Source organism: Strix uralensis, chromosome 3 (assembly GCF_047716275.1).
Source record: "Strix uralensis isolate ZFMK-TIS-50842 chromosome 3, bStrUra1, whole genome shotgun sequence".
Classification (NCBI taxonomy): domain Eukaryota; kingdom Metazoa; phylum Chordata; class Aves; order Strigiformes; family Strigidae; genus Strix; species Strix uralensis.
The window spans coordinates 73,545,256-74,698,688 of record NC_133974.1 but is presented as its reverse complement, the minus strand read 5'-3'; the positions used below and the strand labels follow the sequence as shown (position 1 = coordinate 74,698,688).

The 1,153,433-nt window shown below is 39.6% G+C and overlaps 4 protein-coding genes and 2 long non-coding RNA genes across 23 annotated transcripts; 4 read left to right on the top strand and 2 right to left on the bottom strand.

Moving 5' to 3' along the window:
- Positions 1-17,108: 17,108 nt before the first annotated feature.
- On the bottom strand, positions 17,109-48,967 carry LOC141940977 (uncharacterized). Its single transcript, XR_012628173.1, has 3 exons — positions 48,217-48,967; positions 17,335-17,366; positions 17,109-17,244 (listed from the first exon to the last, which is right to left on the bottom strand). It is a non-coding gene; the product is annotated as an uncharacterized LOC141940977 (long non-coding RNA).
- Positions 48,968-52,634: 3,667 nt separating this feature from the next.
- On the top strand, positions 52,635-167,069 carry STXBP5 (syntaxin binding protein 5). Of its 10 annotated transcripts, XM_074862902.1 has the most exons (29): positions 52,635-53,134; positions 54,972-55,069; positions 83,650-83,731; positions 84,572-84,672; positions 96,202-96,336; positions 97,480-97,543; positions 101,051-101,134; positions 112,602-112,725; positions 114,175-114,253; positions 120,100-120,254; positions 121,311-121,383; positions 123,592-123,739; positions 124,154-124,221; positions 125,296-125,336; positions 127,401-127,621; positions 129,205-129,383; positions 130,501-130,626; positions 131,113-131,264; positions 132,786-132,869; positions 139,259-139,324; positions 142,268-142,327; positions 142,421-142,468; positions 148,207-148,257; positions 152,445-152,684; positions 154,135-154,504; positions 157,059-157,224; positions 158,151-158,262; positions 160,486-160,706; positions 161,406-167,069. In XM_074862902.1, the coding sequence occupies exons 1-29, from the start codon at positions 52,982-52,984 to the stop codon at positions 161,445-161,447; spliced, it is 3,543 nt and encodes a 1,180-aa protein (XP_074719003.1). In that variant the 5' UTR covers positions 52,635-52,981; the 3' UTR covers positions 161,448-167,069. The 10 variants fall into 10 exon arrangements, with proteins under 10 accessions (XP_074719003.1, XP_074719002.1, XP_074719001.1 ...); XM_074862903.1 differs by lacking the exon at positions 132,786-132,869 and having other exon boundaries at positions 52,636-53,134; XM_074862901.1 differs by lacking the exon at positions 132,786-132,869 and having other exon boundaries at positions 139,262-139,324; positions 142,268-142,468.
- Positions 167,070-198,856: 31,787 nt separating this feature from the next.
- On the bottom strand, positions 198,857-202,996 carry LOC141940979 (uncharacterized). Its single transcript, XR_012628175.1, has 3 exons — positions 202,724-202,996; positions 200,335-200,458; positions 198,857-199,042 (listed from the first exon to the last, which is right to left on the bottom strand). It is a non-coding gene; the product is annotated as an uncharacterized LOC141940979 (long non-coding RNA).
- Positions 202,148-778,735, top strand: LOC141940978 (SAM and SH3 domain-containing protein 1-like). Of its 7 annotated transcripts, none has more exons than XM_074862911.1 (21): positions 202,148-202,325; positions 203,025-203,511; positions 677,405-677,533; positions 714,141-714,191; positions 714,311-714,360; positions 725,768-725,808; positions 727,350-727,427; positions 728,735-728,847; positions 730,464-730,565; positions 745,012-745,144; positions 749,184-749,530; positions 753,978-754,049; positions 756,473-756,616; positions 758,791-758,926; positions 759,923-760,092; positions 761,206-761,415; positions 762,116-762,266; positions 765,778-765,891; positions 772,264-773,402; positions 773,974-774,105; positions 774,924-778,735. In XM_074862911.1, the coding sequence occupies exons 1-21, from the start codon at positions 202,294-202,296 to the stop codon at positions 775,182-775,184; spliced, it is 4,092 nt and encodes a 1,363-aa protein (XP_074719012.1). In that variant the 5' UTR covers positions 202,148-202,293; the 3' UTR covers positions 775,185-778,735. The 7 variants fall into 7 exon arrangements, with proteins under 7 accessions (XP_074719012.1, XP_074719011.1, XP_074719015.1 ...); XM_074862910.1 differs by having other exon boundaries at positions 727,341-727,427; XM_074862914.1 differs by lacking the exons at positions 202,148-202,325; positions 203,025-203,511 and adding an exon at positions 465,237-465,281 and having other exon boundaries at positions 727,341-727,427.
- A 44,309-nt stretch (positions 778,736-823,044) lies between these two features.
- On the top strand, positions 823,045-1,001,084 carry UST (uronyl 2-sulfotransferase). The gene is made up of 8 exons (XM_074862898.1): positions 823,045-823,729; positions 891,489-891,532; positions 907,915-908,070; positions 917,083-917,162; positions 932,582-932,735; positions 963,281-963,378; positions 965,628-965,785; positions 996,927-1,001,084. The coding sequence occupies exons 1-8, from the start codon at positions 823,465-823,467 to the stop codon at positions 997,205-997,207; spliced, it is 1,236 nt and encodes a 411-aa protein (XP_074718999.1). The 5' UTR covers positions 823,045-823,464; the 3' UTR covers positions 997,208-1,001,084.
- Positions 1,001,085-1,072,991: 71,907 nt separating this feature from the next.
- On the top strand, positions 1,072,992-1,141,872 carry TAB2 (TGF-beta activated kinase 1 (MAP3K7) binding protein 2). 3 transcript variants are annotated; one of them, XM_074862896.1, is made up of 8 exons: positions 1,072,993-1,073,373; positions 1,118,522-1,118,597; positions 1,121,123-1,121,312; positions 1,126,667-1,128,179; positions 1,135,291-1,135,451; positions 1,136,109-1,136,202; positions 1,137,517-1,137,597; positions 1,139,823-1,141,872. In XM_074862896.1, exons 3-8 carry the CDS (start codon positions 1,121,211-1,121,213, stop codon positions 1,139,966-1,139,968), a joined length of 2,097 nt encoding a protein of 698 aa, XP_074718997.1. In that variant the 5' UTR covers positions 1,072,993-1,073,373; positions 1,118,522-1,118,597; positions 1,121,123-1,121,210; the 3' UTR covers positions 1,139,969-1,141,872. The 3 variants fall into 3 exon arrangements, with proteins under 3 accessions (XP_074718998.1, XP_074718997.1, XP_074718996.1); XM_074862895.1 differs by lacking the exon at positions 1,118,522-1,118,597; XM_074862897.1 differs by lacking the exons at positions 1,118,522-1,118,597; positions 1,136,109-1,136,202 and having other exon boundaries at positions 1,072,992-1,073,373.
- The last annotated feature ends 11,561 nt before the right edge of the window (positions 1,141,873-1,153,433 follow it).

Here is a 1,153,433-nt window from a genome sequence, read left to right as displayed (position 1 = left end):
TAGCATCTCCTATCAAAGCTGGGTATCTGTTCAAGGGTGTTGAGAACAGTAAATCCCACCAAGTCTGGCTTCTCTCTTGGGATATAGACTCAGAATGTCAGAGGCTGTAAGGTACCTCTGGGGATCATCTAGTCCTGCCACTACAGCTCTGTAGTGGGGTCAGTGTCTAGCTATCAAAACTCCTGTCCATGCAGATAAGGGGCTCCTGCCATAACAGTGGTGCCGCTTGGACCAAAAAGCTTGGGGACAGGGCTTACTGACCATCACTGCACAGCTCTTGAAGACTTGTTGCTATGTCTGAAACTGTGCAGCAGGCTGCGCCTCTCTTGTTTGTCTAATTTCAGGCCAGAGCATCTATTTTACACTCAGGAATATGATGTGATATCAACTGGAAATATAAGGAAGGAGAAGGAGTGTAGTGACTCTAGCTTTGAACAGAGGAAACCAATTACAGTCAACAGACAGGAAAACATCTCTGTCCATCTCTTGCTTTTTCTCTGAAACAGCTCAGGACGACGCTGATGTCCCCCTCCCCTATCACTGCCCTGAAAACAAATCTAACAGCTGACAGGCAAGTAGGTGACCAAAGTGATCAAACACTTCCCAACATGTGACAAACAGTAGGCACATCTGTATGTTTGTCATTAGACTGCTTCCTCTACGGAGAAAATCAAGCAACATTTGTTCAGTTCTGACTGGGCTGATATTTTACATTTAGCTTTTTGACTCTTTTTGATCTTCAATCTGTTGGCTACATTTGCCTCCAAAATAACGAGGAACACTGCTGAGGAGTCACAAAACACGGGAGGGCTGAGGGAGAGGACAGAACAACCCAAGTTACATTGTAATGGCAATTTAATGGTGTCTCCAGGGACCTGTACTTTAAGTGATTGGGGGATCTTTTACAGTGTAAGTTCTTATTTGCCTTGGAGAAACTGCACTATATAACATTAAGAGTGTTACGGGAACTTACTGCTATGCCTGCTCAGTCATTACTTCACAGATGTTCACGCACCAAGCATCAAATCATGGTGCAAATCATGGGCTTTGTGACCAAGAAGCAGAATTTGGCACAGTTTGTCATTTGAAAAACCCTTTTCTGAAAGGCAAAAAGCAAATCTTTGCCACTGCTTTATAAGAGGGGTTGGTTTTTTTTCAGCTGGCCCAGGTCTTTTTTTAAAATCCTGCTTCTATTAAATCATCCCCATTCAAACACCTTCTCTCCATTCTTAGAAGTTAAGCTACATACAGTCTATAACACATTACAGTTTGTCTCAGAAAAGTTAAACTCAGTGTTTCAGTTCTCAAGATGAGGTGGCACAAGGCCAGTGTAAATTCTTTCCTGCAGTGGATCCCTCTTTGACTTAAAAAGTAGCAAATCCTACTAAAAAAAACATCATAAGGAGAGATGCAACACTTGGAAACAGGAGAACCTGTGAAGAGGCAGCACTGCCCTCTGTGTGACATTCATATGCCACAGTGCAAATGTGTCGTATTCTGAAAGTAATTTTCTGTTAGGGATTAGAGAGAGAAAGGAAGGGGTAGAGAAGTTGGAAGGGATCATATTATATTTCTGTGATGAGAAGGGAATCCTGGAAATAAGAATTCTTTCAGTGTTTGAAAGGAAGAACCTGTAGGGGCAAAGGTGGGGAGAAAGCTCTTGCAAGGAACACATTTCAGAAATCACTGGGTGCATTTTGCCGACTGCAAAGGGCGAGAAGTTTTCTTAACTTGAAGTAAAATACATAGCCCAGAAAAGAAAACAGTTGTTCCTGATGTACCCCCATCCTGCTCATCATTGCCACTGGTATCCTGCAAGCTGTCTTGTCCTGCCCTTTTCATTAGATTTATGTAAATCCTGGGTCCAAGCAGAATTTGGCTCTTACTTTTCCACTACAAGAACTTGACAGATATTTCGTTCTTTTCTTTCCAACCACTTTCTAGATCTAGATTTAATTTCAGAGCTATTCATCCATTCAGGCTTAGCTCCCTGTCTTCTGTCTATAAATCAACACTGATCTCCATTTTCTTATTCTTTTAATTAATGCTTATTCACTGAGAAGTGCATTGAGAGAAGTTTTACAAAAGACTGCTGCATGGCAAATGAAGCTGGGGGGCAGTGGTAGGAATGGTTGGAAGCAAACAGGAGGATACTGCCTTCTTCTTCCTTTGTTACATTTCATATATCTCATGTTTGCTATAAAAGGCAGTGTTGAATTGAAGCCAATCTTAGGGAAAAGGAAAGAAAGAGTCAGAAGGAAAAATACCATCCCTAAGTAGCTGTATGGCCACAGCATACATAGAAAATACACTTATTTGTCCAGGATAGCTTAGCTACAGGCTGTTTCCAGCAGTCCTTTTCCTTCTGGATGCACAGCTTTGATGCTGTCTGAAGGAGCGCCTGGAGAAAAAGTTGCTTATGTCAGGTTAGAAGAGAAGGGAAATAAGAGAAGAGGAGGAGGGGAGAGCTCATCTCCACTCTGTGGCTGACTCAGTCTCTGCTCTCAGCTCACAGTCACTGGTTACTGATTTGCTGCCCCTTAAAACATTTTTGTTCACAATGGTTGTCACCCACTCCCTAGCTGCCATTCACAGTCTCAGTAGCAGTATCCCACGTGACATTTTTGCCTGCAGAGCTTGCAAACCAGCAAATACCTCCAGGGTGGCTTCTGCCTTCCTGCCTTCACCCTAAATCCCAAACACTGTCAATGCACCCTAGCCCCCACCCCAGAGACTACTGACAGCCACAGCCAATGCCCTTTCCTCGACCTGGCAATGCTGAGTGCTGAACATGGATGAGAAATCCAACTTGTGTTATGTGTTCCAACACGGGGTGTTGAAATAGCTGAGAAAGACTAAGTCTCAGCTTAATAAATTCCATTATAAGAAGACCCATGCATGTGAAACATGAACTCTGAATGGGTCTAACCAGCAGTGAAATATCTTTTACAGGACCATGTCTCAGAAAGCCTGGTGGGCCAGTTGCAAAAGCTCACTTTGAGATAAAAAAAAGATTCCCTGCTGAGCATCAGTAATAAATGCTGATCTATGATGTGAATTTGCCTCAGGCTGAGATGTGGAGAAGTAATGCATTGGGCAATGGGTTTTTCCTTCTGGCAAAGGAGGAGAACAGCTCTGAGGACAGAAAGGGGGCTCTATGCTGAGTCCCAGGAGCTCTGGGTTTCCCACCAGACTTTGGGGAGGTTATTGGCAGTTTCTGCACATCAAGAGGGAAGACAATGTACAGAAACTGTGAGTTCATGCCAAAATCTGAGGTGTAAATAAAGTACAAAGGGCATAGGTCAGCAGAACACAACTCTCCTGGGTATGGACAGCAGCCTGCATTTTAGTACTCTCACACACAAAGTTATTCAACCAGAAATTAAAAATGAAAACCATGATTACAGGAAGGAGGTCCCAGGATGCAGTGACTCTGAAGAGGACTCAGGGCACCGATGAACAGGAATTGAGGGCTCAGCATACCTATATGGCCACTATAGGGGATAATAAAAGGGGAATATTGAGTAGCACTACCGACATCATGTTTCCACCGTATACGTCATTTGCACAACCACTGCTAGATTATTTATTCCAAATTTGATGTTACAGAGCAAAAACTACACAGATAAATTAGAGAGAGATCAGAGCAATGAGGATCATGCAGAAACAACTCCAGGAGAGGAGTGAGGGAACTCAATATGTTTAGCTTACAGAGATAAATAGTGACTTGGTCGCAGTCTGTAAGTACAAGAGTAAAGAACAGAAATGTGGTAATAAGGTCTCTGAAGTCTAGCAGACAAATGAATAACAAAATCCTGAGGAGGTGATGAATTCAGATAAGTTCCTGAACCTTCAAGAACAAAGTTTAAATTTTAGTAGAAAAGATAATCAACCGTTAAAACAAAATTTTATATTTTGTAATGGATCCTCTATCACTGGAAAATTTTTAGTCGTTGTCAGACACTGTTCTAATAATGGCTTCAGTGCAAGCAGGAATTAATTCAGCCCCTAGCTTCTGTTACAGCAGAGGTCATGAAGGGACATTGATCAATTTTAACACCAGGATTAATGAACATGTATTCATCCCATAGTCCCAGAACTATGCTTTTAACATCTGGACTTAAAAGACCAAGATCCCCACCCATCCTACCCTAAAACTCTCCAACAGCTGAGGGAGATGTCCTCTAGAGGAGTGTGAGCCCTATTATCACGTGATTTTAGGAAGGATAAAACATTACTCAGAAAACGAAATTTTCCTCAAAACCTCCAGAGGAGAAAAGACGGTGAGAGCTATTTAAGGCTGTTCTACTGCCACATGTCACACGTTGTGACGCACTCTGTCAGCGTGGTTACACAACACTGCCACCTCCTCAGACACAGCCGCCTTTCTGTGCAGGGCCTGCGCCTCCCCTGCCCTCCCAGCCTCCCCATGCCAAATGCAAAGTAATAAAACTCTGCTGATGTTTATCAAACCCATCAATTCTGAAGCAAGGATGCATTCTGCTCTTTCTGGAGACTTCTTGCCTCTCCTTGGCACACAAAAGCCTTGCCATGATCAAAATACAATTGTTATTTTATTTTTATTAATTATTTACTGACATTTAATTTTGTGTTCTATAGAAGTAGTAAAGGATGCTGGCATTGCATATGAGAGAATCAATCCAGCAGTCTTTCTAGCTTCTGGCACCAGAGTATGAAGCTATACAGTAAAGGCAGATAAACTGCACAGTGAGTTTTGCGTATAGCCTTTCTGTAGCCTCACAGCTGGGAGTGAGCAGCCTGGGTGAATCACTGGGTCTCTTCATGCAATAGGGACACTGGAAGGCCCTGAAAGACTATTTTGCAATAGTGTTTTAATCAATATGAAAAATCATTAAAACTTAAATTACAACTATGATAACTAGCAGAAACTAGATTAAAACATGTAAGTAATTTAACAGGAGTGGTTTGCCTGTTTTCTGACTGAATTAAGAGCACTAAGCTTAAAATATGTACTGTTGGGGTTATGATTTCTTTTAAAAAATGTTTCCAGTCTTTAGAGATAAGCATGTGTTTACATAATAAACTACTGACATATATATAACAAATAAGGCTACCGGTAATCTCAAAGTGAAGGTTGCCCAATACTTTCCAGAACAGGGCTGTGCCTTGAAGTATTTATGGACGTGCCAAATTTTTTCCTTTAAACTATATTATAATGTGGCTGTCTGCTTTTGAATGAATATTTAGTGGGAGGAAAAAAAGATCAGCTATTTCTGACCTTAATACTAAAGGAAAACATCATGCTTTACTATTTTCAAAGTACACTTTCAACAATTCAGTTAAGCAACTTGGACACTGCTGTGTTTCTTTGACAAGGGAGCCAACTCAGGACCTGTCCCTTGAGAAAACTCTGCTCAAATAGAAATTAAAAGCCTTTCAAAATGTGCATGTTCAGTGCACAATGAGGATTCCAGCTAAACACCCCCACCATTCTGTCATGCTGAGAATAATCCAGTTGGGGACTCTTGGGCAAAGGGAAATGCCTGCACTTGCTCTTTGTCATTGGTGGCTCTGGCCTGAGCCATGGGAATACAGGAGCCATGGGAATACAGGGGACTGAAAGCAGCTGTCTCTGCTTTCATGTCCAGGCAGTATGGAGAAAAACAATGTGACCTGAAAAAATGTATAGGAAGGGAAAGTAAGTGCAGGATAAACGTAAGTTTATAGGTGACCGGATCAAAGACATCTTGTTTCACAAGTGACATTAGTGATAATGCCAAGTTTAAAAATTTACCATTCTCTGGAGGAAGAGAAAACACTGAATTTGAAAAGTTTATTCATAACAAAAGAGTTGAGCATTCTAGAAAATATCTCTTTTTTTTTAATTTTATTTTTAATTTTTTGCCTGTACAAACCAAAGGGAGAGGCAAACTCCACTATTATTTTGATATTCCCAACCCATGATTGTCTTCCAAGGCAAGCCATGTTTTCTTTTTAAAACAGCTTCACGTAAAAATATCTCTTCATTCTTCTTTACAAATACAAATACAGCAAGCTTTTCCAGAATCGAAGATCAGATGTGGTACTCAGATCTGTGCGTTCTGGGATTAGTTGTGTTTTCAGAAGCTGCTAAGAGCTGGCAGGAGCCCAAAGCACACAGGAACCTGCAGGAAATTCCCAGTTTAAAACTGCCCAGTGCTGCTTCTGTTAGGCTGTCTGAGTGCTTTGCTTCAAATATAATTTGTTACTCTCTTAACTTCACAGAATCACAGAATGGTTGAGGATGGAAGGAACCTCTGGAGGTCACCTGGTCCAACCCTCAAGCTGGTCAAGCAGGGTTCACCTAGAGCCACTTGCCCAAGACCCTGTTCAGATGGCTTTTGAATATCTCCAAGGAGGGAGACTTCACAACCTCACTGGGCAACCTGTGCTAGTGCTCAGCCACCCTCACAGTGAAAAAGTGTTTCCTGATGTTCAGAAGAAACCTCCTGTATTTCAGTTTGTGCCCATTGCTCCTTGTCCTGCCACTGCTGAAAAGCACCTGCCTTCTCTTTGCACTGTCCCTTCAGGTATTTATATATATTAATAAGATCCTTCTGAGCCTTCTCTTCTTTAGGCTAAACAGTCCCAGCTCTCTCAGCCTTTCCTTATATGTGAGATGCTCCAGTCTCTTCATCATCTTTGTAGCCCTTCATTGGACTCTCTCCAGTATGTCCATGTCTCTTTTGTACCAAGGAGCCCAGAACTGGACACAGTGCTCCAGTTGTGGCCTCACCAGTGCTGAGTGGATGGGAAGGATCACTCCCCTCAACCTTCTGGTAATACTTTGTCTAATGGAGGGTACCATTAGACTTCTTTGCTGCAAGGGCCCATGTTCATGATGGCTCATGTTCAACCTGGTGTCCACCTGAACCCCCATGTCATTTTCTGCCAAGCTGCTTTCCAGCTGGTCGGCCTCCAGCATATATTGGTGCATGGGGTTGTTCCTCCATAGGTGCAGGACTTTTCACTTCTTGTTAAACTTTGTGAGGTTCCTGTTGGCCCATTTCTTCAGCCTGTCAAGGTCCCTTTGGATGGCAAGATGACTCTCTGTCATATCAGCCACTCCGCCCAGTTTTGTGTCATCAACAAACTTGATGAGGGTACACTCTGTCTTGTCATCCAGATCATTGATGAAGATGTGAAACATGATTGGACCTGATATTCACCCCTGGGGCACACCATTAGTTACTGGCCTACAATTAGAATTTGCACGGCTGATCACCACCCTCTGGGCCTGGTCATTCAACCAGTTTTTAACTCACTTCACTGTTGCTCATCCAGCCCACACATCAACAGCTTGTCTATGAAGATCTTATGGGAGGCAGTGTCAAAGGTCTTACCAAAGTCTAGGTAAACAATATCCACTGCTCTCCCCTCATCTACCAGGCCAGCCACTTCATCATAGAAGTTCATCAGGTTAGTCAAGCATGATTTCCACTTGGTGAAGCCATGCTGACTACTGATGGTTTTCTTGTCCCTAATGTGCCTGGAAATGGTTTCCAGGATTAACTGCTATCTCATCTTCCAAGGTATTGAGGTGAGGCTGACTGACCTGTACTTCCCTGGGTCCTCCTTCTCTTCTTTCTTGAAGATGGGGGTGACATTTGCTCTCCTCCAGTCTTCAGGAACATCTGCCAGTTGCCATGATTGATTATAAATTATCAAGCTGCCTTGAAATGATATCTGTCAGCTTCCTCAGCATTCCTGGGTGCATCCCACCAGTGCCAATGGATTTATGTGTATCCAGTTTGCTTAAGTATTCCCTGACCTGATCCTTTTCCACCAAGGGTACATCTTCCTTGTACCAGCCTTTCCTCCTGGTTTCTGGGACTTTAGATTCCTGAAGACCTGTCTGGCTAGTAAAGACTGAGACAAAGAAGGCATTCAGTACTCCAGCATTTTCCATGTCCTGCATAACCGGGTCCCCTATCTCATTCAGTAATGGGCCCACATTTCCTCTAGTCTTTCTTTTGTCACTTATGTGCTTATAGAAGCCTTTCTTGGTGCCTGTGACATCCCTGGCCAGATTCAATTCCATCTGGGCTTTAGCTTACCTAACTTCATCACAAGTAACCTTAGAGAATGGCAGAAACACGGACTTTCTGGCATTCTGCTATGATTCTCAGTAGCACCGTGGTCTGGCAACAGACTTTGTGAAAACAGTTCCAAATTATGGATGTCCTGTTCTCATGCAAGAAATGTGAGCTTTTAATAGAAAAGGTCATATTTCACTGCACTATTTGAAAACTGTCTACGGTAATGGGTTTTGTAGCATTTCAAAGAAGTTCAGACCATGGGAATCTCACTTTTTCAGCAATACATCATATTTCATTTTAGAAAAAATGGTCTCTCCAATAATCTTTGCACACTGAAGAGGAGGTAATCACAAGCAGCCATACAAACCAACTCAGCAAGGGGGTTTTTTGGCCTTTTTTTCTTTCAAGAGAAAGCAAAATCATGTTACAAGGAAACCTCATAGCGTTCTGTAAGCCATTGTGTCATTCGCATAATTTTGAATATAGTTAGCATACAGTTAGTAAGTAAATTTGGTTGAAAGATATTCACTGACTCATGGATGAAATATGTTTTATGAATTATGATGAATTGTGAATTATGGCTTTGTTTTGGCATTAATGATATTTGCAAACCAGTCCAATAATTTCATATTTATTGGTGGCTAAAAACATGCTTTACATATTACCAGCAGATAAATGGCAAACTGGGTTAATAGTTAAACACTTAGTGTTTGCATTCAGTAGGTAAGCTTGGGTTTGGAGGGCCAAGCCATTTGCTACTTAAAAATTCTATGTCTCGGTCTACTGGAGGCTCTACATCAATCTGCAGACTAAAGTATTTGGAGGTACATGTGCTTGACATAGAAGATATATTCCAACACACTTTGAAAATTATTCAGTTCAGTAACTAGTTCAGGTTCAGCTCAGCTGAGTTGAATCAAGCAAGATTTCAAAAATATTTCCTGTGTGTTTCTGATCTGCTCTAATATTGCTTGCTTTCCCAGAACAATTTATTCTTTGTTTTTCTCTAAAATAGTGATTTTATTGATTTAGGGATTTGTTCAGCTAGCCCTGTAAATGTTATTAGAGTAAGGAAGCAGGCTGGGATATCTGGGACCCTTGAACCAATTAAAAGAAAGGTCTAGTTGATAAAGGGAAAGAAATGAAGAGTGAGCCTGTGGGAGAGCATGTATCAGTGACATACCCCCACTAACATTTAGCTTTTCTCAGTCCATTTTCTTAAGATTTAAGTCTTGAAGTCACCTGAAGAAATTAGAGTAAGAAGGGAAAGAGGTGGGCTGTGTCTATTTGTGAGTAATTATATTAACGTAAAAGTATACACCTCCCTGGTCTGGTCCTCTGCTCAAGATTTTTACTTGATGGAGGACCATGGAAATGCACTTCTGCTACAAAGCCAGCTGTACTCAGGACAGAAAAACTACTGACTGGGTAAGCTAGAGCCCAAGGAGAAAATACGGTGTCACCGGCCTTAAGAATATAGCAACTGGGAGCGTTGGGGTCCTGATGGCAGTACAAGGGTGTAAACTAAAATGAATGAAACATCCAGCCAGTTGATGATTAAGAACCAATTTTTAAATTGCCTGTGGGAGCAGCACAGACCAGCAAGGGGATACTCTTCTATGTTTAAATAGTTGCTAAATCTCTGAGGCGGTCCCTTCTGTTAACTGAGGTAACAAGAGCCGAAAAAGCATGCATTTCTACCCATCTGGATTAGCATCATAGGGGCCTAGGGACATCATGGTCACCCTTCCTTTCATGGCCAGAAATGAAGGGAAAGGTCTCATAACTGTGTTTGTCATGGAGGGTTAAGGAAGACTGGGATCTTGCACTGTATCTTCATAGCGGTGAAATAAAAGAAGGGAGAAAGTAAAAGCTGGTGTCAGTGTGAGGGCAAGCAGAAAGGTGGAGAGGACTGCTAAAAGCACCAACACATGCTAACTGAACTTCTCAGCAGGGGAAAAGGCAGCCTTCAAACCTTCCCTTATCATCACAAAGGCAGAAAATTACTGCAAATAGCCAAAGTGTAACTTATCCAGGAAACACATTCTGTCCCCTTTTGGGAATATGACGTATCTTCAGTGTCAGGCACTGTGAACTACAAAAACACAATGTGGATCTCTGCAGATATTTCAAAAATGTACAAAAATCCATATTATTCAACCTAGCAGTATAGGCACACACATATAAATTAAAAAATACATTTAAAAAGCAAACTTAATCTGGAAAAACTCACCAGATTTTAAAATAAAAGCTATGTAGCTACACAAGCTCACTGAATGGAAAGGTCTTGTTAAGTTCACATGAGGTTTGCACTACAGAAAACTCCATAAAATTCTGTAACTCAAGAAAGAGGTAAGAGTTAAATTCTCTAATTGCTGAGTGCTGCCCTTTCTTTTTAATAGTTTACAATTTTCATTGAGGTTTCAAGCTGTGTTGAGAGCATCCTTAAGCTACTCAAGTGTAGTCATCTTTGTTAGCTGATAATATTCTAAATCTGTGTAAGCAAGAGGGCAGAAAGCCCTGTTCCAGAAGGCAACCTACCCGGACACAACTCCTGCTGCAAATTACCCCGTGGAGAAGCTTTTCTCTCCATTAACTATATGGGAAGCTGAGAAAGACAGGGTGGCCTTTCAGGTAAATGGTTTCTAACACTGCAGGTATGGAGAAGAATGCAAATTACAAGAAAAGATGGGAGAAGAATAGAGTTTTCTTCTGAAGGAAGAAAACTTGCTAATTAGTAAATCAGAGAGGGTTTTTTTTTTTTTCTCCAACTGTTCCACCAGCTTACAAGCTACACAAGGACTTACTAACAACAGTGATCCAACAAAATATTTAAGTATGTTCTTGACTTTAACTATAGGACCATCTACTTTAAAAGGACTGCTTGCATACTTAAGACTGTACTTCAGAGTTTGCTGGATCAAGACCTGTGTTAATCATGAACTATGAAACCACCAGAGTGGTTTATCTGAAGGCTAGGTCTTGACAGAGTTTATCTCTTTCTGACCTTATTTTTTCTACAGCATTGCTTGCTGTACCTGTTTAATACTGTGATGTGTATTAAATCTGCATATTTATCTATAGTGGAATTTGTTTATCAAGCTCTCCAGATTCGGCGATTTTCCCACTCAGTAGGCAAGTCTCTTCTGCCTTTTGATCAAACATATCTAAAGTTATAATGAGTTCTAAGATTTCACTCTGAAGTAATAGGGACAGGGGCTTTATCAGAGTGCTCAGAAATAGTATTTGTCCTATGGTGTTAATTCTCCAACTTTGTTTGGAAGCTGTTTGTTTTCTACCCCTGGAAAAATTTTACTTACTTAAAATCTGCAGCACAGCTGGGTAGGGCTCTTCCTTCAAATTAAAATTATTTGCCTTCAGAGAATTTATGTAAATCTTTGGAAATTAATTTCAAAAGTCCTACTCTGGAGAATCCATGCTGTTCTTGTAGAACACACAATTATATTAAACCCCACACACACACTTCTAAAACAGCATACAACAATGTACATTAAGTGAAACAGGTTTATTCCTTTCTATAGGACAAATCCTTGGCTTGCGCAAATTGGTACAACTTCCAGGTCTTCAGAATGTACCAGTTTATCCTAGCCAGCCAACTGTTTTCAGAATCTGAATGTCCTGAGCCATACATTTAATTTTATTATATATTGAATAAGTAGTTGATTAGCATTTTCCAAGCCCCAGACTAGAGGATTGCTGGAAAACCTGCAGAAAGGAGTTGCCAACTGCTGGGTTAGGCTAGTCAACATTAAATTAATGTGATGTTTCATAGCACATTGAGTAGAGCATCCATAAAACCAATGGAGTAGGTCTTTTGTTTTATACAGGAGCAAGGGAAATCTGTGATGGAAATAATGCCATTCAGGAAATACAAATATCTGCACCATTCTTCTGCTGCCAGCGCACCATTTTCAAAGGTCATAAGCCTTATATATAGTATGAATGTTCTCCTCAGCCTCATGATTTTTTTTTTTCTATTTACTATCTCCAGCTCTTCTTTTTCTAAATGGACCTCCCTGGGGTTCCTTTCACCCTCCATTGATCTGTATCTATATATATATATCTTCCTAGAGATCTGTACTTCTTTCCTCATTTCCTTGGTGTTAGTATGTACAAATTAATCTTTTGGTGTTAGTACATCTCATACGTACAAATGGAGGTGATATTTTTATTCTGCCAAACAATAATTACCATTCCTAGACACACCTAGTAAATCTATCCATTATTATTATTGTATTTATGCAAATATAAGCTCATTCTTGCAAGTCCCGATTTTATTCCTTTCATTTTTAGCTTGGCGGTCTAACCTAAGATTTTATGGGAAAAGTAATTTATTTCTAATTAGCCAAATTTCTGTTGTGACCACCTGGAACATGTGAACAGAACAAATATGCTCTTAGCAGAAATGAACCTTGTGAAGTTCTCTGTAGTCTGCTTCAAGAGATCAGATCTTTATTCAATCAGCACCTTTTTCACTCTTCTCAGAGGAAAATTATCCAAACTGCTTTCCAAGAAGCCTTTTTCCACAGATCATATGTTATCTCTTCTAAAGTTATAACTTCAGGTGGGGGTTGTAAGATTGTAAAATTGTTAGGGACCCTTCCTTGATTTAATGCTCCTTGTATGTTTTATGGTTTCAGAGTTCATTAAGCAGTTCATCAATGAAAAGATGTTATGGTTGATGAGATGTCTTCATTAAAATTTCTGTCATTAAGTCCTTATAATTTTAGGGGGGAAGAATATTATTTTTCTCTGACTTTTCTCTGCTCAAAAGTGAATGCTTTGTAAAATTTGGTAAAATTCCACTTGGCCTTTCCTGAGTGAGCTCAGAGTATGAAAAATTATTTTCATTCATGAAATTCTTGGTATGCTTCTTTTGCAGTCAACAAACTCCAAAATGGTCTTTCCTAATAAAGAAAAAAATTGAAACCAAGCCAGTACTCACAGATAACTGATTTAACTTGTTTAAAAAATGTTAAACTGTAAACAGGAGTATTTCTTCTATTCCCAAAAAAGAGTTGGCAGACAGTAAACACGTGAGTAATATGGTAATGAAAACAATGCATGCCAACAATGAGAATCCATGACAACAGATCTATCATTCTACTCAATGAAATCCTTGGCATATTTGACTGGAAAGCACAATCAATTAACAGTAATTTGTAAACTCATTGCAAAGCCTCTGTTCAGCAATGTCAGATCTGTCTTATAAGTGGTGGCTCAAGGCAGCCATAAGAAGATAGTAAGAGAAATAAATGGGGTTTAGGTGTCACCTCATCAGAAATCAGAAAGGCTTTTATACAAAGCTGCTGATGCCTTGGAAAAATCTTTGAAGAATATAAGTAGTGTTACACTACACATAACTTCTAAATCAAGTTCCAGACCTTATGGTTAGACATCACCAGATCGCACAAGGAGTAACCATGTCACCAGTTAACTAATGCAGATTAGCTCATCCCAAATTTTGATGGGACTAGCAGGTTACGTTAAACCCTGTTTTAATTGTGGTTTCAATCAACTGTGTGTGGAGTTGGATGAATGAGAAGGATGGAAAAATGGCTGGTTCAGCATGCCTGCTCTTGACTCTAGAGTCTGTATATTTACAAGAGGGAATTCCACTTGTGCCAGCTGTTATATGAATTCAGAATAACAATGAATTTGGAAACTTTTGTAATTTCCTCTTATTCTCTGTGACTGCCTCTTGAATTTCTTACAAATTTACCTCCTTATTTACTGTTCACATCTTTATTTTATACACAGAGTGTCTAATATATTGGCCCAGAAGCTAATGCAGTTATTATTATCCAGGACATGTAAGTAAACTCATGACTGTAAATTGGCTCCTGCTCTGTATTTAAATAGGGAAAAAATATGGGAATAGTTTTCTCATCAACAATGTAATAACATACATCCCTTCCAATCAGAGCAAAATTCATCTAAGATCAAAGACTTTTATATGCCTTTTCAAGGGAAAGATCAATTTCTATGGTTTGTCCTTAAAAACTGACAAACTTAGTAAAGTCTAGCAAGTGTTGTGGGACTTGCTGCCAGAGCAATTCTCTGGTCTCTGGTGGCTTTGGGGCACTGCATTTGCAGGGAATGAGGTAACTGATAAACTCCTCACTCCTGGTCTTGCACAGTAACTTGCAGATCACCATGGCATACAGGTCCCTAGGTTACCTTCACACTTGTAGCTACCCAGCAATAACACACCTAACCTTTATTCACAGTGAGAATCCCACAGAGATGCAGGCATAAAGGGTAAATGTTCCCATGAAAATCAGTGGCATACTGCACAGCCAGGAGGGCATATTTTAACTGAAAGATTGAGACCTAGAAGTTTATCAATACCTATAAGGGTTTGGGTGTTGCTTTTTTTTATGGTTTGGGGAAGTATGTAGTTTTCTTCCCTTTACATCAGTGCAGTAAACATAAACTTCATTATGTTTGTAATGATGCAGGTTTATTTGGAGAATCTGCCATGTCCAGAATGCACAAATTAAAGATAAACTGAATATACTGCGGTAATCTGTTCCTGTTTGTATAGTATTTTGGCTAATGTCAGAACAGTAACGAAACCTGAAATAAAAAGGAGCATATTAAAAATTCATAAAGCAGCTGTACATTTCCAAAGTAGATGAGGGGAATTTTGGAATTCCAATGCATGCTCACATCCAGGTGTGATCTGGGACCTGATTTCATTTCATACCTGTAAATCCAATGGTGTTAGTGATCCTCCAGCCATAGTTCTTTAACTGATGGGCGTGTTTCATACGTGATTGGGAAGTGTCATGGTTTAACCCCACTGGCAACTAAGCACCATGCAGCTGCTTGCTCACTCCCCTCACCCAGTGGGATGGGGGAAAGAATCAGAAAAAAAAAGTAGAACTTGTGGGTTGAGATAAAGACATTTTATTAGGACAGAAAAGGAAGAAAATAATGATGATAATAATAATAATAATAAAAATAAGAATATACAAAACAAGTGATGCACAATGCAATTGCTCACCACTCACCAACCGATGCCTAGTCAATTCCAGATCAGCAATTCGCCCCTCCTGGCCAGCTCCCCCCAGTTTATATACTGGGCATGATGTCATATGGTATGGACTATTTCTTCATCTGGTTTGGGTCAGTTGCCCTGGCTGTGTCTCCTCCCAACTTCTTGTGCCCCTCCAGCCTTTCTGCTGGCAGGGCATGAGAAGCTGAAAAATCCTTGACTTAGTATAAACACTACGTAGTAACATCTAAAAGCATCAGTGTGTTATCGACATTATTCTCATACTAAATCCAAAACACACTATACCAGCTACTAGGAAGAAAATTAACTCTATCCCAGCTGAAATCAGGATAGTATCCACCCCTTATTCTATACCATTTACATCATGCCCAGGTCCTACAATTTCCAGTACATTCCAGTTAATCACCATCATCTTTCCTGTCTTTTGAGATAGATAGACAGAGAGAGGGAGAGGGAGAGAGAGAGAGATACACAGAGATACACATCATTCCCTTAGTCTGCGGGCCATCCCTATAAAATGTCTGCTGAGTTCATTTAGTCCATGAGTTTGGGCTTCATCTATTATAGCAGTCTTTCTGGGCAGGAGGGATGGTGTGAAGTCTGCTCAGTCAGCAGGACAGGATCGGGCTTCGGTGCGGTGCAGTGAGCAGGTGACATGGGGCACAGCAGGAAGATGTGTGTAGTGTTGGATTGCTGCGTGCTAGGCCAGTTCTGGTTCCATCACTACTGCATTTTTTTCAGTTTTATCAAAATTCATTCTTCGTTAATCTAAGTGATTCTTACTGTAATACCATTGATATAGTATATAACAATTATACTAGTGATGACATACAGTGACAGGGTTATATAGCAGTTAACATTATACAATTTAATTCACTGGCTATTCTCACCTAAAATCAAATACACTTGAGGCACACATCAGACTTTCCCATCCTTCTGCATCATCCACCAAATGCGCCCAGGTTCTTGGGCAAAAACAATCCCATGAATGGGTTTGCCTTTACCTGAGGCAGGAATAACCCAAACTGGTTTCCCTCGCATATTTTTTATGTGCACTATAGGAACTTTATCCCCTTCTACAGTACATAGAAGTTTTGATTGGGCAGGGCCAGCCCTATTGGCAGATCCCCTATTGTTGACTAACCAGGTGGCTTTTGCTAAATGCGTATCCCAATGTTTGAAGGGCCAAAACCAGGACAGGAAGATTAATCTTCTAGGATTTTATATATAGTACATGGGGTAACTAAAAGACTTTTCATGGTCATACAGTACTGCCAGCTGAAATGTGAAGCCTGAAAAATCATAGCCATTTATTGTATCTGCATGCTGTGAACTGGTTAATCTACAGCCTTTTGATGTTCTTAAGGATGTATGGTGAGTAACAGTATGTACATCTTAAGACTAAGTTGATTAATAGACATAAAACAGTCATTTTCAAAGATGGCCATATAAAGTTGATGCTTTCATTGGGTGTAATTACGCACATTAAGAAATTTAAATAAGCAGCCTAAGATACTGAAATAAGAATGCAATACTTTACAGATTGTCCTGAGATGACCTAATATGTAAGTGAAACCATTATGCTTTATCCTCACATGGAATATTTAGTTCATGAAAACATCTATAAATAAACAATTTATGACCTTGATTTTCTTTTCTTTTGTGGTTATTTTTGGCCAGCCCTAACTTTTTCTACCAAAGTGCTCTGGTATAATTTTGAAAGTTTCTGACCCCCTTCCCAGTTATTCTTCTACTTCCGGAAGTGTTGTGTTTTAAATAAAGGAATAAAACCTTCATGCACTGAGCAGCTAAGCAATTAAAGGCCCTGTGGATAGAAGCCAATAGCTTAGTTTTCTTCCTGCAGTTGTAGATGAGAGTTGGAAGGTGTTCTTGTGTGAGAGCTACAGTGCTGAACATTAAGTAGCTGTATCTAAAAATACAGGTGGAAGAAGCAAAGGTCTTTCAGACAAATTTGATTTAAATGAAGGAAGTAATCCCACCATCTGTCACACAAAAATTCCTTTACTGAAGTAAGAGATATCATGACTCAGAGGCAAAATAACTCCATTATTATTAGACAGTCATTTATATTTAAAAGTAAATAGAAATAAGTAGCAGTGACACCATATAACATGCTTGGGTCTGCAAAGAAGAGAAATAATTATGTTGCAAGAAGTGAATACATTATTATTGAAAGAACTGTTATGAGAGTAGGTAAAGAGTAAAACTTACCTGGTCTTTTTTATCACAGTAAATGGTTACAACTGTAAAAAACAGAAACTTATCAAAGTTCCATCATAAGACTCCTTTTGCTTCAGTATATTTTCAGCCATACATTATTAATCAATGAAAATCTTCATGCATTTAAAATGAAACAAATGTTAAAATGTATTCAAAATGGAATGGAAAACTATATAGAAGATATACTAACATCATCTTATAATCAGGCCCATCCCAGCTGTAGAATTTTTTTTGCACAAAATGAAGCAAAAGGAGTTACTCTTCATAGTTTTACAGAGGCCAGAAGCTAAGTAAAAAAAAAAAAAAATAAATAAAACAAAATTTTAAAGATTTTCAAGGTCAGGCTCGACAGGTCGCTGAGCAACCTGATGTAGTTGAAGATATCCCTGCTCATTGCAGGAGGGATTGGACTAGATGACCTTTAAAGGTCCCTTCCAACCCAAAGTATTCTATGATTCTATGACTGAGCACCATGTTAGACTGAAATTGATGCGAGTCAGTATTTTTTATTTTCTGTTAATTAGTCTGCATATTTTTCAAATAATTACAAGTTCTCGGGTTTACTTCAGAGAGCTATTGGTAACTTTAATGTTCTTTTATTGTGAATATCAACAGTTATTTCCCATCAAACCCTCCATAGCAAACTGTCGGCATTTTGTTATATCCTTCCACATGCAAAACCTTGTTCATTAATTTTATTTAAGACCGCAGCCTAACATCAATAGACATCATGCTACAGAAAGTTAACTCCTCCAACAATGACTATTTCTCCTAAATATGCTTTTACGATGTTCTTCTATCCACTTCTCATATTTATGTCCTATATACATCTTAAACCATTTTGCATACTGCTAGCAATGCCTAAACCTTCCTAGCTATACAAATTAGTGACTTCAAGTTACAGAAACTGAAGTTAGCACTGACCGCAACATTATGTTTTCATATTATTAGCACAACTTGCAGATGACTCATTGAAATTCCAGGTATCAAAATAATTCCATTATTCAGCTCATATATCCTGATCAAAAATTTCCTCTCTTTTGCTCTGTTCTGCTAATCAACTCTACTTTTGAATAAAATTATTTTACTTATGCCAAGCTACATGTTATACCGAAATTTTCCCTGTGTGCTCTGTTGCAAGGCAAACACCTCAATAAATTCAGTAGAAGTAAGTGTGATAGAATCTACATCTAATTTTAAAAGCATGCCCTTGGGCATAACCTGTAGTTACCTGAGTCTGGAATACTTCTACTGTGATGCTTCATAATTGCCTACTCTGGTGGGCTTTGTACCTTGGCTGACAGACGAAGTTTGTGTGCAATACACCTCAGATCTGCTCCAGTATCACTAACCTCATGTTCCTAAATAGTAGCCAGCATTACTGGAAGATCTAGCTGTGTACGCCTTTGGTAAACAGAAAGACTTGATTGCAGGTAACAGTACTACCTGGAATATTACAAGTAGCACAGAAGTTCCATTTCATTTTGAGGTTGATTTTTTTTTTTCTCTTAATAGTAATTTATAAGTTTGCCAGAAAAAAAAAAAAAAAAAAAAAAAAAAAACCAAACAAACAACAAACCAACACAAACAAAACCAACAACTAAAAAACACCCTTTTTTTCAAGATTCAAACTGATTGCACTTGGATTTATTTCAATGAACATTTTCAGTGAAGGGCAAATCATTTTTGTTGAAAGCCATTTTCAATTTTGCAGAGGTTTTTTTGTCAGCTCCAGCTGAAAATGCACAGAAATGCTCCCTCAGCCCCTGGCTCTTTAGCGTATTAGCCATAAAAGCATCACAGCATGCTATGTTAGTGAAAAAAAAATTGCTTTGACCAAGTGCAGAGTCCTGTTTTCAAAAGCCTATAACTCAAGCAAATCAAAACAATTTTTCAGTCAATTTCAGCTTTTAACATCTCTCCATTACAGTTGTACAGATGTTCAAAATAACACCAGTGCCTTTTTTATAATGAGAAATGTCTGTCTATTTTCCCACGCTCACACTGTGAAATGAATTTCTGATCAAACATTTTAAAAATTCTTTTTGGGTAGAAACCAAGCAAGGAATACTCCAGCCAAAAGTTGATATTTTCAACTTTTTTAAAAAATGGAAATCATTATGCTGCCTCAATCAAAGGTTTAGTTGGCAATATAATCAAATAACGGACTGGTATAATGAAGTGAGATTACCTGAGGTATGTGCTCACTGGAAAAAGAGGTAGTATTAAATGTAAGGCTTTATCGAAGTATAATTATAACCCAGTGTTAAAAGTTACTAAATTCCTTGTCAGGGAGTGTTACCCATGCTGCAGACATCTGCACAAAATGTTCCCAAAGTTGCAGTACCCACCTGTTCAACACTTATCTGCAGACACTGAACTAAAATGCACAAAGCACAAAAGTTCTCCTTTAGTTCTCATGAAAAGTTTAACAAGGGAAAATTAGTTTCATATGTACCCAGTAGTATTTTATTTTCAAACACATATTTGGTTATTATATTTTTTATTTTTATATATATAAATTAGATATAAATATAATTTTATATATATTTTTTGAGGTTAAAGAGAAGGTGAAAGTTGAAAGATGACAGCTGAAGAATGTACAGACTATAGTGGTGCTAATTAGGAACTTTTGTGCTGGTCTTTTTTTCCTGTCGAATTCATAAATCACCTGAAATATAGTCTGCATCAAAGTCCAGCAATTTTAAAAAGAAGTCAAATTAAAAAATTCTACATGAACTTCCATCCAGAAAGCATGACTATACCTCTAAGCAGACCTACACAGTCACATTGCTGACATATACACATACCCTTAGTGGACCCACACTTATTCTGAAGTGTTATGATCTTCATGCCAAAGAAAGGTTGGTGCATGAGATTGTAAGAAAACAGACCCCAAAGTTTAAAAAGAGACAAACAAAACACACACACAAAAAAAACCAACCAGAAAACCCCACATTAGTAGATAAGGTGTGCATAATTTCAGATGATGATAAAGGATTTTAAACATTTCTTGTCCCATCATACTACACTGCCAGGTAGCAGGGACTATATCATGTCCAAATGGTGACTGATAGAATATCTCTGCTCCAAATTCAGAGTAGGTTAAGGTTATTACATTGTGAGCTTGCTTACACCAGTGCTGAATTTAGCTTCTTGTGGCGTCAGAACCTGTGACTGGTTTCACCAGCCTTACCTCACCAGTACTTCCCTACTCATTGCCCATATTCCCGTACAGAAGAACTTCATTTGAATCAGTTAAAGCTGAGTATGACATCCATGCAGAGAAAACTCTTGAAAGCAAGAAAATGTCAGATTACGGAACTCCTCTTAAAGGCACCTCAGTGCCCACACAACACGTTTCCACTGGCATGAGTAGACTTCACACCTCCCCACAGAACTTCCTTCTGCCTCCCAAATATAAGGGATCCCATCCAGCTCATTAATTTCACACTATAGAACCCCCACACTATAAGCCTAGCTCAACACTGATTATTTCATAAAGTTAGTAAGGTCAAGATGATGTGTATGTGTGAGATTTTGAAATAAAGAAGAGATGGGGGTGTTTGAATTTTATTTATGCTTCAGATTTGTAGTTCAGAGCTGTCCAACTGACATCAATTTTGTGTGTGTGTGTGTGTTTATTTTAAACAGAATAACATGCAGGATCTATTTCTAATTCTATATTTCAGACTACCAGCTTGGAGAAAATGTTCTGAATTCATATAACAGGTGAGGTAGCAAAGCAGTTAGTCCAAAGATTAAATGAGGATACTAGTAACTGAGAAAAGTTATTAGGTTAAGAATATGAATTGAAACATGCTGGATAAACACATGGGCAATTTTTAAATGGAATAAAGCTACTACTTGATTTCTGTTGACTTCCTTTTGAAAATATCTGCTGCCTAATGAGAAAAAAAAAATAGCATCATTTGCTAAGACAGTCAATTCCTGTGTCTTTCACACACTACCCTGTAGTACTACTACCTCATCTTACTGCTGTCACCTGATGTCTATATATGAAGCAATCCAGAATACATGTTTTATAACAGCACTTACTCACATATATTCTGCCTAGAGTAGGTAGCTCACATTAATGTTGAATGAAAATGTAAACTTAATGAGAAATAAAGTAAGCAGTAATGAAATTTTAATCACATAGTCACCTGAATATTGCTATTGCTTAATAGGCAAACTGGTTCCTTAGGCTCAGATTAGCAAAGCTATTTAGGATCTTCTGGAAACAGAGAGGCACCAGGGAAATCTGCAAGCTTACATAATCGCACACTTTTGTAAACTCCCCTCATCTGTATGCCAAAATAGCTTTGAAATTCTGATTTCATCCTTTTCCTGGATTGGAACAGCATCTTTGGTTGATAAAGGCTGAAGGGGCAAAGAAGTCGTCCTAGTTAGGACTCCCTTTTAAAGGAATTCTTTTGCTTGCTCGCTCTACCACTAACAGTGTGGAGAGTAGTTTCTGCATTACTCTGAAGTGTGCCTAATTTCATCATCAGCTGCCATTTGTTAGAGTGCAGGTATTCTGGTCCGATCCCACCCTACCGAATTAAATGTGTTTGAAAAGATGGGAGAGTTGTGAAAGCGTGATCCAAAAGGCATCTATAGCAGCTCCACACCACTTGAGTAATCCTTAGTAGGAAACGTTTGAACTCCTGATAAAATGAGAGTTTTCATTTTTCCTTTTGTGATTGGAGCTATGCAAATGGACTCAAATGGAGTTGAACGTGAATTCACAACAGTCTTTAAATCCTATTGATTGATTCAAAGAACATTTGACTGTAGGTGAATGAGAGAGCATGGTAGCAGAAATATAGGGGGGATGGCAAAATAAGCATTAGATTTAAGGAAAAGGAATAGAAATTAAGATAGCGTAATAAGGAGACAATAAAAAGCAGAAACATACTTTTCCCATTACTGGAAACAGTCAAAATATTTTTTGACTTTGGGAGAAGATGGGGAAAAAGGTCTTTTCATCATTCATTTTTCCTTCCAGTGAAATACATTCCTGTGATCCTCTTGAATACCCTTGATCACAAGGTAACAGTATTTAATTGTCAGAAAACAATCATATTTCAGAGAATGCTAGAACTAGATTGGGAAAACAAATGTCTAACCCTGTAACTGAATATTTTAACGCTAATACCACATTTGAATCACTCTTTTTAAAAAATGGTACCTGAGCTTGGAGCATATCCGGTAGGCAAAGTAGAGCTGAAACAGTGTCTCAAAGAGAAATTACATACAGAAGTAGTTAAGCAGAAAAAATAAGTCATCTGCAAATGGATTTTCAGATTTTTTTTTGTTTTTGAAAACAGGGAATATGCTCTTCTCATAAAAGCATAAGTAACTAGGCAGGAGAAATTAATCTTTAAAGGAGAGTTTTGGTAGTTCTGGGGCTTGGTTAGCTCTAAACGAATATGGCTTACAGAATGAGAGAGATATTTGCCACCAGAAACCTCTCTAAAATGCTAGACAACTGAAATGTTATGCAAAGGTATCAAGTTCTGCCATCTCCCAGACCTTTAAAACATTCCTGAAACTATTTAAATGCTTTTTGTATTTTGTTTGAATGTATCTCTAGACATATACTATGACCATACTGTCAGCAATTCTTCAATTCTTTCCTTTCAAAAGGTTATCGTTCTTTTTTTTCCTTTAATTGATTCAGATTTTCCTTTGTTCCCACTTGGATCCGTTGCTTCTTCTCCTTCCACGGTGTACCTCCAAGAAGAGTCAACTTCTGGTTTTGGACAGCAGAAATGTCTCCCCTAAGCCTTCTTTTCATAAGGCTGAACAAGTGCAGTTTTCTCATTCTCTCCTTTGTACACCATGTGCTCCAGTCCCCTTATCATCCTGGCAGGCCTCCGTGGGATTGCTCCAGTATGTTGATGTACTCCTTAGCTTGGGCATGGAACCGCATGGATAAACCAGTCGGAGACTGGTACATCCTAATAACTGGGTGTTACTAGAGAACTGTTCTTCTTTGGGACTTGCTCAGGCATCTCTCCACTGAAGGTTACTTCTCCTACAGTCCCATCCAGAGTAGAATCCACATCCTCGGTGGTGATGAACTAACCTTCTTTCTTCTACTCAGACTGTTTAAATTTCTGGTTTTGTTACAAGAAATCAAATTCTAATCAGTTCCTTAGACGGAACTGCATACAATCCAATTAGATTTAGGCCTCACAAGAGAAAATGTGCAGTCTGACACTAAATTAGGACCAAGCTCTGTCTCAGAAACTGAAGAGGAAAATAACACATCACTGCTATCCTAGTCAGTGCCACAGCAACGTACTCTGAGGCAATGCTCCCAGACATTAGGAAGAAAAAAACATGTTAGGGACAGCCTCCGGCATGGTTTATGAAACTCTGAGGTAATTATGAATGAGAATAATTAAGGCAGAGCTTCTATTTAAAAATTAACAACATTTTTGTTTCAAAAACTTTCACACCTTAATAACAGCAAACCTCTCCAGATTTTACTTTAAAAAGATTAATCAACATAGCAAACTAAATATTGCTTGCAGAGCCCTGGAATAAATATTCTTTAAGGAAGACCTGAGTGAAAGACGAAATGAGATCTGTTTAGCATTTATCATTTCACTTGGCAATTTTTCCACATCAATCTCTGCATAAGAAATGTAATCATAAGATTTAGCCCTTTGCCAACCCAAAACAGGTTCCTCCTCAGTTTACTTCCGTTAGCCCCAGACTAAGAATACATAAGCTTGATATCTGTAAGAAAAAAGAAGCAAAAGCAGTTTGGGGTTTTTTTCCCTTCCCCATAAAGCACCTGTAGTAGTTCATAAAACAATGACCTTGTCCCACTTCTGCATCCACAGGTATCTAGGTGAAACAGTCACAACAGGGTAAATACACAGTTTGGCCTTCTAATTGGATTTTATATAGTGTCAGAGGAGCTCTCTTTTTTTTAAATATCAAATGTTAAAAAAATGCATGTTAAAAATTAGCAAACCTCTAAAAGTATCAGAATATTTCCATTATTTTCATCATTAAAAAATATCTGTTGTGATACATGGGATATGTGATACATGGCTGATTTTCCATTGTTTCCAAATTTTCCTTGAATTTCAACTGCCTAGTCTCACTTCTGTATTTAAAGGGGCTCTTGCCTTTTGGATGTCTTGGTCTGAAAATTGTGCATCTTGGTACTTTTGTGACCTAAGACCCCAAATAATCAGTTCAGTCCTTAGTGCACATCTCATTGCACGCTAGCCACTGACGTTCTTGTGGCAAGTATATGGCTGTGCTGTAGATAGGGGCAGCATTGGCAGATCTTAGTTTCACACCTCACTCTGCTCCAAATGTTCTAGGCACATCACTACAACTAATCTGCACATTCCTTCCTTTGGGGATAGCAGCATGTCCCCCTTAAGCAGGAGATGCTGTAAGACATTCCCTGTTGTTTGCAGTATGTTCAGACAATACAGCACTGTAAACAATTGCTTTCACTGCAAATCAAGTATTTATTTGCTTTTCACCTCCTGAAATCTTCACACATGCTTTCAGTCTGAAATCTTAAAACATATTACTATTTGAAGATATCCAACCTTAAAATAAGATGTCATAAGTAGCTATAACTTAGAAAGAAAATTATTCTTCTAGATAAATCATGCTGAGTATACTGCTTCCTTTCTCCAGACTGGCCATGCAATTAGCCACTGAAAGTGGTTTGTATACAGTGAGGTTTTCTATTCTGAAAATGCAAGTCTGTTTAGGCATCTGTACAGAGTCTATAGAGGGTCCTTCGCTCACAATTGCCACTCAGCAGCATCTGGAGTACAAACCAATCTTCTACACTGGCAGCACTGTACATGGTGTCAACAGTAGTAAGCAGTAACATTTTTATGAGCAGAACTGAAAACAACCTCTGCAACTGAAACTGTGGAGGAAGGTAGACAATGAGCTTGGAAACGGGATGAAATAAAGTTACTCAGGAGCAAAGCAGTGAAGTGATGTGTGCTTGGGCTATTCTTGGCAGCTTCCAGAAGTGCCTAATCACAATTTTTGCTAAATATGCAAGGGCAGAGTTGAAGTTACTTTTGTACTTCCAGTGGAGTCACCTCTGCTATGGGGAAGTTAATTATTCTTGAACATGCTCTTGAAATTTAGGTATTTATTGTTCATACTAATAAACAAAAAGAATATGTCTTTATTTTATTGTCTGCTATTATATCTCCCCTTCCCCCTCCAGATGGCATTAAAATGCATTTTTTAAAGAGTCCTGTGGATTTCTGCATAGAGTGACACATCCAGCAAGGTTTGACTCTTAATCATAGCTCTCAGAAGTTATATTCTGATCACTGTACAGCTTCACTAGTTCTCTTTCTATAGTTTTCTGTGCATTAACATAAATTTCTTGACTAGCAGGTACATACTACACTATTTATAATAATAGCTTTTAAATACTATATTAACAGATTTTACTGGTTTTTCTTATTTGTAGTGTTACTGATGTTATGAATAACATGAATAACTAATACATTTATGTCTATATGATTTTATTTGTGTATATTTATTATTGTTCAGTTCATTTATTTAACAGACATATATTAGGGTCCAAACCAGAGGCCAAGTAAAGGAGGTCACAGTACTCTAGGGCCTTTTCAAACATATGTAACAGCACATCCCTTCCTCAGAAAGGAAAAGAGCTCTAAACCAAAGGCATTAAAACCTGAAATATACATTGCCAGATAAAGAACTGGAAACAACAATAGTGAAAAAGGACAGAGAACACGTTGTGTGTATTTTAGTCTGAGATCTGCTTTCTTGTAGAGGCAGACTCCTTCTGTGTGTAGCTCCAACACGGAGGAAGAACAATAATGGCCCATCCCAGCAATATCGATGGAGCACAATGGAGCAAATTGCTTTTCCAGGCTAGAAACCAGAGGCCCTTCCTGAACCACACCCAGTGCCTACACAGCCACCACAGGCATTCAGTTGGTAGGCTTTTTCACATCTGTTTTAAGCTTGTAGCAGGAAAACATAAACAGGCTGGATTGAATTCATCCATTGGTCACTACCTGGATCATCCTCTAACAATAACTTTTTCAAAATCCAGGTACTTTGATTATGTACTTTTCTTACCAGACTTGACGTGATCTTTTTAAGTCTATGGAAACAATCACTAAGGGAATAAACATTGATGTCTGGTATTAATTATTCTCCTGAGAAAGTCATGTGCAACATCCATGCTACTATTGACATACTTTTTTAAGGTTTGACAAATATGGTGAGTCAAGCCTGTTTGTTCAATACAAGTACAGCTGGGACTGTTTTTAAGGAGTGCCTGTTGAAATATGTATACCACACCCTCCATATCAAGGGGAAGGCCCTGCTCAACTGCGTTGGTTAATCCTCCTAATGTTTTAATGATAATCCTACTTGTTCCAAAGTACTTAAGGTTTTCTAGTTTGCTAAGAACAATATATAGGTGTCATAGTACCTACAATATACACTGGACTATTCCATCACCACATATGCACCCATTAACATCAATTCAATCATCTCTTTGTGGGATGTTTCATTTTCAGTGGTCTCAGCTCTGAAATTCCCACCTTGATAAAATCTATTACTGTAGCTGCTGAGATTCTGCTAAAATAAGTGTACCAAAAATGGACATGCAATCATTCTTACCACAGAATTAGTCTGGAGAATGCCAAGGTTGATTTTTGAGATTAATAATACAGTATTAGAGTGCTTAAATCTTAATATTCTGGTGGCGTTTGCTGATGGTTCTTGCATACTGTCTATGATCTTTATAGCCTCAAATGCTAGACGAGGTAATAGCAGTTACTGGCTTAGAGTGTTGCCAGAGAGGTACAAAGATATCAGGGAAGTTGTGCCTTTTAGCTTTTGTGCATCTGGTGTGTTGTGCTTACCCTGGTTGCACACACAGGTATGAGTATCCACACAACTGCTCTGTCCCCTTATCTGCAATGTAGCTGTGACTTCATACCCCCCTTCTGGAAATTCATTGTTTTATCATGAATCTCATAGTGTCTAGTGTTTCTTTTAAATTCATTCACCTGGTATTACCAAATAAAATGTGAACTTCTTTTTATTTTAACAAATTAAAATATGCCAAGCCCTTGCATTTGAAAAAAACCCCTCACTTCTCAAAGAATTACAAAAGTATACCTCAAGGTTCAAAACATAGACCGTGACTACAAAGAATCAAATTTATCCTCATCCATTCATGAGGCGGTAGGGAAAGCTGATGTGTTAGAACTCTATTTATCAGAATATTAAAACACATGCTTAGCATTAAGCACATGAGTGTCACATGCCCTTGAGTGCTTAAATTTAGGCCCATGATTTTATGTTTTGCTCAATCAACATTAGTATAGTCATTTTATGAATGGACACTTACTTTCAAATAAAAAATATTTCAGCGAAGAAAATAATTACTACAGCATTCCACTTCGCTATTCACTTGAAGGAGAACAACTTCAGGGGGCTTAGTATTTGTTTTTGAAAAAAGATGAGGTAACTACCACACTGAACAGCTGTTTCTGACAACAGGGAAGCCACTTAGGCAATTTATATTTGCAGTGTTGTTTACATATGGGAATAATACTCCAGAGCACAGTATGTGAGCTAAGGAAAGTAAACATACACCCAATTTGTAAACTTTTAATATGCTTGTTTTACCATAAAAATAGGCTTGTAATTAGTTCCCAGGAGTTTTGGTACAATAAGATGAAGTCCAATTTCATACAAGATGAACAGAAGATTGTTGTTTTAGCTGAGACTCAGACAAGCATGCCAAGACCAATAAAACGAATGGGAATCTTCCTACATGTTTAAATGCCTTTACATCAGAATAAATAGCATGAAATTGAGAGTGCTGACTGACAACCCTGAATCAGATATAGTGCTATATCTCTAGACCAGAGGATTTTCTTTTCCTGTCTTCAGTCTCTGAGGTTGCCGTGTAAACATAAACAGACAGTTTTGAGCAATTAAACAAGATAGGATGATTAACTGTTCTGAAAGGGAGAAAGACAGAAAGAAATCCTAAAAAGTAACAAAGCTCTAGATCCACAAAAGCATTATGATATAAAATTTGATTTCAGTTTTACTGGATCTAGACTAAAGATCCAATTCTGTAAAGATGTATTCATGGGAGTAATGAATTACAGTCATCCCCACATGACTACTAATATAAATAAAATACAAAAAAAACAGGCTTGCAAAATTAGGTCCAAATCATAACACAATATGGTGAGGCTCTGCACACATAATGTAGCACACATAAAATAAATTTAAATTTTTAAAGCAATTTTAACAACTCAAAAAATGAGGGAAAACCAGACACTGCAGCCTCCATGAGCATATTTGGTATAAGAAAATCATATGTCTATGTGCAAAAGCTTGAATGTTTTTCCGCCATAGACATTAACGACAGTTATATTTTGGGTTTTTTTCTTGCAAGTTTAATGTAGGTGATCAGCACAGATGTTTCAGAGATAAATTCTCTTTTTTGGCAGTATAGGCATGGACTCTCATTACATCCTTTTCCCTCTGATCAACAACTTTGGAGACTCGGATGGAGTTTTGAGAAACTTGAAGAAAAGATTAAAGACTTTTTTTATTTTGTGGTATTTTTAATGAGCTCCTAGAAGATGCTGTATGCCTAAGGCCACTTCAGTAAACTCCCTTGGGAAAATATCCCAACGTGCCCTTTGTATGAATGGATATAGTCAAAAAAGTAATAGCACATTCCTATTTCAAAAGATATCTGATTCCTGTTCCTGCAATGTCTGATACAAAACCTTTGAAGACCCTTTCTATTCCCACAAAATATCCTGCAAACTTGCTCTATAAATGAGTTGCTTTCAGTTTCTCTGTGTAAAGTAATGAAATTATTATCAGTGCTGTAATATGTCCCTCTCTTTCTATTGCTTTCCTTTTAAAGAATTATTTTGGTGTATATTGCTATTCCCTAATCTGGCCTTCAAATTAATAACATGGATATAAATTCTAGAACTAATAAATTCTGTTTGTTACTTTACCTCAGCTGATAATGGACTCCTCCCATGTCACAGAGGGACAAGGGTTTCCCAGACATGACCACAACGTTCTTTATAAGAAGGTCTCTAGCTCTATTATGTCTATCTAGCTGGTGGTGTTGTATTTCAGAATGTATGGGGGTTTTTTGCTTGTTATTTGGTTGGTGAGAAGAGAATGTCTTGTACTAGTTTAATCAAGGAAGATTATTATATAACATCTGTCAGATTGACTCGTACCATATGGGCCCTGGGCCATCTTCTGTAAGAGAACTTACAGAGACATCTCAAAATGTCTGTGAAAATAGAACATATTTTTAGAATTGTAGAATATCCTCCTACACTGCCAAATGAACCTGTCAAAAGCGCATCTTGATTTGTTCAGCTCCTACAATTCATGCTTGTTTGCAGTAACGATATTTATTGACCAAAGGTGGGTGGTAGAGATTTTTGGTATCTGCTTTTGCAGATGTGAAATTAACAGTATGGAAGGATTTTTAGGGTGGGGTTTTTTGCAAAGTTCTCCAAAAGTTCTGAAGCAATCTCTTTTTCAATTTTATATGAGAGGAGGAAAGATAAGAGAGACCAAATAGTAACAGAAGAGGAAAATAAAAAGTAACAAAATAAATGACAAGCGTTTGCACGGTCCAGTATTGTGGTTATGATTCAAATACAAAGATTACATCTACCTGACCCTATTCATGATCCAAAACTCTAGATCTTCAGTAGCAGTAAAGAATAAAATTTTGAAATAGTAATGTTCAGTCTGAGGGTGGTGAAATGGCATCTTGGCATGGAGCTAAAGGAGCTGGTTTGGGGAGAATGGGGAAAATAGGCAGTAGGAGTGCAATTTATCTGGCTTGGGTAGAAGGGCTTCAAGAGTGCAGAGGGGAACTGGAAGGACAGCATTTGGGAAATGTGGGAAAGCATCTAGTTGCTCAGTACATGGCTGTTTGACTCTACGTTTGGTTAGTGGTCTTTGAATCATAGTGCACTCCTAGACTATTTAGTATGCTAGAAAGAGAATCTGCTATTGCTAAACAGGCAGGTATTCTAGCTAGTTCCAAAGAGGAAAGTCATCAAGCAGTTGGTTGCTAAAGTCATAGCTGCTAGGATAGGGATTTCTAAATGGTGTTGTCTAACAAATGAAGAAGCCTGACCATAATTAAGACTGGACACAAACAAGATTAAAAATAAACATACAGGAAAGGAAAAGAAAGGTCCAGAAATTGTTCTAAAAAGTCCATTGTCCTGAGACTAACAGTAATATGAGTCTTCCATTAAGAGAGGTGTTGAAGGAAGATCCCATTGTCTAGATGTATGCACTCACACCTTTCTATTGAGAGCATCAGTGTGAGCTGGGAAAGAATGATTCACATCTTGTAAAGGAAGCTATGCCAGTGGCCCACAAAAATTGTCTTGTACTGAAGAAAGTGACTATTCCTGCAGTCATCAGGCTATTACCAGCTATCAACTCTGGAAACCTGCATACATCTAGGACTAGATTTTTAAAGACAGTAAGGGCAGGATCATAGATGCTTATCAGCATCATGCAAGTACTAGTGTCAAAAGCCACAGATCAATCACTACTTACCCTCCCAGGTACCTAGAGTAGAACTACAGTGCACAAGGAGAGAAGTACGTAGCTGTCTGAACTTCTGTCAAATGAGCTGATATGACAATATGGTGCAGCACATGTGCCAGCATGCTAGTTTAGCCTCAGGAAGCAGTCTGGCTGTGAAATGAAGCCAATGTGCATGAACTAATAAGCTTTACATCTCAGCAAGCCTAATGGGCTTGGGATGACACTGTGATGATATGACTATAGTGTGGACCATGCTCCTTTTTGTGCTACAGACATACTCTTTTTCTCCATCTGCTGGCATCTGCTAGCAGCCGAAATGCTGTTTCCACCTCCCAGTTTGCAAGCTGCTCAGAGACTTAGCTCAAGTCACAGCCCTGAAGATGCTAAAGGAGTTTAAGTTAGTAGAGAGAGTGGGTCGGAGCATTTTTCAGGGCATGCCTGATACCTGAGGCATGTCTCATACCCTCGTACTTTGGCACAAAGCCTCATTCTGAGGCCTGACACTTGGTACAAACATGACAGCTCTCCACTGCCATGTAGCTCTGAGTAGGAATATGGGAAAATGCCATTAATAAACAGATTTACAAACACTTGGCCCAATAATGCATATCTTGACATGTGGATGCTGAAAGGGAAGAATAAGACTGTAATCTTGGGAAGTGCAACCAGGAGGTATTTAAGATTATGATGTTCACTGCTTCTTTGCTTACTGTTCCTCTCCACGTAGCTGCCCAAGTAATCCAGTCTGTTCAAGGCAAAATCAGCTTCAGGGATTAGAAATACTTGCATTGCCTTTTATCAGTTCTCAGCCAGGAACTGGTAACTAACAGTTGAGCAACTTCTTGAATTGCCTCCTAATGCAACAGGCCATGTTTTCTGAGGGCTGTGCCTTAAATCACTTAAATCACTGGCACTTTGCACTGAAATGCAGTAAAGGAGAAACAGTCACAATTCAGGCAGCAGCCTCACCTGGGGGGCCACAATAAAAAGCTGAGGGGTGGTCCCTGCACCATCCAGGAGAAGGTCTTTCCCTGCCTGTGGGAGTGCTTGCTGCCTTCCATTCTAGGGCAAACATGAAGAAGCAACATGATTAAGTGCTTGCAGTAAGGAAGCAATTTCAGCTAAGAGTTTATGGAGTTAAGGCTACCATTGGCTTGAGAATACACTGGGCAGAAGCAGCAGTGAAAGACCATTGACACAGTCAAGAACAGCTGAGGGTTACTTTAGGATGCCACTGCATCAAAGCTGTTATTGCCTGAATGCACAGGTTAGCTTAGCATATGCTAAATACATATTTAGCAGTAAATAACACTGGCATGACCTCTATATTACTGGGTAAGCTGATAATATTTTAAGATGCTTTTGGAAGAGGTCTGGATGCAGCTGCCAGAGGGTGGAAGGGCAGTATGGCTCTCATCAAAACACAGCTGAGAGGCACAGTTAGCACAGTGCACCTGTGTGAGATATCACATGTAAGGTAAGAGGAATTCAACTGCCGGTCACAGGTTACTAAGGGCTCAGAGATACCATCTAAATTTACCACAGCATAATGAATTACTCTGCTACAGCTGTTCCTGCAGTTGCTCCTTGCACACGTTACCTTTTGGTTAAAATTCACTTCAACTTTATTCTTTGAGGCTTAGGCTGAGGGACTTCACCTCTGTTTGTCACTGCTCTGACTTTGATGTATAACCCATCCCCCCTGAGTCACTGAGATTTATGAGGTCTACATCTGCCCTAGCTTTCATGAGATTTACATAATGCAGATTTTTAGATTTGAGATCAGTAGGGAAGTACAGATCAGTTACTACGTAATGCATGTAATGCAACCACGGCTTCTGACTTGGCAAATTAGGCAAGGAACCCATCCTGTACCCTGCATGGGAACCTAACCAGCATGGTACTTGCTAAAATTCATAAGGAATCAGGCACCTTAGCAGAGAGGTGTTGCCCCACTCAAACAAGAAGTCTTTTAAAAAATCTCCTAAAAATCTGACCCCATGTTTCCGGCTTCCTAAAGAACATGCAGGGTTGCAGGCAGCCATTTCTAAGACTTGCATTTTAAAGGCACTTAAGGTATAAAGAACTGGCATAACTGGTTGACAAAATGCAAGAGCATAACATGCATGAGCTTCCACTGTATTTAGTCTTGGGCATTACCCAGTGCAACAGTAGCTAACTGATACTGCTGACATGAAATGTACTGTCAATATGCAGCAGTTATGAGGACCTGATGCCATTATTGCATCTTATTTACCTTCAGAGAAGGAAAAGAGATCAGTAGGAGGTCTACACTGCTCCCAGAAGGCTGAATGTGGATCAGATGCTGATCAGAAGCAGTATCACAATGTTAACCTGCAACATGTGCTCAGGATAACATACGCTTCTTTTTAGCAGAGATTTGCAGCTTGGGTACAATGTCACGCTAACATGGCTATGTGATTTCCAGAGAACTTAGAATACAAGCAAAACTCGTTTGAGTACATCTATACCTGCTACATAGCCACACAGACAAGAATGCATCTAAATTTACTTTTTAAATTGTTGTAGTTATATAAAATATGGTGCATCTTTGTTTCATTAAAGGCAAAGTTAGCATCTGCTTTTAACAGAGCAGGAAGAAAACGGTGCTGGTTAGACCAATTCTGAAAACCTGAAAGTGGCTTTTGAAGCCTGTTCTTGCCTTTGAGGTAGCCATATGCATTTCAAAATGCAGGTTATTGTCTGATAGGCAATTACAAGGTTTGATTTATTCATTTTCCCACGGGAGAAGATTTGAATACAAATATAAATATTGCCAAAGCAGATTGCATAAATGGCAGACTTCTTATGTAACTCTGGATATGTGTCATAGGCAAGCATTTATAGAAATTCAGCAAGTTTCCTTCATTAAGTACAGATTAATTCTAGTTGATCTCTAGCTTCAGCTGCTTCAGGTCCAACTGAAAATGAGTCTGCAAAAATGTGTATTTTCTCATGTCAGTTTGAAAGCTTCTGAACCATTGATCAAACAAATTTGGAAGATTCTTGAAACATGCAGCAAACGGAAAACAATCACATGTATTTCTTGAGCATAAATTGGCAAGAGGGAAAGGTCATTCTATTGACAGGCTGCAAACAAAGGGCACTTTTTTCTGACTGCTGCAAACAAAAGTCACCATTCCCTCAGAAGTGTAATATTTGAGAGCTTGAAATGTATTTTCACAGCAGGCAAAAGTCAAGAAGTGGCTCAGCCTGTCCAGTACACATAAGATGTCCTCCTGTGCCTATGTCCCCACTTTCCCTGCCTTGACATCTCCCACAAGAACAGTGCAGTACCTGCTAAGTATAAGTAGGAAAGGGAAAACACCAAATTGGGAAGCTGATACCATTAATCTGTTGGCTTCCGCTGTCTAACTAACCAACCACATAAGGTAAGAATTGAAGGCTACTAACAAAATTGTCAGTGTTAGTATTCTGAAATAATGGTATTTACAAATAAGACATAGTTTGGAGAAATGGAGCTAATAACACATCTTACAGCTCTTATTCTAGGCTAAAGCACTGATGAATGCAACACTATATCCATTGACATTTAGGCTATTTTCCCTACAGACACATGCATGAAAAAAATTATGACATCTGCTTAAGACAAACAACTTACTAGTTTTGTAGTAAGAATGGTTTTGGTGCCTATAATTTGTGTATCATATGCATATAATGCTGGATGATCTCTTTAGGGTTCTTATTAGGCTTGGCAATGGCCTGTGGTCATTTACTGAGATCACCTTGGCTTCTACATTGCATAAGTTAAAAACAAACTTAATATTTTCTGTGCAGTAGCATTAAAACTAATTATTGGGAAGGACTGGCTTTTGCTATTTTAGAGGTAAATTTAAGCATTCTTCCCTGTAACTGGAACAGACACTCAAGTTTTCAGTTCTTGCAACAGCCTAATACTAGCACTTATTAGCTAGGTTCAAGCTTTGGTTTTGCATTTAATGTGTAGTTCTTCTCTATTCTGCTACATAACATGGGGGCATACCTTCAGCTGTGTTCTCTGCTTTTAGTCAGCTACATCACACCAATTTTCGTACTATATACTTTATTTCATAGTTTTGTCACAGATCCAACAAGACAATGGAAAAGTGAACCAGATTCTGTATTGCCAATAATCAAAACACTTATTCCATCTTCCTTACATACTGTGTGATTACAACAGTGTAATTAGAGGTAAAACTGGTTTTAATATGCTTAGGGTACCAAAGGGGTGATCCATTCTCATGATATATGACTCAGTAAAATGCCAATCTTGGTTTTCACATCTCAGAAGTAGTATGCTTTGCTGCCAATTAGAAAAAACCCTTTTTTATCTTTAATTTGTCAAATTTTAGCAAAAAAACAGAGACAGTTAATAAACATGGAATTCTAATTTTCAGAACAGCATCAACAAACTTGAACACAAGCCTAGCAAATGCAATATTTAAAAAATGTCATTTATCACATGAATATCAAGAGGAACTAGTTTTGTAAAGCTCATGTTGTCTGTTTTAAGTGCATCCTCCTAATATTTTGGGTAAGGAAAGGAAGTTTCCTTATGCAAACAAGTTTCTTTTTGATATTATTCACAACCACGCATACTGTGAAGCACAATTTACTGTGCAAAGACTGCAACAACTACTACTTCAGTCTCTTGGTATATTTAGGAAAGTAAAACATATACACACAAATTTGGGAGGCTGTTCACCCCTCAGAATTAACTAATTTCCTTACCAGAGGCAAGACCAAACTGAGGAAGCTCTAAAGACTAAGTCAGCTTTTCATATTATGAGAAAGTTGGCTGTAAAATTGATCCTACCCATAAGACTCCTGGGATTCTTTCACTGGGCAGGATATTAAAGATCTAGTCCAACTTAAAGTTAATACATCATTTGTCACACAGAGAATTTCTATTAAAAATTTCAGACCTACATCATTATGCACCATCTCAGCATCATTAAGTATGTTCTTCATGGCTGACTAAAGTTAGCAGAGACACACTAATAATCAGAGGGATATTACTGCTGAGAATTGTTAATGCCTCCTTTCATAAGGACAAGCTGCTGACCATGCTCAAGCATGCAATGGTTGTATCTTCTTTCCAGCTATCTTCGGATACCAACAGATTTGCAAATTATTGTCCTCCCTGGCACCTATTCCTTTTAGGGAGCTATCTCAAATGGTGTTAGGTGGCTAAGTATAGACACGTATAGAGACTTAATTTTATTTTATCTTAATCAGACTGTTCAGACCAACAGAATATTAAGCTTGATGGAAGGTCTCCTCACAGCAAGAATCAGAAGTAATTGTCCTGATTTTTCAGGTCTTCTCACCATTGACCATAATGTATTTCTGGCCTATACAAATGTATTTAATGGATTTCACTTTGATAGGGGATTCCAGACTGCTAGAGAATTGATTTGTTCCTTGAACCCTTTCCAGAAGAACTGACTGTACTCTCTTTTGACCCTTCTCTTGTTTGGTGAGTTATACAAAAAACTCAAGGGGATTCCTACTTTCATAGTGAATTTAACATCTCCAATGCTTTTTCATTAAGCACAAATTCTGAATTTCTTATTCCCTTGCCAGATCTGACAGCAAGGGACATCTCAGTCCAGGACTGAACTTTGCTGGTAGAAAGGCATTTGGGGGAGCAGCTAGAAGTTTTTTTCTGCCCCATTCTTTGACAGTGTATTAGCTTTTACCTCTGCACTGAGTTTTACTTGAAGGGTGAGAGAGTTAAGATGTTGATGTTGAGTATGACTGAAGCCCTGGGCAGCCAGAGGGCTCCCCAGCACAACTCCCAGTGAATTGTTCAGAGCCAGCTGCAGACTTAAGTCAACACATGTATCAAACACCAAGCTTTCTATCTCTCTAATTAGAGATTTTATAGAGCTCCTGCCACTCTAGTATCTGAGCAATTATGGAGTTACTCCTGCTTCATATCAATATCAATTCAGTCATATCCGGTGGCAGGAATTTCTCACTTGAGTGATCCTACCATTGGTATGTGCTGCCCTTGAAGGCCTGAATCTCATACCCTCCAGGGCATGATGCCCTGATTTCTCAGATTAGCATTTGATTAATTCTTTCCGTCTTGTTTTGATTTTAATCTCCACAATGAAAACATTCACCAAACCCAATGCTCATAAATTACATTTTAAAACCAAATATTTATAAAAAATATATATATAATGATAGTATTTTCATACTTTGAAATGAATAATTCAAGGGTGAATTCCATTGCAATGATTTGGGGTAAAAAAGCATTGTGATAATATGAAAATTTATAAGTGAAATAAGCAGTCCAGTGTTCACTCTCAAAGCTCAACACAGCTAAAAAACAGATGCACAGTATTAAAATTATGAAGTCTATAATACAGTGAAGAATCTTTAAAGAACTATATGTACACGCAGTGTTATTTTAAAAGGCTCTTTAAGTTAGAAGTGCACATCCTCTGTAACTCCCTTCAATGCCGAAACACTGCAAAAGTTTCACAGAAGAAACAGTTTCTTTGTATGCAGTGAAAATTTCCTACAGATACCCAGGTATACATACTGCTTGAATTTCAAGTGTCTTCCAGGATTCTTGTCCAAATATTAATAAGTTTTTAAATGTCAGATACTGTGTTTGCCAAATATATATAAAGTTTAACATGGTTTCTCAAACACATACAAACAATACAGGGAATTTTTCTTATTTATATTGCTTAAGAAGTAATGAATCTTCCCATTAACAGTGTTTAGAGGGTAGGAAATGCTTGTTCCAAGATATCAAGGGAAATTTCAGAATTCTGAGAATAGTTTCAGGAACAGAAAGGCTTCTGCTCAGAGGTTTACTCTCTGCTAACAATAAAGAAAGTGAGATACTTATAAATATTGTAAGCAGAAAGAAACTCAGTCACAAGTAAAAAGCTATCACAAAAGAAATAAATGCTGCCTTAGTTGGGAGGAGAACACCAGTTTACCAACGGAATTAAATCAGTGATCCATATAATCCTGTTTCTGACAGCGGACAATACTTGATAGTTGCAGGAAGTTAGAAAAAACTCCAAAATTAAGAAATACAACTGACCTCTCTGTAGAGGAAATTCCTTCCTTACTCCAGCTAAATTCTGATTAATTCAGTCATGAATGTCTATATGCAATATTTTTCAAAATTGTCAGCTAATTATCAGTGGATGTTCTTATTAATCATCCAAATATCTTCTTCTAAAATCTTTCAAAGCTCTTGGATGACTAATTTTTTATATTAAATTTCAACACGTCATTTTGTGTAGTTATAAGAGATATTGCCTGTTGTGAATTTTTAATTTGTTAACTCTTAGTTAAATATTTGTTATTTTTTTCTTGGATGACTAAGTGTAAAGTACACTCATTCCCCTTCTCCTAACAGCCTCATAACCTTCCCCTTTTCACTATTATTTGTATATAACTGATGCCTCTTTATTTCATCTCTTTCCTGAATAACATAGACCTACTCTCCAATATCTTCCTACAGTTTTCCTCAACAGGTCAGACTCTCCTTGCCTATTTTCATTTTACAATAAAGTTTATAATGACAAAATTCAGTCTCAATTCTGTATGGCATTAGTATCTTTTCAGAAATATATTCCATTGATTGTACACAGTAACTATTTATTTGCTATTATGAAGCACAGGTTCTCCCCGAGCTTTCTACAGGCATGATGCTGGTACTTTAAAATGTGAAAATAAATATTCATATTTATATTTGAAATTTTCCCACTCTATATATTAATTTACCAGCATTTTAATTTGCTGTTCATATGGCTCTTCTTAGCTTTGTGAAGGCTTCTGACTAGTTCTCTCACCTAGATGTCATTAACTGACTTTTCCAGATCATTAATAAATATATAATATATTAATACAGACATGAAGCATATCTTGGAATAATCTATTAGTATTATTATTGTTTTTAATTTACTACTTACTTCTGCTTTTTTTTTTTTACTTTTGCTTTTTGTCTTTTACACAGGTCTAGTCAATCACTTTTGGTTTTTTTATATAATAGCTGTTCAGATGGATATCATTAAAGACTAAATAAGACAAACTAAGTCTTCCTTTGTCTATAGTTCCTTTGACAATCTACATTTCACTAAAATATTCAAAATAGCAAAGCTGATTTTTTGTTGTGCTTTTATTGGCTTTATTTGGATTTTTTTCTCTATTAAAGGTAAATGCATCTCCACCTTGAAGCTGTTCTCAGCATCCCTGATAATGTCAAGAAAGCAAATAGTCTTAGAGCAACCTCAGACACTTAAAATAATTCTTATGTGTACAAAGATACTTCAGAAAAGAAATAGTACTCTTCTTTCAGAACAGTCTCCTGTGATGTTTAAGACTTCTGTGTATAAGGTATACCAATCAATTTTTTTTTTTCATTTCTTTTTTCATTTTCATTTCTTTTTTTTTTTTTTTTTTTTGCTACGTTGTTTATTATGTGGTGGGAAGGAAAAGAAGTTCATACTCCATGAGAAAAGTGGTAAATTATATATGATAAGAGACATGAAAAACATTTGTTCCCCTTTTTTTAAGCCTAACTTAGGTTGCATGAAAGGAATAGGACTTTCTGAGAGGCTTACTCAGCCTTGTAAATTGATTTCAGAAACTTTATGTATATGCATGTAGGGCAGCATGGGAGAAAAGTGGAGACTCTCCCAAGCAAATAGGAAAAGTTAGGAATATGAGTATCAGAAATTAATTTAGGTGTGTAAGGAGGAACAGGGTCTTAGAGAACTTGAAAAAGCTGACAAACTGCTGGAAGTTGAGATAATATCAGATGATGAGTAAGTAGGGGTAAAAAGAAAGAATGATATGGTAAATGATGAGCAAGGATGATAACTTCTGTTGCTGTGTTTCATGGAAAAAAATGTGTTAAAAGGTGTTTTTAAAGAAGCCAGAGAGATGTTGCATTCATTGTTGTGGGACGAGGACCCAAGAAACGAACAAACCCTCAAGGAGAGAAATCTTTGTGACACTGAGAAAGAAGATGAAGTAAAATTGGATCTTGTATTGCTGTGAAGAGGGAGTAGGGGAAGAATTCAAATACATTACTTTTAGTACTGGTAGTGTGAGCTCACACTGTGAGCTGTGTCTGATACATGAATAACATAATATTCTGGAAGGAAGACCAAGAGGTCTTGATTCTCTGTGTCTTAACTGAAGGCAAACAAGGAGATACCCAAGACATAGTTAAGAGATGGTCCATGTCTTTGGTGAAAGGTGACCGGCTTAGAGATCAGCATCAAGAGGCAGTAGCTATAACTGTGATGAGATAGCTCACAGGAAACATTAAGTTAAAAGTTCCTTCAGGGTGCACCAGAACAAAGTATGAAGGAACCACATGGGGAGGATGGAGAAAAGCCAAGAATAGGTAACATCTGATATGCTCCTGGTGATTATCTGACATCTGGTAGTATAGCAAGCAAATATTTTTGTATCTTTTATTACCCTGTTACTGGAAAGTTCTCAAATTTTATGCAAACCTACACAAAAAAATTATCTCAGTAAATATTTTCTGGTTCAAACATTTTCATAAAACTGAAAGTAATTTTAAAATACTTTTCCCTTGGATTTCCAAGTATCATATATACCTTTACATTAGAGCAATAGAAGGAACAGTTGAGGGGCATGAGGTTTGAGTAAAACAAGTCTAAAAGAAAAATGCATAAAAATATGGGGGCAGGGTGGGTTACACTGTCCTTTGCATAGTTCTCACTGATGTAATACTGTGGCAGTCGAGGTTGACTGAAGCACTCACAACTCCACATTCAACCGGGCAGGAGCTGAAGGAAGAGACCTCCCCCAAAAGATCTTCAGTCTTGGGATGTGTTTCTCTGTTAATCCACCGGAGCTCGAAGATGCTGACCTCCAGGTCACACTATTTTTTACCCACTTGCATACTTTCTATTATACAAAAGAAATGCCCAGCTTGTTCTGTCTTGGTAGGGTCTCATATCTTAACACTGTTTCAAGTTTTATGTTTATTTAATGAATGCTACACAATGCACATAATTACTTCAGAAAATAAATATTAGGCAGTGGTATATTACTATCTTTTCAAAATGTTTGAAAAGCAAAGCCGAATCTTGCTTTTCTCTATTTATGCTCTTTCTTTAATTTTGGTATTTTCCATCATGAAAATGCACGACCATATTTTGTTCCTATTAAATTTTAGAATGTTTTACTTCTAATGGGCATGCGTTTCACTGGTTGAACTATCCTGTGGTTTTGGGGTATGCTCTGTGGGTAAAATTTTTTTAAAAAACATTCCCATTTTTTAAGTATTTATTTATTCTATTTACGTTCTTAGAAGAAATATTTTTCCCTGCTTTCACCTTTATGAAAGCTTTTTCTTTATTGTTTAAACAAAGTTCTATTTTTTTCACTAAATTAAATTGACAGTTTTGATGAAATATGGATTGTCACAAACAGCATTTTCTGCTTGAAGAGTAAGGCACATTTCTTTGATCATACTTTTGCATAAAAATACAGCAGCACGTATGTGCAACCAACTCTTCACCTCAAAGAAAACTACCAAAGGGAAACATTATACTGCTCACATAATTCTCCTTAGAGAGTGAGAGAAAACAAGCTGCGTATGACAGATGAGATTTATAATGCTGAATGCAGAACTGGTATTCACTCTCAGATACAGTGGTGGTAGAATGGTAATAAGAACCTATACAGAACAGAATAGGGAGACAAGATGAACTTCTTAGTTCACTTAATCATTTACTTAGCTCAAAGATGCCATGCTTTCAAAAGATGTGAGGAAGAAAGAATTATTCTTCAGCATTATGTGAACAGTTTAATGTACAGGGTTTTTGGGGGGCAATGTTTGTTAATGCTTATACGTTACATTTTGGAAGAGTTGAAGTTTTATCATAGTATAACTCTAATGTGCTTTTTTTTTCTGGAAAGACACCTTTTCAATACATCCGTCCAAACCTGAAAGTTTCAAAGTCACGGGCATTTTGAATCCAGCTGTTAGAGATATACTTTACCAAATTTATGCTTAAATGAGAATAATTTCTTAAAAATACTTTCCAATGGCCTAAATTCTTGGAGCTAAAAAATGGTGTTTAGAGCAGGATCAGTGAGATAGACAAAGGTATGTCAAAGCACCTAACAAAAGATAGGGCAGCCTCACAACCCTTCTAAGTATGTGGTAGCTTCTGGTATGTGTTGGCTGTAGGGGATTCCTGAAAGACAGTGTGTCTGTGAGTGCCTCCAAACCTGAATGGAGTAGCCAGGAGGAAGTCTGTAGACATGGATATAGCATCTAATATATGGAGAATTCCTAAATATCTGCTTAGGAATTGAGGAACATGTAAGTGGTGGAAATGTAAGTGACCCGATGTCTAGCCTGTCCTAGCCATCGGTAATCCATGATGGATTTGCTCAACTTCAAGGGAAGAAAGTACACTAAAAGCTAGTGCTAGGGACCACACACTATTTCTGTTAAGACTGGGGACAACGGAACAGGAACAGCAAAAAGGATTTTGGAAGTCTTTCATAATCACTGCCTAAAATGCAGCACTTCTTTAATTTTAAGATATACAGTTCTCCAAATCCATGTTAGGCTTACAGTGCATAATAAATAGCAAATAAAAAACTGCTTGTTTGCACTTATTTGTGATGACTCATTACAAGTCCTGTTTCTTTTCATTGCCACTTGTGAAGTCACTATGTAGTGTTGGAAATAAATAGGAGAACTCTATTTTAGTGGCAAAAACTATGCAGTCAAATGAAAATATGCAACAAGTGAGACGGACAGTGTGAGTGACACAGATCAGTGAAGCCCAGGTTTTATTTATTCTTAGATCAGCTCTCACAAAAATGATGGACTCTCTTGCTTGAGAGTTAGAAGACTGAGAGTGAGATCTTTCCATTTACTTCTGTAATAGGTAGTAAGTGACATTATATGATATAAATCTTAAACTCATTTTCACATTAAGTGAAACAAAATAAACAGTTGTAATAATAACACTCATATTATATAACTATTACCAGACGTTCCGATTTTAAATTTGGGAATAGAGCAACTTTGTACAATTTTTCCAAAAAAAATGTTCTAGGAATATGAAAGCATGTCCACACTAAATATACAGCAATGGCATAACTCACATTTGATATAAGGAATATTTCTGAGATAGATGCATTTTTCTCTTTAAAAAATTTTGCTTTGGCCGAACCTCTAATCAAAAATAGTTATGACATAGAAAAAAATTTTCATGGGACATACATTAAGACTGCCCTTCAGATATGAACTGCTACTTTAGATACTGGCATGAAAATGTCAGGGTCCTGATGGCACCACCAGCCCTGACTGTCCCTGCCCCAGCAGCACCGCAGCAGGGCTGGTCTCCAGCTCTCCACAGCCCTGCCTGGCCACAGGCCCATGTTGCAGCACAGCCTCAGCCCAGGAGGTTCCTGGTGCCCAAACTGGGGCTGCCCTGGGGTCCCCCTGCTCCCAGGCCGTGCCCCGATGGACCCCCATGGGCAGCCCCCAGAGACCCAGGGAGCCACCAGCCCTCACAGCACTCTGACAGAATACATATCCAACCATCTTTACAATGAAACGTTTATGGCCCAGAGTTGGTGCAGTTTAGTTTTTATTAGGCTGGAGTGTTTTTCAAAAGCTTAGCTGCCATTTTTGCCTTAAAAACTTCACAATGTAACTAAGGGCCACTCATATCCCACAAATGCTGTGCGTGGAGCGAAAGGGGAGAGGGAGTGGGGCTGGCCAGGGAAAGGGAAGAGGAAAACAAATCTCCTCAACCTGGCAGGGAGGCAGAGCCGTAGGTACCCTCAAGCTGTGCCTGCAGCCTCCGCAATACCTCTGGACACGCCTCAACATTGTTACAGGAAAGCTATTTGCTTTACGGGCAAGGGGAAAAATGCAAATCTAATGCAAATTAAACAGCTTCCACTGCAGATTGTAATTTAAGTGTAGCTGTATGAAGCAGTACAAATCGTACCAGATACTTGCACAGCTAAACCAGCACGGCTTTATTGGTGTGTGTGTCTCAATTTCCAGTTGCCAAAATGAAGATAATCTCTTTTTTCCTATTAACCTCTCTGTCTTGCCTAAAGAGGTGGGCCTCTGCACCAATAGTCTATCTCCCCCTGTTTCTCAGAAACTGTCTTTTTGGCCTGAGCATCTACATGGTAATGCACTATAAAATATAGGTATAATTATCAAATGTTGGCCAGTCCTAATTGGTGCTTTAACTAGCCCTAACTGGGGTGCTACAGCAGAAGGGATGGTGACTCACAGGGAGATTTGAGGGAGCAGATATTAATGTCTCCTTACACACCTTGCCTGAAATAAAGCTCAAAACCATGATAATACATCAAGTTTCTGAAGCTAATTCCAGCAACAGGTCTAAATTCTGGTCAGGACAATGCCATGCAATATAGCGCTTGCTCAGCTGATCTAATTAAAGCTTACGATTTCCTCTACGCTTTAATTCAACCAGTTACTACATGCCAAAGTTCAATTGCCTCAGTCAGGGTTTCAAAAAATCTTAGATTAAGTCACCAAGTGGACCTAAAGCTACTCAAGAAGCTCACTCACTAGTATCTTGGGACAGAACCTAAAACCATGTAAAGAACAGGAGAAATGAGAATTATCAGGCTTATTGTCTTTAATAAATTGGAATCTGTCCTACATACTCTATGCTTTTCCTACCCATTTGCCTTGTTAACGATTTACTTTTTCTGAAAACATTTATTTGCCTTGTTAATTTAAAATTATTATGCTCTTCTTAAATTGGAGGGCACCAGCATTTTGTTTGGAAAGTCTCAGTTGCCCTTGCATTTCACCTCCTGTTTCACCTGTTGGGAGGGAGGAAGAAGATGCGGAAAGAGGTACTGTTTGCTATGCTTGGAATGAAGTTAAAAACATATAGAATACTCTTTATGGGAAATCTTTTGATTGTCTTGAAATCTGAAATTTTCTCGCACAACTGAACTAATCAGAAAATTTAAACATGTATCTGGTATTATTATTTCTGAACTGGTGTTCCAAGAAGGGTTTACAGACACAGAAAAATGGTAACATGAATGAACATAAATGTACTAAAAAAAAGCCTAAAATTAAATGAAACAGGGTTGCATTTTGGATCTTCTAGCTTCAACACCATTAAAGGGATTGTCCACTTGCTTGCTTGTGTGCTTAGCCTTGCAGTTTATGTAGTTCACTGCTTTTAATTTAAAGTAAGAAGAAAAAATACCAGTGAAATAGTAGCCACTTTTAACAAAGGCCTAATGTTTCTGTAGTCTAAATGAGTGCTTGTCTAGATTGTTAAACTGCTGTACAAAAAGAATCCCCTTCCAACTAATGCATTGTAATTACAATGACAGTAATAAAATATGTGAGCTTTTTTTTTCTTGTAGTGGGCAGTCACTTAAAATGACTCACTGACGAAAGATGCTGTCTGAAAGGCTACCCTTTGTACAAAATACTGTGTATAAACAGATCACTATATTTGAAAGACACTTTTAAAATTGCAGTGCTAGAAATCTGCTTTAAGAAAGGATAAATTAGTTTTGTCCATCATATTTTAGCTTTAACTCATTTAGTCCAAGAAAATTCTTCTTCACTTGGCAGATACTCATACTTCATCTTAATTTGGCTATTTTATAAACCTTGTGTGATTTCACTTGTAATATTTTGCTGCCTTTTAATGGAGACAGATTGTATTTCCTATTTACTTCACTCCGTTACGCAGGTCTCAAAGTGGCATTGTAATAAGAAGCACTGGTATTATACTTGACCGAATACCATAAAATGTGTATGATAAATACATATGAAGCAATATTCATTATTCAGTAAAGTATCAGCCCATATTTTTCTAGATGGATAAAAGGCTTACCTTGTTTAAAACCTGTTCTGACTGTACTAGCATTTATGTCTGAGGTCCTGGCTTAGGCCCACTATTAACGTAAAACTGAGAAAACAGAAATGCAGCACATGGGATGTGAAATTGTAATTTTATTTGGTAATAATGCAGAAAGCAGGAGTTACAGAATCTCCTTATTTGGAGAAATGCAAAAGTTAGACATGATCCCAAGCAACATGATCTGACTTTGAAGTTGGATCCAAATTATGACTGGGCAGACCATTGGACCAGATGACCACCAGAGATCCCATCGCACCTCAAGTATTCTGTGCTTATATGATTCTGCATTAGTGTTTCAAGTATCCATCAGAATAGATCAAATTGCAGAAGCAATATGATATAAGGCAAATAATGATATCTCAAATATCATTATCTTCATCAGAAGACATGAATTACTCAACTGATAGTATGACATCATTTGTACTGATGACAAGTATGTCATACTATCAGTTGAGTAATTCATGTCTTCTGTTGTAGCTTAAGCTTATACATACTGTTAAGAAGGTGCATGGATTGCACTGAAGGAAACATAAGGTTAATTACATGTTGAAGTGATGGCATAGATCGGGTTAACATTAGAAACTCCTTAGTATAATTATTTGTAATTTTGCTTTGGCATCTAAAGAACAGTTACAACATATAAAGCAAACTGAAATGTTGCATGTACATTTTACTTGCTCCTCCTGTAAATCATTACAATCCACTAGCAGTATCTGAGTAATGAATTTCTTCTAAATATGCGGAGACCTGAAAACCCTAACACTTCAGTTCATGTGAGAGATAAACCTCATGAGATGAATTCATACACAAGAAAGTATCCATAAAAATAGAATTAGTTAGGAATGGAAGAAATTGACAAAGGATCAGATCCAGAGCATAACAGAGCTGGATTTTAGGAGCTTAAGCACCACACTGCACTTCAGAATTTCTCATTCTGTGGCTGCCTAGCCCTGGTGGTGCTTATTTGTGACGAGAAAATGAGAATTTTAATTCAGACACCCCACTTTCCACCTAATGAATAGTCACAATCCAGAGGAAAATGTCATGGAAAGAGAATCTATCCTCTACTTCACTTGCTGTTCTTTTTCCAAAAAGGAAGTAGGTGACAGAAGGAGATGATCTCTGTAGTTTACAGAGTATCTGCTTGGAAGGGATGCATCCTGAATTGTGAACCCTGCTCCTAGAACTGTTTGTGCACTGTACTCTAGAAAATCACGAACAAAAAAGAAGAAATACTCTGCCACCAAAACTGCCTGTTTTGATTGCACAAGAGATTAATTAAAAGGGTACAGGGCAAATGAGGAAGCTGTTGTAACTAAAAGCATGAAGCAGCAGAGTAGAGTAGATGCTAGGGTTGAAATACCTCTATTCTTAACACAGAACTGGCCCGGGCTCAAGTAAAATGCAATACAGAAAGGAGAAAAACTCAACAGACTGCGTGAACAAAAGAGAACTGTGCATTTTTAGTACAACATAAGAATGAAATTAATTAAATGCCTGCACTGGCCAAAGAAGATTGGGATAAGCAGAAAAATCAATTACTCCTTTAGACAGTGATAAAAGAAGAGGACTAGCTGAAGCCAAGTAAGACCATGCTGCTAGGATGACCTAACCTTAGGTACTAAAGACATGGCTGAAAATAATGAAAGTAAATTTGAAAACAAAAAATGTGGTGTTAACATACTTCTTAAATATTTCTTTGGTGTTATTTATTTTCTATTTAAAGAGCCTCTATCTCATGAAAAAAGGACAGATGGATGCTTAAGTGCAACATTTTTTGAAGGGACTGTGTATCGTCAGTGAAGATGAGAATAATACGTAAATAGGTCAATAGATAATAAGCAATAAACATATTTTCATTAGATACAGTAGATTTTTGTGTATAGTTTAATAGTTGACACTGCCTTTGTCTGGTCCAAGATGACAGTGGTGGGACAAAGGTGCAAAAAGGCATGAATTACTAAGGAGGACAGTGCACAATCTCTTTCACAAGTCTCATGTTTCCACCGCATAGCGCTGCTGTCATTCGTTCCTTCTGCCTTATGTACTCTCCCTTGCTATCACATTGTAGCTATTCACTGCATCACATACCACTGGTAGTGGTCAGCAGTCGGAGATCCCTGGTGGTAACAATTCCTTAAATTCCTCGTAAGACAGCCATGCTCTAGCTCAACACACAACAGCTACATGGGTACTTGTGTATGTACTGATTGGGTAGATTGATGTTGCAGAGCCCTTTCAATTCATACTTCAACAATCAACGTATGCACTTGTCATTATGCTTGCTGACCTCAGCTGAATGTGCAGGATCTTGGTGCAGCCTCTGCAGCAGCAGGATGTGCCCTCTCTCTGCCACACAGGTCAAAAGTTCACATGTAGTTGGAAGTCCTCCTTAGGATTTGTCACCAGTGCAGATTACTGGGAAAAAAGAAAATCACAGATGTTTGTTTGGCAACAGCTCTGAGTCTAGAAAGCTTGAGCAGTTTCCCAGCAGCCAGGAAAGATTCCAAAACTCACTCGGAGCTGTGGTTACACTGCTCTGGCCAACACATTTGAGTAGAACAACTTGAATAGGATTAGTTCAGAAATGTTTTCCAGCTTCTTTCTATTTATGGCAAGGAGATGTTTGGCTAGGGCTCAGTTGATCCTGACTCTGCAGTGTGAGTGACTAAGCACCATTAAGACGTTCTCAGGAAAGCTAAGCATCTTAGTTAGTCTTCAAAGCCTCGACTGACTGTAAAAAGCTTTAGTGCAGTTAGAGGCCAAGCAGAGATCTTGAGGTCACTTCTGATGGTCCTTTTCTCATCCATGCTGAGCAGTGCAATAATTATTACGGTGTGCAAATCACCTGGAGCACACTGCCTTCTCTGGATACGACCGGTAACACTTTTGGGGCTTATGTACAAACTAATGGCAAGCACCACGAGTAGACCTGTCACTTCACTACCTACCCACTGCTCTGGGAGTATTTGACCAAATCTCAGCATACATTATAACTGGGTGAATTTTTACTCATTCTGATTCGTGTGGGACTACCATCATCCTCTGTCTTTTTCATGCTAACCCTGGCAGTGTACTACCCCACAAAAAAAGAAGTCAAAAAGGAAAAGCCTCTAAGCACACTGATGGCTGTACTCTACAGTTATCTGTAAAGTTATTGTGATTATCTTGAGGCAAAAGACCCAGCAAGTTTGACCTGCACCAACTAATGGTCTGTGGAATCACACCGCTATGTAGGCCAACACTAAATGCCCCATTGCCTCAAATAGCTATTAGGAATAGTGGTTGCTTATGTGGGATCTGTAGAATACTGATCAAGAAATGAGCAGGTGATCCTCTCTTTCCTTCCCTAGGAGCAGTAAATAACAGGGTCAGTAAGAAAAGGTGGGCAAAGAAGACCAATGCCAAGTGGATTCATTTGGTGGCAGGGATTTGTGTGGCTAATGAAGATGCACTGCTGGGGGCTAAGTGACTCGTGAGCATTTAACAGTGGCTCTGTCACAGCTGGACTCTGTCATAGTTGAGTACAAAGATGTTGCAAACTAGTTGGGTCTGACTGCTTCTTCCCCAGCTGTGCAAGGCACTTGGGCTTTGGACCGGGGTATAAAACACTGGCAAGAGATTTCAGACATCAGAGGCCGGAAGGTCTGAGTGGGCAATATGAAGCAAGGCAGTTAAGCAGAATTGGTCTAATTTGTAAACAGGATGTGGTTATTGTGTAAGAGCTGGAGGCCCTGAAGAAGCTCTGAAATACAGCAGCTAAATCCTGAAAAATAATGGGGATGTTCGCTGAACTATAAAATTAAAAGGTCTACTACTGTTCCCACTGATGTCCCACGGAGAGGGAAGTTTGCCACTGATTTTTTACAGGAAGAGTTTAAGTCCCAAGAAAGGATTGATTTGTTGAATGGCATCAACTAGAAAGTGTAAGGGAAGAGAACTGTTGTCTCAACCTTGTGTGTATTATATCATTTGCTTAAATGTTTGCAAGTATAGGTATAATCTTGAAATAATTGAGGTTCTCCTTGTGTTAGGTGCTACTGTAAACAGAAAGTGAAATTCAATCTCTCCTCTAAAAATGTATAGTCTAATTAAAGAATGGATTCAAGGGCCAAGCACATAAAAGGTAAGAAAGTGAAAGTGACTGTAGTACGCAAAAAGAGTGCTTTTAAAGTCCTTTACTTCTTCATCCAGTTTTGAGGGTTTTTTTTTCTCTGATTAATATTACAATAAATAATGAGGCTAGTTGTGCTATGAAAGTTATAGCCAGAAGTGTTTGCAGGGCCCAGCCTAACATAAACTGACGACAGAACTCAAATGGACTATAACTTGCATTCTTAAAGTTATACCTGCACATATGTCTTTACCTGTAGCAGTCTGTGCTTACCATTTTGTCACCCATGGCCAAGTTCTAGAAGTTTTCTTAGCAGTTTACTGCGTTACAGTAAGCATGTGTGAATAGATGGAAAGATTAGACATTATTTCTGTAACTTATAAACTGTCAGCTAAAATATGTAATGGATAATTAAAGACATACTGAAAATGCACACATTTCTAAGTTAATTTTTCTATCAAATATTTTCTGATTCTCATTTAAGTCTACTTCTTCCATTTCTAGGATTTTTGCCATCTTTGAAAGCATTCTTTCACATTTTACCAAGATGATTTGGGGAAGTGTCCAACAGTCCTGGTAACACAGGGGAACAGCTATGTAAATTCATGACTTTATAAGGATATGTAAACTGTCTTGGTTTCTTTCAAATGTTTATATAACATATACCTGCTGGCAATATGGCTGTAAACTGACAAGGGGTTACAGGTCTAAGAAGAGTTTGTGGAATTTTTTCTTTTGAGGTTATGATGAGGAAAATTTTGCACCGTCAGAACAATCAGCCACTGGAATAATCTCCCCAGGGAAGTGGTGGATTCCCCAACATTGGACACTTTTAAGATTCAGATGGACAGGGTGCTGACCATCTTGTCTAGACCACGCTTTTGCCAAAGAAGGTTGGACCAGATGATCCTTGAGGTCCCTTCCACCCTGGAATTCTAGGATTCTATGATGGCTGCATCATAACTATTTTGCTGCATTCTGATTACGCTTATCCCTCTGTGCACTATTACATTTACTGCACTAATAAAGCATGCCTGGCTATCAGGCTGAAAATACCACTTAAAAACACCATTTTACTGTGTGTGGAGCCTTTTACTGCCAAGGCATTCACCCTGTAGCTAGGAGATGAGAGCCAGTGTCTTGAATCACATCTCTGCAAGTTTTCCCTCCAAAAGTGATGATTGATCTTCCAGTTCATTTTAGTTGAAAGTTCAGCAAAGAGCCACAAATAATAATTACCTTCAGCAATATAATGACTGAGACAAGAGTAGTATCTACTACCAGACCACTGACTAGATAATCCAAAAATGCAATCTTGTTTGTACTAAAAGAAAAATAAAACCAAAATACACAATACTATCCAACAGCGGTTAGCAGAAAGAAACGTTTATCTCTGTGCCACTCGTTTAAATTAGTTTTGCTGCCGTAAGCACGAATGGAAGCGCCGTCGGGACCCCAGCGGCTCGCCCTGCAACGCCCAGGCAGGCGGTCACTGCTTCGGCCGGGGCTGGCTACCTCCGCGGTACGAACGCTGCCAGGCCGGGGCCGCCCCGCCGGCACGGCAGTTCGGGCGGGGGGGGCGGGGGGATCACACCCCTCCTCCGGTAACCGCTACTGCCGCGGGAAACGCTCCTCCCGCCCCGCCGCCCCTCCCCGCTCCCCCGGCCCGGCGGTCGCCGCCAGCCCCGCCGCCACACCGTGAGGCAGCCCGGCCCCCTGGGGAACCGCCGGCGCTGCCTCGGCCCTGCCTGACACCGGGCACAACGTCCGGGTCGCCACCGCCGCGGGATGAGGCGCAGCTCCGCCCCCCCCCGCAGCCGCCGGGGGATTTTCCGCGTGTAAGTGCCAGCGGCAGGGACAGTGCTGCCCACGGCGGCCCCCGGCCGCCGCCACCTGTTTGTTACCTGCTCCCGCCTCCCCCTGGCCGGAGCCCAGCACCCAGCTCACGCCCGGCCCTCGCCGCCGCGCCGCGCCCGACCCGCACCGCACCCCTCACACCACCCCGGCCCCGGCCTCCGCGCAGCGCGGCGCGGCCGGGGGGAGCAGGCACCGCCACATCCGGGTGCCGCCGCCCTTAGCGCGCATGCGCGGCCGCCCCGGCCCTGCCAGGCCGGGCGCCGCGGTAGTGGCCGCTGCCGCTGCTCCTCCCCGGGGCGCTGCGCTTCCGCGTTGTCAGGCAAGGGGGAGCGACCGTGAGGCGGGGGAGGCGCCCTCCGCCGCGGCAGGAGGAGGAGGATGGTTGTGGGGGCGGGCGGCGGCAGCAGCAGCCGGGAGAAGCCCCGCTGGTGACTGGCTGGCGGCACACGCAGCTCTAAGGAGGCGGAGGGCGCCTGAGCCGAGCCGCGGGGCGGGCGCCTGCGACGGGGGGGAGAGACTGCGGCGGCGGGAGGGGACCGGCACACGCACGCTCGCACACACACACACACACACACACGCAGAGACGGGTGACAGCGGCGGCCGCGGCTGCCACGATGTGAGGCGGGCTGCGCGGGGAGACGCGGAGGCTCCGCGGCGAGGACAGGCGAGGCGAGGCGGCCCGCACGCCCCCGGTGGCGGGGGGGGGGGCGGCCGGGGCGGGGCCGGCCGGGCCCGGGGCGAGCCGTGCGTCCCGGCGGGCAGGGCGCGGAGCGGCGGCGGGCGGCGAGTCTGGGACCGGCGGCGGTGGGCTGACCGGCTCCTGTTTGCTTGGCTCCAGTCCCCGTCCCCGAGCCCGCGGTCCCCGATGAGGAGCGCCCCTGCGCTGCCGGACTGACGCCCCGGCGCCCTCCCCGCCGACGAGGAGGAACGCTGCCCCGCGGCGGAGAGCGCGGCGCCCCTGGTCGCGGGCCGCCCCTGCACCGCCCTCCCCGGCGGGGGCTCGTCTGCCGTCGGCGGGGCGGGCTGCGGTGGCAGCGCGGCGGCGGCGAGGCCGGGGGAGCGGGGAGCGCCGCCGCCGAAGACCATGAGGAAATTTAACATCAGGAAGGTGCTGGACGGCCTGACGGCGGTCTCCGCCGCCGCCTCGGCGTCGTCCGCCGCGCAGCAGCAGCAGGCGGGGAACCGGGAGACCGAAATCCAGGAGACGCTCCAGTCCGAGCACTTCCAGCTCTGCAAGGTGAATGAACGCTGCAGCCCCCAGCCGGCTGGCGGCCGGGGAGGGGGGCGCGCCGCCGCCGTGCGCTCTGCGGGCTTTGCTCCCCGGTACCGACCTCGCCGAGCCCGCCCGCCGCTCCTGTTTACTTGTTTGGATTTATTGTTGGGGGGGGGAGAAAGGAAGGAAGTGGCGGGTGCAGCTGTACGGGTCTTGTTGGGTTTCCGTAGTCCTCTTTCCTGGAGAGTTTCAGGGTTTGTCGTCTTCTAGGCTCTGTCATGCGTGTAATATTGTCCGTGGTCACGAAGGCTTCGCAGGGAGAGTGGGATGGCCGGGGGAAGGAGGGATACCTAGCTGTAGTGCAGAGCTGATTATCGCGGCATTTGAGTAGAAGCCTCTGCTAATGGGCCCGAAGGACAGGGGATCTGTCGCTCTGCATTATTTGGAAATGCATTTATCCTGCTCCTGCGCGCCTGAAAAAGGCTGTAGACGTTTGTGGCGGTTGCGCTGCAGTGTGTTGCCAAGTTGCCGATGCTGCTATTGCACATCTCCTCCGGAGACAGGGGAAAAGTTCCTGGGTTTTTTTTATTTGCTTGTGCGTGATACAATAACTGCAGTTCGTGTCTGCACACTTCAGAAAATGATGCAGCGAATTAATCCACCAGCTGTACCAAGAGGAATAAAACTGATTTGAATATCAATACCCGTTTTTATCTTTACAATGTACCCATGGCCTAGCTTGATATGGATGAGCTTGTTTGTGGATTCTCCTTGTTTTATCCAGTCTTGCAGGTGTTTCTGCCACTTTTGCAAGTTGTTCACAAAGGACATGGAAAAGAGCAGAGCTGTTACCCGTTAGATTTTATTCACTGTGAAATACTGAGAGTTGCGGGGTATGCCTGCAACTTCAGTGAAGCAAACGGAGTATATCAGAAGTTTGCTATGCATTTATGAGGTCCTAAAATAACTCCGCTTTAAACTAAAGGTTTTGAAATGGAAAAGCTAGCAGTTGTGTGGCTTTTATGTTGTGTACGTTTATAAGGGAAGTAAGAGTAGGTGACACTTAAGTTATGTTCTCTATTCTGATTAATTGCAACCTGGGAAGTGTAATGGAGTTATTGCTTCGTCAATTACCAAATCAGTCTTGGCTAACCAAAAAGCTAAATGTGCCAATAGCTTTGTATTAAGAAAGAATCCCACCGTTGAGGGGGTTTTGCCTTGTTTGGTGGGGTGTGTTTTGGTTTTGTCTATTTTGGGGGCTGTTTTTTCTCTTTGGGGGAAGCAGAGGGTGAGAGATTGGTTCTGTGGAGCTTGAGCCGTTTTTTTTCTTAACGTACTGAGAGAGGTTGCACTGTCATGTGAGGCCTGTTGGATTCAAATTGAAGTGATTCTCAGAAAAGCAGGTGTAGTAATCTGCAATAGTTGTAATGACAAGTCTGGCTTTGTTGCCAAACTTCCTAGGAACATCTCATATTTTAATAGTTTAGTGCCTTTGTTAGAGCTGAAAGTAAGATTACTCAGAGAATGAGGTAGATGAAAAAATAAAATGCTGAGTTTGATATAGTCTTTGTACAGAAGAAATGTAAGATTCAAATTAAGTTTCAGTAAGTATGACTGTTACTTGATGATCAAGGATGGATGAATAATTATGACTAAAAAAAATCATTTATAGTTGGTTCATGCAAGACAGCTGATTTTCTCAGTCTGTTGTTAAAATGCTTTGTAGTTCCTTTCTTAATTGTGATTAACACTGAATCCTGTTCCCTAACATACATGATTCCATTTATGATTCCTAACATGATTCCATTTATTTTTGGTTTGCTGCTTGACCCATCATTAATGCGATGATCTGACTTGTTAGACTGTACGCCATGGTTTCCCCTATCAACCTTCAGCCTTGGCATTTGATCCTGTTCAGAAAATACTGGCCATTGGGACTCAGACTGGAGCACTAAGGCTGTATCCTTTTACATTCTGAAACGGATTTGGTGCACCTCATGCATGTGATGTTTTGATTCAGCTGCTGGAACCATTCAGAAGTCTGGTGGGAACCAGGTATGCAAGAGAGGAGAAAAGCAAAGCTCTGTTTTCTGCTGGTGGGTGGCCTGGCTGTTTTGGTTGTTCTTTGTGTCAGTTCAAGTTGTGTTAATAATGTGAGGTATGGCTGCTCAGTCCCTGTTACCTCAAGTTAACATATACATTTTGTAGAGGGTTACTAGTGTGCTGACAGTTTAGAGCAGCTGACTGCAAATCTAGAGACCTGGGCTGAGCTCTGTTTCATTGTTCTGCTGTATCCTCTGGGATTGAAGAATTCTGTGCTGCTCAGTGGGGTTTTTTTGCATGCTTTGTTTTTTGGCCTTGTTCTTGAGATAACTACAGTATTACAAAGCTTACCTGCTACTGCTTCTGTGTTGCCTGAAGATGGTTTCAAGTGATGACACTAAAGGGTACAGGAGTTGTATCTCACTAATAGTTTCCAAGTGACTGAGATGAGCAGAATGAATTTGTGAAATAAAGCACCGGTAACCTTGCTTCTTTTTGTTCACTAAAAATTGAACTACCCATATGTTCACAGCCATATGGTACCATAGCCATATGCTACTATCCAAGCCATGTAACAACATGTGTTTAAACTTTTGTTTTTAAAAGAAGATGCCCTGTAGATTCTTTAATCAACACTGCCATTGCCCAAACCTTAGTTTTCAGCACAAAAGAATGAATTCTTTGTTGTCCTGAAATTGACTGAACTCTGGCCTTTTTGGGGAAGACTTATGCCATCTTACTGGAAAAATTGACTTAATCCTCTTTAAACTGTAGGTAAATCACATTTTTTCATTTTCCTTTGCTGCTTATGTTAGTCTGCAAGTAGACCTTTTTTTGTTGCCCTCTGTAACATCACTACTCTGTCTGTAAGGTTAATTGCCTTAAGAGGGTTGTCTTTTACAAGTTGAAAAATCAGAACTTTGGTATCAAATCCAAGGCTTTAAGAAGAGGCTGAAGTGAAGTAGCTTGTATGGTATCTATAATTATATCTATTGTGAACCCCCAAGATCTCTTAATTCAAAGTAATCAACAGTAGAGACCATGCAGTGCTCCTAATGCCATATTTGAAATTACCCTTAACTCCATAAATTTTGGTTTTAAAAAGGTGGTAAAGTTGATTTAGAATGAAGTGTGGGTGGTTGGTGCTGTTAATTACTCTCATATTGGTAGAATAGATGAGAAATCAAAGAGACCTAAAAGTAAGGATTTGGATTGAAGGAAAAGGAGAGATCAAAATACACCTCTTCAGAGCTTATTCACCCGTAATTTTGGGCAATATGATGTTGCACTTTGGGTAATGATGACTTGGTAAAACCTGTTTACTGGCACTCATCCATGACTACAGCTGTGAATTCTTGGAGTGTGAATTCCTTTCTAAATAATCAAGAGAAGTATTTCAAGATCATGAGGGAAGAAACAGTCACTGTGCAAGGAACAGTAACATTGTCAGAAAATGTATTTCCTAAGGGAATGGAAGAAATTTCATGCAGAGGCTGAAAAGTTGATGCTCACCTGACTTGAAGATTAATATGCTTCTTAGTACCTTGATACAGATCTTGATTCTTGGAAGAACTAGTTAAATGTCCTCAGCTGATAGGTTAGCCTTGCAACCCAACAACACTGCAGTTGTATCTCCTGTGATTACTTTGCTCTTTGGGATGGAGGAGTGCAGGCAGAAGGGGTACACTCAGACACATTCCCAATTTAAAACCAGCCTCTTGCTGTCTGCCTGGTGAAACTGGTTTGAAAAGTACCCTTTGGAAAGGAGTGAAACTTGCAAGAAGTGCTTATTTTATTCTATTGCTCAAAGATAAAAACATAACCAAAAAGTGCTTGTTGACCTACAGGATGCTTTACCTGCTAACGTTTCTACAAACAATGAATTATGTGCAAGGATTCATTAAAGTGGGAGCCACTTACTCTAGAGCTGCAGAAGTATTCTTAATTGAAATGGGGCATGGAGTAGAAAGACTGAGAGTCAGTTCATTGAGAAGTAAATCCTGAAAGTCAGTCCTCATTTTCTTCTGCGTTCATGTTGTGAGAGTATAAAAGTAAAGGAATAATAATGTTTCTTTCATTGCTTACCAGCAGATGGGAGCTGCGTATTAGTGTTTTCCTTGCATCGTCAAGTATAGGTGCATCTTGTTAAGCTTTCACTTCATTCCTATTGCAAGTAAGTGATCTGAGGAATTGTGAAGAAAGTTTCTGGTTGGGTGTTTTTTTTTTTAGAAAGGATATTAAAAATAAAATATTCTTAAATCAAGGAATGAGCTAACCTGTTCTAGATTTCATTAATATGTGAAGAAATTAATATTACAGTCCTGATTGACTTTGGGTCATTTATCAGCTAACCCCTTTACAGAACATGTTTTCTGTATTTGAGCAGTCAGCAGTTCAGGTACTTTAACTTCAGAACCAGTATTGATGAGAACAGATTGATGAGAGCAGGAATTTTCTGAACCACACTCCCATCCCATTCTTCTTTACGAGGACTCTAATCACTAGTGGAGGAACAGAGAGAATTTTAATATATAAATACTAAATATTGTTTCTTGTATTGATACAGTGACATGTAAAGATAGAATTAAAGCTTTTTCTGAAAAAACAGAATCTGTGGATACAGATATACTGGGAGTTCACTGACTTAATGTATTTATTAATTAGAGATAAAGACAAAATGACATCACAGCTGTATTGAATTCTCTGAATCCACACAGTAATTGTGAAAATGGAAATAACAAAACTGTATGTGGCATGTTTTGCTCTTTGGATTGGAAGTAGAATTACTACTCTGTTAATATTCTTTGTCCCTGATAGGTTGAAATAAGAGGAGAACACTGTGGAGGTGGTGACTTAATTTGCCAGAGGCTGGACTTTGCCATTCTGTGTCCATAAGCAGCAGTTGGTCCTAGATCTTGCAGTTTTAAGAGGGAGAGAAGTCCATAAAAATGTTAGGAGAAGACTGCTTTTAGTGTAAAACTTAAACCTTATGAATCACCAAAGTTAGTTTGGGATTATTCACTAGCTTAATTTGAGCAGTGTATCCCTTGTATTTCTTTAAAAAAAAAAAAAATTTGATTCTACTTCCAGAGTTACTTAGAAATATTTTTAACTCTGATTTAGCTAGGAAACTTAAAAGCAAGTGTTGCTGAGGCAGGCTGATACTGCTCAGGTATTATCCTTAATTAGAGAACATTTTGAGCAATTAATAGCAAAGGGTCTGTTCTGTTTTCAGCTATGGACAACTTGGTTCATTTACAGTGTATGAGGAAAAGTGACAAAGTGTATAGCTTCATAGAATGCAAACCTTGAAGAGAGGTCAGATGCTGAACTCACTATTCTTGACTACAGAACAACCAGTTGATGTGACCTTCTCCCTGACATTGGGATCTGTTGAAAACAGTTAAGCCATTTGATTCTGTTCTCTGTATTGCAGGGGAAGTTGAGTGATGAGGTAGGCATAAGAGCAGAAGTTCAGCCCTGAGTGACATGAACTCTTAAATTTATGTCACATACACCCACACTCATCTGCTCATGCTGATCCAGCTGTTCCTCTGAGTTGGTGGTGCTGATCAGAGGACACTTGTTCCAGCTGCTTGAGGTATTTGAGCCTTAGCTGGTGGCCTGGCTCTTACGTGTGGCAGTTCTGCCTCAGGCTTGCACTTCTGCACAGTGCTGGAAGCTTGTGGATGTTTTCCCCACAAGGAGCAGTTGTGTTCGATACTGATTTCAAACTGCAATGGTTAGTGTAAGCTGCTGGTGGCCTCCTTTGTCACTGCAAAGATATCTTTGACTTTCCCCATCCTTAAAGGGATTTAGCTGTTGTTACCAGGGTGGCTTTCACCTTTTGATCTCCTGTCCCAAATGTGCTAGATATCAAGTAGTTAAAAGTTCGACTATACTTTGCTTCTTTCCTGTGCATACCGGAACCATTACAGCAGGACACACAGTCCATAGCCTTTAGGAAGTTTTGTGCATAATTGTCTGTGCTTTGTTTTCCCAGCAGGTATCAAAACCTTCTAATGAGTTAGAGCTGAGTGTGCTTACTTGAGGTTTAACTTACCTGAATGGTGTAATTGGGTAGACTTCACCCTGTGACATCCTGACAGTGTTCAGTGTCATTGGTAATAGCCCTGCTTCTGTGCTGTCCATTGTTTTCACTCTTCTGCTTAAAAGTCCTTCTAGAAAAGTCAAATGTGATCTGAACAGGGTAACATTTAAACTGTAAAGAGGTTTGAGAAAGGTGAAAGGGACTTTTTCAGGATTTCTCTGTCTTTAGGATGTTGTTTTCTCAGAACTTTAAATTACTAATTGTACAGGGCTCTGGGCTCAATAGTTGGCTGAACTTTTCTGTTTGCTTTTATGAGTGGTAGAATAACCTTTGAAGCTAAAGCAGAAGAGTTGAAGGAATTCTCCAGCGCCCTACTGTTTAACTGCACCATCTTAAACAAGTTTCTTCAGTTTTCAGTGCTTTAATTTCCCAATAACAAAGCTAGGACAGTATATCAAATGAGATGTAGTTTGATTATCAGCTAACATGAATGCAATATCTTCATTGGTACTTCATGCCTTAAAAATACTCATTTGCAGCTTGAAGCTCAGTCTCTCTCTTGATAGAGGGAATTCTAAAAAGGAAGACCATTTCCACTAGAAGTTCTTGAGAATAAAGGGGATACCAATAGAATAAGCCTTCTGCCTTCCACAAATTGTGCCTAGGACTCTCTATTTCCTAGCAGAATGGGTTCTTTAATTAAAGTTTGGGGTGTTTTTTCTGTTGCAAACCCAGTTTACAGGAAGGAGAAAAATTAGATTGTTTGTCATTCTGTCATTAAATATCTGAAGATCGCAATTGTTCCGAATGTCAGCATCTGTTTATTTCCCTCCATTCTTTTCAGCAGTAAAAGCTGACTTGTATATAAGCAAATGGCTGAAGTTTTCACATATCTGAGGTGTATAAAACTTGCTTTCCGTGACTTCCATTCTTTGTGACCTCTGAGAAGAACTCACAGCTGTTACTCTTCGATCAAAATAGCTCAAAGCCTGGATGTGTGGTTCCATGCAGTAAGTTTCTGATGAAATGTTTATGTTGCAGCATCTGGATAGTTTTGCTGTAGATATACACCAAAAAATTCAAGCAATTTTTTGTTAGAGCTTCAGAGAATTCGCTATTCCGTTTCAAACTTGTCATGTGACTATATCCATTAAAAATACTTTTCCTTTGGATCATTCAGACTGTGTAAGGCAGTCTGGCAGTCTGTTTTGTACGTTTTTGTTTTTTTCCCTTTCACAGAAACATCAGCTTGATGTTGTGTGGTGGTTTTGTTTTGGTTTGGTTTTTTTTGAAGCAGCTCTACATCTGCTCTTTCTCCCTTCCAGGGAAAGGGCAGTAGGGCAATGGCTGGAGTTGTGTTTACAGTATGCAGAGCAAAGATTTCAAACTGAGCATCTAACTGTGAAGTTGGTACAGCTTCAAGTGGGAGACTGAGCCAGATGAACTTGGGAGGGCCTTTCCAGCCTAAATTATCTGTGATTCTGTCTGTTCTGTGAATATACCAAAGTCGAACTAAACTACTGTTTTGTAGATTGTCAGGGTTTTTTGGCATTTGTACACTGAAGAGAATAGTCTCAACCTTTGCCAACATTCTTCTGGACTTCAAACAAATCTTCCTGTTTTGGGAAGAGTACATCAGTGAAGCTACTAAAAATACTGCAATAGTGTCATGCCAGAGAGACTCTGTGATTATCTGTTAATAAGAAGGTGTTTGCTTTCTTATTAGGTGGCTTGGTTGCCACCCAATTCACATAGAGTAGTTTAAACAAGAAAACTACTTTGCTTAAAACATACATGAATCTTATCACATTTCTAGTTCTTTTAACACTACCACGTTTCTTGTCATATCTTCCAGCATTTAGTTCATGTGGGTATCATTAGCTCTCTTACATCTTTTTTTCAATGAAAAATCCCCATCCCCTAAATGAAAAAATCAGCTACCTTTAGATATTCTAAAATGAAATAAGGCCAAAATGCTGCAATGAGACATGTAACTCTTAAAAATGTATGGTATTATAGCAAGTTAGTCCTACACAGAGAAAGCTATGATGGAATTCTTAATAGATAGGATGATGTAGTTTCTAGATCTGTGGTTACACTTGTTGGGAGACTTGGTGTGCTAGTTTTGGCTGGGATGGAGTTAGTTCTTCATAGTAGCTAGTATGGGTCTGTGTTTTGGATTTGTATTGAAAACAATGTTGATAACACAGGGATGCTTTTGTTACTGCTGAGCAGCGCTCACACAGAGTCAAGGCCTTTTCTGCTTCTCACCCCACCCTACCAGCAAGTAAGCTGGGGGTGCACAAGAAGTTGGGAGGGGACACAGCTGGGACAGCTGACCCCAACTGAACAAAGGGATATTCCATAACATCTGATGTCATGCTTGGCAATTAAAAACTGGGGGAAGAAGCGGGGTGGGGGGGGCGGTGGGGGGCACACCACATTTGGAGTGATGGTGTTTGTCTTCCCAAGTAACCATTATGCATGGTGTCCTCCTTTCTGGGGATGGCTGAACACCTGCCTGCCAACAGGAATTGGTGAATGAATTCCTTGTTTAACTTTGCGTGTGCATGCAACTTTGCTCTACCTATTAAACTGTCTTTATTGCAACCCTTCTGATTCTCTCCCCCATCACTCCAGGAGGGAGTGAGCAAGCAACTGTGTGGTGCTTAGTTGTTGGCTGCGGTTAAACCATGACAACCCTTTTTGGTGCCCAGTGTGGTGCTTCAAGGGTTCAAGATAATGACAGATTTGATTGGAATGTGCTAGATTGAATTTATAGCTGTTACAGCTGTTTAGCTATTAATCGGCAGGCCCCTGTGCTTGCCATGGGGCTTGCTTGCCTTACTGTATATTAGAGTCTAGTGCTTGTTAGTGGCTGCTTTTTGCTTTCGCTGCTTGCTGTACTGCTTATCATCTTACTCTGCTGTGCCTGGGAACATTTTGATAACAGCAGTGGCGATGCGCCTGGGCTGGCAGGTGGCCAGGGCATCGCTGCTGTTTTTGTGCTACTGCACTGGACAGGCTGTAACTCCAGTGTGAACTTGAGTTGAAGGGACTGTAATCTGTGGATGAGTCCACACATGCTTCAGGGTGTCCTGCTCCTCTGTGGCCATGGATAAGCCCATGCCAGAGCAGGTACATCTCGAAACATTTGTGGCTGTGGTTATGTCTGTGCCACAGCAGATATACTGATGAAGGGATTGTGGCCCAGGGGTAAGTCCGTGCTGGAGAAAGTGCACCTTGAAGCATCAGTGGCTGTGCATGAGGGTCATCTGGAGCACCTCAAAAGTGTGTGGCCGTGGATAAGCCCACGATAGAGCAGTTACGCCCCTGGAGGGACTGCAGCCATGGGTAAGGCCATGTTGGAGCAGGTTTACTTCAAAAGGGACTATGGATGTGGGTAAGGCCACGCTGCAGCAGGTGTATCTCTGAAGGCATTGTGACCCATGGATAAGGCCACACTGGAACAGGTGCACCTCAAAGCAACTGTGGCTGTGGATAAGTCTATGCTGCAGCAGGTATCTGATTTGAAGTATTATCACATATACTATAATTCTACAAACAGCTTTTAGTGGTAGTTGCTTTTGTTCAAAAATACCTGAAGTATAACTGTATTAAATGTCATACTATAATTTGCAAAGATGAACTTTAGAATGAAAACTTTCCTTCCCTGTAAGTATTCTACTGACACAGTAGAAGCCTTCAAACTTGCTGGGTCATAGCGAGTTTGGGGAAGGAAGCTTCTTCAGAAAGCATGCAAAGATTGCAAGGCTGCACGTGTTACTGTAGCATTAGCATAGCCTGTTGCCTTGTACCTCCTAGCTATTTGTGAAACACTGGTGGTATGGATTGTGTGATCTGATGATGTTAGGGTAAAATGTAACGGGGAATTGGACAGCTGGGACTCAGTTTAGACTTACACACTTCTGGTACAGTGCTTAATTCACAAGGCTCTTAATTTTACATTTTACTGGATTTGTTATTTCTCAGCACTGTGGAAGGGCTTTTAGAACTGAAGTAGCATTATTGCTGCAGGAGAAGACATGAAGACAAGTCATGTCTGGAAAAGTAGAAGCAGCTCACAACTTGAGATGTGTTAAAGCAAGCTTGAAAGCACAAACAAGGATTGCAAACCTTCCTAACAAAACTTCCTGTTTGGCAGAAGTTTTGTAACTGCATGAGACCTTGTCAGTGTCCAGGTGTCTATTTTTACAAAGGTTTCACAAAGCAAACTTAAGTGTTCTATCACATTATCTGTAAGGTGACTAGAAGTGCCCTCAGTTATTATTTTTGTTTCCTACTTCTATTCTAGAACTGGCTTTTGTTTGTTTAATGGAACAGTAAAACCCTCGCATTATTTATCAGTGTTCCCATAGCATGTCTGTTTTTGTAAGGTTATCTGTGTGGAAGCTCAGTGAAAAACAGAATAAAACTTGTAAATTATTACATTTTATATGAAGTTAAACAAAACTGGAAGACATGGATTTTGGGAACAGCACTTTGTCCTTGATCTTAGCTAACTGGTAATGGTTTCAGATTTTGAAAAAGAGTCCTTAGCAGTTTTGAGGGAATTAATACTGCAGTAGGTCTTTATCTTTTATCTATTGGGTCTTCTCTTTTCTTCTTGCTACTCTTGATGTGGCCCATCCTGGAGTGTACCATCAAACTGATCGTTTATGAGGTTTTTTTTAAAAATGCAGATTCTTAATGCTGCAAAGTACATCTGGTTAATTAGACAAGATTACTTTTCCAGAGATCTAATTCTTTGACATTAAGTGCAGTTATTTGTTTGCTGGCCTGAGGAAGAAGTCTGTGATGCTTGTGAACCAAAACAACATATGAGAGCACATTGCTTACCCACTTCAGTATGCTGTCTTTCAGCAGCTTTTGAAACTTCCTTATTTTGCTGAACCGTAAGTTTAAATTGTGGTGTCATAATTGGTACTAGAATGCTAATCAAGCATAGCCTCTTAGTATTCAGCTGGCAGTAACTTGGGTAACCTTTTTCATGTCAACGCTTCTATCGTAGGCACTTGATAATAACACAGCTTACATGTTTATCAAAGGGAGCACTAAGTTACTACTTCTGTTGACTTCCAGTACAAATACAGGTGAAGGTCTAATGACATAATTTAAATCTCTGACAATGATATTTGTATCACTGAATTCAGGCAAGGTTTAAAATTATGAAGGTCTTGCAGATACCTAAAACCAAAACACTTCAGTAGTGAGGACTGCGGCAGAGTAGTATAGTTACTTATGTAGTAGATTTCTAAAATATGTAGCAGTTCTGTCAGCCTCCAGAGACTCATACTGAATCTTGATTCATCTTGATTTTTACAATGCTTTCATGAAATTACTTTTTCTGTGGCTATCATTTAGCCTGATCTGACAAGCTGCTGTTCAGTTTAAGACTCTCTGCCACAAATGAGAGCTATTTTGTCTTATCATTAAAATCTATCCTTAGTAAGAGATTCCAAAACTGCTTTTATGTCTGAGATCTGTACAACTTGATGACAGCCTTGGTCTGCGTACTAGCTATTCTAACTTAATCACTTCCTGCAAAGACTTAGTCTATTTCGAATCCCTGAGCTTCTCTTAAAAAAAAAAAAAAAAAAAAAAAAAAAAAAACCAACCACAAACCCCAAAAAACCCCAAACTTCTTATTGATAATGCTTGTATTGAGGCAGCTATATCAATTGCTGAATTAAGATTGATTTTAATATTGTATAGTAAAACTTCTTCAATGAAGTTCAAGAATAGAACTTCCCCTAGTCATTTGTCCACAGTTCTACTCTGCATCAGTCGTTCTCATGGATTGTTTGTTTGCTTTGAATTTTATCTTAAGTGTCAAGAATAGTGAAAGTAGGTGAAACTTGAAATGTCTGTTAGTACAGAAAACAAAGTGCAAGATTAAATGCTTTGAGGCATGCCAGGTTATGCTGATTGAGCTAATTAAAATGTGAAACTGAAATTTTTCATAATAACAATCATGCTGATCTTGTTATACTTGAAAAAGTGCAGTCTGAAGTGTTGCGGTTTGCAATATCAACTACTTGATCACTGTTCTACAGAGAAGTTTATAGCTTGATAGAAATAACTAAAGGCTACTTCATTTATTCATTTTACTGCATGTCATGGGATTTTGCTTCATAAGTGCCTTTAAAAAGGTAGTAACAAAACCTGGCTTCTGTTTGGGCAACTTGAAGCTTAATTTCCTTCTAAAATTGAGATAATATAATTGCAGTGACCACAGCTTCTGTGTCCAGAATAAGTCTTAGCCTGTCCCATGCAAACCAGACAGTGCTCATAGAAGGAATACTGCTAGAGAGGGGAGATTAGGTTCTCCACCAAGAAGGCTGTAGACCAAACTCACCCTTTTGAGATATCTCCCGTGGATTCTCCAAGAACTAGTTGTTTCCTCCTGCTCCTATATTCTTGTGAAAAGTCTTCACAGGAGCTGTTTTAACTTTGGAAACCTGGGAACTAAAGAAAAGCTGCAGATCCAAAGGAAGCAAGGCCTTTGTACTTCTGCTTAGTGAGCTACTACTTTATTTTGTGTGATTCGTGCCATTTCAAACAGGGTATTGCATTGCATAGCCTCTTGAAGCTGCTGCCAGGCTTGTACTCTGTGTTATTAGATTTTTGGTTCATGTTAAGATATTTAACTCTTCAAGAGTAGGCAACTAAAGAGGTAATCCAGCTGGTATCCAGTGTTTTTGATAACCTTTTCTACTAACGGCTTGCCTCTTTGCCACCCTAGTAACACCAACTTGTAGTCAGCAGCAACAGATGGACAAAAGCAATTTGCATTACTTGCTCATTAGGGAAAAAGAATAGAATGCTAATTTTTTGTGATCACTTAATGTTAAATTGATAGGATTAGCATGCCTGAATTTTTTTAGCATATGCTCTATCCAGTTTTACTACCTTGTTAAACAGAGCAGATGTTCAACTTCACAGTTGAAAAACATTCTTGACTGAACTTTATAGTGTTGATATTAGAAGTACAGTTACTAAGCTTTAGTGATGCATATTAATATGCAGAATGGGCTTCAGAGCAATAGCTTGCCAGGCATTCCCTTTTACACATGTTCCAAACTGGTGCAGTGAGATTAGCTTCACAGCTGCCCTTAAATGTCAGATAAAAAGGAAAGCCACCAAAAAAAGCCCCCAATAAACTTCCATTTAAGTGACTAAATATAATGAGATTTCTTGCTGACATGGTGAATATCCCCTCATTCTTTAAAATAATTAGGTGGGAAACATAACACTTTGGAAAGAAATCCTGCTAAGTTATTAATCTGGAAAAAGAGATCCGGTAGCCTACCTCTTTAAAGTACACAGTCTTATTAGTAATGTCACCATGTTTTCATAAGGGATGCTGGCCAAAGTAAATAGTATTAAAGTAGCAGCCACTGATAAAGAATAATACCATTTTCTTAAACTTATTTTGTACTTACTTCTCTATTGTCCAGTTAAAAAAAAAAACAAACATAAACAAAAACATATGTCCAAAAACTTTTTTTCAATTACTCACAGTATATGTGGCTGCCTAGGACTGTGTTACTTCTGTTCTTTCAGACATTGCCCATGGAAGTACTGTGAATGTAGTCCCAAATATGTTAATAGTCAAAGGAATAGTAAAAAAAAAAGTAAACTAGAACGAGATTTATATGTGCTGTAGAGGATGTTGTAAGGAAGAGGTAACAGGAGTTAACTTCTATAATATTTTTTTTTTTCTTACTTGAGTAGCAAAGGACAAAAGCTACTTAACTTTTGAACTATGGCAGTTGAAAAGAACTATGGGTTTGTTGGGTTTTGTTTTGTTTTTTCCATATGAACACTGCTAATAATTTCCAGATCAAATAAATGTTGTTCTGGGTAAAAAGAAAAAAAAAATAATGCAGGGAGGAGGTGGCATTTCCTGAGCAAACTTCACTGATTTTCGATGATCTGATCTTTCTGCTGGCAATTCCCAGTGGGAGAAGCAGCACATCAGAAGGTGAGAACAGTGAAGTTTGGTTACAAAATATTTAGGAACTGCAATTTTGCATTTTAGCATACCATAACCAGAAGCAGTTCCAGTATTTGGTGATAGTCTTGCTGTGCATAATTAACAGTGCATTCTGTCATTTCCAGACCAGGTTTTTTTAATGACATTTGTGCAGTCTCTTTTACCTCCTGTAGTTTTGTATAGATAACCTGACTGAAACTTGTAAACATACCTCTCAATGCAGGGAAGTTACCTATTAGTATTAGTGCTAACAGCTGTACAGGCCTCTGTTACAGCAGTTTGCAAATGCAGCTCTGCAGAAATAAAAACTTAACTTCTACAGACCTGCAAGTACATAGACATCACAGCTGGTGCATAGCCATAATTGGAGAGCTAAGGGATCAATATTTGAATGCATCAGTATCTGTTTGATCCCCTACTTTGCAGCAGAACTGACTTGTATTTGCAGCAGACTTTAAATAAAGATAGCTCTATTTTAGTACCAGAAATTACAATTCCAGAGGGGCCAGAAATGTGATGGTGTGTGGTTTAAATGTGAGTATGTGATAGTCACTAAAAAAATTGTCTTGATGGGTTTTCTCCATTATTAAATAGCTAAAAATGAGGCTGTTATTACTCTTGCACCTGAGGGTAAGGTCATCTGCCTTGGCATAATAAGCATTAGATGTGATCGCTGTCACCGGTTCCTCTGGCAAATAGGAGCTGCCTGCATTTCATTTCAGTAGACAGAAGTTATAGAGATCCTTGCTGGTTTGCTAAGATTATGGACAGGCTCTTCTCCCTTAAGCGCTCAAAAACTTATCTGTGTGTAGTTGGGCGTAATACTTAAACTTGAGCTGCTACCTTATTGAAACCCTTTTAAAGAAGGATAGTTTCTAAAACCAGGAGAAGTATTTGGTTATTGCCTGTCTGTAGGCTTTTATAACTCAGAGTTGGGCTGTCCTTTACAAATGTAGTCTTCCTCTATTTTCAAGATTGAGCTGGGGGAAAAAAAATCAATTCCTAGTCAGGCTGCAGAAACTTGGGAGATACCACTTCAATTCCAAGAACACTACTTAAATGTTTAGTGCGTAAGTTTTGTGTATAATTTCATAGTAATTCACCTGTCAATTCCAGCTGATATTTACTTTATATATGTAATACTTAGTGTGTTATATATTTAGAAACATTCAATGTACTATATTATATGCAATATATACAATATATTAAAGAAATATAGGATTGGCTTAAACTAGGTCTTTGGGCAAAGATCACAGCAGTCGAAGTACAAAGCTTCAAATCATTGCATCAGTGGATATGTATTTTCTCCGAACCAACTACTGAAACTTGGCTTTTTTGATTTGTTGTTACCAAATCCACTCAGCAAACTTGAAAGAGCGTAGTGAACAAAACATCATTTTGCTGTCATACATGGAGTCCTATGATTTCCTGTTTTCTACATTTTAAGTGGCATGGATTTAGAAGTGGGAAACTAGAATTACTGGAAATAGAGTGGCTGCCTTACAAGAGGATTAACAATGCTTGGTCTCCTCAGTTTAGAGCAGAGGAGAAGGGGTAAATATGATCAAAGATTGTAAAATCAAGAGGACACTGGTTAAAATGCATGCTGAGCTGTCATTTAGCAAACTTGCAGTGCAAAAACTAGGGGGCATTCACTAAAGTACTATTAGGCTGATTTAAGAGGTAAAAAACAATTTCTATTTTGAATATAATGTGTAGTGAAATTCTAGAATTTGTGGGTGTGGGAGATGGTGTCAGCAGGCCATACCAGTGCATTCAGGAGGGGAATGGACAGATTTGCAGATGATGGCTCAATAAGCAAATGCTAAAGCGACTAGATGGGAATTTGTCCTCTGAGGTACCTAATCCATTATGAGGGTTTTGTTTGGGAATGGAATGGGAATAGGCTGCAAAAAGTGGCCAGGCTTGTGTGCTTTTCTTCAATAACATCGATTGCTGTTGTAGGAGACAGTGCTGGGCTGCACAGACCTCTGGCTTGAGTCACTGTGGTGGTTCCTGTGCTCTTAGTCTGGCTGACTCCTGTCAGAGGAGAGAATTCCTTAACTATTAAGTTGTTCAACGCTATGGTTGCACAAACTTCGTTTCAACTCAGTGCTTCACGCTTTAATCACTTTTATAAACACAACTTAAAAATGTTCTCAACTTCTACAGTTTGTGTCCTGGTTTGTTAGCAAGGAAATAATCTTTGCTGCTTAAGCAGAATTTATCAGATGCCTGAATGGTTGATTAAACAGTCTCTGCGGTACGGTAAAACATGAAGCACCAGTGTTGGTGTGGTGTAGTGGTGACTTTTAACGTCAAGGAAATTGGCATGAAAACTCGTGTGGTAATCACACTGTGATCTGATAATGTTCTCTGCCTTCATGTTTCTGTCAGCAGTGGAGGTTATTGTTGCAATTAGAACAGAGTGCTGGGCAACTTCAGAAAACAATGGTCTTGAGTAAGTTTTAAAGGAGAAAAAGTGCTATTATTCAAATGTCATAGTGTGCTATTACAGTAGCTGTATCCCGTTTGACAAAGAAGATGCTACTGAAACTTGCTATTCAAATCCACACAGTAATGGTTTGTCACTTTTAGGAATATAATCTCATCTGCTGTAGGAAAGCTCATTCTTGCAAAATGTTCCTGAAGTTATATTTAGTGTCAAACTTAATTTGTAGGTTTCAGTTACAAAACAGGTAAAATACTTAAGAGCACAATTTAAAAACTTTGTCCACATAGTTCTACAAAAAAACCCCCCAAAAGTAGGGAGTCATCTGTACTGTGAACCTTCTCATTGTCTGCTATAGTACATTAAAAGCATATAATTGTAAATGACTCAAATGTGCTTAACTTGGGGGAAGTTCATTTCTGATGAAATGAAACTCAGTTGGGGACACTTGTTAGTGTTGTCTTAGTGTATTAATGGAAAATCTTTAAAGGTGATCAGTGTAAGTGCATTCTGTATGAATCATAATATAAATATACTCTTTTCAGCTTCTAATAAGAACTTTTAAAAATGTTTAGTAGTCTATCTTAGTAGCTCAGTGCTGGTCACAGCTGTTACTTGGTATGTTACTTCTCTGGTCGTATTTTTTATTTAAAGGACTACTAATAAATGCCATTCAGCATCTATTTTTGTTGATGTTTGACTGGAATGCATGTATCAGTCTAGCGTGCTATTTTTTAGTAAACCAGACTTCATCCTGGGTTTGTACAACAGGCCACTAGTTAATGTTCATTTTTCTCTTGTATTTGAGGAGATTATATGAAGAGATTGTACCCTTAAGAGTTGCTATTTTGAATTATTGGAAATTATTGGTTAATAGAAATAATCTGTCTTTTGAAACCTAGTTAGTCTGTCTTAACATATGCAATTTTCAGTGTCTGTACGTGACTGATTTGGTTTTCTCACTAAATGGTTCTTCAAAAACACTATTTTAAAGTTTTCAGGTGTGCTTTAGTACAGTGCTGCTTCTGGTAGAGTTAATTGTAGCTCTTGTCCATGAATAGCTTCCAAGAAAGTAAGCCATCCTGGAAGAGGCCATCTGGGGTGGTCTGGTGCAAATGAGTTAACTTTTTCCTCTTTCTTCTCTGCTTACAAGAGGATCGAGTTTGTGTATGTATGCGGCTTGAAATGTTTCTTTGTCCAGGCTGTTCAGCCTTGTTACCACACAGTGAATTTGAAGGCTACCTGTTCTCTGCAGACTTGCCAAGTTAGAGAGCTGAGCAGACTCAGAATGTGTGTGGGGATTTGTAGGTGATTCTTGATTAAGAGCCTTTTCTGGAGGCCAGAGTTGGGAACCTGGGCATTTATGGGGAAAAATGAGAGGTAATCAGACTTAAGGTTGCATTGCTAGCATATCAGTTGGAGTTTTTTATAGTACTTTGTTGCAAAAGTTGAGATAATTTGCAAGCAAAACGCTTCCAAACTTGTAATGCTTCAAAGAATTAAAATGATTCTGCATGCCGTTGGCCAGTAAAGATTCTCTTCTTTTAATGGAAAATACACTTAGCTTTTTCTCTTAATACATATGTGACTTCAATTTAGTTCTGGTGGAATTCTTTACCATCAGGAAGTTTAATGCTTTTCTTGAAATGTTTTGGTTTTTTTTTTCAGTCCAGACAGAGCTACTGACCATTGTAAATGTACAATGGGATTATTTGTTCCAGTTTGATTGCTGTTCTGCTATGCTAACATTTGAAAAAAGAAATAAACTTTGAATTGTCCCTTGTAAAGATGGTATTTATTCTCTTCAAACTTTTCTAGCCAAATCTTGGAAACAATAGTTTTCCCCCATGTTTTTTGTGTTGGGTTTTTTTTTTAGTAAATGTTTGAGAAACATCACAGGTGATTTAGTCTGACAGATATAAACTGGAGTAGTAAGCATTTAAATTTATATCTGTCTCTCCTGGTTTTTTTTTACTCCTCACCATGCGGAGCATATGTAAAGCTTCCACATGTTGCAACTTCTCTTGAGTTGCAGTAGCTGGCTGAGAGTTATATCACTTGTTTCCTCTTGTGTTTTTTGATGGAAGATGTTACAGAAATGAACTTTCAAACGAATAATTTCATTTTGTCTATTGCCCAGTAGAAAAAGCTGTCTGATACATTTGTTTTAATGTTTGGAGTTTTAATCAAAACATTTTAAGCAGTAAGTTACACTGTATCGATGCAGTCTCCTGACTCAAAGCAGGTCTAAACTGACTAGGCTGGAATGCCATGTTAATTTTCACAGTCTGGATTTGCTGCTTAGAAATCATCTTGAGGTTGGATGAAGAGTCCTGTTCCACACAATACTTTTCTTTGGTCTGAGCCCCTGGATATTTTCATGTTACAGCATTTTAAAGTGCTGTTTTCCACAGCTGGAAATTACCCTAGAGAAAGTGGGAGACCCTGTTTGGTATCTGTAACTTCAGCCTCTGACATTAGTAAAGCTCTGGAGTGTGGTAATAGTCTACCTTAAACAGTGAGTGTTTGATTATTTTTTTTAATGTCTTTTTAAAATTTTATTTGCGGGGGTAGTACTGTGACTCGTGGTGATGATAGAGGTTACTTTTTTTGGAAGATGTATGATTGCTAGGTTTTTAAATACTTTTATCTTTTAACTAAGCAGCAGCCATTTCACTCTCTTGGAGTGGTTCTCATGCATAAGTTGCTGAGGATTCTAGTGGGAACCAAATTGCTTAAAAAAAGGCTGAACTTCCTTAGTTTTCTACACCTGTCATTTTGAAGGTAATAATTTTCTGAGGAATCTGGCTGTTCAAGCATATCTTTGTGCAGACTTGCTCTTTACCATGCCTTCTTTTTACCATTTAAGAAAAGCAGGGAGGAACAGTGGAAGTGTGAATGTTTTCTCTTGGCATTTGCGGAGGAGGGTGGTAGTGAAGGAGACAGCAGCACGGTGTGGAAAGTAAAACCTCTACTCTGTTTCTACAGCCTTTCGTTGACTAGGTAGCAAGTGTAGACAAATGTTCACAAATTTCTTTACCCCCCTGACCCTTTCCTCACTCCTAATAAATCAGAGGTCAAACTATTAAATTTGTGTGTATATTTTCTAAGATAGTCTCATTCTTGCAAAATTATTGCTAGATATTTCAGTTAAGCTACACGATTGTGGAGGAACCTTGGAAGTGCTGAGCATCGTAAACAGGTATAGCTCTGCATCTTGGAAGGGCTCGAAACTGCAATTTGTTATATATAACAGTTCCTTCAAGCCATCATATGAAAAGAATGGGGTTTCCCTTTCCCTTGGAACTGGCACAGTTTCGGTTATAGGAATTGTAATATATGGATATTCATTATTTTGGATACTTTTATCTAGAGGAAAGAAACAGACTTTTGATCTCCAAAACCAGCTATCATATGGCTCTATCTTGTTGTATAATACCTGTGTGTTGTAACTTTTGAAATGTTTACTGTGATTGCAGCATTTTGTAGGGATCCTCTATTTTAGGATGTTGAGGTAATGCTGCCACCTTTCTCCTTTTGATGGGCCTAATCTTGGTTTCTCCTGTCTTCTCAGCTTCCTATTTCCATAAAAATTACAACAAGGTATTATCTGCCAGACTACTTCCCTTCTGCCAAAGTTGATCAAAATAGCTCTTCAGCCTCAGAAATTACTAGCAGATGACAAACAAGTGAAACAAAACAAGTAAAACAAAGATGCTGGTAATAGCAGGGCAGACGAGCACTGCCTGAAGTATTGGACATTGCTTGGAATCTGACAAACTGAAGTACACAAGGCTAGAAGATGAGCAGATTCTCTATATAAAAAAAGAAATCTCACTGAACCTAGATTTGCAAGGTAATATCTTCCCTCCATCTAGTAGTGCCTACTAGAAAAACTGTGGAAAAGATGCATGGGAGAGCTACCTTGGACTGTGCTTTTCTCTTGATGATCTGGTTTCCATCCTTTTGCAGTCTTGAACTGGGCTGTGGGTGCTTGGAATCTCATGACACTGTCTCTTTCAACTATCTCTCTCAACTGTCTCTTTCCAAGTGTTAATATAAGCTATTTGTTTCTGACATCCACTATCTGTACAAAACAGTAGCTCTGTATTTATACTCTCATGGGAAATCTTTAGCACTGTTAAGTAGTGCATTTCTTGGGGCTAAAGAAAAGACTCATCTGAAGTCCTCAAGTACACTGAGAAAGAGTAAACTGATCTAAGGTGGTATCTGCAACAACTTTAGAAAGAAGAGTTAAGATGGAATGGATAGTGTTATTTTCTAATGCTGTGCTTCACATTTTAATAATATTGAAGAACTGCATGTTTTAATGCCAGGGTTTATTTATCGGGCAACTTAATTTAGTATTTCTAATGACTGTTTGTCTCTTTGACACTATTTTAAAATAAAATTAAGCTAAATGATGTAAAATGTTTACTAGTGGTATTGAGATAGTGCATAAACTTTTTAAAATAAATGACCATAGTACATTTGAGGAGCTATGAAATAAGGTTGCATAAGCAACTTCTACAGACAATGTCAATCTTTTAATAGCCCTCTCAAGTTGGATTTCTGGTAATCACAAGCCACAAAAGTACCACTTCATGTAACACTGACATACAGGTATTTTTGTGGTGTGTAATGGAGCTATGTGTAATAGCACAAATGTCTGGACAAAAAAGCTAAGTAAAATTACAGGTATTTCAACAAAACATAGTAATCCCTCTTAATATTTTGGCATGCAGTAAACTATTTTTCAAAGTTCTTTGAAAAGCACAAAAACTTTAAGAAACACTCTAATGAGTAGGAACTGGTTTTGCATATTAAAAATAAGAATTCCAGCTCCGAAGTACCCCTTGTTTATGTGAGGACATAGTTTCCTCGTTTGATTTTGGTGAAAGAGTGCCATCTACTGATGCTTGTACCTTAGTTTTTCACTTGTAATTTTGGGCAAACATTTTATAAAGTTGTTGCTACTACTTTGATAGTATGAAATAGCAAGTTTCTCAGTTCCTTTGGTGATTTGCAAAACTAAATATTAGGCTTAAAATAAAATTGAAAATGCTGCTCTGAGAGACTATGTTGCAAAATACTTAAGAGTAACAATGAGAGGTTGGTTGTTGGTGGTTCATATATATGTTTGAGGCTAATTTTTAGAAACTGCTATTTTGAATGTAGAAGGTTTAAGAAGTCTCTCTACTTCTGCCATTGAGCAGTCTTCAGGGAAACTTCCTACTGAGACCCATTTGTTGCATTATGTTTGAATTAGCTAGCATTGTCTAAATCCTGAAATATTTAAAAAACGATAGCAGCAGTACTGCTTGTGAACATCAGTCTGGGTATTTGGAAGATCTTCCAGCTTGTGACCACTACCCCTGTCTATATCAACTTGACATGACAATCTGTTCCCAGACCCATAGTGGTAAACTTGTGTCTACCACCTTGATTTGGGGGCACAGTTTCTACTTTTTGACTATATAATAGAAGTGTTTGTACTTCTAATCCATGACACTGTTAGCACTTCAGCAAGTGACTTTGCTGCTAAATACTTCAAAAGGCTGCATAAGCAAAAAACATGCCATACCTGCTTTACTGTATTGATAAAACTCCTGGTGATAAACTAAACTTTCTCCAAAAGGATGTTTGGAAGAGGGAGTTATTTCTGTCATTGGTACAAAGGAAAGTGGTGTGGGAAGTAGAAGGGTGGATTTAAGCCTCATCTACAAGTTAAGTGTTGAAGGATTGTATTCATAGGGAGGAGCTAATATTAGTACTGAGAGATAGACCACAACAAAATCTGGGGGAGAAATTCATACATGTGACCACCCTAAATTTTAAGTTAAGGTGGCCTTTAAGACCTTTTCCTCATCCAGATCTACCAGCACTCTGTTGATAATGTTTTAGGTTCTGTCTGCTTTAGCCACTTTCTTTTTATGCCTTCTTTCTCAAAGCAAGTGAATAAAGGTGGATATATGAAGAGTGATAAATTGAATAGCAAAGGTGAAGGATGGGACAAAACCTGGTTTGGGATAAGAGAAGAGTTAAAAAGGATTAACAGTTACTTTGAAAAATAAGGCATTGATGCCAAAAGGAGAACAATTTCTGTGGAAAGAGAGAAACATTAACTGAGTGATAGCAGAGGATTGGCAGGGAAAAAACAGTGTAGCTAATGTAAGTTGTAATGGTACCTGTAGTCTTATTCTATATAACCCCAAAATTATATAAAGGGTTAATGAGATACAAGTGAAATTGGGACTCAGCAGACTAGACTAGCTACCACTCAGTTTGTAGAGAGAAGATTGAAGAATGGGCTTGTTTCTGAACAAAGTTGGGATAGAATGATTAGTGATTACAGTCAGTGTTTTTGTCATGAATATCCAGTAGTCAGTGACTCAAAACTAAATGAGGAGGATTTGTTTGGCAGGCAAGAGTTAAGGGATGTATGTTAGATTATGCTGTGTGAATGAAGAGAGACTTCTGGACCTAGCAAAGAATTGCTTTGCAGTCAGAAATCAGTGTTGACGGACAATAGTTGATTGGGCGAGGATTGGTTGTGTGTTTTGAAAATGTGAAATGGTCCTTCTTATTATATATCATCTATGGTTCTTTATGCTTTCATAAGTTAAACTAAATAGGTACGTAAATTCACTTAACATCTAGTTCAGGACATTACATTTGTTAATGCTGCTGTTGACAATGTCTGTACAAAATACTTGGACACTGGGAGGAGACATCATTCTTACTCAAAGAATTCCTCAGTTCTAGGAGCATACAATGGCCCTGCCTTTAGTCTCAGCCAAGAAGCTATGGACGTAAGAGGAAAGCCTGGTTAATAATTAATATTGTGATATAGTATGTGCTACCAAAAGGATGGATGAGGTAATATATCTGTAATAACCTGTTAAAATTTGACATTAAAATTAAGCTGGTCTAAAAGGATGACAGATGAGCAAGACTTGGAAGAATGCAACAGAATACAAAAATTTTTTGCCTCTGAATTTTGATTGAAATCTTTCAAAATACATAATTATTTCCTGAGTTTACTCTTCTGTGTATAGTTTTGGGAAAAACTTCAGTGAGTTAGCAGTTACCACCCATTTTACCGCATCTTCTGTAGTCAGAGGAACCATTATGTAGATGTATTAGTAGCAATTTCCTACTCTTTCCTCTTGTGGTCTACCATTCTCCTTCCCTTTCATCTCACCCAAGAAAGTACCAGATTAGTCACCTTTTTTTCATTGTTAGTGCTGAAATACAGCTTTTAGACTAAAGTAGTAGAATCTAGATCAGAAAACAAAGTGACTAAAATCAAGGAAAACCTGTAGCCTTGTTAGTTTTTGAAAAAAATGTTGTTTAAATTGATGTTTTTACCTCTTCATTTAACAGTGTGCTTTGCTGTCTGTGAATTGTACATATAGGAACTTATCATTAAAAGCAATTTTGTTTCTTGTTTGATTTTTAAATCGCAAATTTTTAATCCTGTTTGCATTTGTACTACTTAATTACATCTTGTTCTAATGAATGATTGCCTATCACCGGCAGCTATGAGAAAATTCTACCAAATACAGCCTTTACAGAAGATTTGCTGGCATTTTTCATAGCTGTTTGGGAGATACTGTATTTGTGCATCTTTATGTAAGCGACTTTGAAGTTTAAGATGTACTTTGACTCCTAGCTATTGTCGATGTTAGAAAATAGATCAGATATAAATAACTGCTCACTATGCATTCCCTATACGTTTCCATGCAAGCTAGTTCAATAATTGTTTAACTTTAAAATATAACATACTAATTTAAACAAAGTGGTTTTGTGCTTTAAAATTGCTGCAACTTCCTGTATACACAAACTAGTTTAATGAACTTTAAAGGAGATCTGTGTGCTTTGGTATTTTTTCAAAACAGAGCTCCTTTTTCACTGTATCAGTCCAAGATTTAAGTTAACATTGAATCAGTTGGCTTCTGATGTTTAAAGGAGCTGAGCATTGTTTTATAAACAAAGTGAATACTAATGTTGTTGGTAGCTGGCTTGGAAGTTGAGAAATTCAGCTTCCAGGCAGTTGTCACCACTTCGCTGGAATTTCTAAAGCTGCAGTAGCAAAACCAGTAGTAGTTTGCTGTAATCTGTTAAGCTGATATGATATTTGTAATAAGATCTAACATCAACTCCTTAAATACCATACCCGTTGTTACCCACTTCCCCACAACAGAAGGACAAATGATATGCTCCCACCTCCCTAGGAAAGTATGAACTCTTATGAGTGTCAGGAGATGTAAAAACTGCTGAACTCAAAAGGTATTAAATAATTTCGTGATAACATGTCTCAAATACTATTCTGGACAAGCATAAACTATCTGAATTCTCAGCCTTCGTAGTTATTTAAAAAAAAACAAAACACTGAACAGTCAATACTGTTGCATGCTCAAAAATATTTCGGAACCTTGTATAATGTTAAGATTCCTAGAAAATGACAAAAATAATGCATTTTCCAGTATTTTGGCATGTACATAATCTCTTCCAGTTTATCTTCCTGTCTTCCCCACGCCCCCCCCGCCCCTTCCTTCTCCAAGAGAAGGGAAGACCTTTAGAAGAAACCTTTGGTAACCTTCCAAGACTGAGATCCTAGCCTTTTCATCTCTGAGGTACTTTGCATTATTTTCATCCTTATGACTAGCACAGTGAAGTTGAATGTAGATTTATTTTTCTTTTATTGCCTGGATGTTACAGTTCTTTACTTTCTAGGGACACTTGTTTTGATTTCCACGTATAATATGTAATGTTGATTTTTTTTTTTATGTCCAAGTAGCGAGGTCAAACCGTATCTAGATACAGGCTAATTCTCAAGTGTTTTATTTGCATGGAAGTTGCAGCCAGTGTCTTCTGACTACCTGTATCTGATGTTTTCCTTTCTTTATCCTGTTTCCCTACTGTCAGTTCTCTTGCTTTCTCACTCTCCTTAGCTGGCAGGAGGAGAATGCATCACAATGGTCTGGCTGGAATTCCCATAGTAAACTGTTACCAGAAATTTAATAGTATTTCCACCTGATGAACTTGAATCTCCGTTTTAAAGCCCTAGTTTGTTTTTGCTTGGTGGTGTTACATATAGAAAAGTGGATCTGAAATATTAACAAATACTATTGTATACTTCTGTGGACATAAATACTGAGACTTGGGGAGGAATACAGATGTACTTAGCTGAGTGATGTAAACACAGCAAGATGCTCTGCAGCTGTAAAGCTTTAGAAGGAAACTATAATCCTAAAGTTGTTGAAAAATATTGATGTGATATACCATATCAGGATTGGTGTGAAGTCTAAAACTCTCCCCAAAATGTTTTGTGGATTTTTGTTTTATCTTGTTTGGTAATATATGGATGTGAAAGGTCAAAGTTAGTTTTGCAGACAGTGTTGACTTGTAGTACTTTCTGACTTTTTGAATAACCCTCTTTCTAAATAGCTGTGTGTCTTCATAGATTGTTCTCTATGAGATTGTTTCTGTGAGAGATCACACTTTGTATGTGCAAGTAATAGTACTGATTAGGTCTGGGCACAGATAAGATTGACAAACAGGAAAGTTGCGGGAAGCTGCTTTTGTACTGCTTTAGTCCTGTTTAGATATATCACTAGGACTTTATGGTACTGTAACTTGATGTAAATGAAGTCTTTGGTATTTATCTGTTGTTGGATTGTATCCAGACTTGCCAGTGGTGAGTAATACCAGGCAGACTTTTAATCTTTATATACTTAAAAAACTATTTGGAAATCTCACCATCATTGTGTGTTTTTTCTATGTTATGATAATTCTTGGGGACCACAAAGCACGTATAAAAGTGTGCAAAATAACTGGTGGCTTTGCCTATGAAAATAATTCAGTGTCTGAATAAGTGTAAAATTGCTATATAGCAATGATTATAGTAAAATGTGCAGGTATAATATGCAGTCCTGGAGTGCTATGTGCTACAGACTGGTAAACATAAGAATACTGGGCAGTAGATTACTCAGTGATTTGTACATAATTCAGAACCTCTAGTTGAAGATCTATTTGTTGCATCAAAATTGTCAAATGTTTAAGTATTGTGAGGTGTTACAGCTACAGTTTTGAGAGGTATCTAGGAATGATTTTTAAAAGCTGCTACAGTTTCAGATTTTAGTCTGAAACTATTGTTAACAGTGGTAAATCTAATATAGGAACATGGTCTGTATCTTGTACTGTACTATCAAAACTTTTTATAGCAGTGTAATGACATGAAGATGCAAATATCTGTGTGGTGATAGTTTGGAAGGTAATTTATATTATAAATGTGTCTTTGTATACATAATAAACCTATGCTAGGGATTGAATTGATAGCTACAGTTTTTACAACTGTCTCCTATGTCAGATGGGTCAACCACAGGTGAAGAACCCCCCAATATTCCCTAGATCTACTTAAAGTAACTTCAATTAAAGATTTCTTTTTTTTTTTAAAAAAAAAAAGGACTGCTTTTCTGAGGCTTTCATAAATATTCTGGAACTAGTTTTCTCTTTCAAAACGTGACTTCTAAGGGCACTGAATTGATCCTGTGCAGATAAGCGATAAATAATAGTAATAATTTTTAAAATAATATTTTTCAGAGAGAACTCACATATCATAATTGAAGTGCTTTAATTTTGTCTGCAGAAAAGTGTAAACTTAGGTCTGAAGCTTGTTTGGGAAAAAAAGCAGTTTGGAACTGTTGTCTTTTCTCACAAATCAAAGTAAAATCAGTGTCATTGTGCGATGTTAAATTAGTGTGATACTGTGCTTTTCTTATGTATGACCTGCACTTCTAGCAGTTATGAAAGTGAACACTGACGTTAGGACATGAGTACGTTATCTCTTCCTTCTCTCAGCCTTGGCTTTTGTCTCTCGCTTTTTCAAAAAAACACACAGTGAAGACAATGAAATACTAGTGTTTTCCAGGGTTAATTTCCTAATGGCAGTGGGAAACACAGAAGCAATATTCAAAGGTACATCTGAGAAGCTGTTGATTTATCCAATTTGTTAATATTTGGAATAGAGGATGAAGCAGGAATAGTAGCAAGAAATGCTTGGAAGTGAAGAAAGAAGGATGGGTCTTTGATTAGAAAACTGCCTCTGTAGCTGCCCTAGGTCTTTGGCAGAGAGTTTTTCCTGTCCACAAAATTAAAGTGCTTTGCCTGTCTTGTCATTATTCATTATAATTTTTGTTTGTTTTGGGGACTACTGTGTGGTAGATGATCACTGTTTAGTACAGTGAGCTCTTTTGCCTTAAGGACACATAGGCAAGTGTAGAGAATTTGGACAAACTACATTCCCTAGGATACTGCCTGTTTTGTGTGGTTGAGAAATGCTTAACGTGTACTGAAACGAGCATGTATTATTATTCTTCTACAGTCAGTATTTAAGTGACATGGTTTTTCAACTCAGCATACCCTGCAAAACTGGGAGGCTTTGCATTACTTTAGGAAAGAAGATTAATGCTGGTTAAGAGGATGATATTAATTTGAGATGAGAAGAATAATTTTAGCTACTAGGTAAAAAAGTGAAGATGACATAATCCTTGGGTAAAGGAACTAAATGGGACTATCTGCAAGGGCTATTTTTATTTTTTTGATAACTGTAAGCACTGTAAAAGAGACCAAACTCTATTTTCAGATTTGCATGTGAGGCTTCCACTAATTTGTCAAAAAAGAAACTTGCTCTGTATATTTAAAGCTTGTGTAAACTTAGTGCTGCATATTTAATGATTTCTGGAGAGAAAACTGGTTTAGGTGTCCTGGAAAATGCAAAAGGATATTTTGTTTAAAGAAATACTGAAGTATTCTTAATATGGAAAATTAGACTGGCTAGTTATGACAGTGCTTCCAGAAATCTTTGCATCAGAAGTGCTTAAAGAAAACACTTGAGGGATAGAATTTGAAGGTTGGAGTAACTTGAGGAATCCATGGGCTTCTCTCTTTTTCTGGGTGCATACTTCTCTTGTTTTGAGGCAAGGTAGCTGTAAAGTTTCAATTCCAAATAAGCTCTGGGTGGGTGAATGAAATGATTACATTTAATTATGTTGGAAGATGATGTTCAGGGAAGAAATCTTTTGTTAGAAAACTACCAGTGTCAGTGTAGATAACTAACAAGTTTTAAAATTCAGTTCCTGTTAACATCTGAATTTCATTTTTAGAAATTGTTTTTTGTCTATTTCTGCAAATACTAATTCAAGTGAATGCAGAAGCATGAGCAAGTCTGAAGCAAATCTGCTCTGAAGCTTCTATTCCTTGTGGGGATATTTTTTCCAGTTTGGCAATTTGTGTAGTCAATCCATAGTTAATGCAAAAGCAATTATTTTACATTGAAAGTATTCTGAGTTTGTGTAGGAAGGTATCATTTATGGGGACAACACCCCGCCCCCACCCCCCCCCACCCCCAAGTTATAAGCTCTTTTTTTTTAAGAGCTATAAACTGTCAGTGGAATACAGATGTCATCTTTGTACAGGAAACATTGATAAGAATTTAAAATGCAAGGGAAAAAACAGGTGAGGCAAGCTGGCTCTTTAAGCCCTTCCATGCCAGAACAAAATTAAATTACTAATTCCCTTCAGGAAGAAAGCTGGTATTAAGTTTGCTGGATTATTCAACATCTGTTTAGTATATCTCTTATCACTTAGCTGGATGTTATGGAAATTCATTGGTCTAGGAGAAGAATGTGATTGAAGTTTAAAAGTTAAAATACTGTGGTATGTTAAAGTGGACTTGTTCCCATTGTAGTTTTACTTACATTTTATCTTGCCAGTTTAGAGGCTGAGCAGATATGTTTGAGTTTCGATTTGCATGCAACCTAATAGTCTCTTCAGCCTTTCAACTGTCTCTAGTGTCAATATATATATTTTTTAAGAGTCTTTGAGTTTGATCAACAATTTCTCAGTAAATGGAAAACTTGAAGAATGGATAAGAATTGTACTGTTTTATTTCTAGTGTATGCTGAGGGAACAAATTCCCTGTTTTGCATACATCTTTGGAATGATTTCCTTTCTTCCAAATACTAGGGTACCTGTTTAAAACAAGAAGTGTTCAGCTCTTCGATAAATTATACTCCAGAAACCATGGGCATACTATAATGATGAAATACTTAACTGCTTTGCATGATTCATCTGGACTTGTGTTATTCCTGCTGCCTCCTAGAGGTTGGAGAATTTCCTTAATTTCTTATCAGAAGGAAGGGGATAACCACATTTGAAATACAGAATCTTTGCAACTGATAAATGAATCAAGTATGGAGAATTGAAAGAATCTGTGTTGCTGCTGCTTCTGTTTGATATTCATTATGGAAGTATAGGACTGATTTATGCATGAGAGGGAAAATGAATAAGATTTGTTACCTTATAGTTGGTGTGAATCCAGGAGGTCTTGATACAGAGATCCTGGAAATCTACATTGTACATAATTTCCCATTGACTCCTCCGTATTTTGGCTACTTAGCTTTTTATCTCTGTCACAGCAGATTTTTTTTTTTCAACATGCCTTGCATTATTCCACTCTTCTTTCATCTGTAAGTAATGTTTAAAAAGGAGAGAAAGCTTCTTTAACACTTGAAAAATGTGATCACTTGATTATGATGCTTATTTAGATTAACTTCCTTTTATACTAGTCCTGACATTTAACACCACTAAAATAACTGCTTCATCATTCTGTTATGCTCTCATTGATGAAGAATCCCTTAAATAACTAAGTATTTATACATAATTTTCATATTCTGTGCGGATAAAGGAGGTGAGCCTTTTAACTTCTTTGTGTTACTTTGTGTTGTTTAAGAATTCTTTTTTCTGTGATCAGTCAGCTCTGTGTGGTTAAATGTTGCGTGCACTAGCTAGAAGCAGGATGTTAACCTGTTTGAATGTGGCACTAGTGATAGTGACAACGTTATGGTGTTTAGTTTTTTCTTCCTATGTTACATAGAACAATTATTCCTTAATGGTACCAATTCCAGCTTTGGTCGGCCAGGAGTTGAATGCTACTGCCAACATGACAGTGGAGCTGCAGTAATCCAGCTTCAGTTCCTGATTAATGAGGTTAGTAAAATGATGTACACGTTCCATAATTCAGAGAAGATACAGAGTGTGTTTTCTTCAATTTCTCATTAACCAAGCATCAAAATCAGCTAACACAAGTGACTCTTAGCATGAATGGCAAATGGTAATAACAATTATAAATAAATTAACTTTTTTAATTTAAGAAAATGCTTGACTAACTGCTGAAAATATCTTTGTCTCTAGAGTACTCTTGCTATAAGCAAAAACTTTTTTGCTAGAAATATTTATTCATGTCAGTGAACATTGCAAGTTATCTCTTGAAGTAGTAAAGTGTGTTTTTTCAATAGTACTAACAGTTTCAGTAGTTTATTTTGATGGAGTTACTGTTTTAAACATGAGCTGAGCAATGATCCCTCAGTAATTTCAAGTGTGTTTTTTCTAGGGGTGCAGCAGCTGAGAACTGACAGCAGTGCTGTTCTAGAGCTAGCTGGGATCAGACTTGTAGAGGGACTTCTAGTTCAGAGGAATGGTGAAGTCAAACCTCACTGACTTTGTCAGCACATAGATATGAGCAGTTGTGTTTTGCTTAATTCCTCTACAGAGGTGGACATGAGGGAACTGATGTGCACATGCTGGAAAAAGCTTCTTCCCCATTGCACCTCAGTATAGCACTGAACTAAATGTGAGTGAGCTGCATGACATGTGATCACATCAGTTATCTCATTTCTACTACTTAAAACTTATCTGTGCTATGGTGTTGATATGCATGCTTATAAATACTTTTTCATTCTGGTAGAAATATGTAATATTTCTACTATGATGATATACTGTTACTAGGGTTATGAAAATAAGTTGACTAAAATTTTTTCTTTCTCATAGGGAGCTCTTGTGAGTGCCTTGGCTGATGATACCTTACACCTGTGGAACTTACGTCAGAAGAGACCTGCTATACTTCATTCACTCAAATTTAACCGAGAACGGTAGGGATTGGTTTATTATTGCTTTGCACCTTACCATCACACCATGCACTATTGTAAGATGAGATTTATTAATGCAGTCCAATTCATAACTTGTTAAATAATTGAAAATGGATTTACATTGAGTTTGAGTTGCAGGCAGTTAGGGCCCAAAGGACTTGAGTAGATACACTAGTGACCTAAACTGAGATGACTTTTCTATCACTTTGCATATTGCATTGCTGAACATCAATTTTCTTATCTTTAAAATGTGGAGGGATAGAAGACTTTCAGCGTATGTCTCCAAAGGAATTTTGGAACAGGAGAAAGTGTGTGTGTATGTGTGTGCACCAACAAGACAACATCAAAACTAATTCAATGTTTTAATTGGAAGTTTTTCTCCTCTTGATGACAAATTGAAATTCTGCAGTGTTAGAGCTCCTCTAAAATTTCTAAAAATGAGTTGATTAAATTTCTGAAAAAAAAAGTGTGTCTTTTAATAACAAGTAGTCCTTGCCTTTTGCAAAGTAGCCCTCCTTTCCAGTATGGGTAAAGTCTCAGCTGGAAGGCTATGTCTACTTTTGAGCAGTGTGCTTCAGAGATGAACTGCTTGGGGGCCTCAAAGGATACTACTAGCAAGAACACAGAATAATCTGTGACTTGAACCTCTGAATACGGCAGGAAGTAATAAGCTTTAAGCAATGGGTAGCAATAGTAAGATGTAAGTTAAATATTTATGTAAAACCTTCTAATGTAATGTCATACAAAGTGCTAAACAGACTGTTGGGTGGGTTATGGAGTAACCTTGTTTTAAAGAGCAGGTTATAAAAAAAATTGCCAGGAATAACATAAATGCAGATTACTGGGTTGTTTTGAGATAGAGGACTAAGTGATTCCAAGTCCCTTTTGAGGTTATTTCTGTGATCACTATGCATAAACTTTATACTAGGGCCTGTAGGGATAGGGCGAGGGGTAATGGTTTTAAACTGAACGAGGGTAGATTTAGGCTAGATATAAGGAAGAAATTCTTTACTGTGAGGGTGGTAAAACACTGGAACAGGTTGTTCAGAGAGGCTGTGGGTGCCCCCTCCCTGGAAGTGTTCAAGACCAGGTTGGATGGAGCTTTGAGCAACCTGGTCTAGTGGAAGGTGTCCCATAGCAGGTGTGTTGGACTAGATGATCTTTAAAGGCCCCTTCAGACCCATGCCATTCTGTGATTCGAAACTGTTATGCACGAAACAGCTCTGTTGAGAGAGAAAAATTCTTTGCTCCAGAGGAGTGGCAGTGTTCCTTTATGCAGCATAAAAGTCAAATGGAGAGAAATGCAATTCACAACTTCTAGTTTAATGAGGATTGTCCAACTATAGGAGATGCGGTGGTGTATCCAAACCAAAGTTTCTCCCTCTCCCTTCCCCCTTCTTTCTTAAATGGCTTTTCTCTTACCTGTAGCACTTACGTACGTATCAGTACAAAATTTGGATTTGCAGCCTGAAAGCCCACTTGGACATTGGCTTCTAACTAATGCTTTAAAATAGATACCTGAGAAGGTGATTCTGATTGTGTGCAAATTTGCTGGAAGCTGGTTTAGAGTTTTAGATGTATGGATACCTTTGGTTAAACGGAGTGAAAGTTTTAAACCATCCTTTTCCTGTAAATGTGGCATTGTCACTAGCAAAGCTTGTCGTAGAGTTGAACTGTGAACTCTTACGTGGAAAGGAGTCTAGATCACTCATGTCACTTTAGTGGTTTTATTTATTATTAATTTTGGACAGAGTACTGATTTTTCGAGGAAAACCTGTGCCTTGCTAAAATAAGAGCACCATAGTTACTAAGAGCTGCGAAGGATACTTTGAGACAAGGGCTTATTCTTCTGGTAGTACTTTTAATCTCAAAGTATCTCTTATAATAGCATATAGAAATAGCCAGAACACTTAAGATCCCAGAACCATATGCTGTCATAGCCACTTATTAAGTCATCTTGGATGACTGGTAACTGTTTTCAAATACTCTGTTTTCTTTGGACGAGTTTGTAAAATAAAGCTTTATAAAATACAGTGTAATCTCATTACTAGGGAATGATTTTGATTTTGAACTTTAAAGAATTGCATAAATTCACTGCTGTATAATTCTAAATAGCTGCCTTTATAACACTGAGAGTTCTCAGTAATTAATTATACCCAATAGGTTTGATATGTGAATTTGAAGTAAATGGGCTTTGCTTAGGTCAGCTTTATGATATGTGTTAACTGCTAAGCTTATTGAGAAGAGTGTTCACGAATAAAACTGGATCTTCTCAATTCACAAGTACCCAGTTGTTAGATACCTAATTAATAAAACCTGAAATAATTTATGTTGTGGGATTAAGATTTGCTTGTAAGGATAACTAACATCTCAAACAGGAATTATTTAAAATATTAAATACTACAACAGAGCCTTGTAGCTATATCTTCTCTAATGATACTTTAATTTACCAGCTTGTGTAGGGAATTTCAGTATCTTGGAAATTAATTTGGGTAAAAGAATAAATAAGTTAACAAACTGGAAAAAATGTCCTTGGAGGGGAATTGAAGTCAAATCTTACTTTATGACTGAAGCAGCTATTCCAGTTACATCAGTATTTGCTCTAGGACTCTGTAGATGCTAAGGTTTAAAATTATATACCTGATTGTCAACACACTTCCAGATACTCCCATTGCAGAAAAGCAATATTTGTTTCCTGTTTAAGCTCAACATGTCACAGGCCAATTATTATTCAGGTTTTGTTTCCAAGCCAGAGTTTAATGTGTAAGGATTTGTGTGAAGTGGAAGGTTGTTTGTAGGAGTTGGCTGCCCAGATTGAAGGATATTCTAGTCTTGAAAACTATTCTTGAACTATGTTTAAAAAAAGATAATAAAAAAAATAAGGCTATGACTTGTTAACGAGTTCTGTATTCTACTGGCATATTGTTAACGAGTTCTGTATTCTACTGGCATAGCCTTTTACCAGCTCTGGCTAATTCCCTGGTTTTAACCATATGGAAGGATTACTGCCCAATGTTTAACAATGCAATTTCTAGATTTCATATTTGTTTCTCCTGTTGGTAATCTGTTTCGGCTAGCTTCCTTTCAGGCCTGTTTTGAACATCTTTCAAATAAGGAATAAAAACCAGACATAGCTTGTTTATAAATGCATATATCATGTGTTAAGTATTTTGTATACTTACCTGAACATTGAATTAGAGTATTAAATTGTAAGTGTAAACTAATTCAGAATGCAGTCTCTAGTATATGACTGGAAAGTATTGTGAATTCTTGCTTTTTTACTCATGAATTTTAGGAACAGGGAGAGATGAGAAAGAGTTGCTTTTTCTTTTAAAAATAATTCTATGCCTATTACAGACTGTTCTAAGCTGTGGAAAATGTCTTCATTGGGTAACTCAGAGCTTTTTAGATTTGAGCAAAACATTTCTTCAAAAGCAGTGGCCAAGAGTCTTTTAAAGATGCTGCTTTCTGTTGAATCTTTAAATGAGAAACTGGACATTTAATAAATTAATTGCTCTTGACTGCCTTTTATACCAGTGATGGTTAGTAATTTGAGGCAAGTCTTCTGAACTGGTGACTGATGAAGTTTTTGATGTATAACAAATCTGCTAGTTGAAATTACTGGCAGATGTCAGAAGCACAGTGCAAAACAGGCTAGTTTTGCAAGTTTTCTAGCCTTTTGTTCCTGTTGTATTTGTGTGGGTTTTGCAGCTGCTTCATGTTCTAGTTACTAAACAAAAGTTAGAAGATATTAAACCAATGTCATACTAAGCTTGGCCACTGTTCCTTGACTGGAAAGCAGTGTGTAGGGGCCAGGAGAAAAAGGCATAATGATGCTTACATGAGGGGTGTTGCTTATGTGACTTGCCATGCAAGTTAAAAGTGTATAAGTAGTACCTCTTTGCAGAATTCACACAATTCAGTGTGTGAACTTCTTTAGAATCCTAGGGTTTGTACTTCTTTTAAGATTTCTTCAGTGAATTACAATGTAGTTTCTTTGTCATCTACATACCTGTATAAATATCCTACACAGAATAAATTTGTGTGTTCACAGGTAATGCAAGCTTCATGTCAAATTTGTTTTGACTTAGTAACAAATGTTAATGTTAGGCTAGATTAACTCAGAAATAAGCATAGTTAGCACTTCTTATTAGAGTAAATATTGAAAGCGTGTTGTGAGAGAGATGCCCAGCTGGCATTAGTTTTCTTGCCATGCAGGTACTATTAAACTTTGTGCTGATCTAAGGTGTGAAAGGTCAAACACACATCACTAATAAGCCAGGAACTTTCACAGAACGCATTTAAGAGAGGGTGAAGTGACAGACTAACTAGGTTAAAAAAGAAAAAGCAAAAAACTAATGGTGTGATGACAAATTTGAGTCTCATTTGCCACAAACCAAACTACAGATCAATCAGCTTTACGTACAAGTATGAAAAATTTGTTCAGACATCCAAGATCTGCATTCTTCCTGAGCTGAGATTACCTGTTCTAATGCCAGAAGAAATAGTAAATAGATTACTTGCTTTGTGACTTGGCATAGAGACAAGAACCAGAATCATAGCATAAAAATAGAACTGTTTATTGTGTGAGTGCTTTGCATATGGATCACTGCGTGCCTTGATAGCAGTTAAATTTTTAATATGTCAACTTTTGTGCTGTGGGATTTAAATAGTTTTCCTCAGCATGAAACTGCACAATTTAGAGTTATAAAATTATGCTTTTAAGTATAGCTGGTTGTGTATCCTGCTGTAAACGGCAATTTTAGCATTGTGTTTAAAACACAAACTGTCTACAGTGAGTGAAAAATCCCACTTGTATTTACTAGTTATTAATAAACAAAACTTACAATAAATTACACGCACCTTATCTTGTTAGATACTGTAACTTTGTACCTAGACCATGTTTTAGCAGACAGTAGTTGAGAGAATTTTTTTCCTTCTACCTCACTGAATTTATGAACTGACCAATTCTGCCACTTTGTGGATAGCAGAAGGACATACAGGTTTTCTTGCCTGTGAGAGCAGGTGTTGATAGACATTGTTTGTGGGTTTTTGGTAGTGTTTTTTTTCTTACCCTTTCTGTTTATCAATATCACTGTTTCACTTCCAGCCTTTGAGGGCTGGCTTTTTTCCTTTTGCCATATGTGTTTTGGAGTAGGATTATAGCATAACTAACAGAAGGATTATAGATACGTGTCCAAACAGTACTTGAGAAGTTAAATATTTGAAGTCTTGCAAAGTCAATGATATATACCAAGTAGAAGTCTAATGTGCAACAAAACTAAGTTCATGCATAATTAAGTTGTTTACATTTTTTAAACTGGCTTTCTTCTTGAGAGTGAAAGGAAATGATCACTGAGTCTGCTTGCCATGATGGTGTCATATAAAGCCTTCTTTTACCTGGTGGGCTTAATGTTACTCAGTGGTGATCCACTAGATAATATAATTAGGAGTTTTATCTTGTTTCAAGAAGTTAGCAGGAGAAAATTAACTTTTTGACCGTTTGGATTTGCTGCAGATGTGAGTGTCTCTTTCATTCAAGATCAAATTCCTTTGAAAAACATTTTCTTGAGGCTGTGCATGCATGTAGAGTCCCATGTGTCAGTGCGGTTAATGGAACTGCACTTGCATCAGTTGCCTTCTACTGCCTTTAGCACTGAGGCAGAACCGAAGTGCTGCGTCCTATTACACTGACATTTCAGGTTGCTACGAAAAAGTTTTAAAAAAACTGTCTCTATTGTCCTGTTAGCTGTGTTCCTTGCAGACTGACTTTCACAGTGGTATGAGGCACATAATGGCCATCTGCCATGTTCCTGGTCTGAATTCGACCTCTAGTCTTTAAATCCTGCCTGTCTGACAGACTTTTCTCTGTCAGTCGTGGGCATAATTCTTCTGTCTCCCATGGGAAAGCTGCATCTCTGACATGGCCATTTTTTTAAGTTGTAGTGTGACTTCCCAGATGAAATGTTTAGCCTGAACTGCAAGTGACCCAAGTGTCTTCTGATGCCAGAGGTCTGGTTACTTTTTGAGTCATGTCAGATACACCAACAGTGCAGTGGTGGTGTGAATTCCTTCAGTATTGAAAAATTATCTTAAGTTTTCAAATCAGTTGCCTCAAGGCATGTGTGCATTGGTCTTTTGTCAGCGTTACAAGCAGTGAAACATCCCTTTTCTGTTAATGTTTAAATAAAAACGCAGAGACCCCTTCTGAGTGAAGTACAACTGAAACTTGAAAAGCCATCTTAAAACAGGGAGGTGAAATGTGACTCCATAAAGGAAGGAACATGTAAGCTGTGAAATATATTGGGAACACTGTATCTTAAAATGCAAATACTTGCAGCAACCTAAAAAACCCTCTGAAGTTGAGTCTTTTTCTGGAGAAGGATCTAAATGTCCCTAGTGTTGATCACATCAGTGGTGACAATTTTATTTCTGTTCTTGGCTCTTGCCTTCCCCATTACTCCATCTTGACACCACTAGTGTACACCACAACTTGGATACTGAACATAGGTACTTCTCAGCTGCCTTTAGAGGCAGCCCTTCAAGTGAACACATTTGGAGTGCCGTTATGGGATATAAATGGAATTGAAGTAACTGGTCCAGTTTCTATGATATACTGCATTTATCCACATGGTCTTTTGTGGGGGACAATTTTGGGATGTTGAAGAGGAATTCTTCCTCTGCAGGTGCCTTCTGCCCCCTCAGGCCTTTTTCATACAGGGTAGGTATTTTAAGCTTATTGCAGTTACCAGATCTGGAAGTAGATCCCTTACAGCAGTCTGGCAAAATCATAGCCACTGCTTGTTTCCATCAGTATGTCATTCTGACATTGGTTCTTGATGTTTTATGCCCATTGAAGACTTGACAAGAGACCATGGACATGGAGTCTAGGCTAACATAAGAATTAAACTTTTCAGCTTCTGAATTTTACATGGTGGCTATCTCATGCATGAAAGGTTGAAGATAGAGGTATGCAGAATACAACTGTGGTAGCTTAACACTTTTTAGGAATTTTTTATTCTGTGAATACAGTACTGGTCTGAGCAGCTAGTGTAATTACAGTAACTGCAGACCTATGATGATAGGCTGAGGTTCTAGAAACAGGTTTACTGACTTAAAAATAAAACCTGTTATCAGTGTTTGTCATTCATCAAAGTATTTGTCACTATGCTTTGTTGAAGCAGTGGAAAATTCTGAAGAATGTATAATACTTCATAATGCAGTAGACTAAGGAAAGGTAAAGATTAATTTAGGATTTCTGTTCTCATAATAATACACTCAAGATAACAGCCTGTCATTTTTACTTAATATCTCCCTTAAAAGCTTAATTCTTTGACTTACATATTTAATAAATTATATTCTTTGATATTTCTGTAATTAAATTCCTCTAGGGAGTACTATCACTTGCTGTAATAACTACTTTGATATACATTGTGAAACAACCACAATTAAGTTTTTTTTCTTAATCAACTTTGACAGATTATCAGAAAAGACACATGGTCTGCAGTTGAAGGAAGCTGTTTGTAAACCTGCTGAAAGGATTCTTAAAGACTCTCCTGTCACTGTTAATACTTTCGTATAAGCAACAGCACAAATTATGTTTTAAGTACAATAAGAACAAGAAATAATTTGTGAGGGTTCTTCTTTTATCAGTGTTTTTCACTGCTAGTGTACTGCTGGGTTTTCTGTATATAGTTTTGTTTTCATGAACTATTGGTTCAACTCTTAACAAATTCGTTTGACAGGAAAGAAGTTTCTTGTGGGGTGGGTTTTTTTTTTTTGGAAGGGGGTGACAGGATAAGGAGTGGCTTTGCAAATATGTATACAGTGAGGAGGAAGATTTTGTGCTTAGGGAAAAGTACAGCTACAGTAGAGTTTAGAACTACCCTGACTGTTTTGGGGTTGCATAACAGTACCTCATTTTAGCAGTGATGTTAGCATATATTAAAATCATACTGTAGATTTCAGATTAAAAAGAAAAAGCATTGCTTTTTTCTATAAAGGAATTTTTTTCTTTGCACAGGTATTGGGAAGTAAAATATTTGGAATGAAGTGCTGTGCACAATACTTGCATTATGTTAAAGGTTCAATCTGCTTCACAAAATGTACTATACTTACTGAGGTAGCTGAAATTTCCTTGGAGATAACGTGAGGAATCTGTTATGCCATGAAAGAGCTGCCTGCAAAAGCCTGCTTTCTGTGATGCCTGGCTCAGACAGTCGCTAGGCTGTCTCTTTAGATGCAAAAAAACTGGTCTATTTTTTACAGATGCTTCTGTTCTAGTATTTTGGGCAGAATGGCTTGATACAGAAGAAGAAGAGTATGGTACTCTGCTTTTGACTGATACATTGTTTTCAGGCAGTTGGGGTTTGTGTGCAAGAAAGACTGGCAAAAAACTGTTGAGTTGAATCTGTAGTCTTTTCGATCTGTTCCCAACATTTGATTGTATCTTCCACATTTATGTACATATCCATTTGTGGGTAGGGACAGAGGGAGAAGAATGCTTGAGTTGTAGAAATGACCACTTCTGTAGGTCTTAAAATATATTATGGATGGAGTATATTATTCTAATCTTGTGGTGGCATAAAGATAGGTTTCTGAAAGAAAAATCTGCATTTTTCAGAAAAAAAATATATGCTGTCCTTGGCCAAGTGTTAAATAAGGAAGTATTGCTTCACCACCAAGAAGACTGGCCTTTTGTTTCCATCCTCCAAAACAAATTTGAATCCCTTTAATCCTCAGTCCAATTTTCAACAGAGCAAGTGAGGCCACCAAATGTAGCCTGTATGTTGACATGCTAGTATGTCATCGCTGGTCCTTCAGATGGTCAGAGCATCACTGAATTTTAGTTTTTAAGAAGGCTGTAACATTTCCAATGTTGTTTAAATCTACATAGTTGAAGTGAATCCTTCATCAGTGAAGAGAGAGAAGCTCAGTACATGAGAAGCTCAGTACATGTTGGAAACGTTATTCTGTAAGTTGCTAAAATAAATGCAGTTATCTGAAATTAATCACTTTAGACAAATATAACTGAATTTCTGAAAGTTGGAAGACATACTTTTTCTATTAAGAAAATAAAGAAATAGCCAATAATTATATTTGCAAATAGAGTAATATATACCACATTCAAGGTGAAATGGCAATTCTTTCATTATAGGAGGATCAGCATGACAAATTCCTTTTGGATTTAACTTGTCATCAGTTGTTCTGTGAAACATAAAAGCTCTATGAATATTTTTAGGTTATATAGAAATCATACAAGGGTTTTTTTTTCTGATTGTAGAAGACTGGTGAAAGCACACTTTGAAGGATAAGGTTAAGAACCCTATTTTATATGTGCCTCTATTTAACAATTTTTGAAGTCTCTTCAACCTCCTGCCTTACAGTTTGTAAACATTTTGTGAAGTTCAATTCTAATTTACTCCTGGTGTGGAACCATTTCATTGCTTGCTAACTCATGACAAAATCTCACTTGCACAGAGGAGACAGTAAATGGAATATGGCTGCATATTCAATAAGAGTATCAAGAGTATTGAGGAGTTGGACACTTCTTTAAGTGTTGCTATAGCAATCAAAGTTGTAGCCTCAACTTAATATTTTTGCTCACCTTTAAATGATAGAAAATACATTGGTTTTTAGAATGAAAGTATTGGACAACTGTAATTGACAATATTAACTCACAGATCAAGACAGATAGGCCCATGACTCTGCTCCTGAAATATTATTTCTGGCTGCTAGGCCACATTTTTAGATACAACTGATCGAGCTGCCAGCTACTTCTGGCATGTGGAGTCCTGGCACAAAAAGAAGCTGTAGTGTTGCAGAGTGCTGAGGGTTTTATGTTTTCATGCTGCATCTCTTTCCCCTTCCCCATGGCCTGCTTGTAGTGGGAGAGCTGTATTACTGGGCAGTAAGGTTTTGGGGCGTGCCAAGGAAGTGCATGTACAGATGTATGTGATTTAGCTTCCAATAAAATATTTGTTTCAAGGACACTGGGGAAACGTAAGTCTTTAACCTGTGGTGTTTGCAGATTACTGTGCTTTTTAAAACATTTAAAAATGTTACAACCTCTAAGTTCAATGAGTTGGAAGAGCATTTTAAATCTCGTATATAGTCCTTTTTCTGTGAAGCATCAATGAAAAAAGTTAGTGTAGCCTTTTGGTTTAAATGTTCAAGCACAAGAAATCAAGTAAGTTAGAAAATGAAAGATTTGTTTGAGCAAACTACATTTCCTAACTGGAAGGAAATTAGTGGTATAAAAAGTGGTACACTTTTGATCGAGGTGGTATTACTACAGAAGACTTTCTTTTTGAAACCTGTAATACAAATTAACATCTTTTCAGCCGTTACCATTTTTTTCATTGCTGCTGTTAGCATTTGCTGAAGTGTGTGTATACAGCATCTAAAGCAAAGGATCGAAAGCTGTTCTTTGCATAAATAATTATTAATGGACTTGTGAAGTGATGCATGGATTTGGCAAGAAGGGAGTGCACTGGGAGGAAACAAGAACAAAGCAATCTGTAAAGCTAAGGATTAGAGCTGACAGAACAAATTTCCATTGAATAATTATTATACCTTATCACTCAAACATTTCTGAAACCCCAAGTTTGATAGTCCAAGTAGTTTGGCAATTTCTTTCAGTCGTGGACCATGTCAGGTTAAAATGGTTTAGAGTTTACAGTTTCCAGACAGTTTCTAGACTCTAATTTCAAGTTAGTATTTCTGTTGTATAGAAGAATCAGGTACTTTAGAAGCTTTAGTTCCTACAGACATTATTTCATTACCAGTCTTGAAGAAAAACGGGCAGGAACCAAGAGGGCAGAAATAACCATGTTTTCAAATAATATTTGTGCTGGAGCTATGGTCAAAGAAGAGTTCTCTGCTGGTACAAACAGTCATTAGCATTTGGGTTCTGTTCAGGTACTTCCTTCTAGCAGAAGAGAAGAGTGTAAGACAAAATTAAAACGCAGTTTAAGGAAAATAATAGCCCCAAATTTAAACTACTTTTAAAATTACTTTTATAATTGTTTAGGATTGGTTTTAGGTTGTTCTTTAGAGGATACTTTGAGTTACATGTAAACTTACATTTCTTAGGCTTTATTTTCTGCTTTTGTTTCCTCACTTGAAGCCTGCTTAATCTGCATAAACTAACTTCTAAAAATCCTTTGTTCTTGTAATTAGATATATTTCAAAGGGAGATTTATAGATTATAACATAGGAGAATTGTATTTTAAGTTTAAAATGACAGCAATCTTAAGCATATACATTCAGTATGATAATTTTCAAAGGTGGCTGTGTGATTTTTATCTGAATGACTAATAGTTTTAGAATACCTTAGTTTCTATTATTTGTTTAAGTTTTTACATTGTTTTCTTTCTTTTGCCATGCACTGGCTTTGCTACTTTTCTCTACCTGTAACTTGTCTTATTTTTTCCTGTTTGCCTGTTTCCTTCTACCTTTTGACAATGTAGACCTCGAAGTGTAGGATATCTAAAAGACTTTAATTCCTTTTTTGGTCACTTTCTCTTTCAGGATAACATTTTGTCATCTGCCTTTCCAAAGTAAATGGCTATATGTGGGCACCGAAAGAGGAAACATTCACATTGTCAATGTGGAATCATTTACACTCTCAGGCTATGTCATCATGTGGAATAAAGCCATTGAACTGTGAGTTTAATCAAGTATTGTCTTTGGAGGGGAGGGAACAGAAGTGTCCTAGATGTTATTCACATCAGTTGCAGAAATGTCATTGTTACCTAGAGTGGCCTCCATATTAGTTCCACTACACCAAATACACGATCAAAGTACATAAATAATCACGTAAACAGTCCTAGTACATAAATAGTCACTTTTTATTCTCATAAATGTGAAGTGTTAATGTTAATATATATGTTCCTGCCTGTAACACTATTTTATCATAGTGCCAGGAATAGACATAAAAATAAGCAAAATAGACAATATAAAAATAGACATAAAAATCATTATCTGTGATGACAAAGAACTAGAAAAATATGTTAAAACATGATGTGGCTGGTACTTGGGCAGGCATGTTACTTCTACAGTTCCAGGGTTAAAGCCCAAAGTATAAAAAGATGCATTGTAAGAGGGCTGATGCATGCTAAGTATAAAATTAGTGGCTGAAAATGTAAATTTAAATAAGCCTGTTCTGAGAGCAAAGTATATTTTACAGCTATTGTCATTGTTCCTCCTTCTTTAATAATAAATTTGTGTATGCAAGTAGTGTTTTGTGGGTGAAAACATACTTGTGTGCTGCTATTCCAGTGCTGTTATTTTGTTCTGGAATGTTATGTCTATCTTCAAAACATACATGAAGTCCAGCACTTGCCAAAGGCTGTTAAAGCAAACACAGGTCTTCATTAGTCCATCTTCTTCAACAGCAAGAAGTCAGCATAAAGTCTTAACTCTGTGTTGTTTTAACAACATGTAGTTTGGGCAGTTTGTGAATAATGGAAAGACCTGTCTTGCAACGTAAAAATAAACATTTTATCCAACTGTGTCAGTTCTGTAACAACAAACATTAAGATAGATATTATGAAGCTAATGGCATTTTTTTTCTGTGTTGCGAATAAGCAGTAAATAAGTCTTTCCTTCTTACAAAAACACAGAAACCAAGTGCCTAAAAATAGACGGAAAATGTTTATGGGCTTGAAGATAAAAGTGACTCCATGCTGAAATGTCAATAGGTTGCTCACATGGAGTCTATATCTGTAGAATCTGTATTGCAATAATTTTGAGATGCAGTTTTGAACAGGGAAATTTTTTAATTAAATGGAAATATTTCTTGTTTAGGTCGTCCAAATCTCACCCAGGACCAATTGTCCACATTAGTGACAATCCAATGGATGAAGGAAAGGTAGGATATGTTTAAAGACTATTCAATATGTTCATTTTCAAGCAAAACTTTTTTTTAAAGTATAGATACCACTGCTTTTTAAGGAAGGATTAAGTAGATGAGGACAATGTTGAAAGCATAAACAAATGCTAAATCAAGGTTTTAGGCTCTGAAATAACATGAAGCAAGTTACAGACATGACTTTAGGATGCATTACTGGAACAACTGCATACATCTTGTAGTCCGAAACATTTGAAAACACAGCTGAAAGTGCTTAATTGCAAAAATTTTTGAAAACAAAAAGGGAACAACTTTACTTATGGTGGTAAAAACTAAGGTATTACCAGAAAAGCAGAATCATAACCTGCATGCAGAGATAGTGGGATGGAAATTAAATAACTTCATAATGCTCTTTGGTGTTGCTATTTCACAGCTTCAAAATGTTTATTTATGTAGCATATTTATATAGAATACTGTGTACTTTGTCTTTAGTTTAGCTAATCCAAGGCAGCAGTTCTTATGGGATTTGAGGTCTGACATATTCTCATTTTGCTAACTGCATCTAGTGATTATAATAAATTGCTTAAAACCTAACTGGCCTGTAGTACAACTAGATACTTCAGAAAAGTCAACTCAACTAAAGCTTGTAAATAAGAGCTATGTATTAGACTTGTCTTTTTCTTCTTTTGAGATAGTATTAACATAATAATCTTTTTATTTTGACGAAGTTTTACAGTACCCGTTCTTGAAGCCCTTGCAAGACAGTAATTTTTGTCCTGTGACATAGTAGCCACAAAGAACTTGATCTGTGAACTCAACGGTCATTAGTTCCTTCTGTATTACTAAAGTAAATCTACAGGTTTACTCTTTGCTTTGTCGCATCTTTGTCGCATCTGTCCCATCTGGCTCATGCCAGAACAATGTAGAACACATAACTTTAGTTCACAGTGAAGGGTCCATGAATTAAAAGAGAAAGCAAGAAGTTAAAATGTTAGTATGCCTTCTCTAGGTCACAGCACTTATTGTAGTACCAAATCATATTATATTTCTCACTTAAGTCATGGTTGCAAGACTAAGTCTGTGCTTCAGGTAACAGACCTCTTCTACAAGTCTTGGGATGGGATCACATGGCTCGCTCACTCTATGAAGGATCTTCAGCCTCTGTAGCTTGTGTGTCCCATATAATTATTTAGTAAATCATAGTGGTTTACTGCAACTTTTCTTCAGATGCCTTGGTCTCTGATGGATAGTAAGCAGGAGGGGATTTCCTTAGTTTTGACAATAGGAATAAAGCAAAATATGAAAGAAGGATTTGAAAACAGCAGTCTTAAATGTATCTTTTCCAAAAGTGTGTAGACCCCTGACAAAGGTGTGGTTATAACAGCCAGAGAGACCTTGATGCCACTTTAAACAGATTTTCATCAATGACTTCGCTGTAGAATAATCAGGTATAGTGATTGAGTAGATCAATGAATTAAATTCTGAATTATTATTTTTGTCAGTGTAATGTCTCAGAAATATCCTACAGTTTTGAGCTCCCATTTTTGAAGAATCTTCAGAGAGAAAATTTTGCTTACTACTATTCCACGTATGCAGGAGAAATACTATTTTTTTGGTTTACTTGCTTTAAATTGACAACTTGGTGGATAAAACTGAAGAGAGGGAATGATACTGTTGTCTCAGCAGTGGTTTGAGCATTTTAATAACATGCTAGTTTTAAGCTTGTATCCTAGACATCTGAGGTTTCAGTATAGGTGGTTTTCATTGGGCTGAAGCTTACTGCCGTAAGTGCATAACTGATGGATTTCTCTGTAGAGTTAGGTTTGAATCGCATTCCAGAATCGTGAACCCTAGAATATGAATGCTATGAAGCTGTGGTAACTTCAGAAAAGACAAATTACTTTCTAGTTATACTTCTAGTGTATTCAACCCCACACTTAATTATTGTTAATTAAAGTTTAAGAATTACTGTCTTTTACAATCAGGCTATCAATCAGTGGTTTAGAATCTGACCTTATGCTCCTATTCTTTTTCATAAGAAAAATATTGCAGAAAAAAAACTGTGGAGTTGCAAGAACCTCCTGTGTACTCACTTTAAAAAATTATGTTGTTAACCTTCTAATCACTATGTTTTTTCTAATGTTTAAAGTTAAAACAGAAAAATTATAAAATATGGCTTATGATAAGCAAGGTGATTTAAAATAATAGTATACATGACACTGCATTGAGGAAAAAACCTTAATATTCACTTTTACTAGATCAGATGTATCTAATATTAGGGTATTTTAGTGCTGTATAGCACTGATATGGATCACATATTTGCTCTGTAAGCGGGTTGGAGATCCTCTGTTATTTTTCATACTGGAAATACACCTTGATAATCTTAATGTACTGAAAAGGCTGTCTAGGCAAAAACCTCTAGGTACGGCCATAGACCATACTGGTTTAGATCTCTATCCTTGACTACAATGACATGTGTGTGAAGGCAGTGTTTTCTAACTTGTAATACGAAGGACACTCCTCAAGGCTTTTCAGTTTGCTCACAGGAAGTAGGCCGTTTCAACAGTGAGTAAATCCTGGCAGACAACTGCTACTTTTTTGTATGTCTGTTGTGGGGGGGAAAAAGAAGTGGGAGTGAAGGTGTGTCGTTTAACGCTAAGAGCTGATTCTCTGTAACAACATTGCTCAAAGGAAAGATCTCACAGTAGATCCAGCAACTATGAAAGATGAAGCTGCATTGCCGCCTTCTATAGAACAAGTGCCAAGACTGCTACTAATGTTTTGTATTGGCCTTTTTTTTTTTCTTCATTAAGAGGACTGTCACTTAAGATAGGAGAGCAAAAAACTTAAGTACTCAACAGTGTGTTAGACTGATTTTTATGAGCAATTTGAATCTTTGCTCTCTGCAGAAATGGTTTAGTACTGCTTCTAGCAAAAAAGATTATTGGGAAAATTATCTTCTTTAATTTCTCTCTAGCTTTCCTCTTCTTAACAACTAATGTTCTTGGTGTTCCTTTAGCCAGTTATCTCAATTGTGATGGATATCTGGAGAAAGCTTATATTACATAGTTTCTTTATAGACAATGAACCGTTAACTAGAACTTCAGGAAGAATAGTGTGTTCTTACAGCTAATCTAAGCAGAACAAATTCTGGTGAGGAAAATGCACAACAAAAAGTTCTCTTTTCCAACCCCCCCATTTTCGCTCAGGAAGGAGTACACTTAAAATTTAATGATGGCCTTTCTGGAACTCAAAGAGATTTCCAAGGACTCTTTTGAAGAGTGCATTATTTTTTTCTAATTTTACACGAATGCCAGTTGTATTTGCTGAAAGTTTAGGAGAATGACAACAAGTACAAAGTAAACCTCCTCAACATTGAGGTCTTTGCTGTTTCTCACTAATTTTTGTCTTCATAACTACTTGTAGTTACTACATGCAGCATCTATTTGGGGCAGGAACTTACAGGCATTGCAAATGGTATTTTTTTTTATCCTTATAAAGACTTAATATATCTGCTTATTATTGCAGCTCCTGATTGGCTTTGAGTCTGGAACAGTGGTATTATGGGATCTGAAGTCAAAGAAGGCAGATTACAGATACACACATGATGAGGTAATGCAGATGAAAAATGTTACTATGAGGATGTCATTCACTATTCTAATACTGGTTATTTTTTCATTTTTTTCCCTGCTGCTTTCACCAGTGGATCAGTAAATAGGTCTCTTTGAAATTGCAAGTACTTGAAGTTTTCTCTAAAATAGCTGTAGAGTCTGACTAATAGAAACTTCAGATTGAATAAGTTTTCACTGAGTTGAGGTTCATGAAGCAATGACTGGTGGCATGGATGGATTTCTTCACTGATTTCAGGGGCTGGAGGGGAAAACTTTCAGATCTTTTTCTCTGTTATTGAGTAGTGTGATTTTTCACCTGTGTTAAGAGTTTGAGTCTTAAGTTGAAAAAAGATGGTTTAGCAATTTCTGTAATTTGGAATGTCACATATTCTGAGAAGTGGGAGCAGGGAGGGAGGGAAGAAACCAGGAAATAATCTCACTAGGACATTTCTATAAACACCTTTTGTAGGATAAAATCAAGGTTTGAAATAAAACTAGAGAAGGTTTAAAAATGGTGTTGAATGGCATTTCTTTCTTTAAAATTTGCTTCTTGAGAGAATGTAGGCTTTTTGAAAGACTGAGATCAAGAAAAATCATTCAACACAATATGCAAGTTGATGTATTTTATTTAACATAAAGTTAGTCTTGATTACATTTCATTGATTCTAAAATGTCTGTGTCATTGCTCAGTACCAGCTAGGCCTGTTTCTTGTATCACAGTGGGTGTTTTCCTTAGCTCTGCTCTGAACTTAAGGCAGGATTTGGGGGGGGGGGGGGCGGTTTGTGGTGCTTCTGGCTCAGCACTCATGCTTGTGTGTGTTAGTTCTACCAATGAAGAGTTTCTTTGAAGGGGGAGTCTCTGAAGTAGTCTAAGCCTTAGATCATCAGAGCTGTATTAGAACATCAGAGCTGAATGAGGTTTCTTTGTTCAGAAATGTCTGTATAAGCCTCAAAGCATGTTATGTGAAGAGCAATTTTCTACCTTCCAGTTTCATTGCATGCACCTAATTAATTCCCTCTGATGGTTTGTTTCATAAACTCACTTGTATCTCTGTCATCTTTTTCTAGTCTTACTCAAGTTTTTCCTATACCTCTTATTCTTCTTGCTCTAACTTTTTTTTAACCATTCTATTTTGTCTTTGTTTTATAAAAGAGAAACACAACAATATAGTGTATTCAAGATGTGGGCATGCTGGATTTATGATGTGGAATAATTATGTTTGGTTTTGTTTTCTATCTCTCTTGATCTTGATACTGGATTAGCCTTCTGTGCTGCAAGCATTAAGCAGATACTTCCTTGGAACAACGTACTATAAAGCTAGTCTCATTCTTCAGTGTTAATTGTCAGCTCAAAGTCCATTGTGTTTTTGCATTGCTTCACATTTACATAATTGGACAGTTAAAAATTTTAAGTCTTTCTGCAGTTCTTCATTGAAATCCTCATTTCTACCTTGAATATGCTTTGGTGTTGTCAGCAGATTTATCACCTTAATATGCTTTGTTCTAATTTTCTGAGCTATTTACGAATAAACTGGGAGCACAGATCCCTGAGGGTCTCTGCCAATTACCTTCATCCATGAACTAATCAATTACTGTCAGCCTGTCTTTATTCTAGCTTGCTTTACTTCCTGATACCTTAACTGATTATTCATCTATTCAAGGATTTCTGTAAGGAAACTAACCTTTGAGAGATGTTCTTGAAAGATTCTGAAAATTGTGTAGACAGCTTAATTGGTGTTTCCATTAGCCACATGTTTGTTACCATTTTTGGAGGTTTGTTGGATATGATTTTCTTAAAAGTATGTTGATTTCCTGGTGTATATTATACTCATTCATATGTCAATTAACTCTGTTCTTTAATAAAGTTTTGTTGCAGTTTCTAGAAACTTACCCACTATGCTGCTTATTCTGTTATTCTTTGGATTTTGTGGTCAATTTGTTTAAAAACTGACTCCATACTTGTCATCTTCCTGATTTGAGGTTGCAAACAGCAGTGAGTAAGCAGTTCAGCAGTTTCATCTTTGATTTCCTTTAGGATTTATAAGTGAATACATCTAGTTGTTCAGTTTTTTTTTTTTTATTGCAGAAGGGGTAACGAAATACCTCAGGACAGATCGTTTTGTAAAGAAATGTGCATTATCATATGCTGGGAATGGATAGGAATGTGAGAGTAAAAATTGAAGATCTATAGAGTGAACCTGATAAGTTTCACTGTTCTCATTAGTGAGAATCAACATAAGTAAAGTTGCTTAAAAAAATATTGGCCATTCAAGTCTTAAAAGTTGAAGTATACTTTTTCTGTGAGTTCAAATTGCCCTTTAAGAAAAACATCTTTTTAGAAAAAGAATTACTGTGTGCAGTAATAATTTGTTGGTTCTCATCCATTTAACACTGTACGACAAGGAATTTCTTCTTCAATGGGCAAGTTATTTAGATCTAATCTTCTAAGGCAGAAAGCAGAATAGAGTAATGTTCCTTCTTGAATCTGGATTTGATACAGTTAGGCAGTCTCAAGTCCTTCTGGATTCTGGCCTGAATGACATAGAAACAAAATGATTGATTTTGTCTAACAGAATTGAAAAATGTGTTCCTTGAAAGGTGCCATTGCTGAGAGTGCTGTAATTGTTTCTGGACCAATGGCCTTGAGAGAAGATCCTATCAGATACAGAAAAGATAATGAATAGAAAGCTGCAGAAAGTGGATGAGTATATGTATGCTACCTACATCTGTCCTTCTTGTTTAGTGTGAGTCAGATGAGGTGGGGCTTCTGTATCTTTCTTTCATTTTATTCTTCAGTGCCTGTCTTGTATTTAGCTGCAAAAATAGAGAATCTCCTTCAGTTTGTCAGTGAAAGGAATATTCAACTCCATAATGTTATCTTTCTAATCATGTTATCAGTGCTGACTAACTAGTGGCCTATATAAATATACTGTTCTTGCTGTTTCTCAGCTAGCACAGTTTCATGTAAGTGAATGTAAGTGTTAAAAAATGCAGAAGAAACGGGGGGGGGGGGGGTGTTTGGTGGTATTTTGGAAGAATAAAATGATATTGCCAAATAATAAGAACTTTGCTAGTTTAAACGAGCAGCTTTCTTAACAGAAAAGGGAAAAGCCTTCTCACTTGCTTAATGCTGAAAGAGGTTGCTGTGGAGATGTGGGTAACTTTGAGTCTTAGGCAAGTAACACCATAACTGATACTGTGAAAAATGCTGTCTGGCATTGTTGGAATTCTGATAATAAGGGAACCTGTTTATTCTAGTTGAATAACTTAGCAATTCAAATACTTAGCCAAAAAAGAAATGTCTATATATGTATAGTAAGCAAACAATTTCGGTGGCAGTCTAGTACAGTTGTTTAGATTTTAAAGTAGAATAGAAAATCAGAAACCAGGGAAATTGACTGAATTGAGCAGAACACAGGGAGAGTACAGATAACCAAGGTTTTGGGTAAGAGAAGAGTAACAAGTAGACAGTTCTAGGCAAAACTAATTTAATGTGTGTCCATTCTAAATTTGACTGCACCTTGATTTTTTTTTTTCTTTCTCCACATTTGAGACTGATATTAGTTTTGTTCTCTTAACATGTAATACTGACTTCAGAATTGAAAAACTTTGGTCAAGAAGATGCAACACAGTCTAATTTTTAAGATATGTAATAGAAGTAACCAAAGTATTTTTACAAGGACGTTGTAGCCAGGATGTAAGGCAATTCATAACTTTTAGAGGTACGTTTGCTCCTGAGTGGTTTTCTGGAATATCTTTTCTCATTGACTGGATCACTAAGACATCTGCTGCCTTTATAATGAAGGAGACTAAAAAATTGGCCATATTCATTCCTTATTTTGCTCCTTCTCCCGTATACCCCAATAACAAATAATTAGGGCGACATATAATTATTAAAGTATTGTAATGTCTTGCCCAGATGTTTATTGATAGCTTAGTCTAATCTGAGATTGTTGCCTCCCAAAATGGCAGTCTTACTCTGCCTCAGCAACATCTTTTCATAATTAGTGTTGGCTGCATGACAATACAGTAAGTCACAGTATAATTAACTCTTTTTCCCCTCTTCCTGTACACCCAAGAAAAGTATCAGTTGGAAAGACCTGTTGCACATGAAAACTTAAGGTTTGAGGAAAATCTTTAGATTTCCTGACAGTGTAGTGGTTTCCTTGCTCAAGAAAGTGCACACACAGAGTCTAGCAGTGGTGGAATAATGTCTTAACTCATGAGATCTCCTCTGTTTCTCGTAAGTGTGATGCAGAGCAGAGAAAACTCTCTGCCATTGAGTTTCCTGCTAGGAAACTTTGTAAACTTGGGTATTTCCGTGCCCAGAATCTTTCTAGCTCTTGTTTCTTGTTGATTTCCTGGTTCAGTGGCTTTGCCAGAGGCTTCTTTCATACAATGACTGTAAGGGCTGTATTCCATCCATGAACGTGTTTCACCTCTCCTCTCACAGGGGGTAATGCACGTGACATTCTGCCCTGTAGAAGCAGCAGGATTTTAAACCTCAGCATTTATGTCCTTAGTTCTCTGCTTGTTCTTGATGAGAGCTCTTCTGAGTGTGGAGTTTACAACCAATAAGAAGAGAGCAACTTAGTCCAATCTTGTCATGCTTTAGATCTGGTACAGAGCTGTTCATCAGACACAGGAAATGCTGTCTGGTCTCCCTTCTTTCTCCCTGACTGTACCATCTCAGACTGCTGAATCGTAGCAGGGGGAGTTGCAGAGGCATCTTGTTTGGTGAATCAGGCCTGCTAGTTAGCACTGGGGAAACTTTCTCTGTCTCTAACCCTGCTGAAAGCAAATAATTCTTTTGGTAGTGGTTAACTGTGTAGTCCCATTGGTTTCATAAAATCCCATCACCAGTCATTGCAAAGGCGATGACTGATTCTGTCCTATTAGAAATTGCAGTGCTCTACCTGGAGTGTGAGCGTTTCTGCTGAGGGTTGCAGAACGGACATCAGCAGAGCTTGGTGCTATAGCACGGTTGCAGTTCTGCATGACATTGAGGCACAAGATGTAGCTATCAGGACCCTGGAGCTGGATCCTCTCCATCAGTTTTTCCTGTAACAGTGCTGTGAAACACACTTCTCTGCTTTGTTTGAGTAATGGTGGCTGTTAATGGGTGACTAGGTTTCACGATCAGGCATCATGAACAGGATGGCCCAGGCACATTGATACCATGAAGACTGTTTGCTAGAAAGTTTGCTATTGGATTAGGCACCTCCTCTCTCATCACTTTGCAGTTGATGTTGGTCTTAAAACGTGTAACTTGAGGGGCTGTATAGTCTGCTGCCATCATTTGATGCAACTATTTTTGACTCAAAACTTCAGATGTGTGAAGGGATCTAAATGTCATCCTTTATGATCTTCCTCTGCTAAGGAACAATGAGGGTCAAACTTCCTGCATGATCCGAGGTTTTTGGAAAGATATCTGTGCAATTTCCTCAGGGAAGAAGCTGAATCATGTTATACTTTTTTGTAGCTTCCTTCTTGGTTTCATTCCAGTTTACCTGACCTTTGGGAGACTTTCCTGAAGCAAATTCCCATGTTGTGGTGGGGCAGTCTCAATTTGTTGCCTGAAAGCTGGATCAGTGGAACCCTATCCATGCTTCCTTCCTGTCTGAATATGTGTGCCTGCCCAGAACCCTGCTCTGGTAGTTGCAGCACAGGAACACTAGGACCACTCATCCCAAGGGCAGGAATGCTTATGGAGTGGGCAACACCATCACCTAAAACCTTTGTAATCATATTTCTGTCTAACCATGGCTGGGGGAGGCAGCTCTCAGTCATGATTAGTATTAGTGCTGGTTGCTGGTTCTTCCCTCCACAACATTCTAGTTTGTAACAGGGAATTTAGAATTTGTTCTTCATTTTTCTATATTACAAATGAGATACTGAACTTTCAGTACTGTATGCTTTTTATTATAACAGTAATATGTTGCATGTTTAGAATTAATTAGAAGAATGCATAAATGTAACATTCTAACATTCTTTTTCAGAGAATTTGGAGTAAATTATCTGTGACATAAAGGGACTGCAGTTGTGCATGAACTTTTCTTTGAATGTTTCTTTGAAACACCTTTCCTCAAAACATCCTTTTTGTCTTGGGCAGGCTCAGTGGAAAAATAAGACTGTAAATTTTTTGCATCATTCTTAAGCCTTTTATGTTCAAACATTGGGGATTTAAAAAAAAGAAAGTTATGTGTTTCGTACATGGAATACAGTTTATACTGCAAATGTTTCCCATACTATATTTTTCGCCATGAAGGAAATAAAACAAATTTCTCAACTATTAGTTCTGTTTCTAGATTATTAAAATGCAACTTCTGAAAACTAAAACTAGTTTTTTAAAGTCCATTCAAGTAGTATTTTGTTCTGATTTCAAGTAAGCTTTGATAGCATTAACTCAGAAAATGTATTACAGATTACTATTTTTAGGCTTAATGTTCTGGTACATGGCTGAGGGTAAGAGATTATTTGACAGCATTAAAAACATGTCAAAGTAGCCTGTGGAGTTAAGAGGAAGGAGGGGAAAAAAAAGGCAACCCTGATATGTGACTTGCCAGAAACCAAAGCATATCAATACAGTCATTAGGCACTTGCACATTTCATTGCATCAAAACAATCTTCATGATATATTGCCACTTAAGTCCCAGTAGCTACACTTTTTTCTTCCTTTTGCAGCATTTTTTCCACTTTCTTAGTCTGTTGACAAGAGAGTTAGAATAGATACTCCCAAGTTACTGTGCTTGCTTTGAATATTTTGGTAAACCTGTAGAAAAGGAGTCAGTGTTGCCATCTGTTCAGGTTTACCAGGAAATACTGTCCATGTCCGTGGAAATGGAGGATTATCATAAAACAGTGAAATCTGAATAGGCTATGGTAAACATTCTAGTTTGCAGAATAACTAATCTCATATCATGGACCTTACCAGTCATGCACAGTATATTTCAAGCTCAACTAGCACCAGGAAAGAGTAAGCATTGTGGTCCAACCCAAAGCATGATTAAAGGAATTCTCCATGATTCTGGTGCGTTCCAGTGGGAAAGTACGCAGAAACGTTTTGTCAGATATTCTGTTAAGCAAGCAAGTAGGTGCATGTTTGTGGTTTTTTTAAAAGCCAGTTTACTGAGATTTTTTGTTTTCTGAGTTGTAGCAACTGTATTTGCAGTAGTCTAAACTTGGTATTAGAAAAATGGGTTAAAGTCTCTTTCAAAGAGGGGAAACAGCTTAAATTAATAGTTCTTGTGTTCGTGTCAAAGTATCAATACATTTCTCCATGTATCTTGTCTTGCAGGAAGATAGGATATGAAGAGTGGTCTCAAACAGTTCTGAAATCATATGCATATAATCAGCTATAGGGTTAAAATAAGTCTATAGGAACAAGTCTATAGGAATGGAAAAGGGATTTTTTGTATATGTATTTTATAAATTGAAACAGTTAAATCTCCTTGGTGGAAAAATACAATCAAAACTTCAGTCTTAAATTGTAATGTTGTAGTGAGAATTATTAATTTTTGTACCTCTTTAAAGAACCTAGACGTAATAGCAATTTCTAGGGATAGTGCCAAGCTATTGCATCAGTAAAAATGAAATTCATAAAATGTTTTTAAACATGCATTAATCTCTTTTTAAAAGCTAGTGATCTACTTAATGGATTTCTGTTGGACATTTGCATGTAAATGCTTTTAATTTTATTCCTCGGACTTTTTCAGTTTCTTGTTTGTGATTGCACTTCACAGTCCTACAGTCTCCCTCAGGTAACTGTTGCAGTCATTGCAAGAATGTTTCCTTCTGAAAATCAGATATGTTCACAGTCTTTGAAGGCAGTATAGCAGTCATTTTTCCACCCAGGATAATCCTTCTGTAACAGCTGGTGAAAGTGAGGCTTCCTTTGTGCTCATCCTGTCTCCACATAATACTCTCGGATGGTTAGTTTTTACATTTCTGGTTAAGCTTTGGCATACATAGGACAGCGCAGTCAATCATACTGGGTTTGTTATTCAAAAAAGTAAGATTTTATTCCCCCCCCCCCCCCCTTGAAAATACATAAATGTCTTGGAAGTTTTGAAACAAACTTCCATAAAGTCCAGAACAGCTACCTTAACTTTGAATCAAAGTGAAGGGCGTGGTAGGAATACTTTTAATAAGAAGCCATTAGTTTTAAACATGGAATTTTAAAGATTTATTTAAAGTTGGTTATTTTTATAGAGCATTCTCAGTGTAAGTTCCTGTAAAGATTCCCTGTATTCAGTACATGTTTGTAAATGGAAAAATTCAGAATGTTAGTGAGGTCAGGACTTGTTACCTGTGCAGACAACTCCTCTTAAGGATATAAACACCTTGTGCCTTAAATATAGCAACAGTCCTCTGTGGTACTAGGACATGATCTTGTCATAAGGGATTACTGTCTGTTTGAGATCCCTATGACCAGTGATATATTCCACAAAAATGTTTGAGATGCAGTTGAATCAGCACCAGCTGATTAAGCATACTGCTGCATTATGGTACTAAAAGGGTACTAGATAAAGTTTTAAATAAAGATAAGAATTATGATTAAAACATAGAGGGTTTTAATCTGGATCAGTAAGTTTTGTTTAAAATATTTGAAAAAATTTATTACCCCTAAGGGCTTTTTAGTGTCTAAGAAGCTATGTATAGATTTACAGCTTCAGTGGATTCTGTCTGATTTCTTTCTATCTTGGATGTTATGCTTTCCTTCAAATTCTAGCTCTAATATTAACCATGGAAAAAATGTCAAAACTTTTGCTCTTGAGTATTGGGAGTATTGAGTTTTGTTTTGGTGATAGAAGCTATTGATAGCAACCAACCAGTGCCACCTAAAGTTATTGTACTTTTTTCATTGTAACTGCCTTGCCACTGTAGATACATTAGCCTGTTGTATACCTAGAGGTTATGCTACAGCTAGTCTACAGGTCTGGTTTTATTTTTCAGGCTTACAAAAAGTTGCAGATTTTGTAATACCAGAGGATAGTGCTCTGTACCAAAGTTTATCATACTCAGCCCACAGAATTGTTAGATGGATTAATTTAAAAATACCTAAAACTTGTATTTTTGTTATGCTTTAAATAATATTTAGCTGCATTGCTAAATGTAACCACATGCTTTATAAAACTGGACAATAAATAGCCATAAAGCCAGAGGCCTCGTTATTCCGTTTCAGCTTTCTTTCCATCCCATCAGGTTCCTTGCAGAAATTAAGTGATAGCAGTCATCCTTCTCCTTTGTTCTCAGTTTATCAGATCTTTTTATGTTCTTAAGCATTAATGCTGTTTCAACAGTAATGGATTGTTGCATTTCCTTCCTCTTGACCTTCTTTTTTTAAGAAAAGGAAAACGTGTTAATTTCTCAGAGTTATCCTTCCTTCTATAAAGCTTGCTTTCTTACTGGTTCTTAAGACCTATTTCTACATAAATGTATATCAAAAGCTGTTCTGTTTACACTCTGGGCTGCCTACCGTTGTAGGTTGTTGTTGGTTAGACTCCACATCGGAAAGTACCTAAAACATACTTATTACATTGTATTGCTAGTCATAGTGTGTAGATAATTTGTTGGTGAAAAGAGCCTTTTGAAATGTAACCTTTGCTTTACAGAGTGTGCACTTTCAAACTTGCTGATCACTGACTTTGGTACTACATGAGTATATGAAAACAAATTTTCAATATTTGTGTAAAATTTGTTTTATAATACCTGCTTTTATTTGCTAAATAAAAATTTATCTTAGAATGAGCAAGACTATTTCACTTTGACTCTAGGAGGCTTCATGTGAGATGTCTAGGTTTCTGAGCTACCTATGTGTAGATGTGATATTGGTACACTGAATCTGTCTTCTAACAAAATCTGTAGTGATTCCACACTATATAGGGAACAAGATTAAATTTCACTAACAAATACTAAATTTAGTTAATCTGTAATTTACAGATATCCAGATCTTCTTCTACTTTAGGTTGGAAAAGCTATTACTGGAAACATTCACGTAATGTAGTGATTTTCCTCTGTTTAATGACTGGATTCTCCCAATCATATTGCTGGAAACTGTCTTGTTTTTCTGTATAATTTCATGAAATGTGAAGATCTGATCTGTGTGTAATCAGTTTAGGCAAAGCTAGCTTAGATCTGTCTTGTGTGATATGCTCTTCACATAATAATTTACTGCCTAAGCTTTCATTGCTAGTTAGGATTCTCTACTAATCACACACCTGGGTTTCCTCAGAGGGAATCCCTAGGTACCTGAAGAGATGGAGTGAGTCTAAGCCCTGCTAACAGAATGTCTGCTGAGGGTATCCACTTAGAAGATGGTATTGTACATAAAACCCATCAGCTTTCACATATTCAGGTCCTGCTTTTAGCTTTACCTAGAGTAATGTCTTTACTATATGAACTAAACAAATCTACATTCTTAGTAATATCAAAGTTCCATACTTCTAGCAAGTAATATTTTCTTCTGCACCTTTTGGGGAGTAGAGAAACACTTTGGGTTTTCATTGTTGACATTTTCATGCTATATCAATATATACATTTCTATATAAAATTTCCTCAAACATCACCTAATGGTTTCATAATGTCTCCACGTATTAGTAGAGATGCTGGAAACAGAAATGGCACCAATGTCTTCTTGATAGTTAATCTCTTTGCCTTATTTGTACTCTCTGCTTGATTGTTTACTTTTTTCTGGCCTGAAGGCAGCAACTAAATTTCATTTAGCGTCTTTCTGCAGTAAGATTTCATGTGGCATGGTTTAATCATTCCATTCCTAGTTTGATGACTATAAAGATGCTTCTGTATTTCTTGGAAATACTTACTAGTAGATACCTGCACAGATTTATTAGTAGATTCCTACACTTTCCTGTACCTTAAAACTGTCATTGTAACATTAGAATGCTTATTCATAATGTTTTCATCTTCATTCATAATTTCCAAAAAAATCTTATCATTACTTCAATTCTCATTTTTACTTATGTTCTCAGCCCATGTTTGCTTCTTGTGCATAACCAGAGACATTTCAAAAGGCCATTTAAAATTTTGACTTAATAATCCCATCAAGTAGATGGGATTTCTCTCATTTCTTGTACGGATAATGCATTTTTCACAAGAATAAAAAATTTTGGTTAGCAAAACTCAAATAAGTACTTGTGGTTATTCTCTGCATGCTATCCATTGTTGAAAAAAAAACCTGTAATACTACACTGAGGAGGATTTTTTTTTTTCCCCTCCTTAAAACATGTCACTACAATGAAGACTATTTCTGATGGATAATGTCTGAAAGAAGTAATTACAAATGGAAAACTTACCATGGGTAAATTAGGGCATACTAAGAGCAGTATGATTTAATTAGTACTTTCTCTAATTTTCTGTTGCTGTCTAATGTCATGGAGGAAGGAGTAAAGATAAAATGATACTTAGATACTCATCTTACATTTTTCTGCATTTTCTTTTTTCTTGCATAGGCTATCCACTCTGTGGCTTGGCATCATGAAGGAAAACAATTTATTTGTAGTCACTCAGATGGTACCTTGACCATTTGGAATGTAAAATCTCCTACCAAACCATTCCAGACAATCACTCCACATGGTAAGATGAAAATGGATACACACTGTGTTTGATAGTGCTTAAAGCACAGAGAACTTAATTTTAATAGAAGTGTGTTTTGCAAAATCAAAATGCACTTGCAGTGCAAGTAAAAAACTTTCTCTGTCATATCAAATTCTGATAGATTTCATTAAAAATAAAGTCTTTATGAAATGAGTCCAAATCAGTGTGGTTTTGTCTAAATCTCTGAACTTTAAGCTTGCCTTTCATACAGTGGCATTGATCTCAAAATTAACTAATGCATATTTTGCAGGTCTTGCTTTTGCTTGACATTACAATCCCATATGTTGTTTAAAATACATACAAGAAAGCATCTGTTTCATGTATAAATGTGTAGATTACCATATAAATTCTTGGAAAGGCTTGTAACAGAGTAAGGCTAGCATCTGGTAAGATGTTCCCACTTCTGAGAAGTCTTGCATTAATGTTAATCTAGGAAATTAACATTACATGATGTTCTGTGAAATATGCTGCTGTTCTTCAAAAAAACTTCTATACAAATGCCAGGTTTATATGGTGTGTATGTGTCTAAGTTGTGTCTTAGCAACTTACTTCAGATTCCTGTCAATGTAACAGTGAGGGTAATCTATGAGGTTACAGCTGTAGTACAAGATGCTATACTTAAGCATTCTCTCGTTTAACTATCTGAGCCTTTACTGTGCTGGCTGTGGACTGGAATGGGAAAAGGAAGCTGTGGACTTCTGTATGATCCTGTAGCAGTCAAAAATTAAAACCTGACTGCTACTGTAGTAGTAGAACTAGTTAGACAAGACTAACTTTATTTTGTTTTGGCCTCTTTCAATACACATTTTTATTTTGATCTTGGGCTGAAAATTAAATTTTCTGCAGAACTTTATAGTTGCATCAGACCTTATCGATGTTCAGATAGAAAAGATGCATATTTACACCATACTCTTAATTTCTACTGATTTCATGGGAAATTCTATCTGTAGAAGCTTTATTTGCTGATAATGCACAGCAGAGAAAGAGCGGGCCTTCATGTTGAAGTTCAAGTATTAATCCTTAAGGATAACACACAGAATAAACCTCACTTTACTTGTAAGCTGACCAATTTTAATTGTGAAATGGTAGACACAAGATAAATTTTAAATATCCCAGTGTTAGTTAAAACAACTTTTTTGTGGGAAGATTATATTTTTGAAAACAAATATTCTACAACAGTTAAAAAAAAAAAAACAAAACAAAGAAAATGCTGGGGAAAAAACAAAAAACTAAACCTAAATATTCTAGGTTGGTGTACTGGGAGTTTTAATAAATCTTTAATATTATTCCAAGGCATACTGTATAATTGTCAGAGGTGTTGAATATGTTTGTATGAATGTTCTACTTTGAAAGCTGTATAGTGAATTTCATAATTTGTCATCATGTTGTGAAAGTGTAAGATTAATATAAGAAAATAATTAACTTTAGGAAAGCAGCTGAAGGATGGAAAGAAGCCAGAACCCTGCAAACCTATCCTTAAGGTGGAATATAAAACAACTAGAGCTGGGTAAGACTTGTTTTGTATGCAAAATTAACATATGTAAAATAAATGCAGCTGTCTGGGAATGTACGTTGTTGAGATACCATAGTTCAGTGCCATCAGGATAAGTAAAACAGCTGAAATAGTTTCAGTAAACCAGATATTGTTGAATAAACTACAAACATATGTGAACAAATTACTATATACCAACCTTAACTTAGGTGAATAGTGCTAATGCATTATCTACATGCTTCTTCCATGCTACTAAACTCATGTATTTTTGCTCAATCTTTTGAGAATATTAAAGAAAAAAAAGGCTGATAAACTACAGAAGACACTAAAGCACAGACCTGAAAAAAACTGAACTCTGACAAATGCAGATACTCTAAATTCTGAATATGTGTTCCTCCCCCAAAAATGTTACTGACAGAAGCTGTTCTGGTAGAGTGCAGTAATTTATGCTGTGAATTGTGTCTAATTATGCACATTGAGAATGTAACAAAGCCATAATTGCAACAAGAGACTCAGTATCTTGAAGAGCATGTTTTGTTACCAAGACTGCAATTAGGATTGAAGGATTTCATGAACTGTGCTGAATTTCTTTTATTTATGGTTCTAAAGTGCTTTAAAGTGTTTGAGTAAAAAGTACAATATAAATACAAAATATTCATGGAAACCTGTTCAGCTATTTGCAAACGTTGATTTTTTTTTTCTTTAAATTTTCTTTTACTTTTGGGATGTTTATGTATTGTCTTCATTTGCTTTCCAGCCATTCAAATCTATAGAAGATTGTTACTTAATTGATGTAATATAGTTTTCTACTATATATTGGTACACCCATACGTATAATATCAACGGTTCTGTGTATTTTTATTGTTTGCTAAAAGTGATGTACATAGAAATTTAAGACTGGCTAATTCCCAGATGTATGCACATCTGTGATCAGTTGGAAAGCCATATTTTATTTGCAGCAGTCTACATCTGTCTGCATATTCCTTTCTCAACAGAAATGTCTAAAGCTGATCTGAAGAAAGATAACCAAAAGTAGTCTCAGCTTCAGCAAGTTACAATTTCTGCAATCAAAAACCTTCTGTTATGAATAGTCATTCTGAAGGAAAAGATTAGTTTGAAGCTTGTTCTATGCAATTACAATATTACAATGTGAAGGCTAGTTGACTTTTCACGATTTAAAGAGAAGTTTATTCTAGTATAATTTCTAAGAATACATAGCTCTGTGGAGAGACTACTTTTTCCTAGTGTGTGTTTTTTTTCTTACACCTCTCACTTCCCACTGTTTATCCAAACTGAATGTTTTGATGCATTTCAATTTAGTATTTTCTCTAATGTTTTCTCCATCTTCAGTGTACTTCTAAATCTATAACTGCTGTGATACTCTTCTAGAACTTTAATAAAAAAACCTCAAAAACAACACCACAAAGAACCTGATTGGCACTGTGGTTGTGCAGCACTGCACTGAAAATCTGCATTCATTTACTGTTACATGTACTTCAGTTCACACTTTAATTTTTAGTTTCAACTGTATTATTACAAGAATTTTAAGGCAAGGCAGAACTACCTCTCAGTGCTTAAAATTTTGATAGTTTCTCTTTACCAATTGAAATTGAGTAGGTATGAACATGATACAATTTTGACTTTTTGCTAAAGCACTGTCATTGAATGTTCGTGGCTTAATTTCTATAGCACAGAGGAGAATCATTCCTGGAGCAGACCAATTTTTTTCTAGCTACTGAAATAATACAAGAAACAAATCAGACTTGCTTCTATAGCAGTCTACTCTAACTGTTCTTAAAAAACAAACAAAAAAACCCACAAAACAAAGCAAAACCAAAAAGCTTACAACATATTTTAAGAGGTACTGTTTAATGTATATTTAAGTTTTCACCTCTTTATTGTGAAAAAGTGAGTAACTATTCCCTATTCACTTTTCCATGCTCTATATGGAACTCTAACATCTTTGTCAACCCTTTCTTGCTCCTGCCTTATTCAGAGTGATCTAGAATCTAGGTTTGTTTCATTATCTCCTTGTGTGGAAAACACTCCATTGATGTGATGTCACTTGCTTTCTTTACTGCTTCTAATTCTAATAAACTTTTTTGAGAAAAGATGTCTAGAACCACACAGAAGGAACATAACTGATAGCAACCTGTAGTAGGAGCTACAGATACTATTCCTTCTACTGTTGCAGCTCTTATTATCTTCTCACTTTTTTTTCCTCCATTATGTTCTCCATTTTGTGAAACTGAAGTCAGGGAGACAGGAGGACATGAGGCTTTCTGTGGTTCTTACAGACTACCTATTTATCTTTTCATTTTGTGGCTTTTCTGTTGTTGGGGTTTTTGCTTGTGGGTTTTTTTTTTAAGGTCTGCTGCAGATATAGTGCCTCTGAAGTCTCCAAAGCCAGAATTGTTTGTCTTACAATAGCATGTCTGTAGCTTTGTCTGGGAGAATGTATGTAGAAAGGTTACTATTGACAGTAGTCCTGTACCTGGGCTAGGGGATTGAAAAAGCAAGGCCTTGGTATATTCCTTGAGCAAACTGGTATAATGTTATTGTTCTCCTGTCACCTAAGTTCATCTAAAATACTCCATCTCTTTGTGAAGTGATGAGTTCCAAAGGTAGATTACCTTTTGAGCTTGCTGAAATGATTTCCCTGTTGCCTTTTATGCATACTTTTCTGTCTAAAGTGAATCTACAGAAGCTCTTGAGCTTCCTAATGCCATTTCCCACCCCTCCAGATTCAGCCCCTTACAGTATTTACTCTGGTTGGTATTAGCATTTATGGTAAAATTGCCCAAGCTTATTCTTTGCTATTAGACCCCTGTGTAGTGGAAATTACAGCTCAAAAGTCTCCCTGTAAAACATAATCAAAAAGGGTATTGTCTTGGTACTTAATGCAGCTTTCATTGACTAGCTGTAGAGCAGTACCTCTTAGCAAGATGCATGTATATAACTGGGACCCAGAGGTTACAATAATAATGATGTATGTGTTAATTTAGTTTGAATAGTACTATTTTGTTGTATGAGCTTGTCAGTTCAATAATCACGCTTCCCAACTTATCTTCACTACTACTTCAAGATTTCTAGTCTTAAACTAAATTAACTCTTAGTCTTTTCTACCTTTATTACTTGGGATTAACTTCTTGACAAATTCACCCATGGTTTGAAAAGTAAGCATGCTGGTACCAATGGCCTGACTTCTGTATATACTTTTCTCACACATCCAGATTGCCAGAAACTGGCTGACGTTTGATAGTTTACTTCTAAAATTGAACAGAAACATCCTCCAGGGTTGTGAGCCACTCAGCTCTCAGTTGTATTATGTTTTGGTACACTGCAAGACCTAATCCTGTGTTTTCTGGGATTCTTTTCAATGAAATGTTGTCCCCCATTGTAGTAAATTTTGTATAGTGTTCCCCGAGTGATCTTACAGATTTAACTGATGAGGCAATTAATGTAAAGGGATTGCTTCCAAATCTGTTGAAGCAGAAGTGTTTCAAAGAAGAATCTCTGTATTAGCAGCTGCTAAAAATGCTATGTAGCAATTCCCTAAGAGCTGAGCACTGCTTTTTGTTAAATGCTTTCCTTTGTTTCAGGTAGATAAAATGTAACTATCACAGTAGGATCAATCTCATCTATTATGTGAAGTTCAATATTTTTTTAATTTTTCTTTTAAATTACATATTTCTATTTAACATTCATGTGCACTAACCTTCTAATAATATGTATCACAACTGAAGGATAACACTTTAAGTATTTAGAAAATGCACAGATTGCATTCATGGTAAATCCATGGTTTCATGAAAATATGAAAGTTCGTACACAAACCTGTGTTAATCTTTCTGGCAGACTAAAGTCAACTTTAATCTTTGATTCATCTGTAACAAGCGCATGTGACAGTTCTGTGTAATCTATTTTTAGCTCTTCCATTCTTTGCTTCATAAGAATACAGACTCTGGCAAGCCTGCCCAAAGCAATCTGATTACCTTGAAAAAAACAGAAGAAAGCAGCATGTAGTTTTCACTGTGGTGTATGAAACTAAGAAACTGAAATTTATCTCTTTGTTATTGTCAGTTGATCTTGGTGAACCCACAAGTCTAATTACTGCAAATTGTCCTGGAAGCATTATTATTTTAAAAAAATAATGATTTTGTGTAAACAAAAAATACTGCAATAAATCATTCCAGCACAATGAGATACTGCAAGTACATAACTCTAGTATTTTTCTCTTCATCAACATCCTGAAAAATATCAGGTTAAATTAAATTTAGTCCTTTTCCTGAAATCACTTCATGGACCTGACCATGGAAGATTGTGTGAAGTTCCAATATGAAGAATTGAAATTAAATTAAAACTTGGAGAAAACTTACCCCTTTTCTAGAAATACACTTTCAGCTACTGTTGGAGGCAGGATATTGAACTCAGTGGACTCATGGTCTAATTTATGGCCATTCCTTTGAGGTTACTTCTTCAGGCAACAGAACTCTTTGATCCTATCAACTCTTCAGTCATAGAGCTTTCTGAAGGATCAGGCAGATTGTGAAATAATTGTAGAAACTGAAAGCTTATCTCAGTCTGCTTTGCCTTCAATCCTACAAACGCAGAGCACATTTCAGCCAAGCCTTAAATTTATGAAGGGCAGTGTGTGCATAAACTAAATTCTTCATACACAGTTTTCAAGATGTAAGATGTACCTAATCTGTCACATTTGTGTTTCAAATGCTAACTAGTGAAAGCCATTTAGACAGTACGGGAAAGATACCCACATCTCTTCAGCCTCTTTTTCAAATGTCAGGATGGTGTGTTTTTCCCTACAAATTTTCTCCAGATACTGACATACTGCCATACTGGCTGCTTCCAAGGTAGACACAAACAAAGAATAGGTTTCCTACCTAAAGTGAGTATAGAAGTAGATCAGAGGAATTTCACACTCTGCCTATTTTTCCTCCAAAAACATAACCTGGAATTTGAGGTAATAGTCAATAAAGGGTGAAATTATAAACAGTCAGGCTAATCTTTAAAAGGTATTATGACCTATTTTAAATCTTAATAGTATTAAAATGAGTGATGACTCTTGATAATCGGGAAAGAAGACAATACCTAGTAAAAATAATATATTTACTTAATCTAATCTTGTTTTTCAATAAATGTATGAAATGTGGATGTATTTAAAAGCATGCTTCTGTAAAGACTTAAAAAATTTTTGAAGGGAAGCCTTTGATCTCTTAAGACTAGAAGAAATATTTTTGCTTTGCTATACTCAGCCATTTAGAACTATGGGCATTTATTTATGTCCTTGCTTCTTAAAAGATGTTAGGTCTTTGAAGCTTATCAAGCAGCTGGTTGCTTCTTAAAGACAGTCATACTATTGTGACTGCAAAATCACTTTACACTGTTTGCAAAATTGTTCATCCTTCAAAATTTAGGGTAATTCTGTATGGGGAATAAATGGGACTATTTCTTCCTGGTCCTCCTGGAATATTTTATATTCTGCATAAATGGGGCTGTTGGCAAATCTGAATCTGCAGTTCAGTTGAAAAGAAACAATTCTAAAATTTAACAAAACAAAAAAAATAATCTTGTCAAACAGTTGCACAGATTGGTTAAATAAGCATTATAGAACAAAAGGTTTGGAAGAGATGTCTGACTTCAGTTACAGTCTTCTAACTCTTGGGTTTTAAGTTTTGAAACACGTATCCAAGCTACACATTGCATGGAGAGCTGGTTTGCTTTATTCCTAATGTATCTCTGCTCAATGACATCTCATTGAACTTTATTATAAGGTTACAAAAACTGTCCAGTCTCTTTTAATAGATTATATTGGTTTGATCCTAAATTCCTCTGCTTTATTCCAGGGAGCCTTTCATCATTCTCTCAGGAGGTTTGTCATATGACACTGTAGGAAGAAGACCCTGTTTAACAGTTATGCATGGGAAAAGTACTGCTGTGCTAGAAATGGATTATTCTATTGTTGATTTTCTAACCCTCTGTGAAACACCATATCCTAATGGTAGGCTTTGTAAAGATTATTTTTCTCAGTACTTCGACCTCTTCTCTCTGGAGGTTTATCCCATCAGAATATGATTTTCTGTTTTATCTCTGGGGATCAGACTGCAGCAGCAACATCTGTTACCCCTATTGTCTGAAGTATGTTTTACTGCCTGAAGTATTGTAATAGAATAGTTTATTATAAAACCTATTTTGCTTCTGAAAGAATGCAGACTACTGGTTGCATGTTTTTTTCCTTTTTTTAATCTCAAAAGCATGTGCAGACCAGTAGAATTACCATTTTAAGCTGTAGTTACTGCAGCAGATGTGTTCATCAATATTTATTTGAGCACATAAGACCTTTCCAGTCAATGCTAAATCTTGAGTAATATTGTGTGGTGCTCTTAACTTTTTGTGACTTCATTCCAAGACTCACATGAAGTTCATCACTAACCTGTAATTCCTCTTCTGCAGAAGGGGATCTTTAATCGTAGTTTAGGTAGTTGTCCCAGATTAATAGTATTGTATTGCCAGTGACTCCAATGTTTTTAGCTGTCAACTTTCATCAGAGTATGTAAAACTGCTTAGCTCAGAATTTGATGTCTGCCTGAAAGAGGGCAAGAAACTTTGGAAACTTTCAGTTTTCTTATTTTAGTGTCAAGTTGGCTGTCTGTCTTTCAATTCATTTTGTAATCAATTAGAAGTTAAACCCCACTGAATATGAGGAAAAACAGGTTGGGGGTGGGAGGGTGTTATTGTTCAGCAATTGGCTCTTTCTCAAAAATACTGCTTATACAAGTTCCTCTGCATCTTCCTTTTCCTGTTATTTGAGCTGTTTAAATGGTTCTGGTAAATTCAGATAGACTTGAGAATATTGGATTAGAGGGAAAGCCTGGCTTTTCCAAACTTGGAGTATTCAGGGGGCTGAGTGTATAACATATCTTCAGAAACTGTAGTCATTTAAGTGGCTTTTCTACTCTCAACTGATAGAGTGCAAGGACTGATCACATTCTTGAGGCTATGCATGCAAGAACTACATTTACTAGTAAGTAACTTTTTTTTTCTTTTTTGTTTTCAGACTTTCAGGAACCATATGCTGTAGTTGTTCTCCTAGAAAAGGACTTAGTACTGATTGACCTTGCACAAAATGGGTAAGAATCTTGTGTAGTCCTTTTAATGTTGGCTGCAGTGATCAGCCTGTTGTTCTGCTCTATAGCTTTTTAATGTACCATAATACCTCCCTGTCAAGAACATAAAATTTTGAATATTAAATACAAGGTTTCTTCAGCAGAGCTGAGAATCTTTATAGATCAACATTTCTCAAGTTAATATGTAGTAGATGAGTAGAATATTATGTGACTTTTTCCAGGCTTGGTTGACTGACAGAAATTACTCATAGATCACTGCTGCTTTTTAATTATCACAGTTTATTTTGAAGTTGATTCCTTAGTGCTATGAGGGGAGCTTGTAATTTTGGGGAAGAGAGCAAGGGGAACAACTGTTCAGATAAGCCAGGTAGTTTTGGCTGACACTGAGTGTTGTCATCACATAAATATTTGCTGATTTTATTGCCAAAGGAATTGCTACCTGTGTTGCTTAAATCAACTCAATACTGATGCAATAGATATCATATACATAAAGTTAGAATGGTAACATCTACTCCCTGGTTTACTACTGCGGTAAGAGGTTGCTTAGAAGTAGTATCCTATTACAGTTTTCACAAGTAATACTTGGCTAACACATTTTGAGTCTCTTGTTACTTTGTCCATAGAACAGTCCATATACTCTATTAGGTGGTGATAAAAAATTCTGCATCCTACAAATTTTTATCAAGGGTTTTGAAAATAGTGTCGGCAGTAACAACTAACTATGAAGGGATTAGTAGCAGAGAACCAGATGGGTAAAGGTCTTTGTAGTGTTCCTGATTAAAAGTTACCAGTGGTCAATGAAGAAAAAAATCCTATGAATAACATCCTTCTAGGGCACAACAAAAACCTGTAAATATGTATCCTCAAAGTCAATGGTGATACCTGAGATAATGAAGACTAGTGAATTTGGAGGAAGGTCAAGTCTAGTCCTAGTATCTCGGCAGCTGCTGAGCAATTTCATTTAGATTTTCCCAATGTTACATGGCCATATGCTGTATCCAAAACTTGTTTCTGATATACCAATGACAATAAGCTTCCAACATTCATATGTTGAAAGATTAATAAAACAAGTTTTAATGAGCTTAAAATAAAAAGGTTTGTACAAGGCTTTTTTTCTTAAGTGAAATAGTTTGCAGTGTCTGAAATTTGAAGTTATATTAAGGATTGTTCCATTCAATGTTAAAAAAATCTACAGCAGTTATGTTTTTAGAAGACCTACAACGGTCTTTGTTATGATTGACTTGCAAAGTATTGTTTCACACCTGAAAAAGCAACAAAATAGATTTTTTGCTATGGGAGGCTTCCTTTTGCCCTGTGTTGTCATATAGATTAATCATATTTTGTTAAAACGAAGCCTCCTCTTTATTCAGTTTTTTAGAAGATTGTTTTAGCTTTCCAGGCAGCTCTGTGTAAAGCTATTGGTATATAGAACGTTTTAATATGTTGTTGCTAATTTTTCCCTTAGATGTTCGAGAAGCTGTGTCCCTTTTTGCCTCTCAAGGAAGAAAAAAAAAAAAAGGAAAAGGGGAAAAAAAAACCCATATGCATAGTATGCACTTCTCTGGAGATAAATGTTCTTTGAACACATATATTTACCTCTATTGGCCTTTTTCCTCATTAAGGCTCTGCCACTTCTCTGATGGAGGTGGTGGTGGGGAGTATATGTGTGTGTTTGCTTCTATTTGGTAACTGAGTGTTGCTGTCTAACTTTCCTGAAAGTAGTGATCTTGAAGTGGCAAGTAGGTTATGAAAAGTGCTGGACAGTTTTCTAAGAACAATATAATAATACAGAGTGAAAAGTGGAGTCTTCTGTCTTTCTCCCTGGAAGAATAGAGTGGAGAGTTAGAAATAAATTCCTATCTCCACATTACTGCAATTAGGACTTGGTGAATTCAGTTTTTCCACAGGCCATTAAAATAGTAATCTTTTAAAAATGTAAGACTATAGGGAGTAGCAGTGTTCTAGAAATATTCCAGAAATAGTACAAACCTCAGGTTCCATTTAGAGTACTACAGTATCTTGATAGCATACTGCATGAGCAGTAAAGTTGCATGGTATATTTTTTCATAGTCTAATTTGATATGCATTTATTTTTCTCTGTAGGAAAAGAATGCAAAATTAGTCTTTAGTGTTTTACTTGCGGTCTGCATTTAAAAAAAAAAAACAAAAACGTTTCCTAGATTAACAGTCTTCCCCTTTCATCCATTCAAGGTACCCTATATTTGAGAATCCCTATCCTTTGACTATACATGAATCTCCAGTTACCTGTTGTGAATATTTTGCTGATTGTCCTGTGGACCTCATACCGGCACTCTATTCAGTTGGCGCTCGACAGAAACGTCAAGGTTACAGTAAGAAGGTACAACATCCAGTACATACATATGTATTTGAAAATACTGAAAATCAATAGCTCTAAGCAAAATGAGTAGCCATACTAAGACCAAAGCTCCATCTGACTCGTTATCCTGTCTTTGACACTAACAGCAGGTGTCTAGGGAGGATATAGCATATGTCAAGCCTGTAGTCATGCTTTCCTGATGTGCTCCCATCGATTGCTGTCCCTGGAAGCTAAGGGACTTTCTGAAGCAGGGGAGGTGTTTATAGCTCTTGATTTTTCTTTTTTTTGAATATCTTTCCCTCTGCAGTGGATATGTCTTAATTACTTTGTGAAGTCATGTGAAATACTGGAATCTGTACTACCTGCAGTAATTTCAATGGCTTAACATTGCACTGTATGATATTTTCTTCCTCAGTGTATTTGTTAATCTTCCAGGAATGGCCTATCAGTGGAGGCAACTGGGGTTTGATCACTCAGAGCTATCCAGAGATAATTATTACAGGGTAAGTGACACCACAGTGTAGTATAGCTTTCTTAGCTGATTAAGCAGAAGTGAGAATATTTTGTTCCTCTTATAGAAAACAGTGTTCTAAGTGGTTTGAATGATTTAAAAGATTATGTTCACCAGACAAGTCATTTGCGTGATCTTCTTGATGCATTAACAAGGAAATAAAGCGAAGTGTGCAAGAGAAGGTAGGAACAAAATAATAGCAGGTGTTTTTTACAGGGATTATTATTATTATGTGGTATTGTGATTGTCTGCTTCCTGTCAGTATATCCTGCATGAAACTTTTATTCTTGAACTTTGAGAAAATAGGTGAGTACTGTTATAAAGCATAGGAAATCCATTAAATAGTTATTGAGTTCAGTTCTGAAAGGGAAGTCAAGTTTTTTTTTTCAAAAAGCACAAACAAATCCTTTGGTCTGTTCATTTTGATGCCGTTGGAGACTGATCTTTCTAATACTATTCTGAGAGGCATAAACAAAATTTAATTTATAACCGTGCAGTGTATCACTGAAAGTGAGAGCACTACTGAATTTTTTTTTTTAGAACAGCCCATTAGCCCTAATGAGGATTACTGTCACTTTATACTACACATTGCAGAGACTTTGAGAGACAGTCCTGAAAAAATCTAGTCATCTGATTTTCAATTTCAGGGATAAATGAGCAAGTTAGGTGACTCATTTACACTGAAATACAGTATATTTAGGCATCTCCTTTACAAGTGTCATTCCAAATAAAGGGCATCTTTTAAGAAACAACACATGGTAAGGTATACCAAACTGTTTATGGGAAATGCAGGTAACTGAAATCAGTATTTTAAATGGTAAATTCATAATAGTGTAATGGAATTTCAGAGAGTTAACCTTCAAATGTTTTTTTAATCCCTTTTGTCCAAAGTAATTGGGGCATATGTTCGTAAAATATTGACTTCCAATAAATTGTGAAAATAAAGTGTCACTAAGAATTCTAATAAAAATCGAATGTTAGCCATATATTTTCTAACCAGTAGCATAGAGGTCTAACACTCCAACTAACCATTTTACCATCTTATTAATTTTTTAATATTTCATAGGCATGCTGATGGGTCAATCAAGTTTTGGGATGCCTCAGCAAGTAAGTGTTTTCAGTAGAGATTTTTTCCTGTGCAGTAGTATTTTTCTAAACTTACTGATTTCTCTAATTGAATATAATCGCAGACTACTCATTCTCATTATTTCCTGCCTTGTGTAGAGTCAGTAACTCCATAGGAAACTTTGATTTAAAATTAAATAAAATTAACATTATTTCTTAGTTAATTGTTTCACTGTTTTTACCACTTCAGTGAAAATGCACTAGTAGTCTAAAGATCAGCAGAATGGAAGAGTTCTAAAATTTTTTACAAGTACCTTCAGAAGCACGTTATTGAGCACAGAGATGCATGACAGGCAAATGCATTCCTTTTTGGTACAATTGAATTTCAGTAAGTTATTTCTGTCTTTTTAGACAGGAGAGAGGCATGTGTTTATAAGACATCAGCTCCCCATAAATTACAGTATCTAAAAATGAGAATTGGAACCAGTAGTAGTTTGTGCTAATAAAATGATCTAGGCATTTGTGAAGAAAGGCAGGAGAACAGTAAAATGAAGACACTTTTCTTTGGTGGAACACTGAACAAGCCTCAAGAGTCTGATACCGTTTTACATTTCAGTTAAAGGGTCAATTGCATTTGATGGTCTACACAGCTAACAGTGAAAAATGCAGTAAGAATTCAAATTAGAGTGGACTACAGAGTTAGATGTTTAAATAATCTAGTTCTGACTAACCTTACTCTTGGTACTTAAAAGCTGCCTGAAGCAATCTTTGAATCATTATCAGTTGTCTTTGAAAACTTGTGGAAGACTGGTAAGATTCCAAAATGCTAAGGCGTGTGTGGGTGTGGGAGGGAACAGATGCAATGTATATGTTTAAAAACTGGGAGGAGGAGTATTTGGAGTGTTATAAATCTTTAATTTCAGTTTGGGGTGGGGGTGGAACCAGGAGGGGGGGAGCCAACCACACTCGATTTGAATCTGTGTGCTTAAAAATTCTATTCAGCATAGATCTGTCAAAAGGAGATCCTGTTAAAGACACTTAGTTTCTTTCTAAAACAGATAAATAAACCTGTTAAGGGAGAAACAGCAAGTATCCTGTATCTTGATTTTAAAACTCTTAAATCTCTCTTATAGCACAGTATTACAGATGAGCTAGGGAAGTGTGATTCAGATAAAACCACTGAAATATGGAAGAGGAGAAAGGATGCTATAATAAGTTTTCCTAATGATATGATTAATGTTCATAGCAGTGATTTGGGCCATTGACTAGAGAATATGCTTGTGAAGTTTCAAAGCAACACCAAGACAGTTGAAAAAAATGTAAGAAAGAATTAGAATTACAGTTGAGAATGATATTGCTAATTCTTGAATAGCATCCTAGACAATTTGTTTGAATATAGTATCAATGGTTTACACTCAGAACTTACATTCTGGAAGAAAAAACTAGAGTTAATGGATTGCAGTGTCAAGTGTTGCACAAAAAAAAAAATCATTGGGATAAATAGGTGTGAATATCTATAAAACCAACATGCAGTAATTCTTTCACAATTTTAAACTGTGGCAGGGCCTCACTAGAACAATTCTAGGAAACATGCTATCAAGAAAAATGTGGACTGCTCAGAGGGCAGCGCTTTTGAATGATCAGACAGGACAAAATAAAAATTGGAAAAACCGGGTTTGTTAAGTCTGAGAACACAGGTGAGAGGCCATGGATTTGAAATACTCTAAGCAAAAAGGAACGGATTTTCACTTTCTCTGCCATAGATAGGCTTAAGTTGTGGGTATGGATATGTAACTAGATACTTTTGTTATAAAGAGATCCTTAAGTATAGTTAAGTCTTGAGAAGCTGCGAGGACTTAGTTTATAACTGAAGTGCTTAGTATGTATCTTTCAGAAGTGTTGTGGGGTTTTTTTGATACTAACTGATCCTGCTTTGGGCAAGTGGTGCACTGCACAGGCAGAGTCAACACAGTTGCTCAGTACTTCTACTCTGCACTCTTTTGTGGAATATAGAGGCTTTGTCTATGAAGAGAAGTTTCTAAAATAAAAGAAAAAAATACCTGTTTAGATCAAAACTAATTTGTATCTCTTCTGGTTTGTTCCTAGTAACGCTGCAAGTACTCTATAAGCTAAAAACAGCCAAAGTGTTTGAAAAATCACGGAATAAAGATGACAGGCCAAACACAGATATAGTAGATGAAGATCCCTATGCTATTCAGATCATCTCATGGTGTCCAGAAAGTAGAATGCTGTGCATAGCTGGAGTGTCTGCACATGTCATTATTTACAGGTTCAGCAAGCAGGAAGTGACAACAGAAGTCATTCCGGTAATTAGTATAACCATTTTTTAACTTCGTAGGATTTTGTTATAAGACTGTTGTAGCAATTTACTACTTCTTGTAGCGATTTACTTACTTGTCTTTCATTTTTTTAGTGAAATGGACAAAAACAGTTGCCTCAAAATGAGATGTATTTTTGTGGAGGAAAAAAAATAAATTATGAAATCCAGCAAAAGTAAAAATTGCCCACCAAGATTTGCATTTTCGTTGGCTTTTTCCGGTTTTGCAGCCAATAATAGTTCATTGTTGTATCAATCAAAGGAAATAGTGGATCTAAACTTGGCTGTATCAGAGATAAAATGAACACAGAAGTGAATGAGATGTTGAGTTGAAGAATTTTCAAAGCTTTCAAGGGAGTTGATTCCTCTCTTTTCCTTGATTCCTAATAATTACCATCTGTCTTGGCAAGACTTCTCCAGTATGCAGAGCTAGAAGAGTAGAAATGTGCCAGACATGCCCTGAGGTCTGTTAAGGACTTTGCTGTGTCACTGTTTTATTCTGTGTAAGATACAATGGCAAGTTCTATTACAATAGTTTGAGAAGTCCTTTATTAACTCAGACACACACATGCAACTTTACTTATCTGAATGTATGAGCTGAAATCTAACTTGAAGCCCTTTATAAAATGTTGTTTATTCTAAGTAAAGCATTAATCATAATGTAGTTGGTTTTTTTTATTTTCTTTTTCTGCCTCTTACTCTACTCCTTCAGATATGCCTCATCTCCTTAAACTTATTTTTACTTATTTACTTATTTTACTTATTTTACACTTATTTAGACTTATTTTTTCCTTCTGGTGTTTACTTATGTACAAGTGCATTCCCTTCTGAGGGTATACCTAAATGATTCTTACAAATCAACCCCTAGCAAGCTACTCTTCAGTACTAGAAATAAAAAAATACTGTAGAGTTCTTAATTTCAGTCCGTGAGTTAAGTTCTACTTTGCAGATGATGAGAATCTTCTTCTGTAATTTCCATTTTCTGTAAAGAAAGTAGAAAACTTTCTTTACACTGCACTGCAGTTAATACTAATAGTTAGAGATCCAGCAGCAGAAAATATGAAATCATGATGAACTTACGGTTCTTTAAAATGTATGTTCTTATTCAGTGCAACATTGAACTAAGTCCCATGTGTACAATGTTATGACAGTATAAAGCATAGCTGTGTGCTTTCATTTCTTAGTTCTAGCATTCCTGAACTATGTAAAACAAGTTATCTTCATAACTAAGAGTTTATTATGTGCACAGATAACTAATGATAATTAAATGGGTCTTGTATCCATTATATTTCTTTCCAATGTTAAGCAGCAAACTTTTAAATATTGGGAAATAGGTTAGATTTTCAAGTTTCGCAGTCTTCAGATATTCAGTCTGTAGTTAGTATGACTCTGTTTCTGAAGGCTACATGTGCCTGTTTAGGTTGTGCTGCATATTAAACTACTTTTATCTTTTAAAAGATGAAAGTTCTGGATGTCACTTATCAGTAGTATCTTCAACTGCACTTCATTTATTTCATATCTAGTTTTTTGAAAGGCAGAGTTTACTGATAATTTTTTTACTTTAATTTATAGATGCTGGAAGTACGTCTGTTATATGAAATAAATGATGTTGAATCTCCAGATGGTGAGCAAGTGCCACCTTTACCAACTCCAGGCACAGGTTCTAATCCTCAATCCATTGTTCCCCAGTCTCATCCATCTACTAGTAGCAGTTCATCTGATGGACTTCGTGATAATGTCCCATGTTTAAAGTAAGTATATTCTGTTTACTTATTCTTATTTATTTATCTTACTTATTCTTTTACTCCTTTGAGAAGTGAAAGTTAAAAGATGACAATCTTTTTTATTCTTCTACAAGAGTGCATTATGCGGCTTCTGGACCATCACCTTTTCCTTACAAAATATACATTGAATTTCATTTTCAGATGTAAAATTAAGATATGTATGTACTTTTTGTTTTCTCAAGTTCTAAGGTCCCAACTTGGATTTTAATTCTTTGAGTGCATTCATCCAGAAAATAACTAATTTCTGATGGGGTTATTTCTCTGGGTGGGAGTTCTTATATCTTATCGGTTATACTGAGTTGCAGAAGTATCAAAATCCATTTAAAGAAAAATGGATGAAGTAGAAAAATTGAGAAATTCTGAATTATTGTAAAATACTGGTAATCCAAAATATGCATTAATGAGAATGAATGGGTGGTAAAATAAGAGGAATTCAGGAACCAGAGGAGCTTATGTTCTATGTAACTTTTTTCACCTTAAAAGATGAAAGACCTGCAGGACATCAGCATGCAAATAAAATCTGTCAAGGAACTTCAATTCTCCCACTCCCAGGTTCATTCCATACAGCTGATCTATCATTAAAATTATTTACCTTGCTTTCATTTTGTTTATACAATATCATTAGCTTTTTGTTTGCTCACTACATTGTGCTTCTGTTTCCCTCTTCAGTACGCTTCTTCCATATTCCCCCTCACCCCCTTCCATTCTCTAAATCAGAGTTCTTCTGGGAACTCTGAAAAGCATGGGTAATAGCTTCCTGTTAGACACTGAACGACTTTATTCACGTCAGTACAGCATGCTAATACAGTTATGCCTTGCTCTGAAGAGGGGAGAAATGAAATATTTGTGATCGTTGCTCAATGAATTTTCAGTTAGTTAATGAATCAAAAGGGCCTTTAAAGAAGTGAATGATTACTTCCAGTGTGGCTTTTTCTGGTTGCTTTTATGTGTTTGTGTTGATTTTTTTTTTTCCAATTACCTGAAGTCCAGTGTGCTGTAGAATTTACTGAACTCTGGGCCCATAAGGAAAAAATGGAGACTGTGGAGAGTCGTAAAAAGATACTATGTTTTGTTTACTTTGTAGAGTTAAAAATTCTCCTCTCAAGCAGTCTCCAGGCTACCAAATTGAGCTGGTTATCCAGCTAGTATGGGTGAGTGGAGAACCTCCTCAACAGATAACCAGCTTAGCAGTCAACTCAGCATATGGCCTGTAAGTATACTCTACACAGGTTTTTCATTATTCTGTTAAATTGGTTTAAAATCATCTATTAAAAATCACGTCTTCATGTGTGTTCACATGAGCCGCACAGCAATACAAGAGAGGCAATCAGTCTTCTGTGCTTAAAAGATAATTCTTTTTGGGTCGTGGCAGATCCTGATGATGCTAACATCAGACACAAATTGGCATCATTCTTCCTCACCTGGTACTGTACAGCCAAGAGTAAGTGTCATTTAAGGCTCTGTCAGATAGGTTGGCAAGTACAATGACGGTGATCTGTTCTACTCAGTGTCACATGTTTTTACAAGAGAACAATTAAACAATACGGCATTCTAAAACAGTTATTTATAAATGTGTAGCTTATGACTTACCCTAAAAATTAGGAAGTCTTATAATACTGAACAGCAACAAATGCCAATATAAAACTTTACCAACTTTTGATTAGCACTGTCTTTCCTTCCACTTCTCTCTTTCCAGAGTAGTTTTTGGAAACTGTAATGGTATTGCTATGGTTGATTACCTCCAGAAGACAGTGCTTTTGAATCTAGGCACTATTGAACTGTATGGCTCCAATGATCCTTATCGCAGGGAGCCACGATCTCCCCGAAAAACTCGGCAACCGTCTGGAGGTGAGTAACCCAAAACTTGTTTTAGCCAACTGTGCCTTTCTTCTGAGCTTGTCTGGGTTATTAGTGTGTATTCTTTGAATACAAGCATACTCTTCTCCATTGTTGTTTCATCCTTTCTTCTTGATCTGTCTCTAATGTCATTACTGCAAGTTTGTTACTTCATGTTTTCCTCAAAACTGTTGCTTAGTGGAATCTACTGGTGCTTGATACCATTACTTACTCTTCAGTTTCATGTAAGTTTTAAGAAAAAGCAGATGGAAAAACATTATCTCTGTGAATAGATATAAGTATAAATGTACAAAGGATTTATGCGGTTTCAAGATTTTAACTTAATAACACAGCATGAAGTAGAAATATCCTGGTATTTCTGATAAACCTAGTACCCATATCACATGCTTGTATAAACCCATTAATGTTTGCAGATAGCCAGTGTATCTGCTGGAATCTTTTGGCTTCCTATTTTAACCTTTGGCTAGAAACGTCCCTGACAGGCTAAAGCATGTTATGTTGTGTATCCTGTTACGTTATGCTTGAGAGGAAGCCTTTGATTTGAATGAACCAAGCAAGCTTCCAAATACAAACTGCTAAAATAAATATCTTTTGAAAAATGGACTTTGATTTAAAAATATTCTGAGGAAGGTTGTTCCTTTGCAGCTGAGGAGGAAAGTGACTTTCCAGACAAAATGCCAAGCTTTTTACTGCCAAAAGAAGAGTTTAGAGGATTTAGATTATTTTCTCCTCCTCATTAGGTAGTGGATACTTTTAAGTTAATTTGGAAAATGGCTAAAGACAGAATGATAAACAATGTCACTGCTGCCCCAAATGATTATTTTTCGAGAGGAAATAAACTGTTCAAAAAAGTTCTTCTTGCTCTAGTGTTGATTGCGTTATTTTAAGAGATCCAGAATAAAGTCCAGGTAAGTTCTTTAGGTAATATTTTATTGAAATTGAAGTGAATGCTCTAAGATGTATTTTAATAAATCATTGGTTTGAGGAAGATCCAGGTGGCACCATTCAGCTTATTTCACTGAGGAAACTGGTCTGAAAATCATTAATGTAGAGCAGAACATGCACAGTTTGTATCCGGTCAGATAAAATATTTTCCTCTAATAAAAACAAACTTTATTAAGATTACTTTTTAAGAGAGAAAGATACAACTTTACTGGTTGACTATGTTAATACCCCTTGGGAGTGAAGGGCTTAAAGTCTGCTTCATGCATTTAGATTATAAACTGCCCTTTGGAGTGTTAAACATTAGTTGCTTTGTTTTCTTGGCTTTTGGTGTTTTAATGTGTTGTATCTGCATAACTCTGTCTGAGATGTTCATGAATGAAGTCCTTTTTGCTTGTGAATATAACAGTTACATGAAATCATATATTTCTTCATCTTGCATTTTAATACTAACAATCTGCATGGCAAGAGCATTTTATAAATCTGGTTATACAAGTTATTCTGCTGGCTTTTCTGTCTCAAATGTACTGTTAGTGTCTTCGTCTTTCCTTTTTTCATTGCTTCATAAAGGTATGCTGACTGTGGCTTCTTGCATGTGCGGCCTTTCTAACTTATATTCAGAGTCTGTGAAAAAGCTTCGCACCTCTTATATAAGTAAGTCATCTCATGGCAATAAAATATTTTTGAACATTTGAATTTGATTTTTTTAACTTGTTCACTCACCATAAATATTTTTGTTAGTCCATTTTAAGTAATTGTTTTACTTCTAGATGCTATTTTTAATCCATGACCTACCTATTGTATTTCTTGCTCATGGCATCTTTAAAAGAAACTTGAAGGGAAAGAACCAACCATCATAGTCTCTGTATTTTGTGTGTTTTAAATAAATATCAAAATCAAAAGGAGATCCTGTCTCAGAAGTTACTGATGTCTACAGTCCCAGGATATCTTACTCACCAAACTTAGTGTTCTTTGAGATCTGAGGTTAGAAGCTTCCCTTGCTTTGTCCCCTTTCTGGCACAAAAAGCTTCCATAATTCTAGTGTTAATTGATTATTATTTTTTATTTATTATTAATGAGAAAAATAATATTTAACATTGTAGAAGACAGTGATTTATGTATTACAAATGAAACCTTACTTCTCAGAGATGTTGTTCATAGGGATTAAGAGTGGAGGCGTTTGTGTATTGCTGTGGGGTTTTCAAGCATTTTTGAAGCTTGGGTGCCTATGAGAGGGAGGTAGCCCATGAGAACCGTGGTTTAACTCAAGGGCTTCTCTGACTTACTCCATCATTCACAGCATCCAAGAACTTGAAGAACATAAAGCTGACTTTTAGAAGTGTAACATTGTTTCTTTCCCTAGGATGCTAGTTTTTTCTAGCCTTTGGGCAGAGGTAGGTAATCTCACCCCATTTTTTACTGAAGGAGAGTAGAACAGAATGATCTGGAGTTTAAAAAAAAAAAAAAGAAAGAATTGAGATTGTAGTCCAATTCTGCTAGTTCTGCTTTCTTTTTCCACCGAACAAGAAAAAAGTAGTACATGTCGTAGAGGGCAGGCTCAATAGCCAAATACTGCTTTCTGTATAGTCTTCCATCCTGTGCTGCTAAGGGGGTGTCATGGTTTAAACCTGGCTGGTAGCCAAACACTGCACAGCTGCTTGCTCAACCTCCCCTACCCCCAGGGATTGGGGGAGAGAGTCGGAAGGGTAAGAGTAAGGAGACTTGTAGGTTGAGATAAAAACAATTTGAAATTAAAAAAATATAATAGTAATAATAGTAAATACAAACAAGTAATGCATAATGTGATGGCTCACCACCTGCTGACCAATGCCCAGCCTGTTTCCCTTTCCCCCGATCCCAGAGAAGAGAGAATCCTGACACCACAATGCTGGAAGTGAGCGAGCTTTTCCCAGTCAACCCTCTTCTATATACTGAGCATGGTGTTATATGATATGGAATATTCCATTGGCCAGTTTGGGTCTGTTGCGTTTGCTGTGCTCTCTCCCAGCTTCTTGTGTACCTGCACCTGGGTAGGGTGTGAGAAGTTGAAAAGTCCTTGATTTCTTAGCCACAACTAAAAACATCAGTACACTATCAACATTCCTCTCATACCAAATCCCATGCTGAATCCAAAACACAGCACTGTTCTAGCTACTAAGAAGGAAAAAGAAGGAAAAAAAAAAAAAAATATTAGCTCTGTCCCAGGCAAAACCAAGATAGGGAGAAAGGGAGCTAGGCATAAAAGAAATGCCTCCACCTTAATATGATACCTTAATAGAACTGAAAATAAGGGTCTGCGACTGATTTGTTACTGTGAAGGGAAACAAAAGATGGGCAGAAGTCCCAAAACTGGTTTCTGAAGCCAACGATTGTAAAGCTGAACTTACCTGGACTATTTAATTTAGGAATAGGTAAATACAGGTTTTGTACAGAAGAGTTAATTTCTTAACCATGTAGTTATTCTCTTTCCTTCCACCATCCTGACAATACTCTGGTTAGCTGGAACTAGTCTTCTTAAAAACTGAAAGTAATTTCTTGAGTTATCATTTAATAATACTAATTTTTTGTAGTTCTTTCATTGTATGTGTTGCCCAGACTTCCATAGCTTAAATAATAAAGCATTATTGCTGTGTAATTTTCCACAATGTCTGTTACGTTAAAGAATTATCCTTTGCTATATTTATTGGAACTGTAAGAGTTAGTCAGAACACATCTGAATTAATTTTTCTACAAATAAGACATTTTCAACTACTGCACAGCTCTATCTTCAGGGAGTATTAGTACTTAATTTCTAAATATTCCTAGAAAAAGTGCTATGTATTCAATGTGGTTTTAGAGAAAACATTTTTTAAAAAAAAAGACTAACCTGTGCCTACATTTAGACATGTTCTTTATTAATTACATTGTGGTTCAGACAGTGTGCAACACAGCAGCATATTGGTGTTGTACATGGTATCCCAAGATTGGCAAAGTAAAAAAAAAAAAAAAAAATTCAGTATAGAGGTGTGTAAGAAAACATCATTCTCTGTTACTTAACCACTTAGGCAGATTTTGCCCCCAAAAAAGGCAGTAAGAATTGTTCCTTTCTCATTAATAACCCTGCTATTCTGTATGTTCCAGCATAAAATGTATATTTAATACATCATCAGTATCTGCTTACATATTTATAATTTAGTAAATGGCATGTCCTGATTCAACCAACTGAAAATTTAAAAAGACCTTTTTACAAAAAGTTCACAGAGTAAGGGTTGCATTACCTTCTGAAATATGAATGGAAATGTGAGATTTTTCCCTTCACTTGTGTTGCAAGAATATGATGTATGTTTCTGTCATCTTATTTTTTTTCTACTCAGAAAAGAAATTCAGATTCCCGACTTAAAGCAGCATCTATTTAGAGACAAGGCTCTCTACACTAGCTAGACTGTAAACTGTCATTTCAGGCTAGCTCAACAGATACAAGCTCCCAGTTGGGATCGTGTTTTGGAATTTATCAGTGATTCATACCAGGTATATTACTCACATGTTTTGGGTGGTAATTTATAGTTTGTGAAGCATGCAGTATATGTGTTTTGTGAAGGCCTGCTAGACAGTGTCATCAGGTGCTTCTCAAGGATTAAAACAAAGTCAACCTTTATCTTCAGATCATAACAAGGGGGGGGTGGGGGGGGCGAAAACCCAACTTTGGCCATGTGCTGAAAGATGTAAAATGTATAAGTAAAAGCTTTGTAGTGTGATGAAAACTCTATACACAGTGGAGGCTTACACTGTTTAGAGACTTTTGCTTGATGTACTGTTTGCTAAATATGACAGAAGCCATTAAGAAGGTCAATATTGGTACCAACTTAATCAAACAATTTGTAATTTTATGACTGAACATCAAAACTTATGGACAGCTGTTAATTATGTAACTAAGCAAGGAAAAATAAGTTCACACAGGACACCAATCTTAACTCTTGCAACTCACTGTTGGTGAGAGTTACAAGATCTTATGTGACTTCTCAACTAGTACAATGTAATACAACTTCTTGTAAATTAGTATTTCTTAGTTCTACCAGAGGCAGTTTAGGATTCTGACAAAACAGAAGCAGTTCTTGCATGCATGTGACTTTTTTTGGTGTATAATAAAAAGGCCTTTTTTGAATGTAATCTACAAGGGATTCAGAACAGGGATTGAGTCAAACCTGCAGAAAATACATGCCTAGAACTCTTCTGGGGTTGCTTGTTCTAGTTGTTTTCCCTATCCCCTTTCTGTCTGAACTGGCTTTGGACATGAACTATTTGAACTTTTAACTTGAATGTCAACTAAACAAGACCAACATCAGCTGTGTCTAAGCCAAGTCCAGAACTGAATCAGAAGGTTTGATTGTTCAGTTTGGGAATTTTTTGACTCATTTTTTCAGGTTAATTGTTTCTAATTCTACCTTTTACATCTTCATAGCAAGCTAGTTCTAGTTCTGATTTTTAATTGGGCTGGTTTCCAGGCAAGTTGTAGTTTATTCAGAGATTTTCTGCCTAATGCTTATGTGAAAAACTGACAAATATCTCATGAAACTTCCTTTATACATCAGTTAATTTCAGATGTAATTCTAGAGAGTTTTTAAAGCAGCATGGTAATTTTCATGTCTTTAATGGCATTATGTAATTTGATTCATTTTTGGGCTTTTCAAATTTCTTGCTACTAGAGTTCAGATACATAGGCTAAAAGCTTATTTGAAGGTCACTTTTCCGTATATTTGTGTTCTAGCAGGTTGTAGTCTTTGCAGTTCTGAAACGGAAACTCTTGGATCAATTTGCTTTTGTAATCCATAGCAATTAGCACATATGCTGTAATCCTGAAACCAGAGAACTTTTCCGGGAGAGCTGTCTTGCTGCCAGTGTGCACACTGCTTTCATCAGGGTACCTGGGGTACTAAGATGAACAGCAATAACAATTGTTACACCAGATTCTTCTTCTCATTGGTCATGGACAGATCCTCATAGTTCACAGACTTAACTCAGAACATTCTTCTTATCTATTTAGTTTAATGTAGTCATAGGTAAAGTTACTTTTTATCTATTCCTGTCCCTTCTTTTTTCTCTTAAATTAGAGCAGTGATGGCTATGCTTAGATTTCCAAGGTTTATGTGCTATAATGATTGTCATAATGCACACGTAATGTTCCATGGGATAGATTTTATCTAATGTATAAAATTAGTGCATAGGTCTATGATGAGAGAGTGTTTTGGGGGTTTTCTGTTGGATCGATTGATCTGAGTTATTTCTTAAGATGTATATTAATCAAATTGTAGCCTCAAGACTTCTTAACAAAGAAATCAAGTGTGCAGGTGTGTGACTTCATTCTTGGCTAAAGACTATTCCTGTGAATGCAGGAATCTTCGTAGGAAAACTAGTGTGAGAAGTTAAACGCTTCCTATGAAGATAAAGAAGTAAAATATTTGCAGGAAAGAGGAAATTAAGTTCCTGAACAGCATGTTTGGATTTATTCCGTTTGGCTCCTGAAGGACCATGATCTAGAAACAGAACTATTTCTAAAAGCACAGTCCTCCAAGTACTGCTACAATCTAAAACTTGTATTGCTTGTAGGGAGAGCAGCACCTGGATTTTTGAAAAATCTTTTTACATAACCCTGTCTAGTACAAAACATTTACTCTCATGCATATTTAAAACTCTGGTGCTTCCAGATGTCAAATCATACCTTGTTAGAGAATATGTACCACTATTATCAATCCTAGTAATTGAGTTTTGAGGTTCAAGATGTACATGCTTTTAGCAATCTTAAAAAAGACTATTTTGCATAAATGAAATTGTGTGAATGCGACACTTCTAATGTGTTCCACATTGATACAATATTTCAGGATAACCTTTTTTCCTTTAAATGATTAACTCCTGGTTTAGTATTTGGAAACTTTAAAGCTTTGATAGAAGAGTAGTGCTGTTCTGTACTTTCTTGTCATCTGTTAACAGATATGTACAGATGTACTAGTGAGTGTGTAGTATACAGCTGTATAGACAGGCTTTGCATGTGCAAGCCCTTGTTCCCTTAGCCATACCATTACATCTCTCAAGCTTTTTGACTAGTTGAAATATTTGTGTGCATGCAAAAACCTTTCATTTTAACAAACATTTCTTAACTGTTAACTGTTAAGTTTGCATTAGTATCACATCATGAAATTTCTGAAGGAAAACTCTATTATCTAAAACTAAAGATGGCCTTAAAATGTCAATAGAATTCACTTAATCATGGGCACTCTTGACATCAATTTCTTGTCAAAAAGGAAAATAAGAAAATTCCTTGTATGCTTCCAGTTAGTGCTGTGGAATAATATTTAGGATGCTTATGAGGCAACTTCCATTTTCAGCATTTGATTGTGGATTCCTATGCTTTACTTCCTTCACTGGAATGGAAGGAGTGAGCTTTTAGATAGTAACATACTGCAGTTATTCAAATGATCAGATTTGACGATGTAAGAATTTAGTGAAATACCTCCACGCAAGGAAGAACACTTTCATAAGCACCCTAGAATTCTGTAAGTGACATCAATAAGGAGTTTTGCTGAAAAACAAACTTAGCAATGCAACAGCAAATACAAAGCATGTCACTGTAATAGTGGGAAAATAATTTGAAAAAAGCCCCTGTCATACTGCACACATGGTTGTAATCTTCAAGATCCTATTTCATCTGACTTTCTCTTACAATTACACTTTTAATATAACTAGGATTTTTTCAAAACAGAAATTATATTTGTACTTACTATATTATCTATGGCGTGTAAATAATTAACTGTTCTGATAAGTCTGTCTTGCTGAAAATCTAGTGGTTTTCACTGAAATCTATTGAGGAAGTGTATTTTGTAAGGAAAACGTTTAGTAAGAAGAAGTGACTCTACAGTCACTGTGGGTAATGTCCAAACTAAAATTTCTGTTACTTTCTTTTTTAGCACAACTGGCTAGTTTGTAGCTAATAAGAAATTAAGTTCCTAACAGCAGTGGAAGAAAGGATAAAATAGCAGCCGTATTTATTATACACTGTTTTTGTGTTTCAGCAGGTCTTTGTGATATTAATGAAGGTACAATGGTGCCAGAAGACCGCTGCAAATCACCCACTTCAGGTAATCTTCACTTTCTCTGATCTTCAGCTTTTTATTCGCCCAGAAGATGGCATGCTTTAAGTCAGCACTTACTGGTTCAGTAATTGTATAAAACCTGTTGTCTTCTCAGAAACTGTTTGAGCTGTCACAAATTTTGCCGTGTTGCACAACTGCATTTTTAAAACAAGGCTGATTTAAGAGATACAATAGGAATATGTCATAAAGATGAGTGAAGAGAGATATAATCTGAAATATTTATGCTTCAGGGAATGTACTGCACGATGGAGCTTTGAAACATTGATAAGAGATACACAAATTCCTGTAATGGTTCATGTGATTGTGTTTCAGAGTCCTCAGAAGTGATAAAGATTATTTCTGTAAAAAGAACTAGTTTTTCTGCTTCCTCATAAGTGGTAAATTACTATTTATTTTTTTTTTAGAATCAGAAACCGACACCCTTACAAAGTAGGAGTTCCCGACTTAACACTATCCCCTCCTGTTTTTTTTAGTTGCCACTACCGTATGTGAAAGTTTTAAATAAAAGCTTCAGCAATATGTAATACTACTTAGCATTTTGTTTAATATTGGCTGGTTGAGGCTATAGCCGTGTAAATACTTAATGGTATATGTCAATATGTAGTATTCGAGATGAACGTTTCACGTAGTAGCTAAAAATTTGTCACTTATATTCACTATTACTTTGAGAACTTTTAAAGTAATATGTCACTTTATCGGTTTCATTCAAAGCTGTACTCAAAGTTAGAGCAAAGGACAAAACTGCAGGTTTACTCAAGTATCTAAAGTAGTATGTGCACCCTTTTCAATGTAGTGCAAAATGGTAAAGAAGGATTCCTTTTCTATTGTAGCTTGTACCTTTCAAAGCCAAGTTGAAGGCATAACAAAACAAAATATCCTGTTTGTAGCTCTAGTAGAAATTTTAACATAAATTTTTATTTCTGATTTGACAACTGCTGTCTTTTGATGTTAACTTTAAATTGTGCAAAACTCATCTAGGTAAGTCGGTGTAATTTTCTTTTTGACTTAACTGTTTCTTAGAGTAAATTAGGTTTATCTATAATTAAAGCAAAATTTGGCTGAAAATTTTAATTTAAAAGATGTGATTTCATAACAAACCTATGTAATGCTAAGCGTTGGCATGCTGAAGTTGTCAACTTCAGTACCATTTTTAATGCAAGTATTTTTTGCAGTGTTTAGAATAAAGTACATCTTTCCTATTTAATTTTTAAATATCAAGACCGATATCTGTAAACAACTTGGCTGTGCAGTGCTGCAGTTGGAGTAAATAATTTTGTCTGTCAAGATAGAGGAGAATTATCATTCCTACTAAGGTATTTGAATTTGACCCACTTAAAGTCCAGGCTAAGTGCTTTCTGATAGACTTCTATAAAATGTGTACAATGAACAGCTAATGAGTTGTAACCCTTAATCTACATCTTTTTTTTCTCCTTGCTCCAGCATCACTCAAATGTCAGCCCAAACCACTTCCAACTGGTACCACTAAAACTTGAAACACTAATTTGGATTACGGGATTTCTTTCATAATTTGGAGTTGAAGTAGAGTAAAACTCATCATTTTCACTAACAGTGCAGTGCAATGAAAGCAAGCCCAAAGATGCAAATCAAAATTTAGATGGAAAAATCCTAAATTTAACAATTTGCCTTTCCTCCCTCTCTGTTTAGCTCCTTCCCTCCCTCCTGTCTGCGTTGTGTTAACTGAAGTAGGTTAAAAATGTATGCAATTATGATATTTCTTTAAGATCAATAAAGGAGGCAACTTTAGTATAGATGAACTCAAATGTCCTGAAATGAAACAGAGTTAAGGGGGAAAATCCTTATCCTGCAGAGGTAGAAATCAATCCTCAATTTATGAGTTGACTATCTGAGACTATTTTGAAGTTAGTTCATATTTGAATAAAGGCTGAAGTCTGCACTTGCACAAGCAATCGAAATCTTCCACCTCTTCAACCTTTCCATGCCCGGGTGAAGAGAAGTGGAAGCTAACTTCCATTAGACTTCCTCCAGTGGGTGGTTATACACTTGAGAGGACTGTGAAAGGGACTACCTACCTATGCAAGTTAGAAGAGTATCCTACAGTTTTCATAACATAGAACTATGTAAATATTGTGAAAATGCAAGTGAAATAATTTTATCTCCTGCTTTTTCTACAGTACTTATTAAGCAGTAATAAGCTTAGGCTCCCGGGGCATTTATCTGACCCATAAAACATGGTATAGCATTGTAAACTGTCAAGTTCTTGTGTTCATGAGTGCCAAAATGTTTACATTCTATTCTTATTTTACACTTCCACAATATAAAATCCAATTAAATTTGGCATTTTTTTAGTTCAACTGTGTTTTGATTTCATGATGGTGGTAAGCCTCAAGTTGTGGTGTATAGCCCCCACTGGCTTTTCACTGTTAAGGATTCAGAAAAATCCCAGGTGTCCACACTGGCTCTGAGTTGTCTGCAGGACAGTTGAACTGTGGCTCAACAGTGAGTTACTGTGTTGGGAAAAAAAAAAAAAAAAAAAAAAAAAACCCAACAATTTCCAAAACTTAAGTTTATTCATACAGCAGTGTTCTGTGAGTCCTAATTTAGGTTAATCTTTGTGTCTGGAACCATGATTAGGAGAGCAATCTAGTTATTCAATGTAAACATTTTATTCAATGAGGGAAATATTTCTAGCAGTAAACTTGCTGCACTGTGCAGCATTGTACCTTGCATTATAATTTCTGTGGTTTGATCTTACTGTGGCAGAATTCCTGTTGTACCAAAATAATTGGGACTTCATAGTATCTAGTACAGCTACAGAGAATGCCAGTATCACTATTTGATATTTTAATACATCTTTGTATCTTCCTTGAACTGAAAGCTTGTATTAATACATTGGTTTTGTCAAAGGTATATGTTTGTATATCTATTCCATTCTGTCTTCACTCATAGGTTCTGGTACACCAAACAATTCTGATGATGATCAAAAAATGAATAATTTTATAGAAAAGGGTACAGTATTTTTCTCTTCTATAGTTTTATTTTTCTTCAGTTTATATTTTGATACACTTAGATTGATCTTTTTTATTAAAATATTATTTACAGTGAAGACCAAAAGCAGAAAGTTTTCCAAGATGGTAGCCAATGACATAGGTAGGAACTAGAAAAATTCTGCTCTGTTCCTAATCCAGTGCCTTACTCTATGCAACACTAACCCAGCAGCAAAAAACAAAATAAAATTCAAATTTCAATGCATCAAGTTATTAATTTTTCATTCTTTATGCTAATTGGTAATTCTGTGGGCTGCTTCTGTACTAAATATGCTGGGTACAATTTTTAAGAAAATCAAGGATACTGGTGGTTCAAATTCTCTGATTTTACAATTGCACTTCTCTATTTTCTGGATGGGTGAAATTCTAATCCGTACTAAGAGTTCAGTCTATGCAAGTCACAACATTATTCCACTACTTTTGCAAAGGTACACTCTCTTTGAGGACATGTGGCTGATTTAATTTCTTTTTATGTGTTGCATTCATAGCCATATGGTCAGATTTCCATGTTACTATGGTCAAGATAGAGGTAGTATCATGTTTCTATTTAATCATCTGGAAGAGGACTTGCTCATATAAGTACACCACATTACTGTTACAGAACTGCATTTACTTGCCTGCATCCAGCAGTGATGCAATGCCCTGCCAACTCCAGACTTGTCTTAACAATTTGGTGACAAAATTTCCTTGGAATATGTTGTATACAGGTAGATTGAACCCTTTTATGATTGGAATGGAAATTAACTCTGCTTCTGATAACAGTATCATTAAATAAATGAAGGCAAGAGGCTGTATGGTTTAATTTTGGGAAAGGGACTCTTCTTCCTTAACTGGGATATGGTTATTTTCATTTCAGAATTGCTGTGTTGATGGTTCATTTTGTTTTCATTTAGTACATTAGTATGTCATTGTAGCAGGATTTCATTTTATCTCTTTAGTCAGATCAAAGGTCGAAACTACTTCATCTAGTAAAACTGTTTGCTATACTACTATTTCATAGGTTGTTTGGAACCATTGGTTAAGATTAGGGAGGAGGAGATTTCTTTTCCTGTAGTGTCCCTTTGATTTGCTATTTGGGAATTTAACTTTTCTCCTAAACCATTAATCCCTTTCATCGCAATTCAGTGATTGAGAAGAATCGAAATTTGGCGAGATAAATACGAGTATAATGAAGTCATCTTTGGAATCTGAGGTACAGAATGAGGAAGAGCAAGAATATGCCCTTTTCTCAGTACTGTGTTGAGCCCTCCTTTCAGTGATAACAGAAATGTTAGGGAAGATGAGTTCTGAGACAGCGGAAGCCTGAATATAATTCAAGAAAGCAAATGGCTGTCAATAATATAGTATATCAATTCATCTGTAATTAAAAAAAAAAGTATCATTTGCATGAGTATTGATTAATATGTTCTCTTAAAGGAAATTCAGACTAACTAGAAACTATGTTCAGTTCTAATGAGATGAACAACACTTAATCTTGTGCATTATATCAGTGCCTGTTGATGAGGTAATGTTTCCCTTTTGTCCCAAAGCAGTCTCTTCTGAACTTAAGACAGCCTGTCTTGTGCAAAAAAAAGTATGCTTGAATGCGACTTCATTATTTTTTCACTTTTTTCAGAGTAATGTTACAGTATTAATAAAATATGCTAATGACAATTCTATAGAATTGGACATCTGTTTCAGCTTGAAGCCTTTCAACTGAAAGTATTGTAACTGTTTTTCACAGTTAAAGCAAAACATTTATTTACAAGTAATGTGTTCTTTAGGGTGTAAATTGAACGCAGAGTTAATTGAGACAATAATGCATTTGACGTGTAATTCATAAGTGTCTCCCAGTCAGCCCATACTGTGATTTGTGTAACTTGCACAGTTTATTGGAAGTTTAAAGAAACTTAATTATTTCATCTGCATTCTGTTAGAGTTTTGAGTGGTTCCATGCTGTGCACTGAATGGATTTTTCACTCCATGTTTTCTACACCTTCTCTGGCATGTTTACTCTGCATGGCTCTTCTGAACTTACATTCTAAGCTCTTCCACAAAAGTAAAACACCTCTTATTCAGTGTTAGTAGTTGCATGGGTTTGCATTTCATTGTTTTAAACTGAATTTCTAACTAAATGTGAATGGAAAATGAGATTTGTAAAATGTGTGTGTCACTGTCATTAACTTCACCATGTTGTATGAAACAAATTGTTTAACTGTATTCACATGGATAAATTTGATGTATGTAGCATGGTTGTAGCTCTTTGCACTGGCATTTAGTGCAGCTGGTTCAAGTTTTTTTTCCATTCTTTGTCAATGTGTGAAATATAACCTGCCCAATGGATTGCAAAACAGAACAAGAATTATTTACACTGATAATTTCCGTTGCTGTTAATATCACTCTTGTGTTTTTTGTCACGTGGGAACAGTGAGTAAGGGAATACTGCTTGCAAAGTGCGAAGTAATATCGTTTCAGTGACAGGGCTGTAAGGTGGTAACATAATACACATACATTGAGAAATATGAAGCTGTTGACAATTTAATTATTTCATTGAAACTTATGTAGAGACATCTTAATTTCTACAGATTTCTATCATTAGTGACAATATCAGACAAGGATTCTTGCTTCATTAAAGGATCAAAACCCATCTAAGACTGCAACAATAGCATAACACTTCAGCTTTGCCATGTATATCTATTAAGATATTCAAACTGATGTGCCGTACATTGTAGAGTATCAGCTCAGGATAACCCCCTGCAAATAAAATGTATCTATTACTTTTAAGCCACAGCTTTCTACTGATAGCTTAGTCATGTCTCAGCCTTCAGGTTTTCTTCATTGAATTGGTTGAGCCTGCTATGCTGAAATATAACATGCTATTCATGGTAACCTTTCATATTTTAACACCTGCACCCTCAAGCTTGACCTGTGAGAAATCTCCAAGAATCCTGAATGTTGGTTTTGGGCAGTTCTCTAATATCGTACTTTTATATGCTACTTATTTAATTGTATATATTATCAACAGAGAGAATGTTTGTGTGCCTGTGTATGACTCTAGGTTTTCTGATTTAGAGGAGTATTAAATGTAGGTGTAAGCACAGGCAAAATAGTCATTGTTGCTTTGAGCAGCAGTCTACTAGGAGGAGTCAAACGGCTTCCCAGTCTCTGCCTCCTTGTCTCACACCAGGTATAGACGGGTAGTCTTGGCTGTAAATGCTGCAGCAACCACCACCACACCAAAAGAGGTTTTAAACTCTGGTATGACAGCTACTACTTGAGATCAGCCACACCTAGCAGGAGCAGTCACCATCACCTTTGCCCTGTTGTACAACTGGAGTAAAAAGCCTGACATTGAGCACTCTGTAGATCTCTATCCTATCTTTTCCATTTCTCTGATTTACATCTTTTGTGACGTAGTTGTCTAGCATGTTGCTGTTTTTTGTCTGAGGCGTAGCAAAACTGAATTTTCCAAAACTATTGTAAACTGTAAGCCAGATACAAATACAAGCAGGGTATTTTTATACTAAGTAATGTTAGTTAAAAACAACTTAGCTGGCAAAATACTCCTATTTTCTTATTGCATCTTTAGGTACTTCTTTCTTTAAACACAAGATGGCACTACTGCTACTTAAATAGGTTCTTGTTTCCTATTTACATTTGAATTATTGAGGGGTTTGGCACAATGTACGTTTTGAAATGTATTTTTTTTTGCATAACACATTAATTCACGATTTCTAGCAGTGACATCCTTTTTAACAATCCATGTATCCTCTTGTCCTATTAATGAGGCATAGTTCAGCATTTATAGAAAATGATGTCTGACAAATTTCTTTTACCTTATCAACCTAGTTCACACCGCTGGCCTTTCACTAAGAACCAAAAAGCTAAAACTGTGAATTGACTCTTAGAATCCAATGCATTTGCCTGTACTTGTTATTACCTGCTATATTATCTGTTACCTACTATCTTTGGTGGGGAGCAGTTTTCTCCAAAATGTTAAAATTGTGTTAAACATTTGTATTAGAAAAGCCAAAAGTGACCACTCAGGTCTTCAAAGTGGCTAGGTTAATTAATCATTGCAGGTATTCACACATGGTAAAAGCTGTGAAAAGCCAAAAATAAATTATTTTCTGTGTGCATACTTGAGCTTTTGTTCAGTATCTCGGCTTTTATGATTTATGTGTCTAATACAGAAAACAAGTCTTATGATGAGGAGTGCCTGTCTTGTAACTGACAATTCCAGATGAGGTTTCATGATCTCTTTCAAGCTGATGTAAACTCAACCTGAGAGCAAAAAAGATGGGTTCCTGGTCACTAGTGCTGTTTTGTACCATGGTTTTCTGTTTGTATAGCTGAGCTCTGTTCTGAAACAGGAGTTGATCTTATTGAGAACAACCCTTGGCAGAAACTTCATTTAGATGAGTTTTGGCCTTGCCATTAAGCTAGACAGATGCCAGCGTGAATGCAAGTATAAGGGTAGAAAACACGTAGTCAGTCTGCCTTTTTCAGTTTCAGCCTGCACTAAGTTAAAGTGACTAGCATTTTAGTCTGAGAGTAAGTAATGTCAATTTAATTTGAATAAGACATACTTTGTAACATTGACACATGAAGGAAATTAGAAGATTATTTCTGGAGTCTTATTCTCAAATTTTTATAATGTGTGACAGGAATAAAACTGTTCAACTATTCAGATAACTAGCATTTGCAATATTGATGAGCATAATTGATGATACAATGAAGTATTTCACTTTTTGAAGGAATAGAAGTAACTTTAAATCACATGCTGTTCTTCAAGATATGTAGAAAACAGAATGATTTCTGTTAAAATGATAATTAGAATAAGTTAGCTCCATTTTTAGTGGAAAGAAGCAGCAAGATTCGGGCTGCTTTATGGCTGGTATCCATTACAAGGTACTCCAGAATTAGGCTGTTCTCAACATCTACTTTAGGTAGAGAAGTATTACCATTACAAGATAGTGAAGAATTAAATGGTATATCAAAAATCAAGAATTTGTCTGGGAAATAAATTCAGAGTCTAGCCCTGGTCTAGTAATTAAGCTACATCAAAATTATTCCTTCCTCAGTAATTCATGAAAGAAAGATGGAAGAGGGATGTATGGCTACTAGTTTCCTAGTGACTTTTCTAGCAGCATTTGTTAGTATTGTACTGCATTTTAAATGGACCAGAAGATTTCCATTACTATAAAGAGAATTTTCCAAGTCAGGGATGAGCTCAAGTGGTATTTTTTACTTCAGCAGTATTATCAAAATTATACTATCTTTTGTTTGATAGTGTTGCAAGTGTTTGTATGCTGTTGATTTTATAATTATTCTGTGTAATGTCATTCTTCTAAGGTTGCGGATTGTGTCTCAGATTACTAGCTTTTTACACATGTGCATTAAAGTTTTAGTGTGATTAAAAGATCATCTCTTTTCTATTTTAAATATCTCGGGTTTGATCAGAAAATAGGGCAGAAGAGGGGATGGGATGTTAACTTTATGTAAACTTCAGTGCACATTCTTGCAATAGCCAACAGTCTGTTTTCTGTCCTCTCACCTGAGGAGATAAAACTTGAGATTGAGCCAAAGCAAAATTCATCCAATCAAGTTCTGCCTGAATCTTGAAGAGAAATGAAGCTTGGCAAAAGTAATAAAACGATATATTTGGGGATTTTGGTATCTTCCATGTTTTACTTTGCACCACTCCCTCGTGGAAGTGAGGCTCTGCTTTAGTAGAAATCCTGTTAAGTACTGCAATTAATGTAATAAACAATGATATATTAAATATTGGGAAAGAAGCAAATAAAGGCCAGCAGAATCATGTTTATTCTTTTTAAAAAAAAGATATACTTCACTTTTCAGCAAAGATGTCCAGGAAGCTAAGTTTGCCAACTGAGTTAAAGCCTGATTTAGGTAAGTTTACATAGTTGATTTTATTTTTACTAAAACTGTTTTATACAATGCGAGTACATTAGAGTCCTAAATTATGTAAACTATGATGACTTTATGTTGCATTTATCTGAAGTGTAGAACTAAAATATTAATTCCACTCTTTTGGGGGGCTCTCAGGCACAAAATGACATTGCTGTCATCATAAGGTAAGCCTGCAAATCTTGTACATGGCTTATCGCACTTTCATCATAATTTTTAGGCCTCTGTCATTCACTTTATCAGTAGTGCTGTGATAGCAAAAGCATGAATAAACAGGTAATGTAAGGAAAATTGCTGCCTGTTTAGAACCATCTGATACATTTTAAATTGAAAAATAAAGTATCTTAAGAATAACAGTATATGTTGAGGTCCACTCAACAAATAGTTGGACATAGTTTTACAAATGTTAATTGTCTTGTGACCACTCTCTCTAAATGAAAGTAATATCCAGCTGTTTGGATGGATGATCAGTCTGAGAATTTCATTTTGCTTGAAAAAGCACAGTAACTTTTTATATAAGAAGCGGTTCAGTTGTGAGGTCTGTAGTATCATTATATTGCAAAACTAAAACAGCATACAAATGAGTAGATTTATTATTTATTTTAGTACTTTCACTGCCAGCTTGTAGATCAGATCCAGCTCCCCTGTCTTGTTCTCTAAAGATGATGGGGGACAGCTGTGGACCTACAGCAGTAGATGCAGCCTGAATGTGAAAGCTGCCTCCTGTCTGCCGCAGTTTGCTCCACCACCTCCAGCAGAATTGCTACCACAACCCCAGCAGAAGAGAGACCGGGATCAGACTGGCAGCTGCAGAGCTGTGTATTTGATAACTGCTGTCAGCAAGGAAAGAGCCTATGGCACCCTGGGATATCCTGAAACCGAGCTAGACCACCCTGACTTAAAATTTATAATTGCGAAATGCTCCACTCGGAGAAACGTGAAGTTGGAAGGAACCTTCAGAGATCCTTTAATCCATTGCTATGGCAAAGATTCAGATGCTGACAATTTAACCTCTGATCTATGCATGAGCCTCCAATAAATAAGTTTTTAGAAAAAATCCCAGACAGAAAGTTCCAATGTTTTATGGTCAGATAAATTTCCTGTTACTTAATCTTCCTTGCTTCCATTTTTACTTTTTCTTGTCCTTTCCACAATGAACAGGCATTAACAAGTGCTCCCTATCTTTTTGTGATCATCTTTTATGCTGTTAAAAGCGGTTATCATATCTCTAATCTTTATTTTTTCAGATTATTTTACAAAATTCAGTTCCTTCTCCTTTTTTAGGTTATGTTGTCTAAATCTAGGAGGGCTTCTGTTAATCTTCTCTGGACTTGGAAGTTTTCCTCATCTTTCTAAAACTCTTGTGCTGAGAACTAGAGGGATTTAACTGTAGCCTTGTTTGCATGAGAGAGCAGAAAAAATTGATTTTTTTCAATCTGTTTCTGTTCATCCTTACTATGTTTACTAATGGCTTAGGGATAATTTCAGTTTAGGGTGAATTTTATCATACTTTGCAAACTGGAACACATTTGTACTTAAATATTATCCAATTCATTCTAATTCTACTGTTTTACTCCCAGTTCTTTGATAACAATAAGTACTTAGAAGTGTTCTTTTCTTTTAATGAAGACCGGAGAAAAGAGAATGCTGAAATTCAGCATTTTCTGATCCTGAACGAGTTTCAGCATTTTCTGCATTTAATATTTACTATTCTTTCTACAGAAATAATGGCATTTTTTTGTCATCTCACTTCTTGTATACTCATAAAATAGTTTATACATTCTGCATTCTAATAGCCTTTGACTGGTTTTGCTTGACTTCGCATGTGTGTGGGTACCTGCACTCAGATGCCTCATTTTGTTCTGTGTAAAATTCTTCTAGGTTTTCAGGTCTGTAAATAACTTAGGCAATCAATTTTTTTTTTTTTTTTTTTTTTACTTCTGTCTTTTCTCCTAGAGGGATAGCATTCACGTAGCTATGTTCAAACATTGCCTGTATTTTTTTTGTCACTTATGTGCCCGTATCTACTGGCTCTAGGAGATCGCTGGAATGTCTTTCTCCCAAGGTCATTATCCTTATCATTTTTTCTCCTTTCTTTCCATGGCTTCTTGAAACCTACTCTTCCATGATCTCATTCTTTCAAATTACTTTTCTGTCTTTAGATCTTTAACCTACCCCTTTTCCTCCCTAAATAGCCAAACCAAAATCCAAAGTATGTGCTTCTGTATTTATCCTCCACTTTCTAAAACAGAAGTTATCCTGGACGTACTCTGGTCTGCATTATACCATTGCTTTTCAATGTTGTAATCCAGATGATTGATACCATTGCCACTAGGTCCAGTCTTTTGGTTTAGTTGCTCAAAAGAGCCTCATCTTTCCATCCTTCTGATGAAGTGGTGTGTAGTGGGTCATCACACTTGTTCCTTCCTCTTCATCTGAAACTAATTCATTAACAAACCATAGATTCTTCTTTGACTTCAGGATAAATAATATGCACTAAAGCAGTTAAACTCTTTACCTTCAGTTCTCTCTTCTGAATGAGTTGTTCACTCTCCACAATGCCCATATTGTCTGGCAACTTAATTTTTATGGTGTTTTTCCAGTCCATTCCAATGTTTCTGGAATTTGTACACATGCTTTTCAAGTATTCAACCAGATGTAACTCAACAAATGCACATTTAATTTTATGCCTATTGCCGTTAACATATATTTAGACTGATTAATCCATGTTAGAGTTGGAAAAACATTAAGTTAGTAAATATTCAAGCCTGAAGAACCAAGCATCTTAAGAGTTTGTGGTCATTAGAAGAATTATAAAAACAAGTAATTGTTTTCATTGTTTTACTCTGGATTTGATTTTTTTTAAATGTGAAAACTTACGATGTCAACATCTGAGTGGTTGACCTAGTTTCTTTCTGTAACCCATGTTTTACATTTGACTTAGCAGGACAATAAATATTGACTTAGCAGGACAACAAAAAAATTCAGCAGGGCAATAATTTTTGTAACCTTCTTGGAATGAGACAGGTATCCTGAGAAGATTCACTGTGTGCTGAGTAGATGTCTGTACTTAGTCCGTTGAAATCTAGTTTGTATGTTTTTTCAAACGCATGTTAGATGTTCTTTGTAGAACATTTTGCAATAATTTAATGAAATTAGCATAGTGATACTTCCAGAAAGTATGTGGTTAGATGTTATCTTTAGATCTTAATCCTAGTTTAAAGATGACAATTGCATCTATACCCTACCCAAAGATCCAAAACCATAACTTAATTTTTTTAAAGTCATGATATAAATTTCATCAAGCTTTTACTAGTAAGGGTTGTCTTGTGCTAAATTTTGGAATGATGAGTTAAGGAAGTAAAACATTAATTCATGAATGCACAGTTAAATTCAGACATGCTGATGTTTTAAGTATCGCCACATATGCAGACAGCATGCAGCTAGAACGGAGCAGCATGTTTACTGGTTTGTGTTTTGTTACTATTAGAATTCACTCTTTTTTAAGAGAACCTTATTTGCTAAGCAGTGAGCAAGACTTCCTGAAAAGTTTTAGTGTCGTTTCTGGCACTACACTACAGTATTCAAAATCGAAGTCTTCAGCTTTGCATACCAGTGCCATGTGGCATTTGGTAGCATTTGATGTTTCTCTTACTAAAAGTTTGGGTGTGTGTAAATAGCCTGTTAGCTCCTCCATACAGTTTCCTAAAGTGGGACAATATTACTATGAGTCATTACAGGTTACATGTGCTGTCTGGATGTCACTGCAGTTCTTAAAGTAAAATAGTTGCATCTTCATAAGATTATTAAACTATGTTCCATGGAAGCCAGTATTTATTAATCTGGTCAATGAACCAATTGGCAGAGAGGTTTGTAATTCAGTTTTTTAAAGGAGGAGTCCTGTTTGATGACGACTGTTATTCTCTGTCCCAAGAAGACAGAAATACGTTCGTGACAATTACCTAATGGCAAAAAGAGTGGGCACTTTGTTCAGGATACAGTGTTGAAAACTGGGCCAAAGGAAATATGACTAAGGAAGAATACAGGACCAATAATCAATAGAATGGTAGTTAGTATATACTTCATGCTAAAGAACAAAAAAGAAAATCTGTATTCTGTTAATCCCTGCATTTTGCCATTCTTTTTAATTAATACTGATTTATTTTCAGATGTCAAAGACAACTCTTTCAGCCGATCCCGGAGTTCTAGTGTTACTAGCATTGATAAAGAGACACGCGAGGCAATTTCAGCTCTTCATTTTTGTGAGACTTTCACAAGAAAGTCTGATACATCACCTTCCCCATGCCTGTGGGTTGGGACCACGCTGGGTACAGTGCTTGTCATTGTACTGAACTTACCCCCAGGAGGAGAACAAAGACTTCTTCAGCCAGTAATTGTTTCTCCTAGTGGTATGTATAAAGCAGATGGGCTAAAGTATACTTTGATTAAAGTATTGTTGTTCTTTATAGGTATTTTTTAAAGAAACTGTTTTTCTGAAGTATGGATTAATTAAAAATTAATACATACTCCATTGATCTAGCTACTAAGATTAACAATCTAGATTGGTTACTTCATTACTAGTTTTGAAGTTGCAAGGTTGAAAATGTGATCTCATATAATATAAAAATACCACTTAAATGTATTCTTGCTGAGAAAAGCATGTTTGCTTTCCTTAATGTAGTACCTGGCAATTGTCAAACAGAGATAGCAGAAGACAAGAGTATTTCAAATGCTCAATTTTTCTTTTGGTCATGAAGTAGAAAACTTTTGCTTTTCCTGCATCATGAAAAGGGAATACAAATTGAGCATTGTATATTGAACAATTAGCTTTAAATATTAGTGATAAAATATTCCTTTGTATTGCTGTGAGACATCTTGTATCTTCTTTTTCTGATACACAGCAACTGATTTTGTTGTAGTCACATATTAATGGTTTGATGAATATGCTGTTAGTCATAGATTCAGTTTTCCTGCTACCGCTGTCTCATGCAGAACATGCTGTTCTGCTCCACTTTGCTCACACAGTTGTTGGTATCAGGACATGCAAATTGCAATGCTATTTGATTGAAATAGTGATTAGGAATAGTGTGACCTCTAGGCCATATATGTGAATTGTGCTTATCAAGTCTGGTATTGGCAGCAGTATTCAGCTTTGATTGTAAAGGCAAGGCTGGAGACTAGACAGTATGTTTAATCACTGCATCTGTAGCATAAGCCTTAAAAGATACTGCCATGTGTATGATTTTTTTGTGTACTTAACAAATGTTCATGTTTTTACTTATGTGTGAATAAATGTAAGTAAAATAAGAAATGTAAGAAAATAAGAAACAGAGACAATGATTTAAACAGAGGGGAGGGAAAACTTGTTCCTCTTCCATTTTGTGCTAGAGAGATAGATTCAAGCGTGAACTGCAGGGAGGCAAAAAAACCCACATTTGTATTAAAGAAAAAGGAGGTGCTCACCTTTGACTAATAACACTTATTGTTGATTTAAGCACACTGTGTACTCCTCAGAAGAGAATGAAATGAGTTGCATTTGTGACACTGAACTTTTTGAACAAATGTGCGTTCCAGCTTGGCTCACTTAAATGTATACATTTCTGTTGAAGTTAAAGGAAGAGTATGCATACACTTAACTCTTGAAAACTGGTTTAACGTTTTCTTGAATATGTGCTCTTGCACCTGCTTCATTGGTTTTTAGATAAACCTCCAAAGGTTTTGGTATGTCTGTTTTACTACAGAGGCAAGCCTAAGTTCTTGTTTTCTTTTTTTGTGCTAGCTTCTTAAAGCAATATGTTGTGGCTTGAAAGACAATTTAGGAGAACTGGTTTAGATATGTGCTCTACTTGTTTTTCCTAGGAACCATCCTGAGGCTAAAAGGGGCAATTCTGAGAATGGCTTTTCTGGATACCACAGGATCTTTGGTCCCACCAGCACATGAACCCTGGAGAGAACACAATGTTGCTGAAGATAAAGATGAAAAAGATAAATCAAAAAAGCGACGACCTGTCTCAGTGTCCCCTTCTTCCTCTCAGGAAATCAGTGAAAACCAATATGCAGTGATATGTTCAGAAAAGCAAGCAAAAGTTATCTCACTGCCATCCCAGAACTGTATTTATAAGCAAAACATAACAGAGACTTCTTTTGTTCTTCGTGGAGACATGGTGTCATTGAGTAACAGTATCTGCCTTGCATGTTTCTGTGCCAATGGACATATTATGACTTTTAGGTAAGACCTGTTTGATAGTAACGTAAATATAAAAAGAAAAAATAATCTTCTGCTAGATAAAAAGTTTCCTTTTCCATTAGAATATAAATAAAATAAAAAATCTACACTCACTCAGTGTTGATGAACCTCTAACAGTTGGGCCTGGATAATTTTGATTATGCATTCCTCTTAGTTATGCCTTTAACACATGAAAAAGTTCACCACTTAGCTCAAGCTACCATGATTCAACAGATAGTTCCAAACATGTGATATAGGTCTGTGAGTTGATGAAGTTTGTCTCAGAGGTGAATTTACTCCCTGATGGAGAAAACTGCCTTGAGTCAGACGTTCAGCTGGTACCTGACCACGACTCTGAATATTTTTGTGCAGCTGTTTGCATCACATTCATGCCTCAAGCTTACCATTTTGTTGTGTAGCTTGCTCATGTCTTAAAGGCCTTAAACTCAGGCTATAAAGTCAAGATTAGTTGCTAGCAGTTGTAGTATATGTCATATAAAGTAAGGGGTTTAAGTTATGAGTTTAAATGTGTAAAAGTAATGTTTGAATATACTTACATGTCACCTATGTAATTTTAACATGTCCCTTTTCTTTAATATTTCCAAATGCTGTTTTATTCTGAACAGCAGTGTGTATATACCTGTACCCTTGCACCTACATTTTAGTCATGGCTAATGCTGAGATGAATGTGGAACACGGCATTATAAAACTGTGCCGGTAAAATTCCTAAAAGGTTATTTTTAAGGTTGCAAAAACAAGCTCTCAGCTTGGGAAATTCTCTAAAAATATACTTCTTCAGGAAGTTGTTAGGAACAAAACTAAAGCTGATGCCTACAACAATTAAAAAATAAGTTTTGATTGTTGTCTGTTAACCCCATTGATGTATATCCCAGCATATATTCTAAACATCTCTACGAAATGCTGCTCACTTTGCAGGGCAAGCACTGTTTTTTCCCTAATTAAAACTGAACTTAGTAATGTTCAGGTACCATATATTGAAACAAATCCTGTTTTCATCAGTATTCATTCTGTTTTCTAATTAGCTTTGCATAGAAGTAGGTGCTAAATTATAAACATTGAATTGTTACATTGTGTAGGAAAGTTGAACTCCCAAGTCACTTCATAAGCATGATCTGCTGCTGGGAAGCGGACTTAATGTGCTGTTTGTGTAAAGTTTTCAGAGCATTGTGTCATACCCAAGATGCCCAATACTACCTACTGATATAAATTTAGATAGGACTTAACAATTCTGTTACAGATTTGTTTGATATTGTGAAAATGCTATCGTGGATGTCACGCTTGTCCTATCCGATCTAATGTTTTTGTGTTTTGTCTTGAAGCTGTAAGGATGTTTTGTGCTTCCATTGGTCTGAAGCAAAGCACTTCCCTGTTACTAACTCACTCTTAGGAATTTTCGTATTTTAGAGACGTGCACGGCAGAAATGTCATTTCTGGGTGATCTGCTTACAAGAGAATATTGCTTTTTGTTTCTTACCTGTAGAACTTGCCTCCAAAGTCATGTTACCAGTTCTTCTTCCTTTTGTTTGTCATAGATGAAGTATCTTGCTAAGATACAATCCACAATCTGTAAAATGTAAGCTTAACATTTAGAAATCTCAGTATCATACAAAAAAAACAACCTCAACACTTGCTGTTGCAGTAACTACATCTTTCTTTTTCATTGCTTTTGGCTTCACTTTGCCCCTTTAGTGCTTTTTTTAGTTTCTAGAAATAGTAATCTTATGCAGATGGTATCTGCATCAGAAGCTGCTTAATGTATTGTTGGTACATTTGCAGCTAACATCTTGTGTAAATTTTGTTTTTACAAAAATTTCACAGTGGACGTTTTTGAGACAACGGTTTATTTTCGGTTCTATTTATCAAGACATCAGATGTTCAGTCTCTTCTTGTATTATTACTTTGAGGGAGAGGGATGTTTGGTAGTAAGAGCATTGTTATAGATTGAGTGCACTGCATCTGTTTAGTAGTTTGATGCAGTAAGTACTGCAGTTACACGTGCAGAAAATACAAGGTAAGCAAACTTTGCTCTAAGAGGACACCCTCTTAAATACGCAAACAAAAAAGGTGGATGTAATTCATAAGATTGAAGCTACTGAATTCTGTTTTCTTTTGAAAGCACACCCCTGTGTATTTCTAAGTGTCCTTTTACACTTGTATTTTTAGTCAAGGAAGAATTCTTCACCTGAGAGAAGAGGCAGGGTGTCTAATTGTAAACTTTTGACAGATACTTACCAAAATACTTCGTAATTACTGAATAATGTTTTAAGTTAACCTGATTTACTTCTCAGAGTATCATTTAAATGATGCTTTTGAACGCCTCTGGGATGCAGATGTTTAACTTTTGAGGTGCTACGTTGAAAAATCTCATATTTATGCTTTGAGATTTTGTAATTGCATTAAATGATACCCTGTTTATGTGGTACTTAACGCATATGGTGAAGAGAAAAATAATGTATGGCTAGTTAAAAATTAGCCACTTGATCAATAATAGACAATCCTGCTATATTTAACGGTTTTTTTGATTCTTTTTCTTAAGTTTGCCAAGTTTAAGGCCATTGTTGGATGTATATTACCTGCCACTCACCAATATGCGGATAGCCAGAACGTTCTGCTTCACCAATAACGGACAAGCACTCTATCTTGTCTCACCAACTGAAATACAGAGGCTCACCTACAGTCAAGAAACATGTGAAAATCTTCAGGTAATGAATTAAAAAAATCATTACTGTTTTGTTAGAGATGCTCTGAGGTTCTTGGTTCTAGATTCACGATGCTTACAGTAATTAAGTTTGTCATAAAGTCAATCACTTTGGCTTTCATGGTTTGATTTTTTTTTTACTGTAGAGTCTGATTTGAGATGAATCACTTCTCCTAAATTTTACTGTTTCATCCATCCTTAAATTTTACTGTTTCATCCATCCTTAAATTTTACTGTTTCATCCATCCTTAAATTTTACTGTTTCATCCATCCTTAAATTTTACTGTTTCATCCATCCTCAAATTTTACTGTTTCATCCATCCTCTTGTATTTGAAACAGTTTCTTAATTAATTTATTTTTTTGATCGATAGGCAATTTCCTTGTTTAACATGTGCAGTTAACAAAACTCCCTTGTTCAATTAATGCTGGTGGAGGTGAAGGCTGACATAAGTGGGGAGTGCTAACTTGGGATACTTGAAGGAAGCTATTATGTTTCAGGGGTTGAGAAGATTCTTAGTCATGCTTCAGCTTGGAAGTTATATAGAATACTGAAATAGCAGAGATGCAGGCTGGAAGCTCTGCTTTGGTACCATATGTAGATATGAGTATTTGTAGATACAGTTTCAAAAGAACAAAATCAGGAGTGTTGCCTAAGTTGAGAAGCAAATACAGCTTGACTTGAACCCATTTCTATGTTACTGAATTTCTTGAGTTATAAGCTTGCAACTATCAGAACAGATGGTTTGGACAGATTTCTTAATATGTTTTTATTTTTTATTTTTATTTCCTAAGTCACTTTGCAAAGGCAGATGCCTATTAAAGCATGTTCCTTTTGAAATTCAGATCCACAAAATAAATACTCTGAAAGAGTATTCCATTAATTTGTCTGTGAAATAATGTATGCCTTCTGTCTCTTCTTCACTGTAAAGGAAATGTTGGGTGAGCTCTTCACTCCTGTAGAAACACCAGAAGCACCGAACAGGGGGTTCTTTAAAGGTCTGTTTGGAGGTGGGGCACAATCACTTGACAGAGAAGAACTATGTAAGTTTTTAGTATTAGTTATTTTTCTGGTATTTCTGCCCGAGGAAGCCAGTGATCCTTGAGAAATGTATTACCTGTGTTAATAGAACATTACATTTGCAGAAAGAAAAGTGAAAAAGGGAATGACAAATACTTTCATAGCTTTTATGTGTTGTTCACCTTGCCAAGAAGATCAGAAAAGCTTGGTACTGTTTTCTCACAAACACCTTTACCTCATTTATTCAGGAGTAGCTTATAAAACAAATGAGAAAGCTGATCTTATTTTCATTCATCTTTATGAAGTGTATAGTACTGTCCATGAATTTCTTAATGCTGTTAAACTGAAAGGGGCTGGTTCTGGAGAAGACTATTCTGGACAGTGAGAAAATTAAAACTGCATTCTACTTCAGTTCATTTGATAGATTCTTTTTCCTCACTTGACTTGTGCAGAGATGCCTTAGTAATGAGAGCAAGGACAGAACTGTATGATAGTTCAATTCAGTTCTCTGTTCATAGGACAGTAAAATTCAGATTTGGTGAAGCTTTTATTGCTTTATCATTTTCTCATTGTTTTTTGATTACAGTTTATTTTACTGTGATGGCATGCATAATTTTAATATATTAAAGAAAACTAATTTTGACTTATTCAGATATTTTCTAGAGGAAGCATCATATTATGCAAGTTTATTTGTAAGAACTGTTGCCTTTTTAACATGAAACATAGCTGTTAAAACAGACAAGGCTTCTTGGCAATCCTTTCTTTTTTTATTGGTTCCTCTAATAAATCCAATAAAAATTAGTCTTTACTACTTGTGCCTGTACATTTTGAACAAATATCAAATATTTAGAGGTCACTTCCTGCATTAAAAATACCATTTGTATTTATATATGTGTAATACTTCAAAAGGTTGATCAAGTATTCTGTTAGAGAAATCTGTGTGCACAAATTACAATTAGAGTGACTGGGGCAAGGAAAAACTGCCTTTTCATGGCAACAGAAAAGCACTCTTGTAACTTTAGAAGCTATTTCTTTACGTTATTTCAAGTTTTCATGTTTTGGCTCAGATTTTCAGAAGGAAAACAGTATCGAATGGGAGAAAACAGCCTGATGAATTGTAGCCTGAAAGTGATTTCAATAATTCAGAAGACATCTGAAAATGTCTTTTAAATAGTCATATTTACTATGAGGGTCACATCAGAATCTGTAATAAGTGAAATTATTTCTCTTTTTTATTCTTGGGAATTCACAGAAAGGTGTTCATAGTGTTAGTTAAAATCTAAGTTGTTCCTCCTAGAAGCATAAAATCAAATCAGAAAATCTTGAAATATTGCAGCAAACCTTGTTAATTTTTTCCTAGAGGTGAAAAAAAGAAAATATTTAAACCATAATTTCATTGTTTAAAAAAAGAGTTGAAGAATATTTCATTTGACTTCAACATCCAAAAATGTTTTGGCCTTCACTCAAGCTTTTGTAGAGTATACAATTCAAGCATGAGCTTGACATGTCCATTAAGTGTCTAGACTGAAGTAGGTGCCTGAGGTCCCTTTATGAGCAAAGGAGATGTAGTCAGTGCAGTCACTGGAGTTAGGAGCTGTTCAGCTGAAAATTCATGGGTGTTTACTTTAGGATGAGCTGATTTGTTCTTACTGCTGTACTGCCTTTTCATGATTTACATTACATTATTTTTTTTACAAGATCTTTACAATAATGAGAGCATAGACACATAATCTTCAGGTGTCTGCACCTAAAATTGAACTTTCATCAAAGGAAACTTTAGCTGGTGGAGTTGTACTGGCTGGCTACACCAGCAGAGCACTTCCAGAACTGACCGCAGCTTCTATTTTCAAAATTCTCCTGCTTTGTCTGCTGAACTCCCAGCACCTTCCATGTGAAATAAGCTATATTGTTAAAAACCACTTCACCAGCACAATTCTTTTGATGACTGTGATGCCAGCACTGTTGAGAGAGTTTTAATTTCACACTTGAGCTGTGAAAAGGTTATCATTTTACAGCCTGCCTGGAAACTTGGAAATATTTTTGAAAATCTCTATTTTACTAAATAGTAGCATGTAGTAACATTGAGTAGTGACTGTTGTTTGTAGTTATGCCTATTATTAGGTGCTTGGTGTCCATGCAAAGAAATGGTGCCTCTTTATAAACTAGTTACATTGGTATTTGGTATTTGTGTAATAATGATAGAAAACCTTACTGTTCTGTTTTTGCTGCTTTGCAAATGCCTCCAGTTGGAGAATCGGCATCTGGGAAAGCATCACGGAGTCTTGCCCAGCATATTCCAGGGCCTGGGGGTATTGAAGGTGTCAAAGGAGCAGCATCTGGTGTAGTTGGTGAACTAGCACGAGCCCGGTTGGCACTAGATGAAAGAGGACAGAAACTAGGAGAACTAGAAGAAAAAACTGCAGCCATGCTTTACAGTGCTGATTCTTTCTCTAAACACGCTCATGAGGTGAGTCTGTTACATGTTAAACAACATTAAACTGATTCTCTGTGGAATAAATGCAAGTTTTGCAAGTAACTGACTTCTGCAAAGGTATGTTGGAGGTATCTAAAGGGAATGCAATATCATTGATAAAGGACACTTCCCTTTTATCTATCAGTGATTACTCCTAATGATTAAGTGTTAATGTAAACAGTTTTGTCGTGTGGCACATTGGCCTAGAGCATACCCTCTGCATGAGTGGTATGTAGACTTCCAAAAGTGCAGCTCAGTTCCCATTACTTAAAGAATTTGTCACTGAATTAGATAAGAAGAGCAATGCTCTGTGAGATTTCTGTGTTTCTTAAGATCCAGTTGTTGCATGCAAACCCCACGAGTCCAAGGTAATTTTTTTCCTCAGTAACTACATGGGATGGCTGTCCTCTTCTGTGTTCATGCGGATTTCTTTCCATCCCCTAAACTCTTGTGCAACCTTTCCATTCCCCCCAAAAATGTCTCTTTCTGAGTCCAGATCAGCAGCAGTGATGCTACCATTAGAAAATTCATCATGCTAAACCCTCAGTGTTCAACAACATTGTTGTTGCAGTTTTGAGAAACCTTAAAGTCCCTCTTTCTCATGTTGCTTTGTAAGCATATAATTTGTTTGTCTTGTTGTACTTTTTGCTACGCTATAGTAACAGTAATTGGAAATTGTTTTTTGTTTTTTAGATGATGTTGAAGTACAAAGACAAGAAGTGGTACCAATTCTGATGATGCTCATCAACTACATCTGTTTAATTTTGTCCTGATGAAAAAAAATCTTGTTTTTTCATTAATTTTGGCAGGACCATTGAAATTTAAAGGAGTATTCACCATTGGATACTGTTGTTTCCTAGCACAAATCACACACTGTTTTACCTCAGTCATGGCTTTAACTGAGGAGCTTTATATTTAAAAGAAACACACACAAAAAACCAAACTTGAGTGTTTCTTAGCTGTTGGTTAGCTGATAGCTGGAACAGAGAAGGTAACTAGAACATGTGGAAAAGAGGGTAAAGGGAAAACGTAGTGTGAGGTGGGCAGGGGCAATGCAGGGTCAATCCTGTGTTAATATTTCATATGCCAAAAGTTTTTGTGCTACTGTAATTGCTGCCAGTGTTATACCCTCCTGTGAGGAGAGGCAATAAATCAGGGGTCCAAGAGCTGGAATAAAGTTGTTTGTCTTGCTGGACAGTAGCTAACTTACGCTTACCCTCTCTAGGACTCACTATATTTACCATTATCGTTGAAGAAGAGTTGAAGTTTGCTGTCACTTCTTTCATCAGAAAAGCTGGAAGCTTGGAAGATTTCTTGTTGAAAATTGTATACATAGTTGACCTGTGCATAGTCTTTTCTTGGACCCCTGCTCTAGTATTCTTGTATTCACATCATATTCTGTGAAGTGCAAAACAAGAGAATGCACAATTTTTGCATTAAAAAAGTTAAGTGAATAATATGACTGGAATGTGTCATACTGGGAGTTTTCATTTGTGTTATGGCCGTACAGTGTGAAATGTGGTAACATCTTCATTGTGGTAAGAATACTTAAACTTCAGTTAAATATTATTTTTTGCCAAAAATAGTTACTGGTTCAGTTTTTATAACATTTAGAATTGGCTGTGGGTTCTATTCATGCTGTAAATTTTCATAAATGTTTAACAGAATGTATCTTTACAGCCATTAATTAAAATAGCTGAGATAGTTTTACTTAAGTTCTAGTTGCCCCTTTAGTCCTTTACTATGAAATTGGATAATCTTGGACTCAGGTTTTCAAACAGTTTCACACTCCATGGAGGTGCTGATGCATGAATAATGGCAAGCATCTAATAGTTAATAATTGTCAGTATACTGTTTAGCAAACTTCTAATCCTGCTAGTAGAACTATTTTACAAGTATGTATCTCAGCCCCACCCAGCACCTAAGGCAGTTGGCCTAAAGTTTGGGTTTAGTCTCTAAAGCAGTATTTTCAATGTGGGCAGTGGTAAGTGTCCACTAAAAACCTTCAGGAATGGGTGAAATAATGTTCAGTTTGGGTGAGGTAAATAATATAGTTGAGCTAACTTGTTAACAGCTGCTGCACTAAAGTTGTAACAGTGGGAATGACCAGAGCTCTTTATAAAAGAGAGGATTCCTTAAAATAGATGTTGGCATTTCAAAAATTCATTCAGACTTTTTTCCTCAACATAGTTACTGACAGGTTTTGTTTTACAAAGGGGAGTACTTAGAAGCTAATAGGTCTACGTTGTCTGAAATTAATCATTTGGGTTTGCTTCTCCAAGCATCACATTCTGTGTGGTTTTTTTCACACACTTTCTGAATGTTCCCAAAGCAAAACCTTGGTTATATTTGTATTTTAAAGTGATGTTGCAGGTACATAGATAAGGCAACCTTACAAAGCACTTAAAGAGTGCAAAATATTGAAGTTACTGATGGTTCTTAATCAATTTTTCAAATGACAGGCAAATATGTTTGGGCTTGGTAGCACAAATTGATAAATTTTCTGATTTTATGTATAGTGACGTTTAATTTAAAAAGCCAAGGAAATTCTGTTGCCAGTACGAGGGCATGCCATACCATGTCCACTGTTCAAAGAACTTAACAGATGAGAATGTGACAATTTGAACAGGCAGCATTATGATTTCTTGATGGCCCTGTCCCTTACCTACTGAGGCTGTGTCAACACCAGTTACTTAACTCAGCTTGTCACACAGTTTTTGCCTCTGCATGTAAATTTCTTTTTTAGTGTCTAATTAATGCATATTTAAATTAACACCATTTTGTTAAAAATCCGGGTTAGAAGAAAACTAGATAAACTCCTATTCATTTTTTTTCCAAAATAAAATACCCTAGCTGACAGTTGTCCCCTTCCTTATCTCATGTTTATGAATTCAGATGACTGATTATTATTTGACCTGGTGAAGATGAACTGTATTTCAGGGCAACAAAATCCTGGAAAATTAGTCTGGTCAGGCTCTGGGCGAGAGGATGGCAAAAGTACTTTTCAGCAGATCGTGGTATCAGTGCACTGGAAGATGCCCTTGGCATGAAAGGAAAGCATACTTAACTTTCTCATCAAGAAACATTTGACAACCACCAGCAAGCAAAAAAAAATAAGAGGCAATGAGAGACCATCTGCCAGTACAAGAAGAGTAGTGGCTCATTGGGTATTATAGAATTTCACAGTTGAATCCTTTTTCTGTTGCATATGTTCAGAGCATGCTTCTAGATTGGATAACTAATGAAAGGATTGCTCATGAGATCAATACACAAATGGTTCTTGGTCAATAAAAGGGGCTATGTATAATTTTAGTCTAAAACGTTCTTTTCCTTCTCTGTGGAAGGAAGTTGATCGTACACACATCATTGCATCTTATTCTGCTATTGGTGGTGCACCTTTTGTACAGCAAAGTATATTGCAATTCTTGGGGGGGAAGCACCCCTGTTTTTTTCGCTAGCATTTTAGTTGTGTGAAACTTTTTTAGAGTGTCTGGAAAACTATAAAATACAATTGAGCTATTACTTTTTTATTTTTTTTGATGGAAGTGTAAGAAACTGCTGCTACCTATTTGTTTATATGTAGTGTGTCTCATTAGAAACTGTAAACTGAAGAAGCTTTTCTTCACCTTAGTCCTGCCAGACTAACTTTTGAATGTTGATATGTGTAAATATGCGTGCATTCCAAATAATTCTGAAAGTGTTACACCACAGGCATCTCCAGTGATTTGCTCTTCAGCAAACAGTCAGCTATAAAATACAGTAATATATAGCTGTGTTCCTTGTCTGTCTTTATGCAAAGATTTTTGCCTGAGGTGATACTTGCATGGTAGGTGATGCTGGAAAGCTACATCCAAAGGAGGATTTTTGGAAGCAAGTTCATTTCCTTTTTTTTTCCTTTTTGTTTTCTTTTTCTCTTTTTTTCTTGTTTTGGGTTTGGGGTTGGGTTTCTTTTTTTGCTTAATTAATGGCACTGATCCTACCTGAACTTTTAAACTTGAATTTTTCCTGCACTTTAATTCAATCATAGTATTTTATTCCTTTTTTTTTCTGCATTTGTGCAATTCAGGTTCATTATTTGTATATAAACACACACGTTCAATAAAGACTTCAGAACAGATTACTTTCAGGCACATTTGCTAATTATGTGACTATTATTTAGAATGTGTGTTTTCTTAGCAAAATATGTATATACAAGTATATACAATATAGAATCTAATGGAGGGCACGTATCCTGTGTCAGCATTCAGTTTATAAATTTCTGCAACACTTTCAGATTTGTTACTAGATAATACAATAAAATCTGTTATATTTATACATACTGCTTAAGAATATACTTTTAGTTTTAAATAATTTTTATATGTACACTTCTACCTTTAATTTTAAAAAGACTTACGTTCAATTTTTAAGTCAAAGTACTTAAAGTATGTATATTATCCATAGAAGAAGTTGTTTTAAGCTTATGAATACATTCATATCTCATATCGAGATGATACAGTTACTAAGCAATGAAAACAAATAGCCCATTTTGCTTTGCGGAAAATAATCATACTTATTTTTACCTCCCATTTTGAACATTCTTAAACAATTCCCTAAGTATGGAGAGGGGAGATAATGCATTCAGAAAATTAACCTAATGTAAAAGTTTTCTCAACAGCTGCAGTCTGTGGCTGACTAGTTTTCTATGACTTTATTTCTTTAGGTATACACATGAAAGATTTTTTTTCAGCTCTCTTGGACTTTTAAAATTCCCCAAAACTGAAGTGAGGTTTGTCCAATAAATATTTTCTTTGAGTAATGTATGAATCTTGATTACACATCAGCTCTTTACATGTAAATCAGGGGTTTATTTTGTATACTGAACATGTGTTGGAAAACTTACAGCCTGTGGCTGAAGTGCCCTCTTCTTTCTCATCATGGTTTAACATACCTGGGCAGGCAGTGATAGCAGCTGAAGTCCAGTGCGGGGGGGAAGGAGTGCAGTGCCTTGCCTCCCTCTGAGTTGCAGGGTAATTTGTTGGTTGAACCTTTTCTCACTCTAGCCAATATCCTGTATAATTTATGTGATTCTTTTTGGGTGGATGTTGATAGCTTTGCTACTACCACAAAATTTTCAGATACTTTGTAGACAGAAATTAATGATATTTAGGGGGAGGAAGTAAGTAAAATGGAAAAAAAGATGTGTAGTGTAGGCAAATCAGCTAACCCAATTTTATTTCAGTTCTCATTGAAAGGCTAAGTTAAGCTGGGCCAATTTCTTCTTATGCATGTTATAAAGATGTGCTGTATGTCATCTACTTTATTACTGTTTCAAGTCAGATGAGTGTACTGTGTTTCTGAGTTCTTTTAGATTTTATAAAGTTTAGGCTTAAAGATACGGGCGTTCATTTTTAAAAACAAGAAGAGGAAGGAAAAACAAGACAGAAACATAGAACAATCAAATGAAAGGTGTCAATCAGTATTCCCTTTAGTTTTCCATGTAAAGCGCCTAGTTTAAGTCCTACAGCTGTAGGTTACTTTGACACTTGTGGGTTTTTTTGTTAGTACCTAAGTTACATATTACCAGGCAAATAATAACTAGAAGTTAAACTGTTTCAGTTGAAAACATGTAAGGAGTTGTATGTGGATTACCACCACCATTCAGGAATAGGTGATGCAAAAGGAGAGGGGTGGGAACATGTTTTAAATATTCCCTTTTAAAACAGAATTGTAAATAAGCAGTACTGTGTTATTTTAGACCTGAGCTCTGCTATCTGTAGTGGTTAGAACTAGGAAAACATGCTGCTTTCTAGTTATGCTACTGTTTCATTGTACCAGCACCATGGGGGAAGAATAAAAAAACATCAGTAAATTTTTCTAACATTGCCCACTTGTGGGTAAGCATGCTTGATGTGTAGCAGTTCTCGTTTATGTATATCTTAGTGTGTACATGTGTGTTTTCTTTTTTCTTTTTGTTCATTGCAACTTACTCTTCAGTTAAGTCTTGCTGAGCCCCACTAGCTCTTCTGAGGGTGATTACTGGAATATGCATTTAGGTAGGGTTGCAAATCCATCTGTCTACAAATATAGTTTCATATGAACTGCAAACTGTACTGTTACAAACACAACTATGTTAGATTGCATAGAGTTATTTTACTTACATGTACTTGAACTGAACTATGTCATCATAACAAAGTTAAAAAATTAAGTATGGAATATTTTTGTAAATAAAAATACCTGTGCAGCTGGTATTTTAAATTTAAAATGTATTATACATTAATGTTTCAGAAAAAATGTTCATATATGTGTATATGAATGTGTCATTATGCTGAAGGGCTCTTGATTGGGCAAAATAAATAAAAATTCAGATCTCTCCTGAAATGAGTGGAGCTTACTCCTTCCTAACCAGTTCTTTTCCTGCTGGCTGGAGCATGCAGTGACTCCTTGCCAAAAGAGAGGCTGTTTCATTTTGCTTAAGTTTTCATGAGATGTGCTTTGTAATGAGCAGAGTGGTGTGTGCTTGAAGTGCTAGCAGCCGGGCTGGCAGTGGGTAGCGCCTAAGGAGCACAGAAGGCGAAATGGTTTGTCTGTGGTGATGTTTCCAAGCAAGTCTAAAAGCATTCTGAAATGCACATCTTGATGGTGACGATGTGAAGTCCTCTTACCCTTTTAAGCGATCAGAAAAGTTCAGGTTTTCATTTTACAGATTCAGTAAAGCAAAGTACTTTCTGTAGCTGCATTTTGATGGTGTTCATTACTTAAAAAATTCAATTTCATTAAATCTGGGGTGCATGGGGAGAAGCAGCTGGTGTTTTTTTTTTTCTTTGCCATATTTACAGCACAGCAGATGTATTACTTTCTTTGGTTGAGGCTCAGCTTTGCCACAGTCCAATTCCTAGTTTGCAGTCTATTAAATTTTCTGTCTTCTGCTGTTGTGGGGGAAAAAAAAACAAACCCACCTTCGTAAACATGCTCTACATGATGCAGAAATACTGAATCTGAAGAGAGGCTGGGGCAATAATTCTAAGTTGCTGCACTTCAGTGAAATTTTTGGAATCTCATGATGTCAAATAGTAAAATATTTCAGAGCTGGTTGGTTTAATATGCGATTGTTGTAGCTAGGATGCAATATCATCTGTGTGCAAAGTCTGCTGGTTCCAGAATTCTCCTGCCTTCCTAGGTTGTTTTTTTCTCTTAATACCTGATAGTTACAAATTCTGAACTTAAAGCTCTGCAGCACATGGAGCTATAAATAGAATGATGCAAGCTATAAATAGTATGATGCACTGGAATAAAAATTTGGTTTAACTTCAGTTAAATTGAAGGTTTTTGGAACTATCACACTGCTTCTAGCTGCTTCCTAGCTCTGGTATCTCTGCCATCAGCAGTAACATGACAAGAATAGCTCCCTCCCTGTGGGGACTGAGGGGCTGCATGTAGCATCAGTGGACTGGCAGGAGGAGGGGATTGTCAGACTGCAGTTGCAAAGTGAAGCACTTGATTTAGTGAAAGCCAGGATTTGATGAGACCTACGTAAAACTTGGTCCCTTTGCACATCATGTTCTATGACAGTTCCAGTGCCAGCATACTGTAAATTAAATGCATCTAAGACCTACAGACACATGATAGTATGCCCACTAGTGTTAAACTATGCCACACTCCAAGAGTTTTCTTTATCCAAATTCTTTATTGGGGATGCCAGGCCAGCTCTGCCTGGGTGTGGGGGCTGGGAAGCCCCATTAAGGACATGGTAGTAGTTAACTTTATAGTCCAGAGGGACTATAAATTGGGCAGCGCTCAGGATTGAGTACAGATGCAGGGGCCAGGCTTGTATCCCAGCTCTTGGAGGCAATCTTTTCATCCAGGCTGGGTCACGGAACCAGCTCCTCCTTGTTGTCCACTGGCCTGCAGGTGCTCAGTGTCACCTTAGCCCTGATCTCGCCTGCTCTCTCTTCCTGCCCTGGTGCAGGGCTGCTCCCTTGGCTGTGGGTTGGCCCAGCAAGAGGCACTGGCTGTTTCCTCTCCCTTAGGAGAGAAGGTAGCAGCCTTGCTAGAGGCATCCCAGTCTGGCCTAAGGAAATAGGATGTTTTCCCTCACAGTCTTGCACTGAGATAAACCCATGAGAGCAGAATGTCAGCAAACATGTTTCCCACCTTCTAGTTCGCTGGCTGATTTTCCAAAATGTGTAATTAATGCTCCCTTAGTGTAAGGGCTTGGGGGCTTGCATATGTAATTCATTATAGTAGCAGAGTTCTGCTCAGTTGCTGTAGCAAACAGTTTTCTGTATTTTTTAGCCACAGGAGTCAGTCTGGGCTGAGGCTTGTGCACAGGCTGCTCGGAAGGGAGGGAGCTGTATGCCCTGGCAGGCTGAGACCTGTGGAGCACTTCTTTAGCCTCAAACACTCATTTAGAGCTGTTTGACTCCAAAACTACTCAGAAGGGGTGATGGAGGTCTGTAGCAAAGCCACAGTCAAGAGAAAAACAGGAAGATTGGTGTGTTTTGGAGCAGGTAACTGTTTTTGCATCTTGCTGCAGTCACAGTGTGAGCAGAGCTTCAGAGAGAGTTGATCGTTTGAGGGGGTTTGCAATCAAAATGTCAGACTATGCATATGTTTTGATAAGTTTACCAACTCCTCTGCCTAATTAACCAGGCATAATGAGAAATTTTATGTAACTGTGACTTCTGTGGTGCAAGAGACTCCTGGGAAGAATAATGTGGAATGCAGTCTCTTGTGTGGGAGTGAACAGAAAACAATTTCAGGCTGATACCTCCTAATTCTCTTGGGCACCCACAAGTCTCTTAGCACCACCTCCATAAGTACCTTTCATCTGAATGTCAGAGTGTCACCTACCGACTATGATGCTTTTTCTTCCGGGATCTCGAAGCACATAGCGCAGTGGGCCAGGCCCTCATGAGGCTTCTCTTCATTACAGTTACTGTCTTTAGACTGAGTATGCACATGCCTGTCATTCAAGATGTATATCACAGTACTAATTCATATAAGGAAGGACTGGGGTTTTTTAAATCCATCTGCTATGAAAGGGTTAGACAAAATTCAGTAAAAAAAGGACTAATCAAGGTCATTGTAACAGATTTTCACTTTAATATGCTCAAACTCAGTTCTAGCTGTGAACTTAGGAGGCCCCTACTGCCCATTTTGTCTTTAAGCACAGCAGTTTCTGACTGGGTTTTAGTTTCCAGCATCTCTTCAAAGAAATCTGTGAAACACCTGGGAAGATAGAAATAAATTCTTTTATTCTGTTTCAGTTAAACTCTACAAAACTTGGGTTTTGCACATTTTTAAATGTAATTTGTTGCTGGAGCAGGATCTGTGGAAGCTGCATTGACCTCTAGAACTTTCCGTTGGTTGTAAAAGGCCAGTAGTTGGTTTGGTTCTAAATGTCTAACACACAACTGCTTGTTCTTGTTAGGATACTTCTGGAAGCAGCTGCTTGCTCTCCAATAGTCCAGTCATGCTGCATGCAATTTTGGCAAGCAGCTTGGGGGCTGCAGTCACCAGTGCAAACTTTCTCTTCCTGTAGGCAAAGGAGAACTGAAAAATACCTAAACATTGCTGCCTAGGAGGCTCTGATGCCAGTATCACAACTACTTGAATTTAGCAGATTACACCCTAAGAGACAACCAAAAATCTTTCCTTGTGCACTCTGCAGGGTAGAGTGCAACGCCTCGGGCCTCGTACCTTGTCAGAACTGGGAGCATTGCATCCGAGGCCTTTCGCTATCTCATTGTATTTCAATACTGGGAATGTGAACAGCTGTCAGTCTGAAGTGGAGATATAGTTTACTGAGGGTTTTAATACAGAGTTTCAAGCAAAGAATAGATGCGGTCTTCCAAAACATAAACAATGACAGGGATTGGCCATGTACCACATCCTGGAGTGCTAAGTTCAAACCTGAAAACTCTGCTCCTTGTGATTTAACCTGGAGAAAAGGCAAGGCTGATGTGGATAATGGCTGTTTGCCATAGTTCTCCATCAGAGATGGCAAGCAATAACCTGAAATTTCTCCTGTAGTTGTTGAAAGGAATTTCTTTACATTTACATTATAAACTGTAAGTCTGTGATTTGCTCTGGGTCAGAGTGTGAGCTGCTGGTATTGCTCTATCATTGAGAGGCGTACTTGTGGTATACTACCTTATTATTACAGGTGTTGTAAAAACATTGAAAACAATGTTGATCTGAGCCTGGTAAAAGACTGACTGATATCGATCAAAGAGGCAAGGGGGCAGAAACAAGCAGACAAGGTTTGGCTGAGCTAGTTGGCACACCACAGGTTCTCCTCTTGCCCCATTTTTGCAGCTATCTAGACAAGGAAAAGCCTTTAAGAATGCATTTAAAATGAGAAAAAGTGGCTGTTTGGACATTTACGGGGAGCTGCTCCCTGACATAAACAACAGCATGGAAAAAGTGAAGCAGGACTGAAAAATCTAACCAGGATTGATGGTGTTTGGCATAGTTCACCAATCATGAGAGATCTGGCATCCCACTAAAGCAGCATTGATAACTATGAAGGGGACAGGGTGCTGAGAAGGCAATAAACATGGAGACAAACTGCTTGCATTTGCTGCTGTCAAGAATGAGGAAGCGAAGGGAAGGCAGCACAGGGGGAGGCAACAAGCATGATGCAGCAGGCTTCAAAATGGTCTTTGCGTCTGTGTTGTACAGGATGGCATTTGTCAGAACCAGAGGAAAGGATCTAAACAAGAGCTGATGTGAAGCTTTGTCATGTGGACATGTATGACAGGCTTTGTTTTAGAAGTGATGCAGAAAAAAGGGCCTTGTGAGGCAGCAGGCAGCCCTATTGTCAGCACCTGGGGAGCATCGTGGGAAATGATGCCTGAGGAGACACCTGCTTGACCAGAGGACTCACATTATCCCAGACATTGCTTTGAATACAGACAACACCAGATTTGGGCCACATGTTTCCAAATACAGTCACACCTGGAGCAACACTGCAGCTTGAGTGACAGGCTTCAACTTTGTCTGGCAGCCAAGGCGAGGAGAGCACTGACCCCCGGGCTCTTCTGCCAGCAGCGAGGAAACTGAGAGCAAAAGTCTGACATTGCTGCCTCCTCCCCAGCATCCGGACCAGGACCTCTGTCCTCCTCAAAGTGATACAAGGGGGCTTCTTGCCCTTCACAGTTGGTAGGAGCTGACTCAGGGACCCGTTGTTTGGTCCTGCTGGCTGCTCTAGTGCTGACACCAGGGATTTCACCCTCAGGGTTTTCTGAGGTGGCTCTGAACCGGATATAAAGAGACAGGTTTTCTTTTAGAGTTTCTTTAGCAGTCAATGGGAAAATTAATCAGCTTTTGATTTTATAGATTATTTTATTTAAGAGAAAAAAAAAAACGAAAAAATCCTACTGCTCTGGGCCAAATTAACTGGCAATGTTGCTTAATGTAACTAAGGCACAATGCATGCAGCTTCCTTCAGTGCACTGACATGTGCCCACATCTGTCCATAGGGCATTGAAGAAGCAAGCACCCTCTCGTGTGAAGAAATTATTAGTTGCAGAGTGCCCTTCAAGTACCTTGTGGCTTCACAGTTGCTGTTCTGCAGGTCTGCCTTACCTTGGGACTGTTGTTCCCTGAAGGCAATGCATGTGATACGGGAGCAGATTTTTTCATTTATTCCCAGAGCTTACAGTGAAGTGTCACGTTTTGGCTGAAGATTCATGAGACAGGACTTCATGGGCATGCCAAATTCCTGAGCTTCACTGCCAGGTTCCTGTGGGCGGGATCTGCAGCAAACTCACAGGCTCAGCAGCAAACATGCCCTATAAGTAATAAGCCCCATGGCGCTTGCACACCAGATGGATGTTCATGGGAGGCGTACTAGTAATATTGCAAATGAATAAGTAAAGAGCCATCCCCTTCTCACCGTTACCACCCGTTTTGCTCTGGAGTGAAATAAAAAACCCTTCTGCTCTGTAGTTTTAATTAAAAGCTGTGCTGGTACATCCTCAGGCATTACGGGTGACTGAAATTGCAGACTCCTCTTCCCCTCCACTGGAAGATTTACTGGGTAGGCAATTGGGAGTTGTATGTCTTCCCAATAGTGTTATCCTTCAGTCCTTTGCGCACCTGAGTAATACAGTAACTAGTATATGCTATAGTAAAACTTCCCATAAAAAGTTCCCATATAGCTAAAATATGGGTCTCTAGAAACTTTTGCTTTGATAGGGTCACTTAAAAGATTCACACACTCAGCTTTTTTTTTTTTTTTCCAACTCTTCCTACCTGTGTGTGAGCTACAGGAAAAGATTTCCCATAACATGTCCTTCAGTTTTTTGTGGATCAGCACGGTAGCTGCTTGTGGAGGGTTTTCCTTGCTTGCTGTGCCAGGCAAATAAACATCGCTGGGCCATGGGAGCAGTGGCACAGCAGACGTACCTTGCAGAAGGAAAGCTCCTCCAAGACTTTGTGTCTTCACGAACAGCAGCCCTTTTCCCATCAGGTGGGTAAAGAGCGTGGTGTTTGTACTGGGAGGAGGAGAGGCTGCAGGGTGGGATGGGTATGGTTTTTGCACGGCTGGTATGGGCCAGCCCCCGCTCTGTGCCCTTCTCCCAGGCGCGAGAGGGGGCACCTCAGGTGGGGCAGGACACAGACATGGCCGTGGGGTGCTGGGGTGCACTGGAAGGGAATAGCTGGAGGGACGTGGGCTCAGTAGTGGGAGGGGGATAGGCAGGGCCCCAGCTGGCTCTGCTGGAGCCCGGGCGGGGTACAGCTGTGTTTTGAACAGGTGAGGGACAAAGAGAAGAAAAGAAGCCTGTGGTTTGCCAACACAGTAGCAGGCAGCTGGCAAGTTTGGAGATGGAGGAGGTGGGCTAAGGACGGTGGGAAAAGAAAGGTCTGTGTGGGGAGAGTTGCTGCTCCCCCTGCACAGCAGCACCAGGCTGTGCTTGCTGGAACCTGGCATCCCATTTTGCAAATGTTAAGCATCACTGGGTACCTGTAAGAAGCAGTTTGGCTTCTCTGACTCTTCCAACTTATGCTGTTAGTTTTCAATTGAAACTCATTCTCTAACCAGTAGAGTATAATAGAGGGACCAGCTATGCACACAGCCTTTTGTCTCTCTTAAGCTTTGAGAAAATCCCCCAAGGACAGGAACAGCAGCACCAGTGTGGGGGTCAACCAAAACCTGACTGAATTAAACACTTAGGGATGTTGCACCCTCTGTAATCCTACTCACCTCTAACTTGTGTTTTCTAGGAAATTCTTGTTTCTCAGAGAATGCTTTATATAGGCAAGTGATTACTGCCCGTCTGGGGGGCTGAGAGTCAGAGCAAGGGGGAAAATTTGCCTCAAAATACATAATGAGGGCAACAGTGTGAATTTTTACCTAGGTCTGAAGTGAGCTTTCGGTCATTTAGCAATTATTATGGTTGATCAATAATAAGCACTTCACGAATTAATGTACCCGGCTCCTGTACAAGATTAAGGTTTTACAGATAGTGACCTTTGCCATATTGCGAGAACTCTGATACAACCATCCCAGTCTTTTCTAGCGCTGAACAAAACAGCTTTTGTCAAAAGCACAATGAGACATTAGGCTCCTGGTCTGGGTTCAGATACGTCAACCCTGTGGTTTCTCAGGAGTTTTTAAAAATAAAAACAAAATGCCTTTACTTAGTATAGGCTGCTATTATAAAATGTCATTGTGCGTAGATTACAGATTTTGCTAGAGTTTAACAGTCAATCTTTTCCATATGAGCGCATGCTTTTGGCTGGGAAAACTATTATCTGAATATAATGGCTTTCTTTTCAAGCCAAAAACTAAGTATGGAAGGCACATCCAACTGAAATGAGAAATGCTGCGTTATTTCAGTTTTTGTAAAAATGCTCTTATTTCTGACAGTGGTTTTGCTGAAGACAGTGGTTTTGCAGAAGAGATGCAATCTTTCTTAAATAGACTATAAATAATAGCTAAAAACTGAATTGGAAGCAGAATAAATAGAGACAATTAATTCAACTGAAAAAGGCTAATTTTCATTCTGATTACCCATGCTAGCACACAATCATCACTTAATGCCATTACGAGACTGTAGGATGAGGAACAAATCATAGAATTCAATTGATAAAATAAATGGTACAATACGCGTGCTGTTCGTTTCAATCTGTCAGTAATTATTCTCCACTATGTTACACAAAAATATTCCTTTCCAGTTTGAACACAGTTTCAAAACTCTCATTAGAAATTTCAAGACATATATGTAGATAATGTGGGTGATGCTCAGTCCTCAGTTCTTCAATGTTGTGTGTGTCTTTCTGCCTTCACTTTCCAAATACATACTTCGAAACCCTTCTTGGCTGGCCAGTATGCTCATGCCCCCCCCTCTATATTCTGAAATATTTCACTGAGGTTATTCCTCGAACTTCAGACAAATCTTGCTGCTTCTCCTCAGCAGCTAATTTCTCAAGCTAGCCCACAGTTAATTAATTTTTTGTTGTCCTACTGTGCTGGACACGTTTCACTCCTACCACCAGATGCCAACCGAAGTTCCCTGTAAGTGGCAGCTGTCATCCAAAATTGGATCTGGAGGAAAGTCTGTGCTGCTCTCTGCTGGGAGCACCCAGAGGTACGTGCAGCGTTTGATGCCTGTGTTGGTTTCGCACTGCAATGCTGATTTCCCCTGGAAACCTATTGCAAGAATGCCTTTTGGACAAAATTTCTCAATTTTATTGGTCCAGTCTTCATTTTCTGTTTAAAAGCATCACTCTCTAAAAGCTGTATTTCACTGTTATACTGACCTTTCCCACCCTCACTTATTTCTGCCCAGACTGGACCAAAAACTATCCACACCTCTGCATTTCTGCCATGGGTTGGGTGGTGTGATAATACAAATGTGTCTGCTTTTCTCATTCGAACTGTTGATGACCAGAGAATGATTCCGAATTTGGAGGGGATCATGTTTAGTGTGATGTGAAATTTAAGTGAAATTCTAAATTGAAGATTAAGTTCAAAACAATTTGCTTGGCATAAGCAGCTAGACTATATGAGCACATAAAACTTGTTTTCCTGAGAAACTGAGCTAAAGATGCATTTTGAAACCCTCAGTACATTTGAATCAAACAGTATCAAGAAATCAATTCAAGAAATCGCATAAACAACGGTACCTTAAAAAATATCATTTTAAACATTAATTTCTAACTGGTGCAGCAATGTACTCCTAAAAAATATTCTGTTAGCTGGCTGAAAACTTTTCACAGCCTGTCTTTCAGTTTATCTCTCATCTTTATAGACACTGGGAATGCATGTTAGTCTCTAGGCGATGAATATGATTTGTTTACTCAAAGAGCTTCCTGAAATCACAAGGCAGCACTACTACTATATGTTATTAAAAGATAAAAAATGTATTACTGTCAGGTGAAGGGTCAATGTCAAATCCTTCTTATATCTGGCAAATTCAGATTTAAAGCTGAAGCAGTCTTGAAGATGCTCAATTGAAAGCATCATATTCAGCAAAAATATCTCATGATGCCACATTGTTTTCTATGCCTAGGTCCATCTAGTGTTGTCAGGAGAGAAATATCACCCTAACATCCAGCTGCCTGTCAATTTACCTCACTGGATACTTGCAATAAATTACAAGTTGTACAACAAAAGAAGAAATTTAGAGAAAGACCATCTTTACAGTGTATGTGCCTGGGCGGGGGGGAAGAGCTGTGCTGGTCTGAAAGGGCTGCTAGAGTCTTTGTGTCTTTCTGGCTGCAAGATGTGGTTCTGCACTGAAAGGAGACTTTTAAAATGGCATTGGTATATACTGTATCTCAAGGGGAAGAGGCAATAAAAGTAATTTCTGTCAAACAACTAAGCAGATGTGACTGGATATTGTAAGAAGCTATTCAGTCGGAAATCAGAAGTCATTTTTACATAACTGCATTCCAGAAGAAACATTCTTTAAGTTTTTACTGCAGGACTAAATCAAGTTCTGTGTACTTGTCTTTTCATTTGGTTTTACGTGCATACCCTCTTCATAAGGGTTACTATAAAGTGTTTTGTAGAAACTATGATTATAACCTGCATAATTACTCTTGCTCTGGGAAATTATTAAAAAATTGAGAAAGTCTGCTTGAAGTACTAATAGTCACAGCTCTGTGATGAAGGTGAAGTAGCACAATTGTAACATTTTATTCAGAAACTAAAACAAGATGTCTATTGAATTGGGGTGGGGAAGCAGAGCAGTGTGTTAGGACCATAAGGCAATCTGTTCTTCCAGCTAAACTGTAGGAATCCATCACGTTGCAATGAGGTTCGTAGAGGCAACTTAGGTAACTTTGTTTGATATACATCTCAAAACAGTAATGGTAACAATAAACCACAGAGAAAACAATTTACCCTGTTTCTGACAATTATTCTTTCAATATTGCAGTGACCCCATTAACCAGCCATGCGCATTAGAAAAATCCAGCATTTCAGCTAAGAATAAGGGGAAGAATAACAGCGCTTAAATGGGTTCATTCTAAATCTAATAGCCAGTTGAAAAACCTATAAAGTTTTTATCAAGCATACAGATTCACCTAAAGAGACAATGTTCTTACTTATTTTTCCACTACAGAAAAAGATGGGATCCTTAAATCTAAGGCCTTTTCCACAAAGGGCTTGAATTTCTATTACAAATCTTAGCTACTGGAAAATCCTTTTGTATTGACAATTTTCTGACAGCAGAGGATCAAATATTTAAAATGCCTAATTTATTATTGCTCACATGCAAACAATTTCTCTCTTCCAGAATGAACAAGTGCAAATAATTACTTATGCATTCCTGACAAAAGAGGCACATGAATTTTTCCCACCACGTAGCGAGGCTGTCAACCCATCAGGTATGTCTGCTGCAGTTGTTCTAAAGAAAAAAAATTAATGTCTTTCAATGCCTTGATATGATAGTATGTAACATCAGTGGCTTATGATAAACCCTATTCTCAAATGATTTTGCTGAGACAGGAGTTCTGCTGACTTCCCATACGAGCAATACTCATTGACATATTTCTGCCACAAGCAGCTGCTGCGGGAGTTAACAACTAACGTTTTGTCCCCTGGGACAGTCAGAGCCCGGTGGAGTTTCTATCATGTCTCATCCTTGCTTCAGTCTACTCAGGCATTTTACTTGGGTTGCAGCTCCCATTTGCTAACACAGTATCCCTAGAACAGACCATGTTCTCGCAGACCTGCTTATGTTTTTATTTCAGAGTGTCCCTATGCAACCCCAACCTCATTTCCATAGTTTTGTGCATTATGACAGAGCTTCTTGGCTGGTAGAAGATATACAGGGTGTAAATTCATTAATGCCAGCCACAAAGTAGCAACTTGTTAGTTTCAATTCTTTTAGGACATAAAAACAAACAAAGTTTTAGAAGTTTTTCCTCAAGTACAGATATGATAGAGAGTGAATATTTCAAATTCTTCAGATTTTACAACAAAAAGTTGTGAATACAATGAGAATGGTGTGCCAGTCAATCCAAGTGTGATCTCTGTAACATCTGACCATACATAAATCATTCTGGAGTTTGCCTGTTAGCACCCCTATGTACACTAGTAAAAGCAACTAGTCACTGCTAAAGAAAACACAAAGCAGCACAAGCTGAGCATCTGGCTCCATCTTATGCTGTGGCCCCATGTCATAAAGCAGTTAGGACCAGCTCCTCAAAGATATTTGGCTGCTTGATGCTCTTTGAAATCAGTGGAAATCAGGTCATGCTTACTTGTAAAACTTTGCTTCTTGGGGAATTTTCAGAAGCACTTAAGCACCAAATTTTCGCAGCTTTCTCTGGGAGCTGTGAACCTAGGGATTTGAGCATTGCTTTTGGGTGCCTATCCACTTGCTTGGGTATCTACATATCACTAAGACTCCTGCCTGTGGAACTATGATCTCATTAAATCACAATGGGCAAGTAGTACCACAGCTGATAAGTACTTGAACAATTTTTCTGACACACCAACAAGCAGCTCTCATGCTAGAGATGTCCTGTTTTGATTGCTTGTGATCATTCATAATCCCATGGCATTTTTCATAAAAGACCTCAACCCGCAATTTAATTGCAAGCTTAAACTGCAGCACCAACACAGCTGCTATTTGAAATGGTAGATGCGGTCTCACTGGGAGCCAGGCAGTGATGAAGCCAGCTTCATGGATTAATACGGGATGGTGTGGTCAGGCTGAGGTGCTGCATTTCCCTCTCCACAGGAGAAAGGCAGGCAGGGAGGAGGGGAGTGGAGCAGGAGGGCTGGACCCCACACAGGTGAGAACAGCAGGGCCACCACCAGTGGGGCTCTGCTCCTCCTCCACCAGCCAAGGACAATACAACCCATGCCACACATGGCTGGTTTTCCTCCCTGTTGTGTTATAATTACTGCTATTACAAGTTGAGAAAAAAATAATTTTAAAAACTTCAACAAAGGCCATTACTGAAAAGCAAAAACAGAATCGGGAATTTTTTTCAGAGACAGATTCCAGAAATACTGCTGTGTAGCTTCCATTGCTTTTCTTTCTCTGGATTTGAGGTACTACATTAAGTCTTCATGTCACCCAAAGCAATTGTTTGTGATCCCAGGAAAATAACTGTACAGACTTTTTATGTATTCATTTGCGCTTCCGCTGCATTTCAGAGCTGGACCTCTTGTGGCATGGTGGCATAAATGCTGTAGTCTGTGCTGGAGCATACACCCTTGGTAGGACCAACTCTGAAAAATACAGTTTTTCACAGGGTAAGTAAAGTTCCTCAACCTGTGGTGGTGTGTGTGCTCTCATACAGCTGCTTTGCACTTAGTATTTATAAACAACAACGCAAGAATTGAACGTGTTGGTTCTATGAGGAGAGGTTTTCTCAGAGTTGTCTTCAAAGTAGTGTTATGATCATACTGTCTCTTAATGATTTCCATCTGACAAGCTACTTCAGATTTCTGCAAAACAGAGACTGACAGGCTGGATCCAATTCACTTCACTCACAACCCTTCTTGTCACACTCATCAGTGAAGTCTCTTTTGTGTCAGGCTGAAGGGTTTGCAGTTCTTACCAATTTGTGTTACCATGACCTGGTTGCCATGCCAGAGCTTGTGTACTATTTATTTTATTTATAATTACTCATTCAGCTATTAGGAGTGTACACTTGTAGTTTAGACCTTCACAAATAGAACTAATGGTAACTAACGCTTAAGAAAGTTTGTACCAAATTAAAAGTCAAGGAAGGAAAAACCCATGCTGATAGAGAAGCTGTGCCTGCTGTCCATTTTGTCCATTTTCCATCAAACTCCCCCCAGAATCTCTTAAACCAGGGTAAGAGCTTGGAGGTTTCCTGGTTGCCGTTTCCTTTTTCTCTGCTCTTAAAAATTTCTAGGAAAGTTAGTCAATGCTGGCATAATGGCAGGTGTAAAGTTAATCCATTTCAGGCCACAGAGATCTGTGGCCAGATGGGTCAGCATGGCTTATTCTGAAGGGAAAACAAACTGGCTTAAAACAAAGAGTGATTTTTTTTTTCCCTTTCCTTTCAAGTCTAGAACAGAAATACAGACAGCTATGATGGAAAGTTGAACTTTAGATGTTAAATTATGCTAATCCTTTATGTTTTATGCATATAAGATTTATACATTTTTATGCTAACTTGAAACATAGCAAACAGGTCAGAACAAATTGTGTTCCTATTTTGGACAGTGAAAATTTAAGCCACTTAAGACAAAATAGCTTTGCCTTGTATGTGTGTTGTAGTAGCAACTCTGATTACAAGGCAGACCTCTTCTCCTTGCCCCTGTTCCCACATGCCAGGTTTTCTGTCAGTGCCATCCCCACCACTGCTGCCCCAGCCTGCCCCAGTGCCCTGGGTTGGCTGTCTGGGTACTGCTGAGGACCACAGGCCCCCACCAGAGCAGCGGTTTATCCCCACCATACCCATCCTGCTGCTCCTTCTGTCCTGCAGCTCATCTCACCAGCTACCTCTGCAGGACATCACACCTTTCAGCTATGCCCTCATCTCTCCTGCCTTCATGCCAGGGTGACCCTAGAAAGTCCAGGTAGGATCCTATTAACCCTGCTTTGCTGATTATCTCCAAATCTCCAGCATCTGTACCCTTGCTAGACTCTGCCCTTTCCTCGAGGGCAGTCTGCTCCCTCTCTAGTCTCCTACACTGTCACTCTTTTATAGTTTCTGCCAACCTGACTTTCTTCAAATCCTGCCATATTCAGGTTTTGTCTCCAGTTCCATAGTCTAATGTTGGCTTCCCAGCCCCAGTTAACCCTCCTTCAACCCCAGAAGGGTTGAACCAATAATTTTCTGCCTCAAAATAATCAAACCTTGATAAGCATTTAATGAATTGAATAGACAAGGTTTAGCAAATTATTTTATTTTGACGGATACACTCAGTGTTCCCCACATTTGAACACCCAGAAGAGTGATTAAGGCTCCCTCTGAAGACCAGAAGCCCTTCTTTCACCAGAGAGCCTGCCGCCAGCTCTAAAGTGCTGTGTCCCCTTCTTCAGCCCACAGCTTTGCACAGCTCTAGTGATAGGTCTAAAATGGCCCTGTGGGAAAATCTGCTTTTTGTCCACTTTAATAATTGATCCATACAGCCGTGTCCTTTCGGTCACCAAGCTGTAAAATTGCTTTTGTTATTTATGTTATGGAAGCACCTTGAGTGCAGCCTCAGCAGTACTTTCTGTGCTAGGTGGTTGGGTTTTTTTCCTTTTTGCCTTTGTCTCACAACTTATTGATTGAGGTCCTTATACAGATGATTAACATCCCAGCACCTCGCAGAACTATGGATAGTGGAAAAGTCGCATTTACTTCTTTCTCTAGACAGGAGGTCAAAGAAATGGCTTGTGTATTTGGCCCTGAATATGGCAAATGTTTTGGTCATCAGTACCATTTTGTAGTGAGCTACAAACCTCAGACTCCTGAACCAACTGGCAAGGAGCAAAACGAAACACAGGTGCTGCCCAGTGCCACTGCCGCAGAGGTGAGCACTTGTTGTTCTGATCCAATTACAAATCCCAATTCCATAATCTGTTGGACTAACAAATACAAATTACAATTTGTGCATGAAACAAGATGAATCAAGCCTTTCCTTTGATTTTTTGTTAGATATAGAATTGCTAAAGACAGCAGGGCTGGGGTGATATCATTTTGATAATCTGTGCTGCTTAGCACATGTCCTTTGGTGAGCAATGCTGTTCTTGATGCAAACAATTTACATTCATATTTCAAGCTTTCAGTTTAAAACAGTGTTTATCATACAGCAGTCTGAATTCAATAAGAAAACTGCTGCTGCCTTTCCAGCTGTCAGTCAGATCAGAAGAGCATCTCTCTCCTTTCTACCAAACTCTCCCATGAGACTCTTTCAAAACCTGAAGGGTATCTTAAGAATTTTGCTGCACAAGTAACAGTAATGCCATTTCTTTCCATATCACATATTTACCAAATATCATAGAGTCATATCTTAAGTAGGATTAAGCATTTTAGAGTTTCTATCACAAATGTTGAGGCTTTTCAGAAAGAAAAAAAAAACCCCAAACCCAAAACATTTCTTTTCTGCTATTGAATTTCACCCTCCCGAGAGCAGGATATCCACACAAATGATTTTTTTGCATTTGTCACTTAAGAGCCTTTTGACAGTTCAAGCACCTCCAGTGTCTTCCACCAAGGAGAAAACATGCCTGGAGGCCAGGCTTGGAGGTTAGGATTTTTAAAAACCCCAGTGAGTTTTGCAATGTGAATTGAAAGCCCAATTTTTTATATGTTTAGAACACCAAAATGTGTGACTGCAAGTGTACTTCTTAGTATGTACTGCATGGTTAGCATCCATTACTGTCTTCTAGATTTGTTTTCATATGACACACAGAACTTCTCAGCTACCTTTAAGCCTATGTACTTAACCTTCTCTGAAAGTTTCAGACTTTTCCTTGGTCTAGGTCATGAATAAAATGATCTCCTGAAGGGAAAATGGGCTTTGACCATCCTGTGAGTATCATCTTTTCCTCTGGACAGTGGGGTTGGGGTCAGTAAACCACCTGAACATTACCTGCTCTTTCAAAAGATTAACAAAGCTTAGTGCAGGGAATTTTAGAGTCCTTGGATCACAGGAAAGACCTGAGCTAAAAGAAAGTCAGTGTTGGGCTGTTAGAGTAAATAGGAGAACTGGTGGTGGTGACAAAGGCACAAAGTCAGGCCCTACCTGCCTTTAAGGTAGATGATTTCATGTGTAAAGTCTTCAAGGAACCACTGGGCTGAAAAAGGGGGGGGGGGGGGGGGGGCAAAAAAAAGGCACTGGAAACTGTAGTCCATGTTGGGTATAATGATTATTTGTTTTGATATTTTGCCTCCTTTTTTGTCTAATCACTAAACTGGCTTTCAATTTTTTAGGATTAGAAGGTGGTGTGTTCTTATGAATGCCCTTCTTGGTGCAAAAGTTTCTCTCCTAAACCTCAGTGCTTTCTCTCTCATAAGCATTTAAAGGGCTTTTTGTATGCTTTTTGCAGTTTGGTGACCTTGTGCCATTCCCAGTCTTCAAAGCAATATGAATTGACAGATAATGAAAAGGCCATACTTTGGGGCTGTGATTTAATTTCAGAGATCTGGTATTACTACAACAAGTTAAGCACAGACAGCAACACTGAAGTCTCCCTCCCCTTGCCTCCCTCCTCATAAAGCAACAGCTGTGACTTCGGAAACAACACCCAGCACCAGATATTAATTCAAGTTTGAGGCTTTTCGTTTCAACTGATTACATGAGCAGTGTTTCAGGGTACTGTCTACATTTCTGAGCTTCAGCCATTTAATTTCTTCATTCTCAGCACTAATCCATGTGAATAGCAGATGACATGCAGACCTAGCAGTAGTCTTGTGCTCCAGTTGTTTCTATTTAATCATGAAAACCAGCCTTGGAGTAAAGTTTTCCACATTTCTCATCTTCTCAGCTTGAACTAGCTCTTTGTCATTTCCCCTCTAGCATCAACAAAGATTCTACAAAAACAGAAAAACAAAGGACTGCATTAACCTATCTCAAAAAACAAAGAATAGTTGATGGAGAAGGGCATGCCACCAGTGGCATGACTTTCCTCTGCTCCAAGAGAAATGTATTGTTGGTCTCCAGAGACTTTATTGGCACTGGCACTCAAGGAAAAGAAAAACCTCTAAGTTCTGTGAAAATACACCTGGAAATTCAGTAATTATGTCTTCCTCTATTATTTCTGTGCAAATAACTATGTTTGCCAGCGTGCATATCAATAAAAATGATCTGACAGGTTGCAGGTGATGGGGTGGAAGTTCACAAGTGTCAATGACTTTGTTCAGTTACGAAAGTCACTTTTCCATGGCTTTGGACACTCTGGCCCTTCTTCCTCTTGCTGCCTTTCAAAATATGGACTTGCATTTAAATCTGTGTTGGGGTTTTTTTCTTTGTTTGTTTGTTTGTTTTTAATCAACTTCACAGATTGAAGAGGATGTCACTGCTGATGATATTCTAATTCTCTGGACTGGGATCTTTGAAAGAGCTTGGGCACCCAACCTCTTAAGGCTGAACCTTGGCCTTACAGTGTTTCCATCCACTGCTAGGACTCACCTAAACAGAGCCCCTAGCTGCAACTTCCACTATTCTGTTGGCAGTAAAGTTCTGTCATCAAGTGACACTACTTAAAAGACTTTTAAGAAATCAGTAGATTTTGCTTGTATATATAACAAATGGCCCCTAAAAAAATAGAAGATACAGCTCTGCTTTGTCACTATCCACAGAATATAAAAGTTCTTAAGCCTGAAAACAAATCCTTCTTCCTTGTGACCATGTAAGCTTCCCAGCTACTAAGAATAAATGACTTATAAAGACTGTAGTAAATTCAACTTAAAATTTAGTGTACTTATGACTACTGATGGATTCCCCAAAATAATTAAAATTACATTAATTTGTACTTTTGAAGGAATTACTGTTTGTTATTGTGTTACTTATGTATCAGTAGCACCAAGGTGCTCTGTGACATTCACAAAACTTGAAGGAAGATATCTTTCTTGTAGCTCAATGTTTAATTCTTTTTAGCCACTCACACAAGAGCCTTCACCGATTTGCTGTTCTTCACTGTACTCAATATGAGCTTCTAAGCCTGTTTTCTAAACCTCCTGTGATTTAGCTCTGACCAAGCTAGCTCTGGCTTAGCATGTTGGGGGGAGGGGCAGGTGGGGGTGGCTGACTGCTATCACAGCTTTTTTAATGCAAATATGCAAATGACCTTCAGTTTGTCCTCCTTCTAGTGCCTCTAAGCAGAGTATGAATTTCCCCCCATATTTACACTGCTAATACCACTCCTTTCTCCAAATGTCTAATTAGTATTTGCTTCTATGTTGGTGCCTGCTGGAATTAATTGATATTTGTTAGATGCTGAAGGGCAGGAACATATGGTGCCACCTTGTGTGCTGTGCTGATCTGTATAAAACCCTGCTGCTGTAACTGCTGAGTCAGTTCTTTTCTTTCCTCCACGATGGCAGTATCTCCAAGAGTGCAAGTAGCGAAGGTGAAAACATTTAACCTGGTGTCAGAGCACAGTGGCTACAGCTGCATTAGAGAATAGTATTGCTCAATAGAAAAGCGTTTGTAGAGAGAAAGAGCGTTAAGGACCTGACTTTCAGACTATACCCAAATCAGGAGGGTTGCTTTGGACTAGGTCGATTCTGGTTCACTGAGCTGAACCCCAATAGGCAGGTGAAGTGCACTGCATATGCTGCTGGAGCACATATTTTTGTTTAGTTTCAAGCAGAAGGAAACCAGCTCCTGTGCTCCAAGGCCGCTCTGTGATGCCCACCAAGCATTTGCTAATCTGTACCAAGTTTATCAAAGCGGTAGGCAGGAAATATTGGGAGATAAAAATGTAAGCACACCCTATACACTCCAGATTTCTCATCTGTAACAGCAGTGCCCCCTGTGTGATCTAATATCCAGTTCATTTTTCTATAGATGTCCAAACTGTGAATTGTTAATTCATGCCCTGGCTTTGAAATGAGTTTGAACTAATAATTTCCTTTGGCAAGAAAACATGGGTGTGATGAGAGGGCTGCTAATGCCAAGCTCCGTGACTGTAGATGCAGTGCAGATGTAAACAAAACCGTTTGCTTTCTAAGACTGATGTAATCTTCCAAAAATATCCCAGCAACCTTTGTGGCCTCTTTCACTCATAAGCCACATACAAGTCTCCATATGACACACATAGACATCATGCTGTAAAAAGTTGCCTGTAGCAGGCTGTGAAGCAGACAGTCATTTCTGTACCAATGGCCAAAGGACACAGGGGTTCGGTGACTTCAGCACTCCAGTTTGCAGTTGTTGTGACTTGGACTTTGCTTCAAGCAGCAATATAAAAAGGCAGCTCAGCAACTGTTTGATGCTGGCTTTCACTCTAATGGTGCAGGATGACAATCCAAACGACAAAAAGGCAGCCTACCTGAAGCCTATGAAGAAAACCAGAGCCATAGCTCAGCAGAACATACTGCCCTTGTTTTGGCATGAAGACCTTTGGTATGGAGCCCGTGTCAGAGGGTCTGGTCATACATGACTCGCTGGGGTTGGGGCCTGGACTCCATGTAAGCTTATGTGAGGCTGCGATTCAAAACTCCCCTGTGAGTTTCTCAGTGACTGGAGCAGCTCCTGGGGACCATGAGCAAGCCCTGCCCAGCAACTTCGGCCATAAGTTACTAGGGCCTCTCCCAAAGAGTGTGACTCCCTGCTGCATGAGAGTCCAGCCCTGGGGAATATTTTGTCCTGGTTTCTGTGTTTTGAAGAGAAAGAAGAAGGGTACAGTGGCTGTGTGTAGAAGGCAAACATTATCTACACTGTATGTGGGCAGTGAGGTGTGAGGAGACAGGCCACAGGGCTCGGAGGCAGGGAGAGGCTTCCAGAACCACTGGACCATTTTTATTCCTGCCCCATGACAGCTACACATAAGGTCTGAGCTGCTCAAGCTACTGGTCCCCATGTCTGACAGGGGCCAGGTACCACTTCTGCATTTGCACCGACCCATACCACAGGTGCGCTCCCCAGCAGCCTGCTGCAGAGCACAGGGCACACGTCCCTTCTGGGGAAGCTTTGCCCTTGTACATCCTCGTCCTACTACACACCACCAGCTAGGGATGCTGCACACCATCACATAAATGTTACTTCTTAGAAAGGGAGGGTTGGATTCGACGTTCACTGACATGTTGCTGCTGCAGGATTAAGGCATCTGTGTTTGTACTGCAATTACTACGGGTATTTTTTTAAAAAATCACCTTTATTCAGGGACTCATGGTGGTAGTGTAAACATAAAATTTATTGCCAGCCTCCTGACTTCATTGTTCACCTTCTTTCCTTCAGAATAAATAAATTGAAAATACACTGAAAAGCCCTAGCAGAAAAGAGAAAAAACCCAAGAGCCCCACCAAACCAAAACCTAAAACTAAAACTTCCCATTGCAAAAGAAAGGTGGTGGCTAGGAAACAGAGGTGCTGAAAAAGTAAACGGGCCATGGCTTTTAGTGCTGATTTGGTACACCTTGCTCCCAGGTCTTCAGCAGATGATAGTACCAAGGCATTAGTGCAGAGCTGGGGATTCAATCTAGGCTTTGTTATTCCTAAACCATTCATCTTAATCCCTTCTTAGAGAGGACACATGCATTGTTTTAAAGCTATGCTGTAGACCCATCTACTGGTGTTTTTATTTTGTTTTTTAAGTTTATGAACTTAACTACAGACTGGTAGCAAGTTGCATACACATTTTGCTCAGCCAAGGAAAACCATAAATTGGCTACATTTACTGACAGAAGAAGGTGCTGCTAAGGCAAACATTCTATTTCCTGCTGAGAGGCTGTGAATCACAGCGCACAAAGCAATATGTACAGTTTTTATTCTATTATAAAAATACTGGGGTGAATTTGTTGCCTGGAAGAAATGAAATGCAGTGAGATAGTTGAAATACCTTAGTCTGTTGCTTGCTAACATAATGTGGTTTGGATAGCTTTCCTTTATATTCCCTAAACAGCTGGACATTTGAGTTGATGAGATTTTATCAATTTTTTGTAATTAATATAGGTTTTTCTGAGGGAATGGTATTTCTAGCACAGCAGAGGGTTATTTTATTTTCCTTATTTTACTCTCATTTATCTTCACATCTCTCTCACTGACTTTTTATTTCAGCACCTTTTGCTTTTCATGGGTCTTTAGTTCCATTAAACATCCAGCGCTAATTAGACTCTGTTGTCTAAATTGTACCAAACACTTCACTCAAAATCAAAGAGCATTTAATTAGTTAGTCTACAGGTTACACCCTATCTTGCAACATTAACGCAAATGAACAGTTGAAATGCTTGTTACAGCCTAGCAAAAATGTAAAAAAAGCTTCTTTAATGGCAATCAAGATTTCCATTTCACTATTGATGAAGGAAGGCATGACAAGTGCTTGCTGCTCAGATGACTGCTGGGCTGTTTGTGGTGGAGGGAAGACAGGGGAGGAATAATGCTTATTTCTATCCTTTCCCAGGAACAGGTATGCAGGCAAAGCCCCGTGCCTGTGCTGAGCGCCTGTGGGGTCAAAGCCAAAAGAGGGGTGAAGCCACAGGGTAACCTTGGCTTAGTGCAGCCTGGCACTGCCATGGACAGGATCAAATTTCCAGAGTTTCATTCCTGCAGCTTTTTTGGATCTCTGGATGTTTATTCTGGCATTCAAATGGGAAGCAAGGAAGTCTGAAAACAATTGCTGATCTAGTAAGATCTTACTGTTTCTAATGAACATGGCAATAGAATGCTAAAGTTCAGTTTATCTGTGTTTATTAAGTGTCTTGGTATCTCTGGATGTGCTACCACCATGCTACCAAGCTCTTCTGATTACATGATATTTCTCAGGCTTGAGGTGGGAGGGGGTGCGTACCAGGTTTGGGGTACATTGACTACAATGGCAGCTCACTGTTATTGTACCTGTCCATATCTTCTAACCATTCACAGGCAGAAGAGGAGATATTAAGCCCAAACAGACACATCAGAACAAACTAAATTAATGAAATGTCTTGAGTCTTGTCCCTCTTTTCCAACTTGAACAGGGCGATAATGGCTTTGATACAATTGGTCACATGCAGGTGAGGTAAGAGGAATTCAGCTACCATGTGCTATCCAACAGATAATATTTCTTTTAATTTCTTTCAAGATCACAGTAGACATAATGGTGAACTGGATACCTGCTGGATGCTAGATAAAGAACCCAGTGCAAAGCTTACTAAAACTCAAAATCCCCAAAGCAAGTAATTATGTGAAAGTTTTACCTTTCTTTCTAAAAGAAAAAAGGATAAAAATAAAGAAAAGTAACTCCCCCTCACTCTGAGCTGCCCCCCCAACAGCTGTCATAAAAATGAACTTAATGTTATCAAACATCAGACCTGGTTCATGATTTCTGAATATTCTGAATTGAAAACACATTGGTTACTACAGAAGCAAAGAATATTAGGCAGTTCACTTAAGAAGGAGTTAGATCTCTTAAGTAATTACTCTTCCACTTGTCAAAACCATGAATAATGGTTTGAGTGTTAATGAATAATATTTGTGGTCTCTAGTAAAGCTGTATGTAGCAGTGTGAATGTCATGTTGAAAAAATGGAAATGGCTAAACAGAGCCAAAAACTTGATCTGAAGGTGCTTTAAATCTGTATGATCACTGGAATACTTGGAGAAAAAAAGCTGCTTGAGTGAGTGAACAAATTCTTTTCAAAGTAGTTCAGACCAGTGACCAGCAGTAATGTTTTCCAGGCATGCTTTACTCCTCCTTCCTTCTCTCCTCAGTAAAAATCCTCTAGCAACATTTTAAAAGAAAATTCTTTCAGGTTCAGTCTGCTTCTATTTTGCAAGACATTTAAGTGTCTGTTAAAGTAAAACTCCCCAAAGGAGCCTCTTCTTGCAGATGGATCTACGTAAGTCGTCTTGTCAAAGAAAACTTGTGCTGAAATATGCAGAATTGCTCAATATGTGCTTGAGATAATTTGTTGATGACATTGGGTTAGGCAGCTCAGTCTGCAAGAGCAAGTTCTGCAACTGAACAAGGAAAAAAAAATAACTAAACTGTTAGATTCCCCCCTTAAAAACTGGAAAACTATTTTTGATAGAAAAGAGAAAATTATTTGAAGCAAAACAGAATCCAATTTATAATGCTTAACAACTCATTTCAGTGATCTTCAGAATGCTACACTTTTCAGTCACTTGCTTTGTTTCACTAGCATAGTTGCCTATTAATAGAGGCAGATATATTTGTGGTGTTCCCATTGTAAAGTATAAAAACTGTACTGCCATTACCAGTTTCTAAGTATTATTATAATTTTTACAGTGCACTGCTGTCAAGAATGATTGCTGCAAGTCCTCTCTCTTCTGTGTTCATTCTAGGAGTAGAAATCTGAGGAAATAAGGAAGCTTTTCCATCCTCCCTCATGAAATGAAAATCTCAAAAATTAAGTTGAATTGTACGCTGCCAAAATTATAGTAAATATTCCTGTTCAGTGAGTTGCTTTTTTTTTTTTGTAGTCAGACCTTGCTACAGCCATCTTTTAATACAATTACACTGATTGCAAGTAGACAGCTACCACATACACTACTGCCATCTCTGTGGAAAGATTTCCAATAGATGTGGTGCAATTCCATGAATTTGAGGTGTCTGCCACTCCTTGCAGGGAAGGTAAGTAAATAAAGCAATATGTCCTTCTTTATAAACAAACAAACAAACAAAGCCATGTCTGCCAAGCAGTTGTGATATTTTAATGGAAAAATCTGTCTTTAAACAACAGTCAGAATTAGCACTTTAGAAACCACGTATTTGAGTGATAACTGCCACAATGTTTTAGGGGTGTTACACCTCAGTGGAACTGCTGAGAATGTTGGAGTATAGGTCAGATCAGCCAATATTAAAAGAGCAGCATTAAATATCTTTGGTTTGCAGTAGAAAAAGACACAGTTTTCTATTTGTACTTCAGGCAGAGGCAAAATGGAGGTAATATGGCATTGCATCATTACTCTTCAGAGCTCTGAAACCCCTAACATCCTTGGTCTGGCATCTATAAATACTTTCAATTGATATATACCACAATTAGGAGTCAGCTAGTGTTCGAATTTAGTTTATTCTAGAAGTTCAATGAAGTCTTCTAGAATGGCAAAGATTTATGTACATGCTTTGTACAAAGAGCCTCCAAAATGTCATTAAAAATTATTCATCACATTAATTATTCATTAAAAATTACATGCATGTGTGTTAAGGTTGAATTACTAAGCACACCACAGAGACATATATTTTTCACTTCTACAGTTTTCTTTCATCTCTTTGATAGGATCTTCCATTTTGTATTCCTTACCTATTTCACAAAAATCTTTAGGATCTCTCTCGCTCTTGCTTAACTTCAACAACATGCCGCTTCCAATCATCCCTCCTACAATTACAGTAGACTTGCAGTATGTAGCTCAGCATAGCAGTGGGTAAGGGAGAAAACATCTATGAAATAGAGACTTTAGGAGTTTAAGAGCTCTGATTGAAAGCATCCATAGAGGATTATCTTTTTCTGAAAGTAGAAGAGCTCATTTGGGTGAGATGGAATTTTGTTAAAAGCTTGTAACACAAAACTCATGAGTGCTGCACTGGAGTTAGAGTATTTTGCACACACTGGAGCTGATGAAGATTTGTTTGGTTTGATTTTTGCTGCCATAAGAAAGGTGAGATTTTACTATAAAAAGACAGGGGATGTCTGCGACAGTAGCTTATATGCCTGCTAATGGAAAGGTAAACTACAGATTGCCTCATAAATTTACTGGCTGGCATCACTAGAAAGAGTTGGCTTTTTATATTATCTGGAGAGAGGAAAATTCATTACAGCATATCTCTGCAGAATAATTCTGACACTTCAGCTGACCAGTCTGAACCAATGCTGATTTTATGAGGTTAAGACTGGTCAGAGATAAAGACGCATTAATCTTCTACCTGGGTCTCTAGTTGGGCTTGAATGAAATAGGAATTGCCCTAATATTTGACTAATTCAAATCAAGCTAATTCATCATTATTTTATTAATGTTAGATTTAGATCAAACCTTGGATCTTAATTCCAAATCAGAGTCTTGAACCTGATGACATGATTTAACCTGTCTCAAATCATTAGCAAGACAGAAACCCAGAGGCTGCAGTTAAATGGAAAGGTGGGTGTGCTTCATGGCACGCTTCTGAGTCCTGGTCTCTCAACCATCTTAATCAAGGTTTTGGTTGACGTGAGAAATAGCTGTCTTCCAGGCTGTGTAACTGCTGTTCTTACTATATGAGTTAATGCAAAGATAACTACCTGGACCCCCAAGTTCTGCTCTGATAAGAAGTTGTGATACAGCTGAAAAATTCACCTGGAAGCTCAGAAATGTCCTTGGTCCACCAAGCTGAGATACAGCCTTTCTCTGATGCTCAAAAGGCAGAGCTCTAGACTTACAACTGCATCTTCTGAATTTGGCAACCTGAAATGGCGACAAGAATCAAGATGTTGACAAATTCCAAGGTGTTGTCAGTGAGGCTGTTTCTGGACTAGGTTTCGCCCATGCCTATATCAGAGTTGGTGTCACAGCTTGGACCATCTCACATATGCAGCCCCTTTTCACTTACAAAACAGTCCACTCCTACATTGCATACTCAGCTGAAATGGGTGAGACATGAAAGCCTACAGAAGCCTGGAAGGGAAGAAAACCTTTCTTCCTCCCCCTACCAACACTTCCAGGGTTAACAAGCATCAGCAATCTGCACATATGGTATTTTTGAAATTTAAGAGTTAACTTGCTTTATAACTCATCTTTCTCCTGTCTTCTCCCCCCAGAGGTGCAGAGGTTAACCCACAGATCTATCTTTCTGCAGCCAAAGTCTGTACCCCTCAGCAGTCTTCCCAGATTCACTTCAAATAAAAGTTGATAATTCAAGATGGATGAGGGTTCACTCGAATGAAAGTGTTTGCAAATGAATGGAAACTGCATGCATGCTATAGAGAAATGAAGACTCAATAATACAAAGATTAAAAAACTTCTGTTGAGCTACTGGTTGTTGAAAAAGGAATTAAAATATAATACATCAAAAACATAAAATTGGATGTGTCCTCTGGAGATAAAACCCATCATCCTGATTTTGTATCTACGGAAAAATTCCGGGTTCTTTTAGCTGGCATGACTCATTATAACAAGGAAAAATTGTCTCAGAAGGACAGAAAACACATGTTACTTCTTCTTTTTTTTCCTTGCATTTCTAATTATACTGTTATAGCTACTTTAGCAGAAATATATGTGGTGTAATTCACATTGTGAGAACATTTGTTTGTTAATTCCCTGATCTTATCATATTCTGCTAGTCTTGTATTTATCCATCTAAATAGCTAAAACCCCACAGATGCACCAGCCGTGACTGCCTGTGTCAGGAAGATACAGGGTATCAGCTGCAGGAAGACTGGAATCAACACTGACTTAATGAAGAGTCCGTGCCACGCCGCGGTGGAGCAGTCAGTGGAGGCAAGTCAAGCGTGATGGGTCGGGCTCTTGTGACACGTGATTGACTCCTGGCATGCCAAGGAATGGTGGGTGGGATGAGTCCCAGCTGGAAAAAAAGACCACACAAAAGGCATGAGCTGGGATGCAGCACTGTCTTTTGGGACACCTAGTTGAATGACTGACAAAAATCTATTATGGAGAAAGGGACGAGCATGACTAAAAGGTCTCACAGCATTTATTCTGACAGGATGATTAATTTCTCATTACTCATCCAGAATGGGGCTGTCTGGGGGGAATTCAGGGAAATATTTGATTCTTTCAAACATTGATTATTTGGAGAAAAGCTTTTGCATAAATCCAAACACTTCATCCTGTCTTTGTTTTGAAATGGCACAGTGCAAGCTTTCTAATTTCTTGGTGGAGGTTCTTCAGAGTCTCAGCACTATCAGGACTCTTTATTTCAAAGCCAGGAGCCAAATCCTTAGCTGCTTCTGAGGGTCTAACTTGGGCCATGCTGTACTTTTTCATATCAGCTAGTTCCTTGTCCTCCTCCTTGGACTATTGGTCCTGCTGATGTGGTGGGCTCAGGTCCATAAGAGGAAAAATCATGACTGCTAACCTGCAGTGCTGCATGGCTCCAGGAGTTTTCACCTGATAGCCACCTGGATAATAATCCTGACTTCTTCTTAGAAGGAAACACTTTATGTTTGATAACCCTCAAGAAATAGAGTAAGTATTCGCTGCTTTACTCTTGTTCATTTCTACCTTACATGGGTCCTGTTTTTATACCTTGTGTCTCAAGTGCCATCCACAGCAGCTGACCTCAAGAAAGAAAGGAAAAGCTAGGATAGTGCTTTCACCCTTCACAAAAACCATATGTAGCAAATGGCCATGCTGAAGTCCCCCTAGTTCAATATCCTGTCTAGGTAGCAGGTGCCTAAGCAAATAAATATATGAACTGGGCAAACATTACAAGGAAATTTTCTAACTTAACTATTTTTGTTGGAGGTGCAGAGAGGGAAAGAATCAGATCTGGACGTAGCAAGAGAAGGAGAAAATAACTGAAAGTGGAAAAGTGTTAACAAAAAGCCATTCAGCAGAGAAGTCATGAAGGAAAAGGGGAGGAATTGTGGAAATAGGAGATGATGAAAAATACAGCCCATGAGGCAGACAGAGCTGCAAAAATTGGTTGGGATAATAGACGTGGAGGAAGGATGGATGAATGGAGCAGTTAGAGAAAAAGCCCATGGAATAAGGGAACCAAGCATATGCCAGCGGGTAATAAGAACAGCCAGTCTCTACTATTAGCTATGTACGTAATAGAAAGGAGTTTAAGAACACAGTTTTAATGCTTATGTACTTAAGAGAGTCTGGGTTTTGAGTAAGTTTGAAAATTTCATTACTTTCTATCTATGTTACCCTAAATAACATAAATCTGGCCCCTTGCCTATACACCACTGAAGAGTGACAGTATAAAAACAAACATTGGAGAAACTAGAACATGCTTGTCATATGGCAGCTTTTTGGATAGCTCTGTAAAATGAATAGGTGCCACTGCTCCAGGAGTGCACAGAAGCCTCAGCTGTTCTGAACTGAATGGCAGGGCTTTTTCCCTAATTTCCTCTGGGGTCAGCATACTACCTTGCAGTCCTAGGACACTGGAGGACCCTTTTGGAATTGAGAGGATAATTGCTAAAGGGTTGAAGGGTTCTCTCCTTCCCTGACATATACTTTCTGTCCCACAGTAACTACAGCTGGTAATTACAGCTAGTGCCACAATTTTAGGACAAGCTGCACAGGCTAGTTAGAAATGACGGATCCATCTTTGCCCATTTTATTAAATCCTTTTTTTTTTTTTCTCCACAAAATGCTTTGTGTCCTGGAAACCTGGTGCCTGATGTCTGCGGATTTTCACGACGTATTTGTTTAAGACATATGACTATGCTGACTGCTAAGTGAGTTCAATTTTATTAGGCAGTCCTGTATGTTTTAAACTCAATTTCTCAATGGAAAAAAATAAACAACTTGAAAGCTGCATAAAGATTGTTGCTTCATCGTTTGTGCATGTGTCTGATGAAGAGCCTCTTCTTGATGAAGAGGAGTATGTGGAAGTTCGTAGAAAAAAGGAAACAAAGCTTACAGTAAATGTCCAAGTGAGAAAAGCTTTTGGCTTTTTGTTCATTATGATTCTAACACTGTACCATATGGAAGTGCTAGATTGTAAATTGTGAGGACGTAAATACTCACTAGTTTTCTACCCACTGTGCTGATATTCAGCTGGTATTTCTAGGGACTTCTACAACTGAAGTAGCAGCAAGAACACCACTGTTAGTAATAATTTAGGATTTCTTCTTATATTTACCTGCAATAAACAGTTCATTTAAACAGCATTCAGTCTGAAGCAAAATGTTTTAAATACAGGTAAAATTCAACCATGTGCGGACCTTGTCAGCACTATCTCCTGGCTCAAAGCCAATAGTAATGAGAGTTGGTCAGTGTTTTAAGTTTGTGAAGACAAAACTGTCTTGAATTATTGCAGTGAACAGTTTCTTTATGAAAACAGGTGTCTGTCAGCAGCTGGTAAAATAGCAGTCACAATATATTTCTAGGGATAAAGTATATTTTGGGGTTTTTTTAGGATAATTTTGTTTTCTTTCTTGCCATGAAAGGCAAAGATGGTAGTACTTGTGCAAGCCTGTTTTACCTTCTCATTGACAGCAACATATAAAAAAAAAAAAAAAAAGTGACAGATTGACTTGGTTAATAGAGAACTGGCTAGTCTGTGGAAGAAGTTTAGCTCTTATACTTTCTCCTGTTACTGAGGAAAAAGAGGCTAAAATTTTAGACTGACTTCTTGTTACAGAATTTGGTCTGAGGAAAACAGCAGCCTTGATTTGGATATTTATTCCCATTTCTATTCAATTTCCTTTTCTATTGCATTCAGAAAGTGATCTTCTAGTTATCACATACTTGATCTTAAATTAATGCCTGTAAATTTTTATGGGAAAGGAGCATCACAGTAAATAAAGTCGCTGCTCTGTTTCAAATGCACTCTCAAATCCAAAACAATTTTATCTTCATGACAGAGAAAAATGGATGCTTCATCAGCTAGATCCTTTTACATTCCCAGTTAGATATCTCAGTGAGCGTTAAATTACTACAAACATAGGGAGTAAATTTAGAGCAGGGGGTCATGTTTTTGTATATTTTAAAGTTTCCTTTAAAATTTAAACATTACTTTGTTTATGTAAAGTACTAAGTGATACATGTGGTTTTGTAAACAATTTTGTTTTTACACTTAAATTACATATCGATTCCTTATCGTAATGTTCTCATTAGTCTCCTTTTTTCTTTTTTCCTTTCTGTGATAGATCTTTTGCTTAAATAACCCTTCATACCTCACAAACAGCATCCTTTCAAATTTTTGTCTGCTGACAAAATATGAGGAGAAGCTAGGAGAACTTGGTTTGTTTAGCCTATAGATGAGAAGGCAAAGGGAACCAAACTGCAGCCTTTCACTATGGGGAAAGCTAAAGAGAAGACAGAGCCAAACCCTTCTTAGAACTGCTCAGCAAAGGGACATGAGACAAAGGTCACGATTGCTTTGACTAGACAAGAGGAAGAAATTCTTCATGGTGAGAGTGGGTCAGTGCTGGATGATACCACCCAGAGAGGCCAGGGAACCTCCATCCCTGCAGATTTTCAGAAGCCAACGGGGCAACCCCATCTGCAGCCTGATCAGAGTTTGCAATTAGCCCTGTTCTGAGTGGAGTATAGGACTGGGTGACCCCCAGAGGTCCTTTCCAATCTAAATTTTCCTAATCTTCTACAAAAGAGTACTTAAAATAATGGTCACCTGATTTTTTAATGAGGAAAAGTCAAGTCTCCACAATATTTAACAGCCAGTACTATTCATAAGAGTTAGTACAGCTCATGGGAGTTGACACGATATGTACCAATTTTTGAAGTTCTTAGCTTTATAGGTAAGTTTATTTCTCTGCAGAGTTTACATGAGCAAATTGTCCTTTACATGATGCGTTCTGTTGCTATATATTCTTTAAGATTAACACTTTAGATAAAATATGGGATATTTTCAAACCTTCTCTGACCATCATCATTATTTTCCTCTGGATTCTTTGCCAATGTACTCCAGGTACAGTCATATAATTGCCACATTTTACACAGAAGTATAAATAGCTCTATTCACCTGAACTAATAGCCTGGTTCTGCAAATATTTTCCATTGTGTATGACCAGTTCCATTCATTCTAGTGAATTATTCACCTTGTGCCCTAGTGGAAACCCTAGAAAAGTATTTGAGAATCTGTTTCTGTTGTTTTGGAAAAGTATGGAAGTATTAGCTTGCACTCATTCATTGCACATTATTCATTGCAACATAATCATGTGGTATTCCCTCACTATGTGTGTGAACCTGAGTTTCCTTTTCTAGCTGAACAACTTCACAAATACCTTAACGGAATTGTATTCATTTCAGAGTCTTCCTCACATTCATCCGCTGTGTGATTACTCTTCTATGTATTTGTGTTCTTGTCTAACTTTGTTTCAACCATCAAATACATCAGTGTATGATTCAAAACATTAAAAAGTGTTTAGGTATCCAGAGCAAAGGCCCAAACTGCTTCCTTAATGTCTCAAAAATTGAGTAAGTCTTGATAAAGGTAGGAAAAAAACCCCAGCCCTAAGGATTCCTGAATACATTTTGTATCTAGGTGTAAGTTAGTGTTCAGCTACATTTTTATCTCATCCCAAGCAAAATGACTATATACAACATCTCATGGTATAGAAAATGCATGACCATAGCTTTGCAAAATCTATCCTATATTATTGCCAGATAATGTAATCCAATAGATAATCATATATTTTAATAGAATACCCTTCAGAACAGAAGTTCAAGGATGAAACTTTTGCATTCATTGGTACACTGCAGAAATGTAGAGTGTCCTCCGTTTAAAGGATACCTAAATAAATGATTTGGTTAAAACATCCTTTACATTTGCTAAGCAAACCTGTCATTGCTATGCTGTAACCTTTTTGGCAATATCGATCACATCTATACTGTATTACATGAACAATATAGTCTGACATGGTGAAACCTGCCAGAAATCTCAGTTTTTCCCCACAGTGGGTCTGCAAAGCTTACAGAGTAGAAAAAAATCCTCAGAGAAAATAGTATCTTTTCTGTCACGTCAACTCATCTGGACTTGGTTCTTCTGAATACAAGCTAGAAAAAACTTTTATCCATTTTGCTGGAAGCTACCCTTAAATGCAGAAATCTGGCCCTTACCCTCCCCCACCAAACTGCTTACATGTAAAAACTCTAGCAGCAACTTCATAGCAAACATTTCTGTACTCGCTCTCCATATGTGTCTATGTATATTGTGGCTGCAACATAGCAATCCTGTTTCATTGGTGTGACTTCTAATACATCTTCCCACCTTTGTTATCTGCTGCATTTGAAAAAGAAAGTCAAGGCTGAGTTTGGAAATGTTGGAGACAATCCAGTCATATGGAGCACTTCAGAAATTAAGCCCATTGTGTCAAATATTCAACAGCCCACACAATTCAAATAAATTCCAGTCAAACTGTGGATTGATTAACTTAAGCTCTAATAAGCTTAGAAAGAAGTGATCTTTATTTGAATGACAATGTATGGAAAGCAGGAAGAAGTGTCCTTTTCTCACCTGTTTATAACAGGTAAGAAAATATTATTTATTGCATGCTATGTGTCTCTCCCAGAACAATGCTGTTCAGTTTCCTCTGGAAGGCTCATCCTTTCTTACGTATTCCATTGGCAAGGTCAGAGACAACAGACCATTCCATAGCCTGTGCACAGGCTTAGGAAATCCTAGAAAAGAGGATGATTATTTGCATGATGAGAGTAGCGTATGATACTAAATGAAGGAAGCCATGATGTGTGGCGCTAATATATTTACTTTTTAACTCATCATAGTTCGTTCTTTTTATCCTGGAACTTGAAGGCAGACTTACCTGTAGGTGCTTTATCTCACCCATATTAGTTGTCTGCTTGTGCTCCTTTCATTTATAAATTGCTCATGCTCCAGCTCTTTGTTTAGGCACAACCTATTTCCAGCACGTCAGGAAACCCTATGCATTCAGGGAAAGCTTCTCCCATCTTGTAACATACAAATACCTTAATTAGTATGTGTATATAACACAAGTATAAAGAGTGTACTGCAGAGGTAAACTAAATTTAAGGTGAAATAGGGTGTCTGGATTCCACCACTGAAATTAATCTGCAAATTCAGCAAGAAATACTGTTTAGAGTGATACTAGCCTATTGATTTAATAGTTCTATAGATGCAATACGCATGATAGGTGGGGACTTACAATCAGCAAGCACACTCTTAGGTTTCAGCTGTATTGAAACCACAGTTCAATGTATGATAAATTGACATTTTTTTGCATTTAATCATTTTTAATAATAACTTTGCACCTAATAGAAAGCACATAAAGGAGGTTTTCAGAGTTTGTTGTTATTACTCGAAACATGCCTCCATTTCCAGCTCCGCCACTCCATGACCTTCCTCCTTTCTCACTCTCACATTAGCTTCCCAACATATTGACTATCGCTCCCCATTTGGTGTCGTGTGGGAACTTGCTGAGGATGCACTCCACCTTGTCACTGAGAGTATCAGTGAAGATGTTGTACCATGCTTGCCCCAGTATCAACCCCTGAGGAACGCCCCTTCTAACCACCCACCAAAACTTCATGTAAGTCTTCACAAAGACTTTTCCCAGGGACTGAGGAGAGGTGGACTGGTCTTTTGTTCCCTGAACTTCTGATCATTGTCTTTTTTAAAGGTGGACGTAATGTTTTCTTTTGAATTGTTTATTTTTGTATTTCAAAGTCACGTAAAACTTTGCTGTATTTGCTACCAGGTTAACTCACTTTGTGAAACTAAAATCAATGCCAAGCACAACCAGAGAGAGTTTCACAATGTTGTAAGCTGCTGCCAAGCTCCACACTCCCATAAGGGTGCAGCACTTTTGTCCCTTTTACAGGTGGGAGACCTGCAGTTTACCAAGCACATCTGAATAGTGTATTTGCAATACCTTAAAAGCCTTCCAAGACCCTTCCAAAAAGCACACATCAAAATGATATAATTCTGTACGCACTGTCAATAAGCTGCAATATGGGCTGTACCAGTCAGTTTTTCCTCTCTCTCACACCATCAATTCCAGCTCCAGTTCACAGGATGTCCTTGCTAATTTCTCCGGCACTGTCAGTCTTTCACCAGGTCTGTGAAGAGAAGATAATTGCTGCTTCAATCTCTGTCTCTGGCCTGAGAATAGGATTTGAAATATTATGTGGCTGGGAAGGAAAATAAGATACAGAAAAAGAAGAGGGATGGAAGGAGATTTTAAAGGAAATAAAATGCTGGTCCTCCCTTTCTCCCCTTTTAGCACATGAATCTGTGTTCTCCAGGCTGTATACCCAGAGGCTGCATTTTAACCACTTGTAAATATCTAACCTTTCCAAAACACCTTGCAATGTAACGCTTTTTGTGAGAATGCTGCTGGGCTACATAATCCTGCGGTGAACTACCGTGACGTCCCGAGGACAAGTGTGGGCCTATCTGCTAAAAAAAGTCCTTCAGGAAACCTGTTACAGACAAACCCTCACGAAATTACCAAAGGGGGTGTGTCCCTCCTCCGGCACCCCACTGCTGCGGGGAGGCAGGGTCGGTCCCCGGGTGCCCCCAGCTCAAGTAGCGCTGCCCCTGCCCCTGCCCCTGCCCCTTCTGGCGGGACCCGGCAGACAGGGCCAGCCCGACAGGCTTCGTCTCCCTCAGCGCCCCACGCGTCGGGGCTGACGGGTCCGCTGAGGGAGAGGGATTTTCGTGAGAAAACAAGTTTCAACCCGTTTAAAATTGAAACTGGCCGCGGGGTCCACGCCTCACCCCCCGGGGTCGACAAGGGGAGCGGGCGGCGCTTTCCGCGGGGGCCTGGCGGGGGCGCTGCGAGCCCGGCCGTGCGGGCAGCGCGCGGCGGGCAGCGCGCGGCGCCTCCGCCGGCCACGGGCAGCGCGCGGCGGCGGCGGGTGGGAGAGCGGGGCCGGCCCCTCCCGCCTTCCCTCACCGGCTTCCCGGAGACGCGGGGGGACGCTCGCCCCTGCCGACAGCCGCGCTCTCCGCGCCCCCACCCCCCCCCCCCCCCCCCCCCCGCCCCCGGCGAAGGGGCTCGGTGCCCCCGCGGAGAAGCCGCTGCAGCCGCCGTCGGTCCGGCTGTCCCAAGGGCGCCGAGGGCAGCTCTCCGGGCCGTGCCCCCTCGGCGCGGTGCCTCGGCCTTGCCGGGGCCGAACGGGGCCGGTCAAGCCCGCCGGGTAGCCTGAGGAGCGGAGGCAGTGTGTCTCCCCCAGCCCCGCCGCTGCCCGCTGCCCGGCGGGGCTGCCTTGCCCCCGGCCGGCACACGCCGCCGGCCCGTGCCCCCGGCGGGTCGGGCAGGGGGCGGCCGGCGGCAGAGACGGCGGAGGAAGTTGCAAAGGCCTCGGGGAGAGCCGGGGCAGGGGGCTGGCAGCGGGGTGACGGGCGCGGAGGAGAAGCGGGAGAAGCCGCACCGGAGCACCGGGAGGAGCCGGAGGAGATCTGCTGGCGGCGCGTCAGGCGCCTCAGGGGTAGGGGAGGACGGAGGAGCCGGGAGGGGGGCAGCGCTCCCTCCGGGGTGCCGCTGGCAGGGAGGGGACAGCGCCGCCAGCAGCCGAGGGACGGGGCGGGGGAGCGCCAGGGACCTGTCGCAGAGCAGCCCGGCGGCCGCCGCCGCCGGCGGAGGATGCCCGGAGCGCCGGCTGCCCGCACGGCCCCGCCGCCGTCGCCACCGCCACCGCCTCCTCCTCCTCCTCCTCCTCCTCCTCCTCCTCCTCCTCCTCCTCCTCCTCCCCTGGGCGGCCGCGGGCAGCGGCGGGAGGGCCGGCGGCGGCAGCGGGGAGCGAGGGAGCGAGCGGGGAAAGTTGTGCGCGGCGGGCGCAGGGCTGCGTGCCCCGGGGGGCGGGGGGGCAGCGCCGGCGCGGAGAAAGTGGGGTTGGAAAGCAGTTGCTGGGCTCGCTGCTGCCGAAGCGCATTAACCATCATCCCAGGGATGAAGGGGACCTGGGAAAGTAACTCGGAAAAGTGAGTGGGATTCTTATTTTTTTTTTTCCTTCCTTCTTTTTTCCTCCTAATCCGAAAGGAGCCGTTTCAAAGGAAAGCAAAAGCCGCCGTGGTGCACCCGCTGCCGGGAGAGATACGGGAGGGGAGGGCCCTGCACACCGGCAGCCCTGCCCGTGCTGGGCGAGGGTGCGGGACCTGGCGCTCGGGTCTCCCCCAGCACGATCGTGTACCCAAGCAGCTACACATAGTAAACAGATTCATCATGCGACAGAGCTCAGGAAGGTGAGACAGAAGCAGAAACAGAAACTAACACTGAAAGGAAGAGGGGAAAAAAAAGACAGCGGCTGCGAATTACTTCCAGAGAAAGTGGGTGGATGTTGTGCAGCAGCGACTTGGGATTTTAGGGGATGCACCCTTACATTTTGCTTCTCTCTAGTCCGAGCCTCCCTTCTCCGGTGGCAGAAAGCGGCTGTACTTGGTGGTAGGAAAACAGGAGGAGGAATAAATAGGAGGGGTTCGTTCAGCAGGGCTTGCGATGCCCTCCTGATCTGCTTTAAGGATTATTTTTTTTTCCTGGTGGATGTGGATTTCTTGACGTTGATTTTGAGACCTTTTAGTTGCCTCGCAGTTTTGGGGATTTTATTTCCTTTGGCGAGGAGTGGACAAGGGGGAGGCTGGCTTCGGTGCTGAAAGTTGCAATCTCTGTTATTTCGGAGCCAGCATGTGCACCAACATAGTCTACGAGTGGCTGAGGACCCTGCAGCTTCCCCAGTACGCGGAGTCCTTCGTCGACAATGGCTACGACGACCTGGAGGTCTGCAAGCAGATCGGGGACCCGGACCTGGATGCCATCGGCGTTGCCGTGCCCCACCACCGGCGCCGGATCCACGAGGCCGTGCGGCGGCTGAAGGAGGCGGACGAGAGGGCGGCGGGGCTGTACTTCACCCTGGAGCCGCCGCCGCCGCCGCCTCTCCCCCCGCGGCCGGCGCCCCCCGCCGCCGGGCGCTGCCCCCGGCGGGCGGCGGGGCAGGAGGAGGCGCGGCGGGGGGCGGCCCCCCGGCACCGGCCCGGCGGCGGCGGCGGGCGGCGGGGGGCGGCGGGCGGCGGGGGGCTGGCCGCCTACCCCAGGCTGAAGCTCAAGATCATGATCCGGGACAAGCTCATCCGCGACGGCATCAACCTGAGCAAGCCCCCCTACTCCAACAAGGTAAGAGGGTGCCCGCCGGGCGCTGCGCCCCGGCTGCGGCGGGGCGGTGGCGGCACCTGGGCAGGCCCCTCAGAGGCAGCGGTTGGGTGGCGTCCGGTTGGAGGGGAGGGGGCCCGGCAGGGCCTGGTCCCACCTCTGCGGGTGCCGAGTGGCTCCGGCTGTGCCAGGCGCCTCTTCGGAGGGACGCGGGGTCGGGACTTGGCACCTGCCAGGTATGAGGGGGAGCGGGGCCAACACGGTCACGTCCACCAGCGCTTGTTGGCTGACGCAGACTTACAGGGTGGTGCCTCTACTTCGTTTGGTTTTGCCTCTATTTTCCTTTTTTTTTCATTAACGGGTTTAACTTTTAGTCCAGTCTAGTTTGGGGCGTGAAGGCGAAATTGACAGGACTGTCTTGATTGTTTGGTTTGTTTGGTTTTCTTTTCTGTGAAACTTTTCCATTGTGTTGGAGAGTGATGGCTTCTCTCATCTTTTGTTAAAGGTCATATTTTAGTGTCAGTTTCTGTTGAGAAATGGCTCGTGAAGCAAGTGGTGATATGGCTGGAGGAACAACTCCTTCTGTTGCCTGGATTTATTTACTGGAGGATGGTAGTGACTGGTGAATGTCAAAACTATTCATCAGCCACTCCAGCACAGGTTGGTCTTATCTCCAGGAGATACGGTCTGCTGAATGGCCAGAAAAGTGCCGGTCTCGGAAGAGTGTATTCCAGTTTGATGAAACCCCAATATTTACCTAATTCTTACATTTTGAAAAGGTTAAAATGTAAGGTTAATGCGGTTTGGAAGATAGAAATTGTTTTATCTAAAGTTTTCTGTAGGTTTCCTGCTGAAAATATCATATGCAGAACAAATAAAACAGTAGAATTAAATGGATAATACCATGGAGGAGAAAATGATTTGTGAAAGAAAATAATGTATTATAATGCCTGGTTGCTTCAGAGTTCAGAATTAAGTGCTTCAAAGTTGTTTGATGACCAAAGTAATTTGTATTTTCTTTAATGATTTGAAGTCTGATTTTTCAGAAAGACTGAGTAGTTGCAGTTGACCTTCAACTTGTGGGTACTTTTTACCTCTGAAAAGCTTATGAAGGTATGGAAGCAGGATAATGGGGAAATTTGCAGGTCTGGGTTTACAGAAGTGTGAGGAATCAAAACCAAGAAGGAGTTATCGTGCTGTAGGGGTCCTGGGTGAGAGGATAATGAGTAAAATTCAACTTGGATAACAATGTGGAGGTGCATGTAAGAAGACTGATAGGACCATAAATTTCAGGACTCCAGTTTTCTAATGGCTTGGTGATAGACGGCCACTAGTCACGTCTCAAGTACAGCACAGTTGAGTGGTTTGAGGTATTTATTTGTTCCCTTTTCCTGAAACATCTGGCTGATGACATTGTCAGAGACAGTGTATCAAAGCTGATAGGACAGTAGCCAAATCTAACAAAACATCTATGAACATCTAGTCTGAGTACACCCTCTTCCAAAAGTTAGTGTATCATTTCAGAGAGATTTTTTTTTTTTTTCCCTGCCTTTGAAGTGATACATCATTGGACTGACACCCTTCTGAAATTACCATTGCATGTCTTATATAAAAGAACTTCTAGGGAAGTTCTTGCTTATCAGTGTAGCTGCAGCACATCACCCACCTCCATAGCTACATTTCACTTCTTCCTTTTGACTCTGTGTATGTTCATAGTCACCGGTTGCATCTTACCGAGTGGATCCTCTGCCTTCTCTCTCCCATACCTCCTCCATCGGGATTGTAAAATTTCTAAGATACCAGCATATGACATCAAGGAAATTCAAATCTTTGGCATTGATTTCTTCTTTAACTCACCTTATTTTAATTTGATGGGTCTGATAATAGCATGGATTAACTGTCAGGGCAAGATCATTTTACACAGAAAGTGTAACTCAGCTTTAATCGGCTTAAAACTAAATGCAGTATTTTAAGGTAGAAAGAGGAGCCGTGCTTACTTTCCTAGTTTTATTTCAGCCTGTGGTGTCAATGTATTTATTTTGGATGATAAATGCATATAACATCATATTTTTACGGTAATAGAAAAACTTTCTCCATCTCCTCAGTGTGAATCACTTCACATCGTAGCATGTTGTAAGAAACCATAAAGCTGGCAAGATTCGAGTGTGTGTTGCTCAACATGTGTTATTCTGAATGCCACCCACTGTAGCAATCCATCTCCAAAACGGCTTAAAGGGAATAACAAAAAATCACGTCACTGTACATTATACTTTGGATGTTGTTTAGAGCAAGAAAAATTAAATACTCTATTCTTTCATTTGAGAAAGAGCCATATTATAACAATGTCTCTTATTTTAAAAAAAAAACAACCAAACAAAAACTTTTAGAAAATTGTGGATATAATTTAAGCAACCTGTATTATACTTTTTATGTAGAATATGCAGTGTACAGACTCCTGCATGTCAAAAGAAACTGGACGTATTCTCTGCTGTGCACAGGATTAAAGAATCATCTTGAGGTTTGTGTCAAGATTTTTGTACATGTTTATCACACGTCCAGCTACAGATGGTCATGTGGATATTTGGGAGCAGGGCACCAGACACTGACCTATTTGACATCTATTTGCATTTCTGGTGCTGCTGAGCTGCTAACTCGTTTTCTACTTCCCTCCAAGGCTTACATGGAGAATGCCATCGTCTTTTCCTATTAATACCTATGAATGGAAAGTAGTATCTATGAATGGAGGAGCATGCTTGTGTGTTTATGTATATATACATACATGTATATGCATTTTACTTGTTTCCTGAGAAGTACTTCATGTGTTCAGTTATGTAGTTCTCAGACAATTTTGGAGTTTTATTTGAAAACATCCGTGAGAACTGGAAGTGCTGCTCCTCTGTCTGGTTTATAGCCTTTTGCTAGCTTGCCTGAGCTGTAGATGTGTCAAAAGATCAAAAAATAGTATTGGATGTGGCTGTGGAGATGTTAAAAGCATCCTTTTGCTGTCCTTCCAGTGTTGTTACTCTATTTTCAGATGAAGGGTGAAACAACAGAGTGGAAAGGATAGAAATGTTTTGGCATGGTAAATTTTAGTTTAACTCAGTTTGATTACAGTCAGCAGAAATGACTAACAACTACTTAGCAGAGCTTAATATAAATCTCTTAAAGACGTGCAAACTTTGAATTGAAGCCATGTGTATGGGTGACTTCAGACATGGAGAATTATCACAAGGCATCTTGATTATTTCCATGTAGAATTAGAACAAGGCCTCTTCCTCAAATCGCATCTGATATATTTTTCAGGTATAAACCAAGGAATATAACTGTAACTGAGGAGGACTCTACAGAAGTCAGATTTTGTTCCATGTTGGTAATGCTCCTTAATACTCAAAGCCTTCTGTTTTAATTCCATGCCTGCTGTTGCTGGCTGATAGCCTTAGAAGTCTCATATAGCTAAGAAACTTCTTGTGGAGGTGATGGGCTTTAATGCCCTTCAAACAAAGGACCCGTGGTACCTCTCTGAGTCAAGTGAAACATCTGTGTCATCTCAAAACATCCAGCTGCTTAAAAAAATTATCCTTGATGGTTGTAATTCTGTCCTTAATTAGGAACTTAATTAGGCCCCATGTAGTAATAGTATTAATATTCTTTTGCCATGTAGAACTTTTGGGGGATGAACTGATGGCAGAAGGAAACCAAAATGAGCAGCCCCCCTGGCTTCTAGTGAAGATGAATGAAGGAAAACGCAGCACTGACCTGAACCAGCCGGATCAGAGGAAGTAGAGCCTTTACCTCCATACGGAGACACTTCTTGCCTTGGTGGGCTCATTGTAAAACGGATTATGTCCATGCTGAGTTTGAGCAGGAGTAATGTCACTAAATGTCACTGTGATAGGGAAAGCAGAGGAACACCCGTTTTTGTCAATATAAAGACAAATAGGGTACCTCGTCATGGAACATGCCAAAAGAAATTAAGTATTCTATTTATCTCAAATATATATTAAGGCACATTTAATAGTTTACTGGAATTTCATTACTATTTCTAATTGAAATAAATGGCCTGACCTGTTTCTTGATGAACTTTATTCAATTTTTCATCTGCAGAGAATTGCAAATACATTAAAAATCAGTAAAAACATACATGCATTAAAAGCTCCCACACCAATTAAGGTGATTTTCTTAGCCTCAGTAAAGTTATGTAGATTTCAATATTTATGAGAGAGAATAAAACTGTAGTGTGACATATGTATGTGTACGTGACCTCATTGTCACTCACTGTGCTGTTCATGATCATCAGCACGCTTGGAAAACAAACACTAAAAATTCAGCTGCATTTGAGGTTATAATCTCAAGAGTTCAAGCAGATGTAGAAAAGTAGGAAGTCAGATCCAAGTGAGTGTCTGCGTAAACACCCAAACACATTTTTTTAAGTTCTGTGCTGGTGATATAGCACAGATTTGTGGTTCTGATTAAATCTTTGTTTAGGCCTTGACACTACAAAATTAGGAATATTTCACATAAGCTAAATGTTAAGAGGTAAAGATGCCGGCAATGCTGCTTTGAAATACACTGGTTGAAGCTGAGTCTGGGGCTGGATAATGTAGTCAGTGCTTTAGATATCTACAGAATTGAATTCAGTGAATTAAAAATACGGTGCTTTGAAGAAATGACAACACGCACCCATACTAGAATTAAACATGAACCTTTTTCTAAAGACCTGACTGCTTTGGAATAACTGCATCAACTCTGATTAGCAGAGCATTCTCAAATATGCCTTGGGGAAAGCTGCCTATTGACAAAAGTACTAGTGCATTAAGTAGTAACAATATTTTCATGGCAATAAATTAGCAAAGCTACAGGCAATGTTCATGAAGTGAAAAGGTATTTTATATAAGAAACCATTGAATTTGGCTTTGACTTCATAACTCTGTTTTCTTTTAAAGAAAATACAGTACCTCATACATTGGGCAGTTGTTTCAAAGTCCCAGTTTATTAAACTCACAGAAAACAAACTGGAAAAGATCTTCTTCCAATCAGACCATTAAGGCAAAATGTTGCAGAATATGAATAATACAGTAATGTGCCATATTAGCATTTGAATTGTTCCTGAATATTTTAAAGTGTATTCAGTCTCCTCTGGAAATGCTTAATGTAAATCTTCCCGGGTTTCATTATCTCTCAGTTTTGAGGGGAGGAAGATCCCATTAGGGTATATTAAAGGTGGAGCCCTGAGAGAGATAGTATCTACTCCACAGGCTTCTTGCCCCCTTTCTACGATCACGTTCAGTGTATTTTCTCAGCCCTGGTCACAGGGTGAGGTGGGGGCAGGCTGGCAGAGGTGAAGGGGAGCATGTGGCTCCCAGCTCCAAGGAACTGTGTGTGTCTGAGCCGCCTGCCACTGCCAGCAGCAGCAGCTGCCCTTTAAGGGGGATCCTTCCCTCATCCTCCACACAGCTCCAGATTTGAAGGAAAAGCTAAACTAACAGGTCCCTGGCAAAAGAGAAATGGCCTCTTGTAGTTCCCTGAAGGCTTCTTCTTTCCCCAAAGGACATGATTCAGTCAGACCTCTGGGGTGCAAAGCTGAACTGAATTTTCTGACATAATGTGGGGTTTTGTTTGCGTACTGCACCTCAACAGGGATGCCACCTGTGGTATGGCAAACGTCTAACTACCAGTTTCACTCCCGCACACCGATAAACCTGTCTTGTTTCAAATAAGTTTGGCAATCATAAGTCCTTCTGAGGAGAAGACACATTTTAAGGAAAATATTTCTGTTGATACCCCCACGCCCAGAGCTTCTGTCTCCACCATATGTAGGATGGTGAAGCCCATACACACAACCATGTGCAAGGAATACCAAAGAAACCAAGATAATTTCTTACCAACAAAGTAATCTTGTGAACCATGTTTCTAGTTTTGTTTATGATGAATATCACTATCACACATGTACCATAATATATATAGGACAGCTGTGTCCCTGATTTCAGATGTGAAATAGAAGAGTTTGCCTAAAATCATGAAAAATTTTAGACAGATGAAGCATTTGGACCCACTACTGCAGTGTCTTTGTCCATTGCCTTACAATTAAAAGTAAACTTCCTTACATGTAAGTAACAGAAAAGCAATCAAGGCATAATCAGTAACTTGGCTATATGACAATTAGTTATGCCTGTTAATTTTGCCTGTTAGTTATACCCCTTGTGCATATGTCATTATGAAAAATCCCTATCCACTAAGGTATATAGATCTGTGTGTATAATCTGAAACATACTAACAACTATTACAGAATTTTTGAAAAGTGCAGCAGAGGGCTTTGAAATGACAGGAATATTGTTATTGCAGATTAGGAACGAATTTATTGTATCACTTACGGGAGCTCACTTACTGGTTTGAGACTCTTCCAAAGCAGGAGAGGACGGAATGCGTTAAGACTAGATTGGTAGGTTCAACTTCTAAATTTCTTGCTTTGTCAGTTTGAATGAGCCCCTTTGCTTGGTGTTTGACAATGCTATCTAGTTCAATCTCTTTGTCTAGGCTAATATGACATCTCACATTGATGTGCTTATCTTGACAAATGTGGTGGCTTGTACACACTGCAGGAATTGTCGTTTATTAAAAGAGTGCGGTGGCACTATGTTTAGCGCTGCCACGTTATTTTGGGACTGGCTGTGCAGCAGGAAGGGGAGAATCGGGTGAACCTTCCCTGACACTGGCAGTCTGCGAGCCGAGCTGGCCCAAAACTGTCTCCAGTGACTCATCCAGCCTCTTTGGTTTGTTACTTGCAGATAGTAAAAAACTTCTCTTACGATTTTGCAAAACAAAAGAGAACTGGTGTGTCACATGAAACACAAGTAGAAGGGCCTTCAAATAGTATCTCGTCCTGGTTCTCACAAACTCAGCGGGATGTGAATGACAGTGATGCATGCCTCTCACGGGAGCCTTGCTCCTCCAGTTGGTTTCATTCCCAGTGAAGTCAGTGGGGGTTTTGCCAGAGATTTCATTTGATGCTGGGTTTGGCATGAAGTGTTCGAATTTAAATCAACTAACAAGCACACCCTTACCGACTGTAATTGTTGTGGGGGGTGAGAACAAGATGACATGAGAACAATAAATACAGCAGTAGCATGCAAAAAAAGAAATCAGAACTTTTCAGAGCTTTAAATACCACCATTAGCAGCTTGAACAGCAGCAAGGCAGACTTCTGAACATGATCTTACAGGTTTGTGCTAGAATAAATGTTTGGTAAATATTCTCTGAAATCTCCACTGATGTATATTGGCTGGAAGCAAGTACATATAGTTGTTTACAGCTGTCCTGTCAGTAACTTAAAATCAGGGAGAAACGGCAATAATATATAGCAAATAAAACTTACAGCCAGGTACAAGTGTATGTCTTCCATAAGTTCTTTTTTTCCTAAGAACAACTGCATTGGTTTTGAGGAGTCACATCCTGAAGCAGGGATGTGGTGTTATCACTGCATATGATGTCAGTCAGAACTTTATGGGAAAATTAAGTCCGATTCTGATGTCTGCCTCAGAAACCACACAGTAAATATGGTGTGGTTAAGAAAAGAGTTAAAAAGCTGGGAAAAAGCTTGCCTTTCAGTCAGGGACTAAGAAAAGCTTGTAGTGTTTTTTTCCCAGAATTAGTTAAGTGGCCACTTGGCCATGCTCTCACATACATGAAAGGAAATACTTTTATTAGCAGAAAAAGGCATTGAGAACTGCAGTGGCTGAGAGCTGGAGCTAGGCTATTCATGCTGTGGAGAAGGCTAAAAGCCAGAATAAACCAAAAATTTAATAAGTTTTATTTAATTCCATAGAGAAAAAAAACACCTCAAGACTGGAATTGGGTGCCAGTTCTGCATCAGTGTCCTTGGTTTGTGGATGGAGATGTCTTCTGGGAGTGACTCTTCTGCACTAGCAAGCTCCTGTCCCTTGGGCTCTACATCTCCCAGCCCTGCTGGCCCAGAGCCTCTGTGTACCCAGAGCTACCCATCGCCTGACTTCTCCCCTAAGTCTGCCTCAAAGCACACTATCTTCTTCCCTAAAAGCAGTCTTTTTCCTGCCCAAGAATGTACTTCTTTTGCTTCAGGTCTTCCTAACCTTTTTCTCCCCAACCTACATTCACTCAACAAAGCTGAGGAATGTTAACCATGATCTATTTAGGTGAAAAGACAGAATTGATGCAGCAATACCTTTTTGTATAGCTTTGAGACAATGCTGTGTCTTTCTCACTTGATCCCATCCCATCCCAAGTCCTGTATGAGCTTCATTTCATCCCTCTGACCTGCTGCCCCAGAGTCTCAGGCTGTAATTTGGATCCTTCCCTCTTCTCCCCCATGCTCTGATGAGAAGAGAAGCTTTCTCTCCCACTCAGGAGAGCGGGGCTGTCACTCCTCTGCTTTGCACTCAGTGCCCCCAGCTGCCTTCCCATTGCCCAACACAGGTGATTGAGCCCAAGTTGTTCTCATAAAACTAAAGCTCTAGACTTCCTTCTTAAAAATTTCTGTCTTAAAACTGCCGCAAACTGCAGTTATCCAATGTTCCTCCAGCCCCACTTCTGTGGCAGAAAGAAGGGATCGATCTAGGAAGAGGAGTATGTATTACAGCTTTTGGACATATGTATGGGACTGACTTGATCTTTTTGAAGCAAGACTGAACGTGTCGTTAAAAAATAAGCTGTAACCTCAGCAAAAGTTATGAGTTCAATGCAAAAATTGTGAAAGATATTTTGGGCATAATTTTTTAGTGTTAATCATGTGATCGTGATAATTGCTTCTAGTTGCAGCATCTCTGAATTCTTGCCTGATTGTTTAGTGGTTGACAAAATGTTTTTCTTCAAATTTTGTTTAAACCTGTTTTACTAATAACTGCTTGTGTTGTACTGCATTGAGCATTTTTGTACAAATGCACCTCTGATCTTTTGTATACCTTGTAGTTAAGCTTTCTCCCTAAATATCCAGCTATTAGTTTAGCAGAGGTTTTTCCATATCCTCAGAATGAGAAGTACCAGAATAAAGAATCATCAAGAATCAAATTTTCCCTTGAGAAGGTCTGCCACGGATCTTCATGTGCTAGTTCCTAGGCTAAAAATGTCAACCTAAAGGTAAGAATGAGTGACTGTTTCAGCCTCTGAGTCTATATTCTCTCTCATATCAGACCAAACATCACAAGGAAATATCATTTTAAAACACTAACCTGAAGAAACTCAAAGGTTAATAAAGCAAACTGTAGAAATTACTAACCAAGAAGGTTTGTTCATTTTAGGTGTTTACATTCAAAACAGAAGAAAAAGATAAAATAAGGAAATGTGACTGAAACTACCAAGAGATCTGGAAAAAGAATAATTTTGATTTCACCTGCTTTGTTATTTTCATGTGAAGAAAATTTTTTGGACTTTCCTATGATAACTTCTAAATTAGATTTTGCCAAGAGAGTATTTCAGAGAGAGGATTTTCACATACACTTGGTATTTACATAGTGGTAAAAATAATGCTCTGTAGCTTCTGGAGTAGGATGGAGCAAGAGGAAGTTGGACAAGAATACCACTAGCTGGTTTCTGTCCAGCACTAAAAATTACATAGAGTAAGGACATACTTCATGCAGCCAGTGACTAGAAGTAATGAAATGTGTGTGTGTCATTGCCAATAATGTCGAAACCAAACAAAAAGAACCAGTCACTCATTTTGTATCTCTTAAGAACCTAGTAAAGGTTATGGCAAAATTCTCCTAAGAAGTTGACTTTATTTCCCAGATTTGTGGTCTAAAAACTTCAGTGTTTGAAGCAACATTGAAAAAATCTCCTTTGAGTAGTACTTTGGACTCTGATGCAATAATTCCCCAGGAAATTTTTTTTTTTTTTTTTTATAGAAAGGCATGCATGTGCTGCAAAGTGAAGGGAAAGGAACTAACTTAATTGCTATCAACGCAAATCAGCTGAGCCAGGCTTGCTCCTGGGTACTCCCAGGCTGCAGTGCTCATTTACTTCTATAAATATGAGTAGCACTGCATTGGATTGAACTAGTTTGGGGTGTTTTTCTGAAGGAGTTTAGATAATCAGCTATGCTGCTTGTCATAGGTAAGTTTTATGCATGTCAGTAAAAGCAGATTATTATAATTAGAGGTAGTTTGAATCTTTTGTTGAAGTTGGCTTGTACTGATACTGTAGTAAGTAAGTGATAGTGTGAGTGCTGTGCATTTTATAAAATATGACATCACCTAGGCAGTTTTTTCTACTTTTTTCCTACTAAGGAGTTATTTCATCTTAGAGCTGGAAACGTACTTAAAAGAGAATTTATATTCTAAACTTATATATATTAACAAGGAACTCCTTATGCAACCACTGGATTCATTAAATCAATTCCTATGGTGTCTTAACAGGAACTAAGCCACTGCAGTATATCTTTCCTGTGTGCATGTGTGATGGTTTTGGAAGGAGCACAGATTTGTCCAGGAGAGCTAATTGTTTTCATAGAACTTGTTTTATAGATCTTTCAGTGGCTGACATTGATGTAATAGTTAATAGTATTGATCTAGATTTGGAAAATAAGGTAGAAATTCCTTTGTGCTGAGCACACTTCTTCCTGCAGGGATAAGGAAATGAGCACCATCTTCTTAATAAGAAATAGCTTCATACTTACAATGAATATGAATTAAATTCAAGGTGAATATGGTGAAGGAATTTCAAGAGCTTAGTTTCCTTTTCTTGTCCTTGCCTCCCTTGTCGTACTTACTTACCATGGAAAAATGTCTTTCTCTAATTTGAATTTGCTATAAACTAGAGAAAAACAATTTCATCATTTTACTTAGCACATTCTAACTTCATAATCTTCCTTTTTTTGTTGCTTTCCCTGGTAGTCTGTGCAGTATGAATATACACTTCATGTACGTGATATTTTTCAGTTTGTGTCTAATTTTAAATTTTCAAGGTATTTTTAACTGAAGTGGTAGCATTGTTTTTCCTTCAAATTAAACATAGTATTTCAAATCATTTAAGAACTTTTAGAGGTGGTTAATCTGCTCGAGGGTAGGGAGGCTCTGCAGAGAGATCTGGACAGGCTGGAGCGATGGGCTAAGGCCAACTGTAGGAGTTTCAATAAGGCCAAATGCCGGGTGCTGCACTTGGGCCACAACAACCCCCAGCAGCGCTACAGGCTTGGGGAGGAGTGGCTGGAGAGCTGCCAGTCAGAGAGGGACCTGGGGGTGTTGATTGACAGCCGGCTGAACATGAGCCAGCAGTGTGCCCAGGTGGCCAAGAAGGCCAATGGCATCCTGGTTTGTATCATCAGTAGTGTGGCCAGCAGGGACAGGGAAGGGATCTTACCCCTGTACTCGGCACTGGTGAGGCTACACCTCGATTACTGTGTTCAGTTTTGGGCCCCTCACTACAAAAAGGACATTGAATTACTCGAGCGTGTCCAGAGAAGGGCAATGAAGCTGGTGAAGGGTCTGGAGCACATGTCGTATGAGGAGCGGCTGTGGGAACTGGGGTTGTTTAGTCTGGAGAAGAGGAGGCTGAGGGGAGACCTCATCGCCCTCTACAGCTACCTGACAGGAGGTTGCAGAGAGCTGGGGATGAGTCTCTTTAACCGAGTAACAAGCGATAGGACAAGAGGTAATGGCCTCAAGTTGCACCAGGGAAGGTTTAGACTGGATATTAAGAAGCATTTCTTCACGGCATGGGTTGTTAGGCGTTGGAATGGGCTGCCCAGGGGGGTGGTGGAGTCCCCATCCCTGGAGGTGTTTAAGAGTCGGGTTGATATAGTGCTGAGGGATATGGTGTAGATGGGAATGGTCAATGTTAGGTTAATGGTTGGACTAGATGATGTGCAAGGTCTTTTCCAACCTTGATGATTCTGTGATTCTGTATTAAGAATGACTTTCAGAGCAATTCAGGTGTTTTCACTAACAACTTGCTGCTTTAGACAGTCCCTGGCAGAACTTACCTTGTCTCTTAGTAGTATAAGCTTCCTTTTTGATTTTCTGCTGCCTTTTTTGTTTTCTTCTTCTCTCCTTACTATTTGCTGATATGTTGTTCCATGTCTGTGACTCCTGCTGAAAAAAAAAGAAAAATTCCATTCTGAATGGCATTGCTTTTGACCAGTAGGTTTGCCTTGCAAAGTGCATTTACAAAAACAAAGAAAACCCAAAAAAACCCACCAAACTTTTCTGTAGTAACTTTTCTGAATAGTAATTATCTGTTAGTGATTATGTATATCACACAGACAGGGAATAATATGCTAACAGAGCAATATTTACAGCTTTTATATTGCATGGTTTTTGGGGCACTCATGAGTATTTAGGTTTTAGTTTTAAGGATTTTGTAATGCTTTCTAAACAGACTGCAGCACTGAATTTTTGTGTTTATGTACTTTTGTGCAGTCTGTTTGCTAGCTGCTTGGAAGTGAGAGGTGCAGAATATGTAACTGAAACATCTACGTTGGTAGATAAATAGGTCTTTCATACAAGAGGAAATTTCTGCAGTTTAAGCAGCAAGTGTTATCAGTTGCTTTTTCCATAGTAGGATTTTCTAAAGTAAAAGCATGTTTACCATAGATTCTGTGAGGTATATGTAGGCTCTGACCCTCTTACCCCTATCATAAAAGTTGGTGGGAACTTTGCTATTAATTTTGTTGGGAACAGACTGAGGTTTTTGCTGAGGACCTACAATTCCGCTTTCAAAGTACTAGATCAAAAAATGTAACCATTATGGTTTCTGGTTGAAACCCTGCCTTGATCTAAATGGCTTTTTAAACATATTTTTATTAGCTGCTGTTTTCATGAACTGTAGAAGTCCTTTCTCTTTGGAATCAGTTGCTGAGACTGTGGGTGCCCCCTCCCCCCCAAGTTAAGGTTGCCATCCAAATAACACTAAATTGATTTGTACCTCTTTTCTCTTTTAGTTTCTTTTAGTTTTTTCTTTCTTGCTTTCCTTTCATTCCCCCCCCCCCCCCCCCCCCCCCCCTTTCTTTTTCCAGTTTGGAGACTTGTGAAGTAAGTCAAACTTACTGTCAAATAGCGTGGTGAAATTCTGGATGTTTTTCCATTTTTTTGGCCAGAAGTAAGGGAGTAGAAAATGTAATCAGTAAGAATAAGATGCTTTTTGGTACTTGAAAAATATTTAGAATGCAAGAAATGGAAAAAAGTTGATAATTGTGCTGTAATTATTTACTGATGCTGTATAGCTCTTTCAAAAGGATTTTTAGCCTATTTAAGAAGAGTAATCCTATATGTTAAATACTGGTGCCGTACTGGTTTTAACCGCTTGGGAGGAGCTAAACTTGGAAAGGAGGTAGGAGCTGTGGTATAGAAATCTCAACAGCAGCCAGCTTGAGAGAAAAGTTTTTTAGACTGTGAGTTTATATCATGTTGTTCTGGAACTATATGCCCCAAGGAGGAGATCACTTTGGTGAAATAGGGGGATTTGTTTGGAGATGGACAGATTGGTTTACTTACATGTTCGGTCAATCCTGAAGGTGGAAATTTGGCAGGCATTGTAACTAATTTCCTGTTCTTTTTTTAATTTAAAGTGATGTGTTTGGAGGAGTGCTGGCTGTCTGCCTGTATGCTCCCTCACTTTTTCTTCAGAATCTCTGGTGTCTGCTCCCTTTCCTGATAAACGCACATGTTTTTAGACATGTTAGCCCATTGTTTGTGCCCATGCAGACCATTTTGTTAGCCTGGGGAAAAAAACAAAGGCCTAAAAGGGTGTGTGAGTAACACTCTAAAGGTGTTTTCTTTCTATATTCCTGAAATGGTGTATAAAGAATACTTAAATCTTGCATTTCCAAATCCTGTCAGTGTCTTTTAAATACAAGAAAAAGTTGGAAGAGAAAAGAAATTTTTTTTTGTTGTTCATAGGTTCATGTTTAAATCATAGCTCTGGATGTTGTTTAGACAGCTTGCAGCTGAAGAATATGTTTAGAAAGACTCCTGCAGTTTTATGCAAGCTGCTTTTCCACTGTACGAATAAGTGGTAGTGCTGCATGGAACTGAAGCAACCACATATCTCTAAAGAGCAGAAAAAGCAGTGAAATTGGTGCAGCAGTTTTCCATGTGTTCCCTTTCAATATATCTAAGGTTTGATTAAATAGATATGGCCAAAGTTGTAAAAATAATTCTGTTTACATGACATCAGATCCACACTGGAAGTTAAATGTCCTCCTGCTGTTTGGCTAATTGGTAGTACCAACCCTTAGTAATTTTTGTGATTGGAATACTTGGCTAATACCTCTGAATAGAGGTGACACAGTGGCAAGGGTTCTCCTCAAGTGTGAGCTAGATTTTGAAAATACTGATTGACAAGCAGTTGTCTAACTTTTATAAAGGTTGCATTACTGGTCATCTTAATCTTTGCTATTAATCTTTTTACAGTGTTAATCTGTCTTTGCCATTAGAGTTTTTTTCCTAGTATCGTACCTAAATCTTCCATGCAACAATTTTAGCTTGTTACTTCTTGCTGTGTCTGTCAGGGGCATGGATAATAGGGTTTTTTCTTTCTCTCTGGTGGAAAGCTTTAGCTACCTGAGGGTACTATGAAGTCCTACCTAAATGTCTCTGCTAAAATAAAGATGGTTTGTTAATCCTTCTTTTAGGTTACACTTTCTAGACCAATTATCATTCTTTGAAGTTGGTCCCTTCTGTATTCTCTCCCTCGCTGGTCTGAAGGGTTCTGGGCATGGTATCCCAGCAGGAGCCTTGCTGGTGTTGGGCAGAACGTAAGTTACTCTTTCTTTACAGTGGTTAATTTGGTTTGCTTACCCCCCTATGGCTGTTACCCTTTTTGTAACGTTATGATACTGCCAACTCATGCCTTGTCTTGGGGCCTCCTGTGAATCCCTTTAGGTAGCAGAGCGAGCCATTTGTTTCCCATTATCGGTGTATATAATGACTCATAGTCAGGTGTGCTTTTTTGCCCTTGTCCCTGATGAACAGCATCCCCGTATTTATCAGGCTTTCCCTCCGCTTTAAGGCCATTTTGAAGTCTAAGCGTGGCCTCCTGTGCAGTAATGCTCCAACCAGTTGAATCTGACCTGCTGATATAAAAAAATATTCTCTGTGCAAAGCAGTACTAAAAATAATGATTATTGCTGTACTGAGGACAGCCCCTTGCAAAACTTCTCTTGACACCTCTTCAAATTTTGGCACAGAGTTTGTAAATATGGTTTTCCTCATATTTTGTACTCATTTGTTATTTTCATTTAGGCTGTGCTTCCCTAGTTTGTTAATACAAATGTCTTGTGAAACAGTATCAAAAGAGGTAATAATGTCAAGATTTTCGGCATTTACTTATTTCCTTTTTTTGCTGAAGGTTTGTTGTCTGGTATACAAAGAGATGAGGCTGATTTGACATAATAGTTCTTGATAGGTCTATGTTGACTGTTAAACATCTTGTCACTTTTTAATTCACGGAACAAAAGCATTTTTATGTGGGAGGATCAGTAAAGTTTTCCCTATACAGCATAATAATCTTGTTCCAGCAAATACAGGTTTGTTTCATCCTTCTGTTACCTTCTCTTACTCAAAAAGTAACTGCTCTTCGTCGCTTAGACCACCAGTTTTGGGGGAGGGTAGCATGCTTTCTTGGTACACAGCAGGACCATCTCCTTGCACACTGTCCAGTTTTCCCCCCTCATGCTACCAGTCTAGTTGTGATCTCCTTTGTAGAGCTGTTTGCCTGTACATATACAAAGCCTGCTGGGCACAGACACCTATGTGTCCTGTGCATTTCAGCTCCTGCTGGTTTTCTAGTGGGTAGAGGGAACTGAGGATAACACTGTGCTGCACTTTAGCACTCTGTGCCCAAGGAGAGTTGGTCCACAGGCATTACAGGAATGTGCACATGCAAAAGTGAGGTCTGTAAAGAAGGCCTTGAGACCCATGTAAATCATCTCCTGGGGAGTGCTGCGTGCTTTTTGGCCACTGCTAAGGATCTGACCTGATGTGTGTTGAATGCTGTGGCATCCATTCTGTCATTCAGGATGCAGCCAAAGGAAAAAAAATAACATGCCTGGCTCTCACATGAATCATGATTAAATTTTTCAACCCTCAGACATATCTTTACTCTGTTAGTCTGACTCAAAAGTGTAAACTGTAGGAAACACTTTTCCTGCTGGGCATGTCATGTAAAAATAAATGTGTCTGTTCTGCGTCTGCCTGCAGACATACTGACCCGAATCAGGGTTACTAGGGGTAGGACTAATGTGGTTTTTGATCGCAGGCCTTTGGGATTTTACTATATACTTGCAAGGATATCACCCTCCCTCCCTCCCTTTCTCTGCATAACCTGATGGATTGGTTCTGCCCAAGGAGTCTCTGCTATTCTACATTTTTCCTCTTGCATCAAGACCTCAAAATGTTTCAGACTTTTTGTAGGTCTGGCAATGGTCAGAAAAGTATCCTGCAGTTTGTTTGTGGTTTTTGGTGTTTTGTTTTGGGTTTTTTGTTAGAGAGGGTAGACTAATCACCTGGTTTCTGTTTTTGTCTGTTTGGTTTTTAGTTTGCTCTAGACTACACAACATGCTAGGGACAAAGGCCTGTGAGAAGCCTGCTGTACAAGTATGAGCAACTGAATGACTGACACAGGAACAGACTTACAGGACATACCACACTTTCCTTCACTCCATGCAGAGAAAAAGTGTCTTCTTTCTCTCCCCATTGTGCATCTTCCTGTTGTTTTACCAGGAATTCATCGTTTATGCTTCTAATCCCTAGGATCTTCTTCCCTTTTTAAACCCACCTAACCTGTCCCTTACATGGGAGGGTCCCAGCAGGATCATTGTAAATCTCTTCTCCTGTCAACAGTGGTCCAGTAACGAAATATCCGATACCATTAGCTCTGAAGAAGGGCTCTTCCTCTATTATTTGCACTGAATGATGGCCATACGTTGTGAGGCTCTACCTGCTGTGGTGTTGCAAAAGGCAGAAGCAAGAGCTGTTGACAATCATACCTTAAGCATTTGGCCTAACAAGAAGAAATCCTTTCCTGACTCTAAAACAAGTGCTCTGTCAAATGCACAGCATCCTGAAACATAGCACAGTAATGTAACCATGGGGAGGGATGTGCTGCTGAAAGGAATCAAGTTCATGGAAAAGCCCTGGAGAGTTTAAATGCACAGGCAACAAAAAACCAGAGCCAAGTGACTCTCGTGTTTCCTCAAGCCTTAGCAATGGAAGGGGTAAAAGAGGAAAAGCAGCATTTGCATCCCCATGTCTGCTTCTCTCTAGTGCTGTATATCTTACTCCTTGTATAATCAGCAGATCTTCCAGTTAATGCAGTGGGAACCCATTTAGTGTCTTTAAGTGTTGTCGGCATTATCATTCTAATGGACTGAATATGTTTTGATTCGCAAATGCTGATATTAATGTGAAGGGGACAAGCTGCAGCATACTGGAGATCATACTTAATTACTGAAACACACATTCACCTACACACACTTGTACGAAGTTTGGCATTTTCAACAGTTTATTTTTAAATAGCTGAAAACATTCTTAAGTAATGCTGATGTTACCCACTTTCAACACACTGTTCCTGAAAACAAACAGTTCAATATATTGCTTTTAGGGGAAATATTTTGCATGGTTGCCTCTAGCCTGGAGCTTTGGGAAAACTAGGAAATAATTTAGGGGAAGTTATAAATCAGTGAAAATGGACTTTTAGATTAAAGAGTGCTTCTTCAACCATGACTGTGGCTCCTAATAAGATGTTATAATCTGGTCATGTAGAAATTTCCATGTTAAAGTTGGAGGGGGTGGGGAGAAGGACAAAGTGTACTTTTTACCTTGTTCTGGTCGAATTCTGTCCTTGGAGGTTCTACAGGATGGATCTGCAAATTGTCTCTTACTGATTTTTTTTTTTTCAGTGTCTTTAATTTAGGAAAACCCTACCAGAATGAAAAACAGTTGTTACCTACACTAAAACCTTGACCAGTGGAAGCAATGACATCAGTATGTAGGTGTGGAAGAATCTTTTTGATTTAGGAAACTGGTTTATTCCTATCATTCATCCTAATAGAAGCACTTCAGGATACTCAAAACTGTGGTTTTGGTTTTTCACTTTCTTTTTAAATAGGAGCTGTCTTCTAGTTTCCAACCCACATTTATTAGTGATTTGTTATTGCTTTTTTTTTAAAAAAAAATTGACTTTCAGTTTAAGTAGGTTATTGTGTAAAAAGAACACCACTACCACAGTGCCCATCCACCTGTGCATAGTCTCTAGTATGGGTGTATCTCCTTGCATGTAGAGATGAATTGCAACAGTAGTTCCCATTTGAGGAATCCCCCAGATTCACCAGCATGATGAGAGCAGTCATATCTCTTCAATATCTTTGTTCTGATAGCTGAAACTAGGAAAGCTCTTCCAGTCTCTCCATGTAAATTGGGCCGTCCCAATTCATGAACATCCTGATATCCCTCTTCTGCACCCATCTAAGTTTTTATTCCTTTTTTTGAATGTGGATTTATTCCAGATGAATTTCCATTCTAGTATTCTATGGGATGTCTAGCTACCACACACTTTCATGTATGTAGACCCATTAAAGCCATTTTCTGTTATGAGGTATTTAATTTTTCTGATTTCCTTTCCACTCCTCCTAGAAAACATGTATTTCTAGAAGCGAATTTTCGTTTCATTACCAAAGAAATGCTGTAGATGGCCCAAGTAGTGTGTGGGTGCTGTCTTTTTTTTCTTAAATTAATTCATATACAGTGTTTTACTACTCTGGAATGTTGTTGGTCAGTGCTGTAGGTGGTAAGTGATCCGAGGTGTTACAAGCTGTGTCTTGAGGTTTTTAATGACAGGTCCAAATTTCATGTATACCACTGCTGGCCTTTTCAGCTTTTACTTGTAGCATGTAGAGCAGATTTTTTTTTTTCAATTGGTGATATTGATAGTCACATGTATTACATAAACAGGAGTGCCAAATCTGATCCTCAACTTTTTAATTTTTTTTTTTAAATACCCCAAAGCAACTACTACTGTCCTTGACATTACCACTCCCTTAGATAAAGTAAATGTTTTTAAAGTCAGTTCTGCAGGGCTGTAATTCTTGGCAACAAAATAACTTTGAACACTAGTAAGGAAATTTATGGATTTCAATTATAGCTTGTAGTGTATCATAATTCTAGTTTTATACCCTGTGCAGTTCAGTGTTTTGGATTTTTTAATGGGTATAGAGCAGTAATCATAAAAGTGATTCAAAATGCACCCGGTAATTACAGAGATTTGCTGTTGCTTTTGCATTAAAAATGATGATGATTTACAATCAACAAAATTGCAGTCTGTGGTTTTACTTCAGATACTCATGCTATTACACTGCTTATTAGTTATGGTCAGTGATTTAGAGCTTAAGAGCTATGTGTTAGAAAGCTGTAAAATTAGTTATTCTTTAATAGATGATAACAGTAAATTTAAACCAGACATTATTAATTATAATCTTGTACATTAAAGAATACATATGTAGCCCTTTGTATCTTCTTTTATTGATGGAAATTAATTACAACTAAAATGAAGTAGTTGGACTGCAACAGCCAGAGTCACACACACACATATATATATATATTTAGTTTCTATTACAGTCCAAGAATTTTAAGGTTAGCTGCCAGACTCATTTCTGTCTAGCAAGTAATGTAAGTCCTTTTCTTCACCCCTCCCCATACCATATGGGGATGCATATCTAGATATATATGAGTTATTGAAAGGGTAGCTAATATACTGAAAGTGTGAGCATTTAAAATCATATAGAAAGAAGGAAGACATATTTTACCTGCAAATTATTTTTAAATACTTTTGAAATAAGGCAATTATATGGAGGGGTTTTGCTCACATTTCACCTTTTAGTCTATTTTCTTCCGTTCCTGAATATTTCCTCTTTTTTCGGATACCTTCATGCATCAAAACACAAGAAGAACAGATTACTTACTACTTGTAAGAAGTATTATTTCTGAATTGGGCTTTGAAGTTGGGAACTATAAGAGTTAAAGCTGTTTTAACAGTAACGTGTTTCTTTAGAACATTCTCAAGCACTAACATAAACAGCACTTTCTGCTTCTTATTAAACCTGGATCTTAACGAAGATAAGATAGTGATCAGGTACATTAGCAGTCAAGTCACGATGTAAAACACAGTGGCATAGTTACTGATTATATAGGTGTTTGTTAAAAATACTGACTGCAAAATGTAAAACTAGGGAAGTTTCTGAACTCTTGGATGACAGCAGTATGTTTTCTACACTCTCTCATGGAAAGAGTGCCCCTATTATTTTTGACCATTTTAGCTTGTGTTTTATGTGGAATCTATAGTCGACAAAGGTTTCAGTCACTGCCTTGCATTAACAATTGTATTCATCTTACTGTCTGCAAAATATCCTAAAGTGCTGGCCTTTAGAAATTCTCCTTGTCAGAATTCTTCATCTGAAAAAGGGTTTTGAAATGCAGCAGAGACCACATCAGCACTAGTTGCTTTAGGGTCTGTACACTCTGGCAGATTCTTTCCAGCTTAATACCTTGTTTAGGTGGTTATGATAGTGTGAGAAGGGGTGCATCGGAAAATTGAATAACAAGATTATTTTATTTTATCATGGTTAAGGACTTAAGCATTTGTAAATACAGGCAGGAGAGATGAAACCCACACCCTCACCTGAAAAGTGTTGGAGTTTTTTTTTCACCATGGCGTATTCAGGTCTACAGATTGTTGGATATTTTTTGATTGAAATTAAGCATCTGAAATGCTTCATTTGGGTTCTTCCAGGTTGAGTGAACTCTTGGTTTCTGATGAAACTTGGCCTAGGCTTCCAGCAGAATCTCTCTGGTCTGTAAAGCCTCATGTGTTCACTTCTCATCCTCTTCCTCACTGGAGGACCTGAGGATTCCTAGCTGGTACCGGCCTCAGTTTCTGCAGCCAATCTCTGATATAACTGTGAAGCCCAGGTAGGCTACTGTGTAGCCAACACTCCAGAGTTTGAAGTCCAGGAATTGATTGTCAGGGTGAGGAAGGGTTTGCCTAGGAGCCATGTATCCTGCAAGCCCTTACAGCTGCTCAGTCAGATTGCATTCTTGCATGACTAAAGATACCTTTTGCCAAATTACATTTTAACTACTGTACTTTCACTGCGTTAGCTGAAATAGTCTGTATCAGAATTAGGCCCTCATTTTATGAGCAGTTTAAACTGGTTGTGTTTTTTTAAAAAACAAACGAACAAACTTTTTTTAGGCAGTTAATTTTAAGTCTGTGCTACCTTCCTCTTGTATGAGCACATACACACAATGACCATCCTTTTTGTATGAGAAGGATTAGTTTTCAATTGGATTAGTCTAGTGATATAGGCAAATCCACGGTCATGAAAAGACAGGTGGCATAAGGAGCATTAGGAGACAGAGTAAAGGCAGAGATGAGGACATGAGGGATGGGGGAAATTATTGAATGCTTCTTCAGAGTCAGGATTTGCCTCTGCCTCCTTAAAATATGTGACATTCCATCCTGTGCACTGTAGATTGATGTTTTGTGAGCAGGATTATTTCAGCCAAGTATTAAGTGGTAGGGGTAGTGAGTGATGGATGAGTAGCAAACAGCCCTGACAAAGTCCTTTGCTCCGACTAGCTTTTCTTCTATTTGTCAAGAGAGTTCAAACCTGACTGTTTCAAAATCACTCTGGATTTGCAGAAACAAAACTGTTGGGCAGAATTTATTTTTTGTCCATTTGTGTAGTGGCTTGTGCTGGATGGGTTAATACTTGCTGCTAATAATTCAGTGTTTTTTCTGTTTAGACTCTGTTTTCCATGTAATACAGGAAGGACAGAAAAAATAAGACCTTAAGTTCCCAGTAAGTCTGTAAAGTGTGAACATCTGCTGGAGTCATGAACTGTGTATTGACTGTGTTTGGTAACAGGGCAAAGGCAGCTGATCATGATCGTCCTCTTAATTACTTTGTCAAATGTCACTAAAGTCCCATATAGGGAAAAGAGGTATTTCCTTAATGACAAGGAAATAAGATAAACAGCAAGCAAAAATGAGATAGACTGCCAGTATGCTGCTGCTCTTAATTTTATTTAATCATAACTGTCATTTGTCGTGTTGAATTCTTTCTTGCTACAAAAAGTTGTATGGTCTCAAGTTCTAGCTTTAAAGGCTGTTGATCCTTCTAGTAACGACCCAAAGTAAATATAGGTCAGAATTTCAGTTTGGATGTTCTTTCTGCCACTTTCATTTTCTCCAGCCTTATGCTCATCCACCATGATACATATTTTTTTTTTTAATGTCATCTTAATGAGTGCTTTTATGCAGCAAGATGAGGAAGAGGTATACTTGGCAAATGTGAATGGCTTACCAAAATGTAAAATGGACAGACTTCAAATTAATCTATTACTTGAAGCTTAGTCTAGCAATAGAAGTTACATTTAAGGCCTTTGGACCTTCAAGGGACAGTAGTAATCCATAGGTAATCTTTATGTTAGCAAAATCAAATACATTTTTAATACTGAAGTACTTAATATTCTACTCTGAAAGGGATTGAATATATAAGCCAGAAGTGTATTATGTCTTGCTAATTCTGTATTGATCATTTTGCTTGTGAAGCTTGAATAAGGTATTTGTGGTCTGTAAGGCAATATAGACCCATGACTCTGTTACAGTCACAGTCTCTGCCTGTACAAAATCAGACTTTTTTGGGTTAAAGGTAGCTAGATGATAGCAGTAATATCATAGTTTAGACTTCAGTGTTGACTCTGAAATTCTGCTGGGAATTTTCTGGACAGTAAGGCACATACGGTAGGTAACTGTGCAAGTTACACTTTTGCTGTCCTGGAGTTGAGCTTAGTCTTTCCAATTTAAGTACTGTTGAGTCTCCTGAGCATTTCTCTCTGTGGGAGTGTAAGACAGCAACAGTTTCCTGAGCAAAAGAACCTGCTACAGCTGTTTGTTAACACTTACTATAAAAGTGACTGTTTGCCTTCAGTCATACTGAATTATGTTGGCCTTTTAAGATGAAATATTCTGAAACCATCTGCATTTAAATGCATTAGCTGAAGCTGCCTAATTTGTTTAATTAATTAGCATAATTAGCTAAAGCTTCATTGTTCTTCAGAGTGAGACTTCTGGGTAAGCCTTTGGGCTCAAAAAGGGTATTTGAAGTATCTGGTCTAAACTAGTGTAGACAGGGATGAACTATTTATTTATTAATCTCGGAAGTAAGAAAAGATTATATTGAATTTAGTGATGGGGTTAGTCTTCATTTATAAAGGAGATCTTTAAGTCTGCTAGGATGTACAGTCTTTTTGTATGAAGACTTACATGAACTTTATTTGAATGTTTTTTTCTTGTGGAAAATATAAATATAAATTTGAACTATGTTACAGTGACTGCATATGAGATTAGTGTAACTTGTTGGGATGGTTTAATATAATTTATCAACAAAAGGTCCAGTCACTGTTTCAACTTTTTACATTATAAATTCCGCATAGATTCCTTCTGAGCTTTGTTAGGTGCCTGCGAACAGCAGTCAAGGCACTGAGGAGCACCAGCAATGGAAGCTGCACGTTCAACACCGTTTCAGATGTCTGGGCAGACTGTTTGCTGATGGTAGAGCAGCATCTTCTCTCTGATGTCTGAGCACAGCACACCTGAGGCAGAGTGCTTTGGTACCCTGCTCTCCACACCCACAGCCTGAGACTGTGCCGGGCTGCGTGCCCTTTCACTGCCAGTACATGTGCGAAATGCATAGGCACTGGGCTGCCATGACCATGTGCGAGTGCATGCTAACCTCCTCAGACTGCCCAAGGGATTGGTGCTTTTTTCTAGGTCGGGTTGCTTCTGGAGAGGTGTAGGTGTATTCTCTTTGTGTGCCAGTATGGCTGACAATACATAGGGTTGGGGTTTTTTGCTTGACTGCTCACAAAACTTGAGGGCAGGATTTGTCCTCAATGTACAAAACTTTTGTGGAGTCAGTGCAGAGTTGAATCTGGTAGGTTTTGTCTTGTGTGTCTTTTCAAACTAAAACAGTAGTAGCAGGATGAACAATATTGAGTAAAACAAATGTAGATTTATATATTAGATACTGTAAATTTGAAGGCATGATGTGTGGTAAATTGTCACAAGATAGATTTGCAGGGACTTTAGGAAAACTGAAGCACTGCATTACTTGCTTTGGAGTAAATAATTATTCTGGATAGAACTGTATCACAGCCATCCCTTCTGTTTCTTACTGAATTGGATTTTTCATTTCTTTGTCCTAGAATGACTTCTGTAAAAAGTATTAGTCATTTTATATTAGTTTATGTAATAATCTGCAGAAGTGTGAGAGGATGGCTCACACCACTCTTTCCGTCTTAACACATTGCAAGTGATCTGTCTGCATTGTACAAGCTTCTATTGTATGTTTCTCAGTAAGCATGCGGTACCAAAGCATCCAACGCACTACACCAGCAACCAAAATATTGAGGCTTGTATGGCAAAGGTGTGAAAGGGAGATAAGGCATTGTGTTATACAAGTTATAAAAAATTATTAAAATAAGGAAATTGAGCAATAAAGAGTACATGTGTGCAATGGCAGCAGCTGGCATGGATTTACATAATTTCAAGTGTGAAATTGAAATTGTCTTGTGATCACAGTAAGTGTCAGCATTATTAATGCTAGGTGTATTGGTTCCTACAGCAATAGTGCTGTCACTTGTCTGTGTAGTAGACATTTTATTTCAGTGATCGCCCTAAAAATAATTTTAAAAGGAGCAGTTTTAGAAGCTGGATTGGAACCAGACACTTGTAACTGATCAGTCCTAGGGCACATTCAGTATTGAAGCTTATTCATTCAAAATCTTGCCTCTTGTAAATAAATGGAAATGTTATTCTACTGTGTGAGCGCTTCCTTCACCAGCACTGCTTGTTTCAGAAAACCTTGTAGATAAATGATGAGTGTGTACTAGGGGCCATATGGATGGAGAAGTATTGTTGAAAACCAGAGTAATTTATTACAATCAGCTTGTTCCTGGAACAGGTGAGGTAAATCATTAGTTGCCAAGGTCATCTCATCAGTGCAGAGAGGTGATACATTAACTGAGGAAAAAGCAGACCACAACTTCAATAATCTTTTCTCCCAAATATAAATGACGAAGAGGAGAGTGGTACAAACAGGATACTTGGCCTCACAAGGACTAGGGAAGACAGTGTGTTGGGTTTTTTGTTGTGACAAATGTATATTGGTGTGAGCAGCTAAGTTTTATTTGTCCTGCTAGTTGCCACTGAGCTCTTCAGAGGTTGCATCCCATTTGTTCAGAGTTTTCTGCACCTGATTATAATCCTAAAACTTCAGAAGCCTGTGGCTTCCCTTGTTCAGATTCTAAAACAAGCTGTTATTACACTTAATTAGACATTAGAGCTGGTTGAATTTTTTCCTGACATTATTTTAGTGAAGCAGTATTTTTTATTAAGAATGTGAGACTTGATAGTACAGCATTTTTTAATGTTTCAGTTTTTCACAAGAAACAGCAACATTCACTTTAGGTTTTTAAAAAAGTTTAAAATTGTCAATTTAGAATAGAATATTTAATTTTATTTAAATAAAATTATTTACATCAAAGTCTGTACATCAAATGAATGTGTTGTGGGGTTTGTTTTGTCTTGTTTTTACACCCTATGGAAATGATGAGATTTTCTTTCAGAAAATGGAAGCAATAGAGTTTTCATTTGAAATAAAACAGATCAGTTGGTGCTGATGCAGGACTTGCAAGCTAAAGAATGTGGGAGACAGAAGTAAGGGATATGATGGCATGGAGGGCGCCCAAGAGAGTCATTACAAGCTTATTCTTTCTCTTTTGGAAACTGAGAAGGAAATGTTGCAGAGTAAAGGGAATACAAAGAAGGCTGAGATGGAAGTATAGGTTAGTATAGCCGTCCTATGCCAAAGTACCAAACCTAGTGTGTGCCTGATTATGGTTGCTTTTTGTGAGAGTTTGTTTCATATTATGGGAATTAAATAAAGCTGTGGCCTACCATATAAACTGATACACTTATTCTTGCTGCATGTTTGAACAGTGATAGCTAAATGCTGTCAGATAAGAAACCGACTACTTGAGTTGCTTTAGATAATGAAATCTTCTGAAGCACATCTACATGCTCTGTGTGTTTGTTTCTACCCTTAAAGTTTGCATATCAATATTTCAAAATAAACTTGAGTTTTGGCATTGCATGACTGGTTGTTTCTCTCTGCTGACAACCTAAACCCCTTTTGATCACAATTTGTTGCAATTGATTACTTCCAGATCCTTCTCCCATTTGTGATGAATGATAGCAACCTTTTTTCCCATTGTCTTTCTTCCTTCATACACCCTAAACTAGGTCTCTGCTGCGGCTAGCGCATACAGTCCATCAGACAAAGTTTGCACAGAACTGTTCTTGTCATGTTTGTACAACTCTGCAATTAAATCAGACCTTGACTGCTGTATGAGATCTCAAATGATGAGATTTCCATCCTAATCAAATTACTCCAGTTATAGCAACATTTCAAGTTATACTCCTACCTTTGGTTTGCTTTATTCCATCAATCTGACTTCTGTAGGTGATGTGCAGAGAATCTCTACATGTTGCTCCTTATCTCGATTGTTTCAGGAATGAGTTTCTCCCATTTTACGTATGCCAACTTTGATAATTTGTTGGAGATGTTTATTATTGTTGACATGCTATTGAGGGAGTGCAGCCCAGCCTAAGAATGGTGCCCCTCTCAGGATTTCCATTTGTCCAGACAAGATGACCACAGTTTCCTATGCAGGAGGCTATTTGGCTGAGGGTCTCAGGCCCTTGTCTTTCCAACCTTTGACCTTTCTATGTAGGGTAGCATACTTGAGAAGGGAGCCGACTGCTGGATCCTCCAGGCCTTCTAAGAAATTTGTGTGGAGATAAGGCAGCAGAGGAGTTGTACTGTTAGTCTAAGAGCACTGATATTTGAACAGATGTGCCAATTAATTTAGTCTTTGTCATAAGAGGGGGATTTTTTTCTTTTTAACGTTATTTTTATTATGTTCTGTCTCTTTTGCCTCCTCTCCAGTTGTTTAATAAGGCACCCAGATGACTGACTTAATAAATAAATTGCATCTTCCTCCTGCTCTGCATACTAATCCAGTTCTTTGCGACTGCTGTGTCCGGTAGGCAGTTGTGATTGGCTCCAGGTTTTTTCTAAGCTACTTGGATCTCCTCTGAACTGCTCAGCTGGTGCTTCCCTGCTGCAGTGGAAGGGAAGAAATGCAATCTCTGATTGGTGTTGAGGAGATGCAGTGTCCTGCTGAGGGCTCTGTCATTAGTCTCCCTCTGTGTCTCGAAATCAGAAGATTCTTTTCCTAGTGGTAAAATATCAGTGATTGGAATGCATGTGCAGCGGCATAAAGAGGTAACATGTGAAACAAGTAATTTCCTGATGATGAAATCAAGAAATATGATATGTCACAGATAGCAGAAGGGCTGTAGCAGAGATAAATGGATACAGTTAAATTCTATACTAAAAAACCAAAATCTTCTTAGTAGCAGACTTGGTTGAACTCCTCATTGCCATCTATGTGAAAAAGCAAGGCCTTTGGGAATGAAAATTGTTTCTTGAGTCTTAAAAACCAGCACTAGAAATGTTTACTGAAGTGGACATTGCTTTATTATTATTATTATTTTTCTTTATTTTTAAGTGTTCCAGGCTTTATTAGAGAATTAAAAGGCACTGCGGTGTTCCATCTTTAAACAACTGAAGGACAGTGCTTGAAGTCCTGGAGCTGGAGTCAGGAAAATAGATACATAATTGCAATTGAATGGGATGTTTGATATGTATTTGTTGGTGTAATATGGGGTTATATGCATTTTTAAAATTTCTTTTGCACTAGTTCAGTCCCAGGACTTCAGAGTTAATCAGTGCACATAATTTATGTTATCATCTGCACAAGATTGTTCTGCACATCATGTGTTGTTTTTCCAACTGGAGGCGGCAACTCTCAGAAGATAAGAAATTTTTGAGGATGGTGGAAGGAGGAATTGGGGGTTAAAGTGTGGACTAGCGTTCACGGGAAACTTCCTGGGAAGAAATGTGTTATGTTCTGATCTTGAACTAAGTGATCAATGTGAGAGGGAGTCAAGTTCCACTTAAAAAAACAACAGCACACACACACCCCCCAGAACCCCAGTATTCGTCAAGGTAGCATTATTTCAGGCAAGTATTTTACTGCAGTGAATCTTAGATAGTTCTCATGTCCTTTATAGTTTAAATGTGCCAAGTTCAATCAACAGTGAGTGGCTTGGGAGACTACTGGTAGAACTGACCTGCAAGATAATGGAGATTTGTTGAATTTATTGTTCAATACCTGTGTATCACTCAAGTGCCAGTTTCACGTACAAGATCTATGACCTGAGGTGGCAGGCTGAAAAACCTCTGGTTTCGTACTGGGTGTTGTGATATTTGTTAATGAGAATTATCTTTGTACCACGTTAACACTTGCTGCCATGCTGCTTTACAAACATGTTGAGGAGACTGTTGCTTGGACTTGCTATCTGAATAGGCGATGTGAACTATGAAACAGAAAAAAGGTGAAGGGTAGAGCTGATGATTACAAGAGCTGGGACTAGATTTTCCAAGTATGGTGACTATTGATAAAGGGAAATAGGGACCTTTCTCCTAGTTACTCCCGTCCTTGGTTCAGCAGCACTGAAATCTTCTGTAAATTTTGATTTGGTGGATTCTTATTGTATGAAGCCTGGTGGTTTATCATGGGATATAGTCTGCATTTGGTGATCTGGTGCTGCCATTGTGCCAAGTGGTGTAATTTTCTATCTTGTTGAGAGTATACAAAAGCAATATGAGAATTTTCCTGTTTCCCCCTTCAGGCAGGTAATAATGGCTGGATGAGCTGGCTGGCAGCCTCCCAGTTGGTATCTGCTTCTATTTTCCACCCTGCAAACACTGTCAGTTTGCTTCATGTTTCCTACCCTCTCAATGACAAAGCTATTTTTCTCACTTAGCAAATGTAAAGTTTTGGAGTGTTATAAACAGTATTTTCAGTGATAGAGTAACCTGAGCATAAATATACTAGTGTAATTGAAAAAAAAGTCTGTTATGTTTATGTTTTCAAGTAAGCAAAGACTTAGTATTATTTCCCCGGAGATAAGAAGACAGTAGTTTTTTAAAAACATAATTACAAACTGCTTTGTTGGCTTTTGTTTCTGATAGTGTTGTTTGTTTTAAACATTACTGTTGCTCAGTATCAATGGTTTCAAGTTAGTGTTTAATGTTCCAGTTTGAGTTCCATGGGAGTTGAGAAAGGGCCAGTTCATAGTTAATAAATTTCTTGGTTTTCCAGCCAGTGCAGTCATATTTCTGAAGTAGGAAAATATATACGAATCTAAATTAATATTTAGTTCAGCTGAATTAAGAGAGATTTACTTTCTTTTTCAAGAAAACTATAGGTGATTTTTGAAATAATCACCTTCCAACAAAATGCTTTTCTTACAAAGTGTGAGCAATTATTTTTTGTAGGGGTTTGCATTTTTTAATCTGTATTATCTCAGCAGTGATATGCTCAGAACTGTGGGAATACTTTTTAATATGGCATGTGATCATTTTTTTTTGTTGTTCCTTTAATCTGTAGATTCTGTATCTCTTGACGTAGATGCCTACTTAGTGAACTGAAAAATAAAAGTACTTGATTATGTAGAGGTCTTCATCAGTGTATCTCAAGTGTCTTACAGTGGAAATAAGTACCATTTGACAGGTGATAAGATTTATGAATAGCAGCAAAATAAATCACCTGAATGTGCTCATTAGATCAGTTGAAGATCTGGGAATAAAACACACTTTTCCTTTGCCACTCTCTTTTTTTCTTTCCGATAAAAGCTTCCTTGTGCAGCCAGTGTTTTCCTGAATTTTTTTTTTTTCTGAAAAGAATAGCTGGCAGTTACTGAAAATAGCAACAGGTAGCATATGTGTGTGCATATAGTGCTATATACTATATAGTGCTTACCAGCTCATGGCTCTTTGAAAACACTAATTATAATGTATAATAAAATATAACCTGGAAAATAATTAGAATAAGTATAATGAATATTCCTAATTAACTACAATGTTAATATAATTTAAAAATTCAACCAGACAAAGCTGTCTTTTCTCCAATGACAGCATCAATCTTTATGGTTTAAAAGAATGGAAAAAAAAAAGGAAAAGACATTTGGTTTATTGTGTAAAGTGAGATTTATCTCTTTATAAAGTTTTGGGATTTGAGGTTTTTGTTTTGTTTGGGTGGGTTTTTGTTGTTTAAGAATGAGTAGAGATCTCAGCATTGCTTTTTTGAAAAAGCTGTAAGACTGGTTATTCTTGGCTTCCAGCACAAATCAAAGGAAGTCATTGTGAAGTGGGATTAAACTTTTTCTGTCCTTAACAGAAATGTCCCATATGCATAAATTGGATTTATTTCAGCTGAAATGGAATATTTCCATTGTATATACCTCACTGATCCATCACTGGATTATATTTGGATTTCCTGTGGGTGGTGTTGTCCTGCTGACACTCACAGTTAATTAGTTTGATGTATATACTCAGGTGTTTCCTCCTCTAATGTTTTGATATAAACTGACCTTGCACTCTGAAATGTTATAACTGTCTCTTTTCCATACATTAATCCTTGAGATCATGGAGTTCTGTGTGAGACTGACCCTCCTGTGTGTTGCTGAACCTCTCCTACTTTGTGACATTCACAAATTCTACTTGCTCTGGTTTTCATGTCAGGTGAATACTAAATAAGATCAGTCTTGGGAGCGATCATTGAACACCAGCAACAGCCCTGTTTACATTGCAAAGTTCCTTTTTCATTATAACCTAGCTACATCTCTGACTGCTTTCAAATTCATGTACTAATCACCCTGCTGTCCCTGTAGGAAACTAGATGAATTTGATGTAAATATGGAGAAAATGTAAGGCTGAACAGATGAGGTGTTAGCAGTTCACCAGGACCAGATGCCATTTACCAAAGGGTACTGAAGGGACTCGACTGTGACATGCAAAATAGCTGACCTGCTGGCCAAGTTGAGTAACATCTCATTTCGGATGGCCACTGTACAGATTGCCAGTATGGCTCCCATCTACAGAAGGGCTTAAGCGGCCACCCTGGAAACTAGAGACCAGTAAGTCTGACTTATATCCATAATACAGTGGTAGAGCCTGTGATAAAGGATATGATCAATGAGAAGATGGCTAAATTCTTTGGGGGAGTGTAAGCATGGCTTCAGTAAAGGGAAATCCAGTGAGGATTTTGAAAGTATACATGGTGAGTGAAGGAGGGGAGGGGATGCCATGGGCATAAATTTACTGGATTTTCAGAAAGACTCTGTGGTTCCCTACCAAACACTGTTAAAGAAGCCAAACTGCTGTGGAATTGTAAGAAAAGGTGTTTTCAAGGGAAAGGAAGGAAAGAGTTGGGGGCTAATAGTAATTTTTCAGATTGGCGAAGAGTTAGCACAGGGATTTGATCAGGTTTTGATCAGTATCATCTTCAGTGATGTGGAGAAGAGCTGAAACAGTAAAATCCTTAATGTTATGGATGATGTTGAGCTGCTTTTTTTTTTTCTTCCCTTGAGTGGTCAAATGCTGTGGTGATGTTGGGGAACTGCATGAAGAGCTTCACAAAAGCGAGTGGGCAGAAAAGCAGGAGATAACTTTAGTGTAGAAAAACATGCAGGTAGTGCATTGAGGGGAAGAATAATCCAAACCAGGCCTACGTGTTTCTGAACTTGGAAATGCTGGTTACAACTCAGGAGCATCACAACATGACAGAATGGATTTGCTGTTCACCGAATCTTATGACATGAAAATACATGGACTCAAAACTTGTAGGATATGGCTGTAAAATGGATAAAGAAAGCGTTCCTGACACAGCGAGTAGGGAACTTCTAAAACTGCCTGTCCTCACAACAGGGAGGGAGTTGAACTGCAGAAAGTGGCTGTTCCCATGCCTGCTCCTTCAGTACCCCTTTCCCATTGCTGCTGCTGGGGACATAATATGGGGCTAAATGGACCAGTGGTCTCAGCTTGTTCTGCAACAAGTGATCTGTTTGATTTGTGCAAAAATGTTCCCACTGACCTAATGGCTTTTGTTCATGCTCACAATTATGGAATGCAGATAATCTAATTCTCTGAATTCAAGCATAAACCTCTGCCTTAATTAGTCTAAGATCTCAGTCCTCTTTTGTTCATGTCTCCTGCCCTCATGTTCTGTATCCTCTGCTATTGAAAACTGAGCCAAAGTAGTTTTTAGTCCATATCTTAAATTTAAACACCTTCCTCTCAAAACCGGTTTTTAGTGACTGATGAAAATTATCCACTTTCTGTGTCTTCCAGCAGCCGTTAAGCCTTGCTGTTATTAGTTCCGTTTTTCATTAATTTCTATGTGGTAGATTCAGTTACTGAGATAACTGTGTATTTGTGGCTTCAATACAACACCGTTCTTCACTCATAGCTTCAGGTTGGTGTTTAAGATGAATTTGATACAGCAAAATTTTGGTGATATTCTGTGTGAATGTTTGACATGATGCATGCTGTGAGCAGCCCAGCAGTAGGAGTGTGTTTATTATGAGAAGCTAAGCATAAGTGTAAGCCTTTGCAGGATCATATTTCTGGGTTCCTCTTCATCAGTTACTTAAATGCTTAAAATAGGCTATGACTTGTTCTTTTGACTTCAAAGGTACTTACCTTGTGTATATTTATGTGGGACTTATCTAAAATTGTAACAGAATAGGGTTGGACAAAAGTTCCAAGGAACTGGAGGGCCTTTCAAAGGGTTATCTTCAGGAGCAAATATCAGAGCTTTATTTTTTTTATTTCACTTACGTATTTTTAAAAAATTAAATACAACTATGGATGCTATAGACATCTGCTATAATTTCTTGAAAGGTTTTACATGTCATCATTTGACTTTTGTCTCCCACTATCAACTTGACATAAGATAAAACATTCTTTTTTGAAAAAAAACTTTTTGTGTGTGGTCTGAAGTTTATTCTTTGTCTAAGAATTTCAATAGTAAAGGATGGATAGTGGGTTTTTTTTGGCATGGAACACCACAATGCCATTTTAGTATTGTAATAAAACATTGATTTGTTTTTTTCCTTTGTATTTCTTATTTTCCTTAGTTCAGTATTTTAAGATATAATTTTATTTTAAAAATAGCATAAGCAGTAGTCTGAAAAGATGCATGAGTGAAACTCTGTGTAATCCATCCAGCATTTTGTGGTTGCACTACATAATTTGGTAGGATACCAAATGGATTAATAACAGCATCATAGTTAACATAATGGCACCAGCAGGCAATTATTTGAAGTGTGACTTTTTTAATCCCTAAAAATTGTTGGTTGGTTTAATGCAACCTACAATAATAGTATAATGAAAAAAAATGATAAAAATATGCTTTTAATGTATCTGAATATGCTTTTTTGTAGTCTATAGACAAAGCTTATGTTCTTGATGGAGAGGAAAATTTTAAAAGTCTAAAAATACTTCAGAATATGTTGGATTGCTTTTAACAGTAAAATAAGGGGAAGGTGTTTCCTGGGTTTTAGGACAGTAACAGAGCACAAGATCATCTGAACATCTTCATATCACCAACCAAGGAGTCTGTCCCAATTTCACCTGTGTCCCTGCACTCTTGGAAATAGCTCATGCTGTCTTCTCTGGAATAGTGGGTGGAGGCACAGACTTATGTGTCATTTAAACTATTCATAAGTCTCTTAGTAAGATTTTTATTGGTGCTTGTGAGGTGGTGTGATCTCCTGCAGCGAGGTGAGTGTAACCCTTCAGTTAAAGCTCGCAGGGAGTTCCGGTGGTCCTCTCCCCAGCACCTTCCCCTCCCGCTCCTGGCCCTAACTCTCCACTCGCATCTCCCCCAGAAGAGTTGGGTGAGACATGCCATGATGTGTATTTCTGAAGGGCTGACTTTCAGCCTTGACAGATGGGTGGTAAATCGTAAATTCTGCTCGCGTTCAGTTTTGCAGGGGCCGTTGTTCCAATGAAGGCAGTTAAAACTGTCAACACCTAACAGTGCTTGAAGATAATGAATGTAATATAAACCTGAGAAGCCTATGAACAGTGCTGGCTTCCCACATAGCAGATGAAATCCACTGGGTCTCTGTATTTCAAGAAAGCCTCTTAATCCTATTCAGGCATTCATAATAATACAGTGCTTATGTAAAAAATTCTGCTTGTTCAAAGAAGCATGTTAACAAAAAGAAGTTAAAGGTATTTAAGCATCCTATGTTTAATGCGTTCCAAAACCACTCCAGGATGTTGACAGCTGGTTATTAATTACAGTGCCATGGTTAAATATGCCATGATAATGCAGCACATAATTTTATGTAACTTATACACATTTTCCAGCACATGCTCAGTGTTCCCTTGGTGGATTTCAGTAATAAAATATGGTATGGTGGATTTTTGTGTTCTTCACTAGCTTAGCTGCTTTTAGTTGAGGGCAATGTAGAAGCAAATTTCATTATCAGTTAGTAATGTTTGTGATACTTGTTTGTTTTTCTAGAAGAAAAGTATTTGTATTTAAGTCACTTCTCCTTTTTTGGGAGGGAGGAAAGTAGAAGGAATGAGCTCTTGGTAAGGCTCTTTCAGAAGGACTAAAAGCAGGAAACCTAACGATGGAAGAGGCCTGGCTTTCAAAATCCTTTGAAATTAAATAGAACACAAAGTATTGTAGCATAAAGTAATCCCCAAGGAAAGTAATTAAATGGAAAAATGATCATGAAATGTGTGAAGTAATTGCTGAGAATCATGCATACAGAAATAATTTGTTTTCTGTCAGCGTGTGGCTTTAACTAGAATAGAGTATTGTTTGAAGACACTTACAGCTGCCACTAGCCATGGAGTATTCTCGGTGATTTCCCTTTTATTTGACTATTGCAATTTAAGTGGCTTGAGCTTTTTAATTACATGACCCTATATGATAGGAGGGATTTAGAGTGATAACGTATGACTTACTGCAGAAATCACATGGATGCTCTATTATTACAAACACTGGTCCACACATGCACATGATATTTACAGAACTATATGATAGTTTCTGCCAAGAATCAATTTTACTGTAATAAATGACTTGTCTGTGTTATCCTTAAACATCTTCCTCTTTGTCAGAGGTGTGCATTTTGTTGTCCATCCTCAAGCACTAGAGTACTTAGTATATTACTAGTTAAAACAGTACAGCCAAGTTTGATAATGGGATGCAAACTGAAGTGCATCAGTAGCACGTGTGAGCCCACTTGCTGAGCTTGCGATGCTCTTGGTAAGTCATGTTGTTGTGGGAACATGTGAAAAACAACAAATGAAGCTGGGAAGAATTTAAATTTCAGCTTTCTGACATAGCAAGAGTGTCCAAATTAAATGTACATGGGGGAAAAGAACTCTGCTTCCCTCTCCTCAGATTATTCTGAGGGCAGAAAAGGCAACAGTTACTGTGCCCTGAAAAGTTAGACACCATACAACAACCTTACTGATATTTTCTCAGTTTCTTTGTGGAAGCTCATCACTGTTACTTCTATTTTTCTCTGTAATACTATTTCTACAGAAAGAAAATACACTGCTTCTAGTACAAACTACAAGAATTTAATTGAAAATAAACAAGTGACAACTTTGTATGATGCTGTACAGTAGAGCTCTGGCTTAATTTATAATTAATATTAAAGTATATGCTTAGAGTTGGAGATGCCTGTGTTAAACGGTACCAAGAAATGCTGCAGAACCTCCGTGTAAAACTCTGTGAAATCCTGAGTACATTTCAGCTATTACTTGCATATAAAATGGATTTTTTACAGTTTATATTTACTCCTTTGTCATGTAGAAAGAACAGTTGGTTAGGAGGAGGGATGAGTTGGCTTTTGGAAATTTGTAAGTGATTTATGGTGAAATACCCCACTGTGGGAATGAATATAGCTAGTGAAGGATAAAGTTGCTGTGCACTAATAAAACCGATACACTGAGAAATTAACTGCCTTTGTAGGATAATGGTCTATAAACACCAATGACGTTAGCTTAGTTTTATACAAGTGAGCTGTTCCACTTGAAGAAAAAGTACTTCTCACTCATGTCTCAAGTTAAGGAAGCATTCAAATGTTTGAAGTGTTAATCCCATAGAGGTTGTTTTCTGGAAGGGGAGTTAGTATAAAACTGTGACTACTACATTTTTGCATATCCCATAGGAAAGGCAATGCTTTTCTGTAGAGAAAGAAAACTTTGACCAAGCATTTGGGGGTTGGTTTTGGTGGGTGATGGGTTGTCAGTGGTTTTGGGTTGGTTTGGGGTTTTTTTGATCTTTGTGTGGTTTTATACTCTTCTTGTGAGCATCTCTTGGTTGAATGTGTTGCACATGCTTTACTGACATTTCTTTTTCTCTCAAGCCTCACGCGTCTTCCCTTCTGTGGAATGTGATACCGAACTGAACAATATTAGTTAATCTCAAATTTTTTTTTTCTGCTTTGGGCTTGGGCCAATAGCTGTATGCCATAGTCAGTGATCAGCTCAACTATGGAATAGAGTGTATTTTACATGAGTATTTGATAATGTGTATATTTAATTTTAACTCCTGTTTCTGCTGTTCTTAAGATGAAACACTGCAGGGCTGCAGTGGATAGTTTACATACATATGCACTATGGAGTCAAGGTGGCAGTAATTTTTCCCACTGGAAAGGGCTATTGAGAGGCATACAAAGAAACAAGTCAACCAGTTGAAGAAAAAAAGGCAAATTGGGCTTTTCAGCTAGTTTCTCAAGTAATGTCCCTTGAATTTCTCAGGAGAGTAAATATCAAAACGCAAATTAGGTAAAGCGAATAAAAAGATTATTTTTGTAACTTACAGCTTTGGGAGGACTTCAAAATTTTGTAAATATTAGTATTAACTTCAGATCAGAAATAAATGGGTTAAACTCTGCATTTAGATCTGGCTTCTGCTTTCCAGCTAGTTCTGCCAAAAAGTCATTCCACTGGAACATTAGGAAGGAAATAAACTTTTAAACATAATTTAAGACCGGAAAAATCTTTTATGGTGTATTTTGTATTATGACTTTTATAAAAATTACAATATTTATTATTTCAAAAATGAAACAGTCTTTGAAATATGCATAGGATAAAAGTACATTCCTGGGACCAAATGGCAGGCATGTTGCTGTTTTCTGTATTTGTTTTAATGGTTCCAAGTGTTTAACAATTTTAGCAACTAGTTCATATACTAATGGCTTAATTCAGTAAAATCCTCTAAGAATACGGAAATCTGCCCAGTCCCTGAAAAATCATTTTGGGCCTTGTTCAACGATGCAAGTGCTTACATTAGAATGTGTGAGGTCTTCAGTTTTATTTACATATTGTCCTAAAAGTATTTCCATATTGGGTTTCCTTTTTTATTTTTTTTGAGGGACCTGCAACTCTGAAGGAGTTTTTTTTTTTTCAGACAGCATAAATTTTCTTTTTTTTTTCCTTTCTGGTTTTTTTTTTTTTACTTAAAGCTATTGTTGCAGTAGAACTATACTTGATGCCATTATTTTAATTGAGTAACACCTTATTTCCAAATTCCAGGTATAAGCTGCTACTCATAAAAATAAGGATCTCGAAACTTGGTCCTTCTAGAGAAACAAAGACAAGTAATAAGCACAATTTTTTAATATCATTTGAGTAACTGTTTAGACTTATTGTGACTTGCAGAATTCCATAGGTTATTGTTTTTATTCTTGCAAGATCAACAAATTAGTCCAATGGTGGCAGCAATTCTCCTTTGCTGTTCCTTGGGAAGAACCTGCATGCTTTGGGAAGCTCTCAGACTTTCTGTATATTCAATGAACAAGGAGATAAATGTATATAGAAATTTGGTTTCCAAATTTTGGACAATGAGCACATATTCTGAAAGAAATCTTCAGTGATTATTATTGCTGCTTTCTCTTGAATATTGACTGGATTGCCATTGAAAGCTTGTGACTAAATGTGAACAAGGGAGACGTAGGCTGGTGGCAATGGTCTGCAGCTATGTGGCAGCTTCAGCCAATAGTGATGTGGGAGGCCTTGCGTTTATTAACAAACATATAATGTGTCAAATGTCAACATTTTAAATGTTAATTTTAACTAGACAAGGTGATTCACAGGTATATAGATGATTGAGGTCTGTCATCCTAGATTCCAATATAGATGATTGAGAAGTGCATTGGGAAAGTAAAGTAAAAAAAAAAAAAAATCAAAGAATCTGTTGTTTAAACTAGCTGATCACATGTGCAGGGAGGGGATCATCTGGGATATAGGAAGAGGGTAACACCACAGTTCTGAGTCTTATAACTGAAACAATCTTCTAAGACTTCTGCTGAGCCTATCATAAATTATTTTGTTAACTGAAGGTAAACCAATATGTTTTCAACCAAAATGGTGATTTTCAAAACTTGAGCAATAGCTGCAGTCATTCTCATAATAACACTGAAATGTTATAGATATCCTTAATTCTTATAATTAGGAGAAGGAGAAATTAAGACAAAATGCCTTAGTTTGTGAGCACCTCCCTTAATAGTGGTTTTGTCATTTTTTTTTTTATTTAACATGTTGCAGTCTTACCTACTTTGGCATGCCCCTATATAGTTACAATTTTGTTTCAAAAGCCACTGTGAGATGATACATTACCAGGCTTTCATTTCCATAGCTCCATACTACATTTTAGCAAGCCATATGCATCTGTGGATCCTTCTCTCCTAGTCTGGTGCCAGAAGCCTCACTAGCTTGAAAACTAGAAAATACCAAAATCTAAACCGCCAAAAATACCAAAATTTAAAAAGTAAATCTTTTGAATAATCTGAAGAGTCTGTGCCCTTGGAAAAATGCCAGGCAAATGTGTTCTGTCAGCCTTCTGAAGGGAAGGGGTAGGGATTGAGGGGAGAAGAGCTTAGAGAGTTGCATCTAAAAGCCCCAGAAATTAGAAGCATGGAAGGCAATAAGGAAGATAACAAAACCCAAAGTATTCTCCATAGGGAGTGTGTTAAATAAGGGGAGAAAATAGCTATGCAGTTAATAAATTTGAACATGTGTTGAAGTTATGAATTTATTTTGCTATCTTGTCAAATTACTGTTAATTGGACTAGAAAATTAATCTAGAAATAAATTCAGTCTCATTCAAATATTTGTTTCATATGCCACCTCCTTTCCCATCCCCTTCCAGTGTACAAAACAGATGAGAGGAGAAACAAGTTGAAGCATTCCATGACAAATTGTAAAGTGTGTGTTACTGAGATGAGAATTTAATCAAAAAGATCTGAAACTTAGCACAGAGGGTTTTGCATGAGTTTAACTTGTTCATGTTCCTGAAATGCATGCATTAGGATGTGATTGATTTTTAAGTGATAGACTTTGAGTTTGCATCTTTACACCCTTCTGCTCCCATCCTGAAAAGCCTTCCACTAGATTGGATGCTCTTATTTTAAATAAAGTAGATTAATCTTGCTTGTTCCATATTAGCCATACTAAGTACATACTTTACTAGCTAGATGAAATTGAAGTTTTCAATTAAATTTATAAATTTAGTTTCTAAAATAAATGATTTCTATAAACACTTCTAACTTCTAATTACTTGGTCATATTAGTTGATCAGAATTTGACTGTTTTATGAATTGTAAGCATAAAATAGAAACAACTTTTAAAATGTTTAGGTCCCTGTGGAAGTAACAGTTATTATTGATAGAGATTTACAAATCATGTTACTTGATAGATTATTTTTGTCTGAAATATACCAAAAAAATTTTTGCAAAATGCGCTGGTCTACGTAATCTTATGTCGGTGAGATAACTTAAGGTCTGGCCTCATACAAGGCAAAAAACAAAGTACTCATGCTACTATATGTCTAATATGTTTTCTACTTGCTGTAAGAAGGTTAATTATAAAGGAGAGACCTTGAACAAATTGTAAATGTGATTATCAATCATTTTTCAAGTTGCCTAGGGGGCAATGTGCATTTTGTAATTAAGGGTGTGCATTTAACCAGCACAAACATGGAAAAAAAAAAAGTATCAATGTCTTAATACCCTGTTTGCGAAGTTGTGTTCATTTATTTTCTGAACTGGAATACGTTTATGAAGTTACTGTATCAAAATCAAATATCAAAAAATCATTGCTTACATTATTTTCAGTGGTTTTAATTAAAAAAAGCCCACCTTCCAAGGTAATGGAAACATTTTATTTTTACAAGGAAGTTTTAGTGTAATGCTGTCTATAAATATTAAGTAAAATATGATAGTCATTAAAGAACAGTTTCAGGTGTTGTTCAGGAACTGGATCTTGGCTTTCTTGAGAAGAAAAAGTTACCTTTGTTCAGATGTTAGATACTAAAGGAAAAGTTTAAATATTGTATGATGACTGTTCTTGAAAGCCTTCCCCTCCCCCCCTCAATCCTTGCATCTCTCTACCCAGGTTTTGAATGAAATAAAATGGTATTTGTATGTCTTGCTTTGCTATGGTCTGTTTTTGATTAACCCAGGACAGATTATCCTGGTTTGAGATTAATTTAACCACAGGGGCAGATAGACTTGCTGGACAGTAAGCAGGGTGGGCTCTACCACCCTGGGCTGCCGCTAGGGACTGCTCTGCATGGGTGTCACAGGTGCCTCTTGGCTTTTCTGTTTACACCTTCCCCTGTTGTGTAATCTCTTACATCAAGTAGCTTGATCTGGATTTTTTTTTCCTGTGTTATTCATGTCAAAAACTCGGTAACCTACAAATGTAGAAAAAATAAAAAAACCTGCATGACTATGAAATTGAAACTTGAGTTTGGCCAAAAAAAAAGAAAGGGGGGGGGGGGAAGTAAGTACGAAAAAGTAAGTAAAAACTAAGTATTCTATGGGGTTTTACCCTCCTGAAGATCTTTGTCCTCTCTCTTAAAAAGGAAACTTTTTGTGTTGGAGGTTCAGCCATCCTAGCATACTAGCATCCAGCTCTTCCAAACCAATTGTGTAGCACAATTGGTATAATTAGATCTTTTCTCAGGCTCTGGTGTATGTTAGGAACAGTTAAATTGGATTATCTTGTGTTACTGTAGATCATCCCTGTGTCTCACTGTTCAAATTATGTGGCATGGATACTGTACTCTTTCCTCTTCCATCACTTTACCTTGCCCTTTTAGTTCCTCTATTTATTATTATATTGTTAATTTGTATCTTTTCCCTCAGTTCATTCAGAAGTCGCTTCTGTAATTGCTGTCTCTGAAGATTTTATTCTGGCTCATAAATTCTAATACCAAGTTGTGTCTGCTTCAATGGATATAACATACAACCATTTTGCTCAATGTTTCCACTGAACTATAATATTGCAAATATATTCAAAAACACTCTAGTGTGTGTCTCTAACACTGTATTTCCCCAAATAAACTCATCAGACTTCTTTGTTTTCTGCTAGTTTAAAAATAAGAGCGAATTTAATAGAAAAATAGAAACAAAATTGTGTGGTTGAATTTAAATCCATTCCAAAAAGCAGGATGCAGTTGAACATGACAACTGCAGTTGCCTACGATGTCATTCTGAATGATATTAAAAGCAGTGGCTGAATATTCTCTACCTAAACTGATAAAAATAAGAAAAAGTATTTTCTACTTCAATCCTACCCTTGTGTGCACAGACAAAATATGCCAAGTGAAGAAAATCTCGTTGAACAATGACTTGGACTCTTTGCAAACCTTGTATTTTATTGTTTTTTGAAATGTACACTTCCTTAAAAATCGAGGCAACAACTTTGATAAAAAGGGCCTTTTCATATAATGAAAAAGAATGCAAATGGAATGTCATGTCATGCTGCAGCACAAAATTAATATAATGTGCATAGATGTATATTGAAATAGCATCTTTAAAACAGAAATTTCAAATGTTCTTGTGCTCTGTGCAAATAGCCCAGAACAGCAGACCCATGAGATCTGTACAGCAATATTAAGTAAATTATTGCAAAAATCAAATGCATCAAACTAATAGATCTATTAGATGGTATTTCAAGAGATAATCTTTGCATTTGACAGCCCTTTAGTATGTAAAGCATTCTGAAATACAGCTATTTATATACCAGTCTATGTGGTCTCTTACTTCTCACAGTATTTCAAAATGCTGTTCTTCCAGTCTACAACTTGTCAAAATGTATTAGTTGGCATTTGCCTTTGTTAAAGACTTCAGAATCTTGCTGAATTAGTTTAAGGATTTCTTGATGATACCTATTAGGGAAGTTTGCAGTATAATTAGTATTTTATTTCATGTTGTATTATGATGCTTTACACATTGTGTTGCATAATAGTTAAATCTGAATTTTTCTTTAAGGAGAAAAAAAAGTTTGTTTCCGTGAAGTTAAAGAATGTTAATTTAGAATATAGAAAGCTATGTTAACTGATTTAATATGGTAATCCCATGATTGGCCTGGGATCAACAGTTGCTTGGGAATAAAGCCAGCTACTTAACACCTGCATCTGTTTAATAAGGGTGGATACATTAGAAATGAGGTACAGATCATCAGGTTTTGCTCTTCAAAATTTTTCTAACAGAACTTGAAAAATAACAAAATTACTTTTCTCTTTCCTCTCATTGTTGAAAATCAATATGCTCTATAGTAGGAAATACTGTTTTAGAAGAGAGAGCTAGCACTTGCAAATGAGTTTCATTGGGAATTTGTGTTAAAAAATGTATGTGTCTACACTTATGAGGATGCAAAGGTGTGTAGTTATAGGCTTATGGCTAATTTCCTTATGCTGACTGTAACTTGCTCTTCCTGAAGCTGTTTCAAAATGTTGTGTTTTCAAAATAAGGAGGAGGAGTATAACATTGGCTAAGTTTTAAAACAGAAGCACTTTTGGCTGTTTTAAAAGGGCTGAGATTTCCCAGCAGACCATGTTTCTTGCTTTTCTTGTTATTTAAATTTCCTGTATAGCACAATGCTGATCAGTGTGGAGGAGTCCACCTTGTGCCCCTTGCATTGAACCATATGTTCCTCAAAACAGGGTTAGGGGAGGGTGAAGCGTTTGAAATGCTGACTAGTGAAGTAACATGAACTAAATGAGGTGGTGCAAAGGAATAGACTTTCTGGATCTGTGTGGACCCACATGCAAGCAGCATCAGGCTATGTCTTGTGCTGTAAGCCATGCTCTGGGAAGCCTGGCATGTGGTCTGTACCAGAGTTGTTCTGCTCAGTGCCCAGAAATCCTCAGCCTGTTCTGACTACAACTGCTCAGGTAGCTGGAGTATTTTTGGAGCATGTACCCTGATGTGATGTTCCCAAAACAGGTGGTGTTAAAGTGATGCGAGTGGAGCACACAGTTTTCAATGGATTGCTCTTACTTTGAGTACCTGAAAAGCTCCCTGAAACCTATGTGGTCCAGGTCAAACCTGGTTGATTGGCAGGTCTAGAAAAGCAGGAGTGCAATTTGGAGAACAGAATAAAACCATCTTTAGCTGCAGGATGCATTGTTTTCTGAAGATCTGCTTTGCTAAACTTCACTTGAACAATCTTCTCTTAAGAGTAGTTTTTAATATTTCTGTCCTTAAAACATTTGTTTTATTGAGAAGCTGTTCCTTCATCTAACCTTCTTATGCCAGATTACACTGTTCCTGTTTTCCCTTTACGTGCACAGGGATTGGCAACCTGTTTTCCCTTTATGTGAAGCAAGGGATTGTCAACAAGAAAATAAAGTTTTTTAACCTCTAGGTCACAAGTTCAACTTTGTGTCAGTATTTGTAGATAGGGTCACATTTGAGAAACTGTATGACATGGATGTGGGATATCAATGACATTTTTCATAGCCTTCATCCATACAGTAAAAAAATCTAATATAATTTCTCTTCAGCCTTGGCATGATCCTTCTGCACTAGGATGGACTGAGTTTAAAAACATGCATAATTTGTCTACATTCTCTCTTTTCCCTGGATAAATAGACTGGTTTTAAAACTGCAAATCCCACATCTTTTCTAAGTACTAAATTCATTATTAGAGAAGATTTTTATAAGAACAAACCCTTTACTTAGTTGTGAAATTTGCTTATGACATATTAAAATACATCAGTAGATATGATTTCCCATCAGTGCATTACTTCTAAAACTTCACAAACAGGAATCACCTCTGAAATGATTTATAAGTGTGTAATAAACATACTGATTGGTTTGATTTTATTTCTAGGGATGAAGCAGAGCACAGAAAGCTACAGGTCTTTTCTAAAAAATCCTTGAGTTCTTGTCCTTGTGTGTGCTAAAGGAGTAAGGACAAATGAGGGAAGAATGTTGGGTTATGATGAAAGAAGTAGTGTTCAGTTACTCTTGATTATGTTTAGTTTGGCAGCGTTGCAAATGTAGACTCAAGATGAGATATACTTTTTTCCACTTTCTGTTGCGTAGTGTATATGTATGTGTTTTCTTTGGAACTGATAGAGAAAAGTAAATGTCATAGGATACACTGGACATACTGGTGTTTAAGTGCACCCTCCTTTCCCTGTAAAACATGTTACCGTGTTACTCGAAATGAGAACAGAAGTTGTACAAATGCTGTGTGCTTTTGTTATGTTTTAAGTGTAAAAAATGTAAATTTCTTTTGTGGGTTGTTTTTTGAGTGCTTCTTTAATGGATATTTTAGAGAATATAAAAAATGAAGCAGATATTTTGGCAAATATCACAGGGCCTCTGGAGGGAATGGCTGTTTCATGCACCAGCAGGATTAGGAAACTACTGGTGGGAGGAGTGGGATCTAGAGTTGTGTAGCCCAAGGTCCAGTGATCTAGAACTCAAAGGCTTTGAGATTGCAGCAATTAAGAGGGGAAGGTTCTACTTTTATTCTTGTGTCAGGGCACAAATTCAGAAACCTTCAACACAAATAGTATTTCTCCTCCTCTGGCAACTATGAAACTGTCTGCAAGGATTGCAGTGACCCTCTGCAAGCTCTTGTGCAAAGTGCTCCGTCTCCAAGAGGAGTGTCAGAAGCAGAGGAAAAACCTTACTCCGGCCACTGCAGAGATGTGCTCCATGGAGGGGCTGCCAGAAGGAAATCCGGCACACCTATCTGGAAATATGTTTTCTGGGCTGGAGAAAACTGCTGAAGTGAAGGGAGGATGGAGAATAGAAATTAAAAGCAACTTTACAAAAAGATAGAATGGGATACGGACTTTAGACTCTTGCTGCACAGTAAAGTTGCAGCTTTTAGTCAGCTCTAAATTGAGACTAATTTCACAGCAAGGAAGAATTGCAGTGTTCTCCTCATCCAGTTTAGCAGTGCCTTGTGCAGGAAAGAGCTTTCCTGTCACCCCCTCCTGCATTTTTTTTTTCCATGACCCTGTCCTGGGTCAGCATGGTTATTTGTAGGGTGTTCATGCCATGAATGAGAGATGCTCCATTCTGTAGATACAGTTTTGTGGAAAAATGTCATCTTGTTAATGAATACAAACATATATTAAGAAGAAGGAAGACCCTGTTTCATTTGGGAATAAAAGCTTTTGTCAGTGGGGCTTTGTAGTTTCCAAACATCTTCTGTCTGAATGACACAAAGGTACAGGGAAGATTAAGTGATAGGTCTTAGGAGTCAAGAAAATCTTTCGAAATGCAAAACAAGCCTTTGTCTCTTTAATTACCCAGAGTGGGCTGTTGAAAGGAGTGGGATGATGGAGAGGGCAAAGGTAAGGAAAGCAGCTCATGATTTCTCATAGAGCTGAACTTGCCCAAATCTGCAGAGGCAGGAAATGTAGTTTTCCAGTTCATTAAAGGCAGCAAGCTGTCAGTCAGTTGCTTATGAGCTCAGTTGAGGGTGGGCACATGCCTTGGTTGTTTACACAGAAATTCTATGACCACTGTATGAATGCTTTTGCAGCCACAGTTGGCAGCACTTTTCACAGTGGCACATTGCTTGATTTCAGACATGCTTCCTGGTTTGGACCTACTTTCTCATGTTATCACAAATCAGCTCAGAGATACAGAGCACCCTAGATTTAAGTATTTCAGAACTAAGATTTATATGCTGTATTTTACCTGGGATTAACTGTATATATCTGTTCATTTTAATCTGTGAGTTACTGCTCTAAGAATAAATTATTGCAGTAATTTATAGAATGGGAATCTGTAGTACAGAAATAGAACAATTTCTCTGTAAATCCATCCTTTTCCTTGCCTGCGTGCTGCAATATGAAGAACAGCCATCATCCTACTTCAGGGGGGAAAAGGATTGCCAGTGCCGGAGGAAGAGAGAGATTAAAATTTTAAGAGGATTTAAGAATTCCTGTCAAAATAGTTTTTCCGTCGTGCTTTTCCAAAGCGTGAGAAGCACAAAATGAAGGGGAGAATCAAAAACCAGAACTAAATGGAGCAAAACGAAACCTGGAAAGATGAAGCTGTAAGAATGTATGAGTTGTTTTGTTGGGTTGGGGTGTGTTGTCTGGGGGTTGTTTGCATGTGTGGTTTGAGGAGTATCTTTTGACTCTGGGCAGTACAGAGCTGCATGAACAACACTGAAAGTATGAGTGTAGAAAACACTAAAGAGCTCTAATGAGAGGAGTGGAGCAGAACCTGGGACCATCCTGGGCTACCATTCCCAGAACAGTGTGATGTCCTACAGAGAGATGACATCAAATGGAAAACACTGATTTGCTGAGAGGGAGAAAAATACCCTAAGGTAGCAACACTCACCAATCCCCTATGATACAGCATATTATCATGGCTTAAGTGTGGCAGTATTTGGAGTAATATAATATTTTGGTGCAAGTATTATGAAACATTTCTATGTATTATCTGCTACCCGAATGGAAAGAAAATGTTCTACCAAATTCTTAGCTGTGAAAATGTAAATGGCTGAAATTATACTTAAAAAGATGTCTTCCATTCATTTTCATTATATCATTTAGTAGCTCCCCCAAAAAAGAGAATAGTTTTGCTGATTCAAGGGCCTTTGAAATGTTTGTTGCTATTTTCCCATGTACTGTAAATCTCATTATTTGTACTTCAGCAGAAAGCTGATTTGCAGATGTAGAGACTGAAATTTATGGCAAGAAGTAGAGGACTCCAGTGGGTTTAATACTGTCCACAGATGAATTGAAATAAATCCAGAGCAACTGTTTTTAAGTGTAATAGTTGCTTCAGAACTTTCTTTATTGCAATACCTTTTCTCCCCAGTGTAGTTTTTTCCTTTATTACTACTTATTTATCAAGAATCATGTAACTTGAGACTGTTAAAACGGGAATAAAGAATTAAATGTTGGATATTTGTGACCCTCGTTTGAACATCTGCTTTATTCCTAAAAGCCAAGCTGTTGTGGTGACAGGTTTTTTGGTAGTGTGTTTTTTTTTTTGTTTGGTTTGCTGTTTTTCAAGAAATACACAATGAAAATATGCAAAGACAGTCTCTTCCATGGTGGAGATTAATCTAGAAGGAATTGTATCTATGCTACACTGATGTACACTTTCTTGATTTGATTGATATAGTCCAGTATAAGATACTCTGTAATACAGTATACTGCAAAGCCATGAAAAATGCTGCTCTGTTTCACAAAAGTGCCAATGCAGGCTGCCCCCCCACCTTGAAAATGAGAAATGCAAGCGTTAAAGAACCATAAGTGTTACTTTTTATGATAGTTTTTAATATTTTCATGCATTTGTGATATGAAGGTGGAGTAGGCAGTGAAAGCATGGTTATACTTGGTGTGCACATTAAATGAACTCTATGCACTGTGGAGATGTAGATGTTTTTGTTTATGGTGCAGTTTTATTTTCCATTGACATATCTTGACAAAGTCCCATGGAAAGACATGGAACTTTTGAGATAAGAATCCATTGCACAGGAGTGACAGTCTTTCTAAAGCTTTATTTGTCAAAAACCATGAGGTGTTAGTTAAATGCCTGGGATACAGTACATATAAAGAAGTGAAAATATGGAAGGGTGTATTACTTTTTAGCAGGGCCAGGTTTGTTGCCCAGAACACGGAGAATTCATGCCATGAGGAGGATGATGTGAATGGGGGAGAATGGATACTATTCTTATGACTTACTGATGGTGTTTCAGTTCCATTCTCCATGGTCTCTTTGGGAACCAGGGACTGTGTAATGTCAATGATTATGATTATGCTCCTTTAAAAAAAAAAAGGAAAGTATCACATATGTAGGTATGTGTAATAGATCTGCATCTAAATGGTTGTGAACAATAATATTGCTAAATCATCACATGCTCATGCTAGAAAAATATCACTTGTGTTCTTGGGAATAGGAGTTCTGGTCAAGCAGTGGGCATAATTGAATCCAGTTCTGGGCAGTGAACGGTATTTGCTGCAGAGGCCTGCTTAGACATCTGCACAAAAAACCTGACTTAGTTCATCACCCTCATTCTTATCTACAAGGGACATAGTGGATTCTGCAGTAAATATATCTTGTGCTGGATGGAGTGAGGAGCTGTCATGTTTTTCCATCTGCACAAGGGACACATACTGGAGACTCTGATGCCATGTTCACCTTGGTGGGTGGTACATGTTCTCTTGATGGTGACTCTTGATTACTTCAACTCCTTTCTGACTGGGTTTAGGGGACTTCCATCCACAGATCTTACTGAGAGTGCAGCAGCCCTTTATTTTCTCTTCCAGGCCACCACAGCTGTATTACCACTCAAAAAAAGAAATAAGGAAAATGACTGAAAATCATGAGATCAAGTCAGGTTCTTTCAGTTCTCCTGAAATTAATTTTTGTCTGGTTTTGTGCTTTTAAGCTTTTCACCCAGCTACAAAGAACACGTTATTCAAGAGTGGATGCTCATTGGATTGTCACTTAACCATATGCCTCAGGGAAAAAGAAAAAGGTGCTGATAGGATTTCTGACAGTGTTGTGGAAGTTGGCAGCATGCTCATATCCTCTCTGAGTTCTTGACAAAGAAGGCAGGCTGACTTGGACACATATATTTTAACACTCTAAACTATTTGACATGAATATTAAAAACAAAAAACCAAGAAAAAACCCCAACTTCCTATTTTTTCCACTACTAGTATCTAAACAAAGAAGTGAGAATCACATTTAAATATAGTGGTGACACAAGACCTTTGTTATGGTCACACACAGGTATAAAAACACATTGTCCCAGATTTCCTTCTTCCCATACAGTAGAACTCCAATCCTCAGTTATGTGTTTCCAAATTGTTTGGTCTTTTAAAATTTTTTTGTGACTATTGTTTTCCCCCATATAAACTTCCTTTTCTTTGTTGTATGTTCTATCATCATAAAAATTAGCATCTTTTAAAATAAATACATGTTTGTTGGATTGGGGAATTGGATTTTATGGCACTTTGCTATTCTTAATACAGCATAATAAATAATGCAAGCAACTTAAGGAGAGAGTGTTTTATTAATAATTAGTTCAGCTACAAGAGGTATTCCCGTAACTTCAATTGTAGTAGTAAGCAATATTTTCTATAGATGTTGAAAAAAAAAAAAAAGGCATTACAGAAAGCATTTGCAATAGTAGCAAGGACATTTAGCTTTACCTTAGTCTACTGGTTGACAGATCTCCTGTCATCTGCTGATGCTGACCACTTACTGAAAGCTGAATGTAGTTATGCTTCAACATAGCTAGAAGTTCAAGTTTTCTCTCGTTACTTCAGTTGAAAGGGAAGAAAAAGTCTCTCAGTTGACTTGATCTGTACCACCCTGGTTTGTTTATATATGTTTTAAAAAGGCCAAAAGTAGAAGGAAAAAGGGAAAGGTAAAGAACCATAGAGGTGCTACTTAAGTCACCAGTAGTGCTCCTGTGCTGTTTGGTACAATACGTTCTCCTTTAAATTACTTTTCTGTAGGCTCTTCTATGCTGAGAAAATAAACTACTTTTAGCTGATGTTTGCAAATTAATTGTATGATTTGGTAACTGTTATGTTAGGCGTTTTTTTGAGTGTCAGGTGAACAGAATCATTGATGGTATGATACTTTCTTAAATGGGCATCAGGAGGAAAGGGTGTCAAATGCAGAGGAAAAAGTAATACAAGAAGTCACAATATGAGTTATGGATAAAGGTTATTTTTAAAAATGCAATATTGATGATTTATTTTTAACCAGATGATCCCACTTGGTCCATCTTTCTCCAGACACTTCAGTTATTAATGTAATGCAAACAATAAGTCATTCAATTTCTCTTAGTTCTCTTTACACTTGTCAGAAACATTTCTGTACAGACTGTTTTGGCAGCAGCAGTGATGAAATACATTTATTGACTGCAGCCACAGCAATCTAAATAGATATCTGTCTTTCTCTAACACCAAGTAATAGGACTTTGTGGGTTTTATCTCCGAAGTAAATCTACTTGGAGAACTTTTCCTACCCTAGGTTTTAATGTTTGGTTTTGTCTAAAGGGTTTTAGTTAACTTTTAGAATACTTACAGAAGGCAGGAAAGTGATTTCCCGTAACACGATGTTCCTTTGAACATATTTAGCTATATTTTGAACTTGCTTCTTAAGTCATGTACAGAATTTTGTTCTTTTTCTGTCAGTAAAAATAATCGTTTACTGTTTTCTGTAAATCTGGTATAAAAGAAGCCTGGAATAATGTTTTTTTTTTTCCTTTATTCCAGTGCACGACCCATCTTATTTTCTTTGATTCATTTTTCTTCTTTTCAGGATATCCAGAGGACTTCTTCAAGTAGTTCCAATTGTTTTGAAAACTGTGCAATAAAATTAAGTTGCTAAATCAAGCAGACAATATCTTTAGTGGGGAAGTTCTTGATATTGTGGTCTCTATTCTGCTACCTCTATTTCTATTTTGTATGAAACAGTAACTGGATAAAACAAATAATTCTGTTAGGACAAGGTATTGGTTGATAGAACAGTGGATGGATGCCTTTGTCACAGACTGTGGAGTTATTTACTTCTTTTTTTCCTCCTTCCCGCTTCCTTTGTAACCCTAAGAAATGGTGTCATTGTGCAGACAAGTATTGCAGAGTTCAACAGGGGACAGAAAGTGCTCTAACATGGTCTGGCCTATAATTTTGTTACAGAATCACAGAATCATTAAGGTTGGAAAAGACCTTGCAGATCATCTAGTCCAACCATTAACGTAACACTGATCATTCTCAACTACACCATATCCCTAAGCGCTATGTCGACCCGACTCTTAAACACCTCCAGGGATGGGGACTCCACCACCTCCCTGGGCAGCCCATTCCAACCCCTAACAACCCATTCTGTAAAGAAATGCTTCTTAATATCCAGTCTAAACCTTCCCTGGTGCAACTTGAGGCCATTCCCTCTTGTCCTATCGCTTGTTACTTGGTTAAAGAGACTCATCCCCATCTCTCTGCAACCTCCTTTCAGGTAGTTGTAGAGGGCGATGAGATCTCCCCTCAGCCTCCTCTCCTCTAAACACCCCCAGGTCCCTCTCTGACTGGCAGCTCTCCAGCCACTCCTCCCCAAGCCTGTAGCGCTGCTGGGGGTTGTTGTGGCTGAAGTGCAGAACCCAGCATTTGGGCTTACTGAAGCTCATACAGTTGGCCTTAGCCCATCACTCCAGCCTGTCCAGATCTCTTTGCAGAGCCTCCCTACCCTCGAGCAGATCAACACTCCCACCCAGTTTGGTGTTGTCTGCAAACTTACTGAGGGTGCACTCAATTCCCCCCGTCTAGATCATCAATAAAGATGTTAAGCAGGAGTGGCCCCAAAACTGAGCCCTGGGGGACACCACTCGTGACCGGCCGTCAACCGGATTTAACTCCATTCACCACATTATTAGCATATGCTTTTGGAAGGTGAGAGACAAATTGTGGAGAGTGCAGATTTAGCACCAAGTTCTTCATCACTAGTTAAGGGTCTTCAGTTACCTTTTTAACAGACCCAGGCTGGGAAGAAACAAGATGGCCCATATAATTACATATGAGTGGTGGGGAATGGTATAGTTTCTGTATGTGAGATCTCAGATGTCACAGGTCATCTACTGCCCATTATACTCTAATCTTGCAACTATAACTGTATATTGACCATTTTTTCTGCCAAAACCACACTTTCTTACCAAACCTCTCTATTATTACTACACTATTTGTTTTCAAGTTGTACAAAAACTGAAACACTTCTGTACTAGGTTTGTGTGGCAAAATTTTGGTGGTGGGGGTGGAGATTATATGGGTGGCTTCTGTGAGAAGCTGCTAGAAGCTTCCCCCATGCCCAACAGAGCCAATGCCAGCTGGCTCCAAGACAGACCCACTGCTGGCCAAGGCATCAATAATGGTGGTAGCACCTCTGTGATTAGAGGTGCTCCAGGGGCCAGAGCAGATTCACTTGCAGCCTGTGGAGGACCCCATGCCAGAGTGGGTGGATGTGCCCAGAGAAGGCTGTGATCCCAAGGGAAGTCCATGCTGGAGCAGGCTCCTGGCAGGATCTGTGGACCTGTGGAGAGAGAGGAGGTCATGCTGGAGCAGGTTTGCTGTCAGGATTTTATCACCAATGTACCTATAGAAGACTTTCTGTTGCCCTTAACATCCCTGGCCACATTTAATTCTGTCGGAGCTTTGGCCTTCTTAACCTGATCCCTGTCTGCTCAGACAGTTTCTCTGCATTTCTCCCAGGCTACCTGTCCTTGCTTCCACCTTCTGTAGGCTTCCTTTTTGTGTTTGAGTTTGTTCAGGAGCTCCTGTTCATCTATGCAGGCCTCCTGGTGGTGTTACCTGATTTTCTCTTTGTTGGGATGCATTGCTCCTGAGCTTGGAGGAGATGAGCCTTGAATATTAACGAGCTTTCTTGGGCCACTCTTCCATCCAGGTCTTTATCCCATGCTACTCTGCCAAGCAGATCCCTGAGGGGGCCAAAGTCTGCTCTCCTGAAGTTCAGGGTAGTGAGCTGCTTGTGTGCTCTTCTTGCTGCCCCATTTCATGATCGCTGCAGCCAAGTCTCCCCTTGAGCTTCACACTCCCCACCAGCCCCCCCTCGTTGGTGAGAACAAGGTCCAGCATAGCACCTCTCCTCGTTGGCTCTTCTGTCACTTGGAGAAGGAAGTTATCATCAGCGTATTTCAGGAACCTCCTGGATTGCTTATGCCCTGCTGTGTTGTTCCTCCAACAGATATTGGGATGATTGACGTCCCCTATGAGGACCAGGGCCTGTGAATGTGGTGTTTTTAAGATTTGGTTTTATTTCTCATTATCCTACTCTGACTTGATTGGTAATAAATTAAGCTGATTTCCCCAAGTTGAGTCTGTGAGTGAATTTTCCCTGTCCTTATCTCAACACATGAGCCTTTTGTTCTATTTTCTCTCCCCTGTCCAGCTGAGGAGGGGAGTGATAGAGCAGTTTTAGTGGACACCTGGAGTCCAGCCAGGATCGAGATGGTACAACTTCCTTCTACTCCATCCTTACCCAAGCAGTCTCAGAAGGCTTCTTTAAGCACCCTTCCCACCCTTTACTCAGTTCTCACTCTGCAGATTAAGTTCTTGGTGAGATCTAATGTGTTTTGGAACCCCTGGGCTTATGGTACACACAAGTGTGCAGCTACTTGGTAGGACTGAAGTTAATGGCAAGTATCAGCTGAATTTACTTGTTCAATATTCTGTTAAGAAACTTCTGATTTTATCACACAACTGCAGAATTTTTACGTATTTGTGAGAAGGAATTTTGGTTTTGATAGTAATATCCAAATATTACATTGCAGGTAAAATAAACACCCTGAAGAAAACTAACAATGACAAGTATCCCATATATTTAAGTGATAGTTTCACTTGAGTTATAAATTAGATTTCTTTCCTGTTTTCATGTAATCTATTACAATAATGTTTTGCACATTTATGAGGAGATTTCTTTGACTTCCTGGGCCAGAGGGAGTTGGGCTAAAAGGGATGCAGTAGGATTTTAAAAAAATCCTTAGTATCTCTTCCCCATTGAGATTCTGCCAGGCACCTCTGAATTTTTCTTTAAGTAGCTTTTAGAATTTGGAGTGGTTTCTTTCATCTCAGGCTTTGCCAATACACCTAGTTTTCAAAAAAATAAACGGCATGCAAAGACTTAATAAGCTAAAGAATTCAAGAATGTAGGAAGAGAATATTATGGTTGCAGAAACAAGCACTTGAAACTGAGAAAATATCAAGTTATTGCTACCTGTGCAATTTTAACTTCTTTACCCTTTCTCCTTTCCTTCCATGTGTATGCTATTTCATAGATACCTTTCTTCCAGCTGGTCATAAACTTTTTTCATCACATGTGATGTGTGATGTGCAAAATGTAACTTTTCCCTCACTATATCCCTAGTACATTTTTGTATGCTAATTAAACTACATTTAATGCAAAATTATTCATTTCTCTGTGGGCTTTTAAGGTGAATGTCATTGAACCATCTTTGTGCTTCACAGAGTTCATTAATTTATTTTCATGATATCCCTTGATGTCTCCACTACAGGTTTGGACAACTTAGACACAAAGGAGGAAGACCAGTATCAGAACTTCTAGCATATTTAACATCGTATAGACATACTGTCAGATTCAACTATCATGACAGGAACATTCTGCAATGAGGTCTTTAGCTCATTGATAGACAACACTCTAATCTGGCTGTCACACATTGTAGATGATTATGGTTCATATGAAATGCCTTGTACAATTACAATATTTCTTTTGTAGAAAGGGATATGCCCATCTTGGTGACACAAGACAAATAAGTTTTTCACAAACACTGCATCCCTGTCATGATTTTGCATAGGCTTCTCTTTGCTGTTGTGTATTGATTGTATACCTTGATGATTTTAAATTAAGTAATATTCATAGTCTGCCTCATGTTTTATGTATCTCCTCACAGGCTTAGTGTTTATAATTGTTTTTCTCAGATTCCCACATTGGTGCTGTACTTCAAAGTCAAGAAATAGGCAAATAATTTTTAATAGCATTTGTCTCCAGTGGTATATATGCTAGAGACCAGAAATATCACCACTTTTAGAGTTGCTCTGGATGTTCCCACAGCACATACAGTCTTGTAAGTCAGTCAATAGTTAGCTAACATGTTCTGGAAACATGAAGTTAATCACGCAGATGGGCGTTTAGGAAGTCAGCATTTTCTCAACTCTATGGGTGGATGATGATTTTCTTTAGGACTCATTAGTAGGGTTATTAATCCAAACAATTAAATTCTCTTTTAACACTACAGCTGTCTAATTAATGAATCTATTAATTAATCAGTAGGTTCTCCAGATGTCTACTGAGATACTGTCCCTTGAGCGGCAATATTAGTTCAATTTTTGTAAACCAAGAACTAGAATCTTTCATTTGTTTGGTTGTGTATTAAACAGGAGCTGGATTTATTAAAGTACAAGAGTTGTATCTTTTCCTCTTTTCCTCTGAGTAAAAATCTATTTTTAATGATCATTGGTTATTTTTTCCATTCAGCCACCTGACATAGTTGTGAATAGCTAATGTGTGATTAAAATCTAAGGGGTTGTTATTCAAATGCCTCCTTTCCAGTGACCCAGAAAAAGCCCTTGCAAGAATGAATGTTACCGTATAAACATGCAAATAACTTAATTGCTTTCAATTTCAAAAACTTACTTACCTTGTGCCAGTAAGTCATGATCTTACCCCAGTACTGCTGCTGAACTCTTGCATTTACTGGGATGTGTTTGGTATTTTCCTTACTATTGAATGGGAATGTGCTTGCTTGAGACAAAGATCACTATTTAGTTCAAAACTTTTGGGTAATAAGCCATTACTAAGAATCTGATGAACCTGCCTGCTGCCCTCCCACGTGCTCATCTCTTCCCCGTTTCAAATTATACGTGTGCAAGGACAGGGAAAGTTATTAACCTACTTCCACCTAGAGATTTAAGTGTTTTTCCTTCTTGGTCTTTGGTACACAGAGACCAACCTGTGTGAAAGCAGCATGTGCTGTATCATTCCCAAAGGTGTGTTCTTATCTGCAGCATGCTGCCACACAGTACGGCTTGAAAATGGGCTGTCGTCTGGGTCAAGTCTTACAAAGTCATCCTGTCTAGTTTAATTTGGCTGATACTGTTTATTCCACAGGAATGGAAAGTGCTTTGACCACACACTATGCATATTTTTACGTGCACAGGTCTGACAAAAAAATGTTTCTTTGCATACTGAAATATGTAGGATATGCTGTGCATGTTTGTGCTGGTCTGCTTGGTTTGTAATTTTTTCCAAAAGTGGGGGTTCCGAAATTAAATATTAAATCTTCGTATTTAGCTTCTTTTGTTTCACAACTAAAACAGTTCTCAGTTTATTCAGTAATGAAATCTTAGTCATCTAAAAGTAATGAAACCAGTGATCATGTTTCCATCTCTATTCTGTAGAAGCCAAGGTATAAATTACCTCGTCAGTTCTAATTATTGTACAACAGGCTAGAATGTAACTGCTAAGCTGCAATGGCTGCGTTTTTGCTAAGCACATTGTCTCCCTCAGAGATAAGGACCTATTTTATTTCTCCTCTTAGTCCTTCCTCTTAAAATTCCTTCCCTCTTGATTTATCAGGTACAAAAGAAGGTAAGGAGGAGGAATTTAATTCAAGAAAATTATATTCATTTTAATTAAAATCCTAGAATGCAATCCACAGCTCTTATATTCCTGTGTTGGTCTGCATGAGACTCCAAGACTTGCCAGCCCACATCTGCCAACGTTGCTGTATTACCGGAACATATGCAAAGTTGGCTGCTTTTCCAGTGCCATGCGTCCACGCTGAGAAAGGTGCTATACTGGGAAAGAACAGTGTCAGAGGAGCCGAGGGCATATGTTCTCAATTGGAGTTTGTCAGTAGTGATGTTTTGCTGGAGGCTTGTGTTGTTTGGGAAGGTAGTTTTACTGAGGTGACAGGCTGGGTTTTGCCAGCTGGCATCAAATTTATGCAAACTATTGGCAACAAGAAACAACTACTTTGAATAAAACTTTGTAGGGGTTCAGATCTGAGTGAAACTGGCTTTACTCAGGAAACATCTTGTTCAGGTTCCTTCAGCTTCTGTCCATCCAATTTAGTGTTAACACGGATATTTTAGAGAGCTTTGAGATTACATTGGCTCAGTTTCCAGCTGAGTTCTGGGAACTGAACACTGAGCAGGGGTATAATTCTGTTTCTAGCTATAGCCTGAACTAGAGATAACTGTTAAGTGTTTATTGTCTGGACTATGTTGTGCAGAAACCTACAGTTGTACTATATCAATAGCTGTCTGCGTGTGGCTAAGCAAGCAAAGAGGACTAACTGGAAAATAGAAAGAATGCTGAACAACCAAGGAAATAAATCCTGAATCTATTAAAGGAAGAAAATAGAAAACCTAGCTCTATAAAACTCTTCTGAATTAGAAAGAACCTTAGTCTGCTTCAAGGGCAAAAGCTTTATTTAGCTCATCTTTAAAAATTTCCAGTATTTCTGTTCCTCTAAATTCTTTTGCTGGGGTTTAAAAGACAAATCTAACCTATCATCAATTGAAAACCTTTCAGTGGCAGCTGAACAGGTATTATTTTGTTAGGGTTTTTTTCTTATAGAAGCATATTATATAAATTATACCTATAACTGCAAAAACCATTCCTTGATTATTATTTTAAATAAGTGTTTAAAAAACCCAAACAAGCCACCCCTCTCCTTAAAAAACCTCCCAACAACAAAACCTTAACTATGTAAGCATTTCATAGAAAAGAGTAGCCATTCCTGAAACAAATGATAGTGTTGTAGGAGAGCTTTGTATAGTTGCATCTTAAAATATTTTCTCTGACTAAAGAATCTCTGGAATCTGGCTAATCAGAAACTGGAAAACAGTTTCTGTCTCTCACATTTACCCATTCTCCCCCTTGCTCTCCTCTCTCCTCTGCTCTCCTCTCCCCCCTGCACCCCCAGCTAGTTTTAGAATTTTGCAGTCACTTGCTATTGTATTAGTCCTCGTATATTCTGTGGATTTAAGGCAACAGTGCTAAGAATTTTTGAGTAGTAAAGTGAAATGAGCAAAACTCACTGTTTGCATGCTTTTGTCTTGACTTTCCACTGTGTCGTAGAAGTTTTCACTTTGTGGTTCACTAGTTATTGGTGGTTGGGGAAGTATATGACAAGTATTTGATCCTTAGAGAGCTAGCTAATAGTATGGTTTTAACTGCCCTCCTCATTTTCAATTTTAAAATTGCATTAAAAGGAAGACAAAACCACATTGCCAATATTGCTTTTTTATGCAAGCAGTTATATAGTCATTCAAAAGATATATGACTTGTGAATGGAAAAGGAAAGTTGTCTATGCCTATGAAAGGAAGGATATATGTTTAATAAATATAAGGCTATGTTAAGGCATAGTCTGCAGTATAAAAGCACTTGAGAAGTTCTGCTATCCAACCTCAGTCTCAATGTTTTCATGGATTCAAATTCAGGCGTAACCAGTGAGGTCCAAAACCTGAGTCTGGAAGTTTTCAGAAGCAGAATTGAGATGTGCCTAAATTGTGCTCACCTACAAGACAGTTTGAAGCATGTTACTGTATTTTGTGCCTTTGAAATTGTTTTCTGGCAGTGAAATCTAAAGGTCAGTTTTTTAGTCTTGATTCTATTAATGTCTTGATTTTCCCTTTTTGTGTCCTAACCAAAATTGTATTTATCATATTTATTTCAACCGTTTTAGCCTATTTACAAAAAAAAGCACCACATAGCTAATACTGCTGTATTATTCTGCATCTTACACTTGTGCTAATGAAGACTACTTTAATAAGACAGAACCTTTTCTCCATCTTTTTTATATCTGTTCTCTATTATAGATTTCCATGCTGAGTGATGAAGAAATATGGTTTTACGATCTCCACAACTTAATGAGAAACTTCCTTCTAGGATGGACTAAGTTAGGTCATTTGTTGCAATGAGCTCCACTTCCAGCTAGGGTTGAGAACTCACTGAAGAACATAAGTTAAAAGTTTACCTCAAAGGTGAGATTATTTCAAGAAATAGTAGTCTTTACCTCCCTGCCAAACTGTTCTATGTGCTTGAGTTTCTCGCTACCCTGCTCTGTTTCATTCCTTTGACACTAGCTATTTGTAGTGTTTAGAGACACATTTACTTCGTCAGGATGGTCTAGAGTACAGTAGATTCTTGCTACATGAATAATAAGATCATTTTGAAAGCTGAGAGACAGTGACATGCCAGCCAATTTTCCAAGCAGCTGTAAATAAATTTCAAAGTAGATTTCACAAAAATGGATTTGTACCTTTGGTCCCATTTCTTCAAGAAGTAGGACAGCATGAAGGCTACACTATGTTTGGCAAAGACAAGTATTTCAAGGCAATTTAGTTGAAACCTTCTGTTTTTTGATGTATACGGTAAGGTTCCTTGAAATATGAATAGCTTTTTGTTCTTCCCACCTACCTAAATGCAGCTCCTGGAATGTCGTAAGTTTTGAATGAAAGCAGAAGGGCCCCTTAGCCTCTGTTTAGGCAGACTTTCTCAGTATACAGTGCATGATACTTCAGCACTTTAAATAAACATGCTGTGTCAGGCATACTTGATCAAAGGTAGCCTTCCACTTCTGATTAGGGCAGGTGTGCTTAGAGCCTGCTTTTTCAGAAGTGCTGAGCATTTACAAAACTCTGAGTCACTTGGATTTTCAAAGACTCAGCATCTTTGGAAGTCACACCACTAGCAATGACCAGATTGGGGTATCCATTTAGGTGATCTCATTATAAGTCCAGTTAAATTATAGATGTTAGTATACTTGCAGATGCAGGTAATCATGTGAATGCTTACCTCCATTGAAATCAATAAATGTTAAATTACTCGGTGCTTTTGAAAATCCAGTTAGGCACTGAGGCAGCTGAATAACTTTAGAAATCTGATGTGTGGGAACATTATTTTATATATATGGCATCCACTATGCTAGGAGACCGTGCAAGAAAGCTGAGCTTTTTAGAAGGAGTAAAAGGAATTAATTGCCCCATCAATGGGGCATTCAGTGGCTAACTGTCGTAAGCTGCTTTAAAGCCCCAGATTGCTGCCTCTGCTTCCAGAGGTTTATGGCCCATATGTGGGAAGGGAACAACTTGGCATACAGCAACACTGGAGCCCAGCAGAATGTTTATAATATTCAACACTCTGTTGCCCTTGGCAGAGAATTCTAAATATTGACCTACAGCCATACTTTCTGACCACTCTTAGCCAAATTCTCTTCTTGGATATGTTCATTCAATGCCATTAAATTCATTTCATCATTTTCAGTATCAACATATTTCACTGGATTTTCTTTTTCTCCTCATCTTTGCGAAATAAAAGAGAGTAATATTTCTGTTTGGAAAAGCTTGTGTGTGAAAAGGGGTTATAATCTCTCATGGAGGGAAGGGGGAGTTATGGATGATAATCAGAAAGCCAGAGTGGTAGAATTCCAGTTATAGTGTTAGTGAGGAGAAGAGTTTACTCCTCTGACAGATGTTCAAAATCTTATTTCAAAGGCATGCCTAGAAGCCTTCAGTGAATATGAATGTATTAACAATGTTACTCTTTTTAATATTTCAAAAAATAAAATACGTTAAAGCTACTACTTGGCTATCAGCTCCCCTGTGAACTTTTCCAAATGCCAGCCACAGGTAATAGAAAGATTATTTCATCAGATATTATCAGAAAAGTCAAATTATGTTTTGGCTGCACTTTACTGAAACAAGGGGCATATAGAAAAGGATTGAAAAGTATTTGAAATTTCCTTCAGTTGTGTGTTTGTCTTGCTCTACCTTGATTAGTCTAGACAGCTTTTTGAAAATATGTTTTTAAGATCTTAAAATGTTAAGAGACTTTTATAATGAAAACTTTACAATGTGGTCAGTTAATCCATTTAGAAAAACAGTAAAAAGCATGTCTTCATGAAATGCATTTACTTGGTTAAACTTTTGAATACGTAAACTGCTGAAATTAAGGATTAAGTAACAATTTTGTATGGTCTGAGTATATTTATGGTCTCATCTTGTGATAACAGCAGTAACCAAGCTATAAATTTTTACCTAAAGAGCATCTGATGAAATGCAGCTAAATTAGCGTTTGTTCCTGCAATGCTATTCATATTTCTTGGGGCAGGGGGGAAGTGAGGAGGGGTAGCTTTGGGGGCTTTATGGATGGTGCTTTTTTGATGGGGTGGGACATGTTTTTATTGGGACAAATCTTGAGGATGGATGTTTAGCAGAGTTTTCAGCCTTCACGTTTTTTATTTTCCTTTCTGAAGATAAGAGTTTGAGTCAAAAAATACTGTATGTGCTTAGTGATGATAACATTTAATAGTGCTGCAAACTGACCCCTGTGAATGGATCATTCTGCATGACTCCTCCATGTTGCATGACCTTATAATTTAGCGTGTAATAATCCTCAGTAAATCCCTGTATTTTTTTTTTTCTGCAGTATGGCATGTATTTAGAGGCATGGTAATTTGTCATTTGTATACATGCGTGTTTTAAATTTTCCATTATAGCTGAATTATTATTTTTATTATTTTTTCAAAGTGTCAGACAAAATGGTTGCACAGTTTTCCAGAAATGACATGAGGACAAAATATGTCTTACATTTAAAATAATTCCAGCAGCTTTTACTATTATTAGTTTTATCTACTGACATCCATAATTGGGAGCACAGCCTTGAAATTTATGAGCAGGTGGCCTTTTTGTCAGGGGTATGTCTTTCATTATTAATTTGCCAAATTACAAACTTTCAAAGTCTGCTTGCATGGGCTGAATAGAGACAAAAGGGAGGTATTGAAAAAGGCTAATCTTGTCTGTAGTTAATGGCAGAAAAGTTCTTCCAGGGCTGATTCAAAGGATCAAAGTTAGGTTCCTGCTGAGTTGCTCTCTTCTTTCATTACTTCTGGAGGAAGTCAAGGGAGACAAAACTCAGTTGACTGAAGTTAGCCCTGGTGAACACTCCTTTTAAGGTTTCCTGAGTTCTCTGAAGTTGCGTGTGAGCATTTTGCTGCGTCTTTTAGTTCTGCTAGTGCTGACCCAGTTGTATTAGGTTTGCACGGCAAGGTTTGTTGTAGCGGGGGGGCTACAGGGGTAGCTTCTATGACAAGCTGCTAGGAGCTTCCTCTATGTCTGGCAGAGCCAAAGCTAGCCAGCTCCAAGATGGACCCATTGTTGGCCAAGGCCAAGCCCATGAGCAATGGCGGTAGTGCCTCTGTGATAATATTTAAGAGGGGGGAGGAGGAACTGCAGCTGGAGAGAGGAGTGAGAACATGGGAGAGCAACAGATCAGCTGACACCAAGGTCAGTGAAGAAGGAGGGTCAGGAGGTGCTCCAGGTGCTTCCCCTGTGGCCCATGGTGCAGACCATGGTGAGGCAGACTGTGACCCTGCAGCCCATGGAGGTCTGTGATGTAGCAAATACACCTGCAGCCTGTTGAGGACCCCACACCATAGCAGGTGGATGCATCTAGAGGAGGCTGTGACCCTGTGGGAAGCCTATGCTGGGGCAGGCTCCCGGCAGGACCTGTGGACCTGTGGAGAGTTGAGCCCACGCTGGAGCAGGTTTTCTGGCAGGGCTTGTGACCCTGTGGGGGACCCATGCTGGAGCAGTCTGTTCCTAAAGGACTGCACCCCGTGGGATGGACCCACGCTAGAGCAGTTTGAAGAAGAGTAGCCTGTGGGAAGAACCCGTGCTAGAGAAGTTCATAGAGGATGTCTCCCATGGGAGGGATCCCATGCCAGAGCAGGGGAAGAGTGTGAGGAGTCCTCCTCCTGGGGAGGAAGGAGCAGCAGAGACAATGTGTGATGAACTGACCTCAACGCCCATTCCCCATCCCTCTGCGCTGCTGGTAGGGAGGAGATAGAGAAAATCAGGAGTGAAGTTAAGCCTGGGAAGAAGGTAGGGGGGAGGAGGTTTTAAGATTTGGTTTTATTTCTCATTATCCTACTCTGATTCGGTTGGTAATAAATTAAACTAATTTCCCCAAGTCAAGTCGGTTTTGCTCATAATGGTAATTGTTGAATGATTTCTCCCTATCCCTATCTTGACCCAGGAGCCTTTTGTTATATTTTCTCTCCCCTGTCCAACTGAGGAGTGATAGAGCAGCTTTGGTGGGCACCTGGCGTTGAGCCAGGGTTAACCCACCACACCAGTCTGTGCATATATCAACCCCCTTCAGATACTTAACGTGCTTTAGCCTGGAGCTATATCATTAAAGTTGGATTTACAGCAATTGCTGCTCTTGGCTGAAAAACTAGCACTGAAACTGAAATCATAGCCCCTATCTTGCTGTGCTCTTGGTGAACCCTGTGCTGGCCCTGAGGCAGCACTGTGGAAGAAGCTGTCAGACAGGAGTGTGCAAAGCAAAAGGGAAGGAGCAGAGCTGGAGCATTTCAGTGGCAGTGGAACAACAACAGTGGGAGGGAAAAGAAACAGTAATCCTGATGGTGGTTCATATCTTTTTGTGAAACAGGGGAAGACAGGGATTGGAGGAAAAACAAAACAAAACCTCAGCAAACCTTAAAAAAATAACTACAAAACTAATCAAAAAACTCTTGGTGATTCAACATGTCACTAAACCCCTTGCTTTTATATGTTTTCTTTTATATTTTTCCTATATTGTTGCCCACTGCTCTTTAATTTCAGATTTCTGGAATAAACCTATTTATACTCAAACGTATGAGAGAATGATGCTTTTATGTGTTGAATGTGCTTTGACATAATTTGTCTAGAACTTGACAGGGATGTCATCCTTGATGATTAAAAAGGCATTAATGAGATGGGTACTTGTCAAGACTGGATTATGTCCATCTCCATGTTAGTTAAATGGCAATGGGATGACTACTGGAAACAAATGTGAAGCATACATTTTTTGCAATGAATTATTGATTGTTCTTGAAGGAGGTAATAAGAAATTAGAATGACTGGACAACAAAATATAAACATTCGGTGATAGTTTCATCAGGCATATTATGACATAGTCAGAGTAAGATAAAAAGCTGCACACGATATGAAGTCATTTCTCATTAAAGAAGAGACAGGACAGTTTAGACAGGAAAAAAATGAATGCGTAGGGTTTTCTTTTTTGACTAAGCCATAATGCACTATGGTTTATGCAATATGCAAATAGATAGATTTCTTCAACATGTACATGGGAATTCTTAATTACCGTTAGATAAACTGATAATAATTCAGCTAGATACTAAGCATATGGTTGACATTACATCTATAACAATTCTCAGAGCTTAAAAATTTAAGTATACACTAATGCTGATTTAATTTCTTAGCTATTTAGTTATCTATTTTTTATTTGACAAACTGAAATAGGTGGTGTCTTTGGGAACTAGACCAAAATCTGATCTGTAAAGACTTTACAAAATGCTTTACAGACGCTGCTTTGCTGTGAAAGTCTCTTCACAGATTTTTATCTTGTAATGTCAAAACAATTAATGGGAAAATAAGCATTTCAGGATGCTTTATCTTACTTGTCTTCAGTTTGTTAACGAGCTCATCTCTCTGTATCTGGAAGTTTTTAATATGTATGAGTGAGGAAAGACATACTGCAGTGCTACTGCTGCTTTGTGGGACAGAACTGTTTCAAGAAAATTGTAACCGTGAATGAATTTTCTTCATAGCTCCACATCTAATCTCAAAAGTATGCGATGTGAAATACAGTAAACATTTCCTGCTCGCCATAAATTTGTGTGTCTTCTAGCAAGTGATAAGAAAAACAATGTATTGGGGTTTGGAATTAGCAGAATTTTGCCTGATCATGTGGAGATATTTTTAGGGTATATTGGTCTCTAGAATTGGAGAAAAAAAAAAAAATCAAAATTTTTTTGCTATTCATCTTGTCATGTAATTGAAGAAAAATGCAGGAAAATAGTTTTAATTACTTTTAATTCCACAATACAAATTTTACTATTTCTCTTGTGTATATCAAATAGACAGTCTTTATCCACTTTCTTGTTCATTACTGGACCAGTGTACTTTCCTATTTGAAACCTCATAAATAATGGTAGCTTTAATTCTGAGACACGATGAATGAGTGCATCTGGGCTTTTAACTCTTGATATGAGAATTTTAAAAAGCCTTTATTTTCACATCTTATTTTCAGACATTATTTTAGTAAGCGACAGCAAAGCAGTAGTTAGGAAGGTCCAGCACTGACATTAATATGTCCGATCTTGTGGAAAACCAAATGGTCCTCCGTTCTGAGTTAGCAACATACTTTTGTCGGCACTTTGGTTTTGGGTTGCAGCACAGGGATTACAGGATTACACTGTTCACCAGGTTAGTAAACTATCCGTGCCTGGCTGCAAGGCAAGTATGTAGCAAGGCATACCTAAATTTTAGCTCTTCTTTTTAACCTTTTTGTTAATGGCAATAACTGGGAAAACCGCTTGCCGTCTCCTCAGTTCTTTCTAGCTGTAGGTGTTTTTTCATGATGGCAGGTAATTTCTCTTATAAATATCTAAGCATATATATCTTGTAACACATTTATGGATGTAAGCATGCCAAAATACCCTAATTAGTTTACTAGGAAGTGTGATCATCATGTGTACAAACTATCAAGCACATGATCACTTGTTGTGACTTTAACTTCCCTCATTTGGCAATAACACGAGATAATCTGCCTCCTCTTAAACACTGCGAAAGGAACTAAGTTAGTTTCCTGCACCCTGTCCAAAGAGCAACACTGGCAGAGGGATCTGTTTTGCTTCTCCCACGCTACGATTAGACCAGGAAGGATTTCCAAGCAAAATCAGCCATCACATTGAAGGGGAAAGGGGTGGGTGCGTGTGTGTATGTGTGGTGGAGGGGTGAGTAAAGACCATTTCACCAAGAGAAGAGTTTGGTCTGCTGTTTTTTTCAACTAAATCAGCACTCAAGCTAACAGGAAGCAACTTAAAAACCTGCTCAAGCTATAAAGTAACTGTTGGCAGAACAGCAAAGCACAGACGTTTTCCTGGCTGGTTGGGTTGTGTCAGAATGTGAACAACTACGTTTTAGATATTATGTGTAGAGTAAAACCCATTCAGGTTTGCAATGCACATTAGCTTTTTCATTGTAAATGTGACTTCCAGTGTTGCACTTTTTTTCCAACTGTTTCTGTTAATATAAGGTTTCTGCATTTAGAGAGAGGAAATACCCCCTTTTTCAGTTTTACAATGCTTGGGTGTTCTACCTTTATGTGAAGTGGGTTTAAAATAATGAGAGTATTTTGGGATTAAAATTCTCCTCTTACTGAAATCTGTAGGAAAAACTCATGAACTTGACTGGGAAGAGTATCAGGCTAATAATGGGCAGGAAAAAATGAACCATGCTCTGACACCAAGCTGGTTCTACTTGTGCCCAAGCCCACGGCGTTTTCCCACGTGACGACTGCTGGGAGGTATGTGTCAGCCCCATGCTGGAAGCCCTGGGCTGACTGGAACTGCTCCAAATAGACCTAAGTATCACCAGATACAGAGGAATCTGTTGTGTGTTCCCATCCTTCCTGACTCTAAGAAGCAAGTCATAGGCAGGTGTAGGCAGGCATAAAAAGTCTGATCTTTAGGTTAGGTTGCGATGACAGTTTTACCAGGTCTACTACAAAAATACAATTTGAGAGAATCATATGTCATAGCCAAACCTGTTACACCTTGGTGTGATTTAGTCCTTGCTGAGAATTTAGCCAATGTAGCAAGTTGTAAGGCTTTATGTCAGCATTCTGCAGCTGAATCAACACAAAACATTAGACTCACAAGAACTGTTCTTAAGTCCAAGCATACAGTGAAAATTAAGTTTCCTATAGAAACTCTCTAATAACTGTGATGATTCTAGTATTATAAGTTTTTAGATCCTATTTATCTGAATATTATGGGCATATAAGTAACTATTGAGTGGAGAGAGCTGTGAGAGAAAATAGGTTCTTTCCCCATCTAGTAGGTTTAAAAGAAAAATGACACTAAATTAGAGGTTTTTGTTATAATTTATCAATGGTATTTTTATGTTTCCATAACATCTTAAATTTGAAAATATCAGTGCCTCAGGGAACTAACTCGTTTTTCTGTAGGTGCTAAAATTTCCATAAATATGTGGTGTGAAATCTGATAGATTTGTTTTTACTGAATGGAGATGTAACTGAGGCCATATTAACTTGTTATAATATCTCTGCTAAATTGAGTTCTGCATGTTTTCTCACTGTTAAGTTTCACTATGCACTGTACGTGTTGCAAATATGTAACTCTGCAATTGACTGGGAATTGTTGTGAATTGGTTGTTATGGTCTCTCTTGCGTAAGTAATACATCTTTAGAAAACAGAATTAGGTCATTGGCACACACATTTAACAGTGATTTGACTCAAACAGAAGAACTGGAATTGTTTCTTTGCCCCCTGAGGAAAAGAGCAGTGCTCTGTGTACTGAAGTCCTTCTGACTTTTCATCTTAGGCTACATGTTAGGATTACTGTTCTTTCTTTGGAGGACAATTAGACCATTTTGGTCAGTGTTTCACTTGTTATTCTGGTATGTGAAGCACCAACAAGCTATGGCTGTACACTAAATTAGTAATACAAGAGATAAGAAGTTCAGAAGTTCAGACTGCCATTTGTTACTATTGAACTACTACTTCTTCTAGTACATCTAATTACATAACATCTAAAGGTTAACTAAACATCCAAAACTGATAAGCAGTTTTAATAGTTTGTACGAGAACTGACAGAAGTCTTACATTTTAAAATTATATCAGTGGCATGAAATTAGTTAAGAAAATCAGATGCGTTGCTGATGCAGGACGTGGGCTGGCTGGAGTGGCACTTGTCCACGTGAGTTTCTCCGTGAATGCTTGAGTTGCTCAGTCTGTGCATGTGGTTGTGCCTCCGCTCTGCAGGGAGCACTGTATCAGCACAGCTGTAGAAAGCCACCTGCGCAGATCTCGATGTCCTTCCTCCTCCCCACCCCCTGCTCTGGCTTGGGTGTGAAATGGCTGTACAGAATATTGCATTTAAATCTCCTTTTGTCTACATGAGATCCTGTTAAGGCTGGTTCTTACTCAGGAACAGTTTTACACCGCTTCCACATTTTAAAGAAGACTTCACATAGGCTCAGGGTACATCCTCTGCCAGTGGGATGTGCCTCACTAGGGAGCTGGAAATACCCCATCCATGAGCCACAATGCCAACATGAGCAGACAAACTTTGCCAGATGTGTACTGGTTTTCTGCACGGTCAGTTTGTTATTTCAGTCCCTAAATCTTGGTGTGGGAATTTTGTAGCCATGACAATTTTGCGAGAGCCATGGCTATGGAAAGGTTAGGACCAGTTATTCTGCACAGCTCCACAGTGTGAAAGAAGGTACAGGAGGATTTGTTTTGAAGTGTTAAAATCTCTTCATAGTTATGCTGGTCAAAACAGAATAGCTTCATTAAATCCAGTGCATATATTCTGGACTTGCATTCAGCAAATACAGTAGAATTGTCACTTAACTGCTTGAATATTTTGTTCCATGCTTAATACAATGGCTGTGACAGAGGGAAAATTTCTTTGTATTAAAAAAAGCCACCCTGGACTGTGGTAGTAGGTTGCATAAGAATCTCAGAACACTTTAAAAATAAATAAATGAAGTAATGCTATATGTAGCAACCGTCATGTGGTTTAATCATAGCTTAATACAACCAAGTTCAGCCTGAGTCCAAGAGATAGTTATCCTATTAAAATCCAGTGTGATTACAGAGCTGTTTTCAGGAAAGAGAGGAAAAAGGGCTTGTCAGCTTTTGGCAGTGCTGAGGTGTTGGACTTTGATCAGAAACTTTGATTCCTGTGGCTTCTATTACACAGGAAAGGAACTAGGCTTGGCACATCTTCTAACAGGTTGTGAAAGATCTGTTGCTCATGCCCATTGGAAGAACTTTCTTGACTATCAGACATCTTGGTTTCATTAAATAGTTTTAGAGAAGTCATGAATTAGAACTTGAGCATTCACAAAAATGGTTTTAATAATGAGCTTCCAGGCACCATATTTACGAAGCATGGGAGAATAGCACTTTCCTACCTGACAGATATCTGGGAGAGTTTATTGAACGTTATGAGATGCTGTATTTAACTGGAGATTAAAACATGGTAAGGGAATGGAAGGTGAAAAGTCATTTGTAGATACTGGTATGTAAACTAGAAACTACTGTATATTATTTATTTTAATAAGCATATTAAGCAATACAAATAGTTGAGATTTTATATTTTTTTCTTAGGTTTTGTTTTAAATTTTCTATTTACAGTTTGTGTGATTTCATTCCCCTCTTTAACGTCAATGTAGTGCTGTAAGTGGTCAGGTTTTTCTGTGTTTACCCCTCAAAACCACTGGAGGACTTGAAATATGAACACGTGCAATCCCAAACAGTGTCAGTAAAGAGTGAAAAGATTCTGACTGGATCCACCTTACTTCTGTTTCTTTAACAAAGCTGAACACTGCAAGCATTACACAGAACTCCACAGATGAGGAATGGACCTATATGGAAATTCAGGTGCCCATTTTGGAAAGTTTCTAGGCAGGCACAGATTTTCTAGAAGTGGGCAAGCGTTGCTGCTTCCCCAGTACTGCCCCAGCTTCCCCCATTTTGCCCATGTGAGATGGGAAAGGCTGTGTCGGATTTCCACTTACTGACCAGGCAGCCCACTTCCATGTCTGCAGATACAGCTGGCCACCTACAGCAATTTTCAGAGCTGTGGAGCTCCTGCTGGCTGATCTCAGTTATATCCCAGTTCTCAGCCACTTGAGGCCTCAATACTTCTGAAAATGCAGCTCTAGCTCCCCTTCCAAATGTTTCTCATTATAGCAGAGTGTGAATTTAAAGTGTAATGGCTCATCAGCTCCACATCCAGACCCTAGCAGTAGGGATGCCTACGCATGGAGTTAATCAGAAACACTTTTGTATACAGATAGCCAAGCTGGTTCATCCAAGGTGATGGAGACTGGGAAACACAAATTTCATGCTTGTAACCTTAAGCTTTAGTTTGTCTTTTTCTTTAAATGTAGCTATTGTATACTGGTTGATGAACAGTGTGGACTGAGCACATGTCTGCAAGTATTTCCCACAGACCTGAGATGCCCTAAGGTTATCCCAGCCGCATGTGAAAAAGTATGGGGAAACAGGGACTGCAAGGGGAGCATTGGAGGACTGTCGGTGTTATTTTATTTGTATTCTTTCTACAAAATGGGAAAATGCTACCTCAGTTTAAACTAGATCCTGGGCTCTAAGCTACACTGCCATATGTGCTAGCTAGTCAGGATTCAAGATAGCCAGACTCAAGTTAACCTTCTGTTTCTGTGGAGGTGAGGAGGTTTCAGCCAAGATTCAGTAAAAACATTAAACCATTGATAATACAAAAAGGACAGGGCTTATTTTATTTTTCATTAACTTTCTGGACTGAAATTGTATGTTCTTGTATCTGTAGTTGGAGATAATACACAAACAAATTGCAGTATTTAAAAGAAGCTTGGGGTAATTGTAAGTTTCCATACAGAATAATAGTGAAAAAAAAAAAAACCTCAGGACCTGACAGGAATCAGTTTTTCTGTTTTTCTTCTCACCATTCCAAGGCAGAATTCGTCAGTTCAGCTCTGGGGTTGATTTTCACTTTGGATGACACAGCTCTTGTTTTAACTGAATAGCTAAAGCTGTCATGAAGTTGTAATAGCTATTTAAGCCGAAGATGTTATATACAATTTTTTTAAATGTTCCCTGGTTCAGGGGGAAAGAAAAAAAAAAAAAAGGAGAGTAAATTATAAACATAAGGGGTTTTTTTTTCCCAAAATATATCCTTTCTATGTTCTGTATACCATAATTTCATGTTTAAAGTTTTAACCAAAATCCAGCATACTTAATAAAATACAGCATGCAGATCAGTGGTTTTCAGTTTTCTGCTGTTTGTGAATCCAGTTGCAGCATCACAGCCTTTTTTCCAGTTGCTTCTTTGATCTTTGAACCCTGATTTATTTGAGAATCACTGAGTTTGCAGAACCATGGCTATGGGAAACCTCAGTAATGAGGAATGAGCCCTTTGTTTGCGGGAATACCGGTTCCCAGTGCTGCCTTGGCTGGTGTCCTGGCTGTGACAGTGCATTTGACGGCATCAGATAACTGAAGTTGTAAAAATGGCACAGTAGGCATATAATTTCTTCTTCACAACTGTTTTCACCCTGATTACAGATATTTAAAGACAGGTTTAAAACCATAAAACATGAGACTTTAACAGCCTTTCAAAATGTTGTGTTGGTTTCACAAAATCTGAGTATCCTTGACAGCTGTGCAAGTTATGTATGGCTGTCAAAACTTTAGATATATCCTTGCTCTTATTTTGATTTTTTTCCCTGTAAAATAATGATGATAACTTTTATATTTCTGAATTTCTCTGCCTTCAGTTTCATTGCATGACCCTTGTTCTTGTATTGTGAGCCAGGGGACTCCGATTCCAACTTACCTGTGCAATTGCTATTTTACTTTTATATCCTAGGTGTTCTTACTCTTCTTTTGCTTGAACAAAGCAAAAAGACTTAAAATTACATTCTCTTCAGTTTCATGCTACCAAGTTTTCCCACTTCCCTAAATTAGAATGGTACAGGTCAGGTTGGTGGATGGACCATGACAGATCATTGCACATTTCCCTGTGTGTATGGCCTCTCCCTTTTCCCCTTCACATTACACCCAGCTGCATACGCCTCTTATTTGCCTCTGCATTGTCCCCACTAGTTCCGTGATGTCCCCTCTATTTTAAAATATCTCAAACATTTGGCCTTCTCTGGGTAAGAGGTGGAGCAGCTGGGTGGATGAACATGTGCTCTGGCTGTATGAGTAATGGAGGTGGCTGCGAACTGCTGGGCCAGTCAGCTTCTGTCTCTTGCCTGTCAAGCACTTGTTGCAATTTACTTTTTCATGGTGTATTTGTTTTCATAGCACAGATGTGATATAGAGGTGATAAATTTAAAGTGCTCTCCAGGGAGCCTGGACTGCATAACTAAGTATATTGGTATATTGCTGATACATTTACTGTTTGAATATGCAGCCTCAGTTTAGTAGGGAGCTGTTGGAGGAAAAATAGATAATAATGAAAATGAGTGTCACAAAGTAAATTGCTTCTGGAAAAATGTCTGAGAGCTGTTGGTGAAGGGCTACAGGATAGGAACAGGTGGCAATGTGTTGGAGAGCTGATGGAAGAGGCTCACTTAAGAGAGAGTATGACTTTTTTGCGTGAGGGAAGGCAGAGAAGCTCGGATGCAGGCTGGACTTGTCTGAGGCCTTGCTTAGATTACCTGCAGACAACAGTCAGTCTTTCTGTTATCAACGGTTTCTCATAGAAATGCCCTTTTTTTCTAGAGGCAATGTGAATGCTACTTGTGTTTTAAGATGTCTTTGCACATCTTTGGTTGCTTGTCAGAGACAGCTGGAGGCCCAGCCCGACAGACCCAGCCGTGCCAGGGCCTGTCGGATGCGCACAGCAGGCAGTCCAGGGAGTGGTGGGGACTGTGACGTGGGGGGCTTGACGGGCTTTGCTGTAGGGCCTGAAAGGGCCGCAGGTCTCCAGGTCTCACTAGATCATTCCTCCAAGCAAAACTGAACTTTTCTTCTCTGGAAGTGAGGGTCAGTGCTGGAGGGGCAGAGTGAGATGACGGAGCTGGCGCAGGCAGGCTGCCTGGGAGGGCAGGGCTGGCTCTTTCTCCCTCAGGCAGGAGTCACTGCCATGCCTTGCACCCTTCCTCAGCATCACTGTCAGCCATCTGGCTCCTCAGAAATCTGGCATGGGAAAGCAGGTAGCATGGGCAGGACTGTTTTCCTGCCCCCAGCAATCTGCTGCTGTAGGCAATTGTCTACTTCAGCTGCTCCCATTAGAGGATCCTGTGCTGAGAAGTCTCAACAGAGGCAGCCTCGCACTGTGGCAGCAGGTGAGTTCTGCCAGATGCCAACATACTGGAAAACTGGATTTGAGGAGGAATCAAATTTTAGTCTATCTTGATTCAAGGTGTTAGTACAGGTTCTTTTATATATGTGAAATAGTATTTAAGCCAAAAGGAAAAGCTGCACAGAAAGATCCTGGGACTTTCAGTTCACAGACCAAAGCAGACCAAAGGACTGTATCCCTTAGAAGAAGATGCAAGGGTATTTTATGTAATACTTTCTACCCTGTGTTGGGATAGATGTCATTTCCTGAAGGTGTTATTTTGTGTGCTGTTCTGGTTGTGGCATTTCTTTAGCAAGTAGAAGAAAACCAAAAGAGATACTTTCTGAGATTGCTAGTAATGAGGGTCTTTAACATTGGTCTGTTGAAGGGATGTGAAATTATTTTGCAGGGTATTTATAAATCCTTTCTGTTCAGTTGGTTTGTGCCTTGTCCCATAATTTTGATGAGCTGTGTTATACTCCATCTACACTTGCGATGGACCCCAGAAATCACTGGGCTGAATTTTCTTGCAGGGTTTCAATGTATGTCTCAGTAAGTGTTCTTTATAGTAAAGACTGTGATAAAAGATCTGCTCTGATAGAATATACATGGTTTTTCAAATGTTTTGCTCAGATTAATTTTTTATTCCCAGCGAGTCCAATAGCAACTTATAACTGGAGGTTTTTCATTAAGTTGTTGGAAATAACTGTACTGCAGCAAATGATAAATATGCTGTATTATTCTGAAAATTCTGCACTGTAAAGCGTGAACATAATTTTCTTATAAGATACTCTTCATGCTGTGCACAAATCTCGTATTATGTGTCTTGTGTTGTGGTTGTCCTTATTTTCATTTAAATTTATTGCAGTGCTTTGTCTGAAGGAAATATTTTGATTGGTTAGTAAACATGCCACAGGGGGTAGTTAATTTACATGAACTGGCAATTCTGTTGAAATTGCTGTTCAGCAGTTTAAACTACCTATTTCATCCTTGCTGTAGTTAAACAAGGGGAAAGATCTTCCCAAAACATGGCCTAGGAGGGACTGAAGTGCACTACTAGTAGCTTGAGACAACTAAATTTCTCAACTACTCTAATTAGCTCTAAAAGATGCCTACAAAGTAGCAACTTCATTGACAAAATGAAGCAAATGAAAGCAAATATCAGCGATCTGTCAAGTATGAACAATGCTGTTTTCTCCAGAACATGAAGTTTCTTAAAAAGTTGTTTGCTCTTGTTCTGGTTGTAATAAATCTGTTAAGTATTTAATAACTAAGACATTATGAATTCTGTAAAATCACCTAATACCTTTAGACATCACCTGAGGATTGTTAAGGAAGGTTTAAGCTGTGAACAGCCTCTCAGTTCTGCTACAGGACTTTTGAAAGTTGTGCAGTCCTGGGCCTCCTCCATTTCCCAGTCATTCACCACTGTGTCAGGCTGCAAGCAAAGGCATTTGTGTTTGGAAACCACTGAAGCATACATAATGCTGAACACTTTAAATATGTAAAAGGTTCTGCTCCGAGACATGATGTGACAGAAGACATCCTTAGTTATTCTTGGACATTGCAGAGCATCTTGCACTCTGTACATACTTGCGAAGTGTTCACTCACAAACTGCTTTCTGCTGTCTCGCTCCTTCTGTTTCCATTTTCATGCATTTCAGTGAAGTACTGAGACCCAAGTCCCAGTGGGCCCCAAACTAGATAGAAAAAGAAATTTAGAAGCCTTAACATGTTCTCAAGATAAGTCTAACCACACACATGTCTCAAGTCAGTTAGTGCTCAGATTTTCATTATTAAAATTTTCTGAGAGCTGGAAGCTCTGTTTCTGCCTAGGCATTAAAGTGTCTGCCTTATCCACATAATTATTCCTGTCATTTTGGTACACTGAAAAATCCAAATGGGACTGCAAAAGAGGGAAGAAAACCCACCCCAACATGTGAGGGAGAGGCAGCCTTCCCATGTCTTTTTAGAGAGCTCAGCAAGGATGTGAGAGATTGAAGAACATTTCTCTTTCCAGACTCAGGAAAGTGTCTTGCCTTGCAGATGACACTCATCTGGGCTGAGGGGCCATCCTCACTCGAAACTGTTTTTTGTACACAAAGAGATGTGAGACTTAGCTAAAAACAGTAAACAAGAGTTTAGATTTTTAATGGTTATGCATCTAACTCTTGGACTACATTCAAAGCTGTTTAAATGGGCACCTTGCTGCTTGTGCTACAGGAGGAGTTGGGTTGAAGATGCACCATTAGGCTCCCCACTAGCATTTATGGTTCTTGTTGGCTAACTTCGGCATCTCCATAGCCAGGTTACTGGTTTCTGAGGGTGCCCTGTGAGGCATCTCCTCTCCCAGTGAATGCAGAGTGCTGTGCACAGATACTCAGCTCAGGACTGTAAGGACAGTCAGTGCCTGCAAATTTGGCAATGAAATCTAGACAGCAGGTAGCTCAGACATGCAGGGCCTGTGTCTCTGCCCAGAGAAAGCATTTATCAAGTTGTATGCTCTGTCAAGAGAAAATAACGTGTAAAATTCCTTCATAAGTCAGGATTTGCAGCCTCCCTAAACACTTCAACTTCATGATTAGCCCAGGCCATTTCCCCATCTGAAAACTGTGAAAAGTTTGTACCAAGACAAAGGAGGCAGCATGTGCTAAGCATGTCCATGTATAACATGGTGGTTGAAGTGCCAAAGATTTTACTTTTTCCAGATAGTCTTCTCTAAAACAGAGCAACACTCTTAAATCCTGTACATCTGAAGAATTAACAGTAAATCTTGAGACCAGCTGTAACACATCTGAAGATTAATTGTGGTGACCCAGGGACAGAATAATTCATTCAATGCTGAACCACAGATCTACAGCATCCCTTTCTGTTGTATTTCATGATGCCTGTGGATAGTTTAGTGTGTGATTGCCTCACTACCCAGAGTATACAACAGAAACTCATTAGCTTTTCACTCATTTTTCAAATACATTTTGCACCAATAAAAGCAATGAATTAAAAAATCAAAGCATAAGATACTGTAATATTGCTTTTCATAGCTACATGCAGGCACTTTCTGTTTCTTCTTTTATTCCTTACTTAAGTTCTTCTGATTCAGTGACAATTCATTTATGAAAATATAGCTTATAAAATGTACCTCATAGTTCATTCCAATTTCTAAAATGGTTGAGTTTGGAATGCTGTCTCTTTGCTGCAGTTCTGTAATAGAAATATTTGATGTCATGTACACGAAGGCCAGGCTAAGTAGCAAGCTACACTAGAATTTTCCTGGCATCAGCCTTAATAGGAAGTGGTCAGGAATTTCCTGCTTTGAAATGTTTTTGATGAAGTTTTGAAATTATTGTCACATTCTAATTTAACGCTATTTAAATTAAATAGTTCTGCTTTACTCTTTGTTTATTTTGAAAGCTGTAATAATTTAAAACAAAAAAATTGCAGCCATCAAAATAAAACATTTCAATTGATTTAGGATTACATTTGACTTGAGGCCATGTTTGGATTTTTGACGTTTTATTCATAGTTAGAAAAAAAAAATTGCAATTTTGTGTGACAGCAAAACCGCTTCCATCTTGGTCTTGCATTCATATTGTGTTAAGCTAGCTTTTCATGTTGAAAATTATGAATGGAGGAAAAAAATATGGTCAGGCTATATTTCTTAGACACAAGAAGAAATCATTATGAATGACGTGAAAAAACTGCTAACCTTCAACTGACAAAGTCAATGTCATAAATATATGAATATGTTGGTATATGCTCTAGCCTTAAAATATTTTGAAAGCAACAGCCACTGCTCCACTTGAGCATTTTCTTATAGTTTAAATATCTCCCTGTTTTTCCTTTGATCCTTTTGTGTCTCCTCGCTCATGCAGATGGGTTTGGTATGTGTAACATTATAGCTATTCTCGCTGCCCTGAAGTGTGGAAAACCTCAATAGCTGATGAATATACAGCATAACAACAATTATGATGATAATAAAGACTAATTTATTGTTCTGTCCAAAGCCTAATCTGGTGCAGTTGTAAATGTCAGATCACTATGAGGTGGTGGTGCTTTCCATATTACCAAGTTAGGAGCAAACTGAGGGTTGGCAAAAATGGCAGGAACATTTTAGCTCCTAAATTATTGTCAACATTTTTGAAATACCTGCTGCTATTTGACCTTTCACTGTTGGGGTGATTTCTGTGAAATTATGTTGGTACTGAAGTGGAGAAGAGGAACAACTGTCTATCCCAGAAACTATACTGTTGTTTTGAAATTTTGCATGGATTCTGGATGTGTGTATGATTTTATTGGAGAGTTAGTATGAGCGAGTGGTAGAAAGCCCATCAACCACCTCCTTTTTAGCTGTATGCTAATATATTTTGAGGCATCTATTTTGGGGAACAGCCCATCCCAACAAATAACTTATTTCTGGGCAGTTAAACTTGAGTTACAGAAGCACAAACAATTTTTTTCTGTGTTTGTGTGTGGAGGGATTCAAAGCCCAGGCTGGAAGCGGGCAACAGCAAACCTTGTTAAGAATTGCAACTAGGTAAAAGTGTGATGGAGTTATCACAGAGAACTAATGCCACTGATTATATTACAGGCAGAAAACTAGTTATAGGCCACAGCTGGGGGTGGGGATGGAGGAGAAAGGAAGCATGCCAAGACTGGGAGAAAGAAATTGCTTTTTGTTGAGCAAGTTTAAGATGTTGAAGGCAGCCTCCCAGGTCATTGGTGCATGGGTTATTTGCCCACCTGAGAAGCAGAAATACACCTGCTGGGGAAATATGCATGATGGAAACACTGATCTTGTGTTTGTGGAAGAACAGTACCTTGTTGTTAACTGTAGTAATTTTAAACAGCTCAGAAATAGTAGCTATTTAAAAAGCAAAGATACTTCAAGGTGATTTAGAATCAGAGTAATGTAGGTTGGAAGGGACCTCTGGAGACCTAAGTCCAGCCCTTCACTCCAAGCAGGACCAACTACAGCAGGTTGCCTAGGGCCTCATCCAACCCAGTTCTGAGTATCTCCAAAGATGAGCATTCAACAACTTGACTGGGCCTCTGTTCCAGTGCTCGACTGCTTCATTATGAAAACTGATTTTGTAATACCTCACTGGAATTTCCTGTATTACAGCCCATGTCAGTGTCACTCATCCTGTTCCTGTGCACTTCTGAGAAAAGTGTCCATCCCGTGTCCCCCCCCCCCATTTAGCTAGCTTATGTTGCCGTGTTATCATATCCATGCTGACTGTAATGGAAAGAAAGAACAAGCAGCCTTGTTTCCAAGAGTAGCAGCACATTCTGACTTGCACAGTTTTGAAGGGACCCAGAATGAGATATTGAGAATACAAACCCGACATCTGAAGTGCAGCATTTTGCTTACTTGTAATATTAAAATATCAGTAGCAACAGAGCAATAATTTTTATCTGATTTTTTCCTGACTTAAAAAATGCATATCTTAATGATATTTCAAATATAACCCACATCTAGATAGACTTTAAATGTTATTACTGACAAGACTCTAGGGTACACCTTTCCTCCTTTTTACGATTTCTAGTCTAACTCTGTGTTGATACTAGTTAATTAGATTTAATAATGACATGTCTTCAGACAACTTTGTCTTCACATGCTCCTTGATACATATCGTAGCAGAAGGAAGCACCCTCTCTTGATCATCCTCTTAGGCAGTCCTTTGCCTGCCCCACTTTGCTGCTGAGCAGCTGCTGTGATTTGTAGGATGGTTTCTGTGCCAGTCACATAAAGCGTGGGGTGGCAAGTTCATGATTAGTGAAGAATATGTACAGCTGATCACAGTAAAAATTGATTATGCTAAATGTGATAAAATACAGTGCAACACTGCTTGGTATCAGTGTAGTACTTTGATGAGCCAAGGACATGTTTTTCATGTATATAATTCTGCTTTATTTTGTTGCCTAGGATGAGTTTCAAGTCACCTAAATCTAGCTGTCTGGACAGGCACCAGTCTTGAGCATCTCCACACTGTGATTTTTTTTCCTGCCTACCTCCAAAGATCCTCTCTACCCTTTCCTGTGATAAGAGTATGTGCTTGGATTCTCTCTTTCTTTCTTTTTTTTTTTTTTTTTAAAATTGGCCAAAATAGATAGATAAATCCTGCCCCTAAGCAGTATCTGTCCCTAGTGTGATTCTAAACTTCATTTTCATAATAGCATAGTTGTTTTCATACCTTGTACTTCTTGTTTGTGGATTTCAAAATGCAGTGGAGACCAGTAGCAATACACCAGTTTCTGGGTGGCAAACTGAAGCATCATGAGCTGAGAGTGGAAGCAGATAACAAGAAAGCCATAATTAGAATCTGTAATTTCAAATTCCCAATGTACTGCCCTAACCTCTAGGATCAACTGTAATGTGAGTCCTTTAAGGTTTAGGTTTTGGGGATTTTTTTCAGAAATGCTGGAGCTTGGATTTACGTTATTATGTGATAACTTCCATTTCCTTTTAAAATTTTAATTAAACCCCCAGCTTGAAGATATGAGTCAAAACTCTAAATGTGTAAAAACAATAAAGGGCTTTGCATACAGTCTCTAAAGGAAAGCCTTTTTTTAAAACATAATCTCCAGAGCTTTGAAAGAGGGCCTTAGTCATGGTTCTTCCCTCCCCAAATGCCTAAGATTTCACTTTTTTTAACCTAACTTTTACTGTCTCTTCTTATGTGTATGCATTTAGCCAGCAATGTATGGTTGTTTATGCAGTGATGATGGTAAATAGTGATAAATATATTGCAGAGTAGCAGGTCTTTGCACAGAGAGCTGTGGTAGTAGTCTAATCTGTCTAGTGCAAAGATGATTAAGTATTGAAAATCTGTGTGGTCTTGGAGGGGAAGGAAACAGTAGACTGTTATAAGTAGCTATATTTTAAGCAGACCACCTCCTTGCTTTTGGGGGGGGCAGGGAGGATAAAAATGCAATAATTTGATCCATCACCAAATGCCAAGCAAGTCTGGAAGGGCTCCTTTTCAAAATCTGTTACATTTTTCTCAATTTGAAAACCAAATAAGAGAATTCTGTTGGAATTCTTTATTGGATTTTGTTGGTTTTGCATGTTTTTTGCATAACAGTGCCACTCATACAATGGTGGGAGTCTCTCCTGGCAATTTACAGTCAAGCTCTGCATCTGTTGGTGTGGAGTAATTAACAGTATGCTGCTTACCCCTGAACTGAAGTCAATGAGTCCTTTTGTGTTTTTAGAGCTAATTGCAGTAAGTCTACGTAGCAGGATATTATACTGTAGGAAATACTTCTTAAACACTGTGGTTTGCTCCAGTATGAAAGAATGTAGCAGTAAGGCTGATTAGAATGAGTTATGTGGGTCAAAATTATTTCTCTGGATGATTGTCTTAGACTAAATGTGACATAATTTGGCTAGTTTTCAGTCACCTGCAAGTAGGTAGATGCTGGCTTTATGCCTAATATACTACATGGTAATGTTCTGTATAGTGTTAAATAATGCTAATTTTCTAAACTTAGCAAATGTAAGTACAATAAATATGAAAAATGCATCATTCTGATAGTGTAGAATGGTGTTAAAAGGATATAGAAGGGAGTTCAGAGAGGTAAATGTTCACTCTGTGTGTGGTGTTCTGGGAAAAAAATCTACTGAGGAATACATAACTACTTCAGTGTGTATGTGTGGGATGATATGTGCTCTTGTTATCACCTCAGCATATGTATATGCTTCATTTCAGTAAAGTGAACTTACTGCTTATAATGCAGCAAAAATCACCATTAAGCGATATTTAAGAGAGTATTTTAATTAAATTTAAGCCTCTAAACAAGGAATTTAATTAATAGGTTGTGTTCCTTAATGGCCTCTAAATAAAAGGGAACTTGTTTTGTTTTCTGCTAAAGAACAAATGGTTTCGTATGTAATAAGCTGCTTCAGGACTTTTCCTTTCTAAACCTTTAAGAGCTGATTTGGTCTCTACAGTAGAAAATTCAATTGCAACTCCCACTTGTGTTGCTCTGTTGCCAACATACCTAGGGAATGATTAAGATGGTACTGCATGTTACTGAACAAGTTGGAGAAAACATAATGTATTTTTAGTACAACTCACTATTTTGCATGTGCATGTACGCAAATGTTATATGGGTAAAAAGTAAACACCAAGGTTTCTAGCTGAAGCTGTTTGTAAGCATTGATTAGCTACGCTTTTTTCCTAAATATATGGCTATATCATCATGTGTATTTGGAGTCATTTTAGATACTGTTACTTATTTTCCTTCAGTAAATACTGGCTGGCTGCCTTCATTTCTCTATGTCTGTGCCTGTGATAAGTTTCTGGACAAATAGTGCTATACTTTGGAATCACGCAGTTGTAGCTCAAACATTGTTTTAGCAGAGACTCAAAAGGAGTATGTTTACTATCATTTTAACTAAGCTGTGGCCTTTTTTTAATGGCATTTTAGTGTACTTTGCCACATTACATTTATGAAATCAATTTAAACCCCAGTTTTTTCTACTTTATTTTTTATTTGGTTGTCCCTGAAAAATATCTGGAACCGTAACTATTCCTGTTTATTCCTCGCTTTTGTATTTATTTCTTCTGTTTCTTCTATTTCCCTTCCTCAAGGTGTGCTTGCTCTTTTTTATGTACGATCTTTAGATTCGATCCTTTGCTTGAAGTCCAATCACTAAATTTGATGGTATCATAGTAAGCAAAGTGATGGACTACAGCCCTTGTTATACACTCAGTACATGGCTCAGATTTTTTTTTTTTGAGACAGTACAAACAATCCTCAGAAATGGAGAATGGCTGCAAGGGGAAGAGATAGAGATGTCCTTTAACAGCTGACTGTCACTTGAGTTGCTGGTAGGAAAACACGGATAGAAACTGGACCTACAACAGAAAGCAACCCTCAACCTAAGGAACTGGATAATATAGCACATACTTTTGAGATGCATTTGTGCTGTGGTCCCCTCAATGCAATGCATCAGAGGAGAACAGAGGGAACATGCATTGCAACAATACAGGCTCGGTACACTTTATTCTCTTCTGGAGCACAAGGAGGAGAGAAAATCAAACGGAGTCAGTCTCCCTCTTAGACTGTTTCTGAGGCTGCACAACTGTGTCCTATTTGCTTGTGACCTGCCTTGACTGCAGATTTAGAAAAAATACCATTTTAGGCACTTAACAGAGACCAGAGCGGTTTTATTTGCAGAACTCTCCTGCACAAGGCTGTATTTCAGTCCTAAGTAGTAAAACTTGTGTGATTAAAAACATGTGACATACTGCTAATTGCAACAACACCCAGCTCCTAGCATTTGTAGTGCTTGTCCAGAGGAAATCTGAAAGCACTTCAGTAAGGTTACTGCCAATACCTTCATTTTGAAGATTGGGAAATTGAGGCACAAAGTGACAAAGTGGTATGTCTAGGTCAGTGAGGCATTGGCAGGTCTTAGTCCCCCAAGTGCCAGCCCAGCCCACAGTGCAACAGGCCATTAACTTCTGTTTGGCTCATCTGTTGTCAGTGAAAGTGTGATTGATGCAAGTACTTTTCGGATACCTAAGAGCACTGTGTGAATGGTCATTTTGTTCCTATTCTGTTGTGAAAGATTTTTTTCTTTAATGCTGTTAAATATACATCCATGTTCTGGAATCAGTCATTGTCTTGTGCTTTTAGTCTTTTATTTTCATATTGTACCTGATCCATCTCTGTTTCCTTATCTGTTGGTTTAATTTGAAATTTTTTTTACAATTTGACAAATGTTGATGGATTTCTATAATAGTCTTTATATTTATACATTCTTAGTCTAAAATCAGTTTACAACAATAAGGATATAAAAACTTAATTTTAAAAGGTGGAGTAGAAGTTTCTAGATATTGTTTGATTTTTAAGCCATGGATAGCAGTGGCAAGCACAGTTGCAGCTCAGACAAGAGAGGTGTTTGCCGTGTGACACTGCTCAGGGAGGGCAACGCAGGGATGCAATATTACACCCACACAGCCCCTGTGAACACACATTAAATAATGGCAGCACTTGAACAAGGTTTTCAGAGATACTTCAAATAAGCATTTAGATTTATGTGGGTTTGAAGGCAGCTGACATGCAATTGTTCTGAAACTGAATTGAGGTGGTGGGTATGATATACTTGGGGATGGAGTTTATTTCAGTATGGTGTAAAAGGGAACATGTGAGCAGTGGAGGGGGGACTGGAAAACCATGTATTCTTCACTGAGGTAGAAGAACCCAACAACTAAACTACTCTTGTTGCTGCTCATAACAGGAATGCACTTCAAAAATCTTTAATTCCAAAATAAGTAAAAATACTGTCATCTTTCATTATTTGTCCATCAGCATAACTTTTGATCCAGGCCTACATACCTCTCATCTTTTTGCAACAGTGTTTGTACTCTCTCTGTCCACACTTTTTCATGAGCTATGGAGAATCATTGACTTTAGTGGCAGTGTGCATTTTACCAGTGAGACACTGTGGAAAATTAAATCGAAGAGGCATTATGTAGGCTTTTGGTATGTGGTTCATCTTTGCAATGAAGATCGAATAGGTGGTAAATTTCAGTTTCAAAATAATTTTACAGTTGAGATACTGAAGTGGGGAGAAAAAAGCGTCTGTATAATCCTTATATTGGTGATAGAGGATTTTTATGCTTGGGCATTTTTTTTTTGTGGTGGTTTGGTTTTGGTTTTTTGGTTGGTTGGTTTTGTTTTGGTTTTTTTTAATATGCAATTTTACATAAATACTCTCAGAAATCATGGGAACAAGTCAAGCATAAGAAATTTTGTCCCAAAGGATGATCTTCCTAAGAAAATGTATGCAAATGCCTGGCATAGGGACTTATGATAAAAATGACTTTTCAGTCATAGCTATGACATTGTCCCACCGATCCTAAAGTGTGTACTGGATGTAGCAAACAAGATTGGATTTTGTTGGGTTGTGGCAATACATTGCTGCTGTTACTGCTAATCCTTCAGGCGGGTTGTTAGAGCAGTTATTCTGTTGTTCTCCTGCACCATTAATTTAGCTCTAAGTATAAGGCATGCCTCCTGCTTACCTGCAAATTCCTAATTAGAATGGATGCAGCATATTGTGCTTTTAACAGAAAAGTTATCTTCATATTGTTAAGTAATTGGCAAACCTTTACATGCTAGGATTGGCTTCAGCATTGCTAAAAATTAAATTGATACTACGCCAAATTCATTCATGCCGTAACATCATTGACTTCAGTGGCATTACACCAGATCTGAGTTTAGTCTATTGTGCTTCTGTTGCTTGGTTTTTCCAGGCACAGATACAGGAAGGAACAGGGTGGATATAGAATAGTTGATATCTTCTTTGCCTTTCCCATGATTCATTTTCCTTGTAAATTAGTTTCATTGAAGGAAATGATAGAACTTAGCAGATCTTTGGCACAGTTCTTCATACTAACAAAATACATTATGGAAAAAAAAAAAAATCGTTGTCCGTTATAGTTTGACAGCATTGTGTTCACTAACCATGTCTGACATCTGAAAACATAATAGGGCCACTCCATTTGAAGCAAGGAAGGAACAAAAAACCCATTTCAAATAGGATGGCAGTGACCAAATAACTACACAGTAAGGGGTTTTGTTTGCGTTCCTTTAGATGTTTTGTAACATTGTGGTAATCTTTACAAAGTCTAACCAAACCAAAGAGTTCACTCAATGGTTTTGTTTGGAGTATTGTCAGCTAAAGTAGGATGCAACGTAGAAAAATAGGCAACTTCAGTCTATGCAGCAAATTTGATCTAACCTGATGATTGTTACCATCATGTCTCATGGAAAGAAATTTAAGAAGAGGGAAAGCAGCTTAGTCCTGGATTCTACCCTGTGGGCAAAGAGTAAAGTGTGAATTGTGAATCTGAAAATGACATTTTGGGGAATATATCTTTATATTTTACTTATTTATTTTCCATTCATCATTCTTCAACAGCTCTTGGAGCTGGCAGAAAAAAGGAGGACAGACTTAGTGTTCATTCTGTCTCTTCTTTAGGCACTCATCCTCTTTGGCTCTGTAAAATGAAGCTTGCTTGTCTTACCTCATTTCAGGTTGCTGCATAGTATGTCCGGTTCCTGGCCCATTGCATTGACTGTGCTGCTCTTTGAGTCTGTGCACTTTCTTTTCTACTACATTTACACTTTGCTTGTTATTTGTGATCTGTTCCCTTTTGGCAGCAGTCTGCTCTTGCACTGGATGGGTCTAACATGAAACTGCTCTTGGGGACATCATCTTCTCCCTTGCATCAGTCTATGACCTATGTCTCCATTGCCCTCTAAAGAGATTCTCAAATGAGCTACCACTGCAGTTTCTCGCATGCAGCTTCCCATACTTGGCTGGAGCTCATCCTGAAGATCTGCAGAACTACTTCATTGCTCTCCTTCACATCCCTCCTTTAAACTGTCCTTAATCATGAGGCCTATGGAAAACAGACTTTGTAGGTGGCTGTTGGGTTGACCCATACTGCTCCCACTTTTTGTTTTATTGGACTTCCATCTCTCCAAATCCATCTCCCCTCCTTCCCTATGGATAATACTTTAATAAAAGGAAGGACTATCCTTTTGTTCTTAATTTTGTTTTCTAAACTAGTGAGATCTTGATCCATGGCTAAGGCAGAAAGTCAGTCATCTTTCTCATATTTGTTAGCATGTTGCATTGAGGAAGGACACAATGAAAGGATAAGGAGAATAACACTCAGAAGAAGTGCTAAATTGGAAAAGTAGCTGAGGTATCAGGACCAGTCCTTTTAGAACCAATGCCACATGGCACTGTTCCTTGCAATAGGATTTATTTCAGGACTGGTTTTCTTAACTGTTCTTTCAATTTCAGTGTCAGCACCCTGACTATCTCCAGTGCTTGTGAGAGAAAATTCTTTTGTGGTTTAGAGTTGGCATGCCAATCTTAAAATTAAAACAGACTGGTAGTTAAGCAGCTCTTGAAAGCAGCACTGCTTTGAAGTGAAATTCTGGTTGTCTTGCAACCTTGTTCATTTAAGATCCATGAACAGGTTTGTGTGCAGGAGAGACCAGCCATGATACATATTAGTACAGATAAGCATTAGTAGTTTGGGGTGGGAGAGGTGTGGGGGAAGAGCAGCAGTGGGAGAAATTTCAATTATAGATTCAATTTATGCCCACTGCCCAACTTCACTGATCCAGTTGACAGGAAACTGGTGGAACGTCCTTTAAAACTGTATTTTGGGGATGGGGCACCCCATGTGCTTCTGAGGTTGCACAAAGTCCTTCACTAAAGCTCTTCGCTATACCTTCTCCACTGGTCCCTCAATAAGAAATCCACATTCTTGCTGATAGCTGCTGTTATTTCTTGTGAGATTTATAGGTTTTGTTTATTATTTTCCTTTTTCCCTAGTGTTGTTGATACATGAGTATACATCATTACAGTGATAGGCTCTTCCTTTATAGAGTGTCAATATCCACTCTGTTCAGAACTAACATTACAATCATATATTAATTTTTAGGTGTGGTATTTAAGCGTGTTGCTCTTTAATTCCACTGGCAAATTTCACAACCCAGCGAAGCAGCACAAGTGTCTAGGAACTATTTTAACTATTCCAGCAAATACCATAACCCAAATCCTGATCTGTTTTATACCAGTGTAAGACAGAAGTTAAGAATTTGCTTGTCTAGCATGGATTTACACTGATGTTGTAGATGCCTTTTATTCTTTGGATTTTGCAAATTTATGCTGCTATTAAATTAAGCACACTAATAAAATAGAGCACTAAGCAGAAATAAAATCTCAGTATTATTTTTTACATTCTTTTCTAATAAGGGAAAATAATAGTGATGGGCCTGTTTTATGAAAAAAAGAAGTCGCATGAAAACAATTCATGCATTTTCTTATTTTATTAATCAAAATGTCTTTTTGTAAAGCTTCATTGTGCTGACAGTGCTTTAAAAGGGAGGGGAAAAGCCCTAACAAAATACAGAACTCATCCTCTAGCCTATTTGTTATTTACTGCCTGTGAAAATCAAAGATTAGAATATTGTTTTGTGATGGAGATAGAACTTAATGGTACATATGACACTGTGGTTTACAGAAGCTTAATTGCCAGAGGGATGATCTGTTGCTCTTTTGAGTCGAGCAACAGGGCATTTGTTTAGTAGCAGGAGAGAATCCAGTGTAGCATCAGCTCTGCCTTCCCCAACAGGTGGGCAGCTGAGAGGGCTACTGAGTTTGCTCTTGGACTGTGACAGGTGAAAAATGCTGTTTAATGAGTTTTCTTCCCAGTCAATTAGCAGGCGAAGGGAGCTTTCCCATCTGTGCCTGACACAACCAGGGTTTGCCGGTTGCCACATTTCCTTTGTGAGAGTGATGGGCAATTCATAGAATGGGGTAATCACAATGACTTTGCTGGCTGCAGTCAGTTCGCTAACTGCTCTGATCTGTTTAATCTCAGGGGTTTTTTATTAAATACTTCCCACTAGTGAAAAAGGGCAATGTGGAAGAAGGGTTCTGTCTAGGACGGTGCAGTGCTCTGTGGGCTATGGATATCTTGCAGTAAAACAAAGAGGAAAAACAGCCAGCAACTCCCAGGCTGTACTTAACATTCTCATCTATACATGTAATGTATCAGTAAGAGATGTAGGTTTGTTTAGATTGCTTACTAACTGCAGGAGCTACTGGTAAACGTTGCCTTATTTTTGACTACTACTAGCTTTCTTGAAGAATTATGTTATACCCACATCAGTAAAATATACATAAATCCTTCTGAAGTCTTTATTAATCTTTTCCCCCCATTTTCTTTTCAGGATACCCTAGTAAAGAAAATTTCAGTCTGACACCAGAAAGCACAAAAAACCTCAGTAGATTACCATTCCCATGAACGTAATATGCCTTCCTCTCTGAAATTCTTTTCTTAATTTAAACAGAATTTTCTAATTGCGTGTTTTATTCATTCCTAGACTCTATTAATCTGACTAATGCACAGACTTTACATTTCTTCAAACATCAGTTCTGCTGAAGTAATGGAAATTACAGCACATTAACCTATCACATCATATTGCTGGTACATTATATTTACTTGCAGTGATACACAGAATTTTCACAGAAGAAAGGCCAAGATCGGTAGCTATGCTTTCTGTACAGCAAATCAAAATCTCTTTTCAGGTTTTTCTGGAAAGTAAGGTTCTTAGAAGTATATGGCATTTCACTAAGAATCTGTATACTGGGTGGCATTCAATTGCCTGGTAACAGTATTATTCCTGTTACCTACACTCTTAGCATTTATTTTTCACTTTCCAAAAACTATTTTTGTCTTAAAATCTACTTGAGAAATTTTATTTCATATGTTCTATTGTGGGTTTATAAACTAGCATAAATACAGTTTTGAGTAGAGGGAGTTGCTTTGGTTTTTCTTTTTCTTTTATTTTAAATCTTCAATTCCGTGAAATATAGCTGCCTTGGGGATTCCTTTGAAAAACCTGATAATGAATCTAAGATGTGAGTGACTGGTGTGTGATTGTGTTGATGTTTTCCCTTCTCTTGAGCCCAGTTTGAAATTCAGCTTTGCACAGCAGGGATTGTCCTCAGCCACATATGACTATTTTGAGCACTCTGTGCTTGAGTAGCTGTGCAGATTTTGGGCAACTGGCAGCAGTTTGTCGTGGCTGCCTTTAGGCTAGGAAACCTTGGGGATTTTAATCCCTGTCCCTCTCTGTCAATCAAGTCTGTTTCACTTTTTAATGTAGTAATATATATTTTCAAACAAAAGGCGTTCATTCTACAGTAGGTGCAAAAATACCAAAAGGCAAAATTCATAATGTAGGAGGTTTACCTATTTTCTCCTGGCTGTGTCACGTAAAATTATTTGCTCTGTGATATAATTGTTCATATTTAAATCATCAAGCTCACTAGCCTATTTTCTCATTGTTTTATTTTGATTGAGTACTTTGATGCTGTGAATCCTGGCTGCATTTAATTCATTATAATCATGTGAAACTAAACCCTGAATGGCTTCCAAATGAATATTATTTAATTTTCTTTGGCATTCGCACAAGCAGCTTCTTTGCCAGCTGAGTAGTAAGTATAGACATGTTTTTCACTTCTATGTGACATGGTCAGATTTTAGAGCTGTTCTCTTTTGCATTTCCAAAGTTCTGAATACTATTATTATTTTTCCTTCCTTTTAGTCTCAAAATTTGAAAAGTAAAGAATAAGTGGTGTTAACAGTTTTTTCAGTGCTGTACAAGATGGAAAGGGAGTTTCCACACTTAATAGCCAGGTACTGTGCAAAGATGAACAGACGTACTGAATGTCCAGGAAGAATAATTCGATGTTTTTGTGACACATTTTAAAATACTACTATATAACATGGAAAAAAGAAAAATACATTTGTATGGCTTTATGTGTATAGCCATGGTATGCAACATTGCAAAACCTCACGTTGTAATGTTGACAGGATTTCCAACACTCCAAGTGAGTAAGTTTTGATTTTAGGCTTCTTTGTCCCACATTCCTTCTTGGGCAAGTCAGTGAATGTGGTTCACGGTCTCTATAGGTAACTCATACTAAAATCTTGGAATTTTAATTTCAACAAGTTAGTCATAGAAAACAAGTTAGAAACAAATTGTACACAAATATAAGGGGAATCAGTGTGACTTTCAAAGCCTGTTTTGATTGTTGAAATCATACAATTCTTTTTGTCTGAAGGGAGCAGACAGCCAAAAAGTCAAAGGTTGCTCACAGTGAGCTGATGGAGCTGCACTGCTAACTGTGGCGTGCTAGAAACAAACCAACAAAACCCATCCTCTGATGGCTTCTCCCAGTGGAAATAGGCATGGAGTCTAAGCTGGGGGGCTTTGCAGCATTTTTTTTGCAAAGAAAGGGCAATGTAGTTCCTGTTCTGTGGCACCGCCATCGTTTTCACAATCCATGAAGCTCACATACTTGGACTTTGGCCCCATTTTTTTTTTCCACCTTTTGAGGATTGTTACCCTATTGCAGAAAGATGATTTGGATTTTGTTTTGGTTTGTTGTTTGTTTGGGTTTTTTTTTTAAATGAAATGCAGCATTGCCAACTGAGGGATTTCCCTCCCCTGCAGCAGATTATATGATGAGCAACAGCTCTCATTATATGACGATAGGGCTAATGCCAGGTTGACTTCCTGTTGAATCTGAGAATGTGTAAGTCTTATTTCTTGTTTTTACCATTTCCCTTATTTCTAATTTCATAATGGACTTCACAAATGGGACAAAATCTGAAGGCTGATCAGAATGTAGAGGTCATGCTTTAATGATGCTTAACATGGGTCCTCTGGTCACTATAGTGTATGTGCTCCTATGAGAGAATGTCTTCCCTTCTACTCACTTACTTTGGTTTTCTAGTAGGGTTTGATTATATAAGAACCGCAGGCTGTGCTGCATGTATTTGAGTGGTATGAACATCAGCCCAAAACAGGAATCAAATGGGAATCCAAGAACCAAAATTAAGTGGCAGTCAGTCACAATAGATGAGCAGAAAAAAAGGAAATGGAGGGAAGGCTTAAATCTCATGAGATGGAGACAACTCTTGCATCCCATTTCAATATGACAGCAAGGAGGTGTGTTAAACACAACATACTGTGTTTACCCTTCCTGTGTTCTGCAAGTCTGACCAGACATTTGATTTTTAGAACCCTTGGCGGAGGGACTTGTTTAAATGTGTCTACATTTACTGTAGTCACAATTTTTTTTTTTTTTGAAGCCTTTTTTCCCTTGTAATTTCCATGCTGTTATTACTCTGTTACCTACTCAGTCACCTAAACACTGTGCATTCTGCAAAACTTTGACCCAGTATTCATCAGGCTGTCAGACTCCCATGGTACAATTACAGAATGCATGAGGGAGGTTTAAAAAAATTATTTGGTCCCCTAGTTTTTAACAGTTTTACATATGATTAACTACTAACTGTCTCAAAAAGCTGCTGTAAGCACCATCTTTATATTCCACCAGAGATGTGCTCTCAGGAGAACAATAAGACATTTATGGTATTTGGGTGGGAGGGAGATTAGAAAGTGTAAAACAATTTCTTACTCATAAACTCCCAGTAAATTATCTTTTCATTTTGTAATAAAACACTTAGTTTCAATAAAGATATACATCAGGGGATTGCCAGAAAACGACGCTATATTTCTAGTCCTTACTGAAGGACAGCAGTGAAATAATCAGATGTTTTTGGAAATTTTCTCACAAATCCTTGGATCTTATTTGTGGGAATTCTAGTACTAAGCCCTTTCATTTAGATTCCCCTCTCATCATCTCACTTTCATTAATTCAGAACCTCAAGTTACTGAGTTCCAAAGTCTGATTTTGTTTTCATTTAAATTGCAGAACATTTACACAATGGTGATATGTTATACTCAGATGGCAGTGCCAATTTTCTCCTGAAAACAGAAGACATACAGCCCAAGACCCAAAACTTCCTCTGCCATAAAAGAATAGATGGTCCCGTAGAAAGACAGGGTCTCACTCAGCCCTGGCCACCTGCTTCCTTTACACTCTTGTGTTGTCTTACATGGAAGATACAGTCACAGCCTGTGACTGTGTCACCTTTTGTAACATTCTAGGTGATGGCCCTCCTCCATAGCCTACCTGGTCTTTGTCATGCTTTTCTAAAGAGCTCCCTAGTCTCGATTCATTTTATGTGTGGAAAAGTGATGAAAGAGTGATGGATGCTATGGAAGTATTAAAGAACTCTTTCTATTGCTGAAATTTCACCTTTCATATGTGAAACTACATGGAGATGAGATGATTTGGGCACAGGGATGTTAGGACAACTCACAAGCTTCTCCTGCGATTCAAATGATGGGGTTTTTTCTGGTTCTCTTTCTGGAGTAGAGCAGCTCACTTTGAGCTGGATCATCAGGCTGCGGCATCACATTCGCTAAGAGCTTTCCTTGTGGGTTTGAAATTCTTTGGGCTTAATCCTTGGAATGGAGGTAGAATTACCTTTACAAATGAGTCTGAAGATCATGTCCTAGGGTGCGGAGGTGATTCTAATTAAATCCTCATCTATGTACCATGCTTATATTATGGATCTTAGTCTTTTGCTCTGACCTTTGGAAAACCAGCCTGCAACACATTTGATTTCAATTGGTTAGCTATCTTCAATATCTATAAAGCATGCTTTTGCTATAGCTCCATATAGTAGGATAATGTCTAATAGATAAACTGAGGTACAGGTGATATTCTCAGTGAATAATGAGCCTCCTTCATGCATTATGATACTTATTTGTTTGTTCTATTTTTAAAAATAAAGAATTTACTGATACCTCTGTTTTATTTTTAAAATTATACACAGTCCATAGAATATAGAAAAAATATAATTCTAATTCTGCACTAAAGCAGAGCGTTACTAAGTTTAGTTTTCTAGCTGTCTAGACTTTGGCTTCAGACTTTTTCTTTCTCTTTGATTCATTCACATTCCTGGTGTTTTCACTTAACATCCAGGATTTAACAGCCTAAACTAATGGACCTGTGTGTGTCTCTTCTGACAGCTCACATCAGTACCCAGTCAGCTGAGTTCTGAGCAGCTGGGGATTCCTTCACCAGTGACTCTGCCCAGCATTTTTTGAAGGATGTGCGGTACCTGGCTGATCTGTGGATATCTTTTTAAATTGGGAACATTTTAGATGCACAGAATAGATTTGACAAAATAAAAACTTTTCTAAGGGAAGTCCAACCAATTTTTTCTCTCGGGTTTATGAGTTTTAAAGTGTATGGCCAGACTTCAAATAGCTGATCAGCTTGCTTGATAGGAAGAACTTGCATAAAATTACAGTCATGTTTCTACACTTGCTTCTTTCGATGCAATAAAAAATGAGACGCAATATGTAGATGGCATGCTCAAAGCAATAGCTTGAAGAAATGGTCACAACTGAGCACTGTTGCGTTTACCAGCCTTAGAAGGATACTAATAATACAATAATCAAATGTGAGATACTGAGGGCTTGCATGAGCATTGTAGCCATGTGGATGGATACAAAACAGCCCTAGCTTCCTTCCTTCTCCCAACAACCCTGACAGCTCATTCTGCCTCCCTTTACTTGCACTAATGCCTCAGTTTGTAAGTCACAGAATGAAAAAAAAACAAAACCCAAACCAAGCAAAAAAAACCTCCAAACCCACAAATGCTACATTCAAGTAGAAAGAACTAGAAACTATTTTGCTATATTATCTTTCCATGCTTACATGAAAAGTAATTCTCTGTGGAATTATGTAATTCTTTATTTTTAAATAAAGGATCGTACCAATTATGAGGTCTTCTATTGAGTTGTTTTCTTCATTTGTAATACAATACATATTTATAGACTAGTAATACATATTTATGGATTGCTTCCAAGACAGCAAGTATTCCACAGTTTGTATAGAAAATGGTTCACAGGGCTCTACTATGTAATTTTCAGAGCTCACAGGAAAATAGCAGTATCTGTAACCTTCTTTTGAAGAGATACAGTCTTAGCAGATTTCATTGTTAAATTAGAAAAAATCTAGAGCATTCCTTTATAGCTACTAAGGCTTTGCTTTTGAAATATAGCAGAATTCAATTGCCCCAAAAGAGTTTTTTCTTTTTTTGTTTCCCCTGCCTCCACAAAGCACAAGGAATGGAGGAGTGAAGTGATGTAGGTAATCAGTAGCCTTCCCACTCACAACATGTAGTACAATCTGTTGTGTTTTGGAGGAAGCCTGTGGACCAAACAGAAACATTGCTCTGGCTATTTTGGGGTATGAAGCTGTCCTCTGGTAGCCGGGGGAGGGAGCTGATGTGAGTTACAGAGCATCCTCTAAGCAGTTTAATACATCTAGGAGACAGAACTGTGACTTCTGCTGCTTTATTCTTCTGGACTGAGTCTACTCAACTGTACTTAATTCACCCAGCACATGATACAGCTTTTGATTTTTGTTGTCCCAATTAAACAGAACTAAGCTTGTGAATCAGAACCAATCAGTTTTGATGCCTGTCTTTGTGGCTGCTTTCCTAAGATTAGAATATTTTAGAAAGAGTCAGACAAAAAATGACTGGAGAACAAAATATGCAAGTCCCTAGGAAGTTGTTAGAATGAGGAGTTGTGCCTGCTTATTAAAAGCAGATAGCAATGGGAAGGAGTAATTTCCTAGACTTAAAATGTTCTGCCTTCATAACATAATGTTACTGACCACTGTAACTTTTGTGTTTCCATTCCACAAAGAAAAAAATGGGATTGTCCAATTCCTCAGTTGATTCATGCTTGTAGCATGATCATCTCTGCCTCAGGGCTCAGTTCAGCAGCCAACAGCATGTCTCACACGTACATAGCAGATAAAGATTTGGATTACTGTGGGTCTTAGTTGTTCAGAATACATATCTTCTGTCAAATGAATCTAAGCTGACGTCGCACTTAAAAACCAGCTTTTCCTTGTGCAGGATGAGGAATATATTGCATACGTAACTTGAGGGAACTGGGCACTTCTGTTTGTGCTGAAGCTCACACTGAGTGAATGGAGAAAGTGAGAAAGATGAAAGCCTCTTTCTTCACCTCTGCTCATCTCTAAATTATGAGTCTTGTAATGTCCCAGCTTCATGTTGGGACAAGTCTAGACCACACAGTAATTCCTCCTACTCCTGTTGCTGTGTGTTTTTTCATCTTTTTCCTGCACCCACACATGCTCAGGTCAGGTGCCCTGCATTTCAGACACAATCTTTGTGGCTACTAAGCTCCAGCGCTGATGGGAATCTTCAGCAACCTTGTTACTGCAGCACCAAAGGAATCAGCCAACAAAACAAATTTTGTTACGTACATGGAGTTTTTTATATTCTGAAACCTTGTATATCTGCTACATCTTGAAAATTTTACCTTTAAGTTCTATTTTTGTAATTTTTCTATATTCTTTTTATTACTACTTTAATGATAAGTGCTTATATTAGTTTTGTGGAGGCTTTGCTACACTACTGCATAAATGTTGGAAGTGCAAAGAGAAATGCTTCAAAAGAGATCTGAAATTTACAGGTGCTGAGCACCCTTTTGGTAAAGTATTTTCTGTTCAGCTTTATCAGGGTCCAAACTACTGGGTTTGCAAGGTCTTCCAGCTTTGAATGTTCTTAGCAGTATTAGAGTTAAGATTTTAGAAGCTGCTGGTATCTTTCAGTAAAAGTCATATGTGGAGATCGCTTTACTTTGCTAGTTTGGGAGGATAAGTGAAGATACCATTGCAGTTTTGCCTTTGCACTGCACAGTCCTTGTCTAGAAGTGACCAAGGACATTCATGTGGAGGGGAAGAAGAAAGGAGCTTTCCAATGGAAATCCCAGAGAACTACAGTCACTGTACTTTGTTCAGAGGACATAAGCAGCGATAATATTTCTTCTCAAAATTTACAGCTTGCCTTACGTTGCTGATGATTGTAGACAAAAGTAAGAAACCACACAACAAACTAAAGCTATGTAATTTAATATCCTTGACTGCAGCAGTACCTATTTGATAGATCTGAAAAAAGAATTTCCTGTCTCAGGGCTTGGCACGCAGTCTAGGAGTGTAATGCCTGATATTAAAACCGTGGATACTAAACTGCATAAAGTAAACTAAGCTATGATTCTCAGCAGTGTTTCAGGTATCAGCATCCAGACAGGCAGAGAGCTGAGAGCTATCCTGAAGTGAACATGTATACCTGCCAGTCAGCAAGGGAATTCATAGCAAGGCTGAGGCATTAAAAAGAAATATAGGTGGCAGATACTTTTGTTTCCTATCACTTTCAGGAGAAAAAATACTGTTAATGTTTCAAATGGATCTGTACACAAGCTTGGTAGGTGTTTAGGTTCTCTTATTTCTTACAGGCTGCAGTAAGGGATTTCTGCTCTTTGTCTCTTCCTTCCACTTTCTTAACTGAATCTGTTGCACGTAGCAGGAATTAAGAGTTTTATAGTACTAGAAAATGTACGGTGAGTTTGTGCCAGTGCACTCCAGGTAACCAGATGAATCAATCATCTGCTGAGAATGATACTCTGGTTGCCACTGTGTTTTCTTAAGGCTTTGTGACCCTGTCATAGTAGCAGTGCTACATGGAACTCATTTCTGTTTTAAACAATTCACCTTAGTGTTGATAATTCAGAAAGGTTAGTTAGTTTTAATGGCTGTAATATTATATGCTTTCTCACCCTCCTTCCCTGCCCCCAAATTTACATTCACTAACGTTATGCATATTTTTGATTAGTGTGTTCTGTTTATGTTTTTGGGTGGGGATTCTGTGACCTAATCATCTGTGATGTACACATGCACATGTGAATTCAGCTACCTTTGCAGTTCATAGAAGTGGCACTTGGAGAAAATGATTCACACGTTCGTCCTCTGACAGATGTCTAGAGCTGGTCAGGTGAATCACAGCCCAGAAATGCTCTTCTCTCATGGTGAGTCTAGGCAACTCGCCAAGATGTGGATGTCTGCGTTGCAGAAGTCTGAAGCTGTGTCCTTAAAATAAAATGTCATTGCTTTCATTTCCTGAACAATGCAAGCTATGGCATTCTAACACTATTAGGCTGTTTAGATAATTGTGCAAAAAGTCTACTTTCAGAGTCTGAACTTTAAGAAAATAATTTAAAATTATAGTTAAATAAGTGAAGTAGATGAGAAAGCGCATTTATTTAAAATGATGGTTAAGTATTATTGGTATTTCCTTTAATTTTTTTGATTTTTGTGAGAAAAGTAGGACTTGTACCTTATATATAATATGGAAAATAATTTTTGCATATTATAGGGAATATATTGCAGGCACATAGAAACTTTTGTTCAGTGACTTTAAAGGCAGATGCTCCCTCTAGTGCCCAGCGCTGTTTTTTTGTAATGGCAATAGCTTTGTTGGGCTTTCTGCCATGTTTTACTATCCGGTTGCTTGGGTCCCTCAGGTATCAATCTTAACATAGGTAATATGAAATAGAGATAAAACCTTTAGTATTGCATGCCTCCTGCATCTTTCCCCTTGTGTGTAGCAGAGGGAGTCAGACAATGCATTAGGATAAAACATACAGGAAAGTTAATCTAAATACAGTATTTTAATTAATGTAAAGTTTTTTATAGTCTATCAGGTCAGGAAACAGTTCCTTCAAATTAAATGTCATCTGGGAAGACCGTGGTACTTGTGAGTATTTCTGAACCTAAGGGGAGGGTTCATTGTGTACATGGAACATGAGGGACTCAAAAAGTACCAGGACACTAATCTCAAATTCAGGTCATCATTCCCTTTTTGATATTATTTTTAGCTGATGTTTTCAATATGGCTGTTGAAGGTAGCACACTGAAGTAACATGACATGTTCTAAACCAGCATGTAAGATCACTGTGTAGAAAGAAGAAGTGCTTGAACTACTTAGCCATATATGCTGTTTAGTAAGGGGTTGTAAGCTGTGAGCATCTATGCTAGATCTGGGAGGAGGAGAGGGAAGAATGAAGTTTATTTGTGTGCCATGTGAGGTTCCCGAGGATGTGTATCCTCCTTGCTTGTTAGGTTGTGGCTGCATTCATCCCAGCACATAGTTCTTTCTGAAGGCAGCCTTTCACTGGTGTGTGCGTTCTAAAGTTTTTAAATGTTAGTTTTAAAAATACGCATTCTACAGTTTTGTGTGTACCTGTAAATCATGCTTAAAAAGAAATTGTTAGAAATAGTATGCATAGGGAAAAAATACGTATGAATCAATGTATATTCCTAGCAACGTTCCACAATAAATTGTAAAATCCAAGGTTATGAATAGTACTGCAGTAATGCATTGCCTACACCATTATCAACCACTGGTAGATGTAGCAGCAGAGGGTTTTAAGGGGATTTGAGGACAGAGAATAGGTAGGGGTTTCTGAAGAAATTTCTCCTAAGTATGACGGTGAGTGAATATTCTTGTGTTTTTTTATTTATCCTGACTAAAAGCTGTCTGAAATGGTGAGCTTTTAGTTTGAGGGGGTTTCTGTTATTTCCGTAGGTAGTCTGTGTGTCTGTTCTCCCTCCTTTTTCTTCTCCCCACAAGAAAAATAAATGGGAAATCTATTGTAAAGGCTCTGTGGAAATCAGCATTCAAACCCAAGAAAAATTAATACAAGTAAAATGCATGTTCTGCTTAGCTGCGCTGGGAATATTGGTAATATTTTTCATTCTGTAGCTTTTATACAGCTGAATGGAAGGGTAATACAGTGCAATTTGAAATAGAGGCCAGCAGCAGCCTCCCTTCTTTCCTGGATCCTTGAATCTTCCTCTTTCCCAGGGGGAGTGAGTGAGGAAGTGTCCACGTGTTTTAGCGGTCTTTCTTACCAACATGTACCAATACGCAGTGTAAGAAAAAGTAACTGAAAGTAATTAACTATGCTTGATTACATTTTGAAAAGTCTGAAATTAGAGCTGAGTTAAAAAAAAAATAAATTAAAAAAATCCAGTAACTTGTTACAATTATAACTGATTGTCTATTAAAAGTTACTTTCTCAGCATTGCCATTGGCAAAGCCATTTGCCTGCTGTAAAGATTCCTTTTCTCCTTGTGGTGGCATTTTATCAGCATTAGTGGGTATGACAGTAAACAGCAAAATCATGTCATTTAAGAGCTAGACTCCACTACAGATAACCCTTCCATGAAAAGGATGCTTCTTAGATTACCTCACTTAAATTCTGACAAGATATGTTTACATTCTATTTGATGTCTCCATATGCCTTTAACCACTTGGAAATTTAAATGCTGTGCACTCACTCTTTTGTTTCCAGCTGTGCATTGTAGATTTTGTGCAGTAAAATGTTCCACTTATCTGCCTCAAAATTACTAGCTAGGCTAAACCCTTAGCCAACTGAGTCTACATTTGATTGTGTTTTTTTGGGTGGTCAGTGACCTTCTTAAGAAGGGTACTTCTTTCCTAGCAGGGGAATTTGGCCTCTAACTTTTTATTGTGTGCTACATGATTACCTTTGCTGACGTTCTCTCAAGAGAAATGCTTTTTCTTGGCAATTGCAGTCTAATGTCAGTAGAGACAAATATGGATCAACAGAGTCATATTCAGGAATTTTAAAGATCAGGTAACATGTTAACATCCTGAAATACAGTATGGAAACGATCATTCATGAGGATGCCATTTGCATGCAAATATCGCATTTCTTTTCTTTGAGGAAATGGGAAGGAATTTATCCATCATGAGCATTTGCATTCCTTCTTCAAATAAAGGGTTTTTTCTTCAAGCTGCATTGAGTCAGCAGGATGTGGCCCATTCCTACAGTTCCCTCCTTGCTGCTGCTTCCCTCTAAGACTATAGCAATTAGCTGATAACCTGTTGGAATAGTAAATTATTACTCCCTCTCGTGCTGGCTCTACTTAAGGAGGAAAAAAAGAAGGATAAGATTTTGGATATGAAATGCTGAATTATGTCCTTTTTTACCTGGTGATCAGCCCTTGTGTATTCAAACTGAAGATATGGGTGCTATTTCAGAAATGTTTAATGAAGTAGACTTTTTGTTGTAATCCATCTTATAACATTGTCATATAACCATTGCTGTTGCAGAACCATGATGCGCAGACTTGTGATATTAGACCTGTTTCTGCCCTACTGCATGTGGTTAGCTTTGGGCTCCTTAGTTAAAACTGTGATGTTCATTTAGAAATTACTAAGAACAGAAGTGCACAGCATGATGCTGCACTGATGCAGTTATTATTATAATTTCTGTCTAAACATCAACTGGTATGGGATTCAAACTTTAACAAGATTTTTAGATTTGTAGTTTTGGTTTTATTAGTAAAGGGTAAAGTCTGCCCTGCAACTCTGAAAAAATGCATTGACTTTCGATTTTTATACTATGTAGTAGTTTATCAGGTAAGGATGGGAGAATTTAATGTAGCTGAATATATATTTTAAAAATGACTGTTTCAGTAATTATTTTATTTTTATTTTATTCAGAATTATTTTATTTTTGCTTCCTCAGTCCTGGGAACATCTGAGCAGTGGGGCACTGACCTTACCTGTAATTCTGTCATGAATTCAAGTCCCATCATAGCTATTCTGAGATATATCCCTGCTGAAGTTCAACTAAGACCTCAGCCATTTATATGTAATGTAGTGATTTTTTTAATGTAGTTTTGTTCATAAAAGGTGACTGCTGGCTTTCTTTGAATTGTAGAATTCTTAGTTTTCTGCCAGTCTTGTTCTGAGTTAAAGTCTTTCCCTGAATATGTTTGTACATTGTGTGAAAGCTAATATTTCTATGATGCAACATGAGGGCAGAACGTAGCTTGATTTTGTTTCATTCTAATATTGACCTATTTGACACAGTTTGCCTTTTTATAGATATAAATGCATAGCTTGTGTCTTACATCTTTGTATTTCATCTGGATTTTTTCAGGGTAGACCTAGTGGAAAATGCTGTCTTTGACAAAAGAGCTGTAAGATGCTAAAGTTACTGGCCTGTGTCAGACCTATATTTTCTGCAAAATGAGGCAGCCATAATAATGAAACAAACCCCCATCAAATCTTTAGCATTACCCTACGTTCCTAACTTAAAACTATAAAATAAAGCCGTTGCTGTTTCTCTTAGATTGCTTTCGTAACAGTTTATCATATCAATAATCTCATTTATACCATTCATCTGACATGTGCTACCAGGGGTTTTCTTTTAAGTATAAATCAAGCTTTTGGAAATATTCCAGAGTATATCACAGTGTGATATATGTCACTGTATAATCATGTTGGTCAGTTTTACCTCAGTATAACTCTGGCAAACTGGAAGTATGAGCCACTGTGTTCATGTATTTCCAGTAGCTATTTTTCCTTTTCACACTTTTGTGATAGTTGACCTGCTTATCTTGTATTCTTTTCTCTGATTTGTATGCTCTTTCTCATTTTCCATGTGAGTGTTACAGTGCTGTATGTGTTTCCTGACAGCCAATTAATTGGCTAGCTCTTCACACAGCCAAGAATAGAGGTAGCAGTTCTACATGAACCCCTCATGTCCATTGATGTGTACAGCAGACAGCCTAAGAATGGGGACACATTTCCCTGGTCTTGTGGCTGCATGCTGTTCACATCAATTTCCCATTAAAAGGTAATTTAAAGGTATAGCCCCAGGCAGACTCAGGAGAGAGTTATAAAAAGAGTTTAATTAACAGTTCAGAGTAATATAATCTAAGGTTGAATAGTCTGTAACCAGCTCATTTTTTTGTTCACGTTTGTCATTTCCTTTACTTGCAGATTAGAAGAGATTTCCTTGTTTGGTAAAGAATGCAGTGAAATAAGTCTTCGAAGAAGCTTTGTTGTATGTGTCTTGGAGCTAGATCACTGCATTATCATGAGCTTTAAACCTGCCACTGCTTATCTCTCCTCTGCATTAGCTCACCTCTTCTGGTCAACATGTTTTAAGGGAAGAGATTCAAGTCACCTCACAGTTGGACCTTCCATGCTTTTTGAAAGCTTTACTGCCATTCAAAAATGTGTTTAGCCCCACTTGTTCCAAAATGCTCTAAAGAAATAGCTATTTTCATGTGGAAAAAATGGTAGAAAATGGCATTAGAAGAAATATAAGAGGCTTTGTATTCAAAAGCAAGTACTGTTGTCTCTCTTTCCTCCTCTTGTTGGTTGTATGTCTGGTAAAACTTTTTGTTTCCCTCTTTTTTTTTTTACACACACCCCCCCCCCCCCCCCCCCCATCCCCCTCGTGTTTTTGTGTTGTGCAGGCTTCTGCACACATCCAGCCAGGCTGAATATAGCAGGATGTGTTACTTTCATGACTCCTAACAGCCTTCAAATCAGAGTGATTTTCTGTCACACTGGCCTGACCTTTTCCTGGAAAAATTTATTACCTAAAAGAAGGAGAAAAAGACATGTAAGGGTATCTGCAGTACACTCTTCCTTGAGGGCTAAAGATATACAGTACTTGTTGTCATTTAACCGTCCACCCACCTAATTCATTCTAAAATGCCAGCTACAAGTGCAACAATTTGTGGACATGACATATCTTGCATGCTTGGTACATTAGGACTACAAGCCTGACAGTTTTATTCTCCTGCAAAAATCTGTCTTGCTTTCTTAGATATGCCTCCTTTTCTCTTCCAGTGGAGAGTATGTAGATTTCTTGAAAAACTTCTGGTTTTTACATAGATCACCTCTGAGGAATAGAGTGAAAGCAGTGACTGAACTCTTGTTTTGCCCTGTGGCCTAGTATGTTAAATCATTCCACGATTAATACGGCTACACTGGGACATATTTTGCACAAGTTAAATAAGCCTGACTTGTCAAGTATTGAGTTTGTCTTGATTGCAGGGAAAATGAGATGAGCCATAGTTTGATCTTTATTCTTTTGTATGCCAAGTTTTTAAGTACATTATGACAGTTTAGAAAAAAAAATGAAGCAAAATAGGAATCTTTTCATATGATTGACAGAAAGACCCCTTAAGAAGTGCTTGAAGTGACTACCCCAGTGAAAACTGTTGTGGAGCTAAATCAGCTTTTGCAGTATCTAATTAAGACTGCCACAACATCCAGATAGTTTGTTAATTACTGTTCTGCTTCTCCCTCCAGTTGCTGTGTCAGGTAGACACAAAAGTTAACGTGCACCTCCATAGTATACATCAAATCTGTTTATTTTCATCATGTTCTCACAATGGAAAGCTATAGAGGTGATCAAAATAAATTTTAACTATAGCCGTTCTGAAGGCTTAGTAAGCTTATGAGGCAAATGTTAATTTACACATGTCTATTTCAAACATATGGTGGGTTTATAATTATAACTGTGGAATGCTTGGGGCGGGGGTTCTGTCTTGTAGAGCTGAGAATAAAAGCAACATTTTTCAAGCAAGCCTGAAAATCTCCCATGGTGCTGACAACAGGGATTTTCCACAGTGAGCATAACCCAAGCAGGCTTGATGTTCAGTGCCAGGAAACTCTGACTTCAGGGGTCTCTAGCATTCATGAGTTGCAGGGAGTGGGTGAAGGAAATGAAAAGTAATTTAAAAATAGAGCTGTGTTTCTCAGCTGTAGTGTAGACATGCTGTCTCATGAAAATAATCAGTTACTCTTCCCCCCTCTTTTCTTCTGTCCCCCCCTCCCACCCTGCCAGTTGCAATGCCAGGCTCCTGATCTGTATCTGTCTTATACAACAGACCCTCTATATCCAAAGGCATAATGTTTCCATACAGAGATGAGAGCACTACAGTGAAAATGGACTTTACTGTCCTATATGCATTCACAGCACTTCCTTGCAGGATTGAGCACTGCTGCGGAACAGGGCTAGCTAGTACTTGACTTGTACCACTGCTGAAGGACACCAGAGGTGACGTGAGCAGGAACAGGCACGTCAATAGCTGCATTTTATTCTTGGCTTTCTCTTTGCTCACAGGTAGTTGCTGACCTATACAAACAGCATATATGCTACTCACTAAGCTAGTTTGCTTAGTATATAGGCAGCCATCTGGAACCAAAGTTCTGCTTATCTGCAGTAACCATCTACTCTGAGAGGAATGAGAAGACAGTCCAAGTGTCTCCTGTGATGTAGGCTTGAGGACTTGATAGCCCAGATAAAGATGAAAAAGAAGAGATGGGAAGCTTCTCACTGGATTGCATAGTAGAAATCATGTCTACCTGTAACTCGCATAGGCCTGAAACTACCAATTTCCAAGAATGACAGTAAGATACATCTGTGTCAAACTGTCACTCCATCTTGTATTATAATCTCTATCTTGTATTACAGCAAGAACACATCCAGCCTTGCTCAAGACATTGTGCTGCAGACAGTTTACCTACTGAGCAGGGCATCTGAAGCTTTTCCCTGCAAGCCGTCACAAGGTGTTCCTGGACATCAATTTGGCTTGTCTCTCAAAGGTTGGCCCAGCTAACAGGGACAGTGAATTTTCTGTGGAAGCATCAATGGATAACTAACAACATCTGACACTTCTCAGCCTTTCTACGTGGCAAAGAGAGACAGGTTTTTTGATCATCCCTGTGCAAAGATGTCTGGAGAACAAGAAAACAAGAGACACTGTGCCTGCCCCAGAACACTGAAGATTTTCAGACTCAGGAAACAGTGAGATTAGACAAGAGTAAGCAAGTCCAGTACCTTTATTATTATAGTTTGAATTAGAATTTCCAAACTCTATTTAGAGTACAGTGGCTGTGATTAAATAATTCCCCTCTTTAGCCAGAATTGGTAAAACTAGGCAAAGAGGAGCCTGCAGTCAGGGTAAGGACTGAGGAAGAGTCAGTTCAAAGTGGCACCGAAATATTCAGAGGTGTATGTTGGACCTGGAGAGAGTTGGATCTATTAAGAGATAGTGGGTCTGCAGATGCTTTAACTGTTCAACAGTGGACTGAGCCAAACTGTTGCATTGAACATCTTTTGATGGACATTCTTAACTGCCACAAATGCAATCAGGAGAAATTCAGCACATTGCAGTTTTTAAATCTATTTGCAGTGCTCTTTCATTTCACCAGCTGTTCTGTCCTTACTTCGTAGTAGCTTCCGAAGTTTTAATTATTCTTGCCCATAGTTAAAATTATGCTTGTGTGGGTAAATGCAAGTATGTTGTATCTAATGTCAGAGATAATTGCTGGCTGCCTCAAGAGACTTGATAGATTCATTACCTCTACATATGGTCGAAAGAAAACTGTCAGATTTTATTTAAGCTTTGAAGAGCCTTTAAAAAGGGCTAGAAATTGTCACAGAAAGAGCATCAGTTTGCTAAATAAGGTCCCACACATTGCTATATTAGTGCAGTATATTTAAGTTGATACATCTTTCCTACTTGTCTTGCAAAAAATAGTCTAGAAACAAAAAAATAAAGGATTTATGGCTTTCTTTCTGGTGCCCATAGATCTTCCAAAATGAAAGCACTTCATGTTGGGCTCTGTCATTTTGAATGTCTGTACGAGGTCTGTCATATACTGAAATACTGAGGTATTTTCCAAGTAAAATCTGTGATGCATCTGATGCTGTCCCTTACTAAGAATATGGACAGTTCAGCAAACAGTACAAGCAACACATTCACTTTGACGTTTTATCTGTTTTATTGTATTTTTCTAGTGTGATTGCACTTAATGGCCTCATTGAGTCTGAAGTTGTATGAATGCAGATGAGACAAGTTCTTGTCTCGGAAAAGTAACTGAAGTTCTTGTAAGCACTTGACGGGAATTTAAGTTGATCTCACTGCTAGCTGCATAGTCTCACTCTCCTCCTTTCTTTGCTGCATGGTCTCATCCCACTTGTACCAGTTCTGGTATACATCAAACCCGTATTTCACCACACCAAGCCAGTAAGACACTGGTCCAAGTAGCCAGTAGCTGGTTTGTTTAGCCTGCCATACAGCCTCAGCCTGGAGGTGCAGTTACATGTTACAGCTGAGGTCATGGAGAGGTGTAGAGTGGAGTCCTCCCTTGCTCCTCCTGTCTGCTGCTAACCACATGGTTCTACCCATCTCCTTTGCCACAGCTTTGGCTCTTATTACTTAATATTATTCTTCTTAATGAAAATAATTAAATTGAACTTTTCATTTAATTCATTTCACTTGCTAATTCAGCAGAAAGTTTTTCAGTTCCTTTCCTCAGGTTTCTTTTCTGATGAATGACTCTTAACTGGTGCAAAATTGGACAAGCATTTGATGTGGTGCAAAGGAGGATGAGGAACAGATGGGATCAAGGGGGGAAATGGCAGAAGAGTTGGCAACACTGGGAGCTCCTTTTTCAGTAGCAGCATGCTTCAGATCAGCTCAGGTCATAATGTGTCACTTCTCTCCGGTACTGTAACTGGAGGAGCAGGTAAAGCCAAGGCCAGGAAACAGAGGTGCAGAGAAGCCAGTAGCAGCAGAGAGCTGGAAATTAGCTCAGGAACCCTGCACCCACCAGACTATGCTGTCATCACACTTTTTTATGAGCTTTGTGAACTTGTGGCAGGGTTTTGAAAATTACAGCTGCTGTAGAAAAAATGCAATAGATTTTATTGGATGTTTTCCCATTTGAATCCCTCTGACTTCCCTGAAATATTTACATGAACATAACAGATACCAGTAAGACTTTTTTTTTTTTTTTTTTATGCACTAGAAACATTACAGGCAAATTTCAGTGTGTGAATGAAATATTTAAGTAATAAGAGGAGTATGTAGTGGTAAGAACAACAGGTACTTTCACTGACAGTGGAAACATGAAGGCTGTGGAGCAGTGTGGTGGCCTAAGGAGGTTTTCGAGTGGCACTTGCTCAAATTCTCAAAAGCTTGAATCCTCCTTTTGTGCTGAGCTGTCATGGGTGTTTAAATCTGTCATGAGCAAGCAGGGAATTGATCAAAATATAGCATGCATTTGATGTAATGGCAGCTACAGAAAAAGAGATTAAAACTGTTACAGATGTTGACATATTGCAGTTAGCTCAAGTGGAAATCTAGCTTGTCTTAACACACGAAGCTGGAATACGTGTAAAGAGGAAAGCTCTTCAGAGCAGATATGGGATCTTTCAGCTAGTTAGCCAGCTTGCTTTCATCTCAAATTCAGAATGACATACCTTTGGACAGAAGAGTTGGATGATGAAGCACAATTGTCTTTCATTTTTTCAGCATTTAACGTTAAGGAATCTGGTTATCCACTAAAAGCCAATTTGTTAAAAAGTTGTTGTGCCTAATAACTGTAGCAAACTGTTGGGAAACTCTGGAAATCAAAATTGGTGGAAAAATCAACAAGGAGATTCACAGCTTTTCCAGATTTGAAGTCTTTCCTTCCAATCAGCCAAGCACCACAGAAATGTACTACTACCATATATGGATTACTTAGATATCAATTTTATATTAAAGTAGATGAGAAAGCACATAAAATAGCTATATTGCTATGCAGAATAATCTTATAAAGCAATGAAAGCAGGTGTAAAATTTTCTTCCATGTTTGACACACCTGAGAAAGAGGGCTACTTTGCAGAGTGGCATGTAGGAAGGCAATTAGTTCATGGTGTGATGTAATGTGCATAAAGAGTCATAAAACCCCTCTGTAGGGTTTTATTTAGAAGTAAAAGAGTATTTGTTTGCTGTTGTGTAAGCCTCCTTTGAGGAGAATTTATATTGGTTCTTTTGTCCTCTATTTTGTCAGTGAAAAAATTTCTGTGCATTCTGCACATTTCTGTTTCTCTATGCTGCAGTTTTCTCTGTTACTCTGGGGAAGAGAGTTTTTGAGGCCAATAATTCAGAAATTTTGCTAATGTCATCCAGAAAGTGAAATTTATCTCACTATTGTCTGAGCTGTAGGAATTAGCTTGCAAGGTTAACAGTGAAATGAAAGATGAGGTTTAGTGCGATCTTTGTTGTTTGTGATTTATTTGTGGTAATAGCCTGTGTCATACAACTAATCACTTTACAAGTGTTCAAGGGGGACGTTCTTTGCCCTAGGGAACTTGCAGCATAAGGAAAACCGGTCAAGGGAACGGCGGGGATAGTGACAGGCAATTTAAAGCTTTGAAGGTGATGACAAGAAGCTTAAATTTGATGTGATAGAAGTGGAAGGCTTCAAAGAGGGAGTGACTTGATCAAATCGACGGGTGAGGAAGATGGCTGTTGCAGCTGTGTTTTGCATGAAATGAAGGGAGTCTTCTGGCAAGTCAAGGAACAGGGTTTACCAGTGCTCAAGGTGGGATATAATGAGGGTCTGAGTAAGATACTTGTTTATAGGAAACACAAGCAGGATCTTGGAGATGTTGAATGAAGTAGCAGTAGAAATGAAGTGTGACTCAGCAGCATGGTCGAGAAAAGAGCAAAGTGAAAATTAACTCTGAGATTAAGTACGAGTGATGGTGAAATCATTTGAGTTGTCATCTTTCATGAAGTGGAAAAGCAGAAACAAAATGTTTGTAAGGAATGATGTGGATACTGTTGTTGCAGAGTTATATAATATCAATGTACTTCATTACTGGACACTGAAAAAAAAATTGGAGTCTTTCACTTCAGTTTTCCAGGCTATAGGACAGAGACATGAGGCAAATCTTCCACTGTGTGGAAGTCATCAGCAGTGCACAGCAGAATTGTGTACACTGTGGAAAACACAGGAGGAGTTTAGAGAGAGAAATTTCAATTCACCATGAACAGGGTTAAAAACTTCTCAGAGCAAAGCCACATGAATTTTGCTGATGGGAAAAAGTTCATATCAAGTCTCAGAAGTCAGTGAGATACGGAGGAGCTGTTTTCAAGTGAAACCTAGGCTCTCTGGCTGAAGAAAGGGCTATAGAAAACTCAGAGTCAAGCAAGACCATTTTGGTACCTCATGTCAAGATCTAAAGTATTTCAGCTGTCTTCCATGTGTAGCCAGAAGCACCCTTGTCTGAGGAGCAAACGCCTAAACAAATACAAAGAGCTGGCAGAAACCACAGCAGTTTAGTAACTTTAAGTTATTTCTTCTTGTTGCTTGTAGTTGATTTTTTAGGGGATTTTCTTGTTTGGGTGTGGGGAATCCAGGCTTAAGGAGATTTTTTTGGAAGCATCCTAAGAGACTATCTGGACAACCAGGTGATCAGGCCCAGTCAGCATGGGTTTATGAAAGGGAGGTCCTGCTTGACAAACCTGATCTCCTCCTACGACAGGGTGACCTGCTTATTGCATGAGGGAAAGGCTGTGGATGTTGTCTACCTTGACTTCAGTAAGGCCTTTGACACCGTTTCCCACAGCATTCTCCTGGCAAAACTGACTGCTCGTGGCTTGGATGGGCACACGCTTTGCTGGGTAAAAAACTGGCTGGATGGCCGGGCCCAAAGAGTTGTGGTGAATGGAGTTAAATCCAGTTGGCGGCCGGTCACGAGTGGTGTCCCCCAGGGCTCGGTTTTGGGGCCACTCCTGTTTAACATCTTTATTGATGATCTAGACGAGGGTCTCGAGTGCACCCTCAGTAAGTTTGCAGATGACACCAAGTTGGGTGGGAGTGTTGATCTGCTCGAGGGTAGGGAGGCTCTGCAGAGAGATCTGGACAGGCTGGAGCGATGGGCTAAGGCCAACTGTAGGAGTTTCAATAAGGCCAAATGCCAGGTGCTGCACTTGGGCCACAACAACCCCCAGCAGCGCTACAGGCTTGGGGAGGAGTGGCTGGAGAACTGCCAGTCAGAGAGGGACCTGGGGGTGTTGATTGACAGCCGGCTGAACACGAGCCAGCAGTGTGCCCAGGTGGCCAAGAAGGCCAATGGTATCCTGGCCTGTATCAGAAATAGCGTGGCCAGCAGGGACAGGGAAGTGATCTTACCCCTGTACTGGGCACTGGTGAGGCCGCACCTCGATTACTGTGTTCAGTTTTGGGCCCCTCACTACAAAAAGGACATTGAATTACTCGAGCATGTCCAGAGAAGGGCAATGAAGCTGGTGAAGGGTCTGGAGCACATGTCGTATGAGGAGCAGCTGTGGGAACTGGGATTGTTTAGTCTGGAGAAGAGGAGGCTGAGGGGAGACCTCATCGCCCTCTACAGCTGTCTGACAGGAGGTTGCAGAGAGCTGGGGATGAGCCTCTTTAATCAAGTAATAAGCGATAGGACAAGAGGGAATGGCCTCAAGTTGCACCAGGGAAGGTTTAGACTGGATATTGGGAAGTATTTCTTTACAGCACGGGTTGTTAGGTGTTGGAATGGTCTGCCCAGGGAGGTGGTGGAGTCCCCATCCCTGGAGGTGTTTAAGAGTGGGGTTGACATAGCACTGAGGGATATGGTGTAGTTGGGAACTGTCAGTGTTAGGTTAACGGTTGGACTAGATGATCTTCAAGGTCCTTTCCAACCTTAATGATTCTGTGATACTGGGATTCAAAACCACAACTCTCTCTTATCATGAGAGTTTTCTAACCAAATTACTTCAGAAAGGTTGTCTTTGGGTGGACATTTAATTACAAGGCAGTACCTGTGGAGAAGATGCCCATTTCATCAGTCTGCATCTCACCTCTTAGCTTCCCTGAAGTTTGAGGGACTATTTCTTCTTGGCTGATGTCAGAGGAATATTTGGAAATTATGAAGTGTTTGTTTTCTTTAGATTTCTCCATATACTTTTTTCCTGCTTGCTTAACTTACAGGATATGAACTCTGTGACAAAGGTTATTCTTTGCAGGTTATAATTGTGCATGTTATTTAAAGAAAAAGTAAGAAAGAAAAAAAAAATCCTACAAAAATCAAATTACCAGTCAGATATCACTTAAAGATACTCTAAAGTTGTTGCCAACATAAGAATATATGGAAAGCCAGGCACAGATGATTTTACCCAGTCTCACTGCATAACAAAAAATTATGATCTGCCAGCCTGTCTTTTTTGTGATTCTTTTCTTAGTCTTGAGCTTTATGAAACACATTTATTTTAATTTTATTTTATATTACCATCTGAATAACATGGTGGCTGAATGCCAGACTAGAGTGAAATATGTCTCCTCTACTATGGGCTTTCACACAGGCTTTTAATTCCCCCTGTTATTGCAGAGTATCTCTTGTCTGAGCATAGTGAAATGTGCTGCAATTCTCTCTGGCTGCCTTGGGTGTTTATGGATTGCTGCTTTAAGAAGTAGAGAAGTTCACATTACTTCAAAAACATAAGCCTTAAGGTAGGGTAATGGAAGAGGCAAGATAGCCCCTTTGCTACTGTAATGGCACAAGCAGCATTACATTTCACATTGCACTTGCTGTGACCAGAAAGTGCTAGTTTTTTACAGGAATTAGTGGCCAGTGGGACAAGACTAACAGAAAACTTCCTTTAAGACAGAGTATCTGATGCATAAAGGCAGAGGGAGGAAAGAGAGATAACATATCATCATTGTTGTGATGGAAATCACAGGCTTCCTGGGAGTCATTGGCAGTTACTGCAAATAAAATTAGTGGGCAGGAGCTGTATTGACTTATGACCAGTCTGAACATGAACATGTTCAGTTGCATTTTTATTTTGATAAGGTTGCAGAGACTTTGCCAGCATCCATCAGCTATGTTTTAAGGGCAAATGGAGCTTAAAGCATTTACACAGATACACTGTGTGTGTTCATTGCAAGAACAATACTGTTTTTCAGGTGCTTCCTTGTGATGGTGATTTCTTTACTTTTAAGCTTGCAGAGTTTCTAAGTATTATTAACTCGCTTGTTATTTTTTTTTAACCTCTCCATGTAGCTACCTGATTACATAATCCAGCTTTCAGTTTACAAAGTCATGTTACTCAGTGACAATGTCTTTGTGGGGTTTATACTCTCTTTCCATGGAAGTATCTTGGAGAGGACAACATGGGAAGGGAAAACTCACAAGGCTCTATGTTCAGAATAAAATAAGTATCTATCTGTCATACTAAGTCAGATTCTGTATACGTATGTATTACTTGCATTTTTCTACAAAGTAAATGTAATATGCAGGGCTTTTAACCTTGGAAAAGAAAACGTTTAAAATGCAGACAGACTGAAACAGTGATACGTAATGTAAGGGTTCTTCTACAATAGCAAAGATTGGATGTTATTATGATTCAAGAGAAAAACTCGGTATTTTAACTTCTCTGTCGGCAAGAGTTACTGCTGTTAAATGTATGGGTGACCAGCTGCAGATGTTCACCATATATGAGTAAGACAATCTTTTTTTTTAATCTATCTCTTTCAGTGGCTATACACATATATACATAAATATGTGTCACTGGATTATAAGATGGCTAAATGCTGCATGTATAGGAATTGTAAAAAAAAACCCAAACCACAAAGGATAGAAAACAGGAGGTCATATATTAAAAAGGAATGTGGAAAAACAGACAGCCAAATTAAAGGCTGTGGAAAACAGACAGCCAAATTGTACAATGAGAAGTTATTCCATACAAGAAGGTCTGTGCATCATTAGGGAAGGACTTGCATATTCTCCATATTAAATTCTAAAATCTCCGATTATTTGTATATTTTGGTAAACACTTAACAGTTCCTCCTCTGTGTCCAAACTAGTATTATTTGGATGGGCTTAAGAGGTTGTAATAAAAAGAGACCTTGAAAGAGAAAGGAATATTACTTGTGATTATTCTGTTCCATCTTTTTGTGTAGTAATAGTTCACAAATCTACAAAAAGAGGAATAGCAGATGCATGACCTGGAAAAAAGTACACTTGCATGTAATAAACTGCACTATAGTAGTTATTGGTAACTTTTTAAGGCCATTGCTTTTAAAGTTTTAGCAAAAATAGTATGTATAAAGACAGACATTCAAGCAAAATTATGTACCATATTTTCTCTGACATATATGCTTTTTTCAAATTGTTTCTGTGTTCTTGGAAGAGGAATTTAGCCGTACGTTTTGAGGAACTACTGTTTAGAAGGTTCTGACCCAAATTCCCTAAGATACATGACCACGTGCTACACTCCCAAGTATTAGAACTGACTTTGGAGTATTGAGAGTATTGAGAATGGTAGCAAAAGATTAGCCATTTGTGGGCTTCAGAGGTGAAAAGAAAACCGGTTAGATTTTTTTTTAAATTCCATTTCATGCTTTCATTTCACATCAGATGAATGTTAACAAAATCTTTGTTAGTTAAAAAAAGAAAACCCCAAATTCTTTATTCGGAGGCACAAAGAAGAGGCATATGGATATGTTGGTAAAGCATATGGAGACCCTTATGTAAAGACAAAACAAAAGCAAAATAAAGTTACTGGCCGGACCCCCGAGGTGCAGCACATAAGAGCGTTTGGTGGAATGTTGCCAATTCTCTTTACTTCTGAAGAACAAAAGTTCCTTTATATCCTAAACAAGTAAAAATAACACAGACAGTATACATCTGGGAGCAGCAGAGAGTTGCACACTACTGGAATCCCCATTCTTATACTGATTATTTCCACTCAGTGCTCAGAAAGTAGTGACCTTAAAAAGTTCACGGCAATTACTGTATTACACTAGTTGGTTTATTCCACATGAGCACAATGCACTTTTTTCTCAGGTTGTGTATCCACAGTATACAAAGATTGCTACTGTAGGAACCTTCTTTCTGTTAACAAAGATCTTTACCCTGAAATTATGTTTTCCCACTGCAGTAACTTCACTACACCTTCAAATAAAACTTCACTGGCTGAGCTCAGAAACACAGTTTAATGCACTTACTGTTTCTCTAGATTTTATGCAATTTTTTAATAATTTTTATGTCTTTAGTAAAGGTTTTTGCATCCTGTTTTCATTTATGTCAGCCATTTAGACACACCAGCTGTGCAAAGGTAAACATGTACTTTAAAATACTAAAACATTTATCTTTTGCTGAACATAGTATTTATTAATAGCTTGCTCTGAACATATTTGAATCAACCCCTGGGATCTGCTGTAACTGACACACACTGTCATTACTAAATTAAACATGCCAAGAACTGTTATCGCATCTCCATACACTCATAATACATTTTCACACTTTTTCATGTCCTCCAAAGCAGAGGCAGCATGGCTCTAGGCAGACTGCCGATTAGGAACAGTCTCTAGTGTATACTAACCCCTGAACCATGGCAGGAAACTGTTAGGGAGCACACTGGTCATCACAGCCCAAAAGCACATTCTAGTGATTTAATAGTAGAGACAACTAAGGTTTGGTAGCCAAGAACATTTCTTGGCACAGGAAAATTTACTACTGTGGATGTAACAAGGAGTACTTTTAATAAGTCTTCTTCTAAGCTACTGCTGTCTCTCTATTCTGAGTTATTTTTAGAGAATAGTGCTTGGAAAAAGAGACCTCACTGAGTGATACCCCTTTTCAGAGTACACACACAGACTAGAACTCATGTATCACTGTGTACATTGATTTTTTTTTTTTTTTTTTTAAAGTTATCCTCTTTGGAGATTTTGAGTTGTAAGAACTTTCCAACATTGCTATCTAGTAGGTGGCTAATGAATTGTGTTGAATTTTTTTAAAGGACTCAGAGTTGAGTACTCAGCATCAACCAATAGAGATGCCTTGACAACTTCAGGTTCTTTTGACAGTAATGGTCTCCATTTTTGTTCTGTCATTTTGTGATGTCCTTAAAATTGTTAACTAAGAACACTGTAACAATTACTGTTGCAAATTAATAAAGTTTCTTTCTTGCAAAAGAGCAGAAGCTACACCCCAGCTCCCAATGTATAACTGAAGTTCTGAAATGTGAAGAATGTATTTGGAAAAGTTGCCATATTCTTCTCATATATTATGTCCTAAAGTGTATCTTTAAATTACAGACCACAATGATGTAGGAGCATGCATGGACATGAGGGGAGAGAGAGGGTATTACACCCTCAAGAGGAACTGCATATCAGAAGCATCATCACTCAGAACTAAGACACATAGTGTCTGCATCAGCGCTGTAATAAGACCTCCACAGCACCATGTCTACATCAGCTGCAAACTGTTTTAAATGCACAGCTTCATCTCCATCTCAGTCCTGCCTAACCTAGTACATGTGAGACATGCTCCTGTGTCCAGCTTCTCCCAAGCTAGGATGATATCCTGCAGGTTTGAAGGATGGCACTGGCCTTCCTTTCAGTTTGTGACCTCACATACCAGAGAGACGTCATACATCTGCCTCTTGGAGACTGCTGCACTGTACTGCAGCTGTGTGTGCTTCCTAGTGTAGCCCTATGCTGAAGAAAATCCTGCTAGAAGGCTTCTTGCCTTCTCACCCCACATTTGGAGAGGATTGGCATACTCTATCTCCTCTTATGTGACCAGAAGTATTCACTGTGCACACCTCCATCGTGTGGGCTCTTGTAAGAAGAGAAATTTGGTGTCTTCCTGTAATGCGTCTCAAGTTTCTGTAGTGTCTCTATTTTGGTTTTGGAGAAGATCTATAAATTATGTTGTTAAACATAGTTCATTAGGAAGGCAGTTTACCATGGATAAGTGTGTTCAGCTGTTAGTGTGAAACAAATAGACAAGTGATGCTTGGCCCCAACCTGTGACTGAAAAGCAATGGGGCAACGCATGCTACATGTCACAATTTGTTTTGCCATTCGTTGGATGTAATTCCTCTGATATGGAGAATTCATCTTCTACCCCCACCTCTCCTATTTTAAATGGCAGTAGAATTTCAATTGAGAACAGCTTCCCAGATGACCTTAGCATTCCTTAAATGCTAAAGACATTTCTGCTGTTTGCTGTAAATGGGGTGGAAAAAAAATCTTAAAAAGCCAAGCAAGCTATGCCTTGTTTATGTCAGTCATCTTAGCAATTTGCTGTGATTAGATTCAAAATTCATAAATGATCTTTAATTTTATTGCCTATTGGTTGCACCAAACAGGGTTGCATTTTTTGCCTCTGTAAATATTCTTAAATGTCAGACTGATAGAAACAAATGAAGAATATCTTTGCTCAGAAGGATGTACTAAAAAACTTTGAAAAGACATGTTGAGAACAATGGCATAGTCTGGAGAGTGAAATTCTACGGTAGATAGAGCAATGTCGTCTTTTTCTTCCACACCTCCTGATTCAATCATGTTGATAAGGGTCTGTGTTATGATCCTGCATTGGGAGATTAAAATATTTTGGGGAGCTTATGCAGAGTGTCCCTGCAAGGAACAGACCATCTTCTCAGACGTGTCTGTGCCATCTCGTAGAGCAGGGTTTGAGATGGAGTCACAATGAGCAAGAGAAGATCAGGAAAACTGGTAGGTCTGCTCCTACACAAATTTAGCAGCCATTCTACAGAGTCTGGATGTGGGAGAGACCAAGGGACTGGTGCTCTGCAGTACAGTTAAGGAAGGAAAATAAATTTCATCCTAGATTTATTACTATCAACTATTTCTGCTAGTAAATGGTTTTGTCCTGTGGCAGTTTAAATATGCCACATTATTAAAAGGCACATAAGAGAAGAACAGAAAAGCTGGAAATTACAAGACTGTCTATGCGTGAAGGCAATTTTCCAGAAGACTTACATTGCTAATACATTCAAATCTTTCTAATATGATGCTGCATTTGTCTTTTTTTTTTTTTTTTAACTTCTGCCAATTCAAATTATTATGATACTGTGATGAAGAAAGACTGTTTCAGTGCCTGATGTTATCCCAAACAGTGGGTAGCAGCAATGTTTTCCCTACAGGTATATAAATAATTTCTTTTAAGGCTTTGACCCTCAGGTAGGTTTCAGCATAGGTTTAGTGAACAAAACCTTCCTATTTCTGTAGTACAGAATGGCTACATCAATTTGAAGGTACATACTGGCACAGAATAGAGCTCATTCTATTGAATGCTCAGATCGTAGCTCTGTCTGAGTCCTAACTCCAACCCGTTGAGCTCTGTGTTTTGAACCTTTCCTCATGGTCCCTTAATACAAGTAGTTTGCATTGTTATTGCTTGTTTGGGCTCAGTGGCATGTGATGGTGGTGAAGGCTCTTCACCTGCTAGTCCTCCATGGTGGTAGGTACTTTTGTGATTTGGAGGTACTAGGCCCCCAAACTATTGCTGGTTCCTCGAAGACAGTGTTAAAGATTCTTTATTGTGCTTGCTATGGAAGATTAATTTTACTATTTAGACAACAGATGATGGATTCCACGTATGGTGAGGCATTTTCTGACAGTTTGGTAGGTCAGTCAGAATTTATCACTTGTACATATACAGTTTATTAGAATATTTGGTCCTACAAACACTCCTCAGTCTACTTCCCAGTCTCCTGAGTGTGACCTACAGGTGTTAGTTGGGTGGATTTATGTAGGGAGGCCTGATATTGAAATAAAACATAACAGCAAATTAAAGGAAGAGAAATTGGAAGTCAGCAAAAGGTAGCCATTTCTGTTGTTGAAGTACAAGATCAGCTGGAATAGCTGACCTCTCGCACTGAGTAGCACCACGGTCTGCCAGCATCGCATGTTCTACAGAAGGATTTTGAAAGGCTCAAACTAATTCTGTACACAAGCAGGGTATTCACTATCAGTTTTACTGAAGTAACACATCTTGGTTACAATTTTTTTGTGCTCTTTCACTAACCTCTGTTAGGGTGTTTTGTAATTTTTAGTATTGACAGCAATAATAATTATAGCTAACTTAAGGTATGAACACAACATAGTGCTACAGGTGTACTGAGATAATAGGAAAATACTATTTTAGATATTTTTAAATTTAATCATACCTGCTTTTTTTTCTTCCTTCTTCAAATCAATAAAGTGATAATTTCCATTGCTGAATTGCTTTTGTTGTATTAAATAATTTTAAAGTATACTTTAAGAATAACTTTCAGATCTTGAAATTTTCATTGGTAATTTGAAAGGTGGTAATAGTAATGGAAGGACATAATACGCTTGTCTTCAAAATCAAAAGCTCAGTTTTAATCAGAATTAAAATAAAACTTCCTGAAAGGGAGTTGTGATACATCTTCATTGGTGTACATGTGGAGAGCCTGCTGATATCAGTGGTTCGTGGACTGCAAATGGTCCCACCAGTTCTGGTAACTTGAGGTTTTCATCTCCCAGAGCGGTATCTTTAATTTCTATTATTGGGGGTGTAAGTGTGTGCAGAGATATGAGGGACTAAATATTCAGTGAGAAATTTCCTCCTTCTGTCAAGGAAATTTATCTTTTTATCACCAAGTGATTTCTGAATTTCTCATTCTGTTAATCAAGATAGTACATTATTTTTGCCTTTCAGAAAGACTCAGACATGTATACCCTAAAAGTGTTGCTTTTCAGAATGGAAGTTGCATTTAGCACCTCTGGTTTCCTACATAGCACATTAGGAAGAGATTTGTATGTGTTTAGCAAAATGCACAATGTCGTTCAAGACAATTAATCCCAGACTATCAAAATTATTTTTGGCAGCCAGAATTGCAGATGATTTAATGTTCAGAAGTACCAAAATGCCAAGAGGGAAAGTAGATGTTTAAAAAAAAAAAAAAGTTAAAAAAAAAAAAAAGTAAATCTTAAGCATGAGAGTCATTTTGTAGAGCCAAGACAAACTAGAACTTAGTCACATTAAATGTCCTTAAGAAGCTGAAAATGAGTTCTCTGCCTTACTTCAACCTTTCCATGGATGCTGTCCAGGTATTATGAAGCATATCCTTATGACTGAAAAGTTGTCACATCCTCCAGCCATGTAGTGCTCCCATTTACAAAACTTCAGCAACATGAAGTTTCACTAACTTTAACAAATTGGAGGGAGCTCGGGAGGAAGATGAGTAATAAAATTAATTAAGATATTTATAGCTCCTTCTTACTGCTAACATAGTCATGTGTGCATTTTATGCCTCGGACATTGCAGCTTCAGGAGGGGGTGTTTACTTGAGGAATGTATGATAAACCACATATTTGTAAATCTTTATAAGTATTAGTTTTTGCAAAAAAAAAATTATAGTGCATCATTTAAAATGAAAGCAATTCACTTTACGTAGAAAAATGTCGTTATCAAAGAGATGAGAATTATACTTGGTTGTTAGTTTGATGTAGATTTTTAAAGAAATTATAATAATCTAAACCATATGGAAATTTATAACCTTCTGCTATAAAACAGCTGCACTTTTCATAACCAGTAAAAATTATGCATATTTTTTATTTGTCAGATTAACTGCTGGGTTTTGTTTTTGTCAGTGCTGCTGTTACAAGATAAGACACAACTATTAAATTCATCTTTTTAGAGTTTACTCTGTTATTGCTACTGTTACTATTCTTTTCTTTTCTTCTCCTTTTCCACTCCCTTATCTCAGTGTAATCATTCCTACCCCATCTCCAAATATCTTTTTTGAAACAGGCTTAAGTCTGTTGTCGAAATTGGTGTAAGTACACCATTAAGATGATAGAGTGATGCTCCTGGGCCTTTGCAGTGGAGCACTTATGAAAGAGTAAATGTTTGATATTGAAGAGTGTTTTAATTCCTATTTTTTTAATATTTCTCTGAATCCTTACCTTTCAGTGCTTATGCCCTGTTTACCCATTTTTTATGTCTTCTGCATTACTAACTCTGAAAAAAGAGTGAGATTGTTTATCTGATTGCTTTTTGTCCTGTAAGCAATGGTGTTTCCCGAATCACTATCATGATTCAGGATAGGACACTGATTTCAGAGTCTTTCATATAGATCTTTCAAGGATCCAAAGTCTGTCGTTTAGTTATACTCAGAGCTGAGTGAAAGGTGTCTCACTAGGCTACACTGACTCCCCATAACCTCAGCCTCCCAGGTCCTCTAGCTAGACAAATGTGCTGAACTTCTGCACAGGGTATTGACTCTAGATCTTTTTCAGGAGTTTCTGTGTTACATTATTGTATGAAAAGCAAGCAGCTGATTCTGTGTAATATACCTCATTCCTACTTCGCAAAGGAGAGGTGAGAGTTCTCTATTTTCTTCCCTTCTCTCTCCACAGCTGCTCCCCTTCTCCTCTATTTCAGACTGTGAAGATATATCTTCTCGAATGCTGTTACTAGAATACTTGACCAGAGGTTTCAGGTTGCTTCCATTTGTCTCTATTGATGTAGATGAAATTAATTTTGAATGATAAGTTATTTCAATTGCACAGCCTCTTCTGCCTGCTTGTCTTTAGAAAGAATCATTAACTGTCTTAGCTATACATAGTGTAATTATTGTTTTCTATAAGCTTATTATTCATTGGCTTAAAATAGAAAACCCATTACGAAGGGAAGAAGAAATCTCAGTATGTCTACTGTTAATCTCGATATTTTTTCCCATCTGGTTTCCTAATAATGATAGGTTGTGAAAAAAGGATGTTTATATTAACAGCTGTAATGAACTGCATGATCACATGAAGAATTGGTAGGGGCCTGCAGGGGATAATTCATGAAGGAGGAAGTGAGATGCAGAACATAAGTGCCGAACACTGTGTGTAATTAGAAAATCTGCAGCACATTCTTACGAACTGTGACCACTCATCTGCACGGCATATTTGTCCTTAAAGGCCTGATCCTGCGAGATATTGACCGTGAATGCTTGCAGGGTAGTGGAAACAGAGGGCATGTGTCACCTTGCACGAACATATGCTCAGAGGGGTAATATCAGTTACCTCCCGCCATGCGAGTGCCAGTTTTGATCCATCACAATGCAGTTTCTCAGATGTGTCCTGGGTCAGATCTCTGTGCTCAGCCAGTATTGTTCACCTAGAGATTGAGTGTCCTATATCACTTCTGTACCCCTTCCTGTACCTGGGAGCCTCTTTGAGCCAGGACAGCTCAGTTACTGAGGTGATAGCCCTTGGGATTTTGTGTGTGGATGGTTCTCTGTGTGTGAATGGTGATGGGGTTTTTACTTTTTAAAAAGAAGAAAACTGGTCAGAGGAAGAAAATACAAAGCGTAATTCTCCTTCTGGAGGAACTGCAGGCTGATGGACTGTTTCATTCAACTCCGTTAAAAGTGCTCAAAATGTACTTACACCACCTCATTGATTATCACAACGAAAAATACACAGGAGGAATTTTGCTGGGGGCAGAGACAGCACCAGAATATCTGGCAATTATATTACCATTTAAAAAAATTATCTTAACCTATGCTTTTAATCAGCATCTTTAGCAAAGTTGTTTGTTGAGGGGGTGGGTGGGTGTGTTTGTGTCTGTCTCTTCCTTCCCCTTCACTTTCCACATTGTAATGGAAATGCAGGGTGCCTGTGTACAATCTTTCACCTCTGACAGCATGTACTGTGTACTGCACACAGCTGTCATGGTAATGACAAGTCTGGTGCACCAGGATAATTGGGTACTTGAAGAAGATTCATAAGGCAATATGCTGCACAATACTGTGTTGTGGCCTGGGGCAAGGGGAAAAAGAGAGGGTACCAGGCAGAGTAGGGAGTCTATTTGTGAGAAATGATAATCTAGTAATGTGATTTTGTTTGCCTACGAAGTGGTTTCCCTCATGCCTGCCCGCCCCACAGAATTATGTTAAGGGTTTCAAAGTTGGTTTGTACTAGGTAGGAAATTGGGTTCTGTTTTATAAGTAATGCAATTGAAATATCCCAGCAGAGAGAAGGAGGTGAGTGTCATCACCAGTGCTGTGGCTCTCTGTGAGAAGTAGTTTGGTGTCAAACCACACTATAATCCTGCCATCTGACAGCTCATTATTAAGAAACAACAAGAACTGACTTTATTACTGTAGACTATAGTTGGCTTATCTGCAAATTAGCATCTTTTGTTCCCTTGTGACAGATTCTGTCTGCTTTTCTGGCATCTGTCATGAGGTGTTAAAGGGGAGCATATTTTTAGAGTTTAATGTGATGACAATTAACCTCTGATCTCTTTTTCTGATACATATCCTTTTTCATTATTGTTGAAGTTATTTGTCTTGGAATGAAGATGAAATGCTTGGAGACCATGTATTTATGTGCACTGATACTGATAGTCTGCGTAATGCACTATTAAATGTTTAACAGATTATTCATTAAAATTTTTATGATGGCTTCTTTCCAGCAAAAAGAGAGGAAGTGTTGGTCACTATTGAAAGCATGAATTTAGGATTCAAACCTTCCATCTGAATATCTGATTTGTTTCTACATCCTTGAACAAGTCATTTAATCTCTTGGTATGATGCTACCTCACCAGTATGTTGAGAAACCTAATTAATTACTGTTTATATAGCACTTGGGTACCAGTGAATAACTTGTGGCAGAAATATGAAGTACTATTAATAATAATAGGTTGGAAAAATTAAAAACTGATAATATTGTTTTGCCTGGAGAGTTTTTTGTGGCATCATACAAACAGAATTTTCATCCGAAAAGTAAGTCTTTAAAAAAATTAGATCTATAATGCAATTTATGCTGCAGATAATATAGATAATGATACCAGCATAACACAATACCAGCACTTGTAAACAAAAGCTGAGTTGCAGTTATGTAGAGGAAGGTCATGTGCCTGAAAAGCTCTTCCAACATCACCAATTTTGACTTTTACAGAAAATGAAACATGTATCAAGCCTTCCTTATCTTATTAAGAATAATGAGGTTGACACAGGCCACAGAGGAGTGCTGGAAGAAGCACTCCTAACTGCCTAAATGGTGAATTAGGCTGAGCTTCCTTTTCATACATCTTTACAAAGAACTTTTTACAAAGAACATTTATTGTTTTGCGCATCTCACCCTTTGGGAGCCCAAGTCTTTGGATACCCTTCAAGAAAATTAATTTGCTGAATTTTTCATTTTGCAGTACCATATTCAAAAAGTAATCTAGAAGCCAGCATGCTGTCTTCATATAGTCTCTGTTTCTGGCAAACTGAGACTATGTATTTTGAGCGTGTTTGGTCTTCATCTGAACAGATGCTTCACTTCATTTCCCCCTCATTCCTCTCATCAGAAAAGGAGCTGATCTTTTTCGCTGTGTCCCTATCCAAAGATACCTTTGTACTTTAACCATCCAAGGAGGACTCTCTTAGGACAGCCCAGTTCCCATTGGCTTTAAGTGAAACTTCCAGGCATGATCCTTCAAGGTGCAGAGTGCTGCCACCTCACAGTGTCTGGAGGGGGAGATAATGGCTCTTCATGCCCTTGAAAGGTTCGTGCTGCCTTGCAGTGTATTATTATTCCAATAATTGTATTAGAAATGGATAAGTTAAAAGGCGGCATACAGGTGGAAGTCATTAACTATTTAGCTGCTGAGTTGCTGTGTTGGTTTGCATTTTGATTACTTCTGATTTTCATTTTTAAGTATCAAAGTGGATAACCTTGTACTAGTCCACACTTTATTGGCCTAACTCGCACTGTATGCAGCTCCCTCAGATAACTCATAATGCCTATGCAAACCCTAAATACATAGGACCTTTGATCAACGGTGAACTCTCTTGACCAAATTTTCCTGAGAATGGAATGTATTTTGTTTTCATTCCTCTGAGAGCTGCAGACCTAAATTATCTCTTTGGATGTTATTTTCAGTGCAGTGATGAAGCACAAAGGATTATTTTTTTGTGATAATACCTCTGAAAGCTGTAATTCCCAGTCTTTATTTTTATTAGCACCAAGATGATACAGGCTATATTGTGTGGTAGTATGCCTCTGTCTTCTGACTTTTAAAGGCACATAATGCAGGAAAATTTCACTGCCCAACTGATAGTTCCATCTGGATAACTGGGAAGCTCTGAGGCTCTTTTGTTGTTGTTGGTTGGTTGGTTTGTTTAATTCAGTGTTCTTTAAATACAGCAAGACTCAACCTTAGGTTCACTTAGAAACAAATTATTTAGTTTTTCAGTGGGCAGATGAGTGCTAACACAAATTAAGTATACTGTAAAGAACTTTATTCTTGTTGTGTTACAGATGAAAGAAAATGTCAAGTAAGGAATTAAATTTGTAGGAAATCAGGCACAACTCCATTACACTACGTTGTATGCTGTGAACTAAGGAGTAAGCATCATGATTTGTTCTCTGAGGGCTCGTAAAGTTTTTTGTTCTTACCCCACTGGCTTTAGTTCACTTTAAAGGATCTTCCACAGAATTGTATCCATGCAACCGGAAGTTCATTTTACTCTATTTTTGTGCAAAATGATAACCTGAGACCTTAATTCATTTTGTGAATATGCTGCAGGTTGGTGATGACAGCAGGCAGATAACCAAAGCCACTTACAAAAACAAAGACAGTGGCCTGGAATTCTAGCTGCTCAGAAATGCTTGGCTGCAGCTCATGTTTCTGATGAAAGTCTGTGCTGATGTGAGCCTAGCACAGTCTTTTTTTGTCTGTTCTGGGTATAAATTGACTACAATACTTTGTAAAACAAAGCCCTGACCGTATTGTCTTATTTCCTTTAACATCTTTGTTATATTGGGTGATAGAGAAGTAAACGTTAGATATGCCAGGTGGGACGATCTGCCTACAATCTGTCCCTATTGACCTGCCAAAAAGGCAGGTTGTTGCATCTGAGGTTTTGACTCGGGTTATTTAGAATAATAAGACAGAGTCTTGTGAAGCTGTTGGGGTGTGAGTGCGTATACTTGAAAGGGTGGAGACCTGCAGTAGGTGGGGGAACTCTTTACATTTCAAATCTCATTTACAGGAAACATACATGTTCCCCAAATGAATTTAAACATCTGTCTCTTTGGTTTGAAGAATTGGGATTTTTTCATCCTCACCTATTTGTACCAGGTTAATAAGCCTTTTGAACCTCAGGAAAAGCATATTCCAGTTCAATGATACCCAAGGAATTAGATTTTCTTTGCTTTCCATAATTCTTGCTAATTATAAATGTGCATGTGAAGAACTAAAATGTAGAACAGAGACTAATATTTACAAATACTTTCATTTATCGAGGTCATTGCTCAAAAAAAATGTCTATATGATCTGCTATTCACCTAGGTTTAGTTCTTATATGAGATTTTTGAGACCCATTAAGCATATCAGCTAATAATTTTAAGGAAGTCCACATTCCTTATTACTAAATGAAAAAATGTTAACTTTTAACCCTAAGTAGAGTATAACAACCACAGTAAAAATGCTTACACAACACAACCAATAAAACACAAAATACTGTTCAGTAACAGCCTGATGTTCAACATATGAATTATAGACTTTATACACATACCAAATTATCTAGAAATAATAATCTGTAATTAATGGTTTCATTTTAATATCAACTAAAGAGAATCATGAATGGTTGAAATGAGAGAACCTATTTTTATAAGCAAGTATATCTTTTAAGTGCTAATTAATTCATTACTTGTTCATCTTTCACCATTCATATCTTTTTTCTTTCTTTTCCTTTGAAGATCATTGTTGCAGCACCTTTTTGCTTGATGCCTTGAGCTTATATGCAAAACTATCAGATATTCAGATTGGTCTGCATTTTAAAAGTTATAAATGTCATTTTATTTGGAGGAAGCTCTTCAGTCTTTCCTTGGTTTTGTTTTACTTATGTATAAAAAAATCATGACAATCCTAGTTTCCCCATGCCACAGAAAAGCAGGTAACAAAGGAATTAAGGCCTTAAGGATGGCCAGGAATTACCCTTAAACTGCAAACACAGGTCTTCAGCATTAAAGGTCAAGAAAAATCTCTGAGGAAGTCTGTTTCCATTTTTTGCAGAGCCTGTAGGATCCCTAGTAGGAACTTCTTTTGTAGTGACTTTAGGCCCCTTCTCGCCTTTTGCAGTCTGTTACCCATGGTATACTGTTAACAACATCAGTAGGTAGGAGCTTCACAAAGCTTTTCCTGCTGCAGCTACTGTAGGCAAGGTATAAGCTGCCTGAGGGGCTCTTTGGCATAATCAACTTGGATGTCCATGGAAATTGGATGGTATATTTATTACGGTAACTGTTCCTTGGCTACTTCAGTTCCTGTCCTAGACATGCTTATGATTCACAAGGAATGTTAATAATACAAAGTAATGATAAAAGGTGCCTGAGGAAGAGCACCTTTTATCATTTTGTCACTCTTAGCCTACTCACACAGGTTTAGTTGATCCTGGTCGCTTGCTTTCTCTTGAGTTATTTTGTTGAGACCATTGGGATCAGTATCCAGAAAGTAACAGAACTGTAACTGAGGTATGAAAGTAATGTAATCATCAGTGAACATATGATGCTGTGATTCAGTCTTTTGTATCTGAGTGCTTTTTAGCATATACAGGAACAGGGCAGGAAAAGGTAGGCAAGCAGCTGTCCTGAAGCGTTAGTTTAAATTTTGATTAGATTTTTGATGTGTGGTATGCTCTGGAAGAATAGAGTTACTCCTCAGGGAAACTAGCACATTCTTTTACATAGGTTGAGGCCTAATGTGACCAGATTGACAATACTGAACAGACTATTTAAAAGTGAGACACAACAAAGCACAATGTTGTTTAAAAACAGTATTATTGGAAATAATGATGGTAAATATGATTTGCTGGTGGCAAATTGAAGTCACTGATTAAATTGCATCTTTGGCTAATAAATTCACTGGGGGAACAGTGCACAGCAAGTGCCAACATAGCACAGCCCTAAGGCGTAAATAAAAGTTATCTAATTGATGGCAAAGATAAATCAGAATAGAAACAAGTGGCTCATTAATGTGCTTACTCAGAATTCATTACAACTGGTGGAAAAAGCTCCTCCTCTCTACATGCTTCACTGCACATGGCAAGGCTGGTGTCTGTCACTTTTAGCCACCTGAATTTGTTACCTTGAAGTTTCTCATGCATGTGGTTTCTTTTGAAGGGGATACAACAGGTATCTGTGAGATACTACATCATGTTCAATTAACAGTTGAGCTGTCTTTAATTGCTTTCACAATTTTAATCTGTTGCTCCAGAAGCCCTGAATATTTTACCAGGAGGTGTCTTTACTTTAGTCAGTGGAGTGAGTCAGGGTCCCAAGCAGATTTCAAACCTACTTCTCTCAATATAGTGAATGAATTCCTGAACCAGCTCCAGTGGGGAGCTACAGTTTTTCCAGTGCAACTGCCTGTACAGAGGGAAGGGAATGCACTCTTCAAAGATGCTTTCCCTGGAGTGGACATCAGATCAAAGTCAAGTTTCAGTATGATGACTGAGCAGCCGTTAAATGTCACTCAAAAGACGTGGTATGGAAATTATCCTTTCTTTGTAAAATACTTTGTAGTATCCTGTAATTGCTGCTTTGGACTATATGATCATGTGGTTAGCAAATGAAGGCTTCAAAACATCCATTTATTGCATAAAAATGTGAGTGATTCTGTAGCCTTTGAGATTTATCTCTAGGAGGAGTCAGTGGGAATTTGGATATCATAGTTCTTCAGACTTAGTTCTTTGGTTGTGTACTAATACATCTTTTAGATCAGAATCAACTCTAGCACAAAACAGGTAAGCATCACTGCATGTACTATGCTGTCTCATCTGCTGCTATTTATGGTTGTGTTCTGATCTCAGCATCACTGAGTAAGGCTCTTGGGTGACTCTGCTGCATTTAAGGAATTTATTATTCTTCTACACATAGCTGAACAGAACTTGTCCTGCTACTGCAAGCTGACAATTAGTAAGGATCTAGTCATTTCACAGAGGTTATATGGTGCACCTTCTTTGAGATGGGAATTTTGTGGTTGATATTCACGGTGTTTCTGCAGCCGTAAAGCTTAAACATAAATATGCATGTTCAAATCACAGCATAAGACTTAAGCTTCAGTAGAAATCCCAGAAGCGTTTTCAGTTGTGTAGCTAAAGGCAACCACATGTCCCACATAAGAGATAGTGTAAAAGAATATTAAAGTGTTACAAGTGCAAGTAACTGTTGCATTTGAAAAAAAAGAGCAACATGCAGTTCAAACGTCAGAGTGATAAACCCTGAAAGACTTTATGTCCTTCTATGCCAGCACTAACAGTCTGGTTTTTCATTGTTCTTTGAAAGCTCAGAGCTGCAATTTAATGGGAAAACCAAGTCATCTCCTTTGAGGAAGAAGGGGTAATAGCTCAACTTTTCCTATCTCAGTAAGTTATGAAAAGAGGCAAAAATTGCCCTTCTTGAAATGATTGTGTAGTTCTACAGAGACAGAATGAGCAATCATGATAACCTTATTGACTTATTTTGCCTGTCTTGATGTGTGGACACATCATTCAAATGAATGCTGGTCAGCAGTGCACAAACCTTTGAAGCATATTGCTGATTTTTTTTTTAATCATGAAGTGCAACTTCAGGTATTGATGAATTTGTAAAGAGAAGCAGGGTGAGTATCAGGAAAAATGATTATAGTGAATGGAAGACTGGAGTGGCAGGAAACTGACTCTGTTAAAAAAAAAAAAAAAAAACACATTATAATGGTTTATATAAGTAATAAGTGGGACCACCTACGTTTTCATCTCCAGGTGAAAAATTTTCTCTGCTGTTGCAGCATATTTTTCTCTAACCTAGCTCTTAGTTATGTGTATCTACAGATTGTGGCCAACAATATTCAATTTTGAGTGCAAGAAACTAAAATTATATTGAAACAGCTAAAATGGGTTTGTCCTGTTTGAGGTTCCAGCAGCCTTTGCTAGAGTCATTACTCAACACCTCTGAAAAGAGTTCCTTTTGCAGGGATGCCTGATTGAAGGTGCTCGATTCTGAGGTAAAAATGGGCATGTTTTTTAAGCACACAGCCATTCTTTCAGAGTCTAATGCTATATATACACCACATGTATGTATGTGCTGAAAGCGATCTATAACTGGATATGGAACGCTTTTTCTCCTGGTGGGTCCTGTAGTGCTCATACTCAGTGGCAGAATAGCACAGTGGGTCCATGGCAGCCTCTGACTGTGGTATAAAAGAAGGAAGCTCTGGAGGTAGACTGAGTAAGAAGTAACTATCATTTGCTCTTTAGTCTAGAGGCTGAAGAAAAAGAGGTGATGGAGTGGCAGGGCCTTTGTGGAGGGCTACAGAGCCAGCTCCCACTTTGGAAATGAGTTTCTTGCCCAAAGCCAGCTGCTGCTGCTGCTCTTATGCATGGGGAGGAGCAGATTTCCCCTGTAATGAGTGTAGCTGTCTCTTTAGCACTAAAATGCATTACTTATTATAAATGGCAGTGATGGAAAACCTCCTGAGATTATTGTCATGGCTATGTACTATCATATGCCTTGACATCCCTATTCAAGGGATTAGAGGTACAAAGAGAATGCTCAATGAGCTGATTAAATCAAATAAACAGATTTTTAATTCTCATTAAAAAACATTAAATAGCTACTGTTTTTAGCAACAGAGGGGAAAAAAAAGCCTAATAAATATCTGCTGCTGTAATTCAGAAAATTTAAGGCAGTATTTATATTAGAAATATTGGGCAAATGTAAATGTATCTTGCTGAATGTTGCAAACCTTTTGCATTATAAACAGCAGAAATGACAAGGTACATTTTGTATTAATCAGTCAAAATGCAGAAAGTAAAATCTAAAACCTCATAGAACAGCAGAGGATATTCCTCAGGGGCTATTTCTGTGGAATTGCCTGACTTTTGCCACTGCACAATCCAGATACCCAGCTATTGATTTAAGTCTAATTATATGCTTTTTAGTAATGGTTTACATGTGTATTAGAACAGGTTTCAGGAATGGAGTAAGGAGGTTAAGAAACAGAGGTAAAATGCAGGGACAGTCAGCAATTGAGGAAGATAAAGTCAGAAATATCTAAATTGTTGTGAAACAATTTTTTGCTTACGTGATTCTAGAATCACAATCAGAAAGCCATTTTATTGCAGGCATAAACACGTTTTGTTTAGTATTTTTGCTATTGTAAGTGAATATTTATTTTGCTCAGTATTTGTAGCCCTGTAAAAGCAGAATTAATACATTCATTTAGTTTGCTTGTAAAATTGTAGAATGTCCTGAAGAAGGGCAACTGGTTTTCAGACTGGAACAGACAGAGAGACAGAAGGGAGGAAACAGAAAAAAAAAGAACCGGGAAGAATTAGATGAATAACATCTTGTCTTGTCCGTCTGGTTCCTTCTTTCCTTCATCCGTCTTCTTTTCATTCTCTTCTTGGCCATCTGCTTTAGTAGCAGCTCCCACAGGTGCTGGGAAGATGAGCACATACAGCGAATGGTTTCCATTTACCCAAACTGGGGGTTGTTCTCTCATTATAAAAATGCCAACCACTTTTGACCACCTTCTGAACCAAAATACTTCATTAAAAGTTCCATGGGAATTTAGCAAAAGAAAGTCTCCCAGTTCAAGCATAAGATAGGCACCTGGTGGTCGGGGACTTTTCTATAGTCCTGGCAGCTGTGGATTTAAAGTCACTGCATTTGAAAAGGTCTTTATTAAATGAGAATAACAAAACAAAGGGGGGAAAAAAAAAAAAAAGTGAAACAAAGCTCTTTCAAGGTTCTGGTATATTACTGTGAGGTTTCTTTAGATTGAATAATACGCGTAGTGCTGAACATAACTAACTGTACCTTGCAATTCTCTGTTTTGAGATTACTAAATTAGTGGTGAGAATATTGAGGACCCAAGTGAATAATAGTTATTCCTTGAGGGCCCGTTCTAGCAAAACATTTAAGCACACACAATACTAAATAAGTGAAAAGAAAAAGAAAGAAGTAGTCAAATAAATAAAAGTTGACGCACCTGGTATATATGTACATCAAGAATGAAGACACACTGGATGCTTCACAGAACCCTTAGCTTGCTGATTTGCACACATTTAGTCGGAACAGTTAGAAATTTATTTGGATAATACTTGAAAATCAATATTTGAAAGTAAGCTTTGACAAGAAGGGTAAGTAGAGAACTGCAAAAAGTAGATAATATATAGTTTCCTATAGTGTCATTACTATAATAATAAAAAGAACATTTTTCTGACTTTGATCAGATTCCTAATGATTTTCCTTAGTGAGTTAATCCTGTTTCTTTATTTTCTCCTTATTCAGAGCATGATTCATCACAAAAAATAGTTGTAAAAACCGTTGTCTTCAGAAGTAGGAAAAGATCGTATTTTCAGGAGGACTTGTTATCAAAGTTAGTCATTTTGAGAAGGTCCTAAGATGCCTGTCTGTAGCAGGGACCACCCAAAGACCTTGACAGTTCTGGTCATGACTGATTTTGGAAAAATACAGTTTGAAAGTGGAAGCTAAATTGCATACCTTACACGAGAATTTATTCAGTAAGATGACTATTTTAAGCATTTCCCACCCAGTACTATGAAGTGTGTCAATATCTTTGCATGCACACAGCTTCCTTATCTTTTCCAAGCTTCCGCAGAACAGCAGCTGAACAGTTGTTTTATTTATTAAACTCTTCGGGTTGTATGGACATCTGACCTTGTTCCTAGATAATTTGATTGTACTTTTTTCCCCAAGTAATTATCCCCACTGGACTTAGACAGTCCCGAAATATTAGGAAATGAGTAATGAATGATACCATGGACTTTAAGGGATAAATGAGTCATGCAGATTCCATTTACAACTTGGGTGATATCCTTATCAAATTCTTCTTTTCTGAATCATCTGGTTAACTAATTGTGTTTATTATTCCCTATGGAAGAACACTACAAGGTATTGCTCAGAAAACCCAGTGTGGACAGAGGTGATATATGTAGACTCTTAAATAAATATTAACAGAACATTTTTTCTACCTTAATGTTTGTAAAATATCTGTTGTTTTTTTCCCCTTGTCAGTTTCACTCTAATTCTCCAGTCTTTTTGGGGGAAAAAAAAAAAAAAAGAGAGAGAAAGGATAAATGATGTCTAAATTACTGCATGGAATTAAGACGTTAACTCCAAAATAGGTATATTTTTCTGACTTTCCCTTTCCCATTGCCTCCTAAATGATTAACTTCTGTTTATTTCTAATTAGAAAAGCCACATCAGACTAAGCCACAAAGCATGTCAAAGAGTATGCAAATAATGCAGAGTACTTGAAAACCTAGGGCACTTTGCCTTTAAATGCCCTGCGTGGTTTATTAAACTATAATTGCACTCTCTGAAATGTCGTATTGCAATTATATCCTGGGTTATTAATTAAAAGAGAAGAAACTATAAAAGGTAAAAGATAATTTTGCCTGTGAAAAGCTTTATTGAGATTTTAGAGAAGGGCATTCAGGCAAAAAGTCATTTGTGAGAAAAGCTCCCACTGAAAGAAAATGAGATGTTTTGATCACCTTCTGGGGAAGTGAACCTGCATCCATTCTCAGCAGGTTGGGAACTGTAGCTAAAATACAGTGAACCACAGAGGAAGAACTGTAGGTGATAATGACCAGATACTTATGCAAGTGCATTAACACCAAGGTATGTAAGGAAGCTCTCATTTTCTCTAGTCATATCTTTGGGCAAAAAACCCATTTGTTTTTTAAAAATATGTTTACTTGTTGGAGTTACCATAATATGGAAGCTGTTAATATTCATTAAAAATAGGTGCAGATAATGAAACTTCTGAGAGTATCACCAGCATTACCACTACCTCTAGTAGAAGTGGAGGTTATGTGCAAATCTTCACTATTTAGGAAACGGCACTTCAAAAGAATGTTTTTATGCACCTGATAGGGATTTACTTTCCATTTTCTATAGAATAATATAGCTTTTTTTTTTTTAAATGGAATTTAGTTTTATGATATATGGAGCAGACCTAAAATGACTGCCTGCTAAAGTAGGAAAGAAATCTATAAACCACAACTCACTCTTGTATGACTTCTCTTTGGGAGTTTGTTTATGACCGAATCCATCCTGAAAATGAGGGATTTCTGTGTGGCCAGAGCTTTCTGGTATAAAAGGATCAGTTTCCTGAGTCCTTTTGTGTGAGAATGCATTTATATTTCTCAGAAATCATTGTGCTATTGGACTGTATTGCTGAGATGGAGCATGCTGAAGCATTTGTTAGTTCTTTTCTATTAATGCATGTTCCTTCAGTGCAAACTGCATGCTCACACATTATTGCTTTGCATCTGATGTCAGAAAATAAATCTGGCAAGGTGCAGTGTGTGTTTCTGTCTACATGGATATCATCAGACCATAAATAGACTATGTTTTACCTCTGTCTATATAAACGTGGGAATATCTTTTTCTTCTTCAAAAGAATCCTACAGTTAGCTGTCTTTGGGAAAGAGTGAGGAACATCCATCAGATTACTTGGTAGGTTTGTCTCCAAAAATAGTTTTTCTATGCTTCTGCATACTAGCAGTAGGTCAGGATGTGTGCAGTGCTTCTGAAAAGATGATACCACAGTAGCTGGTTTTTCCTCTAAGCATTGTTTTGTCAGTGCAAGTCATAAGGTTGCTAATGCTGGAAGAGTGTTCAGGTTGCATGTTTTCAGCATATGGCTTTCATTTAATTCCAGAGAGACAGAGGAAGCTGGGTCAAGAGGTACTGGCAAAAGAGAAACCAAGAACAACTTCTAAAAGTCAGCTTTTGTGTTAGTCTTGCAGGTGTAAGTAATTCTTATGGTCAAAGGGGCTGCTGGAATGAATGGAATAGTGTACAAATAATAAATAAACTGCCCCTTAGACTGCACAGAAAGACAGCTTTTTATGATAAAAAGGCTCTAGCTCCTATCTTTTTCTTTCAGCTGTTGAGAGGAGAATAAGCTCAGGGGGTTGGTTATTTTGTGGAATACTAATCAGAATATGCTTTTTGTTATACTGTGTCTTTTAATTGAGAGAACAAGAGGCAAAGAAAATACAATATTCTTAGAGGGATTTTTATACATCTCAATGAATGAAGAAAAAGCAAATCCTCTCTGTTAGGAAAAAAAAACCAAAAAAAACCCCCAAAAAACCCCAACCAACCAAAGGTCCCCCACATAACTAGAGACACAAAACTCTTAAATTCACCTTTGTATAGTCCCCTTTGGAATGTGTCTGGCACAAATGCGTTTAGGATACTAAGAAAGTTTCACTGAATTTGGTGTCCCAGTTTGAGAGTTGCTGGAGGAGGGGAGCACTTCTTGGAGACATGCCATTGTTGAACCCATTTCTCTCATAGGAAAAATGGATCAGATACAATTTTTTTTTTCACAAAGCAAATAACTGAAAAAAATAACCTGTCTGAACTGACAGAAAGTGGAGTACACCCTGGAATCACACATCTTTGTAGCCAGTGATTTTTGTCAAGCTCACAGATGTAAATACTAAAACATCTATATCAGTATATGGCCTTATCGGCTCTCTTTCTCTGATAGAGGCTGTATTTCACCTTCCGTTTCTTCAATTACTTATATTAGAGATATATCAAATTTAAGAGCTCTTGGAAGTAGCTGGAGAGAATAGATGGAAAGTTTGTTCCAAAGTAGAATGTTTTTTTTTTAAAAAAGCTGTAATCATCTAATTGTTCAAAACCTAATTGATGAGAAGAAAATATTATGCCTTTCAGCAACAGGCTATAAAGAATTGATACCATTTACTTTTAAGGGAGCAAAAATTTTAATCAAATCAAGAATTCTTAAACCTAAATACTTTCTTGCTAGTAGATATTACAACTGTTTCATTAAAGCACACTTAAAATAATGTCAATATAAATGTAAAATTAAAATCAAGTTCAATTTTGTTATTATTTTAACCATACAGTTTGAACTCATTAGCAGCTCATCAGTAGGGTCAGCATTGGAAAAGCTCAAAATGTTTCATCTGTTAATTGCTGTGAACCTACATTACTGTTATTGTGAAGTTCTGAACCAAAGCATATGTTTAAATAACTATTTAATTGAAGAGTATTAAGACAGCACTGAAGAGACTCTGCCATGAAGGTGTAATAAAAGTGAAGTCGTAGTACTATAAAAGACTCATTTTGGCACTTTTACACTACTTTTAAATTCTTACAAAACTTTAGAAATAAGTTTTTCAACTCTGTAAATAAAGGAGTAATGAAGAATTGGGTATTCTACACTGTAAGGCTGCACTGAGCTTAAGAACAAGGAGCTGTGGACTGTCTGTGTGAGCACAGGAATTACTGCATCTGAATTTCCAGAGCTTAATGTGCTTAGTTCTGGAGAACAGCATAGTTTATACCCCACATTTCTGAGGAAGTTTGCAAATAAGATTGTCAGTTTGGAATTAATAATTTTGAAGGAATCTACAGTGACAGGAATAATATTGAAGCATAGCAAATTATTTTTAGAGAGGAATAACAAAAACTGTTTACAGAACTGGGGAAGATGAGACTTAGATGTGAAATATTAGAAAGCGGAAGAGCTGGCTAACGGGACATGACAGTGGATTGTATTGAAAAAGAAAATATTGGCTTGAGGGGGAAAAAGCAGTGGAATTTCCCAAAGATTAAGAAGTTAATGGAGTTAGTCCTATTTTCATTAATAAAGTTGTAGCAAGTTGTAGTGCTTTGCTGTCGCAGTTGGCACAAATTTAGGAGGGACTGTCAACAGAGGAAAATGGTTGAGATAATGGGATGGGAAGAACCAGATGAACTTGAAGATTATAGCAACAGAAATGTGATGAAATTCAGTTTTAGAAAATGCAGGATCATTCCTGTAGATTGTATGAAGACTGTAAATAAAATGGAGAATAGGTTACGAGATTGGGCAGATTGTGCTGATTAAGTTTTAGCATGGTCCCGAATTTTTAGCATGCTGCCTGAAGTGGTCTTAGGCCATGCCCACTAGCCGTCTTCAAGACAAGGGTCAAGCATGGCTCAGGGAATAGCATGCTCCAAACACCTTTCCTGAGAGCCCGTTTGGACAAGACGATACCAGCATTGGCATCATCTAATACAGGCTTTGCACTTTCAAACGTTCCCATGTGCTTTAATACGGCACCCTTGTGCTGCACTCTGTACATAACCTCAATTTTGTGGCATAACAATACTACAGTGGTGGGCTACAACATGGAGTTCTCGTTATTTCAAGTACTTTGAACTGAAACCCCCCCCCACCACCACAACAACAACAACAACAACAATAATAATAATAATAGTAACAATGATAGTCATTCTCATCATCATCGTCATCATCATGTCCTTGGGCCAAAAAGGTACAAGATACGCCCAGTCTTAGACTCTAATGCTGTGCAGAATGCACGTGGCTTTAGGGATAAAGAAGTCCAGGGATTTGTTTTCTTTAGCCTTACAGGCTACCAGTTTCTGCACTGAGGTGCCCCCTTCAATCACAAATCAACAAGTATGAAAAAAAGACCTGCTAGGACCCCATGTACCAGAGGTACTTGCATAGTGAGTCCATAAATCAGGCTGTGGTATTGGCCAGTGGGAAACAGTGCGTTTTGGTAGAGATAGGAGAGCGTTCATGACATTGTACAGGACAGTGGAGAGACTCACCTGACAGTTTTGTTTAGCCATGTTCAGGGAAAATGAATTTGAACTGGGACACTTGGAGCTAAGGTAATTAAGGGAATGGAAAGCTTGCCGTGTGGAGGGGACAAAAAGAGCTTGATTTGTTAAATGTAGTACAATTAAAGGTGCATGATTACTTCTTCAGGGGCAGGCATGAGAGACGGAAGTGAAATAACTGTTTCAGCTAAAGTGCTGTAGTAGCACAAGAGAAAAATGAATGTATCTGTCCCTGACTATATTCGGCTTGGGAGATTTCTCACCATGAGACAGGTAGGATTCTGGAGCAATTTGCCAAGAGCAGCAGAGGGAGCAAAAATGGTTAGTTTTACAGTGGATCAGTGGCGACTTGTGAAAGGGCTGGTGATCAGTTCAGAAGTTTAAAAGATGGAATTACTTGCACTCCCTGGGCTGTCCCTTCGAGGTTTATCTTCTTATTTTTTGTCTAGCAGAACGAGCAAAACTATTTAGCCGTTCAAAGGAAAATAAGCTTGAACATCAAACACATTCAGGACAATACTGACAGTAGTCTTTAGTTTTCTCAGGTTAAGCTGTATTGGGAAGAAGCTGCAAACACTCAGTGATCCTCTAGTGCTAAAGAATAGAAACTGTGTACATCAGGTTGAACAAATTATGTGAAAACAATGCGAAGAACCTTTTTTATGTTTTACTTATTAATTATATCTTTTGTGATTTAAAAATCACTTTGTGTCACTCAAACTTGCCTTCTATAAAATGCTAGTGTTTTCCCGCTTTTATTGCCAACCTTTTTTCAAAGATGAAATGTAGTTTTGAAATAAATCTAGGCTTATTTGTTTTCATACCATGGGAAACCAGTAATATCCCCAAGGACTCATGTTTCTTACATTTTAACTTGGATATAGTGTGAGCTTATATTCCTAAAGAACAATACAAATTCTTTGTGTTCACAGTGAAATTAATTGCATAAATCCTCTATGCTCTTAATTACAGCTACAAAATGGTAATGCTTTCATAGGCTGTATGAGATCTATGGTATAAATTGGCTGTAACTTTCAGTTTATTTTTTGTAAAAGTTGATTAATATTTTACGTATTTGTAATTAGAATGTTCTATTAAGAGACCCTATTTGATACATAAGAATATTTAATGCTTTAATTTCCCCCTCCCCTTTTTATTTAATCTTACAGTAGTTCTGGAGATTGTGATTTCTGAAGTTCATCCAGGTATAAAAAGAATAATATTAGCTTAACCAAAGTTTACCAAATAAAAGTATTTTCCAACTTTTAGTAGCGAGATAATACTCAACACCTCAGTTAATCTGGCAGTCTTATTTTGGGTGTTGCTACCTTTTGCAGCTTTTGGAGATATTATTTGGGGAACCGGAGAGTTTAGGAACACTTGTAACCAGTTATGGTTTTCTTTTCCTGTACAGTCATCTGATAATAACAGCAAATTGTACAGGGAGAAGGTCAATAATGGAGTAAAAATGTATTGTTCCTCAGGGGGAAAAAAAAAAGTTGCTATTATTTTAAAACAATTTTGTTATTTTAGTGAGAGAGACTTAAGAGTTTTCAGGGAAGCTCCTGCGGTCTGGGGCTATACATCCAATGTTACCAGTGGTGGAAAAGCTGTTTCACTGGGACCGTACCTGGACTGTTATTTGTAGGATGTGCTGCTATAATCTCAGTTGTTCATGACAGCCTAGTCTTGTTGAAATTTCTGTTTGTGCTATATTAAAAATACCCATTTCAAGCAGTATTACTGGGGGGGAAGCCTAATTTAAATATATCATGCAATTATCTTTATACATTGGCATTCTCAAACATTATGTATGTCTAATAACTTTTCCTCTGAATAAAGAGACCAAATATATGCAAATGTATGAGGAGGCATCTATTGTTCAGCTGCTTTTGTGCCTGAGGGCGCTTTATGAAGTGTCGGTGATTACAGGTGCTTTTGTTTCGAACAGCATTTCCCCTAAAATAGCAACAATCACAAGTAAGAGGAAAACAAAGCCTTGCCAATATCAGCAGCATAAATGAACTCAAGGGTGCTCAAGGGCCCTTCTAGCAAAGATAGCCAGTAGGGAGATGGTTTCCTCTTGGCATATTAAATGTGTTTTATTGGGGTTTTTTTGTAAGAGAGGAGAATTATGCCTCTCAGAAACCCAGTGGGAGTGACACTGCAGTGTAGCGGGGCTAACTTTTATGCCTCCACTTGAAGCACCTTGTTAGAGTAGTGAGAAATTCAGGGAATGGGAACTTCTAACCATTGCTTGCGTACAGTCCCCACTGTGCAAAGAAGCTGGAGAAAAGCTAATATATACTGCAAAGAATTGTAAATAAACTAAAAGGCTACCTTAGGAAAAATAGTATAGTACTGTTACAAACACAGGGGTTTAGATGTTCTCCAACTCTCCCAGCTCGCTAAGGACTCTCTGGGTGAGGCTGGTTGTTGGAAGGCATTTTGTTCTGAATGATGCCTTGAGTTAACTGTTGCCACATCAGCCGCTGCAGCTCTGCACGGGAGCCCTCTTGCCCTGCCTCCTGCTTTTGACTACTGTACTTTGGTATTGGGTACTGTGAGAGAATTTGATTACCCAACTAACCATAGTTGCAGGTATGGAAGGATGAATTAAAAAAAACCTCCTTAAAGAAAGGTGAACGTTCACATAAAATTAAGATGTTAATACTGAGACCATGGTAAATATATTATTAACACATGTATTAGAATTTGAGATGGCAAAATACAGGAAAATCAAGCTCATATCTTCTTGTTCTTAACTCATTTGAAATATTTTTCTCTCTGCTACATCTTGTTACACTTTGTTTGGACACTTGCATTACATCACAGCTGGCATCCAGTCTTAATACAGACTCTCCTAGGCCTTTTGTGCTGAGTAGAACCCTGATTTGAAGACGCAGGTTTTGTTATGTGCCCAAACCCGCTTAGGGTGCTGAGGATGCTGTCACATCGTCTCCCCTCCACGGCTTCTCTGCAGAAGAGAGAGAGAGTCATTCAGAATGCCTTACCAATATCCCCGAAGGACTACTGAATGCAATGTCTAGCTTCTAGAAAAGCAAACCTGGATGTGCTAGCAGGTTGTAATCTCACATCCAGGCAAGGAGAAGAATGTGCAACTAGGTCTCAACGTTTTAGCAATGCCTTGCAGCAGCGTTAGCCCATTCAAGGTAAACCCTTCCATCTGTTTCACAGGCAGTAGTAGCTCATAGGTCAGGTGGTTCATGCTCTGAGCGCTACATTTTCTGTACAAATGTAGATGGATAATGATTCTTTATGCAAGCATGAATTTAAATGAGAAAAATGCATCTGACTCCTTACTAGCTCTTGAATGAAACTAGACTTAATGATAGCCATTCTGAAGAAAGAGTGTGTTTAGAAGAAATATTTTGAAATAACGGTTTTTTCTATTAGCTGTATTTTGTTGGAGCAGCGGTATTTTGTTGAACACTGCTGCCAGTGTAAAATAGGAAAATAGGAATTAAATGAATATGTTCCTCTTGACATGAAAAAATATGTTATAGGCTTACTTAAAACAATCTTGAGTAGATTTTTACATTTTTTATTTTTAATTAAGATTTACCAACCTTGGTAAGAAAAAGGGTTGATGTGAAAGTACAGCTAAAAATTATTAATAGATTTCACAGATGGAAATGGTGCAGACTTGCACACTGGAAGATGGATGACTATATAATGCAAAATCTCAATAGCAGAGAGCAAAAGAAGTAGATGTGCCCAGCAACATTTCAGTGTGCCAGGCTACTGTGAACTAAAATGTATGATAGCTCCAAAATCAATAAGAAAATCCATTTTGGGGAAATAAAAGATGAAAAAAATGTGGAAAATATGTTGGTTCCCCAATAGACTCTTTAAAAAGCCATTTTCAATTTCTGGTGATGCATCAAAAGAGTGATAACATCATTTTCTATAGTGGTGCTCTTTTAAGGCAGAGCACGTGAAGAGTTTCTATGATGAAATAGATGAAACATCGGGTGCAATTAACTTGCATCTAACTCCTTAATTTTGCATAGCAGTAAAGCCATTAGCAAATCTGATCTTTCCTTTATGATAGTGTATCAGGTCTTTCGTCTTATATCAGTGTCTGTATGGAGACCAATTAATTTCAGACTTTTTTACTGAGGTTCTTAGTGAACCCAGTTTTATTATAATGCGTATGACTTGCCAGAGAAAAATAACATCACGTGGTTTTCAGTAACAGATAACTCAATAGACTATAGTAAGTAATCCAGGTCCCAGTTGTCAAAGGCTGATTTAAAAAAAGAAAGTCTGCTATGTGGATGCAGTTTCCATTCAACAGTGTAAAAGGCAGTGAGCTGAAGAGTAGACATGTATAAGGTATGTGCAATACATGAAATGAATTATTTTGGAGAAATGTGTATTTTGCCAATATCCAAGTAGCTATCAGGTGTTTTAATTGTTTTCAGCTTTCTAGAAAGTCTTTTGGCATACTGTTTCATTAAATGTAAGTTTTACAAAAGTACTACAAGGAATTTTATACTGTATACCATTTTAAAATAGAACAAGAAAAATCCTATACAGCAATTACTAAAAAAGACAAATAGTTCTAATGAAATTCCTTGTATGAGCTTTGGGCAAATACAGTTTTTAAGAAGGCTTTTCAGTATTAGGTTAGTGAAAGAGCTATGGAGCACACACAGCCTATTTGCTTTGTAATTGAAATTTCCTGGGCATCTGAGCAGTCATATGACCCTAAAGAAGAGAATTAGTGATTGCAATCATATCTAGCTAATCAAGCCTTCTGCAGTGAGCCATACTTGAAAATTCTCCATGTACACAGGATGTTTCAATCGATTTCTGAATTTTTCTCACACATTTTCACAACAGTCCAATGCTGCATATTTGCTCATATTCCCTAATCTCATTGAACAGAGCATGGAAGATGGATAGTTGGTAGGGGAGGAGAATAATGCCAGAGACTTTCATAAGAAGTTCAGCTGCTGTGGCTGCTTTATAAGAATTCCTGTTCTGTTTGTTGTTCTGATGTGAGAATTGAGAAAGCTCTGAGGTGCAAAACCAACATTGCTTTTGAGTGAGGAACAAGGCCCGATCCCCTAGAGAATTTCACAGGCTCTGTTTTTTTCTCAATTGATTTTTCATTTAATAAAAATCATGACAATGTGCCAGATGCCCCCAAATAATAATCTCATAAATAAAAATGTTCATTTTTATAGGCAGCATTCTTTATGAGACTTCTTTCTGAGATATCTTAGCTCCAGCCTACAAAATCACAGTTTCTTCTATACCTACACTGTCACTTGTGTTCACATAGCAAATGAGTATTTTCTGCAGGTTCTGCCATAAAGAAGTGGTCTTATAAAATTATTTCAGACAAGGGAAAAATCCAACCAAACAAAAAAACTAATCCTGAATTATTCAGACTATGACAGAGGTCTTTCTCCTGATTGGTTCCAAGTGGTAATTTAATGAGGTACTTTCTGTACATGTTTAATGTATGCCAGCTCTCTTTCCCATTTAAATTGTCTCACTGGAGGAAGTGGGATTTTGTCTGTCTTTGGCTGAGCTACAGCTAAAGACAGCAGCACAGGGCAAGACTGTTTTTTCTGTGGTAAAACACTGGCTTCGAGGCAAATTTTCTACATTTAGTTCTATAAATTAACAGGGAATTGAGCTTGGGGTTTGAAATCTTGAATTCCTGCATCCTAACAGCAATACTCTTTATTGATTCTCACTGTCCAGCTTTGTACAGAGATGGTGGGAAGCGTAATGTCAGATTAGATGATCATAATGTCCTTTCTGTCTTTAAAAATCTATAGTTAAAGCACTTCAACCTCTCTTCCCCAGTCTTTCCATTTTTAAATTGAAATAATTCTTGCACACATAGGTCATGGGATATGCTAGGATTATTTCATGTTTATGAGTGCAATGAAAATAGGAAGGCATATATTTTTTAATAGAAATTACTCAAGTATTGTTAGATACTTTCTTTAAACATTTACCAAAGTATCATCTGGCTGTCAGAGTTAATCTAATATGATTAACAATTATATTGTGATATGCAATGCAGACATTTCAATACACATTCGCAAGGGATTGCTTCTGATTAATTTGTATGGTAATCCATAGTCATTTATTCTACTTTGCGCCTGTTTGTATGGGGTGGTTATGGTCTATGTTAAGGTGTTTGTGAGCTGGATAGGCAGCTGGATTCATGCTCATTAAGCCTCAAAGCCTCTCACTTTCTCCCCTGCTAGCAGTGTTCAACGTGCTGTGGTTTTGTGATTTGGAAGTACAGCACTGAGGGAACTGAGCTGAAACCACCAGTCTAATTTCACTTTGGTCTTTTTTCACTTGACTGATCAGAATGATTTTCAGTCACTCCAGTCAGGGCTGGAATCCCAGAGGTGAAAAGTCAGCGAGTAATCTATTTAGCCACCAGGTTCTCCAGGTGGAGCTTAGCAAACTATAACAATTACTGTATTCTCTTCTCTCTTATCATAGCATGGCCATTGCTAATGTTGTGTCAGAGCTTCCATTTTAAACCATGCTTTGCAGGAGGTGTAGAATTTGATGTAAAAATTCCCTACGTGATGAATCTGGACACTAAAGGTCACAATGCAAGAGCCATTTTTGGCACCAATTTAAAGATGAGCTTCAGTGATTTTTAATGAAAAATTGACTTTTTCATGCAGAATACTATCCCCCAAAATCCATGCACAGAAGAAGCGTTCTGTGAGGGAAAAGGGGGTATTTGGTGGGATATGTGTCACCATTTCTCCCCAGCTGCTGCATGAATTGCAGAGGGCCCCTCACTTCCGAATTGTAAGAAATGTGGAATGACAAAGGTATACCTATGGAATGACCAGTTAGTTAAACATGGTAAAATACATTTATTTATTTATTTGACCAGCAACACCTCAGTTTGTTACACCTAAAGTACTGTTTAACCATAAAAATTGCTTTTCATGCTTTATGGTTTGATTAAGATGTTTCACTTCTTTCACGTTAGAGAATAGAGATCTGAGAAGTCACTTGTATAAACAGGCAGTTTCAGTTATCAGGTTTCCTGTGCTTCAACATCTGGGAAGTAAATATCACAGTATTGTTTGGTTTAGTACAAAATGCTGGAATCAGGATGAGTTTTTTTTAAATAAATGCATTTCTTGAATCCCTGTTGTAGAAAAAACTCAATTTTTTAAAAAAAAATTAATATCCATCCCTTTTTTGGCAAATCACATGTGTGTATGTATATATGACATATATTTTCTCACATGTGAAATTTTAACTTAGCAAGAAACATAAAATGGTGAAAGATGGGAGATAAAGTAATTGTTATTATTTTAAAAGCAACTGTTTTACAACCAACCTTATGGTTTGTGAGGCCTTACTGTTAAGGACTACAGACACTTGAAACTGAGGGAACTCATGATGAGTTAAAAACACTCAAAGGAGATATTTCTGAACAGTATTTCATTTACTGTAATTTGTCCTGTTTGGACTTGGGTTTTGGTCTCATATCCTTATATTCCTTTCACTCCCAAGAAGAAAACATTTGAAAATTAACGGCCTTTCTGTTCCCAGGCAGGGAACAGGATTATACTTTACTCGTTACTGTAGTTAACCATGCAGATACCTTCCCAGACATTATTCTTCCAGTTTATCTCAAGTGCTGCCATTTCTCAGGATTTGATGACTTCATGGAATCACATTAAAGCTTTTGGTAGATGCACAATTTATACTTTGAAAATTCAGCCTCCAAAAAAATAACTGGGGGAAAAAAAATGAGAAAAAACCCCTTCTGTTTTGTGTTACTGACTTTTCATAGCTGCTGTGCAACCCTTATAATTTTATCCTAAATTTCCAGTAAATGATGTGACATTTAGCAGTATCGCCAGGTCTTATTTCTTTTAAATCCTTTGTACTTGGATCTACATTTGTACATGGGAACAAGATGGTATGCATAAATTTTATGCACTCGGGATATCCCAAGTGTTTTTTCTTTGGGAACTGAAAAATTATCAAATAGGAGGAAATATTTTGAATGCATCTTGCAGTGTACAGAACACAATAGGAAAGCTGACAAAGCATTCCTGAATTGAAGATCCTTTGTTTATTACAAATCTTTAACAGTCTCTTGGCTGTTAGAAGTGAGATGGATTCAATTATTTTAAAAGTGACAAACTCTAATCAATATTCAATTATTGGTGTGTTAATTAGTAGATGATACCTTGTCTCTATTATTAGCACAGGCAATTTGCTGCTGAAATTTCCTGTTTTGACTGCTCAGTCTCCAGCTAAGAGTCAGTATCATTGCAGAAGCACAAGCAGTGTAACGGTTGCCATCTCACAGCTTTAGGTTAGCATTTGGCCAGTCGACATTTCCAAGAAACGTGAAATTTCAGTGAAGAAATATTTCTGTGGGATCATGTTGCATAAAACACTTTAAAGAGCTTTTATTCATTAATTAAAAAAATGCAAAACTGCAAGAGATGTTACATCTGCCTCTGCTTGTTTGTAAAGGGCAACTGCATTGCTTTGGAGTCAGCTGCAAAACATTCCTTGACTTCAGTGCAAGCTCACTTGGATTATTAGCGTGCATTGCAGTTGGGATGGTCTTTCTATGAATCTAAATTCATGTCTGGACTCCACTTTCAAACTATTAAGCATTATACGTACACTCACTCGCATGTACTGAAGGCGCGTTTCAACTTAGGGATCAGAGTGGAGAAAAAGGAAGAGCTGGAATTATTTCTCAGTCCTAAAAGCCTAGAAATGTTTATCCTATCAAATGACTGAATTGTTGCTTACAAAAGTAGTTTTTTAAAATGCCACTAAGTTTAGGTCACTGTTGATCATTTGTCTGCTTCATTTACTTAGGGCAATAGAACATTAAAATGCAAAATGAAATGGTCTGAGTCAAGGTTTATTAGTAGAGAGACAAAGTTGAATGCAAGCTCCTTTTAATCTCAGCGGTGCCAGTAAGTATTGGAGCACTGCAGCAAAATGTTTTTGGTGAATCTACCAGTTCCTAGAGAAGTTGGGCTCCTAAAGAATTAAAAGTAGTAGTGTCTACTTTCCAAATGTATTAGGGGTACATTGCTTTTGATTTTAGTGGGCAGCTAGACAGTTCTAGATGATCGGTGGTACTCTTGGAGTATTAATTGTGATATGTAAGAAAAACGGTGTACAATGCTAGTATTTAGCATCATGCGAATCATGACCATTTCATTTGAAACAACCATCAATTCTGCAAAAAATGTTTGAGTACCATCACTTTCCAACCACAGTATAACACTGGCAGCTTTTCTCTACAATGGTTCCATCTGCCTTTATGTAATTTTTTTTCCCTGGGACTTTCCTGCTGGGCTACTAAATGCACATTGCACTACAGCTTTGTATTTTTTGAAGTAGTAAGTATGAATTAGAACACATGCAGTTCAGCCTTACTAATTTTTCCTTGTTTTATGATACTGCTTTTCTCCCTTTGTGTACAAGGGGGAGAAAATGAATGTTGCATGTTGAAAGGGACTATGTGGAGATGAATGAGAATGGGTGCTTTTGCTCATCAGAAACTGCTGATGTGTAACCCACTCTAGCTTCAGCATTTTTTCCATATATAGCCTTTTGCTTGACCACTCTGTCTTACCACCTCTGTGCAGAACTGAAGTCCTCAGTATTCTTCTTACCTCCCTATGCCTTTCTCGGTGTGATTTAGCTGGGCAACACTTAATTAAACTCCATTTCCTCTCTTTATGCTTCAGGTATTGTTATGCAGCTCCCTTCAAGAGGTAATTTGTAGGCTCTTTATCAAACCTGTGAATTTAATATCAAAGCCATGCTATTGTGCTGTCACTGTAATAAGATGTATTGACATTTCTTATGAACAGAATTTTCTCTTCATAAGCATGTTGTTCCACTGCTAAATATTGTGGTCTTTCAAAATAGAGAAAACCACACAGCATCTATGTTATTTAGTCATATTATTCTATTACCCTTCATATCCTTCGTAGTTAGATATTGCCATCTGAAAACCAGAACCATAGTACTTGACTGCAACAGGAAAACCATCCTGTGTTTTATCTAACACTGTTACTTGCAGCACTCAACTAATATTTCTGATATGAGCCATGAGAGGAATGGCAGCAGCGCCCTTTCAAACTGTTGGAAATACAGGTAGTCTGTGCTGTGGTTCCAGAGCAGCACTGGTTGCATAATTCTAGAACTGGGTAAAACCGCAGATTTTTTTTTCCTGTGGAAATTGTGTATGACTTGTTAAAAAGTTGGAGGGTTTTTTGGGAGAGTGAGTTATGAATAAAAAACCCATAATTATTGTATAGAAAGTAGATGCTTTCTTCGATACAATGGAAAATTATTCGGTGATTTTTTTCTATATAGTTTCACAATAATATGTAGTATGCTTACAATGCTTGTTCTTTCCTTAACTATTGTGTATAGCTCTGCTGTTCATGTAATTTGCTTTCCTTTTGGTAATTCTTTCCCCTGCATTCTGGAGGTCTGCTGAGATTGCATATCAAAAATATCCAAAATGCAAATACTGAAAAATGAGCATAGAAGGAAGTATGGAAAAGACCAGTAGCAAACAAAATTACCAAGGCTAACTCCTGCTCCTTTTTTTTTAGTTTTTATTTACTTTGAATTTCAGGAAAGTTGTAGGATGGGAAAAGGAGCATCTTGTAGACATTATACAGTCAGCAATTAATTAAGTTGTTTTAAATTTAAAGGTCAGAATAATGCTAATATCTATGACAGCATTGTGGCTATAATACTTTGAATGAAAAATTATTCAGTCCAAATTTTTTATAGCTTTTTGTTTTAAACTTGTAGATTTTGTTCCACTTTTATGATTTTTATTATTCCTTTTTTTTTGAGAAAGTATGAATTAATTATTTTCTTAGCATTACGAACCAATGACTGATGTTTGTGGTCCTCTATATGGGCAACCCAATTCTTGTATTGTTTCTTCTTTGAATTAACGTCTACACAGATGCTATATTTGGTTCACGTGTGACTCATGTACATGAGACTAGATTTATTTTGAGTACTACTGTAAATATTGTGGCCGTGGATGCTACTGTTGTTGAAAATTCCTGGCATAAGATTACCCTTGCTTATCTAAAAACTTGCTTTCTGTTGACAAAGTACTTCCTCGGAGCAAATGCAGTTATGTGCTGGCTGCAGAACTGTTGATAAGACAGTCCTAGCTAGGCATTTTGACAGAGGGTACGGATCCTCGAAAAAATTGTCCATCCTCATCTGCACTATCCTGTAATCTCATCCTGCTACCTCAGTGCCTGTAGGTGCTGATATAATCACATAGTCAAATCCAGAGGACTTTCTCATCAGCAGTCCTCAGTTCCTTTCCCTCTTCCCTTCTTGGTGGTGCTTACCCTCAGCCTTCTTAGGCTGTGAAAAGGAAAGTACGCCGGTCATTGTGGAAGTTAACATCCAACATGAGAAGACAAATCTAAATTCAGAGATTTTGGTCTTTGTTGCTGGAGATTGTGGAATTGCTGCACACCCCACAGAACACGTGTAGCGTATCTTCAACCTCTTATCAGCATTGTCCAATTCAGTCTCGTGGTCAGAGAAGTTGAGGACATATTTCAACCTCCCCCAGGTCAGCTGTCCCAACACTAGTTAATGGAAAAAGGATCAAAATGGTCACCAGCTTTATCTATGTTGGTTGCACTCTTCTCAGATCAGTAGAAAATGACAGTGAAATCTGTCTTCTCACTTTCAAAGAAAGTTCATCTTTCAGTTGTGAGGAAAAATACAAATCTGATTTTCACTTCACTAGAAGTACAATGATACTCTACTTTTTGCATTTCTCTGAGTCTTGGATTCTTTACAGTCACCATATTCAACACCTTGAGCCGTTGGAGTAGCACAACCTGAGTTGGATTCTGGAGTTTCACTGTCATGAACAACATGTCAAATGCTGAGGTCATACTGAGATGTTCTTCAGTACTGGCTGTGATCTAGGGTTTCATCTGTGTTGGGCTGAGTACACACAGAAGAAGGAAGTGTAGGATTTTCAAATGGGACTTTTGCTGCCAGTTACTTAAGCAACAAAAGAGGAGCTGGAGATACTTGATCAGCTCAGGAGAGGAAGTTATTCAAGGACAGCGTAATTGAAAGTGGTCCTGCAGGGGAGACTACGAAATTTTAAGATTGTAAAATGCTCCCTTGAATTAACTCTGTTAAATCAGTCTCAGTATATAGTAACCAGAGGCATTGAGCTGAGAAAACAAATCAATTATGAGACTACCGTAGTGTTTGAGGTGAAGTATACATTCAGGAGAGAGAAGAACTTCAAAGAGAATTAGTCACCACCTTTCAGTTGTGTTAATTTGCTTAGTTGACTTGTAACTGTGTTTCTTCCTCAAATGTCTGTCTGTTCTCACATGAATGTTCACATAGACTGTGAGAGTACATCACAGTGATGAAATGGTTGTTGACCACAACAAAAGACCAACAAGTCAAGCTTAGTATGAGACCAAATGCTGGGCGCATACTCTGTCTCTTCTATGACAGAGCTTATTTATGTGAACAGTTGCATTCTCATTTTGTGATCAGATTTTATTTCTCCTATTCTTTGAGCTTCTATAAATTTGGTCTTTGAAAGGAAAAAAAGTTACTTTACATTTATCTGTACACCTAGCTTCTCCCTACTGGCTGCCCTTTTCAAGAGGCTATTTTAGCCATAGTGGCAGATCTCTAGTCCCCTGGCTTTTAGGCCTGCCTGCCATGTTCTTCAGCATGCAAAAACTCTTGTGGCTTCATCAGCTCTGGAGACAGCTGAACAATTAAGCTATTGCTGCTAGAGGCTCCAAACCAACTGCTTCTGAGAAGCCAGGAAAATCTTCAAGGTTGCTATTGTCAAGGCCTGTTGTTCTTGTTCCTAGGTTCATTATTCCAAGACTGTAAGCATGAATGTTGTCTTTGTCTCAAAGGATTATGGCGCCTCTTGCGTTTTCTCCTCTGCAGCATTGCAGACACAGACACCTGTGATTTCCACAGGTTTCGTGTCAGTACCAGTCATCTCTTGTCAGGCCACATAGCTCAGCTCTGAACATGTCATCACTGAAGCTGCTCAGGATGTTGGACAAACATAAGAGTTCAGTCTTGAAATATGCACTACTAAACTTCATGAAAGATATGATATTCAGGTAGTTGCCAGCTCCAACTCCACTTAAACCAGCATGAGGTAAAATCGGCACTCTGCAGATCCAGGCCCTCAATGGATGATTTTGTCTCTGTTTCATCTATCTTTCTGAAAAGGAGCCAGGGTGCTCTCTCCAGTCACTTCTCCATCACAGATCTCACAGACAGAGGCAATATATTGAGCCATTTTCAGAAGATGAAAAAGGGAACGTTTTCCTTACAGCAACAGATAATCTATTCTCAGTGTCCTGTGTTCTTCAGGAGCCCTATAGGCCTTGGATGTCCTAAGTCTCCCTGGATCGTGGATTTTTTTCAAAGAAAGTTCTTTTAAATGATCCTATTGTTCCAAGGTCTCTCTTAGAGGAATTGGAGTACATGGTTGCCTTTCATACCTCTATTTTTTCAGTGTCAGTCACTAGAAGGCAAGCAGTACTTCAGGAGACCTCTTTTAATAATGGTGCCTCTCCACATTTATGAGGCATTCCTCATCAGATGCTTTCCACACTGCTAAGATACAGTTTAAGAACTTATCAAAGATAAATTGCAAAGATAAGTAATCATGTATAATTTGGGAGATGTATCACAACTTTTTTAACAACATTCACTCAACAGCATTAGAAAAACGCATGCATTGACACATTAAGGAATGACCCCTACTGTAGAGACACATGAAGGGTGTTATGGTTCAGCTGACCCTGTGGCAAGTGGCTACTAAAGGAACAGTCTGTTTGCTCTCCTACCCCAACATCATGTTCACACTTCTCTACTTTGCATTGGATCAAGGGATTTTATCACTAAAAGGTGAGTTGATATATCTTGTTGATCCATCGGAAAACTCTATTTTTAGCAGAGTTAGTTTTCCACAGGATGAGCCAACTGAACTAACTCACTGTGTAGTTGCATAATTCACCAAATCTGACACAAGGCAGAAAGACAAGAATCCTTGACACAAGAATGCAGAGAAAACTCATTGTTTTGGCTGTAAAATCTATTCAGAGGTGAATATCCAAAAGTGAGGTAGCCAGTGCTCAAGGTCTGAGACTTTAAATCTGACTTTCTCCTCAGGGCCCTTTAAAAAAGTTGAATTTGTAAAATAAATGTTGTTAATATTGTATGCAAATAATGTAACACATACATTTAAAAAACCCACCTATCTATTAAGTTGACTATGCAACACTTTGTATGTATGGATGTTATTGATGGCACTCACCAGGATGCACCTCTTTTCTTATTGTCTTGGATACCCATCTCTTTTTTTTGCATGCTTGCTTTCTCTTAGTCATGCACACACAGACTGTATCACAGATCAGCTCCATTTTGAACCAGAATCTTAAAACTTTTTTTTTTTACATGTCAATTAATATTTACCTGAACTAAGTTATGAAAGGAAATAATCCTGATACTTTTCTGATGCAACTGTGTATTATATAGTCTCTTATGGTGGTGCTAGTTACTCAAAAATGAGAATATAACTTCATTACAAGGAAGGACTCATTACATTTTCAGGCTTCACTCTAGAAGCTGAAGGCATATCTTTGAATGTGCTGTACCTGTTTTATGATCTTCTGAATCAAATGGTAAGTTGCTGAAAATGAAATGAACTAAAGCAATTTGCCAATCTAGCCAACAAGAAATGAAATTGTCAGATGACCCAACCTATAAATATTCCTATGCTTGTCCTTTGAATAAAACAAACCAAACCAAAACCCAGATTTCCTTCTGCTTGGCTTGTCATGTGTTTTAAGGCTACAGTGCCTTGTAGCCATGTACTGTGTTATAGCATTTGAAAGGATTTTCTTTACATGTACTTAAAAGATTTAGCAGCAGAAACATATACTCTTCCTCAATTATATATAAGAAGGGAGATGAGATGAAAGATGGGTATTTGCCATAGATAAGTATGCATTTCTAGAAGCATTGGAAATAATTCATGATCTGAAAAGCCTGTAAAAAACCCAAATTTATCTTTCACATTAATGTTTTCCCTTTGTATGGTAGAAACTGAAATATGGAAACTATTAAATGACAGTTTAAAGCTCCTTACAGTAAGCATAGCAAATTCTAACTCTCTGCCAGACCACAAGGTGAACTCTGGGAATGTTGTGTTTTCTGAGCTGATCTCAAGGAACTTTGCTCATGCTCTGAATTGGGAGTGAGAATTGTGTGGGCAGCAGTGTCTTACTCAAATAATTCTGAAAATATCTTCATTGTGTTTCTAGGAAATTGTTTTCGTCAGCCACATGAGAAAAGCAGTTAAAATATAGCAGGACAGTGCCCTCAGAAGTTGTCCTTTTCCACATTATGTCAGTGATGGCAGTGCAGTAAAAGCAGTAACAAAAGCAAAAGCTCTCTTTCTTCCTCTAGTTTGGAAATCTGACAAGGACAGGGTGTGCTCTTGCCCGTAAGTGTCATGTCATGTCATGTTCCACAACTGGAAGAAGATACCCTCATATTTAAATAAATTCTTTCTCTCTGTTCACTAGAGGGTGTCCCCTTTTTGTTTTTCTGTATCCCAGAATACTTTCTCTGTGGCTCACTCAGTAATGCCTGCTGAGTAATATGCATGCTACTTTATTTTCTCCCTGTTGTGTCCTGCTGAATTGTCTGTTGCTTTAATTATCTGTGCCCCCATGGGATATCACAGAATGTGCTGCAGCATAGCATGGTGAGAGAATGGCTCATTCAGCCTCCCTCCTTGTCTTGACTCTGCTAGGAGAGCTGTATATATCCTGAGGGATTCCTGTGGTGCCCTTATTCTTTGGTGATGTAGCCACCATGTGAGTCATATAAGGAACAGAGTTAAATTCTAGCACATGGTAAGGGCAGGTATAAGTACAAGCAAAAAATGTAGGGATTATTTTCAAGTTTGCTAGACATGTTTGGTTTAGATTTGGGAGAACCAAAAAGTAGGAAAAATACATGATAATGTTGAAATGAATGTGGGATCATATTTTCAGAGTGTTAGGAAGAAATAGTAATGGAAGAAAGGAAGGATGCTGGATAAGAGAAAAGGGATGTTCAGAAAAGACACAGCGAAATTGAAGTAGCTTTAGTGATAGGCACAGCAATTGCAACATAGGGAAATAATGGTAGTTGGGGGCAATAAAGGATTGCATAACAAAGGAAAATAAGAAAAGAAAATAATATAGTTAGAAGGGAGAAAGATTTCTAATAAGATAGACATGAAAAAGAGAAAAAAATGGAATGTGCAGGAAATTAAACATAATTTTTCTTCCACATTTTATGAACAGCTCAACTATAATGGTTCTTAAGAAAAAAGATTGTGGCAAGTTGAATTGGAATGCATGGATACACATAAAGACAGTAAGAGCAGTGGCAGTATTTGTAGATGTGGAGCAGATGTTCTACATTGTCCAGTTTTAATTTCTATTCTAAAAAAATTCTTTTACCTGCCTGGTGATCAAGTTTCTCCATGATAAAGTTGCATTTAAGGTCAAACCAAATGTGGAATCGGTGTGGTCGTCTTATCCAAAGATTCATTGTGAACACGTTGGTAGAAGATCCCCTCAGAGCTTGTACTCTTGACCAGAAGAAGTCGAGGCAGAGAAAGGACATAACATGCAAGAGGAAGAGGATAATAGCAGATGCAATATGTCACTGTGTGCATGCACTACATGTCATGCTGTAATGTCCTTTTCAGGAGGAAGCGAATGAGGGTGTGTTGTTTACTCCATTCTTGGTGCTTTCCACGTGGCCGTAGATTGGATTGTGTCAGCCGCCAAGTGTCTAGTTGTACTGAGAACTTATCTTTTGGCTGGGCTTTTAATTAAACCAACGATATTAATTAAGATCTATACATCATAAATACATAAAGTGTTAGGGTTTTAAGATCAAATTACTCGTTATGAAATGTTCCCAATGACTATTAAAACAAGGCACAGCAAGGCATTAAAACCACATTTTACTGCCATGTCGAAGGTCAGTGCACTGTTGTAGCCTAACACAGCATTTTCTTTTGCTGTTCTGATAGCTGCCATCAGACATACAAATCAAATATTGTAAAAACTCATCTTGCTATACCAGGTTTAGGCAGACTCAGCTGTGTTATCAGCTTCAAGATTGCCCTGTGCTTTATGTAGGTAGCCATTGCATGGATGGTAAACAGAAAGCTTACTGCTTTAATAGCTGAGTGCTCAGACATGGGAAGCTTCATGTCTTCTGTTTTTTCTAGATTTTGAAGGAAATTCATTGTCAGAAGTAGGCAAAAGGTCAGGCTTTTTTTTCACAGCACAAAATACTTACAGACAAGTTACTTTATTAATTAATAAATTAAGCCTAGTGTGGCAAAACATCCCATTCATGCTGCTGCCAGATATTGCTACTAAAAAGAGATTGAAAACTGTTATCCTGTGATGTACTTTAGATCTCAATACTTAAAGAGAACATGTATAAATTTAATTCAAGAACATTTTAAATTCTAGTGAAGTTAATGGCAAAACTCCCTTCAAATCCTCATAGTTTTCAGTCATATTTCTCAGATCTACCTTCTGTAGTTTTGCTTATGTGTTTTTAAATTATTTTCAATGCATGCAGTACCATTGTAAGTATAAAATGTACAAATGTTTCATGTATCTCTTCTTTAAATGTCAAATCCGTTTCCAGTTATTCACAGTGACTCTTCACTCTATTCTCTTGGCCACTTGTCAGCATGAGGAAAACCTGTGGCAATTATTTCCTGCAGAGATCTTCCTCAGGCCGTAGGACTCTGAGACTGTGGTTCTTCTCTATTCAATTCTCACTTAAAACCAGAAGGCTTAGGGTTTAACTGTGAAGTAGTACTTTTCTGGACTGTTCTTCTATTTGTACACTAAAAGATACAATCTTTAAAGTAATGTAGATTAGATTTAAATTTAGATTGTTATAGGTGAAAATTATAGGATACTTGAGTATCTTTGTTAGGCTTTCCTAGAAAGTGAAAGATTCTGAATTTGCTAATTTCTAGTGATTTTATGAAATTTCATATTTTGATAGTATTGCCTTCCATTTGATATTTTGTATAGCTGCTTCATTCCTCAGCTGTAGGTACCTATCAGGCCTGACGTTTCATTCCAGTTAAGTCCTTGGATTTGGAATACTTACATATCTTCCATTGTATTTTCAGTAGTGGATTGAGCAAGAAAAGAGGGTGTTGAGATTAAGTCCGTTTTCAAACAAATTCTTACAAGCAAAAGTAAAATGCAGCATACCTTAGCATATATTTACATATTTTAAAGATTGATCTGTCAGAAGGTTTTCACTAATTTGGTTTGTTTGTATGATATGACATACTCACAGTTTTGTCCACTGTCAACCCAAATGTTTTGCTTGAGAGAAATTGGTAAAAGATGTCTATTACCAGTGTAAGTAGCCTTGCTACTCCCCTAAAATTACTACTTAGCCTATGGTTTTGGGGTTTTTTCCCCTCTGTTTTTTGGGTTTTTTTTCTAATTTTTACTTCTGAGACATATTGATATGAAACACCATCTGTGTCTTTTTCAAGGCTTAGCACACTTCTTTTGTTAAACCTTCAGGTACAGGCAGGAAGTGTTAGTTCATTTATGACTTTGCAACTGTTTAATATATCTGGTCGTTCAGAATCTGCTTCTAATACAGCTATTCCATGAAACGTTACTTGAATGATAAAAGCAATAATTACAGTACTTAAAAATGACAGTCTGTGCATTTTTAGTGAAAACATGCAAAATTATGGTTCAGAGTTGATTATTTTATAATAGCCTCTAATTACATTATTGTTTTCAAAAACAGGGCAGTGTTTATACTTGCAGCAATTTGAAAACTAACATTTTCCCTACATAATAGCCTTGTTGGAGTAAGACAAAATTGACCCCAGCAAAGCGTCTAGCCTGGGGTAACACCAGCATAGTGCCTTTGAGTAAGAGTGGAGAGGAAGGAGGGTGTGTTCTGTTGCAGACTGAGGCATGTCAAGGTTTGTTTGGAATTCAGAGCTCTCCTTTCAGTGATACTCAGCGTGAACTTAAGGTAGGAGCACATTCATCCCGGTCAATTTGAGAATTACTGTAATTTTCTTTTACTGTGCTGCTCCATGCCTGCTAAATTGCTTTACAGTACAAAAATAATGTAACACAATGCCTTTGTCACTTCCAGGAAGACTTTCAGTCCCTTAAAGATGTGACTGACTGGTAGTGAACAAATCCCACGATATTGCTAAAAGGACAGAATGCTGAAAAGTAGTAACTTGTCTCTCCTCACAGCATCAGCTGAATTCTCTTTCGTCTGGTTAAATTTGACTAACACAATAATGCTATTAAGAGCGTGTCTGAGAAACACATTTGGAGGATAATATTCTTGTATACTGGCCTACAGACCAAAAGTCCTCTTCCTTTTGCAACCCCTTCTCTGTTGTCTCTTCAAGGACTGTTAAAATTCAGCTGCATATTCCACACACAAGGTCTCTGCTGTCCCGTGTATTGTCCAAGAGGAGCTGTTTGGCAGGAACTTTTTAGCAGGATTTTTGATAAACCATAAAATCCTATACACACAAAAAATGGCAGGTATTAGCATGAGTAGAAGTGATAGAAGGTTTCTTGGATAGAAAGACTAGAGAGTTTTTAATCACCAGTATAATATAGGTGTCCAGGTATGGTATGATGAAGTGACTGGGGGGGGAAGGGGGCAAAACATCAGCCCATCTGAAGTGCATGTATACCAATGCACGCAGCATGGGTAACAAACAGGAGGAGCTTGAAGCCATGGTGAAACAGGAAAATTTTGATGTCGTGGCTATCACAGAAACATGGTGGGATGTTTCCCATGACTGGAGTGCACCAATTGATGGCTACAAGCTCTTTAGGAGGGACAGACAAGCAAGGAGAGGTGGTGGGGTGGTGCTGTATGTTAGGGACTGTTATGATTGCTTTGAGTACAAGTGTAGTGAAGACAGGGTGGAGTGTCTTTGTGTTAGAATCGGGGGAAGGCCAACAGGGCAGATGTTGTAGTAGGAGTCTACTATAGGCCGTCCACCCAGGACAGAGAGGTGGATGAAATACTCTATAGACACTTAGGAGAAATCTCATGATCGCTTGCCCTTGTTCTTGTGGGAGACTCAACTTCCCAGACATCTGCTGGAAATACAACACAGCAGAGCGGGACCAGTCTCGGAGATTCCTGGAGTGTGTGGGAGACAACTTCTTGACGCAGCTGGTGAGTGAACCAACCAGAGAAGGTGCTCTGCTGGATCTCCTCTTGTGAACAGAGAAGGACTGGTGGATGATGTGGCGGTCGGAGGACGACTAGCGCACAGCGATCATGAAATAATAGAGTTCTCTATTCTTAGGGAGGCCAGGAGAGGGGTCAGCAGAACTGACATCCTGGACTTCCAAAGGGCTGACTTTGTCTTGTTTAGGCACCTTCTTGAAAGGATGCCTTGGGAGATGATCCTGAAGGGTATAGGGGTCCAGGAAGGCTGGGCACTCTTTAAGAAGGAAGTGTTAATGGCTCAGGGGCAGGCAGTCCCCAGGTGCTGTAAGAAGCCAGCGACAGAGAAGACCACCCTGGCTAAACAGAGAGCTTTGGCTGGAACTCAGGGAGAAAAGGAAAGTTTACAGCCTTTGGAAGAAGGGGCTTGCCATTCACAATGATTACAAAGAGGCTGTGAGGCTATGCAGGGTGGAAATCAGGCGGTCTAAAGCCCAGCTGGAACTTACCCTGGCTTCAGCAATCAAGGACAACAAGAAATGTTTCTATAAGTATGTCAGTAGCAAAAGAAAGACCAAGGAGAGCCTCCATCCCCTGCTAGATGCAGGAGGAAACATGGTAACAAGTGATGAGGAGAAGGCTAAGGTGCTTAATGCCTTCTTTGTCTCAGTCTTTAATAACAAGACTAGTTGTACTGAGGGAATCCAGCCTCCTCAGCCAGAGGACAGAGACTGGGAGAATGACCCCCCTGCAATCCAGGAGGAGACAGTCAGTGACTACTGCATCACATAGACACAGACAAGTCTATGGGACCGGATGGGATACACCCGAGGGTGCTGTAGGAGCTGGCTGGGGTGCTCGCCAAGCCGCTTTCCATCATTTATCAGCAGTCCTGGCTGACCGGGGAGGTCCCGACAGATTGGAAACTGGCCAATGTGATGCTCATCTATAAGAAGGGTCGGAAGGATGATCCAGGAAATTACAGGCCTGTCAGCTTGACTTCGGTGCCCGGGAAGCTGATGGAGCAGCTCATCCTGAGTAACATCACACAACACATGCGGGACACCCAGATGATCAGGCCCAATCAGCATGGGTTTATGAATGACAGGTCCTGCTTGACAAACCTGATCTCCTTCTACGACAGGGTGACCTGCTTATTGCATGAGGGAAAGGCTGTGGATGTTGTCTACCTTGACTTCAGTAAGGCCTTTGACACCGTTTCCAACAGCATTCTCCTGGCAAAACTGGCTGCTCGAGGTTTGGATGGGCACACGCTTTGCTGGGTAAAAAACTGGCTGGATGGCCGGGCCCAAAGAGTTGTGGTGAACGGAGTTAAATCCAGTTGGCGGCCGGTCATGAGTGGTGTCCCCCAGGGCTCGGTTTTGGGGCCACTCCTGTTTAACATCTTTATTGATGATCTAGACGAGGGTATCGAGTGCACCCTCAGTAAGTTTGCAGGTGACACCAAGTTGGGTGGGAGTGTTGATCTGCTTGAAGGTAGGGAGGCTCTGCAGAGAGATCTGGACAGGCTGGAGCGATGGGCTAAGGCCAACTGTAGGAGTTTCAATAAGGCCAAATGCCGGGTGCTGCACTTGGGCCACAACAACCCCCAGCAGCGCTACAGGCTTGGGGAGGAGTGGCTGGAGAGCTGTCAGTCAGAGAGGGACCTGGGGGTGTTGATTGACAGCCGGCTGAACACGAGCCAGCAGTGTGCCCAGGTGGCCAAGAAGGCCAATGGTATCCTGGCCTGTATCAGAAATAGCGTGGCCAGCAGGGACAGGGAAGTGATCTTACCCCTGTACTGGGCACTGGTGAGGCCGCACCTCGATTACTGTGTTCAGTTTTGGGCCCCTCACTACAAAAAGGACATTGAATTACTCGAGCGTGTCCAGAGAAGGGCAACGAAGCTGGTGAAGGGTCTGGAGCACATGTCATACGAGGAGCGGCTGTGGGAACTGGGGTTGTTTAGTCTGGAGAAGAGGAGGCTGAGGGGAGACCTCATCGCCCTCTACAGCTGTCTGACAGGAGGTTGCAGAGAGCTGGGAATGAGCCTCTTTAACCAAGTAACAAGCGATAGGACAAGAGGTAATGGCCTCAAGTTGCACCAGGGAAGGTTTAGACTGGATATTAGGAAGTATTTCTTTACAGCACGGGTTGTTAGGTGTTGGAATGGTCTGCCCAGGGAGGTGGTGGAGTCCCCATCCCTGGAGGTGTTCAAGAGGCGGGTTGATATAGCACTGAGGGATATGGTGTAGTTGGGAACTGTCAGTGTTAGGTTAACGGTTGGACTAGATGATCTTCAAGGTCTTTTCCAACCTAGATGGTTCTGTGAGATTCTGTGACTGTGTCAGTGTCTTTGTATCTTCTATAGCTCCTGTTGTTTCTGTGCAACTATAAAGGATAGCTGCTATATAACCAAAGATAGTGCAGTACGAATAAAGAACGACCCTGCCTTTACTCTGTATAGACACAATACTTGTGATTATCTGTGTTACTGAAGTATTGTTTTCTTTGAATCCCAGTAAAACACACAAGGAACAGCTGTTGAGTATCTGAAGAACTTTTCTTTACTCCCCTCTGTGGTCTGGTGAAATGCCCAAAGAGACGCTGTTGTGAGCAGAGAATATTTGACAAAATATTTCAGAAGAGTGGGCTTCTGTTCAATGTATCTTTCTCTCAGGCTTATGTTTGCTATGGGAAGTTATCTTGTCCTCTATGAACCCAAAGATTTGTACTATAATTTTTGATAAGGCGCAATAAAATTGAATATGAACCTATGGATACTAATATTGGATGAAATATCAGCATATTTTGACTGCTGCTAAATAATTTCTGGAGGATTTTGTGGTTTACAGATGAATTAAATGGTGGAACTAAACTGTTAGCATCTCTCATAAGAAATCTGATTACCAATCTGTACTATGACTGGGGTTCATCACGACCTGGAAAAACTTCACATAGCTTCTTCAAAAATGGTTGGGCCTACCTACAGAAATCATAGGAACAAATTCTTTTCTAAGCATTGAGAGGTGTTTTTAAGCATGTATAATATATGGTGCTACACAAGAAAACTTTATCTTCTAGTGTGGGCCTCAGCTTTAAGAAAGGATCCTATGGAAGCAAGGATAAATTTTTTACCAGCTTGCTTTAAGAATAGAGAGTTAGTTTACCATTTATTTTTGTAATCGCATCCAAATTTGTCTGTGTTTGATTATAGTTTTACCTAAGGAAGAACCATAGGTTGAGAAATTCTTAGATATTAGGAAAGTTCTGTTATGTTACCTGTCCTTCTGTCTGCCACTGCACCATTGTTCTCCACTGGCAATTTTTCCAGTGGTTTGTCTAATTTACTTTTGAAAACCCAAACAAATTGTGCTTTTGCTGTTTCCTACAGGGAGATGATATTCAGTGAGTCTCAACAACTATATATATAATTTGTTGCAATTATTTATGATGTAATCAGAACTTTATCATCCAGATAAAATTCCAGCAGAAAAAATATTTTTATTTATATTTGTTCAAAGAACTTTTGGCATTGTGGTGATGTGTTCTTTTTCATAGTATAAATTATATACCTCAGTGCGCAGCAGCTGCCTATACTGTCGTGTTCTACAGGAGACTTCCGAGGAGACAGATTTATATAATGAAGTCATAATTTACAGTCCTTAATATGAAGATGTTTTATCAATTACCTAAGCAAAAATACCCTGCAGAATTTATATCTTTTAGTTATTAAAAAATGGTGACTATCTTAAATTAGTTATTGGAAATAAAGAATTTGGCAACGGAAATTAATCACTGTCACATCCTTGTGCATGTGTTGAGGATGCAAGGCTGTGTAGAACATTTGTTTGGAAAAGGAAAAAATATTATTATTATACCCTTAATAGAAACAGACAATCAAACAAATCTTAATTTGAAAAGGTTTTTGCAGTCATAAATCATAATGGCACTGTGCTGTAATGGAGGAAAAACATCTTCATAACTGTATGACCTTGGTGCAGAGGGCCACATTCTGGGAGGAATATGCTCTCATCAGACATTTTTATTTTTCCATTTCAAAGACAGATGACATTTTTTCCAAAATACAGAGTTAAAGCCATGCATTGTAGCTCCTGGTAAAATCCTGTTGTATTTATCCTTACTTTTTGTGGCTATTAAATATGTATTTCACCAATGTGTTAAGATTATGTCTCTCTCTGTTAATAGATACCTTATGGTCATTTGCAATGTCACTGAAGCCAGCACAAATTAAAGGTCAATATATGTTTAACATAGATACAAAGAGCAATGTGCTGGTAACTCTTTGATTGTTAGGGTCATGAGTACTTGGGCTGAGCAAAATGAAGTAAAAGGAAAAAAAAAAACTCCAAGAAGAAAAATGTAAAATATAGAACTTAGGCTGTACAAGCATCAGTTCGGGATGTAATGCAGCTTAGCTGCCATTTAGGCAATCTGCCCATACCATTGAGAGAGGATTTATTTTTACATATGTATGTATATTAAAGATAGTAATCACATTTTCATTCCCACTGAGGGGAGAAGATAGTAGAGTATTGAGCAAATTAAAGGCTGAAATGATGAAGATGTTTATCTTCAGCCTAAGAAGAGATTAGTATGAATTTAAACTAGTGAAGAACTGGATAGCAAATTAAGATAGATGAATTGTAGTTATTTGCATAGTTTACTGTATTCTTTATTTACAAAATCTACTGTCATCTCACCTATTAACATCAGTGGGAGGTAACTAGCATAGTTAAAAAAGATGAGGGAGATGTTTTGTGAATTAATATAGTTGAGATAATGTATAAGTGATATAAATTGTATAATTGAGGTAACTGCCATTGGCTTACAAGGCCTCACTCATCTCCCTGAGATGCACTGAGAACGGAGTTCCAATGCCCGTATAGTGTACATATGTTTAGAGGAGACTAAAGGGTGTAAAGGGCGTATGGTGTAAAGACAAGAGAGAGTAAAGTTAAAGTGATGTGGACTGTCCAATTGAACCTCTATCTGCTGAGCCCAGCTCTGATACCTGAACCACATCTAGAGTCATTCAACAGCCTGAGCTGGTTGTATTTTGAGATACTGTGGTGAAGGGCGGGGAGGTGGGGGAGAGAATCATCTATATTTTTTGAAAAGGAAATTAAAATAGAATGATAGAATCATAGAATGTTTTGGGTTGGAAGGGACCTTGAAGATCATCTAGTCCCAACCCCCTTGCCATAGGCAGGGACACCTTCCACTAGATCAGGTTGCTCAAAGCCCTGTCCAGCCTGGCCTTGAACACTTCTGGGGGTGGGGAGCATCCACCACTTCTCTGGGTAACCTGTTCCAGTGTCTCACCACCCTCATCATAAAAAATTTCTTATATCTAGTCTTAATCTACCCTCTTTCAGTTTAAAGCTATTACCCCTCATCCTGTTGCAGCAGGCCCTATTAAAATGTATCACTACTGAAGCAATGAAGGGCATAGCAAAAGGTAAGTGATATTGTTCCGTGTAAATGTTTGTTGTCTGTCAGTGTGTGAACTTGTATTGTGTCTGGCTTAGATCATTACTGTGCATGTGTACTGAGCCTGTTTCTTCATGTAATGGGATGCACTTCCTGCAGGTTTTCTGAAATAAGGATTTTTTGAGTAACATTTTTGAGTAATTTCTGAGTGTGACAGGTTTTCTGCTGTAAAATGAACAGGCCCCATAATAAACAGCTCAGCAGTATCACCTAATTTTTTTCAGGTCACCTTTAAAGACAGACAGGGTGTTCCTACTGTGCTACATGCCCCCAACAAACTGCTTCCTTAGCAGGAGCTCTCTTGTTTTATTGATAGCACAACTAACTACAGATAAATCCTCTGATTTGGTAAGTCCCTCATTACCTCCCTGATACAAGGCATCTCCTACTGTGTTTCCTAACTATCAGATGATCAAAAAACTGAACTGGGAAAACAACAGTAACCATGAATCTTCCTTTCAGAATCCAGTTTTTGAAATAAAAATCTTATAATAAATGAGTAGATGAATGAAATATATCTCATTAATATACATTATAGCAGTAAGAGAGAGCAGATTTTGCACTAATTAAGGAAATAGAGTAAGTTGGAGAGAGTTCAGCTTTGCTCTTTTACTAACGAACTGTATGGTGTGGACAGTTAGTCATCTAAATTACAGAGTGGTATGTGATTCAGAAAACACCTACAACTGTAGATCCACAGAACAGAAGAATAATGATTGTGTTTGAGGTAGTGCAATATCCATCTTATCTGTACACAGCATCATGCTGTGATCCTGGAGTATTTTTCTATTTGCTCTCACTGACAAATGCTCACACAAGATTTCATCAGATTCTCTGAAAGGAGAATCTGGAAAAGTTACCGACTTGATTGTATATATCAGCTATATGTCAAAGTTTCACAACTTTGCTTTAGTGAATCTGTTTTGGGTTGTAGTTCAGTCACATACTTTCTCATGAAATCTCACTGTCTAAAGCATACTGAATGTGTCTGGTATTCCACACGCATCTTGTGTGGCCCTGTCAGAGGGATTTTAAGACTGCGGTCATAAATGAATGGCTTCCCACATTGCACCTTCAGGAACTGTTTAGCTGTACTGCAGTATTTACTCAGTAGGGGTAGGAACTAGCAGAAATACCTTAAAGACATTAAGGGGGCTTTGACCCAGTCTTGGTAAGAGTCATGTTATGTATTAAAAAGGTTGGTTAATTGTCTGGAGTTGCTGCTTTATTATAAGAAAACCAGGTAGTGGTTTGGGCTGTGGATTTCTATAATACAGGTCTTGTGTTCTCCATAGGTTTTGTATGGAACTGTTAGCTAATAAAAGTGGCACTTGCTAGAACACAAGTGTTGCTTTTTCTAGTATTACTTCTGGAAGAATCTCAAACAATTTGAATATGTTTGCAGAAGTCCAGAGGATCATTCAGTCACTGAATATATTGACTCCACAAGCCAGTCCAGCAAAACCAAAAAGAAACCTCTGTTTCTCATCAGTGTGACCACAAGAGATGCATTTTGTCTGATACTCCTGTGATCTGGAGATCACAGAAAAAGACAACGCTCATGGGAAAAGACTGGGAAAGTTTTTCAAAGCTCAAAAAACTTTCAGTTTGACTGTGATTTGGATTTTGGATAAAGAGGCAGTAGAAAGACAGCATAGTTTCTGTTGTCAAGACTGGTTATGCTGCTCATCTGATTTCATGTTATTTCTGGATGTTATGTATTATGAAGATCTAAAGAGCAATGGGTTGTACTTCTTATATACATATATAGATATCTAAACACCCCATTTTTCTTCAGGAACCCATACCTGCATTTTGTGTCTGGCTTATGGCAACGTGAATGAATTTATTTAAAGAAATAAGGTAATATTCCCTGATTGAGGCTATAATTAAGAGTACCAAGATTCTGTTTCAGAATCAGACATGTGCCCAAATCTTGAAATGCTGAACAAAAACTCAGGAGTCAGTGTAATTGCTTTTAGTGTGTTTTCTATGCACTGAGAATAAAGATGGAGAAATATGAGAAAGGAAGGGGTAGAAAAGTAAGTAACGTAAACCAAGAGACTACTGAAAGTTGTTAAAATGCAGTAACAGTGTAATGAGCACTTATGCAGTATCCCCTGGGTAGTGCATTACTGGACTTAGGGCAAGGACAAGAGAACTTGGTGTAGATTTTTCTACAGTTGGAGAAAATCCTTTCTTGTTTTTTATTAATGAGGTGCTCTGGTGAAGCGGGGGGGTTGGAACTGTCACTTTGGTTACTTTATGATTGTAAAGGGCTCAACATAAAAGGGTTGCAAAATGCTAGGTTTTTCAATGTCTCACTTCAGAAATGATCTTAAGAGGGCAATCTCTTTTGAAAATAGAGGACCACACTGTCATCAGTTGAACACTGTCATTGTAATCATATTAACTTTTCCCTAAAAACAGTAACATTGATGGTTTAGGATCCAAAACCATAAAGTATCAAAATAAAAATTAATTTCGTGCTCTCAGAAAACTTCTAAGAAACTTTACAACTGTGTGGTATTCAAAACTGAAAGTGTCCTGTGCCCCTAAGGAAGAGGGCAGAGAAGGCAGTTTTCATTATGCACTGATCTAAAAGCCTTTTCCCCAAATTCCACAAGTTTATTTTATGATGAAACAAGTTTATTATGTTTTGATTATAGATAAGAAGCATATGGATAGCATATGATAGCTAGGACCTACATCTAGACTATTTTCTGCTAAGCAGAAAAGTGTCAAATGTATATCCAGTTCAGTGAGTGTCTGAGATTATTGTGTCCTGGAGTTCAACACATACTGCAAACAGACGACATCCAATGAAGACATCCACATTCTCTCTTCCCTGAACACATACATTCCTAATTTTCAAGAGTTTTGGCTCTGACTATAAAGATGTCTTTGATTCACAGTAATACACAAATGTTAGAGAAGAAATGTATAGGCTGCCTGAAAGTGACTTGTCATTTTACAAATACAACAGAGATTGTTAATTGTTTGCACAAGATGTTCTTTACAATAATAATTTCTGAACCACGTAATGATATTTTACATTTTGTGTAATGGCTTGGATATTATATCATGCTCCAATGCATTTCAACTTATTACCAAGTCATTACAACAAGAGTAAAGTTTTCATAATTTATAAAAGTGATTATGCTGTGTAGTGTAGGAAGTGACCAAATAAATAATTTAAAATGGCGTTTTTTCCTCGGGTCCCCTGCCAGTAGCACATTTCTCCACTCCGACTGTTAGAAAACTGTGTCTTGAGCTACTGTTCAGACAATACAGAACATGGTTACAAGCACCTTCATTTCCATCAGTCTGAATGTGATATGTACTTAATTCAATCATTGTATACTAGCTTTGTATAATAGTAGTTCTGTACTGATAACTTCTGATGTAAAGAATGGAGGGGTTTTTTTTGCTTTTCAGATGATTTCACTCCATCACTTTTTTTTACAGTTATGTATGTTGTACAGATTGTCACAGCTTTAGTTCTGCAACCCATATCTCCTTAGGGCTTTTGCCTCAGGGCAAACCATAACTGTCAAGTTTCCTTGTTTAAATTAGCTTGTTTAGAGTGTGTAGCAGGAAGAGACTGAGTAATGAAATCCATGCCCTGACTGTACTAAAAAAAACCTTTTTACTCATTGGAAGATCTGAAACTGTATTAATTTTGGGCTAGTTGTAGAAAGGTCTGAAGTACCAATTCTAGACTCGTGAGCTATCTTACTTGCAAACTAGACCAAGAAATGCCTCACAGAGCAGTCTGGCTTCTGGAGGAGCAAATTAGAGGTACAAATTTTAAGCTTGTATTTAATTCTCAGCTTTTTACAATTAAAGTCTTCAGTGTCTTAAGTCACATGGCAATCAGCTGCAAAAGCTTAAGAACAACCTAGCAGTTGCCTGCTCCTGCTGGACAGCTGCGTCAGCAGGCCATGTCAGAGTTCTTCAACCAGTGCAAAGTGGTTTTATTTTATACTGTCATGGAAATGTGGCTTGAGCTAAACTGTTGCATTTCACACCTGAAGAATGCAGGTCAATGAAGTAACCTCCAGCACCAAGGCAGTTACACATTGCTGAGAAACAGCAGCATCTTCAATTACTATGGGTGCTTGCTAGGCAAAATATACATCTGATTCTTAAAATCTATATTGTTTAATGAAGACAAGGACTCATGACAGCCTTTGCCTGAGACACAGTACATAGTTTAATAATTGGATATTTGAGTGTGAGCTTGATTTTTCATTTCCTTTTTTTAAAGAAAGGTTAGTTTTTGAAGTTACATTGTCTTTGTCTTTGCTCATGCTATTAGATCAGTGTATATGCATACATTCAGAAATCTAGCTGCTCTAGAATGAGGCTTGTAAGCACTCTGACAAGTGTTTCCCTTGACAGCTGATGAGTAGTGTTTCATACATGTGCTGGTTTTGCTGGGATAGAGTTAATTTTCTTCATAGTAGCTAGTATGGGGCTACATTTTGGTTTTGTGCTGAAAACAGTGTTGATAATTCAGGGATGTTTTCGTTATTGCTGAGCAGCGCTCACTCAGAGTCAAGGCCTTTTCTGCTTCTCACAGTGCCCCAACCACTGAGTAGGCTGGGGGTGCACAAGGAGTTGGGAGGGGATGCAGCTGGGACAGCTGACCCCAACCGATCAGAGGGATATTCTGTACTATATGACATCATGCGCAGCTGGGGAAGCTGGGGAAGAAGAAGGAAGGGGGGTGGCATTCGGAGTTACAGCATTTTGTCTTCCCAAGTGCCTGTTATGCGTGGTGGAGCTCTGCTTTTCTGGAGATGGCTGAACACCTGCCTGCTGATGGGAAGTGATAAATGAATTCCATGTTTTGCTTTGCTTGTACCACAGCTTTACTTTATCTGTCTTCATCTCAACCCACAAATCTTCTCACTTTTACTTTTCCGATTCTCTTCCCCATCCTTCCAGGAGGGAGTAAGCAAGGAAGTGGTTGTGTGGTGCTTAGTTGCCAGCCGGGGTTAAACCACAACAATAAGCAAGAGTGAAATGATGTGTTGATTATAAGGGTTTATTTAGAAGTGTAATTGAAGATGAAGAAAGTAAAGAAGAAATTGGGAGGACTTTTAAAATGGAAACCCAATCTTGAGAGCTCCTTCTGACCACACCGATATACTGAGTTACTGGCTTCTGTCATAAGATTGATACAGGGTTCTTCACTGTTATTGGTTCTTCTAGAGAGTATCTTAAAATTTTCTATTAAAAAAGCATAGCAAAACCGAAGAAGATAGTGTATGCCACCTATCTGCAATAAACCATCCACAATCATGTGTTTGATTAGAGAGATGTATCAAGAAAAGGTGAGGAAGAAAACACAATGCTTTCATTTAAAAGCATTCTTGGGTCAAGAAAACAACATTCTGAACAAAAACCTTTGGTTATATGTAAAAGTAATAATCTGTTGTAATCAGAATGTGTCAGGTTGGTAAACTGCCACTTTATTTTAATGGCTTAGCTCTGCATTGCAGCCTTCCCTTTGCAGTGTCATCTTCACTATCTGTTGGGGTGGGTTACAGCAACAATTTTGTCACAGATGCTTGACAGCTAGTGCAGTGACAGGCTCCAAGTTGTCACTGTGCAGTAAAAGGCCTTTGACTTAGAGACATTTCCCCATTACAATGATAGTTTCTCATTTATTAATAAAACTTTACAGAAAATAAAGGGGAATATGTTTGTGTGGGAGTTTGAGGGAAGGGAATATGGAGAAGGCAAAGTCCTGAAATTCTCCAGTGAAAAGTAATCATAGTTAGCCGGATCATCGTAGTCAGGCTTAGCTGCATAGCCCAATGAAACTCGTTAGCAAAGGATTGGTACCATGTAAGGAGCCTACCCTTTTCATGGCTCTTTGTCAGTCTGATAACTCTCCAATATATTTTGTTCAGACAGAGGTGTTATAAAGTTAAGAAACTTGACTGCTGAGACTCAATTCTTGGCCTTCTTGCCATGTTTCTCTGGGAGGTTTACTGACTCTGCAGAGAAGCAGACTATGTAGGGGCAGTGTCTATGGGCAAGGACCCATTCCTTGGCCCTAAACTCAAGTGGCACAACAGAGTTTACACCCATATAGCTAACTTTTTTCTTCCAAAAAATATCCTGACTTCATCTTCACAGCCTTTTCAGAACAGTCCCTGGGCTCTACTACAACTGGGCTGTTACCCAGTCACACCAGTGCTATCTGGTGTGAGCCAAAAGCACAGATGAGATGTTAATTACAACTTTGACAATAAGTGATCATAGAGCAGTGCTTGGAGCCTATTCGTAGCCCTATTATCCATACATATTGGGGAAATGTATCTAAATATTTGAAGTGACAAAGTAGGGGATACTCTAGCTGGACTTAAAGATGACTGATGCCTCTTGTTTCTGGGGATGCCAGAAATGATAGTGCATTTGAAAATGTGGGAAAATGTAGGCCCTCTCCGGAAAGAAATGGGAGACTTGGTTACCCAGAAGGCTGATGTACTCAACAACTTCACCACAGCCACACTGTGCTCCAGTCACACTGCCCAAAATGCAGAAGGCAAAGGTGGGGACTGGGAGAATGAAGAACCGCCCACTGTAGGAGAGGATCAGGTTTGAGACCATCTAAGGACCCTGAAGGCACACAAGTCCATGGGACCTGGTGACATGCATCCACGGGTCCTGAGGGAGCTGGCGGATGAAGTGGTTAAGCCACCGTCCATCATATTTGAGAAGTCGTGGCAGTCTGGTGAAGTTCCCACTGACTAGAAAAGGGGAAACATAACCGCCAATTTTAAAAAGGGAAAAAAGAAAGCCCTGGGGAACTACAGGCCGGTCAGTCTCCCCTCTGTGCCTGTCGAGATCATGGAGTGGATCCTCCTGGAAACTGTGATAGGGCACATGGAAAATAAGGAGGTGACTGGCGACAGCCAACATGGCTTCACTAAGTGAAAATCATGCCTGACAAATTTGATGGCCTTCTGCAACAGAGTTACAGTGTTGGCGGATAAGGGAAGAGCAACCGATGTCATCTACCTGGACTTACGCAAAGCATTTGATACTGTCCTGCATGACATCCTTGTCTCTGAATTGGAGAGACATGGCTTTGATGGATAAACCACTCGGTGGATAAGGAATTGGCTGGATGAAGTCACTCGGAAGAGTTGCGGTCAACGGCTCAACGTCCAAGTGGAGAGCAGTGACGAGTGCCGTTCCTCAGGGGTCGGTGTTGGGGTCGGTGCTGTTTAACATCTTTGTCGGTGACATGGACAGTGGGAGTGAGTGCACCCTCAGCAAGTTTGCCAATGACACCAAGCTGTGTGGTGCAGTTGACACGCTGGAGGGAAGGGATGCCTTCCAGAGGGATCTTGACAGGCTTGAGAGGTGGGCCTGTGCAAACCTCATGAAGTTCAGGAAGGCCAACTGCAAGGTCCTGCACATGGGTCAGGGCAATCCCAAGCACAAATACAGGCTGGGTGATGAGTGGATTGAGAGCAGCCCTTGGAGAAGGACTTGTGGGTATTAGTGGATGGAAAACTGACTATGAGCCAGCAATGTGTGTTTGCAGCCCAGGAAGCCAACTGTATCCTGGGCTGCATCAAGAGAATTGTGGCCCGCAGGTTGAGGGAGGTGATTCTCCCCCTCTACACTGCTCTCCTGAGACCTCACCTGCAGTACTGTGTCCAGTGTAAGAAGACCCGCAGTGTAAGAAACCTTCTCAAGTGGGTCCAGATGAGGGCCACAAAAATGATCAGGGGGCTGGAGAACCTTCCTTATGAGGACAGGCTGAGAGAGTTGGGGTTGTTCAGCCTGGAGAAGAGAAGTCTCCGGGGAGACCTTATAGTGACCTTCCAGTATTTAAAGGGGGCTACAGGAAAGATGGGGAGGCACTCTTGACCAGGGAGTGTAGGGAAAGAATGAGGGGTAATGGTTTTAAACTGAAAGAGGGTAGATTTAGATTAGATATAAGGAAGAAATTCTTTACTGTGAGGGTGGTGAGACACTGGAACAGGTTGCCCAGAGAAGTGGTGGCTGCCCCCTCCCTGGAAGTGTTCAAGGCCAGGTTAGACGGGGCTTTGAGCAACCTGATCTAGTGGGAAGGTGTCCCTGCCCATGGCAGGGGGGTTGGAACTAGATGATCTCGGAGGTCCCTTTCAACCCAAACCATTCTCTGATTCTATGATTGAGAGCTCTAGGACCACAGGACATCATTAGTCAATAGACAGACTCAGTGGGCTTTAGATCATGTGGGAGGCAACATGTCTTAGAGGCACATCCATCCAAGAGAGTACTGGCTAGGTCATTTCCATGTTTTTAAAATAGCTTAAAAGCCTATGTGAGTACACAAGCTGAGAAGAGAGTCTTGAAGAAGATAAAGGAGGTATACTGCAGGTGCCACAGTGTTACTTCTTAGTCATGTTCACATAATGAAAGGAGCAGTTTTACTGTTGCTTATGTAATGCTCTAAAATGCTCTAAAATTGCGTTGACTGATGTTTTTTTCACTGAGTCTAATCTTTAATTGCAAATGACTGTGATGTAAAATATACTAAACCTACAAGGTCATATAATTGCTGTAAGGATATGTTTGAAAGTTTTCAAAGGATTTGAAGTTGATATACAAAATTCACTCTTTGAGTAGTCTTTAAGATGTAAAATGTAAGAAATATACATGTATGTCTGCATATAGGGTACCTTTGAGTTTCTAATGAGTGCTTGATTGTGGGGATTCTAATCTGATAGCAATTTTCATCTTCACTTCCTTATTTCTGTCATGGAATACTCTATCATAAAAAATAGACTGTGTTCTTTTCAAGTATATTCTCAGTAACTGTAGGGAAATGTATTTCATGATTTTACAATAGGGCTTCAGACTTCACAAAGAACTGTATTGGGTTTTATGCATCCTTTCAGCATCTAAGTAACTTTATTCAGTAGCAATCACCAGTAAAAGGCATAGCACTCTCTTGAGATGTGAAGACATTGATTGTAAATCATAGTTTTGTAGTGGTTCACTACAGGAACTAGGAATATCAAACTATATGTATTATTTTTATTTAAGTGCCTGGAAATATCCAGCATCTTTCAAGTAAATCACAAATAACCTGATGGAGCAGCAATAACTTTTGTTTAGGTGACTGATTCAAGACTTGATCTAGTTAAAATCTTCCTTCCCCTTCAAAATCTGTAGGTGATTGCCCAAGCTCCAAGGCTGACTCAGGGGTTGGAGGGTAGAAACACTAAGCAGAGAGCGCAGAGAAAAGAGGAACTGCCCTTTTCAGGATCGGCATGGATGTAGATCAGTTTAAGAAATGGCTGAGACCACAAGTGACATAGACCAGGACACTGGTTGCAAGCATGAGCTGTCCTGGTCAGCTGCCTGCTCATCCTTACTCTGGTTTTGCTCCTTGATTCCTGGACTGAGTAGGGATTTTATGCAAACCAGCCAGCAGATATGCTCACTTCAATTAATGCTCTTTCTCCAGTTTTTCTAGTCTCTCAAGTTGGATCATAATTACTGTTATGTCTTCTTTTTTTTTTTTTTTTCCCAAGACTTTTAGTACCTTTGCAAAAGTTATATGCTGGCTCAAGGGGAGGGGAAACAGGAATGCAGATGTGTGGGGAGGGCAGGAGCGCTCTTCTGAGTGGCAGAGCAGATTTAACCTGGCATAGGTCATGCAGCTACACTGAGTGCCTGTCTCCCCTTCCTCTTGTCTGAGTTGAGGACAAAGCTTGATTGAGGTATGGGCTAAGAGTAGAGCAAGGTTAGTGTCTCTGCAACTTATATGACTTACAATCAGTATAGAGCAAACCACCTTATTCTGCAGCCTGGATTCCAGTGTTCGGGCAATGCCTCAATATTAATGTGAAAGCAATACATTTTTGGTCCGTATCTACAAAGTTACCAGTCTTCTTTTGATTTGGCTGTTAGCAGATTTGGCCTTCAACCCTTCTATGCTTCAGATCTTGGACTCTGGAACACGTATTCATTTTTATCTCACACTTCACAGGAGTAAATAAATAAGAAATATGTTTAAAACTATGAAAATTCAAATAAGGAAGTGTGAAAATGGCCCCATTATTGTTTTTCAGAAAGTGTAAGAGATGGTGGTTGAATGGGGGATGTGGAAGATAACAGGCACTGAGAAAATGACAAAAAGGTAGAATATATAGAAATCAGGACCATTCTTGGAAATTTGGGAGGCTCTGCCTGTAGGAGACTGTAACCTTCTGGGTTTATGTATGTTAATACTTCACAGAATCTATCAATAATGATGACTTCTAAGATTCAAGAGATAATAGCAAACCTGAAGCTAGATCCTAGCTTGGTCCTTCCATGAATACACCAAAGCCTTTGCTCTGATAGATGCAGGCCAGCTGACTGAATTTAACAAAGCATATATTCCCCCCTGATGCTTAAAACTGCAGTTTCTGTTGGCAGAACATTAGAAATTGTAATTGAGGCTGAATGTGCCAAATTTCAGACCCTAAAGCCTTCAGAAAGACCCAGCACATCGGGAAAGTCTTTCAGATGCTTTAGGAAAGGGTTGCAACAAACAAAACTGTAGCTCTTCTCAAAAACAGTTGTGCTAAAAAGCAGAAGGTGATTATTCCAGAACTTCTTATGGCAGTAAAATTTCTATGAATTACCTCAAAGAGGTACTTCTGTCATGTGGAAAGGTTAATACCTCACTGTAGTCTCTCTTTATCTCATTGGTCATTAATTTTCAGGATGTTCTCAGTGCATCCATTAATGACTCTTCAGATAATAAATAAATAATATAAACCAAGTAAGCCTTAAACTTAATATATAACAAACATTAAAAATTGTAGTTGTGCACAATAAATAGACTCAATAGTATTAGACAGCATCTAGTAACTCTCTCTTCTTGATTGATTTGCTCTGATTTCTCAGACACGGTTGCCAAGAAATACATACATTTCTGGATAACTTTCTCCTGTACTAATGTTGGCACTTAGCCTGCTGAATCACTTCTGCCATTGAAGTCATAGACATTTTTTAAGTGAATATCACCAATTTTTAATGGGACTAGGTTTTGTATGTGTCCTGCAGATAAAAGTCCTTCAAGAATCAGAATTAGATAAACATTTTAATGAAGATCTTCTGTTGGACATTGAATAGTCATGCTGGCATTTTCTTACTGGGATACTTAAGTAGTGTATCTAACTCCATGTTTACACATTATAAATAAACACTTAAGTTGATTGCCCAAGGTTCCAAACTGTAGAAATTTAACTACATTTTTGTAAATAAGGCTGCTTCCATTTTTATACAACTTGGCCATCCAAATTTGAAAGCACTGGTCAAACTTTTACATCATGCCAACAGTGTTCTGGTGCTTCTTATGAAAAAATGCAAACAAAAAAATTTGGTTTTAATGCTTTTGGGTTTTTTTCTCAGTAAGAATGTCTCTTGCGCTCTCTATGGGTACATCAATGCAGATAATAAAGAGGACCAGGACATGATCTCGACTGAGGGCTCCCACACTGCTCCTAGGAACAGCCTCAGGTGTTGTTTTGGCCTTTCCAGTTAGCTCTGCCCCAGATGCAGCTGCGGTGGAGGGTCCTGAGCAATGTGAACATGAATAGTTCCTGGCCATCCTGTGTTCAGCAGGTGTATTCAGGGGGTTGGTGACTGCTTTTTGCAGCTCCAGAGGCTTGGGAAGAAGCAGCCAAACTAGTGCAGGAGAGTCTTTCCCTTCTCGCTGTCATGTCTTCCCACTGGAAGTTTATGCCTGTCAGTTATAATCTGTGGTTAATACCCAATGAACAGCTGTTTCTAAACTTTTGATGGAACTGCTGTCTATGGAGGTGGAAATCTCTGCCTAGGAGAAGGGGAAGGGAAACAGCAATTACAATTTTTGCAGTTTGTATTTACTGCTGGCCTTTTTTGCTGGTTGTAACTGTTAAATAGTTGGTTCTCTGAGTTTTGAACTTACACTTGAAAGGCTTGATCTTTGCAAGGTTCAGGGAGGCTCGGAAGGGACCCCAGAGGACTGGTTGCCAGCGCTTTTGAGCTGAGCTCCAAGCTGTTTCTTTTGTTCTGCTTGGAGCCAAGCATTGATTCTTATGAGTTGTGATGTTGGTTAGACACACTCATTTTTTTTCAGTGATTTCAGATTTCAACATAGTTTAGGGGATTTTCTCCTTTATTATCTTCTCTAGAAGGATTAGGTATGTTAAAAACATCAATGGACAAGTTATTCCAATCTGAATGTGCAGAGGGATGGAGGACTGTGACCCTTCCTCCCCTCCCCTGCAACCCTCCATATTTGACTGTTTCAAGAGAGATCTGCCCTGGGTTTTGTTTTGCATCTAGTTTTAGCAGCTACTCTGCTGTGACATTGGTCTGTCATCATTTTGAAGGAGTATTTCATATTTCATTTGGCAGTTTTGTTTTTATATAACCATATAGGACACAAATTGCAGCATTTGCAAGTGAGAAGTGTACACAGATTTTCCTTTATTTTGAAGTTCTGTTTCAGATACAGCATGATTGTAGGCAATGGGAACAAGGTAGCCTGTGAAAATATACATTATGTTCATACTTGTTAGGTATATGACTGCATTCTTCTCTTTTCATAATACACAGAAATGTGTTTATGCTTAGACTTGCAGTTTGGAGCAAAGACTACCATAATAGGAATGATATGTTGAGATTTAACTGCTCTGTGGATTGTAGTACAATAAAGCAGTAATCTGTCTCCCCTGTGATGGTTCTAATTTTTTATTCAGCTGTGGCATTCCGTACCATGCTGTTTATCTTGTACTTTCATTCACTCATGGATCTGATAGTTGCGAAATTGGCAGATGGTTCATCATGCTTTGCTAGGAGTGGTTGTATCAATCCCAGTGATTAAAAGGCTTGCTGATTTGCTTACCCAAAAGGATTAATGGCAGGCAGTGAGGGCTTTGTTTGAAAAATCCATGCCCCATAATTCAACAAGGGGACAAAAAAAGTAGACTGAAAGTAATCCAGTATTAGAGCTGCTCTATGGAGAAGCTTTTTGAAAAACTTACTGACTCAGCAACTGGACATTTCCTGATGAGATTTGAACTATCAAGGAAAATGCAGCCTCACACTGTTTTCTCAGTCATTTGATGAGAATGAAGTTCAAGTTTTTAAGCAGGTCAGCAGCAGAACTGAATGACATGTAAAACTTCGGAAAGCTGTCCTGCATATTTTGCTTCTGTGTAAAATCAGAAATGCAAAGTACAGAAGTATGACCTTGACCCATTCTCTCTTATCTTTGTAATTTAAGCATTCATAAATTGTTGTTTTTTCATTGGTATAGTCAAATGCTCAGGCAGACAAGACTATGAGCACTTTAACCTGCTGCTTAGGCTTCTGTAAGTTATTGTGATGGTTTCCTAGGAAATTGTAGTTGCAAATTGCAAACTATAGTTTACTGTAATAGTAGGCTATTAAATTCAAAGTTAAATGTCAGGTAGACAACACATAGCCTAGTGAAGAGCAAACTCCCCTGGGCATTCAGGATGCTGGTCACTGTTACCATTTTTAAGGTGTATGCAGTGACCCTTGAATGGGAATGGAGCTACTGTATCAGCCTTTCTCACACTCATTCTCGCTTCAGCCCTTTGCCTCTTCCATTCTTGGTTTCCCAGCTCTGAGAGGAGGCAGCTCCCTCTCAGTCCTGCCTCTTGTCTGATGAGCAGTGCACTCCTGAGCGGTGGGGTTCAAATACTCTGAGGCTGGGAATGCTTGGGTCCTGCCTCTGTCAGCAAGTATGCTGACTACTGAGTGCCCCCACAGAGGCAGGCATGGCTTTGTTTGCCCAGTGTGAGCTTCCCATTTCAGTCAGTGCAGGCTGCCTTAGTCATTTGTGAATGATTTGTTCTAAACGCATCTACTGACTTTATTTGGGGGGGGGGAGTTTAGGTGGAAGTAGTGATTTCTGAATATTGCTTAATAATCGTTTGCCCCGACTGTTCTGTGGAAACTTACCAAGACTACTATGTTCAGCAAAAATAAGAGACATGGCTGTGGAAAGCAGATGTGTTCTAACAAGTTTAGTCTTTATAGTGGATAGATAGCCATATATGGGCAGTCAAAACTAATATACTGGTGCTTTTAAATAAGATAGAGGTGGTAAACCAGCTGGAACCACTCTTGTTCTTCAAGAAATTGGCTAAGAGAATCTGCACATGCTCCGAGAAAAAGTACAAGGTGAGAAAGACTGTGAGCCTTCCTCCAAAAGACCCCTGAAGACGACCACCAGGAGGCAATGCGCAGGTGCAAAGATAACATAAACTGCTGACACCAGCCTTTCGAACTAACCCAGCCTTACTTATGCATATGTATATTTGTATTATGTAATCCAATTAATATGTATAGCCACACTCTATAAGTTTTTGGTAAAACGTGCTGTTGGTGTGCAAGCTTTGTGGAGAAATCCCCTTGCACCCCGGCACTGGAGTAAACATACCTGCTTTATAACTCTGTCCGAGTTGTAGAGTCTGTTTCCACGAATCAGTAGGCACACCAGAGCTTAGATGACAGATAGAAACCTCTCCACAGACTACGGTCCTTCTCCATATGCAAAGGTATCTATTTTGTGGCTAGAAAATTGAAATGGAGGTCTTTCTTGACTGTGCATTTCTGAAAATGAAGAACGGGCATAAGAATAAACAGTCCAAGCCTGCCTATTTTGGGACCCGAATGGACTGTAGGCAATTGGTGTATGCTGTCACACAGTCACAGTGCTGCTACCATTCCTTCTTTATGTCACCTGATTCTGCATATTGGTATCCTTCTTAAAAATAAATGGCATCCCTTGTATTTTTTGTTGCTTTAGTACATTATCCTGATTTTGGCACTTCGTGCAAGCTTCAGGTATTATTAAATATACTGAACCAGCTCCACTTGCTTTTTGCTTCCAGCCCTTCCTTGTGATACCTTTGCATTTTTAATCTTGTCTATGGAGTCAGAAACCAGCCTGGTCAACATGGTGGTTGTTGCTGGGAAAGTGAGAAGCACCTTGTAAAGTACTAATTCTAAGTCTCCTCAAAATGTCCCTCTGAGATTTCTGTCCTGTAGTCTGATCAAGAGTTGGTCTTTTATCTCAGCCAATCCTCTCAGAACTGCAAACAACTTTTCAGCTTTAGATCAGCCACAAACCCTTCTCAAGGTTTAAATTATCTTCTGTCCTCAAGCTTAAAACATACATGTTTTCAAACTAATGTGTCAGCCTCACATGAGGTATGCCTTTGCAGCTATATGCGATGCTTTTGCACAGTTAGCTCCCTCTGCACAACTGCCAACCAAAACACACCCAGAACACAGGAATCTGCTGCTATGAGATTATTCTCTGCATGTTTTTCTTTTCACCAGCACCCATTCCTTAAAATACAGAATGTGGTTTAGATCTCTTGCAGTTGTCTTCCATATATCCGGATGTTTCCATCTTTCCTGCTCAGATTATTTCCTGTAATTTCATTTTCTTCCTACTGCTCGATGCTGTTCAGAAATTGCTTTGGACCACAGTGCTTGAGAGACAGACCCTTATTTAGGGGAGTGCATTTTCAGTCACCTCTGCTTAATAAAGAATGTGCTTCTTTAGAAGATCTTCCTGGTCTTCCAAAGAATGAGCAGAATTATGTAAAGCTCCAGTTCTTCTATTACATAATATCTGCGATGATATCAGCCAGGTTACTCATCTGGGGTGTAGTCTACAGAATCTGAGACCCAGCTGGAAAACCCGTCTTATAGAACAAAGATAAAATTCTCAAATGTGCCCAAAGAACCTAAGATCCTACTTTAAAAAGAAAAAAAAATACTTAGGATTCTAAATTGCATTGAAAGTACTCCTCATTCTTTTGCATTCTTTGCTCTGCTAGCTAGACTTAAATCCAGGGATTTTAAATACGCATATTTCCCATATTGTCTCAGTATACTCTGGAGACGCTCTATGTAAGCTGTTTTTAATTAGATTTGTGTTAAAGAGAGACTGCCTTTATCCTAGTTGAGCAACTAGACATATGTTGAATACTTTTAATGACAATCTCTTGCTGCTCTAATTGTATGTGTGATTATTTCTTATCTTTTTCCCAGTTATAAAAAGACATCCAAAATTATCTCCAAGCAATAGAAGCACAACACTGATATGATTCTGATCTCACAGGTAGTAGGTGGGAATAAATTACTGGCCCCAGAAACACCCAAAGATTGAATGAATTTAAGGTGCCCATTTATGTAAAACTTATGATAGCTTCACCAATCAAAGAATTTTCCTCTCCTCCATATGTTGGCAGGGCACTTTTTAGTAGACATTTGCTTTAGACAAAATTTTTCCAGAGCTTTTGTTTTGACTACAAAGGATTAACATAATGAGGAAAAAAAGTGCTGCACATGACTAGTTTTTGTTGCCATGAGGAAGAGTGAACAGTTAAAGACATGTAAGGGCAGCAAATTCTTTTCTGTTCATATTCTCAATGTATGGAAAAGGTTCTCAAGCAATCCAATTTTAGCTTCAACTCCACAAGTACCTAATATATTCCAGCATTTTGTTAACCTTCTACATAAGTTATTTGTCCAGCCCAAACAGGTTATATCACTATTTTCCTGTGTCCAGGAATAGTGGATTAGGCTGAGCACATGTGAACTTCTGTGTATCTGTGATTAAGCACATGTGCATATCCCAGTGCTATAGAGTGATTTTGGGGAAAAGAATCAAAGTATGTTAAACTGTATTGTGGAAAAGACTTGTAGTATTTCTGTACAGATTTGTCACGTGCAGTCTGATCATTTTATAAATACAGTATTTGCTGCAATGAACAGAAATGCAGTATAAATGTGCTTTTGCATCATAGGTAGTACATTTGCTATCTAAAGCCACGGTTGCCACATCCTCTGTGACCAGCCCTGTCAGTGCTTTTCTCCTGACAAAGTCCCATACAAAGATGTATATCACACTAAAAAAAAATACTATGTCTTTCCAGTGGGGAAATTCCTACAGTTCCGTTGTACCTAGGGTTAAAGAACAGTTAATTTTGTAACTTTGGAGTTGAATAGATTTTTGTCCAGTCTATTGATACTTTTTTTCATAGTTAAAAATGTATCATCGCATTTAGACTGTGGAGTCCACTGCTTCCTGTTTGAAAACTGGACATAAAATTGGTTAGGACAAAAGTAAGCTCATTCTACTTTCCAAATCCTCATGTGAACATAGGATACTAGTGCTAATAGCATAATTTTCAAGCTTTTTTTTAAAGTAAAAATGTTTTTCTTTTCCTTTCTGAATTGATTGCTAGGTGCTCACCTAATGAAGACCTGTAGAATCTACAGATTTAACACTAATGGGGCATGCCCCTGATTTTAATCACAGTTTGTAGTCTTTAACCATGGGAAAAATATCCCTTTCAAGAGTCTCATCTTCCTAGTAACTCTTAGAATTACTTTGCTTTAAGACTGTGTGTAGTCTGTAACTATCAGATCCTGTTCCTTGAACCATAGAGTGATACCTTATTTCATCGTGCTACTTCTATTGTATAAGCTATAAAAGATTCAACACTTTACTCTTCTGTGCTGAATAAATATTCTCCCTATTATAAAAATGAATATGTTCCCTGGAGTGTAAATAGCGTACTCCTGGGACAGAGTGACTGGCACAGGTGATCAAGTTAGATGACAGAAAAAATGGAACTATTGTCTTGTGGGGATCTTGAGAGAAGAAGCAGTTAAAAGGCTGGATTTTACCCACACTGTTTTCTCCAGAATTAAAATTAAGATTTTTTTAATCTTCTCCATAGAGTACTGATCCTCCACAGTGTAAGCCTTATTGAAATTAAACCTTATTCAAAATCAGATTGCAGGTAAAGAAGAAAGTAGCAACCATTATGGAGTAAATTCAGAGAGCGCAATTATAAGGATGAATTAAAACATTGTGGTTTCATTCAACAATAACCTAAAGCCTTCTGAATAGACTTTTATATCTTTAAGATATTTCAAGTAAAGCAATGAAGAATGTGTGTGTGCACATATGCATATGTATGTGAAGCTGACAATTTTATATTTGTTTATGCATAAATCTGAGAATTCAAAACTCAATATAAATAATAATATTTATATCCTGTCTTTTTCACCATTTCAGTGTAAGTACTGTTCAGTGCAAGTTTAATTTACCTGATAAGAAGGAACCTGTAAGCTAAAGTGAAATTACCTTTGCCCAGTATAAATTTTTTGTTTTTCAAAAAGTAAACAAACACATGAACATTGAAAACATATCCTAAAAAATAATAGGAATTGAATAGTTAGAAGTACCAGAAGGAAAAAAAATATCCTAGGTATCACTCAGAGATTTCAAAGAAGAAAAGATCATAGTGAGGAATGTAAAGAGTCAAAAGAACAGTTCACAGTCCAAAGATTAAAAACAGATGGGGGCTAGGAAAAGAAAAAATCATATAAGGAAATGAATTCGGGGAAAAAAAACATCCTGGCTTTTTTAACTGTATGTCTACTTATTCTATTTCCTGACTGTAATTAAGTGCCGGATATGTTTTTATTTGTTGTGTTTTTACATTTAATTTGCTTACGTAAAGAATGAATAGGTCTTGCCACCTACTTTGTTTGGGAGTCATTTGAACATATGGTTCAGAACAGGTCAGCATACCCTAGCACACAGATATGTTTTTCCATTTGCACAATATCACTTTCCCAGATGAAAGATTGGCTGCATCTTGCTGGGTTGCTAGTGTTTTTGCCAATACCGGCTTTGGACCATGATCCATCTGGTATCTCTTTTTGGATCTGTGTAATGTAATGATGGAAGAGAGAGAGGAATTGTTTCTTAGCATTGACCTAATTCACTCTGCTTGTTTAATGACATGATAGCTTAATGTTATGTCCATAATGAAGCTCGTCTGTGATGACTTCACTTGGGATGGAACCAGCCTTAGGCTACAAAAGAAGGCCAGCCAGATAATTTTTTTTTTTTTTCAAATACCTTCAAAAATCTTGTGAGCTATCTTCAGCACCCTCCTCCAGTGATTTACTTTCTACCTAACCTCTTTTCCATGCCTGACTATAGAACATTAAAAAAACACCCAAATCCACAAAAAAGCCCAGAGTTAATTCTTCAAATTGGATATTCAGAAGCTGGGAATCTGCACTAAATTTGGAAACATCTTGACTGTACTTCAAGAGACTGTTTTTCAATAACTGATGAAAACAAAAAGCTAGAATACCCTACCACTTACCAGTGAGAGATCAGAGATGTAGTTTTTTGAGAGATCTTCCAAGTAGGGACTGAAGGTTAGTATAAGAAAACAAAAAATAAGAAGAATCCCTTCCCCGCCCCCCCCCCCCCCCCAAATGAGAGTCTGATTACAGATTTGATTAACTCTGCTTTGGAAAAATCTAGCTGTAAATTTTTGCCACTCTATGGAATGGTAGATTTGTATGAAACAAGAGATTTGTACTGTAGATGAAGACCAGAGAACTGGTGCAGCATAGGAATGACAGGTGCATCACCTTCAGCTGAAGACAGTATGAATATTTGTGGTTTATGCCATGTTCATCAAAAGGGTGTATTTTTGTCCTGTTTTTACAATTTATTCTCTCTCTCCCTTGCAGGTATAGGTATACCATTTGCAATAATAAAGAAGCCAAAAATAGATGTGTGTTTTTTGGTCCTTGTTTTTGACTGTTTGTTGTGTGACATTTGCAAACTCAGCAAGTCATATATTTTCCAAAGAATAGTTCTGTACCTTATTTAAATAATTTTTAAGAGCAGTGATGTATTTAGTCTGATTTGGAGTGTCTGATTTTCAGTCATGAGATGAAAGGTGAATTTATTTTTTTCTGTAAAAAACTACCATATGATAGATAAATTTCAATCAAACAAACAAACCAATTAAATTTGCTGGCACAGGTGGCAACTGGTTTCTGCCAAACATCCACAGAGAAAGTGACTTATGTCATCACAACATGATACAGAATAGGCTGCCCTGAGTGATTCCTTTGTGAAGGAGATAGGTGAACATCTTTGTAATACTGTTGAAGAAGAGCTTACATTGCCTCACCTGAATTGGTGGCTGTCATAAGGTTTTCTAAAAAGTACTACATAAATCTTACTTTTTGATTATTTCTGAGATTGAATTCAGATGAGCTGAAGGCTTTATTGCATTGTAGCACAAGAACCAATGGACATGAATAAGAATTAAAGAGATGCAAGAAGGTAGCCCTAATAAAAAAGTGCAACACTTGGATGCCACAGTTAGATGGAGTCCTGAATTGGCATTGATGGGTTTCTCAATCTTGTCAGTAATGGTGGTCTCCCACAGTGCCAGCAAACTGTGAGCAATTTTCTGCAGTCACTGCTGTGACCAGACTGTATTAAGATGAAATGTTGTCATGAGACAAATATACAAAAGCTTGTACTAGCTTCTGTCTTATGGAAGGTAGAACACCATCTTGTTCACCGTCCTGTGTTCAGCTCTGGGGCCCCCAACATAAGAAGGACATGGACCTGCTCGAGCTGGTCCAGAGGAGGGAGGGCCATGAAGATGATCAGGGGGATGGAGAACCTTTCTTATGAGGACAGACTGAGAGAGTTGGGGTTGTTCAGCCTGGAGAAGAGAAGGCTCCGGGGAGACCTTATAGTGGCTTTGCCCCCTAAAAGGGGCCTACAGGAAAGCTGGGGAGGGATTCTTTGTCAGGGAGCATAGCGATAGGACAAGGGGTAACAGCTTTAAACTGAAAGAGGGTAGATTTAGATAAAATATAAAGAAGAAATTCTTTACCATGAGGGTGGTGAGGCACTGGAACAGGTTACCCAGAGAAGTGGTGGCTGCCCCCACCCCCAGAAGTGTTCAAGGCCAGGTTGGACGGGGATTTGAGCAACCTGATCTAGTGGAAGGTGTCCCTGCCCATGGCAGGGGGGTTGGAACTAGGTGATCTTCAAGGTCCCTTCCAACCCAAACCATTCTGTGATTCTATGAAAATGTGTTGGTGTTTCAGTCATGTACCATTTATTGTGTCTTTACTAGAGACAGCTTTTGTAACTGGAATAAAATGAAATTGTGTATGTACAGACTATTTTCAATATATGAAATATAATTTGGTCATTTATGTGGATATATTATCTACACTAGTATTTTCCTCATTTATTGCATAGTAGAAGAAATGTTCCTTGCATGAAGAATAACGTAACCTAGTATGAACATTTGTAGATAACATTGCATTATAGCTAATGCATGTTTTCTGTACACAATTTAAATTTCTATTTTTAGAAGTAACCCAGGGTAGCTGTGGTTGAACAGAATACAATAGAGTATTTCTGTTGGAAGGGACCTACAACAGTCATCTAGTCCAACTACCTGACCACTTCAATTGCTGGTGAGACAGAACAGAATAGTTTTATGGGTTTATTAAGGAGCAGTGACATAGATGACAGGGATGTATCTACATCAGAGATAATCAGCTCTGTTAAACCCATTGCAGTCTTTCGTTTGAGGCCTTTAGGATGACAAAACTTCACAACTAAACAGCTCTCTAATGGAAATTTAGCTATTTTCAATTATAATTAAATATGAACCTAATTACGCCAATGCCTCGAAACAACTGGAAGCCATCATATCCAATTAAATTTAAGGAGGAATTCTTGGGAAGAATGCTGTTTAACATTTGTGTTCTTGTGGTTACCTTTGCCAGTAGTGAGAGAGACATACTAGCAGGTACTGCATACAAATCAGTTTCTGGGCATAATCAGTAAATCAGAAAATTTCTGTCTTTGGATGACTGAGAGGGATAGTAGTTTCAATTTTGAGTGCATAAAGTACATAAGCAGTCATGTGCAGTTGAAAGAAAGTAGAGCAACAGCTGTAAATCCTTTAGACACATCATTAGCTGAAAATGACTTGTTTTCTTCTTAAAAGGTGTTTATTCATCATTGTTGTGTAACTAACAGCAGCCTATAATTCATCACATAAACCACTCTGGTACCTGAGGATTGGAAGGTGGTAAAAGTGACACCAGTTTTTAAAAAGGCTTTCTGGGAAGTCAGGGTTAATATATACCTGTAATCTATACAGGTGTCAGTCTGTAACAGACAAATATAATTTTCAGGGAAATGAACAAAAACTGTGGTAAAAATAGAATTAATGGACACATGGATAAATATGATGAACACTCATGGTGGCTTTTTAAACAGAGTGCTGGAATTCTTCAAAGTTGTCAGCAAGTACATGGATAAAGGAGATTGTCACAATTTCCAGGTGGTCTTCAACAAGACTTCTTTCCCAAAAGTTTTAAAGAAATTAAGTGACTAAAGGGTTGCTGCCTATACAGCACGGACAGGTAGTGAATCAAAAGACAGAACCCAAGGAATAGAAATAACTAGAATTAATATAGATGTTACCAAATCTCTTGATGATATTAAAATTAACTCAGCATAGTAAAGACAAGGTTTATCAGTAACAAATGACAAGATAAACTTACAAGAATCAGTGACTAAGTAGTGAAATGGCAGATGAAATGCAATGTAAACAGATACAAAGTGATGCATGTAGAAAAAATACTGAACTTCACAGAGAAAATGAAGGCATTGAGCTCACCATTAATACTCAGCAGAACCAAGAGTGGCCTGTACAGGCTGATCACATCTTCCTCTATAATTAAGAGTAAGCTGAGCTGAACTGAAGCTGGCAGAAGGCGGGTTTGGAAGAGTGAAAGGAGGCGGTTTTTCACCAGTCATGAAGCTCCTTGACACAACAAAACTTTGCTCTGGCCCAAAGTTTTCTGTGTTAAAACCAAAGAGCTAAAACGTCCCTAAAATTATTTTAAGGATTGTTCTCTCTCTGATAGTACCAAAATATGGTTTATATTGATACTAGCAGATGATAACGAATAATACCCTTCTTTAGCTGGCAGACAGAGCTGCTGAACTGTGCTGCTGCCAGTACCTTTTACAAGCAGCCATATAGTAATACTGGCAAATCTGTGATGCATTGCTTCACTGGTACTGTTTTCAGTCTTGTGAAGATACAAAGGACAAACCCACAGGTACTGTGGTACCAGTCTCCTGGTACATAAGGACTCAACACAAATGTACTGTGCTGTCCTGGGTGAGAAAAAAACCTAAAACACTGAGGTTGAAGCACTCATAGATGATGGGGACAACTGAAGAAACAGGATGCTTTTGAAGTGGTGAAAGAGAGAAATTGCATTTTTGAACTCCTGGACCCAAAAGCTGAAACAGGATAAAGTGAAATGGAGGAGTTCAAAATATGAGAAATACACCAGCAAAGGTGATTGAGGTTGATGGATACCTGTGAGTAAAGTGCAATAATAGCTCACTGCTAGAGAATCCCAGAAGCTGCCTGACTTACCAGGAGTAACACTATCTGTTTCTGATTCATAGGCTCAAGTGAGACTTGAATAACTTTTCAAACTTCTGTCAAAATGAGTACTTCCAAACATATTTTAGGTGTATTTGATTAAGTAAATTGAAAAAAATTTCTTCCAAAATGTTTGTGAGTTTTTTTCTTTCTGATCACGACAAGATGTGACAGCTTTACAAGTGTACACCCAGAAGAGGGAAAAAACATAGTGCCTTTTCTTCCTTTTTACTTTGTCAAGTCATTTCCTGTTAATTCAATGGAAATAAGTAACTCATCTTTTCATATCAGTATCATAGCGCATGTCTACTCTCTGGCAGGGCTTAAAATAATAATACATGCTTGTTGTGTAACGTTGCTTATCATCATCTTCTAAGATTGTTTTGAGCCCTTCAGTAATTCAAGTTGCAGCTTAGACAGGCAGTAAATATATACTCCAATAATCAATTTGAGATGAGTATTTGGAGAGACACATACATACTTAAGTGCTGTTAATATATCTTTAGCCTGCAGGTGTACAACATATGAAAAAAATAGAATATAGCAGGTGGGAATACCAAAGACCTCTGGAAGTTGGTGAAACTCATGGCTGTTTATCCTGACAAAACATGTAGTTTCAACTACTGTTAAATATGATTTCTTTATATGTGGCCTTGATTCATTATTTGCTTATTTAAGATGTTTAGATTGGTTAATGCTGATTCTGCCATTTGTCATGGATGCAGGTAGTCTTTGTATCTGTGGTTGCCAACACTCATTTACTTCTCTCCACTTATTGCATCTTCGGTTTAGCTTCTGATCTTTCTTGAGGCCCACTCAAATTCTTCATCTGTATCTTGTGTACCTTGGGCATCTCTCTTGAGTAGATAGCCTTTAGAAATGGGAAATCCCATCTGATACTAATTCCTTGAATTTTCTTCCTTAAACTACCGGTATTTTCCATACCATCTTTCTATCAATGGCCCTTTCTCTTTATTAACCCTCTAACTCTGAAGCTCCTTTTTTTAAAAAACCAAACTTCTACCAAGCATCTGTTTCATTCCTCCTCAAGCTAAGATTCTATTTTACTATTGCCTGAAGCTTTCTGATGTTTTCCCTCCAAATCATCCTTCACACCATCCCTAGACACTTTCCACTTCAAAACATCCCTCCCCATCTGCCTTCTAAGAGGTGTACCCTTTCTTTATCCTCTCCTTGCTCCTACATCTTTCTTCTTCCCGCATCTCCTGGCTACTCAATATATATACCCCTTCTTTTGCCTCTCATATGTATATTGTTGTATTTTAACTGCTCAAGATCTCTTCTGTTGTAAAAATTACCTGCTTGCCTTGCTTCCATGATTGCATCTGTAACCCTCTGCCTTATCTCACCAGGTTTTCTTCTTTTCTAACCCTTGTATTCATCTCCACAGTTGAGGCTGCACTTAGATTTTCTCCTCCTTTAAGAGAGCCTCTAACTGTCTGTTAAGAATCCCTCTGCTAGCACTTTTCTACATCTCACTTTCTTTCTGCTTCCCCTCTCAGTCACTCTGAATGTAAGTTATGGAAAATGATGTTTTTCACAGCAGTGCTATGAAAGTGAGACCAATATTTTGTCATTCTCCTTTCTGGCTTACATATTCTGTATTGCTGGAATAAAAGGACAATCCTGATCTCTCTAGAAAATGTAGGTGCCTGTTTAGGGCCTTGCTATGAGTAGAACTGCACTTCTTCAAAAGTCAGGGCTGTGTGTGCTGCAGTAAGTACCCAGCCACAGGATCAGCTCGCGGCCCAGAGAGTTAATTTTGACCATTTCTTACTGTGAGATGAGTTCTTCAGATGTTGGTTAACCTCATTTATAACTTGGAGCAAAATAATCTTTGTAAGCATTAATAAACAAAGACTTTACAACAAAAAATTGTCACAGAAATGTTCTGATATTGCTTCCAAATAGAATGCTGAATCTGTAGGACATGTAGACATAAAAATGATCAGCCAAGAGATTAAACTTCTCTGCCAGATGCCCAAAAGATATTAGGTGCCTAACATAAAATATCAGCTGCCAAACCCCTTAAAATCCTCTTCTTGAGTAGTATGAGCTCTGAGCTGGGAGGAAAGGTTATTGCATACAGGAGTCTGAGATGAATGTGTATTCCACTGGTTTCTTTCAATTCCTCCAACTTTCACCAAGCTTTCTGTGTGCAACAGGAGAAACAGATTAAAGTGGAAGACAAACTTTAAAATGGATGCTACCTCAGAATTTAATTCAGTTTATTAACAGTCACAGTCCATTCCCCACAAATCCATCTGCATTTACTTTTTTAATAAAAATGCAGTTTTGTAACTTTTAATAAGACTGCAAACAAGAGAAGCCTGATTCACAGCCTGTTTACCTAATTGATTTCAAATACTTGCATCCTTTTTTCTGAAAATATATCTAAATGGCTAATCAGAAAGGTTTATTTCTTCCAGTGATAATGGTTCTGACTGAAAACAACTCTTCTAATGGGTAAATCTTTATAAGGCTTTAAACTTCTGTGGCATTATTAGCACTTACTTACAGAGGGACAAATATACAGCAGAAAATATTGCTATCACAGTACTAATCTAGTAAGTGTCTTATATATTACATTGTCTGTATATGATTTAGGATTAGGTGTGTATTTGTTCAGTTTCTAAGGGGGAATTTCCTTGGCTTTTATGGTCATAATAGCTTGCACAATCTGCAGTCACGTGGGAGATGTTGGTGACGTGACTTGTCATGTACATGATGGTGCTCGGAGGTTACTGTTAATATTTCCAGGGAATCTGTAAGGCAAATGCTGAATGTCTAACATTAATTGTGTAAATACATAAACATACTGAAATCTTAGCATGTTTTCAGATTTCTTAAGTTTTCTGAGTATTATGAGGTTTATATAAAATGTGGTAATAGTGATTGTAAAATATCTCCAGTCATCTCCATGAAGCTTTAGGAGGTTATTAGAAGAAGAAAAGCTTCTATAGGTATGTTGGTGATAAAAGGAGGACTAGGAAAAATGTGGGCCCTCTCCGGAAGGAAATGGGAAACCTGGTAACCCAGGATTTGGAGAAGGCTGAGGTACTCAACAACTTTTTTGCCTCAGTCTTCCCTGGCAAGTGCTCCAGCCACACTGCCTAAGATGCAGAAGGCAAAGGTGGGGACTGGGAGAATGAAGAACCGCCCACTGTAGGAGAAGATCAGGTTTGAGACCATCTAAGGACCCTGAAGGCACACAAGTCCATGGGACCTGGTGACATGCATCCGCGGGTCCTGAGGGAGCTGGCGGATGAAGTGGTTAAGCCACCGTCCATCATATTTGAGAAGTCATGGCAGTCTGGTGAAGTTCCCACTGACTAGAAAAGGGGAAACATAACCGCCAATTTTAAAAAGGGAAAAAAGAAAGCCCTGGGGAACTACAGGCCGGTCAGTCTCCCCTCTGTGCCTGTCGAGATCATGGAGTGGATCCTCCTGGAAACTGTGATAGGGCACATGGAAAATAAGGAGGTGACTGGCGACAGCCAACATGGCTTCACTAAGTGAAAATCATGCCTGACAAATTTGATGGCCTTCTGCAACAGAGTTACAGTGTTGGCGGATAAGGGAAGAGCAACCGATGTCATCTACCTGGACTTACGCAAAGCATTTGATACTGTCCTGCATGACATCCTTGTCTCTGAATTGGAGAGACATGGCTTTGATGGATAAACCACTCGGTGGATAAGGAATTGGCTGGATGAAGTCACTCGGAAGAGTTGCGGTCAACGGCTCAACGTCCAAGTGGAGAGCAGTGACGAGTGCCGTTCCTCAGGGGTCGGTGTTGGGGTCGGTGCTGTTTAACATCTTTGTCGGTGACATGGACAGTGGGAGTGAGTGCACCCTCAGCAAGTTTGCCAATGACACCAAGCTGTGTGGTGCAGTTGACACGCTGGAGGGAAGGGATGCCTTCCAGAGGGATCTTGACAGGCTTGAGAGGTGGGCCTGTGCAAACCTCATGAAGTTCAGGAAGGCCAACTGCAAGGTCCTGCACATGGGTCAGGGCAATCCCAAGCACAAATACAGGCTGGGTGATGAGTGGATTGAGAGCAGCCCTTGGAGAAGGACTTGTGGGTATTAGTGGATGGAAAACTGACTATGAGCCAGCAATGTGTGTTTGCAGCCCAGGAAGCCAACTGTATCCTGGGCTGCATCAAGAGAATTGTGGCCCGCAGGTTGAGGGAGGTGATTCTCCCCCCCTACACTGCTCTCCTGAGACCTTACCTGCTGTACTGTGTCCAGTGTAAGAAGACCCGCAGTGTAAGAAACCTTCTCAAGTGGGTCCAGATGAGGGCCACAAAAATGATCAGGGGGCTGGAGAACCTTCCTTATGAGGACAGGCTGAGAGAGTTGGGGTTGTTCAGCCTGGAGAAGAGAAGTCTCCGGGGAGACCTTATAGTGACCTTCCAGTACTTAAAGGGGCTACAGGAAAGCTGTAGAAGGACTTTTTACAAGGGCATGTAGTGATGGGATGAGGGAGTAACAGTTTTAAACTGAGACGGTGGATTTAGATTAGGTATAATAAATTTTCTGTGAGGGTGGTGAGACACTGGAACAGGTTGCCCAGAGAAGTGGTGGCTGCCCCCTCCCTGGAAGTGTTCAAGGCCAGGTTAGACGGGGCTTTGAGCAACCTGATCTAGTGGAAGGTGTCCCTGCCCATGGCAGGGGGGCTGGGACTAGGTTATCTTTAAATCCCAAACCATTCTATGATTCTCTGGTTCCAAAAAAGAAGCTGATTTAGTAATCCTTATCCCTAGTCCATGTTACTTATTCATCCACTTACATTACTCAAATGATGAAAAAATCTTTCATCATTTTCATGTCATGAATACATATTTTGGTTTTTGCAAATACAATTAACTGAATACTTGAGTCTCATTGGTATGTTATGAAACTTTATCATTTCCATCTATAATTGAAGTTTTTACTATTGCTAAGTCTTGTCTTGTTGCTACATTTTAAAGCCTTTTTCATAATATCTGTATAGCTGCCATCTGTGATTTGATTCTGGTTGATCTTAGATCTCATCCCCATGTTTCTAATAAAATCCATCCCACTGCTAATGATAGCTAAATAATTTCTCACTTATGTTATCATTCTCCAAACCAAAATTTCTGATGCAGTTTTGGCATTAGCTACAGCCCTTGGGGAGGCGGGGGTAGAAAAGAGAAATATCAACAAGTTAAATCCTATGATTCGCTCCAGTTTCCTGTATAGTTTTGCTTGAATAAAGATAATCTTTGCTTATTTTTACATTTACCAAAACAGTGACATATTTAATATTTTGTTGTTGGCATAGAATTTTCTCAAATATTAAATGAGCTCCTAGAAATCATGAGAGAAGCGGCTTCAATAAATAATCCCGAAGTTAAGGATTTTTTTAAAATATCAAAAATAGATTTAAAATTAAATTTAGTAAAGCAGTCGTATTTATCGGTTTAGCCAAAGAAATCACTCATTGCTTCTGCAGTTAGTTAAGGTCTGATGTAGAAATTGCATGTATCTTTTGAAAAAAGCTTTTATTACCTTAAACTTCAGTGTAGTTAAATTGCTTCCACATGCAAATCCTTTTTTAAATATGCCTGTATCATTAGGCATCACATCTTGAATCAAAAATCATGTTGCTTTTTACTCCCTCTGGAAGTCAGGTGTTGATATTTCCTGAGAAGCCCTGTGCTCTGTAGTTACTGTGCTCGGACAAGTCTGAAGACATATTACTGTGGAGCCTGCGGCTTTTTGAACATAAATGGAACACCCCTCTAGCCTGCTGTGACGAATTTCCTGCACAGTCATGTCCTTGAATCATAAGCAATCAGTGAAGCGTGGTTGCAGGAGACAATTCGGGGAAAAAAACCTGGGGAATAACTACCTTTTAGAGGGACAAATGTAAGCAATAAAACTATACCTCTGATCCCGCAGTCAGCTCCAGGTTAATTTTTGAAATTACATATTGAACCTGCCACAGGATCTTGGTCTTGAAAAGGCACAGGTCGGTAGTAATGATTTTAATCTTAAACGATACAAGAATTGTCCTACTAAATTAGAGATTCTTCCATTCTTTAATATACATTGAATAAAAACCTACCTTCGGTTATTTTAAAAGGTGGTGAATGACTTCAAAGAGAGCTGTTTGTTTGTTATTCGTGCCAAAAAGCCAAACCTCTTACATACCTAAGTATAGATTTAGGAGTCTGTCTTTAGGCACTCCTGCAAAGAAAATTCTGATTGCTCTTCAGGGCAAAAAGCTCTATTCCCTCCTCTGTCTTGGATAAATGGAACTAACAAAAACTAATAAAACAGATCAGGAAAGTAGAGTTAGTATCTAGTATGGGTACGATAGTTCGATTGCATACATTTTTGTTAAGCTTCACTAAATTAACTTTTTTTATGAATACAAGAGCTGATTGGGTATTTTCTTGGTTTTATTTTCTTAAAATTCCAGCAAACTCTAAGCAAGAGTTTAATCCTGGCACCCATTCCCAACAAATTTCCATTTTGATATGGATTCTTTATGGACTTCCATTAGGAAAAGAAGGATTGAAACTTAGGGGTTTTTAAATTGAAAATAACTGGTAAGAAAAAAGAATCTCAAAAAGACTCAATAGAAAACAAAATTTTAACTATTGAAGTACAAGACTACCACATTTTTTTTTTAGAACAGTTTATGTGGGATAGAAGATTGTTGTGGAAACTAACTTTAAAAGTGCAATCTAACCTGGCATGCTGATACAATCTTTCTATAACCCAAGTAGAAGTCTCTCAAATGCTCCTTTATTTTTATGTGTTCCTCCAAAAAATATTTGTGCAATGGACCATAAAAATCTTAAGTGACATTGTAGTTTGTTAGTGTCCTAAATATTATTAATTATTAAAGCAGCTATGCTGTTTTCTTTAAAGTAGTTATCCATATGAATAATTGATAACATAATTGCTTGTGCTTATTCCTATTACCTAAGGGCTTGTCTATTTGCTGTTTTAACATAGCTATCTGGAAGGAGGCTACTGATAATATGTAAAATGTTTTTTAGTGCTTATTCAAGAGGATAAAAGGGTATTATACTGATTTTTGGTGAAGAATTGCTATATATTTAGACAAAATCTGTGCTATATTAGTGTCTCGTGGAGGAAATATCACTGTGATTTACCTTGGGATGTTATAATATACAATAGGCAGTCAGTATATTTTTGCGATCCTCTCAGTTTCTTTCAGCCAAGCAGCTGCCGAACTCTATCCCTCATGCAGTAGCTTTGTTTAACAGCACTTGTAGTCTCCTAGCACTCTTGTTTCCCACATCTCAGATCAGACGGTGGCATGCAAAGCCGCTTAAAACCAGCAGAATGGCTGTCAAGGGATGAGTGTCAAACTGGTAACGCTATGGGGAGGGGAGGAAGGACAAAGAGGACCATGGACTGATCTCATGATCATGTGTGACACATAGCAGCCATGCTTCGGTCCTTGGGTCTTTCAGACTTGGCAGATTTTTGCCTAACACTGTGAGAAAATTATAAATGCTGAATAGGATTTGTGTGGGTGTTGTGTAAAATATTCGTTGGTTCTGCAGGAGGATTGGCTATTGAGCACCCGGGCAGTGAGCTGCACCCTGCTTGCTGGGCCTCCAATCCATATTGCAAGGTGGACTTTCTGTTAGGCCAATCCTACTATTGCATTAGGCACCTGCAGGAGGTGAGATGTGGTTTCTTCACCTGCTGCTGTAAACAGAAAGAAGAGCAGCCTCTCCAGTTACATTCAGCTCTGCTAAGAGTCAGAGGCATAGAAAACATGATAAATGGTTCATGTTTCATTCTTTTGCTTACAGGGTCTTCGAACAGGGAGAGTGTGGTATGTAAAGGGAAGGAACTCTGTCCTGTCGTAAAAATTTAAGAATATGTTGAAGAAAGACATAATCTTTGTGGAAAGAGAGTGATTTAATTGTGATGCTTCAGTGGGGGAGTAGTACCAACAGCTTGAGAGCTTTTTCAGCTTCTGTTGCACAAAATGGATATAATATTATAGACTCTAATTCTGTGATTAGTTTCATACTACATTTTTGTAAAGAGCTAAAGACTATGAGCTCTGGAGAAATTCTAGGTGGTTATTGCTTTTTAAAGCACTAGAGAACCAATTGCAAAAATTTTGTAAATGTAGAGGCTTGCCTATTTTTACATGTGAAGAAAAAGCAGCTACCACTTCTTCTCAGTTAGTGCCACTGTAAGAATTGACAAGTTCGCTCCCGAGACTTTGCTTTAAGCAATTGTCATGCCGCATACATAACAATGTGTGTGTTGGCTGCCTCCCGACACTACTACGTGAAAGCAAAACAAGTACACCTTCACTCTTTGCCGTAGCAGTGGAAAATAAACATCTGGCTATCTGTCTCTTCAGAAAATTTAAAATGCAACTTCTCAGAGAGTGTCTACATACCAGAGCATTACTTTGTGAGAGAAATAATGCTTTATCGAAGAAAGAAAGCCCCCAAAACTTTAAAATCACAGTGTACAGCATTAACATCTGGTTTGAAGTGTGTTAAGAGCCAACAACTCAATGTCAATTTGGTCTGACTTTACGGTATTACTTGCTTGATTATGGCTCTCACTGGGGGAGCTGAGCATTTCGATATCATCCAAAGCCCCTGAGAACAATTCAAACCAGCTGGTATTCTCTATATTACATAATTACGAAGCACACGATGCCGTTTGGCATACTGAAGAGGCACTGGGGGCCCACTTCTCAAAATATTTACAGCCTTTTATTCTTCTCTAAACAATCATTTGCATAGTAAAAGTAATATACAGCACACCAACATGTGGGTTTACTTTATTTTCACTTTCTCAAACTTACCTGGAAGTGGCTGTGTTTAGCAGTGAGTAGGCAGAAGGGAGATGGAACCAGCAGGGATAAAGGCTGTAATGTTTCTAGGAAAAGCTTTATGTTGACTTGTTCAGTGAAAGATGAGGAATCTTTCAAAGAAAACCTGAAAGATGTACAAAAGTTATTTTGCCTGTGTGAAAGCACAGCATGAAACGTCTCCCCTGGAAGTGGAGAAGCTAGAAACCAGGAGAAGTTGCAAGTGAGCAAGCTGGTCATGACAGGGTTGTTCATGTATAAATGAGATGCAGTAGCTGCATCTTGGTGAGAGGTGTGTGCGTGTATGTGTGTGTCTTTGGTTTAAGTAATGTATTTTGATCATGAAATCAGCTTCTTTCTAAGGCAAAGTAGCTAAAACTATTTATCTAAAGTTAACAGAAGGCCATGGAAGTTATCAATAGTTGAGATGCCAGAAAAAAAGAGGGAAAAAAGGAAAAATATTTTGGAGTTTCTATCATTATGTATTAGTCTGAGAGATTTAAAGTTACAAAGGGATAGGTGAATGTTTAATGGAAACTGTTTCTTTTCTCCCTACCATACCAATAAAATATATATGCAGATAATTCTTGAACTACAAATCTCTATGTGATATTAGCACCCACAACTTACCATCATGCCATGTATGGGAAGCATTGCACAATGTAGCTAAAATCCTTCAAAGCCCCAAATTCTTCTCAAGTTTTCTCTTATTAAAATCTTGTTTGTCAAAAGGAATCACATACAGCAATGTTAAACGATAGATTAATGAATTTTTAAAGGCTTTCATGCTGTGTAGTACAGGTTTTCTCTCTGTTTTGTTTTGGTTTTAACAAAGAGATCATTTAAAGTACTTAATTATGTTGTGTGTAGGGCTAAACCCCAAATCCTTTGGGTTTTTTTATCCACAAAGCTTCAAATCTGATTTGAACCAAACTTTTACAGCTTATAAAATTGTTTTGGGGAGGAAAAAATTATTAGCTTAAAGTGAGCATAGGCAAATTATTAGATACACTATAGGGAGTCTGGTATTTACATATTGTCCAGGATCTGAATGGTTGGTGTGAACAGATATGATTAGTTGTAAATCTCAGCACCCCTGTGGGGGGTGCTATCATTCAATTTCCACACAGCAAGGGTTAGTGAAACTAATTTTTGGTGCCTGTTTGTTTCCCTCTTTCAAGATGTTTTAATGCATTGCATGATTTGGACTGTAAGTGAAGGTATTGTAAGTGCAGAATCAAAATGAGAAATTTAATGGCAGTCTGAGTTATAAGTGGTTTGCTGAGCACAGTGACACAGTATGACAGGTGCCACTGTGTAGTTAAACCTGCAGACTAGAGACCTCACTGAATTCTGAACTATTTTTTGCTGTCTGGTCCACTGCAAAATTTGGGTTTCACAGCTGACTTCTTAAACCTGTCCAAGAGATAGGGTAAAGAAAGGATGCTCCTGTCACACAGAACAAGGAGACAAACACCTTCAACATACAATGTCATGTTAGATAATCAGATATAAGCAGACCACTGGATATTCCATTGCACTATTTCTTAATTTAGCATACCACCAGAGTACCTGTCACAGGAGATGCTAGAAAAAGTTACCTTAAGCCCGCTGGACAGCTGGAGATGAATTTGTCTATTGCCTTAGTTTCTCCAAGAAAATACCTGACTGCATTTTAATGTAGTCATACTCTTTCTGTAAGAGTTGCATGAATGCTCAAATCGGAAACCATTACCACTGATTGTTGCTTTATAATTCGTCTCATTCTCTGGTTCTTATTCTTTACGATTCTGCTAGTTTGGCCTTGCAAGCTTTCCAGAGCAGAGACAACATCATGAAGGAAAATGGTGTGAATTGAAGGAAAAAAGAGATTCATTTATGACACAAGTGATCAATGAGGCAACAAAGGAAAACACTCTGTTGGACCACGTACTTACAAACAAGGAAGAACTGGTTGGGAATTTGAAGGCCAGGGGTAATCTTGGCTGCAGTGATCACAAAATGGAGAAGTTCAGGATCCTCCAGGGAGGTAAAAGGCAAAAAGCAGGATCACAACACCGGGCTTCAGGAGAACAGGCTTTCACCTGTTGATCGACCTGCTTGGAAGGATCCCATGGGATATGGCCCTGAAGAGAAGAGGGGTCCAGGAGAGCTGGCTGATTTTCAAGTCTTCCAAGCTCCATAACGGTCCAGCCTGATGTGCAGGAGATCAGGCAATGTTAGCAGGAGGCCTGCTGACTAAGGAAGTCCTGACAGAACCCTGACAGAACTCAAACATAAAAAAGGTGGCAGACAAGAGGTGGAAGCAGGGGTAGGTGACTCAGGACACCTGAGTCACCTAAAGGCTTAGCTCTTGGGTCTCACAGACTTAAGAATTTCTTTTCAGAAGTGGATCTGTGTATCCTGGAACCTGTTATCTTAATAACAACTACAAAGCATAGAAGGAAATCCAGATTAGTTTTGTTTTGTTATTGTGTCTTTTCTGTATGTCATTTTTAGGCTTTTCTGAATGTTCTGCTCCCCTAAGGATAACACAGATTTAGCCACCCACTCAACTGAAGTGCAAGCTTTTATCAGGCATCCAGTCTTCTAAGCAAAATACATTTTTGTTAGGTTCTGACATCTTTTAGGACCCTTCTTACTTCTCTTGTTACTTAATATAGTGGCAAAACCTAGTTCTGTCTTGTATGACTGTAGATGCTATGGGTTTTAGATGAAACAGGAAAGGAGACTACAATGCAGAGCAGAAATACTCCTGCACTTTTGATAATTTGTTCAGAAATAGCAGAAACCTTCTGCACAGTAGCTCGCTGAACTCCCAGTGATACCATTCCCCCTTCTAATCCAAACAAATTGTGTTCCCAGTCTACAATATATACCTGAGAAGTGCCCCAGAAAGGTGGACAATTATGACCATCTGCTCTCGCTACGGAAAGACAACAGTCAAGATAATGAAAGATCTGGTGAAGTTTATTTTCTTTCAATACCACCTGTCTTAACACTATGCTAACTTTTTGAAAAGCCATGCACTGGAGGATCCTATTAGCATGTATATTTTTTAACATAAAAATGCCCTTCATGTTTGTATTTTGAGGTTGAATTTGAAAGTTTGCAGAGACAGATGCTTGGAGATTTCAGCTACATACTCCTTTCCATATATTCTCTGCTCATTCTGTCTGTGAAATCAAAGGATAAGAAGGAGGGACAACAGTCATTGACATAATCAAATCTGGTAAAACAGATGATGGATTTAATGGAATTCCTCTGGAGCCTCAAAGTAAAATCCATAAATCAGCAAAAGTTTACCTACGTGTATTTCAGATTTGTTGCCATAGCACATGACCTATTATGGAAACTTGAACCAGTGTAAGAACACTTCACAATAAAAGTCTAATTTCTACTAAAAAGATAGATCCCCTGAAGAAGGCCACACACAGATCTCTAACCAGGCAGTGGGTCCTTCCACACTGTGGCTGGAAGGTTGTTGTGGATTGAAGACCCACATTCCTGGATGGACTCTGGTCTGCACACCAGAGATACAGGCTTTGCCTTTCACCCTGACACTTCAAACACCCATGCATGTGGATGAAAAGAGGATGCTTGATAAGAGTCAATGTTAAAACAGCTTTTTTTGTTCCCTTGCTTGTAGGTTTTGCTCAACAGTTAATGCAGCTTTCAAATAGACAGACTTTCTCTTTGTCACATCTCCAAAATAGTATTCCTTTGCATTCTGACATCTTTTAGCACCTCTCTTACCTCTCCAGATACTTCAATATAGCGGTGACAGGTGGTTCCATCCTGTGTGATTATGTTGTTGTTTATGGAAACTGGAAAAAGCAGTTGCAGCTGGAAGCCTGTCTGCCTCTATATAGATAGACCTTACTATTAGTTACTTGAGGCAGATGGAAAATTCCATTAATTACATATGAGTATTTTTCTCTCCACAAACCTAAGATATTTTATAGTCTATTCTGTGTTCTAATCTGCTTCTGAAACAGAAACCTTAATGAAAAGTAGCCGTAATCCTCTTTAATGATACAGAGTGGATTGTGAATTGCATGTAGAACAGACCAACATACCTCTCCAAACCTATGTAAAATAGTGTCAATGTTCTTTGCTAATTTTAAATCAATTTTTTAGCTAGCAGATTCAATAGTCTGTGTGGTGCTACTACACAATTTAATGATTTTTAATGATTGCATTCAATACTATATTAATAAAGTTCAACAAAAAGAACAGTGTTGTGGAAAAGAAATAATATCCCTTATGACAGCTCAAATAAGGAAGTAACCATTATTCTACTGAATATGTGTCGTATCCTGTTATGATTAACTTTAATTTATGTTGAAAAGACTTTTCACTTGCTACAAGAGAATAGGCTTTTCACACATGGTTCAATTTCTTTTACTGGCTTTAATAATTACATTTATCTGATACTAATTTTTCTCCTTTGCAAAAACATGCATAGTAATTTTTATGTGTATGTATATTAATTTGAATTGCCTAATTTCTTAACTCTGTAAAGCTGCACTTTAAAAGTCTGTACATCTTGCAACAGGAAATGAACTTCTGTTGTGCACAACTAGCGTCGAGCTATTCAAGGTGGATACTGCAGTTTGTGTTCTGAATAGTATTTGTGCAACTTTTTAAACATTGATCTGTATGACGTTGTTATAAATCATAATCAAACCCTTTTTTGCTGAAAGGTTCTAGGAAACATCACTTTAAAATGTGCCTTAAACCATTCAGTTGAAAGTGATACCTTTTTAAAATGCATGACAGCTAGCATTTTGCTACTTGAAAAAAAAAGAAAAAAACCTAAAGCTTAATGAAGCAAATGCATCAATTAGGTAATTAGCTTAAAAAGCAAAAGGGAATTTCATGTCACTTTTACTTACTAAACCTTAGGATGTCTTACTAATTTACACATCAGATTTTTCTCATAAAGAGGTCAATAGATTGTGTGCTTGTAACTTCATTTATGTAGATGGTAAAAACAGCAGACATAGAAAAGGAAATTTTGAAACTTGAAGAATGGTGCTTACTATAGAAGAGCAGTTTGCTTTAAAATAGACCTCAGTGATAGGTCTCAGCATATGAAATTAAAATGTTGATTAATAAAATCATGCTTTGATTTCTTTATTTCAGTCGCGAGAAGAACTTAAACAAGACTAGTGCACAGAGAGAATACTATGTCGTGAATGCTATGTTGCAGAACCGGTAATTATTCTTACAGCAGAACATTTTAGTTTCCCTCTGTTAGAAGTTGATTACCTCTGTTAGGGAGGCAGTTCCCAGCCTTTCTTCTCTGCCTCTACTTTATGGGATTCAAACATGATTTCTCTGTTATGACCTATCTTTGCTTACTTGAACAGCTATGGGTCCTCACCATTGTAGTACAAATGCAGGATGAGGCAGGTGAAAAGGAAGGATTCTTGCAACTGTGTCCTGATTTGTAAGATGATGTGATTTCCTTTATAACAGCCAATAATCCATATCCATTTCTAAAAAGCACCTAATACCTCGCCCCTCCTGTGAATTATATCTGCTGTTTTTTTGATGGGTGAGGGTTGTTCTTTAATATACACATAACATTTTCCAGCCACAGTGTTCTAAAAAACTTGTGCAAGACTACATTGGAAATGAAACAGAGAACTTTTCTCGGTTTTATTGTTTTCATAGTACTAATATGTAACTGATGAAGGCCCAAAGAAAGGGGCATCAGCATAATAGTTTTTAAAACAATGGAATTACTGAGAGATGTCGCATACCTTCATAAACTGTTCTTGCAGGCTTTTGGTATAATCCTTAATCACTGAGTATCCTTACATCTATAGTTCCCTTGCATGAGGATTTTATAATCCAGTATCGTATCAGTGCTGATACATTTCTTGATGCTTTCATTAGAAGCTTCTTTCAGATCACACTTTGATCATTTCTAGACTTCTGCTATTGCTTTCTCATATTGATTAATATCCAAGGAAAATAGCTAATGAAAAAGATTCTGCCTAGTTAAAACCCTGACCCTGAATTCTGACATCTGGTCTTTGCATGCAACATCTGCTCTTGGAGACTGATTGATAACTGACTTTTCTTTGAAGCTCTAAGTTCTACCTGTTTTTCTAAGAAAGGGATTTTCAGAGGCTTGCCTAATTCTTCAAGGTTCTATGAAAATCCCAGATTATTTCTTGATTTATTTGGCTACTGACTGCACAGCTCTTTTTCCATTATACTATTAGCCTCTATCTTCAAATAAATTAAATTGTGTTTAACTGGATTTTATGGGTATCTTTGTAGAGGTACTTGTAAGGGCTTTTAAAACTCTTCTGTAAAGCTTAACTCTAATGCAAAATTGTAAATTCCTCAGACTGACCCAAAAAACTGAGTCATACTTACAGAGGAAAAGCTTACCATCAGGTTGTTCTGTAAGTCAGCTTTCTGCAAGGAAGCTGCCAACCTGGCTGTGTTTGGGATGGGTCTATGGCTGCTGTATGCCACCTGAGGGCTTCTGTGCTTCAGCAGAGGAGCGATAGAAATGCAAGAATTTACTTGCTGTGTCAAATTTCTATGTGAACTCCTGTAAACTAGTTGCAACCAAAACACATTTTTTGACAACAAATCCTTACAAAATAGACCAACATGCTTCAAAAGACAGTTTGTACTTCTGTATATCATGAGGCAGGGTGCTTGAATCAAGGTCACTCAGATGTGATCAATCTATTTCAGTTCTCCATTTTACCTTTGCTTTCTCCTCTTTTCCCTCCTTCATCTTCTACTTCATGGTTCAACTACAGTGCGGAAATCTCTAGCATGGTCTGTGAGCCTGCATGGCTGCCATTTGGCATCCCTTCTGCTTAGGGACCATCTCGTCTCTACACCTGTTTTTACTGACATTACCTGTACTGCCAGTCTGCATAGGCCAACAGGGGCAAAAATAACTGGAATATGCTTGAAGAGGTTCAATTAAGCATGCGTTCGTTCTTTCTTTCTTTCTTTCTTTCTTTCTTTCTTTCTTTCTTTTCTTTCTTTCTTTCTTTCTTTCTTTCTTTCTTTCTTTCTTTCTTTCTTTCTTTCTTTCTTTCTTTCTTTCTTTCTTTCTTTCTTTCTTTCTTTCTTTCTTTCTTTCTTTCTTTCTTTCTTTCTTCCCTCCTTTCTTTCTTCCCTTCTTTCTTTCCTCCTTCCTTCCTTCCTTCCTTCCTTCCTTCCTTCCTTCCTTCCTTCCTTCCTTCCTTCCTTCCTTCCTTCCTTCCTTCCTTCCTTCCTTCCTTCCTTCCTTCCTTCCTTCCTTCCTTCCTTCCTTCCTTCCTTCCTTCCTTTCTTCCTTCCTTCCTTCCTTCCTTTCTTTCTTTCTTTCTTTCTTTCTTTCTTTCTTTCTTTCTTTCTTTCTTTCTTTCTTTCTTTCTTTCTTTCTTTCTTTCTTTCTTTCTTTCTTTCTTTCTTTCTTTCTTTCTTTCTTTCTTTCTTTCTTCTTCTTTCTTTCTTTCTTTCTTTCTTTCTTTCTTTCTTTCTTTCTTTCTTTCTTTCTTTCTTTCTTTCTTTCTTTCTTTCTTTCTTTCTTTCTTTCTTTCTTTCTTTCTTTCTTTCTTTCTTTCTTTCTTTCTTTCTTTCTTTCTTTCTTTCTTTCTTTCTTTCTTTCTTTCTTTCTTTCTTTCTTTCTTTCTTTCTTCTTTCTTTCTTTCTTTCTTTCTTTCTTTCTTTCTTTCTTTCTTTCTTTCTTTCTTTCTTTCTTTCTTTCTTTCTTCCTCCTTCTGTCTGTCTGTCTTTCCCGTTTCTCTTTATTTGTGCCAGATTGGCTTAGCCTGCAATCTTACTAAGCCTAGCAATGCCTTTTATCTAAGCAACGTTGCTGAGTGTGTCTAATTTCTCGCCCCATTGGCCTGCCAGCTCCAGTGGACTGGCTAAATGGTTGTGAACCTGTCAGTACTAAAGGACAAGAGGGCAATATTTTGTTGCACAGCTATAAAACCACTTCAGCAAAGCTGTAGGAATTGCAAAACGTTATTGTACTAGGATGTATAATATCATCTGAATCTTTCATAACATTGATAATAAAAAGTAAGAATCATGATACTGCAAAATATGTGATGCTATGAAACCATTTAGGTTACATTTTAAGAGTCTGGGGGGGTCTCTCTCTTTCTTCACTAACACTGTCTTCCAGACAGTCTTGGTTTTATTGTGGACATAAGGACATTTGTCTGGGAGATTTTGCCTTATTTATCAGCTTTTTTTCCACAGCTTGTGAGGACTCTCTCTCCCCCTCATCAGTGCCTCCCCCAGCTTCCTTCCAGGTCCCTCCAGCAGCCCCTGACCCCATACATGGCATTTTTCTAGTAGAAGTCCCTTCTGTTGGTGTGCACAAGCTGTGCTTGCAGTACTGTCCCCATGATTGGCATAACAAAATGTAGTGGCTTAGTGAAGGGCCAGACCGTGTGTGGGACTACAGAATGAGACACAGGTCTGGTGCCACCAATACCACAGTAACATTGATATGTAATACCTTTGATAATATTAACAGGTTTTGGTTTATTGCTGTTCCAGGAAGAGGCTCCAAGCAATCGAGTTCATTCCTGACCCTTTGTCTATTACATGTATGCTCCTTATCTACCCAGGATCATGGGTTATCTTGAAAGTGGAAGTATTTCAGGGGAAAAGGATATTAGAGGAGTTCATCAAGTGAGCAATATTATTTAATATTCTCCTTAATGACCTTGACTCACAAATTAAATTTGCTGATAAAGCAGGGATGGGAGTCAATCTCAATGTATAGAAGGAGATGAATAGCAAGTAGGGTGAACTAGGTAATATCAAGAGCTGAAATGAATAAAAATAGATGGATTTTAATAGTAGAAAAGACAAAGCCGGGCATCAGAAGCAAGTAATAATTTCTGCTATATTCTGAGCTCTCATCAGTTAGAATAAAAAAGACTTAAGGCCATTAGGCAGTCATAGGATGTTTATGAAATACTGATGAGATTTGGCTGTGCAAAACACAAAATAGCAAGAGGCAAATGATAAGGTATTTCTAGCCCTTGTACTGAGTAGTATCAGCTATTTAAAATGTTGAGGGGTTCCTTCTGAAATGCCATGGACATGTCTGTCTTCAAGAAGGATGAAAATGATATTGAAATTACTGCAAATAAGGACTCCTAGGATTGCAGGTTACCAAGGAAAGGACATGTTTGGTAAAGAGCAAATAGATGTCAGCCAGTTGTATGTAGCTATTGCCTAGAAAATTTCTGTAAGTACTGAGACAACCACTGCACTAGCTTTGCAGTGGGAATAGGAAATCTAACCAGATTTAAGATGACACTTGATAAAGTTATAAACAGGATTATGTGACACAACTGTTTGTCTGATACAGCAGGGGACAAGATTTGGTGGCCTGTGATTGCTTCAAGTACACGTTTTCCCTCTGAAGAGAGCTCTTAAGTTTTCAAGCATTGAAAATAAAATTTAATAATCCACATCAGAGAGATTCAGTCTCACAACTATTTAACCTCCACAAAAGAGGCAGTGAAGGATAGAGCTGTGAATCGCTTTTGCCAGAAATATTTACCTTTTTTTTCCACAAGAGGTTCTGGAGGGTTGTTTCTTTGTAACAGAAGGAGAGTTTTGCACAGTATTGATTCTTCCCAGCTGACTGGAAGAACCTTTTCTTCACAGAATCTGTGCATTCCTGGTTTGGAAATAAAAATATTTATGTCCTGGAGTTTCATCATTTTTCATCATCCTCAAAGGAAGCTTGCCCTTCTGTGTGACTTTCTCCTGAAAGGAAGCTTGCCTTTTTTGTATTAGTTTCTCCGAGTCACCAGTCCTTCTTAAACTTTGCCACAGTGTAGACTGATTCCAGGCAATGCCTTTTTGTCCTCTTTGTTGTGGGTTTTTTTTTTCTGTCTGCAACATGTGTCTGGATTGTGAAAGGAAATGCATAAGCAACTCGTTGATAATTATAACAACTGTGTGTAGTAACAGAATCTTTCAGCTGAAGATTCTTTTCAGCTTTTTCATCATTTTTCCAGAAGGGTTCCTTTATTCTCAGCCCAGGTTTGGCTATTCTAAAAAAATAATCCTAGTTTTAGTTCAGATACCAAACAAAAAATTCCCATTGCTTTTTTCCCAAGAATTTCTAAGTATTTGATCTCAAGGAACTCCAATTACTTTGACACTGACCAGATATAATGTTGGTTACTTTCCAAGTTCTCATTAAAGATCATTTCAAAGACCTCAGAAAACAGGCATCTAATTATTACAAGTGCCTACATTTGAACAAAAAAGGTCAGTGGTTTTACCCGATCCTATAGGATTCATGAGAATGAGAATAAGAATCCCTAGACAGTTCACAGAAAGGTAATAGTTCTGTCACTGTCAGAGTTTTAACAGATACCAATTCAGCATCCACAAGCAGTCTTCTCTCAGACTCCTAGACGTTCATATCTTAGGCTTCAGGACAAGAAACTGAGGGATTTACCTTCCAGACAATAAGCATCATTGTATTTCTCACTCAACCTTAGAAGATATACACAGTTTTTGACTTGGGCATTCATTAAAGAACTTGACTTTTATTGTGCTCCAGAAAGAACAAAATTTCAAAATTCAGCTGAGGAATACATTAGTGTTCCTGTACTGTTAATTATACCCATATCATAGTTTTCTGAATGTTTGGGTTTCAGTGGAAGAAGCATTCTTTAATTTTCCTTCCAGTTCTGGAACTTTTTCCTAGCATGTTCTAATTTCCTGAATTCTTAAACTAAGTCTGCAAGAATAAATATAGAGAATTCCAGCAGGAAAATATTGTACTTGATCATTTCACTCTCATTATTCCCTGAACCCTTGATAATTTTACAGATGGGAGACTTTTTTTTTAAAAAAAATTTCTATTCAAACATTTTCTATTAGCAGTTATAGTGGGCTCATAGAGTTAGTATGTATTGACAGCTTATGTATCTGGAATGCTTATGTGCACATTTTTCCTTTGCATACTGTGTTTCTCAGGCCAAAAGCAGGATTTTCTATCCTATAAAAAGTTTAGTTGGAATTAGAAAAGATCTACTCGTCTGTTCTGTGATTTTCACAGCTGAACTAGTTGACTGCAACTTTGGTTGACACAACCAAATTAATGAAACAGTTATCACTGAAGAGAAAAATTAAGGCTAGTAGGTACTACTAACCACTATCCACTATTTTCAATCTCTCTATATAAAACATTTCTGAGTGCATGTAATGCTTCATAAAAGGTTACCCTTGCTCATTTAAAGAACAGGGGTGCTTCTTGGGCAAAGAGCAGTGTTTCAATTTTATCAATTTGCTGCTTGGCTTTCATATTTTCAGTGCATATCTGCAATTGGCACTTTTAAAAGGGAAGAGAAGAAGAAAAATACAAGTTGTTCAATAAATGGCATTATTATATCCTCACAATCCCTGTCTTCCTGCCTCTGCATCCCCAGACTTCTCCACCAGTTCCTCCTCTCCTCCAGCATTCACTATCTTCCCAGCTGGGCAGGAGTCATCTGCTACTGGGAATGGCTTTGAGTTCTGGACGTACTGGTTGCCTATCTGATTTCTGCTGCTTAAAATGGGCAAAATGTTCTTCCTACCTCTACTTTCATAAAAAAAGGAGACATTTATATGAGTCTTCCTCCTCTACCCAGGTGATATATAAGAACTTCACTCCCTTTTAAAGCATGGTTAAAACATAAAAATGTAGAATACTAAAACATTCAATCATATTTAAAGAGGTTCAAAACAGAGGAAATAAAAAACGCAAACTGGGGATCACATAAGGCTCTAACAAAAGAAAAAAATCCATCCTTTTCCTTCATTTCTATTTTTTACTCCAAGATGTAAGGTTTGACCCACTCTAAGGGATTATGGAGCACTATATACACATCAGGGAAGGAAATAGCCTTCCTTGTTCAGCATGCTTTTTAACAAGAGACTATCTAGAAAAAAAATGTTAAACAGTTATTAAAAATGCTCCAGATGTATAGCTAACTTGGGGAAAAAGAATCAAAGAGAATGAAATGAGTCCCATGGGAAGACCTGTTTAGCAGAACATGAGGCATAGATCATTGGCTTCCTAGATTGCATGGGAAAAAGGTTGATAATTCTGGTTGACCTGAATGTGAGATCTACAGCATAAAACTATAAGATGTGAAAGACTGCAGAAGGAATCTTGGGGGAAGTGGTTGTAGGGAAAAAGAGAATGATGGCAGGATGGCCAGAGAGATTGTTGTCAAAAATATCTTCTGTTTTCTCGGTAGAAGGCAGAAGGATTTACGTCATTTAAAAATACAAGTACTATCTGGCAGTCTGCTTTTAATAAATGTTTGCTGTTTGTTAGGCTTTCCACAGGGCTGCTCTAGATTAGCTGATTGGAAAGTTGCTGAAGTATGAGAAATGTGTATCCCTCCTTCAGCATAGTCTTACTCTTCACCTTTGTCAACAAGTGTCTTCTCCAGATGAGATCCTGCAAGTGGTGGTGGTTGAATGCATGTCAGGAAAAGAAAGTAATTTCTCATATTAGGAAGTAGAAAATCTGATGATCAAAAACAACTCTTGACATTTTTTATACTGTAGTTCTTTTTGTATTAAGCGTGTCTGGGGAACTTTGAGACCCTCTTCTAACTTTAAAAAACATAAAGTCCAAATAGGTGTTACTCAGAGTGTTTCAGATTATTCACTGCCATTTGAATCAATACTACTTTTGTCCTTTGTTTTTCCATTGCTTTATTATGCCACTCACACACAGTCTTTAACTCAAAATACTGTCTGCAGCTATTCCACCTTCAGGTAGGTGCCTTGAATGACTATCAGCTATGATTACCAGTTTCAGTGGGGAAAATATTGGGTGGCTTTTTTTTCTTTTTCTTCTTTTTCCTGCATGCTGCTCCAAAAGACACTGACATGGTACTTCAGCCTCTGGACACAACAGTTGCCATGGGAATCTGAATGTTTACCCCCAGGTCCTTTGCAAAAGTACACCTTCCTTATGGCAAAGGTGTTTCTATGGTAACATTTTACTGGAGGCCATAGAACTTATACGGGATGTGCCATAAGGCTTCTTTTGCACATTATCTGTCTTAAATATGTCAATATAGGTTTAGCTATATTAAGGCAGGTAATAGCAAGAAGAAATGTTTCCCTTGGTGACTAGACTCTCTAGGAGTTACTGAACACAATTCATCAGAATTTTACTTTATTCCAGATTTTTATTCTGTGCTCTTTCATTGTTTCTGATGGGGTGCCCTAATTTCAGTGGTAGTCATTCTCTGAACAATATTGTCTGATTGTATTCTCTTCAAAGAAAATATTATATCAGTATCACTTCTGGTCCTTCTTTAATAAACCCAGTTGGACTTTTGATTTACAAAAAGATGTTATTGGTGTTTTTCAGCTTCCTAAGATGTCTTTTTGGTGTTTGTAGGGAAGTCGCTATCTGTAGCAAATGTACTGGACTGAGGGGTTAAGTATGGGTTTTTATTGTTTCTTTTGTTTCACTATAGATCATTGTCACCTCTGATAATGGTTTTCACCTTAAAAAATGAGATGACACTTCCCAAATTAAAATGGGCCATGTTTTCTCACTGAGAGTCATCCATTGATGTCGGCTTCCATTTACAGCAGAGCCTGAGCAGGCAGCAGTGTTCTTGCCTTGTAATAAATAATTTTGGGTTATCATTATTGTTTTATTACTGTGCTATCAGCCTTTATATTTATTCCTATCCATCAGCAAAGGGACTCTTATTGCTGCCAGGTATGTTGGCCCATTTTGTTTCCCTGCCTGCTTCAAAATGCTGGTCCTGGCTTTGCATCAGCCATTGCTTTGCTATCACTATTGGGAAAAGCTACACTATGGGTTATTATAAATGTTGATCATTCTCCGCTGGCAAGGGTACAAAAGGCAGCTTCAGCCAACACCATGCTACTTTTAACAGGAGTCTTAATCAGATCATCTTCCTTGGCCAGGGAAAGGTGTAGAAGAGAAAATGAGCTAAAAGAATTAGGATAAATAAAGGCATTTTGTGAATGTATTTGTGATAAATTAGCTCAGACTGCAAATAGAGATTGATTTGTTTGGGTGAAATGAATTGGTTCTTGGGAACGTAAGGATCAGGCTTTTCAAGTTTAAGGTGAGTGAAGCTATATTTGAACCAATGTTAGCTTTTCTTCTGGCATTAACCCTAAACTGAAAATAGAGTCTGAAGTTAACACTGTGGAAGCTTCTTTTATATACAGTCTTCTTGGGTAAGGAGCAGCTGTTCTCACACAGAAGTTGCATAAAATGCAAATACTGAAAGTGAGAAACAAACTGAGTCACACCCTGTAGAATTAATGCTGTTTTCCACCTTACACATACTGCCACCACAGAGGAGGGTGCCAGCATCCCTGTGCTCACTTGCCGAGAAGGCTGCCGAGTCTTATTCATTACTGGTGCACTTAGATTCACATCCACTTGAGATGTGTCCCATCAGGATGCTCAAACTAAATACTCTGAGCTGTTTGCCAGCGTATGATTGATGCTAATTTTTATCTTTGCCATGTAAAAGAACAGAGAGGGGAGAGGAAATTATTTCCGTCCAGCCTGCTGGCATTTGGATTATTTCATTAGAGATAGCATTACTTTATTCTGCTTTATAGCATAGGTGCCATGCAATTAAAAGCTTTTCATGTGAAAAATTCATGCACACATGACTTTATCTGGCATTAAGTCTTTTACTGGGAAAAATAAGCAATTCAATAAAATATGGAAGCCATATTTTCAGAAGGGTCACAGTAAGGCATCTGAAATTATTCAAGTACTTTTTAACAAGCATTCATTGCCATGCATAAGTTAGGTGACTGCACACAATCATTTGATCCTTATGTGTACCATTTGGTGCTCAGTTTCAGACTGATTCAAAATTTGAAATTGTTGGATTGTTTAGAAATGTGTTTTGCCAAAACTTTAAGCAAGCCAAATATTTATAGATGCTGTTTGCTGAGGATTCTTCCTAGGGACAAATGTTCTGGACCCCAAGAGTTAAAGTATTAAGCCAGTTTACCTGAAAGGGGGTGAGAAATACTCTGTGATGTGATGCTACCTGTTCCCCCTCCTGCATTTCTTTGATTAATTTCCATCCATGTATCTTTACGTCTCTGAAATAAATAATTTTTGTGTTCAAAATAATCAGTTTAACCCTTTTGTAATTGAATTTGCCCAGCCAAATGAAGTCAGTTAATTCTAGTGTCTTGGCCAAATCAAATTAATTAATGCTGGCCTCCACTCCTTCCTCAGGTCTTCTCTGCTGTTACACACAGCTGCACCCTGGATAAGTAGCAGGCCTTCAGGCCACCATTTATTTCTCTTTACTTAATCCTGCTGCCCCCTTTTCTCAGCAGTTCAGAAACTATTTGATACTGCATTTCCATCCCCAGGAAGAAGGATGAGGTACAAAGGTTAGTATAAACCTTGTTCTCATCTTGTAGGCTGTGAGAATATAGCTGCTTCCTCACTTCTTCCTTCTTCTCTAACTTCTGTCTCTAGCAGCATCTGTATTGCTCTTTTTTTGTACCTCGATTCTCTCTTCCCACCCATGCTTGTTGCTCTTGGAGTGCAGCCCACTGATGGAAGACAGAGATCTTGTGAAAGGATAGCAAGGCATTTTCGTTTTTTCATGACTTGAAGGAAAAAGAAGTCTTGATGTTTTGTTTTGTGATTTTTTCCATGGTGTTAGAAGACAATGATAAAGTTAAATAAGGGGTGTGGTATGAAATCTGCAATTTGGCATGCAGGGAATTCTCCCTTGAGATTTCACAGCTCCACCTGTGTCCTAGGAGCTGAGCAGTTTTACAGAAATGGGGGGGAGAGAGGGCCTGGTGATGAGCCATATTCCTTTTCTTTTTTCTTTAGTCAATAGCAGGTTTTCTTTATCCCTTGAAGTACCAGAAGAAAGCTGTCATTTTTGTTCTGTCATAGGTGGGGAACTGGCACAGGGAGGCAATCCTGTACCCAAGGAAAAGGGAGAATGTAGAGAGGGTGCCATAAGTGCTCTGGGCTACAGCCTGTACCATGGGATCCTGACCCTTCCTGCAGGATTTCATTTGGAGTAACGGTCTAGTTTAAGGCAGAAAAGGAGTTTCCTGTGTTTCCTCACTGTCTCCTCTAACCTCCTTGAAAATTTTTGTAACATTTCAGTTTAATCCTTGCAGAATTTTGGTGAGAAAGTTCAAACAATATCACCCTGGATATCACTGAGAGACAGGGTAATCCAAGTGATATTCCAATAATGAACCTTCTCTTGTGGCATCAGTATTTGCTCCATAATTAAAGTAGAAGTTTCCATTCTGAATCCTTCAGTGAAATCTCTCTAAGAATTTCCATCAGCTACAAAATGGGTTAGATTTCCTACAGGACTGAGAATTTCTCTCTTCCTTCCTTCCTCCCCCAAAAAGGACAGGAATTAGATAATGTTTGCCTGAAAATGATATTCCTTAAGAAGAAGAGGATGTATATTCATTTGTATTTAAACAAGAAAGAATAAAATAAAAATTGGGATTTCAATAGGCTGATGTGGGAGAATGAGGATTTTTCTTGTTAAATGCTTAAGTATTTAGTTTTTATAGTGGTAATTTATGAAAATGTGTTGTAATGAAGATTTGTAATGCAGTAATTGATAAGAGTTAGTGATGTAATTTGATGGTAGATTTTTCCATCGATGCACTTGTATTGTGACCATCCTTTCTTTTGTTTCTAGTTCTCATTTCTATGAAATAAGAGAGTGATGACACATACATTGTTTATGTGTGTTCAACAATTAATTGCTAGTTGGGATTAATATGGATATACTCAATGTACCTAGTGGCTTAGAAAAACTAATCATAAACCTTTCAATATTTTCATGGTAGCATTCCTTTGACAAGTTAGGTAGAAAATGGTCCCTAAACCTGCTGTTCATGCAATTACCTTGAAAGTGCTCTAGATGGAGTGGGAATTAAATCCAGGACTCCTACTTCCTAGGTAAATTCTCTAGCCACTAGGCTCAGATGTGATACCACCTTTCTCCTTCCAAGTCCTTAAACCAGGTAATTAAGCACAGATGAAAGTTTGGAGCTTTTTGCATTTCTTGCAGTGATGTTATCTGGGGCAGGACTTGGCTGGGGCGGTGTCTGTCTCACCCCACCTAGCCAGCAATTTCAGCGTCATTCATAATAAGATATATAGGGTTCAGTAATACAGCACTCGATTACAGTTTGGATATCCTGTGTAGCTATGTTAAATGAAACTCAAGCAGTAGATTGTGTGAAATCAGTTATGACTGACAGAAGATTTTGAAAGAATTGTTGTGACTGTTTTTCACTCTCTTAACTACCAGCCAAGGTAGGAAACATAATTTTTGTTCTATAGGAGCAAAATAATTTAAAAGCATATGAATGAACAGAATTTATTATTCTTAATTGTACCAGATTCTTCTATAATGAATTTTGGCAGGAGGATCTAATTAAAGTAAATAGCAGTAAATGGTGACAGTAATACATGGAAGCATGTCAAATAAACAGGTATCTTGAGACACTTTACTGAATGTTTTTCATAGTTTGTTAAGATGTATTGTGCAGTGCTGTATTTTGCATGTTGTGCAGTAATTTGTTATTTTAAGAGATTTTTCTTCTTTTTTGGTGGTGGTTAACTGTTTTTGGGGGTACAGTCATATTAAGACTAAACCAAAGCTTTACTTGTCATGCACTTGTCTTCCAAGTACAACAGCAATATGGCCTGCCCTGCTATTGAAGTGTAGCTGTCATTTTCTTTCAGAAAATGTAGATTCTGGGTTCTAATGCTTAGTACCACAATACTGATCTCTTTAAGTAAAGACATAGGGGGTGGGTTTGCTGTAATCTACTAAGAGAGAAGTGATTCTTTTAGAATTGCAGTGCTTGGAAGTGTTCTCTTGGTTTTCTAAGTTTGTCATGAGCAGAGACTGAATATATTAATAAGGAATCATATTACCAAACTTAAATCTTCAGACTGCAATTCAGTGTCTTCAGTCTTTATGTGTTTGGGTCACTCCAGAATAGCATGTCTGGAGGCAGAAGGTGTCATGTGAAAAACAACTTTATTTCAAAGGAGAGCTGAAAACTTCAGACTGGTTCTTACAGGAGGAGCAGTCACATCATGAAGTGCTCCAGTTCAATTTATCCGTTATTAAAGGTTAGTGGGCACAGAGGTGCAACTACCATGTTATCCAGATATTTTAATTCAAGGAATTCCAGTAATGTAAAAAAAACCCCAAACTCTATCTTGTCTTTTACAAGTTAATTGTAACAAAATTCAGTCATCATTTCCTTCTGTGATTTTGGCTTTCAGTTATATAATACTGTGTTGTAAAAAAAAAAAAGAAAAAGGTGATTAAGATGGGAAAGGACTGTTGGGTTTTCTTTGAGCACATTGGATAGGAGGCAACATCAAGTAGCAGGGATTCAGGCATTTATTTATTTTTTCAGCACTATTAACTTTGATTTTGCATAAATTCCATGTGCCTCAGGGGCCTGCTAGCTTGGACAGAGGTTAGCCAGTAACTGCTAACCTTGTCTGCCTTAGTATTGATTCTGTCTTTCAGGCACAGTTAAAAAGACAACTTTCTAAATAAAAATTGTGTCACAGTCCATTGCAAAGTGCTTACCAAAGCAAGAGTAAAAAATATCTAAAATGCACCCTTCTGTTCCCTCCTTAAACAGTGGGATTAATTTTAAATAATTGCAGATGCTTTAAATGTGCCCTGTGATTGCTATCGTAATTGGTTATAGTGTTCTTTGATAAGCAGTAGAACTCTTTAGATGTTTTTTCATATTTATTGGTTAAATACTGAATTTTAAATCATTAAGGAAAGACAGGAGAGAGGGATGATGGATCTCCTCAGATCTTTGAGCTGATCACCCTTCCTTGGGTTTCCCAGCCTTCTGGAGAGGATGCTGGAGAAGGTTTTGCTTTCCCAAGAGCCACTGAGCTTCCACTGTTGTCACTCACAGCAGAGTAGAGCAGGTCAGCGAGCAGGAGCCTTCAGCTGTGGTGGCCAGGGAGACCTGGGGACAGCTGGAAGCTGATGGACACTGGGAAGCCCAGTCCCTGAGATGATGAAAAGGAGAGGGGCTTCCCCATGCCCTCTGATACTATGGCAAGGAGTTTAAACCTAGACACCGAGAGTCTCTGAGTAGAAGGCAAGGCAATAGTTTGTCTTCAAGTCCTTTTGTTTACTTTTTTGTCACTCAGCAGTTCTGAATTTCTTTAGCTGCAATTATTTTTTTCTAGTAATTCTTCTGGTTTAAAAAAAAAAAAAAAAAAAAAGCCTTAGGGGCTGCAAATCTCCAATTAAAGACTATTTGGTGTCTTTAAGGATGCTTGAAAGAAAGAGGGAAGCAGTTGTATCCCAGGGCTCCAGCTGACTTGAAATTATGTCAGGCTTTTCTTCAGCCATTCTCTGGTTTGCACCATTAACCTGAAATTCAAACCATCCTGACAGAGAGAGTAGGGGGAGTCAGGCAGAGAGACGGTAGTGATCTATTTTGTCTCTTACCCAGCCACTTTAGAGTTGCTGTCTAAATTACACATGCTGTATGTAGTACATTGTGTCACTTTATCCCATCTACTGTTAGGAATCCCAAATGAAAATATCCTTCCTATGATCTCCTTTCCTTAATGTCATCATATTTTCATTTTTGTATCTTCTTTATAACACCTTAAATACTCTAGTCAGTCTACGGGCTGCTTTTATACCTTTCCAAATAATTTTAATAGAGATTGTTTTGCTGAAAGAGTTGGGTGTATTTGTTTACATTTAAATAATAAAAGTTTTATCCCAGTCTCCAGGTGTTTATTGGTGATACTGTAAAATCATAGCACCCTTAAACCAATGTATCAAGATAGAACTTGGCCAGCTGTAGCCATTTGTTCCTGTGGCATTCTCCAAAAGTCACAATGTGGTGAAAGAAATCCTGTGGCTCAGTGTCTACCAGCACGTAACCACCAGCCTGCCTGCTTTACATTTACATGGATGAGTGGTCTACTGTGAGAAGTCCTCCTCTTTAACCATTATTGGATAGAGTAGCGTGAGGAAAGAGGTTATCATCTGATAGAGTCCCAAGATCTTTGAAAGTGACCTTTGCCTTACAAACAAACTAGTTCCAGCACTTAAATATTCTAAATGTTCACATATTTTCTGTAATAGCAAATGGTAAAGTTAGAGTGGTTTTATAAGTTGCTTCATAGTAATTTAATCTCACATCACAGTTTCGGCTGTGTGTTTTTCTCAGCTGTGTAGTAAGAGCAATGTGTACAGAGGGTCTTGGGCAACAATGTTAGGGGACAAATGGGATGGAGAAAGCTCAGGGGAATTGGTACATCACCCTTCTACACGAAAATGACATTGCAGCAGTAGTGATATTGTTCCTACTGAAAGCTATTCTAAATAAATTAAATATTCCACTAGAGAAAACAGAAAGCAAATTTGTTTTGACTTCACAACATACCAATAAATATTGTATTTTCAGTGCTGTGGAAGGAAACCTTTGCTATAGCCAAAGGAACAACACATTCCTATTGTAAGAAATAGCCTTAAAAAGCAAAATGAACCATGCAATACTTTTCTTTTTCTTTAAACAAACAAAATGTCTTTAATGAGGAAATGGAGAAAAAAAGTCATTATTTTTACTCGACAACTAATCATTATGCCCTTGCCTTGGTAAACATATTTCTCTCAGTTTAGCTGCATTACATAATAAAATATTCTGGTTTCAGCAAGTGTGTGTTCTGCTGAGTGTTATGAAATTTAATAGAGAAGTAATGTCTTATTGATGCTTAGTTTTTGTGACCTTTTCCATCTTGTATTAGTGACATATTGGTCCTCTGTCTCCAGTACTATGGGATTCTAATGGATAGTATAGAATGGGTCAGATAATGAAAGTCCCTGGTACATTAACTTTCAATTTCATGAATGTCTGAATACTGCCTGGAAGATGAATAACAGGCATTTCCTTCCTTTTGCATTTTAACATTTATGACCTGGTTACGATCTTTTTTTGACTGTGTTACCTCACAACAGGTCCTCTATTATCATATTAAACTGTAAACTTCTGCTTTTGTCAAAGATCAAATACTGTCATTTGCAGAGGGAGACAGATAATGCCCAAATTCTGCTAAATGAGATAGTCTAATGCCCATTTTTTATTAGCAAATGCAAATTTTTCCCCCAAAGTTATATTCCTTGTTTAATAAGGTCTCACTCAGCTGGTTTAGGAAAGCAGTTAGACTTTGTTAATGGTTGATCTGTGACTGAAAAAAATGATAACTACTGTTACAAGCAGTATTTGAGCCTTGTAAGGTTGTAACAGTAGGCATGATATATGGAAGACAGCCAAGGATGGGAATTAACCAGTAGCTATAGGACATATGTAAGTGTACATAGGATACAATATTACATATCTAATATACATATTATTTTGTATATACAATATAATGGGAAGCTGGAAGTAGTTAGGTTTGATATTGCCAGTGTTAAAAGAAAGAACTGTTAGTGATGTGACTGAGGATACAGAAAGGTGAGAGCTCAATCAGACTTCTACTTCTTCGTAATATATTAATATAGCAGTTAGACTTTTTGCAAAGTACATAAGAACTGACCTGAAGATTTCTGGGCAGGACTTTTAGACGATGTTTCAGATGTTTTTACCTTGCAGATCAGAACAGCCTCTTCCGCTGATTTCAAGAAGCCTGTGCAATGCCAAATTGCATAGAAATGGGTATTAGAAGATTTCTGAGAACACAGGTGTAATAATAATGCCTAATATTAAATAACATCAGTGCAGCATCTTCAGAATCTGTCTGTTGAAAACACTGTGAAATATTTTCAGGAGAGGAGAACAGGATAAAGCCCACATTCTGTAGAAGAGTTCAGCTGCATTTACTCTTCTTCCATTCAGCAGCATTCAGAAACTGTAAGCAAAGTTATTAGTGTCAGTACTTGTTTCATCGATTGAGATTGATGGATATAGATGAATAGGGTGGTTAACAAGATGGGAATATAGCCATTGCACTATGTCTAAATAGGAATTGCACTAGATTTCCTCCTTAAAGTGAGGTCTGTGGTTTCTGTTCCAGATTTTAAACTGATCTGAGGTTGGGACTGGTGGGAAAAGGATGTTTCTCCCATGTCAGGAAGGAAGAAAATCCACAAACATCTTAGATTTAAGTGAGATTTTCTAGAGGGAGGTATGAACATGATGCTGAAAGTAGGGTAGGTTACATCAGGATGTTTTATTGTTTTGTGGCTGCAACAGCTGAGTCAGTTCCAATGCATCCTGGAGACAAATTATACGTCAACGATTTTTCAATTCCCAGCATCAACTTTATTTATGATCCCAAAAGAAGAATTCAAAACATTCTGGAGCTGATCGAGTCTGCTGTTTAGGACGCCGTTCTTTCTCTGAAACCATTTTATGTTGGAGTATTTAAGAAGTAAGCAGCATGTGACACAGTGTGAATTCAGCAGAGGTTCTGTGGAACCACTCATAACACTCCTGCAGTGTAGTCACTTTGTGACTAACAGTTTGATAGACACTTACTTTACATCCAAAATTGTAAAAAAAGAACAAGTAATAGCTTTTTTTGAAACAGCCCATGTTGATATTTTTGCTTTCTCCAAAGGTGTAATTTAGAGGCCAACTGTAATTTAGTAATGGAGTATGAATGCCAAACACATATTTTATTAGAAAAGGAAAAAGAAAGTTTTCTTGGGCAGGCTTTATACAGGAAGACCAACATTTAACTGCAGAGTAAGAATTGCAAGTAACTTCTGTGTTGTACCTTTTGATTTCAAAAGTTTGAAAGGTGCCTTTTCAAAATAAGTATTTTGGGGGGAGGGATTCCTCAGCATGGGTCATGCTCGCTGTCATTCACAATTCCATCTGTTGCAAGAGCAAGGACTTTGTGAACAGCTGCTGATTATCCAGATGTTTCCTCTTTTACGGAGGTTCTATCACGAAGTAAAACATGAGCATATATGCATATGGGGCATCTTTTACCTGGATTTAGAGGATTGCTTCATCTTTGGTAAAAAATGTAGTTGCAGAGACTGTGCCTGAAGCCTTGTTTAGCATTTGAGAGATACTACCTGACAGACCATAAAAACCTGTTCCTGTACTTGGCATGTGTAAAAATAGGCTGCCTCGTACAATAGGCTGTTATGAATAGCCAGCTAACTTCTTTTCAATTCTAGTCTGGTTCCAGCATCAAATGGGAAAGCTGGTGTTTGGAGGGTTGGTGCATGTACAAGTATACAAAATCATTCATGTCTCAACTTGTCCCCCTTACATCCAGGTCTTTGGAAGATCACAGCTGGGGTTGTGGGGTTGCTGCCATCCCTTTCTGGACAGACCTCGGATTGTCACTGTAGTTGATAACATTGCCAAATCAGGTGTAATGGTATTTGGCCAGAGGTAAATGTACAAAGTACAGATGTCATCTACTTCCCTAGTTAAAAAGGACAGCCTACTATATTCAGTGTGAAGTAGAGCAATACTGTGATACAAGGGAGAGACAGCGAGTCAGGCTGCCATCTAGAATGAACTTGATTTACTTGCATTTTTAAATGAACTGGATTATATCAATCAGTTTTGGTCTACTGTTAAAATTTCATTTATTTTAATGCACAGACAAAAAGGTATTGAAAGTCATCATTTCAAAGTGCAGACATAAAACATTATACGGCATGTTTTTGCTAGATTTAAGAATGAATCAATAGAATCAAAAAGAGATAATCTGCAGTTTAATTTCACTTTTAAAGCATGTACAGTACAGCCAAAGAAGGTGTACACTTTGTAACAGAGATGATCACACAGTTCTTTAAAATGAATGAAATGAATCTTGTAAAATTAATTTAATATGCAATGTGACAATATATTTTTAACTGAGGCATGTGACTGTAGGCATTACATGGCACTTTCATGATTCAGATTCAGACAAATCTTACAGGTCCCATTTTCAGAAGAAACGCTCTTGTCTGCCCGGTCATTGCATGGATTAATTGGGAAATTTAATTTGTGTTATGCTACACACAGATCTGAGTGACTTTTAAGATGACTGGGATTGCATTACTCTCCATCGTCTTACAAGGGCAGTGATCATCACAACTTGCTTACAATGATGAAGAGAGTGACTTCTCTCTTTGTGGGGTAAACAGTATTTAACAGCCTTGTGAAAATCAGAGAGGAAGCACAAGTGGGTATTCCTGGACAAGCACATTTACACACATCCTAAGTATAAGAGCTCTGTGCTTGAGGAAGGGGGAGTTTGTAAATAACTTACTGTAAATAAACACGTTGTACTAAGAAAATGCCCCAGCTCAGGGCTGCCATCAGGGTCTCTTTATGTGAGAAGTGGCTCTGGAAGTCCCCTGGGTCTGGTCCTACTAAGCAAAGCATCTACAATACTAAAATTTCAGTTATCAGCAGTTTGATTCGCTATTAGACCTAATCAAGAGTATGTCCTCTTGAGGTGGTCCTGCTTCAGCCTTGCTAGGAAACACTGCTCTGAAAAGGTATTGTTGGCTGTCCTGCAGAAAAGTGTGTGCCTGACCTAGGGCAGAGACTGGAACCGTGGCAGTGCAAATACAGGTGGTGTTTCTTAGAAAAGCTTTAAGAAATTCTCTTAAGATAGGAGGATTCTCATTAGAAAAAGAGGATTGGTGGTGCTTGCAGACCAAAATGTAGCTACATATTTTCAGGGTGAAAATCCAAGAGACCAGTGTGCTTGGGGAAAGCAAGCTCAGGGGATGTGCTTTAACAGGGAAAAACTGATTTCAGTTTCCAGTGATTACAGATACAGCTTGGTGGATTATCGGTAATAAGTTAATCGAGTTCCATTTGAAAACTAATTAGAATAGTTGCCTCCCTTGCTTCTACAGACTAGTAATTTCCTTTTAATTCCCAGACTAAATTTATTTGTAGTTAGCTTATACTCAGTTTTTCTTTTGTCAACATGACCAGTTTGTTTTGATGTCTTTTGCTCTTTCCTAGTGTCTGTGTGCTCAAGTGTCTCTCTGGTTCCTTATATTATTTATATGTCCAGTCTACATTCTACCTTCCTCATCTGGCAGAATTTTCCTTGACATAAAGATATGTGCACATACCCTAATTCACAAAAAAACCCAAACAACCCACATTATAATTAATTACTGTGCTCTTATCCCTTACAATTAAATCCTCCTCTTTCTCATTTAACCCCATTTAAAATTTCTGAAATTTTACCACCCAGTGTGAGGAACTTGGGCTAAAAACCTCTCCTCTCATGAAGCAATATAAAATGCTGATCTTTCAACATATTCCTCCTGCCCGATTCAATCAAAGAAGAACACATTAAAGGTGGAGATGACATTTAATTTCCATTCACCAGAACTGGGAAAAGTGCAACCAGGAAACCCTATGACAGTTATCATATTTCTCTCATTTTGTTGGAAAGTTCCCTTTAACCCATATTAACATCTTACACTAATTGAGAAGGAGGTAATAAATTACTTCATGGATCATTCAAAATCTGACGATGCAGTGACATACAAAGGTTTTCTCTGAAGAGTCATTAACTGATTATTTAATCTTTGCCAGAGCCTGAAATTCCATATTTCTAGGGTTTTTTGGAAGACTTAAGTGAAAGATGTGATGGTCATATCCTAGAGATATGGTGCTAGAAAATTAACAGTGAATGCATAATCAATATTTCCAGCATCTATTGATTTATGTCAGTAATTACTCGTGAACCCATAATGCTGACTGTTGTCAAAATAGCCTGCTTTTTATGGTGTAAAATACTAGTTGTGCCAAGGGATTTCTTATTTATCTCAATAAATTAAGTATAATAGTGATAACTGTAAGCAAGTGTTTATATTATATGGCACCTTTGACCCTGGCCAGAGAGTAATTCATTCAGAAGGTTTCCAGTCATGAGTTAGTAAAGAAAATAGTTATTCCAGTCAGAGCAGACAGCAAAACCCTTGGGTTGAGTCAGCATGGGCAATGCTGATGTAGAATATAGCTGAAATATAACAAGTCAGCTTTCCTGAAAACTCACACAGATTCTGTTCTGGTTTGACACTTGTATTTGATTTTTTAAAAAAAACCTAAGAAGTAACAGTCTAAGTTTTATTGGTGGGAAACTCTCATTACACAATAAATTACAGCTTATAGAGGTTGAAATACAGCACTGAATTTCTCTAGGTTAGTAGTTCATAACTGATTCTGAAAAAAAGGTTTGCAAATTTACCCGTTAACTGCAACTCTGTCCCTGATGATTTGTATCGAGCACTTCTAAAAACAGGAGCTTTCACTTGCCAACTACATAATACTTTTTCAAGGTGTAAGGTGTTCCCAATTTCATCAAAATTCACAGGGAGCTGCAGAGGACTGGAGTCATGGATTTTCAGTAGCTTATATGCTCAGCTCCTTTCAAAAACAAACCCACAAAAACTGTGGCTGTATATCCTGGTGCTTGAGGAGCAATACTGAGGAACAGTAGTTGGTACAATCACAGTTCAGTCCATCTCAGAATATTTACAGAGAGGCCTCAGCTTTATACCTGACTTGGTTGTAATGATGTTAATTATCACAGCAGTAATTCATGTCTTGAACCACTTGACTATTAGAGTGATCACCTGTTGCCTAAGTTGTTCTTGTTTTGTCTGTGATAAACACCCTTCTTTCATGGCTCCTTATTTTTGTGTTAAAATCACCAAGATTTAAAAGGAAGAGAAACCATAAAACCTCTTTTTTTTCTTTTAAATTAAAAGAACACTAAGAACACGGGTTCTGATTAATTTTGACATGATAGCAAAGGCCATATGTTAGTGCTATCAGTACTGCATTACACTAGAGCTTAAAATGCTTAATGGAAGTTGTTAAACTTTATTTTTCTACCATTATTTAATATTGGCAAAAGATTTTTGCTGATCCATACTGCTTTAAGATTAATTGTTCAAATTAGCAGTGTAGCTTGCACAGTTGAAACTAAGCGTAAGTGCATGAAAGGTCTTTTACCACAAAAGTCACCAAAGATATCCTCTGGATGAAAAATGCTTGTCCTTTATGTGTTTCCCCCATTTTTCTGAGTGAACAAATGCTAAAAAAAGTTTGGGTGTCTATTATCTATGTTTAATATTCCATTATATCTTAATGGTCATCATATAACTTGTTTAAGTAACAATAATACTGTGACACTCACTAAATAAATTAAAAGTTCAAGTGTAAAGCTGTGGTGAATTGGAACAGTAGAAGGCTTGCAGACATTCCTCTGGTTTATATTACATCGCTTTAATAATTTCATTTAAGAATAAAACATCTGAAATGAGAACCTAAAACACCTAAAATGAAACTGTAGATAAATTATGAGTAGTCTACATTACTGGAAATCAAAAGAAATAGTACAGAGATTAAAAATTCTCATAATGAGTAGGACAATTGAAGACAAAATCTAAGAGCACATTTGAAAAAATGAAAGAGATGGCTAAAAAGTGCTGAATGTTTTACAGGCATGTTGGATACTCTAAGAGAAATTATAGTCTTTTTTGTAAATCTATTGCCTATGAACATCTGAAGTTTTTTAGTAAATAGTTTTACAAATTAAATGGCAATAGTATATGTTGTATAGAACAACAGGATTAACAAACTTTGGAACCTGTAATGAGATCATGAAGAAGAGAAAATTTGGGAATGGAGGAGCAACAAAACAAATCTCTGCCGTTCCCATGTGAAATCCTAAACCTGCCACCTTGACTTGATTGCAGGAGAAAGCAGTCCTCCTTTGTGGTGCCAAGGTTTAGGTGCCAAAGTGAGCCTCAGCGTGTCGGTTGCTTGGGCAACCTCCAGAGGTGAGGGGTGCAGAAATCAGTCCTCTGCTCTGGAGCTACCCTATTTGTTCCCTACAGAACATAACTGAAGCCATCCTCTGCTGACACCCACCTGCCATGCTGATCTTAAGGGAGAGTTAACTAAAAATTAAGCTTAGTAGAACAGCAATTTATAGGCTATTGGAAACCACAGTGAAGGATTCACCTGTCATGTAAATACATCAGGAACACTACAGAATAACAGCTGCTGGCAGCAGGGCTACACAGCTCTTGGTTTTGCTGGTTTTATGCTTAAGTAAATAATACTTAAACTGTAAGAAGTTTATAAAGAGAGCATTAATAAAAATTCTTATGATTACCTAATCTGGAATAGATGTATCAGGAGTTAAATTGTCCTACACAAGTTATCATTGTAATTAATTTTATCTATAATTCTTATGAAGTTAAGATACAATTCTTCTTGGTGGTTTTGAACACATAATTTTGGATTCTGACATGAGAAAAGAAAATCACGAGAAATACTTTTCCTTTAAGTCTCTTAGATTCTGATTTGTAATTCAAGAATATATTTACCTTACTCATCTCTATGATACGTTAGAACCTTGGATTGTGGTTGATGTTTATTTGCAATAGTATGATCAGAAATTAGAATGTCCTAGAAAAATTATACAAGTACCTGACAAGAACAAGTGGATAAAAGAAGCAAGGTGTATTCAGAGGATAATCGTTCAATAAAATTAATTGAACTAGGCAGAAGAGCTCTGGGTAACTCCTCCTTTTCCAAAACTGTTCAATTATCCTAACAAAACTTCTGTGGCTGGAATGTCAATCAGTCAGTCCCATGAGGCTTGCCTGATTGCAAGTGAAAGGATTTGTTTTCCCCCTTTGCTACAAAATTAGCATAGGTGCAGGGTAGAAAGTACTTACCTATAACATGACCCCTAGCACCAGAGAAGAGTAACGCAAAATAATATTTGGGAGGAGTCTTGAGTTTGTGGGAGGACAAGACAAAAAACCAGAGGATCTTCAACTCACTGCAGCACAACACTACATACCCACTTGGAGGAGTAGGGGCACAGTATCTTGAAGCTGGAGAGGCACAGCAACGCTGGGTAGTTCCCTTCTTCACCCAACTCCAGTCACCTCTCTGGAGACCATGGGACCCTACAGCCTATATCAGGATATGGTGGGTCTGCTCAAGCAGCTTCTGTATTTCATCTTGAGCAGCTTCACTTCTTTCCCACACATAACAATTGGTAGCGGAGTATCATCTCTGACCCACTCAGCATTTCAACAGGTGCATAATTCACAGGTGAGGTCTCCGGTGGATTTAACAGGAGGTTTTGCGATTTTCTTATCCTGGAGCACATAGATGCTCAGCTTTGCTTCACAACTTTTCAGATTTCCTCTATCCAAATCAAGTAAAGAATGAGACATTGCTTCCTAATTTTGAGTTCACTAGGTTTGTGGTAAAAAAAACCCAAACAAACAAATAAAGAAAGCAAGAAACCCCCCCTGCAAAAACTATGGTCTGTGAAGAACAAATTTGGATGTTTCCTTGAGAATGAGGAAATACGAAGCAGTATCCTTTGATAGGTCACATCTACTGAAGTTAACAAGAGGAAATGCATATGCTGTAGTGAGCTTCATTCAGCATTTCATATGTGATCTGTGCAGTCAAGGACTCAATTTAAAATCTTCATGTTAATTTACATTATTAATACTTTAAAAAATTGACTAGAAAAAAAAAAAAAAAGTGCTGATTAGGGGGGAAAAACCACACAAAAAACCCAAAGCACCTCTAATAGCTCCAGAAAGGTTCAAGCTATAAAAAAAAGCCTCTTTCTACAGTGCTTCAGTTTGTGACAGACACGGCTTTTTACAACCTTTTCCTCACTGTTGGAAGCATTTCTGTGAAGGCTGCAGCTAGACAAGTATTGCTGCCACATCTGTGATCAGCAGATTCTACTGCCACGGCTATGATGTAAGGCTGTTCTTCAAAGAGCAAAGCATCTTTTTTCATAAAGAGCTTAATACCTTGAGCTCTCAGCATGACACATGAAGTCTCAGTTGCCTATGGAAAGACTGAGATGGCAATTCTCAAGAAGAGTTTGAATTAGCATCTGGTCCAGAAAAAGAAGCAAGCAAGAAATTTAATGCTCACCTGTCTGCCTTTACACCAAGGTTTCCATTCAGGCTGGAGATGAGTGGTTGCTAGGGATATGTTTATATTTTGAAGGGATATGGTGTCCTTTACAGGGAGATTTTTCCCTGTCTGGTGACCATTTAATATATCTCTGTGTTTCTAAAGACCATGGGCTACACAACACTAATGTTTTTCTTGATCTTGAGGAAAAGCCCCAGTGACAGCTGTTCCTTTTTATTTTCTTCTGTTTTAATTCCCAGAAGTTAGCACCTAGTTGCATTAGCAACTACTTTGAAGTGTGTCTTCCAAAGTAACTAATTTCTGAGTGTTGAATATATCTGACATATATATACACCTTCAAGGTTTTACACCTTTGTTTTATCACCTCGGGTACAGCAAGTCTAGAGGCAATCTCTTTAGTAAGTATAAAAGTTTTAAGTACATGTGAAATCTGCTGGGTTAAGAGAACCAAAACCAGAAAATACAAAATAAGATTTTTTTGACAACCCAGATGGGGCTATGGAAGGATTAAATCTTGTAGGGAAGGAAAGTAGATATTAAGACAAAGTGCTAATAGCTATAATCGTGAAGAGTGTAGAGTGAAATACATAGCTAGCTGAAGAGCTCATAAAAATAAGCTGCTGTTACGAAGACTGAAGGACAGGCCAAATCTTACCTTTGCCAGTGCAGTAAAGATGTCTAGCTGTGGCCTTGTACTCCATCAAAGAAGTCCTGGCAAAGAGTGCAATGCAGCAGGCACATACTGTTTTTCTGAACTGAAACCGCAAAGCTGTAACTAGCATTGCTGTTGACTTTATCGAAGGTGTTAGCTAACTTGACAGTTTGACCTTTCTCTTCTTATGACAAACACTTGGGAATATGCACTAGAAGTTAGCTTGACTTGACTTTTTGTGCTTTATTTGGTGCTATTGCTTCTGCCTTTTGGCTTTTGTGGGGGAAATTGCCCTTTTCTTGCATTCTCAGCTCTAGCTGTAAAGCAGACTGCAACAAACAAACTACTGCCCTGAAAACCTAATACATAAGATCTGCTTGCCAGCAGTTTGCTGGCTGCTATAAGCACAAAATTGATGTCTTAGGGTATGATCAAGTTTTTACCTTAGCTTTATAAATATTCATTATCTTACATTTTCACTAATTGCTCTAGAGCAAGAGAAAATGTTAATTTTTAATCAATAATACAGCATCCTTAAGAACATTTACAAATTAGGAGTTCATTTAAATCCCAGCATAAGTTGTTAATGTTGGTTGTTACATGCTAATTAGTTTGGATTTTTTTAATCAGGAATAGCACTGGAAATTCAAGCTATGGAACTGGCACTGAGCAGAAATTTTCTGAGCGGAGGTCAAGTAAGAGCTCCCATATAGAAGAAGCAGGATGTAGTTACTTGCTGTTTGAATTTCCTTTATGAAATCAGTTGATAAGGAAATTAACTCCTTTTCCTAATATAGATTAACCAACTGTACGTGTCATGCTCAGGAATTTCTTCTGATTAGTGATTTCACCATTTTAAGGCACCATGATTATAAATTGATGGGTTTTTTGAAGGTTAAGTATTTTAAAGCACACAGATTTATTCATGCAGACTATCAATTACTTTGATATCCTATGAATTAGCATTAAAGTTAAGGGCCTTTGAACTGAAAGGATTTCGTTAATTGCAGGCAAAAGATATGGAGTCCATAATTCCTTTGGTTGTAACTGTCATGAATCTTGAAATGTGGCAGGAAGAGTCATTAGCAGAGTGCCATTCACATTGGCTCATCAGAAAGGGAGTTTGATGTGATTGCCTCAAGCAGAGTACAGAAGGTCAGCACGGGCCAATACCCTCAGCTAACAGAAATGTAGAAAGTTCACAGAGCTGCGTGACAGCTAGCTCCAGTAATCCTGACTCCTCTGTCTAGCTGAGTTGTTTCTCTGGGAGAAACCTATTGTCAACTGCTCAAGGCTTTTGCCATTTAAATTCTTAAAGGGATTTTATTTTTTATTAGGTGACATTTCTATAATATTCTACATGACTTAACATTATTTTTAGGGGTGGTAGTAGTAAGGTTCAATTAGAGATTAAGGATCAAGATGATGACCTGCTCCCTATTTCTACGTGTTTCACTTCCAATTTTTCTCTGTGTTTAATGTTCTCCTCCTATAGCTCTTGTGTAATTTCACATACTGTTAAATACAAAAAGAAAATCTTGAATCTTTGCAGACTGAAAAGATATGTGACAGGTCAGGAAGGGACATTTCTCCATTTAGCAGAGTTTGGGCACAAAAAAGATGAATGTGAGAGAGAGAGACCACCAATCACCAATTCTCACCAATTCACACGAATTCTCAGTTCTTTTGTGCTTCAGCTTATTCTACTGGTGCAGGACCAGGAGAAGAGGCACACTTGAAGGACTGGAGGCATTTACCCTTCCCTGCTGCACCACTAACATGAATGGGCACAATTCTGAGAGCAAACGAGGAGGTGCAGGCTGGCAGGTCACCAGAGGCAATGAAACATGCGAGGTGTCCAAAAGGTTTTTGTCTGATATAAGAGACTTAAAATTATTGTAGTAGGAAAGATAATATTTCTCTAAACTTCTGCTATTCATCTTATCCAGCATCAAAAATATGACATCTTGAGCTGTTTCAGCTCCTTCACAAGATTTCAGTTACAAAAGTTTAATTCTTAACCAGTTCTGTAGTGGAGAACGAATACTTTACTTTTAATATGGCTGTTGAAATGATATATTTGAATTCATGACTCCAGGCTGACTCTCAGAAGTCATTACAAGGGGTATCTGCATCAGTCTTCCCTGCTTCTTAATCCTTCTACCATGGTCTCATGTTAATGTTAAAGTGAATATTCCCCAAAGTGAGTTGTTTAGACATCAAATTGACCCAAGTGGCCTGGCTTTCCAGCTGATACAGATTGTGCATGACTTCATGCCTACAGAGGAGTAAAGGGAGGAGATTAATTTTTCTGAACCTCAGTTATTTCTGTTGCTTCTGCAGAACAGAAACAGTTTCTTCACATGACAGTTACTGGTCTCAGCCTCTACAAGAAGGTTATTTGAGACTGGGATTGACTGAAGGGACCACTTGATTCATAAAGCTTTCAAATTACTAAATTGATAGATCTGGAAGGACAGGAGAAAGGATGAGAAGGGCCCGGATCTGACTGATTAGTATGAAAAATTGGTCTCATGTAAAGATTACAGTGCAGAACAAGGTTCATTTTTTTTGCTTGGGGAGGGAGAGGCTTTCTGTGGTGGTTTTTACTGTAGTCGTTACTTACCTTTTATACAACTGCCTTTTAGGAAGTGTGTGAGATGCCCTCGGTTCTGGTTCCATGAAAGTTCACGCTTAGCCTCTGGGGCTGTGAAAAGGTTCATCTGATAGTTAAAATAAAAGGTAGGTCACTTACTGCTAGTCATATTTTAAATCTGATGATACTTTTTGGGGAACTAGTTTCCATGCCATTACAAGCAAAGACACTTTTTCCCATTTTAATTGGTATTTCAGGTTTTAGCTATATTTTCTCTCATAGTCAAGTCTTGAGCTTTTATGTTTCCTGTCACAGTGACAAAGTGTTAATGATTTCGTTCGAGTCAGTCAAATTAAAATCTCACACCATCTATGTTGTTTATCTGTCTTGTCCTACTATCTTTCAATAATACCTTTGTTCTGTAATGGTCAATGACTCTTAAACCTTGACCAAAGTTTAAGTCCAAATGGTTATTTGAGGGGTTTCTTTATTATTTAATTAAGTAATTATTTAATTACCTAATTATATTAGGTCTATGCCTCATCACAGTATCTGCTTTACTTCAGTCAGACTGGTAAGTTTTGGTGACGTGTATACTATCAGATTCAAGCCTGCCATGCAAGTTCCAGCTCTACTAGTCACCTCTGAGTCAACAGCAGTCAGAAATGTTAGAACCTGGAAAAATCATGAAGTCACAAATATTTGTATTTAAAGTAACAGCTTCCCAGATCTTCCTTGTACCTCCTGTTTTATTCTCCCCTGGCACGTGAGCTACATTATTTTGACTCAGCTATAAGTACATGCAGTTTTCCTGGCAGTAAACACTATGGTTGAAAAAAGTGGTAATCGGTGGCACTACTGCCAAACAATGGAGCTCCATTATTTGTCAGTTTTCTGCACCCAGAGTCAAACACATGCAGTATCTGGAAATACTGCTATGCTGTATGAGTTACTTACCACTTATGAGATGCTTTTTGTGGCAAAATACAGTCCTTCTAAAAAAACATTTAGATTTTGTAACTGGTGATGGTGACCTGGCCAGTGGTGATACAGCTTTTTATATGACCTGAATGCAGTCCAGTAGGGAAGATGCAATAGTGCCATTTTGTGGGACCCAGAGATGACAGTGTCATCATGAGGGAAGAAAGCAGAGCGAATGACGAGTTGGAGGGTTTATATATAACTGTGTCTGTGTGTGCATATATATGTGTAAAGAGTAGACAAATCTGATAAGACCAATGAGTGGTTTAATTTGTTCTGATATTCTAGTTATCCCAGAAATCCATTGAGCAACCTTTTTTCAGATGTAGATTAAATTTACACATAAATCCAAAACAAATTGCATATGCATTTATTCCATACAAGGGAAAAAAATGCATAAATAAGCTTAGAATCAGCTTAGAATTTTTTTCATGTTCAGTTTATTACACATGCCCTGTGATAGTTATTTCATTTTAAATGGTTTGGGTTTCGAGTCATAGATTTTTGAGCATATATCTCTTAAAAGAGATTATCAATTCTGCTGCATTTCAAAATAAAGTGGGATATAAATAAAGCAAAGTAAAAATGTTTCAGTTACAAAATTTAAATGTACTCCATGTTGTAGTTCACAAATCTCAGATAATTTTAAACACCATGCCTTTATTTTCCAGGTATTTTCTTCACTTTTACATATTTAAAAATTTAATAAATAAGTAGACTATAAACTATAAGTGTAATTATATACAGTGCATTTAATAAAAATGTAATAAAATATTGCATACACTATAAATATATTTTCACTTACTGTAAGCTGATTCAGAAAGCTGCAAGTCAAATTCAAATAAAATTGCCGATATTCAGACCAGCTCACCTACTAATATGAGGCCTGCTTTGATCCAGACCTGTATAATTTGGTCTAAAATGGGGTTAGGAGGAAACAGCTTTGGTGTTAGTGTAAGTTTATATGAAAACACATCCAACTGAGGTGATGCTGTAGATGGAAGTATTTCAATACAGCAGCTATAACTGGGTAACTAAGTAATGTTTGCTTGTTTTCATTTTGGTTTTGTTTTTGTTTTTTTTTAATTTAGCCTTTGAAGGACAAAAATCAGTCAGGATTTTCTTTAAAATACATGTTGCAAAGCAAAAAAGAGAGAGAGAGACACACACAGACATGCAGAGAAACAGAGACACTAAATATACTGGGACATTAAACATTTTTCTAGCACAAACTCTTAATCAAGGTAATATATTGACCTGTCCTAGGGTGGCCCTCCACCTTTGCCTCCTGTTTCTTTTAAGTACCTGCATTAGGACTTAGAGAACTTCATAGGATTCCTGGGAAGAGCTTTATTGGTGAAGAAAGAAATTAGCATGGAACTCAAAATGGTTAGAAATGTCACTACCTGACATTAATTTTAAAGCAAAGATCCCAGTAATGTTGATTTTTTTTTTTCAGATGTTTCAACATTTTCAAAGCCACAAAATGATCTCTCTCAGGCTATCAAAGGCTGCTTTAAGATTATGTGAGCTCTTTGTAAGAAGAGTCCTTGAGGATTCTCTGCCATTTTTGATCCAAATGTGTAGCTTTCACACTGATTGAATTGAAATTTTCATTACAAGAAATCTCCTTGTAGCATCTTTCTCTTTTATACCTCTGGGTAAAGCTGGGCTCCCCAGATATCAATTAAATCGGCATTGACCTTGCAACTCCCAGCAGAAAACACAAGAGTTCATCTTGTCACTTTTTTACCCTGCTGTTTTCAAGAAGTTGTTGTGCCCTCCAGAATTGTAGGAGCAAACCTTCAAAGATATATCCAAAGCACACCATGTAACTATTTCAAATGCAATCTCTATATTAGAGGTAGCCAATTACACAACTCAACCTGGTCCTTCTGGAAATAGCTAAAATAATACAGAAGTCCATCAGAATTAATTCTTCAGTCTTCATTTGCACCATTTGCTAACCTCAAGTCTCCCTGAATTTCTGTCTAGGAAGGTGCTATGCCATGTGCCAAGCTAACTTGGTAGTGGGGATTACTGGGACAGGGCAGAAGCAGTTTAAGTAGAGCAGGGTATAGCGTAAGTAGGTTTTAACTGCCAGTTGAGGAAGCAGGTGTAAGCAGGTGTGTGTTTTGTTACCGGGCTCAGCCAAACTGAACAGCACACAGGTCAGCCACTGGGTCTTGTAACAATCAGTTGGTATAGAGAACAAGCTGTATGGGAGATACATAAAGACTGGGACCCTGAGAAAAGTGAGCCCTGCAAAACTGATTTTTTTTTTCCTTCAACTCTGCAGAAGAGCCTGTGTGCATACATAGCTTATACAAAACACAGTGAAGCTGATGCTTCCTGAATTCTAAAGATGGAGGGATATTTTTATAGAAGCACAGACATTCCTAAATAGGGAATGGATAATACAGTTGTAATTGATTTGAAGGCACTATATTTTCCATGTTATTCTCTACATTTTATTGAGCACTATCTCAAAAGAGAAATTGCAGCATATTTTGCATTGTGATTATTCTGACTTTTAAAAATAGAATTCTCCAGTAGTTTTAAGAGCCTGTAATATTTTTCCATATGTCTAGAGTATGGTTGAGGTGTTTTCATTTTCTTCTCTTCCATTTTTCATACAGGAATTTTGAAAATGCTTTATGATGTATTGGAAGTTATGCCATGCTCTGTTCCAAGAGCACAACAAACCAAACCCTAAAGACTGTTCTGTTATATTTGCTAACTGTGGTGGTTTGACCTTGGCTAAATGCCAGGTACCCACCAACTCACTCTATCACTTCTCCCCCCCCCCTTTTTTTATTTTTCTCAACAGGGCAAAAAGGGGGAAAGAAGATAAGATAGGAAAAAAACCAACCCTTGTGGGTAAGACAAAGGCAGGTTTAATGTAAGCAAAGCAAAAGCAAAGCAAGGTCCGTGCGCGGAAGCAAAAAGAAAACAGATTTATTCTCTACTTCCCATTAACAGGCGATGTCGGGCCTTCTCAGGAAGCAGGGCTCTGATACGCGTGGTGGTTGCCTCGGAGGACCAAGGGTGACACCCCCCCCCTCCCCTCCTATTTTTTCCCAGCTTTATACTCAAAAAGACGTCATATGGTATGGAATATCCCTTTGGTCAGTTTGGGTCAGCTGTCCTGGTTGTGTCCCCTCCCAAGATCTTGCCCACCCCGTCCCACTGAGGGGGGGAAATGTCAGAAAGAGCCTTGGTGCTGTGTAAGCACTACTCAGGAGTAGCCACAACACCAGTGTGCTATCGACACCCTGCCAGCTCCCAACATAAAACACAGCACCATGAGGGCTGCTATAGGGGAAAACCAATTCCAGCTCAGCCAGACCCAGTACAGCTAATATTTATGCATTTTAAGTATTGCCTGATTTTCAGAGGCATCTGTTCTGTTACCTGAAGAGCTTTTTCCTCCTAAGCAGCAATTTTGTAAGGTTAGGTAATTCAGAGGCTTGTTAAACCCTTGGTCAGGGGGACTGTTTGTCTGTTTTAAATTTCACCGTTTTGGATTTTTTCTCTACTTTTGGATTTGGATGAGTATTAATATCATCTTTGTTATGAATTTGGGGAATTTGCTAGCCTTCCCTGCTATGGGTTTTTTCAGCAAAACTACAGACATCAACTCCAAACTCATTTGTCCCTTTCTATTTACAAATCAAGCAAGATGTTCTGACTGGCTATTTTTCACCTTTCTTGCAGGTATTTGGTGTATATAAGAGTGCAGGGTTTTTTTGCTCAGCATTGTCTGTCATAATTATGTGCATTATAGTAGAGTTTGCAGGATCAAAGACAGAGACCTAATAAATTCTCTTCTCTATGTAGTCTTAGCACTTACTTGTCTCCAGTCAGGCTGGAATATGTATGTTGATTGTAATTTCTTGTGCAGATGCTAAAGGGAGACAAGAAGAGTTGACATTTGTTTTTCATTTTACTAAAAATTTTGAAAGAGAACTGTGGTCTGGCAAAAGCAGAACAAAAAGAAAACAGAAATAAGGTGTAATTGGGCTTAGAGTCTGAAAATCTGGGACTCAGAAGTTGTCCAGTCATAGCCTGATCTGCTGTGTGTAACAAATAGGTCATGTATTCAGGGGAAGAAATATAAAAGTGGCAGGCATTTTTGTCAGTTTGGATCAGTTTGTTCAGGTGTCGTTAGCTGGTACAAAAAGACGTAGGATACCGGATAGATATAACAAAGTATAAAGCAAATATTGTCTCACTAGCACACAGAAGATAGGTAGGATTTAATGAGCTATTAGGCTAAGCATTGGTCTGTAAGCATTAGCATTAGCTATTAGAGTAAGCACGCGGCACCTCCGGCCAGCATGAGCCCAGCGGGGAAGGGTCAGCCTCTGCAGCCTCCGGCACTGGCTCCGCAGCTCTGCTGAGCTGCCGTCTGCCACCAGCTCTGTCATCACTGCTGTCACTGGCAGTTCAGACCCGTGACCTGATGATTCCCAACTCACTTGACCAGCATCCGTGGCTTTTCCCTTTAGGATTTTATACCCTTCCATGTCGGTGTGCCTTTCCCTTTTTAAAGTTGGCTTACTTTGCCTTCTTGAATCCTTGAGCTACTAACAAGGCCCATCTCAACAACTGTACCCCATTTGTAATTTTTCTTTTCTCATCTTTCTCCTCTTTCACACAGCTCTGTCTCCCAACTCCGTGATTTTCTTAGAAACTGGAGGTACAGTTAGACCATTGGTCTGGATCAAAGCTGGGCCTCCAGTCTTGGAAGCACAGATGGCTAGGGTCCTAGGAGATGGAGAGGGAGCTTATAAACTCACTACCTTTTTTTTTTTTTTTTAATGTTAATATTTAGCTTTATCAATTTCTGGCAACAATTCTGAACATTTTGTTTGTGGAAGCATAGCATTGCATTCTGCTTTTCTCCTTCCATCAATATAGGCAGTTGTTTTATATTGACCCAATATTTCATCTTTCTGCATTGACCTATATTTCTATATTGACCTATTTCATCTTTCACTACCTTTTTGAACCACTGACATTGTTTTCTTTACACAACCACTTTCAGGTGCATAGCATATTCTGTATGTTTGTAATACAAATTCTATAACCAAGAAATGTATGTGTTGCATGCATTACAGAGGAAAATAAGGCATATTTCCATGAGGACATCTGTGCTTTCACTTCACAGCATAGCTATGTTATCTTGCTGTATTCATAGAAGCAGTCCTTATAAACTATATTTATGTAAATGCTGAAAAAAACGGATTAGTGAATTATTTTTTCCAGTATAGAACTTCATTTGGTCCAAATTCCTTTCTTGAATGCAGACTGAAAATCTGTTTTTTGAGTATCAAGGAATATCTATTTCAATGGATTTTGTATACTTATGCAAATTACTACTCGAGTCATATAAATTTAGTTTGAGGTCATTATATGGATAATTTGTTACTTAGTAAAGTAGTGTGTCAGGTTATGAGACATTAATCCTCCAATAGGTCTTTAATTAGGAGAGATGAACTAAATAATTCATAGCAAGACTTGGCCTGAAAACATTTATACTACTCGATTATACCATTTTACATGCAATGACAAATTGTTTTGGTGTAGTCTGGAAATAGCAGGACTTAATTAATTACTTCCAAGGTTTTAGACATCTGTGATAGGTTCTTTAAATGCATGAGATTGGAAATTCATACAAAGGCTAAAAATAGAGTTCAAGTCCTTGGGGTTAAAGAGCTGAGATGAAAAGAGAACATTCTGCTTGCAGAAAAGAGCAGGAAGCAGCTGGAAGAGGAGAGGAATGGCAGCTAACTAGCATGTCCAATTCCCCAAATATTATTTTTGCAAAACTGAGATGGAAATCATTAAATGCTGAAAATGGCACGGTTTTAAATTTGAATAAAAGGTATGTGCTAATTACTTGAGCGCCTTTTACTTGTCTGGCCAATTAGACGGAAGAGGTGGCTGAGAAGGGAGCCCTGAATAGTTTAAAGAGCCTACAAACAAATGAAAAAAAGGTGAGATGTTCTTCTATTCTGAAATCACCTTGCAGATTAAATCAGCTAAATGAGAATAATATACTAGACTGGAAGGAGAGATTCTTTTTTCAAAAAAAATGAGAAATAAGCTGAATTTTGTAGTAACCCAAGGTTTAGTATGTGTCATTAAAAGGTATCTTCAGATGATGAAGCAGTAAATCACACTGCTGTTGAACTTCCAGCTAGTGGGAAGAGCAAATAGCTAAGGATTATAGTCATATGATCATATAAATCTGAGGGAAAAAGTCATTTTGATAAGAATATTTACCAGTTTATTAATTTTTACAAATTAGGTATCTCCTTGAACACTTGAATTGGGAACTCTAAAAGATTGAAATTTATAACCCCAAGTCTGGAATTAATCCATGAAAATGGTCCTTTTGACTATGGACAAATACCTGATTTTTTCTACTACACAGTCACGTTGCTCACCTTTACATGTAGCCTTGCAGTTGGAGCACTCATCCAGTGCTCTGAAGTTCTGGCTTCAGTTTCCTCTATGGCCTGAGAAGACTCAAATGCACATTGTTACCTCACAAGAGGACATCTGGGTTCGGTAAAAGGAGCTGCACCATTGTGCTGAATGCAGCTGTGGGAGACCAGAAAATGAGCAATCAAAAGGGACAGTGATGGAAAAGACAAGTCATTTGCAGACTACGTGATGGGAAACAGCAGTTTGAACACCATACAGACGGAAAAGGGTGTTTTATCTATAACTGCTTTCTGTCTCTTTGCTATAAATAACTAATATATACCTACCGGCAGACCTTGAGGTTATGCCTGTTTAATTTATTGGTATGGATATGGTTTGTGGGGACAGCAGGAAGTTTGTGAAATGGATCCAGGCCACTCTCTTCCACTTAAACTGCATGTTAGGTGCCTCAGCGCTTGTGCTCTTTTAGACCTTTGTCACTTGAGTTTCAGGTTATCTGTCTGTTTGTGAAAGTACTGAATTGAAAACCTCCTCTGACCAAAGCACTGGTATTAGGAGCGGTGGCACTGAGGACAGCAACAGGTATGAAAGCAACATGAGGTGACTGAATGGAAATAAGAAGGGAAATAGTAGTAGTTGCTACTGCTAGAGCGCACATACCTAGCCTCATTCATAATAGATTTCACTACTAATCCTTTCTGATGATCCTAGGAAGTCTCAGAATATTTGCCACCTTTGGGATGATTCTAGACATCTAGAAAATTTCAAACAGGTCCATATTTAATGAAGAAAGAGTCTGAGGTCCACCTCAGAAGCAAAAAATCCCTATGTATTATAAAGAGGTACTGAAAATAGAGATGCAAAAGGTAGAAGAAAAGGGATGTGTAGGGTCTCAGCAAAACAATGTAGTTATATAAAGAACGGTAAATCGCTGAAGAGTAGACTTGCTGATTGTTTTTGTCCAATGCAGATATGTGGTTAGGCTGAGGCTGAATTTTATGGCTTACATGTGAGTAAAGAAAGGGCATTTCACAGCTTCAAAGCAATTGCTTTATTTCATAACCATCTAAAATCAGATGAAATTTTCTTGTTCCATTTTTCAGGGAGAAACACATTTTTACAGAACCCACTTTTTTAGCAAGTCAGGGCACTTAGCAGGAGCTGCAGCAAACTCTTTCAATTCATTTATCAAAGCATTTTCAGCACCCATTATAAAACAACAATAGAAGTTAACAAAAGGAAGTTAATCTGTATTCTATAAATAAAAAGCTAGAGAACATCAAAGCTAGTTGCAAAATCTTGTGTTTCTTTTAAGTTACATTCAATTTCCCCTCTGCATCCACATGATGAAAGTTTATTTAAGAAGCCCAGATAAAATATTCAACATTGTAGAAAAAATAAAACAGCCTACATAAAGAGAAGTAAGAAGAGTGGAGCTGAGATAGAAAGATGTCAGAAAACAGCTTAACTGTTGGTAGCTGTCATATGCTGCCAAGGCAAAGCCCTGCAGACGGGCTTAAGTTGGCTGCTGCCCTACTCAGTGCAAGAGGTCAGTGCCCTGAGCAGCTCCAGCAGCAGTGCTGGAAGGAATCACAGGAGCACAGCCTCTCCCTCCAGCATCCGCAGCCCTAGTGCCTGCCTGAAGCTGAGCTGGGGTTTTGAATTAGCTGATGCTGCCAGCGTGGTTCTTCCTAGTCCACCTGAACAAAACATGAGCTGTCGGCCTTGCAGAGGCTGCTCTGCTTTCTGTGTGAAGCTTTGTGACCCTGCTGCAGTCCACTCTGCTGTTCTGAGTTTGCTCTGAAGGAACTGATTGATAGAAGTGATGGTTGCTTCTGTGCCTCTGGGAGTAGGAGCAGCACCAGCAGCTGTGGCGTTAAAGCATGCATGCTGAAACAGTACTGAAATAGTCTCTGCCTAACATCTTAAAATCAAAATAAGCAAGAAAAAACATGGTAAAGTGAGTCTCTCGGGACAAATTGACAGGTCAGTGGAGGAGTTGAATATGGAGTCTAGCAGAAAGGCATCTTCTGCCGAGATGACCCATTACATGTGAAGGATGCAGGGCAGAGGCAGCAGTGCCAGTAGAAGTCAGCATGGTCTACGTCATCAGAGCCTGGCTGCTGAGAGCCAATATCAGGCAGTGACAGACGCAGTCCAAGTTTCCTTCCCTGCAATAGTCCATAAAACCTGGGATAGGTGTCCTTCCAGGGCTAGATTGCCTCTGTCATTTTCCAAAGAGCTTTTCATTATAAAGCTCATTGTGTGTTGATCTAGTGTTAATGCATCTAAGTTTGCTGCATAGAATTTTTGGGGGCAGAACAGGTGGTTTGTTTGCCTGGTTGGACAAGCTACCAAGACAACTGATGGTAAAATCCTGCGCTAATGCCACTCTAAGAGATTAATCTCTGCTTATATCATAGGTGAATTCAGCCTGTGGAGTTGTTTGAAAGTAAGTTATGCTGACTTGTCTGATTTATGGTTTTTCAGAGCAATTCTTACAACTGGATAAAATAGATACCATTCAGTTATTTTACTCTGTGTTTGGAAAAAAACCCACATGACCCAAACCAAAACCACAATAGCCATATTCAAAACATTAGTCTCTGTTTTCATATATCTTAGTCGTTCTCACCAAGAATGTTACTAAAATGAAGAATACTGACCATTTCTCAAGCTACTTAAATAATATTTTGCATTTCTCTTACTTTTCAAATCATAACTCAGATGCATATAACCATCCTAATTGTATACTGCAGTTGTGAGATGGATCTTAAAACCAGATACTGTATAACTCAAGCAGGGCTTGCATATTTGACTGTTAGCAAAAACAGCTGTTAAATGCTGGGAGTTGCAAGAAATGTAAAATCTGTCAATGAGAGGGAGAAAAAAAGAGAGAGAGGCCGTGACATGCAGGAGCCATCACGCTGTGCTGAAGTGCGCATGCTGTGCCACCTTTCAGGTGTGGCATTTCAGGTATGGGGGGGCTGTTTGTGCAGTTTATGTCTTTGTTGCTGCTTGGTAATGGTAAAATGTTTCTTTCCCATGGCAAGGTGGATGAAATGCACGACTTTTTTCCTGAAGAGCTGATCCCCTGGGAGCCTGAGAGCTGCTCCTGCCTGGCTGGATGAGGGCTCTGGTCACACCTGAACTGGCCATATTTCTGGCCGCACCTTCTCTGCAATGAAGAGGCAGCACAGAAAGGCTCTGTGAATGCCCCTGCACCTCAGCTTTCTCTCAGCTGCCCCGTGGCCGGGGACACGTTCAAGCAGAGGCACATGCCCTTCTCCTGCTACGTGTTGCCCATCTCTGGCATCCTCAGGAACAGCTAGTGCTGTAGCCCACCTCTGCCTCCAGGGCCCACATGTGGAGGAGAGGGGCTGGACCAAAGCTCCTGTACTTTTGAGGTGCAAAGAGGCCGCAGCTGTGCCCTTGGGAGAGCTGGTTAAGTAGAAAGGACTGAAAATGTGCTTTTGGGCTGAGTGGGTGGCAGTTATGGTAACAGGCCTGGCCTGCAGCTGGGAGAAGGGTGGCCTGGCCTGGCCTGGGGTGGGCATGCAGCCCTGCCTCGGGTGGTCAGCGGGACCTTGATGGCCAGGCAGGCCGTGCTTCCCACGATGACAAGGAAGGGTGGCCCCAAAAAGTTGAGGGGGGCACAGGACACATGCCCTGGGCAGGCCGTGCTCCTCTCATGGCACGACCATCATGAAGGGTGTTGACCTCACCTACATCTTTTGCTCCTGCCTTGTGGCTTGCTTAGTTTTTAGGAAGCCACTGCAAATATATGGCTCAAAGTTTGTTACTGTATAGATGTGTACACACACCTCCTGGGCATAGGGATTTGTTGAATCTTGTTTCTGAAAACTGGGTGGGGAGGGAAGGTGCAGGAGGGAGGGCAGGCAGCAGGGCAGGCAGCCAGCTCACCTCCCTGGGAACACAGCAGCCACCCTGCCCGCATCGCTGTCCCTCCCTGGCATCCACGGCTGCAGGGATGTCCCTGTGATGCTTTTGAGGCCTGTGTGTTGGGAAATACAAAAGTCAAGTGAACATACTGTGTTCAGAGATACACGTATATTTATCTTTTAAAAGGAGCTGTGTCTTCCATGAAAAACTCTTCCATATCAATGAATCAGAAAAGGCTGGAAAACAATTTGCAAATAGACAGCTATTATCTGAACTGTGACGTTTTCACTTCATCCTGGTTGTAGTGTGGAGAGCAGTTTGAAAGGTTGTCTCTTATACTTCCTTGCTATAACACTGCATTAACTTCTGGATAGAAATAAATCAAGTGCTAATGCTGCTTTTGTGGAAATATCCATGATTACTGGTAGTTAAGGAAATAATTCACTCTGTTCCAGAAACTCTTGACTATGCCTTCATTTACTTCTGGTTGTTGAAGACAAGAGATACTGTGTAAAATACCCGCATAATAAAGTAATCTGGAAAACTAATAGTCATATTCAGAAGACACATTTAGCATACTCTATGTTCTCATCATTAGGTAGCATATTGTAGGTCCTTGGCTCTGGGTATGTGCTGAATTTGCTCACCAGTATTCAGTGTTTCAAAAGCTTCATTAGAGTGAAAAACAGCTAATTTTTAAACTGCCTTCTGGTGCACTTGCAGAAATGTTTCAAAAGTGAAATAAAGCTTTTGAAGCCTGCCAGTACTGAGCCCCTCAAGGTGATGTTTCTTGATGTCTCCTGCTAGACTTCTGCACAGCCAGATCATCTGGTGGATTAAACTTGGTCTGTAATTAGGCACAGTTACATGCCTGGTCTCTGCTATGTGATGGCACGGTCATCCAGTAGCGGCTTTAACCTTTACGAAGCTTCCTGAACTTTGTTTAAAAAATTCAGGTGTAAAACCCAAACAACTAATGCCCTCTACCCCCTTTATCCAAGTGCCAGTATCTTAGACCACATTCTATGTACTGAGAGTTCTTCAGTGCCTTTCAGTGTGCTCAAACTGCATCTCTCTTGAGATGGTGTCATCCATACAGACCTTCATGAGAACTCCCAGGAGAAGGAGTAAGGAGTATTGGGAAAATGTACAGTAAAGTCTTAATAGGAAGTCTCTGCAATCCATGTTCTCTGCCCACCAGGAAAGCCATTTACCTCCCCTTTATTTGATATGACCTTACTCCAAATATTCTGACACTATAATTCTTCAGCCACTAATGTGTCTCTCCACAGTTTTTGTTTATAACTTTGCATGGGGGTCTTTTCTCCTTCTTTGGCCTCTGTCATTAAATACACTGGGAGGTCCTGGCGGCGGAAGCTCTGTCAAAATATTAGTTGGAAATGAGGGGAGAGGGAGATGAAGTTTACTTCAGTTTACAGAGCAACCTCCTTTGGCTGGCTTGTAAAACTTTTATTCAAAATGCAATTAAAAAAATTACTTTGAAATGTTTATGAACAAGAATACATGAAATATTCGGCAGTCTCTGAAATACATTCTGTAACTCTCTTCAGGCCTGTGTTGTTTGGGCTTTCTCTGTATAAGTGGCATGTGCCTGGGCCTAGTTTTGGTGCAGAAAGCTCTCCCTGTCCCTTGGTAAAAGCATAACTGTGAAATGTAAATTGAATTCATCTCATGATAACATTGAGTGAAATTGCTAATTTTGTAACTCCTAATACTTCTTTAATAGTATATTCTATTGTAATATTCAATATCAATCCATCTAAAATAACTTGTTATCATTTAGGCTACAAGACTATGTATGTAGATCTTTGTTATACTGATGTATTTATTTTTATGCTTCTATGATATTAATTCAGTGGTATTGGAGACATATCAGATGTTTGTGTGGTCAGAGCCAAAAGGCAGAGGTCCAATAATGGCCTGGGATCCCTCACACATGAGTAGGGCACAGACTTACACAGAAGTCTCAAAGAGAAACAGCCACAAAATCTGTGTGGGAGAAAGGAGCATGAGCAAGGAGTTGGGTTTGCAAAAGAAAGTCTTTAGCAGGTGAGTTGAAAAACTGGCTGTGGTGTCTGCTGGAACCAGCTGTCAAAACCTAAAGTATATGCTGGATTTGGTGTGGTAGCTTTTCTCTTTTAATGGTTCTTTTTATGTATTGCAGACTTTTCTGGGTGAATGTGAATAACTATTATATACTATACTGTGCTATTTTAAATATTGGTAAAAGGTGATAAATTTGTGGGAAGGGGAAGAGAACTGGTGAGATGCATTACATAATATATCACTTTCAGGTTTTGCAGATAGCAAATGCACATAAAATGAAAATGTTTCCTTAGGTTTCACTACTTGTCAGTCAGGGGTCTGCCATATCCTCCATAACAGGAGGCAGAAAAAACCATGCTGGATTGTTCCCTTGAATATAACTTATGAAAAATCTTTTAAACAGAAACCTCCATTCCACAAATGATCCTTTTCTTACTACATTTTGATAGTAAAAGCAAAGCATGTTCGCAAGTTGATTAGATAACTCTCATTCTCAAAATGCTGTTTTCAATCAAAAATGACTTTTCCTTACATTTATTGGGAAGCTAGCTTTACAACACATTAAACTGAAGCCTTTGTGCTGGCACTGAAAAGCTTGCTGTTCCACAAAGATGATCTTCAGTCTGTTTGCTCTCTACAACCCTTATTACAGACAGCTGGCTGCTTGGTAAGATTTTTGGGGAGGCGGGGTCTCTCATATTTTGACTCAGTCTTCCTGGTCTTTCAGTCTCTGCTGCATGTTATTGTCAGCTTTACAAAGCCTTCATTGCTTAAATTCTGGACATAAACAAGGCTTGATAAGAGTTTTTTTAGGTATAAGATTGTCACCTGAAGATTACGCAGAAGGCTTATTACATGGGGTACTGTATCAGTATTATCTTTAGATGTTGAATAAAGTGATTTTGTTTGAATTAAGTTGTTTTAGAGAACATAAACTTGCTGTTTTCAAGTTTGATTCTTATCTCCATTCTAGTTCTATTACTAGTTGTTGTTTTCTAGCAATGGCATTTTTATATTAAATAAACTTCTGGCTCCTTTCTGAGCCTTTCTCATCCTGCTAAACAACATGGGGAGTACAAAGCAAGCTCCCACTATGTTGGCATTTGAAAGAGGGAGAAAGAAATTATAGGAGTTAGGTGCTATTTGAGAAATGCTTTCACCTACTGTCTTTTATGTTTCTTTTTTTCTGCTCAGTGATATGTTTTTCAGAGCAGAATTTTTATGCTTGTCCAACATTGCTTTTCCATGTTTTTTTGTTAATGATCATGGTAAGGAGTTACTATCTTAGAATATTGGCTTTTGCTACAAACCATTTAATATTTCATATTTTCCTGCAGCATTTGAAAGTACTTAAGCATCTGTTTTTTTCTGTAGATCAGTTTCTACTTTTTGTATGAAAGTGGAAATAATACTCTTGGTGAAGATTTTAGCTTTGTTTTTTTCAATAATCAGTCATTGCTAGACTCCTTTCCAGACATACCCAAGTATTTTATATGTCACAACCATGGTATGTGAATTATGTTCCTCTACCTGTTGCTAAGCAAAGTGTTCACAATATTTTATCCATGTACTCTTCTGTATCGTGTAACTTACAGTAATGCTAAACAGGACAGAGCTGCCTCATTGTTTTACACTGAAGGTAGGGTATATCTTACTTAACTTAAAACGTTCCCAACATAGGCATCCACATGTGAACCAGTGGTGTAGACCCCCTGCTTTGTAGTCAGTGAAGAGAAAAAGGCCTTTCTAGGATGTGGTCAAGATCATCCTAAGGTTAGTGCCAAAAATACAACAGAAGTGTCTGTTTCTCCCCACTGGCAATAAAAGTCATCTAGAAGTTGTCATCTTCTAGACATGTAAAGTTAAGTGACATTTCTATTAACCATTCCCTGAACTGTGGAAAGTACACAGAGTTTGAGAGAATTGCTTACTGGGGGTCGGTAATGCCTCCATGTATTCAAGTTAGTTGCTGTGTAGTTTTTTAAGTTCTTTTAGAAAAAAAAAAATTGTGGGTTTTGGGAAAACAAGGATTTGCTTTTAGATAGGTGATAATTTTTAAATAGTAGCAGTGCCTTATGGCTTAATACCTAGGGAAGTCAGAAATACAAGAGGGAGAGATGGATTTGTGGGCAGAGGGCAGGTGAAGATAGCCATAGGTGCACAGTAAAAGCAATATATCAAGCAGTTTTACTGCACAAAAAATGCAATTTATTCTGTAGGTAGTTACCACATAACATTTTTTGCTGTGATTCATCATAAGCTGTGCCTCTATTGTGCCACTGCGGGGGACACAAAGTAGACAGTGACTTGTGTTCTGTTCCTGTGCAGAAGACTGACAGAGGCTTGTAATTTTCCACACTGCTTCTCATGAGGCTTTGTGGAGGATCTTACTGGCGTCACACTTCACCTAAGATTTTGTGGAATACTTCTGTCAGCAGTTTTAAAGAATTACAATAGATTTGGAGAAAGCTTGTCTTTTATGCCCTAATTGCTTGGTGACCTGACAGAAGAATGCAACCTTTCTGCTATTGTCAATGGTATACAAGCTTCTTGGAATTATAAAAGACAAGTTTCTGTGTTTGCTTAAAGTGACAAAGTATCAAATGAAAGAAACTTTTTTTTTTTTTTAAAAAAAGACTGATTAAATTTGTGTGCAGATAAAAATCTCTTAGAAGACAAATTCTTAATAATGAAAGAACTCTGATGTGAATGTACTGGACAAACAAGCATAATACCTCCACAGGTAAATGTTTTAAATCATTCAAGGGGTAAATGGAGCACAATCTATGAACTGTATAATTTTCTACCATATAAAGTTATCAATACATATATAATATGAAAGTAGACTGGAATTCAGACTGTACTTCTCAATGTTTTTAACATAAGGAAATGTTTTGAATGCAGTATAATTAGCCACAGTATCCTAAAATTAAAAGAGAATTTTTTGTCTGACTGATGTGTTTTGTGATGGTTTTGTTATGGCTTTTTTACAGGAAAATTTACCAGATTAACTCTTCTGTAAAACATTAAATTAAGCTGATGTTATCATTACAGATAGTACTGTCCAAAGACTTAATTTAGGAAAGTTTTGACAGAGACATGACAGAAGTTCAAAGCATTTCTTTACTTCAAGTATGTTTTACTTCCAAAAACAGTTAATGTTGTGCAAGCTCTGTAGTAAAAACAATGGCACTTTTTAGTTATGCCTTCAAAAAAAAAAAAAAAAAAAAAAAGCAAAGAAAAGTTTTCAGCAAAATAATTCCAGTGTACAGAAGGGAGCTATTAACGTTTGTATGCAGTGTTGTGTTACAAACTACATGAGAGCTACCAGGACCAGTACTTATTAGTGGTGTTTGTAACCTACTAGGGCATCATTTGAGGATTCTAGGGTAGCTCTCAACTTGAACATTACAACATGGGTATAGAAGTTATATATAGTGTTAGTGACTTGTGTGAAGGAAGAGCAGTCTGCTAGTAGTGTTATTCAACTCCAAGGAAACAAATAGAAGACTCAGAATATAGTTGTTTTCCTCCTTCCAATGCAGACCAAAGGAGAATAAAAGTTGAAAAATACTTTAGTTTGCTCCTAACTCATTCAGCTATGTGATTCTCTGAATGGGTGTGATAATCTGGTTATTTAGGTGAATTTCTGACTTTATGCAGAAAAATGACGCAGAAAATGGAAACTCCACGCTAAATAGAGGCTTTTCTTTTACCCACAGATTGGAACAAGTAGAAATTAAAAGCAAGCCTGGAATTTAGTGACCCACTGATAAGATGCCTCACAAGGGTGGGAGAAAAATTCATTGGGTTCAGGAAATAAGATGCAAGGGTGCCGCTACCAGACAACGAAGGATCAATTTTCAAACTGTGTGAACTTCATCAGAAGTTTCTCACAGACTTATAACTATATTTTTTATATATATAAAAATACATATATAGTATATATATTGTGGTGTATATTTTACACATAACATTTTTTTAAAGCGCATTCATTTTCAGATGGCATATGAATCTGCAAACCTTCTTTTGATCTCTAAGTAGTTCTCTAAGTAGTTCTGTTACATTCCTGGCTCCTTTAAGGTTTATGAGGAGAAGTTGTAATCTCCACAGTTGCATTCTGTGGGCATTACAAGCCACGTGAGGAAGCATATCCTTCTTACACAGTTGTTGCAGCAGAAGTATTAAAGTCATAGTTAAATACTTCCAGTATCTCTAGTGTGCAAACGCTTTTTAAAACTCAGTTCTGATCTACTGACACTATTTTTTTAATTTATACATTTTATGATTATGTAAGTGCATCTCCAGAGAAGGGCATTAAAATGAACAATTATTTGGTCTTTTCACTAGCTTTTTGGATAGACTTCTTTTTTCTCGGTTGTCTTCATAATATAATTTCCCTTAAGTAATTATATAACTGAGCAGACTAACCTTCATTTAGTCTCTGCTGATCTTTCTCAAGCTAGTCATAGATGGATAGTGAAATTTCTGTCTGACAGCAGAAGTCTCAGATGAAGTCCTAACAAAGGATTCTAAAATCTCCACTAAAACCTGGGTCTTATTTCTTAGTAGTGAAGGTAAGCGAACTGCTAGTGAGAAAATAGATTTTAAAAAGTGGAAATCATGACACTTCCACACTTCCCCTCACCTCTCTAAATTAGCACTTTTTAGACTGTAGAGGTAGAAATAAAGTTGAAGGCTACAGGATTCAAAGTGGGGGTTTTTATTTGCTGGTTTGTTTCCAGTTTGGTTTGTAGCTAATACTGAAATAATGCATCCATAGTTAAAAAGATGCCAGATGAGATATGAGAGTTACAGAATTCAGTTAAAAAATTACAGAGGGAATTTTGTTATAACTTCAGGTATACAATTGCAACTAGCATAAATTTAAAAAGTGTCTTCTAGTTAAGAGTTCCTACAATATTTCTTTCTTCTATTGGTATCTTTATGATTCTTTGTGGCAAAAGTTTGAATATTGCATATCGGCACCTAACATCAACAAAACATATTGTTTATTTAAATTGCACTTGTCCTTTCTTTAATAATGGTTTCCATTTGTACTGTTGGTTAGAGACACTTGCTTCTTTCTTGTCAAAAGGAAAGGAGAGCACTGTGTGAATTCACATAAGGTCCATATGAAGAAGTCTAAAATTTTTGGTGAATCTGAGGTCATTATTGCACTGTTTGGGGTTTTTTGTTTTGTTTTAAGGTGTGTGTGTGTGTGTATATATATTTACTCTGGGGTGAGTTTTTTTGCCAAAAGACATGATGAAAAGTCAGATCTTTTCTGTGCTTAAAATGAGTGTTGCAGATTTTAAAACACAGTAGTAACTGTCTCTAGTATCACATATAAAACCAAGATCTCCCCCTGGGAATGTAATGGATACATTTTAGACCCACAGCTTTAGAAAGACATAATTCCTTCCTACCTTTGCAGTTGCAAGTGACCAGGATTGCTGCCTGTTCTCCCCATGGCTCCATGGTGCCCACAGTCCTCACATTCAGCAGTTAGTGGGAGACATAAATTATCTCTCATGACAATGGTATTGCTAATTAGCACACTGCAATCTATGGTGTGCAATAATGTTTCTGCTTTCTGTAGGACAGTTTTGAGAGGGTTCAAGGGGGACTTAGGTGCCCTCATCATTCCAATGCTTCTTGGTCAGTTTGGTTTTACTTTTGAAGCCAGGCGTGTTCATGTGGAGCTTATACCCGTGGTGAAAGCTACAATATCAGGTAGTGCTGGCAGTCCCCAAACCCTGTTCCACAGCAGTTCCTCCCTTCAGCTGCTGTCCCCCCAGGACCTGTAGGCAACTTGGTTTTCCTGCTCAGCTCCAGCCCATGTTGGGAAGAGGAGTACAACTAGCTGGGAGAAAAATTCCTGACTAGGCCTTTTCCATGTATTGCTAGATCAGGGAGCACATGTGGATAGTATTGCTTTACTTGGTAGAGGGACAAAGGATATAAAAGCTGAGTTTCATGAAGCCACAGCATTAGGTTGTGAGATTGGTATCAGCCTGCTGGGGTTTTTTTGTTGTGTCTGGTTTTTTTTTTTTCTCTTTAATGATGTGGTTTACCAGTTGTACATTACTAGCAGGAACTTGGCAGTGATACCACTTACCATTGAGTTCTGTGAACCTTTACCTGTTAATTATGTATTTAAAAAAAAAAAAACCTAGACCAAAACCATTTCGCTTTTCCCCCTCTATACTTCTGTATCTAACTTTCACTTAATTTAGAAGGGAGGTTTAACAGACAAGGGTCACTTGCTTATAATGTATGTAGTCCATTAAATAATAATTTACATGACCCAGCAGGCTGGGAGGGGTATTTTTGTTTTTATTCATATGCATTTCTAATTCTTAGAAACCACGCTTCAGCTATCAAATCTGCTATAGCTTTTCTAAGGTGGTAAGTGGAAAGGAGATGCTCTGCAATTAAAGAACGTACACATGGAGCCAGTTGTTGAAAATTGGTAAGATACTTTTTCTCACTTCACACACATCACCTGAGATGTCTTATCCTTCCAGAGTTCTCTCTTTGAGCTTTTTCTCTGATGTGCAGGCATGAGGCCCTGGTAAAGGTGTGATGATTGCGCTTTGCTTTCTGTTGTATTCAGTAGAACTTTTCAAGGAAATAGAACCAAATCCCTGCGAGTTTTCAGGGAGATATCATTTTGATGTTGAAGTGTAGAAATCTTCTCTGACCTAAATTTTCAGAAGTGACTAATGCTTTGGGGAATTGCATTTTCTAATGCTTGAACTGAGGTTATGTAAGGAGACCTTTTATGGAGAATGAGTGCTAACAGTTGGGGAATTGACAAATCTTAAGTGATCTAAACTGATTATCTGAATATTCATGCCTTTAAAATGTATGGAATACAGTTCCTTCTCTCTAATTGTATAGCATAAATATAGTTTTTTCAGTATTGCAAAATCTTCTCAATTATTAACTGGTGCACAAAGAGGTGTTAACATGAATCAAAGCAGGATTTTTTTTCTTCTGTTCTGATTGAATTTAAATCAACTTTACTTGATTGAAATTTACATCCCGAAGGATTGTGTATTTTAAGGGACATCATTTGATACTTAGCATTTCCATGTCCCTTCTTAAAAACTAGCTTAAGCAATTAGGACGAGGTTTCTGAATGCGTGGGGTGCTAAAGATGTAGTGAACACAGGATTTTGGAGTTACATGCATCTGAATGTTATTGATTTGTGGGGTAGCTCCTGAAACTCAATGTGGAGGGAAGAATCTACATAAAGATGCAGCTACTTAACAGTTTGACTGTGCTGTGACCTTAGGCACTCTGGAAGTGAAGGGAACTTGCAGCTTTTAAGCCATTTCTGTAACAGAAAAATTTTCTCATACACTGAAAATTGATTTGCATGTTTCTGTAAGATTTAATGTCAGATGATGGCAGAGAAGAAAATCTGATAAAAAGAGAGGTACAAATACCCTATGAACTGAATTCTCCCTGCTAGGGAAAAGAGAAGGGATGCCACAGTAGACTGTAGTATTGCAAATTTAGTTTAGTTGAAGCTTTTAAATCTGAAAGGTGAGTTCAGAATTCAGCTGCAAAGTAGGTAGCCACAAAAACAGCTGTCAAGATTTACCCCATAAGGTAATTTCTTGCTGTTGAATGCTGCATTCAGTTCAATAGCCGGATATATCCTCACTGCACGGTGTTCTCTCATCAATTTTTTTCTAAGTACGTTTGTGTGAAGAGCTCAAGAAGAATTTTCCTCCTCTTGAATTCTGCTCCTTCCCTGTGCAGAATTCCACAGCAATGCTTTTGAAAACAAGATTCCTCTCTTAAACATTCTTGGGGAGGGGGGGAAAGGAAGTTATTGTTATTAATTTATTCAACACATCAGCCTCACTGAACTCATAGGATTTAGTAGTCTTCTGCATTAGTAGTTCACTTTTATGGCCACTGAAGTAATTTACTGTTCCTTAAGATGGCATGAGAAAGTTTCTTGTTACTCTTGTGGATACTTTTGAGTAGCCAGGCAGCTAATTTGGGTGATTAAAGCTAGCAACATTGGTGTAAGTTGTATATGCTCTTTTAGTTCTTCCATGCTATTGAGTGAAAACAGCTCTTCATACTTTGTAAGCCTCTCTTTTGGCTGCTGAGTACTAAGGAAGAATTATAAGCAAGTTTGAACTGCAAAAGACATAGAGGGGAAACTAGCGCATCTACTAGTAGGAGATTCTAATGGCCTGACTGAATCTTTGCTCAGGGCTATCAGGGGATGCATCCTACAGGATTTAATTCAGTTCACTGTGTTCAGAGAAATTGTACACAGATGCTAGTGGAAATGTTCTGAAGTAATATTCATTAAGTAACCTTCAATAGTAAAATACTGGTAATTTGTTGCAAGTATTATAGTAAAGCACCTATAAAAGCCCCAGTTAAAAACACCTTTTCAGTTAAATTCTTGTTTTGAAGTGATGTTGAAATGTTCATAAATTCCGTGAAACCCCTTTATGTCCATAGAACCAACAGAAAAGAATAAAATGTGAGGGAAGCTAGACAGTTATATCAAAAATCCATTTGTGGAGGAAAATACCCAGATACTTCTAGGCTGATAATAAAATTCTTCTTTCCTTGCACCATGCAATTGTTTAGATCTTTGGCTTATGACTTATATGTAAAGCGTTAGTACGATTACATTATTCCTAATTAGTAAAACAGCATCGGATGTTTTTCAGTATGTGAGATAATGAGTAAAGATTGACTAAATTTTCAACAATGAAATGTTACACCATCCAATGGATTTATTGTAGAATAACTAATACTTTGCACACACTTAATTTGAAAATATTTGAGAGTCCTTTCTTTCATGCATTTCCTTCCTCATTCATTCATTCATTCATTCATGCCTGTGTTTTATATAGCTGTGTTGCAGACTGTGCCTGTGTGCAGCTATGGATAGTTTTAAATTTCCTTTTGAAAACTGTATGGTTAATACTTGAGTTTGTAGTTTCCTCCTGTATGATGTGAGCCATGGGAAGGACAGTCTAAGGTGCAGCAGCTTTCTTTATAATATCACAGCCACTGATCCTGTGAAGGGGCTGTGTCATGCTGCACTGTGTATGTGTATTATTTCTCAAAGAGAATCACCATTCAGAATAATGAATCATAATTAGCAGAAAAGTAGGAACAAGGTCAAAATACTGATTTTTTTCATTCATATCAATCCCACCTATTTATGGTGCAGTCAGAAAAAAAGTCATTTTTTAGAATGTGTGCTTTTGTAGTTTTGGATCCAGCAGCAAAAGACATTAAAATGCAATTGTCAAAGCTGAATTTATGCAGGTTTTTCTCACCTGAAAAAAAAGTCCCCATGTAAGCACTCAAGTTAGCCAGTATTTCTTTTGTCATCCCTTAGGAATTCTAACTAGGATGTATTAATTCTATTCAGAGCTGTAGGTTGTGGGGTCTTTTTTATTTTCTTATAAGTGTATTCCCATCAGTGCTGGTGACATATATCAGCACCACAGAGTGAAATAACAGAAATAAAAATAGAATTTGAGGCCAGCACATGTTTGCTAAAGCACTGAAAGAGATGTCCTTAGCAATAAACAAGAAAATAAGAGGGTAGACCATGGCAGGATTTTGTGCATGTCCTCCAAACATGCACTGATGCTATAAAGCTGTACAAATGGAAATAATAAATGGAATGATTTTACCCCTAGGCTTGACTCCAATAACTGATAAAAAGTAAGAGGAGAGAAAAATCTGATGATCTGTGTTCTGGGGACTGAGGAACTGGCAAAAAGGTTATGACTGGTTTGACCCTGGGTACATTAGGAAATCAAGCTGAATGCAAGACCATTACAACACGATACTGAATGCTGATTATCCTTGTAGATAAGAACCAACCAGTTGAAGGCATGTTTGAAAGTAAGAATTAGATGCTTTGTACTTAATAGGTCAAAGCACTCTGAAAATGTTAAATCAACTTAGTGCTAGTTTAGTTGCTGTGCTTCTACTTCAAGGACATAAGGTTTGAAAAATGTAAATAAACCAACAAAATTCTTTCTATTATTGAAAAGTTAATGAAAATGGATCTTAATCTTTGCTCCTTCCCTCTTTACATTTTTTTTTTTTTTTGCAAACAAAGAGAAATCACTCCTGATATAAGAGAATTATTCCTGACCTTAAAACCAATGTTTTAGGCATCATTTACATGCTTTACACCAGATGTTGTAACTACAAGTTTTGATAACTTGGAAGCATAGGTTTTTGAATACAAATATATGACTGTGCTGGCTACTAAAGCTCAGGCAGGAGTACTGCTGAGACACATCACAAACTATTGAATCAGACCAGAGAACACAGTTAATTGCTCCTTAAGTAACTGAAAATCATATAAGGAAAGGGAAATATTGTTGAAAGGCCTGAACTTAACAGGCATGCTAGAAATTGCATACAAACAACATTTTCTACAAATGATAGGAAAGTTAACCTCTATAATTTTTTAACCTAGTCAAGTTCTGTAAAATACCCTTTAGAAGTGACATTGTTTCGGAAAGGAAGGGGAAAAATGTAAATAGGAAAATGCAAAAAAAAAATCCTCAAAGAAGTCTTTGAGTAACATATACTTGGGGATAGCATTTCAATGCCAGTGAACCCAAACAATTTCAGCTCAAAATTAGAGCTTGTGGAAGAGGTCTAATTACAGTGGACCTAAAGAGTGCATTTCAGTGTACATGAATGCCACATTACAGGTTTGGCAATGAGATTTTTCATAAGAAAGACTGATCTTTAAAGCTGGTAGAGTGACAAGTGGCTCCCTATTTTTCCCTCTCCTTCACAGTATCTCTTTCAGCTAGGTTATTTTAATGATGATTTTTTTACTTTGTTTTCCCCTCATGGAAGATCTGACATGAGATTTCTGAAATACATCCCAATTCTGTTTCCATTATATCAAAGTGAAACAATATAACAATATTTTTGTGTATTTTATATATATTGTGAATATATATATCATGAAATATTTAACAAATAAGTAGCAAATTAAGAAGAGTTCATACAGCTTCCTTTCTCTGAAGGAATACAAAGAGCCAAAGACTTGACTCTACTTAGATCAAATCAAGCTATCAGAAAACTGGGTAAGTCTGGAGGAAGTAATGTATTCATCACCTTTGCATATTTTCTGTCCTTGTATATTCATTTGACTAAGTTACCAGAAAGCTTAGGAACCACTGAAGACAAGATTTTAGACAGGAAAATGTGGAAATCACTGTAGGAATAACTAAATATGAGTGCTCTTGACTGGAGAACAGACGTGAACTGGAATGCCACTGACTGAAGTGCTTGCAACCTCCTTAGAAATTACTTCAGTGATTTTTTTCATTACTATTGAAGAATAATTGTTCATTACTGCTGCCCTCTGTCCCAAAGTGCTGCATCATTCTAGAGTGCTCTGCTGAAGGGATACTTCCCCAGCATCCTAAATGTTTTTTAATGAGCAGATATGTAACACATGCTATTATTTTTTCCTGATAATTCCTTGCACATTAATGTTTCTGAGGTGGTTTCTAGAAGATTATTAAAATAAATTGTTCAAAAGAAACAAATCTAAGCCACCAGGGCAAGACAGACTAACAAATTTAGATGAAGAACATGAAGCCAGCTTTACAGTTGCTTTATTTTGCCTTAGCAGCCAATATGCCCTTGACTAGATAGGGTCTAACCATCTAGTACAAATTCTTATACTTGCTGCTCCAGTGGGTTGAAGATGCTGGCTTCTACTATATGAGTCAGCAGTGTTTATCAATTTTAATATCGTGCCTCAGGAATATTGCCACTTACACTTTAATAAGACTTGGCTTGTCAATTCAAATCTTGGTTTTTTCCAATTTTAAACTCTCATAATGTTATAATTTATAGGGCTCCATGATAATTCATAAAACTATGCCTGTTGGTTCTTAGATAAACAGTTTAGGAAGATGTGGCTTTTTGTTCTTGCAATGAGCTGTTTTATTTGGCAGGTTTTATTTACTGTATTTAAAGGTGTAAAATTGAAAAAAATCTAAATGCAAATTCAGAAGTTCTTATTTGTATCACAATGGGCGTCTCAGTTGGAAAATGCTCCTGTAGACTCGATTCTGTAAAGATTTAATTCTTGTTGCAGATATGCCCTAGAAAATTCTTTGTATAATCATGTTTTAAAATCACACCTTTTCTAAGCCTACTCATGTGGGAAATAATCATGTTCTGATATAAACTGATACCTTAACTCATTGTGTCAGCACCTCCTAATACCCATCAGAAGAGCTCTGTTTCCCACTATGTGCACAGCCTCAGTATCATGACTCCTTGATACAGCCTTTGGTGTAGAATTTTGCAGGCAATGCACCATGAGAATTTGGGGGATTTGCAGTTCTGTTCTCAGCTTTGCATGGCCTTTAGCAACTTACTTGCCTCCTCTTTGCTTTGAAGTTCATTGAGTGGAGACAATAAACCTTCTTCCTGCCCACCCCACTCTATGTAGATGCCTTAAATTAGCAAGTGACTGGCCTGTTAGAAGCCTGAACTGAGTTCTTGAGCTGAACCTTGATTATTGGAGTGGTGGGGGTATGGTTTTTTGTTGTTGTTCTCTTACCTAGTGTTTTATCAACCCTGGTTTTTTTTGTTTCCCTGTTTTCTTGTCTGTAGCCCTTGCTATCTCTACGTCTGCAAGTTACTCAACACACTTTTTTCTAATCCCTTCTGTGACCAAGGTACTTGTATCATTTCCAAAGTGATACTCCAGGTGCATAGATGATAACTGGTGGGTTAAAATCCTTATCAGCTATGAAAGAATAATTTGGGGAGGAGGTTTACTGTGAAGTATTAACCAGCAAAGGTCGGCTCAAAACATCTGCTTTTAGAAAATATTATTTCCAAAACATGTTGCTACTGTACTGACTGATAGAGAATACATACACTTCAATTGTTGGATATTACTGTCTGCATACGTAGGTTGACAGAATGTGGGAAAACAGCAGAAGCTCCAAGGATTTAATTTATAGTATATGCTACAGTTGTAAAATGTATTCTTGTTTTATGTGTTTAGTTTTCTCTAAACTGAAGTTTATGGAGAAAAAAATATAATGAATCCCTATATATCGCTTTCCTTTATTCCAAATTTATGGCTTTAACAATCTTCAGTGAGAAGCTGTTTATCTCAACTCTGTGCATTTTCACAGACAGGACTCATGTGGCTTCATTTATTTAATCTAGAATGCTTTTGAAAGAAACACCAATTGCAGTTGTGAATATTCAGAAACATAGTGTGATTCGCTATAAAAGCAGGAAATTTTCTTTACTGTATGGTCTCTTGATCTTTCAATATTTTTACTCTTCCATGAATAAAGTAAACACATAGGTATAAAAAAAAAGCCAAAGTGAGAAAATGAAGTGACTTTTTGTGCTTTTGTATGTGTGTGTGAATATATGCATGCACACGCTAATTTATTAAATACCAGGCATCAATATATATATAATGCTCTTACATTTACAGAGGATAACTTCAGTGGAGGTTCCTGACAATAAAACCTTAGTTGTGCAAGTTTTCTTCTGCAGACTTCTGTCATTTGCCATTCCTCAAGCTGCATTTTGGGTTCAACTAACAGTGTTTGGAGCATATTAAGTACTGCACAGAAGTTAGACAAAAGAAGGGAGCTGCAATACCTCTAAGGGTATCTGTAATTCATAATTTCTTATAGGTGCTTTCCAGTTACACGCAGATTTACTGTTCTGACAGTATTGCTGAGGCAATTAATGACCTGGTCCATAATTTTAAGTTGAGCAGGTGACAGAGGTGACAGGCTGTGGGAAAAGGAAATTTGTGATAGCTTCTTAGAGGTGGGTTTAGGGTCTTTTGTTTGTTTGTTTGTTTTTCCACAATGCTCAGCAACTTGATGATCTTAAGTTTTCTTGGTTCAGTCAGCTCTTCTTCCTTTTCATGATCTTCATTCCAGTCCCATTGAAAGAAACTGTTTAAGTGACCTTTGTGATATTTACAGTGAAGATCAATATTGCCCTCCTCAGATACACATTAAGCATTGGTTCTATAAATTGGTCTGTTCCCTCTGGGCAGAACTGTTACATCTGAGCCCACGCAGAGCTGAACAGGCATTAATAGAGCACTGTATGGTCATTGCTGTCATGGCTATCTACTGTTTCACAGATAACATCACAGTCTGATGTGGTGTGTAAATAGCTCCCTGGACTGAAAACAATATTCTACTGATCCAGCCTTCCAGCTCTTTCCTGATCCTAACTACTGTGCCATGTTGTTTTGCTCCTAGAGGTTGAACTTTAGTTATATAACTGCTTATATTCTTAAATTTTCTGTCCTCATTTCTGTGCAAGGAACACTTACTATATGCAAGGAGCACTTGCATTCCTTCCTTCCTAAAGTTCCTCCCTTCAAACCCAACATATCCTGGAAATATATATTTCTGAGAGATTCAGACTTCTTCTTATCTACCTCCTTGTCTGTTTGTGCAGCCAGCAGCTCAGCCCCATGCAGCCACTCAGTCACTACCCCCAGCCGCAGTGGGATGGGGGAGACAGTCAGGAAAAAACTCATGGGTTGAGATAAAGACACTTTAATAGGTAAAGCAAAGCTGTGTGCACACACAAAGCAAAACAAGGAATTCATTCACCAATTCCCGTTGGCAGGTGGGTGTTCAGCCATCCCCAGGAAAGCAGGGCTCCATCAAGCATAATGGTTACTTGGGAAGACAAGTGCCATAACTCTGAAATCCCGCCCCCCCTTCCTCTTCCTTCCCCCAGCTTTTGTTGCTGAACACAACGCCACATGGTGTGGAATATCCCTTTGCTCAGCTGGGGTCAGCTGTCCCAACTCTGTCCCCTCCCAACTTCTTGTGCATCCCCAGCCTACTCACTGAGGGGGGAGAGTGAGAAATGACTCTGTGTAAGCCCTGCTCAGCACTAGCTAAAACATCTCTCTGTTATCAACACTGTTCTTGTCACAGATTCAAAACATAGCACCATACAAGCTATTACGAAGAAAGTTAACTCTAGCCCAGAGAAAAGCAGTGCAGATAGTTGAATAAACTCTATGATCTATATCACAAGAACAGTAAGGGGATGTGTCCTTTAAGAGCAATGGATAAAATTGCTTAGGATGGCCAGAATTTGAAGTAGTTCCTGGTAGAGTGGTCCAGAGGAACTGCAACAGCAGAAAGCATGTCTCTGAGCTCCACTGCCAAGCAAACATCTCCTGCCTTGGCTCTTGGCTAGATTATGGCTGTTAGGTCACTTCTAGCTCCCTTGTACAGACCAAACACCTCGGCTATGTGTTTGTCTGTCCTGATCTAGTGAGTCTTTAGGAGACTCTGTCTTAAGTGTGAAGGCCTTGACCTATGGTAATGTTTTACCACATAGTAAACCCAGTGTTTTGTGATACTACTTGTCCACTGTTTTCCCTTGTGATTTACCCATAGAGATTCACATGGCCCATTTTAATGGTCTAAGTATGTCTAAGTGGCTCCCAACCTCCCCTTCATGCCTGACTGTGCATCTATCACAATGAGGCCTAAATGAACTGTGACTGTCAGTAGCAACATGGAATTTTTTAGTAGCAGTGTATAGTCCAGCTGATCGCTAATCAAACCCACAGCCTGTTCTACTCCTGTAGATAAGTGCAGAACGGCAGCAGTTAGCTGTAGCTATGAATTTTGATCAGAGTAAATACTGAGGGCTCATTTGTTATTGAGGTAAGTGAAAGTATGGCAACAGGCGATGATGGAGGAAAGCAGGGCTGTGTGCTGCTAAGGAATGAGACAGTCAAATAATGTTTCACTTCAGAAATTTTCAGACATGAAATATATCTATGAGGGTGTACAAGGCTGCTATATAGCAAGTGTCTGGCATTATCTGGTAGCACTTGGAATGTGTTGGTACTAGGTAACTGAATGTCTGTGCCTACACTATTCAAATAAATCTTTTAGGCAATGCCTCTCATAAAATTTAGAGGAAATTTCGGTGAAAGACATAGGGCTTGTACAAATTCTGATGTTCTATCTAGCACATTGGCAAGGTCTATCAAAAGCAAGTGATCTCTCCACCTTCTATCATGTTTATTTTATTAGTTTGCTCACCTGCTTATGGTAAAGATATGCTAAAAGAAGGCACAGGGACACAGGTGAGACTGCATTTGAAACACAAGTGACAGTCAAGATCTGGATTACATTGCTAACTGGCAAGTTCCTAAATATTGCAGAAAAAAATATTCTGTAACTTCTAGGACCTTCATTTTTTCATCTTCAAGCAGCTCTCAGTTTTACAGCAAAGGACGTCTTGTGATACTTAAGGAATATTAAGATAATTGGAAAAGATACTCTTTTGTTGACTATTTGCACAGTACAGTATTTCTAAGGCCCCAGTCAGCTAATACTTTACTACATTTTAACAAAAAGTTGGTCCCTGCCTCTAAAGCTTTACAAAGTCTGTTAAAAGAATACAGTGGCATTGCAAAGTCAGGGCTCAGAAATTGAAGTGCAGCTGCCAATGCTGCCCATGCAGCTTACATCCAACTCCTTGGTCTGTAAGAATTATGGCATGCCATTCCCTACTTTCCCTACTCCCCAAAAGCCACTGCCTCATCTAGTACTTAAGATCTTGATGAGTGCTATATGGAGAACTAATGCCATTAACTGTAGATCATCTGCCTTGTTTGTGCTCCTATTTAGAAGTTTGTTTGACATCCCATATGCACAATTTTAATGCCTCCAATTGCACAACTACCTTGGGTATGATGTATACATAGATCCTCTTAGAAGTGTTCAAAGATAAGTTCATCAGAGTTTTTACACTACTCAGATTCTGCCATGATTGAACAGCACGTAACTAACCATGTACAATTTAACAATTCTGCCAGCATTTTGTTGGAGTGCCAGAAATACAACTCAGGCTAACACAAAATAGACTGACTGTCCAATGAGCAGGTGCTGCATGGAATAAAAGTTTTGGCACCAACATTGCACAACAAACACTTTTACCATTATGAAATATATTTATGTATCAAGTTTTATCTGCTTGGTATTTATTTTTGGTTTTATATTTGTATGTATTAATAGGCCATTTAGGTGCCAAGAGACCAGATGCAGAGTTTACAAAGTTATGTTCGGTAACTTACTGAAGGCCTGTCAGTGAAAAGGAGATTTATATTTTAAAGAAGGTACACACAGATCCAAAAGATTTCTCAAAGATAGGCAATGTTTGGCAGAGATTTTAAGATTAGCACTGATACGGTGTTTCTGTAGCATGGTTTTATGAATCAGGCATTAAGTGCTTTAGGTAGTGACCAACTTTATATTGAAAGGGGTTCACCAACACTGAAGTTAATTTTGTTCACACTGTCACTGAGTGGAGTACTGAGCAAAGCAGAAAAATTAGATATTTGATTTTATTGGAAGTAAATGTTTTCATATTTGTATGGAGGAATTGCAAAAATATGCATAAACCTATTTTATAAAATGGCTTACTATTTTATTAAAATAATACAGATACACACACCCCAACTTTACAAAATATTTTATAAAATAATAAGCAACAGGTGTTATTCTGGGAAACATATTCTCATGTTTTATACAGTATTGTTCTGGATGTAGTTCATTCTCAATCACTGGGCCTCTGACAGTATTTTCAGTACCACAGTAGATAATAGCTCTCAAAATATGATGAAATTGTATTTTATGCAGCATTTCTTTTCAGATTTTATTTTCTGGATTTTGGTTCGTTTGGTTTTTTTGAGAACACAGTGCCCTTGCCAGTGAGATGGTATAGACGAAAACAACACTATTTTAAATCTCTCTAACTTAACAAGGCATCAGAGGCTGAGCTGACATTATCTCCAGTGGCTGATTACATTTCCTGCTGGTGGATTACTGTCAGGAGTGAGGGAAGAAGCTCTTGGTGGGATAGATAGAATCTGCCAATCAGTTCTGCTGTAATTAATGTAGAATTTACAGCAGAAAATCCAGACTGTCAGTGATGTGTTCAGTAACTCGTGCCAAAGCCCCTTTATCAATAATGCTTATCTTTGGAAGGGGCATAGTTAATTTCTTCAGTAGTCTGTAAATTATTACAGAACTTATGAATCTACTATAAAATCAATACAACTAATTGTAAATTAATAGATTTCTAAGTGTGAAGGAGCATGTAATAATGTAGATGAGTCCTTGAATGAGCATGCCAGCTCTGGTGTCGAGGTGGGAGCTTCCCACTGTTTTATGTGACATCTTCAAGTGTAAACACATTTCTTTTCCTTTCCCCAACTGATTTAGCCTGCTACCATAGCACGTAACGTTTCCATTAGCCTCCTACCGTTAAATCGTGGAGTAACTATAATCACAAAAACATCTGCAATGCAAGCAAACTAATAGAGCAGCAACTGTGGTCATAGCTTATCTCCATCTTACAGGCATTTTTTGTGAGTTCACCACAGTTGGTGCAGAAACAAATCCCTTTAAACTGAATCTAATGAAGGCGAATAAAAATGGATGGTTACAATACAGACTAAGGGTTTATAGATATTCTTGAGTACGCTTGCTAGAAAGAAAAACATTGTTTCTGTTGTTTTCCTTATGTGCATTACTTAGCAGCAAGGCAGCGTTCTTTGCGTTGATGCCTAGACTTCTCAGGATTGAAGTGGCAGAAAAGGAATAACCTGACTTCAGGATACTTCAGATTTTATTTAAAGTAAAATACATGTAGATGCTGACAGGTTTAGCTGTGTTACAGGCAGTAGAAGAGAAACAATTTTAGGGCAAGAAAAACTTTCCTGTTTATTGCTTGCACTGTTTTGGTTCTGGAGTAAAACAAACTGCATTTGCATATGTGCAATAGCCATAACTTTTTGTGATTCAGCATTCTTTTTAACTAGAATTTAATAGAAGATAGCTTTCATTGCATAGCATACTAAGCTTTTGTTTTTCTAAAATCCCAGTTTGGTGAAGCATGTAGATTTGAAGCTGAAGTGACTCTGAAGCTAGGTTAACTTTTACACACAAGTTTTTCTGATCTGGGATTTCAAGGTGTCCTTATCTTCCTCTGAGACTGAAGTCTGGAAACTTGGCAGAAAGCCATTTATGCCAAAGTCTTATCTTGCAGCACAGCTCGTCTCTTCTGGATACAGTTATACCTGTTAGTATTAATTGAATTTGATGGTAGCACTTCCAGTACCTAGGTGCCACGGTTTTGGTTCCTGGGGTTTTTTTTAAATAATAGAATCATGAATAGGGTGATGATATAAGGTCTCATAAAGAGTAGTCTATATGTTAAATATATGCAGTAATAGGACATTTTATGTAGGAGTAATATACACTGTGTCATTGGAGGGAAGATAGTGTCTTAAGCTTCATAATGAACTATTAGAACTAAAATGTGTAGAAAGTAGATGCTTTTGCTTTTTTGCTTTTTAAATTTTTTTTATTTTAATTAAAAGTGAAATATGAGATTTTTCTAACAGCATGTTAGGTGACCTAACAGCAGGGTGACATGGAGGGGGAAAGCACAGCTCATGGTGTGGCACTGCCCAGGAGGAGCAGCAGCAGCAGAATTGTGAGATCATTCCTAATTATATCAGATGCCACTCAATCATTCTGACAGCCACCCAAGTTAAACATTTTGGTATCTCTTTTCAGGATTGCTGCTTACAGTTTAGCGACTCTTAATGCTTACATACGTGTGTTAAAAGTCAACTGTTGTTCTGTGTTTCTAACTATCCTGTAGCATTAAGGTAGTGGTAGAAATAAGAGGTACCTTAGAAACAGTAACTGACCTGTGCTCAACATCCCCGGTCCTGGTTTGTCAAGTGTATCGTGAATATGAATTTTCTTGTCCAAATATGAGCATTTGTTTAGGGCCCATTTTGAGTCCTTCCCTGCAGAGTGTCTGTTTGGGTGAAAGGACACAGAAAAGCAATGTCTTAACTATGGGTAATATGCAAACATTAAGTGAAAGGCTGAAGGGAAATGTATTTCTCAAACGGTCTTCATTTAGTTAGAGATGATATGAGTTTTAGAAAAAAATGAGATCTAACAAAGAGCTTTACATAGATTGACAGAGGGTTTTTTTGGTGTCATGTCATCCCCATCATATTGTATCCCCCCTGCCCCTTACCATCCGTCCCTCTTTCATTGCCGTAAAAGAGGGGGGTAACAAGTGAAATCTGCTGAATGCTGGGTATGAGTACAAAACATCTACGGTGTGCCAGCATTGATCTGTCCTCTCATGTCCAGCCAGGAGGTCCTGGTGGAGGAGCAATCCACTATGGAGCTGCTGAGCAAGTACCCCTGTCTGCCAGGGGTCTGGCGAGGGAAAGCTCAGTCCCTCTGGACCAGGAGTGGCACATCATCAATTTTTCTCTGCAGAAATGCATGATGAGAGGGGTTCTGCAACTATGCTGCATGACACAGCCTTGTGCTAACTAGACGGCATCTCTATCTTCAAAATAATAGGAACATTCTTGCTGTGTTAAAAAAACAAAAAAAAGGTTGCACTTTAAATATATGTTGGAAGTGCACAACTGCATACAAACTATTTAAAATCCTCTGAGAATTAGAGGTTTATTATATAGTCAACTATCCTTTGTTTCTCCTTACAGGCTTTCAAAGTTCCTTACTTAAATGCACCACATCATGTTTTAAATGATTCAGACGATCGCTAGGATGGTAAATTTAGAAAAGGAGCAGTGAAGTTCAAAGGTGGTATCAACTGTAAATGAGGGGCTTTGTTCTTTTCCTTTTTCTCTCCCCCTAACCACTCTTTAAGTGTCCTTATGCATTAAGCATTTCACGTGGTTGAACAGTGGTGTGTTCTTATTCTCAAGCTATCCCTTCTTTGATAATACATGTTATTAATTAGAAAGGTTTTGAAAGTCTGTATACACATTTACAGTGGAGACAATATGTTCTATGTTTTAAAATCTCATGTTTCAGTAACTTTCAGACACTACCTCGTTTCAGATTTCACTGAATTCGTATTTATTATCGCAATTTTTGCTTACAAAGCTAATGAATTATGGAGGACTTCTGATCTAACACCACTCCATTTATGAAGAACTATTTTATGCATACTGGATTAAATCCTATGCCAAATGTACAGTTGTTGGTTTTATAATAATGTATGAATTTAGTTTTCACTTGCTCTCGAGTAAGGCCACTTGAAATCAATCAATCTATTCAGAAGGGGTGGAGCTGCCTCAGGTGTGCCTTGACTGAGTGACCCTTTGGCTGTTGCTCCAGGGAGAAGGATTAATGCCAACGAAGCCCCAGGAGGGAGTGGGCAAGTGAGCTGGGGGGGCTGGCCCCCTGGTCAGGGAATTGCCCAGAGCAGCCATTCTGTCCACCCCTGCTGGATGGGATTTGTCTCCCCACCTCAATTCTCCCTGTCACCCTAAATTATATATCTTTTTCCCAGTATTCTGAATTTCTGCACCATTTTGGATAAGAGGTATATTGATGATGATGTGTATTGATTAAATGCATGTGCTGGTTGTAGTACACATGCAGGCTACTGTAGTTTCTTATCCCTTGCAAAACAGCTCTTACTTTTTTTTTTGTGGGAGGAGGGGGAAGAAGGGAGAGGCAAAACTGAATGAAGTAGAACTTCTTACCCTTCCTTAGATGTCAGATCTGTAACACAGATTTACTGATATATTGTTTTCATCTTTTTTTTATTTTAGGTAAGTGGAAGTTTTCTCTTCGTGACTTGGGGACATGTTTAGTTGCTGTGGTAAGTGTTCTCCATCACATGAATATAGGGCTCAGCTTTGTGTAAATTAACATCATAAGTTGGCTTCACAAGTGGCAGTGGATGGTTTCTAGAAGGCTACATATATATATACATGCACACACTGTTTCTCTTACACAAGTTGTTGATATTTTTGAATAAGGAAGATGATCTGTCCTTGCAGATCTGCTCAGTTGTACAGCTTGCAGGTATCTTCACTCATTTTTATTCGTGTAACTGTGGTTTAGCATTAGTTATGTCGTTAGTCTTACGATACAGAAGCTTGTTAGCTGAATTGGTTTACCTGTGTTTCCGTTCTGGCTACTTGTTCTCCAAAGTTACTTGTTCTCCAAATTTCATGTGTTCTGTTATAGTAATAAATGCAGCAGCACAGTTCTGACTGTTAGTGGCTCAGACTTGGAGAAGTGTGGTCAGTAGTTTGAGAGAGGTGATTCTCCCCCTCTACTGTGCTCTTGTGGGACCCCACCTGCTGTACTGTGTTCAGCTCTGGGTCCCCTAACATAAGAAGGACATGGACTTGCTCGAGTGCATCCAGAGGAGGCCGCAAAGATCATCGGGGGGCTGGAGCATCTCCCTTATGAGGACAGGCTGAGAGAGTTGGGGTTGTTCAGCCTGGACAAGAGAAGGCTCGGGGACACCTTATAGTGGCCTTCCAGTACTTAAAGGGGGCCTACAGGAAAGATGAGGAGGGACTCTTCTTTATCAGGGAGTGTAGTGATAGGACAAGGCATAATGGTTTTAAACTGAAAGAGGGCAGATTTACATTAGATATAAGGAAGAAATTCTTTACTGTGAGGGTGGTGAGACACTGGAACAGGTTGCCCAGAGAAGCTGTGGCTGCCCCCTCCCTGGAAGTGTTCAAGGCCAGGCTGGACGGGGCTTTGAGCAACCTGGTCTAGTGGAAGGTGTCCCTGCCCATGGCAGGGGGGTTGGAACTAGATGATCTCTGAGGTCCCTTCCAACCCAAACTTTTCTATGTTTATTGCTGTATGCATTTTTTAAATTGCAAATTATTTTCTAAATTGCATGTGTGTATGAAAGGGAAAAAAAAGCCAACAACAAACTATTGAACATATAGCCATGAGTTTTTTTCAGAGTAAAAATGAATTCTTGAATATTCTTTTGTGCACTAGGTGTTCCTGATATGCCATAACTGGATGAAAGGGAAGGACAGCCTATGTTTTAGGAACTTGTTTTTTAGATGGTAGGGGGAGAATTTCTATTTGAGGCATGAAAATTCCACAGGTTTCTTTGCCTAAACTGGTGTATGATGAATGAGTCGGTCAACTGCAGGAGAGAGAAACCTCCTTTTGTGTTTCTGGCATTGTCCTGAGAATGGCAATCCATGTGTAATCTTCCTGTTGAAAGAACTGTGATCTCAGATTCTAGCATCATCTATTCAGTTGTGGCTTTGAAATGAAGTTTTATGACCCTGCCTGATTTTTGGTTTCTTTTGGAGGTGTTTGTGGGTTTTGTGACCATAAATCTTTATCCTATGTGGTTTTTGTTTATATATTGGATTAAAGAATGTATTACTTACGGCAGTAGTATTTTAAGCATATCCAGCATGCTTAGTCTTTGCTAACAGCATTATTTATATTGATGGTATTTCTGTGTGCAGGTAAAGAGGGTTATGCTAGTCTAGAATAGCTCTTCACTTCATTAAAATGGCTTTTTTTCAGTAATTTTTCTGAAGGCATATGTAGTTTGTACACTGTAACAGAAAAGTACAGTTTACCTTTTTAACCAAATGAAGTTGATTTATATTTATTGTGATTATCTTCTATTGCTTTATTGAAAAGATAACAACAGTGATACTTATTTTAATTTTTAAATAATAGGTTATTAAATGTGAATGTGATGGATATATAATATGTCCTGCTTCAGAATGATCATATGAAGGCTTGGCACAGTCCATCTACACTGGTGTGGCTATTTTCTGCAAAAAAAGGTCATTGTATAATTAGGCCTGTACTTGTAAAATTTGGGTTTTACTCAAGGCATTTGTGAATTAGCTGGAGGATACACAGTTGTAGGAGGGTTTTTTTTGGCTTTAGTTTTTTTGATCGTCTAAGGGAAACATTTACGCAATACTATACTTAGATCAAAATTGGATATATATAGGTTTTTTTAAGGCTATAGATTATTGCAAATGCAGAGATAATACTGGGGTGAAGGAGAAGCTAGTACGACAGACAATCAGAGCACATGTGTGTGATTATGTACATATATAAATATATGAACTTTTTATTTAAAGATGTTGTCCAGTGATTCAAAAGTCTTCCAGTGCTTAAAGTAACTTTAAAAACAAAACAAAACAACCCAAAAAAACCCAAACCAAACCAAAAAAAAAAAAAAAAAACCCAAAAAAAACCAACCAAACCTTTAATAACATATAAGTCTTATGTAGGTTGTATTCAAATTATTTTTTTAATAGGATTCAGTGACCTCATAAAGAATGTTTACTTTTTGTTTCAAAATTTTAAAATTTTCAATGAGAAAGTACTTATTTGCTTCAAATGTCCTTTTCCCTCACCTACTTTTTTCACTGAAAGCTTGCTAAAAGATTTTAATTTTTTTTGAGGTCTTACCAAAAAAAAGAGATTAAATTTGTTGTCCAAAGAGATGGGTAGAAATATTCAAAATAACTAAAAAAATAATCCAATCACCCCTTAACAACACAAATAATATTTTATTGCCTGATGATGTAGAGTTGAAAACTGGCAACTCTAAGAAGTAGAAAATCTCCAAATGGAAGAACATTTCATGCCAAAGTTGAATAAAGAAACTCATAGAAATTGTCATCCCTGTTGCTTTAGTTGAGCATTGGCTCTGTGGTTAAAAAGACCAGAAACTATCATGCCAGCGATACCCATCACAATGCAGGAAGGAGTCTGGGGGTTGTGTGTGACATTATATACAAACTATCTGCTGATGAGTTGCCAGTGGTCTATGCATGAAGAAAACTGTGTGCTTGAGAACACAGTTATATCAGTGTCAAGCCTGGTTACATATTATTTTTCAACTTTTAAATTTTATCTCTTTGGATAGAAACACTTAAAAATGAATTCCTGCAGACAAATAATTTTTTTCTTGAAGACAGCAGATTTTACTTTAGATACTACATCAAGGTTCATGCCCCATGCTGTTTCCAACCCTGTTATAGTTTTCTGTTAAAGAAACAGGACTAAAAAGATCAGAAAACAGAAAAATGAGAAGGTGAAGAAAGTCAGGTTTTGTCCTTATGTAGGCTTTTTCATACTTGTGTTTTGAACCCTTTTAAGAATGACAGAGGAACGCAAATCCAGATGTTGTTTGAAGAGCTGCCGCAAAGGAGGTTGGTCAGAGCAAATCACACCAGCATCAGGGCAAACCTGTGCTGTGGCTTTTCATGACCATATACAGTCCAACAGCATGACAGCTGCACCCCTTTCAAGTGTTAGTAGTATACTGATATGCCTGTCTCCCCTTTTGCATTTGATTTGAGGGTGCTGGTTCTTGACACCTGAAGTTGTTCATTGTAAAAGCAGCAGTTTACAATTTGTCATAGTTTTTTTTTTTTTAATACCGCTTACCTCCAGTGATCCTAATCTGTACTCAACATCATTGTACAGGAAGCGTTTGTTTTTTAGTGGTGAAGGATAATCACAGTTTTCGTAGTACTTCAGCTATCTTCAAAATGTTAAGAACTGAATTTGGGATCAATGCAGATATTAAAAGTTTTCCAATTCATTTTGCAGCTCAGGATGCTTTCAAATTTCTGTAGCGTAACCTTAATAAAACAAAATAGTATTGTAGAAACTGGGAAGAGTAAGTCTTGAATCCTTTATACACAACAAACATTTTAATTAGCCTGGCTTTGCAGGTTTTCTTGGTCACTATTATTTTAGGTTGTAAATGTTTCCAGTGTCACTTTTCCATATTCAATCACTTGTTACATTCTTACTGATCAAGCTTAGTTTTATTTTCAGAAATCAAATAATGTCTTTTTAAAACCTTTAGCTTACAGCTTCTATTACCGTGTTGCTTGTTCTCTTGCATTAGTAGCTAAGTCAAAGGCTACAGTAAAGACATCAAAACACCAAATAAAACAACTGCGCCTTTTGCTGCTGCCCAAAGGAGACACTATCCAAAATTTGTAAATGCTAAAAATCTTATGTTTCAAACCAGTTATTTAAACAGTTGAAGTAATAAATGTTGGATTTGGTATTCATAACAATTACTGTAGACCTGTGAAGTTTGCTATGTATGTACGGGAGGGGAAAGCATTTCCACACAGCTCAGCAGGTTATTTCAGCTGAACATGATTTTGAGGCATACCTGGAGTGCATGTATTCCTAGGTAGATGAAGGCTATCATAAAGTTTCTCTGTCTGGCTAATGGAATAACTTTCCTTTCAGAAAGAATCCTGGGGTGGGGAGTGTTTGGGGTTTTTTGTGGTGATGTATTGTTTTGTTAATTTTTTTTTTCACTTGCTACATTTCTCAAATTATTTTTTAAAAACATTTTTGCTAGACTGTTTGTATATTTAGTAACAAAATTGATTTTTTTAAATATTTGATTCCAGAAAGTGCTTTTTTAAGCGTTTATCTTAAAGGGTAGATCACTGCATTTCAAGTTGTTTCATGATCAAGAATGAAATAAGTAAGATCTCAGTCTTCTGACAGTACAAGGTGCAAAAAAACCCAACAACCCACCGTATCTTGTCTTTGGAACAAATGTGAAATTTGCAATGACAGATTGGTTCTAATAAATTTACTTCCACTACATTAAGCTGTTAAGTAACATCTAACTTTGCTTTTCATGATTATACTATCGAGTTTTTTCTAAGCAGCCTCGTTAAGGTTATCTGTCAAAGAAACTTCAGCCTCCACTGCGAAAGACCCAGTGTCTTTCATTGAACTAAACCACTAAAATAATAATCTGAAGTTTTGAAACTGTGTATGTGTGAACATATGTATGCATGTATGTGTAAACATGTACATAACAAAGCAGGTTTAGAATACCAATCTAGCTAGATTATACTTCACAATTTGTTGTTTTGATGATCAGAACTACATTACTTTTCTGAGATTGTACACAGACATTTTTGTATTGCATTGTGATCTCTTGTAGTCCATGACCTCACCTTTACCTTACCATGGTTTTGGTGGAATTAGTTTGAATCGCATTTCATAAAGCAAAAAACGCATTAATCGCATTAATTGAGAAGTCCAGTCCAGAGGGATTGTGGTCAGAAGCTTATCGTTATACTTTTTAGTCTATTAAATTTAATTTGAAAGGATTAATAACAAGCTTGTAGCTGCAGCTTTTTTTTTTTTTTCCCTTTGGTTTCTTAATTTTAAAAGTGAGGGCTGAATTTGTATGGAAATAATCAGTATAGTCCCCAAAGACACACATGATCCTCCATAGCAGGATTTGTTTCTTTATGCTAGAGTGAGTAGAACCACTATGGGCAGCAATAATAGTGAGCTTCTGTGCAATACGGTTTCAGATTACTTGTTTTACTTGGCTTGCTTAATGTCCCTTGTAGAAACCCAGTCTGCAGTAAGTTAGAGGTGATGCATTGTCTTGTTAAATTGGAACTTCTCAGATTTGACTGAGATCCTGTTGAGAATACTTAGGTCAATGTTTATCTTCCCTTATTTATGCCAGTCAAAGCAGGACACTGAAACTAAACATCTGCTAGTTTACCTGTTAATGGGGCAGTTGGCTAGCCTTAAACATTTTATGAAGTCTTAAACATCTTGATATTTTTGTGATTTTGCTATCAACTAGAGAGGACAAACTGAAAGTCAAATTATCTGGTGTTGTGTATCAAAATCAGATGCCAAAAAAGAATCATACTGTTGTTTATGGAGCAGAATACCTCCAGAGTATTTAATTGCCGTGAACATGCAAAAATTATCAATATCGTGGATTTCCACATAAATATTGATCTATGCATTTTACTACCATGAAATTTTTTTTGAAACTAAGTGGAATTTATGAACTGCCACTGAAAACCATGGGGGTCTCTTTGAAAATTATTTATAAAATATTTAAGTGAAACATTTGTTATTTTGTGATTACTATTTGAATAAGTGCTTTCCTAATTATATGAAATACTGTTTTCTTCAGGGTTTGCCTGACAGAAAACAGTAAAATGCTATTTTATAGCTTGTTAGTAATGGCTTCTTTTCCTTTTATTTTTTTTATATTTTGCCAGCTGTGAGGATTTCTCTCTCATTCTTCTATATTCAGAAGATAATTTTTCCTTTATGGAAAAGAGATAGAAAGAGAAACTTGTAAATACCTGTAACACCACCAGAATGGAGTGACAGCAGAGGTGTTGTCAGCAAATTGTTTTGATGTTTATTTACAAATGTAATTAAGAACTGAAAAGATAATCTTAAAATAAAATCATGGGAGAGTCTTATGCATGGTAAAATCTGCTCTTTCATTACTGCACACTTTCAGTGCTCATTTACATTGTTATTTCCCGAAGTCCCTGCAACTGTTAAATTATGCAAATCAAGTTACCATAATATTCAGTGCCAAAATGTTTTATTTAATAGCAGTCATTAATTTATTTCTATAATCAAATCCACTAGGAAATCATTCTAAATGTATCATTTTGTTTTAAATAGGTCCCAGATCAGCAGAACGAAAACCTGTTGGGTCTTACATTCATGGGTTTTTTTCAACACATACATGACAATTCAGCAGTGATGCCCCCCTCTTTCCCTCCCGTTTACCCCATAATTTTGCATAATGGGAGAATCAAACAATATACTTAAATGTGACATAACCAGGTATTTTATAATGCAGTGAATAACTACTATTGTTAATGTTTCTGCTCAAAGAGGAGTGTTGTAAGAAAGAGAAGCAGACCTGAGAGAACTAGGGTAGCACCTCTGAGAGATGGTGAAGGCAATGCTAATGAGATTATAAAAGAAAAAGAGGATAAATTCTTGCATAGCTCCAGGTCTCTGATTCACGTGATCTTTAGAATAGAATACAAGGACATCCTGAATGCTGCAGTGAGATAAGTTCAAGCAGTTTCTGGATCTCCCCAGGAAAGTGACTTTTTTTTTTTCTAAGTCTTAGCAAATGGGGGACAGGGGGATTTCCTGTTGATTCATCCGCCTGCCATGTGTATTTCAAATGTGCTGTTTAGAGGAGGGAAATCTTGAGGCACATGATTTGGTTTACTGTGAGCACAAGGGGCATGATTATGGAGTTAGAGCTGCCCTAGGCTTTGGGAGGGCTAAATGTAATTTAAAGGTTCTGTGATCTAAAGTATTACTCGAGTAATATACACTGAATTTCTTTTTGTCAGAGGAAGATACTGCATTTGAAATCCTGAACTTTAGGTATAAAATATAAAGTTTTATATGCACGTATTTATAAGCAAAACCTGGGTACAGGGTAGATTTTCATTCCACTAAACTCTAAACCTTCGCACCCCCTGCCCCCATCCCAATACTCTTGTGCAGCTGTGGCAGGAAATTAATTCCAGTGCAGGACTGGAGATTGCAATCATCTCTCCTGTATCTGACACATTTTTACCTTGTTCCATTGCAGGGAAGTTCTGGCAACTTGTTTGAAAATGTGAGTGAAATATCTTTGCAGGGACAAGTAAGGTTAACTCTGCACCATTTAAAAGCCACAGGGAGCAGAATATCCTGTTGTCTTTGAGAATGTGCAAATGAGATTCTTGTCTAATTGAAAAATAGGACATTTCTGGGTTAATTGCTGGAGATGACCAATTATCCAAACACCTCCAATAAAAGAAACACCACTACCCCTCTGCTATCTTTCTTCAAAGAAATTATTATCATCTGTAATCCATAGCGTGCTCACCAGAAGACTACATGCTTCTTATTACATGATTCTTATTATCCAGCTTTGTGAATAACTGGTAAGATTGTCACCCAGCTGCCTTATTTGCCTTTTGAAATTAGATGGAGCAACAGTTCTGATGACAGTGCATTGGCTCAAACCTGTCAGTGTCCGTCTTAGTGACAAGTTACAGGTCCTTAAGCACATGAAGTGATACGAAAAAATAGGTAGGTGGGCATCACCTCATATTTTCCTATCTTCCCTCTATGTGATTTAATCCAGCCCTAACCAGGCTAATTCCTTTCACATCCATTCTTCCTTCTCAGCTTCACTTCTAGAAGTGTTGCTGTAGGAAGCAGAAGAATTAAAGGAGTGGAGAACCTGACTGTTGTTCATATGGGGTGAAGGGCAAAACAATGCTGTCCTGGTCTTATCATGCTTCCTCTCGCCCCTCCCCAGCCCCTCTCCTGCGTTTATAGGTTTCTTTATGTACTTATTTAACACATGTTTTTCATGCAACCCCAACATAAAATAAATAACATGATGGGGTGTATGTGTCTTTTGGCCTAGTTAATGGTACTTACCTCAGGTCACTTTGACTCTTCATATGTAAAATATCAGGACTTAAATGACATTAGAAGAATAAGTAGGTCTGTTGGAGAATTCTGCTTATTTCTTTGATTTGAAAACTAGGAAGTTCTTAATACTGAATAAACAGTTTCATGCTCAGGACAGGTTTTTTTAATAATTATTTTCTGAATCAGTAACAAATTCAAAACAAGAATGGCACATAGAAAAAAGATATTAATACTAGACAAAATAATGTAAACTGCCTTTGATTAATCTCCCATATATTGATGTTACATTGTGACAGAATTAAATATTCCATTTATTTTTAACTAAAATAAAACAATAAACAAAAGCAGCAAGCAAAATTGGTGGCTGTCTTTTCTTTTTCCCTTCCTCTTGACTTTGTTCTTGGCAGATTCCCCATCTGTGATTATATATTCCTGCATTCCCAAGATACAAAGCTCTCTGCTGAATCTCAATGACAAGGAAAAGTCTCAGCAGGTTTATTGTTTAGCGATCTGACCTTTCCTCTGTCAACTTGTTTACTTACAAACAGTTCTGCATCTTTGATTCAACCTACAGTTTACTGAAAGCAAGAAACAAAACTGCTGAGTCTGCCTCTCTACTTCTATGGTCTGTAATTTCTGTTGTGGAATAATAGTTTGGAAGATTAAAGGGAGTAATTTTTTTTCTTTTTTTCAGAGCTCAGCATCTCAAACTTGGAATTTTGTAGGCACTGTATGCTTTCTTGAAATGCTGTTTGCCTCACTGCAGTGTCAGATATTAGTTGGATCAAATGGAGGCAACCAGCTGCTAACACTTTAACTCCTGTCGCTTTTACATAGAGATAAAATGAAGCAGGTAAAATGCCAGTTCATCAGTCCTAGGCTTTTTCCAGTTTCCTGTTGATTTTTTTGAAGGTGATCTAGAGATACAAACTCACTTGTGTGAGAGCAGCCACTTGTGAGGGAAGTGGGGTTGTGGGCTTGAGAAATGAGGGAAGCCTATGTCAAACCTCTTGGCGACTCACCTGTCAGCCTGAGCCTTACTTTCAGGAATAAGAGTTTCCATCTAGGTTGCCCTTCCCCCTCACCATGTTTTTATCTGTCCCCAGTGACTAGACTCATCTTAGCTAAACTGGATCTACCTAATCTACTTACCTCTAGCACTTCATGTGAGCATACATGATTTTTTCTGTCGGTTTTGCTGGTCATGGAAAATGTGTAGGTATTGGGGTTTTTTTTTTAATCATAACAACATGGTAGAGACTGAATTGGCACATACAAGTGGTTTTTTTAGATCTAACCAGACTTCCATAGCTGGAGACTGTCCAAAGCTCAGAAAGTGCATCTCCTTTTATTAGGATATTTATTCTTGTCACTGCATGCCCTGTAAAACAACCTTGACTTTTCTGCCCCTCCTTCTCCTTTCAGGATTTGGTTGTACTGATGAGTATTTTTTTTAAGGTAATAGGACATTGACTTAAAGGGTGTTTAGACAGAGAAATGTTTGTATAAACTAACTACCACTTTAGTCATCTTTCATAGCTGTCCCTAGGCTTCTCTTCCCCCAGATTTCCATCTAGAAGAGCCTGTCTCTCCTCATGGCTTGGGAGGATGCTTGGGGACCTTCGCATTGCTTGGCAAGTGCTGGACTCTCTGGGGGTGCCCAGAGTGGCAAGGTGGGCTTTTCTGCCAGCACTCAGTGAAGACAGCTGGTAGTGAGGATTTTTTTTGGGAGTTCAGAAATTACTTCCCTGCTCATTTGCTGCACCTGTTACCAATTAGCATTATCTACAGATAATGTATTATTTACTCATTAAAGCCCATATTCTTGAAGTTATTTATGTGGCTGACTTCTGTGGATTTCAGTATGGAAAACTTGAATAAATTTTGTGGAAGATATAAGTGACTTCTCAAACTTCACAAACATCTACAACCATTTTGTGCTCAGCTTCATTTCCTTGATAGCCATCTGCTATGCTGCTGCACACTCGTACATGTAGAAAACGGATAAGGAAGCTTAAAATGTATTTTTCAGATTGGTTGCTTGTAAGTTATTTCCATCAAGAAGATGGTGGGTAAGAGATTTCTTTTTTTTCCTAAGCATGTGGTGTGAAGCACCTGAAGGTGTGCAAATTAAAATTAATACTTTTTTTATTGGCAACTTTTACTGGTTTGTATCCTGCTTTATTGATTTTGATCATCAGAGATGTTTGTGTATCTACTTCTCCTGAGTTTATTTTTACCAAGATATGATTAATTTGTGTGGAAGAAGTAGTAAATTATTTGAATGTCCCTGCTTATCTGCAAAGATTGTTGTTCAAAGTGTACAAAGGATCAGTGTCAGAGATGTTTAGTACCTTTTAATGACACCAGCTTCAAGTGCCAACTTTGAAGCCATTAGTCCCTGTCTTTGGAGATATCCACGTGAAATTTCAAAGTGGTTCAGTCAACAAATTTATAAGATTTTTTTTTTTTTAAGAGTACGATGAAATCTTGTGTAACTTGACAAGACAATCAATGTGAAAAGAATGTTGACTAAAAAGGACTAAGATATCTAACTAACCTTATTCTGAGTGAGTTAGTAATAATGCTGGTACAGCCTATACTCACTTTCAGGCAGAAATTTCATCTGTTAGTATCTGTTTCCCTTGGTCATATGACTTAGAATAAATCTTCTTGAAACTATGCTGCCTCTTCTGATTTCAGTGAAGTAAAGATTCGGTCCTAAAAAAGGTTCTTGTGAATGCATTTGCTGGATGAGGCTGAAGCCTGACTATTGAACTAGTTCTTGCCTGCCACAGGACTGTACTCAAAAAGAGATGGGAAAACTTGTATATTTGTAGGATACAAATGTACAAGGTTGTCTGCTCTTTTTGCTGACAAATTAAATTTGTTTGTTTTCAAGTGTTAATTATTAATAAGTAATAGATCTGTATTTCTAATGGAGTGTAACTATGTACAAGTGAAGTGATTTCAGATTAGATGTCTTTGACAGTCAGTGAGCAATGCATTCTTAAAATAATCTGAAGACCATAAAGAATATGTTGTATAAGTAAAATGTATGTCCTCTCTAATTATATAGAGAATTTGATTTGAGAAGGGATCAAAGTCCTAATTCTAGCCTTAGCAGCCTGCATAAGATTTCTGACCATGGAAGATAGCAGAGCCCTTTCCACACTGAATATGAATAAATGAATGATACTGGTAAACAGTAATACAATAAACAGAAGAGGCTAGAAAGCATGTAATGCTAATGCTTTGAATATTACTTCCTTTTGCTTCCTAGGAGTTCTAGAAACTGCTCAGAAGGTTTATAAACTTTACTCCTGAGGGAAATGCTCTGACGAACAGAAATGCAACAACAGCTAGAATGAATATGTATCTGTTTACATTTTGAGTTGTGTAGGAGTTATGTAAAACCTGTGTATCCTCTCAGCCTGTCTGCTACCTAGCTAGTCAATGAAGAAGATGCCTGTTTGCTGAGATTCTTCCTATTCTGTGTTTTAAGTATCATAAAACCCTCAAACTCGTTACTCTTTTTCTAGTAAACATTTTTCAAAAGACAGCCAAACATAGAAACAGCACAGCATTTTGACAAGAAGGTAATTTCTTTCCTGAATCAAAGATGTAGGCCTCTAGTCAGCTACATCATTGCTGCTAATAGACACCATCAGAAAAATGATAACAAAACTCATCTCCATTAAATTTATTTGCTCAGCAGACGCGTATCACTGAGAATGAAGTTGTATGCATACTTCACTCAGAAATCTAGCAAAATTGTCTTTGGTATGCTTTAGTCTTGCAGTCTATCACTTTATCACAGTCCAACTGAAGTGATAGCTGACTTAATCTTCTCTGTCAGACATTTATTTATATTTCTCACCAGGAAATGCATTGTATGTTTACAAAGCCACTGGAGAGAGTTGCAAAAAAAAAAAAAAAAAAAAAAGTTTAGAAAAAGATTCATCAATCATTGATACGGATAACATTTTGTTTAAGTGTGATGAATGTGTATTTGTATAAGAAATGGGACATGCTGATGCTATTGCACATGCATTTTTGCAATTACTGTTGTGCTTTCTTCTAAGAAGCAAGTCTGTTGCAGATAACTATCTTATTTTTGCCAAAGTGTGCTTTATAATGCCATGGGTACTTGATGCTCTAGTAATCCCCAAGACAATCAGAGAATCTGTTACACCATGAAGAATTGTCTCTGGAAACAGCAATAGATCCTAAAAACCCCACAGATGATTTCTTAGGTTGGGTGAGTGACCAAGGTAGCAGGATCCCAATTTCCACATGATTTGCCATATTGGTGTGCTGTCAGCACTTAATGTTGGACTCTGTATGTTCATGAACTGGAATGCCTTTGGCATTACTTTGCCTTCTATATGGCCATGGTGGTAGTTCCACTATTAAATGTCTGCTAATATATATGCCTCATGGAGACCTTTATTTAACTGTGCAACATAAGCTTTCCCATCAGCTATTCATCATCCTCTCTAAAGGAACATAGTGGGTCACATAGCATCAGGCCAGGTTCTCACAACCTGCTCCCTTTAGGGTAAGGAAAGTTAAGAGGAGTAGCGCTTGAAACAATAAAATTTGTGATGCCAAACAGAAATGAAGTGGAAATACCAGGTTGTTTTCCACTTTAAAGTCTGGTTGAAGTTTGTTTTATTAGATATCTCTCAATTATCTTGCTCAAAAGGGGGGGGGGGGGGGGAAATAGAGAAGTAAGGAAGTTATTCTCGGATTTTAATTTTGTTTTGTAATATCTTGGGCTGGGCTCTTAAAACGTGATAATTTCTTGTGTATTTACTTATAAAAGCATGACTGATATGTTAAATTAAGCTTAATGTATTACTTTGCTTGTTAAAAACAACAATGCACTGAACGTCTCTAAAGTGCAAGCTTCTATTTTTGAACCCCTCTGATTAACCTACTTGCCTTCATATTTAGAATAATCCCATCATGTAATTTTAAATAAAGTGAAGCTGTAAGGAATGATGTAAGAGTCTATAACAGAATAATCTGTTTTGGAGCTAATATGTCAAATTGTGACACGATATGGAAATACAGAAAATTGTCATATATGTGTAAAAATAATTTGTTTGAAAGCATCAACATGTTTTCAGTGCTCTCAGATATATTATTTGATCATGGTAAAAGAAAGGAATATTTGTGGAAGATCAGACAAGATCATGTACAGGGTAGATTTTACAGTTCTCGTAAAGTCTAAGCCTTTTCTTCTAAATTGATCTGACACCTGTAGCTTCATCTGTGGGGGTTGATGATTTTCAGTATAACAATTTTGTTGTGTACACTTCACTGAATGTTATATACAGTCAGTTATTATCATTTCTTCAATAGGGAATCCATTGTCTGTGATATCAGAACAGAATACTTTAAAGGATGGTCAAATATATACTTTTAAAAACATACATTGAAAATCTGTTAGTAATAATTGATTATCAAATACATTAGAACTTGATCTTAAGGGTTATTTCATGTTTTACTTCAATACCATTTGGAATATTGAATTTGAACAATATTACAGTCAATCCCACCTGTGGCCAGATAACTGTCTAGTCTACATACAGCAGATCAATGGTATGGTACTTCTTGCACACACTCAAGAAGAATTTCTGTAATTAATGTATGTACATTCTTTCTAGCTTAACACGTACCAGGTGAAATTTAACAAAAAAAACCCCAAAAAGACCAAAACCCCCTGTGGTTTGTGTCAGTTGCTGTATATGCCAAGTAGAATAGAAATTCCCTCACTTAACTGTTAGTGAATAACATGATGATCTTTCAGCATTCCAGTATGTCTTCTCCTGGGGGAAAAAAAATAAATGTTTGAGTTAAAAACAAGTAAGAGTAAAGTCAGGGATGTATTTTTGTTCCAGTTGGCATTTTAAGTAGCAGATTCCTGATATGTGGCATTCAGTTCAAGTAAGGGGAGATTCCTTTTGGAAAGGCAGAGGAAATACTCCCCCACATACTGCAAAAGCACCAGCAAAGCTGCCCTTTAGTGACCCTGCCACTTGTCCTGGCCTTTGCACGTGGCTCCCTCAAAGCATGGGCGTCATGACAGACCCTCAGCTCCTCCAGTTCCCTGGTCTGTCTTAAACGCTGCAAACGCTTGCACACCTATCCAAATCCAGAGAGGAGCCTTGTGCCAAGTACTCAATGTGAATGTAGCGTGTGACTTCTTCAGTTCATGCTGCCCAGCCTTCCTCTGAACTGCTGCTCTTGCAGCTGGAAGATAGGGGTGTAGAGTTTGCTGCTACCTGCTCGTTTGTTTCTTCTCTGCTGTGTTCTTCAGCTATCAGTGTAGCCTATTGTTAAAATGAGTTGCCTGTTCAGCCACATCACCACCATGTGTGTTTATACTCTTCTGTTTGAACTCTGTCTTCTTCCAATTTCACTCCAATTCATATTGTTATCATTACATGTGGCAACCTGTTTCCTTATCCCATGGGAATAAAATGGCAGAAAGCAACTCTGCCTTTTTTCAAATGGCTTGCAACTGACCCAAGTGCAAGACTAAAACTTCTAGCAAGGTGAACGCTCAACATCTGCATTTCAAACCATTTTTACTTTCTTTCTGTTTTGCATTGCACAGGCCTGCTCCTCTGAAACTACTGTTATCCTGTGTTTCAAATACCTGATCAGATCCACCCAGAATCATGGCTGGCTTCAATACAGATGCAGTCTGTGTACTTTATGGAGAGCAGGAACCACAGATGGCTCTACCAAAGTTTTTTTTAAATTATGGGAGAGGCCAACAAAGGGCTGGGGAAGAGTGTGGGAGAGCTGCATTCATAAGCCTGAGGAAGTAACAGTCTAGCACCTGTTCTATCATAATTATGTTTTCTTAAATTGCATGCTACAGGGAACTTGATTCCTTGCTGCATGTCCTGTATCAGTTTGGGCCACTGCACATAGCTGATATTTTTCTTTTTAAACTTGTGTGGCATGTCTTAAACTGTATATAAAACATGATATGGAGATTCTATCAATGGCATTTCTAAACATAGGATTTCTGGTTTTCTTTCCCTACTTTGATGTCAGGGTTTTGACAACTGCCCTTTACTTGTGTGCCTACCTGCTGGAGGTGGGGGCCCAGCCGTGTTCTGTCTTCAAAGCTATATTATTTTTCCTTTAACATTTTTTTTCTTTAACCCTCAAAGGATTTTGTGTTTTCATGCTGGTTTTCTTTTTTTCTGTTTTTGAACTAATAGAAATGAGCCCACCCAGGTTCAGTACTTAGGTGTTATACTTTGTTTCTGTAGTTTTTCCAGCTTTCCTGTTGTTCACAAGGTTTGTGTAGACACGCTACACTTTATAGACATTATGCTCTAGTCTGGCATTACATTGTATAATCATTTGTAATCAAAATTGCTTCAGATGATTTAGCAAGCAACATTGAATACAACTGCTAAGTATAGGAAGTGTGGAAGTAGAGCCTGATTTAGAGCCTGCTCTTAAGTCTTAAAGCATAAAACTAATGGTGCTAAGATGGTAGTATGGAGACAGCTATATGTTATCTGAGGCTGGCATGATAGAAGCCTAAATTATATTGCCACTGTACTGTAGCCTTCACATGTCACGAATACTGTCATGCATAAGCAGAGCACAGAGAGAAATAAAATCAGCTCTGTCTGTCAAAAGTGAATTCACAGATGTATCCAAAGTGATGGGCAGCATATTTGTACAGTTCTGTTCCTGATGGCTTCCTTGTTCTGAAACAGTGCAGTTCTGCTAAGGATTGAGTCAGGGGACTTAGATTTTATTATATTTAATTCTACTTTTTTCCATAGCAACAAAATACATTTATTAGATAAGTATTTAAAAGCATAATAAAATGCTGTGAATAATATGCTGTTCACAGGATGCACGTGTAATTTACTTCCTCCTGTGTATGATCTTGAAAAAGATTGTTAAAATTTTAATGGAAATATATTTTTGAACCTCAGTCTGAAGGACCTGTGTACAGATATTAGGATATAAAGAGAAAAGTCCTGACTCCAGTTTAAAAAAATACTTTTTAAGATATAAGCAAGTTACTTGTTTATTATAAATCTTAGTGTTACTATACGTTAAAAAAATAAATTAGGATATCATATTTGGACATGCCTAAGAAATGGTAGGACATTGATGGTGTAAAAGAACAGCATTAAAGCCATGTTTTCATAAATATCCTTGGGGAATACTGTTTGAGATGGCTTATTCTAGCAGATAGTTAATTTCTGAAGTGTTTGGGAAAAGTGACTGGAAATACTGGTGAGAACAAGAAAAAGGAAAGGAGCCTTCACCTTGAGGGAGTAAAGATGAATTGGAGCTCTGAAGCTAAGAAATCCCTACTCCTGGCTTCTACTTGTATAGCATAGGTATTTTGGTTTCTCGGTCTACTATCCAAAAAAAAAAAAAAAAAAAAGCCTTGTTCATAGCTTCCAACTCAACTCATAAGAGCATGTTCTACATATTGCCAGAGTGTCTGAATGGATTAACAGACAAATAAGCAACTGGGGTAAGTGGGGAGGTGACGTACTTAGGAGAGATGGGCTTGTTGGCTTTTACTTGCAAAGGCTAAGATGGGGGGGAAAGTGTTTCCCCGGAAGAGAGAAATAATTCCTGTTGAAGATATCAAGGAAAAGAAAGCTACTGGGGATAAGTATGATTGTGTTTCATGGTGCGGAATGATGCAGAGAAGTATTCTTGCAGTCTGTGGTTGAAGAGGTTAGATATGATTTTTTTACTTCTGCAGGTGACTATAAGCCTTACTCGTAGCTTTCTCTAACACCATCTCTGTATTTAATTTACAAAATTAGAAATTTAGCACTGACTTCAGTAGTTCTAGCTAGCATTGATTTGCAACAATTTCAGACAAATACAGCTTATGTAGGTTTCTAACACAGGCTAACGTGTTGTTCTATTGATGTGTTAATTGAGCTCTTAATTAGGTGGTGGTAGACTATGGCAATATGTGTGATGTGGCAGCATCCCCAAAGTGTTCCTGGAAAGTTATGTGTTTAGAAAAAAGAGTGGAGGGTATTGCAGGTGGGATGTTCATTTCCACTGAAGTGGTAATAATGCAGTTTTTAAAATCAAACAGATTTTGTTTTACCCTGAAAAGATATGGCTTCAGATTCATTCTTTTACTGTGCTTAACATTTTGATTTAGTAATCTAATTCTGAAATGTTTTCTCTTAATATATTTTTTGTTTATATTTATTGATTGGCCATTTCATTCCCTTGCAGTAAATGTGTTTGCAATTTAATGGATTTTAATTTAATTTTTTAAAAATCTTTAGAAACTGGAGGTTAGAACTGCTTCATATAGAAATGTCCAGGTACCAAGTTCAGCACCCTCCTGGTGAAGAGCACAGAAGACAGAAGTCTTCCCCAGGAGCATTTCATTTGCCTATGGAAGACAGTGTCTTTTCAATTGAAGGAAAGTTATTATTATTGAAAAATCAAAAAGCATTCAGCCTTTTGGTGATAAATTGTCTCGTTGCAGTCGGACAACGGTAATTCCAAAGACAAAGGCATTGATAAAATATTTATATGGAAAGGTGTTGCAGGCAAAGGGATTGTGAGGTTCTAATTGTGAGGTTGCCAAGACAAATTATGGTTTAACTTGAGTGATCTGAAGGTGAAGAATAAGTGTCTTACAGAATACATGAGTGAGTTAAGCCAGAGTCAGAAGCCACTGATGCTGTTGTTTCACTTATGGTGGCAAACACAGAAGTTGCAGTGTCAAGAGTTTTTACAACTGAGTGATGTAACCTGTGCCTGGGCAATTGTACAGTGGTTACTGGTGAATAAAGTTAGAGAGGGTGAGGTGGTAACAGAGAATTATGTTTTAATATACTCTGATCGTTACCCTGGTCCTTAACTACACTCTTTCCAATGTTATTTCTGTCTGCACAGTGTAATGGTGTGAGTACTGATATGGGAAGACGTAGCTGCTGTCTGAAGCTATTTACAGACACTGCAGTCTCAGTACCTGCTCTGTACACTTCTACAACTGATACATCCTAACACATCGTACAAATGTTTGCTGTCCCAGGAGAAGGGGAAAAAAAAAAAAAGCTATTGCAAATAAGATAATACTGTCTGTATAGTATTTTTGATTTTGTAATTACTTGCTAATGCTGTGAGCTATAATTATTTAACTCACCCCCTGTTTACAATTTGACAACACTGCTCTATAAGCCTGGAGTTATAACAGTGGATAATTTCAGGCTTCAAAGCTCTCAGCATAGATGTGTCCAGAAGTCCATTCTGCACTCTGAACTCTTTGTGGTTTTCAATTACTACACACAAAGGTCATGATTCCCAGCCTTATTTTTCTGCTCTCCACTAGTTTTTCCAACCACTGATTTATTATAGTAGAGAGTAAGATAAGAGCCAGTAAGTTAAAGTGTGTATGTTTTGAGGGGGGATGGGATGGAAGGAAAGGCTACAAATCCTTTTAGTAAAACAGAATGCTCTCTTGGTGGCTGCTTTGCTGTGGTTTATTAGTTCACCTGCCTTCAAATGAGTCCTGCAGGTGCTTTGACAAATGGATTGAGAGATTGCCTAGTAAGTTCCTCTGCTTCTTGTAAGTATTTCTGTGTCCTATGTAGATGATTTGTAACTTCCTATGCCAAGATGTCTTTGTAAATCACACTAGAGATCCCTATGACTTCCAAAGCCACAGTGTGGCTAAATGTGTATTGAGGAAAGAGATGTCTTTTTCCCTCTCTAGTTCTTCCTGCTCATGGCAGTATGTGCTGCTTGCATGTGACGTTATAAGACCAGTTGTCTCTTATGTCAAGTACCAGGGTCCCAATTTGAATCTCCTCCTCCTAAGTCTCATTTCTGTTGTGGCTTCTGCCTGCACTACTTTTGTTCCTCAAGTGATACTTCAGACTCTTGAGTTTGGCTCATCCCAACACTACCTCTGCCTTGAAAGAGAAGTTTAGACTTCCATATGGACTTGAATTATTCACAACTCCTGCTGACATGGTAATGTGTTTGATCTCTCCCAATATTTAGAGGAAAGATGAAAGTTGTGGGTGTTTCTGATGCATGAAGAAAGTGGGGAGATTGCATTTAAAAAAAACCAAACAATGAACAATTACACATGTAATAAGCAATTTCATTTCACCCTGAAGATACTTTAAAAGCATTTAGTTGATCTTGTATGCAGCTTTGAGATAAGTGTGTGTGGCATTTGTACAGGGGGAAGAAGCAGGGAACATAACATAAAGTTAAATGTCATTTCCAAGGCTCAATCTCAGGAGCTGGAAATTCCTCAGTCCCCCATTTCAATCCCCTCCCTGTTTATAAAGAGTTTTTTAGTTTTCTGCAAGATCCTGCAGGTTCAGCTCCTGGGGAGCACCCACAGGTGAAGGACATCTTGGTGGTACATAAGCTAAAATGACTTATTAATATTTTTTTCATACTTCCAGAGCATGGTTTAAGTCAAATGTAAAATACTTGGCTCCATCCTGGGATAACTGGGTAGAATTTAATTTGCTGTTATCTAATAACACCTGACTGTTTCTTCTTTGTGGGAACAACTTGTTAGGCACCTGATGGGTCACATTTGTTTAGGATGAGGAAAAACTATTTTATAGAACAGGTGTTTGGTTTTAATCAATTCTGGAAATGTTTCTTTCTCTGTGTAAAATATTCCTGTGCATATATACTTGTATGTATATATTAAGACTGGGAGTAGTACTGCCATAACTCACTATGTGAACTTCTTTGTAGATATTCTTATCTTATAATTTCTTCTGAAGTGTTTACTGTTAAAGCCGGTCTCAACATTTTAAAATTGACCTATTAAATTTTATCCAAAATGAATAGCATTTGAACATCAAAGATACTGACTTTTTTCCTAGCAGAAAAAGTTTGAGAAAGCAGGATTTTCAAGTTTTAAACATCTCTTGAAAATTCTTTTTGTACTTTGTTTTTTTGATTTCATGTAACACGTTCTGTGGTCTTTTATAGCAATGTTTGACTCTGAAGTCAAATTGGAGAGAGATTATTTCTGAGAGAAAGAGCACAAAGTTCACTAAAATCTTGTTCTGTAATTGAGCAGGTTTTGGTGTCCTTTTTCTTATTCACACAAATGGTGGGGTGACAGGCGGAGGGGATTTCTGTTTCTTCTTCCTTCCTACAGGGTCAGCCTGTACTCTGGCTGGTCTTTTGTAATTCCTGTTTCAATTTTGGATCTGTATCTTCTTATCATCTATTAATTTCAGAAAAAATAGGGCAGTTGAGCAATTTTTTACCTACAGTTACTCTTCCCTGTCGGTACAGGAGAATAATTTTTGATCCCACTTGGAAAGTATAGGTGTGTCTTAATCAGCTGTATTGTCCTCTGTGTCCTCCAGCTACGGAAAAAGAGTTTCCTGGTAGGTCTGACGTTTCCCCTGTTTGTTTTGTACCTTAAGTCTTAGGCTGTGGCTAAAATGTGCCTGTGTGCTAAGGTGCCTTGTTTTCAAAAATGTTGGTGTCGCCTCTTAAAATTCCTAATAGAGAGAAATTAAGAAAGATTGGTAAATTTTTAGAAACACTGTTTTACCTGCTGGGAAAGTTACAGTGCTTCAGATGATGTAAATAATAAATGCAATCTCAGGCAACCTACAGGTTAACAATGACCTTTGATTGACCATGGAATCACATAAAGTCTTAATAACTGACTCCATACAGAGATAACTTGTAGCCCACTGTAGTTAGTAACTGAAGGCATTATAGTCTGATGGATATTTGGAGACTTGTGTAAAATGATGTGGCTCTTTCAGGCTAAACTTGGGTTGACAGAAACCTATATCTCTATAGATTCTTTTATGGGCAAAGGCAAAACTCAGCCAGGGTCATGTAAATTGGCTTCATGTTAAGATCATAAATAAGGTCATACTTCATTCCTTGACCAAACCAAATATTTCATTAAATTTGTTTTGTTTTATTTTGTTTCAAACCAGGAATACAAGAGGAGAACTGATAGAGGCAAGAGTTCCAGAAAAAATATTTCAAAAAATAGATATAGGTATCTGACTTGATCAGCATCCATTAATGAAAGACAGAAGGACCTTTCAGATTGGCATTTCAAATTATTGACCAGATTTTGTATTTAATTTGCTGAGTGTTGGGAAAATCTCTAATATATTTTAATTTTAAAGGGAAATTTAAAATGTCACTGCAGGCCCGATATAGAGCTAGCACTAATAAAAGACCTCTACTTCTTTCTTCATACACATATGCATACATACTTCTAGTGTTCTTTCTTTTTTCTCTTATGCAGTGTTTGCTAAGGAATGAACTAAGTTCTGTTTTCTTATCCCACACAGTGGTATACCTGAGCTTAGGGGGCTTCCTTAGATTACTCTTTTTTTTTTTTCTTTCTTCTCTCTTCTGTTGTGTGATCTGCACTAATAAGATGGTCCTTCTTTGTACAAGAGAAGAAAAAATGTTCGCTATTCCAATTTATCAATGTTTTCATTTCTGAAAAAGGAGGGTGATAGAATTTAACAATATGAGTACTGTCTTTTTCTGAAGCATTTGTTAAGGAAATAAAGATAAGAAAAATATCAAGTTATAATTCTGAAAAGGCATATGGTGGAGCACTGCTTACCTTTCTTCATCGTCCTTCTTCAGTACTCTAACAGTGAAAATCTGAAAACTCAAAACCAGTTATCTCACTAGGTAAATCAGCATATCATTTTATGGAGAAATTTCTAGATACTTTGAACAAGCTAAGCTTCTGTTACAAATACTAACTAAAAATATTTCCCATTAAAAGAAATAGTTTTCCAGTGTGCACTTTATATCCATTCTACTTTTCATTTTGTTCTATAAGATACATATCTTTTTGTCATTTAACTCTTTGCTATAGGCACTGTCTCTTTCTGTGCAGAAGAGAAAATGTTTTCTGTTAAATCATTCACGTTACAGAAGGTATTTAGGAATAACAGAATAAAATGCTTTTGAGTTTGTTTGGGTTCTTTTTAAATGATCAAACAAACCAAACCAACTCGTGTTGACATTTGTCTTAACAAATCTGTACACATTAAGTTTAGTAACTTCAAATTATATTTAACTAGTAAGTTAAATTTTCACTTCCACTCTTCATTTTCTGTGTCTAGTGTTGTACCATGTGGGTATTTAAATGAGTCAGGCAGATTTATAGTAAGGTGGAAATTGATAAGGTGGTGAAATTGGTTTTGAGATGGTTTAGTACCAGATCAAAAACATCTCAACCATGTAAATGGTGAACAATCTATTCCAGTTTCAATTTGTTTAAAAGCTCTGAAAGAATAGCTTTTTCTAAAGAAGATTCAGATTATATTGGATGCTTTCTGCTTGCTTACACTATTTGGTATTCAGGCAAACTTTATGCTGGAATGGTGCCTCTGTCTTGCTACAGCATAAACACCTGCGTGCACTCTGGTTAGATGCAAGGATGCACAAACATATCTTCAGGCTTGATCCATTGTGAACTGGTACTGTATAGTGTGGCATGAATGAGTGTTGCATCATGGTATGAGTAGCCCATGTAACTGAATTCCAACTCTGCAAACTTTTGTTGGAACCCCTAATATAAAACAGATCAAAGCCACCTTGGTCAGTAGAAGTAAAAATAGCAGTATAGATGTCAGCACCACAATATGAGCTGCCTGTTGAAAAGAACTGAAAGCTGTGTTTGTACTGAACATTTTCTGGATTCTGCCTCAACCTTTACAAATAGATCACAGCTGGAGTACTTGCAGAACTTCACATCATTGGGGCACACTCAACACTGGCTTTTAGTATAGATCCATTTTTCCTTTTGCTCTCTTAAAAGGAATTGGAGTACAGGTCAAAAAGAGCATCTGACTGAAAATACCCAAGTCAAGATAGCAGGACAATTAAAACAGGAAGAAAAGGGGGAGGATAATAGCAGGACTTAAGCAATCATCAAAGCATGGTAACCTCTGTAGCTGAGCCTGACCTCTTTGCCTTTCAACTCCCCATGTCGTGCTTATATTTTGGGAACATATTAACTGAAAAAAGAAGAAAAATCAGACACTAATCTAAGAATACTAAAATAGCTCAGTAAAGTGGGGTACTGGTATTGAGATCTGAATGCTATTTAAACATTGTTTTAAAATGCTAATTTTCCATTTTTAATCTCTTTTTTTCCTAACTGAGCACAGATATACCCGTGAAAAATGACACTCAGCATGCGGTGATTTGAAAATCGCTGTCTGCCCCTTGATGTCTTCATCTGACAACATCTATATGTTGCCAGGTTGCCATGACAACTAAGTACAGTTGTAATTGCAACCCTGGAAAGGTAATTCTTTCACTCAAAATGTGGCATACATTTAGCCTGTCTGAAGTTTCAACAAACCATCTTTTAATGACAGGTATTTTGAAAGGCCTGAATGAGGTAGTTTCTTTGCTGTCCAATTTTTTTTATTATCTCATGTAGCTTAACTAGATAGATACGTTGGCTTTTATTCAGTGGAGTCTGTATTTTTTAACCTTTTTATGCTTTATTTAAGTTTCAAATATATGGTATCAGCTGTGAATCTGAAATTAACATATGAAAGCAAAATACCACATGAAGTGTTTGTTCACTTGTCTTGGCAGTTCTGAAAGCAGATCTTGATACATTTCTCATACTCACCACCCATTGGGTTAAATCAAATTAGTTTTGTTGTATGGGTGACTGTATTTTCTTAAAGTAAAAGAAAAAAATAAACAAAACACAAACAAAAAACACCAAAAAAGCACACCCCTCAAAACCAAAAAATAACTGCAAGTGTTTCTACTCAGCAGGCCACATTGGCTTTATAGTACCACAAAGGCAATCTTAAGAATCAGCAAAACTGCAGTAATTCTAAGAAATTTTCACCTGATTTGTATGCCTGGGGGTGGGGTGGAAGAATGGGGGATTATGTGTGCGTAGCTGAGCCTTATTATTCATCTACAGTCTTGGATACTGAGAGCTGGCAACATGTAGCTCCATTTTACCCTGTTGACAGCCTGACCTGTCTTCTCCATCTGTGATGATGTAGAGTCTCGCGCCATCCATTTCCATTACACAGGGAAAGTAATATGGTGGTCAGCTACACCACTTTGTAGTAGTGGAAAAAAGCCACCTTCCTTGGATGTTTTGGTTGTCATTTAGGGCTAGAATATTGGGGTTTATACACTCTGAGGGGTATAAACTAGCTCTGGAAATCAAGAGTGAATGTAGTCCTAAGCTTTCGATGTTAATTTCTTCAGACTGCAGTACTGCTGCATGAGGACATGGTAGGAGCATTTCTGTAGGCTGCTGAGTTCTTGCTCACTAAATGATAGTGCTGTCACTTGGGATTTCTGGGATAAATCAGACAACTTTTGTCTTCAGATCTGTTAGAGCTTCAGTGACAGCTGAGCATAAATAGTGTGGGTTTAACTTCATATGGGATAAATGCCTGCATTTAGCTGGTTATTTGTCTCAGCAATCCACAACACTAAAATCACCCTCCATAAGACACACACAGAGATGTCTGATTATTTTTTTTTTTTCTTCCCTGAAAAACAAGAGCAGGGTGCGGCTTTGAATGTGTTTTGAAAATCAGGTTGATTTTGCTACAACAGCTTTGACTTTTCAGTGTAAACTTCAACTGTCAGTTGAAAAAAATACTTTAAATGGATCGAGGCCATTCACACTCCAGATGTATTTTATTTTTACAATAGAAGGTCTTCTTGCAAGTCTAGACATCTGTGATCATTTCAGAAGGACAGGTCCTCTAAAGCAGTTATGGCATTATGCCATCTGCTTTTCTTTTTTTTATCAGTTCCTTTGTACTTGAAATTATTCAAAACATTTTTCTTTGTCTTTTTTCATTGTCTCCTAATGAACCAGAGGACAAAACTGTGGTATCAGTCTGCAAAACAGAACTTGTATATTTTGAAACAAGTCACAGATGCGTCCCCAGAGATGTCATAAAGCTCATTATGACCAAAGTACTGAGGTAGGCTTTCAATATTCTAACACACAATGCAGTGGTATAAACTGCAGAGAAATCATGATTGTTTAATTTGAAATAATCCTTTTATCTCTGAGGCCTGTGCTTTGCATAGATGTGCTGTATCATTTGAGCATTTTGTGTGACCTGATAAATAGTGTTCTAATTGTTTTTGCAGATCACTAGTTTAAAAAGCCAGGCACACCTCCTACACAGGGTAGAAAACAGCCATTCTGTGATTAAAAGGCACGGAGCGGCAAGCACATAACCATACCAACTGGTAAGGCAAGTGGAGTAGGAAAGGGACCGCAGCAATGCTCACTATCTCTCTGTGTATCTTACTCTGAATATTGATAGAGATCTTCTAGTGCCTCTGGATAAACACACTGCTAACATAATCCAGCTCAGAATTTGCTGCTTAGTATATATGAAATATATGAAGTGCTTTATTTCAAAAGTTTGGGTTTTTTTTCTTTTCTCCAGTATAAATGTAGATAATAAACCCTCATTTACTTCTTTCTGTAAATTTTAAATATTCACTTTAGCACACAGGAAAATCAACTTGGGCCTTACATCCTGGTTTTTGGTTTATGGTGTATTTATTACTTTTCCTTTTTTTGAAAGCATTGAGATCTAAAAGCTGGCCCAGTATTCTTGCAGGAAAATGGGTTGTATGTGTTTTGAAAGCTAGTTACGACCGTGACTTTCAGTTCTTATTCTGGTTGCTGCTGTTTCCTAGCAGAGGAACTATGTTGTGTCGTCAAAGTTTAGGAGTCATCACTATCCTGTAGCAACTCTGCCCTGTTGAGATTTACCTACCAGAATGTTGTGCTCTGAATCTTCTCTTGGCACATGAAGTCATGAAGTTGCAGGAGTCTTTTTTTTTTCTTTTTTTTTTGTTTTGTTTTGTTTGAGTAGAAGTTTTTGCCTTCCCTTCCTGAGAACTGTCCTTTCAAGCTCTCCTGGAAATCACTTACGTGCTCTACTACTCTGCTCCCTAAATGCTCCATATGTTCAATTTATATTTTCAGGGGTGCATGGTAGGCTATAACATAGAGATTTGATCATGTTGCATAGGATTGGAATGTAACATTTTCTTAACTTGCACAAGAAATGCAAAAATATAGGAATCCCTTTAGTTTCTTTTCTCGGTTGCCTCAAGGTCCTTCAGAACCCTTCTCCTTCTGTTTTAAACCCACTTGCTTTCACCCTTTGTCTGACTGTACTTAGACAGAACTCCACCTGATAAGAAAGCAGGCTTTTCATTTTCTGTATTGTGCCAATGCTCTTTAGGGATTCAGTTCCTTTCCTGTACACCAGTGACTTTTTCATTGACCACTTCAGCACCTCTTTGCACAGAACCTTTGACAAACTGGTTGCCCAGCTAGGCAGCTTGCTTAGCCTGCCCACTCTTAGGCTGGGGCAGCAATGTTAGAGTTAACCACTTCACCTGATCCTGCTTCCCACAGAGGCATGTTACAGTCCCCTTTCCCACAGAGACACACTCCTCCTTAAAGCAATTACATGTCAACATTATAATGGTGCCAAGAATTCATAAATTATATATAGACTGCCTGTATCATCATATTTCTCCTTTGTCAAGGAAACCTCGTTAGGATAGAGGTGAGCTAGTCCCCTGGGTGCCTTTCTGATGTTCTGGCATCTCAGTCACAACACACCTGTTTATAATCCTTATTAATTGAGATTTCCAGCATTCACTATGTGTATGGCTGGCCCCCTATCATGAAATTGTTTCAGGTCAGTTTTCATCTCCCTGTGTAAATCTCTTTTCTTGTTTCATGTGGGAAAGCTGTATAGAAAGAAGCATTCATAGCTCCCACTTCTCCTTAAGTTCATTCATCCGTGAAATCTGTTTTTCACACATGAATATTAAAGAAAAGGATTTACATGAGGTAGATGTGAATTAACCTGTAATGCTTTTGCAAACCTCTACATCTGTGTGATCATTGAGACAAATGAGTAATTGTGATAAGTCTGTAGGAAAGAGAAGCCACTTATGTGCAGTTTTGCCATTGCTGTAGAGCCTTCTTGGAGAAGTTTGGAGTCCAGAGCATGTTTGTCTGCTCGTCAGGTGGAACTTGTAGTTAAAAGAGAGTAAAGATTACATCTTTTCTGTTGCCCATTCAGTGTATATGAATAAGTTAGTTGTTTCTCACATAGAAATGTGATATAGAGATACTGTCTTGCATACTCTGTAACAGTTCTAATCTTGAACATGCCTACTGTGATTAATAGAGTCCTCACAGCCTTTGGTTATAAATGTGGAAACATGGGGTAATCTGTAAAAATCAAACTTTAAAAATGTACAATCCGTGCTTATAAGAACCCATTTTGTCAATGAAAAACTATTTGAAGGGAAAACAGTATTTAAATCAGAGGGTCAAACAATATTTTCTTGAAATCGTAATTCAGTAAAGAAATTGATGCTTATTAGTGTTTAAATCTCTCATCTTGTCAGCTCTATGTGTGGTGCTTTCTTTGAAGTTAAATGTTTTTGACACAGCCTTCCTAATGCAAAATTTGTTTTCCTTAGTTCTTTGATGTTGTCATTAAAGGGAAAGACATTTAAAAAAAAAAAGCTTCTCTTTAGCAGTAGTAGTAGTAAAGGAGGGGAATTGATTTGATGTGTTAAATTCTCTGGGGCTTTGCATATAAAGCATCAACAACTCTGACCTATCTTTATCAAGCATAGAGGAAAAATATTTTTTTTTTTTTTTGTATTATAGTAGCACCTAGAGGCTCCTTTCAAAATAGGCTTTATCATATGTGACATTATACATGTTAATGAGCATCTGTCTTCCAAAAATTCACAAATAGGCCAGGCAAAGACTATAAGTAAAACCAGTGTTGTGGTAAGCTGAAAGGAGGTACCCAAGGTCATTCATAGATCTGATGCAGAGCTGGGAAAAAATACAAGATTACAGAGGGTAGGACCCAGCATGGCACCCTCATCTCCACCAGTGTGCTAGTGCCAGCACAGCAACATCTGGGCAGTTTCGGGGTACCAGATCTCATAAACTCTGCTGGACTCCTTAGATCAAACTCTGCCCTGTCTGGATAGCTTTGTGGAAATGAATGGGGCAACGGCAGCAGCAGCTTGAGGTGAGCTGAAGGAGGAGAAAATGGCGACAGTAAAGGCTTCCTACAAGAGCATTGATACTATACTAAATCATACTACTTCTACACGACATAATCTTGATGCAGTGTAGTATAACAACAAGGAGCTTGCTTTAAACGCATGATAATAGTGTGTTGTAATCTGCCGTTCATCTTGCACCTGGCAGATGCATAAGCCAAAATATTCCAGGTGTAAGTGAAACAGAAATAATAAAATATGCACTATGAAATAATAATGTGAGGATATGTTTGGGGAATGTATGTGTGCGTGCAGACATATAAGTCATAAATCAAGATTATATAATATCATACACAAAAGCAATGTTCAAGTAGGCTTATTAAGGTCATAAAATTTAGCTTTCGGGAGCTAGGAGATGTTGTGAAGGTTTTCTTCATGGTCTCTATTTAATCTTCTTGTGCATATACATTGTAATTATATTGCATACACTATGTTTTTTCACCTCCAAATTCTTCATTCAGGAAGGATTTTTACTTTTTTCTTCTCCTCTTCTGTTCGTTCTTTGGGTACAGTCCCTATACCTGCTTTACTGCACACTGTTCAAATAGAACAACTTAAATCCTTGAGAGTTTTCTAAAGTGTTTTATCATTACACGTCCAAACGTTTAAATGTTAATAGACCTATCAACAATACGATTGTGAAACGGTATTGGTATTATTATCCTCACTTAAAGATTAGCTTTTCCAGAGTTTTATCACAGAAAGCATCAAAACTGCTGGTTTATGGGTAGTAGGATATCTAGAACTGAGGCAAATAGATTACAGTCAAAAATAGCAATTAAATTTATTTACCTGGTCCAAGATGTCTGGGATCATGCTTCTCACGGTACTGTTTGGTTCAAAATATAGCTCCTGTTTGGATCCACAGCTAAGAAGTTTGGATCTACATCACTCCTACGAACAAGAACCAGACTCTTCAGCTGAGAACCTAGACAATGTGAAACACATTTAACCATTTGTGAAAGTTAAGGTTCTGATTTGTCCAGTATTCTGACTTCTCACACAGTGAATATGTAAATGCAAAATTAAATTCACCATGGCAACATCCTTTTTTCCTCTCCTTCTCTCTGCAGTATCTATCCAGCTTTCAGTGGGGTGAGGGGGACCCCAAGCCTGAAACAAACGACACAAGAATTTTGTGGGTGTTAGTAATCTTTATGCATCCCCAAGGGGAGGTACATGATATCCAACCCCATTTCATATACAGAGTGAAGAAAAACAGTATCTGGTCAATTTTAAAGATGCATATTGCAGTTAGCAGCCAATGTGGCACACATTGTTTATCTGTGTTATGTCATTATCAGGAGCGGAAACTGTAGGAGTACCCACAAATGACAACTGAGTTAACAAAACATCCAGTAGATGTTATTTTTCTTCGGGTCAAAGGAAAGATACTGAAGGATTGGTGGGCGTGGGTCTTGGTTTGGGGTTGGGGTTTGTTTGGTTTGGGTTTTTTTGTGGTGTTTTGGTTTGTGTTTTTCTTCTTGAAGCATAGTACAGAAGGCAGTTGCTCAGTCTCACAACCAGAGGTCTTTTTGTGACTACCCTGTATCCTAATTCAGTTTGTCCATATGATCATATTGTCTTCCATTTTAAGAAGAAATCAAATTTTCATAGTGCATAATGAAAGTTTTAAAGCTTTTTCTCTGAAACTGAATATAATAAAAACACTTAAAAAAAGTTATGTAAACTCTGGGTGTATCTTTTTTTTAAATATCATAATTTTTTTCCAAGTCACCCTGATGACACTTGAGTAGGTACAAGAAATTGTAAACTGGGGTAAACTAAACCTGATTACCAGATCTGAAAAATAGAAATCAACACTAAAATAGATTCTTATTCTTTATGCGTAGGACAGAATTAGTTAGAATGTGTGATACATCTGAAGACTACTTCAAATGCTGTGTCAATATTAAAGGATGTATCATTTCCAGTGTTTTTAAATAATCAATTGCATGAAACTTTGAATTCCTAGATGAATTGATTTATTCTGTCTATATTATTAATGATGAATTGTAGTTGCAGTGTTTGTTTATATTAATGATGCATCTTCAGTCAATAAACAGCTTCCAGCAAATATTTGAAAAGGGCAATTAAGTCTGTTGGTATTTTCCATGGATTAATTTGTATTGTCTGACATCTGATTTTCTGCTCAGAAATTTCCTATCTAAAAAGCGATTTTTATAGTGTGAACTTTGTGTGGAATATCTTTTATTAAGAAACGTGATAATTATTGGTTTCCTTATGATATTAAATATTTTTGTTTATCATCACTATTATTTGTTAACTTGATAATTTGGAAATCTTCAGTCCTCAGTCACATTCAAAGGCAGCCCTAGATGCAGTACGATATAGCTGGAGAGCAACGAGTATAGAGAAACCATCTCACAGAGCTGTCTGAAAATCAATGATATTCATTAAAAATAAATTCTAATAGATATATACTGCTACTCACAGATATTTTCTCTCCTTGGATTAGGTTATGTTCCATTTGGGTGTTTTTTCCTTCTTCACTGTGTGCTGTAAAAATGTTAAAGTGTTCAGGCTATTTTAATAATCTTTTTAAATACTCCTAATACTGTTGGTTAGCTGATCTGCAGTGGAGTGTTATTAGTCAAATGAGCCATTTCCCATGTTCTAGCAGTAAGTGTGATATTTAGATATAAATTGCACTTTTCATTTTGTTTAGGTGTTACACTGTTATTTCAGTATAGGAGTAGCCTGGAAAGTCTGTAAGTCTCACTTCCATAGGAAGAAATGATTTTTCTCAACTCCAGGGCACACCTCTCCTAGCAGTGTGCTTTTGGTGGGGTGCGCTCTTATGTTGTTGGCTGGTTTTTCCTCTCATGTCATGTATTTGTGTCTTTCAGTCTGTGACTTCCACTTAGGTCAAGGGCAAGCTTTGACAAGGCTGTGACTTTCTGTAACTGGAGCTAAAGGCTGTCTGTTCAGGCCTAAAGGAACTCATTTTATTGTTAATATGGTATGTCAAAACATTTGTACAGTCAGTGTTCACAGATTCTTGGATATAGTACCTGCTTTTAGAGTTTCGCCAAAGTAAGCATAGATGATCACTGGTTGTAATTGCAATTACAACCAGCCTGGCTGCCTATGGAGCCGTATGAACACCCACTGTCTGCAGGAAATACACAGTTGTTGAGCTCTTGCTCTGCCCAATTTGAAAAGGTCATTTTGTCAGACTCAACGCATCACTGTTAGTGTGACTGTTTAGAATCCAAGGAAATTTCCTCTTGTCATAGGGTAATATGTAAAGTAGAAAATGTTAGTAATGTCAACCTTAAAATAAAAGGTTTTCCGTGGTGGGTTTTTGTGTTGTGGGTTGTTTATTTTTCCTATTGTGTAGCAAAAGTCATGGCCCTTAAAGGTCAGACACTCCTTGGTAACATTTTGATAAGCAAACCTTTTGGTTACTGCAAGATCAGTTTATTTCAGTAGCACCAAAAATATGGCTAACTATCCATCTCAGACCTTTCCCTGCATCTGTCATATTGCCAGCAAGTGCTCCCCATTTCTGAATTAGTGAGAAAATGATGGATCTGCCAGAGCAGTTTAAAGATTTAGGAAGTATAGCAAGGCAGGAGAGATGTTCTAACAGTGCTGGGGCTGCAGCAGAGAAATGCTTGTTCTCGGATTTATCTTTTGCAATGTATAGTTATGCCTGAAGGTCTCTGTGTATTGGCTTGCTTTACCTAACATCTATATGTAAATTTATTTTGTGTCCCTAGATAATTCCATAGTATTTAATTTGCCTACAAGCATAAAAACTTTAGGAACATGTTAGTTTTCTCTTAGATAATGTTGGAAACATGGGTTCAGGGCTTTTAATCTCTGATTAATTAGGAATGTAAGAAATTTTTTGTAGGAATGCCATGTGAATTTAGTTAATTGCATGTGGAGGATAAATCTGTATTCTGAACACAACTCTCAAAGGCCCTAAGTTCAAAGGTACCCATGCTGTGCCTGGATAATTCAGACCAGTATCCTGTGGGAATATGCGTATTGCCTTTTAAGCTAAAATCTCATGTACACCTGAAGCTAATACTAAGAGTGGCTGTGCAGGTAAGAAATATTTGTATTGCTTTTGTATTACATCAGTATGCTTTGTCTTGAAGAAATGAAATAGCTATAATTTTTCTATTCATGACCAAAACTAGTAAATTCAATGACTTTTTTAAACAGTTCATTGTGGATTTAGATGCCATAAAAAAATTTTAGAAGGCTCTTTTCTCATGTTCTCCATATAATTCTAGTACAGACATTGTGACCTCTGGTTCACCTCTTCATTGAAAATGAGGCTAACAAAATATATCTAGATATATAGATAGATAGATCTAGATATTGCAAATATATATTATTACATATTCAGTACATTTAAATGTAGAGGTAATTTTTAAAAATACTACGAATATGACTGTATCTGTAGAAATAATATTATGCCTCCATATTTCTGAACTTTAGCTTACTGGGGAGATGTTTTGCATTCTGAAATTTAGAACACTTGCTCATATCATTGAATACTTTTTGCTACTGAATTATATGAAGGAAAAAATAAAATTTAAATGCATCTGGAGCAAGTATACAGAATTAAGAAATAATGACAAGATAATGCTGTAATGCTTTATCATTTTGTAGGTTGCTGACAATTTAAATCATCAGTTTGAACCACTCCAGCCAAAGATAGGAAAGAATTTTATACCTGTCAAGCTATTCAGTAATGAACTGAAGGACTGGCCAACTCAATTCAGTCCCCAACATTTCACTGGTAGCCTTAATAAATTAAATCTTGAATTACATTTTTAACAGCTGGAGAGGTACTTTTCTGAATTGGAATATAGTACCTTTGCTGTACTGTGGTTCATACTGACCTTGTCTCCTCTGGACAGAATGGTAAGATGTGGAGTCATGGAAGGCTGGTTGTGGGCTTCTAGGCAACTGATACTGTATAGAGATATTAGTTTCAGTAAAAAACTTTTTTTTCCTTTGAAAATGGTCATTTTGTCTTTCTCCCACTTTATGGTCAATGCTGATTACATTTGTAGTTAGTAAACCTGTTACTTAGCAAATCAGAAATTAGTTCAATTGCTTTTCAACTTGAAAACTGAATAAACTCATGAAAATGTTGTATCTGAGTATTCAGTTGGTAGAAAGAGGACTCGATGCAGGGTTTAAATTTCAGAATTTCTGAAACTTTATTAAAAAGTAGGTGTTTATTTTCTTCTGGGGATGGGTTTTTAATGGTTTTGGGTCTTTTCAGCCAGTTTTTATGGCAACTATTTGGAGTTCAATCTGCCAGATAAACAAGCAGAAGAGTTTAAAGGAAACTTGCTTTTTGGCATCTTAGGAGACTTCAAAACAATTTCCCTCTTTAACCCTCTCAGACTAAAGGAGCTGAAAATATGCAGGGAATGGATGTCCTGGAACCGCAGAGAAGGAGAAAAGCTGCAACTCTTTCTTTTGTCAAGGAAACACTTCTCTGTGGGCTGGAGGGAAATAAGCTCAAGTGGAAAGAGTACACTTGTCAAGAGACAAGCACATGCAGGCTTCTGCAGTTTTCTTCTTTATGTCCACTGATATAAGGCTTTGATTTGGAAGGGTGCATCTGAAGGTGCCTTTACCTATTGCAAATCAGAAGAAGGAGCAGCACAGATTTATATTCTTTGGGTAGATTGAATGAGGGAGATCCAAAGGCCCTTAAGCTTCAGTTAAAATTCCTGGAAGACAGAATAGAGTCTGGATTTCATGTCTCTGAAAGCAGTTAGGGTAGCTTGTGAATAATTTTGCATCAAATGATTTTTGAGAAAGCACAGTCTTCAGGCTGAAAGACTTTAAATCTTGATTAGATTCAGGCCTCGTGGGTTGGACTTAAATTTATGTATTCAGTGCTAGAAATTAAAAGAAATTGCTGTCTCTTGAAAATGAAAGTCAGCATTTGTTGAAGAATCCCTTTAATTACATTTCTAGTCTACATTTTAAAAAAATTTATCATTCAGCATAATCTTCACTGTTGTCTCCAAAGTAAAACTTAGTTTAGTTAATTGGCTGCTGAAAGTCTGCAGGCTTCTTGCGTAGTTGCAGCATGACTCTTTCAGTGATAAGGTGGGGAGCAGGGTGTATCGTCTATGCAGAGCTATCAGGAAATGCATATTGCTGCTGACAAGAGATGCTGCACTTTCTATTATAATAGTTGTTTTCCTTCTGTCTGTATTCCAGACAAGCACTGAATATTTGTATGTGTTTTCACGCACAGCTCTGTCAGCACATTTTGTCACTATGCATGCCTCTCTTATTTCTTTGCAATAGCTGCTAAACATCAAGCAGCACAATGAGTTTTGTGCAGTGAAGGTTAGATGACAGTGATTTGTCTGAAGCCACCAAATCAGTTTTCAGATTTGGCCAGAAATTGATTTTTAAACTAGTTCATGGTGATAGACTGGCAGAATAAGTTGTACGGAAGAGTCATAGGTGATATTAAAGCAATAACTTGGTAATACTGTTCTTGTTAGTGGACTGCATATCAAGTTGCAATAGAAACTATGATTAAAAATTGCTTAAGAAATCTTTTGTTAAACAGAATTAAAAGGCTGAGAAGTTCTGACCAAATTTAGTTGCATGATTTTAAATACTTTAGAATAACTTCACAATAACTTATTTAAGAAAAGATAGGTCCTTTGTGAAAAATGTTATTAGTGGAGTCCTTGAAGCAAGTGCTGGAAAATGGCTTTTCCATTACTTCGGAGGCAGTATTAAAGTACCATGAAATTCAGAGCGTCTGGTTTTATCACAGACATTTTTACACCAGTATTTAAGCATTTCCCTCATAGACCTTATATCTAACAGCCAACATTTTAAGAGAACTGATATACCTGGAGATGGATCACCAAGCTATCATTAAACAGCAAGTTATAAATCCATCAGATTTTCTACATGTTGTAGATACTCTGATATCGTTAACTGATACTACAATCATATTTGGGTTTAATTAAAACTCTAATGTATATAGAACTTGCTTTTGTAAAAGGAAGTTGTAAATTTAGCTGACCTGAAGTCAGCTCTTGGATAATAAACAATAATATAATATTTATAAATAATATTTATTAATTTTTGCAGTTAGGTGTGCCTTTACAAGTTCAATGAAAATATTAGTTTGTCTCTTTATAAATTAATAAACTTCCAGAGATCATTCCAATTATTGTACTTGGTCACGACAGGAAATTTTCTTTCCTGTTGCAGTGTCACCTGCAGTCTATAGAGGAAAAGATTTGCATTTTATTCCTCCCTGGAGACAGGTTATAAGAAAGAATTAGTAGGTAAGATGGAGCAAGTCTGAAATAAAGCACTTGTGCTGACTGTCCACCCTACCATCAGTCTCCCCTTGCCAGCAAATTCATTGAAGCAATATTTTTTCAGACCTGCAGATTATTTAAGGTAGCTGTGGCTGATGACTCCAAGAACATAGCTGCTAACACCTGGATTATAAATAGGAGTAACTGCAGAGGAAGAGCAGATACATATCTGTCTCCAAGCCAAAACATTTTACTGAAGGGGCACTTCCAGAAAAAAACAGACTAGGACAAGGGGAACAGTTTCAAAGAAATATGCTTAAATGGTACTGTACCAGGGCAGGGCAAGAGGGGTTGCAAAATAAGAGCAAGCACTTTGCTTTGTATCCAGAGCTATGGCTTACAGGGATCCAGAATGAGGGAGGAGCTGGGCAGCTCAATAGGTTAGAAGGGCATTGTCACACATCTTGCAATGGCAATTTTTCTCTCTTAAATAAGGATAAAGGAACATGATATTACAAGCCTCTTCCTTTTGTGAGATATTTGAGTGCCTGCCTAGTACATGAGGCAGGTGTATTGTTCTTCTCTTCAATTACTGGTCAGAGGACTGCTCTTTGAATATTACTGGTCAGTGTTAACCTTATGGAAAAATATAGTATATCATAACCATAGTGTTTTGTTTTCTCTCCCTGTGATAAAGGACAAGGCACAGCGAAGGCTGGTCAGTGCTTTGTTGGTAAATCTGTCAGGAGCTTGAGACAATTCATAGGACTGGTTGGTGAAGGCAAAGGGGGATAAGCAATTGTGTTAAGAGACTATTACATAAAGTTTATTCTTTTGGAAAAGTTGTAAATCTGAGGTTTGATCATGGAAAATTTTGACATTCTATTTCACCTTTCATAAGTTTCTTTCAGAAGGGGCAACTTGTGATGTCCAAACCAAATTTGACTTTATGTAATTGTCCTCTGACTATGTTGCAATTCTTGTAAAACAGTGTAATCACATTCTCTCCCAAAATATGGTCTGGTGTTATTGCATTTTATAAAATCATTGTTCCTTCTTCCCTAAAGCACGTGTATTGAAGGGGAAATAGGCAAATTGTTTCTGACAGAATAATTTTAGGCAAACTAGCAAGGAAATAAGGTTGTGTAATGCTTTCCATTATTAAAGCCTACTTGCTGTAGCTTATAGTTTTACCAAACTTAAATTTCTGGTTTGGAGTTTTCTATGCTTGATCTCTGTCTTAGGACATTTTTTTCACCACATTAAAAATGAAACTTGAGACTGCAGGTATAAACTCTTTGCACTGAACGAGGTTTACAAGTGTTACATACACCTGTAAAACTAGATCATTACAAATAAATTTGGTTTGAATTGGTGACCCTACTGTTAAAGTTTTGTGAACTCTTGCACACTTTTAACAAGGTGAAGCATTTCAATAAAATTAATGTGGCAGTCTTGTATTTGGGCAATGTAAGAAGTAACTAAGAAGTCACAAGTTACCAAATATTAAACCATGTATAATGTTCTTTCCAGAAATTTGAAGTTAGTTCTTACTATGATGAAGTCATAAGCTTGAAAAGAATTAATCTGTTCAGTCACCAGCAAGCTAGGGGAACCACCCAGATGAAGAGCAATGGCCTCTATTTCATGACATTCTTTCATTTGATCACATAATTGTAGTTTGAAGATAAAGTTATCTAGATTTAATAATAAATTTTCATTTGCTGTGAGATCATATGAAATGTCACTTGGAAATATACTTCCAGTTGACCAAAATAGTTTTTCATCCATCAAAGGCTAACAGGCAGTAACCCAAAACTACTGACTGATCAATGACAGTACACTGACTATAGGAAGGAGGATCTATTGAGGACATCACAGGTCATTGATAGCCCTGCTTATGCTGTAGTAGTAGCAGTAACTTCTTGGGAAAAATGCCACATGTTTACAAAACATGTTGATTACACGAAAGTGGAAGAGACAATAAGAAATGGAATACAAATATTAATATAGACAGACAATAACGACTTTAAATTTGTTATACAGCATAGGTAAAAAAAATAAAAAATAAAACCAGATGTAGTTTTCGCTTAAAAAGAAGTCTTGTCGTGGTGGGGATATCTCTTTTTGTAGTAAGTATATAGTTTAGCACTATTAGACACTGGTGCAACAGTGTCAAAGCTGGACAGTTTGGTATTAGAAAGATGTGCACTGAAAGAGGAAATCACGAGTTGAACCTACAATAGTAAATCATTGGTTACAGATTGATCTCTGGCTTGAAGAATAAAGAAGTCCAGAGTGCTTCAAGTCCACATCATTCACATTAATAACCTCTAAACTGACTTGATGTTCCCACCATGTACATATTGATCTTCCCTGGTCTACATGGGGCACCCCTGTCACTCCCAGACATACTTACATGAGCATTGGCTGTGGGACAGAAGGCAAGAAGTTCAGTTTGCAACTTTAGAGAGCAAGCTAAGTCACAGCCCGCCTGAGTGGTGGTTTATGGCATAATGTCAAGGACATGACAGGCAGCAGTAGTCAACTTTGCCAACAGGAGAGCTGGTCCTGACAGAAGGTGACATTAAGTGGTGCTGCCTGGTTCGTACTGCCCCTTGGAAGGAGAAGCTGGAGCAAGTCCCCACAAACTCACCTCAGTTGTGTCTGAGTGAACATTTTCTCTTTCTTCAAAGACAGACACACAGGTAGTCAGTGGGACAAGACCCATGGTCAAACTAGAAATTTGTGTTATTTGGTGCATACATGTATCCTCACAATTGTTTGTGTTGGCTGGAATGACTTTATTTAAGTCTGATTGTTCTCTGTAAGGATATATAAATAATGGCCTACAAAAAAAAAGATTAATAAATATGCTAAATTAAGATAGAAAATAATGATAGCTTGTGCTGGACTAGTTCCAAAAAACTTATAGCCTGTTGGGTCATTGGTCTTTTTTTTCTTTTCTTTTCTTTTACATATCTGATGTCTCCCACACCACTGAGACTAATAGTGTGTGCTGTATGCCTTTAAAAAGCCAAGAGTGACTGCATTGGTAAAAAAATTCTGTCACTCTGATTATTATTGTTCTTCCCAAGCTAATGCAGTTGATGACTGTTAACCTGAGAATTATTAGGTATGGAGTCAATGATGTGTGCCATCTGTAACAATGAAATTGTAACTTTAAATGGCAGAAAGTATTAATGTCTAACACTGGGTATTAATAAAAAGGTTTGCATTAGAAGAACTATAATTGACAGAATCAAGGTACTAATGAGATTTCACATCTAGTTCTATTAATTTCAAACATCTAGGGTTTGGTTTAGAATCTAACATAGAGATCTAAATCTAGATAGATATTCCCAAGGGGGAGTATCAGAGCATGTTGTCAAATTTTAGCAAAGTAAAACTTATGAATGCTTTTACAAAACCAAGAAAACTTTTTTGGGTTGGTTTTTGGGTTTTGGTTTTGGTTTTTCTTTTTTTCATTTTTGTTAACCACTGTATTTCCCATTTTTATTTTAAGAGCAGAGATGTTGCTGAAATTAGAAGCTATTATGGGATAAACAATAAACTCTTTGGATTTTCTATGGGTTTAAGATTGAATAAGGGTAGATGAAATGGTTGTTAAGAAATTTAGCCAAAATTGCTACTGGAGAAATATTTCAAGTATATGAATATACCTGACAATTTCATTTGCTTTTTTTAATATGAATGGGTACTTACAAAACTAAAATACAAAATATACTGTTCATTAAAGTCTAGCATGTTGGTAATGGAAAATAATCCACAATTTTATGACAATATATACGATGTTATTTCTGTATATTGAGGCAGATTTTCCAAGGTGAGAGCTACTATTATGCAGCATTTTCTGTGATGTTTTCCTTTAAGATGCTATTTGGTCTACATGCAGTTCCCAGTGAGTCCCTTGCTGCCATGTGAAAAATATATTATAAATGTTGCCTGTGAATATGTTCACGTCAGTCACTTTGTATGAAAACAGAAATTCCATCTGAGCAATGACCTGCAGAGAAGAGGGCAAAAGAATGAGCAGTAGCATCTATGCCAATAGTTTGTCTTCTATCTTGAAGAGAATGACTTTCTAAGATTAATTCATTTTAAGCAAGAGGAATCACCTTGTTTTACGACCAAGTAGTAATCCCAAGGTCTGTACATTAAGTTTTGTAATTATGAAAGGAGGATTCTGACGTCATATAAAAAACCATGACCTGTTAGAACAATCCAATGCACAAAGTCTATTTGCAAAGATTGTGTTATAAATCATGATTCATTGTGTGATTGTGATCAGCATGTAGTAGAAAAAATTCATCTTTTTCAGTGGCGTATTCTTTTTATGGCCTCCTTCTTATACAGTTAAATTGCTTTACTGCTTTGTTCTTTATCTGAGTTTAAATAGTTTTTACATCTTTGCTTGCATATTTTCACAGTATCTATTTTACAGCACTGAAACCTTTACAAGGAAAATGAAAGCTTTTTTCTTTCTTTTGTTCTTTATAGAATCCTACATTTGCATTCATGCATTAATGTTTCAAATGCAAGACTAGGCATGTAATAGTGAAGTATCACCTTGCTCATTTTTGACCCAGATTGTGGCTGATGCCTACTGCCAGAGGAAGAATCTTATAAAGCATCCCAGAGTCTTCTGCACCACTGGCCTGAGTTATAGGTTATATCCCAGTGGGGAGCAAACCAGTGCTGCTAAGCATGGATGAGAAAAGAGATCGATGGCTGTTGTGGTTTAACCACAGACAGCAGCTAAGCACCACACAGCCGCTCGCTTCCTCCTCCCCCATCCCAGTGGGATGGGGAGAAGGATTGAAAAAAAATAAAACTCACGTGTTGAGATAAGAACGATTTAATAACTAAAATAGAATAAAACCTAATAATAATAATTACATATAATAATAATAATGAAAAGGAATATAACAGAGAAATAAAACCCAAGAAAAGACAAGTGATGCACAGTGGAATTGCTCACCACCCACGGACCAATGCATGAGCAGCGACCTGCCCCTCCTAGCCAACTCCCCCAGTTTATATACTGAGCATGACATTCTGTGGTATGGAATACCCCTTTGGCTAGTTCAGGTCAGCTGTCCTGGCCATGCTCCCTCCCAGCTTCTTGTGCACCTGCTCACTGGCAGAGCATGGGAAACAGAAAAATCCTTAATTTTCGATAAGCGCAACGTAGCAATGACTAAAATATCAGCGTGTTATCAACATCATTCTCACACTGAATCCAAAACACACCACCTTACCAGCTACTGGGAAGAAAATTAGCCCTATCCCAGCTGAAACCAGGACAGTACCCTTCCTCACTGCTCCTTTTCTGCTAGTCAGTAGGCCTGAGCTAATGCAGAGGTGGGAATGATCTGGACCACCATAAAGCTGTCACTAATTATGTTCCTTGCCTTTGAGTTACTGCCTGATACAACTGCAACTACATGTTTCTCCCTTGGGTTTTGTATCAAAGGTAGAATTTGGTCCTTTATAAGCAAAAGATATAGGTGTTTGCAGTCTTTGTGAAAAGTTCACTTTCACTGACTCTCAAATAATTTAAAAGTACAGTTCTGGTCTAAAATGTGATGACATTACAGATTTGTAACTTTCCTTTACATGACGTGAGCTCAATTTACACTCCCAAGTTTTTTCATTCTTCTGTGCTTGAAGTACTTGAAAATATTTTTCTCTGCCAGCAAGTGCAGATAGCTTACAGACCCTCTGTATTTAAATACCCCATGTATTTAAGAGGGTTGCCAGTTACCAAACTTCAACAGTGTAAGGAACAACAGATGGAGAGCATAATAACTTTACTATCTCAGTGGAAAGCCAAAAACCATCAAACTGTCTGACACATGGGCCCAAGAGCACATAGAATGATACTTTTTTTTTTTTTCTGGAGAAATTGGTATCTAAGATCTCATTTGATCCACAAAATGTGAAAGGTATGGTTGGATGTATACAGTTTTTAGCATAAAAATGCATTTGCGGTAGCTTTCTTATTTATATTCAGATGATCACTCAAGGATCTATAACCATAATAATTTAAAAATAAGTCGTTATAATACTTCACTCTAAGAATCTCTGATATGGAGTCCTATATTATTGAACTGAGTAAGACTGTTACAAATCTTTCACTTGTTTTGTGTGCAGAATCTTGAACTCTTCTACTGCAGGCTGTCAAACCAGATGTCATTTCTTCTACGTACTATGATTAACAACGTGCAAACCTTTGAAATTTTGAGCTAAGCTTTCCTAAACATATCAGTGGATGATTTTTCTTTCTTTTTATTCCAATGACATGACCCTTGAATCAAATCAGGCAAGGCTTGCCTTAGAATTAGTCTCTGTTGCTTTGAGAGCAAGCCAACAAGGGATGTGTAAATTATGCAGAGAGCAAATCCCAACTGTGTGCCGTTTACTTGCACAACAAGCTCAACTTTAATTAAGCCAGGGCCCAAGATCCTTTGCCAAGTTGCTTTCAATACTGATTTTGCAGTTCATAGAGCAACATCCTCACCTATATGAAAGCGTTTTGAACTCTTCAAAAACCTGCCTATGGTAGAATGTACGTGATAAGGGGCCCTCATAAGTCAGTGGCTGACAGAAACGCTCTACAATAAATATAATCATTTTAGCCAGTTGCAGACTTGAATTTAAAAATGCAGATTTTTAGACTTCTTCAGTGCAACAGGCATAATGATTTACATGACATACCACTGTAGCATTGGTATTAAATATATGAGATTATCGCCTGCTAACATCAAACTGAAAGAATTAGAAAGAGGTGACCTAAAGGGCACACCCAGGATTTGGAAGTGAGACAAGTTCTCATAACTCAAGAACACTGAACCTCCCATGTGAACTGTGAAGGTATTTTCCAGTGAGTGGAATCCATTCTGGGGATGCTTGTTACTGTGTGAATTCTTTCCTCCATGAGGAAATAAAATATTAATCCATTTTGCTTATATTCTACAGAGCTATATATTTCAGTTCTATTAAAGCTGTCAGATAGCAACTGTGACTGTTTCGCTTCAGAGGGAATGTGGTTCCCATAATTTATATTCTAGTGTGTTAAACATTATTTCTAAAAATTATAGGGTTTGATTTTCAATAATAAAAGTCAGTGTTGCACCTAACAATAAAGTCAATCTAAAATCTCATTTTAACAAACAAGAGATTGAAAAAAATTGATAACCTTAGAAAAATCAGTGATAATTAGTTGCGTAGCGTTAAACTTGTTGTGTGCTCTTACTGGTTTGGACTTAATCTGAAGTATTGAAAGAGACCAATATCACCAGATTAAAATAAATTACCAAGAAAATCAGAGGCAGGACTTTTAAAGAGGAAATACAAATAAAGATTGGAAGGATTTTCTGATTTTTTTTTTTTTTTTGTCATGCTTTTTAAAAGCACTGTGCTAGCTCTGATAAAGGACTTAGTGCCTTAAAGCATGTGCAGAAGCAAAACTTAGAATAAAGAAGGTTGTACAAAAACTTAGTTACTTGGGGAGTGGGGTAGGGGGAATGCATTTTGGTTTGTGGGTTTTTTGGTGTTTTGGGGGTGTGTTATGTTTTTTGAAAATTAGACACCTCTATAAAGTGCAAGAACTCTTTCTGACAGTCTCTTATGAGCTCCAACAGGTTCTCTTTGCTTACTCAGTTCACTTCTAGTTTCTGTTAGACCTCTGATGAGGATGGAAATTTGGACTTTAAGATTAAAGTGAAATTTTGGCTGTTGATAGTCTATGTCAAACATGCTAGTGTATGTCAAATACAGTGAAATATGCGTCTCTCATTGGATTTCAGATCCTTTTATTTGTTAGCAATTTCAAAAATAGTTTAAGCTCCATTATGCCTCAGACCTTTAGAATGAAGCTGTCTGGGACTTGATAGTGAAGGTTAACATTGCAAATTGCTGTGAGTTTTGGTCATTTAGCTTAAAGCCATTATCAGGTACTACTATTTCTAGTGCACTGATCATACAGATATCATGCATGCTGTGATATATTTTTAAGTGAGATTTCCCTTTAGTGCAATCTCTGGAAATATAAGTAATAATTTAATAGTAAAACATAACCTCTGTGTGTAAATATTAATGCCTGTTTCTGATGATATTGTCAACGTTATCTTATGTACCAGCATTGTTTCTTCTCTGAGATTTTTAATTCCCGTAAGACACTCTGTTGGTATTTTAAAAACTATGTATAGTACTGAACAGTAATAAATATTCTACCAGTTTCTTTTAATTTTCAACCTGTGGTCATGCAGTAATTCAGAAGATGTTAGTTCCCCACTAGGTACCCTCAGTTTTACTGACCTTTTCTCTATGTAGTTTTTTTTCCTTCATAAGTTTGCTATTGGTAATCATGTAAATGTTAGGCCTGGAAATATTGTAAAGATATTTCATTGTCAAATATACAGACACAGTCTCTACAGAGACTTCATGCATTTTTGTTTTTTTTTTTCTGAAGGGTTACACACATCACCATATCTTTTCCCAATTCTAGATTTTCCAGGCTTTTCAGTAGCATTGTTATATCTTTGTTTCCAGTCATTTTCTGATTCTGTCATGAAATCTTCTGTAGTCTCATCATTGTGTCTTACTCATTAGCTTAAGATGAGTCCAAAAAAATTGTCACATTTGCCTTTTTCAGCCTAGCATAACTCTTGCTCCCCCCCACCAAATTTCATGGAGTATTCTTCAATTTACTCACTATAACTTATGGTCCAACTCATCTTGACTTAGTGCATAGCTCTCAGTCCTGTGATATTTTAGAAAATTACTGAGTTCATTCTTTCTGAGCCCAGTTGCTCATTTCTGGATCTTGGAGCTTTGCACAAGTATTTTTTTCAGTGGAGTCTACAGATGAGTCTTTACTCTTTTCAACTTCTGAGCACTCTGGTTTTCTTGATGTTACTGTTTCACTCCCAACAGTCCTCCTATTTGGTCTTTTTGGGGGGAGCATCTTATCTTCTTCTGATATCCCTTCTTTCTGAGGTACTCAGTCCTTGTAAGGTAGTGTTTAAGTAAGGACTTCTAGTAGTTTATAGAAGTTTTGAAAGAGGTCAAACCTACTATCTAGAGACATGACACATGTTGGAGAGCCTACAGCTGCCTTACTGTCGATAATGGATAATTCCCATAGCCTTGTACGTCCAGATCACCAGAAGGGCAAGCTAGTTAAAAGGAACAGACAAAAGTATAGGTTAAGAGTAGTAAATATAAATAAAACAAATATGCATTATGGAAAATGTACCAAGCTTTTAAAAAGAAGCTCTCTAGCATGTGTCAAAGAAGACTCCCCAGCATTGCTAGCACTTAAAACCATCCCTTGCAGTTCTTTAAAACACCAAAGCGCATGTTCAGTGGTATGTAGTCTACAATAACATCAGCCCCACAAAAGAATAAAATTTAGGCAGGGAATGTATGTAATATTAACCTAGCAGTTTGTCGTGGTTTAACCCCATCTGGCAGCTAAGCACCACCCAGCCACTTGCTCGTTTCCCCCCAGTGAGATGGGAGAGACAATCAGAAGGGTAAAAGTGAGAAAACTTGTGGGTTGAGATAAAGATAACTTAATAGGTAAAGCAAAAGCTGTGCATGCAAGCAAAGCAAAAGAAGGAATTCATTCACCACTTCCCATCAGCAGGGAGGTGTTCAGCCATCCCCAGGAAAGCAGGGCTCCATCAGGCATGACGGTTACTTGGGAAGACAAATGCTATAACTCTGAACATCCCCCCACTTCTTTCTCCTTCCCCCAGCTTTTATGGCTGAACACAAGGTCACATGGTGTGGAATATCCCTTTGGTCAGCTGGGGTCAGCTGTCCCAGCTGTGTCCTCTTCCAATTTCTTGTGCACCCTCAGCCTGCTCACTGGTGGGGTGGGGTGAGAAGCAGAAAAGGATTTGACTTTGTGTAAGCACTGCTCAGCAGTAACTAAAACATCTCTGTATTATCAACACTGCTTCCAGCACAAATCCAGAACATATCCCATACCAGCTACTATGAAGAAAATAAACTCTATCCCAGGCAAAAGAGCACACTGTTACTTAAGATTTCTACAGGGAAATTCACTAGTTACAGAGAGCAAACAGCTCTGCTCTTCAGGGCTCTGCTTCTAGACATTGAATTTCGAAGTGCACCTACGGAGGTGTTTGCTGAGCAGAAGTCAGCCGTGGCCTTGTTAATCACACTCCACTTCAAAGATGAAACAAGAATAATACTGAAAAGCTCAAAAAAAACCAGAGGATGATTAAAATGGTTAGGGGGCTGACGAGTATAATATAGAAAGAGAGGCTGAGAGAGGTGGGTTTTACAGCCTGATGAAGAGAAAGATAATCAGGGATATAACTGCAATTTTCAGTTAACATGTAGGGGAGGAGTTTTTAGAGAAACTGGATTCCTCTTGAAAGGTGCACAGAGAAAGGACAAGTGTCAGCAGACTTGATTGGACATATGGGGGGAAAAAATCTCTTCCCCATGAGGGTTCAGCAGAAGCCCAGAGAGGTTTTCATCTCTCCACCCGTGAAAACTTTGAAAACTTGGCTGGACAAGGTCCTTTGCAACTTGATCTAGCTTTGAAATTGCATCTAAACTTGAAAGTCATCCCTGCTGTGGACAGACAGTTGCACCAGGTCACCTTCAGAAGTTGCTCCCAGCCTAAATTATTTGGTGATTTTATGATTCAGTATTAAATCTTCTACATGGTATTTGATTTGAAATCACGTGGTTAAAAGTTCAATATTAATATGGTATATACAGAATAGGTTTAAAATTGCTAACCAGTGTGTGTAAACAGAGGATAATTCCCAAGGGAGTGTTTTCTAGTTGCATCTTGTAGGAATTTATTCTTGTTTCATTGTTAATTAATATTTTTACCTTTCACTCCACTTTATCCCCCAAAACAGAAAATACTCAATGACTGGTAAGGCAAAACAGAAAAGCTTTTTCTTAGTTTATTTGTTTTTTTAGTAAACAAATGCATACAAATTGAAACAAACTGTCAAAAAAATGTTACCAAGAGGAAAACTGGCCATGGGTCTTTGAAAGAAATAAATGGCAATTCCCATAGTGTGAAGTAAAACTCACACCTTGTTTCTCATTAAGTACTTTGTAAAAACTGAGAATACAACATAGAGAATAGGAATGAAAAGATGTACAAACTCTTCTCCGTTTATTTGAATTGCTGAAAGAGAACTCAAGTTTAAAGTAGACTTACTTGTCTTCTGCACTTCAGCCACAACAACCCCCAGCAGCGCTACAGGCTTGGGGAGGAGTGGCTGGAGAGCTGCCAGTCAGAGAGGGACCTGGGGGTGTTGATTGACAGCCGGCTGAACATGAGCCAGCAGAGTGCCCAGGTGGCCAAGAAGGCCAATGGTATCCTGGCTTGTATCAGAAATAGCGTGGCCAGCAGGGACAGGGAAGTGATCTTACCCCTGTACTGGGCACTGGTGAGGCCGCACCTCGATTACTGTGTTCAGTTTTGGGCCCCTCACTACAAAAAGGACATTGAATTACTCGAGCATGTCCAGAGAAGGGCAACGAAGCTGGTGAAGGGTCTGGAGCACGTGTCGTATGAGGAGCGGCTGAGGGAACTGGGGTTGTTTAGTCTGGAGAAGAGGAGGCTAAGGGGAGACCTCATCGCCCTCTACGACTACCTGACAGGAGGTTGCAGAGAGCTGGGGATGAGTCTCTTTAACCAAGTAATAAGCGATAGGACAATAGGTGATGGCCTCAAGTTGTGCCAGGGAAGGTATAGACTGGATATTAGGAAGCATTTCTTTACAGAACGGGTTGTTAGGCTGCCCAGGGCAGTGGTGGAGTCCCCATCCCTGGAGGTGTTTAAGAGTTGGGTTAACATAGCACTTATGGATATGGTGTAGTTGGGAACTGTCAATGTCAGGTTAATGGTTGGACTAGATGATCTTCAAGGTCTTTTCCAACCTAGATGATTCTGTGATTCTGTCTTTCAGAAATTATTATTCTTTCAGTAAACTTTTTTTAGGCTTATTTTGTTGTTCTTATCACTGTTTAAATTTTCCATGAGGTGTTGGCTTATTCTTGCATCCAGAGTTGTAACCTGTCTCTCTTCCCACCTCCCATGTCCCTCCTGAGCCCTGGACTAGGGAAGGCTGGGACTGGAAGTGAGCTTTGGGGCTGGATCCTGTTCCTGTCCTACTGTAGATGAGAATAAATGGGTTGGTCTCATGGCAATGTATTCACGGCCTCTAATTCAATGCTGTTAGTTGTAATTTACTTTGTTGTTATGTGCAATAACTATATTGCCCTTAAATAAGGGAAGCTATGTTTAGAGAAGTTGTTTTAATCTGGTTTTAATTTCATTATCAAACAAACCACTAGGAATAGTGGGCTTATCTTGAAAGAAAAAAAAGAAAAGGAAAAAGTCCTGGATCATTTGTGAGCAAAGGGAGGGAACAGCAGAGATCAAGGAAAGAGTGCAACTGAAGCTGATCTTTAAGGTCCCTTCCAACCCAAACCAGTCTGTGATTCTGTGAAGCAGGCCTGTCTCCAGTATTTTGCTTAGACAGAAGAGGAGGGAGGGAGTCTTCCAACTCCTGACTGCATCCTCTTTTTCACTGCACCTCCTAAATATTTTTTGGTTTAAAATTCAACCAGTAAGATTCTCATTTTATGCTATCAAACATTTATTTGAAAATAGAATCAAGGTGTAAATTCTAATACTTTTTTTTCATTTAACTCATTATAAAAAAGTAAAAGAGAGGGGAGAACACCCTACCGATTGTAATGACTGGCAGAAAGGTCCTTAACATTTTTAAATAAGCATTTTTATACTTTGCCATTGCAATATATAAAAGGAGAGTGAATTGATTCAGGACAGTTTGTTGAAGTGCAAGTCCTCAGATATGCCAGGATAAGCATGGGACAGACAAAATGCTGGCATAGTTCTTGGTCGCTTTGCTGAGCTTGTATGAGAGGGAACAGATGGAGAGTTATCCAATACTCAGGTAATGTTAGCCATTACTTGCCTCACAGTCATATGTGGAATGGATTTGAATATGCCCTGAAGAGACTATCAGATATCTTTAGTACATTGGATTAAACCCAACTTAGGTCTTACAGGTATTACCAGCAAAAGAAGGGGAAGGAGGAGGGAGGGAAACAAAACCACCAAAAAACCCCAAACAAACCAAAAAAACCCACACCCCCAACTTCTTAAGATTCTGCTTATATTGACAAAAGAAACCTCCAGGAAACTGAGTTTCGCCCAAGAAAGTATGCCAAATTTGTGCTATAGGAAAAAAAAATAATATGAAGTGGCATTATGTAGCGGGAATTTGTATTTGTTTTGTATTTATTTGGTTTCATTTTTCATTCATGCATCACCCCTAACCTTTAGGGTAAAAGGTATTTCACATTAGCATAAATATTAAGCAGATGCCATTTCTGCTACATAAAGAACTTTCAGCTAATCATTTTTCCATGCATTTAAATAGGAATATTAGAATGAGGGTAATTACTTCAGTTTTCCATGAGTGATCCATCAAGACACTGACTTTTGCTGTATATTGTTGCACAGATTAGTAAGCGTAGAATTAAATTAGAAACCAGTGTTGGAATATTTGAAGTGTGTTGACAAGTTTGATATTTTTTAGTTCTTAACAAAGTTAGGATTTTATTTTTAAAATGCATTCTCTTCTTATGTGAACAGGTTATTTTTTCAGGAAAAAGTACATCAGATTAGATGATAAGGGAAAATTTTAGTTTTAAGATATGACCAGTTATATGAAGGAATAACCTAGCAGGAGTGAAATAGAGTGTGTGAACAAATAAGTTAGAGAAGTTACTTTAAAATTAAATATTCAAAAATATTATTTTATTTCATGTCAGAGAGATCACTGTTGGCATTGGGAAGGACAGTACAGCATTGTTAAAGCCAATGTAATTGTAACAAACAAGTATGACTTCAACAAAAGTATCTCTGTGAGTTTGATTTGGCTGTTATTAAATAAAAAGAGCTTTTATTTGTTCTTCCAGTTTTTGGCCATTGCACCCAGATAAATTTTATTTTCCAAGTCTTTACAAGAATATTCCCCACTCAAAACATCATGCTGAAAAATGTGTGTTTTTATATACCAGGAAGGCTAAGCAGCTGTCTCAAAAAATGTCTCACTAAGCTAGGCTTGTAAGGAACTGCCAAGAATTATGCACCATCATGTACTATCTGACTTGCTTAAGTGCAAGTATGTACCATTCATCCCCTATCCAGGTACAGAAGCAATGCTTTTTTTGAGTCCTCCTCAGCTTGACTGTATGCTTAAAAGCTAATCATCAGCTAAGCAAGCGATGGGACTTGGAAATAAATTTGCTTTTGTGTAAAACAGATTGCATTACCAGAATGGAATATCAGAGGAACTGCTTATTGCATGATCACAGATCTGATATTAACAGGATGCTTTGTCAGTGGTTGGAAAAATCCTAAGCAGGCACTGACTTCTCTTGCCAATATCAAGATTTATTGGCATGAGAGATATTGACTTCAGCAAATCCATGACATTATTATATCTCAAAGATTAATAAATCTTGTTACCAGCCAAAACCGTAAGTCAATATAATTATGCTTGATGATGCATGTTTTCCCTAAAGATCTCAGCTTCATATTATACTTCCAAGAAATATCAAAATATCGAGAAAAAACAATGAAGGGACAAGTCAGTATAAATAGCCACATTCACATTATCATTTTTCTCATAGTCTCTGAGCCTTCATGAAAGGCACTTCCCGGTTTCTGTCCTATTTCAGGTATTTTTTGAAATGGGTTGTTTTCTCTTGAAAAGTTGGACTTCTCTTCAGCAATAAGATTTAATTTTTATTATTGAAAAATAACCACATGGCACATATATGTGTTCACAGAAACTTCTGAATTCACAGGTAGTCTTGTTTCCAAATTTTATTGTAAAATATGTAGGCCTAATGGCTGCATAGGATTGTGGTTTGTTGAGGAGACCATGTTTTATAACGCCCAAAGGAAAACAGTGCTTCAGTATGCGATTTAGATAAAAAATCAAAAACATACTCCTTAATAACCTGATTTGTTTTGAGCCCATTTATTGTTTTGTGGCAAAAGTAATTTTTATTTTAAAAAGACCCGCTGCAATTGATTATATCTAGGGTTTCTTTCTGTCGGGCTTTTGTCTTGGATTGTGTTCTTCAAAGCAGAAGGAAGATGAAGGAGGCCCAGGAAGGCTGTTCGGCTGTCCCTCTGCCTGTGGTGGGAGGAAGCCACCCTCACCATCCCTCCTGAGGACAATATGGGACCCAGCTAAGATCTGGCACACGGGTGGTCCCTGTGAGGGGGTGGGGCGGACAGCAGAACTGCTCAAGATTCACAATTTCTGCAGTGAATAGTTCAATGTAGATACAGTATCACTTCAGGACTGTGTTTGTGGTTGTACTGTAATTTCTGGTTCTCTGTGAAGTATACAGTATGTAACTAAAGGTGCAGAAGCAGGGAACAGTCATGAAAATCCCTTTGCAGTGGATTAGTTTTGACTTCTTTCTGGATTTATAACTGATTTTACAAATCTCAAGAAGCTTCTGTCTGAAAATATATAAACGCTTTTTTTCATTTCCCAAATTATTGCATGATTTCAGATAGTTCTTTTAAATGATCCTCTTGATGAGCTCTTTCTTTTTCTCTCTCGACCATTTGCCTGTTGACACTATCAGCATTACTAGCTTTTCTTTCCGATTTACAAAGTAAGCAGCAATCATTTTATTGTGGAAGTTTTGGTTTAATCTGTTGACTTGGAAAAATATATACCATCAAATGTATAATTTCTGGAGAAAAATAGGAAGGTTCACAAAATTTAGCCATACATTAAATTACATATTTATATTTTTTTGAAGACGATATAAAAAAGGAAATTTTGTGAAGACCTACAGTCCACAGCAGTGGAGGTAATAGCTCTGCACAGGAGTTGAATTCAATTTTGTGATAAAACAGTTACTGAAAATGTGTTTTAACAAAATGGAGATACTGATGGAGTTGAGGAAGAAGATAAGTTTTAAGTTTGTCCTTTCTTCTCAACTGCTTTAATTTTAAATTTCCCACTAATTTGAGGTGAGAGGGCTTTAATAAAATATCAGAAGGTCACCTTCTTTTTCCTGAGAAGTCTAATCCATTTATCAAAGGACGAGAACCGCATTAAGAATGGGTGCTTTGTCACATCTGATATAGTTGGGGTTGCAAAACGGTTTCTGTATAATGTGAGGGGATGTAAACTATTAATGGCTCCATAAAATCAGGCAGCAAAATCCCTTCCTGTAATCTTCCTTTTGAGCCCACAAGCTAGTTGGAAGATTGCTTTACTTCAGAGCAAATAAGAATCGTCGAGCACTTCTCAAAAGCACAGATTAGATCAGGGAGATTTATCATGTTACAGGATCATATCAGTAGGTATTTTAATTTTTTTTCTCACACTTGATGTGGTTTATATGTGATTCAGAAGTTGAGATAGTTGGTCTTTCATGATTTGAAGCAATTTATAGAGATTAGGGTTGCAGCATAAAAGAATAACTAGAAGCTAAAAGTAAAAAAAGCTGCATACAAATGCTTATAGAACTACAACAGGTTTTTAAACCCTGTCTGTCCTGTGCTACTCAGGAGGCTTCAAGGCGGCACCCCTCCTAGAACTGAGGTCTTCTGCTAACAGAGACAGTACTAGCACTGCAGGAAAAAAACAGTTGCCACTTCATCTGTAGACTCAAACAGCATGATTTTATGTGAATTAGTATATGTTCTCCAAACCAAATTTTGTTGCCTATACCCTTTTTAAAGCATTCCAAATATTGTACTTCATATTTTGAGGACAGTTTCACACATGTAGTTTCCCCCTTAATGTGGTATATTCCTCACAGCGCAGAGCATAGCACAGATGATTGTATCAAAAAGAAGTGGTAGCAGAACCTATAGTAAATGAGTGTAAAGTCTAATTTGATTACTTTCTGGTTTGATAATCTTCCTGCTGTTCCCTTCTGACTTGATGCACACTCATCTTTTCTTAGCAGGTGATGCTCTATGGCCTCTACAGTTCTGTGGTAGAGATCACATCTACAAGTCTGCACACTAATTTGGGGGGGAATTTGTGGCAGTGAACACACAGTTAGATTAACTGTTGTCTTCTCAGAAGGTCCTGGGAGTGCAAAGGAATGTGAAACTCTGTAGGAGGAGAGAGGGAAGCGACATCTGTGGGAAAGGCGTTGAGGAGAGCTGCACCAGAAAAAGGGAGAAAGCACTATAATAAATACAGATACAGTCAAAAAGTTACTCCTTTTTTTTTGTGAAGGTAGTGGGGATTAAAAAAACCCAAAACCATACAGTGAGAGGTCTCCATGAAAATTAAAGACAAATGTTTATCCATCTGGTGTGTGATAATAGGGAATTGTTTTCTCTGAGACTGCTTCAGCTTCTCTGCACTGCTCTGGAGTCTGTGTGTACCTCTGATGTAACCAAGGTGGAACTGTGACTTGCTGATGTACACCTGACACGTAAGAATTTCAGCCTTTTACAAAGCAAGTAGGTCAACCCTCAGTCCTAGTACAACTTCAATGTAGTCTCTAAACTGCTGAAACCTGTAGCTAGGCTGCATGTCCACAAGGAAATATATTTTTTTTGTATTTCTAGTAGTTGTTTATAGCAAACTCCACCAAGACTTTTTAATTTTCCATTTTGAGTTGGTTATAATAAAGATAGTATGGGATGGCTGAGACACTTTATTACATTACCTTAATTTTACTGACATATATTGCCTTTTCCAAGGTGAAACACAAGATTACTCAGTAGGTTATGCAAAGGCAAAAGCAAATATGGCACCTGCCGTTCTTTAAAGGCTTTAGAGTAGCACAGCTGGATCCACTTTACACTGCAAATATCAAACCACATGCTATGAATTTCCTGATGAATTAGTGACTTGTCATCTTGCTTATGCTGTATGGATAGACCTGAAATACAAAATTCTGTACAATTTCCCTAATCTACTGATAATTTTGTTTATGAGCAATATCAGATAATGGTATGTTGTACTGTGTGTGTAACTGAGCTATAAACCTTTGCTGTCTGCTGTGGTAGGGGTTCAATTTGTAGTCTTTGATCCAAGCCATTGCTCATTCTTTTTATATTCTTCCCTCTTGGTTGGCTGAGTCCCAACACAGTTTGTTCTTTAAGCAAGCACTGGGAGCAATAACCATTAACCTTTTTAAAGTGGCTTTTTAGCATGTCATGAGTTTAGATGTCTTGCTTCTTTTCACCATTAACCTTTCTGATGGGACGGTGGCTGTGTTTTGCTTACTTCAGCATGTCACGCACATTTTCACCCCTTGCTCATTTGCAGGCGCTGTATTTCATTACAAGAAGGATGGGACAATGTGGTGGGGAAAGGACAAAGGCAGTGCATGCCATACCTTTTCCCTAGGCACATGAGCAGCTAGCATGACCCTAGTTAAGAAAAATAGCCCATTAAAGAAGTATACTTGTTAAAGTGCAGAAGCAGTTCTTCTAACACTATCACTGGCACTTGCTACAAGGCCTTAATTGTCAACCATGATAAGGCATTGCAACCAAAGCCCTCAAAACAAAAGCTGTTCATCTAAGGCCAACATCAGTGAAAGGTTCAGTTATTCTTGCTTTACTGAGCATGAAATGGAATTGAAAGGCAATATTAAATGGGTTATTAAACTTAAGGCATGGTGTCTTGTGATCTTCTCTTGCAATTGCCCTTACCACATGCATATATAATGTGTGGAATATTCTCTATAGGGCTAGCCATTTGTATGGCCTTTAAGTTTTAAGAAATGTTACTATTGCAATTATTCATTTGTCATTTTATGATAAACTAAAAATATGGTTCCTCTGGAAACAAAATGTCTGTTTTCTGGTCATTTTCAAATTCTCTATACACAGACAGGTATCTACCACAAAGAATATGGTTAGGAAGCGGAAAGAACATACTTACTTCTAGCACAATTTCCTTCCCTCTCAGAAATTCTTAGAAAGAAAGATGTACTTTTGTTTCTCTTCAACATAAACACTAGTCTCTCAAGTTTTTGGTTATTTTACATAACATTATGACTTACCTCATGTCCCACTGAAATGATTCTAGGACAATTGGCGTATGTTTCCTGAATACAAACCAGGCATTTAAAAATGAATGCCGTAATCGAGTAGCATTTTGATCAGAACCTTTCCTCAGGTGAGCACTGAAGTTGTTTCCATGGACTTTAGCTGGCCTGAGGGCAGGCCCAAGGGAATTGCATGAAAGCACGTTTCTAGTGCTGGATTCAGTGTTTGTTCAGCTTGCCTAGAAACCAAAAGGGGCTGGAACATTAAACAAAAAGAATTGATCTAAAGGGTATTTGCCAATTAAACCCAACAGCTAATAAAGGTGCCTGGTAACATAGCATTTCCACTGTTTGCTCAAAAACTACAACCAAACTGGACTAGGGAGCTCCCTTGTAACTCTTCGTCATTTGCCTGGCAATAAAAGTATTTTCTAGATAATAACTATCTCCGTAACTAATTGAAAGACTTATCCAGACTGGTTAATTATCGTCAGCCAGGACCATTCAGTATCATTTCAGCAGCATGAAGTAGAAGTTGGCGGAACTGACACTGTGCCTAACTGGCAATTAAGCAGAAGTTAGAGCGTTGGTTAATTTTGTTAACCTAAGCTTAGCTGATATCCAGTTTGTGTTTAACCATATACCTGAGAGATTTTGCTAAAGAATTGCAAAATTTAGAAGGGGGGGGATTATTCCTTGTGAAATGGAAGACATATTAGAAGATAGTTCCTCAAAGATATTGCTAGAAATGTAATCACTTTCCACTAGGATTTGTCTGTCTTATTTTGACAGTTTGTATTGGAAATAGCTACTTGATTTAGGAGTGGCTGAGAATCGTGGTATAAATGGGTAATCTATATTAGAATTTCTAGTGCCTATAGCTGCAAGGTATGAATCTATTTCTAAAACAGTAGTAAAGAAATTCACCTTTTTCTCTAATGAGTCTGAAAATATTTTTAATTATTATCTCTTTAATAATTCACCTAACTCTGGAAGATCTGTCAAACAGAAAAAAAAAAAAAAAAAGTGGTGATACATTCAAAACACTCACAAATAACCTTAGAGCAAGAAAAAAAATGAATGGAATTAAAGATGCCACTGGGGATGATTTTGGTTTAATCTAATGAGTTGGTTTGGTTTATGTCTGCTGACAGACAGGTCAACTGCCACAGATTCATTTTAACACTTTATAAAATCGTCCAAATTGCTAGAAGCACGAAGAACATTTAAAGGCAATTTTCACCTGAAAATAGATTTCTGTATCAGAAGAAAAGTAAGGCTAAAATTAAATGCTTCGGCAGATCTGGTTTGAGTTGCTTGGACTAATAGGAATGCTGTAGTGTTACTGTGAAGATGCTCTGAAATTAGGGTTCCATCTTATTCAGAACTAAAACTATTTAGTTTCAGATATTCAGGGTCCTACCAAATTTTGGTGTGTTTTATGCCTGGGATTTTGGCTTATCATGGTCTTTCCCAAGAACTATAGAATATGACTTCTGATTGTGGGGCCACCTCAGTCTGTATCTAAATCCTGGATGCACGATTCATAAATCACTTTTGAGTCATAGTATTTTATGGCTATACATGGGAAAAACAAGGATTTTTGCCAATGATTTTGTGTATTTTATTCTTTTCACTTACAATAATGAAATTCCAAGTTGTATTTTTTTCATGCCAGGCATTTCCTCCCCCTGCCATTAAATCTTCCGTTGTTCTTCGGCACAACCCCTGAAGTCCAGGAAAATGTACAGAAGTGCTTTTTATTTCAAACACTAACACTACTGATCCTATTTTCTGTGTTAAGGAAATGAGTTAAATCCATCCTTCCTGCATGGCTCAATCAATTTCCTTTTGAAAGGGAAAACCTGTGCTTCTTTTACCTTCAGACAATATGTCACTATTTCTACTGTGATATATAGGCAATGGATTTAGAGGGATTTTTTTCCCATAAACCAACTAGACCCACAGAGACTGGTTGCTCTGAAGTTCGTGTTTGAGGTATGTGTGCTACAATTAATCCTTCAAGGACAGTTTTTAGCATTGCAGTTTGTGCTTCTGTCTATGTGAGGTTGGTTGTTCTCGCTGCTTCTGCTCTCTTATTTTATAGTGATTCAAGGACCTGCTATATAGATTCACACTAGTTGTGCAGTGCTCCGTGCAACTGGTGATACTTGGTGTGTTGTGTCTTCCAGTGACTATGTTGATAAAGACCAGATGTTGAGTGCTCTCCATAGCAATGCCGAAAGTCTCTGTATCTGAGCTGCATGTCATTCACGTTTAGCTTGCTGAGGTCCAGTAAGAAGGTGGTAGTGCAATACACAGAGATGTTGGATTGCTTTGTGATTTTGCGCAAGAATCTTCTGCAGTCTTATTAAAACATTAGATCTTAGAGCTCTGCTCTAAAATGGTCAGAAAAACAAAGTTTCTAGTTTGTGGGAAACCAGTTTGGATCTAAAATTTGCATTATGTCACATTGGGCTTGGATGATTCAAATCCACTCCTTAGTTTCTCCATAAAACATCAGTTTACTTTAGCAGGTGCAAAGTGTCTTTCTCCCCACCCAGCCCAGGGAAACCTATAAGGAAGCCAGGTACACTCTCCTTAAACAGACTTGTGTTCAAGAAACCGAAATCATAAAAAACCAAAGAAACAAAAATCTAAACAAACAACCAAAACCTCACAAAAGCTCCAGTAAATAGACTATAAAGATTGACTTTTTAAAATTTCATTTTTAAAAGATAAGTTGTGCTTCCCTGAAAAATCTTCAGGCCAGTTCTGCTTGATGTGAATTGCAGCTCTCTGACACCGGCAAGGGCAGGGCCACAAAGAGGCAAAAGTACTATCTTCATCATATGCAGAAACTTTATGGTCATGTCTAAGAAATTAACTCAGATTTTTATTTTTCGCTCTTACATCTTATATTTTACTTATCTGGTTTTCCTTCTGTATTTTACAAAGCATATCTATCAATCACACCAATAAAGGATGAATAATTTGTACTTAGTCTAAATGCACACAGTTTTAAGAGAACCTCAGTCTGGGGTTTGAAAACCTCCACTGGGGACAGAAGTAAAAGTACAAGTTTATGTTGGTTTTCAGGTCTAGAACAATATTCCAAAGAATATGAGAGAGTATGGAAGAGAATATAAAACAGAGTATGGCTGTCGATCCATTCTACCCCTCACTGGGTTCCCTTGGTAGAACAGTGGCTTCTGTAACCTGTTAACATATTCAAAGGCAGTTTAAGTTCAGCAGCTTTAAAAAGATGGGAAATGGTTTTCTTTTTTTTTTTTTTATTTCTTTTTTTTTTAAGGTACCTCTAAATCTCACTGGTGTCTGATCTTACATTTGACAGGGATTCTTTTTAACTCCAAGGCAAGGTCTGAGGCTCTAATCCATGTCTCCAGGTGACGTGCAGCTAAGGCTTGTCAGAATAATTACAGCATTCTTTGTCTTTTTTAAGGTTCTTCCCTGTAAACTACCTGACTACCCCTCACAATGGGGGAGAGGAGCATAAAGTAGAATTACCTATGCATGTCCTGCTCTCAGTCTGAGATCTCCATCATTGACTTTGGTCAACCTCTTTTTACAGGAGAACAACCTATTCTGCTGGTGCTTTGCTTTATGAAACTAATGCATGCTTATTAAATTAAGGAAGAAAACACAACCAAACCCTTCATTAAATATTTGTTTATATCAGAATGTCCCAGAAACCAAACCCCACATGTTTATTAAGATGTGTGTCCTTGTTGCTGTGACCACCTAGCATTGCCTTGAACTGCAGAGAACAGACAAGGAGTGATTGAGCGTGGATTTTTCCTCTTTATGTATTATACTTGAGTTTAGTCTCAGTCTGGCTCCTAAATAGAATAATCAATGCCATTATCTCTTCCTCCCTTATCTAAATCACATCAGGAGATCAATAGCTACAACAAAGACGGACAGTGCTTTCTTTCCACTGGGACTCATTACTTTGCTGCCCAAGATGGGGGTATAGATATTCTCAGGAAGGTTATCTGGTGTTCCCTGGTAGTTAACAACAACTGTCAGTTATTAATGGTGCTCTGCAGCCTCACCTTTACAGTGCTGTGACTGATAACAGGACAAGTTTGTAACAAAATGAATCTCTGCTGCCTTTTCTCCTCACCCTCCTGATTCTTGTTCATCCTTTAGTTTCCTTTCTCCCCTCCTGTCTGCTATTGCAATCTGAGGCAGCATGTCTGAGAATATCAAATGTTGAGGGCCTTCTCATTGAGATTCCTCCCAAGTGCAGGTTTGCTTTTATACAGGCTAACATCTGCTGCAGTATTACAAAGACTAATTAAAAGAAATTCAGATCCTAAATTAGTCTTTTCAGTAACATTTATTACACAAGACACTGGGTGATAAAGTGTGTAATACAGTTAAGCTGAAGCAAAAGTTGTATTTTGACTGGGTTTGCTGGCCAGTCAGAAGCAATCTCCCCAAAGAAGTTTACATTTGCAATACAGTACTTTCTACTAGACTAATAACAAAGTCTACCGCAGTGTTCTCCTCATGTTTATTTATACATATCAACTACATGTAAAAAATGATGCTTTAAAAAAAAGAAAAATACACTTCTGCTGTCAGTTTGCACTACACTCCCAGTTTTTCTTGTCAAAAACAGTAAATCCTAGGTGAATGGTGTGACAGACAATTCACACATTAAGTCATCAAATCCTCAAAGGGGTAGTTAGCCACTAATTTAATGGATTCACCTTCTGCAGTGTCACAGCCTCAGTGTAAGTGCAGATTCCACCCTACACTGTAATCCTGCCTTGGGAGGCCGGGCATGGAGCTTGGGTAACCCCAAACTTCTGTGGAGGGATGAGCGAAGAGAAGCAAGACAATGGTACCTGAAGCACATTTTGTATATTTCAGAAGTGTTTACAGCAGTTAGAAATACATGAATGACCAGCATTGTATTTATTCCTTATTACATGCTTCAGAGAAGCAGAACCAGGGTACCCAAAGAACAACTGTCACTTTTCTGGCCTGCAAGGCTGTAAATGAATGAAAATGAGGGGAGAGCAGTTGTGAAGCGGTGCCCCCTGGACACGCTGAGCTAAGGAGCCGAAACGGAAAGCAGTTGCACTGCATCTTTTTTCTAATACAACATCAGGATTTGCTTGTCGAATCTTATGGTCCTGACCTTATGCCAAGTGAAAATAATGGGAGTTTAGTGGTTGGATTCAGGTAGGAACAAGAGTCACCTTTCTCTGCAGGAAAACTAAGGGTTTTCTGAGGCATGGAGGAGAAAGAAACGTGATGTTTCAGGCCTTCAGACCATCAGTGAGCACAACCATGATGTGAAACATGTAGCCGTAAAAAGGCTTATCTTAATAAGTCATTTGTGCCGCTTATTAGGAGAGGTTATTATGGTGGAGTTTTTTATGACTCTGTGCTAATAATTCCTTTTGGACTCTTTGTCGACTACTCCTATCTGAAGTCACTCCTCATTTTGCATGAAGTAGAAGGAGCAGAAAACATTTTTACTTTTGTTTTGATTGTCTCTTAATGTAACTAAGAAAATATTCAGGAACATGGAGTGTGGGAGTATTGCTTTCCTTTGCCTGCACAGCGTTTCAAGTGCAAGACATCTTGGCCTAGACCATTTCCGTTTTTATTTCTTTATGTGTTTCAGGTGCTTTTGGGGGCCATCTTTTATTTTTAAAGATTTTGAGGCCTTTTTAATTAGTAACTTGGCATCTGTCCTGCTACTCAAAGACTGTGTGCCTTCCAGTGGGTGGGAAATAAGTTACTTGGAAAGAACCTGCATTTCTTTGTGTATAACAGAAAGCACGCCCTTACATATACTGTTTGCTCTGATAGTTTTTATTCAGGGTTAAAATATAACTTGAAGATATATTTTACATTAGCTCTCCCTTGACTACTTCATTTTTCTTACATGAAACAGCAAAGTAGTGCAGGAGTTAATAAAAGACAGACCTGTAAAAAGGGCATAATACATTACAGACATAATATACAGATTGAGTTATTTCCAAGGACACCACAGGGAAACTTGCAGAGAAATCAAAATGGGCTATTGTTGGGCATAATCAAAACAAACAAAAACTTTCTAGAAAATACCCTTGAAAATAACCAAGCTTCAGTGTAAGAAAATCTCAGCAAAACATGTAAAAGGAACATAATGAATGAAAGAGAAGCAGAAGTGTCTGAAGCTGTCTTAAATTAGAAAAACACAAAGGAAATGGAGTTGACTGTGTTTGGATTTCTTGAGAAATCTGTGAAAAGTTCCTTTTTCTCTGACAGGTTTTTTTTTTTTTGTGGCATAAATAAAATTACTTGTATCAAGTTTGCTGCCTAAATCAGTCTAGGAGAAAACATGAACTGGTAGTTAAATTCTGGATTGGCTGATACCAACTTCTTACATCTTTGTTACTCAGGTGACATTGTATCTTCATCTCACATGGTGATGAAAGGCTTATCTGTGCTTTTCTTCATCTGGCAATGTTTTGGTTTGGGGGCTTTCTGTGTGCTAGTAGCCATCCCCTATTGTCTCTGCATTACTATTGCTGTCATTACTCTTCAAGACCAAGAAGAGATTAAAGCAAATGACTTATGTCTTTAAATCAAAGCGTGATCATTAACTAACACAAACACATATATCTGCCATGTAAAACTGGGAAGCTACATTAATGCACACCTTCACTTTTGCCATGCTGAAAAGTGAGTCGTGCTGGAATTTGCATTCGGTCTCGCAGGAGTTCCTAAAAAAGTGAAAGTTTAGTCATACAGTTTGCAGCATAATGTTTGGCTACAGTTCAGCAAAAAGATGAGAAGGGAGGAGCGAGGCAGGAAGACAGGCACACCACATGGGAGCGCTGATGCTGATGAGACGTTTCACTAAAGTGATTAATGCCCATTTACAAAATTGGGCTATTTACAAAATTGAGCATGTAACTTAAAGACTGCCTGGGTTAAAAGGAAGTGTCCCTGCCTGCTGACACCACTTTTCTCCCGTACTGTTCCCTCTGTCCCATTGTGCCGTAATTATGGCTGAGCCTTGTGCAGTGGCCTGTCTCAGGTGGCATTAGTCCAGGTCCTGCTCACTGCAACTGCTCCTGTCTCTCCTGGTGTGTTGTGCCAGGCTGCAGGAGCGAGGGGATGAGGGAGCACTTAATGGAAGGCGAGAGGTTTCCATTTATGGCTGTTATTCCACTCTGATTCTGGAGTAAGAGCCATTATAAGGGTGTTTCAGAGCACAACAGGAAAAAACTACCATAACTAGGAGTAATGGGGTAAGATTGAGCAAAGGCAAATGAAGGTCATTTCCTGACAGTGAGATCTATTAGACTGTGGAATAGATAAGTCTCCCATGGGAAGTGGTAGAAGTCCAAGCACTTGAGTCGTTTAAAACTACTGTGGACAAAGAGCTCAGGAGTATGTAACAGGGAATGATCTACAAGTGGCCACAGAATGAAAGACTGACACAATACATCCTTCCATCTCTAGTTTCTGAAATACGTACAGACCAATTGAACCTTTCTAGTTTGTAGTTTACTGCTAAACATTTTTTAGAAAGCCCAGTTTCTAGAGGAAGAGTAGTAGCTGCAGATGTCTCTTAAAGGAACTATTGATGGCTTTATAATGGTGTTCCACAACCCCTTCTGTAGATGTCTCCTCTGCAGGTAACAGGTTTCAGGCTTTTGCAGTTGAGTGAAGTCCAGCTCAGGGCACAGCTTCCTTTTCAGAAACACCATTTTCCCACCACCCTTCTTGTTCATCACACCCTCTACCCAAATATGCATAGCATTATTAATATTAGTTTCAGGCTTTTGAATGCCTTCTACCTTGTTTAACCGTTTCTATAAGTAGCCTAAAACATAGAAGTAAGGCTGGTGCTAGCCATCTCCTTCACCTCACAGCCATATGTTGGCACAATGGAGAAGACTGAAATCCTACAGTTAAATTCAGGAAAGGCACCTCATACATGAGGAACAATAAGAATGTGAAGCACGCAAAGTCTAGAATTACTGAAAGAAGAGATGGGGAATGATGTGGTGCCGGAGGAGAGCAGTCAAGGTAGGAGCAGCAGAGTTCTTAAGTGTACTTGAGCATGAACATGATGCAGAAGGATAGTGATGCAAGCAATGCAGTGCCCTAGAGCAACAGAATTAAGATACCAAGTTTTTGATAACTTGAGAACAAAATGAAAGGTGTTGAACAGGAGTCACTGGGGTGGGCAGAGAAACATGTTAAGTACTTCAGGGTTTGGAAATTCCACTGCACCCAGCAGACAATATTGATCTTATGATGCATTGAGTTAAAAGCTGCATCTAACCTGTAGCTTTGGCCTTCTTTCACTGTTGCATGTATAACATACATGCATACATGCATAGATTAAACCAGATTGCAGAATTCATGAGGATCTGTGACTCACTCCTCCTCTCAAGCTATACCCCTTAGTGGGTATTCACAGAACAATACTACTAGCAAGAGAATTGGCTTGATCTAATCAGCAGTGTTGCGTGTGCTAGAAAATGGAAAGAGGGTAGTTATTGAAATGGATTATATCTAAGAAGCCCTAAGGGTGGGCTAATATACTAAGAAATTTTTAGCACCCTGTAATGATTTGCTGTCCTCAAGATGGTGGTTTCTTTTTTTCTGTGACTTGTATTTCTGTATTTTCTGTAACTTGTTGCAAGATTCACTTTTAACAAATCTGATCTGAACATTGTATTGTTTGTTGCGTATTTTTTATCTCACTTCCCTGTTTTTAACATTTGTATGTATCATGTTTGCCATTTACGTCTAAGCATACATGCTTTGCTATCTGGAGATACTCTAGTTAAAAGCCTTAGCTGAGAACTGAAACAAAAACATTAACCCACTCTGAACTAAATATGTATCACATTAAGTCTTTTTTATGTTGGGCTGTGTAAATGAGTTGATCTTTGCCTTGTGCCTGGATGGTGATCAGATAATTTTTATATATATATATATAAAAAAAAAAAAAAATTAACTAGCTACAATGGCTAATTCCAAAATTTTGGCCTCTCCCTAAGATCTTCATTTCGTCAGCACCTCCATATTTCCATTTCACTGACATGGGTGGTCAAGATTCTGAAGACAAGATTTTGAAGACAATGCAACTTGGTGTGTCAAAAGAAATAACCAAATTGTTTATTGGTCTTTTTCTAATTCAAACCCTCTATTTTGCTTGATGTGTCATCTCCAATTAACAACAGCAGCTTAAGACAATTTTATGTGTTTTCTGTTGTCTATACTAAGCAGACAGATCTTTTTTTTCTTGCTATTCTGTTTTTTGCAGAGAAAATCCATAAACTTTCTGTCTCAGAAATTATTTGTATAGGACAATAATTAAACCTAAGTTTCAATGTTGTACCAGAATAGCTATTACTTTATATATATTTTAGATTTAGAATGCTTTTCTATATTTAAAACAATAAAGAAATGTGAAGGAGGAACAAAATTCCAGTGATTATACCAGTATTTATCCACTAAATGAACACCTTTATTGTATCATTTAGGTGAAAGATAGATATATTAAAAAGCATATGTTATGGTAGGATGCAGAGTGTGTATGCATACTATATACAGTCAAAAGCTATTGAAACATGTAAATGGATAAACATAGCATATGTAACCGTAGTCTACCATATATATTTCCATATTATTTCTTGTAAAGCATTTTCCAAGAGGGAAGAATAACAGCATGTGAATGGAATACTGATTCCACTGGTAATAATGGTATCTGATCTACAGAGATGACTAGTAGATTCAAATCGTTGTCAGCTCCTGCCTTCTAGGCAGCAATCTTTCAATGCAGGATTTACCATAAAGATCAGAAAAACAGCTGGCAACTAGCAACTTGTTATATAAAAGACCTTTAAATGTCTTCTGCTATCTAGCTGTGATGTAGTGTGATTTACTTAAAAATGTAGCTATTGAATGCACAAAATTATTCAAGACCCAGAACTCCAATTAGCTGGTAAAATCCAGTTATGGTTTTAATTATTTTAGGGTTTCTGTGGGGATATGAGTCTGTGAAGAGCTGAAAGGGGGCGGGGATGGACTGTGTTCTGGGAATTCAGTTTCCTAAGTCTGGCAGGAATTTTTTGCTGGATGTATTTGCACTGCCGTTAGTGAGTGGGAAGCCACATGGCAAATATTAAAGAAGGATGAAATACAGCAAACTGCAGAAAAATGTAGTTGAAAGGAAAAAAATAAAGTTTTGGGCTGAAGGGCATGTTGGACATTTAAAGCAGGGAAATATCTGAGATAATGATTTTCCCTCTCACTAATTTAGAGCGCAGGTGCATGGTCCATACAAATCCGTGTGCACTCTACACCACTAGTGAGAACGATGTATCTGCACTGCAGTCACCACTGAGAGAATTGGGATGATTTTGAAGGTGGAGTTTCAAGGCATCTTCTTTCCAAAGCAGAACACTACGGGAAAATGTAGTTGCTATCAGCAGGATTTTTACTTCTACTTCTTCTGTAAGGTGCCAATTTGTTGTTCAGTCATCCATAATCACCCTTTTTTTTCTTTTTTTTTTTTTTTTTTTCCACGATTCCTGGAACTCTGTATTACCAAGTATCTAATTCAGCTTTCATATCTGTTTTAACTGTCTATTTTTCTGTTATAGCCACTATAGCTATATTTCAACAAGCTATTCTGCTAAAATATCCTGTCTGAAAAATCAGACTGACAGCTTAGAGAGTGAGTTTGGATGGATGGATGGATAGATAAACGGTTATCCAGAATAGCTCTTAAAGCTGTCTATTTTAGCAAACTATTTAAGCTGTTGGCCTCTGTGTATTTATAGCCTACTTATCACACCTAGTATCTGAACACCTATCAATTTAGCATTAGAAATCCAGTCCAAGTTTCAATCCAATTGTGGAGACTCACTGGCTATTCCCTACTTGCCTTAGAAGAGTAGAATAAAAGATGTGATATCCAGCCATGCTTTGCTTTTTCCTTCCTAGTCTATTATCTGAAAGCTTGATCTAGGGCTTCCTAAACTGTCAAGAGAGGCTCTTTTTGGTGATTCCTTATAAAAAATAGTTTGAACTTGTTCAAAACTCTTCTTTGAAAAAGGTTTACCTCTTTCTGAAAAGGAATTTTCATTAAAAAGTCTTGCAAAATTTCCAAACTAAAATTTTAATTTCCATTTTTCCCAAACTTTTCCTCCTTTTTTATTATTTTACCCTTTTCTTTGTCTTGTCTTTTGTCTGTAAAGTTGGTTTTGGTTTTCATATTACTAATTGGGCAATATGCCAAAGAAAGAAAGTGAAGATTATTTTTTTCCCAGTAAAAACAATGTATCACCAAGTAGTAGAGATATTCACTTAACAGTCAGAAATGCTAAGCTTTGAAAGGGAAGCAGTTCTCCAGTGTGCTGAGCTGAGTGTCATCTAAAGAGATGAAAAAGGAAACGTTGAACAACACTGAAAGTTTCACATCTGATAATTTGTTTGGGTTTTTCTGTTTTGTTTTTGGACTGCTCTCGGAGTTTGTGCTGATCACAAAACTGCATCCCACACATATCAAAGTGGCATCTACATCTTGTCTTTAGAAATGGTCAGCATTATAGGCTGCATAAAAGAAAAAATGGTTTTCATTACTCTCTTGGTTAAAAGGCAGAATAGAGTCAGGGTGTGACAAAATATAATATGATAGCTCAATACAGGTTCTTGTGTAACCTGTGATACTGATTGTTAATGCAGTCATATGTCATTAGTAGAGCTCAGTCCATTTGTATTCATCGCAAGATCCTTGCAAAGGCCCTTCTGGAGCACTGGAAGGTTCTCATGTTACCCCAGATGCTCTGAGGAAGCACCAATAAAAGGAACTGGGTCAGCATGGTCAAGAGTTACCCATATGGATACAGATGTAAGTTCACACCTCCATTACTGCTCACGTCAGACAATTTTCTGGTCATATTTCCTATGAATCAGCAAACAGGAAGACGAGATGTCTGCAGCTAGAGGCATGCCTGCTTTTGTCCAAGAGAGCGTGTTTCTCTTCAGGGGGAAAAAGCTTCCTCATATGGTGGTCTAAAGGAGCAGAGGATTTCTTTTTTTTTTTTTTTTTGTCCTTGCTCAGCCATAACTTTGAGGCGTTTGAGACAGCAATCAGTCTGTAATATATCAGAATCCATCCCTTGGCCAAAAGGAAGTGGCATTTGTGGCTGAGTTCAGAGTTTGCAGTTTCTTAGCCTTTGTTGCCAAATCACACGTGGCCCATTTCTTCCATGTCAATGTTTTCATCCTGTTTCCTCTAGGGGAGGTCAAAAAGGAAAAAGCTTGGATTACACTGTTTCCCTTTGACTAAATTTGAAATTCTGGTGCAGATAGGTGATTAATTGCTTAATTCAGTGTGGAACTGAACTGGAATATTGATGTATCTGGCTTTTCAGTTAAATGGGAGAGATCACAGGGCAATGTACTAGATGTTTTTGTAGATTTACTCAGCAGGCTGCTTTTTGATGCAGTCAGCAACATGCATATTTTTCTCCTTTCTTTTTTGTTAATTTTATGAACTTTTTTTTTCATATTAACTTAAAATGAGATGTGTTTGAAATTATAAAGCACACTGTTTTTCAGGAAAACAATAAAACCCAAAACATTTAACTGGTTAGCGAAATCTAAGTTAGAATTGGGAAGACATAGCAGAGAGTTGTCTGGATATGTGTTCTCCTGAAAGAGCTGAGGGAGAGGGCAACCAGAAGATGAGGATGCTGCAGTACAGATCTTTGTATTGGGTCTGATTGGGATGGAGTTAATTTTCTTCAGAGCAACCTTTCAGTGATGTGCTTTAGATTTGTGGCCAAAACAGTGTGGATAACACACCAGTGTTGTAGCTGTTGCTGAGCATAGCTCGCACAGCTTCAAGGCCTTCTCTGTTTCTCGCTTTGCTGCCCCAGTGAGTAGGCTGGGAGGGGAGGCACCCGGGACAGCAGACCTGAACTGAGCAAAGAGACATTGCAGCCCATATAACATCACGCACAACAATAATACAGGGATGGGTAGCTTTTCCAAAGTAGACCTTGCTTGGAGGCTGGCTGGGCATCAGCCTGCTGGTGGGAGGTGGTGAGTGATTGCCTTTGTATCACTTGGTTAGTGTTTTTGGGTTTTTTTTTCACTTATTAAACTGTCTTTATCTTGACTGGCAAAAGCGAGAGCAAGTTTTTCTTGCTTTTGCCCTTCCGCTTCTCTCCCTCATCCCACTGTGGGGAAGTGAGTGAGTGGATGGGGTGGGGGCTTAGCTGCCAGACAGTATCAGCCCACCATAGTCTGTGGAAACAATGAAAAAGGCCAAGTCTTTCCTGTTGGAGATAAGAACTTGGTATCAGCTCCTTCCTGCTATGCAGCTATATCTACTACTAACGTACTTGTATTCATAGGTTGGTTGCAATAAAAAAATATAATGGGGAGAAAAGGACATGCGTATAAATATAAATCTCCAGAGATGTTAGTGACAAGTTGCTCTCAAAGGAAACAGCTGATCAATGTATAGGAAAGATGAAGGGGTGTGATCATGATCAGACAACAAGGTTAGCAATATCAGCCAGGTCTCCTAAAATAGATGGAAGAGTTGCAATTTTGTGTCTTCAGCTACAACCTGGCCTTGTTTGCTGGTTTCAAATATAACATAGCAATAAAACATCCATCTAACTGACATCCTTTTATGTTCTCTTTCAATCATGGGCCGCAAAATGTTTCTTTTCAGGTTTACTCTAGTTTGGCAGCCCTGTTATTGCCTATCACTTTAAGGAGCTGAAAGGCTGAGGATTGATTTCATTTTCTTTTAGCTCACAAGCTTTTTTATGTGGAATCTGTTTCTCACTTGGTTTGCATTTCATCTAGGATAATGCTGGCTATTAGTGCTTGAATAATAATTGAACTGCAGCAAGCTGTTCAGCCTAAGGTCTCAAGCTGGGAAAGCTGTGTGTGTCATGTGTGGGTATTTCAAAAGAACTTAACATTCCAAAATTAAGTTGCAAGTAAATATAAAGGCAGGGAAAATCTGTGCAGCTCTGGTTATGCAGTTACGCCACTGCCTTCAGTAGTTCCTTACTGTACCTGAGCTAGTCTTTTATGTTAATGGTTTTCATCAATGGTATGTATTAAAGCATTACAGCACTGAGAGGTGGAAAATGGCATACTGGTAATTTTGAAACATAGATGAGCCTTGTGGAATTGTTTCTCCCACCCCTTCATATGCTTAGCTTCTCTTGAGCGGGCCTTTAATAGTTACTGTACTTGAAATTGCACTTTTATTTAGATACCATTAGTGCTGCTAAAACATAGATGCTGGTTGTAGCTTTTGTAATTATGTTGCTACACCTTTAGTTTACAGTAACGCTATATCATTATTGCTTCACCATCTGTAATCTCTGCTAATAAGAATTTGAAATTGTGGCTCAACTGGCAGGAAAAGCAAGCTTGTTTTACAGTATCAGTCTGTAAATGGATTGGTGATTACACACCAGTTTGTAGATTGCTTATATTGATTGCTACTGTTTGACACATCCTACTTGAATTTGGCAGATGTTGGTAACTGGAGATAAATGGTTTGGGGTTGCAGTTTGGGCTCACCTGCAGTGAGGGATGGTAAGCACCAAGTACCCAGAAAGTTCCTTCTCTCTGCAACAGGCTTGGGCTGTGACTTGGGGGTAGGGTTTCAGTTGGGGGTAGAGGAGCAGAAAATTGTTCACTTCATGAAACCTAACAGTCTACAAAACTACAGAATGTTTTACATTTTTTCGTTAGATAGCTGTTTGAATCATTCTAGTCCTCTTTGTAGTCTCCTATATAAACCATTTTTTCTTCAAGTTGGGGGAAAATTTACATTAATGATCCAAATAGTAATTACATCTTGTAAGTCACAGTCTGATGGCTTGAAAACGTGGGTTAATTAAAACTTCACAGACTGTTTTTGAAAAGCTTTAACCTTCTCCTACCCTACTTAATCCAGACATGACACTGAAATTTCACCAATATATAAGCACCTTTACGTGTTTTACTAGGTATTCACATGCACAGTTACTGTACTGTCAGTTAGACAATGTGATTTCTCTGTGCTCTGGAGATGAGAGACAAAGAAAGATGTGTTAGTAAGAAAAGGTCTTTCTGTAAGAAACTCTTCCATTTGCATAAAAGATGCTACGAGATACAAAAGTGTGTGTTAATCACAGAGGTTAAACTATAAAAGTCATGCTTAGAGAGAGAGACTTTCCTGTTGTAGCTATCTATGAATTTATAATACTGCTGATGGATATCTTTTAAACTTCAAAATTAATGAGCACCCTGAGGACAATGAATGATAGTTGGTTAAAAAGGAATAAAAGAGTGAAGGGGCACTATGGAATATAGGGGTTTTTTGATCTGCAGGGGTAGGGCATGCTAAAATTTTTTGCTGATAAATATAAAGTAACATATGTTGGAAAAAAATCATGCTTCGGTCAAATAAGAAATTGCACAAAATTGTTACAGTATAGCCACAGCAGCTTAGTTCCCTTATAATGTAAAAGAAGAGACAGCGAAGTAGTATAACTTAAAATAAAAACCCAGCTCTTTCTTTACCTTTGAAACTTCAAGGAGAAATGCCAAGCTTTCAAATGTCAGATTGTACCCAAACTGTTAGTGACTTCCTGTTTTAGAAGAGAAGAAAGGAATTGGGCTGCCTTGGGACTGGATTTGCTGTGTACATAAAGTTAGGAGAAGGAACGCACACCTTTGAAACATCCCTTCCTGAGCAGGTGCCTGCAGAATCCTATAGCACATACATCTGCAGTCTTTCTGAACTGTTAAGACATTGCAATTCAGTGTGAAGTACTTGCTTAGTATTTTCTTTCTTAGGTTTAAAGTGCTTCTCATCACTCCTGAGCACTCCAAATTAGGGATGAGGTTTGCTACTTTCTGTACGGCTCAGTCTGATCTGTATGACCTTGATGGGTTGATTGAGAGACAGGCCTCAGACTAGCACCTCTCTTTTTTTTAGAGCCTTGGTACAAAGTAAGATTAGTCACACTTACAGAAAACCTCAAGAGGTATTCAGCTTTTCAAAAGGCTGCAAGCATTTGCATGGATATCTCCTGGCGGTGGATGGTCAGTGTCGTGGTGGGGGTGTGGATTCAGCTTCCCTGTCTTGTGGGTACACGATTTCTTACCACCCTTGTGAAGGTCTTTGGGTTGCACCAGGTCTCTCACCTGGCTGTGCCAAACCATTGGCCATAAATTTGTCAGCAGCCCGGCAGTAAGTAATTCTTTAGGTTGTGAATCTGCCACCCGCATTATGGAGGGAAGGGAGCAGTGTATTTTACAGAGTTGTCTCAGTCTCATAACATTGTGGTTTTCCTCCATACCAGATGTTTTCATCTTTGTGCTGTTTGTAAAATACTTGGGCAGTTGTCTACAACTTCCAAGTTATGTGATATTTAATGGTGAAATTTACTGGGTTTTCCTTGCCTCTAGAAAAACTTTTCCTTTAGCCTTTAAACATCAGTTCAGCCATTTGTTGAAAAGCCTTGCATGGCTGACAAACTGCTTTTAATTCCACCTATCCCTCCATTCCTCTGCCTTGTCGGCCCTTCTCATGAAGAGCCCTCTTTCTTATGAATATTTTGTCCTATCAGGGCAGAGTGAGTGCCTTGCTGTTTAGTATAAATCCCTGAGACTTCCCTGTATGACTGGGTTAGACAAGTAATTTCTCCTATCCCCATACTTTTTGAGTCTCAAGCTGATCAGGTTTTTCTTTACCAAAACAAACCTTTGATAGGTGAGCAAACTAAGGATTCTGTGACAGCAGTAAGTAGGATGAAATCTTTCCTGCCTTTGCAGAAAGAGAGTTCAAATGGTGAAGAGAAGGAACATAAGCAGTCCTCTGCCGCTTGGGGGATGTTATCTGGGGAAACAGCAGGTCTGCATCTCTTAATCACAGCAGATAGCAGTTGAACATAGTCTCCTCAGGCAACTGTGAGGCTAATATGATCTCTGATCTGTGGACCTTTAGATTTTGAACTTGGTATGACTGGTGCTGGAGTACTGTGTCTAGTTCTGATGTCCCCATTAATAAGAAGGAAACCAGCAAGTTGGGAAGGTCTCTGGTGAGAACCTTGCAGTGGCTGACTAAAGGATCTTAGCTGGTTCAGTTGGTCAAAAAAATGGTTGAGAAAGAACTAAATTATTAGTTTAGTAGTACTTACACAGAGAACAGAAGTGTGATGGTAGAGGGCTTTGCAATCCAGCTGACAAATGTATCTAACAGCTGGAAGCTAGACAAAATTGAGAGAAATATAGTGCCTGCTTTTAATAGTGCTAAGCACTGGAAAAATGTACGACAATCGAGGATGGATTTTCTAAACCATGTCAGTGGTGGAACATGACTCAATATTTTCTAATTCAAACAGGCGTTAGTTCCAGGAATATCAGAGGTTCCTTCCAACCTCACATGAAAGTCTTTTAAAAATCATACATAATACACCCTCCACCTTTCTCTTTAATTCTGTTACGTGCATTCTTTATACTATGGAATAATGCCTTTTGCTGTATTTCCAGACTTCCCAGCAGTTTCTCTTTCTGCTAGGCACAGTCTGTACTGTATATTGGGGACAGTGATGTGAAGGTCCTAACTGGGTTTGGTCTGAGTGCACAAATAGTGCAAATGTGGGAACAATTATTTGGTTTTCCTGGACTTTGAATCTGCTGTCTGAGGACAAAGCAGAATAGAGGAACATGAGAGCATTTCTAATCTCTGGCCATCCTCATCCCTTTTTCAGACCTGTCACAGTTCCTACACGATAAACAGGTCTATGCTAGTGTCAGGTTTGAAGTGTTAGCATAAGACTGCCCTAGTACTAACGTAAAGGTAGATAAAGCCTTATGTTAAGCTTACTACCTTAATTAAATGTAGAGGTTTTTAGTAATCATTCTGAAAGTCCATTCCTTCATTCTACATTTCACTCACACTTCTTGCATGGATCTCTTGAAAATGAGCCTTAGTTCTGCAGTCTCCTGAGCCTTCACCAGGGCTGTGGATGGCAGCTATGCTGTGTGATTTTATTTATTTATTTATTTTTAATCAGGATGGTTTAGTGTCTGCAGTACTTCATGCTCAGAATTGAGAAAATGGCAATGTGCTCCCAGCAAGCACTAGAATATTTAATCCCCAGGGCTAGGAGGTGCACTGTTCATATCTGTATTTCTCAGGTGGTTTCAGTGTCTTGGGTTCCTTTTAAAAAATAGGGATGCTTGTGCTAGATTTTTTTTTTTTTTGATGATGAGGAGAATACAGAGAAGACAGTAATAACTTCCATTTTCATTAGCTACATCTCTGCCTGACCTGACATTTTCTGATGAATACCCTCTAGAATTTCAGCAGCAGCAACAGCAAAAAATACTGACTGCACTTGAGGTTTCTTAGCAGGTTGTGAAACAGGGAAGAAGAAAGAAAGAATATTCCAAACATTTATTGAGCATGGCAGAATTTGGGTCTGCTTCTAAGTGATTAATGTAACCAAAAATACACTTGAGAAATAAATGAGTAGGAAATTATTTAGATTCTCAGAGATACTCTCCCTTCAGCATATAGTATTTGTATATCCTCTCTCCCAATTTTTAAAAATACTCTTCTACATAGTTTGTGTGTTCTCCCCATGAAACATGAAACTTTTGAGAATGAGAGCCACTGTATTTTTAAAGCATCATCTGCTCTGTGTGTAAATGGTATAGATCAGCTACAAATGGTACCATTTGTTTTAAACATCCTGTTGAATGGAACCATTTTATGGAGAGTTGGCTGACAAGCGGCCAGGAGGGCAGCTACACCTACAACTTTTTCAGCAGTGCCGAGTTGGTGTTTGGTCTGAGTCCTCAAAATAAGTATGAGCAATTCTTGCAAAAAATTTAGTGGATAGACAAACTTTTACCATTTTAAAAAAGTATTTCCAAATTTGATCTGCATAATTATATATTTGTCCCAGTGTTTCTGTCTCCAGCAGTGGAAAGTATTAGATCTTGGAGAAAAGTGCTAGAACTCCCACAGTAGACAATTATGGAATAAGCTTCTCTAAGGAAAAGTTCCTTCCTAACCCCAGGATCCTCTGAAGTATTTCTGTTCTGTTTAATGTAACTGTAGATCTTCATATTAGTACTATGAATGACAAATCCCTTTATTAATCCCTCTGGAAGATTAGTTATTTTAAAAGTCAATTCTGCGCAGTGGCTGTTCAAAAGAAGTAGAAATTCATCTTAAAAAAATAAATATAGTCTTTCTGTTTTCAAAGCAGGACAAGATCTAACTGATAATTTTTAAACATATTTCTCTTCATGACTAGACTGATACATTCCACTTGAAAGGCAAGAATGATTATTCACCCTGGTTGTAGGCAACTGAATAAATGATGTTGCTGCTAAAATATTTTTGAGACTCAGAATCATGGAATCATAGAATGGTTTGGGTTTGAAGGGACCTTAAAGATCACCTAGTTCCAACCCCCCTGCCATGGGCAGGGACACCTTCCACTAGACCAGGTTGCTCAAAGCCCCGTCCAGCCTGGCCTTGAACACTTCCAGGGAGGGGGCAGCCACAGCTTCTCTGGGCAACCTGTTCCAGTGTCTCACCACCCTCACAGTAAAGAATTTCTTCCTTATATCTAATGTAAATCTGCCCTCTTTCAGTTTAAAACCATTGCCCCTCATTCTATCACTACACTCCCTGATAGAGTCCCTCCCCAGCTTTCCTGTAGCCCCCTTTAAGTACTGGAAGGCCACTATAAGGTGTCCCCGAGCCTTCTCTTGTCTAGGCTGAACAACCCCAACTCTCTCAGCCTGTCCTCATAAGGGAGGTGCTCCAGCCCCCCAATCATCTTTGTGGCCTTCTCTGGACCTGCTCAAGCAGGTCCATGTTCTTCTTATGTTGAGGGTCCCAGAGCTGAACACAGTACTCCAGGTGGGGTCTCACAAGAGTGGAGTAGAGGGGGAGAATCACCTCCCTTGATGTCTTTTTAATGTTAGTTTTTATTTACCTGTTCCAGTTATTCCTATAACTCTTCATATAACACTCATTCCATAATCCTTTGAAACATACCTCAGATGGTCTTCAGAGTATCCTACACCAATTTTTCTCCTGCAGGTTCATGATCTAAGTTTTAAGCATGTAATTCACTACTAATATTTGTAAGAAATAGGATCATAAATTCAGGCATTAAAGATAAATATTAGGTAAATTATAAGGCTAATGTGTTCCCAACTAAGTCATTTTCTGATAAGCATTGACATTTCTGGAAGACATTTAATTATTGATGTACAATATATCAGAAATGATTAATCAAAAGGGTATCGTAAGTTCAAATGGATATAAATTATATGTTTTATAATGCTGACATTATTTAATTTACTAAGACTTTAGTTTAGTAGTCATCTCGCATTAGACAATGTAGAGCCACACTGTGGGAATATTAATTTTTGTCTGACTTCCCACAGATTCTGAATCAGCAGGAACTGGGCACAGTTTCCAAGGCTAAATCCTATGTAGAATTTCAATATAGATGCATGCCTGAAATACTTTTAAACTTGTATAATGATGTCAAACATAAGCAATCTTTTAAAATAAAATTATATCAGCTTCACTTTTCCAGGACTGGGGTGGGGGCTGGTGCTTAACCTTTTAATGATCTTACCAGTGAGACCTATGTTGTACCATAAGGTGGTGAAAAATACCATCATCCCTTTTTATCTAAGATTTAATATTCTAAGATTACACTGAATAGTTTAGATGCTGTGGATTTGATTTTTCTTTCTAACACCAATTTTACTGTGATAGGGTAGTGCTGATACTGCTTACTCATTAATATGTAGCAGCATAAGGGAAGAACTAGACAGTATGTGTTCTATATTAAGAAATCTATTTTCTCTTCTATATAGAATACATATATGTTCCTAACAGAATTATCCATACTGTATGTATGTTTAAATCAACTGTTACACACTGGTCTTATGCAAAAACACAGTTATTTATATTCAGCTTCTGAACATACTGTCTATTGTGCAGGCTGTGTGCTGACAGATTCATTGGTGGTAGGACTGGGTCTGTGGTGATGATTTCTCAGCCCTTGTGAAGGTTGTATAAAGTCTGTGGCCTTTCAACTCTGAAATGAGTTTGCTTTTCAAAGTCAAACTCATCTCTAAAATGCCTTTTCTAGATGAATAATCAGCTTACCAAAAATCTTCTATGGTAACACAGTACCAAATCAATTCTGAATCTAAAGCTTTTAAAAAAAAAAAAAAAAAAAAAAAAACCACAAAACAAAACAAATGGAAACATTTTAGTGGCCTTCAGGCAAAATCAAGTTTTCAGTGAAAATCTGGATGCAGCTTTAACTATAGAATCTGTATTAGGAAATGTTGGCAGATAAGAATGTTTGGGCAGTTTGATATTTTCTCTCAATCTGACTTGCTCAATTGTTCAAAGCAGAGAGAAAGTCCGTTATTAGGGCCTTTGGTTATCAGGTCCCTCAGGTGTATTGGGGTAATATTGCGCTTCCCATAGCTTCCATGGCAACTGAGGAATATTTAGAGATTCAGTTCAGCAGCACACGTCAGTGATAGTAGGAAAAAGACAATAGCTGTCTGACAGTAACCCCTCTGTTCTCAGTTACCCTAGAGAGCAAGCTAATGGAAGAAGAAAAAGCAATACCCCATCTCTGCTACAGGTGAGAGCAGTCCTGGGTTTGCCTGCATCTTGTGCATGGAAGTAAAGGTGACTTCTTAGGCCTTCTGCTTTCCCAGCATACCATCCAGCCATTACTGGAAGTCATGCAGACACATATCAATGTATTCCTTTTTTCTTGAGAGAGGTGATGATGTCAACTGTGCAGCCAATACATTATTGGAAAAGGAAGAAAAAAGGTCATCTTGTCAGTATGGCAGACTTTAGCCCTTATGATTATGCCATTGCTGAAAATCCATGCAATTTCTTTTTTATTACTACAATATCTGCACAAGACTGTGGCAGTATCTTTTGTTCAGTTTGGAAGAATTAAAGATCAAAATAGGTAAAATTTGCTGAAAGGCTTTTGATGGGTTTTGCTGATGTGCTGATCGTTGTCAGTAAATTGCTTATAGTGGAGAGGTGAATGCTGCAGTAAGTCAACTGTGCTTTTTCTTTTTCTCATATATCTCTATTGAAAGAAGGAATATGTTTCAGGGGTGAAGATCAGTGCAATTTTAAACAGTTGCATTAAATCGCATTTTTAGAAGAGACAGGATTTCTGTATCAAAAGATAAATTGTCCAACAGCCTAAATATTGAATCTGGCTATAAGTTATTTAATCAGCTGTAAGGTCATGACTGTGTAAGAAACCTTTCTGTTCTATAGCTATTGGCATGGTTTTTAAAAGAATGTTGGGCTTCCACTCCACTTTGTTCAGACTCATTGTGCCTCTGAAAACACCGTGGTACAGTAACATTGTTTTAAGCCAGCGAATTCTGTGCAAGTGCGTGTATTTTAGAGATGTGTGAGGAAGATCACCCTTGTGATCCTTTACAGAGGTTTCCCGTTGTCTGCTCTGACTCCTCCATGCTCAGTGGGTCTGCTCCTGATGTCCAAAGTTAAGTGATTACCTTCATGAGTGGCCTTTTACTGTAGGCATTACTCAGTTTTTCTGGTGTGTGCACTGTTCTCCAAATTGTGTGTTTGAGCTACTTTGGTGCAAGTCAGCATGACTGAGATTCTGTTCAGCATCTTAGCTTGATTTTGGGTAAACAATGCTTTTGTTAACAGCAAAGCAATAATGTAAGCAAATACAAGGAGCTTTAAGTAAATGAACAAAGAATAGAGAAACATGATTCCCTCATGTGCATCATGTGGTTCACCTGGCTATGAAAGGGCTGAATGCCAAGGAATTACTGAAGATGAAGGGTGAGGTGGTGCATGTTGGGGGCATGTTGTGCTTCGTGTCACCCCAATACAAGTTCTGATCCCTAGGGTTAAAGGATTCAACTCTCATGATTAACTTATGGCAAGGAAAGACTGGAAACAGCAAACAATACTCAGTGAAGTAAATCTTGAGGGCTGTATATATGTTTGTATAGAGTCATTTTACGATTGCATATTTTAATGAATGAAATGCTGATTGGCTTGTAACTTCAGAAGACACTGCAGAAATTGTCACAAGATAGTTTCTGTATTTTATAGAGTACATCTTCTTTCCTCTTTATAAATTATAAGAACTTAGAAGCTTAAAAAACCCCATACTTTCTTGGCTAATTAAATTATTGTTCTGTGAGGAGTGAACCTTGGATGCCTGCAGCAAAAACCCCAAGCTACACGTTTCATTTTGTCAAAGAGTTAACTTTAGCTTTTTGGTTTAGCTTCTCTCTGCAGGGGTCAGACAGCCATAGTGTTCTGCAGTAGGTTGCATTTATCAGAAGGGTTTTTTATTATTTTCTTGTAAAAAGTCTTATGAGCACTGAGTCTACAGCATGAATTTGGAATGGGGAAAAATACAGAAAAGGAGGAGAAGAGTAAGTATTTTGCATTTGAGAGATATTGGTGTATTCAAGGATGGTCTTATTTACCAGTAGAGATTTTCTACTTTCCTCTCACACACCATGAAATGTAGCTTAATACTGTTGATTTATTGCATCGGTTTTATGGTAGTTAGCTGCATGGTTAGGTGTAGGGGGCAGTGTGCCTATCTGAAGGCAATCTAGTAAGGACTCATTCTGATGTTGCTGAGTTAAAATTAATCTGTTTAGGAAGAGAATTCATCTTGCCACTGCTCTTTAAACAGATGAGAAAAGGCCTCTTCTGCAAGGGTTAGAGGCTTTTCAGTAGTCAGAGTTGTCAGCCGAGTGAGTGCTCTGTTGGCTTTCCCTCTGTGGGAGCCTGCGTGCAAAGTGGAAATTCAAGGTTGAAATGGGATCTCTGCAATCATTTATGTGAAAGTTGTACAATGATGCCCCTAGATGAAAGAATACATAAAAATTCATAAGATACATGAGGAACAAATTTCATTAATATTTATCAGCCTTCTCCTTTGTGGAATATACAGATGTTAGCTCATTGTTGCATTTAAATGCAGTATACTCAAGACAGGAAAGAAGTAATGGGCAGTAAATTTCAGCAATCTACTACTTCTGAGTATACCTGTACATGGCCACGCAGCCAGAATTATAGCATACCTACTTTCAAAACAATGTTTTCAACTACTCTTTTCCTCATGTGACTTTGTGAAAATTAATCAACTTTATTAACATCCCAAATTAAGGACTGAGTTAAGGCAATTTGTTTTTTAAAGGTTGGCCTTCAGACTGTTCCAATTGCCTACCATTACAAACCCAGCAATACTGGAAAATTAAATTATGATGGTAAAACACCACTTCTGTTAATATAGATGTTTTTCAATCTTTTGTGCTCTTTCTGAGAGAGGACAAAAGTTCAACTTGTAGCTCACTGTTTAGTGCTGCTCCAGAAGTGTAGCTGAAGTGGAGAGGGTTATTTGGAGTTACAAATGTGCTAAAGCGTATCAAATTCTGCAGTGGTGACTCTTGTTCTCATGCTAGGGGATAATTACTTGGAACCAAGGTGCTTGGCAGATGTACTTTGTGCCATACCAGAAAATCAGGCTGAGCAGTGCAGTGTAATAAGCAGTATTGTATAACATGTTGTTTCAATTAGCTCATGCCAGGACCTGTTAACAGCACTTTCTTGAATTTTTATTTCCCAGCCAAACACAACAGTAATACCACTGGAAAACACAAGAAAACAATTACAATCAATCCATCAGTTCTAACTAAATGGCAATATATAATCAGTTACTGAGGGGTCCTGCACTGTTTTGTGTTGACTGACGGAGCTACCCTGAAGTAAAACCAGAGTGTGAGCAGTCTTAACTGTGGTAATGCTGCTTGTGCCTCAAACTCAACAGTTTCACTTGCTGTGGTTCTCACCTGAGACTTTGAGCAAAACAGCATCCCGCTCTTCTGGAATGTGGGAAAGATACCACCACCTACTTCTGTATAAAAAGTGCCTATCTTGGTTGACAACTTCATGAAATGCCACCAGCTTCTTGTGATGTTCTGCTGTCTGCGGTCATAGTTTCCCACCATAGACACTTGTTGCTTTCATGGCAGCCTCCAGGACCCACATGGTTGGCTTTTGCCTTCTCTCTCTCCTTGGCTACTGCAAGTCCTGGCTGGGTGTGATGTTGGTTTCCAGTAGTGCATGCCCTCTCCTTGAAGTTTTCGGTTGAGCAAAATGCAATAGCTATTGAGAAAATTTCTCCTCAGCCCATGTTTTAGATCAGATATTTGTGCAGATACACTGAAGTGCCAGAAACATCTGCGTGGATTTCTGCTAAGTGGGCCCTCCGGTTTCACACTGCATTACTGTGAGAGTCAACTGTCAGCTATAAGATAGCAGCTAGAGCCATGCACATTCTCCAGACAGACTTCAGAGAATTACAGCATTAGTCTCTGTGTCGAAGTTGGAAAAAAATTTAAATAAAGCAATCAGAATTGATGCAGTTCTCTCTGCGGTGGAGGCCGGCTGTAATGGACTGTCAGAGGCACGCTCTGGTGTGGAACTGTGTGTATCAGATCTGGGCAGTTGTGATGGTTTAGCCCCTGCCGGGGTCTGAGACCATGCGGCCGCTGCCCCTCCCCCACAAAGGGAGTGAAATACAAAGCCCCGAGACTGAGATAAGGAGAGGTTTAATACAACAGAGCAACAGCAACACAACAAACAATAACAATAAGAATAACAGTGATAACAATGAACAGAGCAAACTATATAACGATACAGCAGTGAGAGAACCGGCTGCGCCAACCCACGCAATCACTGATTCTTCCCGCACTCACGCCAGGATGTGACGTCAGCATGATATATGAATAACCTGGCTAGAGCTTCCCCCCCACTGCTGGGGAAACTTAACCCTATGCTGGCTAGACCAGGACAGCAATGTTTGCCACACAACAGGCTATTATTACACAAATGCTACCAGAGGAGCAGTTCAAACAGCCCTGAAAAAAAAAAAAAAAAAATCAATGATCTAGAAAAACAGTTGAAGAAATTATGATAGGACTGTAAGAGTCCTGAAGGAATTGAGGGCTCTGACCCTGAGAGGATTTTAACTAAATGGCTACTTAGTTGATTGGATTTACTTGGGGACAGAGGGGTGGAGGGGCAGGGAGGAAAAAGCTTAAATGAAGCTGAATGGAGAAAAGAGTCTCTAATAGATCAGACTGAACAATAGTAAGAGCTTTATTACAGTCTTGTTAAAATTCCCCCAGCTGAACAGTTACTCACTTATCATGTTAAGATCCCACTATAACATGTTCCTAAGGGGTTTTTTCAGTTTCAGAGATTGTATCCATGCCATAGTAGAAATAAGTCAGTAGTTCTCCAGCTATTGTGCCAAAGGGAGACTGTGAACTCCTTCCTTGTGAGACATCAGCAGCACAGAGCTCATCAGCCCAATGTGAGCCAGGTACAGACCATTTAGATCAGATTTCTGCATCTGCCTTTTCATCCAGGTCAAGAGTGTGTCTTTCATTTCTTGCTCTTGCCTACGTACAGCCAATTTGCTTCTTTTTTCTGCTATTAAAATGTCACTCCTTGGTTCTCCTTCACTGAATGGCATGTGTCTGTGAGTCCTCGCAGCAACTCTTGGATCTTGTTTTTTTAAATCTACTACTAAGATCTACTGCTTTATATTATTCTGAATATATTCCACTGCTCCAAACATCAGAGCCTGTCTCCTGTCCCCTTGTTCAGAAAGACAGGTCTCTGGCTTTTCTTCAAGATCAGATAGTAACTTTATTTTAAGCAACTAAAACAGGATCCACATGTAGAACACCTCTGATCCATTTATTATCCCACTGTCAAAAACTGTCGTGATCAGCACTGCAGCATGATTCCCAGCAGACCGCTCTCAGGGTTCTGTTCTGAGTGACCTCTACCCATGGACACCAGTTGTCAAGGGCAGTGCCAGCCTGCTGCTTAGCAGGAACCCATTTAAATTGATTTGTAAATACAGAAATTAAAAATCACTTCATATAGAATTTTCACTTTAAAAAAAAAATTAGTCCTTAATCTTGCTGGGATTGTTTTTAGTCTTTGGGGTTTTTCAACAGCTGGATTCATGATGTATTTTCATCCAGAGTTTGACAGAGGTGACACCTGAGCACACCTGCATATGAGCAGTATTTGCACCTTGCCTGGGTGCTCTCGCTTGTTACTGACCCACTGCATATTCCATTATTTAAAAGACTTGATTTTGCAAGCATTTATGTGTGCTCTTAGTTTCTTCACATAAGTAGTCTGTCCTTCAGAAAGGTGTTGTCTTATGCTTAAAAAAAACTTTTAAAGGCTAATCTTTGATAGGTTCCTAAATAAGTAGCAGGATCCTTTTTCAGTGTAGGAGCATGTCATGCATTTAGTAAAAGCTGCTGAACGTTCCACGTGTTTGAAAGTAAGGCCTTTATTTTTATTATTGTAGAAAGGTTGTCTTGTATGAGTTGATAGTTTTCTTGAAAATTCTGGACACATTTGCTAAATGAGGACGTAACACTGGAAGCTTGGGGTGTGTGGGGGGGGAGGTGTTTTGGATGGGGTAGAACAAATCAACCTGCAAGGACATCCTCATGTCCTGTAGACATGCAGGAGAGAAAATTCTGGGATCAGAAAGAGACCATATGGCAGAAAACATCGAAATGTTTCTACATTAAGGATGCATTGAAACAGGCTGATGTTAACCCATGATGAATTACAGCAGTATTAAATGTTGCAACCAACTGAGTACAAAAGAGAGCGTCGGCATAAACGTTAGATCAGCAAATACTAGGAAACAGAAATCAGTTGCAGACTGTTATGACAGTTGTTATTTCAACTCTCTCTCAATAACAACTACATTTTATTTATTAATCAGGAGGAATGCAGAAGTTTTACAAACAGGAGGATGGAAATTGAATATTTTGTACAAACTTCTGGTATGTTGCATTTAGATTTGTCTCATCTGCAGTTTGCGTTGGATTTGGGTGAACAGTATGAGCCAGTGCTCTGGTTGGGATTACATGCCTGGGAGGGGTTTCAGGCTCAACAAAAGCCCTGCCTGTATCTCACCCAGGGCGAAGGCACCTTCAGTCAGCTCATCAGCAGACTCTAATGGAATTTTTGCTGTGTTTTTTAGGTATGATCTGCAGGGCATATTGGACTCCCATCTCTCAAAAAGGCAGGGTAGGCTTAATGTTAGCTTGGGGAAGAGAGAGGCCTCCATCTGCCACTGAGTTCCTGCTGACGTTACAAATGCCTACAACTTTGGGGAAAAAAATAATCATCTTGACAATAAAAGAGGAGGGACATAAAAAGGCACAAGAATGAACACTTCAGCATTATGAACAACTATGATGGTGTTAGAGAGCTCAAGGAATGATTTGCATTTTACATAGGTGTAAACATTTAAAGAAAAAATTATGTGGTTTTAATTTTAACATCCTCCATTTTAAAGGAACCACTGGAGCTATAGCCAGGTATGCTTAGTGACTTGGAACTTTCCTCAATTACGTGTTTATCTACTGTAAATTAGTTATTTAAATAACTACACATCAAGTAATGTTTTGAGTTCAAAGAGGCAGCAGAATATGGTGCCTGCAAGTAAATCGCCTTTGTGTGTTTGGAAAGTAAAGGATTAACAGACAAGCCTTTTCTCAATGAAAATAAAATTAGAATTTCTTGACTGTACTGCTGCTCCAGCCTACACCTTGATAAACAGTGGGTTTGCTGTGCTGTTGTTGGTGTGTAAAATCCCTAGAAGATGTTCTGAGTTTAGACAGCTTGCTTTGAATATTCATTCACTGAATTCATATAAATTCAGATTATGGTTGTCACACTATTTAGAAAACAGACTGCAAAATTATTTCCGTAGTTCTAGTAATGCTTAACCTTCAGCAGAAGGTTAGAGGGACCAATGGAGTTCCAGTGCCTTTTTTAGATTTTCCATATTTTTACTGTGCCTTGTAATAACTACTTTCTTACCTTGTAAATATACAGGGAGAGTCATACTTAATAGTTGGTCTTTTACACAGTTTGAAGTTACTGAGCAATTTTTAGAGTATATTCTGCTCAATACAGGACACCAGCACAAATTATATCCTTCTTTTCATGACTTTTAGAAAATAAAATCAGCATGACTAAAGTTCTGCTTATAAACTGAAACACAGAATTTTGAGAAGAATCAAGAAGTTCTTGAATTATTGATAAGAAAAGAAGCATCAATCTGCCATCCTAGGGGCAAAAAAAGTTGCTTTCTATTAGCTATTTTTCAGTCTTTAAAATATTTGTGAGCATTGTGTATTCTTCAAATATTGTGGAAAAGTTTGGAAAAACATTTGAGTTATCCTGTTATCACAGACAAGTCGAATTTTTGCACATTTAGTTTTGATTCTGGCTATAATCACTTTGACTAAAGGCTTTACTAAAGCTTCTTCTGCAACATTAGCTATTTGAAGTAATTTCAGATTAATTTCTTTTTTAATATAAATTTATCAAAATGTATCTCAACAATTATCAATAGCATTTATACAAATTATTTCCTTGCATAATTTTAGCAGCAGTGCTATAAAATTGTAAATTTATTTTTAAAATATATCACATTTATAAACTTCTTATTCTAATAGAAATTTTTCTGTATTTGCTTTAGTGTTTTGTTGAATGCAGATGGACCATTATATTGAGAATTAGTTTACAAGACTTGTAAATATAGGGGTGAAGTCTGATACAGGAATTAAGCTTTCCTTCAACAAAGACAATCATGGTAGTTCTTTTGAAAATGCTGTAATCTGTTAAAGCTGAAATGACATTAAAATACACATATTAAATATGTATTAGATAAGTCTTAAGCCTGAAGTATGCAAATGTTGGAGCCCGTAATTACATTTTTTGTTTTCCTGATGTGTCTATTGATTTTCTGATGACACTGAATTTTCCTCTTCTAATGCCTAAAAAAAAAAAAAAAAAGCTAGCCATACCAGGGTTAGTTGCATTATCATCAAATCCGAAGTGGATTGTTCTGTTGAACTAGTGACTCACCTCACCTTCAGTATTTGTAAAGTACATTTGGTATATCTTGGATATTAAGGGAAGTAAATAGCTATATAAAACCAATTTCCAGTCAAATGCCATTTGAGAATTTGGAGTAAATATTGCATTGTTGTATGCGCTATCATTTATTATTTACATGGAATAAAAATAAGACTTTGACCTTCAGTGATTCAGTTGTTTTCTAGGATACAATGAAGGTTTTACTAAATGTAATTTAGTGTTCTGGAACATGGGTAAAAAGATGTGCAGATACAGACTGTAAGGAAGATGTTAATTATCTTAAATTTAATTACAGAAAAAGATCATGATGAGAATACATAAAAATGCTTGAAATGCAGCCAAAACATTTTCCAAAGAGCATTAAAAATGATTGCTGTTTACTAATCACAGATGATGTAGACACAAAGCTGTGGTGAGAAAGATGTTTAAATTTCACCTATGTGGGTAGTGGTAGAGAATGAGGGCCAGTTGTAAAGTGAACTGGAACCTTAGTCTTATAAAATGAGTGATTTGTCTAAGGCTGAAGCAGAGCCTTCCCTGTTACCTCTGAACCGTGCCAGCTGGACATGTCAGCAGCCTCTATAAATGACAAATGTCTCCACATGGACTTCCTCATCCTGAAGTACCAATGCACACAAATTGCATGATTTTTGTGAGGAGTCCTGCAGGTGTCAATGGTCTCCTTTTGTGTTTAATGTAAAGTCTGAAGATTACAGGTAGGAAAGAAGTAATGGTACATGACAGCAGCATTACCTAATTGATAACTGCAGGTGTTTAAGGATTACTGTCTCTTACATGCAGCTGGGAGCCTCCTTCATTGTGGCAAAGACGGAAAGTTTCACAATCCTGCACTTTCAGACAAGAAATATGTGTTAGCTAGGGATGAAACAGAAATATCTGTTTATTGGAAGAATTGCTTGTGATTATTGATTTTCATCTGAGCACTCTGACTCCCAGTTCCTTTGAAGGTTCTGCTAATTTCTGACAAGACTCATTTTTATGTTGTTTTATGCCAAGCTGAATCCCAGAGAGCCTATTTTTATTCCTAATAAATATTTGAGGTTTAGATAGGTCACTAAATTCAAATGAGCATTAGAACATGTAAAATTATTGTTTCCTTTCAGAATTGTTTGGGCTTTTTCCAGTTTTGCTTAGACTGCTCCCTTTCCCCCACTTCCTCCAAGAAAACAAAGTGTAGGTAATTGGGCTGGCCATTTGGCTGGCTAGCTTCCAGTTCTCTTCTTCTTAGTTTGAGGTGAATAGGCAGAAAAGACAACAAATAAAAATAGTTATAGAGACACGCTAATGAAAGTGGATTGGAATTCTCACTCCTTAATATCCAGGTGGTTCATATGAACCTTTATATTCCACAGAATACTACGTTTCTCAGACTGCTAGGAAATCTGAACTTCCCAAATCTGAAGCTAAGGCAAGTGCAAATTGTAAGGCAAGACAAAGGATAAATCTCCAGGTAATACAAGGACAATCCTGAGACAAGGGTTCAGGATGATCTTCCTAATGGTCTGTAGCGTAGTACTTAAAATACCAACTGCCTCATCCCACCCCATCCTTTTTTATCACCTTGATAAATGAATTAATTACTCCAATGCAAATTAGTCTTAAGGTGAGAAAAGGAAAGAGGTCTGAGATGCTGCAGGAGTGAAGGGAAGGAATGGAAAGGAACTAGAAGGGACCAGGAGCAGGGCAGAGCATGGGGTGAGTAGGAATGCAGAGCATGCAGGTGAGCCTTGGCCCTGAGTCCTGCATGTGGTTTCTGCTAACAGCGAGATCTGGCCTGTCACTAACATACCCTCTGACATCTGTTGAAAAACCCAGTTGGAAAGTAACAAGAAATCTGAAACGTCATGCTCTGTCCCACAGACTGCAATTAGAAATCTCATTCAGCCTTGGCTGTGGATTTGGCACACGTTTGCAAGCCATTTTTGGGGAGGTTTTGTTCTGACCTCTCAGGCAGCGAACACCGTGAGCTGGTGTGGGGCTGGCCCCCTTGCCCGTGTGGGAACAAAGGGAGCTAGGGGAGTGAAACAAGCACCCGGCAGAGCCCTGGGAAGGCTACTGGGCCTGACGTGTTCAGGGAGAAAGGATTCATTTACATTTTAGGCAGATCAGAAAACACTGTGGCTCATAGACCTTACAGGCTGCGCAACAGATGGTGTTGTTTTGGCTGGCACGGGAGGCAGGTGTTAAAGCAACTTCCAGAGATAATGGAGCTGCAACCAGCAGAGTTGAAAAGAGTACAGAGAATTACAGGGCATAACACAATTTACATGGAGAACAGGAGAAGAGCTTTGAAACGGAATTCGGACTTTGGAGGCAGCCACCTGACTTGTTCACTGCTTGTAGGTGAAGTCTCTTGTGACTGGAAAAAGGGAAACTGCACCCATTTTTAAAAAGGGTAGGAAGGAGGACCCTGGGAACCACCGACCTGTCAGCCTCATCTCTGTGCCTGGAAAGATCATATAACAGATCCTCCTAGAAGCTATGCTAAGGCACATTGAGGACAGGAAGGTGATTTGAGAAAGCCAGCGTGGCTTCACCAAGGGCAAGTCCTGCCTGACCAATCTAGTGGCCTTCGATGATGGAGTGACCACATCAGTGGACAAGGGAAGAGCTACAGATGTCATCTATCTGGACTTCTGTATGGTTTTTGATATGGTCCCCTACAACATCCTTGTCTCTAAATTGGAGAGAGATGGATTTGATGGATAGACTGTTCAGCAGATGAGGAATTGGTTGGATGGTCGCATCCAGAGGGTAGTGGTCAACTGTTTAGTGTCCAGATGGAGATTGGTGACAAGTGGCATCCGTCAGGGGTCTGTAATGGGACCAGTACTGTTTAATATCTTCATCAATGACATAGTGGGATCAAGTGCACCCTCAGTGAGTTTGCAGACAACACCAAGCTGAGTGGTGCAGTTGACACACCTGAGAGACGGGATGCCATCCAGAGGGACCTGGACAAGCTCAAGAAGTCAGCCGATGTGAACCTCATGAGGTTCAACAAGGCCAAGGGCTGGGTCCTACACTGAGTTGGGGCAACCCCTGGTATCAGTACAGCCTGGGGAATGAAGGGACGGAGAGCAGCCCTGCTGAGAAGGACTTGGGAGTACTGGTGGATGAAAAGCTGGACATGAGCTGCCAGTGTGCACTTGCAGCCCAGAAAGCCAACCGTATCCTGGGATGCATCAAAAGAAGCATGGCCAGAAGGTTGAGGGAGGTGCTCCTCCCCCTCTGCTCCTCTCTGGTGAGACCCCACTTGGAGTGCTCTATCCAGCTCTGGAGCCCTCAGCACAGGAAGGACATGGACATGTTGGAGTGGGTCCAGAGGAGGGCCACAAAAATGATCAGAGGACTGGAACACCTCTCCTATGAAGAAAGGCTGAGAGAGTTGGGGTTGTTAAGCCTAGAAGAGAGAAGGCTCCAGGGAGACCTTACTGCAGCCTTTCAGTGCTTAAAGTGAGCTTATAAGAAAGATGGGACAAACATTTTACCAGGGCTTGTGGCAATAGGACAGGGGGTAATAGTTTTAAAATAAAAGAGCGTAGATTTAGACTAGATATAAGGAAGAAACTTTTTACAGTGAGTGTGGTGAAACACTGGAACAGGTTGCCCAGAGAAGTGGTAGATGCCCCATCCCTGGAAACATTCAAGGTCAGGTTAGACAGGGCTTTGAGCAACCTGGTCTAGCTGAAGATATCCCTGCTTATCACAAGGGGATTGACTAGATGACCTTTAAAGGTCCCTTCCAACCCAAACTATTCTATGATTCTAGAATGAAAGAAGATACAATGGAATGAGCTGCTTAGGGCTCCCATGGGAATGGTGTGCATTGCTGAAAATATGTAACCTTGTCAGGGCTGAGACACTGTGGCTATCATCTTTTATTGTTGATGTTTTCCATCCCCATATATCACTGAAAGAAGAGATGTGCTGTCTGGGAGAAGTAAAAGTTGTGAAAAATGGGTGTAGATGGTCCTTGAACATGGTAGTATTTATTCACCAGAGCAGTCTGAGAGAAGAAAAAGTGTTCAGCCAGGGAATGAGTCGTCAGGCTGCAGAAGGTCTCATTTTCAGCAATGAATCCCAACCAGTCAATTTCTGGGTTTTGTTTCTGTAGCTGAATTTCAGATTATAAACCCTTGCTGGGGACACCTCTGCCAAGCCACAAGTCCTGCTCTGATGGTGGGCCTGGTCTGATCTCTCCGTTGTCTGCACTGCAGGTTCACCCCTCCGCCAAGGTGGCTGGGGTGAGTCTCAGACCTGCTGGGCTGTGAGCCCTGTGGGCAGGTGTCCACACAGGGCCGGGCACAGCCTGCACTGGGACACATGCCGGTTAGACCATGCTCAGCCGTTTGCTGCTGTGGCCAAATAGTGCTGGCTAGCTAATCGTACTGGCTTCCTGATTCAGTTAATGCTTGATTGACTACAACTACTTGTACTGCAACCTGGGCAGACATACCTTGTATTCAAGTGAAATTTCAGAGGCTTATGCTACAGGCTTAATAAAAGAGCAATATTAAATCTTGATAACTCTCTATTCATGTTAATTTGCCCGTTGACAAAGACCCACTACCAGTCTGCCCAATTTATTTTGTGACTCAGGCATAATTTCCTGTAAAGGGACACTTGAAATTAAAAAGAAAGGCTATCACACTGGCTGTGCCAGAGCAAAGAAATGCTGGGTGCCCCTGCACAGTTTTCTTGCAGGTCAAATAGAGATATTGCTGCAACCTCATCAGGTCAAGCAAACCTTAAAAGTGCAGAGACCAGCACATGTGATGCACATACTGCCCCTGGTGTGCACCCAGCTTCAGAGCCCCTGACTGGGAGAATTACTTGTTAGGTAATGACTTCTTAGGTATTTTTTCAAGCTGTATTTTCAAGGGTTATTTCCTCTGTTTCTTCTCTCTTATTTTAGCTAATTTTATTTCCATTTCATTGTGACATACTTCATCACTGTTACCATGAAAGTAAATAGTAGCACAGTTGCTATAATAGTTAGTGTACACAGATAATTAAAATAGAAAAATATTATTCTACTCGTTTCCTTTCACTAACTTAATGAAGAGTCATTGAATGTTTCAAAAGCCACTTACTGTTTAAGATGTACTTCCTGATTGTGTTAGCTCCTCACTTAGCAGGTAGTGTAAAGAAATGCAAGCTATGTGTCCCAGTTAGAAAAATGTAATAATACCTAGGTTATTGTGTGATAGGGATCCTTTTCATCTAAGGATTGGTGTGAATAGATCTTGCAAAGTATTTTAGACCTCTAAATCCTTTTTTTACAAATTTGTCAATGACTTGATCTGTTCTTGAAAGTGTGTATGGATTATAACTGGTGTATACAGATGAACAGAGTGTAAAATAATCTTCTTGGAAATATAATATCTTAGTTTTCTAATTTAGACTGCTGAGGTTAGTACCAAGTGTTAGTTATGATCTGCCAGGAATATTGATGCTCAAATTGTTTATAATAGGCAACTGAAAGTCTCCCTTTACAAGGAGAGCTATCGGGTTGACATAGCGCTTAGGGATATGGTGTAGTTGAGAACAGTCAGTGTTAGGTTAATGGTTGGACTAGATGATCTTCAAGGTGTTTTCCAACCTAGGTGATTCTGTGATTCTGTGAAAGCTGCTCTTTTTCCAGTGACTGAATGCTAGAAATATGTATTATTCTTGAAGTACAATTCTAGATTTTAAGTGATTTAGGGACTTAGATTGCAATACGACATTATATCTAAATTATTATGTCTAAATACAGCATTGTTGTGATACCATCCATGTTAAAATAGGGGCAGTACAAATTACCTTGTAGACATGTCTGTGGGAAGATGAGCGATACAATATTTAAACTATCTCTGACCTGTGCATATTGCTTTTGGCTGTATGCTGTCTCAAGTCCATAACTTTCAACATTTGAGGTTGACTTACCAAATGACAAAATAAACTCAACACCCACCCTGCAAAAAAAATCTTGTATAGAAACATAGTGTGAAGAATATTTTAAATCTTTTGCAGGATGAAATGCTTATAGATTTTTTTTTTTTTTAAGTGTCAGGCTGTATAAAAGTATAGTTTTTTTATACTTTGTTTATCATTGTCTAGTCAAGCAGATTTTCCCCTCTTTCAATTTGCATTTAATATAATGGGAGCTTTGAGAAACCTACTGTAATTTAATTTGACATGTAGTTTGTATATGCTGCCCAAATTTAGAATATGTGGCACTTCAAACATACTAAAGTTCTCAATCTTACTCAGTTTTGCTAGTCAAAGAAAGATGATTAAAATAATCTCATCATGAGTCTTTGGAAAAGTCAATATGCATTCTTCCTTCCAAGCAGTGCATTTGTCTTGTCTGTTGGCCTAAGTTATCCATGTTCGCAATAAAATGTGAGATTTCACGTGGCAGTTGGTGTGAAGTTAGCAAGGTGCCTCATTTCTCAGTATTATCAACAAGAGATTTGAATATAAGATTATACAGCTATTATCATTAGTTTAGAAAATTTGGATTGTTTTAATATTCAAGAATAGATTGGTCTCATTTTCCTTTATTGCAGTTTGAACATATCACAGCATAATTCAGGTCTGAAGAAATATCAGGAGGCATCTCTTCCAACCTCCTGGTCAAAGTAGGGTGAGCTATGAGTTCAGATGAGGTTGCTCAGGGTTTTGTCTAGTTGGTTTTTAAATCCTCCAAGGACAGAGACTGTGTAGCCTCTCTGGACAGTCTGTTCCACTGCTTCACTGTCCAAGCAGTGAAAGAAACCTTCATCTGATATCCAATCTGGATTTCTCATTTCAGCTTACACCTGTTGTCTCCTGTTCTCCTGCCGTGCACTACTGTGAAGAGCTGGCTCCATCTTCCCAGTAACTTTCTTGTAGGTACTAGGAGCTGCTGTCAGGTCTCACCAAAGGTGCCTCTTCTCCAGGCTGAACAAGCCTAGCTCCCTCAGTCTCTTCTCGTGAGCAAGTGTTCCAGGCCCTGACCATGTTGGTAGCTCTCTTCTGAAACTGCTTCCATTTATCAGTGTCTTTTGTGTATTGGAGGGCCTAAAACTGTGGTCTAGGGAGTGCTGAGTAGATGGGGGCTGTGGCCACAGGTCTCCTGTTCATGCAGCCATGGGTGCCTCTGGCTGTCATTGCTGCCAGGATAGCTGCTGGCTTCTGTTCAGCTCGTGTCTGCTCACACCCACAGGGCAATGTCCTCGGAGCTGCTCCCCAGCCAGTAGGCTTTATTCCTCCCCAGGTGCAGGATTTTGCATTTGTCCTTGTTAAGTTTCATGAGGCTTCTGTCAGCGCTCTCCTTCAGCCTGTCTAGGTCTCCCTGAATGGCAGCTCTGCTCCCAAGCATATTGATGGCTCCCACCATTTTGGAGCGAGCTGCAAAACATGACAGTGAGCTCCGCCACCTCCTCTGCATCACTGATAAAGATGTTAGCCAGGACAGGTTGCAAGACAGACGCCTGCAGTGCTCTGCTTGTAACCAGCCTCCAGGCAGAACATGACCTATTGACCATCACCCTCTGAGCTGAAACAGCCACTCAATTTTGTACCCACACAGGCTGTAACATCCTAACGTGGATTCAAGAATAGTGTGGGAGATGTGTTGAAAGCCTTGCTGAAGTCAAATGGGCCTGCTTGTTTCCTTGCTTGGCCTTTTACTTCTAAAGTATCTGTATTGTTTCCCTTATTTTAAGTTCTTTTTGCTGTTTATCCCTGTTCTTTAGAAATTTTTGAAGCAGCTCTTTTGACTGACAGGATCAGAATCTCTTCTATTAATGAGTGGCCTTTTGCTTTTGTTTTATTGAGTAAAAATCAGAATGAATTATATTTGTCGTTTAATAAAAGAAGTAGTGGAGACTATTCCTTAGGAAAGGAATACTAAAATTTCACAGTTTGTTCAATAAATAAAAATTTGATGTGCTGGACTCTCTTTTAGGCTTTTTAAAAACGTGTATCTATAGTGGAAATGGTTTCTATTAATTATAAAGACAACTTATAATACAGTCTAGTGGAAAGCTTTGTTTTCACAGCAGTATCTTTCAAAAAGGTTATCCCTCAGCCTCAGAAAATGCCTTCAGTCAGACTCTGTTTAAGCTGATTTTTAAATGCATTCTTACAGGTATCCTGTCCCAGTAAGTCCTATTAGAATAGAAAAGTTCATTTCTAAGTAGTTGCAGTCCCTAAACTATCGCAGTTTAGGGATGTAAATGTAGTATGTGCAGGCAAGAAACTCCACTATATCTGTATGCATGTGCACAAAAACTTGCATCTTTGAGACCAAAATACTGAAGACCCTGAACTCCATTTTCCAATATGGCAGATACTGCAGGTCATGTTTCTAAAGCCACCTAGGTGCCAAAGGTTTTATGCAAGCACTGGGTTTCTTAAAAGCATCTGGGTATCTATCTCCCTACTTTACCTGTCTCAACTTTAGTCATCTTAAGCATGTAGTCAGAGTATCCTATATTCCCCCAACCACCAGTAGAGAGAGACAGATCCACCACACAGTGAATTCTTCAGTTCAATCCAGATACCTCCTGGACTGCTTGTGCTCTGTACAGTTTTAGATTGTATAGTGCTGCCATAATTAAATATATACTTGGGCCTAAATAATACGATTGTATCTACTTAATAATTTAACATCTAAGTCCTGAAAAATCAAACTCTTGAAAGCATTTGTAAAACGGTGTTTAAGGATTTTTCAGACCCGATTTTTATTGTCCATGTTTATTGCAAAGCCCATAAGGCTGGCCTCTAAGACTGAAGGACTTCTCAGACTCATTTTTGCATGTAAAAGCAAAATGGAGAAATGAAAAGCATTCATAAATTATGTTAAAACATACTTCTGTGTATATTTGCTGGGGGTGTGTGTCTTCCTTTTGTAATATCTGTACAGCAGTTTTTGTGAAGATAGCTATCTAATTGTCCTCTGCTATGTACACAAGGAAATGGGAGCTTGGGCATTTTTGAGTTCAGTGGTGGAAACAAAAACAGAATACATGCACAAACTGCAGAACAGTTGCCCTGGCCAAAGCCCACTGTTTCATCAGTTCAATTACATTTTTCTTCACGCATTCAGATAATAAGAAAACAATATGTTCTCATTTCTTCATCCTGTTAGAAAAGAAACATGTATGAAGCAAAGACTAAGACTTCATTAATATTAAAGGAAAAAGTGTGCTTAGACAGGTCAGAGATAGTAAATGGAAATACTCCAGAGAAATATTTCATATTATATGGAAATCTTTATGCATATAGTAAAAGACTGCATAAACAGTCTCCTTTTTATTCTATGTCGTAAGTGGTAATGAATTTCTTGTAGAAAGCTGTCCACCAGAGGCTATGGGACAGGATAAATTAGAGGAAGATCATTGTTTGAGGTTTGAACTCATCAAAATAATCAGATTGTGGGCTCTCAGTCTGCAGCCATTTTTCAGGGCACAGCACCTAAGGCTAGAAGGTAAATAGGAACCACCTGTGTCAGCATGCGGAGAGGCAGGTGAGTACCCTGGTACCTCTGCTGTGAGCAGAGTTTAAAGCGGCAGCCCTGGCCAGGAAGGTATGAGAGAAGAGGTGGGGATGCACTAATGGATACCTGGAGGCACACTGCAGTTGGAATGAACAGACAGTTCTCAGGCTTCTCAGCTCTGCCACCCTTCAGCTCAAAAAGCTCTGGGAAAGAGATAAGTCAGTTAAACACAATAATTATATTCCTTCAAAAGCAAGTGAAAGTGGCACATGTTCAACACAGATCTCCTCCCCCGCTTCTTGATCGTAACAGAAGATTTGGGCGGATTTCCTATTCAGAGGCAATCAGTGAGTGTGGAGAGTGAGGGATGCAGAATGCCCTGGCTGACCTTCAGAAGAATTATTATTTCTTTCACTCATGGTTTCTCCCCCCATCTCCCTTGTACAAGGCTTCAGAGCTACAGAAGCTTTCTATTTAAAAACAGGTGCATAAGTGGAGCTGTCTGCTGTGGGGATGTAATTGATTCAGGACAACAGTGCCCCTAATCAGACAGCTGCTTTTGTCGTCCTGCCCTTTTGTATGAGGGAATAGGAAAATAGCTATCACTATGCATTTTAGTCAGGAAATATTCAGCAAATATTTGTCAAGTAACGTGTGTTTAGAATATTGCTTGAAATTATACATATATTTAACACTTTCCCCTCCTTTACTGCTCAGAACTGTCTGGCTTTAAAGGATACAATTTAATTAGCAATGGCATTTTAATACAGTTACTGGCACTGGCTGTGCTGTATGCAAATAATTTATTTCAGGGAAATTGTATTGGGATTGAAAACGTTTTTTTCTTTCCCAAGAAGTATTATAATTCCTAATTGACTGAAGCTGTGGTGATTTAGAAATGCATTCAAAGAAACCAAGACACAAGTCAAGGGTATAGGGGGATTAAAGTTACTGTCACTCTTATGCAAATGTCTGTCACCCCGCACAAGGCTCACAAATTAAAATTGAAGTGCAGGTTTGCTGTCGCAGTCATGCTTTCAGAATAATCAGTGATTAATTCAACTGACATACCACAACTGTTTCCTAAAACCAGAGCATTATTCTTGTATAACATGACACATTTATATTGTTAGAGAAGATTTGTATCAATTTCATTCTGCATTCAGATTTTTGAAACTTGCTAGATATGAACTAAGTGCACTTGCTTGCCCTGAAGATGAGTTTTCCATGTGCAGCACCATGCTTGTCATTACAGATTAGTGCATCATTCAGAGGGAAAAGGGATAGACAGAATAGATAAAATATTTTGCATATGCATAATCAACACAATTGCAAATAAAGGCAAAAGTCTTGGGAGGCAAAACACAGCTGTAATGCTAATGCCGAGTGAATAATTTTCTTGATGAATTTAGCCTCTGTGTCTGCTCACCAAATGTCCTCAAACATACTGTAATTTCTGAAAATTTCGTTATTTGAAATTGCTGGACTGTATTGGTTTTTTGTTTTATTTTTTACTCTGCAGATTGCATGCAATTTGTGATTATAAAATATTTGATAGTCAGTCTGCAGGCTTTGTTAGCTAGTAGGCATTGATCATATAAACATACCTCATTTCTATCTACTGGTGGGATTGGTGTAATTACTTTAGGAATACCATCTGCAAACAGTTGGTCCATAACAAATTGTTAGAACTTTATTTGTGGTGTATTATGGTATGTCCTCCAATTAGTTGCTTCCTGTATGTAAGGAAAAAATTTTAAATGTACATAGTTGTAGTCTTTGAATGAAGGGCAAAAGATAAAATGGTGGTATGTTTCCCAGGGGATATAGATATACAAACTTTTCTCATTACATTTTCACCTATTTGGTCTGGTTGAACTTTTTCTTCTGTTTTTCTGTGGAAGGGAATGTTGATTTGCTTTTTTGTCTCATGTTTATAATTTCATTTATAAGCAAATTAATAATGATCACAAGCATTTTGAGAGAGGATCTGTAAGAATTCTCTATCTGAAAAAAATTAGAACCTCTCTCTAGTACAATATAGAAAATTTATTAGCAAGCCATAAGGGAACAAGCATTATTTCAGAACAGTTATTGCCCTTCAGAGTCATTAGATGATTGCTTTGCATTTTGTGGAAGGAAATATTTACGTTAGTGGTAATAAGTTTTATTTCACTTTCTTATTCTAGTTATTGGAAACTGCTGCAGTGAATCCAATTAGGCAGTTCAGTATTGTTTTAACATATACACAGGCTGCCCAATGATTCGGGAATGTTCTCTGTGATTGTGTTCTAATGGGTAGCACACAGGTTATATCAGGAGCCATTACAGAAAGTATAAAGCTATAACTTTTGAAGTATTTTCATACAGAAATAAAATCTTGTGTTTTCAAAAACAGTAAATCAAGAATATGAATGTCCTTACACCCTGGAGGGGAGATGTTAAATAGATTTAATTGAGTTCATGCAGTTCAAAACTATTTAGCTGTACAAGCACCAAACAACAGACTGCTGCTTCCAGTAGTGTTTGTATTCTTGCATTTGCTTTTCCATAAATCCATTAGTCAGGCACCACTCTTCAACAGCCTCTGTACTGGGTTTTACAAAGCATTACATTCAGTTATTCTAAAATCAGCATGTTACATATACCAGAAGAAAATCACAAATACTGTATTTGTCAGTGGCTCTGTGCTGGTGGTAGGGTTGCAATCAAGCTCCCATATGATTATTAACAATATCATATGATGAACATATGATATTGTTAATGGTTCTGATTGTGTAATCGCCACTCTCATAATGAAGAAGAATGAATGATTGCCTAAAGCAAAACAGTGTTTGCAAAGAGCTCATCGTATGCCATTTTCTTTCCTGATACATTCAATGACCAAGTACAAAACCTTGCTAACTCCATAGCTATTATTCAGGAACATGATTTATTTTGATGTGGGGAAGGAAGGTCAAATTCATTTACCAACATTGCATTTCCCCCGCCTGTGTTTTTACTATGTTTAGTGTCTAGATGTTGACTATCAAATCATGTTTCTCAAGGCCTTATTTGAGAAAACAATCTGGATTCAGATTTTATGCCTATGACATGCACTGCGTTTTCAGGAATTATTAGAAGTAGATCAACCGGATGGATTCCTTTAGCACCTGTAATTTTTATTCTCCATTTTGCAGCTTGCTGTCACCTCTACCCACAAGCATTCATCCCCGCAAGGCACCAAGGTATTGCTGTTGGTCCGGTGGCTGTCTGGGGTCTGAAGGCTTTGCTCGGGATTAAGGCTGTTCCTTATAGGTCCTAACTTTGCAATTTATTAAGGCAGTACACCTCAGTGAGGCATATTGGCTATTGCTGTCCTTCTACATTATGAAGCAACAATTTACAAATTTGAACTACCTTTTCTTTTTCCCTCTGAAAGTAGTTATTAGCTATAAAGCTGTAATAAATCAGAGCACTTAAAGATGACCCAGAGGAGCCTTTATGTTCATAAAAGCTTGTCAGTCAGGGTTTGGTTTTGCAAAAACTCCAAGGAAAGTTCCTTGGTTTGTTTTTGTTTGAACTTTCAGAGAAATGAAGTTGAGAAGGTTTGATTAAAGATTCTTACTGGGCTTTTATTTTTTATTTTTTTTTTAATACTGTTATCAATGCTAATTCAGATATTAGATATAGTAAATTGGTTCTCTTTAATTCCCAGACTACAAAACATTTATGCTGGGATGAAGAAAATATATATGTATTTATATCTTTCACAGATGTACCTATGCCTAGCCAGACCATTTAATTGCTTGGATAACTCTGTATTTGAGGATGGTTTGCCTTGAGCAGCAAGATAGCTTGCAGAAAAGGACATGTCATTCTCTCAGAACGGGAGAGCTAATGCCAGGCTATGCCAGAGCACTGGCACTGGTGGTGTTTGAAGGGTGCGCTTACTGTACTGGGAGCTGCGGGCATTTTATGTGGTCACAGAGGTTACTGCAAATGCAGACACCTCAAGTCCTTTCTTTACAGTGGCAACTTTATTTTACATACTGCAGAAGTATTTTGTATTGTGCACAATGTTACTGAAAGTGTCTTGAAGTACTTCTGGTGGAGATGCAAAATATCTCATAAGATGGGGAGTTGGACTAGATGATCTTTAACGGCCACTATGACCATATGATGTGCAGGAAGAAATCTCTTGAAAGAGAAGTTAGTTCCAACATTGTCAAAGACTGTGCTGTTACAGTGATTTGGGCAAAGAAATATGGCAACTCTGCTCCTGCAAATGCTGAAAACTAAAATGATTTCTAGAACTATTCTAAGTACTGAGCCTTTAGTTTTATCTCAGTAAAATGGATTTCTTTTCTTAACAGAAAAGTCATTCCTTTTTTACAGTGAATTAAGTCAGAGTTTCCAAAGTTGATATATATGGTCTTTAACAAACTGAATGGGACTAACTTAATGGCAGTTTTTGGTAGGGCAGACAAGGTTAAAAGCATTAGTGAAGAGAGCAGAGACACAGGCTGTCTAGAGAATATCTGTTGGAATAGTGGGGTGGTTTTAGCAAGGCCAGTGTAGTTACAAACCATTTTCTGTATACTGTCTGTCTTCCAGACAGTAAATCTACTAACAGTTAGTACTTGCAATGCAAAGAAATGGGGGGGGGGGGCAAAGTACTGATGAACTCATGAAGCTATATTGGGAATAGCAGAGGTGTAAAGATGGATTGGTGCAGCTGCGTGAGAAAGAGCACAGCCCTGCAGAGTGGTTCAGGTGGGCACGGGCTGGAGCTGTTGATTTCTCATGTTTTAAATCTTTGCTGTCTGTTGTCCCTCTGCTTCACTGCAGCAAAGGTAAAGAGGTCACCAAAAAAAAAGTTATCTTCCAATGATGTATATTGTAAGGAACTTTTTGTAGATTCCCCAAACTAGGAATGAAGCTGTTACTGTAACACTTATTGTATTTGTGGAGTCGCTGCAGTCCTGATTAATAACAAACAAACAAACCCAACCCCCCAAAAAGTGTCTAAAATGGGTGGGGACTGTTAAACTGCAGGATGGGTAGTTAGATGTATTTGAGAAATGCAAGTATTACTTTAGGTAACAGTTTAGAGCAGGGCATAGTGACAGTGCATTAATACGTGGGGCCAGCTATCTAAAAACACTAGATCCCTATTAAAATAGACACTTTAAAAATTATTATTAAAAAGTCATTGAAGTGTGAATTACAACGTTAGAAGAACAATGAAAAAGGAAAATTAAAGAACTGCAAATAATTCTTCCATTTCAAACAATCTCCAATTAAATGCCTGTGTAATCTCTGCTAGTCATTAACTGAAATCAGCTAATGAAGAATGCACAAAACAGTTGGGCTGTAGCTCTGCTGTACAATCAGTCCTGTGAATAAAATTGTTACCCAACAGTAATGAAGCGTTATTGAAACTGATTGATAGTACAACTCCAGCTGACTTTGATGGGGAAAGAGAGGAGCCAGGATTTTGGTCTCCATCTTTAGCTAATGGAGAGACTTTTAACATCATTGGAATGGGAAAGAAATTCTTCTTCAACATTTCACTGAAACACCTCCAATAAATAGGATTATACATTTGTAAGCTCTTCTGATCTAAAATAAACTCAGCAGACTAACAAGTGCATTCTCAAATAACTGAGCTGTCTGATTGCAGAGGATGAACGGTAACGCTGAAATGAAGGCAACGTATGTAGACTCAAATCATTCTTAATTTCTCTACACATATATTGGGACAATTAGTGAAAAAATCACAAATCACATGAACAGCCCCACATACATTTAATGGCATGTTCCCTAAAGACAGGAATCTCCATCGCTTTAACTTGTTAAAATCTCTGCATGAAATCAGGCTGTGGGTGAAAAGGAGCAAACATAAAAGTGACACTGGATGAAAAGGTGAAACACTGAAGAGCTAAACCAAGATGTTACTTTAGTCTTACAGTCCCTATGAGGAGAAAGAAGCACAAGCTCCTTTTTGATACTCCACAAAACTTCAGTATCTTCCCCTCAACCCCACCCCCACTTAAAGCTTCAGTCTCTCTTGGTGATGTCACTTCTTCCTCCCTAATAAAGATTTGCAAGTCATGCACATATTAAGTCCAGGCTCAGCAATCCTAATGTATAGGCTTTGTAGCTGCATGTGAAAATGCAGTAGACCTCCCAGCTGGCAGGGTGTCCAGCTGCCCTCTGGGACAGCCCCTTGGGCTGCACTCATGCTGGGCTCCTTCCAGCAGCTTTAGTCACCCCTTGCTAAACCTGCTGACAAGGATCTGTTGCCCATCTTTGTGTGGAGGGTGTAGTGGTAGCAGCAACAGCTTGTTAGTTTTAAGCTGGTTTACTCCTCCTTGGCAGCTCCTTCCCCAATTCAAAGGGGCAATCTGAGAGCTCCTAGTTGCAGCCCTTCTGCTTCCCCTCCCTGCTGCAGGCATGTGCAGGCTCTGTTCACCTTGCTGTAACAAGGTGAATCTTTGAATCTTCTAGTTCAAAGCCAAAACCAGTGAAAGGGTGTTCAAAAGCAACAATTACTTTATGTTTCTCTATAATGTCATCATCCTGAAAATTGTATTCATCAGTGAGCCTCAGTGAGAAAGTCAAGAACATCTGGTCCTGAAAAGGCAAGTGTTAGGTGAACGTCTAGTTTGACCATTGTTCACCATGAAAAATGACATTCCATCATAAGAAGATGATATTTACTTGGCATTGCTTTATATCCATAAATCTCAGCTCCTTTTACTCTTGCCAAAATAGTTTTTATTCTCAAAAGAAAATGTCAGAGAGTTGAGAACTTTAAGACTTTTGTCTGAAGTTGTTGCAGTTATATGGAAGATGCATGAGAGTTATAATGATGGGGAGAAATATAAAAACCTTAAAATAAACTTTTTTTGGAACTGGAGTGATCCAATGAAATGAGTAGAAGTACTGTAGCATAAATCATAGTTTGGCCCAAAGTCTGAGTACTTCTGCAGTTTTTGGTAATTCCATGTAAGGCCCTTGTAATTTTGTCAGCGCACAGCGTGTGCAGGCAGTGTTGCCATTTCTTTCAGGTTAGCCCTAGTCATGCTTGTTTCCATTATTTTCTAAATACGCTTTTAGGACTGAGTGGTGGCAGGTTTTTTCTTAACCTGTGAAGAAACACAGAAACAGGGAAGAGGATCCCTTAATGCTTCCTTAAACTGGACTGTCAACAAACCCTAACTAGTTTCCAGACAAAGGCAATATTCACTTATGTTTTCGTAGCACAGAAACCAACATCTCAAAACAGGATTAGTGCCAGCAAACTCTGATCCCTGAATAAGCGGTTTACTTGCTCAAACTCTTCAGGTCGTATGGGTATCGGCACTTTTCTCCCCCACAAATACCTGTTACTTGAAAGAAGTAGTCCAGGTGTTGCACATATTCATGATCAAGGGTTCATGCTTCGGATTTCAGTTGAGAGAGTTATTGTATGTAAAACCTGATACCTTCCCTTCACTCAGCCTCTACTAGCTATTTAGAGTTGGTTAATAATAAGGTGCAATTGTACGAGTAAGTGATTTTTTCACATGTTTTTACAGGATTAGATCAAATTTGCTCTTTGATACATTTAGTGTGCCTGATTTTGGAGTTCAAGTTTTTGGGTAGGCCCAGCACTGCTTGAAAGCTGCTGACTGGGGAGCTGTCAAATCCTAGGTGATAACCTAAATGCTAGTGTCAGTATGACATCCAGCGTTAGGTTTCTTCAGGTCTAGCTTGGGCTGCTTCTAAAATCATGAAGGAAGATGCAGAACAGTCTCAGGCACAAGATCTGGGGGTATATGTTCAGTCGCTTGCCTCCAAAGCAGCAGGAACAAGTGGAAGTGTTGGGGGATCACCTGGCTGAGACCTGTAATGAGCTTGTGGCACAGCTTGGCACATGCTATTGCAGTTAGGTCTGCTTTGGACCAGTGCCAGGCTGGAAGAGAAGTCGTCGGGGGTGTGTTTCATCAAGTGTGCTGTTAAGAAACTGCGTGCATGCTCCTCGTTGGTGCTGTGAGGTTTGGGGTTTTTTTTTCAGGTCAGTTTGATTAGTTTCTTTATTGGCTTCCTGAAATTCTCCGAGGAGAACCAAAAAGCTTTAATAGGTAATGAACTTAAGCTTCTTACAACAACAACAGTGAAAAAGTGACATTAATTTTTCAGACTTGTGAATGTGGTGCTGGGGGTTTTATGTAGTATTTGGGGGGGTGTCTTTTTTTCTTTAATATTTTTTATTATTATTTCTTAAGCAATATCAGTATTCTAAGAGATGCAGAATACTTACTGCAGAAGTGGGAGCACGGGAAACTCAGGTATTCTGAACCAAAGCGATAAGAACTGGGAAGTCCAGGGTTTCAGGTTATTCCTGCTACGGGTGAAGGCACTGTAAACACTCACAGACTTTGCAAAGGTGCAGAGATATCTGTGGTGATATTCTCCTGGAAGAGAGTCAGAACTAGCTGTCTTAGTGCTTGTCTGCAGGGAAAATTTGCCAATGTAATTAAACTGCTCTAGTTACACAGGTATAACTCCTTGTTCGGTCACTTGTTACGGGAGGAGTGCCCAGGCAGGGAGTTTATACCAGAGTAACCACGGCAATGTGCTGCCATACGAGTACAGCGAGGCCATTTGCCAGCTGGTGCGTGCCAGGTGGTTGCCATCTGAGATGCTCAGGACAGCGTTGCTCATGATGAAAAAAATTGCTGAGCTGTGCCAGAGCCTTAGGCAGGACACACATTCCCATCAACGCCCTGAAAAATAAACATTTTAAGTCATAAGTTAAATCATTTCCCTAGGTATATAAGCTTCAGCTGCCTTTGAAAACCTCCTATCACAGCTTTCTTTCACAGTTCAATTTCATAAAAAGATGAGTTTAACTGTTAATATTCAGCAGGCTTCTGATGGTTGATCCTTAACTCAGTTTCTCACCACCTCACTTTCCTACCACCTCTCTTTTTCTGCACCCTGCCTGTGGCTGCAGTGTGATTCCCAACTGCGGGAAAGGCTAAGAAAGGCAAGAGGTGACTAGCTGGAAGCATGGGTGACCTAACTCCAAGTCCTTGCTTTACTGCAGACTTTCTGTATGGTCTTGGGTAATACAGTCTCTCTGCAGTTTGATTTCTGCCCTGCAAAGATGAGGAGCAGCACATCCACGACTCTGGAAAGAGTTGTGAGTTGTGATAACCACATCAGAGAAGATGAGTTGCACAGGTTGCGCAGGATGAGAGGTTGGGTCAGTATCTCAGCTGCGTTGCATTTCCCAGGACATAGGGACTGAAAAGTTGTTCATTCCCCAGCCAGGCTGCCTTTCTGGAGCAAATCTACTTTGTCCTCCCTCCTTTTCTCTTACTGAGCAGTCTTCCAGAGCCTTAATGGCCCAGAGCACATTTCTGTTTGTCTCAATGCACTAAAAAGTATCTTTCTGAATGGGGATAAATCCCCTTGAAACCCCTTGTGACTGATTATTACAATGTGAAGAATAATTGATTTTAAAGCAGGAAGGTTCACAACACTTCTCAGGTCATTTGTCTTACAAAGATTTGCCTGAAGAAAGACAAACCTCATTCAGAGAGGGATGTTCTAAAGAGGTTGACTTTTCAATGTACAAGATATCAGAGTTCGTTATGGAACAGGCTCTGCTTACTGTCAGTGTTTGCTAACAACAGGCTCAGAAAAATTGGCAGCACTGGATGTTAATGTTGGATACAGAAAAAGAGAAAAATAAAAAGAAAAAAGCAGGGTGAGATGGGGGGAAACACCATTAAATGTGAGCTAAAGCTAGGTTGCTCTTCATCTCTTCATCATCCACATGTAGCCTCCCGTGCTTGACTTTGGACTGGAGTTACTTGGTTAGTGTTCTTTTCAGGGTGTTCCTGAACTGCTGAATATTTTGTGTGTTCATCAGCTTGCATAATTTGCTCTTACTTGTCTTACACCAATCCCTGTCTGAGGGGGGAAAAAGCGCATATCTTATGTGGGAAGTCTATTATACAGTTGTTAAAAGCAGCTGTTTGAATCCTACTATTCAGTCTTTTCTTTACTTCATTTCAAATGGGACAATTCAGATTGTGAGTTTAGCTCAAGGATATACAATGAGGGTAATCAAATGTCTTTATATAGCCTCAAATTTGTGTCATAAAGAACTGCACAAAAGGCATCCAAAAGCAACATTGAAAGTTAGATGGCAATTTATTTCTACAGTGTAATATGGCAGGCGTTTCCCTGGCCTGCAACAGGCTTGGAAGTGCTCTGCTGTGGTTTGTAGACTCTAGAAAGAGATCCTCATGAACATACATACGTGCTGATGTTAAAGGTACCTTCTATGTTTCTGAATTTGTGTTTACGTGCGTAACCATAGGCATACAATATCTCTGACATAATGATGAAGGGATAGGCCAATGTTTTATCTGGAGCCATCTGTGTTCCCTCTTCTGGCCATACCGCTTTTTCAGCGTTAGATGCATGGTGATGGGAGAGACAGGCCGAAGCTTTTTAACAGTAAATGGCTGGCGCTAGCTCTCCAGTCTGATCCTTGGTCAGAACAGTGGACGGGGTGATGGAGGTGTGCTTAGCAGGTAGGAGCTGTGGGTCCAGGCCCTTTCTTTACCCAGGCTTTGGCTGGCTTTCCCTTCTTCCCCAAGTTAGGGAGCAGCCGGGGCAGGGGGGGGAGTGGGGGCAGCACTCAACTGAAATTCACCCAGCTCTGTTTTCTCTTAAAAGCTGTCCCTGGTTGAGTCTTCCTTTCATTTTTTATTTTTAAAAGATTCTTACTCTGCAGAGAATTATTTTCATCAGAAACAGTTCATTCTTCTTGTTTCTTTCAACACACAAAGCAAACCAGTGCTGTGTCCGATCACGGCGGGATCTTTGTCGCCTTTTTGTGAGGAGGCCCCGCAGGGTGCCAGAGGCAGGCTGGGCCCCGCGGTCCAGCGGGCACCATTGAAACGTGCGCGCAGTCGGAGATGCTGCTGCGGCCGTCGCAGGCTAGGTGAAAGCGCCCAATGTATTCAGTGCTTCGTAGCATTTGCTTCTTTGTGATTTCATCAGTGGTGGAGCTTGCTTGTTTGGTCTCTGTGTTGGGCTAAACAGCGACAGTGGGGACGTTTGGTTCAAAACTTGCTTTGATAGATTAGAAAAAAAAAAAAAAAACACAGTATTTCTACAGCCGTATTGGGTACAAATAATTATCTTTAAGGCCATTGTAGGAAGTTTCATCCAAACCTGTCCTCTGCGGAATGCGGGGCGGGGTTTATCCAGTCACGGCGCCGCCCGAAGAGCCCCTTCCCGGGCCGCGCCCCGCCCCGCCCCACCCCGCCCCTCAGACCCGCCGCGCGCCGCCGCGAGCGCGAGCTGCCACCTAGCGGCCGCCGCCGCGCGCCGCCGGTCCGGGCCCGGGAAGGGGCGTTCGTACGGCTGGTGGGGGGAGCAACACCGGCACCCTTGAATGGACACTTTTAAAAAAAGTTAAAAAAAAAAAATTAAAGGAACCAAACAAGGAAAGGGAAAGGGAAAGGGAAAGGGAAAGGGAAAGGAAAGGAAAGGAAAGGAAAGGAAAGGAAAGGAAAGGAAAGGAAAGGAAAGGAAAGGAAAGGAAAGGGAAGGGAAGGGAAGGGAAGGGAAGGGAAGGGAAGGGAAGGGAAGGGAAGGGAAGGGAAGGAAGAGGAGAAAGGAAGAGGAGAAAGGAAGAGGAGAAAGGAAGAGGAGAAAAAAGGAGACAAGACCCTACAAAATGTCCCTTATATTTAAATGGTAGGACTTTGGAACTGTGATTGGGTTGGGGGGTCTGGGCATGTGTATATGCATGCCTGCTTGGGCTCGGTGCAGCCCTGCCCGCAGCTCTCGGGGCTCTGTGGTGCAGTGGGGAGGGTGTAGGGGTGCACTCTCCGGGCCGCCCAGAGCAGCTGGCTGCCCACTGTGGGGTGGGACCAGGGGCTTTTTGGGGCTCCCGCAAGATCAGTAACAGGGAAGGAATCAGTATTGTCATTTGCTTTTGTATTTCAAAAGAAGTAAACGTTTGCTGAAGGAATATCCTGTGTCTGCTGAAAAAGTCCATGCCAAACAGACTCTACCCCCACCCCCAAAACCCCAACAAAATGAAGGAAAAAGGAAGAAAACCATAGGACAACTTAACTTAAACAGGCCAAAGAAGGGAAAGCTTGATTTGCTTATGTTCAAGATCACAACTTAAACACAATATAGAAGAAAGAGCTGATGTTTTGTCCTGACTTAATCATAATTTTACTTGCAATTTTTTTTCCAAAAATGAAATACTTCTGGTAAGAATGATGATGTGGCTTAAATAATTTAGCCATTCAAACTGTTCTTTTCAATTATCTGGCATCTCTTCATTGAAATGAAGTTATGCCTTCAGCTTTTATCAAGGCCTAGATTTGAAACAACAGATTTATTTGCCATTTACAGCCACTTCATATCAAAAATCACTACTGTAAGGTTGCTAGCATTTGCATTGTATTTTGGTATTAACCACTGTAAGATCGCTAGCCTGTTTATAGCACAGAAGAAATGTTTCATTGTGTGCTTTCCTGCTATTCCACCCTACCTTTTTGAAATCAATAGAACTAAGCACTTTGGAAGAGAGAGGAAATTTTGCATTGTTTATGATATTCTGGACAGAAATAGATGAGTCAGCTGAGTCCATTGTGGTTTATGACAGAGAACTGTGGTTATAAACAAAACGCTAAGGAGTTCCATTGGTACTAAGAGATTTTGATTTGCCCATTGCTAATGCCAGATACTTTAAAAACCAGTTTTATTTACCTTTTGCATTTATATCTTCTAAGCATCAGACTTTATGTCCCTTCTCTATGACCCTGAGTACTTGAAACATCATGATATGCTTCATGAAAACTGAGCTTCTCATAAACAACATGATTCCAGGAGCTGAAGCTTTAAAAAGAAAGCTACGGCTATACACCTTTGAGAAAGCTCAAAGTTATTAAAGTTATGTTAATTAAATTATAGTATTGTTGTTTGGGGTTTTTGTGTGTTATTTTTAGTTACCAAAGCATCTATGGATATTATGTATGTCAGGAATGAGACTGACCAACAATACAGCTAAATACTGTTCTATTAAAGCCAGATGCTGGGGGAGGGATGAAGATACAACCAGGTAGGGACTATCCTGACTTCTAGCCTTGGACATTTTTTTCCCATCAACTATCAAACCTGGACTTACCCTTCATATAGTACTGTCAAGGAGTTTGATAAATATCTTCCTGATTATTTATATACTTTATATAATTCTGACTTACTTTTGACAGGTAATCATATCAGTCTTTGCTGCAACCTAGCTTGGGCTATAAATGTTTTTCTCGTGCTGCCAGGTTGTTATGTTAAGCTGAACACAGGGACTGTCTGCCACAGATGGAGAGAAAATGATGCTGCATGAGAAAATGATGTTTAAAAATCTCTGTTTGCAAATGGGAGAGAGGAAGAGCATTGTTTACTGTTGCTTACTGGGGGACTTTATACAAGAACAAATCAATTTCTTTTTGTTTCTAGTTAAGATCTGCTGACTGAAAACTACTTTAGCTTCCAGGGTTTAGGATAGTAACTCTGATAATTGGTAGCAGCCTCCTAATAACAGGTAAGAAAGTTGTGTAGGAAGCCGGCAACATGAACAACATAATTTACAGACCTGCTGGAAAGTTCAGAGTAAGATGACTTTTTCATCTCTTTTTCTGTCTCTTTTGGTAAATGAGATGGTAACTTTTTTAAAAATCAGTATCAACCTTTACTGCATTGTTTCTAAAAAACGCATAATGTTCATGTGTGGGTAGGTCTGACTGAACAAAGAGCTTCAGTGGCTTTCTGTCATACCTTCTAGCATAGGCAAATTGTAGAATAATGTGCTGTGTAAGAAATTCATGTAAGCACAAACCCACTCTTCGCAAAGATTGCTGGCATCACTCCTGCAGAGGTAGCAGAGCTGCCTAATGGTTTTCTCTTCGCGCTCTGGGTACATTGCTGACAACATACAGCACAGTGTAGATTGTCAACAACCTAAGTACACAAAACTTTGGTCAGATGAAAATAAGACAGCTAGCAGACATCAAGTATTTGCAAAAGAAGTTTTTTTTGTTCTGGTTTGGTTTGGTCTTTAACTACACTTAAAATTGCTTTTGTCAGTCTGTCTAAGCTGATGAACTCTGCTAAGGAGGAAATATTGAGCCACTTTCTTGGAAAGTAGCTAAACATGCATTTCTAAAACAGTGAATATTTTACTGTGCGCTACTTCATTCCATGCAAACCTTATTTTACTTGTGTTAGTGTCCAAGTGTCATGATCTGTGCATGGAATGTATGTGCACAGATAAATGTCTTGAATTAGACGGGCTCCAGATGGAGAGCAACACCATCCTGTAACTCGCACCCCCAAAGACCATAGATCTGATCCAGGGGAATGACTTTGTGCTCCTCTGCTTGCAATGTTTCTTAAATGTTTCTCACACCTCACATAGGAGTTGATCTTGATGTCTCAGCTTCATTTCAGCAGTGAAAGGACACCTGCTACTGCAAATTTTTATTTATACCAGGGTTTTCTACTACAGGATCTATAAAGAGGAGAAGAGCAATGGGGACTCTTCCTGTCAGCAGCCTGATTTCAAAAAGCGGTATTGTTCCTGCAAGGAGGAGGAAGGAGAGGGGGAAAAGTATAAATAGTTAGAAAACTAAAAGCAGCATTTTCCTGCTCCTGCATTTTGGCAGAAGTATCTGGGAATGTGACAAAGTCTTGGTACTCATTGATGCTGAAGACCTGTGTATGGGTTCCTGGAGGATGAAGATGCTGACCTCTGCTTTGAATTCCCAAACCTGTTATGAACTTTACTGTCCTCAGTGTCCCAACCCCTCTGAAGACTCCGTGCTCTTACGGTGTTGTAAATTAATGAAAACGAGGACTGAAGAAAATGCAGTAAAGAGGTGATAAAGTGTTTCCCAGCCAATTTTTTCCTGATCCTTACAAGTCTCTGTAGCTTAACAGGCAAGAACAGCTGGTAAAATTTAAGGTTCCCTTAGCGTAGCTATGTCCAGATTTACTAATTTACTATATATATTTGGAATCACTGTTAGAAATATTGGAGACCTTTCCACCCTGTTTCCTCTTTATTTTATCAATTACCAGAGTCCTTTCTGTTGCATTCTCATACACTGCTCTGTAATAAATAGGAAAAAGAATTCCTCTGACCCCTCAGACTTTGTTGTTAGAAACGTTAACATTTTGTGTAATAATTCTCAACTGTAAAATTGAATCCAGTATTAGAGAGTTTACTTAGAGTTCAGCACTGCAGGATTTTATGATCAAAATTCTCTTGGTATTTTGTGACCCAAAGGGTATTTTGGAATGTCAGAGGGGGTCATGTGCACAGATAACAGTGGGGATTTATAGCAGTGTTGTGTTTGACCACTTACCTTTGTCACAAATAATCCAAAACAATTATCTACAAGGATCTTCTACCATGGTACAAAGTGAGCATACAGTAAGTTTTAATATCCAAGGTCCAGAACCACCATTTCTGCTTATGCCTGTACTACACTTCTCACTCCTCTCTTACATTTTGACTTGATGAGTCTGATCCAAATTCCGTTGGCATTAATGAAGAACACTCATTGACTTCAACAGTCTTTGAATTGCATCTAGTATCAACTACATTAACATAATCAAGTGAGAGGCAATTGTTACGGATGCATTATTTAGCAGTGATTGGGGAGGTACTGTCAGCTTCCAGTGTCAGCTGGTGTTAGATGTCATTTTATAAGGACTTGATTATTAAATTACTATTGCAGGTTATGAATCTTTCAGTTGTGCTTTCACTTCTTACTGTGTAATATTCTGTATTTATGTTATAGTTCCCCTAAAGCATATGTTGGAAGGGTTCAGGCACTTTATATAATTTCTAAATCTGTAATCTCTTCTTCTAGGAAGTGTCATTTCTTACAAACCTGAGCGGAGTGAGGGCCACATTGTGCCTCACACTCCTCTCTGCATCACATAGTGAGATGCACCCTGCATTGCTGCAGATGAGGCTTTGACCTGACAGCAGTCATTCATGCATAAAGCGGAAGGAGGAGCATGCCAGGTTTTTGATGCTGCTAATTCAAGTCAGACTCCTGGTACACAGTGCTCCTTAGCTTGAAAGTTGCTGAGACCATTAAGACAAAGAATATCAAACGACTGATGCCACGTCCTGGAATAACTTCATCAAGCCCTGTTCAGGGGCTATGATCAGCAGTCATAAAATAGGTGGTTGCAAGTAGGAAGCAAGGTGCTGGCAGGTCACAGGTATATGGCAAAGCTTTGGTCCACCTGTTTTTAATGACAGTATTAGGTGCCCACTAGAGGCTCTGCCTGTGCCCGGGACATGAGCGTGTTTGGGCTGGTACATGCAATAATGTGTGGTTTTAAGTTTTTTTAAACTAGTGTTCAGCTTCTTTGAATCTAGAAATATTTGTGGTGCCAGTTGCCACCAGTTTAAAAGCCATACGTGATCACAACTTGAGTGAGCAAATTCAGAGGCCACAGTGGTGTAGGATTAGGAGACAGGATACTTTCTACAGTGATAATCTGTTCTGTTAATACTTATGGGGCAGCTAAAAATAGTTTTGTGGTGATCAGAGTTTTTCTCCAGAGAGCCACAGGGGACATAGAGCTCTGCTGCAAGTCAGCTGCTTGCCTTTCAGGAGCACATAATTTGCTGTTAGTACTAATTGTCATATTAACCAAGGCATTTACTTGTGTCAGCAATTAGAAGAATTTCACCTTAGATCCTAACCTTCAGACTGACAGACTTCTGTGCCAGTGTAAGATTTCATCAGTCAATAGAAGTCCATCTGCAACCTTATTTCATGTTGTAAAAGCCAGACCTCACCCAGTAAACCAAATGTGAAATCTTCCTCTGCCTTGTCAGATTGGAGTGAAGATGCTGGAGAATAATGTGATTTAGATTTTGGGACAAAGAAATGTGTGCATGTTGTATTGGGCACAGTAGTATCACAGTGGGCTGTCTTAATTGCCCACAGGGTAAGGGAAACCTGCAGCATTACGCCAGTAGGTAAAGAAGGCCCCATGCTGGGGTGAATTGCTGCACTTCCACAGCTGAGAGAGAAGAGGTGGCCCATTAGTATGTGACTGCAGTACTGAGGTCTGCTTCAGAAATAGGTCATTAAAAACAGAATATACTTGCAGTTGCTACAGGAACCAAAGCTCAGAAATCTTTCTCACAAATCAAAGCAGGTAAAGTGTGCTGAAGCCCTAAGGAAAAATATTTATAAGAAATTAGTACAAGTACATGATTTTAACATGTAACTATTTACATAGGTATTGAAATTAAAATGTAAAGTTGGGGGTGGGTTCTGCCTGGTACAGGCAAAAGCATGGAGCTAGATGATGGACATGTGAAAATGTTCAAAGCATGTTTCCGGGGGGGGGCGGGGGGGGGCGGGGGGGGGGAGGATCAGTATAGAGAACTTCGAGAAGGGTACATAAAGGTGATTTACTTTTCACCTTTTCCTGGCTTACTTCAGAAAAATGTAATTGAACTTCAACTGGTCTCTGAATTATTTGGCCTTCTGTTAAGGTAGCAGAGAAGGATCTTTGATAGATGTTTATTATGATCCTTATGGAAGATTTTATGATGTGTAGCACAAGAATCAAGGGAGAAGAAAAGAAAAAAATAGACTTTTAAAGATGGTTTCTACTGTGTGCCATTTCACCTCTGTGGTTTTCCTTGCCATCTCTATCCCGAATTCCTGCTTATAGGATCCAGTAGTGTATAAGCTGCCATCACTTGCCCTTTGCTCTTCCCCTCCTGCCCCTCCAAATATTAGTTCAAAACCAAGAACTCAGTCACTTAGCATTTTCACCACAGTTTTTCACCACAGTATTTCTGTTGAAATTGCTTTATAGTTTTTGAAATAACTAATCTGAGGTCATTTTCCATGTAAATTAAGTTTCATGACACAAATTCAAATGTTCCTCAAAATAAAATGACTAAGTAAAATAAAGTAACATTATCATGGTAAAGTAATGGATCTACTAAAATTCCTTAGAGCTTATAGTGGAGCTCAGTGACAGGACATATTTCCAACCCAGTGTGTTCAATGTACATGGTTCAAAGCAACAGATAAAGTATTGGAGACATCCTGGTCTCGTAACTGGAAAGCCCAGAGGCTTAAGGATCCTTTGCAATAGGACAAAGATGTCTGTGTTCCACAAAATGCCAGAAGAATTATATTCATTTGCCAAGTTGCAGGATTCACAGAATACAGCAGGAAAAACATACATGCCGATAAGGAACAGTTTGCTAGTTTTTGCAAATCAAAGAACTTGAAAAGCACTAATAATAGATTTATTGCTGAACAACATCCTTTGTGATTATTTCTTTCTGGACAGATACAGGATGATCAGCATCCTGTTTTATTTCGTTTTGTTTGTATGAGTAGAACACTGAAGCGATTAACTGGGAATAAATGCTGATTAAAGGTGCATCTAAATTTATCTCACATTGTTTGGGGATGACATAGACTCAAGAAATCTGAGATCAGATCATTGGATTGTAAATGTTGATCTGTGTGTTAAATAGTACAAGTATATCCCAGGCCAAAGTGTGCAGTCAGAGTCTGGTATGGATGTTCTGCTAGCCTGAGCAACTCTATTGGGCGTAAACATGGCATTTTAATTTTCCTTTTCATTTTGTCCCACTGATCTAATTAAATGCTGTCTGAAAGTGCACAACTGGTTCAGGCTATCATAGCATAGATATTATGCTATTATATCTATACTATATTATTAGGTATTATATATACATAGGTAGAATTTCCTAAGCTGTTAGAAGGTGGAAGGTTTTTCCTACGTCTTTAATGATTTAATGGAGCAGTGCCACAGTGAAAACCATGGCGCAGGTGTTTCACACCCCAGCTGCTGAGGGGTCACTGCAGGCATGAGCAGGACCCGTGTCCTCCGGGCTCTGGCGGCCCAGCCCCAGCAGAGGGTGTGCAGCCCCCCCACCCAGAACCGCTCCCTGCTGCCACCCACCCACGGCCTTGGGTTGGCCTGTCTGCTTCTCCTAGTTACAAGAAGAGCCCGTAGGCACAGCAAGGGTGTTAAAGATAGGAGCTTAAAGACGTAAGCTTTTAAATATTAAAACTTGGAGCCGTGGAGAACATTCATCCAGGTTGTCTCAGCAGTTTCCAAGGCAGTAAGGGCTGCAGTACATGCAGGGTTCCCAATTCATCAGGAAACGTCAAGAGGTGTAGAATGAATACTACCTCAGACCTCAACGTGTCAGGAAAAGCAAAAGCTTGCAAAGAAGAAAAGGTTATCTGATGAATCTCGTGAGGACTTGATGGTCATGTAAAGGTCTGCAACAGCATTTGTTTGCTTGGAATGATATTTTCAGTCTGAGACTTGAAAGATGTTGAACCTTCACAAGGTTTACCTGTGAAGGCAACTGACCGAAAGCTTTAAAGATAGGAAGATGAAATAAATGACAAATCTTGCACTGGAGTCTGCCAGCTAATAGGCAGTCATTAGGTTGTTACATATTTTGCCCCTTTCCAATTTACTGCAGAGAGCTCTTACTAAATTCCTCAGCATCTCTTCTCCGGGCACAAACAGGTCTGCGTGTCTATGGAAAAGAAGATGCAGCATTTAGATTGTCCCTGGATCTTGTTATCCCCATTTCTCAGAAAGTGCACTTCAAATTCTTCTGTGCTTTTCTTGGATTTTGGAGGGGTCTTTTAATTGTTAAAAGTGGCAATTATAAGTGCATTTAAATATCTTTTTGTAACTTCTTCCTATCGCAATAGCTTTGTGCATTAATCCAGTAATGCATTGTGGCAGACTACATGTTTTTAATGTGTGATTTATGATGAACTTTATGAGATATATACGTAGCAAGCAGGAATCCACAGTTACGTTCCATACACAGAATGTAACTTCATACACCTTAGGGACTTACACTTCAGAGACGTTTAAATACAAGCTTCTGGCTTGAAGCTATCTTTCTCTTGGCTGCACATAGCACCCAGTAAAAGTTTGTATCTGGCACGTCATTTTTGAGGTGTGGTGGAGTTATAGATGGTAACACGAGTTGAATTTTTACAAATTATTATGTTAGAGACATGTATGAATCCTTGAGTTCCTTTATTATACGTTGTGCAAGCATTCAGTTAGCTGAGGCATACTTCACTTTTGAATCATAAGGAAAATGCCACTACCCAGCTTGCTTGCAAACTCGTTTGCTTAGAAGCCTCATTGCATCAGCGAAAACAACAGTGCATGTTTAGAGTGCTCTGTGGAGCACAATGTTTCCTTTTCTTCGTTCAGTAATTTAAATGATTGGAGAAATACTTTTGACAAGGAAGAAATAATTTCATTATTATGGATCATTTTTCAAGTGAAACTGAGTTTTGGATTAAAGTGATGGTGAGTAAACCATGTGAGTGGGGAAGGAGGGATTGTTTTTTGTTCCGAGTTTTATTCAGCAGTTTCTGAAAACTAAGATGGAAGTGATTTTGGTATTCCGACTGCAGGGATATATGGTTTTTATTAAGTGGAAAACGTAATGACGATTAAAGACGGGGTGAGACAGTAACAGGCACGCTTGCTGTTGTGTTCCATGGGAAAGTAGAATGTGATTTCTCTTTTAATATCGAGATACAAATCTGATTCACAGTTAGTTCATCTGACTTCTGAAAGGGGAACATGTCAGCTCATTAGATAGATGCATTTTGTCTAAGCAGCTGCTTTTAACATAATAGTAACCTAGATTTTCAAAATCGTTTGTGGCATTGCTATCTAGATAGTTAAAGAGTTGGTTTTTTTTTTTTTACTTTAAAAGAAAAGGAAAAATAAAATAAAAACCTGATTTTCTTTCAGATGGGGGAAAACTTTTTAAATGACTAATTATGATTGTTCTCTTTCTGGCAACTTCATTCTCTGTATTAACTGTATTCTGCATGTTCTGTAAGTAGCCATTTTCTTTTGTTTCTTTTTTCTCTTTTTTACCATCAGAATACAAATACTACTTCAGTCACTGAATTATAGATTATATCCAAAGAGAGAGAGTGGATGTTTAAATCCAAGTTTTGCCCATAAGAGCAAAAGGGCCAGATAAAATAATGCTGCTTAAGTATAGGGAGGTAACCATATGCATAGCTGCAGGTTAGGACAAGTAAACTTTATTGTGCCTTCCCGTGTTGCTGATGGTAATCAGGACATTCATATTAGCCTGATGAAAAGAAAAAATCAACTGGAGGTTTTCTAAAGTAACTTAAGGAACACTTTTTTTTTCTGAGGGAGAGAGGCAACATGATCTAGCTGGTAAAGCGTATAATCAGTGTGTCTGGCTTATTGTCTCAGGCACTGCCACAGGCAGCCTTAGATGAGCTTGAGGAAGTCACCGTACAACCAATTTTACTACACTTGCTTACAAAGTGAGTTGTACTTTATTCATGTAGTAAGGTACCCCCGCAAAATCTGTGAGTTTCCATATTTTTAAAATACCAGTAATTTATGTCTCCTTCACAGGGCTGCTATGCTTCTTATTCCACTGGTTTGTTTAGTCTTTGATAACACAGTTTCAGCCATCTCTAGGTCCTTCCTCCATACGCAACACTGCAGTTGAGAGAGCAATTAATACAAAACTTACGCAAATTCGTGGGGACTTATTTGTATTTCCTTGTTTTAAAAAAGGCAACTAAAGTAACCATTTGGCTGTCCAACTGCTGAAAATACAGGAGTACATAAACAACCTGCATTTTAGGGATGTACGCGTTAAGCTAATGTTTTTCCATATCATTTTGTTCAAGTTTGCAAGCTATGAAGTTCTTCATTTTGCTCTCTTGTATATATGATTTATACAAACATCATTATCTCATGACAGCAGTTTCCAAGTGGAAATGGTTGTCCTGTTGAACCTTTAGGCCATGATCATGCAATCTGGTTGTAAACCAAGTGTTTTGTTGTCTGAACGTATATATTGAGTTCCCATGCATGGAAGTTACCTTTTCAATTTAGTTATTTCAGGTGAGCTTATGTCCAGTCACAGCTTTGGGAACGTGTCTCCTTTGTGATTTGCTAACTGGTTTAAATATTTCTTTTAAAATAAAACTAAGAGAGCAGCTCGGTTTGTTCTTTTTTTGCAGTGGCTGGGGATTTTTACTGCCTTTTCCCAGAGTAGTAGCACTTCCATCTTCACCTGACTGTACTCGCTTCTTGGGTGAGCTCTCTCTGCCAAGAGCAGAGTCATGCACTAAGAGCTGAGCTTTATAAACACTATATGAAGAAGATGCAATGAAAACTTCTGTCTGTGGGATTTCCCAACTCTTGAAATCAAATTTTCAAATAAGTGTCCATGTGTCCTAATGTTTTCCTGTCACAGAGTGCCACTTGTAGGACAATGCTTTTTTTGTACTTGAACACAGCTTAATAATTTAAAATGTCCAAAGGAGCAAAAATGATTTTTGAAAAGTAGGCAAAGGAGCAAAAATGATTTTTGAAAAGTAGGGCTATGGTTGTGTGAACACTGCAATTTTCAGGAAGGACTGTTAAAGAAAGGTGCTTGGAAATGTTGGTTGTAATTTCAACACTGCTGTGCTGAATTGAGATCTGGAGGGGATTCTCAAGTTGCTCTACACAGCATCTCAACGCTGGAAGCTGGTGGGCTGGTTCCCCATCTATCTTGAGGATGGGGTTATCCAGCTTGGTGAGAGTGAGTCAGGGTGGCTGGTCCTTTGACGTCCCCTGTCAAAGATAAAAAGAAGAAAACACTTAGAGGCATGCTAATGATTCAAAGACCGTAGTGGACCCGTTCTCCTGATCACAGGCATTTTGCTTACCTCAGTTCCAGTTTTGAGTTTTGGTAAAGAAATACATGATAACCAGAATGTGGCTAATGATGTCAGGATAGAAAGTGTAACAGTGGTAGAAAAGGGTTTAATCCTGTAGTCATTTTACACAGCAAACTGGGGAGTGGGAGGGAGGTCATTAGAGCAAGATGGCTGTTTGATGCAGGGCAACCAAATCCTGTGGAAAGATTGGGGGAATTTTCTTTAGTTCCCATTAGATGCTGATTTGCTGCCTCTTTTTGTATCTCTGGGTTGGGTTTGAACTGTGACGCTCAACAAGGGCTGATGAATGTGGAAGGTCTCTTGACTTCCCTGCATGGCTGCCAGCGTCCTGAGCCCAGGCATCACTCTTGTGGGCTCAGGTGTGCCCTGCCATTCTTATCGTTTGCTGGATCATTTCATTTAGGGTGGAGCTAGTCACCAACAAAATCTCTCAGTGAAGGGAGTTTTCTTCATATAAATTCAGAACTGCTGTAGTGTGCCAGTTGGTGTCAATGCAGTGTTAGAAACAGGCTGAGAGAATGAGAATATAACAGAAGAACTGTTAATTGCCAGCTGATGGGTTCATGGGGTCTGTCTAACCATAGGAATAGGATGTGCCAGTGTTTGCTACTGGCAAGCGCAGTGTCACTCTGCTAAGATTTTTGGGATGTAGTTCAGAAACTTGGCTCTGCAAAACTGTAAGTTAACAGCCAGATTCACCATACAATGGAAAGCATAATCACACTTTAATTAAAGTGCTTAAAGTAAAAAGAGAAGCTAAAAAGTGCTTTAGCAATAACATAAATAAAAGCACTAGTAGGTTTTAAACGTGGACACTGAAGAAATCGTGGTTCAAAAAGAAAGTGACCCTTCTGAACTCAACAGGTCTTCTGCAGTCTCAGGTGTAGAGGGGGGAAAGCCTGGTTTGTAAGCTCAGGTGCAGCAAGGGAGTGGACTGCATCTTCTCCTTGTTCCAAGTTCTGGAAACGCTGATCGTAGCCAGCTTCCCTTGCCAAGCAGAGGTCCCACCATTTTTGAGAGGCCTGCTATAAAATCGTCTGCATACAATCCACCAACATCTGAATGCTTTACCCATCACTGACCAGGTGGAAAGTTCAAATTCACATACGTGAAGAAACTGCTGATCCATTTGCATGATATGCCACAGTCCCCCTGCTTTTCATGTAGCTAGGTAGTAGATAGCAAAAGATACTTAATTTCCATAGTAGACAAACAGAATATCTTTTTTCTCCCAATTAATTTTCACTCCCATTTTACTACCTCAATTTTATTTTGCATTTCTTTTTCATTCCATCTATGGAACTGAAAGCACTGCATTTGTTTTCTGTCAAGTCATCCAAATTCTAAAAATCCAAACCCAATATTTACAGGTAATCTGCTCATCTGGAAGTGGAGAATTTTTTTAGAATCGAGTTGAAGGCTACATGTTTCCCTAGAGAAAAGGCACATATATTGATGTGTTTATGCTTTGCAATAATAATATTTGTCCATGTGAGAAAGTGTGAAGTTTTTTTCTTCTGCCACACCATATGGCTTATGACTATTTACAATCCAAACAATAACAGCTGCTGCTGCGTAAGAGATCCATTCCTCTGAGCTGGAGATGCGCTGAGTAGTGAATGACAAAGTATATGTCCACAGATGTATTCCAAATATCCTCATTTACCAATCAACATCCTGTCTATCATTCTCCTCTTGGAAACTGTTGGAGCTTTTTTCTTATATGCTTAGCTAATGGGGAGAGCTTTGACAGCTTGGTTTGGGAGTTTGGGAGCAGATAGAGAAGTTGTGTCTGATGACAGCTATCCAAATAGGAGAAAGGATGGACATTCTGGTTGGGTGCTCAGCAAAATGAAAATGTGAATCATGCTCTTAACCCCTTTCAAATAAAAATCAGTTGACTCTCTTAATCAATAAATTAGAAGTTTCTAGTTGGAAGAATAAACCAGGCAGTCTTTAGACAGTTAAAATGTGGGTCACTTCATGCCCTTCATTGATGACATGCTTAAAGTTTGGAATTCCATATTACAAAGACACATTTTGCATTTCTCAACTAGTATCAGTCATTTTGGGCTCATATCAGTTGCCTGTTTGAGCTTTTTTTCTGTGGTTTTCTGCTTCCTGTTTTCATAATTCTTGAATTTTTGTATCAGGCATTGTAAGAGGTGACTTACCATTGTCAGTTATTCCTGTCAACAGCAAGAGGACAGTTTTCAGATATTATACAATTGGGCTACATGTCTGGCCTTTACCTATAGTGTTCTGATTGGAAATGGCATTTAAACCATGTCCATGCCTGTCAGCAGGTTCTCTCCTATTTGCACTGAGTTGTTTGTGTACCTGCTCTTTCCCAATAGGTTAGACAATTGGCACATTATATTTATTATGACTTATCTCACAAAAGCATATTCCAGGGAGGATGAAATGTTCAGTGGAGGTATTCCCCAGGTATATTCTCCTGTCACACAATAATCTAACAGCACTCATTAGCAAAAAGGAATTGCAGGTTTCTTGCAGTTGCCATGAAGCTTTGCTGGTAAATAAAACCCACTGGATTTCGCCTGACTTCAGAGTGCATTGAAAGGTGGCTATGAATAGAAGCGATCACACTTTCTAACAGCGTTTACTGTTACAGTGGAGCCTTCTCATTGAAAAGCTTTAAAATTAACCAGATTAATTCCTTGACGGCATATAATGATTTTTATCATTTACATTTTATTTTTTTAAATGTATCAGTAGTATTCCTGTGCTACTGGGAATTTTTCATGTCAGGGCTACAGCTACCCTAGAAACAAAAGTACTGAGAGGAACCTTCTGAGCCTTACTGGTAGTTAGGCTGGCAGCCCCAAATCTCATTGCTTCAACAACCCTTTAATTTGGATGCCTTTGTGGTCATCTTACAGAGAGATGTTTTTAACTTAAATAGTTCTCTTTCCTCTGCTTGGTGTGAGCACATCCCCTTCTCAGACTATGCTTTACTGTGGTCAGCAGCCTCTGCTTCTCTCCTCACATGCGACAGATGCTCTGTTGCCATGATTACACTGACTGCTTACAATTTCTCTTTCATGACTGTGCAGTGACCAGAAGGGTTTTGAAGAAGGGACCCCATAGAAATGAATAGGCACTTGTGACCACTGAGAACGACCTGTAGAGCACATCCCTTGTGCCAGTTCAGCAAATAAATAAAGTAGGACTCCTGGTAGATACAGGTCAAATCCCTTTATTGTAGAGCCCAAGCAATGCTGCTTACAGTTAATGAAAAATCTCCTTTATAAATCTAAGGGCTGTGATACAGCACTGCATAGTTGTGATTCCATAATTCATGTGCTGAGTCAGCTCATCCCCATGTGAAGGAAGGAGTTACTTGAGAACATGCTCCTCGGTGTTAATTTCATCTCACTTGCCAGAGATAAAATGGAATTACCAGAAATATTTGTATGAAAAGCCATAAATGCAGGCTTAATCTACATCAGTGCGATGGGAAAGAGCTTCTAACATATTCCTACCAGAAAAATGGTGATAGGTACTGTCTCCTGCCCCATTTCTGCTTCACTAGAAGAGACAAATTACTTCAGTTTTCTTGGATCAATGCAGCTGTGCCCGGGTTAAACTTGGAACTGCATGGAGAGAAATCAATATAAAACAACTGACAACAAAAATGGCAGATGGGAAAAATTGCTCTGTATATACTAAGGCTATGTTTTGTCATGGCCTTTGCCTGCCAAAGCTGTTCTGTGAGCAGTAACAATGGGTTGCATAAACAAATTTAAGGGATTGATGGAATTTGATTTCATGCTTTGTTCTTGCTAGCTGTCTGCTATGTTAAGCAGAGAATCTATTTCAATATCGACTATGCAAAATTCTAGAAACAGCTGTGAGTATTTACTTCTAGGGTGCTGCCTAGGGATAGCGGGGCTTCTTGGCAACTCGGTGTTAGAGCAATCAGTGTCAAGAAATCACCTAGTGAATAAAATTATTTTGCTGAGCTGTGACATGATTTGATGCCATTAATACCAGATGTTGAAGCCTCTGCTCCTCCTCCAGTCCTGCTCTTAGTTCATACAACACTGAGATGACAATTTGCTATTGAAAGCTGAATCTGCTTCCTAAGCAGGGAACCCATAAGCTTCATCTGTAGAGGAAAGCTGCTGTATTGGCTTAAGTAAGGGAACATCCATACAGACAGTTAACTTCATAAAAACAAAACCCATATTGTCACACTGTCCAAATGCGGAGACTGAATTTACACCCATTCCTTTCTGCTGCCCCATGGCTTTGGAAACACTGTAAAAATAAATTGCAGAGGGTCTGTGCTTTGCTACCAGCTTTGCAAGCTGGTGAAATTGAGCCTCTCCTGCACAGAGGCAGCCTTGCGTACCAAAACTGCTTAGCTTTGGGACTTCATAGGTGTTGTCTGCATCTTGGCTTCAGACCAAGAAACAAATCTGAGAGTAATCTCTCAAATCCCATACACTTGCTTTAGCATAGCAAGTTAGAGCAAGAAGGTGTGTTTGGACAGCATCCCAGTGAGACAGTGTGGAAAGTATGGAACCGATAAATGTCAGAAACCTGTACCTTGATGTGAATCCTAGTGTCCTGGAGTTGCTGAAGCACACCTCTCAGAAGTCTCCTCCTAGAAGTTAAGACTCGTTAATTTGTCCAGAGACCTTGGCCAGGACCCAAGTGAGTGATCTGAATTCACTTACGCAATAACCTTGCAAAAGCACGTCCATTAGCATCAGGCAAGCACCTCCAACAGCGGTTGTTCGTATGGTTTTTACCTGGTGTGCCAGAAAAGGTTGAGCAAGGGATGAGGTAAGAGGGATTCTGGGGAGGTCTTCTCTCCATCCTACTCAAAAGTAAAGAAGAAAGTCCTGCTCCTGCCACCTCCTATCTGTAAGGGATCTTCTTCCCCATGTTTCCACAAGCTGATGACATTAGGGCTCATTTTGTTGGAAAATACAAGGTAGGGATAACACAACAATGCAACAGCAGAATCTGCAAATCCCCTGTGTTCTTCCTTTCCCCACCAGAAATGCCCCATTTCTTAGTTCTGCCAAAGAGCAGGGATGCCAGCAGGGAAGGCTCAGCAATACTGGGACTCTGAGACCCTCAGCGGAGCCTCAGGCCCCGCTGTACCACAGGAAAAGCATTTTGGGCCATTCCCCCCAGCGTGGCTGTCACTCCATATCTCAAGAGTGCAAAACAGTCAATCAGTGCCCCAGGTGAGGCTCTGACAGGCTGGGAGCCATGCACGGGCTTCAAGCCGTTAGCAAGGCTTCAAGCATCTGCATGATCTGCTTTAACGCAGGCTATTTTAGATTTAAAATGTGCTTGAACTATTATCCTAGACTAATTCCTGAAACATGAATTGCACTTTATAGTGCCATTGATCTCGTTATTTTTGCAATTTCATTCCTTCTATTGTGAGTTTCTTCTGGAAAAAAAAAAAAAACCCAAACAAACAAACAACAAAAATAATCCAAAGAATTTACTGTTCAACACTTTCTGCTCTCACAGGATGAACTTGCCTTCCCCAGTACCTTTGCTAAACCAGCAGTGCAGATCCCCTGTGAAAAACCAGCAGCTGTTACAAAAATTTCTAATGTATATCTTCGAAATCCATCTTTTGCCTCTTGATTTAATAGTCTTCTAAGCCATTACTTCAAAAGGGGATGTTGCCTATTTTTTTATTTCTTGGGTTCAGTAGTTAGTGATAAATGAATCTCAAGAGAGAAAATAACTGAAGATGATGAATAGAAGAAAAATGTTCATTATTAGCTCAGGCAGAAAATGAATCCCTTTTCAGAAATTCAGGAAGTTGATAATAGTGGATTTTTTTTTTTTAATAGATGATTACCCTCATGACAAATCTATCACTTTGCCTTCTCGAACAAGTATGATATGTTTTGTCTTTTTTTCCTCTTGACAAGGAGATTCATGACATAATGTCACCCTGTTGGAAAATGTGTATGTTTCTGGTAATTACTGGAAAATGATGCTGTTCTTAATTTCCATATTATGCAGGGTGGTTGTGATTAAAAAGTTAGACATTGACATGCAAGAAAGTGCTGGGATAAGTCAGTTAATTTCTCTTCGCTGCAGCAGACATTCTCTGTGAGAAGATATACTACCACTTGTGTGTGCTTTTTTTAACTGTTTAACAACAATCCCTGTACAAAGCTGAACTGTGATCCCACACAGATGCTGAATTTCCGTGCTGTCTTCGGTGAAGGTACCCCATCCCTCATGTAAGTTTTTACCTCATCAGGAACTCTGCAATATTTTTTATTATTGCCACACAAAGCAAAAAATAAAGAACTGTCATCTTACCCATTTCCAGGTCTATATGTGTCATTTCAGAGATGCAGAGGTGAAACTTCATCTAAGCACCCATCCCCCTACAGTGACGTGCTGCATTTGAAGCTCAAGCAGAGAACAAGCTGTCATGCTGTCCTTATCTGTACATCAAAATAGTATCTCTGCCTTCTTAGATATACCCTGCCTTTGGACTTCATTTAGTATTTCTCTCTAAATTGTTCTGTTATGAAGTCTCTCTGTCACCACACATACTGGTCACTCCTCGCTGAAGCTTAATGAGTGAAGTCATTGCTTGTATTAAATCTTCCCCAGCCCTTTATAACTCCTCAGCTGCATTTAATATGTCCCATCTGGCCACCCTTAGGCATGGTTGGCATCTTTATTCGAAAGATGTGATGGCATGCTTACTTAAAACATTTGCCAAAGCAAAGGACCGAAGCAAAGCCAAGGCTTAGGGTTCCCTTGGGAAATAGCAAGAGAAGCCAACAGTGTGGTCCCCAAGGGGTCCTTCCAAAAGCCACTGGGAGAGGAGTACTAAGTAAATGCCGAGAATCAAAAGAAGGGCTGATCCTCTTACCAGTATCCCGAAATAAGTCAAGGTTTGCATTAATGGGTTCCTGCAACACAGGCAAACCCTTAGAGCTTTATGAACTTAGAAGGGGCTTTTTCTTACTGGTCATAGTAGAGAAATCTTCTAATGCAGTGACAATTTATAGTATTTCAACATTTTCTCATTCGCAAAGTAGGATGGAAAGCCAAAATCCTGGGAAGCATCATAAATTCATAAACTAAAAATAGTTAAATAAAAAATTAATCACAATATTTCTTTTTGTTTTCCATACCTTTCCCTTCCTTTTTACACCTTGTTTTGCCATTTTTGGGTGTCTAAAATTACCAGTGTTTCAAAACAACAAAAGAATACTGCCACAGAAAAGACAAACTTGCAATCAGTTTTGTTGTTGGCAAATTAAAATATTTTATAAAGGTAGGATATGTTTATTGAAAAAATTTCAGTTGATTCTACTCTACTCTTGAACATAGTCCCTTCAAATCCATGAAAAATCCCTCTAGTAGTCCCTTCCCCTGGATTATGGTTAAGGCATCTGGGTCCTGTGGGTTCAGTATGCAAGATGATAAACTACTACACAGTATAATCTGGGTTGAGCAATTGCATTAATTTGTATAGCATATCACCCAAAGTCTTCTAAATTCCCATTTGAAGGGAAAAGAAGAGGAAAAAAACTCGTTGTTAAGTGTGTAGATTAAATTTCAGTAATCTCACTGTTGTAATTGAATGATTGATAAAGGAATAGCACACTATAAAGTGGTGGGGAAAAGATGAATACTGTTCAACAAGATTAATATGCTAATAAAGGGGATTTTTTTTCTCTGAACTAATTATAAAATCCACCTCCTGCAAACAGCTGAATATAGGCTCAAGTTGCTTCTTCCTAGCATTTCTTTGCCATTGGTTATATTTAGCGATAAATGAAGTTCATTATTTGCAATGTAATGGTAAAATGAAAAGTAAGGAATTGTCATCAGTTTCAGAGGGTTGGGGTCTTTTTCATCTTTACAGGCTTTCTGGTATTTTCCTTTAGCTTTCAGACGTCAAGAAAGATGTATTTAAATTTTAGATCTTGAATGCAGCGTACAAAAATTTCAAGCAGATGTTTATAGGCTAAGCACCGATCAAGCAGAGTGGAACCCTGCACGTACATTCTCGAAGCTGACATTTGGTGTTCCCTGCCTGTGCTCCGGGGAGATATGTGCTGGATAGCTTTGGCTTGTTGGAAAGGTTTTGTCACGTGCAACTGACAAAAAAAGGGCCTTTCTGATACAATTCCTGCGAAGCTGTGGAGCAGAGGGAGCTGTCAGAGTGGAGATGATGGAAACACAGGATAGTTAAGCTCTCTGCCAGACGAAGACAAAGACTCTTCATCTACTCCTTTTCTAGCAGTTGTAGGAGGTGGTAGTAGGAAGCAGGTGGTTCTACATAAACAGGACAGATGTGTGGCATCTCTCAAAAGATTTCTCTTTCTCCTGCAAGGCCCTCATTTTCAGTCGCCTTGCTTTTGCACAGTTTTTGTCTGATCTCACCTCTCTCATCTAGCATCAGAGGCCTTTGGTCCTACCAAAGGCTGCCTAAAACTTGTGCTGCCTGAAAGGAGCCCTCCTTTATCTTTCTGAAGCATCTGTTTGCCATCTAATTTCAAAGCATAGCTGAAAATCTGTTTCGTTGTTTTTTTTCTTTTTCCCCATGCCAGTGCTTTTAGATTTCTTAATTACTTTGTTGTTGTTTTTTAATTTGTAAATTTTTAGATGTGGTCCCTATTTTGCTTTTGAGAGCAAAAATATTGCCTCAGATTGCTGTATCACAACATGTATCAGAAATTTATTAGTTAATAATACTTTTCAAAAAACCCCAAACCACAACATTCTCATTCTGTTAAAATCAGTGTAATGATTGGACCTGTTTTGTTTCATCAAACAAAAAAGCACAAGGAAGAAATCAACTCTTTGACTGAGAAGATGAAATAGTTAACCCTGATGGATTTTCACACATCAGTTTTGGTCAATTTTTAATGTTTTTTCCCCTAATACTGTAAGTCCTCTGTCTGATGCTGGGATGCTTTCCATGATACTGTAATTCCTGATTTACAGAGATTGTATGGGTTCTTGGTACATGCAAGAATAACTTCAGTTTTCCTTTCACATCGCTTACTCCCCCCTCCCTCTACCCCCCCAGCTTTTTTTCCTCATCCATATTTCTATCAATAGTGATGAAAAAAAGGAGGGAGAGCTACTTCCCACCATTTCCTTCAAGACCTAAGCAATTGGGGTACATATCCAGCTGGGTTACACTTTTCAGTTTATGTGGATTTTTGTGTTCTCTCAATTTATAGACTGAAGCCAGGAAATGCCTTTGTCTTACAGCCAGCCACAATCTGAGGCTCTTAGAGAAGAAAGAGGAGGGACCCTGAGAACTTTTTCTTTCCTTTCCCTTTCCCCCCACCTTTTCCCCCTTGAAATCACTGGTCCAGACAGTCTCATCTCAGCCAAACACATCTTTTAAACTGCATGGGTACATTCCTTTCAGATCTTTTAAAACTCATTTTTCAAGGAAAAGGAGTAGAAAATTCACAGTCCTTAGCGTGGGTGGGAAAAGCCTTGAGAAAAACATACCCAAACACACCATGCTGAGCTTATGACAGAGGCTGCTTCCCCTGAGCACCTTCTGAGCTACTTGATGAGAAAACATCACAGAGGGCATTTTCACCAGTGCAGCTTTGCTAAACATTTTGCTCTGTGGTTGGCATGCATGCTGCACCACTATGTAGGTTTGAAATCTGAGACTTAGACAACACAAAATCCCTTCTCACCAGAAAACTGAAAGTTGCATTTTATTGCTCCTTAAATAATATTTTTCTTCTCTTGCTAGGTATTTGGGGATAAAACCTCTTTTTAAGAAACGGTAGAAATTATGAAAATAACATTTTACTTTTCATAGTTCTCGAAAATGTTTGGACTCTGGAAAATTCATCCTCCAAGAACAAGAAATACAGATGGTGTGAGTCTAGAAAGTAAAAGTAATTGGAGCTGTAAAGGTATGAAAATCAAGAGGATCCACTAGAGGTTTTCATGCAACATGATAGTTGCTAGTCTTCCCTCCGTAATAGATGCCTATGGCTGAATACAGAGATTTGGATATATACGCTCAGTTACTGCAAAACTGGTCTTACTGAATCCAGAAACCCTGAGAACTCAATTGAGAGCTTTTGAAACAATCTGTGAATGTTGAGTTACAGCTGTAGCAAATAAGAATTCTGCATCTATCATCAGTGCAATAGTTTGGCATGGGGGAAATCTCATCTAAAAGCAGGTACAACGAGTATGATTTGCCTGAGTTTCTCCTTTGAACTTAGAGAAAAATGTTCTCCACCTAGGTGAGCAAGAGCCAGCTGCTTTCTTGCATATACACATACATGTCTGGTCCTGTAGAATGGGCAGAAACCGAGCTGATGCACTGAACAAGTGTAATTTAAATAACAGGTTTAATTACAGTCCTAGAACTGGAGTGTCAAGCTTGTGACAAACGTAGTAATTTCCACTGTACTTCATAGAGTCAGCAAGTGTTGATCAACAGGTACTGCTTACTCTGTTTTTCTGAAGTTTTGATTTAAAATAACTGAGATCAAACCAGTTCTAAGAACAAGATATGCATGCATTGGATTCTTAAAGTTTATTCATTTTACCAGTTCCTGCTTTTTCGTGGTACATATTCTCAGTAGCAATAGACACTGCAAAACAACTGCTATGACAACATAATATGGTTTTAAACCCCAATACTGTTGAGTGCTGGAAAAAGAATTAGAGAAATGAGTAGCTCTTGTACAGCCTTAGAATTTGTGTGCGGTGACAGTTGTTTTCCTGGATATCGGTGTTGTGTCAATAATCACATCCTATTCAGGGAATATGTCATTAAACCATTCTAAAGGCTGCTAACTATACATTTTTCATTAAATCAGTCAGAGCTGTATTCCTACAGCATTTGGGAAATCTTCCCTTAAATCTTCCTTTTAGTTTTAGAGTATGAATGAAGCCCTTTATATTAATTTTTTTTTTTGCTTCTGGTTAACAGAGAATAGTGTTATTGATGCAAAACAAAAGTAGAAATGGTGCACAAGCACTTTATTTTTAGAAGCCATTTTCTAAACATTTAATTTGGTTTATGTCCATTACCTGCACTAAAAATGAATGCCAAGTGGGAATTATATTTTAGAAAAAAACCCCTTTTTTCCTGTTTAAAACATATTTTGTGCCTTGTTATGAGGGTCTCTGGAGAATGAAAGCAAATAGTTGATTCGCAGGAGGGCTTTCATTTGATTAAAAGTGAGAATTTTTCATTTTTATTTTTTTACATCAGGCTTAGTTTAAAAGAAGTTATTCAAGCTAAATGGGTTGTTGGTTTCCTGTTTATTTGTTTTTCCTAGTATCTTTTGCTTTTCCAGAAGACTACCAATAACAACCTTCATATATTTGAATGTTTATCTGTTACTGTTAAATCAGTGTTAGAAATAAATAAATTATTCCAGAAGATATTTTCAAATTCAAAATCTATCCATTTTAATTTTGTCCCTTTTAATTCAGGCCCCACTTATCCTGTTCTTATCAGAAATCTGGGCCCCTTCGGTTTTTCTTTCCTCTCCCCCTCCCCTAAACCTTTGCAGCATTTCAGTCAAATATATTGACTGCAGAATTTTTGTCTTGTTTCTATGCTCCAGTATTTGAATTCAAGAAATAGGTTGTATATAATCAGTTCAATTTCGATGCTTCTGATGTCAAAACCCAAGTGGGATGCACTGAACACCACCTTGGTCTCTCCATGATGACAAGCCAATTTTGTGTCATTTTATATCTGCCCCTATGTTTTCTATAATGCGCAATTAATAGAAAACAAAAGGACTAGTCCCCTGTATTTTTAAATTGATCACTTCTGTTTTCAAAAAACACTTGTTGGACAAAAATTTTTACCATGTGTTAACTCTCTGCTCTTTGGCAAATTTTAGACCACCTTGCCAATTTAAGTCATACTTGAAAAATAATGTTTTGGTTTAAATTTTACAGTTGTGTTTGTCAAGACCTATGAGATAACTGAATAGAAAACGTGTATTCCATTTATATATAAGCAGATTGCTTTTTTACAACATGAGGATAAGCATCCATTAAACAGCTCTTGAATAGAGGGCCAGATAGCAAGACAGATGATGGGAGCTTCAGGAGCCCTAGGGGATGTGAGCCATTCCAGGTAATGGCAGTGAAAGAGCTGTGGGTCCCATTATGCAGTCCTCCAGCCTGGTCCCCTTATCTTTATACCCTTCCATCCAAAAATTCGCATCCTTAGAAAGCATCTTGACAGCCGTAAGTGACAAAATTGTGTGTAATCTTGCAGTGCATTGGTTCTGACCATTCTCTACTTCAGCTTCCTGAAGGGACCACCCTAAGAAGATTTGTGCTAATTCTGCCCTAGAGTGTCCTGTGTGAAAGAGAGGCTTGAACTTTTCCCCATGCATAAAACGTTGTGAACTTGTCCCAAGACTTGACAATTACTACTCCTTAGTGAGATACGACACCTTGACTCCATGAACGGGCACCCCCTCAAGTCCTTCTCTTCTCAGGATGCCTCAACAAAGAGAAGTTGCAGTTCATGCCACTCCACCACAGGAGAGAGGGGAATGATGCACCTTTCCTCCAGGCCTTCTGCTTCTCCTTAAGGCATTAATCAAAAAGCTGCCTTGGAACCAGAAGACTTGGGGGATGTCACTGTAGAGATAGTTATGACTTCTTGTTGCAAAGCAGAGGAAAGATCTTCAAGAAAGTCACAGCAGAACTATCTATGCTGGTTTTGCACTCTAATAATAATATTCATATTTCTCCGCAAGTGCTGATGAAAGCAATAACTCCATTAGATACCAGTGGTTTCTTTCAGTTGTTTATATCAATCCAGTTAGGTGCTATTGTTCATCCAGAAGCAATCCAGGGAAAGGCAGGCAGGTTATAAATACTGGCCCATGGCTTTGCCCTTAGTGACCTAAGAGGTACCATAGGTTGAATTTTTATTAGCAGTACTTCCCCAATAAAGCTATTTTCCCTCAAACATCACATATTAAATTGATTATGCACCATGTCATTTTAAAAGTATGCAGTTGCTGTTTGATTTATATGGTCAGACTGCCTGCCAACTCAGCAATTTCCATCCTAAAATAACAGACCCAAAAAAACCCCAAGCCCTGCAGTCGGCTGCTTTATGTTGTAATGAGTCAGCTGCAGATCTGTGCAACCACTAATTTCAGACCATTTGTCCAAAGGGACAAGCAAAAACATGTAATTTTCTAGCAATTACAATCAGTGAAGAACTCTACGTGGAAATGGTCAGCAGAAATATCAAGAAAGGAATTTAGACCAGGAGGCCTTTTCTGCTGTTTTCTGTGTGTTCTCTTTCTATATATATACAAGTATGTATGTTTCCAGTAAACAGTTAAACAACAATCACAGATAGGGCCAGTTTTTGGAAAAGAAAAAGAAGGGAAAAAACCAAACCAAAACCAAATAAACCCAAACCTGGTGAAGTCAATGAAGTTGCTAGAGGTTTGCAACTAAGGGTGTACTTAAGCGAATGGATGCTGGCAAGGCAGTGCAAGCTTTAATCACGTCTCTTAATGACAAATTTTGTTGGCAGCTCTTCTATGCATGATTATTTCAGATGTAAAGCAGACAGGCCTCTGTGTGTCATGTATGTGATACTCTGCCACTGAACAGCAGACTAACAGAGATCAGTTGTAGGTATGGCAAATACAAATGTATGGTCATATCTAAAAGCAAGAAAAAATAGGGAGGCAGCCCACAAACCTAAATAATGCTGGTACACTCTTCATGTGTATAATATGCGTCTTGGTATTAATTAGGAAGGAGTAAGAGAAGAAATTAGACTACTCTTGCTTCTAGTAGTTCAAGATATAGAGCTTGCTGATCTCTTCAGGATATTGTGATAGAGATACCTTGTGTTGACCACTTAAAACCCACTGCACCATAGTGCTACAGTCCTTTCTTTGTGACTGGAACATGAAAAGCTGTAGGGTAAATTCAGGGTAAGAAATGGTATTCTCAGAGTTCTCTACTGGTAGCAGGAAACAAAAAAATTCAACCCATGTAGTATGGCATCTTGGAAACAGGGGGCCCAACCTCCGTTGTCTTCCCTTTTGTCACTGCGAAGGTCACCAGGAATTCAGATATCCTTTTTGATGTGAAAGAGCCAACGAGCATCTGACAATCGCTGCGGATGCCAGCTTTTATCAGTCCAATTACTTATGACCATAATCATGTGTGACTGTCGTTTTAAGTTGATCTATAGAGCCTCGTACTTAACTTGTATATTGTTTCTGTTAATGATGCATAGTTAAGCCCAGAGCAATAATGTAATGAGACAAATCCAATAGAGTTCATTTGTGGGGCCTGTGAAAGGAACATCTTTAACAGACCTTGCATTTAATGAGAATATGGTATTGATTAAATTAGATCCACAATGGCATAAACAATAACACTGAATTTCCAAAGTGTGCTATGATTGAGCTACTATTTCAGATTTAGGCTCTAGGGTTAGAAATGGGGTAAATGCATATCCATAAATAGTCTTTGCATGGCATCAGTACTAATTAGTATAATTATATCCCAATGTCATTTGCTTAATTTATGAGTTGGCAGCATGGCTGAAAGTAGGGGTTTTTCTTGCCTTTTCTGTTTAGAATTTAGTTATTAGGATGAGGTCGTTAGTTTACAATTAAGTCACTTTATTTCCTCTAGCACTAATATTAATGGAACGCTTCATCAGTGGAGCCCATATCTTGCCTTTCTGGTAAATAGAGGGAGGAACTCCTATGGGGTTTAGCTTCCCACTCCATCATTAAAGCTGCAGGAGGAATTTCTTACATGTGTTATGAGAGACAATGAGACAATTTCTTATGAAGTCATTTTTGTACACACGTTCCCATCTTCATGCCTCCAGTGGGCTCTTTGGATCTTCCCCCCATCTCACTGCCAGCACAATCCATCAGTTCAGATGTGGAAGAAGACTTTGTTTTGGGGGGGGGGGGAATGTAAAACACAGCTTTTGTTACAGAGTTTTACCAACTCAAATCATCCCTGAGCATTCAATTCTTGGATATGTGTCTGATAGCAGGTGACATCAGATTCCTCTGATGAAGGCTTTTTCTCTTGGTGTGGAAGGGGCATATGGGAGGAGACCTATTCTTTGGACCACTCTGGACTATCAGTGTGCCACATAAATAAAACTCTGTTGTTATCGCCATGCAATGCTTTAAAAAAAAGAACAAACCAAAACATGAAAAGGAACAAAAAGGTAGGAGAGATTCCTTTTTTCCCATCTGTACTAAAAGAAAAGAAAAGTTGGCTCGGGGCTTTTTTATTATTTGTTACAGCATGATCTGCTTTAACAATCCGTTTCCCTCTCTCCATGCCGTTCCCCTCCAGCGGCGGATCAGAGGAGGAGTGCTGTGGCGTACCCGCACCACCGCCTGCACCACAGAGCCACGTCCTTGCTTTTGGAACTGGGCAGCAAATGTTTAAATCACATTTTAGGATGCAAGTTTATAAGCAGTTGTATTTTCCAGTCATGTAGTCATATCCTTTCATAGGTTTTCTTTTCTTCCCCTGAAACTAAATGACCTACAGCTACATACCACTGCCATAAAGCACATACTTCCCTTTTATGGCCCTCTTTGCCAGCAGTATCCACTCAGAGCATGAGGCATGCTGTTATAACAAAACACTGTATTTTAATCCCAATTCACTAGTTGCATCTTTTATCCTTCTAAGTCGTTTTAGGTATGTTTTAAAAGAATCCCAAATCTAAACACATCTGAGAGTGTGTGCTGTGGCTTTTTAACAGTGTAGCTGTGTTTTATGTACACACAGGGATACATGTCCCTGCATATAAACTCCACATCTGAACCTTCTGAACTGGGTATCTTGAGTTCATTGAAAAATCCCCTTTGTGCGGTTCCTGATGGAAGCCTTGGCTGGTTGCTTTGCAGTGGGTGACCACGTGAGGATGTGTCAGAGCCAGGCTCTTGCCAAGGCTGGCCTCTTTCCATGCTCTGTGCTTGCCCATCGGCCTCTGGAAGAAGGTACGCGCTGAAGAGCTCTGCCCCTTGACAGAAGGATGAGCTATATTCCCAGTTTGCTGGGATGGGGTGGGGGTGTGCAGAAGGGCTAAAGCTGAGCAGCTGGCAGGGCTGTGAAAGCTGTTAAATGGAGAGCTGCGGGTATTGCCTGAGAGTGGAAGTCCTGTCTTGGCGTTCCTTTGTCCATCCCACATTCCAGCCTCCTGTATTCATCTCAGATGTCTTCCAGAAACCTTTCCAGGAGAAACAGCTGCCTCATGCTTAAGAGAGGAAATACTGAAAGCTCCTGAGGTTTTAAATCTGGAGGATTTATGCAATTTCTCCCCTTTAGCAACACAAACAGTGTTTAACTCATCTCTTGCTACAGTCAGGGGCTGAAGAACTACCCTAAAATTTTTTGTTCGTTTGGGTAAGGAATGGTACCTTGTGCAGGCTCTCAGTGGTTTTAAAAGTGGACACGTCTTTGGTCATACAGCTTAACAGGATTTGAAAAGCTATGTTGAGAAGAAGATGGAAGTGATGTTATATTGTCATGTGGGCTCAGATTTTCAAATCTAAGGTACCTTAAGTTTGTTCATCTAAAGGTGGCTCTTCAGTGGAGTTTTTGAAGTGTCCACTTATAACAATAAGAGAATAGTACATACAATACATACAGTAATAGAACATTTAGCAAGTCTCATTTTTTGTCCCTTTGAGACCCTAAATAGCTATAAATATAAGAAGTGTGGGGCTTTCTCTCCTACAGTGGCTGAAGTTCTTACTATAATGCCTTTGAAAGAGACAGTTGAAAATTAGTCTGGTATATGGCTGACTCCTAGTGATTACTCAGACAGAAGCAGCAGCCTTACAGGAGCCTGGCAGAGAGTCTGAAGTCTGAATGTCCACACACATGGATATGTTCATGCATGTATTGATGTAAACAGGCAACTTCTGAGTTGGACTTGCAGCAAATTAATATTAATTGTTAAATAAAGTGTTGGGTAGGTATTTTGAGTCATAGGCACATTCTCCCATTCCCGTAAGAGTATGGTTCATCTTGTGTTAACACTTGCAGTGCTGTAAATCCAGAGTAACTCCCTTGAGACAGTGGCTTTAGCATAGATTTTAATAGAGTCTAAAGGGGAACAGATACCTGAAGAAGGGCAGTTAAGACATAGAAGAGAAATTAATTGCTGTGATATACGCAGTGATTTTGCTAGATAAACAGAGGAGGTAGAAATGACATTCATACTCTTTAGAGGAAGAAACAGCAATTCTTCCTAAAAATAGAAGCCAAAGTTCCTGTAACTAAATGGATATGAAGTACTTGTTCTTCTATTAATTTCTTCCAACTTGCTTGCTTCACGCATTTGACAGCATTTTGAGAATAGCTGTGTTTGCTGTATCCCCTCGTATATCATTTAACCAGTTTTCAGTGTTGTGCCCAGGTTGCTGCTGTTAAGTATTTGCAGGAGTGCCAGCTATATGCTTGGCACTATCTAAGCACTTGAGGATGGCAGCTTGGACAACTGGTAAGGCAAAAAGAAATAATATTACTCTGCTCAGCTTAAAAATCAATGTATTTTCATAAGCAGCATGTCGCAAGTGGATCTGCCAGGCTCAGGTAAAACTGGGCTTTTGTGGAAATTTGAACAGAAGAGGTGATATGGTGCAAAACACAAGGAAACTCTGAAAACCTGGCAGGGAGGAGGTCTGGGAGGAAAGGAGCAGGGGGAGGAGGAAGTTAAGATAAAGCTTAACGAGGGAAAGATAAAGTTTAAGCAGGGGAAGATAAATTAAAAGGACCCAGAATTACATTGAACTTGGAAGGTGCTGACATCTGTTATGATTTTGGAGGGAAGCCAACGGTGAAGCTAAGAAAGGGCTGGGGATAGAGGAAGGAAAAGAGGTGCTCAAACTTCCAGGCAAGAAACACATGTTTATTTGGCAGCACTTTGATTTGTATGCCTCTGTACACACAGGAAGCCAGAAAGGAGGAGTGGAGCTTGCAGTAATCAAAATGGAATACGTGTGAGAGATGGAGAAAAGATTCCACTCTGAGGATGCAGATGAAAGGGTGGGGTTTGAAAATGCTGGAGAGATAAGTGTTGTGACTTGGAGATGGTTTGGATGTGGCTAAGTGGGAAGGAATAAAACACAGCCCCCAAATGTGGGCCGGAGTGATAGAAGGAGGACTGGTATTGTCAACAGCACTAGAAAAGTTTTGTGAGGAAAGGTGAATTTGTTTTGGCCATGATCCATCAAAAATGACAAAGCATTACAGATTTTCTTGGATAGCTAATTCATACTTAAACCATTATTTTTTTCATGGAATTAATACAGTGCTAACTCCCAACAACTGAAGCAGTTGCCAGCTAATTTAAACCACTGTTACACAGATCTGTAAAAGGCCTCACATTTCATGACATAGCTCTGTTGAAATGGTTTTTAGTTCTTGGATTATATAGGTCTTTCAGATAACAGTGAGGTAGGAGAAATACATGTATATTTAAGGGAAAGTGTAATTGGAAGATCCCAGAAGTTGGCAAGGAAATGTAAGGCAAATTGTTAGTACCTTAGGTAGGTAGTCTGTATGTGGTTATGCCTGTACTCCCTCTTTGGGTGGCTAGATCTCATGATAGCCATATCTTTTGAATTTCCATGGATGTCAATCTTATTCTCTGTCTTACTCTTTTTTATTTCACTAGCACAAACAAATGCAGTATCAACTTGTAACTAGTCAAATATGATGGCTACTATCACTCTTGATGCCTTCCGGGACTGCAGTTCAGGAAAAAGCTGTTTCTCAGCCACTATTGATATAGCTACATAGAGCTGTTTATTCTAGGAATCTTTACAGTATCATGAAAGTTACCAGTTTTAGTCTACACAGCTGAAAGTCATGGCTGTTTCTTTCAGGACTGACAACAAAGTTTGTTTCTCTGGCAGCTGTCAGGTCCAGGGCACCCATGAGAAGTCATCTCCTAATGAACCATTATGGACTACCCTAGTGGAAGAGCCTGACAGTTGTTTGACAGACACGCATCAATATCATGGCAGCATTGTGACCGAGCTGGTAGACAGCATCAAAACTAGGAGCTGCCAATATTATCATGGCATTCACAAAACTAAAAAATCAGTAAATTACGCATTTTTCCCCCTCTGTGCCTCTTCTTTTGCTGTCCTCTGCTCCCAAAGTTGGATGGTGATACTGATGCCAACCTAGCTGTTCCTTCTGGGGAGGTGAGGGCAGCCCCCACTCCTGAGGGAGACTTGAGGGCAGCCACGCTTTACTTCCATTCCCTCTGTCCAGGGGCACTCCCTTCTGTTCCCAGTAAAATGCTAGAGAACATCTGCGTCACTGAAGTTAGTGGCACAGATCCTAAGGAGCTGCAGTGGGGTGAAAGAGGAGTCTCCAGCATCATTCTGCATTTCAGGCCCCATGCAGAGTGAAGTGCCCCAGAGACTCCCAGTTTAAGAAGCAGAGATGTTTAGCAAGGAAAGATTCCTGATGCCAGTGGGATACTCATAGAAACCGGTCTCTACTGTGTGACAGATTCTTGAGGAATAGGGTGCCTTTTGTCTTGAATTTCAACATATATATGGATATAGCTGCTTCTTTTCAATGTCTCAATGCAAAAGAGAGGCTGTAGTGCAGTTATGTTTAAAATGCTAAAATGTTTTTATAAACTTAATGCTTCCTCCAGCTGGGAGCCGGAGCAATTCCTGTAGTTTCTTGTTAGCTACCCAAGGACAGTTGTGGCTGGTCTGTGATAAGAGAAAATTATTCATGCAATCTGTCTGGAATACAGATTGCATCCTTTATTTTTAAACTACTAGAGGAAGGACATGCACATGAGAGGTGGAAGGAAATAAAAATGTAAAAGTTTTAGGTAAATCAGTCCACCTCCTGCCCCTCTCCTCAGCAAATGTTTCTTTGTACAACATCAAGGCTACTTTCAATCATTTATCAGCAGTCCTGGCTAACTGGGGAGGTTGCAGTTGGCTGGAAGTTAGCAAATGTGACACCCGTCTACAAGAAGGGCCAGAATACAGGCCTGTCAGCCAGACCTTGGTGCCGGGGAAAGTTATGGAGCAGATCATCTTGAGTGCCATCACATGGCACATACAGGACAACCAGGTGTTCAGGCCCAGTCAGCATGGGTTTATGAAAGGCAGGTGCTGCTTGACAAACCTGATCTCCTTCATTGACAAGGTGACCCTCTTAGTGGATGAAGGAAAGGCTGTGAATATTGTCTACCTAGACTTTAGTAAAGCCTTTGACACCATTTCCCACAGTATTCTCCTGGAGAAGCTGGCTGCTCATGGATTGGACGGACATACTCTTCACTGGATGAAAAACTGGCTGGATGGCCAGGCCCAAAGAGTGGTGGTGAATGGAGTTAAATCCAGTTGATGGCCAATCACAAATGGTGTTCCCCGGGGCTCAGTATTGGGGCCAGTTCTGTTTAATGCCTTTATCAGTGGTCTGGATGAGGGTATTGAGGCACCCTCAGTAAGTTTGTGAACAACACCAAGTAGGGCAGGAATGCTGATCTGCTTGAGGGTAGGAAGGCTCCAAAGAGGGATCTGGACAGGCTGGATCGATGGGTCGAGGTCAACTGTATGAGGTTCAACAGGTCTAAGTGCCAAGTCCTGCACTTGGGTCACAACAACCCCACACAATGCTACAGGCTTGGGGAAGAGTGTCTGGAAAGCTGTCTGGCAGAAAAGGACCTGGGGGTGTTGGTTGACAGCCAGCTGAATATGAGCCGGCAGCGTGCCCAGGTGGCCAAGATGGCAACAGCATCCTGGCTTGTATCAGAAATAGTGTGGCCAGCAGGACTAGGGAAGCGATCGTTCCCCTGTACCCGGCACTGGTGAGGCCGAACCTCGTATACTCTGTTCAGGTTTGGGCCCCTCACTACAAGAAAGATATTGAGGTGCTGGAGCGTGTCCAAAGAAGGGCAACGAAGCTGGAGAAGGGTCTAGAGCACAAGTCTTATGAGGAGTGGCTGAGGGAACTGGGGATGTTTAGTCTGGAGAAAAGGAGGCTGAGGAGAGACCTTATTGCCCTCTACAACTACCTGAAAGGAGGTTGTAGTGAGGTGGGTGTCGGTCTCTTCTCCCATGTAACAAGCGATAGGACAAGAAGAAATGACCTCAAGTTGCACCAGGGGAGGTTTAGATTGGGTATTAGGAAAATTTCTTCACTGAAAGGATTGTCAAGCACTGGAAGAGGCTGCCCGGGGAAGTGGTTGAGTCACCATCCCTGGAGGTATTTAAAAGATGTGTACATGTGGTGCTTGGGGACATGGTTTAGTGGTGGACTTGGCAGTTCTAGGTTAATGGTTGGACTCGATGATCTTAAAGGTCTTTTCCAACCTAAACAAGTCTATGATTCTATGATCAGGAGTTTTGCTTTCCTTGATATTACTATGTGCTATCATCATCTTACAGTATTCATTATTTTTACTGAAGAAATCTGGGCCGGAAACCCCCCATTTTTAAACCAAGCATTGTTTGCTAATCAGGGTATTATATTTCATTTAAGGAAATTGCAGTCTAATTTCCTGCTAAGCAATCTATTGTATTGGGGGGGGAGGGAGCTGTAACTGCTGCTGCCACTACTGTTCTTTCAAAGTGCATGTCTACATTTGCTGTAGATGAAGTTTAGGGGTTGCCTGTTTCATATGTATGTAATGATTAGAGAAAAGGCACTTCAGAAAGTTTTGAGGAATTTCTTCCTGAACCAGTCTGTGCTGTCACACCCCTTGCTGGCCACCTCCTGGGACACCATGCAGGATTTGTGGCGGTTGAAAGACCAGAGAGCAAATAAAAGTGGCAGCTGTGGAGAAGCACCAGCAGTGAAGGTCTGTCCTTATCCCTTCAGCCCCATGTTAAAAGTTACTCAGACCGTGATAGCTGAACATTTCCTTTGCAGCAATTACTCTCAACATAAGCTTCCTGTAGGAGATAATTGGGTCACTTGCAGTGGGTTTTGCTATCTGTCTGCTATGAGGTCTTGCTTGAAATGTATAAATGGGTCAAGAATGTTAAAGTCTTGTGGGGAACTGTTTTCAGGGTTAGATCAGGATTTGTGCTCACAGAGGCAGGGCTTTAAGGCATGTAGCCCTACGTACACAGACTGCCTGCTGGGAGAGGGGAGGTCTGTGCATACCAAGACAGATTGACTTCTTTCCACTTGGACAGTAACAAGCATACAGGAGCATGCTAGGGTAGCCAGAATAAATTGAAACTAGATTACTCTATATTTGCTGCTGAGAAATGCAGAACAACAGCATCTCCATTCATATAACATTTCTTCACTTAGGCATTCAACTGAGGAGGCATGAGGGACTGCAGCTTTACTCTTGTAAGAAATAAGACAGCCCTAGCCTGTATCTTCTGGTTTAATAACAGTGCTCTGTTGCAGTACTGCTTCTGCTTGGCTGGAGCAACAGCTCTCATCTTGTTCCCTTCCAGTTTTAGTATTGCTCACCTAAACATAACTTTGCTTATCACAGTCATCTAATCCTTTACAAGAACAAGGCTGGTATTTTTTAAGGAAAATAATTATCTAAAGCTGTTCTATTTCAAAGCTCAAACCATCAAACTCATTGACTTCTTCTCTTGCTGCTTTTCTAAGTTGACTTGTCAGATGACTTCCAAACATTGTGTTGGGGAATATTTGGGAACCAGAGCTTAATTTGCACCTTCAGTGTCCAGGACCAGAGCTGAATGATCCATTCATGTCTTAACCACTACCTCTACCTCTAGGGTACCTGTCTCTACTTTTAGCTGTCACACTGAAGCCCGTGCTCTGCTTTGATTGCCTCCACTGTTCAGCTCTTGTTGCAGTGACTCAGCTTCCAGCATGATTCTAGAGCAAAGATTTTAATGCCAGGCAATCACTGGTATCACCTGCACAATACAGTTCCAGGGATTTCAGCATGGAGCCCATTCAGCTTATCATTTATGTTGGATCAGTGCTAGGGATTCCAGATTCAGTCTGGTGGAGAGGGTTCATCTTTCTTTGTCCTTTAAGCTCTGAAGGGACAGTTGTGAAACCATAAATAGCTTTACTTCAGCACTTTGATTGCATTGGTTAGTAAAGTCTGAAGTGGACAAAGATGAAGAGGAAGGCTAGGGGGAAGGCACCACATTCATCGTGCCCCAGGCAGAATCCATCAAGAATTACATTTAGGATGCCTGAGCAGCGGTGGCTGCCTTGGCCAGCTCTGTCTCTTTCCTGTGTGCATGAATATGTATGTATATACTCGCACATACACAAAAGCACACACACCCTCAGTCTTTGATACAATAGAATTTGTGATGCTTGCTTGGCTCCTTTACCTACGTGTCAGTCCTTCTAGGTATAACATATGCTTCTGGGGAGCACAGTAACATCACTGTGCCAGCTGAGATCTGTGAGTAGTTGTTCTCTGCTAAAGCACACATGCTCTTTGTTCTGATGAGATGCCATGTCTCATTTACATCAGTCCTCTTGCAGTACTGCATCCCTCAGACTGGGGTCCTGGGAGGGCAAAGAAAGAAGGATGGTTTCAGTGGAGGTTATGGCTCATTTCAAATGGGCTTCTGAATCCCCAGGTGTTAATCTCAGTAGAAATGTAATCCATTCTAGTATCCACGTCTGGAAGTTTTGTGTATATTTAGTATAAAAGCAAGAGAAGCTTTAAAAAAAATAGAAAATAAATGTGACTTGCTTGTGTCATTTGTATATTGAAGTAAGTGAATGTGAGCACTAAGCAAAGTGTGAAGCATGGCTTGGAAAGCATGCAAATCCAATGAAAAGTATGTCAGATTTCAGACAAGACAAAGAAGAGGGAATACAGATTTCCCTCAAGCCAATATTGCTACTGTGCTTGGTGAGAAGGAGGAACTGCTCTGAAATGCTGAAGCAGTGCAGACCCAAATGCATTAATTCCAAGTTCAAAGACTATCACAAACTAATGCAGAGTTGGTGTTTGGTTTTACTTTTTGTGATCCACCTGCACATCAGGGGCATATCCTTCTTGCATTCTTAAAAGCTGCTCCTTCTCTCACCGGCAATGCCATCGAGAAGCAGAAGGCTGTGCTTGGGTTCACTGAGCTGGAACAGCATATTGATATAAACAGACCTGGGACCTGCTGAAAGAGATGCCTGCTTGGCAGTAACACCACCTTGAGTTCAGACGGGTTGTACATCTGTGCCTCATTGATAATGTAATAACCTTCATTACCTTTTTGGCTTAGAGCACCTGTGCACAGCCCGAACATCAGCCCAGGGCAACCATTTTGATTGAGGTGATATTAACAGCTCTCATTAAAAGTGATGACTATAGCTGTGCCCAATAGCACTGCTGTACTAAAGCGTCTGTCAGCATTTCTATTACAGAGGTCTATATTCAGGAGTTAATAACTCGGCCATAAAAGTTTGCCTACCTCCAAGCTGAAACTTGAATACAAAATATCAGACTGGGGTTTCTTCAAAGCAACATAACTATTACAGGTCTAACTTATTTTTTCTGAGGCTATCTTTTGCTTTGTTAACAGTGCAGTGGCATTTATCAGACAATGGTCAGATGCCAGAAAAGTCACATGTCTTCCTAGACTGGAATGGAAGATCTGTAAATGCCTGAAAAATCTTGGGAGTCCATTGGAGGAGGTGTCCTCCATCTGCCCTGAGAGGAATCAAAGCAGGCTATTAACCTTTAAAATTGGGCATTGTTCTAAAATATAGTAAGATGATTATCTTATTTTTAATTGAACTTTGGCTTTTTTTGCTTGAAGTGGCTGTACAGTAGTTTTATCTGTCTGGATAATAATTATTTTAGGAATTAAGGAATAATTAAGGAATAATTCTTTCAGATAAAATATTCCTGATTAACTTTCTGCAGGTAGACATGCTTATTTCAAAGCAAGAATATCGTCTTCGTACTAAGTTTTCATACTTTGGAGAGTGTATTTAAGTAATTTCCAAAACTTAGCCATTCTGATTTCGAAATATAAATTTTTCTACTGAGTTATTCCTAAATCATGTTCAATTTAAATATCCTTGTGAGTGAGGACAGGCCCTAAAAGATGCTTAGATTCTTTTAAACATGTAAGGCTAATGCATAAATACAGGCCCTGAAAATGTCATCTTTCCCATGCTTAACTTTACTGGCAAGTAACATGAATGTGTTTGAAGGGTTTAAATCACAATATTTAATTATACAATTCCTTACAGACAGAAAATGACCAGCTAAATCAGTGGGACCGCAACACTGCAAATACATGTCAGCAAAGAAGAATGTGGATAAACAGCAATTATGACACAGATTTGACAAGTAAAAAAATCCAGCTGAGCTCTAGAAGTTTATATTTTGGCATCTGGCTCTTTGCCAACACCAGTGTTTCATACTTGACACCTTACATGGACAGTGTGTACTTTTGTGAATATTCTTAGACAATTATGTGCATCTTGGCGAGCCAATGTGCCCCTTAGGGAAAGAAAGGGGTGGGAGAGAGAGAGAGGAGAGAGAGCAAATAATGGGAACATTAATGATGCGTCTTATTAGTCATAAATTATAGAATCACATAATAATTTAACTTGAAAGGGGTTTATGGAGACCATCTAGTCCCAACCGCCTTCTTGAAGCAGGGCTAACTTCAAAGGTAGATCAGGTCCTGTCAACTTTTGACTGTCTTCAGGACTGCTGACTCTATTAACTCCTTGGGTGCCCCTTCCAGTGCTGAACTGCCCTCCCTGTGAAGAATTTTGTCCTTGAATTTCTCTTGTTGCAATTTGTGACTGTTGGCTCTTGTCCTGTTATCATGCATCTCTGAGAAAAGTTTGGCTCTCTCTTCTCTACAACCCTGCTTTTGGTAGGTGAAGACTGGTTAGGTTGCCCTTCTGCCTTCTTTTCTCCAGGGTAAGTAAACATGGCAACATTTGGGTTGGGTCGAGCTTCACAACTCTGTGGCCTCTGCTGCATTTCTCTCTTAATTTATCAGTATTTCTCTTGTGCTGGGTGGCCAAATTGACCATAGTGCTTTGGATGTGGTTTCAGGTGCTGGAGAAAAGAGAAAAAACTTTTCCCTAGACCTGCTGGTTATTATCTTGCTCATGCAACCTGGTGTACAGCTAGTCTCCATCACTGCAAGGGTCCACGTTCAACCTGATGTCCAACAGGAGCCACCAGTGCTTTTCTGCAAGGCTGCTAGCTAGCTGGGCAGGTCAGGCTGTATCAGTGCCACCTTTGGTCTCTCAGTGTATTGATGGGTGGCTTTTTAGTTGTTTGGGTTTTTTTTTTTTAGAAAAAAAAGGAAACATTCTGAGATTTCCATGTACTTTTATTTAGGAAGCAATGGAGATATGAGGATAGACAGGAAAAATGGTTCCCTTAGTCTTTGGAATTAATGCAATCAATGCAAGAAGATAACTTTACTTGTAAGTCATATTCATTTTTTGTATCACTGTTTAACACACATGTATAAAGTTACATCATCCATAAAATTTGTCTTTTATACAGATGAGGAAAACATGCTAAGCATCCTTTCCATGTGTGTTATCCAAAGCACAGCACAGGGGTATGCTAATTAATCATTCCTCCAAGTACTTTAGCAAAGTAGAGGGATAAACATTATGACCACCATATAAGGGATCAGAAAACTGAGACACAAGGGTTCAGCTTTTTCAAGAGGTCCATGCAGTAAGTCACTAAGTGAGCCAAAAGAAAAACTCTCCTTAGCAATGTAGCCAACTCAGTCACCTAAACTATGCTATATGTGTATTTTAAATCTAATATCTTTACACTTTTTGTAAAAATGTTTTGAAGACAGTTGGAGGAATGCATGAGTGTTCTGCATATTTAAGTTATGAGTTAACCAAATGGTTCCCATTTCTGCCTGAAAAAAACTTTTAGGACAGGATATACCTGTAAATCACCAGAAAATCAAAAAACGTCTTCTATTTCCACAAATGAAAGTAGGATTTGGCTCCCAGTGTTAGAATGACTGTAATTTACAGGAACAAAAAAATTCAGAAGTATATTAAAAAAAAAACAAACAGCAGTAAAATGAGCAGTAAAGCTGAAGTTAAAATACAGAGAAAGTGGCTGTGATTTGAGGAATGTCATCCTCAGTGTGCAAAGACAAATCCTTAAATCTTCACTTTCTGGAGGAATCAATCTAAATAATGCCTTTGTGATCAGACCTCCTCCAGACCAAGTAGGCTATGCTCAGTGTATTGAGTATTTTAGATGAATTCACATGAAGTCTACCAGCCAAACAGAAGAGGTGGGAAAGCAAATCAGTTGCTTGGCGCTCCTCGGCAGCTGAACTTGGCCAACAAGCTGTTCATGATGGCAGCAGATGTGCCTGCCTTATGCCAAAGTTCGCCGTATGGACTCAGTTCGTGGGCCATTCCTCCCAGCTGCAAATTCCAGTGCAGGCAAAAGCCTTTTAAAGTAGAAAAACTGGATGCTGGGGCATCAAGACCTGGCACTAGTCAGTGTTTTCAAAAAGGTGAATGATAGAATAATAGTAATCTGCAATGTAACAATGCAAATATCAGAATTACATTCTTTTCCAGTCTTTGGCCCAGTGCCATTCTCTTTTGTTTCAGTGCATAAACACTGAGGTTTTCGTGGCTGAACCACATTAAAATTTGCACTTTGCAAAGTCCATGTTTCCTTTGATGTAGGCCATGAATGTTTGAGGACAAGGTTCCTCAAGGCCATGATCCAGTCCTGTGGAACAAATGCTAGCATGGATTTGCATAAGCAAATAAGAATATAAGAAGATTTTTTTATTTATACTTCTTTTATCCAGAGAAATCTTGGTTTCGCTAATGAAGGGCTTCACAAATAGCAAATGTAAGACTAAGGCCAGCTCTGGTGGAGAGGAGACTATGTCAAGAAGGAAACAAATTTTGTGCATCAGTGAGTAAGATACAAGCTCAAACTTTTTCCTTCTGGAAGCTCTGCATCCCCTCTAAGCCTCTGAAAGGCAAACATGTCTTGAAGCCATCCAAGGAGCGTGCGTGTAGCCTCCTCCTGCCTTCAGCGGGGAGCGAGGCTGCGCTGGCTGTGGCTGAGCTGCACCCAGGGAGGCGTGACTCGGGCTGCGGCGCTGCTGCAGCCTGCGCTCCAGAGGGAACGGGGCTTCAAAAAGCGCAGTCTTAAGTAAAGAGATCATAATTCCTTTTTAACTTGGGGGTTTTGGGGGGTTTGGAGCATTTGTTTTTTTAAGAAAAAGAACTGTGTCATACATTGCTCATCATTTTAGGAGAAATAGGTCCTTTTTTCAATTACTCGTGTAACCTTGCTATAACAAATACCTTCCTTATTTTATTTTTAAGCATGGAAAGTCAATTAAATGTCTAGTTTTATAATGTTGATTTTTTACATATTAGAGAAATAAATGGACACATCTTCAATTTTATATTCCTTTTTGTATGACTTTTGTTAGCAATTTGTCTATTTTGCTTTTAAAAAATCAGAAAGTATTATGCAATGTTTCAGAAATTCTGATCATTTTTCACAAAACTATGTTTGTACATATTTTACTGTGAGGCATGCTGACTAGTCCTATACAGGAGAAATGCAGAAACCACACGTGGATGCTCTTGTAGAAGTATGATCTTGGTATTTCTATATTTATTGCTGCAAGGGCATTGTTAAATATATAGCGCTTTTCAGTTTTCATAAATGAGAATTTTGGAGTCATTGGTTTTTATTCAAGCTAGAGAGAAACCTAAGAGCAGTTGTGCTGCTGAACTGGATTTCAGTGCCCTTGCAGCTCCATTCCTGATTTTCAAAACTCAAGCAGTTAGTGTTTAAATTGATTTGGGTTGCAAGGCCATACAACTGCTTCTGAAACATGCTGCCTTTCAACTACACTACAACAGAATCACAGCATCTAGTTAGAATACATCTAAAATGTACAGTGTGGCTGGCACCTAATGGCAGAGCTTAACATTTTGTTTATTTCTTATGAGGGTACATTGCAAACCCCATCTTTTTTCTTTAAAATTGGTTAGTTATGTAAGCCTTAATTTTTCTGCATGCTTACTGACAGTTTGATGGAATCCTAAGTAAACCTTGGGAATCAATTCCTCTGTTTCATACACCATGCTAAGTGTGATTTGATTATCCCTGTGGCTGAAAAAAAAATAGCCTGCATCTGTCCTGAATTGAAAACAGATCTGCATTAAAGAGCATTGCATCAGTACTGCTAATACACTAGAAATGAGTCAGTTGGGAAGTACATTTCCAAATAAAATGTGATGGAATTACAAGCAATTAACTTCTTCCTTGGAGTAACAGAGATATAAAAGATACATGCTCCGTTCTTTAAAAATATCTCACACCGTTAGTTAGAGAGTAAGATAGGAATAATGCGCTTAAAGCATGGTCTATGCAGGTAGGAAGGAAATACATGCTGCACAGCTTCAGGGACTGTTCGCTTCATCCTCACCCATGTAAGCAGTAGACGTTTGGTCAGTTAAATGGTCATCACTGCTTCCTCCTTCAGCTGAAAATATGGCCTAATGTCTGTAATCATGCTGGTGCCTCGTTAGCCTCATATCAGGCTCTAATATGTGTTTTAGATTTGCTCTTACTGTGCAAGAGACTACAGCTCTTTAGAGACAACACATATGTGTAATTCATACAGTACAGTTCTTACTCAAATTGATCTGTGTTTAGTACAAACCGAAAAAATACTTACAGCATGGGCATTTTTACCTCTCTCATGTAATGAAGAGAACACAGTAGTCAGTATTGTTTCTCAGTAGCCACCAAAATTTATTAAAAAAATCCAATAGCAGGGTAGGTTTTTCATAATCCTTTCCATCTTAAAAGTATGTGTGATTGATCTAAATTTTTTTCACCATAGAAAACCTTATTTTAGCAAATTAAAATGCCGTATGTCAGTATCTGAAAATTTAAAAACTATATAAAGCATACTATAATTTTTGTCTAAGTCCTTTGGCTTTTCTACTTCTTAATTTATTTTGCTTCTCAGCAGTTTGATGTATCTAAGGACCAGCTTATGCCAGAGGTGACTGAGCAAAGCATGAAGCATTTTGCTATAGCTAGTCATTCACTTTGAAGCTGCCTTTGACTGTTTCATCTCCCTTAAAAAAGTTAATGAAAAAAGTTACACTACTTTTCTATTTTAGTTCATTGTTTTGGCATTTGCATGTAAAATGAAGTCTCTTACTTGGCATCTGGGACAACAGTGACAAAAACTAAAATTGAATCATCTAGATATATGTTGAGTTCAAGTAGCAGTTAGCACAAAGAGAGAGAGGACAACCGCTTTGTTGATTGCTTTTGGACTGTCTGCTTGGGACAGGGCAAGACTATGGGAGGCAATAGGCCCAGTTTTTAAGGAAATGAGGCTGTGAATCAAAGATTGACTCCCTGCAGGAGGTATGAGTTACATCCAGTGCCTAAACCCCGTGAAGGATAGGGAGCCAAATAGCTGACAAAAGTGGAAAGAAGGATTTTTGTTGATTCATTATAAGAGAAATAAGGAAAGCTAAAAAGGTTTTGGAAAGCTGGGGTAAGACTTACTGGGAAACTTTCTTTCAGAGTTGTTGGAAAAGTGGGAGCAAAATCTGATCTAGTCAGCTACCACTTTCTTTTTTCTGAGTCCATTGATCATAAATATTGTAATGGTATTAAGAGAACTTATGTTACATGAGATTCCCATAACTGAAGTAATGATAAATTGGCCAGGAGGTGATGTTTTCTTTAGAGGATCCAAAATTGTATGTTTTGAGAACCTGCCAGCATCCCTTAAATGATGTCAGATTTTTGTGTATGCCAAAAATGACTGCAGACTACCATGGGACTATCTTTGCCTCATGATCAGCCAGATTTTTTTATTTGGTATTTTGGTGGCTTATTTGTCTTCACCTAACACTGAAGGACCAAAAAAAGTTGATTGGTAGAATTAGCAGATTGCCAATAACTTAAACCATTTGAGTAATGGGTCGTTGAGAGTCAGTTAAAGAAGTAGATTAGTAGGTAACTCTTCCATCGCTGAAAATCCAGGTCCCTCCAGATCAATAGGAATGGAAAGTTATTTTTTGATGGTTGCATTCATTGTGTTCTTGAATTCATTTTTGATCAAAGTTAAGTACACATTCTTTGTTTTTGACTCACTAGCACTGCTGCTGACAATCTCATCATGGCAGAGGAGCGCAAAGGACAGAGAGATACACTGTCTTGGGGGTGAGATAGGGTCATGATGTTTGCACTCAGATAAGTCTTTCTGCATTACTTACATAAAGGGAAGAAAACTGCTACTTGAATGTTTTACTACTGCTCAAGCTGGGTTTTTAAAGAAAAACTACTGCACCGCACCCTTATTATTAATTTAGGCTTATGTGTATGCTATTACTGAAGAAATATGATAACATGCGTAAGAAAAAATTAACTAATCCCTCAACATTTATTTTGTGTGGTCTCTCTCTACAGTTAACTTGTGTGTGTGTGTAAGATTACCTGGTATTCTATATTAATATTAATTAATTAATTAATATTAAAATATTTGCAAAATGTCACAAGTTACTCCTTGCCTTGTATGCTTTGCAGATTGTCATCAGGCATTAGTCACCTCTAGTCTGTAGTCTGAGAGCAGGAGAAATAGTCAGCAGGCAAATAGCTAAAAGTGTAAGTATTATTTTACTAAATTATTCAGGTACAAATTATTAACATGAAATATGTTCTCATTAACACACCAACTGAAGGTGCCATATAGATTAATGGAGGAAGAAAGAACAATGCAACGATGTGGGCACTGTGCCATCACATGAACCAGTGTTACTGGATATCTGTACAATCAGGGAAGGGTACTGTCTCCTTAGCTTCCCCCTGAGAAATCTACATTTGTTGCCTATTAGATTAGATAATTAAGCTTTCATGTAGAAAAATACATCAACTTTTACAGAATTTTTGCTTAGTGGTAGTCAGCTGGCTCTGCTGTCAGTGGCCAGGGCACAGTGGTGGTCTATTGCAAGCCCTGATAAATCTGCCATGGATTTGCTGAGTGTTACACCATGTACTCAAGTGACTCTTACTTCCTGTTCTGACAAAACTAGAGCACAATCTTGCAAGATACACAGCATTTAAGCATGAGTTTAACTGTAATCACATAAATAATTGACTTGAGATGACACACATTTTTATTCTTAAATATTTGTATAATTGTGCTGATGGACTGACACCACAACAGTTTCCAGCATCTTGTCAGAACAGGACATTGTTTTATTATTTGGCAGAACGAAGTAACACCATCCATGTATGGGTTAGTCCACACTACACTTGTGACCATGTCAGGACATTCAGCTATAAGAATATTGGTTTTAAAATCATAGAATGGTTTGAGTTGGAAGGGACCTTTAAAGGTCATCTAGTCAATCCCCCTGTGATGAGCAGGGACATCTTCAGCTAGACCAGGTTGCTCAAAGCCCCGTCCAACCTGACCTTGAATGTTTCCAGGGATGGGGCATCTACCACTTCTCTGGGCAACCTGTTCCAGTGTTTCACCACACTCACTGTAAAAAGTTTCTTCCTTATATCTAGTCTGAATCTACCCTCTTTTAATTTAAAACCATTACTCCTTGTCCTATTGCAACAAGCCCTACTAAAAAGTCTGTTCCCATCTTTATTATAAGCCCCCTTTAAGTACTGGAAGGCCACTATAAGGTCTCCCTGGCCTTCTCTTCTCTCCTGGCTGAACAACCCCAACTCTCTCAGCCTGTCCTCATAAGGGAGGTGTTCCAGCCCCCAATCTTCTTCACAGCCTTCTCTGGACCTGCCCCAACAGGTCCATGTCTTTCCTTTTGCTGACCATTGTGGGGCTTTTTCCTCTTTAATTGGTTGGTTGGCTGGTTGAAGGAATTTTTATTTCATGTGTGTTGAACCACCATTACAATGCCTGAGGAATATCTCTGATGCTTAATTCTCTGCCTTGCCTTGTTTGTAACCATCCTCAGACTCTGGATTCTTTCCACAGACAAAAGTAATATTGTCAGTACTAACAATGTACATTCTCTCAACTTTAAAAGGTTGATACTCAACAAAGAGTAGCTTTCTAGTTTTCACTAGGGAATGTAACACAGAAGAATAAGGATAATAAACCAGATTATGACTTTTTGTTGACCATATCACCAAAACTTTCTGTAACCTGTATACAAGTGCATATCCATATCTTGCATAGTGATCTTATTGTCGAAGGGTTTTTTGTGAAAAAATAAGATCATCATTTTCAATGGGAAATATTTATTTTACATTAAAATATGTGGTCTGTGTGCTTATATTTTCATGCATTAACTTCAGGAATATAAGTTTATTTATAATTTTTAAAGGATTTTTAAAGCATTTTTACCATCTCAGCATTAATGTGTATTCATTAATACTCTATATTTTTTATTAGTAAGCAGCCATGCCAAATGATTTGCAAGCAGGTTAGTACCTTAGAAGCAGGTGACTACAGCTATCAAAAAGGTTCTTCATTTATTCAGTTATAGACCGTATGACAAAAAAGACAAATGAGTGTCAAGAACTCAGATGTAAATTATACACTCTATTGTATTCTGTAATGCTTTAAGAGTCTTTTATTTTAAACCTCTGCTTTTTTAGCAATACACCAGTTTTTTAAAGTTCAGAATGTATGTAAATTTGGGCATGCACATAGAAGATAATAAGTTACATTTATTCTTTCTTTTACCATTATTGTGAGGATCGTTGAAATTTCTGCTTTGTCAAAACTGAAAATTCTCTGGTCTGCCAAACATGTAATCTGTTTCAGACTATCAAACCCAAGGGGAATTAAATTTGAGAGCTTTCAAAGGAATTACTTAATGACATTTTAAACTTTATGACAGCAAGACAGATAAGAAAATGCTGTCTAAAGGGAAGGCACCAAAATGAGGCACTGCATTTGCCTTTTTGCAGTCTCTGGAACACCAGCCTCTGCTCAGGAAGATCCAGTGGCATCACTAACAACCTCGAGATCCCTTCAGCTAATTCTCTGGTTTCCTTACGGTAAATTTCAGCCTGAACTAGCCTGTTTGAAAACATGCAATTTATCTAAGTAGTCTGTAGCTCTTATTTTTCCTAATTTGACCTGAATTCTCACCCCTTTGTCACTCATGTTAATGGTGTAAAACACCTGATAACAGTTAACATGGTTAGTGAAACAGAAGCAACAAAATCTTTAAATGCATTAGCGGTCTCTGTAGTGTCTGTTTGCTTTACATTCCTCTTGAACTGTGGATCAAAGCATTTCCTGGTCCCTACAGTTAATCTACTGTACTGTCTTGTTAGGCCTCCAAACACAGGAAGTTTACAGCTCAGGTTGCACTTTGATTCTAGTGTAAGATATGTAAGTACAGGGAAGGTATTTGCCCAGTCTTAAGCCAGTAATTACTCCATAGAGTAATTTACATTTCGACTGATGTGTCTCTGAATCATACTTTTAAAAAAATACAGCTTTTCACTTTTGCCCGATATACCTGATTATTTAATGTTGTTCTTCACATGTCACAGTTCATCTGACAAGATAATTTTATAAAGGTATTCTGTGAGGAATCCAGGAAAAAACATGGTTTCTTTTTGAAATGGTTGATATTCCCCTTTATTCTCAGGGGAGTGGAAATTACATCCCTAAGGAGAAAATCCTCTTTGGAACAGTTGTTCTTACCTGTTGTGCAAAAATGCAGTAGACTGACTTGGCTACTGCAGTAGCTTTCTAAGCCAGCAGTCACGTAAGGTTGTGCAAGCACTCAGGGCAAACCTCACTGGAGAAGCACTGCCCCACACTGTCAGGAAAATACTGCTGAATTCCATGATATGAAAAGTTAAGTGTTCTTCATGCATGAAGACCTCTTTGCAAATGTTTTCCATTATCTAAGCTGTTGGCCCAGAGCCACTGGCAAGAGCAATAGTGGGAGTGTAGAACAAGTGGTGAATATTGTTGTCTCTTTTCGTTTTATGAGATTTCTCATGATATTTGGTATTTTTGCTAATCCCTAGTTACTGAATATAGTGATTACATGAGAAAGACAGCTTTCATTAAAATAAAATAAATGAGAAGTTGCATCAGTGGTAAAATTCAGCCCTTGCTGAATGTTTGAAAACATATACTCTGAAGGTGCAAAACTCTGAATGGAAAAAGAGCCCTGAAATCTGCCTCTTAGACATGAATTTAAGCCACTGTAGGCCATTGGGGAGTGCAAGCTACAGTATTTGACAGGGGCATGTCCCCAACCTAGGGTACATGCATTACTGACCATTTGTTCCTTGCTAGCTTCTGAGATTAGTACACAAAACAGTAGTAGCCAACTCGCTGCATCGATGCAAAACCTCTTTTGCCCAGTGAGGTGGGAACAGATGAAGTTGCTGGGGGACCAGGCACTTCCAGATAACACCAGATACATGTTAAAGGTGATATGCTGCATCCTCCTGCTGTTTTAAAATAGCTTGGAAATCAGACGGTGGTGGTGTTTTCAGAAGTGGAAGAATTCAAACTTTTAAATGTTAAACTGGTAGGATTTAGACGGGAAGATATGGCAGTTGAGGTCATATCTGTTTGCATTGCTAAGACCAAAACAAGACCAAAAAATAAATCTTAACATGCAGGCTCAAATCAGTGAGTGGTGTAAGTGAGCACAGCCAGTTTGTGAGCAAGGCAATTTCAAAAATCCAGCTGAATTCTTCAAGAAATGGTGTTGATCTGAACTGGTCCAGGAATTGTGGGCCGGCAGCCGGGAGCAGGAATCCCCCTGGGCAGCGATATTCCTCTGTTCCAGTTCTGACCCCCTGCTCCAGGGCGTCCTGTGTGGCCAGAAGTGATGCCCCCTCCCTCTCACCATCTGCAAGCCGGGGGGTTATGCTGCTGCAGGCACTGCGAAAGCACGTTTTGCTGCCCTGCATCAAACAGAGTATCGCAGGGGTAGCTCCCTCCTGCCCAAGTCCTGCACACTTCCAAGCAGTCGCTGCTTGCTTTTACCTCTGTGTTGATCGGGGCCGCCGTGATGCTGCTCTGGCTGGGAATGCATTGGCTGGGAAAGAGTTGCTGTGTTCTGCCCCATAGAGGATTAGGTTTCAGGGCTGAATGCAGCAGTCTCGCTTTTATCATTCGTAAATGTCAGTTTATATGTCATCTTTAAACTCCTTCAGAAGTCCCTAAATGCTACAATAAATCAAAGATTATTGTAGAAGTGATGGTTTATTTTGAAAGAAATATTTTATTTCCAAATAAGACAAGAGACAACACATGAAGAGCAATGAATTTTGTGTGCGTTGTGTTTGCATGCTTGTGATTGTTTCTGGACTGAAAAAAAATCAAGTTAAAAATGACCCAGCAGGAGCTTGCACTGCTTGTGAATTGTTTTCTGTTTGTGAACTGTAGTAGTAGGAGGAAAGCAAGTATTTAGTTCTTTGGTTTTATATGGTCTTGTTGCTTAACAGGTTTCAAAACAGCTGTAGCACACTTCTGAGAGGACTCCTGACCTCTGTCACATTAGAGTGCGTGTCTCTGCTGCTCTCCTCTTCCCATAGTCTTTCCAGGTCCCATCTGCAAAACTGATACGTGTTGCAAAGGGTGAGAGAAGCCGATTCCGTTTGTTTTAAGAATTTGGACTAACACCTCTTGCTTCCTTTAAATAACGTGTGTTTCCATATCAGAAATGAACAGAAGTTCCGACTTCCGCCTTTTCTTTTTGTTGCTTAGGTTTCAGCTGTGCCTGGTCAGGTGGCCTCTGACACTGTACAGGAGAAGCACCTTGTCCTTTTAACAGTTTCTGTCATTGAGACAGCCCTTCTTCAAGAAGACACCGGGAAGTTTTAACCAGCAGTATTCCCCATGGCAGGAGAAGAGGCTTGAAATGAAGTTTCTTGGTGCTTGGCTAACCTCAGGAGTCACAGGCAGCCTTATTCCTGATGAGCTTTAGTTATTTCAAAAAACAGTGATGAGAAAGTTGAGGTTTTAGGACAGGTAAAGTGGAAGTAAAAATTTTTTCGTTCTTTGGCAGTCTCTAGTTTTTTGGTATGTAACAGTAGACACAAGACAGTTTTCTGGAGTAAAGGGAGGGAATGCAATGAGTCAGGCTTGTCTGTTACATACAGTTGTTTCTGTGTATTAAGATTAATAGTAACTGTGATTGGTCACAGAGCAAGCCTCAACTTCTTCAGTTTCCTGCAGATTTATAGAAAGTGCTTACCTAGATTTGTCTCATTGATGGCTGGAGTTTAAAAGATATAAAACTGCCTAGTCTTAACAACAGTAATCATTCTTGCTTCAAAGCCCTTCAAAAATATCAGTGTGACAGACTTGGGACGCCGCTTCAAGATGCAGTTAGACGCTGCCGTGGTTGTAATCATGGCCAGTTTCCACAGGGCACTATTACCAAGCTTATAAAAACGGTGCCTAGCTTTATTTAGCTTTACAAGGCTTTAACTTCATTCTAGCAGAACCACATGAGTCTGTTTCCCCCCACACCCCTGTGAGAAGGAGGGAAACTTTAAAAAGGGGCCATTACTAATGAATGCCTGAACTGTGCACACAAATCCCACTTCTCAGAGGCGTAGGAGAGTGCTTTGGCTGTGGCTCCACATCCAGAAGCAGCACTGTTTGAATAACACCTTCCATAAAGCAGCCTTCCCTCTTTCCTCACTCCCACCCCAGGCTATACCAACAAAAGTGTTTCTGTGGCTTCCTGATATACCTGATCACAGGAGTGATCTGGCCGGAAAAATAGCCTAGAATTTTATTTCAGGTTTCTTTTCTCCCCACCCAGATCAGGTCCTTTATACATTTCACCACACAGCTGCATAAATAGTTGGCTTTGGCAGAGCACAGGAAGAGGAGTGGGGTAGGCATCAGTGTCCAAAGAAGAAGGGAAGCCAGGGCTGTTTAAACTATCCTTGACATCAGAGAAATGCTCCAGGAACCACAGTCCCAGCTGCATGAAGTGCAAAAACACAAGTCTAGATTGCCAGCTGCTTTCTGTGTGCGCTTGAAGAACCTCTACAAAATTGGGAATCCATTGCATACAAATATGAGACTCACCCTGATCTGTTCTTTTGTGAGGACTGTTCTCAGTGTGCCGTTGCTACGAGCCACCCTGGTTATGGTTGTTCATCATTATGTCGTTGGATACCATCCAGAAGTATCTTCGTGCTTCTAAAAAAGCCACGTCCAGATGTAAATAAAAGCGACCATCAGAATGGGAGGTGCTAGCACTGTGGTCCCACAGACATCCATCCCGCTTACCTACCTTGCCATTAAGATCAGGTCTATGTAACACCAGATCCAGATCAACTGGCAACATACATGTGTCCCAAAATCAGACTTGGGCACATGCTTACTCAATTAGCCCAAGCCTGCAAAACAGCATGAATTTCAGACTTCTGTTTACGCTGGGATTCAAGGGACAAACAGTTCCTAGTCAGGAGCAACGCCTGCCAGAACAAAAGTTATCTTTCAGAAATACTTTAATACAAATTAGAACCAGAAGTGTAGCTTTGGGCAGGTTCAGTGTTTTATGTCAAATAGCTAGATTTTATTTTATTTGGTACTGTGTGCCCTAGAACCAGAGTTACCACATCATGTGACAACCACCTGATATTCTGCACAAGAGCAACAAAAGGGATGAACAAAAAAATAAAAATAATAGAATCTCCCCAGCTAAATCCAGTTGGTTAAAATCCAGCTAACAAACTCTAAACCACCAGTAGCTCATGAAGTCTAGCATGCAGTTTTCTCTGCTTTTTTTAATGCCTCAGACTTGCAAAACTGTTCTGAGGCAGCTGAATGAAAAGTAATGAGTTCCTTGTATTGTTTTTGTGGTGGTCCTCTTTTACAGAGGGGGAGATGGTCAATGTTGGTAGCTATAGCAACTGAGAGCAGCATCCCTATATCTTAAGGAGTTGGTGGGGGTGTGTATTTTTTAGGTATCTGAGAAAAAGCTTTTACACAATGAGTTAAGCAATTTGAGGTTTTTGAAGCCATCTGTGGTTGTACTGCAGTCTGTGTGGAGGTATTACTGGACTGAATGCCTGTCAGGTGGCTGCATCCAACTGACCAGGGTATTTTGCAGAATCCTTCTGGAAGGAAAACTGGCTACATAGGTCTGTTTGAACACTTGGGATGATGGCAGAAAGGAACAGACTAAATTTTTATGTGTCCTACAGGTCACAGAAAGCAATTTGCAAACGGAGAAATGTCAGGGAAAAGAAAGGCGACAAGGTCCATCCAGCTCCAAAAGCATCTGTGAAAAATTACATAGCCCAGATGGCTGAAATGGGTTTCACATTCATTGCACATGTAGTCTGGTTTTAGCTATCTCCAGTGCAGTCATTCTGCTGATCTATGGTAGTTATTCTCCCCTCAGTGCATGAGCATGTTTCCCATTCACATAAATAAGAGTTATGTCTTTGTATCCAGAGAGAGGGGATTTTATTTGTCTAGTGCCAAAGCAGCTTCTCACAGGACTGTTTTCCTCCCACACTCTCGGTTTTGTTCAGCTCTCCTGACCTGTGTTTTCTTTGTTTTGAACTGTTTGGATTTTTATATTTTAGGTAATAAAGGTTAGTAAACTATTGGAGAAGGTGACATGGCTAGAAATAGAGTCCTTAGTGGGTTCAGCTATCAAAGTAATGCAACCTAAACTATGAGATGTAGCTAGAAAGAGAGAAAAAAATCTTGAAAATTTTGCAGCATAGAATTTTATTTTATGTGATGATACCATCACATTTTTGCCTCCCCTTTCCCCCAGTACCTATCACTGAGAGTCTTGCTTTGCTCTGTGTGGGAAAGCATATTTACAGGGCTTTTGTGTTATTTATCTATTTTTTGTCAGTTGCTTTAAAAATCTCTGTCCCAAGGTACTGTTCAAGTAGTGGCAGTGATGACTATGACTATCACTGGTAAAAAGCTTCTAAGCCATGGGGCGTGGGTTTCTTTTGCATATTAGTTCAGGTTGTTTAATTAATGGAGTGCAGTACTGATGACCAAGGTACTTTGGACTGTACAGATGCTGGTGCTGTACTAGCCACCACAGGGTCTCCTTTGACACCACCTGTTTATTGTCCAAGACTGTTGCTGGGAAGGTGGAGCCAGTGGTGTTCACTCAACATTAGGTTTGATGTACCAAGGTTCTCTGAAGCAAAGGTTCATCAAGATGGAATAGTCAATTTTTGTGATTTGTTTTCCCCCCTGTGCAGTTCATGTGGTTACAGCTATGCTGTGATGAGGTTAGGTGTGCTCTCCTCCCCGTGAGCTTCTGGAAGTGTTGCTGATGTGTCTGCTTCTCTCCCTCTTTTTTTCCGGTGGGAGAGGGGAGAGATGGGAGAAGAGAAGGAGAGGTGGCAACAAAATTCTAATTTTTTTAAATTTTATTTTTAAATTTTTTTTCATTTCTTTTCATTCCTCTGCTACTGTTACGGACCAGGCCCTCTGTCCACTCCAACCTGTCTCCTTTTGTGTGACAAAAGCTGTCATCCAGCTTTCTGATGATGCTATTTCTCTTTACCTTTTCTGTCTCTTCTCCTTGCAGTCTACAATTTTCCTACCCTGCTCACTGCCTGGTTAATTAAACAAATTGGCATGCAGCCACCCTGGGAAACAATTGTATAACTGAAGATACAAGGGAGAAGGCAGGGGTTTCATCAGCGTAAAGTCAGTAGCAATGTGGGAGAAGTGAGCTCCTGGATAGCACTGCATGCCCGCTAGCATCCCCTCGGCTGGCTCCCGTGTAAGTCAGGATCAGCTAAAACCACTGGCAGGGTGTTGTACTTTGAGTGCTCCGCAGGGTTCTTGGTCACCGTAGCTGTAGGATAACTTTGCATCGGGCTATGAGAGAGCCTGCTCTTTTGCATCCTCCGTGCTGGCAAAAGGTGGTTTTGCTTCAGCTCCTCGTGGCACTGGGCGAGCACACTGTTTGCCTGGCCGCTCCCCAGGTTATCAGGGGCTGCAGGAGAAGCAAATTAGGGCCATTCACACCGGCAGTTTCCTTAGGGCCTTTGCGAGACTGATAACTTCTGGCAGAAAGGCAGTGACGCCAGTGGGCAGTAATATTTTCCCCAGGGAGAGCCGCCTGCCCTGCATGTGTGTTTATCCCCACAGGTGTGGCTCCCGGCTCCTGGAAACCTTGTCTCTCCCTCTGGCTTTTGGTGCCTGCAGTAGTAACCCAGACCAGTCACCGCAGCTTGTCCAGCTCCAGCAGTCCTCCCCGGGGACCTGCTTCTGGACAAGATCTTGGGGAAGTGTCGCTCAACAGCAGCCTCGGCCTTTCATAGGTGCCATTATGGCCCGGCCGAGGGGGTACGTGCTGAGCCAGCCTGGCTGTGGCAGATCACAGCCTTCAACCCTATTTCCTCCCTGCTGCCTGGCAGCCTGTGAGGAAAAGCGTTGGCTTGTGAAAACAAGACAGGCTAGGTGAGGAAACAAGAAGAGGCATGAGAATCGCTTGGTTTAATTCCAGGCCTCCGCATTTCAGTGCTGCCAGTCAAAAGGCAGGGCGCAGCCTGAACAGCCCGGGATGGGTGGCAGGGGAGCGTGCCCACCCCAGGTGTGCAGCCAGCGTGCAACATGCTGCCGCAAGACCGTGCTGCGAGCACAACCGCGGGTGTGTGAGGCAAAGGCCTTCTGAGCAACAGCACAGCACGGGCAGGCTGCTGGCCCAGCTTGCGGTGTCTCACTGAGTCCCTTTACTCAGAGGCAACGCTGAGTACGGGCATGCCCTTAATCTTGATTTCCTATCCTCACCTTTGGGGCAGTTATGAAAGCAAAGTCCTGCTGTGTTTTAGGATTTTTAGGGACGGCTGTGAATGTATATTAGCTTGCTTGGCCCATGATGTAGTGAGCTACTGAGAAGGAGTGTTTACTGAAGTGTTCCCTGGCATCCTTATCCTTCCTTTGCAGCTGCTATTTACCAGACAGCATTTGTGGTGAATGTAGCTGGCAGGAAACATCATCTAGGAATGAACTGGATGAGTTAAAGAAATTTTCACACTAACATTGTCACAAGCATTTGAAAATACTTCACATGAAGGAGTATTTTTGTAACACTGAATTAAAATAACATTGCATGAAGCTGGCTCAACTAAATTGAATTTACCATCAAACTGTTTGGTGTTTTTGTTTTGGGTCCCTGCCTTGTTTACAGCTCTGCTGTGTTACACTCTGTGTTGCAGAGAGACCATCTCCATCCGCTCTGTTGATGCGTTGTTTCACAAATGTGGCAGCAGCACAGCTGCTGGGGTGCTGGGGAGGGGGAGATTTAAACTTTTTCTTGGCAGTTAAAGAAACTGATTAAGAAAATGCACATATTCCTGTTTTAGTCAAAATTGCCTGCTATGATGCTATTTCTTTAAGAAGTTCAGATTGCTTAACTAGAATGAGTATGTCTTCTTTAAAAATTATCAGAATAAAGTAGTGGGATTGTTTCTGTCGTAGGCTGTTCTGAGATTCAGAAATTGCTTTCTCTATTCTGGGATTTAACTTGCCAGTCAGATGTAATTATTCTTCTTGTAGTTCTGTAACCCATGACTGGAACTTTTTTTTTAATCATCATTCCAGAAACTGAGAAAACTGCTTAAAAATAAATTTTAAAAGAGATCAGAACCTACAAAACCAAAAATACCCAGCGATTAATATGCATGTCAGTCCACCATGCTGATTCTTTCTTTGTAGGTTGTGCAGTTACCCCTTCCTTTACCCGTCGTCTTTGTTTTCTTATTTAGATCCTTGTTTAGATTTCTTGTAGGACTGTAACTGTCTATTTTGTTTAGAAAGTTCCTGGCAGATTGTGGTTGCTATAGCTATATGGAAACGGACTATTTTTGTTGAGTTATTTATTTGACTTGGGACTCTCTAAAACCCCCTCCTTGTCATCAATCTAATAGAGACGTTCCGACAGTGTATTAGTCATTACTAGGGTGACATGAAGCAGAGTATAGTGTTTGGAGACGCCCTTCCAGTGAAAGACACGGAGGTTTAAGCCTCCTCACAGATGTGCAGAGCTGTACTAGCCATGCCTAACTCCCTTGCATGCTTAATAGGCTCTTTGCCCATAAATGTGCCATTGAGAGATTGGATCTTTGTAGAAGGGCTGGATTTAATGGGAAGCCTGGATGTCTCTGATTTATCTCACAGCTCCTGTCCTCAGTGTTGCTTCTGGGGGTGGGTGGAGTATGCTGCTCCGACACCAATTTCTGTTGCTACCCGGGTAGAGGCAGCAGAGGGGGAACATCTCACTGCCCAGCACCCGGAAGCAGGCTCAGAGCTGGGGCTTTGTCTCCAGAGCTCTGACAGCAGCATGGCCATGGAACAGCTGAAGTAAACAAACCAACAATACAGGCATTTTTGTACAGAATAGATCCATTATTCGTCCTGACAGCATGACTTGGATTTTGAGTTCTCATTCTTTGTATTGTTCCTTATTTAAAAAGAAAGAGAAAGCAGAACAAGGAATAATACAAATGAAACAGCCCAAGGCTTGTGCTTGCCTATAGGATACTATTAAGGTCCTGTTGGTGCTACAAATTGGAATAATTTTGTAACCAGGTCCCTGAACCCAGCTGTATTTTGAAAGCAGTCGGGCCCTAAGTCGTACATGCTTGTGTGATCGATTTGCCCAGGGCTTTTACGCAGACTAATAACCAAGAGGCAATAAGCAATCACCTACCAAGACTGATTCATTGATCACTCAATATATGGAGTTTTCCTTAGCCAGACAATGGGGCTCTCACAGTCATATAGAGTAGTGCATGTGCATGTGTGTGTGTGTATTTACTGCCCTCTCCGTTTCAGCCCTAGGTGGGATTTAGGCCAGGGGATGCTCAGTGGGCTGCAGCAGGGATGCACACTCCTGCGCCTGGGCACGCTGAGCAGTGAGCCCCGTCTGCGGAGGGCTGCTGGAAAGGTGCACGAAGCTGTCAGTACTTTTGGACAGTGATTTGTTGCAAGGCTCACACTCAGTAACCCTTCAAAAAGTTTTCATTAGATAAATTTTGAGCCCTTTCTGGTCACTTGGACTGGAAATCCATACTGTCTGCTGGACACAGAAAAGCCAGCATGGATTCTGGGAAATAACCTTTTTCTCCTTATTCCAGCAGAGGCTGGCTATGCCTGAGAAACAGCCCTTGAGCTTGCTGGAGCATCAAGGGTGGAGACATTTCCCAGCTACATCAAGAGCATATGGATTTATGCATTTCTGAAAGCACACAGACTCCCTGCCAAGGGGTAATGAGTTTGTCTGGTCTGCGTGGTAACCTCCCTGCCTGGCCAAGGAAGACTTCTGGGGTGTTCCTCTGGCTGGGGGAGTTATGGTTGCAGGGAAGCCCGGCCTGTGGGAGAGATGGGAGAGGGTCTGTTGAAACCCTCACGCTCTTCTTCCACTGACTTTTTTGGAATTGGGCAGCCATAGTAAGGGACAAGCAATAAAGCCATCATCACTGAAATGAGATGCACTGTTATCATAATGAAGTTAGATATCCTGAGCCCGCTCCTGGAAAGAGCACATCAGGAACATTAGGTAGAAAATGTCTGTGTTTAAAAATTGTTAGTTACCGATTGTGTATGTTAGAGACATAATTTCTTGGATTGTTCTGTGCCATTTTTGTTTTACTCTCTGCACTTGTGATTTTCCAGGGGGACACATGGAGTAAATCCTTATTCCATTTTCAAGACTGTGTGTAAACCCCGTTTTATTTGGGCAATCTGGAAGATCTTTCATTCAACTAGGCGCCATTTCTGTTTACACATCTGTAGCATTTAAACATTGCAGGATTGTTTAAATGCATTTAGCATTTAATGCATTTATGTTTATGTTTAAATGCATAAACAATGCATACATTTATGTTTAAATGCATAAACATTGCATGACCACCTCAGTTCGTGGTCTTAAACATAAATAATAGGGGGTTTTGGCCTGAAGCCAGCAAACTGAGAGTGGAAGAATTAAAGGGAGCCCCAGAACTTCTCTCCATTATTGACAGATAACAGATAACAGAATAACTTTATTGACAGATAAATAAGTGGCTGAGAGTCGTATCCATTAACAGCAACCAACAAACCAGCTTCCCTACTTACTCTCCTGATACAGTTTGAGAAGCCAATGCCCGGAAACCCGGGAGTGCTGTTCACTTGCAGCAGGAGGTGGGAAAATGGAGAGGACAAGCAGTGAAGGGAACAGGGTGCACGAGCGATGGAGGAGGCATGAGGAACTCTGGTAGGCGACTCAGATGCACTAAGCAGTCTTTGACTGAGAGACATGGAAAAATGCAGAAGTGAGAGCTGACAAATGTTGTATCCAGAACAGGCTGTGGCATCCAGTGAGGGTGAAGGGATGGAGGCAGAACAGAGGGAAAGGGGTCACACGTGGGTTAACATCTCACGCTTACAGACCCAGGTACCTGGGACAAAGTTGGCATGGAGGGATTAGAGAAGCCCACACTGGGATGACGTGGGGTACATGCAGAATTGCTGGCACAGGTACACCGTGGTCAGCTGGACGCATGTCTTGTGTGGCCCAGGGAAAAGTTCAGGCCCTTACTCCCGCATCTTTATTGTTTGATGCATAGCAGAGGCAGCATATGCAGTGAGACTGTCCTCAGCAGTGCACTTTGCAAGATTGACAGCAATAAAATATCCTCAGGAAATATATTGTGCATCTGTTATTTGCAATGGGTATAAGGGGTAAGAAACAGCCAAAGGTAATTTGCTGGCTTACTCCCCACTTGTACTTTAAATTTGGAAGCTTAAGCCTTTTTTCTGGCATTGCGGCTATTCAGCAGAGGTTGTAAAGCTCAGCTTTCAGTGGGGTAATTGATCAACTGGAAACCAAAAAATTCTCTCTGTCTGACACCGTCTTACAAATTCTGCAGTGTACACTGCCTTTTTGTCCCTTTTCTGATACTGATTTCTTGTGTGGGGTAGTTGTGCAATGTTTTTGAATGCATGCATAAGTCTAATTGGACATTTGTCATTAAACATATATAAAATTCACACACACACACACACGTTAAGCATATGGAAGTCTTGTTAAGAAGGATTTATTCCCTCCGTGACCATATACAAACATTTGAAATACTTGAATCAGACTGAATCACAAGGTTAAAAATAGATTGGTAAAGTCTTCGTATTTACTTTCTAAATTTTAAACCCTGTGGATGTGTAAGGAAGCATTTAAAGTTTTCTCACTTTAATCTTTTTCTCTGATACCAGAAGCAGTAAACAGGGGGGTTTCTTTTCTTCTCTTTTAATGAAAACAGGAGATTCTCAAGACTTGAAATCCCGAAAATAGGCGACAGCATGTTTCCTGCTTCCTTCCCATGTTGTTCCTGCCAGAGATCCTTAGCTGTTGGGCACAGCCCCTGACCCTCCTGCACCACCCTTCAGCCCACCTGCTGTCCTTTCCCTTGGCACTTCTGCCTCTCACCCGCCTTGGACCGTCGGTGTTGGGCTTGGATGGGCTGAGGCTACTTCTGCTTACTTGGGCCCCAAGGCCACTGCCACTGGGTGTAAATGTGGGTATAAATCCCTGTCCTGGAGCCTGACGACTGTGTCTGTTCGTTATATGCATCTCACTTAATCTCAGCCCTCATTCCTCTTTCATCAGCAGCAGGGATGGTTGTTGGGGTCAGGATGGTGTGCAGCTCTAACCCGCACTGTAATATTGAGGTCAGGCCCTCTTTCTCCAGGGAGCGTAGGAGAACCAGACCCTCCAGAAACTGCCCGATTTAATAGCTGCCAGTGGAAATGCCACCTATAGCAACTGCAAAGAGCTGCTGCTGCTGCCAGAGCACAGCTTCGCTTTGCAAATGTAGGAATTGCTAAGCTGCAAAGGTGAGGTAATGAAAGAAACGGAGTGTGGGAAAATTATTTAAAATCACCACAATCACCATCATTTGTAGAAAAGGGTTTTCTGCCCTTCCAGTACTCCAAAACAGCAGTGCCATTCTTGCTCATACGAGAAAGAAATCAAGACATTTTTAACCTGAAAAGGGAAAGTCTTAAGAACATCAGTGACTTACAACAGTGTGGAGGGGCTTGATATAAGGCACTGCATCTCAGAATCATTTTACCCCTTTTGAGCTCATAGTGATATATCTTTGATATTTTATTTTTTAATTTGCTTCCAAATAGAACTAAAAAGGTATTTTAGAAAATTATATGCAGCGACCTTTCTAAAGGCCTAACATTTAAAATCTTCCGTGAGTGTATGTGTGTGTGCATATGTCTAAGAGAAATTTGTGCGTGTATGTATATACAGGAATGAGTCACAATTTTCAACACATTTGCTTTCTTTCTGCACTCCAAGTTCACTTTCATTTGCGCAGTTACAAAGCTTTTGTTGTATTTAGTCCTAGATAAGATTCAGAGGGCCACAACAAATTGGTGATACAATCCTTATCAGTGGTTTTCATAACTGGCAGGACTCAGGTTGGTCCAGGCTGGAGGGGAAGCTGTGAGGGGACCAGCCTGGGCTGGGCACCGGGGCCAAGACCACGACCTCCGGGTGAGGGGCACTGTCAGGGTGATGCTGGGGTGGTGCCGAGGAGCGGGGCTGGCCGCTCCCCTCGCAAGCCGGAAAGCCCTGGCATTGCGGGCGCAGCCCCACTGCACCGGTGTGTTGGCAGTCAGCGGTAGCGGGTAGCCGGCGCGCAGCACTGGAAATGACACATCTCACAGAAAGGGAAAAAGGTGTTTGTCAAAGGAAGGTCAGCAGCTGGACAACCGCAGCTGGGTGGTTCTGCCTTTGTTTGAAAAGTAGTGCCCAGGAGTCAGCAAGGCCTTTGGCTGAGCTCCTCTGAGCCTTTGTATCTACCTGTCAGTATACTTTTTAATATTTTAGGGAGTGGTTACCCAGGATTTTTAGGAGGCATGGCTCTTCTTCAGGAATGGAACTGTTTGGCTTGATGATGCTTTTCATCTGGAGTATCAAGTGCTGTTTTGATGGCTGATGGGGTTTTTCCCCTTGCTGGGTCTGGAAGTTGGTGCAGAAGTGAGTGGCACAGATGCTTTGGAGAATAGTCTAGGCTGTAAAGAAGAATCAACGTAATAGTCCCTACTGAGAAAGTTGCTATCCATTGATGTCAGATGGTAAGTCATTTAAATCACTCCATCCTCATATATCTCTAGAGCTATTTACTTGTACTTCCAAACTACAGATTACATTAATGCTTTTTACAAAGCTATCATATGGTTAATTATAGCTGAATTTAATAGTTACTGGCATTGCATATTTGACTGAAAATAGTTACTTTCAAACTGGTTTCACCCTGAGAAATAGAAGCATTACTTCTGATATTACTGTATGTGAACAGTTCCACTGCTTGCTTTCTTCTTATTGCAGAAAGGTGAGAAATGAAATTAGACAGTTATAATTACAGGTAAGATTTTAGTGTTGGTTTGTGTTTTCAATTTCTCCCTTTAAATAAAATTTATGGAATAATATGAAGGTGAGGAATGTTTAAATTGAAAGGAAGGAGACCAATAAACACAAATGTGGAGCAGCAGGATGTGGATAAATTTTAGTCATGCTTTTTTTTTTTCTCTCTCTGCCTTGAATACCAGTGAAAACTTGATTCTTGAATTTAGCTTGAATTCAGATTGCTTCTCACTTGCTATGTCCTCTAATTACTCACCTATTCACAGTGTTCTAGAGCCAACAGAAACTAAATGTTGCTCCTATGTATTCACTTGGTCTAGATATAATTTTCTGTTCAGGGTACTCATATCAGAGAACATAAAACTTCAGTGATTCATTGGGTGACTGAACCTGATAGTACTTCTCAGGGATGGTACACGAAATGAAATCTCAATTAAGAGTGACTTTCCCTTACAAAGTAAAGCCTTTGAATCAGAGCGGACCTCTGAGCCTTTTGTCTGCCAAATGGGTGGGGGTAATTCAGTTGAGAAAATGCAGTCAAGATGTGAAAAAAAAAGTGCCTAGGGGCATGCAAGGCCTGTTTCCAATGATGCACGGATGTTAGCAACATGCTGAGCTTTAAGATCCCAGAGTGCAATAAGACAGAATATTCCCTTCTCACTCTCTGGGAATTAAATTAGGTGTCAAACCAAAGGGCTTTAGGAAAATAAAATCAGAAAATGTTTGGGTTTCAGTTGGAACTCTTATGTGACTTACAAATTTTCTGTGTGTGAAAGCTTGCAAAAATATGGTTCTTTGTTGGCACTGAAATGAGGAGTTGTCACATTTTTAGTGTCAGTGCCTCTTATATAAGCAAGTTGCAACTTTAACTCAGAAGCTGTTCAATTATATGCCTAGTTTCCAAAAAAATTGCAGACTACGCTTCAGCAAAATGAATTCTAAAAATTTTTAAAGTATAAAGTATGCTTTATAGTTTATAGTACTTTACAGTATATAAACTTTATAACAGATGGTATAAAATCAAGTTTAAGATTCTTAATTCCTAGAATTATGTGTAGAACTGAACCAAGTTATTTTAAAAGTTCCAGTAGAGACTCTTGTTCCAACTAAATAAAAGCAGGTTTCCACAAGTGTAATCATCCCACATATTGTGGTATTATACTAGAACATAAGAATTTAAAGTGAAAGAAAAAAATGTGGACTGTTGAGTTTCAGTGTTCCTTCAGTGGTGATAAATACAGAATGCCTCCCCGTCGAGAAGTACTGAAAATATATTTTCAAAGTCTCTACACTTCCAGAAGACTCATTAGGGAAAACAACGTTAATAAAAATAGGACTTGAGTCATTCTGGTTGGTGAAGAGTTGGGTATTTGCATGCCTCCCTGTATCAATGGGAACTTCAGGGACTGAAGCTAACTGTGTATTTCTCTGAACAGAGAAGGCAGACAAAGTAAATAAAAAGGAAATACAATGTAGTGGAGCTACACATTTGGTTTAAATTAATTTGAAAGATACCACTTGAACATTGTATGAAGATATCACTATGGAGGGAGGATTATATATCTCTAAGTGCAGATTGTCTATTTTAAGAGAAAATAATAAAAAATTAAAGAAACTGGGCTTTATTCTCTTTTCTTCATAAAATATGAAGAACATCTTTTTTTAATACTTTCAATTTTCTTCCTCTTATAGTCTGTTGTAAATAGGCTCAGCTGCTCAAGCTTAGGTTAGGCTTCCTGAATAATGAGAATTCTTCTTTAAGCAATTCTCCCCAATACATTTTTGATACCTTTTTATACCAGGTGGGTTTTTTTCAGTATTTGAAATATGCTGAAATTGTATTTTCAGGCACTATAAAATCAAGAGGGTTAAAAATCCCTGCTTTCTTCTCCTATTCTCCATTTCCATTTAAAAAAACCCCATAATTTGTGTCCACATAACTTCATGTGTTTGTAGAGGTGCAAGGAAATGCCAGCTGTCATAAATTCTTAGGTTGAAGATCTTCCAGCTGAGTTAGCACTAACTCCCAGGAAGCTGGGTTTTTTTGAAGGACATGTTTTGTAGACCTAATAGGCCTCTAGATAATTTAGGGTGTTCTCCTCTGGACTCTTCTTAACTGATTCAGATCTTTTTTGAAGAGCATTGTCAGCAATGAGTCTCATAGCCCAGCTGATGGAGGTCTTGCAATGCAGAGGAGAGCATAAGATTTATTTTATGTGCCGTCTGTTACTAAATTTTTGTATAATGGTTTCTTTTCTATGACAGCAAGAAAGTAGTTGACTCATGTTCAGCCTGCAGCCTGCAGATCCTTTTGTGAAAACTGCCGCAGGGCCAGCTGTCTCCCATCTCCTGCTCATCGTCCTGACTTATCTCTTCCCAAGTGAAGTATTTTGCAAAAATATGTCCTTTTTGCATACTGCCTCCTGTTTGTCTTAGCCCATTTCTCCAATTTCCATATCCATCTGTGTATCTAATCACGCTCTCCGATATGCCTGCAGCTCCTTCTAGCTTTGTGCAACCTGAAAACTCAGAAATCAGGTTGCATCATCCACATCAGAGGTTAGCCTACAACATGGTCCTCTCTTACTCACTCATGGTTTTCAGCACTTTCTGTTGGACTATGCAGGCTCAGGCACTTCTTGCAGGTTGCTGCTGAGCATCGTGATTCAGAGAGGATGGTTACTGGCCCTGGAAGAGCCTCAAAATGGACATCTTGGTCACAGCTCTCAAAATGCAAACAGCCTCTAAATGAGTATTGCTGTAAAAATATTGAATAGTGTCAAAATGTTTCGATGCATCTTTCCAATTTGACGAGGAACCATTGATAAATACCCTTTGATATGGTTTCCCTGTCAAGCACTGACATGCACTGAAAATTTTATGTAGACCATTCTCTTCATGAATATGCCATGTGAAGTGGCATTGGGAACTGTAGGAAAATGGAGATATATCTTATCTGCTTCCTTCTTATTTGTAAGGTATATTGTTGTACTACTGAAAAAAAAATTAGCTTTATTTGACAATAATTTACATTGTTTTTCACAAAGACATGTGACCTTGAAAACTTTACATGCTTACAAATAGCATGTATGATTCTTTGTTCCCAAGCATTTTTTCCTGTAAATTTAGGTCAGACTGAAAGGTTAGTGGGGCCCCTGTGAAACCTACTTTTGGCTCATGAAGATAAGTATTTATTTGCCTTTTTTCTGTCTTCTGCAACATTAACTATCTGAATTGTTGTGCCTGGATCTATGCTATTGGCCTCACCAGACTTGTGTGCCAGGAAGATTTCGGTGTCTGTGGCTGAGGCAGCTGGAGGGCAGAGGAGGTGTGGGGCTGGGTGGCTGCGTGGGGCAGGGCAGCTGCATGGGGCAGCCCTGCAAGGGGCTGGAGAGCCTGTGGGGACCCAGACTGCTCAGGTGACCTCTCTGGGGGTGGATGGGGCTCAGTTTCTCTCCCCATTTCACGCCCAGGCTGTGCCTGCCATGACCACCTCTAGCTACTTTCACCTACGTACCAAAGCCACACGTAGTGGCCTGTGGGGTTTGTGTCTCAGCAGCATTTGGGTAGTTAGGTCTTTCTGCTTACCAACAGCTTCTGCTTTTTGTGATACTATTCAGAAATAATCCTTATTCAACCTGCTTTATACCTGATGTAGTCATCTATAGTAGGTTTTTCCCTCTTATTAATGCCCCAAAACTCTTAACAGGGCTTTCTGCTCTGTCTTTCCAGAGTTTGGGACAAGTCTGGGACAAAGTTACCTTTGAAATACAAATGCAGGTCTCTCCCTCGCCTATCATTCCCAAACAAGCTGTATCTTTTCTATGTTAGTATTTAAGTTGTGTGAATTCTCAGCAAGTTTCTGTTATGCCAGTTAAATCTTATACTTTATTATGCATTAAGACTTCCAATTCCTCCTGGTTTATTCCTCATAGCTCTTTTATTAGCACACAGGCTTTTAATATGTTCACCAGACTGAGCTACTATTTGTTCCTGTCCCTCTTGTGACCTTAGAGTGAACTCCAGTATCTCTTTCCTCTCTTCCCCTCTTCGGAGTTTGTGCTCTTTTTTTTTTTCCCTCCTTTCCATCACTTCCCTGGGTTTTGACCGTTGTCTGCATTATTTTGGTTGAGAGGGGAGAATTCAGTTCACTTTGTTGTTTTCTGTCTTCACTAGATGGATAACAGCAGAATAGCAGGGAATCTGTCGTGGAGCCATTATCCTGTGATCAAAGAAGTCACTCTTGGCAGTATCCTCTGGACAGCCTTTGCATTCAGCCCCAACGTGTGTGTGTGCATGTATGCACGCACATCCATGTGTGCCCCTCTCCTCTGCCTGGTCTTTTACACTAGTTTTGTAGGGTCTAAAGTGATGCTTAGGGAGCCCCTACACCTTCTTCCTTAACCCAGTTATTGTCTAAATTCGTCCCCCTCTCCCTAGGAATCCGTGGTTTTGTTTCTGCGCATTTCCTGCTCCGTTTTTTTGAAGTAAGAGAAGCTTTTTGTCCCTCCTGAAAGAAGCCAGAACTGTGGATGGAGGGAGGTCACTAAGGTGCCTAAAAACCTGGAAAGGAGCAGGAGTACTTTCCACTCAGGCTGAGGGTGCCTGGGGTCCTGATAAATTGAGGGGCAAACAGGCAAGGGAAGAGGCTCAAGACCCTAACAAAGGGAAACAAACTTCTAAATAGCCTTTTTAAAAAACGTGGGAGAAAAATCCTGCATACCTAAGGACTTAGAGGTCTTAAAAGAGTTTGTCATTTCCTTGAAAATGTCATGACCACCTCCTCCTCAATTGCTTCTTCCTCCTTCCTCTAAAGGCCATGCAGTTTAGTGCAGTGTACATGTATTTGAGGGCCTCTGTGCTAATTAGTCACCTAACCGTTAGGACTTTGCCATGTTGAACTGCCTGCTAAACTGCCCCAGAACAAGTAATTATCTCACATACTTTTCGCTTGCAATGGTTCCTACACATTAGCTGTGGCTTCCATTAGTACATACCATCATTTAATGGCATATTCTGCAAGTTTAACCATTGATCTGGTACTGTAACTTACCTAGTTAGTTTCAGACTATGGCTGAAACTCAGCAACAATGATTTGCAACCTTTCTGTATTCCTAAAGATGTCTAGGTGTAGATGCAAATCAGTGGGGTGAATTTAAGGCTATGAAAAACTAAGAAATTTTCTTAATTACTTTATAAGGACTTAATTAAGATACTTAGTAAGGCTTCAGAAGTCCATGAACCACAAGCTGAAAACCACAGCTTCAGAAACAATGTATTAGGAATTAATGGTGAATTCACAGTGTTTGTTACCTGCATTGCTGCTAGTAAATAAGAGGAAGGCATCTGCTATCTATTTAAGCAGCGAAGATTAGCAGTAGAGGTTTCAAAAGCAATTAGTTTACTCCACTGATACCAATATGGAAAGGACCTCACGAGCTAGATTATTCTAAATGTCTCATTTCTTTTTCTCCCCTTTCACCATATTAGCATATAGTTTTCAGTAGGGGGAGGTAACATGAAACAAGAAAGATGCAAGAGCCTGAACTGAAGAGAGATGAAACTGTTGCTATGATTCTTATAAACCTAGATTAGTGTGGTTGTAGTTGAATATGCTGTGATTCTTCAGCTTTAGTACTGTGTCAGCAAATTATGACTATGGGTCACTATCATTGATATAGTGTCTGTTACTTCTATAATTATCATTAATATAATTTTACATGGAAAAGACAATTGAAATATGACTGCCTGTCACTGTGCTACCTTCCAGAAAGATCAAGGTGCTGATAAAGTTCTCCAGATGACTATAATGCTTTTAGTTCTAAGATATCAAGTTTCCTTGCAAAAAAACTTTACTTTAAAAATATTTGATATTTCAGTTCAGTTTCTTGTGAAACTCTGCATTTTGCATGCACTTTGTAGTATGGAGATATTACTTTCCAGCAAACACTCCCACGTCTTTGCATGGTTTGGGACTTTATTACAGAGCATGTCTCCTTCCCAGTTGTAAGAGTGTCTGCTTACAGCTGTGTATTTTCTGTGGTTGTTGCTGTAATGTTTTAAACAGGTTTATTTCTGTTATGCTTCATTGTACAAAAGGTGTCCAGCAAAACAGATCGTTTCCTAAGATATCTTTGCTTTCTTAGAGTCATGAAGCATGTGATGTGCAGCCTGGACTAGTGCATGATTATTTACAGCATGAGGAGTACGGCATGGTCCAGTCGGCAGTACCCTGGCCCACAACTCAGGAGACCCTGATTTCCTTTTGGGCTCTATTACTTATTTGCTGTGTTTCCCAGTGCAAGTAACTTAATCCTTGTGCATCTTCACCCTCTACTTCTGACACAAATGTAGAGTGAAAACACCTTTAATCTATATGCAGTGTTTAGTACAATAAGAAAGATCTTGTTCTTTAGGTGAGGTGTCCAGATGCTTCTGTAATAAACACTAAATACATGCTAAATGCTAAATATTATTTGAAGAAGTAACAAAACGTCAGAAACTGGAACAACATAAAAGATCTATTTGGGCAAACACTTGTCAGGAAAATTTTCATCATGGTCCCACTACCTGTCATTTCTGGGTCCTGAATTTATTCCTGCATTATTTATTTCTAGACTTTCCAGAACCTTATGTGCAGAAAAAAGCCCCCATTTTACTTCATATGTTCGTCTGACTTTGGTAACTCTTACTTTGGTAACATTGTCACTCATTATTACTGTAAAAATTGTAATGTCTTGAATTGTGCATGGCTGGCATTGTGGCAGTTCAGGCAGTAAGAGCAACCTGCTTAGAAAAGAGGGAGCTCCTTTTCATACCTGCCAAGGTAATTATCAGCTATGGTAAAGTCCAAGCACTGGTGATTTTAGATTGAGTTTGGTTTTTAACACAGAAGATAATCACACTGAGGAAAAAAAGTTTTTTTCAGAAGCTATGGTTATTGCTTTATATCCATGTCAACATTAATTTTCTGGGTTTTGTGCAAACTGGATTTGTTTTCAGACATTTTAAAGCAAGTATAAATGGCTAATGCAGAGAGGCTGCAGGAAGGGAGCCCTGGGATTTCAGGGGAGACCTTGTCTCTGTTCAGGGCAACAGGGAGAATGGACTGGCTCTCCCCAGTCCCGCCTGGATGATGAAGAAAGGAAACTTCTTGCTGCTCCCTTCCAGAAAGTGCTTTTGTTCCAGGGGAAGTGAGTGGGAGATTTATGATTGCCATTGTACCTTTTGCAGTGCGCAAACCTAGAATTTACTGGGAATGAGTTTAGAGCCTTCTGGCAGGGAAATGAGATACCTAAAGTGTAAGTTGCCGACTTCATTCCTCTTTCAACACTTGTATTTGAGGGGAGGGAGTGTTTTCCTACCAGTGTAGTCTTTAACTACTGTTATTTCATCTTCAAAGTTACAACAAAACTCACTCTGACTTTTGTGGTAAGGCATTTAGTGTGGAAAGGGTATGCATATGCTTTCTCTTTTTTCAATAGAAAATTTTCAATATAAAATACTACTGCAAGAAATATTCCAAACTTTTCCAAAGGACTTTTGCTGCAGAAAGCACTAGTACAGAGAGTCCTTTGTTTTACAGGAGTACCCAAACCTGTGCTAAACTTTTGCTCATTTTTTTTACCTCCCCCCAGACAGGTGCCATGAAGCTCTTTGACATTTGTAGAGCAGATGGGATGCCATTTTACTGTTGTATCTAATCGACAGAACCTTACTAACTCTCTCCATGCATCCTGCCTTGGAAAGTGTGAGCTGTGGAGTCTTACAGAGCACTTTTTCCTCATCAGCAACTTGCTTCACTCACTTACTGATGGGAGAAGAGTGAGAGTGATAACTTGCTACCTGGACTGCGATGCCTCTTGGGAATTCATAACCCAGGGAAATTACTTCTTGCTGCTGAATTTGCGATTTTGGCTGGTTGGTCACTTGCTGTTGACTTGGCTACCATACATTGTATTATGTGTATCTGCAGCCACAGGTGTTATTGTGTGCATATATTTTAGTGTAAATAGAGGTGTTTGTCTGTCTATGCAATCACATAATGACATATGTAATTGAATATGTGTAGCATACATGAAGATGCCTGTGAAATGCTGTCTCTGGGGATGCGTGAATGCACACATCTCTTCATGCCTCCTCCCCCTCTCAGGCTCCCAAAGGAGGGATTTTGCAAATGTCCGGTTTTGGGATTCCAGACACGGTGAGGGTCTGATTTTCAAAAGGCTGGTGCCTGTGAAGGTCTCAGAGAAGAACTTAACTGTCCCAGTCATTTCCGCTAATCTTGGCATGCCACCATCATGCTCAGTTCTTGCACATATGTATGTCTCATAGGAAAAACACAGAATAACTGTTTTGAGTGTAACTCTGCTAAAGGTTGTACGCTCCTTGGCAGGTCTGGTTTACACAAGGAAACCACATCTGCAATGTGCTTCCAGCATTTAAATCCCAATAGACACATATGCTTCCCTAGAAATTGCTTCTTTGAAGAAAGCAGGTGATGATTTCACTTTTGGAAAGGTAGCTAGACTGTATTTTATAGTGATTGTCATTGGATATGACAAAGAGGGGTAGAAATACCCAAACAAGTATTTAATGCATTTCAGTTGGAGTATAAGGGAACTAACAAACCCCTTGCCCTTGAGCAGCTGTAATTTTTAGGATTATTCTTATGGGGCATATTGAGTTTGAGATTCTTGGCTTCCTTGTACAGCAGCCTGTCTCTCTGGCAACTGTCATCCTCAGTCGTATCAGTTACATGCTGCCACAGCCCCTCAAACATCTTGTGCAAATGTTAATATTAAAAGCAGGCCAAGTGGTAGCAAGGGATAGATCTTCAGGTCACTATCAAAATCGCAGGATTTACAAATAACCTGTATAAAAATTCTTCAGTTCTTCAGGTATCAATAGTTGTTTCTGTGGCACTGGCATACAATTTCAGTGCCCTTTGTGGTATCCTTGATACCTGTAAGCTCTAATTCTAATTTGTGGCATCATATGTTGGCCTTTTGGCATGAATGCCGTTCAGATATCCTTTTGAATGAATGATGGCTGCTGTACACAGGGCTTTCATAGTCTGGTTTTAAAGAATTAAAACACAAAAAAGTATTAAAGAAAACAAGACCAGAAAGAATCTTAAGAGGTTATTTAGCCAACCCCAAGCCCCAGAGCAGAATCAGCTGTACCAAAATAATGGGATGTTGGAAGGCTCTCAAGAACAGGTTAGACAGTGATGAAGGCACCACACTGACCCCAGACAATCAATTCCACCACTTTTATGAACCTTGGAGTTAGAAAGCTTTTTCTAGTGTCTAACCCAACATCACCCCTGCTGCAATTAAACCTGTTCATCCTTGCCCTATCCTCAGCAGATAGAGAAGTTTATTTTTCTTAGTGAAGCAAAGCTTTTACATATTTGAAAATTATTATCTTATTTTTTGGCAATCTTCTTTTGTCTTGGGTAAAGCATCTTCATCCTTTCAAACTCTGCTCATGAACATCTCATCCATGCAGTTGTCTTCTACATTTTCTCCCATTAGTCCGTCTGTCTTGAGGTCTAGGGAGTGCTGGGTAAAACACAACTCCAACTGAGAGCTTGGGCTTGGTGATCAGCATACAGATTGCCACACTTCTTGCAGGTGGTTGCGTATCCTACTGGCTGTACTGGGTATGACCTACTATGAAACTTGCTTTTTCTGCAACAACACAACTTGTTTGATTTATGTTCCATAGTTATATTCAAGCTCTCTGAGCTTTCTGTCATCTGTAAATTTAGTGAGCATATTCTCTATTCTACCAGCCAAGCTGTTAATTAAAATATTGAAGAACAGATCCCTTCAAAACCCCACTCAATATATTCTTTCACTTTGGCCACCAACCACTGAAAACTAATCTCTGAATGTGTTTTTTCCAACCAGTTGTGTACCGCTTTATAATGGTATCAGCTGACTGTGTTGAATGAGGTAGAAACCTTAGTAAATCCAATATGTATTCCATCTGCTGCTGCTTCTTATCCAGTACCAATTATCCTCCAAGGAAGCAAATGAGATTGATTTGACACAATTAATTCTTGACAAATCCATTTAGCTGTTTTAAACTCTTACAGGATAATAGTGTGGAAAAAGAAACGTTATGTAACTCATCAGTGTATCTTTTCAGTCCCATGCTTGCCCTCCCTTAGCCTTACTGAACTCTCCTGTTCATGAGTCCTCATTTGTAATTACCGTGGTTCAGGAGTGAGAACAAGAGATGGAAGCAGCAGTCATTAATGCTGCCAAAATCTTTATATCTTAAAGCCAAGTCTGGGCATTCTTGGACGAATGTGAACAGGTTCAGCTTATTTGAAACCACCAGGCACACTGAGTAGCCTCTAATACTGTTTAGCCCTTTGACACTGACATGAATTGTCTGTCATACATGGAGCCTATTATAGTCATTTCTCATACATCCATATAAAAACAATTCAGCTATTTAACCTCTGTTACCTATATATATAGACACTTCTTTGGGAAATAGTAGGTGATGAAATATTTTAAAACACTTTGTCCCTTGCCACAATCTTTGGATGAATTTGAACTTTCTAGACATCAGGATAATATTGTGCACATTTGGGGGTGCTATGAATTAACAGGTCCTTTGAATTCCTTTCTGGTTGCAGGCAAACACGAACAATAGCTGGGCAAGTACAGGCATTAGAAGGCATAAGTTTAAATTATGTTTGATACATTGAAAGCTGCTTTAAGTAACTACCTAAGAGAATAATTGTATTTCCTTTCTAACATAAGAAGTCCATGTTTGTTAGTATAACGTTACCTGGAAAATGCTAGGAGATAAAAAGGTATCACGACATTTGGAGAATGCTTTTAGGAGGTAAGGAATTTGTCTTTTTGACAAGTCAAAATGCAGTCTTTTCTTAGCTCTGTCTGCTCTTGCAGTTTACAGAGACAAATAAATAATAATAATAAATATAATAACTTTTTATCTCCAGGAGTTTTAAATTGCTATATATAAAAATGAAAGTTGGTGAGTAATAGAAATCATCTAAATGAGGCCCAATACCTTACTGGCATCTTATCACATACTTATGTATTCCCTAAATGCCACATGTGTAATCATGGGTAACCTAAGGGCCACATAGGCTTTTCAGCCTTCTTAGGCAGTTACCCAGGTAGCATACCCCCTAGAATTATTCATTAAAAACACCCAAAATAATTCATGTAGCTGCAAGCCATGTGAAATTAAGTCATGGATTGTATCTAACCCAGAGCCTTGTGGGCTCACTGCCTGCCCCTGCTCCTGCCTCCTCGGTGGTGGAGATGGCAGATAATACAAAGTGACTCCAGAAGGTCACCTGGCTTGTCCCCAAGATAGAGTTACTGCTGCTGTTTCTCATATTCCCCTCACCAACATAGCAAATTTCTTTCGTTCCTTTTAGTCCACTTTCACATATTTTGTCCTCAGTGACAAATAGCAATGACTTCTGAAATGACCAGTGCTTCTTTTGTATACACAAATAATGTCATCGTTTTAGGAGCCAATATTTAAGGGCTTAAAAACACATGCATTTATCTCATTGCCCCAAGTTACACCCTCTTGAGATTTCTTCAGCAATCTGACTTTCCCCTTGGTGTTTACACACCCTTCATGCTTTCAGATAATCACTGCATCCTTTCCAGTCCCTTTAACCTTTGTCTAGCCAAGCAACAGTTGTTTGTTTAAATTTATTCTCATAAATCACATCTTCCCACAGAAGTCAAAAGGAACGTGTGATGCACTTCTGGGATCAAATGTACCATAAACTTTCAAAAACCCAAATCTCAATTGCTTTTTGTTAGGCGTATGTTGCTACAGGATACACATTGTACTGAAGAAGAGTATTTGGCCGTCTTTAAACAGAATTGCCTAATTATTATATCCTTGCAAATGAAGATTAACTTTTCTGAGAACTAGAGATACCAGCCTACTCTACATATACTTAAACAAAATGACTTCTTTGTAAAACTTCATCAACATGGAGCTAATGCAGTTAGCTCATTGCCCTCGAGGGCTGTTGTATCATCATCGATGCAGTTGGTTGAGTTGTGGAGGGTAAATTCCTCCCACTCACACCACCACAGTCACAATAATCCTTCTGTTCACAAACTTCCCAAAATATTTATTGAGAGAATAGCTTGGAGGTATGTTTTCAGCAATGCTTAAGCCTGTTTTCACTTGTCTCTCTTGCTTGCCTTTTTTTTTTTTTTTTTTAATTACATTTTGGGAGTGGGTTGGCCAGAGCTTAAAAGCTGGAGTTTCAGATAGATGGCTTCTCCTTGCTTTAATTAGTTTGACAGGCACCTCTGTTTTCCAGCTGAGATGCCCTAACTGGAAGCAGCTGCTCTTTGGAATTACTCGGTCTCTTTGCTGTGTTACAGAGTAATAAGTGTCTTGTGCCCCTTCAATGAATTTATGGACATAAAATGCACATTTCCAGGGCTTCAGGTGTGCCTGGCTGCAGAGATGTATCTCTCCTTTCTTTATTGCTTAATACAGTTTTATGAAGTGAAACATGTTGTTAATAATATAGGGAAAATGAAATGTACAGATCGGATGTGATTCTCCACTTCCTTGTTAATTCTTGTTAGGGAGCAGAGCAGGTTTTAATGTGTTTTTCCATGGCAATTTGAAACTCTGATTTGAGAGACAGTCTTGAATGGTTGTAGAGCTTGCAAGGTAGTGAAGAGTAAGGCTTCTCCAGAAGAACACAAGCTCATGCCTGTGTTTACAGCCACAGCTGAAATGAATAATTATCATCTTGACTACATTGTCACAGTCTGGTGAATGCTCCTGATTTCATCACTAGCTTGATGATTTATTTAACATCCTACCACTTAGAGCCAAGTGATGTAAAAATCTCAATTTGATTCTGTTTTTTTAATAATGGAAATGTAAATTCTAGCTTTTATTTTCCAATAAAAGTATGAAACCGTGACCTAAGTGCACCCTGATGACTCAGAAAACTGAAGCTGAAGCACTCCAAAAGTCTTATTTTAAAAATTCCATTACATTTATATGCAAGTGTAATTTTCAGGTGCCTGACATCTGTGAGTTTGACCACTTACCATTACAGCAGAAATTGCAACACCATGTGTAACACAACTGCTTGCTAGTCAACTGCTCTTTGTTTTCCATAAATTATCTCTTACTGTACATGTCTGGGCTTGCTGGGTGGGGCACAGGTCAGCTAACTCAGGTGCGATGGGGAGGACACCCATGTTTTGGTCTGATGTGGTATGCTGGGGAAGGGGCAGGAAGCATTTAAAAGGAAGGGTGGGACAGCTGCTTGGAAAGTGAGAGAAGACTGGGTGCTCTGCATCCATCAGAGCCTGCTGATGAGAGCTTCTTCCAGGAATGGAGGTGAGAGGAGGACCTCTGGCAATGGGGTAGGAGTTACCCCAGCAGAAACTGAGCTGAAAGGAGAGGTTGAAGCCAGTAAGTTCTTCTCAAGTAACTGCAGTAGGGAAAATTGACTCTAGGATGACATGATCTGCAAGCAAACATCAAATAATCACCTCTGGTCTATTATCTTCACCTATGGCTAGCTGAGATCATCAGGCAGGTTTCTTTGGTTGGCTTCTGCATCAGTTAGAACCACCTACTCCTTCACTAATAATATATCGGTGTGATTTGGGACACAGGCCTTAAAAGTGCAAAGTTTGAGCTTAGTACTGAATCCTTGTGGAGCTGAAAGTCAGGCTTTAGCAGGGTCTGTTTGCTGCTTGTTCAGAAGGGTGGTGTATCAACTTGTAAAGAAACCATTGAGGAAATAATTTGTGGTTTGGGATAATATTTAATTGGTAAATTAGGGAGTGGGTGTTAGGTGGAGTGTTTGGGTGCAAGTGGTCTCTTCTGGAAGAGAAGCTAAGCAACTCTTCCTCTTGTGTTTTCTTGCAAGTCTCTACCATTGGCATGTTTGCATCATGTGTACTTTGCTGTAATATTTTGCCGAGGGCAGCTCTGTAAATGTTTGTCTCTACCAAGCAGATAAGTAAGATTTTTTTAAGATCTACATTTGCATTTCATAACTGGTTGCTTTTGCAAAGATACAATTAATGAAAGCTCTTGGATTTCTTTTTCCAGAAAGTATTACTTTTAGGAAAGGTATTTTCCCTTTCAAATGGAGATGAAATAAACATTGTCATGGTTTAACACCAGCCAGCAATTAAGCACCACACAGCTGCTCGCTCACTCCTTCCCCCCCACCCCCCCCAGTGGGATGGTGAGGAGAATTGAAAAAAAGTAAAACTCAGGGGTTGAGATAATAGTTTAATAACTAAAATTATAACAATAAAATATAAAAATTGAATATAACAAAAAGATAAATAAGACCCATGGAAAGACAAGTGATGCACAGTGCAATTCCTCACCACCTGCTGACTGATGCCTGAGCAGCGACCTGCCCCTCCCAGCAAACTCCCCCAGTTTATATACTGAGCATGACATTCTGTGGTATGGAATATCCCTTTGGCTAGTTGGGGTCAGCTGTCCTGGCCATGCTCCCTCCCAGCTTCTTGTGCACCTCCTTGCTGGCAGAGCATAGGAAACAGAAAAATCCGTAACTTATGGATAAGTGCTACTTAGCAACAACTCAAACATCTGCGTGTTATCAACAGCATTCTTACACTGAATCCAAAACACAGCACTGTACCAGTTACTAGGAAGAATATTAACTCTATTCCACCCAAAACCAGGACAACACCTTCTCTGAGGTGTATCTATTCTTAATTTAGAAAATTGAGCTGGTCACGAAGTGAGTGGTTATTACTACAGTCATTGTGTGAGCTTGGCCATTGCTCCTGCTGCTCCTCCAACCTTACTACAGCTAGCTTGTCGTGATATTTACGTCAGCATTGAGCATCTCTGAAATACACAGCTATCACACGCTACTAAGTTGTACCTTATTCATGTCTGGTTTTATGATGCATTTTGGGATGAGATCATCAGACTCCTTTTCATTAGTAATTTACTGAGTTTCAACAAAGGAATCAAAGGACACCGTGTTTGGAAAAAAGGAGAGGTTGAAGTCCTATTCCCATTTCTGAGGCTTGCTTTTTGCCTTTTTCATTTTCCCAGTTCTAAAATTATTTGGGATAAGAGCAGCCAAAGGACACTGAGCTAAATAGTTCTGTCTCTGTGGATTTTGTAAGTCTCTTACAAAAAAAGATTTGTATGCATCCTTTCTAGCAGACGCTTACAAAAAGAATGTAAGAAGTTGAGTAAGCTCCTGTGAATGACAGTGTAGAGACTCCCCTTAGACATCCCAAAGGATGCTGAACTGCTGTCTGAAAAATTAATTAAGGTTTATAAAACATTTTTTTAAAAGTGCTGCAGAAAACTAATAGAAAATGAATGCTAACTATTTAAATGTTGACAGGAAATAACGAAGCATCAAAGCTGGCTTTGCCATACAGCTAGAGAAGAAGGGATGCTGAGTTTGGGTGGAGAAGGCAGAAGTAAGTAACATGAAGAAGCAAGAGTCTTAGTAAATTTTGGAAATTGTCCAGGCAGTGCCTGACATTGCGGGAGGCAGATGGAGTCCTGATCTGCGGGTGGTTTTGGAGCAGTGTGCTGTGCACCTAAGCAGGATTGAGGCTGTGGTGTCCCTGGGAATGTGTGCTCCTCGCCGATCACGCTCCAGCTCCCAGAGCCCCTCCACTGGCTGAGCCAGTGCTGCTGCCTCCCCGCTAAGAAATGCGGTGCTGTGCTCCACAGCAGGGAGGGAAGCTGGGCAGGATGTGAGAGGCCTTTGTGGAGCACATCTGCGGGCAGGAAGGGAGGATACAAACCTTTCCTTTCTCCTTACGAGTCAAAAGGTATCCTTCCAGAAGGGCTGTGGTGCTCACTGTGTTTAGATTTCTTTTCCTTATACAATTTGTCATGCAAAGTCACAACCACCATATTTTAACTGAAGCCTGCCAAGCTTAGCAGTATTTGTATGTCTACCAAGCGTGGTGCTAGCCTGATTTTCCTGGGCATGTGTCTCTCTCTCCATCTTTTTTTTTAATCTAGTACTGATATCTAGGAGAATGCTAGGTTGGGTATAATGTGGAGAGTTCAGACTTTTATCAGAATAAAGCAATTCGTTGTTCCTAACTGCTTTCTACTGATAGAATTAAACAGACTTACCTCCATCTGATTCTTGTTGGGCATATTAGTGTACTGCTCTGTCTGTGATGCGATACTCTAGTCACGAGGCTGGCCATAAGACTGGGAGCTGACAGCTAAGCCTCTAAAAGAATAAATAATGATTTCTGACTGCACAGCAAAGAGTATATGGTCTAAATACTGTCTATTTTAAAGCCACTGGATAAGTATTGTTTGCACCACTTTTAAAATCAGGAGTATTTTCTGTAGTTGTCTAACTGGCAGAGGATATTGAAACGTGATCGTTTCAGCAATATATAGTAATCTGATGTGTAAATGCACATGATGGATCGATTGCTCTCTTATAGTTCACTCCTGTACATACTAAGAGTGTCTAAGGCAGAGCAACAGCCTGTTTAGCAGAACGGCTGATGGGTTGGGTGTGTGGATCCCCATCCTGCCCCTTGCTAGACGCTTTCTGGAGTGGCTGCTGGCACATCTGCTTTCTGCTGGAGAGCAGCTGCCAGCTCCTTTGGCTGATATGGGTGATGCAGAGAACCCCACTCCAAGGGACCCTGCTACCAGAAATAATAATCATACAATTCTTAAGGAAAATATTTAAAAATGAAGTAACAGGTGAGAATTAAAAGAAACGATGGTTTAGAAGAACTTTCTAAAACATGTAGCGAGCACAATAAGATAAAATTGTTCCAAGATGGATTGTGGTAGGTTGATGGGATGGAGCCTGCAACAGGTAAGGGATGCAGTTCCAGTCAAAGGCTGTGATGTGAAACTCTGCATGTTTCAATTTGATGACCTCCACCAAGTGGAAAGAGGGAGAGAGCAAAAAGGAGATAAAATCACTGTTAATAGTGTGTTGCATTGTAATTTGCTTGTGTTAAGCGTTTTAGGGCTTTTGCAGGTCACCTGTAGGAGCTAGCTGGAATTTTTATTTCTCCCTTCCCCTGCACGCTCTGTGCATACAATGGCTTATTTATTTTTCTGAAGCTTTGATGTTCTGATTTACACTTGATAGACTGGGCAGGGTGTTGTTAGTGATGTTGAGAAACCTCATGTGTTTTGTTCACACATGCAGAGTTAATTGCCAGGTCTCTGAGCAAGAAGCCATTTCCCTCAGGTCATCTGTCAAGAACCCAAGAGGATTGGTGTCCATTGCACTGTGGGGCACGATCCACTTTCCAAGGCAACCTGATCTCTCCCAGCCTCTAGCGTGTAGCTTAATATTGATATCAAAGTGCTTGGGGTTGTTTGTAGTATAGATTTCTTGAGTTAAATGCCTTTTATATGGTTGCCAGCAGTTGTGATAGTCTGGTTCTGATGGCGCACATTGGCTTTTCCAGCTTACTTTGATGCATGTTTCATTTTTTCACTATTAAATGCTTTGTTGAAACTATTGTGTCATTTTTGTGTGACACTGAGGCGAGATGATACACACTACTTTGGGACAGAAAGATTGTTATCTTCTGTCTTAATGACTCAGAGGTTTGTGTTTGAGGTTTGTGTTTTTCACAGAGAAAGAGTTTGGCCTTGTAAAGATGATCTCCCTAAACCCTCAGTAAAGAAAGGAGAAAGTTGAGCTTCTCTATGGCCACCTTAATCTGGAACTAGGATCCTGCTCTGAGTATACCTCTAGAAGAAAGTCTGTTTCTCTTGCATACAGAAGAGTGCTCTCCAGGTTGGTTAATCCTGCCTGGTGTGTAGATGTGGGAAACTCTTACTAACTGCACACCCACATGTAGCTGATGATGTGATAGGAGGGTACACTCACATGCACGGTGAATCTGCTATAACTGGGCGAAACTAGATTCACTGCTTATGTGTTGATCGTTTCCATCTCCTGTGTAGTGATTTGCAGGAGAACAACTGCTGGGAGCTTCGTAGCTGCTCCATGGAGGGACTTTCCATCCAGAGTGCACTGGAGTGTCTGTGAGAGTAGCCATGACCCCACGCACTGTGGGTGCGACACACTGGGGAATCGTATCAGGATCGCTGCCCCACCGCCTAGTGCTGCCTTGTAGGTGCACAGTGACCATTTTCCAAGATTTCCAGATGTCAAGCACCTGGTCAGAGTTCCTGTGAGATGTCCCAAAAATCTCAGAAAATTGACCAGATTTATTTCTTCCCAGAGCATACAGAGGTCCAGTACAACATGCTTCTAGAACGTGGTCTTTTGTGGATGCTTGAGTTGTCATCTACACAACTACAGATAAAAGTGCAAACAAAAACTGTATTCTAACATGCTAAATTTCAATTGATTTGTAATTCTGTAGTAGCAGTGGTAACACAAACCAAATACTGCAGTCATAGGTGCACTTCAAAACCCTTGTAAGATTTGAGTTTCTGTTTGTTCTAAAATTCCGTGCTCTTATTGCAGCTGGTTTTTTGTAAAATGCCCCTGGGATTTATTACTGCAGGACATTGGCATCATTAAAATAGAGGAACCCTGTGATATCTAGAAGGAGGGAGGTCTGTTTGAGGGAAGGAGAGCAGGGAATATTTTAGCATGTCATAGTCATTGAATGTCTTGGTAAAATGGCATCTTGTGAATGTCTGAAGATGAATAGATACTGTAACTGCAAGACCATAGAAGATGGTAGCTGTTGTAAACTGCCATGGATTTGTTGCACGTCTCTCATGTCAATTTGTTTCTTAAAGCAATGGCTCCTGGAGTCAAGTGATTTTGCAAGATCTTTTTTTCCTTGTCTTCCTTTTTTAAAAGCAAAGGCTCTGTGTCTCAGATAAATTAAAGTCAAAGGGCTGAGGGGAAGACTGCCACAGCCATGTGTCATGTCCCTCTGATGAAAGTTGCTGCCTCCACAGAAGGGATGACATCACGGCTCAGGAAGCAGCTCTTGGACCATGACAATTTATAATCTAGTTTCTGTTACCTGTACTGCAAGGCTGAAAAGTGCAGATATTCAGGACCTGCTTCTGTAAGTAGTGTCGTCATGGTTGCACAGGAGCACTGACCTCGGTCGGCAGGGAGGGGCAAGGCAAGTGGGAGTGCTCCCCTTGCACCTATTTGATCTTAATCTATTGCTGCCTGAGGCAGAACAATGAGGGGCTTTTAGACTTTGTACTGCAGAGTTGTTGTTGTTGGGGTTTGTTTAAATATGCCTCCAAACTATAAAAAAAGACAATGTACAGAAGACAGTGTGCACAAGAGGACCCCAGAATATTTAAATTCTGAGACCAACAGTGTGCATTGTTCAGATATTTTGAAAGTAGGGTGGCATTACTATTGTAAGTGGTTCAACATGGATTTCAGAGGGTCACTAAGTAAATTACCCCTGACTAATTAAACCAGTTTTAAGTTATGCAAGCCATCTCAGAGTACCAAGAGACTTCACTGGCACGCCTTTATGCTTGTACTTCATAGGCTTATAGTTGCATACAATTTAAAAGTCAATTAGTAAAGATTTTATACCTGATTTGGGCCTTTCATTATTTCTTATTACTAGTCAATAGTATAATGAATTACATAGTGTGTATCCTACATGTGCGTCTTAAAGAAGGGTCAACAAAAATGAGCATATTTGTACATCATCAGTGTCTCCTTTACCACTTCCTCTCAGCATAATTCTCTTGTACTTTTTCTAACTGTGACCCCTACCTTCTTTTCTCTGTTCTGTGTTATTCACCACTGCAGCAAAAGCTGCAGTAACACAGTGCTTAGAAAAGTCTTGTCCCTTTCTTTGCATACCAGTTGCTGAGAAAGGAAGCGCTTCAACCAGCCTTTCTTCTGGGGCTAGCTTTGAGGGCAGAAAAAGACCATCATTGAAAACGTGGGGAGAAGATGAGGAGCACAGTAACCCCAATTCTGCTTTATGCCTTTTCCAGGAACTATTTTTAGCCCTCTTAGCAAATGGTATCATTTGTTGCTACAGCCCTCCCAGGGCACTGGTGCAGCAAAATCGGTGCAAGCCTTGTCAGCTGTGGAGCTGGCTGCGGGGAGCCTGTGCCGGGACACCCCGGGGCCAAACAGGGAGCCTGGGGGGGTGGGGAGCACAGGTGCTAGGCCAGGCCCTGGGTTGTGTTTGGATGGGGCAGGACACATAACATGCAGAAGCAGTGCTGGTGGGATGCTGGAGAAGCTACTAACTGCTCAAAGGGGTGAGCTCTTAAAATGCTCGGACAGTGTGTGACAGCTGCATATCCATTAAATCCATTGCTTTCTTCCCCCACCCCTGCACAGACAGGTGCTTCCAATAAACAACAGCTGGAAACAGTAGCTTTTCAAGATGCATCTAACCATTTCACAGATTAGGGATGAGCACTAAGACTAAAGGATTTCCTTGCTGCTGGCTCTAGGAGGAGCTGGGAGCGAGGTGGCGAGCGGGACTTTGGGTCATCCTCCCACCCCTGCACCCCCTGACCTCTCCTGCTCCTGCCGACCAGGGGCAGTGGGGCTTGGCCACTGCTGTTGAACCTTCCCCAGCAAGGTGCAAGGTGCTCGTGTGTGCGAGCAGGGGCTTTCAGCCGGTTCCTTAGAAGGGTGCTGGAGCATCCCTGCTGCTGTCTGTCATTAGTGATTATTTAATGCCCTTATGAGGCCGGGGGGTTGTAACAGGGAGCAGGAGGCATGGATGGAGGCAGCGTTCCCGCAGTCCCTCCCCAAGGCGAGCTTTGCCTTTCACAAGGCGATGGCTGACAGATCTCTCCTCAGGAGAACGATACGGGCCCGGTATTTAAACTAAAAGTCTGGGTTAACTGGGCGCCTCTTCCCGTGCCGGCCGGGCACCGGGGGCGGCTGGCACCGCTGCCCAGCGGATCTTTCCGCGGTGTTAAGCGAGCGCCGTTGACTTTGCCGCCGGAGCTCCCGGCAGCCAGGTGAGGCGCGGGGCAGGGAGGGGGGAGCCCGGTCAGCAACAAGCCCTCCGCCGGGGCCCGGCTTTCGGGGCGGGGGGAGCCGCCGGGGGCGGGGGAGCCGCCGGGGGCCGGGACCCCGCCGGGGCGGCGCTGGGGCCCTTTGTTGCCGCCCCGGGCGGCCACGTGCGCCGGGCGAGCCCACGAGCAGGCGGGGGGTGCGGGGCCGGCTGGGGGCAGGGGGAGGAGGGGCTTTGCCGCCGCCCCGCCGCCGGGTGGGCGCCCCCGCCGCGCCGCAGTGGCACCGCCGCGCCGCCGGCCGGGCTGTCGCTGGGCCCAAAGTTTGAGCGGGGCGGCGGTGTCCCGGGGCGGGCCGGCCGGGAGCGGGGCGGGGGAGGCATGGCGGGGCGGGGCGGCCCGGCAGCGGCGGCGGCGAGCCGGCGCTGATCCGGCGGCCGGGCCGGGGTATGGAGGGGGAGCGGGCGGGCGGCCCCGCCGCCCCGGCGGAGAGCGGCACGTCGGAGGCGTTCGCCCAGCTGTGGGCCGACGTGATGGGCATCCTGGTGAGTGCGGCCGGGCCGGGGCCGGGGGCCGGGGCGGAATCGGGCGCGGGGGCCGCCCGCCGTGGGACGCCGCGTCTCGCCGGCACCTGCCGCGGAACGGTGCCCGGTTGGGGAGCGCCCTCGCCGCGCGGGCTCGTACGTCCTCGCGAAAGCGAGTCCGTGGGCAAAGCCCAGTGCTGTGCAGTGACCGCTTTCGTCACGGCTTCGGAGTGAAGTTTTCTGGGCTGTCACTGTCGGGGAGGGTGACGGACGGCGCGGAGCGGCTGCGGGTTCGGGGCTGTTTACCGGGGCCGGGCAGCCCTGGCGCCTGTTTACGCGCCCGCTGAGGCCGGTCAATGGGCACATTGTTTCCTGGCGTGCTGGCGGATTCGGTTAAATTTGGGCGAAAGGCTGGTTTGTTGCTGCTTTCACATTCCACGCACGTGTTTCGGCGTCCCCGCGCCGGGCTCGGGTGGAGCCTCGCGCGTGGGGGGCGCTGCCACCCGTGGGTCCGGTGGGCGCCGTGGGCCTGGGTCACGGCCGCCCGTCCGTCCAGTAGCACTGCCCGGTTGCGCTCCCGGGTGCTGGGTTTGGAGCATTTCTTCCCCGTGGTTTTTTGGAAGGGAGTTGCTCGGTTACAGCCCGTGGAGTTTCTGGGCTGGTGATCTTCTGGGGAGGGACTAATCCTCGTAATTCACTGGTTACAAACAAAAGAGATGGCCCCAGTAACAAGGGCTCAAGGAATTATATTTAGTGGGCACGTAGCGTACCGACAGGACAGACTGGATGGCAAACAGTAAAAGTACAGGAAGAGTCAATTCTTTATTTCTACTTGTAGCAGGAGGATAATATTTACTTTAGGTGCAAGATGATAATTACCGCAGAGGACTGCCACTCAGCAAAAAAACAAATACTAGTGTTATATACTTACTGGAGCTGGCAGTTTTCCAGTGATGCAGGAATGTGGTAATCAACAGTGGAGTGCCTGTTTATTCGTTTTAAAAGCAAACAAATAGGCTTGATGCGTATTAACTTTTGTTACTAACATTTAACCAACAGATGTTAAAGAATATTATGAGAAATATCTTCTGGAACACTCCTGTGGAATGTAACGAATGGTAAACCCGTAGGTTCTAATTCAGAAGTGTTACAGAATTGAACAGAGAATTTAATTAGCGTTTTATGCTGCAGTTTTTTTTCTGAGTGGACTTTATTGTTAATATCCAAAGTAAGATTAAAAAATCTGCCTCGCTTCTTCATAGATGCTCTCTATTGACATGGCATTGAATTTAATAGCACCCGGCTGCGTACACTCTCTCACTGTTAATGATTTTAATCTAAGAATGCAAGCAGAGTCAGTTCTGCCAGTTTGTAGGGAGCACACAGTTGGTACTTTATGAACAGTCTCTTTCTCTCTTTTTTTCTGGCAGGTTTCAGTACTGCATTTAGTAAGAGCAAAGTGCTATTGGATGCCTGGGAAGGAGTGTTTGAGGAGGCCAAACCAACAGCCTAGCGTGCTGGAGCTCAGTGCAGAAAAAGATCTGATTCTCACACAGCTAATAATTTGAATAGGTTTCTTCTGGCTGTACAAGCTAGTTTCCTTCCTGGGAAAACAGAGCTATTTATTTTTTGTCTTCTAATAAAACTAAGCTAAAGTCATTTGTCTTTAGAATTGGTCTGCTTTACAGGAAGGAATCATCTTGTAACTGTGAAGTTGCTGGTTCATATCAGTTGCAAACATCACCCGGCCCTGTTACCTTTTCTTACTGCAATGTTTTGTGTTGCAACACAATTAGAAATACGAAAAGATACCCTTGTGTTGGGTCTCAAATAATAACTTACCTGAGGGAAGACAGAAGCTCTTCCTGCTGCAAGCTGTCAGCTTTCTTCAGATTTGGGTTTTAAAAGACTTTCTAGTCTTTGCGTCTGCAAAATATATCTTAATATGAACTGAGTATAGACTTAATTAGTGCTCTGTTCTTGTGTGAAGGCAAGGAAGAGGTAGCTCCAGTGCATTTGTCACTGCTTGTCTTTGTGGTACGTAGAGCTTTGTCCCTTTCAAACCTGTGCTGTGAAAGGCAAACAGTAAACTAGGTTTGTGGCTCCCAGATGGAAGGCTGTAGATGATTGCTCATGGTCCATGAGGCCACAACAGTGGCCTGCATAGCTAACTGACTTCTTTCGTGTTGTCACTTGAGAGTATGGGTCTTAAACTACTGGGATTTTCAGTAATTCATCATCTAAAATGTCTAGGGAGCACAGAGGTAGACACTGGAGTGGTTCACTGGGAACAGCTCAATGAACCAAGAAGTTGGTGCAGTGGTAGGCTGCCCAGGTTGGCTCTACGACAACTTGAAAGCTACAAAAGGAATGCACTAGCAGCGGGGAAGAGAAGAGTCAGGATCTTGGGAGGGGAAACTAGAATGAAATGAAGAAAGAAGGTGATCATCAGAAGTTTGTTGATTGACTGAGAGAGAAAATTGCATTCTTAAGCAATGATCATAGGATGATGCAGGTTAGAAAGGACCTCAGGCAGCATCTAGTCCGATCTTGAGCTGCAGCAGGGAGAGCTGTGAGGCCAGGTGAGGTTGCTTGGGGCTTTATCCAGTCGGGTCTTGAAAACCTCCAGGGACAGAAACCACAAAACCTCTCCGTGCAGCCTGTTCCACGGCTTCACTGTCCTTACGGTGAAAAAGATGTTCTTCATGAAAATGATGAAATGCCTGATTCTGTTCTCCTCATACTGAGGAGTTACAGCAGTGGGGAGGAGGAGGGGAAGGTGTCGCCTTCCTCTGACTGGCCCTGCTGGAGGCCTTGTGGGGCATGGTGGTGGCTGTGGTGACGTCTCCTCTAGGTGCAGGTTTAGGAGGAGAGGCCGTGGGAGTCCACCCAGCTGGTATTCGGTACTGCAGTTCCTTAAAGTACACATTCAGCCCCTCTCACTCAGCGGATCAATATATTTCATTGCTTGTGTATGTTTAGTTAGGTTCCTTAAAACAGGACCTCATTAGCAGGGACCTGTGATGGCAGATCCCAGGTCCGGAGGGGAAGCAAATACTTTTCAAGTGCTGCTTGTAAGCAGCATATTTTACGGACTTTGAAGTCACATAATAACACTCTCTCTGTACTTGACAAATATTGAGTGTACTTGCAGCTGTACTGGGATTTTGCTGAAGTAAATGCGACTTTTCCCTCTTGCACTTATTCTAATGAAGTATTCCATAGGTGCAGCAGTGGTATAAGCACCTCAAAGCTATTTGTGCTGTTAATGGAGCTCACTAGATAACATAATTATACTTAAAAGCTTTTGCTTAGTCTGTAGCAAGCACATGTTGAATGTACTGGTTAATTATAATTTGCAGTGTCTCAAAGCAACAATGGATGGTGGAAGTTTATTAAGGTTTTAGAGAGAGAGAGATTGCAGGAGGTGGATCATGAGTAGTAACATAGAAATTCTCTGCATCCCCAAAACTCGACACCATAAAAAGGGATATTTTTGGCACAGAATCATGTATTGATGTGGCAATAGCAAACTCTCTGTTGCTAAGAGTCTGAAGGTTTGTATGTGATGAGATCCGAGAACAAATTGTAATATGAAGTGAAAATCATGAACTTTAGTCTTTTAAAGATGTGTTTTCAAAACATGGGCTGTGAACAGTACAGGAAAGACACTCCAGTGTCTGTTTATGGGACGTTCTAACTTCTCACCTAGCATAACTGGAACAGGTATCTGGGTCAAATCCTGCCATTAATGAAATCGCTGGCAAAACTCTCATCAGTTTTGATAGAGCAGGGATTTCACTAAAGAAAATTTGTGTGAGGAGATTTTGTCTTCAGTGGCTAAAATGCCGAAGATACAGTGGAACTTGAAGAGATGTAATGAAATTGGAAGTCTCTCCAGCTTTTTATTTCAAAGTGATAGCTAGTTTCTTGTATCAAACTATTGAATAAATTATAAGAGCTGAAATAAAAGAAAAGTCTTCATTTTTGGTAATATTTTTCAGTTATGCAGAGAAAGCCAGAGTTTTCCCACCATCTGCAGTTAGCTAAAGAGAACAGTCTTTTGAGGACAATAAAGCTCATTTGGGTATTGTACTGGGAGCCCTAATATTTACATACATAATCTATCTTGCTTTCTGTGTTTCAGTGACTATTTGAATTTCTTATCAAAGTAATAAAGAAACAAACTGAAAGAGAGAAAGATGCCAGCTGATAATACTACTGTGATAACACGTAATTACATACTGGCTAACATACTTTGGGGGAAGGAGTTTGATATTAAGCCAGGGAGCCTGGATATCTGGAGAGATTGGAAAGTAGATCCCTGACCGATAAAAGCAGGCGGAGGACTGCCAGGAGGAGTTGTGGCAGCTTACACCAGCTGCAGATTTCTCCCAGGATTGCTCTTCCTTAAGCCATCGTTAGTTCGCTGTGACGTCCCATGGAAATCTCTCTACTCCATTGCTATCTGTGTCTTGTTTGGGCGATTCTGTTTCCATGATGTCTGCTTGGCACCAAAAGGCCACTTCCGCTGAAGCCATCGGTGCTCAGTATGGCTCTGTGGAAAAGTGCAGGCAACTGAGTAGCTGTTCCAGGTAGAATGTGCTTTTGAAAATGCAATATGCTTGGTTTTTTTCTGATTTGTATTGACATGTCAACAAAACAGTTGTGGCACACTGTAATTAGCTCAAAAAGCACTTTGAGATATTCTGATTCAAAACTTTTTTGTTCCGACTTTTACTTTGGACTGCATTTTTAAAGCATATCCCAGTTGCAACAGTATGGATAAACCTAGGAGGCGTGGTCTCTGCTTTTCAAACTAGCAGGTGTTGTTTTTTCTATTTTACAAAACTGTAGAGTATATCTTGCTTTCAAATAAATCAAAAGAGAGTGACTGACTGTCAGTTTCAGTGTTGGATTCAGTTTTATATTTTAAACTTAACCTGTTGCATCTCCATTCCCTCTTGTCTCCATGTGATGTTACACCTAGCAATGCTAATCCCTTTATGAAGAAAGACAGCTCGTAGAGATAACCTTTGGTCTAGCTTTTTCTTGCACGTCAGGTCACATAAAACAGATGTCTTCATCAGAGAGTTTAGTCCCTGCAAGCCCCTATGCAGTCAGGAATGCATAGGTTCTGGTGCTCTCTTCATTTGTTCTTGAAAGCAAACTCCATGTTTCCCTGGCCTTTGAATTACAGAGGAAAAAGCAGGGAAGATTTTTATATACCTGTTCTTTGGCTGCTATGAACTGCTCTTTGCTAGAGAATAACTATAAATTAATGGTAAACTTGAATCTTGGTGATAAAATTTTGTTTTCCAGTGTGTTGCTGGTTTGCTGTGAATACCAGCTCCGTTATCAATATTTGGAACCACTGTTGTTCCTCATTTTTTTCACATTTTGAAAGTCAATCAACCAAGCTCTCTGTCTTTTAAGAGCAATGGAATACCAGATTGCCAGACTTTGCCTGTAATGATGACTCCTTCTTTTTGTGGATATGAAAAAATGGAGCCTCTAAACAGAAAGAAAATGTGAAAATTGGTGTGGAAAATGAGAAAGTGTTGCACATGCAGGACAATGAGCACTTAAAGAAATTTTATTACCTAGAATGCAGTGTATTATGCTACAGATGCTGGTTACCATTTTCTGTAGTCAGGTTAAAAACTCTTTATTTTTAGCGTATCTCAGAGTAAATGACCCTTTACAGAACTAGATAATAATTAACGTATTCTGATGCTGTCTAGAAATCAATGTAAATTAGCGGTGATTGCAGGAGATGCTGTGCAAACAGAGGCACAGAGAGGTTAAGCCGCATGAGCCAAGTGGAGGGACCGACACATGACAGAGCGGGGTCACTGCTAGATGGGTGCAGGGACGAGGGACAGATGAAACGGGCAGTGCCTGGGGCAAGAGTTAGAGTCCGAGGGGAGAAAGGACTTCCCTCTGCTTCCAGACCCTGGTTGAACTGCTCCAGCTTGGGCCCTGGACTTGGCTCCTTCAGGACTTCTATCCCTTCAGAGGTAGCATGGTGGAGGAGAGGATGCGGGTGTGCCCAGTCCTGCTGCTTGTGCCTTCCCGGGTTTCCTTCCATCACTTGGTGTCTCTGGTTGTAGCTTTTCCTTCATGCAGCAGCACAGGCTTTTTCCTTTTCTGCTTACCCCATTGTCATGGTATCAATGGTTGCAGAGGCTTCAGGAGGTTCAGTAACACGGGATGAATAAGAATTTCTTTTTAATGACCCAGCAAAGTGATTTATCACAATACCTGTTTTAACATAAAGTGATGCTAATAATTTTCCTCTTTGCCATTGCATGACTCAGGCGATGACTAATGAACATGCTGCTTTGTCTGTTGCCATTATTGGCAGTGGGAGGAGGAGGAGGAAGGTGGTGGTTGTGACACTGGGATTGCTGAGGTGGCTGTGCAAGAATTTAGATTCCAGGTTTTTAATGAGGAGATGAACAAAAAGAAGGAATGGGGTTTAACGTGTGCAAGTCTGTAAAAATTAAGTTTCTGCTGTAAAAGCATATTCTCCATTAAAGAAGTATGTAGACACGTGTTGTGTGATTAGATAAAGAGGTAAGAAGGGCTTTTGTTTCTCATTGTTGTCAAGAGACTTAACTGTCCCTTTGGCAGGAAAAAATTACAACACAATTCACTGAAACACATTTGAGCCCAGGAGTTCACAACAAAAATTTCCATTACGGAAAATAACTACTCTAAAAATAAAAGAAGCTGCCCCCACCACACCACAGTAGCTGTGGTGTGGGTCAGGTGTGGGCCTGCCAGCTCTGCTTTGATCTTCTTGAGGTGAGGGGAACATTTTTCCTGCCTTACGGTAATAGCAGACCTTTCTTGTCTACTGCCATGTTTTGAAGCACAAAGTTATGAAGTGCTGTGTTTATCTGAACTAAGATTAGTATAATAAAATACTTAATGGTTTAAGTTTTAATGACACCTGGATAAGCATTGTTGAGCTGCGTACTAGTTTGAGGCACATTTCCTGTGAAGAGTTTGAAATTGAGAGTGGGGATTGTATAACCTATCTGGAAAAGAGTTTTAAGCAGGGTATAACTGGAAAATTAGATGTACAAGCTTAAGAATATAATACAATGTTTTATAAATCACACTTTCAGACTTATGGAAAGTCATACGATAAATTGGAAAACTGCTTCCTAATATCCATGTAGCATTTTGAGTGCGATCTTGTTGGAGTGCTCTTGCAGGTCTGCTCTGCTACAAGCCCATTAGATTTTGCTGATTTGACTTCCCTGTGGCCCTGCTGAACATGGGGATATGCTGTTGAGATTGGTTTATGTGATCAGGCCTCCGGATGGAAAAAATACGGTTGCTCTTACGTGCATGGATAAACACACACATTGAAGCTTACAAGCATGGTAATATAATTATCAGGAATATAAATACATCCTTTTCTGTTTCATTATTGTCACTGTATTTATGATGATATACAGTGCTTTTTGCTCTTTGGTAACAGCATACTAAAATTTCATATTGCAGTGTTCTTCACCTTCAGTATATTCTCTGTGTGTAGGAGTGTGTGTGTAAAGGAGATTAGGTAACTAATACACTAATAAAAGCAATATTTTGAAAGCTTTGCAGTGAGCATGACGAGAGCCAATAGATGGTAATGAAAACAGTACCATGCTTGTTACGATATTAAATCGAGAGTACATAAGCAATGATTGTGGGACGCTCAGAACAGTCTCGCTTGCAGCTGAAGATGCTTTGTGCCGTGCTGATGGGTATGATGGAAACAAAAGATGAAGAAAAGAACAAAAGATAAAGGGTCTAATTTCTGCCTTGTTTACATAAAGACTTCATGAGCCTAAGGCACAAAGTTTGTTTATACTGGAGCAGTGTGTGGCCCGTAAGTTTTCAACAAGAAAGGAAAAAGCAACTTTTGTCATTCGTTCACAAGTTCAGATGAGTTGAGCCTCCTGGTCCTTTCAGTGCCAGCACCGAGTCAGCCCTGCTGTGCAGAGCTTGCTCTCTGCTTGACCGTAACCCCAGTCTGACTCGAGGGAAGAAAAAATGCATCTGAGAGCACTTATCATGAGAGCTCATTGCACCACGGTGGCACTGTTGGAAGTTCTTTCAGTGAGTGTATATCCACAGCTGGAGCTTGGGTGAAAACACATGCTAGGGCTGATTGCATAGCATTGCACACACTTCAGGAAAAATTTTAGGCTTTTAAAGTATTTTGCTTGCCAGGGTAATACCTTACTGGTCATAATATGTACCTCTAGAAGTGATATGTCATTGCTGTAGAATCTGTGTTTCTTATGCACTTACAACTGGGGAGATGTTTGGATGTTTGTGTTCTGTCTGTGTTTAGTATCTCTGTTTATCTGTTACAGTTCTGGAATACATTTATCCTCTTCAGATCTTGTGCTTGCGGTCTTCCAGCAGGAGCTTCCCGTCTATTCCAACTCAGCTGAAAGGGTTTTTTTACACCAGAAATTTCTAGTGCAATTCTAGGGATGGAGTGCAAATTGACGATACTTACTTTCTGCTTCTAAATTGAGGCTCATCTCTCTTCACCATCCCTGTTAGACATATTTCATAGTTATCAATATCACTGCATAAACTTAAATGTAGCCTTCAGTTATGCAGAATAATTTTTTAATACTTGTGAGGTTTGGAGCTTTCAGTGGTTGGCCAGCTTAGTGCAGTAGCTCTGAAAGCCGACGATAAATGCTTTCCATTGAAACTGAAATGTGTACTCTGTGAGGATGCAAATAAGAAAAATCCTGTTTTATACATAAGTGTATTCATATTCATACATAATATGCACCACAATTTACAGGTTGTGATTTCCACTCCATTTTTAGGCTTCTTTCTCACCTTAGAATTCATAAATAACCATTGTAAAATGGGAAAAGGTGGGGACAGACTGCATATTGTATGTCAGTCGGTTTCTGTCTTCAAGTTTACATCTTCAAGATGATTAAATGTTTGTGCTTCAAAAACTTGATGCTTCAGAGTGTGTTGCAGGAATATGTCACATTTTATACAAAAGTTGGGGGAATCAGATTTCCATGTGCAACATTTTATCAAAGAACTAGTAAAAATGTATTTGAAAACCAAAAAAACTGATAAGGTGAGGAAATTTCTAATTGAACAAGCAATCAAAAGCTCATAGTCCACTGTCGCATTGGGGATACCAAGAAATACAACAGTTGATGGGCACTAGCCATGTTTCTGACGTGTTCTTCATTGGATTTACATGATGCTTCATGTCAGACTAAGGACTAATTAGGCTCAAAACAGGTATTTGCTTTTTGCTGTGTCTCGGCATATAAATGGGGGTTTCTTTCAGCACAGCAAACACAGTGGGAGATCTTCACCACAGAAGCTGTTTGTGCTTCTGCTTTCCCTGAGGTCACTTGTGATTTGCCACTGATTTTGGTGGAAGGAAGAGCAGGCTGTGGAGGAGGCTGTTTATATTCCTTGAAGAATGTTGACAGGAGAGGTGGTTCCAGGTACCACACTGAAGGTGTGTAAGCACTTGGCCTCCCTGCGTGGCTGGAGCACTGGTGTGGCTGCAATAGCAGGCATCTCGCTGTTACCCCCCTGGATATGTTTCCTTAGGTCTGTCTCTTCATTTCACTGGAGAAAAAGGGCTGAGTAAAGGCAGATTTCCTGCTGGCAGGGCATGTTGTGAATCTTTGTACATGGCAAATTCTTTGGACGGTTTTCTCTGTTTTTACATACCATACATCTCTAAAGTTTCTCTGAGGTCATGTTTTCTTTATAGAGGAAAATGTCAAATTCCCGGTGTCTCCACTTAATTATCCAAATTTCTCTGTCAGTGTTCCAGCTTGTATGTGGAAGATCCCACCTTGCTTGCTGTGCACTGTACAAATAAAAATTGAAAGATGCTTTATTTTTGTTATATTTTATTTTGTGATGATGTGTCCCTTTCAGTATTTGGAGACGTTTGGGGGAAACATCTGTTTTATTTCTTGTTTCATCAGTAGAGACTGCTCAGTTGTAGCTAGTGCAAAACGGTTGTTAGTCCTTAAAAATTCTGTTTTTCTCTTTAATTATGGCTACCTTTCTTCTGAGTGTTTTGTAATGAGGCATGAATTGGAGTCTAATCCTGTGTCATTCTTCTTCACTGTGGTGGTGTTCTGTTGTGTATTGAAGGGATACTGGGACATGTTGGCTCAGTGAGGTATATAGTTTCTTGCTCAGCCCAGATCCGACAATGTATTGTTTAGATTTTGTGTCCAGGAGTGAGTATATACATGCAGATAGGTAAACTTTGTAAAACCTAAGTTTTGCGTGATAGCTATCTAAACTCAGGAAGTTAACAGAGGTCAAGGGCTTAATCAAAATATTGGCATGACTGTGAAGAATAGCTTCATACCACATATGGTGTGTGTTCGTGTATAAATGAGAAGGGAAAAGGATGCTTCTGCATATCCTTGTTACAGACCTAGTCACGATGAGTCTCACTGGGTTTGGTCAGTGTGGAGGTTGAGTTCCTAGTTGCCAAAATTGAGAGAAAAGAAAGAGGTGGATGTTCTCCATGTTGCTTTTTCTCTCTGATGGAATGCTACTTTCTTCAAGTAATCTTTGCCAAGTTACTTGTGGTTTTTAATCCTCATCTCAAACTTACTTAGAATACAAAAGATTGTACAAATTTTCATTTTTCATTTGCCAAACCTCATTACAACTACTGCAGAATGCTTACAGATAGTTATTTATTTTGTAAGCTGCCATGAAAAAGAGAGGAGAGGGGGTTAAAAAGGTATGTTAGCTCCTCTTTGGCCCTTCTGCCTTTCTTGGGTAGATCTGTTGCTGTGTGGGTTTGAGCAGTTTAAAAAAAAAAAAAAAAGAAAAAAGGATTGAGTGTTTTTTTCTACAGACATGCCTCTCTCAGGAAAATACCTCACATATAAAGAGGAAACGGAGGATGGCAAGAGATGGAGGGGCAGTGACTCAGTATCCAGAATAGTATTTCTGTGGCTAGAAAAGTGCAAAGAGTCCCAGCTGAGAAGGGTAACTTGCAACTGCTAGGAAGAGGGATTTAGGAAGACCATGTGAAAGGAAGAATTGCCACTTTCGTGGCAGGAAATGGCTGGAGCACACACCAGGACCTTGGCAGGGGAAGGTCAGCACGCAGGCTGGCTTTGGGGAGGCCCAGAGGAGGTGGCTGAACAGCGGGGACAGGCAGGGAGCATGTGGGAAGTAAATAATGGAGATTTAAGCCTGGTTCAGAAATGACAGGGCTTGCTTCAAGCGCTGAGTGTATATATATATGGGAGAGCAAAGTAAGCCTTCATGTCTAGTTGGTTGCACCTTGTTTTGGTTTTGCTGAGAGACAAATACAGACTATAGGTGGGTAACCGTTGATGTGCGTATGAGTCATGTAACATTATGCTGTTCAGGTATTGCCAGCAGATGCTTTGAATGGGTAATTTGTAGCAGAGGACTGGTTAGCTGAAACAGGCTGATGATGAGAGTGCGATTCACTATTTTGCTAGAGACAGTCTGATGCCCTGACTCCCTGTTCACATGTAAGTTGTTCTGAGCCAGCCTTTGCATTTCAGGTTGTACCTCTCAAGCTTTGGAGAGGTCGTCACATCTGAAAACATGTGATTCTCCTTTCTCCTTGAGAGAGTCTTAGAGCAAAATCTTTGTTTCTCTTCAAGTCTTGATTATTTATGTGTGAGGCAGCTTATTTACTATACATCCTTTGATTTGAAACTGATAAATGTGCATACTGTGAAAAGTGGTGTAACATCTTCCTTTTGCTCAGAGAGCTCCCTGCTGTTTTCGTGGTGCTTCAGATGCATCCTGGTACAGGTTGTCCTGCAGCTCGTGCTGGGTTCATGATTTGGTGTTCCCTGAGACTGCAGTCTCTTCTTTCATCTCAGAAGCAGAGTCTGTGAGGAAACCCCTTCAGTGTTACAGTTGCTTTTACAACTAGGTGAGATGTTTTTCTTTGGCATGACAACTCTCTTGACAAATGGTTAGCTAGTGGGATACTCTCCTTTTGATGTTCAAGTTGCTATGCATAGAGGAGTTGCTCAAGTGAGAACTTCACTTACCCTCCAAGTCCAAGTGTCCTTATTTACAGTTGTTGTCTTTCAACTTGTGGTTCAGGGCCTTGGGTTGGTCAGAACCAGTTACTGGGTTTTGTAGAGACAATTTTTTTTGTGAGCTATACTGACACTGGGGTTCTGCCAGCTTCTGCTTTTTATTATCTCTTTAGCCACGTGGAGCTCTTCAAATTCTTTCATGCTTCTGTTCAAGGTGCATCTCTGATGTGCAACACTCAAGTAATGTATTCAGTCTTCAGTAAAAGCAACACAGAATCACAGAATATCTCAAGTTGGAAGGGACCCCTAAGGATCATAGAATCCAACTTCTCGCAGGACTACCTAAAACTAAACCATATGACTAAAAGTGTCATCCAGACACTCCATGAACTCTGACAGGCTTGATGTTGTGACTGCTGCACTGAGGAGCCTGTTCCAGTGACTGACCACCCTCTTAGTGAAGAACCTTTTCCTAGTGTCAGATCCAAACTTCCCCAGAGTCAGCTTCATTCCATGTCCTCGTGTCTGTTATCAGTGGGCAGAGCCACTGGACTGACAGCACCCACAGGCTTAAGCACTTCATTGAAACAAGTACATAGCATCCTGCTTATTGGGGAGCTCCTGTCAGTAATAAAGTGCATGTTGCTCCTTCAGAGGAATATGTGCTTGGAACACCTGGAAGATATGGCAACCACACAGTTATTCAAGCCCAGACTCTGTAGGATTTGCTCTGTAGGTAGACAGAAATATTTCTTTTTTATTTGGGTAAGAGGCCTATTTAGCCTAATTAGGAAGTGCTTTGGCAATGATGAAGCAATATGAGCACACAGGAATGCAAAAAGCCCATCCTCACTGTACACAGATAAAGAGAAATGAGCAAATAAAATACAAGATCCTAGGGTATAAAGGATTATAAGCTGGCAAGAGATAGTTCTTATTGCTAGGTTGATATCCCTAATTGATATAAACATGACGCCCTATGCAATCTGTGGTAGTTAAAAGATATGCATCTAAATAATATTTAAATAGATTCTCGCATTTTTAAGACCCACTGGAGTGTAATTGTATTCAACTTAATTAAATGAACTGAAACCCCCTGGTAACTCTGCGTTACTGCTCCTAAATAAAACACTCTCCAAAGAGACTCAAGGTGTTTAGTTAAGGTGATAAAAAACCTGAGCCCAGTACCATGAAGTTTTGCATGAGCAGCTTTGTTTAGTTCATCTGTGTGCTACCTACAGTGGTTGAGAGTGTGTTAACAGTGCCGTACCTCTGCTAGAGTCAAAAGCTGAGGCTTTGCTCAAGACCTTCAGAGCAGTCAGTCTTTATGGTTTTATGTTATTAGTATGAATGCGGGGTGTCTATTTGATCTAGCTTATTAATGCCACCCAAGAGTGGGAATCCCTCTGTGTCTGTGCCAGCGGTAGGCACCCAGTCCTCGCAGAAGCGAGGGTTTGCAGAGAGAGCGCGGGCTGGCAGGATGGGCGACATGGTGGGGCGGGGGGAGGGGGCTGGGCTGGGCGCAGCTTGCTTACAGGAGCTACAGGAAACCATTTCTTCTGCTGCTGAGATTACATGGAGAAACATGGATTGCTGCCATGCTCAATTACGGTTGTTTCCTTTCTCGGTAAAAGACGGCCCGTCAGGAAGTGGTAGGAGTGAAGGCGAGGTTAGTCTCTGGGTATGCAGAAGTGATGGGTGTATCCTCCAGGCTGCAAGCTGCTGAATTTCTAGCAGAAAAAAATAGAGTAGCAGTCTAAGAACGCAATTTAAACATCAACATTCTGATTTTCCACAGCTGACACCTAGGCTGCCCTCAGTGCTTGCAGCAGTAAATCAAGGGCTGCGTCTCTGGGGCACTCAGTACTCTGTACTGCTGGGCACAGCAACCAGGATAACTGATATCCATATCTACTCCCAAAACAGGGTAGGGACCCTGTTGTGCCTTGATGTGCAGAACAGTATTTTTTTCCCGCTTTGTAAAACTGGATTTTGGGGTGAAAGCAGGTGCTTCAAGATTCCCTTCCCCCATTCCAAAACCTTTGCATGAATAGCAGGAGAGGGCCTGTCTCTTGGAAATAAGCCTCTTAAATGGCACATGTAGGAATAAGTCATTGTGCTTAACATCATACCCAACTCCATAATAGTGTAGTAACACTTCTAAATGTTGGGATGCTCGTCGCTGAGCTGGGTACAGGTGCAGTGCTGCCCCATAGCTCTTGCCACGTAGGTGCAGATGAGGCGATAGGCTCTTCCAGCCAGAAGAAATGTGGGGTGACTGTATCCCCGCCAGGCTTCCTAGGGCACGGGCTTTCCTGCAGTGGGAGAGGGCTGTGCTCTCTCGTCTGCTTGCCAGTAGTTATAGCTGGGGGTAAGGTCCCATGCAGGATTCAGCTGCTGAGCTGGTGAGAAATTAGGGGAGGCGTGGAACGCTCTCCTCCTCAATTGGTGCATGCCTGAAGCACCAGTGGGTCAGGGGAAGCTGCAGTCCTTAGGGAGGGCCAGGCAGGAGACCCATTCAGGTTCTCAAGCCAGGCTCTTGAAAAGGGTGGGGAAAAAACCCCAAACACAGAGAAGCAGAAAGAAAGGGGCAAGGAGTGCGCAACGGTACACTGAAGAAGCAAGGGAAAGGGGCAGAAGGAACAGAGAAAGATGAATAAGAAGGGGTTTTTGAGTGAATTTCCTTTTTCTAGGCAAGGTATGTCCTCCTCGTGCCAAACCATCTTGGTGGAAAGCATAGCAAAGTTTAAGATAAAGGTGGTTATTCACCACTACTGTGACTCTTGGAAAAATATATGAGTAGAGAGGAACGAAGGTCAGAGTAGGTACTTATTGCTGTCACTTGGGTTTTTATACAGCACCCAGCACAAGGTAGAATGAAATACCATTTCTTCCACAAAGAAGTTACAGGTTGTAAGAGCTGCTTAGTGTCAGGAAAAAAACCTAAACATTTCATAGGCCAAAACAAATTTAATGCATTTAATTTGGAGAAACTATTTAAGGACCACCAAACTGGATAAAGAATTATTTTGTGAAACAAACAATTGTTTTGCCTTGGGTAGCGTGGTGACAGTTATATTTAATACTATTGTTATGTCCCTTATGCATATACCTGTTAGGAACCTGTGTATATTGTGTCTCAGGCAGGAATTAAATTGAGCAGTAAATATGTAGGGTATAGGGTGCTATAAAGGTTTTACTGTCATGTATTGATGCAATAGAGATTCACAAATCCAGTGTTTAGTAAGTGCTTTCCTTACTGGTTTATGATGTTGATAAGATACTTTATTTACAGGATAAAAGGATTAGTTTAGAATAAAATCCCATATAGGAGCAGAACATTAGTGTACTAGTAGACGGTATTAATATTCTGGATATTGTTCATGTATGGAGGTTGACTTACAGACAAATAGAGTTACAAAAACAGTAGAAAAATAATTGCCTATTCCTAAAATAAAATCTTCGAATACCTCTCAGCATACTCGAAAGAGTATGTTCATAGTGAAACCCTTATTTTACAGTAGTTTTTGACTTTTTTTTTCTTAGTTGAAAATGAAATCAGAATTTCATACAGCAGAATCATTGTTAGATAGGATCTCAGTACCTTTTCGTTCATTGACTTAGATTAGTGCATTTTATTGTTGCGTTGTGTTTCTCCAATATGTCCATCTATAAGGGAATGCCCCTTAGTGATTATTGGTACAAAATAGAAATCGGTTTTGACTATGCTTTTTGTAGGAAAGCTTTGACAGAAACATGACCAAAGTTTGCTTTCTCTGAATCTACCATGCAACTTCAACACCTTGGGAAGTATTGTAAACCAGACTTGCTGAGCTTACACAGTTGTCCTGAGATACTGTTGTCTTCTCAGTTTGTTTTGTCTTTAAATATCCAAATTGTTGTGTTTTTTTCTTTTCTTTTCTTTACATGTTTTCTGCTTGGTTTTTTTCAGGCTCCTATTTTAATGGTTTGTTCGCACCTCAGTTATGTAGACCCAAGTATCACAGAAGATTTGTTTTTGTTACACTGTGTTACTACTAAATGTAAGAAAAAGATAGGAATTTTAATGAGACTTCCTTCACTATTGCCCTTGATATGGCTAGCTCACTGGGATAAAGATGTATTTCATCATCCACTTAAGATGTTTGGCTTTTGCAGGTCTATTTCATTAGACTTAAACAAAGCCACCCCATGACATATGCTAAACTTCCCAGTTCTGAAACAAGAAATTCACCTCCATCTCCTTAATGTTGGTTTAATTACATAGATGTTCATTTATTAATTCTTGCCATTCTTCTGTTTACCATTTGCTTCTGTTTCAAATGTCAGGATAGAAGTCGACTGCAGCAGGTGTGCATCAAGAGGCTCATTTCCACTCAATTGGAGAAAAAGTCTCAGCAGACACAGTGTGCAAAAGGAGGAGGCAGTGAGAGCAAGGGAAACAAAACTAATGGGAGGTGATGTCAGGTGCAGCTATTACATGGCTTAAGGAGTTGTTAACTTATTCTGCTTTACAAGCTGTCAATGATAACCTGTGCCTGACTGCTGACCAGCCTGGTGGGTAGTGGTGGCCTGGCAGGTATCAGGACAGACAAGTGTTTTGAGTTACATTTTGATGAGGTTAGTGCAGATGGCCTTGGGGGAAGGAGGATAGAAGATAATATATTGTTATTAGGGAAGCTGGACATTAAGGGTGCTTTGAACTAACTTTTCATGAATAAAATTTGCATGTAATCTTGTCTGTCAAGATAATGAGCATGTGAAAGAGCTGGTTCTACTTGTGATAAATACCTACTTTTTAAATATGTTGGAATGCACATTTGCATAGATACAACTTTTCTGTTAGCATGCATATATATATATACGCACACATACATTTTTATTTTTTACATAGAAGACTTCCTTGGTTGCATGCCAGGGAGAGAGATCTCAGTAGTGTGCTTTCAAATTGATTTTCATTTACAAAGGGAAAAGCATAAATCACACTCGGAATGCTTTTCCAGAGATGTTTTGTTACACCTTCTTCACAAAGACTTCAGGGCTTTACAGTGAAAAGTGAGAGGAAAAAGATTATGGTGCTGATGGTGAAGGAAACGCTTTATTTGCAGAATTTTGAAAAAGGGAAGAGTTTGTTTGATGTAAAGATAGGACAAGGTTTCATATATATTAGAAAAAGCTTACATAGCTCTGTGTTTAATATAAAGTTTCTGGGTCTATCGTGACTGTGCTCTGAACTTGGTGGGCTGTGTCAGTTACTTCAGATAACTGCTGCAAAAGCTTTTATACCAAACTGTACCATTGTGCATTCTGCTTATTGTACAGAATCTAGAACTGTTTTAACCATGCTGCAGAGAGATTGACACAGTTTTATTAGATCTATTTTTGTAACTGTCTGTAAAGCCGCATAGCTTAATGACTCAACCCTCAGATGCCATAAAAATTAATGGAAAGTCTTCTATTGAATTGGTCTGATCTGTATGTTCTCTTTGTTCTCACAGTGTCCAGCTATAGAGAGGTCAAGGGAACCATGACAACCATTCAGCATCCTCTAAAATAGCTGTTCTCAATATAAAAATGTCATGACTTCTACACTGAGTATTTTATGCCTTCCCCTGAATATCAAGGCACGCTCTGGACTGCCTGGCCTTGCGCTTCTGTCTCATTCACATTTCTGACCCCGCTGACTGTCAAGGCAGACTTTGAACCTGTCGCTTCATGGATAGTGGAATTGTTAGTTCTGCTGAATGGAAGATTGTCCTTTCCAAGCCCTAGGAAAAGAAGGGAGTGTTTCTCTAGCAGCTTGTTGGGTTTATTTTTAATGGCAACCATTTTGAAGCTAAGCCAGAAGGCAAAACATCAGCCTTATTCCTGGCAGAAATACATTGCTAGCAAAGGACAGGTAAGAGGGTCAGAAATGTTAACAGATACAATTATCATGAAGCTCTGCAGGTTTTCCTACAGATGCCTGTGCTCATTGTGCAAGTCTGTAATACTGTAGCAAATTGAGATGCAAGCCCTAGCCAGAGAGGTGCATGCAGGTTTAACTCTTCTGTTTTGAAAAGGTTTGGATCTGATTTAAAGCTCCTTAGAAAGAACTGTGGAGGAACGTGAAACACAGTGTCTCTCTCAGATTAATTGCCTGTAGCTTGAATTCATGTATTAATATATTTTGCAGTGCAGGGAGGTACACTGGCAGCCCAAGGTTGCCTAGGGAAGGATGCACAAGTTTCTTGAGCTTCTATGAGCCTGCATTAGGAAAAATATCTAAAAAGGACTGGCATCTTACTCAAAGTTGTCCCATGAAAATCTGAGTATCTTTTGCTTTCCAGGTAAGCTAGTTCTGCTTAACTTTAAACATCTCGTAGGATGCGTACTATGTAGATGAAGTCTTGTTGAAAACAGTGTGTTTGTTAGGCACAAACATGTTTCCCTTCAGCAGATGTTCTCATTTCACCACTTCATGGTCCCTCCTCCCTCTTACCCCTCTCCCCTCCTCAAAGAAGCCTGTTTGCTCTGGCCCACGTTCTGGCTTTCATTTACGTACTTCTTACAGCTATCCAAACCAAAGGTATTATTGAAATGCAAGGGTTGTGTTCCACAAATTTTTGGTAGGCGTCCCTGTTAAGATTGAACTGCCAGAAATAAGCTGCTAATGTTTACAGTGACTCTCCACACAGTAGTCCTGTGTTTCAGGCACGGAAATGGATTTTTCTCATCTTGGGCTGTGAAGGTCAAAAACATGCCTTTGCCAGGGCATGATTGCAAAGCGTTGTGAAAGACCATCTTCCCTTTGTCTGTGCCCCTTCCACATACATTTATACTTTAATAGGAAAAAGTCAGATTTTTGTTTTTTGTTTTTTCCTCCCAGTCTGACCTGTTCCTAACCTCCCAGTTTATGCATGTGCTATGGCCATGGCTGAAGTGGTTTTTAAGTTAGAAACTTGTGTAGTTGCATTGTGTGCTGTAATCTGCATTGCCATGTGCAGATGGAAACCCATCTGTTTTGCTAACCAAACGAGCTTGTAGTATGCACAACTTTTTTACGTTTTTGAGATTCATGCAGTTACATGAATTTCACCCAGTGGCTTGAGAGTGAGCACGTATATCTGATAATCAAGACCTCTTTCCTGACACTCCTAACATCTGCTGGAATAGGAGGAGAATATGCTGAAATATGCAGTTTTGTAATACATTTTTTATAATCTGAGATAGAAAGCTACAAACTCCAGTAGTTGTATTTTTGTTAGCTTTTTCTAAAACTCTTACTCTTCACGAAAGTTTATTCAGAAAGTATGTGTGCTGTGCCAGTGCCTAGTACTTAGGTTCCTTAAATGTATGCGTTACTTTGCAAAGTCCATTATTCTTCCTTAGCTAATTGTGTTTTTATTTTATTACTATTATTAAAATATGAATGGATTTTTACTTAATTTTATTGCCAACAGAGCTCTCTGACAAAACATTTTTCTCTTTTACACTTTCAGATGTCAAATACAAAGGATTCTGCCAGTGGGCTAAACTAACTGATGTGCAGTGACCGATAAATCCTAACTTTATAATAAGTGTCAAATCACTCCAACTTTTCTTTGTAGTCACTCCATTAACAGGAATCCCGATGGATTCCTTTGGTATTCACATGCATATCAGAATTAATTCTCTGGGAATTCCAGGGCAATTCATCATTTACTCTGTGTTTTATGATGCCAGAAAATGTTGCATGAATACATTATAAGATGGCAATTTAGGAACATATTTGACAATCAAAAATAGAAATCTGAGATAACTTCTGGTTTCATTAGAATATTTTATTAAATCTTTATTTTACATTGAACACTTTAAAACTAGTGGGTTGTTTACTTTCCTGGCTATCAGAGTATTTTATGGAAAGGTCTTGGGCACTAGTGAAGTCTTAGGAGAAACATGTCATAACTTTTTACGAATAAATTAAAGCATTTCAGGAATGGTATTTCTGCTCAATATTTGTGTTGCTTAAGAATTTTTTCCACCAGAGAAGATCTGTGGGATTATATAGCTGGAACATTGCAGTTTTTATGGCAATAGACACAACTGGTGCAAAGCAGTGTTCGTGGTGAGGCTTTACTTAACTGTTAACTTTGTAACAAAATGAGAAAGAGTTTATTGAGAGGTCTTGTTTTTAAAAATGTTACTGACCTGAAGCAGTTAAGAGCACATCTGTGACTACTGAATTACAGGTACATCAGTAAGAACAAATTTGAAAGCTATGTCTTTTTTTCATTACTCACATAAGCTGTTTCAAATATGGGACCAGTCTATGTCAAAATGGGACATAGTGGCACATAACTGAAGGCTTATTATAAATTGCATTGGCTTATTATTTTTGGTATCAAATAGCTGTATGCTTGTTCCTACCTATGAAAACTAAAATGGCAGCCCATGCTTGTTTAGACCCTGTTGTATTAGTATTGGAATCAAGCTCACAGAGTAGGGCTATTAATAAGGAACAAGAGGAATGAACAAACAGATGGGTTTAGACTTTTTTTTATTATCTTAAAAATCCTCTAGGTTTTGGCTTGTATATGAAATCAAGAAAGTAAAAGAAACTTATGAAAATTAATATTGACTCTTATTCTTTATGCATCAGAGTGAAATATTTTAAAAATGTTTAAAATTAATTATGAATGCTTTTATTGTTCTATATTAATAATGCTAGGGATTTTTTAAAAACGTTTCAGACAATTCCTTTGACTCTTTGTAAGGGAATGAATGACTTCTCAAGCTGGAGCTAATGTTTTGCATATGAATATTTTTAAAATATGCAACTTGAAAACAAAATAGAAAGACAAAGCACCCTGGTGGTGATTTTGTGTGAGACAGTTTAGAACTGTTTGGAGAAGCAGGGGGGTCAGTTTAATGAATAGACAGACAAAATGCCATAGTTGAAAATTCCTCTTCTGATTAGTTGTACTTGCGGTTTGATGATATCTAAAGTAGGTCTCCTTGGCCATTATCAGTGCAGTAGAAAAAAGAAGCATCTTCTTGTTTTTAGTTTTGCCATGTTTTTAATAGTGCTTGAAGAATAAAGGAGGAAAATGGAGATAACTGTATGTAGGGATAACATTTGAGACGATATAAATCAGACATACAATCCTGTGTTAAGTTACGACTTTATTTCCTCGCCTGTAACACGAGTGGATGCTGTGGGGTGTGAAATACTTGCTGTCTTTGGCTTGGGTTGATTTGTCTATCTGTGTTTCTTTTGACAAAAGTAATGCTTTCTGGATACTCGCACACAAACTCATAAAAGAAGCTCTTTGCCACAGAGACAAATGATTCAATCAACATCTTCCACTACAACTTCCTGGCAAGCTGAGATACCAATGCAGATGTTTGTATTTTTGTTCTCATTTTTTGAAGCTAGAGACTTCAAACCCCAAAGCTGTCCGTATGTAGTTAGGAGGTTGCGTGCTGCTTTTGTGGAGTAGCAAACTTGTAAAGCTAGCTGCCCTTGGTCTGGTAACCCAGCAAAAGTGTATGGCAGGGTTGTAGTGAGTGTATGTTTGTTATCAATTTTCATCTGTAAGATCTTGTGATTCTTCTGTTCCTTCATATTTTTTTGGACATTAAGCTTGCTTTCACACAGGACTAGTCCTCCCCAGATTGCTGGCGTGAGCTGTATTTGGAGCGTAGCCCCTGATGTGAGTCCCGAGCATTGACAACAATCCCTTCTGTCAGTCAGGCAGGCTGGTGCCTGCAGCTTGACTTCTCTAGACGTTGCGGCACTGGCGGACTGGGTCACTTGTGAATAGGCCTTTCTTTGCAGCCACGTGCTTGCAGGCGGTGGGGCCACCCATGTTCTGCGGGCTTTAATTGGGGTGCTGCAGTCAAGCTAATTTTGCTCTAGGGACAGTCACAAGCCTTCAACCTTGTAGAGACCACCTTTAAAAAAACAACAGTGAACTGCACTCCAGCATAAGTGAAAAATGAGCACTTGTTCAGCTTTGATCCATTTTGCAGCACCATTGCTATCCTGTCGGCAGTCTGTGACTGCAGACCTGAGGAGGTGTGGGAAAGGGCATGGAGCAGCGCTGGAGCATACTGCAATCCTCACCTCTGCTCCACCCGACTCTCAGCTGAGCTGAAGTTTACATGATACATTTGGATTTGGAATATATCACTCAGTTTCAGACCGGTGACTTTACCTTCACAAGTCACACCTATTTCTGAGCAGGTTTATTAATGGTTTCCAGAACTGAGAGAGTAGATAAATCTGCCTATTTACTTTATCAGTCTAATATTGTTCTAAGAAAATGATGGTTTCCTGTCTTGATCTTCTATCATTACTGTTTCCAGCTCCTATACTCTTAACAGGCAAAGCTTATCAAGGAATAAACAGACTCTGGCAGGGGAAGATACTCCAAAGTGGGAATTTTTGGTAACCCTTAGAGAGGGATGTTTGTTACGATGGAGTGGCTGGGATTCAGATGTCATGTCATGTCTTTGGAAATCATACAGGTTTTCTTTTCTTACTGCCTGCAATAAGAAGCAAGCAAAAGAATGTTAAAATTTGGAGTTGCTTTTTCTGTTTGGTGTTCTTTTCTCTCCAGCACTGCAGCACTAGTTATCCCTACTGAGTGTGCAAACCTTGTGAAAGCAGCCCGCTTTGCGCACGGGATCAGCAAGCGTGCCCTCAGCCACCAGAGGAGCGTCCGGTTGCACAGGCAGAGGTGTGGAGTTTGTGGCATAGGTGGAGAGTCAAAGTTTCTTTCTCATCTTGTTGGGAAATGGTGGATGGCAAGGAGGTGGCTGGAGGAAGACGCATGCCCACTGCCTGCTGAGCTGGTAGCACTGCTGCTCCGGTTGAAAGGCAGGGTAGCACTGTTGTGCTCTCAGAGATGATGCTGTTTCTTCCTCTTAAACTATACACTTGCTTAGCATAGTGGGAAGTTGTTTGGAGCTCTGGGAAGTCTGAAGTTCTGAGAAGTGTATTTGCACTAAGGAACCCAATCTTTTAGCATTTGAAACATCTCCTGTTTGATATCTTTGGCAGGTTGATAGGAAATACAGTAAAAAATACATAGGTATGTATAGAGGAGGGTGTGTGTATAGATACGCATTTAGTGTAGTTATTTTGCTTCTGCTGCTCCAACAGATGACATGCAAGTTGTTTTCCACCTGTACTGTACACAGTAGTCTTAAGAAACTTCACCCTGTTCTGAATTTTGGGAACGTGAGCTCTACAGAACTTTCTGGGGAATTTGAGTAACCTGTTGTGCATGTGGAACTGCACTTTAAGAAAAAAGTAGAGTGTGTTTCACAGAGTCAAGGTTTAGTAGGCTTTCACTTTGATTTAAACTGGAATGTTTTTTCCAATTCTCTGGAAGTGATACTTCATTAAGACAGATCTGTCTCTTCAGCATGGTCAAGAACCCTGAGAGCAGGACCACAAGCTTATTTCCAAATGGCAACAGCTCCAGTAAGGTGTGGTTTCTAATTAAAAGATTTCCCCCTAGCTCTTATGCTAAAACTCTGCATTTCAACTTATGTATATTATTAGCATAATTATTTTAAAATTATTTTTCAATTGCTTAGTTTTTTCTTAATATTCAAGACATAATTTTGTATGTGTTTGTATGCATCTGTTAACAGCAACAATGAAATAACACTCTGCAGTGTATTCTTGTTCTCTCAGAATATGCACAAAGTAGAGATTGTTACCTTTTAAAGAAGGTATACAATAATGTATATGCTCATTGATAAATTAGACAAATAGAGAAACAAAATTGTTCCATCCCATCTTTTGGACCTATTTTAAGTGGGTTGCATATTGTACCAAAAATACTGTCAATTGACCCTGCCCATCCCCTTACCCAGCCTTCTGTGACATACATATCTGAAGTTTAGAAGGATTTCTCATGCCATTTAAAATCCAGCCTGTTTTTTTTTGTTTGTGTTTTTTTCTTATTTATCCATAATTTTAAAAGCACTAATTTTGACTGTAATTAACAGAGGATTACAATTAGATTCCTGGCTATAGCCATTTTATTAAAAGGGTAGCAATCCTGCCTAGCAAAGCAGACATTTGGGACTGAGCAAACCATATTTGCACCTCCAGTATATCTTAAAAGACCAACTGTCAGAATGTCTTTGTGGGTGGTATAAACTCGCCGGTTAAAGTAATTTGGCTGGAATTGTTTGCAGTCTGGCTGCTTGCTTATAAGCAAGAAGTTTAATATTTTAAATTGCTATTAGTCATTGTCAAGGAAAGCAGGGCTACTCCCAAGTAAATAAGGTCAGTGAAACATATGTAATGACTGGTTATTGGATGAGTGGGCAGCTGTGTGGGAGAACCAGATGGAATATGAATATGTGAGGGTGGGAGGGAATTGAGGCAGATAGTGCCTGGGGTTATGTTGTTCCGCAACTGTGTGTTGCTGTCCCTGCCTTCTCTCTCTGTGTAGGAATTAGCAAGGTCCTACCTGCTTTTGAGGAGCTACTGTGGTACTGCAGTTCCCAACTGTTCTTACGTGTTAGCATGCTTGGGGCTAGGGATTGAGAGGATGACCCAAGAGCTGTGTGCTGGATGTGCTGCAGGGAGAGGGTCTCCCTCAGAGTTGTGGTGTTACCTTTAAATTAGAATTTTAAAATCAGTTAACCTCTTTCTTTTTGTTTTGTCTCCACTGTAGGATGGGTCACTGGGAAATATTGATGACCTGGCACAGCAGTACGCAGACTACTATAACACCTGCTTCACGGATGTGTGTGAGAGGATGGAAGAGCTGCGCAAGCGGAGGGTTTCCCAAGACCTTGATATGGTATGTAGAGAAGTTATGACTTTATTAACAAATTATTGCCATTCATGTCCCAGATGAAGAATCAATATTTCAGCTTGAAGAGTTCTACCCAGGGAAATAACTCTATGTGGATGTGTTCAGGCACACAAAAGTTTCAGCCAACTCAATTAAACACTTGGAAATTAGCAGGATTAGTTTTTTTTCTAGGTATTTGTTATGATTCATTAAGCCTTGGAGTCTGTGTTTCTTAGTTCTTTAATTAGAATGCTTTTTGCTTGCGCACATTTGCTTGCAAACCTCAACTCTGGGATGCAAGGTGGTGACAAAAGCATCGTTTCTTTGCTCTAAGATGCTTCCAATGTGAGCATAACGAAACTGTGCTGTTTTTCTGTTGCACTGTACAAACTATTGAAGTACTGCTTCTCAGAACTCCAAGGTGCAAATACTGGTTTCAGGCTCCCAAATGTGAGTAATCTTCAATTCTGTGAGCCCTTTTCCTTTATTACATGTTACAGAACCTGTGGCAGGAGGCATGGAGTCACCGAGTCCTTCAGTCTCTAAGGGACCTCAGGAGATCTCTAATTCAACCTTTGGCTCAAAGCAGTGTCAACACTGAATTCAAAACAGGTTGCACAGGACTTTTTCTGACTTAGTTTGACGACCTTCAAGGATAGAGGCTTTGCAGCCTCTCAGCAACCTGTTGTACTACTTCACTGTCTTTATAGTGTGAACATTGCTTTTTTCCCTGATATTCCATGAGGGACCCCCCATGGCAATTTATATTTGTTGTCTCTCATTCTCGTGCCATGCACCACTGTGAAAAACCAGGTTCCATCTTTTTTATAACCTCCCCATAGGTACCAGCAGGCTGCCAGTAGGTTTCCTTGAAGCTGTCTTTTCTCCAAGCTGAATCTCCCAGCTCTCTCCTTGCAGGGCAAGTGCTCAAGTGATTGAGCACCTTCGTGGCCCTCCCCTGGGTTTATTCAAGTTTATCAGCGCCTGCCTAGCACACAGAACTGCAGAACCAGAGACAGTGGTCCAAGAATGTCCTGACAGGTGCCAGGGAAAGGGGAAGAATTGCTTCTCTCGATCTCCTGGCTACACTGCTGTTGACAGGGTGTGGGATGCTGCTGGGTTGTGCTAAGCTTAGTGTCCCCCAGGCCTTTTCTGCAGAGCAGGCTGGCCCAGCCAGTCAGTCCAGCCTGTGCCAGTGCATGGGCTTCTCCTCAGGAGCAGGACTTTGCATTTGTCCAAGTTGAATTTCATGAGGTTCCTGCCTGGCCACTCTGAATGGCAGCCCTGCCCTCAGGCATATTAACTGCAGCCCAAGGTGGACATCATCCGTTACCAGGAGTGGCCTTTATTTCCTCCTCGGGTATCTAACAGAGTAGGCACCTGCACTACTCTGCTTGTAACTGGCCTCCAAGTATGGCACATGAAATACTACTCTTAAAGCCCAGCTAGCCAGTTTTTCACCCATGCAGTTGCGTAGGCTCCCTGGGGAGCCCTGCTTTAGTCAAAACTAATCTATATGCAGGTCATCTCCATACCTCATTTTTGTTAGGTTTAAGAAGGAACCTCGTAGGAGGCCTGTCACAAAAACATGTGTTTTCACTTGTTGGACAGTTTCCTTACTGTCCTGTAACATTAGTAAATCTTTGTTGCTACTTAGGGTATGTATGTATTTATTACCGATTGCTGGGCTTTTTTCATTGTAAACTTCTTTGTTAGTTTTCATAACATTCATAAAGATCGTCTGTGACAGAGAAAAAATCTTTTAGGTCTGGTTTGTTAGGTCTTCAGTGTTAAGTTTGTGTTTCTCAACACTATTGTATGTTTTTACATACAGACTTAGATATATTTCCTTCAAATCTTGTCTCGCAGAAAACTGGTTAGTGAAGGAAGTATTTTTTTTTTGTCACGGTTTTGCTGTGGTGGTAACTTTTTGTATAACACATACAGAAACTCATAACCAAAGTATGGTTAAAACCTCTGCTGTGGCAGAGACAGCATGGGATCTGATCACAGTTTTGCAGTTCCTCTACAAGATCAAATCCTTTAAGACAAATATGGGAGCTTAAGTTGTGTCATTGCGTCTTCTGCCTTTGCTTCCCCAGATCCTAGTACTGAGTAGCAGCAGGGAGTGGCTTGTGTCCTTTCTGTAGCAGCTGTACGTGATGATGTGGATTACTTAAAGCTACTTCCTTCTTGGTATTCCAATTTAGCATCTGAGAGGCTTCCAGAGCTTGTATGGACCACAAACTTCGGTTACACAATGAACAGCGCAGGATCAAGGCAGAGAGAGTCACCTCCTCTGCCCCACTGAAGTTTTCTAGTTCCTTTATTTTTAAATTTAGAAAAAAAAAAAAAGTCAAATGCATTTTGCAGATCTGTTGCTGCCAAGAAGTTCCAAGTGTTAAACAAAAGGTTATTGCAGGAAATCCCTTTGTAGACAGACCCTTGAGGCTTCTGTGCAAATAAGCTGATGGCACAGAATGATGGTTCTTGTGAAAACCCCCAAGCTTGGCATGCCTGGTATTCTGGGTAGCTGTTGGCAGCAGCAAAACCCCTTTTCCTGGTGCTCTTGGAAGGCAGCTCCTGTGCTGGGTAATGAAGTGTGCCTTATGGCGGGAGAGGACTCCCTTCCATTTAGACAGATGGGCCTAATTTGGCTCCCTTAACTTCCGAAGCTGCAGAAGCCAGGCTGGAGAAAGCCATGTGAGCTTAATTAACTCACATCAAAGATGCAGAGCTTCACGCTGGTTTAAATATATGTGTGCTAACCCAAGACAGACCAGCAAGTGATTCAGTAGCTCATTCTGCTTGAGAGATGCTATAGTCAGAGAAAGTGGCTGTGTGGAAAGACATCCCAGAAATTCCTCTTCAGTGGCTCTCATATTGAGTTTGCTCACCCAAGTAGTCCAGTGATGACTTCTTGAACTGTCAGGTCAGAGAGAAGATATTGCAATTGAAAATTAAATTAGTGCTCAATTTTTTCTATGTCCATCACCACTATGATACAGTTTCTGGACATCAGATAGCCATTCTGCTGGTAACACATGAGGCTATAGATATTAGCTCACTTCCACAGAAACAGTACCCAAACAGTGCTGACTGCAGCTGAAACTTGCTCTCATCAATAAGTAGGCAGACTTGGCTTAGCTACACGAGGAGTGGAAAATGGCCGTGGTGACTAGAATCCGTTTTCAGTGTGATAAGAGTAGTATGCCTGTTTATAATCTGCTGTAGAAACAGGAGTTGGTTTAAACAGCAGAGCTGCTGAAGTGACTGCAAAAGTACTAATATGAAAGACAGAACAGAAGAATGACTCATTTGTTGCGATGCTTTTCCTCTCTTTACAGCTTGAGAAAGGGTAGTATATTTGCAGAGGTTTTGGAATAGTGAATGAGGAGTAATGCTGGGGGAAATACCAGCTTCATAGCATATCCCCCATGTGCTATGATGGCAAAATATGTGCCAAATAACAAATACATGCACCCCAAAATTATTATACACCAATGTTATCAGGCTAGTCTAGCCTGGCTTTGCTGTGCTATGTGTTGCTCTCCTAGCAGGGGTAAGGAGGGACACTGCTGTCTATGTACCCTCTCTTCCCAGCAGCAGGGTTGTGCCAGAGCTGGAGATGGGCAGTACTTCTGCTCTCCCCCCTCTGCCTCCCTGATCGTTGTCTCCTCCTTAACAAAGTGCTAGAACAGAGCAGAGCTGATGTGCATGTAGTGATAGTGCAAATTTCCAGGGGTTTGCTGGAGTGGTTACTGAATCGTGAGAAGGGGTTACCACAGGATAAACCCAATCCCTGCACTGAGATCAGGTCTGAGGAATAAGGGGGCGGAGAGAGGAGGGTCTCTCTTGACAGCTATCTCAAAGTTACAGAGCCCATGTGCAAAAAATTTCATAAAGCAAAAAGTATTAGGATACATCTTTAGATTTTATAATCATGAAAGATCAGGCAGTCAGCAGCTGTGATATAGCTGGGAGACTGCAGCTTGATTTTTGGATGGCAGTTCTGATTGTCTTCCTATGAAATGCAGTATGAGTGATAAATAATATGTAGTATAAGCACAAAAGGCCAAAGTTAGGTTTGGAGCTGCTTTTACTGAGTGCTCTGAACAAAGAGAAAGAGTGGGTCACCCCAGGGGTTGAAGCATCCTCTAAAAGTTGCATAGAGAGGCTGCCTCAAGAGGAGCAGTGTAATAAAAAGTGCCTGAGATGGCAGAGCTCTGCCAGGAACATGTATTTAGCACTGGCTTGCCCAGATTGCCCATTGTAGTGTGTCCACTGGAAGGACGGAAATATGAACTGTTTATTGCTGCTTCTGTACACTTTGAAATAATTGTAAGCTGTTTGGAGCAAGTGTTGATGTCTTGATTGTATATTGTACTTTCTAATCAGCTCTCCAACCTTTCCTATCAGACCACGGCCATTTCAGTCTAGATATCCTGCTCTGGAGTTGAATTTTTTAAAAAAATCACTTGGTAGAATTGTTTGCGAGAGCAGCATATCTTGTAACAAAACAGTAGCTGCAGATGGAGCTGAACACAGTATTTTTCCAAATGGTAGTGCCATCAAGGATTGTTAGTTGTTCCTAACCACAATAACTGCTTTTTGCATTTGGAATTTTGCCTCTGTTTTTGTAATGGAGAATGTGCTTGGGTTTGGACATTAATGTTTGTGAACAGCATGGGAGTTGCTGACGTTTCCTAGCATTTGGCCTATTCCTGTGTACCATGTGGTCTTTTGGCTGAGGAAAAATGCAGTCAGAGTAGGTATAATGGATTTTCGGGCCCATAATGGAAGTATCACCGGTAATATTGAACTGGACATCTGCTAAAATGCAGTTATGGCCAGAAAAGTGACTCTGTGAGGATGGCACCTTGTTACTACTCATATCTGTTTCTTTTGTGTCTTCAGGATCCTATCTGCCTGGCTCACTGACAAAACCGGGTTTGCCTTGCCTGTCAGCAGGGCAGGCTCCCAAAGAGCAAACTGCATTCTGTTGTCTCATCCATCACTGACAGTGGCCAGCTAACTGCTGTTGCCAAGGTCTGTATTGTAGCTGATGATCTTGTAGTCAAAGAACAGCTTGAGGTTTTCTGATGGACTCTGTGACAGCTATGGTTGTGGCACTGAGAAGTTTCATTAGTCTTTTGACTTGTAAATTATGTAAATTTAAAATGAATGCCACTGGAAAGCTATAAGGCACACAAGTATACCTCCCCCCCCCCCCCCCCCCCCCCCCCATCCATTTAATTAATTTTGATGTGGAAAACGGAAAGTGTTCAGAATCTCTCTATATATGTGGTGGTAAAGTACAGTGCCTGTCTTTGACAAATTGACTTGCCTAATCCCATGTGTTTTTACAGTACCAGCACATGTACACATGCAAAGCCAGAAAATAGAAATGAGTGTAAAACCAACATAAGTTTCTTCCCTTGCTGCCCAGTGTGTGTGTAGTCCTTGTAAGTCTTGGTTGTGCATGGTTTTGAAAGATACTCAGCAACCAGTTGTTTGATTACAAATGGAGTTGACTGACTAAATAATGTCATCACATGTAAATGGTATGTGTCCAGAAAGGCTGAATGGAGGAAAAGTGGCAAAAGTAGAGTAATTATTAATTTGAGTGATAGAGTAATTAGGCTTTAAGCTTTTTAGAGGTGTATTTGGCTGCTACAGTACTGCTGGTTGGCGATATCATAAGACTACTTGAGAAGCTAGTCAACTTTTCACAGAGGGAGACTAAAATACCCAGAATTGTTGCTGTCCATGATGGATGTGTATTTAAGAAACCTCTCTGGGAGTTAGCTGCCGAAGCTGGATTTAGGATGCTGAACATCTTTGTGGAATCTGCCTGTGCCTGCTCTATAGCTGGCTCAAGGCATGTCCACTATTATTTGCATATTACATACATTAAAATGTCAGGATCCTAAAATAGACTGTTATTCCCTGCCATGAAATGATCAGCTCTGCTTTGCAAATGCAATACTGGCTGCTTTTACCTTTGTCCTGAGAGGACACATCTATATCTTGCTGGAACAGGATCCCACTCTTTTGTTTTGTCTTGCTGGCTGCAAGAGGCCCTCCAAAGTATAAACAACATCTGAGTTGGATTAAAAAGATATCTACAGCACAAAAAAAGAGCTGGAGAACACACAGATAAGACTTCCTACATTTTGGAGAGTTTCCAGGCCTTATCAGGCAGACACACAAAAGAAAAAGTAGCAGTAAAAGACATGGACTTCCAAGCATTTTTATTTTTTTCCTCCAGTATATCTTGAAATAGAGGAGTTTTGCCTGAATGAGGTGCATAAAGTAGATTTACGTAGAAAATACATAATAGGGACTTACTATGTGTGCAGTGCCAATCTCTCAACATTTTAGACTTTATCTTAAGTTAAATTCATAGTAGTTTTTTCATCGTTAATGAAGCTTTTCAAAGGTAGACACAATGGAAATTGTGGAGCAGACAGGCTATTTTTAGTGTCTCATGTATCACACACCAAGACAGCAAAGGCATTTAAATACAGAGCTAGCATTAAGCATGAAAATAAGGCAAGGCTTGTTCCATACACAGCAAAGTGAATACCATTCTTAAACAGTTCTTAGTTCATTTAGTACTAGCAGACTAAGTAAAAATCTCTCAACTTTGTATAAGCTAATGATCTCCTGCAGTCTCACCACTGTTTTTGTTGGAAGCCCATTTATGAATAATCCCTTAAGCAAAATCTGTCTATTTATAGGCAGAGTTTATAGGCTGGAGACTCAGCAGACTGTGCAGCTATGGTGGTTTGTGGATGACCTTATCTTACTTTCATACTTTCGGGGGGTCCTGGCTTCTTGGAGCAGGATCTTTAGTTTAACACTTTTGGTCTTGTATTTTTGGCAATGTTGGTGTTATGGGAAGAACAGGTTGTCAGAGGTATTTGTTATTGTTCCTGAACTGCTAATACTGCTATGAATAAAACAAAATGTTATAAATAAAAAAGATAACCCACTTCTGGTTGTGTGACTGGCAGTGGTGGAGGGGAGAAATTCTCCGTAGCATTATAAATGTTTTTCTAGCTATTCTTAGCCTTTTAGCATCATCTGTAGTGATTTTCTTGTCCCTTTACATTCAGCAGGACTTTTACTTTGAACCTAAGATGAGTTGAATATATTCTTACTGTACTGTTCTTTTATCCTAGAAGCAGTGCATATCTGCTGGAACTGACAGACTAGATTTGTATTAACTCTGTGATTTAATCTCATCGGAGCCTGAGGACTTTGGGGGGAGGAGGGACTTGGTTGACTAACTTCAGGTCTCTTTGTGTAATTTTTTTCTTTCATTTCTCCCTTCTGAATTTAAAAATGACAGCAAAAGTGGAAATGTACAATGTCATGCTATCTGGACCATTAGGTAAATTTCATTGCAAAGGATATGATTGCTAAAAAAGAAAGCAAATTAAATTGTCGTTTAAGAAAGTGCATCTCTGAGGGGGGAGGGGGAAAAAAAAGAAACAGAAAGAAAAAAAAAAACAACAAATGAACAAAAAACAAACCCAAAACACCCAAACTCTGTGGTGAACAGTTTCTGTGGTGTGCTACCCAGCTTGCCATTCACATATTAGTAAAAGAAATCCAAAATACTCAGCTGGATGGCGTTACTTTGGGAAGGACAGCAGTGTGTATTGGCTGGCTCAGAAGAGTGTCAGCCTTTTGTAATGTGGTAGCAGCTAAACCAGCAGAAGAATGAACCTAGAAGATGTGATGTCTTGTATTTAGATTACTTCTCTTTGTGCTTGTATAGCTTCAGCTTGAATCCCCAGGCAGCCTTTATGCACTCTCCATCCATCCCCCAAGCACTGCTTTCCAGTCCCATCTCTGTGTGCTGAAGATGATTGACAGCAACTTCAGATGTCAACAAATTGTTGAGCTAACTTGCACTTCTTCGAAGTCCTTGGGTAGAGGAACACCACCACAGGTCCTTGAGGAATAGTAAGGGTATTGCTCAAGACAGAAGTCTTGAAGTTAGTGAGATATTCAAAAACTGAACTTGTAAGAACCATAACAGCCTTGCAGGTCATCAGGGAAAACAAACAGGTCTTAATCAAGAATAAATCAAGAGCATGTTGTGATGAGAATGAGAAACACGTCACGAGTATTTGTGCACATCTGGATGTGCTTTGGAATGTCTGTTTTTCCACAGCAGAAGGACGCTTCTCCAACAAAGATGCCCAGAGGAACGCAGACCTCCATCTGTGAATTCAAAGGGGTTAGTTTCTTTTTTTCTTTTTGCCAGCCTGGCCCTGCTCTTCATGGTGTAGGTTCTGATGCTGCACAGCTACTCTCCTTTGATCTCTCCATGCTTTATCTTCTCTCAGTGTTGTGTAGGTTTCCTGTTTCAGCAGTGTTGCCTGAAGCATGCAGAGAAATGCTCTGTTTCAAACAAGATGGTCTGTGAGTTTTGTGTTTGAAGGAGAACTCAAGCAGTTTGAAGAGATGTGATTTCTTTGGTGAATGATCAATCTGTTTTCCACAAAGTAATGAAAAGGAATGGCTATCAGCTGGAAACCCCTCTTCCTGACTCCCATATGTCATATCCCTCTTGATTTATATTTGTAAGTTTTCCCCAACAGTTTAGATTGCAGCTGTATCTTACATAAGGGAACAAAGTAATTTAGGATTACCACATCCAGATATTCCCTGACTCTTAAGTCTTTTTGGCTGTTGAAGCAAATTGAGTTGGGGAAGGCAATAATCCTGTAAAAGTATATGTATGAAAATGAATGGGTAATATTTTGCAAAAAGATTCAACTTCAGTACCTTATCAGAGGGATACATTTCTTGTATTGCTGGCTATGATGAACAAACCCAGTCATGGATTAGAAACTAATTAAAGAAGAAAGACTTGAAATGATTAGCAAAAGTTGGAAGTTGAAAGTTCCTTACAAAACACATACTGATAACTTTTTCTGTGTCTTTGGCCTATTGCTGTTGAAGTTACTGATAAGACCACAGTTATAATCACAATCATTTGGTTTAGGCTCCATGTGAAAATAGTGGTGGTATGGTCGTGTACCCAGCCTCATTTAAGGATGTAAAGAAGGCAGTGTTTACAGGAATAATGTCTTATTAAAGCAATGGATATAGCTGTGGAGAAATAGACAAGATTTTCATGTATAAGGCTTTATTCACAAGCTATCCAGATAAATTAGGAAGATAAAAAAAGCTAGCAAAAGAAAAATCAGAATTTGGAAGCTTCCTTTAAGACAAACTAGGCTGATAAGTTAAGCAGTATTTGAAAGAAGTCCATCTCCCCTTCACCTCCAGTGGGCACGCGTCTTGGGCTTCAGTCAGCTTTCTGTCTTGGTGCATCCACAGACCCATTCACGTTTCTCCTTGTTCTGGTATCCTGGCAAAGGTTAAGCCATAGTTCAAGTCCATTTTGATAAAGAGAGACCTTTTATAGTTTTGCAGAATGTGGGAAGTGCTGGAAGTCATGCAAATGAGAAGTAAGGAGGAAGTCAGTTGTCAAAGTAGCTTTATTATGTTCATGTGGTTAACTATTGAAAGCCACATAATTGGAGCCTTCAGTTGCTAGCCTACACAGAAGCTCACAAAATAGTTTTATTTCTCCTTTGTGTAGCATTTTCCACCCTCAAAACCCTTTAAAAACATTAATTAGCCTTTGTTGCATCCTTTGAGGTTTGTAATTTAATACCATTATCTCTATTTAGGCCTCACCTCCCTGAGATTCAGCTGCTGATGAAGATTTACCTATGTAATTCTCTAATTCCTCTTCTGTAACTAAGCTTGCAACAGAGTAGCATGAAATTTATAGTAATTCAGAACAACTTAATAACAGACAATGGCATTAGTCTGGGTCTACCCCAGTGTAGCTGTAAACAAATCCTGGCCGCACTAGCTAATTAAGCACTGCATGGGCAGTGACTGACAGACAGTCTAGGTGACCTGCGGCTCAAGCCTAAAGTCCAGTCCACTAGACCACACTTTAAAAAAACAGAAGTCAGATGTATCTTAAAATTGTGCCTGACCGTTGCAGCATTCCTGATCTAGCATCTTTCAGAGAATTGTCCTATTTTCCTCTGGAGTATGGTGGTCTGGTAAAGAGTCTAGCTCTACTGGTCAGTAGCTCACTGCCAGCCATCTCTTCATCCCACGATCTTGCCGCTACTTTAAATAATTGTCTGGCATATGGCAGGGATAATGTTAATATAACGGCAGAGGCAGAGAGCTGTGTTACTTCACTATGGAGCAGGCTCTCCTTTCTTCAACAATGCATGAGTTTCACTGGAATAATGTCAGTTGGTGATGGCTGGAAAAAAAAATGCTATTTCATTAGACCTCAAACTAAATATTTAATTTTGAACACCTGTGGGAAAGTATGGGGAATGAAGGGCATGGTGTGCAAAGTAGTAAGAGTTGGTGGTTTGATCCAGCAGTGTAGAAAAACAAAGTTTGGTCCTCTACTCTGCCTGAGGAAACTTGAACTCTTATCTCCTACCTTGAAGCAAAGTGCTCTGCAATTTAATATTCTGTAGTTATCTTAACCTTATCTGTGGATCAACCCTATTCACATATATAAACAGTTACTGGTGTAGCAATGGGAATACTGGTGCCTCATCTTCCAGGTAGGCATCTTCTCCACAAACTTAGTGAATCTTTTCTTCTTCACTTGCAAGTTTACTAATTCAAGTATTTTAAACGGGGTTCAACAGCTTTATTAGGACCGGAGTAGAAACATGAATCTCAACCTAATGTCGTTTTTTTTTTTTTTCTCCTTTTTTATTATTTTATGTGATTTGGTTGTTTCACATCAGAGTGATACTCTAAAAAAGAGCCAAGCTGCTGACCCTCTAGCAAAATTCACTGGTTTTGACACCATAACTAGTTTGGATTACTTTTTGTTTGTAGGATAGACAATAGCAGGCAAATTTATCTCCCTTGATCTCTTGTTTTTGAGTAGCCTCCCAAGTTAATAGCAAGACTAGAACTAGGCTTAATGATGGGCTGGATGAGCATTTTGGGGGACTTGCTAACTTTATTTGGTTTTCCCTCTTTGAACCGAGTTACGTTTAGTGTTAGTAGATTAGTTTTGTTGTGGCTATTGAATTGCAGGTGGTACCTGTAAACTTACACCTTTGCTTCTGAAATATACAGATGTCTTCTAGCTGTCATCCTAATTTGCTGAGATGTTGTGTTCCTCAAAATTTCTTTTAACAGTGGAAATAGAAAAACACCATGATTTCCATCAACTATTAGACTTTTCTTTGGTAACATAGAAATACAAAGTATCTTGGGAAGTTTTCCAGGACCAAATGACAAGGGATAGTTAGACATGGAACACGTGTTGCCAAAAACATAGAGAAAAGCAAATTAAATACATTCTTTTCAGTGTTTTACAGTTTGGCTAAGGTAAACAGTTATTACAGAAGCTAAGTAGCCATGATTTTTTTCTCACTGAATTTTTGATCCAAAGGGAGTAAAAGAAATTAGAAGGAGAGAAAGGTGAACATAGTTTTTGGCAACTAGACATGCTCTTTAGAGCTTCCTGCTCAATTTTTCCACTCTTGTATGTTTACATGGGGATACTTAGACTTGCCAGGCACAGGAGGTGATGAGTGCTGAGGGAAGGAGCCTCAGCTTTGGGGCAGTGAGGGAGGAATAAGAAATCCAGAGAGTCTGGAGCAGGTGCCCCAGGAGCTGGGACCTCTCCCTGTGTTTGTGAGGCAAAAGAGGAAAGAAGGGAATGTGATCATTGCTTTCTCACAGGGTGAGGAGTTAAATGCTAGAAGGTTCAGTGAGTAGATCACTAGAAAACTAGGCTGGAGTAAAGAAAAAACAGGTGACGCACTCTGGCTACAAGGGGAAAAAAACGCCATAAAGCAAAGAGCTATTTTTTGCTTACATGAGCCCTGAACTGTCTGCATTGATCAGGATACCATAATAGTATAACATATTTAAAAGTATGATGATAAGTAATAACCAAAACAAATCCAGTAACATGGCACAACTTTGGTTATTTTAAGGCACTTTTAAAAAAAATGTTTCAATTCTGTTAAGAGTTAGAGCTAGAATGGATGTCACGGCTTGCCAGAAACATCATCACTCAGTGGCACACTCTTTCTGTGAGTCTTGTCATGGTCACTGGCCATAATGCAGGTTCAATTTGATGAGTCATGAGGTCAAAGGAGGAGATTCTGAGTAGCAGTTTTGACCTTTTCATTATAGGTACCACAGGTGAAGCAGTGAACCACAGTCAAGGCTCTGATTCCTACTACAATGGGTTGCTCTCAAACTTTGCAAGCTCCAAGATTAAATGAATGAGAAAAGAGAAATGAAAGGATTGAAAAAGAGAGTCATGGAAAGGTTGAACAGCTTCTTCATAGAGTGTTTTATACCCCTGAAAGTACTTAAGGGGAAAAAAAGATAAAATTGAAGTTAGCCATATCTTAGTCCAGCTTCACAAAATGACAAGAGGACTTAAAACTGTTAGGTTTTCACCGAACTTGGGCAGACTATTCTTAAAACTTAAGATGATCCTGGAATACAAAAGGTACTTATTGCATTATAGCCTCAATTGGAGCAATGGCAGGGCATGAATATCCCTCGGGTTTGCATCTTTAATGCATTTCTTCTACTCTTAAAAATTACAAAACCAGAAATGTCTTCCTGACCATAGTTCAGGCAGTGAATGCAGAAAAAAGCAGGAAGACATTTTAACTGAGTGATATCGAAAATCTAAAGTCCATAATGAAGTTTAAGGAGATGGGCATTTTACCAAAAGTCACTTTCATGGGAAGCACAGCAAAGTGTACGGTAGGAAACACTTTGTGTTTTTTTTCCTATGTCCATGCTACGTGAAATATGAAATACTTATTGTTTTCTCTAAATAGTGCAAATACAGTTGATCTCCTCTTCTTAGTAGTGATGCATTAAGATTCTTCTGACTGAAATTGTTCAGATTTCTAAAACAAGAATTATTCAATAGTGGCCTTTGTTGACAGTGGAAGTATAGTTAGGGCAAGACATCACAACTGGCTCTCAAGATAATTTGGTTTATAGCAAACTATCTGTTATGTTTCCTTTCAGCCTTTGACATAAATGGCTGCTTTAATTCTTCTCTATTGCATCTTGGGGTCCTCCTAGCACTGAAGAATGTTTTATTATTATCTTTGAGATAGTTTGAGGTGATTCCTTTGAAAGGATATTTCGAGTTGCACAGTAGCAGCTGTTGAATCATGCTTCAAGTATGAAATCTCTCATTAGAGATTATTACAGCGTTTTTCAAATCTCTACCTATAAGTTTATGGACTCTCTTAAAAGGCTAGTGTTCTTGAAATTTTTTTCACGATCTCTGGGGTGTGGGGTTGGTGGTTGGGGTTTTTTTTACACCCTCTTACTTTAAAATTTTATGACCACAGTCCTTTTTCACCCTCTAGCAGACTTGAAAACAGGAGTATAGTATTTTCTGTAAGAGATCACAACGGTTTGCCAAGATCTAACTCCTAACAATTTTCTTATTTAAAAAAAAAAAAAAAAATCTGAATTTAATCTTATGTATAAGATAGGGCCATACTGTTTCCTGTTGCGAAGGTAATTCCTTCTGGTTGGTCTTTGTTACCTGAGGGACACCTTGAAAGTTATCAGCTTCATTTACTTGCAGGGAGAGACACTTTGTCAATGAGTAAAGCCTAAAAATTTGGTGGCAGCATTCGTGTAATTCCTTTTCCATATGAGCACATATTCTATTGTGGCAATGCTTTAGGTAATGTAACACTTGCAATGCAGAAATGCTGACCCCATAGCACATAGAATCATGCGTTAACCATACCCCAAACACACCCAAAATTAAATAACAAAATGAGCTGCATCTTGTCTCACTTCTTTAACTGGAGGGAAATGACACATTTCACTTAACAGCTAATAGAAACACCAAAGGAGATTTGGAAAGCTAAAAGGGTGTCTTACATAAATTGGTCTTCCAGCTGTCTGAAAAGTAGAATGAAAATGAAATTGAGGCTTCTTGTGAACAAGTGTGACTCATGAGTATTTAATGTAATTTTAATAGCTCTTTTAATAAAGTGTGGCCTATTAAAAGTTTTTAAGGAACCTATTGACTATCTGTGTGTCCAGCTTTGGTGAAGTTTGGTATCTATAATACGGAGGTGCAGAAATTCATCCTATGTATCATACTAAGAAAATTAACTTTACTTGGCATGAATCATGCTGCTTATCCTGGTGTCAGTAGCTGCTGTTGCTCATCCAAGGACTGGATAGATGAACAAGGTTTACAGAAGTTGGACCTGTTTCTTAACCTGGTTCACTATCTTCAGAACATGGTAAACCCTTTTGAGTAAGAATTTATAAGCCTGCAGAGCAGGGTTTCACAAAAAAAAAAGTTTCTTGAAACATAAGCATGTCAATCTTTGTACCCCTTCTGTTACCAGCAGTTTCAGAGCAACATGGATGCAGTTATGTTTAGTGGCAAGATATGTTCAAAATAGGGGATGTCATGGACTATTACCATGTGTTTGGCATTTATGCTGTTCTAAATAGCTTTTATCTCTAGGTTTGAGCATAAGACTTCTATTTCCACTGCTGTTACAGAGCTGTTAAGTGGCAGATGAAAGGTTTTGTTTACCAACACTGGATTTGTCATCCTCTTTCCCAGAGCGGATGTAGGATAAAATACCTGAGGAAGCTGTGTTATTCCAGAATTACCACATGTCTATCCCTCAGTGATAGTTCAGATAGTGCCTCTCTACTGCCTTGTTACAGGAGACTCAAAGCTATGGGAGGAAACTCCATCTTTGATCTGTAATAACTCTCCTTCCATGACACCTTTATTCTCAAGGCTGTTCTTACCTAGTCCCTATCGTCTTCCTCTTCCATCCCTTCCCATAGCAGCTCAGCCTATGCCCCCCTGCCTTCCTCATCTCACTCCACCCACGTGTCTTTTCAAAGCTTGACAACCATTTCTCTCAGAGTAGAAGAGTCCTTGCAGCACCCTTTCTCCCTTCACTTTGTCCCACATTCTTCATTTTCTCTTCTCCTTGAGTGCCTTCTGCACCATACTTTTCTTCCACTCTTCTGTGTTACTTATTCTTCCTCATACTTGCCTCCCTGAGTTGGATGTTGCTATGTCATGGAGAGTAGGAGCTCTCTGAAAGCAGCTATGCTACTTCTGCAGAATAGCGATAGAAAGATCAGAAATCTGTGCAAAAAACATTCCCTTGAAGACTTGTGAGTTGAGGGTGGTGTGAATGTAAAATGTCTCTTGAAACACAAAATAAATGAAAAGTTAAGCTGGTGTATTTAGCTTTTCTTCTTCTGGTTTTGGATTAGACATCACTGGAAGCAGTGTGCATCTCAACCACACTGGATTAAGGTTGCAACACCTGCTCTAGGATAAAATTGCCTGTTATTGCAAATGGAGGAGTGGAAATTCTTGTTGTAGTTATGTGTGAAATGTATAAACCAGAAGTGAAACACAATTATAGAAAGATCTGAATTTTTTTTTGTGTGTGGTTGAAGGTGGGTTGCCAAATGTATACTTTGTGGAATTTGCCTTGGCTTCACTTTATAATTGTGAGAAATCACCTTGTGCATCCTTTGCCCCAAGACAGATTCAGCTCTGCTTATCATTCTTGAAAGATGTTGATCTGACCTGTCCTTAAAACTGTCCCAACATGTTAATTCCACCATCTCCCTAGGCAAACTATTCTGGTGTGCATAGTCCTTACCACTGAGTGTTTCTTATTGGTATCTTAGACATCTCTCTAACTTTTGCTGTCTTCCATGGATGCCAAAAATGTTCCTTACAGGAACTTTTTTTTATATTTATGAAAGGCATTATGTTCAACGCCCACCTCCCCCTTTTTTTCTCCCCACAGGTTAAACTGCTAACTTTCCAACACCACCTTTTTTTAGACCATTCACAAACATCACTGTTTCTTGTTCTGGACTCTGTTCAATTTGCTGGCCCTTTTTTGAACAATACTACCAGAAACCGAGCGTGTGTTTGCATCTGAGGATGTAGCAGGACTGACTAGAGCACAAGGGTTGGTAGCACACCATTATCTTGTTTATATTTGTAATACAATGGTGGTTCTTCATGCAACAGCATGACGCTAAGACTCATGCTTAGTTTATGATTCAAGGTAATCCCTACATCCATTTTTTGCCAACCTGTTAGCTCTCCAGATGTTCCCCACCCTGGGTCTCTTTGTCTGGGTAATTCTGTTTAAATGCAGTACCTTTCAGTTCTCCATATTGAATAGCATCTGATTTCCAAACGTTAGGCCTGAATAACCTGCTTTTTCATCAGTTATTTCCCTAGCAGTGGTTGTGGATTGACATGTTTGTTTTTCTAGAATGGAGCCTTATATGAAAACAACCTTTATCTGTGTAATGGACAATGACAGTACCTTCCAGCCCTTTGCTCCTTGGTAATGGAAGTAGACAACAGTCTCTCTTTGCACCTTTCTCGTTTAATCTATCAGCAGAGATCAAGCATATATTCATTGATCTATTATGTATATGGGTGTACAAATTTTAAAAAATACATATGTATATATTTACATAGATCAGACTAGCTTTGGCAAAAATTAGGCAAGGTTCTGGGCTGTCAGTTTTTAATTGAGCAGTCCCATTATATGCTTTCTTAGTCATCTTAATTGATGTAGATACTTTTTTCAATTCCTTCTGAAAAGCACATGCCACTGTGGATATTTGTAGGAAAGGGTCAGTCTGTAGTAAGGGTAATAGTGAAGGGTCCAGAGAACCCCATGTATTTACATGTGACCTTGCAAAAAGATTGGAGAGAACTTAACCTGTCTCAACACTGAGGTCATGTGCAAAGTGTTAGTTTATTCAATGCAAATTATGTTCCATGGATTGATTTGGTATATACTTAGTATGTAGAAAATTTTTGCCATCCTCTCATGTGGCATTACCAGTATTATGAAGTTGTTTTATTCATAATGCCACCTTTAGTCACTATTTATTGATTTCTGTAGTGGAGCCTTCCATAAATTTAGTAATGAATTACTTGATCTTGAACCCTGAAGGCCTTATTTATTGCTTGCTACAGTAAAGAGAAAACAAGAGGTCAACTCAGGCTGTAACACAACTGCAATCCAACATTACTTTCAGTAAAATTGAACTGTAAAAATAAGTGTTTATTTGTTTTTTCTCAATTCTATGTAGTATTAATACCTGCTATTTTGTATGTTTTTAAATTTTCCTGAGATGTTTGCAAACTAAACACAGTTGCATTCCTCCTGTGCCTGATAACTTTGAAATGAAATTACAAACTATGTTGCATAGATTTACAATTATATAATTGCTTTGTGGAAAAAAAATTGTGTAACTTGTTTCAAATTGTTGGGCATTCTGTTTTTCTGTGGAATTGTATTTTAAAATCCTGATTTAGTTTTTATTGTTTCAAAAGTAATAACCTGAACATGTCTTATGATGACGAGAACTCTATTGGTTTTAATATAGGTGTTTGTCTGCCGCTTTCTTAGTTCACAGACTATTTTATGATCTGGCTTCCATTAATATGAAATAGTACTCTGTTCACAAACAGTCCTCCTGAAATTACTTTCATGTTTCACACCACCCCCTTTTTTCTGTGGAAAATAACATTCTTCATCAAAAAAAGTTTAAAACCATGCAGGAAGGACACTGAATTACTCAAGCGTGTCCAAAGAAGGGCAGTGAAGCCAGTGAAGGGTCTGGAGCACATGTCATACGAGAAGCAGCTGAAGGAACTGGGGTTGTTTAGTCTGGAGAAGAGGAGGCTGAGGGGAGATCTCATCGCCCTCTACAGCTGTCTGAAAGGAGGTTGCAGAGAGCTGGGGATGAGTCTCTTTAACCGAGTAACAAGCGATAGGACAAGAGGGAATGGCCTCAAGTTGTGCCAGGGAAGGTTTAGACTGGATATTAGGAAGTATTTCTTTACAGAAGAGGGTTGTTAGGCATTGGAATGGGCTGCCCAGGGCAGTGGTGGAGTCCCCATCCCTGGAGGTGTTTAAGAGTTGGGTTGACATAGCTCTTAGGAATATGGTGTAGTTGAGAACGATCAGTGTTAGGTTAATGGTTGGACTAGGTGATCTGCAAGGTCTTTTCCAACCTAGGTGATTCTGTGAAGGGAGACTTCTGCAGTGCTCACTTGATTTGTCTGTAAGAAATTCATTTTAGAAGTATAAACTAAGACGATTAAGAAGCTATCATGCAAAATAGCTTCTGTCCTTAGCCAACATCATGATATCTCTTTCTGAAAACACATTTTCAGGTAGTGGATTATGACTGCCCTGAAGATGACAGACTGTATCTACAGCACTGTATGGAGTTACTTTCTTGTACTTTCATGTCACTACCATGTGCTATGCTGTTACTGCATATGCAGATTATTGTTATGTGTGATTTGCATCTGTGCATTGCACAAAGGTGGATGCTAAAATATCCATTTTACAGATGGTTAAACAGAGGCATACAGAAGTTAAATAATTTGTTGGAAGTGTTTTGTTTTGAACTGGCACGTATTGACAAAGTCCATTCACTTGATTGGTTGTGGATCAAGCCTGTGATGGGACAGTGACCAGATCTAACTAATGACAAATGATGCCTCTTCAGTGACATTGAGAAAGAACACAGCAAATGGGTATTGCTGGTGTTTGGCATATACAGGATGTTCTGCTACTTTTGGTTTCCACGTTTTCTTGAGAGTTGGCTGTGGACCATTTCTGGATTTCCGTTTGCCAAGATAAGTTTTCTCAAAATTGTAAGAAAATAAATTAAGCTTGTAAGTGTTGAATGTGGCAATGTTCAGAGAATGAACTTGATGAAAATTTCAGGACACTCATTCATATATATGTGAAAGGCTGTCCAAGTGCAGAAAGCAACAATCTCCAAAGGAACATAAATTAGCATTTGAAGGAGTTGCAACAAAATTTAAGGACTTTCTGCTTAAGCGATGCTAGGTCAGAAGAAGGGAAAACAAACAGAAGTATATTCATAGCGTTGTCTCTTTAAATAATCTAGAAAAGGTAGTATGCTTGTGCAGTCAGGAGAAAATTTTCTGGTAGAGTGGAAGGCGCTCTGGTTGATTCGCATTTCTCATTAATACATGGCAGACAGAGCTTAAGTTTCCTTTGCGTTGGTAGATGAGGACCTTAACTTAAACAGTCATCAAGACAGTGCTGATAATATGAAAACATTTGCATATACTGTGAAATTGGCATATAGAAACCATTACATTATGGCTACAGAGGGAATTTATGGAGACCATAAATAGTTTGGTTTAATTAGGGGCACAGTGCTAACTGCTGACACATTCTCCTCAGTCTGCTTTCAGAGCACAATTACTAAATGTTTTTTTCAAAACGGGAAGTTCGAGGAAGAAAATTAAGTTGGATAATTCAGTTGGGCTTTTTATGTGAGTGGTAGAAGTACAGTCACAGTCCATGAAGTCTGCAGGGCTGCTCATGTGTGTGTATCCAGAATCAGAGCCAGAGTTGACAGAGCAAATCATTAATTGCTGCATAGATCAAAATTATAACAGTAAGAGATGTTATCTCAACTTGGCACGCACACTTTTAATAAAGCAGGGCAAATTAAGAAGAAAGAGTTTTCAGGGAATTGGATTGTCATAAAAAAGCAGTTATACTCTTTTGTTCCCTCCCATTTATTTTTTAAAAATGGTTGTTTACTCTAGAAATTAAGGACCTGACAATAACCATGCAGTTCCATAAGGTAGGGTAAACTATTTAACCTATTCAACTTTATCTGTTTGCCTGGGCCTTTGCTAACTTTTCTTTCACAAAGCCTATTTGTAAAATAGCTCCTCTCTGTATGTGTTGTCCCTTGCTGCTTTCTTGGACCCTTAGAGATAGCAACCCCTGCCTTTAGTGATCAAGTCTAATTAAAATCTAGTCTGTCTAATAAAAATACACAGGCAGAAACACCATATGCACATCCCTATAAGAATATGGAGTGAGCGGTTTGTCTGGGACTAAATGGGAAACAGTCACAGAGTTTTTTGTGGTTATTTTCTTAGACAATCATCTCGCTGATGGTTTTCAATGGCTAGTTTTGGCAATGGGCAGTAGCAGAGTCCTCTTTGGGGCAGCCGACTCTGCACCGTGGTCTGAGTTGAGACTGCATTGTTGATGGCCATCAGCTACAAACACAGGGCACTGAGGAAAGGAGATGCATGCTGTAGTTCCAGTTATTTATACCTCTCTATGTCTCTTCTGAGGTGTTCAGACAGCTTCAAAAAAGCTTTGACAAAGCTATGAAGTACAGTAGGCAAGAATTCTTATTTCCAGACAAATATATTGACACACAAAGAGTTTAAGTAACTCTGTTGAGGTAGTGTAGAAATCTAGTAGCAGAACTGGAAAAGAGACTGAGTATTTTTAATGTCTGGATTTCTCTCGTACTGTTTTGGGAATGCCATTCGGAGAAGGTGAGAAGGGAAGTGCTTTAGTTTCTGTGCTGCATTTGTGGTGTGTTTGGGTTTCCACCTCCCAGAGGATGTGCCTTTTGTCTTTCTAACAAACAATTCTTCATGTTGTCTTTGGGCATGTAGGAGGCATGTTATGAATGGTTTTGGCAATTTGAGGCAGAACAGGCACCAGTAATAGCTACCTCTTACTTTTTTTAAATTGATAGCCTGGGTCATTCCAGTTCAGGCTCTTAAATCCTGGAGAGGCTTGTTCAGAGTATTTAAAGCCAGAGCTTCAAGAGGAATTTTTTTTTTGGTAGGCTCACGGTGTGAACCTGTCATAGAGTCACTCAGTGCTGCATTGAGCTAGTTTATTGCAGGAGGAGCAGCAGGTGTGAGGAGCCTTGCTGTCTATTGGAAGACCACAGCACCACAAGTAATGTCAACTGTAATCTACAGATACATTGGCACTGTGCTGCTCATTTTGTCTCAAGCTGTTTGCCCTCAAGGAACACCATCTTCTGAAGTAGTCTCCTGTGTGTTTGGGATTTGCACCTTGTTCTCTTTAGACCATCACACCGTGCTCTTCCCAATTTTGCCTATGGAGCTGCTGATCTTTGATTTGTACTTCTTCGGCAGTACAAATGAGAGAGTTCAAAGCAGTATGACAGATGTGAACCCAGTGGCTGTCCTGGTGGGAGGTATAGTCTTAAGGTTGAGTAGGTTTTGGTTTCATTTTTTTCTTCCTCAGAATACCAGGGCATTGTGTGTTTCATGGTCACCACATAAATCACTTCTCTAAGTGTGTAGCTGTGGAAAATCCCTTGGGAGCAGGTCCCACAGAGACCAGGACAGTGTATAGTAAAAACAGCTCTAAAAAGCAAATATTTCACTTGAGGCAGTACAAAGTGCAAAATATGCAGAAGAAAACTCTGGGGGAGACTGTTTTCCTCTTAGGAAGACTTTTACTTCCCTTTCCCAGGTGTGGAGGACATCAAAATTTATGGCTTGCAGTACACCTGGAATTACAGAGATGGGAGATGAAGTTGGAAAGAGAGAAACAGGCTTAAATTAGCCTTGCCTGCCAGCCTCTAAAACTACAGTGATCTTTCTGTAACTTCTCCTATTTTACATAGCCAAAACAGTTTCAATACTTTCAAGTTTGTTGAAAATAATGTTTACATTTGTAGCTACCAAGAAACTGATTTTCAAGATACTAAAGCAAACAGATCATTCATTTTTCATTCTGACCAGCTAACATTTTTCAGTAAACTGCAAAATGTCTTTTTGTCCTCTAACACTGGGACTTGAAGTGATAGAAGGGAATGGTATAAAAGACGAGCATTTGCCAGTGCTAGAGAAGCCAAGGACGTGCAAAGAAAACAGATTAATTTAGTAGCAAATAAGCAAAGGCCGTGAAGAACAGTTTTTACAGCAGATATCTTGTATAGTCAGTAAAGGGACTGGAGCAGGAGTGATCTACTGAGATAACCTCACATTTTAGTAGCCTAAACAACAGTAGCAGCATTTTGAATCTTTGCAGGCACTTCAAGGCCTTGTCGAGATGGGTAGCTGCAGAAGGGTTGTGATAATCCATTCAATCCATGCCTTCTGAAACATGCAACGTTGTGTTGTTAAAAGTTGTTTCTTAATTATATCTGAAGGGTACTAAAGGAGTGAGCAAACTAAACTGTTAATAGAAAAGGCTAATAATTGAGTATGTAATTAATAGTGTCTATTTCAAGCTGGTAGCTGGGAATCAATTTAATTATTGTTTAAAAAGTGTAAAGATAAAGATCATGTCAAATCAATGCTCTCACCTTATTTAAGATTAAATTTTGGCATTTTAAAGTTCTAGTGAGCTACATGTGACTCAAAAACAGGCCTCTGTTTCCGTATGTACATTTGCCGTACATTTCTTACAAGGAGCTAGAATTGAGTACTTGTCAAGGACAGGGAAACACAAGAAAGAAGTTAGTTTTGAATGCCAGTATAACTTACCTGGTCTAGTGTCACCATGTATTTTGGAAAAAGTTAACAGCAAATGGTGGATTGATTTTCAGGGGTTTTTTTTCTTCTCTATCTGAAGCATTGCTTCAGATCAGAAATTAATCTGGTTTTGGCATCTCAATTTCATCAAGATTTTGAGCTTGTTTTCAGAAATGCAGAGTACTAGTAGGTCTTTGATGTCTAAGGAATTCTGTTACATCCACTTTTGCAATTTAGCAGTCATAGGAGCCTTCACAGAATTTCTGTGCGCGAGGAGTATACCTGGGTGTGAGGATTTGCATGCACTTATGAGGAATAGTGAATAATGAAACCAGCTTCAGGTAATCTCCCTGTCATTGCTGCAGCCGCCACTCTTTCCTAGTGCTGACCAGTTTCCACCCTCTTCTCTTTCCTCTTGTAATCCAATGAACTGACAAAGAGCAGCCACTGCTTGTACAGTGATTTACTTTTTGCAGATTTAAAAAGATCTGTCTGTCCTCTAAAGGCATGATTAGTTGTGTAGAAACGGCAGCTTTGGCATTGCGAAACATGAAAGCTGCAGTTTCTACAGGAACTGCAATCCCGTGCGATGAAAAATGAAGGTATCCTGTATTACTGACTAACTTCACTTACTGCATGTTCCCTGTCCTGTGGGATCAGGACTCCATCCTGGCAAAAACATGCCAAAGTTTAAACATGTGAGTACTGTTGCCAGGCATGTGCTTAAATACTTTGTTGTCCTAAACTTTCAATTTCTCTGAAAGATGGTATTAAAAATATATGTATAAGAATGATAATACATTAAGCTAAGTGAAGATTAGAAAGACAGGGAAGATAACTTGATGCTGATGGACTGCACTGTGTGTCTCTTCCTGGTTTGAAAGCCAGTGGAAATACATAAAACCACAGTTTCTTTATTAGAAGGTAGTAGCACCTTGAGCACGTTGCAATACACTTATTTATTTTGCATAGCAAGACCTGTTGGTATCTGTGAAAGTCTAGTGTGGTATACAGGAGAGTTATGTAGTTTCAGCTACATTTACTATGTACTATTTTAATTTCACTTGTTTTTAACAGAATCTTGTGTAATTGAAAACCCACTCTGTATCCATTGGCATGCACTTATTCACAGAGTACATGTAACCTTGAATAAGAGACAATATTATTGAGGAGAGTTTGTGTTAGAACTGGATCTGAAACAAGAAAAACTTTTAAAGAAATGGTGCATGCTCTGATGAGAGCCTCAGGCTGTTGTAACTAAACCCTGTTAGGGCCATAACCTGGAAAAAACCCAAGGGGCTAAGGGGAGTCTGAGCAGAAAAAAAAAAAGGTTTTGGTCAGGACTTTCTGTTGCTGTTGTGATTAGGGCAGACTTGTTTCCAAGAAGCCAAGACAGCTTTCCCTTGTGAAGACAGTTGAGCAGAGGAATTTGTACCATGGACACTCCCATAACAGTGGCAGCACCTGCCCAAACAAGCAGGTCTTGGCTGCAAAACCCTAGGCATTTAGAAACTCTTGCAGGTGTTTGTACAGCTTAAATTTTACTTTGCTCAGATTTTCCTTACCACAGTAAATTAATTTAGTTGAAGGGCCTACCAGCAAACTGAGTCATAATGCTTACACAATGACATTTGCAAAAATGGGGTGTTTGGTCATTTGTTCACTGGGTTTTGCATGCGTAATTTATATTTGCTGGGGGGAAGGAGACAAGACACAGCACGCTCCCTTCCTGCAACAAACCCTTTGCTTGTTGCAGGGAGGCAGCTTGCAGTGCGCTTGCTCTGTGGGCTTGCCAGCAATGACAAAGCAGCATTGAAAGCGCTTGGCAGCAAATTATTAACTGACTTCGATAGATTTTTCCCAGTCTAAAGCTTTTGACTGCCATTTGGTTTGGATTGTAATTGAGAGTTGTTATCACTCATAGCAATACTGCAGTCTCTGGATTTGTAGGTCTGATTTACTAGATGTTTATGAGTTTATGCTTCTTTTGTACCTTTGCTACTGCCTTTCTCTTTGAGGGGTTTGTGCAATTGGTTGGGTTTTTTAATGGTTTTGCTGAAGGTTCTTTATTCCAGGTATTTTATCTGTTTGCAGGATGAGGTCTGGCTCAGTACTTCCTACCTTGAGGATTGCAGTATAGAGTCTGCTTTGCTCTTTCTCCTACTACACGTGCATCCCAGCTGTCAACATTTTCTTTGTCACTTCTAGTTTTGTGCTTTGTTAGTTCATTGCCCATAATATTTCACTTATCTTCTGGGGTTTTGTTTGGTTGATCTATTTCTGTTCAGTGTACACACCTGTTTAGAAGATGATTGGGAAGGCTTAGTTTTATGGAGTAGGAGTCATGATGAAGCCCCATGTTTGTGCAGCAAGACATTAAAAGATGGCCTTTATATTGTCCTTAAATCAACTGGGCCTAATGTGGAGCATGCCTGCTCTAGGGCCTCCAGGGTTGCAAAGGCATTTCTTGCATTATAGTTCTAAGTGACCTCCTTCCAATTATTTAGTTCTACAATTCTGCTGAGGCATGTGGAGGGCTGAAACTCCTCTGCAGCAGTAAAGATGAGGCATACTCACTTAATTTGCTAGTTTTACCTACTTTGTCAGGACATCTCTGTAACTTATGGCCAACTCTTGTGCTGCTGGATAGCCTGCATAAGCACCCTGTTTACAACGCTGTTAGCAAAGGAGCTGGGTTTTGAATGAACCTCTGAACAAAAATAGTTACTGATTGCTGAGGGCTGTTTCACTTTATGTGTGTTTGGAAGACAAGTTACAAAATTTCAAAGCAATGCATGCCAGCATTTTTCATGCCATAATTTGATTACCTGTGACTGCAATACTCCTTTAATAGTAAAATATGGCGCTGAGTGGATAGGATGAATAAGGTGCATGAGGGAGTTCAGAGTCTGTACAGGCTTTGATGGAATGAAGCGTATGTGCTACTTGCACACACTGCGTCACTGAAGAACTGTGGGTGGCTCTTGGAGTGCAAGTCTGCTCTGCACTTGTGCTTCATTTGTTTCTGCATTGCCAATTCTGCGTGTCCTTAAAGTCAAGTGTGACCCACAGTCTGTTGGAGAGAAAGACTGAAGTTGCAAGTGGAACTTGGGAAGAAGCTCATCGTAGTTGCCACTTCAGGAATAAAATGGCCTAAGCAGCTGAATTGTGAATATGTAGTCTAACTGCGCAAGAAGAAAAAGTTATGTGAGAGAATCATTTGTAAGGCCTTAGTGAAGCACTCCTAATTCTCTGGTGAATAGTTGTGGATGATGATTGCAGATAATTTGCTTGGAGCAGCGGTGGCAGCTTTCTTTGCAGATTCCTCAGTTTTCTGAGTTTTCTGTGATTACTGAAGGGCAGCTCTTTGCTGAGGTTCAAACACTGTCTCTAAGCAGCACATAACAGTGTCATAATTATTTTTTTTCTCTGCAGATGTTCTTGGTACTGGCTTTGGTCATCGTTCAGCAATTGGCCTTTTGTTTGGAAAAGTCCTTGACTCAGTCTGTGATGGGATAACCGCATGTTGTGTAAAAACACAAGGCAAAGCAAAATTGTACATCGTTGTCCTGCGTTAGCCTGAAAGAGGTGGGATGCCCCTGGGCTGGAGGGAACAGGAGTCAGCCACAGGGATTGCACAAGTGTTATCTCACTGGAAGACTGCTGTGGCCCTGGGGAGAGGTTCTGTCCCCACTGTCCTCTCCTGGGGAAAGTCTCTGAGCCTCCTGCTTTGAACAAAGGAAAGGATGAGTCTTTTACAGCTATCTGATGGATCCTCAGAACTGGGATTTGTTGCCCTTTAAATTTAAGAATCACTGAAATGTGTATTAACCACTTTTCTATTGTCTGGTCAGTGTGGCAGGGCAAAACCCACCTTCTATCCCAAGTGCTGGTTATGTGTCAGGAGCCCACTTGTGCCTTTTCAGCAGAACAGCTGAGCTTTGCAAGAACTGGCTGGAGCTCTGCAGCTGGGCTGGAGCCTGGCCCAACAGTGGGAGCTGTTAATGGTGTGATTGAAGGCCTTAATTTAACCCCTTACCAGCAGTTGTGCTGATTAGTATTGGAGTTGTCATATGTCACTGTGGCACCATTACCCTTCAAAGCAAAACTTGCTGCAGCAGTAATCCCATAGAGCACGGCTTCCATTTGCTGCACCGCCACTTGGGGCCATTACTGTTAACTACTCCATCTACGGCATAGAGTTTCTAGTCCAGTCTTACTTTAAAAGTAAATAAAAAATGAAGAATATTTCTATCAGTAGTTATGTAGATTTCTATCATGAATGTGTAGAGGGCAATAATTACTTCTTAATATTAACAAACAAGGATGCTGCATATCTTCTTTGTAAATACACAGAATTGTGCCAAATGGTATAATGGCCTTCAATAATAATTTTTCCCTCTGATGGGAACAATCTTCAATGTCATCTTTGGGCCTAAAAAATACAATACAGTGCATCAGAGTTGATTTGAAATTTAGTTTGATAATAATCATCATGTGATGGCCAGTGATGAAGACTTAAGCAAGGATCTGGCCTGAAGCATCCATCAAATGTAGGCTTCCATTTCAAAGGTAAAAAGAGAATGGCTAATTTAAAAGTTTCTTTATCAAAGGCAGTTTTTATAGCAGGGAGGATGTATACATACAGACTAGCAATTTGTGGGCTAATCCTTTTTTGCATTAATATGGTTAATTTGTTTTCAGTTCTCTTGTTCAAGAAATTAATTTCTCCCTCACTTTCTAGGAGACTTTGAAGTTAGCATCCAACTATCAACCTTTGTGTCTCTTCCCTCACCCCCTCACATTCCTGGAGTGCGTTTATGCAGGTTGAGAGCAAGCAGTTCAGTGCCTAGCTCTAGGGAATGAATTCATATTATCCATCTTAATTTTCAGGTGTTCAGTTTCATATATCTACATAGTAAACAAAACTGGTTTGATTTCAAGTTAAATGTTGATTCTGCTTTTTAAATGGTTATAAAAGTCAGATTTAAAAATACATATAACTTTTCCCAGTATGACCAGTTTCTTTCTTGCTTCAAGTGTGCCTTCTTAAAAAGGATCCTGAAAGAAACTGTTTTTTCAGAATGAGTTTATTGTAATAAAAAATGTTATTGAAGAGTCAGTTCCCCATATGCTGACACAAGTTTGCTTGATAGCAAGTTTTTTATAAACCTTTTCTCATCTGTATTCCTGCTGTTTCCACTGTCAGAGTGGCTGAAATGAGGGTCAGACCCCACCAGCCTTCCACATTTATAAGTCATGAAATATGAAGCATATCTTCTTCTCACGAAATAATGAACATAGTCTCTAAGGGGGAACTAAACTGGATTAAAAACATTAAACTGAAAGTGCAAATCAGCAGACAAGGCCTACCGAGTCTAAAACACTGAGAATGGATGGATTGAAAGCTAGGGCTGCAAGGCCTGCTGATGAAGACCTGAGTCCAGAATGTCTACGTTTTTGACCTTGCAGCTATTGATAGTTTTAACCTCTGAAAGAAGAAGAAAGAGGTACACTTTTACTGTTGGTTAGAAAACAAAAAAGTTTTAATTATTTTTGCGTGAAAGGATGCAACAGGAAGCTGAATTTCTTCATGGAAAGATGACAAGACCGGTAAATGTGCATGTGGGCACAGCCTCATGATAAGACTACTTACCAGGGATGTGGGATAATGTGGCTCAGGTACTGGCTCAGGTCAACTCTGTTACGTGGTTCTGTTGCTTCTTTTTCCTGTTTTTTACTGGATTCTTTCGTGTCTCTAAAAATTTAAAAGAAAAATCCATTTCCTGAGCAGTAGCAGTAAAACTTTCAGAAATTTATGCTGGATGCAAGGAAGTCTTAAATCTGGTAGATTTTCTTGAATTAAATAAAGGCTTTAGTCCTGTTCTGAAAGGTTTGATTTCATGTTTAACAGAAAACACAGAGTAGGTATATGTGCCTCTATACATACAGACTTTTTAAAATTGGAAACTTGGATATAGGTGCAGATTTTCCCAGAGGCTTATTAAGCTAAGAGGAGGTCATGAGCTCTGAAGAGCATGGCCTGATAGCAGCAACAGGCAGCCTGGGGTGGTGTCAGATTTCGCACAAATTGGTGCTTTTTTTTCCACTGCCCACGATGCTGTCGAGTTCTGAATTTTGGTTTTCCCCACCACAGCTAAAAGATCCAACAGAAAGAATTGGATCTCTTTCCCATGTATTTGGTTTTTGGTTTGAGTCTCTGTAATGTGAGGTGTCTCAAGTAAAAGAAATGGAGAGAACTATCTAATTTTACTGCCATAGCTAATCTGCATATTACAATGACTGTAATGATGGAAGTTTCTGACATAAAATCATTGCAGGTTATCAGCTTGACATAAATTAGAAAAAAAAAGCTAAAAAGTGGGAGGAAAGTTTTAAACTAAAATATCCTTTGTTTTCTACTAGATAATTTTCGAAACTTTTTTGATCTGTCTCCTTTTTAACACGTTAAAACAAATCACTGCTTTCCCAGAATGAAATTAATGGAAAGTTGGTGGATTTTTTTTCCCTGAAATGAGGGACTTCATTGCTGATACTCCATGAATCTGTGGTGGTAAAAAATGAACCCTTTATGGATTTCTTAATGAGCAGTGCTTTCTTCTGATTTACCTACTCCTAAATTTCACCAGGGTTTCTAAGGCCTTAGTAACTCAGTCAGCTGTAGTTTGTGTTTTCTGCTACAGATCATCTGAATAATTCACTGGTAACTTATTGTTTGGTACAACATAAAGTGAAAACAACATAGAGTTTTAAAATGTTAACTAGCACAATAAATGATGATGCGAAAAGAAGTATACTTGCAAAAATTCATCAATGTTACAGTAACAACCCATTTCACAAGAATCCCTGAGCCTTGAGTGTATTGATTGATTCAGCACGAAAGCTTCCATTCATTTGCAGTATAGATCATCTGAAATTTCATGTGCTGGAGGCATGGATATTGATGTGTAAGTGCACAAATATAGTATCAATACAAATAAGACATACAGTGGACTTGTGTTAGCCTATATTTCTTTCCATGGTACATCTGAAAGGATTTGTTGCACTGCTGTAGAAGTTTCTTGGAGGCATTGGTCTTAGCCTGGGTTTCCCCTTCTTTTTCCTTGCCACTTTACAAAAAGAAAATACATCTTTTGTTGTTCTTGAAAGTATTGAAGAGAAATTGAGAACATGGCAAATAAGCTTAATACAAACATAGTACAGCTTTGTGTACATGAAAATAAAAAATTGGTAAGATCTGAAAAGTGTTTCACAGAGGGAAGTGGAGAACATCACTGACCCTGAGGAACGGGTATCCTGAATTTGAATAGCACATAAAAGCAGGTCAGGACTATCAATATTCAGAAGGAAGTTTGGCATACTCTGCCATGGCTTTCAAGGCGAGGAGCTGCTCGTGGTTGTTTTTGTCTTACTGGTGATGATGTGAGTGCTTCACTTCAAAACCACTCAAAATTCCTGGCCCCATAGTTACAGGAAAGCAAGGTGCAGGGTGGTGGTGGGGATGTGTTGTTCGCAGAGGTGCTGACTTCCTAACTACTTGAGGGTATTGGTTCAGGTGGTGACTGAGCCCGAGGTACCTGCATGCTGCCATAGCATGCTGTCACTGACAGAGGGCCAGCAGCTGGTTGTGCTTGGTTGACCAGACTGTTCCTACCCCAAAGTACACTGTAACAAATGCTGTTTGCTTGTTTATTCATTTATTTGCTCCCTTGCTTGTGTCATGTTCCTACAGGCCAAAACCCTCTCCCTGGGGGAAGTGGTGGCTCTTCCCTGGGCCCCTTGTCAGCTCCTGCACGAGAAGGGCCCCTTGCTTTGGGCAGTGTCCCGTTGGGCTTTGCCTCACGCCTCCCTCGCCAGTGTCACGTCCTGAGCTCTCTCCGACTTCACATTTAACCATTCTTCGTGTGGTTGGTTTGGTTTTTTTCATCCCTCTGAAACAATACAGCTCTTCCTAATGCCACAAACACCCGTGCTTATCTTAAAGTCTTCCCTGGAAACCCACGTCTTTCACTGTGTTTTCCATCATTATTTCTCCTCACAGAAGTTCTTTTTGGCCTTACCTGTACAATAAAAGTTGATGTTGACAGACCTGAGGAGTTTTAGGTGAAGATGGCAGTTCTTACTCATTCTGTTGATACCAGCAAGAGCTCTAGTATAGATGCAGTATGCCAGCACAAGAGCACTTTACTATTTTACCATTTAGGTAATGGGTGTAAAATACATCAATCAAAAGACCTGCTGTGTCCCAATAGCATATATATACCTTTATATTAATATGTTTTTAGCACAGAGACAGCTACCATAGTTCTAGCCTTGTTTCATCTTGTTTGGGAAATTGATCAGAAGGTGTATTTGATTTCCCCACTGCAGAATGCTGTGTTCCTGTATTGACTTTCCTTTCTCTTGAAGCCTGTTGCTGTTGCTTTTTGTCTTTGTGCTGTAATTTAGCTGGGTTCCGCCTCTATTTCTTACAAGTGGATTTATGAGTTAAAGTGTATTTATGAGTTAGCACTGCCTTCCTTTTCATTCTTACAGGGCTTTACAAAAGCTGCAGTTTCTTTGTAATTGATAATAAATTATGTTTTCCAAAATCATTGTGGAATGTTTTTCAGCCCCTGTGGCTTCCAGCCTTAGTGTTGAATGCAATATATTTGAGATGGACAAAAAAACCTTCTGGTTTTATTGTTGGCAGAGGGGAGTATGTCAAACACTTCCCCCCGTGACGTGTTACATTCAGTAGATTCCAGCATTTGCGTCAAGCTGAGAGGTATGATTTTTCTTCCCTACCTAATACTAAAAGCAGACATGTGAGTGCTGTAGCAGCTTGTTCTCTCTGAAGCTGTACTTCATCAGTAGTTAATCTAAGTGTTTACCTATGTCTGCACTGCTGTATGAAGCACTGAGACACTTGGACTATTATTTCACATGTACAAGTATTTGTTTGAAATCCTGTTTGTTTTTAAACCATTCCTCCTGCATAGCTCATTTTCTTGATTAAGAGTTTTGCTGCTGCTGCAGGATGTTATCATTTAGCATGTGTCGGCTCTGGCTCTAACGTGCAAGAGTAATGGAGCAAAAAGCCTTTGCTCTGTGCTGAAATAGCTAAGGGGATGGTCTGCAGGTTGTGGTTTGAGACTCAAAATGGGACGTACTAATCTGTACCACCAGAAATTTACTGAGCTGGTTAATTCCCTCAAACACTTTCTGAGGTGGTTGTCACAGGGGTAGGTCTCTTCTATTTCTTTCTTCTGACCTGTGACCTATAGCTAGTGACTTGTAGACAGTTTCTATTACCTGTGTACCTGCACTGTCTCTGCAAAGGGGCTTCTCTTCACCTTCTCCAGAACCTCTTGCAGAGGCTGAAATATGGTGTGTGGTGGAAGACCCCAGGCAGAACGATTGTTCTCAAAGTAAAATAAAGTCTTAGGGACCTTCAGTGCTCTGGCCATCTTTCAGATGTAGCTTTGTTTAATCATTTCAGAAGCTAGACTAGAAGGTGCAGTGTGTGTTTGGAGCAAACAGGGAAAATGCTTGGGGGAAGAGACTGGCAGAATTTTCTCACAGAAGTTTTCTGTTATAGGTGCCTTATTTACACCTGCTGAAATGGTTTCATAATATTATTTATACATTTATGAGCATTTGAGCCATCTCCTTTTCCACTGATTATGTCGCTGAATTTTCCGAGCACTCATCTGGGTCTCACTTTGCACAGTTGCTGTCTGCACAGTGAGATTAATCCTGTCTTGGCATCTGCAGAGGAGTGTTTAAATTTATGATTCAAATGGATACAGCTTCTGTGGCAGAAACTGTGAAGAGGTTGATGAATTTCTAATTAGAAGGGATTCATTCAATGAATATAATTTCCTAAACTAAGATGTGGGGAGCACAGATGAAGCTGAATGTTTAGGTAATTAACATATAGGCATTCTCCCTAGAATGTGTGAGTCTTACCCTGGGTAACCAGGTTTCCTTTTGGATGCTTTTCTCTACCACGCTTGTGTATTTCAGGAGCAGAACAGCAATGCCTTCAGATAAGCAGAGAGATACCCCTTATCTGTTATGTCACATACAGAACAACTGAACTGAAGTTATCACGGGAGAAAAAGTCCCTTATGAATTCAAAACCTGCGTTCCAGTCAGAAAATGGGTTTCCAGCTTCTTCCCCGTGTGTTTTGTGCTTTGTACTTTCTTCCAATATGTGTTTTTCAGGCTTAGCTCATAAATGGTTGTAAAACTGTTTTCATGCTTTTTACGAGGAAGGTAGTATATAAAACCAAAATCACAATATTTAGAAGCCTGCAATAATTTGCAAAGAAAATGTAACCAAATGCATGCTCCATGATTTACGGTGATCAAAGTAAGCAGAAAAGCTACCTGTGAAGAAAGCTTTTTTTTCTTGAGCCCTGAGGTGAACAACTTAAGCCTTGAAGTATAAGCCACAAATCCTGCTTGTTAAGCTTACAACATGCTTTTTCTTTCAAAATGAGAGATTTGTGAAAAGCAATTCACTGATTCGCACTTCTGCACCAGAGCTCCCGAGCCTCACCAGTCCAGCTCCGCAGTGGCTTTCTGCAGCACCTGCAGTACAGAAGGGTTGGTGATACCAGGCAGTGCCCGGGCAGCGCGACGCCTGGGACCTTCCCTTCCTCTAGCTGCTGGATCACCACTTTGGCCGGCACCTCGGGGCCTTGTCCTGCGGCCATCTTCTTGATGGCATTGGCTTGGGGTGAACGAGGAGACAGAAAGGAAACAGGACTGCTAAGAATATGGCTTTAAAGCTGAGAGAACAAAATGTTTCTGCAAGTTGAGATTGTTTTAAATCAGCTGTAGGTGACTTGATGGAGGAGTCCCTAGGTTAAATTCAGTGGGCTTCACTCTACAGGATATTAACATTACTGATTTTTAACAGCTTCCTCTGGCTTTATTATCAGTATTTGAGATTCTGTGCTGCGCTAACCTTGGACCTTGAGGGTAGCTGGACAAGCTGGTGCTAAGCCCCATTTGCCCTCCCTCTCGTGTGTGCCTTCAGGGTTGGATACAATTTATGAATATCTCCATTTCTACAGAATCTTCAGATCTTAGTTGCTGTGATTTAACAATGTATTGAACGTGTGCAGTATGCACAAACAGTGTCTGGGTACAGGACAGGTGGCTTAGGCAGGGCCCCTTAAATCCGGAAACCGTGCAAGTAAATCAGGCACTTTTGGGAAATGCTGAATTTAATCACATAGCTTAAGGAGTCTGCACCTGATTGGGTACTTTCTCAGATCGTTGGGTTCCTTGCACCAACACTGCGGAGTCTATAGGTGGTGTGAATGTCTGGTACACCTCAGACAAGCTTTATGCGCACATGTGGAGCGCAGTTACCTGGGGCAGCAGACTGCTAGGACAGAAATACCTACCGCTCTGATGCCTGTTCTGTCTAGACCGGAGTCCTGGAAATGCAGGCTAGGGATATCTGTTATTGCAGCCGCTGTTTCTATAAAACCAAGCTCTCCTGTTTCATTTTTAAGGTTTGGTTCAGAAGGGTGAAAGATGTACTTTCATGAAACTAATCTTTGAAAATATTTTTTGAAAGGATGTTATAGCATACTTGAGAGCATGCCAACGGTACAACATTTGCTCAGCCTTCTAGAATTAGCCCTTAGTATAAAAGGCTCTGATCCTGCTGGATTAAAGTCAACACAACCTGTGGATTTTAATGTGAGGTTTAATAGCTTTTAACCTAAATAAATAGAATTGCTCAAGGCTGATAAAAATTCTGTGATCTGTGATGTAGATCTGTGCCAGAAGTTCAGTCGAGAGTAGTATTTTCCTTTGGTTTCTTGTCTAAATAGTAACAGGAAAAATATCATTATGCAGGAAAGGTAGGTAAGAAGGACTATCAGGTGTTTTGCGAAGTAGAGCTTTAGAGGAGGGAGAGGAGAGTTGTCCTTGCTTCTGTCCTCCACAGTCTTGATCCTATAAAACTGCTCCTGTTCTAACAGGGTGGGCTTGACAGTAAATGAGAAAAAAGAAAGCAAATACAGTCAGGCTTTTTTAGGATTTTATTACATGGGATGCAGCTGACTATTCAACCTGAATAGTTTTAGGCTGAAAGTAGTACCTTTCTATCTAATTGCAATCTCAGGGTACAACTTCATGAGCAACTGCTCAGGCAAGACTTCTGTAAAGCCTTGGGAACCCAGATAGCGTCCTGTAAATGATAGTTTACAAAAACCATATTTTTTAAAAAAACACTTGCAGCAAGCAGCTTTTTAAGGCAACGGATAAACCATCAGGATGTCGGGATCTAATGCCGTGTTGGGGACACAGTGGGTTCTCCTGACTGGCATACTGAAACTTTAAGATTGGGATAGCTGATAAAATGCTACTTTTTTCATCTGTGCAGCAGTGTGTGGACAAACGAGATGCCCGTGAATGGGAACTGTTTGGACCATGGGTCTTGTCTTTCCCTCCTTTCCTGCGGACTGGTAGGCAGGGGTGGGAGAGTGCTTGAGGAGGATTTGCAGCAATGTGCCTGCAGTCTTTGCCAGATGCAAAACTTACTCAGTTTCCATTTTGACAGAGCTAATGGAGAAAGAGAGGAATGCCTGGTGCCAAATAGCTAATTTCGCTTTCCTGATCTGTGAACATCTGTGGAATTTCCCTGGGCTAGGTCCAGGTTCTACTTGAGTAGAGGACTCCTGTTGGATGCCAGGAAGTGAGTGTGGTCACCTTTTCATGCTGACTTCCACTCAAGGACTTAATTTCCCTTTTGGTGCTATAAAATCAGCAAAAGCAGATACGCAGACCATGCATGGTCAGGCAAAATCCCCTAGTTGGGCAGTGACCCTGCATCAGCCTCATTTACTAGCACACATGTGGCCGTGAGCCGTCCTGTGCTGCCATGGCCAGCAATGCAAGCTGACTCAGTCATGTGATGGCAGAGTAGGCTTCTCTCTAGATCTTGTGAACTTTCTGGGTGGGCTGATCCAACACCACTTCATGGCAATCAGTGGCAATTTCCTGTTTAGTATTAAAAGGCTGCATTTCCAGAAAATAGTGTCTGGTTTTCTTTTTTTGTACTAAATCTTAAGAACATTTTGCACCCTTTCTGTAAACAAAGGGCATAGGAAGTACAATTTCACAGAGATAAGAGATTTACATCTAGGCTGAGGAATGCATGAACAAAAAGACCTCCAGTATTGAGAAATAAATCCACATACTTTTTTAATTTTTTTGGAGCGTGTATACTACTGTGGTTGCTTACTCAGCTATGATGCCCTTTTGGTTACACTACTCACTTTGCAATAACTTCACTAGGGGTAGGACTGGCTGAGAATGAAATAACCATAAGTAGGTTCCCCCATGGTTCACACACAGATGGACCAGCGAAGAGTAGTTCTCAGTACTGACAACTATAATTTCTTCCTCCATTCTAATTGGAGTTTTCCCACTGACTTGAGCTAGAGTCATTAATAGTACGTGCCTTTTAGGCAGCTGGCTTGCAATCTTAAATTAGATACCACCAGTGGGACTTGTCTCATCTAACTTGAGGCAGCTGAAACCTGTTGGGTGAGTTCTGTAAGAGTTCCTGTCTCTCTCCATCAACTGCAAAGGGAGCCTGGATGACTGAGTCCTGGAGTAGATGGTTATATCCTAAATATTTGAAGAAAGGTGATTTGAAGTCTATCCTGTTGACACATTTCTGTGCAAGAAACTGGCCTTGCTGAAATGTATTGGAATCCTCTCAGTATTTCTAGCTTAGAGAACGCTCTTTTAATGCCAGATTTTCCCTGTATATCCTTCCTGAAGGTAAATTTTGGGCAGTTGCACTGGAACTTGCCTGACAAATTGTGTGATGACCTAATGGAAGTAACACATTGCTCTTTCTATTTTGTTTTGAATTACTTCTGTCTGGCAATTTTCTCTTCTTCTATATTCTCCAGTGATAAGGATGAAATTAGCTGTTTTACTGGAGTATTTCAGAACTTATCCTGAAAGTGGTTCCTCTGCAGAGGCTGATGTTTCCCATTTGAATGGTTTTGAGGTAGTCCTAGGTTCTGTTACCCTGTTTCTTCTTCCCTCCCCCCACCCCCTCCTTCAGATTTCTTCTTCCTGGTGTTTGGATATTACATTAGCCTGACATTTGTTCTGTTTTAGGAGAAACCTGATGCCAGCCCCACATCTCTACAGCTGCGATCCCAGATTGAGGTAAGCACTGATTTTGATAATCCATTTTTATTTGTTTGTTCTTTAATTTGATATTCTACATAAATTGGGCAAAGGCTGCTCTTGTGTCTGCTCTTACTGCTATGTGTCTTCTCTTGCAGGAGTCACTTGGTCTCAGCAGCACCGCATCAACACCTGACACTGAAAGAAAGTAAGTGAACACACAGGAGGTGAGAAAAGAGGGAGGGGGAATTTGATATGTTTTCTTTTTCCTTGGAGTTAATTACTTTTAGATTGTAGTGGTATTTCAAGATTTCAGATCCAGCTGCTGTTAATGAAACCCATTTTGAAACCTGCTCCTTCTCTTGTTCTCTTTTGGCATTTTATTATTTTGCTTTTTAGATAAAGGGTGGGTTATCTTTTCTCCCCTCTGTGAGCACTTGGGGTGTACATACACCAAGATGACTGGTATTCATTTTTGACAAACATCATTGATTTCACATTCTCTGGAAATTAAACCGGCTTAAAAAAATAGCTTTCTGTGACTAGACCTAAATGCAGGCAAAAAGATAGGTGAAGGGAAGGGAGAGTTGCAAACTTAAATCACTTTTCTTTTCCTGTGCACTCCTGGGTTTGTAACTGCTCTTGAAGAAGGTGCCAAGGGAATGAAGTATTTAAAACCAAGTTAAAAGGAGCTTTAATTTTAGCAGTCCTTAATAAAAACCTCTCTGTGAGGACTAAGAGGGTTTCTGTTTACTGTCACCTCCTGCTGTAATATGTGTGCTTGTTCTCTGTGCCTCCTTCCTTTGATCCCAAGATCTTGGATCCCTGCTGCTAAGGCTAATGTGCATCAGTGCATGAAGACAACTGACACTGTATTTCCAATTGCCTGCACTTCGTGGGGTAGTGCCAGCTGGACTGGTTCGTAGGGAGTACATGGAATCCAGTTGTGATGTGACGCACCTTTGTAAAGTTTTACAGTCCCACATTTAAATATCTTCTAGTGATTCAATGCTGGGTGGTAATAGGAAGGTTGTAAGAAATTGCCACCCTTGCTTTTGCTAGTTCAACAGAAGGAGTGTCAGTCCCAGAGGGAGCTGTGGTGGATGCAGGGTATGGGACTCGCCTGAGCACTGGCCACATAGAAGTGAGCTGTACAGTAGGGAACAGCTGCTTAGGAGCTTCCAGTGGGATCGTCTGAAAGCTGGTTTGTGCTAAAGATCTTGGAAAGCGATGTTATCTTTTAGAGGTGCCTTGTCTATCTTCATCTCTCAGAGAGAAAGCAGTGATGGTTTGCTTGAGGTAGATGCTCATTTTCAAAACAGCTTAAGACAGATGAGGTGAATTTTGCCTTGGATACCATCACTGCCTCCATGTTACATGCTGTTAACAGAGAAAGCCTAGAAGGCTTAGAGTTTAAAAGTGGTGCTTCAGATATTGAAACGTGGAAAAGTTTTCTGCAGGGATACTTCCCTGTCTAACATTATAATGAAAGCAGAAGTGCCGAGTGGATGGGAACATTATGAGAACTGTAGTCTAGGAAGTAAGCCTCCAAGGATATCCTTTAATCATACTACTTTTCTCTCAGTCTCAAAGCACTTTCCCCATGGGTATCATCATCCCACCTCAGGTAATGATGAGATAAAGATCTCACAGGAGGACAGTGCAAAACTGGGAATAAACTCCTCTTGCAAGTTCTAGCCAGCTTCCTAAATTGTGTCTCTGTGTAGGTGTTGTACCGCAAATAACTGAGAAGACAGTATCTTCAAAAACATCTTCTGAGTGATTCTATTCTGAGAGAGCCTATTTACTTCACTAAAAGGAAATTAACCTTGTTATCTTAGTTCAGCTGTAAGGGACCTGTGATTTTTGTGGACCTTTCAAGAATTGGAAGTGTCCTGTGTGAGCATTTGTCTGTCAGTTGAAGGGCGTACATGATTAACCTGATCAGGTATATGAAACTGGCGCAGGGCAGGTTGTATCAAATATTTGCGCAATAAGAAACAAGGCAACATGATGCATGCTAGTTGGGCAAGGTGTTGAAAATAATAAATTTTATCTACTCAATACCATAAAGATTATTCAAAACCAAAATTATATGGGCCTGTGCCTATTGGTGACAGCCTGCCACATCAATGCTTGTTTCATCCCTCTAGCTTGGAGGGCTGAATTGTCATGGGAACACCTCTTCCAGGGAGGCAGAGTTTATAAAATTGATCTGCAGGAAAATGACCACTTCAAGTCCATCGGATACATCTGTACTTGCTACTAACATGCTGAATTTAATGTTTCTTAGGGGAGGACAGCATGTTGGCCCTAGAGGGGTTTCTTTGGGTTCAATGTTTAGTTTATGGCTTTCATCTGAATTTGCTGTGTGGGCATGCTACAAGACAGAAAAACTTGTCCCTTTGGGGGCAGTGCTTTTGTGGCCTCCTCATGCTGCAGGAAAGATCTGGGGTAAACCTTTTACAAAACTTCTTTTATTGTGAGAAGACTCCAGTTTGCCAAACCTGAAACTCAGTGCAGATGTGCTTTGGTTTCTCATATTCACAAAGAGATTGAGTCAGGCAAAAGGAAAGATTTGTCCCAGAATAGCCATCCAGATTTTCAGGAGCTGAAAAATCTGTTGTTGTGAGTATTCTTCCACAGCCCAAGTAAAAGCTTACCCAAGAAAAGTCATATTTCTACATATTGAAAATACAAACATTTTCCCAGGGTGAGGTGAGGCAAGTTGTTTCTGGTCTGGTGTTCTGAGCGGGTTGGTTCAGAAAGTAAAAGCAGTTCCAAGGAAAAACTTGTGCTGAGATAGGGAGGAGAGGGCAAGTGGCCGACTGGAACATGGTTGCTCTCGGTAGCTCCCCTGCCTGGCGCTGCTGCCTGCACACCCTGCAGCTTAATGCTACCAAGGTCTGAAGTTTTAAAATAACACACCTGGATGGTTGTTAATTTGCCAGAATTGAGAGATTCCAGACAGAAAGAGGCTTTGAGGGAGTCTGGAAGAAGCTGTGTTTGTTTTAACCTGGTTTGGTTTTCCTTTTCTGCGGTGCCCAACTGAAGAGAGCGCCTGACAGGCTCCACTGTCCACCGCACTGAAAACAGATTACCCTTGGTGCTCCATGGTAGGAAAAGATCCTGTTTGTGTGGACAAGCAGTGTATGTTCAGTCTTGCCTCGAGTCTTACTAACCCTGCTGCCCAGTCTGTTCAAAGCCAGTGTGAAATTAGTCGGTGCCCTCAGTCCAGCAAGTTGCTCAACAAGTATCTGTCTAGTGGGTGATGTGCTGTGACACAGAAGAGCAGTCATAATGCCTGGAGGGAGGCAAAAGGGGTTAAACAAGCCTGAAGCAGAGCTGCTTGTCACTTCAAGTCATTGTCCCTCCAAAAGGCATTTGGGGCAATACTACCTTCCTCTGTTGCTGACAGCGCTGTTCTTGTTGAATAGATGAAGCTACAAAAAAGACTGCACATAGGAACCTGCTCTATGCATTTCAAATGCCCTACCAAAGATGGTTTTCGTTCAATTGATTTTGACAAAGAGAGAAAATTCTTCGCTGTAGCAAAGGCCTCTGAGATTTATGTGAATAACAGCAAGGGTACTGATGTGGCCTGGAAAGCTATCTGTAAACAACAGAAAACAAAGTCATGTTTGTTCAAGCTTTGCCTCAGAATTGCTCTGATTTTTTGGCCATACTGAAGTTCCTTCTGTAAATTGAAACAGTTGTTCAGGCTTCCGAGTCATATAATATTCAGCAAATAATGCAAAGCATGGAATTAGATGTTTGTAGCTTTCTTCTCTTAATAATAAATTTCATTCCCCTCTGCCCTTTCCACAATTCCTTTTAAACTGCAGTCTTGCTGTCAGTTGTGGTGCTACTGTAACTGCAGATTCTCAGTGTACCTTCAGCAAAGTGGCAACAGCATCTTTAAAATGAGTAATATTGCTGTTAAACAAAAATCTCCCTAGAACTGCAGGTTCCTACATACACACACTGACTTTTGCTTTTGCTAGAATCATCAATGTAACAAATACGCAGTAAATGTGTTGTTAGCAGTTACTGTTGCTTCTTTGTCCCCATACCATGTTGATCTGGGGATATATTGTATATACAATCCCTATTATTTCCAAGTGATGGCAACACCCCAAGGATGTTTACTCAGGCAGGGGACTGAGCGGAGTTTTCCCATAATTGTAAACAGATCATTTAAAACAATGTAATCCAACTTCTAGCCTGTTCCCGTTTTTGAGCATTCAAGACTACATGACAGACTGATGAGCTCTGCGTGTTTGCCAGGAAATCCAGGTTAAACCCAGTCCCCTGCACTCAGGCTTCTGCATCCTGACTCTCATCCTGTTTTTAGAACTGGGGATGTCACAGAGGGGAAGTTGTGTGTTTTCCATCTTGGGAAATAGATCGGTTTGCTGTCGCTGTTTGCTCCAGTGGCCTCTGGGCAAGTTGCAAATGTGGTGTATCAGAGAACTGCCAGGAAAGAGAAGAAAGGGAGTGAGAGATCTAAGAGTACTGTGTACAGATAGGATGAGGTGCAGTCACTCCTATATGCTCATTTTTTTCTTTGCAGCTGCTAGAGAAAGAAAGGACAAAAAACAACGCATGAGGTAACAGTTGTGGCTCTATCTGGTGTTTCACAGGCCTTCCTACCACCTTCATGTGGCAGTGGGTGTTACAAATTGTCACTGCCTACATGAATCACCTGCTGTTTCTTGAACTGTACCCCTTGAGCACACTTCTAAACAAGTAAATGGTCATACTCCATATTAAGCACTGCAGTTCATCCTGCTGTACTCCTCAGCCTGCAGCACACTACAGTTTAAGCATTCTCAACCCTGTGATCCTTAGGACCTAAACCCCAGACTCTGCCAGAGCAGGGAGCTGAGCAGAAACAGAGTTGTCAAGCAGAAGGTGCTGGAGAAAAGCCTGCACATGTGGGGTGCAGGCGGCACAAGGCAGCATTGCTCGGGGGCTTTGCATTCCCTCGGCATGGGGAGCTGCTGTGCCTCTGGCAGCTGTGTCCTCAACTCCCTGCTTCAGCTGCTTCTGAGAGTGAACGTCTTTGTCATCCTCTCTGTGTGTGCAGGACGTACATCTTAAATGTTGGCCCTCACATGTTGAGTTCATACAGTTTGGCCAGATCTCTGATGGCTTGTTGAGATTGTCAGAGGCAGAGTTGTAGGCTGCTCAGGCCTTACAGCTTTCTCTGAGGTTGTTAGCAGGCAGCCAGTGAGGCCACAGGTGGCTGCTATCTGCATGCTATTGTCTCTGCAGGAGAGACTGTTAACTGAATCTATTTTTAAGGATTTTCTGCAATGGATGTGCCATAGTAAAACTGGTCACTGTCCTGTGGTATAAACTTGAACTCCAAATCGGCCTAAGGCTGGGAGAGTGCCTGCAGTTCAGTGTTCCCATCTTCCACAGTGATTTTCAGTGGAGGCAGCAGTCTCTTTAAAAAGAGCTCTCATTTTGCAAAAGGGTTCATGCAAGCCTCAACTCTGCTCCCTTTGATACGCTACTGGCCTTTGCCAGTAGTTTTTAACACTAGATTTCCTAATCCTCTTCCCCTGCAGCATCCAAACTGCAGGGCAAGCTTTGAATGCAGGAGGTTATTAAATCGTCCCTCCAGGTCATGGATGGGGGGGCTTACATTCTATCACATTTGATTCTGGCAACTTCTCAAGGTGCCCAAATTAACTTTGACAGGTATTTGAAAGCTCATCTGCAAAGAAACAGGAGCTGCCAGTCTGACAGGGGATGTGAGGCAGAAAGAAGGCAGAAACTGAGAAGAACAAAGCAGAAAACAAACAAATCCCCTAAACCAAGGATGCTAAAGGCTGCACTTAATTACTAACGGAATAAATTGTTCCTTTTGTGTAGTTTAAAAATGGAAAGAAATACTGGAAGAAAAAGAAGTAAGAGCTTGCTGTACTTGAGATGTCTGCATTTCAGATATGTTTTTTTTATACCCCGGACTTGCAGGAATCGAAAAGAATCAGTGAATGTGTACGTCCCTGTTTTCACTTGTTTGACGCCTGATTTAGTCAAAGCCAAATTATTCATGCTGCCTTTAAACAGCCTCCTCAAGAGAAGTAGGGCAGGAAACTCCCACAATAACCCACACAATGGGAGTGTGAGGCCAGCCAAACGCTGCCTGGGACACGTGAGGAGGGAAACCAGTGTGCCTTTGAGTAGCTGGAAGAAGATTTCAAGCCTGGTAATTTTGTACGAGGAAGCATGAAGGGCGCTTTTCACAAGAAAGCCCGACTCATCACAGCAAGTTGACATGGCACGTAGCGACAGTGCACGCGGAACAGGGGTGCGTTGCGTGCAGGACGTTGGGCACTGCTCTTTGCTGTCGAAGAGGTTTTTAGCTGGCAATTATCTGCCTCCTGGCTGGGACCAACCAGTCAGTTATTAAATACATGATGTAGCCCCATCTGCCTGCTGCCAGTCACCAGTCTGAGCCCATGGGACCAACGTGGTAACTTTCATGCTGGTGATGGTAGAAAATATACATGCACATGCAGGGCCCACGAGCAGCTCAGTGTTTGTTTCCACTGAGAAAGTTTTGACCTGCTTAAAGAGCCATTGCTATGGAAACCTAATGAGAAGATAATTGAATGAAACGTCTTTGCTTTCCATCCCTTTCTCACACTGGTGCCAGCAAGGTCAGAACCTTGCAGGCCTGCTTTCTCTTCAGGTTCATGCAAATTTGATAAAAATACCAAAGGCGCGTTTTCTTTCCTGTGCCAGCTCCGGTTAGATAAATTATCTTGTATTCAGTCAGGAGCAGTTACAAGTCTGTCAGTTTTTCATACTAATTATGTGACTGGGCCATTTCTAATGCACGCGGATAACCAAATGGCTTTGCAGCAGAGCCAGAGTGGGCTTTTGCATCGGTTTATTCACTGCTATGAATGTGCATAATATTTGTAGATTGAAAATCCCATTCAAAGCATTTTCCTCAATGGGCTATAAATAGTGATTGGGAAGGAATAAGAGGGCCACTATCAGTTTATTGAAGATCATAACAGTAGTGGTTTCAGTATCAGATGGTGCATGCACCTGTGGATTTTATGGTTCATAAATGAGATGCAGCCATTAGTTAAAGCACATCTGCATTTAAAATACTTAGTGTTGAAACAAAAACCCATCAGAAATCCTGTTATTCTCAGTTCCTATGTTCTGTTTCGAGAATGATGAGCTTTCAAAAATCAACAGGCGCATTCATGAAAGCAGCACATCGTGTCATTTGTTTCCTTTTCTAGTTCTGTGGTGTACCAGCACATTCACATCTCGAGGCAAGTATCACTGTGTCTCTTGTAAAATCAACCACTCTGTATGCGAGATAAGCCCTAGGATTTTTATGTTTGAGATCAGAATCAGTCCAGAGTTAACAGGGAAAGCTGTAGCCTAGTAGCTCAGTGCAGCCTAGTTAAAACCCATCTTAATAATCAGATATGGTCTTAGTTGGTTTGTGATGCAAATGCATGCATTGGTTCTTCCTTGGGCTCCAAGTTTGAAGCCAACTTCCAGGATTCAAGGGTTAATTTATAAAAGGGAGGGGTGGCTTAGGTATAGCAAGGCTCATTCCCAGTGCAGCACTTTTATGGAAAGATAGATTCAAAGACTGCTTTGGATGCCTGGCTTTGCCATTGTTCACACAAAAGCCACAGGCTGCAAAAGGAACCAGAAGTGCCCTCCAGAGGCAGTTGTCATGTCCAGATCTTTGTTGTCAAAGACATCTGGTCAGTTCTCTATCTTTCAAGCATCTTCTTAAAAGCAGTTAGTTTTTAAAGCTGCCCTCCCTTTCTCTACCTACCGTTGGAAGTTTGTCCAAATAGTTAGGAAATGTTAACTCCTCTTTTCTCATTTTTTTCCAGCTTATGCCTACTTGTTCCTGTGCCTGATTTATTAATGGGCAGTAAATTAATCTTCTTGCAGCTTTCAATTTTGACAGACTGAACAGGCAAAACTTTTCTAGCTTTCTTTCGTAAGATAAGCTCTCTGGTTCCCTGACTATTTTAACAGCTTTTTTCTTTACAGCTTCTGGTTTGAATTAATCTTTCTTGAGCATGAGTAATGACGATTGTACAGGTATTCCCATATATATTCATTCTTTGTACTGCCATTGGAATTTCCCATCCTTATGTCTTTTAGGATTAACGTGTTGTTTTTTTTCTCAGTCATCCTTCTTCAGCTGGTATCCCCAAGTACTCTGGCATTTGCAAACCTCCAGCGTTTGAAAGACAAACTTCTGTGTCAGTCCTGTTTGCATACTTGTGTGTTTTAGCATTAAATGTAAACTAATTTCTGTTAAACCAGCCTTTCTAATCAGCTAGTTCCTGGTCCAGGTTCTTCAGTACGGCTGTTGCTACTAAATTTTGTGTCACTGATCACTGATTGGTCTGATGTAATTTACTAAACTTCACTGAAACCCAGCATCTCTCTAAGACATTTGGTTACTCCCCCAAGTAGCTCCATTTTTAGATTATCTATTGTGCTTTTTTTTTCCCCCCCTCATTTGTTTATTTCAGCAGTTTGGCTCCAAGAGGCTTCAAGTATTGGCCTAGAGATGGTTTTGAATTTGTGAGATTAATGGATTAAAGTTTTGACTCCTTCTGCAGTCCGCTTCCAGAGATTATGGGTTGATAAGAAAGTATTCCTTCCCTCTGGCCATAGATCTTTTTTTCTTCCTTCTTGTCTGAACGTATACCCGTACTTTTCTTCTGCTGTATGCTGTGACGGAGTACGTTTCATATGAAAGCTTGCTAATGAAGTTGTACATCAGACCACAACAAAAATTAAGGCCTCCACAGTGGAGTAATGGCATTTGGCTCCCTTTCAGACACGCAATGCTGAAACTTCTGCCAAGTGTCACTGCATCATTAACTTTCAGTACAAGTTATCAGTCTATGAATGGAAGCACACAAATCACTTTCAGTGCACGTTCACAGAGGAGCTGCAGATTTAACCAAGTAAGGGAGTGTAATTGGCAAGTCAAACATACAGCAACTCCAAGGTACTCTGGAATTTTTCACCAGACATCTAGGAAGTAAAGCACTTGATTGATTTCACTGAGGATTTTTAAGCGTCAGAGTTGTCTGGTGGAACTAAAAAACAAGTGCCTTATCAGGCTCTGTGTGGTACATTTTGTCAGCATTTCCATCTCTTCAGACCAGCTGTTAGCCATTTCAAGGTCAGCCCAGGCATGGAAGATTTCCTCTTTAGGGAATGCATGAAATGATAATTGGAATTTGCATCCTCTGATGAAACTCAGCATAGTTCTTAAATCAGTTACAAATGAGAAGGTGGTCCGCTTGCTGTGGATACTACTCTTCTCCTCACACCCTCTAGCTCAGGCGTGTCAGAAGTTTTCTCCTACTGTTCTTCCCCTTCTTTGGAGGCCAGTGTGTGACAAGTTGGTGGCCTCAGGCTAATTCCCAGTGAACAGATGTCCACATCACAAACACTGCCGCTACACCTGCTACTTACTTGCATCGTTGTTGGCAACTGCACAAGAGAAGAAAAGGATTAAAATGGATTTGGAGGCTGAAGAGCACAAGAGACTGCCTTTACACTTCGAGGCTGAATTCACTAGTGAGGCAGAGTTCTGATCATTAACAAATTTCATTTTCTAAGGACAGTGATTTGGTGCATTTCATGGATACTGAATTCATTTAAGATAAATAGAACAGCTGCTTGATGGGTGAGGTCTGTGCTCAGGTGCAAAATATGTAGTGGCTTAATTCTGTCAGTTCCAACAGAATTTAGCTTTCTTTTTACTCAGTTGTCTTCATGTAGAAGTCCACATACTTTTTATCCAATTTATCTTTATTTAGAAAAATACTCACTGACAACCTTACTTTTAAGTGTCTGGATGAAATTCTGGCCCTGTTGAAAGTCTTTAAATGTTGACACTGGCTTTTCTGGAGTTTTTACCCAGAAAGTATGGGGTTTGTCCTTTTCTCCTGAATTTGTTATTTAGGCTTCTTAAAAACTAAGCATTTGGTGGCGTATCAGCTATATCATTAACTTTTCCCCTTCAAGGGTAAACTATCAGCAAGGAAAATGCTAAGTGTCTCCCTCCACCTGGTGCACTACAAATCAAAGTTTGGTTGCTTCAGTTAGTTTGCAGTTTGTGCTGTATTAAATTTCTAATCGGTCTGAGGTTGAAGTAGGTTACATTTCAGAGCTTTGCTGTGCCAAACCCTCCTTGTCTAGATGAATTACTAAATCAAACTGAAACTTCATACTGTCTCATTTCCCCTTTAATGGTGTCTTTGCAAATTGATGAGCATGTTTTTCATGCTTACAAAACGTTGGCCGGTAATTGCTTACATCTTCTAAACCCTGAACTGGTTTGAACCAAAATTTTCTTTCAAGTGGTTTACTGAATCGATCAAAAACTCTTCATTGCCCTCTTCTGGGGGTCTCAGAAAACGCAAGGAGCCTGTGCAAACACTGTGGACAGCAACAAGAGTATAGCATGCGTGTATTATTATACAGCCTCATTCAAAGAACAATTTGGCTTGAGGTCTTCTTGGTATGCTGGGGTACGCGTGTTTCCATTCTGCATGGCTGCAGTACAGCCACTGCACAATAGGACATTGTCACGTCGTGGGGCTGAGCTCTCGGCAAAGACACTGCCGTAATGCTTTGCACTTGGAGCCTCCAGCAAAGCCATTGAAGCTGGCAGAAGTCATTTCGCTGTCTTGGTGCAGCGTGGTTAAATAGCAATTCCCATAGGAAGGCTTCAAAGAACAATACAAGATTTGGTAATTTCTATTAGCCCCATTTATACAGACAGAAAAAAAGGCAATGAAGCGGGGTGATGTTGTCTCATCAGAGATCCCACAATGAACCGTTGGCAATGAGTTGGAATCCATTATGGAAAATTGGTTCAATGAACATAAAGATTGAGAACAAAAGATTTACTTACTATTTTAGTGGGTTGTTTGTAAAGTCCATGTTCCATTAAAATAAGTCTCTCCCAGCTAGCTTTTGAGGAAGAAATTATACAATGGTGGGAAAGCACACAGAAGGGATGCGGGAGAAAGACTCTGTAGACTCCAGTCATCTGTGGTTGCATTTCATAGGGTATGGACAAGCTTTCTTTACCTTGTCTTTAAATCTCTACTCCTCTCTTCCACACAGTGGCTTCTGAAAGTTTAATGAGTGCATATTTATAAAGCATTTTCAGATAAAAATGAAATAGGCTGAAAACTGTTATACAGCTAAACAAATACAGCATCCTAGTGCAGTTTCTAAGGTAGCCAAATTACTGTTTTATAAATGGAAAGGAGAAAAGTATGTGAAAAAGTATTTTTCTGAGGGATCCCTAGACTCCTTTGCCTTTAACCATAGGTTGCTGTCAGTATATATTTTTCTATGCTGGTCACAAAAGGCATGTTTAAGAGAGGAACTCAGTTACTGTGGTCAGACCAGTGGGTTCAGTTTTTGTTTTCAACTTGCTGTGTTGGGAAGAAAAGAGAAGAGAAAACAGCTCATGATATATTGTTTGGAAACTATAATTTACTGTAATCAGACAGCTCCTGTGAAATGTGAGAAGCCTGCATCAATAAGTCCATTTCTCTTTTTTGTCCTAGGCTCTCCATTCATAAATCAAGTTCGGAAGAAGGCTCTGTAGGTCAGTATATTTCATTTTATTTGCTACTCCCATAGAATTCTTAAACGGGTTTTGAGTTTTGCTTGTGCTGGGATGTGAAGAGCTGAGTAAACACAATGCTGTCAGAAGTCAGCAGCATTTGTGTGTGTGGGAAGGGCGAGTCTCAGCTGCGCTAAGTTAGATGCTGGGTGTCTCAGGGCTCACTGAGACTACCCAACCAGCATTGTCATGTGATAAATATGCATCTTTTGACTTGTTATATTGAATTTCAAATGTCTGCATGTTAGGTCACTGCTAGCCTATCCGTTTGTATTCTGAAAATTACCACCGTCAGTGAATAATGAGGTTTTTTGTTATTTTTATTCATGTGACACCAGAGTCTCTTCCTTTGTTTCTGAAATATTTTGCATTCTTACATACGTATTTGTTTTCCATTGTCTTTCACTTTTTTAAACTTACTATAATTAGTTCATATTGCTATCCTAACTTAGTAGTTGAGCTGATACAATGCTGGAGAAATTTTATTTTGCTCATTGGAGAGGAAAAGGAAAACTGGGAGGTTTTTTTGTTTGTTTCTTTTAATGTTTTTCTAGGGACATTTCCACACAGTCTAAACTTAATCTGTATTTCAGAGAGTCAGTAAACCCAGCTCTAGGTATTCTAGGGCAAAATCCAAAATACTATAGTCACATGCTGAAACTTTGTGGCACAGTGTAAACTGTGTTCCTTTGAATTTTTCAGTAGCACAGGGACGAAGTAGCTCTTTATCAGTAGCATTTCTGCCAGATCAGGCACAGTATGTTCTCTTGCAGGTGGCATAAACTTTATAGCATGTGCCCTGGTTAATTCAACAGAACACAGTTATATGCCCTACCTTGAGTCAGATCCCATTTCTCTTTTAGAACAAATAATTTACTTCTCCATCATGAAGCCATATGCAGATCTGATATTAATGGACATGGACACCCAGCCTTGTACAGTCCAGGCATACAGAGAGCAAGAGTCAAATGTAGTTGATGGTCTCGTAAAATTTCTCATGCCACATAGCAGAATGTGTGTGTGTGTGCATATGTGTGAGTGCATTTATATATATGTAAAGTATTTCTTTTCTGTATAGATATGCACACACATACTAGAAAATCACTTATCTGAGTTGTGGCTTAGGCTGCATAATTGTGGTTCAGTTAAAGAGACTAAACCAACAGAATACTTCAATAACACTTCCAGACTTGACATTAACAACTCAAGAGATATCAAAATGAATGTAAAATATTTTATGTTTATAATTCAAGATATGTAAGTTACTGGCTTATCTCAGTCCTCTATAACATGGCAATAATAAAAGAATGTGCATTTCCCTGAAATAGCTACATCAGCATAGTTGTAGTACAGAATAAATCAAGAAAAAATGAAAATTTGAGATTTTTTTTTTGGTTTTGACTTAGAAAATACAACTCAATGCTTGAAAGCTTCTCTAGCCTTTACTAACTACTGTTTCTTTCTGAAATTGTTTTTCCCTTTCCCCTCATCCTCCCTCCCCACTTTCCTTTTAGGGAAAGCAGACTGGAAAAAGAAAAATAAGTTTTTTTGGCAGAATTTCCGAAAGAACCAGAAAGGATTAATGAGGCAGACTTCAAAAGGTAAATCTTTTTTAAGGACACACAACCTATCTATATAAAATAGAAGGTGCCAGGTTCACAAAGGAGTAAAATTCATTTACAACAGTGTGGCAGTTGGGGGTCTGCGGATCTGGAAGTGTTTCAGGTTTGGTTCATCGTGACAGGGCTCAGAAAGAAGAGTCATATTCTGTGAGACTGCAGACATGAGGCTGGGATGCCTTTGGTCCTCACTGTCAGTGATGGCACACATGCAAAGTGATGCGGTTGATATATATTTATAAGTAATATCTGTAAATGAACAAGATGCTTTTTTTTTTTCTGATCCTGACTTGATGAGAGAAATGCTGCTCTGTTTTAATTAGAAATATGTTTCTCCTTTCTTTGGCATTTGGTTACTTTGACCTGTTTGCTTTAGGCTTGAATCCAGCCTCTCACTGTAGGAGAAGACGCTACAAGAAAGAGTAGTAAAAGTGCATCTGGTGACTAGTGCAAATGTAGGATCAGTTCCAGTTAAACTGTCAGGTGTCTTTCTCTAGTTTTTCTCCAAAAGATGCAGCTGTGCATTGCTTTAAGTATTGCTCTTCACAGAGAAAAGTTCTGTTTCCCCATGTGTAGCTGTTAGATCCTTGTGTTGCAAACAGATGCTCCTCCATGTCACCGTGTCAGTGTTCAGATGGATTGTGAAAGATGACAGGAGTCCACTTCAGAGGTCAAAAAGGGGCACAATTACACTCTCAGTTAAGCGTGGGTCCTTGCTGGCTCTCAAGGCAAGTTCTAATAGTCCATGCTAACATGCCAAGTACGTACCAAATGGAGAAGTCCTGGAGTTGAGAGCCCAAATACATCCATTACTGTGTGCCAGCTCAGTGGCCACTTAGCTAGCCTGGATATTTTGGGGGATGTGGCCAGTCCTCAGCAAAGAGTTGGAAGGGCCCAGCACGCCGTTGTTGAAAAGGCTTCCACTTTGACAGCTTCCACAGGGCTGAGTGCAGGATTTCTCTGGCATTAGCACTTTCTCTTTTGATTCTTGTCTTTCAGAGTCAATAACTGTGTGATGACAGTCACTTTTTATTTCTCCTTGTCATGCACTCTTGCTTTCAGTGTCAAAGTCACTTTAGTTTTCTAGCCCTAATTTACTTCCTTTTCTTGCTCAGTTACTTCCAAATCATTCAGTCCTTTGAAATCATACTGTGAGCCTGCTCTGGGGAGGGTCTCTTTCTAGCCACCAGATCCATGTGGCAACCAGATTTCAGAGCACTGGGTAAAATCCAGTTTCACTGTACCCTACTCTGTGCATGACGTGCTTATCTCTGTGCTTTTCCCTGCAGGAGAGGATGTAGGGTACGTGGCCAGTGAGATCACGATGAGTGATGAGGAACGGATCCAGCTAATGATGATGGTCAAAGAGAAGATGATCACCATTGAGGAAGCACTTGCTAGGGTATGATATGTACATACTTCAGTTTCCTTGAGAAACATGTTTTAGGATGTAGGATATACCAATTTGGAGTTTTCATTTGCTTAGAAAACATAGGCGAAGGGGGAGAAAGCTGGCCTGTTTGTCACATTGCACTAGGTAGCATAAAGTAGATGGCAATTCTTTTGTTTATGGGGAAAAGTGAGATTTAGCTCAACCAAAAGCATTCTCAAAGCATTTGCTTCTCTCCATTGGCAATAAAGGGTGCTAATCAGAGAAAAGCTCAAGTGTAGACATTTTCGTTGCAGCTGTCTAAAAGAAGGGAGAGGAATCTCACCTATACTAGCCCTTATTTGTTATGTATATTCATACGTTTGTTTAAGTACTAAAAGGAATGCTTCAAGTTTTGCTGAGCTTGTCTTATTTGTTTCAGAACACATATATTATTATTTTCTGGCTGCTAATGGCTGAAGGGCAGTTTGATTGAAGTCTTCAATTTTCAGCAATCAAAACTTTAAAAAATACTAACATTTAAGCTAACATTTCTTCTGCTTGTTTCTTAGCCAAAAAGGTGATGTTTTGTTTTAATAGCCTTTGAGAAATCATGTTCAGCTCTTTTTGACATTTGGCATTAAATCAGCAAAGATGTGTTGTTTAATAAGCACAGTGGCTGTCACAAGTGTTTCCTTACAAAATCTTAATGTTAATAAAGCACAAGAAGAATAACTGTAAGGTATTATATTTGTGCAGCAATAGGACTGAGATTTTAATTGCTCAGGAGCCAACAGGTCAGTGTTAAAGTTTCCACACCACTTTTGATTTTGTGGCCTTATGCAAAATACTGTGATGGAACACAGCACTCAGATAAATTTCTATACTGACATACTACACCTTGAAATAGATTATCCTGGAATATAAAGTTATGTTATTGTCTGAAGAAAATACTGCTTTGCTGAAAATCACATCATGAAAAAAAAAAGCAAAATTCTAAAATTACTGGATGGCAATATTGGGAATTCTTTTACTTCTCTGCTGTTAAAAAATTGGGGGGAGAGCGTTGTACCGCATCTGTATGGTTCGTATATGTACTGGTACTGTTTGCCTCTAGTGGTCTGAGCTACTAGCAGCAACTTTTTTTTTTAAGTATCATCGGTTCTTGATGGTCCTCTCAACAGTTTGACTCAAGTAGGATTGGTTTTATGTCTTAAGCCTTTTATTGGAAAACAGGAAAGATGGTCCTTTGTTTTAAAATTATAAAAGATGGTTCCTAGTCTTTACTGCAGACCATTTTATTTATCAAAGAAATTGGCAGGCTATTGTGAATCAGTCTGTCAGCTGTAAATTGTGCCTCTGAGGTGAGGATGTTAATTTATGTTTTACCAATGACAGTTCATCAAAATTTAGTATTTAGAGATCACTTCCTTTAAAAAAAAAAAAATTCTCGTCATTAAAACTTCCAATTCTAAAACTAATTTATTTTGAACAAGTGAGACATGCAGTGCAAAAGTTGTGATTTTCCCCATTCCATAGTCATACGGGTGGGGAAAAAAACCTGAAAGGACATTAACTCTTGCTATTTTAATGAAGACCGATAGCTTCTTCTCACTGGGAAATGTTCTCTCTGTCTTTTCAAATTTCAGCTGAAAGAGTATGAAGCCCAGCACAGGCAGTCGAGCACTGTAGATGCTACAGAATGGGCTGATGGTTCTTACTCAACATTTGATGGGTCTTCCAATTGTAATGTAAGTACCTGTCATTCTGATAATAGCTCCCCAGTATCATTTAATATTTAAATTCTTTTACTGCAGTACAGAAATATCCTGATTTACCTGGTGATTTCCTTCATAGCAAATGTATCATTTGACCTTGTGATGCTATGTTCTGTCTGCAAAATATCTTTAACATGGATTTTAAATCTGCAAGGTCTGTTGTCGTAGACATTAACAGGCTTATTGTATAATCTCTCTTTTTTTTTATTTTTTTTAAATACAGCCCTTTGTCACTGAACTTTTGAAGTACAAGTGATCCCAGGCAAAAATGCCCATGTTCCAAAATGCACAGAAAAGATTTTTTAGGTTGCTTAGAGGGAACTGTTTCACTTTGCTGATTCACAGTAATTGAGAAGTAGTTTCTCAGGCCTTCCTAGCCCTTGTTGATGGATTCTAGATGAGAGTCTGGCTAAGTCCTAGCTGCCTGCTGCTTTCAAACAGTTCTCTCTCTGCATTTGCTAACTCTCAGCCCAGAGACTTTGCAGCTTTTGCCAGACCCATAAGCAGTAAGGCAGCTTTCCTCGCTCATTTTTACTTCTGAACTGTGTAGCTTCTGTTGTTTTTATGGGCACCAGATAGTCTTTGTGTCATGCCATACTGAATTAATTAATTTTTCCTTCCAAATATCTTCATTTTCACTGAGTAGTTTATTCCACTTCATTTCTCTAATTGAAAGTTCACAGATAAATCTTAGAGAAGAACACATTCGACTGTCAAATCCAAGCTCTTTGTTACCCATATAATTGAATCATAGGCTTTTGAGACCATTGATTGATTTATTTATTTTATTGTTGATGGAATTTCCCACTAACTGCAGCAGACAGTTAGATTCTCGTCCCTAAATGAAAGGAGGAATGCTATGTCATTTTTATGAGATGTTTAAAATATTTTGAGGTAGAGAAGATTTTCTTGTTTGTATCCAAAAAAAAAAAATGCCTATCTTTAGATAGGAGCAGAGGGGGAGTGATATTGCCTTATACTCTGTTCTGATATATCAGAAATGTGCAAAGAATAAAGAAGACAGGATCCTGACTCTTCTGCGCTGATTGTTTAGCTGGCTGAAAGATGTCTTGATCTTTTCCTTATTAGTATTTATAGCCTGAACTTTCCCTTCTTAAGGCCTTTGGCTAAGGTGCCTATAGCATAAATGCCTCAAAACTCTCATGTACTGTGGTCAAATCTCAGAAGGATACTGAATTTCTCTCTTAAGTCTTCTGATAGTGGTTTAAACTTGTGTTGAAGTTACCAAAATTTGTGTATATCTCTGAGGACCAAACATGACTCAGTATTTCCTCCCTAATAGAACAATTTGGCACCTTTTCTCTAAAATGTTTTCCTAAGCCATTTCTGCACTTTGAGCCAAGAGCTCTGTTACCTCTCTCTGCTGTTCTGGTAGGATTTGAACCATCTTCCTGCTAACTTCAATGAGGGATCTCTATTCCATCATTAAGATTTTTTGCCCTTGCTCCTAATTTTTGTCCTGGTTACATTTAACGGAAGTTGTGAAACTGCATGCCTTCAAGGGAAAAGCAGATCATCTGCAGAAGAGAAACTTCATGTTGGAACAAAAGTCAGCTTGACTTCTCTTTTTGTGGACAAGAAAGAAACTAGGGTTAGCTGGGGTGAAAGACTTTGGGCTGTAATTGACGTGCAAGAGGGAAAACAAGCAGTGCGAAGTATCAGATATGTCTGGAGATAGGGTGTGTGTTCACCCAGATTGTTTTGTCAAAGGACATCTCTGTTAGTCTGAAATGACCAGCTTTTGAGACATGCAGAGATGATTCTATTTTCAAGCCCTTTCTTTGCCAAATGGTTTAACTTTCAGTGCCATTTGTGTGATTTATACTCTGCAAATCTGGAATCTCAAAACTACCCCACTCATTTTATAGAGGCCATGAAGCAAAGATGTTTTTCCATATATTAAAAATATTCTGTTAGGTAGCCCACTCCTTTCTAACCTCAGAAAGTGATTGAAAATATGAGTCACGGAAATTGAACTTTCTGGTTTGAATTAAAACTCCTTGGGCAGTGGCTCTTCTGATTCTGCTGGCATTTTTTCTGATTTCTTTTTTTTTCAGTCTCATGGCCAAATTGTTACTAGGCAGTTTTTAATGGAACATTGTGATCATATTTGATCATTTTGTAAACATTTTGTACACACAAATGATAAAAGCAGGATAATTACAGATCGAGGGAATTTAGGAAAAGAATAATTTTTAGCTTACTTGCTATACATTTGTTTGGTAACCGTGGGGATTTAAGACATATCAAGACACTAGTATAATGGCTTTTTTTTTTCCCCCCTTTGCATTTATCTTCGCAGGCAGAGACACCTGCTGGTAGTTAGAAGGACTTGGGAGGATGTGTCACTAGGTTTTTGTAGAGAATCTTGGTGTAGCTTTGCCCAAGGTCTACATTTCAGGGTGGGGGGGATGGAAGTAGAATCTAAGCAATCGGAGAATCTAAAAATGAAAACAGAATGTCTGGAGTGTTCCAAAGGTTTAAGTACTCCATTGCTTTCGAGTCAGGTCTGCCCACAGCATAAGAACAGCCACCTACAAAACAACATCTAAAAGGCAAGTATCATTAGTTGTTGTTGTTTTCCTTTTTAGGGGAAAAAAACCACATTTTTTCTAAACTTGTATAGCTATCATGTTGATGGCTAACATCACTGGTGTTGATCCTTAACTCATTTTAAAGATTGATTTAAGGATTCTTTTTCCCAGCTCCTCCTCTTTTAAGTGACTGTACCAGGAAACAGAAACTTGCATTTTGTACCATGACAAAACTAAATCCTAAGGACAGATCACAAAGGATTGAAGGGTTGAACGGTCATCATCTCAGCATCTGAAGGGAGGCAGCCTGATGTCATTGCTGTGCTGTTAATTTTATGTCCTGTTTGTTCGCTCTTAAGAAACAAACAAACAAAGGCCTTGCCAAGTCAGTAGGTGACTTGGTTCTCTGCCACTTGAGAGCAGTTTGTAGCTTTCAGTCTTGCTACTGTGGTCCTTTTGTCTCACAGCAAAGTATGCATGTTACTTATTTGCTAATGTGGGAATGCAGTTGAAACTGTTTTTCTTTTTAGTCAGTTATATCTAAAGTCTAAAATGCCTCATCATTTTTTAACAAATTTATTTCTGAATATTTGTTCTGTCTCTGTTGGAAAGAAGACTGCTCACAGTAATGCTAGACAAGCTTTCATTGCCTTATGCCAAGAGTTGGGATGTAAAGCAGGTGCAGATTACAAATGGATCCCTTTCTGGATTTTAGATAAGGACCCATTTGTCCTCAGGAGTCAGAAAGTCCAGGGAAAGAGAGTACTTCAAAATTGTATCACATTCTTTCTTTACACTGAGGTGCCTTTTATGCTTCTTAAAGATAGAAGCTCATTTGATAACTTTTGGGCACTGAAATTCTTAGTTCATCTAGAACAGGGCTGCTTCATCCGTAGAGCCCCACTGGTACGGCTCCAGACCAGCTTGGAGGACCAGCATTAGGAGAAATGACCATAAATCCTTCCGTGTGCCCTCTGCTGAAAGACTGTTAATTGGTACCAGTTGCCATGTTCAATGCAGGAGTGAGGGAAACAAGAGAAGCAGGAGGTAGGTTGTGACAGAAGTGTGTATCATACATGTGCTGCCACTGAAACATTTCAAACCACTGATTAACTTCACTGACCCATTTCAGTACATGCAAGTTAAATGAAGTTGTAATTGGGTCTGGACTGAACTGTTTTGTTGGTCTCGTCAGGCTTCTGTGTTTCAGTTTTGGTCAGCAGGTAACGATCAGCCATCCAGAGCTCATCAGCATAAGTTTCCAGGTAGCATAGCTGGCCTTCGTTTGAAGGGTGCTGCAGTGAGCTGTGCCGCGCTCCCTCGAGACCTCCCCACCTGCCACAAGAGGCCTTAGCATCCTCGGGAGAGAGGCCATCAAATTTATGAGTGGGCAGAGCAAGAACAGCATCTCCCTCCAACAGTATGGCCCACAGGTGGGCAGTGGGAAGCCTGCAGTGCTGTTTTCCCTCCCTGCCCTGCCCTGCCGATGATGATGATGCTGGGGAAAATTCCCCTTTGCATTGCCTCTCTTTTCCATCTTCTATCAATCTGCTTTGTAACAGACAGCAGCAAATCGAGTCCACACAGCAACAGCTCTAGTTGGAGTGAGATAATCTTTCCGCTGTTTTTCATATTATTTCCCGAGGACATTTTCATTTACCAAGTTGTTAAATGGGGCTCAAAGTTGAAAAAGTGTGCGTTACTGGCTTTGTGTCTATGACCAGTGTCAAAGGCAGAATAACAGACGAGAATGGACTTTGGATCATACTCATTTCAATCTGAGAGGTGCTGAAACTGTTGAATCAGGATTGTATTTCCTATGGTACAAAGCTGACTCAGACAAAAGATGAAGTCTGATAGAATTATCTCTTGACTCATGACAGTCATTACTGTGTTGTTTGGTGTGAGGAGTAGGAAGAAAAGAAATAATTACAATATCACTTCTGTAGCCCCAATTACCTTGAGAGTAAATCTAAGTGTAACTACAGCAAATTCACATTATTCAGGGTTATACTGTATTTCAGTGGCTCAGATTGTGGATGCTTCCTAAATACAGAAATTTTAAAATTAATTTTTATTCATATTACTGAAGGATTCTTAAAATGTTTAAGCATTTGTTAACATTATTATTCCTTATGCTACAGGACTGTTACAGTAAATGGGAAAAAGCTCTTCCTTTGGTGTAGTCAGTTTAGCTTGTTAGAATTAAACTCAAAGTCAGTGCATATTGGGAATCAGCGTTGGATATCAGTGGAGACTAGGGTATGATAAGTTGGATTTTTTTAATTTAAACAGTAGTGTTTAAGCTGAAGCAACATGGATACTTTGCGTATTTTGAAAGCTATGCACTTTAGCCCGGTTTTTGCTGTTATCACAGGACTCACCGTTTTTTGTAAGTTTTTTTTCCATGAAAGGCTGTAGCATGGAGGAGGATGTTTCTATGTTTCAATTCTTCTTCGAGAGCTTGTTGCCGCCTCCAGGCCCTGCATGCTCTTTGAAGTAATGGAGGGGAGCCGATGATGAGCATGGTTATGAATGAATACAGAGCTTTCATCTTTGCTCCATAGAGTCTAGTGACCCAATTTGTGTTAAGATTTTCTGAAAGGCACTGATTTGCCTCGTTGTACTGGATGCTGTATTTATTATTACTATCCAAGTTGCTATAATACTGTCAGTGCTTAATAGCAGTTATGATGAAGACAGAGCCTATAATAAGACACAGCTTCAAAATGGTAGTGCTAAATTCCCACGCTATGTGCCTACCACAGGGACCTGTCCTGGGAGGCGCTGGCTGCTCTTCTTTTCCACTGGTCTGGGGGACGGTGTCCAGCACCTCTCAGTGAAAGCTAGTAGCAGAAGAATTACGACATACTTTGTTACGATCTTTCCCCCCTCTCTATGCATGCATAATAGCAGGGTTTCCCATGGGTATAGTAATACAAAAACCTTTATGAGAGAAACACAAATTGTCATTACAGTTCCCAGGACACAACACAAAGTTTTAAGTAAGGTCAGTGCTGTGGAGTGATGATAACAGAGTGAGAGACAATCAGTGTGTTTATATTGGGTTTGGTAAAAACACTCCTTACAGTGTTCTACATATTTTGTCTGAAATTTTCCATAATGCTTTAGAATTTGCAGGAGAAACACATTTATTTAGGAATAAAACTGTATCACTTCTTTAAGTACTATTTACCGTGCAAGACCTGCCCATGTTGTCATCAGGTACAACTTGGCTAGATATGGGTCCCTAGTGGGACTAAACATTGTCACCACAGGTTTGTACTGAGCAGTTGGCAGTAATGTAGCCCAAGTAAGCCTCCTGCTCATTGCCAGTAGGAGTTGCTCCTGCTGATGTGAAGACTGGATGTAGTTAGTCTTGTTGTAAGGTCTCTGAGAAAAATCTTCCTGCTATCATGACTCAGAGAAGAGAGCTTACAGTAACGCACAGGCAGGGACTGTAATTAAGCGTGTTCGTAACCACTTCTGTTTTGACTGCATTCAGACAAGCCTACTTTACCGCAAAATGTTTGGCCATGTATTTGGGGAGGGTGGGAGGTGAGGAGGCAAATTAATTTAATATTCATTTCAACACATTACTTGGCTTTTTTTATACCTTTTTGCCTTTGGGCAGCTGCCTAATTTCTCTGCTTATTACCTAGAGGGTGGGGGAGAGCGGTAACAGCTTTTTCCTATTCTCCCTGCATCCATCAGCCAGCAGGAGATGCTGTAATCCATAATGTGGTTTCCCTGCCCCCATCTTTTCTAAGACCAAGCCTATTAAATTGGAACAAAGCCTTGCTCAGTTCAAGAATTGGGAATCTCAAAAGCCATGTGTTTCACTGCCCTATTTGGCAGACCCGGGCTGAATAATCTTTACTTCTGGTACAATAGAAAATTTTAATTGCGCTCCTGTTGGTTACCACTTGCCCCCCGTCCCTGCCACTGGTGTTTCCTTCCTCACACTTAGGATGGTAACATTAATAGTTTGATTGTTGAAAATAATATAGAATGTAATTTAAATTACTGCACCCTTCACTAAAGGGCTCTCATTCTCTTGTGGTTTTTTTTCTTTTTTTCTCTGATACGAATTTTGCTGTATTTCATGTATTGCTGTTCCACCCTTCATTTTCCAAAACGCAGGGAGGTTGGTTTCCAGCACCAGTGGTGTACTCCATTAATAGTACAGCGTACACCAAAGAGTAGGGATTCTCCCCAGGCGCTCTTAGCCTTGCCAAAACACAAGATGCAGTTGAGAGCGCCTTGTTAAGGGATGCTCTTCCCCATGTGTAGAGGAGTCTGCAGGAGAATTGGAAAAGAATGCTGTATCATAACAGATATGGAATGATGTAATGCAGAGCTTCATTCTGCCACATATACCTATGAGAAGTGGTACATGAGTACAGTTGTAATGTCATTAAAATTAATTATGCTAATCAGTGAGAGAAACACTTCACCACGAGGAAATGTGTCTGGCCTGCAGATGCAAACATCGGCAATGTGCTTCTCAAAATTATTTAACTAAAACCTGGAAACAGTTAACATCTAGGAATTTGCCTAAGCAGCTATTCTAGTATCAAGACAGACCTCCTGGGAGAATTAAGTTTTTGTGCTCTTGTTACTTATGACAAAAATTTCCCACTAATTTCAGCAAGCAATGTCGTCACCAGCTAATGTGTAATATATCTTTCACCAAAGTAGCCATGGGATAGTCCTTTGATTTCCTTGTAAGTAATCATAGACCAAACACAGACATAGCTACCTGGGGGGGCTGACACTTCCACTGCACGTTTTAGACTTACACGGCCCTTGCAATTCATGCTCTTGCAGTTAATTACATGGCAAAAATATTTATGACTTCTGTTCATTTTCTTAAAAATTTTGAAGGCCTTTATTTGTAACCACAGGATATCACAGCTGACCTTCACAGTTTTCTACAACCAGCCTCTGCAAGGATTAGAGGTTTTCAAAACTTTCTTAATGAAACCCCAAACCTTCAAAACTCAAGTTGCAAAGCCCCAAACTTAGGTCAGTTTCACTCATGGCCATGAACTTTTAAGGGAATCTGGGATACATTTCAAAGAAGTCACTGTCATGTTTCACTTGATGTGGGCTGGTATGTTATTGAAATTGGAGACCACTAGCTGGTTTTATCTGAAGCTTAGAATTTTCCGTAGGGTTTTACATCAGAGTTTTGGGCTGAAGTAATTCAAGGGTAAGAACCCAGCTACAACACGCCAGTAAACCTAGTTTACTTGATCACTAGGGAGTAGAAAAGTTGTGTACTGTCACTAGTACAAAGATGGAGAAATCGGAAAAGGGTATTTGGCTAGGTGGCTCATTAAAATCAGCCAGTCGTCAGAGAAAGTAGATATTTTGTCCTACTGTGATTTCACAGTGTGATTGATCTGCAGTGAATCCAAATTAACTGACTATTGATGGTATGGTCCTGAGTAAAGGGAATCTTTTCTTGGCTTAGAGAGGGTGCTGTTGTGGTATGCCTTCACTACTGCTTTCGACCAGTGAGTAGCAGTGTTTCTAATTTGTAGAGATTTCGGTGCATGTTTTCTTGTGTTCTGAGAAGAAGTGTCCAAATTTTGGATTTGTCTCAAGGTTTGGGATTAGGTATGGTTGACTGTAAGAGGAGTGCCAATTTACTTGAGCATCTCAGAGTCTGTGTTTTTAGAAAGGGAGGTCTGAGCCCAGCCTAGGAGGAGAAGTTGGAAGTCATGCTACAATGCTTCATAAAGCCACAAAGTGGCTAATTCTAGACCAGTCTGAGATTTCTGAATTAAACATCATTTGCCTTTCCAGTTCTTAGTGATGTTCTTTTTTTATAGCACTGAAACCAAGGGAAAAGAAAAAAACAGTATCTAAGTTCACTAATTTAAAAAACATTTAAGCAAGGTTTATTTTTCTGTCAAATTAGCCCTTTATAAAGGGAAATTCTCAGGGGGGCTTTTTGTCAAAAGAGTTAAAAAGTGAAAATAAAAAAAGTCTGGTAAAGGGCTTAAGTTATATTTCCTATAGACACAGCCTCCACTCTAGCGGTCGTGTTTGAGGGTCAGTCTTCGTCCTGGCTTTGCAGAGATTCTCTGTATTTTTTTCTTTCACTGAAATTCCATAGACAGTAATTAAGGAACTGGAGGCCAGCAAGAGGTCAGCAAGCCTTCGTCAGTGAAAACAGGGATTGTTTGCCATGTACAACACTCCCTTTTTTCCTTGTGGTGAATAGAAGATTTGCTTAGAGCTGATGACTTATGCCTTTCTTGCAAGTTATGCAGCTAGCGAGTAACTGGGGGAATCAATCAGTGAGCAGAAAACAGCTAATTGAGTCCAGCATCACGTTTTTTTCTTCTTTACATACTCAGCGCTGGAATCGGAGCCAGTTTGGTGTCTGATAATGTAACTCCAGAGAAGAGGCATTTTGTGCGCAAGATTCAGAGCGAATACAATACTTAAGAAGAAGGGTCTGCTCCTAAATTTTAGGGTTACGAAGCTGACAGCAGTTGAGGACTCAGGGGGAATTACTCGAAACTGAGCTTTAGGCCTATAAATGCCGAAGCTGGTAAGTCACTGAGCATGTAGCGTGATGTGGAAAGGATGTGCCTCCTGTTTCAGACAGGGAGAAAGAGAAAAGGCTTTTGTGGTTATTCTTAGGCGCAGCACAGCATGCATAGCTTTTCTCAGTTCTCCTCTTCCTTTGCTTGGGCTTTTAAGTTCTTTTCTGTTCTATTTTCCTGTCTCTGACTTTATCCAGGCATCTTTAATAAAAATTTTTTAAAAGTTAGAATGGTTGTTTTTTTTGGCGGATGTAAAGCCTGTTACAAAGAAGAAAGGACACGTGTAGCCACGTCTCCTAAAGGGAACAGCAAAATCTCTTTGCGTTTACTATAGAGCTTGTAGTTCTGAAGTGAGCTAGCCAGGGCTGGGGCATGTGATGTGATATGCCCACGAGTCTGAATGTTGGTTTTTGCCCCACTTTGCTGAACAAGAATTGTCTGATAGCCAAAAATAATTGCAGCTTGTGCTTAATTAGATACTGAGATTTCCTTGTTTCTTAGATGGGAGGTTTCCTAGACATTGCAGTTTGGGGCTGAACTATTACTGGGCATAAAATGAATTGTAAAGTTTTAACATCTCTCTAAATGGCTTCACACAGCTCATGTAAAAGTCACATATGTTTTTGTTTATGGGGCTGAAACAGATTAATCAGTTATGATAGCTTTAACTGGACATTGTCCTAGTGTTTCTTTAACATTTTTATTAGGACCTTGCTAGCAGGCTTTGCCTATCATGTTTTTTAAGGGCTGCTGCTATAACCCTGAAGTGTTTCCGAACAGAGTTCTGCCGAAAGCTACCTACTTACTTCTGGTTTACATTTTGCCAGTTAATTCCAAGTACCCTAATAAATGTTAGTTTTCTCTGTGTGTGTGTGTGTGTGTGTGTGTGTGTGTGAAGCACTAATTCAAAGGGGGAGGTTAGGATTGTTATTTCCATGGCGTGTGAAATGGACTGGATGTTAGAGAGTGGCAGAGCAAGGTGTGTGCCCTGCCTCTGGAGCAGGCAGCAGCAAAGAGCCTGCGTGAGAAAAGTGGGAGAGAAAGCAAAGAGGGTGCTGGGAGCAGAACTGTAGAGAGCTCCTTGAATATCAAAGTACATGTGCTAATTTCCTATTTGTTCCTGAACATAAAGCTTTTTACTTTGATCTTGCATATGAGGTGATGCAAAGTGTGGCCTTTAGAGGTGCACGAGGAGTTTTCCAAGCAGAAGAGACACTAGAGGTAGCAGAAGGAATTTGATCTCTCCTACATTTCCGAGCGTAGTCATAGAATTGTGGCCACGTTTGTCAGTGGCGAAGAGCTGGGTGTTGGGGATGGGCCTTGGCCTCTCCATAGTTTTCCAGCCATGTGGTACGTGGTGGCTGCAGTCCTCTGCATGCAGTCCTCGGTATTTCCAGATGCTGTTAATTTAGTCCCTGTTTCCCTGTAGTCCTTCGCGCGTTTGTGCAGCCGAGCTCTCCAAGCTGGCCGGTTTCCGCACCGTGAGAGCATTGCAGATGTCGGGGATGCACTTGCTCCAGGCAGCGCAGGGAGAGGCGGCTCCTCCCGGCCAGCCCCGCCAAGGGGGCCCCGCAGGCTTCGCCTTGTCCCCGGCAGTCCGGCTGAGCCCTGCTCTCGCTTTAAAGCAAGCACAATTTTTGTGCATCGGCTTTGGCCAATTTGTTATGGTTTAAGGCTGTGGAGCCAGCTGTCTGCAATCTGATGTAATGTTGCCCTGGAAACCAGAAATGAAACACTTAAGCATTCACCACAGAATTACTACATACAGCATTAGCCAAAATAATTAAAAGTTGAGCCATATGGGCTTTCGAACGGAAAAATTTGGAGCAGAGGAGATGGAAGTTAAGTTGTTCCTATTTGCAGTACTGCAAATCTATTTGTTTTCCCCTTGGAGCATGGGGAGAGGCCTGTTCCAGTGGTGCACGGAGGGACAGGGAGATGGAGGTGCCCTGGCTGTTTTACCAGCGTGTTAATGATGCCAAGGCTTGGCCTAATGGGACAGCCATGTGCCAGGGGCTGGGAGGCATTGGTGGAGGGGGTTGCAGCATGGCCTCCTCTCATGCCAGAGAGCGTTTGGCCTCACCTCTTACAGATCCCTCTTTAACAAACTGTGTCTACCCTTTTGCAGTGCTGCAGCGCACTGAAGCGCTTCTTAACGGGGGAGAGGGTGAGAGGGGGGCTGGCAGCTGGCTGCATCAAAGCCCCATGCCAAGGCCTGGCTGCTAGAGCTGTCCGGGAAGCCATTTGCCCAGCCCACCATGCGCTGGGGAGATTGGGGTGATTTTCCCATCTGAAGTAATGGACAGCCACCAAAAAAAACAATTTGGTCACCATGGAAGCGGGGAGGGTAGAGTGGGTCAGGGAAGTCAAAGCGTTGAAGTTCAGTGATTTCCAAATATGTCGCTTATGGGCCTGAATGCTTTACATTTCTGTTTAATATTAGCTGTGAAAGAAAGCATTGCTTGAGCTGGAAAATTAAGCTCTGTTTCCGGTGTGCCAAAATGGAAACTTTTGATAATTTCAAGGCCTTTTTTAAAAAAAATGTTTCAAACCCAGGAAGCGAATCAAAAGTAACCCTTTTTAGAAAGTTTCATTTTCAAGTTCCCTGAGCAGCACCACTGACGTCACCGGTGTTTTTAGGCCTTTTTGCATAAACTTATTAGCCATCTTTTTCCTTTACAGAGGATCTTTCGTGCCACTTGCTACCCGATAAGATAGGAAATAGGCTGCTGGAGAGACACTTTGTTTTCAGTCAGTCCATTGTCCAGCAGCTCCTGTGTTTAACACGAACTGTTCTCGCCTCTCTCAGGCAAGCAATGGCGCTGGGAAGGGTCTGTCGCTGCCGGCAGAGGACCCTGGCTCAAAGGGTGTTAGGAGTCTTGAAGTGGCAGGGAAAACCAGCTGGCACTTGATTACGACGGGACTTCATTTATTTTGAAGTGTGGTGGGGACCCCCTGTACCACCCACTCAGGTTTGATGTCAGTACCTTGCACTGAGGCTGTTTTGGTGCTTGCTTTCATGAATGCAGACATTGTAAAAGCTTTTCTTGTTGTTGAGTCTTCATAACCCTGAGGGGGACAGTTCTTCATCAGATACCAGTGGTGCAAAAGTAAGGCTAGTTGGTTATTCTTTAATGAAATCCTGGGTGGGAGGAGGACCAGGTATGAGCCATTCTCTAAGTCTTACAGAGCTCACAGTTTTACAGACAGTAGTCTTTCAAACCAAGGGTGTATGAAAAGTAATGAAGGAAAGCAATGACTTAGAGTAATTGCATTTAAAATAAACATATCTTGAGTGCAGGGTATGCATGATGGTTGCTTGCCAGAATGCACTTAATGGCCTAAGAAGTCTTGACTGAACTTCTTGATTACGGTCAATAATCCATTCATCAAGTTATCTAAATATGTCTGTCTTGTTGTTTGACATGTCACTAAGTTGTCCCAGCCATAATCTCTGAATTAATGCTCATCTTGCTGCTTAATTTATCTTGATATAAACAAGTCTGGTACTCCTCTTTACAGCCCTGTTTTTCCTGAAGGAAGATTATTAATTACCTACCAGCCTGTACCCATAATAAACACATTTCTGTGGCTCTTGGATGGCAGAATGGCAATTCTTACTGCCATATGTGGTTCATTTGGTATTCCTTCTTGTTTTGGAGTAACATGAAGTTTGTGGGAAATCAGTAATTGCCAGTGCCCTTGCAGAAAGTGGCTGAAGTTTGCTCTGGTGTGGTTCTGCTGGCCTTGTGAGGTGTGTGCCTGTGAGGTAGGCTTTCAGAGCTGCTCCGGCTCCTTCAGGCACTGTTGGTGCCTTTGAAAGCATACTCATGCAACTGCTAATCAGTGTCCTGCCCCATGGCATCTACAGTTATTACCACAGCCTGATATTTAAGTGTATTAGAAAAGCAGAAAACGTTTTTATATTTGGCCTGTCTTTTATTCGGTCTCTGGATAAGCAGACAGCATTTTTGCTGGTGAAGGAGAAGAGAGTGGCTTTTTTTTTTTTTTTTGGCTTACGTTTATTGGGATTTTTCTTTTTTTAAAAGTTTAATTAAGGAGAAGGAGAAAAAAGGATGAACGTGCTGCGGAAACCCAGATAGCTGCGCCGACAGGAAGTTGCATGAGGGTTTTTAGAGCCAACCATTAGGAACGCAGCGCACTGGCTGGGACCGCGGTGAAAACAAAGTAAGGTATATGATCCATACCGCGCTCCAGCTGGAGCCCGCGCTGTGCGCAGGAATGTGCAGCAGTGCAGAGTGCCAGGGCTCTCCTGGCCGAGCTGGAGAGCCCTGCCGGCCTCCTCTCCTCTGCTCTCCCGTTCCCTTCCCTTCCCCCCACCGCCTTCCACATTCTGAACTGATTAAAACAGAGGAAGTAGCACATTGAACGTTGGATCTGGCTCGAAAATCGAAGTCGTCTTCTCGTTCACAAGGAATGGATTGTTTCAGCTTGTTGTGTCACTGCTGCTGGAGAGAGGGGAATTTTTTTTTGTCTCTGTAATGTTTGATACTTGAGGGAAAACAGCTGGAACTGAGCATACTGGATCAGATGCAAAACAAAACGGGATGCTGGGGAATATGGACTGCACTGTATATCTGAAAAGGTCAGAGTTTTCCCTTGGTCAGTGCTGGAGGAATGCTGTGTCCATCTTAATTCCAGCCTCGAGAGCCTTCAGGAGGAGTGTAGGGAGGAGGAAGGGAATATTTTGTAGCTGTGGCAGTTCATGAGCGAGGCAGATGAGGTCTCCTCCTTCTTTCCTTTTCCTTCCCGTCCCTTTCTTGTGCTGCTGTTTTTGATTTTCTGGGAAGACTGGGGGGAAATAAAAGAGAAGTCGTCAATGACAGAGCTTCAGTTTGGAGAAGCTGTTTATAACCAGGTTTAAACAGCAAGTTCTGAGATGCCAGACAGACCAGTGACTGACCCAAACCACAGGAGCATAACTGGTATGGTAAGAAGAGCCCTGGGAAAGAGCCCTGCCTGAAACGTACTGAGAGAGGACGTGGAAGTAGTTATTACACAATGCATGGGAAGACAGACAAGGGCAGGAATGCATTTCAATGCCTAGGATCTTACGTTGCACAGATTTAGAAATCAAAATGGTATGTCATGCTTTCAGAAAAAGAAAAAAAAAGAAAACCCTCAGTAATTTAAATGTTTCTGTCTGACCTGGGCTGAAAATATAACACCAGTTACAGAGCTGCATTGACACAGCGCAGCAGATCAGCTGGGTTAACTTGACTTGAAGGAGCAAGCCGTGGAACTACTACTTTATTAATACTCACTTTGTTTCTTTGCCAGTCAAGAGAACAATCCGATGATGAAACAGAGGAGTCGGTGAAGTTTAAGAGGTTACACAAGCTGGTGAATTCTACTCGCAGGGTCAGGAAGAAACTCATAAGAGTGGAAGAAATGAAAAAACCCAGCACAGAAGGTAAAAAGCAACATGCATGTGGTTAAAACTCTGTGTTTGAATACATGTTTCTGTTGAGGGAGGACAGAAAGTGAAGGGCTGGGGGAAGGAGGGGTGGAGTGTTCTTAAGGGACAGTAGGAAAGACTGCCTTGTCTATGGTGCATGCCTTACCCAAGTAATTGCATTTTGAGACTGTGGAAGGAGGAAAGTGACAGCCTAGGATGTGGTTACTGCTGATCTCCTGGTATTCCCAGAGCAGTGCCAGAGTGCACCTCATTAAGAGATTAGAACTTGGTTTATGTGTTATGACCCATGCTGGGGAGGAAATAAGAGTAGGAGCAATCCCAACCAGCTGCCCCACAGGCTCGGCAAGGAGGTAAGCGCAGCCACCACCATGTTGCTCCCTCCTCCAAGGCCCGGGTCAGCACACAGGTGAAGCTCTTTCTAGTTTTGAGAGGGTAGTGGCTGGTTGGTGGTAGAGTTGTGCCACATGGCATCATCCTGTGGCAGAAGTAGAGAAACTCTATCAGACATTCTTGTGGGATAGCGACTGCCTCGTGTAATGTTAACTCCTACTTCTGGGGAGCCTGCTTGCAGTTTGGCTCCTGAATGAGCCCTGCTGCCAAGAGAGAGGGGGAGAGAAGGGAGGAGGAGGAGGGTGGGGAAATGGGAAGCAGAGTTCAGCCCCTGGGAATGCCATGCCGTAGAATTAACTCCGGAGGACCTGTATCTGTGTGTGAGCACTCAGATTAATGGAGCCCGAGCCTCAGGAGCCTCTCTGCACAGCCCTGCTTGAGTCTTCACTGGAATTGTGGGCACCTCTCTATGTTAGTGGCCTTCCCGGGATCATACGCTGATTCCCCTCAGCTTTGCAGTGAGCTGAGCTGTATTATGATTTCTCCATAGTGCATTTAAAGAGAATGTGTGCATCTTCTTGGATATGTTGCAGGAAGCTGTTGGCAGATTTATGATCTAGCCTGCCTCTCTCCTGCGTGATGATTGTGTTACTGGCTGGTGTGAAAGGCATGGCCAGTCTAGAGCTCTGGACTGGGCAGCTGTCTTGGTCTGAAAAGGTTTTGTCACCTCATAGGGTGAGCATAAAGCTGGGTTACCTTGGAAGCAAAAACATGGTTTATGAGAAAGGGCAAACAAAACAGGGCTATTTTGACCCTGCTCTGGGGAATGGACCACAGAGAGGCCTCTCCTACCCCCTCCTTCCCTGTGGGCCTGGGAAAAGCTGCAGGGAGCAATCAGCCAGAGACTCCAGGGGTAGGAACAGGCAGCCCAGGGGCCACTGGGCGTGCAGATGCCTTCCTGCAGTTTGACCACACTTTCTCATCATCATCTTAACTGTTTTGCCCTCTATTCCTACTCTTCTGGTGCTTCACCTCAGTTTCTGTTTCTCCTTCAGTCTTTCACTTAAGTGTCCCAGTTCCTTCCAGGTTTTTTTTCCCCCCAGTTTTCTACCCCTGCCTCCCACAGGGGGTTATTTCAGTGATTTTAACAATTGTCTCCAAAAAAAAAATTTGCTCTACTTCCTTCTTTCTCCATCTCCTGCCTGTCTTCTCTGTTTTAACTCCAGGCTTTTCTGAATTAATTATCTATAACTCTGAGTTTGCACTCTGGAGTTCCTTTGTAGATGGTCTCTTGGGAAACTGTAGCAAAAACAATTATTGCTGAATAACAACATGGATTACTTCTGCATAAATTCTACATAAGTAGAAGGCCCCTTAAGTAGTCAAGTCTACATTAGGAGTAAATATCTATGACTTTCAGTAAATTCTCCCCACACCCAAGTTTTCATGTGGCAATTTAAAAGTGCTTCATAAATGCTATCCATCCCCATATCTATCTCATAATGCAGGTCTGTATTCCTATTTGTATATACCAGAGGGCTCTGCAAGATCACAAAAATTACTGTGGTCAGATTTGGGGATCGCTGTCTGGCCTTCATGTTACCTGCAGTTGCCTGGATCGGTTCTTGAGCTGTTTGCTGCTGTTACTTGAATCTGTGTTACGAATGTGAAGTAATGTGACATCCTAGATGGCTAGGTTTTGGGGAGTTGGCTATAAAATTTGATTGAGTAACATCAGTAAAATTTCAATAAATTCATCAGTGTTCAACAGCCTTTAACAAAATGGGAGAGTAGGCTTGGTTTGAAAACTGTCGTGCAGTTCCCCAGAAGAAAGATTCGCTATAAACCTCCTGAAAAATTTCTTCACTAAGAACAACTTTGCCGTATTTCCCTTATGCGTTCCCGTAGTTTTTGAAGAAAACTACCTTAGTCCCAGATCCTTCTCCCACGTTTCTATTGACTCTGTTATCACACTAAATCTATATCTGGATGATCTGATACTCACTAGAATGTGCCAATATCTGAATCTATGTGTATTTTGTGTTAGTCTGCTCCTAGTGAGCTAAATAACTGAAGCTTCCTAAGTCCTGGGCACCAATCTTATATAGCATTTAAAAACAAATCACATCTACATCTGTGTCATTATGGCTTTGTGTCATGGACTCACTCCAAATAACATCTGTTAGAGTGTTGACACACAATGCATATTTTACAAGCTGTTTAAAAACATATTTACTCGGTGGACTGAAGTTGTTTATCAGCACACATTCAGTCCCATGAGAATGTCTTATTTTCTGTTCAAATTGAGAAGTAGAAGGGAAGAAGAGCAAGTGGGACAGTCAGTGAAAGTGGTGTCAAAATCAGACTCCAGACCTACCCCAGAAAAGTTCTCAAAGTGTAAGTTGTGTGTCAGATGTGATCCACTATCCCTTCACTGTCACAGTGAGCTTTAATCTTGGTAAAATAGCATCTCAGGTTTCAGCAAATGTATGTCAAATATGTTTTTCCAACAGAATGAACTGAAGGTGAGACAAGGAAGCCTGTATGTGGCAACTAATCTTCTTTCATCTTGAAATGTGTCCCTTGTTACTGAGTTTAGTAAATCATGGGTATTTTGATAATGGTTCAAATTTAGCTCTGCTGTAAGACTGTGGAAGCAATCAAAGATGAAGGCAAAGTTGGGTCAGGCAAGAAATCTATTCTGGCAAGAAATAATTACAGTCACATTTCTATGTGTGTTTCTGATACGTGCCTATGAATGCTGTGAAATTTGTCAGGCAGGACTGAGGAGGATGTGTACTCTTGTTTGACTCTTTCCTTGTTACTGCATCTAATACCTGAGCCTATACTTTTCTCAGAAGAAAGCACCAGAGAAAAGTTTCTTAAATGGAAAATGTGAAAAGTAATTACAGTTTCAGGTCTTTCATTCTCTTCACTCCAGAAAGGAGACCTGGCTGTTTGCCCATGTCCAGTACTTGTGTTGCAAAAAGTTGTCTTCCCTTTCTGTGAAATATATATTTGGTGAAAACCAAGCGCTTCTGTCATTACTAGGACACTGTTGAAATTGGCACACCCACAATCTGACCTTCTTTTTTTTTTTTCTTTGCAGCTGTTCAAGTAAATTCTGTGTGATTAAAATTGGTGCCTCTTCCCATTGAAAACCCAGAACTTTAATTTCATCCTGGAGCTCAGCTCCATAGCTTTCTGGGAAGAATACTGCTTTCTACAGCAGCAGCAGCACTGGGAACTGGAAAACTGGACCTGAGAGATACTTGTTTGGTTTTTAATACCTGGGTATAATTCTGACGTATTATAATCTCACTAGAGCTGAGCATCATATGCAAGTATCAGAAGAAAAACATGAGAAACAGATCCTGGTTCCAGCTTTTAAGGGGTTCTTAGTGAGAGCATCTGTGGTCTTAGCTGCAGATGAAAGAGAAAAACTTAAAATAACAATGAGTTTACTTACAGGATGCTGTCATCTGTCTACTGTTAACTCATCCCAGAACTCTCACTTCACAAATGAGAGAAACTGCTTCAGATTTATCCACTCACAGATACCTTCTGGGCTGCTTATATCAGGAAAAGTTTTCTTCCATTTTAAGTGGGTGGTATCTTAAATAAATACAGTAAGGCTCTACAGGGAAACATCTTGGTGAATTATGAACAATGACATGTGGTGTGCTGCTTTTGTCCCCTGTAGGTGTGGAAGAGCACTCACTTGACAGCTCTCCTATACTGGATGACAGATCAGCACTTTACTCTGGAGTTCACAAGAAGCAATTCTACTTTGACGGCTCTTGCGAAAAGCAGCCAGAGGACGACTCAGACTCACTTACTACTTCTCCCTCATCTAGCAGTCTTGATACATGGGGAGCTAACCGGAAGCTGGTGAAGACCTTCAGCAAAACTGATAGCCGTGGCCTTATCAAGCCTCCCAAGAAACTTGGGACATTTTTCTCTTACCCAGAAGAGGAGAAGACCCAGAAAGTTTGCCGCTCCTTGACAGATGGGGAAATGAAGAAGAGCCTCGGCTCACTGAGCCATGGGGTAAGTACAGAAAGCATTTGCTTTTATGACAGCAACAGGCACAAGCACCATCTTCTGGTGTCCCTGGAGGAGATTCAGAGTGTAAGGAAGCAGATCCGATTGAAGAAAATGGATACTAACTATTCCTGTTCCAGAGCTTTTCTTTGCCAGCGCCCTGCTAGGAAAGGAGCATCCACCACAACTTGTGACCTACAATTACTGCGGCACAAAACGAAAGGGGGTGGAGGTTGTGGCTTCCCAAACAGAAGGCTACGAGGGCGCTCTTCTGTCAGCGAGTTCAATATTACCTATGTGGTGGAGAGAAGCCTGTACAGTCACCTCAACCTCTCACAGCTGGTGCGTCCCGTTACTGACAGGACCCTGAGCAAGGCCGAGAAGCAGGACCTGAGGAGATGCCTGCTGGAGGAGGATGAGGAGGCCAAGAGGAAGTGGGCTGCCACAGTGGATCGCTGTACTAAAAGGGTTCTCTTGAGAATCCACCAAAAGTCTGTGAGTCAAAGAGTTGCCATGAAGGTGGTCTTCCAGTTTCTGTGAGGTTGCAGTCAACACTTTCTGCTTTATACTTTTAACTAAATTTCAGTGCTTCTGCTTTTCTTGCAATAGAAAATCTTAAGCACTGTATTTCAGCTGTGAGGGAAGAGTTTGATATAATCCCATCAGAGAAGAGTTTTGTTGAGTCTGAAGTTTCTATGTGTACAGAATAAGTCAAATGAGAGAGAGCAAATATGACAAAATGCTGCCTTTTAAATTCACCTAGTGCAGAAATTGAGATCACTGGTGAACAGAGGAGCTTTGAGATGCTATAAGTATGTTCTTGTTGATGCTTTGAGAGTCAGTATTCTCTTAAAGGGATACTGAGAAATGAACAAAATTTTCAGAGGATTAGAGCATCCTTAGTCAACTGTGCTCTGTTTCTCTCCTGCTGTCATTGCCTCATATTGGCCCTCCCTTTCTCAGTTTGCATCTCATCAACTCACCCACCCAGCTCTGTTTTCTCTGTTACACACACAGCTGCAGAAAGACAGGGACTTTTACATTATGTAGACACTGCCTTCCTGCTTGCTGCTCACCACCACAAGTGCCCCTTCTGCTCTGTCCCTGGCTACTGCTTCTTTCTGTCATGGGATGAAGGTGGCACCTTCCCTCAGAGCATTGTGGAAAGGGAGCAAGGGATGGCCAAAAAAATAAACTGTGCTGTACAATGGGAAATTAAGTGATTTGAGCATTCCAGAGAGATCTAAAGCTGCTTCCTGATTATGTGACCCAGTTTTGACAGTTCCCTTAACCATGATGCTGAGTTTCCTAGGAGCTTGCCTTTTGGGGCCAGCCAGATCTCCAAAGCTGAGACAGCTAGTCTGTTGTCTAGTTGAAAATGTAGGTATGTTCCATACTTCAGTGGGTGGAAACAGCAGTGCATCCATAACATGAAGCAAGATATTCCAGTGAACAATACAGTAGAAACAGCTTTTCCTCTTGAACTACAGATTTTATTTTGAGAGGTCTCTGCATCATTTCTTCAGGTGTGAGGTATTCTTGATATATGAGTCACAGCCTTGTTCTCCTTGAATAACCTGTGGGAGGTGACCAAGCCTTCATGGTTTACTTTTTGCTCTTCGGCCACAAAATAGATAGTTTTTTTCTACCCAACACCATGAACATTCTCTCTTGGCCGCTTCACTATGTCTTCTGCATTGACTGTTTGCCCTGCCACTCACAGGGTACTGTTTATTTTCATAGACATTGTACTCAAAAGACATTGTTTTCCCATAAGGATATTGCAATGATAAGAGAAACCTTACTTGTCCTTCTGTGGGTTGAATAATAGGGGTATCTCAGGCAAAAGAGCATACTCACATGTGCTAGAGATGCCCCATAATTAAAAATACCCTCTAAAACTGTCTTTGTAAATACAGATGACAGAAATAACCTTTTCAGTTCTTCTAATAAGTAGTCTCACTATAGTAATTTCATTATGAAAACCATCTGGACTGACTTTTGCTTGTTCACAGAGATACAAATGGAGAAGAAATGGATAGCGTGTTGTTGTTGTTGTTGTTGAGGAACTCCTCAGTCAGCTGCTCCTCCAGCCTCATTTGAATGGGATAAATGATGGAGACATGCTGCTCTTACTAGCTTTTTCAACACACTTCTTCCTGGAACCACAAAAAGCTGGCAAACTTCAACTAATGCCACTCCTTCTTCCTAGAAACACTTAATGTTTGTTTGCTGCAACCTCAGGGAAATTGCAATGCCTATGTATTCAGTGGAACTGGTCACTCTGTCTTGCCTTGCCATTCATTTTTGTCATTTATGTTTCAGTGACCTGGACATGCATGAAATTTTCAAATCGCCTCAGTTTTTCTTTTCTCCCAAAACGATAATACTTTTGATTGCATGGCCATTCCATTGAATATCCCTCTCCTCATCCACAGACCTTTTGTTTGGTACAGTATTGCCAGGGTCGCTACTGGAATCTGAAAGTAGAAGTCAAATGTTAAATGTATGGGGAGGTCCATAATGAAACAATAAGCATTGTTAATATGGTACGTTTATTCAGAAGCTTTTAACCAACAGAATTTTGCTCTCTGAGAAGACTGCTTTAAGAGGAGCTCTGACTGGTTTGACAGACAACTTTGCTCAGAGCAGTTCCAGATGTTCTCTCTTCGTTGCTGGGATTACCATCCACTGTAGGATTAGTTAGAATGGACTCTTCACAGAAGGATGACATTACTCATAGCTAAACGTGCTGTGCTTTAAAAACTGATCTTACTACTTGTGGCTGGTCTCAAATGCTTTCCAAAAACAGTTTTCAAAAGCTATGTCATAGTCATATTGCCTTCTGGAAAAAAACACTTAAAAAAATTCTACGTCACAGCGCTCTTGTTAATGTGTGTGGTGCCTAGACAAAGTTGGCTTTAAGTTCTAGTAGAGCTGTGGTGGGCACAAGAAGTCATCCAAGCACTGTAGGTACACAGCACCCAACATGAAAGCTAGAAAAGCAAACTTTTTAAAAGCTGTTAATATGTATGCTGGTTAGCAGTGAACAGGGCAGGAAGAATGTTTACTTTAATAGAACTAATTGATATAATTGTTTATTAAGTGGCACAGTTTATAGCGCTTGCTTCTTCCTAATAGAGTGTCGAAGCAGACTGGTAGTTCTCAGGTGGTTGGTCTTCACTGATGCCCAAGTACACACTCATGGTACTGATCAGCAATCCTTTGTAGGTCTGATCCAATGCTTAGCTGAGTCTTAAGGTGTCTTTGAAGTTACTCTGTTGGGTAGTTCAGGCCCTAAGAACTTAGAGTTCGCAAGTGGTTGATCTGCCTCCTGTTTGTCTCAACTCTAACTCTGAAGAGAATACTTATAATAGATATCTGCCTGTCTTGCAACCCACACTCAGAGCTCAGAGTTGAAGTCGTGCAAGTAAATTGTAACTGCCATGCCTTCGTTTCCCTGGATTGCACTGTGAGAATTCTGGAAGGACCAGGTACTTGAGTATTGTGCAGCTGGTTGTTCAAGTCAAAGGTTTTACCTTTTGGATTGCAAAGCAAAAGCTGGATTCTCTCTGAACCCCCCAAGTGTTTGGTCTTTTTTCAAGTGATACCTTAGCAGAGACCCATCTGCCACAGTTAAACAATGTTTGGCTGTGGAAATGCAACTGTACTGAGTTTGGTTGCCTTCTGCTCTTGGGAGGGAAGCAGTGTCATAGTGATGATTTTCTTTTTTTATTCAGGATGATTATGATAAACTGCATCTGTGCATTCAGCCAAAACTGAGTCACTCCACTAGGTGATTGAGGCACTGTAAGCATAGTGTACTTTCTCCCAGAAGTAGCAGAGCTGCCACATATCACAACAGGTGGGGTGGTAAATACCTAATCTGGAATCAGGCCTTGCTGAGTCTCTGGGGACACAATGCGTATGGATAGCTGGCCTGTTTTTTTCCCTCCTCTTACCAAGGGCTTGCCCTACAAGTCCTCTAGCGTTTCCCTGTATTTCAGTGGAAATGGGAGTCTAAGCAGCTATTCCCAGAAGGTAGGTTATTCAATGCTGTAAAAGATTGGTGGTTCTCTGTTTCAGTGCTACTGTGGACTTATTTATGAAGGCAGATGGGAGTGCTGAGGTGGAGTTGCCAGCACCCTGGAAAACTTGATGCATAAGATCAACAGTTTCCTCGGACCAAAAAGTCTTTTTTCTTTTCAAGAAGAGTAGGCAATAGATGACTCAACAGCACCAGACCTTAGGCCAAGGAGTTGTCTCTGGAAAAGACAAATGACTCAAATTGCTTTATAACAGATTTCTTGATTTATAATCTCCCATCCTTTTGTTTGTTTGTTTCCATTTTTGCAGACATTTTTGTTTTTGCTGGTGTTCTCCAAATCACAGATGTTGTGAGTGAGCTAATCATTGTGATAAAACTGTATCCATTTTTTTTTTTTTTTTGCAGAGAACCTGCAGCTTTGGAGGATTTGACTTGACAAATCGTTCCCTTCATATTGGAAACAGTTCTGACCAAATGGTGAGTTTAAGACAAGAAGGCACAGACTTGAAATAGCATAAATGAAATGCGCAATAGAGTTATAATAGACTGAAGTATAATTTAGGTCTGTAATAACAGTTTGGGGATCCAAGAAAGCAGAGTATCTTCGTTAACCTCAAACTTCCTTAGCTTTGAGAATAACATACCCACCCATATCCATGTGTGTATAAGTATTTACATTCCATATGCGCAAAGAAGCAGGAACAAGTGATCAAAGCGCAGATCTGGGGGCTCATCTGTGGGCTATTCTTGTGTCTGACTTCCTTAGAGCATCACCCCAGGCAAAACATATGATTACTATACTTTCTTGGTAAAAATATTTACTATTTGGAATGACGAGGCAAACTTTCATTCGCTGAAGACCTGTGAGTTATATGGGTGGAAGTCATTATGTAAGAGATTTATTATTTGTTTTCTCATTGTATCTAAGAGCTCTGGAGTAGACCAGAATGCCATTGTGCTGGGTGCTGTGCAATTGATCTCAGAGCTCTTTGTGTTTAAAAAAAAAAATACACCTCCCCTGAGAATTAATTCCATTTTATGTTACTCATGTTGATCCCAGTGTTACTGTTGGTCAGCCTGTGGCCAAAACCAACAGAACAGAAATGAGACAGAACATTATATCAAATGAAAATGCTAACATATTTTTTTCATTTTGCCAATATATGTTTTTCTTTTCTGTTTCAACATTGGTTCTGATAACTTCTCTGTTCACTTAAATCAAGTCTAAATTGTGAAACACTTTATATGCCAGCATTATATTAATTTTTATGTCAGCTGGGGTTTTTGGGATTGGTTTCATTTTTCTATTTTTTTTTTTTAACATCATTAAATTACCCGTAATGGGCAAAAACTGTGGGTGGTTATTTTATTCATCAATTTTCAACTCAGTAAAAAAATTAACTTCCAAACTTAGTGTTTATCTTTAAACATAGATACTTGGGCATATTTTGTTCAGATTAGTTTTGATATAGGGAAGTGTGAAATCTAGATGTTACATTTTTCCCTACTAGCATCAGTAGTGGGAGAGATGCAGTGCACCAGAATAATGTAGGCAGATCAAGGTTTTTTTTTCTTGAAAACATTTAAGTCCATTAAGTGGAAGGTTTTTTTCCAAAATGATAAGGCCAAGAACTGTCCTAAATTTCTGCTAAAAGACCAAAAGTTGCCAGGGAAGTTGTAATCATAAACAACTTATAAAGGAAAAAATAAATAATTGTCAGAAATGAAGGATCACCTGAATTTCAGATAAACTTGTTGGGAGAACATTAATAAAGTAGCAAACATACATAAATTCAGAAGAAAAGATAAATCTTTTATGTAGAATGTAGTGTACACTTATTTTAGGTTTGTTATCTTACGTACCTCAATTGTCCTCAGAAGGATTTATTGAACCAAGTGAGAGACCAAATTCAGTAGTCAATCTGTTTAGCCAAACAGATTTTGGTCCTTTTTGCATTGTGATTTTTGGGGCACCATTGCCAATGGGAGAGTTCTGGTGGTAGCTCCAATAGCGCTGCCTTGCTGTGGTTCCTAACACAATGTAGAACTAAAGACCATGTCTAACGTGCTGCTGGGACAAGCTGAATAAGGGCTGAATCACACAAGTAAGTTTGGCAAAATGTCAACTGATCCATGTTAATTCTTTGTGTGTGCTTGTGGCATAAGTAAATGCCAGGTATTTTAAGCTGGTTTAGAAAAGGTTAAATGCGCCCAAAGTGGCTGTCCTTTCTCATCCACTATATATGGACCAGCTAATTTAGTTCGGCAGTACCCTGTTGTGTGTCTTAAGAATAGCTGTGCAAGTGTAACCTTCTACCATGGTTGATGGATTTAGTAGCCTTTTTTTTGCGTGTTTTTTTTATAAACGATCCACAGTAAAACCACAGAGACGGTCATCAAAGGAGGTTAACTGAACGCCTGTCTGAAAATAGAAAGTAAATTTGAGTAGCCAAATGTAGGTATCCGTATATGTATACACACAGATATATATTTGGCTAGAATCTCACAGGTACCCTTTACTCCTGTTGAACTGTGTAGTATTGACTAACATGAGCCACAACTACTGTTGTATGTCCTGTCAGGAGGGCTTAGCCTGAAACCGTGGACTTTTCTGTTGGGTCAAATACTTACTTGAAACTCAAAGGGGTAAAGGCATCCTAACAGACCCCAACACATCTACACACAGTACCTGCAGTAAAGGTTACAAATCAGGCCTCAGCAGTAAGGCAGAATGGACTGCTACAGTGGTTTGCACAAGGTCTCAACAGTGAATTTAGAGCAGTAAACGGGACACCATGCTGCCATCCTGTGTCTGCCTGGATAGCTCTGCAATGACTGTTGACTGAGGAAAAAAAATCACTCTTGTATTTTATAGGCTTAAAACCTGGTTTATTTTGCAGGGCAAAGAAGGAGACTTTGTTTATAAAGAAGTGATCAAATCACCCTCTGCCTCCCGTATATCTCTGGGCAAAAAGGTGAAGTCTGTAAAAGAAACCATGAAGAAAAGGATGTCTAAAAAATACAGCAGCTCTCTGTCTGAGCAGGTATGTAAGGTCTGCAATGGACTCCACTTAATAGTGTAGAAGTGATAATCAATATTGATTCCCATGCTTCAAGGCATCTCTGAAGAAATTTCTAACAAGACTACATGGTGTGGCTTATTCCTATGTTCTTATAAAATCCTGCACTGTGAAATGGCTTCTTACAGATGCCAAACCGTGAAAATGCATTTTCAGGTTTTCATTCAAGTAGCTCATCAGCAGAAGCCTATGGCTGATGGCATTACACATCTCACACTCTATTTTCATTCCTCTATCTATCATCATTATTTATTAAGGGAACCGGTCTGTGACACAGGGTCACAGTAATATATTTAATCTGCAATTTACACCTTAGTTTAAATTCCCAGCATAACTTCACATACACGGTTCCTCTCTGCTGTTACAGATCTTTTCTCCATCGTAGCTTGCCCTCTGCAGCAGCCCATTAAAACAGATGCACAATGTAGTCAGAAAGGGGCATCCTGCAGAAGATTTTCCTATTTTTCCTTCATTACAGGTTTTTTATAGTTTATTCTTAAAGGCAAACCTGAAGTATGTTAGTGGTACATTAGTCTTTGAATTTCAGTAGCCTAGGAACAATTGCTATCTTTTTCCCTTTTGGTATACTTTGGGTTTCTTGCTTTGGTGGAGCATCAGAAATTCTTTGGTGTTTGTTTAAAACCCATCTTGCCACGTGAAATTTGTAAGAGCTGAGGAAGCCAGTGGCTCTGGGAGAGCAGATCTCCCTCTGGCTGACATCACTCCCCAGTGGCCTGTACTGGCTGTGGGGCCTCCAGCACTGCCTGTGGCCCTGGGGATGTGGAAGGGGAAAAGGGAGTTGTGCCTTGCCAAATCTGCCTTTTGGTATTCATGCAAAGCGTTATTGCCTGTAAAAGGAACGCTTTGTAACATTCAAAATAACAACCTCAAACTGCAGAATCTGGAGACAGCACAGAGAGGCAGAAACATGACCAGTTTTGTGCAGTGCTTTGCAACATTAGAAGCCCTTTCCTGTAGGACTGACTATTAGCCGTACTTATTCATAACCAGGGGCAGTGCTACAGTTACAGTTATTTAAATTTACAATTAAAACATTTTAACGTCTAATATGATTTGATAAGAAGATGCTTTGATGTCTGCTTGGCCTTACAGTACTCCTCTGCAAAGTCTGCCTTAAGAAAGGGATACTTTGAGAAATCAGTTCACAGTGAGTTAGCAATACTTCTGCTCTCTAGCTCTTTCCAAGATTGACTTGACCTCTGAAGTCATATGCTGGGGTGACTTTTTTCTGATGATTCTGCAGCATGTAAATAATAGCTTTCATCTAAGTTTTATGACCACACATCTCCACTCTTCTTGTATGCAAGCTACCATTCTTTTGTTTTCAAACTTTTTGTCACAGTCATTTTAGGATATTTGTACCTTTCTGGAATTGTGACTCAAACTATGTGCCAGTATCTCTTTCTGCATTCAAAAAACCAAGCAAAAGCTATTCTGGCCACAAGTATCTGCCGCTTTGCTTTAACTGTGTTTCACAGAGGCTGACAGAATTTCAATTTAGCAAAGACCCTTTTTGAGTTCCTGTAATGCTTGACTGAATGAAAAGAGAAACTGCCTCACCTATTGCACATGTAGCAAAATCTTTTTATATTTATGCATTTATGTTTAAGTATTTATACTATGCACACGCTATATTTTCTGGTTAATTTTTTTTTTCCCAAGGTAAATGAGCAAAGATATCAATAATTCACTGGAAAAAAAAAAAAAAAAGTACATTACTGTCGGTCTCATTTGCATTGACTGATTTGTTTGTATTCATCTTTGTACAAAATCCTGATTCAGAAAGCTGAATTTGGTGTTAGCTGTTGTGCAAGTACCACTGGCAAAAATATCATGTGTCATTAAAACCTTTGAATTGGGGGTTTTGTGTAATGTTTCCTTCTGCTTACAATGCTAGCTTTTTCAGATTGGACTGTTTGCTCCTGGCCCCACTATCATGCCTAATAAAGTGGGGTTTCTGCCGCAGCTGAGTACCACTAAATAAGCAGTTAAACATAGAAGATTTCATCCTGTCTGATAAAGAGCAAGAAAACAGAATCTTTCCTTGGAGATGAACGAGCAGCTCCTGTCAGTGTCTGTGTTCTCTTACCAAACTGAAATAGTTCAATGTCTTTCAGGAGTCCAGCCCTGGGGTCATGCCAGGTTCTCCACAGTCGCCACCACCAGACACTGACTCCCTGGACAAACCCAAGCTGAAAGCTGGTGGCTCAGTAGAGAGCCTGAGGAGTTCCTTAAGCGGTCAGAGCTCAATGAGTAAGTTCGGTTGTAATTGCGTTGCTCCGTTTCTGTGGCTTCAGGGAGCAGAGATCGCCACAGTAAGCAGAATCAGAGAAAGTCAAAGCAGAAGCGGTGGTTAAAAAGTAGAAAGGCTGACGGGTTAGTCATTAAGGGTTCACAAAGGAACTGTAAGCTCTTTGGTGCAGAGATGATCTTTTTTGCTTTGTGCTTATATAGAGCCCTGAAAAAGTGAAATCCTACTTTCTGGCTGCGTCTGCTGGGTCCTGCTGTTATAATAGAAATGATTGGAGTGAGAATTACAATCCTTGGCCAGTAGTAAACAGGCTTATCTTTATACTAGATTTCTCCGGGGCAATCCTGATGGGCTTCCCACACCCCCTTCAGAGAGACCTTGAGGTTCTCTCATTAACTATTTAGAGGAGAATTATTTAAAACCTCTCTGGTTAAGATTGTCTCTACACAAAACAGAGCTTAAGTGGGACACAGATGGTGTGAGCTTGCTTCACTATGAATTACCAACCAGTAGAAACCAAGAATATATTGGGGGAAAAAAAACTGAAGAGAAAGCTCCATTTTTAAGTAACTGAAAGTGTGTTCTGAAAATCATCCACTTTTTTTTTTTTTTTTAATATCAACAAAAAGCATTGCCATCAAACCAAATTTCTGCACAAGGGGAATTCTGGAACCCTCATGCAGGATTTGGAGCTGTTTTTTCCTCATACCACTATGCTTTTTTGTGGGCAAAACTTCCCAGAAACATGACATCTGCTGTGATGTACCATAGATAAGACACTAATTAAATACTGAGGAGCTGAATTTGGGAAGACAGGAGTGCAAAGTAGATAAACTAACTCTCCCATCACATGTGTATAGAAATAGCAGCATTTAAGGACTTTTAACTTTGATTACCCTGTTTTGTAGAAAGACCTGTTTTCTGTCTTGCCTCCATTTCTGAATCTTTTTCACAGAGAGATTCTTTTTTTGTGGACTGATACTATGTCTCTCACACAGGTGGTCAGACAGTGAGCACAACAGATTCCTCAACCAGCAACAGGGAGAGCGTGAAATCGGAAGATGGTGATGATGAAGAGCCTCCTTACAGAGGACCTTTTTGTGGAAGAGCCAGGGTTCACACTGATTTTACTCCAAGTCCTTATGATACAGACTCTCTGAAGCTCAAGGTACCAGCTACATCTGTTTTTAGGGGATCAAACGTTTATTTTGGCAAATTCTTAATTAAGAGCTCTTTGCAAGAACTATACAATTCTTAGTCTTTTAATGAGTTCGCATGTGTGTTTTTGAAGCCCTTTAACATGTCTTATTCTGCTACATTTAAGGTTTTCTTGAGTTATAGGAAGATGTTATAGAATGTAAGTAAGTATTAGTATTTCTCCACATCCAGGGAAAGACACTTGAGTCTTTAGCTTCTGGAAAAACAAAAATGTGCCACAAATTAATTTTCATTTTGCGAGGGTTTTGTTTGAAAGATTGGAAAAATAGTTCACCTGCCACAATGCATTAATCCATCAATGGAAATATTTTCAAAATCATTGGAAGAAATGTGAATGCGCCTGCATGTGACGTCTCTTAAAGGCATTTCTGTTAATATAGCTCGTTTTGAGTTAATATTGAATTACTTTACTGACTGTGAGTTGTCACCCCCCCTTTAATTTTTGTGGATATCAGCTTTTATTATTTTTGGTTGTGCTGTATTCAATTCAAACTATCTGACTCCTTACATTCATTAATTAAAATTCCAAGGGCAGCTAATTCCTATTAAAGCAGATGTACATAAGCTAATCTCTTTAAAGACACAAAACCCGTTGTGTGTTTAGTTCTTTGTTATGGTCAGGAGCACATTAGGAAAAGCAAGTGTTGCATGGTTACTTCTGCATAGGCCTCCTTTCCTCAGGAGTTCTGATGTGAGATTGTGCCCATATAACACTGAGCATGTTCTTATTTACACCAGTTTCAGATAGCTGCACAGCTTAGAGACATTTGTACAAAATAGCGGTGATGCACTACTGGGCTGTAAGCAGGTTTGTGAATCTGGGCAGTTTGGGTCTATTCTTTTGTTGACTTGCTCTGTGGTCTTAGGCCTGTCAATTCCCTTTTCTTCCATTTGTAAAACAAGTATAATCAGACATTTTTGCAAGAGCTGTGGTTAACCTTTGGAAAACTGAAGAGCGTTGTCCGTTCTGTGTACACGAAAATCTAAGAGAAAGTGGGTGTGTCTGCTTGAACATCCATCAGAAAGCATGCCTCAATGGCTTTCTTGCTTCTTTGGTCCGCAGAAAGGTGACATCATTGATATAATCAGCAAACCTCCCATGGGCACTTGGATGGGCCTGTTGAACAACAAAGTTGGCACTTTCAAATTTATCTATGTGGACGTGTTAAATGAAGAGGAAGAGAAGCCGAAGCGGCCCACCAGGAGACGCCGGAAAAGCAGACCACCCCAGCCCAAGTCAGTTGAGGATCTCTTGGATCGCATCAACTTAAAGGTCCAAATTCTCTCTGTTTACCCTTCAGTTTTGCTTGTGGGAAGGGGGTCACACCTTTGGAGTTACTAATTTTGAAAGATGCACACCAGATTCATAATCCTAAGAATTGTGACACCACTTAGCAGAATCGCATCTTAACTGCAGAGTGAAATAGCTGAGGCCAGGCAGAACTGCCTGTCAGGCTTGATGAAGTGCTGCAGGCTGCAGGTTGTGTGCACTCAGAGACCGTAAATCATTGCGTAGTATGGCTACTAGCTAACACACTTCAAGAGCAAGCAAAAAGTTTAAAATAACAATAGTTACCCTGTCTTTAAAGAGGAAGTTTTTCTCCATGTTTCTGTTCAGAAGAGCTAGGAATAAACTGGTGCATCTTTCATTCACCCTTTGTACTACTTCCTTCATACAGAGCTGTGCATCTGGGTAGCGTGCTGCCCAGGCCATTTAATACAGTGTGTCCCAAATACAAAAATATGTGCAGCATTCTAGTTCTGGCACAACTACCTTCCTGAACTCTGAGCAATGTTTATACAAGCTATAATCCTATAATTTTGCTGTTATACAGTGGTTTGCATTTGCTAAGCTACTGCTTTTTTTGCTGGTTGTGAAAATCTTTTCTAGTATCTTTATTGACAAAATAAGTTGAATAAATGTGTTGTCTTACAGCTCTTTTTTTTCTTTTTTGTTTCTCTCCTTTATGCAGGAGCACATGCCTACTTTTCTGTTCAATGGTTATGAAGATCTGGATACCTTTAAGCTTTTGGAAGAAGAAGATTTGGATGAACTGAACATCCGAGATCCTGAGCACAGAGCTGTTCTCCTCACAGCAGTGGAACTTCTACAGGAATATGATAGTACGTGGGATGTTTGAGGTTTTCAGTTTTACTAGAGCTCTGCCAAGAACCCTGTGAATTCCTTAAAGCAGAAAACTAGTTTCAGGATTTTGATCTCTTTTTTTCCTAATCTAGTTATTTCCAGGGTAATCCTGTGTAACAACATGCAGATTTCTGAGGAGTGACTTAAGACTTGTGTTTGTTCTGCCAGAATTCTTTTGTTCACGTAAGCCCCACTACACAGCTTATTCAAGTGATGTCACGTGTACAACATGTAACCTTTAAAATATCTCAGGAATAAATCCTGAGATAACCTACTCAAAATAAGAAGCTGAGGCATGGAGAATAGGAAAGAAGAAACTTCTAGACTAGAGGGAAGAGATTGAGGTTATCAGGGGTGCGAAAAAGATCAAAGCCCAGAGGGCTGTGGAGAACGGTAATGTGAATTAAACTTTCTCTTACTTTACCTGCACATACACATGATTCTTGGACTGTGAATTGCTGGATTGTACAGGTAACTTCAGGTTGTACACATGACAACACAGTGATTTGTCAAAGGGAGAAAATATATCAGTCAAGTGCAAAGTGTGAAAGACAGTGACCCAGCTATCTAAGGCGCAGCGGTGCAATTCTGCCCATTGTACAGATGATGTCAGGCAAGTGGTTGCAAAAAAGAGAAAGCAGAGCAAGCCATGGCAGTCAAGTTCGATGGTGTCTCTGCTGCACAGGAGGAAGCGGGGCTGTACCACCCACACAGTAGTCATGGTAGAGTCATGGTAGAGTAGAATCATTTGAAAACCAAGTGTACCTCGAGACAGGAATTTAGATGCACTCAGTACTTAGTTGCAGCAGCTTAAGACAGTACTGAATTTCCCCTTCATTCCTAAGCGTTAGCAGAAGTTTAGTATCCCACCAAGCAAAACCAGTGGAATGGATTGTGTGAGGGCTTTCTCAGCTGCTTCTGTGCAGAATCTTATGTTTTAGCTTAAACTGCCATGACAGCAATTTAAACAGCTGCTTATTAAGTGGGCAGTGTTTAATTCTGTTAGAGATGTGTGATTAATATCTCTAGACAGTGCTGTGTGGCCTGAGCTTTCACTAACATGTAGCTTTCTTGTTCATTCTATTCCCAAAGAGGCACCCACACTTCCTCTGCCCTCTTCAAGCTCCCAATAAAACCTCAGTTGCAGAATTACATTTTTATCACTTATATCAGAGTAGCTTTTCGTCACCTAATATGAGCTTCTCTTCATTATTTGCAGACCTATTTAGAATGCTCACTTCCCTGAATAGGGATTTTTTTTAGTGCCTTTCAATTTTCGTCTGAAAACTTGAAGAACTATGTGATGTGGTTGGAAAGTATAAATTCCAGCTCCAGGTTTGGTGATGAGGAGAAAGAGAAGTGGAAACCAGACAGCTGGAACCTGGGAGGGGCAACAGCACTTAGTTCAACCCCATAATTACATTTCATGTGCTGAGAATAGGAATTAGAATAGCCATTTCTAAGATTTTATTGCAGGGGAAAAAAAGGCAGCGTAAACTGTGTCCTTGCATCATGAAGTTGGTTTTCTGTATCTTCAGCTCCAGATTTCTTTACAAAATATGATTTCTGACCAAACATTCTGGGTAGATTCCTGGAATCCAGCCTATGCAGCCTGGATGGACCATACTTGAGTGTTGGCTCTTTGCACAGACCAAGGAAGGAAGGAATTTTTACCACTAGTCTCTCCCTTGTCCCTTCCTCCTTCATTAGGGGACAGTATCTAACTTTGCCAGACCCACTCCTGATCCTTTCTCTTGGTCCCTTCTGGAAAGTAGGTCAGGGTTAGGATTTTTTTTTTTTTTTTACTTGATTTAGTTCTTTTTAGTGCTTTTTGTTATGGGTGTTGGGGTTTTCTTTAAGTCTTAGAAAGAACTTGATGTTTTGCTGATCAAGGATGCCAATTAAACTGAGACACCAGAATGGAAAGAGTAGGCTTATTTTACTGTTAATAATTAAAGGATATAAGCAAGTAATACAGAAAATAAGCAATAAGAAAAATACAGAATAGTACACTTAATTATTACTACATACAGTTAATTATAAAAAATAAGAACAAGCAAGGTAATGCACCTCATCATTACTACACGACGGGGAGAATAGTGATTAAGAAAGATACATCACCACTTGCATACATTACCAACATCCAGATCCGCAGTCACTGGGAAGCCCCGGTTACAGCAAGGATTTGGAGAGCCTGTCCCAGCAAGTGGGAAATCCTACGCGGTGCGTCCACCCGTAGGTGAGGCATCCCATGGCAAGTGGGTCCAGCCTTATATACTGAAAAACAGCAAATCAGAATAACTTGCACTTTTCTTTGAGTGAAAACATCTGGTTCCATCCTCCTGTTGGATTCCACCCAAAACCTGGCCAGGGCTGGAGGGGGGAGAACCAAGGGAGTTTCTAACAAGGCCAAACACTTGGGTTCTCAGCCTTGAACAAGGCTAAACAAGGGAGGTTGGATACACATTCTCACAACATTTCATCCTCACTACTGCATACATTTTTGCCTAAGCTACATCTTTCGCTAGTGAGCATATGTATTTCGTTAATAATCAGATACTAATTAATAAATGCTAGTGGTAATACAGATTTTACTGATTAGCAGATACTGATAATGGATAACATTTGGTTGTGAGGTTCATCTAGAGGTCAACTTTGTTTCAGGGCCTATTATTCAGGCCCTAGCACTACACTTGGACACCATCATTTTAAATAAATTCCCATGATTGTAAGTTGCAGGACTTGGCCCCAAGGCAGCTGAGGTGCACACGCGGTCCATTCTGCTTTCGTTATGTACCACACTGCTCCCTCACACTTGTGATGAGGCCTGTTGCTTAATCCTTCACCAAATGGGAGGAATGTTTCCAACATTTGTGATGGCTGTTCCTAGTGCTCACTCTTTCCTAAAACAGTGTTCTGATACAATTAATACAACAGGGAAGAACACAGAATCATAGAATCGTTTAGGTTGGAAAAGACCTTTAAGATGATCAAGTCCAACCATTAACCTAGTGCTGCCATGTCCACCACTAAACCATGTCCCCAAGCACCACATCTACACATCTTTTAAATACCTCCAGGGATGGTGACTCAACCACTTCACTTGGCAGCCTGTTCCAGTGCTTGACAATCCTTTCGGTGAGGAAGTTTTTCCTAGTATCCAATCTAAACCTCCCCTGGTGCAACTTGAGGCCATTTCTTCTAGTCCTATCGCTTGTTACTTGGGAGAAGAGACCATCACCCACCTCACTACAACCTCTTTTCAGGTAGTTGTAGAGGGTGATGAGGTCTCCCCTCAGCCTCCTTTTCTACAGGCTAAACAGCCCCCGTTCCCTCAGCTGCTTCTCATAAGACTTGTGCTCTAGACCCTTCACCAGCTTCATTGTCCTTCTTTGGACACACAAGATAGTGGTGTTGGAAATGGAAGGTTGAGAAGTTCAGCCAGAATTTTTGTTTGCCTGTTTTTCACTGTATTCTCACATCCTCTAGGTAACAGCGACCAGTCAGGATCTCAGGAGAAACTTCTCATTGAAGGCCAAGGCCTAACCGGATGCTCTCCTCGGGATTCTGGCTGCTACGAAAGCAGTGAAAACCTGGAGAATGGTAATGGTGACAGCAATGAGCCTTATAATCCCCTGCAGCCTTTTTTTCAGTAGATAACTTCATATACTTTCTGCTCCTGTTCCTAGATAACACAAGCTGCTCCATACTTGACTTTCTCCTTTGCTCTGACTGCCTTTTTCCCTTTTGGCTTGAGCCGTTCGTTTTCATTGCTACTGTTTCTAATTTATTTATTTGCATTGGTAGGAAACAGATCACATTTCACAAGTCATCTTTCTTTTGTGATCCTAAGGTAACAGACACTCTCACTGCCATTCCCTGCCTTCTCCACTCCCTATCGTGCTCTCATGTGACTGCGCCTCATGAGGCTTGTCACTACTTACACTCCGACAGCCCATGTCTAAGGGACAACTGGCAATGATGTAGTCACTGAACTGCACTGAGATTAGGAGGATTTCTTCTAAACCAGTACAAAAACTGTTTAGAAAAAACGTTCTCTGTTTTAGGCCATATTTTTGTGCTTGCTTAGGTTGTATGTTGCATTTTCCTCTGATCAGAAGCCAACTGTAGAGATTTAGGGCTTTTTAGTGTATGAACGCTGGCAAGTTAAATTAATTGTGAAGTCGGCAAGGAAACAAACTATGAAAAAAATGCTGATGGTATCAGTTCCCCTTACCTTACCTTGCATCAGTGAAAGGTGATGCACTGAAAGATTACAAAGAGAGATGATAATAGAGATTGCTCTCTCTGTTCTGAAGAAATCAGGTCATTGTGCTGACTGAGCATACTTTACTTAAGGGATGGTGTAAACTTGTCATTACAGATGAAATATTGAAATAGATTAAACTGGTGTGAGTTTGGCATTATCACTCCAAGCACTTGAGCCATAGCTTGGCCTCAGGCTGCCTGGTTTCCTTGCTAACATCCAGCATAAACAGAAAACCAAGAACAGAATAAATAGAGATACCATACACCCCTTGTAGTGGCCGTTTTTCCAGTTTAAAATATGAGCTGAAGATCTTTCTCTTAGTATGTGCATTTTCTGTCAGTCTGCCACTCAGAAATGACCATTTGTTGAAGAAAATTGCAATTTGCTTTGAAGCTGAATGCCTGAAATTGGCAGTATACTAAATTCCTGAAAGCAAAGAGGATTTTTTTTTCTTGAATATGAATCCCCATACAGTAGCATGCTGGAATGTAATCGTAGCTAAATATATGGCCTATGTGACAATCTTCTTTCCTTTTTATCTATAAGTGCCATCATAATGATAGCTGTAGCACTGAAGTTAAATTGCTGCCTGTACGTTTTCCTTATTTTAACAATATAATAAAATCCGTAGAAAGCAATTGTCATTGCCTGTCTGCTTAGATACTTACTATTACATTTGAACTAATATTTCTATCTGAGTTTTGCAGAATGTGTAATACCACTGATGATTTTTATATTGCTTTTCATGTATGGCTTGCTGCACTTCTGCATCATTTTTGCTCACAAATGCATTTAGTGCTTGTTTTGAAAAACATTATGAAAAGAACATTTGGTATGGGATTCATTCAGAGATTTTGTCAAGGCTGGTTAATCTGAACTGTGCTCTACCTTCTTTGCAAAGTTCATGGACCATAGTTGTTTATATGCATATTGTTTTCAAAATATGTTGGATTCTCATCTGTTAAAATAAGGATAATCATTTGTCTAGTGTAAACATCATAATGTGCAGATCAGCAATAATAAACTGCACTTCATAAAGGGGAAATGCATTCTGAGAAGAATTGGTCTTCAGATTTTCTGGGGAATGGTTATACATAATATTTTGATGACTAGTATAGTGTCCTGTTTTGGGCTGATATCGGACCTTTTGGCATCAGTTCAAGATTTCAGAGCTGCTCTTATGTTTTGACTAAAAAATGGTTTGCTATGTACTATGGGCAGTGGTACAGATGTATCTTTTATAGGTACTTCTCAGGGTCCCACTGCAGAAATACTTGGGTAGTCTCATAGGTATCTACAATGTACTTACAGCAACATTGTGATTTTATTCTAGTTTACAGAGAGCAAGGAATATATGGTTTGTGACCTATTTGGTGTTAGACAGGAAGAATGTTAGAGCAAAAAGCAACCACCCGTGATCAAACCATTAGTCCATATAGTCCAGTCTTGGTTTGAAACAAGGCAGAGAGAGAGATCAAGCTCTCCTTTAGACTTCTGACAGTGGTGCAGTTATTGGGCTTGTTTTGCGTGCAAGCATCATCTGTCTGAGATGCACTTGGAAACCGTATTGGAAATCTAGTTCTCACAGGACAGGCAAAAAGCAGAAAGCTAGAGAACGGTATAGGAACAGAGCAAGCATATTTGATGCTTCCCAGGGTACTCTTATTTAAGGACTTAAGGACTTCAAAAATTGGGTGCTGTTTCCTGACCTTCATCCATTTTCCTAAAACTGTTTCTCTTTACAAACATTCGTGGTCTTCCTTAGAACCTCCATACAGTGCCTGTGTATAGACCTCTCTCATACTCCTTCCCAAGTCATCTCTTTTCTAGTCTGAGAAGGCCTGTTAATTATTCCTTATAGGTCATTCATGTCCCTGATCATGCCTGGCTTCTTTGAACCATTTCTTGTTGTGCTGCATAGGTTTTTTTAAGGAGAGAGGGGATGTGAAGAGATCAGCATTGCACATGCAATGTGCAGAGCTGAAGAAGCAGACAAACCGTGCTTGATCAGGTGGGATAAGGGTGTTCTCTGATTTGTGCAGAAACCGAAGCCCAGATTTCTATAGTGCCAAGTGGGCATCCTAAGCACTTAAGCATTCAGTGCTAATTAGTCAGAAAAGGGAGCAACAGAACAGGTGGTTACATTGCCTACTGTAATGTGCATTTCTACTAGTTTGTAATCAGTAAAAAAAGCAATGAGGCTAGGATTGTCAGCCGTGCTATCGTCTTTGTTGTGTCAGCAGAGCTGTTTGAAATGCATGCAAAATATAGCCACAGAAAGCAATGCCAAAATGAAGTTAATAAAATCTGGCATCTGGACAGGCCACTGAATGCATTCTGTTTCTGGTTTTAAATTTCCAAGAACTGTCTTCCATACAGAAAAAAGTACTAAGAGAAACAATGGAAATTTGTTGCTGTAGCTGTGGTACCTCTAGAAATATTCCCCAAGATAATCTCCTTTCTTTTGAGGCAGGTGATGACAGAGAATTGAAAAGTTCCTTCTCTGTGTTCTGATAACAAGAAGCATTGGGAGAGGTGGACAGTGCTTTGTCTAACAAAAACTGCACTGTAACATTAAACAAAAGAATTGAAGTGTGCCTGTAGCTTGAACGGAACCTGGAAACAGTATGAACTTTCCATTCACTTTGTATAAGGACCACCTTTGTTATCTTAGTTTTCACCCAGACACCTGTGTCCTCCTGCACACATTTAAATCAGAGATCCTACTGTGGTTGACAGCACTATGAAAGGCATTAGGCTGCTTAACTGTACCAGGGAATCATAAAAATGAATTATTATCAAAAGTGCTAACATTAAAAATGAGTTTTAAACCTTACTTAGCTATACAGTTTAGCCCTTGTAGGTTTTTTTCATATTTTTTTTTTTCCTGAAGTTGGGAGGGAATGTTACATTTGTGGACATTGTTTATATAGATCTCCACTTTATGAAAATAACTTAAAAGCATATTTAAAAGTCTGTTTTCAGGAAATATTACCTTTCTTAATGTCTCAGAAGCATAATGAAGTTACACCAGTCAGGAGGAGGGAAGGAATAGCTATGAAAAGAGAAATCACAGCTACCCTCCTGATACTGCTCTTGACTTAAATCTATGTATGAGGAATGACATTCTGAACCCCTGTCCTTTGTACAAAACAGTAGCATTGAACCCAGCACTTTTTTGAAACTGTTTTGAAGCAGAGAGCTTAAAGATTGCATGTTTGGTTATATATTTTATAGACAAAATGTTTTTAACTTCTTCCATTCTCTGTACATTTGTATTTTTATGCAAAACAGAGCTGGAACGTACTGAAGATTTTATTTTATTTTCCCAAAATTTTTCTTTTCTCGTCTTTCTTGGGTTTTGCTTCTTCCTTTTCCTATTCCCCGTTTCATCTTTCTCCCATTCCCAGGCTACTGGCTTTACACAGACATACTCCATTCCTAAAGAAATGAAATGTTGTTTACTAGATACCCTTATGGCCTCAGTAAGAGCTTTTATTGCACAGTAGTAGCATTTCTCACAACTTTTCTTTCAGTGTTGAAGTTCCTGAGTGTGCTTTCCTAAAACCAGTGTAACCCCTAATCAATATTTCAGATTGAAAAGAAGGTACATGGATTTTGTTATGTGAGCTCTGACAGTAAGCCCCAGACAATATGGTGAATTACTGCACGTCAGACATGTACTAGCAAATATGAATAATGAAAAGAGAACACTCCTTTCCATAGTCATTACATATTGACATTAGTGCCTAAAGGCACTAAAAAATTAATGTAACATTTCTTACACATGTCTTTTTAATGTGGTTGTAAATTATTTTCAGAACGTGGTGGCCTAGCTCCATGCAAAGGTGCAGGCAGAGAAGTCTTACTGCTAATTCTCTGAGCTACCTGAACTCAAGGTGGTAACAAGGGAGCCAGCTTAATGTGTGATGTGTCTTTATTAGCATTTTGGGAAAATAGTAATATTTAGTTTGAGTCGAACCGTGAACCATACAGCTTATGAGAAAGGAGTTCCTATATGCTTGCATTCATCCTCGTAGGAACACCTTGATTTTAGATGGAATAATCTTACTATCGTACCAGTAAACATAACAAACTTTTTTTTGAGGGAAATGTTTTCCTTATTTCTCTTTAAATGTAACCTCCATTTTCTTTGCTAGTTTTCCAGATACTTTGGTTTTTTAAACTCTTGAGCAGAGAAAGAGGCAAGAGAAAGAGAGAAAGCAAGTTATTTCTCTTTTAGGTTAAACAGGTTCCTTCGTTCGTATCCAAAGCAATCGGTGTGCATTATTCAAAAGCCAAACATTGAGCTTCTTTCAGGATAAAGCTTTGAAGGCAAGCTGTATGAGAGAAAGCATCTATTGCTTAAAAGTACACCAGATTAATTTAGTTCTTATGAAGTTAGCAAAACTACTCAGATCTCTAAAAGTAACTTGTCCTTTAATTGGCAGCTATTGATTGCCTATTATTACAGACTTTTGATAGCATTTAGCCAAATCTGTTGGTTTGGGTTTTTTGGTGGTGGTTGTTCAGGTTTTTTTCCCGTTGGAAAAAGAAATTCCAAGCTTTATCTATCTATCCTGATTTTAGAAAGCTTACTGCACGTGGGGGAAAGGATCCCTGTCACCCTGAAAACAGTAAGTGTTCAGGATGTGCTGTCTTTCTGAGAGGTCTGCTTTGAGACAAATTTACTTCTATCTTGTTAAAAAGAAAATTTAAAAAAATTATGCAGTATTTGAGAAGTGACCTTGTATTTCATACTACTGAATACTCTAATGAGCTCAGTCCCTTTGATCAGAATTTTTCTGTCACACAGATTTGATGGACTTCACTGTTTAAAATCAGTGGCGCATATCTCATAAAAATATAAAATAAAGCTTACAAAGAGCATGTGGTTCATATTGATTCGTGTCATTTCGTCTTAAGTGATTATAATAAAACACCACATCTCTTGTCATTTTATTGAAGGCCTTCCACTTCAATAAAACACCATGACATGAGAATAACACTAAGATCAGTCACACATGAAACTCCCTTTTGAAACACTTCTCCATCTCGTAGTATAAGACCTTTTTCCATAAAACTCTGCTGTCCCTAAAAGTAACTTTACAGAGGGACTGATGCAAAACCAGACTTCCAACACTTTTTTGCTCTCTGGTTTGCCATTGCAAATAGTTTGCTGCTGATTTCAAAGATGAAATAACACTATCAGCACACTCTGTAATTAAAATGAATAAACAGGATTTAAAAAAACAAAGCTTTCCAGAGCAATCTGGTAAACTTCATTAGAAGGTGAGCATAATTATTGATATCCTAAACAAATTACAAAAGTAGAAGGAAATGGTAGGCCTTTTCAGTTATTTCTGTGTGGGGTCAAACCAGTTCATATAATGGGTGTAGGATATCAGTTCTAACTGTAGGATATTTCTACATGAGATAAACCTCAAATCTCTGTAAATTGGGGAGTAGGAAGGATATTAAGTATTTTAAATTTATTTTCCTTAGGTGGTCACATTTATGAGTTCTTCATTAATAAAGCTGAAGCTCACAAATTCATATACTTAAAATGGCACTGAGTTCTTGTGCATTTAGAGTTAATGAAAAGAGAGTAAGTCATTTTGAAGGCATTTAGAAGAACTGTTATTTACACTGCGGATTTTTAATGTTTTTTTTTTAATGGTGGATTGTGTTTTATTTGCTTCTAGGTAAAACTCGAAGGACCTGTCTTCTGCCCTCAAAATCAGCAAGTGAGCATAGCTTTAAGGACTTCAGCAGAAGCCAGCTATCAAATTATCCTACGCTTCCACTGACCAAGTCAATAGAAACTCTACAGCAAGGAGAAAAAGAAAGTCGGTTGGGCTGTGCACATCATGCTCTGAAGAGCTCTGTCAAACCTCCAGCTGTTACGGGTCTGAAGAAGAACCGTAGAAGTTTACCGGTTGCTGTCTGTCGGAGCTATGAAACTCTGGATGGCCCCCAGGGTGTAGATGCATGGCCAAGATCTCACTCGCTGGATGATCTCCAGGGCGAATCCAATACTAACCTACAGGATGCTAGCAAGGAAGTTGGTTCTGTTCCTCAGGATTCACTGGATATAGCAAAAAAGGCAACTGGCTCTGCCTTGCTGCCTCAGTCTCATGGAGGCAGCTGTAAGGTAGATGACTTGATGGCTAAGCAGGGTAAAGGAGCTACTAGTTCTCAGAAGGGAAGAGCTAAGGAATTGGAATGTTCTGTAATGGAGACTGCAGGTGGAAAGCCTGCTCCATTCCCCCTGAAAAACTGTGAAGCTCAGCCTGCCTTAGTGACGCATCTTGCAACAAGGATGCCTCTGGAAATACAAAGTAAAGGCTTTCATGACCTTGCACAGGCTGATTATGCTCCAGTCCTCAAGGGAGGTCTAGAAGCTGAGCAAAAAGGCACAAATGAGGCAAGAATGCAACCAAAAAATCCTTCTCAGCCACCACCTGTCCCTGCCAAAAAATGCCGAGAACGCCTTTCTAATGGATTATATCATCCTCCCATGACTGCAAGTGGGAACCACTCAAGTCTAGAAGCACCATGTTTGCCAGTAAAAAAGACCGGCTCATCTGCTCCCATTGATTGTCACGGAGTACCTGTCCATAGGACATCTTCTGAACAGGAGCCCAGTACCCCTCCTAGCCCACTGCCACCCTGGCTCTCGGACCTCCCAGAGACTGCTAGTGTTCAGCAGCATGTGATAAAGCTAGGTCCTGCTTCAGCGAGGAAAGTCTCCTGTAGCAGGGGAATGGATCTGGAAATGGTAATAGAAAACAAGTTGCAGTCTGAAGACATTGATCTTACTGAAGAACCGTACTCTGACAAAGTAAGTGGAGGACATTGCTTCGACATTTTTATTCTACTGTCATGTCAAGGGATAGTCTTTCATTTATTGTATCTGTGTATTTTGTGAGTAACCAACCTAGACAAACCATAGATCATTGGGACATTAGACATTCTCTAACTATGTTTGTCTTTACTATCAGGCCTTATGCCTAAAGTAACTCTTGTGTGATGGGGAGACTGAGAAATCCCAGACTTACTCCAAACCTTCATCTTTTCAGGCCACTAGTACCTTGGTGGCACTGGGTGTGGAAATGTCTCTTTCTCTGCTAGTGTGGGGAAGTAGTGCTGAAAAAGGAAGTCATGATCAGATTTTATGCTTCCAAGAATATCTGAACTGATAGCACAGTGATTAGGACATCATTTGGGGAAGGAAGGAGTCCTATGGTCCAGTCCTTCCTTTACGGATTGCTTTTTCAGTTTTCATGGAATCTTGAGGAAAGCTCCTTCTTGTTCCCATCCTGCACTTCTCTCTATGTTTGCATTGATTGATCTGTATTAATAGACTTCTTTCATCTATCCTCTCTCCTTTGTGTCTGGCTGGGAACACTCAGCATGGTCGCTGTGGCATTCCTGAGGCTTTGGTACAGAGGTACTCTGAAGACTTAGACCAGCCGGAAAAGGATGTCGCCACAAACATGGACCAAATCCGAGTAAAGCAGCTGAGGAAACAGCATCGCATGGCAGTGAGTATTTTCATAAACCCAGTTTTCCTATTTATGCGCAGACTTTTAAAAAGGACTGACTACTGGTAAAGGGAGATACTAGCGAAGTCCTAGTACAAAAGTGCTCCCGGTGTTCACCCAGCAGTTACAACATAGGTGGGGGTACTACAGGGGCAGAAGATACCTCCCCCTGTCCCAGAGGAGGACAGTTAGCAGTTGAGAGTGGACAAACCTCTCTCTTGACTCACTAATAGTCTTGAAAATCTAAGCAGACTACAAGCAGTGGTAACAGAGACTTGCTCACTAGGTGTGGCATGTATTAAATGCTTCTGTATTGAAATCAGAAAGGTTTTACACTCCTTTTTCATTTCTTAAACTATACTACTGGCCACTCCTTAGTAAAAACAGGAGAGGGAAGCAGTCAAAAGCTTTCATGGCTTTTTATAAGAGAACTGGATCTGTCTGAGGAGGTAATAGGCAAAATTGGTATTCCCTTGCCTTACTGAGAAATTAAATGGATAGCCCTGGAAAGTCTTGTCACTGGTTATTTTTTACTGATCTCAAACTAATTCAGAATGACACATGACAGTCGCCCAAGCAGCTGGATACTGCCCACTGCATGTGCATTGCCAAAATTGTTGCTGTTGCTCCTGTGCCAAGTGATCTTAGTCTTTCAGCCCACACTGCTCTCATACTGACAAATGTGACATGAGAGAAGTTGAAACATCTGCTATGAAATTTTACCAGTTTGGAAGAAAAAATAAAAGAAGACTTGCTGTAAAACAAGCAGTTATGTTTAACATTAAGGGTTCTTTCCTTTTTTTTTCTTTACTGTCCAGATTCCGAGTGGAGGGCTCACTGAAATTTGCCGGAAACCTGTATCCCCAGGACTTATCACCTCTGTATCTGACTGGCTGATTTCCATTGGTCTACCTATGTATTCCAGCCTGCTCAGAGAAGCAGGATTCAACACACTGAGCAAAGTGCCTTCTCTGTCACAAACTTGCCTTCAAGAAGCTGGCATCACAGAGGAAAGGCACGTAAGCAAGCTCCTGGCAGCAGCAAGACTCTTCAAACCTCTTGATCCAGAGGCAATTTAACATGCTTCATAGTGTGGCATTGCCTGGTCGAGAATCCACTGCTTCTTCCTGCACCAGTATTGCTCTAATTACTTCACATAGCTAAAGGGATCAAGGAAGTGACTCCCAAGGACAGGCAGATATCTTCTTCAAAGGATATGAAATGTTGCTATTGCTGTCTCTGGCAACTGAAGGAGAAGAGAAGCAACCACCAGGTAACATAGATGTGGTACTTCCCTCCCCCCTCACTCCCCTGTAAAGTATTCTTATTTCGTAAAGTGCACAGGGTTGGCCTGAGAATCAGACAGCTTCACAGAATTAAGGGACTCTTTCACACTTCCCTCAAGTTTGTGAAAGTAATACTAGTAACAGGCCCTGTTTCTATGGAGAGCTCCTTAGGCTGGTGAGTCTTCTGTACATCTAGATTCCAGGTACCTGGAGTCAGTTCTGAAGATGAGTACAAGCCAAGGTGCAAATTCCAGCAGAAGCTGTTTGGCAAATGCCTTTTGTTTATTTTAGCAGTCTAGAGCTAAACACAAAGCCCCCCAGTCATCTTTGCTGTTGCTTGGTATAGGTCCCAATACGCCACAAAGCCTTTAGCTAGGCCAAAGTTAATGGACTGGAATTAGTTTTCAGTATGGTCCATCTCTGTCACTCCAATGCAACTAACCCACGGAGAGTCAGAAAGCTTCTTTTTGTTTGTACAGAGCTGAGGTCATTTTTATAACTGCTTTCTAGCAATCAGCTTTTTATTTGCCTTAAAATAAGCTTTTAAGCAGTTACCTAGTGTTCACTTACCTGTATTCATGTTTCCCAAGCCTTGTTTCAACCTGTCACCCTTAAGCTGCACTTAGGGTGATTTCCAGCTGAAGTAGCTTCTATAAAATGCCTCATCATAACACCTTCTGTGTTGTAGAGATGCTTTTACAAATGCAGGGTTATGCTAGGCTTCGGTTGTCAGGCTAACTTCTTGTTCACTACAGTCTGCATTTACTGTTGTTACTAAACTGTTCCAAGATATACTGCCTTGTATATATGTAACTGCTTTTCATTTTAATCATATTCTGTGTACTGTGTTATATTGTCAATCATTATGCTGCAGCTTTGACTTGGTATCCTGACCATATTGATTCCAAACAGTGGGTTTCTGCAAATGAAAATTTACTTGGGGGAGATAAAATGCATCGAAAAAGCAAATTGCGTCCCATAGAAATCATCAGATCCAGTAATTCCATTGCATGGACAAAAAATATCCTAAATAGTCTTACGAATTACACTGTGATTTTACAACAGTTGATATCCCTCATGACTGTGTTAATGTTACCTCTCACTGGAAGAGAGCATTGTTCTGGCATATGTGGTGAACCATTTTTCCATGATGTAATGAAACTTTTCTGCCTAAATCCATGAAAAACGTTCCATTGGCATATGTGGCTAATGGCAGATTTTATTTTTCTATATGGGTACACATTTTATATACCAAATACAGATTATGATGAATAGCACATAACTAGCTTTTTCTTTGGGGTCCTTCAGCTTCTTGTAGCAGAAACGCTCCATGGAAGACAGAGCAAACTTACTCTGGCAGGTAAAGGAAGATAGTATAGAAACCTGGGCACAGGCCAGGATGTGGGCTGTTTCCAATATCAGTTCTGACAGCAGCTTACTGTATGAAACCAGACAAGGCACTTCACTATTTGGTGCCTCAGTTATCCCAGCCTCGTATTGAGCTAACGACACTTTCCCTGATAAAATGCTCTGATTGTTGAATGAAAAGCTGTGGTTACTCCATGATTCCTTACTATATATGGTCCTCTCATGGTCATGTTTTAAGTCAGATGAACCGTGCATTTTAGTACAGATGTTAATTCATTTGACTCCTGGTAGAATTGATAGGTTTACTTTCCTTGTTTCATATTTCACCACTGTCTACTGCATACCATCCTGTGAAGGCAACTAATTCACTGATGTGACTTGTAACTGTTCTCAAGTAAAGCTCCTCTGAATCTGTTTTTGGAATGTTCTCCTTGGTGTGTGGATAATCAGCATGTTCTAATATGACAGCATCAGGAAACATACAGCATACGTGTTTTGCACAGCTGATGAAAATCTGGAAAAAAGAAAAAAATGTAAAAAAAAAAAAGTGTCTTTTTAATAATGATGATTTGTCTGTTGTTCCTCTCTGAGGCTTACATGGCGACTATCAGTAAGCAGGAGATGGAAAGAGTATTAAGACTTCCTGGGATTGCTGGCAGGGGCCAGAACTGAGTAGAAGTGGGCAGCAGCTATATTGGAGCAAGGGAAATGTCCACGCTGGCTATATGCAATAAAAAGGAAACACATTTCCTCATGTTACAGTGATGGCAAGTCAAGTAATAAAGCTCTCCCATATTAATTACTTTTGTCTCTCTTAGTAACAGAAGAATTATGGGAATAAGCTGAACCTATGTGCCAAACAATCTTTGTAAATCCATAATTTTTAAATTATTTTGTAGCCCAGGGAAACCAAAACACACCCATCAGGACTAGAGTGAGCAGTTTGAGATTTGTGAGTTTTAATAGTTACTTTGTTTTTCTTTTTAAGACTGTGCTCTATGGTCTGACTTGAATTACAGTTTTAGTTTATATTTTAACCTAAAAGAGCCTTAAGCTTCTCGGTGTTTGAGCTTCCCTGCTGTGGTTTCAGTGACCTGTGGCATTCCCTGAGCAGGTGAGGCAGTGCAGTATGAGAGCCATAACCTCTTACATTTTCTTGCAACCATTCAGTGCTCTAAGCAAAAGTTTGCTCGTTAACTCTTGGGAAGCACGTAAGAAACCTGCTGCTGGAATCCTAATTTGTTCTGCTCAGGCTAACAATGTTAAGTATCTATCCATTGTACCTTGTATCTCAAACAGCTATTTATCAATAGAAGCAGCAAGCCCAGAATATTACCGAACGCCGTCATAACTGTAAGCTTCAATTGATAACCCTCTGTTAGTACCCAGGCGGCAATGACACCCGCGGTTCCCTGTGCTCTCTAAATGAGCCTGGCTTTGAATGCAAACTGGGAGCATGATCAGAAGCATTAAACATTGCGTTATTCAAACAGATCGTCATCTCTAAGAGCAGCAATAGTGGTCGATTCACCAAGTCACAGCTGTGCAGTTGTACTGTATTATTTTTAGAATAAATAATACTTTCGGTCCAAGACACTTTTATCTTTAATTGACATCCTCTGGGGAATCAAAACTGTCAAGCAAGTTATGTAACAACTAACAAAGTTGCACTTTCTGTATATGAAATCAATATTTAAATAACTTATTTTTCTCCATTTGCTGTTCTTAAATGATGTAAGTAGCTGTAATATACCAGTACTCAATATGTCCTGCAGTTTGCTTCAACCCAAGAAAGCTGTGTATTGTAAAGAAAAAAAAAGAAAAAACAAAATATGAATGTGTAAAGATTATTGTGCTGTTTCATTTAGCTAAAAAAATGGTTGACAAAAGGGTTTTCCTGTGTATCAAAACTTGTCTATAATTATATGTCATACTGTTCATAGATAAAAAGTAAATAAATTTCCTTGGTCTCTCTCTTTTTTTGGTTGTTTTTGATTTAGCTAACAGATCTTCTATTTACTGCTCTGGTACCAGTGTCCAGCTATTTAATTTCTTTGCTTGTATCCCAGGCCCTCTCCCTCCAGCTTACCAAGCCTGTAGTTCCTCACCTTGTAAGGACTACAACAGGAGAAAAAGGTTAAAAAAAAAAAAAAGATTAAGAGCCCTGATAATCCAGGACTAGAAGCAGCCCTCAAAATGTGATTGTGTGGATCATCATTGTCCAAACTTTGTCTCTTACATCTCATGAATGTCCGGCTGCTGGGCTCGGGGAGATGGGTGTGAGGTGTCTCCCCTCGGGAGCTATTCTACTTTGCAATGGAATAATTACAGATTGGTGGAACCAGAGAAGGAGTGTAAGAGTATAACGCTCTGGAGCTATAGTTACAGCTCTTGCCTGAAAGAAGGGATTTCAAACCTGGTTTTGAAATGCAGCTCCACTTCGTTGGACTGGCGAGGTGCCTCATTCTGGAGAGGGTGGCTGTTACTCCTGAGCATTCGGGTAAGCTCTGCAGTCTGTAGTAAGATACCAGTGTCCAGGTTTTAGGGCAAAGGAGCCTTAGGACGTGATTCTTGGCGCTTCCTTCTAGCTCACTTGAGTGACTTCTTGCTTAACGTGTTGCATTTTTTGGTCTGGCTAAATTTGCTGTGTAGTTAATGGGCATGCTTAGCTACCTAACAGAGTGCTGGCAGGTCCACGTGGCAACAGTGCACCACAGCTAGAAGTTAATCTTTTGTGGATTTAGCCCGAAGTAACAAGGGTGGACCGTGCCACATTAGTTGTCATTAACCAGAAGCTTAACTCTGGAAATGACATAAAGAGAAAAAACAAACAAAAAAATCTATCTTTTGGGTTGGATTCAGACAGCTGGATCTTCCGTTCCCCTCAGGCAATGCTCCCATCAGAACTGTACAACGTGGCAAACAGTTCGTGGGAATGAGGTAGCGTGTCAGATGTGAACTTTGAATTTTTCTCCTATTAATATTAATTTCGGTTCAGCTGAGGCCCAGGCCACTGCTGTGCTTGTGCACCAGAGGGCACTGCTCTGCTGGCTGGAGGGGAGCTTTCAGCCGCCCTCCCGGGGCTGCCGCTGGCTCAAGCACAGGCTGTTTCCAAGAGTCTCTCAAGTAACAAAACAGAAATAAAAACAAAACAAACACTGCACAACATGAAAAGCCAGAGCGCTTGCCATTTCTGCAGCTGGAAGGAGTATTGCTTCCCTTCCAAGACTGCTGTGGTCCAGGATTGCTTTGGGAGCAGCTGAAACACAAAGCTCCTATCTATTGCTCTCAGCATTTTGCTGGCGTGTTTGATCCAAATGTGTGCTAACCACCACAGCCAGTGCCAAAACTAAGCACCACCACCCCCTGACACGTACATACCTATCCTTATTCTAAAAGTTCTCTCTCCGCAAGGAAGTGTTTGCTCCAGAAAAAGAGACACGGGAGAAACGTGTTAAAATTCTTGCTATTAATACTTATAAAAGGAAACTTTATGCCTGAGTAGAGGGTTCACATGTAAGCCCATGGAGACTTAAAAGCTCTGAATGTAATGTTACATACACCACCAGAGCTACCTCATGAGACCACTAAAGGTTAATCATTTAACATTCAGGAAGTAACATAAAGCAAAAGTCTTATTAGCCCTTAGGCTTGCCCTTTTGCAGGTACTGCAGTCTTTCATTGCATGAATGGACATAATTATTTTTTTCCTTCAATTTGCAACACAGTTAGTTTATGGCAAACTTATGCCTGCATGACTCTGCTTACAGATGTAAGTGTACTGGTTATGTTCAAGCCCTGACCCCAAAGCTCTGATATTACTGAGATTCTATCATTTCCAGTGGGTTTGGTCCTGGCCCCATGCTGGAGAAGAATTTTTACACCAAAGAAAAACCCTCTTTAAAAACTTTTCAGGACATTTATGGATTTGTTATGCTTCCGAAAAGAATTAGACTAGAACAAAGCTATAGGTCTTATTTCAGGGGAACCTTGTTGCTTAGGCTGCTGTGGTTGGAGTTCATAAAGACTGTAGGTGCCTAAGGTCAAACAGAGAGACGCCTGGTGGGATTAGTTGCTTCCAAGACTAGACAGGTTTGAGAAAGGTGAGTTGGGATTACGATTTTGCGCTTCAAACAGCTTTGTTGTTTATTGAATCCAGCCTTTTAACTTCACCACCTCCAAGGCGAGTCCTGCATAGGCTTGGAGGTTCTAGACTTGGCTCTTCCAAGGCGGATCCCATCCCAGGGAGGCAGAGCGCTTTGCGTCCCTCACAAGTTCTACATTCATTATATTGGTATGTGCTATTCTGAAAGTCGTATTTCTCTATTTAGCCACAAAATGCATATACAGCTGTGCAAGTTTATGAAAACAAGACCTGTATTTATGTCCACAAATCCTGCCTTAAGGGGACACACTTGAGAATTAGACGATCAATCTGCTACTATTTTGCTCTTCGGCTCCACTGACTCCTATGACACTGAATATATATTTACCAAGTACTAGAAATGGAAGTTACATTTTTTTTATGTTTTATTGAAGCATGGGTAAGCTGTTACCTGATACTAGCATTCACTTTTAAAGTTCTGATTTAAGTGGCTCATTGGCAGTTAGCCAGACAAAAAGCCCACCACCAGTTCTCTGCCTCAAAGGGTGAAACTGAATTGCCTCTCTCGCAAATTCAGTGTTGATTAAAAACAAAACACAATGCTCCTCAATCCTGCGGTGAGCCTTTCCTGTACAGTACTAGCAGTGTTACAATAACCTGTCTTTCAGTCTGATGTCTGTATGCCAGAGTCTCCCCTGGAACTAGCTTGGTACCGAGAGCTAAAGTTAGTTCAACTGTCAGGTCTGTTCAGGTCTTAGCAGTTCTACAAAGCCAAAAAAAGGAAAAGAATTGGCGATATTGTGGATCACCTACTACACCCTGAGGTGTGAGCAATTTTAAAGGTTACAGTGCCTATCTGAAAGCAAGCTTAATGATGCTGCTGAGCACACTAAAACTATAGGCAAACACTATATAGCTTTTTGTTTTCTTTTAGCAGCACTGAATTACCTGCCATCCACAGGAGCTGCTGCACAAGGAAGACCATATTTGCTGATAGTGATGAGCAGGACTGCTCCCCTCCTGCCTCCCACCACAATGCCCACTCACCACTTCAGGTCTGCTTGTTACAGAGCAGCACAGGCTGCACTTACGAGCATCATAGAAGGTGCTTTGGATTTGGAGCAGTGCAGTTTCTGAAGAGAAGAAGAATGGCTTAGATTAATTCAATTATGCAAATAAGCACTTAGGTGCTTAATAAAGTCATCTAATGAAATGAGAAGAGAGATGAGAGGCTCTCTCTATTCATTAAGCCTCTTCCCTTTGAGAGAGACTTTTTTTAACCCCCAAGGGCTGGATTTAGAACATGCCTTGGGACCAATTGCTGTCTTCTCAGTTTTTTCCTCCGCAACCTGATGACAAGGTTTCAGGCTGCTTTCTAATATACATGTGAATGTGAGTCAAAAATTTGCCTTTTGGCATATAACAAAACCTCCGGAAGGTGCTCAAAAACTTGGGGTTTTTTCTTTTGTGTGTATGTTGGCAATTTGGGCAGTTGTGTCTTGCTTCAGGAATATGGAAGGCTTCTACCTCAGTCTATGAGGATTTGTGCAAGTTCACATTAAAAGCAATGGCCCAAGCTCCCATGCAATACATGCCAGTGTGTAGAATGTCTCCCCTGGAGCAGACAAGTGTCTGTAACACACAGTGTTTAACCTTGCAAACAAAGCTTCCCAACCTTAGATGTTTCATGTCCAGGAACATATAAAAGAAACACGTATGTCCGTGCTTGTCTGCATAGATAGTAGGCCAAGGTTCAGCCCCACTCCTTGCATCTTTGCAAGCTGCATCCTACTGTCATGTTAGTTGTTCAGCCTGTGAGAAGACCAAAGCCAAGGTTTTGTTAAGTCCTGGTCTCCAGCTCATCGTTCAGTGCTCATTAGGTGTGTGCACAAACAAAAGTGGCTCAGTGATCCCTTGTGCAAGCAGCACCAGAGGTGTAAAGTGTCATGGGGAAAATGCAGCTAACACAATGCTGATTTGGTGAATACCTCGTCAGGGCCTCACAAAAATCCCACATTCAAATGGGAAACAGAGATGAGAAAACAAACCAATAAGCTGGAGGTCCTCTTAAGCTGGTAACTATTTCTGCTCATTTTGCCAGTGTATCTACTTTGCTGAGCACTTGTGTAAAGTTCTGTGAAGTCAAGATGCTATTCAGGGAAGAGAAATTCAGTTCAATCTAGTAATTGAGAGAAGCATCCAGGCCAGATGCACTCCTTAATTCTGAGTAATGTTGCTTTTATCAGGAACGTTGGGTCCTGAGGTACAAGTAATGAGAGGCCCAGGAGAGCAGCAAGGTACAACGGATAACAGCAAGATCCCAGAGATGCCATCTTCTTGATACAAGTGAAGTAAATCTAGATAAATCCTATTTAGAGCAAACTGCAAAGATCTGTCAGGTTGCACCCTGAGGCTTGTGCAAGGTTTGCACAGTGCCAGAGTAGGAAACATTTGATTTCTGTTATTCATTCTCTATTATTTCCAATATCATCCCCAATAGTGTTCCTTACCTCTGTTCAATCCTGTGTGTGCTGTGGGAATAACATTTACAGGCTGCGGGAATAACATTTACAGGCTGCACCTCTCTTCTTCCTTTGCACCTGTCAAGGTGAGCCTGAGCCACCCAAGCACAGCAGCCCCTCTGCACAGCCCAGACAAAAAAAACAGCTCCAGAATATTCCTGGTATGTGTTTGCTCTGGTGGTGTTAGGGGCACAGGAGGAAGGAAAATGGATCAACCAGGTCATGGAACAGCTGAGGTGGTAGAGAGGGTTACTGGGAGAGAGAGGAGGGAAAGAAGGAGAGGCTGGATGAAGAAACTAGTGAAAAACTGGTGAATGTCATAAAAATAAGAGCAGCATTTCTACCTTCTGGGAACACAGAGGTCTCTCTTTCTCAGATGTATATTTGGTGTGCATTAGACAGGGCTGTGCCATGCATTTAATGAGTTCATTTAAGATGTTTTTCAAAGAGGAACTACCTAAAAATTATAAAGAATTGAAGGAAAATAATGAAGTTCTTATTTATTTCTAAATACCTGTGGGAACTACATGCTGTTATCCAACAGAACAGGCATCTCGTGGCTCAGAACAATTACTGTTGGACAAGGCAAGACATCAGGCTCACGTCATGGACTGCTGTTCTCTGTTTCTACATTGTTCTGAGCAGGCTGTCACTAACTCCAAATCACAAGAGGGTCTGATTCATCCTTTCTTATGCATAGAGGTGGGAACATAAAATAGATTGTTAGCTTTCCCAGACATATAGTTTCTGCTCACTGGCTTGACTTATAAAGAAAGTAGCAGCTACAAGGTTTGTCATCACCATTGCGTGAACTACCCCCGAAACCCAAGGGTTTTTAAAAACCAACCAGACAAAATCCAAATAATGAGAGCACACCAAATCAGCAACCCCACACTTGTTGCTAATGAGCCAATTAGCCAAAAAACAGTGTGAGCATCTCTGAACCACATTCACATATAAACTCTGCCACTTGGTGCCCATTAGCTGCATCCCATGCAAACCCGAGGCTTGCTTCCAGCTCCTCTTCGATCCGAAGTGGAATACAAACAGTAACTGATGTTGGTACAAGGCTCTGAAAATGTAAACTGTTCTGCAAGTGCTGTTGCTTTCATGTCTGCTACAGAAGGGTGAAATATTTGACAAAAGCCCATTTTTGCCTCTATCAATCCATACTTCTAGAAATCACAAAGCTTCAAAACAAATGTATGAATGAAACAATGAAGAAAACCTATGAGGACTAGAGATGGGAAAGGTTATTTAATATTAGCAAAATATATTTGCATCTCTATTGATTCGCTGCCTTCCCTTCACTTTGTTGCTCACTGACTTGTCACCCTTTTTCACAGAAGGACACGTCCTACTTCTCTTCAGGTAACCTAGCTGGACTAGGGCTCTTCCTGCCTGGACAGTCCTGAGCCAGAGCACAGCTGTGGGATGATGAGGAGCACTTCAGCCATCACCATGTCATGCAACACACAGCTGGTACCAAACCCCCTGACCTCCCTTCTGGTGCCCCTAAAGCCATACCTCCCCCAGCTCCCTGCTCTGGAGGGAACAACCACCACTCTCACCCACCCCAAACTCTGCTGAAGGCTCTGGATAGGTGAATAGCTGGGCTACCAGCTGAGGCAGGGTCCACGCCAAATCTGGTGTACTCTGTGGGTTTGGTCTTACAGTGACAATTCCAGAAATGGCCCTAGAGCAGTGTAAATAACCAGGAGAGGCCCAGACACCCATATGACATGGAGCCACGGTCTGGAGAGAAGGTCAAACAGAAAGGAGAGGATTCAGGGAGTTCTGTGTAATTTTTCTCTTAAACACAAGAAATAGATTTACAGCACTCCAAGAACAAGAAAAATTCCAAACGAGTAGGCATCAAAATTTATGTTTTTACCTCCAAAGTCTTCTACAAACATCAGTGTAAGAGATTGTCATCACTAAAACAACCAGCAGCCTTAAAGACATTAAAATCTCCCCCTTTGCTGAAATGCACTGCCATTTCTACACACGTTTCTCAAGTCTTATTTGTTCTGGCATTGTCTCGTGCTACCCAGCAATATAATAAAACACCAGTCAAATGATTCAGTTGGATACCATTCATGGTCCAAAGTTGCACTTAGAATATATAACAACTTGTATACAAAGTCTCTTCACATGATTGTTTTATTGGCCAAGTACTGGATTGCCATCTACTGGAGAGTAAAGAAATAAAATCCAATCATAGTAAGGGAACTACTTTGCCTGTGAGTTTTTGGCCTTAACTTTCCCTTTTATACAATGAATCCAAGTCTGTGATGGCCTATAAAACCGTTTCTCTGTTACGGTAAACAACTTCTGGTCTTCACCATCTTCAAAGTTAGACCACATAAATACTATTTTAAGAGTGAGGCACTTAAAAAAATTTTTAAAAATGTTTCTTCAAAATGAACATATATGGTCTATTTAGAGCTGGATTTACTAGATAGGCATCCAGAAAAAAATATTGCTAAGGATTAAAGCTTTTTTAGTCCTGGACTTCTGAATTTGTGTGACCTTTGTGGTCTAACAGTTGTAAGAATGGCTACTGGATAGCTAAATAGTATTACTATTGAATGATAAAATTACTACTAGCAGAATTTATGCCAAAGGCAAATTAAAATGAAATAGCTAAAGCTTTCTCCCTCTGCCCATCTCCTTTTGCCTGTGTAATGAATCTGTGTATTTAAGCCTATTAATACACAGTAATATCTTGCTGCCTTCCTTTTTTTATTTTTTAAAAGACCATAAAGTCAAATGTTCTTAGAAGACAGAAAGAAGAACTAAAATTGGTGGTACAGCCTCAGCTGACCTTACCAACTGATCTACAACTGCCTTTGATGAACTGAACATGTTTCCTACAGGATGCTCTTCTCAGTCGCTGCAGAACCTGACTCTGCATTAAGAGACTGTCCAGGCAGATTTAAAAGAAGGGGGAAAAAAAAAAAACAAAAAACTATAGGACTGTGGACTTCATTACTGAAGAAGCTTGGGCAGTTATCAAACAAGGCAGATATGTACAATAACAGAAAGAATGATTTTGTGGCTGTGACAATTGAGGCTGGTTTGAGTCATGCCTGTAACAGAGAAAATATGAAAAAAACAGATACTTTGTTTAAAAAGACAGATGAAAATATTGAAAGGTTGACTGTGTTTCAAGAACATGCTCCAGCCACCACAGCTCTTCTGAGTCTTTCTGCACACCTGCACCCCTGTCTCCTCCCCATCATTCCTTTCCATCTGTCCTGTGCCAGTCCCATATTTTGACTCTCCCTTTCCTCCTCATCACCTCTCCTTGCTTACCTTGTCATTAGATCATTTACTGAGGTGCTTGTTCCAGCCTATTCCTCTCTGATGAATACCACAGCCATAAGTATTTCACTCAAGACAACTTATTTACTTGTTGCTGCCAAGGCTCAGCTGGTGCAGCAGGAAAAAGGCATTTCGGGGAACATCCCGTTCAGGTCCTGCAGCATTACAGCAAATCTGCTGAACAGATTCACGTGGTGCACAGTGGCTGCAGCCAGCATTGAGACTCACTTTAAGCTGGATCATTGTCAGTGCAAGTAAAAAAAAATCTTTTCATCGTTTAACTGTTACATTTTAGCAACTAAACAAAAATCACAGAAGCGATGAGACCCAGACTTTGCCAATAGCCGTGATCCTAAAGCAATGAGGCAGCAAGTGCTCAGTGATAAAAGGAGTAAGTAGAGTTGAGGGGTTAGTGTTGTTCTTGTTGTTATTATATCATTTTCCTTAATTTTTTTTCTTAAATGATTGAAAGATTTTTCTTAGGGGAGAAAACAGATCAGTCTGCACCATAACCAAGGGAGTCCAGCCTCCCAGGGCTGGATGCTAATACTTATTAGAATAGTGTTTATCACATTAATTTGGGGGGTTCCTTTTCAGGAGAAAGTACATTTCTGCTAATCTCCTTTCCTTGAAAACAAAGTACGTTGGTTTTATTCTCTGCCTCTCATACAGGGCATGCTGTATCTCTCTAAAGAAGATCTACCGCACCATCTGACTGATCATACTCCACTTTGTAGCAACCTTTAAGACAGAGGTAAATCTCAGTGCTAAGCAAAGTATGACTGGGAGGGAAAAAAAAAAAAACCACTTTTCTATTGGTACAGTTATTCTCCAGGCTCCAAGTCAGGAGATCAGTCTATTGGTTCAATTTTCTGTGCTGCAGTTTGGATATTTTTCCATTTTGATGAGAGTATATTTCTTGAAAACAGAGAAAAAGCCAAACAGGGTGGGGATCTGGGGAAGTCTCCAAGCAGGGCTCTGAGAGACGGTGTGCAAGAGACAGAAACTTCAGAAATAATAGTATATTTCTTTCGTCCAATAAATTTTATGAGTGGCATCAAAAGAAAAAAACTCTGCGATTCACTGTCATTCAATAACATTTCATGCAGCTCTGTGCCATGGCCTTTTATTTGCTTCTTGTAGCTCCTACAAGAACCAATACCCTGTGTTAGCCAGCCATGCACCCCCACTGACTCACTGCTGGTGCCACGTGGGTGCCACCCTGACCGTCTCCCAGCCAGGTGTCCTGGCGAGGGGTGTGCCACAGCTGGCCACTCTCCCCCTGCCCACCACTGTCTGTGGCTCAGACAGAGCCCACTCAGCCACTGGGTTTGACGTGCAGATGCACAACTGGGGAAAGGCCCGTGTCTGCTTGAACTCTTCCCTGTCCTCAGATCTATAAATCTATAATAAATAAATCTATAAATCTATAATCTATAAATAAAGTGGCTACTTTATATTTGCCTGAGAATGAGGGTTTGTGTTCCCGTTGCCTCACCTTGAGTCAGCTCATACCTCCATCTGTGGCAGAGAGAGCAAAGCAATTAGCCTGGATACCCAGCTACGTCCTCTAGAAGCTGAAGCCTTTCACAGAGGGAGTGAGAGAATGAGAAGTCTGTGAATTATTTTTTGCAAAACCTTTCAATCTTATTCAGAGACTACAGCCAAACTTACATGTTATTTCTCTAAGTTTTGTTACTTTCTCTTTACAACAATAAAACATAGTGATATTCTGCAATATACTTCCATGGGCTGCCTGGGACTAAGGCACTTACTTCTGCCCATCTTGATTCATCAAAATGATAAACCAACCTAGTGCTGGCCCTGGTACCATAACGAAGTCTAGCATACAGCTTGATATAATCACCCAAGCATGGTTGTGTGTATTTATTTACTTATTCTGTGCATCCTTTGCCTTCAGTGGTGTGTCTTGAGGACAAAAAGACAGACTTTTCCTACTCAAAATATGCATATTCAGCCTTCCTTTTCCACAAATACAGTACTTCCCTGTACGCTGTCCTCATCTAATTCTTCCAGGGGCTCCAACGACACTACCCACTTTCTCCTCTGTTACTATCATTACCCCCCTCCCTCAATACCTTCCCTTCACAATATTAAGCCTATTTTAGCCTTCACTGTCTTAAAAATTAACCACCCAAAGTTCCTACCCCTGATAACTGCCCCTCTTCTTCCCCCTTGCTAGTCCTACGAAGCAGGCTGCCCCTGCCTGTTACATGCAGTTGGAGGGGCACCTCTTTAGGGTGGCACATCTTTTGGGCAAACCTTGCTCTGTGCTAGGGCAAGTCTAGGAGTGGCTTGGCACAATTGAAGGCTCCAAGAGGACACTTCTGGACTTGCTGTAAGGCAAATGTGGGTCCCAGCGAAGCAGGGGTGACTCTGTTCTTTCAGTGCAGTTATCTGAGTTAGTAATTGAAAAACTTCCTTCCTAACATAATAGCTGTGGAGTTTATGTGTTTATCCATATCTTACCTACTGGATATCATTAAGGTCATTGCTATCTTAGAAAACGATGTGTTAGAACTATATGCGCTACAGGATGCGGACAGGGATGTTCAGTGCGGCACAGCCTTCATATGAAGCGAGACTAAATAGCTCTGAGGTCAGAAGGGAGAGACTGAGGCGGGATAGGATGAAGGCTAGTGAAATGATGATGGCCAGGGAAAATGTGAATGGAGAACAGTTTGCTCAGGGTCTTCACAACACTGTGAACCACTGATATTAAATCAGTAAGAGGAAATAATTGTTCATGACCCTGTAGGTATATTGTGGCATTCCTTACAGTTAGCTGCTTCAGAGGTCATGAGAATTAAGGAATTGGAGAAATTGTGGAAATAGCTTAATTTATGGCTGCTAAACAGATTGTGGTATGAATGCAGCCTTTACATCAGGACACACTTAAACCCCAGACAGCTGGGAGAGTGTACAGGCGAAAAGGTCTCATACTCTTTCCACAAACATAGTTTAGGACGCATCTGAAAGAAAGACACCGAGATGAATAAACCCTTAGTCTGACCTAACACAACTGTTCCTATGTTAACACATTTGGGAGACTTACTGGTAGACTGGAAGGTGCAGCTTGTGCTTTCCTCCTTGTATCTAATTTTTTCCATAGTCCAGACTAGTGGTAACAACATGGATTTAGCCACAGTGATCAAATATGAGATCGCTTTTCTTTCAGCTAAGAGCAATCTGCAGTACCTCAAACCCCAGTTTAATTGCCCAGAAGCCTGTGAGAATTAAAATTAAATAGGAAAGGGCCTTTCCATTAAAAACTGAGTAGCTCACTACTGTGTTGCTCCACAGGACTTCTCAAACTTCAACTGATACCAACAGCAGCAGCTGAGGAATGATCTCTCCTGGCTGACACTCCATTTTCATATACAATTTATAGAGCTTAGTGTTAATATATGGCCTTAAACAGATGCTGCTTTTCTCCTTCCATGTGATAACAAAATTTATGACAAAGCCAGGAGTACCTGATGAGAAGGAAAGGAAGCAGAAGTGTTTTCATTGCAAGGGTCACCACAGGAAGACTTTGGTGAATTAAGCAGCAGTGCAGTAGGTGACATAAACGTGACTCAGACACTATCTCTGCCCTCCTGTCCTTTCCTTCCAGCTTTCCACTAACGCCTCGCGAAATGGGAAGCAGAGAAACTAACTATCCCATTTAGTCAAGACAAATTCCAGACATCTACTTTCTCACTGTTATTCCAATTACTAATTTTTCAGGGTCAAAGCAATCACACAAACCAGAGAAACAACTACGGCAGCCACCCCCAGACCTCCAGTGCCTGTCTCTGGGGGAGGCTGAGTGGGGGGAGCCCTGGGGGAACATCCCTGGCCCCAGCAGCCACCCCATAGTGCTTGCTGGCCTGTGCTCCAGCAAGCCCTGCTGGCACATGCTCCTCCGGGCTCTGCTTTATGGCTGTTCACAACAAATAAATGGCTCTTTGTGACCCACAAAGCCCACGTTCACCACCCACAGCCTGCGTGTTGAAGTCTGCTCCCTGCCATTGTTTTTTACAGGAAAGTGGCTAAAAATCCCTCTGTCGGTGCCATGTTTTTCCAAGAATAGGGCCTGTCGTGATTAAGTATGTGCGCATGAGGGAGCTTTCCAGGCTTGAGCAATCCATCTGGCAGCAGTACGCAATGCTATAAGATCTGTTTCTGCAGTACAGGACTGAGAGCTGATTTAACTGCATTAGTCACCAAGCAGCAATACTGCTGATCTTGGACCCAGAGCACTGGCTGGCCAGCAAGCCAAATAATCTCACGGTTATTTTAATTTTGTTTGTTTGACCTTTTCAGTGGTCCAGACCCCTCGAGGACCTGAAGCATGCTTCATACCCCTGCTTTCGCCTCTGAAACACAGAGTGGCTAGGGCCAAGAGTTAGGCTAAATATCAGGATGCACAGGCTGAGTAATGGTTCATCTTCACAGGGGAAAAGTCTGCCTCTTACTGACTGACCTTAAAGAAACCAGTTTTTAAATAGTGACTGAATTCGATGGGAAAGAAGGAAATGGAGCTGGCTGCTGTTTATTGCTCTGAGGATCATTAAACATTTCTTTCTTCTATTTATTAGCTGTGAGATTTCTTTATAGGCAAATAAATTCACAGATCTATAGAATAGAACCAAAACCTGACATTTAGACCCAGATACAAGTTTTCCCAAAGTTTGTGGGTGTTTGACTCATGTTATCCACTGGTCCAAGCAGGATAAAAACTAAGAAGCTGAAAAAGTTATATCCTAAGAGAAAGTTTTCAAAGTGCAGCAGGGCTCTCTATTTCAGGTAGATCATGTAAAGATACATATTGTGTAACTAATACTTGCTGCAATTCCTATTACTGTAGACAAAGCATTGCACGAGTTTAAGTAAGTCTTCAAATAATATTTTCAAAAATCTGTTTACTGCCAAACTATTATTTTTTTAACCTCTTGCGCCAAACTCTCTCAAACTGCACAGCATCTGGGGAGGAAATTATTGCTCGAGTTGCCAGTGTCAGGACAGATGCCAGACAAAGTTTGTTCCGTAGCAGTTTTATCTTGCTCATTGCTGTCTGAACAACACACTTGTGTCCTGGAGTCCTGCACTCTTCAGCATTCAGGAGACCACTTGTCAAAGCTGATCTGACGCAAAAATCTGTGCATGAGGAACCCTAACACAACTTGCCTTTGACTCCTCTTATCAGCTGGATTACTTCTGCATGGCAGGTTCAGAAAGAAAAGCTATAAGGAATTTTGCACCAAATAATCTGTAAAACTATGATACTAACAGACAAGTCATATAGAAATAAGGATGAAATATATAAAATTTATTATATGATACCTGATATTATGGAACTCCATACCTTATGGAGTTTGAAAGATGTCCAGAAAAACCATAAACTTAGTAGCCCAAAATGGTTGAATCATAACAAGCTACCACAAGAATCAGATCTCTGTTTTAATAATCTTTCTCTCACGAGATCTTGGTAAAATTTGACAATGTATTCTTTTTAAAAGATCCCACACCAGTTTTGAGTTTTGAGATGACAAAGATGGTCTAAATGTGCTAACAGGTTATTTGTGCTCACTCCAACACTCAGTTCGCAGGTTGTTGCTCCCAAAGTCAGAATAGTTACGCCTCAGGGCAAGGCTGCTCTTAGCTGGAAACTTTATCATTTGAAACTTCCTGATTAACACTTCTTGGGATTCTGCAAATAGCTGGGGAGGAAGACATCTGTGCCCAGATAAAAGACGTTGGTGGATTTGCTGTTGGAGACTTGCAGTTCCCAGAGCAACATTACCAGCGATCCCAGTGAGCCGAAGGAGATGATTGTGAAAATGATGCCTCCAGTAGCACAGAGAGTGAGAGGGACGAATGGACAGCCATGAGCAGACACCGGCTTTGGAGGTCAGTTAGGACTCTGTTAGATTATCCAGTGAAATTTTCAATAGGAAGAAAGATAACATTTAAATTCCTCTAGATTAACTTTTGCTTGGTTTTACTCTGACCAGGGAGTCAGGGCAAGCAGCTGTGTTTTCAAAATTCACTTTTATGGTGTGAAATTGCTTTACAATCTAAGGGGAGGGGAGGGAGCTGAGGCTTGGTTTTAGCAGAAAGTTAACATTTCAGACTAAACTTCTTTTAGCTAACTAAAACATGATAACCTCTCTTCCTGTACTGCCACATAAACATATATGGTATGGCTCCATCCCAGCTTCTGAGGTTAAAAGCTCCAACTCCAGCTCTACTCTGAAAAGATACTCTGTAAAAAAAACACATCCGTATTTATTGGTTCTCAGTCACCCCGACCTCAGATCTGCTCATTTAAAAATAAAAAAGATGTTTTTTCTAGCCGCCAGTGCTTAAACTGCACCTGGCTCACAAATCAACTCTCATAGACTTCAGCTGCACCTTAACTGCGCCTGCGAGGCATCTTGCTGGGCTGGGATTATGGATGAGGCGGTTGGTGCCAGGAAGAACACAGCTTGTCTTTCACAACCCTGAGAGGGTGTGCGGGGCTGGCAGCCTTATAAAACATCTTTTTTTACTTATAAGCTGAATGTATTCAATCCACTGGTCAGCTGAAACATTCCAGAAATCACCCGAGGTTGTGCTGAATACCCCAAAAGCAGAGGTGAGAGGTTGTGCGTGTTCATCATGCATTTAATGGAAAAGATCACTACTCTTCCTTTAATGAGCTGAGCCAGCTTCCTCACAACATTCCTGGCTTTCTCTCCAATGCGCTTCTTGGGAGGAACAGTAAAGTTATGATACATGAACTGCAAAATTCTACTGATGGGAAGAAATGATCTGCATAGGTAACTTAAGTGATTTTTTTTTTTTTTTTTTACTGTTGTTTCATAAACTTATAATTGGAAGTCATCTCAGAAGACAAATTCCTCATAGCTTTCTAGAGCACCAGGAAAATATGAGGACCTTGCAGGGTGGCACGGCTCCCGGGGAAACTGCTGAGCCCGTGGCCATGGGGAGGATGTGCTATCAAGGGAGCCACTGGCCCAGCCTGAATGCTGCTCACCACCCGGCCTATCTGCAGGAAACCCTTGGCCTCTGCCACCAGAGAGCTTGGGGCTGAGGAGATATTAAAGCATCTGTAGGGAACATCAAGCCTGTGTTGGATGCAGAGGCAGGAGCACGGAGCAACAAGGGTGAAAGCTGAAGCAAGCCTCGGGGACTAAGGGTAGCTGCACCTGTAACTAGGCTGGGCTCAGTTTAGAAAGAAAAAGAAAACGGAGAAGAAAAGAGAAAAAAAAGGGGGTGGGAGGGGGTGGGGATGATGGCTCATCTGATAATTGCTGATTAGTTCCTGCTTGCAGGAGACTTGGAAGCCCTGTCAGAAGTAGGGAGGGAGCCCCGAGCTGGTTTTATCAAGGTAAGCTCTGTACCAGTGTTCAAACCTGCAGTCTAACCTAGAGGCTCTACAGTGGAGATCTCTGCTTTGAGGCAGGGTGAGCACCGTAAGGAGGGTAGGAATGTGATGTGACTCAAAAGCAGCTAGGTCTGGGTCATGGTTTCCCAAACTGAGTGCCCCAGGTGTTCGCCAACTGCTGTGGCCACAGGAGGAGCAGTTATCTGTGCTCGGTTGTATTTCTTGGGGAAACTTTTGGAAACATTGGAAAAATTAAATTGTGGGTTTTTTGGGAAGCAAAGGGTGAGCTGAGGGAGTGTGTGGGCTGTCTTTTTCTTAACTCACTTGATGCAAGTGTGCCACAAGGGTAACTGACTGTGGGCCCTCCTTCCTGGGGTTGAGTTCTCAACCTGTGTCTCCAGAAGGGCCATTCTTTCCCTTTTCTCCCATTTTTATTTTTATAGGTTTCCTTACCACACTGTCCTTTGACTCCTTAAGCTGATTATCATTCAGCTTTAAAGTCTTTTAGCTAAAAGCTTTCATTGCAATTTAACTCCTGGTTGTCCAAGCAGTGGTGGAAAGTTCTTAGCATGTTTTCCTCTCCCTTTGCAACTTGTTCATATTTCTCTTGTATAATTCTTTGAATGACCTCTTCCTCTTTTCTGTGCTTTCTCCTACTAAGTTTCTAACTTCTAGATCTGCTTTTCCCCTTCAGTGGCAGTTTTTCTCTCTCATCTATGTATGTGTGACTTGGCATATAGTAATGATAGGGTTCTGTACTTTGCAGCACAAGGTAATTTTCCTTGCATTACAAGCATGCATAAATGTTTCTATTCTGAACCGGTTTGATCTGTGCTCTCACTTAGCAGAATGATAAGAAGCTATTTTGCTGAGTAACTGCCCATCTATTTTCAAGCAGTCCACCTGAAAGAGGAAAAAAATTGATAGGTGTTTCATTTATTAAATCACTGTCAGTGTAGTTATGCTTTTAAATGGGTGAGGTCTTTTATTGGAGGAGGTGAAATCTGCCTAGTATAGGCTATCAGAGTGCTGTCACAAATTGTTTTTAAGTGGCAAAGCCAAAGTAAAGAATCACTGTGTGACTAATAAATGCATTATCATCTTAAAGCTATAAAAACTAAACCATTACCTCCTCCTTTAGGAAGAAAGGTATCATTTATCAACCACTACAGCTTCAGGGTGTAGGAGTTCGAGATGGTCTGTGGTGATGTAAGCAAATTTTTTGCACGATGCTGAACCTGTAGGGAGTTATTTCATTTTTATTTTGAGGCTAAGAGGCAACTGAACCTTTATCATGGATCTACACATATATGTGTATTCCCTATGTGTATATATATATGTATAATATATGTATATTGTTTCCAGTTCACTTAAATCTCAGTAAACACAGGGTTACACAACAATAAAAATAATTTTGGCACCTATGGTAGATGGCAAGAGAGACTAGGATAGTTCACACCACTAAGGAAAAGGTAATGCCTTCTAATTAGGATAAAGTGTGCAGCTGTGAGGCATGGGGGATCAGCCTCTCGTTTATGTTTGCCAAGGGCACAAGGGAAGAAGAGGTTTAGTTCCCACCAGCTGCCAGCAGCTAATTCTCTCTGTACTGTGGAAATCAGGGGGAGTGGTTTTTCAAAGGAGAGGAGGGAAATGAATGTCACAAAATGGATGAAGACTGTGCTACCCATTGGCTTTATGGCTGACATAGCTCCAGGGAGCACAAGACCCTTGACTTCAGCCTAACCTGAGCTATTGGTGACTGTAATTTCTATCATCCCTTATCTTGGGAGGATTTACCAGAGTATCATTTCTCTAAGTCACTGCACAGAAGTGACAGCACTTGTAAACAGATGATGATGAAACTACCTGTGGGAATTATTCCTCCTGCATATAGTGCTGTTGAAGGGTAATATCTGCCTGGTAGCAGGCAGCTGCAGGAACCAGTGAGAGCAGAGGAACTAGAGAGGCTGATCTTCATCCTACTTTTCCTGCCCTGCAACAGCTTGACTTTTGGTGGCCCAGCTTTGGGGCTAGTATAGCAAACATGCTGTTTACATTGCCCAGTCAGTGATATGTTTAAACACCACATTTGCTGAAACAAGAGGCTGGGATGCAAGAATGGAATCAAAACGGGGAACTGTAGCACTCTCCTACGCAGAAGTATCAGTGCTGCACTCTCACACTGTTTGCCTGTGCAACACTGACTGTATCTCCAAAGCTCTCCAGCAAACACGCTCCTCCAATGCTGTCTACATTTACCTTTTCACAAAAATAAGGTCTGATTAAAACCAGAATACGCTGCTTGACAAGACTTGGTCTAGTATATCAAATGATCAGTCTGGTAGAGCCAGAATGCTTTCTGGAGATGGGTACAGTCCTGTGAGGGTGGAGCTGCATCCAACTTCAACTTCTGCCAGTGCTCACAGATGCTGTCCCCATCAACAGTCAAGTCTCACATGTGCTGCCAACCACCTGGATAGACAGCACTTCAGCTGCTCCAGGGATTGCCCCTCTCATGCAGTACCACACACCCCATCCTCCCTGCCAGCACTCTTCAGGACACACTCCACAACCTCAATGCTGGGAACCTATTTAACATGTTTTAAGATAGTTCTTTAAAAATAGGGAGGAAAGTATGTTTCCTTGTGGTTTTTTGAGGAGTTTTTGGGTTTTTTGTTTTTAAAAAAGTCCTTTCTCCCATATGGGCGTGTTGAGTGAAGAGCTGTGTAAAAATGATGCTCTCTTCTCCCCTCACTTTCAACTCTAACAGACTTGTTCAGAATTTAATCTGGTCAAAAAAAGCCAAAAGTATCAAAGGTTTCTTTCCCACCTCAGGAAAGTGCGATCTTCTACTGGCAACCGACAAGATCATTCATCTGTCACTTATCATCACGGTTCATGAACTTTATGACATTTCAAGCACCTCTTTTCATGGAATGCGGAACAGAGCTAGTGAATTTTCTGTATTGCTCACTGAAGATCTCAGACAGACACACACACACAATAAGCCAACGTGCAACAGCTTTCATTTAGTTATTTATATAAAAGAATATTTTATTAATTTTCTGTATTGTGAAAAAATGCTTTTATAAGAATACAGAAGACATACAACATTCTTCTAGTATTAAGATATGAAATTTACATGTCTTAGCTTGGAGTTTATTGAACCTCACCATAGGGCTTGTTCTTGGTAGGGTTTTGGGGTTGTTTTTTGGTTTTTAAGTGCACGTGTTAGTAATAAAGGGTGTAACACTAAGGAGGACAGGCTTCTGTAATATCTAGGAGTTAGTCACTATCCATTTAAATAATTAGGTGTTTTCTAGTGTGCTTTATGGTCCTCTCCTTCCACCAGGGCCTGACAGAAGAATTGTACTGGGTCTGACTGAGCTGGAATTGATTTTCCCCTATAGCAGCCCTCATGGTGCTGTGTTTTATGTTGGGAGCTAGCAGGGTGTTGATAGCACACTGGTGTTGTGGCTACTGCTGAGTAGTGCTTACACAGCACCAAGGCTCTTTCTGACATTTACCCCCTCCCAGTGAGATGGGGTGGACAAGATCTTGGGAGGCAACACAACCAGGACAGCTGACCCGAACTGACCAAAGGGATATTCCATACCATATGACGTCTGCTCGAGTATAAAGCTGGGAAAAAGAAGGAAGGGGTTGGGGTCACCCTTCGTCCTCTGAGGCAACCACTATGTGTATTGGAGCCCTGCTTCCTAAGAGGGCCCGACATTGCCTGTTCATGGGAAGTAGAGAATAAATCTGTTTTTTTCTTTTTGCTTCCACATGCAGACCTTTGCTTTTCTTCGCTTACATTAAAACTGCTTTTGTTTTACACACAAGGGTTGGGTTTTTTTCCTATCTTATTTTCTTTCCCCCTTTTTGCCCTGTTGAGAAAAAAGGGGGAAGGGGGGGAAGTGATAGAGCGACTTGGTGGGTACCTGGCATTTAGCCAAGGTCAAACCACCACAAGAATGCAAGATGCTGTGTTTGTGCACTGTTACATTATAGGTACTATGTACAAGTGATTTGTGAACGCATCTATCTCTGCCCCACCCAGAGTAAGAGAGACTGGCATGATGAAAAAGCACATATAATAGAGCATTTTGCACAGGCAGGCATCCAGGAGGCTTTGTTAGGTGCATGGCTGGCACTAAACTGCAGGTGCTGAGCCCTGCAAGCGGGCACCCTGGTGCTTAGCCTGGCGCCAAGGCTGGGGTGCAGAGCCGCTCCGGTTGCTCTGTGCTGCTGTGACACCCCCAGAAATGTGTGCTGCTGGGGCGCTCAGCATCCTACCCTGGCAGGCTCTGGAGAGTCACGCCATGCTCTACACCACAGCAGGAGCCTCCCCAGAGCTGGAGAGCTGAGCAAAGCACAGCAGAGGTGTCCAGTCCCAGAGCACTGGGCAAGCTTTTTGGCTCTGATCTGCCTCTGCACTGGGTGTAACATCTCCCGGCTGAGTCCTGACCTGAGCCTCTGGGTTGTCTCTGTGTCATGCTCCCAAGTCTGTGTTGTGCTGGTAACTTTTTTGCCCACAGTCTCTCCAAAGCTGAGCAGTGCTCTGTTAGTGAGGCAGTTGGAGGGAATGACACCATCCATAACTTAGATAGAGAAAACCACAGGAATTTGGTCTTTAGGGTGTTGACTGCTACTCTTCCAAAAGTACTGAACTGTCTGTTATGATCATACCAACTTTTCATCTCGATACCAGACTCAAGCCCTCTGGGAATTTACGAATTTTTGAATATATAGATCAACATACATATACACTAAATGGTGTTGTTGTGACCTGTTGCCCAGATTTCACAGGGTAGAACTCATCTATGAAATGTCTGCACGTCACTTGATTTGCACATCTAAAGCAGTTTCTGTAATGCTTATAGTCATGTGCTGGATATAATAGAGTTTGAGGAAGCATATTCACAAGCTAACAACATATGCAAGATACCATGCAGTACAGCAAACTGAACAACAGATTTAATCCATGATCTTTATCATGTGGTGTACCTAAGCACCTGAGTCTAAAAGTAGAGACCAAAACACTTCAGATTGCTGTTTGCAAGTGTCTGTCTTTACTTTTCTTGACAACCAGTTCTACATTGTAAATGCTGCAAGAATTTCCTTGGGGTTCCCACATGATCCAGCATTCGCTGGAGGCCAGTCCTCTCTTCCCCTTACCTGAGGAAATGCTTTATACACTCTGTGAAAGAAGAGGTGCAGAAATGGACTCCCAGCTCAGGAAAACCACATATTGGTGTCCCCTGAGAAGAGGTCTTTCATCCCCAGTACCACTATATCTAGACAAAGAGAGATCATGGAGCAATATTGCAATGCAAATCCAGATCACCATATCCAATATTTGAAAATGAATCTATTCAGATATATTGTTCATTAAACGTGCCCTGGTAAAAAGGCAATGCATCTGCAGAGTATATTTCATTTGGATCAAATTGAGATGAATGCCACTTAGGTAGCAGAGTTTTATATGCTGTATGGGAGTAAAGTCAGATTCAAAGCCAGGTTCAGGAAACATTTAGTAAAATCAATACAAATTTTGATTGTTGGTTTTGTTTTTCTCCCAGTGGAAAAGCAGATAAGGGTTCAGGATAACTAGTGGCATGCTAGCTTTAAGGAAAATCTATGGAGTAGAATGACAAATAGAATTGCTGTGAGTACCACCTGTTGGCCTGGTTTATGCTTAGATCCTTTTCTGAAAATAATCTTTCTGGTTTATTGTGGCTGAGTGTTTCTCCCATCCCCATGTACAACTTCTGACAGATCTTAAAATGAAACATAAAAATCAATGACACATGCAAAGAAGTTGACATAGAGGTCTAGCACACTTTTGTAACTAGCAATTCTTGCATTAGAAAGGAGATGGCATAATCCAATATAGAATACATATATACTATATGCATAGTATACATATATATTCCTACACGTAGTTTGGCACTTAAAGTTTGGATAATTTTCCATTACTGACGTAGGCAACTTATCTAAGTTCCACCTCCCATGTGTGCCTTACTGGTTCTTGGTATGTCTTTACATTTTCTTCAACGCTGAAGCTCACAGTATATACCAAAACATTTGTTGCCAAAAGAAATAATGTTCCTCATGGTGTTTTTAGCGATAAAAATGCTTTTTTAAGGATCAAGTGCTAATGCCAAATTCATTTACGTTTACTTTTGGCATTGTAAGCAATGGGGCTGTGCAATTCTGTTCAGAAAGTATGTATGTGACAACTCAGGTTAAGCAAACCAAAAACGTTCTTGCATTTTTTTTGTTAAACCTTCTATGAAGGAAGGAGGTAGCCTGCAGAAAAAGTGTTGGAAACTTATTTTAAAGGCAGGCTATAGATTACTGAGGAGAAACCCAGTAGAATCTGGGATGAATGATCTGTCCCAAAGCCAAAAGCATTTGAAGGAAAAGCTTAACCAGTTGGAAGAAAATGACAGATTATTTTGTCAGCTTGAATCAAGCAGAAGAGTGAAACCCAATTTCCTGGGAATCCATGAAAAGAGGTATTTTTAAAAAAGAAATAAAGTAAGGATGCTGTATCCAGATGGTCAAAATCACACAGCGAAAAACTGTCTTCAGCAGGTGGAGATTGCCAGCCTTTTTAAGTGGGGATGTCAAGTCTCATCAGCTAAAGAACCGCAGATGCGAGCAGTGGGCTTGGCAGAAGGCATCAGAAACACGTGTAAGCACCGTGTTTCCCCTAGTAACTCACTAAATGTCATTTCCCACTCAGGACAGAGCACATGCTCTGTCTTCGTGCTGAAAGGTGCCATTTTCAGAGTGAAACAGTAAAACTGAGCTGCTGACCTCCACAGCAATTCAAGAGATATTACCGCTATTTTTGCATAACTAAGAGTGGTGATTTCCACCCAGATTTCCGCCCCGCCCCGCCCCCCTCCCCCCCCCCCCCCCGCCCCTTACATTTCCAAGAGGACAGAATGTCTTAGAAGTTTTGAAAGCAATAATATAGATACACATGTTGGCACTGAAATCTCTGAGTTGGAGAGGACAATGGAGCTAGCTCAGAAGTCCTGGCTCCAACTCCTTCAGGTTCTGGATAGCCTCTGAGGAAAACCTCATGTGGTGCTGCCATTCTGCTGTGAGATGAAGTGTTGGGAGCCTGAAAGTCAAGAAAGAGGGACTGCTGGCCACAGAAGTTCCAGACATCTAAAGCTTTCCTACCTTAAAAAGTAAAGGTCTAAGTACATCTCTTATGGCTGCATTATAGGGTCTTCAGGTACTGGTTTTGACCACTTGAACTGTTGCTGCTGGTTTAAAATTCCAGGTGGAAACTTTTCACTTCTGCACTTTCTCCTTAATCTTCCATCTGATCCTCTCTTGTGTACTTTTTCTTTTAACGTAAAAGCTAAACATTCACCGAGCATTCTACATTTGTAATTCTGAGCCAATAACAAGATGTTATGCTTGCACTCCTCTGTCTAGACTGTTGATGTGAAGACTGAAGTACTCTAGGTGTGAGTTTTGGTTTGGTGGGCTTTTTCCTGCTGTTTTCATGGGCAAAGTCTGCTTCCTGTCTTCTGTGCATACCACCATAATTTGGGAAAGACAGACCCAGCCTAGCCATGGGGGAGCAATGGCTTAGAAGTTATTTTGACTGATATTGACTGTATTGAAATCCATGGACCAGCTGATTCACACAAGAGTACTGACTAAATAATAATAAACCTTTTTAAAAAAAAAAATCACCTTTCATTTTGGGATAGATAAATCAATATTGAGCTCCTGACTCTAGATTTCTTTTATAGATGGCCTTGAAAAATTGTTGAGCTCATCACAAATACACAGAAAAGAGTAATTTATGAACATATTTTTGTGAGGTTTACTTCTGTTCAGAAATACCAAGTACAATCAGTTTGATTATACAATCAGGCTGATTCAGTGCTCTAAGTGGAACATAATCATATTCTTGTCTTTAAGTATATTTTCTGTATTAGCTAACTTTCTTCTCAAATGATCGGCAGTAAAACAGTTAACAATGAAGATGATAGACTAAATGTTAACAGATTTCAGAGTCAGTACTGTATAGGGATGAGCAGGTCATACCAATTGAAAATTATTCTTTTGATTGTCTTTGGTCTCTTGAAGATAAGACTGCATCAGTTCTGTTTGATTCAGTCTTCAAGGATTTCTTCACAACCATGACTCTGAGGAACATAATTTTATTTTAAATGGGATGTAAGACTTCAGAGCACTAGCTTGATAACAAATTTAATAATGATTTAGAGTCTGTGTGAATGCAGCACAAGAAGTTTCAGAAGCACGAGAACGTGCCCTTCTTCCTTCCACCTTCTTGCTTTCTCCCTGTCATACTTAAATTCAGGTTGGTATTTGTTTACATAGTGCACAGTAAGCTAATGCCAGCTATCATTCCTCAACTCCTCCTGCCTGTTATTATTTCCATCTCTGTTATTTCCATCTCTGTGAAATATTTATTGCTGTTTCTTATATTCTTATATCCTGAGGGGTATGGCTTTTGTTTACATCTTAACAGAATTAAGTAGCAGTATGTGTTTGCACAAGCTTTACAGGCATGCTCCTGCTTGGTCTGCTCAGGTATTAATTAAAGCTGCTTGTGAGAAACTTGAAAACTGAAGTTTTGTAAGCAATGATCCATGTTTCTAGTAGAACAGAAAGTGTTTTACATTACATAACAAGAGCAAATGTGTAATTTTGGGACCATTCACCCAGCTGAGCAGTTTATTTCCCTGCAGTAATAAATGTACTTTGCATCTTGCTACTCTTGACGTGATTCACAATTCCATATGTTTACCTATAACAAGGCATGGATACAACCTAATCATTTGGCAGAAGGTTTGTCAGTATAAAATCTGTCTGCCTGTTCCTAAATCTACTGCCAAACAATTTTTCATTTGCAGTTAAATTTACAAAAGCACGTAGTGGTCTTAACACTGCAACACTTGATTTACAGGTGAGCATGGCCCTCCCATGCAAGGTGTAGGAGATGAGTGTTGAGTTTTCTTCTTGCCTCAAACAATTTAAACTTGGATCTGCCACTTTTCTGCAAAGCCCCCTCCTTCATAGGCTGCTGGTCTCTGCTCCTGGGTCCAGGAATCTTCAAGTCTTTATGCAAAGTGGAGTGCCTTTAAAGAGGGTCAGCATGGACTGTCTGCCCCTGCTCAGTAAGTCCCTGAATAGGACACTCACCCGTGGGTGAGAGGGAGCTGAGCCTTCATGTCCCATTTTCTCTGTGTGCTGAACAGGCTGATAGAAATTGTCAGTGGAAACAAAACCTTTGTATGTTTATCTGGCACCTGAGTTCTCTGAGGGATCACAGAATCATCTAGGTTGGAAAAGACCTTGAAGATCATCTTGTCTAACTATTAACCTAATGCTGACAGTTCTCAACTACACCATATCCCTAAGCGCTATGTTAACCCTACTCTTAAACACCTCCAGGGATGGGGACTCCACCACCTCCCTGGGCAGCCCATTCCAACGCCTAACAACCCGTTCTGTGAAGAAATGCTTCCCAATATCCAGTCTAAACCTTCCCTGGCACAACTTGAGGCCATTACCTCTTGTCCTATCGCTTATTACTTCATTAAAGAGACACATCCCCAGTTCTCTGCAACCTCCTTTCAGACAGCTGTAGAGCGCGATGAAGTCTCCCCTCAGCCTCCTCTTCTCCAGACTAAACAACCCCAGTTCCCTCAGCCGCATCTCGTACGACATGTGCTCCAGACCCTTCACCAGCTTCGTTGCCCTTCTCTGGACACGCTCGAGTAATTCAATGTCCTTTTTGTAGTGAGGGGCCCAAAACTGAACACAGTAAAAGGAAGTTACTGTCAGTTGATTTCTGTGGCAGGGAAATGGATATTTATTACAATCCAATTTAAACTACACCTACAATCTCTATATTGTGACATGCTTTTTCCCTAGAAGTACTGAGAGGATTGTCTGACACTGTCCCACAGAACACACTTGTCTCTAAATTGGAGAGACATGGATTTGATGGTTGGACGACTCACTGGATAAGGAACTGGCTGGATGGCTGCACTCAAAGACTTGTGGTCAACAGTTCGATGTCCAAGTGGAGGAGGGGTGACAAGTGACATTCCTCAGGGGTCAGTGTTGGGGCCAGCGCTGTTTAACATCTTTGTTGGCCACATAGACAGTGGGACTGAGTGCATCCTCAGCAAGTTCACCGATGACACCAAGCTGTGTGGTGCGGTTGACATGCTGGAGGGAAGGGATGCCATCCAGAGGGATCTGGACAGACTTGGGAGGTGGGTCCCTGCAAACTTCATGAAGTTCAACAAGGCCAAGTGTAAGGTCCTGCACATGGGTGGGTGCAGTCCCATACACAAATACAGGCTGGGCAATAAGTGAATTGACAGCAGCCCTGAGGAGGTAGTTTTGGGGGTACTAGTGGATGGAAAACTGCCTATGAGCCAGCAATAGGAACTCGCAGGCCAGAAAGCGAACCGTATCCCGGGCTGCATCGAGTGTGGCCAGCAGGTTGAGGGAAGTGATTCTCCCCCTCTACTGTGCTCTCATGAGACCCCATCCGGACTACTGCAACCAGCTCTGAGGCACACAACATAAGAAGGACACGGACATGCTCGAACGGGTCCAGAGGACACCACAAAGATGATCAGGGGGCTGGAGCACCTTCCCTTTGGGGACAGGCTGAGAGAGTTGGGGTTGTTCAGCCTAGAGAAGAGAAGGCTTAGGGGAGACCTTATAGCGGCCTTCCAGTACTTAAAGGGGGCTACAGGAAAGATGGGGAGGGACTCTTGACCAGGGAGTGTAGTGATAGAATGAGGTGTAGTGGTTTTAAACTGAAAGAGGGTAGATTTAGACAAGATATAGGGAAGAAATTCTTTACTGTGAGGTGGTGAGACACTGGAAGAAGTTGCCCAGAGAAGTGGTGGCTGCCCCCTCCCTGGAAGTGTTTAAGGCCAGGTTGGACGGGGCTTTGAGCAACCTGGTCTAGTGGAAGGTGTCCCTGCCCATGGCAGGGGCGTTGGGACTAGATGATCTTTAAGGTCCCTTCTGACCCAAACCATTCTATGGTTCTGTGATTATGTGTGTGAAACTGGATTTACAATTAAATAACTCTTCTTAGCTACTTCTGAGCAAGTCTCATTGGGTATGTCCATACTGCTAAATAAACCATGGCAGGAAGCAATACATGGTCGAGTGGTGCAAGATGTGTGCTGTTGGTCTTCCCAGTGCCTGGCTTCCCTCTGAGCAGAAAGTGCCCATATGTCCTGCACAGTACTCTGCCCTTCACCTCCTTGGGGCCTCAACTGCTGCACTGAGGTGATAGTTAGGTTTTGGGGAGTTTTGGATTTGGGCTTTTTTTTCCATTTCAGAGCACCTGAAGCAACGTGGCCTGCATTACAGCCCACAATATTGATGGTTTTACAACATGAAACTGAGGGTATTGGCACACGCCATGGTGTCATGTGAGAAACATTTTGTAGTACAAAGCCTGTTAGAATAATGTCAGAGAACTATGCAAGGTGGGGGAAGGCAAACTTGGGGCAGCCATGTCTGTATTGCCCTTTGGGAACAATCCATGGAGTGAAATATTTCCAGAACTGCACCCACTCACCTCCTGAGAAGGTTATCAGGTGCAGCCCACAACAGCGACCTCACTAGCAACTGAGCAATACACCTCATCCGAGCCATGGTGCTCATGCTTGCTGCGTGGTGGTTTTTTTAATTTAGCAGTAGGGATGTGCTCAATGAATCTCAGCAGAGGCTGGGTACCAAGATTTCTGTCCTTGCATAGGTAGACTGTAATGAGGGAAAAAAAACTGCAGGAGGCATTTTGCTTCCCAGCTTATGTAAGGGCTGTTTACTTGAGCCATAGGATGCTATTGGCTTGGAAAAAGAGAAACAGAGACAAATTGTCACTTTTTAAAAATATGTACATTTAATATGGCTTTAACGGTCAAGAGGAATAAAATACATCCAGGGATTATCTGTCTTTAGAAACAAGTAATCAATGAATATAAACAAAACAGACTGAGACTGGAGCAGGACATAAAAAGAAGGATTAGGAGGTAAACATACATTAAATATAATGTAAACATACATTAAAAATAAACATTTTATTTCAGCTTTTACATTGTCATTTAGGTCTGGGCCACATTTTCAAAAGCAGATTTCAAAAAACTTATCTAATAAACTTTCACAGATAATTAAGCTGCTAAATCATTCAGATGTTGGAGAAAGTAATATCCCCCTCCTACTTGCTAAGTAACTTTCTTAGAAAAGAACAGCTTAAAGAACAGCTCAAGTTAAAGTTTTGCATAGTCTGTCATTTGTTGTAGGGAATAAGAAAGGTTCCCTAAGAAGTCAGAACTATGATTAATACCTCTGTATCTGTAAGAGAAAAGAATTTAGAATTTTTTTGTTACATTTCAGGGAAAATGCTGGTTCGACGATTATTGGTTGGTGTCCAACTTTCAAAGATAATTCTCTTAATTGGGACTCTCGCTTCACCACTTTGCCATTCCCATTGTCTGTGAAAATGAGAAGTTTGGGTCTCAGAGAGCAGACTTAAATGGTGAAAGGAAGAACTGCCTGCCTTGGTGAGAGATCATCAAACCGTAGCCCTGCCTCTGCTTTTCAACACTGCATATAAATAGGATACGTATAAAAAGGGTATTAAACAGCTGAAGAGTCACGGACAGAAACAGCAGTGAACAGAGCTTGAGGAAATATGTGATCAGTAACAAAAGTCACAGGAATATGGTTTGTTTAGCTTGGAGAAAAGGTGACTTAGAAAGATGGTAGTAACAATCCTCAGAAATGCTACAGGCTACCAGAAAGCATTAAAAAACAAAAAAAAACCCCAACTGTTTTCCGTGACCTCTGTGAATAGGACAAAAAGTAATGATCTCAAACTGCATCAAGTGAGATGTAGCTGAGACATCACCAGTCAGAATACCAAAGGACTGGAATCGTGTGTCCAATGAGGTGGTGGGCTCTTTGTTGTCAGAGGTTTTAAGAACATCTCTTCAGATGTTTAAGTACAAACATCTGTTGAGGTAGTCTAGGCATAGCTGGCACAGCCAGTTCTACGTTAGGAGAGGTAGATGTGCTAAATGACCTACCAAGGTCCCTTGTGGACCTACTTCCATCATTCTACTATTAAAACAAAACAAAACACAACACTGTTTAGCTGCTCTATAATATTACTCTTGTGAAAAAATATCCCTTTTTTATTTGGAAATGCTGTTCCCCCCTGAGGTCACAAATGATGTAGGGATCGTCATGCTGTAAGACTTCTGAGCAGTGGTTTAGCCAAATGTGTCTGGATGCATAATTTCTACCCCTTCCCATCCTCTACATAGTCCTAGAAAATTGCTTTACATTTGAGGGGAAGAAAAAAAGCCCTCTTGATGCTCCATCTTCACCACAGTAACTTGGAAAGAGGTGTTTTACATGAGCAAAAACATGCCTTCCTTTTCGGAAAGTGTTTTTCATGTTTATGATCTTGGCTGCAGAAGCAAAAAGTGAATGATATATAGCTGTACCCCTTGCATATAGTGTTTTTTCACTGAAGGTAATGGCAGAAACCACAACTACAGCACAGCGTTTTTCTGTGATGTCCTTTGGATTCCATAATTGGCTGGGATTGTTCCTGGAGTCAGTCCACACCACCTTCAAGTTTATTCAAAGGGATGAAAACTTTTCCTACCTCTGTAATTAAAGCCTCTTGGCCTTTCATGTTAAAGTCTATAGGAGAGAAGTTTTTAAAGTAATGAGATGGGTATTTATTCAGCAAAATGTGTACATGTTTTTTGGAATACATTTGGTCTTGATACCTGAACACACTCAGGCATGAGCCTTGCTGAATCACATCTGCAATGCTGTTGGACTTTGCTGGTTCATAATTACAGAGCTGAGAAGCGTCATGTTCCCTGGCAAAACCTGAATACCACCTAAGTGTCAAAAATAATGTGAAAATGCACAAGTATGGAGAACAGCAGCTTTGTTTTCTTCCAGTCTACCCATATACCTCCAGTCTGCATTCTTTTCTCTTTCTAATCCTGCTATGCTTATTGCAGACTGCCTGGTCCAGCTGACTCAGTCATTTACAATCAGAAGATCTTCTATTAACCACTGGTGATTTTCAATTCATCATTCAGCACATCATCTCCTCTGCCATATTATTCCCTTCTTAATTTCAGTGCCCTTGATTGTCCTCTTTGATTCTATGATTCCATTTCAGATTATTTTAGATTAAGATCAAAGCTTTTATATGTTGTCTTTATCTTAGTCCATATCATACCCATAGCTTGCTTCTGTCCTTTGAAATGTCTATTCCTTAGTAAGTGAACAGATAGGCACCCTTTAAACTTTTGTTATTGTTGCTGGTTTTCACTTGCACCTTTTGCTCTTCAAGTTGTTTATTAAAGTGTATCAGATTCAGTCACCTCCTCACACTGTTATGCTCACCAAGGTTTTTAATTTGAGGCTTCAGTAGGATCAGAAACTCCACAATGAGGGCAAAAGGACACTTAAAAAAGTATCAACTCAGATTTTGGCCACAGAAAGGCATGTAGCTTCCAAATGCTATGCTTGGAAGGTGTGACCAGGAAACATCAACAGCATTATGCACAAGAGCTCTGACCAGAGTTAAAACTAGTAATTGAGCCAATGAAGCTTGTGAGATGAGCAAACTGTGTTCCACCTGAGCACTTCATTAGGACTGCTGAGCACTGATGGGACCCTGGGTCTTTACATGGAGCTCTGGCCCACCCAAAGGGAAGTCTCTTGGAGCAGTGTCCTGCTTTCCCTATGACTAAAAGTCTGAAAATCAGTATTTTGTTTCAACAGATTTAATTTCTGGTCTTTTTTCAAAAAGCTCTTTCTTTCCTTGTCTCCCATTAGCTTATATTTCCAAAGGGACAGAAAACAACTCTATAGGTAATGCCTTCTCCCATGTTCTGCTTAAGGTGTGATCAGATGACAGAGAAATGAATATTACCAAAACTGAGATGCAAAATAAGTTCCTGGAGCAGTTTAAGCTGAATGAATGGGTAGGCAGAGTAGGTTTGTAGAGTTAGGGAGATGTGCAACTCAGAGGTAACACCCAGACGTCATGGCTGAGAGACTGGAAGGATGGCTAAATTCACGAAGAAGAAAATAGAGAAAGAACATGTAGAGGAAGGCTGAGTTATTCTTCTACTATATTAACAGCTAAAGATCCATGAAGTGCAAGGGAGATGGCCCGTAACATTAACTTGGGCAGGAGACAGATCTGAAGTGAATCTGCAAGACAAGAAGCCGACAATAACTTGTGTTCACTTCCAGAAATAACATGTGGAGGGAGAAGAGAATGACAGGGCTCACAGAAAGCTGGGGAGGACAGCAAGGCTCCCCCGAAGGAGCAGGTAGAAGGGAGAGGAAGGAAGCGAAGCCGGAGAGGACCTGGCTTCGGGCAGAGCCAGCAATGCCCACAGCACCTGACTGGTCACTGAGGAGGAAGTTCTGCACCCAGTTTTGGATTAAGGAAATGGGCATCTGAAACCCTGACAAGAGCAGCCTGCCTATTCTGTAAGCAAGAACCTAGGTTTTCTATACTTTTAAAGGAACATTTAGTGTTTCTAAATCACTTCTAATGCCCACAGGAATGGCCCCAAGTCAAAGCTAAGTATTACAGTTTAATCTGCACCCCTGACTAATGTACAAGCCAAGTTCTGCTTATCACCTATTAATTTATTCATTCTTCCTATGTTCAGAAACCTTTTACATGATAGGTATATCTGTAACATCAAAACACCAAAGGAATTATACTCCTGTAAACTGATATATCTTTAATCAGCTAGATTATATTCAACTAACTATGCATTATCTGAAAGGGAGAATTGATACACTAAAAGGTCATAAACGAGCTATCTTTTTGTAGTGTAAAGGGAATTAAACTGCAATGCCTAATGTTTATATGTCCATCATATATAAAACTGCTCTGCTTCCAAAACACTAACTCTGCAGCTTGAGTTAGGAAAATCCATCCAGTCATTCAGCTACATTAATATCATACAATGAATAGGTGACATAAAACACTATTGTCTTTTTCTCTTCCCTTTTTGTTTCTATTAATAATAATAGTAAGAAGTAAGAAAAACTTGTTATGCAAGGTAAGTTATTCTGTAAGCTAGTTATAATTTATATGGAAAGATAACATTGATTTTTATGAAAAGGCTGAAATGAGAAGATATAAAGCATCCTTTTGTCAGGTTTCAGGGGCTATTTCAACCACATTCAGAAACAAAAACTGCACTTCTAAAAGGAGAAATATCTTGATAACCAGACTGCAAGACCATGCCACATTTATCTAACTAGTAAAGTTTCTGTCATGGAAATGACAATGGATAAAAAAAGGGACATTTATAGTGGGCAGAATGATCCATTGGGAGAAAATAAAAGATGCGAGTTTCAGTCTAACTTTTTTTCGCATGGAAAAATCAATTACCTATGGTGTATAGTAAATTAGTTAATTATGTGAGATGTCAAACCCTGTAAATGATGTAAGATTTGATTTTACAAATCAGTTCTCCCTGTGAGAAGTTTTGCAATAGTAAGTACTAGTGATTAAAATGTCAGCATGAGAGACTGCTGCAGATTCTACCACTGTAATAACAGAATGTAATAATTACATGCTTGGAAAGTCCACATAATAATAACAAATACAAAGTTCAAATTACTTTAAAGAGTGGTTTCAACTAAAAATTAAAAAGCAGCACTAAGGTACAGCAAGGTGGTCTCTGTATGTGGCCCTTTTTTTGATCAGAACATACTCTACAGCTGCCTTTGGAGCATATTTACCACTCTGCCAGCCAGAGGACCCATGTTTGGGGACAGTTTCAGGTTCTCTGTGTCTGGCTTCTGCAAAAATTGCACATATTCTGAACATGATGCATTTGCAATCTCTTAAAACACTCTCCTATTCTCAGTTATTTGCATTCTTCTTGTCCCAGCCAGCCAAATCCCAACAGAACTTGACAGTTTCAATGACAGCAGTTTCTTCTCACTTTCTAGAGCATAACATAAAGAAAATACAGCAGAATTCCTATAGGCTTTAGCTTACCTTTCAATATAAGGTCCAATCCTTCATTCCTGACAAGGCTAATAGTATGATTTTTAAGTGCAAAAGGAACACGTTGCATCACACTGTAGTCACAGCTTAAAACTGAACTGCAGTGGCAGTTCAGGTTTGTTTGATAGGCATTGTCTTCTTTAAAAGATAAAGTGATATTATGTGTATTTCACATTTACTGAAACGTAGACTGTTGGAAAATAGTGGCCATGGAAAAATTTTTTTAGCTATGACTTTGGAAATTTCCCTACTGTAATTTTTTTTTTTTTTACCTTCTTTTCTTGTTTAGCATCTCCTTCCTATAGTTTGTTTTCATTCAACTAGAACTATATCTTCTTGCAAGAACACAGCTTGTCCCATTTTGTTGTTGTTACAGATGTGTTCTGCACACTTCAAGACTTCTGATACCTTCTGCATCTTAACTTTCTCAAAAACTTTTATTTGAATCATTGCTGTCCCTGAAGCAACTTCTTTTGCAATTCCTTCTAGTTGGGTGCACTGCCAAAGCAGGTATGCAATTATTCCTTTTGGAGACATACAAAGCATGCTCAAAGTGCAAACACCTGGCAGCCTCTCTGAAACAAAGAACTGAGTTGTACACAGTATGTTCAGCATCTCTCCTATCTCGGTTTCTCACCGCAGACATCCACAAAGCATTAACACGTTTTCATATTCACTTAGTAAAGGACAGTTAGAGTTTAAATTATGAGACACTGGACAAACTTTGGGAATTCTCACCTTGCTATCATCAGCTAATCCTTGGCTCTCTGCAAGTTAGCGTGCAGCGCCGCAGGAGGGAGTAGATTTCTACTCACAGTAGAAATCACACTATGAGTAATTTCCCTTGAAAAACATAAGACAATGATGTAAATGTTATAAAATGTTTCACAGTCTCTCTGCCAAACTTCTTTGGGATCTTCCAGCCCTGCTTTAATTTACAAAAGCCTTGAGCTATGCAGAAAAACTGCACGTGGGATACTCCTGCGCCTTCACCATTAAGCCATGTTATCCAAACTCTTCTGAAATTATATTGTTTTGTTTGCTTCTCAGAGTTTTCCCAGCCATAAAACTCCTGTAAAAATTACTGCCATCACCCCCTCCTAGTTTTGTTTGGTTACAGGTTTGCTGTAGGAAACTTATTCCATCTATTGGATGGAAAACACCTCTAAAGCAAAGCCAGGGCATGAGAAGTAGAGGCATCCTAGGGGTTGGAGGTAACGTGGGGGAATGATTTGGATTTTCATTTTGCCACCTTTCATTTATCAGGCAAAACTCAGTGGAAGGAACATCCATCTGGTTGAGATGCAGGAAATATGTGGGACTGTCTTCAGGTGAGCTGTGGCTCTGCCCCAACAGCAAATGAGTTCCCCAGGTAAAGGGAAAGACTTGGGAAAGCAGCCTATAAAGCTTGTAAGCCAGGATTCACTTTTCTATAGACTTGTAGGAAAGGGATATCCTTTCAAATATTTGCAAACAAAGCAAAGACCTGGAGGCTCATACTATGTGGACATTTGGTAGCTCATTTTTGCAGAGGCTGGAAAAAACTTACATGAAAAGATAAATTAATTGTGCCACCCAAGATTTTGGTTTTCTGTATATCATCAGGAGACAGGTGTGGCTATTAGGAGAGGAAGGCATGTTGCTTCCGTACAACATGAGGGCAACAGGAATCCTGACTTTCAGTATGCAGGGCAGTAGAACCAGGCTTCAGAAGGCAAAAGATACAGGAGTAGGGAGGGAGACTGTAAATTGGAAATATTCCAAAAAGTACTTTTAAAGAGCATGAAGACCACCAGACCAAGTCTCTTGTTTAATTGACTCATGCTGTAGATGGCACACTAAACTCAGGCACTGAATCCTCAGTATTCTTGCTTTTAGATATATAAGAAATTATATATAAATAACAAAGCTTACAGCTTGCTGTTTCAATGCTAGGGGAAATACCTGGGCTTTTCGTTCTTGTGCATCCAAACCACATGGAAAATGGATTTAGACTTCCATGTCCACAAGCTCAGAGAAGTTGGAATGTGTCAGCTATAATATAAGAAGAGTTGCAGTTACGAGAACTTCAGCTCCCTATTAGTATTAGAAAATTTGATTGGTAATTACTAGGTAGTAAAAGTCTTCTACTCATATTCCCTTAAGAATTTGGACAACACAAGTGAAAAGCCTTTTTAAAAAAGAGAAAATAGAGTGAATTGCAAAAGGGATATAGGAGAGAATGTATCCTCTGTAATAAGAGATGAATGTTTGTCATTAGTTTAATGATGGGGCCCCAGAAACCTCCTGCAGCCCCCCGTTAGTCTAACAGTTAGTCCATTGTGTACATATACAATACACAGTCACTTGTCCTTGTGGGAGATCATGTCTGGGGTAAGTCTAAAGGCTAAAAATGAAGCCATTTCCACATTTCTGAAGCTTAAATTTAAAGCATCAGGAATTAAAAAAAAAAACAACCAACACCACCACAAACTTTTGATGTCCCTAGTTTTCTAAAATAATATCTCATCACTACAACAACCTTTCTCCTTTGGTTTTGGCTGAGGGCTTGGTCTAATCATGATTTATTTCCATCTAACATTTATGTTTCTGGTTAAAAAGAGAAGAATTTTCAAACCGTCAGTGCTCAGTTTTGCACCTACCTCCCCTGGCTTGAACAAACATACTACATTTGTGAAGACAGACATTTTGGCCACTTGTGCAAGCAGTACATGCAGTAATGAAGAGTGGGAAAATTTTAGCTTTCCATCTTGAGAAGAATTAGAGGTACAAGGCTGTCATTCAGAAGGGGAGCTTGAATGAGGTTAAAAGGTTAAACATATCCTCTGTTATGATGCATAACTGTATGGATGTTGATGGTGTAACACTCAAGCGAGTAACAAAGTAATTGTTAAAATACCCTCTTGGGGTGAAATTCAGTTCCTGCAGAGACAAACAAACCAACCAAATCTCTGAATTCAGTGGGAGAATCACACTTTTGACCCTGTATCATAATTTCTTCCACAGCACTTGCATTTCAAACATTTGCAGCACAGTGCTGTAGTTTTTTCCTGACCTGGGATCAGACACAGATGATTGCAGGAGGAATAATTCTTCATCGCGCTGTGCTTGGCACAAGGAACCTAGGCTGAGGTCCAGAAGAGTGGAGATGCAGCTGGTGCAATGTGCAGAGTTTGGAACAATAGCCTTGTCCTACCACCATTCTCTTGTCATCTATCCTAAAGGAAAGAGGGATTTACATACCACATGACCTCCGTATGTATCTGGGGGTTTCCATTATGTGATTCAGGGTGAGATTTCCTACCCAGATGCACATCTGTCATCTCCTATCCTTCAGCCAACGTAAGACTCTACAAACATAAGAGGTCTGTAACTCATCTGAGGCTGTAAGCAGGAACTGTCATACACAGTTCTTGCAACAGTCTTCTGTCCATGGGTAAATGTGGTTGTGAAATAAAAAGGCAAGGCTGGGGAGAAGGCAATATGGCCTTTCTTTTATAGTAAATTAACATTTTCCATAAAGTTACAAACATAAAGCCTTTCTGCTTTATACTGTTTGAATATGAAAATGTAACAACACTTGAAGCAGATCTTCAAAAGACACAGTGTACTGTTCTCTTAAATGCAAATGACATATGGTTGAGCCTGCTTGTGTTAATTTGAGATAAAAAGAAAGGGAAAAAAAGGTGACATCTTTTGAAAGAGCCTCCCATAAGGGCAATAGGAGATGCCTTTACAAGGTGTGATGTTAAAGTCTGGCTTAGCTCAATCAGCAGCACACACACAGTCCCACTGAAACAGCTAAGGTTGCTGCAGCAAGAGGCAGGGAAGTAAAATACAGTGGGGACAAAATAATAACAGCAGCAACACCAGAGTCAATTCTTATTTCATCAAGCAACAGAAATCAAACCAGTTGATCATAATTGTTGCTCTGGTTTTTAAACTCAAGTCTCTCAATCAGGAGATTACTCAGTTGAAGGCCCAGTATAATGAGAATATATGATTTCTTTTTCCACAAGAATTGGAAATAGTATGATCTAAGACTGACAACCCCAGCATCTGGGAGTGCTTAAAGCAATTCATAGTTTTGCTCCAGTCACGTGGCTCTGGACAAAGACTGCAGAAAAATCAAACTGGTCCAGAGGAAGCCTTGATGTTGAGTAAAACTCAATAAATTGAGCAAGGAGCCTTTGATTTATTCGCCTTAATTCATTATAAATGAATTACATTCTTTCTCCTCTTGCAAAAGCTTGGCTGCTATTTTTGTGTAAACATTCATGACTATGTTAATTGCATTGCATCTTTTTATATATTCATTTTATAGATTTTATTGCTCTACTTTAGAGTTCCTAAATAATAGATTTATATAGTCTACTTTTTCAACAGGCATTTTCATAGGCATTATCTTCCAGATGTATTTAGTATATGTTTAAAAGAAACGCTTACTGCATTCCAGAAATACTGTTGCCAAAGAATCTAATTTAAAAGGGGGGGGGGGGGGGGGAAGTTTATGATATGCACATCTACTTGCTGCTCTGCATATTTCACATTTTAACAGCAACATGAAACTGCAAGAGTAACAAGAATGAATTATTTAAATGAGAGATATTCTTACTGAATTAAAAAAGAGGTTCCATATTTCCCACAGTTATTCTGCAAGCTGACACTAAATAAAACTCCTAATCTGACTGTATAGAATCAAAATGAAACTTTACATACAACTTAAAGACTTTCAGGTTTCTATGTGTATGTGTCAAGGAAATGATAGGAAGCCAAGGTTATATATGTAACTGTCTGGGAAATGAGTCAAAACTAAGTTAGAAAAAGAACTCTCTGAGTTGTTGCAGTAAGTTTCCTGAACTAGTATAAGTCAGCATTTTACACCTATAGCTACCTCATATATGTGTGTCTGCATCCTTGTATACAGGACAGTGTCTTTTTGGTGCACCACTCTTTTCCAGTCCCTCATATGAGAGGAGAATTATCGCATACTGTTCAAGGAATTTGCATATTACTTGAGGTCTTTAAATTTTGACCTTCCATTTCAGTTCTGAGCAATGTATCACCACTGTTTAAAAGTTTGCTGATAAGACTGAGCGCCTAAAAGGCCAAGTTACCTATACAGCAAAGGTAAACAGTTCTAAAGGACATTCTCTCCACCATAGCTCACAAGTGAAGTCTGTATTGTCTGAAATATGGCATACTTCTGTCTTGGGGTTGAAAGCAGCAGGGCATTGGTAGCTGAAGGAAGAGCAAAGGCAGTTTATTGCAGCACATGTGGAGCCACCTCTCGCATGGGAGGTTAGAAGATGAAGTCACCTGATTTACAGACTTTAAACTTTATCTTGTGGGTCAGTCCCTTTTTGTACATTGCTTTTTCCAAAATTTGACCTAACACATGTAATGACAGATTATACAAAAGCAGCCGGTACATAGCTCTATTTTTGGTGAATATCACTTCACCAAGTGAGGGATCCATGCTAAAGAGCTTGACATTTGCTGGCTTTTTGATATGTGAACAAAGAGTTTTTCTGAAATACTTTAATTACATGCAATCTGTCTATGAATAATTCAGCAAAGTAACTTTCAGCTTGTGAATTGCTTCATATTTAAGGTCTGAGATGAGTTGAAAAAACACAGGGCCAAATTTACTGAGGGATTCAGACCCCCAGTTGTTCAGACAGCTGCCTTTGAAAATCTGACCTGGAGTTCAAGGCTGCTAAGCATTAAATGCACCACATCAAGTGCTGTTTTCCCCACTCCACTAGGAAGGAATTTCCTTCTCTGCTGTAAGTACAAATCATCACTCCACCTTGCATGCCACACTAGGTATAGGATTTTCTCTGTTTTCACCTTTGGTGCACCAGTCTTTTCTAGTCCCTCATATGAACCTGGTTTCCACTTCTTTTTTTTAACTTCTTTCCACTTTGGCTTTTCACCTTCCTTCTACCTCACCTCCCTCTCCCTAAAACCTCTCAAACTAAAAACCAGACAAGTGGGAGAGTCTTCTCCCACTGGCTGGAGCCCTCACCTGTGGGAAAGAGAGACCTCATTTGTAGGTCTGCCTTGTTTTGTAGGACAGCAGTGGTAGCATTATTATTAGAATATTAGGAGTTAGAATATTAAATTTAGCAGTAGTTTCAGAGATGTGGATTGAGGTTTCTTATAGACTAGATGGCTGTTTCATCCTCCCATAACGTTCCCAGCTACAACACCAGTGCACCTCTTGGTGCATTAGCTTCTCCCTGAAGTTTTTCCCTATGATACAGAATGCAGTGCTCTACGGGGAGCTGTAAAATATCTCTAGGACTGGCCGAGGTAAACCAGAGCCAGGATGGCTCTCTACCCACCCTGGCTAATCCGGCTGAGAGCCCTGCACTAACCGGGCTCTGCGGCTCCCCAGTGTTACAATGGCATAGCTCTGCATGGGGTTGCATACATGCACTAGCTATTTTGGAGGTAGCTGTGTGTTTCTAACATATTTTCACATTTCCTGGATTTAGATGTAAATGCCTATCTACTTTAATTAGTTCCTAATTAGCACCAGAACAGTATTCTCCCCATATGACTGACTCCATCTTTACATGTCTAAATCTGTCCACTACATCATATGGTGTTACTCTGCTAACTGTCTAAACAAATATAGTTTTTAATGGGTCTGTTGTGTGAAAACTCATGTTTACACATTGAAACTTCTGCCTTTCTATCAGTAGTTTCTGCAGACAAATGCAGGAATTAGACTGCTATTGGAAAATTAATACAAAAAGAACACAAAGTCAAAGGGAACTCAGTGAGGGGGTTCTGAGTGGATATTTATGAGACAAAAGGATTGATCATCAGGACTATACATTATACAACATCCTCTTGCACCTCTAGTTTCAATTGCCTCTTCTGACTGATATGCATGCTGATCAAAAAGGAAAGCGTCCTGGGTGAATACTCTTCTTACCCATTTTCTGAGAAAATTAAGCAAATAAAACCAGTGCTATCAGGAGTTAGGATAGCCCTGTGAGTAGCATTTTGCTGGACATAGCCAGCAATGCCAAGGGATTAATATAAATTCCTTTTGATAAATCCATCATGTCGATAGAATATGCTTATGTAATTCCAAGTACCATTTCAATTATAAATACCTCTTTTGAAGTGAACCTGCTTCAGCAGAGTGGCACTAAGTTGTACCCGTCCAGCACACAAGCTCATTTCCTTGTCTTCAGGTATTTACTGTCATATTTTTGCCAGGGATATATTCCTGAACCTTCCACAAAGGACAGAGAGGAATACAACCAGTGAGCACAGGGTTGCAATTCCAGTTCAGTCAAGGCAGATGAAACTTGCAAGCATTCTATATGCATGAAATGAAAGGGTATGGTGCACCCTTATTTCACCTCCATCAAATTATCAGCTGTTGCTGAATAAAGCAAAATAAAACCTGCACAGTTGCCATCAATTACTCTGTTATACTCTGAAGCCTTTCTGAATAGCAGAGAGTGCTGGAGGAATCTAAAGCTGTGATCTTTCACAGGTGCTTCTCAGATGACATTAAGTTATTCCGTGATACCAGTGAACCTTTACTCCGTGAATCCTTGCACCTATATTTCCTCTGTCCTTACTGTCTTAGGAAAATTAGAGCCCAGGCTATATCTTATCCCTGTCTAGATATTTATACCTTTGCAAACTGCCTATTCTGAAATATCCCAGCTGTGGAATTTTGCTTAATGAGAATTTATTTAGAAAATTTCAACAAAAAACATTCAGCTGTTTCTAAGAATAAGGGAAAAATGTTTTGCCTGTGTTAGAAACAAAATCCTACCACTGCAAAAATGGGAAATTGTAGTCCATGTTCCTTGGAACATTGGTCTTTGGTTTTTAAGCATGTGGGTTTTGCCATTCCCATGAACTAGAGATCTCTCTGTAACCTCAGATTATGTGTGCTGCAGCCTGGCACACACGTTCCCAAACAAGATACTAGCGACGTAGGCTCAGAATCACGAATGCCCAGCCCTGCTGGCAAGATGATATGTCCAGGCTGGCTGAGCAGCAGAACTGACTCGCCAGTGGGTAACCCATGCTGTCATGGCCAAACGAGTCTCTCTGATGAGTACTGCCAGACATGCAACCTCCACGCGCTCTCTATCTGGCTCATTGAACTTGTTTCTGAACCCATGTATTTGGAGTTACGAACCAGCTCAGGAATCTCTAGCACAGCACCAGTGTGTACCCACTTGGAAATTTTCAGCAACTATGTTCTCCGCTCCTTTGTACGGAGCAACCTCCTCCGGCCCTGGGGAAGTACCTCTGTACTCACGATGTCCTTCTTGCTGGAACCATTGCTGCCGGGAGAGGGACTCAGTCTGAGCAAAAGCTGGACCTAGACTGGATGAGGTCATGGAAGGAAACAGATCTGGACAAAAAGCCTGGAGCTGAGACTAGACCTTGGAGAGGAGGAAAAAGAGTGGGACAAGGTCAAGGCAGGCAGAGGATGAGGACTGCTGCAGTGGATACCGTTCTGAAAATGATTGATTCTGTGTCTGCTGGCACCAGCGCACTCCTATATGATGTCAGGCAGATTACTTGAACTACAGGTGGCCACCGAGTGCTCTTTTTATGCTTGGTGTTCAGTTTGAGAGCCTGGGGTCTGATTTGTAGAAGTAGTTAGCATTCGCAGCTGCATCTGAAGTCAAAGGGAGCTATGCTTTGAACATACAAAGTGCTGCATAATGCTAACTATTTCACCAAGGCAAACCCCAGCCATCTCAAGGCCGGCAACCAAAATTAATAGATGCATTTAACCTTAATCTCTCTGTGTCTCATCTCCCAATCAGTAAAATGATGATATTAGCTACCTCTTATGAAAGTAATTCATAAGCATTCATCATACGCTCAAGGTACTGCAACAATGAACGCTGTAGAAAAGCCTGCTATGACGTTAATAATTCCACATTACAAGCAGGATTTAAATAGCTTTAAACAAAGCCTGAGGACATATGTTGAACAAAGAGATTAAAAATAAACTGGAAAGCTGCACATTCAGTGAACAGTGTCTGTCCCATGCACTGTACAAGTCAGTGGTCCTTTGAGCAAAACAATATCATCACACGGTTAAAGGCTAAATTGTAAGCCATACCCTCTACAAGTCAAAACAAGCTTGCCTGAAAAATCTTACCTTCAGATTATCCTAAAGTGTCGACACTTGGCTTTTCAACCGTAATATTCCTTTAATGTGGGGTTTGTGTTTTGGATTCTCTGGGGTTTTTTGTGTGAATGGGAATTTAATAAGGATGTGTATATGTTTTAATTGCTTTATGCTGTGCATGCAAAATCATACCATTTTTGTTAAAGTAGATGAGTAACAGGGGAATTAAAGACAGGAAACATTTGCACTGTATCAAGCTATAGCACAAAGTAAATAGTATTTATTTTCCTGCTCATTGCCCTACTTTGATTTAGGCATTCTAATTGATAGCATAACATAGGTGTGACAGTTCATATATTTGAAAGTAACTAATTTTACAGCTAATTTATACATTTAAGTATATGTTCCAGCAACAAAGATTTCTATTTCTTCTTCCTCCCAAGAGAATTTTTTACCTGTTAATGCTTATAAATACAGCAAGAAATCTCTCAATGGTACAGTCTTCCCACTTAAATTTTACTTCATTGATTTGTCTGGTTTTCCATCTTTTAAAAAAAAAAAAAATGTCTTCCTAGAGATCAAAGACATTCTTTGCAACCAGAAAAATAAAGATTTATTGATTCACCTTACAGGTGTTGTCTGTCTTCTCATCAAAGCATTCATTTTTCTCAAACATTTCAGCATGAGTGCTTACCTGTTTCTCATCTGGAACAGCAACCAGCACTATTAAACAAATCGGCAGTGTGGTCATTCAGACAAGCCAGTAGCTATGGAAGCATTCAAAAGAATGTAAAACAATGTAAAACATCCATGGAAGCAGTGCAAGACAAAACATCCATGGAGGCAGCGCATGTTAAGTAAGCCCCCAATACTTCCTAAGTGTTTCAAAGCAACATTCACGAGAATTAAGAAGTGGTAGTTTAACTGTGCAATTAGAGTTATGACTTCAACTAGTGAAAGGTGTTGGATATTGCTGTTCAAAGAGAACTGCTGTCCTAAAGATTTACCTTTTGCTCTCTCTTTTGGTTTTGCTGCATGGACACTAGCCCACAGTGGACTTATATTTTGTATCCTATTACTTTTCTCTTTTTCAAAAATGAGCTGTCGTTCCTAACTTTGTTTTTGCTGCAGGTTTTGTGTAAGATTGTGAAGGATCTGTGTAGTGATGCCATAGAACTGTGTAACTAAAACCAGGAGATTCCTCTCCGAGCTATCTAAGGTCTGCTCTTTCAGTCAGTATGTGGCTATTTTTTATCAAGGAATGCAGTGGGATTGGTTATTTATTGTCAGATTCTGGCTTTGTACTCTTGTCCACACCAGCAAGATTAATCTCCATGTCTCAGCAGATGCCCTTTGCTGCTGGATGGCAGCAACAAAAAGAAGCCAGTAGAGTAGGTAAGGTTCAGGCATTTACCCAAGCCTCAGTGTAAGTGGCGAAAACATCAGAATGCAGTCTCCTGAGCAAAATTTCCAGCTGCAAGTGCGCAAAGATTATGAGTCAGGCCCCCTAAATCAGGGTGCATTTTTTAAGCCTGAAAAGGAAAAGGGTGATTGCTTTTTAATTTCCGACCTGGCGAGTTGCACTTGGGTCATGATTTCCTACTTTTCTCCCAAACCACAGTGGATAGAAGTTGCTATCGCTTAGAAATGAAGAATCTCATGTCCTCCCACGAGCAGGATCTTAGGGAAGCCCCCCCCCCCCCCCCCTTCCAGCCGGGTCCATAAAACAAAACGGTGAACTGGCAATACCACCCCAAGCCCTCCTCCCTCCTCTGCTGCTCTGGCAACGCAGCCACGTGAGGGAATGAAATGTATTTCTACTCTAGACAATGCCCAAGGATAAGAATAGCTCCAAATAAGCCATCAGGACATATTGGGGACATATGTTGTATAAAGAGGATGAAGCTATTAAACAGCTCAGCGCTGAGTGAACACCATTCACCCTACGCATGGTGGAAAGCAGTTCTCTAGGAAAAAAAAGCATGATCGGGTAATTAGAGGCTGTATCATAAACCATATGTACAAGGGGGTCAAATTAAGGTTGCATGAGCAATTGTAATTTTGTAATTTCCGTACTTGCTACAGCCTTGTCCCCAGTAGACAACAGCCCTGCTTTAATGATCCCAGCAAAGCCGCAACAAGGAGCGATCCCTCTCTTCCCCCACGAATGATGTTACACGACTATAAAGGCGCCGAATCTTAATGCTGCATTAAGAGTTGTCTAAATCACCGTAATATCAAATCTTTTTGATGCTATCATTACCGTAAGGAAAGATACGGCAGTCCTAGCGTGCGCTGTGTGGGCCACTGGGGCCCTGGCGAGACCAGACCCCTCGCCCAGGCCCCGCGGAGTGTCCCGAGGTCTGTCCCCGCGGGAGAGGCGCGGGCAGGGCCCGCGGCGGCCTTCAGGGCAAGTCAGGCCCGACCGCTGCTCCCCGCGGGGCCGGCTGCCAGGGCAGGCCCCGGCGGCCGGGCACAGCGGGAAGCCCTTCGGCACAGCCCCTGCCCCACGGGCACCGGCCCCGCGGGGCGGCCCGCGGCGGCAGGGCCGGGGCGGGGCAGGTGGGCCGGGCCGGGGCGGGCCCCGCCGCAGCCGGGGCGCTGGGGCCGCGGCGCCCGCAGGGGTCGCTCGCGCGGAGGCAACGGGCGGTGTGGCGGGGCCCGGGGCGGGCCGGCGGCGGGGCCGGGCCGGGCCGGGCCGGGGCGGGCGGCGCGCACAAGTCGGCCGCGAGTTGCAGGCGGCCGGCGGCGGAGCGCTGGCTGTAACTTGACACCGGAGCGAGAGGCCGAGCGGAGAAAGGGAGCGGGAGCGGCGGCGGAGGAGGAGAGGAGCCCCAGGGAGCGGGATGGTGACCACCTCCTTCCCCTCCCCTTAGCGGCGCTCCGCAGCAGCAGCAGCCGCCGCCGCCGCTGCAGCAGCAGCAGCAGTAGCAGCGCCGGGGACTCTCGCCTGCCGCGAGCAGCCGGCGATGAGGACGGGACGGGTCCCCTGAGCTCCCGGGAACTTTCCCCGCCGCGGGCAGCCGGAGCCGAGCAGGCGGATGGAGGATGCGCTTTCCCCGGCGGGCTGCGTGACCCGGCGGCGGCGAAGGGGAGGATGAAGAAGAAGCAGCAGCCCGGCGGCGGCGGGGACTGCCCGGCGCCCCGGCCCCCCGCGGCAGCGGCGGCGGCGGGAGGGGGCCCGGGCCCGGGGCAGGGCGGGGGCTGGAAAAGGCGGCGGCCCCTCTCGCTGCTGCCCTTCCTCTCGCTGCGCGACTACGGCTTCTGCACGGCCACCCTGCTGCTCTTCTGCCTGGGCTCCCTCTTCTACCAGCTCAACGGGGGGCCCCCGCACTTTCTTCTGGACCTGCGGCACTGTCTGGGTAAGGGCGGCTGGCGGCGGCGACTTGTTGCGGCTCCTCCTCACCCCCCGTGGCGGCTGGGCTGGAGCCTCCCGCCGCCCCGGGTGGTGGTGGGGTGGCCACGGGGCTCCCCGGCTTCCCGGGCGGCGGGAGCGGGGCCGGTGGCGGCGGGAGGCCGGGGCTGCCCGGGAAGGGTGGGCAGGCGGGACCCTGCGAGCAGGGCGTGGGGGTGCGCCCTCTCAGAAGTTAATTTTGGCGAAGGGTAGAGTCGCCTTGAGACCCTTCCTCGGAGCCGAGAGAGGTCTGTGGCCGGGGCCGGCTCTTTGTTTGCCCGGTGACTGTCGCAGAGCGCGGTCTGCCGGCTACCTCTTGCCGTCGGGGTGGGGGGGGTGCAGTGCTGGCTGCCCACGGGTCGCGGAGCGGCGGGGCCCGGCAGGGCCGTGGCGACGCCGCGGGCGGCTCACGGCGGAAGATGCTGCTGTAAAAACACCAAAACAAAACCACAACCAACAAACAAACCAAACCCATATACTTTGTTAACCAAGCACCCCCGCTGTGCAGCTGATCTGCTTCTGGGGAGGGGAGTGCGAGCGGGGCCGGAGCGGCAGCGCTCCAGTGTTTGAGCTCGCTCTGGTGCTTGGCCGCAGCCTGCATGACCCGCGGGGCAGGTACAAGCCCAGCGCTGTGGCCTGTAGCCCTCGTCTTGACCACAGGTTTGCACGTGGTTTTCCTTTCGGCCCAGTTTCCACATCGCTAAACGTCGCTTCCCATCTTAACAGAGAAGTTGTGAAAAGTGGAGTGTATCGTGAGGTCGTGGTCAGTACCGTAGACTGGCAGGACTAGTTCAAATAGGGAATGAAAAGGAAGGGTTTCTCCGTATGGGAGGATTACCACAGAATAATTTGCGGTGGGAGTTTTTACCACGTTAGCTACTCTGTGTTACTTGTCTGTCAAGGTAATAAGCCTTTGGTGGTACATGCTGTAGAAGGGCAATCCCTAAGAGACAGTGTTGGGTTGCAAACAAAAATACAGTACTTGTATTTCAGAAAAATAAGCTGAAAATCTGTATCCATGTGTACATATTTTATGGACATCCTGGGAATACAACTCTGTGAGTGTTGCTTTGCTTTAAGGGAAAACTATCCCATGTCTTAAGTTAACTGGTGAGAGGATACGGAGAGGACACAGCCGGGCTCTTCTGGGAGGTGCACGGCAGTAGGACAAGAGGCAACAGACACAAGTTGCAACAAGGGAAATTCCAATGAGATATTAAGAAAAAAATTTTCAACGTGAGGGTGGTCAGACGTTGGAACAGGCTACCAGGGAGGTTTGGGATGTCCTTGCAGATATTCAGAACTCAGCTGGACAAGGCCCTGAGCAACCCAAGTCAATTTGTTCCTGTTATATTGGGGGAATAGGACCAGGTGAACAGAAGTCTCTTCCAGTTCATGTTATTCTGTGATTCTACCTTACCTGGAGGAAAAAAAATCTCTGAAAATTCAAGTGAAAACAGGAGAAGAAGAAATGCTTTGAATATTACTTCCCAAACACAACAGAGTATTGCCTTTCTGTCTTGAATTTTAATGTCTTTTTTTTTTTTTCTAATTTAAATGTTACAATTAAGAAGGAATTCCTCCACTGAAGAGGAAACAGACAAATTTTCCATCAAGGTAGAAGCAGATTTTGCTTACAATTGATTGAATTTTTTAATGGAATCAAGCACAGATCTCCAGTTTTCAGAGGAAAGTTGATATCAATTTTTTAAAATTTTAATCTTCATCAAGGATGAATGTTGCTTGGCTTGTGTGGGAATAGACTGCGAGAAACACAGGGTTATACAGTTTCTCACTTTGTGGCTTTTTGACTGCTTTTGAGCAATCTGGGAAATAAAACTAGGTTCTGCTACCCTAACAACTCTAGCCAGTAGTTGTGTCTCTGCTGGAAAATCTTCTGAGGCCTGCAGATGAAAGGCTTGGAAACCACTGCATCTTGGTGAATGGGTCATGATAATTTTTGTGATGCGCTCGGCAAGTGCAGAAAAGCCTTTATTATGTATGCCTGAATGTGATGAGCCTCTGGGGAAGGAGTACAGTCGTATTTGAAAATGGTTTGGGGTTTTTTTGAAGTGTTGAATTCTCTCAGGAGAAAGTAGACAGATCAATTAATATCTATCTGTTAGTGAACTTCTGCACTTGTTGTATCAATTAGTATAGGAATTTCCTCTCTGTTCCTGGGTCACCTGGGATGTTGAGGAGACAGTCTAACATCCTGCAGCAGGCCAGTGGCTGAGAGGGAAGCAGAGTCTTTGTGACTGGAGTCCCTAGTACTCACTAAGTAAGCTGTGCTGCTGCCTCTGCAGAGAACAGGACCATACTTTGTCTGGATGCTAAGGTGCCTGTTTCCATGCTATTTTCTAAAGTTATTTTACACTTCCTTGGTGTACTGTTTCACTTGGGTTGTCAAAGTTGAACCATGTGGATGACGTTGCCAAAGATTTTTTTTTTTTTTTTTTTTTTTTTTTGTACTGAGCGTAGGTTTTGCAAGAGTGGCATGTACTCCTTGAGGTATCCAGCTGGGAGGGTTTACAAATCATGAACAATTTTTTTGTAACCAGTAGTGTCGTCATCTCCCAGGAAACTAACAGAAATGCTTGGAGGAATAGGTATTGGACATCCCATCCTGCTAGCTACCGAGGCCCTACATATGTACATGTGTGTTTTATACAACAGTTGGACTAGTCAAGTCTCATGACATCATTAAAAAAATTAAACATCTTTTTTCCTGTGAAGCCACAGATCCAGTGTACAAGCAACTCTTTCCTTCCAGTCCTTCCAACCCACAATTTATGGTGTTAAAATTTAAATCCCCAAACAAAAAGGAGCAGTTAAGTTTTCAAACCATGTCTGCAATGTGTGAATTTTGCAATCGTCCTTGTTGCATTTAAATCTACAAGAACCAAGAAGGACTAGCCTAAAGGGAAAATTGGTTTCTCTGTTTAACTACTTTGTGGCCCCCACTGTGTGGGGAGGGGTCATCTTGTCTGGCTTTGGGTTTTTTATTTGCATTGCAAGTTTTAGTGCAGTGCTCGTGGTTAGTCATGATACTCTGAAGGGAATGCTTGGATTTTTTTACCTCAGAACTTGAAAGGATGTTCCTAAATAATAACAGACACTTCAATAGCAGTCAGGATAGAAATCACACCTGCATCAGGCAGGTGTGTGCATAAAAGAAAATCAAGGCAGTGTGAAAACACTGGGGTTGAAAAACTTCAATTTTGTTGTTAGGCCTGATCATACACTGTGGAGGAGGAGGAGGTATAAGTTTATTTTCAAAGGAATTACATGTGAAGATTTGCTAGTTCTGTGAATTTTCCTTGGGTGATGGGGGGATGAGTGTATTTTCAGAATGTTCAGGCTATTAGTAAATTTTTTTCTCCTGGACCAGCTTCTCTGGTGTCTTGCCTATATGTGTCTCCCTTTTTGTTTTCATTGCCATACTGGTTGGGGAGAATCTTAGAAAAACATTATGGCAGTTTGTAGGGGAGAAGGTAGCTATATTTGGTATTTCCACTTTGCATCACCATCTCTTCTCTTTTATAACAGTCTACCAGAGTCATACAGAGCAAATGAACAGAGTAGCAGATATGAGGCTGTGCTTTGTTATTTATCCCATTCTGACTTAAAGCTCATAATAGTTAGGAGGACAGAAAAGTCTGTGGAAAGCTAATGGTTTTTGCTGTCCATACTGGCTATGGTTCATGATAAAGTGGCTCAAGTTTCATACTGTAGTCATCTGATCAGGATGGATCTAGAGCCCTGGTTTTCAGCATGTAATTGGTGGTGTCATGGACGTTAGTGGGTTATTTCCAAAGAATCTGTGGAAGATAATTAAAAGCACATCTGTTGCCAGTCGGCTTATATTTGCTGTATGGGGGTGCATACCAGTCCTGGACCATCTATGAGCTCCAAAAAACAAGAAAGTTTAAAAACTGCCAGGCTTTCCAGTAATAAACTGGAGTATTGGGATTCGCATAAATGAGGTCTTGCTTGTTGATTCTGCCAAGGTAATCCTGGCTCGCTAATCAAAAACCAACTCCAGCAGTGGGAGGAAGCGAGAAGAGTCTTCCCTTAGATGAGTAAGACAGAAATCGTAAATCTTGGACAGCCCTGTGGCTTTTGGGGAATGCGCTGGGGACTCCATTCCCCTGCAACTGCGGTGGTTTTGCATTGCTTTGTTCTTCCTCGCTTTGGCTTGTGATATATACATGCTTCAAAATATAGAAATGAGTATTTCCAAGGGCTGATAGCAATCCTCTGATGGCCAATAAAAAAAAAAATATCTTTTGATCTTCAGTATTTGCAGTGCAAACTTGTTGTTGTTCATGTCAATTAAATCATTTCCCCTGTTGAACTCCCCAGGAGTCTACCGACAAGTACACTGGTTTGATTTCATGTGGAAGTTGCCTGTGCTGTGGCTTCCTATGACAGACAAAAGACTTAAGTGGCCAGTTGTGTTCTTCAAACCATCTCTAAATTGCTCCCTGCTCTCACTCTTCATACCACTGGAAGCTCTCAGGTATTTTAGCCAATGTGCTCGGTAGGCTTAAAGTTGTCACAACAGTTATGTTTATTTTGGATGCATGGGGGAATATAACCATAATTTTGTCAAATGGATGAAGCAGAAAGAGATCAGAGTATTTGGGGAGGTTGTAACAAAAATCTTCAGAATATTTAAAGATAAACCCAAAGTGAAACTTTTTTTAATTGAGGTAGTATGAATTGGCTTTAATTTGGTAGGGTGTTTTGGAGTTGTTTTCTTGTGGTTTTGTTTTTTCTTTTGTTCTGAAGTGTCTGGCGTTTTCCTGTTAACATGTTAAGTAAGAGAGGGACAGAAAAGAAAAACCGACTATCCAAAGCAAGCAATAAAAGTGACTGACAGTGTTTTGTATACAAATTTTATTCCTAAACTGTAGAAGGGAAGGGGGAGCAACAGTTGGGGTTTTTGGGGTGGGCTGGTTTGGGTTTTTTATTCTGGTAATACTGCATTTATATCTAAAATTATGGAAAGCACAGAATTCTTCAGGGCAAGCTTTTCTAAACAATAAAAGCACCTAGCATGGTCCATTGTAGGCAGACAGCATGCTGCTTTTTTATGGTCAAAAAGAGTTGTTTCATCATGTTTTGTTTTGCACATGGATCACGAATCCTTTACAGTTTTGAAGTCCCTTCAGGTGTGTGAGTAGGAGACGCACACTTGAGGAAAGACAGTCAGGTCTATGGATGAGGTTTACTGTATGGTGACACAATACCTGTTTCTGAAATTAATATGCTTTTAACAAGGCCCTGGCTATGTTCTTACTGACAATTTTTTTTCTTATTGTTTTCAAGAATGAGTAGTGTTCTCAAAAGAGCTCTTCCATACTTCAGAGCATTTTGATTTTTCTCTGGATTTTCAGTGGATTGTTTATTTCCATTGTCATTAACATTGTAAGGAACTGAAAAGTCAGTTTAGAAACTGCTTCTTAAAGCCTTGAAAAGAGGCGATCTGAACCAAAATGACAGCCTGTAGCTATATCTTCCTTAATTAACTTTTCAGTCCTCTTTGGACTTCCTCATTTTGCAGTTGTGAATGTGATATGTATTATCCTTTAGATAAAATCTCTTTGGATTTCCACTTATGTTGCTAAGCTCTCAAGTTATGTGAGCTTTTTTGGAAGACAAAAGATGTGCTTCATCTCCAAGCAGCTTTTGTTAAAAGGCTGCATGACTTGCACATCACTCACTCACTTGTCTGATTGTAAGATTAACAAAGCTCCACCTAACGCATGCTGCTGTCAAGGAATACTCATTGGGAACCAGAATGCACCTTATTTTATGACCATCTCGAGCCTTTTCCCTTCAACAAGATGAAGTGGTCACTGGACTACGTTATCCTGGCTGGCCATAAAACACTGTGTACAATGAAGTCATAGCAAAAAATGTTTAAGACTGTGTGAATGTATTGTGATGATATTCTAAATATATTTGGAAAATTGGACAGCATCTATTCAGAGATGTATTTTCTGCTTTGAAAATCGGACTCCAGTCTGGGAATCAGGTATTGCATATATGCAGCTGTGTACCTTTTCTGTTTCATATTGTCAACTTTGTTGACAAGGGATTTAAAGGATTAATTCAGTTCCTGATGAGAGGGAATATTACTGTAGCTTTTTCAAAAATGTATTTGGTTTTGGTTTACTTTCAGGTTATATGACAATGTGATATATACACCTGTGAGAAGACAAGTCTACTGGTTAAATGGGATGCTCCATTTGGGCTTGGGGAGATGAGGGAGACTTCTGTTCCTTGCCCTGACAGACTTAATGTGACATTGAACAAGTTGTGTGTTAGTTCTGTCTGCATTTAGTCCCCTTTTGTCCAAAGGACATTTTGAAGATAAATGTGTAACAGAATATGATATTCTTGGATATTACAGTGATCGCAGCCATAGAAGTACTTAAAGGAAAAAAATACTTTTGTATTTTGTGATAATCCTTTTGTCGTGGAGGGATTTTGGCCATGTCAAAGAGATAGGGCAGATAGAGAGTGTTAGAAGGGAGTTCCTGTGTAGGCTGAGGCAAAGTCAGGAGTCCAGCTACTTTCCTTTCAAGGGTATTGCCACTGTTCATTAACACAGTCTTTGTGCAGTTTTACTTCAGGAGTTATTGCTATAATTGGTTTCCAGAGTCTCACCAAGGGACATACATTTTTGTATGTGTCCCCATATAGAAGATTTCATGTCCAGGAGAATGTAATTGGGTTACTTATTTCTTCTTTCCAGTGGCACTACTTAGAATTGATTTGCAAAAATGAAAGTGAAAATGCACTTTCTTGAAGCTTCGTTCACCCGGTGAATGGCAAACACTTCATGCTTTATCAGAGAATACTCAGCCAAAATAAATCGTGGCTGTCATGGAGGAAAAAAAGTCGGTGATGCAGTGGATCTCATATTTTCATATGAAATTAGGGAGGAGGAAGTTTGCTTTTGCTTTGGGTTTGAGAAAGAATGACAAGCATTAAAGGCTGCCAGAAAGGGAGACTCTCTAGCAAAAGTAACTCACAGAGAGACTGTCATAATTATTTTTTTTTCTTTAAATCTACTAAAGGATCTGGATTAACATCTGTGCTAGCTCTACTGCACTGATTCCTGATAAAACTATTTTGAAATCAGTAGCACATGTCAAAATCAGCAGTGACAGTAAGTGGAAGTTTTTAATTTATTATTTAAGTGAAGGTCTATACTGTCAAAATGTGTAGAACATATGACGAAGGTATAACGCAGAGACTTGATTTTGATGTGATTTTTGGTGGGAACACTAAAATGGTTGAGGAGGGGCTTCTTAGGAGGTCTTTTTCAGCATGTATAAGAGGGAGAGAGAGGAATCTGAGTAAATACCACGTACTTGCATATTGTCTTTCTGTTGCAGATTTGTTTCTTAAATCACTTTTGAGCTGATGGAGGTTTATGTAAACAACTGGATAACATTACTGCTTTCTTGCATGTGAAGTAGCCATCTCAGAAATGTGATTCAATGAAAGCTGAAGGAGTAACTGCTTCTTTCTCTACCTGTGAGCTCTCTACATTGTCTCACTAATAATGAACAAACTCCATTTTTGTCCATTCAGGAATATTTTTCTGGGGAGTCAGTCAGATTCAGCGTGAGCTGTTTAATCTTCCAATAAACAGCCTTACTCTATTAAGCCTGTTGCATTTCCCCCTCTCTAGTTTTGAATCTGATACTTGTCTAATCAATGAGGCAAATTCTGGCAAAGCTCTGGGATTCTTTATAGCTCAGCAGTCATCTGTTTTTTGCACTATGCTACATGGAAAGAGCTGACGGCTTGAGGTTTTTTTCCCTGGAGCATTTTGGTTATGAATGGTAGAAGCTGAAAGATTTTTTTAAGTAGCATGTAGTGTCTTTCACCTTCTGACCCCTGCTCAAATACAGCTGAGGTTGACAGTAACTGGATCTTATTACTGTGCTGAGGGGTTCAGTGAGCTGTGTGCAGTAAATTCATTGCGTAAGTTGTTGTGATACCATTGCTGGCACTCTCCCCTTTGCTCTGCTGGCTCAAGGATACGGCATGTCAGGCCAGCATGGGAGCGTATAGGGGCAGTGGAGGATCCAGTGGGTTTTATCTGGTGGGGATCCCAATGGGCTGGTGCACTTTCCTCCCCGTTTCTGCGTGCTGTGTTTTCAGACTCGGTGCTGGCATGTGTGCTGTCTGTGCTTAGTGCAAGAGGGAAATAGACTCAGGAAGATGTTACTGAGGGTTGTAAAGCTTGTGGAGGTCATGGACCCAGCTGTCCCCAAGGTAAGAGCTGTGCCTGTATAGTGGATTTGTTTGTACTCCCCTGCTCCATAGTTAGAGGTGTTTGTTTGGAGCTCTTGTATCAATGATTAACTTATTCCTTACCAAAAAAAACCCCAACACCAGGGCAAGCTTGGCATTTCCTGTTTAGGTGTCATAGGCCAAGAAATCTTTCCATCTTCTGCAAAAGAAGCTGCTAAATGTCCTCCTCGCTTCCTCTTCTCTCTCTGTCACTCCTGACTGGAGAGTGCAACTTTCTGTTTTTTTATCCTTATACAGCAGTTTCCATCTAGCATGTCAAAGAGGAAGGTGGAATTAACATTTATTGAAAGGGCACAGAGAGGCCATGTGCTTGCTTGGTGTCATTTGGCTGATCAATAGCAGTATCAAGAATAGTGCCATTGTTACATCTTAATTGGTAAAACGACCAAAGGAGGGTTGTGAAGGAATGCCAGGGCTTGATAAAGGAACTGGTGAAGCTGCATCGACCCTGAAGAAGCAACACTGTAGGTAGAACGAGGAAATACCAAGGTAAGTGTGGAGGGATGACACCATAAAGCCATCAAACAGAGAAATACCAAGGTGAGTGCACAGGAACAAAAGCTGCTAATTGAACCAAGGAGAGAGCTGCTTGAACTACGAGTGACCTTTTGTCATTAACATAGTAAAAACCCGCCCTGGAGTAGGAAGAAGGCCCCTACCAAGAAAAGCCCCTTCCTCACTGAACATGCACAGTTAAAAAAGAGGCTACTGTGACTTTAAATGGAGATGAGACCTCACAAGAACCAGTGAGAATGAGGGTGGCCAAACTCATCAATAAGAAGTACTGATAACCGTTGCTCCGAACGTATAAATGGTTACCATGTGTTAACCAAGGTGTGCAAGCTTTGTGGAATTACCACCTAGCACCCATCTCTGTGCAGATAGGGATTGAACAAACATCTTGACTCTTGTGTGTTTTCGGCTCGTTGCACCCTGGGTGGAAGAACCCAGGTTTTGGGGCAACACCATGATTCCCTGCACTCTTACAGGGCGGGAGTTTGCCTGGAAATGGGTGCAGCGTGTCTGACAAAACACTGATGGTCCGCAATACGGAAACTCTGCTCCTTGCCCTTATCTCAGCACCTACCTGCCTCTCCTGTCTGGGGTGATTTGAGTTTGTACAACCCGTGGGGCTCGTATCTGCACGACATTCTTGAGAAGTAGTGAGGTTATTTTTCTGATGAGGCTTCTGAAGCACAGGATGGATTCAGGGAAGTGTGAAAGTGGGTCTGGCAGACTGTGGAGCAGCTTTTACCCAGCAGAGCCTCTATCCAGCACAGGTATGAAACTCGCTTTTTCCTGTCTGTGAGCGGTGACTTCTTAGAGTCTTTCCTCACCCTGTTCCTGTCAGCAGTGAAGCCTGCTACTGCAGAGTTGTATGTTGGGCTGAGGAGTCTCAAAATGACAGGGAAGCATATGGGAGGGAAAAAGTGGGAAGAGAGAAGGACAGGTTGCTGGGTAAAAGTTTGCCGATTTAAGCTACCTTTTAATGTATTCTGCTTAAAATGAGCTTGCAAGAGACAGGAATAGTACTGGGGGAGCAGATAAGTGATAAACGACATGTTAAGAAGCCTATTCCCACTGAAAAGTGTTTCTTGCTTTCTGCAGCTGTCTTCAACACCTCTGTGGAATTTGCTCACTGAAGTCTCTACTGTGGGTGGAAAAAGTTGTATTTGTGGCATGAGTAGATGTTAAAACAGCTGCTTTATGTAGCCAACACAGCTTAAAAGCTGTATAGTCAGCCTCAGAAATGTTTCCTTAACTTATTTACTTTGAAGACAGAAATACTTTTAATACAAAGGAGCTCATAACGCGAGGGAGTTGCTGAGAGGCTAATGCAAATTTTATCCATCTGTTCGGCCCTCTGGCTATTTTTGGCTAAAATTTTACACCCACAATTTTCCTTAATTCATAGAGTCATAGGATGGTTTGGTTTGGGAGGGACCTTAAAGATCATCTAGTTCCAACCCCTCTGCCACAGGCAGGGACACCTTCCACTAGACCAGGTTGCTCAGAGCCCTGTCCAGCCTGGCCTTGAACACTTCCAGGGAGGGGGCAGCCACCACTTCTCTGGGCAACTTCTTCCAGTGACTCACCACCCTCACAGTAAAGAATTTCTTCCTTATATCTAATTTAAATCTACCCTCTTTCAGTTTAAAATCATTACCCCTCATCCTGTCACTACATGCCCTTGTAAAAAGTCCATCTTTCCTGTAGCCCCCTTTAAGTACTGGAAGGCTGCTATAAGGTCTCCCCGGAGCCTTCTCTTCTTCAGGCTGAACAACCCCAACTCTCTCTGTCTGTCATCACAGGGGAGATGTTCCAGCCCCCTGATTATCTTTGTGGTGTCCTCTGGACCCGCTTGAGCAGGTCTGTGTCCTTCTTATGTTGGGGGCCCCAGAGCTGGTTGCAGTACTCCAGGTGGGGTCTCATGAGGGCGGAGTAAAGGGGGAGAATCACCTCCCTCAACCTGCTGACCACACTCCTCTTGATGCAGCCCAGGATACAGTTGGCTTTCAGGGCTGTGAGCACCTATTGCTGGCTCACAGTCCATTCTCCCTCCACTAGTACCTCCAGGACTACTTCCTCAGGGCTGCTGTCAATCCACTCATTGCCCAGCCTGTATTTGTGCATGAGATTTCCTTGACCCGTGTGCAGGACCTTGCACTTGGCCTCGTTGAACGTCATGAGGTTTGCAGGGGCCCACCTCTCAAGCCTGTCGAGGCCCCTCTGTAAAATGATTGAACTGGTCAAGTAAGATCCTAGGAATGTTTTAACACAAAAACTTGAAACAGTAAATACAATGGGATAAAAAGAAAAAGAACAATGCTTTTATTTTTCATACCTCATATTTTTCTGGGATCCTCTTCTCCCCCGTTTCCAGGTGGTAATCAATTCCTTCTCCCCCATCCTCTTCTGATCCTGTAATTTAAATTCATGTATTAATAACAAGAGAGAGTTTCTAATGTCTTTAGTGTCTATCAAGAAACTGGAATTACTGAAATTGCTTGACTGTGTTTTGTATGATAATCACCCCATTTTTTTGGATGTAGATTTTGGGCACGTAAGAGAGTCCTTCTTTCTGGGTTGTTGTTTTAATGTCGCGTGATAGTACTTGCACATTTTTAGCTTCTGGTTCCTGTAACACATTCAACAAGAGCACTGCTGCTTATTCTGGTCTCATAGCTGTCCCTCTGTGCAAAGACAGGTTTGCAGGTGAGATGTGAGAGTTTGTGTTTTCATCTTGGACTGGACAAAAAAGTCTGTTTGTAGGTTTTTTTGGAAGTTGTGACTTTGCACCTGCTGCTGACCCCTGTGAGTGCTGTTTTAAATTGCATTGCTGTGAAAGGAAGCCCTGTGTGCTTCCGCCATTACGAGTACGGCCAAAGGGATGAATAGCCACTCTGTGTGCTTGTGCAAGTGTGTATGAACATATTTACTAAAATAAACTACCACATTGTTATTCAGGGCAGATAATTTTTAAGGATGAGTTTACAGCCCTTTCTAATTGGACTGTCTTTTCTGAAGAACTGAGTGGATGGGGGAGGTCCCCCTGCCCTCCTTCTGTGCTGTTGTGCTTTTGGAGCCGTAAGTTTTGGAGCCAGGGCTTGCAAGGGTCTAGGGGCTGCTCATTCTTACTATGGGGGCAAGAAAGGGATGAGAATCCTTTTGAAATTGGTGAGAATTAGGTTCCTCTTTAGATCTCACTGTGAGTCACATCACTCTTAGCTATTTATCTGGATTTCCTGTCTTATCAGTGAGGGGAGAGCACCACTTCTGCGTCATTGCAGTTTATGGTAGACATATGATGCAAGTAGGATCGCCCCTTTTCAGAGATGTCGGTCATCTGTAGCCTGTTGCCATCAAGTTGGAAGGGAGCACCAAGCTTGTGTACGCTGCTGCTGCTGCCTTTCCCTGGGCAGTGGAGGTGCTTTGCCTGCAAGATCTAATCTGACCGGTGAAGCAGTGACTCAAAAGCATAAGCTAAAAGCTTGTGGTTGGGTTTTTTATTTTTTTAACTTTCAAGTGAAAGCTGTGGAAAATGATGACACATGACTTTTCACCAAGGAAAGTTTCCCCATCGTTATTGGTGAGCAGGCAAGTAGATTTTCAAACATAACTTATGTTTATATAATGAGGCATTTGTTTTTCTTTGTTTTAGAATCTGGGTTAGAGGATGTTTGGAGACTGGAGGGGTGGATAGGAAGTGGAGAGCAATTATTTGACTGAAAATTTATTTTACTCTCTTGCTCTTTAGAGCTGCACAGAGGGAAGCAGACCCTCTTGTGTGGAAAAAAGATGTTTGACTATGTTTGTAAGCATGGAGGCACAATGATTAGGTCCTTGTATTATGGTTTCTGAGTACTAATGCTTTAGAAATAGACATTGGATGCTTGCCAAAGCTTGCTTCTTATCACACTTAGTGATTCAGGGTAGAAGTCATCAGGAGACTGGGATGGAAATCATGGAGCCCATGGCAGTTTGAGTAAAGAAGCAGTGCATCTCTGTCATACATAAATAGTATGTTTTAGCACCCCTCAGAATGTTTATTTTAAAAACCTCTACTGGTCAAGTGGATGGTTGGTTCAGGTTAATATATCTGCCCTGGAGAGAGGATGCCAGCATAATGCTGTACTCATACAAGGTCACCAAACTGCTAGCAAGTGACAAATGTATGAGATGAGCTGCTGGTGGCTGGATTAAAAGCTGGTAGTCAAAGGGATTTGACTTATTATTTCCACTTTTTTTTTTTTTTCCAATTTGGAAAGTCCTGGACATCTGAGGAGGAGGAGGTGCTCCTTACAACTGTCCTTGTAGCTTAACAATAGGTGTTTCTAAAATACATACAACAAATTTGTAGCAAATAAGTGAAAGTTTCATAGCTTTTGCCTAATTACTACTAGACTATTGTGAAGTCTCTGTTGTTGATTGGCTTTTGATAAGAATGACAGGTTACTTTGGAGGAAACTATGATCATCTCAAAGATTTTTACATGATGTTTTAGCCCAGAATTCAAAGCTTGCTCTTGATATCTAAATTCAGTTATATGTCTCTTTACCTTGTCAGATCTCCTAAACTTTGGGAATTCTTGCACAGATTAGAACTTGCATTGTTTTTCTGAATAGATTTTTTTTTTAAATTATCTATTCAGAATATGAAATTGTACACTTTTGCTCCATGGCAGTGACTTGTGTTGAAGTGGACATGAGACCTGAAGGGGTTGGGGCAGATGGGGAGATGTGAGAAGAAACCAAGCCTTACGATATTGTTTCATAAAGTGTTTGAGAATTGTCACAATATACCAGTTTCAGCTTCTATTTCAGATGACACAGTAGTTTGTGAATGCCTATAGCAATTGATGAGTGTTATTATGACTTTGTTTACCTTGCAGCAGTTAGCAGGAGATAGCATTAAGTATGGCCACTTTTTTCCTTTTTTTTTTTTTTGTATCAGAAAGGAGTTAAATACAGTACCTATGTAGTCTTTTTCTTTGATCTCATTTTCTCTTGTCTGTTTCCTTATTACCTTCCAAGATGTAAGCACGTCCTTTCCCTTCCACTCCTCTTATATTTACAGGTAGTTGCCCAGTCCTCTTGTTAATCTGTTCCTGTACAATACCAGATCATGTTTAGCAGCTGGTGGTTTCCAAATCATGTCTTGCTGGTGGTCCTATTTCCTTCAGCCAGGTTCTATTTCTAGGTGGCTTGCATTATAAAGCAGATACTCCTGCCTCTTTTGTCTGACCTACATCAGAAGTAAGTAGGATCTTAGAAGTGTCCTGTGAGTAGCCCATGCCTTTGAATTCGTAAAAGGTAAGGAAAAATGTTAATGCGCTACTTTGAAATACACAAAGATTTTGGAGCTGGGATGTTGGTAGACCTCTTCTGTACAGGTTTGATGAGATTACAGGTAGAAATTGCATCCAAACTGGGCAGTACAGTGCCAAGAAGAGATTTTTTTAAGTGGGAGAGAATTAGTGGGGGGAGGAGGGGACAGACGGGTGTCTTGATGATCAGAAAAAGTTATACAAGATTTAGATTGTGTATAGCTTGTCTATAACTCCCTGACTCCTCCTTTCAGAGATTCCCTCTGAAGTCAGCAGGGAGAGACAGAGGTATCTCCAAAGAGCAACTCAGACTACCTGTGGCTTTATGACAACAGTCATGGGACTTGTGCATGGAGAAATGCTTGAAGTTTGATGGGAGGAATCTGGGTCATCATGGTATTTATTCTTAGAAACACTGGTTGACGACTGGTTGAAGGCTTCCAAAGAGAAGGAGGGGAGAGGAGCCTGGAAGTTATGCTAGCAAGATTTCTAGATGGATAGGTCACTTCATGTCAGTGGGTCATTGAAACCTGAGTCCTTAGGATGTCTAAAAATAAAGAGTACATAAAGCGCTGGAAGAATAGCACTGCAGGGGATATCTATCCCTGTTTAATGGGTAGATTCGATGCCATGTTTGTTTCTCCCTAAGTCTTGCATATCCATGAAAAGGGTGTGTGACAACAGCTTTGATAGAATCACAAATGTTGCAGCAAAGATCGTAAGGCAAAGGCTATGAAATTGCTGACTTCTCAGTTCCTTTCATATCTGCAGCTGATTGTTCTTTCCTAGTAGAACTCCCCATACAAATGTACAGATTTCTTTTATGTTTCCAACTGGGAGATAGCACGATAAGTAAATTAGGTTGAATAAAAAAATAGCAGGACCTAAATACTACCACCTGTGGTTGTCTGAGTATTTTGGGGGCTGTTGTGTTTTGATTTGTTTTTCCAGTTGTGTCATTTTAATCATCAGTGCAACAGGCAAATAGAGGTAGCTGCATATATAAGTAAATAGCAAATCTATTTGCTACCATTAGGAACAGGCATGGAGGCAGGAGAGGCTGAGAGTTAGCTGCAATCTGAGGATGCGTTGCCACTTACTGGCTGAGGAAATGTTGAAACCAGAGGCAATCTGGGAGGAAGAAGTTTGATGTTTTATGAGAATCAAGGAGTAGCTGCTGTAGATAAACATACTCTGTTGGGTATTTCCCAACAAATGTAATTATCTGACAATTAAATCATTCTGAGCCACCCTCAAAAAATTACAGAATGGTTGAACTTGGAGGGGACCTCTGGAGGTCATCTGGTCCAACGCCCCATGCTCAAGCAGAGCCACATAGGCTGGTTGCCTAGGGCCATGTCCAGATGGCTTTTGAATATCTCCAAGGATGGAGATTCCACAGCCTCAGTGGGCAACCAGTGCCAGCGGTTGGTCACCCTCAGAGTAGAAGAATATTTCCTGATGTTCAGAGGGAACCTCCTATGTTTCAGTTTGTACCCATTGTCTCTGGCACAGTCACAGGGCACCACTAAAAAAAGCGTGGCTCTGCCTTCTTCTCTCTTCAGATATTTATATACATTGATAAGATCTCTCTGAGCCTTCTCATCTCCAGGATGAACAGTCCCAGCTCACTCAGCCTTTCCTTGTATGTGAGGTGCTCCAGTCCCTTCATCATCTTTGTGGCCCTTCCCTGAGCTCTCTCCAGTATGTCCATGTGTCTTGTACTGAAGAGCCCAGAACTGGACACAGAGTACTCCAGTTGTGGCCTCATCTTCTGTACAAGGGAACATGATTTGAAAATGTGTGAGGGAAGTTCTTTGCAAAGTAGAGGCTTCTTAGGAGGTCTTTTTCAGCATGTATAAGAGGGAGAGAGAGGAATCTGAGTAAATACCACGTACTTGCATATTGTCTTTCTGTTGCAGATTTGTTTCTTAAATCACTTTTGAGCTGATGGAGGTTTATGTAAACAACTGGATAACATTACTGCTTTCTTGCATGTGAAGTAGCCATCTCAGAAATGTGATTCAATGAAAGCTGAAGGAGTAACTGCTTCTTTCTCTACCTGTGAGCTCTCTACATTGTCTCACTAATAATGAACAAACTCCATTTTTGTCCATTCAGGAATATTTTTCTGGGGAGTCAGTCAGATTCAGCGTGAGCTGTTTAATCTTCCAATAAACAGCCTTACTCTATTAAGCCTGTTGCATTTCCCCCTCTCTAGTTTTGAATCTGATACTTGTCTAATCAATGAGGCAAATTCTGGCAAAGCTCTGGGATTCTTTATAGCTCAGCAGTCATCTGTTTTTTGCACTATGCTACATGGAAAGAGCTGACGGCTTGAGGTTTTTTTCCCTGGAACGTTTTGGTTATGAATGGTAGAAGCTGAAAGATTTTTTTAAGTAGCATGTAGTGTCTTTCACCTTCTGACCCCTGCTCAAATACAGCTGAGGTTGACAGTAACTGGATCTTATTACTGTGCTGAGGGGTTCAGGGGTGCAGGCATGTGTGCTGTCCGTGCTTAGTGCAAGAGGGAAATAGACTCAGGAAGATGTTACTGAGGGTTGTAAAGCTTGTGGAGGTCATGGACCCAGCTGTCCCCAAGGTAAGAGCTGTGCCTGTATAGTGGATTTGTTTGTACTCCCCTGCTCCATAGTTAGAGGTGTTTGTTTGGAGCTATTGTATCAATGATAAACTTATTCCTTACCAAAAAAAACCCCAACACCAGGGCAAGCTTGGCATTTCCTGTTTAGGTGTCATAGGCCAAGAAATCTTTCCATCTTCTGCAAAAGAAGCTGCTAAATGTCCTCCTCGCTTCCTCTTCTCTCTCTGTCACTCCTGACTGGAGAGTGCAACTTTCTGTTTTTTTATCCTTATACAGCAGTTTCCATCTAGCATGTCAAAGAGGAAGGTGGAATTAACATTTATTGAAAGGGCACAGAGAGGCCATGTGCTTGCTTGGTGTCATTTGGCTGATCAATAGCAGTATCAAGAATAGTGCCATTGTTACATCTTAATTGGTAAAACGACCAAAGGAGGGTTGTGAAGGAATGCCAGGGCTTGATAAAGGAACTGGTGAAGCTGCATCGACCCTGAAGAAGCAACACTGTAGGTAGAACGAGGAAATACCAAGGTAAGTGTGGAGGGATGACACCATAAAGCCATCAAACAGAGAAATACCAAGGTGAGTGCACAGGAACAAAAGCTGCTAATTGAACCAAGGAGAGAGCTGCTTGAACTACGAGTGACCTTTTGTCATTAACATAGTAAAAACCCGCCCTGGAGTAGGAAGAAGGCCCCTACCAAGAAAAGCCCCTTCCTCACTGAACATGCACAGTTAAAAAAGAGGCTACTGTGACTTTAAATGGAGATGAGACCTCACAAGAACCAGTGAGAATGAGGGTGGCCAAACTCATCAATAAGAAGTACTGATAACCGTTGCTCCGAACGTATAAATGGTTACCATGTGTTAACCAAGGTGTGCAAGCTTTGTGGAATTACCACCTAGCACCCATCTCTGTGCAGATAGGGATTGAACAAACATCTTGACTCTTGTGTGTTTTCGGCTCGTTGCACCCTGGGTGGAAGAACCCAGGTTTTGGGGCAACACCATGATTCCCTGCACTCTTACAGGGCGGGAGTTTGCCTGGAAATGGGTGCAGCGTGTCTGACAAAACACTGATGGTCCGCAATACGGAAACTCTGCTCCTTGCCCTTATCTCAGCACCTACCTGCCTCTCCTGTCTGGGGTGATTTGAGTTTGTACAACCCGTGGGGCTCGTATCTGCACGACATTCTTGAGAAGTAGTGAGGTTATTTTTCTGATGAGGCTTCTGAAGCACAGGATGGATTCAGGGAAGTGTGAAAGTGGGTCTGGCAGACTGTGGAGCAGCTTTTACCCAGCAGAGCCTCTATCCAGCACAGGTATGAAACTCGCTTTTTCCTGTCTGTGAACGGCAACTTTATTTTTCTGGCTCATAGTCAGTTTTCCATCCACTAATACCCCCAATTACTCCAGAGGGCTGCTCTCAATCTATTCTCTGCCCTGCTTTTATTTGTCCTTCAGGTTTCCTCAGCCTATGTGCAGGACCTTGCACTTGGCCCTGTTGAACTTCATGAGGTTTGCAGGGACCCACCTCTCAAGCCTGTCAAGGTCCCTCTGGATGGCACATCCCTTCCCTCCAGTGTGTCAACTGCACCACACAGCTTGGTCTCATTGGCAAACCTGCTGAGGGTGCACTCAGTCCCACTGTCCATGTCACCAACAAAGATGTTAAACAGCGCTGGTCCCCACTCGTCACTGCTCTCCACTTCGACATTGAGCCATTGACCACAAGTCTTTGAGCGCGGTCAACTCTTTGAGTGAATTCTGATGTTAACGGTTGCATTGTATAAGAGAAATGACCAGAGAACTTGTTTTCTCATTCTAACAGAAGCATTACCATGTCACGAGCAAAAAATAATTATGAAACTTTAAGGCAGATCAGTTGAATGGCTTATGCTGTTGCTCTTTGTTCTTGCAGCATGACTATGTTTTGGCTCACAAAGTATGAAAATTTTCTGTTTTCAGGCAGAGTACTCTGGATCCTCATTCAAGCTTGAGATTTCATTTCTGTAAGAAATAAATGTGGTGGTCTCAGACTATTCCTTTGTGAATATGGTCAACATCAAAGAAAATAAGAAACCCACAGTGATTCAGTATATTATTAAGTCCAAGTTAAAAATGACAGCTTTAGCTATTCAGTCGTAATACGGCCCTGGTTAAAAGTATTTCCTTACTCATATTCTATAAATAACATCATAAGTATGGTTTACGCTCTTTTTCTCCAGACACCCATGCTTCACTTCTGTTCTAGACTGTTTGCACTCCTGATCTCTGATTGCACTGGGTCCTGCTCACTGGCCAGGCATCTCTCTTATTTTCAATAAATCTCTCTTACTTACTTTAGTGGTATGCTGGTGAGTATGTCGTGAACCAGGGTATGGTTTGTGGATTGCTGAACTTTTAGTTCCTGATGCCACACAACTAGTTTTCTTAGTACAAACCTGTATATTGCATTTGGTGATATCTCACAGAGGCTTGTGATACTGTGCTGGTCACGCCTGTAGTTTGGCAAATGCTTCTGCTCAGCTGGGAAAGAAGGTTGGAGGGAAAAACAAGGAAGAGGAAATTGTAAGCATTTTTTCTCTTTCCTCCTTCACTGTGTTGGACACTTACAACAAAGTGATGTTAGCACTAATGTGAGACTTAATGTGTTCTGAGTCCTGCAGCTGTACTTTTTTGTGAACCATAAAGAACAGTTTAAAGTATAAACTTGTGAAACGTTCTTTTGTGTGCTTTTGAATGCATTGCAGTTTCTTTGACAAAAAAAAAAAAACCAAATAATTGATTTACCAGCTTAAAAATCCTGGAAAGAAAAGGAGTTTAGAATGGGGAAAGTTTGTATTAGGCAGCCTAAAAGTCAAAGTTTGCATTAATGGTTCTTATGTGAGTCTTACCAGCTTCAGTCTGTCTGTGACACAAAAGTTGTGTTCCTGCTGAGAATTCCAGTTCAGTAGGGCCTGATGTTTATTTTCTTTAACTAGAAATAACATAGAGTGTGTGACCAAAGTAAGTTTATTATACTGGCATATATTGAAATTTCTTAGAATTTACATTTCATTATTTAGTATTATTTTATTTATGTAACTCTATCTTCAGTTTGTTTTATTTGGAGTTCAATCTGTAGTGCCATATTTTCTTTTTTAGGAGGAAGGTCTGCTAGATCTGTTTCCTCAATAGTAATTTTTGTCCTGCATGTTTTTGAGTGTAGAGGTGCTGCAAAGCTTAGATGCTGTGTTACAGGACTTTTTCCATAATAGAAATAAGACATAATCTGCTTCTGGAATAAACAAGGTCAATAGTACATGTGTTTGAATATATGTATGAAAATAGAAATCATATTCTAGGTTACACACAGTTTAATCAACATGAAAAGGATGCCGCTGTTTGTACACAACATAAACACATGCTTCAGCTTTAAACCTGTGCTTTCTTCTTTGTCTTGTTACTTGTCAGTGGTTTTGTCTTCCCTCTGAGCTAAAAATGGATAAGGAATGGATATAAAAAATTGAAATGCCATTGGATCTCCTTTGTCCATGAGGTTCAGGTGAGAAATGTTTGATGATGCATCCTACGTCTGTGGTGGTAGATAGCTGGTATTAAGCAAGGATTGAAGTAGTTAATTTTTGTGTACAAGAAGGGTTAAATAACCCAGTAGATTGGGCCCAAATACTGTCTATATTTATCTGTTTCATACAAATTCTTCTCAAGGTGAAGATGGCCAGGTTGCCTGTGAATGTAGATACCAATGTGCCTGTGGATGTAGATACCAATGTGCCTATGAAGAAATTGGTCTGAGGTGCTGTTGAAAGTAACTTTGGTTTGTCTGGGTGCTCTCCTCTTAGAATTCAGGAGCTTAGACAACAAGGAGTGTGTTCTTGCTCCTGTGAAAAGTTGCTTTATACTTCAAACTTCTTAAATATTTTCATAAGTTACTACACGTGAATTCACTGATGACTTTCTGATAAGATCTATATTGAATTCTTCCTAGGAGGAGTACAGAGAAACTGTTCGGGCATGCAGGGATGGGGTTAGGAAAGCCAAAGCCCACCTGCAGATAAATCCAGTGAAGGAGAACAAGAAGGGCTCCTACAGGCATAACAGCAGCAAAAAGAAGAGCCGGGAAAATGAGGGCCTGCTCTTCAATGGGGACAGAAAAGGCTGAGGTACTTAAAGCCACTTCACCTCAGCCCTTACTGGTGCGATTTACCTTCAGACATCCCAGGCAAAGAAGACCTGCCCTCAGATGCAGAAGATCAGGTTAGGGAACACTAAAACAAACTGGACATACACAAGTCCATGTGGCTGATGGGATGTACCCATGAGGGCTGAGGGAGCTGGCCAGTGTCCCTGTAAGGCCATTCGTGCTTATTCTTTTGAAAGGTTGTGGTGACTGGGGGAGGTTCCTGAGGGCTGGAAGAAGCAAAGTAATCCTGTCTTTCAGAAAGGCTAGAACAGCCAGTCAGCCTCACCTTGATCCTTGTGATGGAGCAAGTAGTCCTGCAAACCATGCAAACATATGAAGGATAAGAAGGTGATATGTAATAGTCAACATCAATTTATGAAGGGGAAATCATGCCTGACCAACCTGATGCAGTGAGATGACTGTGTTGGTGGATGAGGGGAGATCAGCAGATGTTGTTTGTCTCAACATTGGCAAGGCTTTTGACTCTCATCTCCCCTGGCATCCTGTGATAGACAAACTGATGAAGTGAGGTTGACTGGCAACTGGCTGAACTGCCAGGCTCAAAGGGTTGTTATCAGCAGCCTGAAGTCCAGACAGAGGCAGTCATTAGTGGTGTATCCAGGGATCACCAGCACCATTCAACATAAACATCTTCATTAATGACCTGGATAATGGGAAGGAGTGCACCTTCAGTAAGTGCAAGAAAGGTATAGGCTTCGTGGAGCGAGTCCAGTGTAGGGCCACTGAGATGATCATGGGACTGGAGCATGTGTCATGTTAGGAGAAGCTGAGAGAGCTGGGACTGTTCAGCCTGGAGAAGATCTTACCAATGTGTACAAATGCCTTGTGGGGAGAGTAAAGAAGATTGAACCAGGCTCTTTCCAGTAATACCCAGTGACAGGACGAGAGACAGTGGGCACAGTCTGAAATACAGGAAATTCCATTTAAACGTAAAAAAACCCAGGTTTTTTTTGTGAGGGTGATTGAACACTGGTACAGGTTGCCCTGAGATACTCAAAAACCCATCCCTGAGCACCCTGCTCCAGCTGGCCCCACTCTGAGCAGGGGGTCAGTGCAGACAAAAGGCTTTGCCAAGGTGCCTTCCTGCCCACCATGCTGTGAGGCTGTCCTGGAATCTAATGGTGTGTGCTGACCCTTTGGAAACTTGGTTAGGAGTAGGAGTGAGAAGTCAGCTGCAGTGTGAAGCACGGAGAAAATGTTTCCTCTCTGGTGCTAGGAAATGAAAGGACATAGAAAAGCATTCATCATACTACTCTGTATTTCTTGCTGTAGGTGAGATTTTATAAAATTAAGACTTCTAACACTGAGAAGAGAGTCCAGTCCATGTAGTCAGTTTTCACTATTTGTGGTAGTGTACTTTATGTGGAGCTGTTTAGACTCTAATGTATGCATGCGTTAAGGAAGATGGACATGATAGACATGTTGCTGATCAGTGGCAGGTCTAGGAACAGAGCTTGGTCCTAGTAACAGTCTCAGCCTAGAGGAGATTGATAGGTCAAGGTTGCATGTCACATTCATGAATCACTTCCAAGACTTGAATTTTTTTTCAGGACTCTGGAAAATTATTTTCTAGGAATTTATTAATTGAACACGGAAGAATGTAATTTTCATGTTGCAAAGGGAAGGACAGTCTACTTGACTGCTAACTACTTCATTTAAGGCACTTTAAAATCTTACTCATTTCTTTAAGCTGGAAGGTAGAATATGCTGCTGCAAACTTTTCTGCTTGATCATGTTGTTCTTTGCATAGGTTTCTTTTAGTAGCTGTGTGAAATCTACCTGCTGTCTTATAACATGTCAGTCTCAAAGAAGGATATAGCAAGTGATTAAAGAGAAGAATAAGTAGTGACTTTGGTAATAAACTTGGGCTTATGTTTTACAGGCATTTAAATATCCAGTTGGACTTGAGCCTAGGAATCAAAATAATTTAGACATACAATTTACTGTAGCTGAAAACATTTCGAAGTACTGTTTGATTAGCTTCTGCATGTATTCTACAAAATTAATTTTTTTCTGAACAAAAAAAAATGTGTGTCTGAGTGTGAGGGAGAAAGAGAATGGATAGGAAATCCAAGAGAGGATGTATATGATCATCTTGGGAAGGGAGTGCTTCTTAGCGATTCCAGTTATCATTTACTACTTCTAGTGCTATCACTTTTTTCCCTTTCTTACTTTCAGTGTTTCCTCTTGGGTCAGTAGGATAGCAGTTTCCTAGAATGGGAAAGTAGTACAGTAAATCCATTGTGCCTCTAGGACATATTAACTTCAGAAGATATGATGCTTCGGTGTCCTAGCTAGAGTTGGATAGAATCTAGCCTGCTTGTTTTTGTTTCTCTGACTCCAGTGTGATTCTGTCTTGCAAAGGCATGGTCTAATTCTTTCAAGCAAAAAATATTGGAGCAGATTTATTTCAATGAAATTGATATCTCTGGCAAGTTGGATCTAATTCAGATGGCTGTGCCAATGATGGGAGTCTTGAAGTTTAAGGAGACAAAAGAAAACAGAAAAATTTTTCAATTATGGTTTAATTTTTTAAAAAAATACAGCAGTCTTAGCTTAAAATTACATGTGGATTGAGACCAGAATTGCTATTGTGTTAATTTATTTACTGAGATGAGCAGTAATGTTCTGAGATTTTCCTTCACACACATGACATTCCTATTTGGCACTGGTAAGCATTCCGATCTGAAGGACTTTTTCTTGTTTTTTTGCAGCACCCTTTCTGTTTCCTGAAGTGAAGGAAGAGCAATTTAGGTACTTTTGCATCTCTCTTCCTACAGTCCCCTTGTAATTAGTGTTAATTAGGTCTAGTTAACTGGCTAAGAGATTCTGAGGAAGTTTTAAAGGAAAGCTTTAAAGGGTCAAGACTGAAAGGATAGGTGCTGTTTCATCAAGGCAGGCTCTGATATCTTTACAGAGATTCAATGGATGCAGTGATGTTGCAAGTTGACAAAGAATTCATTTGAATAATTCAAATGATAGAATTGAGGTATATAACTGCATTTAGTTGATTTTTCTTCTTTTTTTGCCCACTTCCTTTTCCTCAAATGTCTTAATAGATCATGGAAGTCTTTCTTGTGGTATTCTCCATTTAAACAGATACCAGGTACTTTACTCTTTTAAAAGGCTTTGCTTTCTCTCTTTTCTGTAGCTCTCCCTGGTGGCTTGCCTATTGCTTGCCTAAAACTCTGAACATCTGAGTTACAGTAGCAGGAGAAGAACAAACTAGCTAATAGTGACTTCTCAGCCTTTAACGTGGAGTCTGCTGCTGAATCACCACTGGGTGAGAGGTGAAGGATGCTTCTGAAAAAACCCAACACCCCAAAATGAGGAAACAAAAGAAAATAAAAAGGATTAAATACTTAAAACATGACTTGTGACTTTTGTGGAAGGGGTACCTGTCTGTTAAAAGTTTCATTACTCGAGTAGATAAATACAAGAGGGCAGCAGTTCTCGGGTAAAAGGCCTGTGTAATTGCCCTTAAAATTGGCAAATGTTTTGTCACTCTGGGAGTGGGGACGTGCCTGGTTAGTTGTAGGCCATGCAAAAGATCTGTTCCTTTAGTGTGGTGGGCTGGCTTGTTTAGGAAAGAAATGAAAAGCTTTTCTGCTGTTTCACTGTACCCTCAGCTGATGCTTTGATATAAACTGGACTCAGTGATGGTTGGTGGACTGCAAGCACGAGCTGGGCAAGGGGGTCTTCTTGAGAGGGGAGAGGGACTGTGGTGCTGCACCACTGTGCAGTGGTCATCTAAAGCTGATGATTCTCCACTCTGAGAAACAAACAGTGGCAATAAAGACAGTTGGGAATACAGATAAGCACTGATACTGTAAAGTGAATATTCAATCCTGCTTTATTAGGGTAGACTCATGCCATTTTACAAAGCTACACTTTGTTGCTCTGTGGATCTGTGGACTGGTACATGCTGTTGCAAGGAATAGGAAATTTCCCTTAAGTAACCTTTGGGTACTGAAGTGGGTAAGAGTGGTTTCTCAGCCCTTTGTCAGATGGCAACTTTGTGATACGTGGGCAGCCAGCATTCGCTCATCCACTGTGTTTGCTATTCCAGTCTACCTTTTCTTGGAAAGACAGGAGTGTAAGCAATGGCACAAAGAATTTCTTCTGAAGTTGCATTGGAAATTAGAATTTATCACCTTAAACTACATACAGTATCTTATACTGTGACTTAGTTATACTATTTGGAAAAATGATTATGTGATTTATTTTTTTTTTTTTTCTTACATGTAGGAGATACATTGTTTCATTTTAAGTTGTGCCCCAGTTGGATTGTAATTTCCTTACTAACTAAAGGGAGATGCTTTGAAGGTAAAAATCTACATAATCAGAGTAAGGTTGTTGAAACATTGCCTATCAGAAGCCAACACTAAAAACCCAGCACAGATATCTTTAAAAAGGATGTTTGAGACCAGAAAGAGGAAACAGTCTAGGAGACAGTGTTCATTGTTATTAAATACAAAGTAAACTTCATGAAATACAAATTTTTATTTAGATAGACAAGAATTTACAAAGAAGGAACCATTTACAGCAATAGGGAGGAATGAGAAATTACTTGAGTTTTAAGCTTGTTTCTCTGTGTGTCATTCTCTATACCACATGAACAAGTATCTAGAAACAACCAGGAATCAGATGGTATTCCAGAAAGTTATGAGTGTCTTAAGCTTCAAGGAGGAATGTTTGAAATTGCAGGAATTTCTGAATATCTCTTTTGCCTTTTTCCTAAAGGAAGAAGTTGGATGTGCATTTGAATCTGGCTTTCTGAGAGTGAATATCAATATGGTCTATACATTTTCAAATATATTGTATTTGTCATCACATAGCTGACACTTACTGCTAACAGTTAAGAAAGCCCCATGATCTAAAGAGAACAAATAACCACTGCTTACTGTTGGACTTGCATCAAAATCCTTCTTTCTCTCAGAAAAATGCAGCCGGCTGTAGCTGCCAGCTAATGTACAAACAGAACCGAGAGAGGGAACAGCTGCGCTCTGAAAAATAGCATAGCTCAAAGGCAGCAGTGCCCGCCTCGGCTCCTCTGGTGTTTGGTTTCAGGCTAGAATTATATACTTTGGGGTAATTTTACATACGGAAGTAAGCTTTTCTAGGTGATCTGTAGGATTAAAGATTTCTCAACTTAAAAAGTAACAATATGTTGGTTTTTTAGAGTAACTTCATCCTGTTATTTCTTACCTTTGTGTTTCTAGCATTTCTTACACATTTCTGTGACAGTTAGTATTTGTTGGATAGGACAGTAGGTCCAGTATTCTGCAGTCATCATCTCTGAAGCTACTTGGTCAACATGTGTTGACCAAAAAAGCCTTATGTCTGATTCACCTGGATTATGAGGAATATCATCTAGAGATAGGTGGCGGTGGCCTAATAAAATATTTCTACTTGGCAGGCTTCTGCATTGTGGGAAGTGTGACCCCCTTATTAAGGAGCAAATAGTGTGTGTCACGTTTCAGTTAAGACTGTAGCTGAATCTGCATGTGGAAGATTTCAAACAAGAGTAGGTTGTGACTAAAATTAGGGAAACTACACTATCAGAAAAAATTAAAGCAGTGAGTATAAAGCGTGATAAGTATGAAGGTGTGCATTCATGCAACTTTTTGTGTGCATCATGGAGTGCCAAATACCACTTTCGATCTCACTGAAAGGTACTTAGAGCTTGTCATATGGAAGGAAGTTTTTTTACAAGCTAGAAACTCTTGACTAACCATCTTCTAGTGAATATAAATTCAATACTGTCATAAAATCTGACTTCCAATGACTGCTTTAAGTGACTCCAAGTTTTTATATAGTATTAAGTCCATCAATTATTACTGAGAACTGATAGCATTTTGTCTCGGTCGCTATTGTGTGTTTTGTTCCAAATGCCACAGGATACAGTATCTTACTTTTGAATTCCACAAAAATAAGCTTAAGGCTTTATTTGCTCCAAGCCAAAGAAGCATTTGTTTCCTGTTTGTTACATTTTAGCCAGTGGGCTGTATTTTAGAAAGAGTGTAACACTGGCATTTTCTAGGTAGTGTGAATGTAATTTAACATGCAGGAAAAAATTTGTGTATATTATCTTAATTTACAAAGAGGTAACTTGTTTATGGGTTCATGTTACAAATAAAAGTAACATGAAAAGTTAGTTCTCCTTTACTGAGGGAGTAGGGTCTACTCCACCCAGGAGCATATGGTGTTTTGTTTTCTGTTTAAAACCTGGTAATTTTCAAAGGCATGACAATTGCAACTTGCTTGCTGTTTTTAGAAACTTGGGTGCTGCTGTTGCCAACATACAAAGTAATGTTTTACATTGTTTTTTGACAGGGACATAATATGCAGCCAGGATCTGTCTGTCTGCTGCTTCTCTGATGCCTTGGTCTGGGAAAGTCTTTCCTCACTGGGAGGGTGACAGGCAGAAGCTCTTTCTGACCTTGCTGCCCTGGGGTCCGTAACCTCACCTGGCTGTGGAGCACCCTCTGGTCAGAATAGTGGCCCTCATCACTGGGTGTAGTTTTGAGTGTGATTTGTCTGATGTACCAACATAAATGTTCCCCAATAGATGGAGAAATAGTGCTAACATGGCCCTTGGTAACAAATCTTGTAAAGGACGTAGCAAAATAGGCATCTGAGTTTAGCAACAGCTTCTGTGAATGTTATGATACATTAATATACTTAATTGAAAGTGTATTTCAATCAATAGTGTCCTAAGTGATTCTTGTGGGGTCACATTAGGTAGTTTGGGACAAAATGAATATTCAAAATAAACAGTTTTAATTAACACCATCTTTGGTGGTTGCAATAACTTTGTTTTTGCAACGTCTCACAGTATAGGAAGAGACAAAAAAAAAAAAAATGATGGAAGGCACAAAACTATTAATTTGGTTTTGGTTTTATAGCTCATATGGTATTTATTCCATAAATACAGAAGATGCTTCTCTGAAGAATGGGGGTGAGTCACTTCTTGTCTCTTTTTTTCTTTTTATTCTAGTCTCAGGGGAAAAAAGAGCATGGCACTTCCTGGCCACTTTTAGTTTTCTGTGAAAAGCATTTAAAAATGTTATAATGGTAAGTGTGGTGGTAGCGGGTGTGGTACCAGGTTGAAGAAAAGAGAAAGAGAACATTGGCACTAGCAAGATAAAGCTTTGAAGGTTTTTCAGACATTGTAGCATTTTAGCTTTATTAATATTTTAGTTCACAATTTTTTTCCTGTTGCTTCAGAGTTCTGGAACCATAGTAATTCTGTCTGTACTTGGGTTTTAGCATGCATGCAGTTGCTTTCTTCTGACATTCTGAAAATCTGATGGCTCCTGGGATAGGCACATCTTTCATAAATTAGAAAGCTTTTCAGTTTTGTCCAGTGATATCAAGAATGTAATACAGATTTTTGTATTAAAGTTTCTAGTAATACTGAACAGCTGGAAAAAATTATGAATGTTTAAAGCCCAAAATAAACAGAGCAGATTCAGGAGAATATTGTTTTGGACATGCCGTAGCCATGTCTTCTGGTAATCACAGGCCATGTCCTGGTCATGTTGGCTGATGAACATCTCCTGTAGAGCTGGAAGTGGAGTGAAGGGTGTGAAGGAAAGCCAGCTTCCCTTGGGGTATGCCAGTGGTGTGTGTTGGGCTGAGGAGGTCACTGTGCCAGAGCTGTGATTTTTCTGCTAGTGACAATGTCTTACTTAGGAATAGTGTAGTCGGTATTATCTGTTAAAATATTGAATTACATTAGTGGAGTAATACTAATTGGATGGATGTTGAATCATCTATGCTGACCACTGCAGAATAACAGGAGATGCCATTGTGGGCTGTGCGTAACTCTTGTACTGTCGAATGGTACCATCAACATTGATAACAGCTTGAAGATAGTGGGAGCAAACACACAAGGGCTTTGTGGCTTATTGACCAGAAGGTGTTCATTAAATCTTACCAAGAGGGAACCGAGGCTACGTACAAAACCCTTGCCTTCCTCCAAAAGCATGGACCCCAACTCTGCAAGGTTCCCAGTCTGCTCAGGGGTCTGACCGAGGGGATAGATAGCCAGCCAATACCTCTTGCAATAGTACTGACTGTGTTTGGACCAACACCCCATAGGTCTACATTAGCTTTTTTTGGGGGGTGTGTTAGAATTAAGTTGTCGTGTAATGCAGTGAATCTAGAAGCTGTGGACAAGGCTGTGGGGGTGCAGAGGCTGAAGAAGGTATGTTCCGTGCAACATCTGGATGCCTACACTTGTCCTGAAACACACCCATAGGCATGTGTCATCTCTCCCCATCCTAAGTCGTGAAGCTACCACTGTTGAACTGAGAAACAAACTGAACATATTTGCTGGTTTACTTTGTGAGTTATGGAGATAAGCTGTGTATTGGCTAAATTAAGAATATGTAAACTATGTTTACTTGTTTATCCTTAACGTTGTCTTTGGATTTAGATGTAAATTTTGGGAGTCTGCACTTGTGAATTTTCTAACCAATTAATCTTCTGCCTGTCGAAAGGGACACTCTAGCCTTGATTATGATACTGGCCATCTGTCCTAGCTGGTTTCATTATGCTGCTTCAAATTGTGTTAACACTTGAATGGGAAAGTAAATGTTTGCTTGTTTTGTGTGATGATAATAAAACTGGGAATTTGAAGTTCAAGTTACGTTAAATGACTGAGCCCTTTCTGCAGATCATGGAGAATGGCATTTACAAAAGCTAGAGATGATAAACTGGATTAGATTTTGAAGATGCTTTTTAGGTCTGTTGAAAATAGATTGCAGCAAACTTCTCAATTTGAGCACTGCCAAGTTCCCTAGGAGTGGTGTCTATGTCTTTTGAACTTTGCAGATGTCCAGCATTTTAGTGCATTGTATGTAAGTGTTGAAAATACGTGCATCAAGCGGTAGCTTTGTGGAAGCATTTGTAGTGTAAAGCTAAGAGTGAAAACACTGTTCTGTCATGTGCATCTTCCCCAGATGCTGAGAACCTTTGCAATACTGTGGTTAAGATGTTTTGTTTCAATTTTTTCCTGTGTGCTAGAGCTGTTGACATTTTAGGAATTTTTGTGGCAACAATTCAGCGGAGGAAAACATGATTAGAGGCTTGGGATGGGGGAGACAACCTGCATTCCATATATGCTTCTACTACTGGATATATTTGGTATGTTGTTTAAAATAGCTTACCTTTATTTTCCCTTTCGATAAGCATATGGGCTAAGATGTTTATTTTTGAATAGTAAGCCACACTGTGGTGATTCTGGATGTGTAATTACTGGAAAGACTCTGAATATAATCAAACCTACTCTTTTGGCGTTGTCTGAGTTGGTGCAAAATAAGCAGCTTTTAATAGCGCATATCAGCAAAGCTGCCTGTTTAGAAGTTGTTGACTTTCTCTTACACTTGAATTTTAAAATTCAACTGAAACTTCAAGATGATGTGGCATAATTTGCCAAAAACATGAGGGTGGGTTTTTTCCTGTTAGCTCTTGTTGCGTTGTCAAGAGTGGAAAATTGCAAATAAGCCAAAAAAATATTCTGATGCTGAAACATGTCCAAATTTTATTTGTATGTTGAGCAGCATAAATGAGGCACCGTGTTTGAACAGACATTCCACCCCTCTCGTGGGGATGCTGGCCATCAGCAGCAAAGTGCAGAAGCTGCCGTTTGCCAGAAGTCCGCAGTGAGGAAATTCAGTTCCCCTATTGAGTGTTTGTGGATTAAGCCCAATTATTAGAAATGGTCTAGCTTGTAATGTTTTCTTGTTATGAGCAATTACTTTTTTTTAAATGCAGATCACAATACATCATTTGCTACAGATTGAAAAGAATAAAAAAGAAGTGTGAGTTACAAAAAAAATAGTGGTAAATGTTTTGGAAGTAACTGAAGTAGGTTTTATTGAAATGAACATTAGTGTCTCTAGTGCTCAGGTAGCTGTGGCTCCGTGGTGCATTTTGTACCAATTGATGCCTCTGTGTGTTGACTGAGCTGTAAGGTGAAGGACTGGATTTGTGTGGGGGACGATCTTGTGCTGAATCCCTGCTCTGTCTGTTTAGACGTGTTGCTGGAGCAGTAAACTGTGAACACAAGTGGCAACAGTAGTACTACTGAAATTTTTGGGTGCAGGTCTTTCAACTTCTACAGTTAGCTGAGGTGAGAACTCTCCCCTTCTTACCAAATATTTTTTTATAGTCATGGATCACTGATTTTTTTTTTTTTTTTTTTTTTTTTTTGATGGCTGAGCTTGCAGTTAGGTTTGAAACTGCAGAGGGGTACGTTTAAGATTATGTAATGAGGCATCCTTAAAGATCCAGCTCTAGGAACGTGAGCTAAGGGCATCCTGCTTCAGTGCACTTTCTCCTTCATGTTCTCTTTGCCTCCAGGGTCACTTTGAAAGCTTACCTCCTTTTGGAGAGTTCCTGATTCCAACTTGCATGCTCTGGCAACAACATGAGATTAGAGAGGGAGTTGGAGGGGGTGAGTGTTGCCCAGCAGCTGAAATCCCTACCCTTGTGTTTTCTTCTAAGAATATGCATGAATCTGTAAACAAATAAAGATTACAGGTTTGTTCATAAATGCTGTGTTCAAGGATGCTTTTATGGACAGCAGCTACACCGGTGAAGAAATAACCAATAATATCAGCTAGGTTTTCAGGCTGCCAGACTGCAAGAAGAAAATTGCAGAATGCTACCTGAAGAAATCAAGTGCTCTTTTCTTTCTCTTGAGCAGTGCTAGAGACTTGTGAGCTATGTAATATAGAAATGAAACTTAGCAATACAGGAGGAAAGGACCCTACAATCCAATCCCCTGCTACTGTAAGCAAGTACCTCCTGTAATCCATTTAAAAAAACATTTTAAGACTAGTTAGGTTTATTTACTTTTACATTCCTTCTGAAAGCTTGTTACCAAACAACACTGCTCTGATGTTTAGAAAATTCCTCTCATTTCCAGCTGAAACTTTTCACTCTGGCATCTTTATTCATCTTTGTTCTTGTGCCACAGTCTTTTTGTAGTTTAAATAGCTCTTGTTCCTCTGAGCCTGTAAAAGCTAACATAACACTTTCATGTAAAGAAAATCAGCTTTTAGTTTCTGGTAGGGCTCCCTCCTTTCCTCTGACGGTGCTAGTAACTCTTCTTGCACCTGTTACAGCACAAATTCTTCTTTTGGGAACAAAATGGACAAGAATGGTACATAGTATTTTATATACAGTCTCATGCAAGACTTTGTTCGATGGTGTTACTACTTCCTTTCTGCTACTGGGCGTAACTTCTGTTGCACACTATGCTCTTGTTTGCCTTTCTTAACATTCATTATCATCTTTTTATAGATGGGGACATGTTAATCGATATCCATTGTTTTCAGGTGAAAAGCTCCTGTCCTGTTGGGGAGGGTCCCTCTGTGTGGTTTTGTACTATTCAGTTTCACTTCATTTCTGTTATTCTAATCCTCAGCATCACCACGGTTCTCCATAGACCAAGCTGTAATCCTTCTCTGCTGACAGTTTCTTCCAGCTTTGTGTCACCAGGAAGCTTCATTATAGATGTCCTAAGTTTTGTCCCAAATTACAAAAATTATGCCGTTCTGATTATAGACTGCAGCATGTCCAAAGTAAGGTTTGTGCAACTTGTTGTTCTTATTATACAGTTACTAACTTCCTTCTTTCTTGGGCAGAAATTAAGTTCAGAGCAGAAGACCAAATTCTGTTGTGTTTTGGTTTGGTGTTGATCTACAGTTGTTATATGAAACTGTAACAATTATGGATTTCTTCAAGTATCAGACTAAGATCAAACAAGCCCTTCTCTCTGAATTTGCCATTTCAGTTCCTTATAACTTCAAATGTTTTTGTAAAATATGAACACACAGTTGGAAGTTATGTAAGTCTGAAATGGATGGTATCAGGGAGCACTCTTAAGATTTCTAATTAGAACTGGATAACTGTTACAGTTACTTTTTCCTCTCTATTTCATGTATGTGTTCTGCTCTGTACCTGAAGATGCTCTGTGGCAGCTTATGTGTCAGATCCAGTGCATTCCTTCCACAACCCTGGCAGAGTTCTCAGGAGATCAAATTCAAGATAAAAGGATGAGAATCATGCATGGGTGATGGTTCTGACTGCATCTTAAAAGACTTGTCAAGTCGTTAGTTATTTATTTCTTGAGTAGTAACATCAAATATTTGGAAATCCCCAACGTTGTTATTTTTTTATTGGAAAAATCTAATAAGTCACTGAACTGCAGGTATTTAATATTTTTTGTAATTAAATTTTAAAAATATTAAAGTGATATTTTTGACAAATCTTTGTTGAAGGGAACTTAGTTTTGTAGTCCACAATCTTACAAGATCATGATAAAGAATAAGATTGCTGAACTAACTTAATGTAAGTAATTATCTTCTGTCATGGCAGTTTCTATGTATGTGGCTTGGGTTTAGAGATAGGGGTGAAAAGTTTTGGACCATAGTGATCTGAAGAGTCTTCTTGGCAGTATGGAGCCGTTTCAACAGTTGCTATAAGATCTGGCAATTTATCGATTTATTTCATCAATAAATATCACAAGTAAAATCTTAGTGTGTTAGGTGTAAGCTGCTTACCTTCCCCTTTCCATGTGCCAGGTATAATGCATCTGACGCTAGATATTATTGACTGCCTTCAGAAGACTTTATTTCCAGAAAAACATATGGAGTTACTTATGTGAGATATCAAAGTATCTTTCTTTCCGTCATTTAAAAATGTGATATACTTCTAACTGTTGACCTCTGTCTCCTATATTTTTGTATGTCTGCTAAAGCAAATGAACTGTCACAAGGAGGATGTTTCGTAAAACCTGTGAGATCTGATCTATTAAGCAAAAGGACTGTACATCTGCAAGAGAAACTTTTGTGTAGAGCTTTAACGTGTGGGTGGTCTGTTTTCCCTCTTGGAGTTTTCCAAGGTTGCCAAAGTACCTGAGTGTTTTATTGCAAAGGAAGGCTTTCCGATGTTTTCTTGTGCTGGAAATAGGCAGTGTTTGCCCCTGAATCTGGAGACAGAGGGAGAACTAGGGTGAATTTCATACTGGGGCAAGAAAGCCCTGCTAGAAACACTTGCAAATAGGTTTTGTGCAAGATTAGCCTAAATCACCCTAATCAGGATGTAACCTTGGAGTGGCTGTATCAGCACTTCTTCCTCCTATTTAATTAAGCAATTGATAACATGGCAATGGACTGCTTGGAAAGTAACGTCTGCTGTTTCAAAACTTTCTAAAATGCCTTAAGTGTATTGGTTTTGCTTTCTTAAAGCAATCGTTTCTATCAGTCAAATGACAAAAAGGCTGTCTAGTTGCTGAGGAGTGCACTAAGTATTTTGAGTATCCAAGCCGTCTTCTCAGTACTGCTGAAACTGAGCTGCAGGTTTGTCTGATCGCGTGCTCCTGCTCTCAGTCCTGAGCAGGTGGTTAGACCAGCTGGTAGTGTCATAGCTGATGCAGGGAATTTTGTTAGGAAGTGGGTTTAGGCCATTTTGAAAGAAGTGGGTGCTTACATGAAAAACTGGTGTTCCTGACGTGACCATGGATACATAGGAAAGTGAATGTCAGACAAATGTTCTTTTGGAAGATACAGAATTCAAGGAGCAACTTCTTTGTGAAAATCTGATTGCAGTTGTACCTGCACATATGTCCAGTGTGATGGATGGTGCTTAGTCTATTTAGCCTCTGGAAATCCAGTCCTTGTTTGCCAGCAGTTCCAGCAAGTAGATTCCCACTTCAGTTCTGCACTGTTCCCCCTCACTGATGAGGGCTGGAAGGAGTTTGGGTTTGGTTTTAGTCTGATGCCCTGGGTTTTGATTACTGTTGCCTTTACGTTCTGCTGCTGCAGTGCAGTAGAGCCCCGTGACAGGACTCCCTCTAAGAGGCTGAGTGGAGTAAAGCAGGTCCACAAAGTAAAGGGAGGATAGTGTATATTAATGCCATGGCCTTTTTATTCTTCTCTCTGGTCATCTTCTCAACTGTTGCTGTGTATGGATGGCCATTGAGTGCCTGCCTTGAACAGAATGATTGGAATAGCAATCGGAGTGATCCTGCCCTACAGTGAGCTTCCTTAGCATTGCTGGATTTTGCCAACACTCCTGGGTAAATGCATTTCCATCTAAAATGGCTTAATATGTAGTTGTCTTCATTAAGCAATGCAGGAGAGACTAGCCATCTTGTATCTGAAATTCTTCACTTTATTCTAGCCTGAAACTGATAGAGCTAAGCAAACTGTGAAAAATGACACTGTGTGGTACTTCAGACTATTTTATTTGAAGTTGCATTGAAGTAGAATGCAAATAACTTTCACGATACTTCTCAGAGCTGAGGGGATTGAAAGTGTTACAGTTCTTCCCTAAGAAACCTGACTGACATTTTTTGCTGCTCAATACAGCACTGGACAACAAGTGAGCTTCTTGCCTCTTCCCTTAACCTTATGAAAAGTGTAGTTCATTCCCAAATAATGTGTCTTTGTTTTATAAGACATTAACAGTTCATCCTCTTTGATATACCTGAGTAATTGACTTGTTAAGAATTAAGATGCAGTAGGATATCAAGAAATTAAATAGAGGCAGTCCTTTCTCAGGGAGAGTCATGAGGAAGCATTGCTCAAAATGTGTGGTAAGGTTAATGGAAAACAGTAACTGGAAAAATATTTAGTCTAGAGAGTTTTCCCTCAGCTAAGTTAGTAAAACCAATAAAGAGCCCTATGTTTTCCCTTGTATTTAAATTTTGCTTAGAGGATTTAATGGGGAGTGATATGAACTGATTGTGTTACATATCAGAACTTCAGGAGCGTACAAGACAGAGGAGATGGCTCCACAACTTAAACCATAGGAACCAGGGAGAGTCACTGCTTTACTAATTAAGTGGTAGGACAGACAGAGGAAAACAGTGGGGTTTATTGCATTTAGTTTCATATCCTAATGCAGAAGTGAGAAGGCTAAACTGAAGAAGGTTGGAGAGCAAACAACCCCATCTGTATGCATCTTTCAGGATGCATCCGATTCAAAACCTGCTGACATGTTTAATGCTTAAGGTTAACAGAAATGACTGAAATAGTAGGAAATTCAGGATAGGATCTGCCGAGTTTTAGATCTTGTGTTGTCATGTGTATGCCATATGACTCAGGTGATTAGATACTTCTCAAACTCAACATGTATGGATGGATTTTGAGGAACTCCCAAGACAGCCTTCCTTTATGCAGTGGTGACTGACTGTGCAGTTTTACCTCATGGGAAAATGGATAATTTTGATCGATGAAGCTGAATGGAAAGCTTTGTTCCAGTACTTGTAGGCACTGTGGGTGTCTAAACTTGCAAGTTCAGACAGAAATATTGTAAAGCTGTGTAGTTCATACCATGTTGCAAGGAAGATTTAGGTATGCAGTGAAAGTGAGAGAAAGTAATAGCAAGATCCAGGGTTTTGAGGGTCTCCAAGGAGATCCACTGTCACTGAAGAAAGGGAAAAAACGTGACTGTGTCTGAATATGGGCAAGTATGTTTGTCATGTAAAAATCTTACTGGAGTGGCAGAATGTTACAGTTCTACTGAAGATGAGAAGAATAAGAGAATAACCTGTAGTCTCCTTAAGCTTTTTTTAGTTAATTTAGTAATTCATGTACTAATCAGGATAATGAGCTCAAGCAGAGTATTGTGCTAGTGCAATGAGACTGATGCAATAGCTTGTTTCCAGGACTAGCTGGATGTCTCCCGCAGGACTTCACTGAGCAGTGCAAACATGACCTGAGTTCTTTCAGGTTGTCTGGCCAGGCTACATCTCAGTTCTGGTGAGTGCAGCAGTCATTGCATTGGAAAAAACAGTATTGTGTTTAGTTTGTCCTAGGTACAGTCTGCTTTTCTTTGGCTGTATGTTTGACTTTGCTGGAATGAGGAATATCTCTGCCCATAGTCTGCAAATCCAGCCTTCATGACAGCTAATGGAAGGGGCTGTTTGGGTCTCTCTGTGTATCTCATTCAGTTAAAGCGAATGATGGAAAGCAGTTGAGTCTTTTAGCATTCATCCACTGCTTGACCTTTGAAAGAGCCTGTGATCCTAAATCCTTCACCTTCACATCAAGCAATTCTTCCTCAGACCAGATAGCACTCCTCATGCGAAAAAACTTGAAAGGTTTCCATATCTATATTCATGACACAGACAAATTAACATTTAAAAATTATTATATGTGGAGTTACTCATATCTGCAGAAATTGGTACTCCTGTAGGTAGAGAGAACAGTAGAGGTTTAGTCCTTATCATAACAATCTTTAAAGTGTTTGAGCATATACAACTTCTGCTTTTGCGTTCTTGTGTCCTTACATGCGGGGAGAAGGATTTAGACAGCAGTGATTCTGCATCAGAGGTGATGCTTCTGTCAAACAGATGAAGGCCTCCTTTCTTGAAACAAGGTTTTTTTTTTTTCTTTGAAAGCTGTTATTTCTTCATAATTACTTTTTCTTGTTTTGAGTGGCATGATTATTCCAGAAAATGGGGCACTTTGGGTTCAATTACCTTTACTGCTGTTTCTCTGGAAACTCTTACTGTATGAAGCCAGCAGAAAGCTTTTCTGCGATTAATGTGCTGGTTGCAGTTTGTGAAGTAGGTCAAAGGGGTTTGAAGATATACAAAAAGATGAGAGACATATGTTGGGCTTTTCATAGTTCAGTGGTTAAGTGAGAGAGTTACAATAGCAACAAAGAGGCCATACTGTGCCATGTGCTGGAATCCCCAGGCTGTGGGATTTCATGCATGTGCCTGAAGGTCTTACTGTAGATTCAAATAATTTGCCTAAAACATAGGGATTGTATAATAATGACAGATATTACTTCAGTTACTGTTTCTTAGGAGAAGGAAAAATTTGAATCCTTTGTTTAGAGAATACTTATTTCAGTAATAATGCTGTCAAACTCTTGTTTTCGGGAAGTGAGGGAAGAGGGGGTTGAACTGGCCATTGCAGGAGAGAACTCACACAGATGTGGAAAGAGATGCTGGGAGTCCAAGCAGCAGAGAATGGGATACTTGCAGTTGTGGCAGGTCTGGCAGGTCCTCTCTGGAGATGTAATACCTTCCTTCCCTTCCCACACCTCCTGTCTATGCTCTTTGTTTACACGAGTAATTTTACTCACAGTGACAGAGTTACTTTGAGGGCTGTGGTGGCGGTTATCTCATGGCCACTACTCTTCTAGAAGTGCAGGCTCTGGGAAAGCATGTGAGTGTTTTTAGCCATTGGAAATGGTTAGGAATAGTTACAAACCAGACACTTCCTATTTGGAGCAGTGGAAAAGGAAATAGTAGGTTATAACCTGAGAAACAGAGAGGAAAAAGAAGTCTTTACAGTTGTCCCATCCTTTCTTGTAAGCCAAAAGACAAGAGAGAAGAAATGATCAGTTGAAGCTGAGAAAGACCTTTTGAACATTCTTGGTTTGCCTTCTTCACAAAAAAGAAGTCTTAGAAAAGTGATTGGTAAGTTTGCAAGTGAAGACAAGTTGAGCCTTCTGATATTTTCACCACAGATATCTCAAGTCCCATGTCTGGCGGGTGCTGAGAGTTTTCTGCATACGCTCCAGTCAGCTCTGGAGGCAGAGCCCATTGATGTGGGCTGGAAAATGCTGTGGTGGGAGGGAGGTGGGTACATTTGTCGCACTGGCTTCTGGTTACTAGCTTTGAGTTGCTTGTCTTGTTATAGATATGTCTTTACAGTTTCTTTAAAGAGTTATGCATGTTTATAAGTGTTAGAACCTGGGTGCTCAGGGTGACTCCACAGATTTAGATACAGTTTGGTTTTAAGTTTTGCTTTCTCTGCTAGATGCTCCATGTGTACCAACGTTCTTGTTAAACTCCAGAGACAAGAATGCTTATACTAAAAAATAAAAATGCAAATGCGTAAGTATTGAAATGATTTTTGTTTGCAAACCTGAAAGTTATTGTGTCTCATATCTTGTACTGTCTTAACTGGATACTGTTGAGAGAGTTGCCCTGAAAATGAAAGGGGTGAAATCCATAGTGCTTTGCTGGGTGTTGATGTCAGGTAGAAGCCATGTGTGTGTGAATCAGTGACACTTCTGTCACATTCAGGCAGAAGTACTGGAACTGTTTTGCCTTCAAGAGATGAAAAAATGTTCCATTTCTGCCACAGTATTGATGAAGCTGAGCATTATGGAAAGAGGGCTAAGATTTGTTTTTATTAGATAAGTTATGACTGGGGGGAAGAAAAAAAAGAACTTTTCTGTAAAAGATAACTGCTAACTGAGATGACTAGTTTGTGAGAACAGGATTTCTTATTAGCTCTGCAAATGTACTCAATATTTCTTTTCTCCAGGATCTTGGAGATCCTGTTTTCTATGTTCTGCAGCTTGTCCGTAACCCTTTTATTTAATCCACAAGGTCAGTATGGTACTACCTGGCTTGCTCTTATGAAGCGTGTGTACGCCTCAGTAAGGCTTATGCCGTCTACCACTGGCAGTTCTTTGCAATGAGGTAAACAAGTATTTTCTCTCTCAGGTAGTCGTTAGTTGCTATTGCTTGCATGTTTGATAAGCGAAGGCTTCCTTTTTGCACATGTCAGGTGTTACTTCCTACAGCACAAGACAAAGGTTTGATGCAGAAAATACTGGTCAAAATGGCCAAAGCTCTTTTACTTTCTAAGCAAGTGGAAATGGGACCTTAGGGCAGGAGATGAGTGCCACCATTGCCAGCAGGTGCAGCTGATAGTCTGTCCCCAGCTGCAAGGCTGAGGGAGACCAGCCGAAGGCCACGTGGCAGCCCCTTCCAGTCAGACCAAGGCAGTGGTGCAAGGCTGGACACCCCTAGTCATGCCAACATGTCCCTGTCCGTCGAGGGCAGGCCTTCCCCGTGCATGGGAACAGGGCAGCAGTGGGGTGTCACTGGACAATGCCATCACATCGGCATGCCCTGGTGCACTCTGGCTCTGCAGCATTTTAGTGTGAGTGCTGGCCTGCACCGAGGTGATACTCTCTTTCTGTTCCCAGGTGTGACTTTCCTATCTGCACCACCCACTCTGGGTCACAGAGGTGTCCACAGTTCCATGCTTTCATGTTGTCATCAGTGCGTATTTTGGTAAAACCTAGAAATTAATATGTTTAAGTGTTTTCTTGCTTTCCAACATCTTTATGGCCAGGTCTAATGATGCTCATCATTTATTACGAGAGAAATTTGTCAACATGAGGGTGGTTCAACAGATCCAGGAAAGAAATGCTATTTTGAAGAAAGAACTTCTAATGGAAATGGAATGTGAAAAAGAACTACTAGAGACCTCTGGAAAAAATGTTTTTCTTGTTTCTGGTACTAGCAGAGCTTCAAAATGTAAAGGTCTGCCAGCAGATCAGTGAGGAATTGGTGCTTACAGAGGCATGTGCTACCATTTGGAGGGATTTAGATGTGAAAATGCTAGTTCAGATTCACTTATTCTGTATTTAAGAATAACCTGAAATACAAAATCTGTGATACTTAAGGGGGAAATGAAAGACCTAAGAACCTTCTAAAACTTAGCTGCGTTTCATCTTTGTTGTTTGTGTTGAAAGGGCAGATGCTAAGTATTTTTATTTCTTGCCTCATTTTAAAAGCTAAGCCTAGGCAAAGGCAGGAAGTGCCTGTGCACTTCTGTGTACATCTGTCTAAATCACCATGACAGCATAGGAAATTGCCTCTACTTACAGAAAAAAGAGGGGAAAATAGTCTACAGAATGTTCAAAAAAATTAAATACAACAAATAAAGTTCTTTGGGGTTTAAGACAGTGTAGGCTTTTTGGCTATGGCCAGTCAAGTATTTTCTCCATAAGAAAGGAAGACTTAAAAAACTGTGAAGATAAATTCTGCAGAAATATAAATATATTTATATATATGGGGGGAAGACTTACCCAGTCCTTCTGTAAAACAGTGTTTTCATACAAAACATGACGGCTGTATGATGACCAAAGATGATAAGTTTTTGTCGGAAGTCGCACTTTGACTTCTGCTGATGTAGACTTAATTTTTTGAATGTAGATGTGCTATTTTGCTTCAGAAGTATTTAATGACAGTGACCAACATGAGGTATAGTTCAATGGCTATTGACAAAGTAGCAGTTTTAAATTGTATCTATGTAGCAAGTTAATAATAGCTATCTTGCTGGTGTCCATTTAGAATCAGTCAGTACCTGCTGTCTTTTTGACTAAAATACTTGATGTTAAGTATTGTGTCTGTGACCAAGTGGAAATTAGTCCCAATCCACAGGCCAAAGGCAGAATTTTTAAAGACTAATCCTGAAAATGAGTTGGACGAGTAATACTTGTAAACTCTATTTAATAGACAGCGTTGTCCTGTTCAGCTTTTCTTGGCTATTAGTGTTGTCAGTATCAAGTAGAGTCATTTAAGGAACGACTTGTTTTGGTTGTTAAAATACAAAAAATCCGCTCAGACTTGCAGAGATAGACCAGTATTTTATATATTTTCATATTTGTTAATTTTGGCTTAAGCAGCAGTTACTACATCACTAGTATAATGTTTGTGCCATCCAGATTTAGAATGCTTGAATACATATACATGTTGAATACACTCAATTGTGTAGGTCAATATTCAAGTTTAAGCTTGTGTGGTATATAATTTTCTTTTTCCTATGTATCAACATGCCCTTCAGACTGATGCTCTGGTAATTAAAGGAATGATTTGCTTCTGATACATGTGAACAGAACAGTGAGATGACTTTTATCTCTATGCATAGTACAGTTTTGAACAGCCACATTTTTAGGAGGAAAAACCAAACTGGAGAGAGTACTGGGGGGGGGGGGGGGGGGGGGGAGAGAAACTCAAAAATTGTTTGAGGGCTGGAAAAAACACCTTGCAATGTGAAACTTGGCTTTCGTTTAGCATAGAGAAGACTTGACCACTTGATCACAATGATCAAGTACCTTTGCAGGGAGAAAATACTTAGGAAATTGCAGTACGTGAGAAAGTCATAACAGGAAGCAATAGCTGGAAGCTGCAGTCAGATAAATTTGAATTTGGAATAGCAATGATAATGCAATTATGTGGAGAACTGAGGACAACCTTAAGATATGTGAAAAGAAAAATCTGTTGTGGAGAATCTGGCTGTCACAAGGTCCACATCAGTAGCAAGTTCTTCGTTAAAAGTTATTATGAGAAACATTTTGGCTTTCCTATGCTGTTTGTGTAGAAGCTATGGAAAAAACCCACACTTTTAATTAAGGGAGGAGAAAATGTTCTGGGAGGTTATAAAAAATGTAGGACAAAAACATTTCTTGTGGCAAGGACTCAAAGATAAGTCTTTTCTGAAAAAAAAAAAAAAAAGAAAACGTTTTGCTGATTTCTTTGGCGAATGCTAGACTTGTAATACTCAGTGGTCCAAAAATAAGTCAGTTTTTTACAACCTCATCGTGGCACTTCAGTTTTGAAATAAGTGTCTGTAGCAGTCTTTGTCAGAATGGACTTGAGCTCTTTTGAGCAGTATCAAGTGCTTTGCTTATGCATTCAAAAATGGCAGCTCTCACTGGAAGCAGGTGGACTCTGTAAATACTTTGTAAATACGAGTGGGAGAACTGGGTAGTAATTGAGGGGTAAAATTTCCTAACCTGTTGTACAGGACCATGATATGAGACTAACCTCTTCTGGCCTTTGGGAGAGGAGGGAAGGGAGATGTTTTTGGATTTCAAGAAAGAATCTGAACTTTATGCAGCATTTTTGACCATGTTTGTTCACTCTACATGCTTTGCCCAAAGGTTAAATTCTGTGTACTTGAGCTGGATACTTGTCCCATTACAAAATGCAGATGCTGCAAGGCTTGGTATTATAACTACTACAGATAATAGCTTACTCATGACACAGCCTTGAACAAGTAGCTTGTGTGTGAGCCAGAGAGAGGAGAGCTTCTGGACTCTAGCAGGCTTTGTCACCAGCAGACTACAAAGTTGTCATGGGAAGGAGTTCCCTGTGAGCTCTCCGAACAAGCTGTGTAAGTTTTCACTGAGCAAGTTTTTCAACGAGAATGGTTTCCCATCTGGTTTTTCTTCCACATGACCCCCCTTCAAGATCATAATCCCTTTTGACTGCAAGGGAGGAAGAAGGGTTGTGGGTGCAATGTGACTTGGGTGACATGGGGGCAAGGGAGGACACTTAACTCAGCCCGAACCTGATGGAGCCAGGTTGCGTTTTGCAGATACAGGCAGAGGGAGGAAGCAGGCTGGGGAGGAGGCAGTGAGAGCCAGGGAGGCTGGCAGAGGTGCCTCAGAGCATGGCCAGCAAGTGAAGGCTGCCTTTGGCTGCACCACCCAGCCAGGTCTTGCAGCTGACAACGGCAGTGGAGTGGGACTGTCCCAGAAGCGGAGCCAAGTGACCAATGAAACAATCATAGCTGCTCCTGGGAAATTTTTGTACATGCCAGGAGAAAGCTTTGCCTGTGCTTTTCTTGGATCTCTGTCTTCAGCTTTTCGTAGAAAACAGCGAGAGGGTTAGCATCAGATTGAATTTGGAGTTCGACCTCCTGAAAAAGTGAAGTTGGAAATCAAAAAACATAGCACACGAATTCTTGTGGTTTAAGAGCTGATGCCCAAAACACTGCATATTTCTAAACAATTCTAAACCAGGGCCAAATACCAACATCAGTGTTAATGCCCTGTTTCTGCATTTGCCTTGCAATACTTGGTTTCTCTTCAAATGGATGGCAGTCAGTCTTTTCTCCTGACAGTAGCTGAACCTTTTATACCTCTGTTCTTAATGTTTTGAATGACGGGACTAAAAATGCTGAGCAATGATTCTTTCCTCCTATATTCCTTAGTGTAACATAGCAGGAAAAATAGGACACTAGCTTCTGTCATAACTGCATAATACCAGCTGCTCTTCCTCAGTATTGCAGTTAGTCCTAGGCTTTCACGCATCAGGAGTAACATGCGTGTGCCCAGCATTACCAGTGTTAGCTGTGAGCTGGTAATCTGCTCAGAGATAGACTAGAAAAGTGCTTTTACTTGATCACCACCACAATGTACTAAACAAGCTAATTTTATATATAGAATTGTTTTAGAAAAACAAACAGGCTTGTTCTTGTGAATGTGCTGGTAAGTCAGACGTGATACGTAACAATTTGGAAAGAAATGTTTTGTCATCTGAAACAGTGTGACCTGAGGCACAGAAGTGATTTTTCTGAACTTAGAGATGACAGTTTCTTCTCACACAAACACCCCAAAAGAAATGGTATAGTGTCTCTTCCCAGCTTTACATGGAAGTTAATGATGTTCCATAGTGCTAGATAGTCTCATTTGAATGTGTGTGCTTTGGTTACAGAGAGCATGAACTAATTTCTCAAATTTTGAATCTGTTTATTTTGAAACTGACACTTGCTACTTTGGAGAAAAAATAATGCCTTAAAATTAGGGTTGGGTTTACCATGGCTGGTAGATATTGTGATATTGTGTGGTTTGAGTATTTTGTTAAGGACTTTGTGATGTATTTACAATTTCAGAGTACTCACGGGTCATAAGATGCAGATCCCCACCTTTGTAATAACCCAGCTTTTTATTCCCATAAAGCTGGAGATCTAATAGGGTGACCAATTTATTAATCCAAGGAAATTTGCCATGTTAAAGCTGGAGGAAAGAGAGGCATAAATGCCTGCATTTACATAATGGGATACTACAGATGAGGCTGGATTTAGTTACTTTTATTGGACAGTGTAGAGACAACAAAAGAAGCTAATGGGCTCAAGCTGTGCAAAGGAAAGTATTCATGTGGACACTGCTGGAAGGCTTCTTGCTCTCACCCTCAGCTTGCTGAGATCTGTACTTCTGTCTCAGCTCTTAATTTTGAACAAATACCTCTGGAAAAGAAGGTGGATCTGGTGCAAACAAGTCTTTTGGTATATTTTTGTCAGACATTAGGAAGGAGAATGGTGAAATTTTTTTTATAAGAAAAGAATGGTCATGGCTTCTGTGCTTCTGTGCAAAGCAGAACAGCCTGAGACATGTCTGTATGTACAGCCTCTGGAAGAGGAAGGATCTCCTGATGCAGAATATTCTATAGCACATATCAGCCAGGGTAACATCCTTAAAGAGGCTGGGAGAAGTCTGTTGTGATCTGTTAACAAACTAATCAGTGTCTGAAAAGATCTAAAATGGATATTTTATTTGTATTGAATGGCTTGACTGTATCATCAGCTAGAATCCATCCCCTCTTCCCAGCCTGCTTCTCTCTCTCTCTCTCTCTCTTTGGTAATGATACCGAAAAGCCGGTCGAGGAAGAACTCTCTAAGACTCAGAATCAGAGTATTAGAAAGCAGGCATTCTTTATTGCAGCGCTGGGTGCATGGGGGATCGCTCCTCCACAAGCGTGCACTCCTTGGAGCAAAAAGTGGCTCCTTTCTATAGTGTAAAGCGTTTACCTATTCATAATTCCAAGAATAAGGTGAGATATTACGATTAGTTTTGAGAAATCATTAACATAAATCCCGCCCCAAGTCCCTCTCTGTTGTGCCTGCACAGTGGCTCCTGGCGGTCTTGGGCGGGGGTCTTCAGGATGAAGATTGAAGATGCCTCCTCTTCCTCTCGTGACTTTTCACCCAATTAGGTCTTTTCAGCATGTCAATTTAGCATTCTTTGAATCCCTGTTCCTTATTTTGGGACTCAGTAGTTGCAGCTCCTTCCTTATCTCAAGAGCCCCTCCTGTTGAGAGCCTATCCTGCTGAGAGCCCACCCTTTTATTGCATTATCCTGCCTGACCAGTGTCTCTTAGTTATCCTGCATCCCTTTTGTTAAGGTTCCTCACTTCAGTAGTACCAGCCTGCCTTCATTTTAATATATTTTAGTAAGACTGTTACATCTTCTTCCCATGTGCTGTGTCTTAATACTGCTGTGGGTTTTTGTGGGTGTTCTGGATTTCATGGCTTTCGGTGAATGTTCTCGCAGACCTAATAGACTGCTCTGCTCCACAGTGGCTTGTAACAGCAATGCTTTATCCCAGGGATGATCAGGATCCATCAGGATCATGGCAGCTTTTGGAGGGGGAGTTGTGTAGTTTTGGGTGGTCATCACCTTTTAAAGGAAGGCAAAGGAAGCCTCCTGTAGGTAAAGTCCAGCCTGTAGGTTGCCTGTGAGATATACTTCAGATAAAAATTGGAAAGTTGACACCAGGGCCGTGCTTCCAGAGAAACCCAAATTGTCATGAGTGACAGCAGAAAGAAGCTACTGATGATTTCTGTGTTGTTGCATCAGAACTTTCTGTGCATCAATATTTGCATATCAGGTGCAAAACAATATCTGGAAATATTAGGCAAAAAAGAACTCTTAATTATGCATTTTTCAAGTTTACTAATTTATTTCAGTGGTCTTTATATTACCAGAAACAAAAAGAACCTTAATCTGTCTTCTGAAGAAAAGTCATTAAAATGAGCCAGTTGAGAACAAATTAACACATCATCTGTATGCTCAAGACTTTGAGGATAAACAAATAATGAAATTCAGAATATATGAATTAGTAACAGCATGACTGTTGCACATCTCACTGCAGTATTTCAGTGTGATCACATTCCACATTTATTTTGCACACAACCTTTCCTAAGGAGCTATTCAAAACTTGGATTATGCTTTTACCATCCCATGATCCTGACATTCAGCAATAATGAGTTCACATAGTTAAATTTTCAGTACTTAAAATAACAAAACAAAACCACTAAAAAAAAAAAAAACCCACCCCAAAACAAAACTTCTGTTAATTGAATTCAGATGTCTTGTCTGGAGAACATTCAGTTACACACAAAAATACTTTTTGGTGGAGCAAAAAGGATTTAGTTTTAATTTCTTTGTTTCTTGTCATATAATTGCGTTTCTCATGTGTACTGAAAACTATCTGGATAGCGCAGTATCGAGCTTTTGTCTGTATGTATTGTCTTGCCTTCTATTTTTTTTCTGTTCAGTAAAAAACCAGGTTGTTTCCAGCTGTAATTTCTATGTTTAGCTTGAGAGTCTGTTTCAAAATAGATGTTCCCTGTTTTTACAAGTTTTTGTAAATTACAAGACTTTAGAAGGAAAATGCTCAAAGTTGTTCACACATTCTGCAGTCTTTAGATTGAAGAAAATAAAAGTTTGCTTTAACCTTATTTTTAACATGACCTGATGCCGGAAATGATGCCACATTATGAAAATAATGTTTTGTCTGGGGGAAGGAGGTGAGTAAAGGCAAGTGTGTTTAGTTGTAATAGTGCCATGTGAAGCTGCAGACATCTGATAGTTAAAATATTGGTGGTTTCCCTCACCATTTTCATGAAAAGTAGTCACCCTTCTTAATATGTTGTTGTCATCCACCTGGGAAGGTCAATGAGAGCAGGAGATCTGTGCCCACCCAGGCAGTCAGTGAGCAGTGTTGTGTGCCATCAGGACCACTGCCAAGGACCAAGGAAGAAAATCAGGAGACAGCATACAATGAAAGTGTTGGTGATAGGTGCCAAAGGAGCATAAGTAGAGAAGCTGGAGAATAGGTGCAGGACTCCGTGTTGCATCTTTGATGCAGGGAAGCAGGCTGTCCTCTGCTTCATCAGTTGCCAGTGTAAGACTGGTCCCAAATGAGGCCAAAAGTGTCAGGGTGGGAGAGGAAAACCTCCTGCCGGCAGCACCAGTGCCCCGCTGGAGGCTGACATTTATCCTTGCCTCTGCAGCAGGTGCTCTGGTGGGCAGCTCGGTTAGGTCAAAGTGTTTGCACGTGATTGCAAACTGAGCCTTCCTCAGATTAATTACTACTGTGGCTGCCTGTGTGGCCATGGCAAACTCACCGTGGCCACAGGTCTAAGAGTTACTGCAGTTCCCTCTGTGTGAGGCAGAAATTCCTGCTGGGTGCCTGTGGGTGTGGGGAACATTAGGTTTTCCATGGTGGCCTTGCACAAGGGTCCCTCGCGGCCAAGCTTGCAAAACGCTGCTGTGGGGCTGCCAGACGAGGCCTGGCAGGGTTTGACTTGTGCAGGAGCCGGTGGGGAAGCTGTAACCAAAGTGCCCTTTGGAGGAGAGCATGGTGGCTCAGCTCAGCTGGAGCCTTCTGTTTCTATGTTGAGTAGGGTGGCAGTTGAAGTGCTGATGGGACTGTAAGGTTGCATCATTGCCCACCTGGCTGGCGTGGTTTGTGGCAAGAGGATGTCAGGAGGTTGAGTTTGGTTTGTATTGCAAATGAAGTGTATCTGTAGCACTTGAGCAAAAGCCTTCATTCTTAAATGTTGTATGGTTGGGGTTGTGGTTCAGGGCTTTTCTTTGTTATTGCATTAAAATGGCATTCCTAACAGTTGAAGAAGGTGCAGAATTGTCATGGTTAAAGTGTTTACAGGAAATGTAAACATACGATGGAGTATACTGGAAGAGCAATTTAGCTGGCCTTATGTTTAATTTGGCAAAATCTCAGATATCGTCGAGTGGTAGTGGGTTATTCAGCTGTTGCTTTGAGTATTTTCTCTCTCTGTACTGTTTTCCCTTGTTGCTGGTCAGGTGAATGACTGAATCGGGAGGAGTTTAGGAAGAAGCGGATCAGCAGCAGTAGTACAGCTCTCCCACCATTCGGTATGGGATGCTGTCATCACACCAGAGGTTTTTTTTGTTTGTTTTTCTTTAAGTATTTTGCAGAATGGGGATTTCTGCTAAAGTAAAACCAAAAGATTAAATGAAAGTGTGAATGCACTTGAGTTTTTTTTTAAAAGGAGCAGTAGGAACAGAAAGCAAACAGGTTTCTGTTTCCATAGAAACAAAGAGAGAAAAAGAGTATGTCAAAACAGCTTGTAATTCCTGTGTCTCTTTTCTCACTTTAACACTTAACCAGAAGTCTCCAAAGTAACCAGCTTATCGGGGATCCTACTTTCAAAATGCATGATTTCAATTCAGGGCTGCTAGAAATGAAAATACAGTAAAAAATTGTATCACAGTAATTTCATACGTGCCGCGTTGTAGTTTTGGAGCATTCAAAGCTACATTTGCTGATTCAGTCATAAACTAATTCAAGTTTAAAAACACCATCATGTGTAGTGTCAAACAGTTTGCTATCAGCCATAAAACCATTGCTGTTCGGGTTTTACGCAATGCGTGGAGAAGCCGGAGGGCGACTGCTGCGTGCTGGGAACAATGGTCTTGCTGCAGTGGTTCAGTGCTCGGAGATAGTGTTGAAAACCACTTGCGGAGCAGGTGGTGCAACATTTCCCGGTCTGGCTCAGAAGGGAGAGCGGCATTGCTGAGGTCCAGCTCTGGTCCGGCCCTGCAGCTGGGTTAGGCGGAGGGAACCTGCTTGCACGGGTGTCAGTCTGTGCGCTGCGGGGCAGCACCGGGGGCTCGGTGATGCAGGTGCCACGTTTGTGCCCAGGTACAGCTCAGGGCAGGTTTTCAGAAGGCAGAGGGATGTCCTTGTGCTGGTCGTGATGGCCTCCTGCAGTGCTGAGGATGCTGCTGGTTTGGAATAGGGTCTGGTTGCTGGATGTGGTTGTGTGTCATTTAGGGTTGCTGGAGTGCAAAACTGCCATTATAATCAGAAACCTGATAGTGTTTTATGCGAGCAAATTTTCTTTTACTTCATTTAACCAGTATCACACATTCTTTATTGATGAGAATAATAGTAATGAGTGTAATATTTTTCCTGTACCACAGTGCTGAGCTATAATGGCATATGTACATGTTAAGGAAGGTGTCTATTAAGGATCAGTACTCTGGTTTTGTGCAACATCTGCTTTAATGCTTAGAAAGTGGAGAGTTAACATTTTGATTATATTTGCAGATGATTCTGAAGTAACGATATTGTAAAAGCCAGTAAGGGCAGAGATACATTTCAGAACAATCTAGAAAAATTAGGCTGACAGTAAATTACAGGTCAGTTGTGGAAAAATATGGAACTGGCATAATTGCAGAAAAATAGTTAAAATGCCAAAATTGCATAATGTTCTGAGTACTAAATAGTGTACTAATGGAAGTCAAGTCAAAAACAGGTTGTGTGCCAGATTGCAAAGAAATAAAAAAGACTCATTTCAGCTGTGTGAAAACAGTGTTATGTTAGACGTGAAGATATTCTTCCATTTGTAATGGCAGAAACTTTCTAATCACTGAAGACATTGTAACTGGGTTTCTGACATTTCTGTGCTGCCTTTATGAGTTTCCTGAAAAGTGTGAACTGCCTTCACTTATTTCTGTACTGAAAACAAATTTTGAAACTGTAAAATGCCTGTTTCTCCATGATCATTTTAACAGAAACCGTGGCTCCTCCAGGATATTGGTTAGTGGCTGGGAGGAGTAAAACTGCTTTCCCTTTTGTGATCTTTGAGTGACTAAATTATTCCTAGATCTTAGTTATACTATGAAATCACATTTCCCAACCTATCCTAACTACTTCTGACATACATTGCTGTCCTATTCTGTCTGGGCAAAGCCATTGCTGACTAGAAATGTCATATAGAGTAATATAAACACCTTAGAAGTTCTTGACACTTCAGCCCTCATCACTTTTTATTTGCGTGTTGTGTGCTTATGCATGTGTGTATGCATGCTTTGGAACGGGTGCCTTGACTATCTGCTATTTTTGTTAATATTGTCAGAATATTGCACAGGAAGTGAAGTGTCAGAAATGTCCACCTTTGTAACAGCTTGGGACTGTGCAGGAAATCCCTCCTTCCTTCAGAGGAGAAACTATTCTGTGTAACCAAAAAGTAGCTGGAAGTTTCCACTGATTTCAGGATTGGATTCCAGCAGAAATTATTTTAAAAGTTCATTTGGATTCTGATGACCCAAGTATGTGTTCTACAGAATGGTTGAGAAATTAACATCAGGAGTGCCGAAGTAAATGGTGGTTTTGTTTTATCTTTTTGTCGTTTGGTTTTTTTTTCTTGTGGTTTGTAGCTAGAGCACCGTTAATCTAATATGATGATAATCTATTTGCATCACCTCCCTTAGCCTTCCAGCAATGATACCTATGTTGGTCAATGTATTGGGTTGGCTCTGTTGAATCCACAAGTTGGAGAAACAACTACAGATGTCCAAAAACTTCTTAAGAGCTGTTCAACTTGCTAGTATTTGTTTTCCAGCTCATTTCTGGTGAAAGAGGAGAGGGATACACCTGATGCTGTACTGTTTCTCTCCACATTTCTTGGGACTCATCCACACTGCCCTTTTTCTGTGTTAGCTCCCACAGTGACTTTGAATGTATTTACATTCAAATGTGTCCAAATTACATGTCCAAAGAAGGGCAATGAAGCTGGAGAAGGGTCTAGAGCACAGGTCTTAGGAGGAGCAGCTGAGGGAACTGGGGTTGTCTAGCCTGGATAAGATGAGGCTGAGTGGAGACCTTATTACTCTCTACAGCTACCTGAAAGGAGGTGGTAGTGAGGTGGGTGATGGTCTCTTCTCCCAAGTAACAAGCAATAGGATGAGAGGAAATGACCTCAAGTTGTACCAGCGAAGGTTTAGATTGGATATTAGGAAAAATTTCTTCACCAAAAGGGTTGTCAAGCACTGGAACAGGTTGCCTCAGTGGCTGAGTCACCATCCCTGGAGGTAGTTGAAAGACATGTAGATGTGGTGCTTGGGAACATGGTTTAGTGGTGGGCTTGGCAGTGCTGGATTAATGGTTGGACTTGGTCATCTTAAAGGTCTTTTCCAACATAAATGATTCTATGATTCTGCAGTCTAAACTCAGGCTTGTGATTGCCGGGAGCCATGAACATTGGCAGTTGTGAACACTGTCTCTCAGACTGTGTGGACGTTTAACTTAAAAGAAGTGGTCCTGCTGTTGCTGGTAGCGCGCTCAGATTCAGCAGTGATGGTGGAAGAGGTTGAGGTCATAGCCTAACCCCTTGAAGCAAGGCTGGCATTTTGCATGCGGTCTGGGCTTTTTCTTGGGTCCATGTACCTGTGGTAGCCCAGCTGCCAGAATAGCCCAGGAGGCTGCAGTGTAGGACTGAGACTTTGCAATGTCAGTGATGAGATGCTGATGTCCAGGTTTGTGTGTGTGTGTTTTTTCTTCTCCTGGGGAATTCATAAAGGATGACTTCTGTTAGTTAATAGCTTTCAGACGTGGTACTTAAAATTTGACTAAACATTCAGCAAGTGCCATGAGAATACATGATGAAAATGCATCCTGTCATTCAGCTGCATTATAAAAAGGGAGAATATCATCAGAGCTACTGTTTGTGAAGTGCTAGAGAGAAGCAGAAGGCTCTGAAATCTTTTCCTTGACTGAAGGTGGCGGAAGAGGGTATGCTGAGCCTGCTGGCATCCTTCCCAGCCCAAGCAGAAATATAGTAGCTTAATATGACATGATAAATTAAGTGCAAAATTGCTTTTCTTCCCATGGAGATTATATGTAGAATAATCTATGATTCCTTAACAATAAAGACACACTTCTAAAATAGCAGGTGAGGGGGAAGGAGAGAAGCAATGAACAAATCACAACCAAAAAGGATATATGAGGTCAAAGCTGGGCTTCCTGGTTCTGCTGTTGAGCTTTAGGCTGCAATTCATGCACCAGGCCATTTGTTTTGAAAAGAAAACAAAAGCAACCCCTCCACCCTGGTTTTCCACTCAGGGTGGTACATGGGAGTCTCTGTCTTGCTGTAAAATTGTGTCATTTTATATGAGCATTGTATAGCTGCCTGTGCAAAATCCTGTTTGTGCTTGCTCGCTGCAGCTGATGGCGCTGTATTTATGCCTCTTCCTGTAAGTTTCCATGAACTAAAATGACAGCATATTTCAGGGTTTCTTAGGAACTAAATGCAATGCTTGTTTACATCCCAAAGAGAGTAAAAAGTGTAAGAGTATGTAAAGTCCAGGACTTAAATAAATCAATAATAAACTCTAGGAATGTTGGAAACTTGATGTGTTTTAGTTAATTGTGAAGTTAATGAGTGCTGGGCCCTACATGAGCGTGTCAGAAGGCTGTATCCTCTTTCCAAAGAGGTGCTAATCTGGAGGCTCAATCCTGCAAGTGTTACTGGTGTAAAACTTATTTCATCAGTTGCTTTCATGGCTTTCCAATAACTACGGCACTGAAGTAACCCTTTGCAGGACTTTTAGATCAGTTTAGCTCTATAATGGCTCTTACAAAGTATGTCAAACAATGATTTGGATTTGAAGATGACTCTGAAGAAAAAATTGCTGTTAGAGATGTTTGAAGTGACGCTGTTTTGTCTTACTTTAAGGAAGGATTGCGAAGAAGGGAGGAAAACTGCCTGGCATGGGAGTAGGAGCTCTGAGCCCAGTTGGGTCATTTGAAGCACTTTATTGCTTGTGCCTTGGCTGTCAACTCACACTTCAGCCTGAGTAAATACACTGGTGTCTTCTGAAATATGAATATTGGTAATCCCAGTGCCACGGCATTTTGTCAAGGTTTCTACCCCAGTTTTACCTCCTTAAGGTCCCATTTTCAGCTTTCTAATTTTCAAGAGTTTGGACTGATACATTTTCAGTGCAAGAAGTCTGTCCCAGGATGATGTGGGGTTTTTTTCCCTTAACTATTTGTTTTAATGTAAGTAAAAAAATAATATACTATTTTTAAAAATGCAGCTTAGGGGAATTACATTGTTTCTTAATGTTCGACAAAAATAAGTTCTGGAGGTCTCTTGATTGGTAAATAATGTAATACAGTGGAAACTGCTGTGGGAAATGAGAAGAAAACAGTGGAGACCTCTTAAATGGCTTGTGTGAAGTTGCAGCAGCAGCAGAGAGGAGGTATTTTCACAGCTGTATTTTGTTTGGAGTTATGGGAGCTGAGGAGCTGACACTCTGGCTCACCATAGCATGAGAGCTGCTGATCATGGATCCATAAGAATGTCAAGACCTGGAACAAAATGACTTGTGGTAGGAAGTCTGAGATGAATTTTTGAGGGCTAGAGAGGCGAACAATGCCAAAGAAAGTCCTGACACGTGTCCCAAAGCCTAGAGCATTGTCAGGCCAAAGACACTGAAGCCCTGAGCAATCTGCTACAACCGTTGTCGAAAGGTTATTTCACGTTCATAGCAGGGTAGTAAATTGACTGTGCCTGATGCTGGGGCAGTGCCCTTCAGTCAAATGTGCTCCTTTAAAGTGTGAAGGCTGCCTTTAGATTGAAACAAATTTAATGTTGGCATTATACTCATTTTTGGGTGGTGTTTGAAACAGAATCCCTTTCCCACAAGATGAAGTTTAAAGGAGAGTTTAGTATTCATCAGAAGGTACTATCTTTCTCTGGATCAGAAGTCAGGGTGATCCACAGAAGTGTTAAATTCTCCTTGAGTAACTAATATCAGTGCTGCAGATATTATCCACGTAGTTTTCTGTCCTGATAATTTTTAGACTGCAGACCATCGTTTCTCTATCTGGAGATGCTAGGTTCCTTAATTTTTAGGTACCTGGCCATTTTTTTTTCAGAAAAATCTGAGCATTTGCCCTCTGAAAATGTCTTCTTTCAAGAGGCAAGGTATCCAATCTGTTAGATGGCTTTAAAACATAAACATTGAAATAAAAAAAACAAACCCAAAGCAAAACTCATGAGCAGCAAACACTTCAATATGTGGAATGAGATTTGATTTTGTTTCTGTGGTGCTTGTGTGAACACATCTCTATTATACACCTCCTGAGTAAAGACTGTCAGTCATGCTAAATGGGGCTTGCTCGTGAGAAGTGGGTTTTTCAGTATGTTGCTGACTGGGGAACTCAATAATTTAACTTCAGAATTACTGTACTTAGAGAACCTCTGCTGTAAGAGACAGAAATCCCACGTGAAGAAAGACAAAGCCATAAGAAAATTAATGAGTGAGATCTGGATGATCTTGCCTTGTAAGAATGTTTTTACTTAAGAAAACACACAGCACATAAGAGTAAACTGAGCTATAATTGTATGTAAGTTAGTATTTAAGCTTCTAATGTACAAAAACCCGCAACTCTATAAACTTTGCAATAGGTCAGAAGATACTTCTTATGTATTACATTTGTATAAGATGAAATTTTTTTGTATTCTTGTTTTCTCAGGTATAAGAAAATGAGAAGAACCCACATTTAGTAGTTAATCTTGAGCTTTTTGTAAAATCGTGTTAACAAGTGCTGCTCTTGGCAGTTAGATTAACATTGAGCAGTAGCCTCTATTTAGCTCTAGAGGGTCATCAAGCTTTCTTTTATGGTAACCAATAAATCTCTAGATTTCTCTAGGTAGATTTCTCTATCGTTGGTGATGAAATGTCATCTTTCTGAGAAATGTAGATATTCTAATACAGAATAAAGGACAAAGAATTGCACTTTTCATGTATCTGAATGCTAATTTCACTATGCTGCAATTTCTTTACTCTGTATCTCAGCCAAGTTCAATGGAAATTTGTAGAAATGAAATACTGTCGCTGAAATGACCCTATGAAATGTTGTACAATTACACCACTCTGCCTGCTATATGATTAGAACAAAAAGCCTATTCTCACCTTTCAGCAAAAGTTTAAAAGTATTGCCATAAAGCTCTGGCATTAAAAAAGCATTATTACTCTTACAGAGAAGAGTACGAAGAAGGCTGACAGATACGTCCTAAAAATAATACACCACCTAGTAATATAATGCAATAATGCATCTCAGTTATACTGTCCTGTCGTATGTGCCAATATGAATACTTTTGGTTTAACTTTTTTTTAACAACTAATTTCCTATTGGTTAGGAGTCTCCTGACTATTCAAACAAAGCAGAGATTGTTGCTGATATTTATATAGTTAAATGTAGATATAGTAAAAAAATTCTCTTAATGCATGTGTACACTGAGAAGCTGAATTTAGATAATGGCTACTATATTGTGATAGTCTAAATGGCACAGATGTTTTTCATATATTTTAAGATGTCTGTTGTAAGAAGCATGGTCTGCAGGAGGGCTAGTGAGTAGCAGTAAGAGATCTATTAAACTACCACATCTTAGTGCTGACATCCTGATGTGGTTCTCCAAGCTAAATAAAACACAGGAAAATTATATAAAAAGAAAGAGCACGCCTAGGTAATTGTTACCAGTAGTGAATGTTTGCATCTCAGAGTTCATAAGTGCGGTCAAAACACCCAAGAGCAGTCCTAAATAAACAGTTATCTAAGTGAGTCAAAATGCATTTTAGACCTTCTTAGTACCTCCATCAAGCTGAACGCCTCACCAGTTAGGTTAGTAGTATATATAGAAAGTGCAAATCTTTCTGGGACAGGTTGAGAGCACAAGAGAAATAATGCGAATTTGAAGACTTCTGATGAGGTTGATGAAACTTGGACTGCTTGTGTGGTTTTATGACACTGCATCCAGTGTAGTTACCTTTTTATCATAAAGATGTTAATGCAGAACCTGTCATTGCTGACATTTTTGAGACAGTTTTACTCGTTGGAGAGCTTAAGGTTGCAAGAATTAATACATCTGAAAACTCTTCATGAGTCCATTGTCTTCCAAATGTTTTCACTCAAACTTATTGAAAGCTTACTAAATGCTTGATAATTGATAGCCAAATCTTTGCTGTTGACAATCTGAGAAAAAACAACAGTACACATTTATATTTACTGCTGGATACATTTATGAGTCAATGAAAGTCAAGAGGGTTGCATTGTATCTTTCATATAGGTAAGCCTTGTGTATGTGTTGTGGGTCTTGGACTTCAGTAATAAGGACAGCATTAGATTTTGAAGGCAAAAGTTTTTATAACAATACATAAAATTATTTTTTTCATAGAGCATCCTACAGAATGTTTTAAGGATCAATCTAACAAATCATGCACTCGTACAAAAAATGGATACGAATCTTGTTTACGATGATGAGAAATGAGGCAGAAGGCAGGAAAAGGCTTCTTTCTAGAAATCATGTTTGTGCTGGGCACTTGCAGTGCTTTGTAGAAGAAAATTCTTTGAGAAACATTTGAGTTTTAAGTTACCTATTCCATGTACTAAAATGACTCTTTTCTCAGTAAAGGCTGAAATCAGAAGTAGAAGCTATGTATTCCAAGGCATTGGAATGAGAAGAATGGGGTTAATCCTGTCCATTTACAGTTGCAGGAGATGAAAGAGTGCTGAAATGGAAAGGTGGATTTAAGCCAAGTCCAATGCTCTATGGTTGCTAAATCTTGACTCTTACTTCTATATAGGAATTGCATGTTTAAAAGTTCCTAAAATACAAAACACTTATACTGAGAAGTCTTTTTGTCAAATGCATCTGTTTGAGACAGGGGTAGAAAAGGAGTTAAAATGTCTTCGTGAGCACAAGCCAGTAGCTGGATAGTGTGAAAATTGAGCACTTTGGCCAAAGCATTTATAGTGATGGAAAATACTTGTATTAAATCATATTGAAGTCTAGAAAGCCATCTGAAGCTTTAGTATTTTTTGTGATAGAGATTAATAAAACTTTGTGCTAATGTGTAATAAAGAAGAAATAGCTCATATAAGTACAGCATGTTCCTTATCTGACCCACTTATATATTCTGGTTTGCATTTATAGGCTTCTAACAGACCTTGACAAGAAATGCTACTTCCAATTCTGTGCCAGTTAAACCTTTTGAGGATGGGAAGCTAAAAAACCAATTTTTAATTTTTTAAAATTTTATCTTCAGAGAAGCAGGCAATACAAAGATAGCCGCTTCTTACATAGAGTGCTCTTGCTTTTCAGGAGGTATATAAGCGTAAGGAAGGGTTTTACAGTGATTCTCTCATGGCACACAAAAATGGTAGAGAGGAGAAAAATGGACTTGTAAAAAGATTCTTATTTTCATTTGTACTTTTTGAGATCAGATAGAAGGAGAACCTGAACTGTGAAGGAAGTGGAAAACTGTACAGACATACAACTTGATCTTGTAGTCTACCTCATATGGGGGTCCATTATCCTAAATGCAGCTGCCTCTGTAAAGAAGTGTGACAAAATCATAGCAACCATATGACTCAAGAGTTGTTGTGGAAAACACATGCAAGGAAAACTCATTTGGTTTTAGCACAATAAAAGTATGAATAATTCTTTAGAGCTTTATGTGACCAGTTGCCTGTGAAGTGTGTTCGTTTCTTCTCCGCTAGGAAGGTGCCTCTGGGGTCAGACCACAGACCTAGGCAGCTTCTTGGAAATGTGCCTCCAGGGACAGGAACTTCAAACCAAACGCCCAACAAACAACCCATTCTGGACAACATTTGCAGCGTAGTACTTAATAATAATAGTAATAAAAGTCTTCCTTGAATAACTGGTGACTTGCCAGCTGGGTGTTTTCCAAAATTCATTGACTTGCTGTTTTTCAAGATTGCCTGTGCAGAGTGAAAAGAGAGAGGTGTATCTGAAAATATCTGCATAAATGCAATGAACAGGAATAAAGCTTGCAAGTTAGGTTAAGTTTAAATAATAAAATCCTTGTCTCTGGAAAAACGTCATGCAAAAGAGCAGAGCTGATGTCTGATATTGTTGTAATAGGAAACTTGAAACTCGTATTATCTGAGAAGGTGTCTAGTCAGATACAGATTCCCTGGAGTTTATAGCCTGAATGGCAGAGTAAAGTGAGATTAAGAGGCCTCACATGTGACAGGGTCTTCATTGAAGCTTCATCATTATGTCCTTTGTCCAGCCTTCAACCTCACCTTTAAATTGTCGTCACTTTGGTAAGGAGAGCCTGTAGAGAGAAGGTTTATCTCTGGGTTGCAGTCCTGTACTTCAGATGTGCAGAGGGAGGTCTGCATTTGGTGTGCTGCTCTCCATGCAGGGGAGAGCATGTGCATTGAAAGGGGAAGTGTCACTGCTCTGCCACCATCTTTTGTCCCACAGAGTTTCTTCCTATGCATCATGCATTCTGCAGGGTAGATGTAAAAAAGTTTTCTCTGATGAAGGCAAATATTCTCACACCTGTCTATCACTCATGAGGAAAAGGGGAAAACAGAGTAATTCCAAGCCTTAAAAAGTTTCTTCATATGACAGTTCAAACAGACTTATTTCCAAGCTAGCAAAACTATCACTGTACATTGAGCTGGAGAGGAAAGATCCTCCTGAAAAGTTTTCACAGAGTGCTCAAAGAGATCCAAAGGAAGGGAATTGGTATTCACCTCCTATAACCTCCCCCCACGCTCTTCTCTGCAATTTCCCCTTTGTTTCTGTTCTGCTTTTATGAAGATGTTGCTCTTACCAAAGTTGAAATTTTTATGCTTGTTTTTACTGAATTGCATCTTGTGCTTTCAGACCATTTCTTTAACTGATCATTATCTTTCTGCGTTCGCCCCAGAGTTTCAGCAGATGTCAAATCCCTTCATTTGGCACTGTTATAAAATTTAATACCAGTGCTCTTTAATGCATATTTTTCAAGTCATGAATGAGAATATTTAGTGATAGGATCCAGAACAACACCCAGGAGAAATTTGCTTGATTAAAAAAAATCATTAAAAGAAATAGGGCTGGAGTAGGAGCTGGTTTAATTTGCTTGTCAGTTCTAAAGCAGTGAAGCAGTGGGGCAACACCTGGGTGGCTCCTGGCAGGTGCCTGCCTAATCTGCTCTTGGAGATCTCCAGTGGTGGCCAGTCTGTATCCCCTTGATTTACTGCAGCATTTTTCTGTTTCCAGTTTAAGAGTGTTGGTTTTTGATAACTACTTTCAGAATGTTGTCCTTCAGCCAGATTTTCATTCATTCGTTCTCTGTTAATTCTCAAAATAGTTGTTAATGCAGCCTGCCACAGGCAGTTTCCTAAGTATACTACCTGAATGTCATTAAGTCTAGCTCGTTTCTAACTTCTCTAACTTGCTAGTTTCTGTGCTCCACCAATCCTTTTTGTATCCAGCTATAGTAATTTGACACACTTTCCACTATTCTCCTCATGTTAGCCAGTTTGGAAATGAAGTACGAGACCAGTCTTTGTGTTTTCAGTGGGCAGCCGTTTAGCTGTCAAACTGTGAGCTTTTCCCAACTTGCCTCTCAAATGTAGAACAGCTTCATTTGTAGTTGCCTAGCTTTAAGCATTGCTTGACCACACATTTTGGGAGGAGAATTTTTCCCAGGGACACCACAAAACACAGCAAAAACTTTGTACTGAGTATATTTATAAAACTGAATCTGCGTGTTTGTTAAGGTAAAACTTGCTAAGGAAATTAAGAAAAGAATATCTGCAAAATATCTGGCACACTTTGTGACAGAAGGTAGGATAAAAATCTTCTTGGGGGGAAAAAGAAAAAAAAAAAGGAAAGACCCCATATTCAATCAGTGTCCATTTGCTATGCAATACCAGAAAGCAGAATTTGAGAAGCAGCTGAAAAGTAGAGTGAAGATGAAGAAGAGATTAATGGGGCTTTGAAGGGCATTTAGTAAAGAGCTTCCTGGCTGCAGAGATAGATAGCAGTCTTTGTTCTCTTAGCGAAATGCATTCAAATAAAATCAAAATAGGCTGGCTTAATGGCACCTTATTTTTTTTGGTCTTGGGGTTTTCTCTGCACTATCTTGATAGAGAGCTGCGTATCTGCTTTTCCTTTGAGTGCAGGAAAATACCTGTTGGGGCTAGTTTTATTACTTGATTCAATTTTTTTTTTTCCCCTCTCCATGCCCCCAGTAGTAATAAAACAGTTTATTGACAAAACAAGCAATAAAATGAAATGCCTGTCCATACATTTTGAAATGCGTGTTACCTTTCTGTGTAAGTTGTGTTGGAGCAAGGCTTAACCGCACAGTTTGGAGAGGATCTGTGATTTTTGGAGTGGCTTGCCTTCTAGAGTCTCCTGTCTCTGCAGGAGGAGGGCTGTGCCTAACGTGCACCTTCCCCTGTCCTGCCCTCACCTCTCTGCTGCACATGCCAAAACCTGGAGAACAGCAGTCAGCCTCTTACCAGGGGTAACTGGGCAGGCGGTGTGCCACTGTCAGGTGCAGAAAGGATGACTGAACCTGCAAAAGTCTTGGAGGAGGGCGAGGAGGATCTCGGAGGAGTGGAAAGAGGCTGAGAGCTAGCAATGCAGAGGATAAGACTGCTGTCTGTAGGTACGTTAGGCTGGTGCCAGTATATACTGGGCTATGAAGACTTCTGGGTGCTAAAGGCCAGTATGAGAAAAACATTGGTGTGAACTGGTTATGGAAGACTTCCAGAGTGAAGATTAGATGCAATTGTCTAACAACTGGGGGTTAGGAAAAGTTTCCCAGCAAGGGTCTTGGAGCAAAATATTCAACTGTTTCATATGTTATATGGGATAAATAGACAGTGTGGGTGCTTGTAGTAGGAAGATTATAAACTTTATGATGTCAGACCACCTAGGTCTGTCTTTGTGAGTTTGTAAGATGGAAGAATTATTCTCCTTTATTTGAGAACAGTTTTAGCCAAGAGTTTTCATTATCTAACATTCAGATTCAGTTTCATCTAGCCAGCATTTCTAAACGTTCATTAAAATGGATCTTACATTTTGTAGAATTATAGGCTGGAAAGTCTGTCATTAGAGAATAGAAGCAAAAGCAAAAAGCACCAGGAATATCACTGATAAACCCAATGTCTGCAATATTTCCATCTTAGTGCTTGCTATAGATTGCGTAATTTGGATAGATGGGGTCATATTAGTACCTTTCATTTTAATTTTTTTTAACTAAACAACTGAAAGTTTTGAATTTCTTATTTATGAATTATAGTTATACCTTTCAGTATGTTTGAATGTAACAATTACAGTTAATGTGGACGTTTTTCCTAAGTTCTATGGACTCTAGTCTTGAGTATGTTAAAAGGCAAGCATATAAATATCAACACTAATAGATTTGCACAAACTGTTAAGTATACAGATAGTCACTATTCTTTAATATTTGTTTTCATAAAGGCATTTTTCTTCATTTAGAATCTTTCTCTGATGTATATTCTGCATTGGTTTAGAACCTACCACTGTGCAAACCCTTTGTATCTGTATTCCAGTGGTACTTTTATATATATATATAAAAAATACATTATGCAGAATTACCAGTAAGTTTTCAAAAACTGTACTTATGTGTGTCAGTTTCTTTACTAACTGTGTTAGAAGTATGAAACTGGTAGGTAAACAAATCTGAATTATATCTTAATTAAGTTTCCAGGGTTCAGTTCACTGGGTAATAAAGCCAAATGGGTATTTTTACCATGTTTCAGCTTCTTTGCTTCATTGCATGCAGTGATGTAGAGTGAATTAAATGTATTCATTTGGTGTTGGGTTTTTTGGTATTTATCATTTAAAAAATGATGAATAACCAAAATGTTTTGAAAGGCAGAAAAGGAAGCAGAAAAATCCATTTTGGAATGTTTTTTAAAAAATAATGCTTACTCTACTTTTTTTTTTCATGGTCAGAATGAAAATTTTGACAGGATGTTAGTCCTGCACAGAGGAAACCAATTGTAGGTGCAGAGCCTTTTACATATGACGGAAGAAATTGCAATAAATCACTTTGTATTCCAGTGCAGACTGGTCAGTGGGGTTTTGCTATTCTTTGCTATATTAATCCTCTGCACACCTCTGAAAAAGTTCCCTCTGTTAAAGCTGGTGTGGCTATGCTGACCTCAGCAATAGCAGGGTTTTCCTTTTAGTTTGGATTTGAGCTGGGCAACATTTTCAAGTTGTAGTCCCTAGCCCCTTCCTGCCTTTGGACCACAAAGGGCTCCATGACATGATGACTAAGAACATGTTATTATTTCAGATGTGTAAAAATTATGAAATTTCTAAGGGTGTCCACTGTTCCACTGGAAGGAAAAAAAAAAAAAAAAAGGAAAAAAAACCTGAGACACACATCTATAAAATGCAGGAGGCTGAGAATAAACTGCAGTATCTACCCCAGTCTGTTTCTGGCAGTCCTGTCTGGCCTGGGCACATGCTGCCAGCCATGGGTGTCCTGTTAATGCTCCTACTGGTGGAGCCTCCTCAGTGTTTTCTGTAGTGGGAAATTTTTTGTGGTGGAAAGAAAGGAGCGAGGAAATTGGATAGAATAAAATGATTACTGACACTGGGGAGCCATGAACTGATTTTGATTGTGGATGACTTTCCAGTTTCTGGCTTAAATAATTTTTTTGTCTAGAAACAGGGGAGAACTGATCCTCTTCTGATCACTCACTGGCACTTTTGTTTATTTTGAAGGTGCAGTTCTTAATGATTAGGGGTGCTTGGTGGGAAGTTGTTCTTCAAAGCCTTGATTTCCAGACCAGAAGACTCATTAGACAGCTATTAAACTGTTCCTTTCCTTTAGATGTCAGATGATCTAAGGGATGGTATGCCAGTAAAGGTTGTATTGGTGCCTGGAAGTTTGAGACAGTGACCAAGTGAAGAGAACAAAGCAAGGCTTTTCCCAAGACACATTAAATTTGACTGTAGCCGGATCCCAGCTCCCTTAGACTGCGGCTTGTGATTCCCACCAAGGGAAAACCCTGCTCCAGGAAAATAGTCAAAACTCCACTTTTTCTGTGTTGGCTTTCTCCCTTCGTCTCTACTCAATTGTTTTTGCGTGATACCTAAATTGTTGAAATGGAGACATCCTGTTTCGGTTGCTGTCAAAGGGTCTTCAGTTCATACATAAACCCATTTACTACCTCTTCCTGTACTCCCTGTCATTTTTTGGAAAGGTTTTTTCCAGCATTGCAGTTATTCTTTTTTTCTGTGGTTCTGAACTGGACACAGTGATATTTGTCCTTAATCCTGGTGACTGACCGTCTTTCTCTGCGTGAACTTGGCTTGCTTCAAGCAAAACCCCCACACTTCAGTGATTCCAAGAAAAAAGGAACATAACCACAAGGTTTCCCCAAAGATTTTGCATACAGCTGATTCACTTAACCTCAAAGATAATAAATTATGGAAAAATTTGGACTGCTTCCATGTATTCACCATGTTCTGTAATAAAGCTGAATTCTTTTTTTCTTTTTCCTCTGACAGACACTGGAGGAGTCTGTTCAGTTAGCTCAAGTGCACTGTTGAGCATGTTTGTGGAATGCATAATACCACTGTTTTGAGACTTGATTATTCTGTCTGACTTGTTTCTAATGCCTTAGACTTTCACACTATTGCAGGAAGGCAGAATATATTATAAGGCAGAAAACTTTGTTTTTAAAGAATAAATACTCTTCTCCAAGAAAAAAAATAAATCTAGAAGTGTCTCGTCAGGCAACAGACAAGACCAATGATGTCTTTAGTAAAGCTTTATTAAAGGACTTTGGAAAAGTCATCTTAATAATTTAATGGCATACGTTGCTTCAGGGAGGTGGACTAGATTCTTAATGAGGAAGGATGACCTCCTCTTCTATCACTTTATCATTTCCACCACAGAAAGCCTCTTCTCTTCTTGTGGCACTTAGTGATGTCAAACACATGCTGTCTGTGCCAGAGCGTATAAAAGCTGCATAATAATGTTCTCCATCTTAGACAAGCTTGTCATGTTGATGTAGTTATAGTAAACACTTGAGCTTATGAACAGTGGTTTCAGTGTTTATGGTATTCATTCCTAAGTCCCTGATTTTTACTGTGCAACTCTTCTTTTTGTACTACTTTGTCATGTCTTAGTAGACAATAGTTTATAGATTGACTTTACCTTCGTATTTCTCCACTGTTGCAATGTTTATAATGCTGAATTTTTCTTTTGTTTTTAAATTAACCTAGTCTGATATGTATTCTCTGAAAAGTGGCCCTACATGTGAAAGCAGCATCCTGTCTTTAAGTTCACAAAATCTGTAAATACCCAACTCAGGAGTCATGCTTAATAAGCTTTTCATGGTCTCTTCTTGTGTTAGAAAGTCATCTTTCCTGCAGTTTTTCTGCAGAAATATTCTGACCTGCGTGCACATTTTTCAGGATATTTCTGCATGCATTAAGTCTCCTGTAGCGTGGCTGCTGGTTTGCAAGCAGAATGGAAGCAAGCCCAATTCTATGATATGATGATGAGTGAGAGCACGTGCAGGGCTTTGCGGGGTTAAGGAACTGGCCAGTGTACCCCAGAGCCAGCCCACTCCATCACAGCTGGATTTGTTGAGTTATTTTAGTGGTTTTTACTTAGGGTATGGTATGAATCATACAGCAAAAGGTTTTGCTTTTATTACTTTTATTCTTTTGCTTTTATAACAAATACTTATTTTAAGCTTGAACCAAAAGAATTCAGACTATTGATTTGATGTGGCATGCTGTGGATGCTGAGATCAGCTCTGGTTTGTATGCCTAAGGAGCAGAAGTAGGAGATCTGGCAGGAGAAGAGAACTCACTCAGCAAGTGGCATATGGGACGGTGTTAGGGAGTGGGGAATGTCTGCAGCTTTCCTTCCTCTGCTCTTCGTTTGTAAGTTATTCTGGCTAGGTTTCAAATCACCGTCTGTCTGGCAATTAGTTTCTATCACTGTTAGTTACTTCTGGATTTGAGCAAGCTAGTGCTATGAAAAAGACCTTTATAAAACGGGCCAAAATTGTACTATTGTCTTTTAAGCGGTTACAGTAGTAACTAGACTGTGCTGTAAAAAAAGAACATTCTGAGAACATAAATCAAACCTACAGGATATATGTTCAAAGGCAGGGATATTCTGATGTAATTTTAAGCATTAAAATTTACAAAAGAAGGAAAATGCAGTATGCATACTAAGAACATAGATTCAGAAGGTAAATGCAGGAAGGTGAAATTGATTAAGTTATTGGCTCCTTGATTTTAAATCATATCTCAGAAAGGTTTCCATAATATAGCTCAGACAATCTTGATGCTGCTCTATAAGATACTGTATAAACTACAACTGCAGTAATCTGTTTTCTCAAGAGCAGGTGGCAATTCAGATACTTTTCTACAGCAAAATGGGCCATGGTAGGTGATTGCTAAAGATATAGTTAATATATATGTAGTTAATACTGCTTTTTTATTTGGGTGAACATAAACTGTTTTGGGGAGGCGAGAAATATATATGACTATTAATGTATCCTTTTAAATACTAACTATAAAACTCAAAGTTTTGTTACTCCTGCTTTGAACAAATTAGTAGTTTTCATATAATGTTTATGGCATTTCTAATACATTAACTTGTTTAGACAACAAAAATGCTTTTTAGCAAACATCACCTGTTTTAGCATGGATCAAAATGAAACATTTTTCCTGACGCAGCGAGAAAACTGTAAGAGCTTTTTAAAATCAAAACCAGTGGTAGTCTTTCAGCTTAATTTATTACAAAGAGGAGAAAGTTGCTATGAACTATGTAGTAAGAGCCTGTTCCTACAGGAAAGTGAAATCCTAAATGAGTGTGGAAGGAGAGGAAGTAATAGAGCTTTTCTTGCTCCCCACCCCAGGGTAACCATTGGGTTTACCAGAAATGCTTATTTTTAAGTCCATCTCACTGGATATGGCGTAGCTACTTTGTTGAAAAGCCATACACAGCTCTGTTACCAGTCTGTGAACTGAATTACTTCCCTGGCAATTAGAATCATATCAGAGGAATTAGACGGAATATAGGGAATCAGACAAATCATGGCATCGAAATAACCAATTGGTTTATTCAAAGGATGGGTGTTTGTGTCAAATGTATAGGAAGGTAAGTTTCTGGTTTGCTCCAGAAGATGATTCAGTTGATGATAGAGAAGTTACTGTTCAGGCTTTTGTAGCAGTGTGAACTCTTGCAAGATCGAGGTAGATACAAGAACAAATTCGGGGAACAAAGTTGGAAACCTTTTGAATCAAGTTTTCAAACTTCATAACTTAAGCTAGAAAAGCACAGAAAAAACAGAAAGGAAAATACTTCTGTGAAGTAATACTCAGTTTTTATTGTACATGGAAATCCATCTTATCACACAAACTTCTCATTCCTGGCTCCTGGATACAGAATCCAGAAATCTTGTTTTTCAGAGTGCCAGAAAAAAAGATGTGACACAGTGTCCTCTTGGCTACATTAACAAGAGAAGAGCTCTTTGGTGCCAAATTGTTTTATTCCCACTAGCCTGTGTTGCCTCAGAGGCAGTATCTGTTGCCTGTTCAACACCGCAAGAACAGAGATGCTCATGAGTGGGACATGCTTTTTAGAGTCGTCCTTCATGTGACATTTGGATATCTAGTAGGCATTTGTAAAGATGACACTCAGTACTACATACTGAGGTAAGGTGAGAGCAGAGGTATTTTTGCTGTCTTTGGTAGGAGGATGACTGAGAGCAGAGGCATGTGTGCCCTGATGGGAACTTTTAGACTTGCTAAAGTTTCATCTTCTGCTGGGACATGTTGGGAAAGCTCCTAATTAATCCTTCAGGAGAAGGGTTCAGGAAGAACAGTTGCAGGGAAGACAGCCTATGGGTGCGTGTAGGAGGGTGTATTTTATATATCAGTGTGTGTTTGTAAGTAATAGGTAAAAAGTCTGACATTGTTGCCTTTTGTATTGTAGCTAACTAAGAAGGGAGCACTTAACAATTGTAGAAGCTTTATTTTCCTGAAGCGTTTCGTCTGAATTAAAAGAGCATCTTGAAAGGGCAGTTGTAATTCATACTGTTAGGGAACAAAAAGTGAATGCTTGTCAACTCCATCAGACCAAAATCTGGAGTCCTGTAATATTTTGTTATTTAAGAAATCTTTCTGAGGTTAACTGTGCTCACTTGCTTAAAATGTACAAGGATGCAGCTGACGGTTTTTGTCATGCAAATAATTGAGTGCTGGGATTACTTAATTAAAGCTGCCTTGGCCCATTTAGTTTTATGCTAAAATGACAATGTACATCTAATCTTTTATCACAAATGTAGCCCAAACAAATTAGTTTTGTTTTCTTCTTGTCAATAAAAAACTAAAGCAGAGGGTATTTTTCCCTTGAATTATTTGACACCATGGAACCAGTTGGACAGATATACACTGGTTCCATGAATTGGAAAGTTCTGAAGTTTGTTTTGTTTATCTCCATCCTTCTTCTTCTTGTAGGAAATTCCACTTACTTGGATGACCACGGACCACCCCCTCAAAAGGTAAGCTGCTGTTATTTTGCATTTCTTTGCTTTCTTTTTGCTTTTTTGTTTTTTAACTAATTGTATGTTTACTTGTGTGCAAAGCAACTCTGTTGGGTTTTTTTTTTTCAACAGCACTTGGCCTTTACAACTTTTTCCCCCCTAGTATTTTCAGGCATTTGTAAGTAACTTGGGTTAAATCTCTGTGCGATTAAACTAATGGAATTTTTGTCATTGAGTCAAGGGGAGGTAGGATTTTAGTGACATTTTGTCTGTCAACACAGTCATGCAAAAATAAGACACCACAGTTGGATCTAATAAGGCAAGTAAAGATGGCCTGTGCTGGCAGCGGTTCCTGGAACATGGGCTCTGCTGCAGGTGCAATGCTTTGAAGCAGAGCAGTAGGATATATTTAATGAATGTGAGTAATGAGTCCTTTTATAGGGATAGCGTACACTGTTCCCATCATGTATGACTGTGCAGCATTGACTTTTTCCTCACCGTCATCATAGCACCTCTTGACATTTCAGATGAGGACCAGCATTTGATGGTTTCTTTAAGAGGAAAAAGTGGAAGCAGGCATTTAGGGCCTCTTTCTTTTTTTTTTTTTTTTCTCTTGTTCTACCCTGTGTTGGTTTATTCTCTAAAACACAATTTGGTACTATCTTGTGTATGTCTTTTCAGACAAGAAGGCTATTATAACTCTTCCTGTATAATAGCTATTAAAAAAAGAGAAACTGTTTTCTGTTCTAATTTCTCCAGACTCACTTTATTTCTGTAGGAACAGTGTAGTATCTTACTGAGGTATTTGGGATTTGAAGTCTTTATGCTGTGCAGTTGCAACTCTTGAAGGTGCAGCTTTTCTGAAGGTTTCCTGTCCAAATCATGCAGAATTCTCACTGTTACTTGTAAAACACCAAAGCAGAAAGGGGGTGGGAGATACTGTGATTATGTATATAATAATAATAATTAGCCACCATCTCTGATGGTGATCCTCACCCATCTCTGTTTAAACTGACCATGAAATCACATGTACCACCACGCCCTCAGTTTAAATGCTCACCCATATGTGTGTATCTGTGTGGTGACAGTTGGCTTTTGGTCAGCGGAAGGAGGGTAATGTGGAAAGCAATTTGACTTGGCTTAGTTATCAGTGAAAGCAAGCTACAGTAACCTGGGTTTCTCCACATTTTTGCTGCCAAGTCTTTATGCACGAGATCTGTAATTTTCAGCTGATAGGTGGAAATTTGTTACACTCTTGAAGTTCAGACAGCTTACTTGGAGGGATGATGTACATCTGATGTTCTTCCACTCAACACAAATAACTCACTTTTTCTGCATGCGCAGTTACAAAACCAAATAGATGTAGACAGAAGTGACAAAATCAACCTGTTAAGTTCATCATTACTAAATGAGATAGGATTGGGGGCGGGGGGGATTCTAAGGCTAAACAAATGTTTCACACTTAAAATTTATTTAGTACCCTCCTGTGCTATTGAAAGATTTTTTTTTTTTATTTATGTATCATCTGTTTCTCTTGCCCAGAAGTACAGCAGCTTGCATGGAGTGAAGCATTATGTATTTCAGGTCTGCACAACGCTTAGCTTGGAAGAGTAAAGCAATGCTTATTCCAGACCTGTATTTTTCATGCTTGCGTTAGCATTCAGAAATGCCTGGCTGTGCCAGTAAAGAAAAGGCTCTAATCTAGATAAGAGTTTTTAACCTTGAAAACTTTATTCAGGTTTTGGTCCTTTTACTTCAGGAATTTTGCATTACCAATTAATGGTGCTATGGATGGAAACTATTCTCCAATGGGAGTAGCAGTTGGACAGATTTATCCAACCCAGACACTTTCATGTTTACATTCTGAAAATTTCTTTTACCTATCTAAAGGTGTAATTTTGGACTGCGTTCACACAGCTTCATCCAGTTACAGCTCAGCTGTCTGGAGAATGGCCAACTGATTGGGTACCTACACAATTAATTGGTTGTGTAGGTACTCTTTGATTAGCTACTGACAGTCAGTAAAGTTTTTGGGCTTCCTCTGTAATCATCCTCACTCCCAAAAGCTTGGTGAATAGCTCAGTGGAATAACAGACTATAGCCTTGTATAAGTTACAAGTATTTTCCTTTTTGAAGTACTTGCCTGTGTTTAGAAACATTGATAAAAGATGGGTGCACACATTTTGATCATCCCTTGGACAACATGGGCAAGTCTGCTTGTTCTTGGGTGGGTTTATTTGTTTTGGTTTTCATTCTTCTAATCAAAACAGCAGGGGCAGGGATTGGTAAAAGAGCAGATAATTCCTGGTATTTGCTTAGGGTCATGTTTTGCATGGAGATGCTCTTGCTTTGTAAATCTCACGCACTGCATTATTGCTTAAGTGCAATTATTTACCTCATACAGCTTCAGCTATGAGCTGTGAACTCTGCCTTGGTGAAACTAAATTCACTGTAGTTGTCATCATCTTTCAGGTAGCCTCTATTCATGTGAGTAGGTAACTCTACATTTAAACTACAAGATGGTTATGGTTAATGAATGGTTTAATTTGACATATGAAAAGGTGTCAGAAGAAATTAATCCTGAATCCAACATTTAAAACAGTTCATTACTAATAGTATTTTCAGTTGTGATCCTCACAAAGCACAGATGACATGATGCACCTTTCTTTAGTGGTATGTGTAATGTGCACTTGATTTGTTTTTTTCAATCCTGCCAGTCACTTACCCTGGGAAGTGTGCCTTTGCCCTGCTGCATTCAACTGTGGTCAGTCCTACATGGCACTACTATGTGAAGCTCTCCAACATTTTCCTAATGCCTGCTGTGTTCATCAGAGGGAATTACAGCATGTCCTGAATGAAATGAAAACATGAGAGGAGGATTTGGTAGGTTTAGGAAGTAAGTTTTAGAGTCAAAAGGATTCTAATTTTATGTGTGTGCTTAAAAATGCTTAACAGCTAGAAATTGAGACAATTAACAAAAATCCATTGCCCGGGGTTGAAATGACCGATAGCTAATATTGGCGGTATGTAGTTAGCTGTAGTGGAAGGCCACCAACAGTTGATACGCACTGGACTGTAGCTGTTTTGCAGAGTACATTCCAGTGTTTTGTTGGAAATCATATTAGTTTTGGCTTTTCATTGTGGCTAGGTGCCAAAACTTTGGGGTTTTTAAATACTACGGATTTTTTTTCCCAGTGGAAGAACTGAAAATAGCATTTGCTCTCTGAATAAAGAATAGGATCATCACATTTCAGGAGATCAGAGTACTGGGCTGTTTTTTCAAATAAAGGTGGCAGCAACAATTTTCTCAGTGCAAGTAAAGGAAAGCTCTGCTCGCTCCTGTGAGTGAACATGGCTGGTGTGGTTCTGGCTCTCCCTTTAAGGCCAGTTGAGCCAAGTTTTAAGTCTTCCCTCAGTAAAGGTTTACTTGACTGTTAAAGATTAGCAGTGGTTACCCTTGCCAGTGGTATGAAGGTTACAATGCCACCAGTATGAAGGTAATGTGTTTGACATAGGCCACTCTTCTTTGGTCTGTAGGCATGAAAGACTTGACCAGAGATTGACTAATCCTAGATTTTCATGATCCAAGACAGATCTGTATGTTGCTTCTCTGCAGGTAGATGCAACCTCCAGTAACTCTGGCATACCTCTAGTGTTGCTGGTATTAGTATGTGACAGATAAAAAGGGCCAAACGTAACCTCCTACTCTGTCAGTAAGAATTAATTCTTCAAGTTAAAGCACTTGAAATTTCCTGGTTCAGATATCTATCTCACTACCTCCTGGATGATTTTATACACATCTGAAAATATCAATTTTAAGGTTTTTGCAAGGTGCTCATTTGTTTATCCTTTCTCTGTAGACTGGAGTCTCAGTGGTGCCTATAGATGACGCTAGCCTGTTTTTAAAGAACAGCTGTGAAATTGATGTTCATTAGTGACTGATGGTGTTCAGTTCATATATTTTATGTCTAAACATTTCAGCAAATAGAATAGGTGAATTTTGTTCCAGTATTTAGGCTATTTCCCTAGCAGAACTTCCTGAGTTTTCTTCCTCCAAGATGGTAAAGCTGACCCTAGAGGACAAATGATGTGATATTTATCAAACCTACTGTTATTATGGATTGAAAGCTTTTCCCCTGAGAACTTGGCAAGAGCATCAGGATATGTCCCTCTTTTGATGCAGCTGTTATATATGTGTAAAGGAATTGTGCACGTAGGTGACAGATAAATTACATTCAAGTGGTCTATTCTCTTCTTGACAGTTTTCCCATGGGATGCCTGTCATGGACCCAATGTCTTTTGGCAGCTGTTTAGGTGTCAGCAAAGCCCTATGCTTAGCGCATGTGTGACAGTGCTTCAAAGCTCAAGTGAATACAAAAATGGATGTGGGTCAGGATGAGATCAAAATGAAAAGAAATAAAATGCATACACAAAGTAAGATTGATCTGATTTTATTGGTTTGAAGCTGGAAAGTGGATAAATACTCTTTTCACCATTCCTTCAGTTCTTACATAGTACTTACGTGATAATTGTTCATGTTTTCCTTATGGATCAAGACTATGGGAAAAGATAGCAGAATCCTTGAGCGGCCCTTGGTATGTATGGACTGTACCCAGTCCTTGTCACCCACCATTGTCAAGTAGATTTTTTTTTTTTATTTAATTTGACTTTAAATTGTACTAAAAGTTGATGTCAGCATTGCCCCATTACATTGAGTTTTTATGTTCATCAGGTTTGTGTCAGCTTTATTTTTTCCAATTCTTTTGATAACAGTACTAAGATAACAGTCAAGAGCTGTGCATTTTTCTTTTAGTTTTGATTTTTTTTTAGTGGATACTTCCTGTTTCATTTGAACTTGTGTTTTAATTCTACCCATCTTTTTTGAGAACATGGTTTTACCCCTTCAGCGCTCTACAGTCTTAAGTGATTGATTTATAATTTAGAAACGCTAAAATAACTTTCTGTGCTTACCAGACTCAATACCTGGATGATAAAATATTAAAGAGAATTCAGTAAGTGCCTTAACCACAAAGATCCCCTTTATAGTTTGAAGTACTGTTTTACTGTATAACTGACCTTTTGAGTCTAGTACAGTCAATAAAATACAGTGATTTTAAAAAACATAATATTTCTCCACTTCAGTTTATTAAAGGTGGGGTAGAATAATTGTAGAAATATCAGGAATAATTATTTTATGTTCTTTTTAAATTGTGTTCTCCATCCTTATAAATGACAGTATCTCAAGGGAAGTAAAATACTATTTTTACAGATTTCCCCATTGTCTGTTATTTATAATTGGTTGGAATCCTGCTGAAGCTACAGGTGGTGAATGATACAGCACACTAGTATTACAGAGATATTGCCAAAAGCTAGAATTGAATCTGTACTATTAAGTGTGAATTGGGTCATAAAAATATTTGAATAGTACTAGAATATCAAATTCTGTTTTGTTTATATCAATTTATTGATCAAGAATCTTCAGGATAAGAAATTATTTTATTCTGTTATTTACCAGAATACAGAAGATGCTTACTGATTTTTTTAATACTTCTTCTGTTTGTAGTATATCAGAAAGGTGTTGATATGGGGAGGCTAACTGATAGTAAATGGAGAATACAGAGAGGCTTGGGAAATTAAAGCCAGATTGCCTGTCACAAGAAAATAAATCCATGAGGGACACTGTTCATGCTGATACCCTGCAAAAGTTTCAACAGTAGAGAATTGTCTTTTTACTAAGCCTGACATTTTCAGCCTCTCAATTTTGAAAGACTTGGAGAGACAACAGGGATGCAGGTTTTGTGAATGACAGTACTTTGTAGTTTTCATCCATCTAATTTCAAAAATGCTTGGAAATCACCTTTTGGTTTATACTTTAATTGTCAGGCTGTGTGCATAGTTAAAGGTGAATTTTGCTTGTTTCTGGCATTAATACAGCAGCCTGCCCACTCTTACATAAAATATAAAAATTCTCATATCAGTAATTTTGCAACCTGTAGGTTTTGTTCTATGTCACATATAGCTAAAAAAAATACCCAAGCATTAGGGTCCTCACTTCTGAAGCTAGTAGAGCTCTGTGTTTTCACTGAAATTTAGGCCATAATCTTTTCTGAGTTGATTTTTTTCACCTGCAAAGCATCCATGCAGATGATTTCACAGCATATGAATATCTTTTACAGATTACAGTTTTAAATTTCCAGCTGTCCAATACATTCTCCTTGTCTTCCCCTTCTTTTCATGACAGAAAGGTATTCATAAACTAACATAGCATAGGAGGAGGTCATAAGCACTCAATCATATCCACTCAATCATGGCCACCTTCATTATCTGTTTATTAGGAAGTGCTGGATTATAATACTGAAGTCCAATTACAGGTGAGTCTGGATGACCTAAACCTTCAGTGGAAAAACAAGTCTGCCATTCTGGATAGGGAGGGGTAGCATGACAGGGTATCTTTTGAAATTGACAAACGGGTTTGGTTGATGTTGCTAAGCCTTGTGACTCAGTTGAGTAACACTCATGATTTTACCACGAGTCTTATATTAATTGATCCTGTTCTTAAATCCTGAACTATGACCATTAAACAGTTCTGAAAGAATCTCAGTTGACCTGGGGGGGAAAAAAAAAAAAAAAGGTTTTTTTTCTAGCTAGAATGTTTGAAGAAAGATAACTTGAAAACCTAGAACTTGGGATGCTGTGAAGGCTTGCAAAAGTGGAAAAAAAAAAACAAAAAAACACCACCAAACAAAAAAAACACCACCACACCAAATAAGAATTCTAGTATTATTTTGAAGATGAACTGGTATGTCCTGGCAGTCTTCTAGTCAGGCTTTACAAAACTATAAAGTGTAGTTTAGGGAACAGTAAATAGTGGTGAAGTACTCTAATAAGGACCATGAGCTTTAATAAAAAAATGAGGTTGTGAACTCACCCATGAGTGGTCAACAGTAGAGTGAAAACATCAGGCAAAGAGAGGATAGGGTGTCTTGACGCCATGAGAGTGGTGTTATCATGGTAACTCAGGTGAAGGAGGAGTGTGGGCAAGTAGTGTAAGGACAGAGCAGTACAGGTATGAATAGGTAATTCTCAGGACAGCACCCATGACACCTCAGCATCCTGGGGAAGTGTGGAGGCCTTTGCTGCTGGCACCATTGGGGATTTTGAGTAGGCGGGAAGAAGCTCCCTCCATCAAAATGGAAAGGGGTCCTGCCTTGGTCAGCAGGAATGAGGTTTGGTTTGCCTGAGCAAATAATTTCAAATTGCGGAGGGTGACATGGGAGCACTTGATGCTGGGTCTCGTCCATTATTGCCTCCAACATGTGGTATCTCCAATTTCACAGGATCCAGCTGAGACTCAGACATGGACTGTGATCAGTCAGGGAAGGTATTCTGGGCCTTTGAGTAATTTTAGATGACACTGGGATTTCTGCTGTGTTCCGGAGCTGCTGGAAGAGTTGGCCAGCAGCACCTTGTCCCTCTGTAGGTGCTTCTTGGTGTTGCTCCTTCCAGGTGGTGACACATTGTCATGATCTAGAATTTAATCTGCTGCCTGCAGAAGCTGTGATGGAAATTCAGTCCCACCGAGTTCCTCTGAGCATGCGGAGTGAGAGCACCTCAGAGCCAGATCATCAGTAACAAGCGTGTGGGTTACAGTCCAGCAGAACTGGCCTGTTCTACAAATTAAAGTCCAGTTAAGCTATAAACAACCTTTATTTCATACTGCAATTGACTTATAAAGTGCCTGCGCAAAGTGCAGTGGAAAAGACAAGCATGCTGGAGACATTAAAATAAAATGTTAAACTACTGAAAAGAGCCTAAAGTAAAGGGCAGGAGGGCAAACTGAAACATGGTATGACAGATCCTTGGCAATGGTGAAAGCATAAGTTGTTGCACTAGCTGCGGCCTAATAGATAGTCAACCAGAATAGGTATAAAAGGGTTAAACCTTAATGTAAAGAAAGACAAGTGCATACAGAAGAATAAATTATTTAGCCTACCACTCGCCACATTCAAATCCAGTATTATTGGCGCCCGGGGTGAATTTGTGAATACTGCATTGGAAGGATAGACACTACTGTAAGGTAGTTAGGTTACTTAAGGGAACACCAGTGCTGTGATGTATTATAAAAAGTTTTAAAACCAGGCTTAGCTACTTAATATCTCTCATTTTGTAAGTATCCAATATAAACATGTGGGTTGGATGTGATAGGATTTACTACTTAAAACAGAGAATAACTGTGCCAGTGTATTCGGAGCACATCACAGAGTGTACAAAACCCTGAGCTCAGAAGGAAAACCAGCAGTTTCAAACTTTACAGTTCCAAAATACATATACATATAATGTGAAGCTGGTCTGGAGTTAAAATCTGGCTTCACAAATTCTGCAGCTTAAGGGTTTTTTGATATTGCATGGAAAACCTCCCAGTGGAACTAAAGTGACACCAAAATTCTTAACTTGCCTGAATTCATGCTGGTTCCCTCAACGAGTACCAGCATCAGTGAACCATGTCCTTACATCATTTATCTCCTTTATTGTATGTGAGATAAGTGCATACCAGTAAGACAACTTCCAAAACACAATGAACTTCAGAAATAAGAGATGAAAATACTGCTTTTCACAAGAAAACTAATGAGGGTTTTCCTATTCTTTTTCTGTTGTAATTGGCGTATGCTCATGCAGGGTAAAAAAGAAAGAGCGATGACTTTGTTTTGCACCCCTCCATACCAGCGACAGTCCCATATGCTTTGATTCTTCTAAATGCCATCCTGAGATGTATTAAAAAGGGATGTCAGCAAGATATGATGGATAACTGTTCAGTTCTCTTTGGCACTAGGGTGACAAGATTCAGCACTCTATCTAATTTTGGTCCCAGAAGAGGTGAACAAGTTGCAAACTTCAGAGGAAAGCAAGAAGAATGAAGAGGAGGTTGAAAAACATGTTACGTTAAGAAAGGGTGAAAGGAAAAGATTTGGTTAATCTAGCAGGTGTTGGTTGTACCCTCTCCCCAAGCAATTATCTGTTTGGTAGGGTGATTCCCTCTCACCTGCTTCATCCCTGAGAGAAACCAGAGCTGCCATCGCTTGTATACAGTGAGTGTTGGTGAGTGATGAGAGCCAGGAGTCCTGCTCACACCTCCAGAGGCTGCCTAACATCAGTGACCACCTGAAACTGCTGAGTGAACAGAGTATCTGCTTTTTACCAACTTGTTTGACTCTTTGTATACATGTGCTGGATTTCGACATTGCCATAACTTCATCTACCTGAAACTAACGTGGTTGTGCACTCTGGTGGGGAATCTTGTGCAGCAGACTGCAGAAGTTTTCCTTAGCTGCGAGCTGTTGTTGTAGGAAGGTAAATCAGGTGTAAGGTATAAAAGGAGCAAAATTAAATGTGTTGACAGGATGCAGCCAGTACTTTGAAAACTTCATCTTTGACATTTTCATTGTAATTTTCCCATGTTGCTATTGATATTATCATAGTTTCAATTTGCTGTATGTTTAGCCATAGTGTCTTGTAATAGGACCTGATCTGAGACTTAAGGGGGAGACTTTACTATGCTTTGGACTGAGCTCTTTTTAGATTTGTAAGGGTGCAGTACTTCTTCACAGAAAAATTACTGGAAATTTTGATACTGGCTATACAGATCTGTTTTGTGGGAGACATCAGGAATCATTAGCTTTGGTGGGCACTTCCATGCTTTTGTGTTTCTTTAGTCTTAATAAGTTTGAGGACTATCTACAACTAGTCTCCTTTTGCTGCTTGTGCTCCGTGCTTATGTTTTCAATTTATTTTGGTACTTAGGGAAGCTGAATCATTAGAGAACACATTTAACTTATTCTTCCAAATATGTCAGCTGCCAAACAGATGAAATGCATCGTGTCGGGTGGGGTGGGGGGGAAGTCATCCTTTTTCAATTAAATTAGTTGATTAATGAAAATGCAACAGAAGAATTGTCTGTTTCTTCTTCTGCCTTATATTCAATGCTTCACTGCAGCTATATTCAAACTTTGAAAACAAGCAAACTTCAGCCTTACCTTTCTTGTGCTTTCTAGTGCATTTTCAGTGACCCGTAGAGATCATGCTGTCTGGTCTGCTTTAGAGTTGGTTAATTCCAAAAACTTGTCTCTGTCCAGCGTCACTACATTCTGCAGGTGGATCTTGACATAACTGGATCTGCATGGTTTAGCTGGGGAAGAAGGAAGCTAACTAGTGATTTATTTTGTTTTCTCTCTTTTTTTCATCTTTCAGTCATGTTTTCTGCTGACATATCTTTGTGTTAGCAGTTCTTCATTGTAATTGCTTTAAAAGTGAGTAAGAATAAGTTGATATTTGTTTGGAATGAGATTCTTTTGGAGAATGATATTTGTTTGGAATGAGATTCTTTTGGAGAATGATATTTGTTTGGAATGAGATTCAGGAGCAACAGCTCCTGAAGTTATGTTTGGAATATATTATCTTTTAGTGGCCTTAGAGTTTGTCTTTAAATAGGCCATGGCAGGCTTGTGGCAAACTTCAGTTAAAAAGAGACATCTGATGGATCTAAGAAAATCTCAAAGCTGGTGACTTAATTATCTGATCTGTCTTATGAAACCCACAGTATGAGAAGAGATATTCTCTGGAAATGGTAGAAGATGAGCTAAAAATGAAGTGCACAGTGGGTAATAGAATTCTGGAATTTGTTGGTATAGCAGGTGGAGTAAGAAATTCTTCAGGCAACAGGCAAGGATGTGCCTTCTGACATCCCAAATGCAATCTTTGGGGGCACTGGAGGAGGGGGAGAGATACTGGAGAGAAATGGAATGGTGACAGTACTCAGGTTTGCAGGTGCCTAACAAGCATCTTCCAACACTCATGAGCCAAATGGGCCATTGCTTCAACCCAGTAAGCCATTTTTTTAACTCCTACAATTCTGTCTCAGTTGGACAGGAAAAAAATGAGAGGTTGCACTGGGAAGATGTGATGCTATAGAGATGTGTGATGTCAGTAGAAGTTTTGTTGCTTTCACGGTCTTACCAGTTTTGTCTGTGTTGGTTGGCCTCATTCACCTGATAAACATGGAGCACTATCTGCCCACAGGTTAGTGTCTGCTCAGAAAGGAGAAGCCAGTTCTGGCACCCATTTCTGGCCCCTCTCATGAGTAAGGAGAGGGGTTGCTTACTTGCAGAAGTTATGAAGATAATGGATTGCTTTCTGGGAACATATATCTCTGACGTGAGTTATTTGTCTCAGCAGATTGTACCTGGGCTGGGAAATTTTTGGCAAATGGGCAAAACTTTACCAGATTTGGCTTGATAAAAGTGGAATGATTTAGGCCTTTGGGTGGATCCCTAAATTGTTGACACTGCAAGTAATTATCCAGCCTAATTTTTTTTAAATGCTGCAAAGGTTTACCTGAAGACAAAGCCACCACTGAGGATGGAAGCCAGAGCTTTTATCAGGCTATCTGAGAAATGACTGCCCTCCTGAGACTGGCAGCCCTACCCTGCAGAGCCCCTTGGCAATCACCGTCCATAATGCAAATTCATTTTGGGTTAAACTTGCTTTTTCTTCTCCTCGATTTCATTTGCAGTGGTTCTTGACATCTTCTTTAACTGTGGAACAAAAGAAAAAAAACCTCAGTTTGAACTGACAAGTAAATTGTTATATAACTTTCCAAACCCTTGGAGAAAGCTGTTGTAATTATACTGTGGGTTTTACTTTTTTTATAGCTGTAAGTACTAATTTGTATAACTCCGAAGCAAATTACATATTTGAATTGTTTATATTACCTCTGGGCTTTGATGCAGTGCTCAATAAAGTCAATCTGTAATTATTTTGAAGTTGGGTATATTGTTACATGGATATCATGTTGCCAGAGCATCACCTCAGCAGTTAGTCAGTCTACATGATACCTACTCTCATTGTAAAATAAAATGTAATCCAATTGGCATTTTGTAAATCTCCAACTGCTGTTTTCCATCTTGTTTCTGCTAATATAATAGGAGCCTTCTTTTCAAGTGCCTCCTCTGCCACCATCTCTTATATTGTCTGAGTCTCTTGTGAGTATCGTGAGGGGAAAAAGAAAGAAGTTCCTCTCTGAAAAAGTTTTCAATTTCTTGCATTTCTAGATCTGCCTGATACAAATGTGGGTTTCTGGAAGAAGTATTTCTTCTAAGAAATAACTTAGACATGTTCTAAAATGCAGAAAGCAGATTTGCAGCCTCCTAAGGGAAGTGGTCACATTAAACAAATACTTGTTTATGTACCAAAAGCCTGTGTGTGTGCTGCGCATGGCTTTGTGTACTGGGCATGCCCTCTGGTGCATTTAGGTGTGTAAGTGGAATGGTGACGTAAACAGATGAAACATGATCAAAGCTTCAGTAGTGCATCCCTAAAGCTAGACACATTCAGCAGTGCTGCAAATGAAGATTTGATTACTGTTAATGACTGTGTTCTTCTGAAGTGAGCTTTGAGCTGTAGCGTTTATCTTGAATCTTGTCCGATTTTACTTAAGTGCATTCAGATGTTTACTGAATCAAGGCATTGATATATTGGCTTCCTTTAAGCTAAACAGTTGTCTGAAAATAATAGCCCTTTATTTCAGTTTTCTCTATCTGCAGTGAGTATTTGCTTATGATTTTTTTTGGGGGGGTTGCCATGGTTATCATCTGTGTCCAGAACAGAATTGTGCTATGTAGGAAGGTGAGTTTCAGAAACAAAGGTGAGGACTGGCCAAACTTGGTAGCAACAGTCTTTTTTTTTTTAGCTGGTAGAGTTGTTTGCACTTAGAATAGAGACTTTACAAAGGACTGCTTTAATTTAATTTCATTTTAAAGAATCATATTAATAAGATTTGCCCAAAGTTACTGGCTAATCAAGTCAGGGATTTAATTAGAACTTGCATTGTAATCTGGGTGCAGCAAAATTCCACTTGAAATGAATGAAGTATCAATGAAGAAAAAAACTTGGCTTGCTGTATTATAAAGTGCAACTTTGCTATAAAAATCAAAGCAGTTAATAATTATGAAGCATTTTTCAATGTTTCCATAGCCCTACAAACTCTAATCGTTTATCACATTTCCAGGGTGCTGGGCAAACACGTGCTGTAGGTGGCACTTGTCAGTATCTACTTAGAATTTCTCTTGAAGACTTTCACATACTTGCACAGCAAAGTATGCGTAAAGTATATGTCTCAGCAGAGGAGAAACTCCCATTCCACAAGTTACAGTGTTGTGAGGATAGTGCTGCAGGGTGGTGGTAAATACTGATGGGTTTTGTTATACAAATAAAATAATCAGAAAGGGGACAATCCAGAATATGGCTCGTGTGTGTTCTTGCATAAGAAAAACTTTAATGATGGTGTCCCTGGTGTTATAGTCAATATAATAAAATGTGTTCACATGTTAACCTTTTGGGCATCATTAGCAGTTGTTTTGGAAGAGGTTAGTGTATTGGGTTTGCATGGCAAGGGTCTGGTAGCAGGGGGCTACATAAGTGGCTTCTGTAAGAATCTGCTAGAAGCTTCCCTGATGTCCAGCAGAGCCAATGCCAGCTGTCTCCAAGACGTACCCACTGCTGGCCAAGGCTGAGCCCATCAGTGATGGTGGTAGCGCCTCTGTGATAACATACTTGAGAAGGGAGAAAAAACCTGCACAATTGCAGCTGGAGAGAAGAGTGAGAATATGAGAGGGCAACAACCCTGCAGACACCAAGGCCAGTGAAGATGGAGGGGGAAGAGGTGCTCCAGGTGCCAGAGCAGAGATTCCCCTGCAGCCCATGGTGAAGCCCATAGTGAGGCAGGCTGTGCCCCTGCAGCCCATAGAGGTTAACGGTGGAGCAGATACCCACCTGTGGAGGATCCTACACCGGATTAGGTGGATGCCCGAAGGAGGCTGTGACCCTGTGGGAAGCCCACACTGGAGCAGGCTCCTGGCAGGACCTGTGGACATGTAGAGGGAGGAGCCCACGCTGGAGCAGGTTTGCTGTCAGGACTTGTGACCCCCCAGGGGACCCCGCTGGAGCAGTCTGTTCCTGAAGGACTGCAGCCTGTGAGAGGGACCCACGCTGGAGCAGTTCATGAACAACTGCAGACTGTGGGAAGGGCTCACACTGGAGAAGTTCATGGAGGACTGTCTCCCATGGGAGGGACCCCACGCTGGAGCAGGGGAAGAGTGTGACAAATCTGCCCCCTGGGGAGGAAGGAGTGACAGAGACAATGTGTGATGAACTGACTGCAACCTCCATTCCCCATCCCCCTGCACTGCTGTGAAGGAGGAGGTAGAGAAATCAGGAGTAAAGTTGAGTCTGGGAAGAATTGGGGAGTGGGGGAAGGTGTTTTAAGATGTAGTTTTGTTTCCCATTATCATACTCCAATTTGATAATAAATTAAACTAATTTCCCCAAGTCAAGTCTGTTTTACCTGTGACAGTAGTTAGTGAATGATCTCTTCCTGTCCTTATCTCAACCCGTGAGGCTCTTGTTATATTTTCTCTCCCCTTCCCAGCTGAGAAGGGGAGTGATAAAGCAGCTTTGGTGGGCACCTGGCATCCAGCCAGGGTCAACCCACCACAGTTAGCTACAGCTGTAACACAGAGATGTTAAATTCATCACCTTTGGAGTTCTCTAATCATTGAGCCTGGGATTTTACATTTCACAGGAAGCAAGGTTTCTGAAGGAAGGGTTGATAAGGAACAAGAGGGCTAGGTTTCTCATAGAAAACTTTATATAAACATTACAGAATAGTAAGACTTGGTGTGTTGTGTGGGTTTTATGTGAGCCTTGGGAGGCCCATGTTTACTTGCTGAATCAGTAGATGTGATGTCCTGGAGCTTGGAAATCTTAACCGAGGCTGTCGCTAAATATCTACCCCTTGCCCAGCTGATTTGGAGCATTATGCCTTCCATGTTTATATTGCAGTGAAGGATATCCTAAACATTGAAACCAGTAACAATAGTAATGTTCTTTTGGTCATGAAGTGTAACACTGATAGGGAAGTGCCAGTATGTTCCTATTATATATAAGGGAATCCAGATTTTTCCCTTTATTTTTTAATTCTAGTTTGCAGTCCTCTGTGGAAGTAATCTGAAGGGTTGCCTGAGGAATCATCTTGCTTCCCTGATGAAAATCTATGAGCTGTTCAAATATCATGAAAAGTGCCAGAAGCCCATATGCCTCATCTGACTGCTTTTATGTTAGAAATCCTCTGCTGGGAGAATGTGATTTTTATCAACAGCAAAAGTAACTATAGGTTGAGGCATACTATCACTTTGGCACGTGAGCCATTCCTTGCACTGAACACGCCGCCTGGAACCAGGGTGCAGGCCCAATGTCGGGAAACATTTTGTACCCATCATTGTAATAAAAAAATGAGCTTTCTATATGTGTCCCATGTATGCACTGCTGTGGATGAAACTGTGAGTGCCCAACTATGTTAGCCAGTCTAAAAGGCTTGAAAACAGATGCCTCTTGGCCTATATTGTCAGATGCTGCTGTTATACGCTATACACCAAATACTCATCTAGTGTGATGGTGTGACTCCAGAATGTCTTTTACTGAAAGAATAGCCCATGGACATCATCCAGTAACAAAACAAGGCTGCATCCAATGTACTTCAAGACAGTGAATTACTACTCACTTGTTCTGGTTTCCCAGATAAGAGAGCATGGTGCAAGAGTTAGCATGGGCTGGAGACCATTCCTGGTGGGTAGGTGGGATGTAGCTGTTCTGGTTTGAAGTTTAGTAAAGGTTACTTGTACAGATGTGAGCAGACTGTGCCAGTTGGCCTCCAGGCCACCTGTGGCCTCTAGCAGTGTTTATTCCACAAGTACCTGCCTAGCCAGTGGCATGAGTTGTTCTCTGAGTCCCTTTGGAAGATTCATGTTTATATTTGAAATTGAAACAGTTGATTAATTTTATCTCTATACAACTGGTGGTTGGTTGGGGTTTTCTTCTTTTTAAGCTGAAGTTTTGCAGTTCTAGCATTCCTCTTGCATTATGTCAACTTCATTTTGAATTGCTAAACTGTAGTGCAAATGCACTCTTCATTCTTTATGTGGGAGGCAGTCAACTAAAACTGATTATTTGCACTGAGGTTACAAGCAGCAAGCTTAAGCTCATCATCATCTTCACTAGAAAACGTCAAGCAGTGGCTTAGTGCTTCTGGAGTAGCAACCAGTCTGCACTGTTACGTTAAACTGGATCACAAGGGGAAAATCTCAGCTTGCCACCTCCTGAGCCATGTGATTCTATTTTAAAGAGCTTCTACCTTGCTGGTGGAAGTGAATACTTCTGACCTGGGCAAGGTCCTAGAAATTCTCCTGTACATATCTGTTGGTTTACGGTCAAAACATGCTGTGATTCAGAGGTACAGAGAAACAAAAATATGAATATACTGACTCCACTTTTTTTTTTTCAATCTTTTTTAGGTACTTCCTTTCCCCAGCCAGGTGGTCTACAACAGAGTTGGAAAGTGTGGGAGTCGAACTGTGGTTTTGCTTTTGAGAATTTTATCAGAGAAACATGGATTCAACCTGGTTACATCTGACATCCATAACAAAACAAGACTGACCAAAAATGAACAGGTAAGTTACTCCTGTTTATCTTAGATCCTGTTTTCTTATTATGTTTGTGAAACTGAGAAGCAAAGGTATATGCTAGCAGAAATCATATTGAAAAGGTGTACTGCTACTTTGACCTGAGTAATCAGCCAGAATTCATCGTTCTGTAAGTGGCTTCAGTTAATAGGAGAAATGGATGGTAGGGCCAAGAGCAACACGATGTGGAAGCTAACCAGAAAAAACTAACTTCCAGTGAGCCAGCTCTTGAATTTAGTCAGCACAGCAGTTAGTCCGACAGAGAGGCAAGAAGGGTTAGTACAGGTGAAGTTAGGTGCTAACAGCTTCTGGGACCTGTCTTAATGTATCTGCAGGGCACAACCATTTATCATATAAGTGAGACAGCTTATTCAGACCTAGCTTGGGTCTCTTTAAGCAGAGCAGGAGTAAATAATAGCCAACAAGGTTTGGTTTTTTTCTTAATTCACTTCTGGTAATCACTTGCTTCAGAAAGTTGTTTCCCAGGGTCATGCTAACCCATGTTGCTGTAATCTGACACTCCCTTGATCCTGTCTCAGCCTCTTGCTCATCTGTGATTGTGGAAGCCCTATTGAATGTCTCTGGGTCAAGGTCAGAGGGGTTGTCTCCAAGGGGGATCTTACAGTAAACATCTGCTACTGACCTCCAAACTAAGATGATAAGGCCAACAAAGCAATATTTGCATCACTTAAGCTTCATGTCAACAGAACCTGGTTCTTATGGATGACTTCAATGACCCAGATGTTTGTTGGAAGCATCACTTGATGGACTTGTGGTCTAGACAAGTGATCTGTGCTGTGGGTGGGGAACTGGCTGACAGGTCCACCCAGAAGGTGGTGGTAAATAGCTCCTTTTCAAACTAGTAGTCTGTCAACAAGTGGGGTCCCCCAAGGATCAATATTGGGCCCAACACTGTTTAATATCTTTGTAAGTGATCTGGATGATGGGATCAAATGTACCCTGATGAAGTTCACTGATGATACCAAACTGAGTGGGGAAGTGGACACTTTGGAAAGGAAAGCCACCCTGAGGGAAGACCTGGATAGACTGAAAGAGTGGGCTAACAAGGACCTTATGAAATTCAACACAGACAAGTGTAAGATCTTGCATGTGGGAAAACATAATCCAGAAGAGCAGCACAGAAGAGAAGGCTTAGAGGAGACCTTATCACAATGTTCCAGTATTTAAAGGGTGGCTACAGAGAAGATGGAGACCACCTTTTTACAAGGAATCAGATGGAAAAGATAAGGTGTAGTGGGTACAAGTTACTCCTGAGGAGATTATGATTGGACACAAGTGGAGAATTTTTCACAATGAGAACAATCAGTCAATGAAATAATCTCCCCAGGGAAGTGGTGGATTCCCCAACATTGCACTCTTTTAAGATTCAGCTGGACAGGGTGCTGGCCATCTTGTCTAGACTGTGCTTTTGCCAAGAAACGTTGGACCAGATGATCCTTGAGGTCCCTTCCAGCCTGGTATTCTATAATTCTGTGATCTGCCTTTTTCATGTTATTGCACAACCTTCACTAAAAGAAACAAAAATACCACATGAAATCTCTTTACCCAGATACCCTTTTTCATGTTCCCGTAAAGTTGTAGAGGGCATTATTTTTACAGCTTTGATTCCACAAAAGATCCAGTTATTTAAATTCCCCTGTATTTAGGGTAACCATGTGCCCTCTGTGAGTATCACTGCCATCAGTAGGTATTGATGAAAGTAATAGAAAAAAAACCTCAGACTCCAAAGTGTGTGGATGTAGTCAGATGCTGTACACATGACTGTTATACACATTGACCACAGGTGCTATTTTGATCTGCTGATCAGGTAAATGCCACAACAACTGCCTGCGTCACTCCCAGGAACAGCAGCCTGCAAACCACAAAAGGATGTATGAGATGATCAAAATACAGATGTGGGCCTGCCAGTGGCATTGTGCTGTGATTGGGGGTGATTTATTTGTAGCTTGTTCATGAGTGTAAGTTTGTTATTTTAGATACAGCAGTTCATTTCAAAAGGAAATTTGGGAGCAGATATTGCTCCTGCAGGTCACACCTTCCTCCCGTCCAAGGTGGCCATTGGGGTCCCACCGGCAGCTGGCTCATCTAACCCCACACAGTGCTCAAGTTTAGCACGAGGTGGGGACCAGCTGGCCAGGGCTGCCTCGCCAGCCCAAAGATTTCTGTGCACAGCTGGATGTAACATCTCAGTGAAAGGCTATGGGGGAGGCCAGTGGCCCCCCACTGCCCCTGCCTGTGGCTGAGGGAAGGGGCAGGGCCCTGGGCTGCAGCTACTGCAATATCTCTCTGTATCCTACTGGCAGCACCACGGAGCCTGGGGAGTTCGCAAAATCATCCCATCAGGTCGTGGTCAAACTATCCTATGTTACAGATCCTGCCTGGTTTTTTGACTAATTGTAGGATATGGGATAGCGGTTTTCTGTGGGTATGACTGCTTTTGTGTTTCGGGTTGTTTGGGTTTTGTTTTGACTATGTCCTCCATCAAGTTTCACTGCTGATTGGGAGATGCATCATAAAACCTAGAAGCCTTTCAGGTATTAATAATCACCAGCTTTCACCCTCATCAGCTACTCATTTCAGTTCTGTTCTGCCTTTTTCTGGTAGGTGGATTGTTCTTTATTAAACATGATACAAGATCGCATCTCAGCAGTCTTCTGTGCTTTAGTCCAGCATGTGGAGATTCCAGAGAGGCCCAGACTTACTTTTTGATGCAACCAATACACTGACAGAGGATTAATATCTGCATTACTTTTTTGCACTCCAGAAGCTGTTAGACAGCAAGTGTGCTGGAACACAGATGGTGCTGGATGTATTGCTACAGAGCTGATGATTTACTCTATAGATTGCATTACTATAACTTGAGTCTCTTTATTTTAATTTATGGCTTATTTACATAGTTACAATAGGCTCATAATTTAATGAGTACTTTTGCTGAAAAGCGCCTTTGATCGCCAGGAAACATGCCTGAAGACAGTAACTGTTCTGTTGTGCAGGGTATTTTTAGTTGTCTTCTCATTTTTTATGAGCAGAATATGAAAAAATAAATTATTTCTCCCACCTTTAATGTGGTGTACACAAGAGGAAATTAAGGGAATGGATGGTCTCAGGTTCCAGGCATTACAACAACAGAAGAGAGCTGGGCTGCAGGCTCTCAGCATGAGCATGGACTTCTTGCTCGAGATGATATGTCTCTCTTCTTTCTGTTATTTGTCTGTCCTCTGTTTGGTTAAGGCCCTGATCCAGCCAAGACTTTTCTGTGAATGTTTAATTTATGCAGTTTGCTGTTGTTAAATAAAGTTAAGCACGTAGGTGTTCTTAATGACTGTGGGGATTGCACATAAATATTCTCATTGCCTTTTCTCCTTCTTCATGGTAAGAATTTCTCCCAAATTATGTGTGCCTGAAAGCAATTAGAAGTGCAGCCCTTGAACATCTGTGGGCATAAGAGAGTGATTTCTGGAAACAGATGAGTTAATATTACCATTTGCTATAATATTTCCAAGTAAATTAAATACAGAAAATAATATGTAATATTCATGTATACAAAGTCAATCTGATTGATGTGGCTTTAAAATGACACACGAGCTGTTGCAAAATTAATTCTTCCCCTTCCCTGACTTCCCCTGCCACCTCCTTTTCTTTGCATTCAGAGAAATGAGTATGTTTTTAGATATACAAATACCAATCACATATGGGAGCAATTGATAGTTTATCCTCGTATCAGTTCCTTTTACCACCCATCTTTATGGCTGTGCAGCCAGCTTTATATATAATTTCAGTTTAACACACTAAAATTCCATCACTATTTTTTCTTAAATGGTTTTAAAGACAGAGTGGTGATAGCAGCTTGGGAAGCCGAAGAAATTCTTGAAATCTTTCCAAATTTTTGAGAGCTGAAAATGAAGATCTAGTCTCATTCCTGTGAGTTGTTTATGGAAATGAATACCAAGATGAAAGTGATATACCGAATACCTGTAGATACTTGCACCTCCTGGACCCTACATGCCTTCAGTAGAGACTGAAAACAGTAGAAGAAGGTAAAGAACTCACAAGAAAGACAGATACAGAGATTTTTTTTTTTTTGTCCTATTTGTATCAGTGTTAGTGGAGACCATAGTGTGACCCAGCTGACCTCACTTTCAAAATCCCAGTTGCCTCACCATTTTTACACATTTTGGCCTCAAATTCTCCCAGTGAAATACAGCAGCTTAAAAAAAAAAAAAATAGTAACGCTTTAGCTGTTGTCTGAGTGGAATTATTATCTGATTATTTCTCGTTCCCAGTAGAATTTACCTATTGCAAATCTCCAACCAAATGGGACTGCTCTGAGCAGTCAGTGCGGGGGGCTGGCCGTTTCCAGAAGAGGGAAAGAAGGTGTCCTCTCTCACAAGCCTGAGTTGAGTTTTTGTTCAGGAACAATGCTGTGGCTGGAGCAAAGCCATCCTCCACGTTTCCCCCCTTCCTGGGAGGGCCCCATCCAGTCTCTCTCGGCGTCATTTCACTGTGCCATCTGCTGGATTGTTATTTACAATGCAGCAACAGCTGAGTACAAATGCATAGATGATCCTGAGCCATTACAGTTTGATTTTTTTCAGTATAGCCAGCTAACACCCTACAGTGGTAGTGTAGGACAGTAGACTAAGGAAAAACCTTTCCCCTTGGAGTATTCCTCTTGGTGTTCTTGCTCAGGTGAGCTTTAAGATTTAGAGATAGCTTGTGGTTTACAGGATTGCCTCTGCAGATCTGGTCTTCTTTAAAGGTCCTGTTTAAAAGTCAGTGCAGAAAATGAATTTTGGAGGAAAATTTAGATTAAGGCTTAAGCAAGGAGTCACAGTGGTAGAAAGATGCTAGGGAGAAAATCAATATTTAGGCTAAAGACTCTGTTCCTTACAACTAATTGGTGTTTGAGGGGGAGGGGTGGAATGACAGCAAATACACGTTGACCACACCACAGAGGTCTTTGCAACTGCTTGCTGTGATTTCAAATCTCTGCAGACTCCTGCCATGTGGTGTGCGTGCCCACCTTTTCTCAGGGTGCACAGCACACCCGGTGCTTTCAGTTCACTTGTGCCCAGCAGTCAAGTTGATGTGTCTGGGCTGTGACTGGCCGTGCCATGGGCTCCACTGGTGGAGGTGAGCTGGAAGGCACAGGGTTCCCCACGTGTTCTTTGTGTTCTGGCATTTCCCTCTCCCTGGATCCTTGTTTAGCAGCATTAACTCTCTGGTGCAATTTAGTTTCAAAAGCAAATTACTAACTGTTTCAACACTGTTTCACTGAAACAGCCTAACTCCTGCAGGAGAGCTCGGGACAGCAGCAAAAGAGGAATGGCTCTTTATGGGCCCTTACCGTAGCAGGCTCGTGCTCCTTTCAGGCTTTCTCTGGGTATTTTTATAGCTTCTCCCTCCAAACATGGATGTGTCTGGTTCACCTTTCCCTTAACGGTGTTTGCCAGGGTAGCTTATCTTCTGCTCCTTCTGCCTTTTGCATCTCTTTTCAAGCTTGGGTTGGTTTAAGACCATCTCCTAGATCATCTGTGCATTTGTATGTATCTCTCTCTCTCATTCATCACTCGTTCCATCCAAAGGTACTTGCTTTCCTCAGCTGTCATCTTTTGCTCACTCTTCCTCTCTGTGGGTCCTCTACACTAATCATCTTGTTAAAAAAACAAACAAACCAACCCACAAAAAAGCCAAACAAACAAAACCAACCAAAAAAACCCACAACACTAGAGACCTTACTTTTCTGGGAGATATTCAAAGGGTTTTTCTTTTCTTTTCTTTTTTTTTTTCTTTAATAGCATCTTAAAGGGAGTGGTGGATCACTAGGTATTCCTAAGCAATACATTTGTCTTGTTAGACTGGAATCAGTTCGGCACAGTGGGATCAGAGAGAGAGAGGCACTTGGGAAATATGGCCACAATTTGCGTGTGGCTGTGAGCCATTACAGTTATTTATTTTTCCCTCCTGACATCTGTGTGGTGTTTCTGTTGAGCCTTGCTTACCATTTTGGCAGTGTTTTTAAAAGAATGGTTTTTGCTTGTTTGTTCATATGCACATTGTAGCTTTATCCACATCTGCTTACAAGTCCAGTTGATCATTAAGTGTCTAAATATGAAGGTACTTTAAGTCAAAACAAAATTCTTTGTCTGCTTTGGAGTAAGATATTATCATAGCTCGAGAGATAGAGTTTGGTAGCAAAAGATTTTTAAAAAGCCAGGAGCCAGATGCTGTCCTGTTCTCTGTGCATCTTTCCAGACTCCCTTTGCTCCTGAGGCAGAAGTGCCTGGGCTAGTCCGGCAGCAGGGTGACATGAGCCTGACACTGACATCAGGTGAAGTGCAATGGGAAACATGGTGGTGGTATAATGTGAATCTGCCTGGTGCTAGCAAATTGGTACCAGCCCCAGGAAGGGCTGAGGGGCAAGGGAGGAGGCTTGTGTGGTACTTTGTAACACTCACATATACCCACACACACACATGTTTATCTAGAGGTATTTATATTAAAGTTCCCTGTCTTTTTAAATCGCATGGGATTACTTTGTCTGGGTACACTATCTTTACATCTCCATTCATACTGTAATGGTGGTTTTTCATGTATTCCAAGATGGAATTACAGTGGTGACCTTAGTGGCATGAACAGAGCTTTTATCCTGTATCAGTAACTTCCTTCTGACATCTTTCCTTCATTCATGCAGATAGAATAACACAGGTAAAATGCCAATATAACATAAAGCTTCATACAGTTTGGAGAAATTCACTTCTCCTGTAACTTGTCTGGGTAAAAACAAAAAAAGAAGCCAATTGAGACATCTGATACCCAGCTGCTAGAGTCTCCTATTGTTTCATTCTGCAAGGTGAATGAATATAATTTTTGGCAGAGAGAGTTACCAGTCCTAAAGAAATATCAGTCTATTTGGTTCGCTAGGAAAGCCTTTGTCTCTTCAGAGCATCAACAAACAATACTCAATTACTTCATGCCAATTATTGCAAAGTTTCCTGGGCTTTCTAATTCTGGTCTGGGCAAGCTCTGCTCTTCAGGTTCGTGAATTTCTTGCTTATAGCATTTATATTGTGCTGAAGGAGCTGTATAAAGACCTGTTTGTACTTGAATCAAAGAGTCCGGAGTCCAGATATGACTGACTAAAGCAGTGGGGCTATTGGCTTCCTGCTTCTTTTTTTTTAAGAAAAAAAAAAAAAAAATCACCCATCTTCTCTCTGTTTTCTCTTGTTTCTCTTTTCCTCTCATATTGTCTTTCTTTTGGTGGTCTTTTCTTTATGTTTCATTACCTTGGGTTTACAGCCTTTCTCAGACCTAATATACCTTGATTTACTAATATACCTCAATATACTTTCTCAGACCTAATATGTCTTGATATATAAGGTTTATACCTAATATGCCTTCATCTACTCAAACTAGTTTGACAGGAAAAGGCCCATCCTGAGAAGATGGACAAACTGAACTGTTTGCTTCAGTGCTCATTGTACATGTACGTGTATAAAATTGTTAAAGGCAGAGGAAAAGTATGGAAAAGCATATTAGTGTGTGTACTTTTTTATTCAGTCCTAGAAGTTAAATGGCTATAGTTTGTGTTGTCTGAAAGAAGGCAGGTTATGTGTCCTAGGAAAAAATGGAGAATGAAAGATGGATGAGAAGCAGTAAAATGTGACACATTGAAACTGGGAAATAGAAGGAAAAAAAATTGACAATTGCTGTCCTTAAATGTAGTTTAATATTTGTTATGTTATGGACATTATTTTCTACTATGCTCTTCAGGCTTTTAGTGCAGTAACTCATCACATGCCAGTCAATTTATCTTGACCACATAACAGACTGGAACCTATGTTTTTCCTTGCTTTGTCTATGTAAGGCATAGCATTCAAGTTTTAAGAAATAGATTTCTTTTTAATTAATGTGTCCTTAATGGTGTTTAAATTTAGTACATTAATTGATATGAGTCAAACCAGAATGTTTGGTTCACCTTCTTTGATCTCTTTTTTTTTTTTTTCCAGTTTATGAATTTCTGTCGCTTTCTGTATGACTTTCTACTACCCAGTTTGTAAAATTGATAAGCCTATCATTTCAAATGCATTTGTGTTCAGTGTCCATAATATAGCCTGCATTTGATCATGGAACAGAAAATCTGAAAATAATTCTTAGGAGATTAATAGTATGGAAGCAAAATTAGACAGGGCATCTCAAGTCTGTAGCATGATGCTCCACTAGACACTTTCAGTTTCCTCTAGATCATAGCTAGAGCTCAGCTTACACAACATAGATATTCATATCCATGGTGCACAGTCTTCAATATATGCTGTTTACATGATTCCATTTTAATAATCTGAAAATTTAAATAATTTATTTAAAAGAAAAAAATTATGTGAATGTGCCTGAACTAGAACTTAGCATCATCTGTCTAGAAGTGCCCATTTAATTTGTACTTTCAATTTGTTGTAATAGTAAAAGGAATGGCAAGCACTGATTTCTGTATGTAAACAGGCAAATCAATCAGTGTTTTGGCAATGCTGACAAATGTTATTGTTATATGAGAATGGTCATATAACAATAAAATGGGCTCAGGTAGCCCTTTCTGTTACAGATTCAGACATTTTACGTTTTGGCATTCTGGTGAATAGAACCAGTGTCTTCAGAGGGTAGCTTCCACTTGCAAAGCCCTAGCACAGATTTAGGCAGGGTTTAGATTTTTCCTTAGTTTATGCCTTTCCTTAAACTGATACCCACTTTTGGAAGTACATAAGCTCCATGATAGTGGGATGGTGTCTGCAGCTTAACCTTTCTTGCTTAGACATGAAATAGTAGTCGTGCTATCTTGATGACAGTGTTTGGGAGGGATGGTGGAGAAGGAGTTACTGAGTAATTCAGACTTGAAAATTACATCATCATATGTTGTTTGAGAGTTATATTTGTCCCAAAATGTGCATTGACGTAACATGGAAAATTTGATTTGTTAATTCTTTTTAGATGGAATTGATTAAAAACGTAAGCACTGCTGAGCAGCCCTATTTATTCACTAGACATGTTCATTTCCTCAACTTCTCAAGGTAAGGCATTTTTTCAGTCAAAAGTCTTTCTCATTGATTTCTATTAATTGTAATACATAAACATTTTCCCTCCTCTTTTACATATAAACAATACAATGTACTTTTTTTTCCTCCTTTCTGGCACTGCAAGTCACATTCAGAAACTGGGTCTTTTTTTCCTGCACTCTTTGCTACGGAGTAGTTATGTATAGTATGTTTGTGAAAAGCCAGGATGCTATTGCATGCCTTTGCCTCCAAGATGATCTTTGTTTACAACATTTCCTGCCAACATGCATGAAATCGTAACTTGGGTATTTAAACTGTGCACTTGTGTTTTAAAAGTGGCAGCATGCTGTTGTGAATGTTTCATTTCTGTAGTCAGATGCTAATACGAGACTGAAAACTCCACTGAGTTCATTAGTTTTGTACCTGGGATGACTCTTCACCAATTTAACCAATTTAATTCTGTTCTGACAAAATAGTCCCTGTTCCAGAGGATATGGAAGTATTCATAAACTGTGCCAACGGATTATGCTCTGTAACATGGGAGTGTAGTCCCTTCTGGCAGCTATTTAAAAGTATGCACCAAGGCTCTAGAGACTTTTATAGCATGGAATGTGAAGAAAATTGAATTTGGATCAAACCTCTGAGGAATTTTTGGAAGGATGCGAATAAGTGATGCCAGTTAGCATTTAGCCAGGACACAGAGGTTAAAGCTGACTGCAGATGGTTATTACCCAGGCTGTAAACTTAATTTGGAAATTATATTCAGGAACTGTGCCATCTGTGCCACTAGGTTGGACTTCTCGCATTTAGATAAAAAAATTTCTGTAGAAATTGGAATTTTCTACAGGTCTTTGCAAGAGCTTGCCTAACTTCCCAGCATTTTGGATACATGGTAATGTCAGTGCATGTCCTTTGAATATATGGCTTCAGGTGTGGGTAGACAGTGTAGTAAGAAATTGTAATGTTGGTTGGTGGGGCTGTTGCTTTGTTTTATTTTTTAAGAAAATAAAATATTTTGAGCAACTTGACCTATACCTTAACTTTGGGCATGATTTTGTTACATGAAAACAAGAGGAGTTTAAACAAAATTCCAATCTTCTGCATTGCCTATTCTGATTCCATGAGAGTTCTGTTTCTAATGTATTACCTTTAAAGAATAAAACTCATTAGAATAGGACTTCACATCTTTGGTAAATGATCTCTCTGCTGAAATGGAAGATCAAACAAGCAGCCACACCTGAGGGTCGAAGGATGCTTCTTGATTAAACTGATTTTTCAGAGATGGTATGCAACTACATGAGAAAAAGATGAACATCGTTGCTTCTTGTTTTCCCAAGATCCCATTTTCTATACATACATCCTTGCCACATAAATAACACATTTCTTCTGTAGAGAAGATTAAATAGGTGTACATTTCTCTTCCAATACAAATTTGTGAAAATATATAAAAATTATATAAGATGTATAAAAGTATTTGCAGCTTCCTTTTTGGCTGTTCCTTGCAAACCTGAAAAGCGTATTTTTCGTTTTATTGAGAGGACACCTGGTTTAACTAGTAGCTGTAGACTAGTGAAAAGCATGATGAGTCTTTTAAATGAGACATCACTGAAGTGCATCAATGTAGCTTACTTTTGGTTTAGCATTTCCTGGTGTTTTCTCATAAATGTAACATTTGTGAGAGTTTTAGTCTTTAGTTTCAAAATTTATTGACAGTGTTACACCTAATAGTGAAGAAGCATGTTGAATATTTTCTCTGTTCCTTAATTCTAGGGTGATTTTTTTTTTAACTGAATTTCGTTAGGAACTAGAGTGTCAAGTATTGATTTTGCCGAAATTTCAAGAATGTGATTTAAATGCACATTATAAATATTACAGTATTGTGAAAGCTTTTTAGTTTTTAGTGGATAGCTGAACTCAGATTGTCTAAAGGATATGGTTCTTCCCATTTGCCCCAGCTTTTCTGCCAACTCAACATACAAGCTGTGCAATACCCCAGAAACTAAAAGAATGAGGGTCAAAGTATCAATATGATGTTTTCCAGCTGACAGCTGAAGATCTTAGATAGCAGCTTGCCATGAGCAGCTGGCACAGTGGGGAGCAAGATGGATGCACAGGGATGGCAGGAGACAACTGACTCCTGGCTGCAGGCTATGGGCAGCTTCAGATCTGTGAAACGCTCGAAGTTCAGCTTGAAGACTGAAGAACTCTACTTTGGTGAAACCCCTTGCCTCTTCCTGGGGAAAGGGATGAGGCTTTCTAAATATTGGAAATCATGAATTTTTGCAGGGGCAGCCATTCTGGGCAATAGTCCAGTGACCAAACTCACTTCTCTTGTTTGGCATTTTATACCTTTGAAACCAAGCTTTTGTTTGCAGGAAGGGATAAGAAATGCTTTATTCCCCTTCCTCCTGTGTGTGTATTGACCTGGAAGACAGGTAAGAGATAGAAGGCATGTTCTCTTTGCTACTCTTTTGGTAAGATCAAAGCTCACTGTTGGGACAAAGGAGTCTCTTCCACTCACCTTGCATTTCTCTGCTTTAGTGCTTTCAAGATCTGTAGGGATTGCGTTAAGCTCTTTAGAGCATATCGCCAAGGTACTAGAGAAGCAGAGAAAAATGTAAGCAGTTATGCAAAATAGGAGTCTGCTTTGCTTTCACTTGTTGGTGCTTCTCAGCTTCCCAAACAGTAGTAAGAAAAGTAAACTTGATTTTTGTTTAACATCACTGACGTGAATAGCAGCAATGACATCGCTTGGATTTCCCCCCTTTGCACCCTGCACCTGCCTATAAATCTGTCAGCACTTAAAGCTCTCTGTTATTCAGTAAAACATCATGGCATTTACTTATGATTGTTTCCAACTGAAAAAAAAAAGGGTCTATACCTTCTTTGCAGAAAAAATCTCTAGTGGAAGAGATTTTTTCCTTCAGTGGTGAATTTGAGCACATGCATGTTTCTGAGACACCATTAGTTTTGCTGAACAAAGTTCTAAATCTTGAAAATCTCATCCTGACCTGAATGCTTGCCAGGGCTGTTTCCCCCTCATTTTTGAACAGTGTTTTAAGAGTGCCTGCTGGATCAGCTGGGTAAATTAATCCTCATTTACTCTCCTACATCTTCATCTTCTGGTTCAGTACTATCTTTTCTCAATCCAAAGTAGTGCATAGAGGCAGACAAAAAGATAAATCTTAAAAGGATGCATAAAAGCAAATCTTATGTGAATTTTAGCAGACATAAATCTAATTAATTGTAGTTTCAAACAGAAGATAAAGAACTAAGTTTCTTGCTCTTCTTTGGTATGAGTGAATTTTTACATAGCACTTGTCACAGGAAAAGCGTTTATTCCCAGTGGTTTGCAGCTTCTGTTCCCAGTCTCTCCAGTGCAACTAGGGCTAGCTTCAGGAGATGATCCAGTGCCTCGCAAGGGTGGCTACTCTATCCAGTCTATTTTGGGACTGTTTCTTCTGGGGAAGGTGGTGCTGTTTATTGAATTCTTCGTTACTTGTGATTCCTGAGTGAGGCTTTTCATTATGGCTCTGTGATCGTAGTCCTGCTCATTTCATCCTAAATGGTGGACTGACCATACCTAGCTTTCTTCTAATAACCCTATTTGGAAATGTTCTTATACACGGATAAACGTTTAGGTGCTTATGGTTTCACACCAGCTGTTGCTTTTGGGGCTATCCCAGCATCAGAGTTTCTTACTCTTGATTGGAAAAAGAGTATATTTCTCGGAAGTCTTCCGTGAAACCATCCAGGCTGTGTTTGAAGGCATTGTGTTACACCTCCTCTGCCACTTCCTTGGGTACTTGGTTCCAGTTGTCTGTCAGCTTTACTGTCAAATTATTGTGGCTAATTTCTCATGTGAATTTCTCTGGCTTTTGCTCCTTATTGACCAAAATGCTTTTTTTGTTCCCTGATGTTTCTCCCTATGCATCTATCTGCCGCTGCCATCTTCAAACACCTTTCACTCTTCCTTTTGATCACAGGTACTCTCAAACCTCTTGCCAGTGGGTGTTTTCCTCATTCACTTAATAACTCTGTGACTCTTCTCAAACTTCTCCAGTAATTCCGTAGTCTTTATTAAGCGTAAGCATCAAAACTGCACTCTGGACCTATATCAGCTTCACTAATGCTGTATATGGTAGAAAAAAAAACCTCTTTGCGGTCGCCATGCTTATACCTTCTAAAGCTATAGTTGTACCAGAGCAACCTGGGCTTTCAGGGTGAGTTGTTTTTCCAGTGTGTTTCCTAGATACTTTCCTAGTCAGTTTACCAGGCTGCAATTTCCCATTCTGTAGAAATGGCCTTCATTCCTTATTCTTAAATGTGTTAACCAAGGGGGAAAAAAATGAACAACATGAAGCATGCAAAATTACTAGCTGCTGTCCTACTGCAGTAGATGTTATGAAGTAGAATATTCTTTGAATTAAAAAAGAAAAAAAATCTCCTTTGATATTTATGTGTACTTTCAAAATGCTCAGATTTGTTGGCCTATGTTTAAAAAAACAAAACAAAAAAAAAACAAGAAAAAACAAAGAATTTTTTTCTTGCATGCCCAAGGAGCTCTAGTAGTTGTCAGTCATAACCAGTGCTGTGGTCTGCAGTGCCCAGGGCAGGGGCACCCACCTCCACATGTGCAGAACCCGGGAATTCAGGGGGTTTGCCTCCACACAAGGATGTGTACCTGAAAAGGGCACGTTGCAGGACCAGAATGACAGCTATCGTTTATCTTTGTCATATTCCAATTCCTCTTCAAAGTCAATGCTGCATGTATTTAAAAAGACTCATGGAAGACATTAAATTAATAAAAATGCTGATAATTTTTTTTTTGTCTCTTTCTGAATTGAAGTTTATATACTGATGTTACCAGGAAAAGCATCCAAAATGTTAATCAGAAGCAGATATTTAAAGAATGTCTCTACTCTAAGCAGGTAAAGATTTATACGCTGATACATTTGCTGAGATTACAGGTGTTGTTGGTAGATCCAGGCAGTACAGTGTTAAGAGTGCAGAAGCTATGAAGAACTGGAGTAACCTGCAGAGGGACAAAAAGCTATTTCAGGATAACTGCAGGTTGTTTGCTATGCTTTACTATAAATGTCACTTGTCAACTATTTATTTAGCCTGAGAAAAAATGAAGCAGGAAGAAGCTTCAAGTTTGTGGAAAAGCCCCACTTGACCTCTTAGTAATCTTCTGCTCAATTAAGTAGCTATAACAGTCTTTGGGCAGCTACTCGGGATGCTTGGTCTGTGCTCCAAGTGTCGCAGTTTTCAGAGAAGCAGAAAGAACTTTTGCAGGAAAGCACAGGGGGCAGTGAGGCCATGGTTTTGGGTCAGGGTGAGTCAGGGATAGGGAGAATTGCGCAAGTCCCATTTTGGATGTGGGAAGACAGCTTTCTTCCCTCTGACACCGAACTGTTATCTTCCAACCATGCACTTACAGACCCTGTTTTGGGCAGAGCAAGAAGCTTGACTGCTCCCTCCTGTCTCGGGGTAAATGAATGTTACAGAGGAGTGTGTAAAAACTTAAAGACATGCCTCTGTCAGTGACTGGTAAGTGACTTTTGCTTGTTTAAAGGCTGGCTGATTAGGTCAGGGTAAAGTCATAGGAGGGAGAAGCATTAAAAAGACCACCCAGAGAGAGAAAACAGGCTTTTTTGTGTCTCACTGGAGCCATGAATTCTTTACTTTCTGAGGTAGTTATAGGCCACTGGGGAATGATGTCCTTTAAAATTTCCTATGATGTGGTAAGGAGATGCAAAGATAAAGCATGGACTCAATTTAATCTTGCATTTTAATTAGTTCTTATAATTCAGTTCAGTATATCTTATTTGTTCGAAGCCAGGATAAATTATTGCCCGGCATTAGTATGTGAGGAGTCATCTTTTCTGTGCTGTTGGGCTGCTGCCCTCTTCTTCCTTTCAGCTGCAATTTAATATCTGCAGTGTCTGTTTAGCATATGTGTACATGTGCTCAAAGGGAGGGGATGACACTTTCCTTTCAGCATAATTTTCTAAGGAAATAAGACTCATGCATCAATTCCAGCTGTTCTGCATGTCTTTCTAATTTCCTCCACACCTAATTCCTAAATAAATTCTGAACCTGTTGGGCAGTTTCAAACTAAATTTGGAAGGTCAGTAGAAGACTTAGAGGCAACCATGCTGATGCGGGTACATCTGCTGAAGAGAAAGCCAAGGAAAACAGCTGCTGGATCTTCTGCTGGGCTGCAGCCAGCAGCCGCCTCCTTGTGCCCTACGTGGATGCCAGCTCCAGCTCTGCCATGTCCCTCTTGCTTGATGCATGAGGAGTGTGGGGGGACAGGTTTTGGGGAGGAGGGAAAGTTCTGTTCGGTCTTCTGCTTGGGAAGGTACTTGCCTGGAATCAACATAAGAAATATTTCTGGTTTTCTGTTATTCATTAGGAGAGTTAATATGTAAAGTTCTTGTTTTTCTTGAAAAAGTCTTTTTTGGTAGACAATCTGTCTCAGAATTACTGATTGGGGATTTTTTTTAATATTACTTTTTTAAACAGACACAATGGCCAACTCTCACCTAGTAAAAATCAGTAAATCAGGCTGCTATAGTGGCAGTGTCACATGCAGGCAGTGTTGATCAGTTCGGACACTTTCCTTCAGCTCTGACTTCAATTCTGAATTATGGGTAGCAGTAAATCCCATGCTGTATGAAGGCAGAGATAGACAAAGAGAGATTCAGTCTGGATAAGCCAAAAACTAATTGTTGAATATTGTTAAGATTTTTTTTGTTATTCATCAGTTTTGTGGTTTTTCTGATGCAGAAGCAGCTCTAAAAATTGCAGTTTAACGCAGCACTTTGACATTACAGCATTCCCTGTTCTTGGGCTCTGTAAAATGTGTCCATAATCAACAAACAAAAAGGAGGTAAATCTTGAAGAATTAACTTGACTATATGTTATGTGAATACACTGCATGTTTGAGAGCAGAGGAACACACTGTGCTGACAGAGCATTTGAAAGCCCTGCATGCTAGCTTGTTGATTGTTTATAAGGGTTGGATGATACATTTAAAATTTTTTATGGCAAATAAATATCTTGCTTTGCCATAACTTAACCTATGTATGTGTCTTTGGTCCATTGATTTGGAAATAGCGTTTCACTTTTTTTTTTTTTTTTATAGACTGGTAAGAGATTGGTAAAACCAGGGTGACTCTGTGATGTTCTTTTCATTGACTTAAAACAGAGTCATGGGATATTTGTCACAATACTCAGATTTATTAATAACTTGAGGATTCTTGTTTCTCACTTTCTCTTGAACAAGTAATGCCGCACAGAGTGTAGATGTTTTGCAGAACATACCTATTACATGTTTTAACTGTGCTCCACTAGCTTTTGAAGATAGTGTGCTGTGCAAAGGTGTTCATGGAGCTGGCATAACAAAATGCTGAATGTCCATGACCCTTTGAATGCAAACTTGGGTATATTTTGTATGAACAGCGGTGATTCCGTCAGCTCACACCGATTCTGTACAGCTCAGCAGTGGGAGGGACTGGGCTCTTTAAACGCCTCCTTGAATCAACATCTTGAAACAATGATTGCAGCCTAAGATTATCTACTAAAGTAGTTTCATGTTGTGGATTTTTTGGCCTTTAAAAAAAAGAAACATACAATCCTAGGAAATGTCACGAAAAATAAGGTAACAAAAAAATTATTACCCGCTGGGTAAACTCTTAAAAGTGGGGAAATGTCAGCTAAACTTATGTGCATGGCCTTAACACTGTGTCTTTATGTGTGTTCATTATAATCTATACTTTTTGCTAACACATCATGAAACACTTTCTACCATCATGTGAGGTCTGCCTTGTAAAGTACACATTTCATGAATGGCCACATGGTGCTGTAATCACTCCTACATCTTTTTTCCTTTTTTATACTACATTTTTTTAAATTATGTGTGTAATGGTGTTTTTTAAATTACTTGATGGAAGGCTAAGCACAAATCTAATGTGCAGTTTGACCTTTCTATGGTCTAAAGGGGTTTTTTTCAGGTTTAGTTTTTTAAAAAACATTGCTCTGTGGTGAGTTTTTCCACAGATCTTAAGATAAGCTGATTTAAAATTTATTTCCCTTGTTCTTCATGTAATAGATTTTTTTTTTAGCTTTCATTCAGCTGGTAATATGATATTCTCAGAATGGAGATGGTTGCTTGAAATTTAGTTACTGAAGGTGGGATCAGGCATAACACTTAAATTATCCTTTTTTTTACTGATGTTTGGTTTCTGTGCTCACACTCACACTGTAGATTATATTACCAGTTCAGGAGTAACTTAATTTAAGAAATGTGTTGATTACTCCAAAAGAGAATGATCAAAGATATAAAAAATTGACCTGTGAGGAAAGATTGAAAGGGCAGAGAAAGATAAAATACAGAAGACTAGGAAAGAGGGGACTGTGATAACACTCCTGAATTTTATATTAAAAAGATTCTGCAGAGATAAAGGGATACAGTTCTTTATGAGTAATGATAGCCAAAGTGGTGGTCTTAAATTGCATCAACAGAGTTCTAGATCAGATACTTAGGAAAACACTTGAACAACAAGGACAGCAAAGCAACAGAATAGGTTGTACTTGAGGATTTTGGAGCTGGTAGTGGCTATTACATAGCTGATCCTGTCTTCAGCCAAAAAGGTGAATTGTGGCAGTCCCAAGTAATTTCTAGTCTTTCTTGCCCTTGTGTAATGCACGATACAGACTATTTAGGTTTGAACCTAAAACCTTCATCTTTCAGGAACAAAATTTAAGTCTTAATTCAAAATCACCAGTAATGGAGAATATGTTGCCTTTGGTAAATTCTTACAATACTGAATTGTTCTCTCAGATTGTAAATTGTGAGTTGTTTTTCCTCTTAAGTTTTCTGAGAAATCCAGTTGACTCATTTTCCTTGCATCTCAGAGTACATTTGTCCACTGTGTAAAGACTCCTTTTATCAAATTTTTCCCCTATGTAAGCTTTCATGTGTAATTTCTTACACACTGCAGTGCAGTCACCCCTCAGCCTTCTCTGTATTTTTCTCCCTTCTCATTTTCTTTTCAAGCTGAAGGTTTTCAGTTTCTTGACATTTTTCCATTGCAAGCAATTTTTTTTTCATGCTTCTTCTGACTCTGCAGTGAACGTTGTGCATGGTTTGCTTAAAATGAACTCTGTTAGTGGTCACATCAGTGCTGTGCCAGGTCTTTGCTCCTCTCTGCTTCTGCTTCTCAGAAAAAGGGAAGCTAAGATTATTCTGGCCTGTAAAGTCTCACACGCTGCCGATAATCTGTGGAGGCATGCGAGGACAAACTGCGCCTTCCCTGTGACTGTCCTCTGCTTCTAGTTCTAGATGCTTTGGGTTGTATTTGCTGTATTACAGTGCATGATGTTTGCTTATGTCTTGCTTGCCCTGTAGCTCAAGTGGCTCTTTATCAGCAAACCGCTCCCTTCATTATTCTCACCTTTTGCGACTTAGTTATCTGAAAATGTTACCAGGAGTTTTGCGCTTATCTTCCGAATCACAGATTATCATGTTAAACTGTGTAGCTTCAAAGCCTTGAGCATGATGATATCCATAGCTCCGTCTATTTGATGGTGATTATGTAGAATTTCACATCTGAGACAGAGCAGCCATGCTTTCAATTTCAGTTAACTGGTTTTTATATTCTATACATTGTATACACGATATATACTGCTAAATTACAGTGATTTTTTTATTGTACCCAATTTACTGTATTTTAGTTTCCGTATGGACATTCCTAGCATTATCTTGAGTAGATCTCTGCAACAGCCATTTCCACGGGACAGATGGAATCACCCATGATACTCTTGATAAATGTATTCATACGAGAAGTTGAGTATTCAGTGCCGAGTGGCATTGCAACATCCTTTGCATTACAACCTTCCTGAGAAGTTGAGCTCCAAGATTTTATGTGAACGTAACTATCTCAGACAATCTGTGGTCTCATCCAATTTTGAAGATGTATCTTTCCTACACACCGCATTTGTTGATTTAATACTTTTCAAAGAGCTGTATCAGCTGTTCTACTATTTGATGGAAATTTATCATAATAACTTGTAATTAGTTCTTCTGTTCAAATGTGCAACATTTGCATCTCTGAATTATAATGAAATGTTAATCAGAGGTCCAGAGGGATCCTGAGCCAGATCTTGGGAAAGTCTTGAATACAATGTATCTGGATTAAGTGATTTTAAATAATGCAGTTTGACTATAGCTGCTGTTCGTGTTTTGTGGAGAATTAGTGTTTTCTCTCTTACTTGTTTCCAGCTGTAACTTTGCATAAAGAAAAGCTCAGTTAATACTTCTTTCTCAAGTGTTGCCTTTACTTGAGTTGGGGATGCTATATAGACCCAGACAGGGTTTGTATCAGTGTTGATGCTGTTCATTATGAATTTATATATTAAACTACTTTGATATCCTCAGCATAATGAAAGGCATAGGAAAAAAACCACTCATTGTTTAACATGCATGAATGTAAAAGACTGACAGAAATACATCAAATATTCTGGGAGATTTATAGGATAGTGAAATAGAGAAATATAAGACTTTATAGTGTAGTCTTTTAGCTATTCACTGGTCTGAGGCAGTTTACTAAGCAATTCCCAGAGGACTCAGTTGTGATTTTTACAATGACATTACCCAGACACATCACTTCAGAAGCTGAAATTTCCAGTATTGAAATCACAGCTCCAGAAAGGGTAATTAATGACTGGAGTGTTGCCAGTTTGCGCTATCTTACTGTTAACCTTGACCCACTGGGCATTTTGGATCCCCACAAGCACCTCCCATTCAAGGCCAGACCAGCCAAGGACACAGTTTCAAAACAAAAAGATTTATCTCAACTCACTTTCCTTTTTTCCATCCTAATTCCAAAGAAAAGCTTGAAAACATGACCACAGTGTAGGGTGAAGGCACAAAAGCTGGAAGCGAGGCACTACAGACAAAAGCAAGAAGATAAACTTGGTGATTTTGGAGGCTGGCAATACCATGTAGTCCCAGGCAGGTAGTACTTCAGCCTGCTCCTCTGGGAATCTTTGCAGCTCATCCTTTGGGGGGGGGCGGGGGGGGGGGGGGGGCATTGAAGCATCCCAGAGGTGCCTGGTGCCTTGTGTGCTGAATTGGGTTGCTTTGCCACAACTGCACGCTAATACAAGATTTCATAATAACTTTTCATTTCAAGATACCTTTTTCAGAAGATAGATTTTGATGTAACTGCATCTTATTTAAGTCCTAAAAAGGTGAAAATTGTACATTAGTGCTTTTACCTGACCTTCCCATGAAGCTGTGCTGCAGAGCAGGTAATGGAGCTGTAACATAATTGATGAATAAAGCTTGCTGGGCAATTGTGCTCTCAGTGTGTGATTCTCAGTTGTATGAGGCTGTAAAAGGAAATTGTGCTTCCTTTCTCAGATATGCCTGTCCCTATTAGGTGACTGTCAGTATTTGTTTGTTGCCGTTATATTGAATTTCTAGCAACCAACTCATTTGTTTTAAGAGGAGACATTTTACTTTAAAGGAGTAAGAGGCAGCCAAAGTTCTTACAGAGAAGAGGTTGAGAGTCTTCTTTTCCTTGAGGAGTGTGGTTTGCCTGCAGGGATTAAGAAGCCTGCTTCTGCTTGTGCAAAGAAGTTTGTGCTGAATGGAAATGCAGCAGCCTCCTGAAGTGAAGTGAAAAATATTAGGAGCTAAGAGATCCTCCATTTTAAAACCAAGCAAATCACTTTGGTTTAATTTTTAATTTTTTTTTTTTAATTCATAAGATGTTAGTAAATGGTTTTGATCAAAGATTTTGCTCATGTAAATAATAAAATTGGAATTCGTCAGAGACATTTTTTGAAGGGACAGACTTGCAATATCTGGCATACTTCTCAGGCTTTTTTCTTTTTTTTTTTTTTTTTTTGCTTTTATTAAAAAAGGGATGGAGGGATATATTACTAATGAACCTAAGTATCATTGATTGAAGCCTGCAGATATTCTCATTATTTTCACGAGGACTCCAAAAATATACCTGTCACAACAGAGGAGTTAAAACTAATGGGATTTAATAGTATATACTAAATAAATCAGGAGAAGTTAAGTACAGGAAGAGCACTGCAGAAATTGGTGCATACATTTCCAGTGCTGCACTGCAGTCATGGTGTCCTGACCCTCTCTACCCAGTTGCAGAAATGTGCTGCTGGGCGTGAGGATGATCAGGTACCTTTCTCATGCAGAATCCAATCTTGATCCCACTCCGCTAAGGTAAGCCTTCTGCTCAGGCCTAGAAAAATATGATTGTATCCCTTTTTGAATCCTTCACAATAGGTATTTGAGTATAAATAAGGTGACATGATGTATAATGAGGGCAAAATATGTTATTGTTTGCAAGAGTACTTTCATGTGGGTATTGTTAATTTGAGAAGTTTCATTCTGGAGAGCTAAGTAATATTTAATATGTTGTGATTGATAGGTACTTAAAAATATGCAGAACATACTTGAACAAATGGAGCATTGATTTACCCTTTTTTTTTTTTCCTCTAAATAGCTTGAGGTTATTGATTTATTTTTTTTTAACCAGCAGGATTTTTTATGCCATGTGAGTGCTGCTTAGCTTCCATAAAAGAGTCTCAGTATGGTCCGTAGAAACAAATGATTGGAATTTGAAATATTATAAACTATGTTTAAAAAAAAAAATCCAGATTTGAATAAGAGCCAGAACAGACTTATTTTTTTCTAAAAATTCCCTGCTTGTTGCCTGGTGGAGCAACTGCAGCTGGGCATATACCAGGCTGGTTACAGTGTGCAGGAAATCAGAAATCTGAGCTGTCCCGTGTTTTGGGGGAGCACCAGAAATCTGAGCTGTCCCGTGTTTTGGGGGGGCACAGTCACCATTTCAGAAATGAGAAGTTCCTCTGTGAAAGAGTGTCCTCCCATCTCAGCTGTCCTCTCAGGACAGATGCGTTTGCATGTGCCTCTTCTCTCAGAGCTGTTGGTACTGAATTAGAGTTCATGTGTTCAGGAACATGACCTTACCAGCAAAAGGATGGGCTCTAACATTTTGGTGTGTTGGTTATGCTATCTGGCCCTTCCTTTTACTTCAGAAAGGACAATATGTGTGGAATATTTCTATCTAGACAACTAATAACTGCCCACTTTTGATTTTTCTCTCTTCTGAGGAGCACCTGGATGAGGATATCCCAGCTCTCTTGCTTCTCTGAATCTTGTCATCTTTTTGTCTCTATCTTCATACAACTTGCTGCTGTCATTGATTCTTACTGTGTTTATTGCTTCCCTTTTTCTTTGTTCTTCTCCACTCCCTTCTGTCTTTAGATTATTACTGATCAAACAGAAAGAAGAAAACTTGTTCAATAATTCAGGTGCAACCTATTCTTGCCAGCAATTTCACTTGAAAAATTTGGTTTTCATGGCTACCAGCCATGGCATTCACCAAAAGCTTTCTATTTGAATAAATATTGTCAAAGCTTTATGCCCTCATTGTCCTGTGGTATTTGCAGGAATGCTTTATCAGAATGTAGGTTTTATTTCTGTATAAAGACACAAAGCAGCAAAGACAAGCTCAGAGAAGAATTCAGGATACTGAATTCAGGATAATTGCACACCCATGTCCAAACTGGGCTATGCACTAATCAAGAAGCAAGGAGCATCTGCCTTCTTAACTGGATTGTTTTAAAGTTTTATACTGTCTGTGTAATTTCAAATTATGGCAATGATCCTGCAACACTGAGGTCAATGAAATTACTGATATGCATAGTTATTCATGAGACAAGCCTTTGCAGACTGTATTTAGTGATCTGGAGAATCATGCAGAATAAAAATCAAGTTGAAACTGTATGGGATTTTTCTCTTGTCTTTTACTAGAATTCATGTTTTTAAACAATTTTGCTGACTCTTTAATATTTATGAGGAGCCCTGATCTTTTATTATACATATTCAATTATTCATCTGACTCAAAAGATGAAGAGAAGCTGAGAGAGTTTTTTTGATCTAAAGGCTGTCTTCAGTTTTCTCTCTTCTAATCTAATATTTTACATTTTAAAAGAAAATACATAAATTTTGACTCAGAAAATCATCAGAACAGCATTTAAATACTTAAATATGGCTATGTCCTCAAGCTCCCAAAAATAAAGCATAAGCTACTGCTTAAGTAAGAATTGTTCTCCTAAACTGGGGAAACAGAAGGGAGAAACATAATTCATGTTCTTAGATCAGGCAAATTCCAAGTTAAATTTATCCTATGAACTTCTCAATCCCAAGAGGTTTTGTTTTGTTCTTCATCTCAGAGCATTTGTAGTCCATAAGTCTGTTCCATAGCATAAATGTTCATTCTTCAATTTTGACCATGGGAGAGTGTAAGCAACTTCCCTTTTTTACTTCTAGTTAGGCCTGTTCTCCTGATGCTGTGTATTCATGTGAAATATGCAGTCAGTGTATTAACACTGTAAAAATACAGTGTAATCACAGACCTTCTCAAGCTCCCTTTTCCTCCTTTCTCTTTTTGTATCCCACCTATTAAACTGAAGAAGTTTGTCATTAACTACCAGGAGGAGGTGTACAAGAGGGTAGTCGAGCTGATGACATAGCTCTGGTTTATCTTCTCATCTCTAAATTGCAGGTACCTGTGCTGCATTTTGCTTTTGTACAGAGCTTGGTCACAGCTGGTTTTACCCTTTCCTTTTCCTTGGACTTGCATGGACTTGAAATTGATACTTAATTTCTTTTTTGAAGCAGGAATTTTCATACTGTCTTTTTTTTAAAGAGTCGTCTCAAAGTGCAGTACAAGGATAAGACGTTGCATAACCACAAAATAACCTCAAATCCAGCCAGTGGCACAGGCTGGGGGTGAGGGGAGGAAGATCTGCACAAGTTCCAGCAAATATAAAGATGGAAATACCATGCATATCTGTGAGTTCTTCCAAAGGAAGCCTTTTGAAATAAGCTTGAATGTTGCAAAACCCTTTGCACTTACTGTACAGGTGAAGGTGATCCAAGGCTGCCTTTTATAGCAGTTAGTGTTAGGCAGTGCCTGCTCTGACATGACTTCCCAGATGGGAAACATGTTGAGAAGAAGAAATGCTCATTCTCGGGTTCAGCTGCAGAAGGTTCTTCATCTGAAAACAGCAAGGAGAAAATTCAAGAAGCAAAACTATTGACACAGTGGAAAAAATAGTCTTAAAGGAAAATGTAGTGCATATGTAGCTTAATTGATATCATATTTACCATTCACCCTAAAGAGATCTTAAATGCTTTTACAGAGTTTTGGTAACTAGTTGTAAACTTTTCAGTTTCAGTCCTAACCTTATAAAAGCTCTGAACTTCTGTAGAGAGTAACGTGAAAATATTCAGATGAAGGATGGATATTTATGCCTGTGTGGAACCTTCTGATGAGATTCACTCATTTTTCTTCCCACAGGTTTGGAGGAGACCAGCCAGTGTACATCAATATTATTAGAGATCCTGTCAATCGATTTTTATCCAATTATTTTTTTCGACGTTTTGGAGACTGGAGAGGAGAACAGAATCACATGATCCGTACCCCCAGCATGAGGCAGGAGGAAAGATATCTGGTATGTTTAAAGAAAAGGCGATTACTGATTTCCCAGCATCGTTACATAATGCTGATGTTCAAACTGGATGCTTGAAAAGTGGGAGACTGAGGCATCTTCTCTCTTATGTTTTTTCCTCTATCTTTGTATTGCCTGGTCCTTAGTTTGGCCAGCTTTGGTATGTAGAGTGTTGCTGAAGAATTCAGTGATCCAGTCTGATCTTGTATAAGCTGACAGTAAGTCCCAGATTGCCACCGTTGAATTACAGTCCTTTTGCTGAGTTGGATTTGTACTGTATAGTGGTTAGGCGTAATAATTCTGCCTATATTTATCACTGTGAATATTCAGACAGATTTTTAGGTTGAAACTATGTATGTAACTGTGCAGCCTCAGAGGAAAATTGGGAAACGGAGCAATTCAGTGAGTTCAAGCCTCTAATGTTCTTGCTGATAAGTTGTGCATAGTGTTCTTTATGCCAAGGCTCTGATCTCAATTCTGGGTTTGGTTTTGTTGCCTTTTTTAGATTAAGCAGGTGCCAATAATGCCAGATAAGCTGTTCATAGTAAGTTTTAGTTTTAATAACTGTCATAATGCCTGTCAGCCTTTGTCACAGACCAAGTTCCCATGGCAGTAGGTGTTCTACAAATGCTGAATGAGAAACACAGAAGCTAGGAAGGTGGTCAGTTTGATGCTGGTCTCTTTGCATGCACACTGACACCTCCCTAAGAAGACAAAAGGGTGGAATTACTTCTCACCCTCTCCATAATGGAGATCTAGTTTGATTGGACTCAGACTTCAGCCACACTTGAACCTGCAGAGGGTTCAATGACACAGAGGTGACAGGACAGCTTGGTGGTCTGTTATGAGATGTTGCAGGCCAGACGTAACATCAAAACAAGAGAGTACTGTGGCTTTTGGAGAACAAAGAAAGAGGATGTTTTGATGATGTTGTGGAGGGGCAGTAGAGTACAAGATGTGGTGTGGATGAGCGGTAGAGAGCACAGCTCTGAATGACTGCCACACAACACATTTCAGTCCTAGCTGAAGTCAGATGGATCCAAGGAGGGCTGGGGTTTTTTCTGTATGACAAGGCTGTGTTGATTTATTTTGTACTTTACTACTGTTGTTTGTCATGCAAAGCCCTGTGAACAGATAAGCTTTTAAATTATGAGTAATTGAAGTGGGAGAAGGTATCGATGTAGCTGTGTATAGCCTTAAACTTTAATGATATCTGCTGTACTGATAAAAACTCATTTCAATAACGTTGCAAAGGATTTCTTATTTGCTATATGTGTAGAGATACCAAAGAGGTCACTGCATCAGCTGAGCAGGTTTTGACCTGCTGGTGTGCAGAGTTGGAAGGCAGTCCCAACAGCTTTGCGTGCTGTGTGCATGGACTTTTGTTTCCCCGTCTGTGAATGGGACAGGGGTTGCAGAAATGAGTGCGGGTGGGTTTTTTCCTACATTATTATTTTGTTAGTGCTGTCATGTTTTATTTTTGAAAATGTTTAAAATGAGCAGTACAGTCTGTACTTCACTCTCAGTGCCTCCACTTCTTATTTGAAATGGATCGTGCAGTGATTGACACCTCTCACAACTGACTGACTCTAAAAGCTGGTATTAATTTAGTACTGACTGTGCAGTTTAAGATTATATGTACGGCCAATGAAATTTTACTTCAAGAAGAACTGAAATGAATAGATCTAATTTCCATTGTTTATGTTGGTTTAAAAGCTAATAGAAATGACCTTGCATTTTTGTTTACATTGGAATGTTGTTTAAGAAATTAATTACTTATATGCACACGCACATATGTACACATGCACAGATCAGTACAAAATCTACAATGAAAGGGAAATAAAAAGTGGCCATCTGAGTTCAGTAGTCATTTTGTTCAAAAGGCAGTTTGTTGGTCTGAGGCACCATCAGCATCCTTTATAAAAACTAATTTTGCTTTTTCATTTTGATTTTCTCTGTTGGTAATTCAGCGTTAGAATCCTGGAAACATTTTTGGAATCTGTCTTCCAACCCTCCTTGGCAGACTTTGGCTGTCATTTGCACTGCTCAAAGAGGGCAGTTGCTCCTGTCATAGTAACGTATAGGCCACCCGCCAGTGAAATCAATTTTAACAAAAGGCACTCATTCCGCATGTTAAGCATTTTTAAGACTTCAGTTATCCAACCACATAATATATTGCATGACTGCATTTTAATCTTTTCCTCAGTGGTGCAAGGAAATCTGCTGGCATATATTTTAAAACTCAGGTAATGGATTTTGTGAAGTGGTAGCTCTAGAAGTCTGCTAAATCAATTGCCCAGTCTAGCTGTGAAGAAAGTAAGCAGCTGGTTTTACCTCTGAGCATGATGAGCCAGTGCACCCCTTTAGCACAGGACTGATAGCTTGGCTGATTGCTGGCCTCATACCTTTTGCAATTCTTGCCTCTTCTTTTTTTTTAATTGAAAACTCACCATAAACCATTGATATTTTCTTTTACAGGGGACTATTCGAAGAATAAGCTTAGATTTAGCATATTAAATAGTTTCTATATTGATCACAGTCATCTGGGATGAGGTGTGCCTGACTGAGCAGACACTTGAAAGCGGGGGAAGGATACAAGAAGTTTTTACTTTCCTTCTTCCATCACGCCTCAGATCAACAGCTATGAAAATACAAAACTGCCAGTTGCTCCACAATGTTGAGCTCATTGCTGAAAAGCCTGAGAAGGCTTGTGTTGATGGCAGTTACAGACATGCAAAATGGACTGGAGAAGCTGTAAGTGTAACTCCTGTTTTACCAGGAGAGACAGGTTTGCCTGCAGAAAGATATACATCTTTTGAAACTGGGGTATTAGGAACTAATTGTGCTTTTCTCAGCCATGATGTTCCTGGCTTCCCATCTCTTGGGAGGTGTTGTGGGCAACTGGGAACCTTTCCAGGCCATCCTGACATCTTGGCCAAAAGCTGCCAACACTAGCCTTCTTCCTGGAAAAGCTGAGGGCAGTGTGCATTTTCTCTTAGAAACTGCAGTGTGAAAGTGTGGGAGCTCAGCAGCTCTATGAAGTGGGCTCTTAAGGGGAGAAAAGCATTTTAAGATCAGTTTTTGTGTCTGATGAATTCCTGCTTGGCTGTTGGGTTGTGATATCCTTAATGGAGGCGTTCCCTCCCCTCAATTCTGATCTGTGGAAAAAAAAAAAAAAAAAGGGAGGTTGAAAAAAAAACAACCCTGAAGTCTTGTAGTACCTTGGGCACTGTGTTTTTTAAACTTTGAAAATCCAAACTGCTGACATTGCACAGATCAGAAACAGAGACAGAAATTTCCACTGTTCACTGATCATTTGAAATTTTCTCTGAATAGAGCTTCAGGCTTTGACTCTTTTCCAGAGAAAACAACCATTCATTCAGGAGTCAGATAAATTGTTTTAAATGTTTTGGTAAATGTCTGTGTTTACCAAAATTTAATTGAAAGCCAGGATGGAAAACAAGCCCTTTATTCACAAGTTGGATACGTCAGAAGCAGCTGCTGCAATGTGAGACTTTCCACCCAGATCAGCCAGCTCCTTGCCCTGACCCGGTGCTTTCTCTGCTGGCGTGAGTTACTGTCAGTCACCTAAAGAGATCACTTCCAACCTTCCCCAAAATAAATAGTGGCAACGCATTAGCGTGGAATATGGCAGAGAGGTAATGGTCTGAAACGGTGGTGAGTGCCTCAGGTTGAGCTTCAGGCACACTCATGCGAGAGTCACCCTTACCTTATGGTCCTGTAAGATGAGATAAATTCACAAGAGTTAATTTAAATCCATTGTAGTGAATGTGTTTCAGAGAGTTCTTAGAGTAAATATGCTTCAATAAAACAAGTAACCCCCTAGCAGTGCTGCTGGTACCAAGCAAAAGAAGAACATGCACCAGATGATTTAGTTTAAGGCTTGAAAGTGCAGAAGGTAGGAAGCACTCCTGATAAAGAGAGGATCTACCATAAATATTTGAAAGCTTTGTATTAAAATTGTCATTTACAGAAGATCTGTTAGTAATTACCTGGTATTTATTACAACTGTAGCATGAGACATCAAATATAAAAGGTATGTATAGGGTTTTCATCTTTCCTTAATACTTGCTAAAACTTTGATCTAAGACAGCTAAGGCTGAATGAGTGTGTGAAGCGGCATGGACTGTGTATTGTAGCCTGAATTGCAGGAAATCTGGTTATATGCGGTTCTGATCTCTGTTAGGCTCATGAATAGCAAGGCTCAGCTCACTCAAGTACAAGATCTAAACATCTTTGAGCTAATTTGTCAGGAGAGATTTTGTATAAAAAAGATCATTCCATAAATTAAGAACTTGTCACCTTCATCATCATCATAGAATGGTTTGAGTTTGAAGGGACCTTGAAAATCATCTAGTCCCAACCCCCCTGCCATGGGCAGGGACACCTTCCACTAGCCCACGTTGCTCAAAGCCCCGTCCAGCCTGGCCTTGAACACTTCCAGGGAGGGGGCAGCCACCACTTCTCTGGGCAACCTGTTCCAGTGTCTCACCGCCCTCACAGTAAAGAATTTCTTCCCTATATCTTGTCTAAATCTACCCTCTTTCAGTTTAAAACCATTACCCCTCATCCTATCACTACACTCCCTGATAAAGAGTCCCTCCCCGTCTTTCCTGTAGCCCCCTTTAAGTACTGGAAGGCCGCTATAAGGTCTCCCCTGAGCCTTCTCTTGTCCAGGCTGAACAACCCCAACTCAGTCAGCCTGTCCTCATAGGGGAGATGCTCCAGCCCCCTGATCATCTTCATGGCCTCCTCTGGACATGCTTGAGTAGGTCTATGTCCTTCTTATGCTGGCGTCCTCAGAGCTGGATGCATTACTCCAGGTGGGACGTTTCAGGCTTTTGTTATAATTGACGGTTAAGTTTGCACTGCATCTCTGTCAGGCTCAGCATAGCTTTTCAACTTCATCTCTGAAAATAAATATGCTTTTCTCAGCTAAAAATAAAAATATTCTAACAATATTCAGCCTCAGTTATGCTAAAGATTACTCATGCAAGTAATCCCATAAAGGAGCATCTGTCTTTTTATCTTTTAAACTAAATGTTAAACTATTTGTAAAAAGTGTGTAAGGGTTACTGCAAAGGAGGGAAGTAAAATTCAAAGGATGTCAGGGAACTTTCAGGTCAAATTTCTTACAATAGGGACCTCTCCTGTGGCAAAGATTGGCTTTTCTTGCTAAATATTTAAACCAATGTTGTGTAAATTACTTCATAATGTTCAAACAAAATTATAGAAATACCTGAACTGTTAATCTCCATAGAACAATTTTTTTGTATTCCTGAATTTTGAGAACTTTCTTTTATGACTACATTGTTTTCCATTAACATAAGAATATTTGCTAAACACATTTAATCAATTTTATTATTTATAGTCCCAAATTTCTATATACAATGAAAAACATTCTGTTACCAATTGCACTGGTTTTCTGACAGCAGCTAGCTGTCTTAGTTACTGTCTTTCTGGATAACAGAAATATTTAACCAAGGGTAATTGTATCATGAATTGTCATCAGTAGTAACACATTGAGCTTTCTCCTTCATGACATCAGATATGTTTCTTGAAGCTTTTTAATCTGCCAGGTACCTGGCCTCCAAGAGAGACCGTGGTATGGAACCCATGCCTCCACCTCCTGACTGTCACTGTCATGCACTCTCATGCATCTGTTTGTGTATGAAAAAGGCAGTGGGAGAGTTGCCTGCCTGCACATTTGATGGAGGGGGAGTAGAGGGTTCATTTCTATATGGAATTTTTCTGCTGAGGAGCTCACAAGGGGCTACACGTGTCCATTGATTGAACCTTGGGACTTTTTGGGAGGGCCTGGTGAACTTGGTTAACATTATTTAGATTGGAAATCTGAGGCATGCAGAGGTTAAAATGATCTGCCTACATCTGTGCAGTGCATACCAGATATTAGGGAGTTATATAAATTTAAAAAAATACATTTTCCAGTTACTGGGTTCTGAGCTGTAGTTAAGAGACTAAACATTTTATGCACCCTCAGTGTTTTCCCTAACCCCCATGCATACAGTAGTGCTTTTGCTTCCTGTGTTACATATCAGTGCTGAGATGGTTTCAGTTGGTCATTGGATGTCCCACAGCATGTCCAGAGCTGCAGCACAGCTTTGCAGCTGTAGATCTGGTTTGAGGATCACACAGTAGCATCAATCTCTGCGGCTGGGATGGGGCTGCCAGGAGGGCAGGGCTGAAGCGCGGCCACCTGTCAGCTGACCCAATTAGAACAGTTTGCTGCCTCTTCCCTCTAATGAGTGCTTTTAATAGTCTCCAGCTGTTCCTTTTTACTGCATTAACTCTTCACAGCAAAATTTCTGGCCGGTTTTTGTAACTCTTCATCTGCTGTGTATGCTCTAAAGCACCATCTTTCCCTTAGATTCTCCCATTTTGTATTAATAGTTTATTGAACCACAAAGTTAATGATAATTCAGACCTCAGCTGGAGGAGGGACAGATTAAGCAATTTATAAAATGTAAAATTAAAGGAAATATTTTCATGGCTGACATTTACTTTTCAGTGACTTTAATTTACAAACCAATATTTTTTAATGTTCCCCTGCGGAGTTTGCATTCCAAACATTTGCAGCATTATGCAATTATAGGAGAGCAAGAAAATGTGCCTTGCTAATCTGTTTTCATTTACTAGTCTGAGTCAATTGCACATAGTAAATAAGCAATATACCATTGGTTAAGATTGCAGCACTAAAATCTTTCATGTAGTTCATAATACATACTTATATTAATAGCAAAGATAAAAAGATCTGGATTTTATTAATACCATGCTTTTATTTTAATGATACCATTCTGTATTGCATTCCTTTTTGTGGAGACAAGATGCAGCATAACCACAATATTTTGCTTCAGAATGTAAAAACATGAGTTATTTTTTCATGCAATATTGTACCGGTCTGAAAATTTCTGGTTGTTGCAAATGTTAAGAAACTACATGAGAAAACAGAAGCCAATTAGCAAAAGAGTCCCGAGCACTAAGTACCCACAATCTTCTTTAAACTTAACATTATTACAGGGTCTTAGCACCACCGATAAGCAGTATATAATTTAAGACATTTGTATTTATAGTAATTTATGTTCTTTTATTTAAGGACCTAGCTGTATTAAGAATGATGAATCTTAATTTTTGTGGCAATTTTGCCAGGTTTGGTATTTGTGCCTTTCTGAGCATGAATACAGGATAGCTCCTGATGTTCTCTTTTCTGTTCTTTTTTGGGTTTTGTGTTGTGGTAGCCTGGGGAACTAGTTTTCTCCAGCTTCTCTATAGGAAGCTATAGTTTGTAGAGTTGGAAAATCCCAAATGCAGAACAAAGAGTCTAACGTATTGATGCTGGCCTTCTACAGCCAAATAAACTGTATAACAGAAGAGGGTATGTCCATGTTATATTTTCAGGGATGTATTTTTGGAGATTGAAACAAGAACAGAAAGGAACATTCTTGTGTAGCCCAGGGATTAATGCCAGCCTTGACTTCAGTGAAGGTGGGAAAGCGGTTTGGGTGGGGCTAATCCTTATTTCACATAGAAAACGATGGATTCTCAGTGGGCTGTTACCAGTCAGGAATAAAATCTTGTGTGTGTGGTGGGTGGTTCTACCATACCATCAGCTCAGTACTCAATAGCAATCAAAAAAAAAAAAAAAAAAAGGCAAATCAAAAGTAATAGAGAACAAAACAGAGAACCTCACTGCATATAAATCTGTAGTGTGACTGCATTTGACTTCCTTCATTTGGCATTTCTGACCTCCCATTCCCAAAATGGGTTTGGAAGAACTGGAAAATACTCAGAAATAGGTAAGAGCAATGGTGAAAGGATGGAATAGTTTCCATATGAGGAATGACAAAGATTAGGACTCTTCAGATGAGGGAAGAAGTAAACAAGGGAAAGGATAGGAGAAGACAAACTTGCAGGAGGCATGGAAAAGTTGCATCAAAGATGGCTGCTTGTGGGCTGTTTCTGTGTAAGAACTAGAAGATCCTAACTGGAATGGGCAGTTGCCAGACCAAGAAAGAACAGAAAGATGCGATGGTTCGGATAACATGTAATTAAGCCGTGAAAGTCCTTGCTGGACATTGTTGTAGATATGAGAAGTTTGTATGTATTCAGAAAGGAAACATTTTAGGAAACATTTCTTTACAGAGGGGCTGGTCAAACACTGGAACAGGCTTCCTAGAGAGGTATTAGATGCCCAAAGCCTGTCAGTGATTAAGAGGCATTTGGACAATGCCCTTAATAACATGCTTTAACTTTTGGTCAGCCCTGAATTGGTCAGGCAGTTGGACTAGATGGTCATTTTATGTCCCTTCCAACTGAAATATTCTACTCTACTCCGATTGAAAAAGAGTAAATATGTAGCTCTCAAGGGCTATTAGTTACCAAGACAAGATCTCTTCATCAGAAAATCTCTGGTAAGTACATAACCAGAGCCTCAAGGGTACCCAGAAAAGGGTCCTGTGCATACGGTAGATGTTCCATATAGCCCATACTGATTTTCTGAAATTAGTGACTGCTCTGGGTAACTCAGAAGCAGACTTTGTAATTATATGCTTGCAAATTAATTCTGCTACTAGGTGATTTATATAAGATAGTTACCATTATAGACATCTCCAGCTGAATGTATTGTATCTTGACTTGAAAGCAATTGAGTGTTCTTGGGTTTATGCCATAGTGGCTAAGGTTTTGTTGTCTTACAGCTTTGTCGATCAAATGAATTTTTGTCATTTTCAAACTGGCACTGAAACTCTTAATTGTTAACACTGTCATGACTATTCTCAAATTTATCTTAAAAATCTAAGATATGAATACATTTAAAGTATTAAATGCATCCGCAACTTTACATTATGCACTGCTAAATAGTAAAGGTTCCAAAACAGAAGATGTCAAAATCCTGAAGATAGAGGGTTTAAACTTTTTTTTTCAGTGCATGCTTTCCAGAAGGTAGAAGTCTCTTGGTTCTGATGTACAATAGTTTCAGTATGGATGAGTTTCCGGTGTTTTGATAATTTTTGTAAGTCTTGATTTGAGTATTCGCATTTTCGGTTCTCATGTATGTTGTTGATGTGAAAGCAACAGAAAGACACGTCTAAGGAGACAACACTTAAATGGTTCCCAGTAAGTGATGACTTAATGATAATTAGCTGGCAAGTAAGCATTGCAGGTGAATGGAAACAAGAGAATCTGTGTGTAATATGAATGTTATCTTCAGTGCATAGTCCAACATTTTGTGCGTTGTGAAACTGGAGAGTAGGATTTAGCAGTCATCAAGTAAAACTAATTATTGACTGATATTCTTGTAGAATCATAGAATGGTTTGGGTTGGAAGGGACCTTAAAGATCATCTAGTTCCAACCCCCCTGCCACAGGCAGGGACACCTTCCACTAGCCCACGTTGCTCAAAGCCCCGTCCAGCCTGGCCTTGAACACTTCCAGGGAGGGGGCAGCCACCACTTCTCTGGGCAACCTGTTCCAGTGTCTCACCACCCTCAAGAACTTCTTCCCTACATCTAATCTGAATCTACCCTCTTTCAGTTTAAAACCCTTACCCCTCGTCCTATCACTACACTCCCTGATAAAGAGTCCCTCCCCATCTTTCCTGTAGCCTCCTTTAAGTACTGGGAGGCTGCTATAAGGTCTCCCCTAAGCCTTCTCTTCTCCAGGCTGAATAACCCCAACGCTCTCAGCCTGTCTTCATAAGGGAGGTGCTCCAGCCCCCTGATCATCTTTGTGATCCTCCTCTGGACTCACTCGAGCAGGTCTGTGTCCTTCTTATGTTGTGTGCCTCAGAGCTGGACACAGGACTCCAGGTGGGGTCTCTTGAGAGTGGAGTAGAGCAGGAGAATCACCTCCCTCGACCTGCTAGCCACACTTCTCTTGATGCAGCCCAGGATGTGGCTGGCTTTCAGGGCTGCGAGCACACATTGCTGACTCAGTTTTCCATCCACTAGTACTCCCAAGTCCTTCTCCGCAGGGCTGCTCTCAATCCACTCATCACCCAGCCTGTATTTGTGCTTGGGATTACCCCAACACACATGCAGGACCTTGCACTTGTTGAACTTCATGAGGTTTGCAGGGACCCACCTCTCAAGCCTGTCCAGGTCCCTCTGGATGGCACATCCCTTCCCTCCAGTGTATCGACCGCACCACACAGCTTGATGTCAACGGTGAACTTGCTGAGGGTGCACTCAGTCCCACTGTCCATGTCACCAACAAAGATGTTAAACAGCGCTGGTCCCAATACCGACCCTGAAGAATGCCACTCATCGCTGGTCTCCACCCACACATAAAGCCATTGACCACAACTCTTTAAGTGTGACCATCCTGCCAGTTCCTTATCCACTGAATGGTCCATCCACCAAATCCATGTGTCTTCAATTCAGAGACAAGGACATCATACAGGACAGCATCTAATGCTTTGCACAAGTCCAGGTAGATGACATCAGTTGCTCTACCCTTATCCACCAATGCTGTAACCCTGTCATAAAAGGACACCGAATTTGTCAGGCACAATTTGCCCTTAGTCAAGCCATGTTGGCTGTCAACAATCACCTCCTTATTTTCCATGTGTCCTAGCATAATTTCCAGGAGGATCCGCTCCATGATCTTGACAGGCACAGAGGTGAGACTGACAGGCCTGTAGTTTCCCAGGTCTTCCTTTTTTCCGTTTTTAAAAATGGGGTTATGTTTTCCCTTTTCCAGTCAGTGGGAGCTTCACCAGACTGCCACAACTTCTCAAATATGATGGGTAGTGGCTTAGTCACTTCATCCACCAGTTCCCTCAGGACCCCTGGATGCATCTTATCGGGTCCCATGGACTCATGTGCCTTCAGGTTCCTTAGGTGGTCTTGAACCTGATCTCTTACAGTGGGCAGTTCTTCATTCTCCCAGCCCCCACCTTTGCCTTCTGTGTCTTGGGTGGTGTGGCTGGGGCCCTTGACAGTGAAGACTGAGGCAAAAAAGTTAAGTACCTCAGCATGTACTGGGTAACCAGGTCTCCCATTTCCTCCTGAAGAGAGCCCACATTTTTCCTAGTCTTCCTTTTACCACCAACGAACCTATGGAAGCTGCTTCTTGCTGCCTTTGATGTCCCTGGTCAAATTTAATTCTATCAGGGCTATGGCCTTCCTGACCTGATCCCTGGCTGCTTGGACAGTGTCTGTATTCCTTCTGGGCTACATGTCCTTGCTTCCACGCTCTATAGGCTTCTTTTTTGTGTTTGAGCTTGTCCAGGAGTGCCTTGTTCATCCATGCAGGTCTCCTGCCATTCTTACCTGACTCCCTCTTTGTTGGGATGCATTGCTCCTGAGCCTGGAGATGAGCCTTGAATATTAACCAGGTTTCTTGGGCCCCTCTCCCCTCCAGGTCTTTATCACATGTAACTCTGCCAAGCATGTGATAAAGATCCCTGAAGGGACCAAAGTCTGCTCTCCTGAAGTCCAGCAAGCTTGCTGTGCACCCTTCTCACTGCCCTAACGATCTTGAACTCCACCATTTCATGATCACTGCAGCCAAGGTTCCCCTTGAGCTTCACACTCCCCACCAGCCCCTCCTCATTGGTGAGAACAAGGTCCAGCATAACACCTCTCCTCGTTGGCTCCTCTATCACTTGGAGAAGGAAGTTATCATCAATGCATCCCAGGAACCTCCAGGTTTGTTTATGTCCTGCTGTGTTGTCCCTCCAACAGATATCGGGGTGGTTGAAGTCCCCCACGAGGACCAGGGCTTGTGAACATGAGGCTGCTCCTATCTGTCTATAGGGGGCCTCACCCACTTGGTCTTCCTGGTCGGGTGGCCTGTAGCAGAACCCCCACTATAACATCTCCTCTCCCTGCCTTCCCTTTAATCCTGACCCATAAGCTCTTGGTTGGCTCTTCATCCATCCCCAGGCAGAGCTCCATGCACTCCAGCTGGTCATTGACATAGAGGGTGACACCCCCTCCACATCTCCCCTGCCTGTCCTTCCTAAAGAGACTGTATCCTTCCATTCCAACAGTCCAGTCATAGGAGCCATCCCATGATGTCTCTGTGATTCCAATAAGATCGTAGTCCTGCAGGTGCGTGCACATCTCTAGCTCCTCTTGTTTATTCCCCATACTACATCCATTTGCATAGAGGCATTTAAGTTGGGCCCCTGATGAAGCTGACTTACTGGCTGGAATGGCTGGAATTCCTTTGTGCTGCTCTTCAGGTGCTCTTCTGCTGACCTGTGATCTGTCTTTAGGCTCTGGACATATATTGCTGGCACTGGCATCAAGCTGGTAGGAGTGGGATTTTGTTTGTCCAAAGTTGGAATAGAATGATTTTTAGAACTGCAATGTTTTATCATCCAGAAGAAAAGAATGCCTCCAATTTCCATTTCTGTTAGTATAAATTTTAAAATTAAGCTTTTTTAAATTTAGTTTATACATGACCTAAATAGCAGAGATGGGGCAGTGACCAGCACGTAGTCTGTTTTAAACATATGATGTAATTGTATATATGTGTGTATATATTTAGAAGTAGAATTCTGACTTTTTCAAATGTTTAGTATTGTATTCACATTGAAAAATTGTTTTGAAGTCTTGTCTAATGAACCCGTGTTAACCTTCCCTAGAAAACCTTACTGAATACCCTCATAAGTACACTTCTTGCTAGGAGTAGACCTGTTTCCTTTTCCTGGTTGCTTTATGCTCTAACCACCTTAAATGAAAACTGTTTTACTGGCAGTGTGTTGGGGAGGGAAAATGCAGAACCTTTTAGTCCTCTTGATAGAGGAAGGGCAGAGAGAAGCGGCCCTCCCCTTACTGCCAATATATTGAATGTGTTCAGGCTGTGGCATGATAATGTAATTTCAAGCAGTCAGATATTCACATTACTCTGTAGGTGTCAAAACCTGTAGGAACTGACAACCCATGAGAATAAAACAGAATTTATTAGCCCATTTTATTCCTTGTCTGTCATTCTCCTGCCTCTTTCCTTTTTGTGGTTTATACATAAGTTTTCAGGCTGTCAGCACTGCCAGCAAAGTGAAATAAACTGAAATCCTGGTCTTTAAAACTTACTAGCTAAAGCAAAGCTGAAGCTCTGAGGTGGTGGATGGCAGGAAGAATTCTGTGTGATGAGCTTAGGAGAACCACCTGCCCATGGTGTGCAGCTGATGTGATGAGGGATAGCTGTGTTTTTATAAAAGCATCCAAGGCTGCCCTGGACTTTAGGTGTTTGTCAACAACAAAGTATTTTCCTATCGTGTAATTTTTTGGTGGTGGCTTGGACTCTTCCGTTGACTGCAGACTGACTGGGTCACACATGTGAATTCTGTATTTTTAAGACTCTGAAGTAGTCTCTGTTGAAACCACGTGGAAGCAGAGATGGCATGTTGCAGAAAAAAAAGGGACATTCAGTGCCCAGGCACACTCAGAACTTAGTTTATCATAGTTCTTCTGAAATCTCTAGGGTTTATTCTAAGCTACAGAGTAAAATCTGTGCCTGGTCCTGGTCCCAGCTTGCATCGACCCCGGGGCCTGTTGGAGCACAGGATGCTCCTTTCTGGTCAGCACCCAGGCTCACATCCTTGGAGCTGGCATGCACACGGGGTGCCTGAACATCTCATGGGACACAGCTGGGGTGCATGTCCATGCTGGGGAGGTGGGAGGTGCTTCCCAGCCAGCCCACTGGGCAGAGCCTGCTGAGCCTCCACAGCTTCTTGCCTTGCTGCCTTCCCCAGCAACTGCAGGCATCTCAGCTGCCTCCTCATGCATCCTCTCAGCAGGTACTGGTGCTGAAGGTTTCTTTCAGATGCGAAAGCTGATATATTGTTGTCTGCCCAGGCTATAAATAAAACTGCTACTGCCTGTGACCAATAGGTTTTCTGCTGGGGCAACCCCTACCCAGTACTGTCTGGACGATGTCAGAGCATGGCTTTAAGGTTTGGCTTCTAAATAAAGAACAGTCTGGAGCGCCATGGAAAACATGCCAGCCCTGCTTAGTTTGACAGTGTAATCTTTCAGATTAGGGTATCATGTGAATTTAAGATCAAGAAGAACAAGAAGGAGCTGGAGGAGTGGTTGGAGAGGAGGGGGAGCTACTGGTGTGAATGGGAGAAGTCTCAAATCCACATCCTCAGTGCAGGGATCACAGTTTTCCAGGCTGGCGTTGCTATATTTTCAGGTCTTTTTAGTTAAATGCAGGAAGGGGACAAAAAAAAAAAAAAAAGAGAAAGGCTACTTGAATTAAAAAGACTAATGTCAACAATCACAGCAGGAATGTCTGATTCAACAATAAAAATCTTATGTGCGATTTGAAGGCAGCTGTAGCCACTGTTCAGACTCACTTGTCCTCTCAGAGAAACACTTCCTATTTCAGAGCACTCCGTCTTTACCCTGAGTATCACACAGGAAACTGTCAGGACAAGGAGTGTTTCCCTGTCCAAGACCCACCTCCCTATGCACTGCTGTGATCAGCCCTCTCTGTCTCTCTTATGGGTAGAGAAGGACAGGCGTGGGTTTCTCTGTAGTGTCTGAGTATCAGCATCCTCCTCTATTGAATGCAGACTATGTATTGTTAGTAAGTAAATGTAATGAAAAATATTTAAATTGTAAGGGTCTTGCATTCACAACATTGTGAACACAACGCATTGCATGCTGTAATGCTTTAGCCCCTGCCGGGGTCTGAGACCACACGGCCGCTGCCCCTCCCCCACAAAGGGAGTGAAATACAAAGCCCCGATCTGAGATAAGGAGAGGTTTAATACAGCAGTGCAATAGCAACACAACAAACAGCAACAATAACAATAAGAATAATAGTAATAACAATGAACAGGGCAAAATATCTACCAATATAGCAGTGAGAGAAAACGCGGCGGCGCGAACCCCACGCGATCACCGATTCTTCCCGCGCTCTGGCGCGCTTGGACGTGAGCTCAGCGTGGCATATGAATAACCCGGCTAGAGCTTCCTCCCCCGCTGCTGGGGAAACTTAACCCTAACCTGGTTAAACCAGGACACATGCTGAGTAGTGTCTCTTTTCATTTAAAAATAAAATTGACTGTAATTCTTGACTGACTGAACACACACAAATAAAGCAAAGAACCCTTTGTACAATAGTAAAAATGAAGCACAGAGGTGCGAATTCAGTTCTTGTTTCTGTCTCATTACAGAATGAGCAGATCTGAACTGAGGAATAGTCTTCCCAAAAAACAGGTGTCTAGTCTTTCTCTGTTTGCTTCAGTGTGCTCCTCTGATGTAGAAATGTGCATTTGTGTTTCTACAAAACAACGACCAAATGCCATAGGTATGTATTGGCAACTGGATTGGGATGGTCTCTCTGGTTGTTTGGCCCTACCTGGCAAGTGGCTGGTGTGCTTTCCCACAGGAGTGCTCTTCAGGTGTCAGATGTTCCAGAAATCAGATTTTCCATCTTGGCATAAAGGGTATGGCTACAGATGTTTTTCTTTCTCTCTTTTTTTTCTTAAAGATTTTTTTTTTTTTTTGCAAGAGTGTAATTTGTGTTATGAGGTTATCAGCATACTAATAGCTTCAGTTAAATGAACTTTTTTAGTATGGAAGCTCCAGACTCATATTAGGTGTCTTTCCTTCTCATTTTTTTCCGGAAGGGATATGAAAGGATGAGGGACTTTAGACAATGAGGCAACGAATTGGCCTTTTTGCCAGGCCAATAAGCAATTGCATTCAAAAAAGGAGGTGGTAGGTTTTGCTGCATAGTGCAGTATCTTTGGGAAGACTAATGACTTCTGTGCCCTGAGATGAGGACGAATTCAAACCACATGCTCTAAGGCATCTTGGCACCTTAATGAAATGAAAACCCAATGGAAAAAATCCCAGGTATCTGAGGGATACTGATGGTCACAGGGAGTCCTTCAGAAAGCTATGCACACCCTGACTCTTTCAGCCTTTTCTTGGTAGATTTTACTTGAATTCAAAAGAAAAAGGCAATTTTTCATAACTTGGTATGATGTTGCCGGAAGAAAATGTGAGGGAACTAACTGTGACAAACTGTCAACCCGTATTTGTTGACATTGAGTTGGGGTTTGGGGCATTTGGCCATTGTTCCCTTATAGTCAATCAAGTAAGGAAAGATATTGCTGACAGGAACTCATTTTTTTGCCTTTCCTTAAATAAGGTAGAATTATAAGACAGAAATGAGAGACAACAAGAAACAGGCATCAGCTGTTTCAAATGCACTTTTTTGATTTTTCTTAAGGTGACTGTTTAAAGTCGAATAACCATATTCACCTGTCCCTCACCAGTTGGCTGATGGTGTACATAGTCATGAGCTATCCGTGGGGGTGGTGGGGGTCTGTCTTGGGTGGAAAGGTAATTCCATCTTTCAGAATAAGCAGTAGACCTTCTGTGTCAGTTGAGAAAATAAGTTGCCCATGAACAAGGTAGGGAAATACTCCTTTGAAGTAAATGCAGTGTTCACTTTTTCTGATTTTTATTCTAGCTGTTCTTTTTTTTTTTTTTTGTTCTTGTTGACTGGTATTTTCAAAGCTCCTCTGTCCCTGCAACTATAGTTGCTTTACATAAAATCAAAAACAAACCACAAACAAAGGGTGCTAAGTTGATTATTTGTTGTTCTGGACTCTGGAAAATGGACTGCCATTGTTTCAGCAATGCTGCTCAGTGAATTATTGAAACACAGTCTAGTCAGGTTACCTTGAACACAACTTTTTCCTATGAACTCTGATCCAAGCAAAGCCAGCCACTATTCATAACTGAGCTTGTCAAGAGTAATTTCCTTTTTCTTGGGGAAAAATCCACTAACTGGTGGCAAATAGGAAACTTTCCATGGTGAATATGGATTGCTAAACGAGATTTTTTTTTTTAAATTAATTTTCTGTCCTTTTTAAAAGGAAAAAACAAAACTGAAGTGCTCATCAGTGGCTGAAGAAAAATAAAACAAAAAAATTTCTTCAGAGTGTAATCCAGAGATGATATATTTGAGAAGCAGGAAGAAAAAAACAGATTTTACTCTTTTACCCTCCTTCTAGCAGAGTTATTAACCTCCATGATTTCATAATTGATCTTGCTACTTGATGTGCTTTTTGAAGCCATAGCACCTGAGTTGAGAGGATTGAGAGATTCTGGGTTTCTGTGTGGGGAAGGAGGCATGGTTTTGTTTTTCATAGTTGTAGAAAAGAACTTCAGCAGATGACTCAAGGTTCAAAAAATACATAAAAAAGAGGCAAATAGGAACATTAATTATGCTTCTGAACCCTGTAATTTTAGGACTTTTTAAATACTTGGAGTTGTCAATACAGCAATAGTCTTGTCAAACTGAAGAGTGGAATCAATATGTTTGTTCCGTTTTGTGGCTGCTATTCGGAATGGCAGTGCTACAAATGATGCAAAGTATTAGTAATTTTCCAGAAAAGCACCAGAGCTGTTCAGCAAGGGGAAGACTACAACTAAGGAAATTAGATAGGGGCAGCAGAGCAGAAACCACCCCCAGCTGCTGCAGCAGGGAAGCCACATGCAGCAGTGTGGGGTTTTTTCTGCTCTGCAGCTCCTTTTGCATTTCAGCCCTGAGAGATGAAGGGAGAAATTCAGTCAGTCGACACTGGGCAGAAGGCTTATAAAAAGGCAAAATTTGCACACAACTCGCTCTTCTAGCTAATTTCTCACCATTCAAGAGGCTTGTGGTAAAGTGCCACCACAAAAGTGGTAGGTCAAGGGAACATAAAAGATGTTTAGACCTTGCTGCTATTTTGTCTTAAAAGTCAGTACTGTACTTTTAAGATTTATCATCTAACTTTAAAAAATGGGCAAAACCAAAGAAATTTATAATCTGTACTGTATGATGATCATCATATATTTTCTCTTTTAATGGACAGGTCAGCAGCAAGTTTCTTTTTCTTTTTTGCTAGGCAGTGTATTTGATCTGACTGGATTATTTCGGGTGCACATCACAAGCTGTTGGATACAGTCCCTCTCCCTTTAGCATCAGTAAAAGAGAATTGTATCACTGGAATCCATGACAGCAGATAGCTGTAACTAATCGGTATGTTGAAATAAAACTTCTAGGATGCATCAGCTATCCAGTGTTCATTTTCTTTAGTGAAAATTTTGCTACATCTGCAGATGAGAGAACCTTAATACTTAAAAGAAATAATGCTTTCCTGAAGCCTGCAATAATATTTTTAGGTTTACTGTGACATATCTTCCCTTCTCCATGTATATATTCTTTTATTTTGAAGACTTATATTGAAGAAGCTTTTTTCCTCTCTAATTCTTGTCACATGAAGTTCTGTAAAAATATATGCAAATGGAATGATCTCTTTTGTTTGCTTTGCCTCTGTCTTGATGAGAGCAATCATATTTAATGCTCATTGCCAATTAAATGAATTTCCCTTTGGTTCATGGATTGCTTCTCTCTGACAGCTTTAATATTCAGAACTCTGAAATTTGTTTTAATAAGCCTCTTTTAAACTTTTGTATTGTCAAAACTATTTTTTGTGAACCTTTACTAAAAACAGCGTAATGCTAGCTTCAAGATGTTGTAGCATTCATACAACTTAAATGTGTTTCTGTTAGTATATGAGTTTTTGAGGTTTGGGCTAAAATCTGCTGAGCATTATTTCTGTGCATGCAGTCAAGCTTTAAAGGAATGAGAACATTTGACCTGGAAAAGAAAATGTGAGAAAAAAGTGAACTACAGAAATGTCTTCTTATTAAAATAGGCTTTCTTGTATTGTAGCAATGAAGCAATATTTTGAAATATTTAAATCCTGTGACATCTGTGTTGATGATATTGTGTCATACGTAAAGGTGTGGACTTTCTGCATTAAGCCCTTCTTGAGACATGAGAACCTTCCAGCCCAGCTGGGGAAGGCAGTACAAGCTGGGGACAGGCTAAAGGGTTGCTTCCCCTCCAGTGTCTGACATTCTTCAGCTTACCAATTTCCTGAGCCAGACATTGTTTTCATATCTGAAATTAACAGCGCTTGATAGACCTTTCTTCTATGAATATATCTTTTTTATTTTCTTTTTTTTTATTATTTTTTTGTGTTGGGTTTTTTTTAAACCCAGTTACACCTTTGTCATCCAGAGTATCCTGTTGCAAGGACCTGTGCATTTACCAGCACTGAATTTCTTCCAGCATTTTATTGCCTAAACAGCATTATAGGGTCCTTCTATAGCTCCTTGAGGTCAGATTTCTTATCTGCTCTCATTAATATTCCCTGAAAAATTTCTTACTTCACTGTTAACCCTTCTTTGTTATGCACAAGAGATATCTCAGCACAGATACTCTGCAGCCCTACTCAATGTCTAATTTCACTAAGAAAACTAACCATTTTAATCCTGTCCTTAACTTCCTATCCTTTATCAGCCTCTCCTCTTTTTTTTTTTTCCCCCTGAGAATTCAAAAACACGGGATTGCATTTATCACATCTTTAGTGACTGAATCAAAGACCTGTTGGAAGTTGGAGAGGCTCAGTTTTCTTTGCTGACATTGATTGTTCCCCTTGCTGGTTGTGTTCTTCCTTATAGTGTCATCTAATACTAGCTGGTTCTGGCAATCTTCTGTTCATTTTATCCATTTTTTCTAAAGCATCTTTGACTGTCACTTCAGTTGGAGACTGTTTTTCTTCCCAACTTATGCCATCTCTAGAGGGCCCTTTTCTGTTTGTGAAAGCACCCCAGATCGCCTGTGGTATTTTTTGTGACACGATTTTTCATTCTGAGCAATCTATAATGCATATCACTGCTCACTTGTGAGCTGGACTTGCTCTCAGTCCAGGACACACTGAGTCTTAGTATTATAATATGGTTGGCTGGACAGCAAGACTTTTAACATTAACCGAGTGGTGTATTAGAGAGGTGATGATCTGCACTGTTATACAATTATATCCTCTGTATCTTCTCCAATTTTGTTTTTAAAAATATGTAGCACAAATGGTTTCTGGGATCCAGCGTTTCAAGTTACACAGAGGATGCTACGTTCCAGGAGTCAGAGACATGAAATTATTCCTTAATTCCCTCCACGGCACTCTTTAGTTCAGATGAGAACTTACATAAGGCACTGGCAGGGACTTTTCTGCTCTACTTGGAGCTGAAAAAAAATAACTAAAAAAGTGTTCTGGATTAGGACTTAGAAATTGAAGAGAGTCCAGAAGATGGTCTTAAAAAGGAAATGCTGTAGGGAAATGTAAATCTTCAGATGAATAAAAATGTGCTATGAAGTAAATGTCCTGCAGTTATTCCTTGTAGTCATCAAGATTAAGACAAAAAGGAGTTTCCTTAAATTACATTAAGGTGTTTTCGTATCAGATACTAGTAGGTTTTCTGTCAGTAGGAGCAATAAAGCAGCGATATGAATTAGAGCAGATATGAACATTTTTATGAACAGGTTGGACAAATGGCAATCCTAGCTTAGATAAACTTGGTTCTCCCATAGCAAAGGATGGACTAAAATGCTTCACAACACCCTGGGTCTTCTGTAGCAGCCTTCCTTGCCGGGATGGGCAGCAGCCAGGGCTGTACTGCATTGCCAGGAATGGTGAGACCACCCTGCCAGGAGGACCCTCAGCCACCAGCTCCATCTCTGTCCACTTACAGCCCCCAGACTTCAGCCTCGTAGTCAGCTCCAGGCTGAGGCTGTCATCTGTCAGAGAATAAGTTTATCTGTGCTCCAGAAGAACCTTTTGTGAGTGTAAATTGCTGGAGGTATCTGTCGGGTCACTGCTTTTCTCATAGGCATCTGTTAGCTAGGGTCCAGCAGTGCTGCATTAGGGAGGGCTGAGAAATCCTTCACGTGGGGGGTATTTCCCACTCAGCGTTTGCAGAATTGAATAGATGCCATCCCTAATTGACTTTATTAAGGGTCATCATCCAAGCAAACTAATTTTCCAGGTTTTTTTATGAAGAGGTGTTAGTAAACAGAATTAGCAGATGTACTGTCTCCCTGCTGTTAGTTGCCACTGGGATTCATTCTTGATTGCAGCATAATGGTTTGTATTTTTGGTCTTCCCTGGATCTGTGCCCTCTGTAACAGAATGATTATTTAATGCGTTACACACTTCTTCCAGCTGGCAGACACTCTCCCTTTTTTTGGCATAACTTCTTTCTATTTTTTTCATATAATTCCTGTACTAAGATGGTTCAAGGTGAAAAATACAAAAGCAGTGGAAAAGATAGATATTGGAAGGTGCCTACTTACAACTATCAAGTGATTCCATTCTAATTGGTAAAACCAGTCTTTGACAAATTACTAATATGATTTCTGATAATAGAGAAGAGAGAAATATATCCACCTACATATTTTCTCAGCGTTGTACATCATTATAAGTTAGAAAATTGGGATCTGTAAATATGTTTAATGATTGTCTAAATACTAGCATTGTGGGCATAGTTCATCACCTTTGCTATGTTAATGCCAGCAAACATTGTATATGAATGAATAATTTATACCTGCACTAAATTAAAATGTAGATGATTAGCAGAAGATGCTGTTTTGTTAGCTGCTGCTTCACTTGCTAAGATGCCAGGAAGAAGAGCTGAATACATTGTTGGCAGAAGAGCCAGGCAAATTAGCCCAGCCAAAAGAGTTCATCAAAAAGAAGAAAGTAGGAATTAAACTTGGCAGCCTGTTTTCTTATGTGGTCTGGGGAAAAAATGAAAAACATGTATTTTGCCAGAAAAATGTGGAAGGTCAATTCAAAGAAAACCCAGAATTATCCTCTACACAAAAAAAAAAAAAAAAAAATCAAGGAAATCTATGCTGATGTAAAAACAGCACAAATTGAATCTAAGCAAGCCATAGGCTACCCTAGACTAGCCTTAAAAAGTCAAATTTTCCTCATTATAATACAATTTAAAAAAGACTTAACTAGTCTTCACATCCTAACATTTGAAAATACTTTTATCTTTTTTTCCAGATTTTCGTAATAGAATTTTTTCTTGAATAATTGTACTCTACAGGCTTTTTTAATTAAAGAAAAAATATCTCATACTATGAAACAAAATGAAATTTCATTAACTTGCAAGTATAAATGTCTAGCCTACCAATGCAGTTACTCAAGAAAAGTATCAAGCTTTGAGGAAAGGAATAGAAGATGTATATATTCCTTATTATACTATCTCTGCAGATATTTAGGGTTGATCTCAAGTCATCAATAGATGCCAGGGGTTCTATAAACTTCCCCTCTCTCAAAGGCAGCATTAATGGAGCATGTGAAATAGAAATATTTAGTATAGGTCTATAAGCTGTCCTTTTAACCTTAACCTAAGAAGGCTCAGCAGAAAGCTGTGGGGAGTCACAGCATTGCTGCTGCTCAGTGGGGCAGTGTGGTGGTATGCTTTGCACACCCCAAAGAAACGGAGCAGCGAGGAGGTGACCGTACGTGTTGTCTAGACTAAAGCCACTTTTGTCAGTGAGAACAACAGTCATACTACATGTAGCTAACAGCAGACATATCTACTCAAACCTTTAAGTTTGGATGCTGGTTTGACTGCAGAGGTAAGTTCGGTTTTGTTCTAAACGTATTAAACATATTTGATCTAACATGAAAACTCATTTCCTGGAGATGAAATTGGGGGGAAAAAAGAAAAAAATCCCCAAAAAACACAACACTGTTTACGATCTTTCCAAGTTTTTATCACAAGTACCAGAAATACTTCTATATTTTACTTGCTCAAGTCAACTAAGCACTTGCAGGCAGCTCCCTCCCCCCTTTCTCAACATGGCTGGCAGACTTCCCCCTGCCTGGAGGGAAGGAGACCTGTCCAGCCCATCTTGTCCATCCATTGGGTCTCTAAGCTGGAGACTCGGAAGAGGAAAGAGTAGCCATCCTGCTCATGAGAGAGTGACATGCTAGACAACGAACAAAAATGCTCACTCTCCTTTAATTTTATTTAGATTAAACATTGGACAGCTAAGGTTTTTTTCAAGTTTCTAAAGTGTATTTTTCATTAAAGAAAGATTTCTCAAAGTATGTTCCCCGCTTTTTTAATGGTTTTTTTTCTTGTATACATGGTTGTATACAAACTTCAAGACAACATACTGGTGTGACTTGCTACCCAGACCAGTAATGCCAGAGTAGAAGCTCGCTCTCAGAGAGGGAAGAAAATGCCTTTTGAGCCTTTTCGCTTGCAGTAGCCTGTCTAGACAGCTGATATGGAGAAGAGCTGAAGTATGGGCAATGAACATTGCCTCCATCTGTAGCTGGCTTTTGTTTCCCCAGAATAACTGTCTATTTTGTAACTTTTTGTAAGAGTCCTTTCAAAAACAGCCTAGTGAGTAATCAGGAAAACATAGGAGGGTCCAATCCTCCCAGTTGTCCTCATTGTTTCCCAGGGACTCCCTGGGTGCTTTCTGCATGACACCAGGTTGGCCTTTGTAGGCCCTGGCTACTGACAGGGTGCTGCCACCACCCCTTGATCCCCAGGACTTCTGTTCGCCTGTGGGAAAGCCAGTCATCCACAAGAGAGAGACTTTGTTGTAGCCCATAGGTAAATACCCCCACATGTTAAAGCGAGTGGTTGACTAATGATTTGCTGACAGAAGTGTTGATTGTAGGAAGCATCTGAAGAATTGTAAAAGAGGAGAAGGGAAGAAAGTTTCCAGATAAGTGAAAAATTATCTGGGGTAGGGGGAAACCCAACACATTTATAAGAGCACATTGCTTTGTTTTACAGGACAGCTTCTGTTTTGAACTAACCTTTAAATAAAGATGGCCAGAGGACAGCAGCTTGAATCAAATGAGCTGGCTCTACAGGGTGCTTTTGCTTGTCCAAGGCACTGCTGCTAACAGTCCCTGAAACTTTGTAAAGGATATTCTTCTAATCTCCTGCATAGGCTGTTACACTGTCTCCTTCTCTAGCAGTGCACTACGGGTGATAAGAGGGCCCTTCTCTTCATCCTCCAATTGCTTTCGCTGCTGCTTTTTATCAAATACATGATTTAGCTGAAGGTAAAGAGCAGTTTGTTGAAGAAATAATTATGAGGGAGTTTGGGGAATTAAAGAGATCAAGGATTTTTTTTTTAAAAAAGCATATTTCAACTCCTGACAAATAGGTGGAGGAAAGGAACTTGGATACCTGCAAAGGTGTGAAATATCTGTGCAGCCTTTCAACAGCTGTGCAAAAGTGTTCAGAAGTGTATCTCTTCAAAAACAGATGTGCTAAGTGAGAAAGAGTTGAAAAGAATATAATCTGTGACTGAAAACTAGTTTTAAAATGCAAACCTTAGCTCGGCTTTCAGATGTACTGTTTGTTGAAGATAAAGTGACATACCTCTTGACCTTTAAGCAGGAAAGTGATGGTTAAAGCCAGCTAGAAGAGGTCGTCTTTGGGGAGCACAGCGCAAGCTGTTTGGTGCCCCAAACCCTTCCCTGTTTTGTGCTCCAGTCTCTGAAGTCTTGTCACTGGCCTCCATCTGCTGTAGCTTCTGTCTTCACAGGGCAGACCTATATCTATTTCATGGACCCACCAGAGGCTTAGCCTTACCGGTTGTCTCTCATAGCAGTTGTCTTCTCCTTCGCAGCAGTTGAGATCCTTTTCAGGATGAAACATGAGGCCCACTTCTGCTGTCTTGTCAATAACTATGCAAGATTTGCCAGGTAGCTAAAAAGAGAGAAGTCTGTGACATCCATGGATTTCATGGTGCCACAGAAGACGATGCTGTGAGCATGGGTGGCTCTTGAGGTGGAGGCAGTATTTGGACATAGGGGGACAATCAGTGCCAAGGTGAAATGGCCACATGCTCTGGTGACTGTTTCCCAGTCGTTGCAATGACTGTGTTGGCAAAATGACTAAAATAAATGAACGTGACAACTGAAGTCATTAAATGTGGCCTGCATCGCTCTGAGGCAGACGTGCCCTGCACAGCTGGAGTGCGGCAGTGCTTCAGTGGCATCGCAGCATTTCCATGAGCAAGCGCTGCATTGTTCACTCTTTGGTAGAAGAACAGAAGGCAACGGAGGGAAAGAAAAGGGTTTCTGTTGCTTTTTGAGCTGGTGGAGCCTGCACAGGAGTGAGGGGGCAATCACAACTGGTGCAGGGGGATGTTTGGGGACAGAAACTCGCGTTTCAGTTAACTAGATCAGCTCTGCTATCTCGTGGAGCTTCTGCCCAAAGTGCCCACTGCTCGCCTTGCAACCTGCCACTGGTGTCCCAATAGACTTGTCCAGTTTGCTGTCATCTCCAGAGGACCGTAATCCCACACAGTTTGGCACCATCCATCCTGCCTGGCAGCCCTCCTTGGAGGGGCTCAGTACCACAGTAGCACAGGCTGGGAAACACTTGGCTTTGGCTGTGTTGGCAGTGCTGGTTTGGGAAATGATGCCCAGCACCTACCCACCCCACAGCAATTTGCTGCATATGCCTTTGGCATAGATGCATGAACAAGTACCAAATGCCTTCAGAATTTAAAAGAAACAGGTCATCTTGCTGCTGTGTGGCTCTAGTTATGCAAATACTTGATTGAGATTGAATAGAAACATTAAATATCACCTGAAGTACAAAACTCTCTAATTAGGGTTAAAAATGTGTTGCCTTATAGATTATTTTCCATAAAAATATGTAAATAATTTATGCTCCTAAATAAGATTTAGTAAGTCATGTTACATTCGTATTTGAAAACCTTCATGCTAACTATACCTTGACTTCTCAATGTCTTTCTGCAGCCTTACAGAGTGGGAAGTTGTGCTTTTCCTTCTTTCATTTCATGTTTACACTCCAAGCCCTTTTCTGAGCCACCATGTTTACATTTTCTTCCCCATCACTCTGCCGCCACCCAGAGTTCCCTAGCTGAGGTCAAAGAAAGACTTTTTTTTTTCAGCATGGTTGTATTTAGTTTATATGATGCAACATTGTCCTCAGGATGCAACGGTCAGTTTGACCTCTTTACAAACACCAAGCAAGTATGTGAGAAAACATTTTACAAGCCACAAGAGGATTCTTGGGGGCTCTCAGCGGAGCAGAATAATTTTCCTTGGCTGACGATGGTGAGTGCTAGACTGCGCCGCTGACTGTAGCAGCGGATGAAGAACAGCCTTGTAAGCAGGAGAGATCACCATAGACTGGGCTCACTCACTGGTTTTCCACACCATTTTATTTCATTTCCTTTTATGGAAACTGGAAAGGTATGTATTTAGGTCGCTGCTTCCTCTGGAGCCTTCATGACACACCTCAAATTCGCATCTGCAGTGTGGTGGTTTAGCCCCTGCAGGGGTCTGAGACCACGCGGCCGCTGCCCCTCCCCCACAAAGGGAGTGAAATACAAAGCCCCGGGGCTGAGATAAGGAGAGGTTTAATACAGCAGTGCAATAGCAACACAACAAACAGCAACAATAACAGTAATAACAATGAACAGAGCAAAATATCTACCAATACAGCAGTGAGAACAGAGCCAATCCCACAGTACACACGGTAACCCCTTGTCCCGCTTCGGCGTGCGGATGTGACCTCCGCAGGGTATCTGAATAACCCGGCTAGAGCTTCCCCCCCCACTGCTGGGGAAACTTAACCCTATCCTGGTTAAACCAGGACATGCAGCCATCAGACTTCAGTAAGGAGCATGCACAGTGGCTGGGCTATAAGCAGGGTCTCCTGGTTTCACAGAAGTTGCAGTATCCCACAAGGGCAGGGCATGGAAAGACACCATGTTGTGTTTTCCATTTTGATTGTGAGAGAAAGGCTGTTTTTATGGCTTCCCATAGATTAATGGATTATTAATGGAAAAATATTTGCAAGGCATGTATGGATTTGAGTTATGATTCCTCATTTTAAATTGTTAGGGATACTAAGAATTGCCATATGTCTATGGCGGAATCCGGTGTTTCTGTAATTTTTGGTTGAGACACTGAGGATCAAGAAATAGAGAATGCTTTGAAGACCAAGAACTATTTCTTTTTTAAAAAAACTTAGGTGTTCCTTCTACTGGACCAAAAAAAAAAAAAAAAGTTATTGTTTCCCTCTCGGGATTTTATATGAGGAGGAAAACAAAAATGGAACTCTCAATCTAAGGTCACATCTTTTTGTATATGGTATAGTATTTGCCAAGAGTTAAAGACATTAACTTAAGTAAATTGTTCATCGTTCTGCAAGAAATACTTTAAAGTTTGCTCTCTTTTTGTGATAGCATTAGAATTCCCAAAGGAATTTCATATCCATGAGTATCCACATTTTAATCATGTGCTAACTTCCTCTTATGACATGTATGAACTCACTATGGCAAATAAAACAGTTTGTTGTTAACTTGAAAAAATGTATTAACACACCTTTGATATATTTCTGATAGATCAGTAGACTGGCTTGTTGACAGCTTAATAGATTAGGGCACATTGTGATTTTTATATGAAAGGCGGTTTTACAGAAGAAGGAAGTAGACATTATCAATTTACCATTTCAGCCAAAATTGTAACAACAATAGAAAAATATAGTACTATTAAGAAAAAGCATGGTTTCTGTTGTTACTTGCAGCCCCAGGGCTGCTTCCTGGGCATCCCTCTGCCCTGCTGGAGACAGAAGCCCAGCGGGACATAAGCAGTGTGGATTGTAGCCAGGAGCTGAGGAATAAAATAAAATTCTTCTTCCTTTATTGTGGAAGGGTATGATCAAAGTAGCTGTGTGTGTTTCTGTATCTTTCCTGGCTGTGTTAGAGTAATTTTTTTTTTACAAGGCTCCTCCAGTGATTTCAATGAACAAGCCTCTCATCTGTCACCTGGCAATTTTTTGTTTCACATAAAAACCTTTCTGCCCTGAAAGATCTGTGTCCTGCTGGGAAAACATGCTCTTACTGGGACACGTGGCATTAATGTTGCTTAGGATAACAGAATAACACTGCCTAGAATAATGTTGTTTCATCTTAGCTTTCCGTGCTCAGAAAAAAAACAGAAATTCCTTCAAGTCCTGCTAGCAACTGAAGAGCAGCTTCCTGTAGGTGTGTTTTAAGTTTTGTAATGACTAGCACACCTCAGGCCAACCTTTCTTTTGCCCCACCTCTTGGTGTAGCTGCTCATGGAGCTACATAATTATCATCAAGTAAAATCTCCTCTGAGGGGGTGGATGGTGGCTGCTGATTTACTTCACAGATTATGAGTACAGAAAAACAGGAAAGGGCAATGAGGTGCTGCAAATCACCAGGACCCTTCAGCAACTGTAATATAGCCGTGGTCGTAAATGGAGACTGGAAAGGGACAGTGCTTTTACCGCTGAGAAGACCTGGTGATCTTAAACCTTGAGTGCATCAAGGAGGAGTGGGGAAGATTTTTCTCTCTCATCCTTTTGCATTCCTTCCACAAATCAAATTTGAAGGGAATTGCCACTCGATAGTTTAGATTTGTGCCGGTTGTTTCAGTGATCCTACAGCAGTTTACCCTAAGAAGGAATACTTTTTGACTAAATATAAGCTGTTCACTTGTTAAAGCTGCAGGATTTTCCATGTGAATTTACATTGCTTTTATTGTATGGATGTTTCGCCAGCCATATTAATCATAATGTTTTCAGAATGACAAGAAGGTCTCTGTTACACTTTGGTGTTGGGTATTGATACTTATTTATCTCAGGGAATATTTTCTGACTCACTGTATTCATTATTCTTGCCAAGAAACAATGTTTCTTTGTTGTAAGTTAATGTCCATTCACCGTTGTATGAGAGTAAGAAAGAGGAATCATTCTTGATTGGGTGTTACTAATGATTTTTAAATCTTATGGAGGTGTTTCTGCCTTTCAGTTAATCCATCAATTAAGTGCAAGCTGACTTGGGTGTAATTTAAAGTATTTCTTTATTTCTTTAAAGTTCAGATTTTTTTAAATCCAAGCAATTTATTAATTCATTGCAGGTCTCTGCAGGTTCTTATGGAAACTGAAAATATCTATGCCTGAAAACATCTCTGGTGGTGTCTGTAGTAAAAGCACAATGAACCTTTAAGGAACTGCAATTTTTAATTCATGTTTAAAAAACCTCATTGGAATGATAGAAGGGGACACATTGTCTGTGCCACCTCACTGTGCCACCGGTAGTTTTCTTAGTAATATTCATACCGCTGAGGATGGGGGGCTGGTTAACTTCAGCTCAGAGCCTTGAATGTCAAAATTCAGGTCTTGACGGTAAATTTTCTGGTATGAATTTAAGGCAAGCCCTTCTCAGTATGCTTGGATACACTGAGGGAAGCAGGAGAGATGCGTTGTTTGTATTCCAATTGGCAATTTTTATGTTGTTTTCTTTGATGGTTCCTCACCATGTGATTTACTTCCCAGTCCAGGACCTTCTGATGTGCTTGTAAAATCTGATTTACGTAAGTGTAAGACAGAGGAGGAAACAGGAATGTACTTTAAACAGCTTACGGACCCAAATGTGACACTAATGAAATTAGGCATGAGGGTTGAAGTTGTGGTAAGACTTTTTTTGCGCCGAGGTCTCAGAATCAGATGTTGCAGCTGGAGGCCTGTACCCTGCACTGCCCTGGGAGAGCGTGGTACCTGGGGAGAGCCTGTGCCCCATGCTGCTGAGCACTTCTGTTTTGCAGAGGGCATGGTGCCCACTGAAGTGTTCTCTATCACGTTTTATTTACTTGATGAAATAGGTTTGATTAGTCATTGGTTTGATACTGATGTGTATCAAATGTATTGCGTTATAAAAGCACACATCTTTAAATAAGAATGAAGACTGGTTTTGCAAAGATGAGATCCTTTCATCATTGCTTATGTTGTCTTGCATGGGGTTTTTTTTGGCCTGTATGTCTCTGGAGTCAGTGGGTCTGCTTGCAGGGTAAGGGTCTATTAGACTAGGTAAGGATAGTGGAATTCAATCCCACTTGCAGGTGCATTTATTATTGAGCTAGAGTAAAGCTAGAAATGGAATACAGTTCCTGAGAGTTCAGTAGCTATGCCTAGTCTTTGAAAAATGATAAATAGCTCCTAATTAGATGACCGATAAATCAGGAAAATGATAAATGCTTTCTAATAAGCCCTTTTCTCAGAGGGGGTTTACACAATAGGCTCAATTCTGAACATCTGAGGAACATACAGAATTGTAATCAAAAGTGATGTATGTTTTTATATCAAGAGTAAGCTCTGTGAATTACAGCATATATTTCTTCATTTCAGTCATTAAATGAAGCAGAATTAAAAAAAAAAAAAAATCATTGTCTCAATTTGATTTATTCTGGCTACTTCTGGTTTCTCCCAGGATGTCTTTAGAAGCAAGAGTCTGAAAATAATCTCCTGAATATTTTAAATGTAACTCAATATGAACGTTGATCCATGTGTCCCGCTTTGAATCATGCAGTAATCTCAATATAATAACTGTGTTATTTGCAGCAAGAAAATGTGGTTTTTTGCATTCTAGGACAAAATCACTTTGGGGTTTTTGTTCCTCCTGAAACTTTCTAATGATATTTAGAAGTAGATAAATTGACCGGTAGATGACTTTATGGTATTTGGTATAGCCTCAACACAGTTCTTTGACTCTCAGATGACTGTGTGAAGTATGAGATATTAATAGAGAAAAGAAAATGCAGTATTCAACCTCCCTTTCTTTCTTTTTTTTTTTTCTTTTCTCCCCCACAGGACATTAATGTATGTATCCTTGAAAACTACCCTGAATGTTCCAATCCCAGGTTATTTTACATCATACCATATTTCTGTGGACAGCATCCAAGATGCAGGTAAATATATACAGGGTATCCCAATTTGTTCAGCAATAGCTATTGGCAACATTTTGTCAGAAACTGATAATAAAGAGGCATCAGTTATTTGAAGAAAAGAAAAGTGTAAGTACAATGTAACACTTTATGTGGTAACTGCATGTATATATTTTGGAGTAAGGAAGGTAATGCAAATGTAGTACTATTCTTTTGTCTTGATTTAATACTTGAATAATTCATCAAATCTGGATGTATTTATGAGGAATTTTTTTTCTGGGTTGGCAGGGTGAGAATGGCAGTGACTGTATGTGCTTGTTACTCATTTTAGCTGTGCTATAATTTTGTAATGCATATTTTAGCTCTGCTTGGGTGCTCTTATCAGGTCTATATATGAGGAATTCCAGGTTTGGAATGTGTAAGAAATGTAAGAAATGTCTGTGTAAGAAATAGTAATCATGCTAAACTATGTAAAGTGCAGCCTTCTACTGCTGTAGTTGAGCTGACTCATTTTTATTGTGTCTGTTTATGCCATTCTCATATTGCAGTATTAGTGATACTGCATAGTAAACTTTCATGCAATACTATGTGAATAATTTTAAATAGCTTCTTGTTTTCAAATACTTTTGTATTGTTGGTCACAGCATATTCTTTATTAGGTTTGTTCAACTTCAAGGAATTCTGTTTATTTATTGTTACCCCTTCTCTGTAGTGGAACAACTGCACGTGTTTTCAAAAAATTTCTTTCAAAAGCCATACTTTTTTGTAGCAGTAGTAACAAGTGAAAATGTTTTCCTTCTTATGTCTCAGTTTCTAAGTATCTTTGCTGTAAAATCCTGCTTTAGTTTTTTGGCATACGTGAAGTTATGATTAAGAAACAAAACAGATTCATGACTTCATTTTCATTACACATTTTTTTTCTTAATGTATTTTGGCCCCATTTGCAAATGCTTACAGTTACACATTTAACTTGTGTGCATGAGTAATCCCATTAACAAGTCACATACCTGAATACTTTCACAGTATATCTCTATGAGGTTCGAAGTACTGTTTTGTAGCTTGTTATAGATCTGTCTCCTGTCATGCCCTTGCACTTCCTTCAGCTACATCTTAGTCTCACAAGGAGCTGCAAGAAAGAGGCTTGTAGTATTTGTTAGGACACTCTGCTCTTCCAAAAGATGGATCAGTGCACAGAAAGTGGTAGGGAATGAAAAACCTGCTCCATGTCTGCTCCAGTAGGAGCATAAAGCAATAAGCTTTTCCACATGTCATCAAAAGAGCTTCTGACAAATGTTGTTAAATTCACTATTGCATAGAGTTTGCAGTAGCCTAATGGAGTCAGGGAAGAGGTGTCATCTCCAGCCACTCTCAGGTAGCATATGTGACTCAGGTGTTAATCATACTAGCTGGACCCTGTGAAAAAGCTAATTTCCTTTAATGTGAGATAGTGGCATTATACCCCCTATCAGTATGAATGCTGACTGCTGCTCCCAGGACATAATTAGTAAGAATTAGTCTAAGGGACTTGGGATTTATATGCTTGTCTAACAAAATGGTGCTTCCAGGAAACTATGAGAGAAGCATAAAGATGTACTGGTGTCCTGCCAGCCTCTCCCACTGGGGGAAAAGATAGAATATCCCTAAACTGATCTTCAAAACCAGTATCAGGCAGAGCAAATGAATGTGAGTCCTGTAGCAGAGCTACAGGGCAGTCAGGGATAATGGCAGGGAGAGGGAAACTCGTGGTGACTTTGGCAGAAGTTAAACTGAAGGACAAGGTGGTAAACAGCCCATCAGCCTCTGTGTGGTATTCACTGGGTAACAGCAGGCAGTGGTTGCTCGAAGAAGTTCTCCTGATGTGGTTCAGGGACACAACCACCCCTTAGCACCCTTCACCCCCCAGGGCAGTCATTCCACCCATGAGATGGGTCGTGCTTCCGAGTCGAAATACAGGAGTTCACAAGTTTGAGCTTATAAACAACTTGGCAAAAGGTGTCTTCAGAACAGAGTACTTCCACACAGTGATTAACCTCCTTTTAATGTGATCATGTTTTTGCATGTCAAACCAATTCTATACTTTGTGTGGAAAAGCTCAGTAAGCCATTCAGGTTTGGGGGGGGGGGGGGGGGTATGTTCTGTTAGAAGTACAGCACTGAATATTTTTTTATTCAGTTGTGTTCTTGGCTTGAATTTCTGAAGTAAATGCATATTTAAGCTTTTTTTTTTTTTTTCCCTCTCCACTCCTTCTCTCTCCTTCCATTGATTTCATACAGGGAACCTGGTGAATGGGCTCTTGAAAGAGCGAAGCTGAACGTTAATGAAAATTTTCTGCTTGTGGGCATTCTGGAGGAGTTGGAGGATGTGCTGCTTTTATTAGAAAGATTCTTACCTCATTATTTCAAGGATGTGCTTAGCATCTACAAAAACCCAGGTAACTTTTTCCATTAAAAAGCTATTCTTACAGAAACTTTTACATGCAAAATCTGCATGGCTGCTGGAAGGTATATTTATGCCTTTTTTTAGTCAATAAGGAGATTTATCTCCCTTTTAGGAAGCAGATTTGATTGATGGGAAAGATACATATTCTGCAATTATTCTTAATGTTATTGTGTGGTTTTCATTCCTGGGCAAGCACTTGTTGCTCCAGTGATCTTGCCACATGCCACAAAGCTTCCCATTTAGCACTGGAGTGGCTTCTTCTTTTAATTCTGTCATACTTGGCTCTCAGATAATACTGTCAAAATATTCTCAAAATAGTGTCAGCAATATCTACCTAAGTAAACCTTCAAGAAATGGTTTGGGGAGCTGAATGCTTTGGAGATTCTCCAGTACCGGGGTATTTATTTTCCCTCAACCTTGACAAAGAGTTGAAATTAAATGAACCTTCAGTTAAACTGAGTTTAGGTAAGGTACAAATAAGAACACATATTTACAGCACTTTAAGTACAAAGCATGCTGAGGAAGAAGACTTAGGAGACTTGAGTAGAGAAATGAAAACAGAGAGCACTTAATCTACCCCTTAATTTGCACCCCACGGTCAGTCTGAAAGGGTTCTCTCTTCTCTGCATCAGTCCATCCCTCCCAATGCTTATTTGCTGCTAACTTCTTTAGAAGACAGTCTTGTGTCCTATGCATAAACCAAGAAATACGATGCTTCTGTGCGGCTGTGCATGTCATTCTGGCCAAACTGATTTCCTGCTTACATTTGGCTGGGCCATCAACATCGTATGAACCAGGGATGGGTAAAACTTCCCTTCTTGCTTGGTCACTTGGTTGCATTCATGTCAGTGTGAAATGCCAATGAAATGTGTCTTTTGTACTAAGTTGTATATTAAAACAGATGGAGCAAAGATTGAATTTTGTGCATGCAGCTGATGGCTGGCTTTTGACTGAGAGCAGCTATCACAGTAATCAGTCACTTTAGAGAAATTATGTGTTTCTGTCCATAACCAGGAATTATGGGTGACTGTCCACCAATCCCTGCTTCCAGGATGCATCTTTGAAAACTTTGTATTTAGCAATGATACAGATATTACAGGGGAAGTATGGCATTCGTCCTCTGAGCCTGATTTCAGTGGGTTGTTACTTGCTTGCAATAAGGCAGTTAAGGCAACTATTTAGAAGCTGTGACTGTTACTTTGTTGTGGTGCTACATCCAGCCATAGAGCTATTTTGCTCAATAACAGACATAAGGAGAGCATGGTATGGTACTGACATGAGAGTAGTCCCCAGTTTCGGATCAGTTATTTCTCTTTTCTTTGTAAACTCAAAAATAAAAGATACCTATGTTTGTAATGTGTGGAAGTCTTCCTAAAGGTTTGCACAATTCAGTCTCCAAGGTTTTTCCCATGGGGATGTTAGACGACAAGGAGGTGCAGGATCAATAGAAGAATGCTCTCTTTGCAATGAGCAGACTTTTCTTTGGGAATCTATAGGACTTCCTCAGCTGTTCTGTGAGCCATAGATCTTCACTTCTCTTACAATGGGGGAAGCTAACAAACAGCACACAAGGTCTCAACTCTCATCAGGGTGCCCTAGAAATCATCAGGTGTGAAATAAGAAATCTCCCAGAATCATTAAGTGCTGGATAATGTTTCTCTTCTCTGTGTATATTCCAGTATCTGGGGGAGATTTGATTCCTTATTTCAGGACAGTGATTTCCTCTGGGATTTCATGTGAAGGCTGGTCTTGTGTCATGTCTGAAGATTCACCTCTTTCCTTCAGTATTTTCCATGTGGATTAAAATTTTGTTTTATTTTTCCCATTCACTTACTAACAAGGAATAATAGAAAGGAAACAGTTTCCTTGTAAGTCTGTTCCTCTTTTCATACATGCATATGTTTGGGGTTTTTTCCAGCCATAATTATTTTCAGGTTACTTCTGAGTTGGTGCTAATGCTTAGAGAAAACTTAACAGAATCAGGCAGAAAGAGAAAAAGAATACACAAAAACCAAGTGCTGTGTAAAAAATCCTACATCATTTTCCTCAGGGCACTGTAGACCTGATCTGCAACACCCTCTGCTGTTGCATCATGAAGTGCTGGGAAGAAGAGATGTCATTTCTGCCCAGCTGTATGGTGATCCCACAAAGCAGCAGATACTTTGGGCCAAAACGACTTTTTGTTGCAATTAACACTTGCAGATTAGATCTATACAATGTACAGTTTTGTCTGCTGACCTGCTGCTCCACCTGAGATACTCTTGTGGCAGTCTTTTCTCTTTTCATATAAAGTAAAGCTTTTCCAGAACTTTTATCAGTGGAATATATTGAGATGAGGAAAACACAATGAAGGACCATGTACAGAAAGGTGTTTCACATCCAGGTCAGTGAATCTCTGCACCAGAGTCCACTGCAGTAAGTGGTTCTGGATTAGACACAATTCAAAAACTGGGTTTGTAGAGCTGCTTTGAAGCAGAAAGTAACTAAAGGAAGGCAATTTCCATCTAGTGTTGCTTTAGCAGATTACATAGATTAAACAGCAGAGTAGGAAACTGGCTATTACTCTCCCACCAACATCATAAACTAAACCAAATTAAAAGCACCTACCTCTTGCTGTAGGAAACAAACTGTTGGATGTTACCAAACCCATAAAATCACATGTGCATTTAATGTTCTGGGTTAAACCCCTTCTTCTTCCCAAAGTTGGGACCCTCCTTCCTCATTACAGGTGCTTTGGGTGGACACAGCTCCCATCCAAGCAAAGTTCTTGCTTAATGCAATATGACTCGAGTCCTTTTGTTGGTGATGCTAATGATTTATTTTACATAAGATGGCAGAAGAAAACTGTGAGGAAAGGTAAAATATAACAAAATTAAAAGAGTGAAAAGTTGACTTGTTCAGACATTATTACTAACAGTTGGTTATCAGGCTTTTTAATATATTTTTCTTGCCAGCTGCTGTGTATTTGTTCTGTGCTGGCTTTTTCTTTTCTTTTTGACAGTGCCACGTTTTGAAATGCACAGTAATTTTTCTCTAATTTTGTGAGTTTGAAGAAGTTGGCAATTCTGCATGACAGGAAATTTTAGTGTCAGAGGACACTAGGAGGATAATTTTCTTCGTTGCATTAATAAGAATGTTGCCTTCAGCTTATCCATATGCCAAATATTTTTACTTGTATGTTTTATAACAATGTGCAACAAAATGTGAAAGCTCTTTGTGGTGCTAAAGTTTTTATTGGAACCAATCTGATATTATCCTGTAGAATACTTTAGAGCTACAGTCTTCCTGTTTTCCTCCTTTTCTACTCTCTCCTTGAAATTAAGTATTTTGCTAATGTTGAGACGAAGTCAAGAATTGTGAAAGGACTCTTTTTTGATGCCTGTCTTGTCCAAAGTGACAAACTCTTCCTGCCTTGACAGCCAGAACTGCCTTTGACAAGAGATGGAAATGGAAGGGTAGGAAGCAGTGGACGTATTGTGGAATAGATAGAAGTATCTGTAGATGGATAGAAGAAATATAAAAAAAAATGAACTACTTTGTTTACTAGATTTCTTTGCTAACACAGTAAAATTTGCTCAAAATTTTGTCTTTCATTTTTCCCCAGCACTGGAGAAGATAGGGTCCAATTGCAGAGCCTTGGATTATGTTTACCTCAAAATTTGGAAGTATTTCTTAAAATTTTGAAAGGCCTGAAATAGTGATAGCATAACTTGACATGTAAAATTTCTCCTCATTCTCAGGAGCACAACTGAAGGAAAAATAATTGGTCAGGCCTGTTCATTTTTGCTGGCTATAGTTCACTTCCGTAGCCTGGCTGGTAGCCAGAATGCAGAGAATACTTACACAGTTTCTTTTGAAATGGGCACATGTGGGTTTTGTAGTTTTGGTGGTTTTAAGAGGCAGAAAATACACACTATAGACATCAAAACATAGAATTGTCTTCTGCCTTGTCAACTTCTGTGGCATGGGGTAAAAGTTAACAGCATCTAATATATAAGAATAGGCTATAAAATGTTTTTTAGCACCTCAGAAATAGCCCATATCCTCTCACCTTTCTGCAGGAGTTCATAAATTTTCTTTGGCACCAGAAGCCCTATAAAAACACTTCTTCCCCAATACCATAAAAAAAAAAATCTTTGTTTCCTGAAAGTTATATTTTGCATGGAGAATGTGTAGATCTTACTCTAAAGCAAGCAGACTGGCTTAAGCTTTTCAAACAGTGAATTTTATTGAGTGCAATGAAATTACTCATGCTGTCAGCTGGAAGAAAATATATTGTTCAGGTAAACTGTGAAATGTGCTTGTTTTGAAAATGCAACGAAAATGTGATTATCCTTAAGAATCACATTTACAGGGAATGTTTTAAACTGTAGCAGTAATATTATCGCAGGTAATATAAACGTGATGATTTTTTAAGTCCATTCTGTTCATGAATGCTAGTGACACACTCTTGACGTTTTCTATTTATAAGCTTCCCCTTCTCTTTAAACCCAGTAAGGAGGGAGATGCTACCATTTGCCTTTATAGCAAGGCTGATGTCCCGTGAGGCAGATGATGAAGCCTTTTTTGATGGAGTTAGGAAAAGGGTGGGATCAACCCCAGAAGTCTTTGCACCATGTTGAAGATTACTTCTGTGCCAAGGCAGCAGTGAAGGTGGGGCATTCCTTCAGATGGTTCCTGTGCTGGAAGTGGAAAAGATTTTCCCACTCCTTACCAAAATAAAACTCTTTGCAAATGGAGAAGGCTGAGAGGGGCTTTTCTTTCTTTCCTTATCCCCCCTTCCAGGTCATCACTTTGTTAGTGCTCCCCATAGTCTGACTGATACCTTTAGTACTAAATTCTTGTGGTGGCCTTTCTCCCACCCTGTTCTTGGGCTGCTGTGGCAAGATGTGGATGCTATGCATTTGGAAATGTTGAGAAACTGAGGATCATTGCTGGAAAAGTTGCTGTGATATGAAGAAAGCAAAGGGGAGGGCAGGAAGATCCCACTGTTCTTTTTTCCCTGGATAAACTGGAATGGATGTCTTTGCAGCCACAACCTCCAAGAGCAGGAACTCTGGGTAAGAAATGGTGAAAGAAGTCTGATGGAAGGAGGCAGTACTTTTTGTGCACAGTCCTGGTCATTTTATATTCTGCCTTTGTCTTTCTCTTCATTTTGTGCTGAACAAAATTAGGACACGTGGTCTGAAGTTTCTAATAGTCTGCCTACTTCTCTTGAACCATACTTTCTGGAGAGGTTTGTGACTGGTATGTGGAAAGGGAATATATTGGCTCATCTCTTGTGCACAAATGTACAACCCTCCTCTCTCCTACAAGTGTCTTCACTCTTGATGTGAGAATAAAAGCCACTTGGATTAGATTCAGTTAAAATGCTAAGATTTTTTTGCATCACTACTTTGCATCTGCCACTTTTTTAAAACAGAATTTGGAAAAACTTTGAACACATTCAGATGTTCAAAAGCGAGACTCCAGACGTGCTGTGTTTTCTTTTACCTCATACTCTAAACCATATTTGTGCTTTCCCTAAATATACTCTCCAGAGGAATCACTGTCTATGAAAGTTTTCTATAGAAGAGGAAAACTCCAGATTTCATGTGGAGGTAAAACGTGAGGTTGGACTTGGGAAGCAACTAAATGAGTAACGCTTCCATGGCATGTTCCCATCCGTTATGTGAAGCAAACTGTATGTGCGACTTAAAAAATTTTGTCCAGAAGGTGGTGTAATCTCCCTGCTTGTTCAGGATGTTCAGAGGACTTGAACATAATGCCAGTGGTAATAGCCCATGTGAATTTACATTCTGCCTGGGTGGCGTTTTCTTCCATCCTGTTCTGAAAATAGAAAATAAAAATAGGAAATGCGAACAAAACGTTCCTTTCTTTTCCCTCTGAAGTCTGAACTTTCAAAATTACATAGAAGAACACTCTAAAACAATGTGTATGCTAACACAGGCAGTTTAAGCTCTAGGAAGAGTGTATTTTTGTTTCTTGTAAAACAAATTCCCAGTTCTCTGTGTGCAAGAAAGGCAGGGAAAGAGGAAGAGTGACAGTGCATATCCCCGAGGACATTTGTTCCCAATTAGATTGATAGCATCTAGAACATTCCACACAACTAATCTGCTCCTTGGTTTGTTTTATAAAGTGGAAGGTAGTATCAAAAGCTGTAGATACATTATTTAGCTCTTCAGCCATGAAAATACAAGGTTTGGAGAGCAGAGGCAAAATGGGACTGCCTGATCTGGGATGCCTTGAAGTTAGTGGGTGCACCAATCAGTGATAAGCACAATCAGTGGAAATATCCTTTCTTTTTGCAATTCCATAAAAGGAAAACATGTTGGTTCTTGTCTTTCAGAGGTTTCAAATCCCGTTGTGAATAAACTAAGGAGTTTTCAGAATAGGAGCTCTTGGAAGGATTTGAGCACTTGTGGGCTTTCTCATGACTATGTTTTTCAAAAGATCCACTAGGTCATTGGAAGATTTGTCTCAGAAGCTAAACTTCTCTGTGGCAAGTTCCACAGCAGAGATTGGCAGCTCATACCAGCTATGGTCTTGTTCTGCTGGGGAAGGTGAAGCCACTCCAGATTATGTGTGTGTTGCATAAGAGACATAACTGTGGCACCCAAAGATTTATCCAGGATGCCTCATTGCTAAACATGAGCAGCAGTAAAGATGTGGCAAGAGAGTTTGGCGTGGCTTTCCAAGCCCACATGGAGCTTGTATGCATCCAGGCTCAAGACCACTGTATTTACCATTCCCTGCTAGCATGTACTTGTTAGATTGGAGTTAGCTCATATGTGCATGGTTACGCAGCAGAGTATTTGCCTATGAATACATCTTGTGGCACAAAGTGAATGGTGCATTTTGAGACAAGAAGTGAGGTAGCTGTCAGCCTGACATGACAATGACATCACTCCTGGTAAATCTGCTCCCTGAGCTTATGGTGCAGGGAAGTGCGATTTACAGGTCCACCTGCCAAACATATTGCTATGGTTCTGCTTTCTCCTAGAGTCAAGATGAGTGTTTGACTTTGTAAGTACAGCAGCACCAGCAATAATCACTTAGATCAGGTGAGAAATTTCATCTTGGCAGGTTGGGATGGTGAGCATGTTTCATGAACTGGAGGAATGAGGAGGGCCAGTGTTGACCCACAATGCCCCTGCCCAGCGCCTCTGGAATTTGAGGAGGTTGGCCGCCTTCCAGGTCTCACCGCTGAATATGGCAAAGAAGGATGTGGTTTCTCTGCTTGCCAGTTACAATGCAGATTTTTTTAATCCTTATTTTAGACTTGGATTTTCATGGGAGTTGAACTTGTAAAGGCTCTGCTCAGAATGAATTGTAGTGGAAGGTGAAGTCCATGTTCCTTTAAATCATCCTTTGAAAAACCTAGATCAAATGTTTGTCTTATACTAAAGTTTCTGGACACGTGAGCTCATAGACTGGCTCTGACAACCTACAAGGTATTGTAGAGATAGGCTAAGTATTTTTTCATAGAATTCCTAAATCTTTCCTTTCTTTGTGCTGTAATACACGTTGTATATGCAGAGCTTGTGCTCTGCAGTCTGCTACCTTTTTCCTATTCCTCTCCACCACCTTTTTCATGTTGCTCTTTTCCATCAACTGGCAGGGTCTTTACCTGAAGTCAAACACGCTTCACTTGTTTGCATGCCTTTGTCTGAGCCTCTCTGTCATGAGCAGAGTTTCCCCTCTCTAAACTTTCTGTATAATGCATTTATACCTGTAGGATATGAAGGCTGAGACCACCTATGGCATCACCTTCATCTTTTAGTGCAATTCCAAAAAACTTCAGCCTTCAGATTTTGCATTTCATCCCACATCTTCATGATACTTGCATTGTTTCCATTTCCTTTCATCAGATCTATTGGGCTGTCTGGTTTTAGACTAAACCCACACAGATGTAATTTCATACTTTGTTGCAGTAAAAACAAAACTTATTTGTGGTGTAAATCCCAAGGGGCCCATCAGCCAAACCCTTGCATCCCACGTATCAAGAATTCATGTGTATTTTTTTTGTGTCAGGAGATCATTTTGAAGGGTTGGTGCTGGTATCTTTCAAGCAACTGTCATGTTTATCTAGTGAGCGTATCAGTCACTAAAGATGTTATGGTTTATAACAGTGCTCCTGCTATTCATTTGAGGTTGGTTCCCTGATGCATCTTTTGTATGTTTCCTCTTCCTACTGTAGCAAAATGAAAAACCCACGGACAAGCAGCTTTGTTAAAGCTCAGGCACAGGAGGAAAGCTCCATTCGGATACAGCACTAGCTATATCTCATAAATAATCCGGGGTCACTGATGACAAAACACCACAAATATTTTAATGATAAATTAAAGCTTGCAACAACAGTTCATTGCTTCTTGACTAACTTACTAAATAAAATCATTTTATTAATTTTAATCAGTAACATTCCAGCTAAACTTCTGTTACTGCTTCTGCTTTAAAAATAGCATTTGAATAAAAATTATAGCAGTACCAGAACATGCAAATTGCTTCTTTAACAACTTTGACCTCTATTCAGGCAACAGAAGGCATAGCAGAGGATGCAGATGGCTATTAAATCCCCATTAATAGGGCTACTTCTGTTCCCAGCTGTAGCTCCAGTACATTTGCACAGCTCTTCATTTCACCTACATGGAAACAAGCAAGTTGCACAAGGTGGCTGAGGTTGGAATCTGAAAAACTTTTGTTAATAATAGGACCAAAACAAGTGAGAATTTAGCTCGATTTTCATTGTGTCCCACAGTATGTTTTCGGGGTCAGTGTATGGGGAGAAACATCTTTTAACTGAAAACTGAGCATATTTGGCATTGAAGACACAGGAACAGTATGGAGCAGATCACAGACCTGACTATTCAGTTTACTTTTAGGAGCATAATCACATTTTCAGTTTTCACAGAAGTCTATTGTATTTTTCCCTCAGACTGATCCTAAATCTTGCCCATTGTATCAATGATACAATAGGCTACAGGTTAAACTGATTATTCTTATCCCTGAGGCATCTTGCAAGAGCAAAGCGAGTACTGTGAGACAGTATCTTTGATGTCTCAGAAATGTTTTGAAAAATACTAAAGGTAAAGTAACTACAGAAAATAAATTTAATTATAAAAATGCTTTTACCTGTAATTTTTATGCAGTAGAGATGAGCAGCCATTCCTAAGGAATTACTTTGGTTTTCACATAAACACTGTAATTTAAAAACAAGTTTCTACAGTGATACAAATGAGCTGCTATAATAATTAAAATGGTATAATAATTAAAATGAGGTAAACATGAAAGACCATCAATTCTGACAAGTTAGGTGTGAAATTATAGCAAGGCACTTTCTGGCATGCAGCTTGCTAAAGGCAATAAAGCTAAAGGGAGACAGTGGGTAGCTGGGAGAGGTGACAGGGAGGCACTCTCAGGGAATAGACATCCCCAGAGTACATCTGTAAATAGACCAGTTACTCCCAGAGGACACAGTATATTGTGCTCTAAGTCATCTTAAGACCACTGTTAATTACTATTAGAAAAGAAGGGAAAGAATTAGTAGAATAAATTTCAGCAAAGTGCAAGGGTTGGCCCTTGATTACAAAGTTATAGGAATTAAAATGAAGAAAATTATTAGCTGTGTAGCTCTCAGCTGCTGCACAGGAGTCCTTTTGGTATGTCTCCCAGCCATCACTCCTGAGGAGGTAATCTGCTCACTTGACATGCCTGTGCTCCTTCCTCCCAGCCCCTTTGCTTTACCTGCCCTGGAGGCAGCTTGTGGTGCTGGAGAGCTGACCCCTTGCTCTTCCAAGAGTGAGTCTTTCTTGGAGATTATGCTCCCTATTTCCTTTCCCAGTTGGAATTTCCCAGCCTTTTTGATCTGTCCCTCTTGAAAACTTGCCTTTCAAGAAAAAATTGCAAGAGAAGAGGGTTTTACTAAATATGGCTAGGAAGATTCCTTTTTTCTTCTTTTTCTCTGTTCTTGGATTAGAATCACAAATTTATAAATGTAGTAAGAAAGAGCGTCCTCCCCTCTGCTGCTCTCTAGGTTTGTCTTCCCTGTCTCCTCTCTTTCTTCCAAATTGTATTCCCATTGTGTCCTTTAATTAGTATCTTCTTTCCAGTTGGGCTGCTTTTTCTATCTCCAACATTTGCACAATTGTTACTGCACTTTATAAATCTCATCTTTTGAGTTGTACTGTTTGGACTCAATTCGAATAACTTTTCAGTTGCTTGCAGATGCCATCTATAATACAGATAACAGATTTGGTGTTAGGGTGTGGCATTTTTTTCTCCTCAGCACTCTTCTCCTTGGCAGTGTCAGGAGTGCTGCCATCAGCTAGCGTTCACCAAGGATCTCTTTGAAACCGAAACTGCCAACTCTGCGGTGTGTCCTGTCATTCAATCAGCAGCTATTTTAGAAGAACAGAAGGTAGCTAACATGACTTCAAGCTTTTAAAGGGCTGCAATGGTTGCCTGGACAGCAACAGGTGAAAGAATCCAATTTATGTACTGGTAGGAACTATAGTAAAGAATGGGATTAATAGACAGTTAGGAAGAGTCAGTATGGCGTTTGCAGAGCCTCACAAATCAACTTGTTCCTTGAATCACAGAATCACAGAATCATCTAGGATGGAAAGGACCTTGAAGATCATCTAGTCCAACCGTTAACCTAACACTGACAGTTTCCAACTACACCATATCCCTAAGCGCTATGTCGACCCTACTCTTAAACACCTCCAGGGATGGGGACTCCACCACCTCCCTGGGCAGCCCATTCCAACGCCTAGCAACCCGTTCTGTAAAGAAATGCTTCCTAATATCTAGTCTAAACCTTCTTTGGTGCAACTTGAGGCCATTACCTCTTGTTCTATTGCTTATTACTTGGTTAAAGAGGCTCATCCCCAGCTCTCTGCAACCTCCTTTCAGGTAGTCGTAGAGGGCGATGACGTCTCCCCTCAGCCTCCTCTTCTCCAGACTAAACAACCCCAGTTCCCTCAGCTGCTCCTCGTACGACATGTGCTCCAGACCCTTCACCAGCTTCATTGCCCTTCTCTGGACACGCTCGAGTAATTCAATGTCCTTTTTGTAGTGAGAGGCCCAAAACTGAACACAGTAATCGAGGTGCAGCCTCACCAGTGCCGAGTACAGGGGTAAGATCACTTCCCTGTCCCTGCTGGCCACGCTATTTCTGATGCAAGCCAGGATGCCATTGGCCTTCTTGGCCACCTGGGCACACTGCTGGCTCATGTTCAGCCGGCTGTCAATCAACACCCCCAGGTCCCTCTCTAACTGGCAGCTCTCCAGCCACTCCTCCCGAAGAAAGGACCCACCAAGCACAGGGATATGAGATGGTACAGGTGTGATTTTCAGCAGAATCTCTAAGTTGTCAGGATATGAGAGAGAGTGTTTTCCTGCAGGATAAAATTGGTTAAAGAGGTGGGCATTAATTGTTCAGTAGTCTCCCCTTACTTTAAACAAGCAGGGGTGTCCCGCAGGGACTATGCTCCAGCCTGGGATAAATGTTCTCTTAAAAAGATGAGACTGAGGTGAAATAGGTCACTGCCAATATGAAATTGGCAGGAAGCAACAAGAACCACACTGAAGTGTTTTAGTACTCGTAACAAAGCAATGCCTTAAAATTCAACTTATGTGCAATTGAGAAGATCTGTCCTCTGCACTCAGGACTGCAGTCTGCTGATGCTCTGGGTCCTGGTCTGTGTCCAGGTTGGTAGGAAAGTACACAGACTGTTGGATGGGTGGGTAGTTTTTTCTGTGCAGGGAAGCAGTCCCCTACAGAAGAATTTTAATGCTAAGCTAGATCAAACCATGGCTGTTTTTCCAGATGGCAGAAAATGATGATGCAGGACAAAGGCTAAATCCTGGCTAAATCTCAAGAGCAGCTGAAGGAAAGGTGCTGCCCTGGCTGCAAAGCAGGGAGTTCATACAGCTGGAGTTCTGATCTATGTTTAATTGTAGGTGATTCAGGAGCATCAGTACATACCTGGTCTTGCTCTGATTTATCCATTCTCTTTCAAGTCCATGTTCTGTGTGGTCAAAAGGTGGCAAGGATGACAGTGAAGCCAAACAGAGGTGATTTTCTGTAGAAACACCAGGCCTCATTTGCCAGCTAGACTTAAGAGAGGAAGAAAGAAACTGTTGAGTTGGTCTCTGGTTTTCTAGCAGTGAGCAGCAGCTGTTTTGGTAGCAGTAGCAGCAGCTCATATAACAAATGTTTCATGATGAACGCAAACAAAAGCCAGCCCTGAAATTCCAGCTCCACTATGTACGCATAAAATATAAAACCAGTTCAAAATAACATAACTACTCAACTAAGGGATTTTTCCCCCCTCTAAATAAATTCCATATGAGCATTAGTGTTTGGTCTGCTTGGTTCTCCAGGGCTCACCCAAAAAACATTTTTATCATACAGGCTGAGGGCAAAAAGTGAGCATAAAAACAGACCTAGAAAAAAGTATTTCTAAAAGAAGTGCACGTGCAAAGAGATGTGTGGTTTGGGGGAAGGTTTTGAGAATACCAAACATGCTTACTGGATTGAAGTTACTGCTGATGTTTGTGAGTTGGCTGAATTCACTTGCCTCCAAAATAGGTCTTGGAGGAATTCTTCATGCACCTCCGTGCAATTTGGTTTCCGAAGATGACTTGTGGTTTTAAAGGCATCTACATGTTAGAAGAGTGTTATGCCCTCTAGCATAAATGTCTTTCCAGATAGCTAGTGGGAGGATTTCAGGGGAATGCAAGTTGCTTGATGAGTGCATACTCAGGGGAAATGAGGGTATTGAAGAGAAAGAAAAATATAATAATTGGAGATTCGGGAGAAATAGAAGAGCTGTCCAGGGGGCAGCGCCTTAAATTGTCATCTTCCTCCAATTGCTCAAGTTAGAACAACAAGTAAATCCCAGCGTTTACCCATCTCTCCCTGCTTTGTTGCTTGCTGAAATCCTGGAGCAGCCTCTGTTGTCTGCCCACGCAAGTGCTCCTGCTCTGTTCTCAGGCCTCTTCACAATCAATTTGTTTTCCCCATGGCTTTCTTTGACTCCTCTGGGCTGGCTTCCCTGTAACTGTGGGATTAATCAGCTCTGTGCATCCACCATAGGAAGAAACCTTATTTCTTATCTTCTGCCAAATCAGTGATAAGACAATATACCCTATTCCTGTGCCTTTTGCAGTATGATTCTATCTAATACTTTTTGTGTAGTGAAAATCTTAAATGTGGTAATTGTACTGGTCTGTCTTCTTCCATAGTGTTTCTTTCAATTGAGTTTTGGAGTCTGTGAAGTTGTGTGTCATGGTCTGAGCCCAGAGGGAAACTGAGCACCAGCAGCTGCTTGCTCACTCCTTACCCCTCAGGAATGGGAAGGAGAAAATAAAGCAAGCAGCTCTGAAATCAAGATAAGAACAGGGAGGGGTGATTCACCCGTTATGGTCATGGGCAAAAGACAGACTCATTAGGAGAATTAAAAAAACATCAATTTAATTCAAACACCACCACCACCACCATTTAACAAACAGAGTAGGACAGTGAGAAGTAGAACCACATCTGAGAAACACTTTCCCCCTACCCCTCCCTTCTTCCAGGGCTCAGCTTTGCTCCGGATTTCTCTACCTCCACCCCTCCAGTGTTGCAGGGCGATGGGGAATGGGAATTTTGGTCAGTCCCTTACGCACTGTCTCCACCACTCCTTCGTCCTCAGGGGGAGGACTCCTCACACTCTTCTCCTGCTCCAGCATGGGGTCCCTCTCATGGGAGACAGACCTCCACAAACTTTCTCTGACATGAGTCCTTCCCACAGGCTGCAGCTCTTCATGAACTGCTCCACCGTGGGTCCCTTCCATGTGTCACAGTCCTCCCAGCGACAAACTGCTCCAGCGTGGGCTTCCCTCAGAGTCCTGGCCTTCTTCAGGCACATCCACCTGCTCAGGCGTGGGGTCCTCCATGGGCTGCAGGTCGGCATCTGCTCCACCGTGGACCTCCATGGGTTGCAGGGGGACAGCCTGCCCTCTCCCCACGAGCTGCAGGGGAGTCTGTGCTCTGGTGCACCCCCCCTCTTCCACCTCCTCCTTTCTTCCACTGACCTCAGCATTTGCATAGGTGTCTTCCTCACAACTCCTCTTCCTCCTCCCAGGTTCCCCTTCTTAAATACATTCTCTCAGAGGCACAGCCACCATCGCTAATTGGCTTGGCCTTGGCCAGAGGTGGGTCTGACTTGGAGCCAGGGGAGCTTCAAGAGCTTCTCACAGTGGCCACCACTGTAGCCCCCTTCCCTAGTATCAAAACACCCTACCACACACACAAACCCAACACAGTATGTTACTGTGTGATGTATTGCTGTACTTACCTACCTGTAAGTCATTATAAGTATTACAACATTGGTATTTCAGAGCATGCAAATGCAGGGCTTAAAACAAAATCTGTATGCCTGTCTCAGTCTTTGCTCCTCCTGCTGCTTGACTGCTTTGATTCATTTCCAAACAATCAACTACGTTATTCGATTTCTTGCTTTTTGTGGAGTGGAACGGGGAAAAGGAGATGGCTAAAGAGCACTGTTGGACCTAGCTTAAAACAAAAAAAAAAAAAAAGAGAGAGAGAGGGGGTGGGTTGCTTCATTGTTTGCTTGTTTCTAGCCAGAAAGAAGTGCAACACAAGTTACTGGGAGAGCCCAGTGTCTGGTTGTGTTGAGGGAAGGCATGGAGCACACTGACATTGCTGCAGCAGAGTATTTGGTGCATGCTGCCTTGCAAGCAGCACGTGTGTGCACAGTCTGGCCAGAGCCCCCAGTGTTTTGCAGAGCTGTGCTCTTGGGGCTTTTGGGATGTTAGCAAGTTTGGAGGTTTACTGCTTGGGCAAGAACATGTGCTTTTTCTGTTACATAAAATGAGAGTGTGGGATTAATGTGTGGCTGATATATAATATACATCTCCTAAAAGCTAGTGGAAATTTGACATGACAGGAATGAGAGCATAGCCAAAACAAATTTATTCAAAATGATGAATAAAAATATTCACAGAAAACTCTGTTTTAACCTAAATATCACTAAATATTTTCCTGGGCATTGAAGTCTTATTTTTATTTTTTAAGTTTTCTTCCGCTCTCCACTGTCCCTGTAAGTGCTCTGCCAATTTCACAGTAGCCATGACTGATCTTCAGGGTCTTCAGGCAGCTGAAAAACCTAGTTTACTTCACTGGGTATTGACACTACTTAATGTCAGGTGCTTAAATTATGTACCAGGGAAACTGAACTCTCAGTGTGATCAGTGAAGAGAGGTAAATGGCTGTTTATCTCTCTGGGGGTTGGTTTGATGCCCTGAGTGGCTGCCTGGAGTTCAGCAGCAGGAGTAATTCTCACTCATGCTGTGTACTGATATAGAGTTGGGTAGAGATGGATGTTGTCAAGGAGTTGGCATGCCATAGTGTTTGTAGGAGCAAGGATGAAGTATGCATATAAAACCAAAGTTTATATCATGCCTTCTTAGTGCTCTCCTTATCTATCCAGTAAATAGATCTGAGTGCTATTTGAGCTAAGCTTTTGGTGGAATTGTTTGGGAGTTTTTTGTGGGGTTTATTTGGGGTTTTTTAGCACCCTTGGTAGTATATTTTCCTGTAGTGTTTCCAGGAGCAAAGTCTATGATCTAGTTCCCTATGGGGCGAAGAAACACAGCAGAAACCAGGCCTTCTTTGCCAAGAGCAAAGGAGTTGAATGAGGAGGCAGATCTATTCTAGTAAACTCTCATGAAACCCCTGTGTGGTGACCAAAGCAGCTGCTAGAAGAGTGCTTAGGGTGAATGAACTGGAGAAGACAGGAAACCTAGGGAAGGAGTTTGAATAGTAAAACTATGAAAGGATCTTGAAGAGGGTAAAGCACAGCAGGACTAGCTGGGGTAGGGGACGATGGTCAAACAAACCTGCTCAACTATTTGGCAATGAGGTAGTTTCACCAGTTGCTTCCACCATGTTCTCTTCAAGGTTTTTTGGATGCAGTGTATGTGAGATGCATCTCTGGTCTTGCACTGTCCACAGCTTATGTTTCAGTGTTTGAGAAGGCCTCAATCTGTTTTTCTGCACTGAATCCTGGTTCATAGGGACTAGTGTTTGTCCAGTTTCATCATAAAGGTATCAGATAATAGTGCTTTCCATGTTTTCCTTTGGGTTATTATTTCAGGATTGGTGGATCTTTCAGGTGTGGGGGTATTTTCCTTCCAGATTCTTGTCCTATCTATTCCCATTCATAATTTAGTTCAGTAAGTGGTAAATTCAGTGGTAAATTTTGAGTTCCTGTGATGGCAATTAAAAGCCATTAGAGACAGGGTATAATCTGGGAATCCTGGATGCCAAATAGCGCTTTGAAGAGGGCGTGGTCTTTCCTCATTTGGGATTCTTAGTTTACCTCATGATTTTGTGTGTTAAACCAATTAATTTTCTTTAATTCCACCAGGTGAGATGCTTAGCGTGGAGGATGTATACTCTTTTTAAGCACAATGAAACAGATTTCTCTTGTTAAGATTATTTTGTTTTGTTTGCAAATGGGAAATTGTTCTTTCTAGTCAGCATGGTGAAAAAGGGTGAGATGAGTGCTGTTGGTGTCCAAGCCCTTTAAAGAAAGACATTATCCTGATAGACATATATATATAAACACACATATATACACACATCCTGATAGACACATATATACATCCTGTTATACCGAGAACAGCTTCCATGGGACTTTTCATAGTCAACCATTTTCAGCTCTTATTAGCTGAAAATAACAGGAGCAAATTGCAGTTTGTACAACTTCGCCTGTTTGGTGCAGCTATGCCAATGCAGGTGGCAAGGAACCTCAGTCTGTCATCTTATATTTTAGCAAACAGCTTACCAAAAATGTCATCCCAGTTCATCTAGAACTTTTACTAACAGAAGAGCAGTCAAATTGCAAAGCATATTTGTCTGTATACTGGATTTCAGCACTTACTTGGCACTTTCTTCTGCTGCTGCTGCTGGAATATGGCATGGGGTCCCTGGCAGGCTCCAGTACTTTGTGCAGTTGCAGAACACATTATTTAGCCTATTTTATGGGCAGGCTCACCACTTAGCCAAAGATTTTGCTTTGAATCACTGAAAATTATTTTCCTTGGTGCATGTTTTTGCAAGTTACTTGTAGAAATCAATGGTTTGAGTTCCTGCTTAATTCAGCTATTCAGTTCACAGGCTGCTTCCATTATCCTTCCAGACCACATCTTGGTGTACATCCTACTTGTTCAACAGGTTTTGTTTTAACAGAAATAAAAAGTTAGCACATAGACACTTTGTATCTCATGTGCAGAAAGGGTAAAACTCCTAAGTCCCATACATCTTTTCATATTGTATACACATGTGTGAGTAATTTTGTGAAGAAATGGTACATGATACATTAGTATATTTTATTAGCAATTGGCAATGCCAGACCAACATTTTGATTTCAAAGTAGTAGCAGAACTTAGATAGATTGCCACTAAAATCAAAGGACAAATCTAGCACTGCATCCCTGGTTTTAAGTCTTAGCAGACAGACTGGGTAATCAAAGGCAAAAGAGATACAACAAAAGTATTTTGATAAACAGATGTCACCCACTTGAAAGTGTTGAATCTCAGTTTAATTTTTCCCATGCTACATAAATAGTCCCTTCGCTTCCTTCAGCTTTGTGGTTTTTCATTTCCCGCTGTTACTCAGACCAAGTGAAAAAAAAAAAAAAAAAAAAAGCGTAGTTATATTTATGAGGACTCTATATTTGCTCAGTTTAGGGGGTTTTGTTTCTTCAGTAAATGTACTTAACAAAATTAAATTCTCTGGGAATGTGCCAGAAATGCTGTCAACCACTGTGGCAAGCAGATGGATGAAGTTTCTGCTGAACATGATGTGCCCGGGTTACTGTGTTTGTTTAGAAACCGATGACCATAGTCACTGGCCACACTAGAGCAGCCTGTGGGGAACGTATTTTTGAAGAGCTCGGAGTCACAACTTCATATTCCCAGCACCCATGGGCTTGCAGGAGAACTTGGCTTCTGTCTAGACACTGAACTGGGTTCTGGCAGCCCGTATACTCAGCGCTAGGCAAAACCCAATTGCATGCATTGGTCTCCCAATGAGTGCTGAGCCTAGGTCAAAACATGTGCCTTAGGGCCCTGTTACCATGTGTAAGGGCATACCCTTACCTGTACAATGCAGTAGGTGTCCCTTCTACATAAACATACACCAAGCCTCCCAGAGATGAATTTTTGATTTTTTGGACAGGCCTTTACAATACTCTCTTGATTTTAATTTTTTTTCATTGTTTTTGTTACTATGGGAACCCTGAATTTACCATTCTCTCAGATAACTTTTTCATCATGTTTTCCACAGAACTTCATTAAAATATTCTGGTTTTTAGAAAAAAATATATTAAAAAAATAATGGTGCATTCTGTCTGTAGATTTTTAAAAAGTTGATCATTTATGTTTCGGGATTTCTTTGAACTGTTGGACAGAGGTAAAATTTACGTATTTATCCTTATGGTAAGCTTAGCAAATTGAATAGGATTTTGTAGATCCAGAATCAGATTTGTTGTTTTGAGAAATATCTGTTGAAATTGGGCACTGAAATGTTAACTCTTAGTTTTTAATGATATTTTCTATGTTACTTTACCAGATAAATTTATTTATAGGTTTCCCCTCTTGCTTTTAGAATTAGCCTATGAAGTTGAAATCTCTTGCTCTGAATTGCCTTTTTTGTTAAAGTAAAAAGTATTCTCAGTCTTCGCATTGGGACAAGCAACAGTTCAAATCTGTGGTAAAAGCACATAGATTATCATTTACTTCTGATTCTTAAATATGAAAAAAGTTAAAATTAGTTATGTTGTATGGCTTTTTATCTACAAATTGCAGCATTTTCCATTAATTAGTTGTAGCTCTAATCACACCATCTCAAAAAGGATCTAACAGAATTAAAAAAGGTACAAAGCAGGAGCAAGGGAGATGGTAAGGGACATGGAATGGCTTTCATAGGAAAAGAAATGTAATAAATAGACCTCTGAGTTTGGAAAAGAGACAACTGAAGTGGGATATTCCAGAAACAAAAAATGAACCATGCAAAGAGATTGAATGCAAAATTATTAGTCTTGATTTCTCAGAGAGAATCAGTTTTTAAAAGTTTAAAATAAGGGTTTGGGTGCTGTTCATCGTGGTTTTGGTTTTTTAAACCAACAAATAACTATTGTGTGGAACTCTGCGACACACCATGCAGATGACCAGAACCTTGGGAGGATTGCAAAACTGCTGCGTTCATGGAGAAGTTCATTGTGTCACTACATTTAGAGGCCATCTGTGCAGCTTCTGGCTTAAGGGGCGCATAGCTGCAGAGCACCAGGAGCTGCAACATGGCACTGGGGGACGACACCGTCTTTGCCTCTGCCACGCCTCCACCAAGCATCCACTACTGGCCATCATTCGAATACTCAGTATAGTCACTAAGTGGGCACTTCATGTGATCCATTTCGCCTGTTATATGGATTATGTATGTATTTTGTGTGTATTTTAAATTTCCCAGAGACAGGTCTGACAGGTTTGTCCACACCTGACAGCAGCCATTTTTATTCTGCTGGCTCTGGATAGGTTCAAGCTAACTTTCTTTATAGCAGCCTATATAGTACTGTGTTTTGGATTTGTAGCTAAGACAAAGCTTGACAACACACCAGTATTTTGGCTGCTGCTGAACAGAGCTCATAGAGTGTCAAGGCTTCCTCTGCTTCTCACTGAGCCCCCTGGTTAGTAGGCTGGGGATGGGCAAGAGGTTGGGAGGGGAGACAGCCAGGACAGCTGACCCAATTTGGTCAAAGGGATAGTCCATACCGTATAACGTCATGCTCATAAATAAAAGCAGGGGTGGAGGAGGAAGAACGGGGGTTTGGGCTTCCAAGGTGGCCATTGCTCAGACTGGCTGGGCATTGGTTTGTCTGTGGGAAGTGATGAAGGATTTCCTTTGTATCACTTCTTTTTCATCTATTAAACTGTCCTTATATCTACCCATGAGTTTTCTCACTTCTGTTCTTCCTGTTCTCTCCCTCATCCCATTGTGGAGTCAAGGGGAGTGAGCAAGCGGCTGTATGGGTACTTGGCTGCTGGCTCTGGTCAACCCACCACAACAGGGTTTTTCTCCTTGTCTTGATGCAACTCTTAACATTGCATGTCTTGTGAATAATGTTGGGGACCTTTATTTTGCCAGTCCTGAAGATCGCAATGTAGAAAATTGCAATGTTCTTCAACAAAAGCGCAGTTTGTTGCAGGTTGTGTTCTTTTTAATCACCTTGCTCCCTTCCAAAACTGATTTTTCTTGAAGAGCTCTTCTAATTGCTGTCACATCCTTCCTGGTTTCTGTCCCATTTTATCCTCATTCAGAGGTGTTAATGTTTACGTGTGCTCATAAATATTAAAATGGAAAGACAGCAGATCATTTTATCTCTAGTTTTCTTAAGCACAAGGGAATGTTTTGTGCTGTATAACCCTGAAGCACAGTAGCCATTCTGTCAGGGTTAGTATTGTCATTAAATCAAAACAGTGCAGTCATCCTGGAAACTTTGATATTAGCCAGTCTCTCTAACACTGGAATGAAACTGCTGATTGAAACACTGCAGACATAAGACAATTTGCAGGACTAACTGCAGGAGCAGTGGCTTTTCATACCCTGTAAATCTCCCGTTCTGATTCATGGGTGTTTTCACAGTACTCGACTAATTCCTTTAACCTGCAATAGAGTTAAGGCTATTGAGAATATACTTCCTGTAAACAACGTGATAGATGGCAGAACAGTGTGCCCATGTATCTCTTTCCTGTCAGCACAGTAGTGCTAAATGTGAGTTGAATTAGGGATCATTGATCAAACTCTGTTTCTTCAATGGATTGCTCTTGGTGCTGACGCATGAGCAAGAATGGTCAAGGTGTGCTGGAACTGTAAGTCACTGAAGGCAGATGAGATTTGCTGGGGGGGGGGCCATCTTTGCTACTGGCTGGTGCAGATGCACAGAATGCATAGGGAGGCCTTTGTCTGAAAAGATCTTGGTCTCATAAGTATGTGTCAGAAATGCCATTTCCTGCCTCCTCCAGGAGGAAAATCTATTGCCTGGAGTACAGAGTAAGTACACGCATGTGTAAATCTTGATGATGTTTGAACAGCATCTAAGCACCTACAAATGTCCTGTATTCAAGTATATTAACCCAAGCAGATTAAAATCACACTTCTCTGTGAATTGGGACCTGCTTCCAAAATCTCTCAGACATAAAAATAATTGCTAGGGGAAGTTTCCTGTGGCAGCCCACTGAGACACTACACCCTGTGATACAGCCTTTGAGGTAGCTCACCTCACCCAAGTGCTTCAGTGCTCAGAATCAAACGGGTCACACCAGACCTAGGGATTTTCTTCTACCTTTTTCAAGTCCTCATTCCTCACCTGTGGCTGTGCTGCTAAAGTGCTGAGGTTGGCATGAAAAGCCACTGTGTCTCTGTGTAACCACTGCACCAGCATCTGCCTCGGAGGTTTCTGGGAGGGGCACGACCTCTCAACTTGCAGCAAACCCCAAGTGTCCCAAGTTCCCCATCACAGATCAGGGCTGCAGGCTGTCACAGAGATGGCAAAAAGCCCAGGTGTGAATTCACCTTGACTTGAGTTTAATGACTTTGTGGAAATCCAGCAGGAGCCTCAGTCACTGTGAAGTCCTGAGATGGCTAAATGTTTGGCTTATTTATCTGTCAGACTCTTAAAGGTCTGCTGGGTGCATAAACATTTCTGTCTTTTTATGAGTGAGGACACTCGCTCTTCACACGAGCTTCTTAGTGCAGTCATGGAGGGAAGCAGTGGGTCACCTGGGGCTTCCTGGAAGGAGGAAAGATGCATTCTTGTTTGTGGGTAATAGTAACCTCAGGGGACACGAAGTCCCTGGCAGCCTTAGGGCTTAGCCTTGTTGAGACATTATACTTTGCCTTCTAGCCTGAATGGTAGAGAATCAAGACATTCCCTCTCCAGGAAAAGCATGGGGTGAGAATTGCATTAGCCACACTAGGAGATTACTCTCCTCTCCCAGGACTTCCAGTTAATATAATTCCCCTTCTTTTTAGTTTTTTCTCATGCTGAAACAAGTCTGCCTGTGTTAAACAACGGACCCTTTTCCTCGGTTTTGGCCAGAGGAGGAAGCCTTTGTCCCGATACCCTGGCGGCTGGCCAAGGCGGTCGGGCTGTGGGCCAGGAGGGGGTGAACTTGAAAGGAACAGTGTGTTGTTTCTGCTCTGGTAGCCTTCTTCCTTCTTCACCAGCGCCCCAGTCCCTGGCTGCCTTCAGTTGCTCATTATACACAAAAGAACCTAAGGGCAAAAGAGAGAATTTTCTCTTGACCGCCTGTAACTTGCAGTAATAAGAAATAAAGCAATTTCAGGGCTTTCAGTTGCCTGAGTGCAGACATAGTTGGGAGAAAATCTTCTTAGAACAGGCAATTTTCTCACAAGGGAGAAGAGAACTGATAGCTTTTTCTTTTTTTCGCCATTTTAATAGCAGCTTTCATACAGTAATGTACATCTTCCAGTCCTGTATACCCTGTGAGCAGCAGCTTTACATTGGCAGTGCATAGGTTTTATTATTGGCCATTACTTTAGTCCTAGTTAGTATTTTTGTTTTCATTTCTCATTTCAGTAGTTATTCTTATATAAAGCAATAAGCAGTCATATATGTGCTCTAGGAAGACAGGAAGAGGCAGCACTTAGAATTAATTTTTTAAGGCCATGTTCTCAAACTTTTTTAAAAAAATGTAGTGTTACTTCACATTTCTGCAAGGCCTGATACTGCAGGGTGGTGAGCACTAGCGTTGAACAGCCAATAACTAGAAAAGGTAGCAAATTAGGTGTTCAGACATCTTCCAAAAATTACATTCACACTGAGATATCTCAAAGGCACTGACAAAAAGTCTTTTGCAAGTGGTGCTCCCAACTTGGAAGCTGGCACGTGCAAGACATTTGGAACTTGCATCTATGAAAGACTTAAATGGACTATTGGGTCATTCAGCCTGGCTTCTTGTGTTCTGCAGGTCACACAGTTTCTCTTACTTTTGTACAGAGATCGGTAACTGGAGTTGACTAAGTTATCCAGCATTAATGTAAAAATACCAAATTATAGCAAATCAACTCTTTTTGTTTTGTTCTAGTGATTAATCACCTTCACCACTTTAAATAGCTGTGCCTTCCTTCCAGTCTGTGTTTCTCTGGTTTCTGCTTCCAACCGTTCAATATCCATAGTTTTCTCACCATGAAAATATGCAGATGCTGTAAACAAGTCACCTCTCAATCTTCTTTTTTTGGTAAGCTGACCAAAATGAATTTATCAGCTTTCTCTAAAGTGTCCCTTCCAACCCCAGTATTCATTCTGAGGCTGTTTTCATACCCTGTCTGATTTAGGATGTGGTTACAAAACTGGATGCTATATGCCAGTGTTGCAGTCATCAATACTATATATGGAAATAAAGACACCTCCACCTCACTCCATCCCTCTTAGACATCTTAAGCTTGCACAACACGCCTCTTCCATCGCTTCCTTTTTGTGGACAAAAATCACAGATAGCAGCCTACTGTGACTCAAAGCACAAAGGCAAGATGCCTGCTCTAGGTTCTCAAGTCCCAGGCTATATCTCTGCAGATTTTCTGCATAACATACCTGTGGTGAAGCTTTTCCTGCTCCTGAGCGCTGCTGAAATTTGTCTGGATCACTGCAACTTTCTCTTCTCTCTGCAAAAAAGTAACAATGTTAGTATCTGCGTAAGCTACTATGCAACACTGTTCACAAACGATCTGTAAGAACCTATTTTTACATTGTGGTTTTCTCAGTTCCAGACTTGACTGGATCCATTCAATAATACTTATACAGCTATAAAAGATACATTAGAAATTGCATATGAACTGCAACTATAGCAATTCTTTCAGCAACTCAAACTAGAGAATCCTGGCATTTCCTCTGTAGATGACTTTGGTTTTGGCACCTCCAACTCTGTCTAGTTCAACTTAGAAGTTGCTTAACAGCAATAAAAGTACCTGACCACATTCTCATAGGAATCCGCCTTTTCACTCTATGAATGTGGGTTAATTTTCAGCTTTTTTTTTCCTTCTGTGTTAACTTACCTTAACTGGGAATGCAACATTAAAGTGCACCAAATAAAGGAGTCTCTTAGAAGATCTTGTTGAGATTTGTTATCTGATCATCTGTGAGACACAGCACATTTCCAGGCCAGGGCAGCAGCAGCGACAGTGTGTGGTACAGGAGCATCGGCTGAGCTGTCCCACGCAGCTGGAAATCCACATTGTTGGATCCACAGCTCTGAACTGGTAGGAGCAAAGGCATAACACCGTGAAGTTTCCAGGAGGATAGTTGGAGATTTCATGATAAATACTTACTGGCTGGAGAAGAGACCTCAGAGAGTGGTAACTGTTTATAAGTATGGAGAAAGTTATATATTTGCATTGCTGAGCGTGTTGTAAGGCAAGTGTTTCATAATAGTGATATAATGCCTTTAATAACTTAAGTAGTATTTCAGAGCACTGTTGAATGCATATCACTGTTACACTGTCCAGCTGACAGCCAAACCAGTGCAGCGTTGACCTCTGCAATATACTCTCAACATGTTACTTGCATATACTGTAGGAAGATGTTTCTTTTGTTATTTTCAGCCTTATTGCCCGAAAGTACTTCTTACATTTATCACTAACATTATTCTTTTTTTGTTTTTTTTTTCCTTATGTTTATTCCTTGTTCTGATTTTGTGCCATGCCTCCTTGGTGTTTACATCCTTGAGCATTAGTAGTTGTTTGATTATGTGTCTTTCAGATTGTCTCTGTGAGCTCTTCCTGGCTAATCTCTGTTTTGGCATCTGCCAGGTTATCATTCTCTGAGCTCCCTGCATTTTGACCATGTTAATGTTAATAATGAAATTATACTAGGTTAACAGTGACATTATTCTTCCCTCTGGATTTCTTATTCGTTGTAGTGGTAAGAAAGAAGAAACGCCATTGCTGTGACTGTCTCACCTAGTTCAGTCTGTGTCATTGGCAGCCATCATTTTGCAGTGTCCGTGTACAGTCTGGTGTATTTGCTCCTAAGATCCTTGTTTGATAAATAAGACATCTGATTTGCCTAGGATTACAGGGTTTTGGAGTTCTAGGTGTTTCCATGACCCCTGGAGAGCTGTCCTTTCAGAGAGATCCATATCTGACCTTTAGGAGACAGGACATTCCTGTGTGCCAGTGGGCTAGAGTTCTCCTAATCCCCAGGAGTTAGGAGTCTTTCCATGTCATCAAAGCAGCACAATAATTCAGGACAGAAATGCTAAAACAAAGCAAGCACTTCGAGTGAGTCCTCAGTATGCACATGAGCGTCTAATCTTTATCTACATGTTGTTAAAACTTACACCTAACTTTGTTAATGTGAATAACAGAGAAGAGAGCAGTAAGGAGGTTAATAATTGGGAGTCATAGTATTTCAGACAGACAAAACTAGTAGATGCTATGGGACAAATTTCCACTTAGTTTTCCATCAACTTCGATTTTTAATGCACTTCGTCCCGGTTGGTGACTCTGTTAGGTTTTCTCCACGGTCCCTGCTTTCCTTCAGCAAACATGAGCCTATGCGAGTCACACAGTACAACCATGATGCACCATCCCTCCTCCTGCCTGGGACCCGGGCCCTGCCCTGGGCCACTGCACTCCAGGGCAGTAGCAGCCCTGTGGCTGTCAGAAGGACAGCACACGAGCCAAACACATCAGTGTCTCATCTGTTCTCCCCAAACCATCCCTTCCCAGTTATCCTTCAAGAGCCCAGCTAAAAATTTCAAGTTTGTAAAGTGAATCAATTTTGCCAAAAAAATTTTCTGCTGAGCTGCAGTTAGATATTCTGGGGGGAGATAAATTTTAGCATAGCCATCAGAGCCCTGCTTTAGTACCGCAGTAATTGTTTTGAGTGGCATATCAAGCAGAGGCCCTTGCCGATTCATACGTCACATCTAACCACAGTGACATATATTTATTTCCATTTAAAACTGTGCAGAAGTAGGTGTGTGCTGCAGCTCAGCTGCATATGATTGAAATGCGGGGCCTCCCCGTGTAGTTCCAGGAAATGAGTTTACTATATCTGTGACAGCCATCGTGTTCACACAGCCTTAGAGCAGTAGAGCTTGGCGTGGGGTTTTTCCACCACCAGCATTAGCCGGGCAAGCCCATGGTTATGCTCGCCTGCAGCCATCCTGTGCTGGCTCCAGCCTGGCTCCTCTCTCCCCACCGGATCCCCGAGGACCCTGGGCTCCCTGCGGCTTTGTCCAGGAGCAGCGCTGCGGAGCAAGCCTCTGCATTGCACCCACCGAAATGGCGGGGTGCTGGAGAGAGCGTCACTCCGAAATTCTCTTCTGAGGTGGGGAATGCCTTTAGATCATTTTGTCTAAATATGGCAATCCAAGGTTTTTTGAGCCACAGAGTATAAAAACCACTTTTCCCTATGGTTTGGATTGCTGCGGTGAGTAACGCCAATTTCTTAGTTTAAAAAAAAAAAAAAGGTAGAAAAAAGTGAGAATGGGGAAGTAATAGTAAATATTCATCACCTGGTAACCCAAAAGATTTTAATTTTCTTCATCCATATCTGCATACCAATTTAGTCTTAATTCAAGGCATGAGCAGGCTGCACTGGGAGGTTGGGTTACTGTATAGTACATTCTTTTTAGTAATTTAAAAGAATGCCAAAGCAAACACAGTTTAAAAAAAAAAAAAAGTAAATGGTCTAGTTTGTTGCCCTCCATACAGTTAGCTGTCTCAAAGGTCATAAAATGGGGGTCCTTTGGTGGGACGGCTGGGTTTGTGTAGCATATGCAGATTGTTATTTTGGCTTTAAGCCAGATCTACCTAATTTTTCCATTTTGTTTCTACGACGAGGAGAGGTGGTTAAGATGACTTCAAGGGGCAGTTCTGTGATTTCATTCATATTAGTATTAAAGAGCCTTTTAAGAGTATTTAAGATTAGAAACCAGTCTAAATAAAATTCAAGTGCAAAAAAAGTGGAGTTCACTTTTTTTATCAGAAGGTTGAGCCTGCAACCAGGCGCAGCCCCAACTTGCGCCATCTGACAACCAGCACCTCACAGCCACTTATGCACTGTGGTTACTGATGACGATACTGTGAGGCAAACCAATAGAAGCCAGAAAATCTACATTGCTCCTGTAGCCTCCCAGAGTGTGGGTGCTTCTATCTGTACATATGTATACATCTGTAGACATAGGTGTGTGCATAGATCAGAGAAGACTTGCACACATCCAGGAATCTGCTATGCTATGACTACTGCAATTTCAGAGGAGGAGTATATTTTGCTGCTTTCTCGCCACCCACCGCAAGGGTGGCATGCAGCACCTGGCTGATTTGGCAGATGGGGTGCCAGTGGGCTGCTCCCTGCCTGGCACACCACCAGCAATTTCCCTCTTGGCTGGTCCTGCCCCAGACTGACAGCCCCCCCCCCCAAGAAAACAGTTCAGCGCTTTTCACCTCGTTGGCGTTGGCAGCACTCCTGGGCTGAACACAAGTGCCTCTCTCTGCTGGGAGGAGCAGCCACCAAAAGGAGCAGGAGCTGTAAGAAGTGGCTTTTCCCACTTAGAGGCTTGGAGGGACCATATAAGTAAAGAGCTTTTTCCAGTGAGGTAAATGGAGTTTTCTGTAACAGAAATAACCTATGTAAAATAAAAATGAAGTTGGCAAGCAGTATAAAGGCTTCAGCTTAATAAATGCAATATTTAGTAGTGTATATTTGCTGCTGAGTTTGTAAAGAAAACCAGACTGCAAAGCTGGCGGGAGCTACCAACTAAGCACCAGAAAGAGGAATGTCTTGAAGTGCTCAGTAATCATAAGGCAGCGGTTGCCTTCTCACCCAAGGACAGACTGAGTACAGTGTCCTTCCTAGAGTGTATTCATCCAATACCCACCAATGGCAACTTGAACAACTGACTGCGAATTTAAAAAGATGAGACATTTGTTAGTCTATTCCGGTCTATGGCTAGAGGTGGTGTAGAAGAGAATAAGCTCTTGGGGAACCCGAATATTTTCACCAAAAATATTTCACATCATTCTCTAGCTATAGGTAGTGCTTTCTATGCAAATGCCTATTTTAAGTGCAAGCATTTCATGATCCTTCCTCTACACTTTTTCTTAGCTAGACAGCACGTTAAAGATTGCCTCTTTATTTTTACTTCAGTTTTTGTATATTTTAATCATTTTACTCCTACATAAATAAAACTATACAAATTGATAAACTGTGAACAGTCAGTAAGTATAGAGCACATATCACCATGCATCACTGTAATTAAAGCACAAAGAACTCTGTGTAATAAGTTGTTTAATTACTTAGATATATGAGTAGAGACAGAGATTTCAGTGTAATGAACTACAAAGTTTGGTGTAAAAGCTCCATTTAATTACAGAGCAGCATGTTTTAATTGTTACCAACTAATGAAAACCATTCTTCCTTTAGAGATGGAATTAAAAGTCCAAATGCAAATAGAATTAATGCTTTAAATAATTTTTCGTGATTTAGAACAGCATTACATTTGGTAAGCTAGTCAACCTGTTCTCTCTTAGTATCATATTCTTCATTTCAAATTACTCTGCCATAATTGGTAATCAAAACTGAGAGGGAGAATAGCTCTTTCAGATATAACTTTTTTCTGCACCAGATGTGTGTGACACTGTAAAGTCAAATGAATATGAGAATGTACAGCCCAGCAGCACTTGCTGTCTCATGTAGTATTATTAAAATGAATGGTTCTCAGCTGTTTTTCTTTAATTCCTTTACTCTGAAGTAGGAAAATGTGTGTCCATTGTCTGAAAATTAAAATGTGTTTATAGGTGTAGATACCATAAACTATATGAACATTAATCTTTTAAAATATAAAGAAAGCCGTTCATGTTCACATAGCTGTACTCTACCCTTCTGTTGTACTTTTCAAGATTTAAAATCTTGCATAATAGCGACTTTTTGTCTAAAGATCATTGCTGTTGTGTTTGTTAGCTGGACTTACTCATCTTTTAGTACCTCTTGAAATAAACGGGTTTGCCTTTGCTTAAAATTCCTCTCTTCCCTAAAAAGTTATTCTTGATTCTATTGGATGAGCATATTGCTTGTGGAATCCCAAGAATAACTCACTTTTCCTACTAGGAACCATTGATCCATCCCTTAGCCTTACATGTAAATGATTGTGTAAACGTGTTTCTCTGTAGAGCTGCTAAGCTCATGTTTGGCTTTGCTGGCAGGTGCTTCAGAAGACCTCAGTTTGGACTGCTCATATGAGCAAAACTTTGCCTGTGATAACATTCATTTTGATTCAGGGACTTCCTCTGGAAGTGAGGGTGGTTGCTGCTGCTGGGAGCTGGTTAGAAACATGAAATGTTCTTTGTTGTCTGCTTCCTCCTTGTAAGCTTTTTCTTCTCCACGCTTTATGGTCGGACCCTTTTGAATTCCTCCGACTTGCAGAACTGCTGTTACAGAATTAGGTTTCCATATCGAAATCCAGCTCTCCTTCACTGCAAGTTTGTCTATGTAGTCATATAGAATATGAGGATTTCTGTTTGGCATTTGAGGCAGCACAAATAGAGGATATAAATATTAAGGAAAGAATGAGCAGCAGAAGCCAAGACATGCTGGAACAAAAAAAAACTAGTTCTCATGTAGACCTTGCTGTTGTAGCAAAGAGCAAGAGAGAGAAGTAAGGACTGACAAGATAAAAATTAATCTATTGGTTTTGAAGTTAGAGAAAATGACCTTAAGATGTCCCCCAGTCAAGTGTCTTCCCCCAGGAGAGAACCAATCAATGAGCTCTTAAAATCCTCCAAAGGTACAGCTTTTGTAACTTGTATGCCCTACTGCACTGCCTAACTATCCTTGCCATGAAAAAGGTTTTTAACCAATGTCTAACTGGCATCTCCTTGCTTCCATTCAAGCCCATTCATCTTGCCGTGTCTGCACCCAGGTGTATTCTGAGGCTCTTGCAGTTATTTTCATGAGCATCACATTCTTTCAGAGTAACACATGAGGCTTTCAGAAAACCTAGTTGTAGAAGCTCATACTTCATCAGTGTAACATTCATCTCCACTTCTCCTAAAGAAAGTTGCAGTTGTTAGGGGGGATACAATGATGCCACAGGTCGGTACTTCCAGCTTTTTCTGTTCTCTTCTTCACAGTTGACTTTCAGTTATGTTTCTGTCTTGGAGAAGAAAATACATAGAGTGCTCTGGCAGCCTGTTGCCATCTGGTAGAAAACAGCAAAATGATTGCCTTAGGAGTCTGCTTTACACCTTGTTCAAATACATGAATCTCCAATGGTAGCATAATCTATTGACAGAGGAGGCAAAGAGGCAATTCAGTATTTTTGTTAGTAACTCGTAATTTTTTGTCAACAATAAAGGTGTTCTATTTCAGTTTACTAAAGCAAGAGCTGTCAGATGAAGGAAAGAAATCTTCTGGTCCCAGGGCATGACCAGGAAGATGAGTCTAGTTTAATTAACAGGTATAACAGGATGAGAAAGTCAGCAGGCACATTTGGTCTTGAGGTGTCATCTGGTGATGCCAACACTGCTTCAATGCTAGCCTGAGATGGATTCGGGTTGATAAATACCTGTTTAGATTTAAAGAATAATAAAGCACAACTGAGACACAGCATAGTATGCCACACAGGAAATAATTTATTAGTTCAGCTCAGCTGTGTGCTGGATATATACTTCACATGCATAAGGCAAAATTTCCAAAGCTAGCAAAGATTATGGGTTTCTCTACATGTAGTTTATGCTCATAATTGTATGACCTAATTTGCATTTTCAGATAAGCATCACCGATTAAGATCCTCGGTGACTACACATAATGCCAAATGCCATGTATGAACGAGCCATATTTAAACATGCAAGTATAACTTCAAACATCTATTTTTTTATGTCTCTTCCTGAAAGTAAATCCATTATTAAGGAGACAGATTGAGTGTATTTGTATCAGTAATGCAGCATGCCTTAATCTTTTTTAAAAAAAAAAAAAAGTTTAGGTCGGGTCTTGTTAATTAGCATCCACCATATTGCTTCTTTTGTTTTTTTACAGAACATAGGAAACTTGGCAATCTGACTGTGACAGTGAAAAAGACCGTCCCCTCTCCAGAAGCAATACAGATCCTCTACCAACGCATGAGATACGAATATGAGTTTTATTACTATGTCAAAGAACAGTTCCACCTGCTAAAGCGCAAGTTTGGACTGAAGTCTCATATCAGGAAACCACGTCCCAGACCAGAGTTCTTCATTCCTTCTCCCCTGGAAACAGAGGAGCCGATAGACGACGAGGAAGATGATGAAAAGTGGCTAGAGGATATCTATAAAAGGTGATGGATGGAAGAGCTATCCTTTCTCTTCTGGTGACCCCTCCAACTTTCTTAAGATTTTTTTAATTATTATTAAAAGTAATTCCTTAAGGAACTGAGTTAATGCGCAGCAGCATTTGAAACAGAATGAAAGAGACCATTCCCACATGCTGGGGCCATCGGGAGATACCTGGTTTTGCAGGTTTGATTCATTATACAGTGTTGGCTCTATAGCATCCTTGCTATAGCATAGTTCAACAGAGGAGTATCTACTGTCTATCACAAAATAACTTTTGGAGTACACAATAGTCCTCCGGGAACCTGCAAAACCTAAAATAATAGATTAGGCAGTCTTGAAAAGTAAATTTTACAGACTCTGGTTCTCTCTTTCTTCAGAAACAAGTCTTCATTGCATAACACTGCGGCATTAACTACCGGCAATGTGAACTACAGGCAGTGAGCCATTTGGGAAGAGTGCCTCTTTCTGCCCAGAGCACACTGGTGTCCCAGTGGTATGGTCAGAGCCATTGCCCTGTCTGTGCACATCCAAGGATAACAGGCTCAGAAGGGGGCTAGATAATGGCTTCTGAATTACCCTGGGCAGGAAGAGTGAGGCTGCTATTCTGGCAAATTAATATTAGTGGACATAAGGCAAGTTATACGGACCAGATGTTTTTGGCAAACCCTTCTAGTTCATGGAGTGGAAAAAGTTACCAGGTCAGTGAATGGCAACAACAGATGAAAAGTGCAAGGCAGGATTACCTAAACGGTAGAGTTTTGTCTCTGCAGTTGAGTACGTTTCTATTAGACTCTGAAGGAAAAGGTGCAGCATAGGGTTTTTATGTTCAGGAAGGGTATTTGTAGATTTTTATTCTTCTCATGGGTCACAAACCCTAAGAGATACAGGAAAAGTCACTCATTAAAAAACTTAGATGATCTGGAACTCCTATTAAGCGTGACCAGTATTTCTGCAATCGCAGAATTTAGTTGTTCACATCTGAAGCTGAACACAGCTGCCTCACCAGCAGACGCCTCCTCTTAGCGTGGCTAGAAGTAAAATTAACAATATGGACATACACAGCTTCTCTAGTTGAAATATTTCAGGATGATAAAACAAGGAAAAGAAGGTATGCTCTGTGAAACCAGAGCAGATTCAATGATATGTTTTCAAGAGAGTCACTGTGAAAGTTGCCCTTGTTAATCACTACAAGTATTATCAGCAAACGCTAGAAAGGGGATGGGTGGAGGCTGGGAGGGGAAAGGGGAAGAGCTCCAATATGTGACATGCTGTTGTCTTTAAGGTGGGTGTCCCCAGGGTTCCCTGTGATGTGTGGGCTTGCCGGCTGTTCGGCAGCCTGCCAGGACTGGGGGTGCAGAAGTGCCAGACCTGCAGGCAGCAATGGGCAGAGCTATTTGGCATCATCTGCTCCATAGCAGAATAGGGGGGACTTCGGGGTCTTGATGAGGCCTTGACCTCATGCACCGTTGTTGCCAGAGGAAACTGGACTAGTAGATGATAATAGCAATAAATTCCTGTCCTAGAGCACAGGAAAGAAGCAGGGCCGAGGAGTTGCAGCTCCTTGCCAGGATGAGTCCCAGTAACACTTCAGGGGCAGTGCACCTCTGTCTAACTCACGTCCTTTCTCAAACATCTACCAGGCAATTTTTGCTTCTTCTTCTGCAGCTGCCTCAGCAGCATGTCTGCCATCTGCAAGGTCATACTTCACTTTGCAATAACAAGCAAAAGTTATTTTGTGATGGACGAGGCATATAAACTCGGGCTAAGCTCGAATGTGCTTTCCAAGGGTTTTCTCTTCCGTGAGCCTGCTGAGAGCCAATAAACATTACGGCCCATCTTCATCACCAGTCAATCTTTACTGTAACTACATGCAGAGAACAAAAATAAAGAAGAGTAATCATGTTAAGGCAAGATGCTAACTTTACAGAAAATATTATGTAGAAGATTCTGTTTTCGTTATTAACATCCCAGGTTGGTGGTAGCAATGCACTACCGTGGGGGAGCATGTTAAAGAAAACTGAAAATGGCACAGATAACAACTAACATATTAGCTAAAATATGAATCTGCTGCATTGTATATTTTAAGTGGTTTCTATGAAATTACATTGAAAGAGTAATGATTAGTTTACACACTGTGGAGTTGTTATATTTTGGAAAGAAAACTAATATTCTCACCTTTCTGAAATTCTGTTTGAATCCTTTTTGCCAATGTTGTAACAGAATAATCAGTCACCTAACACTTCTGCAAGTTCACTGCCGCTTACCGTAAAGTTTATTTTTATCTGTTTATTTAATGGTATCTTCAACCATCATTACTTATAGCCTAAATACAAAACCTGTTTAATGATTTACTTGCTAGGTTTTAATGTTGTTGTATTTCTCGTAACAACCAACCTGGCCTCTCCTCCTTGAATGGTACTTCATAAATTTATCTGGCACATAGCATCTAAGATTCCTGGTCCTACAGCCTATTTGTCTGTCATGAAATATATTTTACTTAATTGTTAAAAGGTACGTTTTAAGCTAGTTAATCTTTGACTTATTTATTGAAACTTTTCAGCACATTCCAAATTCTAAGTTGCTCAGGAAGAAGTTGATTTAAATGATTATATTTTGGTCTGATGAATATTTCTTAATCAAAAAAAAAAATCATTGTTTGTAAGCCTTTAGCCCACGACAGCTTTGTAGGAAGTGCCATGCATGTACTTGTAAATCTTTGTGGAGGGAAAAAGGTGGGTGCTTGACATTTATGAAAATAAGAAAACATATGTGTACATAAGCTTAGCTATAAATGAAAGCAACATATGTTTTGGGATGAAATATTCTTTAACTTATTCACTACCATCTGAAATATAAATAAGCCATATGACTCTTTATTTTTCAGTCCAGTGATGCTTAAAAATAAAACTTGCACATTTCTTCCTAGCACCATAGTCCACTTGCTTACACTAGTTTTCTTGCCTGGGTACAACGGCTGTGGGTAAGATGTTGGAGTTGCACCTAGCACAGCAGGATTGGATACGGCACAGTTTATCATCTGAAACTCATACATTAGCAGCAAGATTGGGGCAGGTTGTTCCTGGGTTATTCTATGTCCCAAACTGTCTGGAGGTGCGAGAGTGAAGGCAGAATTATTTTACTCACCTAAGAAGTGCAGTAAGTACCCTGCTTTCTGGATGCCAAGTAAAAAGATGTTTGATCCAGGAGAGAAACAGTTTGGTCCCCATACACTGCATTTTACTAGATGTGGTATTTGATGGCCAGGTGTAAAAGCTCCAATAGTCCAGAGTGATGTTGTAATGTAAGTGAAACATCAGTGCTTTCATACTACAGAGAAAATCAACCATTGTTAAGATGCAGCATTCTGGAAAAAAATAAATTTTAGTCTTAAGTTTCAAGTGACAGTAACAAATGGTGCGGTTTTTTGTTCCTGTTTAATTTACTTCTCTTCCACGTAAATTGTGCTGATGATGCAAGGCTAAATCCAAGTATCTGAAATGTTCTCTACTTGTATGTAGAGAAGCAGCTCGGCAGAACTGCTGGTGTATTTGAAGCATGTCAATTTCTTTGCAATTCTTTATCATTGGACCTTTGATGAATTGTTTGAATGTTATAATATAGAACAGTATGTAGCATCATAAAGACACAAACAAACCCACGAATTTTAAACACTGGAGAACAGATCTGTGGTTTCCAGCCATTGAATTCTTCCTCCTTTCAATACTTGATGTAATAAAAATATTTAATGTAAAGGTAGATTTTTTGACTAACAAATGAAACCACACTGCATACCAACTTGAGTCCTCTTATCAAATGAAAAAACACTGTCTGCCAAGGAATAAAACCCTACATCCTCTTAAAAAATAAAGGTCTGTAATTCGCAGTTAAGGGTAATGGTGCTCTGATCTTTCCCTCCATTTTAAGAAAGGGAACATCTGTGACGTTAAACCATAGCCTAAAACAACACAGCAACATTTTTGAGAGCTGGAATACTGTAATACCATACCACAGCATTCCTTCTGTTTTATTTTTAAGGAATCAGCCTTTATTGCAAAGAGTGTTCAGCAAACATATAAAACACTGTCGATCGATCTGCTTGTATGAGCTGAGACCAGAGAAAAGAATTGAGCATTGTTACATATAGACCTCCACACACAGGCTCCATGGGAAAAGGTGTGGTGTTACCAAGCCTTGGGAGTGCCTGTCTAGTGGTGCTGAAATCACCAGGACCATTTTTGCAGGGTCTGTCCCAAGGGAGTGAGTTTTGCAAAGTCGGGCTCTGCTTACGTGCCCACAGGTATGGTGAGAAGGGTGCTGGAAGGCAGCTCCATGAGAAACGGCCACTGAGGGGTGAAAACATCCCCTGCAAAATGTTAGAACTGGGTGGAAGGGATCTTATTTTGAAGGTCAAAAGTTAAATCTCAAACAGCATAAGCTGATGTCTCACAACTGAAAAACTGTCCTACATTTTCTGCGGTTTGCCCCGAAATGGCGTTGCATGCCAAGCTGCAGCATGAAATGAGCTTCAAAGCTCTGTTGTAAGCTTTAGAAAATAGGTGTGTGTAATGGAAGCACCAGCACACCGTAACGGTCGTGTCCCAGCACCAATGTCTGATGCTGTCATATTGGAGAAGCCTGGAGGCAGGGTGGAAGGTTGTTCTGGGGGCAACCGGGGATGGGGAAGGGGGGAGGTTTTCTGCAAGTACAGATTTGGTAAGATTTGACCAGTGGTATATTTAAATGTGGATTTTGAATATAAACATGTGGATTTCCTTTTCTGAGTATGTAAAGGAAGAATGCAAGTCTGGTTTTGTATTTAACTGATTGTGGCCGAAAGGGTAAGTTAATAACGCTGCTGTCAGGCGGGCATGGTAAGAGTGTGCTTTATGCAAGCTTTTGCCATCCTTCTGTTCCCTTCTTTGGATCTGATGGGCAAAAAGTCTGATGGTAAAGAATTCTGCTACACCGCAGGGGAATTGGTGCTGTGAAAAGTAGAGATTAGCAAGAATACATGAAGACAATGCTGTTCAGGGCTAAGAATAATGGTCTAAACACTGGGATGATACAGGTCACCCAGCAGAAGTGTTACACAAACTGCTCACTCTCTTTATGGCTTTGGCTCATCTGGAAAACTTTAGACCATTCTTCAAAAACAAATGCTGCTTCACATTTGTGATTTGTATTAAGTTAGCATTTTTCTGGCTTTTTCCATGCACTTCTGAATTGTCACTCTACCTCAGAAACCTGGCAGAGTATAAGCATGCAGCCTATACCTGATTTTATATAGAGAGTTGATCATTCAGCAAACCTCTCTCCAGGTTGAGTGCAAGTAATGAGCTGAGTGAAACAAATACTTCTTGGGGCAGTGGTGCTGCTAACGAGCAGAGTAATATTTAGTTACTGTGTCACAAAGGAAAGTATTCCTACAGTTTTCCAGTTTACCAGGCCAGGACGATATGGGAGACTTTAGATAACCTCAGGGCTCACGGGAGTGTTGTCAGGTAGCAAAGACCAATTGTACCTCCCAGTTTTGAACTCGAGATCATCTCCAGTTTGGGTGCAGGAAAGAAACAGAAGTTGTTACGGTCCATGGCAAGAGCAATAGTCCAAGGTATGGCTTCCCATGGCACACAGGAACTTCTCTTCTAGGAGCCTCTGGTCTAGTTGGTGTGGTGGTAAGCTCAGGGAGGGGAAACGAACTATAGTCATCAGTCTCTGATTCCCCAAAGAAGACAAGATTCCCAAGATCGTGCTGGAGGGATGTGCTAGAAGTGGCCATGAGGCACCTATGCCTCACTGAAGAGCTGTGAGCCTTTTCCATTTTCACTTTCTCCATTTGTTTGTATTTGAATAAATCACAGGCCGTATTTGCGTATTTCCCAAGGTCAATCTGTGTAGGGTATTTCTTCACTTGTCTGAGCATATTCTTCATATTGTCTGAGCATCTTGGAAAGTTATTAGTATCTTTATGCTTTTGATCCACAGTGGAGGTAAAGAAGTGGTGTTATCCCCATTTCATACATTCGGAATGGATATGGGTGAGTGATATTCCCAATGTCACACAGAAAGGTTGTGAAAAAGCACTGATTATAATTTAGCCAAGTGTCTTAATCCTTGAATTTTCTTTCCTGCTCTAGGATCTGTCGTAGATTTTAGAAGGGAAAATGAGTACCATGCAAAATTTTAGTTACATAGAGTTGTCTCCCCTTCTTTTCCTTAAAACTCTGCAAACTTTTTAGGTAACTGCCTAAATATGAATGACTTTCTAGCCGTTCAGCAGACCATTCATGTCCTTTTGGAACAAAGATTAACTCCTAGTCTTACCTGTTTAGTTGGCTAACAAAGACTGCCTAGACTTGGATAGGTTGGATCGGTGGGCCAACGTTAACGGGATGAGCTTCAACAAGGCCAAGTGCCAGGTCCTGCATTTGAGCCACAACAGCCCCCTGCATGGCTACAGGCTTGGGGAGGTGTGGCTGGAGAGCTGTGTGGAAGAGAAGGATCTGGGGGTTCTAATTGACAAACAGCTGAACATGAGCCAGCAGTGTGCCCAGGTGGCCAAGAAAGCCAACGGCATCCTGGCTTGTATTAGAAATAGTGTGACCAGCAGAAGTAGGGAGGTGATAGTCCCCCTGTACTCTGCACTGGTGAGGCCGCTCCTGGAGTATTGTGTCCAGTTTTGGGCACCTCAATACGAGAGAGATATCGAGGTGCTGCAGTGAGTGCAGAGGAGGGCAACGAAGCTGGTGAAGGGCCTGGAGAACAGATCCTATGAGGAGTGATTGAAGGAGCTGGGACTGTTTAGTTTGAGGAAGAGAAGGCTGAGGGGAGACCTCATCACTCTCTACAGCTCCCTGAAAGGACATTGTAGAGAGGTTGGTGCTGGTCTCTTCTCACAGGTGATTAGTGACAGAACAAGGGGGAACGGTTTTAAACTCCAACAGGGGAGCTTCAGACTGGACATTAGGAAAAAATTTCTCACAGAAAGAGTGGTCAGACAGTGGAATAGGCTGCCCAGGGAGGGGGTGGAGTCACCATCCCTGGATGTGTTTAAGGGTCGTTTAGATGAGATGCTGGGGGATATGGTGTAGGGGAGAACTTTGTAGAGTAGGGCTGATGGTTGGACTCGATGATCCCAAGGGTCTTTTCCAACCTGAATGATTCTATGATTCTGTGAATACCTGCAGAAATGGCATGGCTATAAGGTATATATACCTTATATTTGGGAAAGGTGATCCTGTAGCAGTAAGAGCAGATAAGCAGATGGATGGATGGCTAAAGTCACATCTTGTTAATTTAGCTGTTTGCAAGAATATGGTCACATTTTCTCCTGCAATATGTGGTGCTTGTAGCCTACCTGAAAAGTCCTCAAACCTGTGTTCATGTATGTAGTCTAAGTTGTGTTTTCCTTTGGTTTTCCACAGTGCTTAGAAACCCAGAACATGAAGCAATGCCTTACTGTTCAGCAATCAATACCAACACAGAGTGAAAAGACAGTTCTCACTCAGCTCACCGAGGAGTTGGTTTTGTCTGGTGTATTCATAAACCAGAAAGCTTCTCCGTCTCTCAGACAGGGGTATATGCTGCTCAGCTGAGAGATCTGGTGCTTTCCCCTCATCTCCCAGTCCCTCTCTTACCTGGACAGTAGACATCATTAAGGCTCACCTACATCTTTTGGGGAGCATCTTAAGGAAGGTTGAGCAAACGTAGACACAATCCAAACTCCTCTGTCCAAGTGCCTGTGCTTTGTGGAGGAGCACGAGCTGTTGAGCCTTGCTCTAAACTTTGATACAGGGTGAAGGCTCTTGAGGTTGAGCCCACCTTGCAGGTGTCAGCTTCGTTCCTGCTCCAGATTTAGTTTCTGTTCTTAGTATTAGGGCGAGTCCTGGCCTGTCTCTGTCAAAATAACAGGCTTAGCAATGCCAAATCATCCCCTTTGGCTTCAGGCCAGGAGGCTGAAATGCACTGGCAGGTGAGCACATCAGGATGTAAAGAAGCATCCTCAGTGTCAGTCCTCTGACGTGAGCAGAGATGCTCAGTGTCAGCAGCAGCCCTGGAGGCTGGTGTCTGAGCAGGGCAAGGGAAATTGAGCCAGTTTTTCAGTCGTAGCTAGCTGGTGGGCATTTCTGCCAAATCTCCCTTGGACAAGTTTGTGCTAGTCCTCTCAGTGCTTGCTGTGGGAAAAACCTTTCTTCCTGCACTTCTTGGGACAGAAAGCTGGCAAGGAGAGCCTGGCAGCGCCTCTATTCCAAGGAGGCTGGAGGGATCCAGGGGAGATGTCAGGGTGCAGGGGAGGGAGGGCAGCAGTCTCCTGCCTGCCTGCCTGCCTGCCCACCCACCCCACGGGGGGCTGAGCTCCAGGCTGTTTCTCACCAGACCCAGTGAGGACAGTGCTGATAGAGGACACTGTTGCTCCCTGAAGCACGAAAACCCAGCTCCTCACAATGGGGTTTCTTGTCAGAAACTCTGCTGTGAAAACTCCCTGGAGTGTTCACATAATTGTAGCTTTCCAGCAGGTTTTGCCCCAAAAAACATGATTTGGCCCGTCAGTGTTGGCTGGAAACTGAGCTTTCTAGTGACTCCACAATCCAGCCCTTGTCAGTCACGCCACTTGGGTCCGTGCATGGGACTCTTTGTGATAAACCTCACTGGAATTTGGAAAACGTTCAGCAAATTTGACCTCTACTTTGTCTTACAAATACCAGAGTGTCAAGCAGCATTGTGCATGTCTTATCACTCCAAAACTGGGAGAAGGAGATGGAATTATTATGTGGTCAGCTCTGATTTTCCAAAACAGTATATTTTGAGTCAAAGGAAAAAAGCTTTTTCCTTGTCAGAAAGAAAAGAGAATGTCCTCTTTTTGCCTGGGGGAAGGGGACTCTTCTCAGACTTACTCTGATCCCTCATAGAATGTACCAGTCACCCCAAAGGAGCCTGAAGCATTTTCATCTTTTGTAGGTAGAGCAGATGGCTCCTGCAGGGAAGGTGAGATGAGACCAAACCCATTTCTCTGTTTTCACCACGGGAAAGGGAACGGAGGCGTCAGCAAAACCTTGGCCAAGAACAGCTCTGACCAAAGAGCTTCTAACTTCTCTGCAAAATGGATAGAAAAGTGCAAAATAGATAGCAAAGCTTACTGGACCAACCCAGGGAAAACGTATTTAGCCGCAGTTCAGCATCTTTTAAGAAAGCTGCTGCTCCTTGCTAATGCGAGAAACGTCAGGCCCTTTCTTTCCTTCAAAAATGTACGTGGTCCCTTGGTGCACCCTCCCCAGCCCCCTCGTGCTGCCGGGGCTGCGGCAGCCGTGCCGGTGCTGTCGCCGGCAGCAGAGAAGGACGAAGCGGCACGGCTGCCTTGGGAGCCCCACACAGCTGGCGGCCCGGCTTGCTGCCGAATCGCTGTGTGGCCCGGCCTAATTGCTTAAAGCTTTCCTTTTCCCCTCGCTGCGAAGGCTGCAGTGCAGTATTTATCTACTCTGCAAAACTTTTATGAGAATTGGTACGGTTTTGTAGAATTCCTGAATAACAGGGATCACAATAGCTGTGGTGGAGCCAGACTTCGCAAACGCCCGCACCGTTTGCCTTATTTACGCGCAGTCTCTGCAGGCAGGAACCGTGCTCCTCTGTCTGCCACCAATCCCAGTGGCAAGTGCCCCAGACCGCTCAACATCCAGCTGACGTGCAACTGCCCAGCGTGCCCGGGGCACTTCGGCCTCCACCTCCCTCCTCCTGTATCAATCGCAGGCACCAGCAAGCAGCCCAGGCACCGCTGGCAGGAAGCTGAACGTAGCTCTCTAAACCACTCAGGGACATTGCACTAGTTTATATTCCTCCGGAAATAAAAAGGAGGCACTGAGAATTTCCCTGGGGAAATTTTCCATGGGGAAAATCTCCTTGTTTTCCTGCCAGACAGTGAGCTGGGAAAAGTAATTTGAACCAGGACAGGTAATCCCCACCTTCCCCAAAATATCCCTTCAGGTTCTGGCCAGCCCTGATGTACTGTGAAGCCAGCAATGTCACGTCATATCCTTGAAGATGCCTCTTACAGTCAACATTTAGGATCAAATACTAATAGTAATGACTAATAGGAATGATAACAATATTGTGTTTGCCTCGCAGTATTGATGTTCAACTGAGTAGTAGATGCTGCAATTGAAAACAACCAAAAAAATGCTTCGTATGCAGAGGAAACCTTATGCAAGAGGTGGGTGAGTGCAGATTAAACTGCAGGAGCGTGTTGCTGATGAGGCCTAGACTGCAGTGCTCAATGCCTGGGCATAGCCAGCTTTTCCTTATGCCTTCCCCTCCAGCGCATGCCAGTCATTTCAGTTTAGATTGAAAAGACTTTTAGAAAAAATAGTAAGCCAAGCCGAACCCAAGTATCCATTGTTTTCTCCAGCCTGTCCCTCCAAAAGTGGTTTGCTTTAGTCCAGTGAGTCAAAAGGTATTGCTCCCTTACTCATCATTGCCATTTGCATTGCTCAAGAGGGGACCTGGCAAAGAACTGGTGTGGACAAGCCCTGAAGCTTGCACTGGAACTCAATAGCTCATTCTCAGGGAAGCACCGCATTAGCTGTAGGGACTTCAGGCTTGGAGACAGTCTAAATGGTGGTTGTTATTTGCTCAGGGCCAATGGAGCCTGCACAAAAGTGCCACCCTAAAGGAAACCACGATCTGAAATAACCAAGTGGAGCAAAACTGGGCTGGCGCATGCAGCAATGGCAAGTTCCCACCACAGCACTGCAGTTAGGCAGTCAGCATGTGTTAGGTTTCTGCCCTGTATAGGAACATAAGCAGGCATCTGTGTATAGCTTCAAAACACTAACTATGGCCCTCTGGAGTTTCACAGGCTTTTTAAGACACAAAAGACAGAAGGGTTTTGCTTCTATAAAGTCTGAAAGAAGTTTGGAGACCAGAGCAGAGAAACCAGAAAAGAAGTGAGATGTGTGGCGAGGTGTGCCACACAGCAGAAACCTGTGCAAGGGCAGGTGAGGAAAGCTACTCCTGGTGCAGGTATTAGGCAGCTGGATATCCCTAAGAGAGCTGGCAGAAAGACCAGTCACAGCCTCTGACTCTGCTCTCCCTGCCCCTGAGGGCACACTTGGTGAAAAGCCCGCCTTGGTGAAAGGCAGGAGCACACAGAAACAGGGAAAGGATTCAATGCGGGTCCAGGTCAAACTGCTTAATAACCCTGGAAGCCACTGGCTTTCAGGTGCTGGAGCCAATCTGACAGGAGGCGAATAGAGATGGGATCCTTTCTTCCTTTTGGTTCCCATCAGCGAAGGCCACTGCTGGTGCAAATTAACTAACACTGCACATTTTAAAAAGCAAGCAAGGCTGCCTATAATATTGTTTCAAGCTTTCTTCTAGCAACTGGTCAATATCAGCTTTGTTCAAAGGTTTCCTTCACCTCTCAATCTCAACTTCATGCCCTCTGCTTCTCCAAAACAAGGGCTAACGTCAAAGAGAGGCGGCCCTGGGCTGACTCACTTTTCTCAGAGGAAGGGCTTTTCCTTCTCCTGCTGCGGTCCCCTGTTCCCACACCTCATGTCTCTGTGCATTTCAATGCAAAGCTTGTGCTCCGCAAAAATGCACTGCAGGCTTTCAAAGAATGCATCTGTTTATATTACCTCTCCCCGGCCCAACATCCTGTTTTGCGAAAAATAGCTTCTATAATGAGAAGCGGGGTGGGGGGAGCGAACAAATGATTCTTCACGAAAGAGGTGAAGGTCTCCCTTTCGCCCTTAGTTTCTTTCCTATTTTGGGGCTGGACTCTATTTTTTCCCCCAGAATACCGGTAGCGTCCGCCACCCCCAGAGCTGCCGGGGGGGGGCGATCCCGGCCGGCGCTAGAGGGAGCCGCGGCCGCCGCCGGCCCCCCCGCCAGCTCCCGCCGAGCCCCCGCCTCCCCCCGGCTCGGCCCCGGCCCCCGGGCGGGGGGAGCAGCACCGGGGGTGGCTCCCGGTCGCTAAATGCCCCTGGGCGGTTGCTGTGGGAGCTGGGTGCGCGGCTTCGGTTCGGCTCAGCGCTTTTACTCGGCTGTGCCTCGCTCCCTCCCGCCTGCCTCTGCCGGGCCCCGGGCACCTGCGGGCCCTCGGCAAGGCCGGGGCAGCCGGCGAGGAGGAGGAGGAGGAGGAGGAGGGCGAGGAGGAGGACTGGTTTGTTGGCAGAAGGGCTTCCTGAGAGAGCCTGGCCGGAGCCAGGGCTGCCAAACCAACGGATCTGGAAGGCAGCGAGCATCCAGGCACCGAGAAAAGCGAGAGACTGCAGGCGGGAGATGATGTGAAATGTGGCAGGATATTAGAAGAGGAAAACCAGGGAGTGGCCACGTCTCTGGAGATCACAGCAAGGACAGGCTCGCTCGAGGAGAAAGGAAGAGAGAGGAAGCGTCTTGCTGCGTACTGAAATGATAATATACAGCTTACTTCCAAGAGCCAAGCAGAGAAAGCAAGTATGTGAGAAGTCCTTTCCAGGCTGGGGCTGTAACAGTCTTTGATGAACAAACATCAGACCTGCAAAACCGTATTCCCATTGACTTTTGGCAGTGGACAGAACAAACTAAACTTCTGCACAGATGGTACCTTTCTTCTGGCGACATCAAAGCCCAGAAAAGATGAATAGCCTAAACCTTATCGCTCTCTTGAGAGATCATTCACTATTATAAGCCCCGCTTTGATGGGCACATGTAGAAGCACGTGAGTTACCCAGTCTTGCGCTTCAAGAACGGGAACCCAGGTCTCTTCCTAGCACCTCAATTTTAAACAGGAGACTTTCCTCCCATATTTTCCCCCTTCCATTACCTCTCCTCCAGCAGCACTGCATGGGGCATGGGCAATTATCATTAGGTGAACTCGCCTGTGGTTCCTTGTTCGCTATTTTGGTCTGGACAGAACATAGATCCTGGGACACGGGCACAGAGAGAGATTAGGTGGTTTAAATCTTATGCCTCGGGCCCCTCTCCAAGGAAAAGCTGTTGCTAACTTACAGCTGTCTCGTGCTCTCTGTGGAATGAGAGGGAAGTCCATTCAGTCTGGTGAAAATAAACCCACCATCATAGCTGGCATTCTCGTTGGTAGTCTCAGTGCAGAGGCCAAGGATTTGAGGGCTATGACACATGAGGCAGATCGCTCCTAAAGAGCTTGATCTGGGTTGAAACGTGTCATCAGAAAAGCATGAGGAGCCTTGTGTGCCCGCTGTCAATACAGTACTTGCCCTCTTCACACAGACTGGCTTTCCTTTTCTGTCCTGTTCCTTTACTGTACATTTACTTTAAAGGAGAAGGACACCCAGTTTCCTCTCACTACCATCATCTTGGTTTGCCAGCCCCGCAACATCAGCCATTGGAGCATCCTTTAGCAGACATATTTCCACAAAGAAAAGCACTTCTGGTTTGTGAAGCACTGTTGGTTGCAGGGCCACAAAAATAATGCTCACGTGTTTCAGTGTCAATCTTCACATCACTTATAATGAAGCTACTACAAGACATTGCGGAGGGGGACGTTAAATAGAGGAATTAAATCTTGTCAGAGAATTGTTTGGCTCACTGACTCGCCACAGGTGCAGCTCTAAGAATAAAGCAGTTGTCAGGAGCTCTCCCAGGAGCACGGCAGCGATGTAGCTGTGTACATGCCCTGCCGTTGTCAGCCTTCCCCTCCAGTTTAGGATCACGAGCGAGTCTAGGGCTGTGCAAGAAGCTATCACAGGCAAGAACTGTTGACTATAATAAGGCTATTTATCATACGATATGAGGAAGCAGAAGCTTTCATCATAGAAGCCTGGATCATTTTCTCTTTACTGTTTGATCAACAGGTCTGAGAGTTTATACAGGCTCCTCATAAGGGGTGAAATCTCTGTTGAAGTGGGTTTCATAATCTTCCCAACTTAATTCATTTAATATGGTAAATATAAGTGTAGCACACAGCAAATAGGCCAGAACAACTCTGTGAGTCAAGAAGGTACAGCAAGTGAGGAGGACAGATGCGGTGGGGGGATGCACCACCAGCAGAAACCAAAATGCAAAGCAAAGCCTTCTAGAAGAGTTGTCATCCATCAAAGCTAATTTGCCACCTTACATTGCCACTGTAATGGTCTCACATTTCACAAGCTTTTCCTCATGGAGCCTAATCCAACAGCCACTGCCCCTGTGGGTGAAATTAAGGTGGTGAATCACCCTGGAGATGACCTGTGGGATTTTCAAGTGAAAGAACAATTGAGGGGGGGAAAAAAAAGGTTTAACAAAAATCAGTCTTAAGTCTTCAAGCTTTCTCAGGCAATTCTGGGTGTCCTGGTTTGATCTCTTACCCCTGCATTCACTGACACAAGTGTTTTCTTGATACAACTTCCACGCACTCACTGTGAGTCTTCCTCAGAGCTGAGCATGCTATGTGCTCATTCTCCAACTTAAAAAAAAAACAAAAAAGGCTGGAAATATGTAAGCGAGGGGTACTCCAGTGAGGCCATGTGGACAGCTCTGCAGCCTCTGCAACGCTGAGCTCCTGCACACCTTCCTCCGAAGGCCATGGAAATGGTTTTAAATTATATGGTGCCAAGAGAAGGGGAGGCCTGCAGCTGATTTTAGTCCTGGGGTGAGAAAGTTAAAAGAATAAAAGAATTACAGGCAGCTCTTTCACGTAGGTGATTAGTGCAAAGGAATGTCAGATTCGGCAAAGAAAGTTTGCTTATCAAGCTGCAGATTTATTAAATGCGTTCCAGACTTGCATTGCTTCATTCAAGTTTAACAGAGCTGTAATACTTAATATGCCCTTTAGCAATTTAATACTCTCTTGTACAAATCATTGGAAAATTTAAAATAGAAAAATATGTCCAGGCTTAACTGTAAGAAGAAGGGGAACTCTGTACAAAAACAGAGGAAAAAGAATGCATGGGTAAAGCTGAATATTGCTGAATATCTTACCACATGTATTATTCTGCTGAGTTATTAGTACGTGCACTCTCATCTGCAGACTAAAGGAGGAACTAGCAGTAATAACTTACAGAACAACAATTGTCACCATCAGGGCTCGAGACTGGCATCACATCATGCCCAGAAATTACTCCTCAGGAAACATGTTTTATACATTTTTTTGCCTTTGGCAAGCACAAATGTGGGTTTCTTCTTTAAGGAAATGAGAATCAGTTGTTGGTGCTGCTTGTAACAGACAGGAAATATTGCTGTCAAATATCATACAATTGCTTTCACAATAGAAAGGGATGTAAACATTGAATTGGTACATCATTAAGACATTAAAGATAATCTTTGTTGGAGACGGAGAGAGAACAAGCCTGTAAAATGCTTTGCTGCTGCATAATTACCTGTGAATATAGACACGTCCATATAAACATATTTCTGCATAAATATTTTGGGTCTAATACCCTGTGTAAGAAAGTTCCTTTGAGGATCTATGTGCCCAAGGTGTGCAGGGTTCTGTCCCAGTTTGGACAAGAGGATGTTATTTAATATTGGACATGTCAATGGGAATGAAGGGATTTATTTTGTGGTAGTCAGTTATACTGCTTGACTTTTGTTTTTTTAAAGGAGCAAAGGCTCTTAAAGCAGCCTTCCCAAACAATTAGCTGAATTATAAAAGCATACTCCTCAATCTGTAACTGCCCTGCAGAGTGCTGCACCAGAAGATGCAGCCATGCCTGTTGCATCCTACGGAGAGATGTTCCCAGGGCAGAATTGGAGTGCAGGAAAGAGATAGTTACATACATGATGAGTACATCCATCTCGCTCTAGGTGCAACTGATACGAAACTGTATATAGTACAACACTGTATACTGGCCACTTCTAATGACACTGACTCATTCTGTCAGTCAGTATATTGCTGCTGACCCAGACTGACTGCCAGTAGCCACCATGAGTCAATGATACACATAGATCACAGGACCTTACAGAGCCTGGGAAGACCCATCACTCCCAGAGGACAGACTTACTCAGATCATAAAGGACAGATTAAAGATTTGCCAAAACTCATGAATTGAGTTAAGCAACAGCTGGGACCAGGATCTCCCCTCTCCTGCCCTAGTCACAGACTACCAGGCCCTGAGCCATTCTCAACAATTATCGTTGCCTTCTACTGGCAACCTCAGACTAACTCTTTCCATACTATTTAAGGGCTGCAGGACTGGAAGTGACCTCCTGAATCACTGATCCCAGTCCCTTCTAATTGGAGGCAACCACATCATATGAGCCTAGTCAGAAATGCCTCAAAGTGAGCGAGGTGGTGGGATGTGTGATGATTTCATCCTTCCAAATTCCAGACGCAACACCCAAGTGGTTGTGGCAGTGATTGTCTCTTGCTCAGACATTACAGGAAGACTACAGTCGCCTGTTAACAAAAGGAATTTATGCTGAAAGGTGTTTTGTTTTGCTTGTAATTTTCCTGACGTGGCTACGGAAATGCAAGTGAGGTGGGATCTGGGTAGAGTAGCCACTCATCTCTTCCACCATGCTAAAGCCACAATGGCACCAAGTACTAAAAAACAACTTGCCAGCATCTGAGACATCAGAGAGCCCTATTGAAGCAGAAGCTGGTACAATATATTGAATATCAGAAAGATATGGTGTATGGTAATGGGGCCTAATTTAGGCACAAATGTGTTAGCAATGTCTGCCTTTGAAAGGCACGTATTTCATGGCCTTTGGGATACACAGGATTTATTTCCTGAGCAAGGGGAGAGGTCTTTGATTCTGCTTCTCCATTGGCCTCTATCTCCCACTTCTCTGCATGGCAGCCTGTCTCCATGTCTGCAGGAATGACAGGAGGGAGAACCTGGGCAGTCGGTGGTTCTGTCTCTGTAGGGTGCAGGTCTTAAAAAGAATTTTTTTTTTTCTTTCTTGTCATCTGATCCACTTGGTGGAAGGGAGGCCCTGTGGGATCAGATCTCTTGTTTGCTGGGGAGCACACCCTGAAATGCATTTCTGCTACCAGTCCTTTCAGAAGCCATGAGCTAGGGAGCAGCGTGGAAGCAGCACGATGTGCCTGATGTGGGGATAGGTGACCACAAGAAAGAGAGAGGTGAGCAGGATTGCTTGGGTTTTGAAGGTGGGATAGAGAATCAACTAAAACAAGAGGTATAGGCCTGTCACACCAGCCCCCTACAGACCTTAGAGACAGCTGGGTCACCTGGGTGCTGCTTAAAAATTGCTCTTGGACATAGGCAATGTATGAGGGAGTCTGAATATGGGCCAGAAACAAAAGGGGAAAAAGAATGGAAAGGACTTTGGAAAGAAGGGCATAGATGCTTGCAGCAGCTAGAAAGCCAGAGCTCCTAGCAAGTGTTCAGTTCACCTGGGCATGGCAAGGCCCAACAGTGTCTTCCACCATGGCACGGCAGAAACAAGCAGCAGGAATTCAGGACTTCAAGCCTTCCACAGAAACAACCCTCTTGTGCTGGTGCCCAAAGATGTTGCCAAAGTAAAATGGCAAACAGCTATGTGTTAAACAACAAAGGCCCCTTAAATATCAAACAGTGTTTTAACTTGCTCCAAAATGCAGAAATGAAACTGAGTTTCGTGTCACCACTGAATTGTGACAAGCTACCAAGAAAACCTACTTTGGAGAAGCTGGCATGGTTTCCATAGTTGATATCCAAAAACTACATAGAATTATCTGTGGCAACAAAGTGAGGGTAAGAAGCAAGAGATTCTGTTGTCAGGAGCAAGAAAGGGGAATCACATAGCTCAGATATACTGAGGCAGATGATACGAATAGCTCAGGATTTTTTTTAAGTCTCATCTTCAACAAATACCTAACAGAAGAACATATTAAAGCTGCTTTCTCAGGAAGAAGGAGGCAGATTACTGGCATGCATTGCCTGGATCTCATTCACATAGCATTAATAAACTGCTAGTATCACTGTAGCTCAAGTACAGGTTATTCCACTTACATTTAAAATTTTTAAATTTAAAAGTAACACTCTTCTGAGACCTGCTATTTAGGTTAATATAAATTAGTGTAGGGTAGGAGTCAAGATTTGGAATTTGGTTTGGGAAAAAGTAGTGTTGACCCTTGTAGGAAAACCATGCAGTCCTGCACCTAATGGCTCAAGAGGTCAGTCATAGCAAGTGGAACGTAACTGATCACTACAGAGAAATTCAGCACATTTCCAAGCAGTTAAAGCTGTTGTTTGCCGTGAGGAGCTGCAGTGGTCAGAGGCTTGGACATGCTCCATGCATCAGACTGTGCCCATAAGCAGCCAACATGTTGTGATCTTTCCTCTCTTTTCGTAAGATGCTGGCATACCTGTGGGCATTAAGGTCAGAGAGAACCTTTCAAGCCACCAAAAAGTACACAGAAGGTTTCTTCCATTTCTGCTGGAGATTTATCTGGTTATTTCTACATGTGGTTGTGTGAAATTTCTTGGCAAAGTTCAGCTTTTAGGAAGGATGTTATAGAACAGAGATTGTGCTGCATCAGCGTTGTGTGAAGAGATATTAAAAATAGACATAACTAGGAATGGCAGGTGTTGGTAGCATCAGTCTTTAAGTCAATTGCACGTGGTTTCCATAAAGTCCTTTCCTTATGAAAATCAGTGCGAAGAAAATATGATGACCTCTGCACCTACTCTGGAAACAAAGAGATCACTGTGCAGGACCTGAGGAAGAGAGCTCCTCCGCTGAAAATGGTGCAGCACGCTGGTGGCTCCCATTGCTTTCCCCTGTGCCCTCAGCCCACTCTGCTATCGCTGGCACAGGAGCAGTAGTAAAGTAGCCTTGCCTCTCACCTGAGCATGTCTCCATTTGCAGCTACTTTTACAGTGTGTTTCCAGAAGCAGAAGGGTAAAATTCGGGCCTCACTGAAGTAATCCCATAATCCCCCCTTCAGAAAAGGCAGGAGTTTTGCCTAGTTAGAAGGAAGACACAAAGTCCTTCCTTGCACCAAGCTGCACACTCCAGGTAATCCAGGAGCCAGGATGTCAGCTGCTGCTGATCTTTCTTACCTCGCCAAGTTTTCTCCCAAAGCTGATGACAAGAGACATGGTGTGACCACAGGCTTGGATGAGGGTGATAAGGAGAAATTAAAGAGAAGAATTTTCACAACAAAAGCAATTTGAGATGTGCCCAGCTGGGGTGGTGGTGGCTGGCAGTGGAGTGAGAAAGCTGTTTAATGCATGTGGCAGGTCAGTTCTTAAAGCCCATAAGGTGCTGTGGTGAATGGCCAGTTTTTCCTAGTAATTCCTGTTGCTATATAGACAAATCAAAGCTATCTCTGCATCTCGGAATATCAGTACTCATTGCAGGTTGACAGACCCAGATGTCTCTCTCAGGCTTCAGGTTCACAAGCACATCTCTCTGACAAGAGCAGTAGGTTTGGGCAATGCAGGCCTCTCCTTCCTCCCCGGGTCTCTCCAGGACAACAGGTCAGCCAGCACTGGGAGGAGAGGAAATGCCTGGGGAAACTCTGGTCAGGTGGTGGCACTTCACCAGGCTATGGTAAGGCCATCCAAGGTAAAAGTGGATTATGGGAATCCAACCTCCAGGACGTTAGGGAGAGAAGACTTTCCAAATCTTTAACAGGGAATTCTTCATTACTGTAAGGAAAATATTGAGCCTATATCTCCAAGAATATATTGGCATTCCAGACAGATTGTCACTGTCACAATGGGTCTATTACAGCTGTGGAAAAAGGTTCCCCCATCCAAATGAGAGACTCACTAAGCCTGTTTACTCTGAGAATCCTGTTAGAGGTATCAGAAGGTGACCGTGGACTGCCAGTTCCCTAAAAAATGGTTCCATTTAGTACAGTATTTGAAATGTGAGATCCTGAGATAATGACTCAAGGATTGCTCAAGAGGACAGGATACAACCTCTCTGAAAAGCCCCTTTCTGCTCTCTCACTGGTAATATAGCTAATAAACATCTTCTGGAATGGGGTTCTGGTGCACATTGCCAAAATTCAATTTGTGCATTTGTGCTTCTGAGGCAAAGATGCTGAGTGATGAAAACCAAATTGCCAGTGTCAGCTGGGTAAAACCAGTTAATATTCTGTAGCCTGGAATAAGGTTCCCATACCTGTCTTCCTCCTAGGTGCCATTCACTTAAGTATTTCAAATATTCACTGAGTGAATACTTTGGGGTTTGGAGGTCAGCAGTGGTTAAAACAGAAGTGCTCGGAGGCTAGTTTGCAGAACAGGCTCTTTGACTGGAGAAAATGAGATATAAACCAGCACTTTGTCCTGGGGCATGAAAGAGAGAGGATAACTCAAGAGTTTGAATGGTTTGCCTTCTGTTAAAATACATGCACTTCTGTTAGGTGGTTCAGTGTCCAGGGCTCAGCAGCATGTCCTAGCAAGTGAGCTCCCAAGCACAGAACATCTACAGTTCACGGCAGCATAGAAGAGGTCTTCAGCTATTGCCCTGTGCACCTCACAGTGGTATCATCACTACAACATAGAAATAGCCAATGACAGGATAACTGATTTTGAACAGTAGCTTAGTCACAGTTAAGTTTTTCAGGGAGTTTTTAACATTCTGAGCCTAAGCATAATGAAAGGGTGCTTCTTCAGTGTTTTATATGGGAACTAATGCTGTTTTATTAGCAGTGCGTGGATGCACACACGTGATTTCATGAATGTGTCCACTGAACATAAAGGCTTGACCTGGACAGTCCATATTTTGAGGACTGCATACCCCATCTGGATACAAGACGCTGTACTCATGGCTTTGTCTCTAGGAACATGAAACCTTTCCATTCAGGTGCGGCTTGTCAGTACTTACCCTTGATAGCTCAGCCAAAAGTTCCAGCTGGCACTGATACAGTCATCAGTAGGTGCAAATACAAAGGAGGTGGAGGCTTTATTGTCATCCTGATCCACTGATGTCTGCCCTTGGATTTTGCTGATATGGAGAAGATCTTGACCCTCAGACCAGAATGCTCCCCAGCTTCCTGAGGGGAATGTAGGCAAATCCACTTGGATTGTTGGACTGTGCTATGATGGTTCAAAAGCCTTTCACATTTGCTTGTAATAAAAAGCTACTTGAGACAGGTGGCAAAAACATTGGAGAGGAGTGAAGCACATTTGCAAGGTCTGCAGTTGTAGCTCAGAGGTAACAGGGGTACTAACAGGATTTGTCAGCTGCTTCTCTTTGTAAAGAGTTGATTTCTTGGAATCTCTTTGATGGGACATTTGGATCCATCACAAACCATCCAGATATATGTGTTTGCTACTAGAACTTCTTCAAGGAAGATGGGAGGACGGTTGAGAGGATGAAGATGGCAGATTGCTGACCTCCTCTTGCCTTGATCCAGTGTATTTTTCTCTGCTGAAAATGAAAGCATCTCTCTTTGGAATGCCAGAACATTACAGCCAATGAGACAGTAACTACTGAGATGAGGACCACCATTATAAACTTACAGAGCAAATACTACCCAGAGGAAGGAACTAATGCTGCCAGGACACCTGCCTGCTTATGACCATCACCTTCAGTAGGCAGCCTCTGGCCTGGCAGCTGAAGGAAGGTGGAGATTCATTCGTACCAGGGCCTGGCAGTCATCCATGCAGTTCCATGAAGTCCCTGGAGTTATAAACCATCGACATTTGTGGCAGCAGGAGCAGAGTAGGTCCCATGCTTTCTAATACTAAAATCTTGAGGAGAGGAGATCCACAACAGAAAGGTTAAGGGGAATCAACAAAGGTCAGGTAGATCAGTGGGTCTTTTCACAGGGAAGAACTTTTCTTGTGGGTCCTCCCCAAAAGCCACAAGAAAGCTGTAGCAGCTGATCAGAAAACAAATGACAACTTTTAGCCTATGAACTTGACAACCCAAGCTGATGTGAGGTACTATGAAAGGCTTACATCAGCTTTAACTAGTTCAGGGTTATCTGCCTATCCATCTGCATATTTCCACTCCAAGTTCCCTTGTCCAGCACAGCAGCAAGGAGAGGACCATGTTACTGACCAAGTGGAGTGGAAACAACAGAGCATTTGACCTGCAGTACAGGAATGCTGGTTCCAGTAAGCTCCCTCCCTGCTTGTAAATTAGTTTTGAACGCACAAGAGGCTTGACAAGTGACGCAGAGGTGGCATGGAAAAAAAAAAAAGCAAAGGGAAATACACACAGTAAGTAGCTCTCCCTGCAAATCTTGCTTGCTTTTATCCTTACCCTGCCGCTGCTAGAGCTACTCTGAGTGCCGCCTCCCTCTTCTTTCAAACGATTAAACCCTGACTGTGCTCGGGGGAGGCGAGGGTGGTTCAAACCATAAATAAAGATGCGAGTCTAAAGGTCAAGCAAGCCAAACTGATGTTTCAACACCCAGGTCATACTGTGCTGTACACTCAGTTGGACTCTGCGTCCATTGGATATTTATAAAAATTTGCCTCAACTATTCTATCTAACTCCTTTCTCACATGTTAACTCCAACGTTGCTGCTGTATTAACAGCATCTCATTTGCAGTCCTTAGCCTTGTGTTCACACACACACATGCGCACCCCAGTGAGACAGATCAGTCTTGTTAGCCGTATTTTGTAGCTAGGCTTCAGAGTTAAGGTGGGGTGCCAGGCTCAGACAGGAGGTCAGTGGGAGGGCCCCAGTGAAGAATTTATGCTCCAACCCATGGCACAGCGTTCTCCAATTTATCAGAGGTTACTGGGACCATTGTGTAAAGTTATGATGGGCAAACATGCAATCAGATGGAAGACTTTTTATTTCCGTAATTCATAGTCAGTCAGGAGGGGATAAATGCAGATGTAGAAACCAAAGTATTTGCAATTTTGTGCTGAAGCAAGTTTGTAGCTCTGTGGTTTATTTTCAAGGGTAGGCATTACACTCACTGAGTTGAGCACAAAGTATCTCTACATTTGAATCTGTCCTGTGGTATTAGTCACTGGATTTGGAGCCAACCAGCCTGTTATTTGGGGAAGGTGAAGAGGTGGCTGTGTCTGAACTGCCCACCCGATCTTGCCAACACTTCTGTGACCTTTAGAAGTGGAGAGCTATAGTCCAGTGGGAGCACAACCATCACTTTAGAAAGGAAAGAAGTGGAGGCAGCTTCTGATTTTGGCAGTGCAAGCCCACTGGCTTCGGGGATGCAGCAGCCTCAGACCTCACACTGGTGAGACTGAGCCTGGAATGTGGTTTCCCCTTCTCAGTGAAACCAAATTTGGGCCATAACAGTAAGTATCTAAGGAGATGCATATGTATGTATGTCTTTAATTGCTGGAGAGCTATGGCCTAGAATGCCAACGTGCTCAAGCACCCTGCTCCCTTAATCATTTAAAGTGCTGTGCATGCTGCTTGGATACCTCCTAACACTGTTTGCTAGATCAGATATCAAACAGGAATGTTAAACTTTGAAAGTGGGGCAGCGATATGCCTTGGTAATTGCCCTTCTCTCTGAATAATGGAAGCCTGCTGGACAGGACAATGATTTATTAACATTACCTCTCCTGCCTTCCCCCTTCTCCATGCACCATCTCAAGCAATTCAGTCAGTAATTTTTTATCGCTATATTTTATCGTAGCATATTTATCCTAGAGGACTAACAAATTTATGCCCTTAGAAAACTCGTATTCTCATAGTTGTTGCTGGAATCAAAAATATTTTTCTACCATTGTTGTGTGAACATTTTTCTCATTCTCAGAGCCACAATGGTTTTTATTGCTGCTCTGGCTCCTATCAATAACAAGAAATTGCTGGAAGTTAGAAACAGTCCTAGGGCTGGGATCTGGCCTGTGAGCTCTTCACCGCTGTGATGGTTAGGACATCTCAGACGTGCCAGTAAACCCAGGTGTGACAGAGCAGGGTTTGAACTGGAGCCCTCCCCCACCCCCCGCCAAATATTAACCAAATTGCAGGTGCTGCTACAACAGAGGGCTACTTCCTGCCCCACAGTCACCACTACTTGCATTTCATTTCTAGGTAGTCTAGGAAATCTGTCATATTTCATCTGGTCACTGGCTTTACGTTTCCTGAGTTATTAAATTAGTGTCAGGAAAAAAGTCTCACTGTGCACAATGGTTGAAAGCCAGCTTCTAATTTTTGGTGAAGATTTTCCCTCCATTGCTCCAGGGACTCTATTTGCCCACCAGCACCATGTTTAGCTCAGAAAACCCCAGTTAGCAGAGGAGACAGACTGATACCAGCCCATGGCCATCTGCAGCTGATCTCTTTCTGAGCAGCTGGAGGTGTGTGTCCCTGCCGGCATGGGTGCCGTGCCCTTTTCTCACTCATGCTCCAGTGCCTGCACCCCCCCGCCTCTGGAGCCCACAGCTCCCCGTGGCCGGCTCTACCTGCCCAACCTACACTGCTCCCCCCAGTGCTGCTGATTGATGCTCCAGACCAGCAGGCACTTGCCACCTCCTCAAAGCTATTATCTCAGAATCTGGAAATAATAGCCCAGCAGGACTTCATGGACATGTCTGCAAGACTGAGTGACAGATCTGCTTCTAAGAATCATGACAATTGCTGCTCTTTGTAACAGGGCAAATTTAGCCCCTTCTGCTCTGCCAATGGTAGTTAAAAGACCTCATTCACGCGACTGTCACTCTTCTCAAGAGAGTGCAATAAAACCTCCCAAACTGGAATGGAAGCAATTGACATTTGCCAAGTTCATGTGTAAATGATCGTTTTTTGTAGGGAGCCAAATAAGCCACTGGAGCAAGCTAGCCAAATAAATTTTTTGGAAATAGCTGACTCCTGATGGAGCAGGTCAAAACTAACCATCTCTTTCAACTTCAAAACCTATGAAGTTATGGTGAAACACAGTAAAGCACTCAAATAACTCTTCTTTCACTGCAAACTAGATACGAAAGATACACAACTACAGTCAGTCTTACTGTTAATATATGCCAAGTCAATCTTCCATCTCCTTAAAGCTTTCCCCTTGTTACTCCCCTGATAGACATAATGACTACAGTAATCTTGAAAAAGAATTTTTTTTTTTTTTTTTTTTTCCCAAGTGATGGCTGACCTGTGGGGAGAAAACTGTGTCAGAACCAACCTCTACGCTGAATAGATACATCTTTAATAACTTACTGAAAATGTAATAGATGTGCCCCAAATGGATCCTATGAAAATTGTTACCAAGAGAAACTCAGTTCATGTTTTGCAAAGCAGTGTTCAATACATAATCTTTTTACACATACTTTGCTAATAAGACTCTACCTCCCTGTGGATGGTAGCTTGCAGGTGGACCATGTTGCCATAGGAATGGCTGGATTTGGCCCATGAACCAGGGGATTGGTGGGTGCTTTGGGATTCAGACAGAATGGGACAGCAGACATGGGAGGAGGCTGATGTGGTGCCTGTGGGGCAGTCTCTCTACAAACAGCACAGTGTGGGTCCAATCCACGTGCCCAGTGTGGGACTGTCTCTACAAGCCCAGCTGGTGCTCGCTGGCTCACCCACACAAGGTGGAAGTAAACCGGGTCCGATACTGAAAGCAGTCACGTTGCCTCCTTTTACAGGCAGCCTAGATATAGCCATGTGCCCATCAGCATGTTTCTTCTTTCCATCCTTATCTTGGCCAGCGATTGTTTACACTCATCTGAGGGACTGGCCAAATTAAAACGCCAAGCAGAGGTGTGCCTTTGTGCCTGCCCATCTTTCTCCCTCCCTATTCAATGGGCCAAATCCTGCCCAAAGCACAGCTTGGAGATGTCTTCTCACAGAGGTCTTGCTAGGCCCACCTGTGTTTGGGGTCTAGCTCAGAGAGCAGCTGCATGTAAAATGAGGAGAGAGAGTGGTTGTTCCCACATCAGCTTTGCTTCAGGATGCAATAAAGAGGGTTATGTTGGGAAAAGCACAGGTTAGAAACATTCATGGCATGCATCTTGCCAGTGTCGCTTATGCTTACTGTGCCTTCATAAATATTTTTAAAAAGCAGCCTGTGTCAATGGAAAACAGCTCCCTTGTATTGTTTTCATGGAGCAAAGCATCCAGTCCAGTCACTTGCCCAGAACAACTCAGAAGAAAATATGGTATCACGTCAAAAAGTTATTTCCTTGTAATGTGGCATCTTCTTTGGCAAAAGCTTCTTAAAACAAACAAAAAAAGCACAATAGATAAATTTCTCAGTTCCAGGCTTGTTTTAGACCATATCTGCCAGACAGCAAGCACGATTGGTCACACAGTAAGTGACTTTCCCTTCCTTCCTTATTCCTGCTCCCAGGCCCTGCACACACTCTATGTGTGTTTACGGATACAGCTCTGTGATTACTTTGGAAGTGCAAGATACTTGGCATAAGGGATTGTGACAATTTCCTTGGCTCTGACAAGTCTCCTCGGTGCCTTCAGTTTTGGCTAGCCCAAAACAAAATCTTTGCTTCCAAATACCATTCAGTTTTTCAGCAATAAAACAACCATCTCAGATGAAGCTCTCTGGTGTCGTCTGACTGTCCAACCTGCTGCCTTCAGGATTTAGGGAGGAGGCTGCAGGAAGAATGCAAATGTACATCTGAAATCAGCATTGGGATTCCTGTCTTTGATTCCTCCTTTGTGGAGTCCTGTCAACCAGCCAGTTGTCTGTGTGTGAGTGTTTGAGTTGTCTTCCCCAGCCATTTCAGTGTGAACCATTAATCAACAAGTGTGTGGCATACAGTCTTCTCCTTTGGAGACGACCTTGTGCTGGGATTTAGGGTTATTTGTTGCTTCAGGTTGCTACAGGCTCTTTACTCTCAGCTACCTCGTATGTTTGTACCATCTCCCTTCCCTTTTCTACTACCTACCCACTCCTGCTTCTTCTGGCTCCAGCAAAACCTGCATCAGACAACTCAAGCTTATTCTTGTTACTGAGCTTGGGACTGCTCAAGACTTTTGCAAGAGCTCCACACGACGTGTGCATGGTGTTGGTGAATGAAAAGTTTTGTATTGGAACATTAATTACCGAGGGGCCTGGTGCAGAACAGGAAATACAAGTCCTTTTCTTGCATAAACATTTTCAGTTTGGGTTGGCTGACTACCTGGATACCAATTCTCTACAGGTTGGGATCCCTTAGATTTATTTATCCAGTATGTTCCTGTTTTCAAATTTAACGACTCCCTAACTATCATCGCCATGGTAGAAAAAATATTGATATGCAATGTTAAATTTCAGCAGAAACTAAGAAAACTACTCAGCCAGAGGCATCATTGAACAGTTCTGTCTATTCACACAAAAAAATGGATTAACTACTTCTGTCATTTCTTGTCATTAAACAGCATTTTCTATTTCTTCTGCTTTCCAGAATGGGGACTTAAAACTCAGACACAAGTAAAGAGCAACTTTTTTTAAGCGCTCCACATTCTGATAAGAATATTTTGTTACAGGAAAAACAAAACCAAAAAACCTACACATAGGGAAATCAAGGTGTTTATTATCAGAATACTGCATCCCACATGGTGTCTAATTGCACCAGTATCAGAGATTTGTACACTGGAAGAAATACTGTCAACATGGAAATAGTCTAAGCTATACTGCTTGAAGTTTTTAGTAACACAGAATGGAAAATAAACATGGTTTGGGGTAAATACAAGTACTGGTTAATTATGTCTCATTAAGTAGAAAAGAGGCAGAGGTGTTCCAGAAATCAAAATATACTACTTAATACAGTGGAAATAGATTAGGTTGAGAAGAGTGTCCATGGGGTAAGTTTACCGATTTGTCTACCTTTCAGTCAGCCTTACTGTCTGTCTGTCTGCCTCTACCCCTCCTCCCATTTTGCTCTTGTTTCCAGCACAAGGCCACAGATGGAGACCTTGAGACATCTGGGGAGGAGCAGATAGGACTAACTAACTGCTTTGTTTTTAAAAAAGCTCTGAAGAGGTAAGATTCCCTTACAACATAATCCTTTTCTGAAAAGAATTTCTAACAAAAGGGTATTGTGCCCACAGAGGTAAATCTTCTGTTTTTCTTTATACTAGATAATTAGTCACTGGACTGAAACTTGATAGTAGACTGCCTGTAGCAGCATAACAGTCAGTAGGGGCAAATGGAAGACACTGCTGACAAGTCATAGACATATTTTCATAAAAAACAGTTTCCTGGAACTGAGAGGAGTTGGGAGGAAAAAAGTAGTTGGAAGACTAATGATTATTAACTTAGAGACAAATGCATTTGACAGTCATAAAACTGATTTAGTAATTTGGTAAAACTGAAGAGAGGAAGAAAGGTTGAGTTAAAAGGAAATGAACTAGGACCAAAAACTGATCTAAAGTGATCCCCACAGTTTTGCAACACTCACCCTCATTCAAGTCTTCAAAATTTAGCGAAATTCAGAGCACATCACATTGAGCCTGAATTCCCTAGAGAAGGAGATAGATTCTTCTAGAGAATGACCCAGATGCCAAAACTTCAAACCGTATGAATATGTTAGTGTCTCTCAGAAAATTGTCTCCAGTCATCAGGAGCAATATTCAAGTTTGGAGTTTTAATAACATGGAAGATGTAAAAAACAGCTGAAGTCAGGTAAGAATGGGGGAGCCGTATTTGTGTCATAAACAACAATGTGACTCCTTTGACTCAAGGAATACTACAAAAGGGAAATGGCCCTTGACAGACTTACTCCGTTCTTATCTTTGGAAGCAAGAAAGCTAATGAGCATAAATGGCTCCTTTCCACTCATAAAAGAGGGCTATATTAAACCACACTGACTCGGAATGAGTATCTTGAAATAGCAGACCTAGAAAACTTGCAGTCAAGAGACCTACAGAGATGATGGCCTACAAATACTCATTTTCAGTGAGTCTTGAAACACCAGAAAACCAGTAGAACAATGCAGAGTGTTCAGCCAACGTCACAGTAGGTCACCACACATTTGACAGCACTGCAGCTTAGTTTGCCTGAGAAGGGATCTTAGGCAGCAGAAAAATGAATTGTTAAAGAAATTAGATGGGAACACAGTCACTAGAAGTCTACACTGGTTTACAACATAGCATTCTTCTAAGAAACATGATACACAATGTCTGTGTAGTTTCTTCCAAAGGGATTAACACAGGGCTTGAACCCACCCCAAAGAGCTCATTAGCTGGTTCCCTTCAGATAGCCATCCCTATGCGGCAGGTTACTCAATGCTGCTTAGATATGACCAGAGTGAACCAACTAGCAGTTAGATTGTAGTCTGACTACAGTATCTCAGTCATCAGCTGTGGGTCACAGGTAAAATCAAGGCAGAATCGATCTTGTCATTGGCAAGGAACTGTTCAGGTGAGAGATGCATGACTGATCTCTGCTGTAAAAAGAAGTGACAGCTTCACAAAGGTCCTTGGTGATTTGACCTTTAGAAGCCAAATCTGGCAATCAGTATGACTTTGAGCATGTGAGCAAGAGACACCAGCAAAGCACCTAAGGGAGTGAGACCTCATTAGTGACTGGAATCCAGGTCAGCTTCTGATAGTGACTGAAAAAAATCACCTCATAATAAGAAACAGAAAATTTTACTACCCCAGTCCAGTTTGAGCAGGGATGTGCTTTTATCCCTGTGTACAGTATTAGGGAGATTGTTTCAATGCCCACAGCTTTAGAAGGTTGTTGAAAATTTGGAGTGGGTGCAGAAAACAGCCACAAAAATTATGCAAGCTCTAGAGAAAAAGGCCATAGCAAAGTCTTGGAGAACTCAGTCTGTTGAGTTTAATAAAGACTTGTAAAAATTGAGAAATGACTCGATTACAGAAGATGTTTCCCTCCTGGTGGAAAATGTCATGGACTAAAGAGCTCTTAATCTAGCAGAGAAATGTGCAACAAAACCTAATAGCTGAAAGTGGAAGCCTGGCAAATTCAAATGAGAAAATAATCTGAAATGTTTAACAGTGCGAGTAGGCATGAAAACAAATTGCCAAAGAAAGTGGTTGGTTCTTCGTGTCAAACTATCATCACATCAAAATTCCAGGCCTTTTTAAATAATGAACTTCTGTTAGACAAGCCATTGGGCTCCTTATGAGAATGACTGTCCAAAACCTAATGGCCTGACCCAAGGACTGAAATTTAACTGGGTTCAGGAGGCTCAGACCAGATGAGTTATTGACCTTTCTAGCTCTCATCTTGTGGGTCTAAGTGACTGGTACAGGTTAGTTTAAATTTTTAAATTCTTATCTACCAGCCTCTGTTGTAAACATAGACTTCCTGCAGCTTTCACCTGCTTGGACTCTACAGATAGGTGAAGAACTGTCTCTGGAGATGCAAACCCTCTGCTGAGTGAATCTCTCCTTGTAGTTAAGTACCCTGCAATAGCAGGGGCTTTTCTTTTCTCAGAGTTTTCCTTTTTTCCTGGAAAAGGGGCAGTTTCTCTCTATCCATCTCTCTCTTTCTCTCTTTCTCCATCTCAAGCCACAACTGCCAAGTCTCCTGGAAAATATTTTCTAGCTTCTGGAACAGATTATTATCCCTGCTCGGTGCAGATCTTCTGTACTATATTTCTCTGGGTGGTTTTCAGAGCCTCTTGGGGCCCACTACTTCCCATGGTCTGGCAAAATCCCTGACCACCACTTGGGACCTTGGTTTGTTTATTTTAACATTTATAGTGCAAAAAAACTTAAACCAATAGATGCCAACCATTGGTACAGAACAAAAAATTAATATAGACCAAACACATTTCTATCCGCTAAAGAAAGATGTAGAATAAAGGCCTCACCCAGTGTCAAATTAAATAAAGTCCAGAATTAAAAGTTTTGTCTTGCAACACATTCTACAACTGTCCAAACTGCATGGCAAGAAGCAATAAATACTGGAGCCAAGGGCTTGGGGGGACAAGTCCTCCTGCCTTGTCCCAGCAGCTCAGGCCCAGAGATAGACAGCAAGAGCATTCTGGTTCATTTCAACTATTGTAAAAATTCAAGAGCCCCAGGGAAGATACCAGCTCCTGTTGGAGAGGAGAGGGCTGGCAAGGCGCTCAGCTCTAGGAAAGCTGGTGTCTTAAATAAGGACATGTGGCACAAACCTCAAAGGAGCACTTGCTTCTCACCTAGGTCCCTACTCTTCTGACACTCTGGTTTTCTTATTTCTTTCCTGCTCTGTGTGGGAGGTGGGCTGTGGACTTACTCCATGGTCTTTACTTTGACCTTTGCATCTCTCTCCACAGTCTTCCCAACTGGGGGGATTTCTCTGCTCTGTTAAAAAACAGGAGGCAAAGGAATTAAGTGTCACTGAGGAATCTGGGAAAAGCTGTCTTACACTTCGTGGTGGCACGCACGCCCAGGTTGAAATGGAGAGCTGCTTCAACTCCCTTTCCTAGGTCCCTGGTGTTGCTGCTTGCCCCAGTAGGGCTCCTGGCCTTCTAGCCCTTAGTTCCACGGCTCAGACAGTGCCAAAGCTATTGTTTTTTGTGCTGGAGCTATGTGGTTTCTGTGCCAGAATTATAAGTGAACCATGAAAAAAATTAGCATTTTTGTGTAGACTTATGCAACTTTTTTCCATGAAGCCCCTTAAAATGGCAAAAGTCTTGCCTTGTCATTAACCATAGGGGAGCATATGGTGCATGTGTGGCTTCTTAAAGGAGCAATAGTTTGTCCAGAAAGAGCATGCTTGCAGACCAGAGATGTTCTGAAGGACATCACTTATACAACTCTAACCAGAAGGCCTCTGCAAAGGCTGAGCTAAGCAGATGGATATGAAATCTGCTTTCCAGGCAAACTTCAGTCTACAAGCACAGCTGCAGCTGCTCTTGAGGAGTCACAAAGCATGGCTACAACGTCAATTAGTCCTACAAAAAGATCCAGCATCCTTTAGGCCACAATATGGCACACTTTTTACCAGGAGTGGTTATCTTTTCCATCCTGGGGCAAGAACAGTGGTCATCACCAGCCATGTGTACATACTCTGGGGCCCACTAGCCTCACCACTGCCTCTCACCTAGGGCCCCAGCAATGCTCCCTGTGCGCTCCTACCAGGAAACACTATTGTACATGAGATCCCAAACACTTTATAAAGTGCTTTCAGCCTTAGCATGTGTATCAGCACTTTGTAAAACACACGGGGATGGAAACACACATGCCAAATTCTTCAAGCAGTGAGACTGATTAGTGGTTCAAGGTTTGTCCTGAGGAAATATTTGCTTTTATGAAGTAGTGGGTTGCTGTCACTTGTGTTTGAGCAGCCTTCATTGCTCAGAAGCTCAGATATATCCTGTGAAATCTGCACAGACCACCACGTGGTTTTGAGGTTGGTGGGTGGACATAGGCCCATTACAGAGACTAGCTATACAGATGCTCAACAATTAAGCTGTTAGTGGACTCCTACACACTTGTAAGGTATACAGGGCTCATGGAGTGCCTGCCAAGTTCCTCAAGTAGTAACAGTTCATGACACTCTTGAGATATCTGCCAGATGCTGACACAGTGTTCTGAAGTTCCTATTTCAGGACATAATTTTAAAAATACTTCTAGCTCAGGATTTAGATGCCAAAAAGCATTTGTGTATGGATTGTAATGTAAACCATAAACCCAACAGGAAATATCAGAACCTTCTCCTTTTGTAGATACGATGTGACTAAGGAGCATTAGGAAAATGTTCCTTTATTGGCAAGAAAACAAATACGTTTTACTGTCCCATATGTGCAAAATGAAACAACCAATTAACATATATCTGGCAAAGAAAGAATATTTTTACCTTCCAGCATTGCCCACACATCCCAAATAGTATATTGATTGCAACATTTATGAGTATTGCAGGGGGGCAGATGGTGAACACTCTGCTAAGCACCGAGTTTGGCTGACAAGGAGGCACTGCAGTTTTAATAACGGATTCAGCAATTCAGCTCAGCCTGAATTTGCTCATGTTTCTGGAGCTCACACTGGAAATGCTCAGTGGCCTAGCAAAAGCTTTAACGTAGTCACTTTCATATCATCAACTGGCTGGCATAATCACTCTCACAGTGCTAATATAACTTTTATCCTTTCAGAAGATGCCAAAATTAATTGTAGTAGAAAAGCAGTCCCAAGAAGAGACACTTGTCTGCTTTGCCTAACATAATATCTACATTTGTACATCTAAATTCAATAAAAAGTGAGTGTATGTGTATGTATGTGTTTTCAGCACATTGGCCCTTTGAAGCTGACTTTTTTTTTTTCCTCAGTTAAGATTCAGCTTGGTATGAGGAAGTCTTAAAGCTAACAAGATGCTAGCCCTGTTTTTCCCAGTATGTTTTTACGGGGGGAATGCAAAGACAACAACAACAGCATGGGCAAGAGAACACAACTGCCACCCCTGCAGTGAGCCATCTTCAGTGAATGTTTTTAGCCTAGCCATACCAGCCTCTGGGCCAGAATAAAGTATGTATTTGTTGTTTCTAAGATATTGTCACAAACTCTTTGTAACTGCTGAATAGGTTCAAATATCCCTAACCACCATTTTGAGCTACCTCCCATCTTCTTTATCAAGTTTGTGTATGTCAGCCCCTGAGTGCACTAAGTCTTAATGGCCTTGATCAGCCTCAGCTGGGGCTTCCACCCACTCCATGGGCCCAGAAGCCCCATTTCAGCTTGGCCCAGGGCTCAGTCCCTGACTGAGCTGTATTGGAGGAGTGCTGTTCTTCAGCATGTCCATGTCCATACTTTTGTTTTACCATGGGCCTTGTTGATCCTGATCTCAACCTGCAGATTGACATCTTGGCTAATCCTTAACCCAGCCTTGTCATGGATCTTCCCAGCCATTGCTAGACCTTATCTTAACCCTGACCTACAGATTGGATTTCCAGCTTGACCTCAGACCTGTTTCATTGCCATGGTATTGCCTTATGATCTGGACTCTTGGCTGGCTCTGGCCATCATCTCCAGGTTTGTCCTGCTCACCTCATTCAGACACTGTGGATGGGCCCTGGCTGGGGAGGTCGGGTCCTGTCAGCCCTGGGTTCCCATCATCTCCTGGTGCATCTTGCATTAGGGAGCAGCTAGTCTGCATGGTGCTATGACAATAGGACCTGCATTTAGGTTTCTAGGAGTATAAAAATGGCCAAGAGGGTCTAAACAAGACCCAGTGCAGTATCCTTGTCACACAGTAGCTGGTATGCAGTGCTTACAGAAGAGTGTAAGTGGCCTGTGCTGCCAGATTTCATCAGCTAGTGTCTGAGGAACCTCCTGAGCCAGAGGTGATACCTTTATGCTAAAGCTCAAAGTCCAGGGGCACCAGTCCATGCTACTGTTGACTGTTATGGTCTGTCTGTGGGCTGGTGACCACTTTGCCAGGAGTCTTTGGGCTTGCCACTGGTGATAACTAGGTCACTTTGGAAGCTCCCCAGTTTCCTCACAGTCACTCAGGCTTACTTCCTAGTGTGTCTGAGTTGATAACTGATGGACTTGAACAGGAGAAGTTGTCAGCAGCAGTCTCTTTGTATGGCCTTCTCATGCGTTTTCACTGTGCTACTTCTTTCTAAGGGCCACTGCTAAACACAAACTCATCAGGAAGGGCAAATAACCCTTAGACAGATTTCTAGAGAGATTCTGGTTTGCAAATGAGGTCCAACATGTGGATAGTTTGGATTAGACAATGCAGTATGATGGGGTGGAGAACTGTAGCTCCGGCCATTTGCTTAAAAGTAATATCAAGGCCAAGCCTCTATATCAGTGTAGTTATACATTTAGGTCTAGCTTTGGAAATCAGTCCCATTTCAAAGACATTGAAATGCTATGTGAGTGATAGCTTTGAATCCTTTCTACTGAAAGCTTTGGACCTCATAAAAGTAATCTCCAGACTTGTGTAACATGTTAGTATGCTCTGGCCCATAAGAGGCATAAATAGGGAACTCTGGTTTCCCATATATCTGCATCCACTGTCTCCTGTGGTCTCCACCAAAATAACCCATCTTCTTCTGGGTCTCTGAAGGCTTCCTCATAACAATATCCCTAGGCTCTTCCCACATCCCCAGAACAATTCCTTCTCTGGTTCCTTTAAGCGTCTGCTTCATCCCATGTCCTCAGCATTTTCCCTTACAGTGATAACTCCACTTCATCTTCCTCCTCAAATCAAATATTTCCTCATATTTTCACCATCTACCATTTTTGCCTGGAAGGTGAGCAAGAGGCTGTGTGTGCAAGGACAAGGGTAGAGCTGCATGCCCACCGAAGCAACAGGTAATGGCTGCCTTTCTCTCACGAAGGGCACTAGTTTGGGCATATCTCTCTCCCCTCTTCCTCTTCCCTCACAGATTTCTGTGAAATTAGTTTTAAGAGGCTGCTGTTCTCTCAAATGTGATTGAAACTGGCCACCTGGTTCAAGAGTGCCTGGGGAAAGGGCTGATAGACAGATGGACTTTGCATAAGCCCTTGTTCCTCTGAACTCTTGCACTATTAAGTGAGATTAAAGTGCTCAGGGAGTGGAGTTATTTTACCTCCCTCATTGTTTAGTTCAAATTCATCCAACAACAACTGTAATAGTGTATTAAATATATTTTAAAATATTTTAAAACAACAGCTTTCTTCCTTCTTTCTACCTTTCAGAACTACTGTGCAAGATCAGCATTTTACACTGGGTTGTGATAAGAAGGAGCTTTTGAACAGCCATCACACTGCACAGGTATGTGGGGAACTGCTCATTATTTAGATCAGAGGGAGTTTTGCAATTCTGTAAGATTAGTAAGTGTAGTTTAAATGTACCTCTCTCTTTTTCTCTTTTCGCTGTTTCTGCACCAGCCTGATGTGTAACCAGATAGTTTTCCAAGACCTCTGTTAGCAAGCAGATTTTAGTGTGCAGGCACCAATCCTAATATTATGGGAGCTTAGAGGCCTTTGAGTGCAGAACAAATTGGTTTTAAAAGCAATAGCAATTGCTAAAAGGATCATATTACGATAATAGATTTGAAAGCTTACACTGTGAGCAATGCAGCAGATGAGAGCAAATGATATAGATGAAGTACTTTGTGAGCTGCTGGGAGCAAAGCAGGTTCAGATTATTGCATTGACAGAGGTGGGTTGTGGGGGCAGCTGACACCTCATTAAAGTCAGGGCTTTCAATCCATCCATGGTTACCATGGGACTTGGGAAGGGTGCAGGAGCTGCACTATTAGTCACAGGCTGGAGGAGGGAAGAAGGAGAACCTGTATCAGTATGTTCAGGAGGGCTCTGCACTGACTAACTTAAATGCTGCTGTGATAAATGTAATAGTAATTAACACTAATAGGAAATGAAGAAGAAAAAAAAAAAAGGGAGCCCCAGGTAAGGGGAACTCTAAAGAGATCTGCATGACACTGAGGCCCAGACCCTCAAAGCTGTTTGAATGATAGTCAGGTGGCTGAATAACTTTTAAAATCTCAGCCACAGTCTGGAGAGACAGAAAAGGAGCTGGCAGTCTGCTAAGCTGCTTTTTTGACAGACTGCTTTTCATCCATTTTGAGAGGAACCATTAAAGACTGAGCTGTCAATATTTTTCAGGATGTTCATACTATTGGGAATTTCTCATGCTTTTATTTACTGTTTAATAATATTTGCATTCTGGTTTACATGTGGTATATGCATCGGAAGTAACTTGAAATTCTAGAGGTTTCTTTGCCTGGCTGCCTAAATACAGCAATGTCTTGTTTGACACACTGAAGAAAAGATTAAGAGTGTTTTGGCTGTAACTCCCTGCCATGGTTAAATCAAGACCTTGATTTCCTCAAACACAAACTCCTCATCAGGACCACACTTTAGCAGCAATGGTTTATGTCTCTAAAATAGAATAGTTATTCTTAGCTAAAGCCAAAACACATTCAATCAGATTCTGGTTTGGGGATGTTATGGATGGCATGTAAAATGAAGTACTAATGACTGACAAAATAGCACAGCAATGAAATTCTATTCATAAATTCATGCTCACTAGTTTCCAAACTATTGTTAATGGCCACATCTTTCTGGATGTCAACAAGGCAGGAATGGGAAGGCAGAAACCCAAGAATCACTAAACTAAACTTTAGTGTGTGTACACGTATAAGCATACATCCATGCACATACATATACACACGTGTTTATTTTTATGAGTAAGATAATGCTATGTCCATTCTAAGTGATGCTTTTCTGCTGTTCTATCTGTACAGAGGGTTCTTAAAGCAATTCTAAAATGATACAGAACACGAAGGGAGGAGCAAGGGAGTATATGACCCAAGAGAAGCGTACAAATCATGTGGACACATACTGCGTGGGCAGTTTGGGCTGGCTCACAGGCAGCACAAGATGAATCTGTCTCACAAAGGATGCCACTTTGTGCTCTATTCCCTGGCTTTAATATTTTACAAACATCCTGCTGGCCCTCAAATGGCTGTAAGAATGGTTTTGAAAATATAAGCTAAACAATACAAAGGTGTCCACAGGCAGGCAGAGCAGGATCTTCAAAGATCTGAACCTTTGCCATTCATCTTAATGGCATGTTATTGCTTAAGTCATGCAGCAATATATAGTTTAGTATTGTTAACTATTTCATTGCTGGGTAAAACTTGCAAAGAAAAACTAGAATGAGGAGTAATAGAAAGATATACACTAGTCACTCTCACTGGCATCTCATTTTGGCCTCACATCACAGTAACATTTTTATCTGAGCTTCATATTTGCATTATAAAGGATTCTTGAAACTATTTGATATTAAATAAGCTGATATTCTGGCTCTTCTGCTGTTTACCTGACAACCTCCCTTTACATCACAATTTGACACTACTGTGACCATAAGACAATAAAATTTAACCTTCCAAGGAAAGAAAGGAAGGCAGGGTGATAATCCTGGACTTTAGGAGCGCAGATTCCATCTTCTTCAGGATACCACAGGAGGCTGCCGTAGAACAATGTGAAGGAGGTTCACATTTGTTTGATCTTCAAGAAGAGTCTCCTTGGAGCACCAGAATGATCCACTCCAATGGGCAAGAAAATAAGCGGTCCTGGCAGGGGACCGGCTTAGGAATAGGGAACTCCTGATTGAAACAAAATACATCCTTTGAGATTTTCCAAACTTAACTTTCAGGTTGCTCAAAGCTTCATCCAGTTACCCCTGTTTTGTGCAGCAGAGGTAGGGTGGTCCAGAGGTCCCTTCCAACCTAAATTATTCCAGTTTTTATGTTTATGCTGTGCCTTAATGGGTATGTATTAAAAAGGTATATTCTTTTAGGTTAAATGGAAGACTCCCAGCCATTGTTTGAACTGGATATGCTGTTGCCAATTAAAAAATAAAAGTCTGTCTGATACTCAAATATAATGGCAATGAGCCCAGTACAAATTACTCTGTGTTTGCAAACCAAGGAATTGTGTAGTATATCAGGTAACAGTAATCATCCTTTTGCCTTTTTGTGCAAAAATGGTATTACAAGACCCAGTCCCTTTCATTTTCTGTAACTGTCTGACTAATCCATTTGATTCATCCGCTCATTCTTCCAATGACTTTTTTTCCTATGCAGCTTATTCTGATTCCCCACTGTAATACAATCGAGATATAAATCTTGTGACAGCAAAGATCAGCAAAAGTCATGCAAGTAATTGCAGACAAAAAGGTTGATGTGTGCTTTGTACAGTGTTGTATCTTAGTTATTCTGAAAGTTTTGAGGTATATTCTGTGTTCTGTTTCACCCGAGGAAGCAAATGTCTCTTCCTCAAGTAAAAATGACATGCAGACCTTTGAAGGCAGGACGTGGGTCTCTGTCACATATTGCAAGGCATTTTGACAAAGTGTGGCGTTTCAAAATGCTTATTTCTTGTTACTCCCTATTGATGGGTGTGTTCTTCACAACCTAAGGTGACGTGATGGGACTTCAAGTTGACTAGAACCTTGAGACAGATCTGCCAAACTTTTTTCTTAAGTTGGGCACTCCCAAGACTGCAAAAGAGCTTTTAAACTCAACCAAAAGTTTTATTTTAACAGAAATTAGATCCCATAGCTTTTAAAACAGATAAAATTTAAGAGTGAGACAAAACCGAAATGAAAGTGTTTGGAAACTGAATTCCTTCTTGCCCACTATGTCCTGGCAGGAAGGGTCCTTTTTTTCAGGTTTTGTCTCAGTTCAGCAGCTCAGGAACTTTCTGTATTGCAAAACAAATCTCTTCTGAGAAGATCTTCTTTGAAACTCTAGGAAATATCTTTCACCTCATCACTGAGGCCTGGTTGTGCGTCTGCTCTTTTGAGCAGTTTGCTAGTCTCTGCTTTGTGCTTACTGAGTTCTCCTCACACCCTCATCCCGAGTCCTTACCCATTTTACTCAGTGATTAAGTATTTTAAGTTGATTGCTATTTAACTGGATTATTAGATTATACAGTATCTAGAAAACTCACCTGGAAAATGAAAGAGTCTGATAAGAGGGGAACTATTTGGCGAGGGTGTGGGGGAGTTTGGATGATATAAACTGTCAAAGGAAGTTTATTTTAAGACCAGCCTGGCACCAAACATATGTGGTGAAAGAACACCATGTAAAGAGAAGTCTCTGGCCAAGATTTTAGGGTTGGTTTCTTTGTGTTTTTTCTTTTTTTCCTTTAGTTTTAATGCTTAATGCCATATAAATTGCACATGGCATGACTGGAAAAACTGGCCCATACAGAAGATTACTCTGTCCTTCTCTGACAACCACAGAAATGAAGATCTTCAGAAAGGTCTGTAGGAGACAAAGTTAGAAAAGCTACATGAGGTAGAGAAGCATCAAGTGCTAGCAGAAAGAGAAACTGAAATGGAGAGATGATTTTACCGTATGATAACATGTTGTTTTGCAGAAATATTGTAAATATCATAAAACATTTCAATCTATATTGTATGTAGCCTCTTCTAGCAAGGTAAATTGTGTATAGGAAAGAAATTATCTGGTAAATATATGTTAACATAAGAAAGTAGCTTTCCTCAAAGACAATTTTTCTGTTTAATAGAAAACTGCAAGAGGCATACAGATGTTTTTCAAAGACTTCAATTCAGTTTAATGCAGTGTATTGCCACTGGTTTTCGTAAGGCTATTCTAGCCCCCAGTTTTGGCTCTTACCTATTTTTAATATGGAACTGTGAAACTAAATTATCAAGGAGTCTAACAGTACCTATTTAAAGCAATAGTTCACAGATGGACAGAGAAAGAAAACTATACAAATACCTTTCTTTTCTTTTGCTTTTAAAAGGACTGTGCATAGAAAATGGTGCAGATAATTTGGTCATTCCACTCTGAGCCACAGACAGCTGTGCAAAGGAGAACCCAGGCCCATCTCTGAGTCCACTAGCAATAACAGATCTGCAGCTGTACTGCTCGCCAGAATAGATGCCACACCACCAGTGGTTGTGATGGCAAGACAAAGACCTGGTCAGGTCAGGGAGATGGTGGGTTCCTCGCAGTTTATACCAGGACAAAGGTCTGGGTGTGAGGGGAGAACACGGTACCCAGCCGCTGGTCACAGCAGCAGGTTGGAGTCCCAGAAAGGGCAGCGTCACACGGCAAGTATGCGTGTAGGAAGCTCACAGAGCTATTCCTTAATGAGTCTGCAGCATGCCAGTCTTTAGATTGGCATGAGTCAACCATTTGGTTTTTAATCTCTTCCTCTGCATGCATAGTGACTATTCATGAGAGGATTACTATGAAGTGCCCTGAAACTAAATGGCATGTTTAGGATCTCATGGCTACATGAATAAAAGTCACAGGCAAGCTTGGATAGTGCAAACAAGATGCAGCCTTGCTCACATTTTCCAAAAAGAAATTTAAAAGATCAAACACTCAGTGTTACACTATTACTCACAATTATCCAAACTCATAATGCAGCATCAGCTCTAAAAGTTCAATTGCTGTTGTCAGTATGTAAGCGAAATACCTCACATGGGTGTCACCTCTTCAGGATCACCTTGTTCTTTATGGCTTGAGAAGTCAAGCAATGGGAGCAGGTGATCACATCAGCTGAGAAAGTAGACAAGCCAGTATCTTCTGCAGATCTAATTTTTTTAAATATTCTAAACAAGCATGTGCCTGCCTGGATTTACCCTGTAAGACAATACCCAGCTGTGTAACTACAAGGTTACTGCTTGCCAAAATAAGATTCCTGTAAAGCTGAAGTTTTATGTAGATCCAGGTACTTCAGGCTCATCCTTGTCTCCAGAGCACATTTGCAGTGTTTCATAGTTAAAGTTACACACATATGCTCAGCAAAACAAGGTCCCTTCCTCTGGGGATGAGGGGAACGGGGACATGGCAGCTGACTACCAGCCTAAAGAAAGAGGAAAATGAGTCACAGTCATTAAATAGGTCACTTCTACTTTGTGTAAAAGTGCTCTTCTAGTAGCCAGGTTAACCTCTGAAATAAGGAACGGTCTGGGCTCAAGTTTCCTTCTGTGCTTGCTGTTTCTGCTCCAGATAAGTGGGGAAAAGTAAGGAAAAAAATCCCTGTATAAAAATTGGTGTTTTCAGCTGATGAATGTATGATTGTGGATTCTAGTGAAATTATTCTAACTCCCACTGACCGAACATGTGGTTTAGTTTTGTATCATGCATCTATGTAGCTTCTTTTAAAAAAACCCTCTCTGTAGCAGCTGCATTGGCTTCTGCTAATATTTGCTTTCCTTACCAAAAAAACCCTAAGCAGTTCAGTAAAAGATGAAAACCCTTTATTTATTTTTATTTCAAATCATGTCTTTGAAACGTGAGTTTCTGCTGGAAGACAGAAGACAAGCTTATCTGTAGTGAGTGGGAGGTTGTAGCATTAGATCTTCTTTCAGGAAGTCTCTTTGACCCCAAACAGAGGGTCAAAGCATTATGGCCATCAAACCCCCCAAACAAGGGATTTTACAGCATTTGAAAATTTAGAGATAACAATGTTTTTTCCAATAAATTTCTCAAAGAAGAATAAGGGGTATTATTATTGTTGTTGTTTTGTTGTAGGAGATAGACTGCTGTCTGGAGACACTGTGCTTGCTGGAAAATTGATTACAGTTCAGTTTTGAAAAGTGGGTGTTTCCTCTGCTTTTAGTTACCATATTAGGTTTTCATAGGAAAAAAAACACCCTTGTTTCTCATGTTGCTGTTACTTCCCTGAGAGCTCTGTGTCACAACAACTTATTGCACGTGAAGCAAGCTGCTGCGCTTTTTTTTTTTCCCTCCCCCTCTAGGAAACAGTTGCTTTAGGACTGATTCTGGTAACCTGATACCACTTGATGTATTTTTGCTGGAATATGGAGCCTACATAAATTGCACCATAAGCAAATTTCTTTATAATGGAAGGATCGGGAAGCTGCAGCTTGGCAGGCCACTTCATTGGTGTGGTTTTTTTAAGGTGGATTTTCCAAATGCTTTTTAACAGATGATATTGGAGACTTTTGCAAAAGGTATTAGGAATATGCAGTTGTCACTGTATGTAGAGTATCCCACCTGTAGACAAAATGTTCTACATCTGGAAAAGATCCTACCTGCCTGAAAGATACCACTTCACAACCTGAAAGAAAAACTGCTGTTATTTGCCCTTCCCAATGTGCCTAATTATTTATTATCAGTGTTACATGAGCCCACAGGCTCCTGCTGAAATCAAGTCCAATCTTAGCACAGTCTCAAACACAGATGAAAAGCTAGTCCTCCCCTCCCACAGAGATGAACTGGCAAAAATCCACAGAGAGTAGTAAAAATGTATACATTCATTAAACTAAAACATCATTCCTTTCTGACTGGAACACAGCAGTTAATACACGGACTTATTAGATACAGGATGGGCAGTTGCAAGTGACTCTGAAGTGTGGCATGATGCACGCAGGGGCTCTTCCAGTGCTGGTCCTGAAAAGGAGCTGGAACAGAGCTTCAAGCAGGGGAGTTTCCTCCCAGATGAGCAAACGCTCTTGTAGATTATGGCTAGAGTGAGATCAACCAAACCGGCTGGACCCACTACACCAGAGTGCATCCCAGGAGTCTCCCTCCATTTAAGCGTGGTGTTCCTCCCCATTAAGCTGAGCCGATGCTCCCAAAATTTTTCTTTTAAATTGTTTGCATTGGAAGTAATGTTTATTAAAGGAGTCAGAGGGAGACTGAAATCCTTTGAGCATCCCTGGGGCATATATAGCAAGGGTAGCTGAGAGAATCTTCCCCAGTCTGCTCTGCCAGCGGATATTTGGATCTTGCAGGGCTTCACCTCTGAGGGAAAAGGAGAAGTAAAGCTTCAAGGCACATTTATTTCCTTATTACCCCTCGGGACACTGTCAACAAGGGGCAGATGAACCAGACAAGGTCCGATAACACTAATGCCATACCTGCTAACCAAACTCACGCAGGTGACAAGGCAGCGTGTAGGTGCAGCAGTCCTGGCTGCAGGTCCCCACGGTTATGGGGTGTGCTTCAGCTGGTGAGAACCTTCGCGTCCTCTTACTGATGTCCTGCGACACTTGGTACCCAGCACCTCCTGCACTGTGAGGGGCTGGCAACGTCTGTCTGAACACATCAGCAGCAGCATTTCCTTTGCCTCGGGACTTTCTGGGGCACCACGCTGCTGATGCCTGTGCTAGGATTTCCTGACAGTTTTGAGAAAAACAATTCCTCATAAGGCCAAGACTTATTCCTGCTATCAGCAGGAGCTGCCGTCCCTTCCTTCATTCAAACAACAGAGCGGGAAACCCTGGCTGGAGATTTTGACATGGGAAGCACTTTCCAGAGAGTTTAAAACTTCTGTTCTTTGCTTGGTACCAGGGAATGCTCTGAACTATGCAGATCATGCAACCTCTGTCACCACATCATCCTGACAGGAGAGCTCCGTTACAACTCATTAAAGCTCCCAAACTATTCAGACTTGATCGTGTTGTCATTACAGTATTATCTGTCCCCAAGATATTGCAAAGTAGTGCACCTTCTGCCAGCTTTTCCTCTCACTGCAGGGTGCGAACGCACGTTGCACACGGCTGAGCTGTTTGTCAGGCTTTGCTGCATGGGAATTTCTCCTGATAAGGTAAACCTTCATGTTCTGTCCAGAAATGGGGCCTAGCCCTTCAGAAGGAAGGAAAGAAGGAGATTCCCACTTTATTCCTTCCACTGGAAAGAATGCTGCCCAGTGATCAGATTGAAGTAAACATGAGATAGGGGGCTGGAATGCAACTCTTGCCTTATCAGCTCCTGACCCCTGCCTCGGGAACCCTCTGCCATCTCATAACATTTATTATGGGCTTACCAAGCATCAGAAAGGCTTCTGGGTTTTGGGCTTCTGCTGCTAAATAACTTGTGTGATGATGAATGAGTACTTTAAACTTACAGCACATTGCTTCATTCATCTCCAAAATTCTTAACAGGAATTTCACTGGGCTCCCTGGAAATTCAGTGTTCATAAATTGCTTTAAGAGTCTTTCCTGAAAGGCTGTAAAGACTCAAAATGTATCTTCTTGTTATGTACAAATAGCGTAATAACCTTAACTCCAGTTTATATTTCCACAGCCAAGTGGTAAAGACCAGCTCAAATTCACACTGCTTGGGAGTTTTTCTGCCCTGGAGCAGGGTGACTGCGTCAATGCTGTACTACTGCCTTTGGCCTGTGTTTCCTCTGGGTCCTGTGTAGCATAATTGCAGCTGTGAAATTTACCTTTCCTTTTAGGGGTAACTTTTTTGAGTTCAAAGTCTCTGAAATAACCCAATCTCCTGATAAATTACCCAGTGAGGAAGTCCTTCAGAAACAGTCTCAGAGACTCTTGTTTAAAGGAATGGTTACAAGAAACTAAGCCATGCATCATCACATAATAATTATAATAATTAGGTCTTATCCCTTAATTTTATGCTTTAACTATTCAAAAATGAGGGTATAGTCTTAAAAAGCCCTTTTTTAAATATACGTTTAGAATATGTGGCAACCTGGTTTTGCTAAGCAAAAGACCATCTCTGCTGCTTGCTAACTGCTCAGGAAGAGCTGCTCTGTGCCTGCAGGAGGGATTTCCCCAAAACTTATCACCTGGCGATCCCAGCCCTCAGACACTGACACTTTGCATACACCTCCAGCTCTGGGGGTTGCCCCAGGTCACTCATCTTGCAGTTATCCATAGCCACTAGTTCTGGGATTATGATTTTTATCTTTCATTTGTATTTTCATAATGTGTAACAAAGAGGGGGGTGTTTTTTGAAACCAGTTTTCCAGGTGATGTTCATTTGTCTCCCAAATTCTTAAGTAGTGGCTGCTGAGATCACATTTTCCTCACAGATGCCTTGCCCTCTACAAGGGCCAAAAACTAGATGTGCGGCAAGAGGCATAACTAAGTGGTGAAATGTGTCATTTTGCTGTAGCAGTGCAGAAAATAATCAGGTGCTGCAAATGGGTATTAGGGAAGCAGCACAGCTCTAAAGGGGTATGTGGAGCCAGGGAGGTAACACACCTAGCATGGAGATACAAGCTCATGCCAGAAAAGTTCTTCAGCTACAGGAATTCCCAAAGATCCCTCATATTTGAAGATCTGTTGCATTTGTGCTCTAATAAAAGGAGGAAATCACTTTGGAAGCAGTTTGCTTAACTGAATTTTATTCTTTACTAGAATTTTAATTTTGGTTGGGGTTTTGGTTTTACTGCCTTGGTCTACGTCCTCTTGTTACAAATTTAATGTTTACTTTTTCACTTTCATAACTTTTTTCTTGGTGTGCAGAATTCTGAATAAGAGTTAAGTTATCCCATAGGGACACACAAAGGAAAGACAGGACAGAATAAAACTAGGGAGAGTGCATTGTTAGAAAATATAGTATATCTAACAATGTATAACTGACAACAGAAAATTGATTGTGTGGGATTTTTCTGGAGAAGACCTTCCAAACAATGCTCATACACAAGCTGAAGTAGTCACCGAAGGGTGCTTTGAGATTTATGTGCTGATGATAGCCTGTGGGAAAAGCATTCAAGCGCAGTGAAGTCCATGCCCACTAGTTCAACTGGTCAATTCCCATTTAATAAATTATTACTGTTCTTGTTTGACATTGCATGGAACAGGTATACAGCACTAAAGTTTTAAAAATATGGAGTAAAAAGCAGATCATCATGATATAGATCCCATAACTCTATGATGATGCTAAAAATTCTACATTATTTGGGTAAGATAACACGTCCAAGTCTTACCTGTTTCAGATGGAAGACTAACTGAGCAATGTTAATCAGATTGTACTAGCCATTTTCTGTCTTACCAATAAATTATCAGAATGGATATTCAAACAATAGGTTAGTTTCCAGACAGAATAAAGAGCAAGTTGTTCATAGTAGAGCTTGTAATACGCTGTGCAGTCTATGCTGCTACAAAACAAAGCAATTCCTTCTGATTTGGGGATGGCAGTGAGAGATCAGAGTAGCTTTGTTAGCAAGGGTGCAGTACGTTATTCAAACAGAGTAGAAGACAAGATGCATGTGTGTATGTATCAGAAATGCATATAATATTTGTTCTTTCCCATTCTACATATTTAAGATTAACTTTTTCACGTACAGAGTGCACTGAATGATGGGGGTAAAGTGGCAGATGAAATTCAGTTATGAGAAATACAAACCAGGGACCACAGGGAACGAGAAATTGAGCTACCTATGCAGAATGCAGGATACTAAATTACTTACTGCTGCTTTGGAAGGGGACCTTGGAGTCACTGTGGCTAATTCTCTGAAAATTAGACTCAGAAAGAGTCAAAAAGTATCTAAGAAAGGAAAGGAGAGTGAAACAGAAGACATCATTGTTTCACTGTGTAAATTTATCATCCATCTACACTGCGGTTACCGCAGGAAGTTGTGTTCAGAAGGAGCTGGTCAAATGAGAGAAAGGTCAGGAAAGAGACAGGATGCTCAGAGGTATGGAATGGGAGGGAAGCTAAAGAGTTTGCCAGGTTTTAGCCTAAAAACAGAGATAATTGTGGTGAGATGTGATAGCTATAAAACAAAGAAGGCAAGGGAGAAGATACATAGGAAAAACTTTTTTATTATGTCTTATATCAGAAAAAACTAAGTGTCATCTGAATAATCAGGCATCGGGTTTAAGTCAATACACACAGAGCACAACTATGCTGTGGAATTTGTTTCCACAGGATGCCACAGCAGCCAAAAGAATAAATTAATTCATAAGAAAATATTGGGCAATTTATAGGGAATAGCTCAAACAAGAGCTATTAATACAACAATCCAGATGCCATCTCCTGCTCCAGAAATCCCCTACTTGTTGATTGCTGGAAGCTGGAAAGGTGTATCAGGGAAAGGTTCACCCTGTCCTCACTACTTCTGCTCTGTCTCTAGGCATTTGCTATGGTCTATGATGTGAAATAGGGTACCGGATCAGACCAACTGGTACAGATACTCGTACTGTCCAAACTTGCACCAATCATGTGAGCCAATGTAATCTGAAAGTGAATATTATTTATAAGAACTAAATTTTCCAAAGCATCAGCAGGTCTTAACATTGCATTAAGTTGACCAGAAGTGTCAGGAATAATAAAATTAAACACAGAAACACAGGTCATGTTTTTTAAAGTCTTTAGAAATAATAGTAACCTCATTCAACCAACAGAAGAGTGATTCATTGGATACCTGTTTTCCTTACCAGGTTCTTTTTTTCCTTTGGGGATGCAGAACAAATATTAGAAACTGATCATCAGGGTCCTTAATTTACACCCAAATTACAATGACATTATTTATAACAAGGAAAAGTTATTGCTTCACTCAAGGTGGGAATGTGAAACTTTTTAAAGCCAGTGACCTATTGCACTTCAGGAGCAAAAGCACCACTCTAATAAAGCAGAGGCTGGCTGCTGGGTGGCCCCCACAGGGTTTTGCTGCAAGAAAAGCTCCTCAGCAAAGGAGACTGAGGCACTTTCAGAAACAGTGAAAAACCAGTAGCTTTTGTTTCAATGTAGCAAAGCATTTCCTACTTCCATTTCAAGACAGATGAACTTTTGACAAATAACAACCCATTTGGGCTCTGTATACCCCCTGACAGCCATAGTGCCGAGCAGGTACTGTATTTCCAGGAACTTTGCTTCAGAGCAAGGGCAGTGAATGTTGGCACCTGAGAGGGTCATGACATTTTTCTAAGGCTGTGAAACAGTTAAACACATATAGGTATTTGCATTTATTTATACACATACAAGAATACATGCTCACACACTTATGTATGCAACATATTCAAATAGGTTGCAATTTTTTAGCAGAAATTGTTCAACTGGATCTGTGTGACAGTATTCAGAATTATTCATTTTTGAGGTTTCTTCAGCATTTCCATCATTTTTATTAAACATTTTTTTAGTCCTCTTTGAATTCCTATATTTGTATTTGACTAAAATGGTTTGTTTCAGTAAATGAACATATCTGTGGATTGAGTAAATTTGACTATGGTGTTGTAGAAACTTTTGTGTTTCTGTTGGTGAGTTTTCACTCTGATGAAAAAAAAGAGGCATTTTCTGCTGGAAAAGCCTTCTCACATACAAATTTTTGACTAACTTTAATAAAAAATCAAAGAAAAGAAAACATTTAAGTCTCTTGGCTCTTGCCAGCTCCTGCTGCTGCTGTTTGGTTTTAGTTTATTCCTTTATTTTTATTATTACTGACCATTTATTAGTACTGTAATGGTGCCCAGAGCCTCCCCATGACGATCATAACTACACTTTGCACCATGATTTACAAACAGAAGAATTGATACCATTTCTCCCACCAAGACCTTACATTCCCAGCACACAGTCAACCAACGTGGAGCCAGGAAGAGTGATACAATAAAATTGCATCCAGGCCTTGGGGTATGTGTTGTGAGCAAACACAACCAGGGAGGATTTTGAACAACTGCAGGCAAAGACAGTCTGGGGGAATTGGATCTGCATGCCATGAACACTGGTATATCCATCCTTCTTAGAAGAGGAAGGGGGCATTCCTCAGACAGAATAAAGGCTCTTGTTCATCCTCCAGAAATGGCCAGTAACTGGATTCTGGAGAAGGCTTATCCTGTACCTTCAGACTGCAGGTCTGGAGTGTGTGAGCAGTTGCCCAGCAGCCCAGGTGGGTACACAGCTTGAGGTCTGGCAGCTGCAGGTGCTGAGTTTGATGGCCACCCTACAGCGCGTCACCCCCTCTCCAGGGACAGGGCCCTAGGCTGGCAGGACAAGGTACGGCCGCCATGCTGGGAGGCTAGGTGCATTGCTTCCCTACTGAGAGCTTCAGTAGGAGTCACCAAAAGGGGAGCACAGGGCCCTTGGTAAGGGAGAGGGTTTTTGAAGGCAAGAACCCATCTGGACTTGAAGCCTGAAGAAAAAAAAGAGAGGAGTTAGATAACCAGTTACGGCAGAGGATAAACTTTGGGAGGGCTTTGAGAAGGAGAGAAGTGTGTGGTCTTGTACTATTTTGACAGTGCGGAGGGATTTAGAGAGGACTGATGACGTTTAGTGAAAGGAGGGAAGACATCAGGTCCACTGAGGCTGGGGAAAGAGATTTCCTCACCTACTCACTCCTTCTGTGTGAAACAGTCTAGTCACTTGGAGGGAAAATAATCTTAGCTAGTAACCAGAAATTAAATCTGTGGTTTTTATAAATACACAGATGTTGAGAGGAAGGTATTAAGAGGCTGCAGACACCCTCTACTAGAAAGACAGTGGTTAAAAATGTTATAAAGTTGTCAAGTGGAAGGAATGCAGGTGGAAATGTTCAGGACTGCATAGCACAGAGGGGATCAATGGCTTTGCAGTAAACGAAGCACTGGGCGGGACTGGGAGGGCTTGGCTGGTAGCACCTGAACCAACAACAAGGTGAGGAAGTAATCCTGAAGTAGGAGAAAATGAAGGAGTAAAGAAACTAAGGCTACTAGGGCACTGGAGTGAGATGTGTCTGTCAGGATGCAGCAGGAGGGCAGACAGAGCTCACTAAGCCTGGCCGTCTCCTGCTATAAATAAAATTCCCTTGAAGCTAATGGACTCGGTTTGACATTCATTAGGCGAGGACAGCCAGGGGATAAAAGAAGATGATGGTGATGCAAAAGAGAGCTCTGGAACATAATTCATCTCTAAACCTGCTGGATAATGTCTGGCTTGGGCAGGGCTGTGCAGTCAGGGATACCAACAGCAGGAGAATAACTCTGTGCCTGCCATGGTGGTGAGGCTGAAGGGAAGGAAGTGAATTATTAACTGTAGTTTTATGTCAACAATGGCATAACATTAATCCTGTAACAAGCTAAACTGATAATAACTACTAAGATCTGTTTATGGCTTATTCAACATAAATTAAGCCAACAATGAGTAAAATATAATCAGATATGCAATAAATGTTAATTGACAAATTAGAGACACAGAGACAATCATTGGCAAGCATGATTATAAATGTTTAAATAACAGAGTAGTTGCAGAGCAAGATGTAAATTAAGTTAAATGGACAGTCTTAGTGACAGAGAAGATACATTTAACAGGTAGTAAAATCAGCAAGCAAAAACATTCTGCAGTGGACTCAGAGGATAACACAGGGACTAGGTGAGCAGTATTGCATTGCTATATATCAGATGTTTTGTTTATAACATAGCCATGATTTTTGCCTCTTTATGAAAAAAATGAAAAATAAAACATGAAAGAAACCATATACGCAAAATTTGCCAGGGCAAGTCTGAAAGAGCATGGAAAGCTATCATTCTTTTTGATTCAATAATCTGGAGATACCTGCCTTGAGAAGGTATCAAATACATTATTTTCAACAACTGTTAATACTGTATTAAGGATTAAATCCAAGTAAACTCAGCAATTTAGTGCAAGCAAGGGTAAATTGGTATGTTAAGTCTATAGTTTGCTTACAGTGTTTATATTAGCAGCCTCATACTGTGAAAAAGCAATTTCTTGGAATACATTTTGTTATGGTATGTTTCTTTTGGCTGTTGGGAATTGTCCTGTAACTCAGATCATGCCAACAAAGAAAAAAAGACTCTACCTGAAGTATTGCTGTTGTTACACAGTATTTGTGTTGCTGATAAACAGGAAAATGTTTGCTCAGCATCTTGTTGTAAGTACATCGTGAAGCAATAAGTGGTTTTTGAAACGGAACTAAGTTGCTGTAGCCTGTATTTTAAGGCTAAAATCTGAAAAACTACATGTGAGATAGGAGTCTTTTTGTTCTTTTAATGTGTTCAGTCTCTTATCCCCTCCTGGCAGAACCAAGCCTCTGTGTGGGAGCTACGATGCTGAAGTCTGGAGCTTTGTACTTATCCTAGTCTTCTAGCTGGGGAGAGCTGTACCCTTTCACCATCCAACTGAGTCCAGTTTTCACATGGCCCCTGCAAATCTGTTGTCTTTCTGCTTTCTCCCATATCCAGATATTTAATTCCTAGATTATACACTCAACGATCATCAGTCAGGGTCTTCTTTAAAAACTCCATTGGGAAAGGAGAAAGAGTTCTCTTCCTTACATACAACACAGCATGTTCATTTTCCAGAATAAGCTCCTTCTGTGTATAATTTGGTTAAAAATAAAAAAATATCTCCTGAAGACAGAACGAGTGAAGGTTTCTGGTTTGAAAAACGCATTTTGTATTCTGTATTTTTGGGAGGGATTTTTATTGCACTTTTTTCTGTTTGATTGTTTTGGTTTTGCTAGTGGAGAGGAATTCAAAGGAATGAAATTAAGCCTATGAACTAGTACCAGTAATCACATTAAACATGGGAGACTTGAACTAGCAATTTCCCCCAGCTGTAGGCAGTCTGTGAACTGCCAGGCCCTAAATCCACTGCCATCTACCACAGAAAGTACTGTTGCCTGGTTTCCCTTCCCTCTGCCTTGGGATTTGCTTTGCATTCAGTGGATTGTTTCAAATCCTTGCCTGCATTCAGTATGAAGGCCACAGTCCAAGAGCAGCCGAGGGTTTCCTCCTTTATAATCACTGACCAGGACCAGGCCTTTCAGTATTAAACATGCTTCAGGGGACAGGCACAAAGAAGTGATCAGGTGCTGGGGAGCCTCCTGTGTTGATGAACTCAGAAAATAGGTCATCTGTCCTTCAGCTGCCTTGAAAAAAAAAGAGGGGGGTGAGGAATAAACTTGTTTTCCTTTCCTTCCTATCAATGTTGTTCCAAACCCAGAGGGGGAAAAAATATCCATCTCCTCCAAGCTGCACAAATACTGATGTTCAGATTATTGGTTGTTTAATTTTTCTTCCACTGTGAGTTCTCTGCTCCTTGGGCTGTTAGGGGGTGTGGGTGCCTAAGCAGTGCTGGGGCAAGCAGAAACACTCCCGAGGCAGATCTCCTCTAATCCCTCAGAGCCTGATGGTGTCAGGGCACTGCAGTACTCTGCTCCTACCACCTTTCTAAACAAAATCACAGCTCTGTAGAAAGACCTACTTTCTCTACCTTGGCTTTAATTTCCTCACTAATACTGCAAACAGAGTTTTTCTTTTTTTCTTTTTTTTTCCCCTCTGTACAAAGAAAAACCTCTCTATGAAAAAGAGGGCTTGTACTTGGCATGTACCATAGTAACATGAGCATAATAAACAAGAGTGGCCGTCCCCATAAATAATAAAAGGAATGTTTCTCCTCACATGGCAGCTTTTCAGAGGAGAAAAGGCAGGGAATAGGTAGTCCTGCTCTAATGCGCACGTCGCAAGCTCTAATCCCCACTTCTGTTGTTTGCTTTGGCAAGCCACCAGCTGGTGAAGCTGGGGGTACCTCTCTGCTCTGCATTCCCTTGTAACTTTTATTCGGTTTCTTATCTCTTGTGCCTTGTGCCTGCTGGAAACTAGAAGGCTCCTTAAAAACACCGTTATATTTCTTCCCTCCATGCAGCGTTTTACATTCTCACAATGATGGAGCCACGCTCAGCTGGCGATGAACTTGGACTCATAATACCAACTCGGAGGTGAAAATAGATCATTCTCAGCTTAACATCTTCCTGATTTATGTTACTGCAGCAAAGGTGATGAGCTTTTGATACAAGTGAATAACTGTATCATTGGAAAATGTTTCTGATGTTGTTTCAGCTGCTTATGTAAAAATGTTAAGCTTTCTCACCATTAGGGACATGATTTACTGGCATGTCAAAATTTCCCTTTTCTGGCCACTCAGTTCAAACTTCGAATATATTATAGTTGGCTTCAGTCTTCAGAGCCATGTGTGAGCTACTGCAGTAGCTGAAAACGCATGCAAATTATCCTTTTATTCTGGCTGGGATTACAACATCAGAACAACAACAACAGAGAAAGGCCTGTGCAGAGAGTATCATAAATAATTTAGCTTAAGTGAATGCTGAAATTAGTCAAGGCACCGCATTGCTTGGCTCCAAGCAGTCTATTTGCAGCCAGATATGTAGAGTACCCTCTGGCCAAAGCCTAGCCTTTCAAAAAAGGAAAGCAAGAAAAACAATATGATCTTCTTTTAAAGAAGCATGTTGGAATGATCTGTGGGGTTAAATATACCTAGACAGTCCTTCGTGCCATAGCTCCAGTGATCTCATGAGAAAACAGACCATTTATAAAGAGCCCTGAGCTGGGGAAGGAGATAATGAAATGTGCTCGTGTATTATTGGCAAGTGCTCTGAATGGTACAGGCGAGCTAAGTGCATACAGTATTATCTTGCATAATTATTGGGTCACTGTACTGTAAACTAAGTGGTTACTATACTTAGCCATACTACTGCTCTCACTGCCTGATTAAGGACTAGATCCAGCTCTCACTCAAACCTGGCTGTATTTACACCGAGTTCAAAGGGTTGAATCGGGGCCTAACAATTCTTCTTGGGGTGGCCTTCATTTCTGAGTAGCTGAGATGAATGTGGTGACAAAATAGTGACAGGCATTTCTAATCATAGCAGTAGGGATGATCCCACTGCAGGGGTGTCTGGGGAGCCCCCAGGGGTTGGGAGCTGGTTGTGGCCAGGCACCATGCAGCCTTTCCCAGGGAGTCCAGGGCTTGAAGACACAGTGAGACAGCAGGTGAACAAACCCAAAGAGATGACTTGGAGGATTTCAGAAAGAGAGAGAGAACTGATGTGAACTACGGACTAGACTTTTTCGCAGCTACTGCTTAGTCTGCATGGATCAGAAACCCCAGATAATCTCAGCCGGGGAGCAAGTGTGTGTTTCTCAGATGTTCCTTTGAATGTGGGTATTATGTGCAGGTAGCATTTGAAGAGAGACTTCCACCAGCACAGTACAACAGATCAGGGAGCACTCACAGACTTAAAGACAGCTCTGACAGGCAAAAACTGTGTTCTGTGGAAGGGGAAAAGCTGAAGGAGTTTTTCATTATGGGCACTTTCAGAACCAGCCTCCTTAGCACATTTAAGAGTCCCAAAGTGACTGTGCAGCTGAAATAGTCACGGAGAATGGAGGAGACCCCCCAAGAGAGCCCAAGGCAATTAGTTAAGCATTAAAGTAAGTAAGTGAGTGAGTGTGTGTGTGTGTGTGTGCGGCTGTCTGTCCCTCCGTCTGTGTCCAAAACCACAGAGTTACCAGGAGTTTAGCAAGCAAGCTATTTGTAGTGACACAGAACCACGCTAACATCAAGGAGAGAGGCTGTGAGAACAAGGGGTGAGAGCGGGAAAAGAAGACAAGATTACAGACTGAGATGCGATGGGAACAAAGGCCAGGAACTGAGATACAGAAATGGGAAGTAGAAAGTACAGCAGCAAGAAATGATTTGTGAACAGAAGACAAGTGGAGAACAGAAAATGAAAATAAAATTAATATTTCTGTTGGTTAAAGGAAGAATAAACAGCTTGAGCCTTGGGAAATATACAAGGTTAGAGAATAAACGAAACAGAAAACTTATGTAAAGAAAGTAGTGCGAGAAATCACTGAACAACACTAACACGTGGCAAAGGAGATGAAAAATCTGTACCAAGATGCTAGTGGCAGTATTTTCTCTTAGCTAACAGGTGAAAAATGGGTTAGGTTTTATATCCTTATTGCCCTTAACAATGCTTCCACTTTTTCTAAATGGCTGTGCTGCAATATGGCAGGCCCCTACCAGTCCTTACCCTGAAAAGTTTGCAGTTTAAGAGTGAATATAGAGAAGTGTAGGTTTTAGTTCTGTACCTGTATCGCCTGACATATTACTAATGCTTTTCAAGTCCCAGAGAAACACTTTGAATTACTAGATCATAAAGTCAACTTAAAACGATTCCTGATAACTGGGGCTTCTTTCAGTTGTGGTTTCATGGGAAAATGTCGCAACAAACCCTAAATACTAAGGATTTCCTGCGCATACAGCCATCCTCCCCAAGGCAATCACTGGGTGTATTGCATTGGGTGACTGCTGTAATAGAGAATTTCCTCTGCCAGTCATGCCTGCCTTGTCAGTGATGTCCACTATTCAAACAAGTGGACAAGAGGAGGGAATGGTACTGCCCTCCTTGGAGAAAGAGCAGATGTTGAATGTGCTTTAGGTAGCAGAAAAGGATCTTTACCACCTTCACCTCTAATGCATCCCTGATGCCACTTTCCTGGAGGGAAGAAAAGGCAAAAAGAGCTGCTTTTATGAGTTCCACATGAAACATTCAGTTCTGGGTCAGATTCTTCTAACCATGTGTTTTAAGCTCTATAAAAATATCTTTTCCAAAAATTTAATTCTGTTTATAAACAGCATAAAAAAGAAGCCAAGATCTGACATGAAACGTTAGAAAAACTTTGTTAAGATGTTCAGTCTTCATATGACCTGAATAGTAGCAGTGGAAATAGAGGCTTAACCCTTTCACCTCCCTTCCTAGACAAGCCGGGACAGGGCTTGCTGCAGGAGAAGCAGCTGGCCCGGCTGTGGGCGTGCACACAGGGAAGTGGCCTTCATTGCATGACGATGCAGAGCACGCTACAGCTCACCCCTTACCATTGGACTTGGACTGGCTATGAAACTTGTGTACGGATGTGGTGTTGTGAAATACTGTGATAAGGGTGCTTCTATTCCTTTCTTTCTCTCTCTCTCTTTTTTTTTTTTTTTTTTTTAAGCTGAAGACTGCTGTGTTGTCCTTGGAAGCCCAAGAGTATATAATTTTTATGGCACAAAAATTAATCTTTCGACTTGAGTGAACCAGTCCACTTATGGTAGTTTTAATTCCTTGGATGTGTTTACCTGCTTCAGAGATGGCTAGTTATGAAAAGGTAGCTTGGTTTTTGAGACTGAGAGGTGCGGCTCTGTAACACTCTTAAGTGAAGCCTGAGGTACACTAGCAAAAAGCATTTCTAAAGCAACTCTTCCGTGAGAGATGTTTGGTTTTTTCACTTTTAAAGACATGAAATCTGACTTACGTGTTTAAAAAACTTACCTTATAGCACAGGACTATTTGCCTTATTAAGTTGTGCTCACCCCATGTATATAACCAGAGCACTGTACAAGATGCCATTAGGACTAGGTACAGTTATTAGAAACTTGCAGCAAGTCAGAAAATCTCACAAGAAGATGAAATTGATGTTTCTCATCAGCAATCTTCACATCTTTACTTGTGGAGGGGTTGGGATCCACAGGAGCCCCTCATGAATGTTAAGGTGAAGTCTAAACGAATGTTTCAACAAACAGAAATTATTTTGGTAGGTTTTTGATCTTCAGTAAGCTCACACATGAAACAAGATGCCATAGCTCAATAATCTTTTTTTCTGAATCCTTACAGGGTTTGTTTGTTTTATTTTGTTTTGTTTTGAGGAAATTAAATTATGTTTGCAGTTTAAACCTGCAGTGTGTGCATGCAAGGTAGAAGGAGGTTGCTTGGAGGGAAAGGGTTATACATTCAGTAACCTTTGTATATTTATTTATTCAGCATTCTAGCTCTTGTGCTATTTGCTGAGAAGGAATGCCTGCACAAAAGCTACAAGGTGGCTCAAATAAAAAAGCTTAGAATGTTTTGAAAGCCTCCCCCTTGACTTCTGATTGAAGGGATCTGTAGAGGCTTTGGCACATTATAAATCTGTGTTTACTGAAAAGAAAAAAAAACAACCCAACAGCCCCACCCTGTTTCTGGGTTTATGTCTATGAAAGTCTATGTCAGCCCCAGTTTACAGAATGTCAAGTGCTAATAATTCATAATAGATCCAAAACAAAAGAAGACTTTAACTACATTTTGGGTCAAAACATGTACAGTATTAAAATCTAAAAATACTATGCAATTCGATCTTAAGAGAATGAAAAGATCCAAGCTTAGTCAACACAGTTCCAACTCTTCTAGAAACTTGAATGTAAACTTTGTGTTTAAATATAAACCCACCTCTGGAGTTGGCCTATTCTCTTTTATTTTATTTGCCATGCTGCCGAAAAGGTCATGCTCATAAAAAGAATGCCCTTCTCCTAATCTTTTTAAGCTATTGATGGGGTAGCTCATGCAAAGCACTTTCATTGTGTTTCGTTGTGTCTCTAGAAATGGAAAGCAAACTCTCTTTCTAATTCCTCAGTCCCCTTTTTCACACTGGTGTATTTATGGTTTTCTCTCTTAAATACTGATTCTGGCCTTTGGTTAGACACACAGATTCAGGATGGGATATAGATACATTTCACAGTTTAGAAGTAATTTGGGCACAAAACTCTTCTTCTAACAAGGTAAATTTTTTCTTTATGAAGTCCTTGCTAATACCAACAGAAAAAGTTGGCATTTCATCACATATTACTTGTTTTAATCCTATCTGCCAGTTGTTCATATGCTTCCTGAGAACTGGGGCAGAAGCACTTTGGGAATAGAAGATTGTGTGTTTACCTAGGGTATCGCCAGCCCTGTAACCTAAATTGGAGCTCTGAAGATGAAATCCAGCACTCAGGCACGTGAGTTTGTTCATTTTCGGCATGGTGCCTTCTCATTTTTCCTGAACTTCTGTCTTCTGAATTTTTTTGGACATTTTCACACCCTACCTTGCATATGCATCCTTCATCAATTGAACACTGGAAGAGGTAGAGCTGTCTGCTTATAACAGCAATGTTTGGCTACACTGTGGTGAACACCTTTCATGAGGCACTGGATGAATCAAGAAGTTCAACGCTTTGCTTTCACCCCCCACCCCCACCCGCCTTTTAAAAACTCATGTTTGATCACTCAAATTAAGAGTGAAAATATAACGAACAAGTGCTTTATTGTATTATATAAGCATAGGGGCTGAATAAAGCCTTTAGAGCTAGTTTCTCTCACAATTTGAGGAAGGTTTCTCTTGCAAAGGGGAAGGTTTTCCACCAAATGTCAGCATCAGAATACAGCTACTCTGATGGATTTTAGAGGCAGAAGAAGCCTCTGAGACAGAGAGGTTTATTGGCATTACAAATGATGACGATTTCTTTCACTGACACACAGAAGCTTATAAGCACTCAGAGATAAGCAGAGGTGCTGTGCCTCAGACATCCAACCTCCCTGAGACATCTTGATGTGTTCTGCTCACATTGATGCCTCTATGGCAATGGTTACACCAAGGTCCCAAGGACAATCTTAAAACCACCTCCAAGGCTTCTACGCTTGTTGGTCGTTATTAATTTAGCTGTGGGCCAGAACTAAAGTATCCAATTTCTCTTTGGGAGAGAGGAGTTTAGCGTATCCACTGGCAACTGGACTGCTACACTTGTGGCACCACCTGTGGCTAAAATCCCCCTTGAGTGCATGGCAGTAAGTGACCTGCAAGGCAGGAGAAGACAGAGTGATGCTGCCACCTTCTACCTCACCTTTCTTCTGCAGTTCCCAGACTAGGTAAAACCTGCTGCTCCTTTAGAGCAGTGCCACATACATAAAGAAAAATCTAAAATATTACCGAAGTGGAATTTAATGAGCCATCCACAAAACACACCTTGCTTTTTAGCACCTGAGGAGTCCTAGGCATTTCTAGTTTTCTGTTCACCCTCAAGTTCTGCTGCCACCTGCTCAGGACAGCTGCCCCTTCGTGCAGCTGAGCATCTCCACTGTTGCTTCCACCTAATGCCAACCTGAATTCACCAAGTAGATATCCCTGGTCCTCCAAGGGCCTTGTTTTCGTAAGGATATGCTGAATTCAGCACACCAGTGCTATGGTCAACCTTCCTTGTGGATCTTCTGGTCTGTGGCAAGGAATGTGTCTAGTACAGAGGTCAGCTAACACTGACCTCCACCAGGAATGAAAGAATGTGAAAAGTCTTCATCAACACAACAGCCCTGGAAATGTTGCTGCTGTATGTTAGAGCATCTCTGCCCTGCCAACTCTGCATTTAAATCATAGAACCGCAGAATCATAGAATAGTTTGGATTGGAAGAGACCATTAAAGGTCATCTAGTCCAACCCCCCTTGCAATAAGCAGGGACACCTTCCACTAGATCAGGTTGCTCAGAGTGCCGTCCAACCTGACCTTGAAAGTTTCCAGGGATGGGGCATCTACCACTTCTCTGGGCAACCTGTTCCAGTGTTTCACCACCTTTATTGTAAAAAATTTTTTCCTCATATCGTCTAAATGTACCCTCTTTTAGTTTAAAACCATTACCCCTTGTCCTATTTCTACAGAACCTGCTAAAAACTTTGTCCCCATCTTTCTTATAAGCCCCCTTTAAGCACTGAGGTGAAAGGCTGCAATGAGGTCTCCCTGGAGCCTTCTCTTCTCCAGGCTGAACAGCCCCAACTCTCTCAGACTGTCCTCACAGGAGAGGAGTTCCATTCCTCTAATCATGTGCTGAGGGCTCCAGAGCTGGATGCAGCACTCCAGATGGGGTCTCACCAGAGAGGAGTAGAGGGGCAGAACCATCTCCCTCAACCTTCTGGCCATGCTTCTTTTGATGCAGCCCAGGATACAGTTGGCCTTCTGGGCTGCAGACACACATTGGCAGCTCATGTCCATCTTTTCATCCACCAGTACCCCCAAGTCCTTCTCTGCAGGGCTGCTCTCAATCCCTTCATTCCCCAGCCTGTATTGATACCAGGGGTTGCCCCAACCCAGGTGCAGGATCTTGCACTTGGCCTTGTTGAACCTCACGATGTTCACATGGGCCCACTTCTCAAGCTTGTCCAGGTCCCTCTGGATGGCATCCCGTCTCTCAGGTGTGTCAACCGCACCACTCAGCTTGGTGTTGTCTCACTGAGGGTGCACTCGATCCCACTATGTCATTGATGACAGTACTGGTCCCAGTATGGACACATGAGGTATCACTTGTCACTGATCTCCCTCCTTTGGACTCTCAACCCCTGTTCTTATGTGACCAGACAACTGGGAAAAGAAGGTGACCATAAAGCCTGTAGTATCTCAGAGAATGTAGGGAAGGGAACGGCCAGCTGGTTTATTAAATTGTCTTCCCAGATCATTATGGAGAGGAAACAAGTACTGTCAGTGACCACCTTCTAGCAAGGTGAATGGAGCTCTATCTCTCTTCATTTCTCTTTAGATACAAATTGTTTTGGAGTAGATGGACCTATTTACAGGTGGTAAATTGAGCTGTGTTGTATGTTGTGAGGAAACATCCAGAAAGCTGATTCTGCATATAGCAGCAGGAACAGGGCATGCGTTAAGGGGGGAATTAGAGGTTGGAGACCTGTAAATAAGCATAAAGGTAGTAACAAATGTTGCCAGATTTAGAAGTTTGGGAGCCTTGCTGATAACCAGAGGTTTACCAAGTTGCTTAAACAGTAACCCTATGAGCTGCTTTATTCTGCTCCAGTGGAATACAGAGGCTTATTTTGTACTTTCTGGTCATTTTATATTTATTTTGTGTGGATCAGGCAAAGAAGCTCAAATGAAGAGCAGAATTGAATCTTTAAAGCATGCTTTAAAACATAAACAATGTTTTGTTTATTCCTGCACTGTATCACTGCAAACTCAATCATCTTTGCTGGCATTTTAGATACTCCACAGTTGCTTGACTCTCAGCACTGCCTGATAACAGGACACTTCTGAAAATGCCTCTGTGCAAAAGAGAAGAGGGTAGACAGAAACAAACTTTTCACAGTAACTCAGAATTATCTTAGTGATACATTTAGAGAGAAATAGCTCTTTAAAAGCTCCTGCTGCCTTTGGAACAAATTGGGAGGGGGAGAAAACAGTATTCATTTACATTGTAAAGTGTTCATTTTTAAAAAGAGAAAGAAAGAAAGAAAGAAAGAAAGAAAGAAAGAAAGAAAGAAAGAAAGAAAGAAAGAAAGAAAGAAAGAAAGAAAGAAAGAAAGAAAGAAAGAAAGAAAGAAAGAAAGAAAGAAAGAAAGAAAGAAAGAAAGAAAGAAAGAAAGAAAGAAAGAAAGAAAGAAAGAAAGAAAGAAAGAAAGAAAGAAAGAAAGAAAGAAAGAAAGAAAGAGAAAGGAAGGTATTTAAAGTGGGGGAGAATCATGTGGTTTTCATAGCAACACTTCATTTTGTACCAGTAGTTCTAGAGTTTCCATTAGACAGAAAAACAAATAACAAGGCTGCCAACCACAGAGATGAAAGAAGCAGCCAATGGAGAGAAACAGATTTTTACAAATAGTACAGCGATGACAAAATACCAAGGCTCATTGACAGCATTGTCAAAGCTCAAAATTATAGTTAATGATACAGTAGTGACTCTCTGACATTTTAAAACACCACCGCACATGGATTTCTCACTGTATTTGCGGTTTCCTTCTTCTCTAGAGAGCAACAGACTTAAACTGATCCTGCTGCTAGGTGATAACAGTCAGTGTAAAACAACTACCGTCTCAGGCTATAGCATAAATTGTATCAGGCGCTCCTCCATACACTTTGTTCTCAGGCTGCTGGGAGCAAATATAGCACTGTAGTATCAAGAGTCGTTAGTTCAAGTCAGGACTTGGGTGACTGAGCAGGTGGAAGTTTTACATGTCGGATGGAGGAAGCTTAATGCAATATTGAGTAGCAGTTACATAAACTCTGCTAGGGTGTTACCGCTCCTTTACAGACAGGCAAGCTGCAGAGGTTAGGGAGTTTGAAGCGGTTAGAAAAGTCAGTAGTCCACAGCCATAAAGTCTCTCTATTTTCTGTTGGACTTAGGTTTTATCAGCAAATTGTTGATAAAGAATTAACTTTGTAAGCACCGAATGCCTTCATTTGGTTTTAAGTGGAATTTAGGTGTCTAACCGTAGCCATGCAACCTGCAAAACACCCAATCTGCTTCCTTAACCTGCCTCTCCATCTAAAGGCATGTTAATTCACGCCACAGCAGTGGGTTTCTCTCCCCCACATCATCAGTAGGCACTGAAATGTGAATGAGATGCAGGAGTTCCCATTCACTCAGGGTGACTTTGTTGTGGATCTTACCCTGCATCTGATCCACAGAGAGCTGGTATGGACAGCCAGTGCTGTGCAGTACACCACCTCCGAGTGAAATGCACTAACAGCCTGGGGACTACACCTCAGGAGTCACCTCTGCCCGAAACCCTGACATTGGGCTGTAGACATAAGCTCTTTCTTCCTCCTTCCACTTTTGGTCCCAAGAAGTGGGTTTTTTTATTTGAACTATGTAGTAACTCAGGTTAACAGATGGGATGCAGGAGGCCCTACAAAAGAATTGCCTGTGGTGGGGTGGGTGATCAGAACATGCATGTAGGAATGACTTGGACCCTCTCTGGTCGAGGCGGACTCCACATCCTAGTTGCCTCCTTTCTGATGAGTGCTTTAGGCCACCATGTAAAATGTAGCTAGTGACAATATTGACTGGTGTCCTCTGGTTTATATAAGTGCCAATAACCAACCATTTGAGGAAAGATAGAGCATGGAAACAAGTAAAGGGAGTGAAACTATAGGTAAAAAATGGTATTGCCTCTAAGTTACTGAGGGATACACAGTTTCAGGAGAAGGGTGTTTAACACAGAGAAACAGAAATGAGCACACCTGAGATGGCAGCAAAGTTGAAAGACCTGAATGCACTCATTTGAAGGGTGGGACAGAGATAATACATTAAAATAACCAGTATATTGGAAGAACTAGCATGTGAAATGGAATCCAGAGGTAAAGATTTTGAATAAATAGCTGAGACTTGGTCAGATATTGAGGAAAGGACATAAACAGCAAACACTGTGCCTATGACTAGGATGAAGCAAGACAACAATATAAGCAGTTGGATCCATTGATCGTATCTCAACCCTATGCAAGGCTTGTAAATATTGAAGGAAATATAACTGAAGATATTGAGAAAAATTTAAAATAAGATAAAACACAACATATACTTTAGGAGTAGATTATGCCATACTGATGAGGTACACCAAATGATCTTCTTGCTGAAAACGAAAGCATTGAATCCAATCCATCTAGATGTCAAAGAAAGACATCAAAGAAAACAAGAGTTAATGTAGCAAAGATGAAAATTAGTAGGTAAAAATGAAAGCTGGCTAAGGGAGCAGCTAAAGAAGAGAAAAAAAAATTAACCTAAAAGACGATAGAATTTCTGTCACTGGGGGACAGAAAGGAGATATTTAAGGTAAAAATCAGTGCTAGCAGAAGAGTGAAGTACTATAAACTGTCCTAACTACATTTACATTGAAAACTTAAGTTTTGAAACATCAGAGGAGAGACGTCTGGAACAGCCACCCAGTCAGTATAATGGAAGTGATGTTTTAACACAGAACTTTGTAAACAAATTTAAGCTTTATAGATTAGAGACTTCAGGGCTGGCTCTGATAACAGGGACCTGGGCTTGATGACCCAGGAGATCCTTTCTAATCCTTTGTATATAAATTGAAACACAGGAGCTGGAATATTCATGGACCAGTCTTCTTAGTGATAATGCACGAGATGATAATTTCTAATACCAGGCAGCATTAAAGAATAGTGACTTGTTCCTTTGTCACCTGATAGTCTGAGGGAAGAGATAAAGAAGAGAGGTATAGCATTTTGTGAACCACAGACGTTGTAAAAATGAAGATCTTTTTTTCTGTTTACATTGAACAACATTTTTTGGTATGTCTCTAATATGGTAGTGTTTTACATTGATAAAGAAGTTGATCACAACATTAAAAACTGCGATAAGCTAAAAAAAAAGTTTGCATCTTAATTCAGATTTTTATTGTATAACCAGAATTGTGTATAATAGAAATAGGCCTGAGGAGGGACTTAAAAATGCAATTTAATACATCCCCTGTGGGATGAACTATACCCTACAGCATTCCTGACAAATGTTTATACATTAACCTGTTTGTAGAAATCTCCAAAGATGGAACTGTGTGAACTCCCCTAGCTATTGTAATGCTTTTGTTGCACTCACTGTTTGAAAAGTTCGCTTAAGGGCTAGCCACAAACCTTGCAGCAATTGAAAACTTTTTTTTTTAAAGCAGCTGTTCCATATCTGAAAATTGTTATTTTATCTGCCTTCAGCCTTTTCTTCTCTTGATCAAACAGCACCAGTTCTTTCAATCTTTTCCTCATAGATTGCATTTTTCTGACTTCTTGTTGCTCTTCTCTGGTTTCAATAAAACTGATCTAAAGCCATACTGAACTCCAAGTCATTGCTGAGTAGGGCAAGATTACTTTCTGTATCTTGCTGACTTTATTCTTGTTTATAAAGCCTAATATGACATTGTTTACTCGGAAGTTCTTCCTGTTTTAAAAAAGGATCATTTCATGAAGGTGAGAACATATGTCAGCCAGTCACTTTCGAAAAAAGAACTGAAACAAACTAATGTGGACGATGACCAAGAACTGGCTGTTAGTAGAAATGTTTTTAATAAGCTGTGAATAAGAAAAAACCCCACACAATTAAAAGGCATAAGTTTTGAGTTTTAAAAGGAAACACAGAAGCACAAATAACAAGAAGAGTTGCTTGTTCATAAGTTTAAATCTCAGAATTGTAAAACTTTGCTGAGGGAGAGTATGCTGGTAGACATGAACCAGTAAACATCAATAGAAATTTTAATTTCTTTTGTTTTAAGCATGTTGGAAACTAAAGGAATTCTAATAATAGTTAGAATTTTATCTATACAAGGCAGAAATGTTATGTTGAAAGTATCATGGAAGAGAAAAAATGTTCATATAATGGAACTGTTCTGTGTTTTGAAATAATTCAGTCATGCATTTGACCTATTTCTCAGCTGTTGTCAGGGTGAGGGGGTTCTGTGTTTTCAGGTTGTTTTGTGTTGTATGCATGCCAAATGACAATGGCTCCATGCTCCCAGTGTGCCTCCATTCAGCCTGAGTTTCCTTCATGTGTGCCAAAGAACCTGTCCTGCACTAGGGGGAAGGACCTATCCTTTGCCCAGGTAATTCTGCTGCTCTCTGTGTTTTGGGAGAGTTTTTCCTACATGTAGATTTGTTTGTTCCAAATCTGTTACTGTGCTGTCCTACATGCTCACCTTTTAATTAAGACACTTGTCATGTCTCCAGTGTTAGGTGGATGGAACTTTTTTTTTTTTCTTACCGCAAAAGGAAATAAATATTTTACAGGTGAGCAACTTCCTAGAGACTTAAAATGTTAGGAATTACAGCGCTCAACGAATGTCTTTATTAACAGTGTTTCAGACATTACTCCTGTCAGGAACCTCTTGCTCACTTCTTATTGTCTGTTTTTCCCACAAAAATAAGACAGAATTATCTCTCCCCATGCCCCCAGCCCTTTACTTTGTCAGGATAGCAATATAAACAGTACTTGCTTTAGAGCACATGCAAACAATTGCTCTGCCTTGTACAACGTGATTAAAGGACACATTGTATTGCTTTCAGTATCTGTTGATTACACACTCTTAAGCAGGATGTCTTTACTGCACGTATTGCCATCACAGTCCAGGTACTGTGTGTTGAGTAGTGACATGAAAGAACTCTGCTCATACAATTATCTTGATTAATAAGGGATCTATTTCAAGCTGGGCTGCAGAGTCACCTGGGGCTGTAGCTGTGCGCCACAAACTGCTCTCTGGTACTTCCTGCAGCCTTGTGTCCCTCCCCCTACTTCTGCATCGGTTGTTATAAGCCAGATGGGAGATCTTCTACTTGCACAGATTGATTTGACATAGCACGCCTTGCTGCCAGTATGATGCTCCAAACAATTTTGCCTAATACTACCTGGAGTTATGCCACGAACCCAGGACATCACTACAATCTACACTAGTCAGCTCCACAAGGTCAATGACCAAAAGCCTTCAGATTTACATTTGCAATGCTCTCCTAGCTAGTATTAATGGTCACAGCACCACAGACTTTGTGGCATTTAAAATGTTTGTTATTTGTACCAAAAACACAGTAAATGAGGCCTCTTAAAATACATAACTGATTTGTAAAACAAGTTCTTTTTAACTGCTGATCTTTTCCTAAAGTACAAAGATTAAAAGCTGTATTAACTTAATGCTTGACCTGGTAACCAGAGCAGAAAGTATCTCTGCTAGCTACATTACAGGGACCCTGGAGCTGTGCTCAGCAAAACATTTTAAGTGTACATTTGAACACTCTGATTATCCAATCTGTATATTTAAAGCAGGGCACTAGATTATCTCAAGAAGACATAAACTGATATAGATACCGCACCTCTCCTATATTTCAATAGCTATTTTCAGTGCCTAGAAGTGGTACCACCACAATACTGCTAAAAGTACTTCCCAAAGTAATACATACATTTTTTTCTTAAAAGTTGTACCAAATTATTGCAGTTTCAAAATTATCCACTTTTTATTGTTTCTCTATCATAAGATGGTTAGAGCAATTTCTCGGAATTGTTACCAATCGATATGAATAAAAGGCAATGTTTGCTCAAAAATATCCATGAAAGAGTTCTTCATTTTAGTGAGACAGCTGGAATATGAAACATCTTACAGGAAACGTAGGTGTACTATCTGCAAGTCAACTCCTTTATTGCAATGTGTTATGTTTTAATGTTGTACACTATTATTTTATTGCATCATCTATGAGAGCGTGTCCTTTCATTTCAGCAGAAAATTACAAGCTGTACTGCAATCTTTTTCCCCTCCCTTTTACAACATTTCTATTTGATTCATTCTGAAATAATACCAGGTACAGTTTTTTCACCACTACATTGCTTCAGGGCAACTACATACATATAATTTTCCTGTACAACTCATCATATCTCTAAAAGAAACAGAAAGTGCTTGTAGTTATATTGCCCAGTTACATGGCCATGCGGTCTATGTCTTTCCTTTTTTGAAGCTGAATTATCTAAGCTTCAAACTACAAATTTGTTTGTGCTACAGGTATGAGAAATAAAGGCTGCAGATTAAAGTAGATGGAATCATGAATCAAAATGAATGGCATTCTTAAACTAAAAATCAGATACATTGAATTAAGGACTTATCACAGATAAACAATCAAAAGAAAACCTGTTATTTAGGGCATCTTGACCGAGACACTTTAAAAATCACCTCTAGCCTCCTCTTGTACAGCATGCTCTTACTTTTTTTTTATACAGGTACTTTATGAGTCTCAGCTGCAGCAGCTTAACACTGTCTTACTTGTTTTCCACATCTGTTTTTCTTTCATTGTGATCTTCCTTTTTTTTTTCAGGGTTAGAATAACCATAATCAAAACCTAACTTTCTTTTCTGGGTTCTTTATTGCATGTTATTTTGGGGGGTTTTCTCTCCTGTATAAGCTGATGGGTAGAAGCGAGTTTAGATTTTAAAATATTGATTTGTAACCCCAAAGTTCTTAAGAGCACTAATCATACTTGAAACACACTTACTAATTGAATATTTATTGCCTTGGGAATGCACAGGTGCTTTTGTAACTTACTGCATTGCCTTTTTAGACCTTCATTATTTGAAACAAAAATCTGTGCATAGTACTGTAGCAAGATTTCTGGGCAGAAATATTACTCCTAAAAACAAAACTGAAACTCTAAATGAAAAACAAAACCTGTTTATGCTGTTGGGCCTCAGGTATTTACAAGCAAGCCAACAAGTGACTTACTATAAAAAAACAGTTACTAACAGTGGTTTAAATCTTCTGTTTTTCTGAGGGTGATGGTCTCACTAAAATAAATACTCAGTGACAATTATTTTAATCAGTAACAGTTCAATGCATGTACAAATTTCAGATGACTACCAGGTATTGGATTTTGGTAGCTAGGAATTTGAACTGGGTGAGACCTCTATGGTTCATTGAACATAGTTCTATGAAGCTGCAATAATATGTTTTTATTCCATTTTGAAACTGGTTTTCACTCCCCAGTACTGTTGGAAGAATATTTCAGAGCTTCATTTCTGCAATCAGAAACTAATTTTTACTTCAACTGCAGCCTGTTACCCAGTACCAGGACTGATTCTGACAAAGATTAACTGAAAGGGGTAGGAGTTATGCTTGGAGAAGGGCTGATGATTAAGCTTTAAAATATGTAGCGCATTAGGAAAAAGCTCCCAGACTGGAGACCTCAACCTGGTGGGAGTTTTTATGGTTCCATTACTACAGCTATTTAAAAACACAGCACTGAGTTAACTGTTGGTGAATCTGAACTGTCGTTCTGGCCAATTCATATCTTAGCCTGGTATATGGGGCTGGTTTCTACATACAGGTTAGCACACCTTGGCTTAGCTGGTCAGCTTGACATACTTGGCAACAACCTTGCTGCTGTTGCCAATAAACCAAACTTTCCTTTCTCCCACACTTCTGGTCAATACGCAGGTGAGTGCTGAGGCTTCTTTGCAGCACCATCTTGACACAAAATCTGCACACATGCAGCACGACACAAGTTCACTTTGTGCTCGGGTCTTCTGCCTGTCAGTAGAAGATGACAGGCATACAATGAAAGTGAGGCATGACTGGTATGTACTATGGGTTCCACGGTGCTGATTTCCAGCTGAACAGGTAGCACAGTGGTTTACTAGTAGTGTGCAATTTTAAAAACTATTAAAAACTTTAACCTGATTAATGGTATCCGACTGCAATCACTGCAGAAATCAAAATGGGACTTCAGAAGTGTTGGTAAAAGGGTGAATTTTGAAGAAAAAGCAACCTGTGACATAAGAGGTAGGAAGAAGAATGGGGTTTTTTTGACAATCACTGCTATTTAGAGTCCCATAACTGTCCACAAGGATTACTGGAGAAAACATTTTCTTGGAGCCATTTTAATTCCCATCTGTGATCTCATAAATTTTATGCAGTCAATAAACTTACTGTTTAATGCCTGTTTGTACTGTAGGGCATTGGGACCTTGACCAGGTCTTCACCGAGCGGTAGACTGTACAAAGATATGAAAAGAGGATGAGCTTTGAATCCCAGTGAAATCAGGAATTTGGTGACAGTGGAGTCATGAAATATTTTTTCTGTGTCTCAAGGCTGGGGTTCCCAGTGGATTCTCTCATGTGTCATAAGAGTGAGAGAAGACCCATCTTTACTCTTTCCTTTGGGAGGGACACTACCATTTCTCTTTGCACCCCAGACACTTGTTTTCTGAAAAGCTTGAGAATTACAAATGTGTCTGCCTGGAACTGTCCAATGGGCTCAGAGGCTGTGGCCAAGAATGAGGATGAGCACAAACACCTGCAGGCTGTGTACTCAGCATCCTTTGAAAAATTGGCTATAAGGAAAGGGCTACTGAAAATGGTAGAAAAAGTTAACTTGAAAACAAATTATTATGTCTTGTCTTTTGAATTAAGGATTTTCCTTTGGAAAATGCAGTAAATGCAATCAATGTGTATGCATTGCCTGGTGCTTCAGGTGTGAAGTAATGCTAAAGGAATAAATGATGCTGTTATTGTGAAAGAGTTTAACACATTTTCTGTGTAAGGACATTAGTGAGAGGATTTCCCATTGGTACAACTCCACTGCTACTGGGAAGAGCCAAAGCTCTAGTGCAGAGGAAGCTGCTGTGACCACTGGCATCTCAATATACACAACAGAACTGTTCTGAACAGGTCCAGATATCACTGCACTTAAAATGCCAAAGGAGCTATATCTACTCTAGAATTCATACTTTGCTGCACTGTTGTTAGCAACAGAAAGTTTTTGCTGGAAAAATAAAATTAGCATAGGCAGTGTCTAGTAGAATTGTATCCATTCTGGTTTTGCAAATGATGTAAGTTCTCTTTAAAGGCTAGACATACAATATCAAATATTTAGAGAGGTTCTTAGCATTAAAAATAAATACATATCAGTGCACAATGCATACATGAGAATTAGTTAGCTGACATTTATTGTATATATGCCATTATATACAATTACATACACGCGAATGAGCAAATTCAGGTGCATGTGTGTAATGAAACTCAGTGTTTCAAAGGCTTGGCCTCCTGTCTGTCCTCTTCTCCAGGGAATGCGATGGTATCTCTGGAACCGCCAGGCTGTTACTAAAGAGTGAGAAAATTGCTTTTGAAGTTTGTGCTTGCAAAACATTTTTTTTCCCTTGATGTGTAGATTAATTTGCTTTTGGGGATGCAAGGATACAAAAAATGTTTTTCATCAAATTAAGAAAAATGAGGGTGCTTCTGTAGCAGACTAATTAGATAGCTATCTAAAATAAATGTTTCGTTTAATGCCTGATTTCTTCTTTAAATATATAAATACCAGCTAGTGTTTTAAAGCTTCTGTAGCTGTGAATGGCTCTGCTGTCCCTCACTGCAAGCTGCGTTTTTATTACTTCTTACCAAGAAATTTATTTTGCTGACATGGGCCCTAATCCAGTAAAGTGTTAAAACATATGCTTAATTTTAAGTGTGTGAGCAAAGACAACAGAACTTTCCTATGTCTAAATTGAAGCACAAATTTGCATTTGGCTTAGCTGGGGTTATAGTTATTGAGGATTGTGTGTATTTCGCAGAATGGATGCCCTCCTGATCGAAGAACAGACTTTCATGGTTTTTTAAGGTATTTTGTTATTTATCAGAAGATCTTGAGAAGAAAAAAGTACCAACAAGTAAACAGTAAAATTTTTGGACATTAATGCATTCCTCTAAATATGTACGTCATGCAACTCCTAAGAAACTTCCCACAATTTCCTCTTCTACCTCTATGTGATATTGTAGTAGTTGAAAACAGCTGAGATACTAGCTGATTGTTTTCATGAATGACCACCTGATTTACTGTATTGGTTTTCCTAGACGTATTGAGCATTTTAGCTTGGAGATGAGATGACCTTTCTTAATGCTAGTGAGCTGAGGAGTTAAAAGTTCAGTATTTCTTAATATTTTGCTCTGTGATACTGAAACATTTTTAACTGTGGGTACTTACAAGTGATCTTTCCCACAGAAAGGTAAACCCTTGAGAGGAGATGACTGAAACGTAGGTCAACTTGGAACTTGAAAGTCACACAGGTAGAAAAGGAACTTGGTGATTTTCACACAGTAGCTAGAAGATAGCTGGTTACATAGTGAAATATATTCCTTCAATTTTCTCTCCTGCTGGCAATCTCAGACAGACCTAGGACAGAGTGGACCTGGAATCTGAGCTGCCTTCTCCTTACAAGGGCTTGCATGAGATCCAGGAGGAAACAAACTGGTACAGTGCGTGTATAAGCTTATATGACTGATTGCTTTGTTACACCAGTGAGTTTTCTACAGAAATGGAGAATCCAGTAACGCTCTTCATCAAAATTTTCTGTTTCTAATATATGTCAGCATTAGAAAGCTCTGAGTTACCTTTTTTTCAACATGGGATGGCTTAAAGGCTTTGTGTATTTCATTTGTACCATGCAAGCTGTCAAGCACCACAGCTGAAGAGAAGAAAGAATGCAAAGAATCTGTACTAAGCTTTAATTTTACTTAATAACAGGCACAGGATTTGTTCAGAGAGTTTTATTATTGGGTGAGGAGTTAAGGTAATTACCGCAGTGGGGCAGAAGGCCAGAAGATGATGGAGAAATCTAATACCATGAACCATCTAGGGTTAGAGAGTACTTCAGATTATTTTTTAAAATATACTAGCCACCTACCAGTAACCTCCTCCACATTTGGGGGAATTTAAACACAATATAATTATTGCACCTTGTGTGTTAACATATATAATAAGATTAAGTATATTGCAGTTTGCACTCTCATTCTCACATTTACAAAGTGCATAAAGGAAAGGGACTTGGCTGAAGTCAATGAGACAGCAGAGGTTAAAATCAGTAGCTGGAAAATGAAAGAGCTGTAAGACATTCTGCAAGGGTTTTTACTGTGAAAACATTCATGCCTGATTTGAATCTGGAACAGGAAAGTCATTTGTTTGGGCTTCAAGGTAGGTTTCCTGTCTCAAATCAGCAAGTTATACCTGTCCAGAAAAATACTTAAGCCCATTCTTTGCCTCAGGTTTCAAAACAGTGTAAAGTTAAGCAAGTGGTTGAAAGGTACCTGAATAAAGATGGACGTTAGCAAGAGACTAGGTGTTTTGCTGAATCAAGACCCTAAAGACATTCAGTGACTATGTACTGGTATTATACAAATCATAAGAAAAGTAGAAATTCATTTGTATCATTACTTTCTACTGCATTTCCCACAAAGCATAGGGAACAGTGGATTTGGGAAGAAACACAACCAGTATTTCTTCTGAAGTATCTTGGAGCCTCAAATGGTCTTGGCTTTCTATGTTTTATGTCACTGAGTTATCAAAAAATAGTTTCATAAAAGAGGTATATAGTAGCATTAAATAATAATGAATGTCTCCGTAGTAGGTATTGACTCAACTGTATGTCATGTAAACATACATGAGCTTTTATTCATACATTTTTAATTCTCTTGTTCAGAACAGTGAAAGATCTGTAAATTGTTGATGCTGTCAATGATGTACCTTTTCTGACTTAGTCAAAAGATTGATTTAATGTGTCTTTCCCAGTTTTAAAACAATTATTTTTAAAAACTTCAGAATTGCTTTGGCTAGCCTAAGATATTTTCCTTCAAGTATAAACATTCGTCTAAGACACTCATGATCAATATAAATGAGTGGGGTTTTTAAGATACTGGGGGAAAAAAAAAAAAGGTTTTACCAGGTCCCCCAAAACATATTATTTCAGTGTGTCAGATTAATCCATAGCCTACAGTAACTCTCCACTGTAACACACCTCACTACGTTTTTAAAGTTGAAATGCCAGGGTAGACTGTCTCTCAATGGATTTCCCTTATGGAAAGGCCTTATCCAAATCTTGCAAGCTGCTAAAACTCATGAACCACTAAGGCACCTCTTAATCATATCCTTATCTCAAATGTCATGTTTGTTCTCTACTCCTAAATAGATGAGCTGTTAGGAAGTAAAAAAGCTGGTGCTATCTTGAAGAAAGGAAGGGAGCAACCTGGAAAACCAGAGGAGTCTCAACAGTGATAGTGGAGCTGTTTGCATACTGTGGATTGGAAAGGAAAACATCAGGGTGCAACAGCTTTTCGTAACTGCCCACACGTGCAATCTAAGCAACCGGACTTCACTTTCTGAATCTCAGTACGCAGAACTATTTTCCTAAATACACTGCTCTTTGATTTTGGAAAGGTGTTAAAAAATTATTCAAAAATTAGCCACTATAGAGAAGAGCAGCTTTAGCAATGGGCTCAGACATAGATGCAGTGTGGAGAGTCTGTGGAGGCGGGGGGGAAGGACTGTGCAGCTCACCCCCATGATCCCAGTGCTTAAGCACTGCAGCAAATACTGCTGATGGAGCAGTGGGAGACAGTCTTTCACTTTCCTGTGGCAAATCCCCGTTTTAGCTAGCAACTGTAGGCAAAAGGGTCAAATATTTAACTTGGTATTAAACTTAGCAAAATAAACTCAGTTTCTAGGGCACAAAACGTATTCATGTAAATATACTATCCTATCTGTCTGAAAGGTCAGGTATGGCTTAGCAAAGTTTGAAACAGTTGTGCTGGAAGAGTTGAACAGCAGTGTGCTTGAGCAGATGACCAGGCAGATCATCAGTTGTCCACAGCATGGGTCACAAAAGAGAAAGGTTTGATTCAAGTACCGGAACAATTACAGAGGAGCAACCCCAGTACAGCTCCCTGTGATCTGGTGTTTCCATTGCATCTTCTTTCTAGATGCCCCATTACCCATTTTTGTGAGGGACTATATTCATTTCTGGCTGGGTTTGGGGAAATACTATTTTGTTTACAATTAACAAATTTCAACAGATTCTCAGCCCTGTATAACCTTGACTCAAGATAGTCTGAGTAATAAACTTTGGACATGTGTGTTTCATGTGCCATGCTGCTGACGTACAAAAAACCTGCAGACTTCTCTGTTGTAGCATATGAAAATGACTGATTCTTACTGCAATGTATATACACACCTATATTTCCACATTTTATGAGGGAAAAAACCTGTCTTCCTTTTTTGCTTTTTTCTTTTTTTTTTCCTTCCAGCATAACAAGTCACTATTAGACTCGTTGGTGTTGTGTTCTCTCTGTCCCTGCCTACTCCAAGCAAACCTAGTCTCTGCAGTTGCCTACCCTGGGATTCTCTCTGTTTGACAGTTTTGACTAAATGCAGTTGAGAGTGTTTTTTTTTCACTTGTTAATACTTTCATTTGGAAAACATATTTTCAATCATTTCTGAAAATATCCATTGTTGCAAAGGCAAAGTCAACTTTATTTCTTCTAACAGAACACTTAGCCTAAACTGTCACAAATAATTTAGGTCCTGCCTAGCGCATGTTAGTTTTTTATTAGTTTATGGCATTTTATCTCACAGTTGTCAATTGGCCGATCTGACAGCTGATGTCTTTTGAAGAAAGTATGGCCATCCCACCATCGCAACGGATAGTGCAGCTTTTAAGGTCTGAGATGACTATGGCCTGGTAGTTTTGTAGTTCCTTTCATACACTGGAACACACTATAAATCACTGGTGCCTCTGGGAGTTAGGGTGGGGAAAAAACATCTCTCTACTGATTTCTGCCTAGTACTACTGCTGTACGGGAAAATTTGAAAGACCCACCACATCCCCTTCCCCGCCAGGCAGCATTCCAGGTTGCAGGGTTTCAGCCAGTTTCCTTCTGCTACAGGTGATAAAGATTACTTTTAAACATTTTTTGTTTCAGACTGTATTTTGCAGAGTAGGATTACCCAAGAATGGATGGATGGACTGTTAGACAGCACGGGCAGCACCTGCTCACTGCAAGGAGGGAGGAGGATCCAAGAGATATAGGAAGAAAGGCAATACAAGGAGAGTGAGAAAGAGTAAGTGGTGTAATGTATCACACCCCCAAAAACCAATTGATTACTGGATCATTTTACAAACTCATCTAAGAGTTGTCTTTTCATTTTCAATTAAACTTCCTGAATTATGGAAATACAAAGACCTTCCTGAACATCCCAGTAAAATCAAGGATGCTTGCCTTTCTATCGAAGGAGGAATTTGATCCCTATTTTCAAGTCTGCACATTCGGACCCCTGGGGCCTCCTGCCCCCGAGACTGGCAAGGCTTCCCTCTCTCGGATGGCGGCCTGGCTGGCCCGCAGACTGGGTGGGGGATCCCTTCCGCGGGTCTTGGCAGCTGCCGACCTGAGCGGAGAAGACGGTTTCAGGGACCAGCGTACGACCCTGGCTCGCCTGTTGGCATTTTGGAGAGAACTAGGCCGAACTAGACCTCAGCAGGATGATGGAAATCACATACTCTGTATAAAGCATGAAGAAATTTAGAGAGCGCACCAGCATTTGTGACAGAAAGTGTCAGGCAATTCCCTCTCAGAGCAACTGTTTCAGATATAGGGGTGGCTTTCTTAATGAATCCTGCTTTTCCTAAGTTTCTTTTTCCCCTTGCAGATGCCACCCTTTGTGGCGGCTGCCCTTCCTCCCTCCGCTCTCCTAAACCCCGCTTCTTTTCCCGCCGGCCTCCCCTTTCCCCGGCGGGCGGCCCACCTACCCACCCCCTGCCGCCGCCGCCTCCCTCCCCTGGCGCCGGGCCCGGCGGAGCGGTGGCCACGGACAGCAGCCGGTGGGGCGAGGGAGGGGAAGGGGCTGAAGGGGCGAGGCGGGGCGGGGCGGGGCGGGGCGCGGGTGTCCGAGGGTCGCCGGGCCCGGCCGCGGCTCCCCGGCGGCCTCGCAGCCCGGGGGGAGCGGGGGGGGAGGGTCCGCCGGCGCCCCGGCGGCAGCCGTTACCCCCGCGCGCCCCGCGCGCGTGCGGCGGGGTGGGCGGGGCGGGGCGGGGAGGCGCTGGCGCCCTCCGCGCGCACGGCGCGCGGCGCAGCAGCCCCGCCCCCCGCCACGCCACGCCCCGCCCCGGGGAGACCCCGCCCCCCCGGCGCCCATTGGCGCGCGCCGCATCCCGTTAGCGCTCGGGGCCCGGTCTCGCGATGCTGGGCCGCCGCCGCCATATTGTGACACTATTTTGATTTGGAGCGCAGCGAGCGGGGGGAGGGGGGGGCCGGGAGCGACGCGCAGCCGGAGCGGTTCCAGCTGAGGACGGGAGCGGCGCCGCAGGCACCCACCCACCCACTTACCCCCCCGCTTACCCCCGGCCTCCCCGCTTCTCCCGCCCGCGGCGGCAGCACGGCCCCCCCCTTTCCCTGCCTCCTCCTCCTCCTCCCCCCCCGGAGCGGAACGGCGGCGGCGGGAGGCTGCGGAGCGGGTCGGGTCGGCGGGGTCCCCCCTGCCGGGCGGAGGCGGCGGCGGCGCTGGTGGCGGCGGTAGTGGCGGCGGCTGCTGCCGTGGTGGGGGAGGCGGAGGAGGAGGAGGAGGCGGAGGAGGAGGAGAAGCAGCAGCAGCAGCAGCGGGGTAAGGCTGACCCCGCCGAGGCGGGCCTGGTGGCAGCTCCCCGGGCTGGTTTCCTGGCGGGGCTGGTCCCATCCCCCGGGGGCTGCAGGGAGAGGCGCGGGGGACTGGCCCGGCCCGGCCCGCAGGCCTGAGAGGGGCAGGGGGCCCACGGCGCCCCCTGAGCCTCTGTCCTCCCCGTCGGGCGCTGCGAGGGCAGGGGAGGCCTGTGCGCGGGGCGGGAGCAGCCCCCGGCACCCCGCTCATCCCGGCGTGGTGGGGCGGGGTGGGGAGCGGAGGGAGGGCAGGGACGGGAAGCCGCCGCGCAGCGGGGCGTCCGGCGAGAGATGGAAACTTATTTTCCTTCGCGAGTCGCCGGAGCTTCCCCCGCGCGGGGAGGGATCCGGCGGGCCCTCGTGTCAGGGGGCGAGGGGCGGCGGCCCCGGCCTGCCCGCGGCGGGGGGCTGCGGCGGCCCGGGGGGAGCGGCAGCGGCCTGCCAGCGGGCTCGCCTTGTGGCGGGGGGCTGGCCTGGCGCCTAGCAGGTGACAGGTGTGAGGCCGCTGGGCGAGGCTCCGCCATTTGAGGATGAAGAACAGCGCGTCAGAGGTGCGATTTTTTGGTGCCCGGTGTCTTTGCGGGGGCTGGCTGGGCTCCGTTCCATATATAGTATATTTAGGACGTTAGTTTCCATTCTTCAAGTCAGCTTAATTATTGAGTAAAAATTCTTGAAATGGTTCTGATAAGAGGGATTTTGAAGGGAGGAGATGCATACGGTTTCTTCTTTTCTTCTTCTCTTGTTCTGTTTTGTCTCTGAGAGACCTGGGAACACTACACAGAGGTGTGTAGTACCTTGTCTCATTCATTGAAAGGCTTGTATTGAAAGTCTGATTTTAAAAAGCTCAGTCCTGTTAGATCAAGCAAGACCTTAAGAGCAGGGACCTTGTGTTCTTTGTACTTTACCTGCTAGCTCAGCAGAGCCTGGTTTGTGCCCGAGACCTGTACGTGTTTCTGTATTAATGATAGTAAGTACATACTTAAAGCAATTCTGAAGGAATACTTCTTAGCAAGGTTTCAGGTGTGGCTGTCTAGTCATCATAAGTTTAGGGTATTTGATACAGACTGAATAAAGCTGTTTCTGAAGTTGAACTGTAGAAGGCTGAAAATGATGTTGCATATAATTTTCAGTACTCTGAGTTATGAAGATGTTTTAAAGCCATATGTCTTTCTCTTAGACTGTTCAAATTGTTTTGTATCATAACTTTAGCCACCAAAATGGTACTGCACATGCACTGCAATAAGGAGGGCTAGTGACTCTATAGCAGTAGCACTGTGTTCATGATTGGCCACGATTTGCTGAAATTGGGAATAATTTTCAGCATTCAACTAATGATTTACTAGATAACCAGGCATTTGCATTCCATATATGCATTTCAATTATTTGTTCTTTATCTGTATTACTGTAATTGGGTTTTGTCAAACCTCAGAATTCTGGTATCTGCTTTTGGCACGAGGGAAGTTCCACTGACAAATTAGGAGACGTGTGTCATCAGCTTCATTAAGTTCTGCCCTTCAATTTAAATGGAAGTTTTAGTCACTTGTGGCTGTTATCCATATGTTAAAGTTACAAATACTCACCTGTATGTAGTACCTTGGCTTGCACTGCAGCTGAGCTGACTCTCAATTTCTTTTAAAACCTGAGAAGATCTTGATGGTTTTTCTTATGTTGTTTCACAGGAGAAAGGTGAAGGGGGGAAGAAGGCTGTTGGAGGAGATAATCAGTTTGGGTCATCCTAATTTTGTTTCCGAGAGATGTTTGATAAAGTATCATCCCTATCATTATGTGTAGGGGCAGTGCCATCTTCTTGCTATGCTGTGCTACCCTTGCTTACACCAGCTTTCAAAGACTTGATGAAATGTAAATCATTTTGCTTCCCAACATCAAGAGAAGTCAAAGGGTTCTTTTCTCTTCCTTTTTAAATTTGCTGATACAAAAATAGAATTCTTGAAAATGGGCATTGTTCCTATGACAGTGTCCTGGTAGAAACTTCTCTTTTCCAGCAGTGACAGGATGGAAGAAGATAGTGGTTTTTCTCACCATGGCATTGCTTTGAAGGCTGAGGTCCTCTGTTGTTGTTTTGTAATGGTCTTTGGCTTTACAGATAACTGGTATGCTTTTCAAACCTTGTAGAATTAAACCTGTCATCTGTTGAAGACATTATTCTCAGCAAACTTTTTTTTTTTCCTAGGGAGCTTAAAGAGCTTTTAGCAAACTATTTATGAGAGTGTCTTTGAAACGTAAAACTAGATTGCTCTTCATCCTATTGCAAGTGCCTCCTCCTTATCATGATCTCCATGGTTGGAAACACTGGAAGAAATAAGTTGGTCAGATGTGACCTCAGGTTTATGAAATGATTGTAAATTTAGGACTGAGGGATCAGGCTGATCTTTTCTGAACTGATGCAAGCGGAATGCTGAACGATGTTGCTGTTGGTGCTTTTACAGGAAATAGAACAAAAATTCCAGTGATTCAGAACTGGATTTTTTTAAAGCTATACTCAAAACTCAAATATTTAAATGATTGAAATGGAAGTTAACTTTTTTCCCCACTAACGTATACAGTGATTCAAGTTGGGTTTTTTCTCTTTAATTGCATAGTAGGTTATCTCAACTGGAAAAGTATACACTTTCTATTTCAAACAGGAGAAATGCTGGTGGATGTTCTAAACTATCTTGAACACTGCTTAGCAAACTGATTTAAATACAGCTGAGAACAAGAAAGCTGTCATAGTCACAATTGGATAATTTTTTTATAAACTCTTAATTGTAGTCAGAGGTTTCAGTGTAATAGTTGTTTCAGGTTCACCCTCTCTTGAGAATGCTTACCAAAAAATCACTGATGTAATATTAATGGTTTTCCTGACAAAACTTTCTGTAGACCTTTATCCTAATTACAGTAAAATTAGGAACTTATTTTATTGAACTGATCGGCAAGCTCCAACTCTCCCGCAAGAAGGTATTCCAAACAGTACACAGATGTTTACTGAGTTCTGTCTAGCTTTGCGTTATGCTGCCTTTGGATTTTGGTGTTCTGTAATCGGTAGTAATCAAGCTCTAGTGAAACCAAGTGAAATAGTTTGACATAATTAAAGTTGAAAGATGTGTGTTTTCTGTATATGGTATCCTGATATTCTTGGAACATGTCTGTTGTTGAATAAGGGCCATCACTCAGGATGTTCTTGTTGCTGTAGGTGCAGTTAAGGTGTAGTTAAATAGTTAATAATTTTAGAAAGTGTTAGGTTTTTTGATGGCAAGAAGTTACGCATAGCTTATGATAATGTGTTAAATAAACTTTAAGTTAGTGTCTGGCCACAGAATTTTACAAAAAGATTCTTTTGTTTAAAATATGCATTATATTCTTAGAAAAATGCTATGTGTAATCAATTTCTGTAGCAATATGGAAAATTTATAGCTCTTTCCTATTCTGAGCACAGATGAAGATCAAATTTCACTCTTTAATGATGAGTGCTTAAAACTCATTCAGGTTCTGGTTGTACTATGAGCAGAATTTAATTTTTCCATTATTTAAAAATTGGTGTTTCAGAATGGATGCAAAACTTGTGCTCCCTTTTAGTATTTAGAAAAGCATTAACTTAGGAACACACAGTAGTAGAAACACCCATACATTTCTGTAGGTTGCATATGTCAGTTTTTTAAAAATAAGAACCAAACAAACAAAACTGCACCTATTAGTCATGATATTGTTAGGCTTGCTAGAATTTACCAAAACCAGGACAAAGCCACTATGTATGCTCACTAGTTTGATTTTCTTAAGTTAGATAAACACTCAAATACTAAGTATCTAAAGCTTGTTCCAGAATTAATCAAGTCTGGTGCTATGTGCATGCTGGCGGGTTGGACTGCTGGAGCTGCCAGTAGAGAAGGCAGAGTTCCACCTGCTTTTCCCCTCATCGAAGGCATGAATTCAAGTTTTTTTTCTACAAAGCTGCCAGTTTTCACAAAATTTGTAGAAGCCTTTTTTATCTTTGAGACTTCAAAATGCACGTGAAAAAATGGTCAGAACATGCAAATACTTATTAAAGGACAAATAGAATGTGTAAATGCAATTTCTTCAAGCAACATTAGTTAATTAGACATGCTAGAAAAGAAATTTTTTTAATTTGGGAGTTTAGAATCAACTGTTTTCACATGGATAAGATGTTGAGATGAACCTATTCTGTGTGGTTTTTTTAAAGAAATAGAGTTGCTGATGATTTTTATATATTTGTGTAGTGTATAACCATCTTTAATTCACCTTTCTAAAGACAAATCTTGAGCAGTCATGTTTTCTGTAATCCTGTATCTCAATAAATTTTGAGTCATCAGCTAACTTCAGCAAGGAAATTAGCCAAGGGGCAAGCTCTCAAAGATTTTTACATTTTAATAATGTTTAACGAGCTTTGTTAAAATTGATGGCTTCATTGAGTAAGATCATCTCTTTAGGGGGAAGTTTTGCATGAATTTAGCAGATACCTGTATTTAGCCTGCCAGTTGGCCAGCAAACAGTTGTCTGTGGGGTAAGAACAAGATATGAAGTGCAGTACTCTTTTTTTTCAGTCAGTAGTTAAAGGACATGAGAGGTTAAGTATCTTGTGGCTAGTGCTTGGAAGAGAGGGGTAAGATAATAGGCATCTGGGATAGAGGTGGAATGTGACTACTTGGAATATGGGGGCATGGCTGAGACAATGCAAATCTATGGGAAATGGGACTTTGTTACTTCTGCTATTTATGGGACAGTGCCTTTAAGAGGAAGGTTAGAAGCAGCTGACAGTTTTGGTTTACTAAACAATTATGTTAGAATAGGTTCTTAAGAAGATGAAAGGTGAGGTATGTAGGTAGCTGAGCAGACTGCTGGGCTGCTAAGATTGTGTTGTAACAGCGGCACGCTTTTGACTACAGCGATAGAAACTCTGAGGGTGAGGTGGCTGTTAGATGTTTGGTGATATTGTTGCTTCCACGCATACGGAGCCTCTTCTGCTGTGCCTGCATTTGTGTTTGTATGGCTCTGATTCGACACGATTGCCCGAACACCTAGACTGACTTTTCAGAGCATGTAGCAGCACGGGGCAAGAATGTGTATGAGTAAGGGAGGAGTTACTTAAGTTGCATAAGAAATACATGCTGTTCTCAAAATACATTATCCAAAGCATTATTTTATTGTTATGTCGTATATAGTTATAGTTTCTTTAGATAATGTGATTTAGATGTTTGTCTCATGCTAACAGTATAATTCAGTCATGCCTTTGTGGGCTGTCTCATCCAGTGGTATATTTAATGTCCTCCCAGGTCTAATAGATTTATCTGTGAAGATGAGCCATGGTAGTATCAAATTGTTTTAATAAGCCTAAAGTCAATTCCCTTTTCTTACAGATTTATTATAGACTAAAGATTTTTATGGAGTTTGTTGAATCTTGAAATAAGTACTTATCTGGTATACCTCTATTTTGTAGATAATGCTAAGTAGAAATGGATAAGAAATCACTGGCAGATATGAAAGACTCATAATGGCAAGCTTTTAATTTGCTGAAGCATATCTTTATTGTTCAAGAAGATGCTTTGTTGTTATCAGGTATTTTCATGGGTGACTTGTAGAAAGATCAAGCATAAATATGTTCAGGGAGTGATTCTTAGGAAATTTCTTAGAGGCTGTCAAAGTTAGGGCTGTAGAACGCATTTTTCAAAGGAAATTGCATTGAATGTGTGTAAAAAAAAAAAAAAAAAAAAAAGAATCTCAGCTGTTGATCCATATGTTTATCAATATGTTCTCAGAATGTCTTTTTCAGCAGGGTAAACTAACTGAATACACAAAGTTTCGGAATCTAACCACCCTGTGAGCACTAGTACTTGTTACTGATCCAGTGCCTCAGAAGCTATGACTAATATGTACATCCAGATAAATCATCCGTTTTCCTGAAGCTGGTTGGGGGGGGATCAATTTCTATTTTGTACTGAAGGGTAGAAATGCAGCAAAGTCTTTTCCCGTGTAAGTCCTAAGTCTGATTTCCCCAGGTGGAAAAAATTATGAACTGGTTTCACCTACGGAGAAAAAAAAAAGTGCACACTTAAAAAAGAAAAAGGTTGTACAGTGTGGCATGTAATTGTATCCTTTGTCAATTCATGTTGTGTTTAAACCCTTAAGAAAAGTCTCCACCTCCTGTGTCCATGCTGTGGTACATACCTCTTTTTACAGTACTCTCTGGTCTTTTTACAGCATATTTTTTTCTGTTTATTTTTTCTTGACTCTTTAAAAATCTGTCCCATGCAGAATTTATCTCCTCCAACCACTGTTTTACTGACATCCTATCGTATTTGTAGGTGAGCTAGAAAAGAGGAGATCTGTTCATTCATATCCTTTTTTCACTCTTACTTTCCCTTGCCTAGCCAATATATGATCTATACTTTACAACCGAAATGTTAGTGCCCTCTTGTTTATAGTTCTCTTTGGCATTCTTTTTTGTTCTAATCTCTCTTCTTGGAAACTTTTTTTTCTTCTTAAGAGACCAGTTCAGCACTTGTAATTTCTTTCTCATTCTGTTTTCTCTTCAGAGTATCAGTTGCTAAGTTTGCCCCTGCTCCAGTTAGACTTTCCTGAGAGAGTGTCATGAGTTCTGTACTTGGATTTCGTTCAATTCATTCAACTGGTTCAAACTGCTACTTTCCATTTGTTGGACAAACATTTGTTTTTTGGAAGGGAATGGTAGGTTATCTTTCTTAGAGAGCGTTCTTTAATCTAACAGGTTTAAGCCTGGGAACAGGGAATCCCCAGGGGCTCAGCAAAAGTATGCTTAAAAAGGCATTTTAGGTTGATAAGTACAAAGCAGTATGTTTCACACTGGCTTGTGAAGCTGCTTATGTTAAAATTTTGGTGTCTTGTTCCCTTTTTTTAAATATTGGTTTTGTCTTTGGTAAATGGGAATAAGATTTTTTGTGTGTGTCTCAAACTGTGTATTTCAAACTGTCTTGCTGGAATAATTGCCAATACCAGATTATTGTATCTTATTTATGCTTTGGTATTGGCTACAGAGTTTGACTTGGATTAGGCTGTTTTGTGCAAGGCACTGTATAAATATTTATTAAATAAGTTAGTCCCAGAAGACTTTGCAAGTCCTATGAATAATTAAGTTTGTTTACCAAGATGCATATATTGGATTAGACAAAGACATTTAGCAAAGTATTTGTGTTATCTTTCATCTATTATTCCTGTTAGTTCTTCAGTCATTTTAAACTCTGCCAGTCTTAAAAAATTAATTAAAACTGTCTTTAATAGCTGTAATTCATTTAGCTGTTTTGACACATGACTTTTAAGATTTGTCTGATTCATAAAAGAATTATGAAATTACTTGAGTTAGTCCCTCACCAGCTTGTATTCATTGGTAGTTGCTTAGGGTAGAGCTAGGTGTATCAAAGCTGGGAATTCTGTTGAAGGTTGTGACAGTGGATCACAACTATGATGCTTACACTCAGGACTTCAGTCAGAATGAGAACTTTTTTTGTAAAATGAGTTGAATGCAAGGAGAAATTTGACCACTGGGAAATTTTTAAGCAACTTTGTTGCATATGTGAGTTAAGACTTAGCACGAATGTATGTGTAAAAGGGGTCGCTAAAGAATGAGTTCTTGCTTCTCTAGGAGAAGAACATTTTGATCTTCCTTTTCCAGGCCTGAAGTGCAATGCTTTTTGGATTCTTCTTCCACAGTATCTGGTGAAGAATAAAATAAATTGTAAGCAGCAGGAGAGAACTGTCATTTGGACTGTGGAAATTTCTGTTCTCTCCAGTGTCTTGTTTCTAGCAGGTGATGTGTTAAGCAGTCAGGTTTAGCAAAAATACCCATTATTTGTTTCTTTTTTCCCCTGCATGGGGTTGAAAACCCCTGTGGTTTCCAGACTGAAAGGAAAATATCAGTTCTCCCAGTAGTGCTTTCATAAGCATACTGCAGAGTGAAAAAAAATTGATATTGTAATCTCTTATCTTCAGTCTTCTTGTCAAAACTGTGGATGGTACCAACATGGCTGCATCATTTTGGATGCATGAAATAATGTCATCCTTCCATAATGTAGCTGTATGCATGCAGAGGTTGCTAGGGTAGCTGCAGTTACACATGCAAAATGGTGTTATTTTTCTGGAAGAGCTCCAGTCTTGATTTGGGTGAGTAGTTTTAGTTTATTGATACAAAACGTGCCTTTGCTGCCGTGAATGGAATGCTTTAACTCTTTTGTCAGTATTTCTATGTAAATTAAAAACTCCTGGAGTAATATAACAAAAAGCAAAAATGGAAGAATGCAAGCATTTGTGAGCATTGGGGGCCAGTCTGATAGTTTGCTGTGACTGAACAGGGAAGATTTCTTTCATTGACACAAGCAGCTGGTCTCTGGTACTTGTCTCATCTGTCTGTGAGCCAGGTCAGTCTCTGTACTGGGGGTTAGAAAACTAACCAGAAAAAGTTGATTGTTATTTAACTGTCTCAGGTGATCTCATGGAGTGAGACTAACCCTTCCATGCTGAGGAGCTGTTAGACCAGTTCAGTAGTTTCCTATAACTTCACACTGAGGGGGATGTTTTGCACTGCAGCAGTGACAGTGAATGGATTTGCCATCCTTGCCCCTTAGTTCACTGATGTGGCTTATAGTATGATCCCACAAGTACATTTTTCTGCAATGCTGAGGTATGGCAAAGAAGTAGAATAAGAGAGAAGAATTTATTAAGCTGGTATTGTTGATGAAGAAAGCCTCTCATGAAACTGTAGACCTGAGAGTGGTGCTATGATAGACAAGCAGGAAGACCAGTTCAAGAATTTGTCTCTGCCCACTGTGGCACTGCAGCTGTTTCTAGGGTCACCAGCTGAATTGCCAAAATGATGCAAATTAAAAGCTAGCCCTTGAAAAAGTAGGACAGGAACTAGTTGAACTGACTTTACCACAGGACCCACATATGTGGTGTAAAATCTTCACCAGTGGCCTACCTGGGTGGAAGATGGTAACAGTAATCTTTCTGCTGTTATCTGGAGATAATCAAGGAGTCTTAAATGCTTCTAACAGGCATGTTTTAATTAGTGAGCTTTAAGTGATGGTGCCTGTAAGAATCCTAGCAGTCTTCTCTTTGTCAGTAAGAATGTCTAGGTTTTTCTTGGGCGTTTAGTCTTTAAATATTGCAGTCCGGTTTTGCAATGTAGTAGGAAATTCAGGACCCATTGAAACTGGTGAAAGTGGCTAATAGATAAACATAACTGCAATGAGGTGTGTAAACTATGGAAAGAAAGATAGAGAGAACCATTTAGAAAAAGTGCAGCATTGGTTGACACTTGAGGAAAGATGCAGTTAAAATGGGATAGCAAAACATGTTTTCTAAAGATATTCTCATTTCACCTGTGTACTACAGGGGAGTATTATTTGAGCTGGCCTAGAGTTAGTCTTTCATAACCTTTAATGGTTATGAGAGGAAACTGGTGAATCTATTAAATTACAATCTGCTATTCAGCCATATTAGTGAATATAAAGCTTCATTTAAAGATGAGTAAATTAAAATTAGTGTGTAGGTGTTCTCTTTCTTTAAATTGCAGATTTTGGGTAGACTTCAGCAGCTACTGTTATGTTCCAGTCTGGCCTGTGTGTTCAGGTTGTAGGCTGGCAGATACTAACAACTTTTTCAAGCTAAAGCTTAATATAAATGTCTATCTGTGTATAAAATGCTGTATAAAACACAAGTGTTTCAGCCTTATCTAAGTGCTGAATTTTGACATTACTTCTTTCACGTTTTTTTGGTTGTGTTGTTATATTGGTTTTGCTTAATTGTGAAATTTCTTGTGAATTTTAGTTTCAATTCCTTGTGGCAGAGTATCTTAAAGTCAAAGTACCACCTAATGGTGTTAGCAGAGTTGATGGAGCTACAGGCTTCCTTCCTGTTGAAACTGGCCAAAAGAACAGGCCAAACTGTAGCTTGTGTTTCTTCAGTGTAGAGCCAATGGCAACTCTCTGGAATGTTTTTTCCACTCCCCATCAATGAGAGGGGAAATTCTTGCCAACGCAAATGAGATCTTGAGACCTGCAACTTGCCTCAACATAATACAGTTCATACTGGAAAAAATACTTTAGCTAGAAGAACATCCAGAGTTATACTAGTATGGGACATTGTTAATTAAAAACTAGTTATTTTCTGGTTTGAGGTTTTTAGGAGTCTTGGAGCAAAATAGTATTTCACCTTTGTCTGTGTGACTTCAAGCTGCTGCCTGTTTGTGATAAGGGCAAGTCATCACCTTGCACTGTCAATGAATGTTGCAGAAATGCCTACAGTGACTTCTCAGACTGTCAAAATTCACCAATTCCGAAAGCACTTTTCTCATTTCATGTTTTGCTATTTCAGTACAGCTTCTCTGGCTCTTGTAGCTTTGTTTTCTGATGTACATATATTGGCTAGGATTTTAAATTGATTTAGGAGAAGCCTAGCAGTGCAGCTTTACCTTCTGAACTTAATGATTTATTGTCACTACTTTGGCATCTTTACTGAACTTATTGTGAGAATGGAACTATATGTAATTGGAAGGAATAGTACTTACTTTGCTATTCATTTGTGGGGAAAAAAATTGTGCTTTTATCACAAAGTTAAAGCACAAGTGTTTTTTCATGCCTTTGTTCTTTCCAGCTCCTGTGAAAGGTCCACATCTGCATTTTTAAATTATGCCTGCTTGTAACCTGTGGCTTAGTATTTTTGCAGGACAAGCATTAGAAAATTGGAATGGGTGAAAAATTGAATCCTTCTGAAATATGAAGCTAAGTTATAATAGTTATGAATCCTTTGCCACTTTATCAGCATAACAGTGTTCATCTTAACTTTCCAAAGTCAGTCTACTTCTATTAACAGACCTCTTATCTTTGTTGCAAATGCAGAAAATGTATTAGTACATCTAAGTTGTGAAGAGCTATCCAGACTAGCAGAGTTACTTTTCCTCTGTGGAGTTGTTTGATAGTTGATGGGATCTCAGCTCTTACTTCAGTTTGCTGAAAATACCTGGTATCTGGCTATATCCATGGTTAGAAGATAAACACTGAGGCTTAATGATTCTTCTAACTTGTATGTACTTTTTATATTTTCAGTGTTTAACTCCAGTTGTAAAGAGAAAGCTAAAACACAGCTAATTTCTTAGTTAAAGGCTATAAGATGATACAATATCCAGAAAGCAGAGGGGAAGGTCAAAATCTGAGTGGGAAGATTAAGTATTTAATAAAGGCAGGGGAACATTATCTCCTTTTTAGAATGATTGGCAAGTTAATAACAAAATTTGTCATTTTAGTAATTAGTTATGCATTAACTTTTTTACTTTTGGCATGTGTTAATGTATCCAAAATATTGGCAGTTCTGTAATTAAAAAGATTTGTTAGATTTCATAGTTTAATAATACATGTATGTTACTTTCAGAGAGAACCCTTTTCTGGTTTTGCTGCTAGATGCTAGTGTAATCTTGATTTCTAGCTTTTTAAACAATGGTTTATTCCTGCACTTCCCTCTGCCCCCTCCTCCCACCCCATCCATAGTTTGCAAGAAAGGGCCTTGGAATAGGGATAAGATGGGGACAGAATCTTAGTTGCGAATGTACTGGATTTTTTTACATGGATTTTAGTCTAATGTAATGCTGCTGTTGTGGGAGTCTCTTTTCGTTCCAAGCGGTGTGACAAAGTGGAGGACCGTATCAGTTTAAAAGGTCTTTACTCACCTTACGGTACGAGGCATCTTTTCTACTTTTTTCTCAACTCCCCTCTGTTACTTTCCTCATCTGCCTTTTTCAGAGCAGGTTATTTTTAATTTTTTCCTTTTGAGTATGTAGTTGTCTTGTTAGTTTGTATCTGGCATTAGGACCTTTGTAAGGAGATACTGTTTAAGGTAGAAAATGTAGAAGATAGGTCAATTTGTGAAAGGATTAATAGCCATCTTTTAAAGGTTGTAACAGCAGGAAACAATATGTATTGAGAAGCCTTGAATTCTGGAGGCATTTCAACTCTTCTCAGCTTTCCTCTCCTCTTCTCTTGTTAATCTCTTTTTCCTGAATCCTGTGTGGAGTAAACTGCAGAAAAAAGGGTTGGCGGTCTTAGTCTCGTACATAGCAGGCAGTGCAGCGATTGCATCTTTCTTTACTTTACAGATGGTTGGAGTGCAAGTAGTGTTCTTCTCTTCTTTGAAGAAAGTTCATAGTGAGACATGGGAAACTTAGAGGAAAAACTGTGAATTTTAAAATTATGTATTATCAGTTCCTAGGTAAGAAATCTGTGTTCTATTCTAGAGGAGAAGTATGGAAATCTGAATAGGAGCTAGAGAAACAGCTGTTTAGACATCTGTCTGTTACTTTTCCCTCCTTGTGTATAAAATATGTTCCTTGAAGAAAAGCAACAGAAAAAAAAGTTGTATTGGCACCACCATGAGTATTTCTATCTGACTCTTGCCTGTCAGTATCTGTTACCTCATCTCAGTGTAGGCTTTTTTCCCAGGTTAATGGATTTTTGTTTATTTTTCCCTACTGCTGTGAAGTTGGCAGAAGATAAGTGGAAACTGGAGGCTTCCTCCCAAATGTTGCAATGGTGGTCTTGGTTTTGTCCTTACATATGTTAGTTTGGGAACTAACAGAGAAGAAAGAGAAAAGAACTCACAGTTTCTATGACCATGCTTCTCCCTTTCTTTCCCTCTTTTCCCTGGCAGCTATTCTGTCAAAGAAGTCCTGAGTTACCCTAGGACCTTCAGCCAGTGTACTTTCACAGGTGAAAATAACTGCACTTAGATAGAAAGTCAAGCTCTGTTAGCCTAAAACTATGGCAGCCCAACTGTAGGCAGCCTCCTAATATGGGCACCCTTCATGTCCAAGGCCTCAGTTCCTCTTCTGGAGAAGAGGATAGACAGAAAAGGGCACATCTGTGGCCATTCTTCTCTTTATGGTACTGTGTTAAATAGCTGATGGTCTTTCTTCCCTACCTCTTGGTGGTAGTGTCTGTCTTGGTGGTGTCCTGCCAGTCTTTCTGAAACTTCTCCACCTGCTCTCACTTCAGGTGCTCTCAATACAGTTGTTTCCAATTAGCTGATTACAACTCAAGGAAGTGGTTTGCTGTTATTAACCCTTTTTGTGTTGCTTCTGTAGAACTTGCATGTCTCTTCCTTCCTCTTACCCTACAGGCTCACATCATTGTTTGTAACAGCTGCCAGAAACAGCCTTGTGTGGTTGGGCTAGACGTTTAACTTCCTAAATGTTTATTCTAGTGCTAAGGTAATGTAAAATCAGAAAAGTCTCTTTCAGTGTTTGAAACCTTGGTTTCTTCCCTCTCCTCCAAGATTGCCCTCAGGAAAAAATACAGGTGTGATTTGTAAATCAGTGTTAAGTTGGCTTTGCTTCTTTCCCTGCATTCACACTGGCATTCATCTGACTCAAAGCTAAACTAGCAGAAAGTTAACACTACTTCCCTCCCCCCCCCCCCGCCCCCCCCATTTTGCTCCATGAACTGGCTTGCTGCAGGATCAGATGAGTGCCAGCATTGGCTTAGATCACAGGAGGGAGAGGGGGAATGCATGCCTGGGAGCAGGAGGAATGACAGTGGCCGTATTGAATTGTTTTGAAGCTGTATTTTAAGGAGTGGCTGAAATACCCAGCCTTACTGTCATTGAAATGTTATGAGTAAATGATATATTAGTAAACAAGTCAAGTCCCTCACTGAGTTGAAAAAGGAATTTTATTTTTTTTTTGCCACAGTCTGGCTTTCAGTAGGTATTTACCCAAACACTGGATTTACCACTGACACCTCTCCTATCAATTGAAGAAATGGTTTGAGTTTTGTAAAGAGGAGAAGAATGGAAAAGAAAATATTCAACCAGCCCAGAAGTAAAAGTGTGTGTGACACAATCCTCTGTGCTCCTTGACCAGGAGAGAGTAACGTGAGGGTTAATGGGAAATTAAATCTCATTCATGAAATAAACTGAGATGTGTTCAAGGTGAGTCACGCAGGGTAAATGAGAAGGGTGTAGAAGTTGCCCTGTAGTTGCTTGATCTATAATTAGGGAAGAGGAGAGAAGTTGGAGCTCATGGTACTTAGCTGCTTTGTTGTCTGACTACAAGCCCACTGGTCCAGTTGCTTCAGACCTTTCATTCTGCTTGCATCTAATTCAGTGGGAAGTAGGACATGGGACTTCATCAGTATTGATGGGAGTGGTCACACATTTCACTCTATTTACTAATCTGTAGTGATAGGTGATACTGTCATATTTATTACAAAAGGTGGAAGTGTTTTGAAAATGGGCAGTGTATTTTCAAGGACTGGGTGGATTTTTTTCTTTGCTCATGAACCTCCTTCTACCTACTCGCTTCTCAGCTGATCAAATTGCTATGGAATGGGAGTTAACCATAAGAGACTTGACCATTTTGAAGGCTGCAGGACAAGGTATCACTGGTCATGCATGAGGAGAGCAAGAGAGTTGGGTTTGATACTGCCTCAAGGCTTGTCCTCCTATGCCAGTTCCAAGTGTAACTGGAAAAAATTTTAAGTGTGGCAAAATGAAAAAAGGGTGAGTTCAATTTAGATTATAGGCCTAGCAAGGAAAGTTCAAGTATTTTTCTTTAATAATTGTAGTTGTTTTCTCAGGAAAGTGTGGGTGAAATGAAGTACATCAACGGACAAAACTGAAGACATGTTCGATTTGGTCTTCAGATGTATCTTTTAATCATAAGTTTCGTTATTACACTATATCTTTAAGCCTGCTGTTCTCAGAAGATGACCTCTTTGAATAAACTCTTACATGGGAATTTTCCCCAAATCCTTAAAATAACCAAAAATTAGAAGAAATCTGCTTTCACTTCATTGAAATAAGAGAAACCTATGACTGATTGCTTTAGCCAGTTGTTTTCTACCTCAAAAAAACTTAACATTTCAAAAAGAAATATTTTTTTCTGACCTGTTTTTCAGTCAAATCTAAAGATTTAGACTGACATGTACAATCATTTTGCATGGTATACTTTAATTGTGTGAAACATTTTAATACACTTGACTTTATTTTCTGGATTGAACGAGTACGAGTGTTTCAAAGGGGTATGGTCTGGAACGAAGCATTTTAATTGAAGCTTTTCTTGAGCAGAAAGGAATATGCAGTATGTGAATGGTGTAAAGAGGAAGATGGAGACTACTTTCTTTGAAAAGCTGGAGAACCTAATTTTGTGTCTGGATATTCTGAACAAACTAGTTTTCGATTTAAGTGATTCATTTAATCTCTCTTACAGTTAGATTCAGGTCTCATGATGCTTCTCATTCCAGGTTCATTCTTCATTTTTTAAATGAGGGGAAGGAATTGGTAGCTTTTTGTCACTGGTATATTTTATTTTTTTTAAAAGAAGCCTGGTGATTACAGATGTTCATAAGGGAGAGGCTTTTAATTTCTTCCCTCTTTTTTTCAGCAGTTAGGAATAGTGATGTTCTAAGTATCTTTGCTCTGTTAAGGGACCATGATTCTAGTTTTCAGGTATTTGTGATAAAATTACTTAAATGTCTTAGTAACATAATTAAAGGTTATTCCATATGCGTTGTTTATTTTTACCTTTAATGTCATGCATGGAGAACAGACATTTGCTTTTACCAGTATTTGAGGACATAGCAAGCCAGGGACATAAGACTGCACAACTGTGAATGTGATGGGGAGGTCTTCTCTGATAGTCTGTTCGGAGACTCTTACTGCTCTTGGTTATGATTGTGTGTGTGTTTTTTCTTTGCTTGACAAAAAAGGGACTTTTTTTGTTCTTATTGTCCCTTCATGTTAAATCCATCATCCAACTTCAGGTAGCTGCTGAGGCAATTTTCTTTTTGCAGCTCAGTCACCTCTTTCTTGAGCTGAGAGAACGAAACTTAAAATGTTGAAGACTGCTGGAATTAGAGGGGGAGAGACTGAGCCTTGAGCCCTAAAATCATGCTGGTATCTTATGTTTTCAAGTAGATAAGAGTTTTAGCAAAGGAGCCAGTAAAATTATCTTTCAAGAGCAGATGCAGTTTTTAAGAACAGGATCAGCAAGTTATTGTAGGCACATGGACTTCTATATTGGGGACCTTGCAGTTGTAAACAGTACTTGGTAGGATTTATATCAATAACACATAAGTTAAAGGAATACTGCAGAGGGTAGTCAAAGGCTGTTTCTGCTAGGCATTAACAACTCATCCCCCTCCAAAAGTCTGCAGTTTAATTAAGTGTCTGCTATGTGAGGTTTTTTTCTCATTAGTGGTTGTTTCTCAGGACCTTTCTCCTCTGTTCTTCATTTTTCTGAGTGTCCTACAAGGGCATCTCTACTGTGCTCCTTCTATACCTGTTTTTAACCTTTTCCTCCAGCCTGTAGTGACAGATCGATTTCAAACTATATCTGTAGCTGGTTTTGTCTCGCTCATTGTAGCAAGTGGAATTTCTATTATGATTGGAAAGTGAAATTTCTTGTTGTGGTTGGTCTTTAACAGATGAGAGAGTGGAGAAAAAGGGATGTAAGGTCATTCAAGTGTTGGTTTCTGAATATATTTTTTTCTGTGATTTCTGAATGTATTTTTTGTTTACTGGTAGGAGATGTGTTAAGAAATGACAGGAACAAGTAGCAGAAGAAACACTGTGCCAGCTCTAGTGGTTTTTCAATGAGCAGCATGGTACTTAGTGTTCTTTGAGCCCCAGATCCTGAAGTCAGAATATGAATGTTCTTAAAACACAAGCTTCTGTCCTTCAAGGCTATTGAACATAGACTGCATGTATAAAAATTCAAGGTTAAAAATTTTGGGGGAGAATCTCTTTAAAAAAAAAAAAAAAAAAACCACACCAAAACCCACAAGAATTCAGTGTTTTCTAGATTAATTTTGAATGCTTCTATTTTTTTCCTTTTTTTTAATCTTTGGAATGAGTGGACTGTGAGTGATATGGAAATGAAAGGGGAAAACAGGAGAGAAATGAGAACAGGGCTGCAAGAGTAAGACAAGTTCCTTCCCTTCCAAGTCCTTCAGCCAGATTAAATTGTCAGAACGTGTAGAAGAGCGTTACTGCCGAATGTGAAACTGAAAGTCTGTGCTGAGTGTATCACTGCTCAGAGCCCTAACCTTCTAGACTGGTTTTACTCTTTTGCCTTCCATGCTGTCAGGCAGAGACTTGAGAGACTAGTGTCTTCCCATATACCTTAGAATTTTCCAAAATTTAGCTTCTAATGCTTAATCTGCTACACTGAAGGGTATAACTGCTGCTTGTTTTGAATGAAGCAAAGTGAAAGAGAGAAACAGAAATTATACTGATAAGAATTTCTTGTTTCTTTCTTGCCTGAAGCCTTTCAGAAAAGCAAAGTTCACTTTTATGTGGTTGTGGCAATCTTTTTTGAGTTTCTTTTAAAACTGGAATTTCAAACACTTCTAGGCAGCTTTGTGCTGATGATGACTATAATTGATGTAAAATTACATTTGTTGTAAAGTTACAATTGTAAAACTATCCAGTTGAAAATTTGATGTTCTGAAAGGTTTTCACAACTGAGTGCTAAAATACGGATCTGAGCAAAAGTATCACCATTGCATGTCTGGTGCCAAGCTTGAAACTGTTATTTTTGTGAATTACCAGATACCTGTACAGCTCGGTTGCTTGGTATGCTTTGTTCTTGCTTCATGATGTGGACAACAGATTTTTTTTCTTTCATGTTGGGGTTGAACTGTTCTGTGGGTGTGTTCATGAAATATCTAACACTTGGGCTGACTTGATTTTTGTGTCTTTGCCTTAGTTCACTTGCAGCTTCAGGGGACGTAATTCAAATTTTAAGGAGATTAGTAGAAAGATGAATTGGTGTTCAGAGATTACTTTCTGTTCTCTTACCAGGCTGATGGGTGCTAGCCCAATTGCTGACAAAGGAGTAGTTTGTCTTAACTCTTGGGAGATTCATTGAAAGCTTGGCATCAATTATATGTGATCTTTGCTTCATGTTAATTCAGTACTTCAGACTACACTTTAATCACAAAATGATGCAAGACCAAGAGTTATAGAAGGTACCTAAAGTCAGCTAAGCGTTTTTTTTTAAAGGCTCAAGTGTCTTTAAATGTGTGTGTGAAAGTGGTAGGCTTGAGAACCCAACTTTTTATGGCTTCTGTAAGCAATATTGCTATGGTTAGATATTTGTTGATGATAGCAGTAGCAGCGGTCACTTGATTTATATCTAGCAACATGCTGTTTGGCTGTTCAGCAGTCATTCTGCTTGCTCCTATAATTGGAAATACTAGAGTGCCAGTCGAGCAGTCCACTCCTGTTAACAAGGGCAGTGCATCCCTGCTCTCTGCCCTCCCCCTGCGTGTGGGCTTGTACTGGCGTTTCTTAGCTCCCGCTTCTAGCCAGCTTTTTGCTGGAGACTAATCCAGGCTCCCACTCACCCACCGAAAAATACCTTTCTGCGGTACAAGCAAATGGCATTGCCTCTTTGAAGTGTCGGGCGAGCAGAGGAGCCGGAGGAGCCGGAGGAGGAGAGCGAGGCCGCTTCCGGCAGGTGGCAGTAGCGACCTGCTGAACTGGGCGGAGCGGCAGGGGGGGGCGGCAGAAGAATGAAGACAAGTATGTGATAAACGTGAAGAAAGCTCACTTAAGATGACTTGCTAGCTTTTAGTAGACCGCGTCCTGTTAAAGGATTTATCTCTGAACTCCGTCTGCGGAAGTTGTTGTGATGCAGAGCACTTCACCTGGGGACACTTGCCAAAAGAGCTCTGCGGTAGGATTTGGAAAGGAACCCCTTGGAGTGACAGCAAGCTATTGTTGTTTGCTCAACTACCTGTTGTAGGATCTTCTGAGAAGGCAGATTAATTTAGGTGCATCTGTGTTAACATAATTATATGGTAAGACTTGTGTAAGAAGAAACGTACATTTTTAAATAACGCATTTTAGTTTTTGTGCATCAAGAGCTAATACTTCTGTTGGATGATGTATTTGGGCACATCAAAAGTCATGACTCTTACCTGGTCTTATACAACAGTGATAAGTTGCTAGAACAAGTACCTGAATAAAGTTGTGTGTTCATGGGCTCTCGCAGACTACAGTTTAGTTTAACTGTGAGTTTATCTGAATTCACCCTGTAACTGAGTAGTGGGGTGAAACTTGACCCCTGAAGAGGTGTGTTCAGACCAGATGAGAAAGCAGCCTGCTGTCTCAGGACTTAAGTGCAGTGTTTCCTTTCCAGTATAGACTACTGTGGAGTTACGCTACAGGATGATCAGTAGTCTGAGATCATTTGGTCTAATCTGACAAATACACTGATTATCATCATTTTGTGCCTCTTAATTGCTGAAGAATTGCACACTTCTGGCTACTATTTTTATCTGAATGGATTTGGAATTGCACAACCTTAACTCCCAGGAGGATAAGCATCTATGGTGGGAGAAGTAGTATTCAAGACAGAGGGTAACTCGGTCTTAACCTGAATTAAGCCTATGTCGGTGTTTCATGCTAAATTCAATCTTGCCTGAGGTTTTTTTTAAAAAAAAAAAAAGTCCTGAGTCACCAGATTTTCATCTATTATTGTTACTGGTTTTGATATATTGTAATATCTGTTGGAAGTTTAATGAAAGGTCAAAATACTAAACAAGATCTGTTGCTCCTGATCCATCTGAGAAGCACGGTCTGCCCAGTGATGGCTGGAAAGAGTACAGTGTATTCTTGGCATTAATAGTAATTCAGAATAATTTTTATAAGAATCATTCTTGAATTACAGTGTTCCTCCCCTGGAATTCTAAACTGTACTTTGAATTAAATCTGATTGTAAACATCTGAGGTTAGCAGGTAAAAAAAGTGCATTCCCTTATTCTCTAAGTTTTGATAGCATTAAAATGTCTCATGAATACTTTTAAGCAATTTCATAGAAAGAAGCTACAAAAGTCAGACTTAGCTGTTTGGTATATTTTCAATTTAAACATTTGAAAAGATACATTTGACATTAACTTCTGAGATGTATACAGAAACTTGCCTAAGCGTGAAGCATGTATGTGTGAATAAGATGTGAACTTCAATAATACTGTTCCCAAAATTAGGGGGTTTTTTTCCTTTTAAGTAAAAGTATATACTTGCTTTTGGGTATCGGCTGCAATCCTTTCAAAAACTGTGCTGTAATCAGAAGGAGGAGGAAGATTATGTGCCAGGGATGCTGCTTTTAAACGTGGTTTGAGACACAGGTGTGTGCTCCCTGTGTCTCACATGCCATGCTAATACGATGTAAACCAGCTTCTGTCTGGAAGCCTTGTCCACATAGTGATAACTTGAGTAGTTTGTATGCCAATAGCTCTTGTCCCCAAGAGTAGAAAGCATTTATATCAATAGAGTGCAGCCAGCAAGGGTTCATGCTTTTTCATGGCCTTGTAGACATGTTTATCCAGTATTTCCTTTGGACTGAAAAAGTTGAAGTAAAGCAGATCACTAAAAGAAAGACTGTTGCTGCTGAAGGTTAAAATCTTACTGAGGAGTTAGGGTGTAGCCCTTACACAAGCAGTGTAGCTAGTATTGTGAGATGAGTTGTATTTTTTTAGTCTTGCAGTTACTTTCTCACAGCACAGAAAATGTGCTTACATATAAAGGTGCTGTAAACAGATATTACTGTCCTAGCTTACAGTTTATTTTCTCCTCCTTTTCTGTTGTCCAGGATTTGTTAAGAGAACAAAGGCAGTAGCATCTTGCCTGTTTGCCTGAAGGGCAGAGATCCAATACCAGGTTTTGTGTGTGAACTAGTGAAAGAAATGGTAACTGGTAGAATACACTTGTTCTACACAAACAGGGAATGATGGGAAGGGGGGGAAAGTGGGGCAGTTTGCAGCTTCTAATTTAAAAAATAGTACTTTCTAAGAGAATTTCTTACAGCCCTTGCATAGTATTTCCTGAAGGTTGGCTGGAAGTCTCCTCCACTTTTTTTTTACACATTTGTGAGGTAGTATTCTTCTCTTTTATTCTGTGCTATTTGGATAATGTGCTTAATCAGGGAATGCCAAAACATTTAAAGACCAAGGGTGTGGTTTCATGAGCATTTCTTTCCATGTCAGCACTGGCATGAGCTGCCCTGACCTTAGCTTCTTATTCCTGCCATGCCCCTCAGTTGCACTAGTATAACTAGTTAATGTTCCAGGTGGCTATGCAGCAAAGCAGATTGTGGAATTTACCATCAGAAAAATATTATTTTTAACCTGGATCGATTCCCTGACCGGCCTCACTGCTCAGCTGCACAAACAGTTGTGCCAGCACAGCTGATGGATGAGGACTGCTTAAGCTGGTACTGCAGTGGAAAAAGTGTTGTGAAACTATAGCCTATGGCTTAATCTGTGTATTCTAGGTGTTTTGTTGGTACAGTTGTACTATGCTGCCAAAATATTCCTCACACAGATGCAGCTTTCATCTGTACAGTTTATTTTGATTGTGGAATGGAGAAAAGGATAATTGTGGGTTCTGTTCTCATACTTCTGTGTTGTCAAAATATATAATATATACAATATATGTCTGTCAATTCTTTATAAAAGTTATTTTTTTATATAAACTGAGTTGAATTACTATGGATTATTAAAAAAATAGAAGAACTATAAAATCAAGGCATCCTCTGTTTATTTGTGCTGTCTACTTGGAAGCAACTATCTCAACATTACATGTACTCCATCTTTAACCACATCAGTATTCCTCCAGATGATGAAAGATTAATACCAATCTTTATATTTGAAGGTGAGGGCAATAGGAAGCCTTACAAGAAATGAAATTCACAGTTCTTGAGTAGATACAATAAGAAGTGAAAAACTCTGGAGGTTTAATATTTCAGGAGATAATATGGGATTTCTTAAGAATTCCTTTTTTTGACATACACACACTTAGAAAGGTGGTTATGTAGCTATGGGTCTACTTGAGAAAGAAAGCATCAGAATGTTTTGATTCTTTGTCCAGAAATTTGGGCTCGCCTGTTACTTGTCAAATGTCCTGCACTCAGACAATTAGATTCTTTAATTTCTTTTCTGATCTCGTTCTTCTGTCATTTTAGGTGTCAATTTATTTCAGTTCTCAGTCTCATGCTATAAATGGGGGGAAAAAAGGCAAGCATTCTCCCTTACTTGGAATAGTTAAAGAATTTGAATTTTTTTATACTTTGCTTTTAAAATTTGTAATTCTGCAAATTGCTACATACGATACACAGTGAAGAATAATTTAAAACTATTGTTACATTTCTTTGTATTCAGGTACCATTCAGCTAAGGGGTGCTTCCTTAGATCACAATTGACTAATAGTCTATTTATAAGATTTTTTTAAAAAAATGCTACAGTATTTTTTATTTTTTAATCTCTTCAAGTTAATAAATATCTAAGCTCACATGTGGCTATAAAACAGTTTCATTGATTTCATTTGGTAATTAGTGTTTGGAATGCCTTCTGCCCAATTCAACTTCCAAATATCAGTCTGGAATGGGCTTTGTAATACATGTACAATGAGAAATCTTAGGTTTTGAAACAAACTGGTGTTCTAAATGTTTTTATCAAATGTTACTTGTGTATGTTAATGGCAAACAATTACAAATTGATTGAGGAATGTAAGGTAGTGTTACAGTAGAAATTTGTGCTTTGCATATTTCTTTAAGAGTTCACTATCCCTATGGCAGCAACTAGAAAGAGCTTTTTCTAATTATGCAAAGTTTAAGGTTTCATTAAAATGGAGGGGGGGAAAAAAAGCAGCTCCTAGGCTTCTACATTTTGTGGCTTGGAAAGGAAACACAAATCTGTTCTTTGTAGAGAGTGTTTTTGCTGACTCTTTGTAGCTTTCCTAAGCACTGAAGAGAAATTTTAATATGTGGGTAAACTTACTAATCTGTGCTAGAGTGAAATTGCTAAAATCACTGATATTCAAAAAAATTGTGCAGCAGTTTGGAAGCTATGAAGGAAACTTATGTAGAATTTCTTCTAAAGTTGGAAAAAGGCATATGGGCAACGCATTTCATTGTAATAGTAGTTTCCCTTGCTCTTGAATCAATAAGAAATATATTTCTAACTTCCAATGTTGTTTGTCAGGGAGTTTTCTTTATAGAAATGGAAGTTATGAGAACAACTGTCTTTTTGTCTCATGATACAAATTGAGATACAAGGAATACTTTTTTGAAAAGGCAAGTTATATTTATTGTTGTAGAGGTCAAGTAATTTATTGTTAAACTAGTTTTTACTATGAAACATTATAGTGGACAGGATATATTTTAATCTCGTATTAACATACTAATTTTACTGTTAACCCAGGCCTAGGAGCGTTTCATAATTCTTCATTCTGAATTCATGTAACTGAAACGGCAGTGTTCATGGTAGAGTTCGTCCTAGAGTATGTTGATTTATTTTGTTCATGAAAGATACAGGCCTGTAGCTTGCCTCTCAAGTTGGTAGTATTGGTATTGGCATTTAGTTTTGATTTGGCTGGAGCAATCAGTCCTGTTAGGACTCACTGATGGTAAAAAGGGATTGAGTTTACTCTAGCTGAAACAATGAAGCAAGTGTCAATATTTCAGAATATGTTTTAACATTGTGAAATGGAATGGCTGTAGGTTTATTGGTTTTAAATTATTATGATAACCTGTGTTGCATTATGACAAATTCAGTGGATTCTGTGGAAGACTTTCTTTGTGTTCTACTTGCTTCCTTGGATGCTGTCTGTGGTCAGTGTCACTAAGCCTCTCTTATAGCGACTAAAATTAGTCATGTATTTTATACCTATATAGCTCTCATTGATGTAAAGGGCACAGTATGATCAAAGTTCATGCTGCACAGTCTGGAAAATTTGTCCAGATGTGATTGAGTTACTTATTGTTACACACCAATCAATCAAGCTGCTGTATCTATTCCCCATGGTTCTCAATGAAGTGGCTAATATGTCTTGGTCAGTGTCTTTAATACTGTTATATAATAACAGAGGGTGGGAGGTCTCCTCATCTGCAAACTGGGCCAGGTTCCAGGGATGCCTGGAATTTTATGCTGTTTGATTCCCTCAGTGGCCCAATCACTAGAACTTCTCCTTTTTTAAAACATGTATAAGGGTACTCTGGCAGTGTCAGAATGAGGATGTGACATTTCCAATGGCGGATTAATTCCTTTACCGCTTGAACATAGCTTTAAGGGTAAGGTAGAAAGACATTTAAGCTCAAAGGAGGTGTAGTCTTTCAATATTATTTCATAGGCTGTTGTCTTTGCTTTTGTTCTGAGGACTTCTCATGTTATGACCAAATGTGATTGCATGTCTCTGTCTCAAGACTAATCTAATCAGTAGGCTTTCTGGAAGATCTGTAGGATAAGAGGAAGCCACAGCATTTCAAAATACTTTTAATCGGGGGTTTTTCCACATAAGGAATTAACTATACCACATCATTTAAAATAACCATTCAATTGCAACATGGTGGTAATTTTTATTTTATGGAAAGTGTAGCAGTTTCCATTCCTTATTGGAAAGAAGCTGCTTTTCAAGGCATTGGGGGGAAAATGAAGTTTAAAAGTCCATCTGAAACCATTTGGTTTTGGTATCTGTATGTTCTTTCACTTACGAGGTTTACTGTTCTCTTAATCACTAGATGGCCATCCTGCATTTATCCACAAAGGCAGAGCCAGATCTGCCAGCTGCTGTGACATGGGAAGATGTGGGGCTTGACGATTTTTTCAGAACTTCAGTATATGATATTGAAAAGGGTTTTCCACTGTCTATACTGGCATCTAAAACTTTCCTACTGTGAAAATATTGTTAGCAGTGGAGTTGATTTTTGGCATTTTAAAATGTGAATTTCAAATATTTGAGTTCTCTGCAATATATAGAGAAGACATTTGTCTGGGCTAGAAGGAAATAAGTCTTACTCAAATGGAGCTAATTCCACTGAAACATGTAAACATCTAGTTAGTGGAAAAGGATCTAAAGGTCTCTGGAAGAAAGAGCTGGGGTTCACATAAGCTACTGATTAAGGATCTGCATAGAGCCCAACAGTAGCAGCTAAACACTTGGCACAGTGGTTTGAATTTAATTTGGGCTCAGCGTCACATAATGCATTGAGGCTTATAATTTTTCCTATAGCTCTTCATAGCATATTCAGCCCCATAACTTTCATTTTTCTCTGTGTGTTTTTCCCCCACTTCGGTTTCTTAAGTAGGCAGCTGTCAAACTGAATTCTTTTCTCCCGGTTCTGCGGGTTGTGTGTGTGTGTTGACAAAATAATCAGAAGTACATTAAAATGTTGAAAGTACTATACATGTAAAAGTAGAGAGAAAGTATTTCTATTATAATTATTATCCTTCTTTACCTATTTTAGAATACAATTGCTGATGCAAAGGCGCTGTAAAAGTGTCAAGTTATTTCAGACAGCAGCTGTGAATCTAAATGGGCTTTTAAGTACTTCCCAATGTGTCAGTCTTAAAGCATAGGCAAAAGGGCTTTTCAGACTGAACATAAGAAAGAGCATAGCCAGCATGTTGTAGGATGTGAGTATTCCTTCCGTTCAGCACTTGTGAGGATGCATCTGACTGTCTTGAGCCTGCTATTGCAAGAAATGCTGACAAACGGGAGCAAGCTCAGCTGAGGGCAACGAAGATGGCTAGTGATATATGTGGAGAGGCTGAGGAAATGGCATCTTCAGTGTGGGGAAGAGGGCTAAACGTGGGCTTATGTATAGTCTTAAATTGTTTTAATGGGAATTACAGTCAAGATGGGGGAGGTATACTCTTTTCAGGTGGTGAGCAAAACAAGATGTAAGTCATAGATTGCAACAAGGGAAATCCCAGTTAGACATAAGGAAAAAGTTCTTCTTAGTGGGGGTAAGTAAACACTGGAAGAGGCTTTCCAGAAACCTAGTGGAATCTCCATCCTTGGGGATTTTTGGAATTTGGCTGGCCAAGGCCCTGTGTTGTTGACCTCCAGAAGTCCCTTCCAACCTAAATTTTTCAGCGTGTTTATGAAAATTGAGAAGTTCTTTATTGCAGAGTATTCCAGAGTTGTAGGTCCAAGTTTAGAAAACATTCCAGATCAATACTGCTTTATCAGGGATACTGTTGGGTGTGGTTTGAGACAGAACAGAGTTAGATTATGCAATACCAGTCTGTTTGAGACTGCATAAATCGAGACTAGTGCTTCCTAGAATATGTTTTTGCATGTTTTCCAAATGTGTCACCACTTTTATGCACCTATTCTAGTTGTAGAATTGGTTTAATATGCAGTCCCACCGGGAGATAATAGGAGTGGAATATACAAATGGTGCAGTCATACCACTGATTTGATGCTGGCTGCTAAAATAATACATGGCTCATAACTCACTATCCAAATTCAGCTTTTGGTGTAGCCACACTTAGAGGATCTGTAATTCAGATCCTTAATTACAGTTCTTGGAAAGTGGGTGTAATTTATGTCAGCCTCTTTCATTGTTCCTCTCAGTTTAGCAGTGAAATCTTTGATTTCAGAATAATGCAATTCCAGACTTTTTGCAAGGCAGGATCTTCCAGTGTGCCCTAGTATCTGCTGGATGTGATATGGGTGAATGTCCCCAAGATTGTTTGAGCTTATGCGGCAGCTCGTTGCTACTGAAGCATAAAGAACAATCCCAACAAAAAGAAAAGTATTGTCTTCTAATAGGTTAATCACTTGAATTTGACCTGGGGAAGAGGTCAACAAATATCATGGCCAGAACAAGGAAGATGAGAACTGCAATGTCTGGGAGCAGAGTAGAGGGAGAAGAAAGGATATATTCTCTTTCTGAAGCTTTCAGTCTTTTCAACTTTCTCACATAGTTTCATCCTAACTCTCTAAGCACTTCGTTAGTAAAGGAGCATGCAAGGCTGGCTATTACTGCTAGACAATTAACTTGCAGTGCAGATCTCGCATCTCATGAGGGAAGATTCACTTAATCTTGCCGTCACAGTGAGTGCGAATAGCAATAGTGGATTTGTTGGGTGTTCCTCATAAGCAGTCTGAAAATTGAAGCAAAAAAAAAAAATCAACTCAAGATGGTTCTGTCCTTTCCTGGCTAGGGTAGCTTGTGCTCTGGACTTGGGCTACAGGAGGCAGCTGACAGATCTAATAATGTTAATGCTGGAGCTTCATTGTTTGCAATGCATTGTCTGCAACAATGAGTGGCCTTTGTACTTGGTTTGAAAAGGTTCCTAGAGATTTGGGGCATATATATTCAGAGGTGGTTTTTTTCTATTCCTTCTCCAAAAGCAAAGTAGGCTAGATTGTTAATTCTGAAATTACTTTGAAGAATTGAAAATCAGAAAACTCTTAGGACTAGCCAGCTTTCATTTCTATTGAAGCCAGTAGATTTTTAGCTAAAATATTTTGAAGTCGTGTTTTCTTTTGAGGGGTAAAGGGGAAATTACTGAAAGGCCTTAAATAGTTTGTTTTGGTAAAATTTGAGATTACTATTTTGCATTAGTTTGCTCAAATAAATGTTATTTAGTTAACAAAGAACAGGAAAGTTATGAATCTTCAAGAAAAGTCTGTTTAATGTTACCTGTGGAGTCCTTAATCTGAATGAGCTCAACTGTCTTTTTAGCAACTTTTTGTTTCTTTTATCATGCATAATGCTGTAAATCATTCTCTTAGTTTGGCAGTCTGAATTGCAAGAAAGGTCCTGCATTTGACACTTTATGATCAGTATCATTACTATCCTGGACCAATTATTGAAGTTACTTGATTATTTTTAGGTTATTTTAATTGATCTGATTGAAATTACTTGTTCTTGAAATACGAATATATAAAATAAGTCACTTTTTGCATACAGAGCAGGGAACTGAGAGCACTTTCTGAAAGGAGTAAGTGGAAAGTAGAGGGAATAATGTCAAAAGTAAAGAGTCACTTGGAGTTACTCTTAAACTTCTTGGATTCCTTGTGGCTTTTTGTGACACATGCATTCACTGCTTGGTGAATGCCAGAGAAAGTGTAATTTGATCATTGAGCCACATTTGGTAAATACTAGTTTTGTGAGGACAGCCTGTTCTGTCCATAGGGGAAAAGCTCACTGCCAAAATCTAAAAGCTTTCTTTTTTATTTGATTCTCTATTCTTTTGCTCTAGACTATCGAAATACAGATATGGGTTACTTTGTGACACTAACAGTATCAGTATTTGCTCTAGTTGCAGCGTTTGGTCAATAAATTCTCAAACTATACTTTTGTTGAAGTCTGACTAGATAGTTACTTTGAGAAAATATTTTCATAAATGATTTTGCAAAACTTTCTCTAACATATGATCAGTGAAACAGTAAAATCTGATGCGATGCCTGCTGCTGCTTAGCAACTGTTTGAATACTTTCTCAAGTCTGGTATATCTGAAATAGAACTATTTGTGTTCTTTATGATGCTTTCTTTAACAGTCCAAAGCTACTTCCAGTTTCTCTGTAAATAGTAGATTTTAAAAGCAATTAGCTAATCTTCCACACATAATGTATACTGTGGGTAACATTGAAAACACTAGCTGAAAGCTCTTGAAGTGTTAAGTTTGTGTTCCTTTCCTTTGGATTGTAAATGAGAATAAAGTACCTGTCTTGCTAGATGTACTTTTAAAAAACATTCCAAAAGCTTCTTTCTTTGGCATTAAATAATACTTTTTTCCCCTAGGGAAGAAGGCAAGCATTAGCATTCTGTGAAGTAGTTTTTCATCTTCAGATCATAGTTCTGAGAATGACTTTAGCTGGCGCAGCTTCTACCAGCCTCTGTTGCTCCAGTTGGCACAAGCATTTGATTGGCAGTGATGAACAAGGCTGGGAAACTGATTTAGGTTAAAATTAACCAACTAAAAAAAATGGGATTACTAAATAGACTAAAATGTATTCTGAATAAGTAATCTAATTTTTTCATACAAGCGCTTGCTCAAGGGAGAAAAGGGAAGTGCCAGCCCAGGTACTAATGGAGAGAAAAGCAGGATCTTATCCTTGAGAGAACCTGGACCTCAGGCTGTCCTGAATGCCTCTTATCCTAACCATCATACCATGTCAGGTATAAATCTACTTTAATATCAAAATCATTCATGTAATTTGTGTTTCATAAGGAAACTTTGATATACCAGGTGTGGTAGTTCCAGAGTTTAATCTTAATTGACCGGTTAATAATGATACTGAGTTATGACTACAAGTCAAGCAACTTAAATGAGTGAAAGGATTTGGTTTGTGGTAATGAAGGCTTAAACTATGGATATGAATTCAGTGGCTTGAAAAGCAAAAACTTGTGTGGTGAGAACTATATATGACAACTAGGAGGAAGTAAAACAGCTTGTTCCTTCCTTTTCTAGTGCAGTGCACTAACAGTCCAAACACACAGCTGTGGGTTAGTGATGATCCATTTTAATGCTTTGAGCAATGACTTTCATGTAAATAGGGCCACAGATTCCACCACCAGAGCTTCAAACTACACTTGTATGTGGTGTATAACGTACACTTTTACATACAGGTAACTGTTTATACTGTATGGGAAAGAACACTGAAGGTGATGTGTGATGAATTTATTTTGCTCTTAAATCATACAGTTGGTAACTTTTAATAGCTTACAGACTTGCTCAAAATACTATTGCTCAAGCTATCCTTGGTATCTTTTTGCTTTTCTCTGAGCAGATAACCCCTCTAAAGCCAGTAGTACTGCTCAGGAATTTTTCGCTTCCAGCTCTCTTTTCTTTTGAGTGGTGTTTTGTGTAAACCAGGCATACTCAAAAGTAGTCTCTGAATCACAGTGAAATGCAACATGACTGTGGCTCAGCAAGCTGAATAAAGCGTTTTTGTGCACGTTGTGTACCAGTGCTGACAGTCCCTGGTTGTATGACTGCCACAGATATGAGACCCCTTGCTATAAAATTTTGCAAAATGTTAGTATTCTTCTCTAAGTGCCTGCTTAGCATGTGAGGAATCAGATTTTGACCCCATGACCTGGAAAAATTCTTGTTGTTTCACAAGTTAGAATTGCTGCTATGTTTTAAAATGAGATCAGCAAAGAGACTGCGTTGATAAGACTGTTTGAAAGATATCATAGTTCAGAAGTGTAGTGTTTTGCCTAGTGAAATGCGAAAGAAAGATGATGAATGAGCTGGAGTATAAGAGAAAAACTGTCTCTTTGGTTGCGTTCCAATGTGTTAAAATCCAATTCTATTCCTGGCATTACTGTGGCGTTATTGCATGATGTTAGGCAGGACTTGAGTGATGTGCGTGCAAATACACATCATGTGGCTTAATTGTGATGTTACTAATTTTCTTACTCGTCTTAACTTCCCAGTGCTTGATTGCTGTTTTAGGGATTTTTTTTCAGAAGTTATGTGGATGTGTATTTAAAGTCTTTACTGAGTTAAGTCACCGTTAATATAGTCTGCTCTGCAGTAGATGTATCAACTGTTGAATACTACACACCAATTTAAGATACAAATGAAGAATAATTAAAAGCAAGATATATTTTAAAGTAGGTACTATTTCTGGAGTTTGGTTGTCATAAATTTAAGGGTGGTTCAGTCATATTACAAGTAATACAGAGTATCCCAGCTAGATTTAATTTGCCTTTGGTACATTCCTGCTTTTTTGAGGCCTCTTACTCAGTTATTGCATTGGTGTGGCTCTTTGTAAAAATGTGATGAACATGGCTGTGAGGGCAAAGACCCAGCAGGAATATTCTTCATACAATTTTATTGTTCATAGTAGCCTTATTGTAGAAGGAAATGAGAACTTAAAAGACTTTTTTAAAATTGTTGTTATTCTAATATACCTATTGTCAGAAGCTCATTTTTAAAACTAGGTAATGAGAATTCCTCAAGCTAGATATATCTCTTGCTTGCCTTGTGAAATGTTACTGCATCTCTGTGGTGGTTTAGTCCCTGCTGGGGTCTGAGACCACGTGGATGCTGCCCCTCCCCCACAAAGGGAGTGAAATACAAAGCCTCGGGGCTGAGATAAGGAGAGGTTTAATACAACAGTGCAACAGCAACAAAAACAAACAACAACAATAACAGTAACAGTAATAACAATGAACAGAGCAAGATATCTACCAATACAGCAGTGAGAACAGAGAGATGGCATAACACACGCGGGCACCGACTCTCCCTCTCCCGTGCTGCCAGCTTGGGTGCCAGGAGATGACATCAGCATGGTATCTGAATAACCCAGCTAGAGCTTCCCCCCACTGCTGGGGAAACTTAACCCTATCCTGGGTAAACCAGGATAATCTCATTGGCTGAAACTTAGTAAAATAAGTTTCCCTCCTAATTTTATGGCTTAAGGAGATTTTGACACTGTGCTATGACAACTGCATTCAAAAGCACTAGCACTAGTGTTGCCCTTGCTGCAGTAGTAACAACCCTTAGAGAATAGAATAAATGAAGGATAGAGAGATCCCTGACTGGTTGACTCTATTCTGGGAACATTACAAAGAAAATAAGATTCTTGTAAGTCTTAGAGCAGAGGTGGTAGTTATCTCCAAATCAGTTTTCCAGACCTAGCATTTTTGTTTCTTCAGCTTCTGCTTATGGCAAGAGTTAGCCTTATATGCTTTATATTCCCTTATACCCTTACAGTTACCCTTGTATTTCATCCTCAGTAAGAGAATTGAACTGTCAGCCTTTAGACAATCACTTGCCACGCTTACTGTAACTCATGTGGGACTGTGCTATCACCTTCTGAATTTATTTCATCTGCTTGTCTAAATCACAGCTAGTTACCTACTTACCTGGTTTAATCAGATTCAGCAGACCTAGAGGGAACAGAACACACACATGCACACACGTATTTGCCAAAGGTGAACATCTTCCATATAAGAACATGTAAGTTTTTATTTGGATTAGAAAGAATTGGAGAGAGTGTCAAAGGTGCAACTAGTCCTGAACTTGAAGTATGTACTCACCTTTGTTTCCTTCTCTAGTCATATAAACATTTGAAATTTAACAAAAAAAAAGGGCAGTGAGATGTGAAAGAAGGGGATAAATCATAGCCTATATTTTGGCAGTCAGTGAAAAATAACATTTAGTATCTTGCGGCTTGGCTTTCTCCCTCCTTCCCTTCCCCTCAGTCCCATCCTGGGTAGGTCAGTTTTTTAAAGATGAGACCAGGTTTTGTTGGAGTAGGACTTTCAGATCTTTGCTTCCTGTACCTTTGTTTCCTGACAGGCAACACCACTGTCTTGCTGGGCCATGTTGTAGTGGCCAGCTTGTGCCAAAGCGAGTCACTGTCTAGACTTGGGTTGCACAACTAAGAAACAGAAATTTAAATTAAAAAGCAAAAAATGGATACTGTCTTAATGAAATCAGGGAAATAATTAGAAAAAACTTCCACATAAAACCAGGAAATAGCCTGTACGTAATGTGTGCCTAAGAAAGATGCAAATGGCTTACAAATTTTTTCCATAAATTAATGTTTTCAGTCAAAGCAGTAGGAAAGTTTCATCTTAATTTTTAAAAAATATTTGGGGTGAGCTTTTTTGTTTCAGAAAATTTCATTGTGGATACACTAGGTGTGCTATAAACAACAATTTAGGTCAATATTATAAGCAAGCAGTTTCTTTCCTCTAAGGAAAAATGTAATGCATGGATTAGAAAAAAGAGCACAGCATATAATCTGAATAAGAAAATAATTGACATACCTTGTTACTACTAGGATTTTTGTGAATCTTTTTCTAATGTAACTGTATGCATACAACTTGATGTACAACCTGACTTCAGCAACATCATATAATTGTAGGGAAAAAAAACTCTTGAGGCATTACTTAATGCATTAGATTTTGATGCAGTTAGCTGCACTTCTTTTATCTTTGGTTTGGATGTCACTGATACAGATTCATAGAATGGTTTAGGTCTGAAGGGGCCTTTAAAGATAATCTAGTCCCAACCCCCCTGCCATGGGCAGGGACACCTTCCACTAGACCAGGTTGCGCAAAGCTCTGTCCAACATGGCCTTGAACACTTCCAGGGAGGGGGCATTGTTATGAAGGCTCTCAAATAAACAACCAACCACCAAAAATAAAAAATTAATTATTAACACAATTAACTAGCTCTCCGTAAATTACAGGTTCGAATGTCTGTGAGAGGAGAACAGAACAACTTTCTAGGGTTTAACGGCAACCCAAAATGCAGAACAAAGCACGACTCCCTAGGGTTTAACGTCAACCCAAAACACTTTGACTCACCTAACAAGTGAGGGCTCTCAACCTTGAGGACCTGCTCAGGGCAGCGTCCTGACCCAGGGCCCCTCGAGGAGTTTTCTTGGGCAGTGTCCTGACCCAAGGGGAGAGTTCTCGACCGCAGCGTGCTGCTCAAGGGGACGAGCTCAAAACGGCTCCCCCAGGGGACTCCATTTATACCCAGGCCGAATCTGACCTGTAGTCAATAGCGGCTCCCTTTGGCCAAAGGCCCCGGTTACTGCGAAGCCCTGAGAACAAAGGCAGCCAGGAGCTGCTGCACTTCAGCAGCCAAGAAGCTCTGTTTTCATGGGGCGGATGCACCTGCCACAGGCATCTGCAACCTCTCTAGGCAACCTGTTCCAGTGTCTCACCACCCTCATCATAAAGAATTTCTTCCTTATATCCAATCTAAATGTATGCTCTTCTAGTTTAAAACCATTAACCCTTCTTCAGAGTTGTTTGTCTGTAGGTATGGGCAGTTACTGAGATACTTCGATTCTGGAATGTTACCCCTAAAATGTCCCTTGATCTCTGAGCTTCATTTCTGGCTTACAGTTGTAGGATAATGGAACTTCTTAGCATTTTTTAGGGGTACTTGCTTTAGTATCAGTATGAAACACAGAAGTCTTTCAAATACCAATCTAGTCATAAGCAAAACCACTGTAAGATTGGTTTACATAATGGAAGCTTTGAGGTTTGTGATGATGTTGCTGACTTCTGTATTGAACTACTGAAGTTCAGATATTTGCCTGTGTGTGGAGGCTTTCCAGAGCTTCCTGCTGAGAACTGAGTAACACAAAATACATATCAGAAATGGAACTACTAGGCAAGTAGCTAAAACATGGCACAACAGGGCTTTTCTTGTTTATTCTCATATGAATTTTGAAGCAATATGATAATACTGTCAATGGGAACATATTAAAAGGGCACAAAGTTCATTCTTAGACTTTGCACTGTTGTGGAAATGTAACAGTAGGATAATTTTCCATCTAACACTATAAATGAGAGCAACAGCATTATATTATGCATGTAACTTAGCACTTCTTCAGCCTTTTGCATTCTTTCATCTTTCAATTGACAATACAGGAAAAATGGTAATGTACTTTCAGTTATGAAATTGAAGATTTTTTCCAAAACTTTTTTCATCGACAAATCTGACAGTTACTTCAATTTCAAACCAGTTGTGTCTGAAGTATCTTTATGATACAGTCTTCCCACTGAGAAGGGTAACAGTACTTTTATTTAGTTTTGAAGTGATGACACTTCTTGCTGTTTGGTTTGGAATGAGAGCTAAGATAGGTTAAGTAACGTGAAGCAAGTTAGGCATAACTTTGATTTGTGAGAAACTTTGTAGCAAAGGTGTAATAAAAGGTAATCTCTACAATGCTTGTATGTTAAGGCATAAATACATTGTTTCACAGACTCTGACTCTTCAGTATGAAACCCTGGAATTGTTCTTTATGTTGATGTGGATTTGATGCTCTGTGCTTTTTAAAATCCAGTTTCAAACTGTTTCCATCTAAATTGGTTGTTATATTTCCATCTAATTGATAAGTTGTATTTATGTCTTCTAAAAATGTTCATGTATCATTTTGAAGAGAGCTTTACATTGAGGAAGCCTGAGGTATTCCTGGTCATGTGATCTTTTAGGAGCAAAAACCATCATATTCTTCCTGTATGCTGCATCCTATATGGTGATGTCCCATGGTGGCTCTTCAGCTAATAATCCTGTGCATCAGTCTCCTCTGAAAGGTTTGATATCTAGTTTGTGTGCTATCTTGTTTTTAAACTAGGAGATTGCTACTAAAAAGTATGGAAAATATCTAGGGTTATGTCTTTCTAGAAATGGTGATTCTTGTTTCATCAGATGTCTGTTTCATTTAGCTGAAGATTTTTAAATTAAATATGGGCTTAGCAAGCATAAACTGAATCTTACCTGGATTCAGTGCAACTACTATGGGACTAATGACTCTAGAGTTCAGATTGACAGCTCTGAAGCAGCCAGTCATGCTGGACTGTGGTTTTCAGTGGTGGAGCCAGAAGTCTGAAAGCTCTGCAGCTCCAAGTCTAATTGGAATGTGGTTTCATACTGTTGAGAGGGTCTTTGGAGCCAAGAGGTTTTGAGATGGGCTTCTGTGTATTTAAGCTACAGGGTAGTCCCCTTTGGCCCACAGTCAACTATTGTAGAGGCTCCTGAAGCTATTGAATGAACTTGTCATTCATGTCCATTTTATTGCTGCTGTTGGCAGTAGGTTACTGGCAAGTTCCCTGACCATCTACAGCTTTTTAGGGGGCAGCTTTTTCAAGGAAGACTTTGATCTGATTTGGACTGAAGTGAGATATTAAAGCTGGAACTTTACAAACTGCTCAGGAGCCAGCTCCTTTTAGAATTGTTCTGTGTGTAGTGATAAAAATTCATGAAAGCAGGGGGATAGAAATAAACTAACGCTTTCAGGTGCTTGTTATCCTACTTGTTACTGTGGTCATAACCAGCATGTACAACAGGCTTTGTCACAAGCTTAACACTTTTCTGACTTTGAAGTACTAAGGACTTTGTTGACTGTGACTCTGACTCTTCTTTCTGTTGCAGCCTTTAGCAAGCTATCTCCTACTCAACAAACTAGGAGGTAGTATAACATTGAAAAATGTTTTAGGCTTTCACAGCTAATGACATTTAGGGAACTAAATACGGAGAAGGAAGAGCATAGGTGGGAGCGAGGGGTAGGAATAGGTGATTAAAGTCCCAGTATGCAATGTTGTGGTGGTGTGTAATAGGTTTGATTTTCACAGATAAGATATTCAGTACTCTCATTACAATTCAGAAGAGATCTCTTGGATTCTTGGCAGTTACTTGAAGCTATTGGCTCAATGTTCAGCAGCAGCCAGAAAAGCCTGCAGAGGTGTTGGGCGTCATCAGAAAGGTACTGAGGACATGAGAAATAGTGTCTTTTTGTTCCTATGTAAAGCCATATGGTGAGCCCTCTTTGACTACTGGATGCTAATGGTCCCCATATTTCAGGGAGTATATATTAGGATTAGAAGGTAGCAAGAAGATTTTTTTGTTTGTTTGTTTGTTTTTTGTTTTTTAAATCAAGATGACAGCTCTTGCCTTTCAAGGAGGGACTTAAGACAGACTTACCAGCTTGGAGAGGTGAAGAGTTATAGGAGGATTTATGAGTGAAGCTTACAAATTCATGAAGGTGGTGAATGCAGAACTGTTATCAAATCCTGTAATCTTAGAACTATGTAGCACTTGAAGTTTATAGGACAACTGGTTAGAAAGAGTCTGAGGAAGATTTTGTGGGTTTTATTATTACTTTTAAATGCATAGAGTAGTAAACTTCTGGAATGCTTTGCCACAGGGTATTGTGGAGGCAGATGACTTCAACAGGTTAAGAGAAGGAATTTGATTAATATGTTGTCAAAAGGTCTGTAGAGAGAATAGACAGGGATCTGCTCTCTAATTTCCTTAATCACTCAGTTGTATATACTGAGAGAATGAGAGGAATGTACTACAAAAAGGCTGAGGGCTACATGTTGTTGCTGAATATCACTTTTTGTTGTCCCTGTTGTAGACAATACTGAGCTAAAATGACTGTTCATCTGACTCATTATTTCTTACGTTCTTATATTAGTGTGCATTGTGATCAGAGAATCTGTAAGAGATTATAGCATCTAGTTAGATTTAAACTGGTTGTTCAAAATCATCACTTCATTTTAGGAAGGCTTTGAATTTTTTCTATTTGTCAGTCATCAATCAACAGATTTTAAAGGAAATTTAGTCAGGTAAGTTGAAAAGAAGAGAAAAATAACAAGCAAATATTGCTCTGTGTAGATTATCATTGTTTTCAAACTATTTTTTAATAAAGACTGGTCATATAGGTGTGTGTTTTCCTGCCTTTCTCTGACTGGCTTCTTTTAGTCTACATTTTTTTTCTCTTCCTCCAAATCTCAGAACAGCTACACTAGAAATAATGCATACTCTTCAAAATAGCAATACCTACATTTGACAGGAGACTCCAGGGAAGCTCATGGAGGATTATCTTTATGAAAGCTGTATGTTGCAGCCGTAGCAGAAACGTGAGGGTGCAGAAGGGGGAAAAAAGTGGAACATACTTTGCAGCGCTCTCATGTTATTAATCTGTGGAAGAAACCTGATAGAGTCATAGTTGTGGATGTTGAAGGTTCATACTTGCTACTTCAACTTCCCTGAATTAATAATGGAATTTTCATTCATTGGGAAGCTGACAAATGGAAGTAAACCTGTGTATGTGTAGAATAAAAGGGAATAAATCTGCTTAAAGGTGGAGAGAATTGACTACCTGAGTAAGACTGATATGAAGGATGCTAAGGCTGGACTCTTAATACAGACAGTTTAGAGTTACTATGGAGTTCATTAATATAATTGACAAAAGTGCCCTGACTGGGTTATGCAATGGAATTTTTACTTTGTCTACTTCATTTCCATATGACATCATACAATTGCCATGAAACAGGTGCTGCAAGTCACGCAAAACATACCATTGCTTCTGAGGTGGAGAAAACGCTTCATCGTGATAAATTTATACGATCCAAGAATTAGAAGTTTCTGAGTACTATATTTAAGATACACATAGCATTCAGTCATCTTGATTTTTATCTTCACCTGTATTCCTGGTGTAATTTAATGGGGTAGAGGCCCTATTTTGATTCATGTGAATACCTAACAAATCATTGGGTATTTGATAGCAATTAATTGCACTGTCACTGTATCAGGGAATAAAAATGATGAAAAATAGTATGCTTAGATTTTCTTCTTGTGACCTTTTCATTTCAACTTGGTGAGATTAATTTGATTTGGGTGGAGGACTGGTGTATTCTCTTCTTAACCAGAAGGCTAATTTGTGATTCCAAGATTTTAGTGGTTTTGGAAGAACTGTGTGGACAGGAGAGCACATAAGAAGTACTGCTCTTAAACAGTGGGGTGTGCCCTTGAGAATAAGCATAGAAAATTCAAAATGCCTTCTCATCCATTTTAGAGATGCTTTTCTTTCCTCACCTCTACTTCATCTCCAGTAAAAATGAATTGAAACCCTATTTACAGATTTCAAAGCTTTCAAATCCAGATTTCTGTTGTTAACATGATTTGCAGAGAATACAGGTCAAATTTCAAGCTGTCAACTGTAACAGTAGCTCGAGTCAAGCTTGATAACTGTTGTGATGTATGGTTTCATTAGAGAAGACTTCCTGATGAATTATAGTGATCTGAGAAACCTCATCTTTACGGTGCTCATGTATGAAGTTTGCTAATGTATTGCTGAGCTATGAAAAAGTCAACTATGTTTTGGTAGAATCCATGGAATGGCCCACAGTAGAGGAAGGTGACCTTGTTTTTAATTAATTGTCTAAGAGAGGAGGAAAGAAAAGAAAAAAAAGAAAACCCAACTTATGTAAAATCCATTAATAGACTCCCTTAATGTGCATGTTGGCATGGCTGACCTAGCAAGAATTAAAATAATTCACAGTAAAAAAAAAAAAACCCAAACAAAAACCCCACACCTAATTTTTTTATTTGTGCAACATGAAAAAAGTACAACCCCAACTAACTATTTTCCTTGAAAAAGAAATTATCTAAGTGCTCATACTTTCCAGGGAAATATCTGGCAGATTAAACATCTTTACATGTTTTATATGTGTTCACTTTTGCTGTGGGAGCCATTATAGTACATTGTTATTCAGGTCAGGAGTTAAAAAGACATTATGAAATTTGTTAAATAAAAGTTCATTTCTAGAAATAAATATTTGTAATTAATCTGGAGAAAGAAAAAATACCAACTTGTGCTTCAAGGTGTATGAATTGCTTCCAGTTATGGTCACTTAAAATAGATTTTTCCATAGGAACAGATTATTTCTTTGAACTGTTGCAATTTACCATCTTCTTCCGATCTTGCTCATCATTAATTATTTGATAGGAGTCTTTTGATCTAATTCAAACCAATAGTGTGTATGGGGGAGAACTTATTTGTAATTCGGATTTTTTTCAGTTTTATGGTCATGTGATGAAATCAGGTTTATATCCTCTCTCATATTCTTGTTTGAATTCAGAACAACACAGAGTAGTTGAGAATGAGACCAGAAACTAATTGTAATAAGCTAATTTTTTTATTATTATTTTTATTTAGTAGATGGATGGTAGTGAGTGGAGGATAACTTGTTGTTCTAATAAGAAGATTATTCTGTTTTAAATAGAAATACTGTTGAAGGACTGTTGAAATGGTTCAAAATAGCCATGGAAAAGCTGAGTAATGATTTGGAAAAATTCTGCTAGGACTACTTAATAATCCTGTTTCCATCATCTAGTTCTCACACACTCTTTCTTTAAAAATAAGCATTTAAAGCATTAGTGATGTTAGTGTAAGCTTTTATATTCTATAATTTCACTACTTAATCTTTTTCACAGAGAGAATATGGGACTCTGTGATAGGATGTTCTTGTTTTTGTGTTTTCTCCATTAAAAAACTACTCTAAATTTTAATTTTAAGAAAAAATGTGTGTTCAGGCATTTGAATCCCTATAAGCATTCTGAAAAAGTGTATTAGGGTTAGATGGAGGGGGGAAAGGCTATTTTGTTATTTCTTGCTGTTTAATTTCTAAATTTATTTTGTTTTGTAGCTTCTCAGATTCATACAATTTTGGTTTTACTATTCTTAGGCTTTTCTTTTTTTCCTGCCTGCAAGTTGTCAGTTTTATATTTAAAGCTGTGTAGTCCTCCCTGGAGCTAGGAACCTATTTCTTTAAGGAAAGTTGGCCTTACATGCAAAGGTAGCTCTTGATTTTTTTTTTTTTTTTCCTTCATTTACTAGGCACATGTAGTGGGAGTTTCTAGTCTCACACTTAACAAAGACTTGGAGATATAGGTGAGGAAGGAAAAGAAGGACTAATAGGTATGGAAATCAGTATGTTAGAGGTTGGAGAGGCAGGTTGCAAAAGGAGAGTATGGCACTTATAGTCTCATTTTTTTTTTAAAATATTTTTTCCAAGCAGTAAGGATAAAAAAAATATACATGTAACCTAATTCTAAGGGAGGGTGTTGACACATAAAACTGGCAATAAACTTGCAATGCTTGTTACTGCCAGAGGAATGAGATCCCACTTAGGAGGGGTGTTTTGTGGATAGAGATTCATAAGCTGATAATGTGATTACCAGTCTTAAGTATAGACCAGAGACGACATTATATTCTCGAAAGAAATGCCAGCAATATCTGTATCATAATTTGATCTGTTTGGTGTAAGGAAATCCTCAATGGCAAGTGACCTAAGATTGGCCTGCAGTTGAATAAGCAACTTCATAGAATCACAGAATGGTTTGGGTTGGAAGGGACCTCAGAGACCATCTAGTTCCAACCCCCCTGCCATGGGCAGGGACACCTTCCACTAGACCAGGTTGCTCAAAGCCCCATCCAACCTGGCCTTGAACACTTCCAGGGTGGGGGCAGCCACAACCTCTCTGGGCAACCTGTTCCAGTGTCTCACCGCCCTCACAGTAAAGAATTTCTTCCTTGTGTCTAATCTAAATCTACCCTCTTTCAGTTTAAAACCATTACCCCTCGTCCTATCACTACACTCCCTGATAGAGTCCCTCCCCAGCTTTCCTGTAGGCCCCCTTTAAGAGGCTTGAAGTGATACATCAGAATTGATGTATCACTTGATGGCTGAAAAGCAGGATCCATAGAATTTTTTTTCAATATTTGTTGACCCGGTGCTTGGATAGATGTTTGGATAAGATAACAGGAAAAAAGTAGCTAAATATATGGGGTAAGGTACTGCTCAAGAAAGCAAGCATGAAGTGGGGAGGGGAGAAGACGGTTTTCCTTTTTTGAGCTGTCCAGTGGATAGGTGAATAGTTTGGGAGGATTGGGGAACTTCTTTGTCCTGCTGAAGGAACCGGAGATAAGTGTAGAGGGTAGTTGTATTCTTAGTTTTTGTGGGTTTGGAGTTTTTTTCAATCATCTTTATAGTTGCTTATCTGTTTCAGATGTGTTTCTGCACCTCTTGGATCCATCAAAAGAAATGCCGGAAATCCCTTGGCTGCTGTCTCAGCAGGCACTTTAGCAACCTCTACTGGTCTTGCATTGCAACTTGTTGCATCCAATTTGCTGTCACTACAGCAGTCTTTGTATGCACAACATCTGTAATCTGCACCATTAATGTTACAAGGAAATGTCCTCTTTTTTTCTACATTCACAGCACCCTTTTAGTAAATATTTACAGCCAGGTTTCTAAAATAAGCTTTTAGATGGATTTTTTTTTACAGCATTTTCAACCATGTGAGTAAAACACAGATCAGATGTGATCAGATTAAAACTATGGAAAAACATGAGCAATTTACTTATTAGATGTAGCTGAAGTATAAAGGCAGATATAAAGGTTTCATTTATTTGATTTTTGGGAAGGTGAACGGCATGCTGTTTACTGTTGCAGTGTTCTGCATATTTCCAAAAGCTGTTCTCTTGAACTCACAAAGTCAGTTTCCAGAGTGGTAGCTGTCCATAAATGGGCCTTCAGTCACTGAGTGCATCATAAGGTCAACTGGAATTGTTCAATACAGCAGTTATACTAATACTTGCACAATTACCTTTGATATTTCTTATGGCATGGACTGTAAATGAAGTTGCAGTAAGAAGAGATTAGTAATGAACAAGAGGTGCAGATAACATTCTAGACTGTCAGCTTCTTTGTTTAGATTTTGTTAGGTGTATTTATTTCATAAAATCAGGTTTTTTTATTTCATAAAATCTGAAGAATACTTGCATTATAAGTGTTTTCTGAAAAGTCAATGTGATATTAAGCTTAAGGTTTATACTGAAAAAATGTCTCTGATCTGTTGAACGTGTACTCTGTTAGAAGAAAGGAGATTTAAAAATGTATTGACTAGCTATTGGACTAGCATTATAACAGCCTAGTATTTGGCATCTGAATCATTTCACATTAAGCCATCTTTGAGTTTTTTAATAAACAAGTAAAGCAGTTTGTGTCTGGTACTCATGGTTCTTGAGTAGCCTTTGGAAGATGACGCGTTGTTTACTTTCATATCAATAGTTTTCCCAGAATAAAGCTTCAACAGGAGCTCCAGCATGTTACAATTGCCAGGTCTTAAGTTATCTGGGGATCTTGCCAGTAGTCTTTAAAAGAACACAGCTAATTAATTCTTCCAGTTACTTAGTATTTCTGGCGTAAGTGAGCACTAAGGTCGTCTTTGTGCATGTGTCTCTTCAGCAGTATAAAGTCACACTGAATGGTGTTTTGAAATAGCTAAAAGCAGTATGTAAAAGGATTAGTAAATGGACATTACTACAAAAATAACTTTATATTGTACTGCACTCCAGTATTTAAACGTTTTCCTTTGAAAGTAGACTCTGCTTGTAATGGTTTTAGGAAGAGTTCTTTCTCAGAGTCACCATTGCTGGATTTCATTTCTGCTGATGATTAATTTCTTGAATAGATTTCTCTTCTATTTACTTCTATAATGCTGTATTGCCCTTATTTTATGCCTGAGTCTGTGAAGCCCAAATGTTGCTGCGAACAGTTTCCCTTACCTCCTGTTGGTACCCTTTTCTTCTACAGTCTATTTACTGGCAGTCATGGCTCTTCACTCTTGCATTTGTGCCTATTTACTGGTATATGTAACTTTCTAACAATATTCTGGATGTCCTGCTGCCGGATTCGGAGTTCCATGACTGACAACAGCACTACATTTCTGTTCCTTAGGCATGCATCTGTCAAAGTGACTTTCAGTTCCTTTAAGCTTTCCTCTAGCGAGATGGATGCTGAGTCCTTTTTATAGTTCCTTTCAACATCAAGAATTGGGAAAAAAACTTTTAATCTGTGTGTACTAGAGAGGCCTCATGAGGTCTCCTGGCCTGCCACTTCAGACTTCCTTAGGGTTAATCTGAGTTTATTAATAATCTTTAAATATCTTTGAGCTCTGCAGAAGATTTTTCTTAAGTGATGATTGGAGTGAGACCTTAATATTCATATGATACAAGTGCATTTTTCATATGCTATATTGTGAAACCATATTAGTCACCTATTGTAATTGAACCTGAAGGGGAAAAAACCTTTTTTGTGAATGTAGTGGATATACTCAGTCCCATAGGCAGTATATTTCTCTGTGAATCAAGATGGGGGGAGCAGAGCCTTTTGTGTTTCTTTTCACCCATACTGCAGTAAATATAATCGTGTTCCACCATGTTGACACAGTTGATGCATGTGTACAAAAATTTTGTAGTAATTTTAATAAAACGATAGAGTAGATGTTAATTCTAGCTCTTCCAGCACTAACTGCATGTGTCGTCTTGGTGTGAAGCCACCAAAACTTAAAAGTACAGTAGTAAAATAAAAATAAGCAGTTTCTCAAGTATTGTATGCTACCAACAAATAATTGGATTTTGAAAACATTGGATGATGCCCAATAAGTCATTTCATGCCTCATGAAGATGCAGTAAAGCTTCTCTGCAGCATTTCTTCGAATTTGAAGGTAATTATTGTAATACTTTGCTTTATTGGAGTAATAAATGGAAAGTGTGGTCATAGTGTATTTTATCAAGACTACAGACACTGAAAACTGAGCTAGAACGCAAAGTATTTTATTGAAATTAAGCACTGGCAAATGTTCTTCTGGTTTTAAATGTTTTTTAATCTACTCTGTGTTTTTCATTAAAAGAGTGGATGAATGAATCTGTTTCCTTGCAACTTTTGCTGTAAGAGCTATGAAGGTGCTGTTTTGCCAATCTGATACATCAGACAAAAGATGGAAATTTATATAAAGAGTAAATACAAACTTTCTAGTACTGCACAGAGAATTTGAGATGGAGAGTATAGAGTTTACTGTTCTGATAATGTAGTCTGTTGTGGTAGGCTTTACTTTAATGTAGGTTAGAGAAATTGGAAAAAAATTAAGAGGTCTTAGAAGGCTTGAGTGGGGGTTAACTATTTATCGTTAATTTTACTGGGCTACTCAGTATAAGAGGGGTGATACTGAACTAAGGTAAACCAGTTCCCTTCTTGTTAATAGACTCCTGTGTTTTTCTGGACTTGCTGTGATCTTGCCAGCTTTGAATTTTACTCAGAGGAGCACTGCAGTACGGTTATTGATAAACAATTGAATTATTTGCTTGATTTTTTTTGTGTGTTTTCTCTGCTGAACAGTGTTTTTCTTAATAGTTTCTTAAAAAAAAAGTGTAAGATCAATACTGTTTTGTCACTGCTCTGATTTGTCTAGTGTTCCAAACCATTGAAGGCATAACAAGGGTGTGTTTTTTAGGGATGCATAGATTCATTCATTTTTAAAATTGCGCTACCACTGCCACAGAGTTGACTTTTTCAGAGTTTAAAAATGTAAGATTTCGGAGCAGTGTCAACCCAGCTCACATTTTCTGTCCGAGGGCATGTATTTTAAACAGTTGGGAGTGTGATCCCCAGTCCCTGTCAATCCAAGCTCAAGGTGCTTTCAGGGGAGTGTGTGCAGCCACATGCTCCCAGGCCTGCTCTCCTGCCTGGATGGTCAGCTCTTCCTTCAGATCTGCTGTAGGGAACAGCTGTTTGCTCTGAGACTTCAGGGACTCTTACAGTATTCTTTGTTTCCATTTATAAATTGCTTGCTTTAAACCTGAATAAACGTGAATGGGCTTTTGCATCGTTTTAACAGTATAGGTACATACTGAACACTGTACTAGCCAATGCACGTGAAGTGGGAGGGGAAAGGAACTCTGGTACTTGAATTTGTGTTTAAAGATGTGTTTCATCACTTCATTTTAACTTTTGGAATTCTTATCTCTTATTTTAACCATATTAATGTTATGTTTAATATAGTTTGTAACAGAGTAAAAGCCTGACACTTTTTCCAGTAGAAAATAAATTACTGCTTTTTGTTTCAGATGAGGTATTTGCTTGTGTTTCTCTCTGGCCAGGGTGATTCTTTTCAATTGTCTAAGCCAAGATTTGCTGCTTCAGCTGGCTTTTGCATGTGATTGTTTTTCAGATGTATAGCTTGAGTTGCTCAAAACAAAATATTTTGTTCCTCTGCTTGTCCAGTATTGCAGTTTGAGGCCTCTAAGGTATGTCTAAATTTCAGTCTAAAGTATGACCACAGCTTGTTTAGGCAAATCCATGCTACCTTTAAATTAGTGATCTTGAATACTGATAGCAGCAGCCACAGGGCACCTTATGTAGCCTTTGATATTTCTCTACCCCTTTGAGATAGCACTCTTGGTGTGTGCAGAGTAAATTTGTGCAGGATTAGTGCTGGTGTGTATCTAATCAAACTGTAATTATACTGTGACTGTTAGTGTTAAATGTGTGCTCGCTACTTCTAATTTACTTGTGTAGGACTTTCACAAAATCCTGTCATGCCTGCTGTTTTCATGGATCTTCATGCTGGTCACCTCTTTTCAGTGTTTTGTTTTTTAAATCATACAGGTCTGAAGGGAACCAGGCTTCCTAGCTCCTGAATAGTTAATAAAGTGTACAAAGAGAAGGGAAGTGGAACTTGCATAATCAGATAAACAGAATGTGTATTCTGGGAAGGAATACCATAACCTGAGTTTCTAGTTCTAGCAGTCTTGGCTGGTACTTGTCATAGGTTAAGGTTTTTTGAAATTGTGGTACTGTTTTCAGTAGTGGAATATTGTGCTATGTACATTAAAAATTGTGGGTAGGATTGTGATCTGTTTTATCGAAGCATCTCTGTTTATTTTAACATAAATTTCTGTTCTTGTATTTTTAATTACATGTTGTGATTACATCAGAGAAGATGGGATTTATGGGGCTAAAATGAGCAGATGTTTACTTGAATATTTCAGTCTTCACTATTGTTAGCTAACAAGTTGGTTTTTCCCTGTGTGTAGTGTGTATAGATGGAGTCTCCAGAGTAATACGTATTTTGGGTTGTTTTGTTTTTCTTTCTGTCTTCAGAGCTTTTCTTAAATTGTTGGTGAAAAGTTGAACTGGTTAATGTGTTGCTTTTCAGATCATGTTCAGCTATTATTGCAGGTGTTGTGGTTCAAGCCAATTACCAGTTGACTTTCAGATCAGAGAAGACGTAGGAGTTGATAAAGTCTTATAATAGAGTGGTTCAGGACTAGTATATAATATAGTGGTTCAGTGGTCCTGGAATAATATTATTCCTGTCTTGTCGTCCCTGCTGATGTGCTTTGTGCTTTCCCATCAGTTCTTTGCAGGTCTTTCTCCATCTTTGCAGTCTCTAGATAAGTTGTAGTGTTGCACTATGTTACATTTGAATCACAGGTAGTGTTAATGCACTAGAAAATTGTGATTAATGCTCCCCAGTTAACTTGCCACTAGTCCCCTTTTAGTGCATAGAAGTACAGAAACACTAGCGTGTTGGCTCACTGACAAAGTCAGTGTGCCCGTGGGATTGTTGGGAAAGAGCTTGGGCTGATGGGATCCAGGGTGCAGCACATACAGGTGCAACCTGATACTGGAGGCAGTTTTCTGGTGCTGGTTGCCCTGAGTCAGCAAGTGGGCTAGTAGGCTGTGCTGAATATGAGGCAAAGAGAAGCAGATAGAGAAGGGAAGGAGAAAGTGAGTAAGTTGATAGAGATGTTTGAATAAGGCTTGCTAATTTAAGAAGTAAATGAATTTTAGAGTTGACTACTTTGGGGTTTTTATAAAACTAATATGTTGGGTTCGTATGTGTGTGGCGGGGGGGGGTTGGTAGCGGGGGATGGGGCTGCAGAGGTGACTTCTGTGAGAAGCTTCTTGAAGCTGCCCCACTCCAAGTCAGACACGTTTATTTGTGATAGTAGTTAATACGAAGAAGATACCATTTCATTACTTAACACATAGGTACATTCTTCAAAACTTAATTGGTGGAAATTCTTCTTGATAAAAGTCTATGGATATCATATGGCCAGGACAGATAATTTGTATAAGTGTGTTGATTGGGTGATTGTGATATAATCTTGTTATAACTCTTCATGATTTCCTTCAAAGGAGAAACAGAATTAGTTGAGGAAAACTGAGCTGTTATAGGTTTTATTTCCTTCTAGTCATAATCTTAGAATATTTCTTAAGTACGTTGGGTGAAAAACAAGTAAACTATTGCTCATAAATCCTGAAACTCAGAAACACTGAGCTTCTAGCCACAATATCCTGACAGTAAACAATAACAGTGATGGTAAAGGTAACAGTGTAGGTATACTCACAAGCTGAATGAACGATATCTTTCTATTTTTGATGTGGACTTCTTCGTGTTTACTTGTGATTTAAATAAGTTAAAATGCTGTTCTTAAAACCATGAATTTTAATACTTTGATAAATCAAGTATTTTTTTAAATTCTTAATATATTTTGTAATGTCAATATAAAAATCAAGATAGAAGGAAACTGCTCGGGAGATGGGTCTATAAATGAGCAATTTTGAAGGTTATGAGTGTGTGAAGGACAATTAGTTAGCCAGAGATGTCATGTGGGAAAATCTTGACATAAAATATACTTATATTTCATAATTGAAAAGGGAGTTTGTGTGTGTGTGTTTTGTTTTTTGGGGTTGTTTTTCACTGGTTTTTGTTACATCAAAAGTGCCTGCTTTCATTGTCTTAAGGCTTTCCTTCCTCTTCCAGAAAATGCTGGGACAGAAGAGATGAGTACTCCCTTTACTAAGGCCTAAAACTGCCTGTTGAAAAACAATCCTGACCAGGCAATATACGAATGGCCCAAGGAAGCCAGCAAATTGATATTCAGGTTTTACATGACCTGCGACAGAAGTTTCCTGAGGTACCTGAAGGTGTTGTATCCAGATGCATGTTACAGGTCAGTGTTCTGTTAATGACTGTACAAGTAAGCAGTGTTGCTTATCTTAAGCATTATATATGGGTGTCTCCTTTGATAGCAGGTTTTTTCTTTCTGTTTTCCTTTTTGAGTGAGGCAAATGTACATGGCCAGTTTCTTTGCACAGTGTTAATTTGGCCTCTCTTCTTCCGTGTCTAATCATGGTTGGCCCAAGGTAAACCAGCCTGTACATCAGTGTGTGCATGGAGACTACCTTCTTGCCAATCAGTATGCTCATGTCTTTTGGCCATCTCCAGAGCCAAAACTAATCGTGGCAAAAGGACGGATGCAAAGCCATCTTGAGTCCAGCAGAGACAATTTAAGGCAGTGCTACAAAAATGCAGCTGTTTTTTTTTTTATTATTATTTTGCTTTGAGACTCAGGGCAGGTCCGGAGGCAACTTTGCTACCTCTTCTCCATCAGGCTTCAAGGTACTTAAGTGGACCCTCGCCTGCAAGCAGGTTGGCCCCCCTGCTTTCCACTCCCAGCTCCCTGCAGAGCCAGTGCTGGAGGCCTTCTATACATTCTGCAGCAGGGGAGCCTAGGAGTGTCATGCAGGCATGTCAGCCTGAACTGGGCAGGAGTAGGTGTGTGTAGCCTAGCATCCACTGGGTTAGACTTGAGTGGGTGTGATGCACTGGTGTGCTTCTGCCCAGTGCTTCCCGGGGCTTTGGCTGCCAGATGGGCTTCATTTGTTTTGTTGTAGCTTTGGAGTCCATGCTGCTAATCTGTGGATTTTTACTGGGCTTAGAAGTAACGAAAGCATTTTTGTCTGGTACTGCAGTTAGTGCTAAGGCCGTATCATCAACTTCTACCTCCAGCTGTTTTCTATGCTGCCACTATAAGAATACTTACATGCCCATAAGAATATATATACATATATATAAGAATACTTATATACCCATAAGAATACTTATACGTCCATATTTTGTATCAAATTCCACTCTATAACATTGTTAGTTACTTCAGCAGATAAATTAATATGCCCATCCAAAGCCTGACATAGGGACACCTGAATGCCTAGAGTTAACAAATGCTGGTAGACTTGCTTAACTGTGTTGCTTAAACATGTTTGCTTTGCATGTTCCAGTGATCCCAGAGTATCCATACCGATTGGATTTTTTTTCATTATCTACTGTTTTCAAACTTGGAGTACTCTGGATAATAACAGGATCGTCTCAATATTCATACTGATCATCAGTATACCCAACTTGATTGGAAAAAAGATGGGTCATGAGTTCCCAGAAGCTAGCTGTCTCTGGACTATGGCTAGGACACCTGTGGTTATGATTCAACATTCTTTATATCATAATTGTTTGTCTTGCTTTTTATATGTATTTTTGTTTATAAAATACATGTTTATACTTACCTGTGTATGTTTGACACACACACACATACATCTAAACACAGTGTTTGTATTGTTGGGAGTAGAAGTGTGACTGTGACAGTTTAACGTTCCTAGTTTCAAGACTTTATCATGACTCTTCATACTAGAGCAAGGAGCTGTGAAAAGAGCAGTTCTTTGAGAGAATTGTTTTTGATTTGCAAGAGGGCAAAATTCTGCTTGGGTCTCATGAGGTTTTAAGCTTTCCTCAGCCCTTTCTCTCTAATTGTTTAGCTGAAGAGGGAACTGAACCAGGCTATGAATTGCTTGTATTTGTTCTCAGGATTGTACACCACCATTTTTATATTGTTTCTCTGTAGGACTAATCTAATTCTTATATTACAAGTGCAGTTTTGTTCTTCAAACATGAGAACTGCTTGTTGAGCAAGGTCAATGGACTTGACAGAGTGAATGAATCGGCAATCACCTTTTGAATGTAGTTCTTGATAAATTTAAAAGCTAGTGCTTGGGTCTTGAGAGACTCAGCAGTCTTCATAACATTGAATACAGTGGATTTTTTTTTATAAAAAGCCTTTTAACTGTGAAGAAAAGATACCGTACATCCCATATGTTCACAAAGATATGGGAGAAGGGTTTAGATTTTGAGGGAGTGTTTTAGGGCAGCTTTCATAACAGGATCTTTCAGAAATTCTGTAGGGTAATTAATGTTCCATGTGTGCAATATTGTTATACTAGAAAGCTACCTTTTTTGTTATTAACTGAGACCTAAGACTCACCACAGAATGCTGTCATGTTGGTGGTTCTTTGAATTTCATGAGTTCTGGTTTCTCTGAATCTGGGATGGGGGGGGGGGGGGGGGGGGGGGTTTGGTGTGTTTGGTTTGGTTTGTTTTTAAAGAAGCCTAACATGACCCCTTTAAACCAACAAATTTTGCAGTTGGACTGGCAGTAAGGATTGGAAAGCAAAATTTGAGAATACTTTTGCATGTGTTTGCAATACTGTTGGAACAGTGTCTGAATCCCAAGTTCTGCCGCCTTGTAGTTGAGCATAGTGAAAGGAATTCCCAATAATTGCAGTAACTGTGGTTTAGGTCAGATAAGTACTTCAGTTCATTATCAGGTATCAGAAATGGTGCGTTGGCCTTGCGCCCACAATATCTACTGTGCAAGCGTCATGTGTCAGGGTAAAGTTGTTTTTAAACTAGGAAGTATAAGATATTCCAGGAGAGAACCTAAAAGAGTTTAAGCAGTTATGCTGTTTATAATGATATTGATGAGAGGCTTTTATAACAAGAAGAGTTTCTTTGGATCACTGTGAATTGTGCAAGAAAACTATATAGGTACTTCAGTCCTCTGAATTTGTTTAGTCACTTTCAGCTTGTTTTTAAAAGAAGGTTTATAGCATTTTATGCTTATAATGAAAAACAGAGTATACAAATGTCTTGAGGTGAATAGCCCACTGTTGAAATATCTAAACAATATATAGTATGCTTAAAAGCAGAGAACCACTAAAAATCTAATAGGATGAAACTTAACCTTATGCAATCTAGGGAGTAAAAAGTTTTATTGCTTTCTTGGGCAGACAGAACTGAATGTTCCTGAAAAGTTTTGCATCCCTCCATTCTTCCCAACAAGGCTCCTGCATTCAGCTCTCCCTTCCTCCTCATTTGAAGGAGTCACTGCAGCATGCCCAGTCTGTGGACATTGTGCCCTTTTGTTCTTTTTTGTGTCCGGAGCATTCTATAACCTCCTGCTCCTCAAGACTATGTCCTCTCCTTGCTTCCTCATTTCCCTCCAACATTCTTATTCTTTCTTTTTTTTTCTTTCTCTTTCAGGGTATCAACATTTTAAACTCAGTTGGGACATGGGCAGAGCTAAGATGAGGGGTATTGTTTTGCTGGAATATGCTCAGTTCTGCCATCAACCGGTTCTCTGATCTATAAAGAGCTAGAAGCGGTTGAAACTCTGCCTCTGCCAGCCAGAAGATGCCAGGGGTTCCATGTGCCCCTATTTCCCCTTTGAGTTCTCCAATTTGCTCATTGACGTCACTGAAATTTTGGAATTGATTGGATGCAGTCTTAAAAAAGAATAAAAAAAATTGTCCAAAGAAATGCATTCAAGCTGAATGTAAGGGCCTTGCAAGCTCGGCCTGTTCCTTTTTGGTTTGGTATTTTTGGCCTCTCTATTAATAATTTTAATTCACTTAAGTTCATGCAAAATCTGCCTTTAAGATCTTTCTAGCTTGTTTTTCTGTGGCATCCTATCTTTTTCCCTTTTCTGGCTCCCTTTTCTCCTTTGCAACAAATGCAAGGCTATTGTTCTTATCTTTTCTTACCCACTGTTCTGTCCGTGTGTGAGTCCTTTCTTCGCTACTAACTTAATTTGATTATTTTGTCCTCTGGTGCTTATTCCAAACTAGAGCCAATATGCATACTATCAATTTAACCCATTTTCATATTTCTCAAGACTTTTCTGCAACAATCCTTATATACAGCTGGCTAGTTAAATAGCCTTTAGGGAATCCTGTTATTTTAAAAGGTTTTGTGGCTGGGTTTTTTTGTGGGATTTTTTTTTAAGAATTCCAAACTGCATCTGGCCTGTATGAACATATCGTTTCAGTTTTGTGGGTGTTTAGCCTTGTCTCTCTCCCACTTCAGTTATGTCTGTCCTTTTTTCTTTTTTTTTTTTTTTTTTTTGGTAAATCGGTAAGGTTGAGACAGTCTTGCAATGTTAGCACAACACTGACCTCTCATCCTGGTTGAAGGATAAGAACTACTGTCTGCTAGTTTAACAAAAGTAACTTGATATGAAGCATGTAGCATGGATCAATTTATCTTGCTTGTGTTATTCTTTAACTGAGAATGTTACTACTTGGCGTATGCAATTTTTTTACTTGATATATGCATTCTTTCTAGTAACTGTTTCTGTGTGCTGGATTAATGTGATGCCTATTTATTTTTAATAACATCTGGGCCTCAACAGGTGCTCTTCTGGCTGAAAGTATTAACCTTTATTTCTTGGGGGTTGGGGTAGAGGGAGTTCTGTAAGAAAAGTGATATGGACAGAGCACAATATTAAGAAATTATGCCACTGATGCATGTTCATGCTTTTCTAAAAGTCCTTATGTAGGAAACTAAACTGGGAAGATCCAAGTACAATATTACTGAACATGGAAAAAGAGAAGAGGGAATTAGCAGTTTGCTTCTGAAATGTTCTTAAAAAGCAAATTAGCTAGGTTGTGGTTTTTGTTCTAAGTCATCCTATTACAGGTTTTATAAGGTATCTCTGTACAAATGTAAGTATTTAAAAACTTTGCAAGCAGTGGTTTAAAATGAAAATACAAATGTCCCCTGGGTTTTCCATTAATAGTTTCATCTTGCAAAAGAGTAATCCTGCTGTATTTGTATAAACTGAATTTTTACATTTCTTCTGAAGTCATGTACAACTCCTTGGGTCAGCATGTTCTTCTCTGCATAAGATTCACTTTCCACTTTCAGCAGGAGAAGATAATGCGTAACTGGTAGTGAAGTGTTTGGGAAAGCGTTTAAAATAAACACATATTTTGATTTTTCTGTTTAAGCTATTAACCAGTAATATGCAGGTATTGTGAATCCCTTCCTTCCATTATTTCCCCCCTCAAGCCAGAGACTTGGCCATTGCTGAAGATTGTTCCGAAATTGAGAAGGAATAGCAAAAGTATTCATCCAAGGTGTATTGTACTGCATGGTGTTAGCTTGTCAAGGTCCAGGATCTCCTTGTCATTACTTCAGCAGCAATGCAGACCTCTGCCCTTGATGCCAGTGACAGAGTTGCTGTTCTCAAAATAGTAAGCTTCACATGCAAGCCCCTTGTGCATGTGTAGCAGCTATGTGAGCCAACTACCTAAAGCTTTGTTTGATGCTATAATGTTAATTTTTCAGTGATGATTGGATGCATATATATCCGTGACAGTATTTTATCAGTAACATCAAACTTTTGTCTGTCTTTTATAGAATAACAATAATCTGGATGCCTGTTGTGCAGTTCTCTCTCAGGAGAGCACAAAGTATCTCTACGGTGAAGGAGACCTAGGTTTTTCGGATGATTCTGGGATTCCTGGACTACGAAATCACATGACATCCCTTAATTTGGATTTGCAGTCACAGAACGTGTATCACCATGGAAGAGAAGGAAGTAGAATGAATGGAAGTAGGACTCTAGCTCACAGCGTTAGTGATGGACACCTTCAAACCAGTCAGTCCAACAATGAACTGTTTCATCAGGAACCACAGACAGCACCTGCACAAGTTCCACAAGGATTTAATGTCTTCGGGATGGCAAATACAGTTAGTACTCCTAATCCAGGGCAGCATCTTGGATTTCACCTAGGCAGCAAAGGAGTATCTAACTTGTCTCAACAAACACCCAGATTCAACCCCATTATGGTAACTTTAGCCCCAAATATTCAGCCTGGTCGCAATACCCCTACGTCTTTGCACATACATGGTGTACCTCCTCCTGTACTTAACAGTCCACAGGGAAATTCTATCTATATTAGGCCTTACATCACAGCTCCTAGTGGTACCACTCGACAAACACAGCAGCAGCCAGGCTGGGCATCTCAGTTTAATCCCATGCACCCACAGCAAGTCTACCAGCCTTCGCAGCCAGGTCCCTGGACTACTCTTCCTACATCCAGTACTACGCCACATACCTCATCACAACACTCGACGCAGCCAAATCAGCAAGGCCACCAGACTTCTCATGTCTATATGCCTATCAGTTCTCCTACTACTCCACAAGCACCTATGATTCATTCATCTGGTAGCTCACAATCCTCTGCTCATAGCCAATACAACATTCAGAATATATCCACAGGACCTCGCAAAAACCAAATTGAAATCAAACTTGAACCACCGCAGAGAAACAGTTCTTCTAAGTTGCGTTCAACTGGCCCTCGCACCTCCACTACTCCCTCTTCCCTCAACAGCCAGACATTAAGTAGAAGTCAACCCACTGTTTACATATCGGCCAGTCCTCCAAATACAGATGAAGTGATCACACGCAGTCAGCCCAAGGTCTACATTTCAGCAAATGCCACAACAGGAGACGATCAAGTTGTGCGGAACCAGCCCACACTTTTCATATCGACAAATCCTGGAGTATCTACCACTTCTAGGAATATGTCTGGTCAAGTAAGCATGGGTCCTGCATTTATTCATCACCATCCACCCAAGAGTCGAGCAGTGGGCAACAGCACCACTGCAACCTCTCCTCGAGTGGTGGTTACGCAGCCTAACACAAAATATACTTTTAAAATTACAGTTTCTCCAAATAAGCCCCCTGCAGTTTCCCCAGGGGTAGTGTCCCCAACCTTTGAACCTACAAACCTTCTAAACCTTCCTGATCACTATGTTGAACCAGAGGGTATCCAGCATCTTACTGACCCTGTTTTAGCACATGTGGATAGGATCAGTGATGCACGGAAATTGAGTATGGGATCTGATGATGCTGCCTACACGCAAGGTAATATTCTTAATATAAATAGTAGAGATTGCAACCAGGTTGTCAGTTCAATATGTAGATTACAGAACAGGAGACAGTTGATAACCTTTGTGATGTTAATGTAGTGTCTTCAACTTTAGCATTCATTTGCATTTCCTAAATAAAAAAGCTTTATAAGCAAATCATAGATTTCTTTTTATGGTGAAGACATGTAACTGAATACTTGGAGATAATTCTTTGGTTTGTCTTGAGTAGATATGTTATCTGCTTAATGAAGTGGAGTCATAACATCTTCATTTTTTTATGTTGTTCCAAAAGAAACATCTAAGCTTGTTCAGTTTGTCCTAATGATTTAGTTATGAGTCTACTGGCAGATTTTTTAATCAGTTGAGATACTGTTTCCATTGCATAATGTTCCTGGGTTTTTTCTTTTTCCGAGTGTTATTTAAGAAGCAAGAAAAGCAGACTTCAAAAGCAATTAGTGGGACGAAGTGTTGGCCTTCATGTTTCCTAATGTGTGCCTGACAATAAAATGCTTAAAGTGTTGATACTTCTGTTACGTTATAAAATGTGAGAAGGAACACTGCACCAACGAGAGCTATTTTAAAGGATCAGTGGTAATGGGAGGGTAAAACTTAATAAGTTATACAACAACCCAACCTGTTAATCTTTTTCTTCTGGTTTTATGTTTTTGCATGTTTTTATTGCCAACTTGATGGTTTATTAACCCTTCTGTGGACTTTTTATATATAGATGTCGAAGGAGTCTTAGGATGTTTAAGCAGTATGCAGGATAGGTTATCAAAATAATTTCTCATTGGCCTTACTGGTCCTCTTTGGACTTAGCAAACAATCCAGCATTTAAAAAAATGGTTTGTTCCATGATCACTCTAAACATTCTTCAGATCAGTTTAGCCATTTTGCTTTGTGTAAGTTAAGTACAGTGATCAGGACACTGGAAGCTTGGTCTTCATCTAGAGTACTATAGTAACGAAGTAGATCAAAAACTGATTGTAGCTTGTGTACTACTTCTGGATGTAATTATATCTTTGAGAGAATAATCCATCATAACTCAAGTGTCTAAAGGTTTAGGTGTCAAAACCAAAAAAATAATCATCCTAGACTGTCTCTTATGGTCAATGAAGAGTTAAAGAACTTCAGAAAATGATTCATCTGTAGATAAGCTAAACAAATTGCCCACTAGAAGTGGCATTCCCTTTCCTTACTCTGAAGGGAGACTTGGCTCACTGTTTTAGTCCTAGAAGACTTTAGATACCCAGAAACTAAGCAATCAAAACCTTGTTCTTAGGCTCTAAATACTCTTGTAGATTATGGACTTGGTTCCCAGGCATTCTGCATTTAGGTACTTGTTGGGGAAGAGTGTCCCTTTCTGATGGGACTGACTTCTACCAGTTCTAGCTCTTCATCTCTTGTACCCCTGGTGGTGATGGCTACTGTAATGTGACTTCTGCACAATCTCTACAGGCTGCGGGTATCAGCACCCAGTTTATCAAGCTGAGGCAAGCTTGCAATGCCCATTTCTGCTATGCAGCCTGGAGTTCAAAAGCAGTGTCTGACTCATACCTGCTGTGCAGCCCACTTGTTCCTGAAGCCAAGACAGATGCGGTTTTTAGATGAAGTGTAGGTTCATGATGTGGGCTCGTACAGCTTTAGGGACCATGGGGAAACACCATCCTGTGTCTTTCACTAGTTCATATAAAATACACTCATGCTTCTGAAGTTCTTTACATTTGGAAGTGTTTGGGATTTCTGGCATGTGTTGCTTCATTTCTGATGCAACAAGTACAGTATTTTTAAAATTTTTGTTATTTAACCTTTGGAAAGTTGAGAAGTGTGTGATAGACTTGTATGATCTTGATATCTGAAAATCCTAGTTATTGCTTTTAAACTTGAATCTTTTACTTACAAGGTGGGATTTTTTTCTATTACATACTGAAAGAGATTTGAGTTACTTGATGCTTTCTGTTGTGAAGCCATGTTCTAAGTTGCTTATAATTTAACCAGACTGCAAAAAACCTTCCATACTAGGTGCTTGTCTCATTTTAATTTTGGCCAGAACAGATGAGTAGTTTCTCTGGCCATGATTAGAGAAAAATGTATTTTCATCAGCTTTTCCATTTCTGCCCAGAATGCTCCTTATCTTGGCAGGGAGAACTGAAACTGGCTTGGGGTAGAAGGAATGTGGAAGGTGGAGTTGCTTTGGTGTCGAAGGAGATTTCCTTTACTTTGTTCCAGTGAAATAATTCATGTGCATGGTCCAGCCCAGGAGAATAGAAGGTGTGTTGGACCTATCTGCAAGTGCTGCTGCCTGCCACCTGAGAAGCTTTACTTCAGTTATGGTGTGTGTAGGCACTCCAGTCTCCTGTGATTAAATTTCTGGTTTTCCTCTCAAGTAAGTCACAGTGTGCAGTAGAAGGCTGCCAGAGATTTCTGTCTGGTTTGCTGCCAGGACTGGAGGTTATATGATGTGAAAAGGAGTAGGGTACTGTTCAGATAAAATCGCTGTAGTTACCCTGGGATGCTCGGCTGTATCTCTGCCACTGACACTGTGATGCTGAGAAACTCACTTGTCACCAGACTTTTCAGAAGTGGTTGCTAATTGATGTTTCTTGATTTTGAGGATTCCAGTTTGAGGTACTGTGGACTTGCTTGTGGAAGTGTTGAGAGCACTCATCCACTACTGAAGTCAATAAGAATTAATAATGCTATGAGAAAAGTAATGCTAGATGCATGTCCAAAAGAACAGCCAAAAGATGATGCAATTTTATGCTAATTATTTAGTATCAGTTCTGTCTGTGTACAGGAGTATCAGTTCCCATTACTTAACAAGAGCTTTCCATTTATAATACAATTAGTTTTCAATATATAATTTACTTTAGTATAAAGTGTCTTATGGATGAAAAACAGAACAAAAACCCTGTTAGAAACTGAACATTCTGTACTCCAGAAATGTTTGTGATGTACACTCACTATGCGTGCAGACATATGTTGAATAGTGAGGCTAAACAATCAATAGTTGCTTTTTCTGTGTATAGCTTTTCTGTATAATGGGCAGGCATCCTATCAAGAAAATACTTAATTGTATAATAAAATTTTTAGGTTGATGTTTTCATACCAGGGAGTTTAAATCCCTTAGTTCAATACTACTTGTCTTTTGACTGACTGATTTTTTCATACTATTCTCTTTAACTTGGAGAGGGGATGGTATGCTTAGAGTTAATCATTTGTACCAACTATAGGTATGTATGTGGTTGTATGTTTACTCAGCAATTCTTCCACTGTGTTTTTAATGTAAATACGTTAATTGATAAACTAGTTTACTTGATGTTTTGCACAGTTCTTGGTTTGGTTTCTTGGAGCTTTTTTAAATTTTAAAAAAAGCTGCAGGAAATAAATTTCGTAAAATCCTAACCATTCCTTGCAGATGTTTAAAAAAAATGAGATACAGCTGTGTCCCATGCTCCAAGAGGCCTTAAGCCCATTATATCATGTGATTTAAGAAAAAAACCAGCCTTATATTTGGCTCTGTATATCAAGCCCAACTCTTGATGCTCTTTTTAAAGGATTAAATTAGAAGAATACTGGAAAGGGAGGACAAAAGATCAATGTGAACAGTTGAAATTGCATATTAAATGCGTAGTAAATAACTGAATTTTGTGCCACTTCAAATACAGATTTTGAAAATGTGCATGAACGTGTCCCCTGAGAATTTTGTGAACCTACTGCCACAGAGTAATTGCATTGCCAGAAATTCCCTTTCCTCCATATCTGGCACACTAAGACATTTCAGAAATTCATAGGCCTGTAGTTTAGGGTGAAATCATTGTGTCTTTTGTTATTATAAGAGTTTCTAAGGAAAAAGATGAGCTTTTTTTCTTAGAAACTCTTATAATAACAAAAGACACTCTAAAGCAGTAATTGTTTAAAGTTCAGATTCACAGAGGCTTTGAGAAAACAATTACGCATACGTTTTTCAAACTTACAAGTGTATTCAGTACCTGTTTGAGTAGGTCTCTAGGAAAGGAATAGTGAACTTTTGTCCTCTAGACTTCCATGCTCCCTGTAATTATAATGATTTGCGACCCTTTTGTGGAAAATGTGCACTTTGAATGTCAAAGGAAACTGGCACCTGCCACAGCATTGAAGTGTACTGTTCTTGCCAATCTGCTGAATGTGAACATGCAGAAGTTGAAAAAATTGAATGTCCATAGTACCCTATTTGCATATAATGAAAAGTTAAACATGAAATCTATCCTGGTTGTGGTACAATAATGACAAGTCAAGGAGGCAGTCTTTGTACTTCTTTTGGTAGAGTGATTACAGTAAATAGCTTCTTTTTGACGATGTCTGACTAAACAAGTACAAGCCTGAGGCTTTCTGGCTTGTACTCCAGGTTAGTCTATGTAGGATAAACTTGGGTGTGCCTATGCTGCCTGCATAGGTGGAATCCCCTTCCTGCAAGAAGCACAGGATTATCAAAAAGGCTATTAAATGTCTCCTCATGGACAGTGTAAACTAGATCTAGTAGCTGAATTGCATTAGATTCAGACATGCACTGCAGTTTTTTGAAACGGTTTCCTTTGCTTTGATCAACACTAGAGGGAGCTGAATACCTAAATTACTGCTTTCCATTAATAAATACTGCAGTGGAATATGGGGAGATTTTTGTATTCCTCACCCCATTTTTTTCTACAGCTGCCAAACTGGTATTTAAGCAAAATTACAAATTCTATGTGAAAGCCACCACTTAAACTAATGTCTTGCCAGTTCCTTATCCACGCTTTTTTAATAGTAGAAGTTTAGCATAGCAATATCAAGTGATTCTTCAATCATAATGGTAATTTTGTAATGAGTGTGCTTAAAATCTGTTGGGATTTGAAATTGTAAAATGGTGAAGTAGTCACATTGCTGCTAGGAGAATAGATTGGATCATGTCTGGAAAGTGATGTGAAAATTAAGAGCATGCAATCGTGCTGTGGGCATCCATCAGTGCCTTCCGCTCCCTGTGCGGTTCCGTAATGACAACTTAATTACTAAACCACAGAAGTGGGAGAACATTGAAATGAGAAGTTGTGGGCTTTTTCCCTTTACAAGAGCAGCTTAAAAAAGAAAGAGGAGTGGGGCAGGGCAGGCAAAGTCCTCAAGAGATGCAGTCTTGCTCTTGAGTCCATGCTGTGCCATGTGTCCTGGAGATACTCTGGTAGCACTCTTCCTTGCTTACCATGTCCAGCATACTGGCTGCTCACCAGCAGCCTGCATCCATAGTTTGACAGGTTTGAAGAGTTCTGAGTCTGGTTGGTAGAGCACAGCTGTATTGCAGCAGGTCAAGTACCAATAACCTGAGCTTCGAGGAGTTGCCCCAGCAGTAATATACCAAGGCAATGAAAATGGAAGACGCTATCTAAAAGTAGAAATAACATGTAGAAGGGAAAAGGGCGTGTGTTCTCCCTGCAAGAGTAGATGCAAAGTAGTCTTTGATTTCCTTTCTTTATAGTTGCAGCCACATTTGTAACTCCTGGAGTTCGTAAATGGGAAAAAGTTCCTTCAGCTGTTTCTAAAAGGCTTTTCAAGAGGGAGGCTGTCTTTTGGGACTACTTACCTGATGATTCCAAGTCTTCAACAAAAATCTTGGGATTTCAATTACTATGTTTTTATATTACATATGAGCACAGCTCAATGTATTTATAGTGTGACTATTGGCTGTCCCAAATAAAGGTGCCCATTTCTGCAAACATCTCCAAATTGAACAAAACCAAGCAGAAGCTCAAGCAGCTTTGTCATTAAGTATCTTTTGAACTCGTGTGACTCAAAAGACTAGGCTGAATCTCAGCAAGGCCTTGCCGGTTCTGTAACACTTACAAAAATAATTTGGCGTGGTTTCTCCTCTTGAAGAACCTCTGGAAGACAAAATATGGTGCATGAATAAATAGGCAGGAATTGCAGCAGAGAGCAGTTCTGCTTGCCGAAGAAGTGGAAAGTTGCATCTTTTTGATGTGCTTTTTCTTTTAATTCTGCTACTACTCAGGAAGCCTAACCAAGCAGAGTGCTTCTGATTTTTTGGTACCTGAAGAAATGGTGGGGAATTAAACATCTCCTTCCAGCCAGAGTTTTGCTTAAATGCTTTGTGAGGCAAATTCAGTCTTTTTAAAATACCTCGTTATTGCTACTTTTTTATAATCTCCACAGTGCTATAAAGGTATCCGTAGTCTGTGAAACTGACCCCAGTTTTTATGAATAAGTGATTTAATGGATGAATGAATTGCTGTGCAGAAGTTGAAATGATTGTTGGGTTTATTTAATTGAAATACTTCATTTTTATAGAAGGTGATTACTGCTTTGAGCAATGTTATCTGCTCATGTGGTGATATTTAATAGTATACCTACCTTTAATGAAATAAACTCCTTAAATTGTATGAATTTGATTGTGTCTTCTGCTGCTTATGTTCTTTATAGTTTTAAAAAGCTGTGGTTTAAATGATAACTTCCATCATTTTTAGGTTAGGTCTCCTCATGCCATTTTTCTTTACAAATAGTAAGCAGCATTAGACATTCGAAGCTGAGCTAATGGTTCTACGCCATAGTTTAGAGATAAAATGGCATACAGTCCAGCCTCTGTGATAAATATAACTGATGTTTGCCAGCGGTATTGCTTGTAGTACTTCCTGGTTTAGTTTCATTTGATGTCTCCTGCTATGACAAGAACACTGGATTATATTCCAATCTAAATAGCAATAAAAATAAAAAACTTGATGCTTATGTAGCATATACAGTGCTCTGTATTGCAGTCATGTCTCTTGGTTTCTGGTAGTCATTCTTGTAGATTGGTTGGGTTCTTGCAAAAGATTTTTACAAATTACAGCTGAATTTTGCATGGTCATTGTTACATTGTATGACTTTCTCATTGTATTTGCTTGTTTGTAATTGTTTTGTGCTGTTTTAAAAAACACAAGACTTTGTCTTATGCAGAGATCATCTGGTGAGAAGAAGGGGAAAGCAATCTGTAGCAATGTTTTTATCTGTATTTTCCCAAAAGAATACTAACCTTCATCTTTATCTGATGTTGCCATGTGAAGGATAATAAAGTAGATAAAATGGGACTTTATGTATTGCAGCTTTACTGGTACACCAGAAGGCCAGGATGGAGCGACTTCAACGAGAACTTGAAATTCAAAAGAAAAAGTTGGATAAACTAAAATCAGAGGTCAATGAAATGGAGAATAATCTAACACGAAGGCGCCTGAAAAGATCGAATTCTGTTTCCCAAATTCCATCAGTAAGTTGAAATGTCTGTAGGCTATAAACCTAAACCACAAATGTGGTCTGTCACAATAAATTAAAGGAACAGTTGCTCATATATTGACAATATACTAGTGACAGGTAGTATAGCTAGAATTAAAGTAGTAAACAGTGTAGTTTAGAGTAAAGACTAAATATGCCTTATTTAACTCCAACCTTTAAGCTCACTAATTGCTTTGTGAAGTGCTGCTTTTAAAGGCAGTCACAAGAGGTTTGACCTGGCAGTCCTTCCAGATGTTCTTAAAGGTGTAATCACCTAATGTTTCAGACTAAAACTTAATACTCATACTGCTTTCCACACAAAGTATTTTTTGGTCTTCATGCATATACCCATCTCAAAGAAACTGATTAATGCACAAGTTTTCAGTGCCGGAAGATCAGCCATTAATCTGGTGGACCATTGGCTGTATCCTAACCACAGTCTGGAGTTGTTCATTCAGCTCTGAAGTCTGAGAGAGAAGAATTCTGTGGGTCTGAAAGATCTTGTAAAATTACGTGTCAATTAAAAGTCATTATAAGGCAAGATTCTTTTATCTTCATTTCTGAAATAACTAAATACTGTCTACCTATGCATGAATGATAACTGATAATAAAATGGGAAAATTTAGTCTAACAGGCAGATTTATTTTTTCAGCTGGAAGAAATGCAACAGTTAAGAAGTTGCAACAGACAGCTGCAGATAGACATAGATTGCCTAACCAAAGAGATTGATCTTTTTCAAGCAAGAGGTACAGTATGTCTTAGTACATCAGCAACTGTAAATGTTAATTTTTTTTCCTTTCTTCTTTCACTGTCTGCATGTATCAAAAGCATCTGTGTTATAAATGATGGGTATACACACTACTTGCAAAATCATCATTAGTTTGAATAAAACCATGGAAATAATTGTCTTCTGAGCCTGTTGTTTTTGCTGGCTTTATGATTTTCCTAATCCCATGGTCATTCCTATTTCATACTTGGCTAAGAAGAAAGAAACTTGTGATGCCATTTATTTAATAAATGCTGGGGGGAAGATCTGGTTATTTGAGTATCAAAGAAGAAGGAGAAGTTTTCTGAATGATACAGCCATACATATGTGTCCATCTCTCTCTTCCATTTCTTCTGTTTTGTAGTCAGCTGCTCAAATTAGCAAATATAAAGTACAGTTGTGACTTCCAGCATGCTCTCCTTCTTCCACTTCCCTTGCCTTCAGGGACACAGCCTTTGGTCATGAGCTTGAAATTGAGACAGCTGAGCCAATTCAAGAGCTGCCAACAAGAGGTCCCTCTCTCTTCCTGCTTCCCTCTCTTGCCACTTACTGTGCTCTGGCTCTGTGTTAGCTTTTTAGACCCTTTGCAGAGCTGATTCTGCTCACTAGCTGAGCAAAAAATGTTGCATTACTGGAAAAGCTTGCTACAGCTGATGTGAGGGAGAGGCACGGGAAGGGAGAACTGAGATAGTGAGAGGGAAGGGACTAATGCTTTCCACTTTCAACAGCAGTGAGTTGTTAGATCAGTCCTGAGCCATGGAATTTCACCTTCAGATGATGTACCTGCGGATAAGGAGAAGGTAGACAGGTGTACTGAATGCAATGCTGCACTAAACTTGACCTTAAATAGAATATTCAAATCGCATGTGATTTTTATATCTGTTACAGTAAATTAGTTAGGAGTTCCTCTAAGTATTACATCTAAGCATATATAATATGCTGCATAGCAGATAGCACATCTCTTCCAGTATAGTTACAATTAGAAAAAGTGTCAGATAAAAGATGCTAATAAAATGCTGTTAAATATTTAAGTGGCAGAAAAAATATATTTAAGGAGTTCAATCTGCTGGATTCTGTTTCTGACTTTATATTGTATATTTTGGGCAATAAGTTTCTTCAGCTGTATTGTTGACATCACTAATATCTCACTTGGGTCTCTATTGACACCTTGATACAAAAGGTGATAAGTGAATAATAGTACAGTTTCAGAATTACTGCCAAAAAAGCCTGATATGCTTTCCTATCCAAGTTTATTTTTAAAACTGCTGTACTTTCTCTTTTTTATTATTTTTAGGACCACATTTTAATCCCAGCGCTATTCATAATTTTTACGATAATATTGGATTTCTTGGTCCGGTGCCACCAAAACCCAAAGGTACTGTACTGGTAAAATTTGGATTTAATAATACTATCTGGTTTGCATCTAATATCAAGTTCTATTCTATGAATCTAGTTTAAATGTTGATTATGGAATAATTACTTCAAAAGCATACAAACATTACGTTTTATTTGTATTGGCAGTGAATAGGCTTCTGTTTGCTCTTGTTTCCTCTTTATTCATACATTCAGGAAAGGGAAATATATTAAATGGGGTATGTTTAAAGATGGATAATATGTTGGGAAGTAGTTTAAATGGAAGCGTCCCATCTTTTTATAAAAATGAGCATGAGATACATTGCTTAGGGGTGAAACTCGCTTGGATGTCTTCATCGTTGTACTTGGTGAAGAGTGGATTTATTTACATGTTACAATAACTCAGTTTGGTTACCCTGCCTGGACTTCCTGGCTACTGCAGAATTTGTGTTAATGATTTACATAAAAGCCTTTTCTGACTATTGTTAAATATAGTTTTAGATAGTTGGAAGAGGAAAGGGATGCTGCCCAGTAGGGCAGTCAATATTGCTGAATTTCTTGGTCTTGAATGTTCTGCTTGTCATTAAGTTTCACACATTACTTTTTTTCTTTTGACCTAACAGGATGTTGAACAAACCAATAATTACCTCTTGTGTGTTACATAAAACAGAGAATGAAATTAACTTGTTTGCAACAGCATCATACTATGGCCTATAGGCAGACCACCAAATGATATAGATAATCCACTAATGTTTCTGTGCAGTCTTTCTGTCCAGGGAAGTTCTCCATGTAATATACGTGTGTGTGATTGGTCCTTGTAGTGTGCAGTAACTGTTTTTACATAATCTCATTTTAGGATTTCTGACCATTCTGTATTTCAAAATGGTCTGGATAAATTGGATTTTTATTGTCATCCAGACTATTTGTAACTCCTCCAAACTGATACCGTTCTTTATGCTTTATAAGGTTCTTTTGTCCTTCATTATCCAAGCTGTTAGTGAAAATACCGAGTAAAGTTAAATCCTTATGCAGTCCTATTAGACACATTTTACAGCTGAGCTATGAAGAATTTATCAGAAGTTCTATCGATTACATAGTTCCCTTTACAGTCAATAAAAACTAACCTATCAAAGAAGAAAATTAATTTTAATTTTCTGTGACTAGTTGTTGACATTTGCATTGACTCATCTTCTAGAAACACAAAGTCAAGTGTTTAATAATTTGAAACAACCTATCTTGAAAATGCAAATTTAACCCTGACTGGTTTATAAACCTCTGAAGTCCCTCTTGTCCTTCTTCTTCCTTGCTTTCTTTTTTAAAAAGTATCACTACTGTATTTAAGTCCTTCATTAACTTTCAGTTAATTTTCAGTTCAGTTAATTAATTTTCAGTTCATTTTAAGTTTCAGTTTAACTATGATGTTGGCTGTAACTTAAGCCAGAATTACCACTGTTCACAAAAATGAAAAATAATTGTTTGCAGTTGTGATCAGTAGCATTGTGCTTCCTGAAAGCTGTTGCTGTCATGTTGCAATTGACTAGTTGCTAACAAGATGTTCTCCAGTTGAGATCATTGGCTGAAAGACTTTGCAGTTGCCTAAACCAGGAACCCTTAACTTGAGAAGTCACTCTTCATCTTTTTCACCTCTCTTCTCTTTTCATCTTTTCTCTTTTAAAATAGTTGAAGATTGTTGTCTAACACATCATGGAAAAGGATGCACTTGTATGCTGGGGAGGATTACTCTGTAGCATGTCAGAGCTAGGCACTGACTTTTCTTTGGTGTATCTGATTGCTTGTCTGGTTTGAGGAAGAACTGCTCACATAACATTCATTCTAGAGTCAAAATGTTAAATATGTCAAAAGGTTACAGAGCACTTATTTCTTGTTATAATGAATTTTAGACTGCTCCATAGACCTCAGACTTCTAAATCTTGTGCATGTTTCCTGTGCTGATTAATTTCTAAATTCTATCTCCTTTCATGCAACAGCTTTGAACTGAGACCAGAAGGAAAGAAAGCAGAGTGAGGGGATGGGAAACTTGCTTTTTATAGTTTCACCTTGTGCCATTTGGCTGACTTACAATCAAGCTGTAGTCAAGGGGGTGGTAAAAAGCTGCCTCTGTCACTTGTAACTGTGCTGTTCTCAGAGGAACAAGATAGTTCTCAGTTACTGAAAAAAATCATCTCAAAATTCTTTCCATGCTGTTCTTGGTTAGTAACTGCTTATCTTATCTCTTTCATGTCACAGATCAGAGGTCCATTGTGAAAACACCAAAGACTGTTCCAGACACAGATGAAGATGAGGGAGCTCAGTGGAGTTGTACTGCCTGTACTTTTTTAAATCATCCGGCCTTAAATCGCTGTGAACAGTGTGAAATGCCCAGGCATTTCTGAGCCAACAGGCCCGTTATCTTTTGTAAAACCATAGCGAACGTACAAGGAACTATCCAGTCACTGGGGGGCAAAAAAAGCATTTATGCATAGGATTTTGTAAAATTGAAGGTGTGACAAGATGGTATTTTGCTAATGTTAAATGTCAGCCCACAGAGCTAGTAATACCTCAGCGTTGTGTCACAGGCAGTTGAACTTGATCAGCTGAAAGGTAATCTGCTGAAAGACTCGGTTGCCAGCTGCCTAAACCATGTACAGTATTACCAGTATCCCAGTAACACACCATGTTCAGTGCCTGGGTGTTGCCCATCCTCTTCTCTGCCCCGATGTCACTACTGAATTTTGACAGGGGAAAGGAATAGAGTGCTAGCGTTTTTGTTTTCAGACCTTTCAGTGAAACACTACATGCACGGAGGAGATCTAAAAGGAACAAGGTTTACCTGTTTAAACTGTTTGCTGCCACATAGTGCCTTCGATAAAGGGAAGAACTTCACAAATCAGTGGTACTCTTTGCCTTGTCTTCCCTGAAAACATCTCTGTGAAGCCAGAAATCAGTACAATCACATCTAAAGATGAAAAGGAAAAACTGCATGCGTTGTCTGTACAATACACACAGTGAAATACCCCAAAGCTTTTCCTACTGTACATAGCTCTAGAGCCTGCTTTAAGTGATTTCTTTTCTTCACCTTTATTATTTTCTTGTACTTCTGTATGTATAGTGTAATAGTCTTTTTGTTAACTTTCTTTTTTTCCCTTTAAGTGATTAAGCACGATCATGTCCCTTTTTTAAGCTTTTATCTGAGAGAAGCAATGCCTTAAAATAAGAGCATTAATAAGAAACTATGCACAAAATAGCTTTCCTCTGCTCATTCTGTACATTGCTCTTGTAAATGCTGATGATCTGTGAAGACCTGCAGATGCAGCGTGGTAAAAATGCAGGAAAAGTTGGAAGAGTTATGCATATAGTTCACTCTGTACACTGAGTTTTACGGTGGGTGACACAAGGTAGCATTTTGTCTGGCGTGAGGAAACTTTATACTAAGAAACTTTCAACCCACCAACAGATCAGCATCCGATTTAAGCTTGCTTCATCTGCTGGGTATCTTGCAGACTCCTGAAGAGAGATTCATTGGGGAAGTACATACAGTGCCAAAATCAACAGCAGCAGCATCGTACAGCTTTGTTCAAGGACTTTAAATGCTTTCCTGTTTTGGCAGCCAGTTTCTAAACCTGACTTTGTGGTGAAGTCTCATATTTATAGAAAACAAGGATAGCAATATTTAGGACAACTGAAATAAAGGCTGGAAAAGAGAAATCAAACAGACTTGAACACTGAAGCAACCTCAAGCATCTCTTTATTTTGATTATCTATTTTTTTTAAGGAAAATATTCACATGATCGGGGATGTATGTAACCGAGATCAAGAAAATGGAATTCCAGTACAGTATGCATGAAAGACGGCACGCAAAGAATTATGTAGCAGCACTTAGCGTGAGGCTGGAGGGAGTGCTAACAATGTAGCAAGAGACAAAGTAGACTGTCACCCACTGTAAACATTTGCCAGTGGACACTTTTATTAGGAGTTTTACAAGTGATCTATGTGAATGCACAGAGGCCTTTGTTTTGAAGGCTTTGCATTTTTTTATGTGGGAAGAAAATGCCAATCCCAGGTAATTAGGCAGTAGACCCAAAGCACTTGCATTCAATGCATTTTGTTTATAAAATGAGGCCTTGTTTTTCAGCTTCATCTGCAGTTCTATGTGAAGATTGACAAATCAGTTTTTACCTGTTTATTAATAAAACCTAATTTGGATATCTTGAGTTGATGGTTTTGTGATTTAGCTGGGTAAACTGCCTTTGTAACAGATAAGTTATTTATAAAAATTAAAAAAAAAATTATATTCTAACGTTTGGGTTTGTGATTTGTTTGCTTTTTCCATGCTGTGGAGCAACAAAATACTCAACGGAATAATAAGCATTAACAGTATTAAAAGTAGGCTGATTTCTTATGACCAGAGATTTTATTTAAACCTTTGTTTTGTGACTCTTGTGTCTTTCCTCCCATGCATTATTCTGTTCAATTCAGTAAGGATAAGGAATGTATTCCATGAAGTTGCACTGACAAGATTGTGTCCTGACCAAAGAACCATTCACTTATTCATAAAGTAATAAGCTAAACACAGGCCCCATTTACTTCATGCTTTAAGGGTTTATGATTTTAAAATATTTTTCTAGTTCAAAATGGGCAACCACTTTGCTCAAGGTAATAGATGATGTACTTTGTGTACTGTTAATATAAGCACAGTTTAAGGATTAATATGGTTAAACTGTATTTTGGTGCTATGTATATTATGGTGCTGAGATGTGGAGTGTTCCTGGACATGTCTTTCCCACTTGGACCCTGTCTAGACAGACATTTGGTACATGGAGTTGGGCTTTCCTGAGACACAGTGATGCCATGTGCAAGCCCTTCAGGAGGCATCTATAAACAGATTAACTACAGATCCAGCAAAAAACATTCCTTAACACAGATTGATCAGCTGGAGTGCCTTAATCTGCTGTATGAAAAATAGTGTTTGGAGTGAGGAGGGCAGCTGTGTTTAAAAAGCAAACAACAAACTCCGATCAGCTATGGGGTGGAAAAAGCATGTTTGGGGAAAGAGGTAAAATGGAATTCTGCTCATCCTATTAAATGTGTAATTGATCTTTTTCTTGTGTTAATTTGAGAGTTTGTTTTCTGAAGGAAAAAAAATGAATATTTACATCCCAGCTCCAGCTAGCTATGCAGAGCCATCAACACATTACTATGAGAATGTACCAGGCAGTATTTTCAATAACTGATCCTGGAATAGTGGGACAAGAGAAATGACATTTCCAGTGTTGTCTGTTCCACAGACTTTTACCTTCATGGATTTTATGTTCTTCATGTATTTCAGGTCACGTGTATCATTAGCTCTTCCTTCAAGTTGATACCAGTATATTGGCAAATCACTGTTGTATGTTTTTAAAGGGTGAGTTTTTAAGGGTTTAAATTTTGAAGGATGAAATAGAACTAGATTTCACTGCTGAATTTTTATCTTCTATGAGGAAAAAGAAAATACAAAAAATGAATCATTTACAGTAAGGTTAATCTTTGTATTGTGAATGTCAGTTTATCTTGGATGCTGATTTATGACTTTACATTTCTGTACTGTCTTTGTCAGGGTTCTCTATAATTGTAGGAAAAACAGATTATTTCACTCTTTAGCAGAAGTACACTTCTTGTCTTTTAGAGATGTTCCTGTTTTATTTTTTGTGAATATGTGAAATATTTATCATTTGGTCAAGCTTCAGAATTGGGATAACTTTAGAAGTGCGGGCAATGAAACTGAGACAAAGAGCTGGTAACCAGGCTGCTGTGTCACGTCAGCTCTGTGGAACTGACTTCAGTTCACATTGCTAGCTTTCTAGACAAATTAGAAAAACGTTTGTCTTCTGCAGTTTCCAGTCAGTAGAGCTGTTCTGTTGCCCAGCAGTATGGTTGTGTGTGGCACCCCTGAAATTCAGATTAATTGTGAGATTTGCTATCTTCAGTCTCAAGCTAATGGTAGATCTGTTTTAAAACTGCATGGTCAGTATTTGTGCCTGTCTCTGTGTGTCTGTTTTATTTGTGTGAGCTTAATCAGTTTTGTGATCTTGAAACGTCTGCATTCAGTGTATTTTGTAGATGCCCAGGGAGAATACGTTTTTTCATTGTAAGAAAAGTGTCCTTATCAGTGCTGCATTTCTTAGTCAAATTACTCTACCTTGGATGTATATTTGGAGCCTGGACACAAATTAAATGAAGACTTGATTAAAGATGTAGAACAAGCATTTAAAAAAAAAAAAAAAAAGGCAAAGTATTGAAATCTGAGTATTTATCCTTTTCAGTACTACAGTATTTTAAAATGGGAGTATTGCTATAAAACAGTGGCAGAAACTTTTCAATACAGTTAGTTAACAGCATCTGTAGTGTAGATTGTGAAGCCATGGCAACTCTTATTAATACTTAGTTCTAACTTTAGCAGGGAAATGCTTTGACTTACAAGGATTTTTTTAACAAATAAGAGAGAAATAATTTGAACAGAAAATACAAATTAGCTTTACATTTTTGATTCTTTTCCTTGGTATGGAGTAGAATGATTAGTGTGTTCCTTTTTCAAGCCTCACTGCTTGAATAGCTCTTTTATTGTTAAGTTTGAGGAACAGTCTTTGATTTTATGTAGCAAAAAATGCCTTCTGAGTGCTTATGTTGTGTAAACTAAAAAAATCCTGGAGGGTGAGAGAACAGGAAGAATTAGTACGAATGAGGGCTTCAGGCTCCATTACGAGCTTACATGCTACAGGAACGCTTGGGAATGGTGATGAACATTGATGCAATCATACTAAATTTGGACATTTTTTCTTTTTGATACAATTATCTATGGGGTTTTTTTGTTTTTCTTTGAGCAGTTCTCTACCAGTAATATGCTTGCTTCTACAGTAGAGTTTCTCAAATAGTGCCACCTTCAGAAGCAGCACTGGTAGAACTCACAGAAGTGCTTGCTTCAGTCAGACTTTAGACACGTTAATCCCCAGCAGTATAAGTGGATATAAGTGTTTTCATCAAGTATGCAGATATTCTTAATATTTAACCAAAATGTAACAATCTCTGGCCAGTGCAATGCTGCTCCAGGCATGAGTTCAGCTGACTGTTTTTCCCAATGTCCCTTTTTTTTCATTTATTTAAGTTGCAGATATCTACATGTAGTTACAGAGGACTTTGAGCCAAAATTATCATCTACGTGACTTGAAACTGCCTATTATTTGCAAGTTTATTTAAAATAATAAAACACTATCATATTGCATGTGAATGCAGATTTTGAAGAAGAATAGTAGTATATCAATTTGGGTACTAAAATGAGCAATTTGAGATGCTGGTATAAACCTAATTCCATTTTTTATGGCTGTGCATTGTGTTACTGCTTTAAATTCTGTGACTGCATGCCACTTTTTCCTCATTGTTTATAGGAGCACAGTGCCAACACAATTTTGATGTAGTTGATTTGGGTAACAATGGAATGGGAGAAATTTATATTAAACACTTTTTATGTAATTTTTGTCTTAGTAGATAGCAGACCACATCCAGCTTGTGACTGATGAGCTTTGCCTAAATTCAGATTTCTGTTACAAGTGATTGAGATCCAGGGCTAAGAAATACAGTGATGGAGACACAGAAGAAATGGACTAAGGAACGTTCTGTCCGTTGTTCTTCACATGTAGAAGCAAGTGGTGTTGCTTTTCTTGCACCCCACTGTAACATGCAGACTAAAATGTGGCAAACATAAGGCCTCAAAGCTGAAAAGACTGTGAGTGTTAAGAGTTGGGAACTTGGAATATAACATCCATAGCATGTTTGGCCATGAAGACTCATCACGTGCTTGGTCTGTGGTACCTCAAAAGTCTGTTGGTACAAGTAAATGCATTTATCGCATCATGTAGCCAGTCATCAGGGATGATTCCGTGGGTTTGTGGTGGTGAATTGAGTTGTTTGATGCGTTATGTTCCTGGGTATGATGGCCAGATGTTTCTATCCTGTGATTTCTTTGCAGAGTTGTACAATACAGTGTTATGTAAGGTCAGCAGAGGAATAGTAAGGTTAGGGAACAGCAGTATCAGGGTATTCAATTTACATGCATTTGACAGGAGAGGATGGCCGACTTATCAGGCTCGCTTCAGAGGTAGCGGGAGGTGCAGTCTCTGTAGGAGGTACAGAAAACTCGTTTCCCGTTACACAAGAGCAATGCAGGTGTTACCACTGTATATTGGCTCACATGACAGCTGCGTCTCCATCACGTGCCAGGGTCTCTGCTTGGCACGTTTGGTTACATGCCAAGGAAGGGTTCACAAGGCCCTCCTAAGAAAAGGACAGTGGGAAGTGAGTCCCTGGAGTGCCTCATCTGGCTGTTACGCAGCTGCTTACCCACTTCCGACAGAGATACCTGACACAATTACGAAGAGGCTGTCATGAGGCATCTTTTCTGTCTGCAGGAATCACTTTTTGATAGCTAAAGTCTATAGATTAAAATTGCTGTCCCAGAGAGAGGATGTTGGATGTTGTCACTGGGTATCCAACTTGAAGTCTGAATGTGGTTTGATGCTGTGTCACAGACTTGTTTGGTGGTTTGGAGAAAGATACCCGGGTCCTTGTCTATCTGTTCCACAGCAGCAACATGACTTTTCTCATTTTTGCAGTGTTTTCTTGTGCAACTCCCCTGCAATTGTGAAAGCATTTGGAGGTGCCTACCTCTTTGCATGTCTTCTATCCATGTTCCTGCTTTTCAAGAAGTGGAGCTGTGTACTAGATGTTCATGCTGTGCTGGTGCAACTAAGCTGCTGCTGCTGTACTTAAGTTTAAAAAAGCAAAGGGAAAAAAAAAAAAAGGCAGCGTAACTCTTGGCTTTAGAAACCCTTCCTAACTCTTGGCACAGCTGCCCTGCACATGAGAGAGAAAATAATGTCATCTCACTTTTTTTTTCTGAGCTGAAGGACATGACAAAAGCTTTCCCTCTTTAATTATGATTACTAACGTGGGGTTTTTTTCTGCTGAGCTTGATACTTTTAAATTAAATTGCTTAGGCTTTTTGAACCCCTAAGGAAACCAAGTGCTGTGCTGCCTGACCAATGTTCTTCCCCTCTGAGCTTCACTTCTGGCCCTGGGACTGGACTACACGAAACGGAACAGCCAGCTAGCAAGGCTGAGGCTAAATTTCCTTTTGTTAATGGACCCTACAGCTGCCCCAGTGGATCTCACCAGGGAGTACTTTTCTGCCAGCCCCGCAACCCTGGCCATCAAGCTCCACCCTCCAAACTTATCAGTAGTTCTGCTCTGAAAAACAGACTTTACCATTTTTCAAGGCAACTGTGATGTGTTCCAGTTCACAATGCTTCCTGAAGCACCGGTAGAGTGAGGTGATGGAGGGAAATACTTTATTATTCACATGATTTACAACGGCACCCAAAACAACTGTCAGGCATAGCTGTGCTCAGAAGCTTCCCACTTTGAGAGCTCAGCTGTGTTCAAAGTGGATATAAGATAAGCAACGTGCAAAGGTATGTCTTATGTAGCTTTGTTGAAAAGTATATCATCCATCTCCTGTTCTATTGCTTCACGTTGGTTTTCATTTTCTTTCACTTATTTGATACTCTCCTATCTTTTCATCCTATTCTCTTCTGGGATCAATGCCTATGTCCTGATACTGGGATTGGACCTGTTGATTTTTTGATTGCATACAGCAGTTTAGTTCAAGACATGAATCAGCATCTAGATCTGGCTTGAACATGTCTATCACCCCATGGCAACCATGCTTTTCTCTTGGTTTTTAGAACACTTCTATTAGTTCTGCTGCCCCAGAAGGTGGTAGGCTGCTATGTGGTGATTTCAACTCAGTATCTTTTAATTTCACATGTGAAATTCATCTCATGAGGCTTTAAGACTAAATGCGTTAATAATGCTTAGGAGAAGGGACTGCATCACCCCCCCAGCTGGAAGTGGCCTCATTACTAGTTTACAGGGTTGGGCTCCGTAATGCTCCCATTTCTGGTGGAGCCATTAATGAGCTCCGAATCCTGTGTTCTGGCATCAGAAGGGCACACACCCTCCCTAGGGGTGTCAGGGAATGGCTAATCTCAGCATTGCCCATCACTTGGCCACTAGCGTGGAAGGGCTTCTACTTCTGAGGGCGAAAGGAAGATGTTACCAAGTGTTGATTGATTTTTTTTTTTTTTTTTTTTTTTCCCCCTGAATTTTGATTGTTACACCAGCCAGGTCTCAGAAAGGTGACACAGCTCGTTTCACAGCATAACTGGATTCTGCTCTTACTGCCATAACCTAATTGTTTTTCTTTTCATTTTTTTCAGAGTAAAAGCATTTAACTTCAAACTTATAAAAGACCTACAAGTAAAACATAGCAGTAAAGAAGTTGTGGATAAGGGCCTGAGGTAGGTGGCATAAACTGGATGGCTCAGGGGCTTGTTTTGTCTGTCATTAGTCATTTGTTAGCAACTCCTGTGTGATCCTCTAAAGCAACAGCCATCGCTGGTGTTTGAAAGAGCTTGCTTTTTCTGTGGTATTCTCCACCCTGAAACCCTACTCTGTTGTATTTAGCTACAAAAGCAGCTCCATACCTGCAATTTCTGTTGGCTGCTTCTGGATGTTTATTTGGTGGTTTGAGAGGGTGCTTGCCAGCTGTCAGGACAGGGGCACAGCTAGTTCTCTCTGCGCGTCCTCAGACAGTAACACAAGCCAGTATGCTCACTGACCTTTTCCAGATGTTTTTTCATCAGCCTCCAATATCTGGGTTGGTGGAGTTTTCTTTCCCTGCCTTTTTAGCCCTTTCCAGTCTGGAGCAGGTAAGCCTGCTGCAGTGTTGTGAGGGCTTATGCCATGGTATGGGCACGGGGAGCTCCCAAACCATGTATTTTCTTGTTCTCTTTTGACTTTCCTGCTAGTGTGTTTGATGGTACAGGATTTGATGTAATGCACATGAGCTGCTGAGTCAACCTTGAGCTGGTAATGTTTTGTTGTACTTTTAACCCCAGGTAGAGCTGTCTCATCCCTGGGCAGGCAGGAGAGGGGCCAGTGGTTTCTACTTCGTTCAGAATCATGTCAAAGCCAGCCTGTGGGAACCTTTGCTTTCAGCTGTGTGCAGCTTTCAGCACAGGTTACCCTGCACTTTAGATGTCGTGTACTGGAGAACACCGTTTCCAGGCAGGGCCACAGCAGCACCCCTGGAAATGTTCCAGCAAAACCCTGCGTGCAGCCCAGGTTGTGGGTCCTTTTTCATCCCAGCTCTGTATCGGTGCGATGTAACATGTATACATCATAACGTTGTCTGTGTCCTCTGGAAGATTTGCTTTAGAAGTTGTGCAAGAAGAATGGCGATGGCTTTTGTTTTTGCAGATTCTTGTCCATACGATAGTCTAGAAGGTATGTGTAACTTCTGTAATATTCTAACGGCTATGATGCAATTGCTTGAAATGGAACAAACTGCTTTCTCCAGACATAAAAAAGACTACAGATGGAGCCCTGAGAAGCCAAGATCTGGATACCACAGATGCAGTATTTAAAGCAGGCCTGAAAGTGAGGATGGCACAGCATTGGGAATCATCACTGGCCCGTGGGCAAATACAGGCTCCATTGGGAGGCTCAGGAAATCCTGCCTTCAAGCCAACGTTGCTGCTGCACTGGTGATGCGATAGCTGGACCCAAGGGAGTTTATTTGTGCCTCTGGCAAGGAGCTTAGAAACAAGTCTGCAAGCAGGTTTCAGATAGCTGTGACCTCAAGACTGTATATGCTGTGTTGCAGAGCACCTGGCTAGCGGAGAATTTTATTTTCAGTTTTATGGAGGTGTGGGTGTACAACCCAGCTACCTGACCTTGGGGAATTGTACAGCTGTGGTGACCCTGATCCCCAAAAATGCAAGGAAAGAAGGTATAAAAGGAATGCAATGGGAAATTTTGCATTTTAAATTGCTTTGGAAGAACCTTTTCTCCACCCCCCCACCCCCCGCTTAATGCTGCCTTACAGTTGCATGCCTGGGATGCTTGTTGTCTATCTGCCTAACTCTTGATTGACACATATACAAGATAATAAACCTAATTAGTTAAAAATCCCCTGTGTTCAGATTGACAGGTAATGTCCAAAGTATACCTGGAAAGACTTTAGAGATAACATTTGTAAGGCAGTGCTCTCTGGACTAGAAGAGAAACTGTTTTTTCCAATTAATTTCTGTCTAAGGGTTGGCTGTGATACTTATCCAATTGGCAAACCTAGTTTCAGATTTCGGCTTTAAAATGTAATTGGCAGCTCAGCAAATTCATAAAATTGATCCCTATTCACACTTATTTTTGGCTTGTGTTAAGAATGTGCCAACCTGGAACTCTAAACTTAACCCCGAGTGACTTTCCCAGGGCTGCTGCCCTGCAAGTGAAGCCTGGCAGCAGCTCCTGGGCCCCAGCCAAGATAAATCCTGAGCCGCCAATGTCCGGGCAGCCATAGCTTGAACTGCAGGTGAGGGGAGAATAAAAAGACAGAATAAAGGGTGGATTTTGTAAAATGCCTCCTTTCTGAAACCCGTTATTCAAGTGATACTGTGTTTAGCTCCCACTGCTCCACAGTCTGACATGGTGCTGCAGCTTCCAAGACCAACTGAGCTGCCATGCACCCTTTTAGGGCTGCTTAAACATAAAACACATGCTAAAGTTAAGATGCAGTGTGAATGCTTAACAATGCAGTGTGTTTCAGCTCTGTGTGGGAAGCAGCAGCTAGCAGAAGGTGGCAGAAATTAATTCAGCTGGTGTGATCAAGCCTCACTTGCAGGTACATGAATTTCTTTCAACCTGCACGAGCCTCTCTGGCCCGGGCAAAGCTGTCTTCATACCGAGCAGAGCCGAAACTCCGCAGCACAGCCCTCCAATGTGTGCTGTCCGGTTGTGTTTGACATACAGATGAAGTGCACGCAACCCCTGCTGATGGGATTTACCAGAGTGGATGGGACTGGCTTGTAGAATTCAGCCCTGGAGCAGCAAATCCTGTTTCTAGTGCTACCACATTGACACCTTGTGGTAGACTTGGCCATCACGTTTTTTAAAAATACATTATTGATGTATGTATTACAGATGTCAATTGCTAGACATTTCCTAGAGGCATTCCACTTGGCTGTTTATACTTTTTGTTTCAACAACTCTACTTAAGCTCCCTTGGACAAACACAAACATTAGAACATCAAAGAGCAAAGTGCAGAGGCTGACCTAAACCAGTGTCTCCCAAATACAATGCCCAGTTGTGTATCAGTATCATAAAAGATGAACAGAAATAGCCATTGGAGAGTATTTTTTCTGCTCATCTAGAACTTGGATTCTCTGGCCCTTTTTTCCGTAAAATTGTTATTTTGACTCACTTTTTTTTTTTTCCTCTTCTGCAAGGCTTAAATACGACCTGTGTAACCTAAGAAAGATGCTCTAAAGGTTTAAAGATCTTCCATCTGCTTCTTTAAGTGAAGCCAGGGCTCCAAATCTACCACATGTCATATATTACATTATGAGCAAAAGGATATTCACATGCTGAAGTTCTCCGAGAATGTTTCCCTGCTGGAAATAACATTTTTACAAGCTTCTGTATTCCCTTCTGTCTCTTCCTAACAGGACCTCCTGTGGGGAAAACTCGGTATTTCTCATTCCGATGATAGTTTTGAGTAACATTTATAATTGTCTGCCAATAGCTGTGTATTTTTTGGCAATAACAAATCATAGTCAAGTTTGCTTCCCTGCTAAAAATTTCTTTAGCACTGCTTTTGGAGCAGTGATCAAGTGGACCGCAGCCTTTGCCAGGCTAGCGTGGCATTTATGCTTTTGGTTTCCCTGGAGCTGCAGAACGTGGTTTTATTTAGGAAGTGCATTTTGCCATTTACCATTTCAAGTGGCACAAGCCATCACGTTCCTCTGCGCTCCTCCTGCTACCCCCCTCAGCAAGTGTTGGTTGCCCTTTAGTCCTGCTAGGCAGTTCTCTTCTCTGCAGCTCTTCTGCTGACAATTTGAGGAGAACGTTATTCCTGTAGTAAAACTAGGTGTAATCTGGAAACCAAATTGCCAGATGGTGATGGTATCTTTGTCTTGTCTGTGTGTTCAATGTTGTAGTTCATTCAGTTAACATAGTTGATACTGCTTCTTATTTAGCAGTTTTCTCAGTTGTTTGGAGTCTCTGCAGATACTAAATTACGGATATTAAATTTAGCAAGCTGACAGTCACAGGAGAGCTGGACCCCACTTTGCTCAGTGTTGCAAATGTGCAGATGGATGGCAGTTTCCCTTTTCAACCTTACTTTGCACAGCAGTAACCGTCCAAGGATTATCATACCATACAATACTGGCTTCTACGAACTCTACATTTCTTTCTTCACTTTGATTTAATACCTTTTTGGTCTTCTGTGAGAAAACTTAGTTCCAGTTGTCCAGTTTGACTTGTTCTATGCCATCCATGTTTTGCTGCCTGCTTCTAGTTTATGGTTTTGTTCTGCCATCCAGTGTCCCAATGCCCATTTGTCTTCCATATGAAACCAGTAGTGCTAGTAACTGCCTCAAATGTACAGTCCTGGTGATGGCAGGTGAAGGATGAATGTTGCTTTTATAGTAGGATTTAAGATTGGTTGAGTTTCTGCTAGTGTTCTGGTTGATCCTGAGAGAAAAGAATGCTGTATGAAGTCAGCACAAGCACCTGTAAATGTAATTTTGCCTCCATTTCCTTCCCCAAACAGCTTTTTCTAGGAAGGCTGCTTTAAGGTATGATGGGAAAACAGCCTGGGCATATCGGATCTCTGCCAGGCTAAAGGTATCTATGTCATGGTTTTAACAACAACAACAAACCCAAGCAAACAATATTAAAAAAAAAAAAATTTAAATCCCTAGAAAAACCCTTCAGCTGGAGGACAGGGGTGGTGTGAGAGAGAGGATGCTATCTGGGCTTGAGTGGGAGGAGTATGTGACACAGCAAGGGAGGAGGTGAGCACCCAGGTTGGGGGGGAGCAGGGAAGTGAAGGGAGCATGAAACAAGAGTTTGGGGTGGCAGTGGGTGGGGGCGTGTGTTTTTGCTACTGACTCCATAAAGAGTGCGATGGAAATCCTGAACCCAGCAAGAACGGGAGAAAAAAAATGTGTAAAAATCAGGGAAGCCAGGGAAATTCTGTGACATGGGGGTGAAAGCCAAAGAGGAGGAGCTGGCAGTGAGGTTATGGTGAGCAGTTCTGATGCCGCCATTCATCAGCAGAGGTACATCGTTTAACTTCCTTACTGTGTTCAAAGGCCTGCCAGCCCTGCATACATTGTCCTAACCTCCTGGCTTGCTGCCTTGCATGTGCTGTCCCCACAAATCACTGTGTTTGCAGCTTTGCTCCATTTGTACATCCATTTTGATTGCGTTTGCCAAGTCAGCATATCAATACATCTTACTAAAGAGTTCCTCCGAGCCTGCTGCAGGACTTCAAGGCAGTGAGCCCAACTCAGGGTGGAGAAGGGATGTGGCTAAAATGTTATAAAAATCCTTTCACTATTGATGGCAAGTCATAGCACTTTATTAATAATGCTAACGACAAGTGGTGCTGTAATATTAAACTGGTCTTCTCAAGAGCTCAAAGCATCCCAGTCCCACCAGCACGTAGGAGGTAAATACTACAGTTGTCTTGTATGTGAGTGAATGCAGAGCCGGGTGGCAGAGTGAATGAGTTACCCTGGAGTAAAACTGAGATGTTCTGACTCCTGGGTTGGGGAGAGTCCATGCAAAAGGTGAAAGATAATATCTGAGTTGTTGTCTTAGAGATACATATGTAAAGGACTTGTGTCCAATGTAGGAGTCTGTCTGTTAAAGGCTTTCACTAGAGGCTTTGGGTTGTTTGGTTTTTTTTTTTTTACTTGCAG

Bases quoted from the DNA above. Each gene is read 5' to 3' on its own strand.
- STXBP5 (XM_074862900.1), top strand. From the start codon at position 52,982: ATGAGGAAATTTAACATCAGGAAGGTGCTGGACGGCCTGACGGCGGTC. The intron at 127,622-129,204 runs GTAATTAGTATA...TTTAATTTATAG, and splicing joins TGACAACAGAAGTCATTCCG to ATGCTGGAAGTACGTCTGTT. The intron at 154,505-157,058 runs GTAAGACCTGTT...CTTTTTCTTAAG, and splicing joins GGACATATTATGACTTTTAG to TTTGCCAAGTTTAAGGCCAT.
- LOC141940978 (XM_074862910.1), top strand. From the start codon at position 202,294: ATGAAGGGGACCTGGGAAAGTAACTCGGAAAA. The intron at 727,428-728,734 runs GTAAATCTTTTT...TTTTCCCTGCAG, and splicing joins AATGAGGCAGACTTCAAAAG to GAGAGGATGTAGGGTACGTG. The intron at 765,892-772,263 runs GTAATGGTGACA...ATTTGCTTCTAG, and splicing joins CAGTGAAAACCTGGAGAATG to GTAAAACTCGAAGGACCTGT.
- UST (XM_074862898.1), top strand. From the start codon at position 823,465: ATGAAGAAGAAGCAGCAGCCCGGCGGCGGCGGGGACTGCCCGGCGCCC. The intron at 891,533-907,914 runs GTAAGCTGCTGT...AATCTTTTTTAG, and splicing joins ACGGACCACCCCCTCAAAAG to GTACTTCCTTTCCCCAGCCA. The intron at 908,071-917,082 runs GTAAGTTACTCC...AATTCTTTTTAG, and splicing joins GACTGACCAAAAATGAACAG to ATGGAATTGATTAAAAACGT.
- TAB2 (XM_074862895.1), top strand. From the start codon at position 1,121,211: ATGGCCCAAGGAAGCCAGCAAATTGATATTCAGGTTTTACATGACCTG. The intron at 1,121,313-1,126,666 runs GTCAGTGTTCTG...TGTCTTTTATAG, and splicing joins TATCCAGATGCATGTTACAG to AATAACAATAATCTGGATGC. The intron at 1,128,180-1,135,290 runs GTAATATTCTTA...TATGTATTGCAG, and splicing joins TGATGCTGCCTACACGCAAG to CTTTACTGGTACACCAGAAG.